The sequence below is a fragment of the Phascolarctos cinereus genome, unplaced genomic scaffold (assembly GCF_003287225.1).
Source record: "Phascolarctos cinereus isolate Bilbo 61053 unplaced genomic scaffold, phaCin_HiC Scaffold_3;HRSCAF=262, whole genome shotgun sequence".
Lineage (NCBI taxonomy): Eukaryota > Metazoa > Chordata > Mammalia > Diprotodontia > Phascolarctidae > Phascolarctos > Phascolarctos cinereus.
This window is the reverse complement of record NW_027555736.1, coordinates 247,335,054-248,457,535: the sequence shown is the minus strand read 5'-3', so window position 1 is coordinate 248,457,535 and position 1,122,482 is coordinate 247,335,054. Positions and strand designations below refer to the sequence as shown.

General features: G+C 37.2%; 4 protein-coding genes, 1 long non-coding RNA gene and 5 pseudogenes across 24 annotated transcripts; 3 read left to right on the top strand and 7 right to left on the bottom strand.

Annotated features, from left to right (window-relative positions):
- Positions 1 to 7,729: 7,729 nt before the first annotated feature.
- Positions 7,730 to 122,918, bottom strand: PALS1 (protein associated with LIN7 1, MAGUK p55 family member). Of its 2 annotated transcripts, none has more exons than XM_021004732.2 (14): positions 122,764 to 122,918; positions 76,959 to 77,474; positions 52,276 to 52,484; positions 51,137 to 51,214; positions 48,741 to 48,887; positions 47,047 to 47,208; positions 46,134 to 46,211; positions 39,563 to 39,746; positions 35,115 to 35,186; positions 34,583 to 34,654; positions 31,973 to 32,140; positions 31,075 to 31,277; positions 26,943 to 27,053; positions 7,730 to 11,036 (listed from the first exon to the last, which is right to left on the bottom strand). In XM_021004732.2, the coding sequence occupies exons 2-14, from the start codon at positions 77,323 to 77,325 to the stop codon at positions 10,860 to 10,862; spliced, it is 2,028 nt and encodes a 675-aa protein (XP_020860391.1). In that variant the 5' UTR covers positions 77,326 to 77,474; positions 122,764 to 122,918; the 3' UTR covers positions 7,730 to 10,859. The 2 variants fall into 2 exon arrangements, with proteins under 2 accessions (XP_020860391.1, XP_020860393.1); XM_021004734.2 differs by lacking the exon at positions 122,764 to 122,918 and adding an exon at positions 122,251 to 122,551.
- Positions 122,919 to 138,575: 15,657 nt separating this feature from the next.
- On the bottom strand, positions 138,576 to 139,086 carry LOC110220702 (large ribosomal subunit protein uL11 pseudogene; annotated as a pseudogene).
- Positions 139,087 to 140,681: 1,595 nt separating this feature from the next.
- On the bottom strand, positions 140,682 to 200,386 carry GARIN2 (golgi associated RAB2 interactor family member 2). 2 transcript variants are annotated; one of them, XM_021004840.2, is made up of 8 exons: positions 200,264 to 200,386; positions 192,203 to 192,360; positions 186,226 to 186,425; positions 155,848 to 156,115; positions 148,054 to 148,307; positions 142,911 to 142,939; positions 141,381 to 141,409; positions 140,682 to 140,872 (listed from the first exon to the last, which is right to left on the bottom strand). In XM_021004840.2, exons 2-8 carry the CDS (start codon positions 192,353 to 192,355, stop codon positions 140,870 to 140,872), a joined length of 936 nt encoding a protein of 311 aa, XP_020860499.1. In that variant the 5' UTR covers positions 192,356 to 192,360; positions 200,264 to 200,386; the 3' UTR covers positions 140,682 to 140,869. The 2 variants fall into 2 exon arrangements, with proteins under 2 accessions (XP_020860499.1, XP_020860497.1); XM_021004838.2 differs by lacking the exon at positions 140,682 to 140,872 and having other exon boundaries at positions 141,330 to 141,409.
- An 18,898-nt stretch (positions 200,387 to 219,284) lies between these two features.
- On the bottom strand, positions 219,285 to 1,008,920 carry GPHN (gephyrin). 18 transcript variants are annotated; one of them, XM_021004811.2, is made up of 26 exons: positions 1,008,251 to 1,008,920; positions 781,954 to 782,032; positions 706,927 to 706,984; positions 635,755 to 635,847; positions 616,378 to 616,416; positions 567,435 to 567,529; positions 533,121 to 533,187; positions 524,465 to 524,737; positions 522,512 to 522,619; positions 468,469 to 468,603; positions 439,824 to 439,880; positions 437,485 to 437,556; positions 395,383 to 395,425; positions 350,640 to 350,777; positions 325,875 to 325,967; positions 320,432 to 320,487; positions 309,154 to 309,288; positions 307,594 to 307,652; positions 306,195 to 306,348; positions 291,661 to 291,782; positions 260,281 to 260,368; positions 245,024 to 245,097; positions 239,282 to 239,346; positions 233,384 to 233,487; positions 225,147 to 225,243; positions 219,285 to 220,298 (listed from the first exon to the last, which is right to left on the bottom strand). In XM_021004811.2, the coding sequence occupies exons 1-26, from the start codon at positions 1,008,312 to 1,008,314 to the stop codon at positions 220,165 to 220,167; spliced, it is 2,502 nt and encodes an 833-aa protein (XP_020860470.1). In that variant the 5' UTR covers positions 1,008,315 to 1,008,920; the 3' UTR covers positions 219,285 to 220,164. The 18 variants fall into 18 exon arrangements, with proteins under 18 accessions (XP_020860470.1, XP_020860471.1, XP_020860473.1 ...); XM_021004812.2 differs by having other exon boundaries at positions 309,169 to 309,288; positions 1,008,251 to 1,008,919; XM_021004814.2 differs by lacking the exon at positions 437,485 to 437,556.
- LOC110220695 (PRELI domain containing protein 3B pseudogene) lies at positions 688,765 to 689,333 on the top strand (annotated as a pseudogene).
- On the bottom strand, positions 691,385 to 691,477 carry LOC144456482 (U6 spliceosomal RNA; annotated as a pseudogene).
- On the bottom strand, positions 732,487 to 733,716 carry LOC110220639 (solute carrier family 49 member 4 pseudogene; annotated as a pseudogene).
- LOC110220694 (cell division cycle 5-like protein pseudogene) lies at positions 795,179 to 797,678 on the top strand (annotated as a pseudogene).
- Positions 1,008,921 to 1,009,128: 208 nt separating the features above from the next.
- CCDC196 (coiled-coil domain containing 196) lies at positions 1,009,129 to 1,044,432 on the bottom strand. Its single transcript, XM_021004750.2, has 10 exons — positions 1,044,235 to 1,044,432; positions 1,043,975 to 1,044,127; positions 1,042,035 to 1,042,137; positions 1,041,039 to 1,041,089; positions 1,037,537 to 1,037,614; positions 1,036,589 to 1,036,648; positions 1,035,475 to 1,035,614; positions 1,021,158 to 1,021,204; positions 1,020,801 to 1,020,926; positions 1,009,129 to 1,009,607 (listed from the first exon to the last, which is right to left on the bottom strand). Exons 1-10 carry the CDS (start codon positions 1,044,282 to 1,044,284, stop codon positions 1,009,129 to 1,009,131), a joined length of 1,287 nt encoding a protein of 428 aa, XP_020860409.1. The 5' UTR covers positions 1,044,285 to 1,044,432.
- Positions 1,044,433 to 1,052,607: 8,175 nt separating this feature from the next.
- Positions 1,052,608 to 1,098,050, top strand: LOC144456363 (uncharacterized). The gene is made up of 2 exons (XR_013485463.1): positions 1,052,608 to 1,052,735; positions 1,090,981 to 1,098,050. It is a non-coding gene; the product is annotated as an uncharacterized LOC144456363 (long non-coding RNA).
- Positions 1,098,051 to 1,122,482: the final 24,432 nt, after the last annotated feature.

Below are 1,122,482 nucleotides of genomic sequence, written 5' to 3'. Positions count from 1 at the left end.
GAGAGCACTAGGGGAAAATAATTGGAAGGAGAATAGTTTAGGACAGAAGTTGCAAAGCTTAATTAACAGAATCATTGAAAATTAGATTGGACCAAAGATTCCAAGTGACAACAAGAAATATAAGAACAATAAAAAGATTAGGAAAAAAAATCAGAAATGTCAAGTATCTCCTGTCACAAATAGCTGACCAGTAAAACAGGTGAGAGATCTAAGAATCAGCAGACTACCTATAACCTATTAAAATAAACCATTAAAATAAAAGTCTAGAAAAACATGAATTTAAAAAAAGGAAAATATCTACAGGTCACTTCTTGAAAGAAACCCCAAAATGAAAACTCCCAGTTCTCTAAAATCAAGAGCTTCTAGGTTAAAAAAAAATAGCAAAACACTTTACAAATATTTCACTTTACAAACATTTATCCTCAACAACCATGGAAGGTAGATACTACTGTTGTTATTGTACATATTAAGAAACTGAAACAGCAGTTCTAAGTGACTTGCCCAGGATCACACAGCTAATAAGTGTCTGAAACCAAATTTGAAATTGCATCTTCCTTGATCCAGGAACTGTACTGCACTATATTGTAACACTTCAAGCAGCCAGGGGAAAAAAAAAACAGTTCAAATATTAAGAAACCACAGGATCAAACAAACTTGAGAGCTCCACCGTAAAGGAAAGGAGAGCTTGGAACTTGATACTTTGGAATGAAAAAAGATAAGTGCTTAAAACAAAGAAAAACTCATTTGACAAAACAATTTTACAGGGGAAAAAGGACCTTCAATGAAAGATAATTTCTAAGTATTTTTTTTTTCGTTTAGGCAGCTGGGGCTAAGTGACTTGCCCAGGGTCACACAGCAAGTGTCACGTGTTTGGTCTGAGATCAGGTTTGAACTCAGGTCCTCCTGACCTCAGGGCCGGTGCTCTATCCTCTGCGCCACCTAAGTATTCTTATGAAGAGACTAGAGCTGAGTGAAATGTAAACATGAGTCAAGAGAAACAATAGAAGGGGAAATACATTCAAGCAATTGGAAGGGATTATATACAGTAAAGAAATGTTATATTCCAAGAGGGGAAAAAAAAATAAATGTGTACTTTCAGAACCTTAATGTCTTCATGGGTAACAGAATATAAGACTGCAGGCATGGGAGCAATATTATACTTGATTTGAAGAGGAACAAAATAAAAGGAAAGAGGAGGAAGGGGATCAGAACTTAACCATCTCCCATACGTGAGAAAAAGACTTGGAGAAATGGAGGGACAGAAAGGGGAGTGGAGTACGTATGAATATCACCTATCAGAACTGGCCAAAAAAGGGGAACAGAATACACACGTGAGTTGGATGTAAAATCCGCGTCAGACTGGGTGAGGGAAGAATGGTGGAATAGAGTACGTCATACAGATGATGCAGTTTTGTATATAGCATACTCCCCTCGGCATCCTCGTTGCAAAGAACAAGAGAAGTATGGAAGGATAGGATGGAGTGAAATAAATAACAAGATATGTATTGTTCAAAAGAAAATTTGACAATTAAGCAGTAAAATCTATTATGCACTGGATGAAGTGAAAAAAAGCAGGGCATACCTGCATACAAAATAAACTTGTTTAAAAAAGATAAATAAGGAAACTGTTTAAAGGCACATTATATGAATTAGTATAATTACTAAATAAACCCCCAGTGATTTTGTATCTAAATACTTAAGAGGTAATTGATATACATGAAAAAATAGGCAATAAAGTCAATAGTTGGGTGATATCAATGTACCCTTTTCAGACTACATAAATGTAACCATAGATAAACCAAGACCCAAGCAGGCTTTTACAAAAGTTACATATAACAGATCCTTGGCAATTATTGAATGGGGACAGAAAGATGTATACATGTAATTTCTGAACTGTGTGTGGTACCCTTACAAAGGGTACAAAACAACACATTTAGAAAAACTTATTAAATATGACCAACCTTAATGCAATGAACAATTCTCTTCAAAAAGGGTCTTTAAAAAAAGATTAAAAATTAATTGAAGACTAATTTAATCCTAAGGAATTTGGGGTCTAAGGAAACAACATACCAGAAGAGGCAGTCAAAGTAAGGCTGAAGGGAAAATTTAAATGTCTAAACATTTGCACCAACAAAGGAAAGAACAGTAAACTGGGCATGCACCTAAAAACCAAAAACTAGAAAATCCACAAATTTTAAACTTTAAAAACACCAAAATAGGAATTCTGAAAAGCAAAGAAAGATGAACAAAACTGGAAGTAGAATAACGTCACATTTGGTACTCAGAGTTTTTCTAGGACGATTGGTTTTCCCTGTTAGCCTGTCACTAGTGCCTGAGATTTTTGAGATTGTTGCTATGGATACAGTCTGTGCCCATGATACACAGTTTGTCTCCACTGAAACCAACTGACCTGTGTGAAACTTAGAACTTAGACTTTAAATCTCATTGATGCATTACAAAAAGATAACTACTACAACAGTTTTTACTTTGGGCTTTATTCCTACCTACCCAGTTAACACATTTACATTAAAAGAAAGCTCATCCATTTAACCACTGCATGTTAGTAACTTTCTCAGCAATTCAAAGATACATCATGTTGAGGCTGACTTCAAAAGTTTTTTTTTTCTCTTATATTTCCCAGCTGGGATTGATCCACATTGCTTGTCACAAAGTAGCTTTTTAGGCAAGGTCTTGGCACCTATCCCTGCTACCTATAGCTAGCATAATCCCACTGGATTGGAGCAAGCACTGCCTTGTGCCTGTCTAGGGTGTACCATTATAACTGTGTCCTGGGTCTGCAATTGACTCTGGAATATAGCAGTATCCTGCTCGCTTTCTTGTATTGATTTATGAATCCTTATGCTGCATGTAGAATCCAGCAACCACTTTTAAGCTCAGTATTGCAATTTGCAAATCGTGTTTAGTATTTCAACGAAGCAGGATATTAATTTTCATCATACTTATTTTTCCAGGTCATTATGCTTAACTTTGCAAAGGTTTTTTTGGGGGGGATGGGGAATGGGGAGGAGGGCTTTTTTAGTGAGGCAGTTGGGGTTAAGTGACTTGCCCAGGGTCACATAGCTAGTGTTGTGTCTGAGGTCACATTTGAACTTGGGTCCTCCTGACTCCAAAGCTGAAGCTCTATCCACTATGCCTTTGATCCATTATCTTTTACATCTTTTTTCAGAGTATGTTTTCAAAGCAGTCATCAGCATAGCCAGAATGAGTGTTCCTGGTAATGTTTAAGTTGAAGTTGAGTAGAAAAAAATGGGCATAACCTTAAAGAGAATTGGGGAAATGTGCTAGAAAGATAAGATAGGCTTTTTTATAGAAGATAGAAACAGTGGTTTTATCCTTACCTTGACTTTTTAATTGATTTTGATTTATCACCAATCACTTCCTTAAGCTTTTGAGTTCTAAATTTTTCTCCCCTCCCCAAGATGGCTCACAATCTGATACAGGCTATACATATACATCCCTATTAAACATATTTTCACATTAGTGATGTAAGGAAGAATTAGAACCAATAGGAAGAACCACCAGAAAGAGGAAACAAAACACAACAGAAGAAAAAAAAATAGCCAATAGTATGCTTCAATCTGCATTCAAACTCCATAGTTCTTTCCCTGGATGTGGATAGCATTTCCCATCTTGAGACCTTTGGAGATGCCTTAGGACCTTGCATTTCTGAGAAGGGCTATGTCTATCAACGTTAGTTATCCCATAACATGGCTGCTACCATGTGCAATGTTCTCCTGGTTCTGCTCACTTCACGCAGCATCAGTCCATACAAGTCTTTCCAGGTTTTTCTGAAATCTGCCTACTCATTTCTTATAGCACAATAGTATTCCATTACATTCATATACCACAACTTGCTCAGCCATTCCCCAGTTGATGGGCATCCTCTCAGTTTCCACTTCTTTGCCACCACAAAAAAGAGCTGCTATGAATATTTTTGTACATGTGGGTCCTTTTCCCATTTGTATGATCTCTCTGGGACATAGCCCTAGAAATGCTGTTGCTGGGTCAAAGGGCATGCACATTTTTATAGCCTTTTGGGCATAGTTCCACATTGCTCTCCAAAATGGATCATTTCACAACTCCACCAATAATGCATCAGTGTTCCAATTTTACCACATCATCTCCAACATCGTTTTCCTGTTTTGTCATATTGGCCAATCTGATGTGGTACCTGAGAGTTGTTTTGATTTTCATTTCTGTAGTCAGTAGTGATTTAGAGCATTTGTTCATATGACCATAGATGGCTTTAATTTCTTCATCTGAGAACTGACTGTTCATAGCCTTTGACCATTTATCAATTGGGGAATGGCTTGTATTCTTATAAATTTGCCTTAATTTTCTATATATTTTAGAAATGAGGCCCTTATCAGAGAGACTGGTTGTAAAAATTCTTTTCCAGTTTTCTGCTTCCCTCCTAATCATGGTTGCATTGGCTTTGTGCAAAAACTTTTCAATTTAACGTAATCAAAATTATCCATTTTGCGTTTCATAATGTTCTTTATCTCCTATTTGGTCATAAATTCTTCTGTTCTCCATAAATCTGACAGGTAAACTATTCCTTGCTCTCCCAGTTTGCTTATAGTATCAGCCTTTATATCTAAATCATGAATCCATTTTGACTTGATTCTGGTATATAGTATGAGATTTTGCTCTGTGCCTATAAACATTAAGTTTTCTAAATCACAAACTCAATGTGTTAAATGTTTTTGAATGACATAGATAAGTACAATTAGGATTTTAAATACCAAATTTTAAGTAGAAATTAAATGTAATCAGGATAGTCACTATGATCTTTAACATGTTTCAGAATAACACAAATGGTATGTAATAACTAGTGACATCCTCATAGGAAATGGGATTGGAGTTGGACTTAGGTTTCCCTCTCAGTGCTATCACTTCCTGCATAGAAATGCATAGAAAAGTCAGTAACCCCTCAGGGAAATGAGAGGGTTGAACTTACCTCCAAGGTCCACACACCAGTTCCTAATACTTACTCTGAAGACAAAGTCCAGAGAACTTTATTAGCTTAGGTTTTTTTTAGACCACGGGGTGCTTTCGGTATTTAATGCTGTTGCTAACAAACAGGTGCTTAAACATTTTAAGGATGTACATGGGTTAAGAGTTTAAATAAATAATCTTTAGTATAGCATTTGATACTGGAGGCCTTGCTTGAGATCCCTTCGGTTATCCTGGGAATTTGTCAAGCACTCCTATATAGACTGTTTCACTTGATCAGCACTAACAACCCTTAAATAGTTCAGTGCCTGAAGTGGAGGGTCCCTGGGGGGGCTGCACCTTGTGGTGCTGTGCTACAGTTGCCTGCCAGGAGCTGGACTGAGAGCTGGAGCCTGGGTAGCTGTGGGGTCCTGTGGGGGGAAGGGGGGAAATTATAAATTTGTATAATGTGAATTTATGTCAAGTGAGGTCTTTCTCTTCATCTTCACCCTCCTCCCCCCAATGCTTATAGCTTCCCATAACTTTAACCATTGAGATGGGGTAGCATATGGCCCCATTGAGACATCTGGAACACACATGCCAGGTTTATGCCAAAATTTAGAATCCTAAAAAGTGTTAAGTAGCTGTTATTTCTTCATATATTCACTATATATATAGTGAATATAAGGTGAATATATACACACACATACATATATTCACCCTTAAGAACCCATAACATATCATTCCTGGCTTATTTACACATGCCTAAAATGCACCCTGCCTCTTTGAATCTCCAGTTTTCTTCAAGTTTCCACTCACATGCCATCTCTTCCTCAAAATTATGAGATTATACACACACACACTTACTTCTCTGTTAAATGTTGTACCCTTTAGTATGAGTTCCTTGAGGGCAAAGAACATTTTTTGTCTTTGTATCCTCTGCTGTTCAGCTGTTTGGTCCTGTCTGACTCTTCATGACTCCACATGAGGTTTTCTTAGCAAAGATACTGGAGTGGTTTGCCATTTCCTTCTCCAGTGTATTAGGTAAACAGAGGTTAAGTGACTTGCCCAGGGTCACACAGCTGGAGACCAGATTTGAACCCAGACTCCAGCCTCTATCCATTAAGCCATCTATCTAGCTGCCTATCTTTGTAGCCTTAGCACCTATCAAAGTTCCTTGAACAGAGTAAGTTTCTTAACAAATGCTTGGATTGGCTGTTGGACATAAGCCCTTGTCTCTAGAATCCCATCTGCAACCCAGTTGTATAAAAAGCTGTGTTACACTTCGGTTGATAGTACTTGGACTTCCCTATTTCCAAATCTAGCCTAAGCTTCTCATTACTACTCACTAGCTTAATTGTGACAGTTCAGATGCTGTCACTGTAGTTGCAGTCACTGGTTAGTTTCCTACCCTCTTGTGGTGGTACATTGGTATCTATGAAACAGTTGCTGAGTTTATGATGCCTTTTTTTTGGGGGGGAGCTATAATCCCTAATTATAGGAATATTAGTATAGTTAAAAACCTGGATTGGGGAGATAAAATTTTTTTCTTTCCATTTACATTGGTTTTTTTTAAAACTTTTTTTAAAAATTAATTTATTTTGCTTTATCAACAATCAGTTCCATAAGCTTTTGAGTTTTACATTTTTCTCTCCCTCCCCACCTCTCTCCCCAAGACGGTGTGCAATCTGATATAGGCTATACATATACATTCCTATTAAACATACTGTCACATGAATGATGTGGTAAGGAAGAATTAGAACCAATAGAAGGAACCACCAGAAAGAGGAAACAAAACACAACAGAAGAAAAAAAAGCAAATAGTATGCTTCAGTCTGCTTTCAAATTCCACGGTTCTTTCTCTAGATGTGGACAGCATTTTCCATCATAAGGCCTTTGGAGATGTCTCAGATCCTTGCATTGTTGAGAAGAGTTGTCTATCAATATTAGTCATCGCACAATGTGGCTGCTACCGCGTACAATGTTCTTCTGGTTCTGCTCACTTCACTCAGCATCAGACCCAGGTTTTTCTGAAATCTGCCTGCTCATCATTTCTTATAGCACAACAGTACTCCATTACATTCAATTTCCAATTCTTTGCCACCACAAAAAGAGCTGCTATAAATATTTTTCTATGTGTGGGTCCTTTTCCCATTTGTATGATCTCTTTGGGATACAGTCCTAGAAGTGCTATTGCTGGGTCAAAGGGTATGCAATTTTTATAGCCCTTTGGGCATAGTTCCAACTTGCTCTCCAAAATGTTTGGATCATTTCACAACTCCACCAACAATGCATTAGTGTTCCAATTTTCCCACATCTTCTCCAACATGATAATTCAAATTTTGGGGGAAAGATTATCTTTCTATCTATAAAGCATTTTGCAAACTTCTTCCTAACAATAGGTATATATAATGAAAAGCATTACAGAAGGGAAGTTGTTTTTAGTCTCCTTCCTTGGGTCTACAATAGGATGAGCTTTTTGAAGTAGGGGCTAATGTTATTAGAACAAGGGATGAATTGAAGGTATTTCCTTCAATTCGGAAAAAAATAAACAATTTCATTCATAAGAACAAATAAGACTTTAGTGGTCCAATTCCTGGCCTCTAGTGAAAACACAAATGCACAAAGTGGAAAGATGAGTAGCTTTCAGAAGTGTGTGCCATCTAGAACTTTCAAAATCCACTCCAGGGCCTAGTCTGGCTCTTAGTTGTATGTACTGAATGAACTGAATTTTGCAAAGGACACAAAATCAAACACTCAAGATCATAACAAATATGATTATTACAGTGATTTTATTTGAAATCTAGAAATATAATTTTACTTTTTTTACATTATGATGTTGTGCAGTTTATGACATTTCATAAAATACACAGTGCAGGTACAGGATAGAAAAGTATAAAGTGGGGTTAACCACAGGTCTCAGGAAAATTATCTTTGTTAAGGCTAAGTCCCTAGGGTTTATATTTTGAAAATACAGTTACATTCATATTAATATTTGTTAATGCTATCTATTAGTGATGGAGGGGGGAAATCCAGATATTAAATTTTCATGGAAAGCAAACCTGGATTGATCAAAATATCAAAAAGTTCCCTCCTGTTTCAGCTTGAGATTAAAGTTATGACCTATTAAAAAAATTCGTATAGGAAACATTTCTTACAGTAATGTATATAACTGGGATCCAAGGTACATTTTTCTCTTAAAAAATAGAGGCTTCTCAATTCCCATATAAGGGAATTCAAATCAGAACCACAGCACACAGAAGACTGGAAATGAAGTTTCGACAGACAACCACGTAATCAAGTGTGCACGTTCTGATTTGCAGTATGAATTCTTCTCATCACTTACCTAAGAAGAGTGAGAAAATCAACAACAAATGTTTTAGCAACAATTTTCACACCCTTTATGTACTGAAAACAAATTAAGAAATGGATGGAGAAAGCTTCTGGGGGTGAATACATCCACTATGCTCACCAACCATGTGTTGAGGGGAAGAATGGGAGAGATGGAAACATGACGACTGAACTGAGACAAAAAAGTATTCCTAAGCTGGTGTTGCATGGGAACGGTAGAGGGCAGGGGTGCCCCTTTATGCAAAGATTCTATTCATTCAGCTCCAATGCAGCTGCAACACACATACATAGGGTTATTACAAACTATAAGGTTTCCTCTCTACACATGATAAAGCTGCACAGCACCGAAGTCTAACTTAAAATGTATGGTATGAATTCAGCTATCCTTTTAATCCTCAGAGAAAGAACCATCAAAATGTTAATGCTGGCTTAACAAACAGTTGTCATAGTAAAGCAGACCATATAATCTCTACCTTTTATTCCTGGGAACAAAGTAAAATTGTAGAGATTTGGAAAGCTAAGTGCAAAGTAAAAAATCCTTGATTTGTGCCTTCAAATTCAACGAGTATTTTTTTTCATTTCAACTCCTTAGGCAACATGTTAGCTGGAGTGTCTCAGACCTGATGAGAAAAGGACTTATCCCATCCCTTAATAAGAGAAATATTAATTTCACACTAAGGAAAAATATTTTAAAAAATTATTTCCATGCACTATACCTTTCCAGTCAACTTTGGGGCTCTTCAAATTTGAACCAAAAAAAAATAAAATAAAATAAAGCAATGCAGACTACCTAGAGTTCTCTATTACAGGTAATGTATAGCAAAGAGAAAAACTGAGAGTATACACAAGACAATGTGACAAACCATTAAAATCTTAACAGCTTATGTTAAATTAAACTACAAGTCAACTTCATTCCAGTGTTCAGTTTTGAGAAAGAGGAAATATTGCAGAGAAAGTTACTAAGGAAAATTAACATTCACATTTTATGTTTTGTCTTCTCTCTTCTTCACCCCTTCACTTGAATCACATATTGCCTCCTAAAGGATAAAGAGATTAAAGACCATCTTTCCATGCCAATGGTAGTGTTGTAAAGATGGACAGCTGCAGAGCAAGCCTTAAGACTATGTCACATACACTCCAGATGCGGCTTGCAGCGGCATTCTGATCTCAAGAGGCAGACCTGCTAGGACAAAATTCATATTTCTGTACATTTAATAATTTTTCCAATGCCATTTTCCTAAAGTGCTATCAAATGACTTTCAGGCCTTCCTTTCCTTCTGATCTCAAAGTCAACTTTTACAGTATTTCATCAGGGTTTACCTAATTTTACTCTAATATTGAGTAAGTGGATGAAAATCATTGCTTGATCTATTAAATACCAGTTTACAGTATAGCAGCTATATTCAGCAATCATAGTTCCAGTTTATTACCCATAACAATCAAAAGAAATGCTATGCTCATATATTAAAATATAAAACATCATCTAGTACTCAGTATCCTCATTTTTAAAAAAAAATAGTTACTTGCATTATGAGGAAGAAACACATTTTATTAAAAATCACATTTCATATGAACATCTTCCATAATGTAACTTATTTCTTCTGTTGTACTACAGATCAGAGGAAGGAAGAAGTTCTCAAATCAGTTGGTATATAATTTAAAGGGAAAACAGAGGTGCATAAAATATTCACACTTAAAAGACCAACCACATGGTGTCTTTCATTGGACCCAAGGTTGCTGAATGTGAAGTTAAGTTTAATGTACAAAGTTTGTTCTGAAAAAAATGAAAGTCTGAAATATTTACATTATAAACATTATCCAAATTACAGTGCTGTCAAAATGGAATCTAGTTTATGATAAAATATAATACGCTCAAGACTGAATTCAAGCCTAACAGGGTTGAACCAAAGTAGCATATCTTCTTAATAAAAAATAAAATTAGATCAGTGTATTTTGGGTTTTTTTTTTTAAAAAGAAAGCACTTCTGATGACTAAAACCAATTTTCTAGGAAAATGATGTCCTGCCCTATAGTTGAGAGGCATAGTCTGAAATGACCAAAGATTCCACAAGGTAAATTCTTTTAAGTGTTAAATAATATCAACATTTATAACTATGTGACATGGATTTATATATATATATATATATATATATATACACACACACACACACACACACACACACACACACACACACACACACGCACATGTATGCATGCTTACATTTTATGGAAATGTGACTGCATAGAAAACAGATTTAGTTATTAAGAAAAACAGGACTGAAAGATTTTTACGATTAAAATGGGACTGCTGTGTTTGAAGCTTAGATTTATAATCTAAAAATGAGTAAGGAATCCCTAGCACAATGTAGGTGAAGAACTCTCTTCACAGTGAACAGCCTTCTTCCAATCATATTAACATAAGAGATATAAAAAAGAGGTATAAAGATACAATTGGCCACCTAATACTCAAGTCTCATTAAAGTATGGAGGCAATTTTCCTTGTTGGCAGTTTGCCAAAGAAAAGTACAATCATGCTATGGAATGATTTTTTTTTCACCTTAGCCAGGTGGATGGTACCCACTGAGGTTCAGTATCAAGTTTGTTAATTAATCGAAGCAACTCCTGATATGCCTTATCAAGATCTGAATTCACAATTGCAGTGTCAAAGTAGTGGCCATTGTTCTGTTCCATCTCTCTAGTCTTCTCAATGATGTCTCTCAATTCTTCTGGCTGAAAGGGGAAAATAAAAACATTGAGATTTTATGCATTAGGGCCCTGAGAAGTGGAATGCATCCAACAGTAAAAGATGTCATTCCACATTAGCACAAGAACAATCGTTTATAAGCAATGTAAAAAATCCCTACGATATAAACTGATGATACATACAGATTATTCTTTTCTCATGTCCTCATTCTCCTTGACCTCTCTCTGGCATTAGCTAACTGAACACTCCTTTCTTGAAACTCTTGCTCTGATTTTATAACCTCTCTACTCATATTCTATTTTTTTCTTTCTCATCCCAACTATTACTATAAACCAAAGTTCAGTTGTCAGTTTCTGTGGGAAAGCATTTATTAAGTGCACATTACCTACCAAACACTGTGTTAGGTTCTGAAAATACAAAGAGAAAAATGAGAAAGTAAAAGAGCACCAAAGCTCACCAAAGAAAATAATTCCTTAAAAATCAGACTCTATGAGACAGAAAAACAAAACAAAAACAATAAAACAAAGTCAAAAGAATGAAAAAACTAGAAGAAATGGGAAGTATCTTATCAGAAAAACAACTGACTTGGAAAATAGATCGAGGAGAGATAATTTAAGAATTATTGGACTACTTGAAAACCATGATCAAAGAAACAAACCCACTCATCCTATTTCAAGAAATTATCAAGGAAAACTGCCCTGATATCTTACATTCAGAGGCTAAAACAAACATTGAAAGAATCCATCAATCACCTCTTCAAAGACATCCCAGAATGAAAAGTCCCCAGAATATTGTAACCAAATTCCAGAGCTCCCAGGTTAAGCAGAAAATATTGCAAGCTGCCAGAAAGAAACCATTCAAATACTGTTGGGCCACATTCAGGATCACATTAAGATTTAGGGGTTTAGAAGTGGGGGCTTGGATTATGATATTCTGGAGGGCAAAGGAACTAGGACTACAATGAAGAATCACTTACCCAGCAAAACTGAGTCTAATCCTTTGGGGGGGGAAATGGATATTTAATGAAATAGAGAACTTTCAAGCATTCTTGATTAAGAAAAAAACCCAGAGCTGAATAGAAAATCTGATTTTCAAGCACAAGACTCAACAGGTAAAAATGAAAGAGTAATCATAAGGAACTCAATAAAGTTGTTTAACTTCATATTCACACAAGTTGTTCACATTGCTTATGGGAAAGATGATGCATTTAACATCTTAGAACTTTATCATTATTAGGATTCAAACACAGAAAGAGGGCAGGAGTGACTTAATTATGTTGGGATGACCTCTAAAATAAATGAAGGGGTGAGAAAGAATGATACATTGGGGAGAAAGGAGAGGTAGAATGGGGAAAATCATCTCACATAAAAGAAGAGCTTAAGGAAGAACTTTTATACTGGAAAAGAAAATGGCAGGGATGGGAAGCTGAACCTCACTCTCATTGGAATTGGTTCACAGGGAATACACACAGACACACACACACACATAGGGTTGGGTAAGAAGTAGTAAACTTTTAGGAAATTAAGTTGTTTCTCTTTGCCTGATGAATAGAGATAGACACTCTTTTTAGGTAACCTTCTAGCTCTTATTTCTTTATCTTTTCTAGACACTATGGACACAAATATCAGATCTGAGATGCAGAAATTGTATTACTGTATCATTAGGACTAATTATTAGAATGTCTGTAAGTGTGGCTCAAACATAGCTATCTGTTTAGCTCTCCACAAACAGAAACATTTTTTTTTTAAATTTTTGGCTAGGCAATGGGGTTAAGTGACCTGCCCAGAGTCACACAGCTAGTAAGTGTCAAGTGTCTGAGGCTGGATTTGAACTCAGGTCCTCCTGACTCCAGGACCACCTAGCTGCCCCCAGAAACATTTTGTTTTGAAAGCTGAAAAATCTGCCCTAAACAGATCACATGGTTCATACAATTTCCTACTTTCTTTTCTTCACAATTTGTGGGAATGTATATAAAGCTGGAAAGACAGGAACTTTCATGAGAAAGTTCACAGAAAATCTGCAAATAGATTTAGTCTAAAAATTTATTCTATCCAAGTGTGTTGCTAAGGACTAGGTAACTCTGTTAGAAGAATTCCACTTATGTAAGGTCTGTCCATAATATTTAAGTTGCAAACATATATTGGAGAAAAAATTTGTCAAGCAAGAAAACCCTTTATATTCCAAGTCAAAGTACTACACTAGAACCATAAACATAACAATACTCAAAGCCAACTTAAATCAATAAGCATGATGCTATTAATTACCAAATTAAATTAAGGAAACATTTGAACTGAAAAACAGTATACACACATAATGAAGGATGGGATATACCAATACAAGAATTCTTGTTATATACTTTCTGCTTTGTTAGGCTTGGAAACACCCCCCCAAAAAAAAACTGGAGTACCTTTGGTTTATTCTCTGGTAATTTATGCAGAGTTTCCTAATTTCCATTCTGGAATGTTATACATCTGGCCATGGAAGACACTAAACCTTTTGTTCAGTGTTAGGCCCTTGTGCACACTTACGTAAGTGAACACACTGTTATGACTTACAAAGTGTTGATAGAGAGTAAAAGGGAAATATTACCGAAATATTTTAGTATTCAACAGAGTAAAATGGTTAAGAAGATATCTTATGCACTTGTGTCAGAATGTCTATGAATACAGACGGCTTTTCTTTATCAAGTTTATGACATCACTGGGTATTTTATATCCTCTTTTTTGAATTTCCCTCTATGTCTCAAATTACCCTTAGTTAGAAAGCAAACCTTAGCGGAATGCTTCTCATTAAAATAGCTTCTTTTTTATCCACACTGCCAGGATTGGTCACAAAGGGTATGTTAACGGGCTCTATGTCAAGCACACTACACTTGTAGTTTGGTTTCCTTTTTTTTTTTTAAAACAAATTAACCAAGGTTTATCTATGTTTTTGTTACCTTCATAAAAGCATTCCTAGTTTTGTTTATTAGTACAATGGGTTTAACTTTCAATTTTATTAATTTCTTCTTTGATTTCCATTTTAGTATGTAATTGGGGATTTTTAATTTGTTCTTTTTCTAGTTTCTTAAACTATGCTTGCTTTGTATGCCTAATTTATTGATCTACTCTTTCTTTCACTGATGTATACATTTAGAGATATAAATTTTCCCCTAAGTACTGCTTTGTGTGCATACAAATTTTGGAATGTTGGCACACTGTTGTCATTCTCTTTAATGAAATTATTGGTTATTGGGGCGGAGCCAAGCTGCCGGACTGAAAGCAGTGACTTCCTTAAGCTCTCCCCCAAACCCCTCCAAATACTCATAAAAAAAGGCTTTAAACAAATTCTGAAGCAGCAGAACCCACAAAAAGACAGAGTGAAACAAATTTCCAGCCCAAGACACCTTGGATGATTGATGAGAAAGGTGAATCGTGCTGGGAGCGCAGCACAGCGTAAAAGCGCAAGCCGCAGTGAACCTGGAGCGGGCCTCAGAGGACTGAATCGTGGGCAGCTGTAGAGGTTTCCAGACTCCTCAACCCACTAATGCCAAAGACAACTTAGAAGGTCAGTGGGAAAAGTCTGTTTCTGTCGGTGCTGAGAAAGGAAGGCGGGGTCTCAGCTTCATTTCCCAAGAGCGTGGTCGGGGGAGGGGCAGCTGCTTCCCGAGCTTCCGGCCCACAGACTGGGGGGGAATCCAGTGGCTGATCAGAGACGGACTGCAGGAATCTCTTTGCCAGTGCTGAGGCAGGAATCTCTTGCTTTGCCCCTGTTTGGATCTGGGTCACAGTTCTGGGTGGCGGTGCTGGGGTGAGAAGGAACGCTGGTGTGGTAGAGCTCGTAGCAGCTATGGAGAGGAACCCCTCCTCACAGTTATAGGACAGAAAGGAATACTTGTGGTCACAGGCCAGGAAAGGAGTAAACACCTCACGCCTTATCATACCACCTTGTAAGAACTGAAAATTTACAGGTTCCTACAAGTATTTCTGAAAACAGCTGTACAAACCCCTGAAGTTTGGGACAGTACATTCTCCACATTGGAAGTAGACTCTTACCTTAACAAAGAGTTTAAAACTCAAGTAGTTGGCTGGGATCATGAGCAAGCAGCGCAAAAAGAGTCAGACTATATTATCTTACTTTGGTGAAAAGAAGATCAAAATATCCAACCAGAAGAAGACAACAAAGTCAAAGCTCCCACATCCAAAGCCTCCAAAAAAAATATGAACCAGTCCCAGGCCTTGGAAGAGCTCAAAAGGAATTATGAGAAGCAAGTAAGGGAAGTAGAGGAAAAACTGGAAGAGAAATGAGAGTGATGCAAGAAAATCATGAAAAACAAGTCAACAGCTTGCTAAAGGAGACCCAAAAAAATACTGAAGAAAATAACACCTTAAAAAATAGCCTAACCCAAATGGCAAAAGAGGTCCAAAAAGCCAATGAGGAGAAAAATGCCCTAAAAAGAAAAATTGGCCAAATGGAAAAGGAAGTCCAAAAGATCACTGAAGAAAATACTTCCATAAAAATTAGAATACAGCAATTGGAAGCTAGTGACTTTATGAGAAATCAAGACACTGTAAAACAAATCCAAAAGAATGAAAAATTAGAAAACAATGTGAAATATCTCATTGGAAAAACAACTGACCTGGAAAATAGATCCAGGAGAGAGAATTTAAAAATTATTGGACTATCTGAAAGCCATGATCAAAAAAGAGCCTAGACATCATCTTTCAAGAAATTATCAAGGAAAACTGCCCTGATAAGTAGAACCAGAGGGCAAAATAGAAATTGAAAGAATCCACAGATCTCCTCCTGAAAGAGATCCCCAAAGGAAAACTCCTAGGAATATAGCCAAATTCCAGAGTTCCCAGGTCAAGGAGAAAATATTACAAGCTGCCAGAAGGAAACAATTCAAGTACTGTGGAAACACAATCAGGATAACACAAGATTTAGCAGCTTCTACATTAAAGGACTGCAGGGCATGGAATATAATATTCCGGAGGGCAAAGGAGATAGGATTACAACCAAGAATCACCTACCCAGCAAAACTGAGTATAATCCTTCAGGGGAAAAAATGGTCATTCAGTGAAATAGAGGACTTTCAAGCATTCCTGATGAAAAGACCAGAGCTGAATAGAAAATTTGACTTTCAAATACAGGACTCAAGTGGAACATGAAGAGGTAAACAGGAAAGAGAAATCATAAGAGACTTATTAAGATTGAACTGTTTACATTCCTGCATGGAAAGATGATATTTATAACTCATGAGACCTTTGTCAGTATTAGGGTAGTTGGAGGAAAAAAATTATATGTATGTATATAGATATGATATAGATAGATAGATAGATAGATAGATAGATAGACAGGCACAGGGTGAGTTGAAGATTAAGGGGTCATATCTGGAGAATAAAATTAAGGGATGAGAGAGATTATACTCGGAGAAAAGAAGGAGAAGGGTAAATTATCTCACAAAAAAAAAACAGAAAAGAAAAGTCTCTTACAGTGGAGGGGAAGCAGGGGAAGGTGAGAGGGAATGAGTGAATCTTATTCTCATAGGATTTGGCTTAAGGAGGGAATAACATACACATTCAATTGGGTATGGAAATTGTCTTACCCTACAGAAAATAGGGGGAGAAGGGGACAAGAGAGCAGGGGGATGATAGAGAGGAGGGCAGATTGGGAAAGGGTGTAATCAGAAGTAAATACTTCTGAGGAGGACAGGGTCAAAAGAAAGAATAGAATAAATGGGAGGGCAGATAGGATTAAGGGAAATAGAGTTAGTTTTTCACAACATGTCTACTATGGAAGTGTTTTGCATAACTGCACATGTACAACCTATACTGAGTTGCTTGCCTTTTCAATAAGGGTGGGTGGGAAAGGGAGGAAGAGAGAAAATTTGAAACCTAAAGTTTTAAAAACATATGTTTAAAAAAAAAGTTTTCACATGCTATTGGGAAATAAGAAATACAGGAAATGGGGTACAGAAGTCTATCCTGCCCTACAGGAAAATAGAAGGGGAAGGGGATAAGAGAAGAGGGGAGAGAGAAAGAAAAAAGGACATACTAGGGGAAGGGATATTCAGAATGCATGCCATCGTGGGGTGGGGGGAGGGTAAGACGGGGTGAAAATTTGGAACTCAAAATCTTGTGGAAATGAATGTTGAAAACTACAAATAAATAAATTCATATTAAAAAAAATTATTGGTTGTTTCTATGACTTGTTCTTTAACCTGCTCATTCTTTAGGATTAGATTTTTTTTAGCTTCCCGTAAATTTTTAATCTTTGCTTCCACAGCCCTTTCCTAAATGTAATTTTTACTGTATTATGGTCTGGAAAACGGCATTTAATATTTGTTTTTCTGCATTTGGCTGTGAAGTTTTTATGGTCAATTTTTGTGAAGGTGCCATATACAGCTAAGAAAAAGGTATACTCCTTTCTATTTGCATTCAGTTTTTACCAGGTTTATCATATCTAACTTTTCTAAGACTCTATTAAGACAGAAGAGGGTAGGTTGCAGTCTGCCACTAGTATAGTTTTACTATCTATTTCCTCCTATAATTCATTTAAGAATTTGGATGTTAAACCATTTGGTGCATATATGTTTACTACTGATATTACTTCATTGTCTATGGTACCTTTTAGCAAGATGTAATTTCCTTCCTTATTTCTTTTAATTAGATCTATTTTTGCTTTTGTTTTGTCTGAGATATGATCACTACTCTTGCTTCTTTTAACTTTTTACTTCAGCTGAAGCATAATAGATTCTCCTCCAGCCCCTTATCTTTACTCTCTCTGTGTGTGTCTCTTCTTCAAGTGTGTTTCTTGTAAACAATATATTGTAGGATTCCTGTTTTTAATCTATTTTGCTATCCATTTCCATTTTAAGGGTGAATTCATCCATTCACATTCACTGTTATGATTACTGTGTATTTCCCTCCAAACTATTTTTCCATTTTATCCTTCTCTCTTTTTTCTTGTCCTTCCTCTAAAGTCTGTTTTGCTTCTCATCACTATCTTCTTTTATCCATTCTTCCTTTTAATCACACTCTTTCTTTTATCCCCTTCCCTTCCTACTTTCCATTTGGGTCAGACAAATGCCTATTACCAATTGTGTGTGTGTGTGTGTGTGTGTGGTGTGTGTTCCCCTTTTGGATTCAGTCAGAATTTAGATATGACAGAAGCTCAAGTGTAGTACCCCCTGCAACTACCCTGTAAAACTTCTTTCTTGTACACCTCTTTCATATCAGATGATTCCCATTTTCTCCTCCCTTCCCTCTTCTTTCAGGGTATCCATTTTTCTCACACACCCATTTTGTTTTTACATCATCCCAACATAAATCAACTCACTCCTGCACCCTCTTTTCTATGTAGAATCCTAATTTCCCTAATAATGATAGTTCTCAGATGTTACATGTGTCATCCTTACTGAGTCCCTTATGATTTCTCTTTCAGGTTTACCTTTTTATGCTTCTCTTGGGTCTTGTATCTGAAAACCAAAATTTCTATTTGGCTCTTATCTTTTTATCAGGAATGCTTTAAAGTCTTCTATTTCATTAAATATCCATTTTTTTCTCCTGAAGGATTATATTCCATTTTGCTAGGTAGGTGATTCTTGGTACACCCAATCTTTTGCATTCTGGAAAATCATATTCCCAGCCCTTTACTCCTGTAACATGGTAGATGCTAAATCTTGTGTGATCTTGACTATGGTTCCATGATATTTGAATGGTTTCTTTCTGACTGCTTTTATATTTTCCCCTTGACCTGAGAGCTCTAGAATTTGGCTATGAAATCCCTTGGAATTTCCATTTTGGGATCTCTTTCAGGAGGTGATCAGTGTATTCTTTCAAGTTCTATTTTATTGTCAGATTCTAGGATATTGTAGCAGTTGGGGGGAGGGAATTTCTTGAAATATAATGTCTAGGATCTTTCTTTGATTGTGACTTTCAATAACTCAGAAATTCTTAAATCATCTTGATTTATTTTCTAAGTCAGTTTTCCCCCATTTTTTTTTCATTCTTTTTGGCTTTTACTGTTTTTCAAATTTTAAAAGAACGATTTTCTTCAGTGAATTTTTGTACCTCTTTTTCCTCTTGACTTATTCTGTTTTTTAAGGTGTTAATTTTTTCTTCAGCATTTTTTATGCTTATTTTACCAAGCTTTTAATTGTCTTTTCATATTTTCTTCCTTTGCTCTCATTTTGTTACCCAATTTTTAGTCTACCATTCTTTTTTATTTTGAAGATAAAATTTTAGGTCTTCCAGTAATTTGTTGGGTTTGCATCCAATTCACATTTTTCTTTGTGGCCTTGCTTGTAGCCATTTTGATTTCATTGTTTTCTGAGTTGGTACCTTGATCTTCCCTGCTACCACAGGAGCTTTTTATGGTCAGGTTCTCTGTTGTTGTTTGCTCATTTTTCCATGCTATTTCTTGATTTTGAACTTTATTCTAAAGTTGTTCTTTGTTACCAGTATGGGCAGGGGGAGACTGTTTCAAGCTCCAGGCCTTTTCACACTGTTGTTTTCAGAGCCAGTTCTTGGGGTTTAAAAGTTTCTGGCGCTTCCAAGGTGGTCATGCTCTCCTGGTCTGCACTTTGTCCCTTACTCAGAAAAGGCCCCTGATACTTTGGGACTGCAGCTGATACTGCTTCTCAGGGCCCTTGTTCCCTTGGGCCTAGAAATGATACTGTTCCTCAGGGTCTCTGGTTCCTGACCCTTTGAGATAAAACGTGATACTGCCCCTTTGAACTCTGCCTCTGAACTATGACCCAGAAGTGGGTATTGGCAATGGATCTGACAACTAATATGTGGTCCTCTGTCCACTGCTAGCATAGGGGTCCCCTCTAATCTCTCTCTGACCAGTTATCATTTTCCCTTACCGTCTTTGCTTTGAAAGCTCCCAAACCTGCTGTTGCTTCTGTTACCAACTAGTCTCACAATTAGTGTTTAATTCATGTGGGCTCAGAACCAGCCTCCACCACAAAGAATTCTCTTTCCAACTTCCTTTGCTGTCTTGGGTTGAAAGATTTCCTCAAACCTTTGTTGGCTCTGCCACTGCAGAATTTGATTTGAAGCATTCTTTTAAAGTTGTCTGGAGGGGAATGTTGGGAAAGGTCAGCCAAATGCTTTCCCTACTTTACCATCTTGGCTCTGTCCCCAAAAGTTCTCAAGTATGTTATAAATGACAAAGTGACAGAAGGTTTTACAGTGGAAAATCTAATGAGTAAGATCCTGACACTCTCCTGGTTATCATATACCTGTTCAAGTTTAGCTTGATTCATTTAAAACAAAAAAATTTTTAAAAGCTCTCCCTGGTCAAAATTACATGGTTAATGAGAAATCAAGAATCTCTGGGGCAATGCTGCTGCTTAGATGTCCAAAGATGATCCTGGGGCCTTATATGAGGGCTCTTCACTGCCTCAATGAGTTTAAGAAGTCCCATTGTCACAGTCTGCTAAGATGAATAGGAGGGGGTGGTTTGATTCTATGAGATATAGGGACAGAATCTCAGCTGCACTATCACTGCCTTAGCCTCAGCCTCAGCACAGAGACTGCTGAACCCCTGTCCATTAACCATAGCCACTCACTCCTGGGTCAGAAAACATGGGCGTGGGTATAAATGAGCTGGTGCAGAAGGCCAAAGTGGTTGAGCAGGCTGAGAGATATGACATGGGCAGGCTACATAAAAGTGCTTAACTGAACAATATACCCTGCACTTCCTCTAATGTGTTCTAGTTCTTCATTCTGAGCTTCATTCTAGGCCCAAAATTTTTACTTTACAAGTATCCTCTGGTCCTTAAAACTCTCCCTCTGATTGGATGGCACTGCTCAGAACATCCATTTAATGTGGGTGCCCAGGCCAGCCACGTCTCATTCCTTTAAGGGCTTTACTCCAGACTTTCTCTATCGTACCTCTGTGCAGGGTAATAAATGTTTACTGACTGCTATTCTTGACTAAGCAAGGAGCTGAATTATCCTATGAGGAGCGGAATCTTCTCTCCATTTTTTCTAAAACATGTCATTTGAATCCAGACGTCTAACTGGGGGATCATTTCAAGTATTGAACAAAAAACAGAAGGTACTAAGAAAAAAAAATAACAGATGATCTAACAATATAGAGAAAATTGAGCCCAAGCTCAGAGGAAACTGCAATGATATCTGTAAACTATTTCTGCTAGAAAGGTTGATTCCTAATGCTTCAATGCAAAGTTTTCTATTTGAAAATTAAAGGACATTACCACTATTATTTGGCTGAGGTTGCTGCTGGTGATCACAGGAAATGAATAGGGGATCATTCACAACAAGCATATTAAGAAGCACCTGAAATCAGTAAAAAGAGGATGCAAAAAACACATCCTATAAAGACTGAGTCTAGCCCTGAACTTCTATGTATTCCGTGATCCAGAATTCTCTAGAAAAATTTTTCCCTTGCCAAGCACTTGTACAAAGACTACAAATGCAATGACTAAAAGACAACTTGAAATTGAGGCTATCAGGCACCTAAGGAAATGAAGCTGAAGCAGAAGGTACAATTAACCAGCAGTCAACTTTGTCTGCATTATTCTAAAATATAAAGACTATTTGTAATCCATGCCCCACAAATAATTTTTGACATTTATGACAAGTTTATGTTACTTTAATCTGAATTTCAATATTTCTCATGTGGTTTTTAATGTTTAAAAGTAGGGTGCTAGAGACAGCAAATATAAGAAGTGAACTGTTTTTAATGTAACATGACTAAAATAGGGATATGGAAATTTTCTATGGAAGTGTAGTTTTGGTACACCTGTGATTACACAAGACCAATGTCAAACCAGTTTCCATGTTTAAGCAAAGAAAAATATCTACATATTGACATGGGGGGAGTGTGGAGGGGGTGGAGGGGATAATTCTTTCCAGCTACAAATGTGGTTATTATGGGTACTCTGGGATTACCAGACTCATGCCTGTGGTTAAAAACAGATGTCCTATAGTTATTGTATGTCATGCCATGTGTAACTGTAGAACACACAATCTCAATGTGTACATCTTTATGACTGTCCTTGCAAAGTGATCCTTAAGACAAACTTTTAAACCAGTTAATTTACTCTGAAAGAAAGAAACTATAGGTTCCATTATAAAGTTACCTGCTGTTTTGCTTTCATTATTCTTGCTACACAAATTTTATTTTTATTAAATGGTTTAGGTAACCTAAGAACAAATATACAAGTAAAAATGGTGTAAGAATGAATTGGTTTGGCCAAGATGACAAAACAAGAAAATGATAAATGTTGGAGAAGATGTGGGAAAATTGGAACACTAATGCATTGTTATTGGAGTTGTGAAATGATCCAACCATTTTGGAGAGCAATTTGGAACTATGCCTAAAGGGCTATAAAAATGTGCATACCCTTTGACCCAGCAATAGCACTTCTAGGGCTGTATCCCAAAAGAGATCAAACAAATGGGAAAAGGACCCACGTGTACAAAAATATTCATAGCAGCTCTTTTTGTGGTGGCAAAGAAATGAAAATCGAGAGGATGCCCATCAATTGGGGAATGGCTGAACAAGTTGTGGTATATGAATGTAATGGAATACTATTGTGCTATAAGAAATGATGAACAGGCTGACTTCAGAAAAACCTGGAAAGACTTGTATGGTCTGATGTCGAGTGAAATGAGCAGAACCAAGAGAACGTTGTGCACAATAACAGCCATGTTGTACGATGACTAATATCGATAAACTTAACCCTTCCCAGCAATACAAGGATCTAAGACATCTCCAAAGGCCTTGTGATGGAAAATGCTATCTGCATCCAAGGAAAAAACTATGGAGTTGGAATGCAGACTGAAGCATACTATTTGCTATTTTTTTTCTTCTGTTGAGTTTTGTTTCCTCTTTCTGATGGTTCCTCCTATTTGGTTCTAATTTTTCCTTACCACATCACTAAAATGTGAAAATATATTTAATAGGAATGTATATGTATAGCCTATATGAGATTGCACACTGTCTTGGGGAGGGTGGTGGGAAGAAAGGGGGGGAAAAATTTTAAACTAAAAAGCATATGGAAGTGATTGTTGATAAATCAAAATAAATTAATTTAAAAAAATAGAAAAAAAGAATGAATTGGTTGATAAGCTTATCACTATACTAAAGACAGTAGTAAAACAAAAAAAAACCCTTTTACATTTACATTTCTAAAAATTTTATGCTTTTATGATTTTTTTACTTGCCCGCTATAAAACAGTTAACAGAAAAATAATTTGGCTTATTTAATGTCTTATGAAATTCTCATGAATAATTCAAGAATAATGAATCTTCAAAGAATAACCTGCTTATACACAGTAAATTGAATAGTGAAGGAAATTGGCATGAACCAAGGCTTCTTTTTGCTACTACTGAAGTAGATGCTCAAATGTATTTAGATGGAAATTGTAAAACTGGAGAATCCCGCTTTGCTAATAAATTTTTTTTTATCAAAAACTTTCAGAATCAACATCAGAACAAGTACTATCTGGATAACAGCCACGTTGTTAGCCTATTAAAAAGTCATCTTATCTCTCAATATTAGTGTCTCCAGTGTCACGTTAATCATTATTATAAACTGGTAAGGCAGAATTTTTAAAAAATGTAACATGAAAGGAAGTCAAAATGTGAAAAGCCATTCAGAGAAAGAACTATGGAGTCTGAATGTGGATTGAAGCGCACTATTTTCACTTTCTTTGTTGTTTTTTGTTCTCTTCCTCAAGGTTTTCCCCTCTTATTCTGATTCTTCTTTCACAATATAACTAATGTGGAAATATGTTCAACATGATTGTACACATATCATCTGTATCAGATTGCTTGATGTCTTAGGAAGGGTGGAAGGCAGAAAAATTTGGAACTCAAAATCTTACAAAAATAAATGATGAAAACTATCTTTACATGTTATGGGGAAAAAAATATTACTATCAAGTTTAAAAAAAAAAGGTATCAGTTAAAATTGTACCTTGAAGCAACATCACAGCAACTGGATGAAAAAGAAAAGTAGGGGCAGCTAGGTGGTGCAGTGGATAGAGTACAGGCCCTGGAGTCAGGAGGACCTGAGTTCAATTCCAGCCTCAGACCAAACACTTGACTCTTACTAGCTGTGTGACCGTGGGCAAGTCACTTAACCCCAACTGCCTAAAATTAAAAAAAAAAAAGGGGGGGGAAGGATCAAGGATTTTACTTTTATTCCTTCATAGTGGGAATTATATTTGTACAGTCTATTTTTGCACATGCCACTCTCTTCTTAATCCCTTCAACATGAGTACTTCAATAGTGGGATTAAAATTTAATAAAACATACACAAACAAGAATTTCAAGCAGTTTATTTGTAAAGCAACTTAAGTTTCCAGGGCTCAAACAGTTGCAGACCAGAATATTCCAGGACCTGAACTATCTGAAGAAGCAGCTTAGAATAGTGAACAGAGCGCTGGTTATGCAGCCACAGAGGTCATCTAGTCTCAGCATTTACTACATGTATTTTGTATTATATTTAATATTTAACATAATATATAAAATATAATATGTAACAACCACTATAATATAATTTAGTATAATTTTATTATATTTAATTGTATTTCATTTTCCATGCATGCATTGTTAAAATCTCCTACAAAATATAACCTCTCTGAGGGTAGAAACTGTTTGTTTTTGTATCTCCACACATAATATTCCTTAATAAAGAACTGAATTGTGGCAGCTAGGTGGCGCAGTAGATACAGCACCAGCCCCAAGGTCAGGAGGACCTGAGTTCAAATCTGACCTCAGACCAAACACTTGACACTTACTAGCTGTATGACCCTGGGCAAATCACTTAACCCCAATTGCTCAATTAAAAAAAAAACTGAATTGTAAAACTGTTGAGGGCTGGCACTGTGACCTTTTTGTTATCACCCCATAGTGCCTGCCTTATTATTGCATATGTTAGATATGGTTAATAAATTAACTAATTACAAAAATATCTATTCAATAGTATATGTTTTAAGGTACAGAAAATTAGAACTCAAAGTCAGAGCCCGTAACTTTTTACATATAGAAAAAAAGCAGACAGATTAAATGATTTGCCCAAGGCCACAAAGTGACCACGGAGTGGAAGGCGGGAGGATCTCAACCCAAGTCTTTTCTAATTCTCTAAATCCTGTGTTCTCTCCACTGTAATCACATTATTTCCTGTGCCTTAGAAACACAGGTATAACATGATGCCTAATGTCTTGAGATGATTTAAAAATATTATTTCAACATACTATCAGAAAATTAAGTAGGGCAAGACTGCAGTAGGACACCTTTGAGAACAAAAACAGAGAAATGATACTCTCTTCTTTTGAGGTTTTTTCTCTCCTGGTTTAACTGATTGCTCCTTCTCTGTGTCCTTTGCTGGATCCTCATTGAGATGATGTTCTTCAAGGTTCTTTCCTGGCCCCTTTTCTCTTCTCCAGAGATACTACTTATCTTGATCTTATCAGCTCCCAGGTATTAAATTACCATCTTTAAGCTCATGATTTCCAAAATCTACCTATTTGCAAATTGTGCCCCAATCTCTTGCTGATCTACTTATCTACCATCTCCAACTGCCTTTCAAACATCTCAAACTGGATGTCCAGTAGATACCTTAAACTCAGTATTCCCAAAGTGGAACTCATCATCTTTCCCCCAAAACTAAGCCCTGTTCCCACCATCTCTTATTTGTAGAGGGCAACACTATCCTCCCACTCCCTGAGGCTCACAAACTTAGCAGTCATCTGGACTCCCACAGCCCTGCCCACAACAACCCAAAATCTTGTCAAGGCCTGCCAATTTTACCTTCACAACATCTTTCGAATATGCCCCTTTCTCTCTAACAGTGCCACTACTGCAGGCCCTCATCAACTTGTGCCTGGACTATTGCAAAATCCTGCTCTTAGGATGCCTGCCTCAAGTCCCTCCCCAATCCAATTCAGCCTTTAAATGACTTCTTAAAGGGCAGGTCCAACCATATCATACTCCTAACTCAATATATTTACTCCAGTGGCAACCTGAAGGATCAAACACAAAATGCTGTTTGGCATTCAGAGCTCTTCATAATCTAGCCACCTCCTACCTTTCCACTCTTCTTACACAGCTCCACCAACAGTGGATGCTCATTTTCCACAGCCTTTCCAACATCTGTCATTCTTCTTTTTTGTCATTTTTGCCAATAAGGTAAGTATGAAGTAGAACCTCAGTTACTTAACTTTCCATTTCTCCCCTCCCAATTCTCCTGAACTATGTCCCAAAGAGATCAAAGAAAGAAGAAAATGAGGCAAATGTAAAAAAGATGTTTGCAGAAGCTCTTTGTGGCAAAGAACTTGAAATTCAGGATGTATCCATGAAAGAATACCTTTTAAAAATTATAGAAATGAACATAATTGAAAGGAATAATTTCAAAGAAACCTACAAAGATGTATGAACTGATTCAGTAAAGTGAGTAGAAGCTAGAGGGCAATTTATATAATACTATTATAAACAAAATTTACTTTGAATAACACTGATCAATACAATAACCAACCATGATTCTGAAAGGGAGATGATAAAGCCTAATGCAGACAAAGAAGTGATAGAATCAAGATAAAGAAGAGACAGAAATTTTTTTATGTGACTAATGTGGAAATTTGTTCTGTTTAAATGTGAATGATTAAAACTTAGTTTTAAGTATGCAATTTTGTAACAGGGTTTGATTTATCTTTTTATTTTCCCAATGGGGGAAGAGACTACCAAAGAAGTAAGAGTCAAAAAACATAAATGTCTGTTAATTGAGGGTAAAAATGAAAATATAACTTGCATTAAAAGGGAAAGTACTGAGTACACTACAGCCTTGCATGTAGAGTTGTTACTTTGGCAAAATGAATTGTCAATTTTTTTGGCTGTTTACATAGAGATAGCTGGAAGTAACCCTATACTTGTTTCCTTCCTGGAATAGTTACACAATAACAACATACCTTTGGATTTTTGCCCTCTTTGGCCAATAATGCACGAAGCCTTTCTTGTGAAGGGGGTGCAATGAAGATAATATATGGCTTCAAGTCTGAATTCCGGAGGCTCTTCAGTGACTACAACAGGAAAAAAAAAACAGCGTGTATACAGATATGCACACACACATACATTTATGTATTTAAATATATACATAACAAAACTTTTTTTCGCCATTCTTTACTCTTTTCCCAATTGTATCCTTCAAATACAGCTCTCAAACAGATTTTTTTGTGAACAGCTTTGAAGTAGAGGTTTTTTCATTGTACTAAAAATCCCTAATATTCAATGTCCAAAATGGGGGGGAAGGGAAGGGGGAAGGGTGAGTGGGAGGAAAATACCCACTCACTAGATAAGGTACTATTCTATTGAAATACTGAAATGAAATCAATGATATGAGATAATGCCTCACAAAAATCTGGGCAAGATGCTAACATCTTTGTAATTACAACATACACAATTTAACTAAACCATCATTAAAACCCATTTTTGCTAGATTCTGTACATAAAAATTGTTTTACTAGTCTTCATGTACTCGACATAGTAAAATACCTAAAGGAAAACTGAAAACTAAATGCTAAAAAGGCAGAGGAAACTCTAGAAAATCAACTCTGATAGAAAGCACAGTGTATTCTTAATTAAAAGATTTAGATCTTAATTCTGGCTTTGTCATTAATTATGTAAAATTAACCTAAATGTGTCGATTTTTTCACTATGAAAATGAGGACATCATGTGGCCTTTTTTTTACCTCAAAAGGTTATTATAAAGATAACTGAGACACAATGAGGCATTCTGAGTTCTTTCAAGGCTTCTGGGTCCAAAGAGTAGTATAAAATGCCTAAGTTAAGTCTAAGGCAAAATGTTTAAGCAGAGATACAAAAATAACACTTGCCTTTGATTCAGTGAGCATATACAGTCAAGAGGCCAAACAAAGATTCCATAAATTTATACATGCATGTATATATATATACACACACACACACATATATATATATACACACACATACATACACAGATACATAAAGATATAAACACACACACACATATATACATATATATATAAATATATAAAACACACTCTTTTTATCAGCACTTCAGTGACAACCAAAAAAAAATTAAAAAAACGTGTACTCAAACTGGAAAATATGTAAACAAACTAGTATACGACTAGAATGGAACTTAAGTGCATAATAAGAAATGAATTCAGATAAACATGGAAGACTTGCATAAATCAATAGAGTGAATTAAAAACAATAAATAAATTCAATTACAAAAATATAAATAAAAACAACACTGAAAACCAATCAAACTCAGGTTAACTGCAATGATTAATCTTGGTCACAGAAAATAAATGAAGCAGCATACTTCTCCCTACTCAAGTGGAAATGTTGCTGTCAGACATTGTTATGGAATGGGGAGGGGTACAATTAAGAAGTTATTGGAAAGTGATCCTTATTTTTAAAAGGGGGATAAACAAAACTTTGAAAAGATTCCATCTTGAAAAGGGACTTTTATTAGTATTAAGTGCATAATGGTAAGAAGATACTAATATCTGGAAGTTTACTATTTTGGAATTAGCATCAGTAACACAGATGTAGGCATTAAGTTTTATTACACAAGCCAATGAGCAACTAACTGATTTACAAAGAGCAATAAAGAAGGGGTTATATGAAAGAAGGCCAATAGGTCTATTTAGCCAAGTCTCCCTTACAGGTATGATACAGTGGCAAAAAACACTAAACTTGGAGTCAGGATAGATTTGGGTTGGAATCCCATTTTTGATGCTTACTTTCTGTGTGACCATGAATTTCCTCATCTATAAAATGGATATAATAAACGAATACCTATTTGATAGGCTTGCTGTATAGAACAAATGAGCTGATTTATATTTTGTAAACCTTAAAATGTTACTATTGTGATTTTTTAAAAGTTCACCACCTGGAAAATGTCAGGCACAAAAAAAGATGATATAGCACAGTAGTAAAATGGAACATACTTGCTTTTCATGATGACATCAAATCCACCAGTATAGATACTTTTGACAGATACTAAAAATGGATAAGGTGGATCCAAAATTAACTAAGGAATGGCTCAAATTATACTACTTTGGAAACAAAGACCCATATATGGCTGTCAGTTGTCAAACATTAAGGTCTTGGGAAAAAATAAATGTCACATAATCGCAATGGAGAGGCGTATGGTGGTTATGAAAATCCTGTACTATATTACAAGAAAATCAGAGAATAGAATTAAGAATATTATCAGAGAAATGTAAATCTAAAAAAGATGATGAGGCAGAGACAGATATAGACATTCTGAGCACTCCAACTATACCTTTGTGATCTTTAAAAAAAAAATCAAGGGAGAGCTCCATAATGCTGATTGGCACCCTCACTCCTATCAAGTTATGGGAAAAGATGGACAAGAGTTACACGGAATGGTGCTGGATTGCAACAAATGTAGAGAACGTGAAAAGTGATGAGCTCACATATTTTCTTGATTTGAAGCCAGATTTACAGGGTTTACTGGATTAATCATGGCTTCTTAACCCAGGAATTAGAAAACTTTTTTCTTCAGTATTTACTGAGGGATACTGAATCACAGAACACAAATCAACATTTCAAAACCATATATAGAGGGTGGAGAGGGAGAAGAATGATGGGGAGAATGGGGAAAAATAAACAGTAAAAATAAGTTAATAGTGCTCAATTAAACACACTTTTTTAAAGAAGATAAATTTGTGAAGATGTTTTCATCCCTGGCTTAATCTAGTCAATAATCAAAAAGGCCTCTGATTCAGTCATAAATCATCCCTCCACTAATGTGGATAGCAGTCTTCCCAGACCTCAATAGGATGGTCTTCATGTGGTACAGTGTTTCTACCCCAATCACCAGGTCACCAGCCTTTGATAAGCTTTTATGTACTTATCTCAGATAAATCTCAGCAACAACCCATTGCTACTAGGCCCATATATTTTTTTTTTCAGCTGAGAATGACCAAGCTAGCCTTTGTGTTTCATGGGTATAAAGTTTTGAGAATCCAGGGTCTCCTCCACACCATTAAGAAACACCACAGGACCATAGAGCTTTGGACCTAGAAGAGACCTTCAAGGCTATCAAGTCTAACCCCTTCATTTTCCAGATGAGGAGACTGAGGTACAGAAAGTTTAAATGACTTGCCAAAGGGTCACACAGCTAAGGGTTTGAGGTGAGATGTGAACCTAGGTCTTTCTGGCTCCAAGTCTAGCCTCTTCTCCACAATACAAAGCTGCCTGGGAGCCGGACTTTACTGGAAGATTTGTGAAGAATTTTAAGGAGGTAGTATGATATAAATGGACAGTGTTGAAATCAAGATAACCTGGGCTCCTGTTTCATAGCAACTATTGACATGCCACTTAATTGCTCTGAATCTCACTTTTCTGATCTGCAAAAAAGGTAATAACAGCTATCACACTTACCTAAAGGTTGGTTGTAAGGCTTAAGGACCGTGTAGAATGTTTTGCAAACATTAAAGCTTGATATAACTATAATTTGTTAATACCTATAAACTTATACTTGTGACTTGGTTGGAGTTTTAAGGACAATCATTTTTGTAGGAATTTTGATGATGGGAAGGGTAGGGCAATGAAAGTATCTCTAAACACAACGCAAAGTTTTATTTTATTTATTATAAATTGTCGCAGTGGATGTGAATTGGGAAACACTAGGGAGACTATGGCCCTTCATTTCAGTTTCTGTCACCTTACTACCCTTTTCTGATTAATCAACAAGCATTTATTAAAAGACTGCTATGTACCAAGCACTGTGACAGGCACTAAGGAGGATACAAACACACACACACACACACACACACACACACACACACACACAACACACACACACAGAGTAAAAACAAATAAATATAGGTAGTTAGGGAGGGAAGGCACTAGCAGTTGCGGGAGGGTATGTGAGAAAAGGCTTCATGTATACAATGATGACTATTTGGGCTCCTAACCAGATGTTTTTTTCCTAGTAGACAATACTTCATGAACTTGAAGCAGAAAAAAAATTAACATGTCAGCACGTTTGGATAGCTGAAAGTTTAAAAATTCTAATTTTACCTGTGTACGAAGATTTAAAATGCATATCTTGCCTGAGTTGATTACTTGTCTCACAGAATCTATGCTGGTACCATACAAATTTTTCTCAAATTCACCATGTTCGATAAACTTTCCAGTAGCTACATCTGCCTCAAAAGCTTGTCGTGAAATGAAGTGGTAATCTCTGCCAGCTACTTCATTGTCTCGTCTACTCCGAGTTGTATCTAAGTAATAAAATCGATATTACTAATATTAATATTTTTTTAACATACACAGAAGTTTTTAAAAAAAGTCAATTTGTAAACCCAAGTCTTACCATATAAATTTTTAATACTTTTAGACTAATGAATAAGGCTAAACAGGTAACATAATTCTTATTTTCATTCTCTTAATATAAAATTCATTTTATACATAAAACTGAGTCACTTTATACTTCTAATAATATCTCCCTCCAAAACAGTCATTTTCCTTCTGTAAGGTCCATTTCCCTGAGTTTATCTACTGTATAATTTGCCCTGGATGCTTATATGGACAGCAATCATATTGTAACCTATGCTTTGAACAGTACCTATTGACCCAATCTTAAGGACAAAAAAAGCAGCTTTTTAACATGGAACATAACAGTTATCAACACTTTTTAAAGATTTAAAATGGGAAATGCAGCTTATACATTAAGGAGGAAATTTAGGGACACAGAAAATGGAAATTTAGTTACTAGAATACAAGTAGCACTGTGCTTAGGAAAAAGCACATTCCATTCACTCTTGGAGCAACATTTTCCAAGTAACTTGGGTTATAGTTAAGGCTACCCCTGAAACAACTTTAAAAAGAGATTAAGTATAAGTATTTCCATTCTTGGTGAAAGCACTAAAGAGATCATGGGGCAAAATTATAAAACAAAGGAAAATGTGAAACTTACGGGGAACTGCAGCTGCAAACCTATCTGCTTCATTATTCATAAGCCTCTGACGAAGTTCATTCTGGCCACAGTTCTGTGGGCCAATTAAGATGATAGGCCTTTTCCTATTTGCCGGCTGGTGATAGAGTGACATTTCCTCATAAGTTAGTATCTCCTCATTGTCATAATCTTTGGAAAAATAAAGATAATACATATCACATCTATAAATATGCAAAAACTCCAAAAAAAGCACACTTTCTTATTATATTATTACTGTCAATAAATTCTCTGTGTGTGTGTATGTATAAACCTTACGATATGGCTTATCTTCCACAAGTTCAAAGAATTTAGAACTGAGAGGAACTTTTAAGATCATCTATTACAACCCCTTCACATTGTAAAGATGCAGAAACTGAGGCCCAATAGTCTGCCCAGGGTAACACAGGCAGCCAAGAGTGGAACTGAGTTTAAAATCAACTGACTCTAAATCCTCTATGTTGCCACTATACTGTGGTTGCCTCCATTAAAGAAGTTTAAAGAACTTTCATCTATATTGTATCATAAGGATTATAGAAAACAAGGAGAAATACATCAGTCCCACTGGTATTGTATAGCACTATTCTGATTTTTCTATGAACTTTTCCAATTTCCTCTGCTTCTTTCATTCTCAAGAGGCTCCAAAGATATGCATCTAAATATGTACTATCTTTTATGTAACCACATACATAGATCCTCATGCACTATCTTTGGGGTCAGAGGACCTTGATGTCAAATCCCACCTCTGCCGCTTACAGTAAGTCACTTAACTTCCACAGTCTTTAACTTCCTCATCTGTAAAATGAGGGGGTTGGACTAAAGAGTGTCTAAAGGCCCTTCCATCTCTAAACACATGATCCACAATCCATGACTGATGGAGTTAACATTTAGGGGGTTAGGGGCAGCAGAGGGGCAAAAGGCCCAAACATAATCATGTTTGACATTTAAGGAGCACTTAGTTTTGCCAAGTGTTTTGCATACATCTAAAGAGAACCTTATGAGGTACAAAACTACCAAGTATCGAAGGTGAAATATGAACCAAAGTATTCCTGATTACAAATCGATATCTCTATCCACTATAACAGGCCACATAATCTTTTTATTCATACAGGACAGACTAAGAAGAATTAAATAAAAGAAGAAATCAGTCAGTATGGATGGAGAACAAGGAGAATCATTAATGAAAGGATTTCCTTCTAACGAAAACTGAGACTAGGAAGAAAGTCCTTTTTTTTTTTGCTGGCAAAGAGAGGATGAGCTTACATTAGACCAAGAAAAGGAGATGCAGATTTCTTGGGGAGCTAGACAAAAGTAATCTTAGAATGAAGAACAGCATAGACAACTCGAGTATTAGATGTAGGTAACCATGCTGAAGAGGAAAAAAAACCCGTCTCCTAAAAGCTGGCTACAGCTTATAACTCTCCTTATAACTTTGTAAATGGATCATAGCTGCATTATCCCTACTAACAGTTTTCCACTAGAGTCTAGATTGGTGATGTCAAACAAATAGAAATGGACCCCACATACTGAATTAGAAAACCACACAAATTAACACTGTTTAGCACCCCTGATGTACATGATCATTAAGGTTCCTTCCAGTTCTTAGCTTCTAAGAATCTACTATGACTAATCAAAGAGTGCAATTGCTGATGACAACATAAGGAGACAAACTGAGTAGATGGGTAGAACTCCAAAGACTACTGCAAAGACTATGTTCCAAACTACAGGCCCAGGCTTCAGGAGAGAGCAGCAAAGGCAGAGCCAATGAGTAGCTTCTTGTTGTTGCTGTTCAACCTATCAACAAAAACTCAAAAATCATCAAAAGTACTTTCTTAGAAAAACAGCAAAAGTGGTCTGCCCACATGTCCCACCTACAAAATAGTAAGCCTAACAATGCCTTCCCTTCTAAAGAAAGTGTCTTAGCCACAGTCTGTCAATTAGAGTTGGATTTTTAGATTTATAAGGAGATCTTCATCTATGTTATAAGATAATCAAATCTTATCAGATTCAATTTTGCATATCAACTATCTATATTGTTGTCCTTCAAACTTATCAGATATTTCTAATAAAATGTTTCAGTTTCTTATGACAACATGCCATTGCTGCTGTTACTGTTATTCTTTTTTTATTTTTTAATTTTTATTTTTAGGCAATCGGGGTTAAGTGACTTGCTCAGGGTCACACAGCTAGTAAGTGTCCGGTGTTTGGTCTGAGGCCGCATTTGAACTCAGGTCCTCCTGACTTCAGGGCTGGTGCTCTATCCACTGCACCACCTAGCTGCCCTGTTGTTACTGTTATTAAAGCTACAGATTGCTTTGTTTCTGCAATTAACTCTGGACCTGAGACTTAATCGGTATAAAGGCACTCATAGAGAAAACTTCTAGTAATGTAAATTAGCAACTGTTCTACAAATTTGGAATCTTAGTTGTCTGAGGCACCAACATATATAAGGGATTTAAATGAAGGAATCTGTAGCTCACAGGCTAGCTCTCTACTATGTCGCACTAGCCTGTTATTTTAATATTTATCGTAGAAAGAATCCCAGGCCCCTTTCAGACAAGAAATCTCAAGCTACAGTACAGCGTAAAGACTTACCATCATTTTTATTAGCATTATACAAAACTTTTTTTCTTTTCTTCTTGTTCTTCTTAGCACACCACAGTTTTCCTGTTAAAGAACAAAGAATATCACAAACAGGAAAAGGCTATTGATTCCAACTTAAGAGTTCAATTGAGACGATTTTAATTTCAAGTTTTTATATTTACTGCATTGTTTTATTCTACAGAAAAACAATTTCCAGAAGTTTTAAGTGTTCTTTTATACTTGACTTTACACATCCCAAAGACTGATAATTTAATATTCAAATATGGTGAGAATGAATTATCTTCTCTAATAAAGGTTTTAACAGTATCCTGCAGCTTCCGAAAAGACAGCTTAGAGTTTTATCTCCTATATTTTTGTTCTTATGTTGATAACACACTGCTAATCCTTTTCTTTTCATGAGATAACTTTTCTTGAAAATATTGACAATACAAATGCAAATACAGCCACATATTAAGAAATATCACTTCATGGAACTTAACCATAGAATCCTCTCTTCCACAGATGTCAAATTTAAGTACTCTACCTGATTTTTCTGGTTCCTTATCTTCTTCTATGGTTTGTTTCATGGCCTCTCTTTGTTGCTGAAAGCTTTTCCCTTAATTCCAAAAAGGGGGGAGAGAATAAAACAAAATAGTTACAATGAAATAATGGAGAGTCAAATAACTTTTTCAAACTACATCCTATTTAAAGAAAAAACCCTCTGCTATCATAAGTATCAATTATTTTATCTTTTCTATTCTATCTCAGTTTGAAGTATATACATTTCATGCTTTATTTTTAACTGAGTGATAGGTAATAATGTTGAAATACATGTTTCATATTGGCAATTATTCCAGTGGAAAAATAGCTTTCCAATATGAAAAGAGTTTAACTTTTTTGATTGTGTCAGAAAAAACCAAACTACAATTCCTAATTTCTCTCAAGTTAAATATATAAATTCCTGAGTTTGAATTTTCAAAATGGTATGTGGGCATTTATCTGAATGAATATTATTCAACTCCTACATGCCATTTTAAAAAATATACACATGCACATATATACATTAAATTTATGTCCTATGCAGGATTTGAATGAAGGCTGAACCAATAACCGTTATTCAAAGTATCTGACCCATTACTGAAAGTTAAATTTACATTATTAGAATATTCAAAAAAACTTATTATTGAAATAATTTACCCACTTCCATTTTTCTCCTTTCAGCCATTTACACAGCTAATCAACTCAGTAACTTTTGAATTCTTGTTTAATATAGTAAAACAACCAAAACATATGCCACCTGAGTTCTGAGTCACTTATATTTGTCATATTTCATAAGAATGCAAGGACAAATAAAACTGTAATAATATCAGTTAGGTCTTATTATAAAATCCAAGGTGGAATACTAGAGCGTAATTAAATCTTATTAAAATAAGACTACAAGCTGCTTTCTTGAAGAAAGTAAGGAATAACAAATTATACAATTTGAAAAGGTAAAAAACAGAAGAAACCATAACCACAGTTTGGCACAATTGAGTTATTCTTAATCAAGGGAAAACACACACACAATTAGATTTGTAATCAATTTTTACCATCAGGATTTTACTGTATTTTTGAAAGTTGCAAGTTTTTTCTAACATTGATTTTTAAGGTAGAATGGGCATATATGCTAGTATAAAACATGAAAAGCAATGTGCTATTAAATAAAGGAATGTACAGAAGAACCTTTCAATATTTTGTCTATCTCCATGATAACTGCCCTAAGCAAATAGAAAGCTTCTGAGTTTTAACAGATAAACAACTGAAACTAAAGTAACTTAAAAGCTAATGAAAGGTTAAGTCTTGATGGAAAAACGCTTTGAGATGACAAAATCAATTTATTAATCAACTCAAATTGCTCTATTAATCAAATCTAATCTATTAATTAACAGCTTTCCCTTGGCTAGAGAGACCCTAAGGCAGGCTATTTTAATAGTCCAGAAAAGACACAACATTCCTCTTGAAGGCTTGAAGAATAGGGAAGACTGTGAGAGGAGAGGAGAGAAGGACAAATATGAGAAATGTTACAGATCAACATCGCTAGAATTAGCATCTGATACACATATAGTGAGGAAGAGTAGAACAAAGGAAAACATGTAGGCTGCAAAAAAGACTCGAAGGACAGTGGGATTCTTCTGACCATAAAAGAGGTTTGGAAGAAGGGTGATTTTGGAGATCATGAATACTGTTTTAGATATCTTGTGTTTTAGGTTTCCACAGGATATGCAGTTCAAAATGTCTCACAGAGAGAAGGTGCTGCAGGACTGGAGCAAGATCATCTGCAGAGAGATATTAACTGAATCCATGGGAAACGATGAGGTCACTGAGAGCAGATGGAGAGAAAAGGGCCCAGAATAGAGCCTTGAGGAACACTGATAGTTGGGGACTTGATATAAAGTATCCAGGAAGATAGGCTGGTCAATACTGCTAAATGCTAAAGAGAGATCAAGAAGGAAAACAACAGAGAACAGGCCATTAGATTTGCAAATTATGGGCACACTCATAACTTTGAAGTAAGCAGTTTCAGTTGAACGTTAAGATCAGAAACCAAGACTGAACAAGTGAATGAGAGAGGAGAGAAAATGGTGGCAAAGAAAGTAGACAGCTTTTTCCTAGGAGTCTGGTTGGGAATATAGGGTAAAGAGAGGTCAGTAGCTTTCAGGGACAGCAGCATCTTTTGAGGGTTTTTTCAGGACAGGGATGACTTACATGTCTCTAGAGACAGGTTATAGGAATGCAGCCACTAGCAAAAGAAAGATTTAAGATTAGGGAGAGAAAAGGGAAGATAGTGGGAGCAATTTCCTACAGAAAATTAGAGGATACAGGATGGATCAAGAGTCTATGCAGAAAGAGTTTTTGAGCGTCTTTGGCCTTAAATGTCACATGTTTATCAGAAATTGAAATAAAGGAGAAGAAAAAAAAGAAATAAAAGAGAAGTAAGTAGAGGACAATGTCAGGGGATTGTAGATGAGGAAAAGGAGGGAAGAGGGAACTCATGTAAAGACTGAGATAAGGTCCTCAGCTGAAAAGATGGGGGAATAGTACTATGGAAAGTTTAAGTGGAAGACAGAAGGTTTGGAACAGAAATGGTAGTGACTAGGAGAGAATAAACTAGGGAGGAATAAAAATACCTTGGGACAGGGCAGGTACAGAGGTACAGTTGAGATCTGGTAACATAAGTTTGTAGTGTACCCATTCAGCACAGTTGTGTGCCCTCTATCACTTCCATCCAGAAGCATGTGAGTAGGAAGGGAAGAAGCAGACAGAAGGAAAAGTCCAGGTTAGTGTTTTGGCTAGGTATAAACAATATTAAAAGGGATTCAAGAAGAGAGGCTAATATACAGTTGAAGAGATTGAAACTGGGAAGGAAAGAGGGTATAACCAGAAAAGGAGTAATTGCCTGGGATTGAATGAAATGACAAGAGACTAAGATCTAACAAAAATATTTCAGAGTTCTTGACCTTGGAAGGGAAATATCTGTGAACGATGGCAAAATCAAGGATAGGACCATTCCTGCAAATGTAGTTTGTTGTTGAAGAGGACCCATAACATCAGGAAGGTGATGCCACGACTTACAAGTGAGTTGGATTTAAGTGAGGGAGAACTGTGCAAAATCACCAGCCTCACTTTCTCCTCCAGAGCCATCTGAGCTCAGTGGCAAGATATAGATCAAGACAACCTGGAAGGACAAATACTGAAGCTGAAATGCTTTGTCCACATAATGAAAAGACAAGACTCAAAGGAAAAGGTCCTGATGGTAGGAAAGACAGAAGGCAAAGAAGAAGTGGATGGCAGAGGATGAAATGGAAGCAACAAACATGAGCCTGGACAGACTGAGGAAGACAGTGAAGGGCAGAAGGGCCTGATGTGCTACAGTCTAATTTTTATATACTTTTCCAGATTGCTCCCTTGCTCTAGCATGAGGTCGCCTGACCATTCATATCAATAAAATTTATTATATGCTAATTATATATGTTATTGTGAGATAAGAGGATTAGCAAGACATACTTCCTGCTCTCAAAGAATTTGGTAGGGGATATATGATATACACAACAAACTACAATGCAAAACAGGACATGTTAACTGCAAAGAGAAATACAAATTACTGTTAAGAGTTTGGAGAATGAGAGATTTTAAAACGTTTTGTCTGTATATCCATTCTTGAATCTTGTCTTTGCACACTTGAGATCACAGCAGAACTAGGCAGGATGCAACTAAAAAATGCTGAGGAAAAATCTGGAGAAAAGCCTCAGAGGGTGAAACTTATAGAAGCAATGTTGGTTAGAGAAGAAATAAATCTACCATCTCAAATACTATAACATTTTAATAATTTGTCTTCTTTCTCTTGCTCCTAATGCCTGGGGCTCTATGCCAACTCCTATTTTTCCTCAAGACCAGAAATAAAGAAATTTAGTCAACACACTTTATTCTCTAATTTTCTTATGGATTAAAAAAACACTACATCAAATGATGAGGTATTCTCAAATTCCATTCTTATAGAGTTATTAAGATGCTCTAGTCTGAGAAGCCAAAATCTCCACTTAAAATGGATATTCTCATGTCAAAGATGAAAATTCTATCATATTGGCCTATTTTTTTTTTTGTAAAAATGCCTTAGCTAAATTAATTAAAAATACTTCTTACTCTATTTTTAAAAATTACCTGACACAGGTTTGATCCATGCTCAGTGACGCATTTAAATAAAAAGGACATTCTACTTTGCAGGAATCATACAATGATTAAAGATTCTTTGATGGCATAATGATAAAGCTAAATAGAATAGAATATCACTCATAATTATGCCTCCTGAATAAAATGACTAAAATTATCACATTTTTCTGACATGCTCAAGAATAACATGCCACGTAAATGGGCATAGAAACATGCCTGCTTTTATAATATAGCAGTAGTATCAAGAGAGTAAACTAGAAATTTTAAGAATTCACTACATCTTACCTGGAACGAGTCCTGCCAGAGGCTGATTATCTTCGTCTCCTTCCCGGTAGGCCTGCCACCAGTTAGGATCTTCTTGACTGATGATATGAAGTATATCCCCTTTTTGAAAAGACAGGCCTAATTCTCGGCAAGGAACATAAGGGTCATCAGAAGGATCATAGTCAAAATGAGCTTTAACATGGATCTAGAAGAAAAAAAAAGGCAAAAACAATGGAACAGAAACTCTGGTTGTATACCAGTCATCTCTTGCTCTCACCATATGGCCAGACAATCTTCTCTAGTTCCTCACTCATTCTATGTTGTCCTCTACTCACAAATAACCTACAGTGAATGCTCACCTTTGGTTCTTCGATGAAAGTGTTATTCAAAGCCTTACTGCTATAAACACTGGTAAAGTGCCTGGATTGAAAAGATGGACCTCTGATGTTACAGGAAACTTGGGGTCAGTTCTGCAATTTCCTTAGAGCAATGCAGCCTTCTCTTCTCCTTTGATTTCCCAGTCATCTTTTTAGGAATTCATAAGATCTGAGATTTCCCCGCCAATAGTTCTGGTTTTTTCCCCTTTATTTCAGATAACTTACAAATTTAGTCTCTCAAGGCCTTAAAAAAATTCTATCACTTACAGCACTTATCTCCTCTATAAGTACTTGATTTAATCTAGCTACTTTTTTCATGTTTGTTCTCTGTAGTGACATTTCTACTTCTGTAAGCATTTTGGTAGTTTGATGGGGAAAAATGTGACATAATTTCAGCAAATCTTTTCTGTTTTTCATGTTTGTAATCTTCTTTCCTTTTTCTTTTTTAATCCTTGAATGGCCATGACATGACTTGCTTAGTTAGATATCTTGCCAGGTTTTCTTTAGATCAGTTTTAAACCTCTACTCTTTTCCTCTGCTTTATGAAATTATATCAAACTTTTAATCATTCATCACCCTTCTTTATAAAATTTTACAAATAAGTTTATCTTCTAACCTGATATTCACTCTGGAAGTCAGCTGTCTTCATTGTCAAATAAACCAAATGCCTGCTGACTAATGCACTTCTCTAGGTCATTTTGATATCCCTGATGTAGCAATTAATTTACACTGGCCTAACTTCTAGAAGAAATTGGTGCAGTTCCTGTCACACATTTACCATTTTGTTCAATTGTTTTAATTCGGGGTTAAATTTTCTTGTGTGCCATATTTTTCTCACTAATCCTTTCTAATTGTTTATGATACATTAAATGTGAATGCATAACTTGCAATCATTTTCATGGTCTTACTGAAAATACTTCTTATAGTATTGTAATGTACTAAATGTGCATTACTAGTATTGTAATATACTAGATGACCAAATATGTCTGAGAAAATAATTTTTCTTGTAACTTTTGAGGTTATGATAAAACCCATTCTGCCAATTCCTTTTTTCATTTCTCTATAAGAAGCTGCTTCCTATCAACCTTTCACAGAAGTTCCAAAATAATTTCACTAAGACAGGGACCTGAATATCACTCTCTGGCTTAAATTCCTTCAGTTGCTCCCTAATACTTCTAGCATAAAATAAACTCCTTAGTTGAATAAAGTCTATTACAATCAGGAACCAATCTACCATTCAGACTATTTTCACATTATTTCCTTCTAACAACATTTTAAATAATATTTCACATTATATTCAAGTCAAACTGATCCTTAAATTCAAAACAGCTAATCTGGGCTGAGGTGGACAGCCACGATGGTAAAAGAACTCAAAAACTTTGGAGATAAGGAATGTTTAAATTGAAGAGAAGGCTTGGGACAGGCAACAGAGCTGTCTTCATATATATGAAATTATGTCACATGGAAGAAGAATTAAGGCTCCAAAGAGCAAATGGGGGAAAATTACAGGGAAACTATGTCCCTTAACAAGCTGCCTCATAAAGTAGTGGATTCCTCAACACAGGTGATGTTAAACAGAATGATGATACAGGGGAGATTCATGAATGAATACATAAATGTAAAAGCATACTCTTAATAAGTACAAGCCAATTGTTAAGTCCCTGGCTGACAGTATTTTGAAATTTTTTTAGTCATTTCCAGACTACAATGTTCACCCATATATAAGCAATATGTATCTTGAATCAAATATTCCCTGACCTCAAAGAGCTTATATATACAACATGTACAAATGAAATATAAAGTAACTACAATAACAATGGCTAATATATATAGTCCTTTAAGATTTGCAAAGCACTTTACATGTTAACTCAATTGATACTCACAATTGTATGTAACAGGTGCTATTATTAGTCTATTTTAAAGATGACAAAACTGAAGGACAGAGAGGTTAAGTGAGTTGCCCAGAGTCACAAACTACTTAGGGTCTGAGGTCTTCCCCAGGCCTACACTCTATCCATTGCACCACCTGCCTGCCACCAAGTATAAACAAGATTATTTCAAGAAGAATGTAAACCCTTACAACTTTAAATAATTTTAAAATTGTGGAAGTTGAGGGGCAGGTGAAGTAGAGTATAGAAGGCAGGAGAAATCAAGAAAGAAGAGGAGGTGGAATATGATGGCAGATTACCTGAAGGATAATTTCTTTCTAGTGAAATGAAAAGTAGAAAACTGTACCAGAAAGAAAGGAAAGGAAGGAAAGGAAGGAAGGGAGGGAGGAAGGAAGGAAGGAAGATAATTTTTCCTCTTCATTTCATGATATTAATACATTACAGTTTAAATAGGCTACTTGTTTGACATACGAAAGTGTACACCACAGTACACAGAAAGAAGAGAAGAGAAGAATGCTTGTTGAATTCTTGTGTTTCCCAGACCACAATTCTCCTTCTAAAAAAGTGGTGTCCCTTCAGGCTGACCTTTCCTATGCACCAGTCACCATGAAGTGTGATGAATATGTTTTACGCTCTCTAGGCTTCAGAAGGCAACACTAGTTAGTTTTCTTTCTTTTTGGGGGGTTGGGGTGGGGTGTGAGGCAATTGGGGTTAAGTGACTTGCCCAAGGTCACACAGCTAGTAAGTGTCAAGTGTCTGAGGCTGGATTTGAACTCAGGTCCTCATTCCATAGCCGGTGCTCTATCCACTACACCACCTAGCTGCCCCAAGTTTTCTTGTATGAGAGAGAGAGAGAGAGAGACAGAGAGAGAGAGACAGAGAGAAGAGAGAGAGAGAGAAGGCAAAAATCACAAGGTAAGTTTTCTAACAGCATGTTCCTACTTAAATCTCAAGATGTCAAATTAAAAAGAGGTTTTCTGGGAAATGTTCCACATTGGCACATTCTTTTCACAAAGTTTTAGCACAGTGTTTGGTCCACAGGAGGTGTGTACTAAATGCTTCCTGACTGACTTTGAGCCTACTGTTTTCTTGGTTACTTAAATTACAACATGACCTCCTTCTTTAGGGTTAGGATCCAAGTGAGCTAATAATACACTTCAACCAGCTGTGCTTGAGTGAAACATTAAAAGAGGAATTGTACTAACAAGGATTTTCATATTTTTTTTAAAAAGAGAGCTAGTGTTGGTTACTTTCTATGCTAAAATTACAACAAACTTTTAAGTGCTAGAAAAAGAAAAATACAGTTTGGATTTTTCTTTTTCTAAACCATTTCAATTCTACTTCAATGGTTTCCAGAACTAAACTGCTTAATAGGATTCTACACTTCTCCAGATGATTCTGGACCAGATACTTGTTTGGTCTTTGGATTAAACCAGTCTTATCTCCCCAACTCACAAAGGTCAGTGAGAGTCAAACATTCTATGAAAGACAAAAACAAGTTATTTTATCCACGAATAAGAGGCAGTCTCGATTCTGTTACAAGAGAAACTATCCCCCCCAATGTGATACACTTTGATCTTCACTGTAATTTTGTGAATGATATTGAGATGCAAAAACTATTTGGCTTTGAAAGCCCTTCATAACCTGGCCTCTTCCTACATTTCCAGTTTTCTTACACCTTACTTCATCTATGTACTCTGCAATTCAGTGAAACTGGGCTCTTTGCTGTTTGTCACACAAGACATTCCATTTTGCAACTACGGGAATTTTCAGTTCATGTTCCACGTGCCTGGAGTTCTCTGAATCCTCATCTCCACCTCCTAGATTCCTTCACAATGTCAGTTAAAGTCTCACCTCCTCCAAGAAACCTTTCTTAGTCCTCCTTAATGTTACAGCTAGTGCCTTCCCTCTGAGATTACATCCGATCTACCCATATATATCGTTTGTTCACTGCTTGCAGGTTATTCTCTCCCACTACAACATGAGGTCCTTTGAAAGTAGAGGTGCTTGAGGCGGCTAGGTGGTGCAGTTGTTAGAGCTCTGGCCTTGGACTCAGGAGGACCTGGGGTTCAAATCTGGCCTCAGACACTTGACACTTACCAGCTGTGTGACCCTGGGCAAGTCATTGCCCAGGCAACCCCGACTGCCTCACCAATAAGAAAAGAAAGAAAAAGAAAAGTAGGGGTGCTTTTATGCATTTGTATCCACAGCACTCAGCAAGTGCCTGGAACACAGAAAATTCCCATATGCTTGCTGAAGGAGCCAAGACAACTCCAAAGGACTCATGATGGAAAATGCTGTCCACATCCAGAAAAAGAATTATGGAGTCTGAATGCAGAACAAAGCAGACTATTTGCGCTCTCTGTCTCTCTGTTAGTTTTTGTTTCTTCTTTCTTATGGTTATCCCCTTTGGTTCTATTCTTCCTTACAATATGACTAATGTGAAAACAGGTTCAATATGAATGTATATGTAGAGCCTATATCAAACTGCAAGGCCGTTTTTGGGTGGAGGGAGGGGGAGGGATGGGGAGAAAATTTGGAACTCAAAATCTTATGGAAGTGAATGTTGAAAACTAAAAATAAATGAATATTTGTAAAAATGCCTGTTGAATTGAGATACTACAAAAAACACCAATTTTATCCATATCTAAGAGAGAAACTAATTTCCTTTTAGGAAATTTAATTCTATTTACTTATTCCCTAGAAAATTTTGGATTTTATATGATAATTACTGCAAATATAGCTAGATGGTACAGTGGATAAAACGATGGATACAGAATCAAAGACCTGGGCTCAAATCCATGTTTAGAAACTCACCTCAGTAAGTTATTTACATACTGCCTGCCTCAATTTCCTCATCTGAAAAATGGGGATAATAATAGCACCTACCTCTCAGGTCAGTTGTGAAGAGAAAAATGAGAGTTTCTGTAAAATGTGATGCAAAATTTCAAGTACTATATTAATGCTCACTATCATCATCATGTCTACAGACATCCTTACAAAAGAAGTCAATCATTTACCATAAAGAAGTAAATAAGAAAAGTGAAAAGCTATAACCCAGTCTATTCTTCTGCCTAACTCCTCAGCCAGTAGAATGGACCTTCAAGTCTGAATCTTGTACAAAGAAGAAAGATACTTGGGGGGGGGGGGAGTGAGGGTAACACATGGGCAGGCAGAGGCATAGGGCAATGTGAATCATGATCAAATAATTAAATGAAGATATTTCATTTTTATACATATCAAAATATTTTAAAAGAAATAAAAGTTTGCAGATATAAAGTCATGATGAAAAAGTTCTCAAAAAATATATAAGAACCATGGAATTGCCTGCACACAGAACAAAATTTGGCAGAAACCCAAAGAACAAAAAAAATTGTGCCTTGCTGAGTCTAACACCGCATGATTTAATCACAAAGCATAGGGACTATACTATATTTGTGATTTCACTGCCATTGGGAATTCCAGGCTGAGGAAACTCCTTTTCCTAATGCAGTATGAGTCAAAGGTGGGACCTGAACTCAAGTTTTCCTGGCTCCCAAGGCTATTCCAAAGAATACTTTCAAATACAGTATATCACCTATGAATCTGTTTCCATACAACAATTCAATACGCTGAAGTTTATCACTTTCCAGAACATTAATGGAGTTAACGGAGGCAGCTAGATGGCTCAGTGGATAGAGCTGAGCCTAGAGTCAGGAAGATCTGAATTCAAATCTAGCCTTAGACACTTACTTACCTGTATGAGCCTTGGCAAGTCACTTAGCCTCTGTTGCACCTTAATCAACCGGGGAAGAAAATGGCAAACTACTCTAGTATCTTTGCCAAGAAAACCCCATGGACAATACAGTTCACGGGGTTATGAAGAATTGGACAGGACTGAACAACAGAGCAATGAAATGGATGGTTTGAACATTAAGTACAACTGATGAAGAGCTGGAGACTTTATAAAAGCTGAATGTTTTGTTATGTATAAAGATGGTTAAGGTTTGTCATTAGTTTGCTGTTAAAAATAATAACTACTTGATGGGAAAAAAAATTCAATGATAATTAGTAACATCGGCAAAAATTTTTTCTTTCAAAATAGCTCTAACAGTAAATTAGAAAAAGCTTAGAGTATATTGTTTTTGAACATAGCTAATTAAATTTTGAGAAATAATTTTCAACTATATATATCATTATCCCTTTTGTTGAAACCCATACTTTTTAGTTTTTTTAAAATTTCATTTCTGAGTGAGAAATGCTTAGATACATTTCTCTAATATTACTAGGTAAACAATGGTAGGAGGAAAGGCAATTGAAGACTTAATAAACATACAGATCACTTACTACTGTTTCTTTGGCAGGAGGGGGCTTGTTCTGCTGGCTAGGAATCAGCACAAATGTGAGTGTGCCATGCATATCAGACTGTAAAGAAAAAAACAAAGTTTAGATATCAAAGCATACAAAATTTTCTTACAAAACCTATTCAATAAGCACACCATCAGCTAAAGGCTTATGCTGAGACCATGTTAGTTGTATACTATGCCAAGTTCTATACAGAGTTTGGCGCATTATCTTAAGTCAAATGTACACATGATTATAAATTTCAGAGGAACACGAGCCCACTGTCCCCTCCCCACAAACTACATAACAGTCTGAGGTTGAATTTAATGAAAGGCTGTTCTAAATCATTATCACTGTTCCTGTATGATAATGTGGTAGTATTCAGAGCTGGTGAAAATACTGTAATGAAATTAATGAGAAATAGCACTATTATTGTTTTCAGACACAAATGAGAAATAGGTAGGAGGAGAAGGGGTACTGACTCTTTAATTTCATTGGCGAAGAACTCCCAGGTGAGGAAACTCCTTATACCAGAGATGCAAGCCAGCAAATCTCTATAATTTAAAGAATTGAGAGCTTGAGTGACTTGCTTTAGGTTACAAAATCTGACATAATGTCGAGGTCACCCAGACTTCAAGCCAGGTCTTCCTGGCTTCAACCCTAACCCTAATATAGCCTTCTAAATAGTACACCTCACATACAATAGATTTTTAAAAAATATCCAGCTAAAACAAAGCAGTATTAGCAGGCTACCTGTCTCCAACAATAAAATCAATATGTACAATATAAAGTCTAGGAGCACTTAGTATTCTTCATAATGATATCAAAATTATTAATTTTATTTTGGATTCCCAACAAACACAAAGATAAGTGAATCCTTTATATCAGTGTGAATCATTTAAATAAGTCAACTTACCAGCAAGTCAAAAACCTCATTGACATCCTTTCCCCTAATTTCAATGCCATTAATCTCCAGAACTTCATCTCCTTCATGTAACAGTCCACTTTTTTCTGCAGCTCCTCCTTTTACTATCCGACTAATGATGACAGAATCCATTTCATTACGAACTGTAGCACCCTATATAATCCCAAAATATAACTTGTATGAATCCAGTAATGTTATATATATATATATACACACACACACACACACACACACACACACATCTTCAGTTTTAAATTCCTTTTTCATCTCTACAATTCTGTAATTCTATGAATCTGTTTACTCCAATAAAACAGGATAGTTCAAAAATTAGAAATCAGATTAGACAAAAGTTCACTTGAGAATATAAAAGAACTAAAACGAGTAACTATGAGAGTTGACAATATATTCTGTTTATGAAATTTATCAACATTTTCAAGAGAATTCTGATGTTAAACGGATTTTTTAAGTTTGGAAAAATGAAATATATGTAAAAGTAAGTGACGATCAAAAGAAAAGTTGTTTGGAACTGTTTTTATAATGTAAATTCTATTTTCACAGTTAAGTCTAGATTTTGGAAGAATTAATGAATTAAGTATGAGGAAATACAAAATCACTCCTGAATTATCAATATGTGTATAAGATGAACAATATATCTTTCAGTGGTTAAATACTTAAAAGATAAAGGCGCTGGCAGCTATTTATTACATCCAATGCTGGTTTAAAATTTAACTTTACTACATAAATTAATCATTCTAAATAAAACAAGCACAAAACAGGAAATTAAAATATTGTATGAAATATATAACTTCTACGTGCCATAGCTCTAACCAGAAAAAAGGATAATTATACAAAGCTAAAAATTGTGAAATTATTTCTCCCACCACAGGAATTTTCCATTTCAAAACAATGATATGTAATCTCTTCCAGTTTCATTTTTGTAGACAGAAAAAGAAAAGAGATGGAGTGAGGTTATCTCACTTTGTTGCAGACATCTGAGTCTGTCTCAAATAAATAAATGACAAAGAGAAGATAAGGCATTAGGGCATTCACAGAAACACAATAAAACAGAATCACAAAATGTTACATAGTACATTAAGAACATCTCTTCCAAAGAAAATTTCAAACAGAAATGACAAAAACATACTGTTTTACAGAAATACTTTAGCTAGGAAAGAAGCATAAAACTACCTATCCTTTTCCTTGTCCATCAATCACATTATCAAGCAATACCTGTCATATCACAGTTATATTTCTTACTTTATGAGTGTAAGATATACGTGTGTGTGTGTGTGTGCGCGCATGAGACACTTCGAAAAGACTATCATCAAAACATAGTGGAGGAAATACAAAAATGTACATAGTACAGTATTATGGTAATACACCTATAAAATTAGCTAGAAGAAAAAACTGCAAACCAAAGTCTCTACCAATCATCACAGGATCATAAATTTAGTGCAGAAGGGGACCTTAAAAGCCATCTAGTCCAATCCCCTTTTTTTTAGGGGAGGAAACAGTGACCTCAGAGGTGTCACACAGGTAGTAAGTGCTAGAGGCTGAATATGAATCTGGGATAATTTTTTTTAAAAAGTGCCTAATGAGGTCAGAACCGTAAAACTCAGACTACTACTTTTCCCATCCTTGAAATTAAAACTATATATGCAGTAGAACAGTAAAGGAATACTTACCAATGGAATATCTCGAGCTTTTTCAATACGAACTATTTTTACAGTCTCTCCTCCATACTGGCCAATGCTCTCATAAACTCTCTCATCTGTGATGGACTCTGGCTGCATTTCCTGCTCAGCAACCTTATCATGGGCCAATAAGAGTGCCTGTGGGGTTTTGAGAAAGATTTATTTATTTCTATGTAGCAGTTTTCTAACTTAATGCTACACATAATGCAGAAACTCCTAGGTCTCTTAAAAAAATCGTTACAGTGATTTGTTCTGGTCAACAGTTTCTGACTTTTTTCTCCAAATTTTTCTATATGCAGTGCTTTAGCTTAAATGCTCATATACCTGTGTTATATGTCATGAAGTGTTTCACCTGTGCAAACTATTGGTAAACTGAATTTTCATGTGTTGACCATATTTTCTTAAAGTTCAATTAAAAAGGTTTAACTCTAACCCTAAGAATAATAAAGAACTCACAAAAAACTGAAAATATAACCATAAGAAAAATAAAACTAAAGGAATTTTAAATTTCCTTTTTAAAAGGGAAAACCTTTGTTTAAGAATATCAATAGCCTCCCCCAGATCTGATTTCAGGTGGGACAAGACCTCCTTTCTTTCTTGTTAAACTTGTCAAATTTCACTTAAATGCTTGCAATCATATATCTGTGTTATATGTCATGAAGTGTTTCACCGGTGCGAAATCGTGTATGACATCACTGAGAAACTGTGTTATGTTGCCCCTGAAAAATAAATAGCATCTCGTTATATCTAGCTTTTGTCTGGAAAAAAGCTATGAGCTCCCTAATGGGTCAGGTTATCACCACTGGCAATGAGAAACAGTCTTTGAATATCACTGTCTAGGCATGGAATCCTGTGTAAAACTATACACACACACACACACACACACACACACACACACACACACACACACACACACATATATTTTTACCTTCCACTCAATCATGAAGTATAATATTATCACCTGTAATGATAACACAACAGGCCAACCTATGCCAGCACATGGAGATCCATCTCCGAATAGAAAATTACACTGCTATGGGGCAGTAGATAGAGCACTGGGCCATGGAGTCAGGAGGACCTGAGTTCAAATCTGGCCTCAGACACATGACACTTAGCTGTGTGACTCTGGGCAAGTCACTTAAACCCAATTACCTCACAAAAAAAAAAATGCAGTGCCCATCAGAGGAAGCTGTGAAGCCTGGTCATCAAAGAAATAGTCATCTCCAGAGGTGGAGTTTAACTCTGCCAAAATCACCGTGGAGTGCCTGACACAAGATGGACTGGTTTTCTAGTTCCATGACCAAAGACTCTGTACAAATGAGAATTTTTCTAGCATAGATGTCATTGAGCAATCACTCACCATCACTACAACCATGCCAGAAGACTGGGAAACACAGCACTCCTTCCTTGAAGCCCCATCCTAGTCCCCACTACCACCAATAAAAAGCACTGCTTAGGGGGGAAAGCAATACCATACTGCACAAGTATGCTTTGAGATATAGATGACAGGAGACACAGAGAGATTACAGTCCTAGACACCTGCACAGAGAAAATCAAGATAACTGCCCCACTTGAGCTTAAATCTGGACTGGAGGCTCCATCTTTCACAAAATGTGGATCAACAACATGGGTCCTCCACTATACATAGCAAATACTTCTAAACGGATTTTTGTTGTTGTTGTTGATTACTTGTTTTTTCCAAGGGTATGATATGATAATTGCCCCCAAATAAGATGAATTTGGCATGGCTGTTTTCTTTCTGGTGTGTGACTCAGGTTTTAAAAACTGAACTGGTGAAGGTGAGGAACAGTCTAAGTAGGCTGGAGGCAAATATCTCCAAAATTCTACAGTGTATCTTCAGGATTCTGATTGTATATTTGAATTTTAAAAAAAAAAGGTACTGCAGAAATTGCATGGAGTTACCTGTCTCTGCCTTGCTCTACAAAAAGAAATCGACTTTAAAATTAGTGGCAGAAGCTGGGAAGGTCATAATAGTATTACACATATGTAAATTACTTACTTTTTTTTTTAATTGTATCTTCTGCCTTAATATGTGGGACTTTTGTTTGGTTGGGGTTTTGGTTAGAACCATACCAGCACCTTCCCTTCTCTACCTGCTCACTCACTGCCTACCCCTCTTGCCAACATACATGTTTACAATCCACCTAAGGAATTCAATGAGATTGGTTGCAGCGTGTGGATGAGATAAGGAGCTCTGAATGTATAAGGGCTTAAGCAAAGTTCAAATAAAAGTGCATACATTACAGAAAAATTAATTGAGTGGTTTTCACTTCATAAATACATAAAGGCAAGGCATATGTTGTATAAAAGCTAAATGGTAATAAGATATGTTTGATTCACCAATAGAATATTTTTCTAGTTTCTACCTGAATATGAGGAGCATTTAGCAAAGCGTTTAACTCCTGTCCTTCCTTCTGATGGCTTGGTTTCAAAACTGCTTGTACCTACAAAAGAAAAAGAGAACCGTTCAATCTTTCTAGACTGCAGTACACACCTATCAAGCAATACTTAAAGAGGCTAGTGATAGAAGGTAGTAAATATAAAAAAGGTGAAATGCTATTACTGCTGCTGCTGCTGCTACAACAACAAAAACAAAAGATCCAGGAAAGACAGCAAGCAGAAACAAGGCTTATACTGAGGCTTCAATCTCATCACTGTGGCAAAAACTAAGCTAGTTTAACAGCAACATTCCTCACAAAATACAATAGATCATAAGACATATTCCTGAATGAAATCCTCCTCGTGTAAGCTCTCATTACTAAGATGATTGAATATGGATTGGTTATCATTTTTTACATCTGTAAAATCATGGGATGGAGATGGCTCAATTGCAAAAAGCTTTTTAGTTCTAAAATCTTATGATTCTAAAATATGCCACCTAAGTAGTATGTAGAGAGCCAAGAGGGCTAGATTTGAGCTCAAACTTGATTCCAGCTCTTTTACATAACAGGAAGTTCTTTGTGCCTATTTCCTCATCTACAAAACAAGGGGGTTGGACCCCCCTCTCCATGTCCTCCTCAGGTCCCTTCCAACTCTAAAGCTATGACTCTACAGTGATCTTAGGATAGGCAGAGGTAAATATAGACACCAGACACTAGCATCTAGCAGCCAGAAGAACAGAACTTAAATGATCAGGAGTGAATTTGACAAAATTAATTTTTTTTTCCTTGTATTTTAAAGGCTGGGTCATTTTATCTGACTCAACCTTTAAAATACAAGAAAAAAATTAATTTTATCTCTACAGTACCTAATATTAGTATTAACAAGATTATTATAGACTTGTAAGGCAGGTTTTATAGATGATTAAACAAATGGCAATAAATTTTTTTATATAACATAGCATGGAAAATTTAACCTTTCAAAAAATAACCACATTCAACTTTCCATAATAGAAGCTTTTATTATTGTTAATATGTAATTGTTTTAATATTACACACCTGAAAATGCTGGTCCCAGAAGGAAAATAAGGCTATCAGAATGTCAACAAGGCATACAGAATACATACCTCCTGTGCAAGGTCTTGTGCATTGGAGATAAGAGGAAATGGAGGGCTGGCTTTATTCATATGCACTGTGACAGCATTGTGTATCTTAAATGCATTCTGGAAATCAGTGTTTTGTACAAGTTGTAAAAGCAGAGCAATGTCATCCTGGCTCTGGGAATCTACCAAAGTATGTTGAATATGCTTGAGTGAAGAGAACAGGTCTTCCACTTCTGGCAGGGGGGAAAAGTTATTCAATATTAATCATTTAACTTGTATTTGCAAAATATGTTCTTTCAAGGTATTCTACTTCAGCAGGCAGAATATTGGAATTAGTAATAGTATTCTAAAATTTTTTATTATTTGATAAGAGTAGCATTATCATCATTGGGAATACAAGGATTCTAGGAATGTAAATTTTCCAGATAACAGTTCCTTTCTTTTGAATTGCTTATATTGGTTACTTTTGATTCTTACATGAAGATTTAAACTAAAACTTCTATGCTTTTCTTGAACACAGTACACTGAACATATTTTCAAATCTTGATTATTCAGGGTCATAATTATAAATATTAAATACTGAACTGTGCATAGCACAGCTGATGCATTCAAATGTTACTGAGACATAATGAGGTGTTCAAGAGTTCGAAGAGGCACTAAGTGCCTCTGTATAAGTTTATTTTCATGGGATTATGTTACTGGATGGGGGGGGCGGCAAAAGGGAGAGGCAATTAGGGTTAAGTGATTTGCCTAGGGTCACACAGCTGGGTTTGAACTCAGGTCCTCCTGACTCTAAGACCAGTGCTATAACCATTGTGCCACCTAGTTGCTCCGATTATGTTAGTTTTTAAAGTTTTTCTTCCATCTAGACGCCAAAAAATGTCACTTGCTGCTGGAAATGTTACATAAAGATAAATTTCAGTTGAATAAAGACTATAGTTTTTATATCTAACACATCTCAGGTGCCTAGGCAATTAATGTACTTGATAAAGATTTCTACCTTCTCCTGAGTTTAGCTGAATAATGTCATTAAAGAGAACCTTGAGAAATGAGAAAGGGTAGTAACTGCCAGGGGAAAAGCTTGCTGATCTCCAGGTAAATCAGTTATCTCTCTATCAAAGGAACAGAGAGTTAGGGGCTTCTGTCAGATAATAAAGAAAAACTTTGGTGAGTAACTAGTTAGTTAAGTGACTTGTGAAGGTCAGAAGCAAAAAGAATGCAAGAGAATAATGTAAAAACAAGAGACTAATTTATACCTCTACAATATTGTACAGAAAAACAACTGTGAAAGACTTGAGAATTCAGATTACAGAAATAACCAATCATAACACTAGACAATAATCATGTTTTAAACCTCTTGGCAGAGAGATAAGAAGACTAGAATGGGGCCAATTTTCAGACATAATTAGTGTGCGGCTGGGAGTAGTGATAGTGATGCCAAAAGGAATGCTATTAAAAATGCATGAAGGTGTAGAAGGAAGTTCATAAAGGAACACAGAAGAACAAGAATGCATTGGAAATACACTAGCTAGGTGGCAAAGTGGATAGAGCACTAGACCTGGCATCAGAAGACTGATTTCAGCCACTTCCTAGATATGTGACCAGGAACAAATCATTTAACTTCAATTATTCAATTTTCATTAAATGTCTACTATGTGTCAGGAACTCTGCTAAGCCCTAGGGATACAAAAAGATGCAAAAGACAGTCCCTGCCCTCAAGCAACTTAAAATTTAAAGAGGTGAGATAACATTCAAACAAAAATATATAAAGCAAACTATATACAGGTAGGAAATAATTAATTGACAGAAAGCACTAGAATTTAGAGGTGCTTAGAAAGGTTTCTTGTACAAGATGAGGTTTTAACCGGAAGTTAAAGGAAGCCAGGGAAGCAGATGGGGAAGAAGAGGCAGAGAAAATGCCTACTTGGACTCAAGTCACACAATAGCCAGAGAGCCAGTGTATGTAGTGGGGACTAAAGTATAAGAAGACTGAAAAGGGGCTAGCCTAAGAAGGGTTTTGAAAGCCAAACAGAGCGTTCTGTATTTAATCTCTGAGGCAAAAGGGAGCCACTACATTTTACTGAGTAGGAGAATAACATGGTTGCACCTGTGCTTCAGAAAAAGCACTCTGATGAATGAATGGAGGATGGATTGTAACTTGAGGCAGGCAGATTTCACCAGCAGATGTTGCAAAAATAGTCCAGATATGAGGTGAAGAAGGTCTGCACAAGAGTGGTGATAAAGTCAGAGGACAGAAGAAGTCATACTTGAGAGATGTTATAGAGGTAAAATCGACAAGCCTTGGTAACAGCTTAAGAGATAGTGAGGAGTCATAGACAATGTCTGTGCTTTTAGTTTAAGGAACTAGGAGGATAGTGCTGCCCTCTACAGGTAATAGAGAAGGTAGAACAGGGCAAAGGGTTTTGGGGGAAAGACAATGAGTTTTATTTTGGAAATATCGAGCTTAAGACGTCTACCGGACATCTAATTTGAGATATCTGAAAAGTAGTTGGGAATGGAAGATAGGAGGTCAGCTGAGAGGTTGGGGCAAGAAAGGTAGATTTGAGAATCATCTGCATAGAAATGGTAATTAAATACATGGGAGTTGATGGGGATCATCAAGTAAAGTAGTGTTGACAGAGAAGAAAAGAAGGTCAAGGACAGAATCTGTAGGATACCTATGGTCAGAAGGTGTGATATGGAAGAGGATCTAGCAAACTGGTCAGATTAAGTAGAAGTAGAGCCAGGAGAAAGGCTTGCCCTAAAAACCTAGAGAGAAGAGAATATCAAGGAAGAGGGGATGATTAACAGTGTAAAAGGCTACAGAAAGGTCAAGGAGAATGTGGACTGAGAAAAGGCCATTGGATTTGGCAACTAAGAGATCATTACTAACTTTGGAGAAGGCAGTTTCTGTGGAAATGTCAGAAGGAAGATTATAAAGAGAAAAGAATGGGAGGAGAGAGGGCTGGAGACACCTATTGCAGATGGCCTTCTCAAGGAGTTTAGTCTCAATAGGCAGAAGAGATATGGGACAATAGACAGAAGGAGTGGAAGGATCAAGGGAGGGTTTCTTCAGTTATAGCCTTTAGGGAATGAGCCAGCAGACCCAGGGAGAGGTTGTAAATAAGTGACAGAATGGGGATCAGAAAAGGGGCTATCTGGAGATGGAATGGATTGGGACTGATTGAACAGTTAAGAGGGTTGGCTTTGGGAAGGAGTTACTTCATCATGTGAGAAGGGGGTAAGGGAGAAGCAGTGTCAGAAGGCATCTGATAGGAGAAAAAGGAGAGAAGAAGGGGCTCATAGTAAATGGTCTCTTTTTCCCCCTGTAAAATATGAGGCAAAGATCTCAAATGAGAAGGTGAGGGGACCTGGAGAAATCTGAAGAGAGATGAAAAGGTTTGGAAGAACTGTTGTGGGGAGTAGCTGTGGTGAGTTGATAAGGGAGGAATAGTACGACTGCATAGCAGCAGTGAGGGCCCAGTTAAGGTTGTGTAATATCAATCTGTACTAGACCTAGTCAGAATGGCTGTGTGATTTTTCTCCCCACATCAATAGAAGCAAAGATGGAGAATGGAGGGAGTGATCCAAGGTTGAGGTTTGGCAAGGGGTAATCTGCAATATGATTAAGGGGTGAATAAAGATGCAAGAGAGGAGAACATTATAGAGTTGTGATGGTTTACCAAGGGGTCAAGACGGGGAAAAGAGGAGAGACTGGCTAGAAAAGGGTAGATCACCTAGGGAGAATTGAGTGACACTGTGACTGCAGGTCACAGTGAAAGCAAAAAGCAGGGTTTTGTAAGGGAAGGCAGAGGCAAAGAAGGAAAGTCAATAGCTTATTTTCAGATAAGCTGATTTTGGAACTCTTGAATATGAACCTATTACATTTGTGGGAGGAGGTAAGGCAATGTATGACCATCTTTTTGTGTTGCTGAGGTGGGTTAAAGGAAGTAGTTCATGGGGAGTAAATGGGGTGAGGAACTGAGTAGTATGGGTATTTAACAGAGAGTCAATATATATGTTGGAATCTAGAATGACGGAAGGAGACTCAGGAAGAAACGAAAAACTGGGAGTCACATACTCAAGCCATGTACCCAACTCACTGAAGAAGGAAGAAGAGTGACCCATCAGATTATAGAAACAGTTTCCAGGATTCTGACTGAAATGCATGAATAAAAGGAAGACAAGCCTCAGTTTCAAATCTCCTGTAGCCTGTTTCCCTACATAAAACAGAGCTAATAATAGTACTTACCTCTCAAGGGTTGTTGTGGGGATCAAATGAAATACTATAAATACCATTACCAGTAATATCATTACTGTCACCATTATTGCTGTTGTTATTAATATCATGTTAAAATGAATGCACATATTTTAAAAATGAGGACATATAATAAATTGTTTCAAATGCAATTTGTTTTATTATTTTCTTTTTAGTTCATGTTTGTTGATGTTTGTCAAGTTTATAATTTAAAAAAGAATATTTTAAAAATTCATTTTATCTTTGTTGATGTTTGTCAAGTTTATAATTTAAAAAAGAATATTTTAAAAATTCATTTTATCTAATTTATAAGGATCTGCATATCTAACATCCAAGTAATGTGTCACAGAGTACATGCAGCTTAGCTAGGCTTAGGAAAAAGAAACCGGAAAATATTATTTCCTCTGAGGCAAGTGCTGTGCTTTTTTCTCAGTAAGTCTGAACAGTACACCAATTCAAATACCCTATGAGTTGGGAACTCAGTAGTTTGACAAACTTTAAAAGTCTGATTTAAATGGAAAAACAGACAATTGTGAGATCAATTCCATGGGCTGCATTCAAAAAATCAATTTAGTTGAGAAAGGTTCCAGAAAACCTTCTTAGGAGGAATAGATAGCTGCCCAAAATATTTTTATTCTTCCTGCTTAGATAAGTTTCCATTTAAAATGTAAAATGAGTAAGCAAAACAAATTACTAGATGCTTCAAAGAACTTACAGTGTTTATTATACATATGCAGCTTGATCAAGAAGATATACGGATCAATAATACACACAGAATGCCTGATGGAACAAATTCTGATAAAGTTAATCGCAGGATGAACACAGTACAAAGAACAATAAAAATAATGTCTTCATTATTACATTAAAGATGAGAAAAATCTCAGGAAATAAAGTCAAGGACAAGAAAATATGATTTTATCATTCACGTCAAAATATTACTGATTTCTGATCAAGAAAATGTGTCTATTATATCTTTTTTGGTCCCTTTAAAAATATGAACCTCTCCTTGAAAAAATAAAAAAAAATTACACTGTAAAAAAAATTAGAAGGAAAAGAGATTACATACCTTTCACAGCTATTGGTATGGAATGTATTCTTAACCAAACAAAGGACAGAAGTAATTACAAGGAAAAAAGATAACTTTGATTACACAAAACTGAAAAGCTTTTCTACAGACAGAATTATGAACTTAGGATAAAAGTCAAATAAAAAATATCAAATTTCTATAAGTTAGGTATCCAAGACATATTAAAAAATGCACATATATGAACATATGACTAATATCTATTCCTAAACAGATAAGTAGTCAAAGGATATGAACAGTTCTCAAAAGACATGCAAAGTATTCAAAACTACATGAAAGAATGCTCCAAATCACAATAATGAGAAATGCAAATCAAAACAACTCTAAAGTTTCACTTTATGTCCCACAAACGGTCCAAGATGACAAAAAAAAATGGTGGGATGATAAGTACACTCACACATTGATAGTGGAGCTTTGAAATGGTATAACAATTTTGAAAAGCAAACTGGAATTATGCAAGTAAAGGGATTAAAGTGTCCATATCCTCAAACACTCCATTATTGTGCTTATATTCCAAGGAAGCCTTTAATAAGAAAGCCCCATATACACCAAAATATTTATAGCAGCACTTACAATACCAAAGAACTGGAAACAAAGCAGATCCCCCTCAACTGGGGAATGGTTAAACAAACTGTGGTATATGAATGTGATGGAATACAACTGCTGTAAGAAATAATGAATGTGTAGAGCAGCTAGGTGGTGCAGTGAATAGAGCTCTGGCCTTGGAGTCAGGAGGACCTGAGTTCCAATCCAGTCTCAGACACTTAATACTTACTAACTGTATGACCCTGGGCAGGTCACTGAACCCTCACTTAAAAAATAATAATAATGAATGTGAAGAATATAGCAAAGCTTAAAAAAAGCTACATGAACCCATGCTTAAGGAAGTAAGCACAGTGAAGAAAAGAATAAGAATATACACAATGACTACAACAATGTAAACAGAATAATTCCACACCAAACAAGTATTAAGTACTCTGCCAACAATGCAGATGGGAATATATCCATATCCACGCACTCTCATTCTGTTTAACTAATGTCCACATGCTCTTGTAAATTAGTAGTATCTTCCCCCTCCATGACTAAAATGGGGGATGGGGCAGTGAACGTTTCAATTATAGAGGATATTATAAATGTACGACGGATTGTAAATGAATAAGGCCATAAAAGCCATTAATTCACTCATTTTACAACTGAGCAAACTGAGACCCAAAGAAATCATACAGTGGCAGAGGCAACACCCGAATTCAGGTCCTCCAACTCCAAATTCAAAGCTCTTTCTTCTGAATATACATGAAGTATCATTGATGACCTTTTTTTTTTTAATTAATTTTTAGTTTTCAACATTCACTTCCACAAGCTTTTGAGTTCCAAATTCCCCCCCCCACACTACCCAAGACAGCATGCAATCTGATATAGGCTCTCTATATACATCCCTATTAAACATATTTTCACATTAGTCATGTTGTAAAGAAGAATTAGAACAAATAGGAGGAACCACAAGAAAGAAGAAATAAAAGAAAAAGGAGAAGAAAAAAAGAGCAAATAGTATGCTTCCATCTGCATTCAGACTCCATAGTTCTTTCTCTGGATGTGGAAACATCATGAGAGTGAACGTTCTCCTGGTTCAGCTCACTTCACTCAGCATCAGTCCATACAAGTCTTTCCAGGTTTTTCTGAAGTCTGCCTGTTCATCATTTCTTATAGGACAATAGTATTCCATTACATTCACATACCACAACTTGTTCAGCCATTCCCCAATTGATGGGCATCCCCTCAATTTCCAATTCTTTGCCACCACAGAAAGAGTTGCTATATTTTTGTACATGTGGGTCCTTTTCCCATTTGTATGATCTCTTTGGTATAGAGCCCTAGAAGTGGTATTGCTGGCAACAACCTTCTCTTAATTGCCCTCTGCAAAAATTCTTAACTAAAATAAAATAGTAAATACAAATGTAAGCAGAACATACTGATTAGAGTCAGGCAGACCACCATTCAAGATCCACATCTGACACATACTGGCTGTGTGATTCTAGGCAAGCCCTTTAACCTGCTCCAGATAACTCTGTAATACTCTTAAGTTGTAGAGCAAATGCAAACCCCACACTAACAGAGGGAGTTTCTACCCTCTATTTGAGAAGTAAATTTTTCCCTATGTCAATGAAAAGAGAGATTTGGCAAAAATCAAAATAAAGCAGGAACATTTAGTCTCAAAAACACATTCATGATTTCTGAAATAAAACAAAAATTTAGGCAATCCTAGATTGAATGTTGTCTTTTTTTAAAATTTCAAATGACCTAATTGGGTAATGGTATTTTTTAATTGTCAAAAAGGTATGAAAGTTATCAAAGAGCTAGGACATAGACATTATTGCTAAATAATATGCTTCACAGGGAAATGTCATAGCCACAATTACTAAGCATTTACTAAGTGCCAAGCACTATGGTGGCAGGGCACTAGGGTTACAAAGGAAAAAGCCCCTACATTCCTGGAACTTACCTTCTATGAGAATAGAAAACACAAATGCATGTAAATATTTACAAATTAAATAAAAAATGTTTTAGCCTCAGGCTGATCCAGCATTACAGTTTCTAGATTTGAACAAAAAGAGGAATCAGCAGTCCATCTAACTATTAACAAGAAAGAGGTCTACTAGCAACAACACAGAAAGCATGAAAATTCAGAGAGGATACACTACTGATTCATTTCTAAGTAGATTCTCCTGCCTGTAATGGTGTGTACCTCGTTAGAAGAATTTATTAAACCTGAGTGAGGAGGCCCACATCCTCTTGTGCTAAGATTTTGCATTCAAGGAATCAATAAGTTAATAAACCAATGGTTCAAGCCTTAGTCTTCAAGATCAATTACGTCTCAAGGACAATTTTATTACTTTTTAGAGGAAAAAAATAGCCTAGCCTAGCCTAGGTGGCAGGGGCCTTAAAAAATGAAGTTCCTACCACAACTCAAATCATCACCATGATCATATTTATTCTTAAGGTTTGCAATCCATTTCACAAGTATCTCATTTTATCCTCATAGCAACCCAAGAGAGAGAGAAGTATTCACAGGCATGACTCTCTAAAAGGAGAAGGGGGAGGGTGAAAGGATATTGTAAGAACTGTAGGTAATGTGAAAACAATAGATAGCAATAATAATTTTTGGAAAAATTCAAAACCAATTTCCAATCTTCTTCCAGGTTTAACAATTTGCAAATATATTCCCAGGTGAAGCATACTAATTTTGACATTAGACCCAACATCAATATGCCTAATTACTTCTAACAAAAATAAAATTCAGGCTGAAATAATGAGTAGTAGCAATGAAAGATTTATGACTCATATTAATTAACACTAGTTATCTTTGGCTGTGCCAGCATTATTAAATTCTACAGTTCAGAAATACTGGTAGAAGCTATCAAAGATTTATGATCTCATGTTAATAAGTAACACTGGTTGTGTTAGAATAATTTAATCCTATAACATACAGACTAAATAAAGGTTTTAAAAATAATAATTTTTTTTTGCACAAACAAAACCAATGCAGCCAAATTTAGAAGAAAAACAGTAAACTGGGGAAAGAACTTTACAGCAAGTTCGATAAAAGACTCATTTCTCAAATACACAGAACAATAAACCAAATTTATAAAAATTAAGAGCCATTCCTCAGTTGATACATGGTCAAAGCACATGAACATGCAGTTTTCAGAAGAAAAAATAAAAGCTATCAATAGTCACATAAAAAATGTTCTAAATCTACAGATTAGAGAAATGCAAATTAAAACAACTGAGATGACACATCACACTATCAGTTAGAAATGGAAATGGCACACAAACAAAACCAATGCGACTGAGATTAGAAGGAAAGCAGAAAACTGAGAAACGATCTTTACAGCCAGTGTCTCTGATAAAGGCCTCATTCCTCAAATACACAGAGAAAAGAGCCAAATTTATAAGTCATTCCCCAACTGATAAATGGTCAAAGGATATGAACAAAGCAGTTTTCAGATGAAGAAATCAAAGCTACCTACAGGCATATGAACAAGTGCTCTAAATAACATTTTTTCCCTAAATCACTTTTGATTAGAGAAATGCAAATTAAAACAACTCTGAAGTACCACCTCACACCTATCAGATTGGCTAATATGACACAAATGGAAAATGAATGTTGGGGAAGATGTGGGAAAATTTGGACACTAATGCGTTGTTGGCGGAGTTGTGAACTGATCTAACCATTCTGGAGAGCAATCTGAAACTATGTCCAAAGGGCAACCAAACTGTGCCTACTCTTTGATCCAGCAATATCACTACTAGGTCTATATCCCAAAGAGATCATAAAAAAGGGAAAAGGACCTACATGTGCAAAAATATTTATAGCAGCCCTTTTTATGACAGCAAAATATTGGAAATTGAGGGGATGCCCACCAATTGGAGAATGGCTGAACAAACTTGGGTATGTGAATATAATGGAATAAAAAATGGTAAGCAGGCAGATTTCAAAAAACCCAGAAAGACCTGCACGAACTAATGCAAAGTGAAATGAGCAGAAACAGGAAAACATCATACACAGTATCCACAGCATTGTATGATAATCAACTATGAATGACTTCACTCTTATGAGCCACACAACCAAGGCAAGTACAAAGGACTCAGGAGGGAAGTGCTATCCACACCCAGAGAGAGAACTGATGGACTCTGAATGCAGATCAAAGCACACTTTTTTGCACTATTTTTTTCAAAGTTTTTTTCCCCCTTATGATCTGTTTCTTCTTATATAACCTACATCATACTGCCTACCATTTTAGGAATGGGGGGGAGGGAGGGAGAAAAATTTGGAACTCAAAATCTTGTAAAAATGAATGCTAAAAATTGTCTTGACATGTAAGTGGGAAAAAATAAAATACTATTAAAAAAGAAATGGAAATGACAGATGACAGAAAAGGAAAATGACAAATGCTGGAGGGGATGTGGTAAAAATGTGACACTAATGCATTGCTGGCAGAGTTGTGAACTAGTCCAACCATTCTGGAGAATAATGTGGAACTATGCCCAAAGAGCAATAAAACTGCACACCCACTGACCCAACAATACCACAACTAGGTCTATATCTGAAAGAGATCAAAGAAAAGGGAAAAGGACCTATGTGTATAAAAGTAATCATAGCAGCTTTTTTGTGCTGGAAAAGAACTGAGAACTGAAGGGATGCCCATCAATTGGGGAATGGCTAAATAAGTTTAGTGTTATGATTGTGATTGAATACTACTGTACTGTATGAGCAGGGTGGTTTCAGAAACTTTCAGAAACTGAGATCTATATGATCTCACACAAAGTGAAGTGAGCAGAACTAGGAAAACACTGTACATAGTAACAGCAATATTTTAAGGATGATCAACTCTGATCAGGACGTTGATATCAGACAATTCTGAAGGACCTTTGATGAAAAAAAGCTACCACCTCCAGAGAGAGAAGTGATGAACTCAGAATGCAGTCTCAAGCATACATCTGTTTACTCTATTTTTGTTTGTTTAATTTTGTTTTACAACATGGTTAATATGGAAATATGTTCTGCCTAACTTCACACACGCCTATATCTACACACACACACACACACACACACACACACACACACACACACACACACGTATAAAATCTTTATCAAACTGCTTGACTTCTCAAGAAGCGGGGAAGGAGAGAATTTGGAATTCAAAAAAAATTTTAAATGACTTAAAAAATTTTTACATGTAATTGGGAAATGCTTAACAAAATAATTTTTTAAAAAAGAAAAAAAATTTTGTTTCTTAAACCATTTAAGATCAAATTTATCGGTGCTAGGTAAAATTACAGCAACATTCACTGAATACCACATCCTACATGACTAGGCAATAATATGAAAAATACATACTGAGGAAAAAGTTAAATTATATGGAGGAATATTTAACATGTAGACCATACCTGAGACTGAAATTCATTTAAAATACACCCTGTACTTTTTTTTCCTCCTTTTATTTTAAAGCCCTTTTTTCCTTTCTTCTTGGTGTTCTTTTTTGTCTACTGCTTTCCTTTGTACCAATGATATTCTTCTTTGCACTCTTTAGATTCTAGACTCTAAACAAAATAAGAAGCCTTCCTTATTCTTCCAAAATTAACAGAAGTGAGTCATGTCTTATATTAACCCATAAAGGTATGCTCAGATAGTGACCAACCCATGACATTTATTTTAAATATTATTTTTATGGGTTTTAATGTCAAATCAATCATCTATCTTGCTTTTCCTGTGTCAAAGATGCTTGTTTCTGTAGCTCATTCTGTACCATTTCAACTCCCAAATCATTTCTGTAGTCATCTAACATAGTAAATAATGGCATAATTCTAACTTATAACTTATATTTTAAATAACACAGATGATGTGTCAATACAGTAAGGTTTGGAACTGAATGGCTCTCAAAAACATTTAGTTAACAAAATTTTGGAAGACTAAAACAAACACATGAAGCCCAATTCTCCTCACACTAATATTTCTTATTTATAAAGTCCTGACTATATTTTAAATAGAAAATCCCTTTTTAAAATGTTCTATTCTTATAGTTATTTCCCCTATATTGAACATTCGTAATTCATAAATGTTTTTCTTAACCATTACTCAACCCAATTAACACACAAAAAAATTAAGTTATATGTCTACTTACAACAGGTGAGGTTTGTCTTTTGGAAACTGAAGGCTCCCTCTCAATCAAATAGTTCCCTCCATCCTGCTCTCATTTATAAGATTCTGGCTGTTTCACTGCTAAGTACTACCAGGAATGCAATGTGTGTATTAATCAACACTACATTGGACTGCAGGGGAGTGTCTCTGCTAAAATTTAATGTAGTAGCCAGTTATAAAGAGGGCGGAAAAGAGTAACTTCTAGGAAAAGCTGTAACACTTCATTTTCCTATAAAAACTTAAAACAGTATACATCAAAATTAGAGGAAATACAGCTGACAATAATAAATTTCAGAAACAACTTACAGTGAAGATTTGTATTGAATAGGTTCCATAAGTTCCTTATATGCCATTTCCAAAAAACAAACCAAAAAACCCCCAAAATACACAAATATCTTTTACTAAATTTAAATTGTTTTCAAACTAAGCAAGAAAAGTATTCTAATTCCTTCAAGGATCACTCTGAAGACCTTTTTTACAACATGGGAAATAAAACTAGACTACAGACAGATAAGGAGAGAGTTAAATGAAGGAGATCTAATGTTTTATCTCCACAAAAGAATGATCCTTAGGATTCCACAAAAGTTTTATAGAATATAAAAAAATAGAATATAGAATATACCAAGTTAGAAAAAAGAAAGTATTCAACAGAACTGTATTCTAATTTTCTGTACGAAGGGGAAACTCTAATACTTCATTAGATAGATTTGGGCTAATCATTATATTTCTCTTTATTTAAAGCTTTCACCTGTTTGTACATAGGCAAAGTTTTTTGAGGACAAACATAAAGCTATTTAAAGAGGGAGCCCAGAGCGGCCGTTTCATCATTTCCTGACTGCTCTCTGGGACTTCACCACTGTCTCCAGAATTTATACTCCTGCTAGATCATATCAACTCTGAAACTTGTACCTCCTTCAGTTCCCTCTCCCCTGGGGCTCCTTCCCAATTGGAGAAGGTGAAGGGTGGACGGCAGAGAGTCTTTCCCAGATTTTCCATGTAAGGAGGGGCCTACCTCATTATCACGCCCCAGTGCTTGTGTGGAACCTCATTTCATTTTCCAGCTTCCTTTTATGTGTTGTCTTTCCCCATTAGATTGTGAACTCTTTGTGAGCAGGAACTATATTTTGCCTTTTTGTCTCCAGCACATAGCACAAAGTAGGCACTTAATATTTACTGACTGACTGCACGGAGGTAAAAAGGAAATGTCTATTTACATTAAGCACAAAGCAATTTAAATAAAAACATGCAAGAGAATTAAAGCAGCGCTAGATTGATTACAATTTAAAACTTTTTCAAAGGTGTTCTAAAAAAGTCAAAGTTAAGCATTATAAATCATTTCAGGAAAAGGAGAAAAAAATCAGGAATACAGGAGTTTTTGTTTTTTGGATTTTTTTTAAACCAACAAATGACAAAGACAGTATGAAAGTTTTACATATATAATTCATTTATAAATAAAGTTGTATTTTATCCCACTTTTTCTTATAAAAACATTTAAACTTTATCATTCACTCTCACAACTACAAACAGTTATGCTATCTCATTTGTAATTTGTGAAGAAACCTAGGGACATCTGTAATTTATAACAGTAACCAGTTCATCTCTATGAGTGATTAAATTCCCAGAAACAAAATGCTCCACTTAAGTAACCTAGTTTTACATTGAGCACACATAAATGTATAGGAAAATAGTAGATACATGTATAGGAAAATGATATATATCCTTAAAAGGGCAACTGCTAGACATGTTATATATTACAAATGTGACAACATTTGTTTTCAGGTGAACTATTTTTGAGTTGGAAAATGCAAAATCATAAACTTACAGCTAACCTCAGAGACCATCTTTTCCAAACCCTATTTCTTTCTTCCTTTTTTTTTTATAGGCAATTGGGGTTAAGTGACTTGCCCAGGGTCACACAGCTAGTTATTGACAAGTATTTGGTCTGAGGATGGATTTAAACTCAGGTCTCCTGACTTCAGGGCCAGTGCTCTATCCACTGCGCCACCTAGCCACCCCCACCAAACCCCATTTCTACACACGATGAATATTCAAATAAATAATTTTGTTCTTTGATCAAAGGCATTTAAACCATTAGGACTATTTACTCTTAAAGTATTAAAATACATTAAAATGGATTAAAATTTTAATTGTACATAAATATTATACTGGTGTACATGGCATTGCTTTTTTCCTATTTGTGATTTTTATAAAAAATAAGACATAAAAACAGACTAAAAATGGTGGAATAAGCAGGAGCAGAACAGCAGGACAGGAGTAACTATCCCCAAGTTTCTGATATGAAGGGGAAAAAAAAATCACACAAAAAGACATCTAGAAGGATGCCTCCAGGATTAAGTCAGGAAAGCCCTATCATGGAGCTCAGCTCACAGTAACCTTTCAACATGCAGAACAGGGGCAATCCAAGGTAACCTCAAGACAATAGCTGTATACTAACCCCCCAACTACCCAAGGAAGCCACACCCAGGAGTGGGACCCAAGGAAGTCTCTCAGTAGACCAGGTCAAGCTGGGGAAACCCTGGGACTTGTGTTGATCTGACCTGACTTGGTTACCACAAAGTTTAGACTTGGAAAACAAGGTAGCCAATCATAGCCTACTTATTTCAGATTAAGTCCCTAGGTGATACCCCATATACTACACAAAAAGAAATGTTGAAACTAATAGTTGAATGTAGAATGAAATGAGCAGAACCAAAAAAACAATTTATACAACATTTTAAAGAAAAATAATTTTAATTTAAAAAAACTTAAGAACTCTAATCAATGCAATGAAGAAGCATCCTAACAGAGCAGTAATGGACTCAAAAGCAGGAAATACAAATTTTTAGACAACTACGAGTATGTTTCAATGGTTTCATTTCATTTTTTAATAGGGTGAAAGGTGGGAATTGAGGGCTGCAGGGGGCTAGTGAGAATGCTGTTTCAAAAAATGAAGGTCAATAAATAATTTAAAATAAAATGAAATAGAAGAAAACAAAGTTCAAAATAAAAGAGACAAGGAAGATATCTTTGAAAGTAACAGGCTGAAATGATTTTTATACCTTTAAAAAAATCAAGTGATACATAACAGAAATTTACAAGTTCATATACAATTGTATTTTTCCGGTTTATTGTCTATATGGAAATGTTCACTTTTTTTGTGTTAACTGCAATTTTTTTTTTAATTTAAAAAACCTTAGACATTAAGAATAACATAAATTACACAGATGAAGGAAATCATTACGAACAGTCTCTGAGCCAAACACTTTGCTAAATGCAAACACAAGCAAACAAGACAGTCCCTATCCTCAAAGAAGGTATGTCCTAATGGAGGAAAGCAACACATAAAAGGGTTGTGTAACACAGGGAATTGGTAGGGGTTACACTAACCTTGGAAAGTATGGCAATAGCTTAGAGATGGTATGATGGAATGGTTAGAGCAAGATAACGTGAACTCTCACTTATCAGAGACAGGAGACCCAAGGACAGAGTTCAAAGACTGACTGGACAAGTGATCAGGAAAAAGACAAAAGAAAAAACATTCAAATTTTACAAGACTATTCTATATCCCCTAGAAGACATAAGAGTGAATGAAAGTGTTGGGGTTTTTTTAGTTTCATTTTTTATAAATTTTTATTTAGTATTTTATTTTTCCCCAGTTACATGGAAAAACAATTTTAACATTCATCTTTAAAACTCTGAGTTCCAAATTCTCTCCGTTCCTCCCTCACCACCCACCATCATCGAGAAGGCAAGCAATTGGATATGGGTGATACGTGTGTAGTATACATGCAAAACACTTCCATAATAGTCATGTTTTGAAAGATTAACTATATTACCCTCCATCCTATTCCTGTTCCATTTATTCTATTCTCTCCTTTGGCCCTGTCTTTCCTCAAGTGTTGGCTTCTGATTACCCCCTTCCCCAATGTGCCCTCCCTTCTATCATCCCCCCTCTCTTAACCCCTTCCCCCCTATTTTCCTGTAGGTGAAGATAGATTTCCATACCCAATTAAGCATGTATGTTATTCCCTCCTTGAGCCAAATCTGATGAGAGTAAGATTCACTCATTCCTTCTCACCTCTCCCTCTTCCCTTCCACTGTAAAAGCTTTTTCTTGCCTCTTTTATGTGAGATAATTAACCCCGTTCTACATCTCCCTTTCTCCACCTAATACAATTCTCTCACCCAAAAGGTAAACAGTTCAACTTTAATGAGTCCCTTATGATTTCTCTTTCCTGTTTTTTCCATACTTCTCTACTTGAAAGTCAAATTTTCTATTCAGCTCTGGTCTTTTCATCAAGAATGCTCGAAAGTCCTCTATTTCACTGAATATCCATTTTTTCCCCTGAAGGATTATACTCAGTTTTGCTGGGTAGATGATTCTTGGTTTTAATCCTAGCTACTCTGACCTCTAGAATATCATATTCCAAGCCTTCTGATCCCTTCATGTAGAAGCTACTAAATCTTGTGTTATCCTGATTATGTTTCTACAAGTACTCGAATTGTTTATTTCTGTCTGCTTACAATATTTTCTCCTTGACCTGGGAACTCCGGAGTTTGGCTACAGCATTCCTAGGAGTTTTCCTTTGGTGATCTCTTTCAGGATGTGACTGGTGGATTCTTTCAATTTCTATTTTATCCTCTGGTTTGAGAATATCAGAGCAGTTTTCCTTGATGATTTCTTGAAAGATGATGTCTAGGCTCTTTTTTTGATCATGGCTTTCAGATAGTCCAATAATTTTAAAATTATCTCCCTGGATCTATTTTCCGGGTCAGTTGTTTTTCCAATGAGATATTTCACATTATCTTCTGTTTCTTCATTCTTTTGGTTTTGTTTTATAATTTGTTGACTTCTCATAGAGTCATTAGCTCCCATTTGCTCCATTCTAATTTTTAAGAAATTATTTTCTTCAGTGAGCTTTTGGACCTCCTTTTCCATTTGGCCAATTCTGCTTTTTAAGGCATTCTTCTCCTCATTGGCTTTTTGGACCTCTTCTGCCATTTGGGTTAGTCTATTTTTTAAGGTGTTATTTTCTTCACTATTTTTTTTAGCAAGCTATTGACATTTTTCATGATTTTCTTGCATCACTCTCATTTCTCTTCCCAATTTTTCCTCTACTTCTCTTACTTGATTTTCAAATCCTTTTTGAGCTCTTCTATGGCCTGAGACTAATTCATATTTTTCTTGGAGGCTTTGGATATAAGAGTTTTGACTCTGCCTTCTGAGTGTGTGTTCTGATCTTCCTTATCACTAAAATAAGTTTCTATAAATAGAACTTTTTCCATTGTTTGCTCATTTCCCCAGCCTATTACTTGACTTTTTAACTCTTTGTTAAGGTAGGGCTCTGCTTCCAGTGTGAAGGGCAAACTGTTGCAAGCTTCAGGGGTTTTGTGCAGCCGTGTTCAGAGATACTTCCAGGGACCTATAAGTTTTTGGTTCTTCCAAGGTGGTGTGATCTAAGGAGAGGTGTTTACTCCTTTCCTGACCTGTGATCTGCTCTGTGAGCCACCACAAGCATTCTTTTCTGCCTTGGAACTGTGAGGAAGATTCCCTCTACTGCCCTTGATCTGTGAGGAGGGTCCCCTCTCTACTGCTGCCGCAAGCTCTGCTATGCTAGGAGCATCTCCTTGCCCTAGGACTGCCACTCAGATCCAAGTACAGACAAAGCAACAGAGTCCTGCCTCAGTGCTAGCAAAGAGACCCCTATAATGAGACCTTTTGACCAGTTGTTTGATCCCCTTACCATCTACGGACTGAGAGCTCCAGAAGCAGCCACCGCTGCTGGTGATTTAGTCACTCCAAAGCCTACTCCGGGTTTGCTGGGGTTGGGGCTATGTTGGTCCCTGGACTACGCTCCCCTCTCACCTAGGTCTGACAGACCTTTCCTGTTTACTTTCTAAGTTGTCTTTGGCATTTGTAGGCTGAGAAGGCTGGAAATCACCACGGCTGCTAGTGATTCAGTCCCAAGGCCTGCTCCGGGTTTGCTGAGGCCCATTCTGGCCCTGGCACAGCCTGAGCACAGACTGTGCTGCTCTATTAGCCTGGTGTAACAGATCTTTACAGTCGACATTCCAGGTTGTCTTGGGCTGGAAATCTGTTTCACTCTTTTTATGGGTTCTGCTGCTCTAGAATTTGTCTAGAGTCATTTTTAAAGGTATTTGGAGGGGTCTGGGGGAGACCTCAAGTGAGTCCCTGCCTTTACTCTGCCATCTTGGCTGCACCCCTAGAATAAATAGTGTTGTTCTGAAGAGCAAAGGAGTTCAGGATGCAGCCCAGGGTGACCTAACCTGATAATTTGAACTTAACTATGCATGAAAAGAGATGGATGTTCAATAATAAAGGCTGAAACATTTTTATAAAGAAAACCAGAAATGAAGAGATTGTTTGCTTCTTGAACAACAGTAATGAAGGAGGAATGAATGCACCTGCTTTAAGACAGCAACAGGAATAGAGTAACAGCAGAGAGAACAGTGAGAAATTTTTTTTCTAATTGCACACAAGTGGATACAAATGAAGGTGGAAATCTGGTATATGTAACAGTAAAAAGATTAGCATGGGGCATTATGAACAGAAGCCAGTGTTACTCTGCCTGAAGGTGAATTTTAAGTGTTGGACAACAATACAACATGAAAGAGTGTACGAAACAGGTAGGAACGGACATAAGGGGGACAGAGGAAAGTAATGTGACAGGGTCAAATAAAGGTATGACCCCTGTACTGTCAGAAAGATAAAGAGTTTATAATGGAATGAGTAATGAGGAAAGGGAAGGGAAGCTTTACTTTGGTGGTGGGAGGGGGTTCTACTACTCCTATGGGTGAAGAGAGATGATCTGTGAAGGAGGTGGGGACCTTGCACTGAGTATGGCCTGGGAGACTTGGTGCTTTTAAAAACCTGAGGGGAGAGGGACTGAAATTCCTAAAGTCAAATGACACCTGAAGGAGTTGGAGAATGAGACAGAATGGACCCTGCGAGATTTGAAGGCAAATGGGTAAAAAAAGGTAATCAGAACAGGGTATAATCAGTTATGGGCCATATAATCAGGTAGGAGGAGGTCCTACCATGGGCATATTAATCCCTGACACCTGCAATAACTGGCATTGTTCTGGGAGTGAGGCACAATGGAAAAAGGAAATGCACTGGGCAAAGCCCTGCAAGGCAGTAGTAGCAACCACACAGAGGGGAGAACCTAGAATGGATACCTTGAATATTTTAATTGCATGACTGTAGAGAAAAGAGAGACCAGACAATTATAGGGATCATAAATCAGAGAATGAAAGTCTACAGTAGACAGAGAGAGAGGCAGCTATATCACACAGTGGATAGAGCTCAGGCCTTGGAGTCAGAAGGACCTGAGTTCAAATCTAGCCTTAGACACTTGGCACTTATTAGCTGTATGACTGTGGGCAAGTCACAACCCTGATTGCCTAAGCAAAAAAAAAAAAGATATCACCTTGTGATGTCATTGGTCCTCTTTGAAAATGAAGAACAAACAACAGATTTACATAAAATAAAACTTTAAAAAAGGGGGGGGCACACACAGCGAGGTGTCGCAGTGGATAGAGCATCAGCCCTGAAGTCAGGAGGACCTGAGTTCAAATCAGCTTCAGACCAAACACTTGACACTTACTAGCTGTGTGACCCTGGGCAAGTCACTTAACCCCAATTGCCTAAAAAAATAAAAATACAGTAGACAGAGAGAAAAGGTCTAATGAAGTAAGTGAAGGAAATCATTTTGGGAAAAGGGTGCAAAAAAATGAAATTGAAAAAAACCCAAACTAATGAACAAGACAAATTGAAGGTGAGAAAAGGAGGGGGGAGTCTACTTGTCTACGAGGGAATAAAGAGAAGAATTATATAACTGGGTAACAGGAAATTATACAACAAAAAAGAAAAAGCAACTAAGGAACTAACAAGCAAAAACTCAAAGGGAACAAATTAACAAATGAGAGGAGAGGAGCAAAGATGAGAGAAAGGAAACTTGTAGAAACAGAGACACCTTAAAAGAGGGAAAGTAACTAAAGGAACACAGTATCATATTTATAGAAGCGGAGGGAAAATTATTACTTTGGCTGGGCGGACAGATGGAGGAAAATATAAACCTCTCATAACTTTAAATGTGAATGAATTAAACAATCTAATAAAATGAAAAAGTGTGACAGATTAAACAAAACCCTACAGGAAACATTAAAAAAAAAAGATATACACAAAATAAAACTAACAGAATGAAAGAACAATCCAAATTATTAAGAGAAATGTAAATTAAAACAATCCTGATAGCCTGTAAACTCAAAAAAAATGCTCAAAAAATGGCAATAGTCAATGTTGGAGGAGTTGTAGAATAAAAGGCACATTAACACATTGTTGGTGGAGCTGTGAAGTGGTACAACCATTCTGGAAAAGAATGGTAAATTTATGCCCCAAGGAAGCCATTGATAAGAAGAAAGTCCCCATATATTCTGAAGTAGTTATAGCAACACCTTTTGTGATGGTTAAGAATTGTAAACAAAGTAGATGCCCATCAATTGGAGAATGAATAAACATATTGTAGTACATGAAAGTAAAAGAAGATTTAAGAATAGTACTTCAGGAAATGATGAAAGTGTTGAATACAGAGAAGCTTCGAAAGATCTACATAAACTGGTATAAAATCAAGAAAACGATGAATAGAAAACAATGTATATGGGACAAACCACTACACACTAAAAAAAAAAGTAAATAAATGTAACAAAATTATAAAGATCAATCTGGACTCATATGAAGAGACTGGAGTGGATACCACCAACCCAACCCACTTCTTCATGGAGCTGGGAAGTCCTCAAGTTTTACATATTGCACATTTCAAGGCTTTGTTAATGTACTGATCAGTTGTGTTGATTTTTTTTTCCTCTCTAAAAATACTTTTATATGGCTCTCTGAGAGGAGAAGGGGATACTTGGGATAAATAACTACGATGATGCAACAATCAGAAGACAGTAATAAAAACTTATTTTTTAAAAGAATGCTGAGAAGTTGTTAGAAAAGTTGTACCAGTGAGTCACAATGGGCAAAATGAGGTAGGGAAAGGCATGTGGCCAGGAAAAGCACTGAATGGGGTAGGAATACTAAGTTAGCAAAAAACGATATACTCTGGGACCTGAAGCAAGATTCCAGCTGTGGACTGTCAGGACAGAAGCCAGAAGCCAAAAGGCAATGTGCAGGGAGAGACAGAGTCCTATTAGGAGACAGGGACAACTCAGCAACAGAGAGGTCATGCATTTGCCCTGAGGAGAAGGACAGTGTGATCTCCAATACCCCATAAGCATCTATCAGGACAGCTGAGCGTAGAAAACACTCCAAAATGGGAAATGAACACAGTGAAAAAATACTACGGGTTAAAAGAAACCTAAGACGCAAACCAAGAAAAGAAAGCAGCGCTACACCTATAAACAGAGCCCCAGAGGAAAAAAATGATCTACAAGTGTCTGTAAGAAATTAAATTAAAATAACAAAATTAGAAATAAATTAAAATAAAAGTCAGGAAGAAAAAATTGAAAGGAGAATAGTTTAGAAGAGATGGAAAACTTTACCCAAATAGTATACCTTCCTGGAAAAGAGTAAACAGAACTCAATTCTATGAAATAACAATATTAGAAAAAAGACAACAAGAAAAAAATTAAACATAAGTTATCTATAATCAAAAACAAATTATCCAGAAAAGGTTCAAATGAAAAATTCCTAAAAATGACCAGACAAAAAAATCTGGACACTAAATTTCAAGAAATAATAATTAGCCTGAGGGCAGAAAAGGACATAAGGAGGAAATTTATGAGCCAGGCACTTAAACTCACTGAGAAAAGAAGGGAGGTGAAACTGAAGGTCAGAATACAACAACTACAGAATTCTGACTGGGTAGTAGATATGTATTGACTAAACTGCAAAAGGAAGAAAAGTTATTGAGTGATGGAGATAAGGGAGAAGGGTAAGGAAATATTTCACAGTGAAACCAGGGCTGGAAAGGGTGGCCAAGTAGCCAGATTTCAATGAGAGCCAGAAGATGAAAGGATTGGGAAAGGAAATTTATTAGAAATTATATTGTCAGGGGCAGCTAGGTGGCGCAGTGGATAGAGCACCGGCCCTGAAGTCAGGAGGACCTGAGTTCAAATCCGGCCTCAGACCAAACACTTGACACTTACTAGCTGTGTGACCCTGGGCAAGTCACTTAATCCCAATTGCTTAAAAAAAAAAATTTTTTTTTAAAAAAAGAAAGAAATTATATTGTCCAGTTATATAGCAACAAAACTTATAACAGTCATTTATTAGCTCTATGACCCTGGGGAAGCAAGATGCTTGCCCTCTACATAGCTCAGTTTCCTTATCTCTAAAATGAGGATAATAACAGGTACCTAAGTTCTAGAGTTGTTGTGAGGATAAAATTAGATTATATTTGTAAAGCTCTTTCTATACTTTACAACATGTAAATGACACCTCTTATTAATGCTATTATTATTATAACTTAAATGAAATGAAAATTTACAAAAACATGAAAGACCACAATTGACAGAATAAGACCTTAACCCAATTTCAGAAAAAGAAATTTTATAAATCAAAATACTCTCCCACTTGGGGGAAAAAATGTCAGATCATATGGTTTTACAAGCAAATTCTCTATAAGGTTCTATATAAAATCCAAAGAACAATTAGTTCCAATACTGAAAAAATTATTTGCAAAAAAATAAAAAGAGGGCTTAACAAATTCGTTCTAAGGGACAAAAAAGCTGGTCCAGACACCTAAATTGCCTTAGCCATGCACAAATATGGATATACCCTTGATCAAGTTATTCACGTGGAGGGATTTACTTGAATAACCAATGTTGAAATTCCTTTATCCAATCACTATCATTCCACCTCTCTGTATGCCTTACTCCTCCCAAAATTATTTTTTCCCTCCTCACCCCAACCTACAATCTCTCATCTCCAAGGATTTTATCAGGCTATTACAGCTTTGACTATACTCTCCTTCCATTCTAATCTCTGATCTCTGATGAACCTTCTCCTCTAGATTACTTAGCACCTTTGCTTTATCACTGCTCACACCTTTCCAAATACCTACCCGGACTACTCATACCATCTGCTTCCTTCCCTGATGCTCATATACTGCTTAACAGAGATGGAGAATTTTCTGAAATAGCGGCAATCTTAAGTGGGCACTCACTACACCAAGGCAATCCTTCTCCTCCCTAATTAATTCCTAAATCCTCCTCCCTATGGGACCTTTATTACCAATCTCTTCTCTCCTTAAACCTTCCCTCAGAATTTTCTCCACCACAACTCCCATCCAAGAGGACCTGACTTCATATTTTACACTCCCAACATCCAAATATTATTTTGCTGGGAGTTACCTCTTCTTATTTGACAATTCCCTCTTCTCATAGCAGCTTGACTTTATCCCCAGCCATTTCCTTCATTTCTCAAGTCTCTTTCTTACCAAAGTCACCACCCTTCTATTTTTACCCTTGGTCCCATCCCCAGTCTCTTTCTCAAGCAGATTCCTTCCCTCTTCTTTCACCTTCAGTCTTTCCCTATTTACTTGTTTCCTAGCTACCTATTAACACATCTCAGTTTTCCTCTTTCTTAAAAAACGACTCCCTAGATCCTATCATCCCTTATAACTATCAAACTGCATCCAACATCACATTCTCAGCCAAACTCCTTTAAAAAAAGTTTTCTAGTCTAGATTCATTGCCTCTACTTCTGCTCCTCAAACTCTCTTAACCTCAATCAATCTGGTTTTCCCTTGTGAAGTAATAAAACAAGAAAAAGAAATTGAGGGTGGAAACACAGCCAAAGAGCAAAAATAGTTACCACTTTCTATAGATGCTGTGATTATTTATTTGGAGAATTCTAAAGAGTCAACAAAATTAACTAAAATAATTAACAACTGGTAAAGTAGCTGGATATAAAGTAAACCCACAAAAATCAGCTTTTCTTTTAACTAAAAAAAAACTGAGGAGGTAGAAAAAAAATTTCATTCTAAGTAACTATAGAATGTATAAAATATCTGGGAATCCACTTACTAAGATGTACACAGGAATTATATAAATACAACTACAAAAATACATAAAAGATGACTAAAACAATGACGAGATTTTAACTGCTCGTGGTAGGGTACTGTCAATATAAAAAATAGCAATGCCACCTAAATTTACACACTTAATCTGTAAATGGTCAACTACCAAAGAATTTCTTTATACAATGAAATATACTGATTTGGAGTAACAAAAATTCAGGAATCTCAAGGCAAACTACGGAAAAAATGTAGGCCAGAAGTGGGTCCAGTGGTACTGTATTTCAAATTATAATACAAAGAAGTAATCATGAACATTATCTTGTTCTGTTTTAAAAAAAAATAGTACTCCTACTCCCTACGGTACTTGAAAGAAAAGATTTGATGACCACTTATTGGAGTATTGTAGAAAGGATTCTTGTTTAGGTACAGAGTGGACTTCATATATGGCTTCAAAGTTTTCTTAAAATTGGAGTTTCTATGACTCTATAACAAGATTCTGGCTCTTTCTTTACCTCTTCATTCACTGTTACAACTCTTCTGACCTCTGATATTTTATGATATAAAATTATACATGTATACTAAAGCATGTATTTTATATTACTTTATATTTTCTACTTACCTAGTATCTTCACAGCATAATGAGGACTCTCCAAGACAACTCCTTCCTCAGTATCAAATATAGGATTATCTATTCCAATTTTGGGAGGAATTTGTGCTAGTTTCTTAAGTCTCATGGAAGAATTAAGGTCCAGTTCTTGTTTTTTTCCTTCTTCTTCTCTCCTACGCCTCATGTCCTCTTGCTGTTGGCGAATTCGTTCCAGTTGTGTACTTCGACGTACTGGCATCATTCTTGTTCCCAAATCCCCAGGACAATCAACCGCCATCTCTCGATGTCTTTGAGGCTCTTCTGGAGATGTCAGATCAACATTTTTTACTTCAATGTCTGATTCATCTGTAACATGCCCATTCATATGGAAAGTTGTCATGGTTATTTATTAAAAATATGTACCGCCTTTTTTATATATCAAACCAATTATCTTGATTCTGCCATATAAAATTCATTTTTATTCCCGAAGAAACTTCTTGAAACAGAAACTTCATGATCGTACTATGAGACTCTCTCCATGAAGGAAATCTAAGAAATGATGAAAAGTATAAATCAGAATTTGCAACAGAATGGCAAATTTTATATATTGCTGAGTCTACTAGTCTTCACAGCAATTTATAGTTGGTCAAAATCTTCATTTGGATTTACAAATTATGATACATAAAACTAATTTTAATTAAAATAGCTTCTACTAGAGGTTAAAATAAGGGGCTCCAATGATAAAGGACATCAGATTAAACAAAATGTAATTTGAATGGAATTTAAAGATAAAGATCATACCCACAGGCTCAGGAAATGAATTATAAAGAATTTGCCCACAAGGATATGGCAGTAGCAAACCCACAAACCTGGTATACCATATTTTCAAGATATTTCTCTATAAAAATACTCTGGATTTTTTATGTGCTAGTTTTTCTTATTAGGTCAAGAACTAAATTGCTACAAATAGGTTTTTATCAATAGCTGCTGCTATTTACAAAAGATAAAACTACATTTGTCTTTCCTCAGGAGACTACATGGGATAATTCCAATAGAGAAAAGTAAAACTGGATGGCTCACAGTAATTAGAATAACAATTTTATTTGGCTAGAAATCAAAGAGCTTTGGATGCTCTTAAGTCTAGATCTACTGTAGTCCTTTTCCCAAGGATCCTCCATTGGTACCCATGCCAAGTACTTCAGGGTCTTCCCAAAATAATTCACCAAATAAAATACTCAAGAGTAAATCACTTAACTCTGATCCACCACCAAGTGAAGAGTAAATAAAGTGAATTTTTTTTTGTATGTGGCAGACACCGTTTATCTTCAGAATAGAAGCATTACTATTTGTTCTCATTACTATATCTGAATAGATAGCACCCATGGGATCTATAAGATTCATGCTACAGAAACTAAGTATTGTGATGATTTTTAAATTTACTTATATTATTAATCTCTTCTTCCTAGTTTAGATTTTATGAATGCCTTTTTTTAACATCACAATTCATTTCTGAATATACTCTCCTCACTCCCCAACCATCAAAACCTCCCTTGTTTTCTAAAGATTTCTAAAAACAAACAAAAAACCCAATTCAGCAAAACTAATCAACACGCAGGTATACAACAACATTTCAATATTTCACACACATAGAGAGACTCCCCCTCCATCCTCTTTCAAGAAGAGGAAGTACATTTTCTCATCTCTTCTCTAGTGCCTGGCATGTCACTAACATAACACAGTCATTAATTCATTTTACTCTTTTCCCATTTACACTGCAGCAGTCATTGTATGTATATTTTTGATGGCTCTGCTTACTTTACCTAGCTTCAATTCATTTAATAAGGCTCTTCATATTTCTTTGAATTCCTCAAATTCATCATTTGTTCCTGAGCTGGGCCAGGCTTACACATGCACTGAAGTCAGACAGGAGAAGCCCCTCTGATGCAAATAAACTTTGGAAAGGGAATGAAGCCCCTGGGCTGTGGGCATAGCTGGAAATTCAAGCCAAATATGAAGTTATGATACTACTGCACAGTAGACCCTACAATGAAGGCAGGTAGAAAATAAAGGTTTCTATATTTCATGTATAATGAGGGGCAAGGCCCTAGCAACTTTGTCCCTGGCATCTCCACTATTATATAAAAGGCACCTCTCCCTCACCCCCACCAGACCTAAAGTTATCATTTGAGCTTTTCGATAGAGATAAAAGGAAATTACGGTACTCAACTGAACCAGAATCACATCAACATGCAAACTTGCCTGTGTTTTGCCAACTACAGCCTTAAAATTCAAAAAAATTCACTTTTTAACCTTTGTTTTATCAAAACAATCATTACACCAGCGGTCAGGCATTTAAGCACTCCCTCTCTCCAATGTCCTCCAAACTCCCCAATGGTTTTTTTTTATATTTTTAAGTAAAGTATTGTACTTAAAGAGATAAAACTATTCTTCGTTCACTAGCCATATAACAAATATAAGACTACAGTTTGCTGACTGCATATATACAGTTTACTGATCCGTAAATCTATGCCATTTGTTATCTGGGCCTAAGAGAGCTATTCCAATCACTTGGGATTATGTGGCATTACCAAAAAAGGAGAAGAATAATTTTCTGATTCAAGTGACATAAGGGAGAAAGCAAAAACTTGACCCCTTGCCTTCAGGGATGATCAGATGCCATAGTTCACATCATCTGGAAGCCCAACAGCAACAGCAGTGCTGGGAAAAATCCCATCTGTGAGCCAGTAAGATTAAGTGCCCAACAGATGCAATTACAGGGAGAGGGATGGATATACAACTCCACAGATAACCATACAGATGTCACTACACTGGAAGGGGGGGAGGGGAAGAACAATATTAAAAATGGTGTTTATACAGTACTTTTAAAGGTGTGCAAAGCTCTGTCTCACCTCATTTGATCCTCAACAATTTAATGAGGTAGGTGTTTTTATTAACCCCATTTTAGAGATGAGGGCACTGAGGCTGACAGAGGTATCTTGTCAGAACCTTACCTGTCTGGGTTCGTGCAGCTAGTAAATGTCTTAAGAAGGATTTGAACTCAGCTCTTCCTGACTTCAAATCCAACACTCTATCCCTTGTGCCATCTAGCTGCCTCAAAAAAAGGTTCAGAAGCCCAAAGAAAAACAGAAAAACCTTAAATGTTTTCTTCTCCAAAACAAAGGAAAAAACTCTACCAAATTCATTTTGACAAAAATATTAATGCTGACTAAAAAGTTTTAATATAAGTATTTTTTTTTTTGGCTAGGCAATGGGGTTAAGTGACCTACCCAGGGTCACACAGCTAGTGAGTGTTATGTGTCTGAGCCTGGCTTTGAACTCAGGTCCATCCTGAATCCAGGGCTGGCACTCTATCCACTGCACCACTTAGCTGACCCAATATAAGTATTCTTAATAAAGACTACATAGTCTAAGTCTTTAAAAAAAAAAAAAAAAAAAAAAAAAAAGAAATAAAGGACAGCTAGGTGGCGCAGTGATAGAGCTCTGGGCCTTGGAGTCAGGAGGACCTGAGTTCAAATATGACTTCAGACACTTGACACTTACTAGCTGTGTGACCCTGGGCAAGTCACTTAACCCCACTGCCTAACCAAAAAGGAAAAAAAAATACTGTCTTCTCTGAGAACTGAAGATGCATAAGATAGTATATGCATGATCATGATATCGTATAAAGCACACATTTTTCATTGCTAGGCTGCTAAGCAACAAACTTTTAAATTTTTTAAGCATCACCTTAGCAGGTGACTGACATTTGGATAAAGTGGTACTGATGAGACAAAACTAAAAGCTAGCTCAGAATTATTCTCAATGGGAAGCTAAGTGTTATAATACTCCTAATTACGATCAGCATCTTAAAAAAATGCATGCCTTTAGTTATGATGGGTACTGAGCAAAAGGACATGGGCTTATCATAATACATCCCTACTACTGGGAAAAAACAACTTGAATGTACTGCTGATGTGGTAATATATTCTAGTTTAGGAATGGGGAACCTGTAGCCTTGAGGTCACATGTGGCCCTCTAGGTCTTCAAGTGTGGCGTTTTGACTGAACCCAAACTTCACAGAACAAATCTGGGTTCAATCAAAGTGCTGCATCTGAGGACCTAAAGGGCCAACAGGTTCCCTACAACTGTTCTAGTTCACTCAAACTCTATACAAATTGAGCTGTACCCTTCAGTAAAAGGAACTATTCATATAGATCCTAATATAGGTGATAGTATAAATTAACATATTTTGACTAATTTTCTTTAAAATAAGCTGATACCAGATTTATGGAGGCAAGTGCTAGAACTTTACATGATACTAAGCAAATAGCAGTACTAAATAACTAAAATTCCAAGTCAGCACAAATTTGTGTAGGAGTTCTAGTAATTTTCTATGCTTAAGTCTGAGGGAGAAAACAAGGGAATGCATGATATACATACTCCTAGAAAATTAAAACTGTCAACTCTCAAATTTGATTCTGCAATACCCCAAGGAGATTTTAACATTTTAACATATTCCCAAAGGTCTCAAAAATCAAATTTAAACTTATTTTAATTGAGGAAGTAAATAAGACAAATTCTAAATGTTGTAGGAAATAAAAGGCAAATTTAGTCAGAATCTCAAATTAGCCTGAGTTTCCAGTCATGGAATCTATTTTATATGCTAATGAAAGCAGGCTAATTATTGAAAATTAAACTAAAGCTCTTATTTATCTAGAATCCAGTAAGTGAATGTTAATAATAATAAGACACATACTTGAAAGATCCTGAAATACTTCCTCAACCCCCTACGAAACGTTATATTCAATAGTTTTAAGAGTAAGTCTATTTGGGACAGCTAGGTAACGTAGTGGATAGAGCATCAGCCCTGAAGTCAGGAGGACTTGAGTTCAAATCCAACCTCAGACCAAACACTTGACACTCACTAGCTGTGTGACCTTGGGCAAGTCACTTAACCCCAACTGCCTAAAAATAAAAAAAAATACAAAATAAAAAGAGTAAGTCTATTTTATTATACTTCTTTTAAAATTACCAAACCAAATATGGTATATAGGAAATACCTGACTTAAAATCAAAATACAGCTGGGGAATTTTAATCCAGACTACCCAATTATCCTTTATTCTCCAATTCATTCTACCTGAGTGAAAATTACCTTATTTTATATAAATGTAAATTGACACCATTCAGATTAAAGAGTTACTCCATCCTCTTCTCAAGAGAAGAGCCCCTTGACTGTTGGCTCCACAAACCCCATCCATCTTACCTTGCTTATTCAACTACCCCTAGTACTGCTGGACGTGAGGGATAAGAATATTCCTGTTGTCAAGCTGAACCTTCCCATAACGAGGGTTAAACGGACTTTTGTGGACTGACCTTGGACGCCCACCTGACATTTACAACATTGTTTCTATGGAAAAAAATTGTGTTGTTACATGGAAACAAATATAACTCACTATAAGGAAGAGACTCTTAATTAGAATTGTATGACAATGGAACAGGCTGTCATGAAAGAACCTAGTGAGGTCCCTGTCAACTGAAATGTTCTGATTTAGGTGGATAAATCCAATAATCTCCAAGTGATTTTGTAATGGGGATTCCTGGGAAGAAGTTGGACTAGATGATTTTTAAGGCATAAGACTATAATATAATCCTCTGACTTTAAAATCATAAATTCTAGATGTTTGGGAATATTTTAGATTTGGAGTTAAGGGAACTGGGTTTAAATCCTGGATTTGCCACTTTACTACCTGTGGGAGCTTGGGACAAGGCACTTAAAATTTCTGGGTCTCAAGTGATCTGTAGAAAAAGAGGTTTGAACTAAATGACCTTCTATAGCTCTAAATCACTAAGTCACTTCTAGCTCCAAACCTACAATGCTACTGAACTATTAAAATGTCAATATATTAAACAATTATGACATGAGATATAAATCAGCTTTAAGTTCCACAGACAACACACCCAAATTTTGAAATACTGAGAGAATAAAAAAATTGGAATCACAGAAAGATAGAGCCAAGACTACTTCAATACTGGCTTGAAGTCAGGATAGAAGGCTGTGAAAAACCCTACAGACATAGCCAGCTAATCATGGATTCTCAATGGAGACACTGTGGATTTGCAATAAATATAAATTCAGAAATCCATCTCATTACTACTATATAGCTAGTTCCAAAGGTGTGTGGGTCCCAGGTTCCTGTGACTCAGAAATGTGAGAGCGCATGAGCCAGAAAGGAAAAGTTAGCTAAAGGAATCAGTATGTGACAAAATAAAAACAGGAGGGATTAATAAAAATTGGGGCAGAAAAAGGAAGGAATCAAGGAGGAGGAAAGCAAGAAGAGACACCCATATACTAGAAAATGATAAATTAAGAGTGAAGAGAAGCAGAAGAATATCAAGCTAGAGCCAAAGAAGAGAACAGGAATGCAAATTAAAGCAGGCAGCTAATAGTGCAGAAAAGAAAGAAAAGCTGTAATTCAGGAGTTTGATCCGTCTGGTTAACTTTAGTCATCAAAATTCCTCTATATATAGAGGACAGGAAGTGCTACAGCAATCCAGCTCCCAAGAATGACACAAAGCAAGAAATAGGAAATAAATAACAGCTTTGGCTTCAGGTAGAAGTGGACATTTTTAAGCCAGGGTAGAACAGAAGGAACACCTAATTTGGAAATAAGACCAGGGTTCCAAAACAAGGGTCAGTTACCAACAATGCTCCTTGGGCAAGTCACTTAAACTCACAGTTTACATATATGTTAAATAAAAGGAGTAGCTCATAGACGCTACAGAAGAATGCCAAGTTCACTGAAAACAGGTATTAGGAACTAGAGTCATCTAACTACTGGTGTAGGAAAAGCTGGAAAAATCAATGTAGGAATGCCACAAGTGTGAAATTTCACTTATACTACATGTCCTGAGTATTCAGCTACACAAAAATCAAAGAAACACACAACTACCTCACACCTCACCTATATAAATATGACTGAGCTGGCTGCCCAAAACATTCAAATGTTTAAAATCTCTTTTCCCCCACAGCATTAGGCAGTAGCTAAGAATTTTCATTTATTAAGATTCTTCTGTATTCTGTGGAGCAAGACAATTTGTTGCCAGAGCAACAGCTTTGTCAGCTACACAGAAAAGGATTGGTGAAAAGAACTTAATTCATGCAAATCAGAAAAGTCCCTTCTACTATTTTGCTTATCATCTCTAGTTTTCCTGCAATACTTAGCTAAATCTTTTAAATCTTTTAAATAGAAAAACTCAGATGATTGTTGAAGTGTAAAACAGTAAATGGAAAAAAGTACTTAAACTTGCTATGTAGTTGGCAGGTAGCAACCTTCTACTAGGACAGTGTAATGAAACCAAGAAAATTTCTGTAGTAGGGGACCGGATTTGGAGTCAGAAGATCTCTACTATCTATAACCTGCAAGATCTCTGACAACCTTTCTGGACGGCACTTTCCTCATTTGCAAAAGAAGGGTTCGAAAAAGAAGGCCCTTAGAGTTCCTTCCAACTCTATGTTCTTAAGTTGATTAGCACTATCTATGGTAATCATTTGATATCAATGAAAAATTCATGTGCATTTTAGCACTCAGTAAAGGAGAAGTAAAGAATCTAGGATAATGCTAAGGCAGCAAACCAGGGAGCCTAGGAAGATACTGAGATTCTGGGAAGATACCAGGAAACAAAAAGAGAAATGTGAAGGGCAGAAGGATAGTCTGGATGAGGGTGCAGGGCTGGGGAGGAGAATAAGAAGTTGTTTTGGACATAATGAGTTTGATATATTAATGGAACACCCAGTGTGAAATGCCCAATAGAGAATTGGTGATGTGGAAATAGAGAATAGGGTTGGCATTCCTCTGTGCCAGAGATAAAGCCAAGATGGCAGCATACAGGCAGCAACCCAGCTGAACTCTCTTTCCCTGCTACTCTAATTTATATGACCTTTTATACTTAGATCATGTAGCCATCTGGAGCCAATTTATATCAGTCTTCTTTCCAATTTTTCCAGCTATTTTGGTCAAACAGTGAGTCCTTAACCCAGAATTTGGACTTAACTGGATTTATCAAACATTACGCTTCTATGTCTGCATGCTTCTTGGTCTTGTATACCTAATCTGTTTCAATGACCTACTTTTCTATTTTTTAATGGATACCAAATAGTTCTCATGATTACTATGTTTTATAATGCTAGCCCTCCCAACTTTTTTTTTCCTTGAGACTTTTTATTTTTGTTTTTCCAGAAGAATTTTGTTATTTGAGTATGACCCTAAATCTAATTAGCTTAGGAAGCACTGGCATGTTTACATAAGCACATCCCAGCTAAGAAATAATTAATCTTACTCTATTTGTCTTCCTTTATTTCTAGAGTGCTTTGTACTGATCATAATATGATTTCTGTGTCTATATTGTTGTGCTATTTTATACATTCTACAATTACTGAAAGGAAATTATTTTCTTATCTTATGTATACTTTTAAAATATATTTGCATGTATTAAAATATAAGAGCTGAATATTTTGGTGGTCCTGTTACTTTACTGAAATAATTTTTCTATTTCTTAGCTGAACTTCTTGGTCAGAGATGTTCAACACTGCCAGTAAGGTACTCCTGAGTACAGTCTAAGTCAGATTAAAATTTAGTTCCTATCTGATTTTAGAGTTGATGTGTTAATTTAAAAAGAAACCTACAAATACGATTTTAAAAGTTAATGCCTGCAGATATCCTTCTGTATGGTTTAGAGGCTGCTTTATTTGACACCACTGCTCCTGAATTCTCTAAATCATTATCTGCAAAAACCTATTTTCTTCTCAGACTATACTTGTTAACCTCAATTTCTTTTTCTTATTTTATTGCTATAGATAGCATTTACAGAACTGTATCACATTATAACTGTAACAAAGGATATCCTTCCTTTACTTCTGATGGAATGACCTCCACAATTTTTTACCACACATAATGCTTCTGTTGTAGTTGTTCAATCATTTCAATCATGTCCAACTCTTCATGATCCCATTTGAAGTTTTCCTGGCAAAGCTAGAACGGTCTGCCATTTCTTTCCGCAGCTCATTTTACAGATAAGAAACTGAGGCAAACAGGGTTAAGTGACTTGCCCAGGGTCACAGAGCTAGTAAGTGTCTGAAGCCATATCTGAACTCAGGAAGATGAGTATTCCTGACTTTAGACCTAACATTCTATCCACTGCACCATCTAGCTGTCATAGATAATGCTAGGTCTTGGTTTAAGATACTGTTTAACATATCAAAGAAAGGCCCATTTATTTTTAAGGTTTCCAGAGTTTTTAATATAGATTGCCATTACCAATCTGCTGTTCCATTAGGCTATAGACTACACAGCACACATATAAGGATTAAGAGGAAATTTTACTCTTGTGAACAAATCAGAGATTAGCCTATATTTTTCAGTTCAAAAGGTAGTATTATTTGTCATTTTGGGTTAGTCATTGAAAAGAAGCACAAGGAGACAGAAAAAACTGGGAGCAACAGGAATTCATGCTTTAATATACGATCTTTTTTGTTCCTCATATACTAGAATGTTCATTTTTATTGAACACTGTTAAGTTAATAATAAAATTTGAAAGTATTTTAAGGAAGTAGGTGGATGGGGAAAGATAAAGTCTACCTTTTGGTGACCAGGTATGCAGGCAAAGGGAGAATAATGACACTCTGGTAAGGGCCCTAAAAAGAAATGTCCTCACTGAGGGCTGAGACTTAACATTGGTTCTTTCTCTGAAAAGTTCTAAATATAGTTATTCACAATTCAAACTAGAAGTCTTTGCTGAGGACTACTATTAAAAAAAAAAGATATTTGGACAAAAGTGAAAGGGGAAATCTTTTCTAGGCTCATTAGAAGGGTCTTATTTTTAACACACTGATTTCCAAATATAAATCTCTCTTCCCTTACACCTAGTGTTTCTTGTGAGAGATTTGGGAAAAAAAAGAAAAAGACCTAGGCCCAAAAAGTTATGCAAAATTTCCCTCACTTTTAATTCATGCCTTAATAACCTTTACTGATGTACAGAAGGGTGTTCTATAATTGCTGTATTTCAGGAGGATTGCCTGGTAAAAAGGAAATACTTTTGTTCTACCACTAACCCATATCATATGGAATTACTGGCACCCTACCCCTTTGTCTGAAATTCAGAAATGAGATTTCCTGGGATTATAATACATGAGTGGGTTAAGCTACTACTCCCTCAAGGGGTACATAAAAGGTACTGCTCCTCCACCAGTCATAACAGAATTTCAACGTTTGTGGGTATACATAGATCACAAACAATCTTGGATATCACAATTAAACTTAAATCTGGAAGGGGACTGAAAAACCAAAACTCTTGTTGACAAAGAGGAAAAGAAAGTTGAAAGTGCTGAAATAGTTAGTATGAGTCACTACTAGAACTTAAGTTTCCTAGGGCTCAGTCCGATGTTTTCCTGTAGAGATATTGCTGGTCTACGAGCCTATAAGGAGTATCAAGACAGACCTCGTATGGGGGGCGGCACTTGATCTGAGTGCTCAAGAGAGTTCATTCCCAATATGAAAAATAGCAGCTTTCACAAAGGCTCTTACAGGGAAGGTGAAATTGGTTAGAACATGAAGTCCACGACAGAGAAATGCATTTAGTCTAGAGAGGATGGCTGGATCAGGTCTGCTAAGCAATAGTGTCAAACAAATAGAAATGGACCACTAATCTGTACGTAAGGATGTCCGTGGATTACATATTGACTTAATTTGAAAATATGTTATCTATATTTTATTGTATTTTTATTTTGTTAAGTATTTTGCAATTAAATTTTAATTTGGTTTAGATTCGCAGAGAGCACATCTGATACTTCTGCTATAAAAGACTTTCAGGGGAGACTGTATTTAATCCTAGAAGCAGTTAAACAGCCACTGGAGCTTCTTAAGCAGATGAGTGACACAATCAGAGCTTAGAAACATCCCTTTGTACTTTGGCAATTCTGTGAGACATAGACTGGAGAAGTGAAAGATGTGAACCAGTAGAGAGTTACTATAATCATTGGTAACCTAGCCAGAAATGACAGGATCAGATGAGAGATGTCATTATTTCCCTTCTTCTACTCTGAGGTACAGCCAAACTGACTTTCTATTTTCTCAAACACAACACTTTATCTCAAGTCTCCAACCATTTCCACTGGCTGTCCTGCATGACTGCCAAGCATTCCCTCCCTCTCTTCTCACCTCCACCTGAGAGAATTTCACTCTTCTTTCAATACATAGCTTAAAAAAACAAAACAAAACAAACCACCTTTTACGTTCCTGATTTGTACTCCCAGTCCCCAGTCAATTGCTAGTACACATTTGTATTACCTTGTACATACTTATATATGAAGATACCGTATTTGCTCTTATTAAATATAAGCTCCAAGAAGACAGAGATGGTTTCATTTGTTCATATTTGTAACTTCGGTGCCTAGTACAGAGTCTGGCACCTGGTAGGTACTTAAAAGTTTATTGATTAACATATATAAACTTCAATATATCAAAACACTTAAATCAAAAGGGGGGGACACCATTGTCAACACTTCCATATTGTGGAACTCCCACTCTTCCTTCACAATACATCACTTAGAATGTGTGACATTCTAGAATCATTTGACATATAGAACAAATGAGGGTGCCAATACCAGTCTGCATAATAAATATCAGTAAAGTTTGGATTATTTTTTCCACAAAAACACATAAATAGAATTTCAAATATTTTCTTCTAGCACTATAATGGATCACCTTGGCACCCCACTTTAGAGGACACAGATTAGAAGTCACATAATTCAATCCCCTTATTTTACAGCTGAAGGAATCAAGACACAAAGAAACTAAGAAATTTGCCCAAGGGCACCTGGATTTGGGATTCAAACTCAGGTCTTCTGAATCCAAGTTCAATGCTCTCTCCAATGCACTGCAACACTTATCTTAGCAAAAGTTCACTGTATCAATATTTTTGTTTAATTCTTTCTTTGTCACAGAGGGGTAAGGGAAGGGAGTACTCAATGGGGATCAGAAGATGTCAGTTTCCCTTTAAGACAAGGAATTTTTGTATCCCTAGAGGTACCTAGCATAATACCTTGTATACAGTAGACACCTATATATTTATGAAATCAATAAAATCAATAGTTTGAAAATATGATAGCCTACCTTGGATATATACAGATAACTAGAAATGTGAAAGTGGATGAGCTCTCCAAATGAAAGCCTATAAAGAGAGAAGACTAGTAGACCAACTATTGAACCTTGAAGTACACAAACATTTAGGGACAGGTAAAGGAAGAAATGACAGAAGAGATAGAAAAGGCATTATCAGTGATGTGAAAGAAAAAGACCAAATAATGTAATGTTAGATAAGACTGATACGTAAAAAAGACACCTATATAATTTTTTAAAAGAAAAAATGAAGAGATAGTTGAGGAGAGGGCAGTCACCGTTATTAAATGATTCGGGGGTCATTTTTGTATATCCACTATGAGTTTCCTTTAAATTCTGTTACTACAAAAGTACCAAAAAATGGTCTTATTAAATAAACTTGTTACTTGCCCTAACAAAATATATTTAAAGAATCTCTTCCTAGGCAGTAGAGAAAAATCCTCTACAGCTTACCAGGCAAAAAACAATTTACAGATATCATTCAAGATACTAAACGTTTCCAAATTGGGTTGCCATATGTCAGAACTAGCTAGAACTTTAGAGATTATCTATTCCAATCTCTTCATTTTACTGCCATCTTCCATCTCCGTCTACTGAAATCCTACCTTTAGACCTAGTTTAAATGCCACCTCCTCCATGAAGCTTTTCCTGATCCCTCCAGTCAGTAAAGATCTTAGTATTGCCCTTAGAGAGAACACATACTGCACCTTTCCAGTGTTTTATAGTTTCAGAGTACGTGTCAAACCCCAATGTCTTCTGTAAGCTCTGTAAGGATGAGGAAATGTTTTATTTTCTTTTTAGCTCAAGTGCCAAGCTCAGTTTTCTGTACACAGTAAGCACTGCATCTTATTTGATGCTGAAAAGGAAATTAAGACTCAAAGAAATTAAATGATTTGTCCATAGCACACAGCTAAAATCATACCTGAAATCCAAGTCTCTTATTTCTTTGTTCATAGACTGATGGAATAAGGACAATAAGTTGGTCTAGGTTATTTCAGTGTGTAGGATAATGAAATTGTTGGTTTCATACTACTTTGGCTCTTCCATAATTCAGCATAGGCCATAAGCCTAAAGCTGGTGCCATATGGTGGCCAACAGCTTATCAATCAAAAATACTTGTGGTAGTGAGTAATAGTAGCCCCTATGACAAAAGAGTTCTTTAAAAACAAAAGAAAAAACTAAGAAAACTTTAGGATAACAAGAGAAGAAAAATCTCAATTTTCCCTTACCTCACTTTTCTATGACTAGTTGTCTACATGGAATCAGATTTGAATGCCACTACTGAATTATTGAGCTCAATTGATTTTACTGTTTATTTCTAGGTAAAGGCTTAAGTATCAATGTCCATATCTGTTTATCATTTCTGGCAAGATGTATGTGAGAGGTAGAGGAAACAGACTTCTAGGTACTTCATTTTCTATTCAATTCAGCAATTTATCTACTATGTGCAAGACACTGTATTAGGCTTTGAGTATACTAAGACAAAAAATTAATGGTTCTGTACCACAAAGGCCTTATAATGTATTGGAGAAAAATAGCAGGTACAAATACAATTTTATCTTGAGGGGCAGAAGGTGGAGGGTATAGGGAAACTGTCCACCTTAGCTCCTTAAATTCACCTGTCTCCGTGCCATCCTTTATCAGCAGTACACTCACTTCTCATTTCTGCCTTTCAGATACCTTATCTAACTTCAGGGCTTAACTCAGGTACCACCTTCTTTATGATGTTTTCCCTATTCCCTCCTTTCTCTTGCCTCTTAAAATTCTAATCCCAAGGGGCAGCTAGGTGGCTCAGTGGATAGAGCACCAGCCCTGAAGTCAGGAGGACCTCAGTTCAAATACGGCCTTAGACCAAATACTTGACACTTACTAGCTGTGCGACCCTGGGCAAGTCACTTAACCCCAACTGCCTAAAAATAAATGAATGAACGAATAAGTAAATAAATAAATTCTGATCTCATTCAAAGCTCAGCTGAAGTGATGTCTTTTCAATCCCTTTTCCTCCCTCCCCAAATTAACTTTTATTTATCTGGTATCTACATATGTGTATGTGTGAATGTGTGAAACAGAATAAGCATTTATTAAGTACAAAAACACACAAGCATGCACCCACATACATGAGGGGGCATACATTCTTTTCCCACAAAAGAATATATACTCTTTTAAGGCAAGAGCTGTTTGTATTCTTATTGCCTAAATGACAGGACACATAATAAGAAATTAGTAAACGTTTCTTGATGCACCTGATGTACTCAAACAAAACCTGCCTTTGTAACTTCTATCCACTGTTTTTTATTTTGCCTTCTGGACCCAAGAGACAAACCTATACCCTCCTTCCCATGAAAGTCCTCCAAAACCACAGAAGACAGCTGTCACGTCCTTCTCAGGTTATTTATTTCTTCAACTTCATGACATAGTTTAAAGTCTTTCACCATCCTGGTCTACTTACTTTGGCCACCTATTAACATCCTCCTTAAAATGTGGAACCCCAACTGAATACAATGCTCCAGATGTGGTCTGACCAGAGCAGAACACACAGCAACTATCATTTGAAGTGTTCTGGACATCAAACCTCTCAATACAAACTGAGACAATTTTTTTTGACTACATCATACACTTGACTCATGGAGTTTTTCACTAATAGTTCAATAAAAATTTCAGATCCTTTTTTCCATTTTGTTTAGTCACACATATCCCATTTTGCCAGCAGCTAAGGTGGTACGTCCTAGGGCTGAAGTCAGGAAGACCTGAATTAAAATCTGGCCTCAGACACTTACTATGTGACCCTGGACAAATAACCCGGGCAAGTCTGTTTGCCTCAGTGTCCTCATCTGTCAAATGAGCTGGAGAAGGAAATGACAAACCACTCCAGTACCTTTGCCAAGAAAACCCCAAACAGGGTCATAAAGAGTTGGATACGCCTGAAAGTAATGAACAACAACAATCCACCACTACAATGGTGTTTGATTTGATAAAATGTTAAATTGTAAGGGACAGTTAAGCAAAGGAAAACCAGCACCTATATACCTCTACATATTCTTTTCTTTTTTTTTTTTGCACTTGAGAGCATTTTATTTTTTTTCCAATTACATGTCAAGATAGTTTTCAACATTCATTTTTGTAAAATTTTGAGTTCTAAATTTTTCTCCCTCTCTCCCTTCTCTCTCCCCTTCCCAAGACAGCAAGTAATCTGATAGGTTATACACATATAATCATATTAAACATATCTCCACATGAGTTGTGAAAGAAGAATTCAGAACAAAAGGGGAAAACCATGAGAAATAAAAAGTGAAAATAGTATGCTTAGATCTGCATTCAGACTCCATAGTCCTTTCTCTGGATGTGGTTAGCATTTTCCATTACAAGTGTTTGGAACTGTCTTAGAACATTGTATTGCTGAGACAAGCTAAGTCTATTACGGTTGATCATTGCACAACGTTGCTCTTACTATGTACAATGTTCTCCTGGTTCTGCTCACTTCATTCAGTATCAATTCATGTAAGTCTTTCCAGGTTTTTCTGAAATCCACCTGCTCATTATTTCTTAGAGAACAATAACATTCCATTACATTCATATACTACAATTTGTTCAGCCACTCCCCAATTGATGGGCATCCCCTCAATTTCCAATTCTTTGCCACCACAAAAAGAGCTGCTATAAACGTTTGTACATGTGGGTCCCTGCCCCTTAATGATCTCTTTGGGATACAGATCTAGGGGTGGTATAGCTGAATCAAAGGGTATGCACAGTTTTATAGCTTTTGGTCTTATACCTGTACTTATTCTTTATTTTAAGTTTAAGAAGGTGCCCTCCTAAGATTTGCTTCCACCCTTACTCAGAGATTATATTGAGCTCAGCTACAGTCAGGTCTGTTGGACTGACTGCCTAATACCACACTTACTGCTTTCATATGTCTAGAATCACATGGCAGACAATACTTACACACACAAAAGTTTGATTTTAGACTAAAGAAGGTCAGTAAGTATAGTTCCAGAACACTAGGAGGATACTTTCAAATGCTCTTACCACAAAATTTTCAAGGAACTACAATGGAGTTTGTGCTATAGTACTCCCTCTAAAATTACCTGCCATTTACACCACACCCACATTTTTTTTTTTTTACTTTTTGGTGAGGCAATCAGGATTAAGTGACTTGCCCAGGGTCACATAGCTAGTAAGTGTCAAGTGTCTGAGGCTGGATTTGAACTCGGGTCCTCCTGACTCCAAGGCCAGAGAGCTATCCACTGCGCCACCCAGCTGCCCCCTACACTACGTATTTTGTTTGTACAATTTTTTGCATGTTGTCTCTGCTCCATTAGATTTTGAGCTACCCGAGGAGATGAACCACGATTCTGTTTCCCTCAGTATTTAGCCAGAGGCTTGTTAATGTGCACTGGGGAAGGGCTGAGAAAGAATAAGTGTTACATAAACTATAAGATAAGGTAAGGAGATTTGTATCCTTTTTCAAAAGTCAAAGAATTGAGTACTCTTCACAATGTGCCTGGGCAGCTAGGTAGTACAGTACATAGAGCACCAGACCTGGAATCAGGAAGATCTGAGTTCAAATGCAGCCTCAAATGCTTACTAGCTATGTAACCCTGGGCAAGTACACACTTAACTCTGTTTGCCTCAGTTTCCTCATTTATAAACTGAACTGGAGAAGGAAATGGCACACCACTGTAATATCTCTGCCAAGAAAATGAACTCAAGACACTACTGAAACACCTGAACAGCACACAGCATATGTAATAATGATACTTAATACTTACTATAGCCAACAAAATAAAAAAAAAAGGGAAAAACCTCCAGTTGTCCAAGACTAAATACATAAAAGCCTTTAGGTATACAAAAGAACAGGACTCCCAAGACAGGAACTAGTTAAGAGCTAGAGAGAAAACCATCAAAGAGATCAAATGTTTGAAGGTTACCACCTTCAGCTCCCTTAGTTATAAAAGAGTAAAAGGCACCATGAAAGCTACTGAGGTCTTTGCTAAGAGAAGTGAGCACAGAACTAGATCTAGATCTAGAAATAGATCTTTAATATGTAAGAGGGAATAAAGTTCATACAGCATTACAGTATTTGTCACCAACAGAGAATGTGTCTCATGAGTTAGGTTTACATGTGACCAGTAAGCTGCCTTTCGGACCTTTTAAGGTACTTCTTTGGAGAGCTAAATCATCACAATTTCTAACAAATGCATGCTAAATTATTTGAATTTGGGGACAAGTTTTAATTTCACTTGAATTAACACCAGGCTGATTTCCCTAATACAAGCCCGCTCTAATGCACGGCACAAAGTATGGGTTATTTTGTTGGCTCTGTGAAAAGAAAATATATTAATGAAAAAATCAAGTAGTGTTATTCTCTCTCACCCCAAGAAAGCCCCCCCACCAGTGGAGACGTACTGTTATGGCTAGCTTCTAGTAAGAGTTACTCTTCTGTGCATTTTTGGAAAGTTCATCATTCTTCTGTCAAACAAAACACGCTCCTATGTCACACTCTTCCCTTACTATTCTATATTTAACTTGGTACAAAGTGCATTTGCCAAAATTTTTGATGGACAGTTATGTGTACAACCAAATATAAATCTAACAACCCAAGAATAGTCAGGATATTTGGCTCACTAGATTCTGAAAGTTGATACTTCTGCACTTAACAATTTGGGATGGTACTGGCCCTAAAGTCCCTGCCTCTTCAAAGTACCTGCGAAGCCTAAATCACAGTATACCAGGCCTGGATTATCACTTACTTTTTATAAGGCACTGTGCTAGGTTCCCCAGATATACAGACCAAAAAACCCCCAATTTGGGATGGTACTGGCCCTACCAGCTATACCACCCCTAGATCTGTATCCCAAAGAGATCATTAAGGGGCAAGGACCCACATGTACAAACGTTTATAGCAGCTCTTTTTGTGGTGGCAAAGAATTGGAAATTGAGGGGATGCCCATCAATTGGGGAGTGGCTGAACAAATTGTAGTATATGAATGTAACGGAATGTTATTGTTCTCTAAGAAATAATGAGCAGGTGGATTTCAGAAAAACCTGGCAAGTCACTTAAAACTCTCTGGGCCTCAATTTCCTCATGTGTAAAATAAAGGGGTTTGGACTTGCTTCAGTCATTTCAGTCATATCCAACTCTTAATGACCCCTTTTGGGGTTTTCTTTGTAAAGATACTGAGCATTTTGCTATTTCCTTCTACTCAATTTTTTTGGGGGGGGGCTTAGGCAATTGGGGTTAAGTGACTTGTCCAGGGTCACACAGCTAGTAAGGGTCGCGTCTGAGGCCAAATTTGAACACAAGGCTTCCTGACCCCCAGTTATGCGCTCTTATCTACTGCACCACCTAGCTGCCCTAGGTTTGAACTAGATAGCCTCTTAATATTTCTTCCAGTTAAAATTCCATGATCCTCACTTAACTTACTAAAATAATTTTGGATACAATCAGAATCTTAAAGTTTAGAGAGACACGACGGAAAGAGTAAAGAATCTACATCACTTCCCAGAAACCTCACAGATTGTATTAGGGCCAGTCTAGGCTACTGAAGGATCATTAGCAGTAGGAGTACACACCCCAACCTTACCAGTCTACTATTCAGTGGAAGCCTTCAGAAAATACCAATCTGAATTTAAGGCAGCAGTAAACTCGTCTTGGAAATACTGCTTATTTATAATGATAGGTCATCAGCTCCAAGGATTCAATTATCACCTCTGCATATGATTCCCAAATTCAGCCTTTATCTTCTGTTGCCTCAGTCATTTCATCTTTCACCTGCTGCACATCTCTCTTCTGAATTCTAGTGCCAAATCTAGAAATGAATGCTAGATATCTCTATCTGAATGTCCCACAGACATGTCAAATGCAACAAGTATAAAACAGAACAGTATTGTTCCTCCAGACTTTCCCCTCATAACCTTTCTAATTCTATCCAAGGTACACCATCTTTCCAGGTTCACAAACTAAGATCAGATTCTCAACTCTTCACTATCCCTTACCTTCTCCATCAGTTAATGTCTTTTTTAGCAGATCGGATGAACATCCATCCCCTTGCCTCTACTTATGCCACAAATATGCTAGTCAATGCCCCTATTACTTCTCACCTGGACTATTGTGTTAGCTTTCTAATTGTATCTCTATATCTAGTCTGTGCTTTCAATCTACCACATTTCCACCAAACTAATTTCACATTACTTCCACACACTACAATCCAGATAAAATGACCTATGTGATGCTTCCCACATATTAACATTACCTGTTCTGCTCCCATGACGTTGCACAGCCCCCACGCTCAGAATGTTCTCACTCCTCCTTTATTTAAAATCTCCAGCTTTTAAAAGGTTCAGTTCAAGTAATACCTCCTTGAAGAGGCATTTCCTTATTATTCAAATTCCAAATCACTATTTATATGTCTTATATTTATTTACCTGAGGAATGTTAATATGTTTTGGTTTTTTATTTTTAATTTTTTTTATTCAGCTAGCCACCAGAACCAGCGCTAGAGAGTTCACATTAGATGGTCAGAAAGCCTCAGGAGTTTGATTGGCCTTGCTGGGGAATAAGTGAAGTGGAAGAAGAGAGGTCAAAAAGTTCCACATTTTCAGGCTGTGGGGAGAGGGAAGCAGCAAATAGGGACTACTGTTCTGCAGATTGAAAAAAAAAAAGGCCTACAATCCTGCCCATATTATATTACAATGACTAAAACCTAATGGAAATTGTGTTGTGGATTGCCTATCATCAAGCCATTTTTCCTTGAGGAAAGAAGGGAGTGGAGAAAGAATGTCTGTTTCTAAACCTGAAAACTATTGAGTCTGCTAAAAAAGATAAGAGTACTACCCCAGTGTATCTTTGTTTCATAAAGGGGTAGAGGCAATCTCAGGTTGTTGTAGAATACAAGCTCTATCAGATACCCTCTTAATTAGCAAAACTTTCCAAGTTCTGCTCTACTGACAAATTGTCTTTCATATGGGGATCAGTCTAGCTAAGTTTGGAGAGGCTCAGCATGATGGATTTCTCAGCCTCCAAAACTCATACAGGCCAAAAGATAAGGTATAGATGGGTGCTGATCTGTGATTTTCCTTGGAAGAGTCTCAACACAAAAAATGAAGGACTCATTGCAAGTGGTGTGTCAGTCCTAATTTCACAGAAAGGGTAGTGGGGTGTCAGAACTAAAGAAGTTGGTTTGCAGCCTGTACTCGAAGCTCAGCGGGTTAAAGTCACCGTTAATTAGGCATAGCAATGGGGAATGTTCTTAACAGAAGGTAAGGTCCAAAAGGACAAAGAGTTTTATTTTGGTTTGGCTTGTGGTTTTTGAGTGTTTCTTTTGTTTTGTTGGGGTTTTTTTGGTCTCTATATCTGTGGAACCTAGCACAGTGCCTTATAAAAAGTAAGTTCTCAACAAATACTTGACATTCTGCAGTACTTTCTCAGTGGATAGTGATTATCTTCTATCCATTTCCTAAAAACAACTTAATACTTTAATGCTCTATAGCTATGTCCTTTACACTCCCCTTTCTTTCAGCTTAATAACTGATACTCTTCCCCTAAAGAATGGCAAGGAATGTGGTTTTAGCAGAAATTCTCCAATTTAGCACTGAAAAAATGCAAATTAACACTACATAGTCTAAAAATTCCTACCAGACTACTGTTTCATTTTGCCAGCAATTTTGGTCAAATAGTGAGTAACAGGAGTCTTTGGGCTTATCAAACACTCTGGAACTATGTCTGTTTGCTTCTCTATCTTGTGCACCTAATTTGTTCCACTGTACCAACTGTCAGAAAAGATTAAGAGGTGGTAAAAATAGCCAGAAGAAAGGGGCAGCTAGATGGCACAGTGTAGAGTTCCAGCCTTGAAGTCAGGAGGACCTGATTTCAAATCTGGCCTCACACACTTGACAATTACTAGTTGTGTGACCATGGGCAAGTCACTTAACCCAGATTGTCTGACCGAAAAAAAAAAAAAGACAAGAAAGATCTTCATATCATTGATAACCATGGTGTAGTTACGGATCTAGAGCCAGACACCCTGGAGAATGAAGTCAAGTGGGCCTTATGAAGCACTGCGAACAATAAGGCTAACAGACGATGCTGTTAAAGTGCTGTATCTATGCCAGCAAATTTGGAAAACTCAACAGTGGATTAGAAAAGATAAGTTTATGTCCTAACACTAAAAAAGGGCAATGCCAAAAAATGTACAAACTATCGAACAACTATACTCATTTCACACACCAGGAAGGTTATGCTTAAGATTCTGCAAACTAAGTTTCAGCAATATGTGGGAATGACCAGAAGTGTGGGCTGGTTTTTTGAAGAGGCTGAGGAACTAGAGACCAAATTGCCTACAATCAGTGGATTATGGAGAAGGCAAAGGAGTTCCAGTAAAACATCTACTTCTGCTTTACTGACCACTCTAAAGCCTTTTGACTGTGCGGATCACAATAAACTGTGGCAAGTGTTCAAAGAGATGAGAGTATCAGATCATCTTACTTTGTCTCCTGAGGAACCTGTATGCAGGTCAGGAAGCAACAGTTAGAACCAAACATGGAATAACTAACTGGTTCAAGACTGAGAAAGGAATACCGAAAGATTGTATATTGTCATCTCATTTAATTTATATGCAGAGTATATCTTGCAAAATGCCAGGCTGTGTGAATCAAAACCAAATAGGCTGCCAGGAGAAACATCAACAATCTCAGATGAGAAGATGACACCAGTCTGATGGCAGAAAGTGTAGAAGAATTAAGAAGTCTCTTGATGAGGGAGAAAGAGAAAGGTGTAAAATCTGGCTTGAAGCTCAACATTAATTAAAACAGAAAACAAAAACTAAGATCATGGCAATTAGTGCCATCACTTCTTGGCAAACAGTGGGAAAAGAAATGGAAGCTGTATCAGATTTTATATTCTTGGGCTCAAAGATTATTACAGATGGCAACTGCAGCCATGAAATTAAAAGGCTGGCTCCTTAGAAAGAAAACTATGGCAAGTCTGGACAGCATACCTGAGACATCCCCTAGAGAACAAAAGTACAAATACTCAAAGCTATACAAAGAACAAGTAAAAATAATCAAAAAACAAGTACAAATAATCCCCAAGGAATTTTCATGCTAATGGGGGAAACAACAGGAATGTAAATTGGGACACAGAAAGATACAAACAAAGGAGATAAAGGAAGGCTTAGAGAAGACACTTTTATATTTTAAAAGGGGACAACAGAAAGGACACCTGCAGAACCTGACTAAATCTTCTAGTGCTTTCCCTTAACTGGTATGACCCAAGACCACCTCTACTCCAAAATGAGGAAGAGAATTTTTTTGACAGATTATTTCATAAAAACTACTGAGAAAAGTGGAAAGCATTCTGGTATTAATTAATTAGGCTTAAACCAACAACTTAAATTCAAAATGGATATGTGACCTGAATATTACAGATCATAAAAAAAAAACCTAGAAGTTCTCATGAAGTAGACAAGAGACAGCATACACCACATTATGTCAAAACCACATGTGTATGTCCAAAGCCTCCAGTTGGATCTCAGTGAAAACATCTCATGACCTGTAGTCTAAGAACTCTGAAACTAGCAATGTCTTCTTTCCTTCCCCTAGACTGCCACTAACCCTGGCCTCCACCTTCAATAGCCACCATCCAAGGAAGCAAAGCCTGTGGAGAGAGGACCACTATTGCCCCCCCCCCACATACTGCACACTAAACTGCCACCAATGAAACAAACCACCAAGACTGGCTAAGAAGTAAAGACAGGAGACAGCATATGCCAGGTGTCTCAAATTACCTGCAACACTATTCTCCTTCAACCCAAGGTTAAAAAAAAAAAGGTCCAAGCCCAAGTTCCCCAGGAATAACAGTACTCCCCAGACCACCTACATAGCCATCAGTGAGACTCAATCTTTGAAGAGATGTGACCTAGTTGTACTACTACTGACTCCTCAGGAGCCACATTGAAGACTTATTGAAGACCGGGAAAATTAAGTTCTTGACTCCAAAATCCTTGGCACCAACAAAAGGTTCAACATCAGAAAAAGATAAAGTTTTATCAATGAAAATGATATTTTAGAAGATTTATTATTACCTGCTTTGCCACTATACCCTAAGGTCCACTGAGATGTTTCCATCTGATTTGCAGGTGAGAGATCCTGTATTTGTTATCTCTCCTCACTCAAATATAAGTTCCTAAAGAGCAGGGATTGCATCCTCAATGCTCAACATGGTACTTTTTAATTAATTTATTCACTCATCAAGTACCATTTGGGGCAGGCAGTGAATTCTTAATCAGATAAGTGATGGAGGGAATTACAAAAAACGAAATTGATTACATTATATTGAAAAACTTTTGCACAAACAAAACTAACACATCTGGGACAAGAAGGAAATGGGTTGCCAAAATGATTTTCCTAAAGCATTGGTCTGACAATATCACCTGCCTTCACCCTCCCTCCCATTCAACCTCCTTTGGTTCCCTCTTACCTCCAATATCAAATATAAAGTTCTTTGTCATTTCAAGCTCTTCACACCTAGATTTTCGCTGATAGAATTGGTGGAAAGGGTATGGAGGAAAGAGATGGTTTGGAAAGAGTCAAAAAGGGATAATTAATAGGAATGCTGGGCAGTAGTGAAGCCCATGAAGAAATTTATATTACAGACATTTATAGTAGACCAAGCTAGCATTTACAAGACCAAGTTCAGCTTTTGTTTAAAGACCGCCAATGACATGGGGCTCACCACCTCCCAAGACAACCCGTTTCTCTTTTGGATAATTCTAGTCATTTGGCAGTCTTCCTTATATGAAGCCTAAATTTGCCTCATTACAACTTGGACCTTTTGCTTGGAATTAACTTTCTGAGGTCAAGCAGAACTTGTATTACAAGGAAGCATATCAAATACTTATACTTTCACTGTCCCCAAGTCTTCTCTGACTTCTAGGCTAAACACTCTCAGTTCCCTCAACTGATCCTTATATGGCATGATTTATATGGCTTGTCATCACTCTGGTTGCCCTTTTTAGGTTCTATCCAGCTTACCAATGCCCTTCCTAAAATGTGGTAGTCTGATCAGGGCAGAATACAACAGGACAATCACTTTTGTGTTCCTGCACTCTATACCTCTCAATGCTGCCTAATCTTGCATTACTTTTCATGGCTATCATACTACACTGTTGACTCACTGAGTGTGCTGTCCACTAGAACTTTCAGATCTTTTCCAGACAGACCAGCAACTAGCCATTGCTCTCTCATCTCGTAAAATTGACTCTCTCTCTCTCTCACCCCCTTTTTTTTTGGGTGAGGCAATCAGGGTTAAGTGACTTGCACAGGGTCACACAACTATTAAGTGTCATGTGTCTGAGGCCAAATTTGAACTCAGGTCCTCCTGACTCCAAGGCTAGAGCTCTATCCACCGCACCTCCTAGCTGTCCTGAAATTGACTCCTTTTAACTCAGTCGTTTGACTTTCATTTATCCATATTAAAATTAATTTTCTTAATTTTGGTCCAGAGTTTTAGCCTGTCAAGATACTTTTTGATCCATTCTCTGGTATACATTGTGACACTGCATATATACTATATATGTGTATATACACACTTATATTCTTAGCTCTGAATTAAATACTAATTTCCTTTTTTATTCCAACTGATTATACTCTAATTCTCTTCATTGATGTTATCTCAGTCTTAGTTTTGTTTTAACCCATGAATCTAACTAGGAAGGCCCTGATGTCTCAGGCCTTTCAGAATGTTACCTCCAACACTCACCTATGATGACTTGGGATAGGCATCCTGTATCATGTTCAACTTGGGCATTTTCATATGATTGCTTACTATGACTCATTGCAAACCTGAGAGTGGATCCCTTCCACGTTGTGACTTTCCCCATTGTGGTCTTGATATATCGTGGGTTGGCATAAAAAAATTAAATAGGAATTTTAGGGATTTTGCAGAAGATGCAGATGACACAGAAAAAGTTTGGAAACTCAGAAAAAATATGTGTATAGTATTGTATAATATCAACATATTTTATCTTTTAATATCATAATACTTCAGACTTCTTGTCTGGTGCAAAGGGAGGGCCAAAAAATTTTACGAAGATTTTCCAGATGGTGGGGGGTGCTGCACCTCTAACCCCTATGATGTGGAAGGGATATCTGTAAAAGTTTTTATAACAATTACAATCATAAAAGAAGTAGGCATACAGCAAACACACTATCAAACTCTACCTCTTTCGCAACTTATCAGGCAGAAGAAAATATCCTAACCTAGGTTGTTACTATAAAAAGTAAAGAGTATAAAATGGAAATGTTTCCAATTTTTTTATGACCATTAATAAGTTTAATCAAGAAATAATTTGGAGGATTTCTGGGGGCAGAGCCAAGATAGCAGAGTTGAGAAAGCATTCAGCTGAATTCTCCCAACATTTCCTTCCAAACAATTTTAAAATAACACCTCTAACAGAATTCTGGAATAGCAGAGCCAACAAAATGTTAGAGTGAAACATTCTTCTAGCCCAAGGTTGGAAAGAGAGACCTGTGATGCAGGGGTGGAAGCTAGCCCAGACTCCTCACGGATAAAACACTAGTTGTACTAGCAACAGTCCACCAGGAACTGGCAACTTCCAAGAGCTTTCAAACCAGTGACGGTAAGGTGACCTGGAAATTGGTCAGAGATTCCAGGAGACCTCTGTGCTAGCACTGGACGAAGGACTAGGCACTGTCTGACAGTGCACTGCCTGTACCCACTTTTGGGAGGTTCAAGGGAGAAGCTTTTTCAGTCAAGAGAAGCACTTGCAATCCAAAGCATCAAGGAACCTGAGGAACACCATCACTTCCCGTGTGCAAGGAAGCAACAGACCAGAGAAAAAACATTGATTGCAATGTCATGGGATCAGGGACCCTTCCTGGGTAAGGACCAGAGTACAGACCAGGAGAACAATAACCAAACCTCTCCCCAGATCACACCACCTTGAAAGCACCAAAACCTTCTAAACCCCGAGAACTAGCACTGAAAACAACAGTGCAAAAATGCCTGAAACAGGGGCAACTAGGTGGCACAGTGGACAGAGCTCCAGCCTTGGAGTCAAGAGGACGTGAGTTCAAATTTGGACTCAGATTCTTTTTTTTTTTTTGCCTTTTATTTTTTTTTATTCATTTATTTTGATTTATCAACAATCACTTCCATATGCTTTTGAGTTTAAAATTTTTCTCCCCCTTCCTCCCTACCACCCTCCCCAAGATGGCCCACAATCTGATATAGGCTATACATATGCATTCCTATTAAACATATTTGCACATTAGTGATGTAAGGAAGAATTAGAACCAATAGGAAGAACCACCAGAAAGAGGAAACAAAACTCAACAGAAGAGAAAAAAAACTAGCAAATAGTATGCTTCAATCTGCATTCAAATTCCGTAGTTCTTTCTTTGGATGTGGATAGCATTTTCCATCACGAGGCTTTTGGAGATGTCTTAGATTCTTGTATTGCTGGGAAGGGTTAAATTTATCAATATTAGTCATCGCACAATGTGGCTGTTATTGTGTACAATGTTCTCTTGGTTGGCCTCAGACTCTTGTCACTTATTAGCTGTGTGACTCTGGGAAAGTCACTTAACTTCAACTGCCTCACCAAAAAAAAGCCCCCACCCCTCCCAAAATGCCTGAAACATGAGAATCTCCCAGCCCCAGTTCCCAATCAGGAATAACGCACAACAATGACACAAAGTTCTAAATCAATAAACAGAATGGGAAAATGAGCAAACAAAAAAAGAACCTAGCCATTAAAAAGCTACTATGGTGACAGGGAAGATCAAGAAACAAAGTCAAAAGACAATCAAGTCAAAACAGCTACAAGCAAAGCCTCAAAGAAAAAAAAAAGTGAATTGGACACAAGCAGCTTAGTGGCACAATGAATAGAATGCAGGGCCTGGAGTCAGAAAGACTCAACTCCTAAAAAAACACCCAACATCTCCCACTGAATCCTGTGCCATCTCCAGTTGTCCAGATCTATACCTGGCCACTGGACCCAGATGGTTCTGGAGGAGAAAGTGAGGCTGGTGACTTTTTGCACAGCCCTCCCTCACTTAAATCCAATTCACTTGCAAGTCATGACAATATCTTTCTGATGTCATGATCTTATTCTAGAACGCAGAACAAACCACAACCACAAACCACACAGCTATGTGACCTTGGGCAAATCACTTAACCCTGTTTGCCTCAGTTCCTTCTCATCTGTAAAACGAGCTGGAGAAGGATATGGCAAACCACTCCAATATCTTTATCAAGAAACCCCAAACAGGGTCACAAAAATTCAGACACGACTGAACAACAACAAACCAATAAGAATTTCTGGAAGAGCGAAAAAGTGATTTTTAAAAATCAAAGTGGTAGAGGAAAAATTAGTTAAAGAAATCAAAGTAAGGGAAGAAAACTAAGAAAAGACAACAGCTTGATAAAGGAGGCACAAAAAATGCTAAAGAAATTAACATCTTAAAAAACAGAACTGGCCAAATGGGAAAAAAGGTACAAAAGCTCACTGAAGAAAACAATTCCTTAAAAATCAGAAACGGGCAAGTAGAAGCTAATGACTCCATGAGACATCAAAAACCAATAAAACAAAGTCAAAAGGAAGGTAGACTAGCAGTTTCAGATTTCAAACTATATTACAAAATGGTAATCATCAACACAATCTGGTACCGGATAAGAAATAGAGGGGTGGATCAGTGGAAGAGATGAGGCACACAATATACAGCAGTAAATGACCGGAGCAATTTAATGTTTGATAAACGCAAAGACGAAAGCTTTTGGGGTAAGAACTCACCATTTGACAACAACAGCTGGGAAAACTGAAAAACAGTTTGGCAGAAGCTAGGCACAGACCAACATCTCACATCACAGATGAAGAAAAGGTCAAAACGGTTAAATGATTTTGACGTTACGGATGATATCCTAAATAAACTGAGGAGCCTAGAAAAACGTACCTGTCAGATCTATGGATAGAGGCAGTTTATGACAAAACAAAAGACAGAGAGGATCACAGCATAAAATGGACAATTCTGATCACATGAAATTAAAAAGCTTTTGCACAAACAAAACTAATGCAGCCAAAATTAGAAGGAAAGCAGGAAACTGCACAAAAAATGTTTACAGTAATTTTTCTGATAAAGGCCTCATTTCTCAAATATATAGGGAACTGAGCTAAGTTGATAAAAATAAGAGCCATTCCCCAGTTGATAAATGGCAAAGGATACGAAGAGGCAGCTTTCAGACGAAGAAATAAAAACTATCAACAGTTACATGAAAAAATGCTCTAAATGGGGGCAACTAGGTGGCGCAGTGGACAAAGCATCAGCCCTGGATTCAGGAGGACCTGAGTTCAAATCCAGCCTCATACACATAGTACTTACTAGCTGTGTGACCCTGGGCAAGTCACTTAACCCCACTGCCTAGCCAAGAAAAAAGAAAAAAAATGCTCTAAATCACTACTGATTTGAAAAATGCAAATTAAAACAACTCTGAGATACCACATCACATCTAACAGATTGGCAGAAATGGAAATCACAGATAACAGAAAAAGAAAAAGAAATGTTGAAAGGGATATGGGAAAAAATGAGGCATTAATGCATTGCTGGTGGAGTTGTGAAGTGATCCAACCATTCTGGAGAACAATTTGGAACTATGCCCAAAGGGCTACAAAAGAGGGACAGCTAGGTGGCATAGTGGATAGAGTACTGCCCCTGTTGTCTGGAGGACCTAAGTTCAAATTTGACCTCAAACACTTACTAGCTAACTGTGTGACCCTGGGCAAGTCACTTAACCCCCATTGCCTCCAAAATTAAAAACAAACAAAACAAAACCCAAACAAAAGGTTATAAAACTGTGCATAACCTTTGACCCAGAAATTTCACTAGGTCTGTATCCCACAGAGATCAAAGAAAGGGGACGGGGACTTACTCGTACAAAAATATTTCTAGCAGCTTTTTTTGTGTTGGCAAAGAATTGGAAATCAAGAAGATGCCCATCAATTGGGGAATGGCTGAACAAGTTGTGGTATATGATTGTGACAGAATACTATTGTGCTAGAAGAAATGATGAGCAGTATGGTTTCAGAAAAACCTGGGAAGATTTCTATGAACTCATGGAAAGTGAAGTGAGCAGAACCGAAAGAACATTATACACAGTAACAACAATATGGTAAAGATGATCAGTTTAGAAGGACTTGTCTACTCTGATCAAGACAATGATCCAAGACGATTCCAAAGGACTCATGATGAAAAATGCGATCCCCCTCCAGAGAGAGAACTGATGAATTCTGAATACAGACTGAAGCACACTTTTTTATACTTTCTTTATTTTTCCTATTTTATTCTGTTTGTATTTTCTTTTGCAACATGGCTAATATGGAAATACGTTTTGCATGCCTTCACATGTATAATTGATATACTGCTTGCCTTTGAAACTCAAAATTATAAAAAATGTCTGTTAAAAAATTTTTCCATGGAATTGCAAAATATTTAACAAAATAAAAATTAAAAAACTAAAAGCCAAAAACAAAAGAAACTTTAGACTTGTTCTGCCTTTAATCACTGAGTTAAAGGGGTAAGGTGATAGCATAATAATAATCTTACTGACCCTCAATTTGTAGCATTTCTAGCTGGTGAGTTAGAAATTTTCACATCCTAGTGCCCAGTGCACTGTAGTAGGCCATTTTAAAATGTGCATTTGACTTAATTTGAGTTCAAATTCATATTACAATAGAAATTAATACAGTGGGGTTTTTTCTTTCTTCAGAACTTCAGATATGGGAATTCACTCCACCAAAGCAAATTACAATATATTTATGACTAAGATAAATCTTAGGGAGTTTTTTGAGGCACACAGAGGTAAAGTAACTTTGCCAGGGTTACATAATGTCAGAGGTGGATTTGAACCTGATTCTTACTGACTCCAAATCTCGTAGTCTAGCCATTTTTAAAATTTTCCCTCTTAACTGTGTAATATATTATCTTATTATGCTTTTAACATGTGCAAAAATCACGTGTTAACTTTTTGTAGACGTTGAATAGGTCAGTGTCATATACTGGATGGATGGATGGATGAATACAACCCTTCTGTAAATATTATCTCTTTTTAATGTGATTTTTCTGTTTCAAAGTCAACTTTCCCCCAGAAAGACTTCTCAGAAGTTATGAAAGTCAAGAGAAAAAAAATTATGATGTTAATAATTAGCATATTTACATAGTGCCTTAAGGTTTGCAAAGTACTTTAAATACATTATTTTACGTGATCCTCACAATAAATAATGAGTATCATTATTACGAACATACATCATTCTACTGATCATAAACTGATTCTCAAAGAGACTAAATGTGCAATCTGGTCTAGGTGACTCTATGTCTAACACTCTATATATTATATAACACTAACTTGCTAAATAATACCATGTTTATTTTACAATCAATCAACAAGTATTTATTAAGCAGAAGTATGACTATGTTACCTGTAGTCCAATGGCCTCCCATTACCTCTAGGATCAAATTCAAACTCTTCTGGCTTTTAAAGCTCATCAAAACCTCGTTCCTTCTTAACTTTCCAAGCTTCTTTAACATTACTCCCATCCATGAATTTTATTGTCCAATTATGATGGCCTGCCTGTTATTCTTCACTCCATCCCCCATTCTCCATGGACTAATTGTCCTCAATGTCTCCAATGCTCTCTTTCCTATCTTCTACCTCTTAGAATCCATGGCTTCCTTTAAGACTCAAATCAAGAGTCATCTTCCGGAGATCTTTCCAAGCAATTCCAGCTGCTAATATCTTCTCCTCTGAAGATACCTTCCACCTACTACTCTTCACGTAACTTTTATGGGCAAGATTTATGTACACATTGTCTTTTGAATGAGAATGAAAGTTTCTTGAGGGCAAGAACCATTTTTGCTTTTTCTTTTTATTTCTAGCACTTAAAAGTGCTGGGCACGTAGTAAAAAACTGTTGACTGATATGCAGGTTCATCATGTGTTATCAGGTCTTATACCCTATAAAAAGGTATAGCCCATGACTCTGTACTGGGTTCTCTCCCCTTCTCATTCTAATACTCTAACTCTGTATACTCTCAGTTATTTCAGTAGCTCCCATGGACTCAACTATTATTTTTATATATTTAACACAAATCTATTCACCTAGCCATCGACTCTCTCCAGAACTACAGTTTCTCATCTCCATTTGCCTACAATGATATCATCACAACTGAATACGTTCACAACAGAACTCATTTCCCCCCCAAAAATTTTCCCCTACTTCCAATTTTTGTCAAGGGTACAAATGTACAACCTAGGAGCATCCTCTACTTTTAATATCTCCCACCCATTCCCCAATCCAGTAAGTTGCCAAATCTTGTCATTCAACATCTTTCTCACTTGTACCTTTCTCTCTACTCACACTATAACCAGCTTAGTCAAGGCTCTTACCACTTCTCACCTGATAGACCGATTTTCCTGCCTCTAGTCTCTCTCCCTTGCTCTAATCCATCTTTCACAAAGCCAAACAAATATTCCTAAAGGACAAATCTGACCATGAGACAATGCCTGCTAAAGAATCTCCTGAGGATCCCCACTGAATCTAGGATAAAATATAAACCCTTTTACAATCTGCCAGGCAGGTACCAGCTTATCTTTCCAGACTATATTATTCCTCCTCATGCACAGTCTATTCTAACTGCCCTACTTGTTGTGTCCAAACTTTACATTCCATCTCCTGCCTCTGTGCCTGAACGTTCTCCTTCATCACTTCTGCCTCTTGGAATCCTCCCTTTCAATGCTTAGCTCAAGTGCCTTCTTCTTCAAGATTGTTTCAACCGTTTGTTTCATCTCCCCCCTGCCCTTACCCACATCACATATTTCTCTCCTCCTATCACCATATTTATTGTGTGTGTGTGTGTATATGTACATATGTATGTATGTATGTATGTATGTATGTATGTATGTATGTATCCATCCGTGGTTAATTGTAGCCTTCTTTAGGGTGGTGGGGGGAGGGAGGGGAAAATAAAGTTAAAAATATACGTAGCAGAGAACAAAAGAAAACCAACAAAGAAGCAAAGAAAAGCTGAGCAGCTTTGAATACAATGTGTTGTATCTACTACATAGGTTTTCTTGAGATGAAAATTTATTGTTTTATATTGAATCCTTTCATGTTCTGCTGTATACATGGCAATGTTTTTTTTTTGTTTTGTATTTAAGTTTAAAATACAGAAAAAATTTACCAAAAAAAAATTAAACATAGAACTATGAGATACAAACAGTAAATCATAATAAAATTCAGTGCTGGTACTGCTTTGGGAAAACAGATATGCTATTATTACACTGGCAGCACAGCTATGAACTGGTTCAGTCTTTTTTGGAAAGCAATATGGAATTATAAGATAAGAGCTATAAAACTTCATATTCTTTGATCCAGTGATCCCACTAGAACTCTTGCCTGAAGATGCTATTGACAGAAGCAAAAGAAACAAACAAAAAATCTGTACAAAAATATAACAATGTTCATAATAGCAACCTAAACGTCCAGTAACTGGGGAACAGCTAACCTGTGATACATAAATGCAATGAAACATCAATGCTTCACAAGAAATACACTATCAGAAGGTCCTATAAATGACAAGCAGTTAATAAAAGCACCCCTCCATCCCATTAAATTGACAATTTTAAGGGAGAAAATGACTGAATATCTATTCCACCTATTTCAATTCAACATACATTTATTTATTAAACACCTATCATATGCTAGATTCTAGCAATACAAAGACAGAAGGAAACAGCCTGCCTTTGAGGAACTTACATTCTGAGGGGTGGAATAGACAAAGTACAAATGAAATTAAATATAAAATACATGAAGGAGAAGGACACTAAGCAACTGGGGTGGGGAATGCGTATAGGCTTCTTGTAGCAAAGTTCTGAGGGAAGTTAAGAGATTCTGAGTCAGAGGTGATGACAGAGTGTATTCTTGCCATGAAGGGTGAAAGCCTGTGCAAAAGTACCTAGATAGGAAATGGAACTTCATACTGTTCGGGGAAGGAACAAAGCAGACTAGTTTGGTTGGACCACAAAACAGACAATGGAGGCGAGATATAATTATACTTGAAAAATAGGCTACAGCCAGGTTATGACCAGTTTTTAGCACCAGTCTGTCTTTTATACCAGGGGCAAAAAGAAAACTGCTAAATTTTCTTTTCTTTTCTTGAGCAGGGGGATAAAATGGCTGCAGTAGTGCTTCAAGAATATGAATTTGTCGAGCTATGTGGACCCTGGTCAGACTGGCCCTCTTGCACATGACTCATATATCCATGTCTACAGAAACTGTCCCCCATGCCTAGAATCCAATCCCTCCTCAGCTTATCCTCTAAAGAATCCCTTGTATCCTTCAAAACTCTCCAGAGCCCCTTGCCCCATTCCTACCCAAAAAAGCCACCTCAAAATTCACCTTCTATATAAAGCCTCATATAGGTGATGTGACTGAGCTATGACTTAAAGAAGTTAATAGCTCTATGAGGGGAACATCTGTACACATGGACTATCTATGCAAAGGCAAGTTGGTGGAACATCTTCCTGGGAACAGCAGCAAGTTTAACCACTTTGATCTTTCTTAAATAGGTTTAAACAACAGCAAAATTTTGAATGCAACACCACCTTTATTCAGGCCTTCCTCAACTCTCATCTGTTATAGCCTCCTAATTGGTCTCCCAGTTTCTCACTTCTCTCCCTACTCCAATTCATCCTCCCCACATCTACCAAGGACCAAGTTGTTCCTGTACTCAAAAAGCTCATGCTGTTAACAAAGGAGTAAATATAAACTTCTCTGTCTGGCATGTAAGACCCTTTTAATTTGGGCTCATTCCACCTTTCCTACCTTATTTCTTTCACCCTCCCCTTTCATGTACACTATGGTCCAGTCAAACTGGCCTTCTGGCTGGACATAACACACACAGCATTCTATTTCTCATATATCATCTCCATATCTTTCCACTGGCTGTCCCCTATACCTGTAATTCACTCCCCCTTCACCTCTACCTCTTGGAATCCCTGGTTTCCATCAAAAACTCTTAAGTGCTACCTTCTTCATGAGGCCTTTTCTGGTCATCCCCTTCCCACACCCACCAGCCAGGGGCTAATGCCTTTCTCTCAAAAGTTACCTGGTATCTCTTCTTTGTGTATTTAACAAAGAGCCATATATGTGCCTGCAGTCTCCTAGAATGGAAACTGCTGAGAGCAGGAACAGCTTCATTTCTGTCTTTCTATCCCTTGCACAGCACCTGGCAGATAGTGGATATTTAATAAATGTTTTCTGGTTGTCTGATATCAATCAAAACAAACAAAAATAGCTTATTAAATCCCTTGATAATATAGAACAGGAGATGGCAAACTATACCTTGCCCTCCGCATCTTTCTATATGGCCCCATAGCCATGGATGGTTTTTCTATTTTTAAATACAATAAGGCCTTATTTAAAAAAAAAAAGTAAATCTCCTAGATGTACAAAAACAGACTGTGGCCCAAAATGCAGACTGTGGTTTGCTAACTCCCAACCTAAAACACTGGGTTAAATCTTAAACTTCTCAGCCATTTCTACATCATGCATCTTCCTCATTGCTCTTATCAAAACTTGGGATTAAATTCCTACAGCTGAACTGTGATAACTGGGCTATCTTGCCTGGGATCACATCCCTTCCAGGCCACTCCCAAACCATGATGAAACTCCACCCCACCCTAACTTCCTTTTATGTGTTTTCTTCCTCCATCAGAAGGTAAACTTCTTCAGGGCAGGCGATGACTGACTTACTTGAATTTTGCTCTCTTGCACTTAGCAAGATAGCTGGCACATAGTAAGCGTTAAAAAAATTCTTTATCATTCATTCATTCAAAAATGTCAGGTTTTATTTGTTGTTTTTCTTCAGTCATCTCAGTTGTGTCTGACTCTTTCTGACCCCACTTAGGATTTTCTTGGCAAAAATACCAGAATGGTTTGCCACGAAAACTCCAAATGGGGCCACGGAAGTCAGACTTTATATCTGGATTCAAAAGACTTCACAGGGACAAAAAGGGGAGGGATATCTAGAAAAAGCTCCCGCAGAAAGAGATGGGAGAGAGAAGTATACTATGAGTCAACAATCACATTTTGGGTGCTCTAAGAAGCATTTCAGTCATTTTTCAGTCATGTCCAACTCTTTATGATCCCCTTTTGGAGGGGGGGTTTCTTGGCAAAGATACTGGAGTTGTTTGCCATTTCCTTCTCCAGCTCATTTTACAGATGAGGAAACTGGGGCAAAAAAGGTAAGTAACTTCCTCAGGGTCATACAGCTAGTAAATGTCTGAGGCCATATTTGAACTCAGGTTTTCCTGAAGCCAGGCTAGGCACTCTATACACTGTGCCACCTAGCTGAGGAGCACAATTTCAAGTGATAGCAGAGTGATAATCCTGCTGTACTCTGCCCTTGTAAGACCACTTCCAGGAACCACACTTTAAGAAAGACAAACAACCAGAGAAAGGCAGCCAGGATGCTGAAAGGCCTCAAGACCAGGCCACAGCAAGATCAGCAGAAAGAACTGAGCATGTTTAACCTGAAGTAGAAGAGACTTTAAGTAAACATAACTTCCTTCAATGATCTGAAGGGACTTCAAGTAGAAGAGGATTATAGACTTGTTGGGGTTGGCCTTAGAGCAGAGATAGAAACAATGTTGCAGAAGTTTCACAGGCAGACAGCAGCTCTGATTTAAGGACAAATTCCCTAACTTTTTTTTGGGGGGGGGCCTAGATCTGGTAACTTAATTAGTAAAGGGAGATTCTAGTGAGAAAAGCTCTAACATCCCTACCTCCACCAAAAACTAAATAAATAAACAAAAGGATTTATCAAGTCCTAAGTGCCAGGAATATAAACACAAAAGTAAAAGTGCTGGTCCTGGGGCAGCTAGGTGGCAGAGTGCATAGAGCACGGGCCCTGGAGTCAGGAGGACCTCGAGTTCAAAACTGGCCTCAGACACATAATACTCAATAGCCGTGTGACTCTGAGCAAGTCAATTAACCTCAACTGCCTCACACACACACAAAAAAATGCTGGTCCTAAAGCATATATTACATTAATTGGGGAATGGCTGAGCAAACAGTAGTGTATAAAATGCAATGGAATATTAGTAAAAAAATACGAAAAGGGTAGTTTCAGAGAAACCTGTGAAAATTTGTTTGACCTGGTGCAGAGTGAAATGAATAAAACAAGGGGAACAATTTATACAATAACAAAATCATAAAGACAACTTTAAAAAACTTAAGAATTGTGATCAGTGCAATGACCAACTAGACAATGGAGGACAACTCCTGACAGTTAAAGGTGATAGACTCAAGATGCAAAATGAGACACTGTTTTAGACATGGCCAGTGTGGGAATATTTTTCTTTTTTTATTCCCCTCAATAGGAGGAGAAGGGGGAGAGATAAAAAGGAGAAAAAGTAGACTGTTAATTAAAAATTAAATTTTTAAAATTAAGTTTTTAAAAAGAGCTTACTATAAAAATGGAGAGCAAGAGATACACACAATGTATATATATTTAAAACAGATAGAAGGTAAGGGAGTAGGGAAAGACTAGCAGCTCTAAGGACCAGGAAAGGGCTCATACAAAAGGCAGTGCTCAAAATGAGTCTTGAAGGGGGACAGGTATTCCAAGAGGTCTATCTCTTGGCAGGAAGCAGTGCATCATAGGCATGTGAAAAACAGCCTGTGCAAAAGCACTAGGATAAGCCATGAGGTGTCACCATAAGGAACAATAAGGCCAGTTTGGCTGAAATACAGATGTGCAACTTAGTCTTAGAGAGTTGCCTGGGACATTGAGTGGTTGAATAACTTTTCCACGGTAAAAGAGTTGACACAATAACATGACTGCCTTTGTCATCCAAAAGTGGAATGGGCTGCCTCATTTAGCAAAGGCTGGATGAACATTTGTATATTGTAGAGCAGAATTTCATTCAGGCACAGACTAGATGCCCTCTAAGGTTACTTCCCGTAACTCTGTGATTTCAAAGAGTTGGCATTTGAGCTGGGCTTTAAAGGACTGGGAAGAACTCAACAGGAAAAGAGAGGTGGAGAAAAGAGGTACAGAAATAGCATGATCAAAAGGTGTGAAAGTGTAGAGTATTTCTAGGAGACAAATAGCACAGTTTGGCTAGAGAACAGAATGCAAGGATAGTGCCATATTGTAGAGGTTCTTGAATACTAGAACAAGTAAATCTTAACTTTAAAATTGTATATTTACAGAAAATTATATATTTGTAAACAACAGTGTAAAAGCAATGCTTTTAATGTGTATTTAGGGATTTTTTTAAGGTTACTTGGTTTGTGGAATCTCTCAGGTTTAGCAGCAAAGAGTTACTGATTGATTATGCATATGGTCATATTTTTAAGCAGTGCTTTTCAGTAGAAGCTGAGTCTGGTCATCATACAAGTAACTAGACTTACATCCTGAACCTCATATGGTAAATAAGGAGAAGTTATGTGATGCAGTTGGCACAAACGATAAGATTTCTGAGAATCAAGTGACAGGTAACAACATGATAGCTAACAAAGCAAATCTCACATTTATTTTATACTTTACAAAGCACTTTTCTCACAACCACCCTATGGTACACTGTGTAAGTATTCTCTCCATTTTACAGCAGAGATCAAACAGCTAGTATTAGCTGGAAGATAGGAACCCGGGTCCACTGATTCCAAATTCAGCATCCTTTCCCTTATACCTTCTTGCCCCTCGAAAGGTTTTATCCTGTCCAAGAACTCTTTTATATTGCTCAAGTAAGTGTTCCTCTTTTCTCTAACAGGGGAAAAAAAGGATAAAGTTGGCAGTAAAGTTCTGAAAGTAGAGAGGGGGTGGTCTAAATGTTTTCAGAGAAGTAGGAGACTAAGTCATCTATGTGATCATGGGGCTGTGGCTTACAGATGTTTGGAAGAGTAAGCGTGGCTTATGAGACATGGAGTCAATATGAATACAGAAGAGCTACATGGTAGCAGTGGGGGAGATAAACTGTGAGTATCCATTATAAGTTTATGACTCGTAGAATTAACTTGATTTTGTGATTTTTTTTCCCAAGAATTATCCAAAATTAAGGATTATTAAGTCAGAAATGAAGAAAGCCTAATAGCCTGTGAGATTTCTGGTGCGGTGGCTAGTGAAAATGGCAAACCACAGAGTCAAAACTAGGTATGGAAGCAAATGAAACCAGAGTAAGGGAGATGTACTAAGAGAATGGGAAGGGATTTAAGGGATGCCAGGTTAAAAGAAAAAGATAAGCTCAGTATAAAAGGGAATAGGATAGGTCTATGAATAGAATATTGTGACGAAAATAGAATATTGATGTTTATAATCATGGAGATAATGGAGTTGAGATGGTGAGATCTATGGTGTTGGTGTGAGGTAAAAGTATATGGAAAAGGAGGTGCTTACAATATAAGCTGAGGAACTGTATTGGTCAGGATTTAGAAGGTTTGTTCTAACTAATCTGATATCCCCATGTATGACTGCAAGAGACTGGAGTGAAAAGGACCTTGAGTCAGATCCTAAAATCACTAACAAAATTTGAGAGAGTGACCTAGAGGTAAAGTAATAACAAATGAGAATTAATTCAATCAGCATTTTATTAAGCACTTACTGTGTGTAGAGAACCATGCTAGGCACTTGAGGAAATGCAAACGTATATAACACAGCCTTTACCTTCATAAAGTACATTGTCTAGTAGCATATACAGAACTATAAAGCACAAAAACAGACCATGTGCATTAAAGGAGCACAAAACAAGAAGCTATATTAGGTCTCAGGGGGAATTTCCTTACTAACAGACTTCCTGGAAGGAGTTAACTACAACTAGGCTTTACAAGATGCACGGAATAAAAATAGTTATGAACTACTCTGGAGTCAATTAAGGATGGGAAGAGGTTGTTATAAATGGACTTGAAAGGAGAAAAGGTAATTGATACAACTCATTGCCTCTTTCAGTATCCCAAGGCTTTGCTTCCTCCTACCTCTGATGTGAGAGCCAGAACTTGAGCCTTATACTAGAACCCAATTCCTGTCACCATCTTACACCTACAACATTCTGAAATTACCCATGACTACATAGATAACTTTTTTCTACAAAACATTCTATTATTACCACCTTCTACAAGAAGTCTTTCTTGAGTCACTACAACTGTTAGTGCCTTTGCATCCTAACTACCTGGTATTTATTTTGTATTTATTCTGTATATACTTATTTTTGTACATACTATCTCTCCTAATAGAATGCAGCTCTTCAAGAGCTGGGACTATTTTTGATTTTTGTCTTTAGCAATCAAATAACAAGCATTTATTAAGTGCCCACTATCTGCTGGGCACTATGTTAGATGCTGGGAATATATCTATCTAGGGATACACAGCATACTGAATTTTAATAAATAATTGTTAATGAATTGATAATAGTATCCATGAAAGCAAGTCTGTTTCTGTTTTCATCCTTTGCCTATGTTTAAATCTAGTCAGGGTACTAGACTGAATAAAGTACTTGGATTCTAACCCCACCTTCACCATTAACTAACTAACTCTGTGACCTTAGACAAATCACAAGTTTTTTGTGATTTTTCACTACATTTTCATTTCTGCAAAAACAAGATAATTTCTATTGATTCAGTTAATTTCAATGTCATTTCCCAATTATCCTTCCTCAAAACAGTACCTTTCCATAAAAAAGCTTTGCAAAAGAAGTATTTCAAGGTAACAGTATATCACCCTTCTATTTTACAGCATTTTTATCGCTAAGAAAAAATACCCTAATGCTAGAAAAACTAAAAAAACTCATGAGTTTTTTTATGAAGATAAAACAAGATCTATTATAGCACTTTCAAAACATTCCAAGGACAAGAATTTGTAAAGTGGAATATAACCCAAACCATCACTGCCCACTGAAAAAGAACCACATTCTGCGTGAATGTCCAAAACAGGGACCTTGTCCCATATCCCATATGCCAAGGTTTTTCCAACCTATGTCCAAAACATATTTGCCATTCAACCTTTTCCTTCCACTTCTAGGAGTCCCTAACCTATAACAAGCCTTCATCATTTTTAGCCTGGGATGATAATTTGAATTGAAGCTGGTAAAAAATCAAGAAGGGTAAGAGCAAAGGCAAGGTCATCAGGTTGCATTTGTATCTCTTCAACATAAAAATTAATAACTTCAAATATAGGTATCGTTTAAATGACATCTTAATATGTGCATCTAAAAAAGAAAAGCATCAAAAATGTAAAAGCTGCATTTATATCTCTTCAACATAAGGATTAATAACTTCAAATATAGGCATTGTTTAAATGAAGTCTTAATATGCACATCTAAAAAAGAAAAGCATCAAAAATGTAAAAGCTGAAAGTGCATCTAAATATGTAAAGCTTTTTAAAATGAGACAAAACAAAATGAATTATTCATATTATCAGATTATTTTCATAACAGCACTCTCAAAACATTAAATAAAATTCTAACATACATGTTCTTAGCTTTAAGCTGTCAGCTTTCTATTATTTTAACACCTCAAAGTTAACATTTAAATTTGCACCTAGAAAAGCATAAACTTCTACCCTAAACATCTTTTTATTTTTGAAAATGACTTGTAAAATCTAAAACTAAGAAATATACTAAATTTTGCCAAATAAACTTTAAAATTAAAGCTTATATTCCATATGTATACCTCATTTCAATGAATTACCTAATGATCTTTAGCACTGTGAAATTTTGAAACAAGCAGCAAAATAAAATAAATACTGGAATTCTAATTTTTCTAGCTGTTTTTGGCCCCAAAGGCTCTCCAAAGCCAAGAACCTGTCAGGTTTCAATATATCAAGTAACAATAGGGAAGGGAAGGGAACAATATAACGATTAGAATCTCCTAATTGGCCTCCCTTGCCTCCAGTCTCTCCCCTCTCCAATAAGCACAGTAAGGCATTTGTGCAACATGAGAACAAAAATCCAGTCTTACCACAGTCAAATCATTAAACCTACAGTAAAAATGAAGTCTATATGATAACAAAATGAACTATTTGAATAGGAATAAAAGGATTATTACTCACTAGTACTAAATAGCTAAGTTCATTTTTATGATTTAATTTATTTCTTGTAGCACATATTAGAAAAATTACCTCCCACAGTTCAGAAGCAAGACAATGAACTAAAGTGCTTTTTATTGAATACTAGCATTTTTTCCAAGAAATTCTGACTTAAGAGACAGACTGTTTATGTAACCTATTTTTAGAAAGTATACTCCTATATTTAAGCCACTTTGATTTTTTTTCATTGCATTCACTGAAAGCCTTTATGTTACGTATAAATGCATTAAATGAACACTTTACTAACTTAACTAAGGATCCAGAAGGCTGTGGGGGGGGGGAAGTAGGAGAGTTATTTCCATTGTTTTTATTCTGGGTAAGATGCCCAAATCGAACAGTTTTCTTATCCTACACAAACTTTTTCATCATCCCAAAGTCTTGGCTAAACAACAGTAAACACTGTGTCATGGCTTTTGTAAAATGTTTATATACAGGGATACAAACAAACCTTTCCAGTCTCAATCAAGAGTCATTGACGTATTATTTACATATCTTTTAACAAATATTATTACCATTATGACTTTTAACACTTTATTCACAAAGTTTATTCTGCTCTATGTTAATTAAGGGTATATTTTAACCTTGTACAATGCATAAAGGAATTAAATTGAGAACACTCTTTACTTGAAATGAACTCTTAATGGAAAGCAGAAATTGTCTCTTGCTTCTTCTTGTATCCCTCTTGCTTACCAAAGTGCCTGAAGTAAATACTTAATGTATAGTAAGGAGCAAGAAAGTGGCACAGTGTAGACCTCCAGCCTTAGTATTCAAATATGGCTTTAGACACCTACTAGATGTAGGATTCTGGCCAAGTGACTTAACCCTAACTGCCTCAAAAATAGACAGATGAATGCATAAAGAGATCATAGATAGATGTGCAGTGATTGAAGAAACCAAACAACTTTACAGTAATGAACAATTTCGTATGTATGGTTTTTAATAGTTAATGGCTTGATCTCTTTAAAAAGTGCAGTATGTGATCAACAGCATGTGCTATTTTTGTTGCCAGGCACACAAAACTGTACAGAAAATAGTGACAGACAAAACAGCCAAAGTTCCTGGAGAGACTGTGATATATTCTTGATGAGGAACAGAAAAACTAAGTCCAACAGAATGTAATACATTACCAGAACAACTATTCATATAGTTTTAAGATGTAATGTCTTTCATACACATTACCCCATTTGACGGCATTACTGTACAAACACAACCCAAAGTCAAATCGTATGATATAGTGCCAAGAGCAATGGCTCTGGAATCAAAGGTCCTGGGTTCAAATCCCGTTTCAGCCTGCTTCCTCATCTGTAAAATAGGGATAAAACACCACCAATCTCACAGGACTGCTGTGAAGATCAAATGAGATAAAAATGTAACACTATCTGTAAACCTCAGATACCATCTAGCCCAGACCACATCATTTTAATAATAGCTAACAATAGCTGACATGTATATAGCTAATATGTATATATGTATGTATGTATGCATACATATATGGCCTGCTGTATGTACAAAGCACTGTACTAAGCACTTTACAGATATTATTTCACTTGAGCCTCACAATAACCCTATAAGTACAAATGAGTAGACTCCAAAGAGGTAAAGTAATTTGCCCAAGGTCAAACAGCGAGAGTCTGATTTGAACCTAGGTTTTTCACGAAACTTATTTTGAGGACAAAAAGAAGTCCTCAAATTGGAAAAGGTGGGAAGTAACTAGTTTAGATCATCAATTCCTCATTTACATACACTGTCTGAAGACTCATCATCCCCTTTAGATGTCCTCCAGCTTATCAATGTCCATCTCTGAATCTGACCTCTTCTCTCTACTTACAATCATAAGGACCCTAATTTAGGCCTTCATCACCTCTCACCTACCTAGACTATGTAAGAGCCTTCTGACAGATTTCCTGCATCCATTCTCTCCCCACTCATTTAATCCATCCTCCACACAGGTTCCAAATTTATATTCCTAAAGGGCAAATGTGATTGTTACTCTCTGGCTCAAGAAGTTCCAGTGGCTCCCCCACAGAACATAGGATACAATACAAAGACCACAGCCTTTCACAATGACTCCAGCTTATCTTTCCAGGCTGATTTTATTTTACTCCCCTTCCCCCCACCCCCAGCCATACTTGCTGTTTCCCCAATCACCATCAGAGAATCCATCTCCTGCCTGTGCCTTCGCCCAAGTTGTCTAAAAGGCTCTCCCCTCCTCACTTCCAGCTCTTGGAACCCCTAGCTCCCTTCAATGTTCAGCTCAATTATCACCTCCTTCAAGAGGCTTTTCAGGATTGCCCACTGTCACCCTCCCCCCCCATCCCAGTGGATTCTATATGTATCCTAGGTTTACTTATCTGTAAACAAGTTGTCTCCTCCAACAGAACAAACTGGGGAGAAAAGGGTGGAAAACTGTCTTGATCTTGTGTTTGCCTCCCAGTACAACCGCAGGCACGTAGTAAGTACTTAAACATATTTATTAATTTATTTTATTCCAACACATTCGGATTTTTATAACTAAAGTCAAACTATCAATGTTTCACTTCCTCCCCCCAACCTTTTGAACTCAATTTCAAAGTTGAAAGTAGAAACACAGACCACAGTTAAATCAATAGAATATTCGACAAACTACTCAACAGCAGAGGAAAGAGAATACTCATTTAAAAGATTACTTTTTAAAATTCTATACTTTGCCTATTTTCTGCCCTTTTAAAGGACTTTTAACTTATTTCACCTTGGGTAACTGAAGCAGTCCTTTAAAATTTAACATACTAGAACTAGAAAAAGTTTTAAAATCTAGTCTAAGCCTCTCTCCTCTTTCTACTACTTCAATAATAAAAACTAGCATTTATATAGCACTTTGAGGTTTGTAAAGTGTTTTACTAATAGTAAGTATTTCACTTTATCCTCACCAGGCAGATGCTATTATTAGTCCCATTCTACAGATGAGGAAACTGAGGCGCAGAACTGTGACTTGCCCAGGTCACAGTGTCGGAGGCCACATCTGAACTCAGTCCTTCCTAACTCCATATCTACTTGACTACCTAGTTTACCTGGTGACCCAAAGGAGGAAACAAGGTTGGCAAACAGACTGAGACCTATACCGTGCTTCCAACATCTCACTGCTAGGCTCGATTGAAACAAACTAAATTAGTAATAATAGCTTAGATTTACATAAAAAGCATTCACAACAACCCCAGAAGCATTTTACAGAGGAGGAAAATGGGGCTCAGGACATAAGTCTTCTAATTCTAGTTCTCGGTTCATTTCACTTTACAAGCCTAAGACCCAGTAAAAACATTTCACATTGTTCATAACCTAAGAAAGCTGATTTCATAAAGTTCCATTCACATCAGTACTTATAGTTCAGACATTAATACTAAAACATGTCATTTGCTTCCGAGGCAGAATTTAATAGGTTATTAAACTTTGGAATAATTATATATACAATTAGCATATTATTCAAAAGCAGAACACTACTTATTAAAATCTGAAATAGTTACACCTACAATTTACACCTAACTAAATACTTAAAACTTGTTTTTCCATAGTAAACTTTCAAAATCAGAACATCATGAAAAAATTTACACACTTACACATATGGTACTACTGTTTAGTTACCAACCAACTTCACGGCTGTCCGAAAAGCAAATTCCATTCACTAAACCACATCAGACGCCTACTACGTGCGTGGTACTGTTGCCAGGTGCCAGGAACACAAAGCCCAAAGTCCCGACTGAGCCCACACTTTCACATACTACTACACTCAAGTCAACAAAGCACCAACAACTTAGCTCCTTTAAATTGTAAGGCAGATGAAGACTATTAAGAAAGGAGTGACCTTTTCTTCCTTCCTTTCCCCAAAACCATTACTTTATGGTTTCCTTAAAACTCGGAGAATTCAAAGTCCACCTTGCAATCCCTGACTGATCTACAGCAATAAAGCTAAATAAAAGCGAGTGTCCAAAAGCAAAGCAGAAGCTGTTTGTTTTTAAGGCACCTACATGGCAGAGAATGTTACGCCAGGTGAAGGAGTGGCTCATACCCCGACTTTCACAGGGAATGTATCCCCCACACTGACTTCCTTGGCGACAGAGGGAATCCAAAGCGGGTCCTCGGCTCTCCTCCGGCAGGACAGAAAGGAGTCCCCAGCTGGGAGCTAGGGAGAGCCACGGAGAGCCGAGCTGGGCGCCGCTGGGGGCAGACGGGGGCTGTCCCCTACCTACATAGAGAGGACCCAGGGGAGGCGCAGCGTCCAAGTTTTTACCCAGAGGGACAAAGGCAGGGAGCTCCGGGCGCTGGGTCGGTCCTGCCCACCCTCCCGCGGTTAGGTCCCCAATTGGACAGCTACAGGGCCTGGGTGCGGGCCGGGGCCTGGGAAGGGGGAGGGGGTCCGGCCTCCCCGGCTCCTCACCCCCCCCCCGCCCTACCGCCCGCCCCTCCTCGCGCTCCCGCCCGCGGATAACCTGTGGAGGGAGCTCTCCTAACGCCACACACCCCCCGACTCCGCCTCTTACCTCCGCCGCCGCCGACCCCCGCCTCCTCCCGAGGGCCGCCGACTCCACCACGCCGTGGGCTCCGGCGGCCCTTAAGGTACCGGATCCAGAACTAGAAACTACCGACCCCTCCGCGGCGCTGACCGAAGAACGGCAGCCTTCTCCTCCCGTCGCTCGCCGTCGCGGCCGCCAGGAACTCCACCCTAAGACCGCGCGAGACCACCCCCCCCTTTCCACGCCCGCCTCCGACGTCCTGCGGGGCGCGCGCACGCACGCGCGCCACCGGAGCCCGGGCAGAGCGCGAGCGCACATTCCTCAACCCCCCCCTGCCCTTCCCTCGGAGCTCGCGCCAGATCCCGGGGCTGCGGCCAGCGTAGCGGCGATGCCGGTTGGGGGTGGGGATGGGAGTGAGGGGGGGGAGGACCACGGGAAGGAACGCCCGCTATTGGTCCGTTCTTTGGTCACAGGGAGAGCGGGGCGGGGGGAAGCAGGTAGCGCGCGCTCTCCCGCACTCTACCCGGAAACAGCGGAGTGGTGGGAGGAGGTGAGGGAAGGGAATGGCTCGGTGGAGGTGTGAAGACCACCTTCCACCCAGCCACTCCCCTTTGGGGAGCACGAGTGGGAACCGTGGAGAGTAAAGAGATTAGGAAGGCGGTGGCTGCTGGAGAGCAGCCGCTACTCTCTTCACGTCATTCACGGGAACGAGCGACCCCCACCCCACCCCCTGAGCCCCTGACTAGGAGCCCCTGCATGATGAGGCTGAGCAGCTCCTGCGCTAAGTGTGAGCAGAGGCGGGTGGGGGCAGAGACTGAGCTCCAGGGCCTTGCTTTACGTGGATGCCCGAGCTGCTGGTATTCGCTTTCACGTTTTTTATTTATTGTTTACCATTTTATTTTTAATAAGTAATAATAGCTTCTTTAAATGGCGCTTTACAAATATTATCTCATCAGCACAGCAGTACTGGTGCTATTGTTATCCCCGTTTTACAGATGAAGAAACAAGAAAATAGAGGCTAAGTGATTTATAACTATTAAGTTTCTGAGGCAAGATTTAATAGGCTGATGTTTAAGATGTTTATTGGGTGCTGACAAGGGAACTGACTCCTGACACCAAATCCAGTATTCCTAGATTTTTCTGGGAGAGGGAATCAGTGTATCCCCAAAATAATAATAATAGTAGCTAACATTTTATATGGTGTTTTAAGATTTTACAAAATTCTTTACATAGCATTTTATTTGACTTACACAATATTAGGAGGTAGGTGCTCTTATCCTCATTTTACAAATTAGGAGACTGAGAAAAGTTAGGTGACTGGCCCAGGCAGGATTCCTTATTCATTTGTTCTCTGAAATTGAACCTATCCTTCTTTGATATAGGTTGCAGGTGAGTGATGCAGGTCATCCAGCAAAATCAGGTGCAAATCAACTAAGGAAGAAAGGCTGTGCATTAAAAGACTGAGAGGCCATTAATAACTACACACAGATATAAAGTTATATTATCTATCTCTATTTCCATATATCTGTTGTGTACATTATACACGTATTTATATATGTATATCTATAGTTACTAACTTGGTTACTATATATATGTATTGTAGATATATATCATTTATACTATATATATATGTGTATATATATATACACACACACACACACACACACACATATATATATATATATATATTTCTCATCTGTATTATATGTATAAAGGGTATCCCAAAAGTCTTATTGCAGTCTCAACAGCTTAAGACTTCTCTGGGGGCAGCTAGGTGGCTCAGTGAATAGAGCACCCGCCCTGAAGTCAGGAGGACCTGAGTTCAAATCTGGCCTCAGACCAAACACTTGACACATACTAGCTGTGTGACCTTGAGCAAGTCACTTAACCCCAATTGCCTAAAAAAAAAAAGGACTTCACTAAGACATTTGAAACACCCTGTATATAGTGTGTGTGGGGTGTGTGTGCTGCAGATGCTAAGCCTTTTATTTGCCATGATCCTTTCTTTTGGTTTTTGGTCCAGACTTGTTTTCATTGCTATGGGAAATTTTCATTTTCTGTGAGAAAACTTCTACCAAATACAGATTGGCAACTGTTCTGAAATTTATTGTCTTACCAAGCGCTGTGAGAGTTGCCTGGGATATCTAAAAGATTAAGTGATTTGACCAGGCTCACACTTGTCCTTTATGCCAGAGATGGCACTTGGACACAGACCTTCCAACTGCTAAGCACGCCCTCCATCCAGTCTACCAGGACCTCTCTAAAAACATCTTTCATTTACGTTATATCACCTTACTTGAAAAAAAGTAAATTTATACCAATAGCTCATATTTATGTAAAGAGTATTTACAAAAACTTCGTGAGGCAGTCTGGATATTATTTCCATTTTTCAGAGGAAGAAAATTAGGCTTAGAGACGTTAAGGATTTTGCCGATATCAAGTAGGGTAGAGCTAGGGTATATGACATCTGATAAAGCAATGCTTAGATTTCACCTTGTAGTCCCAATAAAAGATCCAGTAAGATCATTATAAACTGTTCATAACCTAGAAAACCTTATTCAGTAAGTTATCATTGCCTGTCTGAACAAGTTGTGGTATTTGAATGTAATGGAATACTGTTGTGCTATAAGAAATGATGAACAGGCAGACTTCAGAAAAACCTGGGAAGACTTATATGAACTGATGCTGAGTGAAGTAAGCAGAACCAGAACATTGTACACAGTTAACAGCCGCATTATGTGATGACTAGCTTTCGTAGACTTGTCTCTTCTCAAGGATCCAAAGCAGCTCCAAAAGACTCATGATGGAAAATGCTGTCCACATCCAGAAAAAAGAATTGTAGAATCTGAATGCAGATCAAAGCATATTATTTGCCCTCTCTTATTTTTTTTTGTCTCTTCTTTCTTGTGTTTCCTCCCGTTGGTTCTAATTCTTCTTTATAACATGACTGATGTGAAAATAGGTTTAATATGAATGTAGATGTAGAGCCTATATCAAATTGCATGCCATCATGGAGTGGAGGGAAGGGAGGGATGGGGAGAAAATTCAGAACTTAAAATCTTACGGAAGTGAATGTTGAAAACTAAAATAAATAAATCTTAAAAAAATAAGTTCTGATTGCCATCAGGATTAAGATATCTTTGTGGACTCAAATTTCATGCAACTTACCAGGTAAGATGTTAACTGATTTGTCAGGTATTGTTGACTTTGCTGTATGCATATCTTCCAAAATAAAATTTTCCTGCAACTTAGTTTTTTGGGTTTTTTTTAAGATATGCTACCCATCTATACCACATGTAACATCTTTGGTTTTCCTTTTTAGTGTTTTTGAATGTTTTGTGGTTGGTTATTCTTATTTAAACCTTTATAAGTCTAACTAAGAATACTGATGTAGTCCCTTGCTTCGCTGTTTCTTGGTGTGAGCAAGGGCCTGGTTTGAGTTAGTTGTGATTGGGCAGCCTGGCTACTTCAAAATTTGTGTTATGTAAATTAGGGTCATCATATTTATATTTAAAACCAAAAGTTAAGCTATTTAGAAAAAAAATTGTGAAAAGCCTAGTAGAGCAAATAATAGAATTATACCTCAAAAGTTATTAGCTATTATTTATTGAATCAGTTACATTAATGATAACTTTATATGTAATCACTGCTATATGATATAATGTAGCCACTCATTCCCTGTCATTTTTCAAAATTCTGCCTTCCTATTCATAGTTGTAGGTAAGGTGAATTTTAGTGTATGTAAGGAGGATTTTTTTATTCCTCTTTAGATAATAGTCCAGGATCCTAGATAATATTTCCCACGAATTTTGGTTGAAAACAGCTTTTACCACAAAGTCACAGTAGAGATATAGGAGTGTCATAATGTATACCTGTGTTGTGTTAGGTCATGACAACATTGCTAAAGTTAACCTATGAGGCTACTGTTGGCAATATGCCTCCTTTGTCTGTTGCCCTATAAAGCAAGTGGGCACTGGTCAGTAAGGAGGGATTTTGGGATTTGGGTAATGCATAGAGGAATGCATGTACATGCCTTAATCGGCCCCTATCAAGGTTTGGGGGGAAATCTGTGAACTTGCCTCAACAAAAACTGTAACATACATCTGGACCCCAGTGAGATTTAGGGGAGTGGTAGAGGTCATAGTTCCTACCATTCTTGGCCGCCCCTTCATTTATCAGCATTATCAGCAATCCTTTTGAGAAGGCTAGACTAGAATAAAGTAAGCTTATTTAATCCCTCAGAAGCTGTGTTCCTATCAAAAGTGAACCTGTGCTAGAATGCCTGTTGGAGTTAGGAGCCCGTCTGTGTTCTCCTGCCCAGCAAATGATGTTACCTGTGTGTTTACCTGTGAAACAATAGCCTTTAGCCAAGTGGCCTTTAGCTCCGTTTACCACTTCAGTTGGCTCAAGAGCTACTTTTCCACCCGTACTGCACAGACACATCTGATCCCTGGGGGCAGCAGCTACACCCTTCCTCCCCGCTGCACCCCAGAGTAGCCCTGAGGGGTTGGAGTGTGTCTTTTCTACTATTTTAGCTCTCAGGACTGGACCCATGTTCTTACTCCCATGGTTATCAGTTAATATCAGTTCACTAGCCATACTTAATTAGCTGTTAGGAACAGATAGCTACTATGGCGGCATAGTTGATGCATTTGGTACAAAACATGCTCCCCAAACCTAGCCTCCTAGTCTGTACCACAATTGTCCGGTAGTGCATGCAGAGTCCATGGGAAAGAGGACACAAAGTTACAGCTTTGACCTGTGTCAAAGGGGATAATTCACAGTTCCTAGAAGTCCTTTTGTGGAGTACTCATGGAGTTCCTCTTGTGTATGTTACAACTTTTGTTGGGATCCTCAAATCTGCCTTTCCTCTTTGTATCCATTCTGTTCTTGGCTCCATATGCAGAGGATGTCGCCAGTGGCTGTTGTATACTCCAGTGAAGTGTTAAGACTCTAGAGGAAGAAGGAGATCCACTATCTTTCTCAACCACCAAAGCCCACAAGTTCCTCCTGTGACCAAAGGTGGGGTAGGGGGAGAAGAAGAGACCTAGGTAAAGGCCGAGGAAGGTACCCTCCTTCCCACAAAGTGATTGCTTCTCTCAAGTTTCTCTCATACCTTCATTTCCAGACACTTAAATCCCAGATTGCTGTAGGATCCTAGCTAGCTCATTGGTTTTTATACAGTTCCTACAGGGTGTGAACAACACCCTCAGAAAATCTAACCAGGCTTCTTGTTTGACCTAGAAAGTTGTTCAGGCACTGTTCACCCACGGTGAACAGCTGAGATATGTTCTTACTTGATAAATGTATTAGGGCATGACATCTTATCATTTACTTAAAATGGGATGAGATAGTTGTCTAGACCAGGGGTGGGGAGCCTGCAGCAAAATCCCATTTGTTCTGTGAAGTTGGGATTCAGGGGCCGCACCTGAGCACCTAAAGGGCCACGTGGGCCTTGAGACAGCAGGTTCCCCATCCCTGGTCTAGACTGACACCCACCTTTACATAAAAATATAAAACACTTGCAGTTAAAAGGTAATTTTGGGGGCAGCCACTAGAAACTGAGGCTATGGACAGTGGAACTTGAGATTTGAAGAGAACTAGGAATTCTTACTTAAATTCTGGGCTTCTGTTTCTTACCCTGTAAAATGAGAACTTTGGACTAAATGAACTTATCCAAGTTCCTTCTTAGCTTTAACATTCTGTGAGTCAATTTCAGTAGAGTTCTTTTGTAGGAGTAAACAGATTCATGGAGAGTGGGTAACCAGTGGACGTAGTTAATTAAAACTTGTAAAAAGCTTTGGAGAAGGTGCCACATGTTTGAGAGACTGCTTTTTGTCATAGATAGAAAACTGCCTGAGTTGAAAAAACATGATTTTTAAAATTTTTAATGAGTAGACAAGGGCAAGGGATGTTGAAGGAATTATAGGATTAAATATAGAAACAGATGACAGAAGACATTTTTGGCATTGGTAAATATATTCAGCTAGTCTGAGTGGTCTCTACAAGTGGTCTCTATAAATCAAAGATTCTGATAAAATGTCTCAGAGAAAATTGATTCTCAACCGCCAGACGTGTTAATCATACTTTGCCTATTGATATCTGTAGCAGACTCATAACCAGGTTGGGATAACTTGAGTTTTAACATAGGGTGCCAAAAATTAGAGGCCATTGAGAGTATTTGTAATCTTTTAGAAGGTATAAACAATTGATTTTAGCACATTTAGGAAGAATAAGATGTTAAATAAGAAGCTAATATGTAGCCTGCTTCCTTCTCCTAAATAGCTACACTTTTGGTGAACTTTTTACCATCCCATATCTACCTAACTTTCAGCCTCCCCAGCAGTAGCCATGAAGTGTCTGAGGGAGTCTTCCGCTACATCAGGGTAATGTTCTGTGTTTTGCATTCTAACGGAGTATCTGAGGTTATTCCCTTTCTGAAATGTCTCCTTCCTATCTCGACTGAATTTGTGTTAAAAGTTGATTTAAGGGCACACGGTGCTATTTTCCCTGGGCACAGTTTGGCAGCACTTGCACAAAGTGCCAGAATTGTTACTTGTATCTCTTATTGATGATAAAACACAAAATTCCATTTATATACATCAATAAGCATTTATTAAGTACCTACTACATGGCCTTGGTAGGCTGGGCACTAGGTATAAACAAAGACAAAAATGAAATAGTCCCTGCCCTTAAGTAGCTTATGTCTTCTGTGGGAGAATATGTACACATGGAAGTGTATGCAAATTAAGAAAGTTTCTGTTTCATTTGTAATATTTTGTTTTATTTTTACTATTTGTTTTTCTGATTTCACCAGCGTGGGAAGCTCCATTGAGGAACTTCTACAGACCAAAACGGATTGGCAACAATCTAACAGAATTGCTTGTAGCACTGAGAGATTAAGTGACTTGCTTGGGGTCATATAACCAGTATATTAGAAGTCAGGTTTGAACCCTGATCTTCTGACTCAGAGGCCTGGGTCCAAAGACAAAAATGTGCATGCATAAAATATATAAATTATGTAACTATAAGCCAAACACATGCGTGTTAAATGTTGGACATCAGCTGTAGGAGGGGATAAGGAAAGACTTCATGCTGGACCTTGTGTTTGAGCTGATACTTGAAGGAAGCTGGAGATTCTAAACCCGGGAAATGAGAATGGAATGCATTCCAGACTTGGAGTTGAGAGAGGTAGTGTTGTGTTTGAGAATTAGCAAAGACTCATTTACATCCTGATATTTTTGTATAACCTTGTGGGTTTTTTGGTCATGTTTTATGTAAGTGTAGCAGATTGGAGAGAACTAAAGAAATAATAAACTCAGTAGAAATTAAGACCTATAAGGTGCAGTGCATCCATTTTGGGCCTGGAGTTAGAAAGACAACACTTCATACGGGCCTCAGACATTTACTGTTTGGTGACCCTGGACAATTCACTTAACCTCAGTTTCTTTCTATAAGAAGAGGATAACAGTAGCACCTATTTCCCAGGGATTGTCGGGAAGATCAAATGAGATAATATTTGTAAAGCATCTGGCTCATAGTAGGCACTACATAAATGTTAGATATTATTATTATTGCCATTATTAGGGACCATCAAGTTTATTTTCTTAAAAATATGTTAACTATTATCAGAATGACCTGAAAACTAGCCCCATTTTTTTCTCCTCAGTTTTCAATCAGTTAATTCTTACACACATTAGTTTCTGGCACTCATTCTCAACTTTTACAACAGCAGCCAAATGGCATTCATGCATCTTAAGTCCTCTTGCCAAATAGTTCTCCAGCCTCTAGTCATCCGAAGTTTAGGGGGAGTCTTTTGCCTTTTGTTGTTCTGCTTGCCTGCTTTTGTTTGAAATGTTTCCCAGAGACAAAGGAGCCTGAAGGCTTTTAGTCTGAGTGGCTGGTTAGCTAAGACCAGGGCCAGGAATTGCCCCAGAATGTCACATTTTCTTGGTTAAATATAATCCTAAAAACCTAGCAATGATTTTTTTTTTGAAAAGGAAAAGGTGATAGAGAATATGTCCATCCTGACACCAAGTTCAAAATGTTAATTCAAAACTACCTGTACTACTATAAAATCTTTCACTCTGAACGTCTATAATTTTGCTGTTTAGTCATTTCAGTCATGTTCAGCCCTGTGCGACCCCATTTGGGGTTTGCTTGGCAAAGATACTGGAATGATTTGTTATTTCCTTCTCCTACTTCATTTTTAGAGATGAAGAAACTGAGGCAAACAGGGTTAAGTGATTTTCCCAGAGTCATACAGCTAGTAAGTGTCTGAGGTTAGATTTGAACTCAGGTCTTCCTGACGCCAAGCCTGGCGCTCTGTATTTTCTGAGCCACCTAGCTACCCCAAACTTGCATACTACGTTATGCCTTTCTTGTGCATTTATCATAGTCTTCTTTATATTATATTTGTACACAGTGTATGATGTGTCTCCTCTGCTAAATTTTTAAGTTCCTAATGAGGATAAAGGGAGGTAATGTCTTAAAAACACTCCATAAAAACTTTAACAAAGATTCTGCAACTGTTAATAGCCTCTAACATTCATATTAGTGCTTTAAGATTCGCAAATCATTTTGCAAATCATTTGATCCTTACGACAACCCTGTGACTTGGGTACCTTACATATATTGTTATCTTTATTTTTTTGAATGAAGAAACTGAAGCTCAGATATGTTATATAATTTGCCTATTACAGAGCTTGTGTCACAATAAGGATTCAAATTCAGATCTCTCCTGACTCCAAGTACAGAGCTCTTTTCCAACTTTACTTTTGCTGCTCTCAGTTTCTCTCAATGCTGGAAAGAAAATAATTTGAACTTGAAATAGTGAATCTTTAATTCTTTAATACTTTGATAAATCTGTAGTCTCATCAATGTGTTACTTATTTTCCCAGTACAGATTTCAATCCATATATTTTATCATCCTGTGTTATAACACACTTGTCCATTTGTCCCAAAAATTGTCCTTAGAGGCTCTGTTCAACATATTGAATGGCATGGGTGCAACATTGCCTAGGCTATGAGTAACACCTCACTCTTAATACCTGCCTTCCACACACACAACCTTTTGTATGCATTCATTTGCTTAAGGAAGTTTAGTAGAATGGAAAGAGTGCTGAATTTGGAACTTAGTAATCTTAAGTAAATAATTGGGCTACTCTGGACCTCAGTTTCATCTGTAAAATGAGGAGGTTGGAAATTAGATGCCCATTGATTAGGAAATGGCTAAATAAATTGTGGTATATGAATTGCTTCACTGTAAGGAACAAAGAATATAAAGAAATCAGAAAGTATGGGAAAACTAATATAAAAGTGAAGTAAGCAAAACCCAGAAAACACAGGCACATAACTACAAAAAAATGAAGCTATATGCTATATAATTATAATGACCTAGCTTCAACTCAGAAGGAAAAAATGTACCCTCCTTTTCTTATTCTGTTGTTTTTTTAAAAATAGCTCCTAATTTTATTTACTAAATCAGTAGAATTGGGTTTTTTTAACCTACTCTTTGATTTTAAGAATTTCTGTTTGTATTTAGTTGTAGTTTTTAAATTTTCTGTTATTGTCAGTTGAATTATCAGCTCATTGATCTATTCTTTCTGTCTTTTGTTGATGAAAGTGTTTAGAGATAAAAATTTCCTCTTATTGACTGCTTTAGCTGTGTCCCAAAAATAATCGTCTCATAATTTGCTATGATAATATAATCTATTATCTCAATTATTTGTACATTGACCCACATATTCTTTAGGATTATACTATTTAATTTGGAATCCTTTCACTTAAATTTGAATTCTTTCTTTAGATTGGCTTTATTGATTCTAATGTTCATTGCATTGTGGTCAGTAAAGACTGTGTTGAATCTTTCTGTTTATACATTTGTTTATTACATTTTAATGCCTTAACATATAGTCAGGTTTTGTGAAGGTGCCATTAAAGCTATAAAATATAAATGTATATATAATAGAAATCTATATCTATATGTGTGTGTGTATGTCTGTATGTCTATATGTGTGTTCTCTTCATTAGACTATGAGTTTCTTAAGGAAAAGACGCTTTTGCCTCTCTTTTTGTATTCCCAGGCCTTAGCGCAGTATGTGGAACATAGTAGGCACTTAGTAAAAAAAAGTTTATTGATTGGTTGTGTACCTATATATACATGTGTATTTATTTTTACACACAAATGCCTTTCAATGCACACTTAATAATTGCCAGTGATCTATCATTTCTTACTTTGTAAAACTCCATTCAAGTCCTTCACGTCTTTCTTGTTTATCTTTTTTCTTAGATTTGTTTGGGTTTGAAAAGGGCACATTGAGGTTCCTGTTATAATTTAGTTGTCTGTTTCTTCCTGTAATTTAGTTAGCTATTTCTTAAGGTGTTTAAAGGCTATGTCATTAAGTCTATATGTATTTCAATATTTATGCAATTCTTAAGCATATTATAATGTCTCTGCTTATATCTTTTTGACCCTGTCTAAAACTTGATTGTTGTTCTGAGATCATGATTCTTTTCCTGCCTTTTTGAACTAGATTAAGAGATAAATTTTCTAATACCTCATTTTACTTCTGTGAATCTTTATGTTTCAGGTGTGTTTCTTGCAAAAAAACATAATGTTGGATTCTGCTTTCTGATCCGTTCCTCTACCTTCCTTCACTTTATCAGTTCATCCTATGCATTGTCATTGTTAATTTTGTATTTATGGGGTGGGCAAGGGAAGTAAAGAGTTGAATATGATTATGGAGTTGTGAACTGCAGTATCTAGAAGGCTAGTGGTGCCCATGTTAGGAAGAGGAGTGTTTTTTTCCAGAAAAATAATGATTTCACTTTTGGACATGTTGAGCTTGTGATACCTTTGGGACTCACACGTGGATATATCCACATACCCATGCAGTTAGTGATATGGGCCTGAAGCTCAGAAAGACATGAAGGCTAAAAATACAGATTTAAGAGTCTGCCTTCATACTAGGGGACTTCCATTTACATATTGACTCTGTCTTAAATACTTAAATACTCGAATCACTCAGTTCAAGCTACTCATTTCCTTTGACTTATTCCTCCACCCCACCTCAGCCACACACAAAGATGGTCATACCCTTGATCACCCACAAATGCACCACCTCTATGTTCAAGAATTCCAAAATCCCCTTATCTGACTATAATCTATTGGCTTTTCACCTCTCCCTAACAAAATCCTATCCTTTGTTCACGCTGGTGACCCCCAATCTTTTGACACCTTGGTTCTCTCTCAGGTCATTTCCTCTTCTCTTCGCTTGCAGTAGCTTCTCTATACTCCTTTCTCCATCTTAAGCCCTTGGCCAACTAATTCAACCCGAGACTGTCCTCCTCTCTTGATGCCTATCCTTTGATATTGTTGATTATGTCCTGATGAGCCTCAGCTTTGAATCACTCCCAACCATTTGCCACTTTTGCTCCCACACATGTGCTGTTGAAAGAAGATAGAGAAATTCATGGAACTTTTATGACTGGGTCCACTACAGATAGTTCACAACCTAAACTGCTGCTAAGCAATCCTACTATACCTCTATCATAAATTCTATCCTAGTCTCTACAATAGCTCTTCCAAACCTTTCCAACCCTCCCCAAACTTTCCATGGTCCTCTTTATCCTACTGTCTCAATTGAGAACTTTTTCTCATACGATACAGAAAAAAAAATTGAGGCCATGTGCCATGAACTTCCTCATTTCCTCTCTTCCTCATCTCTTATCACTCAGATAATTTCTGCCAGTATCTCCTTCTTTACTCCAGTCTCACTCTTTACTAAGGCTAACTCCTCTACTTGTTCAGGTGACTCAGTTCTAACAGGTTTTCTCCAACAGGTTGCCCCCTCAGTTGTCTGCATTCTATCACTTATTTTCGATTTCTCCCTCTCTACTGGCTCCTTCCCTATTGTCTACAAACATGCCCATATCTCTCCCATCCTCAAAAAGCCCTCACTTGCTCCTTTCATCGCCACCATCATCCTATATCTCTTCTGCTCTTTGTGGTTAAATTCTTCTAAAAGGCTGTATACAATAAGTGCCTCTATTTTCTGTCCTGTCACTCTCTTAGTCCTTTACAATCCAGTTTCTGACCTTATCATTCCACTAAAACTGCTCTCTCCAAAATTACTAATGATCTCTTAGTGGCCAAATCCCATGGTCTTTTCTTAGTTCTCCCCCTTGAGCTCTCCGCGGCCTTTGACACTGTTGATCACCTTTCTTCTCCTTGATACTCTCTTCTCTCTGAGTTTTCAGAACACTGCTCTCCTGGTTCACTTCCTTCCTATCTGACTGTTCTTTCTCTGTCTCCTTTGCTAGATCCTCTTCCAGAACACACTCTTTAACTATAGGTGTCTTACTGGATTCTTTCCTGATCACTGTTCTCTTCTTCCTCTATACTACTTCACTTGGTGGTTCCATCAGCTCCCATGGATTTAATTACAGTCTCTATGCTGATGATTCCGAAATCTATCTATTCTGTCCCAGACTCTCTGCTGACTTCCAATCTCAAACCTCCACCTGCCTTTCAGACATCTTGAACTGGATGTCCAGTGGACATCTTAAACTCAATATGTCCAAAATGGAACTCATTAACCTTCCCCCTAAATCCAGTCTCCCCTCCTACCTTTCTTATTACTATAAAAGGCAATGCCATCCTCCCAGTCCCTCAGGCTCACAACCTAGGAGTCATCCTAATTTCTCACTGTCTCTACCCAACCCACAATGCCTATCTAATCTGCTGCCAAGGCTTGTCAATTTTACCTTTGCAACATCTCTTGAACGTGTCCCCTTCTGTCCTCTGACATTGCCACTAGTCTAAGTGCAGGCCCTCATCACCTTACACTTGGATTATTTCAGTAACCTGTTTGTGGATCTGCCTGCCTCCTCTTGTCTCTCCCACTTCATCCATTCTCCATTCAGCCACTAAAGTGATTTTCCTAAAGCCCACCCCCTCCTCACTCAAAAAACTTCTGTGGCTCCCTGTTGCCTCCAGAATCAAAACCAAAATGCTCTGTTTGGCACTCAGAGCTCTTCAAAGCCTTTTGTTGCTTAGTCATTTCTGACTCCTCATGACCCTTTTTGGGGTTTTCTTGGCAAATACACCAGAGTTTTTTGGGTTTGCCATTTCATTCTTCAGCTCATTTTACAGATGAAGAAACTGAGGCCAGTAGGGTTAAGTGACTTGCTCAGGGTTATGTATCTAGTAAATGTCTAAGGACAGATTTGAATTCCAGTCTTCCTGATTCCAGGCCTGAGCTATATCCACTGTTGCTACCTAGCTCCCTCCTACCTCTCTAGTCTTCTTCACACCTTGATCTTCCACATATGCTCTTCGGTCCAGTGACATTGGTCTCCTAGATGTTCCGTGAACAAGACACACCTCATCTCTTGGTTCTGGACATTTTCTCTGGCTAACTTCCATGCCTGGAGCTCTCTCCCTCCTCCACTCTATCTATTGACCTCTCCAGCTTCCTTTAAGTCCCAATTAAAGTCCTATGTTTACTCCAACCCTTCCTACTTCTAGTGCCTCCCCCTCTTCCAATTATTAACTATTTATCTTGTACATAGCATGTTTTATGTATACAGGTTATATAAAACATGTTATGTGTTGTGTTCACATATGTATGTTTGCATCTTATTTCCTTATGTACGTTCTAAACTTCTTTAGGGCTGGGACTGTCTCTTGCCTCTTTTTGTCTCCTCAGCACTTAGCCTGGTACATAGTAGGCACTTAATTTTGATTGATTGATTGGGTGGTACTGGGCTTTCTGCAGCTGGAGTTTTACCATGCATGGGAGAATTCTGCTTAGTTCTTCTATGGTGCCCAGATCAGCCATGTCTTCATTTCCCACTGGGCTACACTCTTCGGAACTTCGTCATGCTCACTGGGAACCTCGCTATCCTGCAAGATCACATCAACCCTGAAACTCAGTACCCTGTGCCGCTAGGGTGCCTCTCTTCCATAGATTGGAGAGCTCCTCTCCGATCCTACCTTTAAGGGTGGCATGCAAGCCAGCTATCTCTTCCTTTCCCGCTTGGCTATGCTTCTATGAGCTTTATCATGCTCTGTCCAGGGTGTTGGCTTCCCCCAGTGAATTGTGAGCTTCTTGAGGGTAAAGACTTTTTTTCCTTTTTTTGTATCTCCAATGTTTAACACAGTGTCTGGCACATAGCAGGTGCTTAATAAATCTTTATTAACCATGTTCTTTCATCCAGAGTGCCACAGAGCTCTACAAAAGATTCTTCCTTTCAATTCTCTCCACACTTTACACCCAGAGAAGAGAAAGGGCTTACCTCTCCTGTCTATTTGCCCCTTCCCTCAATAAGCCAATGGTTATCTTAAGATAATTAGTTTCAATTTAATTATTTTACTTCATACTCCTTTGGTAATGAGGATAAATGGTAATTTGGGACAAAGGCACTAAAGTAGTGTGTTTCCTGGAAACCAGTTCTTTGTCTTGCTAGTCTCTTCTTAAACACTCTAGATATTCAGAGTTCCCACTCTTTTTAGGGTAGGGAATGTCTGTTTTGAATTTGGAGGCTTTCCGTTACCTTCCAGTGTCTTTTAACCTGGGCTTACCTTCAGCTTTTCCTGGAGTCTCACTGGGGCATCCCTCTTGTATTACTGTTCCTCACATGCCTTCCTGCCTGGAATATATTCCTTCCTCACCTCTGACTCTAACCAGTTCTCTTCAAAGCTCAACTCAAATGCTCCTTACTTTCCTGATCAGCCCTCTTCAGTAGGGGTTGCTCTGGATTTCCACCCCATGATGGTGGCAGCAAGTCTGTAGTAGGCTTGGAAGGTACTCTGGTTTGGAGACAGGATGAGAGTGGAGGGATCTTACAATGGTAGCTTAATGGCAGTAGCAATGGCAGTGGCTGCAGTGGGAGTTGGGATTACTTTGTTCTTAAGTACTCAAAACAGGCATTTGTAATTTGGGTATTGATATCTGGGGGACTCCCTATACCCAGATGTTGGGGGCAAATCATATGATTGGTTACATGAAGTCAGCTACGATTCTTATAAAAATGTATAGGTGTTTGCTGAATAGCCAGTGTCAGCAACAGAGGCTGCTGGAGGTGTAGTCTTTTCCAACTGGATGGAGAAACTGAAGGATAGTGAGAGGTGGGAGCTATAGGGAGCATGGGGAAGCCAGAGAACTTTGGAGCTCCACAGACAGGAATGGGGCCGTTTGATATTGGAACTGATCCCAGGGAAGGGAACTGCCCCCCTAATGGATGACAAAATCACTTGTAATCTGGAACAGTGGAGATTGTTTGGCTTATTGATCCACTTTTAAGGAGCCATGTGCTTGGACAGAACTTGCTATTTGCTTTAATGGAACTGCACCTTCCGTACCTGGAATCTAGTGAATTTAATCATTTTCCAGTACCTTCCCCTTATCTGTGATGTCAGGTGGTTGACTGTGTCTCCTTTCTCATCCTCCTGCCTCCTGTCTGGTGAACCAGCATCCTTTCCCCTTTTGGAGTTTACTATTTTGTTTTTTGTTGTTGATAAAAAAAAACAAACTTGTTTTGCTTGTTTGATTTTGTCTCCAGATAAAGATGAGCATACCTTTATTGTGTACTAAACCAGTGTTTGCTATGCTGGAGTAGGTAAAAAGGGGAAGGGAAGAGGTAGGGAACAAAATGAACCTGTGAGACCAACTGCCCTAGACTTTAAAGAGAAAAAAGACCTTGGGAGACTATATTAAGCTCTCTGGGAGCATAAAGTAGGGCTTTAACTTAAAAGCAATTTTTGCATTCATTTGCTATAGCAAGGTAATATCTTTTTTTTTTCTTGGTCGAATGTTAATTTATTGCAGTACTCTCCTTTGTAGCTTTTAATTTGCTGGGCATTCCACAGCACCACTACTGATGTCATCAATGACATCATGAGGATGCCTGCCATCAATGTTGCAGCCCACAGACTGGGCTGTTCCAAGTATCTCTTTAATGGTTCCAGAAAGGTCTCTTGCCAAGGATCAGTGCCTCATCTGTCGAGCAGTGTTGACGATCTCATAGAGAGTGATGTTTCCATTGTGTTTAATATTTTCCTGTTTCTTTCTGTCCTGAGGACGTTCCTTTAGGGCTTTAATGATCAAGGCTAAAGCAGAAGGCACAACCTCAATCTGGGCCTGTCTATTTCTGAATGGTAAGTTTCACTGTGATCCTTAGCCCTTTCCAGTCACCAGCTGCCTTGGCAATGTCATCACCAACATTTTTGGGAGACAAACCCAAGGGACCAATTTTGGGGGCCAGATCTGATATGGCACCAACTTCATCACCAGTGCACCTTAAAAACACGACTTTAATTTCATTAGGGTCAAACTTGGGAAGCATGGGGGCGACGAAGTTGGAGGCTTGGCCTGGATGCTGCTGGGCAGCTGCCAGTGTCGGATAAACCCAGATTTGGGTTGACCAAAAGAAGTTGTGCCTTCACCACCACGAGCTGGAAGCCAAAAGGGTAATTATCTTCTTGTTCTTCACTTGAATTTCCCTCAGCTAATTGATATTTGCCCTAACTTCTATCTAATTTTGACGGTTAATCTCAACATTAGTTAATATTCAGTCTCTATATATACTACCCAACTGTCCACCCACGTGAGGAATAATCTTATATAAAAAATTTTAAATTCAGCAAAATGAATTGTAACAAAATATTTCCCCACTTCTAGATGGCAGCTAAAGTACCATTTCTAAGAGACTAATAGATTAGTCTGTGAATCATGTTCAACATATAATGATATATAAATGAAAAACTTAAAGATGAATTGGTTAATGATCCAAGTTCCTTGCTTAATAAATGCTTGTTGCATTAGATTGGAAAAGCTCAAGCAGAGAAAACTAAATGGAAAATGCAACAGCTAGGTCCTAGTTGTTGGAATATTGAATACTGGGAAAAGTGAAACGGCTCCACTTATTGATATTTGAGAATTTGCCTTAGCCATAACTATTTTAGAAAAATTAAAATTAAAGATCTCAGCAAGCTTAAAAACACATTCAGATTATTTTGTGCTTTTTCAAACCTGATACAAATTGTTCACCTTTATGCAGAATTTTTCATGTTTGTTATATTTCTCCCAAAAGTCTCTTTACTGTATTTGGAGAGATCTTGTTGCTTGGTATTAATATTTAGTTACATTTTCCCCCAGGTGAATTTTTTTCTACACAGTACCTTTAGTACAAAAATTTTCTATAATGAAAATGATAGTATAGATAGTCTCTGAGTTACAAACCCCTGATGTGGAAATGACCTTTTACAAACAAATGGCTGTGACGTGAATCCTTTCTTATTGCTACTGTCTGTTCTGTGACTGTTGGGGTGCGGGGACCTCTTCTCTTGCCGCTATCATAATGGAGGAAATGGAATCACTAGGAGTCCTTAGCCTGAAGGAGAGAAGATTTAGAAGGAACATAATTGTCTTCAAGCATTTGAAAGACTCTGATCAAATCAGATGATAGGGACAGTGAGGCGTTCATTTCCTAGTGGCATATAATTTGAAGTTGCAAGAGAGCTTAGAGCTCACCAATCCAGTCTCTTTGCTAGGTGTGGAAATTGAGGTTCAGAGTTTTAATGATTTATCCTATGTCATGCCTGTAATAAGGAGAACCATTATTCAGACTCAGGTCCTCTGAGTCCATATTTACCATTCTTTCTTCTCTATTACTTTTTTTTTCCAGTTTCATTACCCTGAGAGAAGTAGAATGGAAGGAAGTTTAAGTTAAGAGTTGGGTAAATTGGAAAGGGATTAAAAGTGAAAGAAAAGTCAGGAAAACATGAGAAAGTGAAGGCAAAGATGAAGAGAGGGAAAGAGAGATGGAGAAAAATGGGGGTAAAAGGAAATAAAAAGAACTTTAAAATATTTTTAAATTTTAAAAATATCTCCTTCATTTCTCCTTTAAAGCTCATTTCATTTTCAGAAAATAGATGTTGGTTCTCAGAATTTCAAGATTTTTATTTTTTTAATATTTAAAAAAGGTAAAGAGGGAAGAAAGAGTGGGGTATGTTGCCAGAATTTGTAAGGCATTTCCCCCCTCTTTTAAGTATCTCTGGTTGACTGCTCCATTTCAATCCATCTTGTTGAGAAATATCAATTACAACTGATAATTCTGCCCTTCACATTCACTGTGAATAAATAAGGGAGAATAAAGAACAGAAAGCTAGGAAATCAAAAGAGTGAGAATGAGAGATTTAGAAAGATAATCATACTGAACTATGCTTCATTTCTTGCTTATGAGAATAAAATATGTGAAGTGCCACTTGTATTATAAGTAGGTTTCAGTTCTCTCATGAGAGTGAAGTTGTAACTCAAGTAACCAAAAGATGTGAGATAAGCCGGCTAACGACTTTCCTGGTGGACATAATTAGTATGCCTCAGATATGGATTAGTAGTGATAGTTGTGTTTTTTGTTAATAGTAGGAAGCAGATAATACTTTGGATTCTTCTTTGAGCATCAGGATTCATATTTTAGGCTAAAGTAAATCTGAATTTGATAGAATGATAGGTTAAAATTCATTTTACTCACTGTTATCTTTTGTTGGGGTGTAGGAGCAATACAGTGTGAATATGAGAAAATGTAGGAGAACATGAAATGATTTAGAGGAAAGTAGAGAAGGGAAAAGAAAGGCTAACCAGAGGGAAAACTGAAAAACTATACAAGCCTAAAGAAAAATAAACATAGAAAAGAAATACAGGAAGAAGAGTTAGAAAATGAGTAAAAGAAAACAAACAAGGGAAGCAATTATTACTTTATGGAAAACCAAAAGTCAAATTGTTAGGCTATATTATCACATTTTACATCATTACATTACATCAGTATTGTCTTGGAGTGATAGGAATGAAACTCTGCGTGTTCATTTGGGAGGCCAAAGATTATTATATAGGCTAGCTATACAAAGTACTCAGTAATTTGTCTTAGTTTTAGGTTTCTTTGGCGGAAAGCTTTGAATTCTTTGGAAGAGGGGCACTATTTGAATACTAAATGCATAGTATTATTACTATTAATATTGATGCTAGCTTTGCAACTATTAGGTGGAAAAAACCAGTACATTGGGGGCTTCTGGCATTTCTAAGCATTTCATGCTTATTTTAGTTTCTTGACAAGATTAGGTTTGGGCAAGATGAAAATACCTTGCAGACACTAAGATTTTAAATTGTTATGTGAATTCCAATGGCCCCGCCTTCTGATGGTGTTCTCAGGTTTGATGCTGAAGCCCATACTGTGGTAAATATTATATATACATATATATATATATGTATACATATATATAAATGTATTGTAATCAAATCTTTCTGGTAATACTTGTAACCAATCCCTCCTTGAAACGGATGACAGACCCAAATGATACCAAATTCTTTGTTCTTGTGAATTCTTATATAGTAGGGCTGCAGTGAATGTATTTAAAGTGCCTTAAAATTTAAGCTTTAGGAAATTTTCTTATCTTCTTGTTCCATGAAAAGTTATTTTTTGTTTTCTCTGACCTTCAGATTGCATTCTTCCTTTTATTAAGAAAAATATAAGGAAGTAATATAAGTTACAGAGTTTTACAGAAGCCATCTTACTTAGGTCCCTTCCATAATTCTCATTTACTTGCGTGACTATGAAATAAGAGATATCAGATCCACCCACAGCTAAAGGGAAAAAAACAGAAAGAAATTGACTAGAGGTTCAGCCCTGGAGCTGATAAAGATAAACATACCAACACAAACTACCACCGCAAAAATTTAGTAGCAAAACTTGGTCAGTGTTCAACTATAACCAAATGAATAGCTGCTGACACCAAGTGGTGCCACTTGGCAGTGGTGCAGAGGCCAAAACAGGGGGCAAGAGAAAAGGACTGGCAAACTGACCATGGAAAATTTACTGAGAACTTGAACTGTGAGCACCACCCCCTCCATCCATCCTTCATCTGTTGGATCAGTTGCTATGGGATCTGCCTACAAAACTGGTCTTGGTACTCTGTAGTTTGCACCTAATTAGTCTGCCTAAGGAACAAGGGGGACCTGCCAATTCAGGGAGAGAAGAAAGAAGTAATGATTAAAGAGGATGGCATGCTGAGGAAGCCAGTAGTTAAATAATGGTTATTTCTACTCTGTTCCAGTGAGTGGGTGATCCTGGATACCTGCATCACAATGAAGCATGTAAAAAAAATTATTTCATACCTGAAGCGACTGAATCATTTCTGGAATCCCTGTAAAACAAATAGCTCAGATCAAAACTTTGCCAATTCAACCACAACATTCACAGAGGAATTATTAGGTAGTATGTAATCTGTCATTCTTTAAATGCTTTGTGATAGTAACTGAACCATACTTACCTGCTTTGTGGTCTTCTGAAATGTGACTATAAATAGAATGAGTGAAAGTACTTACATATCTGTAAATATACATACGTGTGTGTATATATCCATATATTTTGTTATACTTGCAAATTATAAATTATATATAATAATAATATAATTATATTTGTATGTAAATTAGATATATGGGTTGTCCCCTTCCTCCTTTTGAGTTATAGATGTCAGGGCTGAGAGGAACCTGGAAGAAGCCCAAGAGCAGTTTGTACAACCTAGGCCAGCTACCCCAGAAGAAGGTGAGAAAGAGAAGGGCAAAGGGAAAGAACGTGAATGATTGCCTTTCCACACTCCTACAAGCAAGGCAAGAGCCACAAAGAGATCGGGAAACTGCTTGGTGTGAGGCGTATCAATTTGGCGTTGGGGAAAAGAGAAAATGTACCCTAAGTTGACCAAGTAGAGGAGAAAGAGACTTGATTGAACAAGTTGAGCAGGAAGTGCTTCCATAGCCACCTGAGAAAACTCTTTAATCAGTAGGGTGGAGTTTTAGAACATAGTTATAAAGATGCAAGAAGTTTCAGATAGCGTTTTCTCAGATGCATATGACAGTACTTTCTGCTTGCCCTGTTCAAAGGAGTCTCTGTTTTCTACTCCTGGTTGTCATAGGGTGAATCCATCTCATTTAACGCCTTTCTCACTCCCCTTAACTGGTAGGCTTCCTATAATCTGTCAGCACCCCCCAGGGGTCTTTGGGGAGGTTCAAAAAACATGGATGCTTTTTCCATTAGCTTTTCCTGCCTCCAACTTTCTCAGAGGCAGCTAGGCAAAGTTAATCGAATTGCATGAGGCTGCTTTGAAATTTGAGAACTATTGATGAGCAACTAAAATGTGACTCAAAGGAGAGTAACAGAATCATGCCAGAAGGTGAAGATTCACGAATTTATCAGAATTAAGTGATCTGGCAGTTTTATGGCACAGTTATAATATGAATCTCAGTAACTTGCAAACCAGTGAGTCCAAATAATCATAACTAAATAAATATACCTGGTGATGTCCAAAATAATGACAAACAATTTTAAGAAACTGAGACTTATCAAGTTTATGGACTTCCATCAGAAGCCTCCTCAAAACCCTGAAGATACCGTAGTAAGACTCATCAATGTATGTTCACTTTAAATGAAAACACTTGCAATATTTAATAATTGTTTTAAAAATTCTGTATAAAGCTATATAATAAAATTTATAATTGTGTTTCTGATACATAAAGGCAGAAGAAAATGCATTCTTGGCTTTACTGAGCACTGTAGGATTAATTATAGCAAAAATTTGCTTTTATTTGCTTTTTTCCTCTACCTGATAAAAGTCACCAGGTCCTTAGAGTCATGAATCTCAAGGTTGGAAGGGATTTTAGACATCCAGTCTGATCTCTCATTCCTTGTAGGAATTCTCTCTATAATATTGCTAATGGGTTTGGTATGGCAAACTCTTGGACTGGAGGAGAAATACTAAGTACCTTGTTGAGTTAAATGACCTCTAAGGTCCTTTCCAACTTTAAAATTCTGATGTTATGATTCTTGCTAACCTTAATTTTATTATTATTTCTAATAATGATAATGATGTAATAATATTTGGCCCTTTAAGAGCATTTTTCATATTAAAAACTCAAAGAATCTTTATAAATTTAAAATATTAATAAGCTACTTAGAATTCAGATTTAACACTTTAGGTCATATACTGTTTATATGTATGGTAGTCAAGAAGGAGATATGAATAATTTGATGATCTTGAATTATTGGCACTATCTCTGAGGAATTAGATACAAAAACAAGTTATTAGGTTTGAGGTATGTGAATCAAAGTGAGTAATAGGAATAGCTGCCAGAGTGACTAGAGGTCAAGTCAGTTGTGATTTAGGGAAGGGTGTTAGGATGAATTGATTAATGTTTTCCTCTTCTGTTTTTAGAAATATTTGTGGGCTATTTATCTTTTATTAAAAATGTTTGAATCCAACTTTATGTGATTAGAGGTTGCTTGCAACCAGAATGTGATCTGACCTCAGTAACTCTCTAGGAATGCTGGAGATGGCTACAAGGTATTTTGGGTTTTCCCAAGTCCTGGAGCCACCCAAAGTATTCTTGTTTTGGGTCCACCCAGGCTTGTGTTTTCTGCTTCTTGTGATTTGTTTGTAACTATGCGGAAACCTTTGACCTTTGTCAAAATCCTATATAATGTAAACTTTCCAGAACCTAGGGAGAAGGAGCTACCACTTCTTTCTGTATCTCTCTACCAAACAACCTAATAAACTTCTTTCTAAAAGTATTTCAGGTTTTGGGGTTTGTTCTCGTGAATAACATATTCAACTTTTTATTTTGCAGTGAAAATATTATTAGCATTCTCTTGCATAGTTACTGAAAGTATTTTTTCCATTGTATGGCACCTTTTGGTAACATCCCATTCTTTCCCACTTTACGTTTGACTTTCTTTCCAGAGACAGCTTGGATTGTACCTGGAGTCAGGAAGACCAGAATTTGATCCTGCCTTAGATGTTTACTGACATTAGTAACTAGATTAATCAATTAATCCCTATTAGCCTCACTTCCTTCACCTCTAAAATGGAGACAGTAATAGTACCAACTTTACCTCTAAAATGAGGATTGTAATAGTACCTACTTCACAAAGTTGTTATAAAGAATATGTAAAGTGCTTTGTAGCCTTTTAAGGGCTATTCAAATATTAGCTATCATTTGATGATAGCTTTCTCTGCTTGCTTTCTTTCCCTCCTCCTTTCTTCTCTCCTATACCAGGATTTTGTTTTTGTTTTTGTTTTTTTCTGTCCAGACTTATATTGGCCAATAAATGGCTTATGGAACTCCCAGTGAGGAAACTCCCCCTACCAATGCAGGTCAGCACCTGTTTTGCAATTTGTAGTCTGAGAGGGTTGTCTTGGGCACTGATTACCCCAGGCTCACACATCCAGTATGTCAGAAGTAGGATCTGAGCCATGATCATCCTGACCTGGCCTCTCTCTTCACTATATCATCCCATCTCTTCCTTTTGCACCTTTGACTAGTGATAATAGTTGATATTGACATGTTGCTTTAGATTTTATGTTGTACTTTACTTACATTGTCCATTATCACAATAACCTTGTGAAACTAGTATTGTAGTTACTAAGTTATTACCTCCTTTTATTGATGAGGAAACAGAGGCAGGCTGCTCAGGTCAAATGAATGGGAAAATTTGTCCTATTCCTGATACTTCTATACCTTCTTATCCACATCAGGAGCAGGGAAATTTCTATGGGAGGTAGCTTCAATTTCCATTTGTAATTCATATTCAAGGGAATTAAGTTCTATAGAAAAATCCTTTGGAAGTTGGACTATCCTTAGGCTTGAGTATATAGCCTTTCTTAGAGCCAATCATAACAGTTATAACAATCATAACCTATAGGGTAGGAAATTTACTTTGATTCTCACTTTGATTTCAGGGTTTCTATGCAAAGCTAGACTCCCCTCTAAGATCGCTCACATTCATACAGCTTATGTTAACTCTACTTTGCTGCAGAAGGAGCTAAAGAAGAAAGCCAGATTTGTATCATATATTGGTTAACCAAGGTTTTAAAATATTGAGTAGCATCTTAGATTTTCACTCCTCAAATTACTGAGACTCTCTACTGTATTGACTTGTCATGCTGGTGTAATCAATACTCTATTATATATATTAATAAAAATGAGAAAAACGAGGCATAGCTAATCCAAAAAGTAGATAATTCTTTAAATTGCAAAAAAAGTTTATATTTGGGTTTGATAGTCATTATCTAATTAATTCTTCAAGTAATGTAATGTAAAGTAATATAATTTCTAATTGTTAAATTATAGACAGGGAAGGGATCCTGAGAGTTTTCTTTAGGCAGAGGAATGCCTAAACAGTCCAAAACAGATGGTTATCTGGTTTCTTTTTAAAAGAATGTTAGGGACAGAGGCTCCACGACCTGCAGTAACCCATTCAAGTGTTCTGTTACCCTGATAAATCAATCAGCATTATTTATTGAGTATCTACTATGTTACTAGCACTGTGTAGTCAAGAACTTTATATGCTTAACTAAAATCTCTTCTGTTTCATCCATGTTTTAAGAACAACTATTACCATCTTCCTCATCAAAACATTAATATAAATGAAGGCAATAATTGGTAACTTCTCTTACCTAACCTAAATATCTCAACTTTTATAGTTTGACCCATTCTAACCCTTAAGTAACTGTTGTCACTCTTAACTGGATCCTCTTTAGAGTCAGATTCCAAATTAAAACGTGATGGAAATGGGATATAGCACTTAAATAAAAATGTGGCTAAGACAGAGCATAATGGAGGAATTATCCTACAGTCTCTGTGTGTTAGACTCTATTAATGCATCAGAGTATCAGGTTGATTTTCATCACCATAGCATTATATTGATGATTTGCATTCAGGTTATTAAAATTATTTTAAGTCTCCAGGGAACATGAAGAAAGACCACCCAAAATATAAATTAGATGGCAGAGAAGTCAGTCTGAGAAATTTACTTTAGTTAAGCAGTGTGGTATGGTAGAAAAAGAAGTGTATAGGAAGTCAGATGACTTGTGTTCTAGTTCTAATTCCAGCTCCAACATTCACTAGCTATGTGATTTTTAATGAGTCACTTAATTTATCCAAGCCTCACTCTATTCTTCTGTGAAATGGGTATAATAATGCCTGCTCTGCCAATCTTTCAGGGTTGTTATGAGACTCAAATGAGATGGTATATGTGAAACCACTTTGTAAATAACAAAATGCTGTAGAATTGTAAGGTATTATTATAAACCAAATGTGGTTGATTGAGAGTCAACTATCATTATTCATTTATAGAGTTATGTAGCTGTAAGAAGCCTCCAATGAACGCTGTTTGAACCAGTGCTGGAACTTTTAAGTGTGTATGTGTGTGAATAAATAGATAGATGTCTTTCCCCATTTCTTAGAATCTGGGAATCTTACACACCTTAACTCTTCTGCCTTAGTGGCTGACTCTGTAACAACAGTCTTCTTTTCACCAGGGTCGGGATCATTTATCTCCTTTTGTATGACAGTTTCACTCTGTTTCAAGCTGGTTTGATTATTCACTTCTGATTTACTCTCACTTTCTTCAAAAGCTACTTCAGAGATTATGACATTATTAGATGGCTCATTCTCAAGGATAGTATCACTTTCTGGATCTTGTAAATACACAAACTGCTCATTTATCTCATTGTTTATCTTTGGAAATAATAACAAACAGAAAATAAGACATAGTAAGAACATCATTTAATAATAACTTGGAGTGGGGGTGGAGTTCAGACCTATGATTTTATTTGAAGAAGGAATTCCTGGTTTGGAAACTACCTTCATTGATGCAGATTGCCAGCTTTCTCTGTGTTTTACAATCTTATGGAATTGCCTGGGTACTAAGAGGTTAAATGACTTGCCTATGGTCACATAGCTAATATGCTTCTGAGTTAGAATTTGAACTCAAGTCTTCTTGACTGCAAGGATAGATTTATATATCGGGTATCCAAATGTTTTAGGGGTTCTCATAGGTAGGGACAAGGGCTTAGCTAGGAAAATAAGTTCCTGTGAAGAATGGACAAAAGGATTGGGAAAGAGAATTAGAGTCTACATGGTACCTTTATAGTTCCTGACTGAAAGAAACCATTTATACCACCTTATTCCATTCCTGCTTGTAATCATCTACTGATTTCAATTCACCCTTCAGTGACTTTAGAGAATAACGTACATAGCATAACATAACAATTCACGCATATATACAGTGACCCAGCTCAGTTTTTCTGTCCCTATTATCTCCTGCTAACAGTATTGAGAACTTCAATATTTATATTCAGGATTTACATCTCTCTAACTTCCTGGCCATATAATTCCTGAACATGTTCAACTCCAATAGTTGTCTTCCTTTCACTTCAAGTCACCTACCAGGATGGTTATACATTAGTCCTCACTATCTCTCCATATTTTCCACTTCTAACATAGTAAACACTGAAATTTCATTCTTCAATTGCAACGTCTCATCTTCTTGTTTCTCTAACTCTCGCACTGATAACTAAATCTATGGTTTCATTTACAGGTATCCTATTCTTCACCTTCATTTTAACTTCCAGTCCCTTGACTAATCCTTATTGTCCTGTTTATCTTCTCCACACTGGTTTTACCTACCTCCATCCCAGCTTGACCTTGGGGTCTGTCACTTTAGTATTTCACCAGCCATGATTATAGAATCTCTTGTCCTTGTGACTTTCCGCTATTCCTGACCTGGTAATTTTCATCTTTGGACATTCCTGGCATTGGGTTTTTGCATTTCTGCTTTGGGATTGCTCAATATCATAAGAGTGGTAGGAACTCAGACTTATTTCATCTACTACAAGTTTATAGTACATTACATTTTCTGGGTATTTACTTGCCATTCAACACTCAGTCAGTCAACCAAGAGGGCAATCAACAAATATTTAGGAAGTGTCTATTGTGGGCCAGGCATCATGTTAGATGCTAGGAATACAAATACCGAGAATGAAATAACCCCCATTCTCAAGTATCAAAGACCTTACGTTCTAACAAGGACTTTCATGTACTTGTGTCTTTGTTTTTCCTGTGTGTATATATATGAACACATATGTGTATACACAGAAACGCACCTGTACATATACACATGTATGTATGTCCTTATTTCTCCTATATATACCTCCTACACATACGTATGTGTATGTATAAATGTAAGTACATGCCTGTGTATATATGTAAGTACATGCATATGCATCATTTTCTTTTGCACGCATATATACAGTATGCACATGTGCATATATACATACACATGCATACATGCATACATACACAGTGAGTGTCCCAAAAGTCTTAGTGCAGTTTTGAGCTTTATTCCTAGGAACCTGCTGATCAGGCATTGGGAAGGAGTTGAATCTCCTTTTTTGGTTTTTGGTTTTTGGTTTTTTTCAACTCAGGCAATGTGGAAGCCAAATCAATGGCCTAAGCCTCAGTCCCCTGAATCAGTTAAATCTCTAGGACAATATCAATCTTTTAAAGAAAAACTAGCCTAACCTACATGCGACCAGGCCTTAGGATATTCCTCCTACCATATATATCTCTATCACTTTTTTACATGTTGTCTTGTAAAAGGACTCATATTTACAAAAAAACCCAACAACAACAAACCATATTTATAGCAAGTCTTTTTTGTAGTGTAAAAAACTGGAAACTGAGCAGAGGTATATCTACTGGGCAATGGCTAAACAGATTACGGCAAATGAATATAATGTAATATTACTGTTCCATTAAGGACGAAGAAATGGATGATTTCAGAGATATGTGGGAAGACTTGTATGAACTAATTCAGAGTGAAGTATGTGAAAGCTTAAGAACAATTTATTCAATAACAACATTAGTGTAAAGACAACTTTGAAAGATGTGGGAACTCTGATTAATGCAATGAGCATTATTATGTTTCTAGATGATGAAGCATGCTGCTATCTCTTGACAGAGGGGTAATGCGCTCAAGATGTGGAACAAAATTGTAAATTACTTTAGGACAAGGATTATGTCTTATTCATCTTTGTGTCCCTCATACCACCAAGTACATTACATTGTACATAGTAGTCTCTCAGTGAGTATGTGTTGTGAATGAACCTAATATAAACAACAAAAGTAAAGCAACTGCAATGATTAAATATTTATGATATGAAATAAGAAAGGGAAAGGGCTTTACCTTCCCACACCCCAGTCTCAGTTAATGTAATTGCAAAAGGCCCAGAATATCATCATAAAGTATTAAGTAAAAGGGTAGTCATAAATGATGAAGTTTTAATGTATAGAAAAAATGGCTGTGAACGCCTTTGATTCAAGAAATAAACAGTGTGATCGACTAATCATGTCTCTGGGGACTTCAAATAGCTAGAAGAATTTTGCCAGTTTGCCTGCTTGCTAATTTGCCAGTTGAAGAGTTGGAGTCAGAAATGGGAAAAGGAGGCCCCCCAAGAATTGTCCTTGTGTAAAGTGCATCCTAGTTTATGGGGAATGTTTTTGTATCTATGTGTTTTTGCTGTGCCATTTAAGCAAATGCTTCTCCTAATTGCTAATTGAGTCTACTTCTTGTTTTGTTGTTCAGTTATTTCAGTCATGCCTGGCCCTTTGTGACCCCATTTGGGGTTTTCTTGGCAAAGACACTAGAGTAGTTTGTCATTGCCTTCTCTAGCTCATGTTACAGATGAGGAAACTTGAGGCAAACAGGATTAAGTGACTTGCCCAGGGTCACACAGCTAATAAATGTCTGAGGCCAGATTTGAACTCAGGAAGATGAGTCTTCCTCATTCCAGGCTTGATACTCTTATCTGTTGTGCCACCTAGCTGCCCCCTTGAGTCTACTGTCTAACTGTTAATGGTGAGGGCTCGGGAGCTACAGGATTAGAAATATAACCTCATCAGTAACCACTAGACTACTGATAGTGGTGGGAGTGGTGATGGTGGTGGCAGTGGTAGTAGAAGTAATAGTAGTAGCAGTAGTAGTAGAAGAAGAAGTAGTAGTAGTAGTAGTAGCAGCAGTGGTAGTAGTAGTAGCAGCAGTAGTAGTAGTAGTAGTAGTAGTAGTAGTAGTAGTAGCTATTGCTACTGCTGCTGCTGCTGCTGTTGCTGTACTTACCATACTCTGGGGATCTAGCTCTTTGATTGTGAGTACAAGTTGGGGGAGTATTCCAGAGGGAATATTATACTCAGAAACCCACTAGAGACATTCTTCATCTGAGATTTTCCTTCTTGCATACCATAGTTTGCAGAGATCCACTGGAGAAAAATTATCTTTTTTTCCCCCTTTTTTCAATTTTTGACACTAATTGAACATGCTGTTTTCTAACATGTTTCTTTTACAAATTAGAATGGTTCCTTTGAGATAACTTTTGTTTGTTTGAATGCTTAAGTACTATTTATTGTCTATTTTATCACTGTATCTTTTGTGAGTATTGTAGCTAATATCAACAATATGGATCTCTTAAATACAAGTGCCTAGAAATTCACCTAGAAAACACTGAAAGCTTATCTAAGTCATTTTTTCTTTTTAAGGAAACCTCGACTAGAATGGGGACCACTAGACCATACAAAAGAATCTCTCTGGGCTGCATATTGACTTAGAAAACCACATATTAACATTATATATGTTTTATTATATTTTTATTATTTATTTTGTTAAATATTTTCTGATTACATTTTAATCTAGTTCAGGTCACACTCCAAATATTGTGGGCTGCATGTGTGACACCTGTGACCTAGACTATTCGTTTTGTTGTGATGAGTCAAAACAACATTTCTGAAGCCCTCATGTACTGCTGCAGGTCCAAATTACATTTGAGGGATTCTCACACCTCTTTAGGGGAGTTTCTGAATTTGTTTTCTTTTTAAGTTAATCTACTTGTCCTGAGGGGTGAGTTTAGACTTCCAGTTATATTCTCTATATTTTTCAGGAATCCTTGGAGAAAATTCGGGTACCGTGTGATACAAGGACCCAGAGGACATTTGTTTGTCTAAAACTTACATATGAAAGGATTCACGGAGACATTTTAGGGTACCTTGCATGATAGAGATATTTTGTTTAGACTCGTAGTTGGATTTCCCTGTCTCTTTCAAGGACCTGTGTGTTGTTGCAGGCACCCAGGAGGAATTTTCCATGATTAAAAATGATCTGTATATATGGAGTCCAGAGCAGAGAAGCCTCTTAGAAGACGGTGAGTTCCTCAGCTCCCCTGGATCCAGCACTAGTTTATCATAGTTCTTGGTACCTGACTGAACTCAAAGCATAAGGGCCCCTCATTGGAGATGGAGAGGGAAAGGAGCCTTGCACCAGCTTGGTGCCAGTGAGTCATCACCAAGCCAGGGTAACTTGGTTTCTCACCTGAAGAATGAGGGATTGATTTCCAGATGATCCTAGGTCTTCTATCGCTATGAAGAACCTTATGTGTTCTAGGGAACAAAGCTTTCCCTCTGAGATGGGAAGCTTGATTTTCTTTTCCTTTTGTTTATTGTCTTTGGGTAGGGAAGGCTTTTGAAGTAGGTAACCTATGAGAATTTGTCAAATGACAAATTCTGTTAAGTTGAATCACCATGCATTTGGAAGTAATGTTTATTTCCTGATACTAAACTGTATCATATGGACTTTTCTCAGAGTTTTCTCTTAGTATAATGGTGTGGAGAAGGCACTGGAAAGGACATTATTTGAATCTCCCCAAGAAGTATCCAGAGGTTGGGATTTATGGACTTTGTTGAAAGCACTCTGGTTGATTTGCTGGAAGCAAATCTTTAACTGGGAGCAGAATATACCAGAAGAGTTTTTACTTCCCTGCTCATTTAATACAACTCTGAAAGCCCAGAATGTAATCTCAAGGTGTTTAGTATAAAGGTAAGTCACACATGAAGTGGTTTTAATGTGTAAACAGTGTGTGTCATACAATATGTGTGACCCTTTTATGAGGTATGAACCTCATTGGTGATTGGGCCAAGACGGAACAGTTCTGACTAACCACAAAACAAGCTAACCACACCTCTGTGGACTTAAAACAGCTAGAGTAATTTTAAGCACTTTGTTCAAGAGTTCACCAGTTTGAGAATTAAACTCAAAAGTGGGAGAATAAGCAGGTCCTCGAAAGGGAGTCACTTCAATTCCAAAGGACCCATGATAAAAAAAATTGCTATCCACATCCAGAGAGAGAACTGATGGACTCTGAGTGTAGATTGAAGCATACTTTTTTTACACTTTCCTTATTTTTCTTGTGTGTGTGTGGTTTTTTTTTTGCAACGTGACTAATAGGGAAATGTTTTACATGACTTCATATGTATAATTGATATATTGCTTGCCCTCTCAAGGGGAATAGGAGGAATGGGAAAGAGGGAGAGAATTTGGAACTCAAAATTCAAAAAAATGAATATGGAAAATGTTTAAAAATGCCATTGGGAAATATTTAAAGAAATAATTTTTTAAGGGAGCTACCTTTGCTTGGAACAAGGGGATTTTCTCTCCCTCCTACCACTGACTTGACCATGTCATCCAGGAGACTGGACTAGTAGGAGCAGAGAGACATACTGAGGGCAAATAGAGCCAGTAGTCAAGGGAGGAGGCAGCTTCAAGGAACCTGACCCTTCAGGCTGTGGATTAAAGAAAGAGCTTCTAGAACCAGAATTTGTTATTTACTCTTTTACATGTGTTCCCTATGTGTATACCTCACTACAATTATATTTTAGGTTCATGCCCACTCTTTCCACAGATGTACTAATATTTGTGGGGAAAGTACACTCTATAGGAGGGGGAAATATTTTTGCACTATTGTTCTGGCTATGTATTCAAGCAAGTGCATTTGCTAAGAATTAATTTAGTCTACTAGGTGATTCATGGAAAGAACATCTTTGGGAGTTCAGAAGTTAAGGTGTTGGAAATATAACCCCATAGAGTTATCCCTTGAATCCAAGATAGCAGCCACATTCTGGGAATCTAACCGTTGGAGTGTAAATGTCAAGCAAGGGAGTCAAGCTCTGTGTGTGTGTGTGTGTGTGTGTGTGTGTGTGTGTGTGTGTGTGTTTACGGCTCATTCATTCTCTCTATTTCTCCTCTTTTGCAGTTAACTCTTTAATGAGTTCCTATAAATAACTCCGAAGTCTCGATCTGTCTCTACCCCTAACCTCACGTGTTAGGCATTTCTGATTTCCGATTAGATACCTTCCCCTCAGTGTACTACTGATACCTCAAATTCAACATGAACAAAACTGAACTCTTGTCTTTTTTCTTGTTTGTTTTTTGTTGTTGTTGTTGTTTTGGCTAGGCAGTGGGGTTAAGTGACTTGCCCAGAGTCACAGCTAGTAAGTGTCAAGTGTCTGAGGCTGGAACTGAGGTCCTCCTGACTCCAGAGCCAGTGGTGTATCCACTGAACCATGTAGCTGCCCCAAACTCTTGGTTTTTTCTTGAAAACTTGCCCCTTCCTCTAACTTTTTTATTTCTGTTGATGGTAACTGTTGTCTAAAGACTTCTAGGATACTCTCCTTCCTTCCTCAGTGTGTTCAGTACCTGACTCTCCTCCCCAACTCCTGCTCTCATACCAAGGGACTTCAGTATAAGTGTTGATATTTTCACTTCCCATTCCTCAGTTTACCAATTTCCATGACTTACTCCTCCACCCCACCCCACCTACATACAGATATAGTTCTAGCTAGGGTCTTGCCGTCACCTAAAAGTTTACCCTCTAGAATGCCTGCTCCATTCTAAACTAATTTTCTTTCATATTAAACCTGTTACTTAGAAATTAGTATAATGCTATATACCTTCATGGGTAACAATATATGTTTGGTGACAGGGTTACTCTTGATCTCAGTAGATGAGCAGACATCTCCTAAAATTGTGGTGATTTTCTTTTTTTTCTTTTTCTTTTCTTTTTTTTTTTTTGGTGAGGCAGTTGGGGTTAAATGACTTGCCCAAAGTCACACAGCTCTTAAGTGTTATGTGTCTGAGGCCAAATCTGAACTCAGGTCCTCCTAACTCCAGGACCAGTGCTCTATCCACTGCCACCTAGCTGCCCCTTGTGATTTTTCTTGCCAACCACTTTGTTCCACAGGAAAAAACAATATTAAAATTGAATTACCAAGAGTATATTCTTAGCACATTGATAATTAATCCTATCAAACTACCTTAAATCCAAGTAGAATGCATAATCTTTGGTTGCATATTAATATTTGATATTACATATTTAATGTCCTCCATGTGACTTACTTGAATATCATCCTCAGTGGTCATTTTGTCAGTGCTCTCATGGATTTTTGAAACTTTTTGGCCTCCTGTAAAGGTAGTGGCCTTCTGTGATTTTATAGTAGACTTCAAGAGAGAGATGAGCTCAGTCCATTGTTGGAATAGAGCATCTTGTTTATGGGAGGGGGCGCAGAGCTGAAGATAGTAGGCACGTCCACTCACCAACTTTACTTTGAGGCACATTTTCGGAGCGTCATGAACAGAAATAGTCACGAGCTGCAAGGGGAGAGCCCTGCAAACAAATTCAAAAGTGATATGATCTGGAAACCCAATAACACTTTACATTTGTATAATCCTTTAATACTTTTCATTTTCAAAAACCTTTTAGTTGATTTTTTTCTACATCACTTCAGTTTCAGTATATATCCGTCCCTGTCACCTATCCAAAGAGCGATGCCTAGTAACAAAGATTAAAAAAGAAAAGTTTAGCTAAACCAGTCAACATATCAATCATGGCTGATAGTATATGCAACATGCCGCTCCCACAGTACTCCAGCTCTGCAAAGAGGAGAAAGAGGTACATTTTCTCACCTCCTCTCCGGGGCCAAGCTTGGTGCTTGTTACTTTTCAAAGTGTTTTCATATTCTGTGATCTCATTTTATTCTTATTACAATCCTTTGAAGAAAGTAGGGCTGATATTATTATCCCAGTGTAATAGGTAAGAAAACTAAAGCATATTGAAGTTGACTGAGGTCACGCAAGTTAGTGATCAAGTCAGACTAGCACTGGGGTCTCCTGATTCTGTTCTTTTTCCACTCAGATTTTACGTATAGACTTTGTTTACACGCCTACCGGAGGAAATATTGTGTGTTAAACTATGTGTACACTTTCATTTTGGATCCTCAGCATTTAACTGAATGTCTACTGATTGCTACATTCTCTTGTCTCTTTGCCTATGCATTGGCTGCCCACCCCGCCTCCCTCTGTATCTCAGAATTCTTGGTTTCCTTCAAGAATCAGCTAACTGCCACTTCTCCCAAAAACTTTCCCAGCCGCTTCTGCCTTCCCATCCAAGATTATCTTGGATCTACTTTGTATGTTTTGTATGTACATACAGAAGTACGTATGTGTATATGTATCCACATACACACAATCTCTCTCCCATTAGAATGTAAGTTCCAAGAGGGCAGGGACTATTTTACCATTGTCTTTGTATCTAGAACGCTTAGCACAGTATCTGATACATAGTAGATGCTTAACAAATGATTAAGTGATTAAATTATGAGGAAAAGAAGAAAGGAAGAAAGGGTATGGATTTTATTAATCTTGTCCTCAGAAATCTTACAGTCTCAATGAGATTCCAAGAAACTTTCATGAAGAACTTTTGTTGCTGTTCGTCCTTCATTCTGGATAGGACCAATGACATCAAGAGGGTGATGTCTTGACTTGCAAGTGAATTGGATTTAAGTGAGGCAGAGCTCTGCAGAGTCATCGGCCTCACTGTCTCCTCCAGAGTCATCAGAGTCCAGTGGGCAAGATATAGGTCAGGGAGACTGGTGATGGCCTCAGATGCAGTGGGAGATGTTGGCTTTTTTAAGCTAATGTCTTTCCCACTTCTTGGTTTGTCTGAGGAAATGCCCATTCAGTAGTGGAAAGCTAGGTAAGAAATGAGGCAAAAGATGCCCTTCATAAAAGAATCAATATGGGAGGGGAAGACCCGAGAAATTTTAAAAATCAAGACACAGTATAATGTACTGTTTCTGTAAGACACTGATACAGTCATAGGACCAATTTAGTACCAGAAGGGACAGAAAAGTATTTTCATCTAAAGAAAGAATTTATCAACCGTTAAAGGATGTAGATACTGCTGCTGTTATAGATGAACACTTTGGTCCCTAAAAGGAACAGGAAAAGAACTCTGGCTTAATTAACGATGTTCATGTATATGAAGAAATCATCCCTTTTAGATGATATTTGAGCAATTCTGGACAGAAAACAGACTGTCACTTAAATGTGTAATGATGTCTTGCTTGAGTATGTACAATTTGGTGGTTTAGAGAGAAAGAGAAAAAAAGTTATTTATTAATAAGTAGAAAATATGAATACAAAGAAACAATCCATGGGCTGATGGACCATGTTAGACACTTGAGAACAGAAGGGAGTTGTCCCTCAGCTTACTTGCATATAACTATATTTTGGCTAAGGAGGGTAAAACTAAATGAAACAAAACAAAACCATGAGAAATCATATAAACATTTGGAGACAGCAACAATAACAACAATAGCTAGCATTTATATGGCACCTGCTGTGTGTCAGATACTGTGTCAAGTGCTTTATAAATATTTGATTTGATTCTCACAACTGCCTCTCAAGGTAGGTGCTAATGCAGGGTGACTTGCTCAAGGTCTCATAGCTAGTAAGTGATGAAGGCAAAATTAAGGTATTAAAAAAAAGACTATTGGAACAAAACTTTGAAGTTCACACCAGACCAAATAATGATCAAGAAAACCAGTGAGCAACTACAGTGATCTTTTATCCCCATGATATCCCACCAAAGTAAAAGCCAGAATGACTGGAGACAGAACACATGTAGCCTGCAAGGCTCTGTGTCCAGAGGTAGCAAGAGTGGAAGGTTCCCCTGGGACAGACCAAAGTCAATTCAGAAAACCCCAGGTTGGAGGACCTTGAAAATCTCAGGGAGTGGCAGCAGACAGCAACCACCAACTGTTTACCAATGTAGTTCTACAGTGTTCAGACTAAAAGAGCCCAGGCTCGTTCTGAGGTCCCTGACACTGCCCTGAGGTGCTAGAAAGGTGCCTAAAGATCTAGTGCTCTGAATATCAAAGATCCAGGGGGCCCAGCCCTAGGACAAGGGTGAGGAACCAGCAGCCATATGGCCACAAGCAGCCTTCTAGGTCCTCAGGTGCAGCTCTTTGAATCCAAACTTCATGGAACAAATCCCTTTAATAAAAGGATTGTTCTACAAAACTGTGACTCAGTCAAAAGGCCTCACCCAAGGACCTAGCTGGCCACAAATGGCCTCGAGGCAGCAGGTTCCCCACGCCTGCCCTGGGAGATAGAAGAGAGCACAAGACCCAAGAGAATCCAGGCCAAGACCAAGCAGGGCCAACCACTCCACCCAGAAATATACAAGGGATAGAGGCTGGTCCTGGAACAAAGCCTCAATTTATGAACTAGAGCTAGAGAAGTGAGTAAATCAAATAAAACCCTGACAAGTATAAAAAAAGATTGCAAATCTAATTCCAAAACAACTGTAAGCAAACTCAAAGGAAAAATGGATCTTTCACAAGAACTACATGAATATGAAGAAATGAAACACAAGATTAAAACAAAATTAACTTTAAAGAATGAAAAGTTGAGGAAAGAACTAGAAAGAGAGTAAGTGGAAGAAAAAGTGATAAATTTTATCCAAGAAATGGACACTTTGAAGAACAGAATAGACCAAACAAATTAATTGCTCCACGAGATAGCAAGAGATATTAGAATGAAATACAAATGGAAAAAAAAAGGGTAAGATATCTGATGTAAAAAAATTACCTGGAAAACAGTTTAAGGGGGAATAATTTAAGAAGTATTAAATTACCTGAAAACAATGATTTTTTAAAAAGCCCTGATACTCACTCTATTTCAAGAAATCATAAATGAAAACTGCTGCAGTCTATTAGGACCATAGGGAAGAGACAAAAAGAAGATACTAATCATTTTCTTAAAGGAACCCCAAAGGGCTAAGTCCCAGAAATGTCATAGGCAAAATCCAAGCTCCTGTTAGAAAAATCTGAAACAAGAATCTACCACAGTGAGTGAGTGAAGGAAAGTCTTTATTAGGATTCTTGTGAGAGAAGAGGGTGCAACGCACTTTAGTAGCACGTGAGCACTAGTTCAGTGGTAGAATCAACTTTTAAACCATTAGTAAGAACGATACTCCACCCACCAGGGCTACTCTTGGTCTGGTTCATCTGAGTTACACCCTTCCTGGACAGCCCATTGCATCTTCCTCCATGTTCTGTTAACTCTGTCCACTTCGTGGGTCCCATGTTCAAAAATGGTGGCTATCTTTGCCCTTGGGGTGTGTCAGTTCATATTCAATAAGCTTATTAAGCAAGCTCAGTAGAGAAAAGCCTTTGCCCTGTCAAGGCCCCGTCCTTGAACCCAAGGGGTTGCAACCAGTTTAGCCTCTAGGGCTCTTTCTTAAGGAACTAGTTATTTACAGAAAAGTTTGGAGCACTTTCTGATTGGTTGAGGGACTATCCACAAGAACTTGGAATTTCTTATCCTGCTGTGGAAGCCTAACCCCCTAAAATCTTTCTTTCACTGCCAAGTCAAAAAAAAAAAAGATAATGCAAGCACCCAGAAAGAGGCGGTTTAAGTGCCAAGGAACTACAGTCAGTATCACACAAGACCTGACAACTTCTACTAAAAAGGTAGAGAAGATCTTGGAAAACTATTTCAGAAAGCAAAATACAACCAAAAATAACCTACCTACAAAGCTACATATGATCCTATAGAAGAGAAATGGGCCTTTTAATGGAAACAAGGACTTTCAGACATTTCTGATGAAAAGACTAGAGATGAGTCTTTAAAATACTAACACAAGAGTCTAGAGAAACCTAGAAAGGTAAATTTATTTGAGCAGTTGAGAAAAGAACTATGTGATGATGTAAGGCTAACATTCTAATAGAGAAGAAATGAGTATCATTTCAGAACCTTGATATCTTTAAGTGGTATTGAGGGAATTCGTAACAAAAATTGATGTCCTGAAGGTGGATTGGTTTTGTTATGAGTGTTTGAAGAGGGAAAAGGAGAAATACATTAGTGTAGAAAAAAGGAAAGACATGGTTAGCAATAATAATGCCCCTTCACAAAAAGAGGGCCATTGAAACTTCTATGCATAGAAGAGAACAGAAAGAAGTTCAGAAGGAAACAGATAAGCAGGACAGTTTTGAAAGTAATGTCTACTTTTTTTTTAAGCTAGCACTATAAAATGGAGATTCATAGTTTTTTATATAGACTCCTCTGTTGTATTCTACTTTGTGAACAGAGATGCTCCTTTTCTGGTGTTTAAGTTCAGAATAAAAAAAAATTGAAGACTATCAATTTCATAGGGGAAATTTGTTTTTTGTTGTTGTTCATCCTTCATTCTGGAGGAGGACCAATGACATCAGGAGGGTGATGTCTTGACTTGCAAGTGAATTGGATTTAAGTGAGGCAGGGCTATACTGAGTCATCAGCCTCACTCTCTCCTCCAGAGTCATCAGAGTCCAGTGGGCAAGACATAGGTCAGGGAGATTGGTGATACCCCCAGATGCAGTGGGAGACCTTGGCCTTTTTAAGATAAGGTCTTCCCCAGGTCTCAGTTTGTCTGAGGCAACATTCAATAATTAAAGGATAGGTAAGAATTGAGGCAAAAAAATGTCCTAGTTTGCCTTCATAAAAGAATCTATCTGGGAGGGGAAGACCCTCAGAATTTGATAAAATTTTGATAAAATAAATATGGAAGAAAAAAATTAGTGTAAGTGATCAAAATTTATATTCATTCGGACAGAGACCCCTCATGAAAGAGTATGACTCCCGGAGGAGGACTGAAAGATGATTCATTGGGTACCAGAAGGCTTAGTCTTGGCAGATAAAAACTAGGGAAGGAGCATGACTGTTAAGTGGTAATAAGAATATGTTGTGAAGACTGAAGACACAGCAAAGGTGGAAAACTTGCATCATTAAAGTGATAGGTAGAGGCAGTCATCTGACAGAAAGCCTTTTCAAATTTCTGATTTGTAGGAGAGAGAATTGATTTCATTGGCCAAGTAATGGACATCAGGCAGGTAATTGGCCTTGGCAACCATCTAGAGTTGAAGAGAAATGAAGCTTTTAATAAGAGCCTACTGCTCTCTGTTGCCACTGCTGGTTTGAGAAGGAAAACGAGAAAAGAAGACAAGGTTGCAGCTACTTTGTATCCTAGAGAACTAGTTAGGGTTTTGTTTTTGTTTTTGTCTTAAAGAGTAAGCATGAATTATGTTGCTGTGAGCTGTGTTTTGATTAGAGAAATCTAGATAACAGCCTAGGCTGACCTTTAAACCCAGGAGAGAGACATTCTAATGAGCTTTGCAGTTTTCTGACTTGAAGGTCTCTGTGATTCACATTAAGAGGAAACATTTTTTAATAGCCTTTTAAGAGGATTGTAAATTGGAAGAGCCTGCAAACGTTAACTTTGAATATAGACAAGGAATTGTTCAGCTGAAGAGTAGTAAGGACCAAAGACAAGCAGTAAGCAGAGAAATAGTTTCATCTAGCACATGTGTTCCTCAATATATCAATTACATCAAGGCCTTCAGTGCTAAGTTGTGTTTCTCTAAGCACGTGGATTTTCCTCCCTTGTGTGCTTCCCTGCCAGGTTGCTGTGTGGGCCCACTCTCCCCAAAGATACTGAATGCATTTGGGAGAGCACAGCCAAAGTTTATATATAGATTATAATGTATTTTTATGCTTGCAGCTGCTTTAATATAAAAGCATCTGCAGTGGGTGTTTTTTTTCTTGCCCTTATTCCTAAATAAATGGCTATTTTAAGAGCAAAAACTGTATTATAATTATAAGTGACTGGATATGTAAATACAAATGTATTGGTGGATGCTTAAGAGCTAGATTGGTGAGTAGGAGGAGTGAATAAACTCAATAGAGTTATCCCAAGACACCAAGAGAATTTGAATGTAACCATGTAGCAATGATCTATTTTTACCTAGACCTACCAAAGTGAAAGCAAGTTGGAGTGAATGAACCAACCTAGCAAAAGAGAGAGTAGGTGTCCACATGTCCATGAGATAGAGGGTTGACATTGTTGGGATCCATGTAAAAAGACCACACCTCAGCCACACGGTATACCGTGTTATATTGTGAGGGTAGTGACAGTGCTACTACAATTACACAAGTATATATGAACATAATGCCAACCAAATTCGCAAACTTTGGGAGACAAATATTAGAGCAGGGTCAAAATAATTAGGAAATGTTTTATCTGCGATAGCACATCTCAGAAAAAATCACAGAGTCTAGCAGCCTGTATGCATCACCTGCAGCAGCAGTGCTGAAGAAGAATGTATCTATGTATGTAGACTACCAGACTTTGAATGAAAAAAAAAAACAAAGTGGACCAGTGTACCATACCTGGATTTCAATATTTTCTGGAATAAAGTTAAGCAGCCAACAGGCCTAAGTGTTATACAGTGGATACAGTCAGATTCCAATAATGAGGAAGACAAGGAGAAGATGCTTTTGTCTGCTTACCTGGATTTTACCAGTTTGAGTGAATGGCCTAAGGCATCGTGGAGGCACCTGCTATTTCTAAAGACTGATGAAAAAATAGGTGGCAACTATCTACCATACCACTATACCCGTTCTTTGCTGCCACCTCTGTTTTGAGAAAGAAAACCAGAGGAGAAGATGAGCTTCGAAGTAACTTTGTGTCTTATGGAGCTGGTTAGTTTTTTGTTTTCGTTTTTGTTTTTTTGCTTAAAGAGTAAACGTGCTTAAAGAGTAAATCACTGTTTTTGGGAAGACCAATGAAGGACATAAGAAAGGACTGAAGAAAGTGTTGAATCAACCAGAAAAAAAATGATCTAAAGCTTTCCATTGACAAATGCCAGTTTTGTAGAGCCTCTATCAAGTATGTGGGTCGTATCTTGATAACGTACAAACACTCACTCAGAATACTAATGCATTATTGGTGAAGTTGTGAACTGATCCAGCCATTCTGGAGAACAATTTGGAACTGTGCCCAAAGGGTTATAAAACTGCATACCCTTTGACCCAATAATACCATTTCTAGGTCTGTATCTCAAAGAGATCATAAAAATGGGAAAAGGACCCACATGTACAAAAATATTTATAGCAGCTCTTTTTGTAGTGGCCAAGAATTGGAAATTGAGGGGATGCCAATCAATTGGGGAATGGCTGAACAAGCTGTAGTATATAAATGTAATGGAATACTATTGTGTAATAAGAAATTATGAGTAGGCAGACTTCAGAAAAACCTGGAAAGACTTATATGAACTGATGCTGAATGAAGTGAGCAGAACCAGGAGAACGTTGTACACAGTAACAGCCACACTATGCAATGTCTGACTTTGATAGACTGGGCTCTTCTCAGCAATGCAGGGAGCTAAGACAACTCCAAAAGACTCATGATGGAAAAAGCTATCCACATCCAGAGAAAGAATTATGGAATCTGAATGCAGATTTACTCTCTTTTTCTTTTGTTGTTTGGTTTTGATTCTTCTTTCTTGTGGTTCCTCCCATTGGTTCTGTGAAAATATGCTCAATATGAATGTAGAAGTAGAGCCTATATCAGATTGCACACCATCATAGGGAGGGGGGAGGTGAGGTAGGGGAAGAAGAATTTGAAACTCAAAATCTTATGGAAGTGAATGTTGAAAACTGAAAACTGTAAATAAATTGTTTAATTAAAAAATACTCAAAAAAGTTAGAAACACTCCTATTGCAATTGAATTATTTTTGCTACTATTGCTAAACTATTGAGTGACTTCACTTGTGCATATTAAGATTAAAGAGACTCTGAAGCAGAAGGGCAAAAAAGGCAAAGTAATTTCAAAATCCACAGAGTCCTCTAGAGACTAATGGATGGACAGATGTGAACAATTTTTCTAATTTTTTAAAAATTCAGTTTTAGGTTTCACATTTTCCCCTCTCCCTACCCCCTTCTCCAATTCATGGGAAACAAAAAGAAAAAAAGTCCATTACAAGTATATGTATAGTCAGGCAAAATAAATTTCCACATTAGCTACGTTCTCTCCCCGCCACCAAAAAAAAAAAAAAATATATATATATATATATGGAAAAGATTTCTCTGTCTGAAGGTAGATAATGTGTTTCATCATGTTATCTTTTTGGAATTGTGTTGGTCATTGTGGTTGATCAGAATTCCTAAATCTTTCACAATTGATTGTCTTCACTATGTTGTTGCTGTTGTATAAATGATTCTTCTGGTTCTGGTCATTTCACTTTACATCAATTCATACAAGTCTACCCACACTTTTCTAAAACTATCCCCTTCTTCGTTTCTTACAGGCCAATAGTATTCCATCACATACCATAACTTCTTCATGTAGGATGACTTGTCCATCCATTCCCCCATTGATAGGCATATCTTTTCAGTTTCTAATCCTTTGCCACCACAAAAAGAGCTGCTATACATATGGGTCCTCCTTTTCCTCTTTCTTTGACCTCTTTGGGGAATAGACATAGTAGTGGTATTACTGGGTCAAAGGGTATGCATAGTTTAATAGTTTTTTGGGCATAGTTCCAAATTGCTTTCCAAAATGGTTGGACCAATTCAGAACTCTACTAACAGTTCATTAAAGTACCTGTTTTCTCACAGCATTTGTCATTTTCCTTATTTGTCAACTTAGCCAATCTAATGTGTGTATGGTGGTACCTCAGAGTTGTTTTAATTCACATTTCTCTAATCGTTAGTGATTTAGATCATTTTTTCATGTTATTTCATAGCTTGGATTTCTTTCTCTGAAAGCTACATATTCAAATCCTTTAAACATTTATCAATTTAGGGAATGACTCATAGTCATACAAATTTGACTTATTTCCCTGTGCATGTTAGAAATGAGATCTTTATCAGAGAAACTTGCTGCAAAGATTTTCCCCCAATTTCCTGCTTCTCTTCTAATTTTAGCTACCTTGGTTTTGTTTGTGCAAAACCTTTTTATTTTTTGTAATCAAAATTGTACATTTTACTTCTCATCACTTTCTCTATCTCCTGTTTGGTTATCAACTCCAGTTGTATCCATAGATTTGATAGGTAATTTCTTCTACATTCCATTAATTTTCTTATGTCATTTGTTATGTCTTAATCATGTCCACATTTTGAGCTTATCTTGGCAGAGATGGTATGAGATGTCAATCTGTACATAATTTCTGCCAGACTACTTTTCCAGTTTTCCCAGCAGTTTTTGTCAGGTAGTGTGTTCTTGCCCCAGTAGTTTAGATCTTTGGATTTATCAAACATTAAGTCATTGTGTCCCATTTGCTTCTGTATTATTGCATATCTAATCTGTTCCATTGATCAACCACTGTATTTCTTATCCAGTACCAAATTGTTTTGGTGATTACAGCTTTGTAGTATATTTGAGATATGGTACTTCAAAGGCCTCTTTCTGTTTGTTTGGGTTTTTTTTTCTTTTTCGTTTATTCCCTTGATATTCTTGACTTTTTGTTCCTGTAGGTGAATTTTATTTTTTCCTCTATTTCTGTAAAATATTGTTTGGTAGTTTGATTTGTGTAACACTGATGAAATAAATTAATTTAGATAGTATTACATTTTTATTATATTGGCTTGGCTTAATCATGAGCAATTAATATTTTTCCAGTTATTTAGACCTGCCTTTATTTGTGTGAAGGGTGTTTTGTAATTGTATTCATATAGTTCCTTTATATGTCTTGGCAGGTAGACCCCCAAGTATTTTATACTGCCTGTAAGTTATTTGAAATGGAATTTCTCTTTTTGTTTCTTCCCACTGTGTTTTGTTAGTGTTATACAGAAATGCAGATGATTTATGAGGGTTTGTTTTATATCCTGCAACTTTGCTGAAGTTGCTAATTATTTCAATTAGTTTTTTAGTTGAAGTTCTAGGATTTTCTATGTAAACGATCATATTATATGCAAAAAAAAAGATAATTTTGTTTCCTCTTTGTGCTTATTCTTTTAATTTCTTTTTCTTGTTTTATTGCTATAGCTAGCATTTCCAGTACAATATTGGATTATAATGTGATAATGGACATTCTTATTTTACTTCTGATCTTAGTGGAAAAACTTCTCATTATAGATGATACTGGCTTGGTTTTAGTGTGATGCTACCTATTTTAAGGAAAGTTCCATTTATTCCTATGCTTTCTGGAGCTTTTTTTTTTAAATAGAACCATTTTGTATTTTGTATTGTATTTTGTCAAAAAGCTTTTTCTGCATCTATTGAAATAATAATTTTGGTTGTTTTTGCTACTAATATGTTTAATTATGTTTATAGTTTTCCTAATATTGAATAAGACCTGCATTCCTGAAATAAATCCAGCCTGGTCATGTATGATCTTTGTGATATATTGCTATGATCTCTTTATTAGTTTTGTATTTAAAAATTTTGCATCAGTACTCATTAGGGAAATTGGTCTGTAGTTTATTCCTCTATTTTAACTAGTTTTAGGTATCAGGTATTAGGTATATATTTATCTTATAACATAAATTTAGTAGGAGGTTTTCTTTACTTTTTTTCTTCCAACCATTTATATAGTATTAGAATTAATTGTTCTTTAAATGTTTGGTATAATTCTCTTGTAAAACCATCTGGTGCTGAGATTTTTTTCCTTTGGAAGGTTTATTTATGGATTGTTCAGTTTATATTTTTGCAAATATTCATCCATTTCATTTAGTTTGTCAGTTTTATTCTAATATATGTTGGGTAAAGTAATCACTAATAATTGCTTTTATTCTTTCTTGGTTATAAATTTTCATTTTTTGTTCATTTTTGATACTGGTAATTTGGTTTTCTTCTTTTTCTAAATTAAATTAGCTACTAACTGAACTATTTTATTTTTTCCCAAATAATCTCCTAACTTTATTCATTAGTTCAATTTTTTTTACTTTCAATTTTGTCAATATCTCATGTGCTTTGATTTCTAGAATTTCTATTTTAGTGTTTAATTGGAGATTCCTAATTTGTTGATTTTCTAATTTTTTTAGTTGCGTGTCCTATTTGTTGATCTACTTATTCTTTTTCTCCTTCATTAATGTGTTTAGAGATAGAAATTTCTCTTTAGGTACTGCTTTGGCTATATCCCACAAATTTTGATATGTTGTTTCATTGTTGTAATTATTTTTAATGAAATTATTGATTGTTTTACGATTTATTCTTTGACCCCATCCATTCTTTAAGATTAAGTTATTCAGTTTCTATTTAATTTTTAATCTTTGCTTTAAAGGCCCTTTATTGTATGCAGTTGTGTTTTTGTTGTTGTTGTTGTTGTTGTTGTTGTTGTTGTTGTTTGCATCATGGTCAGTAAAAGATATATTTAATGTTTCCACTTTTCTGCATTCTTTGTAAGGTTTTTATGCCCTAATGCATGATCCATTTTCCATGCACAGCTTAGAAATAAGTATATACATTTCTATTCCCATTCAGTATTCTCTAGAGGTCTATCATATCTATCTTTTCTAAAATTCTATTCATTTTCTTTCTTCACATTTTATGGTTCTATTTCTCTGTATTTGAGAGGGTAAATTGAGGCCCATCCCCCCAGTATTATAGTTATACTCTTTCCTCTTATAATTAATTTAACTTTTCCTGTAAGAATGTAGATACTATGTCATTTAATGCATATATTTGGTATTGCTCTTAATTCATCATGGTAACTTTTTTTCTTTTTTTGGTGAGGCAGTTGGGGTTAAGTGACTTTCCCAAGGTCACACAGCTAGTAAGCGTCAAGTGTCTGAGGCTGGATTTGAACTCAGGTGCTCTTGACTTCAAGGCCAATGCTCTCTCCACTGCACCATAGCTGCCCCGCATTTATGGTAACTTTTAAGCATACTGTAGTTTCCTTTTTTTTTTAATTTCTTTTAATTAATTGATCTGGTTTTGCTTTTTCTTTTTCTGAGGACATGATTGCTACCCCTGCCTTTTTTAATTCAGCTGTAATAAATTCTGTTACAGTATCTTTCTGATTGCATTATGTTTCTTATAAACAACATATTGTTGGATTCTGGTTTCTTATCCATTCTGCATTCTTTTTTTGTTTTATGGATGAGTTCATCCCATTCACATTCAGAGTTATGATTTCTGTGTATTTTCCTCCATCCCATTTTCTTATATTTATTTTTCTCTTTTTCTCTCCTGCACCTTCCTCCTTTAGAGTCTGATATACTTCTGACTAATGCCTCCCTTAATTTATTCTCCTTCTTCTTCCTGACTTTTACCTTAATGCCTTTCCTCCCTATTTTCCTGCTGGGGAAGATATATTTCTGCAGCCAACTGTGTGTATGCATATTTTCCCCTCCTTTAACCAGTTCAGATCAGTGATGTTCAAATGTCATCCACTCCTTTCTCATTGTCTCCTCTGCTGTAAAAACTACTCCTTGTGCACCTCATTTATGTGAGATAATTTTCCGCATTGTTCCTCTTATTTCCCCATCTCTCTTAGTGCATTCATCTTCCCCACCCATTCCATTCTTCTTTGAGATCATATAAACACAACAGAATATGACCCAGGCCCTCTGTCTAATTAGACTTCCTCTAAGATCCCTAGTGAGAAAGTCCTGAGGAGTTATATGTATCACCTCATTTAAGAATATAAATAATTTGGGGGCAGCTAGGTGGCGTAGTGGATAGAGCACTGGACCTGGAGTCAGGAGGACCTGAGTTCAAATGCAGCCTCAGACACTTGGCAATTCCTAGCTGTGTGACCCTGGGCAAGTCACTTAACCCTGATTGCTTCACCAAAAAAAATATATATATATATATAAAATATATATTATATATGTTACATACATAAAATATATAATATATATTATATATTACATATATAAAAATATATAATATATATTATATATATATTATATATAATGTATATATATATATATATATACATATATAATTTAACCTTGTTTAGTCTCTTATGATTTTTCTCATGTATATACTTTTATGTTTCTCTTGACTCCTATGGTTTGATTGTTGACTTTTCTACTCAGCTCTGGTCTTTTCATCTCAAATGCTTGAAAGTCCTCTATTTCTTTGAAGGTCTACTTTTCCCCCTCAAAGATTATATACAGTTTTGTTGGGTAGGTTATTTTTAGTTGTAAACCTAGATCCTTTGCTCTCTGGAATAACACATTCCAAGCTCTCCATTTCTTTAAATTGGTAGCTGCCAAATCTTACGTAATCCTGACTGTGGCTCTACAGTATTTAAACTATTTCTTTCTGACTGCTTTCAGTATTTTTTCCTTGACCTGGGAGCTCTGGAATTTGGCTATAATATTACTAGGAGTTTTCATTTTGGGAGCTCTTTCAGGATGTGATCAGTGGATTCTTTCCATTTCTACTTTGCCCTCTGGTTCTATGATGTCTGGGCAGTTTTCCTTAATATTTTCTTGAGTAATATGATCTGACATGTACTTTAGGAATGTCATTTTGAATGGAGGATGGATTGGAATAGGGAGAGGCTCAAGCAGGCAAACCTATCAATGGGATATTACAATAGTCCAGGCATGAGGTAATGAGAGTCTGCACCTAGAATGGTGGCGGTATCAAAGGAGAGAAGGGGGGCATATTTAAGAGATGTTGGGGGGGTGAAATTAACAGGTTTTGGCAACAGCTTGAATAAGGTAGTGGAAAGGCAGGAGGGAGAGATGGTGAGGAGTTCAGCATAACTCCTAGGTTGCAAGCCTGAGAAACTGGAGGATGGTGTTGCCCTCTACAGTAAGGGTTTAGGGGAAAAGATAACGAATTCTGTTTTAGACAGATTGAGTTTAAGGTGTTTTAGGATGTTATCAATTATTTGTTATTATCAGTGTTTTCAGTTATCACCCTCTCCTCACCCCATTTTTCTCTGGAGATTTATTCAACCGCACCCTCTTACAACAATTAGTTCAACTTTTTTTATACCTTAGAGGCAAAATGATGGCATTTAGATCCATGTAATCCCCTTCTCTGCTGTTATATGTAGTTTATATCAGATGAAAAACTACACAAGAAAACAATCACAAGAATCCTGCTCCCCAGATAAGAAAATTCCTAACATTCATACAGAAATTTGGCAATCTGCCCTAATTTAAATTTATGTTCATCTCTAGCTAACTGCAGGCCTCTTATGTTTGAGGCAAAAATCAGGATAATACAAGAAATGTTTAGGTAAAAAGAAGTGAGCAGAATATATCAAAGCATATTGCAGTATATTACAGCATCTGTTAACTGCACAGACACTTGGAGAAAAAGCAGACCTTTCCTCAGTCTTTGAAGAGGTGAATACAAGCAATAGTTTCAGCCCCTGTCTTTTGATGAGATGCCTTTTTGGACTTGAAAGCTCTCCTTAATCTCTCCCTTCTCAACCATAGTTGGAGACTCCTTTCACCTTCTCCCTTTGTTTTTTTTCTGTTTGTCTGTTGTCCTTTTGTCACAAATTCTGGCTGAGATCATTAAGGGATGCTCTCTCCCCTGCTCTTGAAATCCTTCCTTTCTCTTAGTCTAAGGTCTTGCAGATTGTATGTGTCCCTTTAAGAACTCTCAGGCATGACTCAAGTCCACCTTCTGCTTCCAAGATTGGGATAGTCCCAAATGGTTCTGAGGACTGAAAGTTTCTCTGAACTACAAATCCCAGCATGCTAGTCAGTTTTCAAATTCCTATTATGTTTTATGTGTGAATCCCTATTATGCATTGCATAGTATGTATTATGTACAAAGTTACAAATGTGGATTGATAACAGTTCACCAGCTTTCTGACCACTGCTTAATTGGATGCTGCTTGAAAGAGATGGGTAGCAGTACCAGCTCACTATGACTACCTTATATTATCAGCCAGGGAGCACTAATATGGATGCAGATGCCCTGTCCCAAAGTCCATGTGGCACCAAAGCTATGAAAATAGTTAAGTCAGCAACATTTCCTAAATGCATAGTATGTACCAGGCTAAGCATTAAGAATATAAAGAAAGGCAAAAACAGTCCTTACCTTCAGGGAGTATACATTCTGATTGGGGAGACAGCATGGAAATAATTAAGTATGTACAAGCTATGTAAAGAGGAAATGAATCATCTGAAAGGGAAAGCCATCCGAGGGTGAATGACCAAGAAAGATCTCCTGAAGAAAACAGGCTTTGGGCTGAGTGTTGAAAAAAGACAGAAACTAAGAGGTGGAGGTCACGGGGTGGTACATTCCAGGCAGTGGGGAATAGCCTGTGCAAAGGTGTGAAGAGGGGAGATGATGTGTCTAGTTTAATGAATTGCAGGTAGGCCAGCATAGCTGGAAGGGAGAGTGTATAGAGGGTAGTAAATACAAGGAGATTGCAAAGGTATGAAGAACTTTTAATTCCTAACAGGCTTTATATTTGCTCCTGAAGGTCATAGAGAGCTCATTGAGGAGGCAGCAAGGGTGACATGGGCAGACCTACACTTTAGAAAAATCACTTTGACAGCTGAGTAGCTAATGGACCAGACTTTAGAGAGACTTGATGTAGGGATGCTTCTTGTTGTTCAGTCATGTCAGACTCTTTGTGACCCCATGCTCCATGGGGTTTTCTTGGCAGATACTGGAGTGGTTTGCCGTTTCCTTTTCCAGCTCATTTTATAGATGAGGAAACTGAGGCAAACAGATGTTAAGTGACTTGTCCAGGGTCACACAGCTAGTAAGTGTTTGAGGCTCAACTTGAACTCGGGTCTTCCTGGTTCCAGGCCTGGCACTCTATTCATTGAGCCACCTAGCTGCTTCCTGTAGGAAGACTAGTTATAGGCTATTGAAATAGTACAGATGAGAAGTGATATGAGCCTGAACTAGGGAAGTTCCATCAGAAGGAGTGGAAATTATATTTAACACTGTCACAAACTAGGGGTCTGAGTCACAAGTAAATGCCAGTACAGCTAAGAGTTTGACACTTCCCCCAAATAACATTACAGCAGTATAAACATAAACATTGTTTTATTGAGCCAACCTTCTTTGCTTCATTTGCCTTAGATGACTCAGGTATCTGATGACTAATGAGGGACTTGGAGAGATGATACAAGTCAAGAAGAAATGAACTGATGTTAAAGGACTCAACTTCCCATCTCTTGGGGTACCTTACTGTTGAGAAAACGGCAGAGGTTGGACTTGTGCAATAGAGTACTCAACTGGTCAGACACAAAGGTGGAGACCAGAGGGAGACAGAGAGAGAAACACCTATTGCAAACTTACATTGTTAGATGGGTCAAATGACTCATGTAGGTGGCTCTCTGAAGGCATGCTCTTTTGCTCTACATATCCTGCCTTATCTCCCCACCCCAACTCCTCCTGACAGATTTGCGGGGAGAAATGAAGAGATCTGAAAGTAAACTGGGAAAGGGAAAAGACAGTTTCACAACTTTGTGGCATCTTCAGCACTCCACAGAGGAAATGAATCTCCAGGTCTTGCCAGGTCTCCTTCCACATCTTTTACATTGGGTTCCCTTCTCTCCACTTAGGGTCATCATCATAATCCTTTTTTGCCTCATACCTTAGACTATTGCTGTAGTCTCCTAGTTGGTCTTCTACTGTCCTCTTGAATCCTTCTTCATGGAACTGCCAAAGTGATTTTTTATGTCACTCCTCTGCTCAATAAATTCCAGTGGCTACCTACTTCTAGGATCAATGATAACACTCCTTTATGATATTTCAAAGCCCCTTCACTTGGCTCTTGGCTCTAACCTACCTAGCTTTATTATACATTACCCACCCCCCTAATGTACTCTGTGCTTGCCATGAGCCTTCCATTTTGGTGAGCCTCTCTCCTGCCTGATCTCCAGCACCTGGTAGAAGTGTGAAGGGGAGAGGTGGGGGAGCCTTCCATCTTGAGGCATGCCTTCCATTTGCTGCACTTCTCCTACCTGATATCCATCCTTCTGAGGGAAGATGAGAAACAGGGAGCAGCTGATCTCCAGCCTCAAGGAGGGAAAAGGAGAAGGGAGTTGCCTTCTGTCTCTTCTGTCTTGCAGCACATGTCTCCTGTCTGACCTCCAGCCTCCAGTAGGAGTGGAGTATAAAGAAGTGAAAGAGGGCTTTCCCTTATGCTGCACGAGTCTCCTGCCTGATTTCCAGGTTTTTGTGGGATTGTGAAGTGGAGAGGTGGGTCTTTTACTTTCATACTCTGCACATAGCCTGCCTGAGCTTTAGCCTTCTGTGGGAAGAGGAGAAAACACCATTCCATCTTACGGGTCTCCTGTTGCTGAGATGTGAAGAGAGGTTGCCATGTCATGTTTCCAGCCTGCTCTCCTGCTTTGAAGAAGGAGAGTATCACCACTTCTTCTTCTCCAAGTTCTTGCTCCCTCACCTGATTTGCCCAAGACTCTGAAATAAGTCCATGCTTCTGTTACAAAACTATTGGCTTTGAAAATTTAAATTTTTCACGTAACGATTTATAAACTTCCACCTTGATCATACCTTCCACATTCCAGTGATTCTGAACCCCAGTAGATCATCAATTAAACCCCATTCCCCAACCCTGACTATCAAATTTCTTATTCCCATCCCCCTCAATTCTTCCACTCCAAAATTTCAACCAAATGTTGCCTATCCCTTTCACTGTGCCCTGTGAAAATACCTGTTCCATAGGCAGCAAACTTGCCTTCCTCCTAAATCTTTTCCTTTTCTACTTCTATTTTCTGGCTGTAACTGAGCACTAGCTCCCTCCTAGTGACACAGCCTTCCTGTCCACCCTTTCCAGCACTGGCTGTACTTTCACTCATTCCCCTTGATTCACTGGTGAAAGTGAGGGAATTGGAATACTCCTTGCTCCCCATCACCACTTCCAGGTTCTCCCCCTACCATCATTACTCTGTAATGTCTACTCTGAGGTCCATACAATGCACATCTACAGATCTCCAGTACACATCCCTTCCTTCTTTAATGAATTCAGTACCTGACTCTCAACTTTTCTCTCTTCTCCAATGCCTTGCCTTTATGCTTCCCTCAAATACCCTAATCTTCCAGTTCTACAACCTACTCATTTCCTGTGACCTACTCCTCTATCCTATCTGAGTCACACACAAAGATACCTTTGAAACTGCCATCACCCACAAATGCACTGTCATTCATGTTAAAGAACTCTGAAATTCCATTATCTTATCCCAATGGGTTGGCTTTCTCCTTTTCCCTCTGCTTTGTCCACACTGTGACTTCCAGCCTTGAAAGCTTCAGTTCTCTCTCAGGCCATCACCCTTGCACTACCCACACTCTTCCTCATCTTGATCCCTTGGTGAATCAGTTCAACTCTACATTGTCTTTTTCTCTTGAGGCCTTGCCAAGCCTAAGTCTTGAATCACTCCTACAATCTATTGCCTTCCCTCCTACTAATGCATTGCCAAATGAAATCATAGAAAACCATGAGAACATGCTGACTGGGTCCATTACAGATTTATGTTATATAACTTCAACTGGGTCCTCACTGCTCACAGGAGTGGGGAACCTGCAGCCTTGAGGCCACAAGTAGCCCTCTAGGTCCTCAAGTGTGGCGCTTTGACTTCAGTGAAGTTTGGATTAAGTCAGAGGGCCTCACTTGAGGACCTAGAGGGCCAAACGTGGCCTGGAGGCCACAGGTTTCCGACCCCTGTCTAGATAATTCTCTTACACCTCCCTCATTAATTCACAATCCCACTACTTACCACAGTGGCCCTTCTAAACTTTTCCATACCTCTTAGAACCTGATCATATTTCCTGAAAAAATTGAGGTCATTTACTGAGAGCTCAGTCTTCTCTCTGTCTCGCATATCACTCAGATCCTTCTGTCTCTATCCCTTCTTTCACTCCTGTCTTCATTTTGGTTCTCTTTGAGAACAAAGGACAACAACCAGCCAACACAAAGAGATGGCCCTTCTTGCAAAGCCAATCCCTCCACCTTCACAGGTGATCTCATTCCATTATGTTTCTCCAGCAAGTTACTACTTCTGTCATCTCCACTCTCACTTATCTTCTACCTCTCCTTGTTCACTGGCTATTTCCCTACTGCTTACAAACATGCCCATTTTTCTCCCATTTTCAAAAAGCTCACTTAATCTTTCTACCTCACTGTCATCTCATATGTCTTCTGCCTTTTGTGCCTAAACTTGAGAAGAATGTCCATGGTAGGTGCCTCCACTTCATCTCCTTTCACTCTCTTAACTCTCTCCAATCATTCAACTGAAACTACCCTCTCCAAAGTTAATAATGATCTGTCAGTTGCCAAATCCAATGGCTTTTTCTCAATTCTCATCCTTCTTGACCTTTCTGCAAGCCTTTGATACTGTCACAGTGCCAAAAGCTTCTCCTTAATACTCTCTTCTCTCTAGGTTTTCAGGACACCGTTCTCTCTAGTCCTTCTCCTAAGTGTCTGACCATTTTTTCTCAGTCTTCTTTGCTGGATCCTCATTCCATCATGATCCATCATGCCCAGGTCATATCCCGCGGGGCTTTGTCCTCCTCTTCCTTTATACTATTTCACTTGGCAATTTCAACAGTTCCTATGAATTCAGTGATCAACCCTATGCTAATGATTCTCAGATCTACTTTTCCAGTCCTTACTTCTCTGCTGACCTTCACTCTTGTATGTACAACTGCTTATATTAAACATCTCAGATTGGATGTCCAGTAGACATCTTAAACTCAACAAACATGTGCAAAACTGAAGTCATGATCTTCCTCCCTCCCAAACCCTCCCCGCTTCCAAACTTTCCTATTACTGTAGAAGGTACCACCATCCTCCCAGTCATTGAGGCTTGCAACTTAGATGTTATCTTCAGCTCCCACTATCTCTCATCTTCCCTACCCCCTAATCCAATCTGTTGCCAAGTCTTGTTAATTTTACCTTTGTAACATCTTTTTAATACTTCCCTCTGATAATGCTACAGTTCTGGTTCAGGCCCTCATTTCCTCATGTCTGAATTATTGCAATAGCCTCCTGGTTGGTCTGCCTGCCAAAAATCTCTCCATTCCAGCACATCTTCCATTCAGCCAACAAGTGATTTTCCTAAAGTGTAGGTTCAACCATGTCATCCCCAGCTTAAGAAATTCCAGTGGCTCCCTGTCATCTTTAGGATCAAACATAAAATCCTCTGCTTGGCATTTAAAGCCATTTATAATCTTAATTCCCCATCTTTCTGGTCTTCTAACATCTTAAACTCTCCACTTACTCTTAGATTCAGTAACACTGGCCTCTTTGCTGTTTCTTGGACAGAAGACTTCATCCTCAGCTCTGGGGCATTTTGATTGGCAATATATCCCCCCATGCTTGGGATGCTTCCCTTTCTCATTTCTTTCTCCTTCCTTTACGTTCCAAGAAAAAATCCTACCTTCTACTGGAAGCTTTTCCCTGTCCCTTTAATTCTAGTACCTTCCCTATGTTGATTATTTCTTATTTATCATGTATATGGATTGTTTTGCATGCTGTCTTAGATTGTGAACTTTGTAGGAGCTATCTTTTGTCTGGGTTTGCATTTCCAAGTGCTTATTTAAGACTGACTGATTGAATCAAACTGATTTTCTTGCTGTTTCTTCCACAAAACACTTTATCCCTCATCTCTATACTTTTGCATAGGCTAACTTCTATACCTGGAATGAAATCTCTTTTCGCCTCTACCTCTTAGAATTACTAGTTTCTTTCAAATCTCAGCTCAAGCACTGCCTTCTATTGGTAGCCTTTCCTGATTATGGTCAGTATTGTGCTTTATGTAGGATGGGCTGTCGGTCCTTTAAGGCAGCAGGAAAGCCATTTTACTTCCTTGCCCCCCCCCCCCAATTCACCATGTATGAAAGGTTTGCCCTAGGAGGTATGGAAGTCAGAAGCTTCACTTTGCTAGGGAAATGTTTTCCTGGTTACTTGCTTTGTAGAAGCTAAGTACCTGGTATTCTTTTAATTGATATTTTAATTATTGCTTACTTAAGTTTATTTAATTGTTGAGTATTTTTACTAGTACTTAGTGCATTTTAAACTTTGAATTTTCTTGAGATATAGTTTACTTTTTTCCCCCCATTGGGCCTCATGGTTAAATTCATTTTTTAAATGGGCAAAGAGAAGAAAAGGAGCCCTGGATGATGGAATGGCTAGCAACAGATTTTTTCCCCCCAGAGGCAAAAGACCTTATTTAAAAATAAATGGGGAAGCTTTTGGGAAAGAGGAGTTTCCTGATCGTGAGGGGTTAGACAATGTATATGTATGGGGAATATGCAAATATGATCTAGCTCTATGGAAGTTGTATTGATGGCACTGAGAGAGTAAGGATAGTTATCTTTGCATATTAGAAGTTAATGAGCTCTTGATTTTTAAGAACTGTGCTTTGAAGTCTGGGGACCATTTAATACATATGTTGATTACCTAGGTAAGGAAGTCAGTGTTAATGGAGTCAGTGGTGAAAAGCTTATTCTCTGACTGAGGTTTCTCTTTTGCATACCTTGAGTCCCTTAGAAAAGGGAGTAATCTTGAGTGGGAATTAGAGCAGGTGTTACATGCATACTTCATTGGAAGAATGACTTCCAGTAAGGGTGAGCCAGAGGGTGGTTGAGTTTTTAACATTTGGTGGCTTGGGTGGTATGGAGAGAAATGTAAACAACGAGCCAATGAACCTTTAGAACAATTGTTACTGTGGATGTGGTCTGATGGGAGCTATTTAGAGTGTGCCTTTTGCAGGATTCCCTCACCGGCGAGAATTTACACATGATTTGTTCTGGCTAAATCAGTTGAATCAGTTGGAGGCCCCAAGTGGGATTTCTCCCCTTTTTCTTTTCAGGTAGATAAAATGACAAATTCTGTATACTTAGCTTCATGAAAATTCCAGCAAAAGAGGGAGTAAAATGTTTAAAAGAATTGGATTTATGTCCCTTTCCCACGAACATCTTATGACCAGCCTGTTTCAGATATAGCTAGATCCTATCTTTGGTGTGATACCCCACCCTAAACGGCATTGGGCCTTAGCTGTAAAACTTCGTTGCTTGTACAGATCAGTCATTAAAATTTGAGTGGAAGATTGGGGCAGCCCTAGCAGCTGCTCACACAAAGAGGGCTATCCATGGGGAATGATAGGAAGAGGCCAAGTTAGTTGGACATAGAGTAATAATATTCTCTGCTGTATAGTAAAGACCACATGGGGTGGAAAACTAGATAATTGATGGGTCAGTATGTAGTGTGTTAGTATAATTCTGTTGAGATATCTGGGACCAGTATAATAAAGTGTCCCTGTGCCCCACCAAAACTTAGAATATCCCCAAAACATCTTTTACTGTATATGGTCACTCTTCCATCCCACCTAGTTGTTCAGCCACCCAAGTATTTACCCAGATTTGAGAAGCTGTTGGATTAAATCTCCCTGCATTAAGAATGGAGGATTCCTCAAGTCTCAGGATGTTTTCACTGTGGGATTACAGGGGACTGGAGGACATATACCAAAGTTACTGCCCCCTGGAAAGGGGATTCTATCAACCATATAAGGTGCTGTTAGATTCTGGCAGTCAGGTTACTATTATATCAGGGTACCCTCAATGATTTCATAAGGGTACCGCCAATTTCTTTTGGGAATTTGGGGACACAAACTCCTGAGGGAAGATGTAACCTCTTTCAGATGGAGGTAGCTCTCAGTTGTAGTGGTTAACCAGAGGGAAGTAATGAGATCGTGGAGGTTATGAGTTCTTGGGAGTGAGCAGTGTCTGTGCTGATTTTTGTGTATAGGGCTAAATAAAAGCCTGTAGAGTTGCTTGAACTATTCTCCATAGGTGATATTAAATACTGTTGGGTACCAAGGGGAGCGAAAGATATTTTCTCCTTGGTAATGGAAATGCTGGAGTACTTAAATTTCACAAACTTCCCTTATAATGACCATGTGTCCAGTCAAGATAGATAGTACACGGGGATTAGCAATAGATTATAAGGAACTGAATAAGGTCATTATGCTACTTGCTATGGCCATTTCTGATCTTATGAGCATAGTGGACCAGATAGACCAGTCCTCAGCTGAGTGGTTACTAATCTGACCCATACTTTCTTTTTCATCCCTGTGGCTGAGACTAACCAAGAGAAATTTGCTTTTACTTTGTAAGCAATTCAGTTTACTTCTCACCATTCTTCCTCAAGATTATTTGAACTCTCCTTCATATTGCCATGGTTGAATGGGCATAGACATGAAAGAGGCTCCACTTCCTGAGGACATTAATGTCCACTCTCATATTGATAATGCAATGTTGATTGGGCTGGATGAGAGGTCACAGTGGCAGAGGTCTTTGATATTATGGTGTCTCAGTGTGAAAAACAAAGGTTTGGAAATGAACTCAGAAGAAAATTTAGGATCCAGCCCATTCAGTCAAGTTTCAAGTTACTCTCAAGTTTACCACTTTTGAATGGGGCCTGGAACAGACCATAAGCTGGGAAGATCTAAAGCAGACTGTCCAGCAGTCTCTTTCTTCAGGCCTTTGTGATCCTGTTGTTGGCCTATCTTCTTAGAGGTTTTCTTTTCTTAAAGAACAGACTGAATAGAGCCTTTGGCAGGGAATAAGAGTTGTCTAGGGCAGCTAGGTGATTCAGTAAATAGAGCATAGGACCTGGAGTCAGGAAGATCTGAGTTCAAATTTGGCCTCAGATATTTACTAGCTGTGTGACCCTGGCCAAGTCACTTAACCTTTTTTTTGTCCTTAATTCACTGGAAAAGGAAATGGCAAACCATTCCAGAATCTTTACCAAGAAAACTCCAGGGACAGCACTAGTGTGCTGTGATCTGTGGGGTCACAGAGTTGGATGTGACTGAACGCCTCAACAGTAACAACTTGGCTAGCTCAAATGTTTGTCATGTTGGACTTCTTGAACTATAGGTTATTTGAAGAGGCCACTTAATATACCACATTTGGGAAACCAATACTCTCATGTCATTGGACCTGGGTTGCTACTGGATGTATGATACGGGTTCATATCCAGGATTGCTCTTTGTCCGGAATGATCACTTGCTTCAAAGATACAACATGGATCCTCTAACAAGTTATGTAGGGCACAGGAAACTTTTATTGTAAAATGAAAATGGTACATGTAAAATCTTGCTAGCCCATGTCCCTTGTGTGTTAGTGCTCTTCGTGACCAAGTTGTGACATTGTTAGAATCTCAGGCTTCCGTCCCAGGCCCAGTGCTTTGTCTTGTCTCTAGTGTAGTGGACCCTGTGAGGACTTAGCTCTTGTGTTGCTTGTACTATTTCTGCATGTTATGAGAGAGGTTTGCATATGGGCCTTTAGCAGCTATTAACCAGTAATGAAGAATGCCCTATAGATAAAGGTCTTAGCAAGAACTGCCAACAGGCTGAGCTATGAGCTGTGTGACTGGTCTGTGAAGGGGCTTTTAGGGATGGAGGTGACAACATCTTTATTCATACTAATTCTTGGATGGTGGTAATGGGTTTGGCTAAGTCTAGGACCTACGCAGAATAAAACTGCACAATTAAAGGTTGTTTGTGGGGCATGCCAGTGCACATTGGAAGCATCATATACCCTCTATTCAATGAATAACCAGGTGATGCTCTCACAAGAACAATAGAGATTGGGTCCATCATTAGTCAGGATATAAGACGGGGCAGCTGTTATGTTGCGGTATATGTGGTGCCATATAATTTCCTTAGGCAAGAGTGATTCAGCTACTTTGCCTGATAATGCTTTTCATGAAAATCAGAACATCTGCCTTTGAAACATGGTTTGATCCTATGTGGTTTTTGACCTGCTTCTGTTTGGCATGATTATATTTTCTATCTTTCTCCATAGCAGAGCAAGAAGTTTGTCCTCACTGCAGTGAATAGCTATTCAAGTTTAGGATTACAAGTCTGCTACTTTGGCAGCCAATGTCAAAGTCTAGACAAAACACATCTTTCTTTGTTATTAAACCATTGGCTCTTTTCTGAGGAGCCCATTTTATTTGGAAGAAGGGCCTGAATTGGACCCATTGCCATCACATATGCTGGGTTTTCCATCTTCTATACCATCCCCAGACATCTGGTATCACACAGATGCTGGAACTTTTAAAGCAACATCATCATCATCACCATTACCATCATTATCATCATTGTCCCTCTTATCCCAGAAGCCATGTTTCTGATAAATCAGTGCTATCCCAAGAAAAGACTGGGACCTTTCTTTCCAGCTGTTTCTTAGGTCCAGCTTTCAAGAGATATAGTACCAGCTTGACCATCCTTGGCCCTTTCTTCCTCCATCTTCTGTGCAGAGTCCCCTGGGCCCTGAGGTTTCTGCCCCATCAGAGAGTTTTGTGCAACTTAAAGAAATGGTTTAGGTCCTCTTCCACAATTGGTAGGCATCATTTCATATGAGATGATTCATACAGATCTTTCCCATAAAATATTTGGGAGATTGGAAGGCTTGGAATATGATATTCTATAAGGCAAAGGAGCTTGGTTTACAACCAAGGATCAACTACCTAGTGAAACTGAGCATAATCTTTCAGGGGAGGAGATGGATTTTGAACAAAATAGGGGACTTCCAAATCTTCCTGATGAAAAGACCAAAGCTCAATAGAAAATTTGATCTTCAAATACAAGACCCAAGAGAGGGCATAAAAAGGTAATCAGGAAAGAAAAAAACCCAACATATTATTTAGTAAAGACAAATTGTTTATATCCCTACAAGGGAAGATGATACTTGTAACTCTTGAGAACTGTATCTTTATTATGACATTTAGAAGGGGTATACATAGACAGAGGTATAAGTTGACTTTGATGTGATGATAAAAAATCTAATTAAGTGGTGAAAAAGGATTGTACTGAGAGAAGAGGAAAGGAGGAGGCAGAAAAGGGTAAATTATATCACATGAAGAGGTATAAAGGCCTATTATAATAGAGGGGAAGAAGGGAGGAAGATGAGCATTGTTTGAACCTAACTCTCATCAGATTTGGCTCAAAGAGGGTATAGAAATCTAACTTCCCCTGTAGGAAGTAGGAAGAGAAAGGGGAAAGAAAAGGGAGGGAGTGGACAGAAGGGAGGGAAGAAGTAGTAAGGGAAAAGGGGAAGAAAAGGGAGGGGGCTGATAGAAGGGAGGACACATTGAGGGAGGTGGTGGTCAAAAGCAAAACTCTAGTGAGGAGGGAAAGGGAGAAAGGAGAGAGAAAAGCATAAATGGGGAGGGGGGAATAGGATGGAGAGAAAGACACAGACAGTAATTATAACTGTAAATGTGAATGGGATGAACTCTCCCATAAAACAGAAGTGGATAGCAGAGTGGATTAAAAAATATAATCCTACAATATGTTGTTTAGAAGAAACACATTTGAAGCAGAGGGATACCCACAGAGTAAAGGTAAAAGGCTGGAGTTAGAATATATTATGCTTTAGCTGAAGTGACAAAAAAAAAAGAAAGAAAAAAAGCAGAGGGTAGCAATCCTGATCTCAGACAAAGCAAAGGTAAAAATAGATTTAATTAAAAGAGATAAGGTAGGAAACTACATCCTGCTAAAAAATACCATAGATAGTGAAGTATTATCATTACTCAACATATATGCACCAAGTGGTATAGCATCCAGATTCTTAGAGGGGAAGTTCAGGGAGTTACAGGAAGAACTAGACAGCAAAACTATACTGTTGGAGGATCTCAACCTCCCCTTCTCAGAACTAGATAAATCTAACCACAAAATAAACAAGAAAGAAGTTAAGAAGATGAATAGAATTTTAGAAAAGTTAGATATAGTAGACCTCTGGAGAAAACTGAATGGGGATAGAAAAGAATATATCTTTTTCTCAGCAGTACATGGCACCTACACAAAAAATGAGCGTGTATTAGGGCATAAAAATCTCACAATCCAATGCAGAAAGGCAGAAATATTAAATGCATCCTTTTCAGATCATGCAATAAAAATTACATGTAATTAAGGGCCATGAAAAGATAGATTAAAAATTAATTGGAAACTAATCTAATCCTAAAAAATGAATGGGTCAAACAGCAGATCATAGAGAAACAGTCAATAACTTCATCTAAGAGAATGACAATAATGAGGCAACATACTAAAACTTATGGGATGCAACCAAAGTGGTTCTTTGGGGAAGTTTTATATCTCTAAATGCTTACATGAATAACATAAAGAGGAGATCAATGAATTGGGCATGCAACTAAAAAAGCTAGAAGAAGAAAAAGAAGGAATTAAAAATCCCTAGTTAAATACCAAATTAGAAATTCTGAAAAACAAAGGAGAGATTAACCAAATTGAAATAAAAAAAAACTATTGAAGTAATAAAACTAAGAGCTGGTTTTATGAAAAAACAATAAAATAGATAACCCTTTGATTAATTTAATTTTAAAAAAGACCAAGTTACCAGTATCAAAAATGAAAAGGGTGAATTCACCACCAATGAAGAAGAAATTAAAACAATAATTAGGAGCTGTTTGCCCAATTATATGCCAATAAATTTGAGAATCTTAGTGAAATGGATGAATATTTACAAAAATATAAATTACCCAGATTAACAGAAGAGGAAATAAAAAACTTAACCCCATTTCAGAAAAAGAAATTGACCAAGCCACCAATGAACTCCCTAAGAAATAATCTCCAGGGCCAGATGGATTTATATGTAAATTCTATCAAACATTTAAAGAAGAATTAGTTCTAATACTATGTAAACTATTTGGGAAAACAGGTGAAGAAGGAGTCCTACCAAATTCTTTTTATGATACAGTTATGGTGCTGATACCTAAACTGGGAAGAGTCAAAACAGAGAAAGAAAATTATAGACCAATTTTCCTAATGAATATAGATACGAAAATTTTAGATAAAATATTAGCAAAGAGATTACATCAACTTGTTTCGAGGATAATACACTATGACCAGGTAGGATTTATACCAGGAATGCAGAGCTGGTTCAATATTAGGAAAGGTATCAGCATAATTGACCATATCAATAACAAAACTAACAGAAATCATATGATTATCTCAATAGAGACAGAAAAAGCTTTTTGACAAAATACAACACCCATTCCTATTAAAAACACTAGATAGCATAGGAATAAATGGAGTCTTCCTTAAAATGCTAAGTAGCATCTATCTAAAACCATCAGCAAGCATTATATGTAATGGAGATAAGCTAGAAACATTTCTAATAAGAGTGGGGATAAAACAAGGGTGTCCATTATCACCACTGGTATTCAATAATGTACTAGAAATGTTTGCTTTAGCAATAAGAGAAGAAAAAGAAATTGAAGGAATTAGAATAGGCAAAGAAGAAACAAAGCTATCACTCTTTGCAGATGATATGATGACATACTTAGAGAATCCTAAAGAATCAAGTAAAAAACTACTTGAAATAATAAACAAATTTAGCAATTTGCAGGATGTAAAATAAACCCACATAAATCCTTGGCATTTCTATATATAACTAACAAAGCCCAACAGCAAGAGATAGAAAGAGAAATTCTATTTAAAGTTACTGTAGACATGATAAAAGATGTGGGAGTCTGCCTGTAAAAACACACCTGGGAACTATATGAACACAATTACAAATCACTTTTCACACAAATAAAGTCAGATCTAAATAAGAGTAGGCTGAGCTAATATAATAAAAATGACAATTCTACCTAAATTAATTTACTTATTCAGTGCCATACCAATCAAACTACCAAAAATTATTTTATAGAGCTAGAAAAAATAATAACAGAATTCATCTAGAAGAACAAAAGGTCCAAAATATCAAGGGAATTAATGAAAAGAAATGCAAAGGAAGGTGGCCTAGCTGTACCAGATCTTAAATTGTATTATAAAGCAGCAATCATCAAAACTTCTTAGGAATGCAAGGATCTAAGACAGCTCCAAAAGATTTGTGATGGAAAATACTGTCCACATCTAAATCTGAATGCAGATCAAAGCAGATTATTTGCTCTCTTTTTTTGTTGTTTTGTTTTGTTTTGTTTCATCTTTCTCGTGGTTCCTCCTATTGGTTCTAATTCTTCTTTACAACATGGCTAATGTGAAAACATGTTTAATATGAATGTGTATGTAGAGCCTATATCAAATTGCATGCTGTCTTGGGGATGTGGGAAGGAAGGGAGGGGGAGAAAAGTTAAAACTCAAAGTCTTATGGAAGTGAATGTTAAAAATAAAAAATAAATAAAATTTTAAAGTATTTGGGACATCAAAGGGTGGCATTATTAGGAGAGACTTTGCTTTTCAAAGATTCCAGGGGAGGGGACAGTAGTAAAATTATATTTACAACCATGAGCAAAGGGGGTTTTTCTGGAAGAAGGATCCTTTAGCTTACCTGGATAAAAGTAAAAGGGAGTATCCAGCCTTAGCAAGTAAAGTGAGTGTGTGGGAGGGGCGGAGAGATGTGTGGTAGCCTCTCAGAGGGCCAGAAATTACTTTGAGGGAAAAAGCATTTATGTAAAAGGATCAGAAAATTATTTTCACTCATTTGTAAAATAAATTAATGAAAAATCACTACTTTACTTTGCTGAAGTGTTTTTATGGTCTTTTGATTTCCCATGAGAATTACTGATAGATAGTTGGCTTTAACAATATCTTAAGAATATTAATTTTAGGCATGTTAACCCTTTTTTATTTCATCATGCCGAGGATAATATATGCAATATGTTAAACCTGAAACAAGCTATATGATCTTTCTAATTCCATGTAGAAAAGATGTTTTAATTTTTTTGCCCTTTGCAACTTACCTGCTGAGCACCAGTTGAACTTCAGAGGTGGGGCTCAAGAAATCATCAGATGTTGGCTTATTGTCTTTCTTGGAGTTAGATACCAGATGTGCTAGCAACATCACGTTGGGAAAATTGAGATTGGGTCTGGAAGCACAGATGCCTACAGTCACCCAGTTGGCTCGGTTATGAAGATACACGGACTCTCCTCTCCTGTTGACCTACATGCAGAAAATATGGTTGGGAATTTGATTTATTGTCATTCCAAAACTAGCCACAGTATCATTGGACTGAAAACGTGTGTATGCAGGTAGGTGAGAAGAAAGGAGGGGGAAATTAGTGATGAATATGGGATGGGAGAGATGGAAGTCTTTGTTACAGCAAGAGATTGGAAAGATCAGCCTTAACTGGTTTAATTGTATGGGGGAGGGGGACTTAATTCTGTAAAGACATGTACTTATTGAATTTCCAGTGCTGTAAAAAAATCATGATGTGGTAGTATATCTACAGTATTTATAGGCAGCTAGATGCTGCAGGGGATATAGCTTGGGTTCAAATCCTGCTTCAGACACTAACTAGCTGTGTGACTCTCGGCAAGACACTAAACTCAATTGCCTCAATTTCCTCAACTGTAAAATGGGGATAATAGCAACACCTACCTTGTACAACTGTTGTGAGGATCAAATGAGATATTTGTAAAGTGCCTCACATTTAGTAGGGGCCATATAAATGCTTATTTCATTTCCTTTCCCTTCCCTAAAGTATCTGACAGTCTAGGTTTCTGGTATCTTGTATCCTGGCTGAAGACAAAGCACCATGTTGGAGGGAATTTAGAGAGAGGAAGATTATTTGAAAATAGATTACACATATCATGAAGAATTTGCGTAGTGACCAAGTGGGATTTATAACAGGAATGCAGAGACGGTTTAACATATAAGGAAAACTATTAACATAATTGATTATATCAATAGCAAAAGTATGAAAAATCATATGATTATATCAGTAGATTCAGAAAAGCTTTTGACGAAATACAACACACATTCCCATTAAAAACAATCAAAAGCAAAGTTATAAATGGATTTTTCTTTAAAATGATAAGAAGCATCTACATAAAACCATCAGCAAGTATTATTTGTAATGGGGATAAGAAAGAGGCCTTCCCAATAAGATCAAGAGTGAAACAAGGATGCCCGTTATCACTAATATTATTCAATATTGTACTAGAAATGTTATCCATAGCAATAAAAGAAGAAAAAGAAATTGAAGGAATCAGAATGGTCAATGAGGTTATAAAACGCTCTCTTTTTGTAGACAATATGATGGTATACTTGGAAAATCTTAAAGATTCAATTAAAAAGTTAGTTGAATGACTACCATGGAAGTGTTTTGCCTGACTACACATGTATAACCTGAATTGAGTTGCTTGCCTTCTCAATGAGGGTGAGTGGGGAGGGAGGAAGGGAGAAAATTTGGAACCCAAAGTTTTAAAAACAAATGTTAAAAAAACAAATTGTTTTCACATGCAACTGGGAAATAAAATATATAGGAAATGGGGTATAGAAAGCTATTCTGCCCTACAGGAAGATTGAAGGGGAAGGAGATAAGAGAAGGAGGGGAGAGCTAGAAGGAGGGCAGATTAGGAGAAAGAATATTCAAAATACATGCCATCTTGGGGTGGGGGGAGGGACAAGATGGGGAGAAAATTTGGAGCTCAAAATCTTGTGGAAGTGAATGTTGAAAATGAAAAATAAATTAATTAAAAAGTTAGTTGAACAATGATTTGAACAAAGTAGCAGGATATAAAATAAACTCACATAAATCACCACTTCTATATGTTGCAAAAAATCCCCCAAAACACAACCCAGCAAGAAGAGATAGTAAGAGATACCCCATTTGAAATAACTGTAGATTGTATAAAATACCTAGGAGTATACCTACCAAGACATACCTAGGAACTACATGAACATAATTATAAAACTTTTTATACAAATAAAGTCAGATTTAAATAATTGGAGAAATATTAATTGTTCATGGGTGGGCAGAGCCAATCTAATAAAAATGACAATTCTACCTAATGTACTTATTCAATGCTATCCCAATTAAACTTTCAAAAATTATTTTATTGAGCTAGAAAAAAAAAATTCATTTGTAAGAACAAAAAGTCAAGAATGTCAAAGGAATTAATTTTAAAAAAATATAAAGGAAGGAGGCTTAGCAATACCAGATCTTATATTATAAGGCAGTAGATATCAAAACTATCTGGTATTGGCTAAGAAATGGAAAGGTAGATCAGTGGAACAGAGTAGACATACATTTATAGCAGCAAATGACTATAGTAACCTTTTAGGATGAGAATACACTATTTGGTAAAAATTTTTGGGAGAACTTGAAAGAAGTCTGGCAGAAGTTGGGTATAGATCAATATCTTACACCATTTACCAAGACAAGGTCAAAATGAATGCATGACCTAGATATAAAGGGAGAAAACATATAAAAACTAAAATATGGAACACATTACCTATCAGACTTAAGGGGTGAACAATTTATGAATAAATAAGAGATAGCATTGTGAGATGTGAAATGATGATTTTGATTACATTAAATCGAAAAGGTTTGTCCAAATAAAACCAATGTAGCAAAGATTAGAAGGAAAGCAGAAAACTGGAGGAAAATTATATAGATTGTTTCTCAGGTAAAGGTCTCATATCTCAAATATTTAAAGAACTTTGTTAAATTATAAGAATACAAGTCATTCCCCAATTGATAAATGATCAAAAGATATGAACAGGCAGTTTACCAATGAAGAAATCAAAACCATTTGTAGTCATATGAAAAAATGATCCAAATCATTATTGATTAGAGAAATGCAAGTTAAACCAACTTTGAGATATCATCTCACACCTGTCAGATTGGCTAAAATGATAAAAGGGGAAAATAACAAACAGGATTAACATGGGGCTAAGATGTCCGTAGAAGAAAAAGTACCTTCTTTACGTCATGACTCATTTCCTGAGGATGAGCTCTTCAGAATGGAAGAGCCGGTTAAACAAACCTCTCTGTACCTGTGTTAAAGTTGTGGAAGGTCTAATACCCAGATGTCAGGGGGAGGTTATACTGATAGGGTTTTTTTTTCTTTCCAGTTTTTTTGCCCAGATTTTAAAAGTAATAACAGTGGTATCGAAAGATAGGTTTATGGGACTTCTTGTCCACCTTCACCTGGACAAATAACAGAACTCACTTGCAAAATGATAGTCATTGTCCCATTACTAGCTTAGAGGTGAGTATTTTCCTTTTTGTGGGATTTTGTAGAATTGAGTCACTTTGACATTTTTTAGCATTATACATCAATTTTTTAAAATGTTGGAAGGGATGTGGAAAAAATTGGGACACTAATTCACTGTTGGTGGAACTGTGAACTTGATCTAACCATTTTGGAGAGCATAATCTCTAATTCTTTGCCACCATAAAGAGGACTACTACAATCTGGAATTATGCCCAGAGGGTTATTAGACTGCCTATACCTTTTGACTACTGCTATAAATATTTTAGAACATATAGGTTCTTTTCCTTTTTCCTAATCATCTCTGGAAACAGAGCTAGTAGTGGGATTGTTGAGTCAAAGGGTATAGGCAGTTTAATAACTCTCTGGGCACAATTCCAGATTGCTCTCCAAAATGGTTGGATCAAGTTCACAGTTCCACCAACAGTGAATTAGTGTCCCAATTTTTCCACATCCTTTCCAACATTTGTTGCTTTCCCCTTCGATCATTTTAGCAAATCTAATCAATAATAATTTAGTTAGAGCATTTTTTCATATGACTATAAATTGTTTTGATTTCTTCATTAGATAACTGCCTATTCATATCCTTTGACCATTTATCAAATGGGAAATGACTCACATTCTTATAGATTTGACAGAGTTCTTTATATATTTTTTATATGAGACCTTTATGTGAGAAACTGTCTATAAAATTCCCCCCCCACACACATAATTTTCTGCTTTTCTCGTGACCTTGGCTACATTTGTTTTACTTATATAAACACTTTTTAACTTAATATAATTGAAATTATTCATTTTACAGCTCACACAGCTCTGTATCTTCTGTTTATTCATAAATTGTTTGCCTATCCATAAGTCTGATGGGTAATATGTTCCATATTCTTCACATTTTCTTGTAAGATCTCTCCTTATATCTAGGTCATGTATCCATTTTGACCTTATCTCGGTAAATGGTGTAAGATAAGTCTATGACCAATTGCTGCTGGACTGCTTTCCAGCTTTCCCAACAGTTTTTTTTTTTACCAAATAATGAATTCTTATCCCCCAAACTTAAGTCTTTACACTTCTCAAACACAAGTAGTAAATTAGTTATTTACTGCTGTAAATTGTATGTCTACTCTCTTCCAATGATCTACATTTTTATTTTCTTAGCCAGTACCAGATAGTTTTGATAATTACTGCCTTATAAATATAGTTTAATATCTGTTATTGATTTAATAGTTTAATAACGGTTACTGTTACCTCTTTCCTTTACATTTTTTCCCATTAGTTCCTTTGATATTGTTGACCTTTTCTTCTTCCAAATGAATTTTATTATTATTTTTCTCTAAATGAGTAAAATAATTTTTTGGTAATTTAATTGGGATGGCATTGAATATATAAATTAATTTAAGTAAAATTATCATTTTTATTATGTTGGCCCTGCCTACCTATGAAGAAATAATAAGCCTGTTACATATATTACAAAGTACAAATTAATTAAATTAAAGGTAATTAGAGAGAGAGAGAGAGAGATCTAACAGCTGCAGGAGGCGGGATGTCAGGATAAAGCATTCATGTAGAAGATGGTACTTGAACTGAGTCTTGAGGGAAGAGAGGGATTCTGTGTGATGCAGATGAGGTAGGAGTATAAATTAGATGTGTTTGATAGCAGAGAGGAGGTAAACATCTCCATTTGTTGAGATATACACGCATGAGATGGTTTACTTACAAAACCTTAGAGAATTAATGAAAAAGCCAATTAAGACAATCAGTTCAGCAAAAATAGCAAGATTTGAAAGAGATCTTGTCGCATTGTAAGAGTTTAAATTCCTTTCTACTCCATTACTTTAAAAATCATTGGCATTTCCATGTATCACCAACAAAATCTGGGAGGAAATGATAGAAGAGTTTAAAATATTTGATAATTATGATAACTACAAAATGCAAAAAAACAAATAATCTAAGAGATATCTGATGTAAGAAAAATCACAGTACTATTCATATACATCTATATACTTAGTATTCTACCAATCATACTTTATGGAATTAGACAAAATAATAATTAAATTTATACAGGCCAACAAAAAGTCAAGGATATCAAGGGAGATAAATTTTAAAAATGATAATGAAGGGTGTTTTCCTGATGATATTACAAATAGTAATTATTAAAATTATCAGGAACTGGTTAAAAGATAGAAAATTAGATGAATAGAATATCTCAGATAAGTAAGGAGATCAAGGACAGGGACCACATATGCCAAAGTATTTTATAACAGTACTATATATCATTGAAAAAATATATATACCCAAAGTTTGAGAAATGGGTGAGCAAATTGTTGCATATGAATGTAATGGGATGCAATTATAGCTTAAGGAATTATAAGTATAAAGAATTCAGAGAAGCATGGTAAAAAACCTTTATGAATTAGTATAGATTTAAGAAAACAGAACCATTAGAATAACATAGATGACAACTATGTGAAGACCACAATAAAAGCAAAACTGTGGTCAAACAATGAATAGTATTGATTTTAAATTATTAGTTCATATATATCATAAGAAGAGAAAGGGATGGATATAGCCAGTTGTAATCATTCTCTTCGATGGTTTTGCTTTAACTTTTTTTAATAACAGGAACTACTGTGAGTGGTTATATATTAGAAAATGGATGAGAGACTAAAAGAATTGATTATAAAAGCTGTTTGGAGTTAAATTGTAAACTGAAGTGTGACTTACCTGAATAAAATTGCTCTCTAAAATAAGAGTAGATGTGAAAGGAGCGTATTCACCTTTATCCAACATAATTTGAAGATTTCCCCTGCTAGAGCTTCTTTCTATGGAAATCGAACCACTCTCGTTGTTCTGTAAGGAAGAACTGGTTTTCCTCATGATGCCTACATAAAACAACAACAGCAGAAAAATATTTGTTCATTTAAAATTAAGCATCCACTTATGTTCAAATGGAAATATAGAAATAGATGAACTGATAGTAAAGAAATCATTAATATAATCATTAGAAGATCCCTGATAATTCACTCATTTTTTTTTTTTGGCTAGGCATTGGGGTTAAGTGACTTGCCCAGGATCACACAGCTAGTAAGTGTTATGTGTCTGAGGCCAGATTTGAACTCAAGTCCTCCTGAATCCAGGGTCAGTGCGCTATCCACTGTGCAACCTAGCTGCCCCTAATAATTCATTCTTGACAAATAGCAGGGCTGTGAGCTGAGTGAGAGCTTTGCTCATACAGCCTCTCTCTGCAAGAGGCTACTGTGGCTGAGAGCAGTTCCTGTCCCCCCACCTAGCTCTTTCCTTTTCCCCACCAGAGATGAAAGGATTCAGAATTTGTTCAATTCGTGTTGGTTTGCTTCACTTCAATTTAATAAATATTTAGTAAATGCAAGGCAGTGAGCGAGGTACTACAAAAATGACGCTATGCCTTTAAGGACCTCACAATTTAGTGAGACAAAGGAAAGAACATGAAACACATAACCAAACAAATATGATGCAAAGTGTAAAGGAGAGGTCCAAACAAAATACTGTGAGAAATTTGAATCAACAAAGGTGGTCTTCAATTGGAGTATACCAAGGGGATACCAAGGTAGTATTGCCATTTTTATTATATTGGCTTGGCCTACCCATGAGCAATTAATTTTCTCCAGTTATTTAAATCTGCCTTTCTTTGTATGATAAGGGTTCATATAGTTCCTGTGAGTATCTTAGGAGGTAGATTCCCAAGTATTTTATGCTGTCTATAGTTATTTTAAATGAGATTTCTCTTTTAATGTCTTCCTGCTGAATTTTGTTGGCCATATACAGAAATGCAGATGATTTGTGAGGGTTTATTTTATATCCCAGTGGCTAGGTGGTCCAGTGCCAGGCCTGAAGTGAGGAAAACTATCTTTCTGAGTTCAAATCCAGACTCAGACATTTACTAGTTGTGTGACGCTGGGCAAGTCATCTAATCCTGTTTGCCTCAGTTCCTCATCTGTAAAAAATGAGCTAGAGAAAAAATGGCAAACCACTCCAGTATCTTCGCAAAGAAAACCCCAAAATGGGGTTACGAAGAGTCAGACATGACTGAAAAATGACTGAACAAAATTTTATATCCTGCAACTTTGCTGAAGTTCTTAGGTATAGCAATTAATTTTATTTAGTTCTTTAGTGTTCATATTATCTGCAAAAAAAAAAGATATTTGTGTTTCCCCTTTGCCTATGTTTATTCCTTCAATGTCTTTTTTCTTGTATTATTGCTATAGCAATAATTTCTAGTATTGATTAGTATCCTTACTTTACCTGTGGTTATACTGAAAATGCCTATAACATCTCCTTTACAGATAATGCTGGCTCTTGGATTTAGATAGATATTGCTTTTCATTTTAAAGAAAGCTCCACTTATTCTTATGCTTTCTGGTGGGGTTTTGTTTTTTTTGGTTTGTTGTTTCGTTTTTGTTTTTTAGACTAGAAAACTTTTTATTATAGGTGGAGTGGGATAGCTGGGCACAGTTTAGATGATTCCAATTTTGTTGGCAACATCTAAAGCATCATAGTCTGGAGGCAAGTCAGACGTAGGCCTTCTTCTCTCCATCAAGCCAGATCAGAGTGTTGACCTTGGCCACGTCGGATGTCATAGAGCTTCTTTACCACCTGCTTGATCTGATACTTGCTGGCCTTGATGTCCACAATGAAGACCAGGGTGTTGTCGTCAATCTTCTTCATAGCGGACTCTGTGGTCAAGGGAACTAAATGATGGCATTGTGGTCAAGCTTGTTCCTCTGAGGGGCACTTTTCCAAGAGTATTTGGGCTGCCATCGGAGTTTTAGTGTCTTGGGTCGCTGGAATGTGAGGGACGTTCAGATCTTCTTCTTTTTGTGTCTGTGAACACCCTTCAACACTGCCTTCTTGGCCTTTAAGGCCTTGGACTTAGCTTCTGTCTTGGGGGGACAACCGCTTCCTTTTTTGCCTTTGGCGCCAACTTGGGGGAAAGGCCTTTCTGGTGTTTTTAATGGGAATAGGTGTTATAGCTTGTCAAAAGCTTTTTTTTCTTGTGCATCTGTTGAAATAATCATATCATTTTTGTTGTTTGTTTTCTATTGATATGGTCAATTATGCTCCTAGTTTTCTTAATATCAAACCTTTTGATTCTTGGTACAAAGACAGCCTGGTGATAATGTATAATATTATATATTATGTAGGCTCCTTGCTAATATTTTATTTAAAATTTTTGTATCAATATTAATTTATTAGGGAATTGGTCTACAATTTTCTTCCTCTGTTTTGAATGTCCCTGGTTTAGACCATATTTGTGTCAAAGAAGGAATTTAGTAGGATCCCTTCTTTACCTATTTTTCCAAGATTTTATATAGTATTAGAATTAATTGTTAAATATTCTGTAGGATTCCCTTGCAAATCCATCTGATCCTGGGCTTTTTCCTTCAGGAGTTCATGTATAGTTGTTAATCTGGAGAATTTATATTTTTGTAAATATTTATCCTTTTCAGTTAAATTGCCAGTTTTATTGGCATATAATTAGCTCCTAAATTGCTTTTGTTTCTTTTTCATTGGTTGTGCTTTCACCTTTTTCTTTTCTTTTCCTTTTTTTTTTTTAATACTGGTAATTTAGTTTTCTTCTTTCTTGTTCTTAAGTTAGCTAATGGTGTTTTTATTTTTTTTTAAAACACTCATTTTATTTGTCATTTTGTTTTAAACTTGGAAGTTTGTCAATCTCTCCTTTGATTTTCAGTATTTCTATTTTGGTATTTAATTGAGGGTTTAAAATGTGGGATTTTTTCAATTTTTTTTTTTTAGTTGTATGCCCAATTCATTGATCTTTTCTTTCATCCTGAACCATTAGCCTGCCTTCAGTCAGGGCTGGCCCAGAATGACAATAATATCATCAATAATAATAATTTCATTGACACCTACACAGTGTTTTAAGTTGTTTGGATTGCCCCTCCTGTAACCTCAAACCTATCACAGGGTTGCAAGGTTTGTCACATTCTTACTATGCTTTGGACTTCATTACTTCATGATAAAATCTTGAGTGGAAAAAATTCGAAGATTCAAAAATTCAGAGGAAGGAGATGAAAAAGATAGCGACAAGTATTGAACAACAATATTAAACAGTATTTTATTGACATATTGTTTAGTTGAAGTAGTAGCTCTTCCAGCTAAACATACCTAGCAATTCTAGCTTTTAACAAAACAACATAGCAATTCAATTCAATAGACATTAATTATCTGCTTTGTGAGCCTTGCATATGCTGGGCAGTGGAGCTCACTGGATCATAAAAAGGAGAGATGAAGGGACTTGTCCAAGATTACACATTGGTAGGCCTGAGATTTGAATTCAGACTCCAAATACAGCATTCTTTCTATACTTCAGTTGATTTATAAACTCATCAGTGTGGGTATTTCTATTGGTATAGATTGCAACGTATCCATGCTTCTCTCTATACTTTTCCACAGATGCTATTCAGAGGAGCTACCCAGCATGCTTGAGGCACTAGAGATACATATAATGGGGATAAAAAATGACATAGTTCCTGTCCTCTGGGAGCCTAGAGAAGTGATACAAGTTACAATATGTTTAGGGTGGGGAAGAAGAAATCCAGACAAAGTAAGGAAAATTTGAGGGTCAGAACACCTTCATTGGGAGAGATCTGGTTAAGATTTCACAAAAGAGGTGACTTTTTTTTGTTTTTAAAATTTATTTATTTGTAGTTTTCAACATTCACTTCCATAAGATTTTGAGTTCCAAATTTTCTCCCCATCTCTTCCCTCCCCCCACCCCAAGATGGTATTCAATCTGATATAGGCTCTACATTATACAAAGGGGTGACTCTTAAGCTGAACTTGCTATAGAATGCACATGCCTTGACTCAGTGATCGGTTGGTGGAGCCGGTTCTGACTTGGAGCCCGATAATCATTCCAGTATGCAGAAATCCCACTACATTCAAGCTAAACTCTGCAGTTTCCTGGGTATTGTTCCCTCTTGGTCACTGCTAATTTCTTTATAAGACCCAACTGTGTTGGGAGTATGTTGGAATGATCTAAGTTTCATATTCATTTCAGTAACATTTCAACTATTCAAAAATAGTGTTCATCACAACTAAACAGCATTGTTACTGCTCCAAAGCTAGCATCCCAAACGCTAACTGAAGTTTGTTGTTGGTCAGTCATTTCTGACTCTTTGTTACCCCATTTAGGATTTGCCATTTACTCTGCCAGCTCACTTTACAGATGAGGAAACTGAGGAAAACAGGATTAAGTGATTTGCTTAGGGTCACACAGCTAGTAAGTGTAAGACCAGATATGAACTCAGGACTTCCTGATTCAAAGACTGGCTCTATCCATTACATGAGCTCTCAATAATAATAACTGACATTTATTGTGCCCATTTGCATACATTATTCCACTTAATCCTAAAGACAACCCTGTAAGGTATTATCACTGAAGCTCAAGAGAAGTTAAATGATTTGCCCACAGTCATGGGCACAAACACTAAGTGTTTGAATAAGTGTTGGAGGTGTGTATTAGAAACCAGATCTCTCTTGACTCTTCAGTCCAACCCTCTTTAAATATACCTCTCTGCCTCTCAAAGTTCACTGGCCATCTCTGTTAAAGGGAGTATTTGGGAAGTTTGAGATGTTCAAGGACAAAGGCATCTGAGGTTAGCCCTCTGTGGAACCACATAGCTATGAAGGACAGCTATGTTCTGCTGACTATCTTTCCAAGTGAATTAGCAAGAAAGAAGTATTCTATAGATAGCTCATAAAGAGGTATTTAATTATGGAGAGTGACTGTTAAAAGGAAGTAGAGAGAACCCTTTGTTGTTATGGTATCATACATGGTATCAGTACTTTATCTGCATTTTTATCACAGTTTATATTTTCCCATAAATTAGACCTTGCTGCCTATATTTATCATATTCTGAGAACATTATTTCCATTGCATTTGCAGAACAAAGGAATTTCATGGTATTTGGTTTGATATCAAATATAATTTCTTTTTACATTGTTTTAATATAGGTAGTGTTTTCTGCCTTCAGTTTAGGTGCTTATTTCCTTCTCTCCTTACCTTATTTTTTTTATTGATCTCAGGAAAGTAGAGATTAATTCCGAACTGAGTTCAAATTATGCCTCAGACACGTAATTGACTACGTAGACCTGGGCAAATCACTTAACTTTTTAGCTTCAGTTTCCTCATCTATTAAATGGGAATAACAATAGTACCTGAATGGGATGTCCCAGTGAAGACTTCTCAGTGTAATTAAGGTAATGAGTTCAGAAGGTAGGATAGGGTTAAGAATAGATTTCTGTGAGTTTTTTTTTTAGTGACATATATCAGTAGTTAAAATTTGTCTAGGGGTTAAGTCTTAACTTACTTTTTAATCTTATTCCAATGCATCTTTGCCCCTAAAGGAATCTAGCTCCAGAAAACCCTTAAAGGGTTCCTTATCGACTCCCCTTATCACCCTTTGACAGGACCTTACTCAGATGTTTTCCAGTTCCCAGCATTGTCTGTTCAATCCCTAAAACCTTCCAAAACAACTGTAAATTAGAGTCTGGTGTGGGAGATTGTGAGTCCGCAGCTGGGGGAGGGAGGGGGTAATTGAGTCTTCAGGGTTATATAAAGTGATTTCTACCTCTGCCGGCTGTCTTCTCTCATCAGAGCCATTGGTGCGAGGACACCCAAATCTCAAGATTTGAAATAATAATAATAATTATAGCTATAATAAATTAACTTTCTGTTTCTCCTTGGACACCTCTGTGTTTTGTTTCATTTTTTTTTTGAGTGGCATCCCACACATACCTAACCTATAGGATTGTTGTGAGGTTCAAATGAGATAATTTAAAACCTCTATATAGATGCTAATTTATATCTAATTCCAAGATTATATTATTATTTATAGATTATAGATTATATTATAATCATTATTATGTATTATATATATGATTATATATTATATATATGCCAAGAAGCAGAGGCAGTCTATTTTTTTTGAAGTTAAAACAAAATGTATCAATCCATTTCTTTTAAAAGACAAATACAAAGAAGATTCCCCCCTTCCCCATCTTTCTTTTCTTGGTCTTGTTCTGTTTTTATTGTTTACTTTAAATAAAGAAAAACATGGGATAGAGCACTGGCCCTGAAGTCAGCTGTGTGACTCTGGGCAAGTCACTTAACCCCAACTGCCTCACTTAAAAAAAAAAAAAAGAAAGAAAGAAAGAAAGAAAGAAAGAAAGAAAAGAAAAGAAAAACATGGAAAGCCTCCATACTAAGTCACTGATAAGAAATATAATACTAAATAATCATGGTAGCACTTAAAAAGGAGAAATGAAAATTACTCTTTTTGATCAAACCAAACATGATTATAGCAATGTATTTTTACACAGAAAGGTGTATAATAGAATATTCAAGCTTTGCTTCCTCACATGTCATTAGGAAGGACTTTCATAACATTTGTAATATTGTTTGGATTGGGGATGTTGCTTGAAGTTGAGGCCACTGAGGATGTATTGAACTTTCATGGAGAAGAGGTGTTTTGAAGTTGTTGGGAGCAAATGTGTTATTCAGACTCTGCTCATATGGTAGCTTTTGGGAATAGCCTATGCTGTAATGAGAATCCTCTGTGTATCTAAAAATATTAGTTGTATTCACAATTGTTATTACTATAATACTTTCCAAAACATTTTGAATGAGATGTCATGTGATCACAGAGACAATCTTCTTTAAGAATATTAGGACACTTTACGAATATTACATTTTAAAAAGAGAGAAGCTGTGTTGTCCTAATTCCAGACTTTTGTTTCTGGCTCTACCTCTGAGGCAGAGTCATTACTATGTGACTTTTGAGGCCACGGTCCCTTGTAGTCCAAGTTGGAAGACCTTTAATCATTGAAAAGAAAGACCTAAAAGTTAGACACAGAGTAAGCAGCCATCAGTTAGAGGAATGAATAAACTGTGATATGTGAATGAAATGAAATATTATTGTGCAGTAAGAAATGGTGAATATGAGGAATTCAGAGAAACATGGGAAGATTTGTATTAACTGATACAGGGAACCAGAAAATCAATGACTATACAACCACCTAAGTGAAAAACTCACTAAAAAGTTGAATTCCAAACAATTAAAAAAAACCCAAACTACAAAAAAACAACAATCCGATCATGGTCTAGAATAATAAAACTTACCTTCATCTTCTTGGCAGACAGGAAGGGGACTATGAGGGCCAATATGTTGTGTACATCGTCAGACTTGGCAATTGTCAGACTATTATGGTCTGGAGCATAAAGGGTGGGAAGAATGGTGATATATCCAGAAGTGACCATGATATGATAGCAAAAGGCATCAATTAAACTTAAGAAAAGAAAGATAGAATGCTTCACTTTTCAGGGGCCTTCTTGAGTCATTTCGAAAAAATAATGTTCTCCTTATAAACCAGTTCTTAATTACACATATCCTATAGCATACACTGTGGCAAGAGCTTAGAAAATTTAACTTCATAAATGACCCCCCCAAACTTGGTTTTGCTTTTTTTTTCTTAGTCTCAAACTCCCATATATTAAATCTTTTGCTAAATCTGCTGACAGCTGGCAAACCGAACTCATTCCTCCTTCTCTCCCTATATCTATTTGTTCTTGTGTAGCTGGAATGAAAAGTTAAGAAATAAATAGCACATGAATTATCAGAACTAAATTAAGCAAAAAACAATCTCCTTCCAGTCCTGAATCTATGATCCTTTCCCCAAAAAAAGATTTGTGGCAAGGTTAGTCTATCTAGAAGTATCACTCACATAGGGAATGAGACTGGATCCTTTTGGACTCCCTCTGTTGTTCAGTCAGCTAATTTTCAAACTAAGTTTTGAGTCTTTTCTCATCTCCTCAGGTGATCTGTTCACATCCGTAGGACAGGTAATAAACTATATCAGGAGACAAAGGGCACATCAGGCTGTAAAGGGTATTATTCTATCACTAATATATCATAATGCACTGATCTAATTGCTGATGTAAGAGCAGTGACATCAAGCAGATCTGAACTGAGTAAATAAACTACTGAGTGTACTTGGTACAAGCAGTAACTTTTGAAAGCTATTTGTCTTCCCCACCCCCTTTCATTCCCCGAGATTATAGAGGGGAGAGTGGTGAATCTAATGATCTCGTAGTCTGCTGGAAAGAAACTGAAAAATTGGACTTTGGAAAAGGGAGAATAAACTCTAGAGCAGTGCTTCTTAATCTTTTTTCCCCCCATCATCATGGGCCTCCTTGGCCATCTGGTGAAACTTATGGGACCCTCTTGCAGAATAATATTTTAAAATGCATAATATAAAACATATAGAATTACAAAGGGATCATAATAAATTACAGTATACTGAAATAGCAATAATTAAATATGTTAATTTCCAATTATGCTGAAATATAGTTATAAAAATATTTCTAAAAATAATTAATGGATCCTAGGTTAAGAACTGCCACTCTGCAGTCTTGATTCTCAAGCATTTTCTATAAGGTAATAAATTTAAAGAGCACTTTGAGATCCTGTGCCAAAAGGTTTTATTCAATTCAATTTAGTCAATCAATAAACATTTAGTAAGCGTTGACTATGTGTCAGCATCTGTGGCTAGGCTCTGATGATGCAAAGACAAAAAAATTATCTTTATCCTCAAGCTTCCATTCAAATGAGAGGATATAACATGTATACAGATAAATAAACAACAACATAAACATAAAATAAATGCCTGGTAATTTCAGGAGGAAAGGCGCCACCAGGAATCAGCAGGAAAGGGCCTCTTTAGGGAGCCAGGGATTTCAAGAGGAGAGGTGAGGGAGAGCCTTCCCAAGCATGGAGGACAGTTCATGTGGTTTGCAAAGGCAGTGCTGTACATAGGGAATAGCAAATAGGCCAGTTTGATTGGACCAGAGTACACGAAGGGCAGTAATGTGACACGAGCTGGGAAAGACAGGTTGAAGCTTGGACTTAGCTGCAATTTTTGTTGCTCAGTTGTTTCAGTTATGTCTGACTTTGTTATCCCATTTGGGGTTTTCTTGGGCAAAGATACTGGTGTGGTTTGACATTTCCTTCTCCAGCTCGTGATTTGCCCAGAGTCATGCAGCTAATCTGAGGCCAGATTTAAACTCCAGAAATTTAAGTTTTTCTTATTCTAGGCTCAATACTGTACCTATCGCACCACCTAGCTGCTCTGAGTTGAGGCAACAGGAAACCACAAAATCTTTTTGAGTAGGGAAGTATGGTCAGATCTTAGCTTTAGGAATGTAAGTTTAACCCAGAGATAGGGAGACCAATTAGGCCATTGCCCACTCTAATAAATAAGAACGTGGTACCTCTCTGCAGATTTATTAAAATGACTTGTATAGAGAATATACCATTGCTTTAAGAAGTAATATTGTCTTGGCCCTTCTCTTATTTAGGAAGAGATTGGTTTTTTCTCTCCTGGGTCTATTCTTATGTATCAGTTAAAACCACTGTTGGGTCTGTGGGGTTAGTGCACTATACCCTCTCCCTTTCCATTAAGAAGACGATTATTTGCCCTGGACCTATGTATGAGGGGAATGTGGTTCAGTTATAGGGTAGTTTGACCAATTAAAATAAGGGCCAGACTCCTTTTCTCAAAGTCTTTGACTCATTGCACCCAGATTTATGAAGATTTATTTAAAACTTGGGTTGGCCTCACCTGTAGGGTCTTCCCAAAGTAAGGGTAGTGGAAAGGTTAAGGTACAATGTAAATCAGGTATGAGACAGGTAATTATTTCCCCTACACCAAGAAATGCTGAACCCAAAGTGTTCTTTGTTCCTTTTTGATTGGCTCTGCATTGTCTAAACTATTCCATTTGATAAGTTAGATCAGGGATTGGGGCTCCTTTGTCTATTGATCATCTGTCTTCTCCAAGAAGCTCTCAGTGACTAAGGATTTAGGAAGTCTGGACCTCTCAAACTCATAAAGTCACCTCCAAGCTTATACAGGTGTGTCTTGAGACTGATGTTATCTTATATCTGTTATAATCAAGCAAATCAAAAGAGGCAGCCAGAAGCCCAGCCTCAAGCTCATCCTGTAGATAGCATGTGAGAATAATCGGCGTGTTAGAGAGGTGCAAAGGGTATTCCCATGCTTGACTGGCAGAAAGAGAGAAACCAGACAAGCTCACTCACTTTTAAAGACAGACTTAGTGGACTGTTCTTCCTGCTCAGGGGCCAATGAGAGAATTGTTTTGTCATGCACCAAGTATTCAAATCCTTCAGAGCTGAGTCACACATGTCCTGCTGGAAGCAGTCAGGGGCTTCTCATCTCCAAAGCCCCCAAATACTCAGCCAGGACACACGATGGGCTAGAAACAGGGAACCTCTGTTCATACCCCCTTACGTTTTGTACCACCCTTTCCTCCCACTTCCCCACTGCCTTTCTTTGCATTGTAATAGAGTTACAAATTCCACAACAAAATTGAGATTTTTATTGAGCAGAAGAAGAGTTTTATTTTAGGTACAGTCAGACTGGAGGTAGCATTGAAAAGTCTATTAATGAACAAGCACACCTTAGAGGCTATTATTTTACAGATGAAGAACTGAGGCCTAGAAAAGTTAAGTGACTTGCCCAGGGCCACACAGCTTATTAGTATCTGAGGTAAGATTTGAACCCAGGTCTTCCAGACTCCAAGTCCAGTGCTCTATTTATTACTCCATATTGTCTCCAAGGGATGCTTGTCCCATCAACAAAGAATGTAAAATATAAGGAAGAGGCTCACTGAGGGTGGTATGAGGTGGCAGAGATGCAGGTCTGGGCCTCAGAATCGTTTTGACCCTCTGGGAGGTTGAGTGACTATCGTGATGTCTATTTTGGCAGCTAGTACAGAGAATCTCATTTTCTGCTTATACTCATAACCTCTTCTGCCCTCCCTTTGCTCTATGAACAGATCCTGCCTTCATCCTTCCTACTCAGTTTTTGCTTCTGGTTTCCTGTGGAGACAGGCTGGAGATGGTGGTGATTGTTTTGTCATTTAAAATGAGAAACAATGTTTGACAAGCAAGTAACACATGACTGCTTTGTATAGTTTCAGAGATTTAGAACCCGAATGGATTTTAGAGATTGTCTAGTTCTGCCCCCCTCATTTTATAGTTGAGGAAGCTGAGAACCCAAGAAAGGAATTCATAGAATCATCAATTTGAAGCTGGGGACCCCAGATGTCACCTGGTCATCCTCTCCCTTTATATTTGAGGAAGTTGAGGCTCTGAGGAGTATATGCCTTGCCCAGGTCATACAAGTAGCAAATAAGTGAGCCCGCATTTGGCTGCCTCTAAAGCTTGTCCTGATCGAGCCACACTGTGTTGCTTTGAGTTCCTTTGTAATGAGTGTCATTCCACAGAGTATTGTGTGCTCAAATATTATGCGCCTTATTCCTAATGACCCTGTGGGTCCTTTCAGAGCTCATCACTGAGGGGCTGGCAATGGGAGATGCCAAAGAGTCTTCTGATTGATGGGCTGCTGAGCTGGAAGAGCTAATTACTCAGTGGACAGCTAGATGGCACAGTGGATAGAACACTGGCCATGAAGTCAGGAGGACCTGAATTCAAATTCGGCCTCAGACCAAACACTTGACACTTACTTGCTGTGTGACCCTGGGCAAGTCATTTAACCCCAATGGCCTAAAAAAAAAAAGCGACAGCTTCTAGCTTAACCCCTCTTGACTGTAGCTCTTCGAGTGACATGTGCTTCCAATGAGGGGTGGAACAGGATGGGGAAGCAAGGTGGTCCGGCGAATATAGCAGCAGGCCTGGAGTCAGGAACCGAATTCAGATCCAGCCTTAGACACTTTGTTGTGTGACCCTGGGCAAGTCCCTCAACCTCTGTTTGCCTCAGTTTTCTCATCTTTAAAATAGTGACAATAATAATAGCACCTACCTCCCAGGGGTATATAATGATTATGAAGTTAGCACAGTCCTGGCACATGGTAAGCACCACAAAAATATTGTTGTTGTTTTTGTATCATGGCAACCCTAATACTGCTCACTTCTTGAGATCTGGACTCAAGTAAGTGGACATATGGCTGCCTTTCCCTGGCTCTTTGTGCTCATTCCAGTAAGTTTTCCACGTGGACATGTCCAGAACGGGTGGTGAGCTTAGGAGTTCCAAAAGACTCTAAGGCGCTGGGAGGCCTTCCGAAGTGGCAGTGATGAATCTTTCCACAGCATCAGTGGATAATGACAGGGGAAGCTTCTGCGTGAGAGAAGACGGCTACTGGAAAGAAGATCAGGCTTAGCTATTTGATCAGACTGTGTTCCGCTGTGGTGAAATATAAAACCCTGATTAGCAGTCTGGAAAAACCACTTCACGTTCTGATAAAGCTTAAATATTAACCTCCGAACTAATTATGACCATAGTTATAACTTAGGTTCCTGAAACTTGTTAGTCTTATTTAGTTCTTTTCATGTGTTATGATGCTTTGATGTTTAGAATTTCTTTTTATTCAAGAATAAAATATTGGCCCTTATACAGTTCATAGCAGTATTACATATTGAGTACTTTTGTTATTCACCACCCCCCACCGTCTTCCTTTTTGGGAAACCCCAGACTTGTGAGCCATTAGTTTTGTTGAAAGGAAAATTGTATGCAGAATAACTGGCATAGGGGATTTGATCAGCCAATGAGTGTTAGAATAGGGACCCCTAATAAGGGTCAGACTTATCCTAGGACTGAATCCAGACCACATACTTCAATGGCTGCAAAATATAAGATTCTAGGCTCTATGCACCCAGCTACAGTGCCTCTATGTTGGCTAGAAATTCACGTTGTGAAAGAATGATGTTTTATGTGGTAGAGATTTATTTATTTATTTGTTTGTTTGTTTGTTTTTTGGGGCTAGGCAGTGGGATTAAGTGACTTGCCCAGGGTCACACAGCTAGTAAGTGTTAAGTGCTTGGTCTGAGGCTGGATTTGAACTCAGGTCCTGCTGAATCCAGGGCCAGTGCTGTATCTACTGCTGCACCTAGCTGCCCCTGTGGTAGAGATTTATGTCATAGTTGTTTTTTGTTTTGTTATTCAGTCATTTTCAGTTGTAATTGACTTTTCTTGACCCCATTTGGGGTTTTCTTGGCAAAGATACTGGAGTGGTTGCCATGTCTTTCTTCAGTTCATTTTATAGATGAGGAAACTGAAGCAAATGGGGTTAAGTGACTTGTCCAGGGTCTTTCTGACTCCAGGCCCCGCACTCTATCCACTATGTCACCTATCTGCCTGTTACAGTTATTTAGTGAACTATATAATGAGTTTGTCATATGGAGTGAGAGTTGGGGGAAGAGGAGAACAGTCTGTAGGACAGTCTTTGAGTCAAGATATTGGACACAGCTGCCAACTTTAGAGTCTCTGAGAGGAGCCATTCTTTGTAGAGATGTTTTCTCGGCCATAGCTGGGGAGAGAATGATTCCCTAGGCCTAGGCCCTACCTACCTTTTAACCAGATTACAAAAATTAAATTACTGTAAAAGAGATCCCGAATTAGATGAGAAGCTGGACCAAATGACCTCTGTGTTTCGTTCCTGTACTCGTGATTCTCTGGTTGAGTAAGGCTTAAAAGTTAGCTTTGATGAGGAACCCACTAAGACAATTTGCAGTAGAAAAATTGGATCCTAAGTGAAAGAGAAACCTCCTTCACTGTTTGGGAAAGAAGACTTTGGGAATTTTGTGTTAATATTCCAGTCAGTCAGTCAATAAACCCAGCTACTATGTGTCAGGGAATGTGCTAAGTGCTTGGGGATACAAAGAAATTACCATTATTATTGTTATTGCTAATTATTATTTTTATTCCAACTTTATCCCAACCAATTGTATATCTTTAGTACTGTGAACTTTAATACTTATATTGGGACACAAAATAACCAAGCTGGTGAGATACATTATTTCACTAGCATTATAACCAAATTAGGGTATCTAGTAGATGTGTTATTACTATGCTTTATTTTCAACGGCATTTGATTTTAATTCAGCCCTTTCTTCTTAGGCCCTTTCCATTTGAAAGTGGTGATGATAACAATTATGTTGATGATGATAGTAATAATAATAAACCTTATAGGCTTTCCTGAAAACCAACAGCTATAAAGTAGAAAAAAGATCAATACCATTTTGTATATTGGTAACAATTGAAAAATGCGACAAAGAATAACCTTGAATCTCTCATTTAAAATACTACTAAGAGAAACAATTATCCCCTTTAACAATAAAGCTAGATAGTCTTAATTTTTAGATATTAGGAATAAAAGTTCAGATATAGTCCAAGTATCTTTTTTTCAGTCCTCATCCTCCTTGACTTTTCTGCATCATCTAACATTACAGACCACCCCATCCTTCTTTTTTTAGTTGTATTTTATTTTTTTCCATCAGCAAAACTCTTCCTCACCTTCTCATTCTAATCTCCTCCCTAACTGAAAACAAAAGAAAAAACAAAACTCTTGTTGCAAACACATATAGTAGATCAAAGCAAATTTCTGTGTTGTCTGTGTCCAACTTCTCTATCAGGAAGTGGGTAGCATGTGTCATTATTAGTCCTTAGGAATCATGGTTGATCATTATGCTGATCAGAGTTCTTGGTTCTTTTAAAGTTTTGTCTTTATCATATTATAGTCCTTTTATAATTTATTCTCCTGGCTTTATTAATTTTATTCTGCATCAGTTCATGCAAGTCTTCCCAGGTTTCTCTGAAACCATACCCTTCATTGCTTCTTCTTTTTAAAATTTTTGCCAAGTTAAAATAGATATTATTCTTCAGGACAAGAATTGCATTTCTACTTGTTTACAGTAATAATAACATGCAGTGTTGTTCACTTCTCTCCATTTGTAAATATACAAGTATTAAGAATGTCCAGATTTACACTGCAGCTTAAATGTTTTAGCCAAGTCTGTTTTTTTGTTCTTGGTTTTTGTTGTTTCAGGCAATGGGGTTAAGTGACTTGCCCAGGGTCACACAGCTAGTAAGTGTTATGTGTCTGAGGCCAGATTTGAACTCAGGTCCTCCTGCATCCAAGGCTGGCGCTCTACGCATTGTGCCACCTAGCTACCCCTGTAGCTTAAATGTGAACTCTTAAACTGCTATTACTTTGGCTTTAGCTTTGCAGCCTTCAGTTTCTTAAAAAGCTACGTAGAATGTTCTCTTTTCTGGTGTATTTGGTAAACATCTTCAATGATGGGTTCATAAGAAGCACTTCTGGATGGGGTTTCTCTATCACCTGGGAATCCACTAGGCATGTCCCCTGGCACACTCCCCACACTCAGTACAGCTTAGTAATGGTGAAGTTGCAGACCTTCTCTGATTCTTTCTATTACTGCTCAAACACTTCCTTCTTAGCTGCTGGGTTTCATTGCATTTGTCAAGGATCCTCTCTTTTTTCCTCATTACCAATTTTGCTGTGGAATTTCTCATCCTCCAATGTAGCCTTCATGTTGAAATCATATGATTCAAGTGAGTTCTTGGAAGATAACTTGTCTCTCTGCTGCTTATTTGCAGCCTTGTATTTCTCAGTTTCCTAGACCACGGGTGCAAGGTCTTCTTTGCTCATGTGACTTGTTGTTGGTGATGGTAATCTTTTTCATCTTGCCTGTGTTCTTATCTGCAGCAGACACATTAAGGATGTCATTTGTATCGATGTCAAATGTTACTTCACTCTAAGAAATATCTCTGGGGGCAGAGGGGATTTCTGTGAACTTCAATTTGCTAATCAAGTAGTTATCCTTTGTCTTTGTTCTCTCACGAAGTAGGTGGTAAAGGTCTGTATCTGCTTGGTAGGGATGATGGTATTGCACATGATCAGAACTGTCATAACTCTGCCGGCAGTTTCAATACCAAAGGAAAGAAGAGTGATGTCCAAAGGCAAGTTCAGAACATTCTCGATTTCTTTCCAGATAAGATGGTAACCTAGACAGCTGTACTATCGGCAACAGCATCTTCAGGATTGATACTTTTTTTGACCTCCTTGTCAATGAAGAAGTCCAGCAGAAATTTTTGGATCTTGGGATAGAGTGGAACCACCCACCAAAATGATGTCATGAATCTGTGCCTTAACTAGTTTGTCAAGGCCTTTTCTGTGGGGTCCACTGCACCATTGACAAAGTCATCATTCAGCTTTTCAAAACGTTCATGGGTGATAAAGATATAGACATCATACTTTTAACACTGACCTGGATACTGGAAGAAAGGGCACACTTTGCATATTCACAAGGGGTGCACAGTTGGCAGACAACTTGTGTTTTCAGTGATATCCTTCTTGTGTTTTTGCTTGAATTCAGCAATGAAATAGTTAACTACGTAGCTGTCAAAGTCTTCCCTACTCAAGTGAGTGTCCCTAGGTGTGGACTTGACTTCAAAGATGCCATCTTCAAGATTAAGAATGGAGGCATTGAGTGGGGCAGCAAGGTGGCACAGTAGATAGAGCACCGGCCCTAAAGTCAGGAGTATTTGAGTTCAAATCCGGCCTCAGACCAAACGCTTGATACTTCCTAGCCGTGTGACCCTGGGCAAGTCACTTAACCCCAATTGTCTAAAAAAAAAATTATCTCTAGAATTAAAAAAAAAAAAAGAATGGTGGCATTGAAAGTGCCACCTCTGAGCTTCAATAATTTCTTTTATCTTGGTTTAATCCACAGAAAATACTTCTGCATAGAAGCTTTTGGTCTCCCCATTGTACTCCACTTGGACCTTAGGCCTGCATGTGTCATTCACTACCATGAAAGGTCAATGCTTCATGTCTGACTGTACAAGATCATCATCTAATCTGTGACTAAAAACTCAAAAGCATATGGAAGTGATTGTTGATAAATCAAAATAAATTAATAAAATTTAAAAAAAATCTGTGACTAGACAGATATTTGGCATCAAAGACTGTGTTGGTGGGGTTGTTGCAACTTGAGCACCCCTGATGAAATGTTCTGTGTCAGCAAAAGCAATATAACTTGGGGTGGTCCTTATTTGGTCACTGGCAATGATCTCCACTTTCCCACATTGGAAAATTCCCACACAGGAATAAGTGGTGCCCAAATCAATCCTACCTGTAGTGGTTGATTGGAGCAGTGGGGTCATTGCTGAGCCCTGAGGAATAAGAAGGGTTGCTGCTGCACTGAGTCCCTTCCTCATTTCTTAAAGCACAAAAGTATTCTATCACGTTTATACACCAAAAGTTGTCTAGCCATTCTCCAGTTTATGGGCACCTCCTCAGATTCCTACTCTTTGCCACCCGAAAAAGAGCTACAGATATTTTTGTACCTCCCTGGGGGATTGTTTTTACTTAGGACTCCCTTAATTTGCTTTTCCTCTAATTCTCCTTCTCCCTTCTCTTCTTTCCCTGTTGAATGAAATCTATTTCTGTACCCAACTCTGTGTGTGTATGTGTGTACCATTTCCTCTTTTGGTCAGTTCAGATGAGATGGAGGTTCAAGTATCACCCATTCTTCCTTATCTGTATAGATGTCTGTTTTTGCACTCTGTGATAGAATTTTCCATAGTTTTTTTTCCCCCTCCTTCCCCCTTTCCACCTCCGCAGTGTATTCCTCTTTACCCTCCTTAAGATCATTAAGACGTAACAAGTGGCTCCCAGGCCTTGTCTAATGAGACTCCTTCTATGACCCCTGATGATCATAGGGCTCACTGGGGGCACGGTATCTTCTTCCCATATTTGAAGGTAAGTAGTTTATCTTTGCTTAGCCCCTTACGATCATTCAAGCTTACCTTTTTATGTTTCTCTTAACTCTTGTATTTGAACTTCAGAGTTTCTGTGTGACTCTGGTCTTTTCATTAGAAATACTTGGAAGGTTCTGTATTTCATTTAAGATCCATTTTTCCTCCCATATGATTATACTCAGTTTTGCTGCGTAAGTTATTCTTGGCTGTAATTCTATATTCTTTGCCTCCTGGCATATCACATTTCAAGTTCTCCACTCCTTTATAGTGGTGGCTGCTAGGTCACGTGTGATTATCACTGTGACTCCTTGGTAAATGAACTCATTCTGGCTGCTTGCAATATTTTTTCTTTGATCTAGAAGCTATGAATTTTAGCTATAATGTTCCTGGGAGTTTTCATTTTGGGGTTTCTTTCCAGATATGGCTGGTGGGTCCTTTCTATTTCTACTTTGCTCTCTGGTTCTCTTTTTCTTTTTGGTTAGGCAGTGGGGTTAAGTGACTTGCTCAGGGTCACACAGCTAGTGAGTGTTATGTGTCTGAGTCTGGATTTGAACTCAAGTCCTTCTGACTCCAGGGCCGGTGCTCTATCCACTGTGCAACCTAGCTGCTCCTGCTCTCTGGTTCTAAGAGTTCTGGGAAGTTTTCTTTTAAGATTTCTTGAAATATGCTGCCTGGGTTCTTTTTTCTTTTTTTGGTCATTCTTTAGTCTAGTGATTTTTAAGATTTTTTTCTTATTGATCTATTTTCTAGGTCCATTGTTTTTACTGAGATTCCTTACATTTTCTTCTTCTCCTTCCCCTTCTCCTCCTCCTCTTCCTCCTCATTCTTCTTCTTTTTTCTTCTTCTTTTCTCTTTTGACTTAGTTGTAATTTTTCTTATCTCTGTTTTTATTTGCTCCTTTCTAATTTTCATTTGTTGCTTGGACAAGTTTTTGTTCCTCTTGTGCTAAGCTGTTAATTACCTTTGTAATTCTTTTTTCTATCACTTTCATTTTTTTCCAGTTTTTTTCTTCCAGAATCCTCATTTCTTTTATAAAAACATTTTTTTAAACTCTTGCATCATCTCTCCCAGGAATTCAACTAGAATTTGTACTCAAGTTATGTTTTTCTCTGAGGCTTTGCTTGTAGTTATTTTGGAGTCATTCTCTTCTGGGTTTGTGTCTTGAGGGTCCTTGCCCTGGAGATCTGAGCTACCCCACTGCTGCTTATCTCTTTTCTTTTTTTAAAATTTCTGTTCTCCAGAATTTCCATGTTACAGTAAGGTATTGGAAGGGAAATTCAGTAGAAGGTTTTTTCCAAAAAATTAATTAATTTATTTATTTTTAGTTTTAAACATTCATTTCCACAAGATTTTGAGTTCCAAATTTTCTCCCCGTCTCACCCCTCCTGCCACCCCATGATGGCATGCATTCTGAATACCTCTTCCCCTAATTTGTCTTCCCTCCTATCACCCCATCCCCCCTTATCTTATCCCTTTCCCCTTCTATTTTCTTGTAGGGCAGGATAGATTTCTATACCCCATTGCCTATATATCTTATTTCCCAGTTGCATGTCAAAACAATTTTTAACATTTGTTTTTAAAGCTTTGGGTTCCTAATTCTCTCCCTTCCTCGCTCCCCCACCCACCAGGTTATGCATGTGTAGTCATGCAAAACACTTCCATAGTAGTCATGTTGTGAAAAACTAACTATATTTCCCTTCATCCTATCTCACCCCCTTTTATTTGATTCTTTCTTTTGACCCTGTCCCTCCTCTGAAGTGTTTGCTTCTGATAACCACCTCCCCCAATCTGCCTTCCCCTCTGTCATCCTCCTGCTCTCTTATCCCATTCTTCCCTATTTTCCTGTAGGGTAAGATAGATTGCCTTACCTAATTGAATGTGTATGTTATCCCTCCTTAAACCAAATCCTATGAGAATAAGATTCTTTTGGTTTTGTTTTACAATTTCTTGATTTCTCATGAAGTCATTAGCTTCCATTTGCTCCATTCTAATTTTTAAGGAAGCATTTTCTTCATTGAGCTTTTGGACTTCCTTTTCCATTTGGCCAATTCTGCTTTTGAAGGCATTCTTCTCCTCATTGGCTTTTTGGACCTCTTTTGCCATTTGAGTTAGTCTTTTTTTTTAATTAATTAATTTATTTTTAGTTTTCAACATTCACCTTCACAAGATTTTGAGTTCCAGATTTTCTCCCCATCTCATCCCACCCCCCAGATGGCATGCATTATGAATACCCCTTCCCCTAATCTGCCCTCCCTTCTATCTCTCCTCCTCCCCCTTCTCTTATCCCCTTCCCCTTCAATTTTCCTGTAGAGCAGGATAGATTTCTGTACCCTATTTCCTGTATATCTTATTTCTCACTTGCATGTGAAAACAATTTTTTTTTAACATTTGATTTTAAAAGTTTGAGTTCCAAATTTTATCCCTTCTTCTCTCCCAACCCACCATCATTGAGAAGGCAAGCAACTCGATAGAGGTTATACATGTGTAATCATGCAAAACACTTCCATAGTAGTCATGTTGTGAAAAACTAAGTATATTACCTTGAATCCTATCCCCCCCCATTTATGCTATTCTTTCTCTTGACTCTGTCCCTCCTTAGAACTGTTTGCTTCTGATTACCCCCTCCCCTAATCTGCCCTCCTCTCTATCATCCTCCTGCTCTCTTGTCCCCTTCCCCTCTTATTTTCCTGTAGAGTAAGATAGATTTCCATACCCAATTGAGTGTGTATGTTATTCCCTCCTTAAGCCAAATTCTGTGAGAATAGGATTCACTCATTCCCTCTCACTTTCCCCCACTTCCCCTCCACTGTAAAAGCCTTTTCTTGTCTGTTTTATGTGAGATAATTTACCTCATTCTACCTCTCTCTTTCTTCTTCTCCCCATATAATCCTCTCACCCCTTAATTTTATTCTCCAGATATCACCCCTTCATCTTCAACTCATCCTGTGCTCTCTATCTATCTGTCTATATATATACATACATATAACTTTCTCCCTCTAATTACTCTAATACTGACAAAGGACTCATGAGTTACAAATATCATCTTTCCATGCAGGAATGTAAACAGTTCAACCTTAATACGTCTCTTATGATTTCTCTTTCCTGTTTAACTCTTCATGTTTCACTTGAGTCTTGTATTTGAAAGTCAAATTGTCTATTCAGCTCTGGTATTTTCATCAAGAATACTTGAAAGTCCTCTGTTTCACTGAATTTCCATTTTTTTACCCTGAAGGATTATACTCAGTTTTGCTGGGTAGGTGATTCTTGGTTGTAATCCTATCTCCTTTACCCTCTGGAATATTATATTCTAAGCCCTGCGGTCCCTTAATGTAGAAGATGCTAAATCTTGTGTTATCCTGATTGTGTTTCCACCATACTTGAATTGCTTCTTTCTGGCTGCTTGCAATATTTTCTCCTTGACCTGGGAACTCTGGAATTTGGCTACAATGTTCCTAGGAGTTTTTATTTGGGGATCTCTCTCAGGAGGTAATCAGTGGATTCTTTCAATTTCTATTTTACCCTCTGGTTTGAGAATATCAGGGCAGTTTTCCTTGATAATTTCTTGCAAGATGATATCTAGGCTCTTTTTTTGATCATGGCTTTCAGATAATCCAATAATTTTTAAATTCTCTCTCCTGGATCTATTTTCCAGGTCATTTGTTTTTCCAATGAGATATTTCACATTGTTTTCTAATTTTGCATTCTTTTGGATTTGTTCTACTGTGTCTTGATTTCTCATAAAATCACTATCTTCCAATTGCTCTATTCTAATTTTTAAGGAAGTATTTTCTTCAGTAAGCTTTTGGACTTCCTTTTCCATTTGGCCAATTTTGCTTTTTAGGGCATTCTTCTCCTCATTGGCTTTTTGGACCTCTTTTGCCATTTGGGTTAGGCTATTTTTTAAGGTGTTATTTTCTTCAGTATTTTTTTGGGTCTCCTTTAGCAAGCTGTTGACTTGTTTTTCATGATTTTCTTGCATCACTTTCATTTCTCTTCCCAGTTTTTCCTCTACTTCTCTTACTTGCTTCTCAAAATCCTTTTTGAGCTCTTCCATTGCCTGGCACTGATTCATATTTTTCTTGGAGGCTTTAGATGTAGAAGCTTTGTTATGTTCTTCTGGTTGTATCTTTTGATCTTCTTTTTCACCAAAGTAAGATAATATAGTCTGACTTTTTTTGCTGTTACTGCTCATGATTACAGCCAACTTCTTGAGTTATAAACTCTTTGTTAAGGTAGGGGTCTGCTTCCAGTGTGGAGAATGTACTGTCCCAAGCTTCAGGGGTTTTGTGCAGCTGTTTTCAGATATACTTCTAGCAATCTGTAAATTTTCAGTTCTTCCAAGATGGTATGATCAAAGGGGAGGTGTTTACTCCTTTCCTGGCCTGTGCTCGGGTCATTGAGTGACCAAAAGCACTGTTTTCTGCCTTGGAACTGTGAGGAGGATTTCCTCTCTACCACGACTACAAGCTCCACCAAGCTCCATCTCGCCCCAGGACCACCACCCAGAACTGTGACCCAGATCCAAGCAAGGGCAAAGCAAGAGAATCTTGCCTCAGCACCGGCAAAGAGATCCCTGCAATCCCCGTCTGATCAGCCACTCAGTCTGTGGGCCATAAGTTCTGGAAGCAGCCACTGCCCCCGCACCACGCCCAGGGACTGGGGCTGGGATGGCACTTCTCTCTCACTGCAGACACAGACTTTTCCCACTGAACTTCTAAGCTGTCTTTGGCATTCGTGGGTGGAGAAGTCTGGAAACTGCCGCAGCTGCCCATGATTCAGTCCTCTGAGGCCTGCTCCAGGTTCACTGAGGCCTGGTCTTTGCCTGTGTGCCCATGCCGAACTGTGCTCCTTTCCCTGCTCGGTGCTATAGACCTTTCTGATCAAGTATCCAGATTGTCTTGGGCTGGAAATTTGTTTCAATCTGTCTTTCTGTGGATTCTGCTGCTCTAGAATTTGTTTAGAGCCTTTTTTGCAGGTATTTGAAGGGGTTTGGGGGAGAGCTCAAGCAAGTCACTGCTTTTACTCCGCCATCTTGGCTCCACCCCCACTACTGCTTATTTCTGAACCTGTGGGTGTTAAGTCTGGGTTGGGGAACCAGTGGCCTTGAGGCCACATGTGGCCCTCTGGGTCCTCAAGTGTGGCCCTTTGAATCCAAACTTCACAGAACAAATCCCCTTAATAAAAAGATTTGTTCTGTAAAACTGGAACTTGGTCCAAAGGCTGCACCTAAGGACTTAGAAGGCCACATGTGGCCTTGAGGCTTGCAGGTGCTCTCTTCTGTCTGCTCACGATCTGTGACCTGGACTGGGTAGTGAGCACCAAAGCTGTCAGTTGGTACCCTGGGTGTCCTGGTATGGGTTCTGAGGTCCCTGGTATGGAACCACTCTTTGCCCAGGCGCACTGCCTCTTCCTCTTCTGGAATGCTCTGCACAAGTGCTCTCCTGGCCAGGCCCCATCTGTCAGTGTCGTTAGATCTCTCTATTTTGCTATTCTGGCCTAGGCCGGGAAAATGAATCACTGTGACTTTTTCTTGGATTTTTTTCATCAGGATGTGGTCTGGTGCATTTCCTGAATGTTTAGAGGAGTTTTTATGGGTTACTTACCATACTGCTTCTTGCTACCCCACCATCTTGGCTTCATTTGCATCCCTTCTTTCTTGATATTTTACTTCCTGGCTTCCATGACACAATACTATCATAGTTTTCCTCCTGTCTCTCCAACTGTACTTTCTCTATCTTCCTCTGGACCCTTAAATATGGATATCCCTCAGGAGTGGAGTGTATTGTTTGAGGAATAGCAAGGAGGCCAGGGTCATTGAATCAAAGAATACAAAGTGGGGGATAAAGTGTAAGACAAATGGAAAGGTAGGACAGGGTCAAGTTATGAAGGACTTTGAATACCAAACAGGATTTTTTATCTTTGATCCTGGAAGTGATAGGGCGAATCAGTGTGATCATTTCTCCATTTATTGATTGCTTACCAAATAAAGCATAAATCTCAACTCTTGGCACTGACGGATATCAGTAGTTCTGTCTTTCCAGTCTTTATCTCACATGGTTATTCTTCACTTCCTGTTCTTGCTTTTGCTCAATTTGTCCGCTATGCCTGGGTTTAACCCCTTCCCCGCCTGACACTTCAGTCAAATACCACAAATCCTGTTTCTAACTTCTGAAACCTGATACAGATGCCACCTCCTCCATGAAGCATCTGTGATCCCACCAGTTGAAGGTAATTACTCCTTCCTCAAATTTTTCATCTTACTCTGCCTGGACATCTCTGAATTTCACATTCTCCTTTGTATCACAGTGTATTTCTTAGTTTTCCCTATTAGAGATATCATAGAGACAGTGTTTGTGTCTTATTTCGTCTTTTTCACAGGACTTAAAAGATAATTTTGATTAAGTAAATGCATGTAGACTAGTGCAAAAACTTTCTGCAATATGTTCCTGCAACAAACCTCTCTCCTTGTCATGTTTCTAAAGGCACCATGTTCTTTTGGTTCTTTTTCTACCTGTGTGACTGCTTCTTCTCATTCTTTTGCTTGTTTATCATCTGTATTCAAAACCTACCCCCCACCCAACTTGGGTATCCCAAGGCTCTTCCTGAGCCCTCTTTTCTATGTGTTTTCTTAGTGACTTCTCCATGACTGTCAGTTTGCAAGTCTACTCTTGTAGAGGGCCGGCTTTGGGAGTTGGAAGACTTAGGCCAGCCCGGGTTTTACCTGTAGATTGTGCTAAGCCTGACAGCTGTGAAACTCAGGATGTCAGCTCTGTTCTGTCTCTTGAAAACAGGATGCAGGAAGGGAGGAAACGGATGGGGTGCAGGACAGGACGCAGGAAAGAATGTAACAGAGAAGGTACAAGGAAGTAAGGAAATCAGCTAATTAGATTTGTACTTTTCATGAATACCAATGTTACTATTGCTTGATCCAGTACTCTATAAGCCTGAGCCCTCAGATCAATAAACGAGTTTGTTCTTCACTGCCCTCACCTGGCCCGTGATTCGTTCTCTCTTCACACTCTGCCAGCATCAGACCATGGCCACGGACGCAGGTGCTTGTGGCATACTCTTAATACATCCAACCCAAGTCTCCTTAGGTCATCCTGTAACTGGCTGGCTAGACATATAGAACTGTATGTCCATCAGGCATGTCAAACTCATATCTAAAACAGAACTCATTATCTTTTTATCTTTCTTTGCAAACCCATCACTTTTTTGAAATTCTTAATTCCTGTCAAGTGCGCCATCATCCATCTAAGTCACCTAGGTTCAAAGCTGTAATCATTCTCAATTCCTCACTTTCTTTCATCTCACATTTGTAATCAGATACCAAGTCTTCACAACATCTGTCACATCCATCCCCTTCTCTCTACCTCAAACAACTACCATCCTAGTTCAGGCCCATACTACCTCTCACCTGGAAAATTGCATTAGCTTTTTCATTTGTCTCCCTGCCTTCCGCCTTCCTTTTCTCCATTCCATCCTTCACACAGTTGCCAAGTTGGTATCTAAAGCATAGGTATGACCATGTCACTCCCATACTCAAGAAGCTTCTGGGGCTCCCCCCTCACCTTGCCTCTAGATCAAATACAAATTCCTCTTTTTGGCATTTAAAGTCCTTCACTGTCATTTACAATCTGCTTCCTACTTACCTTTCCAGACGTATTATTCCCTCTTGTACATTCTGTAGTCCAGTCAAGCTGGACCTCTTGTTTTTTTCACACACCACTCCATCCCTACCTTCATACCTTTGTGCAGACTGTCCCTGCAATGCACACTCACCTCATTTCTGCCTCATGCAACCTCTAGTTTTCTTCAAAGCCCATCTTAAATGCTCCTTCCTACATAATGCCTTTCCACAGTAAGTTTCTTGAGGGCAGAGACTGACTGGTTTTTTTGTCTTTGTTGTCATTGTTTCCTAGCATATATGTGCTTCTTGATTGATATTAGCCAGATGATTAATAGTTCTATTTTATTCTATAACATGATTCATTTATAGTTATACATTCTCTAATTTAATAATTTTGTTTGAATTATCTAGTATAATTTAGTACCCTTCTCCTTTACCACTGTCTTGTTTCTGTAAAGTCGTTCAGTGGATAGAGTACTGGACTTGAAGTAGGGAAGTCCTGAGTTCAAATTTGACCTCAGACAATTACTAGCTGTGTAACTCTGGACAAATCACTTAACCTGGGTCTCACTTTCCTTAACTGTAAAATGGAGATAATAACAGCATTTCATAGGGTTGTTGTGAGGATCCAATGAGATAATATTTGTAAAAGCACTTAGTACATTGGCTGGCACAGAGGCACTTTATAAATGTTTATTCCCATCTCCTTTCTTCTCTGTTTCCTATTTGTAAAAACTCCTCTTGTTCTCCTCAACCCCTTGATTCTCGCCTTTCAATAATTTTGCCTTTTAAAAATAAACTCATTTAGTTTCTACTACTTTTAAAATTTTTAAATAAAATGTTTTAAAAGCTTTTGGCGTAGTATCTTCATTTCTAAATACATTCCTCCCTCCCTCCAAGAAGCCATCTGTGGGAACAAAGAATAAAAACTTCAGCAAAACCAACTAATACACACTGCCCCCCCCCAAGGCACTCAACGAGGGATACGGTATTTACCATGTCCATTGAATTTCTCACAGAGTACCCAGCATGTTGACTGCTTTTATCCTAAAGCTATTAAAAATCCCCCAGGTACTCACATGTGATTTTTCATATTCCTTATATTCTTTTCTTCCAAAGAACTACAGATTTATGAATTTCAGTATGTTTGTATTATCATTGTCTTCCAAGCTAATGAATTATAATATTTCTTTCCAGTTTCCTGCCTTTGCTAGATATTTGTAATTTCCTTAAATGAGATCCAGGTACCCATTCTTGGCCAGGAAACATCACATGAGTTAAATTTACTCTTCTCTCCTTTCTGGACAACTAAGCCTTCTTCTTCAAAGTGCTGCAACTACTGTGATGAAATAAGTCCAATTATTATATGACTCAAACATTTATGAAGTGAAAGTTTCCTGTTAGTTCAACTTATCTCGCCAAGCTGTCTTCTACCTTCCTTTCAGTCTTGCTGTATTCCATTTGAGAGGCAAGACAGCCTTTTCCTTTTCAAATAATGAAGCTAACACAATGAAATTTTAAATAATGATCAAGGATTTTTTTTATTCATTAAGTTTTAATATCATTACAGAAAATGTTATGGTACAGAATTGTTCAACGTTAGGTTTCTTATTTCTCTTCTCGTTTAATTTCCACATGAATGCTGGTAACACTAATATCTGTACAAGATCAGTCTTTGATTCTTTATATTTTTTTTAGTTCTGTACATTTTTAAATGTATTGGTTAAAAAGGCTGTCAGCACTTAAGGAAGCAATTTTTTTTTCTGTTTGTTCAAATAAAAGGTATCCAGTTACTGCCCAAGAGGACTGTGCCAGATGGTTGCTGGGATGAAAGATTCCCCCGGACCCTGCTGCAAAGGGGATGGCACACCCCGAGGCAGAACGCGATCCCCACACAGTCTTCTTTTGGCACTGTGCACATAAACACGAGATACAAGAGAAAGAACAAGCCAAAGCTCTCTGTGAAGTGGTTATGAAGCATACTAAGAAGGGAAATCCAAGTGTTTCCTAAGCTAGTATAAATAAGCAGACAGCCTTGTTTAAAGAGCATAAGTAGTTGTATTTTAAAGATGAGAAAAACACAAGTTCTGCAGGCACCTACTGCTGTCTACTAAAAGCTACTGCTATCAGACCTAGCATTGAACACACAAAGCAATTGCAAGAAAGGAAAAAGTTGCTTTGATATAATCAGAAGAAATTTCTTTGTTAAGATTTTGTTTTTAGGTGTTTTTTTTAAAAGGTATTTATTTAAATTCATTTGAAATATAGGTCAAGGTGTTGACTATACTGATCAACTTTTATCCAAATCAGAAAAACTAGCTGTGCCATTGCATATTACAGGATACAGTCAATGATATGTAGACATGCATCAAAGCTTTGCTCTCGCTGGTGACCATCATAGCCTTCCGATGACCATGACGTCCACCACTTCACCCTTGTGAAGTTCCACATACTGCTCAGTTTTTGGAGGTAGCATCAACAGTCCATTGGCACTGCGCATACTCATCAGACGACTACTCATCTGATTCCCTGAAAGAGAGAATTCTTTATTAGCAGAAGACCCACTGAAAGTATCTATTGTTTTTGTAGCATTTTTTTCCAAAATGAAAACTTACGAACAAAAATGCAAGGAAGAGAGGCTCAGATTTCATGTGTCATGGAATTTTAGAGCTAGATGGGGCTGTATGGATTGCACAGGCTACCTCCCCGGTAATAAAAATGAAAGACAGTTAACATGTAGGTGGCATTGCAAGGTTTATAAAGCTCATTGTCTCATTTGATCCTCACAATAATGAACCTGTAAGGCAGGAAACTGAGGCTCAGAGAGGTTAAGTGACTTGTTTGTGGTCTCACAGCTAGTGCTGAAGGTATGATTCAAACTCAGATCTCACATGACTCTAAGAGACCATTTTCATTGTGATTTGCTCAAGACACAAAGCTAATTTCAATTTTGTTTCAAAATCTTGTCTCTCCAACTTCCTCATTCCCTGTACCCCATACCCTCTTCATGTGGGCCTTCAAACCCACCCAAGAGAAGGGGCTCTGATTTACTATTTCTTGTCCTGTCCCACTCTAATGCTTCCCTAAATTCCTGTAATGCAGAGGAGCCACCACCTGATGCAGAAACCTTTCTGCTGTTACTTTTCCCAGAGCCATCAACCCTATCCAGCTTGGCCATACCCTTCCCTGGTCCCTGTGCTCTTCTGCCTTTTTTCCACTGGACCTTCTGGACCCCTAGCTTTCTTATTAACCAACTCTCCTTTATCTCGTGATCATTCAGTTTCCTGGTGCTCACAAAAAACTGTGTTTCTTCAAGAGACATTCCTGCCATTCTCCAGCCCCCTAACCAACAAGAGCAGCAACAGCAGCAACATTTAACAGTCACAGCCGTAATGACATAAACCTGGGCCCAGAGAAGGCTCAGGACGGTCCGTGCTTTCCTCTGCTACTTCTGGAATGCTGCCGTTCAGTCTGCAGCTTCTCCGCCTTTAAGATTCACTCCATCTACCTATATCACGTGGTCCAGGTTCTTCTGGCTGCTACCTTCATCAAGGAGTTCATTCGGTAGTTGCCTTGTAGTTTTCTTTCCATCCCAACCTTGAACACTCTGGCTTCCCAGGTCTTCAATGTCCTGAACTTCCATGACCTACATGCCACTTTTCCCTCCTTCACAGTCTTTTCCCTAGAGTTGATCAGTTCAATTATACATCATCCACCACTCCTGAATCCTTCGTTCTTTCGTCTTACCACCAATCACACACTGCCAGCACTAAACTGTGAGTCAATGCCACTCGCCACCTTCTCTCCTCTTAATACCAAGCTGCTGAAAGCTACTGAAGGAAGCCATTCAGCTGTGACCAAAGGGTACCTTATAAATTCATGTTACCTTATATGCGTCGGGGCCTCTTGCAGCACTGCACCCTTTTCATTCTTCCCTGATTCTCTATCCTACAAGCTCCCCAGAGTTGCTCCAAACTCTCTCCTCAAGCCTTACAGACCCTCTCTCAGAAGACCTTGCCTTCTAACTGACTAAGAAAATGGAAGCCACTTATATATAGTCAGTTTCTTCATTTCCCTTGTTCCATACCTTAAAACTTCATCTGACAGCTCCTTTTTTCCCATACTTGGAGAAAAGTAACACATTTTCTTGTCTACGCCAACCATTCTACTTATGCACCCCTGATTCCTTCTCCTCCTTTCCCCTCTGGGAGCTTGCACCTTTGATCATTATTTTTCTCTCCTTCATCTTCAGTCTCTCCCAATCAAAGGGCTCTCTCACCCTCCCAAATGGCAGGTGCCCTCTCTCCCTCAAAGAGCTTCACTAACCTGGCCTCCCTCAAGATATTGTCCTCTTGCTCCCCATGCTCTCTTTCCCTGTTAACAAGACTTGGTGACTAATAAAGTCATCTATTACCACTGATTCTACATCCATTCACTTCTGATCTTTTTGCAAATGCACTCTCTTGATCTCAGCTCCTACTATGCATTCAATTTATCTTTTCTGCAAAGATGATTCCAAATCAGTATACCCACCCATGTCCAAAATAGAGCCGATTACCTTCCTCCATAAGCCCAGCTTCCTCTGAACATCCTACTCTACTGAAATCGCTCTCTTAAAGGTTTTCAAAGATTTTAACTGCAAAGTTTGATGGCCTTTTCTTAGGTCTCGTCCTCACTGGTCTCTCGGATGCTTTAGATGCTGATGACCGCCCACACCTCTGGGACATTCTCTCCTGCCTTGGTTTCTGTTCCTTTGATTTCTTCGGGTTCTCTTACCCGTGTGATGGTTTCTTTTTAGTCTTCTTTGCTCATCATCATCCATCTCCTGTCTCCCAAGTGTGGGTGTCCCCGTATCTCTGTTTTAGGCTTCCTTTGCTTCTTAGCTACGCTGTCTCCTATGATGATCTCACTGACTACCAAAGGGTTCATTTCTACACAGATAACTCTTAAATCTATGAATCCATCCCCAGTCTGTCTCCTAAATAACTAGCTATCTGTTGGACATCTCCACTTTGCTTTGCTATCAACATCTCAAACTCAACATATCCCAAATAAAACTAATGAGCTTACTCTGTAAACATGCCTCTTCTTCAGAGTGGTTTTATAACCCTGGTGTCATCCTTGACTCCTCTCTCTTCCATCACTTCACTCTTACCCCGACATCCAATAAGGTGTCAAGTCTTATTGATTTTAATCTCTATATCTCCTGCTTCCTTTTCACTCTGCCTGAACCACCACCATCCTAAGTCAGGTTATCACCTCTTGCCTAGCCTTCTAGTCTTCTTATTGGTCTTTCACCTCATTATACCATTGTAACTATTAAAACAGTCTTCTTAAGGTCTAGATCTGCTGTCACTCCCTGAACAAAAAGACTTTGGCTCCCTATTGCTTCTATCATGAGCCCTTTTTATATTGCTGAGAATAGCTAAGTCATTTACAACTGATCATCATATAATATTGCTGTCGCTGTGTACAATGTTCTCCTGGTTCTGCTCACTTCACTCTGCATTGGTTCATGGAAGTTCTCCCTATTGCTTCCAAATTAAAATGCAAACTCCTCAGCGTGGCAAGATTTAAACATCCTTCACAGTCACACTTCAACTCATCCTTCCACCTTTATTTCATATTACTTCCTCCTTTACACACTCTGTTTTCTAGCCAAATGGCAGTAATTGCTATTCTCTAAAACTGATATCCCAGCTCCTGCATATGAATAAGCTTTCCCACATGCTGAGAATGCAAACCCTCCTCATCTTTGCATTTCAAAACCTTTCTCTTTCCTTCTCAGGTGCCCTCTGTGAAGCCTCCTCTGATCCAACAGTGCTGTCTACCACACTCACGAGCTCATCTATACATATTATTTCTCCAGCACCTGGCATACAGGGCAGTGACAAAAAGTGGGGTCATGTGAAGCAAAACAAGGAAGTCAGTTTGGCTGAAGTGCAAGGTAGAAGGGAAAGGCTGTAAGGGTAGTTAAGAATGGGATTAGGAAGGGCTTTAAATGACAGAGGAGTCTGTATCTGATCTGAGAGTCATGGAGGAGTCACTGAAGCTTCTCAAGCAGGAGGATGAGTGACATGGTCACACCTGTGCTTTACTTTAGCATGTCATCTTTTGTTTTTGTGACTGTTGGGGATTATTGTTGTTGAAGGAATACAAAATCAAATCCAATAACCTTCAACATCCATGGCTTTAATAGGCTATGCTTTATGTCATTTTACAAAATGCAACCAATACTCAGGCTACCTATTTGATATGACAGAAAAAGGGGAATTTGTAAAAGCTTTTTCCAGACTCTATGTTTGTAATATGACAGGATAATTTCCTCCCTGACATGATATATCGTCTTTGTACCTAGATTAGAGATACTATAGATGTGACCAAGAATTTTAGAGTCAGGGAATTGGAATGGAGGACACTTAACGTAACAAAAAATTGCCACATGGCTTTAGAAACCAGAAGTGGCTTTAGTTTATGATGACAAAGACACGTGTGCTCCCATTTCCAGACTTTACAGTTGCTTTTAATTTCTTTGTTAAGATTTTTTCAGATTTTGTTTAAAAGGCATTTATGGAAATTCACTTGTATTTATAATAACAGTTGAGGATATTGTCTCTATTGATCAGTTTTTTATCTAAGCAGAAAAACTAGCCAGAGTAGAGCTGTCCAGAGGAATAGGCACGATCCCATCATGCTTCTTCATGGGACAGATGACTATTACTCATTGTTATCAACGTTTCAGACTGGAGGACTTAGGATAGAATGCCTGGTGGAGAAAGTCATTTTAACATGGTGGGGTAGAGTGAGGCTGCTGCACAAGACTCTGTCATACCTTCAACTGGACCCACATCGGAGAATGTGCTAGGACACTTCACCTCACTCCACCTAGGCCTTCTCCGTTATAAGCCCTACCTCTTCCTCCCTCCACCACATGCCCCTAAGTAGTTCATACAAAGTGTTCTACAATTCCACATTCACAATTCAGAAAGCTATCTGTAAATCCCAGCTAAACAAAATGAAACAATCTGTTTTAATTTTTTACTCTTGCCTGTTATAATGTCAGAATGACCAAATCTGCAGAAATAATTTAACTTAGTCAAATTTTCAAAAGGAAAATTTCTAATAATCTGATTAGTCAGGTCAATATAAAGTGATAAGTAATCAATCATACAGAACAAGTATGTAAAGCACTTTTTTTCGGGGGGGGAGCTAAGCAATGGGGTTAAATGACTTGCCCAGGGTCACACAGCTAGTAAGTGTTATGTGTCTCAGGCCAGATTTGAACTCAGGTCCTCCTGAATCCAAGGCCGGTGCTCTATCCACTGCGCCACCTAGCTGCCCCAATGTAAAGCACTTTTGAACACAGGTATGACTAACCTGTACTCTGAGCCCACGGCAGTGGTTCTTGGTGATGCCAAGTCAGGATACACCGATGGTACTCTGGGCGAGGATCCAATTTCACATCACATGATAACTGCAGAAACAAGGGTAAAGAAAACAAACCTCTTATTTTCTTGGTTGTGACTGGTTCAAACCAGATTACTGGATGATATTTTCTCATGATGTGGCTGAGGATGTTACCAAGGGGGTGGTGGGCGTGACAAGTGCTAGGGGTCCAGTGCTGCTCTCATTATCGCTACCTCTACTATGGCAGGGGCCTTTGGTGGAATGATGAGGAAAGGACTGGAAGCTTTTACTCCTGGTGGGAGAGAGAGGGAAAGATGAGAGGAGAAGGGCTTCCTGAATTACACTGATTGTTTGAACATCCAGTACAAATCAGGTAGAATCAGAGCCATTTATGAAGTAGTGAATAAATATTCTCCAAAAATGTGAATGTATATGAACAGGAAAACAAACAAACAGACAAAACCCAGCACGAAGACATTGCACATCTTCCCTTTTCTCTTTAGATTTTCTCATTGGTGCTCTAATACTAAGAAATGTATCTATATCTATCTATCTATCAACACACACATATATCTATATACTCACATATAGGTAACATGTCTAGTGATACAGATATCCATATATACACACATACATATACATATAAAATAAGATTCATTGTTATAGCTGATAAATAAACTTTTTCCTAAGGCTTATAACAATCTGGATTAACCAGAACATTGACATTCTAAAAGAATTCTTCTAGGTGACTCTGTTTCATGGTACAGAAAAGGACAAAGAAATCCTTTGGGGACTGACATAGCACAAACAGTACACCCACATTATAGATCATTGACTAACTAATCAGGCTTTGAGCCAATCAGATTTAAATTCTACCCCTTTTATGTTTGGCTTTTAATTCACCCTCCATGATAAATCTGATAAGCTAAACAAACAACACGTACAAGAAACACGGTAGCAGGTGCCTAAAGGGTATTCTATACGTTCCAAGGTTTAGTCCAATGTCAGAATGAATAAAGCTTGCTCCAATATGTGGGAACTAAAATATTTCTCTCAGACAAACCCTTACCTTTTAAGTAGTCTTAAGTCTATTGCAATCAGAAGAGATCATAATTATATAAAATCTTGACAAAATGGAAATCTGATTACTTTAGGAACAGGTCAAGCCTCCACCCATTTGTACTACGCCTTTGAAACACCATTCCTCCCTTTTACAATCCAAGCTTTTCATCTCCTTCAGAACCTAGCTTGAAATTTATTTATTCCAAGAAGACTTTTCTGGCTAAATCTCACCCATTTGATTACCTCTTTACTCTTTGCTGCTCATGTGATTCATGAAACTCAGTTTATACTTTTTTTTCATACGTAGTGACGTCTTCTCTAATATCATATGAGCCTAATGTAATTAAGTTGTTTCATGTTATAATAATTTTGATATCTCCCTTGAGATCTTCAGGAGACACGGTTTCTATTTCTAGGTCTGCCACATGCCCTATGAACTGGCAATTTACTTAGCCATCGTATGTTTTAATTTTCCTATGTACAAAATGAGGCTAGGGTAGAAAATCTCTAAGGTCTCCCCTTCAAGCTTTGTTTTAAAGCCTGGGTTGACAGTCAAAGAAAACAAAATCATCTTCTATGAAGTTAAAAATTAAGACCCAATCACATAAACAATACTGTAACTGTATGGTACTTTTCTTGCTAAGAGCTAAAAATCTATACAGTTTTTAAGATATCTGAATGTAATTATGAAGGCAAAAATGTATTGCACCTTTTTAGAAAAAATTATTCATAAAAAATCAGAAGGGTCAGAAAACTCCTTAGCCACTTTCAAGAAGTAGGTAACAGCCTTCTCTCCTGCCAGAAAGTATTTATGCCACTGGCATTCTTTTATCTCTGGATAGCTCCACCCAAGGCCAACTGATAATTGCGTTCTTCAATCCCTAGAAAAGAGTTCAGTCGAATCTGAGAACTAACCAGGCAGATCTCACTTTGGTCCAGACTGGCTCTTGAGCCCCCGGGCTGAGAAGATAAGGGCACTCTAAAATGCTGCCTGCCAGGACCCTGAAACCAATCTACATCAGCCCACCAACAAACAATTGTTAAGTGCCAAGCACTGCTCTAGGGAAACAATCACAAAAGAAAAGCACCCTTTGAAGGAGCTTCCATGCTCCAGGGAAAGATACACAAATACACAAGATACACATATACACAAATAAGCAAATACAAAATCAGTCCACTGCATTTGAGAACAAGTTACACAGATTTGTAAAAGCCTCACAGGGCTCTTAAGTTTATCCTTGCCTACCATCCCTCCTATATCCCCTCCCCCAAAAGAACAAAACCAAAACAAAATATACACATTGCCTTATCTTTGGCACAGGTCTGCTTATCTGGTAGTATACTAAACACAAAAAATGTTGAAATAATTAAAGACTCACTAAGAGGGAGATAATTCTAGTGGCATCTCTTTTTCCAACAGTTCACAAAAGCATAACCACAGGTTAAACAAATCAGCTCTGATAGGCTACAATAGTATTTATTATTATTCATAAACCTAATAGCTAAAAGCCCTTGAAAAATCTTATTTTACTTTTCCTTTCCTAATTTTTTACTAATTCAATTAAAAAATCATCTGGTCTCTGACTTGAATTTCTTGCTCTTTCAGCCTCATACGTGATTGCTCTTTTTGTGTGTATAAATTTTGATTTGTTATGTGGTCTTTTTTTTCCCCCTCTTGGTGAGGCAACTGGGGTTAAGTGACTTGCCCAGGGTCACACAGCTAGCATGTGTCAAGTGTCTGACTCTGGATTTGAACTCAGATCCTCCTGACTCCAAGGCCAGAGCTCTATCCACTGCACCACCTAGCTGCTCCTACCTGTTCTTTTGAAATGTTCTGTGCAACCAGTAGAACAGTATACACAATGACAACGTTTGTAAGTAAAAAGAACACTAAAATGAGGCCAAATTCTGAGTAGCTATGAGGACTAATCTTGGAGGGAGTGGGGTGGGGTGGGGTGGTAGTGGAATGCAGGTGTGGAATATTGTATAAGCTCTCAGATGAGATCATAGGTTATAGATGGAGAACTGAGAGAGACCTTGGAGGTCATTTAGTCCAACTGCCTCATTGTACAGAGGAAGCAGTGGCTTTCCCAAGGTTGCAGGTACATGGCAAAGCCAAGGTGCCTGGCCCCATAGTTAGCATTCTTTCAGCAGGTACGATGGAAAGCACACTGGACAAAGGTTTAGATCCTGCCTCCATCACTACCTGTGGGGCCTTGATCTTTTCAGGTCTCAGCTTCCCCTCCCAGCTCTCAGTCTATGACCCTCTCCACTGCCTCATGCTGTTTAACTGTTTTTCTCTGTCGGGGGTTTGGAGAGTACTATATCTGGAAGTGGCTGTGATGTGAAGACAAAGGGCACTGCCACAGCTAATTGTAAAATAAAAAATGTTAAATGCTTTCAAATTATTACTGTCAGCTAAATTTATGAACTGTTAGTACGTTGAGCAGAAAAAATATTAAATCTAACAGCATTTTTTATTAATGAACCATAAACACAGGGTGGATGTTTCAGTAAAATGTATACGTGCTTTACCAAACATTATATTTGTCTAGAATAGCAATCATGATTATTATAGCCTGTAGCTGAAGGAAGCCACTGTTCTCTCAATTTCTCTTTATTTCTGAGAATGATATAAAGAAATGTAATGTATTGGTTGTGTTACATAACAGTATGACATTTCTGGTGAGAAAACAGTGCAAGCTAATTCAGTGAGATGTTTTAGCTCCATCAGTATGGATTATTTTTGCTCACACAATATTTTTTGAAGTATCCTATAAATAAAAGTCTAGGGGCAGCTAGGTGGCACAGTAGTTAGAGCACTGGGCCTGAAGTCAGGAAGACCTGAGTTCAAATCTGGCCTCAGATGTTTACTAGCTGCATGAACCTGAGTTAGTCATTTAACTGCTGTCTGCCTCGGTTTCCTCATCTATAAAATGGGGATAATAATAGTGCTTACTTCTCAGGATTGTTGTGAAGATCAAATGAGATAATAATTGGTTTTTCTGGTTTTTGTTTGTTTGTTTATTTTTAGGCAATTGGGGTTAAGTGACTTGCCCAGGGTCACACAGCTAGTAAGTGTCAAGTGTTTGGTCTGAGGCCGCATTTGAACTCAGGTCCTCCTGACTTCAGGGCTGGTGCTCTATCCACTGTACCACCTAGCTGCCCATGACATAATAATTGTAAAGTGCTTAGCACAGAGACTGGCACATGGCAGGCGCTATGTAAATATTAGCTGTCATTATTATTATAGGCATGAAGTGAGAATAGGAAACGGAGGAAATTCTTTATCTATTTTTCAGGTAAATGACCATCTAGATAACTTTACATAGTATGAGAATAATCCAGGTCTCCATCATGGGACCGTTGTGCTACCTTGTACATTTGTCTTTGGAATAAAAAAAAAACAGGTTTGAATCCTAGGTTTGTCTGTCTGACTTTAGGAAGGCCACTTCTATGCTCTGGGTCTCTCAAAGTGTGGATTGCAAATGGCCGGGTGGACTAGATGACTTCAAAGGTCTTTTCCAATTTAGAACAGAATGGTCGTTCAACTATCCACATTAGGAATAAAAGCCTGCTCAGGCTTGGTGGATCACGATCTCAGAAGAGATTTCCTGCTCTACTCTTTAGGGTGTTTCCAATAAGACCTCCAACAATGGTAACATTGACTTTATTGGTCTTCCAACAGTAGTCCTTGAGAAGCATCTGCCTCAAACTTCTGAGAAAACCTTGAAACATTTACACATGCTGGCAAGTCTATTTCAAATGTTTTTGTTCAGGAACATTTCTATTTTCCAAATACACCTTAGTATTCCCTTATGCCACCTGATTTGATGGCATGTCTGCCTTTCAAAATTCCTCCTTTAAAAAAAACAAACCCTATATTACATTTAATAGAATTATTTGGCAAATTATTGCCTTGTAACTAGTAGGACCTCAGTAAAGGCTGAGCTTATCACACAATAGCGTAACATCACATTAATAATTATGAGTCTGTGTGTAAGTTCAAGGCTCAGATTGTATATGCTTTCATGCTTACATCAGCTACAAAGTATTTGTTCAATGTTTACAGCATGCAGAGAGCTCTCTGTACTCTGGAAGAATAATAAGGAAAGAGATTCTAGTAGGGCGTGGCAATCCTGATTGCTTTCTCTATCTATAAGGAATACCTTTCCAGGCTTGTTTTACATTACTTCCCTTGCTGGACTCCTTGTGGTGCCTCACTTACAACACTCCTGTCTCTGTGCCTCGCACAGGCCATCTGCATGGATAGCGCCCACTCCCTCCTCATCTACAGAAGCCCTATTTCCCTTCAAAGCTCAGCTTAAGCTCCAGCTCCTCTGGGAGGCCTTTCCCATTTTCTTCCCCTCCTTCACCTTGTTTTCATTCTGTATACATATAGCCTGGCCCCACAGGCACAGGGGATAGAAAGCTGGCCTCAGAGGTAGGAAGACTGGAGCTCAAGGCTCACCTCTGATACATACTGGCTCTCTGACCTTGCATAAGACACTGAACCATCCCCTGCTTTAGGCAACTCTCTAAGATTAAAATTGCAGGGAGGTTGCTGACATGCATTGGTAGAAGGCATTCCCTCACTCGGAAGTTCCTATATTAACTAAATTATATGTTCAGTCACTATCCAGTACCTATCTCTACGCTGTACCTTGTATAAACTTATAATTAAAAAGTTGTCTCTATCTAAAGAATGAATGTAAGATTCTTGAAGAAGGAGGAAAATGCTTCTTCAGTTCTAACCATGATTAATCAATCAAATAAACAGGGAAAGCAAATACTCCACGTTGGCATCCTGTAAAACACTGCAGCACTGAATGGCTGACCTTCTGGTGAAACGTGCTCTGGCCTGTGAAAAAAACATGTGGCTCATCCTGCACCCCTGTGGCCAAAGCAGAGACCAGTCCCTGGACACAATGTGTAGCTTTTCCGCAAAGCAGGTCAGGGTGAGCCAAGAAAGACTGAGAAAGGCCAGACTATAAATTAAGGTCAGCATGCCACTGGCTTTTGTCAATGACTGGCCTCTTTGTTCATTTAGAAAGCTGAGGTTGTAGGATTCACACTTTAAAGCAAAGTTAGGGATGGTGTTTAAGATGCAAATGTCCAAGATCATGAGGCTTGTGGGGCAGACCAAGTGATATGGCTATGTGGGAGACAGGAATTTGATGGATTCTTGGACCAAGTTTTGCATTCCCATTAGCTGACAGGAAACTGGAAGCATTATGCACACAATGTATAGAGCATCAGCCTGATTTAAGGAGCCCATCCAGGCAGCTTTGTTTAATGGAATGCAGCTATAAATGTCAGTCTCAAAAAAGAGGGATTGTAGGTATTAACATACGCAAAGCACAAAAGGATTCTTTGGGCTTTGCCTAGTGCCAGAAAGTTCTGATTAGTATTCTACTGTCACTAACAGGGCTTTTCTTGTTTCCTAAATTTAGTATGATATCTAAACAGTGAATAAGGCGCATAGTGAATAACCTCTAGTTTGGTCAGAGGGTGTTCCGCTTTTTGTTGAAATTTATGTATTTATTTCTTTGGTGATTGATCTCAAAATTTAAAAAAAAATGCTACAGTAAAAAAAAAAAGTCTGATTGGCTTTTCTGAACTGCTTGTTGGACTTCCATTCCAAACATGGAAATGTACTGACATGGTAAGCGTCAACTACCTGACTTAAGGAAGAAAAAGTCCTGTCCACACACTATTCCACCCTTCATTTTTCAGTCTTATGTTTCTAAAGCCTAAAAATTCTTAAATTTTATACTGTTAGTCCTAGATAAAATATTTTATGGAACCCAAAGCAATTCTTCTTCCTTCATGATGTGTACAGTTCAGATGTTAATAAAGTATTTGGCTATACTGGAGGTAGAGACTCAGCAGCTAGCCTGAGATGAACCCTGGGTCCCAGTATCTCCAATGCACCAATTCTTGTTATTTGAAGAAGAGGGAGAAACCAAAAACATGTAAAAAATTTCAGACTTTATCACCCCAAGAAAAAAAGGGGCAGAATAAATGTCAATAATTTCAGGGTTATATGCCTACTTCTTCATCTATGTAACACGTTTATGATCACAATCTACATAGGTATCAAGGTCATCCTTGTTATGAGAACAAAATAGGAAGACTTTTCTGTTATTCTACAGTAGAGGTGTCAAACACACTCCCAAGTGCAGCTAAATCAGAGTAAAATGTAATTTTGAAATATTTAACAAAAAAAGCCCAACAACACAGCAGAACATAGATAGAGTTAATATGTGCATTAAGGAAGGATTTCTCCAGCACAGGCTAGATAACCCCTAGTCTGGACTCCTCCTTACATAGGGGTTGGATTAGGTGTCTTTAAGTTTCCTTCCATGTCTGACATTCTTTGCCATATCTGTCTTTGGTCTTAGAATTTGTCTATTTAAAAAAAGATTTTCATTACAGAGTGAGAAAAATGTACGAACATAATCACGTTTTGTTCACATTACTTTGGCGACTGAAGGAAAGAGGAAATTAAACTTACTCCAAATAACTTTAGTGTTATTTCTCGATATTAGTGTTCATACTTTAAAATCCTTTATGCTCATCTTTCCTTATTTGTCACCAGTCTTTTCTTATACAGCTTTTATTATCTGTTGGTTGGCAGTCTGTTGACAGTAGGAGCTATGACTTATTCATCTCTGTAATCCCAGAATCTTGCAGCATGCCTTCACCATGGTAGAAGCACTGAATAAGTCTAGGATAGGTGGAAGAGCATACATCTGTGTAAATATGGCTACATACTGGGCTTTTATAACAAGGAAGGAGGCTTGATTCGAATCCTATGTGGTCAGGGTAGTGCCCTCTATGACCTGGACATTTTTCTTGGCTATATGCTTCCTTAATATCCATTCTTAGTTTTTCATTCTCAGAGATTCTTAGTTGGTTTTTAATTCTGTGAAGATTATTTCCCCCTGAAGCCAAGGATGACTTCAGAAGAGGATGTGGAAGGAGAGCAGAGGAGACTGGCTTTTTCCACATTTACTTTTACTTTTTTTTTTTTGGCTTGTTTGTAAAAACTTAACACTCCAAGTAATTACAGTCAGTTGAAAAAGTGGATCCTTAAAGCTGAGTTTTTTGTTTGTTTGTTTGCTACAATAGGAAAACATTACCCTGGCTTTGATAATTGTTGGTCGAGGATCCAGGATTCCCTGCATCTTCCTTAGTGCTGGGACAACAAAGAGATTGCAGGTGACCACAGCTGACACAGGATTTCCTGAAAAATAAAACTAGTCAATCATTCACAGTATAAATAAAGAAATGCTTCCTAATTAATGTCCTTATTGCTAGATTTTCAATTAATTTTGTGTACACATAAGGTTCCTCTGGGGCTGTTTTGAGTTAAGAGCTTTGAAAACTGTAAAGTGCTGAAGTTTAACTCTAGTTCCATAAAAGTGACTGATCTTTAGCCATTCTGACTTCTGAAGCACCTCAGATTTAAAAGGATCCTAATATAAAAGTGATTATGTAAAATGCTATGCCATATATAGCAGCTCTTTTGGCCTAGCAGCGAAAGGCAGGCTGTTTTAAGAGGAAGCATGACAGCTGTTCTGAATGCTCATACGACTTCCTCAATACTCTGATGTTGTATATGACCTCTCTCATGTATGGTGTTTCTTCCACTGGTGCAGACTGCGTCACATTTCTATCTTTTCATTATGGATAGTTCTGGTCCGTGGGGATCCATTCCAACATGTTGGAGGCTTTCCTTTGAGTCTTCACATATTTTGTAGGTACCAGTTAATGATTCAATTTATCTGTCTGTTATCTCTCACTCTTAACCATATGACCAGTCAACTTCCCTTTCTAATCATCTATTTCCTTGATTACATATCCCTTATGGCACAGACAAGTAAGGTAGCTTATAACACTCTCAAATCAGTGTGAAACATCTGATGATAAATAAATTCATTCACTTAAAACTGGAAAAAGGAATTGAGGAAAGAAAATGTAATTATTCAAGAAGGATTTCCTCTCAGAAGAAAGGCAGTATGGTAGAGTGGAAGGAGAACTAGAATGAGAGTCCAAAGAATGACGTTCTAGTCTAGTTAGTCTGTTACTAACTAGCTATATAACCTTGGTCAAATCACTTGACTTCTCTGTGCCTCAGTTTCCACATCTACAAAATGAGATCTGGACTGGATAATTTCTAAGGTTCCTTCAAGCTCAGAAATTATTTGATTCTATGAGTCTGTTAATTTCCTATACTTTCACACAACCATCTATGAATGGTGGGAGTAAGATTTCAGTCTTTTTTCTTTTTTTAGCTCTTCTTCATAAGGCTCTTTTAAGAAAAGAAATTTGAAACCTTCAAGGCTCTACAACTGCCTGCTGGACATCTCCCTACCCATCTGCTCATACCTAAAGCTCAATTCAATTCAACAAACATGTATCAAGTGCTTACAGTATGAAAGACATTGTGTTGAGCACCTGAGATAAAAAAATGGAAAATAACCCAGACCCTGCCCCAAGGAATTTAAAAGCTATTAGTGGGATATAAGAAGTATAATACAATATAGAATGTGATGGAAGCAAAGGAGAAACCTAACCAGGGTGCTTTGCAAAAATTTGAGGAGGGGTAAGGGTAGGAAGAGGTTGGAGAAGACTGCAATTTTAGCAGAGCCTTGAAGAAAGGATTTTAACAGTTAGAGATGAAGAAGGTACATACCACACATGGAGCACATCCCACATGAATGGATGGGAGTGTGAGATGGGAGATCAAGATTGAGAAATAGCTAATAGCTTAGTTCAGTTGGAATTTAGAGTGCATGTGAAAAATGGTAGGAAAGCTAAATGGAGATAAATTGTGGAGAGCTTCAAATGACAGGCTAAGGATTTTATACTTTATCTTACAGGCATCTGGAAGGTTCTGTGATTTTTGAGAAGACTTGTGCATTAGGAAGATTATTTTGTCAAATGTGTGAAGCATGGATTAATGAGGGGAGGAACTGGAGACAGAGGAGTTAATACATCCAAAACTGAACTAATTATTCTTTTGTCCCCTACCCAATCTGGCCCTTTCTACCATTTGAGCTGAGCGTTGGAGGGAACTGATGGTTCCAAGTGGTAAAGGTGACAAGGAAAGGTGATCCAGGATGGAGGACAGATGGAATATCATATAAAGGGGCAGTTGAATAGGGGGATAAGTAATGTGTAATCAGCCTGGAAAGACAGGCTGGAAGCAGGTTGTGAAGGGCTTTAAATGCTTACCAAAGAAGCTTATGTTTTATTCTGAAGGCAATGGGGAGCCAATGAAGCTTCATGAGCAGGGAAGTAACACGTTCAGACCTGTGCTTTAGGAATATCAATTTGGCATTTGTATGAAAGATGACTTAGAGAGGGGAGAACACAGGCCAATTGGATGGATATGAGAGCCATTAAGGAGGCAGAATCAAATTTATTCACTTTTCGTAAAATCCCATGGATCTATCAGGTAGCTATACTTCTTCCTTTTACTCAAAATATAAGAAGGAAACTTTTCTGGAAAAGGCCAGTGTGAGAAATGAAAGAATTAAGTTTCTGCATAAGTAGATAAGAAATCAGCACAGACAGACTAACTTCTCCGTCCAGGGAATGAACTTCATTCAAAAGAGATTATATTCCCATTTCAGCATTTAAAATTAATTGTTTTTAAAAATCATAAAGACTGGTAAATGCTCTGTTTGACACTGAGGAAAACAGATATAATTTTTATTTCATAAAGCTGAAAATGCTAGCTAGTTTTGGAGGATAGTGAGTGCCCTTGCTTTCTTTACAATCTGAGATGTGAGATGTTGCTGCCCTCTTTTGGTTCATGAGGAATGAACAGAGAACATTCCAAGCTGTAGTAACAGTTTGAAACAATTTCTAATTCACTGTCAGTAGCTCTTCACTCTAATGTGCCTTTGGTTATATGATCAACTAAGAGACTGTAAATCAATTAAATATGCTAAATGCATTTTCTGTGAGACATTCTGGGGTGGGCATATGGGTGTCAGAAAACACTTCTGTGAATGGAGAGAATTTTGAGTCCTGAGACTAGACTGTCTGATCACAAGAGATGGCTGCATTAGGGATCACTTGTTTTAGAAAGGTAGAAGAAAGTAACAGAATGAGCTCTGCAGGCTTAACTGTCTTAGCAAATTACTTAACCTGTCCCTCTTCTGAAGTTCTTTATTTTTGTGGAAGGCATCACCATTCTTTCAGTCACCCAGGTTCACATCCTTGGTGTCATCCTTGATCCCATACTCCCACTCATCCCACCTATTCAGTCAGTTGCCATACCTTTTCTACCTCCACAATATCTCTCCAATCTGACCCCTTCTCGCCACTCACATAACCATTACCTTGGTGCAGGTCTACATGTTCTTAAAGCACAAATCTGACCTTGATATGTGTCTACTTATTACCTCTGGAATCAAATGTGAACTCTTTTGTTTGACATTTACAGATCTACACAGCCTGGTTCCGACCTTCCTTTACAGCCTCATATATTGCTTCCCTCCATTATAGTATGTGAATATCCAGACAAACTGACCTCCTTACTTTTCTTCATATTGACATTCATCTCCTGCTTCAGTGCTTTTACATGCCTAGGAAAACACTCCCAACTCAATCTCTCAGAATCCCTAGGCCCCTCCCTTCCCCTCAGGCTTAGCCTTCTTCTTGGAGACACTGTGGATCCCACTAGCAGCAAGAACCTTCCCTCCCAAATCACCTTGTCTCTGTTTCGTATATAATTATATATGGGCATGTCTCCCTTAGCTAGACTGTAAACTCCTGGAGGGCAGGGGCTGTTTCCTTTTTGTCTTTGTCTTTGCCATCACAGTGCCTGGCACACACACAGCAGAGTACTTAATTTATGCTTCTGGTTGATTGAGCCCCCAATGATGAAGCAAGGCATTTGAGGCAGGGAGCCCCACAAGGCAGACAGGTTAATGATATGGGACTAAATGTAAAGGGACAGGGATGGAAAGAGCCTGAGCTCCCCTGCTTCCAGGGCACTTGTGAGTGTAAAGGTCAGAAACCCTTTTCCACCTTCTCCTTATCTAACCTCTCCTGGAAAACTGTACCCTTTCTACTTGCCTGTGATTTCAAGTATACAAAGACAGACACTTAGGGATAAGTATGTGAAGGAATGGGTTAGAAGGAAGGCCTAGACTTCTTCCTCTTTTGAACTTCCATAACACTTTGTACCTCTCCTGTGCATTTACCAAATAACTGTAGGAAAACACAGTCTGTCTTGTATTACAGTTATTTGTATATAGGTCTTGTCCCCTTTACTGGATTGTAAGCTCTTTGACAGCAAGGATCATGTATGTTTGTATAGAACCTAGGGCAGTGCCTTGTAATGTTTTTTTGGGGGGTGGGAGGGGCTCAGACTTGATTTCATTGACTGTGGACAGTCAATGGGTTCCAATCCTGCCTCTGATGCTTACCTTTGTGACCTTGAACAAACTTCTTACCCTCATTTTTCTTCAACGGTAAGATGAAGGAGCTGGCCTAGATCATCTCTAAGGTCACTTTTAAGCTCTAGGTCTAGGATCCTATTCTTTCCAGGGAGGAAGGTAACTCTACTGAGGCAGATCAGCAGCTGCTGTGCAATGCACAGTCTTAGGGTCACCTGGGAGCACTGAGAGTTTAAGAGGCTTGCCAGGGCCACAGAGCGCCTTCCCTTGGACATCAGCCCCATTTTACTCTGCCTCTCTCGTCTGTACATAGCTGTTGGCTTGCCGCTCCCCATTAGGCTGTGAGTTCCTTGAGAGTAGGGACTGTTTTATTGCCTTTCCTTATATCTCCAGTGGTTAGCATAGTGCCTGGAACATATGAGGAGCTTAATAAATGCTAGTTGACTGACTGTCATATTGCTGCTTACCTTTCAAATAATGGGTGCTTCAAAATGTGCTGAATAAATAAAAGAATGACTATATCAATCTTCTTACAGACTAAAGGAAGTAAGAAGTGACACAAGCAATCATTTCTTCATGGAACACAATTTTGTAATAATGGGAATAGAAAAATAGTTATATTTGGGGGATGAAAGGGCCATGGGACCCATCATTCATCATATTTTCACCATTTCACCTTGGAAACAAGCTTTCCGACAGCTAATTTTCTTGTATACTGCTTTAAGTCCTTAATGATAAAGTTTATAACATCTTTTTAAAGTTTCAGAAGTTTTAGAGTACATGTGTTTTATTCTACATGATATCAAATATTCTTTATCTTTACCTTTATATATAAACATTAACTTAGTTGTTAAATTTATTTTATAATAAAAAATAACCACCCCAAATCCAAAGGAATTGTAAATATCAGATCTGATTGAATTGAATCTGATTGCTTATTTTTTGAAAGACCATATTAAGGAGGCAACATTTGAACAATGGAACGAGGACCTGGATTCAGGTGCCCTCTTTGATGGTTTATGATCTGTATGACCTTCAGTAAATTACTTTCCGGGTTTCAGTTTTCTCACCCGTAAAAAGAAAGGAGTTGGACCAGAAAGCCTCTGGACTGTCTGCCTCTTCCAACTCCACATGTATGATCCTATGAACTTTTTTGTATGTTTGGAAATGAGGCCTAGTTACCACAGGTGTCTAAACAGTCTTGTATGACTGGTACTGGTCTTGTGGCTCAGGAGAAAATCCTGAATGAGACTTGGCTGTAATGAGTCTGGCAAAGAGCTTATGAAGCATCAGTGTATTTGCAAACCTGGCTAAGATTTCAGTTTCTGAAGGCTAGAGCAGTTTTGGACTTTCTCCATAGAATCCATGGATCTCTGCTCTCAGGAGTTGTAGAGGTGAATTAACATTATTATAGAATCATAGCATTTCAGAACCAGAAGGAAACTCAAAGGTCATCTGATTTACTCATAATCATCACCTGTCAGCTCTCTATGACGAGCTGAAGGGTAAGTGGCCAGAAAGAAGTAGCGTCTAGGATATGGAACTCAAAAGATTTAAGTAGGAAAGCACAAAACATTTCTGTCCCTTTTTCAGAGGAAGCCACAGAAATTATGTTTCTCTTACCTGGTAGTGCAAAGATTATTTTTCTTACACCATCAATGTCCAAGGTTGCAAATGTTGTTGGCAGGCTAGAGAGAAATTAAGTTGTTTTTAAGTACTAGATATAAAATATACAATTGAATCAAATACTGAGGTATTCCTATTATGTCAGTATAACATAGAAATGATCACGTGTTATGAAATAACTTTATTTTATTTGATCTTTCTTATAGCCCCTTGAACACTAAAGAAGTGTTTAAAAAGGATTTAAGCAGACTTGTTTTTAATATCTTTCTCAAGATATCCAATTTTTTTCTATGTCATTTTTCTCCCTTTAATCTGCTTGTGGTACAAATGTGTAACTATAAATTCCAAAGCTCACTTTACTCTTCCAATTACTCAATTCTTTACTCTCCTAGGCTTATATACCTTCCAGCTCACTACTCAGTGCTGGAGAGCTCTTTCTACTGGACATACTGTTAGTTTGTTATAAAGATCAAATTTTATTATAGTAACCTAAGCTAATCAGAACACTTAGGGTTTATTGTATAAACTCTTGCCATGTTTTTTGTTTTAACCATAAGTGAAAATCTTTCTAAAACTGATATCTTATACTAAGAGGCAGTATAACACAGCAGAAAAAGGAATGGATTTGGGTTGGGGTCTGAGCTCTGATGTATATTTACTGGATGTTTGATTCCTACTACTAGCTGTATGACTTTGTTGTTACGGTGACTCACTTCACCATCAACCTGAGCTCCCATTTCCTCATCTTGAATTTGAGGACTGCACTCCCTACCTTAAAGGAAAGCTCCCTGAGAAACATTACGTGTTGTATCTTATTCACCAACCTAGCACAGTGCTTGGAACACAGTAGGTACTGAATAGATGTTTGGTGAATTGGAATGAAATCCCTTTGTAAAATATAAAGCACTATCTAACTGTGAGCTCTTACTAAGATATACTGTATGTCTACCTGACTTCTTACTCACAGAATACCGAAAATCATTTAGCTTTTTTTTTTTTAAAGAATGTGCCAAAGTGGGTCAGAGGTCTTAATTTGGTGGCTCAAGGTTATTATTATAAACATCATTATTCTACTCTTCAGTGATATTGGGAGGTCATCAGGGTCACTGCAGTGATCTCTTCTCTAGATGACCACAGATCCCATACTTTTTGAGTTCTTGTGATTTGTCTTTATGGCTTTGCTACCTCTTTTCTTGGAGTCTGGCTATCTGCTGACACTTCTCACTGCAGTCTGGGGCCAATCTTTGGCTGCTTCTAATCTTCTATGGGCTTAAGAAAGAGATATCCAAACTTGTTAGAACTGGTATATTAAGAAGGGCAAATAGCATAAAGAATCCTGTACAAAAATAATCCTGCATAAAAGGCCTGAGAACAGGCTTCTGTCGACATTACAGTCGTTCCAAAATGAAACAACATAATTGCCTGTGGTGGGTGGAAAGAGCTTTACCAGAAATTTTAATGCTGCTTGCTATCTAGTAGCAATAGCCCTTAAATTCTTCTTATTTCTCTCCACATTCCAATGTCTTTAAGGAGGCCGCCTAAATTCCCCAGCCATTCACCAAAACAAAACACCACCCACAAAGATCCAGGAACAGGATGGAGCTGGTTTGGGCCAAATGCTTCCTTCTCCCTTTTCCTACAGACAAAGGAATCACTTCTTCCCCTTGTAATTTACTTTGGAGAGGCTGGGCTTCAGCTTTGTGTCATTTATGAATCTGAAGGCTAAAAATGGGATTGCAACCAATTCACTTTAACAGAATCCTATTAACACAAAAATGTCATTACCAAATAATGTCTGTATAATGTGAATGATTATAAACATAAGTGTCTTATCTTAAAAATGCTGTGGCTAAATAGCAATTATTTTCTGTTTATCGCTAGGAAGCAATTTCTTTGGTACTTTTCAGCTCACATTGTCTATTCTCTGGGGTAGTCAGACTAGGACAAACATGCATGCAAATGACTGAAGTCACAAACTGGGTATTATGACTCCAGGGAAGAAGAATAACCATTAAGGACTGATAAGCCCCTGAAACCCACAAAAACCCTGAATAACAAAGAATGAAGAAAGAGGAATATCCAAATTAAATAGCAGAGAGGTTAAGAGAATTTTTTAATCATAGATATTAGACCAATAACTCTCCTCTAGGAGTGAGGGCAGGAGATGTTTGCATACTTTAAACAGCAAAGAGAACATATCAGTTCATTTTTGTGGTTAACAAGAAGTACACTGAAACTCACTTGGAATGTCCTTTGTATAATTAGTTAAATTGGCAACAGCTAGCAAAAACACTTGAATACCCATGGTAAAATAATTAATATCTATCAAAAACAAATATTCTTGTCAGTAGGAAAGAGAGGCAGTGTGGTGTGGTAGATAAGGCACTAGACTTGAGTCACAAAGTTCCACTAAATGGCATCTGAAGGAGCTCTTTGATCCTGGGCAAATCATTTAGTCTCAGTTTCCTCATCTGTAAAATGAGGGAGTTAGACTCAGTAGTTGCTAAGGTCACTTAAAACGATGATCATCCTATGAATGGTCTGTGTGATAAAACGGATAAAGACAAAAGGAACTTTGTTCTCAAAGATCCATTATTAGTCAAATCAGCTAGCAGTCCTTCTAGACCGTTGAAAAATGCATAATTTGACAAAAAGCAAACCTTGATACCTATGGAGGGAACCTAGAGAGATCCTAATGCCAGTCTCACATTCCCAACAACAATAATAATAAAGTCTCAGTCATAGAGGAGAAACTTCACTCCCATGCCTGGATAGCCCAAGAATGCAGGAATAGTGTTTATAACTAAAATATGTTATAGAAAGAGTACCGAACTTCTCAGAAGACCTGGTTTTGAGTACGGGCTATGCCATATACTAGCTATGTGACACCCTAGGTGAGTCACTCTAAATTTTATCATCTAATTTTCATCATCGGCAAAATGGAGATAATACTTGCTCCACTTAACTCAGAGGACTGTTGTGAGGATTGAATGAAATAAACATATATAAAGAACTTTGGAGACTTTAAAGTGCTATCTAATGTAAACTATTATTATTATTATTATTATTATTACAAAGAGAATGTTGAATTAGTCCAACTCTTTGTGATCCCATTTAGGGTTTTCTTGGCAAACATACTGGAGTGTATTTTCTTCTCTGGATCATTTTACATAGATGAGGAAACTGAGGCAAACACGGTTAAGTGACTAGCCCAGGGTCACACAGCTAGGAAGTATCTGAGGGCAGACTTGAACTCAGCAAGATGAATCTTTCTGACTCAAGGCTTGGAACTCTATCCACTGTGCCACCTAGCTGCCCTATCAAAGCAAACAGGTCGTAGTAACAGAGTCAAAATGTGAACTGAGGTTCTCTGATTGCATATCCAGAGCTCTTTTCACTATCCCATGCTGTCCTCTATCAGAGCTATAACTAGGCTAGAGGCAGCCAGGGTTTTCTACCAGGGTGCTAAATTTAGAGTAGGGTAGAAACAACAAGAGCTTAGCAGCTAGTTAGCAAGAAATTCAAGTAGAAAGCTTCCAGATGGTGGGCTAGGATGAGCCACCTATTCCTTAACTGAGGCTATTTTCATGCTGCTTGCTCCAGGGGCAGTCTTTGGTTTATAATATTTTCCTCAACCATATTAATCCTAGTTATAACTTTTTATATAACTTATTTCCTAGATTAAAAAAAAATTCAAGCAATTTAATAGCTTCAATAGTATATGTTATAAAGATGGTTAGCTATTTGGCTATATTCAGGGGTGGGGAACCTGGGGCAACTGTTCTGTGAGGTTTGGATTCAGTCAAAGGGCCACGTGAGGCCCAAGGTTCTCCACCCCTGGATTATATTCAATCTATTAAACCTGCTGAGTTCTTTTTTTTCTTTTCTTTTCTTTTTTTTTTTAGTGAGGCAATCAGGGTTAAGTGACTTGCTCAAGGTCACACAGCTAGTAAAGCCTGCTGAATTCTTGAAACTGAGGGGTTTTAGTAATGGATTTGTCCTAATCTTGTATTTCTTTCCACAGATGCTTAGAAATATACAGAAACACGGAAAGTACCTGGGTGGGGTAATCCAAGATTTATGGTTGATAAATATACTGGTAAATGACAAGAAAAAGGGCAAATGTACTAAGCATAAAAATAATGATGTTGTTTAGTATCTTGACCAGGTACAGATGAGGAAATTCATCAGGATTAGTACTTCAGCCCTCAACTTGGCCTTTACTGCAACTGGAGAGTATCTGAATACTTATCAATACATTTACTCACTTATGAGAATATCAACACCTTTAAATTCTCTCCTTACTTTGCTCCCACACTTTCAGGGGTTTCCCCAAGGCAACAGCCATGTTATATCCCTTTAACTGGGATATCAAGTAGCACAGAAATATATGGAATAGGGTTAAAATCACCCCTATATCTCTTTTACATAGACTAGGCCCAAGGATTCTTGAATAGGACCTCCGAGCTTTAGGTATGGGGGTGAGGGAAGAGTACACTGTAGTTTGTTCTTTTATCTGCTCCTTCCAACAACTCTGGTGCAAGGCATTTCTTAGCTTGCCACGGGTTGTACACCCTCAGCTAAAGTCCATCCATTCGCTTCTCCCTAAGTGGTTATTTTGGAGGCAGCTAGGTGGCCCAGTGGATAGAATACAGAGCTTGGGGTCAAGAAGACCCAAGTTCAAACTTGGCCTCTTGGGCAAGTCATTTAACCCTGTTTGCCTCAGTTTCTTCATCTGTAAAATGAGCTGGAGAAAGAAATGGCAAACCACTCCAGTGTCTTTGCTAAGAAAACCCCAAATGGGGTCACAAAGAGTTGGATATGACTGAACAACAACGTGGTTATTGTTTATGGGGAAAAGTCCAAGGTTTGAATATTTATATAAAATATGACATACAAACTTTATTCCTTCTCTCCTTGGGAAGTGTGAAAAGTAGGGTGGGGAAAGAGGGACAAAAAGGGAGAGGAAAATAGGTCTGGAAATTGTAAGGGGAGAAAATTCTTCCATAGTTGAAAACAAACCTACTAGCTACTGTGGTAACGGAGATGTGAGGTGATGAAAACTTAGATTAACCTAGAGGCTGTTGAAGTAGTAGTCTCGAAAAGTTGCTTTGTTTTATTAATAGGGCTAACTCTTAACAAATTAGTGTTCATTCATAAGGAAGTTCAGAGGCATATATACATACATAGCAATTTTTGAGACAAGTTACAAAATATTCTTCTGTAAGGTAGAATTAAAAGTGCCCTTCAAATCCACTTTTTAAGACAAATTCAGTTATTCAGTTGAAGGAGGGAGATTTTGGGACTCATGGCTCCTGTAGAGAGGAAAGAGATCCCAGAACTCTAATGGAGAAGCAGCTGCTCTGGATAGGGGGCAGTGGAAGTACAGTAGCTTCTTAATTTAGCTAATTATTCCTCCTAACTAAGAGCTAAACTCAGTTGTGTCTCTGCTGCTGAAGGAGGATATGTGCTCTCAGTGCTCTATAAGTTTCAGTGACCTCAGGTAAAGCCCTTGTTACCCTATAGCTCTGAGGACAAAAACTGCTTGGTGTTATTTGCACATTAATTTCCAATTTAGGTACTGATTATTCTTGTGCTAAATGTTCTGTGAATATCTTAGAAGGAAAGAGACATAATATTAAAGTGTAATAAATCATAGTTTTCAACAAAAAGTCTCCAGCAAAGTGTAAGTCAAAACTCATATTATATATATTTTTTGACACAAGAAAAATGTCATACCCTGGTTTCATAAAAACCCTGCCGAAATGGATCTGTGCATGAAGATCAATGTCCAGCACCTGCTTGAGATAGTCCTGCAAATATGAAAAAAATAGCTATAATTTCAAGTTTTATTAAAATAAAGAAAAGAAAGAATGAATGTATTTCAGTTATCTTGCTTATAAAAGTTATAATTTAGTGAGGCTATCTTCCTCATTTTTTTAGAAAGATTTAATTTCTTGGTAACACAAATACCCAAAGAAACAAATCTGCATAGATATCACAAATATATCTCCTACAGTACTTCATCTCTAGTGCCTAAACACAGCTATGAGATAAAGACGTACATAGCATGCTGGACTGCCAACATTCTAAATGAGATATGAAGTCTAGATTGCTAAATATAAGCTATTAAAGGAAATGGGAAAATAGCTTTGGTTCATGAATTCTAGATCTTTTAGAACTGACTATGTAGGAGGGAGATATTTTATTATGTATGTTGTTCAGAAAACCTTATTTATTAATATTGTTTGAACCTAGCTTTATGCAGCTAGAATTGTCTAACCCAAAAGCTGACTGTCGAGGTCACGCTGACCTCTGATGCTCCTGGGGAAACCAGGTGGCTACAGGGAATGCTTGGATCCTACCCAGATCCTTGGTCTATGCTAAACATCAATGCTTGTGTTCCATGTTCCTCAAATCTGAATGTTTATGCTTACTGATATACATCTCAATGAACCTTGCCTGGGAACTTCCTTTTCTACAAAATAGCTTAAATGTTACATGAGGTTCATGTGCTGGTATTCTTCTGAACTCCTGTGTGATGTAAACCTTGAAGATCCTGGATGAGGGAGCCTCCTTCCAGCTTTTCTCCTCTACCAAATGACCAAAGAAATATCTTTCTAAAACTATTACAGATTTTGAGGTTTGTTCTCATGACTAACAGTGGTCAAGGGTTAAAGCATTTTAAAAGTAGATGTGAATATGCCCAGATCAAATTATCTGTCCAGCGTGATGAGATGATTTTAACTTTAAGTTCCAATATCTCAATTAAATGTTTTCAGGAAGAGCAATTCCAGAAGCCTGTACTTTTAAGCCTCTGAGTGAAAGGGGTCTGACAAATTAAATTATTAGAACAAGAACAGGGAAAGAGTACAGGTCTCTGGAGCTAGTCTTTCCAAACTAGGAAGACCAATCCTATAATGACTAAACTGGCTGTCAGGGTGGGGGGGGTAAGCTCTTTGAGGGTTGCTGTCCTATAGAATCAAGGCAGTCCACCGAAGCAGTGGGTAAAATCAGATCAGGATGTCCTCCAGGCCATAGGCACTACCCATAGGATCATCTGGAGTTAGGAGAAACCATTTTATACTTGAGGAAATGAGGCCCAGAGAAAATGATTTGTCCAAGGTCCTGCAGGGAATAAATAGCAGGGATAGGATTTGAACTCAGTCCCCATCTCCATATTTTAGTGCTCTTTCTACTCTATCCTATTATTTCGCAGACTTTCATAGTACCAATTTTTATGCTCAGTTCTTGCCAAGTCAAATACGAATAGTAGATTCTGCCTCTTTATTATGCAAATAGATGCATAAAGAAAATTGTATGTGTTGTTTACATTGCTTTTCATTTATGAATTTTACCCATACGTGAATTTTACAAAGTGGTTTAGCCACTTCGATATATCAAAAATAATTTTTAACTAACTTGAAAGAGTATGAAAATGATCACGATCATAGTTGTCATCATCGTTGTCATTTCACGGCATAGTGGACAGAAGAGTAGACCTATTTTCTGAAACAAACTGGTCATGTGATCCTGGGACAATCATACCACCTCCAGTGCTCTAGGTCAGAGGTGTCAGACATGCAGCCTGCCTTCAGGACTGCTATCTACAACACTGCACAGTGCTGTCAGAACCAGATTAAAATATAATAAAACACAGTTAATATTAAGTCAATATGCAGCCTGGAGGTATCCCTATGTATGGTTTAGCGGCCCCATTTCCATTTGAGTTTGACAGCAAAATGCCAACCTGAATTGGTAGAGGAGTTTCTTTTCCTGGGAGTTCCCCGCCTGGGAGTTCCCCGGGGCAACGAAATCAAGAATCCAGTCCCTATTTCTAAAAACTGTGGTTGATTTTTACATAGCACTTTAAGGTTCTCAAAGCATTTTACACATATGCAATGGTGGAGGTTGATTGAATCCTACTCCACTTAATTGAGAAGTTCCCTTGAAGGAGTCTGGGGAGGCTCCCTTGGTGATTCATTCATTAGCTAAGTACACAGCTAGCTGAATTAGCCAATCAGAGGTGTCAACAAGGCTGGACACCCATGAATCACAAGGCATTTTGAGTAGGAGCGATCTATTCAGGTGGCTGAGGGCCTTGTTCACGCCCTGTGGATCTTCTACAAAACAGCAGCCCATTTCAGAACCAGAGATCCCTGAGACTCTTTTTGCATAAATGAGAGCCTTCAGCCGAGTCACCTGAGCAATTCTTCTTCAGCTGACTCACACCCACTTACATCTGTCATTTAATTTGAGCCTCACTACAGCCCAGGGAGGGAAGTGCTGTTCTTATCTCTATTTTGCACATGAGGAAAGTGAAGCCCATTCTTGAGACTGACTGGCCCAGGGTCACACGGCTAGTAAGTGTTTAGGGCAGGATTCAAACTCAGATCTTTTTGACTCCAAGTTATATCTGTTACATCACTTAGGTACCATGCAAGCCTCTTTACAATAGAAATTTATAATTTTGGTGTATGTCTACAAATTGCACACCATATTTAAAAAAATATTTGTTTAACATAAAGCCTGGATTCAGTGTATTGCTATCAGTAAATAATACATTCAGAGAGAGGTTTATTGCAGAAGGGAATGTTTTCCTTCTTAACACATTTGACTGTAATATAAAATGTTGTATCTTTATAAAAGTTCATCTGTTTTCAAAGTGACAAGCTAGTACAGTTTCCATAATTTTCTTTTTTTGTGGAAGGAGGCACATCTTTCCTCTTACTTACTAAATCTAAGAGCTGCTTTTCAGTTCCTATTTTGTCTGATCTTCAAATGAGATATTTGTAAAGCTCTCAGCACGGTGCCTGGCACAAGAGCAGATGATTTATAAATGCTTATTCCCTCCCCCCTTCCTGAAGCTTTTGACCTTCTCTCCTGTGCCTGTCTTCTGGACACAATTCAATACAATCCTAATCCAATCTGATCTAATCCATTTCAACACATTTAGCACCTATGGACAATCTGAGCGATACAGTGATGTCTACTTTATGCCAAGGATTCAAGAGGAAGAGTGTATTGTATGACTCCACTGTGGAAGCTTATGGGAGGATATTAACTGTAGGCACAGCGCGGAGGAGGTATTGCTCGGGTAGCAATCCGCATTGTTGCAAGTTATGCCCACGTGAATCAAAACACAGATGGAATGGAATGACTGGAGTTTATTGAGTAGGGAGGTGACATAGTTGGACCTGTGCGTTAGGAAGATCATTTCGGAAGATGGATTCTAGTGAGGGGAGACTTGAGCCTACCCACTGGGAGGCTATTACAGTCATCTAGACATGAGGCCTGTACCAGAGTGCTAGCAATGTTAGCTGTTAGGGTAATGTTAGCATGGGAACAAGATCAAGGCTGTGACTCTCTCCAGTGAAACTTCAGTTTCACATAGCCACCCAGATATACTCTCGGCAGCTCAAACGCCACATGCTCCAAAATGAATTAATCTAACCCTCCACCCTAAACTCACTGCTTTTTCAAGAAAACAAACACTTCTGAAGCAATCATCATAGGCAAGGTACTTTGTTAGGGATTGGAGATACCAAGACAGAAACGAAACAATCTCTATCCTTAAAGACTTTTCATTCCACATGGAAACATTCTAATCTTCCCTCCTATTGCTGAGGATACTATCATCTTCCTAGTCGCAGAGGTATGTAACCTCCAACTCCTCTTTGTTTCAGTCCTTACCTTCACCACCTGTAATCAACCAGTTCCCAAGTTTTGTTTTCAACATCTCTAGCATCTGGAACCTTGCCACTAATCTAGTTCAGATTATTCAGATCTCTCTTACCTGTTCTACTGTAATATTCTTCCAATTAGCCTCCAGCCCACCAGTTTCTCCCCATATTTCATAAAGCTGCCAAATTAATCTTCTAAATCAAAAGTCTGAAAGGAAAAGATCATCCCTCCACTCAAAAACCTTTAGTAGCTCCTTTTTGTTGGTGCAGTGGATAGAGTGCTGGTTCTGGAATCACGAAGACCTGAGTTAAAATACAGTCTCAGCCACTTACTAGCTTGTGTGACCCTGGGCAACTCACTTAACCTTTGTTTGCATCAGTGTCTTCAACTATACAATGAGAATCTTAATAGCACCAACCTCTCAGGGTTGCTGTGAGGATAAATTAAGATAATATTTATTAGGTACTTAGTACAATTAATTCATGGCCCTAGTAGGCACTTAATAAATGCTTATTTCCTTCCTTGCTTCCCTTTATCTTTGTGACAAAACAAAATTACATAGTCTCCATATGCTTCCAGTTATTTCACATTGCTCTATCTATGCTCCAGTCAGACTAGACTTCTGATTCTTGCCTCAAGTGGTCATTCAGTGGTCTTCCATGGTTGAAAGGTACTTCCTTCCTTGCCTTTCATTATCTTCCTCTTCCTCCAAAGCTCAGCCCAGGTTCTGCCTTTTTAGTGAAGGCTTCCCTGATCCACTGACTATTGGAACCAATAGTTCTCATCTTCCTGAAACATTCCTACAGCTCTTTGATCTCTTCTTCGCCTTTGATCACTTCCTACCTTATATTATACTTGAGTTCAGGTTGCATACCTTGCTCCTAAACTCCAAGCTTCTTGAGGACAGGGGGTGTTCATTATTTTTGTGTGTGTGTATATGTCCTTGTGCTTTGTATATAGTAGGTGCTTAATGAACAGTAGTTGAATGTAGCCGAGTTAAATTGAATGTTGATTGTTGGTGCTGCAGTGAATATTATAAAGACAGACCACTGTTAAATTTAGGGTGGAGACAAAGTGGAGTGCTCTAGCTGCTCTGTGAATTATCAAGTCTTAGCTGATGTGGTGATTTTGTAGTTCAGAAAAGCAGTTCATTGCACTTTGCTACTTACAAGCTCTGGGATCTGCACATAATAACCCAGAGCAGTAATTCTGCTTCCACTGAGTTGATCAGAGCCCTGATATTTTACAGTTCCCACCAGCCCAAGTACTAATCACAAAGAAAAATATCCTTCTCTCTACCAAAACAAACACCCCTCCCCCACCAAAACCCAAATAAAACCCCAAAGCAATCCGTACTTATAGGCAGCTACTGCTGTTTGTCCTTCATGATTGAAGAGGACCATGACATCAGGAAAGTGATGGGTCCATCGCAAGATACAGATCAGGATGACTGGAGATGGCCAAGGATGCAGTAGGAGATCTTGGCCTTTTTTCTACAGCAGCTAAATACAGCTACGCCATACATAAATACCCTACTAAGAAATATGTCATTTCTGAGGCAGTATGACATATGAGAAAGATTGCCAGATTGGATCCTAGCTCTGCTAGTTATTAGATTATGGAATTATGACTAGAGCTCTTCCCACAGAGTTTTCACTGAGCGCACCTGGGAACTTTGGTGGATATGTGTGGCTCAAAGCTGAAGGGCTCAGTGTTTTGGGATGACTCAGCATTAGTCTCTTTGTTCTCCTCCTTTTCCCTAAAGCTTGCTGGGGATGGAGGGAAGGGGGGTGGAGAGACTTCGTCTAAGTTGCATCAGAGGAGGAGGCAAGATGGTAGAGTAGCAGGAAGAACTATGGTTTTCCACCAAGATAGAGAACATGCATCATAACAATACTTGACGGGGAAATCTGAGGAAAAGTCACTAATTTTATGTTTAAGTTAGCAAAGGGAGACAGACAGAAAAGTCAGTGGACACCAAGGACAGGAATTAGCCAGAAAGGGCTGTACAGAGCATTCCAGTGCAAGAACTGAAAGAGGGCTGAGGCTGTACAACAGGATAAGAAAGGGTCTCAGACACACCTGGAGGGGACCGTCCTTGTGAAGTGTGCAGCAACAGGTGCTAACAGGCAGCTCTGTCACTCACTACTCAGTTGCAGGTCACAGATCCAGGGCAGATTGAGAATGAGACCTGCACTGAGGGATGGTATTTCAGAATAATGGGCCCTAGATTGTATTTATTAAGGAGTAAGTTTAGAAACAATTAGCAGCTTGTGGCTCATACCTTGGAAACAAAGACTGGAGCTGAGTTGAAACTTTAAAACAAAAACACAGGAGTCAAGAAAAACATAAAAAAGTAAGGATAAGCAAACAATCATAAGAGACTAAATAAGGTTAAACTATTTAAATTCTAATATGAGGAGATGCTGAGGCATCCCCTCAGAGCCCTATCATTATCATAAGTCATAGAGTCTAAAAAGACAGAGCACCTGGGTATGGTTCTGTTATGTTTTGAAGAAGAATGCGGGGGGCGGGGGAAGAACCCAGTAAGGGGGAAAAGGAATGGAAGGGTAGGGAAAATTATTTAACATAATCAGTGTATGCCAGTAGAAGACTATATACATGAGGAGGAAAGAGCAGGGGAACAGGCATTACTTGAAAAATAAACTTGTAACTAAGGAAGGTGGATCTTCAAGAGGGGTTTAAAATAAATTCTTTATTTTTTATTTTTCTTTATTATTTATTATTTCTTTTTATTATTCTTTAAATGAATAAGAACTTGTGATCATGCTCTGAATGAGAGAGAGAAGAGGGGCAGAGAAACATAAGCAGACTGCATCAAATCAAAGAAGCCATGCCTTCTCTCTTACCACCATCTTCTTTATAAGGAGTGGGTGGGAAACAGAGAAGGAAAAGGCTAAAGAGAATAAGATGGAGAAATACATCCAATTCATGGTCACAACTATGGATATGAATGGCAAGGACTCATCCACGATACAAAAGATGATAGCAGGATGGGTTAGAAAGCAGAATCCACCAACATGTCATTTACAAGAAACAGACTTATTTCACACAATTAAAAATAAGGGGCTGGAGCAAAATCTAAGAACTTTGATTAATCCAATGACCACATATGATTCCTGAGGTCTGATAATGAAAAATGCTAGCTGTCTCCTGATAGAGGAGTGATGGACTCTGGGTGTAGACATGAGACATAATTTGGACACAATGTGAGAATTTTATTTTTTTTGCTTGAGTAGGCATATGCATTATAAGAGTTTTGTTTTCATTTTTTTTTTCCTGGAGAAGGAGAAAATGGGAGGAAGACAAAATTAATGTACATTAAATGACAAAAAGTGAAATAATAGTTGCATTAAAAAAAAGAGATTTCTCAGAATATGTTTTTAGCATGGGAGATAAGAACAAAAGAAATAATACACAGCAGTATGTGACAAGTACATTAGAAACAATATGAGGTCTATATGAGGTCTGAGAGAATGGAGGTAGGGAAATCAGTTAGTAGGCTAATTACAATGATCTAAGCAGGATATAACAGGGACCTCCTTTAAAACGTAAAAAGCTATATAAAGAAGATGGAAGATGAATACAAAAGCATGGCATGGTCCTGTAAGAACAGTGTCAGAGCACTAAAGATCAGAGGAAGCTGAGTCTGGAAAGAAAAGGCCAAACAAAAATAATGAGATTGGGGATTCAAGTGTTTGGAGGAAAATATGAGGAACAAAAAAGTAATATAACTGTTGTTTCCAGTAGATGGGAAAGTGACAAAAACTGGGGAAGAGGGAGAGCTGCTCAGCTCTTATTTTTCTGGTGTAGAAGACTGGTCTTTACACTGGAAAGGACAGCATAAAAATTAGTAACAAGGAGATGCGATTTGAAATCTACAGAGGGACAGTAAGAGAGGACTTAGCTGTCCTTGAGGAGTTCAGATTATTATAACCTGATGAGCTACATCTTAGGGTAAGATGTAGAAAGAAATGGGACATATTGATGAGCAGTGTCAGTCGTCTTTGAAAGACCACGGAGAAAGGGAGAGGTCCCACAGGATTGGAGAAGGGCAAATGGCTAAGATTCAAAAGGAAAGCATTAACTGGGAAAACATCATTGCACCGAGTTTCTCTGATAAAAGCCACATTTCTAAGATATATAAGAAACTGATTCAAGTTTATTAGAATAAGGGCTATTCCCCAATTGATAAATGACCAATGAATATGAAAAGGCAGTTTTCAAGGGAAGAAACCCAAGGTATTGATAGTCATGTGAAAAAAAATGCTCTAAATCACTATTAAAGAAATGCCAATTTGAACCTGTCAGGTTCAAACCTATTATTTTGGCAAAGTTGATAAAACAGAATAACGACAAATATTGGAGAAGTTGTGGGAGAATGGACACATTGATGCTTTACAGGTGGAATTATGAAATGGTACAACTATTCTGGAAAAGAAATTTTGAATTATAGGTCATTATGCCCTTTGACCTTTGAATCAGTACTACTACTAGGCTTCAAAGAAAGGAAAAGGTCATATATTTTAAAAAAATATTTATAGCAGCCGTTTTTTTGTAGTGGCAAATAACTAGAAACTGTGAGATGCTATATGAATGTAATAGAATACTACTTTGTTGTAAGAAATTAAGAAAGACAATTTCAGAGAAACCTAGGAAGATTTATATGAAATGATGCAGAGTTAAAAAGGCAGAAGCAGTAGAACAATTTATATAATCACATTAAATGTTGTAAAGCTGTACATTTCTGAAAGACTTGAAATCTGATAAATGCAATCAATGATCAACCATGATTCCAGAGGACTAATAATGCAGAATGGGGCCCATCTCATGAAAGAGAGTTGATGGATTAATATAAAAAATGTGAAACACATTTTTGGATGTCAGCAAGGTGGGAATTTGTTTTACTCAACTATGCTTATAAGATATGAGGTTCCTGTATTCCTACATGGCACAGTGTATAGGGTGTTGGGCCTAGAGTCAGGAAGACCTGAGTTCAAATTCAGCCTCAGACACTTAGAAGATATATGATCCTGAGCAAATCACTTAACCTCTGTCTCTCTCATCTGTAAAACTGGGATAAGAATAGCACCTACCTCCCAGGGTTTTTGTGAGGATCCAATGAGATAATAATTGTAAAGCTCTTAGCACTATATAAATGTTAGCCATTATTATTATCATCATTCCAGTGGTTGAGAAGAGGTAGAAGGGAGAAAAAAATTCTTGATTATTGGAAAAAAAAAAGAAATTAAATTTTTTTTTAAAAAAGCAGCATCAGAGAAGACTGGCCACTGATGTAGGAAGGACTACCTACTGAGTAGACTTTAAGGAGTGACCTTGTATGGAGTCATGAAAAATTTGGCAACCGGGGCAGCCGGGTGGCGTAGTGGATAGAGCACCGGCCCTGGATTCAGGAGGACCCGAGTTCAAATCCGAACTCAGACACATAACACTTACTAGCTGTGTGACCCTGGGCAAGTCACTTAATCCCATGGCCTTACAAAAAAAAAAAAAGAAAGAAAAATTTGGTAACAATAAAAGGTTTCTGAACACACAATAACCAAAAATTAATTAAAGATCAAAAGCGTAATGAATCTGAGGTGCTCCTAGTAGCACTTGCCAGTGTGGCATCGTGCAACTTCACTGCAACCTTGGTTCTGAACACAAAGCACGTGCTCTTTGCTCTGCACATGCCATCACGCGACACAACGCCAATGAATGCTGCCTTAAAGTGAAAAGGGGTAATGAGTGAAAACAGCTTGAGAAGCCCAGCTTTCTGAACCTGTCAGAGCCTCTACCTGGATTTCCTGTAGGAGGTGAGATGGTAAACTGCTCACACCTGCCAGCTAACACATTCTGGCCTACATCAGCTGGAGACTTGATCTTAAAACCCTTGTAGACTCTTCTGCTTTGTGTTTCTTTCTTGAGAATATGAAACCAAATGACAAAACTGGGATAGACATTTGCTATCTTAGTGGCAACCTTCTGAGTTTAAGAGGTCAGGGGCTCTGAGGTTTCATCTCTTACAATGTAAATTGGCAAAGATGACAAAAGATTGAAATATTCCATCCAAATATTATGAGGGGTTGTGGGAAGACAGGCACTTCATTTTTAGTGGAGCTGTAACAACCATTTTGGAAAGCAACTGGGAATTATGCAAATAAGGTAACAAAAATGTCCTTTGTCTCAGAGGTTTTATTACTAGATTTTTACCCTAAGGAGGCCACTGATAAAAACATCCCTATCCACACCAAAATGTTTATAGCAGCACTTTTTGTGAAGCAAAGATGGAAACAAAGTAGATACCCACAGATTGTGATACACGAAATGTTGAAAGAAGAGATATGAGAAAATATTCCCACCCTACCCCTTTGAAGAGATGTGAGGACCACAAGTGTTGTACATTACAAATATTTTCAGACCTTTTTTGGGGGCTATATAGATTTTTCCTTTTGTCTTTAAAGAAAACTTTGTGATATGGGATGGCTTTCTAAAAGGGAGATGGGGAGAGATACTGGGGGAAACTATAGTGACGTAAAAAAAACCCAAGTCCATCTATTGGAATACTACTGTGATGAAGAAATGATGTGCTGGTTGATTTTAGAAAAACATGGAAAGACTTGAATAAAATAATGAAAAGTGAAATGAGCAAAATCAAGAGAACGTCATATACAGTAACTGGAAAATTGTTCAAAGAACAACTGAGAATGACCACATTATTCTGAGTATTATAAATAATCAAATCAACTAAAAAAGGCATATCAAGAAAGACACTATGTACCTCCAGAGGAAGAACTGATAACTAGAAGTATGCATAGTATGGTTTTACATATATTTATAAATCTGTGTCAAATAGTGGCTTTCTCTAGTATGGGGTGGGGAGAAAGGGAAGGAGATAGTTTTGAACTGAAAATGTAACCAAAAAAATTAATTTAAAAACACATCAATAAAAATTGATTTTGAATTAAAAAAAAAAAGTCAGCAGCTCCTCCAGGAAGACCTAGGTTCAAATGTGGTCTCTTGACACTTGATACTTATTAGCTGTGTGATCCTGGGCAAGTCACTTAATCCTGATTGCCTCTCAAAAAATAAAAATAAAAATTTAAATTTAAAAAAAAGGAGAAGAGGAAAAAATGACTATGGGCAGAAGGAAAATCCCAACCCCTGGCCTGGCTTACCAAAACATAAGTACTTTGAAGGGAGATAGTGTAGAGCTGAAGAGAAAAATGCTGATTCAGAAATCTTGCGTAATGCTTCATATTTTGATGTTTTAAAGCATCAAACTCCCAGAAGAGTATAACAGTATTTAGAAGTTACTGCTGCTTGTTTAAGTTTTTTGCTAATGTACATGTCTTTTGTGTTTTCTAAGAATTTATTTTGAGCGCTCTCTCTCTCTCTCTCTCTCTGTCCTCCTCTTGCCCTTTGGCTCTGTGCTCCTGGTGGTCCCTCGCCTAAAAAAAAAAAATCAAACAAAAAATTCTAAAACAATGTTTTTTTAGAAAACAGAAAGGGGCAAAAAAAATTTCTTTTGTATGGAAATATAGCTATACAGTGGATAGCTTTTTACTACATACTTGAGACGAGCTCAGGAGCTAAATTCAAGTTTAAGTGATTTTCCCTGGACCCTGGGTAAGGGCATAAAGAGCCAGAGATGGTTTCAGAGCTGAGAGGGCAAGGGCCCCATCCTTCCTGGGCCTAGCAGGACTTCTGTCTGTGTGATTTCACCAATGCAGGCTTGGGTAAATCATTTCACCCATTTTGGTTTTGGTTTTCAAATCTAAATTAGACTCTCTTTACTTCCTGTGTGACTTTGGGCAAGTCCCTTAATGTCCTTGGGCCTCATTTTCCTCATTTACTGTGAAGTAAGGGAGTTTCATTATATGGCTTCTGAGGTCCATGGCAAGTGCAGATTTATGATCTTATGATCTTTAAGGTCTCTTCCACCTCTAAATTATATGATCCTATAGACTAGATCCTATAGATCCTAATAGACTGAATGCTTTGGGAAACATTGATGATATGGATTTTTCTTTCCTCCAACAGAATAAATATAGGTAAAGTTCTTGCTCAAGACACTGAAATAGAGATATTATGCAAAATTAAATATTCACAGGATTCTAGTATGTCTTAAAATAGGATTCTGTCATGCTTTTCTATGAATGAAAAACTCTCTAGTGTTATTAAGAAGTTCCTTTTTCTTTGCTTTATGAGATTGAACAATTTTATTAGTACTCCAAACCGCTCTGATCACTGAAATTTTTCTAACTGAATATAGCTGTAATTCAGTCCTGAGATATTAAAATAATCCATCTCTTCCTTTCCCATGTAGGGAAAACCCAAATGATGCTTATTCTCTTCTCCTAGGTTAATAAATCAATGAACTTGCCTAGTCTAAAAAAAAGGACTGAATGCCCTAAGAGAGGATACAAGTGTGGAATGATGATTTCACCTACACGAGGGAAAACAGTTGTATTTGCCCCAAAAGGTAAGGAAATGGAGGGAAACTATTAAGGAAATAATTTTTATCCAAATGAATTTTTAAAAAATGAGCGGCATGTTATAATCTGGACAGTGTACAATTTTTGTTTTTTTGTTTTTCAAGAATCAAGGTACAGTAGGTGATACAGTGAATAGAGCACAGGCCCTGAAGTCAGGAGAACATGATTTCAAATCCAGCCTCAGCCTGGGACACTTCGTAGCTGTGTGACTTTGGGCAAGTCATTTATCCTGACTGCCTCAAAAAAAAAGTCAGTTGCTAGCCAAGGTTTATATTTGAATAACTATGTATTTCAAAAGTGAAAACCCATAATATACAAGCATTCCATGCAGTGATGTCATCTGTTGATAGCCTCTGGAAAACCTGGTTATCTCCTGAGGCGAGTCTGAGGTTGATAGCCATTAAATGGTTAAAGGATAGAATCTTGTATGACTTTAATATATGTGTGGGTCACACCCTGAGGGGAGTCTTTAAGGTTCCCTTTTGTACTGAAATTCATAAAAGTATCATGGTATAGTGCGGAAAGCACTTACATCTGGAGTTAGACCTGGGTTTGAGTCTTGGCTCTGACACGTTAAGAAGTTAATTCTTGGTAACACCATCCAAATCAATTAACTACTTAGTTTCCTCGCGAATAAAACAAAGATAATGATTCCTTTCTGTGTTAAATGAAAAGCCCTTTATAAGTCTTTAAGCACTCTATAAATTCAAGCTATCATTATCCCTGAAAGGCACATTCAGTAATAGATAGAGACCCAGCTCTGCCATTAGGAAATCTTGCCTCTGACACAGATTGGCTGTGTGACTCTGAGGAATTCACTTAACATTTTCCTGGGAGTTGTGGGGACAGATTCTGTTCTGCCTTGGTAGAGTTTCCTCACTAGGAGCTCCCCATATCAATGACATCACAGGTGCAGGACAAAAAATCATTCTCATTCCAAGCAATAAGCACGTGAGATCTTCAATATTCTTTACCTCTCAGCTGCATGACTTTGGAGTAGCACATGTATAGTTAAAAAAAAAAAGCCAATATCCTTCTCTAATGACTCATTCCTTACTTGTACAACCAGGAGGATAAATGGCAAATGGACCTTCTTTATCCAGATAAAGTATAATAGACCAGAAAATTTGTGTTATAAACTTGTCTGTTGGACATAAGTAATACATTTTGGGATAACAACCACTTATCATCACCCTACCATTAAGTTTATTAGGAGCCATGCATGTGAAACACTGGAAATTTCATTTTTTGTAATTTTAATATTTGTAATACTCCAATAGTGTTCGCTCTAAATAGTAAGAATAATTAAATAGTAAAAATAATAAATACAATCCTCTGTATTCTACCTTCGTGATCTCTGCGGAAGACTACTAGACTTTGCTCTACCTGGGCTAAAGACTATTCTAAAGTTTTAAATGAAAAGTAGCCCAGCAGTCTATCTGGGGAGTTGTGCTTATGGTGTATACCGTACTTGTATTTATCATTTCCACCTCTGTATACTATTCAAAACAGTGATTTTAGTCAAAGAAACTATTCCCTTTGTGATTTTTTGGTAGATGAGAAACTATTCTCAAATATTTTGAAGGTTATTTCTGAAGGGAAAGGCCTGGGATTCTGAGGCTGTTTCCCAGTCTTTGATGGGACCAAGGATTATATTGATGAGAGCAGGCCCACAGCAAAGGGCTTGAAAGAAATCAACTCTGGCTAAAAGAAATCATGCTCTCAGAAAATAAGAAATTGCTATTATAATGAAAAAATTAATACTTGGGGAGCAACATGGCATAGTGAAGAGTCCAAAGAGTCAGAAGGAGTCACAAGACTTGGGTTCAAATACTGATCATGCCACTTACAACCTGTATGACTTTAGCAAAGTCACTTAATCTTGTTTGGTCCCAGTTTCCTCATTTGTAAAATAAGGGGAGTGGGGTGCATCAGATTATTTTTAAGGTCCCTTCTAGCTCTAAGTCTTGGATCCTATGACTTCTTCAGATACACAGTGAAATTAGAACTAAGGATAGGATGGACTTGCAGAACTCTGACAAATGTGGTAAAAGTCAGAGTAAGGCTGGATATACTATTTACTAATATGCTGCTTTTCTGACTTTATATTCAGCAGACATCATGGCATTTGTTAATAAGTATATTTCAGATATGACAGTGAACCAGATGATTCTAAATTTTTCCAACTGGGATATTATGGTACTACACGGAAAATACCTGTAATCTGTAATCAGGAGCTTATACTCTTTTAAACCAAAAATTGCTTCCATTTTTTGAAGTGATCAAAAATACTTCCTTGTATTTCAACTACAGATTGGAGTACAATCAATCAGACCTGGGGAGCCAAGTGCTTTTAGTACAACTTTAGAGATACTAAGGACCCAACTGGGTTAGGGCTATGGTAAGCCTTGGGATTCTGTTGCTGCTTTGGGCAGGGTGATCTATATCGCATTAGTATAACAGACTTGCATAAATTGATTTGGAGTTCTTTCTCGAGAGTACAGACTATCTGTGGGGATGGTCCTGGAGAAGCATAGTAAAGTCAAGGTAAAAATTTTAAAAAATCTGATAGGAGCTGTAAAACTACCTATTTTGGATTACCACTTGGGTTTGGGCCCAAATGGATCTTCTGCCCACCTAAACTCAATAGCTCTCAGTAGCACTGAAGGTGCCCTAGATTTTGGGGTAATGGACGAAGGCTACGTGAGGGCCTTGTCAGATGCCAGGGCAATAAAAAACAGAATGACCATATGCCAGTGAGTTATGACGGGGGCATGAGTCCCCTTTCCATACCTTTTCCCCCATGGATACACCCCCTGATGTGATGATGACATCTGCACGACTGGTACCTTCATTCAAGGCATTAAGTAAGTCATCTGGGCTGTAAGAAAATTAAAAGAAATTAACATATAGAAAAAAAAGATACAGCTATAGTACAAACTTAAAATAAACCATTTTATTCTTTGAGTGAGCACTGAGCACCAAGGACAGCATTACTAGGCACTGAAGGGCATATACAAAAATATATATATGCATACACACACAAGTACATACATAAGCATAAGAGCTGGTCCCTAACATTCACAAGTTTTTAATTTGGTTGAGGAAAAAAAGATCTACTCAAATGACAGTTGTGTGCAGGCATTATAGAATTAAGTTCCAAAATGAGTTATATATAGATATAAATGATAGTGATGTTAAGGAAGACATTATGGAAGAGGTAGGCCTTGAAGTAAAGGGAAGGCTGGACATAAGAGAAGGGACAATGCTGTTCCTAGTACTAGAACTGTCATGAGTAAAAGCTTAGAGCTATTACTAAGACAGGAGTGTTTGCAGCCTGTGACTGCATAAACTCCCACGGATTTAATTATCATTTCTATGCATATCATTCCCAGATCTAGTTATCTAGAGAGTCTGGATATAGTAGACATTTTAAACAGAATGCCACATAGACAACTTAAGCCCAACATGTCCAAAAGAGAACTCAATACATTTTCCCACCAAATAAACACTTCTTCTAAACTTCCCTATTTTTGTTGAAGGTATTGCTTTTCTTCCAATCTCCCAGGTCTGTAATCTTGTAAGACCAAGGTGTTAACTTTGACTCCTTGTTCTCTCACAGCATATATCTAATGACGTTTCTAGCTTGAGGTCATCTCTTACATCTATATCCTCCTCTCCATTCACACAGCCACCACTCCAGTTCAGGCTCTGATCACTCCTCACCTGGATTACTCCAATCGCCTCCTAATTGCTTCTCCCTGTCTGAAGTCTCTTCCCTACTTGAGTGGGGAAGCTTCATACAGTGGCCAAAATGATCTTCCTTAAAAGAAGATCTGACCACAGATCTAATAATCACTTCCTTTTGTCTTTAGGATCAACAGATTCTTCTGTTGAGTTTTTAAAGCTCTTCCCATCTTGGTCCCAATCTATCTTTTCATCCTTGTCTCCTTCCCACGACCAGTCCCCCAGTCTAGTCAGCACTACATTCCTGTCTCTTGTGCTCAGCCCAGAGCCTGGCATGTACTAGGTACTTAATAAATGCTTGTCAGTTGATTTCCTCCCAAACCAACCTCTCTATTCTAGTCGCTCAGAGTCATACCTCCACGTCCTCCTCAGCTCCTCACTTTCATTTATCTCACATGTGTAATCAATCAGTTGTTGTCTCCCCATGACATCGTAAGCTATTGGAGAGGAAGGACTGTCTTTTGCTGCTTTTTGTGTCCCCATCACTTAGCACAGTGCCTGTCATGGAGTAGGCACTTAATAAATGTTTATTGAACAACATCCAAGACAGTTCCAAATGACTCATGATGAAACGCCGCTATCCATCTCCAGATGAACTCTGAGTGCAGGTTGAAGCACACTGTTTTTAACCTTCCTTTTTTTTTTTGTGCAACACATGTCTAATATGGAAATGTTTTATATGACTTAAAAATCAATAAACAAGCATTTATTTAAAAAATGTTTATTGATTGATTGCCAAATCTTATCCTTTCTACTTCCACATTGATTCCCTTCTTTCTTTCAAAACAACTATGACTAATTCAGGCCCTCATCAACCTTTGCCCTAACACTTCTATTCACTGAGCTTCCTTTCTGCCTCAAGTTTCTTTTCACTCCAATCCATACTCCACATAGCTGCCAGATTGACTTTCCAAAATGTTTTAAGTTTGACCATGTAACTCCCTGTCTCAGTAAAAGTCAGTACAAACTCCTCTGCAAACTGGCCTTTCTCTTCCTCATATATGATACTCCACCGTGGAAGCATACTCACCTTCCCCACCACTCCACCTCCCGCCCCATTCCCTCTTTTAGACATACTAACGTCACTAGGCCTTATCTGCGATGCCCACCACCCCTGCTTCTTAGAATCCTGCATCTCCTTCCAGATTTGGCTCAGGTCCCACCTCCAACACCAGGCCTCACCGTGTAATCAATTCACTTAGTCCCACCCCTCGCCCCCAATAGCCTCCTATCTATGTTGTACTTTTTGTCTTCTATGTGATGCATATGCATACATATATATATGCTGCTTCCCCTGATAAAACAAGTGGTTTCTTGAGACCAGGGATTGTTTCACTTTTGTCTTTGTATTCCCAACATCTAGCACAGTGTTTAACCCATAGTAGGCCTTCAATAAATATTCACTGATTGAGACAGGCCTGGCTAAAGTGAAAGACTCAAGACAGACAGAAATAGGGTGTGGGTAGAGAGGCAAGATAGACATGGGTTGTGCAACAATTTGAATGTCAAGCTGAGGAAGCAGTTCTCTTGTCTACAGGCAATGGAAAGTCATGAGAGTTTTGGGTTTTTTTTTTTTAAGCAAAGGAGTTACACGACTAAATCTGTATTTTAAAAAAAGACTAATCTAGTAGTGATAGTAAGTACAGATCGGAATGTTTTTCCTTGGATTCAGGTAACAGGGAATAGTTAGGAGGTCTATTAAAATAGTTTAGGAATGAGATGACTAGGGCTGGCTTAGTTATAGTGCTGGTAATGGTAACTCAAATAAAGGGTTATATGTAAGAGATATTCAGAGGAATTAGCACATTCAGGACACTGGGTTTGGAGCAGAGAGAACTGGGTTAGAATCCCTGCTCTAATATTTACTAGTCACACGACCATGGCCAAGTCACTTCTCTCTGAGCTCCTTCATCTGCAAAATGGGAATAACAATATTCACACAGTACTTATCTCACAGGGATGGGGCAGGAAGGGCGGGGGGGGGGGGGGGGAAGGGAGGGAATGGACCCAGACCTGTGAGATCATTGTTATAGAGAACTTCTGCTCAGGAAATGCTTTCTACCACAGAAAAGAAGCATCTGCTCGGTAATTTAGAGTCTTGGTTGCTTGGGGGCACTCAGAGGTTAAGTGAATTACCCAAGGACCCAAAACGAGCATGTGGAAGAGATGGGATTCCAATTCAGGTCTTCCTGACTCTGAGGTTACCTCTCTATCCACACATCAGGCTGCAGAGCCTTTTGGAGCTTAGGAGTTACACGTGTGAGTTGTTATGATCATTTTTCCATTATTACTATTGTGGAAGCACACTAAGGTCCTCCACTTCCCACCCCTGATCCCTCTTTTGGAAATACGAAAAAAACACCAGTGTTAAGAACTGGAAAAAGAATGAAAAGAAGTTAAGGCAGTTTAATGTGGCACAGTACAGACATGAAACTTAATTAAGAGACAATAAGAAATGTTTATAAAGATTACCTCAGAAGTAGAAAATTAAAAAATGCAATTTTGCTAACAACAAACATTAACTGATTCAGAGACAGTGACTCCAAATTCTGACTCATCCACAGAAGCAAGGCAAAACCCCAAACCCTTCACTTCAAAAGGGACCGACGCAAGATCTTCATTTTTGTGTCAGCGATGGTAATTTACAGTAAGAGCCAACTAAAACGCAGCAGAAAAAGAGAGAAAAGCCCAGATTGCCAAAATTATAACAAATTTAAAGAAGTTTTATACTTGAGGATTTAAGAGAACAGAGACAGATAGAGACTACCATGAGACCGGAGATTACCACCTGAAAAAATGCTGAATTTTAAAAGTGAAGTAGCTTACTCACAACAGGGAAACATCTCTTATCACTCAAGAAATTCACAAAGAATTCCAGAGACAAATGGGCCATGGAGGGACTCTGGGACCTGATATGAGGACCCTGGGAAGGATACATCTGGTATTGCATCGGCTCTTTCAGATACTTGATTCTTTGGAAAACCAATGGGGGTGGGTGTGGGGCGGGGGAATTAAGTACCTGAGACAGTCTAATCTAGTTTAATGGAAAAATTTCAGCATCTGGTAGGGAAAGGAATTGTTGAACTTTCTGGCTTTTATAATCATTCAGTCATAGTAGGCAAAAAAAATTACAGGGAGAATATAGTTGCAGTACATGATAAGATTTGTTGGGTTGGAGAATGTATACTCTTCTGAACAAACAGTATATAGATTCAGAATGTCGATTCTGTTATAAATATGGCTAAAGGGATCATATGACTGTCTACTGATTATCTGAGCAGCAGAAGAATATTATCTTAAAGTTCCAATTACCCTGGAATTGGGCCACCTTGATCCTAGATAGCTTTATTAATCCTAACAGCCTTCTGGCCACTATTCAGCAAATTAAAGGCTGGAGACTTTGACTCTGAACACTGCCTCCACTTACTGTGTTGCTTTCTACACCCCAGCTCATACAGCCTGCTATTCAAGGTAGTGCTCTCAAACACAGTATGCTATTTGGTATACTGTTATAGCATATGGAATGGTTCTTTTCTTTAGTTTATTGTTTTGATGTATCTGATATATTTAAGTAAAATGAAAAGAGATCCTTATTTATAATGAACCGTGAGTTGTATATGTCACCACTGATCAGCAGGCGTAAAATGAGATTCTCGATCAGACCTGCACAACTTGGCAGTGGGTAGGGGCCAAAATTAAAATAGGCTAGACTTCTTTGGCCTGCAGACAGGTTAGACTAGAGACAGACTGACAATAGCTGGTTGCTGTGGGTCATGTGACTAACACGAGAGTATGCAGTGGCAACCCTACATTTTTCACAGGCTGCCCAAAATCCTTTGGCCGGCCACAAGCAGCCTGTGGCCTATGTGATATACAGCCCTGTTCTAGATTAATAAACATTAATTAAGCTGTATCTGTTTGTGCTGAACACAATAGGGGGGAATGCGGAAACACCCTAAAATTTCCTTTTTTCCCCTCATTTCTTTTTTACAGAAATAGGAAGAAATAATTTTTACTCATATTCTATTCTGAAGCCTTTGGATTCAACTGAATAAAATAAACCTTATCAGTACTTAATCAAATGCCAAGAAGCCAGTATCCTAGCCTAAAAAATTTTTGTAACTTCTCAAAGGCCTAATCAGTTTCTAAAGGTAAACTAAGTCAAGCAAGAACTCTGATCTACCTGAAAACAGAATTATGCTGGTGACTAGACAAAGGCAGAAATCCTTTTGACTAATCCAGAAGTTCCCAAATTATTTGGCTTACTGCCCCCTTTTCAAAATAAAAAAATTATTCAGTGCCCTCCTAGAAATCAATCTACTTTTTTTAACCCTTTAACAGTTTTTTGAAATTAGCATCATTTCAAAAAAATTTTACAAAAGATTTTTAAAAATTATGCATCTTAAATTTAATAATTTATTGTAAATTTGTGGTTTTTTTCCTGCATTGAAATTTTGATGACACAATATTGCATCATGTAACTGTATAGTATCATATTGTAAACAAGTCATTACATGCCCATATTCCTGCTGATGCATGCTGGACTTCCCTACAATTGCCTGCCAATACTTGCTTGTTAAGAGCTCTCAGTGGACTTGACCACTGATTGGTTATAACTTGCATTTTGTGTGTTTATTTGGAAAATAATGTAATTAGTGTGACTTTAACTCTGTTAAACCATTCGAACATGTTTCATTTGTTGTGTTTCAAAATTTTCTTCTCTTCTTTCCTTATGCTTCCATCACCCCTTATTTTTATTCAACACCTCTCAACTGCACCCGAGGCTATAAATACCCTCCTGGATCGTTCCAGAGCCCCCCAGGGGACGGTATCACCCACTTTGTGAACCTCTGGCACTAATCCAATTAAGAGTAATCCTTCCCATGCCTTGACTTTATTAGGAAAATGGTTCTCCAGGGGGTGCAAACGTTTTAAATTACTATTATTTTGTTTGATAAATCAGTAATTGTTAATTGAACTCTAATCCCTTGTTAAATCTTGATTGGAGAGTTTTGTCTGTTTCTGAATAGCGTAAAATGTATGCAGACCTTGCTCAGGCAGCCACTTTCAATTGACAGGGTAGCTTTGCCATTTGAATCTCCAAGTAGCAATGCTTGTAAATACACACACACACACACACACACACACACACAATATACATACACACACACACACACACATATATATGTGTGTGTGTGTATATATATATATATGTATATATATATATATATATATGTATATATATATATATATAAAATGTCTCTGACAGATCTGAATCCTAAAATGAAGAGGACTAATGCCCTCCCCCACCCTCCCATTATGTGAGGAAGTAGAAATAAAATAAATACTTTAAAATTGGGAAGAAATAAAAACTATAAGCTTGGGAAGAGCACTGGAACCTGAGCAAACACACACAAAAGAGATTTGTGCTGCTAAGACAAATTTAAAGGTGCTCAGGGATCAATGTTCAAGACAGCTCATAGAAGGGAAAATTCCAAGATAATGGAAAAGGTAATAGGCAATACCATTAGGAACAAGAACCAGCTTAGAAGGCCTACTTTCTTCTTTCTAACTTATCTTTATGAGAATAAATCTTTATATGAATTGAAATTATCCATCAAGACCACATGAGGATGGAACTTGCAGCTTTTTTGTAGAAAATTTTCTGTGGTAGGTAACAAAACAGCCATATAATTCACTGAAAAGTATAAAAAACATAAGATCTTGCTGTCTATTTTTAATTATTAAAAAAGTTTGATTCAGTAAAACAAAATATTGTATAAATGGCTCTTTTCAAACAGGATAAGGACAGGTAGGTGGCACAGTGGGTACAGTGCTGGGCCTGGAGTTAGGAAGACTCATCTTCCTGAGTTCAAATCTGGCCTCAGACACTTATTAACTATATGGCCCTGGGTAAGTCACTTAACTCTCTTTGTCTCAGTTTCCTCATCTTTCAAATGAGCTGGAGAAGGATTCAGTATCCTTGCCAAGAAAACCTTAAATGAAGTCACTAAGAGTCAGACACTACCGAAAAAACAAGATGCTTCCCAAGTCATGTTGAAATCATAAAAGATTAAATGACTCTTCTCCCCCACCCCAAGTATCAACAGCAAATAAGTCATAAAACATAGGTAGTTTCTCTTGCCTGGAATATACTTCAACATCTTTCCTGCCTCTTAGAATCTCCCTCTTTTTTCAAAGCACAGCTAAGGTATCCACTTACCAAGGCCTTTCCTGATCCCTTCAGTTATTCGTGCTCTATCCCTCTTGAAATTTCTTGTACATTGTATTTTCTTATCTGTGTACATTTTGTATGCCTCCAACTGAATGTAAACTTATTAAGACTAGGGACATTTTCATTTTTGTCTTTCAATCTCCAGAACCTAAAGCAGGGCTTTACACACAGTACATATTTAACAAATATCTGCTAAATTGAATTGAAAACAGACATACATGAGTGTCATGGAAGATGTCCTACAAAAAGTATAAAAAGAAGGCTTCCTCATGGACAGTGAAGTTCTTCAAATGTTTCTATTCACATGTGTTGTTCAGGTGTTTTCAGTCTTGTCTGACTCTTTGTGACTCCATTTGGGTTTTTCTGGGTGAAGATATTAGAGTGGTTTGCCATTTCCTTCTCCAGCTCATTTTACAGATCAGGAAACTGAGGTAAACAGGGTTAAGTGACTTGCCCAGGGTCACACAGCTAGTAAGTAACTGAAGTTAGATTTGGACTCAAGAAGAAGGATCTCCGTGACTCCAGGCCTGACACTCTATCCACTATGCCACCTAGCTACCCATTCACATATGACAGTGTTAACTACACTGAGCCCTGGAACATTCCAAGGACTCTTCAATGAAGCCAATATTTGTTTGAAACCATCTACATTGTAAAAACTAGATGAAAAATACACAATTGCCCAGATTATAAAATGTCATTGGATGGAGATTTTTAGTATACAAATTTTAGACAGGTATTACAGTTGGACAATGAGCCTCACGAGACTAGAATAAAACAGGAAAAGATCAGGCTTATCTATATTTGGACATTGTGGCACTCTGATTCACTTCAGATTGCCTTCTACCACAAGTGTGCATCTTTTAGACACTACAGTCCTCCTGGTGATACCACATGACTGAAAATCATGGAACATGACATTTCTAATATGCAAATTACCAATGATAGCTTATAAAAAGAAGGGAAGAAATGAATGGTGATTAATTACCAGGCTTGACAATTGATCCACTTCCATTTGAACTGTCTTAGGAAGACACTAAAGATCTCCTGGCAAGGTAAGGTACTGGACACTGACGTTCTCTCTCGGGCTAAACCACCAAGCATTCAAGCTACTGCAGAGAGTGCAACTCTGATGGGCTGGCTGCGTAGCCTGAATGCCAAGTGCATTTTTACCTAAAAGACTATTTTACAGAGAACTTGCACAAGGCAAGTACTCACACAGAGGTCAGAAGAAGCAGTGCAAGGACACTCTCAAGGTCTCTCTGAACTACTTCATTATTGTTTGTGAGACAGGGGAGACGCTGGCCTAGGACATCAAAGAAGATGCTGTGCTCTATAAGCCAAGCAGAAAAGCGGTAGCTCAAAAGACACCATGAGGTGTGCACATCGAGAGACACATCCATCTCAAATGTTCAAATGGACTATTTGTGCCCAACCTGTGGTAGAACCTTCTGAGCTCACACTGGTCTGATCAACCACTGTCAAACCCCAACATCGAATATGAAGGATGGACATAGTTCTAGGCACTAGGCTAAGTGCTGGGGATACAAATACAAGCAAAAAGAAAGACAGCCTCTGCCCTCACAGATGACAATACCAAAAAGGGAGGTGAAAAGACAGGTAGGGAGGATGAAGATCCCTTTGTAAGAGCACGGTTTTGAAGTTCAGAAGCCAGAAACAGGGCCAAGAGGGGTATGAATGCCGGCCTGGTATGGGATTATTTCCCTCTAGTGTGTTCTTTTCTCTGAAGAAGGCTTTACGAGCTCTTAAAAGGCAACACCCTTGCAGCAGGGAGAAGAAAGAATATCAATGGCTGGCCCAGGACGCCACCAGGGAAATGGCTACTGGACCAGTTCCAGAGGCAGCAGCAGAAGCAGCAGACAGGCCGAAAGGGGTTACCAACAACAGAGAGAGAGACAACCAGAAGATTCCCCGTGGCTGTTTTGACTAGACAAGCTGGTGCAGGGGTGAAATGCAAAACAGCTAAGTGTCAGCTTTGAAAACACCATTTGTGTTCCAACAAGGCATTAGGTATTAGCCTCTGAACTGAGTGTACTAGTAGAGATAAGTGAGTCTGGAATGTGTGTAGTGATCTCTAAGGCTATCATTGTTTCTGTGTGGGAATTAAAGGTCCTGATCGATGCTCGATTCATGTTTTGTACCAGCTGCTTCCTTTACTTCTCTGCTTTGGGGAATCTAATTCCCCAGCTGAGAAGCCTGGCAACCCCATTGCAGTGAACCCAGCTTCCACGGCCTCAGTGAAATGGTGCCTCCAGTCACTGTACTATACATGTGTGAATACATAACTACATATACACACAGAAACTTCATAATTTATGTCATGGACTTACATATTAAGGCCGGGAAATAACTGAGAGACATTTGCTCCAATAATGGTGATATTAGTAAGTACATAGTACTAGTTATTTTCAACAGGTTTCTCAATAATTTATTTTTTCCCTAGGGAATAAATTGGCAAAGGTGAGTAACATTATATTATTGTGAATACTGTAGGACATTTAATAAGAGCATAATAATTTTATATGGACCAAGTTCCGGGCTTCTTCCTTTGCTGGATCATGTTACTATTTATCCTAGCCAAATGGCTGACCTACGGAGTAAATGGAAAAAAATCATTATACAAAACATCATTTGGAACGTGGCCTGGGGAGTGGTTAAAGGTGAATGGAAAATGAACATTAGCATCACAGGACAACAATGTTCTGCCAGAAGAAAGTGACGTTAGCTAAGTTTTAGCATATGAAACTTATAACCCATCTTGGCTTTCTACCAAGGTGGCTCAGGGTCACCTTGAGCCAAGGAAAACAATGGAAGTAATAAGAGTATTATTATAATATTAATATTTGTAGGTGGATGAAGGTTCTGGGATAGACTGACCAATGTTTACACGTATATATTTATTTCTTGAACAGTGTTCCGGCCAATGTTTTTTCCTCTGAAACATAATTTTATTTCTATAGGTAGTTTCCAGGATCAAGGTCAAGCAATTTTCTGTGTTAGCATTTCAATTTTTATAGAATTAAGTTAAAGGGGATTTTTTTCCAATAATTGCCTTGGTGTCCTCAAACATAAACTCAATAGTATTTACCACACTGTGGTCAATAAACTACCTGTGACTATGACTTGCTCTTCCCTATGTCTGTTCTTTTGATCCTTATTATTCTACTGTTGTATGACTTTTAGACATAGGATCATTGCTGGGAAAAAAGGAACTATGCTCAGTGCTGAGGATGCAAATTGAGGAGAAGGATAAAAATGTTTGGCAACCTTCAAGGGATCAATGCAGAGGCTCCTTTCCTTCAGGATACTGTCTCTGGGTTTTTGTGACACTGCTCTCCCACTCGGCTCTCCTATCTGTCTGACTGTTCCTTCTTAGTCTCTTTTGCTTGCTCACCATGAATGAATATAATAAACTATCACTTACTACATGTAAAGCATTGTACTGCGCTCTGGGGATACAAAAAAGAATAGCATGATAATCTCTTCTCTCAAAGAGTTCACATTCTAATAGAGGAAGACAACACAGGTCAAGGAATTGGTAATCCTGTAGGTCTCGAGTCCTACTAGCATAATTAAAACTCTCATTTTAAATGCAGAAGAAACTAAAGGTTTAAGTTTCTAGTATAGACCCAGAACAGAATGTGGTTTATAAAGATCTTTGTCCAAAAGTCCCTCTGGTAGCAATGGTGAGAAAATATTCCACAGGTAAAGAAAAAGTTTTTCTTTGTGTAATCAAAGTTTTGACTACAAATTTCTTTACCATGTTGAAAAATATGAGCCACACATATAATGAATAGCTTTTAGCTAAGAATTTTTCAGTATATTATATATTGCTTTAATTGAATGTTTTCTATAAAAATGTAAACCTAACATACAATAAATAAATAGCTAAATATAGTCATTATCTACTGTTTTATGTTTCTATTCTTCTCTTTTGGAAAAAGATGATATTTAGCTCTTTGTTTTCGTATATCTGAAAAAACATTAACTGTCTTTTTAATACTCAGATCCCTGCCAGCCTTTTATTTCTTTTATTTATCCTGAGTCATTTTTCCTTGATAGCTCTAGAAAGCAAACTCATGGCTTATGAACATACTCTAAAGTTGCATTTAATCAAATGCATTCATTAATTAGAATAACCTAGAAAGAAACATTGATTTTATTCTGTAAAACTACACTAAAATATTGTGTGTGTGTAAAGTTACAGAATTGTGGTCACAGCCAATCCTGTAACCAGATGCTCTTAGACTACTGTACAGAAACCTCTATTAGGATTTTCAAAGGGGCCATATCCAGGTGTTTGAAATAGCTAAAAAGACCATAAGTAGGAAAGCCCGTGGTTGAAAGACTATACAGTTTATTCTAAAGTAAATTTTTTGTGTTCAATTAATTAATCAAAAGCATTTGTTAAGTGCCTGCTACATGCCAAGCCGTGATAAGCACTTTAGATTCAAAGACAAAAGTTAAGCAGTTCCTGCTTTCAAAGAGTTCACATTATTGGGGGAGATGTCAAGTACAGATAAAAATATGCAGAGAAGAAATACAAAATAAAGAAAATGTCACTGTAAGGTGGTAGGGATGGAGGGCACTAACTGTTGGGAAGGATCAGGAAAGACAGAATGAAATTGCCTGAGCTATGTCTTGAAGGAAGAGAAAGATTTTATGAGCCTGAAGTAAGGAAAGAATATATTCCAGGCATTAAGACCTAGAAGGTTCAGAGAAGGAGACAGTGTTATGTGGGGCAGGGAGAAGGCCAGTCTGGCAGGACTGTAGGATGTGGGAAAGGGAGTAATGTATAATGGGGCTGGTTAGAAAGCAAACCTGTCATTTATTTGTATATCTGCCCATTATTTATTTGTAGATCTAATTTTTTAAAAAATCTCAAGTGAAAGACTTCACAATTATCTCTATTAAACTTCATCTTATACTGGGCCCAGTGTTCCATCCCTCCTAGTTTTACGCCATGTGCAAACTGGGTAAACATGCTACTTTATTCACATGGCTGACATAAAGGTTATTAAATAGCACATGGCCAAGCACAGATCTGGCCTGCTTTAGCAGAAACTTCCTTTCAAGCCAACATTGAACCGCTGGTGATCAATTATTCTTTGAGTCTGGTAGTTCAACCACTTCTGTATCATCTCTCTAGCTCATCTACAATAACTACATGAGAAACTTCCAAAAGCTTTGGCTGAAATCCAGGTAAGTTATCTCTACAGAATTTTCCTTTATCTATCAGTCTTGTCAAAAAGAAAAGGAAATGGATTTGGTCTGGTGTGATCTGTTCTTGATGGAGCCATGCTGACTATTTGTGATCATCTTTCGGATGGTTGCTAAGCATCCTTTTTTTCCCCCTAGAAACAGAAGTTGAGCACACTGATTCACAGTGTTCAGGCTCTACTCTTCCCTCTTCAGAAAATTGGAACAGTTGCCCTTTTCCTGTCAGTCAGTCGATCAGTGAACATTAAGCACCTCCTCTGTGCCGGGCACTGTGCTGGGGACACAAAGAAAGGTAAAAGGTGGTTTTTGCTCTCAAGGAGCTTACAGTATAATGGGAGAGAGAACCCGCAAACAACTATGTACCGCAAACAAGTTACATATGGGACAGACTGGAGATAATTAACAGAGGGGAGGCACTAGAATGAAGAGGCATCAGCAAGGGCTTCCTGCACAAGGTGAGATTTTAGCTGGGACCTGAAGAAAGCCAGGGAGGTCTGGATAAGGATAAGGACGGCCCACTCTTGCCCTTGTTTAGGGCTGACTCTTCTTTTTTATTAATTTATTTTTATTTATCACCAATCACTTCCTTAAGCTTTTGAGTTTAAAATTTTTCTCCCCCTCCCTCTCCAAGATGGCGTGCAATCTGATATAGGCTATATATATATATACATTCCTATTAAACATGTTTTCTTTCTTTTTTCTTTTCTTTTCTTTTTTTTAATGAGGCAATCGGGGTTAAGTGACTTGCCCAGGGTCATATGGCTAGTAAGTATTAAGTGTCTGAGGCTGGATTTGAACTCAGGTCCTCCTGACTCCAAGGCCAGAGCTCTATTCACTGCACATCTAGCTGCCCCTAAACATATTTTCACATTACTGATGTTGTAAGGAAGAATTAGAACCAATGGTGGGGCAGTGGATAGAGCACCGGCCCTGAGGTCAGGAAGACCTGAGTTCAAATCCGGCCTCAGACCAAACACTTGACAGTTACTAGCTGTGTGACCCTGGGCAAGTCACTTAAACCCAATTGCCTAAAAACAAAAACAAAACAAAAAAAGAATTAGAACCAATAAGAAGAACCATAAGAAAGAGAAAACAAAACAAAACAGAAGAAAAAAATAGCAAATACTATGCTTCAATCTGGATGTGGATAGCATTCTCCATCATGAGGCCTTTGGAGGTGTCTTAGAACCTTGCATTGCTGAGAAGGGCTAAGTCTATCAAAGTGAGTCATCACACAACGGGACTGTTACTGTGTATGACTTCTTGGTTCTGCTCATTTCACTCAGCATCAGTCCATACAAGGCTTTCCAGGTTTTTCTGAAGTCTGCCTGCTCATCATTTCTTAGAGCACAATAGTATTCCATTACATTCATATACCACAACCTCCTCAGCCATTCCCCAATCGATGGTCATCTCCCAATTTCCAATTCTTTGCCACCACAAAAAGAGCTGCTATGAATATTTTTGCACATGTGGGTCCTTTTCCCATTTGTATGATCTCTTTGGGATGCAGCCCTAGATAGAGTGCTATTGCTGGGTCCAAGGGGATGCACATTTCTATAGTATGGCTGCCTCTTGTTGAAGGAACAGCAAAGTGGCCAGCATCACTGGATCTCAGAATATGTTAGGGAATGTAAGGTATAAGAAGACCAGAAAGCTAGGAAGGGGTCAGGTTATGAAGGGCTTTGAACAACAGAGGATTTTTATATTTGATCCTGGAAAGAACAGGGAGTCCTCAGAGCTTAATAAATTACATGTACAAGGTTGTATTTGACATGGTTTTACCCACTCTTGACCCCAAGGTGTAGTGGTGTCAGAAGAGAGAGGTGTTATGATGATAACATTGATAGGCCTTTGCAAAAGACTGAATTTCTGGGATAAGAGAGAGTGAGGAGTCAAGGATGACATCTCTGACTGAGAGCTTTGACAGTAATGATCCTATGACTCTTTTCCATTTTTCACAATTCTCTGCATTAGTGGTGACTTGGGCCTGCACTGGGCCACCTAAGCCTTCTCACATTTTCTGGTTAGAGGCAAAATATGACAGCTCCTCATAGTAGTATCTGGGTTCATTTTGGTGAGAGACAACTCACTTAAAAAGAGGTAACTTTGGGAAGGAGAATTGTCTAGTCATTAGAATTGTAAAAAGGTCTTTGTAAATATAGCCAGATACTGAGACCAGTTCCTTGAAAGTCTGAAAGAGGTTTTAGAATAGCTTCATGGACTTCTGGGAATCACAGTCTAGGTGGAGAGGTCACGGCCTCTTGCCTAGAGATCTCACCATGAAGTGAGAGTTGAAGTTCTGCTACAGGGCAATTTTTTAAAGGAGCTGCAAACAGAGAGAAAAAATAAGGATGGAAGGAAATTCAGAAAAAGCTAAATGAAACAGATGGGTAGAGGAACGTGAGTACTTTGAATGAAGGAAGATTAAGGCTATAATGTCAAGGTGGCTGTAAAGACAGGTAAGCTGCCTCTGTTTCTGCCCAGCAAATCTCTAAGAGGCAACTGAGTTATTCCTCTGTAAGAGAAGACTGAACCCTGTGAAATGCTTCAGCTTCCCCTTCTCTTTTACTATTATCACTGCCTGCAAAAAACTTTTTTTTAAAGGCAATTGGGGTTAAGTGACTTGCCCAGGGTCACACAGTTAGTAAGTGTGAAGTGTCTGAGCCAGGATTTGAACTCAGGTCCTCTTGACTCCAAGACTGGAACTCTACCCACTGCACCACTTAGCTGCCCCGAAAAAAGTTCTTTTTTTTCCTGTTGTTTTTTTAAACCTTGCTCATAACTTATGATTCAATTAGTGGTTTTGAAAGCATTTTCCCTTGACATAAAACCTGTGATTGACCATAACTTCTTTGTGATGAACATTTGTATATTTGTTGCATAAAAAGACTGCAAATGGAGGATTCCAGTGACAAGCTAGAAATTCACAGAATTTAACCTAGTCAAAGATTCAAATCTCTGTCTAAAACCTTTGGGTTTCTCCTTAACCAGACCTTCCAAAGCTATAATAGAAGATCTTATATAAAAGAGGATCTTATGGTGATGATTTTAATTTGTTTTTATGAGCTCCTAAAATTGCTCAGAAGCAGGACCAATTATCCTATTCCCTAGGCAAACTACTGTGGTAAATAGAGTGGAGAGTGTTAGACCTGGAGGGTAGGCTGGAGGCAGGGACAAAAGGAAAGTCTTGCTTCCAGAGCCATCCTGGGAGAGGACAAAGGTGTGATCAGGAAAGAATCTGTTCTTCCACTTTTCTGTTGAGAGGACAGAATTAAAAAAAAAGCAACTCACAAACCTTACTCGACAGTGACAATTGCTACATTTTTAGCTTACAGAATGGAAGATATTATTTCAAAATGTCTCAAAATATTTCAAAAGGAAAAATTATACTTCATGTGAGATATATAATAGTCACTTTTCTGTTAAAAAAAAGTTCTTGAGTAGAAAATACTGAGACAGCTACATAAATAGAACTAAATTTTCCTGAAACTAGGAGAGAAAAACCGAGTCCATAATCTCAAAGTCCTTGGTACTTATCTTTTCATTACACTGTAGCCCTCTTATGTCCTGAAGCTATCTGCCATTATGAAAAAGGATTTTCCTTTCTAAAACCAAAGACATTGACCTCCAATTTGGGAAATGGAGAACCAGTAATGTATTCTTTCCAAATTCTAGCTTAATCAGAAACCAGAGAATCTCAAGACTAGGAAAAGAACAAAAATAGCAAATATGTAAAAAGAATCTTGGCAGCTAGGTGGCCTCAGCGGATAAGAGCTGAGTCTGGAGTCGGGAAGACCTGAGTTCACAAATTCAGCCTCAGACACTGACTGGGCAAGTCATTTCATGGCTGTCTGTGTTGGTTCCCTCATCTATATAATGGGGATAATAATAATAATAGTAATAGCACCTGCCAACTAGGGCCATTGTGAGGATCAAATGTAATAATATTTGTAACGCACTTTACAAATCTTAATGTCTCATGGTGTTCAGTTGTTTTTCAGTTGTATCTGCTCTTTGTGACCCCATTTCTTGACAAAGATACTGGGGTGGTTTGCCATTTCCTTTTCCAGCTCATTTTACAGATGAGGAATGGAGGCAAGTAAAGAGTTAAATGATTTGCCTAGGCTCACACAGCAGCTAGTATCTGAGGTCAAATTTGAACTCAGGTCCTCCTGACTCTAAGGGCTGGCACTCTGTCCACTCTGCCAACCTAACTGTGCCAATGTCCCATAAAGATGCTATTTATTGTTTTTAGCTATTATTAAGGATGGATATGATTTCCCCAATTATGATGAACGAATAACTAAGCTGTGTGAAGTGTATGGTATCTCCAGTTGACTATGCATTTTTGGGTTTCAGTAAGAACGACTTACTGGTACGCTTCTCAGTTCAGAGTCCTTGCTGCTTTTTGATACTTGAATCTGCCTATTTAATATTATGTTAACATGCCATTTTCTGGGAAGGCAATTTTGTCATGATCATAAAATGCAAGGCAATGCCTTCATAATTGTTTGGTTCTTCTGGATTCAAACATAGTGTTCAGTATGTGAATACAGATTTATTTTTTAAATATTTAATATAAACACACAGAGAGACAACAGCTGCTAATTAGTTTCCTGTTTCACCTGCAACAGCAAATACAAGTTAAATCATTCTAAGATGAGTAAAGATGACAGAGAGAGCGAGAGAAAAGGTTCTAGAATTCTGAGACTGAGGACCAGTTGGTTATTCACATTAAAATGAACATGGTCAAACAATGCTTCAGAGTATGTATTCATGGGCTGATGATGAAATTTTCACCTACAAATACTAAATCTCAACCTATGTGGGAAAGCAGAGCTAGGCTTCTCATTCTTCCCTAGGTAGTTGCTTCTCAGGGGATCTAGCTAAAATCTTATTCTTGATAATTTATACACGACCTTTGGGGCATAGCCAGATTTCCTCAGCTTCTACGAACAGGATTCTTGTGCAATGTCACTCCATATCCAGGCTAAAATGGGGGCTTTATACCCTTACATAAAAATGAAGAAAACTGAAGCCCAGGGTTCCAGTGACTTACATGTCCAATGTCCCCAATTCTAACTTAATTCTGACTTCAAATTCAAGTCTCTTCACTATGTCATAAACTGGGTTCTCTCCAATTTTTCCTTCCACATAAGCAGTTCCTGACTTATGAATGGTTGAATTCCAACAGTTCATTACTTAGTCAACTGTTTGGAATTCACAAGGCATTTTGCCATAAAAATAATATTATAAATGACGGTTAGATTGTGAGGCCAACTCACAGAGGCTTATATAGTATATAATGTAGTTGAAGAGTTTAAAGCATCATAGATCCAGACCTGGAAAGGACTTGGAAGTTATCGATTCTGTCTTTTCACAGATGAGGAAAATAATGTTAAAAGAGGTTATACAGGGAGTAAGGAGGCAGAGCTGGCATTTGAACTTGGGTTCTGTGACTCCAAGTGTGTCACTCTTTTCATTATCCCACAATTGTTTCCAGTTTCTGAGCATGAGACATGGAAGGGAGAAGGAGGAGGACTGGTTAAGGAAGTCCTGGTCACAAGGCCGGCATAATTTGGAAACTGTCAAAGTCTCTCCTCTTACTAACCTGTTCGTACTTCTCTCTCATGTACCTTTTCCAGGAGCCCATGTTTTGCTGCTTCAGCTCCCTTCTGTATCCAGCTGCTCACTTCTGAAGGTATACTCACTGTCATTTCCTCAGTGTACCCACTCAGCTAAGTGTTAGGAAGAAAGCCACTAGAATGAATTAATTTACACTCAAGTATGAATAACTTAGCTTCTATCTTAACTAGATCAAAGTAATTTTTGTTACAAGGAGATGCTCATTAATAAGCTAAATGAATATCTAATAGAAATTCAGACAGTAAGATAATGTGAAGTGAAAAAATCCAGATGGTCATTTGTTGAGTTAGGAACTGCCTGAAAGGTACCATATTAGCATTAATTAAAACTGACTTCTGTTTGGTGTTGAACTTCTAATCATTATGCTTGCAGATGTCCTATGACTATGGGACACACTGTGAATTGCCTGTCAATGTGATTGCTGTGCTGGGGAATCCTTTAGGTAAAGCTCTATGTAGTGGTATAGAGGCAGTGGAAGGATCCTTGGATTTGAAGTCAGGGGGCTCTACTCCAGCTCTGCCACCTACTATCTTTGATCTTGGGTAAGTTACTTCCCTCTTTGGGCTTGTTTCCTTATCTAGGCAGCAGGGAAGCTCAACTGAGCTCCCTCTCAGCTTTGGTAGGTCATGTGCAGGGCTTAGCACTGAAGGGCTTGGTGCTTAGGAATGACTCAGTAGTTCTTTGGTCTCAGGGGGGCCACCAGGGGAGAAGGATACATCAAAGAAGTAAGGTCCCTGAGACAGCAAGAACAATCCACTCAAGTGTGCTATAAAACTGTGCATACCCTTTGACCCGTCTCCCAAAGAGATAAAAGGAAAAGGGCCTAGCACAAAAATATTTATAGCAGTTTTTTTTTTATTTTGGTGGCAGCAAAGATTTGGAAATTGAGGGGATGCTCATGAATTGGAGAATGGCTGAACAAGTTGTGGCATATGATTGTAGTGGAATATTATTTTGCTAAAAGAAATGAGAAGCAGAATGATTTCAGAAAAATCTGGGAAGACTTACAAGGCTTACATGCAAAGTGAAGTGAACAGAACCAGGAGAACATTGTACACAGTGATAGTCATATTGTATGATGATCAGCTGTGAATAACTTAGCTATTCTCAGCAAAACAATGATCCAAGACAATTCCAAAGGACTTATAATGAAAAATGATATCAACCTCCAAAGAAATGGATGATGGAGGAGAGGATTCTGGGAAGGTCAGAAAACTTTCAGCTCTTCAAATTTCCTCCATAAAAAAAGACAGAACATCACCTCAGAGCAGCAGAAATAAACACGGGGTAAAGCGGTTATCATCCTAAGACAATTTGAAAAGACCTCTGGAAAGACAGGACCTCCAGGGTGGAGGTTAGGCCTGAGTGAAGTGCAAATGCCTCCCGGCTAACAATGCAGAATCAAAAAGAGCACAAGCCCTGGGGGCAGCTGGGTAGATGGGCAGTGTCAGCCTTAGATACTTTCATCTCAAAGACAGTGTGGGGGGTCTGATGTCTGAGTAGAAGTTTGAAGGACCTTTCCCAGGAGAGGGCACCAAGCACAGCTGTGCTGACCAGATGCGTCCACACTGGGGCTGTGGGGACAAGGAGCTAGCACACCCTTGGTGAGTGCAATTACCAGGGGCAAGGACCCCATTGGCTCTGGGCACTTGCAGGAGAGCAGAGTCCCTGGTTTTAGTTCCAGGGCATCAAGGACAGCTGTAGTTTGCAGCCACCTGAGGGACCACAGGAAGCAAGGTCATTTGTAGGACAGTGGCTGGGGGGCCATAGCTGTGGCTTAGGAATGGAGAGGAGAGCCCAGGGTTGGCCCCTGAGACAGACCTCAGAAAATAATAGTAAGAAGGACCTGAGGCTTGCGCCATCATTCCTCATACCTCGGGACTACAACTTGATTATGCTAATAGCTGCTAAAAACAAAGTAAAGCAAAAAATAAATAAATAAAAATGAGTAAGCAAAGGAGAAAAAACTCAACTTCAGATACCCCCAACTATAGGGATGGAGAAGATCTGGGTTCATATTCAGAGGAAGATAAAGGAGCTAAAAAAGCCACTCCTTTTTAAATGAGAAACATCACAAAAGAGTATTTGGAAGAGCTTAAAAAGGACTTTAAAAATCAAATAAGAGAGATTGAAAAAAAATTAGAAAAAAATTAAGAACCAATCCAAGAAAATTATGAAAAGAGAGTCAACCAACTGGAAATATAGAATCAAAAACTTAAGGAAGAAAATAATTCTTTGAAAACTAGAATTGGGAAAGGGGAAGCTAATGACATTCTAAGACACCAAGAAATCATAAAACAAAGTCAAAAGATGAAAAAATAGAAGAGAAAGTGAAAAATCTCATCAGAAAAACATCTGATCTGGAGAACAGATTGAGGAGAAATAATATAAGAATAGCTGGACGACCTGAAAATTACGACTGAAAAAAAAAGGCTCTTGATACAATATTACAAGAAATTATCCAGGAAAATTGTCCTAAAGTTCTAGAACAAGAAGGCAAAGTAGAAATAGAAAAAAACCCGTCGATCAAAGCTTCCAGTTTCAGGAGAAAATATTGGAAGCAACAAGAAAAAAACAATTTAAATATCAAGGAGCTCTAATAAGGATTACATAAGACCTAGCAGCTACTAAGTTTAAGGACCTTACATCTGGGAATATTATATTCTGTAGAGCAAAAGAGGTGGGGTTATGACCAGGGGTAACTTACCCAGCAAAGTTGAGTATAATCCTGAGAAGAAACAGACATTTAATGAATTGAAAGACTTTCAGGTTTTTGTGACAAAACCCCCCGAACTTAAGGGAAAATTCAACCTGTAACATCCAGGAGAAATATAAGGTAAATATTAAAGACCAGTTATAAGGGACTCAATAAGGTCAAATTGTTTATTTCACATATGTGAACATATTAGCAGTACTCTTATGACTGTCCTCATTATTTGGGTAGTTTCAAAGAAAGGCTTGGGCTGAGTTGAGTATGGTGGGGTGATTCTAAAAAAGAAACTGTGTAGGGAAAGACAAAAAGGAGTAATTATCTCATAAAAATGAGGCTTAAAAGGAAAAATTGATACAGAAGAAGCTAGTGGATAGTGCTGGACTCTTACACTCAAAGGGAATGGGTCAAAGAGGGAACAAAACACATACACACACATGCATACATACATGCACAGATACATATATGTGTGTAAAAGTCTTCTAAATTCAGAAAGAAATAAGAGGACAAGGGGAAAGGGGTGGGGGAGTAGATAAGGGAGGGACTCTTAGAGGGGTGGGTAGGTTAAGGAATAGGAGGGCATGGTAGCGGGCAGAAGTAAAGCAGAGGAATAAGGAGCGATAGGATAAATAGGGTGAGAAGGACAGTGAAGAAAAATAGGAAGGAGGAAAACACACAACAAGCAATTGTATCTTAGAATGTGAATGGGATGAATTTACCCATAAAATGGAAAATTAAAGTTAAAACAGCTTTTGAAAAGTAGAGAAACTATACTATATGTCAGCAATATTATTCAATATTGTGTTAGACCATTTCAAATACCAAGACAGTATAAAACGCCTGAGTGTATACCTGCCAAAACAGACATAGGAACTATATGAACATAAATATAAGACACTTTTTATACAAATAAACTCAGATCATACTAATGCATTGTTGGTGGAGTTGTGAATTGATCCAACCATTCTGGAGAGCAATGTGGAACTATGCCCAAAGGGCTATAAAACTGTGCATACCTTTTGATTCATCAATACCACTTCTAGATCTGTACCCAAGAGATCATAAAAATGGGAAAGGGATCCACATTTACAAAAAAATATTCATAGCAGCTCTTTTTTGTGGTGGCCAAGAATTGGAAACCAAGGAGATGCCCATCAGTTGGAAATTGGCTGAACAAGATGTGGTATATGAATGTAATGGAATACTATTGTGCTATAAGAAATGATGAGCAGAGGGACTTCAGAAAAACCTGAAAAGACTTGCATGAACTGATGCTGAGTGAAGTGAGCAGAACCAAGAAAACACTGTACACAGTAACAGCCATACTGTGTGATGACCAACTTTAATAGACTTAACTCTTCTCAGCAATACAAGGATCTAAGACAATTCCAAAAGACTCATGATGGAAAATGCTATCCACATCCAGAGAAAGAACTATGGAGTCTGAATGAAGATTGAAGCATACTTCATACTTTTTTTTTTGCTCTTTCTTTCTTGTGGTTTTTCCCTTTGGTTCTAATTCTTCTTTACAACATGACTAATGTGAAAATATGTTTAATATGATTGTACATGTATGGTCTATATCAGATTGCATGCCATCCTGGGGAAGAGGGAGGGAAAGGAGAGGGAGAAAATTTAAAACTCAAAATCTTGTAAAAGTGAATGTTGAAATCTAAAAATAGATATTTTTAAAAAAATAAACTCAGATCTAAATAACTGAAGTAATATTTATTGTTCATGGGTAGGTAAAGTCAATATAATTTTAAAAATGAGAATTTTATCTGACTAATCTATTTATTCAACATCATCCCAATTAAATTACTAAAAAATTATTTTGCTGAGTTAGAAAAAATAATAAAGTTCATTTGGAAGAACAAAAGGTCAAGAACTTCAAAGAAACCAGGACAAAAAGATGTAAAGGAAGTACATTCAGCAGTGTCAGACCTTAAATTATACTATGAGGTGAGAGTATTGTTTGAGTGTGAAAAGAATAATTTTTTTTTAAATTAAGATTTTCTTGTATAAATAAAACCTATATAGCTAAGAATAGAAAGAATGAAGAAAATTGGTAAAAAAAAACTTTCACAGACAACCTCTCAGATAGGATGAGATTGGGTTGCAATGTTGTTATGGTGTAGGATATGATGAACTGATTGATTTAGCAAAAATTTAGCATGATTGACAGGGCAAAGACTTGGACTTATGAAGGAAGATGCCATCCACCTTCAGAGAAACAGATGATAGGAGGAAATAAGCATAGTACTGTCTTACATATATGTGTATGTGTATAGATGTGTATGTTTATAGATATCTATGTGTATGTATATATATCCGTGGTTAATTGTAGCCTTCTTTAGGGTGGTGGGGGAAGAGGGGGGAAAATAAAGTAAAAAGTGCACAGCAGAGAACAAAAGAAAACCAACAAGGAAGCAAAGAAAAGCTGGGAAGCTTTGAAAATAATGTGTAGTATTTATCATATAGGTTTTCTTGAAATGGAAATTTACTGTTTGATATTGAATCCTCTCTTATGGTCTGCTGTGTATATGGCAATGGTGTTTTTTTCCTTTTTTCCTTTTGTTTTTAGGTTTAAAATTTAAAAGAAATTACAAAAAATGAAAGGAAGAACTGATGGAATCTTTTTCTTGTTTTCTTTTTTCTTGGAGGGGGGAATCTGTGTTTTCTTTTGCAACATGACTAATACACAAATGTTTTGTATGACTACAAAAAAAATTTATATCTAATTGCTTGCTGTCTCAGGGAGGGAAGAAGGAAGGAGGGAATTTAGAACTCAGTTTTTAAAAAAAGAAAGCTAAAATTTGTTTTTACATGTTATTTTTAAAAAATATAAAAATTATAATAAAAAAAAAGGAGTGACTGTTCCTCTCTCTGGACTGTTTGGCATGTAACTGTTTCTGTCTCTGTCTCTCTAGGACTTTTAGGGAAGAATAAGGAGGGAGCTAACGGCAGTTCTGCATATATGTGATGCACAGGTGAACCTAAGCCTGAGCCTCTGGCTGCTTTTCTTTTTTGTGTTTCTTTCCTAGTGACCATGAAACAATTATGAGAGAGAGAATTTTTTGGGTGGCTGTCTTGGGAATTCTGAGTCAATGTCAGCTGTACTTTAAGAGGAGCACCCTATGGTACTTCTTGGAAAAAAAGATGACAGAGGGGAGTTTGCCAGAAGATAGTTACCTTAAGGTGCTGTCTGGACAGTGCATTGGCAAGACAAAGGTGAAATACCAAGTTAATAGTATCATAAACATATCAATTTAAGCACCAACATCTCAGGAGAGTATAATATGCTATTGTGTAATGTTTAGGTCTTTGTCATTGTACCTTCTTGTCAGTGTTTTTTAGGCTTTTTTTTTGTGATAGTGGATATAAATACTTGTCCTATGCCTGATATATATGGTATATGGAGTTATCTTTCCACTCCATATAGATTTTTAGACATGAACCAAACCTAAACTCTAAGTGATTTTCCTCAGGGCTCCATGAAAGGAGTATAAAGAGCCCGAGATTTTAAGACAAACAGCCTGATGTCTTTTTTTAGGGGCTAGACTCTTCTAGGACTGAATCCAGTCTGCATCTATGATGAAAAGCTAAGAATCCTTTAATGGGAGAGAGTGGTTCAGCAAACAAAGGTATTGGATCAGATGACCTCCAAGCTCCCCTCCAGTCCTAAACCTATGATCACACACAACTGGCCTGACTCATTTAGTGATTTTTAAAAATTCTAAGCTCTCAAATTAAACTTTATTTAGCCCCATTCTAAGATCACTGTCCTAAGAAACTTCTGCATGCAGTGAGGTGCTGGGGCTTTTTTGTGGGCTCCTAAGCCCTATAAGAAATCATGACAATAGACGTCACAAAACAAGGTCAGTGACGATTTATACTGGAAGCGCTCTTACCCAGTCTTTAAGTGATCCCATTGATAGTACTTTGTAAAAGAGCCAGTCAGAAAGCCCAGCCCCAGTGCTTTATAAATTCATTCAACAGCATATATCTTTTTGAGGCAACAATTCCCTCTGCTGTTTTTTCCTAACTGAAGAGGAAATAGTTCATTAAAAAAAAGGTCAGCAAGTATGACTTGCCAAAGTCAATTTAGTTTTTCTAGTGAGAGAGGAAAAATAGCACCTAAAACAGCCCAGGATGTGCAGAAAGAATTGCCTTGCAGATACTGGCTTTCTGAAGGACCTACTTCCCTATGGCCTGGAATGGAAGGTGCCTCCCTGATTTTACACACTACAGAAAAATATCAATGAAACACACAAATGCCATAAAATACTAGTAACCAGAATCTTGCATTTTTAGGAAACTGTTACATGACATGGTCAAAGAGTTGATTTTTATCCATTTTCAAAGATACAATCAAGAAAAGTTAACATCAAAATACACTATGAAATTTAATCATTGATCACTCTTGTTTTTGACTCTTGGAGTATTTAAGTTATGAAAACATCTGAATATGAACATATTGTACTCTAGATGTGAGGAAGTCCTGGCTAACAAAGAATAGAATCAAACCTGAATAATGAAATCCTGTGTAACAAAAGTGAGTCTATGATATGTAGGATTTTTCTGAAGGGGGATTCAGTTCCAAAAAAAATTGCCCTCTAGTTGGAGGAAAAAAATTACACGTTATGTATATATAGATAGATAGAGGACACAGGGTGAGTTGAAGATTAAGGGGTCATATCTGGAGAATAAAATTAAGGGATGAGAGAGAATTATACTCGGAGAAGAAGAAAGGGAGAGGTAGAATGGGGTAAATTATTTCACAAAAAAACCCAGAAAAGTCTCTTACAGTGGAGGGGAAACGGGGGAAGGCGAGAGGGAATGAGTGAATCTTATTCTCATAGGCTTACGGAGGGAATAACATACACACTCAGTTGGGTATGGAAATCTGTCATACCCTACAGGAAAATAGGAGGGGAAGGGCACAAGAGAGCAGGGGGATGACAGAGAGGAGGACAGACTGGGAAAGGGGGTAATCAGAAGCAAATACTTCTGAGGAGGAACAGGGTCAAAAGAAAGAATAGAATAAATGGGAGGGCAGGATAGGATTAAGGGAAATAGAGTTAGTTTTTCACAACATGTCTACTATGGAAGTGTTTTGCATAACTGCACATGTACAACCTATACTGAGTTGCTTGCCTTTTCAATAAGGGTGGGTGGGGAGGGAGGAAGAGAGAAAATTTGAAACCTAAAGTTTTAAAAACATGTTTAAAAAAAAAGTTTTCACATGCTATTGGGAAATAAGAAATACAGGAACTGGGGTACAGAAATCTATCCTGCCCTACAGGAAAATAGAAGGGGAAGGGGATAAGAGAAGGGGGGAGAGATAGAAGAGAGGACAGACTAGGGGAAGGGATATGCAAAATGCATGCCATCTTGGGATGGGGGGAGGGGGGAGATGGGGTGAAAATTTGGAACTCAAAATCTTGTGAAAGTAAATATTGAAAACTAAAAATAAATAAATTTATATTTTAAAAAAGAATACAAAAAAAGTGAACAAAACTTCTTCTGAGCAGATTAAAAAGAGATAAAAGGTAAAAAAAAATTGCCCTCTGACTTCTCATTTTCTCTTTCATATTGTTCCTGTCAGCCAGGAAACCTCTCAGGTTTCTACTCTATCTTTTCCCTCATGCTTTCACATTTCCCTGAAAATTCATTAAATGGAGTCAAAGGTAAAAAGATCAGTGCTCATGCACTTACTAGGTGCTTAATAATGCTTGCTTGATTGATTATAGCTATCTAGATTAGTTTGATACTTCAAAGATGTGATTTTGTTGTTTGACACAACTGGTGAGAAATGATTTACTTAGGCTACACAGAACTGCAAGGGCATTTGCAAAGTCAAGAAAGGAGGTTCCTATAGTGTAGTTCTTGCCAAATGAATGCAAGTTGTGGCTGTATTTGAAGAAGAGAGGCCTGGTTATCCAGCTAGCTAACTCATGAAACTTAAGACTCATCCTCGAAGGTGGCCACAGCACCTTCTTAAATTCTGCATAATATAGCAAAAATAAATTTAAAAAAATCTTAGTAAAATATTTTAGAAGATTTTGGAAATGGTTGTTGAGCTTAAGCTCATTGGTTGTGATAGGTCCCGCAGGTTAGACATGGTTTGATTTTTGTCTTGGAATCCTTCTTAACTAGTACAGTGCCAGACACATAGCAGGTGCTTAATAAATGTTAACTTATCTATTGCTCATAAAATGTGGAGATTTTAGGGGAAATCATAATAGCAGAGCTTTGCCAATAGAGCATGTGAGTGTATTTCACACAGTTGCACATAGACAGGGCAAGCGGGAAGGAGGGTGTCTACCTCCCTGCCACAACCGTGCTCTTAAAAATCACCCCTGGCTTTCCAGTTGCGAGCTCCACGAGCCTTCGCCGAGATTTCATCCTCTCTCATCATGTGTATCTGAAACTATCGGTTGCTGTTGCTGTCGAGTTGTTTCAGTCGTGTCAGACACTTCTGACCCCATCTGTTTTGTTGGGTTTTTTTTTGGCAAAGATACTGAAGTGGTTTGCTATTTCCTTCTCCAGATCATTTTACAGAGGAGGAAACTGAGGCAAACAGGGTTAAGTGAGTTGCCCAAGGTCACACAGCGAGGCAGTATCTGAGGCCAAATTTGAACTCAGGAAGATTCATCTTCCTGATGCTAAGCCCAGTGCTCTATCCATTGTGCCCCCTTGCTACCCGATACTAGTGGCTCCCCTTTCCTTATTGAAACTCTTCTTCCTTAGCTTCTCTAGCACTGCACTCTCCTTAACTGTTCCTTTTCCTAGTATTCCTTCTACCAACTAAAGGGGAAGATTCTGTCTCGGGTCCTCTTCTCTCTCCACTCTATGCTTGCTTCCGTTCGTGATCGTACATCCCCCCCCATTTACTATAATTTCCTCAATGTATAGTTTTCACCCTGACCTCTCCAAAGCCCTAGTTTTGCATTCCCAATTGGCTACTGAACATCCTTTCACAGAGCACCTGGGAGTCCCTAACTGTTTAAAACCAAACTCATCAGCTTCATCCCTCCCCTAAATGTATCCTTTTGACAACAATATCAGCTAAAGAAAAGGAAGGCATAGGAAATATAGTCAAGTTGATGGTGATGAAGAATGAGGACGGGGTGAATTGTAGTATACGAATTCCTAGTGTGAGGTTTTTATCTGAAAGCACTTCACATTTATTTTCATCATATCCCCTCTGACATAATATTATGACTGCATGTGGTCTAGCTCAACAAAGCAGGCTGAGCTGACTCCAACAGAAACCAGGGCACCCATAGTTTCTTTGCTAATAAAATCCCCCCTAATTTTGCTAGATTACATAAAGCACTCAATTTTGTACAGAGTACAAATGTTTGTAGCAAATAATCCCTCTCAAAAATTATTTATGAATACAGAGAGGTAGTACAATACCATGGAAAACTGTAGAATCGTAAGATCCGAGTTCAATTCTTGCCTCTAACATTTACTACTGAAACAAGTCAGTTAGTTTCTGTCTCAGTTTCCATGTATAAAATGGGAATAATATAATTTTAACTTTCTATCTCATAACTATTGTGAGGAAAGCATCTTTAAAGCTCATAAATGTGAATTAAGTGCCTATGTGTAATACATTTTTCTGTGTACACTAAGATTATAATTGTTAAAATTTTGTGTGCACATTTATAAAGTTTTTGTGTAAACTGAAAATGAGTTACCTATAAGCAGGGTTTGAAGGCATGTATTAAACCTGCTGATAGTATCAATTTGGTAGGAGTAGGTAGTACTTTACTAACTACCTTAGCAATATTACTCATAGGTTGGAGAAGTTTAAAGTCTAATAAGGACAACTGCTGAGTATATAGATAAAGGAAAAATAAACTGCATTTATACAACACAAAGCAGATGGGTTTTGTACAGACATGGTAGTAAAAGAGGAATTACAGGAATTTAGAACTGGAAGATATCTTATAGGTTATGTGGTTTAACTGTACAACTTTGTAGATAAGTTAAGAGGCTTTAGGGAATAGAAATGACTTGCCCAAGGTGACAGCCTCAGTACTTGCTGGAAGTGGGATGCAAATTCAGGTTTCTAGACCTCCCCCCCCCGTTTAGAGATCTTTCCAATACAAAATTCGATCATAGGGAGTCATCTTGGATCATAAGTTATACATGAATTAGTGAAGGACTCCTACAGTGAAAAAAAAAAAGCAACCAAGATCTAGGATCAATGTATGCAAATTATGGAGAGGCAAATTTTGGTTAAACATAAGAATTTTTTTTTCTAGCAATTAGAGTCGTAGAAAACACAACAGGTAACTTTCTGAGACGGTGAATCTTTAGTCACTAACTGTGTTCAAGAAGACATGTATGACCGTCCATCAGGGATATTGCACGTGGATTTTTTAAAATTGGATTGGTAGGGGTTGGACTATATCATCTTAAAAATTCCTTCCTACTCTAAGATATTAACAATAGCTAGCATTTATATAAACCTTTAAGATTTGCAAAGAATGTACATATATTATCTCGTTTGATCTTATAATTCTTGGGATGTGGGTTGAAGACTAGACACTTCTTTGGGTGTAGGTTAAAGAATATAACCTCTCCAGGTTTGAAAAAACAGAGTTGTTTAAATTTATTTAAGATTGCTATTTCTTTTTTATCTCTCTTGGCCACAGCTGGGTAAAGCTGGTGAGTACTTAGAGACTATTATCTCCTCTCATTTTGCATACAGTGTAGACTTTGTCCCAGATCCCTTCAGGTTTTCCCTAGTGGTTTTTATATGGTAGCTTCTATGTAATGTTTTTGTTCTCATTAGCATACAACTGCAAAGGTAGCTAAAAATGAGGGGGGAGGCAACTTTCCTAGAATACCAAATGACTTTAGCAACAGAAACAAGAAGAATTTAATCTAAATTCCCTATGCAGATTCCCGTTAGAACACTCATAAATGCTTTTCCTCTTGTTACTGGGTGGATTCACTTTCACCTCTACATTTTAATCTAGTTATTTCTTAGTTCATTTTAGGGCTTTTCAAGAATGAGAATGTGCAGATACTCCAACTTTTTATAATGACTCATTCCGATGTGAGGTACTGACAGCAAAAAGTAAGTTTACCATTGGAGACTGGGAGTTGTTTCTGATTTTATTTTTTAACCTGATTTCCCTGCTGGCCCCTACTATGTATAATCCCAAAGAGATGCCAGAGAATACTCTTCAGAGCACTACATGAACATTATTGGCTGTGAAACGTGAATACATCCACTGTACTGGCTTCAGAAAATGGAGCACCAATGCCAATAAGAGTTTTTTCAATGGTGACCATTCATTTAAAATCAGAGCTATTGGCTGTTTGTTTTTTTTTTAAATGGCGGTATGGCAAGTGATTAACAGTGTTTTGGAAGACAAAGCAATGAGACAAAAAGAGTAAGGAGGCATATGTCTCATTACTTAGAGAAAGTCTATTGTCAAGGTACTTATAGAACTCATTGTTGTGTTTGAGACTAGGAAACAAGGAAGCCTGTGAGGTCTGAAGTAGTTAGTTGTTGGTTAGGAAAGACTCAAATTAACCTGACTGCCTTATTTTCCCTATTTCATGGCTATGTATTTCAGGATTTCATGCCTTTGTGCCTCAGAAACTTTTCTTCCTCTTCTTAGCACCTGATTTTATCTTTCTTGGAGTTGTTTGCATTAGTATAGTTTTCAAGGGCTGGAAACCTGTGTGAAAGAAAGATTGGTTGCTGGCCAACTCAAAATTCACACAAATTCTGTTTTTCTGTAATTGGTTCTTTTCACTCACTTGTATAACAGCTGGTTAGGGTTAAGATTATATAGTTCATGCGGATGGAACACAGTGATACCAATCAGGCCCATATCTAAGTACAAGACTCTGTGCTAGGAACTCAGCTACAGACCAGTTGTAGGTTAAACATCGAAGTCAAAACAAATGTCAAAGGTTTTCAAAGGTCAAAAATTGTCAAAGGAAATGACCTCCACCAGAAATAATCTTAGAGATTATTATAGAAGAGATTGAAAAAAATGTGGAGACAAGGTGACTGTAAAGAGTGAAATGACAGAAAAGAAATGAGCAGTTTTTTAGGTGTCAAGGTAGATGCATGTTTCATGGACTCAAAAGTCAGCACTGAAAGAACTGGAATGCTTAGGGATTATGCATTCAAATTTAAAAAAATCAGAATTGGAAGGGGTCTATGAGTGCTAGTACTGACATCCTTCCTACTTTACTCACCTGTGATCTCCCTAGCCCTTACTGCAGTAAGCAACAGGAATGAGTTGCAAAAACATTAACTGATGTTAGGAGTAGGAGGAGAAAGCCAACACCATAACATAAAGATTTCTATAATGAGAAAACTCACAGCAATGCAGAATTTTCCTTTTTTTGCTTCAATAGCCACTTCCTGAGAAGAAAAAATCCCTACAGGATATCAGTATCTGTATAACCCTCTGGCTCCCAAAGACAGACATAAATTAAAACATTTAAAAATTTTCTTTTTCTTACCTCTTTGGGTCAAACTCCACTAACTTTCTAAAGAGCCATATTTGCACAATGTTTACTTGTCAAATTAACATTCAATACTTACTTGTCTCCTACAATTCCCAAGTTGATGGTTGGGTAGCCGTGTTCCTGAATTGTTGCTAGGAGAGTTGAACGATTGCTGTCTCGAATCTTTCCTGGTAAGAGGTCATCTTCAGGATTCAGCAACTACAACCACCCCCCCGAAAAAAAGACAAAACCCCACCAATTAATCTCTTATGATAATGTTTTCTTGAAGGGTGCAGTTGTCTTAAGTATATCCATTCTTCTCTGATAGACACATGTAATTGAATAAGCCCTGAGCTTCCTCTGCCCATATTCCGAAATAAACACCCTGTTTTAGAAATAAGTCAGTACAGAATTTATGCTAAGGAAATACAAAGTAATTTGGGAGTTTGGGAGAGTACCGAAAGCTATGGGGTTCAGGAAGGGCCTTATGTAGGAAGTGACCTTTGGGATGAATGTTGAAGGAAGACAGGTTCAGGAGGTAGACGTGATAAGGGAGAACACCTTTGGGGAAATCCTATACAAAGGTACAAAAGAAGATGAAGTACTATGTATGGTTATAGTACATTAGCCAGTGGGGTTGGAACTTAGATTGTGAGAAGGAAAAAAGGATTGGGTTAGGACCTGAACTCGTGATTTCACTGATACAGGGGACTCCAAGGTTGAGAAAGCCCTGGGGTCCATTCACATAAAGGAAGGGGAACATGGATGATGACCCAGTAAATGAGATTGAGAATGAATGGTTGGACAGGTAGGAAGAGAAGCAAGAGAAAGCAGTATCATGAAAACCTGGAGCCGGGAGCAGGAGGAGGCAGGGACAGGGGACGGAGAGTATCTTGGAGGATGGAATGGTCAACAGTGTCAAGTGCTACAGAGCAGTCAAGAAGGATGAAACCTGGGAAAAAGACGCTGGGTAGCAAGTAAGGGATTGTTGGTAACTCTGGAGGGAATGGTTTCAGTTGAGTAGCAGAAACCATACTGCAAGGGGATAAGAAGTGAGTAGAGAGGGCTTTTAAAATAGAGGGTTTTTAAAAAAATAAGTTTGCCAGAAAATATAGGATGATAAATTTGAAGGGATGACAGGGTCAAGTGAAAGTTTTTTAAGGATGGGGGAGATTTGGGCAAAAAGATTCAGGGATAAAACAACTTAGTGGAACTGTAGAATTTCTCATAATAAGTTTTTACATGTAATAATATGTTGAATTTACATAATAATCTTTTCCCCCCCAAGGAGAATAAATGCTTTAGAGACAGGATCTATTAAATCCCTCAGATTTCTTGCCCTCAGAACATCCCTGTTAAATAGCCAGGTTGAATATAGACCGGTATTAGATTGGAACATGGCCAAAACATATGATTTACTATCCCCAATCTCAAAGGCAAACCTAACATCTAAGCCTCTCTGCCCCCAGTGTGCATATTCAATGATAGCATATGGTCCCAGTCATGGTAATGAGCTTTCATTCTCTAAGTCACCCAGGTTCATAATCTTTGTCCTCCCTGACTCTTGTCTCTTCCTGATCCTCCACAAACAATCAGTTGCTGTCACTTATTGATTTTATCTCTACCACATCTCTTGTATCCACCATCCTACTCAAGGCCCCCAGGGTGCTCTCTCAAGAGGGTCTCCTCAGTGCTTTCCCTGCTTCCAAACACCGTTGCTCCCTTGCTCAAAAACCTCCAGGTCCTCCTCATTGCTTCCGTTATGAAATATGTCTCAGCCTGACATTCAAAGCTTTAGATGAGTCGGTTCCAACTTGCCTTTTGAAAGTTATTTCATATGACTTCTTTTCATGTATTTGATGATCTAGCAAAGCTGGACTACTTGTTATTCCTTGAACTGAGCATTCTAATTCACCTCTTCATCCCTTCCTGCAGTCTCCCATGTCTGGAATCTCTTCATTTCTGCCTCTCACAATCCTTTTCTTTTCTCAAGGCTTATCCTGGGCGCCATTTCATCTGTGAAGCCTTTCCTTGATCCCCCCAAGCCTCTCCTTGATTCTCAATCAATCTCTCCTTCTTTAAATTACTTATTTACTTATCTGTGCACGTGTCATATTCTCCACTTCATCTCCCCAAGAACATAAGCTCCTTGAGTGAGTGTGGACTATTCTGTCTATATCTTTATATCCTCCACTTTTAGTACAGTGCCTTGTGACCAAATGAGATAACGTCTGTAAAGCTCATGGCACGGTGTCAGGCGCAACTCTCACTTAATAAATACTGATTCCCTCTCTTCCTCCCTTGTACATAGCAGGTACCTAGTATATTTGTTGAATCTTATCGGTAAAGCATTTTGACTTAATGTTAGAAAAGTCCTAGCAATTAAAGGCCAGACCCTAACAAGAGGTAGTAAGATGGAGGTAGGGGTAGTATGCCCAGTTTATTCAGCAGCCCCTAAAAATTAATAATGTGCCACAGTCATAGCTGGCCTTTGTAGTCAAACTTAGATACATACTTAACACCACCTAATCTTGGGAATGAATTAGGTGTTAAAGTCTGAATATGTTTAAGTTTATTGAAGTCATTATAATGTTGTGGAGGCTGAGGCTTTTTAGCTCCCTTAATCACAGAAGTAGTCTCTATAAGCAAATACTATGCTTATATCATCCCTAGTGTAGGGTATTGCCCATCAGCTGATAAAGTTTTCCTTATTAATAGGGCATTTTCTTTGCCTTTATATCCTTATGATTCCACTAAAACAGTGCCAGAAAAAAACCCAGAAAAATTACAGATTTTTAGAGAGTGGGTCTCTATAAAATTGTCACAATGAAATGATGGATCGTTTAGGAGGTGTGAATTTTACAGTGGAGTTCTAAACATTTTCTTTTTTTAATTTAAATTATATTTTCAGTTCAAATTTTCTCCCTTTTCCCAACTGTCCCTTGTCCACTGAGAAGGTAAGAAATATGATGCCCATTATATATATGAAGTCATGCAAAACATATTTCTACATTAGCCATATTCCCCCTGCACCCCTACCCAAACCAAAAAAAAAAAAACACACCAAAAAACAAAACCAAGAAAAATAAAGGAAAAAATATACTTCAACTAGCACTCTGAGACCACTAGTCCTTTATCTGGAGGGGATAGTATCTTCCATCATGAGTCATTTGAAATTGTGGTGGATCACTGTATTGATCTGAGTTAATGAGTTACTAAGTCTTTCCCAGTTACTCGTCTTTATAATATTGCTATCACTATGTAGATTGTTTTTCTGGTTCTGCTCATTTCACTTCACATCAGTTCATATAAGTCTTCCTAGGCTTTTCTGAAACCATCCCCTCCATTGTTTCTTACAGCACAACAGTATTTTATCACAATCATATATCATAACTTGTTCAGCCATTCCTTAATTGATGGACAAGCCTCAAGTTTCCAATTCTTCACCACTACAAAAAGGGCTACTATAAATATTTTTGTATATTTGGGTACATTTCTTTATTCTCTGATCTCCTTGGGACACAGTGGTATATTGCTGACTCAAAGGGTATTCGGAGTTAAATAACACTTTGGAAATATTTCCAAATTGTTCTCCAGCATGCTTGGACTATTCCATAGCTCCACCAACAGTGTATTAGTGAACTTATTTCCTACCTCCCCTCCAGCGTTGGTCATTTTCCTATTCTGTCATTTTAGCTAATCTGATGGGTATGAGGTGGTACCTCAGAGTTGTTTTAATTTGCATTTCTCTAATCAATAGTGATTTAGAGCATTTTTATATGACTATTAATAGCTTTAATTTCTTTTTCTAAAAACTGCCTGTTCACTATATCAGGTTGTATGCTGTCTTGAAGAGAGGGAAGGAGAGGAAGGGGAAAAATTTAGAACTCAAAATCTTATAAAAGTGAATGCTGAAAACTAAAAATTAATTAAATAATTAAAGAAAAAAACTGCCTGTTCATATCCTTGACCATTTATCAACTGGGGAATGGCTCCAATTTTTATAAATTTGGCTCAGTTATGTATTTGAGAAATAAGACCCTTATCAGAAAAACTTGATGCAAACTCTCCTCCCCCTCTCTAGTTTTCTACTTTTCATCTAATTTTGGTTGCATTGGTTTTGTTTTTGCAAAATCTTTCAATTTTATGTAATCAAAATTGTTCCTTTTATCTCCCATGAACATCTCTATCTCTTGTTCAGTCACGAACTCTTCCCCTATCCACGGCATTGACAATTTCTTTGATGTTCTTCCAATTTGCTTATGATATCACCCTTTTTGTCTAAATCATGTACCCATTTTGAACTTATCTTAGCATATGGTTTGAGATATTGTTTTATGCCTAATTTTACCAGACTACTTTCCAATTTTTCCAGAAGATTTTGTCAAATAGTGAATTTTTACCCCAATAGCTGGGATCTTTGGGTTTCTCAAATTCTAGGCTACTGTGCTCATTTGCTTCCATATCTTATGTACCTAATCTAGTTCACTGACCAGCCACTCTATTTCTTACCCAATACCAAACTGTTTTGGTGATTATTTGGGATATGGTACTGCTAGGCTGCCTTTCTTCACATTTTTTTTTCATTGATTCCCTTGATAGCCTGGACCTTTTGTTCCTCTAGATGAATTCTGTTATTTTTTTCTACCTCTTTAAGGTAGTCCTTCAGTAGCATGATTGGTATGGCATTGAATAAGTAAATTAATTTAGGTAATATTGTCATTTTTATCATATTGGCTCACCCCACCCATGAACAATTAATATTTCTCCAATTATTTAGATTTGTTTTTATATATGTAAAGAGTATTTTGTAATTGTTTTCATTAGTTCCTGTCTGTGTCTTGGCAAGTAGAATCCCAAGTATCTTGTAATGTCAATAGTTATTTTAATGGGATTTCTCTTTCTATCTCTTCCTGTTGGGTTTGTTGGTAATATATAGAAATGCTTTACGTGGGTTTAGCTTATATGCCACAACTTTGCTAAAGTTTATAATTGCTTTAACTAGTTTTTTAGTTGACTCTCTAGTGCTCCCTAAATATACCATCATATCATCTGCAAAAGGGATAGTTTTGTTTTCTTGTTGTACATGCTCTTTCCTTCAATTTCTATTTCTTGTTTTATTGCTATGGATAGCATTTCTAGTACAATACTTAATGATAATGGTGATAACGGGCATCCTTGCTTCGCCCCTGATCTTACTGGAAAGACTTCTAATTTATCCCCATTACAAACAATGCTTACTCTTGGCTTTAGATAGATAACTAGTTATTATTTTAAGATAAGTTCCATTTATTCACATGTTTTCCAGTGTTTTTTAGTAGAAATGGGTATTGTATTTTGTCAAAAGTCTTTTCTGCATCTGATGATATAACATGATTTTTATTGTTTTTGATATGGTCAGTTATGTTTAATGTTGAACCAGCCTGACATTCTTGGTATAAATCCAGTATAGTCACAGTTTATGATCTCTGTGATATGTTGCTATAATCTTATTTAAAATTTTGCATTAGGGAAATTGGTCTACAATTTTCTGTCTCTGTTATTGCTCTTCTATGTTTCAGTATCAAAACTATATTTAGAAGGAATCTGATGAGACTCCTTTACCTATTTTTAAATAGTTCATATAATATTGGAATTAATTGTTCTTTAAATATTTGGTAGAAATAGCTTGTAAATCCATATGGTCATGGGTTTTTTTCCTTAGGGAGTTCATTTATGGCATTTTCAATTTTTTTCTATGATAGGGTTATTAAAGTATTGTTTCCTCTTCTGTTAATTTAGAGAATTTATATTTTCATAAATATTCATCCATTTCTTCTAGATTGCTAGTTTTACTAACAGATGGTATTTTCCCCTAAGTACTGCTTTGTGGCTGCATCCCACCAATGATGGTATGTTGTCTCATTGTTGTCATTCTCTCTCTCTCCCTCTCTCTTTCTCTCTCTCTTTTTTTGGTGAGGCAATTGGGGTTAAGTGACTTGCCCAGGGTCACACAGCTACTAAGTGTCAAGTGTCTGAGGCCAGATTTGAACTCAGATCCTCCTGACTCCAAGGCCAGGGCTTTATCTACTGTGCCACCTAGCCGCCCCTGTCATTCTCTTTAATGCATATGTGTTCAGTATTGATATTGACTGATTGTGTATGATACCTTTTAGAATAATATAGTTTTGCTGAATATCTCTTTTAATTAGGTCTATTTTTGTTTTTGCTTTATTTTATACACACACACACACACACACACACACACACACACACACATATATATTTACTCTATGTGTGTATGTGTGGGTGTTTCTGTTTTACATGTAACTCCTGTTAACATTTTGTTGGATTCTGGTTTCTAATACACTGTGATATCTCTTCAGTTTTATGGGTGAGTTCATCTCATTTAGATTCACAGTTGTGATTGCTAACTCTGCATCTCCCTTCATCCTATTCTCTTTTATTTATCCTTCTCTCTCTCTCTTTCTTTTTGTTGCCCTGTGCCCTCCTCAGAAGTTTATTTTCCTTCTGACCACTGTTTCCTTTAATTTACCCCCTCTCTAATCTCCAGCCCCTTTCTCCTAGCCCCTAATACTTCCTTGTTGGGTAAGATGAATTTCAATACCTAACTCTATGTATGTGTATATTTATGTGAATATATATCTATATATAGATAGATAGATCTATACATATCTATCTATATACACGTGTGTGTGTGTGTACATGTACGTTATATATATGTGTGTGCATGTGTGTGTGTATGTGAGTATATATATATATATATATATATATTCTTTCCTCTTTGAATAAGTTCAGATAAAAATAAAATTCAAGCACTTTTCACTCTACCTCCTCTCCAATTTTCCCTTTCACTGTAAAAGCTCTTCCTTGTATGCTTCTTTTATGTGAAATAATTTTCCCCTTTCTCCCTCTCCTTTCCCTCTTCTTCCAGTGCATCTCTCTTTCTCACTCCTCCATTCTCCTTTTGAGATCATCCCAACCTAACAGACTTACACCTATGCCCTCACTCTAAGTAGACTACTTCTAACTGCTCTCATGATAATGAAGTTCTTAGGGGTCACATGTATCATCTTCCATTCAGGTACATAAACAATTTAGCCCTATTAAGTCCGTTATGACTTCTCACTGACGTTTACCTTTTTATACTTCTCTTGGGTCTAATGTTTAAATGTTCAATTTTCTATTCAGCTGTGATCTTTTAGTCAGGAATGTTTCAAAGTCCTCTGTTTAATTAAATGGAGGCTCCCCCACCCATAGGATTATACTCACTTTTGTTGGGTCGATTATTCTTGTTTTAAATCCTAGCTACTTTGCCTTCTGGAATATATGGTGGCTGCTAAATCGTGTATAACCTTAACTATGGCTCCACGGTATTTGAATTTTTTCTTTTTGTTTACATGATGTATTTTCTTAACCTAAGAGCTCTGGGGTTTGGCTCTAATATTCCTGGGAGTTTTCATTTTGGGATCTCTTTCAGGAGGTGATCAGTGGGTTCTTCTGATTTCTGTTTTGTCCTCTAATTCTAAGATGTCTGGGCAGTTTTCCTTTATAATTTTTCTCTTTTTTTGATCATGACTTTAAAGTATTCCGGTAATTCTTAAATTGTCTCTCTTTGATGTATTTTCCAGGTCAGTTGTTTTTACTATGAAATTTTTTTTCCATAATTTCTTCTATTTTTTCCAGTTTTATTGTTTCTTAATGTTTCATGAAATCATTAGCTTCTATTTGTTTTTAAGTTGAACTTATCCACCTTAGGTCAAAATGGGGAGGGAGGATACTGCAGCCAATACAGTCCATTAGCCTACTTGTGGACATGCTCAAATTATCCTTCCTGGACACTGTCTTTGTTGATACCCTTGTTCTCTACAATCCCTGTCCCCTCCTCAGGACCATAAGATGGAGCTAAGTCCTTTGGCTTTCTTTTCATCCTACCCTTTAGCTTTTCCTTCTCCAGCAGTCCTGACTGCCTGATTCTTTAAAGTGAAAGGATTTGGCTGCTCCACAGCCCATGCCTGGCAAGGAACTGTGTCAAAGAATACTCTGGAGTTCCTACAGACTACAGGAATGTATTCCTAAATTCCAGACCTGGTGACTATGGAGGTAGAAGGAAATAATGTTTCATGTCCTTTTAACTTTGAAGTTGATCCTTTTAGTCTCTTAATTAACAAACTATTTTTAAAATTGTACTTCATGATTCATGAGTACCTTGTTGCATTTTAGCCCTTGAGCCTGAATCACTAGCCCAGTGTATTTGGTGTCAAGGTGACATGTTTTTGTGTTTTTGCTATGCATTATGGTTCAATTCATTTTTAGATGGGGGAAAAGTATTTTTAAAAGAAAGGGAGCCCTGGATGACCAGATACAGGATTTTGGTTTCCAGTGGTGATAGCACCGTTTGTTACATATATGGGGAATTCTTTTCTTAGCATAAGAAACAAGTTCCTATTCACCCTGTTTGATTGGTACAATACACATCTAAAGATACTGATTAAGGATGGCAAAAATATTCTTAGGCTCTTATTGACATTACTGCAAAAGCTAAATTGGCAAAGCAAAGAGCATGAGAATAAACTGTTCCTGTTTATCAGGCAATTAAGAGTCAGAGATAAATGAACTTTAGACCTTTGAAATGTGCCTTTAAGGCAGAGAAGCATTTAAAAGATCTGTCAGTTATTAGGATTATGCGATCATTGACCTTGAGCTGCAAGGGACCTTGGAAGCCATAAAGTACAATTCTCTCATCCAGCAAATTAAGAAAGTTCCTATCTATTTCTGAACAGAAGGGAGAGAAGGCCTCTGCCTTAGCGTTAAGGCTGGAGAAGCTCCCATAGTGGGCTGTAATCAAAGGTTCAGTGTACCTTGAGTGTGAACTGACATGCTCTCACTGTATGAGTGGCATGAGACTTGTGTCATATAATCTACCTCAACAACTTGACCTTTTTTTGTACCAGCAGTTTAATAAAACTGCTTTCTCTGAGATGGGTGGTCTCAGGAAAATACTGGCATGACCATGGACTCCTATAGTCTATAAGCTTTATTTATAGGAGGGTAGAGAAGAATAGGAAAATGAGGTAGAAGAAGATAACTAAGGTATATCAGTATACCATGCTACAATTTTAAGATGGCCTTGACTGTCTTCTTTGGAATCAATGGTTTTCTGTGTTGAACCTGAGCTGTGGACACCACATGATTCTCTGAGTAGAGAGGATGATATGGAATAGATGGTTTTACTCTGTCCACTGGGATCCCACCAATTTGAGGACATGGGATTTCTAGGGCTCCTATAACTTTTTGTGGTTATGTGGAAAAACTGGTGGTTGACACAAACCCATCATGAAGGACTTGGTGTATCTGGATGATCTTGTTGTAGCTGGGAAGATGTTAGAAGAGCATGAGGAAAGACTGTTGAAACTTTCAAATGAGTTAGGGGTTACTAGTCTGAAACTGTCAATTTATAAGTCCCAGTTCTGTAAGGTCTGACATGTACATAGGTCATGTAGTATCCTAGTAGGGAATACTGATCCCTGAGAATATAAAAGAAGGGCTCCTTACTTTGTCATACTTACAGGACTGTTGAGAGATGAAGATTTTGCTAAGATTTGGTTGCTACTATCAGAAATTTCTGAAGAACTATCCATCATTGCAAAATCTCATTTTTTCAAAGTGATTTCATTCATGGTTACATGGCTAAGTTATAGAGGTGTGGTACAGCAGAAAGAACACTGACTCGAGTCAGACAACTTCAGTTCAGATCTTGTCTCTGACACTTCCCTTGCATGTAACCTTGAACCCTACACTTCAATTCCCTCATCTGTAAAATGTGGTGGTTAGACCAGATGGCCGCTGAGGTCCTTTCTGGCTCTGGGTCTATATATGGTCTTATAAAAACCAAAAGTAGAAAGGCAAAGGAGGGAAATCCTTTCTGAACTCTCTGGCACAGTTTATAGATCATTACTACGACAAGTGTGAGCAGGCATTTAAGGATATGGTTAACTGCCATATACATGTACCATTGTTGTATTTTATAGACCGAACAAGCCAATGGAGCCAGGCTAGGGGGCTTGAAAGCAATTTTATACCAGTAGAGTAATTATGAACAGAAGCCTACTGCATTTACCAGCTGAGGTCTGAATGGCAGTTGTTCCATCCACAAATTAAAGTTCTTGGCTCTCAAGTGGGATGTCACTGCTAGGTTCTAAGATGATGTACCAGACTTGATTCCAAACGCAGATGAACAATAATCCACTGATATACACTCTAACAAGTGCTAAGTGAGCCAGTGCCAGGTTAGAAATGGTTAGGAGCATTGGCCAATTATGAAGTCAGTGGGTATTACTGGCCAGGCGGGGTGGGGAACCTATGGCCCTGAGGTCACATGTGATCCTCTAGGTCCTCCAGTGTAGCCTTTGGACTGAATCCAAACTTCACAGAACAAACTGGGCCAAGGAAAACCAATGTGAATATATAATGTTCCCCTGTCACATAGAATCTGAGCATCAGAAGTCCTGGATAACTCCTCAAGAATAGGGTGAAAGGAATGGTACACAGGCAGTGGGACCACTCACACAACAAAAAGTAGCTGCAAGTCTAGGACTCAGAGAATGACTTTAGAAGCAGTAAATGTCACAGCACTGAACTTGTCTCCTCTGCCTTGATTATCTTTGGTTGCAAGCACAGCTGCAGCAGGACCTCCTATGAACTGTGCCACAGGTAAGGAGACAGGACCACGGCCCTCAGCGAACTCAAGCTTTGTTTCCCAGAAGGCATCCTGCTAGCAAGAGAGTGGAAGACACTGGAGCTCTGCACTGGGATACTGCACCAGAGTGCAAACAGTCCTAGCCAAGGTATAAGAAGGCAGCAGGTAGTACTCAAGGCTTATTGATCCATGGTGACAGAAACACTTCATGATGATTCTGGACACTTGGATCAAAAGAAAACTCAAGCTGACATAGAAAGGGCTCTGTTGGCCCAAAGTGGCTTTAAATACATTTGAGATGTATTCCTGGGTAAAGAGTGAAGGTGTAACGCACGTAGCCAGAGAGTGACCAGTAATAGAAAGTATGTGAAATCTACTTTGTGTGAAATCCAATAGATGATCCTCTGTTTATGTATGTGTGAGCAATGACTCACTCAGTCAGGATTTATGAAATGCCTACTAAGTGCCAGGTACTGCTAGGCGCCAAGGATAGAAAAACAGAGATGTAACAGTCCCTGCCCTCAAGAAACTTAAACTCTTTTGGGAAGACAGCCTGTACATAAAGAGAGAGACAAACATGTACACACACGAAAAATATTTACATGATAAAATTTATAAAGTAGCATTTTTGAGAGGGAGGGCATCAGGAAAGGCATATGTGGTTCCTGAGCTACTCCTTGAAGGACATAAAGGATTATTAGACGCAGAGGCTAGGAGGCAATCAGTTCTACTGGGAGAAAGCCAGTGCAAAAGCATGCAGATAAGAGATGGAGTGTCATGTGCGAGAAATGGCAAGAAGGCTAGTGTGGGTGGACTGTAGAAAGGGAGAAATGGCAAAGGGAGACATGTATACAGAGGAAGGAAAGGCATGTTGAGACCAGGCTCTGAAAGATTTAAAATGCTAAACACAGGAGTTTATATTTGGTCTTAGAGCAATGGCAGCCACTGAATTTACTGAACAGAGAAGTGATATACTTGATCAGACCTGTGCTACAGAGAAATCATTTTGGTAGCTTTTGTGTAAAAGAGATTGCAGAGAGGAGAGAATTGAGGCAGGGAGACCAATTAGGACGTTACTACAATAGTCCAGGAGAGAGATGATAACAGCCTGAACCAATGTGGTGGCCATCATATGTGGTCTACGGTACATAACCCTCATAATATATTACAGTATCCTATCTATCTGTATGTGGTCTTTTTGTTTGATCTACTGCATTCAACTTTGCAATGTGTTTTGTATTAGGTATTTTCATTTGACTGCTCTAACTTTGTTATAGGATGCTATAGTCTCTGTTTAGGCAGATGATATGTGTTTGCTACACTGTATAAAATTCTAATTTGCGCATCAGGTTCTGTGCATCTGCATGTGACCTGTGGATTTGAGGTGACTTCTTGAGACTATGCTGTACTCAAAATAAAGACTATTTTACAATGTGTACCCACAGCTGGACATGTGCATACCTGCAGTGTGATTTGCAGGGACTGCATTTCTTATTTCTTTACTTTTGTTTTTACAGAGTGGGAGGAATGTCTTGGGCAGGGGGGAATGCCACCAAAATTTAGACCTTTAATATCTCAGGTTTGTTGTTAGTGTAAGAGAGTGAATGAGTGGAATTTCAGCTGTATACCTGGATCCAGGAATCTTAGTAGAATCTTGACAAACCAATGGAGCAAGCCAAGATGAATGCCTGCAGAAAGTCTTCAGCAGGCACTCATGCTGACTGCTGGTTACGTATAGAGAAAGGGAGTTGTCAGGACATTTATATGAGGGGTTTTCCAGATGTGATGAAAAGAAATTGTCCTGAAGCCTAAACTCTTCCCCACTGGTGTATCAGTCTATAGAAGAACACCTTAGGAACAGGTATTGAGAATTCTTCTAACGTCTTACATTTCCTTTTCTGTTGTTTGCGTAAGTTTCTACTACCATGGTAAAAAGTGAGCATCTGAGTTGACTTGACACAGGTATGGCAGCTCAAGCCACATAAGGTACACTTCTTAGACTATCTTCTTCCTCCTTCAATAAACCCCAAGCCTATGGGAGGGCCAATGCTTGCTACCACAAGTTAGTAATTATTATTGATATTATTAACACCTTTTGTTATCCCCAGAGTCTTGAGGGTAGGGACTGTTTCACTTTTGTCCCTTTGTACTTCCAGCACCTAGCTCTGGGCCTAGCCTTATACATAGTCAATGTTTAATAAAGGTCTGTTCAGTACACTCTTCTTTGGTTCAGTACACTACGCTAGGTATCAAGAGAATAACAAAGATAAGACACAGTCCCTGCTGTCAAGGAACTTACAATCTTATATATGATAATACACGTACAACAATAAATATAATAGTGAGATAGAATCTGATAAGGATAATGTGAAAGCCCATACTTGGGATAAAAAAATCACTGCACATGTAGAAGATGAGTACGTATGTATAACTGTAGGTATGTGCAATAAACTTCCTGACACACAAAATGGCATATTTAACGTCTGATAGAACAACATAGCATGAGCATCATAGTTTCTCATGCAGAACACCACTGTTCCATGGAACATGGTTTGGAAAATGCTAAACTAGATGCAAAGTATTTTTAAACAACCTACAAAGACACTTAGATAGAAGGTTCCCATAAGTCACATTAAACCCAATTCCTGATTCTCAACATCCTATTTGAATCATTTGGTCTATGGAATATGAAACGCATCCAGCTTCTCCTTCACTATTATAGTAATATAATTACTATAATAATTGTACTGATAATAATTCTTGTTCTCTGATCCTAGAGGGTTAGAAGTCAATAGATAATACTGGAAAAACAGATGAGCACACCCACTGAGAACGAAACAAATGTGGAATGTTGATTTTACCTTCATTAGCAATATAAGAGGAGATATTTTTTTTTGTCCCAGGGAAAAGCCACAGGGTAATGTCATATTCAGGACTTTAGAAAATTAAAAATAACAGGCAGTAATAAAAAATAAAGGCTTTTCAAACCCAATAGGTTTTTTTTCAAAAGATGTCCTCCTTACATCTTTTGACAGTAATATTTTAAATAATTAAAACATTAAAAAAAATCTTGTCCAGTCAGTCACTTAGCAAGTACTTATCAAACATTTACTATGTGCCAGGCAGTTTTCATATCTTGAGTTTCCAGAAGTGAAAACTAAACGTTTAGCCCCAGAATTCCCCTACTGAAATGTTGCATATCCCAGACAAAAGACCTAGAAAGTTTGGAAGAGTCATCAGCTAGGACCAACATAAACTTAATTCAACTTCCTGAATCAGGCTTGAAGCAGCATTTTGACATATTAGAAGAGCAAGATGCCTTTAAGAGAAGAGACTAAACCTCAGTCTCCTCGTAATGATAACAGTCACATGGCCTTTTGAGCAGGGAGAAGGGCTAGCTCTGGTGTCCTGACTGATAGCATTACTCCCAGCCCAGGGGTAGTCCAATATCTCAGTAGCAGGGTGGTCACACTTCACTGCTGTTGTGGCTTAAGTGTTGAAAATACATACTCAAGTATACACAGCTTCCAAGTGATGATTTCTGTCTCTCCTAAGGGATGTGATGGTTACAGAGGCCACTGGTTTTAATACTTTATTCTAATGAATTGAAGGACATCACTGCTTCTAAACCCCTAATTTCTAATTTCTTTGGGCAACATTTTCATTTTCTCTACCTAAACTACTTGGAAGCCATCCTCCTACTTTCCTGTTGGAAGATCATCTTGTCATAGGATTATAGGTAATAACTGGAAAGGGCCTCATCTTCTCTAAACCTGTCATTTTACAGAAGAAGAAACAGAGATAATTTCTCAATATGGACACAAGGAATGTTAATTCACAGCATTTTAGGTAGATCCACAACCCTAATCAGAATTAGAAATGCATTAAGTTGAAAGTAAGTTTTATTTTTTATTTTATTCTATTTTTTTTACCTCATTCCCTGTTGACATGACCGCAACTACTGGAAACTTGTTAACTTCAACTTCTGTGACACCAACAGTTGCCAGGAGACCAATCTCTGATGGGCCCATGTGGGTTCCCTTGGCCAATACACATTCCCCTCTTTTAATGTCATGGCCAATGGGTCTGAAAGCCAGAATATAAACACAAAGGTTGTGATTCAGAATAGCAACTTTTCAACTCCCCACTATGTACCCTGTATACCTCCAGCGATGGAGGTCACTAAGGGAAGAAATACAAAGAATCTGGACAAGAAGTGAGGCCCATATAATTTAGTATTTATACCTTTAGAGTTAAAAAACTGGCTACTATCTAAACATACTGTTTAAGAGCAGGCATTTTTTTTGTGTGATGGATCCCGGCTTCAGAGATTAAGGCAGGATCCAGACTTTCCATTATTAAACATTAAAACTGTTCATACATGTAATTTCCAAACTTTTGCCTACTATAGTACCATTAAACACACACACATACCCACCCAGAGTGGATATGTGAATGTATGAAGGTAACTAACTGTGTAATCTTCAGTATTTGGGATGTTTAATGTGGCTGGTTAATTCAGCTGATTAGAGAACTATGTTAGCCAAGTTAGTTTTGCGTCTGAATCTCACATGAGGTAGTTTGATCCCCTCCATTCAATGGGAATAGACAGTATCTTAACCCTATCTGGCAAGTCCTCTGGAGTATGTGTGCTTTGGTTTTCAAGGGACAGTGGCAGTGGGATGGGCAGAGAGCAGTGGGTGGTCATGTCAGAATATACAGGTTCAGTCCAATTCTAACCTGCCTACAGGAAACCTTTAAACCATGTGCCTTCCTCTTCAAAGTGTTCTTCAGCATTAGTGAAGGATGTCAATGAAGTGAAGAAATGGGTAAAGGTGGGAGAGAGTTTGGAAAGTAGGTGGATAAAACACTTTGATCTTGGATCAGCAGCATTTTGAAAGGGCAGCCCACTGTTATCACATTATTGCTTTTACTTAAGCAAACTCCATCCCCTGAAACAGCCAATTCCTGGTTATCCAGAGTTAGAGGTTGATTGCATAGTTTATGGAACATGATGGTCCATAATCTTTCCTTCTCCTCTTACTTCCTTTTGTCTTTGCATTTGCACTAAAGAATGGGCACAAGAAGAATGAAGAAATCAAATTTAGAGTGGTACTTATTGCAGCTTGTCAGTAAATTTTGTAAAAAAATTAAATTTTTTTGAAAGAACTAGCTTAAACTAGTAGCTATTTGTATTAGTTGTATAATAATATTATTCATGCTTTCCTGACAATGACTACACGTACACATATGTGCATATATACACAGTAACGTATGTGTGTGTTTATAAGTTGGCTATATATTCTCATGCATTGAAGGTTAGCTACTTACCTAATATCCTGGCCTGGGCGAGCTTGCACTAGAATCCGTACCTCCAGTTCTTCGGTGCCCTGGAACAAGAATGTGTTATGTGACTGCAGGTCAATCTAACAAGATAGATTAATTTCCAAGTCCATTCAAAAGGTCTTATTTGCTTCCCTCAGATGCTTTTTAGCATTGGACAGACTCAGGATAGAAATATATGGAAATGAAAAACCATTTGCTAAATTAAAACACATTAGCATTTAAGATTTTGCTGAAGGTCCCTGAAATCTTGAGAAGCTAAAAGGCAAGGAAAAAAAATCACACAGTTTTTCCTCTTTCACAGCCTCCTCCTTTTATGGATCAACCCGATTTAAAGAAATTCACTTTCAGGTACCATTCTCAGGGCCAAAGTCATTTAATGAAAACATTATGGTTGTCCCTATGCTTAAGTAGGGAATGAAGAAGACATTTCCCTTCCATTTGTCATGAAATCATCGATAAGCCAAGATTTGGTGGGAATACTTTAAGTGAAAAACTTTTATTTGCCATCTGGTCAATTTGTAGGAAGAAATGGTGACAATCAATTCTACATTTATGGATTGTAAAAATGATGACACTGGAGCTAGGTGTTGTCCAACAAAACTTGCATCCACGGGTCTTCTGGATCTCAATATTTTGCTGATTTTCTTGATGTCAATAAATATGTTTGGAGAGTCTTAATATGCAGACAACACGATTTGTATCCCAGTGGTGAGTTTTGTAAGACTTGTAAGCGATTAAGTAATTAAAAACTCAAACCAAAAACCCCTCCTTAGACCAAGGAAAGTGGCCGCTTCAATACAGCTGAATCTGTATGACAGATTAAGCACTGGAGCAAATGCATTTCCTTTTAATATAAATTCTTTTGTTCCTTTTATTGAAGATATTTCAAAGCACTTTGCAACAAAAGTAAGATAAAACCCCAGAAATCTTGAAGCCATTCCACTCTCAGTACTGTTCATATTCTACCTCAAACACTCCATCTGGCTTCAGTGAGAAAAAAGCTTGTTCAGGCCATAAGAGATCTTAGATTTAAATATTATAGGAGAGGCTGAAAGTAAACTTATTGACATTTCATTGAATCATATGAAAAGCAGCTCTAAAAAGGTCATTTTGAAGTGGCCAGTCATTTTGACTGTCTTAGTACAGAAGCATTCAATGTTTTACTAAAGTTTTTTTTTTCTTGGAGTTTAAATTCATCACTTCTGTGTTCTTTGCTCACAGGCCAGCTACATTATGAAATAATTCCCAGCTAAAAGCAACATATACCTTTAATATCAGTCACTGGTCTCTTAGGATGGATTATCATTCCTTATTTGCACCTGAAATTTCTGGGGCCAAATATAGGTCAATTTCTGTTAGAATATATACAATTATAACAGAAATCAACACAAAAGGTTTCCCATTTTAAAGGCAATTTGGTTGAGGTATATTCAATACAGCAAAGTTCCAGTACAATGGAAGAAGACCTAGGTCAGATTTGCAGAGTTTTGTTTTTTAAAAAAAATTAGACTTATAGAACTACTCAACAATGAAAAAAAAAAAGACCTGAGGGTTACACACATCATCGGATTCCCTGATGAGTTCAGTATCTTCTACTTGTACTACTGCATCAGCACCACAGGGGATTGGAGCACCCGTTGTAACCCGCATGACTTGTCCTGGCATCACTGTCTGAGTGGGCTAGGAAAGGAACCAGACAGAAAGAAGACACTTACTGTGCAATACAAAAGCGAGCATGTACAGCGGAACGATTTTTAGACTTGAAATTAGAAGACTTGGCTTTGAATTTAGACTCTGATGTGATATTGGGCAACACACCTGATTTCTCAATCTCAGTCTATTTAATTTAAAAAGTAGGGACAGTGTTACTTTTACCACCTATCTCACAGTGCTGTCATAGTGTTTTATAAATTATAAAGGAATAAATATATGTATGATATTAGTGGCAGCTAAGTAGTGCAGTGGATAAAGCATTGGACCTGAAGTCAAGGAGAACTGATTTCAAATATAACTGTAGACATCTGCTAGCAGTGTGACCCTGGGCTTAACCTCTATCTGCCTCAATTTCTTCATATATAAGTGGGAATAATAATAGCACCTATCTCCTCCCAAGGTTTTTGTGAGATAATATTTGTAAAGCACTTAGCTTTATGATTAGTACACAGCAGATACTATATAAATGCTAGCTATTATCATTGTTATTATTATATACTAAGAAGACTCAACATAGATAAATTATTTTGAGTTCTCTGGGAGGTAAAATATATTATGCAATGTATTTTTAATTAATTAAATTTATAAAAACACACCTTGGTACTATAATAAAAATGTGTTTAATTGGAATGCTTTGGGAATGGGTTGTTCTGATTAACTGAATTTACTTCTGTGGCTAATCAGAAAAGCTTCTTCATTTCAGACCCTGTGGACAATTTTTCTGAATATCAGTCCACATTCTTGTCTTAGTCTAGCATAAAACATATAATTATGTCATTCTTCGGTAATTCAAGTTCTTGTAGCACCTCACGAAGAACTGTCAAAAATCATAGACCAAAGAAAATCATGGGACAGGGCTATGTGAAAAAAACAAACCAAAAGGAAAAACCAACTCCACCAATAACACACAAAATCTCTGTCTTATAAATCCTGAAAATCTTACACAGAGCTAGGAACAAACATCCAAACACCAACAACATGAGGTTAACCATAATATTTATGCTAACAACTTCCAGATCTGTATCTCCAGTCACAGTCTCTCTCCTCTGCTTTAGTCCTGTATCATCATTTCAACATGATGTCCTGCAGAAATCTCAAAAAAGATGTCTGCAACAGAAATCACTATCTTTCCCCCTAAACCCTGCCTCTTTTAGACTTCCCTCTTTCTGTCAAAGATACCATTCTTCCAGTTTCGCAAGTAAACAACTTTGGTATCATCCTCAACCCACATATTCAGTTAGTTGCCAAATCTTGCCATTTACTTACCTCCACAATATTTCTTAAATTTGACCTTTTCTCAGTACTTACATGGCTACCAAATTGATTTAGACCCTCATCACCACTCATTTAAATAACTGCAATAGTTTCTTAATTGGTCTCCCTTCACAAATCTTTTTCTACTTCAGTCCACATCTATGTGGTGGTCAAGGAGATTTTCCGTAAGCACAAGTCTGAAGACCTGTGTCATTCTCAGTGGCTTTCTATTCTCGAGAATAAAATATGTAACTATCGTGTTTAGTTTTTAAAGTCCTTCACAACCTTTCTCCAATCTATCTTTCCAGCATCACTGTAACATAAGTTCTCCTCCCACTCTGCTGTCCATCCAAACTGGCCTTCTCTCTGTTTCTCATACAATGATAATAAATCTTTCATATCTGTGCCTTTGTACTGGCTGGTTTATAGTCCCTCCCCACCTCTGTTTTATATAATCTCTCTCTTCCTTCAAGATGCGGCTTAAGCAACACTGTCTCCATGAAGCCTTTCCCGATGCCCTCAAGTGCCCTCCTTCTCAAATGACCTTTTACTTTGCTACTTTGTATTCATTCATTTATTCTGCATATACTTCCATGTGTCCTCATTACCTTCTCAGTTAGAATGTAAGCTCCTTTTGAGCAGGGATCATTTCACTTACTTGACTTTTTATCTCCAGCACTTAACACAGGGCTTGGTGCATACTAGGTACTTAATAAACACTCGTTGATTAATTAATTGGCTGGCTAATAAAAGCCTCAAGAGGTCATCTAGTCCACTTCCCAGTAATTACCCAATGCTACATAGAGCATATGCCTAATTAGGGTTTAACAAGCAACTAGAAATACTGCACTCTAGAAATACCTAAGCACACTGTTCTACATCACTGTAATGTTCACATCAATAACATCATGGATCTGTTTAATCATGTGAATAATACTTGAATGCGTGCCTCTGGGAATGTTTGGCATTCTCCGTCCTTGTGTATTTATCGATATTTTTTAGGTATGCAAATGTAATGCAGGCAGTTTAAGTCTTGATGTTCCTGTAATGGACGTTTTGGGCTGAATTTCCAACAAATGTATTTATTTAACGAAAATGCCATATGATTATGGGGCACTTGAGAAAGGCCGAGTGATTTATAGATTATGGGACCATACTTACTCAAGGTTACACCAGGTTCTGCCCATTATGGAACCATTAAAAAAATCTTCCTCTCAGTAATTTTACTATCTGAAGTCACTTGAGTTTATATATTTTAAAAAGGTGAGCCAGGTGCTCCCCCCCAAAAAATGTCTTAGATTGTTTAAAAAATCCTATGTTGATAAAGGAAATCCAAAGACAACAAAAAAGTGGGGGGTGGAAGGGCAGGGGAGTTGTCACTTTAGCTACATTACTTTTGTGGAAGTTGCTAAAAAGAATACCATTTGTCTGATTTGATTTCACTGCCTCTTGTGTGTACTCTTATTTCTATAGCCGTAGTCTTACCTAGGGCTGAAACGCGTAATAGGAAGAAGAAGATGAGATAACCATACCCTGGATAACTGAAAATTGGCTGTTTCATTATGGAAATGAATTCATACAAAGGACTTAACTAACAGAAACTGATATACTAAGAGGATACATTGCTTACATAAAGTTATATGGTAAATTGCTAGCAGAAAAACAGCAAAGCAAAAACAAGCTGTTTCAATTCGCAGAAAAAATGCCTGCACCAGCAAACCAGACTGACTGCACTTAATTTTAGGACTCTGACAAAGTCCTGTTCTCCACTACAGTGGCAGCTACACATTTGATGATCTGGTCTTCTAGAGTCTTAGACAATGTCTCCCCTGCCAATGCTGGGATAATGAGATGGGGGTTTATAGATCACCATAGCATTTCTCTGGGAACCTTGCTCATCAACCCTCACATCCTCACTTATTCACCCCTATGTTCATACATTTTAACTGTGCTCTTGTGATCCTAGATTCCCTTGTTCCCTTAACCTTCCACTGTTCTGAAATTTTTGCTTTCTCTCTTCCCTATCCTCATATACACATGTGATGTTGCTAGTAAATACAAGGAAATAACTGAGTTATTCTTGCTGCTATCCTTCATCTACATAAAAATGCTTGCAAAAGTATGTGGTAGTGGGGCAGCACCAAGATGGCAGAGTATAAGCAGCGACTTGCTTGAGCGCTCCCCTAAACCCCTCCAAATACCTATAAAAAATGGCTCTAAACAAATTCTAGAGCAGCAGAATCCACAAAAAGACAGAGAGAAACAAATTTCCAGCCCAAGACAACCTGGATGGTTGATGGGACAGGTCTGTTGTGCTGGGCTGAGAGAGGAATGCAGTTCAGTGTGGGCATGCAGGCAAAGACGGCATCCCAGTGAACCTGGAGCAGGCCTCAGGGGACTGAATCATGGGCAGCTGTGGTAGTTTCCAGACTTCTCAACCCACAAATGCCAAAGACCATTTAGAAGATTAGTAGGAAAGGTCTATTGGACCTGGATGAGAGAGGAGTGTGGTCTGGCCCCAGCCCTGGCAAAGACCTGGAAGCAATGGTGGCTGCTTCCGGAACTCTCGGCCCACACATGGTGGGGGGAGAGCAGTTGGTCCAAGGAGACTGCTGGGATCTCTTTGCTGGCGCAGGTAAGATTTGAGGTTTAACGTACAATTTACTTACAATCAATTATCTTTTTTTGTTATTCTACTAGGTTATGGAAATGATTGATTTATTCTTATGTTCTGAATAAAATAAATAAAATTTTTTAAAAAGTATGTGGTAGTGACAGCTAAGTATCCAGGGATGAAGCCCTGAAAGAAAAGAAGAGAAATGTCCTTTGGGTTTGTCCTCAATTAAATCAATATATAACCTAGGGAGTTCATTTTTATTATTCCTAGTTGACAACAGAGAAAATCACCATGTACCTGTTCTTAGGTTACTGTGGGAATGGCTAAGCACCTATACCCTAATGGGAAAATTCTATTCAGACCGTACATGTAAAGGTTAGAGACCTGCTCTTAACCTTCTTTCTGTCTTTACTACAATAAAAAATATGCTTTTTCCAATTTTCTTGGTTACAATATACTCTCGAGAAAAGGTCTAAGAGAACAAGATTTAGGAATTGGCACCTTCAAACTAATAATCATATTTTTCTTCAAGACACCAGAAAATAAATAAGAATGACCACTGGTTACTTACCAAAACAACCACATACGACCCCCCCTCCCCCGCCAAAGAACACAACAAAAAGCAAACAAACAACAGCAACAACAAAACCAAATACCAAAACACATGGTTATGCAGGGAGACGGGACAAAAAGGCAGCGGACAACGGAGCACCTGCCCCACCACTTCAGAGACAAGTATGCTCAAGTTGTTTGCTGACTGAAAACATCCAACTTCTTTTATGCGTCCTCAGAGGATACTTTTTGGAACCTTTTAATCGTTTTCACGATGTGCTCTCTAAGTTTTCCATATCATTGCTAAAGGGAATTCAGAAACAGTCACCGAAGTCTAATGAAAGTCTTCTAGAAGCTGAGAAGATTCAATTATGACTATAAGAAGGTTTTGCTTTCTTCCTTACCCAACGTAGACCCCACAGGCACATATTTTAGCATTTTTCTAGGCTTTTTTAAAAAAGTTTTTTTGTTCTGAATTTAATGAAGATACTCCAAAACAAACATTTCCATATACAAAGTAGAATAGGAAATGAGGTTATATCTAAAACTTCAATATCTAACAGAGTTTTTTTAAAAGTATATAATAAATTCAACATGTTGCTTTTAAAGCTGTCCTGTTTGTCTGTCTTCTGAATTCCCTTCTGCTCTCTTCTGTGCATTCTGAAAAAAATGCTTCAATGTCCTTTCATTCTTTTCTTTTTTGGGGGGAAGCAATTCTGTTGCTAGTCCTCCTCTTCTCCCACCACTCCCTCCTGCTAAACCCCTGCAGAAAGAGAAAAACACCATCTTTGTTCTTTAAGAAATACGCATTGTAAAGCAAAAGAAATCCACATACTTGCCATGGTCAAAAATGTCTGGCTACTATCTAAATTAATTTACAGATTTAGTCGCATACCAAATTACCAAAAGATTAAGGAGCTGGGAAAAAAAGAACATCTTTCCCTCAGATGGGCTATTCTTGCCTTTCCATCTCTGTTTCATCACCATCCTTCCAGTCACCCAAGCTCAAAATTCTGAAATCCACCAGAGAACCAAATGGTGAAGGAAGCACAGGGAAATATTTGGAGACTCCCAGGAAGGAGGCTGAATCTAATTAGATAATCTGATTTCTTCTTGTGAATCAGCTTCTATTTGCTTCTGGCTGCATTTGGGTGTGGCAGGACTATGCCAACTGCCAACTGAACCCATCTGAGCAGACTGTATGATTCTGTCAAGAGAAAATATGGGAAATGTGTGGCAAGTAAATTAAGCCTTACTAGAGGACCTTGGTCAGTACAATTAGGAAGAGCGGCAGGGAACCAATTGGTCATAAACGCTAGCCAAGAGAGCTACCAACAAGAAGAAAAAAAGAGTGAAAATTTTTCATTAAATGAAAGTATGGAGGACAGTGAAAAATTTTCAGTGACCTTCAGCGATTATGCTAATAGAAGACTGTTGAACATGAAATTAGGAGAGATCTGGTTTTGAATGCAGCTTCTGTCATTTACTAGCTACGTGGTCATGTCAAAAGCGTGACACATCCTTTCTTAGCTTCAATTTGCTCATCTGTAAAAAGGGTGGAGGTGGGAGGAATAAGACTTGAAGTACCTGTTTCATAGAGTTGCTGAGGATTATATAAACTGTTAGTTATCATTTCTGTTTCTGCAAGCACTAAGTGACACTCAGGGAAGGACAAACATAGGTTTGAGAAGGAACCTAGAAAACACTGCTAAGGATTATGAGGTCCTAGGAAAGCTGGGTAGTGCAGTGGAGAGAGCACTAGGCTTGGAGTCGGAAAGATCTGAGTTGAAATCTAGCCTCAGATAGTAGTTGTGTGATCATGGACAAGTCACTTAACCTCTGTTTTCTCATCTGTAAAATGGGGATAATAATAGCACATATCCCCCCAGGGTTTTTGTAAGGATCAATTGGGATCATATCTGTAAAGCACTTAGCACAGTGCCTGACACATGGTAAGCATTATGTAGATTTCAGCTATTATTCTTATAAATGAAGACCTTAGGGCAGAGGTGTTCTTATCATTACTGGAGATTGAAGGTAGGGAGTTCAGAAGAGAAATGTAGATTTGGGGAGTGAACCATTGACTAAGAAGTTGATATCAGAGAAGGGGATTTGAATTTCTGGACCACCCTTAAAACAGAACAATGGTGAGATCTTGACCGGGAATGTATTTTTCCTCATGTGCTGTTAAAACACACTTATGAGGATTTAAAAAAAAATGATGATTAAACTTAGAATGGAAGGATGAAGAGTAGGGTAAGGGAAAAGGAAAGTAGCAAAGGGAAAAGGCAAAAGGGGGAGAAAAAAGAAGGGAAGGGAAAGGAAGGGAAGGGAAAAATTGCCCATGTAGATCTCCCAAACCTACTAGTTTATAGTGTTACTGCTACAAAACAGGAGGAAAACTAGCAGAAGAGAGGATCAGTAGTATAAAGAAGACAATATCAAAGAAGAGAACTAGGAATACAACCTATGGCTGTAACAAACAAATCTAGCACTCAAGATAAGCAATTAAAAAAATGCATCCAGGGCAAGTAGCACAGAAGGTGCTCTTGAAATCACTTTTTATGAAAAATTCAGTTGAGTGGTAAAGGGAGAAGAAGGTAAGACCTTGGACCTTGGGGAAACCAAGTTCCATAGGCCATGACCCTAAATGGACTGGCAAATGCACAAAGTATAGGTAATAAGAACAATAAACTAAAGATCCTAATCAAAGAAAAAAATTTGACTTCATAAATATCACTATCATAGGTATTAGCCTTTTCAAGCAGAGACTGGATGATTATGGATGAATAATGTTATAGAAGAGATTATTGGTCAGGTATGGTCTAGGATATATGGCCTGTGCAGTCTCTTCCAACTCTTAGATCTGTGATTTTTTTTTTTGTGATCTTTTATTTTACTTTTTACTTTGTACTCTCTGCCCTCCACATTCATTTACTGTATTTCATTCAGTCTTCTCCCACAGTGTCTCTCATTCATCACCCCTTTCTTATTTCCACTGCCACTGCAATAGTTCAGACCCTCTCAGACTTTTTCTAGGAATAGCTTTAACAGCCTCCTAATTGTACTTTCTTTCTCAAGTCTTTTCTTTTTTTTCCCTCTTCATATATATTTTCATTTTATTAATTAATTTTTATTTTCAACATTCACCTCCACAAGATTTAGTTCCAACTATTCTCTCCATCTTTCCCCTCCCCCACCCCAAGAAGGTGTACATTATGAATGCCCTTAATCTGCCCTCCCTTCTATCACCACCACCCCATCCCCTTCCCCTTCTATTTTCCTGTAGGGCAGGTTAGATTTCTATACTGCTTTGCCTGTATATCTTATTTCCTTTCCCAGTTGCATGTAAAAATAATTTTAACATCTGTTTTTAAAACTTTGAGTTTCAAATTCTCTTATTTCCTCCTTCTCCACCCACCCTCAATAAGAAGGCAAGCAATTTGATATAGATTATACATGTGTAGTCACACAAAATACTTCCATAATAGTCATATTGTGAAAGACTAACTATATTTCTCTCCATCCTATTCCTCCCCCTTGTTTTTTTTCTAATCTCTCCTTTGATCCTATCCCTCCTCAAAAGTGGTTGCTTCTGACTACCCCAATCTGTCCTCCTTTCTATCACTGCCCCCTCTCTTATTCCCTTCCCCTCTATTTTCCTGTAGGGTAGGATAGATTTCCATACTCAATTGAGTGTGTATGTTATTCTCTCCTTAAGTCAAATCTGATGACAGTAAGATTCACTCATTCCCTCTCACATCCCATCTATTCTCCTCCACTGTAAAAGCTTTTTCTTGCCTTTTTTCTTTTTTGAATGAGGCAATTGGGGTTAAGTGACTTGCCCAGGGTCACACAGCTAGTGAGTGTGATGTGTCTGAGGCCAGATTTGAACTCAGGTCCTCCTGACTCCACGGCCAGTGCTCTATCCACTGTGCCACCTAGATGCCCCTCTTGCCTCTTTTATGTGAGATAATTTACCCCATTCCACCTCCCCCTTTCTCCTTCTCCCTGTATAACCCTCTGTCTCTCCTTAATTTTATTTTTTAGATATCATCCCTTCAGGTCCTCCTGAATCCAGGGCTGGTGCTCTATCCACTGTGCCACCTAGCTGTCCCGAGTCTTGTGTTTGAAAGTCAAATTTTCTATTCAGCTCTGGTCTTTTCATCAAGAATGCTTGAAAGTCCTCTATTTCACTGAATTTCCATTTTTTCCCCCTGAAGGATTATACTTAGTTTTGCTGGGTAGGTGATTCTTTGCTGTAATCCTAGCTCCTTTGACTTCTGGAACATCATATTCCAAGTCCTCGGATATTTTCATTTAGAAGCTGCTAAATCTTGTGTTTTCCTGATTGTATTTCCACAATACTCAAATTGTTTATTTCTAGCTGCTTGCAATATTTTCTCCTTGATCTGGGAACTCTGGAGTTTGGCTACAGCATTCCTAGGAGTTTTTCCTTTGGGCATCTCTTTCAGGAGGTGATCAGTGGATTCTTTCAATTTCTATTTTACTCTCTGGTTCTAGAATATCAGGGCAGTTTTCCTTGATAATTTCCGCAAAGATGATGTCTAGGCTCTTTTTTTGATTATGGCCTTCAGGTAGTCCAGTAATTTTTAAATGATCTCCCCTGCATTTATTTTCCAGGTCAGTTGTTTTTCTGGGGGGATATTTCACATTGTCTTCCTTTTTTTCATTCTTTTGGTTTTATTTTATAATTTCTTGATTTCTCATAGAGTCATTAGCTTCTATTTGCTCTATTCTAATTTTTAAGGAATTAATTTCTTCAGTGAACTTTTGGACCTCCTTTTCCATTTGGCCGATTCTGCTTTTTAAGGCATTCTTCTCCTCACTGGCTTTTTGGACCTCTTTAGCCATTTGGGTTAATCTATTTTTAAGGTGTTATTTTCTTCAGTATTTTTGGGTCTCCTTTAACAAGCTGTTGATTCATTTTTCATAATTTTCTTGCATTACTCTCATTTCTCTTCCCAATTTTTCCTCTACTTCTCTTAGTTGTTTTTCAGAATCCATTCTGAGCTCTTCCATGGCCTGAGACAAATTCATATTTTTCTTGGAGGCTTTGGATGGAGGAGCTTTGGCTTTGTTGTCTTCTTCTGGTTGTATGTTTTGATCTTCTTTGTCACCAAAGTAAGACTCTATAGTCTGAGTTTTTTTCCCACTGTTTCTTCATGTTCCTAGCCAATTACTTGACTTTTTAACTCTCTGTTAAGGTAAGTCTCTGCTTCCAGTGTGAAAGGTGTAATGTCCCAAGCTTCAGGGTTTTGTGCAGCTGTTTTCAGAGATACTTCTAGGGACCTGTAAATTTTCAGTTTTTCCAAGGTGGTATGATCAAAGGAGAGATGTTTACTCTTTTCCTGGCCTGTGCTCTATGAGTGACCACAAGCACTCTTTTCTGCCTTGGAACTGTGAGGAGGATTCTCTCTACTGCTACCACAAGCTCCGCCTCACCAGTACTCCTTTTTGCCCCTGGACCGCCACCCAGGAATGTAACCCAGATCCAGGCAAAGCAAGAGAATCTTACCTCAGAGCCTGCAAAGAGATCCCTGCAGTCCCCCTCTGATCAGCCACTCAATGCCTCCAAAGTCTGCGTGCTGAGAGCTCTGGAGGCAACTGCTGCCACTGTGGCTGCCACCCTGGGGTTGCGGTAGGCCAGGGCTGGACCGAGTTCCTCTCTCACCCAGGTCCAACAGACCTCTCCCACCGACCTTCTAAGTTGTTTCTGGCATTTGTGGGTTGAGAAGTCCGTAAATCACCACAGTTTCCTGTGATTCAGTCTCCTGAGGCCTGCTCTGGGGCCCTGTCTTTGCCTGCACAGCTCAAGCTGCACTGCGCTTCTCTCCCAGCCTGGTGCCACGGACCTTTCTCAACAACCATCCAGATTGTTTTGGGGGGAATTTGTTTCACTCTGTCTTTTTGTGGGTTCTGCTGCTCTAGAATTTGTTTAGAGTCATTTTTTACAGATATTTGGAGGGGCTTGGGGTAGAGCTCAAGCAAGTTACTGCTTTTACTCTACCATCTTGGCTCTGCCCCTCTCTTTTCTTTCTTCAAGCCATCTTACACACTGCTGCCAGAATAATTTCCCTAAAGCACAATTGTGATCTTGTCACTCCTATGATGAAAAAATGCTCCCTATTGCCTATAGAATAAATTCTACACTCCACAGCCTGACATTGTTAGGTCTTTCATGCTCTGGTCCCAGTCAGATCTTCCATTATTCCTTTTTGTGCACTCTTATGCTCTAGCCAAAGCAAGCTATTTGATATTCCCCAAATAAGCCATGTGCTTTCCTAATTATGCTACATCTCCTCCTCCTCCAATGTCCTCTTCCACCTTTGCCTATAAAAAGCCTACCCATCATTTGAGGCTTAGATCAAACACCATTTTCTCTATGAAGTCTTCCTTTCTCTATAAAGTCAGAAGTGAACTCTTCCTCCTTAATTGATTCACAATACTATATACTTCTCTAATAACACACTTACGCCTTGTAAAATTTTTTTGGGTATCTCATATGTCTTATCTCCACTACTAAATTATAAATTCCTTGAATGCAAAGATTTTGTGACATTTTGTATCTTTCCCAGAGTATTTAACATTGTGCCTTGCATTTAGCAGATGCCCAATACATTTAGTTTAAATCAAATTACATCATATCCTACATATGAATCTCACCTGTTCACCAGCTTGGGATTCCCCAATGATGAAACGATCTCCTGGGCCATCAGCAGCTATGGAATGGAACAGAACAATGATCAGTGTAGACCTACAGCAATAATGAATAATGGGAGATAGGTCCAAGGTGCTATTAAATAATGGTTCACTGCAGTCTTTCTAAAGAGACTTTGAGTATAAGATTATCCAAGGGTCTGAAAATTAGGCAACAATTTGTACAACTTTTGATTTGGTTGTTTGCAACATATCACTCGAAATATCACTTGAATAGGCTTTCTTATTGATGATATTATTGGTGATTTGTTGGTGAATAAACTCTGTCCCTTCCTTTCTGTAAATTCCACTCTTTTGCTTTCAACTGGTATGTCTCCTAGCAAAGCCACCGAATGAAATGTTAGTAGTACATAGCATAAAGGAGGACAATAATGGGATCTTACGCTTTAGAGTAAGAAATAACCTTAGAGATAATCTAAGAATTAATCTCCCATCTAACCCCCTTCTTTTTATAGATGAGAAAACTAAGGTCTGGAACAAGTAAGTGACTTGCCCAAGGACACAAGACAGTAGATTATAGAGAAAGGATTTGGATCCTCATCCTCCAGTTCCAAAACGGCAACATATTTTTTCCCCAATTTTCCCAATTCCCCAATTTTTGTCAGTTTTCCCTCAATATACTGTCACTGTGTATAATGATACACATACATACGCATGGATTATATATAGTGGCATAAAGGATTTTTTAAAAAAATGATGTAATTTATGCCAGATACAGTAATGGTTGCCTCAAGCATTGTCTTCTGATTAAAAACAGCAGATTGACTTAATATAAAAAATAATGGTATGGGAGCAAGGGGGGGCCTAGGTTTTAGTAATTATGGCTCTTTTGTTACACAGCTATCCTGCCTTGGGAATGTCACTAAAACTTTGTGTGCCCCAGTCTTCTCTACCTTCACTGAGCTGTTGGGAAAGTTAAATGAGATGGCAAAGTACTCAGGGAAGTTAAAAAATATATTATCTATACTTTAATATGTGAAGGTTCTTGAATTTTGTTGGGTGTGGGAACCCCTTCACAATTGAGTAACTGGTCTTTGAGAGCTGATGCAGCTAAACAATTCACCTTCTTGTCACTGAGCTGGTGGCACGTGAGTCCCTCTGAACTTGCTAGCCATGCTAGGCTCGTCCTTGTTAAATACAGATCATTTCTGAGCCTGTGCCTGAATCATTTCCGGCTAGTTAAGATCTACTGAGACCTGACCTGGCAAAGCCTTCAAAAACCCAGTGTACCACAATGAAGCACTAAGTAAGACTGCTGTGGATGTTTACTTCTATACTTAATATCTAAAATAGCTGATTAATGGGAGAGTCCCTAAAACCAAAGCCTCCTGATTCCCATTCCATTACTCTTTATACTGTGTTACACTGCTATTTTTAATTCAGAAGACTGTTTCAAGTAGCTAGGACTGTACCCTTCACTGTCATAAAATACACTGAATTTTTTAAAGACTGCTTTCACTACTTTGCACATCCTTGAAAGCAAGGAATGAACCCTTTATAGAGTCGATTTTTACAACTCTTAACATGGTAGTGGCTTATTATTTCATTTTGTTTCTCTTCTAAAGCACATAGCTAATTTTCACATATCTAGTAATGAGTTTCTCTTCTGCTTTATAACCACTGAATTTAATTTGCAGGAAGCAATAAAAAGCAATCAAAATCAAATCTAACAACAAACACATTATGTAAGCAACTCACAAATGTTTAATGCTGGACTCAGAAGTTGCTTCCTTTTCTGGGTGTTTAGAAAATAGTTGTGTTTTTGCTTACATCTTTATTTTAAGAACCCTGGTTCTTGACATGATTCTTTGGTGACTTTTGATTTCTGCAAAAATGTAATGAAGCCTTAAATCTACATTCCAAGTGATACTATTTTCTATTTCTATTGACAGAAAAGCTATGCTTTACCATTACTTTCTGGCTTTAAGGCTCTTAAAACAGTTAATGTTCTTCACTCATTTACTCATTCAACATACCTTCAATAAACATTAGTTAGCTTATGTTTGTCAAGTACTATGCTAGGCTCTGGGGAGATAAAAATATAAATAAAACAGTCAGTCCCTTCTCTCAAGAAATTTACATTCTATTAGGAGAAAACAACATGTTAAAATTTATAGAAACTATTTTCATTGAGGATAGGGAGTAGATGGGGAGAGGGAGGGGTCAGGAAAGGCTTCCAGTTGGAGGTAGCACTTCAGCTGTGCTCCGAAAGAAGCTAAGGATTCTGTGAGGTGAAGGAGAGGAGAGAGTGCATTCTAAACATGGAGTACAGCCTGGGCAAAGGCATGAGATGGGAGATGTAACAGTGTATATACTGGGAACAATAAATTGTCTAGAACAGTGGTGTTAAACTAAAATAGAAATCGGTTCTTGTAAATAGCATACTGACTTAGAAAACCACAAAATAACTATCTATGTTGTGTTGTATTTGTATTCATTTTGTTAAACATTTCCCAATTACATTTTAATAATCTGGTTTGGACTACACTTGGGAGTTTTGCAAATAGCAAGTCTCACATCTCTAAGATTAAAAATGGGCAGGCAGGGGCCAGCTAGGTGGCGCAGTGGATAGAGCACTGGCCCTGGAGTTAGGAGGACCTGAGTTCAAATCCAGCCTCAGACACATAATACTTATTAGCTGTGTGACCTTGGGCAAGTCACTTAACTCCATTGCCTAGCAACAAAAACAAAACAAAACAAAACAAAGAATGGGCAGGCAGGCCCTGGTAGGCTACTAGTTAACAACTGCCTGGGGCGGTTCTCACTGGGACACTGATTGATGGAGATGGTGGAATGCAGAAAGAGACTAATGAATTAATTTAACTGCAAAGAAGGAAAATCACTATGATTTCCCAGTGTTGTAAAATATAGTAACATTATTTGTACAATTTATCTGACAATTTGTTACCAGATAATTTGTTCCCTGAGTGGATGGAGTTTTTGAAAAACCCAAGATAGTGATAGATCAAAGTTTATTTTAAGACTATGTTAAACTTTTCATTGAGGTTCTCATTTCTGACTTTTGTCTGTTTCAGTCACAAAATGTCATCATATATTGACTTAGCAGACATACCTAAGAACCTAGTGCTTCAAATTTTAATCATTTCTATAATTGCTGTCTTAATAGCTGAGCTGCTGATCCAAATTAGATTGTGAGCTCCTAAGGTCAAGACTGTGTCTCCTCTTTATGTGGCTCAGAGCACTGCCAACCTTCCACAAATAATAAATAATAAATATCAGACAGGCTGCACAGTAGATATCCTCTTGAACATTATGTATTACTTTATTTGATACTTTTCTTTGTAAAATAGTTTTTAAATAAAAGTTACTATAAGCTATTGCAAGGTAATTCACATAAAACTTTTTTGGATGCATCTCACAGTAGCAAGAAAGGCTTTTTTTCCTTCTTAATTAAAAAAAAATTTATAAACATTTTTATTTAAAGTTTTAAGTTCCAAATTCTACCCCTACTTCCCTCCCCTACTCTTTCCCTGAGATGGTAAGCAATGAGATACAGGTTATTCATGTGCAGTTATTAGACATTTTGTACAAGAAGACTTGAATAAAAGGAAAAAATGAAAGAAAGTGAAAAATAGCATGCTTCAGTCTGTATGCAATCAATATCAGTTCTTTCTCTGGAAGCAGATAGTGCTTTAGCATTAATCCCTTGGGATTGTCTTGGATCACTGTATTGCTGAAAATAGTTAAGTCATTCACAGTTCTTCACTGAATGATATTGTTGCTACTACGTACAACATTCTCCTGGTTCTGTTCACTTCACTATGCATCAGTTCATGTAAGTCAGGAAAGGCTTTTATAGCTCATGTGGGCTAATCATTCTCTCTGGCAACACGAAAAGCTCTGAGCATTACAGTTTCATTTTCTCAAGCTGTGGTTGTCTCATGCAAAAACACAGAACATTCTTTTTAAGAATAATTCTGCTTCAAGTAATTTATTTTTTTCACTTTTTCCTCATTTACATTGCCAGAGAGGTAAAAATGGAATATTGAATCCCTTTGGAGCTTCAGCTTTTTGTCCTTCCCTTGAAGTCCTTTGTCATTTTACAATAATTTTGTAAGCCCACAAATGGCACAGCCACAAACAGAATTCCAGCTCTTCAGGCAGGGAATATGAAGTAGTAAGAGCTGATGAGGCTGTCAGAAGAATAAAATAATTTCCTTTCTGGACAGTATTCATTGTATAAATATCAGAGGAGAGAGAAATTTGGAAGCTAAAAATGTAACAGCTGAATCAAGGCAGGGCTAAGGGTTTCTGCTCTGTCTATTCAACCCTGTAGAATATATTGGTTCTCAGTTCGGCCAGCCGAAGAAAATGAGCCAAATGAGAATCAACTCCGAGCTTTCTTCTCCTCAGGAAAAAAGGTATGGTTTCATACATATACTAAGTTGAACTGCAATAGAAGATTAACACAAAATGAGCTATGTAAAGTACAAGTCTGACAATTCTGAACAAGGACACTACTACAGAGAGAGAGAGACTGAGCAAATGTTTTCCCAACACATTAAAGCACCAGAGATGGAACACCTGAATAAATATTTAAATGTATCAAAGAATAAAAGACAATCACTTTAACTGCCCAGTGTAAAAGGCAGTAAAAGATTCTATTGTCTTCAGCTATGAAGATAGACTCTATGTCCTGAGAAATGTTTCTAGACATTTTCTCAAACCCATCAGCATTGAATCTATAACTAATGGAAAGATCCCCACAGTCTTTAAGCAATTCAATTACAATTTCCAATTCTGGGGTCTCAGACTGGCCTTTCCAGTGGGAGGAATTACTGTAGCATTTATATAGTCTGTGGCAGTTCCAGCTGGCTGCTTGTGTTGCCTGCACCGTCTGTAGTTACAAGAGCTCTGAAGTTTGGCATGCTTCAAGGATGGATAGAAATTTAGCTTTCACTCTTCCCAGTCAATAGTTTCCTTGTGATTAAAGTGGGAGGACAGATCATTCCCATTGTTGGCAGCCTGGGGGTCAGCAGAAATCTGTCCTCAACTGCCCCACTGTTGGCACTGACTTCTCTCTTTTTGGTCTTGAGCCTCTAGAGGTGCCACTAAGAAAACACCGCTAGGCCTCTAGGGAGTGGTTCTACACCGAGACCAACACCTGAAGGTACAGAGGTCAAAGACCCTTCCTTAAACATTTGTCAAGTAGGAGTTTTTGCGCAATAGTGAGGCTTCCAGGAAAAGATTCTCATTAGACCTAGTGTCAGGAAATACACATGTGAATATACCTCTCTCTAAATAAAGTTACTCTAACACACAGTGAAGAAGCAGATGCAGTAACAGTTGGGTGCCTCAGAATTAGCCCAAATCCTTCAAAAATACGTAGTACATGACCAATACTAATCACGAAAGACAAAACCCTCACCTCGAACAGCATAGCCATCTTTTACTGATGCTGGGAAGGGCGGTAGGTTGTCTTTTGCATATACATCTTGAGCAAGGACTCTTCCCATCCCATCTGCAAAAACAAAATAAAAACCCAAGAAGTAGGGGTGAGTAAATCTAGAGAAAGAAAATCAAAGATGGCACACAGCCATACAACAGATGTGCACATGTGTTTATGTAACTTCGTTCATATAAAGGCTCTTTCAGAGCTCCTAGAGTTAAGACAGAAATGTATTGTGCTGGGCATGATGAAAAATTAGGGTAAGTTATTTCCCTAGACTATTTAGGGAAAGCTTCCTAATACTGACTTGGGCTACACAAAGTCTTCAAAGAGATTTAAACAGTAGCATCATAAACATTGTAATACTCCTAAATACCATTTTCTTGAAAAGGGAAGCTACTGAGATTTCCTTTCAGTAGCAAACAAAGTAGGGAAAGGCAGCAGAGAAACTCTGACGACTTATAACCTAATTATTGTGCTCAGTTTGGGTAACATCACTATAGCCTTTCCTTAAGTCACTAAGTTATCAGCATTTTAATGGATAAAGTGGAAGTTTATCTAACAAAGCCTACATGAATTTTAGCTGTTGATTTGGACTTCATTAGACCAAATAAGTTGGTGACTTTAAGGAGTGGGCTAAGACTACCAGCTGATATTATGTAGAGGATATTAACATCATACAGAATAATCATTTGGGATTATTACTTAACAATCTGAACTACTTAGCAAATATTTTCCAGTAGCAGAAAAATTAGATCTCTACCAATTCCATACATTATCTAGTCAATTACTACCCTTTTTATAAAAAAAACATTAAGCCTTTCTCCACTTTCAATAATACAGGACTTTATTTATATGAAGTGGTTATATTACCTGGCCTTACCTGGCAACTTTGTTGCCTTGAGGCATAGGCCAGCTCCTTCGTCAGCTACTTAAAGGCACAGTGTGAGCTGGTTGCCATAATTATGCAGAGACCCCTGCTGCAGTCACACAGTTATCTCTGAGTTAGAAGGAACTCTTTTCTACAAATTCCATTACAAAGGGGATGGAGTTTTTTGATACAATTTGCAGAACAGAGAACAACGGTAGAGTAAAATGGTCTGTTTCAGACCCAAACTCGAATGGCTCTTACTTCCCAGGTAGACCCACCACAGTTTGGCTCTGTAATGGACCATGTAACTCTTGAAACTAGCTCTCGCACAGGATCACATTGAAATTCCTTGGGGGTGGCTTCATATCTGGCATTAATCCAGCCTTCCGGGATTACAGCAGCCATACGGCTACATGCCTCATTCCAATCAAACCATGGCTACTCTTTCACTTGGCTCTGCTGGCCCAGTCAGAGTGCCTGATCGTAGGTGATGAGAGGCTGTCAGACCTGGAGATGACAGAGGGCTCTCGCCAACCATTAATCACTCATTTTCATTTAGGAATCTTTTATAAATCACAGTTGCTTCATTTACAAATTTCTGCTTGATTGATTCAGGTAAGCCTTTGGCTAGTTTGTCTCTGTGTACAGTATTCTTATTTGTCTGGCGATATGTAAGCCTATAATAGCAGGGAGGCACGATTCCATTAAATATTAAAGTACAGACTAAGCATTAGTTGGTAACCACAGGAAACACAGGCTGATCTTCCATTTCCAGACACTAAAGAGTGACCAGACCCATACTCTACGTAAAACAGCAGCCACTTCTTGCCTACCTGCCTACCGGTCCAAAAGAGTCAGTGTTTAGCAGCATCTCCTGTCCTTAATCTTATCACAACATTGGAAAGAGACAGTTCAGGATTTCTGAAGATCGCTGAGCTTTGACATAAATCTGTATATCGCTTCTCACACACACACACACACACACACACACACATGCACACACATATACAACCACATAGTCCACATATATACATATGTGAAATACACGTGAATATATTTATACAGACACACATATACATATACATACATACACATATATATTATATACATACCAAGCAGATGACTTAGCTATCAATGAAGACATTTTTACAATTCCCTGTGAACTTGAAGATTCACAGATGAATTTTCTCATCTGTAAAATGGGGATAATAACAGCACCTACCTCACCAGGCTGTTGTGAGGATCAAATGAGATAACACAGGTACAGTGCTCTGCAAACCTCAAGGGGCTTTACAAATAGCCCCTTATTATTTATAACTTTTTTATGACGGTCAGATCTGGACACAGACAGGCATACTGAGTCGACAAAGATCCTCGACCCATCCAGGGTTAGCCAAAGGAAGATGATCTCACGATCCTAATTTCCATTTTCACGATGGAGGCATTCATTATTGCTCTTTAGGCACACACAACCATCTGTACAAAACATCTGTGATAAAGAGCTGACCAAGGTATAGTATCCACGCAACCCAAAGTACATAAAGAGATGATATTTTAATTCAACCCTGGCAGCCTATAATTCTGCAAAACAGCCTTCAGCATTCTGATGTGACTTAGACAGGAATTTAACTTATATGCTGAGCAATTACTGAGACTTACAACGTCCAAAAAAAAAAAAAGAGATAATATGCAAGTTGAAGGGCTAGTCCATGTATTGATGACTTGATGTTTATATTCAGCTAGACCTTGCTATTCTTTGGAAGTTCTAATTTATAATGGTGGGTGAGTATTATCCTGATCTTATAGATGACAATCCTAATAGCTGTCTTTATGTAGTATTTTAAGTTTTGCAAGGTGCCTTAAATATATTACCTGATTTGAGCCTCACATAACAACCCTGTGAAGTTGTTCCTATAGATATTATTATCACTATTCAATAGATGAGTAACTTCAGAAAGGTTAAGATTTCCTGCAGTCATGCCACCAATGAAGTGTTAGAATAGCCATTTGAACCCAGGTATTCCTGATTCTAAGTTCAGCACTCTAGGAACTATAGAATGGTACTTTAATAAGAAAAGCTGAGGCACTGAGGATGACATTTTAATGGTAGAATGGGGAGCAGAATTTGTTTCCCAAAATCCAGTCAGACGGTCTAATATAGTCACTACATCCTTTGTCAAAATACCTTATTATAAGGGGCAGCTATGTGGCGCAGTGGATAGAGCTCCAGCCTTGGAGGCAGGAGGACCTGAGTTCAAATCCAACCTCAGACACTTGATACTTACTAGCTGTGTGACTCTGGGCAAGTCACTGAACCCCAATTGCCTCACCAAAAAAAAAAAAAGAAAGAAAACTAAAAACAAACAAACAAAACCCAAAATGCCTTATTATATCCTTTTGCTCCTTGGATCAGTGATCCAATGTAGCTTCAATTTGCTACCCAGCAGAGGAGCAAAGTCTCAGCTCTGCATACTTCAGGAGGCTTAACTTTCCCAAACCCAATATCACTTGCCTGTTCCTTCACTTTTAAATCATCCTTTATGGACTCTCTTGTCCCTTCCTTTACCTCATGCTAAGAAGTGGATGAATTTGTTACCAGCTGTTTCCAGTCAATCCTGGGGATTGACCCGAAGCAGACAAATTGTCTGAGCAGAGGACAAAGGGGGGAAAGAAATGATAGGGAAGGAAGGTCAGAAAATGCTGACAACTAAAGAAGAAGGGTCAGGGACCTAGTGAGACCAATCAGTATGAAAGCTGGTACAATGACCCATGAGAGGGTTACCTCACTAACTTCATCTCTCATTATTCCCTAAGCTTTTTTTTTTTGCATTCAGCTTACTAACTCCTAATTTGGTGTTTATGTTAATCAGTGCTATATAGGAATGTCCCATTAAATTGTGAGCTTCTTGAAGGCAGGGGCTGACTTTTGTGCCTTTGCATATCCCCGGCGGTTAGGACAGGGCCTGGTAAATAGCAGATACTTAATAAATACTTGCTGAATGAGTGAATTACCCACACCTGGAAACTTTCTCCTATGTATTCATAAAATCAGGTCTATGACCTCTTAGGCCCAGCTCAAAATTCAGCCCCTCCAGGAAGTCATTCCTAATAAACGCCTCTCCTTTTCTAGTCCATTGTCATTTGCTACTTATTCAGCTATTCACTTTGTGAATAGCACTTGTTTTCATGTTTTATGGAGATAGAGTTTGTTTCCCAATATCCTTCCATTTCTTGTTTATTTCCTCAAAGCACCATTGGTACAGTGTTCTACTTTCACGTTAATGAACTCCAAAATCCCTTCATCTGATCATAATATTTTATCATGTCATTTTCCTCCATGCCTTAACCCTGTGTTTTGTCTTCACTTTGACCTTCATTTCCTCCAACTGTCAGTTTTTCCCAGGATATCACCTCTGCATTGGCAATATTCATCTCTCTTTCCTATCTGAATCGTTTTGTGAAGCAGTTCAATTCTATATCAATCTCTATAATCAAATTTATTGCCTCCTTGTCCTATGGCTAGTCATACTTTTGTCAAATCCCAACTCTGGATTACTCCCAACATTCTCCTTCTTTGCTACTATTAACATGCAGCTGAACAGAAATGGAGAAAAATCACAAAACCATACTATTTGCTATGAATTTATGTTATATAATCTCAACTGGGTCTTCATTGAAGGTAAAGCAACTCTACACTTCACTAATCAATACGCTATCCCCCTCACAGCATTGCTCTAGTATCTAATACCTCCTGTGGTATTCCCTCCTCTCAGTTAAGGAACATGTCTCATGTTTCACTAAAAAGAAGCTGAGGCTTTTTGCCAAGAGCTTTCTTTTCTCAAAGCACTCACATATCTGCCCACACTATTCCTCTTTTACTCTCATCTCTCATGAAGAAATGGCTCTTTTGAGGGCAAAGACAAATTTTGCCGCATGTATCTTTGATTCCATCCCCTTCCATATTCTCTAGCAGACTGTTCTCACCGTCATCCCATTTTTGTTCTAATCTTCAGTCTCTCCCTATATCCCTTCACAACATGTCCTAAGTTGTGAAGGTATCTCCTCTCTATTCATAAAGACACCACCCTAGGTCAGGCCCTCATCACTTCTCACCTGGACCACTGCAGCAGGCACTCTAACTGATCTCTCTGCTGCACGGCTTTCCACTCCGATACCTTACCTACTCAGCTGCCATGGTGTTTTTTCCAAAGCATAGATACATGACTGTGTTACCTCCCCTCAGCTAACTTCAGGATCAAATCCCCCCCTGCCTCAATTTGGTTTTAAGCACCAAACCTAGCCTCTCCCTATTTTCCTAGTCTTTTTTCCCCCCTTATATTCCCCTTTACACATTCTAGGATGTGCATATTTCTTTCCATCATTTGATTTTGGTCCTTATTAACAAGGGAAGGGAAAGAAAGCATTGCCCCTAATTCGGGATATCATATGTACATTCTTGGAGCATCATGTCTGCAGCACATAAATGCCATCTGGCTTTTATGGCACATCTTCAAAGAACATAGAATGAACAATAATGCATCTCAGCTGGAAAGAAAGAAAGGCTGCTTTACACTTATTTAACAAAATTATTAATACAGAATTAGCAGCCCTTGAGTCTGGACTGCAGAGTTTTGGAGCTTTTTAATTATTTTTCCTCCTGCCAAGAATGTAGGGAAGCTGCCACCTTTCAGGTAAATTCATCTGTGCTGGCAAATCAGCAAAATAGCAAGGCCAAAGCAGATGGATCCAGAGAGGTTCAACATAGCCCTCCTAAGTGGGAAAGGTGTCATTGCAAGTTTTGGTTTGAAAGCAAGAGGGACAGTAGAAGGGTAGGCAGATGATGTGTTGGAAAGCAATATACAGCAGATCTGGTAATAGGAAGGGTTCCCAGATGGCAACAGACAGACAATAATCAGAGGAGTTCACATTCGATTCTAATCTCTGCTATGTAAGCAACTGCATCTGCATTTATGACCAGAGCAGAGGTGAAATGCTGTGTGGTTTGCCAGAAAGTATTATACTTTGTTCCCTTCTGTTGCTTAACACGTAAAGATTTAGTTATCTTAAGGGTATGAGCTACTTCTTGTAAGTAACTTAGGTGCCAATACAGATTCACTTTGCTTGGGTATCATAGATTCGAAAGAACACGTGAATCTAGAAAACCTGCGTAATTCAGGATCTCTATTTTTTTGCTGTGAGGAGATGCATATTTCTTTTCCAGAATCTTCATTAGTTTTTCTATTACTTTGAGTTCAACTTACTTTAGTGATTTTTTTCATTTATATTATTATAGTCACTATATATATATATATTTCTCTAAGTTCTGCTTATTTTTCTCTGCATCATTTCATACAAATTTTCCGTTGTTCCACTGAACTCCTCATATTTGTAATTTATTATCACCCCTATTATGTACATATACCACAGGTTTTTTTTTTAGCCATTCATCAATTAATGGCCACTCATGTTTACTGTTTTTTCCTACCAAAAAAAAATGTTGCCATGAATATTTACGATGTATTGGATCCTTGGTTCTGTCTTTGACTTCCTTGGGGGTATATCTAGCAATGAGATTGTTGGGTCAAAGAATATGTAGACAGTTCAGTCACTTTTTTGTTTTATGATTCAGAACTGAACTCCAGAATAGTCAGATAATACAACAGCTCCACTAACGATACATCAGTGTATTTATCTTTCCACGGCCCCTTGGAATGGAAGCTGTTCTTCATCTTTGTCATAGCAGAGAGTTATGGGAAACTTGAAAGTTGTTTTAATTTGTATTTCTATTAGTATTAGTAATTTAGAACATGCTTGCATTTAATCATTTGTAGTTTTCAGTTCGTGGCTCTGGAGTTATAGATGTTAAGTCGGTATCTTTTGGAAATAGGGAATTCTTTCACTTTCTGTGATAAAAGATCAGTCTTTCATCAGTGATATTTGGTGCAAATATTTTCCCACTCTATTTCTTTTCTGATTTTGAATTCATTGGTTTTATTGTACAAAAGCCTTTTAATTTTATGTAACCAAAATTATCTATTTTATTTTTTATAATATCCTTTCTCTCTTTGGTTGAACATTCTCTCCTGGCCATAGTTGTGAAACACACTTGATCTTGTTCTTTTCTTCTTCCTTTTTTTTTCTTTTATGCATTTTTCATATTCAGGTCACATATCCGTTTTGAGCTTATTGTGGTATATTATAGAAAATGTTGGTCTAATTCTAATTTCTGCCAAACTGCTTTCTAGTTTTCTCAGCAGTATTTTCAAAAAGGGAATCCTCCCTTAAGTAATTTCTATTCTTGGTTTTATGAAACACAGAACAACTGTTCTCACTTGCTTCTGTTCCTTGTTTATAGTATGTTCTACTTATCTACTTGTCTTTTATTTTAATTTTTTAATTAGCTCCAAATGGTTTGTATAACTGTTGATTTACAATATAGTTTTAAGTCTGGTAATGTTATCCTCCCTTCATTCATATTTCTTCCCCCTCATTTCCCCTGATATTCTGAATTTTTTGTTTTGTCCAAATGAATTTTTTTTCCTAGTTTTAAAAATATATTCTTGGCAATTTGACTTGTATAGTACTAAATATTTGAACTCACTTAGCTAATATTTATATTGATATTGGCATGGCCTAACCAAGATCACTAAATGATTCTCTAATTATTTCCCTTTATTTCTGTAAAGAGTGTTTGGTAGTTATATTTCTTCATCTTATGTGTTTCAACAGGTTAGTTCCCAAATATTTTGCAGTTATTTTCAATGGAAATTTTCTTAATATCATTTTTTCCTGTTTGCTTTTTAAATTCTGTGGAGAAATGCTGATTATTTTGTGGATTTATTTGTATCCTGAAAACTTGTTGTGGCTATTACTTAGCTAATTTATTTTCTGAGTTTCTGGGATTTTCTAAATATATTATCACGTCAAGCTGTAAATGGGGATAGTTTATCTTCTTTACCAATGCTTACACTTTTCAGTGTTGTTTTCTCGTCTTACTACCATAGCTTACATTTCTGGAACCGCATCAAAAGTAGTGATGAGAGAGGGCAATCTTGTTTTCTCCTTGTTTGTACTGGGAAAGCATGTAGTGTTTTTCGATTGTAAACAATGTTTGCTTCCGGCTTTAAATACATATGCTTTTGATCATATTAAGAAGCATTCTTTGCGCAGTGGATAGAGTACCAGCCCTGGAGTCAGGAGGATCCTGAGTTCAAATCCGGTCTCAGACACGTAACACTCACTAGCTCTGTGACCCTGGGCAAGTCACTTAACCCCAATTGCCCTCAGCCCCCCCAAAAAAGAAGGGTTCTTGAATGTCTATTCTTTTTAGGGTTCTTGACATAAACAAGGGCTGCATTTTGTCAAAGTTTTTTTTGTCTGTATCTTTTGAAATAATCATGGGTTTTTGTTATCTTTGGTTTTTATAAAATGTTTATGCTGATTGTTTTCCTAATGTTGAATCATCTTTGCATCCCTGCTGTAAATCTAACTTGGGCACGGTAAATTATTTTCTGACTATATTTCTTTAGTCTTCTTGTGAGGATTTAATTGATTTTTTTTTGCATCTGTTTTCATTGTGAGATTGGTCAGTAGTTCTCTTTCCTGCTTTGTCTCATTTGAGAATCAATGCCATATTTGTCTCAAAAAAGGAGTTTGGTAGAGTCTTTTTTCTTTTTTACTTCTGAGAACAATCTTTGTAGAGCTCAAAGTGTCTTAACTTTCTGTTGTGGATTTGTTTTTCCATCCATTGACATATCACTTTATGCTTGTGTGTGTAATGGGCAGGAACTGTATCATAATTTTCATTCAACAAATGACCAGAGAAAAGTAACAGCCTGGATTTAGGAATAAAACATGAATGGTCTGACTCTTATATGGAAAAAGAATATGATCTCTGGAATAAATAAAGTCCTTTGTGGGTACCTGCTGCTCTGTTACCATCCAAAGAGATCATTAACAATGACAATATTGAGAAATATGAAAAGTCCATTTTAATTTATGAACTCAAGCTAGTAGGACATGATCTTAGTCTTCTGTATCATCCTCGTGGCTTCTGAGAGGACCATACCTAAACAAATTATCTCAGAAAAATTCAAGATTATGTAACCAGCCCCAGACTATTTCCTGAATTCTAGTCTCATATCAGAAACTACCTACTAGATATCTCCAGCTGGACTAAAGACACATCAAATTCAACATGTCCAAAACAGAAGTCAACAGCTTCCACTTAAAAACCTCCTTAACTTTTTCTTTTGATAACATCATCATTCTTTTGGTCCCCAAGTCACAGTGATCTCCTTTCTACTTACAGGTCTCCACTGTAGTTGAATCCCTTATTACCTCTTGGGTCTCATTAAATCATTTATTGGACTACTAAGTAGGCTAGTAATTGGTCTCCCTCTTTCTAATTTCTTCTCTTTTCATTCCATTTTCTATATAGCTGCTGAAATAATTTTTATAAGGTGCAGATATGACCATATTATTTTCCTTCTCCAAAACCTCTAGTGACTTCCAGTTGCCTTTGGTATGACATATAAGCCCTTCACGTTGACATTTAAAGCTCTCTGTAATCCAGCCCTCATCTGCCTTTCTGGCTTATTTCATGTCACTTTGTTTCATACGCTCTATGCACCAAACTGGCCTACTACCTGTACCCTGGATTCAGCACTGGCCACTGGTTTCTGGTTACTATGCACAGACTGCCATTTACACCTGGAAGGCACTCTCTCATTATCTCTGCCTCCTGGGAACCCTGGCTTCCTTTCAAAGTTTGGTCCAGGTGCACCTCCTAAGTGAAAATTTGCCTTATTCTCCTAGTTGGTAGTATCCTCCTTTCAAATGACCATATTTACTTATCTGTGTACACGTACGTGCTCAGAGAAATATAAACTTCTTCAAAGTGGGCACTATTTCATTTCTTTATTTGTGTTCTCATCTTAGACTAGTGCTTTGCTTGCCTAACACACTACTTGGTTAAGACAATGGCAGAAGCTGGATCTATGCAACGGAGTACTGTATCGGGCTCTCCCTGATCCTACAATGTCACCAAAACCAGGTAATACTATGTAAAATGTATCATTCCAGGATTATTTAAGTTTTACAGGATCACTTTTGGACATCTTTGGACAAGAAAGGACCTTAGAGGTAGTAAGAAACAAATTTTACTGGCCCAAAATATCACCAGAAAGGGTGAGACTTGGGTCCAAAGCACTACTAATTGTGCAGCATGTTTGGAGAATGTTAGCACTCGCAAACCTTTAAAGCTTAGCTGCCTTGACTTCTTGGTTTTGGAAGGGGATAGCAAAAATGTGATGACATATTGGTGGTAGCTTCTCACTTCACAAGGTATGCACAGACATACCCAACCAGGAACCAGAAAGCTTCCATAGTTGCTAAAAAATTGTGGGAAAAACATTTCAGCATAAGGACTTCCTATCAGGATCAATTCAGAGCAAGACAGATTTTGAAATATGTAGCTCATTGAAATGACAGCTTGGGCTGGCACTAACTGGAACATCTTACCCAATAATCTGAATGTTTCAACAGCATACTGATGAAACATCAGATATATTTAGACTAGAAGAAAAATCTCAATGGAGCTATGCATACAATTCCACTCTTCTTACTGATGTATGAGCCATGCCTACCTACTGATTTGTGTTTTGGAGTCTCTCAAGATGGAGAGACTACAGAAGTCTATAACCAGTACATCCCTCAGTTGAGAGAGAAGCTAAAGAAAGCCTGCTATCTAGCTACAACTTCAGAACACTGAAAGAAATAAACAATCGCCCGAGTTGATTGTTAACCCCTTCAACAAGGTGACAAGAGTTCTGCTCAGAAGTCTTGGTGTTCATGGAACCCACAAATTAATCACATGAAGGAAAACCAGCCCATACTATAGGTCTTAAACAATATTAAAATGTCATTTGAACTATAATGACTTCGTGTAAGCGTCTTGCTTGAATAAGGCAAGGAAACTTGCTAATAATGCCCCAGGCATCATCTATTATCATCATATAGAGGCACCCTTGCTACAAAGGCAGGCAGAGAAGGAAGATATGGAGCTATAAAGGTCATGAGCTATAAAGGCATCTTGGATCAGCAGATGTGGGCTGAGAGAAGTCCTGAGTAAAGGCTATTTTTTTTTCTCCAACTTCCCTGCCTGGTACCTGTCTATCCACAGTCACTATAATACAATTTGCTGGTTTGTTACCCAAATAGTTATTACAAATTGAATTTTGCCTCAACCACAAAGATGCCAGGGGGTAACTGGAAACAGACAGAAATATAAAGTGAGGTTGAGAGTCCAACCTCTGCCTAAATATTAAGAATTTTCCTAACTGTGGGCTTGAAGTGCTTCCACTAACTCCTTATCTAAAATAAACTCCCTAAAGCTGAAGAGGAGGGAACAAAGTGGACCTCAGGGGCCATTATATTGCTTCCTAGGCTTAAACAGAGCTAATTATTGTAACAGGGTGTTACACATATACATGGAGGGCTGCTGATTATAGCAGGTTCCTCGTATTTTTTTGCTTTTCTTTTGATAATGTCATCACAGCAATTAGTGAAAGGACGGGTTACTTTTAATCTGGCACTTAGATATGTACTGCTTGGGGTGAGCTATTAGCCAGTCAAGAGTTACAAAGAGTTTCATAGAGAAAAGGTAGAAACAGTTTAAGAGGTGACTGCTGTGATGCTCTATATTTTAATGGGAAAACTAATAGGAAACTAAGACAATTTAGCTTAAAGGCCACTGTCAAGCTTTCATCCCTTTTAATTTTTCTGTAAAGACCTTCACTTGTGCTAATGTTTATCTCTATATATTTTCCCTGCTTTTCTTGCTTCACTTTCTCCGATAATCTCAGATATTGGCAAGTATTTTTCTATATACCAACATAACGCTTCCTTATTCATTCCAAGGTGATGACTTTTCTGAATATGAAAACCTTTTCCTCAAATGCTCCCATCATTTTAAAAGTAAGAAACCTTCACTGGTACTCCTCACAATTTTCCCATTTTACTTCCAATTCAATTAAAAATGTCAAATTTTTATAAACATATAATCTTTGACCTCTGTTAGAGCATCTTGAAACACAGCTAGCACAAAAGATTCCCAATGAAAGATGCACTAAATATAGTATGTATGTTTGAAGGATATAATGAACTACAGGATGTCCCAAAAGTCTTAATGGGCACGCGTCTCAACAGAAGGGTACGATGACACACTGTCTCTTTATGAGATGAGATTCTGAAACTGGCTCCTCCTGATGACTTCATTACTTTCATCAGTAGCACTATGATGCATCCAATCCTCCATGTTTAAAACATTTGATCTTTTCCCTCACCTGTATCATCCAAATATTTACTGTGTCCTGTAGATTCCACTTCCACAGTTATCTCTTGCAGCTGTCCTCTCCACCATCATTTTCCCCATCACCAGCAGTCTAGTACAGGTTCTCACTGCCACTCGACTCTTGCAATAGCATCCAACAGATTTTCTTTCCTCCATCCTCTCTCCATTCCAATCTGACCATTCAAAGGGTAGTCTGGACATGATCTTCCTCTGCTTAAACATCTTCAGTGGCTCCCTACTACCCACTGAGTAAAGTAAAAACGCTTTTGGTTGATATGCAAGGCTCTCCACAACGTGGCACAACTCTACCTTTCTAACTTTATCTGATATTATTCTTTAGTTCATCACATCAGGTTTTCGACTTATTCTCTAGCCTCCTGTGGGAAGAAGAGAAATGCCATTTTATTTCCCACTTCGGCTTGTGGCTTTGGATGAAGAGGAAAAACACCATTCTGTCATTCCAGGTTTCTTGCCTGGTCTCCTATCTCCCTTAGAAAGAGGAGAAATGTGATTCTATTGCACATATATCTCTTGTTTTTGTGGTGAGGACGGAAAATGCCATTCCATAGTGTTGGTCTCCTGCCTGGTCTCCAGCCTCTGTTAGGAAGAGGAGAAAGGCCATCCAATCAAGTCTCCAGCCTGGTTTCCTGACTTAGGGAAAGGGGAGTAATACCATTCCTGTAGTGCCAAGCACTTAACTCCTTGTCTGAACAGTCTAAGAAAGGATTCAGTCTGATAGAAAAGGAAAAGTAAATCAGTCTAATGGGACCCCTCGATATTCTTAAAGACAGATTTCAGAGAAGATGGACAGGCAGATTCCCTTAGAATAACATGTTTCAGGGGAGATCAATCTCAAGAATGAAGTTCCTAAGACAGAAAGGAAAACAATTCCATTGAGGAAGAAAAACAGGAAGTGCCGGGCAAGAGAATGTGGATGCACAGGGAACTCACTAACCAACAGATTTTTTGAAAGAAATGGAAAGGGGATGGAAGCAAGAACAAGTAACAAAAAGATGAATGCAAAAATAGCGATAGGAGTGTTGAAGCTCCTGGACTGAGGCTTGTCAATCATAAAGTTGTTGTTGTTGTTTGTTTATTCTGTTTTTCACTACAGAAGGACCAAATGTGAGAAATGAAAGAAAAGACGGGACCCACTGCTTGTATTGTATGGGATGAAATTAACTGACAAGAGTGAGAAAACAAAACCAAAAAAAAGAGTGAGAAAACAGAGCTGCTCAATACTAATTTTTGTCTCTATTTTCTTTGCCAAAAAGAATCCATATGATGGAAATGTTAGGACAAAAATGGATAACAGGGAATTTAATTTCCAAGATAGAGGAATCTAGACAGATAGTAAGAAAATAAATATAAATCAACATAATCAATATCAGTCAATAAATTGCAGGGAATAGTATGTTGTACACGGTAGTTTTGTAATTTCATGTGAAATCATCTTTTTTATTGTACTGTGTTATGGAAATGCTTTTTTTGTTCTGTGAATTGAAAAGAAAATAAATTTTAAAAAGAAAAAGAAAGGATTCAGTCTGAAGCTAAACCCCTATGGGCAATAAATATCTACCTAAACTTATTCCTGGTCAGATCTTCCCCACCCTAATGATTCTGAAAACTTAAGGCCAATATTCAATTCTGATTCCTCATCTCCATCCCCTCAACTCAATCCCCACAATGTTCTATTCTAAAACCATCATCCCTTCCACTGTATTCTATGAAATGCCTGATCCATAGTCAACACACTTTTCTTCTTATTTCAATTAAACAACAAACTTATTTTCATATGAAATCTTTTCCTTTCCGACTCCTTCCATCTTCTGGCTGTCACCTGAGACCTGGATTCTTGCTGATGATATAATTTCCTTGGTGTCCCTTTTCAGGACTGGTTGTACTTCCCCTCATTCCATCCATTCACTAGCCAAGGTGGGAGAATGGGAATACTTTTTATTTTTATTTTTAAGTTTATTATTTATTTATTTTAGTGAGGCAATTGGGGCTAAGTGACTTGCCTAGAGTCACATAGCTAGTGAGTGTTATGTGTCTAAGGCTGGATTTGAACTCCGGTCCTCCTGACTTCAGGGCTGATGCTCTATCCACTTCACCACCTAGCTGTCCTGAATAGGAATACTTCTTAATCTCCACTGCTACTTCCAGGTTCTCCTTCTACCACCATCATTCTGTAACCTCTCTTCCTTTGAGGTTCATTCAATCCATATTTAATGCCCAATCAAAATTCTAGTAGCTATTGTCTACTCATCTCTAGGACACTCCTCTTCCTTTCTCAATGAGTTCAGTGCCTGGCTCAGTCTTTCTCTCTTCTTCAGCTCCTGCCCTCATACTATGGAACTTTAACATACATATTAATACTTTCTCAAACAGTAGGACTACCACACAGTTCCTCAATTTACTCATTTCCCATGATCAACTCTTTCACTCCATCTCAGCCACACAGAAAGATGGTCAAATCCTCGATCTTACCATCACCCACAAATCTACCACTTCTATGTTCATGAGCTCTGAATTTCCTTTATATGACCCTAATCTATTGTCATTCCATCTCTCCTTCTGCCTTGCAACCCCAAACTCTGTTCTTTGTCCATACATGACCACCAATCAATTAACCTGTTCTTCCCATCCTTGTACAAGCTACACTATCCTGTCTTCCCCATCTTGACCAATTTGTGAACCAGTTCAACTCTACACTTTCCTCTTCTCTTGAATCCCTTGACCTCTTTATCATATCATCAATTTTATCTTACCAAATTTTAGCTTTGGATCACTCCCACCATCCATTGCCTTTGCTTCTACACACATGCTACTGAACAAAGCTTGAGAAACTCATGAGACAATGCTAATTAGATCCACTATAAATTTATGTTACATAAACTCAAATGGCTTCTCATTGATAAGAGATAATCATTTTACACCTTTCTAATTAACTCACTATCCAAGAAACCAGAGAAGCTTTCTAAACCTTTACAGCTTTCCTAAAACCTCCCATGGCTTCCCTTCCTTCCAACCTCTCAGCTGAGAACCTTGCCTCATATTTTACTGGAAAAAATTGACGTCATCCACCAAGAGTATCCTCTTCTCCCATCTTCCTCATCTCACATCACCCAGTTCTTATGTAACAATCTCTTCCTTGACTCCTGTCTCACAAAATGGGAAGGCCCTTCTCCTTGGCCAAGATAAATCCCTCTACATGGACAAGTGATTCCATTCCACTCTGTCTTCTCTAGCAGATTTCTCCCTCTATCATTCCCACTCTCTCATTTATCTTTACTCTCTCTGTGTCTACTGGCTACGTGCCCATGTTGCCTTCATCTTCAAAAAACTCTCATTTGATCCATCCATTTTCACTAGCTATCATCTCATATTTCTCTGCCCTTCTGTGACTAAACTCCTTGAGAAGGAGTTTGTCTACAATAGGCATCAACACTTCTTTTATTCTCACTCTCTTTTTAACCTTGTAGAATTTGGTTTCAAACCTCATCATTCTCTCCAAAATTATTAACAACCTTTGAATTGCCAAATCCAATGATCTTGTTCAATCTTCATCCTTACTGACCTCTCTGAAGACTCTGAAACTGCCAGTTGCCCTCTTCTCCTTGACACTCTCTTCTCTCAAAGTTTTTATGACACTATGTCATAAAAAGATAAAAAAAAAAAAGGATTCAGTCTGAGGCCAAACCCCTATGGACAATAAATATCTACCTAACTCATTCCTGGTCAGATCTTCTCCACCTTAATGATTCTGAATACTTAAGGTTAATACTCTCTTCTGATTCTCTTCTGACCTACATGACCACTCTTCAGACTCCTTTGATCTCCATCCAGCTCATACCTGTTAATAATGGGTTAACAGATGGGGCTGTCCTTACCCCTCTTCTCTTTTCCCTATACTCTATACTACTTTGCCTGGTGATCACATCATCTCCTATGGATTAAATTATCATCTCTATTCTAATGATTTTTAAAACTACTTATCAAGCCCCAATGTCTCTGCTGACTTCCAGATTTGCTTCTCCAACTGCCTAATGGATATCTGAAACTGGATATCCCATAGATATCCAACAAGTTAAAAACTGAACTTACTGTCTTTCCCCTCCACATCTTCCTCTCTTCTAATTTCTCCATTACTACTGAGGGCAATACCATCCTCTAAGTCACCCAGGATTGTACCTTAGGTGTCCTTGACTTCTTACTCTCACCTCACCCTACCCCCATATCCAATCTGTTGTACTGATTTGCTTTCAAGACATCCATCATATAAGCCCCCTTATTTCCACCACACTGCCATAACCCTGATGCAGGCCCTCATCACCTCATCACCTGAGGTTAAGGTTAGATTGAAAACACAGAAATACAATACCACTACTGGAAAACGAACTCAAATCATGCTTCAGTAATGTTATCTTTGGATCTGAAAGCATCTAGGATCATAGACTTAGGGCTGAAAGGGACCTCAAAGGCCATCTGATCCAACCCCTTCACTTCACAAATGAGGAAACTGTGGCCCAGTGAGGTGAAGTTATTTACTCAGGGTCATGTAGCCAGTAAATATCAGAGGCATGGTTTAAACCTAAGTCTTACTCCAAGCCTAGCAATATATCCATTGTACTATGTTGCTTCAATGCTATTATTAGAGGATTTTGAGAGAAATGATTATTAATAATTAAAGATTTGGGGAGATTCAGAGTTCCCCCTTTTTCTATTCTCATTTCAAGACCTCATTCTCTGAAAGTTGAGCTAACCTCCTTTATCTGACCTCACCCAACCTTACTAGGAATCTCTAGTCTAAGGTGAATTCCATTCAATCAAAACTGGGTGGGGGCAGCTAGGTGGCACAGTGGATAGAGCACTGGCCCTGGAGTCAGGAGGACTGAGTTCAAATCTGGCCTCAGACACATGATACTCACTAGCTGTGTGACCATGGGCAAGTCACTTAACCCCAACTGCCTCACCAAAAATAAAAAAATTAAAAAAAAAGAAAATCTTATAAAAGGAAAAAGATTGGGTGGAGACAGACCTTTTTGTCTGAATTACCCAAGGCTGGAGATGGTCTGGGTATGAAGATGGTGTCTCTATCCTAGAGTATAATGATGTCACTCTCATTGTAATATTCATTCTCTGATTAATTGTTAACTAACCAGGGTTGATTCCCACCCTGGGGAACACCTACTATTCAAAGGGTATATAAACTGTGAGCCTGCCTCCATGATTGTCATTGGTTTAAGAGAAAGATTATTAATAAAATGATTAAATTATCCAGAAATTGTGGTCTCTTGAACCTCTTTTTTTTTTTTTTTTGGTGAGGCAATTGAGGTTAAGTGACTTACCCAGGGTCATACAGCTAGCAAGTGCCTCCTAAACCTTTTTAAATGCCACAGTTAGATAAAAATGTTTATTTAGAAATATGCTCATATTTTAAAATTTTAATGAGATGTATGTAGAAAATAATATAATAGGATGTATGGAGAGAAGATGTAATAAGATGTGCATAATTTAGAAGGTTAACAAGATTTCTGAATACAAGAATACAATGAGATGAAACTATTTTAAGGATGTACTGAGATTTACTCATGGAACAATGCAATGAAATGCATATGCACAAGGGATCACATGTATACAAAGACCTATAGTGAAAGTTGGCAAAGGATAATATCTATATAGAGAAACATTTGCTAGTTACCTGTTTTAGGCTAGTCCTTTGCTCCTGGTAAAGTAAAGACTAATGCAGTTACTTAAAAACTCAGAACAAATTAAGAGTCAGAAAAACCTGGGTTCAAATCCCACCTCTAACAAATCCCACCTCTTATCTGTGTGACTACAAGTAAGCTGCTTATGTTCTTTAGTCTCAGTTTCTCTATTTGTAAAATGGGAATAATACCTGTAGTACCTGTCTGGCAGTGTTACGGAGGCCTAAATGATATGTTGTATGTAAAATGCTCCAGAAACCTTCAAGTGCTATAAAAAGTGGCTATTATTGTTCTCATCTCTACTACTTGGATAAATTCCTCACTTTTCCACTTTATTCTAGTTTTGGAGCCCTGCCTGAGACAGTGAGACAAAAATAGATGAAGACCGCTGTTTAATTAGCACTTAGTAATGAATGAGGAGGAATCCATTTGGCTAGCTGAATATATCCTAATCCCACTGCTACTCTGATTCCATTAAATGGCAGCACGCACTATCAGGCCAAGTGAAGACAAGGGACATATCGTGTCCTTTTAAAATCTGTAAGTGACTCGGACTCCTTGGTGGTTGGGAAGAATTCAACAGGTACACTAACCAAATCTTGTTTGAAGAAAGGACAGCAAACATTATTTTGATCCCGTTCCCCCAGAGTCCACTAAAACACCAGAGCCACAGAACTTTTGACGGATGAACCCTCCTCGTTGAGAATTCCCTGCTGTTCTGAGAAGATGGGAGAGTTCCGGAATATGACCTTTCTCCAGCTGCAACATGGAACACATGAGAATCCCTACACAGAACTCAGACTTTGACACAGCCTGCTCTGAAATCCATATTTTAGACGAGCCAAGGTTTTCAAGGTGGTTTGAGGATGGCTTGTGCCATAGTGGACTAGGAAGGATAGGAGGCAAGGCTGAGATTTTCCCAGAGCAAATGGCAGGAAGCTCCTTGGCCAGAATCAATTGCACCATAATCAGAAACCCAGTCTAGAAGCATTTCTATACTTTGTCACATAATTCCAAGTAAGAAAGCTTAAAATTCACAGAATCCCTGATATCTGAATGATGTCTTTCCACAATGTTAACTCAATAAAGCCCATGAACAGCAGAGAATGGTGAGAGTACATTTCAAAATCTTCCTTCTAGTAGCTGGCAACTCACACATATCATTTCTGAGTTTATAATCTATTCATGTTGTGCATTTTACCAGGGAAGAAAATGAATCTTTAAAAGAAGCCTCAAAAATCTTATCAACTTTTGTTATAAAAGATATCGCAAGAAATCAAAGGCAGTACTCACCCTGACTACAGAGATTTGACAAAAATAGCAAATATGTAAAAAAACAGATTTAAGACAACTCTGGAAGCCTTTCTAGTCAAAACAGATAAAAAGCCCACATGTACCAACACACTGACTACTTACTTATAGTACATTCTTAAAATAGTCTAATCTCATTGCACTTTTAGTAATTTTGGCATATGATTATAAACTCCATGAGGATAGGGAGCACATTCAATTCTCTTTGTAGCTCTTTCATCACCTATCATAGGGCTTGGCATGAAGTAGGTGATTAATAAATGTTTGATGAATGAATGAATGTCTACTTAAGGGGCAACACTGCATAGTGCCTCATATCACAAACTAATTTGGCCACAGAAGACTTTGAGGCTTTGAATACTTTGATGGAACTCACAAATATGGCTCCAGGAGTCTAGGGACATAAAATGCCTCCAGAATAAAAAAGAATCAGGGAAATTATGAAAACACAAAAGAGAGAATTATTACCATTTTCCATCCAAAGAATGGCTATGTGAAACAGGTATATTTTTATACATATCAATGTAATAGTTACTATCTTAGAAAGAAAACAATGCTCTATTTCTCATGAATCCATATTCAAATTGTGTGGAAGGCAGCTGATGAAAATACTGGTAGAGTAAGAGGAAACCCACTGGACAGGACACCTGGCCTGCCCCAGGAGGTAGATTTTTTCTCACTGAGGGCCTGCAAGCAAAGGCTGTATGACTACTTGTGAGATAGGATGTAGAGGGAGTTCCTGTTCAACCACAGGTTAGGCCAGAAGGACTTCATTTTCCTTCTTATTCTGAACTCTGCCAGTTCATCTCTCTGGGCCTCAATTCCCTCATCCATAAGACAAGGGAGATGCAATAGATTTAGGGTTCCTTCTGAGCTCTAAAATTCTGTCTTATGTACTCTGTTCTAAGAAACTTTCAAAAGGATAACATTTGTCAGTGACGTTCACTCGAAGGGACCAATTACTTGTATTTTTATATATGGTCACGCTCTACTGAAACGTTCCAGCTCTGGCTCTCACAAATATGCATCAACACCATGTAAAGCCACATTGTTGAGCTCATTTGACCTCAATGGTTTCATACTCATTCATGTATTCAGCTGATCTAGGCCACTCATCTAAAACATAAACTTTCCTTCCTGGGCATTTGTGTCAGGGCTAGTCTTACAAACAGGCAGAGTAGGTATAATTTGAGAAGCATGGGGAAGCTCTGTCGGTCAATCCCTCTGGCTTCCCTTTCTTCTCTACTTGATAGCAAATGCCTTAAGACCTACGGAAATGCACACAGCCCTCAGAAAAGTTACAAGTTGTCAGTTATGCCCCAGTAGGATATAAGTTCCTTGAAGGCAAAATGTTTGGCTCTTTTTTTTTTTTGTCTTTGACTCTCCCCATACCTTGGCACTTAGTAGAAGCTTAAAAAACGTTTGTTGAGTTGAATTAAATTGAATTAATTTTACTTTAATGTGAACAAATTTCCACTCTTTCCCCTAGAACAGAATTGGATTAGGGTGGGGTTAGCTTGGCAGAAAATTCCTTCAGACAAAAGTTCTATCTTCCTTAATATGGCTCCCAAAAGGCTACAGTTCTCTCCCATCATCTCTCTACTCAAATATCTGCCTTGTAACAAACTTGAGTAAGGTCTATAATTAGAGTTTTCAGTGTATATCCATTTCCTTCCTCTCTCCGTGTGTGCGTGTGTGTGTGTGTGTGTGTGTGTGTGTGTGTGTGTGTGTGTGTGTGTATTTATGTATGCATGTTTCTTTACATTTTTTCTTTTCCAAGATATTTTAGGAATATGGCTTATATTCAGGGAGTAGTCTATGTTCAGAAAAGTATGGTACATTGACTTACTATGCTCTGCCACTTAATAATGAGGATATTAGTACTTGTGGCACTTAGGATAGAGAGTGCATAATAGAAAATATATTGATTAGCCAGTTTTGAGGAATGCAGAAGAGAGACAAACTATTTGATCTCTAATGCTATCCTTGCAAAAGAGAAATTCATAGGAAAAAAAAATCAAAATGCCCAAGCACTCCAGAATCTCAGAGTTGTAAGGGATGTCGGAGATCTTCTAGTTAAACCCTTACTTAAATAGGAAAACCCTCTACAAAATCATAGACAAGTTAAGTGTCTGTCGAACCTCAACTTAAAGACCTCTTTTTTTGTTTGTTTGGGTTTTTTTGCGAGGCAATTGGGATAAAGTGACTTACCCAGGATCACACAGCTAATAAGCGTCAAGTGTCTGAGACCACATTTGAACTCAGGTCTTCCTGACTCCAGGGCCAGTGCACCATCCACTGCGCCACCTAGCTGCCTTTTAAAGTAAGTAGAATTCTGCTACCACCCAAGTAGGCCCTTCCATTTTTAGACAGTTCTAATTGTTAACATTTTTTTTCTTTGTATGTAGCCCAAATCTGCCTCCTTAAAACTTCCACGTGAAATCCTTTCCTCAAACACCTGAATGAAGATAGCTAGGGCAAAGTAGAGGGAAGGAGTCTGCCTAGATTCCAGTCCTCCTTTGCTTTGGCAAATTTTGTCTGGGCCATGCCCTCTTCCATTCCTCTCTCCACTTGAAGGGACTGAAGGCTGGGCTGCCTTCTGTCCCAGGGTGAATACATCAATGTTCAATTTTCCTGCCTTCCTCTCCCCACCCTCCACCGCCTAACTCTATACCCAACCTGGCCTTTTTGCCGTTAGGGTCATTTCTCTTATGTACCTTTAAAAGTCTGTCCTATTTCTCCATTAACATCTTACTCTGATGCCTCTTCATGAATGAAAGTTACCAGTGGACTAGATCGGAAGGGACTTTAGAGGTCAACTTGTATATGAAAAGAATTCCCTCTATAATATACTCAATAACTGGCCATCCAGCCTTTCCTTGAAGACTTCTGGTGAGGGAAACCTAGTGCCTCAGAAACCTAGCCTATTCCATTTGGTGTCAACAGATTTCCCCAGATCATTTTCTTGAAAAGCTTTTACAAGGCTTTAAAGTCCCACAAAAAGATTCCTCAAAGCACCTGTCAAAAGAATAATATCACGCAACATACTCTGACACTGCAACATAGAAAGAGAAACATTACTTGTCGGTGACTGTGTCAAACTTTCATTGATTTGTATGCACTTTGTAAAGCTTCATGCTATGCAATCTACAGGCATATTATTTATGCGTGATTAAATTGGACATTTTTGGTCATTTCTTGAAAAGGCCCTTGGCTAGTAATCTTACCTCCAATTATAAAAATGAAGAAAATAAGGTTCAGATTGCACAATTTCCAGTTTTAGCATCTTTTCTAAGAAACAATTTTCCTTAGGTACAAGGACTAGCAGGTGACTAGGATTTTTTTAGGTAGGAGAGTTTACGGAATTTTGGGGGGTTACTGAATTGGAAGAACTGTTAAACTCATCACAAACAAATGGACAAACTGTGGGAGATCACAATCAATGAAAGAAAGGAGAAAGAAAAACTCACAGACAAAAGTTTAAGGGTATATTTAGATTCCTGGTTTAAAATGACATAACGGATTTGACGAGGCCAGGTCCAAATATCCAAACAAGATTCTGAGGCATTAATGATGCTCTAACTTGGGTTGCTTAGTCATCAATGAGTTAGGTTAAAAAAAAGCAGCAATGATGATTTTAAACCCCACAGACACAAAGTAAATGACAATACATATAGTTTTGTCATACTTTGCAATATATGACTATTTCCCCCATTTGTTTTTCAGTTTGTAGAAACATTTAAAAATACAAAACGGTGTTTACTCTGAATACAACTTCAGTGTTGTACGAGGCCCCACTATAACTAATTCTGTTTTGTATTAAAAGCCGAACTTTACCTGATTCAGAGGTTGAGTGCAAGGATCTTTGTCACTTTTTTATCACCATGGATAGAAGCAGTTTCTGATAGAAAGCTAATCATCCTTGAAAGGTTTGTCTACTCATGAGTGACAACTGATATAGTTTGCCGGAACAGATGAGGAGGAAGTGAGGTCTAGCTTGCTGCATTTCTTTTCACGAGGAAAAAAATAACTGTTTCTACTTTCTTTCCCCAAAAAAGTACAGGTGACTTTTTTGGATACTGCACAGATTATCAAGCCTCTAAGAGTGCTGAGTGTCTAGGAGTATAAACTAAGTTTAGTAATACTCCTCCAAAATAAGAAGTGGTAAGGATAGGTTAGAAAAATATATTTTAAGATGTTTTATAATTCCTTTCTAACTGAAAATGCCTCAGTGTCAGAAGATATGTTGAACACATATAATCTATTTCTGAATATTCACTCTACCTTTAAAAACAGATGGCAACTTTAATTTCATCCAAATTGACTCCAGTTGTCATATAGTGAAGACTTGACTGATTTGTTTCTCTAATGGACTTTTAATCTTAATTTTCCTCAAGGTGGAGAAACATAAGAGTAAATGTGCAGCCTGACTCCCTACTTATATAACACAAGGAAGCTAGAAATGCAGAACAAATGCGAGATGTCTTAACAAAGCATCTGAAGAGAGAGGACTCCCCAAGTCTGTGATGGAATTTGTCATTTAGCATCTTTCACTAGTCTTAGTCTTCCAACTAAAATAAACAGCCATTTGTCATGTCACCTTAAATCACTTTGTCTCTTATGGTATTGGAAAGAATGAAAGTACAGTCTGTTAGCTATATAATTGCACTTCTGACCTTGGTTCAATCCACATATGTATTAGCAGTTAAGATGATACATAACTTAAAAACCACTAAATTAAATGTTTAAAATTTCTATGTATTATTTCCAAAATCCTGAAAAACTTAGGAAACACCTTGCCACTAACTTTCAACAGGGTGAATTTTATAGACTTTAATTAGGCCTGAGAGTGAGGAGTAATAGAGTATGACAAGCATAGAAGAGAATGTAATGAAGTTGAAAAGCAAACAGAAATAAGCAGGGCAGTTTTCTTAGTAACATTAAATTTAATATACAATTAAAAAGCAAACTGTACATAATAGGAGTTCACAGTTTCACGTATAATTTTTTGGTTCTTTATATGGAGATGTTCAGGTTTGTAAAGTTCATAATAAAAATTTTAATAAAAGAAATGCAAAGAAGAAAAAAGAGAACTCAATGATGTTTGGTGATCTCTATGGACAACGCATCAGTGACTTTTGGTACTGGCTTCCAAGAAGCCAATACCATGAAAATATTTTTATGAGCATCATCACTTGTTTCTCATTTATGAAACAGAATATCAGTCTCATGAATAGCTACGTTTACCACTCAGTCCTGAATCTTCTTTAGCTGATACTGGTATTAGTAGAAAATAGTGTGACAGTCCTTCCTTTAAAAAAAAAAAAGGAAGCAGAGAACTGTTGCTCTGAGAGTTGAGTAGTGTGATAATAATGAAGCTGTAAAATATCATATAACTAAACACACTGTTTGGGAAAGCTATAGATCTTAATATTAAGCTTGATCATAGAGAAACACTGCAGCCAGTGTACAAAGGGCAGTTCTACATCTGATTGTACCTCGGTAGTTGATGATTTCTGTTCCAAGCACCGGTGTCATCTCTAGGACCGTAATGAAAGCTTTGTCCATAGACGTCAGTGGGAATGGAGACATGCGATGTCTTCTTGCCACTTTGGTGATATCAACAGCACTGTGACCTACACAAGAAGAGATTTCAGTTTAGAGGTAGGTAGGTTCCTACAGAAAGGTAGGAATCATTTGTGCACATAAATAACTTCCATTCTGAGATATTCCAAAATAAAGACAACAAAATAAAGAAATGACCCACCTCAAAAACATCTCTATTTGGGTGGAATACCAGGGCAAATTATCACTGATAAATCATATGCTAAAACTGCGTAGGATACATGTTTGGGACTCTAGTGAGCTAATTCAGGAGCTGTTCAAGGAACTGTTCAAACTGGAGTCTGGTTGGTCCCCAGAAGAAAAGAGGCTTATATTCTTGGGCCTAAATGTCATCAGGTGAGGTCCTTTCTTTTTAATCTGCTGTGATCCTAGTGCTAGGGGTACTGGGAACAGGGAGAAAAGGTATTACGACTAAATAACCAATTATGGTACGCTACTGTTGGGGAAATCTTAGGCCTGCAGTCAAACTGCTGTCTTAACAATGATCTTCCCTGGGGCAGCTAGGTGGTGCAGTGGATAGAGCACTGGATTCAGGAGGACCTGAGTTCAAATCTGGCCTCAGACACATAACACTTATTAGCTGTGTGACCCTGGGCAAGTCACTTAACCCTTCTGCCTAGCTAAAAAAAACCCCACAACAAAACAATGGTTTTCCCTCTAAGGTCTGGTTCTCAATAGTGCAGGGACAGGCAAGGTTTACTCAACCAATTAATCAATAAGAATTTATTAAATGCCCATTCTGTGCCAGGTGTTTGCTAAACAACACTTTTTCCTTAGCAAATAGTCCACTGAGTTGAAGAGGTTTTTACACCAATCAGGGAGACAATATGTAAATAAATAGGTGCACATGACAGATACATACAGAGCAGAAAGAAGGTAGTCTTATAGGGAAAAGCTCAAGGGGCTAGGTAGGTGGGGACACAAGGAAGGCCTTTTACAGAAGGCTGGACTTGAGCTGAGTCTCGAAGAAAGTGAGGCAGAGGTGAGGAGGGAGAGCATTTCAGGCATGGAATGCTCCAGTTAGTAAAGGCACAAAAACAGGAAATGTAGTGCTGTATACAGCAAACAGCAAGTAAGTGGCTTTTTTTTCGGACCATAGTATGTGTATGGCAAAGTACAGGAAGTTGGTAAAAGTAGGAATGGACCAAGTTATGAAGGACTTCGTAGAAGTAATAGAGAGTCACTGGAGTTTACTGAGCAGGGGATGACATGATTAGGTCTATGCTTTAGGAAAATCACTTTGGCTGGTCTGTGGAGCATAGGTGAGAATGAGGAGAGGATAGATTGAAGGCAAGGAGACATTAGAGAGAATAGTCTAGGTGAGAGGTGATGAGGGACTGAGCTAAAGTGGTAGCTATGTGGATGGAGAGAAGGGGAGGTATATGTTGTGATGGTAGAAACAAGAAGCCTCAGAACTGGATAGGGGTGATCTTGAGAGTAACAGACATGTTTAGAATAGAGGTGGGTTTCAGGGGAAAGGGAATTCATTCCATTGTAGACATTCTGAGTTAAAGATGCCTACAGGACATCATTTGAAATGTTAAAATATGTAGTTGAAAATGTGGTATTGGAGTTCAAAAGAGAGATCAGGGCTACATAGATGGATCTGTGAATGATCTGCACAGACCTGACAGTTGAACTGATGATAGCACCAATGGAGATAGTACAGAGATAAAAAGAGAAGGCCTAGGACAAAGTTTTATCAAAAAAGACCAAGCAGTTAAGACTGGTAAGAGGAGAATGAAGACAGGAAGGCAATAATAAATCAATGTCATACTGTACCAATCCTACCTTTTTTCTTAATCAGTTGGTAATAGGCATTTTTTTTTTACCCAATGGGGATGGATCTGATTTACAGACCATATTATATCCACATGTAATTTAGAATAACTTTTCTTAACTGAATCAGAATATTTCTTAGAAGGGATTTTGGGAAATTACTGTGCCTGTCACCCAACTAAGAATATTTGCCATTATCGATTAATAGTTGATTAACTGGTTCACTGGACGGAGAGATACAGAGATTGGTAAAAGACAGCCATCACCAACTAATATCTAATTCAGTGGATTGAGAGATATAGAGATTAGTTAGACATGAAGAATATCAGCAAACAAACAAAAAAAGACCCATAAAGATGCTGACATTCATAATATCACAATATATGCCAAGTGAACATCTTCCAGTAATAGAAATACACATACAAATTTTAAAAATACAATTTGTTTTTCTAATCTCATAAAATAAGAAAGAAAAAAATAAAACTGCTTTATAATTACATAACATTTTGCAATTTACCTTTTTTACCCTCATAACAATCCTAGGAATTAGTCAATAAGTCAATGAGTATTTATTAGGTTGTCGTTTTAATTATTTTCAGTTGTATCTACCTCTTTGTGACCCCTTTTGGGGTTTTCCTGACAAAGATACTGGAGTGGTTTGCCATTTCCTTCTCTAGCTCATTCTGTAGTTGAGGAAACTGAGGCATATAGGGTTAAGTGACTTGCCTAGAGTCACACCGCTGGTAAGTATCTGAGGCCACATTTGAACCTAGCTCTCCCTGATTCCAGGCCCTCCAATTCTTTACCCACTGCCACCTAGCTATTAATTTATTGTCTGCTACTTGAGGGCAATGGAGATAAAAAAGAAATGCAGAAACAGTCCCTGCCCTCAAGTCACTGCCCTCAAAATCTAATGGAGGAGATAATACAAAAACAACCAAGTACAAATAAGATGCATACAAGATAAATCTGAGATAATCTCAGAGCGAATTCACAAATATTAAAGAAGACCAGAAAATGATTCTTGAATAGAGGGAAATTTTAGCTGAGGAAAGAAGCCAGGGAAGGCAAGAGCTAGAAGTGAGGAGATATTGTTATCATCTCTATTTAACAAATGAGGAAACAGAGTTCATAAAGGTGAAGTGAATTTTTCAAAACCATCTGACTAGCTCATAGCAGAGCTGGGTCTCAAACTGATCTCAGACCACTGGTTTGAAGGAGTCTATCTGAAACTATTAGAAGGTAGAGAGAAAGAGATTTAACATTAGAGACAGATTAGATATAGAAGAAATTGGGAGAAAACCATATTACACTGTTTGAACCTAGCCCTGCATGGCTGGGAAGCTGGACCACCCCTACGTGCTGTTTAGAGACTCTTTCTTTTTCTTTTTCTTGATGAGGCAATGGGGTTAAGTGACTTGCCCAGGGTCACACAGCTAGTGAGTGTTATATGTCTGAGGCTGGATTTGAAATCAGGTCCTCCTGAGTCCAAGGCTGAGCTCTATCCACTGCACCACCTAGCTGCCCTGTTTAGAGACTCTTAATGAAGGACCTAGTTTATACGGACCAGAAACCCAGTTATGTTCAAAGACTGATATAAGTAGTACTCTTCCATTGTACATCTTAAGCAACCCCTATGTCTTATCTATGAACTGGTCCTGCACTGATCAGTTATTATTATTTTTTTTTGGTTAGGCCGTTGGGGTTAAGTGACTTGCCCAGGGTCACACAGCTAGTAAGTGTCAAGTGTTTGGTCTGAGGCCGGATTTGAACTCAGGTCCTCCTGACGTCAGGGCCGGCGCTCTGTCCACTGCGCCACCTCGCTGCCCCAAACATGAACCCTACACGATCAGTTATCATTTCCATGTTCCTTCACCTCTTTTTCTGAATTCAGGGAATTGCACCTTTTGCTTTCTCCCCTCCCAACCTGGAAAGTCCCTGATCTTTCATCTAATTAGAAATCAGATTACCTAATGTTATAGTGTTTCCTTTTAATTAACTGGTCTTATTTGATTTTTTTTTTATGTATAAAAGTCACTCTCCCCCTGTATTCATGGTCCAAACTTAGGCTGAGGAGATCTGATCCCAATGTGTTGGGCAATTGCCATTCATTGGTTAATAAATCAATATGCTTGGAAGATCAAATTTTTGTTTCCTCAGTCATTTCATCTTCTACCCACCAGAGTATATATGGAAAGGCTGGCCTTGACAACAAGAAGAGCCATCTTCTTATGTGACAGAGAAGTGAAGCAGGTAGGCTGAAGACATCTGAGTGATGTGAGATGAGGAAGAGGGAAGGGGGAACTTCTGGTGAATGTTCTCATTTTTTAGGTGAAGTGTGAGGATAGGTCCTCCGCGGAGAAGGTAGGAAAGAAGGTAGGACTCACCATGTTCATGATCCGTATTGATTTGGTAAAAATCCATGGATTTGGGCCTTTTGGGGACTGTTCATAGGCCCTGAGAAACCTAGAGTTCATTTAGATTACCTGCAGGATTCTCTGGGAATTTTGGGTCACTGCAGAAGGAGGGTAGTGGTACCACTTAATCTATTACTCCTTAGTCTCTAGGGTAGGGTAATTGCCTCACTGATTTTTTTCTCTTTGTCAGATGATAGGCCAGCAGGTTTTTCCTGTGCACAATAGTTTTGTACCTACAGCTGTCAATTTTGGTGTCTAATTCTCAAATAGGCTGGTTACAAAAAACAGAACTATCAAAACTCTTACCTTTGATAAAATAAAACTGTATTAATGCTGATGTTAAAATATGATTGAACTATAGCAACTATAGATCTTCACTTCAAAGAGAAAAGAAGATGTATATATACTGTTTAAAAAAACTTTATAAAACTTTCAACATTACAATACAGGCATTGACAGCTAATGGAGTCAGTCAGTTGGCTTAAAATTGTAATCACAAAATAAACAAATAAATGATCCAAATGTTGTCTAAATAGATTTTAAGTGAACAAGTATAACTAGGAGTTAAATACTAGCCAAAAATGTATAAAAGGAACTTTTCAAACTTCAAAAGTAATATGTATATAATAAGCCCATCTAGATCAGACTAACAGATAAAATGAAAGCTAAGATGGTTGGTTCATTAAACTAGAATGATACTAATAAGGCCAGAGTTTGATCCCAAGGGCCACTTTATTTCCGATGCAGCAAAAAGTATGTTCCTTAGCTAGAAATTACAATAAATTTCTTTGCAAATGTCTGGCACTGGCTTATGAGAAGAACCAGAAGACAGAGCTTGGTAGAGCCTCCAACTGACCCATTCAGTCACCTGGTCCCCTCCTTTTACTTCTTCCTACTTCAAAATAAAGATTGGTCTCAGAGCTCCTTACAGTTAGGTAAGATTCTATGAGTAATGGTCTCATCATACAAGCAGCCCACTTAGCAGTGGTTCACTTAACAGTTCTTCCCCTCTATGAACTTTTAACTTCCATCAACAGATGGGTCCAACAAGTAGGGTATAGTTTCCAAGAGATGTTATCTCTATCTTACCCCAAACCACGGAACCTGGGCAGAGGATATGACACAATATGACAGAAAAAGGGCCGGTCACTTACAACTATAATTTGGATTGCTGTCAATTCTGCTCTAAGTGCAATGCAGATTTCTTGCTGAGCACTAAATTTTAGCAACCTGAGACTGTGAAGTATATGGGGAAAATCACAGGACTACCTACCTCGTCTTGTAGTGGCTACCCTGAAGGGAATGAATAGGTGATGCCACTCTGTTACCCATACTAGGGAGGTCTTTGTCTGAGGTGGACAGGTAATCAACTGAATTGAGAACCTAATAAACTGGGTGGGGAGTACAGGCAAATTTTAGTATCAGAAACATTAAAAATCATGAGTAGAGGATAATTACCTCAAAGAAAAATGTTTTACTTGGCTGGGTTGACCAAAAGTATAGCATTCTTGTTTTAAAAAATAACAGTATATATATACTGCCAGTATATGCCAGTGAGGTAGGGTTATTATTACTATTTTAAAGTTGGCTTACCTAAAACTTGGCAGAAATCACTGACATGAAAAGTTACAATACAGAAACCTTAGGTAGGGGCTATTTAATATTGTCAAAGCCTGTTCACTTTTTCTATTTGTAACTCTCTATCTAAACTGTCCAGAGAAAAGAGCCTGAGGAAATTTTTATTGTTGTGGTATAGAATACTTTCCTCAGTAGCAGTAAGGCATAACATAACCATATTTGATTTTAGAACTCTGAGAATTCAAACTCCATCTAGAATATACATGAATCATGTATCAGAGGCAGCTGGTGGCTCAGTGAATAGAGCGCTGGGTGTGGAGTCAGGACATAAGCTCAAAACCAGCCTCAGACAGTTCCTAGCTGTGTGACCCTGAGCAAGTCACTTAACCTCTTAGAGACTGACAAAATAGATTCATTGGAGAAGGAAATGGCAAACCCACTCCAGTATCTATGCGAAGAAAACCCCAAATGGGGTAATGAAGGGTCAGACACCACTAAAAAAAATGACTAACAAAATAGTAGATCACCTATGTGAGAAAGGATTAGAAGTCAGGCTTCCACAACAGAACAAGGGAATTCTGAGAAGGACTTCCAAGATCTTGCGGATAGTCCCTCAACCAATCAGAAAGTGCCTCAAACCTTCTGCAAACAACTAGTTCCTGAAGAAAGAGCCCTGGGGGCTAAACTGGTTGTAACCCTATTGGGGCTTGCATAATAAGTTTACTGAATATTAACTGATACACCCCAAGGGCAGAGATAGCCACCTTTTTTGAGCATGAATTGGGAGGGCTTAACACGAGAAGGAAGAGTTAACATGACATGAGATGGGCGGTTCAGGAAGAATGTAACTCAGATGAGCTGGACCAATAGTAGCCCTGGTAGAAGGAGCAGCATCATACTAACAGTATAAAAGCTGGCTCTCACTTCTGTATAGGGTGCCTCTCCTACCAGGGGGCACACCTGATTTTTGCAAGAACCTTAATAAACGATTCTTCTTTCACTCTGGACTTAGTTTCATTATTAAGAGTGAGATTCCACCCAGCATTGCAACTGGGAAAGCAATGGGTTGCAGGCAGCTTGCCCTGGCTAACTTCCCAACCCGGCTAAGGGGCTCTATTTCTAACACCTAGAAACAATCTTTTTACAATAATTTTTTTTCCATATCATAACGGTTAACACCAGTATTAATGACATTTTCAAATGACAAAAACAATGCCTAGTATACAGTAGGAACTTGATTCAGAATGAAACCTAAATGGGAGCTATGGAGAGGTTCCAGTGACCCCTATGACTTTTACTCAGCTACTCTACATTTAGTCAACTAGTTTTAATTAGCATCTCTCTGCAGATGGCTCTAGGAACTACTAGTCCAGCCCTAATCCCTCTCCCCAGATATTTTAAATTCAACAAGTCCAAAGCTGAACTTCCCCCCTTCCCTATACTGTCAAGGTACCACTCATCTTTTCAGTCACCGAGGCTTGTAAGGTGTTATCCTTGACTTCTCATTCTTTCACCGCAGATATACAATCTGTTGTCAAGTCCTCTTATTTCTACCCTTGTAAAGTCCCCCTTTCTTCTCTGACACTGCCACAGCCCTGGTACAGGTCCTCATCACTTCAGGTCTATCAGGTCTATTGCCTGAGGTCTCTCCCCACTGCAGTCCATCCTCAGCCATCAAAAAGATATGCCTAAACTTGGTCTGCACGACTTGCAGCCCCCTTATGGCAGGCCAAAGGATTTCCTCTACATTTTTCAGTAGGCCACCTGGGAAATCCTTTTCAGTGCAGCAAGAAGTCCCAGGGCTATAAGTGCTAGCCTCAAGTTGTGCAGGCCTGGCCTAAACTATAGGTCTGACTATGTCACTTCCCTATTTCATCTAGTATTAAATATAAAGCCATCTGTTTGATGTTTAAAGCCCTTCATAACCTACCTCTACCTTTCCAGGCTTATTATATTGTTATCAGACTATGAACTTCTTAAGGACAGGAACTGTTTTTTGCCTTACTTCATATCCTCAGTAATTAATACCCTGCCTGGTATATAGTAGGCATAAATGCTAGGTTATTAGCAGACTAACTCTGCAAACATTTTCAACTTTCTACTGAGCAAAGGAACAGTGATCTTTGTGCTGCAGTGACTTTTCCCATGTGCTGTGTCCATCAAAATAGACCTATTAACAACAATAAAAATACTTCAGATATGTCCTGTTTTTATCCTGTGTGCTCTACATAGGCACTGTTTTATCTTCATCTGAAAAATCCATTCAACTGTTTATTAAAAATAAATGAACAAATGATGCTTTCTTTAGATCACAGAAGAGAAGTAGAAACAAATAAAAGGCTTGTATAAGTTCTACCTGATTAATCAAAGTAACCTCAGGAGGAAACTTTATTATTCAAAGCAATCAGCAATAGAGTTCCCTAAAGTAGTTCAAGCTTAAATCATTATTCATTCTTAGGGTGTACTGAAAATCACAGAGAAGATACTTGTTCTGCCCTATTAATATTACTATCTCACTTACCACAGAATTTGTTGCCCAAACACATTCCATTTCAACTACTTGGATCTTTTTAAAAAGCAAGACAGCCAAAAGAGGATGAATAGTAGTCTTAGGAAATTTAAATAGCACAGAGGATGGTAATGTATTCACATTAAGTAGTTAGGGCCTTTGATAATTCACAGAATGTTGCCATTCAGATGTGCAAAGCATTCAGCCTTTCACATAAATCTATCAAAGAAAGAGTGACTGGGTACAAAGCTCTAGGGGATTGCTCCTAGTAGTAGAATTGTCGAGACTTGGATATGCAAGGCAGTATGAATTTTGGGCAATATTTCCTTGTGTTATCCCAGAAGCTTTTCTCTTTTGTTTATTCAAAGGTAATGTGTTCTAAAGCCTTTGGGGGAAAAACTACCAAACCAAGAAGTGAGGCTGAAAAGACTTGCATTTGTGTGTGTGGTAGGTTAAAACCATGAAAATTAAAATAAAGAGCCCCTGGAGTGTGTGCAAAGACATGATAAGCAGGCCCTTACTGCCACACACAAAAAGTGTGCGTTGCAAGTCCATAACACATTAATACAACTATGATTAAAAATAAGTCTAGATCAACCTGGCTAATGAAGAAATGAAGTAGCACGAAACAATAAAATCCATGGGTTACATTTGATAGAATTACAGAAACAGATGAAGAAACATTCTTTCTCCCTCTAATTTGTTTTCTTCAAAAGAGTTGTTAACCAACAGAAAATGGTCTGACTTAGATCCATTCCTTCTCCTTTTCCCTTTCCTTAGCTAAAAAACAGTAGGAAGTCAAAAGGTAGTAAGGAGGCTTGGATAACCCACAACTGATGAAGAACTGGAACTGACTATAAGTGATAGATTTAACCTACCAGTACCAAGAACCCTGTGTTTTTTTTGGGAAAAAAAAGAAAAGAAAAGAAAATACAGTCACATATATCACCACATGGGGGATTTTCCTAAATTTTTTTGGAGGGGGAGGCAATTGGGGTTAAGTGACTTGCCCAGAGTCACACAGCTAGTGAGTATTATGTATCTGAGGCCGCATTTGAACTCAGGTCCTCCTGACTTTAGGGCCAGTGCTCTATCTACCTAGCTGCCCTTCCTATTTTCTACCCCATAGATGATTGTTGTCATTTGCTCTGTTTCTGTTCATGTGTGTCATACTGATGCCCATAATATCAACCTTTGGTTTATCTATGCTTTCTAAAAAGTTATGGGCTTGGAGTCAGAAAGACTGGCTTTAGCAGCTGAAATGACCTTGTTATTTTCTTATTTATAAAATGGGTATAATAATGCTTATACCTTAGGATTACTGTGAGGAAAACACTTTCTTTGTACATTGCAAAGTACCATAAAGATGAGCTGTTATTATGTGGAAAAGCAGATGTACAAACCAGGGCTTTTTTTGTTCCTCTCTATTCCTGTTATCTTGATGCTAAATTCTTCGTGCCTTTGTGCTAATGCTTTTTTGTTGGAGAGCGATGAAAAACTGATATTCTCCCTGATCCTTGGATTCTCCATACCTCATACCATAGAATCTGAAAATATGAAGAGTTGAAGTAGACTTTGAAATTTTGCTAATATGGAAACTGAGCAGAGAAGTGGACTGATTTACCCAGTATCAGTAAGTACAAGAATCATTACCAGAACCTCATTCTTCTGATCCAATCCCACACCTTTTTTCAATGAAATTCTACCCTTTGATCATAATGTCTTGTCCTTCCATTTCTACTTCTGGCTCACTCTTACATCTGTTTTTCTCTTTTCTCACCTTGTAACATCTATCATAAAAGCTCCCTTCTCTCATCTGACCCTGCCTGCTTGTTGGTCTCCCAGACTCAAGTCTCTCCCTAGGCCATTCCTTCCTCCACTCAACTGTCAAATTGCTCTTCCTAAAGCACAGGTCCAACCATGTCACCCTCTGTAGAAAATGTGGTTGGGGATGGTGCTTCTGCGTATCACTCATCAGGGTGTGGACACCTCTGTGACAGCACCCTTGAAAGCATTAAAATCAGTTTAAACTGGGTTTGAGGTCCGTGAGAAATAGCTAGTTTTCGTTTCCACAAATGTCACCTAAACCTGAAATGCAATCTAAGGGTTAGGTGGAAGTTGAACAAAGGAAGCCATAGCTTAGAACAAGAAAACACTATTGGGGGGTGAATGGACTAACCTCCTGAGGTTAGCTGTAGATCAACATCAAATCGGGTGTTCCCAAATGAAGACAAAGGTGGATTTGGGATCTGTCTGACGTGTGTGTGTGTGTGTGTCCACATGTGGAATATCTGGTCAAGCCAAGACTGGCCAAGTAGTTAATAAAACTTCCTGGTTCAAATAATGGCTTCGTGGAATTCACGGGAAGACTTTTTGCTGCTTACGCCTTCTCCCCTATTCAATAAACTCCACCTCTAAGATCCAACACGAGAGCCTCTGTTTGGCCGTTACAGCCCTTCGCAACCTGTCTCCTTCCCACCTTCCCAGTCTTCACACACTTTCTTCTCCTCCAAGTAGTCTGCATTCCAGAGACACTACCTCCTTACTGTTTCTCTCATATAACACTCCATTTTCTTACTCTTGAGCGTTTTCAGTAGCTGTCTGTGATGCCCTGGAATGTTCTTCCTCCTCATCTCTGTGAATGGGATGTCCCAGTGGAGCCTTCTCAGTGTAACTAAGGTTTGGGATCAGACTATCTTAAATCTAGTAATAGGTTCAGGAGGTAGGATAGGGTTAAGTATAGATTTCTGTAAATTCTTTTTTTTAGGGCCATATATCAGTACTTAAAATTTGTCTTGTTGTTAAGCCTTAGCCTACCTTTTCATCTTATTCAGATGCACCTTTGCCCCTAGCCCTACAGGCCCCAGAAAACCCTTAAAAGGTTCCTTATCTACTCCCCTTATCTTCCTTTGAAAGGACCTTACTCAGATGCCTTCCAGTTCCCTCCATTATCTATTCCCATTGTCTGTTCAATCTCTCAGACCTCCCAATACATTTGTAAACTATCTTTCTGTCATGGCCTGGCTAAGTGCACATTTTTAATTGCTTCTTTGACATTATCTCAGCAAACTAAGAAATATAGAGATGTATACTATTTCCTTTGTTCTATGGTAGAGCCTCGAGTTTGAGACTGTGAGCCAAGTAACGGAGTAAGGGACAGCTGGTAGCAGAGGACTTTACCCGTTGGGGCTATTTAAATCTGGTTCTTTGTTTCTGTGTTCATCTCCCTTCATCTGAACATACTGGTGGAGGGACACCCAAATCTCGAGATTTGAAATAATACATTAACTTTCTGTTTCTCCTTGGATACCGCTGTGTTTTGTTTTTTAATTTGAGTGGCATCCCATACATGTGCCTTCTGGATTTTCTGGCTTCTTTCAAGTCTCAGCTAAATCTCTCTCTTCTGCAAGAAGCCTTTCCCAGTATATTTAATCTTAGTACCTTTCCTCTGATGCTGCCTTCAATTTATCCTGTATATATTTTGTTTATCCGCAGTTGTTTGCATGTTGTCTCTCCCAATGGAAGTGAGATCCTTGAGACCAGGGACTCTTTGTTTTGTTTTCTTTGGGTCTCCAGCACTAAGCACAACACAAGTACAAAGACTGACCGACTGTATTTACTGCAACATCAGGTTCTGAGAAGTTCTAGAAGAAACCTTCTGGTTTCCAGATCATAATCCCTCTTCTGGACTTGCTTTCCTTACTTCAGAATTTTAAATCAACCGTACATTGCTCTCCACCCCTGAATCTCTAGTATCCTTGTCCTTACACCATTTGCGCCCTGACGTGTCCTGGATTACCCACTGCACAGGTTTTCACAATGACTTTCTAAAATTTGATCAATGCTAGATGTGACTGGGTCAACTGCAAACTGATGTTATCTACTCTTAACTGGGCCCTCACTGCTCCATAGCAATTCTTTTATTCTTCCTTGACTCTCACACTCCCCAAAGTATGAATTCCAAATGTTACACTGCCTGGCAGTGGCAGGCACTTGATAAATTCTTCCTCCTCCTTTCACTTCTCCTTCCCTCTCTACAAATCTTCAATATCACCTTCATCCATTCTGAGCAGTAGATCTCATCTGTTAATTTCCTAAGAAAAACTGAGGTTATTTATCATGAACTCCCTCATTTCCTCTACTATTCACCTCACCTCACCTCACCTCAATCCAATCCAATCCAATCAGTATTTATTAAGTGCCTGTTATGTGCCAGGCACCTACTAGGTACAAGACAAAAATGAAATAATTCCTGACCCAAGGTGCCTATAAAATGTGTACAAAGACAATTAAATACAAACATATATAAATAATTTTTGTGGGTAAAGAATCAGTAACTGGAGGGTGTGGGATAGAAAAGGCTTCCTGTAGGAGGGAGAATTTGAGCTGAGTGTTGAAGAGGTGGTGGTGAGGAAGGAGTGCTTTCCAGGCCTGTGATAGAGTACAGAGATGAAAGACAGAACGTATGGGAACAACAAAAAGGCTGTTTTGGCTAGAATGTGGAGGGCGTGAAGAGTAATGTGCAACAAATCTTGAAAAGCAGGCCAAAACTAGAATGTGAAGAGTTTTAAAAGAGGAGTCTATCAATTCCTACAGGTAAGGGGTAGTTGTTTCTTAAGCAGTGTGGCTACATAGTCAGATCTGTATTTTGGGAATTTTATTTGGAAGCTGTGTAGAAGATAAGTTAGGGAGGGCAGAGACTAGAGAAGAGGGCCTGAACTACGGGAGCGGATATTCAAATGAAGAGAATGGGGGTATAAGATAGAGGCAGAATCAACAATACTTGGAAACTAATTGGATGTGAGGGATGGCAAAGAAAGAATAGAAGATGTCTTGAGGGAGCTGGGTAGTGCGGTGAATAGAGTGCCCAGTCAGAAGACCCAAGTTCCAATTCAGCCTTAGACACTTCATAGCTGTGTAATCCTGGGCAAGACATTTAACCTTTCTACCTCAGTTTCCTTAATTATACAATGGGGGTTATTCTAGCACCTACCTCCCAGGGCTGTTGTGAGGGCCAAATGAGTATAAAGCCCTTAGTGCCTGTCACATAGTAAGTACTACATAAATGTTAGCTATTAGCATGACTGAGGATGGGAACCTGAGAAACAGGAAGGACTGTGATACCCTTAACAGAAACAGGAAAATTGGGAAGATGAAGGTTCCTGGGAAATATTAGTTTTGCGGTGGACATTTTGAATTTGAGATGTCTATGGGGCATCTAGTTAGTAATGTCCAATGGCAGCTGGCATTGAGTTCAGGAAAGAACTGGGATTTACTGGTAAGTTACTGGTAACTACTGATCCTTTGGGAGCTGATAAAATCACCAACGTAGAATTCTACACATTCTCTCCTCTTATCCCCTCCTCCTTGGCTCCAGATTCAGAGAGTGAATTGGTCCTCCTCCTTGCCAAGGCTAACTTTCCTCCTTTTACACATGATCCCATCTCCTTCTATACTGTACTATAGGAGATATTATATACACCCTTCATCCTATCTCTGTCTGTTATGGGAGTATGCATCATTTCTCACTCTCCTTCCCTTTCTCTGATCTCTAAACTGCTAATGAACAGAAAACTGCTAAAGCATAATATTGTTTGTACCATAAATTTGCAATCACTCTGTTATGATGTTTTACTAACTGCTCTGGAAGACTGAATTTTGTGGTGGATTCAACTGGGAATTTGTTAGGAGCTGTTATTGTGTTGAAACAAAATATTTCAGTTAAAAAAATTCTGATGACCATTTCCAGTCTTTATACTCCTCAGCCTTTCTGGAACTTTTGGCACCATAAACCACCCTATTTCCAGGATTCTTTTGTTTCTCTTGACTTCCATGGTAATCTAATCTAGTTCTCTTCTCTGACTATTCCTTCTCAGTCTTTGTTGGAAATTATCCATCTTGTGTTCTTAATGATGAGTATCCCTCAAACCTCTGTCTTTCTTTATTCTCTATATTCTCTTCTTTGGTGATCTTATCTGCTTCGATGGGTTCTATTATAATTTTTATACAAATGACTTCCATATCTATATTCCTCCAGTCTTACATCTACAACTACTTGTTGGCTGTCCCTTTGCCATGCCAAACTCAATATGCTGAAAACAATTAATTTTTTTCACTCCAAAACCCATTGTTCTTCCATACTTCCTTATTTCCACTGAGGGCTCCACGACCTTCTCAGTCACCCAAGTTCAAAACTTCTATGCCACCTTTTTAGTCATTCTTCTCCTTTACCTTCCTTTTTCAATAAGTTGTCAAGCCCTGTCAATTCTACCTCCACTACATGTTTTTCACATATGTTCCCTTTTCACCACTCACATGGCCACCATCTTAGTTTCAGACCTCATCATTTCTTTCCTGGATTATTAAAATAGATTTCTAATTGATCTCTACGTCTCCTGGTTTTTGGGTCTTTAGTCCATCCCTTATGCAGATATGAAAATAATTTTCCTGTGATGAAAAAAAAACAGGAAAGAAGAAGTTTTGGGCATTGCTAGGTAATAAATTACATTAAAAAGCAGAAATTATCAAAATTATCTGGTAGTGGATAAAACAGAAAAACTTTAAATGGAAGAGCAACATTCAGTACATGCATAGTATATAGGCTGATCTTCCCTAAATCTAAGGACAAAAAGTGCTGGGAAAATAATGTTTTGGTTCAATGAGAACTGATTGAAACTACGTTCAGCTCATCATTTTGTACAATATACAACAATAATTCCAAGTGGATTTGGTACATAAACATGAAAAGTAACAATAACAACAACAACAACAAAGGATGAGAAGCATAGGCAAGCGGGTCAGTTTTGAAAGTAATGTGTAGAATTTATTATGTACTTTTAAAGAAAAGCAAGTAGTATGAAAGGTAAGTTCATGGTTTCATATAGAAACCTTTTTTTGTATTCTGCTGTGTACAGAAATGCTTTTTTTGGTGTTTAAGAGCAAAATTAGAAAGATTTAATTTTAAAAAAAGATAACATGAGGTTATATCTTTTTATAACTGGATAGGGGTTGAATTTGTAACAAGTTACTACACAGAACAGATGAAGACAAAGTAGTTAAACTTAATTATATGAAAATAAAAATAAAAAATGCTTCAGCACAAATAAAATCAATTTGTCTAGAATAAGAAGAAAATGTTTTGAATGGAAAATTTTTTTATATTAAACACCTTTGATAAAAGTCTGATATCCAAAATTTATAGAGAATGGACACAAATCCAACCAGCAGACAAAGGATATGAAAAGTTTTCAAAAGAAGAAATGCAAACAATAAGTGTTATCATTCTGATACCATACTGAGTGAGAAGCAATAGTTCTGGAATCATACTAGGCCTGGGTTCAAATCCCATCCCACTTACCATCTGTGTGAGCTTTGGGCAAGCCACTTACCCTTCGTTTCTGTAATTGGAAAAATAAGGGGGTTGGATTAGGAGACCTCTAAGGTCCACTGCAGTCCTAGACAAATCAATTTTATAATCTTATGATCTAGAAATCCCAACTATTAATATCAAAGAGGGTAAAAGTAGTAAAAATTCATCGTTTGCACAGTTATGGTAAATCAGGCAAACTAATAATTCCTGAAAACAATTAAGAATTATTCAAGAAATGTTACAAAGATAACAAAAATAGCCTCTGACCATGTAATCCTTCTATTGGATTTATACTTTAAGGAAGTTATTGACATCAAAAAAAGACCCATCTATGCAAAAATATTTATAGCAATACATTGTAATAGCAAAAAATTGGAAATAATCTTTGTGCTGGGGAATGGCTGAATCAAATGTGGCATCTCACAGATGAGACTTTGAAGTAAACAGAGATTAAGAGACTTGCCCAGGAGCACACAGGCAGTAAGTGTATAAAGCTGGATTTGAACTCAGGTCATTCTGACTTGCGCCCAGCACTCTAACCACTGTACCCCTAGCTATGTTTCATACTAAAGAGTTAGAACTGAAAGAACTGTATGCTATGATACAGAAGGAAGAACCAAAAGAACAATATTCACAATGACTGCAACTATATAAATAAAAACAATTTTAAACAGAAACAAAATTCAGATAAAAATGAGTAGACATCATTGGCACCTAATTATCAAAGCAAAAGCATATGCTCTTCCTTTTTTTTTTTTAACAAACATTAACTATATTTGTAATAAGGTTTTTCTTGCTTTCTCATTTGGAGGTAGGAGAGGGAAATGGGAAGAAGAGAAGGCTGAGTTTCAAAAATAAAAATAATTGGGGGGGCGGAGTCAAGATGGCAGAGTAAAAGCAGTGACTTGCTTGAGCTCTCCCCAAATCCCTCCAAATACCTGTTAAAAAATGTCTCTAAACAAATTCTAGCGCAGCAGAACCCACAAAAAGACAAAGTGGTTGAGCCAGTATAATAAAAATATCAATACTGCCTAAATTAATTTATTTATTCAATGCTATAGTAATCAAACTTAAAGAAATATTTTTAAAAACTAGAAAATATAATAACAATTCATTTGAAAAAACAAAAGGTCAAGAATTTTCAGAGTAATAGTTTTTAAAAGTGAGAAGGAAAAAGTTCTATTAATACAAGATGTCAAAATGTAGGATCAATTTACTATAACATACACTCCAAAGGTACTATAAAATCATAAAATATTTTTTAAAAAAATAGAAGTCATTTAATGGAACAGATTAGGTACACAACATACAGAAGCGAATAAACATAATAGCACAGTATTCAATAAACTCAAAAGACCTCAGTTACTAGGGGAAGGACACATAATTTAACAGAGATTGCTGAGAAAACTGGACAGCAGGCTGGCTGCAATTATGTTTAGACCAATACTTCACACCATATGCCAAGATAACTTCCAAATGGATATATGGCCTATATAGAAAAGGTTACATCATAAACAAATTAGAGGAACAAGGATGAAATTACCTTTCATATCTATGGCTAGAGGAAGTTTATGCCTAAACAAATTATAGAGCTAATCACAGAGGATAAAATGGATAATTTTGATTATATAAAATCATAAAAAGTTTTTGTACAGACATGAAACAGGTAAATAGGAAAAAAATCCTTTGCAGCATGTTTCTCTGTGATAAAGGTTTCATTTTCAAGATATATCAGCATTCAAATTTATAAAACTAAGAGACATCCCCTAACAGGTATATGGTCAAAGGATATGAACAAGTAGTTTTCAAAAAAAGAAATCCAATCTGTTGATAACTATGTGCATGTATGTATGTAGATACATACACAAATAGAAATACTATATATATATATATATATATATATATATATATACACACACACACACATATATGTATATATATATATGTATATATACATATGTATATATGTATATATATCTATATATGTATATATGTATATATATATACATATGTATATATGTATATATATATCTATATATGTATATATGTATATTTCCAAATCAGAATGCAAATTAAAGACACTTTGAGGTTCCACCTCATATCCACCAGACTGGTAAAGATAAAAAGGAGGAAAATAATAATTTGGAGGAGCTGAAGGAAAACAGACACAAATATTAGTCCCTGTTGGTGAAGTTGTAAATTTGTTTAGTTATTATGGAAATCACTGTATCTTTGCTCAAAATGTTACTAAAACTGTATAAAGTCTCTGACTCAGCTTTACTACCACTACTTCACTACTCCAAAGAGTTAAAAAAATAAGGTAAATGGTCCTATACGCACAAAAACATTTGTAGCAACTATTTTTGTAATTGCCAGAAATTAGAAACTACAGAGATGTCCTAGTGAGGAAATGGCTAAACACACTGTGTTATGTTACTGGGTCATAAAAATGAAATGGACAATTTCACAGGAAACTGGGAAGACCTCTAAGAACTGATGCAGAAATGAAATGAACAGTATTAGTAGGACTGTTTATACAATGACAACATCATACAGAAAAACAACTTTGAAAGTCTTGAAGATTCTAACAATGCAATAATAAATCATGATTCCAGAAGACTGGCTTCTGAAAGAGGTGATAAACTTACCACGCACAGAAAGACACATATTTTTGGGCCTGGCCACTGGGCAAATTTGTTTTACTGGATATTTATGGTTTGTGATGAATGTTTCTTTTTATTTTAAAAATTTACTCAATGGGAGAAGGCAGTGGGAGGAACAGATTCTAAATAAAACTTTATCAATTAAAAAACCAAAATAATATTCCACAGCCATAGATCAAAGATGTTACTTGCCTGCTCAAAAACCAGTTAAAGTCTGCTACAAACTGGATTCAATCTACTTTTCCCTCCATTCCAGGTGCGCTCTAGTTATGCTTTATTCTACTCCTTCACCATCTTTTTAACAGCTGCCTAGCAGATTTCCACGACTAGAAACCATGTTGTCAGAACTTGATCCTTTTATGTACGGAACCCTTCCCACAGAGCCCCGCTGGTCTGACAGGTGAACAACTCCAGGCGTCTGTTATTTCAGGTTGGCCCAAGCCATGTTCTGCTCTACTGCTGGTCAACCACATTCTCACCAAATGCCTTGTCAAAGCGTGCATACCCTGTGCACTTTGCTTTCTGGTTCTAGAACCATAACCAAATCGGTACTTCTATTACTCTTGGAAAGTACGCCAGTCTGCTCTCTTACTGCTCCACTTACTTTCTAACTCCTTAATGGCCACTACTTCCCTGTCTCCCCCTATCATTTCAAAGAATTCTTGGCCAGGAAGCTGCCTTCCTTACTATATAATAAGCTCATAATATCCTACCATATCTGCCAGCTATCATTCTATAATTGCTCCATCTCCTCTCAATGAATGACCTTTAAGAAAGCTATCTATACTCAATAGAGTGCCAGATCTGAAGTAAGATTTATCTTCCTGAGTTCAAATCTGATCACTTACTAGTTGTATGACTCTGGGTGAGTCCCTTAACCCTGTTTGCATCAGTGTCCTCATCTGTAAAATTAGCTGGAGAAGGAAATGGCGAACCACTCCAGTATCTTTGCTAGGAAAACCCCAAATGGGGTCATGAAGAGTCAGATATGACTGAAAAACACTACTGATAACAGTTGCCTAATAGATGATACTTTTCTTGAAGGGCAGGTATAGTTTTTACTTTCTTTGTATTTCCAGCACAATGCAAGCACTTAATAAGTGCTTGTTGACTAATACATTTTTTTATTCATATTATTCTCCTTGATGTACTCTGTGGGACTCACATGGGGTTGCAATCCACAGTTTAAGACATGTGTAAGGGGCTGCGAGTGGAAAAAGTTTAAGAAGCCTTGTTCTAGACAACCATGCATTCTATCTCAAACATCTATCCCTCTGAGTACAGTGTCCTCCAAGACTGAAATACATTCTTTCCTTATTTCTTTCAAAATCCTGAAGTGATTAGGGTAATTATCAGATAAGGAAGAAGTCTTTGATTAATTTAGATGACAGAAGTATCTCTTGACTTCACCTCTGCTCAGAGTGAAAGAAGAATGGTGAATAGGAGAGAAAGATTGAAGGGTTTTAGCACTCCAGGGTGTGTGAAAGTTAGAGGACGATTGTTCTGTTTGACAAAACAAAATATTAACTGAATTTTCACTTGAGCTCTATAACTATGTGTGTGTGTGTGTGTGTGTACACGAATACATATATACACACATACAATATATATAATTTTTTTGTTTCTGTGTACTATAAATTGTAAATTGAAAATGACTTCAGAGAGATACTTTCAAAAACATCGTATTTTTGTCCCTTTGGATTTTCTCTCTAAACTGAGACACTTAGAATTAGAATTTAATTAATATCTGGCAGGTCCCAAATGCATCATACTGAGTATTTTTCTTTGACATTCCCTATCACTATGAGTTTTGGCTGCCATCAGGAACTCATTTATACCCTTTCCTAGGATAGGATGCAAGTTCTGGAAGACACAATCCTTTCTTTCTTTTTTTTGTTTGGGTAGGCAGTGGGGTTAAGTGACTTGCCCAGGGTCACACAGCTAGTAAGTGTTATGTGTCTGAGGCCGGATTTGAACTCAGGTCCTCCTGAATCCAGGGTCAGTGCTCTAGCCACTGCGCCACCTAGCTGCCCCCTTAAAGATACTTAGTTTTACTTTTTTTTTTAAAAATTTTCATTTATTTATTTATTTATTATTTTTAGGCAACTGGGGTTAAGCGACTTGCCCAGGGTCACACAGCTAGTAAGTGTCAAGTGTTTGGTCTGAGGCCAGATTTGAACTCAGGTCCTCCTGACTCCAAGCCAGTGCTTTACTCACTGCGCCACCCAGCTGCCCCTAAACACAATCCTTTCTTGATGAAGGTGAACTCCTAATATTATTCCCTCCATCTGAAACCCATTATAAGGCTCTTCTTTGTCATTACAGTACATTCCTCTTCCTTTCACAGGAATATTCTTTATTGGGGAAGGGAGAAGAGAACAAGCATTTATTAATACCTACTAGGTGCTAGGCACTGTGCTAAGTGCTCTAAAAACATGTGATTTCCTCATCTCATTTAATCTTCCTCACAACTTTTAGAGATAGATGTTATTATTATCCTCATTTACAATCCCATTTTACCACTGAGGAAACTGAACCAGAGGCTGAATGACTTGCCCAGGCTCACAAAGCTAGTGTCTTAGGATGGATCTGAATTCAGATCTTTATGACTCTACAACCAGCAGTCTATCCACTGTGCCACCTAGCTGCCTAATAGCACCTTTTCCTTTACATTGCCATGGCAAAATTTCTTTCTACTAGCCTCACCTCATCCCAATTCCTTTTATCCATTATTTTTATCCTATTATCCCACAATTCTCACTTGTGTTGAGAGACTAATGAAATTATCATCACCTCTCTTTACCTACAGATGGAGTAGGGGTGAATCTCCAGGTTCCTTCCCCCCCCCTTTTCTTCTGGTTTGTACATCTTCCCATTGGATTATCCCTCCCACATAAGAGAGTGATTATAGGGGACTACAAGATTTAGTCTACAATGTATTTGATGCTTCTTCCTTTTCCTTCTTTTGGGTCTTTTAAGTTCTTTTAAAATTTTTAGCCCTTTAGGTACTTTTGGCCCATTGAAGTTCCCTCTTAATTATTTTTTAACAATAGTACAATTTTAAAAATAACATGAGAAAATTAAAATCATTACTTAATCATTTGTGATAATTATATTTGCCTTTATTTCAGTAATAATTTCAGCAATATTTCAGTAATACCTCAAGTATCCTCTTTTGTTGAACGCCCAATTCTCTTTTAGTCGGTGATTAAGCTCAGTTTTGGAGGATATGTTATTCGGGGTTATAGCTGAAGCTCCTTTACTTTGTGGAATGTATTACTCTATTCTCTTAATTTTTCATGATTGCAAAATAAACCTGGGTTATTTAAGCTGGTGTTTCTTTATAGTGCAAGGTCTTTCTCCCGGCTACTTGTCAAATTTGTTATTAAAATTATTAAATTTAACTACTACATGCCTGGCATGTTTTTCATGAGGCTACCTATGCAGTTGATAAGTACTTGTTATCCGCATTCAAAATTTCTGGCCATTTTTTTTGTATTACTACATACCACATGGTATCTAGATTTTTCAATGTAGCATGTTCTTCTGGGAGACCTATGCTCCTTGAGTTAACCTTGTGCTTCCTGTCTTTTTGAGGTCATTTGCTTTCTTCTACTTGTAGAGAACTGATATGTTTTTTTCCAGTTCCTTCTTGCTTTTCTGCCAAATTTTCTTCTACTTCAATATTTTTGTATTTTATATGTTATTCTCTTTCAAAGCTTACGTTTTAGAGAGACTATCCATTACTCTAACTTTTGTGTTTTTAAAATCTGTATTTAGAACTCATTTTTCTCACCTAACTTAATCTATTATTAAAAACAATTATTTCTCTTTTGAACCTTTCTGGAGTATCATGTTGCAATTTTATTATCTTTGAGGAGTCCACAGAATCCACTTTTTCCTCAGGGACTTTTTTTTTTAAAGTTAAATACTCATTCATAGTACCTAGCCTACTTTTTTCCTTCACCTGTGCTTCTCTGATGGGTTAGCTGCTTGTGAAACAGTTTTTTACTTAAGTCTTTTTCCCCTTGAAGGGCCACTCTTTTTTCTTTTCTCTTATATATCTAGCCATTGTTTTTCCTCCTTACCTTTTGGCTCCTCCTTTTTCCAATGTTACACGGAACTCATGATGGGACCTCACTGTGTTCTGGTCTCATTTCTCTCTGATATAGAAGCCCCCCCCCCCCCCCCTCAGCTGGACCCTTAAGCTCAGACTTTTGAAGTTCTTTGCATAGATTTCTCCAGGCCCACAGAGAATTCTTTCTTTCTTTTTCTTCCTTCCTTCTCCCTTGTATAGTATTTTTAGCTTTTATTGTGGATTTAGCTTGAGTTGCTCTACAGCATAGTCTGATTTTCTGAGGTTTTTGGTTTGGAAAACAAGTACTCTGTCTTCTTGTTGGTTACATGGCCACCTAATGTTTTTTATGTCACATTCCTAGTTCAGAAGAAGTCTTAGCAATATTCTAGTTTCCAATAAACATCAATCTGAAGATAACCTGGAACAGAACAGTTACATTTTTTTGGTTTTGTAAACTATACCTTTAAAAGTTCCTGTTTATCACATGTGAAATCTCACAGCCCACTCATTATCTAGCAAATATTGTAGTGATTAGAGTGACACAAACTATTTACCTTCTTAGAAAATGAAAACTTTTTTCTCTAGAAATTTTTTTGCAGTATAATGATTTAGAATCACAGAAATTTTGAGCTGAAAGGTACATCATAGACCATCTAGGTAGTAATGGCAAACTCAAATAGAAACTGAGGCCACTAAACCTTCACATATTGACTTAGAAAACGGCATATTAACTAACATTATGTTTTATTGATTTTGTTAAATATTCAATTACATTTTAATCTGACTCAAGGTATGTTGCTGGAGGAGTGTTTGACCCCTCTGATGTAGCCCAACCACTTTATTTGCATTTGAAGAAAATGATGGTCAGAGATGTTAAATGAATCCCCCGAAGTCATAGAGCATAATTAGTGGAAGAGCCGGAGTTAGAATCCAAGTCTCAGGCCTACCTAGGTTACCTTTGTGTAATCTTGTGTTAGGCAAAGCTAGCAGGTCTCTAGGGGAATGAATGCCATAGTTAGAATTCCCCCCCCCCCCACCACATTTCTTTTCTTCATTTGTGCCCTCAGGATACTGATATATTATAGAAGAAGATACTTCAAAAACAACATATCTCTGAAATTTAGGTGGTTTTTAGGAGAGTTTATTAACTTTACACTGCTAGGGAAATTAGATCTCTTATTTATTAAATAAGGCACCGTTTTTGATGAGAAAAGGTAAGCTTAGGAAAGGCATTACAGTATAGCAGAAAGAACACAGATCTCAAATTTGGAGGCTTTTAACTGTGGCACTAGCTGTGTGCAGGCAGTACAAGTCACTGAATCTGAACTTCAGGTTCCTCATGTGTAAAAGGAGATAATGATATTTCTATTATCTACTTCATGGGAGAATATGAACTTTTATTTTTATTAAGGTAAATATCCTCTTAAGGATTTGTGATTCGAATTTTAGTGCTACAAAGCACAAAACAACATTGTTGTTGTCTGTCCATCATTCTTGAAGAGGACCAATGACATCAGGAAGGTGGTATCTTGACTTGCCAGTGGATTGGATTTAAGAGGCATGAGTGATGGTAAGTGTCATTCTCTGATCCAAAAAGAGGGCAAGAGGGACTAAGACAAACTGCTCGACGAAGAAATAAGGAAGAATTTTCTGGTTATGAGAGTTATAAGACATTGTAATATAATACCCTGGAAAATTTTAGTCTCATCTGCTATGGAGATCTTGAAGAAGAGAAGACAGCTATCATTCTGGACCATCTGAGTAGTCATGCAGAAGCTAGGGAATGTTACTACCTGTGAGACCTTGGGCAAATATCACTTTGTCTCCCTGGGCCTGTTTCTTATCCATAAAATGAAGGAGTTGAACTAATTAATATCTAAGGTCTCTTCTAAATCTAAATCTATCATCCTGTGGTCCTATGAACTAGCTGACTTCTATGTCTCCTCCAGTTCTACGGTTCAGTGAAACATTACCATTATCATAGTTAATGCAGGAGCTGGCTATGTATCAAAGAATTCTGAAATGTTGTAATAAGGTTGATCACAAGCTCCATAAGAAATAAATGGAGACTGAAGGAAATCAAAAAAATAAAAATGGACACAGCACATAGAGTCATAGTTTCTTGATCTATAAAATCCCTCTTGAAGTTTTTACAAGTTGGTTGTGAAGCTTAGATTTGACAAAGTCTGTAAAATGCTCTGCAAACCCTAAAGTGCCACACAAATGAGAGCTGTGACTGCTACTGCTGCTACAGGGCCTATTTCTACAGCTCCCACTTATGAAGCGCTTTGTGGTTTTGCAAAGTACTTTTATCACCATAACCTGGTGAGGTGGGTGAGGCACCTACTGTCACCTTGTTTTACAGATGCCTTTTATGGATAAGATGAGAAAATGACAATTCTGAGAGGTGAATGCCTCATCCAAGGTCACAGAGCCCTTGTCTAACCTAGGGTGCAAAACCAGATTTCAACTTCAAATCCAATAATCTTTCCATTCCATTCTACCATTCCTCTTTCCATGACTCTATTTAGTGAAATAAATGCTCTTGAAATATTAAACCCACAGTCTAAGGATGAAAAAAAGACAAGCTTAAAATCTCCAGGAAGGATTTGTTTATATCTATGTTGTCCAAAGCCACCTCTAAGGAATGGAGATGGAGTCGGGTCAGGAGTGCCAGGCTTGTTCTGCTGTGGGCCTATCTGGCCATTTTGGACAACTCACACTTCAACCCTCTAGGCCTCATCTGTGAAACAAGGGGGCCGCACCAGAGAGTTGCTGAGGCCTCTTACAGATCTAACATTCTCTATATAATTATCTTTTCAGGTAACTGATTGATATTTAAACAGAGGCTTTCTTGGGACATAATTCACCACAACCACAAAACATAAAAATACAGGTAGAAATTTTAGGTACCTTAGGAAGGCACTGGGAGAAGTATTTTGGGTAAGGCTTATAAAGTGTTTTATAAACCTTAAAGGGTTATATAATATAAGTTACTCTATATTTATTGTTTCCAGCTGGTAGACAGCTGAAGGTGAGTCTTGTATTTCTAGTCAGAAAGCTCCAAGTTGGAATTTGCCTCATAGATTCACTCTAGCTGTGTGACACTGAGAAAGTAATTTCTTAGCCTAAGTTTTCCTATCTGTAAAATAATAGTACCTACACCTAATAGATAATAACAGCACATATATCTTCTAGGTTTCTGAGAAGATCAAATGAAATAACATATGTAAAGATTTTGCAAACCTTAAAATGTTATATAAATGCTAATGATGATAATGGTCACATGATATTTAGGCATATTTAGGCCTGTCGGGTCCAAATATTTAGACAAATTAAAATTACCATAAACATGTAATTTCCTAAAATATAAAGGGAAAATCTGAAGTGTTCCAGATTTTGGGGCAACCAATCACAGAGACAGTCCTTACAATGACTCTCCTCATATTTTATCAGGAAGATTTCTCAAAGCCAGTGGAGAAGTATATGGCAGACTCATAAACAGGCTGTAACATATCACTGATAAGGAAAAGTCACACAAAGGATGTCGTCAGAGAGATGTCTGAGCAGAAAATAAAGATGGACACCTACATAGCAAGAGTGAGTGATAACTGGTAGAAAGTCTGTGCTCCACTGGCACACTTGCAAGGCACATGAGCTGTAGGATATGGGCAAGAATGGACGGGATGCCATCTGCACCAATGGAAGTAACAACCACATCAGTGAGATCACAGGTCCATGAAAGGAAACTCGTCTGAACAAGATGTACCCATCAAAATAGGGGGATCCCTCTAATCCTTATAATACAGGATCCAGAGATGGAAAAATGAATGAATTATACTTATATTTCAAGAGATAAAAATATATGTGAGAGAGGGAGGAAAGGGAGAAGGAATGAAGGATTTAAATCCATAAATATTTGCCAAACTGAAATGGACTGGATTGAATTAATATGAAGGAATATGAGAGAAAAAATGAAAAGAGAAGAAAAAAAGAAAATGATGGGAAGAAAAATATTAATATTTACAGAAACTTTTTTATTATATTAGAAACTTTTAACAGAAATCAATTTTGAAACCTTTACTTAAATTGTTAGGAATTATTTATTAAATACTGGGAGGATACCTTTATAGGAGAAAATTTGGTCAAAGACTTGGAAATAGGACATAGCTGTATAATGAAGTTGAAAAAGAAAATCTTCATAAAAAATAAGTTGTAGTTGAAAGAATGGATTTAGAAAACACTTTAAATAATGGTTAAAATGTTAATGAATGACATTCATAATGACAGTATTTCATGGATTCCTATGCTGGTTGATAATGTATTATTCCAATAAAACAGTAATGTCACCAAGCAAATCAAACGGTAGCTTGATAAAATTATTTCTTTAACTTTTTTAAAAGCCTATATGAAATGGGGGAGGAAAGTCTGCTATCTAACCATGGGACAACACTTCGTAAGGGAGTTACTAGTGAAGGAGTGCTGAGGAAGCACCAGCAACAGAAACAGCGGTGCTTGCTCAATTAAGTTACAGGGATAAACAAACTGCTATAGCTAATGCTCAGCCTTAAGGAAGTGAATATCCTTAAATGATATAAAGGAGGAAAACATTTGTGAATTTTTATTTTTTTTAAAATTAATTTATTTTTACTTTTCAACATTTACTTCCATAAGATTTTGAGTTCCAATTTTTCTCCCCATCTCTCCCCTCCTATCACCCCAAGATGACATGCATTGGTTTTTTTTTTTGTTTTTGCTTTTGTTTTTAGGCAATTGGGGTTAAGTGACTTGCCCAGGGTCACGCAGCTAGTGAGTGTCAAGTGTTTGGTCTGGGGCCGGATTTGAACTCAGGTCCTCCTGACGTCAGGGCCGTTGCTCTATCCACTGCGCCACCTAGCTGCCCTGATGACATGCATTCTGAACACCACTTCCCCCAATCTACCTTCTCTTCTATCACCCCTCCCCTCTCTTATCCCCTTCCCCTTCTATTTTCCTATCGGGCAGGACAGATTTCTATACCCCATTGCCTATATATCTTATTTCCCAGCTGCATGTAAAAAGAATTTTTAACATTTATTTTTAAAACTTTGAGTTCCAAATTCTCTTCTTTCATCTCTCCCCATCCACCCTCACTGAGAGGGCAAGCAGTTTGATATAGGTTATACATGTGTAGTCATGCAAAACACTTCCATAGTAGTCATGTTGTGAAAGACTAACTATATTTCCCTCTATCCTATCCCACCCCCCATTTATTCTATTCTCTCCTTTGACCCTGTACCTCCTCAAAAAGGTTTGCTTCTGATTACCCCCTTCCCCCCCTCTTCTTATCCCCTTCCCCTCCTAATTTTCCTGTAGGGTAAGGCAGATTTCCATACACAACTGAGCGTGTAAGTTATTTCCTCCTTAAGCCAAATACGATGAGAGTATGATTCAACTCATTTCTTCTCACCTCCTCCCTCTTCCCCCTCCACTGTAAAATCTTTTTCTTGCCTCTTTTATGTGAGATAATGTACCCCATTCTACCTCTCCCTTTTTCCTTCTCCCAGTACAATCCTCTCTTACTCCTTCATTTCATTGTTTAGATATCATCCCTTCATATTCAACTCACTCTGTGCCCTCTGTCTATATATATGTGTGTATATATGTATATATATACACACATATATATACATACACAGATATATGTATATCTGTGTATGTATATATACTTGTACACACACATATATACACATATGTATATACATACATACATACACACACACACACACACATATATACATATACATATATTTTCCCTCCAACTACCCTAATACTGAGAAAGGTCTCATGAGCTACAAATATCTTGCCATGGAGGAATGTAAACAATTCAACCTTAGTAAATCCCTTATGATTCCTCTTTCCTGTTTACCTTTTCATGCTTCTCTTGAGTCTTGTATTTGAAAGTCAAATTTTCTATTCAGCTCTGGTCTTTTCCTCTAGAATGTTTGAAAGTCCTCTATTTCATTGAATGTCCATTTTCCCCTAAGGATTATAGTCAGTTTTGCTGTGTAGATGATTCTTGGCTTTAATCCTATCTCCTTTGCCTTCTGGAATATCATATTCCAAGCTCTCCAATCCCTTAATGTAGAAGCTGCTAAATCTTGTGTTATCCTGATTGTATGGTCCACAATACTTGAATTGTTTCTTTCTGGCTGTTTGCATTATTTTCTCCTTGACCTGGAAATTCTGGAATTTGGATATAATATTTCTAGGAGTTTTCCTTTGGGGATCTCTTTCCAAAGGTGATTGGTAGATTCTTTCAATTTCTATTTTGCCCTCTAGTTCTATAATATCAGGGCAGTTTTCCTTGCTAATTTCTTGAAAGATGATGTCTAGGCTCTTTTTTTGATCATGACTTTCAGGTAGTCCAATAATTTTTAAGTTATGTCTCCTGGATCTATTTTCCAGGTCAGTTGTTTTTCCAGTGAGATATTTCACAATGTCTTCTGATTTTTCATTCTTTTGGTTTTGTTTTATAACTTCTTGATTTCCCACAGAGTCATTAGCTTCCATTTGCTCCATTCTAATTTTTAAGGAATTATTTACTTCAGTGAGCTTTTGGACCTCCTTTTCCATTTGGCCAATTCTGTTTCTTAAGGTATTCTTCTCCTCATTGGCTTTTTGGATCCTCTTTTGTGATTTGGGTTAATCTATTTTTAAGCTGTTATTTTCTTCAGTATTTTTGGGTCTCCTTTAGCAAGCTGTTGATTCATCTTTCATGATTTTCTTCCATCACTCTCATTCCTCTTCCCAACTTTTCCTCTATTTCTCTTACTTTTTTCAAAATCCATTTTGAGCTCTTCCATGGCCTGAGACCAATTCATATTTTTCTTGGAGGCTTTGGATGTAGGAGCTTTGACTTTGTTGTCTTCTTCTGGTCGTATATTTTGATCTTCTCTGTCACCAAAGTAAGATTCTGTAGTCTGAGTTTTTTTTCCCACTGTTTGCTCATGTTCCCAGCCAATTATTTGACTTTCAACTCTTTGTTAAGGTAGGGCTCTGCTTCCAGTATGGCAGGGTACTGTCCCAAGCTTCAGAGGTTTTGTGCAACTCTTTTCAGAGATACTTCTAGGGACCTGTAAATTTTCAGTTCTTCCAATGTGGAATTTCCCGGCCTGTGCTCTGTTCTATGAGTGACCACAAGCACTCTTTTCTGCCTTGGAACTGCCTACCCTTACCATCTCTACCATGCCAGCACTCCTCCTTGTTGCGGGACTGACACCCACGACTGTGACTCAGATCCAAGCCCAGGCAAAGCAAGAGAATCCTGCCTTAGTGTCAACGAAGTGACCCCTACAATCCCCCTCTAATCAGCCACTCAACCCCCCCCCACAGTCTGTAGGTTGAGAGCTCTGGAAGCAACTGCTGCCATTGTGGCCGCCACCAAGGGGCTGCAGTAGGGTCAGGGCTGGACCAAGCTCTTCTCTCATCCAGGTCTGACAGACTTTTCCCATGGACCTTCTAAGTTGTTTTTGGCATTTGTGGGTTGAGAAATCTGGAAACCACCACAGCTGCCTGTGATCCAGTCTCCTGTGGCCTGCTCAGGGTTTGCTCTGGGACCCTGTCTTTGGCTGCATGGCCCATGCTGAAGGTTGTTCTTCTCCTAGCCTGACGCAACAGACCTTTATCAACCACCCAGGTCGTCTTGGGAATTTGTTTCACTTTGTCTTTTTGTGGATTCTGCTGCTCTATAATTTATTTACAGTCATTTTTAAAAGCTATTTAGAGTGGTTTGGGGGAAAGCTCAAGCAAGTCACTGCTTTTACTCTGCCATCTTGGCTCTGCCCTCCCATTTGTGTATTTTTTAAAAAATGAACTAGATGAATGACTATATTAAAAAAACCCAACAAAATATTAGATGATCTCTTAGATAATTCCCTTCTAATTCTAAAGCTTTCATCTAATGATTTTGTTCTCTTTCTTATTCTGCTCAATAGTGCATTGGAATGACATTGTTTTATGTGTTAAAATAGACATTTCATCAACATCCTTCCTTCATTATGGTGACAGTTTCTTCTCCTTTCTTTTTTACTTTGAATCTGATGCATGACAGGATTCTAGAAGCAGGACTGATCCATAAAGGTGGAGGGATAGGTAACAGGTGGGTTTTGCTACTACAGAAAGAAATGTACCTTATTTAATCAAAAGCTCAGAATATATCTTCTTCTCCTGAGCTATAAAGGAACTAGATCTGTGATCTCTCCTGATTAAATTACCAAAGAAACCACAGAATCTTGAGAGATAGTATGACGATCTCTTGTACACTACTGAATTAAGTACACTTTTAGCATTCTGAACTTTCAGTATTGGTGAATAATCAATTAAAAATCATTTATTACTAAACTGTCTTTGTGCAAGATGAGGATGCATGGAATATGTTAAAATTGAGAAGATGCAAGTCTTACTGTATCACCAAGAGGCAAAAGATACACCCCTGTGACTTACTCATGGTAGCTTTGCCCACCTGTCCCCTCCCCTTGAGCCTATAGCTCTTCATTGGGTTGAGTGCTAATACCATTAATACTGCAGTGCTCTAAATAGACCATGAAAGTCAGCTTTTAGAAATATACTGACAATGCATGTGGGCTGAGAATTCTAGGCTCATAGCTCTAAATGTGGGATAAATGTGTATATATATGCCACTGGTGAATACATTGCTGCTCTGTTTACCTTTTAAGCGGCATGATGACCAGAATTATACCATGTGACGATAAGCAATAAAAAGCTATAAACCAATTTTTGGGCTGAAAAACAAAAAACAAAAACAAAACAGGGTGTGATGATTATGCAGAGAAAATCCATCTGAGGATGGATTTGAACTCACAGCTTCCTGATTCCAGATCTAGCACTCTATTCATTGTTCTACACAGCTGCTTCAGATTTAGATGCACAAGGAAAGAGCATTTTCTAGGAAGACACAACTTGAGAAAGAAAGGCAAAGTCAAGAAAATGTATGGTGTATAAATGAAAATGAATAGATTATAACTTTCTCAAATTTAGACCTGGAAAGGAAATTGGAGATCATCTAGTCTAACCTCTTTATTTTAGAAATTAGGAAACTGAAGCCCTGACAGTTTAAGTGCATGGCCCAAGGTCACATAGGTCAAATTAGAGTCATTAGCTTCCATTTGCCCAATTCTAATTTTTAACAAATTGTTTTCATCTATTAGATTTTGTACCTCCCTTTCTATTTGGCCTATTTTATTTTTTAAGGAATTCTCTTCAGTGAGTTTTTGTGTCTCCTTTTCTGTCTGGCCAATTCTGCTTTTTAAGGAGTAGTTTTCTTCGGTTATTTTTTGTCCTTCCTTTTCCAAGCTATTGACTCTCTCTTACATACCTCTCATTTCTTTTCCCAATTTTTCTTCTACCTCTCTTATTTGACTCTTAAAATTCTTCTTGAGCTCTTCCAAGAAGGCTTTTTGGGCTTCAGACCAGTTCATATTCCCTTTTGAGGTTCTAGATGTGGGTTTATTGATAATGTTGTCCTCTTCAGAATTTCTGCCTTGATCTTCATTGTTCCCATAATAAGACTCTATAGTCTGTTTCTTTTTGCTCATGGTGTTTGCTTGTTTCCTGGCCTTTAAAAAGATTGCTCTCTCCTGCTGGGGAGTAGGGGGCACCGTCCCAGGCTTCTTGTGTTGGGAGCCTGGGGCCTAGTCACTGGTTTTGTGTGCTGGGGCCTCCGATGCTGGCAGCTGGATGCTGTAGGGTTCTGGCAGCTTATCTGGTGTTGGGCTGGAATCAGCAACACTGCAACTCTAGGGGTAGGATTGGGTAGTCTGGCCCCTGGGGGTTGCCTGCTCACCCAGGCCTTTCCTTTCACTTTCTTTGGCTCCTCTCAGATGGATGTTTCGCTGCTGTGGGATGTTTCTCTGCTTGGGGCTTTCCCCTTTGGAGCACTTTCTAGAGTTTTACTGAGGCACTGGGAGACTTGGCTACTGTAGAATGCTGCGGCACATGGTGGTTTTCTGAGCTGGTTTCCGCTGGTTCTCCTGCCCGTACTGAGGCACTTGGGGGTCCTGGTGTTGGTGTTTCCCTGCTTCACCACCTGGGGTTCAGGATCTCCCCCTGCTATGCTGAGGTGGGGCTTTCCACTAGCTTGCTGGACTGCCTCCCATTCTGTACTGCTCCCCCTCCCCCAGGGCAAGAGGGGCCTTTCCTGTTAATCCCTCAAGCTTCCTGGCCTACAGAACTACTGCACTCCATTTTCCTGCTGGTTCAGCTGTTCCAGGGTTTTTCCTGGGGTGATATCTTCTGGGCTTTCAGAAGTTAATAAAGGATGGTGAGAGCACCTTACTTCTTATTCTGCCTTCTTGGCTCCTAGAAGCAGAACTCTACACAGGTAGAATTAGAGGTATGACTGAAACCCAGATTCTGACTTTTTCTACTACATCTTGCTTCTTCAATTTGGCTGAAGCAGAGATTTCATATGGAAGAGTAGTTACTGAAGGAGTCCTGAATGTTTAAGACTTGATTTAGGAGGCAATCAGGAACCATGGAAAAGCTTTGAGTGGGAGTGTTATAATCAGATTTATGTATGAGAAAGATTATTTTTATAATTGTGTGGAAGAAAAATTGGAAGGTGGAGAGACTGGAGGCTATCGTAACACCCCTCTAAGTTACAGAAGGTAATGGAGGCTGTTTATAAAAACCATAGGTTTTATACAGTTTAAAGTATAAGGAAGCTCAAAGATCATTAAGTGATAAACGAGTAGTTCTTACTGCTTATGGCATTCATTTGTCACCTAATATATTCTACCTTGAATTGCTAGTTATCTTTTTCCTTTATCAGTCTAGTTCTCACTAACTTAGATTGTAAGCATCATCAGAGACCATGCCTTATTCTTCTTTGTATCCTAAGTGTCTGCCATAGTGCCCTATATATAGTAGGCATGCAACAAATATTTGTAGATAACTGCAATCCTGGTCAGATTTTGGAAAAAACCTTCCATAGCTCTCCTTGCCCCGTCCTTCTCAGACAACAAGCTTGCCTCATATTTTACAGAAAAAAATGATGCTCTTTGTTTTGAATTTCCTCTTCCCATCTCTTACTTATCTCATATCACTCAGATGCCTTTTGCTACTATCTCCTCCTCTCATCTATTTCACATGAAGAAGTTTCTTTACTTCTTACCAAGGCAAACCCTCTACCTGCACAAGTGATCCCATTTCATCCCATCTCTTCTGATAGATTTCTCCCTTCTGTCATTCCCATTCTCTTACTTCTTTTCAGCCTCTTTTTGCGTATTGGCTCCTTTCCCTGCTGCCTACAAACATTCTCATGATTCTCCCATCCTCAAAATCTCATCTGATCCTTCTATCTGCATTAACTATCATCCTATATCTCTTCTGTCCTTTACAGCTAAACTTCTTGAGAAGACTGCTGACAACAGTGCTTCCACTTTCTTTTTACTCACTCTCTTCTTAACCTCTTACACTGAAACAGCTCTCTCCAAAGTTACTAATGATCTCTTAGTTGCCAAATCCAATGGTCTTTTCTTAGTCCTCATTCTCCTTGAACTCTCTGCAGCTTCTAACATTGCTGCTCATTATCTCCTTCATACTCTCTTTCTAGGTTTTTAGGACACCGCCCTCCTAAACTATCTAATCACTCTTTGATCTTTATCCAGGTCATGTCCTCCAAATGTAGGTGTCCCACAGTGCTCTGTCCTTGGCCCTTTTTATTCATTTCACTTGGTGTTCTCATCAGCTCCTATGGATTTAATTACCATCTCTATGCTGATGATTCGCAAATCTACCTATCCTGCCCTAACCTCTTTGCTGAACTATAATCTTGCATCTCCAGCTACCTTTCAGTTATCTTAAACTTCATGTCCAGTAGACATCTTAAATTCAAAATATCCCAAACTGACCTCATTATCATTCCCCCTAAATCCTCTCCTCTACCAAACTTCTCTATTACTGTGGAGGAAACCACCATCTTCTCGCTCCCTAGGCTTGCAACCTAAGGTGTCATCCTTGACTCCTCACTATCTCACACTTCCCACATCCAAGCTGTTGCCAAAGCCTGTCAATTTCACCTCTGTGACATTTCTTGAATATGGCTCCTTTCCTCCTCTGATACTACTAACAACCCTGGTGTAGGTCCTCAGCACTTCACATAGTCTGATTGCTGGTAGATCTGTCTGCCTCAAGTCCACCTCCACTCCAAAAAGTAAAAAAGTGATTTTCTTAAAGAATAGGTCGAGTCATATCACACCCCATCCTCTCCCTCCCTTGCCTAACTCAATAAACTCCAGGGGTTCTCTATCATCTCCAGGTTCAAATACAAAATCAACTGTTTGGTACTCAAAGCCCTTCATAACCTAGCCCCTTCCACCTTTCCAGTGTTTTCATACCTTATTCCCTGCCACATACTCTTCAATCCGGTGACAGTGACCTGGCTATTCTGTGAACAAAATACTCCATCTTGCAACTCTGGGCATTTTCTCTAGTTGTCTCCTATGCCTGGAATGTTGTCCTTCCTTGTCTATGCCTCCTGGTTCCCAATTAAAATCCCATCTTCTACAGGAATAATTTCCCAACCCCTCTTTTTAAAAAACTTTATTTTTGTGGAGTAAAACAAATCTTTCCATAACATAGTACAATAAAAAAGATAATTGTACATGAAATTGCAAATCTATGCACAACTTGCTATTCTTTTCAAATATACAACAAAATTATCATGTAAATTTCTTCTTTTTCTTCTCCCCCCCCCTTTCCATCCTGGCTATAGAGATGGCTACCATTAGACACAAATAGGTATGTATGTATGTATGTATGTATATATATATGTATGTGTGTATGTATGTATGTATGTATGTGTGTATATATATATATATTTCTATTAGATCTTTCTCTGGATGCAGATAGCATTTTTCTTCATATGCCTTTTACAGTAAATTTGGATATTTATAATAGACAAAATAACTTATTTGCTCAAAGTTGTTTTTAAAACAACTGTATACAATGTTCTCTTAATTCTAGTACCTTCTGTCTTTCAATTCTTTCTTGTTTATTTGAGTATAGATTGTTTGTACATATCTTCTTGTTTGTTGTCTCCCACTGGATTGTGAACTCCTTGAGGGCAGGGATTGTCTTTTGCCTCTTTTTGATTCTTTAGCATTTAATACAGTGCCTGGCATATAGTAGGTACTTAATAAATGCTTATTACTTATTGACTGAGGGACAATAAAAGGAAATGATTTCCTTTTCTACATAAATACATAGAAGAGTAAGCTTAGTTTGTTGACTTATAGAACTTTCTGCCTAAAATTTTTTCTTTGGCTATCTTTTTATGTCTTAAAATAAAAAAAAAATTCTGGCAAGAAGAAAACCAAAGTAAAGGAACAAAGGAGGATGTTTTCCTCAATACTTTCTTTGAAGTTAATGATTGTGAGGGTGGTGATAAAATTGTAAACTCTGCAGTTATTCAGCTACTCCTTCTATTAGTAACATGGTTGCTTTTAGCTCCCTTTCTCTCTTTAGTTTTATAGAAATACTTCCTACTCAGATTTTCCTATGTGTGAAATTTTATTTTTTTTTTGGTGAGGCAATTGGGGTTAAGTGACTTGCCCAGGGTCACACAGCTAGTAAAGTGTTGTGTCTGAGGCGGATTTGAACTCAGGTCTTCCTGAATCCAGGGTCGGTGCTTTATCCACTGTACCACCTAGCCGCCCCAAAATTTCATTTTTTACATTCAAAAAAAGAAAACCCTGAGCAGTTTGCTTTTGGAGTAGGAATAGCACTGTAACCTTTCATAAATGCAAAAGAAGTTGAACAGCTTTAACTTGTAGCTTTTGAAAAATCTAGTGGTATAAAATTAAATCCAGTGATTAAAAAAAATCCCAAACAAAGACAGCACTGACTAGAAACTTCTGATGCTAAGCCAAAGAAACAAACAATGTTAGGGTAGAAATAACTGTCTGCGGATAATATATACCTGTCTTCTAAGGATTTTGGTGTCACCAACCAACATGAATTAGTTAAGCCTCAGAAAGCTCTTTTAGAGTACTACTGCTACTGGATATATGTAGATGTAAAGGGGACTTGAGTTACTAAATGAAGTTCACACAGATTACCAGTTGTAGAACTAAGAACAAGATTTTTGAAGTCCTAGCCATCTGCCCTTGGCAGTACTGGAAAGAACACTGGATTTGGAATCAGAGACATAGGTTCATTTCTGGCTCTGCTGTATGACCATGGCCAAATAGCTAAATCACTTTAGGTCTCAGTTTCTTTATCTCTAAAGAGCTGAACCAGATGATCTCTAAGGTCTCCTTCATTTCTAAATCCAATGACATAATCATGAGAGGTATCATGCAACTATTATACAGTTGCTACACTGAAAACTGATCCATTTGACACAAAGTCCTCTGGAAACATGATGGATATCCTATAGGCAACTGTCTCTCTCCATCTAGTGAACCAGTGACTAAACTTACATTGAGTAAGCTGAGCAAATTCAGGTCCCTGAGAATCTTCCATCTTCCTCTCTAACCCCATAGTGCAAGAATGTGTCACCTCATAGACACTAGGCCTGGACTGCTCTATTACTAGTTGGTCCAACCTAGCTTTCACCACAGTAGTGGAAGATGTACAGAGCCACTCTCAAGGAAGGGAGTAAATGCTGAGTTGGTTCAGTGGGGGAACAACAGGACTGCCACTATTATTCTGTATAGCAGATATATGAAATTACAGAGGGCCTCTACTCTGCTTCAGAGAAGTGATAAAGTTGTCTTTTCGAGTCAGTACCCTTGAGTTAATCAAAAAAGAGATGACAAAGAGACAATACACAGGCATATCCTGCCTAATGCCACTAACTGGTTCTATAAAACCACACCAGTTTACAAATATTACACAGGCCAGGAACATTTTTAAAAATTACCTTCTTAGATGGCCAAAATTCAGACTATAAAATATTGAAAAAAGAAGAAAAGAAGGAGGAAAAGGGAGATCAAAGATGAAAGATGTTTTCTTTGGGGAAAAGAGAAAGCTCCAGCAGATTTCTAGATAACTCAGTGCCAGTCTTGTGATTTGTTTCCCAAACTCCTAATGTAGTTCCTCTTTCTGCTCAGGTGGTATGTAATATGTATATTCCACTAAAAAAAAATAGCTTTTTTTCTCCCTTCTTTTATTTTTACTCAAATTCTCTGCCACGCTTTTCCCCTTTAATTCCTTTATTTCTATAAGGATACTTTATTCATTTTCAAAGCTAACTTCCTTTCCCCTTTTATCTACTCTATTTCTTTTGAATAATGTATATCCATCCAGAGATATGATTTAGTCAAAGGTTTCATTACACCAAGGCTCAGTGATCCCTAGGAAATTAAATTTATCACCTTATATTAGGACTCTATTTCTTCTTGATTGTTGTCTAAACTCTGGGTATTTGCACATAGACATACGTTTTACTACTGGCTCCTTTCTTAGATTTTGTCCCCTGTGAATTTCTGGGTGTCTTAGTTGCTATTCACATGTATGTGTGTGTATGGCTATATTATCTGTCTTTGTGATACTATACCATGGAGTATATAGTATCTAAACTTGAAAACACACACACACACACACACACACACACACACACATACACAGAATCTTCATCCTCCCCCCTTCATTTTTAGTTTAAAGTCTTTCAGATTAGATTTTTCAAAACACTTGGCAAACAAATTCTTATTAAACTTTGTTGGTATAGTCCATCTTTGGCCAGGAATCAGATCCAGAAATCCAAATCCTATTCTCAGAGAACACCTTCTTAGCCAGTTGTTCACTTCTCAAATGAATTTTTCTCTATTGCATCCCTTGCCTTCAATGGACAACAATGAAGAAAACATGGCCAGTGTGTTTAGTTCCTTTCTTTCTTTTTTTTTCCAGCCAAAGACAAGGTTTATTAGAACATCCATCCTATTGGGCAGATTCTTAAGGAGTCTGATTGTAAGAATCTGAGCCTCTTTAGTTTCTTTTCAAAGAATTTATAATTGTTGGTAATAGTCTTTAGGTTCCTTTTTGAAGTGCCATTTTTGCCCATGTGAATCATCACAAGTGAGGTAGTTGTCCTCCACTTTAATAAATCTTGTCAAGTTTTCTTTTGTGTCTTAGATTCATGTCCCAGGAAGACAAACGAACTCTTTATAATTGTTTTTGGACTGACAAATCCAACTATTACCATGCCTCCCTTCTTCTCTGACCTTTATTGGATGCTCTCCCTCTCTCTCACCCAGTATCTTTTGGGCTCTACTATATCATTCTTTGCTCTTTGTAATATAAACAGCTTATTTTTTCCCAGATCATCCATAGTACTCTTCAGAAACAGTCTAAAAATTGTTTTTAAGCTTTAATTGTATAGCTAACGTCTTGGCTCGCATTCTTCATTGTCCTAGCAAGTCAAGTCTTACTTTTTCCATCTCAGATTCTCCTTTTCCCATTGAAACACTGCTTCTGTTTCCTTTAGAAATATTTCATTCTCCTTATCAACATGGAATGTGGAGAGGTGTTTTTTTTATGTCCTTTCACTTTCTCCTCCAGTAGGGAGACTATCCTTCACTTGGAACACAGATAAAACTCATGATGTGGCAGAAATATACACATTTGAAACTCAATGCCAGTCACTACAAAATCTTCCCTATTCTCCATAATGGTTGAGATTTTCAGCCTTGTGAGACTACATGTGGATATTCACACATCCACCTTAAGCACCTAGGTAAAACTTTTTATAGTCAATGATTATTTCTAAATATTTTGACCACCCAATTAAAATTCCCTTTTTATGTCTCAACAACACCTCATTGACAGCCCTATTTACTTCTTGTTCAGTCATACTTTGACAACTGGTTCTACCCACCAATCTACTCTATCAATTTCTTTTATTCTGTAATTATTCTATTTACCTTTTACATCATGTAAGAAGATCTATTTGCAGTTAAAGGTGCATTTGAACAATCTGAAGTACCACTTTGAGAGAACTCAGCACCCTTTTATCATCCACACTGACCACAAGAATCTGACAGCTTGTTAGCTTAACCAGTGTTAGATCTCTTGGTCGCTATTTTTTTCAAAAGCAGATTTAACTTTACAGTCTTCTAAAACTGGGGACATTACAATCAACATGTAAGATGTATATTCTTGGGGGCAACTATGTGGTGCAGTGGATAGAGCACCAGCTCTAGAGTCAGAAGGACTTGAGTTCAAATTCGGTCTCAGACACTTGATACTTACTAGCTTTGTGACCCTGGGCAAATCACTTAACCCCAACTGCCTTGCAAAAAAAAAAAGATATATTCTTGTGGAAACCAGTATTTAATGAATTAGCCATCTTGGCAGGAAGCTTACAGACATTCACCTTACTAGAACTGATCCAACAACATGAGGCATTTGATGGCTTGGTGTCCGTATTTCTGGCATAATTCTTGCATCTAAAGGAGGGTCAAGTACCGACGAGCTACTTTTATACCTCTGCTCACATTTGTAACTAATGGCCTTTACCATTACAGCTGGTCACATGGGTCTGTTCAATACTTTATACATCACCTTCTAGGAGTTTTGGTAGCTAAGCACATAATACATTGTAAAGCATGTTCCTAGGGACAGTAATGGCTCCTGTTAGCAAAAGCAAGAGAAAAGGAGGGAAAAACCAGGCACAGTCTGACTTATACCTCAGATTTTGAGAGAGGGAACTTCAAAGGCTATACAGAAAGGATAGAATTTGATGGCTAAAAGAATCTGAATGCTGCCCAGAGGGATGGGATTTTAATGAAGAAAAGGAGGATTTGTCTAAAGAGACCAATGCAGTACATGCAGAGAGATGTCATAGATCAACATAGAATTTAAAAAGATACACAGAGAAGATATAAGCAAAGGGCAGGTAACGGGGATTAATAATTTGTGTGTTGTGGTTGATAATGACCCTCACATCAATAAATAGGTTGAATGTGAGAAATCAAGTCAACAAGTCAAGTTGAATCAACAAGAGACAATTATTCAGAGGATACAGGGAAATGATAATAGATAAGGAAACGAACAGAAATATTCAACTTTTTTTACCTTTCTTTTATCTACTAGTGAGATCAATCTTTGGCCTTGGAAGGACAAAACAAGAAAGGTTAACCAGTGACCTGAAACCCAACACAAAGTGAGGACATGATGAGAGAGTACTTAGCTACCCTCAATGAATTCAAATCACTTAGTCCAGATGAATTATATTCCAGAGAAACAGAAAGAACTTGTTGGTGAGCCACTGTTGGTAATCTCTGAAAAATGATGATAAATAGGTGACATGCTGCAGGACTGGAAATAGGCAAATGCTGCCTTAAACTTTAAGAAAGAAAAAGGAAGATAAGCAATTTTTTGAATGGTGAAAATGTTATGCTTGACTTCAACTCCTGACAAAAGTTAAGAATATATTATTAAAAGAAATGGTCTGTGAACATCTGGAATTGAAATCAATAATCATTGAGAACATCATTAAATTAATAATTACTAAGACTTAATATACATTCATCAAAGGCAGCTAGGATGGAGTTGGCAATTCTGAGTCTGTGTATGCAACACACACATACATATATACATACACTCACTAACCGAATAATCTACCTACCCAAGTACATATATGAGACCAATGATTTTCCAAAGTTTTTTTGATCACAGAACCTTATGAATAAAAAACTTCTGTGCATGCACTTCTGTATATTTAATTATTTATAAATTACATACATTATCAAACTGGAACAAAACAGAAATAAAAAATGGATGAGACAAAGGTAAAAGAATATTTGATCCTAGAGTCAACAGGAAGTTTACTGAACAAGGGAAGTGATATAGATAGATGGATGCTTTAGGAAAATCACTTTGGTGGCTGTGTGGAAGATTGACTGGAACAGGGATGAGACTTAAGGCAAGGAGACCAATTTAAAAGATTATTGCAAAGAGGCAGGTGAAAGATGATGAACTAGGGTGATGGCTCTGTGACTGGAGGGAAGGGCTGCTGCCTGGCTTAGATGGGGAAAGTTGCATGGCTGCACAAAGGAGGGAGGGCGTGGAGTAGGAGATAGGGAGGTGAGCTGGTGTTAGAGATAAGCCTCATGAATGGCAATTGTGGAGAAGGGTGGGATGTAAGTTGTTTTCACAGTCTGTGATTAGTCAATCAGATGTCTTTTGGGGTTAAAACCCATTGGAGTCAGTCCATCTTCATCCCCTTGGTTTTTCTTGTGTGGATTGTTTGGCTGATTTCTTTTGAATAGTTGCAGACCTCAGTGAAAAGGCTGCATGGTGTTCTGGCGCTTGACACATATAGTACAATATAATCTATAAGTGAGAAAATCTGGAGGATATTACCATTTATAGGGAATGACTTCCATTTGGACTCTGGACAGAAGATCTTCCACAGTGGTGGTAAATACCTTTGGTGATCATAATAAGTCTGTTTTATATTCCTCATAATAAGCTGAGAGTAGTCAAACAAAGTTATCTCTGTGGTTGCATCAATCATGGAAAATCTTAGCATGGGAAATACCTTGTTGAAAGAGAGACTTTTAGGTTATAATTTTCTAACTTTTCCTAATTTTTGAAAATAATTACGAAACAATAAATTTAGTTGGATATTGTATTCTCTACTTGTTCCCTTTATCTCATCCTCTCTCATTTCTTCCAAGAGCTTTCCTCTTTCAAGTATTCCTGTCTCTCTCTATTTCAATTTTTCTTTATCTCCTGATACCATTTCTGTTGTGTCCAAAGCATGCCCACTTCTCTGCCACCTGAAAAACAAAACAAACAACTTTCACCTGACACTACCATCCTCTAAGATGGTAGAAGTCTTTCTTTCTTTCCTTTCACAACCAAACTCTTAGAGAAAGCTATCTATATTCATTATCTTCATTTCCTTCCCACTTTCTCTTCTCCACCTTTTGGCTTCCTACCTTACAATTCAGCAAAAAGTATTCTCTTCAAGGTTATCAATATCTTAATTACTAAACCCGATGATCCATTCTCAATTTTTATGGACAATGCTACAGCTTTTGATGACACTGACCACCAGCTGTTCCTGGATTCTTTCTTCTGCTTCTACTTTATAACACTGTTCTTCCTCATTTAAAAAAAAAATTAAATTTTAAAAAATTTTAAAAAATTTTAAATAAAAAATATTATTCTTGTTCACATAATGGGGTTAGCAAAGAAACTCAAATGAAAACTTGCTTTACTACTTAAAAGACAAAAACTAACATTCATGTGATGGGGCAAGAGGAAGAACCCTCAATTTGCTTTCCTCTTTCTTGTCTGACCACTTCTCCTCAGTTTCCTTTGCTAGATCATCATCTGTGTTCTGCCCACTCTGGCCTTCCTCTTTCCTCTGGAATTCACACTCTAGATCCTGGTGAGTTTTTACCTTATCTTGCACAGAACCAAATCACCATACCACTTCTCAGCCAGTTCCAAACCATGCTACCACACATACTCTCAGTTGCATCCTATCCACCCAACTTCATTCTAACTAACTCATATGTGCTGTCTCACTCTATTAGAATGTAAGTTTCTTTAGGTAAGGGACTATCTTGTTTCCTTGTATTTTTATTCCCAGAATAGTTCTTGGCATATATTAAGTACTTAATAAATGCTTTTTAATTATTCATTCATTCTTTATACCTTTCAGTCAATTGTGTTTTGGAGGAAGAAAGCAGGCTTGATTGCATTTGGGATATTATGCAGAACTTTATACAATTCTAAGCTGCTCCTTGACATAAAAACCTATCTATTTTAAACCCACAGTTTTCCAATGATGCTATATGGCTATGAATACCAAGATCTCTAAAGTGTCAAAGTAATAGGTGATCCATAGACCAATGGAAAGATTCATAAGTATGTTTGCAGCACATTACCAATGAGGACTTGCACTATATGTGTATGTGTGTGTGTGTGTGTGTGTGTGTGTGTGTGTGTGTGTATGTGTATATATATATATATATATATATATATATTATGCATGTATGTATAAAAATACTCCCAAATAAGTGGGTTCATTAGTATAATGAGCTCTGAGTGTAAAACCTCCTTTCACCAATATAGATCAGTCATCCATTCATCTGTCAACCATCTATAATTTACAGTCTTAGAGAGGCATCTGGAGCACTATGATTTAACCATAGTCACACAGCTATTGTGTGTCGAAGGCAAAACTAGAACATAGGTCTTTATGATTCTGAGATTGGGCCTCTGTCATTCAGGAATTATAAAACAGAAACAGGAGGTGCCTCATCCATGAAGCAAATGCAAGGGATGACAGATGGACCTGAAGTTGTACCCAAAGTACACTAAAAGACATAAAGGAAGATATCCAGCACGTTGGCTAAACTGTCTATGGAGGCTTTATGGGAAGATATGGACAAGAACTGAACTAGATGAGAAGATGTCATTAAGTTACGATTTGCCCCACTAAACGGAGGACCCACATCAATAACATCATAAATCAACTAAAGTCACAAATAACTGAGAGGATAATGGTATGTTCTTTTCTTTTTGGCGATCAGGTATATTGCCCTATTGCTTCCTTTTCAGGTAATTTAATATTATTAGCTTTATGTTAATGTTGATTACATTCCTTGTAATTTTCCTGCAGGCTGAGATCTGACTTTAACTCTACACTACAGCACACAGTATCTTTAACTGAAACTCTCTGAATATCATAAAAAGGTACATGGAGGCACAGTGAATAAAGAGGAGGCCTTGGACTCAGGAAGCTCTGAGTTCAAGCCCTGCCTCTGACCACATATTGGCTGTGTGATCCTGGGCAGCCACATAATATCTCTGGGCCCTACAGTGCAGATTCTAAGACTGTCAAGTGCAAAACAGTTGCATAACTGCATTGGGATAGGAAGTTTCCTCATACCCCAAAAAATCACAGCATAAGTCTGCTTCTCTCCCTCTTCCCCACCATGCTCCCTCACCATGGGAAAAAGAAATTTAGTAAAAAGCAAAAAAGAATGTGTAGTTCACGAAAGAGTACATCATACTTTTTTGAAAATTTAAATTGCTGGAGGATTTTCCTTGAGAATCAGAACCATCAAGCCCTATCAATTCTATGGCTGAAATGGCTCTTTCTTTTGCTAGTCCATTACCAACATATTATTCTCAACTATCCTTTACATCTAATTAGAAGGTTTCATTCATTAGTCCACCTGCAATGATACAATACTCACTGGCTCTGAGAATATTCTCCTTGCTGCTGCACCTGGACTGGACCTGCAGAGAGAGTATAGACTCAATGAGATACAGTAAGTAACATGGACAGTCAGATGTGCAGAGTTAATGGGCAAGCTTCTGGGATTGAAAGGCAAGGCTTTATGTATTTCTGAGATTTCAAAAGTAGGATTCAATACACCTAACATATATTGTACCAATACGTTCATTTCCTCCCCACCCCTGCTTTCAAGAAAGTACTGACTGGAAGTCAGGGAAATAAACTTTGAGAGCACATTAAGAACCAGAGCAACAGCAAAAATAACGGCAATTTTGTTTATGAATTTTTGAAATCAAGATCTGGGTAAAATGGCAAGGCTGAAGATGCAAAAACCCTTCACTTTTAGACTTTTTTAATCCCTTGAATAGAACAATAACCAATTCATGTAAGAAAGCTGTATTCAAAGACTCAATTGTAGACATATTCTGTAGACCCATTAAGGTAGGACAATAAAAAAGAAACCCAAGCATAAGCAACATTTATCTTGTGATTATGATAATCTTAGGAACAATGCTTCGATGGTTTATAATCAGCTTCTCAGTAAAAATCTAAGAAATTGAGCATATTTGTCTACTATTCTTGGATTTACCATTTAAATATATTTGTTGTTTAAGAGTGTGTGTGTGTGTGTGTGTGTGTGTGTGTGTGTGTGTATATATATATGTGTGTGTGTGTGTGTGTGTGCTTATTCCACTGAAGTCATTTGAAAAATTTAACAAAAAAGCCTTTTAAAGTTTTTAAGGTAAGAGTAAGACACTTCTTTTAAGGATAAAAAACTACAGTGCTCTAAAAGGATCTTTTGCTACATGTTAGAGCTTTCTGCTAATTCAAAGGAAATTGTCCTTAGTTGAAACTCCAAACCTCTCCTCTCTGCTCCACAGTAGCTTGCCCCAAATGTTTATTCACACAACAAATTGGATTCTGTAGTTTAACACAATCTACTTATTATAATGAAACAACTTATGAAAGGAATGTTGCAACTTAGGGTGGGTTATGGTTGTCCTTCCCTGAAAAAAATTTGTTAATGTGTTAAAACAAACAAAAAAAATCACATATACACAAAAAGTTAAAAAACCACAAAAATGCAATTAAAAATAAAAATTTCCAAAGAAATGTCAAAATTATCCTCCTTTGGCCCAGATCTCTTTTTTGGGGGGGTTTATTTCTTTATTGCACTGAACTATCTTTTTGGCACCATGAAAAAGTGGGGCCAATTTGAAAGAAGTTTTTTTTTTCTTAGAAGTTTTATTAAAATATAGCTTTGGACCAAAAGGAAAAGAATGATGACTACTTAAGAAAAAGAAATGGAAGTGATAAAAAAAAAAGGAGAAAGATTTGAGTGAATTAGATCTAGAGATGTAGAAGGGCAGATAGGCAGCCCTATGGGAGGGGACATCATTTCATGATTAAAGTTTTTCTGTTTCTCACTGAAAACCACAAGGAGGAAAGAAAGATGGGCTCCACACAAAATAAAGAAAGCAAGTTGGCACACCATGGAATGAAAATTAGTGTAACTACAATAACCACCACAGTCCTAAAGGAGAAAAGAAACAGAAACACTAATAGACAAGCTTGTTAAAAGAGAAACTGAGTTTAAAAAAAAGTGATTCAGGAAATAGAAGTAGCAGCTTTTTTAAAAGAGGGAGATAGGTTGGGAGAGAAAAAGGAAAGTGGGTGTAGGGAGAAATGTTACAGAAAAAAAGTGCTAAGAGGAACAAAATGGAAGTCAAGAGAATCTTCAACAAAGTGTAGAACAGAAGGAGCTCAAACCCAAAGCACAAAGCAATGTCTGCAAATGGAAAGCAACTCCTTTGATCAGAAATAGCTACTCATGTCATAGCCTGTATTTCTCTTGAGTTCATCTTTAAGCCCTTTCAGCATATATCGGAGCTAGTATATGGACAAAACCCAGAAATTCATAATGAACAGAGCAGTTCAAATGTGCAGTTCAATATTATTAAAATGTGCCAAAAGCATTTCCCTTTGCACAATGTCCAAATGACAATGATGGTAAAGAATTAGCTATTACTAAAAAACAAAAAAAGCCTCTTGGGATAGTTTCTTTAAAATATGATACTTGTTCATACACCGGGTTTGATAAAGAAACCCAAAGGAAACCTTGCTTTAGTTCTTAAAGATAAAAAGCTCACCTTCACGTGATTGGGCAATATGAGCCAAACGGAAAAGAACTTGCTTCCAATCAATTTCACAGCAAGTATGGAAGAAGGGTCTGGATGACTAGAAACCAACTCAACTCAACAACACTGGCACACAGCCAACCAACAGCAGCATAATTCCTAATTACTTTATTTTGGATAACAAAGTCCAAGATTTGGGGGAATCTTTAAATTAAAAAACAAACAAACCTAGAACACAAAACACTTTCTACACACCAAGGGCTCTGGATGTAAAGATGAGGAAAAATCACTTTAAAAAAATGTCCAGTTCTACTATTCATACATACGTCAAAACCCATTTAAAACGGGCCCCTTCCCTCTACCTTATACTATAACACTTGTGAATTGTCAAATTCTCAGTCCTTTCATGAAACCCAAGCTGAAGATTCCACTGTACCATCACACACAATGTAATGGGATGTGCTGGAACGGATGGATTTGGAAAATAACTGTTACCCTTGATCTCATGCATGCCACAGAGAAAGTAACACATGCCCGTCTCCAGTTCTATAGGAAGGTTCGTGTCTTGTGGATTTTTCTCTCTATCTTACCCTGGGTGTACTCATTGGAAAAAGGGAAGTCTGAAAAACAAAACAGAACTAGGATTTCATCTACTACCAGCTTTCTGAAGGATTCATAATGAAAGGACAGTGTCAGAGTATCTGCTTTATCACTCTCTCAGTACATATAATTTTACCATATTTAATTTCTGACTTTCCAATGTTGACAACTGATTCATTTTTTTCCACTGGAATGAATGCTAAACCATGTGTAAAATACAGTTTGTAGTATTCAAGCCAGTGGAAGAAATGAACACCATAAGGTTTACTGACAATATAGGTACATATTTTCTGTTACCATTCAAGACTGCTCTGGGATATCAAATTATTCATGATAACACATCTGATGTGCTTAAATCTATGATATGTATTTTGCTGAAGATCACAATGCTCATAAAGCAATCTTAAGGAGTCAAACAGAAAATGAAATGAGAAAAGCACATACTAGAGATGAGAAAAATAATGTAAAAAGGCAAAAAACAGAAGAGAAAAAATTTTAATAAATGACCACAATCTTTAGATACAGTTAGAGAAATCACTTACCTTATGCTTAGGTCATAACAAGAATAGCACAGTGTTTAAAGTCAGGTCTTCATTATGGAGGTACAATTGAAAGCCATAGGTTATAGTAACATGAATTGCTACACAGAAATGAAGACTTTTTCAGCCCAACGTGAAAAGCTAACTCTCATGGGACAGCATTTCAACTCACGTTTAATGCAATATGAACAGTTCAGGATGTATACATCACAGCTATATGAACCACACACTAATAACAGAAGACCCAAACTCTTGGGAACACAGAAAACTGGAAAGGGCTGACCCATAACCTGCGACACAGGGGAAGCATGCATAATGTATAAACACCAACAGAACTACACATCCACATACACACACACACACACACACACACACACACACACACACACACTAAATTACAGGGGAAGAATGTGGCCAAGCTGTAATGAAAGAAGCAAGACACATGAAGCACAGCAGTGGTCGTGTGATTTGAGAGGCGTTCTTCCCTTAAACCATCCCATCACCGTGCTTATCTAAGGAAGCCGGGACAAGACCCTTTTTTAATGCTGCAATAGCTACGAGCCCCCAGCTTGAAGCTCGTGTGTGGAATTTGGATCACCGTTCCTTGCGATGTCAGCGGCTCTCCAGTGGAAGCCAGAACGTATATATAACACTGGGTGGTGAAGTACAACTATGTGGTTAACATCTTGTCCCCCTCTGCATTTCACAGAAGTGAGGAAAGAAAGGAGCACATAAAATTAAACCCACGTTGAGAATAGGTTCTCAATAATATCTGGATGATAAAGTATTTGAATGGTGAATACAATAAATCACAGATTAGCACCACTCATGTTTAAAGAATTACTGGTTTTCTGCTGCTCACCTTGATAATTTTCTTTAACTCTTTATGAAATATATGCTGGTATCAATCTGTAAAATATGGTTGCAAACTGAAAAGTTCTGAGCAGTTGGTTACTTGGGGTCTGGTGTATAAGGCCTTATGAGTCAAGATGCTGTCTGTTCTGTGTGGACATTAAAGAGCCCATGGGATAAAAATCCTGGGTATATTTCTAGTCTTAGATCATATTGTCCCATATCTGTATTCTTGGCTGACAGTTTATTTCAAAAACTGGGACTTTTTATGCCTGCATAGTTATGTCATTCAGGAAGCTTTGAAGGGGCGGTGCCGAAAGGCCCCTTTTAAAATCTCAATCTTTTCATGTGAGGAAATTTTTTTAAAAATTACCTATTTAGAAAAATGTTATTAAAGCTTCTATTAAATTCTCTCTTGGAAATAAACACTATGAGAAATTTATTCTTCTCACTCATAGCTGCCCACTATCAGTTTATTAAATTTATTCGAACATTTTCTTCTGTTATTTGGTTTCACTGTAATTTTCTGTATGGTGTGTTTCTCATTCAGGTCAGACATGATATCATAGCTCAGGCTATAGATATGTGCCATGGTCATATAATTCTTTGGTAACTACTGTACTGACACTTCTTTTTCCAATATTATCCACCAACAAAACTATCCCCATCCATCTCCTGCCAGTTGGAGAAATCTAGGTTTTGGGCTCCTTCTATAGTCATCAAGGGCACTGACAGGGATGATGTATAGCTTAGCAAGCACTATGACTGAATTCATTCCACTCTAACTTTTTCAATGAACAAAGTAGAGATATGAACTTACTTGAACCTAATGTAGAAAAAGAATCACTTGTATAATTTTTCACTATGAAACTTCAATAACTCTATAAAGTGTTATGAATAAAGGCTGTAAAACACTATAAAGATTTATGGCTGAATGTGGTAACATTTTTTGTTTTAGAAACAGAAATGGCAGCAACAAAAGTAATTACTATGAAATGAACCATCCCACCACTGAGACCAAATCACTTTTGATTATTTCAGCTGTGGTCATAACTAACCTCTTAACAGTTGTGAAATGTGAAATTCACGTACTACATTTTATTCTGCCTAATGGTAAGTATACAATATGAAAATATGTTGGATTTAATAAATAAGTAATATGCTACAGGGAAATGTAGGAATTCATTTAAAAACACCCCAAAACACTACTATTAAAATGTATGAGGTTAATTGAATAGAGACTTCTGGAACCTGAGGATTTTTTTTTTTATCTCAAGGTTTTTAAGGCCAGGATCTTAGGTTTCTTAATTTTCGACCAGAGTGGGATGTCTTCTAGAAAAAATTGGGCTAGAACTTTTCTATGTGATCAGGTCATTGAGGTCACAGGGCTCACTGTGGGCTTTTCTGACCCTAATTCCTCCACAGTACTATGTTTATTTAAAAGCAAACTGTCTTTCAAATTACAACCAGTTGAATAAAATCTTGAGAACCATTCCTCTGGGTAGCTCTTCTTCAGACTTCAGGCCTTGGTTAGATGGGGAGAAGCAGAAGTAGCAATGAATTGTCGGTTAAGCATTTGGTTCAACTACTAACCAAAAAGTCTATTCCGGGACAAGAGGAAAGGAAAATTTAGAATTTCATTAAACATTAAACTAGCAATTCTAACTAGTAACTCTACCTTCTATCTCAGACTCTTGAAATTCCAGGTAATTTTTTTCTCTTCTCAGTTCTGAAGATAAAATTGGAATAGCTGCCCAAGAAAAATTTCTCCTCCATAGTTTTTCTCATTTAACTTTATTTGAGTAAACAACTAAAAATATGTGACTGACTCATCTCACCTTAATGACAATCCATACTTGTTAAATTAGATAACTTATATTGCCTTGTTCATATCTCTTTAAAACCACAGAATTAAAAGTGTTTTGAAGTAATTTAATTAAATCCTCTCTAAGAAATTCTTATTCAGTAGACATGAAGTTTAATTTATAGACTGGGTAAGTATGAGTAATGGTTTACTTCCAGATCATTCAGTGGTAGATTACAGTCTACAGAGAGACTGCTAACTCACAGACCAATGATTTAGACATGGGAAAATAAAGGTGAATAACTCTTAAAAACCTGGGGTTATCCTTGTAGGGGTTGCAAATATGTTTGTATAAGAAATCTTTCTTACTTCTACCTACTTCATTGTATACTACAGTATCAGGCTTCAGGCAATTTAAACAAGAAGTACTTTTAAATGTATCATTTAATTAGCCAATTGCCCGTTTTATAGACCATGTTAAAAACCAGTGGACAGACTAGGACTGCCTAAAATTGGCATAAATATTTAAATATCATGGAAAATATAGAGTTCTAGGAAACGTTAAATGTTATGTTCCACTGATTGCTACTCACATGTCTTTTTTTTTTTGACATTAAAATTTTTTCTTTTTTAGGCAATTGGGGTTAAGTGACTTGCCCAGGGTCACACAGCTAGTAAGTGTCAAGTGCTTGGTCTGAGGCCATATTTGAACTCAAGTCCTCCTGACTTCAGGGCTGATACTCTATCCACACATCTTGTCACAATGGTGTGATTAATTAGTTAAATGAAGAAATTGTTTAACTTTAAGTTCTGTAAGCCTAAAATCAATAGAGGGTTTTCCCAATATTCACTGTGGCCACTCACTGGACTCTTGGCCTTACTTGCATATGAATAGCAACACTGTGTATGGTAGATTCTTTCATCAAGGACATAGAATAGTTTCAATAATTTCAAGCAACATGGGTTTTCCCATTGCTTTGCAAATGATTAGTTTTAATATTAGCTTCTCTTTTAAGTTTTACATCTTCAAAACATGTATGATAGTATTGGCTTGTGACTCCCTTTACCAATACAGATTGCAGCCCATGTCTTAGAGGAAAGTTTTAGAGTCAGAAGGGAACTTAGAGGTCATGTGAGCTAACTCTTATTGTATATGAGGAAAATAAGGCTTAGAGAGTTCAAGTGACTTGCCTATGGTCGCACATTATTAAGTGGCAGAGGCAGACTTGGGACTCAGGTCCTCTGATTCCAAACCTAGCATTCTTTTTTTTTTTATGGCACTAAGTGCCTTCTCATGAGTTGCTATGGGGAAAAAAAGTCTAACACCTAATTCAAAATATTTTCAGTTTTCATTTCTCCTAAGGATGGTAGGTGAAAGGGCTTATAGCCACCACTGCAAAACCAAAGGCCCACTTCTGCTGCTCTCAGCCACAAGAGGCATGTTTTAGAATTTAGTCTTTTTCAAAGAAAACGACAAATTTTAGTACTTAGAATATCCATAAGTACGTTACTGGTATATCATCATGACTCATAGAAGAGGGAGTTGAATCATAACACAATTAAAAATTTTTTTGTAAAATCTTTTCCCCTCTAACTATAGCCATTTTTCAAATATTTTTTGGCACATGTAAACTCCCAGTCTAGTTCACTCTTGCCACGAAGGGCATGCCTGGATCATTCCTTGTTTTCAAGGTAGTATGTACTCAGAGAATGTATATTAATATTTAATTTAATACAACTTTGATGGATCTATGATATCCAACCCTATAGACTGAAAATTATCCACATATTCCTGTCCTGTGCAACCCCTGTCTACACCCTCCTATAAATTCTCCACAGAATCTAAGCATCATATCTTTGGATCTGGAAGGGACCTTGAGAGCTTACTGAATCCAACCCCCTCATTTTTACAGATAAGAAAACTGAAGTCAAGACAGATTAAGTTACTTGCCCAGGGACACAAAGCCACTAAGTTTCTGAGGCAAAATTTGAACTCAAGCCTTCCAAGTCTAGCGCTCTATCCACTATGCTACCCAATATGCTGAGTGCCTTCCTCTAGGTCTGTTACTGGGCTGTGTCCCTGATTATCCCTTGATCTCACCGTATGACTGGTCCACCCACCTTTTCTGGCTGGGTAGTTTGATCTCTTTTAAATGCTTCTGCATAGTTAATCACTGGTAATATGCTAAAGTTTACTTATGCCTACCATTGTCCTTTGAGTAATCTGCAACTTCTATTTTTTAGAAATTGTGGTATCCTATGTTTTACAGAAATAATACATTACTGGAAAAATATTGGGATAGGAATTTGTTTTGGGGAGGAGCTTAACATAGACAATACTCATTTAAGAGTCCAAACAGAAGAGAGATTCCTTGTAGAAAATGAGGTCCTCCAGTTACCCCTATTTATAGATGGCACTATATTGATTGTTTTAAGTCAGAGAACACTGAAGAGCCTCCTAAATGAGATCTACTATGATTAAAAAAAAATATTTTTTTGGCTTAAGTATCCACATAGTGTCCAGACTTTGACATACAATTGGTGAACAGCCAATAATTGACCAGTACATACGTATCTTATGCAGACACTGAAAATAGATATTGAAATGGGCATAGAATTTAATAGGAGGAGGAGAGAACATTTAGGAAATTGTGCAGTGCTTTCAATGATGCCAGAATACAATTATGAAGGTAAATCTACCACCAAAAATTACATATGATGTTCTGGATTAACCATGTGAAATATTCAATTATTTACCCTACTTGGAAGAGGAACAAAGCTGTGGATAATCTAACACAAGATAGTCTCAAATTAACTTGTTTGTTTTGGGGATAAACTATTTTTGTTATGTGATTTTTATGTGATCGTTCTGTGATTTTTGTTTTGATCATAATGAACTTCAGAAATAAACTGAGGTTGGTTTGCATCAGTAGTTGGATGTAAGACAGAAAAAAGTTCTTGTAACATCCCCTCGAATCTAAGATTTCATGATTCAATGTTGAAGATAAAAAAAATGATAGAGCTGCAGTTATTAAAGATGACATTTACCATATGATATGAAGCATGAGTTTCAGACCACTTGGGATTATTATAGACCTTCTGGCACTGCTGATGAGAAATCACATTTGTGTATGTCAAACTCCTAAATTTGTTTTTTTGAAATACTGCATTTTTATTTGAATTTAATAATCTCTTCAACTTCCCTTCTTAAACTACTATTATCATGTAAGTGATTTATTTAACAAATACTTACTGCATCCCTACTCTGTGTGCAACGTACATTACTAGGAATTTCTATCCTGTCATGTTTCTTTTTACTTTAGAGGCAATTGCTTTCTGTAAAATACTTATATATCTTTCTCAAATCTGCAAGGGGTGGTATGAATTATCATTTATAAGATATTAAAGAAATCTGTGGGCAGCGAGGTGGCACAGTGGATAGAGTACTGAAGTCAGGAGGACCTGAGTTCAAATCTGACCTTAGACCAAACACTTGACACTTACTAGCTGTGTGACCCTGGGCAAGTCACTTAACCCCAACTGCCTTAAAAACAAACAAACAAACAAAAAAACCCTGTGGGGTAAAAGATGCTATGAAATAAAAAAAAACCTTTTATTGCATGAATAATCCAGTAGTGATTGATGAAGAAATGTCTATGAAGTACTTTAAACATGTCAGGGACTAGGGCTGAATAAATATAAAATTCTAGATTATTAAAATGTGTAACAAATAGCTGTCTAACATTTTATACTTAAAGTAAGATGAGTTGTTGGTGTCTAATAAGTTGCTACTCAAGTCTCCTAAGATCTAACTGAAACCTCTAGTCTAGTCTGTAAACTAGGCCTAGATTACACTTTTGCTTTTCACTTTCATGCTTCCCCTATTAGGGCAGCTAGGTGGCACAGTGGATAGAGCACTGGGCTTGAAAACGGGAAGACTCAACTTTCTGAGTTCAAACCTGGCCTCAGACACTTGCTGCCTGTGTGACCCTAGGCAAGTCATTTAACCCCTTTGGCCTCAGTTAACATCTGTAAAACGAGCTGAAGAAGGAAATGGCAAACCACTCCTGTATCTTTGACAAGAAAACCCCAAATGGGGTCATGAAGAGTAGGTGACGTGACTGAAATGACTAAACCACAAGAATTAGGCCAAATGTCAGCTCAAGTTTTGGATTTTCACAATTAACTGGAAAGCCTGAAAACTGACCAGCAACATAACTGAATTTTTATTTCTCTGAGCTTTGGTTTAGAGTACTCATTAACAGAATTTGCATTTGCTCATAGAATTGTGGTGTGTTGTTAATATGTATGAACAGAGGATTACTTCTGTCTTCCAGATTCTATCCAGTGCTTACAATAGCCACTATCAAAGTAAAACACTGGGCTCTTCTTTTGGTTTTCTTGTTCAATCCATGCTACCTAAGAGTGGTTACTATTTCCTTTTCTGAGGATTCATAAATCATCCCTTAAAACAATGCCTCCTAGAATTCAGCTAGGAATCAAAGTCAAGCTCATAAGCTATACCATGATCAGAGGAAGGTTCTCAAGATGATGACAGGGCTCAAAACCATGCCATATAAGGGTTAGTTAAATAATTTGGTATGTTTAACCCAAAGAATAGAAAGGTTTGGTAGTAACGTGATGTTATTTTCAAGAATTTGCCTTTTTTTGTTGTTTTTGTTTTTGGTGAGGCAATTGGGGTTAAGTGACTTGCCCAGGGTCACAGAGCTAGTAAGTGTTAAGTGTCTGAGGCCAGCTTTGAACTCAGGTCCTCCTAACTCCAAGGCCAGAGCTCCACCTACTGTGCCACCAACTAGAATGTGAATTCTTATGGAAGGAATATTACACTTATTTTGGCACAAAGGATAGAACTATGAATAATGAACAAAAGTATAGGAGAAAATGTCCTAACAGAGTTGTTTAAAAAAGCCAATGATTACCCTGGAAGGTAGAGTGGTCTCTGCATTGAGACTACATGATCACATACAAGTAATGTCAGAGTAGTGTTAAACTGTAGCTGATCCTTTAAATTCCTTTCAACTCCTAGATTCTGTAACTTTTGAGTTGTGTTTATGCTAAAAAGCATATAAGCTCCCTCCCCATTTATAATATAAATTACATGGACGTTTACTTTAGAAAGCCTTTAGCTGAAGTCAGAATATGATGATCAGATTAAACCAGTGGTGACTACCTTTTCTAAGTCCCAGTCTTGAGGATATTGGATTTACTTATGAAATATGATCCATTTTTTATAAGTGCATAAGAGATTATGCTATTTTAATCACATGAATTGTCAATCCTGTATTAAAGCTGCTTAAGACATCTGAGAGGCAGCTAATGGAAGACATGCTAGAGGGAGAGTTCTTGCTTGGGATCTTTCACCTGAACCACGCACAAGGCAGAACCTCCTCAGTCTGTGGGTGAGTAACTCTCACATAATGATGATAATGATGGAGGATGTACCCATAGTAATGAGACGACAAACTCATTAGAGTACTGAAGTATAGTTTGGTGAACATAAGTGGATCTTTTCTGATTCAAGATCTTAGAGTGACTGAGGGTCATTATTACAGACATCAGTTTTCATTTTGCAGCTCTGTCAGTGTCAGACAGTAAGCTAAATACGTATCGACACCAAGACATAGTTTAGAAGTTTGCATTTGGAAGATTAGTTTTCCTTTTCATTTGTTATTTTCTTCATAATTATATAACTAGAGCACATTAAGCTGAAAGGGACCACAGAGGTCATTCTGAACAGGTAGGTAGTCTTTCAGTCTTTGAATATAAAAGAAGAATGTTGAAGTTGAGTTTTTTTGGTTTTATGTTGTTTTTTTGTTTGTGGCTATTTTATGATTACAACTATTTAGGTTATAGTTGACTGATATTTTACTATAATTAGATCCCTGCAAAGATACTTCCCATGATCCCACATCGATACTGATCCATTCTTCTGGGGATAAAATATTCTTTTGTTACTATTTTCCAACCATTTACATCTTCACTTAACAATCGTGTGGTTTATCTACTGTCCAAGTTTACTGAAGAATATATCACATGGGACAGAACTGAAAGACCAATGAGTCTTTGTAATGAAAACTGAATTATGAAGAAAAAAATTTTTTTGCTATCACCTTTCAAAGCTAAAAATAAAGGAAACGTAGTTTAAGCACTCACTAAACAAAAGAGCAAAGAATTTCTGTAAATGCAAATCTGTTCCCACAAACGTATACACAGGTAATCACTGAAGTAATGCCACCACTGAAGTAACACTTAAATGTTTGGAACTTTGACAAAAGTAAATATAATTTCTCACAGGAGACGTATCATAATCATTGGAATAAAAAAAAACCTTGAAAATGTGGCACATTCCATTTTTAATCACACTACCTCCAACCAGAACGAAAATTAATCCATTTATATAACAATATTTACCTAGAGTATATAGATGTAAAGATTATGCTTACTTTTTTCTATTTGTATACTTTACTGTCCTTCACTGTAGTAAAAGTTCTTTAAAATAGTCAAAAACTTAAACTTCTCACTACTACAGACTGAGCTTTTCCCACAGTTAGTTCAAATAGTGAAATTCTGCTGTTGTGATCATTTTACATTGATCAATACAGTCTCTTGTTTTGTTTCCCTTGTGTTCTGTGCAAATATTTGTAAAATGGCTGGCTGAGATTATGTGGGCAACCTGTGACCACAGAATATTACAAACTTTACTAGCCATATAGTGATCTCCCCTATAGCATTTGCTTCAGTAATACAAGCTAAATAATCACACACATCCTTTTTTCTTCTAAAGTCTTCAGACAGTGTTATTTCATAGGCTGAGATTTCAACTATTGTGCTTGATTTGTTTTTGCTGGTTTCATCCATAATTTATCATCTGTGTCCTTGTGGATCAGTGATACCCTTTGTGAACTATCTGGCCATGGATAGGAATGTAGTATACAGATATATTTTTAGCACCATGTGCCAAGTATGCTTACCCCTATTTTGCATATTACTGCAGAATGTGAAATATTCTTTTTAAAAACAGCTGCTGGGTTTATGCTATTGCTCAGTGGCTGAAAATAGGGCAAGGTCAGCGGACCTTAGGAAGCCAAAGACAGATGAATAGAAGAAGCACAAGAAAGTGCACCAGCAGCCAGAGGCAAAGGGGAAAGGGTGGTTGCAAAGAAAAGCTTTGCAGAAAAAGAACCATGGAAAAGAAAAACGTGGGAAGAGATGTAGGAAATGAGTGAGAGCAATGAAGATAATGAATGGAAGACCACAGGGTGCTTATGAGAATTACTTTCTACTTTCAACCGTTAATATACACATCCAGCATCTAAAATGCCATTACTTATTCAGTTATGGAATCATCTTTTAACATCTATTCTATACAGGGAGAGGACCAAAAGTTCAGGATAAAGGCACAAAGAGATATTTGTATAAAGGAAAGGGTATGTAATCTGAGTAACACTGGAGTTGATCAGAATAGCAGTAGCAACATTTCCCTTGTGGGAGGGACATTTAAAAGGAAACTAAAGTAATTTCAAACACAGCTTGCAGCGATAGTGTAGTGTGACTAAAATGTTCAAGCAGATGGAAAGCTGCACCAGGAAATGCACCAAACAACAGCAGTGGCTCAGACAAGCAGAATGCAAATGACTCAGGCTGCAGGTCCATAGACTGGGCCCCAAGACACAGATTTCAAAATGCTCCGAAAGATGATGCTGATGAAAAGGAAGATGATGTAGGCAGGCTTAAGTTATGGCTCTCAAACGCAGAAGGTAGCTTTTGGAGATGCTACTATTGGGGAATTATAATGTAGGAGAACCCGGCAGACCTGAAACACTTCCTACGTGAATTACAGTCCGGATTAAATGATGATTTTGACTTACTTTTCAACCTGTGAATGCCTGACCATTACTACTTTCTGTGCACTCTTACAGTTTGTCATTTATACTGTGCTGCATGGCCACAGTCTACTGATTAAGGGAAGTTACTGACATACTTGGCATGAATAAGGGGAAACAAGATAAAGGAGGCTATTCAGATGAAGATGAAACACTGCATTATGGACTTTTGGAAGCGTATGTGTTCTCTGTTATATTTACCTACATATCAAAGTGTTGCAGAAAAGCAGTCTAGTTCTAAGTAGTATACTTTTATTACCATTTTATTACCATTCCTTGAGAAAATTCTAGATAGGAGTTAACTGTGGAATGAAGACTTGGAAAATCTATATGTAGTACTAAAACCCAGGGACTCATGGAAAAAATATTATTTTAGAATCCAGAGCTTAAATGATAAGATTCAGGGCCCTCCTTTCCCTTCTCATTTCAATATGAAATCTCAAACTGAAAAGAAAGCAACAAGTCTACTTTTCATCAATAAGACTACATTAGTATCCAATTCGCTTTTCCAAATAAATAAGAAGAATGTATAATGGACGTGATGAAAAGACTCTTAACATTTGAATCAGTAAATGATGGTTAGTCATGAGCTTCTATAATACAGTAGGTAACAGTAAGGTATATTAAAAGCAGTGTAAACTTTGTCAAAGACATGAACAAATCCAATCATATTTGAAGTATTTTTGAAATGGATGATTAATCTGTGAAATCTAATTGCAAGACAATTAAAGTCATCCTTAATTTGACATAATTATTTATATTTCAGACACCGGGCCAAATATTTGAGGACATTGCTTCCAGCTAGTGTTGCTAATTTCTCACAGCATCTCTTTGAGTGTCTTGAATCTTCTTTTTCTTACTTTCCCTTTGACCTGGTCCACCAGTGTGCGTGTGTGCGCACGCGCGCGTGCGTGTGTACGCATACATATATATCTATATACAGATGTATATGTTTTAGATCACAATGGAAAATAACCCAGGCCTAAAACTTAAGAGAAGGAAGAGAGTAGATAAAAATTGCATTCTGAAAAATGCATAGTGATTTCAATGACCCTAAGCTTCAACCTGAAATAATCTTTTTAAAACTACTGTTGGCGTTGCTAAATGTCTAAGAATCACGAAATCTCTGAAGAATTAAAATTGTAGGTCATCCATACCACAAAGAAAAGATACACCATGAGTCTGAATGGGCTGCAGCATCTTTCCAACAATGAGTTACAAATAAAAACCAGAATAAAAGATAACATCAATGAGAAAAGGACATATCATAGTCACATAATGTGAACAAGAGACAACAGGGAGACAGCACACATACTTCACTAGCACTCTCATAATGTTAAGAGACTGAGAAGGTAGCTCATTGTGGAAAATTTACAGAACCTGGACAAAAGTCGCTCAGATATGAGGTGTGGATGGGTCTGCATTTTTGGAAGGAGAAACCACATCAGTGAGATTACAGGTTTATCAAAATACTCTTTCATGAGCAGAAAACATATCTGTGCCCAGTAAAACAATATAGTGCTCAAGTGTAGCTCATCCACTGAGACATGCTGGCTTAGAATTCAGAAGCATCTGACTACTATAGGCAGCACGTTAATTTAGTTTTCTCATTTTTATCACAGTTCCCCTATCTAGGGGGAATACTCTTCCTTTGCCAGGCTCTGTACAGGATCCAGAAGCTCACAGATAATTATCATAGCTACAGAAAAAAAAATCTGAGTGGCTAGACTGCCAATAAAAATTTTCCTTTCAGTGAAGTTGCACACACCAGCCATACCAAAGAGCCATGCAGAAGCTTGTGCCATGCTTTCCAACGAGAATATTTAACCATAACAACCTAGAGACAATTAGATATGAGGAGGCTAGGACAGCTCTGGTGAGGGAAGGGACACCGTTGGCAGGTGGAGATGAGCCTTATATGTTGGTTACAGGATTTAGAACTTAATAATTTTCAGATAAGCTTTGGTAATTACCTATGATAACTCCTTCATTTTACACATGGTGACTCTGAGACCCAGAGAGGGGAAAAAAATTTCCCAAGGTTTATGGAAGTCAAATTTCAAGTCCAGGTTCTCTGACTCTAAGTCCTTTTCATTTACCCCCGAAGCATACTTTGTGAAGATGGAAAGCAGCATGGTTTGGAGGAAAGGTTGTTGGACTTGACCTGAGTTCAAATCCCTTCTCAGACACTTACTGGTTGTGTGACTACTGGTAGGTCACTTACTTCTATGGTCCTCAGTTTCATCATCTACAAAATGGGGATAATACCACCTGTGGCACTTACCACATAGGACTGGAGTGAGGATCAAATGAGATATAGATTAAAGGCCTTTGTAAACTTGAAAACATTAAATAAATGTCAGTTATGGCTCTAAGCAATTCATTTTGTAGTATGGCACTGACAATCTTTCAAAAGTAGATCCTTATTTTCTTATTTGAGGGCAGGCTTAGAAACAAAAAGAGTGGCATGTGATAAAAATCAATAAAAACAAAATATGGTTGTTGAAAGGCCATGAGAATCAAAACACCCATTACCAATCTCATAATGCATGAAACTAAAAATATCTATATGATATTACTGAGTTCATCCTTCTCTATTTTGTTGTATATTCTTACAGATCTGTTAGAGAAAAGCTAGGGAAGAGAAAACCATTCTTTAAATGATAGCAGGAGAAAAAAAATGGAAAAGTAGGACATCTGAAGGGGGAAGCAAAGAAATAGGGAAGGTTTTAAAACCATAGTACATTTGACTGGGCATTTGATGTATAACTTGCTTGCTCCATTCCAAAGGCTGATGGGTGATAACAGTCTTTCTAAATAAAACCCATCCTCAAATCTGTATCATGTGAAGTTTGGAGTCAGTCAAAGGGCTGCACTTGAGGACCTAGAGGGCCACACCTAAAGGGCCTCAGGATGCAGGTTCCCCACCCCTGAGCTACAGTACGCATCCTTCTCATACAACAAAAATGATGAAGTAGTTATGTAGCATGAAAGCATTTTCAAATTGGACATGTAAATGAGGCAAATTTTGTTATCAGGTCCATGTGACATATGCTTATGATTTCTCTTCATCACCGAGTTAAGTGACAAATGCTTATAGGCATGAAACAAGCCTTTAAAGAAATAATACAGCTCTCAATGTCCAACAAATTTCAGTTCAAGAAAAATTGTTATGATAAGGTCAACAGTCCCCAAGTGAAGAGATATTCTAGCCACTGAAAAAGTGTAATTTGGCACAGCTCTCAATGCTCAAAATATATATTTACATGTAGACAGCTGGTACTTTCGTTTCAACCTGCTGAGAGTTCATAGATATAAAGGGAGTAAACACCACATATGCTCCAATTCTATTTCTGGCTTGGCCTTTTACTGGTTGAGAATAACCTAAGGCAATGTACTTAACTTTTCTATGCCTCATGTTTAAAAAGTGAATGAAAATCACAAAGATGCTGACAATGGTAATAAACTAATATTTTAAAGTTCTTGGAGCTCTCTGGAGACAAAGCATGATACAGATATAAAGGATTATTAAAATTATAGATTCTATAGAATAATCTATTCAGACTAGTACCTGTGATTTTAAAAAAAGGCAGCAGTCTTTTGTCACTCAGTACAAACAGCTCTATAATTATTCATGGAGAAATTTTGAAGTATTCAATTATATTCTAATTTTCAAATTATGACTTTAAATTTAACAAATGACAAAAAATAACTTTGTAAAATCTATGATTACAGTGTTGTATGGATCTGTTTATAGTGGGCAAATAGTACTGGTCTGAGAGTCAAAAGATGGTTTCACATCTCGAACCTGCTACTCACTAGCCATACGACTCTACAAAACTGATTTTCTCTGAACCTCTCAGTTCCCTTATCTGTAAAAAGGAGCACTACTGTACTATATACCTCACAGCGTTGTTGTGAAAAAAAAATGCTTTCTTTGGAAGCTGTAAACTTTACTCCTATCCTCTACTCTCAGATATCGTGTCCTATTGGTGTTCATGCTTTGCCAAACACTCATGCTGCCTCCTTTGCTTCTCATACGCTGCTGAACAGAGCTTGAGGAATTCAGGAAACTGTGCCAATTAATTTCACTACACATTAATGTAATCTACCTTTAACTAAGCCCTCACTGTGGCAATGAAACTTTTCTGTTCCTCCTTAATCAATTTTCTATTCCTCTCACCACAAGCGGTTGTTCCAAATATTCTCTTTTCAAATTTCCCATAGCAATTGCTTCTCAGCTAAGGATCCGACCTCATATTTCACTGAAAACAAAAAAAAAAAAACAAAAAACCTGAGTCTATTTGCAGTGAGTTCTCTCTTCTTTCCCTCTCCTCATCACATATCCCACTGACGTCATCCCTCACGATATCCTTCTCCATTGTATTTTCTGACGAAATGGCTCTCCTCCTTGCCACGGTCAATCTGCTTGATGCGTCTTTGATCTCATTCCCTCCTGTCTTCTCCAGGAGATCACCCTCACTATTATTCTCTCTAATCTTCAATATCTCCTTATATATGGATTCCTTCCCTGCTACTTACAAATGTGACAATGTCTCCCATATAGCATCTGACACTATCAATAATCTACTGGATATTTTTTCCTCTCTAGGATTATATGACATTGCTGTCTTTTGCATCTCCCCCTACTCGTCTAACTACTACTTGTTAGTTTCCTTTGCTGGATCTTCATCAATAACATGTCCATTAACTGTGGTGTACCCAAACACTCTTCTCTTCTTTCTCTACATTCTCTCAGTATACTCATCAATCCCCAGAAGTTCATGGCTAGCTCAATGCTGATGATTCCTAGATCCAGATATCTAGCCTTAGTCTTACTGACAGACCATATCACAGATTGCCTATTGGACATTTCAATCTGGATGTCCCATAAACATCTCAAACACATGATCAAAATACAACACATTACCTTTCCTCCCAAACCCATCTCTCTTCTGAATATCACTCACCCCACATATCTGGCCCATTGCCAAATCTTCTTGTTTCTACTTTGACAACATTTTTCAAATATATTCTCTTCTCTGTGATCATACAGCCACCTCCCTAGCTCAGGTCCTTAGAACCTTTTGCCTAGATCACTACAAGTCTTCTAATTGGTCTTCTTGCTTTAGTTCTAGTCCCACTCCAAATTATCCTCCACACAGCTGCCAAAGTAATTTTCTTAGAAGTATAGATGTGGTTATGTCACCTCCCCATATTCAACAAACTCAGTGCCTTCCTTTGGTATATAAAAATCTTCCTAACTTGTCTCCTTCTCACCTCTCCAGTATCCTTACACATGACTGACTTTCCTCCACACATTCTATAGCCTAGCCATTGCAGCCCTCTTGCTGTTCCTCACACAAAATGATCATCTCCTTTCGCTAAGCCTTTGTGCTGGCTGTCCACTGTGCCTAGAATGCTCTCCTAAGTAGGAGAACACTTTTGACTCTTTAGAATCCTTGAGCTCAAACATCACATTCTGCAGACCTTCAGGACTAGTGCTTTTCCATTTCTGGTTACCTTTCATTTACTTTGAATCTTGTCCGTACTGATGTACATTCATGTTGTTACCCCTTCTAGTTTCTTGAGGGAAGGGATCATTTTTGCTTTTTCTTCATAGCCCCAGTGTACATCACAGTACCTGGCACATAGTAAGCACTTAAATAAGGTTGGTGGCTGTTTGACTGATTATATATATAAGTCATTGTGAGTATAAATGTGATTAGGTTGGATCTTTGAAGTTCCTTCCAGCTTTATAGCTATGATTCTATGATCAATGATTATTTCCTGCCACATGAATGTAGGCGACTCACTGAATCTTTCTAAGCTTATTTTCCACATCTATAAAATGAGGGTAATAATATGTGTACTCATCATCAGAGTTGACCACTTGATGAATTTTTGAGACACAAAAACTAAGAAAGATGGTCTCCTGAGGTACAGACAGTAGGAATCTGCATTATTGGAAGAAATAACCTTGCCAAGGAAATTAGTAGATCTTAGAAGCACTGAAGTAAGGCTTGGACCTTCTACCTCACACAATTCTTGGGAAATTCTAATGTAGTAACCCATGAAAGGCACTTTTTGCCACTATCTGAATTCCTAGTGAGATGAAAAAATACATAGCAACTTGATGACAACAGTCTTCTAAAGAAAATATTGTATGTATGTATAGGCATAAAATAAAAGCAAAGGTTCCAGGTATGCCCTAGGAAGAAATACTTTCCATCCCACTGCATGTACATTCTGAGATTTTGTACTGTGGTAGAGGAAGGTACAACTATCAGGGCTGACAAAGGTTATAAAAGGAATGTTGACAAAGTTAGGGCTATTCTGGATTTCCCAAAGAAGACCTATAACAGAGAGCATGGGACAAGTCCTTTACAATAAAAACCCTCCCCCCATTAACCTCTTATAAAAGTTCTGAGGCAGCTGTGGCATCATTGCCACGAGATTATTTTCATGTCTTATCTCATTTAATAAGCTGTAAGATACAAAAGGGCCCAAACTATGTTTGGTCTCTTCTAGGTTCTGTGTCTAATACGATGTTACTACCACTGTGGTTACCCTGTAACCAGTGAATATTTATTGACTGATCAGGGCTTCCTAATGCTGCATTGTGATAAATGCTACCACTCGTTTATTGCTCTGTATTACAGATATAGCTGAGATTGAGTACAATCTAATAATCAATACATAAAAATGAAGGATTTAGACTTTTGAGGACCTGAGTTTAAATCCTGGCTACACCACTTACTATAGGTGTGACTCTAGGCAAGTCATTTAATATCTTTGAGTCTTAGTTTCCAGAACTGTAAATTGAGGGCACTGGACTAAATTATTTCTAAGTTTTAAAAATATGATCTTATGATGCTATATTTCACCATTCTTTGAGAACCTCAAAGTAACTTTGTAAGACTTTATTAGTTAAAGAGCCTCCTCTTTACTTCCCCATATATGTCTCTCATTAAGATCTACCTATAAGATGACAAGGGTGAGTATAAAGTGGATTAATCAGGGAAATCCTGGATCATTTTGATAGTTTCTACTGTCTGCCTTCTGAGATTATAGGGCATGGCCCTTTAGGAATATTTACACATGAAGGTTGTCATGACTACTGGGACTTTTCTTAGAGCACACAGATAATTCCTAGGACTGGGGCTGCCTCCAACATGACTGGCTCATTGTGACTTGGAGAGGATTCAATCTTGCTCCATGGGCTCTAAATGCAAACTATGATATCAACTCTTCTTTTCTCTTGCTTTCTTTGAGAAGACAGAACACAGCAGAGCAGACTTGTGTTTTGGGAGAGGGATGGTAAACTTCTCCCCATGAAGGGCAGTTGATAGCAACTTGTGGCAGAAGCACAAAACAGAAGTAGACTGAAAAAGATCTTAAGAATGGAATTTCCTAGCTCAACAAATAGTAACCGCCAGGGCAATGATAGATTGCCCATAGATGCACATGCTGAGACAGGTGTATAAGCCAACTCAGCCTGAGATGGTTGTTTATGAACTTCAAACTCGAGTGGAAAAGAGGGGTAAATATATCCTGATAACCATACCACGAATTTTCTTTCATTTTTTATCATGCATGATGTTGAAATCTAGCCTTCTATTCAAAGTCATAGGTAGCTTATTGTTGGCAGTTCCAGATTTAGAATTCTCAGGTTTGGATCTCTTAGAGAAAGAGAGGGGACGAAGCAGAATATTCCACGGAGAAAGAAGAGGACTACCTACAAGTTTCCTATATAACATCCTTCTGGGAGAGCAAAGCAAGTGAGTTATTTGGAAAGTATAGTACCTATGGGAAGGGGTTGCTTACTCAGAAGCCTAAAATATGTTTACCTTCCATGTCTACAGCACAGGTTAGCTTGAATCTTGGCAGAAATGGTACTTCATATGACTCAGTGGAAAATAATTTCAAAAGGTTGTCTTGATGGTAGTTCCATATTCAGTTTACTTCCAGGGAGGACTAGGGCTGTTTGACTGTTTTAAGTCCAAATGGATTGCTTGCCTCACAGTGGCATGTGTCCATATGGCTTTTTCTGAGTATGTGTGTGTTTAAGAATCTTTCAGTGACATGGGTATCACAGATTGGGATGCTCATTCGAGAAGAATTTTTTTTGAATGTTTGTGATTTTTTTTAAATAGGAGGATATTTTTCCCTTATAGGTTAATTTTATTTCTTTTTTCTGAAAAAAAGTTTTCCTTCTTCCTGTTTCTAATTTTGAAATATCTGTTTATATCATTATTATTTCTTTCTAGTTCAGATATTGATAAATTTTTCTTTTTTAACTTAAATTTAAACTTTTTCCCCCTTTGAGGTTTTCCTTTTTCATAATCAATTCACTGTACTTCACTGGTCCCCAAATGGCTTACATTTATAAATGCTGTCAATTATTAATGATTATTGATGTATTAAGCCTATTATTTGCAATAGTACTGCATTGTTGGCAAGTCACATTATTTAAAATTGTGTGCTATTGAAAGTATTGCTGCTTATCTATATGAGACACTCAAATCACTGATAAAGTTTATCTTTAATATGCTAATTGTTAGTATAAGCTATTGAGTTATTGCTACTTGCATTGCATGGTTCTGTATATATTGTTTTATAATAGCTATATATATAATATATATATATATATATGCACACACACACACACACACACACACATATATATGGTTGATAGCATTTGCATATTTGCTTATGACTTTATTACCATATTCTACTTTATGCTTGGCTGTTTGCTTCTACAGTTTTGTTTGGCCAAAAACAATTTTAAATGAAATTTGAACAAAACAGGGGTTAACACTCAAGAAATGTGGTATGATGTAATGGATATAGAAATAAGAAGAGTTTTTTTTTATCACTAGGAACAGACTCTGTTTATAATAATGAGGACATTGTAAAAACACTGAGAGAGCCATAGAAGACCTGAAACACAGTTGGTTTAAAAAAATCTACCTGAAATCAAACAATTCCTGGTATAGTTACTCTAGGAAATAGTACTTGGAAATTGATCAATAGATCTCCCTCAAAAGAAAAAGAGCTTAGTTTTTAAAAGTAGAGGCCCTAATAGACATGGCTTACCAGCAGATAAACTGAGAGGCTTGCTTAAATAGGGAAGGGATGCTTCATCTTCAGATACACTACAGGAAATCGGTATGTTTATGGCCACGTTACAAATCTTGTCAGTAAAGGAGTCATGTGTCTCTGGGAAAGACTCAGCAGAAGTTTAGACTGGCTATACAAATTTAAGTGTTGGTGAAAGAAAGGATGAAAAATTTTTGAGTAATGAAGTGGGTGTGCAAAGAGTGGCCAAATTCAGAGAGATTTAACTTGAACTCCAGGACATTTCATTGCGTATGGGCTACAGATGCCAATCAAGAGATCTCTACTTGTTACCTAGACTCAAAAGCAGGAGCCTACAGAAAAGCTGCTGAGACACAGAACTATAAACAAAAAGGACCATTGCCTTTGGGCAGGAAAAGCATCAAGAAAACAAAGGTCACAACAGGCAAGAACACCCCAGCAGATCACAGGCTAAGAATCAAAACAATCTTCTGCCACAGCTATGACTGGGGTGGGGGATAACTGATTCATGCATTCAGGAGAAGAATGCAGAGTTTGTTTGTTAGAAATTGAATTCCAAAGGACAGGTTTTGGGAAATAGTGAAAGGACCAATGGAAAAGGTTGACTTAGATTTCAGAAACATTACACTCAACCCAGTGGGACTCATGGGATCTCATGCAGACGTGATGATGATGATGACTACAAATATGGAGCGTCCTGCCTTGATGGACACTGGATCCCAAGGGACTACTGATTTCTGGGAATTATAGGAAAATAATTTTAATAGCCTATGATGTACTGAGAACTATCCATGTGAGGAATATATCAGATTAAGTCCAAGGTTTGTGTTAATAGGAAGGTGGACATAATGGCTCTACTACATTCAGTTCTGGCAAGCATCTCTGTACTGTCAGCATTGATTAGGACAAATTCCGGCCTATTCAAGGTAAAAAGCAGGATATTGTAAGCAATGAATTGGAACTCAGTACCTGAACACTTTGATCATCCATGTGGCAGTCGGCATAAGAACACTAGCTCCTTCAACTCAAGTATACATACAGAGAAATTTGACTTTGGTAACTCTTCAGTGCCTGAATGTTCAGTTGAAGGGGAAACTCAGCAGGAGAACTGATCTGTTTTCACTATAAAAGGTGGATGTATCTGAGAAGGAAGTCTTAGAAGGAAAGGAAATTCCCACTTATAGCAAAAGATACTTTTCTTCTTATCATTCCTCAAGTTCTAGGTTAGAATGTAGAAGAAAACTTTCCTAAAGACATACTGTTAGATTACTAGCTGTGTGACCCTGGGCAAGTTACTTAACCCCAACTGCCTAAAAGCAAAAAACCCAAAAAAACCCCAAAAACCAAACTCTTAGGTTAGTTAGATTTGTTGCCTGGATCACGAATTTAATTCACAATGTAGCTAAATAAAAACACAATTATTCAGCTACATTATGAATCAAATAGGCTTTTGAGGACCAGCTCACCATTTAACTCTAACCAGCTTTTAAAACATTGCTGTTGTTTTTTTATTGTGAAGTGTATTCTGTGTCCTAAACAACCAAGTGACAAATGAACTTTTGTTATACACCTCATGAAAAGTTGAAAATTGCCTGAATGGTGTTACAACAGAACAGCTCTAGATAGCAAAGGGCATATCTAAGAAAGGCTGGGGAGATTAAATCAAGACTTGCTTAACAGATTAGACAATAGATTCAAGTTTTTGGGCTCAAGGACTTCAAAGTATTTTCTAAGACAAAAGGATAACATGAAAAGCAGAGTCCTGAAAGAAAAAGGAAAAAACATCAGATACACAGAATGAAAAAAAAAGAGGGCAAAAGTAAGAACCTTATTTCATAAATGCTCAAAAATGTTATTACTCCCCATTCCTTAAAATGATAACGTAGCAGACCTAGGGCAAAAAAAAAAAAGAGTATAGTAGTGATTCCTTAGGTTAAAACAAGCTGACAGTGAAGCTACAGCTAATACCCAATCCTTCCCTAAGGTCAATCACTGGGCAAGCAAAATATTCCAGTACATTCTACAAAAAGCAAATAATATGTCTAAAAGACATGGTCAAAGACTAAGATGATTCTATCCATAACAATGGCAAAAAACCCCAATAAAAGAAAACCTTAAAGACCTCTAGAAAAGTCAAGGAATCAATGGAATAAATGTAATCTTCTTTTAAGCCTCTGTGGAAATTCAATCTTAATCATTTATGATAAAGGAGAAATTTGGTTATAGAATATGGTGATAACCTTGTCAAATTCACTATTTCGGAAAAATCATGGAAAAGAAATTTTAAATGCCTCAAAATTTAAAATATCTCAAATCACAATTCCCAAAACTCACATGGCTGGTAAGAGATTCTATTCAGAGACTAAAGAGAAGTTTATTAATGATTCTGCAAAGAAATATGCATAAAGACATAATAGTCCACCAAAAGGACTGAATTCTTAAACAAAGCAAATGGAAAGACATTGTCTATGGAAAAGAAGTGCTTTTGAAAGGCATAGGAATGATGACTACAGAAAACTGATAGTTTTATTTGCTGGAGACCAGTCTATAAACTCCAGGGTACACAAATGAATGTGCCTGTGCGAACAAGGAGATTTACATTGCCAGTAGTCCAGAAGATATATATCTACGTATTTAAGAGTTCCAAAAGAATTGGTGATAATTCAAAAATGCCTGCAAATCTAAGGAGAAGAGACATGTGGTATTAAATCCAAGAAGGTTTCCGGTACAAGGTATGATCATGAGCTACTTAGTATTCATTAAACCTCTGTAATTTACTGGAAGCTGTGAAGGCTGTGTGTTGGCACTGTCTCCCTAGACAGGAGAAGCAATCGGGTTAATTAAGAAAGAAGGAGAATAATGGACAGAAAATGCTGGCCTGTGGAGCATAAGGGCATAGAAAGGAAAGAATTCTGGGGCTCAGCCCAGGAAGAGTAAAAATCTCTTTGATAAAGAAGATTGATTTTCATTCTGAGAAACAGATTGATTTTTTTCCAAAAGAAAAAAAAAGGTCACAGGAAATTGATACATCAACCTTTCTTTTTTGCTTAAATTACCAACCAACAGTTTCCCTTTTGTATCTGGATAACAGACCCCATAGCTTTAATCAGAGACAAATGTCCTATGTATTTATCAGTCAAATCAAATTTTAGTTTCCATTTCAGAGAGGGTCCACCAAGGAACTACCTTCTAGGGACTCAGTAATAATCTTCAATTTACTCTATTCTTTAGTTATTACCTTCTCCCAATGTTAATTCCTATGGATTTAATCTGAATAAAATTTCCAGATAGTTCAGCTCAGTTTTTCACCAATTGGTGATGAGTCTCTTTGAACGTGAGCCTCATCAGAGGTTCTCACAGGGATATGAAAACCAGAACTGTGAAGCTCCAAAACACTGCAGTTCACTTGGGTCGCATAAGCGGGGTCAGGAGAATACTCAACCACCTGAATTCCCTCCCCACATCCATTAAGATCTACTGAGATACTAGGATGAACAAGTATTTGGCACTGGTTGTACCCTCAATTCAAATTAATTAAAAAAAAAAGCTTAATGTAGGGGGTCATGTTGCATGGAAGTTAATTAGTAAGGAAAACATGTGTATGCAGAATTAGAGTATCAAAACTACTGGTCTAGCTCTAGCCTAACAACCGATCCTCTAGATCTCTGCACTTCCCAGGTATCTCACAGTTATAAGATTTAGCTCTGAGTCCTAACCAAAACAATCAATCACCAAATTTTTATTATCTATGATGTATATAGAATTGCAGGGCAGTTAGGTGGCACAGTAGATAGAATGCTGGCCCTGGAGTCAGGAAAGCCTGAGTTCAAATCTGGCCTCAGACACTTACTAGCTGTGTGACCCTGGGCAAGTAACTTAGCCCAGTTTGCCTCAATATCCTCATCTGTAAAAAAATGAGCTGGAGAAGGAAATGGCAAAGCACTCCAGTATCTTTGCCAAGAAAACCCCAAATAGGGTCATGGAGAGTCAGACACAGCTGAAATGACAACACTGAGAATTGCACAGGAGATTCAAAATAATATGATCTTTTACCTACTATTTTAAGGTTTGCAAAATGTTTTATATACATTATTTCATTTAATATAACAGTTCTGAGATGGAAGTACTACAAATATCACTTCTTTTTACAGAGGAAGAAACTGAGGTCTGAAAGTTTAAGTGATCTGCCCAAAGTCAAAAGGCAACAAGTGGCAGAACTGGGATTATTAACACAGGGCCTCTGACTCCAAATCCTACACATTTTTTTGCTATACTACACACTTGATTCCCTTCATATGCAGTTGAACTGTATTCAACTCAACTTTAGCTGTCATTTACTGGTGTTACTTCTCAGTGGACTATCTTTTCTCCCTTTCTTTGCCTTCCTTGATGCCTTCCAACCAAAAGAAATCTTTCTGTCCTCTGAACTCCAATAGCACCTCTCTTATAGCATGTCACATTCCGTCTTGTATTATAGTTTTAAACGTAATTGTCAGTACAGAGGGGATTTGGGTAAATCTGGTTCTGGCTGAACAAAGGAAGTTCTAAATCAGTATGTTAAAGTATCTTTTAAAAATGAACTCTATGTGATTAAATATTGACATGAGTCAGAACTTCAACAGAGGAATTTTCTTTCTTCCTTTTTTTTTTTTGGTACGACTTAAAAGGATTAACCCCTTTGTAAAGGTACGGTACTTTGTGTCATACTATTCACACAACATATTTGTTTTATACTGTTTTATGAGTCCCAAATGTAAAGACGATTCTTAAGAGATGAGCCAAAATCAATGGACCACTATCATGAAATACATGTACATATATAGTTACATTACCCACTGGTGTCATCTTTATAAAATAATGACTATAACAAACTGTTATGGGGTGTCTTTCTCTATTTTTAAAATTTAGAAGTCCCCTCTTAGGTTATGTTTCAATATCTCATAGCAAGTATCCTCAATATGAACAATTATAGATTATCTGACCATAAACCACTAGCAATTAGTCAGATTCCTTTTTTCTGCCAAGACTTTTTTTTTTGTTTTGCAAATTCGCTGTGTGTGATACATAAGGATTAACATTGTGATAAAAACCGAGATTATTTCATTTTCTCATTGATGTAAATTAAGGGAGATGACTGACATATAGAGAAAAAAAGACTAAAACACTTTTGCTTTCACTATCATTGTAGTTTTCAGCACCTTCACAATCATTTGTCAAAATAAGTAATGTCATAGGTCCTGTTCAAGGGGTTACATTAAACAAACTTCATAATATAGCATCAGCCCCCCACTATCCAGTTGAATAGCACATTACAATCCTTCATGCACTGTTGGAACTGAACTGGTTTTCTCATTACTCCCTGAACATAACATGCACATAACATGCATGTCTGGAATGTACTTGTAGAAGAAGTGGACAATCCTAAGAAAAAGTAACCTTAGAAGTCAGAGAAACAGAGTTACAGTACTTAGGTCAATAGAGACTCTTAGGCTGGCAAGGACAAGATAAGCTTGAATACTCCTGCTTTGAAGGGAGGCCTCTACTAGCTTAGAGGTTTACTGTCCAAACAGGACATTCTGATAAAACTAACTATACAGAAAACATGAACTCACTTGGAACAGACCTGGCATTCGGTAACTTCTAAGACTTCAAAGTTAACACACTCTCCCCCAAACTGCCTACCATCCTGTCCTTATTACTCAACCTCCCAAATAATGAAAGTGGCTAAGCAATATCACCCAATAGGCTAACTGAACTTTCTTCTTTGCCACATAATGTCTGAGACTGTGTAAAAACCTATTTATGTGTGTAAATTTGGCCCTTTGTTTGGGGCCATGGTTATCCACCTAGCAACTGTTCATTTGCCTCTTGATTTACTGACCTTCAATCAAATGGTCCAAGGGTGGAAGAATTATTCTTTGGGAGGATCTCAGGACATATGAGTTGAAGAATTCCCAATACGCTCCCTATTACTCCAGGATCAAATACAAAATCCTTTGTTTAGTATTTAAAGTTCTTTCTCGTCTCTTACACTTTGCTCCTCTACATGTATTTTATGATCCATCAACACTGGTCTTCCTACTGTTTCCTGCGTATAATATAATAGATAATATTATATATTAGTCATCTCTCAACTCTTGTATCTTTTCACTAGTTGCCTGGTTGACTGAAATGCTCTCCCTTCTCGCTTCTTTTAAGATTTAGCCAAATCCCATCTTCTGTTTTGTTTTGGCTAGGCAATGGTGTTAAGTGACTTGCCCAGGGTCACACAGCTAGTAAATGGTATGTGTCTGAGGCCGGATTTGAACTCAGGACCTCCAAGCCTGTGCTCTATCCACTGCGCCACCACCTGCCCCCAAATCCCATCTTCTGAAGTAGTCTTTCCTAGTCCTCTCTACTTCCTTCTGAGATTCTATTCCATCTGCCCTGTATATATCTTGTATGTACATAGCTTTGTGGGCATGTTGTTTCCCCCTGTAGAATGAGGGAACCCTGAGGGCAGGGGCTTCTCTTTGCCTTTGTTTTATTTGTTTTTATTGTTTTATTACTTCTTCAATTGTTCCCTCATCTCTGTCCATTAGTATTCCTGATTTCCTTCAAAGTTCCGTTCAGGTGACACCTTCTACAATAAGCTTCTATTGAGTGAGCTCCTCCTTCCCTCTCAATTACTGGGTATATACTATCTAACTTCATGGAATATAGTAGGTTCTCAATAAATCCTTTTATAGGGAAGGAAGGACATGTCAGTTGTTTTACTTCTTTCCAATTGCTGAAAGATACTGGAGGAGGTCACCAAGACTCACTGACTGAATCCATTACAAACTCTTCCCCTCCCCCACTCCCATTAGGTCCTCTTCAATTCATGGCAATCTTTTTATTCATCTCCGACTCATTACGTTGGTCCCCAAAGTGGTTTTCCTTTTTCCTCAAGCATTCATTTCCATATGAGCTTTTTCAACTCCCTTTGTCCATTCTTTTAACTCTCTATGTGTCCACTCACAACCTTTTCTTTATCCCTCTAGTTTCAGAAGGTTGACAAACTCTTTGCCAAGGCCCTTCATCTGTGTCCTTGTTCACTTTCTTCTCTAATTTGCTTTGGGGTCTTCTTCCATCAATCATTTCCAGTGATTCTTGCATCTTCAATCTCTCCCACTCTTCTGGTTTCCTCCCTTCACAATCTGGCTCCAATCTGTATTTCCATCAATTTTTCTCAAATCAATCTCCTTCTAAAATTTTGCTTTCCAGGTAAAATGAACTATGATCTATTCTCTTATCATCCTCTATGTTGTTACACTCTCCAAACCAGAGAACATATCCTAGTGGACTTTATACTTCAGCTTTGGAACTCCCATCCAGGGTTCTGCACTCACCTACCTGGTACGTGTTCCTTATAGACCACTATGTCTAGGCTGACTTTAGTCACACTTCGTATTTTCTTGTTATTTGCCCAGCTGCTAGGCTCTCCTTGCCTCTACCTACTTTCCAGTTCTAAAAATAAATTTAAATCAATAATGCCATTGAAACCGAAAAAGGCAGCAATCTGTTCTCCTATTGCTTCACCCACTACCCCTGTGACTTTCATTCTTTTAGGATTTGTTTTACAGTGTCCTAATTTCTCATAAAGTCACTATCTTCCAATTGCTCTATCCTAATTTTTAAGGAAGTATTTTCTTCAGTAGTCTTTTGGACTTCCTTTTCCATTTGGCCAATTTTTGTTTTTTGGGTGTTTTTCTCCTCATTGGTTTTTGGACCTCTTTTGCCATTTGGGTTAGGCTATTTTTTAAGGTGTTATTTTCTTCAGTATTTTTTTGGTTCTCCTTTAGCCAGCTGTTGACTTGTTTTTCACGATTTTCTTGCATCACTCTCATTTCTCTTCCCAGTTTTTCCTATACTTCCCTTACTTGCTTCTCAAAATCCCTTTCGAGCTCTTCCAAGGCCTCAGATTGATTCATATTTTTCTTGGAGGCTTTGGATGTAGGAGCTTTGACTTTGTTGTCGTCTTCTGGTTGTATATTTTGATCTTCTTTTTCACCAAAGTAAGATTCTATGGTCTCACTCTTTTTGTGCTGCTTGCTCATGATCCCGGCCAATTACTTGAGTTTTAAACTCCTTGTTAAGGTAAGAGTCTGCTTCCAATGTGGAGAGTGTACTGTCCCAAGCTTCGGGGGTTTGTACAGCTGTTTTCAGAGATACTTGTAGGGACCTGTAAATTTTCAGTTCTTCCAAGGTGGTATGATAAGGGGCGAGGTGTTTCCTCCTTTCCTGGCCTGGGACTACAAGTACTCCTTTCTGTCCTTTAACTGTGAGGAGGGGTTCCTCTCCACAGCCACTACAAGCTCCACCATGCCAGCACTCCTCCTCACCCCAGCACTGCCACCCAGAACTGTGACCCAGATCCAAACACGGGCAAAGCAAGAGATTCCTGCCTCAGCACTGGCAAAGAAATCCCTGCAGTCCCTCTCTGATCAGCCACTGGATTCCCCCTTAGTCTGTGGGCCGGAAGCTCGGGAAGCAGCTGGCGCCCCACCCCCCCAGGGCCACGCTCTTGGGGAATGGAGTTGAAACCCCGCCTTCCTCTCTGACCACTGACAGAAACAGCCTTTTCCCACTGACCTTCTAAGTTGTCTTTGTCATTGGGTGGATTGAGGAGTCTGGAAACCTCCACAGCTGCCCGTGATTCAGTCCTCTGAGGCCTGCTCCAGGTTCGCTGTGCCCTGAGCACCCACGCTACGCTGTGCTCCCAGCCTGGCGTGATACACCTTTCTGATCAATCATCCAGGTTGTCTTGGGCTGGACATTTGTTTCACTCTGTCTTTTTGTGGGTTCTGCTGCTTCAGAATTTGTTTAGAGCTGTTTTTTTATGAGTATTTGGAGGGGTTTGGGGGAGAGCTCAAGCAAGTCACTGCTTTCACTCCGCCATCTTGGTCCCCTCCCCCCCCCCCCCGTGACTTTCCAAATCATAACATCTCTCCTCAGATACTACCACTCCCCAATATGCCGTTGTCTGGGAAGGGACTGTTGCTCTTTTGCATCTGTATTCTTAGTATTTAGTGCAGAGTTTGCATATAATAAGCACTTAATAAACACTTTTTCATAACATACATGCTCATCTGACTTTTTTTTTTAAGGATTTGGCATATTTGGAGAGGCTATCCTGCGACAGATTCTCTCCAAATTTATACTTTTGACTTCCAAGGAGTCACTTCAGATACCACCTCTTTCATGAGGTCTTTCCTGATAGCTCTAGTTAGTTCCTTCTTTTCTCTAATCTCTCATCTCTCTCCTATGCACCTTGTCACACTGGAATGTGTACTACAGTTATCTGTGTGTACATTTTATCCTTCTAATAGAATGTAAGCTCTTTGAGACCAAAAACCATAGTATTTCATCATTAAATACATGACTTGCACAAAATGAAATTCTGTTGAACTGGGAGATTTATGTTGTTATAGGCTTAGATTTTTTGAACTATAAGATTTATACGCTGAAGGCATTTTGTGAATTTGATGAAAGACATTTCTCAGGTTTTTACTCCTGTCTTGCTTTTGTGCAATGAATGAGACTCTGGGAATCTCTGAACTGTTTATTCAAGTCCCTAGTTATAGAAGCATCACAACTTAAATATAAACACCACCTATGGAGTCTATATTCTACAGCTTCATGGGTTGAACAGAAAAAAAAGGGCTAATCATAGGTGACAGAAAAACTGTTTCATGACAAATTAGGAAAGTCCTTATATCATCATAAAATAAAACTAAATGGGATAAATTCAAGTCAGAAACCATTATAGTACACTCAGGTGCTGAGTGCCATTGAACAAATGCCTTGTCAAACGTGCCCCAGAGATCAGCTCCACATTACAACCTTAGATATCTCCTATATATACCATCACACAGAAAGTAATATCCTGAGGGTGCTATGGGTTATTGGAGATGGTACCACTGCTGTACCTCTTATACTAGGAAATGGTAAATTGCTGAGATGAGGTGACAGGGTGAAAAAAGTTATTCATTTTTTACACTGAGAACTTACATCAGGGGCAAATTACGAAATGAAGTATCCTGTGAAAAAATGCAGTGATGAGGTGGTATCAAACTTCTCTATCAAGGTTCTTGACTGGAGTCATTATTTATTCATTTTCCTCACATGATTTTCCTTTTCTCTACAAAGATTAGGTTCAATAAAAATTAATTCTCTTCAAAACCAATTCTAAGAAAAAAAATCTAAGAAAGGCATAACTTGCAAATAAAAAAATGGCAGTAATTAGAAATGACTCAGTAAATATCACAGTGAAAGACTCTAGTTTTAGAGCTTCTAATTCTTTTCATATCTGGTTCCTTCAATTTGCAAGTTAAAAGATGACTCAATAATAAGACTGTAGATTCATTTCTTCTTAATTGCTTTCAGATCTGGTTTCTTTAATTTACAAGTCAAAAGATGATATTCTACATGGTGGTTCTGAAAATTTTACCTGCAATACAATGAACTGATGTGTGTGTGTGTGTGTGTGTGTGTGTGTGTGTGTGTATGTGTGTGTTATAATGAGCCTGTGATAACATTTCTATAGTAAGAACTGAGTGGACCTCATGTTGACCTGCCCAAGGCAGTATATAGATAATATGAGTAAAAATGTCCTATATCTGTAGAATCAGAAGCTAATATTTTGAAATTCCCATGCTGATAATAAAAGTAACCTTTCTAATCACATTTTGAGCTAAATATGTTCTTATTGTTCTAGTACTTACCAGTATTCTTGCTTTGAAAAGTGGGATCAAAAGATTATTGAAAGTCTGGTGATGAGATTTCAATTAATACTTTCAGAGGAAGAAGAAAATCTATTTATACTATTGAGGAACATGATGGAAATGAGATATTTTACTCCTGAAAGGGCAAAGAGAACAGCTCAAATCTCAATCTAAAGTATTTTATTAAAAGAGCCAGAATCTCATGAGTGGGAGGCCTTTCTTGTGAAACTCTTGGTACAAGAAATAGACTAGAAAAATGGTTTTGTTGAAGTTTAAGGGAAAATGGCAGCAAATCTTTGCTATTTTCTCTTGAAAAAGGAAGCAATGGTAATTTCGCTTTAAATCTTTGTTTAACAATGAATTCTAGAGTCCTGTGTTTCAGTTGTGCCAGTGGAGAGGGAGAAGCAACAAAACGACACAGATCTACAACCTGGAATCTCTGCTTCCAGATCCCAGATTTAGAGCAGAAAGGGGCCTTAGAGGCTATCCTGTCCACTCCTCTCATTTTACAGATAGGACAACTGAGGCTCAGAGACGTTAAGTGGCTTGTTCCAGATCACACAGAGAGTAAGGAGGCAGAACTAGGATTGAATTCTAGGCCTGGCTCTTTTTCCACTGCTCACGCCACAGAGCCTCCCCTAGTAATAAGGAACCTGATTTAAAGCAACCTTGGGAAGGGTTTACATGGTAGTCACAGGTATATATTTGAGTTTTCAGATTTTAGCAATCCTAAAGGGAGAAAATACTGACCCAAAAAAGTCAAACTGAACATTATGGCGGTGTGTTAGATGAGACCATTCTACACCCTTTCCCATCTATTCCCCCCAAAGAGACAACTCTCTTTTGGTTCTCCCTCCCTTTCCAGGCAGGTTGTGCAAAGTGCAAGGCAAAATAAATTGAGGCAACGGGAAAATAACATTAAAAAAAAAAAAAGGTGAGGGCGAGCATGTTGTTGACTGTGTAATAAAACACGTGCAGAATATACCTCAGAAACACTATAGGTAGATGAGCACGAGGGAAGCCGAGCCTGGTTGTGCAGTGAGGAAAAGAAAACACTGTTAAAAAGGAAAGATGGCATAGTAAGGGTCTCAGAAGTTTAAGATGGTTCCAACACCAACACATTAGCCAGGGATTTCAGTAGTTGTTATAAGACATTTTAGTTTGAAAATATCCCAGGCCTCAAGCCATCTGAAGTGATATCTTTTCTTGAAAATACCTGGCTAAAAAAAGAAAGTAAAATGAATTAAAGGGGATGTGTCTCCTCTGCCCAGAACCTGGAGGAACTGTGCTTATTTGGGCAATATAGCACATTGGGATTGCTTTTTCCTGCTATGCCACACTGATTATTATTAGTTCAAAATCACATTTAAAATTAATTATTGAGTGACTCTTGGATATCTTAATGCCATCCTCTTCCCAGGATGCCAAAGCCAGTACATTCTGATCTTTTGTCTTCCTCCAACTTGTCCATTTTCAGGATTAGTGCACTTCCAAATATATAAGAAAAAAAATAACACCCATTGGCAACATCACTGCACACACATCTTTCCAAACACATTCATAATTTGAACACAAAAGCTTCCTTACCAGACCCATCTTGCTTTTCTTCATTTTCACTTAAGCCATGTTTAATGGATTCCATAATGCTAAATCCATTCCAAGTTCAAAACCAAGGGCTCTGTTTTGTCTTTCACTTAAATTGTGTATCCCATCGTCACACGATCTCAATTTTAATGAAGGCAGACATAACTAGAAATATTTCTTTTTATAAAAAGAATGTTTGCAATCTTTTAGCTACAAATTTGGAATAATAACCCAAAATGTATAAATTTAAGGAGGAGGAATGACAATATAGAAGCTGTAACAAGCATAAACATAATCCCAAGCAAAGGATTTCTGATAATGTCAGTGTTTGGGGAAGTACTTTTCACCTTTTTAAAAAAATGTAGCGATAAATAATACCTTTTTAACAAAGCTATATATTTTTCTTTATTATGAGGCAAATTCAGAATAAGATGAATTTTGTCTTTTTGCAGAAAAGCATGACCGTAATATTTCTAAATCACTGCTCTCTCTCTCTCTCCAATTGTTCTGTCCCTGTTTTCATTATCTCAAGGGCTAATGAAGACAGAAAATTAAAAAAAAATTATTAAAAACAGTTTGGCTGACAGCACTACAGTTTTGGAATTTCTCTACTCTATTTTCTGTTACTAAGGAGATTTGTTTGTCAAAGAGATACTGTACTATCTTTCATTGTATTAAAGTCAGTTCTGAGAAGAAAATTTTGGCTCTATGAACAACGAACACCTCTACAGAAGCACCACCATAGAGAGTACCGCTTTAGGCAAATATCATTATCATAAGTGGTTTTATGAGTTTTAGATGAGAATTTTCTGTTCCTAATTCCACAGCAAAAAGAATTTAGTCATTTTGCATAAAAGTATGATTTTTACATCTCAAAATAATATTGATTAACCTTAAACATTCAGGGGATTCTCTTCACTTGTGGAAAACAGTAAGGTTGTTAGTATTCTAATGAGTCAAACCTAAACTTCATCACCAACATAGTTATATACTTCCTGTCAAGGCAGTCATGATGCTAAATAAAAACTGCTTATATTGAAAACAATGATTGAGGTCAACGCATTTGGTCCAGATCTGAGATTTCATTAGTATAGGGATCTCTTGTGAGGCCCCCCCTCACCTTCCCCAGCGACTATCCCCCTCCCCCAACTAAAACCAGTATAGATTAGCAACTGTCCTTTTCTGCAGCTCTGCAATTTATACTCATAGAGAATTGCCTAGGGCACTGAGACGTTAAGTGAGTTACCTAGGGCAACAGCCTGTTGGTGTTAGAGGTAACACTTGAATCCAGGCCTTCCCTGACCGAAATCACTTCTCTAATACACCATGCTGTCTTTTCTCATACATAATATTAAACCAAATGGAACTCTTTAATAATCCAATAAAAGGGCTCATTAAAAATAAAACAGTCAAATGACACCACACAAGAATTAAGAGGCATTTTAAGATTGCCTGAAAAATGGGGAAGGTCAGGCAAACAGCTAGTGGGGTGGAATGATTTTCACCAAGAATAACGCTTTGTGTTTCCCATACAATTCAGCTGCAAAGTTACAACTGCTCCCACTCCCTCAATCCAACTGGGACATTTCCCAACAGAGCAGACCTGCACAATTTAGCAATAGCTCGGGGCCCAAATTAAAATAGGCTGAGCTTCTTCAGGCTGCAAACAGGTTCGCCCAGAGGCAGACTGATGATGGCTGGTTGCCACCGGTCACGTGACAAACGGAAGAGGGCACAGTGGAAAACCTCCATGTTTCACAGCCGGCCTAAAGTCATTCGGTTGGCCATAAGTGGCCTGCGGGCCACGTGCTGTGCAGGCTTATGATACAGACACCTTGATACTTTTTCAGGGGTATATATTAAACTAAAATATGTTTATATGTACTCATTATGTCATTTTTTTGCTAGTAGCAATTATATAATGAATAAAGGATTATGATTTCTGGTGAAGTCATAATAGAGAATTTAGAGGAATTCAAAAGAGAAACAGATGTTTCCTCACGGGAAACAGCTTTCTCTATTACAAAAGAATTCAATAATAAACAGAACATTCAATGCATAAAACAAAATATGTATTAATTTAATCACTGGCCCAATTATTGGCTCTTTAAAGTAGTGACTAGAAGGGTAGCTAGGTGGTGCCCCTAAACAGAGCTCTGGCCTTGGAGTCAGGAGGACCTGAGTTCAAATCTGACCTCAGACACTTGATATTTAGTAGCTGTGTGATCCTGGGCAAGTCATTTAACCTCAACTGCCTCACCAAAAAAAAAAAAAGGAAGGTAGGAGGGACCTAGGTTATGAAAAGCTTTAGGGGCAGCTAGGTGGCACAGTGGATAGAGCACTGGCCCAGGAGTCAGGAGGACTTGAGTTCAAATCCAGCCTCAGACACATAATACTTCCTAGCTGTGTGACTCTGAGCAAGTCACTTAACCTCAACTGACTCACAGGAAAAAAAAAAAATTAGTGACTAGAAATAAAGTTTATTTTTACATTCTTGACTTGATAGGTGGAAAACCCTAAAGGGGACTCCAACAACAGAGAACAAACAGATGAAGAGTATAAGACTAATTTCATGTTTGTGGGACAAAACGGAGGAAAAAAGAAAGATAAAAAATACATAGTCACATGGACAAGTTAACAAGTCTAAAATGTTAATCTCTAGGCCTGACTGAGCAGAACACATCTCACATGGATGAGTAATTCTGTTATAAAAGCTCTAGATTCTGGAAGGAAGGTGATTTCATTGTTTCTATTTGTGTTAGATATTTTAGTACAGTAATCTGTACTTGTATTACATGCAAACACATGATAAAAAAACACATATAAACAGTGTTCATAAAGACAATAGCTACTTGGTCATCCTAAATAAGTAATATGAAGTATATAACTATGCTAGCCTAAAACCCTCTACATTAAATAACAAATAAAACTCTAGGGTGAATTAACAATTCACGTGCACTACTACTGAATTTTCCTTCAAATGAACCCTACACCAGAGCCTTCTATAAGTCCATTCTCGAACATTTCAAATTATTCTTCAAAAATATGACCACTGACAAATTATGTCACTCTGACTGAACTCCAATATTTTCTTTGGTAGCTACCACGAATCTGTTCTCCTTTCAAGCTATAACTCCTTTTATTATCCTAAAATTATTCTTCCTCTTTGTATCAATAGAGTAACTAATAAGCAATTATCAGAGTCCTGACACATAATAACTATTTCCTAAAATGTATTTATTAAATTCCAATTATCTGTCTCCACAACACGTCCTTTTACAAAAAATCTTTTCTTCTTTCTTGATGTTGTTTTTGGTCAAAAAACAAAACACACTCATTACTAAATACCTTGGGCCAGGACTGAATTATTTGTAACAGGATGGAATCTTATCAAGTTATATAGAATGAAGAAAATAAAAGAGTACAAAATGTTCCATTTCCTTATCTGACACCTGAACTAGGTATATTATAATAGAAGCCTCTTCCTTTTTTAATTGTACATTTAGCTATCTATTAGTTAACAATTAAACACTTAATCCTTAAGGCATGACTGTTTTCTAACCAATCAATTTTCATTTGACAAATCTACATAACATAAATATTTTTCAATCTCAATTAAACGTCATTCTAATTGTTTACTCAACATTTTTTATAATATTCCTTTCACATCTATAATAGCTTTTAAATATTCTCCTAATTATGTTTCTGTTTTTAATAAAAAAGAGAATTATGTTTTCTCTACTTGGGATCTTTTTCTTGTAGTTAGTACCTTACTGCACATTCATTCCAAGAATTTGGATTTCTTTTCTCATCTATTAAATTAGACAGATGGCATCCAAGCACTTTGGCATCAAAGAATGCTGTCCCTTTTGTGATAATTAAAGAAAATTATTAAAATTAAGTCCTGTTTAATATGCTTTTACTATTTAAAGTGTCCAGAAAAGGGTGATATACATGGTATGTTCTTTGGCTAGATTATAGGGTCCTAATAATTTTGTTTGTCCATAAAGAAAAACCTAATTAGGAAAAAATTAAAAGTTCCAATGATGTCATTAAGGAAAATTATATTCCTTAGCCTTTCCTTCCTACTTCCCCAACACAAAATAAGTGCATTCTAGAAACTGTCAGGTGAGAAAATGTTAGGATTTTAGTAAAATTATTTCCACAAACTGGTATGAAGAAAAGAAACTTCTCTCTCATTTCTCTCACCTAACATGAAAAAGAAAAAAAAAGACAAATCAAACCCATTTGGCCTGAATTTTCTGTCTTACTGAGTATTTGTGGCATTTCTTTAAATACATGAAATCATAACAATGCTACTTTTATATATGGCCTCTGTAACAAATCTAGTCCTCTATGAAAAAATGAAACAGCTATTATGTGCCAACTTAACTTTGGAAAAATAAGTACTAATAAAATCTTAATTTCAAGGGCACCACTAATGAGAAGTAATCTGAATCAATTTGTGCATGCTTTGTTCTACCTGAAAGCCACAGTATTCGTTATAAATAGTACCTCTAAAGGGGTTTTAGGGCAAGATAAATTAAGCAGAAATGAATGAGCTGGGACTACCCATGCAATTTGCATCTTTCCTTGTATTTAATTTATTAGGAAAGCTATCTGTTGGAAGCAGTGGGTTGCATTTTAATATTTCCTTTTCTATATACTAGTCTATATATGGAACTTATGGATGGAAACACCTAATATTCAGTATCTGCTCATAAGGCAACCTGGGCATAGTGCTGCTCAATGAAGTGTCAAAAAAGATGAAGACAGTATTGTGAGCAAACATTAAATAACATGGCTGGTGAAATGAAGAGAAATCTAGAGATAATGTGGTCATAATCTCATGACTGTAACACAGAACTAGGAAGCAGGAAATACTTTTGTTTTGATTCTCTAAGAATAATTCTATTGTCTTTCCCTGAGAGAAAAAAAGAATGATATTATTTTCACAACTCTTGTAAAGAAGGAGTAACGTGAAAAATAAATTAATTCATGTTCTTAAAATTTTCACTTTAGCATAATATTTCTGATCTTTTTATATGCACTGATAAGACTGATGTAAAAGGGAATAAATTTATATTAAATGTTTTATAATGGAGTACAGATGTGGCTGAGATATGGAAGACCTGCTAGATTTGCGGAATTTTCTTGGAAGACAAAGCTCTGGTACAGTAGAATGAGGTGGAAAGATGAAACCCTTATAACACGTCCTTGGATTATTTATTTGTTTATCTAAAAAGTCTTTTGAACTATATACTTTAGAGATATGGATACAGGGATCTCAACCAGAAAAATACATGACTTTCTTACCTACTTGGAGGCTAGCCTAAGTAACCCAATGAAACAAGGAGACTACCATAATATTTGACTCCATTTTGACTGTTTCAAAACTGTTATGATACTATGATACATTAGTGGTAAGACCAATGGGAGAAGTAAAATCAAGAACTAAGATTCACAGGTGCCATTCTCTGAAGCTCCAGGAATAGAGTTCAGAGGGAAAAGATTTATACATTTTTTAATTGTAGTATATCTCTTGTCTGCTAAATCCACTTCATAGGAATAAGAACTAGACCTGCAATTTCACTAGTATAGAGAAATCCTGGATGATGAAACAACTGCCCATTCAGACTGTTCTGCAACATGTGGTCCTCAAGATCTGAGAGCACTGACAGGTCGAGTGATATGCCTAGAGTCACACAGAGGTAGGATCTGAACCCAGGTCTTCCTGGCTTTGACCTTTGCTGTCAACTACAACATGCAGCCTCTCTCCAAATCTACGTCACACACTATTTGAAAGAGTGCCCTATTTTTAATTACAGGATATCCCAATATTATTCTAAAAAAGTGAGTTGAGAAGTTTGATATATTTCTAATAAAAATCACAAGTTGTGGGGGAGGGCCAAGTATGCCAAGAAGCTCATAAATAATTTGTGTCTTAATCCTAACATCCAGCTTTCTTGTCATGAAAAATATCCTCTGTACAAAAGATGTATTAGAGAGCTAGCAGATGGAATGTGAAAAATTAAATACCCAATACGTGCTTTGCCTTGTGGTCAACTTCCTCCAAAATGATGTTTTAGGCACAGCAGTATATTATCTCAAATATTTTTATGATGCTTCATGAGTCTGTTTAGGATACAATTACTTCATTTGGATTTGGTTATTTTTAATTGAAAAACACTTCAGAATTATTTTAAAAATATGTGAGTTGAGAAGTTTGTTAACTTATTTTATTGGATCACAGAATAATCCTTCTGCCAATTTACCTACGATCTCACCCTGGCACCAATTATTTTTCCTAATGATTGACATGGAGCACATTAATCTCCCACACAGACCATGCTTGAGAAGCATCAAGGCTTCATTTGCCTGAACCAGCCCATAATTTAAAATTCTGTTTAATTTTTTTTTAATGAGAAGTGGAAGATAGTTTGATGGAAAAGCTTCAAAATGAAGTCTCATAAAAAGTGATTCCCAGCAAGTTAAATAATTGTTTATAGGAACAAATTTGATTTTGCGCAGGGAATTTTTTACTTAGCAATTGGTCTAAAAGTTATCAAACCAATCCCAGTATTGGTCAGTGTGGTATAAGGATTCTTTTAAACCCTGACAATTTTGTCTTTATTTCACATATGTTAGCATGAAACCCCAGCTATAAAAGAAAGAAAGAGAGAGGGAGAAAGAGAGAGAAAGGAAAAAGATGGAGATGAAAGGACAAACCAATTAGATTTGGTGTTACCAGCCAGCGGAAGTTTAGAAAAAAAATCACCGAGTGAAATCGTACATTTACTCTGAGAGAGTATCCTTTCACATTGCCTTCTAGGTGATCTCTGAGCTCCTCCAGCTTTCGATGGAGCTACATGTAAACATCAGAAAATGAATTGAAAAAGCAACTTGTTCTATTTGCATTTTTTTTCTTTTCTTTTCAAGATAAGATCACAGTATTACACATTTCTCACTGCCTTTGGCAAAACATTTTATGACATCAAAGTTCTTATGTACAACACAAGCATACATGCTTAATAAACCAGTAATTTGGAGATCAACATTTTATTCTGTTTAATTATGAGAAGCTTCCCCCCAGGAGCAATGAAAGGGAAATAAATATAATAACTAGCCAAACAATTTCCCAGGTACTTATACTTTTACATTTTCTATTTTTTTAAGGAGGAAATAAAAATTTTTGAGTGTCAGAAAACTTTGCCTTCCAAAATATACTGTTATAGGTAGGCACATCTATATTAAAATAATAAATTGGTTGGACCCTACATCTTTTGTTGTCAAATACACACACACACACACACACACACACACATATGTATATACATGTTCACAATGTATATACATGAAAATATCAGTAAACATACACTTATAAATTGGTGTCCAATACATTCAAAAGCTGAATCCAGAATTACACACACACACACACACACACACACACACACACACACACTTTCTCTCTCTCTCTTCAGCATACAGTAGATGCTGTTGTAACTATTGATGCAATCTTTCTGTTCCATGAAATCTCATTACGTTACCATCAGTAATTTCAATAAAGATCTCTCATACATACACTGTATCTTTTCCCCATTTTTAATTTTAGGAGTGATCCAAAGTAAAAGTTTGTACTGGCTCATTTCCCCCAAAATAAAAAGGAAAAAAAAAAGAAACCTCACAGACAGACAGTGAGGAATGTTCTAAGTGCATCACTGTGACACACAAACTTCCATTTTTCTAATGGAATCATTTTAAATGGCTTTGTTTCTGAAATATGCTATCATTAAACATTCCCATCCCCACTATTTGTGCTCGGTGAAATAACATTTTCACAAAAGAGTTGCCCGCTGTATAGCAGTGTTAGAGAACAAAGAGGATGGCTTGTCCTGGAACAAAGGAGACACATACACACACACACACACCAAAAAGGAAATTAAAAGAAAAATTAAATGAAAATCAAACTAAGAAGGCAGGGAAAGGGCAAGGGGCAGAAATTAGTGTTTCTTAAATTGCTAAAAGGAAATAAAGTGAGGGGAGAAAAACGTGAAATACTGAAATGGCTTAAAATTAGGCTACAAGTTGGCTTCTGGATTTTGTCATTACAGTCTCATTATAATGAATCATTCTGGCATTTGGACTAAATTGATAAACATAATACATACTATGAAAGTAAATGGGGGTGGGGCAGAGTGTAGAATTTGCTTCTTGGAAATGTATGCTTTTTATGTACATTTTAAATTCTACAAATTCATTAACTAAAATTTTTGGTGGCAGCAGTGGAAGTGACTATTGGCTACCTTGGAAAGTGTTTCTTAAGGATGAAAACTTTTTTTGCTTTTGTACTAAGTCTATATGGTAGAGTGGTGAATGCCTGATATCAATTAACCAAATAGAAAGGAATGGGTTTGGCAAAACTGTGCCATTAGATAAGAAACTTTAAGTATCCTATTAAAAGATTACACCCAAATGGTAACTGTTTTGAAGTAAGACTTTTTGTTGACCACTATAAATACTATATTTTAAAAGATTCAAATAAAAGGGGCGATATCTTTAAAAATTATAAGCTAAATGGCGAAATAATTTCTATTAGTGTCATAAATTACCCCTTTTTCTTGTTTACTAAGCATACAAATATTAAATGAAGCTCTTTACCCTCATAATAACTGTTTTTGTAGAAAAGAACTACAATTAGCAAGAGTATGGAAATTTTAACTTTTTGCCAAAAAAGAAAAAGGGGGAGAATGTGTTCTGAAAATGAATCAATCAGTTTTCAGTGTAACAGGCACTTAAACATACAGTGACATCAATCAGAGGAACGGTTTACTCTAGAGCCCCAAATGAGAGGCACCTTCAAGGAGCCTGTTGCTCCGTTTTGTTTGTGGTGCCATTTCAAAGCTAGTTATTTGGTGGCTTGCCTTCAGCTGGTTGCTCTTATGTGTAGCTGAAACAAAAAATAATATGACCCAACAGCCAATAAAAATATCAAAATTAAAACAAACAAACAAACAAATGGGATGGTGGAAAATGGAAAAAGCCCCCTGCCACCCATCCCACCCTCCCAAAAAGGAAGAAGGAAGTGTAGACTCTAGACAAAATTTTGCCCCAAAATGTTAGAAACATATTTACTTTGAGGGATCCAACTCTACTAGCAACTCCTTTGCTTTCATCCGGCCGTCTAATTTGCTACAATGAGGGAAGATGGGTAAAAAAGACAGAAGAATAAAGAAAAAGTGAACTTAAAAAAATTTCTACACATTAGTTAGCAATACATGCAAAGACATCGGTTGACTGTCTGAGGTACCCCTCTGAAAGGCTACAAGAGATTTTACTTTTAGCTGATACAGAGGCTGCACGCTCTCTGAAACAGCCATGCCCTAGATTTGCCCTTGGCTGGTTACAGTGTGGCAATGATGTGGGAGCCTTGGCTTTAGAAGCTGAATTCACTCAATGCTCTTCTATGCTGGGAAAGAAACACTTACTTTTGGCTAGCTGGGGACTTCTGTTGTGGCAGGACTTGATGAAGCATTTCATCTGGACTTGGCTTACAGTAAACAAGGAAATACTAACACATCTATGGAGAATAAAGCCTTCCATTTACTGTGCTCAATGCATGAGTCTCCTGTTCCAAGGTTAACATAAGAAGGCATCAATGGTGTTATCAGAAACACGAGGGTCCTTTAAGTGCAAAGTTAGTCCTGACAAGTCGGTAATATAGTAAATCACTCCAGCTTGCTAACACAAGCACTAAGGTTTTTCAGCTGCCATTAAGTTTCCCAATTAAACAATTGTGCTGCCCGAGTAGAAAATTTTAATGCCAGACCAACATTAGATAGAATCGCTCCCTTAAATCTTCCTTGCTAGTTCAGTTAATTTTCTTCCATGTGAAACAATCTTTTTTCCTATCAGATTAAAGGGGTGTGTGAAAAGCAAATTAAAACTGCTACTCTTCACACACCATTACTGAAACATATTAAAAAAAATCCTCAGCACAAAGTCTTAAATATATTACATCAATTAGGAATCTTTTAATTTTTATTGGTATTGTAATCTGAAGCACTGCTAAAAACAAACAACTCTCCTAGCTAATGAGGAAAAGGCAGAAAGTTTTAGAGTACTAAGTTCCAGATCAGGGCTGATCTAGATTAATGATCATCTTTATGGTTGTGCTGTCACAATTGGTTCACGTGACTTTTTAAAGAGTATTATTGTAGAATAAATGTGATTCCTACAGCTAAAATCTAAAGAAACTCTTCAATTTAATTCAACAAGCATTTATTAAATTCCTACTGTTTCTAATGCTACTAGGGACTGCGAGGCACTGGGGATGTAAACACAAAAGTAAAACAGTTTCTTCCCTCAAGGAGCTTACGTTATCTTGGGAAGGGGACAACATATACATGGAAAATTCAATACAAAATAAAATACAAATTAATTTTTTGGAAGAGATCACAAGCAACTGGGGGAATAGAGACAGGCTTCCTCTAAAAAGTGACACATGAGCAGAGCTTTGAAGGAAGCTAGGACTTCTATATAGTAGATTTGAGGAGACAGCACATTCCAGGTATAGGGGCAGCCTGTATGTACAAAGGTATGAAATCAGGAGATGGAATACTGTGTCCAGGGGAAAGCATATAGGTCAGTTTGGGCAGAATGGAGAATATCTGAAAAATAATAATGTGCAGTAAATCCAGAAGGGAAACCTGGAGCCAGACTAAAGGACTTTAAGAGTTAGCCAGAGGAGTTCACATTTTATCTTAGGGAAAAGAGGCAGGCACTGCAGTTTCTTGAGAAAGTGAGTGACATGGTAAGATCTAAGATTCAGGAATATCTATTGGGTAGCTGTATGGAGGATAGACTGAAGAGAAGCTTGAGGCAAGGAAATGAATCTGTCCAACTGAGAAGAGATGAGGGCCTGACCTCAAGTGGGGGCTGTTTGACTGGAAAGAAGGGACAGATGTCAGACATAGAGGTAGAATCAACAGGAGTTGGCAACTGATTGGATTTCAGAGATATGAGATTAAAGAGTTGAGGATGACTGAGGTTTTGAACCCAGGGTGACAAGAAGGATGAGAATGCCTTCAACAGAAATAAAGTTAAGGAAGACGGTAGGTTTTTTTACCCCCTTTGGAAAGACAAGGAGTTCTGTTTTGGACATGTTCAATTTGAGATGCCTATATGACAACTCTTTCCTAGCAGCATCTGTTTATGTTACACTTTTGAGATTTCTCTAACAGACAGTACAGGAACACCACAGCAGGAGTGTCGTAGAGTGAGAGCTGTTGTTGAACAAAGCTAAATAATCCTAGAACTCATAATGTTAAAAAAAGATGTGACATAATAGAAAATGATGTTCAAAATGGTATGAAATTTGTTTAAAAATAATTTGTTCCTACTGTTCTTTCTCATTTAAAATAAGCATTATGACAGAAGAATCTATTTCATTGATGTAGGGTATTTTCTTCACTGGTACAGATCACAATCCATCTAGGCTTTCTCATCTTGGGTTATTCTTGTCCAAAGTTTTCCCTAGATCCTCTAAAGGTTAGCTACCCAATATTCTAGAGGCTATCCTCTAGGTCTTTTTACATTTAATGGGAAGACAGAATGTTGGACTTCGAACCTTAAAAAACGGTTTTGATTTCTGCCTCATATTTGCCATCCAACTGAAAGTCATAGTCTAAACAATAGATATTTTTCATTCATATAGTTTTTCTTGTATGGATTGCTAGGTTGATCACTTTGGGGATAACCATGGATTTCACTGAGTTGGTCTTTCTTTTTTTTTTGTCCTGGGGTTTCATATACCCAGTATAATGCCATCTGCAAACAGGAATACCTGAAAGACCACACCATCTATAGGAAACTCTACTTCCAACTGGACCTTGGTACAGGACATGATAGTCTTCATGACAGTGTCAAACACCTTGGAAAACATATTTTACTTCTCATATGATGTTAATTATCAGGGTAAATAATTACCAAATTTCTCCCACCTAGCTGACCTGACCTTTGCTGCCAACCTTCAAAGTTGTATTGGGTGGGAAATTGATTCACCTGGTTCTTTTGTTGGTTATGACACTCCAGAATTCATTTTGAGATATTCTGTTTTAGTTTTTTGCAAAAAATTAATATGCAGAAGTGAATATTTCAAATTTTATTACTTTGCTTTTTCCCTGGCCATAATGAAGATGTTTGCCAAATTGAAACAGACAACAGGTAGCCAACAGAAAGAAGAAAAGCAGCAGTAAACAGGTTTGAATAATTCATAATCTTAATAATCAAGGTAAGCAGGAATTAAATTTACATATAGTCTCTGATTTAAAATTGATTGTTTGGAACTTGGACTGCATATTACCATAGAAAAAATGTTACAGCTATAACTATGGTTAGGTTCCTAGGTCTGGTCAATTTAACTCAATTCGATTAAATAGGCATTTATTAAGCATCTACTATTAATAATATAGTAAAGTAGGTACTAGGGATGCAAAGATAAAACATATTTTGCTTGCCTTCTCAATGAGGGGGCAGGAAGAGAATTAGAACTCAAAATAAAAAAAAGTTAAAAAAGGTAAAATATGATAGTCTCTGCCCTCAAAGAGACTACATTTGGCAGGGGAGGGAGAAGTGGGGCTGGGCCAAGAGTATGACAATTACACAGATGAGTATAAAATAAGGTGAGGAGTGGTAAATACAAAGGAACAACCTAAACAACATGTTTCAGGAAAATCTGAGGGGGAGAGGACACTCTTAGTTTGGGAGATCTCAAACTATGTTACAAAGGAGTAATAAGGATGTTCTACATTCTCATCTTCCAGCTCCCTGGCTATTAGCCAACAAAAACAGAAAAATAAAAGGAAAAAAAGAATACAAGAATACAATATACAATATCGTATAATCAAAGTACAACATAGCTCATCCCCCCACATTAGCTCCCAGAGAATGCTAGAATTTACCAAAAGAGATTGGGGACTTGAGACTGACTGGTAGTTATCAATTTTCCTGCAGGCAAGAAACCTAACTGTTCTGGGGAAAAATTTGTCTAATGAGTTTCTTTGGGAAGAAAAGCAACTCATAAATTTCTCTAATGGGTCTTTCTCTCCATTTCAAATGAAGGCCCAGAGGAAAAAAAAATTATCCAATGGGTCTTTGCAACACACAGGGCACCCCAAATTAACCCAACCTGTATCCCTTCACTTTGGGGAACCCAGGTTTCAAGGTACTTTGTGGGTCTGTACTCTCAAAACTATAGCTCAAGATCCTCCACTATTGGGCTCTTGCTAATAGTCAGCCAGAAGCCATAATTAACTCAAAATAAAGCCACTTACTAAAATGGCATAGAAAACCAAGTAGCAACAAATTGCTCCAAAGAACCTGGGGCACTCTTTCCCACAAATAAATGAAATGGTAGCGGAAAGAGTGGACACATATGTTGGTCACAGGTAGAAAGACACAAATGTATGGAACATATATAGCTCATGATGGGGCTGAATTAGATGACTTCTACCATCTGTTCTAATTCTAAATCTGTGATTCCAATTGATAGAGCTCCCATGAAAGTTCCATACACTGATAAAATCACAAATTGAGATCAAAACAAATAAAAACTCAACCCACGTATTTGTATCCTTTTAAAAAAAAATTCCCATAGCTACCCTAGTTGAGCTCTCCTTGATGTTCTCTTATTTGTAACACTGCAATAGCCTACTAACCTCCCTACTTCCAATCACTCCCTGTTACAATGTGTTCTGCATACTGCTATCAGAGCATTGTTTCTAACACTTCTTATATTACTTTCTTGGTCAAATATTCTTAATGATTTTCCCTTGCCTACTGAAAGCTGAAAAAAAATTCCTTATTCTTGAACTCAAGGCCTTCAATAATCTGAGTACATCCTAACTTTCTAATCTTATTTCACACTCTTCCTCAGTGTGTACTCTGGTCTGGTTAAACTAGTTTATTTAAAAACTTGTCTTTTCTAGCCTCTATAACTCTGCTGAGGTCATCCTCTTTGCTTGGAACACTCTTCTACCAACTCTACCTGTTTAAATCTTTTACAGTACAGTTCTTCATAATTTTCCTGAGCTGGAACCAAGCTCTTCCTCCTCAGAGCACTTTGTACCTCTCCAGTGTACTCATAACTTATAACTTATAATATGATTATCTGAATTTCTAATTTATAATATGGATATTTGTATACATGGGTTATCTGATCAAATGAGATAACACATAAAGAACTTTGCAAACCTTAAAATGATGGATAAATAATAATACTTATTATGTGTTCTAATAGATTATAATTTTCTTGATGTCAGGGATCATGTTTTATTCATCTTTGTGACCTCAACAAAGCCTACACATAGTAGGCACTGAATAAATGTCTAAATAGCATCCAACGTTGAAAGAGAAAAGAGAACAAGCAAGTTAATAATTTTAGCCCTCTTAACGGAAAACAAATTTTAAAGATTTTTGGCTGAAGGGACTTCTTAAAAAAAATGTGATTTGGGGCAGCATACTTTTCACTGTTAAGCTTAAACAGACAAAAATGAACAAGAAATTTACAGCATAATATATTAGAGAAAAAGAAACTCCAACTGTATAATTTCTGAATGGGTGTTAGAGAGCCTTTCTCAGGAATGTCTCTGGTCTCCTAATCTCTTAAAAGCAAAACCAAGTAAAATCAAAGTTAAATATTTGTCTTAACCCAGAAATGTCATCATTTCAATAAACAAACAAGAGTAGAAAGTCTTAATTTCCTCAAATGACCAAATCTCCATGTAAAGCAGTAATTCTTTTTGTGGCTGTAGTCACTGTATCATTCATATGAATGTTATAGTAGATGTCAGACAATATCACCTTAATGCAGGTGAGTACCTATCATTTTAAAATAAAACATAATAAATGACCAATTTGTGGATGACCAATATACAGACGATATTTGAAAATGAAGATATATTTCTTCAACACATTTTACCAGTACACTCACTTTTTTCTCTCTTGGCTTCTACGACGATACAATACTTCAGTTCTCCTACGTCAAATCACTACTTTTCAATATCCATTGATGGTTTTTATTTCGTCCTTTGCCTCTTAACTATGACTACTTCCTAAGGTTCGTTCCTTAGCCATCTACTCTTTCTTAGAGAACTCATCTACTTACATAGTTCTAACTATCACTTTGATGTGAATGACTCTCAAATCTCTAGCACTAGCTCTGATATCTTTTTGAAAGTCCAATCCTATATCTCCAAATGATTAAACGAATTTGTCTACGATCACATCAAACTCAACAGGTTTAAAATTGAAATCATCACATCCCTCTCAGCAAATAAGTTTCTGTTCCTGACTTCCCTAATCCTATCAATTAGTACCATCTTTCTCTCACTTATAATTCTTTTATCTTCTTTGCCCTCCATATTTGATTTACCAGTATGTATTACTAAGTTTTTATTTCTTAAACCCACTGATTTCTCTTTTCGCCGGTACCACTCTAGTTCAAGTCTTTCTCATTTGGAATCATGGAATGTAAGACCTTAAAGTTCTGCCTTGTCTTTTTAAAGATGAGGAAACAGAATGGTTAAGGAACTTGGGTGAGATCACAAGCAGAATAGCTGCGATTCAAAGTTCTGACCCCACTGAGTTCTCTTTCTTTGCTAACAAATAAATGGTTTAATATTCTGTTTTTTTTTTCAGGTGAAAAAAACTGGTGCCAAGACAAATGAGATAACTTGTCCAAGGTCATACTTTGACAGAGTCATGATTAGACCCTTGGTTCCCTAACTCCTAGTTGAGAAGCTCTTTACACTAAACCACAGCTACTTTGGTCATGCCTTGATTATGATATCAGCTTCCTAAGCGTGCTCCCTACCTTTAGTCTCCCATCTTGTAACCAACTGCCACAACATTAATGAACTTCAGCAAGATACATTCTCTGACATCTCAATCTTAATTTTAAACATGCAAGAACAACAAAAAGATTTACTGCTGTGGAGACAAAGAGAAAGGGGTTCTATATCTTTCCTCTCCTAGCATGAATGACTCCATCTTTAAGTAAGTTTCCATCTAAGTATAAAATACACAGTCATATCCAACCTTCTTTGTTTATGCTTTTGTTCTTCCCAAGTTTCTCTGAAATGTTAACCATGAAGCAAAACAAAATTGCCTTGCTTTGATGCCCAAGGACAATGACAGGGTTAACAGACTGCCCCTCATTTTTTTTGCATGCTATATTCCACTCCCAGTCCTGTTCCTGGCTTTCTGGACTTCAAAGTCACATCTGTTCTGCTGTCTCATCTTAGAATTTCCTTCAGCATCCGAGTCCTCTTTGCCCTGGATCATCCTACCAGCCCTGTGGTCTGGAATATTCCTCTCCAAAGTGTGCCCCACTTCTCCCATTGGTCATAAGGTCATGGCAATGGGAATGGCAAAGAAGGGATTAATGTTCCTTTTTTTCAAAGGAAGAATCAAAATGACTTAGTGAATTACTAGACAGATAATGGAGTTAACATGACTAATGTTTTAAGCCTGAGAGACTTAAGAAATTGATGTTGTCATTAACGGAGCTAGAGAAGTCAAGAGATTAGGACTTTTTTTTTTTTGAGTCAAGAGGTGTTAACCTAAGTTACTTAAGTAACTTAAGTTACTGTTACTTCAACAAAGCAAATAGAGAGACCAAGTGTTCCACTAATCATTCTGTGATGTTAACAGAAAGTAAGGAAAGCCTTCACTATTGTTGGGTGGCGCCCTCTCTGGCCAACATGGGACAGCAAAGATAGGAATCACACAGGATGGGCAGGCATGGAAAGACTGTGATTCTGAATCACTGGAGGGAATACCCATACAGATGTGATCACAGATTCATTTAATCAGAAATACTGAGTAAAGAAAAATGAACAGATAAAGGAGCTAGAAGAATTTAGGACCTATAAGTCTATGTGTCCCTTCTTGTTTTTAATATAGAACTGATTGTAGTGTAACCACCTAAATCAGCCTTTTCAGTTCTGTGAAGGACTGATACTTCCTAGTAGAAAATTTTTGTTGCTATATGAATTCAGTGACCATGTTTTCAAATGCAAAATGGGAACTGAAAGAACAAAATTAATCCTTAAGTGTCTTACTTATTCTCTTATCCTTTTCAAAATTAATTTCCTTCATGAAGTCTTTTGACAAGTGATGTTGCTTATTTGTACTACATATTTTAACTTGCTTTGTTGATCTCTAAATGTGCTCTTCACTGTTTTCATGTAAGGGATTTTAGTCTTTCTAACAAGCAGTGTGGTGGTGTGTGAAGCATTGGCTCTGGAGTGAGAGAATTTGGGTGTAAATCTTAAGTCTGCCACTTGCTTTCTGTGGACCACTGGGTAAGCCTCCCTAGGCCTTATTTTCTTCCTCATTTATTTTCTGATGGTATTAGAGATGTCAATTTCTAATGTCCCTATTAGCCAAGACATTTTATAATTTTAGTGTTTTAAGATCATATAAATCCTCCAGTGTACTTTTGCAAGGAAGGCAGTATGAAGCTTCTCAATATAAAGGGCAAAGAGAATTATTAACAAAAACAATAATAGCTAGCATTTATAAAGCACTTTAAAGTTTGCAAAGCATTTTACAAATAGTATCTCTTTTGATTTTCACAACAACCTTAGGAGGCAGGTGCTATTATTATCTTCATTTTACAGATAAGAGATCTGAAGCAGACAGAAGTTAAGTGACTTGCCTAGAATCATATAAATTTCTGAGGCTGGATTTGAACTCTGGTCTTTTTGGCTCCAGATCCAGTTTTCTATCCACTGTGCCACCTGGCTGACTTGAAACTTAAGAAAAGTAACATTCAGTAATTAATGAATAAATCAGATGTCCCAAAACAACATTCCTGAAAGGAAAAGAAAAGTACTATATATGAAAGAATCTCATCCCTGGGAAAATTCCTATTTTTAATAAGTCCTTGTATTAGCTCCAACTAAATTTTTATTGCTGCAATGCATTCCATGATATTTGGTTTTTGTTAATATTTTCTCTCCAACAGAGAATGACTCTTGCACTAGAAATGGCATAATAAAAATGAAAATGCAGAGTTGTTACCTAAGATTAGTAAGGAGATAGTAAAAGAGTATTTAACTGATTAATTCACCTGGTCTAATGAATCAGTAGGTCCTGAAAGAACCAGCATATGTGATTCTGAGCCATTGTTAGTGATATCTGAAGAGGTTCCACATGATTTAGAAGAGGTTCCACATTACAGAAAAAGGGAAAGAGAACAAAGTCTTCAAACGCTAGGCTAGTAAGCTTGACTTTGATTTCTGAGCAAATTCTAGAATGGACTAATAAAGAGATGATAAATGAACATTTAGATGCAGAATTAGTGATTATAGAGAGCCAGTTTGGCTTTAAGAACAAATCATGCCAGACTGACCTCATGTTCTTTTTTTAACAAGATTATTAAACTAGTATGAGAGGAATACTTTGGATATAGTTTAGCTATATTTGAGCAAAGCTTTTGATGAAGTATCTCATACTATTTTCATAGAAAAAAAACCGAAGAGATGTGGGCTAGATGATAATATAGAGAAATTGATTCAAAACTGCATGGCTGGCCTGGCTTAAAGAGTAATTGTTAATGGTTCAATGTCAATATGGCACAAGGTCTCTAGTGGAATATGTCAGGGATCTGTGCTTGGTTCTGTGTTTCACATTTTTCTCAATGACTTTGATAAAGGCACAGCCGGCATGCTTATCATCTTCGCAGATGTCACAGCCTTGGGAGGTATAGCTAACACAATCGATGTGTCAGGATCCAAAAATATCTTGAAAGGTTAGAACATTTAGCTAAATCTAATAAGATGAAAACAAGTGTGGATAAATGGATGAATGAATGAGTAAAACATTTATTAAGCACTTACTATGGCAAAGGACTGTGCTAAGTGCTGAGGATACAAATAGAAAAGTAAAACAGTCCCAGGTTTCAAGGAGCTCACATTCTAATGGAAGAAACAAAATACATATGGAAAATTTTTAGCTGCCAATCGGATGGAAAAGTCCTATGATCCTTAGGATGCCAGGAGCAAAGCAGGCGGTAATGCCTCTTCTTTAATTTCACTTCCACTGATAAAATCACACTGATTTCTGATGTTGAACCATTTGACAGTGCCAAAGACTTTGGTGGCAAGAACTTTCTTTTCTGGGTCTTCAAGTGGCTGTAGCACCTGCAGGGGCAGCTGTCAGACTGCGTCTCTACAAGGAGTTGCTTCCCAGAATGATAACTATGGACACTGTGTTGGAATTCAGGGTTTCATGGAAGATGGTAGAAAAGGTGGTGATAGTGGTTTGATTTGCCTGGCATATGCTGCCTCCTCTCTCCCTTTCAGGATGCCTTGCTGCTTCAGTTAAATTTGTATGCCTGCCCTATGTAATGTCTTACACATAAGTATAAAAAAATCAACTTCACAAGTATAAGACAGGAGAGGCATGGCTATAGAGCAGTTGTTCTGAGAAGCTCTGTGGGTTTTAGCAGCCTTCAAATTCAATATGGATGAGCCGTTTGATATGTCAGCCAAAAAAAGCTAATGTAATCTTGGGCTTCATGAAGAGTGGCATAACTTCTAGGAATAGAGAAGTGATGGTAACAAAGTTATCTGTTCTTATCAGTTTTCATCTGGAGAACTGTGTTCATTTCTAGGTGCCTATTTAAGAAGGGCCTTGATCAGCTGGATAACGTCCAGAGGAAGCAAATCAGGATGGCACAGGGCATGGAATCCACAACATACAGGGACTGGTTGAAAGAATTTGAGATGTTTGGCCTGGAGAAGAGAAGACTGAAGGGGACATGATAACTGTCTTCAAGTATTTTAAGGACTATCATATTGAGGGGGATTTAGACTTGTTCTGGTTGGTCTTGAAGGGAAGAACCAGGAGTAATGGGTGAAAGTAAAAAAAGACCAATTTAGGCTGGATGTCAGGAAAAGCTTCTTAGCTATTAGAGTTATCCAAAAGAAGAACGGACTATCTAAAGAGGTGGTGGGGTCTCCATGCTTGGAAATTCTTTAAGCAGAGACCAGGTGGGTGACCACTAGTTGGGTATATTATAGCTGGAATTCCTTTCATTATGTGGAGGGCTAGACGGGTGCCAAGGTCCTTTCCAACTCTCAAATCTCCAGTTATGTTTTCCATTATTTTGCTTTACATCCTTCAACTGTTTAGGAGACCTTTCCCTATTTCCAAAAATAACAATTTTACACATGATATTCCATTGTTCTATTTAGCTAAACAATGCCCTTGAATCCCATGAAAAGGAAAACTGAAACATTATTGATTACACATTAGAGATGAGACCTTTCCTATATAAAAAGAGAAAGTTGGTAAGTCACCTTTGGTATTGCAACTCCCATGAGACATCTGCGGTGTTGCCATTCCATGCTCCCCATGAGCTTATTTGAGGCCAAAAGCCTCTGTGCTTCTTGAAGGCAAGAAAGACAGAGCATTCTTATCTTCAGCCCTCAACATCTCTGTAAGCTGTAAAGGGTATCCTTCAGTAAAATTTATTAGGATATACAGTCCTATCCATGGGCTATTTCTTTCTGCTCTGCTGTGGCAGCTACCTTATTACAAATATCACCCATCTAGAAAGCAGCTGCTGCTAAATGTAGGAAACAATATGGACAGGAAAATTTGATCAATCTCCCCTTTACAATTATTCCTTCAAAATAATTCTAATTTATTGATTTGCTATTCATTATTTTGTTTTGGAATCATATAGTACTTGTAGACTATAAAATTGATGACAGTTTAGATCATATATCATCATGCCTTATTTAAACTTTTTTGTTTTCTCCCAGTGCCTGGCAGAATGCTTTGCCACAGTAAAGCAGTGAGGTGGTATAGTGGAGAGAATACTGACCGAAGAGTTATAGGAAGACCTGATTAAGCCTGGGCAAGTCACGACCTCTTTTTATCTCAGTTTCCTTGTTTGCAAAATGGGAATAATAACAGCATCTATGTCCATGAGTTGTGTATGGATAAAGTGAGATATTTGTAGAATGCTTTGGAAACTTTAAAATGCTATACAAATGCTATTATTATTATTATTATTATTATTTTATGCCCAATAAATGTTCTTAGGAAAAAAACAGAATTTTTAAAGCTTCTATTTTTCATTTTATTTTACAAGTATAATTCCTGTTAAGTATACCATAAACATTTTACCCAAACTATAGTTGAAGAACAGTAAAATAGACCTTTTATGCAAAAAGAATCATTCATTCATCCATCTTGACAAGCTATTTTTTCCCATGTGAAGCAGTCACATTCATATGTAGGTTTTTATTCTTATATATCTAAAATAAATTATCAAATGGAGATGGAATATTACGCATGTTTAAAAAGCAGAAATCTTTGAAAAGATTAAATAATATTTCTCATGAATATTTTCATAACATACTTTACATGTAATAGATATTTACTAAATACTACTTCACTATTTATGTGTCTTAAAGTACGGAAATGTTTCATTTCCAAATAGTTAGTGAATGCACAATAGAGTCTATCTCTAACTTAAATATATCTCCTACATACAAATGGCCACCCAAGGACTGTTGGGCATAGAAACTCCTCCTTTCCCCCCCTTCTTTAGTTGGTATTTTTCTCCCTTCTCTCCTCATCCTCTCTGACAGTTATCTGATGCTGCCCTCTAATCTAACCCCTCTACCTTTTCACATATCTCTGGGAATAGCCTGGGATGACAATTCTATAGGCTCAGATTTGCTATTGGTAGAGAAAGGTACTGTATTTGTCTTCTCCCATTCCTAACAACGCTCTGTCTTTCACTGTTACTAGCTTCAACCCTGATCTCCCAGATAACATTCCCTATCTCTTTACTTTTTATCCAAAGGCCCGATTCTGTTCTTCTCTCAAGAGTATTCACTCCAGCTCTTGTGGGTAAATGGCCAAAATAGCCTAAACCAGACTTTCGTCTTAAAATCCAAGACTAACCCCAACCGACTCCCCAGAAAATCCCCAAACTCAAAAACAAACAACAAAAACTACTATGGAAGCGTCAGATGATGTTCTTATCTGATATCTGCAGTGAGTAATGCCATTTCATAATATATATCATTTTGGACTATTAACTGGGGTTTAGAATCATCTCTCTACTAAGGCAATGGCTGGGCTGATTATTCAGAATGGGATCATGCACAGAATTTATAATTACAGAACTGGTTATTTCTAATGGGTTACCCTTCTACAACATACTAGTGAATTTAAAAACCATTTTTCTCATAAGAGATTTATTGAATCAAAGCCATTAAATTCTACTGACAGCTTTCATTCTAAATTATACTACTCCTTGTAGTTTTACAGTAGTTACTTCCCCGTGTTCCTAAAATGGGCAGAAAACTCCAGTGGACAACAACAACAATCAATATTTCATTTAGCAGAAACTGACATGACCTAAATGAGAATGTCTTTAAATGAAGACTGAGCATTTCTGGTGGATAATGCACCTGCAGGCATGAAATGTAAAATACTAAGGAAACGTGATGGTACTTACTCTATATGCAGTAGGAACATAATTAAGAAGGGAGAGCTAATGAGATGATCAAGTCTGATTTATTTGTATGAAAAAAACAATATCTAATGTTGAAGCTTTATATGATTTTGGATACATGACTGTTTTAGCAACTATCAGGTATGATCAAAATAGGATAATGTCAAATGCAACTTCCGCCTAAATTGTATGCAGATAAATTCACGAGGGACTTGAAATTGATCTATTTCTGTTACACATATAAATGGTTGGGAATCAATGGGCTGAGTTCTACACACTATGCATAAAAGTAGAGTGAAGAAAATCACTAGTTTTAATCAGGAGCCTCTGCTACTATTTACACATATCGTCTTTCCAATTCTAATAGGTCCTATGCATGGGAAAGCATCATATAAAAAATAAAATGTTTTCACTAAGAAAGAATGTAGATCTTTTAAAAAAAAGTGCCTCAAACTGAAGGAAAACATTTTTGCATTTTATATATTTTTTTAAATCAGAAGCTCTGTTAGACATGACCAATAATCATTTCTGGCTTGGTATATCCTGTCAGTAAGGTTGATTTTCCACATACCAAATTCCATTGGTAAAGACAGGTCTCAGAGCAGAAATTAGGCATTTCAAAATTTAAGTTGTGCTTAGCTTCTATGATGAGCATAAAGCTTTAAATATTCACTAACTTCCTAAGGGAAATATGGATATTATCATGAATAAGGTTTACAGTTTCTCTAATTATTATCTGGAAAGGCAGAGGGGAAATTTATCAGATGAAAAAGAAGCACAAATGAATATAAAATCTTGTTGCATATCAAATAGTAAAGCAACTTGTCCAAAACCTTCCTTACCACAAATCCATAATTAATGAGTAGAATATATATAGGATACAAGAGAATAACCGCAAAGCATAATTGAACTTTTGGGTAGAAACATCTTAAATTTTATCTTTGCTTATTAATCAAAATGAACATAAACAGCAGACAATAAAAGGTTTTCCAAAAGTAAATTAAAGGAATGAGATAGAAAATATCCAATCATTTTTTTTTTTTGGCCCAGATCTATAATTTCAGCAGAATAAGAATCTCCTGGTATGGAAACTACCTTTACCAATGTAGTTCAGCAACTTGTCTGTAATTTAAAGTCTTAAATATCTGACTGGGGCACTGAAAGGCTCAGTGACTTACAAGAGTCATACAGAGAGTATGAGTCAGAGATAGAACTTGAGCTCAGATCTTGTCTCTTAATAGAATGCAAGTTCCTTGAGGGCAGGGACTACTTCATTTTCATCTTTTAATCCCCAGTATCTAGCAAGAATATAGTACAAAGGTTCATAATGAAATCTCATTGATCATTAATTTCTGTCCTCAAAGCTGTCTCTTGTTCAGTCAATACAGTGAACTAGAATATTTCTATATGGAAGTAAAGCATGTATAATATGTAGGTTAGATTACAATCAGTCCCTAGTTCCAGAATCAAGAAACACAAAAATATTTTTTTAAACCATGTAATAAGCAAAATTAGGATGCCTTGCTTTGGAATATATATTAGAGACAGTGTCATTTAAGCAATAAAACCTTGATTTTCTATGAGTTAATCTTCAAAAAAATTTTTAATAGGTTGTATAAATTTTAAGGTCCAGAAATATTGTTATAACGTCAACAAAGAAACCCCTTAGTTTCAACCATTTAACTTAAAAACCTTTGTGCATGCACATTCTGGTTATTACTTATGTACTTTGAGTATAACATGCACAAAGTACATTCTTCAGCCACTCAATGTCCTGACATTCTACCATGTATAAGACCATACTTCTCTTCTTAAAGAAGCTATTATAATAGCTTAGGTGAAAAGCAATAAGGGCCAGAACTATGGTGGTAGACATTTTGGATGGAGAGAACAGGATGACTAAAAGAAATACAACAGGGTCAGAATCAGCCAGATTTTGTAAGAAATTATATATGAGTAGTAAGGGAGAAGGAATAATGAAGAACGATCCCAAAATTATGAACCTGGCTGACTGAGAGTATGGTGGCACTGTCAAAGAAATAGGGTATTTTGGAGGAAGAGAAGTTTTAGTGGTAAACATGATGAGTCATTAAATTGGAGGATGGTCTTTTTTTTTTCTTTTACATATCTTGGGCAGTTCATTCAATAGTTTACAGTATAAGGAGAATGTGGACAAAGTCACAGTTTCTGTTCCCAAAAAGAATAAACTTCCAGAGAGAAAAGTCATATGTGGCTACAGATGGTTCTCTAAATCTCACTAGTAATTTTGTAAAATCATGTTATTATCCAGAAGTGGCCATCATCACTATAGGAAAAACTCAAAATCTAATGCCATCCTGATGACAGGTTTGTAGTACTCCTGTTGTGCAGAACACACACAGAGAAAATATTTTTCTTTTCTTTCTTTTTTTTTCCAGAATGGCTCTATTATCCAAAGGTCAACAGTAAAAACCTACTGGGGGCTGCAATGCTATATTTAGTTTGAATAAGATATTAGATACTGGTAATTATATGTGTATATGCTTCACGCAAAATATTTAAATAGATGCAACTCTTAATGATGATGCAGACTTTGCTGCAATTATCCACTACTGGAGCTTAAATTTTCTTCCTAAGGGGGAATAGAAATTGCTTGCTATTTGGTTCATACATAAAAATCCTGCAACTAAATAGCTTTATTCTAACAATTAAGTCACAAGAAAGTATGTGGCACTTTTTTTTTAAGTTAAGCTTCATATACCTAAGAAGAAAGGGGGAATCTTGTTCAATGAATTGACCTAATTTTTTCATAAGGTTTATTTTCATAAGGTCTGGAAGGAATAAAGAATTAAATAGTGATTTTGGGTTTCCTGCTGTGGTCATTATTTTATACTTCAAGTCTTCTGGTTTTGTTTCTAATTTAGATGCTGATACTGTAATAAAAGAAAAATCATGGCTCATCTAAGCTGTGAATCAAGGAGATTTTGACACAGGATTTATCTGTAAGAAAATTCTCTTCAGGGAAATTTTTTTTAAGTGACTGCCACTGTTTTAGAACTTGAAACTACTCTTCTTGAAGAAAAGCTGATACTATGTGGCAGTTCTGGCTTAAATAGGCTATCATTTGAGGTACTGAACAAGAACAATGAAAAGCTTATGAACCTAAAAGATTCCTCAAGCACTTGAAAGCAAGGTCACTGAATATTATTCATCTTGTAGATTACCTTGGAAGGAATATCTAATGAAAAAGAAAGACAACTGCTCCATGCAACATCCCATATTGCGCTTTTTGGTAAAGCTCAGTAAGTAGATGTTTGCTGAGAACAAGGCCATACTATAGAGAATTCTCTATGGAAGATGATATATGGCCTCAGTGAAAGAAAGCAGTCTGTCTTTACCATCCGTGTAGCTGGCACAAGCCACAGATTTCCAAAAAGTTCTTTTTCTAGACAGTTTCTTCACAGGACAACAACGAGGAAGATAGAACTACTTCTGGAAGTGTTCCACCAACTTAGTTTGTTAGAAAGTTCTAGCTGTTTCTCTGGCATATAAATATGCCCATGGGGGCGGGCAAGGGTAACAGCGTTGAGCTGCTTAGGCTGTTCATTGCAGAGTACCTCACAGTTGTCATAATTCACTGCAAAGGAGCTGGAAATCGCTGGGCCTGGGGTGACTAAACAGCTGAGGTGGTTGTTGAGGGCGAACAGGAGAGAATCCTGACAGAGAGACTTCCCATTGCAGGTTGGGAGGATATCTGACAGATCTGGCTGTAATGCTTAGTAATCTCTCTCATGTGTGTGCACACAAGCTAGTGTGAACACCCGCGGGGTAAGAAGCAATGGGAATTAGGTGCTCTGAAATGAGGTGGGTCTGGAAGAGCGGGGGCACCAGGGCAGGGATCTCAGGGAGAGAGTCAGCATAACAGTATTGCGCTGTCTTACAGTGTTGGAGAAGAGGGAGACAGCAATTCCTCCTCTATTTCTTGGGAAGCAAAAACATTGAGAAAGGGGAAAAAGTGGGAGAATCTGGCATGGATCCAACTAGGTTGACTAAATCTCATTTTTAGGTTGTACAATGTTTTACAGACGTGATGCTATACCATAGACAGAAGAATATTTTTAAAGGTTTTTTTTTTGGTCTATAAAATTAACATGTGTTTGGGCAGACACATGTATTTATGGGCCTGATCTTGAATACACATTTACTAGTATGTTGGGGTCAACTTGGATTGGAAAGTACTTTTAAAATCTTTAGCAAGTTTCCAAAAGCTTAGAAAAAATGATCAGTTTTCTGAGTGTGTATATGTAGGAGTGGGAGCGACGCTGTGGCCGATGAAGCAGAGTCAACAGTGTCAATGAAAAGGAAAAAAAAAACCTTCATGAAATTCAAGACTTTGAATTATAGATTAGAGTGATCCTTTGGATTTGGAACTAAAATTTTATAAAAATGTATGCTATAAAATTTCAGCTTCCTTATTTTTCTTACCTAGGATTACGTTTCAAAATCATTTAATTGGGTAGAAGATTATATCAGGTTAATAAATTTCTGGATCATGATACAAATTTTTCTGTACAAGGAACTTCTCTTTGCCCAGTGACCAAGGGAAATAGATGAGATCACCAAATAAAAAGTATTAAAAAAAAAAAGAGCAATACAAAAGAGATCAAATACAGAAGTCCTCAGGAACATCTACATTTAGAGGGTGGGAGGATGTGAAACAAGTGAAGGAGGCCAAGAAGAAAGTCAGAGGCAGGAGAAGCAGGAAATTACAGTGTCATACTATGGAGAAGCGAAGAAGGAAAAAGAATGAAAATATATTGAATTAGGACATTATTAGTATCCTTTGAAAGAACAGTTTCAATAAAGCAATGGGAACAAAATCCAGGTTACGTGGGGTTGTATGAAGAAAAGTAAGAAGGCACAGACTACTTTATCTTTAGAATTTGGCAGTAAAAAGGAAAAGGGAAATAGAATAGTAGCTTTAGGTGGCATAAGGATCAAAGGTAACTTCTTTTTGGAAGTTAGGGGATAACATTACATATTTTTAGGAGGAAGTAGTGGTATCTTTTTTTATAAAAAGACTGAAAATGCATGAGGGAGGAAGAAGATTCTGAAGGAAGAAACATGATGGGATGGGATCACTGAGTCTTATATATTCATTCGAGAAGGCCAAGCAGGATCTCTATTTAGAAATACCGCTAGCAACTAGTTCGAATATATACTTGAAAGTAATAAAAATGGAATTTCTTTTAAAATATTTTCAAATTCCTTAGTCAAAATGAGCCTTTTCCTACCCAATCAGCCTGAAATAGAGAAATTTTATTGTAACATCTCATTTATTATTGCAACATCCTAATGAGATTGATTGATGTAGCAAGTAACCCTTTTTTAGAGATAAAAATAACTGACATTTTATCTAGTATTTTAAGGTTTACAAAGTCTTTTATAGAACATCTCATCTGATTCTCAAAAATGTACAATGAGGTACATACTACCATTATTATTGTCTCCTTTTTATGGATGTCTTATGTAATTTATTCCACTTAAGCTTCACAAAAGTTTTATGAGATAGGTAGTTCAGGTATTATTGTTTTCATTTTGCAGATGAGGAAAACAAAGCTCAGACAGGTTAAGTGACTTGTCCACAGTCACACACAGTCATACTAGTAGATATATAACACTTTAAGGTTTGCGATATGTTTTACAAATATTATTCTCATTTTCCTCCTCACAACAACCTTGGGAAGTTGATACTATTATCATCCCCATTTTAAAGGTGAGGAAGCTACGTCAAACAGAGGTTAGATGACTTGCCTGGGGTCACATAGCTAGGAAATTTCCAAGACCAAATCTGAACTGAGGTCTTCCTGACTCCAGGTCCAGTGCTCCAGCTACTGTGCCACCTCACTGCCAGAATTTCAAAGGACTGGAATCCAAACTTCACCGACTTCATGTCTAGTATTCTTTCTTCCATATCACAGCCTCTCTAGATGGAGAAACTAAGGCTCAAAAGATCATATGATTTGATAGCTTAATCTTTTGCAAAGTTGGAATAAACATCTGAACCTGTTTTCAGAATTCTCTATGTCTATTGCTGCCTAATTTGTATACAATCACAAGTTACATTGGTAGTCATGTGAAGGATGGAGAGAAAAGAGACTGGAATACGGTAATGAGTTAGGAAGTTATTATAATAGTACAGGTGAGAGATAATTAAACCCTAAGCTAGGATGGTGGCATTGTAAAGGAAAGGAGGATAAATATACAAAGGGATGGTTATACTCTTCATTTCACCATCACCATTAACTGCCATAATACAGAACTCTGGAATTCTTCTGACCATAGACTCTTATTATTCCATCTCTCTCTGGGCTTCACTCTTCTTATACTTTATTTCCTGTCCTTATCTTTCCCTCCATTCACTTCATCACTTAGTCATTTCCCAGTCTCAATTCATTTTCTTCCCTTTGAAATCTTGAGTGTCTAGTAAACCAGTTTAAATATACATTGTCCTGTGTTCCTGAATTCCTTCTCTCTTGTTCTGTCACTATTCATGCCTTACCAACCACAAATCCTGAGTTACCCTCTACATGTGTAAAGTGAAGAAAATCACACAACTGTGCAGGCAAGGTCCACTGGGCCTTCACTGCTCTGGGTCAATCCTTTTATTCTTTAGTAATTGATGCTATTTTATACCTCACAGTAGCTGTTCCTGAACTTCTTTCCTTATACCTCCTATACTATTCCTTCTTCCCCTTGTAACCCTCATGCCCCCAACAGAGGACCTCACATCTTACTTTACTAAGAAAGCAGAAGTCATTTATTGTGAGTTTCCATTTCTTCTTTATCCCCAAACCTCAAAATTCAACATCATTCTCCACTCTTCCCTTCTTTACTGTAGGCTCTGATGAAGTTGCCCTTCTCAAAAAAACCAGTCTCTTTAGTTGTGCCTTTGACTCCACTCCTTCCTGTTTCCTTTGAGTACATGTTGCTTTATTTCTAACCCCTCCAATCCATCTTTAATTTTCAGTCTTCCTGTCTATTGTCTATTTCCCTGCTGCCTAGAACATACCCAGATCTTTCTCTATTCTTAAAATATCTTCACTTAACATTAATATGCTTCTCAATGCATCTTTTTACAGCTCTTCTCTCTTTCACAGCTAGACTTTTAAAAAGACTAATAGTCTTTTCCTCCATTTCCTCTCCACCTACTCATTTCTTAATCCTTTGTATAATTTGGCTTCTGGCTTTACCTCTCAATTGAAATTGCTCTTCCCAAGGTTACCAATGATCCAAGGGTACCATAGCAATGGCTTCTCCTTAATTCTCATCTTTTGGGACTCCTCTGCAGCATTTGATACTCTTTCTTTTCTCAGCTTTTGTGATACTGCTCTCTCCACCTACCAGTCTAACCACTTTCTCAGTTTTCTTGGCTGGATTGTAATCAGTGTCTCCACAGCTAAGATTATTCCCTAAGGATTTCACCTGGGCCCACTTTTCCTCTCATTCTACATTCTCTCTCACGGTAATCTCATCAGTTCTCTCAAGTTCAACTGTCTTCTCCATGCAGATGACTTCCAGATCTATATATGCACCAGTACTATCACTCCCATGTTACAAGCTGTTTTCTGGACATCTTCATTTTGATATTTTCCAATCATTTAGAATTCAACACATCCAAAATAGAAAACATTCCTTTATTTCTAAAACTTCCTCTCCTCCAAACTTCCTTATTTTTGTTAAGGGCACCACCATCCTTCCAGGCACAAACTTGGCTTCATCCTTGCCTTTTCCCTTTCCCAAATATCCAATTAGTAATGAGATCTTGTTGATTCTATTTCTATAGTATCTCTCTCATATGTTTCCTTCGCTTCCACATATAGCCACCATTGTGGTTAGACCTCTATGACTTCTTCCACAGACTATTCCAAAATAAGACTATTCTTATTAGACTTTCAATTTCCACTTTCTCTCCTCTCCCATTCATTTTCTCCATAGTGGCCAAAATAATTTTTAAAAAGAATAATCCAATATTATTATTCTTCTGCCCAAGAACTCTCAATGGCTCCCTATTGCCTGTAGGATAAATGACAAATTCCTCAGGTTGGTACTTAAAACATTTCATAATCTAGTTGTAACCTTTCTTGTTACACATCATTCCCTTTTATTCAAGCTGAGTTCTAGACAAACCAGCTTAGCTGATATTTCCAGAAACTGCCATTCCATCTTTTGCCTCAATACCTTTGTAGATTCAAGGTTTAGCTCTTGTATTAACTTATACATAAAAATACTTCCTGATTCCCCGAGTTGTCAGAGCTTTCTTCCTTTTCATATAAACATCTGTCCACATGTTGCATTTCTCAGTAAAATGCATGACTCTTAAAGGTTGTGATTGGGTTTACTTTTGTCTCATATACCCAATGCCTAGCACTGAGGCTTGCACATAGTAGACTGGATGTAAGAAAAGTTGCTGGACTAGAATCAATAGGCCTTGGCAATTGATGAGTATAAACAGCTTTTCCTAGAATTAAATTGAATAGAGGCCTAGGATCACAGCTTTTAAGGATGGCAGCCTTAAGAGAAGGGCCTAAAATTTTGTTTTAAAGGATAGCAGAGAGCTAAGCATGTTTGCAGGCTGAAGGAAGGAACTTGTAGGATTAAGACCTGAATTAATTCCTATCTCTCAGTAGTCTCAGCCTCTAGAACTCAGAACCTGGTTAGAGGATACACATTTCAGGGACTGGGCAGACCCTTTCCATGAACTATGCCATGCTGGGTTCTTAGCTTCCATCCAGAGTTTGAGCTGGAATTTTCTCTATGAATATTCTGAGATACGGTGATGACTTGGGAATAGGTGGGAGAGGTGAATTCCTGCAATGGTGACAGTTTGTCTTCACAGGGCTATTTCCTAAGAACAGTGGTGATATAGCAGATAAAAGGAGACTCTAGGGAGAAACAATTGTGGCTCCCCTTGTTATAAGGAACACCCTGTTGAGCTCAGCAGCAGCCTCTAAGACTATTTCAGGGGATAATCAAATCCATACATGAATGTGGGAAAGAAGGAAAGACAACAGCACAAGAAAGTTTTTCTATATGCTGCAATGCAATATCAGGTAGGCACCTGTGAGTCACAGTGAGAACCAATAGCCCTTGGTAAAGGCCACAATGTACTCACTCTGGTATTCCAACAACAAGTATGGAGAAATAGAGTTTTCTGGGTCATTACTTCAGCTCTGGATCCTGGAATTTCCATTCTCAATTCAATCAATCATTCATTAAGTACCTATTCTTTGCCTAGTAGTAATATAGGTTCCACGACAAATATTAGGCCAACCAAATAAAATATTTTCAATCTTTTTCTCATTATTATAAAATAATTATGAAGCCTTCAACATTTTTAATACTTTTGTCATGATGACATATTTCAAATGTCTTTGGGTGAGTCCTTTCTTAATTCTACATCAAATGAGATAATAAATATGAAGAGCTTTGCAAACTCAGAAGCACTAGAATAATGCTATTATCGTTGTTATTATTATTCCAACCTTATCTATCTTTTACATTTTGGTTTTTGATCTGAGACCTCAAGGATTCAAGTTCATATCACAGTTAATCTCTTTATGAGTCCAAGACCATTGCAAATTTGCATCCTTGCAGTTTCTTTCAGTGACACTAATGAATTTGCACATAGAGGGTCTATAATCTCCCCACCTCAGCTCATTCCCAGTTATTTCCCAAGCATCCTTTAATATGTTAAGGTCTATATTTTTACATTAGTGACTAGAAGAAGCAAATGAAGATCAATGTACACAATAATACAGCTCAATGAGTTACTTTTTGGTATAGCAGAAAAGTATTAACTGAGAATATCTTCTAGGCCTCAGAAGAGTACTTAGTTGAGTACTATGAGCTTCCATGGTATAATAAGTAGGAAATTTATATGTATTTGAAACTTTCATATAGCAAATAGTTCTTTGTATACATATACTGCCAAATACTTATGCAATCTTACACATTGAGATTCGTGGTACTTCAAACTAATGTGGAATGTTAGCAGAAATGTAGCCTTGCCTTTACAGCTAAAAATTTTAGTGCTTTGCATAACTTGTTCTTCACTATTTACCAGTTTATGATTTCATGTTGGTTCCTTAAAGGAGATAAATGCTAATTTTAATGAGTAGCTTTTAATTGACCACTGTACCAATAAGCATGAAAACAGAAACATTCCTTTTCATCTGTATTGTCTCTGCATGCAGCCCTACTTTGTACTGGAGTGTGGCACAGTAGAAAGATTTCTGACTCCACAGTCAAAAGACCTAGGCTACATGGCTTCTGAGATCCTTTTTAGTTTAGATCTATGTTTCTATATGATAGATGGCTACTTTGCTGTTATTTTCTGAATTAGCGCTTAGAAAAATGAATTGACAATCCTAAATAAAATGGGGTATTTGTGTAAGGAAAAATGGCCTTATTCCTTTTCATGCTGAACCTGCCCTTTATCTTAAAGTATTTCCCACAGATCACTGCTTAAATAAAACTGAAGAAATAAACCTTTAGCATGAAAATAGAATAGAAATAAAAGCAAATTCAAAATTATTATGGATGATTGTTGTGGAGTTAAAAATTAACCATTCTAGGGGCAGCTAGATGGTGCAGTGGATAGAGCACTGGCCCTGAAGTCAGGAGGACCTGAGTTCAAATCTGGCCTCAGACACATAATATTTCCTAGCTGTGTAACTGGGCAAGTCACTTAACCCCAATTGCCTCACCAAAAAATTAAAAAAAAACAAAAAAAATAAAAATTAACCATTCTAGGTAAATACAATTGCAGTGACTGTGATATAAACTGACTCCTATATCAAATCTAAACTTTAGTCATTCACAATTTCTTTTGAATATATGAATAAAAGAAGTGACTAAATAATTGGGCTGTCTTAGGCTGTTTTATTTTAGGAGGGGCTGATAATGTTTTCTTTAAGGGTAATTTCTGAAGTATAGTTTGCTTAGTAACAGATAATATTTGAGTATACCAGAGAATTTAATGCCCCCTGTTAACTCATAGTGATGGTTTCTGGATAATATTCTGAGGCTTTATTCCTCACTAAGTGGGTGATATACAAATAACTTTGAAGATTATTATCAAGGATATGAATTAAGAATGATATTCACTAACAATGGCTGCTTTTTAGGAAGTCTTTCGGCATAGTTGATAACTGGCAAGAATACAGAGAAATTTATATTAGCACTGGTTGCCTAGCCAAGTCTGACTTAATGGGTTCAAAATCTAATTTCAGATGTCTAACTTTTTAAATTTTTATTTGAAACTAAAGAGTTTATGGCTTTTCCTGTGGAAAAAGCTTTAAATTTGAATGCGAACAATATATTTATGGGTCTCACAAATTAGGGCAACCTTAGTGACAGCTTCTTTTGGAATACTTCAAATTATGGATTATTATTTTGGGCTTTTTCTTCACCAAGACAGAAAGCACTGTGGTACCTAATTTTTATGATTTCTGAATTGGCTCTTTCAACAGCAAATTTTTTTAAAAAGATGACTCTTGGAGAGTGAGAAGATTGATGGATCGAAATCCCATGAGCTAATGGACTTAATATTGTAATAAGATAAAGAAAAATGTGCTACATTTCATGTAACCATTGGCTGAGAAAATGTAACAATCTTATCACCTATGGTAGAGAAAGGATCTTAAATCTAGAGTCAACAAATCATAGTAGGTAAAATTTCGTATAAGAATCATCTTAACTTTTTTCTCAATGGTGCTATTTGATGCATACTTTCTGTTTCTTATTTTGTCTACATAAAATAAGCTTTGTACTTAGGAATCCAAACGGTTTGGAATTGAAGAAAAATTAACACAGAAAAATAACCACATAACATTATTTCTCTACTTTCTCAACATGTGTAGAACACATTCATTCAAAAATCAATTTTTAATTTGTCATTAAACAGAAAAGATTGAATATAATTACAATGCCTTCATAATAAGGAGCTTAGATGACAGCTCACAAAACACAGGTGTAAATACAATTCAAGCAGTAATTGTAATTCAGGGGACCCATGAAAGAAAGAACTCCTTCCTTGTTAGAGATAAAATTCTATTACAAAAGGATTTAAGAAAGCTTTCTGAAATTTTCCTTGGGGGCCCATGGAAAAATCTTTCATAGGCTTCCTTTAAGAGACCATATTTGGTTTCATATTAAAAATGTGGATTTAAGGCACAAATGCCATTGCAATATTTCTCCTTCAATATTTAAATTGGTTGTCCTTCACAATACCCATGTAAAAGCAATCCACTTTCTAAACAAGGACCCTGAAATACGAGACGGTAACTTGCTTAAGAATCACCAGGCAAATCAATAACAGAGCCTGGCGTTGATGAACATTAATAAATGCTTGTTGATTGACTGATTAAACTCTGTTACATGTTGGAGTATATTTAAACTGATAGCTGCATCTAATGAAACCATAGATGACACTGTCTCAGAAGTCCAGTACCAAGAGTATCACATGAAATAGAAAAACTAGTACTCACATAATTTGGTGAATAAGATGCCAAGAATCTCATGTACCTAAAAAATGTAGGATGTGGCCTGGTATATATAATAATTATAGTTGGTTAGGTATAATTCAGTGGATTTTTATGGCTTTTCTCTACTGCATTTCCTGCTGTTTAAAAGCACAAGGGTATATGACAATGCATTATGTTCATTCTTATTCAATTATCGGGTGAGGAAGAGCTCATATACAGTATGTTTTATATCCTATACACAAAACAAATTCCCTAATGAAGGTCAGGAGGGTAAAAACTGAAGACCGGTCAAACATATGTGGAAAATTCTACAATGGTTTTCATTTATCTCTATTTAACAGTATCCTGAAACCACTATACACAGTACAGAATGCACATATATTATATATGTGTATGTATATATGTATATATATTATGTTTCTAACTTAACATTACGAACTAAGATGAAATTTTTAAAAAATGTTAAATGCCTGTATATCAAAATAATAAAAGCTAAATCAGACATATGAAGATATTATTATAATCAATGGACAAGAATGATTTTGGAAAACTGTCTCATAGGAGCTTTTTTATGTGCATATATACACACATACATGTACATATACATCCTTTTGAATGTCTGAACTACAAAAAAAGGGAAGAAAATTATAGAATAAGAAAGGAAACATAATAGTATCTTGCCTTCTGGGAGCTTTATTGGTTATTTGAGTCATTAAGACTTCTTCTTTAGTCTTTCCACATTTCCTCTAATTCTACCAGCATTTCAATTATCTTTCCAATAGGAGCAATAGCCCTATATTCCTTACTGGGTAACATCTATGTTACATGTTTATTTGTAGAAAAACTTTACGTTTTAGTTTTTATGCATAAAACCTTTTGTTTCATGAAGACATTGTTATCATTTATACCTGTATAGAGGCTGTTTTAATTAGAACACATTTTACTTAAAAATTGTTAAAGCTTCTTATGGAGCATTTTAGTATCTGTGAAAGCTTTTGTTCAACACTGTAAAGTGAACCTGACCTCATGTTTTAATTACTTCCCAAATTCAATTTGCACAGTTGGAATGATATCCCAATAGGCTATGGATACTTTTGTTTCAAAGCAGAGTTGTAAATTACATTTGTGTGTGTGTGCCTGGGACAACTGGCTTCCCTGAGGTTTATCTGTAGGGAAGAGTAAGCTCCCCCTAGAACACTAGTAGGGTGGGGGAGGGGGGAAGAAGTGGGGAGGGGTTGTTTGCTGAGGGAATAAAGTATGCCCAAGGTGACTAATTTCCTGCTCTGGGGCAAAGCCCTAGTTACTCTATGCTAGTTATGGTTCTGTTTTGAAATAATTTAATTGATATGAGATGAGGATTTTCATTAAATTATATTTTTAAAGGTGCATGTTTTCATTCAGTTTGAAATGCATTAGATTATCATCCAAATAAATATTTGCTGATTGATTACTGACTGATCTGACTAGCACAAACACATTTAACACCATACCTAAAGATGCATCTACTACTTTTATTCACTATTGAGCCTTCTTATTAAAATTCTGAGATCTCAATTTTCTAAAGGCATCAGTTAATTTCAACTAATTATAGAACAAACTAAACACAAAGCTATACAACATTCATTATATATGAAGAAAACACCGCTAAGAAATTGTACTGTGGGACATAAAACCAGCTAAAAATGCCCACACACGTTTCTGATCTATTCTAGTCAAATCCAGAATTGGCATTCATAATGCTGACAAAAATATTGGAGTTGAGAAAGACAGTTGAACAGATCCCTGCGGGTTAATTCAATTTGCTGACAGAAAAAAAGTCACAGTATGAAAAAAGGACTGTCAGACTCTTGCAATCATCTTAGCAAGCCAACTAATCTATAACCATCATAATCAATTAAATAAGAAAGAACGTTACTTTCAGCCATTCGCTACCAGTCTGTTTAACATGTCCAGATCAGGTACATCCAACAAAGAGCTTAATGCTGATGCAGATCTTTAAAGCACATACTGATGCTAGGGAAGAAACTTTTAGGAGGAAGCAGTCATGGGCATTACTATGCTAGGTAGTCTATTCACCACATTTGCTAAAACATGAAATAGGCATATTAACAGAGTTTATATATTTTCTTATGACTATAGGATTGATTGTAATACAAATACTGAATAATAACCATCCCACCCCAAAGGTTGGCATTAAAACTTTCTTTCTAGTCAATTTAGACTTGTTTCCAAATATCAGGCAGCAACATTCCAAGTTGAATATGTTTGAAAGAAATTGGAATGATACTAAAGCAGGGAGCTACCCCAGCCTAGACCAGAAATGTGAATAGACTTGTTTTGTGAATGTACATATAGTCTGTTATCCATTGGCTAAGAATATCTTCACCCTCTAGGTGAAGACAGAATTTCACATCTGCATTAGTAACAGTATATTATATAAGGTGATGTTCATTAATCATGTCTAAAAGCTAGGAACCATAGAAGTGACATTCCTAGTTGTGACACAGAAGTGCAGATTTCCCATGATGTTTCTGTTTTCCTATTACTTTTTCATAATTATAATTTGTGGAATAAGGTATGGGATTCAGCTTTCATTTCTCATAGTATAATTGTACATGTAAGCCAACCTTGGTCAATTGAAAGGAAGTATGAGTCATCACACAATTACATGTTGGAGATGTGCCAGATGCAAAGGCACTGTGCTTACTTTTGGTGTTGGGCAGGAAGCTGTGGAAAGGCGAGATGTAGCCTGGGCACGAGGAGATTCTGAAGGGGTAGTGCTGAGGGAGGCGGTATCTCGTGGGAGCACCTGAACACCACGGGAAATGATGGAATCTGGAATCTGAGCAAGACAGTCAGATATGATTAATAACTTGAAAGTACCTATGATTAAAACAACTATTAACATAGAAAATCTATGCCCAAACCCAATTTTAGATCCTTATAATGTATAATTCATTCTACTTTCACAGCCTAAGTGTTATCTGTTGGTAATAATAATAAAAATCCAATAATGTGGAATATGGTTTAAAGCCAACCTTGATAGATGAAAAAAAAAACTTGAAGTTTGAAAAAAAAAGCACTTACCAAAACAATATTCACTAGTTTTTCTCAAACTTACCAGTACAACAGAGACTGATAAAAATTTGCAAAATTATTTGAGAACTAGAACAATATCTCTAAGATACTGGGCCTATAATAGGGTCAGGAATGATTGCTACTGACTGAACTTGCTAACTTTCAGCTTCTATATAAGACAGCCCACAAGGTAAAAATTACATTACGCAAACACACATAACTAACTTCTAGTATGAAGAGAAAATCAAAGTATCCCCTGAGTGGAAGTTTGAGGAAATTAGTCATAGATCTACATAGATCTACAGCTGTGGGCAGCAGCATGGTGCGGTTGAATGAGTACTGAGTTTGGGGAGAGATAAACAAGGCTCAGATTTCAGCTCTGCCACTTGTTATGTGACCTTGAGGAAACTGGTTAAGTTTTCTGAGCCTTGGTTTTCTCATCTGCAAGTAGAGGGGACTGGATGATTTCTATATTTCTTTCTAACTTGAAATCTATGATGTACAACACTTCATAAACGTGGGCATTGCTGAAGAGATACAACATCCACATGTGTAGAAGCAAAATTTGACTTGTCCCTATGAGGCTTCTGCCTTAATCTTGACTGAAACATAAATTTATACCACAACTAATTAAATCCTGCATTAAATCCTGTATTGTACAACTTTATTGCATAAAGCCACAAAATCTGCTGAGGCAACAATAGGAATAAAGTAGCATACAATGTAATTACAACAAACTACAGTGTCTTTCAGATATGCGCCAAAACCAGTGACACAGGAGGAAAAGAACCCCTAAAGGAACTGAGAAGAAGCATTTAAAAGAATGCAGGAACACAACTAAATGAGTAATATGTTAAAACAGGGGGAGGAGGAATTTTCTAAAGAAAAATTGCAAAAAGTCCAATATTTATCAAACAAGTATGTAGGAATTTATGAGTTGTTTGATGTTACGAAAAAAATCTGGAGACACAGTAGCGTTATTTTCAGTATGTCATTGGTTATCATGGCATCTTACATTTATTCATATTCCTTTCAAGTTTTTTGCGACCACAGAAGAATCACAACTTCAACATTCTTTTCCTGGATCAATGATGAGAATAAGTATCACGCTTCAACTTTATGTGACTGTAACTTGCAAGATGCATTTGTTTTCCATAAGGACTAGGAAGCTGGATGTATGGAAATCATATCTCTTTTACAACAATAATTATCCTCTTTCATAAGAAAGAGAAATCAAGGTCCCAAATTCTATTTATTAAATTCAACTTGCAACTTACACTGATTGTTCCCATATTCTTTATAGGATCATAGATTTAGAACTGAAACAATTCTCAGAGGTGACCTAGCTCAATGCCTTCATTTTAGAGATGACAAAATGGAGGCCCAGGAATGTTAAGCTGCTTATAGAGAACAATATTCGTAGTTTGTACTTTTTTGCTTTTCTAATTTCACTCAAAACAAGGAAAAAGACATTTTGGATTTCTAGTCACAAACCAGTAGAAAGAAAACTAGGTTGAGAAGTAAGAGACCTAGATCCCCACTCTACCTGGAGCTGAGTAGCTCACTGTATAAATGGGATATTCATATCTATTCTGAGAGGCAGATGGCATAGTGGAAAAAGAGCTGGCTTCAGGGCCAGAAAACCTGCATTATCCGGGCTTTGTAACCCAGGTCAAGCTGCTTAATGTCTTAGTGTTTCACAAAATCTTCTCAAACTCTATGTTTCAGAGAAGGCACCAACCTGAATTGGTAGAAGGAACTACAGTGCTAGTCCCTATCTCCTAATATTTATTGTATCTACCTCACAGAGATGTTACGACACTAAAACAAAAGAGTTGAAAACGCTTTAAAAAAATGAGAACATTGTTCAAAGGTTAGCTATTGTTATTAATTCTCCAGATACTATTTAGAATATACTTTTTGTTTATAAGAATAATACATTTGGAATCATGTTAGAGCATAATTCATTACTGACATAAGTTCTATATGAGGACCCTACCACAATGTACTGTTTAAAAGGACAAGTAACTCAGGGCTATAGGCCCACAGCCTAAAGAGTCACAGGGAATGGACTACCACGTCACTGTTCCAGTGAGTCTTTAGTATATGGAAATACTTTTAGAAGAATTTGATTAGTTTCCATCACAAAGCTATTTGTTAGGGGTTTGTAGTAGTGCTACAATTTTCCTACTGGTTTTAGGAAGCTTAGCTGTTCTGACTTGCAAACTTTATACAAATATAGTACTTTTAATTTGCATCTTTTATACAAATATAGTCACTATAACTATCTACATTATAACTTGATGCTTTCTGTACACAAAAGATCAAGCTAGAATGCCCAGACAGTTAAGCAAACAACAGGCCTCAGCTCGACATTCAGTCTTCAAAACGTTCATGCGATGAGAGGAAGCTTTAATTTTTGTCTGGATCTGCGGCTGATTCACTGGTGTAGGGAAACTCCTAGTGAGGAAACTATCAATGCATATTGCCAACTAATCTGTAACTTACGGCATCAGAGAGCTATCTGGGGCAGTAAAAAGCTAAGTACCTTGCCAGGGACATTCAGGCAGCACATGTGAGAGGTGGGACTTAAAAACCACATCTTTCTGACTCAAAGGCCAACCACTGTCCATTGAGTCATGCCACCTTTATTATAAAATCAATAATCAAAACATCTGCTGGAGTTCTCTCTGGGACAAAGTAAAGAAGTCAATATTTTCTTGCTGTGCTTTATTGATAATTTATTAATAACTTTATCCTTCAAAGAGAGGAGGAATTAATATGGGAAATGTCTATCCTGGACCCGATACTGACCAGGAAAAACTATATGGTGGGGTTGAAATTAGAGTAAGTTGTGGAGGTAGGAGGGAAAACAACCATTCTTTTGTAGAGTTTATGAAGTAGGAGAGTAAATATAGCCCTGGGCAGACATGTACTGTAGATTTTAAGAGAGCAGATTTCAAAAGATTTAGCCAAAGGAAATATATCTACGAAGATCTGGGCTGTAGGCAATACAATTGTGTAAGCACTGAGGGAGTGATTTATACAGGGAAAGATAACAAAAACATGGAAAAAATATTGGGTCTTTGATCTTTGTTATCTATAAAAAAGTCTTTAATTTAGTAGACTACTATGTCTCCTTAACGGCTCTAAATATATGTTCCATGCATATATCAGAATTAGTCAATATTCTATGAAAAATAAAACAATAAAGACAAACTTGTTTGATGATCTTCTGATATTAACATAAGTAAAAAACAGTGAGATGTATGCTCGCCAAAGAGTTCAAAACAATCATGAAGGAGATCCAGCCCAGAATTTTAGTTGTAGAGAAATTTCCCGTAGATTGTGAGATCCTCCACATGCTCATTTGTGGATGACGCTATGCTTTGTTGCGTCAAGTCTTGGAACACTGTAGAGTCTCCTGAATGAGATCCATAATCATTCCAACAACAACAAAAATTTGGTCTGAATATTCACATGGTAAGAAAAACCAAGTAGATAAAGAATTCCTGTTATTCACACTGAAACAAGAAGTTAGACGGAAAACCTATATAGCTCATCCATCCATATATACATATGTATCATATGTACATAATATATATACACACATATTACATATATATAAATATATATATATATATAGACACAACAGTCTTAGACACTGCAAATGGACACTGATTTGGGCTCAGAATTGAACACAAGGAGGAAAACGTGCTGGTTTGCCTTGTAAAATTAAAAAGCTCCTTTTATATCCCCAAACTTTTCCCAAAACAGATGCCCAACTTTTTAATAATAATTTTCTATAGGTGTTTTGATGTAGTTTTATGCTTTGGAATATTGGTATTAAAAAATCAAAAATTAATTTCATTTGAAGCCCAATAGAAAGGAATATGGTTGTCATGAGCAAGCTAAATTGCATAACATATGAGAAACTGAGAAAGAACTGGAGGAAAGAATTCAGCAAAAAATGTATAAATAAAAAACCTGATTGGCTAGTCATGTGGTGAGAGTGAGAGAAATACCTGATGGACAGCCTATACGCTCCACTGATATTTTTGCAATGTCAGGACAAACGAGGAAGGCTCCCACATGTTTTCCTGTGGGGAATTTATAAGAGCACATGGAAAAGTTGCACAGGATAGGCAGGTGCAGAAGGATTGAGATTGGGTCTATTACAAATTTGTGTTATCTAATTTCAACTAAGCCCTGATCACAGCAAGGCAATCCTTTTAGTTTTAGGCCATACCACTGTTTCCCCATCTTCTCAGCTTCACACTCTACTGAGAAAATAAAAATTATTTGTTGGGAGCTCCCTCTTTTTCTTCCTTACATCTCAAAATTTAGTCAACATAATGACTAAACATGATTCTAGAGGACTAATGACAAAGAATTCTACCTAGTTCCTAACAACAAAACAATGGACTAAAAATGTAGAATGAGACACATTTTTGGACATGGCCAATACAGTAATTTGTTTTGCATGATAACACATATCTGTCATAAAGGTTTTGTTTTTCTTTTTCTTTTTTCCAGTGGAGGAAGTAGAAGAGAAAGAAAATAAATGCTTATTTATTTAAAAAAATTTAATTTAAAAAAGCACTGACATCATTCCTCTTTCTCATCTTGTTTACTCCTCTCTGATGAAGACATGCTCTTTTTCCTCATCAAAGTCAACTCTACACGTATACTTCATTCTATCCCTTTTTGTTAATATAGTAGACTGCCCACACAATCACCCCCCAAAAAAAACTTCAAAAATCTTTATCTTCTAGTCCATTCCCTACTGTCTACAAACGTGTTCGTGTGTCTTGCAAGCTTAAAAAAAGAAAAACAAAACCACCTCAAACCCTCACAAGACCCTATCATCTCCTCAAGCTATTTTTTAAAATACATCTTCTCCCTTTCAAAGCCATATTTCTAGAAAAAGCTACCTATAACCACTGTGGTCAATTCCTCTCTTTTCACTCACTTTTCACGCTTTTTCTAACTGCTCTACAACCTTATCACTCAACTGAAACTCCTCTCTCAAAATGTATCGACGATCTCTTAGTTGGTAAATTTAATGGTCTGTTCCCAATCTTGATCCTTCTTGACTGCTCTGCAGCATTTCAAACTGTTAACCATCCCTTCCTGGATATACCTTCCTATTTGAGTTCTCTTACCTATGTTACTGCCCTTGCTCAGGTGCTGTTCTTGGCTCATGATCTGAAGCATGCTGCTTCACTGTGGGCATACTCCAAAGTTCTCTCCTGGGCCTTTTTCTGTCTCTATACTCTTACTCGGTGACCTTATCAGTTTTCATGAATTAATCATCTATATTAAGATTAATCCAATGTGTGTGTCTATATGTAATATATATATATATATATATATATATATATATATATATATGATATACACACACTTCTCATTCTTCTTTATCACACATACCTAATCGGTGGCCCTATCTTGTCATTTTAAATCTCCACATTTTTTATAATTAACCTTTCTCTCTATTCACACATCCACCACCTCTTGCCTGGATTACTACAATAACTTCTTAATTGTTTCTCTCCAACTTAAGTCTCATCTCATTCTAATCTTCCTTCACATAGATGGGAAAATGATTTTTTAAAGTGCAAGTCTAACCATGTCATTGCCTTGCTCAATAAACTCCAATGGCTTCCTCAGGATCAGAAATAAACTCTATTTGGCTTTTAACACCCTTTAGAGCTTGTCTCCAAGCTACCTTTCTGACCCTGGATTACTCCCATTATTTACTTACACACTGCTGAATGAAGCCAGAGAAAAATCACAAAACTGCTCACTGTTTCTGTTACGAATTTATGTTATATAATCTACCTGGGCATTCACTTCAGTAAGGCAATTCTGTTAGAATTCCCTATTCAATTTACTATCCCACTCACTACAGCAGCTACTCTAAACTTTTTCATCCCTCTGAGACTCTCCCATGGTATATATATCTCCTACCCTCTCACCTGACAACTTTCACCAAAAAAATTAAAGGCATTTGCTAAGGCCTCCTTCTTCTCCCTTCCTATTCATCTCATATCACTCAAATGTCTTCCCCCTGCTCTCTCCTACATCACCCCATCTCACAAGAAAAGCTAGCTCTTCTTGCCATGACATACCCATCTACTGGCATCCTTGATCCCATTCCATTCTATCTTCTCCAGCAAATTTTATCTTTTATCATCTATACTCTCATCACTCTTCAATTTCTATCTGTTCACTGCCTCCTTGCTCCTTAGAAACACAGGCATATTTCCTACATTCTTAACTCTCACTGACCTGATTATTCTTATTAACTATAATTCTGTATCTCTCCTTCTTCTTTTGACTAAACTCCTTGAAAAAAGTTGTCTACTTCTGGTGTCTCCACTTCCTTTTCTCTCATTCTCGTGTAACTCTTTGCAGTCTGGCTTCCAGCCTCATCACTGAACCAAAACAGCTCTCTCCATAGTTACTAATGATCTCTTAATTGTCAAATCTAACGGCTTTTTCTCAATCCTCACCAATTCTTGACTTCTCTGTAGCCTCTGACACTGTTTACTATTTTCTCCTTGACACTCTCTTCTAATTTTTCATACCATTGCTGTCTCCTCCTACCTATCTGACCATTTCTTCTTTGTCTTCTTTGCTATATCTTCATTTATGTACATTAATGGTAAGTTTCCTCAAGGTTCTATCCTGGGACCTTTTTTCTCCTGCCTCTATAAGTATTTTACTTGGTGATTTTTTCAGCTCCTATAGTCTCAGTTAACATGTCTTTGCTAATGATTCTTAAATCTATTTATTCAGCCCTAACCTCTCTCCTGAACTCTAGTCTTATATCTCTGTCCACTGAATAGCTTTAACTGGATATCCTAATAAATCTTATATTACGTGTCTAAAACTATCCTTATTATCTTTTTCCACTAAGCTACTAAAGTGATCTTCTTAAAATACAAATCTGATGTTACTTTCCTATTCAATCAAGTCCAGTGGCTCCCTCTTATGCCATCAAATATAAAATCCTACGTTCAAAGCACTTCATAACCTGCCCCTCCAACTTTTCCAGTCTTTTCATACTGTACTTCTTCCTGCCCTCCCCACCAATATTCCTACCCTCCCACACCTACCACATTTTCTATGATCCAGTGAGACTGATCTCTTCCTGTTCTTCATACAAAACACTCCACTTCCTAATTCTGGGCTGTCCCCAATACATTCTTTTCTCTGTCCTGGCTTCCTTCAAGTCTCAGCCAAAATTGCACCTTCTGCAAGAAGCCTGTTCTGATCTCCCTTAATGCTAATGCCTTCCCTCTACTGATTATCATATATATGTGTGTATATATGATATAGATGTATATATACATATGGATATATATGAACATATACAAACATAAACATATTGTCTGTATATAGTTTGTATGTTGTCTCTCCCATTAGACTATGAACTCCTTGAGATCAGAGACTGTCTTTTGCCTTTTGTTGTATCTCTAGAACTTAACATAGTGCTTGGCACAATGTAGGCACTTATAAAATTATAAAATGCTTAATGACTAACATCACTACCCTTCTGATATTCTGTGGCCCAGTCACACTGGCTTTCTTGTTGTTTTTCACAAAGGACTCACCATCTCTTGTCTCTAAACCTCTATATTGGCTGTTTCTATTGCTTGGAATACTTTTCCTCCTCCCCTCCACCATCCTGTTTCCTTCAAAACTCAGTAGAAATGTCACCTTCTTCATGAAGCATTACTGATCCCTTCAGTTGCTGGTGCTCTCTTCTCATTCCCCTCCTTTCCCCATCCTTCACAATGAAAAGAGGGTGCTGCATTTTTTCCACTTTTATCTAGTCTTTACATTGGTCATTATAACTATACAGTATTCAGTTTCATTTCTTTTTGTTTTTCCTGTTTACATGGCTATAGTTATTTTAGACACTGTTTTCCTGGTTCTCTCTTCACTCTACATCACTTAATGTCTTTTCATACTTCTCTGAATTCTTTATATTTGTTATTTCTTATGGCCCAGTAATATTACATTATATTCATGTTCTGCAATTTGCTAATCAATTCAACAATTGTCACTTACTTTGTTTCCATTCTTTGCTACCAGAGAAAGATTTGAGTAAGGACAGGGAGTAAAAAGATAGTAAAGTTCTGAAAACTGTTAAAGCTCTGAGTAGGCTGTGGCTTATAGAGGAAGCTAAAGACAAAAATTTTTTTAAAGTTATATTAGAGGAAAGAGGAGGCACAGAGAAAGGATGATACTAAAGTTTGTGTTGGGTGCAATATGGATAATGTTTGATAGAGAAAAAACACCTGCTTATTTTGCTTCTGTTTTCTCTGCCAAAGAGAACAGTCTCTGGATTGGAAATGACAATATATACAGCTATTAAGAAACTGATATTCAAGGGATGTAATGAGTCCAATTAGCTGCCCAATTAGTTAAATTCAAGTCATCAGACCTAGACAAACTACATCCTAGCATACTGAAAGAACTGGTTAATATTGCTGAACTGCTGTCAATGATCTATAAGAAATCATGGAGAATGGGAGATGTGCTGTAGCACTCAAGAAAGAAAACTGTTTTCTCTGAATTTCCAAAAAAGGGAAGAAAATAGACTCTACAGACTTGGCTTAATTCTTTGTAAAGTATTAGAAACATTATTAAAGGTATAGTTAATGATGGTTAATGAATGTATTGTCTATGGCACCTCAAATGTGTCTAATCTTGGAAGCTAAGCAAAGATGGGACTGGTTAGTACTTGGATGGGAGACCACCTGGGAATATCAGGTACAGTTTGAAGGGCAGCAAGGTGGCATAGTGGATAGAGTGCTGGGCCTGGAGTCAGGAAGACTCATTTCCCTAAGTTCAAATCTGGTCTCAGACACTTCGTAGCTGTGTGACCATGTGTAAGTCACTTAAGCTTTGTTTGCCTCAGTTTCCTCATTGTAAAATGATCCGGAGAGGGAAATGTCAAATCATTCCAGTTTTTTGCCAAGAAAACCCCAAATGGTGTCACAAAGAGTCAGACATGACTAAAACTTACTGAACAACAATAAAGAACATATACAAGAGAAAAATAAAAAAAACAAACCAAAACAGCATGGCCTCATCAAGAACAGATCATGCCAGACCAACCTTATTTCCTTTTTTCCACTTGATTATTAAACTGACAGAAATACCATAGATATATTTTATTTTGACATTAGTAAAGCATTTGATAATCTATAGTCTCTCATGCTACATTTGCGAACAAGACAGAGAAATGTGAATTAGATATCAGATTCAGAAGAAATCAATTATCCAGATCCAAATAATGGTCATTGATCTCAAGTGGAAGGATGTCTCTAATGAAGTGCTCCAAGTGCTTGGCCTTGTGCTAGTTAACATTTCTCTCAATTGCTAGGATAAAGGCATAGATTGACAGGCTTGTCACAAAGCTACAGTGATCTGGCTGGATGTGAGAATCTAAAGAGATCTTGCCAGGCTAGAACACTGGACCAAATCTAGTAAGTTAAAATTTAATAAGGATAAATGAAAAATCTTATCCTTGGGTTCAACTTCAGAAGTCCTAGATGAGAGAAGAATGGCTAAAGAGGAGTTTGTCTGAAAAAGTACTGGAGCATTACTAGACTACAGGCTCAGTATGAATTAAAAGTGTATTACACAAACCCAAAAATCTAACATGTTAGGTTATATTAAAGAGGCACAGTAGACCTAAAGGGAAGGCTGAGCCAAGATAGCAGGGAAAAGGCATAGAAACACCTGAGTTTTTCCCCAAACCCCTCCAGATACCTTTAAATATTAGCTTAAAACAAATTCTAGAGAGGCAGAACCAACAAAAGGATGGAGTGAAACAATTTTCTAGCCCCAGATACTTAGAAGGCCAGCAGGAAAGGTCTGCTGCACCAGGGTGAGAGTGAAGCACAGTGCAGCTTAGGTTGTGCCAGCACAGACCAGGCCCCAGCAAACCAGGAGCACGCCTTGGGGACAACTGAATCAGTGGATGCAGTAGCATTTTCCAGACCTTTCAGCCAACAGAAGGTAAGAGAGCTGAACAACAGGTTAAAAGGAGATTATAGAGATTTCTTTGCTGGCATTGAGGGCAGGACTCTGTTGCTTTGCCTATACTCAGATCAAGGTAGCAGTTCTTGGTAGCAGTCTCAGGCTGACGAGGAGCACTAGCACATCAGACCTTACAGCAAGAGTGAAGTGGGGGACTCTAGTGACAGTTCCAGGGTAGAAAAGAATGTTTATGGCCTCTTATAGACCAGAGCACAGGCTAGGAGAGCAGCAAACACACCTCTCCCTCAGATCATACCACCTTGGAAGAACTAACAACTTACAGGTTTCCAGAATCATCTCTGAAAACAGCTGCAGATGTTTGGGACAGTGCCTCATCTTTTCTGGAAGCAGAACTGCACTTTAGCATAGAGTTAAACGTCAAGAAATAGGCTGAAAAATGATCAAAGAGCAGAAAAATATCTGATTATAGAAAATTAGTTGGTGACGGAAAAGATCAAAACACACACTCAGAAGAAGACAACAAAGTCAAAACTCCTACATCCAAAGCCTCAAGAAAAATGTAAATTGATCCCAGGCCATGGAACTGCTCAAAAAAGATTTTAAAAATCAAGTGAGAGGGGAAAAATTGGGAAGATAAATGAAAGTGATGCAAGAAAATAATGAAAAATGGGTCAATAGCTTGGTAAAGGAGGCACAAAAAAAAAAGCTGAAGAAAACAACACCTTAAAAAACAGAATAAGCCAAATGATAAAAGAAGCATAAAAATCCAATGAAGAGAAGAATGCCTTGAAAAGCAGAATTGGCCAAATGGAAATATATAAAAATTCACTAAAGAGAACAACTCCTTAAACAACAGAATTGGCCAAATGGAAAAAAAAGGTACAAAAATCCACTGAAGAAAATAACTCCTTAAAAATTAGAATTGGGCAAGTAGAAGTTAATGACTCCATAAGACATTAACAATCAATCAAATAAAATCAAAAGAATGAAAAAACAGAAGAAAGTGTGAAATATCTCATTGGACAAACAACTGACCTAGAAAATAGATCCAGGAGAGATAATTTAAAAATTATTGGACTCCCTGAAAGCCATGATCAAAAAAAAAAAAAAGAGTCTAGACATCATCTTTCAAGAAATTATCAAGGAAAACCACCCTGATATTCTAGAACCAGAGGGTAAAACAGAAATTTAAAGAATCCCCCAATCACCTCCTGAAAGGGATCACAAAGTGAAAACTCCCAGGAATATTATAGACAAATCCCAGAATTACCAGGTCAAGGAGAAAATACTGCAAGCAGACAGAAAGAAACAATTCAAGTATCATGGAGCCACAATCAGAACAACACAAGATACAGCAGCCTCTACATTAAAAGATCGGGGGGGCTTGGAATATGATATTCTGCAGGTCAAAGGAGCTAAGATTACAACCAAGAATCACCTACCCAGCAAAACTGAGTATACTTTATGAGGGGGAAAATGGACATTCAGTGATGTAGAGGAATTTTATGCATTCTTGAGAAAAGACCAGAGCTAAATAGAAAAACTGACTTTCAAATACAAGACTCAAGAGAAGCATGAAAAGGTAAACAGGAAAGAGAAATCATAAGGGACCTATTAAAGGTGAACTGTTTATATTCCTATATGGAAAGATGATATTTGTAACTCATGAGAGCTTTCTCAGCATTAGGGTAGTTGGAGGGAATATATATACATATACATATATATAGACAGAAGGCACAGGGTGAGTTGAAGGTGAAGGGATGATATCTAAAAAATAAAATTAATGGGTAAGAGGGGGTGGTACTGGGAGAAGGTGAAAGGGACAGGAAGAATGGGGTAAATTAGCTCACATAAAAGAGGCACGAAAAAGCATTTACAGTGGAGGGGAAGAAGGGAGAGGTGAGGGGGAGTGAGTGAATCTTATTCTCATTAGAACTGGCTCAGAGGGAATAACATATACACTCAATTGGGTACAGAAATCTATCTTACCCTACAGGAAGGGGATAAAAGAAGGGGAGGTGACAGAAGGGAGGGCAGACTGGGGGAGGGGGCAGTCAGAAGCAAAACACTTTTGAGCAGGGGCAGGGTGAAAGGCAAGAGAAAATAGAATAAATGGGGGGGTTGGATGGAGGGAAATATAGTAAGTCTTTCACAACATGACCATTATGGAAGTGTTTTGCATGACTACATATGTATACCCTATATCAAACTGCTTGCCTTCTCAATGAGGGGGGGAGGAAGGGAGAGAATTTGGAACTCCAAAAGTTTAAAAATGAATGTTAAAATGGCTTTTACATGTAACTGGGGAAAAATAGAATACTAAATAAAAATTGAAAAAAAATTAAAAAATGAAGACTGCAAGAAAAAAAAACATAACTTTGAGTACCAAATTCTCTAATTTTTTCCTCTCCCTACCCTTCCTCATTAAGAAGGCAAGAAATTTGATATAGGTTAAACATGTGGAGTCATGCAAAACATTTCCATAACAGTCATATGAAAGAAAACACAGACAAAAAAACCCTCAAGAAAAATAAAGAAAGTTAAAACAGTACGCTTCAATCTTTATTCAGACACCGCCAGTCCTTTCTCTGGGTATGGATGGCAATTTTTCATCATAAGTCCTTCAGAGTTGTCTTGGATCCTTTTATTGCTGAGAATAGCTAAGTCATTCACAGTTGATCATCTTACAATATTGCTGTTACTTTGTACACGGTAGATTTCACTTTGTATTAGCTCACGTAAGTCTTTCGAGGTTTTTCTGAGAGCACCCGGCTCATCATTTCTTATAGCACAACAGTATTCCATCCAAATCAAATTCCAACAAAACAATCTGTTCAGCCCAGTTGATGGGCATCTCCTCAATTTTCAATTCTTTGCTACCAGAAAAGAACTGCTATAGATATTTTTGTACATATAGGTCCTTTTCCTTTTTTTAAAATCTCCTTTGTGATACAGACCTACCAGTAGTATTGCTAGGTTAAAGAGTATGCATGATTTTACAGCCCTTTGGGCATAGTTTCAAATTCCTCTATAGAATATTTGAATCTGTTCACAACTCCACCAACAGTACATTAATATCTCATTTTTTCCACATTCCCTCCACCATTTGTCATTTTCCTTTTCTGTCCTATTAGCCAATCTAATAGGTATGAGGTAGTACCTCAGAATTGTTTTAATCTGTATTTCTCCAATCAATAATGAGTTAGAGAATTTTTACATGGCTATAGATGGCTTTGATGACTTCATCTGACAACTGTTCATATCTTTTGATTATTCATTCATACCCTTTGACAAAGCAATACCACTACTAGGTTTGTATCCCAAAGAGATTTAAAAAGGGGTGGGGGGAGGAAGAACCTATTTGTACAAAAATATATAGCAGCTCTTTTTGTAGTGGATAAGAATTGGAAATTGAGGGGATGCCCATCAACTAGGGAATGGCTGAACAAGCTGTTGTTCCATCATAAGTATGATGGAATACTATTGTGCTATAAGAAATGAATGAAGATACTCTCAGAAAAACCTAGAAAGACTTATAGGAAGTGATACAAAGTAAAATGAGCAGAACCAGCATAACATTGTATACAGTAACAGAAATATTGTATGATGATCTACTCTGAATAACTTAGTTTTCTCAGCAATACAATGATCCAAGACCATTCTGAAGGACTTATGGTGAAAGGTGCTGTCCATTTCTAAAAGAAAGAACTGTTGGAGCCTGAATGCATATCAAAGACACTTTTTCTTTACTTTATTTTTCTAGATTCTTTTATAGCATGACTTACATGTTTTTCACGACTACACATGTATATGTCAAATTGCTGGCCTCCTCAATGAGGGAGGGTGAGGAGAAAGATAGATAATCTAGAACTCAAAATTTGAAAAAAGAATGTTAAAATTGTTTTTACATGTAATTGGAGAAAAATAAAATATTAAATTTAAAAAAAGAGACAGTAAATTTAGGACTAGGGAGGTAACAGTTTTTTTCTACTTTGTTTCAGTGAGATTATAGGCACTTAAAGGGCTGTCCCATGGAAGAGGGATTAGACTTGTTCTTTTCGGACCTAGAGGTAGCGTTATTAACTTGAAAGAACACTAGATTTGGAATCAGGATTTGTGTCTGAATTCTGGCTGACCTTGGACGAGTCACTGAATCTCTCTGGTTTCCTCATATGATAAATGAGGAGGCTGAACTACAGGAGCTTTCCAGCTTCTGCTAGCTCCACACCTATTACTCTTCGGAACAGAGTAGAACTAGAAGCAATGAATGGAAATGACAAAGAAAAAGATTTATGCTAGGTATAAAAGAAAAAACCCCAACTTCCTAATAATTAGAGTTATCCAAAATTGGAATGGGGTTCCTCAAGAGAATAGTCGGCTCCTCCCTCCCACTAGATATCTTCAAGCAAACCATTTGTTGTACAGTTCGTAGAGGGCATTCTTGTTCGGTAAGTGTTGGACACAGGATGACCTCTGAGGTCCCTCCCAACTCTAAGATTATTAATTTTTTTTTGTCTTCACATTCAATCCCTTCTTCCATTTTAAAGGAATATTTTATTTTTTCTGATAACCTGGACAGGCATTCTTTCCTTTCCTTTCCTTTCCTTTCCTTTCCTTTCCTTTCCTTTCCTTTCCTTTCCTTTCCTCTTTCCTTTCCTTTCCTTTCCTTTCCTTTCCTTTCCTCTTTCCTTTCCTTTCCTTTCCTTTCCTTTCCTTTCCTTTCCTTTCCTTTCCTTTCCTTTCCTTTCCTTTCCTTTCCTTTCCTTTCCTTTCCTTCCCTTCCCTTCCCTTTCTAGAAGAAACACCAGCTTTTACTTTTGAGAACAGATAATTATTACCTGGCCATGGCACTAATTCAAACATCACATACACACATTTGTCCTCATCATCCTTGCTAGAAATGAAATCCTCAACTGTGACTCTTAGAGATACCTTTTGTGGTCAGATCCTTGAGGAACTGCAGTAGTGGTACAAGGTAAGGCGAAGTAGACCAGGGTCAAATTACAGAAGGCCTTGAACCACAAATTAAGGAGTTTTAACTTAATTGGCAAGAGAGATCCATTAAAGGTTTTTGAGCATAGGAGCAACATAATCAAAATACTGCTTTAGAAAAATGAATTTGGCAGCTATATGCGAGGACAGTTTGAAAGGGGGGATCTAAGTGAAAATATGCAGGTATCAGTTGTAAATTCAGGACTGCAGCTCAAGAGAAGGAGATGTAGAACTGGGGTGGTAGATCATCTGAAGGAGAGGTGAGAGTTTATGCCATTAAAGCAAATTAGGATTCCAAGGGGGAGAAACAAAGGAAAGAACAGAGATATCAGGAGTGAACCTCAGAAATAGGAAGTCAAAAAGCCAAGAAAAGAGACAGGGAAGTAGTCATCAGGTGGATAAGAAAACAATATCACAGCAAACAAAGGAGAAGAGATTTTTAAAGGAGTGACTAGTCAACACTGTGAATGACTTCAGTAGGATCAGGGTGAATGAGTGTAACTCCTACAATCCCACTTTGTACTAGGAAGTCAATATTTTACTGAACAAATGAATTGATAATAAAATACCATGGATTTTGGTTATGGCAAATTCACTGGTGACCTAAAAGAATAGAGGTTCAGGAGAGTGGTGGGGCAGAAGCCATAATTATAAAGTATTAAGAAGAATGGTTGACAGGGAGCAAGAAAATTAGTTAAGTAACAAGCATTTATTAAGAAACGATTATGTGCCTGGCTTAGGGATTACAGACAGAAGAGTGAAGATAGTCTTTGCCCTTGAAGAGTTTATACTCTTCTGGAGAGACAACATGTTCACAGATAAATAAATACAGGATATATACAAATTCAATACATAGTGATTTGGGAGTGGAGATCTTAAACAGATTGAAAGTAAGAGATTGAAAGTAATGGAGAAAGGAGATACTTTTGGAAGGAAGAAACTATATGAGAGAGGGTAAAAATAAAGGTTAAGGTGGAAGGATAACCACTGTCTCCAAGATAGTAGGGAAGGAAGAAGATTTAAATATAGCTACAGAGTTAATTCCAAATAGAAAGAAAGGAACAAAAATAATTTCATTCTTTATAGGCTTGATCTTGTTAGGTAGGAGGCAAAGTCATATGCCAAGGACTAGGGAGCACTGGAAGGAATTAAAAAGAATAAAAATTAAAATAGGTATTGTGGTCACATGCATAGAAATGAAAAGGTGTGGAATAAACAGCTTGACCAACAACAGCGAGGAACCAGTTGAAGTTAGAGAAGATAAATATGCAATGTACTAAGTCAATATAGATTTGAAGAAAAATTCCAGAGACTCTAAGAGAAATGCTTTTATTACTTTCAGAATAATAATCTATGTTCCATTGTCTTATGTAACTGACGTTAAAAAAACAGCTTGTCCCAGCTGATCCCAAACTCTCAGCAGATGTGTACTATAATTTCAACTATGAGTTATTAACCCAATAGAATTTTGTTCATTAAGGGAAACTGCATTGGGAATATATCCTTCCCGAGGAATTGTGCTGACTCTCCTCCCCCATCTACTATTCACTTCTCTGTAGCTAATCAACTAGTTAGGGAAAAGCCTCAAAGAGAGACTGTGGGGTATATTACAGCCACCAGACTTGGCCAGCAAGCGTCTTTCCTTTTTGTCCCTCTTTGTCTCTACTAAGCTACCAACTAGAATATAATCATGGTTCATATATATCTCCATGGGTATTTCAATGCCAAGGAAGTTGGAAGGTAGCATGCTGCAGTGTAAGCAGCACTGGTTCTGGAATTAGAAGACCTCTCTTTCAGTTCTGACACTGCCGCTTACTGGTTATGTGACCATGGACAAGCCATCTCTCAAATGGGGGTAATAATACTTGCATACCTTCCTCAGAGGTTGCTGTGAAGAAAGAACTTTGTAAATGCCAAAAGTATTACATAAATGTGAGTAGTTAGGACACTTGATAAAAATCACAGTTATCCTCATGGGCAAAATTAGAAGTAGTCCTTCAATCTCTGACTGAATAATAATAGAGAATTCACTATCTAACAAGGCAACCCATTTCACTGTTGGGCTGCTAATTATTAGAAAGGTATTCATGTTGAGTCACAATCTGTCTACTTGAAACTTCTACTTTTTTAGTCCTAATTTTCCTTTCTGTAATTACACAGAATCTTAGTGTTGCCTATGTAATAATTTTATAATCCTAACATAGCCTATACAAAATAAACCATGCAACTAAAGGAATTTCTTTGAAATGCTTTCTCAAAGAAAATTTTCTCTTTTTTTTCCTATTTCCCTTCCTTTCATGTTCAATGCGCTTGGCTACTAGTGCTATAAAAGGAAGTGGGGGGGAGGGGAGAGAAGAAACTGGGGGGAAAAGGTTATATTAATTAAAAATTAGAAATTTAGAGAGCTAGTTGTTAAGATTTTTAAACACACTATAATGAAGGATATAAAGAAGAATGCACTTTGGTGGTAGCTACTCAATAAACATGCAGTGAATGCCCAAGACAAAGACAAAGCTAAAATAATATAAGGCCTGTTAATTTTATGGGCTAGCTGCAAGGGTAAAGTTCTCAGAAGGTCTTTAAGCAAGTTAACTTTGCTATACTTTATGGCTATAGACCATACCTGTAACGCAGCAGTCTTGTAAAAAAGTGGGCCATTGGTCATCTCTCAACAAGGTAAGAAAGTGGAGGGACGAGCAAAAATCTACCACCCTTTATGGAAACTGCCCTTTTGACACAGGGTCAAGTACGGTGACCTTTGTAAATACAAGGCAACATATTTTAAAAAAACAGTACTAAGCTCTCTGATTTACCAGTTGAAAATAAAGTCTTTGGCCAAGAGAAGTTTGAGGTCTAGTTATAAACACATAATTAACAGTGGGATTATAGTGAAATATAACTGATTTTTAAAAATAAGTACACTACAACACATTCAAATTAATCTTATCCCTTACAAAACAGTTATATTAGGAAGCTACATACAAATTCCAATGATGCTGCCATTCCTAAGACATTTTTGTAGCTTCTTTTTTGAAACTGTCTTTAGAGACTGAAGACAGTCTGTTTATGTTTGTTCATTGATGATACATCTTCACTCTCTGATGATGGATATACTTTTTTTGGGAGGGGCAGCCAAAATTAATTTGAAATCAAGTCTGTTAAAAAAAAAACCCAAGGTATATGGCGGTGATTTTATCAGTATGAATACTCTCAGAATCACAGACACTCAGAATTGGAAGGGACTTCAGAGGTCATCTAGTTTAAACCATAGCTGGCTAGGAAATCCCATCTAACATCACTGACAAATGGTCACAGTGGCAGGCCCAACAGAACTTTAAATTGTTGCAATGGTTTCCATAATGTTTGGTCTCTGTCATTCTGTACTTCTAAAAATAATGTATATAAGTTTAACAGGGCTTGACTTTGGAATATGTTCAGATTGACTAACATGGGGGCACTCTTTTTCACCTACTATGTGGGTGGGGGTAGCCTTTTTTGATTGGCTACATAACTGGAACAGGCTGTCTTTAAAACTGGCCATACGCAGATGGTCTCACTCCACTTGGCTTGTGCTCTTTCTGTTACCAGAAGTTACCTGCTGCCTCCAGAGGGTGATCATAGTTCACTCGCAGCAGGAAGACCATAAACTGAACCTGTGAAAGAGGAAGGACCTCTTTCTCCCGCTGTCTCTTCCTCGGGCTCCAAGAAGCAGTCCTGGAGTATTCTATGTTGTGTGTTCTTCTCAGTTTCAGGTGCTTGCAGTTATCTCCACCTATCTGACCTGAGCCAAGACAACTTTGGATCCAGGATATTGTAGTCAGCCTAGGAGCATAGCCCTGAGAAGCGAGGGTGGTTTGGACTTAAGCCCAATAGGACTCTGAGCTTTGGATTATGCTCTATTGGAACTGAGCTAAACAGTTCACTGTTATAGACAGGTATAGTCTATAGCCATAATCCCCTCCCCAGAGACTGAAGTTGTAGAAGGCTGGAGAAAGATTAAGCCCTGTGCGATGGGACAGTAAGTTTATATATTTGTGATTATACTTCTGAGTAAGTATTTCCTTGTAACAGCTAAACTGTTAGTAGCTAGATGGAACCAGAGTGTGGGGGAGCCCCTCATATTTGGGAAACACCACTGGTAGGGGCTGGAGTCAATAACAGAGTGCCTAGAGAGATACTCCAAACCTCTTAAGGGTATTTGAAGAACCTAACACACAGGCAGTGAAGGGGGCCAGAGAGCAGATGTTATATAAGGATGTTTGCCATTTGGAATTTTAAAAATTAATAAATGTCAACCTTCCTTCATGAAAGTAAATTAACTGATATTGCTTGCTAGTGCGTATATACATGAATAGTAGCTACAACAGTAAATTGAGTCCTTTTTCTCTTTAATTCTTATGAAGCACATAGTCCCTCCAATCTAGATAAGCATTCATACGTAGAATCCAAGTATGTAATTCCTTCATGGAAAAAGTTTTATTGTTTTCCTTTGAAGAGACTATTTCAAGGTCATTCACCTTGGCACGGGTCAAGTCACCAAATTTAGGGACAACCAAAAGACTCATTAAGACACTCTGACTGGTGGTTTGCCACTTACCTCTGCAATTTCACTTTTGTTTGCACTGCTAAACTATTTCCAAAATAGCGATAACTCAACTCAAGTGAAATAGGGCTTTGTGTTTTGGGGGGAGCAAAAGAGTTCTTAAAGATTACAGCAGACTCCTGGGCAGAGAAAAGGAGAATGAGCTCTCCACTCCCACTCTCATTCTCCCATTCAGTCAATCCCTGGGCACCAGAAAACTGAAATACCCCTAAGGTGTATCAGAGATGTCACCTTTTAAAAAATAAAAAAGGGAAAACTTGTGAATCATTGCAAGCTTAGCAGCAAAAACATTATGGCTGATGCTAAAATCTTTTTTTTCTATTTTTAAAAACTACTGACCTCCCCTCTTCCTCATTATCCTTCTCTTCCTAATTTACTTACAAAAACACCAATTTAGAGAGGGCAACTGACCTAAATGTAGGAAGCAATATGAATGGAAGAATTTCATTGCTTCTCTTCAATTATTTTTTATGATCTCCAAGAGTAACGCTAACTCATTTGGAAAAAGAAGCAAGGTAACAAAGCAGGCCTCCTTTACTTGAAGACCTCCAGAGGTAAGGAACTCACTACCTCCTGCAGTAACCCACTCCACTAATCATTAGAAGGGGCAGCTAGGTGGTGTAGTGGATAGAGTGCTGGGCCTGAAGTCAGGAAGACTCATCTTCCTGAGTTCAGATTTGGCCTTAGATACTTCCTAACTGTGACTCTGGGCAAGTCACTTAACCCTGTTTGCCTCAATTTCCTCATCTATAAAATTAGCTGGAGAAGGAAATGACAAACCATTCTAGTATCTTTGCCAAGAAAATCCCACAAAAAGGGGTCACAGAATCAGACACGACTACACCACAACAACAATTACGAGAAAGCTTGTCCTTTCAAGAGGCGGCAATCCTCACGGGATACAACACTACCCACCAGAAAACTCGACCTCCAGGAAGGACCTTAAACACTAATATGATCCTGTCCTTCCCTCAACAGCTCTTTCTCAAACCACTGATACTCTGCCTGGACTCATTCCTCATTAATATACTCTTATCCTGTTATATTCCTCCTATTCAAGGGGTTCTGAACCCTCACTAAATGCCAATATAAAAATCCCATTCTGCATCCCCAACTTTTTCTTATTGCTCTCTTATTCTCATATATCTCAACTCTATTTCTTCAATGTTACACTCCAGATCTGACCTTCCCCTTCCACTCTCTCCTCCTCCTCTTCTCCCTCTGTCCACATGGTGAGTCACACTGTTACATGTGGGTGGTCTGTCCAAAGGAATATAAATTTTGATTGCTTATACTTCACAAGGCAACTTGAGGTTTGGGGGCTAGATTTCCCCCCCTTCCCTATTTATTTATTCTATCATTTTTTTTAAACTGGGACAATTAACTCTTTTGTCTCATGTAGTTTTCACTTATGACTTCTTGAAAACCAGGCTTTGATAAAACCCAATATGATTCAAATGCAGCTATATGACTACTCCTTTAAACCCTAACCACTCTGGCTTTCACTGATTGGCCAATAATAGATCCTAGTCCAAACCTCACTTACTCGTGTTTGGGTTTTGATGGCTCACAGTGTGTGTAAAGAGCAATTGTTTTTTTCTGGCCACAAACTCTGAGGGTCTTCCCCTCCCAGACCGATTCTTTTGCGATGGCAAACTAGGCTGTCTTTTGCTACAATTTTCATCTACTTTTAACTACTGAATGGGCATTGACTTAGACAAACTGAGACCTGGGAAAGACCTTAGCTTAAAGAAATCCAGGTCTCCCACTGCATTCCAGGTCACTGCTAGGACCTGGTGACTGCAAGGACTCTGATGACTCTGGAGGAGAGAGTGAAGCTGATGACTGCATAGCTTTGCCTCACTTAAATCCAATTCACTTGCAAGTCAAGATATCAGCCACTGACATCATGGTCCTCTCTGAGAGACAAACAAAACCAAACAATTCCTTCTACTGTGGCTTCTAGAATGCATGTTCCATACTAAATACTAAATAAACTTTCCACATTACTAAGGAAATTATCATTAATTAAGCTATTTATTCTCCTATTACTATATCTTTTCCCTTCACATTCTTTCCTTCTGTCACTCACAGAGACCTCATTAACTCCTGATGACACTACTTCCCTTTCTACCTTTTCCAGTACTTGTTATACTTTCTTATATTCTCCCATTCATTGGACTACACTGGATGTGGTGAGGTAGTTAGAATATTCCTTGGCCCACGTGCCACTTCTAGACTCTCTCTCTACCACCACCACTCAACAATCTTTCTTTAAGGAGGAAACTTATCCAAACTTATCACCCAATGAAGAGCCTGATGGCCATTATCTATCAACTCTCAAAACATTCTCTTTCCTTCCTCCTAATTTAAATTTTAGTGCTTGGCTCAGTATTATTTTTCCTGCTCAACTCCTACCCTTATACTAGAGGACTTCAACAGATATCTATTTCTGTAGACAAGAGATATAGATGTATATATGCTGTTGTTCTCTCAAATATCCTAACTTCCTAGTTCCTCAGTCTATTAATTTTTATTACTATTCTTCTACTAAGTTACTCTCAGAGATAGTCATACTGTTGATCTTGTCATCACCCACTTCTATGTTCTACTTTCATGTTAACAACCTCGAGATTTTTTTATCTGGTTACAATCTTTTATCACTCCATATTTTCTTACGCCTTACAACTCCTACTTCTGTTCTTTCTCCTCAGTGTGCCTTCCATATTCTCTATACCTCAGTTCTTTCTAAGGCTATCACCCCTGTCACTTACTACATTCTCTTTCCTACCTTATATCAACCACTTGGTGAACCAACTCATTTCTACACTATCTTCTACTCTTCAATACCTTGCCCCCCTTAATCTTGTTGCCTATTATGCTTTGCCAAACCTCAGTCCTGGATTATTTCCACCATTCAACTCTTTCAATCCTATTCATGTGCTGCTGGACAGAACTGAATAAAATCACAAAATCATGTTGATGGGGGTCCACTATACATTTATGTTAAATAATCTCAATTAGATCCTCAGGGTAGCAAGGTAATAATTCTAGTCCTTAGCTGATTTGCTATCCCACTATACCCAGTGGCTATTCCAAACCTTATCATCTCTTGTCAAAATTTCTATGGCACCTTTTCCCTGTCTTAAGTAAGAATCTTCCCACATACTTAAAAAAAAAAGAGCATCTGCTATGAGTTTCCCCTTTCCTCCTCATCTCATATCACTCAGATGCTTTCCCCTACTTTCTCTTTTACCCCTGTCTCACATGAAAAGTATCAAGGCAAGCCTCTCTATATGCACAAGTGTTCCCATTCCATTGTGTCTTCTGCAGCAGATTGCCCTCTCCATCATCCCCACACTCCTGACCACAATTCTCTCTCTATCTACTGGCTCCTTCTTTGCTGCATACAAACAAGTACATATTTCTCTCATTCTTAAAAAAAATCCTATTTGAAACTAAGATCCTTACCAGTTATCATCCTCTGTCATTTACCTCCCTTTCTCAGCAAAATTCCTTGAGAAAGTTACTTATACTGGGCTCCTCCATTTTCTCTCCTTTGTTCTTTTCTAAACCACATGCAACCTAGTTTTCTACCTCATTATTAGACTGAAACTGCTCTTTCCAAAGATTCCCATGATTTCTTAATGGCCAAATGCAATGTTCTTTTTTCAGTGCTCATCCTTCTCAACTTATCTGCTGCATGTGATATTGCTGACCACAGTCTTCTCTCGGATACTCTCTCCTCTCTGGGTTTTCCTGATGCTGATCCCTCCTGCTTCTCCTCTTAGATATTTGTCAATTTCCCTTGCTGGTACTTTATCCATTTATGCCTGATAACTATAGGTGTTCCCCAAGATTCTGTATTGGGCCCTATGCTCTTTTCTCTACATATTATCTAGCTATACAGTTGATTATTGAATTCCCTACATCCAGTCTAGCCCCTGTAGTCATTACATGGGGAACCAATTCCTGTAAAGTACATTTCTACCAAATGCTGATCAGTCCCTACCTGAAAAAGTAAGGCACCATAATGGAAAGACAGGAAGCAGCATGTGCCAGGCAAGTCAAACTATCACCACAACAAGCATCACCTCCACTTGTATTCTAGTGGAGACAGCCGAGGACTCTAAAACCAAAAGCCGTGGGAACAGCAGTGCCCTCAGACCTTGCAGCTGCCTTCCAGCTGGGGACTTGCAGTCATCAGTGAGGAAAGCAGTCACAGTGCAGAAAGGACCCAGTTTTCTCCTAACTACCAATACTAACTGGCAAATAAGCCTCAGGAAGAGTAGAACTTCCCTAGACTACAATTCCTACTTCTAGTCCAGCATCCTGCCCCTTGACCATCATCTTTTCTTTTTAAATTTTATTAATTTATTTTGATTTATCAACAATCACTTCCATATGCTTTTGAGTTTAAAAATTTTCTCCCCCTTCCTCACCATGCCCCTTCCCAAGACAGCACACAATCTCATACAGGCTATACATTTACATTCTATTAAACATATTGTCACATTAGTAAAGTTGTAAGTAAAAACTAACACCAATAGGAGGAACCATAAGAAAGAGGAACCATAACTCAACAGAAGAGAAAAAAAATGATAGCAGTTCAACTTCCTTAGTTCTTTCTTTGGATGTGAACAGCATTTTCCACCATGAGGTGTCTGGGGATGGCTTAGATCCTTGTCTTGCTGAGAAGGGTTAAGTTTACTGATATTAGTCATCATATAACGTGGCTGTTATTGTGTACAAAGTTCCCTTGGTTCTGCTCATTTCACTCAGCCTCAGATCATACAAGTCTTTCCAGGTTTTTCTAAAATCAGCCTGTTCATCATTTCTTATACCACAACAGTATTTCATTACATTCATATACCAAAACTTGCTCAGCCGTTCCCCAATGGATGGGCATCCTCTCAATTTCCAATTCTTTGCCACCACAAAAAAGAGCTGCTATGAATATTTTTGTACATGTGGGTCCTTTTCCCATTTGTTGATCTCTTTGGGATATAGCCCTAGAAGTGCTATTGCTGGATCAAAGGGTATGCACATTTTTAGCCCTTTGGCATAGTTCCAAATTGTTCTCCAAAATGTTTCGATCATTTCACAACTCCACCAACAATGCATTAGTGTTCCAATTTTCCCACATCTTCTCCAACATTTATCATTTTCCTGTTTTGTCATGTTGGCCAATCTGATAGGTGTGATGTACCTCAGAGTTGTTTTGATTTGCATTTCTCTAATCAATAATGATTTAGAGCATTTTTTCATATGACTATAGATGGCTTTAATTTCTTCATCTGAGAACTGTCTGTTCATATCCTTTGACCATTTATCAATTGGAGAATGGCTTGTAGTCTTATAAATTTGTCTCAATTCTCTATATATTTTAGAAATGAGGCCTTTATCAGAGAGACTGGTTGTAAAAATTCTTTCCCAATTTTCTACCTTCCTTCTAATCTTGGTTGCATTGGCTTTGTTTCTGCAAAAACTTTTCAATTTAATGTAATCAAAATTATCCATTTTGCTTTTCATAATGTTCTCTATCTCCTGTTTGGTCATGAATTCTTCTGTTCTCCATAGATCTGATAGGTAAACTATTCCTTGTTCTCCCAGTTTGCTTATATTATCAGCCTTTATATCTAAATCATGAACCCATTCTGACTTTTTTTGGGTATATGGTGTCTAGATTTTCCATATCTTTTCCAGTTTTCCCAGCAGTTTTTTTCAAAGAGTGGGTTCTTATCCCAGAAGCTGGGGTCTTTGGGTTTATCAAATAATAGATTACTATAGTCATTGACTACTGTGTCTTGCATATTTAACCTATTCCACTGATCCACCTCCCTATTTCTTAGCCAGTACCAAGCAGTTTTGATGATTGCTGCTTTATAATACAATTTAAGATCTGGAATTGCTAGGCCACCTTCCCCTGCATTTCTTTTCATTAGTTCCTTTGATATTCTGGACCTTTTGTTTTTCCAAATGAATCTTGTTATTATTTTTTCTAACTCTATAAAATAATTTTTTGGTAGTTTGATTGGTATGGCACTGAATAAGTAAATTAGCTTAGGTAGGATTGTCATTTTTATTATATTAGCTCGGCCTACCCATGAGCAACTGATGTTTTTCCAATTATTTAGATCTGATTTTATTTGTGTGAAAAGTGTTTTGTAATTGTGTTCATAGAGTTCCTGGGTTTGTGGGAGGTAGACTCCTAAATATTTTATAATGTCTACAGTAAGTTTAAATGGGATTTCTCTTTCTATCTCTTGCTGTTGGGCTTTGTTGGTAATATATAGAAATGCTGATGATTTATGTGGGTTTATTTTATAGCCTGCAACTTTGCTAAAGTTGTTTATTATTTCAAGTAGTTTTTTACTTGATTCTCTAGGATTCTCTAAGTATATCATCATGTCATCTGCAAAGAGTGATAGCTTTGTTTCTTCTTTGCCTATTCTAATGCCTTCAATTTCTTTTTCTTCTCTTATTGCTAAAGCTAACATTTCCAGTACAATATTGAATAACAGTGGTGATAATGGACATCCTTGTTTCACCCCTGATCTTATTGGAAATGCTTCTAGCCTGTCCCCATTACATATAATGCTTGCTGAAGGTTTTAGATAGATGCTATTTATTATTTTAAGGAAGACTCCATTTATACCTATGCTTTCTAGTGTTTTTAATAGGAATGGGTGTTGTATTTTGTCAAAAGCTTTTTCTGCATCTATTGAGACAATCATGTGGTTTCTATTGGTCTTGGTATTGATATGCTCAATTATGCTGATAGTTTTCCTAATATTGAACCAACCCTGCATTCCTGGTATAAATCCTACCTGGTCATAGTGTATTATTCTTGTGATAAGTTGCTATAATCTATTTGCTAGTATTTTGTTTAAAATTTTTGCATCTATATTCATTAGAGAAATTGGTCTATAATTTTCTTTCTCTATTTTGACTCTTCCTGGTTTAGGTATCAGCACCATATTTGTATCATAAAAAGAATTTGGTAAGACTCCTTCTTCACCTATTTTCCCAAATAGTCTATATCATATTGGAATTAATTGTTCTCTAAATGTTTGATAGAATTTGTATGTAAATCCATCTGGCCTTGGAGACTTTTTCCTAGGGAGTTCATCAAGGGCTTGCTCAATTTCTTCTTCTGAGATGGGGTTATTTAAGTATTTACTTCCTCTTCTACTACTCTGGGCAATTTATATTTTTGTAAATATGTATCCATTTCACTAAGATTGTCAAATTTGTTGGCATATAGTTGGGCAAAATAATTCCTAATTATTGTTTTAATTTCCTCTTCCTTGGTGGTAGCTTCACCCTTTTTTTTTTTTTTAAATTAATTTATTTTAATTTATCAACAATCACTTCCATATTCTTTTGAGTTGAAAATTTTTCTCCCCTTTCCTCCCCCCCCCACCTTCCCCTGATGGCACACAATCTGATATAGGTTTTACATTTAAATTTAACCATATTTTTCACATTAGTGAAGTTGTAAATAAAAATTAAAACCAATAAGAGGAACCATCAGAAAGATAAAACAAAACTCAACAGAAGGTAAAAATAAGTGATAGCGATTCGACTTCCATAGTTCTTTCTTTGGATGTGGACAGCATTTTCCATCATGAGGCCTCTGGAGATGTCTTAGATCCTCGTAATGCTGAGAAGGGTTCAGTTTCATAATCTTAGTCATTGCATGACGTGGCTGCTATTGTGTACAATGTTCTCTTGGTTCTGCTCACTTCACTCAGCATCACACTATATAAGTCTTCCCAGGTTTTTCTGAAGTCAGCCTGTGCATCATTTCTTATAGCACAATAGTATTCCATTACATTCATATACCACAACTTGCTCAGCCATTCCCCAATGGATGGGCATCCTGTCAATTTCCAATTCTTTGCCACCACAAAAAGAGCTGCTATGAATATTTTTGTACATGTGGATCCTTTTCCCATTTGTTTGATCTCTTTGGGATATAGCCCTAGAAGTGCTATTGCTGGGTCAAAGGGTGTGCACATTTTTGTAGCCCTTTGGACATAGTTCCAAATTGTTCTCCAAAATGGTTGGATCATTTCACAACTCTACCAACAATGTATTAGCATTCCAATTTTCCCACATCCTCTCCAGCATTTATCATTTTCCTGTTTTGTCATGTTGGCCAATCTGATAGGTGTGATGTGGTACCTCAGAGTTTTGATTTGCATTTCTCTAATCAATAACGATTTAGAGCATTTTTTCATATGACTGTAGATGGCTTTAATTTCTTCATGTGAGAACTGTCTGTTCATATCCCTTGACCATTTATCAATTGGAGAATGGCTTTTGTTCTTATAAATTTGTCTTAATTCTCTATATATTTTAGAAATGAGGCCTTTATCAGAGAGACTGGTTGTAAAAATTCTTTCCCAATTTTCTACCTTCCTTCTAATCTTAGTTTCATTGGCTTTGTTTGTGCAAAAACTTTTCAAATTAATGTAATCAACATTATCCATTTTGCTTTTCATAATGTTCTGTATCTCCTGTTTAGTCATGAATTCTTCTGTTCTCCATAGATCTGATAGGTAAACTATTCTTTATTTTCCTAATTTACTTATGGTATCAGCCTTTATATCTAAGTCATGAACCCATTTTGACTTTATTTTGGTATATGGTGTGAGATTTGGGTCTATGCCTAGTTTCTGCCATACTCTTTTCCAGTTTTCCCAGCAGTTTTTTTCAAAGAGTGGGTTCTTATCCCAGAAGCTGGGGTCTTTGGGTTTATCAAATAATAGATTACTATAGTCATTGACTACTGTGTCTTGCATATTTAACCTATTCCACTGATCCACCTCCCTATTTCTTAGCCAGTACCAAGCAGTTTTGATGATTGCTGCTTTATAATACAATTTAAGATCTGGAATTGCTAGGCCACCTTCCTGCATTTCTTTTCATTAGTTCCTTTGATATTCTGGACCTTTTGTTTTCCAAATGAATCTTGTTATTATTTTTTCTAACTCTATAAAATAATTTTTTGTTTGATTGGTATGGCACTGAATAAGTAAATTAGCTTAGGTAGGATTGTCATTTTTATTATATTAGCTCGGCCTACCCATGAGCAACTGATGTTTTTCCAATTATTTAGATCTGATTTTATTTGTGTGAAAAGTGTTTTGTAATTGTGTTCATAGAGTTCCTGGGTTTGTTTGGGAGGTAGACTCCTAAATATTTTATAATGTCTACAGTAAGTTTAAATGGGATTTCTCTTTCTATCTCTTGCTGTTGGGCTTTGTTGGTAATATATAGAAATGCTGATGATTTATGTGGGTTTATTTTATAGCCTGCAACTTTGCTAAAGTTGTTTATTATTTCAAGTAGTTTTTTACTTGATTCTCTAGGATTCTCTAAGTATATCATCATGTCATCTGCAAAGAGTGATAGCTTTGTTTCTTCTTTGCCTATTCTAATGCCTTCAATTTCTTTTTCTTCTCTTATTGCTAAAGCTAATTTCCAGTACAATATTGAATAACAGTGGTGATAATGGACATCCTTGTTTCACCCCGATCTTATTGGAAATGCTTCTAGCCTGTCCCCATTACATATAATGCTTGCTGAAGGTTTTAGATAGATGCTATTTATTATTTTAAGGAAGACTCCATTTATACCTATGCTTTCTAGTGTTTTTAATAGGAATGGGTGTTGTATTTTTCAAAAGCTTTTTCTGCATCTATTGAGATGATCATGTGGTTTCTGTTGGTTTTGTGTTGATATGCTCAATGATGCTGATAGTTTTCCTAATATTGAACCAACCCTGCATTCCTGGTATAAATCCTACCTGGTCATAGTGTATTATTCTTGTGATAAGTTGCAAATCTATTTGCTAGTATTTTGTTTAAAATTTTTGCATCTATATTCATTAGAGAAATTGGTCTATAATTTTCTTTCTCTATTTTGACTCTTCCTGGTTTAGGTATCAACACCATATTTGTATCATAAAAAGAATTTGGTAAGACTCCTTCTTCACCTATTTTCCCAAATAGTCTATATAGTATTGGAATTAATTGTTCTTTAAATGTTTGATAGAATTCGCATGTAAATCCATCTGGCCCTGGAGATTTTTTCCTAGGGAGTTCATCAATGGCTTGTTCAATTTCTTTTTCTGAGATGGGGTTATTTAAGTATTTTACTTCCTCTTCTGTTAATCTGGGCAATTTATATTTTTGTAAATATGTATCCATTTCACTAAGATTGTCAAATTTGTTGGCATATAGTTGGGCAAAATAATTCCTAATTATTGTTTTAATTTCCTCTTCCTTGGTGGTAGCTTCACCTTTTCATTCTTGATACTAGTAATTTGGTTTTCTTCTTTTTTTTTAATTAAATTAACCAAAGGTTATCTATTTTATTGGTTTTTTCATAAAACCAGCTCTTAGTTTTATTTATTAGTTCAATAGTTTTCTTAATTTCAATTTTTCCTTTGGTTTTCAATATTTCTAATTTGGTGTTTAGTTGAGGATTTTTAATTTGTTCTTTTTCTAGTTTTTTTAGTTGTATGCCCAATTCATTAATCTCCTCTTTTTCTATTTTATTTATGTAAGCATTTAGAGATATAAAACTTCCCCTAAGAACTGCTTTCGCTGCATCCCATAAGTTTTGGTATGTTGTCTCATTATTGTCATTGATTGTTTCTATGATTTGTTGTTTGACCCAATCATTTTTTAGAATTAGATTATTTAGTTTCCAATTATATTTTAGTCTGTCTTTCCATGGCCTTTTATTACATATAATTTTTATTGCATCATGATCTGAAAAGGATGCATTTAATATTTCTGCCTTTCTGCATTGGATTGTGAGGTTTTTATGCCCTAGTACATGGTCAATTTTTGTGTATGTGCCATGTACTGCGAGAAAAAAGTATATTCCTTTCTATCCCCATTCAGTTTTCTCCAGAGGTCTATCATACCTAACTTTTCTAATGTTCTATTCACCTCCTTAACTTCTTTCTTGTTTATTTTGTGGTTAGATTATCTAGTGCAGAGAGGGGAGGTTCAGGTCTCCCATTAGTATAATTTTGCTGTCTATTTCTTCCTGTAACTCCCTGAACTTCTCCTCTAAGAATTTGGATGCTATACCATTTGGTGCATATATGTTTAGTAGTGATATTACTTCATTGTCTATGGTGCCTTTTAGCAGGATGTAGTTTCCTTCCTTATCTCTTTTGATTAGATCTATTTTTGCTTTTGCTTTGTCTGAGATCAGGATTGCTACCCCTGCTTTTTTTACTTCAGCTGAAGCATAATATATTCTGCTCCAGCCTTTTACCTTTACTCTGTATGTGTCACTCTTTTTCAAATGTGTTTCCTGTAAACAACATATTGTAGGATTATGGTTTTTAATCCATTCTACTATCCAATTATGTTTCATGGGAGAGTTCATCCCATTCACATTCACAGTTATGATTACTATCTGTGTCTTTTTCTCCATCCTTTCCCCCCTTTATGCTTTTTTTCTCCTTTTTCCTTTCCCCTTCACTAGTGTTTTGCTTTTGACCACCGCCTCCTTCAGTCCCTCCCCCTTTATTATCTCTTTCCCTTTTCTTCCCCTTTAGGCTTACTGCTTCTTCCCTCCCTTCCTTTTCTTTCCCCTTTTCCCTCCTACTGCCTATAGGGCAGGTTAGATTTCTATACCTAACTGATTATGCTATGCCCTTCTTCAGCCAAATCTGATGAGAGTAAGGTTCAAACAATGCTCCCCCCTCCTTCTTTCCCTCTGCTGTAATAGGATTTTGTGTCTTTTCCTGTAATGTAATTTACCCTTGTCTGCCTCCTTTCTCAGTACATTTTCTAAGATCAGATTGATCCACTTATTTGGATCCATTTAACCCACTTGATTAGATTTTTTTTATCATTACATCAAAGTCAACTAATATCCACCCTCTTTATGTATACTCCTTTAACATGGTGTAATAACAATACAGTTCTCAAGGGTTGCAAGTGTCATATTCCCTTGTAGGGTTTAAACAGCCCCCTTATTAACAACATATTGTATCTTTCTGTCCCATTTACCTTTTTAAGTCCTTCTTGAGTCCTGTACTTGAAGATCAAATTTTTTGTTGAGCTCTGGTCTTTTTATCAGGAAAGTTTGGAAGTCTCCTATTTTTGAATATCCATCTCCTCCCTTGAAAAATGCTCATTTTTGCTGGGTAATTGATCCTTGGCTGCATTCCAAGCTCCTTTGCCTTACGGAATATCATGTTCCATGCCCTGCTTTTAATGTAGAAGCTGCAAGGTCCTGTGTAATCCTGACTGTGGTTCCATGATATTTAAATTGTTTCTTTCTGGCTGCTTGCAGCACCTTCTCTTTCATCTGGTAATTTTGGAATTTTGCTATTATATTCCTTGGTGTTTCAATTTGGGATCTCTTTCAGGTGGTGATCTGGATTCTTTCTATGGTTATTTTCCTTCTGGTTCTAGGACTTCAGGGCAGTTTTCCTTTATGATTTCCTGAAAGATACTGTCCAGGCTCTTTTTTTCATCATGATTTTCAGGTAGTCCAATAATTTTTAAATTGTCTCTCCTGAATCGATTTTCCAGGTCGGTTGTTTTACCAGTGAGGTATTTTACATTTTCATCTATTTTTTCATTTTTTTGTTTCTGTTTGACTGATTCTTGCTCTCTCATAGAGACATTAGTTTCCATTTGTCCAATTCTAGTTTTTAACAGATTGTTTTCTTCTGTTAGTTTTTGTACTTCCTTCTTCAATTGGCCAATTGTGTTTTTTAGGGACTTGTTTTCTTCAGTGTATTTTTTTTCCAATTGGCCAATTGTATTTTTAAGGACTCTTCTACCTCTCTCATTTGACTATTAAAATCCTTCTTGAGCTCTTCTAAGAAGGCTTTTTGGGCTTCAGACCAGTTCATATTCCCTTTTGTGTTGCAGATGTGGGTTTGTTGACAATGTTGTCCTCTTCAGAATTTCTGTCTTGATCTTCACTCTTCTCATAATATGAATCTATGGTACATTTCTTTTTACTCATGGTGTTTCTTTATTCCCTGGCCTTTAAAGAGATTGAGCTCTCCTGCTGGGAACAGAGGGCACTGACCCAAGCTTCTTGTGTTGGGAGCCTAGGTCTTGGTCACTGGCTTTGTGCTGGGGCCTCTTATGTGGCAATTGGAGGCTGTAGGTTTCTGGCAGCTTACCTCGTGTTGGGCTGGAATCAGCAAGGCTGGAACTTTCAGGCAATTCTAGGTTGCCTGCTTTTCCTTTCCTTTAGCTTTCTTCAGCTCCTTTTAGATGGGCTGCAGGGTGTTTATCTGCCTGGGGCCCCTGCAGTGTGCTCCCTCTTTCTGCTAATGCACTGGGAGATTCCTTTGGGTAGAGTGCCGAGTCACCTGGTGGTTTTTTGAGCTGACGTCCACTGGTTCCCCTGCCCTTGCAGAGGCACTCATAGGTCCAGGTGTTGGTGTTTGCCTGCTCTACCACCTGGGCTTCAGGATTTCTTCACAATTGGAGGCTGCAGGGCTCTGACAGCTCACCTGGTGTTGGGTGGAATCAGCAAGGCCGGGCTTTAGGAAGCCTTTAGGTTGTTTCTTCACCTCCTTTCAGATGAATGCTGCAGGGTACTTATCCCTGGGGCCCTTGTAGTTCTGCCTCCCTTATTTTTGCTGAGGCACGGGGAGACCCATTTGCTGGGCTGCCACACTGCTGCTCCCTGTCTTTCTTCTAGTTCAGGTGTTCCAGGGTTTTTTTTTCTGGGGTGATATTTTCTGAGTTTTCAGAGGTTGATAGGGAAGAGTGAGAGCGACTACCTTTTTACTCTGCCATCTTGGTTCCCGGAAGCAGAAGGTCAAAAACCCATTATGTTTCTAATTTGTTTTTTTATTGGCAATTGGGGTTAAGTGACTTGCCCAGGGTCATACAGCTAGTAAGTGTCAAGTTTTTGGTCTGAGGCGCCAGATTTGAACTCAGGTCCTCCTGACTTCAGGGCCAGTGCTCTATCCACTACGCCACCTAGCTGCCCCTTGACCATCACCTTGGAAAGCAATCCCTGTGGAGAAGGGAATTTGGAAACAGGTTCTGCAGCTATAGTTACAGAAGACCCAGAAAATAAGTTCTTGCCATAAAAGTCCTTGGCACTGTTACATAGTTAAATATCGGAAACAAAAACAATTCTGTCAGCGAAAATGACATTAAAGAAGATGCATTACTATATATCTTGGTGCTGCACACTAAGAATCAGGAGTCTTCTCTGCTGGACTTGTAGCCTATATCCCCTGTAGGCACTGTCTCCCTTATTACAACAGAAGCTTGAGAACTGTGGACTATTTTTTTTTATTTGTAACTCTAGCACTTAGCAGAGATGTTTTTCATTAATTCATTCAACTATTATCCAATCCTAGGCTCTTTCCTGAGCGACAGGAACCTTTTGCAACCAACTACCTTTTGTATATCTCAAACTCAACATTCCCAAAACAAAACTCCTATCTTTCCCCCCAAAATTTTCTATCTTCCAAATTTCCTTATTACTGGTGAGGGTACCATTATGCTCTGAGTTATCTAAGCTAAAAACCTCAGTGTTATCCTTTACTCTTCACTATCATTCATTACACACATCCAATCTACTGCAAAATCTTATGGTTTTTACCTTTACAACATCTCTCAAAAATGTCCCCTTCTTACCATATCCAAAACCACCTCTTTAGTTCAGGCCCTAAGTACCTCTTGCCTGGACTGTAACAGTCTAATTTATCTCTCTGCCTCACGTATTTCTTCCCACTCCAATCCATCCTCCACTTATCCACCTGCCAAAGTGATTTTTCTGAAGTCTAGGTCTGACATGCGACCCCTCCCTTCTTCCCTCTTTCAAAAAGTTCCAGTGCACTGTTATCTCCAGGATCAAGGCATTCAAAGCTGTTCATAGCTTGGCCCCTTCCTACCTTTCCAATCTTCTTACATTTTATTCCACTCCACGCACTTTAAGATTCAGCGACATAGGTGTCTTGTGGTTCATTGACCATGAACCTGCTTGTCTTATCTTTGTACTCCATGTCTTTGTACTGTCTCTCCCCTATGTTTGGAATGATCTCCCTCCACACTTTTGTCTCTTAGTTTTCCTAGCTTTCTTAAAAGCTCAAATCCTATCTTCTTTAGGAGCCCTCCAGCTGCTGGTGGAAGATTACCTTCCATCTACTCTATTTATATATCTTTTAGGTATCTAATTATTTTTACATGGTGTGGCTCCTATTAGAATGTGAACTCCTTGAAAACTGTTTTTGCCTTTGTATCTCCAGTGTTTAGTACAATGTTTAATATATAGTAAGGGCTTAATAAATACCTGTTGACTGACTCATGTCTTTCTGGTTCCTAGGCCAGCTTTATATCCATTATATCTCTTCATCCCTCACTGTCCTTATATTTAGTAAATCTGCCTCCTCTACAACTTCCTAGCTCTGTCCTGTGGGACCAACCTGGACAAGTTTATTCTCTCTTCCATTTGATAGTTCTTTGGATACTTAGAAACATTTATTGCTTCTTTTCAAGTTTTCCCTTCTCTAGGTTAAAAACGGTCATCTTCTTAAACCTTCACCTGTGTAAATCACAGACTCTTATTCTTCTTATTCCGTGCAATTCTTATTCATATTTTCCTGTTCTCTATGAAAATTCTACCAAATACACAGGAATCCTCTCTCTTTTTTCTTTCAACATCTCAAGGTACCAATGTATCATCTGGGCTCTCTGTTGCCTCTAATTCTTGTTGTATTCCTGGACCACCTCTTCTTCCTCCATACCTCTCCTCCATAATTTCCCATAAACTCCTTTTCACCTAGGTAGCACAGCAAGCAACTGCTACATTTAGAATCAGAAAGATCTGGGCTGAAATCTAGCCTCAGGCCATTCCTAGTTACGTGGTCCCAGGAAAAATCACTAGCCCTCTCTCAGCCTCAATTTTCTCATCTACAAAATGGAGAAATTAATGTCTTCTATCTTATAAGTTTTTGTGAAGATCAAATGATATATACAGTGCTTTGCAAAACTTAAAACTTCACATAAATACTAGCTATTATTATTATTTTAACCAGAATTAATAGCTATATATCATCTCCTAGGATATAATGGTGAAAAACAGACGATGGGTTTTTCTGTTGAAAGCAGTTCATTTCACTAGAAAGCAGATTTCTCAAATGTAATCTAGCTTAACCTCCTACTACTTAATTCTGGGCTCAACCAATATCTGTCTATCTAGAGCAATGGCGTCAAACTCAAATAGCAATACATCCCTGTGGGATGCATAATGATTTAGAAAATTACAGGGGCAGCTAGTTGGCGCAGTGGATAGAGCACTGGCCCTGGATTCAGGAGGACCTGAGTTCAAATCCAGCCTCAGACACATAACACATACTAGCTGTGTGACCCTGGGCAAGTCACTTCACCCCACTGTCTAGCCAAAAGGAAAAAAAAAAAAGAAAATTACAAAAGGTGGGGCAGCTAGGTGGCATAGTGGATACAGCACCGGCCCTGGATTCAGGAGGACCTGAGTTCAAATCCCACCTCAGATACAAAACACTTACTAGCTGTGTGACCCTGGGCAAGTCACTTAACCCCATTGCCTACCCCCCCAAAAAAGAAAAGAAAATCACAAATGAACATTGTATTGTTAGGTATTTTGTTAAACATTTCCTACTTACATTTTAACTTCATTTGGGCTGTACTTGGAAACTTTGAGGACCCCCTGAGAGTCACTTGAGGGCAGCCTATCACGAGTTTGAAACCTCTGACCTACAGCATCTGTCCAAGACCCATATACTGATGGCCTAATTCAGTGGCTGGCTGTCTATCCAGACATAATGACACAGTTGAAGAATATGAGCTTTTTTTTTTTTTTACCAATTTGTTTTTCCACTGTGGATAGATGGTTGGCCCAAGTTCTGCTACACTGCATCAGATTTCAATGGGAGCCTTTGTGGACTTCTGTGCCTCAACACAATTAGTACAATGTTGCGTGAAAACTTTACCCATCAATAGAAAATCCTCTGTGTGAACTTTGCACAGGATATCTTCCATATCACTAGCGAATACCTTAGGTAAATCTGTTAGTCTGTTTAACATCTCATTTAATGTTAATGAATTGAGTTTCAATTTGTTATATGGTTTTAACTTGTAGAATTCTAATATAGGTATGAGAGAAATCTTGTGTTGGATCCTTTGTGACTGTATTTAGCCACTGGGCCAAATGTTTTCAAGTAATTAATGAATGATAAACACAGGATATTATATTTTATATGTTACCATCAGCTAAGTAACCATAAAGATATGATTTATTATGGAAAAAAGATCACAAAATCCTATATATTTTATTCTCATGTTTTCATTGAGAATATTCTTAATATATGCAGAGAAAATTCTTATAAAGATTTTGCAGAGATATGAAAGCAAGCATATGTGTTGGTAGTTGCTAATGTCCTTCTTCTCGGTTGCCTTGTTTTGGTAAAAGCACTATCTGTGATCTTTTTAACCTTTCAGAATTTTCCCTCTTTGAGTCTGGTGTCTTGAGAATCAAATCCCTGTGCGTTTTTAAAATTATGTTGTCTCCAGCATGGATTTGCTCCGTGTACGTCTGGTCCAGTCTAGCTGCTGTTCCCAACTTCTTCTTAAGTGCCCTTGCTAGTTCCTCACATGGTGCATAGTACACAAGGGTGGTAAGAGTTAAAATAGAGTAGATTCATCATGACTGCTGATGAAAGGACATCACTATAAAAACTCTGGCAGATATATTTCGTTTCTGATATCTTTGTTGTTTTATCTACAAATATTTTTAGGATAATCCGGTTTAGCTACATCTCATGGCAAGCTTGTTTTCCCAACTGTTTCTTCTATATTTGGGGAATCAGGACTGTTTATAGTCTTTGATTATTCTCTTCCATAGGGGTTTGTAAATAAAGTTGTGCTTTAAACTACTGCTACCTTTGTTTGTCACATGATTTTGTGCAGCAAAGAAAATTAAGTGTTTGCTAGATTAAGAGGATCTTGGCTCTTTAAACCTCCTTGGTAAGCTTCACTGAGACGTGGTGATGACTCTTGAGTTTTTGAAGGCTCTACTCTTGGATTTTAAGTTCTATCCAATTTTCATCAATGTGGAAAGGTTCTAAGTACATGTTAATGTCTATTGCTAAAGGAACAGACTAGACAAGTAAACAGAGCCTCATCACCAGAAAAGTGGCCACCAGATAATGCCTTGTGGTGGAAGTGTAGAGTAGTAGATGGAGTTCTGGACTTGGAGTCATGATCACCTGTGTTTAAATCCTCTCTCTCACTTCAAGGCAAATCACCTTACCTTTCTGTGTCTCAGCTTCCATTTCTAAATCCATAATCCTATACTTTTTTTGGAGGGATATCAACCAATGAAAAAAATAAGACATGGCTATAAAAAAATGAAGTTGATTTTCTCAAGTGGTTTGTAAACTGGCTTTATAGGAAATTCCAAAAGAGTCCTAAAAGTACCTTGAGCACTAGCAGTATCACTGGAATAAGCATACAGATTCCTGAGATGACTTTTTTGAAGAAGATAACAATATTTTGAATGGTACATTCTGAAGTGTGTGTATCTGTGTATTTTAAGTCCCGCTACGTTATTCAAACAGAATAGAACATCACTTAAAGAAAACTCAGAGATAGGGAGGATGGCAGAAGGTAAAATGGATAGTTTTGACTGCATAAAATTAAAAGCTTTTGCAGAGGCAAAAGCACTGCAACTTAAAATGAGAAGAGAAGCAGGCAAATGGAAGAAACATTTTGCAGTGAATATCTCTGATAAATGTCCCATTTCTGAAACACATAGAGAGTTCCCAAGACCCATTTCCTAATTGATCAATGCTCAAAGGATATGAACAGGTACTTTTCAGAAGAAGAAATATAAACTATTAATAGCCATGTGAAAAAAATGATTTAAATCAACGATAATTAGAGAGATGCAAATAAAAAGAATCCTGAGGTTCCACACCAGACCTATCAGATTGGCAAAGCTGACAAAAATGGAAAATGATAAATGCTGGAGGGGCCGTGGGAAAACAGGTGCATTAATATACTACAAAATGTACTGCAATTAATGGAACTGCAAAATAGTCCAGCCATTCTGTCAAGTAATGTGAAACCTGGCTCAAAAAGCTATTAAATTGCTTATACCTTTTGACCCAGTGATACCAGTACTAGATCTATACCTCAAAGTGATCAAATATGGAGGGAAAAGACCCATTTGGGCAAAAATATTTATAGCAGCTCTATCTGTGATGGTAAAGAACTGGAAACTGAAGGGGTGCCCAGCAATTGGGGAATGACTAAAAAGTTACAGCATATGAATATGGTCAAATATTATTGTACTTTAAGAAATGATAAAAGGCTATGGTTTCAAAGAAACCTGGTAAGATTTTTATGAACTTATACAGAGTGAAGTGAGCATAACCAGAACAATTTATACAATAAAAACAATACTATAAAGATAAACAACTCTGAAAAACTTAGTAACTCATCAACACAGTAATTAAACTCAATTCCAGAGGCTTCATGATGAATAACTTACCTCCTGATAAAGAGATGATGGACTCAGAGTGCAAACTGAAACATAATTTTTTTAACATGGCCAATGCAAGAATTTGTTCTTCTTGAATATACATGTTAGTAACAGATTTTTTTTTTTTTGCTTTGTCAGAGTGGGAGAGGGTGTGTGGAGTAGGAAGGGGGAAGGGAGAGAATGCAGATCTTCATAAAAATAAAATACAATTTAATTAGAAGAAGAAATAAAAGGGAGGCTAGACACTTTCTAATTAGAAGTAGGCTCCCTGGGATTGAACTTATGCATGTGTCCACAGCATAAGTGCCCCTTAAATGGAGAAGGGAGAGAGACTGCCCCATGTTATTTTGATGCTAGATGTGTGTAAGAATACTATATAGATTTGTTTGGAGTGAAGAATCATATGTAAGATTAATGAGAAATGAGGCTGATACAGTTGGTGAGGGAGAAGAGGAAGGAAGACAGTATGATGAAGAGTCCTGAAAAACAAGATGAAGAGTTTGGAAAGAGTCACTATACAACATCATTTTTTTGCTTTAATTCCTTGTTAGATTTGTGTTTTCAGACAAATAGGCAGAATCCAACACCTTTAATGCTTCATTCTGGGTTACTCTTATTTGTACTTTTCTGTAAATTCTTCATAAAGGATCTACTTAACATATTGGAAACCTTCTTTTTTTCTCTTTCTTTTTTTTAATTTTAGGGAGCACCAAAACATTACTTGGGCTAATTTTAAATCACTACATGAATGATCCACATTTTCTGGCCAAAGATATCCTTGATAATAAGATGTTATCTTTCACATGCAAGCTATTATGCTCTACTTCTTATTATATTCCTGCAGATTAGCCTAAACATTTTTCTTTCATCTGATTCCTCTGTGACCAAGAATCTACACGTGCAAACCAGATTTGGGTATGCACTTTAACCACAGAACAGAGAAAAATTAACTAGTCTGCATGAAGCTGAACCCATGACAGATTCAATAGAATTGATGAGCTAGAGACATTTATGAATATGTCTCATGTTTATATATATATATATATATATATATATATATATATACACATATATATATTTATTACACACACACACAAATTATGCTTTCCCCTCACTGGGGTAGAGTGATAAAGTAGCAAAAATAAGAATGCACATAAGGTGGCAGCACCATAATCCCTAGGTAGAGGGAGAAGTTGGCTTATGCTACAAGGGGTAGGAGAACTTTGGAGGGGAGAGGTTGCCAGATAACGCGATAAGTGTAGGAGTGGGGAGAGAAGCTCACTTGACTTGGCTGTGGTTTTGCACCCCCTCTGTACTCATGTTCCTGATTCCTGAAGCAAATGCTGTTTCTTCCTAACATGGAAAAGTGAATGCTAGCTCTTGAGCAAACTCCCTTGGTAGAGGAGGTGCTGCATCAGACCATCCAAGAAGCGTCCATAGACCCTGGCATGAAATCTCAGACCACTGCCACTACCATTCTTGTTTCTGTGTAAGAGAAACAGTAAATTTATTTTTCATCCATATCTTTTGGGAACCTTTCTGTTCCCAAACGCTGGCTTAGTTTGTGGCGTGATAAGCACTTGCAAAAAGACAAACATAAAAGAAAGATAAATAAAAATTACATCAACATCAGTTGCAGATGACGAGAAGGTAGAAATACTCCATGAAGAACTCAATAGGACCCTCCAGATCAAATGAACAACAACTCTGATACTTAGTGCCTTCGATGTAAAGCACACAACACCTTCTCTCCACTGGCAATGGCCACCACCCTGGTCCAGGCCCTCATCACCCCTACTTTTACAATAGCCTCCTGCTTGGTTTCCTTGCCTCAAGTCTTTCTCCACTCCAATCTATCAGCTGCTAGTTATATTTCTGAAGTATAGGTTTCCCCTGCTTAACAGACTCTATTGATTCTTTATTACCTCCAGGATGAGATAGAAGTTCCTCTGTTTGGTATCCCTGCTCACCTGCAACTCCTGGTTTCTCTGGCTTCTTTCAAGACTTAGCTCACAGCTGAGGGTAATTTCAAAGGGAAGGCACTAAAGGTTTCTTGTAGAAAGTGAGCCTTTAGCTGAGACTTAAAGGAAGCCAGGGAAACTAGGAAGTGAATATGAGGAGGGAAAGTATTTTAGGCCTTTAAAGGTCAAATGGAGGATTTTATATTTGATCTCAGAGGTAATAGGGAGCCACTGGAGTTTACCAAATTGAGGGCTGATATGGTCAGACCTGCATTGTAGGACGATCAATCTGGCAGGTGAGTAGAATTTATAATCTGACAACTAGAAAGGGGGAGGTTTGAGGAAAGCAAACTAACTAGCAGACAATAGTCTAGGTATAAGGCAATGAGTGGTAGCAATATCTGAGGAGAGAAGAGGACGTATGTGAGAGATATAACAGAGGTGACACTGATGGACCTTGACAACACACTGGATATGCAGAGTAAGAGAGAGGAAGGAGTTAAGGATGACATCAAGTTGTGAGCATAGGTAAGGACTATCTCCACAGTTATTTCCTTATAAGCTCCTAAGATACCATCAGCTCTCTCTATTCAATATATACAACGTATTCTTTATAGTAAAGAAACCAAGAGAAGGATCACCTAAAATACGCTGGCAGGACCTTAGCCCTGAAAAGCTGATATAGGAAAATGATCAGTCTATAAGACCTAAGACCCTACTTGTACCCCTGTAAGTCAGCAGTAGCTAGAGGCACTGTTAAATAGTCTCTATAAGTCTGAGGAATCCTTATCTACAATCAGTTACAGGCCTGAAATTCCTCCTTTTCCATTGTGGTTTATTTAGGAAGGTTTGTGAGAGGGTACTGGTAGCATTTCTTTGTGTTTTTCAGGAAGGAAACTTCAAGTTGTGGGTGAAGAAGTGAATATCTGAGAATGAAAATCTTAGTCCATCATTATACAGACTACTTCAGGGGACCAGATTTTTTAATTATGGTAATGATTACAGTTTCATTAACATGCTTACTAACTTACAAGTTAATGCCCTTCATGTTTCTGTTGAAAACAGGACAGGAATTAATTTAAAAATATTTTAAAATTCCTGTCAAGCACTTTTACGCACTAGGAAGGCTATGAAGAAATATTATACATAATTCTTAATTTCAGAGATTATAATCTAATGGGGAAGAAAAGACTATCCCTCTTTAAGGAGTAAGAAATTATTGGTGACCTTTAAGGGGACATTTTCACTAGTGTTGGAACATGGAAACCAGATTGTTGAAACAGTAAGTGTTAAGGAAGTAGAGAAATTGAATGTAGACAACTTTTTCAAGAGGTTTGGCAGTCCAAAGCCTGCCTACTGTGCTCTGCACACAATGGGAATTTTTTTGAGGGTGTTAAAAAAACAAAAGCATAGCAGAAAAATGGAGACTGATCAATTAATCAGTAAGTATTATGCTATGCACCTGGCGATAAAAAGACAAGAGATTGAACAACCCTTACAAAAAAGTCTCATTGGAGAAGAGGTTTGGAAAAGCTTTTGTGGAGAGTGAGACACAGAATCAATTACAGAAATATAAAAAGACTGCACTGATGCAGTGAGGACCTAGTTAAAGTTGAATAACATTAATTTGTAATGTAGCTAGCCAGCATGGTTATAGATGGAAAGATTTTGAACAGGGTATAAAGGTCAAAGAAAAAATTTTTTTCTTTTTTTTTGTGACTGTGGATGGCAGTGAATGCTGAGGACAACAAACAGGATTATTTAAAATGTTATGTAAATGTATCAGTGAAGGGATGAACTTGCTGCTTGCGGCAGACAGAGTGATGATAAACGAAGATGGGTGAGAAGGCCAAAATATTCAATTCTTATGTCGCTTCTGTTTTTCTTCCAAGAAGAATAACATTCGGACTAGAAGGATGGAATGATCAGCTGAATCAAATAAAATGAAATATAATAGGAACATATGTTAAGTTATATAGTTTAAAAAATCAACCTCATACATTAAAGGTGGGAAAGTTTGATAAGATAACATTTCATATGAATGGGAACTAGGAGTTTTAGTGAACTGCAAGTTCAATATACATTAACAGTGATGCAGGAGCCAAAAGTTGATGCCATCTTTAGGTTGTATTGAGAAGAACAGGCCAGCATCCAGGTGGTAGAGGAGTCTTTCACAGTGACCAGTCCAAAGTGCTTTGAAAAAGCTGTGAGTGTTAAAGGCTGCAATTGCCTCTTGTTCCACATGAACCAGAGTGGCTCTGTGAATCTCTGAATCTCTCCAGGTATGCAAGCTAATCCAGTTTAACAGCTGAGGAATAATAGTTTCCCATTATTCTGAGGAGACTGAAGTGATTTCCACTGCAAACCTGGGTCTCTGCACTAGACAGATCAAAGCAAGTTCCCCTGCTGATCTGAGCATCTTGCCAAGTAAAACCAGATTCTGTGAACTGATGAAGAGCTGGGCAGCCAGACTACAATTGCTGGGAGGGACTTCAGACACCCTTGAGCCAAGTCATCTCTGTGGTTAGGACAGCCCTGGATCAAACATTAATTAGACATCTGCCCCCATACTAAGAATGGGCAGCTCCAAGTACCAGATCAATTTTGGTGTTTTTTGTTTGTTTGTTTGGCATGGGTCTCTGTTGCTTAACCTTTCACCTTAAGCTCTCTGATGTTCTCACTGCTTTGTTAGAATTGCCTCAGAGTTCCTATCTGTTCAACTGAAACTCCACTGGAAAAAATTAAGACTTGTTCTGATTATCCCCAGAAAACAGAACTAGAAGCAATGAATGGAAACTGCAGATTGTCAGATCTAAGCTTTACTTAAGGAAAATAAATTTTTTTTTAAACAATTAGAGTTATCCAGAAGTGAAATACATTGCTTTGAAGGTTTTGAAACAGAAGTTAGGTAACCATCTGGTTGGGGATGCTAAAGGAAGGATTCTTGGTCTGATACAACTTTCATTATTTATTCCAGGTCTTAAATTTTTGGGTTTTGGGGGAGAACTGAAAATATTTGTAGATAAGAAGGTACAAATGGAGAGGGAGTGACTGAAGATGCTTGGGGTTGGGGAGGATGAGATAATGACTGAAGCAAGGTCCTAGAAGATATGGGAAGAGGTGGAAGCAAGGATTCATTCATTCAGAAGAACTAGTCTTAGAAAGGGAGCTATGTCTTCTGCTACAAAAGGAATGGAATAAATGAGTCATGATCCTGGGAAGTTTTGCGGTGTAGAGGAGAAGTCCCACTGATTGGCCTCAGACTTCTTTGTATGTATGCTGTATTTCCTCCTCTTTTTCATAAACTTCTTGAAAGAAAATATTTTCTTCTACATATCTCTGTATTATCTCTAACACACTGCTTTACACACAGTGAATATTAAACAAATATTTGTTGAATGAATGAAATGTAGTTCACCAAAGGGATATATTAGTATAGGTTTGAATAGTCAGGAAAAACTTCCTAGAAGAGGTTGAATAGGGGCTAAACCTTGAAAGATGGAAAGGATTAATGGTTAGAAAGAAGATGAGGTGAGCCAAGGGGAGTATGAAGCCAAGACTCAGAGGAGGGTCGATGCAGATCATGAATGAGGAGATCAACCCTCAGCTAAGCATCAATTCAAGGATTTGGAAAGGCTCAGGTATGTTTACTTTCTCTTATCATGTATTCTATGTCTTGGGTTTTATAAACAAAATACATTATCAAACATTCTGCAATCACTTATATTCACCTAGATAAGTATTATCAGCAAATCACCACATATCTTTAAATAATCTATTGCATTAATGCTGGGAAATCAGACACACCTTTAGCCAACCTCTGAAGTCATCATTTGATAAAGTGCAGCAGGAATATTAGAAACCACGCTGCTTTCTGTCTCCCTTTGGTCAAATCTTAAGATAACAGAAATGTCTTGTTGGACTTTAATATTAAGTAAGGACAATTTTAAAACACAAGAACAGAGACCAAGCACTTGCTATTCTGATCAAGATTTACTTCCCTGTCACAAAAAATATGATACACTTAGGAATGAAAAAGAAAGAAGTAGGTTGCATGATCCTCCCCTTCTAAAAGTAGCTCTTTAGCTTATTACTGAGAAAGCCTGAAAAGAACAGCTCAATAATACCCAAGGAAAGCCCAAGTGATTAATCTCCTGCAGACACCTTCTGGAATACTTCCAACAAACCAGAGGAGCTGCTAAGATGTGAATAAGATCACTGCTAGTAGAAGTCCACATAGAGTGTATATGGTTTCATTACAAGCATCACCAATCTGAACACCTCATTCTCTCTATTCTTTTTTTCTCAATTCTTTTTAATCACTTATTTTTAAATGTCATATTTGAAATACAAAGACCTTGCACTTGGATCACCATGTGTCAGAGTAATTATGGCCATGGTCAACCAGTTATTCAATAAGCATTTTATTAAGATCTTAATATAATCCAGGCACTGTGCTAAATGCTATGGATAAAAAAAGGGCAAAAAATAGTCCCTGCTGTCAAGAAGCTCACATTACAATGGGGTAGATAAATATGTAAATAACTAGGTATGTTCAGGATATATAAAAAGTAGAATGGATGGTAATCATACAGGGAAAGGCCTACAGCAGAAGGTGTAATTTAAACTGAGTTTTGAAGGAAATTAGTGAAACTAATAGGCAGAGCTAAGGAGGGAGAGCATTCCATGCATGGGCTACAGTCAGTACAAAGGCACGGAGATGGGAGATGGAATGTTATGAGACAGAAATAGTAAACAGACCAGTGTTGCTGGATTGTTGAGTTTACGAAGAGGAGTAAAGTAAAAAACTAGAAAGGTAGGAAGGGGCCAGGTTGTGAAGTGCCTTAACTGACAAACAGAGGACTTCATATTTGATTCTGGAGGCAACAAGCAGCCACTGGAGTTTACTGAGTGGGGTTGTACACTGAGTATAGATTGTGCACTCAATGCAGCCTCTGAGGCTGAAAAATAACAAAGTATGGGTTGATTCTCTGCTGCTTGTACTAATTTTGGCCTAATAATTAACACCAAGAAAACAAAGGTTCTCTACCAGCCAACACCACACATCCATATGTGGAACCACTGGTTACAGCAAACAGAGAAATACTGAATGCTGTGGATAAGTTCACTTACCTCAGCAGTATATTTTTCAGGGATGTACACAGAGAGAATGAGGATGGTGTATGCACTACCAGAGCTAGCTCAATGTTTGGGATGCTCCAAAGTAAAGTGTGGGAGAGAAGAGCTATCAGGCTATCTATCAAACTATAGGTCTACAAAGTCTTTGTGTGACCTCATTGTTATATGCCTAGGAAACCTGGACACAGACCAATGCCATGCCAGGAAACTGAATCGCTTCCATTTGAATTGTCTTAGGAAGATTCTGAAGATCACCTGGCAGGATAAGGTGCTGGACACTAAGGTCCTTTCTTGAACTAAACTGCCAAGCATTGAAACACTAGTGCAGAGAGTGCAACTCCGAAGGGCTGTCCGTGTTGTTCGAATACCAAGCATATGTTTGCCTAAAAGACTGTTTTACAGAGAGGTCACACAAGGCAAGCCTTCACATGGTGGTTAGAAGAAGCAATTCCAGGACACTCTCAAGGTCTCTGAAGAACTTTGGAATTGACTGCATGACACAAAAGACACTGGCAAAGGACTGCCCACTGTGCCTGCATCAAAGAAGGTGCCATGTTTCATGAGTGAAGTAGAATTGCAGTAGCTCAAAAGAAACATGAGATGTGCAAATTTAGAGACCTCTCCACTCCAAGTATTCATGTGGACTATTTGTGTCCAACCTATGGTAGGTAGAGCTTTCTGGGCTTGTCTGATCAGCCACAGTTGGACACACTGTACCTTGACTCCAACACAGGGATGTTATTTTGGTCCTTTTTGAAAACGAAGGACAACAACCAACCAAGTAGGGGGAATGACACGGTCAGATAAATGCTACACAAAAATCACTTTGGCAGCTTAGTGGAGGACGGATTGCGTGAAGAAAGATTTGAGTCAGGGAGAACAACCAGAAGTCAATTAATTAACATGGTCCAGGCAAGAGGTGTTGAGTGCCTGAACTAGGTAGCAGTTGTATATATGGAGAAAAGGGGACATACATTAGAGATGTGAAGGGAAAAAATAACAAGATTCAACAACTGATCAGATATGTGGGATGAATGAGAGAAATGAGTTAAGGATGGCACTAAAACTGCCAATTTCTAAATAAGAAAGGAGCCTGTATAATATCCTAGAAGCTCCAAAAGCTAATAGTTGCTTCTCTACACTTAAATACTTTCTTTAGGTTAGTCAATAAACATTTATTAAACACTTATTATATGCCAGGCACTGTGCTAAATACTGGAGATACAGAAAGAAGCAAAATATGTTCCAGGCATGGGGGACAGCCAGATAAAATTCCCAGAGCACAAAAATGGAGTGTTTTTATGGGAACAGTTAGGAGACCAGATCAAAGAATACATGGTGGTGTGTAAGATGTAAGAAGATAGGAAAGGTGGAAGGGGATATATTATGAAGGTATTTGATTGCCAAATACAGGATGTTGTATTTGATCCTGGAGTTTACTGGGTAGGGGATATGTAACATGATTGGACCTCGCTTTAGGAAAATCACTTCAATAGCTGAATGGAGGATGGATTAGAGTGGGGAGAGATTGCTATTGTAATAATCCATGTGAGAGGTTATAATAGCCTCCTCTAGAGCGATTGCAGTGTCAGAGAAGAAAACATATATAAGAGATGTTGCAAATGTGAAATTGACAGGCTTTAGCAAGAGCTTGGATGTGGGGGGGTGAGAGATAGTGAGGAGTCAAGGATGACTCCTATGTTGTAAGCCTGGAAGACTGGGAGGATGGTATTGCCCTATATAGTAATAGGGAAGGTAGGAAAGGAAAGTTTAGGAGAAAAGATAATGAGTTCAGTGTTGGACGTGTTTAATTTAAGATGTTTATTAGATATCCAGTTCAAGATGTATGAAAGGTAGTTGGAGATGTGAGATTGTAGTCAGCAGAGAGACTGGGGAAGGATAGGTAGATCTGAGCATCATCTGCATAGACGGTAATTAAATTCACAGAAGCTGATGAGATCACCAGACAAAATAGTATAATGACAGAAGAGAAGAGGGATCAGGACAGAACCCTATGGGACGCCTTAGGTTGGCAGGCAAGATCTACATAAGGATCCAGCAAAGGAGATTAAGAAGAAGCAATCAGATGTATGTGTGTGTGTGTGTGTGTGTGTGTGTGTGTGTGTGTGTGTATGACATAAACCTGTATCTTAGCATATGATATTTAATGTTGGCTGTGACTGTACTAGCTTCATTTTTTTCCTGAAAAATAAATAAAATTGTCACTATTATATCACATTTGGCAAATTGAGCATTCATGGTTGTCAGTAAGATTATATTAAAAGAACTCATTTTTCAGTTCTCCATTCAATTTTATTATTTATTTTACTAATAAAAATTTAAATTTATCTCTTTATTTTTGATAAAAACACTTTTTATCTAGGCAAGCTTATTTTGTAAAAATTAAAATCTGGGAGTTTGTCATACTGAAAACCATTTTATAGATACTAGATTTATTATCAGATTGTAAATACCCTGAGGGCAGCAAATAAATGTTAAATCCATCTCTAGTCCCATAGTCAAAACAGTACATAAGCACATAAGGTGCTTAATTTACATTTGTTATATTTTGTATTTTGAACTTCACATTCCTCTACAGAAGTCCTACTCTGGCTCTGTCATTACATGGACGTGACACTGGGTTCTACCATGCAGAAGGCTTCCACTTTGGCCTGGGGAATAGACTGAGTCTATTTTCCAAGGAGAAGAATAGCTAATCACAGAGAGGAACCTTACTGGTAAGATGGCTATCATGATAACCCAATTTTTTTTGATCATGGCAACCTATGAAACAAATAAAATTTTTAAATGGTGCTCAGTACTCAGTCCCCTCTCTATTTTTATTAGGACAGTGGCAAAGTGATGAGAAAGACAGTCAGAGGGTACTAAGAATCATGTGGTTTTTTGACCATCAACAAACTTTAATTTGACTGTTGATACTCTAAATATGAGAGACTTGTCCAGTGACTAATGAGCGGACATACTGTTGGAGAAGGTGAATCATATCCATCTTGATATTTTGTCTACAAATAAGAACAAAGAAGGAAGCTGCATATAAATAGAAAGATAGGATTACTCTTTACAGAGGCAAAGAAAAAAACTGGAGTGAGTTTTATAGTATACTCCAAATCTATATGAAATATTATTTCATGAGTCATATGTTCATCTTGTAATGAGAAATATTTGCAAAAGGGTCATTATGAAAATAATGATAAAGACAAACTGGTAAAGAAATTCTATGAACTTAACAAACCCCTTCAAATCAACATATGCTGATACTTGATAATTTAAATGCAAAAGTGGGAAAATGGGAGAATGGGGAGAAATACATGGGAAAGAATGGTTCAGAAAAAAGAAATGAGAGAGAGGTTATACATAAGTTTCATGCCTCCTTATCATCAAGTCTAAAAAAAAAAAAGAATTGGTAGGAGGTAGACATTGCAGGAATCAAATGAAATCACAAAGAATTAAACTGGCTCCGTTTCAAAAGCCAGGAAAAGACTTTAATGGATGTGGGAGTTATTCTGGAGTCAGCTATCTGTATATGGTCAGACCATCAACTCATCAGAGCTAAGAGTAGAATTTATAATAACAAATAATTCTGAAAAGATCTGGGAGTATTAATGGACTGTGTTTCTTTTCTCTCTCTGTATATATGTGTACATATATATATATGCTTATATATATTGCACACATACATATATACATGCATATATTTGCATCAGCTATGGGAATGTGTCAGCTAAAAAAGCCAATGTGATCTTAGGCTGCTTCCAGGAATAAAGAGGGAATAGCCCATTGTATTCTACTTTCCTAAGAGTTCATCTGGAATATTCTGTTCAATTCTGGGAAACCCAGTTTAAGAAGGATCTCGATACACTGGAGAGTGTCCAGAGGAGGGCAACCAAAATGGTGTGGTAGGGCTTTAAGTCTGTGACTATAGAAGTACATCATAGCTGTCTTCAAGTACTTGATGGGCTGCCTTGTGTAGGAGGGACTAGACTTGTTCCATTTGGTCCCAGAAGCCAAACCAGGAGCAACAGGTGGAAGCTGCAAAAAGACCAATTTAGGCTTGATGTTGGGAAAATCTCTTAAGAATTAGAGGTGCTCAAAAGTTTAATGGAATACCTAGAGAGGTAGCGTACTTCCCGTCCCTGGAAATTTTCAAGCAAAGCCAAAACTACTTATCATGTACGTTGTGGTAGGGATCCCTTTCATGCATGGGTTGGATTAGATAGCCATTGAGTTATCTTTTAATTCTCAGATTCTTTGCTTCTATGACAGTGAAACTACTACACTTGGGCCCTAATATCACAATCCTTTGGACACTTACAGAGGAAGTGCTAATAGAATTAAAGATAACAAAAAGAGGAAAACCAGCTGTACTGGATCAAATAAATACAAACTAAGATATCCATTCTGAAGGCAGAGCATTCAGAGACTCCTTTCAAGGCTCCTAAAGGAGAGGAAGACACCAAAGACAGGGCAAAAATCTTGGACCTTATTGATACCAAAAAAGGCGAATGAGTAGTCATCCATAATTACCAACATATATGCCTACTGTCCCAGATACACAAAATCTTTATCAGGATCATCTATATACAAATCAAGGGCATCTTCAATGAGGCTATTAGTACGGAGCAAGTATGTTTTAGCAAATGATATTTGACAACTGATTACATCTTGAACACCTCATAATTTACTGAAAGAAGAGGAGAGGGGCAGCTAGGTGGTGCAGTGGATAGAGCACCGGCCCTGGATTCAGGAGGACCTGAGTTCAAATGCGGCCTCAGACACATAACACTTACTAGCTGTGTGACCCTGGGCAAGTCACTTAACCCCACTGCCTAGCAAAAACAAAACAAAACAAAAAAAAAAGAAGAGGAGAATATAATTTCCCATTGTGCTTATTGTTTCTTGATTTTTTTAATCAAGAAACTTGGTAAAACTTTGGTTTTACTTAACTTGGTAAAACAAAATGCCACCTTACAGGTTCTTTCTTCTTTTTTTTTTAATTAATTAATTAATTTTTAGTTTACCACATTCACTTCCACAAGATTTTGAGTTTCAAATTTTCTCCCCATCTCATCCCTCCCCCCACCCCAAGATGGAATGCATTCTGAATACCCTTTATCCTAATCTGCCCTCCCTTCTGTCTCTCCCCCCTTCTCTTATCCCCTTCCCTTCAATTTTCCAATGGGGCAGGATAGATTTCTATACCCCATTTCCTGTAGATCTTATTTCCCAGTTGCATGTGAAAACAAATTCTTTTTAACTTTTGTTTTTAAAACTTAGGGTTCCAAATTTTCTCCCTTCCTCCCTCCCCACCCACCCTCATTGAGAAGGCAAACAACTCAATATATGTTATACATGTGTAGTCATGCAAAACACTTCCATAGTAGTCATCTTGTGAAAAACTAAGTATATTTCCCTTAATCCTGTCTCACCCCCATTTATTCTGTTCTCTCTTTTGACCCTGTCCCTTCTTAGAAGGGTTTGCTTCTGATTACCCCCTCCCCCAATCTGCCCTCCCTCTGTCATCATCCTGCGCCCTTGTCCCCTTCCCCCCCCCCCGTCTTCCTGTAGGGTAACGTAGATTTCCATACCCGACTGAGTGTCACCTTACAGGTTCTTTTACCACAAGGTGTTTCCCACAGATTCATCAGGATCAATCAATTTTCTTTGGAAGATACAGCAACAGGAATAATAAGCATGGGGCAACGCATGAAAACCGATAGACGTATGCTTGCCAGAGGTATTTACTCCTGTGATGGAGGAGACAGAGCACAGTGTCCAGGCTGAGGAGGGCTGAGGTCCTCCAGCAGCCGCTGTTTGAGGATGGCATTATATTGGTTGCATCAAGCTCCAAGATATCGCAGAGCCTAACAGAAGACATCTGTAATCACTAAATGGAGTCTAGTCTATCTATCCACGTAGAAAAGAACAAAAGAAGAATATCTGCTGCCTACACTTCGTTATACATGTGAATGGAAACTATCAAGCTTGTCCAACAGTATGCACATCTGAGACAAACAATACAATGAGCTGGACCCAGAACTGAAAAGGAGGACAGCAGGTTGGATTATTTTTGGGAAATCACAAAGCATTCTTAAGGACCCTAAACTTCCCACAACAGCAAAGGCCCCTACAATACAAACAGTTTACAAATGTTACTGTATGAAAGTAAGACCTGGAACATTACTACCTCTGAAGAATTAAAGATGAAGTTCAAAAGAGGGGCAAAGAAAGGTGCATGGTGGATGTGAGCAAGTTGAGACACATCACCAATGACAAATTCTAAAGGATAGGAATAAAGGATGTCATCAAACCATTTTATGACAGAAAGAAGATAGGCTGGTCATGGGGCAAGAACAAGGGATAACACGTATATGACCAAAGTGTTCTACTGGTACCCACACAATGTTGGGGAAAAGTGAGGAAAGCCTCAAGGACATGGAGAAGATGTCTGGTCACAAAATTTTGGGAGGACCTGGATGACAGTTACATAGGATGGGCAGGCATTGATGGGTTGCAATTGCAATGCTGGAGGGAATTCCTGAACTGAGGAGGAAGTCACAGATCCATTTGCGTACTGGAGGTGAGTAATTCTGGTTCTCCTTATACAGTGGCACATAACAACTTAATGTCCTTCCTCATTCATCTTTCCAGAACAACTAAATCTTTCCTTTTTTCTTAACTCCTATTCAGCCATTCTCTCAAACAGGTTATTTTGTTCCTTGCCAAAGCTTCTATCTTTATGTTTGGTTTTCCCAGTTGTTGGTTTTTGGGGCTTTTTTTGTGGTTTATAAAGACAGCTACTATTTCTTAAACAGATGTATGTGGAAAAGATCACGTAATCAAAGGATCACCGATTCAGAACTAAAGGGAACAATGAAGGAGTAAGAAACCAAACACAGAAATTAAAGAATGAATATGTGGTTAAAACAAAAAAAATATAAGTAGAAGTAGTTATCTACTGAAATTTACTTAAAAAAGAATATAACCTGATGAAAAAAGAAAACAGATTTTAAAACTCTAAAGTGATAATTTTAAGGGATTAGTTTAATTAGGTTTGGCAATTTATTTAAAGATATGAGATGAAACTGCTGAACAATCAGAAACACAGATTTGTAAGTGATGAAATTCTTGGTGGTTATGTGATGGAAGCTTATTGACAAACCACAGTAACTTAATCCTAAACTAAATGCATTGGTCATAGTAGAAACTCTGTTAAATGTAATTCCCTTATGCTCAATGGCATTTAAATTTCACATAAAAAAAAAAACACTGCTGAAGATTCATCAGCATAAAAAACTGATGAGCACATCTTTCCTAAATACTAGGATAGGAGGCAGGCAGTACGTTCACAAAAATCATTAATGCAAAAGCCTCTTGTAGGTATGTCTTACCCGTTCTCCTGCACTGCCTGTTGCGTGATGGGAATAACTGATGAGACCAGGAATGGGCTGCTCACCGTGTGCCATGATAACAGCAGGACTGGTGTAGAATGGATGCTTCTAATGCACAACACATAACAGCTATGAATACAGTGACAGGAAACATGAAACTATACAAGCAAAATGACTGGAAAAGAACAAGGGTGAAAACAGATGGGACAATGAAATGACAAATTCTTACAAACTTAGAGGGGAATGGTCAATTTAAATCTTAAGCTCTACATTGCTTTAAAAAAATTAAATCATTGGCTCCAGCTATTTCAAGATAATCAACACATTAAGTCTGACATTGCATTGCTAACTGTTTTAATAAAACTTCAATCAGCAATGATGAATTTATAATTCTAATTGTACCCAATACAGTATGATTACAGAGTAAAATCAGAAGATTTTTACACGTAAGGAAATGAGTTCTGAATGGTGGGCAACAGAGAAGCAATAATCATTCCTCATTTCCATTCTTATAAACTGCTCGCTTTTAAACAAGAAACAGCATAATATGACTCTGATAAAACAAAAACAAATGCTTAATGCATATGAAGTGGTGAATAGCAATAGCGACCCTAGGACACTTTCTCTGGGCTAGGTGGAATCTAAAAGCCTAAAGAATCTCTCTATGTGCATGGACTGATTCCATTCCCCTTCTCTTCTGAAGTTCTCCACATTTGTTTCAAAATATTTCAGTGATTTAACAAGATTACTTAGGAAGTCCACATTAAACTGGATTCTTAATGACACTCTTCTCGTATGTTTCACTTTCGTGTGGTCTCCTAGATGTACTACATGCTATCTGTGCTGGATGCTGTGCTATATAGGGTGGTAAAGATGACCTACGAATAATGCACCGACACAAAAATTGCAACGATACACAGTGAGGCACCTAAGAATATTCCAGGAGTGTTGTTTTGTCTTGACAGTTGAAAATGACTTATTCACTTGTCAGAAACTCATACATTCTTAAGAGAATAGCAAAAGGAATTTTGAAAGTGAGATACGGTTGGGGAAGGAAAAGGAATATTAAAAATAAAATACAAGTCAATGAAACAAAACATATACTTCCTTTAGATGATCACTATGGGGTAATTTTTTAGCACTGTTGCATTTTCTTAAATGAAACATTCATTCAAATGCTATCTTAATCAAATCATGTCAGGAGGCTAAGGTAACAATGGATGATACTGTATTTGAATTTTAAAGGAAAAATTATAGTGGCAAATATATGTAACATATATCCAAAATGAGACAAGATTTGGTCTTTTCCCATTTAAGTAATCCTAGGGAGAAAAAAAAATGGAGTTTCATAAAGAAGTTGAGTAGATGGGGTCTCCTTATAAAGAATTACAGAACATAAGACCCTGCTATTGTAACTTGCAAATAACAAAATCCATTCACAGTTCCTGAACATCAGCAAAAAGTATTAGGTTTCTGGGAATAATGATGTTTTATATATTGACTTAACAGCATGCAATTCTATTTCCTAAAATTGTAAATGTTATCTTGGAAGTTATTCTATGGAATGATAGGTAATTCATTACAAAAGGAATTATTATTATTATTATTATATAAAATTAATATCAAATGTATACGAGAAAAGGCTACAGAGAAATGTATTTTAGGTAATCACTCAGGTAAACATGAGTGATATGTGAGACAGTGATTGAATAAACTAGCCTAGAAAATACTCAAGGACACACTAAAATGGTTATTTACGGGGGGCGGGGTGGAACACCTGTGGTGAATTGTATGTTAGTATGGAATTAATGACACAATTTACCTTAAAATAATTATAATGTTTTCCTTTCTTGTCATTTAAAATACTAATATTTACAAAAAACCCCAAAGGGATCATGTATCATTTAATATAGAAACTAAAACTGCTTTCCTTTCTAAATTAAGCAGACTTACCTTGGCTGCAATTGCTGCTGCTGTTATATGAGATGAGGAACTGTCTTCTGTCGAAGCAACACCACTGTCTTTCTTCTCTTCTTCCTCTTCCTCACACTGAACTCCTTTGTCTTCTGTCTGTTTGTGAGGGCTAGTAGTAGGAGGAGGGGAAAGAGGAGGTGGTGGAGAAGGCAAATCTTCAAGTTCATCATGCACCTCTTTTACTTTTACAATGGCGTCACGTAAAAGGTCAATGGCGTGAGGTAGGGCTGGCAGTATAAACTGAAAACATTCCTGTGTGCAAGAGGAAGAAAAGAATATGATGAAGGGGTGCCTTTTGGGCATATAAAAAGATAGTGATGAAAATTACTTGAGAAGCTGTATTAACCTTTTTACCTATCTGTTACCAGAATGGCAGCATGAACATTCAATAAATAATTCAATAAAACACAGAGCTTTCAAGGGGGCAATGTGAACAAAAAGGAACGTGTTTGAAACACTGTATTTATGAAGAGATTACTTTTCAGGCCACAAACATCACATTGCATGGGCCATAAAACAAAAATTCCAAATACAACATTTCTCATAGGATGAATTGAATACCTATTAGTGCACCTACAAATGGTAACTAAAAACAGATTTTTGGAAGAAGTGGAAAAAAGATTTTCACAGTTACAGTGAGAACATGGTATTAGATCATTATGATGAATAAACTAATTTATTCTCAGAGCTCTATCCTTTCTCTGAAATTTCAAAGCACTATGTTTGCATCTCTATTACACTCATCACATTCTATTTTATATTGTTCATTCATTCTTAAAACAATTATTTACTGAGTTCCTACCACTTGAAAGGTACTACACTTTGTATTATGTAGAACACACAGAAAACACTACATATTGTCCCTGACTTCATGGATATTACAGTCTCCTGGGAAGAAAAGATAAATTTGAGAGCTGATATAATTTAAGAGTACAATGAGTGGTGCCTAGTGTATAGCAACTCAGAGTGAAGAGTTTAGATGATTACTCCTAGTTGGTGATGGGTAGGGGCCAAAGAAAATATTAGTAGAAGAGAAGACATGAGGTGTTTTTGGCCTGGGTATTTTTAATGCATATATGTCTTAAATAATCTTCCTGGAAGTCCTGATCCATCATTCCCTTTTGGCATAAAGGATACCCTGAGGAGCTGTTATGTAACAGACCACAAACCTAGTAAGTCTAACAAGTTGGAAAAGCTTCAAGTAAGATCCTAATAAACCTGTGTGCTTGCTTTCTGAAGACCATGCTAGTTTAGTACACAGAAGGCCATTACCAATAGGCTGCAACTAATTGATACATTTTTGGGGTCAGGGAAACACACGAAACAAAGATAGTTTAGAAATGGCTCTCAGTCTTATGTGGTTCTTTTCTATTGCTCCAGTGTCAATAGCAGAGTGATGGAAAAGAAGATGAGTGTGTTAAGATTCAGTTGTTAGACAACCTATAGTTCAACAAGCTCCCATACTATGTAAGGAACTCAATCATATCAATATTGATGTTCTTGCTACAAATGAAACTCTCTCTTTATATATCTGTATCTATATAGCGTTTCAAAGGTATTAGTACAGTTTTAAACTATTAAAGCTTTAATTATATATTACTCTTAAAAATAAAGCTTTAATAATTTATTAAAGCTTAAAGAACTTAAAATTGCACTGACTTTTGGAACACCCTCTGTGTGTGTATGTATATGTATATATATAGAAGTTATAGCTAACAGTAATTTATATCACTATAATCTGTCTTTCTCTCTCATCTATCTATTTATATCCTTTGAGAGTTAAATAAACACGGTAGTAGAGTTGGTTTTCATATAAATTCAAAGACAGTAAGGAATATTAATTCATGAGACACTTGGTCACATCATATTGAAGTGTTAATGGATGAAAATCTGCAAAAATGCTATTATGAAGATACCTGCAGCTTACATGTCAACATCTGTTGCAAAGCACGAGAAAGTAGAGAAATTCTATGAAGACTTGATAAGATCTTTTATACTGAACCAGAATACAGGCTAACCGTTGGCATTTTTCATTCATTCAATAGGAAGGAATTTATTGTGTTTACTATAGTATGTCAGGTACTGTGCTTGGTTTTGGAGGTACAAAGACAAAAAAACCAACAAGCCCCTCCCCTAATGATCTTAGCTTCTACTGGACTTCAGTACAAAGGTGGGCATAAGGAAAAAGTAGTTTCCTTGCCTATCTCTTTTTAATCGCCTATTTTTGCTGTTGCTGTGCCTGAAGACATGATTTTTGCTTTAGTCCTTTATCTTGGTTTCTTAACAGCAACATATTATCAGATTCTGATTAGGTCAGTGCATCACAGATGTTTACATTCATGGTTCTGATTGTTAATTACGTATTTCCTACCATCCTATTGTAATGGGAATTGAACACATACAGAGCATTTTTGATGGTGTTGCTTCATGTGGAAGAGACGGGAGAACCTGCTTCTAGAAAAGTTGTGATGGAACTGCTTTGGAGAGACGGGAGCACACAGATATTCTCTAACTGGATTTGGTCAGTTAATCACAATAGTCAACAGGAGGCTCTTTGGCTGCAGAGGCCATCAAAAAGGCATTAGCTGACCAGAGCCTGGCTAATCATTCTTCAGCTGCTCTCTCTTGGTTTCAGTCTTTCACTGATGGCATCTAGTGAGAGACCACGCTCTAAGAGGAAAAGCCTTAGGCCTTCTTTCCACTGAGGCTGATATATGGGCCCATGAAAATGGGCTTTTCTCCTTTTGCTCACCATTTGTTCTTTTCCATTTTTGGTAAAAGGGACTAATTTGGAAACCCCAACCTTGTGAGTTTCAAAAGGTCAGAAGAACTAGTCTCTGGAAGTTGCAGTCCTTCTTGGGTTTTGTATCCAATCCAGCACTGATACTTGCGGAATAAAGAGTGAACTTTGGGACATTTAGGATTTAGCCCAGTGACAAGTGAGATAAAGATTCATTTGCTAGTTATGCACATGGTAGTATCAATGTTATATATAAATTATGCTAAATCTGAGCCCACTTTCTATAAAATCTTGGGTCATATAGGAAAGAACATGCCTTGTTGGTATTGAGGGAAATATTTATATTTTTTAATTGTTATATTTTCAAAGTAAATATCCTTTTGAAAAAGCTAATTAACGCCAAATGCAACCAAGGCACTAGTCCCTGACAGTTAACTGTGTGGGGAACATAACCAGTGGGACTTCAAATAGATGGCAGTGGAGAAAGATGATTCTAATCCCTTAGGGTACCCACAGAACCCTGGGGAAGATGTAGCTGACCTAGCTCAGGGATAGTGGGCCCAGAGCTGACGTCCTACATTATTTTTTTGTTTTTACTTTTTGTTCCCCACCTTTTTTTTTTTTTTTACAAAAAAGTAGAAGTTTGTGGAAGAGAAATGTGCTCAGCACCAGTGTTCTATGGTTGATACAATCTACTTCTCTTCTCTTTCCCTCATATAGATTCCGATGAATAGTTTTTACCTTTTCTTTCTTTCCTTTTTAACCTATTCATATGTTCACTTTGAGCCCAGTTTGCTTTATGACTAATTTCTCTCTGAATCTATCCTTCCTCTTATTCTCCCCTCTTGTTTTGTTGAGTTGAATGTATTTCTATACCACACCCTGAGGATTCTATCCTCTTTTGACCAGTTCAGATAAAAGTGAGGTTCAAATGATGCCCTCTCTCCTTACCCTTTCCTTGCTTGTATAAATTTTATTGGCCCCAAGTATGTGAGATATACGTCCCTTGCCCCTTGTCCTCTTTTCTTCCCAAGTGTATCCTTCTTTCCTTTCTTCTTTTAAGATCATCAAAACATAATAAAACTATTCCTAGGCCTTCTGTCTTATTTAACTTCCTTTATAACCCCTCATGACACAGGTAATTCAAAGGAAAAATATCATAGCTATCTATAGCCATACTAAAAAATGCTCCATATCACTAATAATTAGAAAAATGCAAGTTAAGGCAATTCTGAGGTTCTACCTCATATCTATCAGATGGCAAAGATAACAAAAAAAGAAAAGACAAATGTTGGAGGGGTTATGAGAAAGCTCCATTATTGGTGGAGCAGTGAAATGGCCAATAATTTTGGAAAGTAATTTGGAACTATGCGCCCAAAGTAACTAAACTGAGCCTATCCTTTTATCTAGCAATAGCACTATTAGGCCTACTCCCCTAGAGAAATCAAAGAAGGGAGTAAAGGTCTTATATGTATAAAAATATTTATAGCAGCTCTTTTTGTAAAGGCAAAGAAATAGAAATGAAGGGAGTGTCCAATAGATGGGGGAATGGATGAACAAATTATATGACTATGAATGTAATGGAATACCTTGTGCTATAAGAAATAATGATGGGGATGGGTTCTGAGAAATCTGGGAAGACTCGTATGAACTGACAGAGAGAGAAATGAGGATAACTATTTATACTCTAACAATGGCATTGTAAGAATAAACAACTTTGAAGGACTTAAGGATGCTTATCAATGACTAATCATGATTCCAAAGGACAAATGATGAAGATTTTTACCCATTTCCTGACAGGGGGTAATGGACTAAATATGCAGAATGAGATACATATTTTTGATCACATCCATTATTAGAACTTATTTTATTTGACTATGTATATTTGTTACAAGGCCTTTATTTTGGTTTTTCTTCCTCTTTCCCTCCCACCCTAGGATTCATGAGGGAATGGAGGTAAGACATAGGATAAATAATAACTTGTTAATTAAAAAAAAAAACTTTAAAAATAGGCACAGAGGTAGATGGCAAAAACAAATATTGGAAAATGTGGCTCAGGAGCCAAAAGTGAGAGAGATCAAAAGCTGGTAAACCATATATGAGCTCCTTGATGAGCATTTTCTTCAGTAAGAGAACCAGTATGTGCTAGAATATTGAATAACATCACAAAAATTGAAATTGTTTATATCCTGACAGGAAATGACTGGTTCCTGACACAAAAGCCATTCCCAAATCAGCTTTCTGTGTACAGTCCACTCACTTGTGAGAGCAACAGTAATCCCAAATTGAAAAAGAATAAAAATGAGACAATATAATCTGCAATCTAAAGTCCTACCTGACATTTAATCAATGTATTGACACTGAGAAGTTGAAAATGGATAAACAGGAAGACATTAACACAAAGTATTACCATTTCCTAAGGAAATTCAATTTTAATCGCCACAAAAAGGAAGCCAAAAGACCTGCATGAGCCAGTAAACTCTTTATCTCCCTGCCAAACAGACAGACAGAAACAAAGGGAGAGGGAGAGAGGGAGAGAGAGACAGAGAGCAGCTACTCGCAACAGCAGTATATAATAAAAAAAAACATTGGAGAAGCATGGTGGGAGACTAGGAACAGTATAGACCAATTGTGAGGGATGGCTCACAGTGAAGTTCCCTCATCAGTATCTCCCTGCTACGTTCCTATCTCTCTCCTGCACTCTGCCTGAGTGTGAGAGATGGACTGCAGTGCAGTTCCCACAGGCCTAAGTTTTGTTCTTCCAGAAAGCCTTGAGTTAAGTTTCCATTTTCCCCAATAAGCTTCTACTTCTCCAGCACCATGTCAGCATGGGGGAGCTCAGTGCCTGGTCGCTCCTACTTCCATACGCATCTAGTCCAAATATGATCACATTTACTTCTATTGGGTATTAGCTGCTGTGTCCTGAGTACCCAGTCAAAGGAGAAAGGGGTAAGAGAGTGGGAGGGGTCATCGCATTAGGGGATAAAAAGAGCCAAGGATGCAGCTCCCAACTCATACTCTCTTGGCCGGCAATGGCGACTAGGGGTGGTACCCTTTCTCATGAGAAAGAATAAAGACCTTTTCTGATCTCTGATTCAGACTCCAAACTCTTGATTTTGGTGGTCACTGTCCTACACACCAATGAAACAGTAAGAAAGGGTGAAGGAAAAACACATTTATAGAAAACTTAGTGAGAGACCTGATTAAGCCAGATTATTTGAAGACCATATAAGAATAAAACTGGAAGGATTACTAAGCCGATGAAAGATGCAAAAGATTTGTCAACATTACTCTAAGAAACTGATCTTTCCATCAATGGCAATGAAATTATTATATTTAGGCTCTAATATCTCAGATTCAGAAGGACTACATAAGTAAGTAGAAAATGTAGTAAAGAAAATAAAGACAGGAAGAACAGCTTAGACAAGGATAGATTCTCAAAATATCCCAAAAGAGGAGAGATACCAAATGTCTGGGAGGGAAAAAAACCACACATGTCATTACTACCAAAAAATAGAATCCAAGAAAATGTCAATAATTACTGAACCATAAGTCTACTTTTCTATGATGCTAAATTTGCCCTCTTGTGTTCTTTAGTTCATTTTTTAAACCTGTAATCCTAAGCACTGTACAATGGAAACCATGGCTATTTATTGTTTCTCTTTGGGGAATTTGTTGTATTGAATTATTTGAATTATTATTGAACTCTACCGTTATTCGTCTTTGTTGTACCTGTTACTCTCAGCGGTATGTGACTTAAGATTTACATGGACAGTTCTCTCTCCCCTTCTAATTCTGCTTCAATCAGATCTGTAAGTCCATTCTGTATTCTATGTATTCTGCCTTATTCTTAAAGTGTGTACTTTGTGCCAGTTTGACAGCCCTTTGATGCTATATTTTAAGTTTAGGCACAGAAATTTAAATCCTCTTCTCCAACACCTTTTTCTTAACCATTTGTATACTTTTCTAAATCATCTTTCTCTTTGGAAACCTCTATCTCCAGTGGACAGCAATGATGAAAATACATATGTACCTTTGAGCTCTTCAGTTACTGCCTAGGATTTTGTAATCCTACAAGTTATTTAATGATGACAAGTAAATTTAATTTACAAGTTATTGTCAGGGCATATAGTATAAAACAAGTTATTGTTGCATTACTGAAACTACGATGGATCTGTTTATAAAATCATATAGAAGATATAATTTGAAGACTGAGGTAAAACATTAGTAATTATAGAAGCTAAGTATATATATAAACTTTCATAAATTCTGTCTAGGTTTTCTTTCCAAATTTCAGGAATTATAATCTCAGAGTGATTTCTGCTAAGTGTAATTTGAGCTTTCTATTCCCCTTCATGAGCCAGATCATCCCTGTATAAGAATAAAAGTACATGTATTCTAGGACTGAGTTGGAAAGGCTGTAATGGAATTAAGTAGAGAGTGTAGTTAAATCTCACATGCCTTTGTGGAAAGTGATCTCCTGATTTAAAGTCCGACTAGTGGTCTAAATAGCCCTATGTATTTCCCGAGTGGCCATACACAAGGCCCTGAGCTTAGCTGCTACAAAAACAAAAATGAATAAGACAAAGATTAAAAAAATAAGATTACATGAAGATCACAAAACATTGGGGAGACAAGACATAAATGCATAAAAGCACTTGAGCCCCTCAATGAAGCCTTTGTTCTCTGATCCTCACAACTGGAAATGATGCTTTTTCTTTAGACTACTCTTACTACACATTCACTTTATACCTTGTATATGCATTTATAAATATGTTTTTCCACAATGAAAAGTTTAAAAACTCCATGAGTGTAAGACTGGAAACTATTCTTCTTCTTTCTTTATAAATTAATACAATGTCTATTGAATATCTGATATAAATATCAGATGATCAACAAATATGTGCTTCAGGTTCAATATGAAACGATGAAATGATGAATGAGTTGGGGGCTTTTAAAAAACGGTACATCCACTTGATGTACCCTGGCACAGTGTGTGCTACATACCAACCAATTAAATTCCCTGGCTCTCCTTTCAGTACTTTCTGCTGTACCAGGTGGCTTGGTAACTTGTGTTAATTCTCCCCTAAAGGTCTAGAGGAAGAGAATTATTCAGGGATACACAAATGACTATCCTTAAGCAAGAGAGAATCAGATTCAAAGATAATAAGCATATCATGATTAAGCTGCTAGTGCTATTCCATTTCTTGGTAATCATGCTTTACTAAACCCCAACCCTGGATTACTCCTACCATCTACCCACTTATTATTTGCTCCTGAACAGAGCTGGAGGAAATTGCAAAACTGTGCTGACTGCACTCACTGCAAATTTGTTATCTAATCTCAACTGGGTCTTCACCAAAACAAAGCAGCCATTCTACTTCTTAATTCACTATTCTACTCTTCACAGAGGCTGTTCCCAATCTTTATGTCTCACTTCAGGCATCCCATAGCATCTCATTAGACCTGGCTTTATATTCCACCAATTACATGCAAAAACAATTTTCAATGTTCAGTTTTAAAACTTTGAGTGGAAGAAGGATTTATTAAGTACCAAGTGTGTGCTAGGCAATGTACTTAAGCATATTACATATATTATTTTATTTAAGCCTCACAACAATCCTGGGAGATAGGTTCTATTATGATTCCTATTTTAAGTTCAAGAAACTGAGTCAGACAGAAGTTAAGTGACTTGCCCAGGGTAACATAGCTAATAAGTATCTGAGGAAGAATGTTTCATTTTACTTTTAGCTACATGATATCTGTTTTCATAAAGTTAGTAACCATACACTCAAACCAAATTTTGATGATTTTTAAGGTGGGATGCACAGCTCAATTCAGATTAGTGAATAAGCTGTGAGTATTGAAAACAACACTGAAATCAATGATGCTTACCTGGGACCCTTTCTTGCTACCTGGCAGGTTAATTATGAGTGTTTTCCCTCTGATTCCACATACAGGTCTGAAACAAAAGAGAAACTAGATGAAGATTATTTGTTAGGTACACTTTAGAAAAGCCAATAATGAAGGGCAACTGCTCTTAGCTGTGAGTAACTGTCTTAGGAATAGAATGTCTATAGTAAAACGTTTCCATAAGCAGTTCCTATAAAAATTAGACATACAATTTGTCACATTGGTTGGGATTTTTATGACAATGAGACTCAGGTTTGGAGAAACTCCAGTTCAGTGGGGGAGGGAAGGCTACAATCTTAAGAATGAATCAGTTTATGTTTGGGAAAAAAAAAGGGGAGGGCAAACATGAAAAGTAGAAGAGTGGGACAAAAACCAAGATCATTATCAGACACATTGCTAATCACAGGAAATTGTGGACTGGAACTTCAAACAATGTCTAACTTAGTCTCTTACTTTTGGCCACCTCAGGCAGTAAGGAAGCCAAGATAGAGGTAGAATGATGTAACATAAAGAACAAAGAAGTTAGGAGGCCTGCATTCTAACCCTGATTCTGCCACTAACTGGCTCTTTGCAAAACTGTAAAATTCAGGTAACTAGTCTAGATACCTCTAAGGTCTTTTCAATTTTTTGAGTTTCATTTTATGATTTTATGAGTTTCAAAAAAAATTCATAATCTCCTATGGTAACTCAACCTTTTCTTCAGTATTCCTCATTGTTACATATAACAAGAATAACTTATTCTACATTTTAATTATCTTATGCTGGACCCAGGAGTGAACAAAACAGTGGGAAATTATCCTTTTTGTGAAAGCTTTGAAGATCATTAGAATATCACTGCTGGCCTTCTTTTCTCTTCATTGGAGTGAATAGGTCCTTGTTCAGATGTACTTTCTGATTTTTAGTGATCTTTCCAGAACATTTTCCAAGTTTTACAATACCTTCTTTCGGTTGTAGTGCTCAGAGTTGGACATGGTACTCTAGTTAAAACCTTATTAGTATAAAGTATGAAAGGAAGATTGTTTTCTAATTCCTATGTGCTGTTATTTATGTATTCTAGAATTGTGCTGCTTCTTATTTTATCATCAAAACGTAATTCTTAAATCTACTTCCTTCTTGTCTTTCCCACTACCACAGTCCTTACTCAGTCATCCATTTCCTTTTACCTCGGTTATTTCTAAAGCTTTCTCTACCCTTTCTCCAATCCAGCTTACATACATTGATGCCAGGGTTGAATAAGCTATCTCCCCCAAAGTTTAAAACAGTGCTTTGCTTTGTAAAATTGTAAGCAGTCAATAAATATTTATTGAATGAATGAAAGCTATATTGTTTACTTAGAACTATGTTGTTAGTTGCTACTTATATAACTGTAATACCCTTTTAGAGTTTTCTCATTCATAGGTTAACTTTTAAGGATAAAAGGGCCTTACAGTGACAGATGAAATCAACTATGATATCTAACCATTACAACAGAAGATTAAAGACACAGGTTCCATATTGTTTTGCCAAATATAATATGAAAGTTATATATCCCTCTCAACAAATTAATTTGCATTTTCCCTAAATATTCAATGTGCTTTTATAACTTCCTGAATTTCTTCCTTACAAGCGCTAATGAAGGGGAATTGTGTCATTATTTGAATTTTACAGATAAAGCTATAAGGGATGAATTTCTTCTTTATGTGTACTTACACATTTTTCTTACCAATTTTCCAATTTACTACTGTTGCTTTGAATTCCGTCTTACCATATAAGGCACTGGTAAATGTCTACTCATATCCAGCTTATTTCTAAATTGTGCTCTAGTTTCCTATCATAATGAAAATATACTATTTTGTGCTGGGAATATAATGATTTATTGATAATAACTCAGTGAATTTTATCTTTCGCCAATTTTTCACCTACTTCATTCTTGTGTGCTCTTGGACATGTTGCACAAACACTTGAATAAGCGCTCATCCTTTTTTAAAATTCAAGCCTTTGTCAAATGTTAATTAATTCAGAAATAATTTCTGAGATTCTGTTGTATTCAGTGAGTGAATATAATACAGAACCTGGTATTACATGTAAAGTTTCATGGGAAATATGACATTTGAACTAGATGTTTTGAAGAACGGGTAGAAATTTATTAGACTGAAATGACAGTGGAGTATGCAGGGTGTGTCTCTTAAAACTATTTATTTATTTTTAGTTTTCAACACTTGCTTTTATAAGATTTTGAGTTCTAAATTTTGCTTCTGTCTTCTCTGTTAAGCAGGATGCTCCTCAGGCTAGAGAGGATGTCTCAATTAATCAATTAACCAATGGATATTTATTAAATGACTGCTATATAGACAGGCAATGTACTAAGTTTAGGGGATATAAAGAAAAAAAAAACCAGTCCCTAACTTCAATAAATTGAATTCTTTTAGAAGAAACAAAAAATAAAGAGTTCATATTTGAAAACAAATGTGAAGAGAGACCTGAAACCCAAACTCAAGAATTGATATGTCTAACTTGAAATGATTCAAGTCACTCAGCCCTGACAAAGTATGTCATGGGGTCTGAAAGAGATTCTTGACACGATCCTTTAATAATTGCTGGTGTTCTCTGAAGAGTTATGGAACTAGTTAAAGGACTAGTTCTTTAATAATACTGTGTAGGATTTGTAGGAATTGATGTCAAGCTCACTGGACTATAGTTTGCAGATTCTATTCTCTTCCTTTGTTCTGAAAATTTAGCCACTTTTTTTTCCTGCTAATCCTAGAGCATTTTTCCTATTGTCCATGATTTTTCAAAGATCATGGACTTGATCAGTAATCTTATCTGCTAAGTTGTTCATATGGGCCAAAGATGTAGATTCATCAAGGGTAGCTAGTTACTTTCTCCATCTCTCTACTCGTCTTACTTATTAGCTCACTCTTTTGTCACTTTGGACTTTTCAGTCCAAATGTCATTCATTATCTTTAGCAGAGAAAGCAAACACAAAAGAATTAAGCAACTTTGCCTTCTATCTGAAGTCAGTTATGCTTGGAACCCCAAGGAGCACCTTTCTTTGATATCATTTTCCTCAATACAGATTTTGAGGCCCTTTTTATTGACATTAGCTTTTCTTACCTGCCTCATGTCATTTTCAGCTTTTAGCACTCATCATAATGTTCCTAGGGTAACACACCACCTTTTTATATTCCTTTTCTTTTAATTGGCCTTTCTTGCATTTTTTGTAGGTGTCTTTTAAAAATCTAACTTGAATGGTGAGTTCTCTCTGCATCTTTCCATGTAGATCTCTTTGAACAACTCCCTCTTTTCCTCATCTTTGTATATGTAGTATTTCATTCTTGAGAACTTCCCATTCTTCACTGGCTGACATACAATGCAGAATTTTAATCCATGAGCTCCTACTATCTTTCTCTTGAATCCCACAAAATCTGTTCTTCCAAGAATGTATGTTAGCTAATACCTGGCTTTCTCTGTCATTTCTACTCCAACAACCAGTTTCTTCCTGTAGGTAACCATCAGATCTATAATCTGATGTCTTCCTATTCACATTTATCAATTCTTACAATATAATACTATCTATCGCTTTTATATGCTAGGGTTTTCTCAATCATTCCTTACTCATTAAGCACATAATTTGCTTCTAACTTTAAAAATCATAAGCAATTCTCATTTGAACATTGTACAGATAAATCTCTATTTTTCTTAATCTCCTGGGGCCAGCAATGAAATTCCTGGGTTAAAATATATGAACAATTTTTAAATTTATCGTGCATAATTCCAACTTGTTTTTTTGAATGACTGGATCAACAAAGCTCTGCTGCCAGTAAATTAGCATATCTTTCTTTCCATAGTTCCTTGAATATTAGATTTTCACATTTCCCCTCATTTTTGTCAATTTTATGGGTATGTGATAATATTTCAAAATTGTATTAATTTGCATTTCTCTGATTATTAGTGATTTTTGAATAATTTTTTCAGGCAGTTATTGATAGTGCACATTTTTTTGAACAAGGGTTTGTTTGTACCTTTTGTTCACATTTCTATTGGAGAACAGCTCTTAAATTTATGTCAAAAGATTTTGCGGATTAAGCTTTTACCAGATGTGGCACAGAATATTCTTCCTGACTCTTCTAGTTTAATTCTAGTTGCATTGAGTTTGTGCAGAGTTTTAAAATTTTTATAATGAAAATTCTGTATCTTGTCTTTTTAATCTCTCCATCCAGTCTGGTTATGAATTCTTCCTTTACTTATAGTTGTAAAAGATATAATTTTTCTCTATTAAATTTTTTATGCTGTGACTTTTTATATTTTGATAGTTTATATATTTGGAATACATGTGGCATAATGTATGCTTCTGGCAATAGATGATACCTGAGATTTAATGATCAGCCTACCTAAATACAAAGAGGCTCACCAACAACAGGCTGGCCACAAAATGATGAAAAAAAATTTTAAAGGAACCTAAATTTTAAATAAAATTTAAAATTAACTTCAACCCTTTGCAGCATCCTTCCAGTTTTACAGTGACAGTGGTAGTTGTAGAAAGGTGACAGAGTGTTTTAAGAACCAGTTTTTAGGCTATAAACATTAATTCAAAAATTGGTATTCTGAATGTGAGATTTCTATTTCCAAGTTACTATGATACTGGAAGAATTGAATCATGTAAAAATGTCCTTATAAATTAAACTGAATCTTTATTTATAAGGAAAGTGTAGCTACTTTTTGTGGTAGCAAAGAATTGGAAACTGAGGGCATGTTCATCAATTAGGGAATGGCTTATGGTTATATAAAGTAGATAGAATACTACTATTGGGCTGTAAGAAATGATGAAGGGAATATATTAATTAATTTCTATTTAAACCTGGGAAGGTCTGTATGAACTGATGCAAAGTGAAATAAGCAAAAACAGGAGAACAATTTATACAATAACAATATTTAAAAGTTTAAGTTTGAAAGACTTAGTAACTCTGGTCAAACACAAATCTAAAGGACTAATGATGAAACATGTTATCTACCTCCTGATAAAGAATTGATGGATTCAGAGTGCATACTGAAGAGTATTTCCTTTTTTTTTTTTTGACATATCTAACCCAGCAATTTGTTTTGCTTTGACTATGCTTATTTGTAAAGAGTTTTGTTTTTCTTGCCTTCTCAATTGCTGAGTTGGGTGGGGGAGATTGCAAGAAGAGAAGTTGGAACTGAAAATAAAACAAAATTTTTATAGAGGAAGTTGTAGTTAAATAGAAGGTTCTCTTTGGAGAGGCAAATAAAAGAGTCAGTGGAACTAGTTTTGTTTTGTTTGTACCTAAACAAGAAATATCAGCTCATGTCATATTACAGTACTTTGTGATAAGCATTTGAAAAAAGACCATCGTGAAGATTTCTTATCTAGAAGTAAAGGATACATGATAACATCTGCTGCAAAACTTGAGGATATAGAGAAATTCTGTGAAGAAATTGATAAAATCTTTCAAAATAAATCAACTTATTCTTTAATTTTTGGTACCTTCACTACAGTGGTAAGCAAAAGAGAAGACAGTGAAAAATAAAAAATATTATGCCTTCTGAGACTACTCAGATACCTCACTTAAAAGGAGCAAGAGTGATCAAAAGAACCTCTGTCTACAGTAACTGGGGTTGTCTTAACATGACTAGTGAGTGAGAGGCACTAAGTAGTGCTTTTTCCTTAACTACATGCTTCTCATAGGAGAAGGTGATCAAGGGTGTGGTAAGAGCGATATCCTAACCCTTCTCTTCATGAAAGGTAGTCTGGCTTTTTCCTTAAAAGGTATTTATACCATTCTTGAGACTAGGTTAGCTTGGGAGACTAAGAGCTTAGAATGTTGAGATAAATTCCTCATCATGTGGATAAAAAAGTAGTCATCAGGAACTAGAGGGGCTCTCAAATACTTGGCTGTTAGACCACAATGGGAGCTTCACTGACTTGAATAAACTCAAACAGTTTTCAATGCCTTTCAATTATTATCCTCTTCCAAAGGATAAGGGGTAAGTAAATCTCCTTTTGTTAACTGTTGAATGACCTACATATGTCTCATTTTTTTTTTCAGTATCAAATCTAAATTACTAAGGGATTGACCTGACTCAGGTTGCTCCCAGAACACAAGAGGGTGGGAGTCTCTCCACTAAAGGGATCCTAAGCACCACACACACACACACACACACACGGGGGAGAGAGAAAAGTGGGGGGGGGAATATTTTCTTTAGGAATAAAATGAGAAGTATCAGTGTAGTGAATACTAAATAATATCAGAAACTCTAAATTTACTGATGTTGGAGTTACATTTCTGAATCCGCTATTTGTATACAGACTTTTGACTTATTAGAGCAGGAATCAAAATCAATACAAAATTAGAAGAACAAAAATGAGATAATGTGGCAGGCAGTTAAAGCAACTCCCGCCTAATTTATTTAAATAAGCTACTGACACTGAGAAATGAAAAATAGATAAAAAGATTTGACCTGGATTATCACTATTTAAGGAAGTTCAACCATAGAAATTAATTACCATAATAAGGAGATCAAAAGAATCTAGAAATTGCCTCAGCCATCAAACTCTTAAACTCCTTGCCAGACAGAGAAAGGGGAGACAAGAGCAACATAACATAAATTTAGAATAGTAAATCATCTGTATAAATCTTCTGGAGGAAGGAATGGAAGAGAATGAGGAGTGTTACCTGGTAAACCAAGAGGCAGGGAAGAGGGAAAAGGAATAAAAATATAGGTAGAGCTTAAGCTAAATCAATTAATCCATTAATTGTAGGATAATCATAGTCATATCATCACAAGAACATTTGAAAAATGAAACTAGAAGGATGAAAAAAATGGAAAAGATTTCAATAACAAGCCATTTTCTCCATCAATAATACTGGTGTTAACACATCGTGAACTCACATCACAATCCTGAATGTCATGTATGAGGAAGAATAAAGAGCATTAAAAAAAAATGGAGAGTAGGTGGGCTGACAGGCATACGCAGAAGAGACCTGTACACAATGGGGGAAATACAATTAAACAGCAATTACTTTGAAACGACTTTGGGGTTTTAGTGGACTTTTCAAGCTTAATAAATCAGCAAGGCAACATGATAGCCAGCCCCATGAAACGAATGGCCCAGTGATCATAGAAATCTTTGAGCCAATGTCATATGTGGATAGTTGAAGGAATTGGGTATGATGATTAGCGAGGAGGAGAGAAGGTTGGCGTGTGGAGAAAGAAAATGATAGCTGGCTTCTGGCACGTCAAGGGGTCTGGCACATTTTGGTCTGTTTGGCCTCACGGGTTAGAATAATGGATAGAAATTGAAAAGAAGCTAATGGGCAAGCTTGAAAAGCAGTAAGTTCCTTTTCCTTAGAGGTTTCCAAAATGAGGGTGGATTGTCTACTTATTGGGTATGTCATTAGTGATTTTTTTTTCATTCTGGAGTTGGATTAAATGGTTCTTGGGTTCCTTAACAATTCTCAAATTCTGATTTTGTACTAAAAAAATCTTCATATAACCATGGATTATCTCAAAGAGAGTATGAGAAAGGAACAGGCAGACTTTCATAAATGATATTCTGTAGGAGATCACAATTAGCTGAAGGATGTGGAGAATACAAGATCCAACTGAATTTACTGTTTGCAAAATATTCAAAACAATTATTTTGATAGAACATGCAGACTTAAAATGCTCTCCTTCAATAAGGTGCCTAACACCCATATGTTACAATCATAAAAGATTTCTTGAAACATGCAACAATAATGATTATTGATAAGTTTTTGATTATCATGAACAAGGATAGAGAGATTAAATGTTTATTAAGCGCTTACTATGAGCTAGGCTTTGTGTTCAGTGCTGAGCACACATGTGGATGTTGTTGTGGCGGTGGTCCTGTGTTTTTGAAGAGGACCAATGTCATCATGGTGTGACTTGCACGTGAATTGGATTTCAGTAAGCCAGAGTTGCACAAAGTCATCGGCCTCACTCTATCTTCCAGAGTCATTAGAGTCTGGTGGCAAAACAAAAGTCAAGATGCCTGGTGATGGCCTCGGACGATGCATCTTTAATGCCCGACCAAGCTCTAAGTGTTCTACAGTGCCTGGTTTAGCTGCTAAGGACATTGGCACAAATTGTTCTCATCTGCCCATTCTGCTGGGGAATGTCTTCGTATGCTTGGAGCAGACATCCCATTAACTCACTGATAGGTTTAAGATCTGTAGGTTACCCTCAACCTGGTTTATCCTTTTGCTGAGCTGGTTTTACTGGAATGTGGCTGCTACACATGCTATAGCTTCTTGGAGTCACAGGTTCATATAAAAGTGAGCAAGACAGTCCCATGCTGATGGGAAGATAAAATAAAACTGGAGTTGTAAAGTGGCTAAAGGGTACTTGCTTCGGGGCAAGATACTGAGGAAAAAAGATCAGAGAATGGAGTCAGGAGCAAAGTGGAGTTAGCACTAATAAGAGTGAGCACTGATCGGCTCCCTTTTGAAATAGTATTCTGGGCAGGCAGTCACCAGGCTCAGGGCTGAGGTGGCAAAGCAGTTGGTGAGAAGGACGAAAAGAAGCAAGGAATAAAATAGAAAATGGTCACTCTCAACACAGCATAACTCAGTTTGCCACCATTATGGAGGATGCCCAGTATAGACTCTTAATAGAAGATGGATTGCTAACAGATGGTGAGGTCAACGAGATGCTCCTTTTTATGGATTAACAAACTAAACATAAAAAGTTAAACTGTCTCAATTTGATTAAGACTTAGAAAACTGCAGAAGCTATTAAATGAGATAAAAAAAATCACTCAAAAGATTTTGTTGTGACTATCTACAAAGGACAAATCAAATGGAAATAAAATTCCTGTTGTCTAGTCTATAATATATAGTTAGATGGACAGCCTATTGAACTGCTGAACAGTGTGTGTGTGTGTGTGTGTGTGTGTGTGACAGACACTGCAGATGACAATGAATAGGGTTTATAATGGGATAGGAGGGAGAGGTGCAGATTAAGCTTCTCCAAGAATCAAAGGCCAATTTTTAAAAACAGTTTTATTATGTTTTGTTTTTGCATTATAAACATACAAATTACTCCCACTTTGTTACCAGATTAGTCCTACTTTGTGAGGGGTCTCTTGTAACAAAGTAAAATAATTAAGTAAAACTAATAATACTATGATTTCTCCTGAAAGTTCATGCAACATTCCACATCTATAACACACTCTCCCTATGAAAAAACCAAACAGAAATCTATTTTTTCTGCCTTTCAACCCATTAAAAAAACCCCAACAAATTTCTTATAACAAATAGTCAAGCTAAACACACTCCCTCAATGGCTTTATAATATGTATATATACATATGTACACATATGTCCACTTATACATGTATATGTGCATATTTCATGTTATACCCTAATTCAGTTATATCTCTGTAACAGATACTATGTTTCATCATTAGTCCTCTGGAATCATGGATGGTCACTGTATTGATTATAGTTCTTTCAACTTTCTTTTTCTTATTTTTAGGCAACTGGGGTTAAGTGACTTGCCCAGGGTCACACAGCTAGTAAGTGTCAAAGTGTTTGGTCTGAGGCTGGATTTGAACTCAGGTCCTCCTGACTTCAGGGCTGGTGATCTATCCATTGTACCACCTACCTGCCCCAGTTCTTTCAATTTTCAAAGTTATATGTTTTCACAAACAACTTTTTGTTGTTGTTATTGTATATTATATGTCTGTGAAGCTCAGAATAATACCATCGTTTCTGAAGAATTAAAGTTATGAGCAAAGAGTAATGGACAGACATATGGTAGGCATCAGAATAGACTGTATCATATTATAAAGAATTGTGTAGGTGAAGCAGTATAAAAGATGCTATCAAAGAGAGTATCTCAAGAAAAGGAGGTAGAGCCGTGTTTCAAGATAGAGTTAACAGATGGTCAGCCATCATGCTCCTTTGGTATCCATGTGATTCTTAACTAAAGAAGGGCCCACAACATAGTAGGTGGACTTCTTGGGATGATTTTTAGGAGGACATGAGTTACCCAGCACAAGAAAGCATGTAGATGGGTTGTAATCTCTACTGTTGGAAGGGTATATCCTGGCCAATGACACAATAGATCAACTGAAGTACTAAAAAAGTGTGGTATAAAATGCTGTTCTAAATTTAATTTTTGCCAAATTACCTTTCAGGTTTTTCAAGAATAATTATACAATTATTATATAATGAAGAGCTTCCCAAGAGTACTTTTGCTCTTGTATTTATCAAATGCTAGATTGTTGTTGAAAGTGGATTTTTGGGAGAACATGACTCCATTTTGACCTGTATTTGTTATATTTCTTTTTCTTCTCTCATCCTGCTAGTTGAAAAGTCATCAGTGAGAAGATTTCTGAGAGAGGATTTTTCATTAATTTCTTTTACACTTTGTTTGATGCAAAATACATGTACTTCCGGCTTGCTCAAATAAACTAATAACTCAGTCCAGTTTAGAAATTGAACCTCTATTCTATGCTTTAGAATTTGTAAAGCTTCACGATCAAAAGCATCACCTTGTGGGTATTTAGGTTGACAGAGCTCAACAAGTACAGACTTAGACACATACACACACCCACCCCCACCCCCACCCCCACCCCCAGCCCTTCTGGGATTTTTTTTTTTTGCTTAATTAGACAAAACATGTCTGAGAGAACATACTTCTTAGGTATATCACAGTCTGGAACAGACTGACCATAATGAAGACGGACTCTTCTTGAATCTTATACTTGCTTTATATCATTAGTGAGGGGGACACCCTCCTGACTATTTGAGAGTCATGTCACATCTGGGACTCACCAACTTCCCTCCCTACCCATCTCTACTCTGGGCCTTCTGCCCTAAATTTACCTGTCAATTTATACAAGAAGTGTGGTCAAGATAGTAGATTAGTCATAAATGACAAACAATCAGACTAACACATCTCTCACTTGTTTGCCTGAAGAAAACAAGGTAAACGGTCACCAGGTTCAGAAAAATCCTAGTCCTTCCCCAGTTAATCACCCAAAAGTAGAGGAAGTTCTCCTACTAAAACATGAAGTCTTCTCAGGTGCAAGAGAGAAGAAAGAAAAGACACCACAGAACCACAAAACACTAAATTGTCTCTTCAGTTTTCTCAATTTGGAGCACAAGTGTTGGATTACACCTTTATCAGCTCTCCCTTTTCCTCTTCTCTAGAAGTCCCCAAATTGGTGAATCTACCTTCAAAGGTGCACTGGAAAGTCCTTAGAGATGAGATGATGAGAGAATCTAAGCCAGTGGTTTTTTCCTGGTTACCAAAACAGTTGTGGAAAGTTTTAGGAGTCCTTGTAAGCCACTGGCCAAATAAGCCAGCACGGGCTAAAGAGAGGTAAATTATAGCTTATTCACTCAAGAGTGTGACACATACTATCAGTAGATGACTGACATTTAGGTGCCACAATTCTGCAGATGATATAGATATGTCATATAGATGCATATACATATACATAAATATGCATATATACCATATGTATCTACGTACATACCTATACACACATAAGTACATAGAAAATATAAAATATATATGTATGCACATATATATTGTATGTGTGTGTATATGTATGTATGTATGTTCTTTCTTCCAGAAGGACAGTGATGCAGACAGATTAACAAAAGGAAAGATGTGTTTCTTACAAAGCAGTTTACTTAAGATCTGTTAGGGAATGTGGGCAAATTAAGGAACTTAGTAAAAACAAAAAGAGAATGCTCAAATTGTTTCAAAGGAAAAGAAGTATCTTTGTTAGCATAGTTAATTATATTAAACCAAAGAAAATAGAACCTTCTTTATCAGTCAAGTTAACAAACATTTGTTAAGGGCTTACTGAGTACTTTATTAAACTGGATAAAAAGAAGGGGACAACTTCCTGAACTATACAAGTCCTCAGAATTTTCTTTTGTAGTCTAAAAGTTGATTAGGGGGAAGGGAAGTGTTGAGATACTGTAAATGATACCCATGAAATAGGCATCAAAGAGGCACCATATAGAAAAAGAAAAAACTGCAAATATAGGACAAAATAGTTATTTTCTCTCAAAAATCTATCTTCAACACTGCCATAAACTTTTTTGGGGTGTTTGTTCCCAAGCTTAAAAAAATTTCTTTAACATTCTTATTTTTATTTTATTTTAAGTTTCAAATTCTCTCCCTCCCAGCTCTCCCCCATCCATTCGGAAGGCAAGTGAATAAGATATCCATTATACATTTAAAGTGATGCAAAACATATTTCCATATTTACCATATTGCAAGAAAAAAACAAGAAAAAGAAACACAATGGAAGAAATGCTTCAATCTGTACTCAGTGTTTATCAGATCTCTATTATGAAGTAGATAGCATTTTTCATCATGAATCCTTTGGAACTGCCATGAATCATTGTATTGACTGAGTTTTCCACAGCTCACCACTGTTACAATACTAGTGTTACTGCTGTAAATTTTTATTTCTTTTTATTATTTGGACTCAGGGCCATTCCTCCTGCAAATTTTGGTTAATATTAACTTCACCTGACCAAAATCTGTCTCATTGGATGTGAAAATTTATAAGAGCCTTAAATGTTACTTAGATGAGAAGCCAGTGAAATAATTTAAACTGTCCTTGACTCTTTGGCAACATGAAATCCTTCTCTTCAGTCTATTTGTGAATCCTTTCAATGTAGTTTAATCTATAACTTGACTTAGTTTACCTATGAAATTTGTTTGACAAGGTTTGTTTCCTTTGGGCTTATATGAGATTAACTGTTTATCAGCAATTACCTATCACATGAACTCAAGAGAAAAGATAGTTTTCTCTTAATGCTTTGTACTATGTACTTCTGGTTCTGCTCACTTCACTTTGCATCAGTTCATTTAAGTCTTCCCAGGTTTTTCTGAAACCATAACTTTTGTAATTTCTTATAGCACAATGGTATTCTGTCATGAATTTCACAACTTATTCAGCCATTTCCCAAATGATGAGCATCCCCTTAATTTCCAATTCTTTGCCACCATGAAAAGACCTGTTATTAATATTTTTGTACATTTTCCTTTTTTTTCCTCTTAAATCTCTTTGGGATAAGATCTGGTGGTGGTATTTCTAGGTCAAAGTTTTATAGCCCTTTGGGTATAGTTTCAAGTTGTTCTCCAGAATGGCTGGACCAATTAGCAACTCCAAAAGCTTATTAGCATACTTTTTTCCCCACATTCCTACATTTGTCATTTACCTTTTCTATCATGTTAGCCAATCTGATAGGTATCAGATGGTACCTCAGAGTTGTTTTAATTTGTATTTTGCTAATTATTTGTTATTTGGAGGATTTTTTTTTGATATGACTATTGATAGCTTTGATTTCTTCTGGAAAGTGCCTATTCCTATCTTTTGAGCATATAACAATCAAGGCATTGTTATTTTTATATATTTGCCTCAGTTAGTTATATATTTGAGAAATGAGGCCTTTGTCAGAGAAACTTGCTGTAAATTTTTTTTCCAGTTTTCCCATCTTTGGCTACATTGGTTTTGTTTGTGCAACAACTTTTAATTTCACATAATCAAAATTATCCACTTCACTGCTCAGGATCCTCTCTATTTCTTGTTTGGTCATGAACTTTTCCTTTATCCATAGATCTGACAGGTTTTTTTTTTCCTATGCTCCCCTAATTTGCTTATATCACTCTTTATATCTAAAGCATGTACCCATTTTGACATTTTGGCATTGCCACATGCTTTTGCTTTCAGTTCTTGTTTTATCTAATCCATAGATTTACTCCTTTTCTTATCCAATACCAGAGATGTCGTGGTTAGAAGGCTTGCTTTATTGTCAGTTAGCTATGTGTTCAAGTCTTGCCTCTGAAACATGAGCGGTGTGTGTCCATAGGCAAACCATTTAATCTCTCACAGTGCTCTCAGCAATTTTCCAACAAGATAAATTACAGTTTATTAATCTACATTGGTGGAAGAAATTTCCATAATAGATATTTCCACACTAATGAAAACACAGGCCTGAACTAAAACTGATAACATCAAGTTACAAGGTTCTTTTTGATATTAATTGTTCTATAACATAATTTGAAATCTGGTTACACCAAATACCTTTCATGATTACTTTTTCCCAATTATCTTCCTTTCTATTCTTAACATTTTTCCATAAATCTGAATTTTAAAATTATTTTAGCTGATCCTATGAAGTATCTCCTTAATAATTTGACTAGTTTATCATTAAGTCTATGAATTAATTTGAGTAGCATACTTTTTACTATAGCTGAATCTCTTGATTACTTGAAAAAGCCTTAAATAGTTTTTTTTAAATTAAAATAATTTTTTTCAATTAGCAAAAATCTGCCTTTATGCCACCCCACCCCAAAGAATGAAAGCAAAACCAAACCTCTGCTACAAACATGTACAGCCAAGCAAAATAAATTTCTGTATTAGCCATGTCCAAATATATATGTGTGTGTACATATATATACATATATACGTATATACATATATACACACACACACACACACATATAATATGTATACACACACACATATACACATACCATACAGGATACAGACACATATCTACATAAATGTGTATAAAAATATATCTCATTCTGCAATGTGAGTCTTTTTACTCTCTATTAGGAGGTAGGTGACATGCTTCATTGTTAGTCCTCTGGAATCATGATTGATCATTATGCTGATCTATTCTTTGTCTTTACAATATTGTTGTCATTATATAAACTGTTCTCCTGTCTCTTCACTCTGCATCAGTTCATACAAGTCTTCCCAGGTTTCTCTGAAACCATCCCTTTCATCATTTCTTACAACACAACAGCATTTGATTAAACTTGTATGTCATTATTGGTTTAGCTGGTAACCAGTTGATTGCCCCACCTCCCCCCCATTCCCATTCTTGGTCATCTCAAAAAGAGTTATATTTTTACACATCCTTAAGAGTTTATTTTGCCTAGGACTAATTTCTCCCTTCATCAACTCTCCCTCTAAATTCCCCTCTTCTCTTTCCCTTCTACTTCCCTTTTAACTGAAATGATTTCTATATCCAACTTTTTGTGTATATTCTTTTCTTCTTTGACAAGTTCAGATGAGAGTGTTTCAACTCAGCTACAACACCATTTCCTTGATTATAAAGATGTCTACTTTTATCTCCTCAATTATATGAGATAATGTACTCTAACTTTCCTTTTTCTTCCTCTCCTAGTATATTTCCTCTTCCCTTCTCTTTCCACTCTTCTTTTTAGATCATTGAGACATAACAGAACCATGCTCATGTCTTCTATCTAATCAGAACCCATCTATGACCACTGATGATAACAACATTCAGAGGGAGCATACATATCATCTCCTGATATATGAACTTAGCTCTGATCTTTTCACCAGTAATTCTCGGAATTCCTTTATTTCATTAAAAATCCATTTCCCCCATGTAGGATTATACTCAGTTTTCCTGGGTAAGTCTAAATAGTTTGGTTTCTTGGTTGTAAGCCTAAATATTTTGCCTTCTAGAATATCACATTCTAAGTTCTATGACCTTTTGTAGTAGTGGCTGTTAAGTTTTGTGTGAACTTGATTGAAGTTCCTGGAAGGTCTAGGATATTGTCGTTGCTACTTTCCTGGGGGTATTAAATGTGTTATTCCAGGATTTTAAGGTCATCTGAAGCTGGGAACCTGCAAGCTTTTGGTGTTCCCAATGTGGTCTGACAGAGGGCAATCTCATTCTTGCCCCCTTGGTCTGAGCTCTGCAAGTTTCTGACCTATATTTAAGAACCTGAAGTTTGGATATGAGTGACAGTAGAATTCTGCTAGACTCAGCTACTATTAGCCAGATGAGAAGTTCTGCTGGTTCACAGATATGCACTGCAAGCTTCCCTTTGGTCTGAGATCTTCCCTAGTTATTCTTCCCCAGGCTTCAGAATGAGCAAGAAGTTGGAGCTGAGACCTTGCTCTGCTCCTGGGATCTCAGACTCACTGCTATAGTTTCTGAGCTTGTTTTCTCCTAGTAGACTATAGGGCCTGTGACTGCTCCTGACCCCTGAATACTAACTACCCTTGGGCACAAGTCCTCTCCTCAGCCTCCCCTAGATCTATGACCTACAATGTGGTGGAGAGCATCAAAGCTGCCAGTTGCACCTGTTCCCACATGAGGTCACAGAGCCCTGTTATGCTGCGGGGAGCTGCTCTTATCCAGATTCTTCCTGCACTGCTCTGGACCAGATCCCATCCTCAGATTTCTACAGATCTCTTTTTCAGGTTGATCTATGATGATTCACTGATTTTTCTTTGGATTTCTCTATTGGGATTTGGTCTAGTGTGTTCTTGAAATCTGTTTTGAGTTTTGTTGGAAGGCTTGCTGTATTTCTTCCTGTTACTCAGCCATTTTGGCTTTGTCTGAATAGCTTTTGGATTATTTAGGTCTTCTTCTGTTTCTATAAAAATTACTCTGTATTTGTATTCATATATGTCCTGCATATGTATTGGAAGATTAATTCCTAGTTCATTGTTTTTCAAGCTGGAAGTGACTAAAGAAGTCATCTAGTCCAACTCTACTGTTTAAAAAAGATAAAATGAGCCCAGAAGAGAAATGACTTGCCTAGGTCACATAAGACAAGTTGGTGCTAGATTGTTAAGGGCCTTACGCCAGCAGGACCCACTAAAGGTTTTTGAGTAGGCAAGTAATGTGGTCAGACCTATGTCTTGGATGGATTATTTGATAGCTGTATGTGAGATGAACTGAAGAAGGAAGACACATTAGGAGGCTATTAAAGTGTTCCAATAAAAGATGATAAGGGACTGAACTTGGTAGTGGCTAAGTCAGAGGACAGAGCACAGATGCTATAGGACTAGTATTGAGAAAACTTATCAACTAATTGGATATACAGATAGAGGGAAAGAAGAGGGGAAGTCAAGGATGATTCCTCGTTTGCAAACCTGAATGACTAGAAAGATGGTAGAAATTCAACAGAAATAGGGAGGTCTGGAGGAAGATAATTAGCTATGTTTTGGATATATTACATACGATGCCGATGGGGTGTCCAAGTGGAATTTCTAGCGGGCACTTAACAATGTGAGAATAGAGCTTAAGAGAGATAGTGGGGATAGATAATATTTTAAAGCCAAGAGATTATAAGGGAACTCATGGCAGTCAAGACCAAAACAATTTAAAAGTTATTCTATAATGTTTTTATATCTATCTATCTAAAGAAAACACATAATGTAGTTCCTTTAAGGAAAGTCCAGCTGTCCTGGAATCCTGTCATTCATATCTTTTAAAAAAAATAATTCCTTTATTTACTTTCTTTTCTCTGGCAACCTGAATAAAAAGCAAAGAAATGTTGTTCTGCAGGCCCCTGTAGATCATCCACTGGTAATTGGTTACACTGGTATAAATTGCCTGGCATGCGATTTAGGACACAGCTCAAAACTGGGCATACGACCAGATCTTAAAATTGAGTCATTTTTGACAGACAGCAACTGCTTGACTCAGTAATAACTCTTATATTTTTACATCTAATATGAAGAATACAGGTAGTTCTTGTAGCATATTTGGAATGGAAAAACAGAAACCAAAGGAAACATTTAAATATGAAAAAAAACCAGGTACATGACTTTGTGGCTCAGCACAAATTATAGAATGTTTGACAATTTTGTAATTGAAAAGGAAGTATCAATAAAATAAAGATTTTTGCTGTATCCCATTTGAAAGTGTTTGCTAGCACCCTGTCTACTCTGTCATGCTGATTTCCTGCGGTCCTGGCTCCTCTCTAGGCCCTTACAATACAGGGCCCTCTGCAGGGGAAAAAGAAACTTCTGATATTTATCTGAGTGAGAACAACAACAAAGTCAAGACCAAAACAAGTTAAAAGTTATTTTGTAACATTTTTGTATCTCAAAGAGTCTCTGAAATGTAGCTTATACTTAGAGAGAAGCCTTCTTCTCTACAGCAACATAATCTAAGATCCACTTGACTTGTGTAGCTATGTATATCCAAGAAGGGGAAAAATTCTCTTTATTGTTACTATGAATTGAAGATTTCCAATCTTCTCTAATCAAAACTACATGGAATGGCCTTCTTCCACCTTACTCCAGCTTGACCCACTCACCATCTTTCTCCTATCCATTAAATAGCAAGCAAAACTACTGTCCTGTTGGCTTCTATGTTGGTTCACCAGAGGTAGGACGTATTTCCCCTAACATATGGTAAGTTTCCACCCTGGTTACACAGTTACCCCGCCTCTCCCAATTGTTCATATGTACTTACTTTATAATATAACTTCATAATTGTTCATTTATACTGTTTTTATCCTGTGATCAAACATATCTTTATACTTATATTCTTCCAACATGCCTTAGTAACAAACTCCTAGGAGACAGAAATTATGCTTGTATGGTTCTCTGTGCATTTTGAAATTATGCCTGTATTATTATCTTAGGCTAATACTATCAACAGTCAGGCTCTTGGCCTATTCTTTTTGACAGAGAATAGATATACTTATAAAAACTTAGTTTTAACTTCTCCAAGAGCCAGGATTATCCCATCCCTGCAGAAAAAAATACTAATTATCACTGAATGACAAGGAGTAGAGAGATTGTTCTTTAGGAAATATTCTGTTCATGTTTTTACACAAGTGATATCTGCCCCAATGTGTATCCGAATGCTGCAGTGGAAAAGGTTAACATGACACAAGCTGGAGAGACAGAATTAGGGTGGGAAATGGCCCAGATTCAGTGAGGAACAAAATTCTATTCTTCTGAGGAGATCCCGGTAAACTGGAGAGTGGGGTACAGCAGGGATGGAGAGAATCTATAAAATTGCTCAGAAGCCATGTCTGTGACAAATCAAGTTCACCCTAAGAAGAAAAGGGCCTTGATCTAGTGGTTTTCTGGAACCAGTCTCATGGAAGATTTCTTGATAATGGACTGTATCTAGACATGGTTTTGACTGACCTTTTCTGGCCCTCTGTATTTCTTCCTCAGTAAAGGAGTTGCTCTGATCTAAAGATTACTGCCCCCTCAGTAGGTTCCATATATCCTGGAAAAGTAGCTCAAATCCTCTTCAACTAGCAGGCAAAGGATTGCTCTGGGATGGTTTGGACAATTCCTTCCCAGAAAGGGACTGGGGGACCAAGGGGTGGTATTATTGAAAACACTTTGCTTTCTAACAGCATGTGGGCAGGGAAATTGTCTCTGTATAATTATGATGGACACACATTTATTTGGAAGAAAGGAAATTTAATTCTGAGTCCCCTGAAGGGGTATGTGAGGGAGAATCCCCGTGGAAGAAGAGGAAGCCTGTCCACATAGGCTTCTAAGAGGTCAAAGATTTTGTATCATTGCCTTAATGTGGCCCTCAGGGAGAAGAATATTTTGGTGGGTGAGCCAAGGAACACTGAGGAGGTAGCAATATTGAGAGGACCTTGGTATCAAGTTAGACCCTGGGACATTTTACTACAGATGACTCTGATGCATAATAAATTACTGACTATATCAGAAGTGTTATTATCTATGCTATGGCCATGATCCGTCATTGCTCCTGTTTTTCATCACCACCTTACATTAGGGAAACAATCTGACTGTCCTGGAGGCGTCACCATCTGTGCCGTGTTCCTGATATTCTTGGTCCTGCTCTAGCTCGTCAGCACATCATCACCACCTTACATCAGGAGTCCCACTGTGCACTGCAAAGATATGACACCATCCAATACATGGACTAAGTTGCTAAGATCTGAGACTGAGAACTTAGCCTAGGATTTCTAGTTTTTTTACTTCCTCCATGTTTTTTTCTCTTTCCACTTCTTTTTTGGTGACTATTAGGGAAGCGTGTGTTTTTTTTCTTTCTTCTTTTTCCTCTTAGTATTGCCAATTCCAGGAAGACTGTCCAGTAAAGCCCCTGAAAACATTAAAGATGGAAGGTCTTCTGCAAGATCCTTAGGTTTTTACCACGTTGGGGGTGGTGTATGGTTGGACTAGAGTTCCTCCATTTCCTTCAATAGGGATTAGTTGCTAAAAGGCAACAAAGCTATACCTGGAACTTGAATGGACTCTACTCCCCTTGACATAGCTCTCTGGCCACCTAAGTGCATATAAAAGTCTCATCCATAGGGAATCAGCCTGCAGATGGATTTCTAAAAACCACCATATCTTTCACCATATCCTGCCCTGATGACCAGTTTCCATATGGAGAAGAACAGAGGGGTGCATTCAGAGGAGCTAAGTGCTACTGTATCTTTATCACACATCCTTGATGTGTTAGCGTAAGATAAACCTCCTTTTGTTAACTGTTTAGTGATTTGTGAGAGCCTCATTTTATCTCAACATTGAACCTCAATAGGAGGCTGGCATTAAGTTGGTCCCTATTACCAGTTTCACATAAATATTATGTGGCAGAGTCAGGACTTGAATTTAGGTATTCCTGACTCTATCCATTATAGCATGCTAAATAAATATATGTGTATTTGCATACATGTATGCTTATATGTATATGGCAGTTAGATGGGACAGTGGATAGAATGCTGGGCCTGCATTTCAAATCTAGCCTAGACAACACCTGTGTGGCTCTGAGCAGGTCACTTAACCCTGTATGCCTTAGTTTCCTCATCTGTAAAATGAGCTGAAGAAGGAAATGGCAAACCACTCCAGTATCTTTGCCTAGAAAACCCCAAATGGGGTAACAGAGAGTTAGTGATGACTGAAAACAACTGAACAACAATAACAATGTGTATCTATACATGTACATGCATGTGTGAGTGTGTGTGTATGTGGTGTGTGTGTGTGTGTGTGTGTGTGTGTGTGTGTATGTCTGAGAGAGGGAGGGAATGAGAGAGAAAGAGGGAGAGAGAGGAAAAGACAGAGAAAGAGGGAGAGAGAGACAGAAAGATGGGGGGGAGAGAGAGAGAGAGAGAGAGAGAGAGAGAGAGAGAGAGAGAGAGAGAGAGAGAGAGAGAGAGAGAGAGAGAGAGAGAGAGAGAGAGAGAGAGAGAAAGAGAGAGAGAGAGAGAGAATGAGAAGAACAGGCCTCAAAGTTAGGGAGAGCTGGATTCAGGTCTACCTTTCATATACTAGTTGTCATCCTGGGCAAACCAGTTAACCTTCTAGTGCCTCAGGACAATTCCCTAAGATAATAAGCGAGCCCATCAGCATTGCCAGAGAAAGCCTGATGGGCAGATACATGCACGTCTGTCTCTCTGTAAGCAGCCCTGTGGTTTCATTGTTCTAGTCAGTTACCAATGAGGAACTTACTTCCTTTCATGCATCCATGCACATATATATACACATATTTACACATACATACATATGTATCTACTACATGTGTGCATATAGAATGTATAGAATATATTACTAAAGAATTTTAGAGTTAGATGGCACTTTAGCACTCCTGTTATCCAATCTCTTACCAATGCCAGGAACTGTATTGACAAGGTGATCAGTCAGGTTCTTTTTGAATGTCTTTTCTCACCACTTAGATTGCAAACTTCTTTGTAATAAAAATGGATGATGAGATTGAGAAACAAATTATAGACAGAGGCATGATACAGAAATGATAAGGGCAATTATCTGGACATCCACTAGAATGCCCTTCTCTGTGAAGAACAGAGCAGCTGATAAACTATTTACTTACAAAGATGGACAATGTGACTAATGAACTTCTAATGTGGATCTGCATCTAACTAACAACTAGAAAACTGCAAAAAATTTGTAAGGAACAGACTTTGACAGATAAGTATAGATATGCAGAGGAAAATGTAGCATAGTTTGACATACACCCATAATTTTGAGGAATAAAGATGTCAGAGTTTAAAGAGAAGAAGAGCAGGATCTGAAAATCTAAAACTGTAGAGGAAGTTCTCTCAAATGGGAGGGATGCTCTCAAGAATAAAATTCTGATGAGAAGTGCAAACAATTCCAATGAAGAAAGAAGAGCTATCTAAATAAGAGCTTTTAGTTTTAGAAAGTGCTTTCCTTACAACAACCCTTTAAGGTAAGCAGTTGCAAGTATTATTATCTGAACTTCACAGATGAGGAAACTGAGAATCAAAGAAATTAAATGACTTGCTCATTTAACATACAGCTATTAAGTATACGAGGCAGGATGAAAACTCAGATTCCTTGACTCTATGTACAGCAATCTACTCTCTTCCAGACTGCCTCTCACTCTTGTATTGATTAAAGAGATTAATATGAATGTATAGAAAATTAATCAAATAACTTAAACTTTAAAAGATATATAATTCAGTTTTATATGGCACATTTCTGTTCTTTTTTTAAAATATGGAAATACTCATGTTTGTGTTTGTAAAGTTCAGAATAACAAAATTTTTTTAAAAAGGCAAGTAGCAGAAGATGAAATGGAGAGTAGATAATATTACAAATATAAAACTTAGGCACAGTCCTGCAATAATGCTAGGAATGCTAGTTTTCCTGGCAATGTTAAGGAATTTTAAAAAAAAGTTATGTTGGGGGTAAGAGGAAAATCAGAGAAGTGATAGGTCCATAGGAGACAGAGCAATGATAACAGATAATGGTATGAGAAAAGATTTTAATAACCAGCATCTTAGGGAGATTCAGAGCTCCCCCCCTCTTCTTCCAAAGTCCTAACTTTAAGTCTTCTTTTCTTGTAGGACATTACTGAAAATGAGTCTTGGTCAGATTCCACTCAACCTTGCAAGAAATTTAATTTAGGGCACGGAAACCTATTGTGTTCTATTCAAACGTGAGTACAGCCAGATCCTTTTGTCTAGATAGTCCAAGGCTGGGAGTGAGCTGACATAGCTGGGGGTGGTCTGAGTAGAGATGATTTCTCTGTGCAAGGGGTCACTCTCAGACCTACTGACCACTTACCGTTTTGAAGAGTGTATATAGATATAGATATAGATATAGATATATACAGATATAGATATATATAAACTGTGAGCTCTGCCCATTATGACTGCCTTTGGTGTGACAGAGATGGCCAAATGACCATCCTTTTATTAATAACCTACTGGCCTTAATAATAAAATGATTAAATTACCCATAAACCATGTCTCTTGAACCTTTTGAAAAGTCACAATTATGGCAACCACGAAGGGATCAGAGCCTTTCACTCTAGCTTCTTAACAAAGAGCACCCTTCTACTGGGCTAACACGGAGAGTTCTCTGTTAGGACTCTGGGTATGATCTCACTCTCCCTTTTATCTATAAGTAAGTTTTATCTGGGCAAGCATATACATATGTCTATGTTTTTTGTGTTTGTGCTACAGCTTTTTTCTAATTTTCCTTCTCATAGAGAGGCAATTGTCAGGTAGATGTGTCTGCTGGAAACAGATCCTCTGAAATAAGCTATATGGGGATGAGAGACAGAAAACCTATGTACACAGTAAGTGGCCACCTCAGACATTCGGGGCATTATGGGTATTCAGTTTATGAAACCAATTGTGTGGTAAACCCTAAAAGTACCAGCAATATATTCTGAATGTCTTTCAGGACTAGGATTTCAAAAATGGAGACCCTGCAGGCCAATAGTCTGTGAGAGAATCTCTAAAGCTACAATCCTTGATTTCAAGCTTTTGGGGTTACATATAAATTAAGTTGTGTGTGTGTGTGAAAGGAACTCTTTAAATAAAGTAAGAAACTAGGGATTTTTATTAAGACTGCCCAAGAGGACTTTGTGAGAAAATCTATTCTTAGTTCTTAGTGTTTTCAGTCAGAGGTATGTCCAAAGGATTCTTGCTCTCAGGTAAAACGAGTAAACCAAAGGAAGTATTAAAGCAAGGAAAGCAAATAGTTTTAATCTCAGCTCTTTTCCGTTTGTCTCTGTGTTGGTTTGTGTGAGGTTTTCTAAGATTAGCTTGTTAAGCAAGGGAACTGAAAAATCAGGGCTGATACTTTCCCAGGAGTTAGTCTGGGAGGTGGAATCAGACAAGGGATTTCTCTCTGAGTAAAAATGCAAAGTTTTTTTTCCTTTGGATGAAGCTCTAGCAGCAGCTTTCCACTGCTAAAGATTGTGAGAGGTAAGAAACAATTATGTTTCCATATAAGGAAATTGAGAGAAAAAGTAGCTCAGAGGTTCTAAGAACTGGCTGAAAATGGATGAAACCGGTTGTTTGGTTAAAGAGGCTGGAAGTAGGACAAAGGTTAAGCTTTACTTAGAGTGCACAAGCATAATAGGCTCATTAATACTAACTTCTCCACCCAGAGGGGAGTAATAGCACAGAACTAGGCACATTTCATATGTCAGCAGGAGAAATGACATGTTATGAAGTGGGAGTATCAGGAAGATTGTAACCCGGAAGAGCAGGGACCAATCCTGGCTCTGAAGGGAGGGACAAGAAGGAACTAACTGCATAAAAGGCCTGCTCCGGCGCCTGTCAGTGTGTGACCCTTTTTCTTTTTTGGGGGGGTATCACATACCTGATTCTTTCCAGAATTGTAAATAAATAAACGTCCCTTTGCTCCCTTCAGTTTAAGGTTTGTTTCTTAAGGGAGGACAGAACTCCGCAAGGTTATGTTTCTAGGGGAGTAGTGAGTCGCGGCTGCTAACTCTACCAAAGAGGGACTGAACCATGTTTCTCACAAGATCTAGACCAAGCAGCCCCAAACTGCAAAAATAAGTTTTTGTCTTGCAAGAAACTCTGATCAGGGCTTTTATGCCATAGCCTTAAATGCAATCACCTTAGGATTTCAGTAATCTGTTGAAAATGTATATTAATGTTGTAAAAAGCTGTGGGTTTTTTTTTTAAATTAGTACTATTGGTGAAGGGTGTTAAAGAAATATAGCTCTCTTGATTTCTAAATTATTAAGAGTTAACTCTCTCCAGATTCTAATAGGTGAAGAACAGCAGGACAAAAAGGAGGGTAAGTATGATTTTTTAATTTGGAAAACTGTGCTAATTAGGCAGTCAAGCCTTATATAATCTGTTAATGGGGTTTTGGAGTAGCCAGAATCTCACTCTTGTGTTTCAATGGGAACATAAGCTACTGCATGTCTCCTAAAAGTGTTTGTAATCACTAAAAACATCTTAATGGATTTTTTTAAAGGATTAATTTCACAAACTTCTTCCTATGTTGGACTAGGAATAGATAGTGCAGGTTTCTATCTCCTTTTGTGAGAATGAGAGATTCAGAGTTCTTTGATCTCCTAGGGAACACCTGAATTTTGTGAGATGCAGATTAATGAAGAGAATCCCCTAGGTTGAAATTAACTCCATAGCTTAGGAAAGCAGGGTTGCTTTAAGATATTGGTTTAACAATAGTATATGCAGTCTGGGATGTGGTTGAAATGTAAAGGAAAGTTGGGTGGTCTGAGTAATGGGTTTAAAAGATTAGGAAAGAGAAATAAAGGCTTGAGCAAAAATATGGAAGGCGGATAAGAAGATTTGGGGGCTAATGGGAAATACACCCTGCATACAGCAAGAGTGCAGTAGCAAGCCCCTCCTGTCCCTGGATAATTGTTCTGATTGCCTTTGTGTCAGCTTCGTATACTTTAAACAGGTTGGGAGAGTGTGAAGAAGTGTGACCTAGTTTTAAAGAGAAAGACTGAGAATGAAAATTTTTTGTCATATTTTAAAAAAAGATGTATTAATTTATTTATTTTTAGTTTTCAACATTCACTTCCACAAGATTTTGAGCTCCAAATTTTCTCCCCATCTCCCTCCTCCAACTCCAGAATGAAAATTTTATAGCTTGATTTTAAAGCCAATAGACAAAGTTATAGAGGGTCTGAAGGAATTAAAATAGAGGGCACCATGTGATTCAAGCCCCTCTTGTTATACCCTTTTTTTTTCTTTTTTTAGTGAGGCAATTGGGGTTAAGCAATTTTCCCAGAGTCACACAGCTAGGAAGTATTATGTGTTTGAGGCTGGATTTGAACTCAGGTCCCCCTGAATCCAGGACTGGTGCTCTATCCACTGCACCACCTAGCTGCCCATTTGTTACATACTTTTAATTTAAAATCTTTTGGCAGTAGATTAGCTGTAAATAGTGAATCCCATAATATGAAATACTTGGAATAAATATCCCTTATGCAAAATATAATACTAAATAACTGAAATTATAAATTGAGGTTCTGTATGATAACATTTGGAAAATACATCCAAGTGTAACTGAATTTATTCTGGTCTCATTTTAAGCAAATTTTATTATTTATTATTATTATAATATATCAGGAAACTTGTTAGCTTGTGTAGTTTTAAGCGAAGTTACTTACCCCAGTTATGTGATTTGTAATGTGCACAAAGACAATACTTAACATTAATGTGATAATTTACTTTATTAGAAATATGGCAAAAAATGTGAATTCTTTAATTCTTTTGGGTTCTGGACTTTAACTGTTAAAAGGCTAATGTAAAAGTAATTTAAAAAATCAATGGCAGATTAGCATTGAGTTAGGGTGTCAGTATTTTAAGATTTCAGCATCTAACCTCATGTTTAAATGGTTAAAGTATAGTGATTTGACTTCAATTAAGAAAGAGAAATTACAAAGGAAAAGATTTTTAGAAATTACTCTGTAACCAGCTATAGCCTGGTTATATAAGAGTAAGGTTAGAGCAGCTGGTTAATCATGCTCATCCACCTTTCAGGATAAATCTGTAAGAAGGCCTTATTAAATCTAACACTACATAAATATTGGATATGGCAAAGATACTGGTTATAGTGATTTGTGATTATTATATAAAATCTTAAATGTTTCCTTGTACTGTTCAATTATCTGATTATTATTTTAATTCAATAAGTTAAGTAACTCTGAAAGGTCAAATTTCTGCCTGGGGAAACTGGCTGTGCCTTGCTAGCATTAAATCAAATTCCTTCTGTCTCTTTGCTTGGGCCAAAAACAGCAGTACAATTAGAATCTTGGGATATTTTAACCCAGCACGTTTTTTTTTAGGCAACTGGGGTTAAGTGACTTGCCCAGGGTCATACAGCTAATGTCAAGTATCTGAGGCCAGATTTGAACTCAGGTCCTCCTGACTCCAGGGCTGGTGCTCTATCCATTGTGCCACTTAGCTGTCCATAGCCCAGCACATTTTAAGCTAACCTGATAATAACAGGTATGGTTTCAAACTGTTTGTAAAACTTTATATGTATTTTCTAGTATATGAAGCTTGAAATTCCCAGGAAGATGGGAATAAGGAACTGGAATGCTCTTTATCTGATAAGTCTCAAAGGTAGAGGCAGAGGATCTTAGATCTTTAGGTAGAGGAAAAGATTATTCTGAGCTGGGAATTGTTACCATGTGTCTTTTATTTTTGTTAAAAAGGGAAATATATGAATTTATGGATAATAACTTTTTTCTTTTAAAGTGCTAAGAGTATTGGGCCTTAGAAATGAAAATGTTACCATTAGTGATGATAAATCCAGATTTGATTTGATTTAAGCCAAAATCTATCCTGAAGGAAATAAGAATGGGATCTTGAAAGTGCTCTCCTATCAGGATTATTATGGTAAATTACAACATAATGCAAAAAGATATTTGTTATTTGGCATTAAGAAATTTTATTAACTGCATGGCCCCCAGAAAGTTCTATTTACCTCAGTTTACTGTTCTGTAAGGGGAAAATAATAGAACTCAAACTCCCATGGTTGTTGTAAGGATCACATGATTGTAAAGTGCTTGGCATAGGGCAAATGCTATATGAATGCTAACTGTTTTTATTATCTCTCTAATTAGATGTAATTGCTTCATACTTGATAACTCTATATGGGGTTTTAGATGTGATACAACACCAATGGTGATAAGATGAATAATTTTCTGTGTAACACAATTTGGAAGCATATTCTGCTGAATTGGTAATGGTTTTGTTTCAAATTTTAAATACATACTGTTTATGATTTTGCTATGCTTCTAAATTTTCTCACATTGCGTAATTTGGTAAACAACTGTATCAGCTATGTTGTTAGAAAAGTAATTTCTCTTGGAGGCAGAGCCAACACGGTAGTGTAAAGGCAGGAACTCCTCTGAGCTTTTCCCCAAACCCCTCCAATTACCCTTAAAAGATGACTGTAAACAAATTCTAGAACAACAGAATCCACGAAAAGGTAGAGTGGAACAAAATGGAGTGGAGTTCAACCCAGCATAAACGGGCCCAGCAGAGCTTTGGCCCCAGCAAACCAGAAGCAAGCCTCACGAGCCACTGACTCAGCAGCAGCAGTGGCAGGGGCTGCTTCCAGAGCTCTAAGCTTTTACAGTGGAGAGGAAGAGGGGAAAGGTGACAGGGAGTGAGTGAACCTTACTCTCATCAGAATTGGCTCAACATACACACCCAACTGAGTATAGAAATCTATCTATAGGAAAGTAGAAGGGGAAGGGGATGAGAGAAGTGAGGGGAGGGTGGGGAAGGGGTAGTCAGAAGAAAAACATTTTTGAGGAGGGACAGTGTGAAAGGGGAGAGAGAAGAGAATAAACAGGGTGGGGAGAATAGGATGGAGAGAAATACAGTTAGCAACAGTAACTGGGAAAAAAAATTTCTCAAACATGTAGAGAACTGAGTCAAATTTATAAAAATAAGAGCTATTCCCCCATAGATAAATAATCAAAAGATATGATCAGTTTTCAGATGAAGTAATCAAAGCTATCTATAGTCCTATGAAAAAATACTCTAACAATTCCCAAAGACTCATGATGGAAAATGCTATCCACATTCAGAGAAAGAACTATGGAATCCGAAAGCAGATTGAAGGGTACTATTTTCTCTCTCTCTTTTTTTTGTTTCTTTTTTCTTGTAGTTTTCACTTTGGTTCTAATTCTTCTTTACAACATGACTGATGCAGAAGTATGTTGAATATGACTACACATGTATAGCCTATATCAGACTTCATGGTGCCTTAGGAAAGGAAAGCAGAGGAAAGGGGAGAAAATAATAAAAAAAGAAAAAATATACTTCCTATTGATTGGAGAAATGCAAATTAAAACAATTCTCAGATGCTACTTCATACCGATTAGATTGCCTAATACCAGAAGAGGTAAATGACAAATGTTGGAGGGGGTGTGGGAAAAAGGAGATACTAATGCACTACTGGTGGAGTTGTGAACTGATTCAACCATTCTACCTTGCATATCCTTTGACCTAACAATACCACTATTCGGTCTGTATCCCAAAAGACATAAAAAACAAAAAGGAACAGGACTTATATGTACAAAAATATTTATAGCAGCTCTTTTCTGGGGGCAAAGAATTAGAAGTTGAAGGGATGCCCATCAATTGGGGAATGGCTGAACAAGTTGTGGTATACAAATGTAATGGAATACTATTGTGCTATCAGAAATGATGAACAGGCAGAATTCAAGAAAACTTGGAAAGAATTACATGAACTGATGCTGAGTGAAATGAGCAGAACCAGGAGAACATTGTATATAGTAACAGCAATATTGTGCAATGACCAACTTTGATAGACTTAGCTCTTCTCAGCAATGCAATGATCTAAGACAGTTCCAAAATACTCATGATAGAAAATGTTATTCACATCCAGAGAAAGAACTATGGAGCCTGAATGCAGATCAAAGCTTACTATTTTCTCTTTTTTTGTTTGTTTTTTCTTTCTTGTGGTTTTTCCCTTTTGTTCTGATTCTTCCTTCATACTACTAACATGGAAGTATGTTTAGTAAGATCGTACATATATAGCCTATATCAGATTACATGCCACTTTGGAGAGGGAAAAGTGGAGAAAGGGGGGAAAATTTAGAACTCAAAATTTTATAAAAGTGAATGGTGAAATCTAAAAATAAATTGATTAATTAATCTAAAAAATACTCAGTGTTTTCATATATCCCATCCCACAACCTTTTGTTGCAAGTGAAGTTAATCTGACAACTTTTATATGAATTTATTTTTACATTAGAGTCCATCTTCTTATAAAGTGTTCTGTAATTAATTTCTTAGTGGTATCTCATCCTCTTAACTGGGGAATGAATAATGCCAAATATAAAAATTGGGTTCCAATTTTCTGTTTCCTATATATACCAACATGATAACTGGCTAACCTAAAATTGTAAAATTTGTGGTCTTACTGTAATGCAGAACATTATTTTACCATTTAGGTAGTAGAACCCTTTAGGCCATGGAAAACAGAAGCTGCTGCTTAATCTTGCCCTAGACCTCTTTCCTCCTAAATCTAAACAATAGTGAAATGTACTCTTGCGCAGCTTAAGCACAGCCCACACCTCCAATGCAAATGGATAAGAAAACTTGCAATACAATGGCTTTAGATAATTATGTTTATACCAGAAACCAGGACACCTGGTCTGGTTTGTGTGATCCCTGACCTGTAATGATGGGGTGCTCGGATGCTTGTGCTTATACTTTTGCCCCAAAAATGCCTTCCTAGTCTCAGAAACACTATCTCTAACAACCACTCCCCAGCCCAAGGACACTGTGCCTAGCAGTATTCATGCATGGGCCTCAGCAAGACCCTTATCTGGCTGCTCAGGCCCCAGCCCTCAGATCATATCTCTGGCAACCTCCAAATTCCTTAGCAAGACCCTTATCTGGCTGCTCAGGCCCCAGCCCTCAGATCATATCTCTGGAAGCCTCCATTGTGAGAAAGTTTGCAGAGCATTATCATATCTAGACAGAGGGAGAGGGGTGTCCTTGACCAGCCCAAAAAAACTCTTCCTCTTGCCAGACTTCAAATATCCATCCCCCTCCCTGTCCTGTATACTCCCTATATAAACCCTAGCTTGACCCCTGATGGGGGCTGCTTGATTTGGACGTGAATACCCCTGGCAGCTGCGTGCTAATATAATAAAGTCCACAATTTAAAATTAGCCTGGGTCTAACTCGCTAAATTTCTCGGTATAACATTACATGGTTCCAAATTTGATTTTTTAATAATAGAGACATAAGGTTTGAGCTAAACTTTCATCATCTAACCTGGTTATTGGCAAAGCAAATTTAAATTTGTGTTAAGATAAATTTTGCAGGCAATTTTTAGCTGAGAAGAGATTTTCTAGGTGAACTAAGCTGGAGAAGAATTGCTCTGAGACCACACCCGAACCACAGCTCCATCAGATGTTTCCAAAGGAAGAAACTGAAGGAGACACATCTATGAATTTTATTTTGCTGTTGAGTTTTTCCCTTTGCACCTGTTATCTGTAAGGGCTACTTATCAAAGGGGATTGCCCTCTTTGGTTTTGTCAAAATGTTATCCAAGGAGATTGCCCCCTTTGATTTTGTCAAAGCCCCATCCTTTTTTTCCCTTTTTTTCTCTCATATTATCTCCCCTCATAAGTCCCATAGTTAGAAATCCTTGAGGAAGTGTTTTTCATATCAGTTAGTAATTTATTGAAGAGGCCATGCTCCTCAAGAATCAACTGGAAGAATGTGAGAAATAATTATTAATAACCAAAATCTTGAGGAGATTCAGAGTTTTCCTCTCTTCTTCCAAAGCACTAAGTTCTGTTTTCTTGTAGGACATTACTGATAATGGATCTTGGTCAGACCCCACCCAACCTTGCAAGTATTTTAAGCTAGGGTGTGGAAGCCCATTGTATTCTATTCAAACTTGGGTAGAGACAGTTCCTTTTGTCTAGATAGCCCAAGGCTGAGAGTGATCTGGTATAGCAGGGGGTGGTCTGAGTAGAGATAATTTCTCCATGCAAGGGTCACTCTCAGCCCCATTGACCACTTACTATTTCAAGTGGTATACAAACTGTGAACTCTGCCCACCATGATGGTCTTTGGTCTGAGAGAGATGGCCAAATGACCATCCTTTAGTTAATAACTTGCTGGCCTTATCAATACAATGATTAAGTTAACCATAAACTATGTCTCTGGAACCTTTTTAAATGTCACAATAGGGGCAGCTAAGTGGAGCAGTAGATAGAGCTCTAGCCTTGGAGTCAGGAGGACCTGAGTTCAAATCTGGCCTCAGACACCTGACTCTTACTAGCTGTGTGACCCTGGGGCAAGTCACTCAACCCCAACTGCCTCACCAAAAAAGAAAAAAAAAGTCACAATGAAGAGAAGTACTCAAATCTAATTTAGCTTCTGTTTTCTCTATTTAGGCAATTGAAGAGAATGACTTTTACAATGAGAGGGTTCAAAAATATGATTAATAGCTAATGTGAAACTCAAGAAAAGTGGAAATGGTAATTGCTGTCTTCAGTGAATTCAGGTTATCCTCCTGACCTCCTATATATTAATGGCAGTGATCTTTTAAAACCTAAAAAGAACAGAAGGGGTATAGGACTGAACAAAGGAAAATGTTCCAATTTTCAAAAAGAGGGGAAGAGACGGAATTTTTCAACTATAGACAAGTAACTATGACTTGGATGTGTTCCATTTCTGCCTCCCCCTCCCCCCTAAATCTATGATACATTAATAAAGGGATGATTTCTTGGCATTTAGAAGGGAAAATGTTGATAACTAAGTCAGTTAATAAATATTTATTAAGTGCATACTGATGAGGTCTAGAGGTTAGGGGTGCTGGGACCTCAAGATCACTCACAGGCCCTACCTGAATGAATGAATTCAACCCAAATCTTCCTTCAGCCAGATAAAAAGCTTATTAGAGATAAACCATACAGGCCAGACTCTTAAGGAATCTGAACATTAGTATTGCCTGTTGGGATGAGCAGGCATGAGAAAGTCTCAGCATTTAAATGGGGGCCAGGGTAGATATTTTATATAGAGTAAAGTAACTTTGGGTGACCAGAGGAGGGGCTGGGAAAAGGGTCTAGGTGGTTTAGGGAGAATTCTGATTGGAATGTCAGAGAGATTGAATAGACAATGGGAATAGATAATGAGAGGAACTGGAAGGAAGAAGTTTGAAAAGCATCTGAATAATATCAAAAGGTAGGGCTAGGGCTTTCAAAGGGAGATAAGGAAGAGTAGAAAAGGAACCTTTTGAGACCAGAGTAAGAAAAGTTTAAGGTTTTTCTGGGGCCTGTAGACAAAGGGGAGCCAGATTCCCTTTGGTGCAAGGGGTGGAGATCTCGGCTTAGGCCCATATCTCATCACCTACTATGTGTCAGGCATTATGCTAATAATGGGGAATACAAAAAGGAGGAAAAAAGTCTCTGCCCCCAAAGAGATCTTAATCTAATGGGGGAGACAATAAGCAAACAATTATGCAGAAACAAGTTATGTAAAGGATAAATAGGAAATGATTAACAGAAGGAAGGCTCTAGAATTAAGAGAGGATGGAAAGTGGGATTTAAATTGGGACTGAAAGAAAGCCTGGGAGAGAAGGAGGCAAAGATGAGGAGGGAGAACATTCCAGGCATGGGGACAGCCAGAAAGAATGCCTGCTGCAGGACAGATGAAGTGTCTTATTAGTGGAACAGCCAGGAGGCCAGTGTCACAGGACTGGGATGGGACAATAGAGGGTAGCAGTTGTAGTGGGAAGTAAGACCTATCATTGTTGCATCATGAAGAGAGCATAAAATAAAAGAACAAGGATAGTCACTGGGCTTGTTATTTCCTTGATACAGGAAATTCCTAGATGAGGACATTCCCTTTACCATGTCAAACAGCAGCTTTTCTGTAAGACTCAGAGTTGCCTAGGGCATTGAGAGTTAAGAGATTTTTCCCATGGTCATATATCCAGTACATGTTAGGAATGGATCTAGAAACTTAACTTTTAGCCCTCTCTCTACTACTGTCTGTCCTAAGAGAATAGCTATAGCCAATCAGGTCTTGCCTTTTTTCCCATTTGGAGTATTGATGGGACCTGGACCCTGAACTTTCCCACACAACCCAGCACTTGAACTCAGTGACATCTTCTCACTGTGTTTTCTTGTATATAAGTATCAATCTTACTCGCATTAAATTGTGCAGATTCATTAGGAATCTTTCCTGCTTCTATTGGTGACACAATAGTGTAGATTCACTTAGAATCTTTCCCACTTCTATTGGTGGCACAGTAAACTCTCTACTTTGGCTGGAAGGCTTGAGTGGTGGAATTCTTTCAAGGCAGACGTCCTGTACCCTTGCATTTCAGGGTTCCCAACACCCCAAACCACAACAGTACCAATGACTCAGGTCTGAAAAACCTCTGTCCTGGAGAACTGAATTATAACCATACCAGAGGCAATAAGTAGCTATATCATTTCCACTAGCCCTGACAGAATGTGCAGTTTCCGCCCTTGTGGGTATCACAATAAAAACAAATGAAATCATGGGCATATGTCTGGTATTATTTTTGTGCCAAGATGAGCAAAGTATTCGGCTATAAAGAAGAGCTGAAGGTAGGAGGGACCAATCACCCTACTCACCTGGACATAGCTGGATATAGTACTTGCCTGTTGCCTAAGTACTAAGTATGAACTGGTCTTTGGCCACCCCATAATAGATGGAAATAGTAATCTTTGCAACATGTTAGTTACTTTCTTACCTAGATAGCATGCCCAGAGGTGTAACATTAAGTGATCCCATCAGCATTGCAAGGGCCATCCCTGGAGCTTCCCGTTCTATTACTTCTTTTGTAGCCTGTAATTAAAGATTAAACAGCACACTGAGTGAAATTAACTAAATAATGGGTGAGTGGAGGGAGAGGAAATGAAACTAACTTGAAAATTAAAACCCACTCTCTCTGTTTCCCAAAATGTGTGTATTTTTGAAAAAAGTATCAATTGTCCAGTGTCCAAAATACACTGAGCAAGACAACTACAACAGGACTTCCCTGTCGGCCTCTTTTGTCCCTTGAAAATCAATCTGAATAATGTTTCAGAAGAAAATAGTAAAAATTTTACCTACTTCTCTAAGCCTAATTAAAAAAGTAATCAAAAAATTTCAAGAATAACTCAAAATAATGTAATCAATCTGAGCATATCAAAAGTTTTCTAGAAAAATTTAAATTTAAAACCAGCATTAGTAAGGGACCAAATAAATATAAGCATATTTACTGTTATTCAGATTTTCAGAAGGCCCAGATTTTCAGAAGGTTTTCTTAGGTTGCTCACCCAAAGGGATAGGGACTAGATATGATTTCAACGATTCAGGGAATCTCAGATAAGGAAACTTCCTTTACCAATGTAGGCTGGCACCTTTTCTTTGCATAGAGTCACACAATAAGTGCATATGTTAAGAGATGGAACATGAATCCAGGTCTTCCTGACTATCCATTATGCCATAGCTGCTTATCATGTGTGAAATATTAAAGAAGCCAACCACAGACTCAATCCAGGGACTTTTGGAGGTCCTTTGATTATTTAATGATAGGGCTCAAAAGGATCTGAAGAAGTAATCTAGAGTGAGTGTCCAACTGGGGCCTATAACTTTCCTGTGCAGATTGAACCGGATTAAAATGTATTGAGAAATGTTTTAACAAAATAAATAAAAATGATTAAAACACAGATAAGGTTAATTTGTCAATGTGTATCATGCAAGTCAAAGTGCATGCAGCCATAGAAATGCATACATTTGTAATTGAGTTTGACACCACTGATCTAGACCATTTCCTGATCTACTTTTTAAGAGTCTAAGAAAAACTCTAAAATGTACCTTTCTTATTTATATTCTTTAACGTGGTACCTGATGCATAGCAGGTGTCGAACAAATGCTTATTGGCTGATTGAGTGATTCATAATATACACCAATGAGCTATTTTGATAAATGAGTAAGAATTAGGAAATGATCCTCATTACCCCTGAGAACACAAGAGGTAGCTGGCTCAAACTCTATCATAAATGTGAAGAATAAGACAAAACTATCTGACAGAGAGCAGTTGCACAATGGAATGGGATGTGGCAGAAGTTCCCTTCATAATCAGTTAATAAATAGAAAAGCATTTATTAAATGCTTACTATGTGTCAAATACTGCATTAAATGCTGGGGATACAAAGAAAGGCAAAAATTCAAAGTCCCTGTCTTCAATGAGATAATATTTTAAGAGGAGACAACATGTAAATAAAAAGGTACACATACAATATATGCAGCATAGAAGGAAAACAACCTTAGAGAAGAAGGCTCAGTTAGCTAGAGAGAACCAGGAACACCTGTAGGAAGTCACATCTGAGCTGAGTCTTGAAAGAGGCTAGGGGTGTCAACAGGAGGAAGTGAGGAGCTAGCACATTCCAGACACAGGGGACAGTCAGTGCAAAGGAACATGGAAATAAGAGATGAGAATTTGTGTGTCAAGAACTGGAATGTAGATTGCATGTAGGAAGTTAAATGTAAGAACGCTTGAAATGCAAAAAGAGGCCAGAATGTGAGGAGACTTCTTAATCAACAGACAGAGCACTTTAGGAACCTAAATTACATTGTTAGCTGTGTGGAGGAAGAGAGGAGAGACTTGAAGCAGGGAGACCAAATATGAGGCCATTGTAAATGTCCTGGTAAGAGGGGATGAGGTCCTGAATTAGGGTGGTGGCTCTGTGAGATGAAAGCAGACACATGGGTGAAATGTTGTGGTAGAAATGACAAATTTGGCAAGCTTAGGATATTTTAGATATGGTCTGATGTACTTAACTCTCTTCTAGTCCTGTCAGAAATGAAAAGAAAAAAATGCAGGAAATAAACCTACAAAACAGAGAACTTCACTAGACAATCAATCATTTATTAAGTGTCCTATGTGCTCAGCACTGGGGACAGAAATATAATAAATGAAACAATTTCTGTCTTCAAGGAGCTTACATTTTAATGTGAAGAAAGAAAGGCAGGAAAGTCGATACAGCACTGGCCCTGGAGTCAGGACGACCTGAGTTCAAATCCAGCCTCAGACACTTGACACTATGTCAAATTATGTGACCCTGGGCAAGTCACTTAACCCCACTGCCTAGCCAAAAAAAAAAAAAGGCAGGGAAGGAATAGGACAAATTATGGTAGAAGACAACAAGAGTGATATTTCTGTGGTGGGGACTGGTCCCAAATCAAATCAAAACTGCAGACATCCCACATTTAGGTTCAAGCTAAGGTCTTCAGCAAAACAGTTAAAATGTATCACTTGTATATAAAATAAAAACTGCAGTTAACTTATAACTTCTTAATAGGCAATAAAAAGGAGATATGGACACTAATGTCCTTTACAACTCCAAAACTATGGTCCCATGAATGCTGGTCAGTGAATTCAGAAGATTTGCATATCAGATGTGGAAGAACACTGGAATCAAGACATCATAGAATGATAGACATATAGCTGAAAGAGACCTCCATTTAATCCAACTCCCTGTGTTTACAGCCAAGGGCAAGAGTGGTTTAGTGACTTGCTGAAGTTAATAAAGTCAGGTCCTAGGACTCTAAATTTAGCTCTCTCTCTAGTGCACCTTGCTATCTCCTACTACCACTATGCAAATGTGACATGAGTTCATGTGTCAGCTCTGACATTTTGTATTGCCATGGGCAATTCACTCAACCCCTCTGAACCTCAATTCCCTTCTCTATGATGAGGGATAATGATACTTCAACTACTACATAGCTCTATAGGTTTGTTACAATAACAGCACTATGTAACTGTTAATCATATTAACAATCATTATTATTTGACTACTAGTCTTTCAAACTCTAGCAAAATACAGGCTAATGCAACACAAAGCAATATCAAAACTTTCAAAATAAAATAGACCAGAATAATAAATCACCCCAGAATTTAACATCTTTTAGAAAAGAGGAGAGTTTTAAGTGGAGGGTATAAGTATAGGAAATATGTATAAGGAGTCAGCAGTCAGGAGAATTCCTTAATTCTTTTTGATTTTTAACAGAAGAAAGGTGGTGTCTTTAAGTGTGGGAATGAATTACTTTTATTTCAATGAACAACTTCCCTCATTTTGCAAATCCAACTAATCTAGTGTGGCTGTCTACTTAACTGAACTATACTAACTTCTCCAAAGAACTTTAGACTTGGTACAATATCTAATTTGGGTTATGGTTACTGAAGAGGCAAAAGTGTTACAATGAGCCATATCTGAAATCACAGAAGCCATGAAGGCAGTATTCAAATTCTCAAGATATACCTATTGTAAGGCACATATAATTAAAATGACTTTCCCATGGCCACACAGCTGGTCAGTGGCAGTCAGGGCAATATTTGGGTCTCTTAGTCCCTAACTTTTTTTTCTATTAAGAAACACCATCTCAGGGGCAGCTAGGTGGCACAGTGGATACAGCACCAGCCCTGAATTCAGTCAGGAGGACCTGAGTTCAAATCTGGCCTCAGACCAAACACTTGACACATACTAGCTGTGTGACCTTGGGCAAGTCACTTAACCCCAATTGCCTCGCTTAAAAAAAAAAGAAAAAGAAACACCTTCTCTCCGATTTTTGTTTTTCCTAGAATCTGAGCTTAAAGGGTACAATATTTTATTACTCCTAGGTTATGAATCAATACTGAAAGTTGTGTTTTAGAATCAATGGGACAGATTTATTTTAATAAAAAGTAAAACACCTGGGAAGTTGGAAGACTGTGACAACAGGGAAGGTGAAAGCAAGAAGAAATATGGCGAGAATCAAAAGTTACTACTTTGATAGGTCCCAAAATATGGTATATATAACATGCTCTTCCTCCTCCAGTTTGACTAATGACCTCTCCTGCCTCCTTTAAGTCCCTTAAAATCTCATCTCTTACTGTAAACTCCCTAAGCCCTCTTAATGTCAGTACCTTCTATTAATTATTTCCTATTTATCCTGTGTAAGGCTTGCTTTGTATAAATTTGCATGGTATCTTCCCCATTAGACTGAAAACTCCTTGAGGGTAAGGACTATCTTTTGCCTCTCTTTATATCCCCAGAGGTTAGCATAGCACCTGCCCCATAGTAAGTGTTTAATAAATGCTTACTGAATTGACTTGAACATGGTATGGTTTATGGTAAAGTTAAATAAAATTAATAACCACAGAACTTCAGGTGAAAGGGTATGCCTAAGCCAAGTTTCTTAAGGAATGTGATCAGGTCATCAGAAAGAGACCTAATATGAAAAAACAAGGTAAATAAGGGTTTGGGGGAAGGTAAGGAAAATTAGGGAAGGAAAGGTAGTTGGGATGAATTCTTGGTCTCTTAAATAAATAATATGAAAATTGCCTACAGAACAGTATGTAAGCTCACATATATTATTATTGAGACAAAACCTAGAGCTGATTTTATGACTTGCAAAAGGAAAGAGGCATAACTGCTCTATTCTTAAAGAATCTAGGCCTATCAAAATGTGGAAAACCTACAATGAGGAAAACAAATAGATCTAGTATGACCTAGTAGTAAAGTGCTTAACTGGGAGTCTGGAAGACTGAAGGTCAATCCTGCCCTTGACATATACTAGATTTATTCAGTTGCCTGCACAGAGACAGATATCTGAAAGTGGAAACTGATAAGGTCACTTTAAATGGGCAACTCACTTGAACTCTCAGCTCCTCCCTCACTCCCCACCAGCCAACTAGTTAAGACTATAATTTACAGATAAGTTGCTGACTTACAATGGGAGCTTTCTATGTAGATGAAATCACAAGCCCAGACTTCCTCCCCACTCTCCTCCATAGGAACAATAGTATTTGGGGAGACAAGGTGGCACGTGTTTCAAAGTAATAACATTCATTACAGTTCCAAATTTGGTAATAATTTAGAAAACAAGAAAAGTTTACATTTTAGTTTTTATCCGTGGCCACAGTCTTTATTTTATATAATACCTTCAAATATAAAGGCATCCAAATGCGACTTGGTACCTATGCTACCTCAGCAGAAAAATAAGAAAGCATAAACCAGATTTGAGGATTGCACCATTCAGGTTCTGCAAAAGCATGTCTTAAAAGACGTGAAATACAATAAATCGTGCACTGAAAAGGCAGAGATTCATTTTTAATTGCTATTATTCCATTCTGCAATAATCTCCCAAATTAAACTTCCTCAAGTCAGCCAGCTCTTAAGATGTATACAGAATTCTTCATTCTTATCTAGCCATACTTTAGGAAGTTAACTCATTCTGAAAAGTCCATGAAGAACTCATGGTTTTAGGCAGATCTGACATGTTTTATAAAATAGAAAGAAAATATATCACTTAGTATTGCAATATATAATCAATACCTTGCTGACAGAAGTTAAACAGAGAGCCATACAAGACTGTAGACGGAAAAACCCATCTCCCTCCCTCCTGTTTTAAAAAACATTTTTTTTTAAGTTTCAAGTTCCAAATTCTATTCCTCCCTCTCCCCTCCACTCCCAGACAGTAAGCAATCAGTTTAGGTTATACACGTGCAATTATGTAAAACATTTCCATATTAGTCATTTTGCACAAGACAACTCAAATGAAAGAAAATAAAAAGAAAGTGAAAAATTGCATGCTTTAATCTATATTAAATCAATATCAGTTCTTTCTCTGAAGGTGGATAGTATGCTTCCACATTAATCCTTTGGGATTGTCTTGAATCACTGTTATTACTGAGAATAGCTCAGTCATTCACAGTTCTTCATTGAATAATATTGCTGTTCTTGTGTACAATGCCCTCCTGGTTCTTTTTGCTTCACTATGCATTAGTTCATGTAAATCTTTCCAGGTTTTTCTGAAATCATCCTGCTTATCATTTCTTACAGCACAATAATATGCCATTACAATCACAGATGACAGCTTATTTAACCATTTCTCAACTGATGGGCATGCCTTTATCAATTCTTAGACACTACAAAAAGAGCTGCTATAAATACTTCTGTACAAATAGGTCTTTTCCTCTATTTTTGGATGTCTTTGGAATATAGATCTAACAGTGGTATTGCTAGATCAAAGGGTATGCAGTTTTACAGGCCTTTGGGCAATAGTTTCAAATTGCTCTCCAGAATGGTTGAATCAGTTCACAATTCCACCAAAACTACATTAGTGTTCCAGTATTCCCACATCCCCTCCAACATTCAACATTTTCCTTTTTTGACATATTAGCCACTCTGATAGGTGTGAGGTGGTACCTTAAAGTTGTTTTATTAATTTGACTCAATTCTCTATATATTTGAGAAATGAGGCCTTTATCAGAGATACTTGTTGCAAAATCCACCCCCCTCCACTTTTCTACTTTCCTTATAATTTTGTTTGCATTGGTTTGTGCAAAAACTTTTTAATTTTATATAATCAAAATTAGCTATTTTATATTTTGTAATCCTCTTTATATCTTTCTTAGTCCTAAATTCCTCCCTTATCCATATATATATATATATATATATATATGACAGATAAACTATTCCATCCTCTTTTAATTTACTTATGGTAAAACTCTTTATGTGTAAATCATGTACCCAATTTCAACCTTATTTTGGTATACAGTGTGTGATGTTGGTCTATATCTAGTTTCTTCCATAGTGTTTTCCAGTTTTCCCAGCAGTTTTTGTCAAATAACAAGTTTTCGTTCCAAAAGCTTGGATCTTTGGGTTTATTATATACTAGATTACTAAGGTCATTTATTACAATGTAATGTGTACCTAATCTATTCCTCTGATCCACGATTCTATTTCTTAGTCAGTAACAGAATGTTTTGATAATTACTGTTTTATAATATAGTTTGATATCAGGTATGGCTAGACCACCTTCTTTCACATTTGTTTTTATTGATTCTCTTGATATCCTTGAGCTTTTATTCTTCCAGATGAATTTTATTATTTTTTCTAGCTCTACAAAATAATTTTTTGATATTTTGATTGGCATGGCACTGAATAAATAGATTTAGGTAGAATTGTCATTTTTATTATATTGGCTCAGCCTACCCATGAGCAATTAATATTTTTGCAATTGTTTAGATGTGACTTTATTTGTGTGAAAAGTGTTTTGTAGCTGTGTTCATATAGTTACTGAGTTTGCCTCGGCAGGTAGACTCTCAAGTTTTTATACTGTCTATAGTTATTTTAAATAGAAATTCTCTATCTCTTGCTGCTGGACTTGGTTGGTAATACATAGAAATGATGTTGATTTATGTGATCAGCCTGTGATTTTGCTAAAGCTATTAATAATTTCAAGTAGTTTTTTAGTTGATTCTCTAGGATTTTCTAAGTATACTATCCTAACATCAGGAAAAAGTGATAAGTTTGTTTCCTCATTGCCTATTCTACTTCCTTAATTCCTTTTTCTTCTCTTACTGCTATAGTTAGCATTTCTAGTACAATATTAAATAATACAGATGATAATAGGCATCCTTGTTTCACTCCTGATTGTACTGAGAAGATTTCTACCTTAACCCTATTACAAATAATGCTTCCTGATGGTTTTAGAGAAATATTACTTATCATTTTAAGGTAAACTTTATTTATTCCTATGCTCTCTAGTGTTTTTAATAGGAATGGGTGCTGTGTTTTGCCAAAGGCTTTTTCTGCATGTACTGACATAATCATGACTTTTTTTCATTATTAATTTATTTTGGTTTTCACTTCCATAAGATTTTGAGTTCCAAATTTTCTCCCCATCTCTCCCCTCCTTCCACCCCAAGATGGTGTGCATTCTGAATACCCCTTCCCCCAACTGCCCTCCCTTCTATAATGTCCCCCTTTTCTTATCCTCTTCCCCTTCTATTTTCCTGTAGCACAGGATAGATTTCTATATCCCTTTGTCTGTATATCTTATTTCCCATTTGCATGTAAAAACAACTTTTGGCATTTGTTTTTAAAACTTTGAATTCCAACCATTCTCCCCTACTCCCTCCCCAGCCACCCTCATTGAGAAGGCAAGCAGTTCAACACAGGCCACAAATGTGTAATGATGTAAAACACCTCCATAATAGTCATGTTGTGAAAGACTAACTATATTTCCCTCCATCCTATCGTACCCTCTGTTTTTTCTGTTCTCTCCTTTGATCCTGTCCCTCCTCAAAAGGATTTGCTTCTGATTATTCCCTACCCTAATCTGCCCTCTCTTCTATCATCCCCCCTTTTTATCCCCTTCCTCACTATTTTCCTGTAGGGAAGATAGATTTTGATACCCGACTGAGTATGTATGTTATTCCCTTCTTAAGCCAAATCTGATGAGAGTAAGATTCACTCATTCCCTCTCATCTCCTTCCTCTTCCCCTCTCCTGTAAAAGCTTTTCTTCTCTTTTATGAGAGATAATTTACCCCATTTTACCTTTCCCTTTCTCCTTCTCCCTGTACAACCCTCTCTCACCCCTTAATTTTATCTTTTAGATATCATCCCTTCATCTTGAACTCACCCCTGTGACCACTGTACAAATATATATTCATTCCCTCCAACTACTCTGATAATGAGAAAGGTCCCATGAGTTACAGATATTATCTTTCCATGTAGGAATGTAAACAGTTCAACTGGATTCCTCTTTCCTGTTTACCTTTTCATGCTTCTCTTGAGTCTTGTATTTGAAAGTCGAATTTTCTATTCAGCTCCGGTCTTTTCATCCAGAATGCTTAAAAGTCCTCTATCTCTTTGAATATCCATTTTATCCACTGAAGGATTACACTCAGTTTTGCTAGTTGCGTGATTCTTGGTTTTAATCCTAGCTTCTCTGACCTCTAGCATATTTTATTCCAAGCTGCTAAATCTTATGTTGTCCTACTTGTGTTTCCACAATAATTGAATAGTTTTGTTCTGGCTGCTTGCAATATTTTGTCCTTGACCTGGGAACTCAATAATATGCCTAGGAGTTTTGCTTTTGGGATCTCTTTCAGGAGGTAACCAGGATTCTTTCAATTTCTATTTGACTGTTGGGTTCTAGAATATAAGTGAAGTTGCCCTTGATAATTTCTTCAAGATGATGATCTTTTTTTGATCATGGCTTTCAGGCATTCAAATAATTTTTTAATTATCTCTCTTGGATCTACTTTTTAGGTTAGTTGTTTTTCCAATAAGATTTTTTCACATTGTCTTCTATTTTTTTCATTCTTTTGGTTTTGTTTTACAATTTCTTGATTTCTCATGAAGTCATTAGCTTCCATTTGCTCTATTCTAATTTTTAAGGAATTATTTTCTTCAGTGACCTTTTGGACCTCCTTCTCCATTTGGACAATTCTGCTCTTTAAGGCATTCTTCTCCTTTTCAGCTTTTTGGACCACTTTCGCCATTTGGGTTAGTCTATTTTTTTACTAATTTATTTTAATTTATCAACAATCACTTCCATAAGCTTTTGAGTTTTAAATTTTTCTTCCCCTTCCTCCTCGCCTCCCTCCCCGAAACAGTGAACAATCTGATATAGGCTATACACATACATTCCTATTTTCACAATATTGATGTTGTAAGGAAGAATTAGAGGAACCACAGAAATGGAAAGAGGAAACAAAATATAACAGAAAAAAAAATAACAATTAGTATGCTTTGATCTGCATTTAAACTCCATAGTTCTTTCTTTGGATGTGGATAGCATTTTCTATCATGAGACCTTTGGAGATATGTTAGATTCTTGCATTGCCAAGAAGGGCTAAGTCTATCAACATTAGTCATCACACAACGTGACTGTTACCATGTACAACATTCTCCTGGTTCTGTTCATTTCACTCGGCATCAGTCCATACAGGTCTTCCTAGGTTTTTCTGAAGTCCACTTATTCATCATTTCTTATACCAAAATAGTATTCCATTACATTCATATACCACAACTTGTTTAGCCATTCCCCAATTGATGGGCATCCCCTCAATTTCCAATGCTTCGCCAATGCTTTCTCTTTCAGAGAAAGAGCTACTACACATATTTTTGTACATGTGGGTCCTTTTCCATTTTTATGATCTCTTTGGGATACAGCCCTAGACCCTAGAAGTGCTATTGGTGGGTCAAAGGATATACAGTTTTATAACCCTTTGGACATAGCTCCACATTGATCTCCAGAGTGGTTGGATCATTTTACAACTCTACCAACAATGCATTAGTGTTCCAATTTTACCACATCTTCTCCCACATTTATCATTTTTCTGTTTTGTCACATTGGCCAATCTGATAGGAGTGATGTGGTACCTCAGAGTTGTTTTGATTTTCATTTCTCTAATCGATAGTGATTTAGTGCATTTTTTTCATATGACTATAGATGGCTTTAATTTCTTCATTTGAGAACTGCCTACTCATATCCTTTGACCATTTATCAATTGAGGAATGACATGTATTTTTATAAATTTGACTTAATTCTCTATATATTTTAGAAATGAGGTCTTTATCAGAGACACAGCTTAAAAAAAATTCTTTCCCAATTCTCTACTTTACTTCTAATCTTGGTTGCACTGGCTTTGTTTGTACAAAATTTTTAAAATTTAATGTAATCAAAATTATCTGTTTTGAATTTCATAATGTTCTCTGTCTCCTGTTTGGTCATGAATTCTTCTGTTCTCCATAAATCTGGTAGGTGAACTATTCCTTGCTTTCCCAGTTTGCTTACAGTATCAGTCTTTATATCTAAATCATGAACCCATCTTAGCTTTATTTTGGTATACAGTGTAAGATGTTGGTCTATGCCTAGCTTCTGCCATACTATCTTCCAGTTTTCCCAGCAGTTCTTGTTGAATAGTCAGTTCTTATCCCAGAAGCTGGGGGTTTTGGGTTTATCAAATAGTAGATTACTATAGTCAGTGACTACTGTTTCTTTCATACCTAACCTATTCCACTGATCCACCACTCTATTTCTTAGCCGGTAGCAAGTAGTTTTGATGATTGCTCCTTTATAATACAATTTAAGATCTGGTATGGCTAGGCCAACTTCCCCTGCATATCTTTTCATTAGTTCCCTTGATATTCTGGACCTTTTGTTATTACAAAGGAATTTTGTTATTATTTTTACTAGCTATATAAAATAATTTTTTGATAGTCTGACTGGTATGGCACTGAATAAGTACATTAATTTAGGTAGAATTGTCATTTTTATTAGATTAGCTTGACCTATCAATGAGCAACTGTTGCTTTTCCAATTATTTAGATCAGACTTTATTTGTGTGGACAGTGTTTTGTAACTGTGTTGAGTTCCTGGGTTTGTTTTGGTAGGTAGACTTCTAAATATTTTATAATGTCTACAGTAAGTTTAAATGGAATTTCTCTACCCCTTGCTGTTGCTCTTTGTTGGTAATATATAGAAATGCTGATGATTTATGTGGGTTTATTTTATAGCCTGTAACTTTACTAAAGTTGTTTATTATTTCAAGTAGTTTTTTATTTGATTCTTTAGGATTCTCTACTTAGAGTGACAGCTTTGTTTCTTCTCTGCCTATTCTAACACCTTCAATTTCTTTTTCTTCTCTTATGGCTAAAGCTAACATTTCCAGTACCATATTGAACAAAAGTGGTGATAATGGACATCCTTGTTTCACCCCTGATGTTATCAGAAACACTTCTAGCTTTTCCCCATTACATATGATGCTTGCTAAAGGTTTTAGATAGATACTACTTATTTTAAGGAAGACTCCATTTATTCCTATGCTCTCTAGTATTTTTAATAAGAATGGGTGTTGTATTTTGTCAAAAGCTTTCTCTGCATCTATTGAGATGATCAAGTGGTTTCTGTTAGTTTTGGTGTTGATATGCTCAGTTATGCTGATAGTTTTCCTAATACTGAACCAACTCTGCATTCCTGGTATAAATCCTACCTGGTCATAGTGTATTATTCTTGTGATAAGTTGCAGTAATCTATTTGCTAGTATTTTGTTTAAAATTTTTGCATCTATATTCATTAGAGAAATTGTTCTATAATTTTCTTTCTCTGTTTTGACTCTTCCTGGTTTGGGTATCAGCACCATATTTGTATCATAAAAAGAATTTGGTAAGACTCCTTCTTCACCTATTTTCCCAAATACTCTATATAGTATTGGAATTAATTGTTCTCTAAATGTTTGAAAGAATTTGTATGTAAATCCATCTGGCCTTGGAGACTTTTTCCTAGGGAGTTCATCAATGGCTTGTTCAATTTCTTTTTCTGAGATGGGATTATTTAAATATTTGACTTCCTCTTCTGTTAATCTGGGCAATTTATATTTTTGTAAACATTCATCATTTCACTAAGATTGTCAAATTTACTGGCATAGAGTTAGGCAAAATAGTTCTTCATTACTGCTTTAATTTCCTCTTCCTTGGTGGTTGGATTCACTCTTTTCATTTTTGATACTGGTAATTTGGTTTTCTTCTTTTTTTTCAATTAAATTAACCAAAGGTTTATCTGTTTTATTGGTAATTTTTCATAAAACCAGCTCTTAGTTTTATATATTAGTTCAATAGTTTTCTTAATTTTAATTTTCTTAATTTCACCTTTGGTTTTCAGTATTCCCAATTTGGTGTTTAGAGGATTTTTAAGTTGTTCTTTTTCTGGTTTTTTTAGTTGTATGAGCAATTCATTGATCTCCTCTTTTTGTATTTTATTCATGCAAGCATTTAGAGGTATAAAACTTTCCCTAAGACCTTCTTTTGCTGCATCCCATAAATTTTGGTATGTTGTCTCATTATTGTCATTCTCTTGAATGTGATTATTGATTGTTTCTATGATTTATTGTTTGACCCAATTATTTTTTAGGATTAGATTATTTAGTTTTCATTATTTTTTTTGTCTATCTTTCCATGATCCTTTATTAGATATAATTTTTATTGTATCATGATCTGAAAAGGATGCATTTAACATTTCTGCCTTTTTGCATTGGATTGTGAGGTTTTTATGCCCTAGTACATGGTCAGTTTTTGTGTATGTCCCATGAACCGCCAAGAAAAAAGTATATTCCTTTCTATCCCCATTCAATTTCTCCAGAGGTCTACCATACCTAACTTTTCTAAAATTCTACTCACCTCCTTAACTTCTTTCTTATTTATTTTGTGTTTAGATTTATCTAGTTCTGAGAGGGGGAGATTGAGGTCTCCCACTAGCATAGTTTTGCTGTCTATTTCTTCTTGTAACTCCCTGAACTTCTCCTCTAAGTATTTGGATGCTATACCACTTGGTGCATATATGTTTAATAATGATATTACTTCATTGTCTATGGTGCCTTTTAGCAGGATGTAGTTTCCTTCTCTTTTGATGAGATCTATTTTTGCTTTTGATTTGTCTGAGATCAGGATTGCTACCCCTGCTTTTTTTTTTTTACTTCAGCTTAAGCATAACATATTCTACTCCAGCCTTTTACCTTTACCATGTGTGTGTCCCTCTGTTTCAAATGTGGTTCCTGTAAACAATATATTGTAGGATTATAGTTTTTAATCCATTCTGCTATCCACTCCCATTTTATGGGAGAGTTCATCCAATTCACATTCACAATTATGATTACTACCTGTATCTTTTTCTCCACCCGATTTCACCCCTATTTATGCTTTTCTTTCTCCTTTCTCCCTTTCCCTCCTCACTACTTTTGACCACCGCCTTTCTCAGTCTTGCCTTCCATTAGCCCCCTCCCTTTTCTTCCCCCTTACCCTAACTACTTTTTCCCTCCCTTCTATCCCCTCTCCCTTTTCTTTCCCCTTTGCCTTCCTACTGCCTGAAGGGCAAGTTAGAATTTGAATACCTAACTGATTATGTTATTCCCTCCTTGAGCCAAATCTGATGAGAGTAAGTCTCAAACAATGCTCATCTCCCTCCCTTCCTTCCCTCTACTGTAAGGGGTTTTTATGCCTTTTCCTGCAACATAATTTACCCTTGTCTGCCTTCTCTTTTCCTTTTCTCCCAATAATTTCCTTAGTTAGGTGAGTTTAATCCATTTACTTAGATCCATTTAACCCACTTAATTTTTTTTTTCATTACATCAAAGTCAACTTATACCCACCCTGTCTATGTGTACTATACTCCTTTAAAGTGGTGCAATAACAATATAGTTCTCAAGAGTTACAAGTGTCATCTTTCCTTGTAGGGATGTAAACAGTTTGCCCTAATTAATAACATGTTCTGTTTTTCTGTCCCATTTACCTTTTTATGTCTCTCTTGAGTCTTGTATTTGAAGATCAAATTTTCTATTGAGCTCTGGTCTTTTTATCAGGAAGATGAGGTAGTCCCCTATTTCACTGTATGTCCATGTCCTCCCCTGAAATATTATGCTCATTTTTGCTGGGTAGTTGATCCTTGGTTGTAATCCAAGCTCCTTTGCCTTATGGAATATCATATTCCCCGCCCTACCACCTTTTAAGGTAGAAGCTACGAGGTCCCGTGTAATCCTGACTATGGTTCTATGATATTTACATTATATTTTTTTTCTGGCTGCTTCTAATATTTTCTCTTTGACCTGGTAATTTTTCCAGCTTGGCTACTATATTCCTTTGTATTTTCAATTTGGGATCTCTTTTCAGGGAGTAATTGGTGGATTCTTTCTATGACAATTTTACCCTCTGGTTCTAGGACCTCGGGGCAGTTTTCCTTGATGATTTCCTTAAAGATGCTGTCCAGGCTCTTTTTTTCCATTGTGATTTTCAGGTACACCAATAATTTTAAAATTTTCTCTCCTGGATCTATTTTCCAAATCAGTTGTTTTACCAATGAGGAACTTCATGTTTTCATCTATTTTTTCATTCTTTTGTTTCTGTTTGACTGATTCTAGCTCTCTCCCAGAGTCATTAGCTCCCACTTGCCCAATTCTAATTTTTAATAAATTGTTTGCTTCTATTAGATTTTGTACCTCCTTCTCCATTTGGCCAATTCTGCTTTTTAAGTTGTTTTCTTCAGTGTACTTTTTTTCCAGGTGGGCAACTGTATTTAAGGTCTTGTTTTGTTCAGTTTGTTTTTGTCCTTCCTTTTCCAAGCTATTGACTTTGTCTTGCATACTTCTCACTTCTTTTCCCAGTTTTTCTTTTTCCTCTCTCATTTGACTTAAAATCCTTCTTGAGCTCTTCTAAGAAGGCTTTTTGGACTTCAGACCAGTTCATATTTCCTTTTGAGGTTCCAGATGTGGGTTTGTTGACAATGTTGTGCTCTTCAGAATTTCTGCCTTGATCTTCACTATTCCCATAATAAGAATCTATAGTATGCTTCTTTTTGCTCATGTTGTTTGCTTATTTCTTGACCTTTAAAAAGATTGAGCCCTCCTGCTAGAGAGCAGGGGGCTCTGAACCAAGACCTGCACACTGGTTTTGTGTACTGGGGCCTACAATGCTGGCAGGCTGTAGGGTTCTGGCAGGTTACCTGGTGTTGGGCTGGAATCAGCAAAACTGGAACTCCAGGGGTAGGATTGGGTAGTCTGGTCCCTGGAGTTTGCCTGCTCACCTGTGCCTTTCCTTCCTTTCACTTTCATCAGGTCCTTTCAGATGGATGTTTCGCCTCTGTGGGATGCTTCTTTGCCTGGTGCTTTTCTGCTCGGAGAACTTTTCAGAGTTTTGCTGAGGCACTGGGAGACTAGGTCGCTACAGTACACTGAGGTACATGGTGGTTTTTTGAACCAGTTTCCACTGGTTCCCCTGCCCTTACTGAGCACTCAGGGGTTATGGTGTTGCTGTTTGCCTTCTTCATAACTTGGGGTTCAGGATCTATCCCTGGTATGCTGAGATGGGGCTTTCTGCTAGCTTGCTGGTATGCCTCCCTGTTATGTACTGCTCCCCCTCCCCTAGGGCAAGTAAGGCCTTTCGCTGAAGCTACCTAGGCTACCAGACTGTTGTACCCCACCTTTCTGCTGGTTCAGCTGTTCTAGGATTTTTCCTAGTGCGACATTCTCTGGGCTTTCAGAGGTTAATAAAGGAGGGTGAGAGCAACTTACTTCTTACTCTGCCATCTTGGCTCCCAGAAGCAGAATCTTTCAGTCTAATTTTTTAAGGTTTTATTTTTGTCAGTATTTTTTTTTATCTCCTTTAGCAAGCTGTTGACTTTTTTTCATGATTTCCTTGCATCACTCTCATTTCTCTTCCAGGTTTTTTTTCTACCTCTCTTACTTGCTTCTCAAAATCCTTTTCGAGCTCTTCCATTGCCTAGGACTGATTCACATTTCTCTTGGACCTTTTGGATGTAGGAGCTTTGACTTTGTTGTCTTCTGGTTGTATGTTTTGATATTCTTTGTTACCAAAGAAAGATGCTATAGTCTGACTTTTTTGGGCACTGTTTGCTCCTGTTCTCAGCCAATTACTTGACTTTTAAACTCTTTGGTAAGGAAGGGCTCTGTTTCCAGTGTGGAGGGTGTACTGTCCCAAGCTTCAGGTGTTCTGTGTAGCTGTTTTCAGAGATACTTCTAAAGACTGGTAAATTTTCAGTTCTTCCAAAGTGGTATGATCAAAGACGAGATGTTTACTCCTTTCCTGGCCTGTGCTCTGGTGTATAAGTAAACAAAAGCACTCTTCTGCCTTGAAACTAAAAGAAGGATTCCCTCTTCACCACTGCCATAAGCTCCACCACACAGGTGCTCCTCCTAAGTCCAGGACCGCCACCCAGATCCAAGTACAGGAAAAGCAAGAGAATCCTGCCTCAGCACCAGCAGAGAGATCCCTGCAATCCCCCTCTAATCAGCCACTCAATTCCCTCACTGTCTGTATGCCAAGAGCTCCAGAAGCAACCACTGCTGCTGCTCCAAGCCTGCGCTAGGGCTGGGGTTGGACCACGTTCCCGTTACCCAGGTCCGACAGACCTTTCCCACTGACCTTACAAGTTGTCTTTGGTGTTTTTTGGTTGAGAAGTCTGGAAACTGCTACAACTCTTCGTGATTCAGTCTTCTGATTCCTGTTCCAGATTTGCTGGGGGGCCCTGCTTTGCCTGTGCAGCCCATGCTGAACTGTGCTCCTCTTCTAGCTGGGCATAACAGATCTTTCTTATCAACCAGCTAGGTTGTGTTGGGCTGGAAACTTGTTTCATTCTGTCTTTTTTTTGTCGGTTTTGCTGCTCTAGAATTTGTTTAGAGTCATTTTTCACAGGTATTCAGAGGTGTTTGGGGGAGAGCTCGAGCAAATCACTGCTTTTACCCTGCCATCTTTGATAATCATATGATTTCTGTTGGTTTTGTTATTGATATGGTCAATTATGCTGATAGTATTCCTAATACTGAATCAGCCTTGCATTCATGGTACAAGTCCCACCTGGTCTTATCCTTGTGATATATTGCTGTATTCTTAATAGTATTTTACTTAAATCTATTTAAAATTTTTTTGCATCAATATTCATTAGGGAAATTGGTCTATAATTGTTTTTCTCTGTTTTGGCTCTTCTTAGTTTAGGTATCAGCACCACATCTTTGTCATAACAGGAATTTGGCAGACTCTTTCTTCACCAAATAGTTTATAAAGTACTAGAGTTAACTGTTCTCTAAAAGTCTGGTACAATTAACTTATGAATCCATTTGGTCTTGGTGATTTTTTAGGAAGTTCATAGATGGCTTGTTCAATTTCTTTTTCTAAGATAAGTTATTTATTTTATTTCTTCTGTTAATCTGCACAGTTCATATTTTTAAAGATATTCATCTATTTAATTTAGATTGTTAAATTTATTGGCATATAATTCAGCAAAATAGCTTCCAACAATGTCTTAATTTCCTCTTCACTGGTAGTGAATTCACCCCTTTCATTTTTGATACTAATAATTTGGTTTCCCTCTTTCCTTTGTTTAAATCAAATTGATCAATGGTTTATCTATTTTATTGTTTGGTTTTTTTCCTTCATAAAATCAGCTTCTAGTTTTATTTATTATTTCAATGGTTTTCTTACTTTCAATTTTATTAATTTCTCCTTAGATTTTCAAGATTTCTAATTTGGTGTTTATTTAGGGGATTTTAATTGGTTCTTTCTCTAGGCTTTTTTTTTTAATTTCATGCCCAATTCCTTGAACTGCCTTTTCTCTATTTTGCTGATGTAAGCAATTAGAGATATAAAATTTTTCCCTCAAGTATCCCTTAGGCTCCATCCCATAAATTTTGGTATGTTGTCTCATTGTTGTCATTTTCTTTAATGAAACTATCCACTGTTCATATCAGCCACTCGATGGCTTCTCTCTCACTACAGTCACAGATTTTTCCTACTGACCTTTTAAGTTGTGTTTGGTGTTTGTGGATTGAGATGTCTGGAAACCTCCACAGCTGCCTGTGATTCAGTCCTCTGAAGCCTGTTCCATGTTCACTGAGGCCTGGTTTTTGCCTGTGCGCATGGTTGTGTTGAACTGTGTTTCTCTCCCAGTCCAGCGTGATAGATCTTTCTAATCAACCATCCGGGTTGTCTTGGGCTGGAAATTTGTTTCACTCTTTTTGTGGGTTTTGCTTCTCTAGAATTTGTTTAGAACCATTTCTTACAGGTATTTAGAGGGATCTGGGGAACAGCTCAAGCAAGTCACTATTTTTACCCCGCCATCTTGGCTACGCTCCTTGTCATTCAATTTTCTACAGAGATCTATCATATTTAACTTTTCCAGAATCTTATTCACCTTCTAAACTAGTTTCTTGCTTAATATGTGGTTAGACTATCTAATTTTGAGAGGGGAAAGTTGAGATCGCCCAGAAGTATAGTTTTATTATCTATTTCTTCCTGTAACTCATTTAACTTCTTCAAAAATTTAGATGCTACAGCATTTGTTGCATAAATGTTTAGTACTAATATGACTTCATTGTAAATGATACCTTTCATAAGATATAGTTTCCTTTCTTTATCTCTCTCTTTTCTTTTTTTTTTTTGGCTAAGCAATGGGGTTAAGTGATTTGCCCTGGGTCACACAGCTAGTGAGTGTTATGTGTCTGAGGCTGAATTTGAATTCTGGTCCTCCTGACTCCAGGGCCAGTGCTCTATCCACTACGCCACCTAGGTGCCGCACTATCTCTTTTAATTAGATCTATTTTTGCTTTTGCAATCCACTTCCATGTTATGGGTTAGTTCATCCCATTCACATTTATAGTTATGATAATTAACTGTGTATTTTCCCTCCATGATATTTTTGCATTGTTTATCTCCCTCTCTCTTAGCCTCCACTCTTTCCATCTTCATAAGTGTTTTACTTCTAATCACCTTCCCCAATATACCTTTTATCAATCCTCCCCCTCCTCCTCCTATTCTAATCTCTTTTTACTTCCTTATAGGATAAGATAGTTTTTTTCTTTTTCTTTTTTGCTAGGCAATGTGACTTGCCCAGGGTCACACAGCTAGTAAGTGTTATGTGTCTGAGGCTGGATTTGAACTCAGGTTCTCCTGAATTCAGGGCCAGTGCTCTATCCACTGCGCCACCTAGCTGTCCTAAGACAGATTTCTATAGCCATCTGAGTGTATATATTATTCCCTCTTTGAGACAATTTTGATGAGACGAAGGTTTAAGCTTTGACTGCCATACCACTCCTACCTCCACCTTCCCATCCATTATAATAGATCTTTCATGTTTCTTTTATGTGGAATAATTTACCCCATTCAATCTCCCTCCTCCTTCTTCCAGTGCAATTTTCTTTCTCACCCTTATATGTTTTTTTTTGGTATCATCCCATCAAAGTCACCTTATATTCACACCCTCTGTCTACGTATATTTCTTCTAATTGCTCTTACAATAATAAAGTTGAGTTATAAATATTATAAAAATATCAAGTTTAAACTCATTGAATTTCTCATGTTTTCTCTTGTTTCTTTTGTTCCTTTTTATATTTCCTTTGAGTCTCGTATTTTGAGGTCAAATTTTTTATTCAGCTCTGCTCTTTTAATTAGAAATGCTTGAAAGTCTTCTATTTCATCAAAAGTCAATTCCCCCCGAAAGATTACATTCAATTTAGCTGGGTAGGTGATTCTTGGTAGTAATTCCAAGCCCTCCAGCTTACTAATGTGGAAGCTTCCAAATCCTGTGTAATCCTGACTGTAGCTCTATTCTATTTAAATTATTTCTTTTTGGATACTTGCAATACTTTCTCCTTGATCTGTGAGCTCTGAAATTTGGCTATGATGTTCCTGGGAGTTTTCATTTTGGGATTTCTTTCAGGTAGTGATCGGTAGATTCTTTCAACTTCTATTTTGCCCTCTGGTTCTTGTATATCAGGGCAATTTTCTTTGATAATTTCTTAAAAGATGTTGTCATGGCTTTTTTTTTTATCATGGCTTTCAAGTAGTTCAGTAATTCTTATGTTGTATCTCCTGAATCTATTTTCTAGCTCAGCTGTTTTTCCAATGAGAAATTTCACATTTTCTTCTATTTTTTAAAAACTTTTTTGATTTTGTTTTATTGCATCTTAATGTCTCATAGAGTCATTAGTTTCTACTTGTTCAATTCTAATTTTTTAAGTAATTATTTTCTTCAGTCAGTTTTTGTACTTCCTTTTCCATTTGGCCGATTTTATTTTCTTAGGGAGTTACAATCCTCAGTAAATTTTGTCTATCTTTTCCCATGCTATTGACTCTTTCTCATGATTGTCTTTCATTACTCTCATTTCTTTTCTCAATTTTTCTTATACTTCTCTAATTTGCTTTTTAATATCTTTTTTAAGCCCTTCCACAAATTCTTGTTGGGCCTGAGACCAAATTACATTTTTCTTTAAGACTTCACATATAGCAATTTTGACACTATTGTCGTCTTCTAAGTTTATGCCTTCATCCTCCCTATCATCATAGTAATTTTCTATAGTCAAGCACTTTATTTGTTTTTGCTCATTTTTTTCTGCCTTTTGTTTTTTCTGACTTGGTGTTTTAATGTGAGAGTTGGGCTTTGGCCCTACACTGTGCCAAGTTTTTTGTGCTAGGGCTCTGGGTCTAACTCCTGGCTTTCACTGGGCTTCAGTGATTAGTTGCTTTCCTTCTTTGAAGGGTAGGCTTCTATTCTGGCTTGCACTGGGGTGGGGAGGGTGGGATTTCCCTGTTGGCCTCCCTAGGATATGTGCTTTAGCTGCTGGCCTACTCTAGGGATGGGGCCTTGCTGCTGGGTTGCTATGGAAACAGGATCTCTCTGCTGGTAGGCCTCAGGAGTAGAGACTGATGAGTAGTCAGCATTGGGATCAAGGCCTCGGGTGGCTTGTGCTGGTATGGGCTTAATGGGGTTGGGCTTTTCTCTACTGCACAGACTGCTCACTTGCCTAGAGGGCTGATGGCTTGCAGGTGGGGCCCTTGGCTTGTAGCCTTGTTGCAGGCCCCCTGCCGTGAGGCTAGCTGCTGCTGCTGTTGGACCTCCCTTCTCTCCCACCCCAGTGACACAGATCTTTCCTGAGTGCTGGTAAGCTGTTTCCCTGCTCTTAGATCAATTCTTATTTTTTTAAAAATTAATTATTTTTAGTTTTCAATATTCCGTAAGTCGAGTTTTAAATTTTCTCCCTCTCTCCCCTAACCCTTCCCCAACATGGAGGTACAATCTGATAAAGGCTCCATATATACATTTATATGAAACATTTTCACACTAGTTGTGTTGTAAAGAATTAGAACCAATGGGAGAAACCACGAGAAAGCAGAAACAAAAAAAAAACTTGAGAGAAAGAGAGGGCAAATAATGTGCTTCTATCTGCATTAAGACTCCATAGTTCTCTGGATGTGGATAGCATTTTCCATCATGAGACTTCTAGAGATGTCTTAGATTCTTGCATTGCTGAGAAGAGCTAAGTCTATCAAAGTTAGTCATTGTACAACGTGGCTGTTACTGTGTACAATGTTCTCCTGGTTCTGCTCACTTCTCTCCGTGTAAGTTCATATAAGTCTTTCCAGGTTTTTTCTGAAGTCCAGATACTCATCATTTCTTATAGCACAATAGTATTCCATTACATTCATATACCACAACTTGTTCAGCCATTCCTCAATTGATGGGCATCCCCCTTGATTTCTGATTTTTGTCTACCACAGAAAGAGCTGCTATAAATATTTTTGTACATGTTGAGTCCTTTTCTCATTTTTATGATCTCTTTGGGATATAGACCTAGGAGTGGTATTGCTGGGTCAAAGGACATGCACATTTTTATAGCCCTTTCAAACTGCTCTCCAGAATAGTTGGATCAGTTTACAACTCCACCAACAATGCATTAATGTTCCAATTTCCTACATCCTCTCCAACATTTATCATTTTCCTGTTTTGTCAAGTTGGCCAATATGATAAGTGTGATGTGTTGTTTTGATATGCATTTCTCTAATCAATAGTGATTCAAAGCATTTTTTTCATATGACTATAGATAATTTTAATTTCTTCATCTGAAAACTGCCTGTTCATATCTTTCTTTCCTTTTTTTTTTTGTTTTGGGTGAGGGAATTGGAATTAAGTGACTTGCTCAGGGTCACACAGCTAATGAGTGTCAAGTATCTAGTCTAAGACCAAATGTGAACTCAGGACCTCCTGACTCCAGGGACAGTGCTCTATTCACTGCGCCACCTGGCTGCCCCTACCGTTCGTAACTTTTGACCATTTATCAATTGGGTAATGACTTGTACTTTTATAAATTCGACCAGTTCTCTCTATATTTTAGAAATGAGGCAATTATCAGAATCACTGGCTGTAAAAATTGTTTCCCAGCTTTCTGCTTCCCTTCTAATGTGCAAAAACATTTCAATTTAAGTTAACCAAAATCATCCATTTTGCATTTCATAACGTTTTCTATCTCTTATTTGGTCATAAATTCTTCCATTCTCCATATATATATGACAGGTAAACTATTTCTTGCTCTCCCAGTTTACTTATAACATCAGCCTTCATATCTAAATTATGTACCTATTTGACTTTATCTTGATATATGGTGTAAGATATTGGTCAATGCCTAGTTTCTGCCATACTCTCTTCCAGTTTTCTTAGCAGTTCTTGTCAAATAGTGAGCTCTTATCCCAGAAGCTGGAATCTTTGGGTTTTTCTAACACTAGATTACCATAGTCACTGACTATAGTGTCTTGTGTACCTAACCTATTCCACTGATCTACCACTCTATTTCTTAGTCAGTAGCAAGTAGTTTTGATGATTACTATTTTATAATACAATTTAAGATCTGGAACAGCTAGGTCATCTTCCCTTGCATTTCTTTTCATTAATTTCCTTGATATTCTGGACATTTTGTTCTTCCAGATAAATCTTATTATTTTTTCTAGCTCTACAAAATAACTTTTTGGTAATTTGATTGGTATGGCACTGAATAAGTACATTAGCTTACATAAAATCGTCATTTTTATTATACCAGCTTGACCTACCCATGAGCAACTGATGTTTTTCCAATTATTTAGATCTGATTTTATTTGTGTGAAAAGTGTTTTGTAATTGTGTTCATATAGTTCCTGTGTTTGTTTTGGCAGGCAGACTCCTAAATATTTTATTTCTACTGTAACTTTCAATGGAATTTCTCTTTCTATCTCTTGCTGTTGGGCTTTGTTAATAATATATGGAATTGCCAATGATTTGTGTGGGTTTATTGTACATCCTGTGATTTTGCTGAAGTTGTTTATTATTTCAAGTAGTTTTTCACTTGATTCTTTAGGATTCTTTAAGTATACCATCATGTCACTTACAAAGAGTGATAGCTTTGTTTCTTCTTTGCCTATTCTAATACCTTCAATTTCTTTTTCTTCTCTTACTGCTAAACTAACATTTCTAGTACAATACTGAATAACAGTGGTGATAATGGACATCCTTGTTTCACCCCCAATCTTACTGGAAATGCTTCTAGCTTATCCCTATTACATACAATGCTTGCTGATGGTTTTAGATACATGCTATTTATCATTTTAAGGAAGACTCCATTTATTCCTATGTCCTCTAGTGTTGTTTTTTTTTTTAACAATAGGAATGGGTGTTGTATTTTGTCAAAAGCCTTTTCTGTATGTATTGAAATAATCATATGATTTCTGTTAGTGTTGTTGCTGACATGCTCAATTATGCTGATAGTTTTCCTAATATTGAATCAGTCCTGCATTCCTGGTATAAATCTTACCTGGTCATAGTGTATTATCCTCAAGATAAGTTGCTGTAATCTCTTTGCTAATATTTTATTTAAAATTTTTGCATCTATGTTCCTTAGGGAAATTGCTCCATACTTTATTTCTGTGTTTTGCTCTTCCCAGTTTAGATATCAGCACCATTGATGTATCATAAAAAGAATTTGGTAGGACTCCTTTCCCCCCTATTTTCCCAAATAGTTTACATAGTATTGGAATTCATTGTTCTTTAAATGTTTGATAGCATTCACTTGTGAATCCATCTGGCTCTGGAGATTTTTTCTTAGGGAGTTCATTGATGGCTTGTTCAACTTCTTTTTCTAAAATGGGATTATTTAAGTATTCTATTTCCCCTTCTGTTTATCTGGGCAATTTATTTTTTTTATAAATATTCATCCATTTCACCAAAATTGTCAAATTTATTGGCATACAGTTGGGCAAAATAGCTCCTAATTATTGTTTTAATTTCCTCTTCATTGCTGGTGAATTTACCCTTTTCACTTTTGATACTTGTACTTTGGTTTCATTCTTTATTTTTTTTTAAATCAAATTAACCAAAAATTTATCTATTTTATTCATTTTTTCATAAAACCAGCTCTTGGTTTCATTTATTAGTTCAATAATTTTCTTAATTTCGATTTTATTAATCTCTCCTTTGGTCTTCAGAATTTCTAATTTGGTATTTAGTTGGGGATTTTAAATTTGTTCGTTCTCTAGTTTTTTTTTTTAAGTTGCATGCTCAATTCATTGATCTCTTCTTTCTCTATTTTATTCATGTAAGCATTCAGAGATACAAAACTTCCCATAAGAACTGCTTTTGCTGCATCCCATAAGTTTTGGTATGTTGTCTCATTCTCTTGGATGAAGTTACTCTTAGATCAATTCTGAGGTGGTTATATAGTTGTGTGGAAGGGAATTGGGAGAGCTTCAAAGGGTTCCTTTCTTACTCCACCATATTGATACTGGAAGTCAAAACCCATCTCTCTATTTAGCATTTATATATAAGGCACTAATTAATATGAATGTATGAAGTACTGCCATTTCCTTTTCTTTGCAATCTCTTCCTTGCCACCCCCTCCAAAACTAAGTTTTGACTCTGACAGTGGAGTACAGAAAGCCAGAAATGAATATAAAAAGAGAAAGAAGATCAAGAAATAGATGGTGGAAAGATCAGAGTAGTGAGTGTAAGAAAAGGAAAACTTAAGATAAGGAAAAGTGTACAATTAAAGGGTTGGTGATTGGGGGCAGAGAAATAGTGAAGGGAAATGGCCCTAGTGAAATCAATATCAGATGACAAAGGATTCACTTAGGGCAACACTGAGTTACTCTGGTAGGCATCAGTTTCTTCATCTCTAAAATGAGAGATATGTACTAGATGATCTCTAAGGTCCTTCCAAAATCTAATATTCTGCATTCTAATTCAACAGCAAATCTTCCCAGTTCTTGCCTCAATTATCCCTTACTCCAAATTAGTGTTTATATGTTCTCTTTGAATATATGTTTCACCTCTAAGTGCTTGTACGGCCATGAATCACGTCTAACAGAAGGAAAATGTTATACTTCATAATCTCTTTTTCTCCGCCCTTGAGCAGTAATACTTTGAAGACATTATTAGTTTAAGTTCTAAAGACGCTTCAAAGAAAGGTGAAGTTGCAAAAGAATACCATAAACAATGATTCTGTAGTGTATGAAAGCTGTCAATGAAATTCAAGTCCATTTTTTAATTTCACAGAAAAAAGTGACCATCAAAAATCATTGCTAATAGACCATGTGATTATTAAGTATATAGAGAATATGCAACAATAAAATCCCAAAGAGTATCAAATCTTGATGAAGTTCTATGAACCTCTGCATATGTCACTAAATATAGTGGAGGTTGAGGTGTGGAGTAGCTATATGCTAGCCATATTTCTGCAAATAGGAATGTGGAAATTTTTCTGCTCCACAGCTATTTCCAACTGGGGAAATTTAATCTAAACGGCATCTCCTACTAACTAACACTTCTCACACTGCTATCTGCCACTTACATTAACCTTCAGAGACTATACTTTAGGGTTGGCCCTAAATAAGATAGGAGGGTAGACCAAGGGGCAGCGAGGTGGTGCAGTGGACAGAGCATGAGCCCTGGAGTCAGGAGGACCCGAGTTCAAATCCAGCCTCAGACACATAACACTCACTAGCTTTGTGACTCTGGGCAAGTCACTTAACCCCAATTGCCTCAGCAAAAAAAAAAAAAAAAGAAAAAACAAAGAAAGAAAGAAAGAAAGAAAGAAAGAAAGAAAGAAAGAAAGAAAGAAAGAAAGAAAGAAAGAAAGAAAGAAAGAAGAAAGGTAGACCAAACAAAAAATTACCTGGGGCAACTGTTGATTCCGTACTTTCAGGATAGTAGCCAGTCAACTAACATATATTAAGCATCTACTACATTATGTGTCGAGCACTGTGCTAAGCAAAGAAAGGTTAAAATGAACAACAAAAACAGCAGCAGCAGCAGGTCCTACTGTCCAGGAGCTGAGGATCTAAACGGAGAGAGAACACATCAACAAGTACGTACAAACAAAATACGGCTGGGGGCAGTCTCAGAGGGAAGGCACTATGATTGAGGAGAAATGGGAAAGCTTCTTGCAGAAGAGAGGATTTTAGCAGACACTTGAAAGAAGCCAGGGAAGCTAGGAGGCAGAGATTAAGAGAGCCTTCCAGAACAGATGACAAAACATGAAAACACTAGGAGTTGGAAGATGGAGCATCATGTGTGTGGAACAGCAAGGAAAGGAGGTCAGTGTCACTGAATCACAGAATATGTTGAGTGTGGTGAAGTGTAAGAAGACTCAAGGGGTCAGGTTTTGAAGCCAAATGGGGAATTTTATATTTGATCTCAGAGGTTAATAGCAAGTGACTGGTGGCTTGGTAGAACACTTGGCCTGGAGTCAGGAAGACCCGTGTTCAAATCTAGCCTTAGATTTTTACTTGCTGGGTGATCCTGGTCAAGTCACTTATCATTTCTCTACCTTAGTTTCCTCAATCATAAAATGGGGATAATAAGAGCACCTATCTCCCAAGGTTTTTCAGGGTATAAAATAATATTTTAAAGTGCTTTGTAAACTTTAAAGTACTACATAAATTCTAGCTATCCTTATGGTGATATGGTTGGACCGTGCTTTTACTCTGGCAGCTGAATGGAGGATGGACTGGAATAGGAAGAAACTCAGGCAGGGAGACTCTTCATGACCCTTTTAGGGGTTTTCTTGGCAAAGATACTGGAGTGGTTTGCCATTTCCTTGTCCAGCTCATTTTACAGATGAAAATACAGAGGAAAACAGGGTTAAATGACTTGCCCAGGGTCACATAGCTAGTAAGCATCTAAAACCAGGTTTGAACTCCAGAAGATGAATCTTCCTGACTCTAGGTCTGGTACTCTACCTACTTTTCTGCCTAGTAGCTCCAGGGCTATTAAGACACTCCAGGCATGAGGGGATAAGGGCCTAATAACAGGGTGGTGGCAGCATCAGAGGAGAGAAGTAATCATATATGCAAGACTATAAAGCCAGAAATAATAGGGCTTTTATAACTGATTGGCTAGGGTGTGTGACTGTTAATTGATTAGAGAAATGGACATAACAGGAGAGAGAAGTGATAGCTTATAGTTTTTACACCTCTAGCATCTATTTTAGGAGGAGGAATATATTTTTCCTGAGTCTCTTTTTCAGGCTTCTTAATCTTTCTCCTGATGATAGTACAAATAAGGGGATAAACTGAGAAAAATAGGAAGAGAGACATTTCACCGGTTTAGGTAATTCCCTGGTCCACACCTTCTTTGAAACTTATAGTCTCAGAGAGTTGCATACAGCACTGAGAGGTTAAGTGACTTGCCCAGGGTTGTATAATAGCATATGACAGAGATGGACCTTGAACTCAGGACTTCCTAGGTTCTGAGACTACCATTTTATACCATGCTGCCTTAATATTAACTATCTAAATTCATTTGACCTCTGCCAACTAAAAAAGGAGATGGATTCACTCAAACTATTTTACATAAAATTTTTAAAAAATAACATAACTAGTATCTTAGAGATAATTTAGAGAAGACATAACATTATGGAAAAAAAGCAGAAAAAGGCCATTGAGAGGGAATTAAAAAAAACATTTTTTGTCCTCCATGAGGGTATGATCTTACTGATAATATATATCTTTTCTCTGAGTTAATAGAGGTTTTGATCTTCTTTTGCTATATACTACTATAAACTATATCTCTCTAGCTTCTGATCAAATGTAACCTCCTTCAAGAGGCCCTTCCTGGTTTCCCTGAATATATCCTGGATTTATTTATATGTGAGTATCTTGTACCCTCTTCCCTCCCTACTCTCACCTTCAGCTTGTGGGGTTCAGGGCCAGTCTCACTTTTGTCTTTGTAGTCTCAGTGTCCAGCATAGCATATGCAATAAAAGGTGCTTAATAAGAGCTTGCTGATTGATTCTAGGGAATACAATATTTCAAAGGCTGTATTCCCACCTTTTTACATGTACTTTTCACCAATTTTTAATGGATGGATTATTTATCTTCATTTTTATGCTCTATGGAAGGATATAAGGTATTCCCTAAAGCTATAATATTGTTTTGTCACTGGCTATCTTTAACTACTTAAAAAATAAATTGCTATTCTATTCTACCTCTTGAAATTCAATACATAGTTATTAGAAAGCTATTAAAAATTTTAGTTTCTGAGGTTTGGGAAACCATGAAGTTGAAAGATGATCTCATTTGAGACGACACTGAAAGGCTCGAGTAGTCAGAACACTTGACTGGCTGGCTATCTGGACTCCCGACCAATGATCTGTCCTCTTGGGTAAGGCACATTTTCATTTACCGTTATTAAGTATAGTTAAATGAACATAATAATCAAATTTAAGAAGGCTATCCTCAAAGATCACATAATGGATTTTCATTAATCTTAATGTTAACTTATGACAGGCAGTGTTTATAGTGGATAGACAGCTAGTCTTGGGACAACCTGGATTCAACTCCTGCCTCTGACATACACTACTTGTGTTTGTCAGTCAATAAGAAGTTATTAAGTGCTTATTATGTGTCAGGCTTTGTGCTAAGGATTAGGGATAGAAATAAAGGTAAGCCATAATTCTTGGTCTCAAGGGTCTCACATTCTAATAGGCGAGACAACTTGCAAATAAATATGTAAATATCAGATATATACAATGTAAATGGAAGGCAATCTCTAAAGGAAGGGACTAGAAGTGTAGGAGATTGGAAAAAACTGCATACAGAAAGTGTAGCTTCTGTAGATATCGATTTGATCTGAATGTCTTGAAGGGGAGCCAAAACTTGGAAGTAAAGAGGGAAAGCATTCCAGGTATGGGGGCCTGCAATGCAAATGGAATTGGGATATTGAAAATCATGTGTAAGGAAGATCAAGTAGCTAATATAGCTGGATCATAGATTGAGTGAAGGGGAAGAAAGCGTGAGAAGACTGGAAACACAGGAAGGGGCCAGGTTATGAAATGTAAAATTCAGAATTTTATATTCGATCTCGAAGATAATAGGAAGTCTGAAGTCATTATTAAGCATGTGTGTGGGTAAGAACTGCACTTCAGGAAAATTATTCTGGCAACAGTAGAGAATAGATTGGAGTGGCAAAGTATTGAGTTAGTGAGAAAAATCAGACCACTACTGTAGAAAGCTACATGAGAAGTGATGAGGGCCTGCACTAGAGTGGCAGTTGGATGTGTGCAGAGAAGAGGATACATGAGAGATGGAGATGTTATAAAAGCAAAAATGAAAAAAATATGAAAACACACTGAATATATGTGGTTTGTGAGTCAGGAGTCAAGGATGATGTGGAGAGACTGGATGACTAGGAGGCAGGTGGTGACCTCAAAAATAGTAGGGAAATAAGGGAAAGGGGAAGAGTTGTAGGAAAAGATGAGTTCACTAGGAGTGTCATATGAATGACATATTGAGAATTCCATTGAAACCACAAGTCCAATCCAAAAAGCTCACCAAAACAATAAATAATAAATAGACCAAGATCTTGTGTTCATTTTTTTTCTTAGTTAATTCTATGACTACAGATGTAGAAAACTGTTTATAAAAAGCTTCCTTGCCCCTTCTTATATTTTCATTAGGGATACCCTCTAAGTATATGTAGATTATTTTCATAAAGATTTCAGAGATAAGATAACTATTATCAATAACTAGTCTTGTCGCTAGTTACTAGATTCCTTCTGATCACTTTTTCCTGAATATTAATGCTATTTGTGACTGTTTCCAGTTGTTCAGTATCTTCCCTTCTTTCAGATCTCTTGAAAATCAGTCCTTCAATAACTCCAAAACTGCGTTGCCTCCAACATAGATTTCTTCTATTGGTGGTTGCTTGGATTCAGTTGTTAATTTTAACAAGTTTCTTTTTAATAAATAATTTATTGTTATGCATTGTCTTTACATCATAGTCATTTCTGAGAAAAAAAAATGATTCTTTCCCTCTATGATTCTGTAATTTCTTCTTCTTATTGAACCTTATATTTTGACAAATAAAAACAACAAGGCATAAACATCTGATAGATCAAATCTGACAATGTAAATAACATTCTGCTCTATTAGTGCCCTGTCTCTCTACCATGAGAAGCATGTTTCTATTCTCTGCTCTCTGTGATCTTTACTGGTTTTAAGATTAATTAATCTGACTTCTTTTTAATTTGCGATTAATTAGTCTGACTTCTTTTTAGAGATTTTGAAATTTATATTGTTATTTGTTGTTGTTGTTCAGTTGCTTCAGACTCTTTGCGACCCTATTTGGGGTTTTCTTGGGCAAAGACACTGGAGTGATTTGCCATTTCCTTCTCCAGATAATTTTACAGACGAGGAAAATGAGGCAAATAGGGTTAAGTGACTTACCCAAGGTCACACAGCTACTAAGTGTCTGGGGCCAGATTTGAACTCAGGTCTTCATGGGTGTCCGATTTGAACTCAGGTCCAGGCTGGGCACTCTATCTGGTATGCCACCTGGCTGCCTAGTTATATTGTTATAGTCATTGTTTATACCGCTCTTGTGGTTCTACTTTTTAAATCTACATTAGTTGACACAAATCTTCCTATGCTTCTCTAAATTCCTCATATTTGTTTACTATATAGTAATATTCCATTAAACTCATACACTACAGCTTTTTTTTGTCGTTTCTCAATTGATGTACAACCACTTTGTTGCTTGCTTTGTTCCTTGCTACCACAACAATAAACACTTTGCTATATATTGGGCCTCTGTTTTTCTCTTTAACTTCTGAGGGATATGTGCCTACTTAACTTTGGGAGCAGGGTTTCCCCTTCGAACATTACCAAGGGATTGACTCCAAGAGTGGGTGAATAAAAATTCAACCTTTAGGAGGGGTACTGAGTTGCTTCAGTGCTGGAGGAAAAAAGGACTGATAGGGGATGTTGGCAATTTTCTGAATTTGAGGACTATTTAATTTTGTTTTGAGGTGGAGGGGAGGTCTCGAGTAGTTATACTCTAGGATTTCCCCCTTCTCTTCTTTGACACTGCTATCACTCAGGCACCTCATGACCTCACACCTGGATTACTGTAATCCTATTGCTGCACATGCCTCCCTCATCTCTCTCCACTCCAATCCATTCTTCACTCAGCCACCAAAGTGAAGGTCTGACCACGTCCCACCTCCCCACCCCACAACAGACTCCAGATGCTCCGTATTATTTCTAAGAGCAAATACAAAATTTTCTGTTTGGCATTCAAAGCCTTTCGTAACGTAGCCCTGTCCCATCTTTCCAGTCTTCTTACACATTATATTCCCTTGCTTACTCTTGGATCTAATGACACTAGGCCATGTTCCACGACACTAGCTAGCTCCGTGAACAAGATGTTTAATATTTCAGTTCCAGGCATTTTCTTTGGCTGTCCCCCATGCCTGGAATACTCCCTCTCCTCATCTCTGCCTATTGGCTTCTTTTGGCTCCCTTCAAGTCCCAACTAAATCTTCTACAGGAAGCTTTTCCTACCATCATCCATAGGAAGCCTTTTGCCTTCCCTCTGTTAATTTATACTGCATATAACCTGTTTGTACATAGTTATTTGCTTGTTGGAAAAACTAACAAGGCAAGTTCAACACAGGTATCGTCATGCCCAATGAAAAGCAGGCCTAGACAATGAAAATGCTCAATATGAAGCAAGTCTCCTGTGAGCAGTGTGAAGACCGTGAAGAACTGGAAATAGTTATCTCCATTTCTCGTCTTGCTGCACCACTTTGGGACTTCTCTGACTTTTCCATCATGTCCCTGTGTCTTCTCCTCCCCCTTTTTGCTTCCTTTGGTGTGCTGTCTTCCTCCATTAGACTGCAATTTCCTTGAAGTGCAAGGACTGTCTCTTTTTTCCTATGTGTATCACCAATGCTCAGCACAGTGCTTAGCATATAGAAGGCACTTGATATATGTTTACTGACTAAATGATATGTGATATAACATACCACATATCTTTCTATCTTTTACATAAGAAGAATATGAGATCCTTTATCAAATACTTGGCTAAAATCTAATCAGTCAATCAATAAGCATTTGTTGATAACTCTATGGGATAAGAATTGTGAGAGGCACTTAAGATACTTAGGGAAAAAAAGGATTGTTACCTTGAAGGAACTTACATTCAACAGGGAAAGACAACATGTGTAACAAGCTTAAAAAAATACAGTACCAGAAAAATCAGTACCAGGGCTGATGGAACACATAGTAACATAAAATATGAACAAAATAAATCACGTAAGTATACAAAGTAATTGTTTGGGGGAGTGTGGGGAAGGAAGAACAATGAGTAGGGAAGAGTCAAGAAGGACCTCATCTAAGTGGTACCTGAGCTGAGCTTTTAAGGGAACTAGGCATCCTGAGAGGTAGAAGTGAGGAAGGAGTATATTCAAACGATGGGGGACAGCCTTCAAAAAACAATGAAGATAGAAGATGGAATGCTGTGTATGACGAAGAGTCAAGAAGGTCAATTTGACTAGACCACCGAGTGCATGCAGTGGAGCAATGTATAATAAAGATGGAAAGACATATTATGAAAGAAATGAACCAACTTCTAAAGGGGTTTAAATGCTAAACAAATGAATTTGTATTCTAATTTTAACAGGAACCACTGTAGTTTAATGAGTAGGGTGAGTCTCTGCTTTAGAAAAATCACGTTGGCAGGTGAGTGAAGAATGGATTGGAGAGAAGAGAAACTTGAAGATGAGAGACCACACTAGAAGCCTATTGTAATCACCCAGGTGATGAAAATGTACACAGCTTTTTCTAGGAGAATGACTATGAAAAGATGAGATACAGCTCGTAATTAAGCAGGATAAATTGAAAGAGTTGTATTGCCTTCAGGAAATCATAAATTTCCTTTAACGACCCCATGTTTCTTCTGGAAACAAAAGCTTATCTTTTAAATACCTATATTCTACTGGTAATGTTGTATGGCTGTGAGACATGGAACACTACTATCTCTGAAATGAAAATGAATATCACAGTGGAAGAAGGCAGTGGAAAGATCCATGGTTGGTATAAGCAGGTTGTAACATATAAGCAATAAAGAACTTTGAAGAAGAACAGAAGCAAAAAAAAAAGGCATTAGAGAAATGTATGATAGAGAAGATGGGCTAATCACATGGCAAGGGCCAGGGATGGGCTTAGTGCTCCAGTGATATCCTCATGATGTCAGGAGAAAGTGAAGAGGACCTCCAGAATGTTGAGTGGATCCCTGGTAATGAACTTATGAGAAGACATGCATAAGAGTCAGGGAGGATGCAAAGGCAAAGATGGATTGTGAGCTGAAGCACTGTAGTGAATATTCCAGTTGATGACACCACCAATTCATCCGCGTGTCTGAATATTCTCAGTTGTTAACTCACAAGTAGATATTTCATAAATACTGGTTGAGTTGATCATTAATAAATATAAGACAAAATCTATTTGGGCTTTAGAAAGGCTTTGTATTTAATTTTATAAGAAATATTTTTAAAATGGGAAAAATATAATGTGATACTATTAAAAATCTGGTTTAGGTGATACTTATGCTAGTTGAACAAGTGATTCATGGGTCATACTAAAATCGTTATTGAGAGACAGCATAATATGGTAGAAGCAGTGCTTGACTTGGAGTCAAGAGACCTGGGTTGGAATCCTGGCTATAACAACTATTAATTGTGTAACAATGGACGAATCACTTCACTTCTTTGACATTTGCTTTACTCATGTGTAAAATGGGGATACTGTCTGGATTCACTGAGGAATGCAGTGAGGAAACTGTGTTTTGCATATGAAAGTATTATTTAAATAAGAGTGATGATGATGATGTTTATCACACGCGATTGCATGGACATGAACTTAACCCTGTTCAAAACGACAAGTTATTTATCATTTAAACAGGTTAAAGTTCAGCTTGACCTTTTTCAGTATGGCTTTGTGTGCCACTAATTACCTAAAGTTTTTTTTAAGTGGCTTTCTTCACCATCACTTGGACAACAATATAATTTAGTACTGCTTAAAAATACTTGAAAGAGAAGACAAGCCCAGAGATCCAATTGGGTCACTATCAAGGAACAGACTAGAACTTGTCCCTAAAAACAAATCACATGTAGAAACTGATAAACTGACGATACTAGCTCTGAATGTTCCTCAGCAGTTATCTGTGTTAGGTAATCTTCCCAAAAACTTGTGCGCGCGCGCGCACACACACACACACGCACACTCACTCACTCACACATGTCATTAGTGTTTTCAATCATTTCCGTCAAATATGGAAATGATTTGGTCAGTACATGATCTCTACCCCTTGAAAGCCATAGTAAACAAATTCTGAGTAATTCAAAGAAGCCATATGCTTTAAAGTTCACATGAAATCTGGGACTAAGAACTCAGATAGCCTGGACTAGAAATCCCATAGTACATACCCAGACCAAAGTTGGCAGAACTAGGTAATTCATTATTAAAAGTGACAGCTATCAAGCCTTCCAATTTCTGGCTGAAATTGAGAAAGGCAATAAATTGGAAAACAGAGTAGATTTCATTTTAGAACAACCAAATGAGGCTTTCATCTCTCTTCCAGTGATTAGTAACTATGAACATATATAGAGAAAGGAAATGTATGTAGTGAGACAGATAGAAACTCCAAACCTAATCATTTCCATAATCACCATGTAACTTCTGATTCAACATAAACATGACAACAGTAATCATGCTTCACCTTCAAATTATAATTGGATGCAATCAGTGGCCACATGTCCTTGCCTTAATAATGGTGAAGATAATTAGTGACATTTATATTTAGTTTTGGGAGACAGCACTGTGTACTGGATAGAAAGCAGGCCTTGCAGCCATGAAGACCTGGGTTCAAGTCCTGACACTGATACATACTGGTTGTGTGATACTGGGCAAATCAATCAATCAATTAAAAAAATTTATTAAACACCTACTATGTGCTAGGCTATATACTAGGGAAATAAAGGTAAAAATAATCCCTGCTGTCAAGGAATTCACATTCTAATGGGGGAGACAACATATATAAAAATAAGTACCTCACAAGATACATATAAACAAAGGAGATGGGAGGTGATCTCAAAAGGGAAGTCACTACTAGGTGGGACGACAAGGAAAGGTGTCCTTCAAAAAGGTAAGATCTGAGCTGAGACATAAAGAAAGTCAGGGAAACTAAAAGGTTAAAAGTGAAGTGGAAAAGAATTCCAGGCATGGAACTGAAACTGAAAAATGTTCCAAGTATGAAACCAGGAGATAAAGGGTTGTATGTGAGTAATAGTGAGCAGGCCAGCGTATCTGTATTATAGAGTGAATAAAGGATAATAAGGCTAGAAAGTAATGCCAAATAGGAGTTTATATGTGATCCTGGAAGTAATAGGGAGCCACTGGAATTTACTGAGTAGGAAAGGTGACATGGGAAGACATTTGTTTTCAGAAAATCAGTTTTAAGTGATTTATATATTGGAGTGGGGACACTTGAATCAGGATAATAAATTAGAAGGACATTTTCATAGTCCTGATAAGAGGTGATGAAGCTCCGAACTAGGGTAGAGGCTCTGTGAGTGGAGAGAATGGAACAAATAAGAGGGGTTGTGAGGGCAGAAATGACAAGATTTGACAAGCGATTGGATTTTTGGGGTGAGGAACAATGAGGGGTTAAAGACAACACTGATCTATTAGCTTTTCCCTCAGTTCTCTCCCAGATCCCACCTCGCACTAATCCCACTTTCCTCATTTTCCCATCTTGTCCCTTTAGTGAACCAAATTCAACTCAACACTGTCTTCTTCTCTTGAGCCCCTAGCCCCCTAGGGCTCTGTCTCAGCCCTGTATCATTCTGACCAGGCGTCCCACTTTGCTCCTACATACATGCCGCTGAGCAAAGATGAAGAAAATCATACAACCATTATGACTGGGTCCACCATAAATTTATAGTACACAACTTCAACTGGACCATCACTGCTGCTAGGCAATCTTACTACATTCTCCCTGATCAACACACTATCCCATTCTCCACAATGACTCTTCCAAATCTTTTTGTCTATTCCCAAACTTCCCATGCCATTCTCCCACTCAGCTGAGAACTTTACCTCCTATATGACAGAAAAATTTGGTGCCATTTGTCATAAGCTCCCTCTTCCCTCCTCTTCCTCATCTGTCACTCAGATGCCTTCTGCTATCATCTCTTCCTTCACCCCCATTTTATATGATTAGGTAGCCTTACTTCTTACCAAGACTAACCACTCTATCTGCTCAAGCAATCCCATTCCATCCCATCTTCTCCAACAATGGTGACACAGTGCCCTCTGCGTCATCCTCACTATCACTTATTTTCAATCTCCCCCTGTCTACTGGCTCATTCTCTACTGTTTACAGATATTCCCATGGCTTCTCAAAATACCCTTACTTGATCCTTCCATCTCCGCTAAAAACTGTCCTACAGCTCTTCTGCCTTTGTAGCTAAACTCTCTGCAAAGGCCATCTACAATAGATGCCTCCACTTTCCTCTCTCCTAATTATTTTCTTAAAAGCTTACAGTCCAGCTTCCAACCTCATTAATCCACTGAAACTGCTCTCTCCAGAATTATGAATGATCTCTTAATTGCCAAACCCAGTAGCATTTTTTCAAGCAATTCTCCTTGACCTCTATGCAGCTTTTGACACTACTGATCACACTCTTTTCTTTGATCTGGCCTCAGAAACTAGCTATGTAACCTGGTCAAGTCACTCTGTTTGCCTTAGTTTCCTCATCTGTAAAATGGAGATAATAACAGCACTTACCTCTCAGGGCTGGGAACATCAAATAGGATAACTGTAAAGTACTCAGCACATTTGCAATGCCTGGCACATGGTAAATGTTACATAATGTTTGTTGTTGTTTTTATTATCTCTGGGTTTTCAGGATACCACTCTCTCCTAGTCTTCTACCTACCTGACTGCTCCTTCTTAGTCTCATATGTTGGATTCTCATTTAGATCACACCCTCTAACCATAGGTGTCCCACAGGGTTTTTATCTTGAGTTATCTTCTCTTCTCTCTATTCTACTTCACTTGGTGATCTCCTCAGCTTCCACTGATTTAATTACTGTCTCTATGCTGATGATTCTCAAATCTACCTACACTGCCTGAAACTCCAATCTTGCATCTCTAACTGCCTTTCACATATCTCAAGTTGGGTGTCCAGTAGACATCTTAAATTCAGTATGTCCAAAATTGAACTCATTATCTTTCCCTCTAAACCATTCTTCACCTCCTAACTTCCCTATTACTCGACAAGGCAACACTATCTTCCCAGTTCCCCAGGGTTGCAACCTAGAAGTCATCCTCAACTCTTCACTATTTCTCACCTCCTACATGCAATCTGTTACCAAGGCCTATCAATTTTGTCTTTGCATCATCTCTCAAAAACATTTCCTTCTCTCCTCTGGTACACCACTCTGGTATAGGTCCACATCAGCTTATATGTGGACTCTTGCAATAGCCTGCTGATATGTCTGCCTACCTCAAGCTTTTCCCCACACCAATGCATCCTCCATTAAGCCACCAGAATGATTTTCTCATAGCACTGACCATATGTCACTTCCCCACTCAGTAAACTCCAATAACTCCTTATCACATCTAGGATCAAATACAAAATCCTCTCTTTGGCATTCACAGGCCTTTATAATTTAGATTCCTCTTGCCTTTCCTGTCTTCTCATACCTTAGCCCCTGCCACATAATCTTCAGTACAATGATACTGGCCTCTTGCTACTCCACGAACAAGACATTCAGTCTCTCTGCTCTAGGCATTATCTCTGGCTGTCCTCTATGTTTGGAATGTTCTCCTCCCTCATCTCCAGTAATTGCCTTAACCGGCTTCCTTTAAGTCCTAACTAAAATCCCCATTTTCTACAGGAAATATTTCCCAACCCATCTTAATTCTTAGTGTCTTTTCTTCATTATTTCCTATTTATCCTGTATAAATAGCTTGTTTGTACATATTTGTTTGCTTGTTTTCTCTCCTATTAAATTGTGAGCTCACTGAGGGCTGGGACTGTCTTTTGCCTCTTTTGGTATCCCCTGTGATTTGCACGGTGCCTGCAATATTTGTTGTTGTTCAGTTGTGTCCAACTCCTTGTAACCCCACTTGGATTTTTCTTGGCAAAGATACTGGAGTGGTTTGCCATTTCCTTCGCCAGCTCATTTTACAGATGAGGAACTGAGGCAAACAGGGTTAAGAGACTTACCCTGAGTCACAGAGCTAGGAAGTGTCTGAGTCCAGATTTGAACCCAAGAAGATAAGTCTTCCTGATTCCAAGCCCAGTCCTGCCCCACCTTGCACATTACAGTAGGTACTTAATAGATGTTTATTAACTTACTAATAATTCAACCAATGGGGACTTGTGAGATCACCAAATGAGACTGTATAGAGGGAAAAGAAAAGAAGGCCTCAGACAGAGCCTTGGGGAGTAGTTCAAGTTGGGCTGGCATGGAGGAGCTAACAAAAAGACTGAAAAGGAGTAGGCAGTCAGAACAGAAAAGAACCTAGAGAAGATCAGCGTCAGGAGAACTTAGAGCAGAGCATATCTAGGAAGAGAGGATAGTTGCCAATAGCTAGCATTTATATAGTGCTTTAAAGCTTGCAAAGCACTTTAAAAATAATATCTTGTTTTATTCTTGCAACAATTCTTGTTGGTAGGTGCTATTATTATATTCGTTTTATGGCTGAGGAAACTAGAGAAAGAGGTTATGTGATTTGCCCTGGGTCACACAGTTAAATGTTTGAGATTCAATTTGATCTCAGGTCAACTTTCTCCACTGTGCCTCCTCACTGCCTAGGAATAGCACCAAAGGCTGCAGGTAGGTCAAGAAGTATGAAGATTGAGAAAACATCATAGGAGTTGGCAGTCAGGAGACTGATAGTCACTGAACCTCTCAGTGCTCCAAGCTCATCAGCACTCATAGAGAAGGTACTAATTTGAATTGACCGAGGAAGTTCCTCACTGGGAGCTCCTTATACAGGTGAAACCACAGGTCCTATAAAAATCAAGTATAGTTTTGTGAGAGTGAGTGTGTGTAGACTGGTGCAATAGCCTGCAATATAATACAATACAATAAACATTCGTTAAAGTACCTACAAAGTTCAGGTGTTGACCTAGGAAACAAATGAGAAAAAAGAAAGACAGCGCTTGCCCTCCAGTTTTTACAATCTAATGGGGGAAGACAAAACACAAGAGAAAACTGAAAAGGGGTAGGGCATGATGATGGCGGAGTAGAACCCAAGTAGTGCAGCAGGTGGAAAATGAAGTGTTGTCTGGGATTCTGAACCCTCTTTAAATTGGGGATTTGGGAGGAGGTATTTGCTCTGACCCCAGGCCTCCAATCAGAGGGACAGAGGCAGATGAAGTTACTGATGAGGTAGGAGTACCAAAGAGAAGCATCAGGTACCTCAGAAGAGCTTTTCCTAAGGAGGCATGATGATGGTGGCTGGTGGGATGTGTATTGTTATGTGTGACTAGGATTAGTAAATCTGACTGACTGCTGTGGGTCTAATGCTAAAACAAACAAACACACCAACAAACTAAAACAGCCACAGGGACATTTTACGTAAATTTAGTTCACTGTACTAGGTACAACTGCTAATTTCTATACTTTTTACATATCTTTACCTCAGGCTGCCTTTGATTAATGTTACACGATAAACTGAAAATAACAGAAGGAAGGAACTAGAATTAAGAGGAATTGGGAAATGCTGCCTGTAGAAGGTGGGATTTTAGTTGAGATTTGAACAAAGCTAGGGAAGTCAGGAGGCAGATTTGAAAAAGGAGAACATTCAAATATGGGCGATCAATGGGCCAGTGAAAATGCCAGGAGTTGGGAGATGGAATGTCTAGCTCTAGGAAGAGCAAGGAGGCCAGTATGCCTAGACTGAAGATCACGTGGTAGGGTATAAGGTTTAAGAAGACCAGAAAGGTGGGATTCCAGGGGACAGGTTATGAAGTGCTTTGAACACCAAAAAGATTTTATATTTGATCTTAAAGGTGATAAGGAGCCCCCTAAAGTTTACTGAGTAGTGGGGGTGTGACCTCATCAGAAAATATTTTTTCTTTTGGAAGCTCTTTTTGATAGCTGAATGCAGGGTAGACTGTAGTAGCGAGAGATGTGGCAGGGAGACATCAGCCTATTGCAATGGTCCAGGTACGAGGTGCAAAAGGATGGTAACAGTAGTGGAGGAGAAAAGGGGGTAGGATTGAAGAGATGTTATAAAGGTAAAACAGGTCCTGGCACCTGACTGGAAATGAAGGCATGGTAAGAGTTATTCTGAATTAATGTAGTTTTGTTGTATTCACATACATTTTACTTTCCTATTACGTTGCAAAGTATTGGACAGTAATATCCTAGGAAGATTCAATAGCGGGTCATAGGTTAGAGAAAATTATAGCTGTCATAACAAAACTCACATGGATTTTGTTCTTTAAGTGGAAAAATTTATTTATTTATAAAGATTTGTTATTGTTATATTTTACTGACTTGCTGTCTTTAAAAATGCATTAGTTTTTGCTTTGACTTTTGCTGCAGGAATATGAGAGTGAAAAAATTGTTTATTCCAGTATTAATAGGTTTCAAAGTAATAAAGTATACTACTACATCTATTTGTAGATAAAGCCTGCATTTTTCTCTTTGTCCATCTGTGTGTCTAACCATACTACATGACTAAAATCTAAATGTGACAAGGAATAATTCCTGAAACATCAAAACACATTGGACTTAGATTCAATTCTCTGTCTATAATTACAACTTCAATTATACCTTTAGTCAAGTAATGAATACATGTATTGCTCTCCTTCTTTTTAGCATGTATACTTATAAGACTGATGAAAAAAAAAACCAGGAAAATAGAAAGGAAAAAAATGTAGGTCTATACCTATAGCCAATAGCTGCTTGAGTATGAAGAAGTCATTGTATCACAGCAATATTTCTTACATCTGTCCCTACCTCTTTTTTTTTTTCATTCTCACCATCACTATTGCAGGGCCTAGTTATCTGGAATATCTCCAACAGTCTTCTATCTGGTCTGCCTGCTCCAAGTCTTGTCCCTCTTCCAATACAATGGCTCTCTACTGAATTAAGTTTAAACTCCTTAGGCTAGCATTCAAGCCCCTTTACAATGTGGCATAATCTTTTTTTTTTTCTTTATCTTGTGCTACTTCCTACCGTAAAATCTATGTGTGAAGCAAACTGGACTTTTGCTATTCCTTGTACAAGTCTTATGTTTTCTACTTATGCTTAGATTCTTTGTGCCATTTTCTTAATTAAAAATACTGTTCTCTCTCTTGTTCCTAAGTCTGCCTGCTGAAATCTTTTATCATTCGTCAAAACCTTGCTCAAATGTTACCTTTTTAGCTAAGACCTAGGCCCCTCCCCCATTTCCTTCCAAGTACTTTAATAACACTTCATTTGTTCCTCTCTTATAACCTCAAAATTGTTCCATTACAGTTACTTTTGTATGTGTCCTTATCTCCTCTACTCAATTGCAAGCTATTTAAAGGAAGAAAAAATGTTGTCTTGATTTATGTTTTTCTGCCAGAACCTACAACAGTAACCTGCACATAGTAAGTGCTAAATGAATGTTTACTGCACTGTTCTAAAAAAAAAGGTACTTTTACATGGCTTTCCTTGCTATATATAGTAATAACAATGATAACAGGATCACAGTTTTAGAGCTGGAAAGGAACTCAGAGATCATCTAGTCTAATCCTTTTATTTAATCCATGAAGAAATTGAGGACTAGAGTAATAAAGCAACTTGTTCAAGGTCACTTTGGCAGTGAGTGACAAAAACAGGATTTGAACCTTGGCCCTCTGATTCTAAATCCAATGCTCTTTCATTGTACCATGATGTTCAGGATCAGGTTCAAATAATTTATTTTTTAGACATTTTTCCACAAAGGAACTGCAATAGTATCTAACTCCTTCCTCTGTTATTTTTTTAAGTATAAACATTAATTCCTAATCTTCAAGAGAAAAAGCCATTCAATACTTACATTGAAAGAAAAAGTATAGGTAACAGACACAAAACACTAATTTTCATTGGCTCTTTCATACCATGTCTTTTACAGTTAATTTTTCATTATCTGTATTGGTATATAATTTATTTCTGCCTTGACTTTTTTCATTATGTCCACAAATAAAATTCATTGTAGTTCACATTAAGACACATCTCCAATCTGAAGACTGAGAAGCTAATAGAAGCTAATAAAAAGGCAAGTTAGATTTGGGCATGCTTTCTGGTTAGTCTCTTCTCCTATTCTCAAACAACCTAGTTCTTCCTTTACTGTTAACTGAAATAACTTCAGTACAACAGGAGAAGAATGGAAGATAAATAGGTCAGTGAAGATTATTAAGTTTAAAGGGATGACTGTGAAGTACTGAGCAGCAGGAATGAAAGGTAACTGCTGTCAAGGTCGGAGGGCCTACCTCAGTTTTGACAGGAGAAGCAGGGCAGAGTGTAAGATAATGAAATCCTGGCTCAGATGATAAATTGATCTAGTCAGTGATGGATTCTACTTTGTACTGACACTAATTAATATGGCAGAGTCTATGGACAGTGAGTGTCACTTGATAGTGGCGTTGAATTAAATTCCAGAAAGCTTTCAGTGTCACCTTGGAACAGAGACCATACCCTGGAGGCCTTAACCCTTTCATCCCTAGAACTCCAGTTCACAATATTGACTGTCCTGAAAGGTGAATATCTCTTCTGAATCACTATTTCATGTGGGACCCAAACATGCTTCATTTTACTCCTAGCTACTTTCTTCCCAGCTGCATTCCTTCAGCATTTCCTTTGTCCTCTTCCATCCTGATTTCCATTTCTAGGGGCTGTAATCAAATAAATATTGCCAATGATCCTGGAAAGGGTAGATTAATCTACTCCAGTAAAGTTCTACTCATGATCCCTAAAGCTTTCCAAACCAAAATATCTCTACCTGGCCACCACACCACTAAATGCAGTCTCTCATATTAGAATGTAAACTCTTTGAGGACAGGAATTGTCTTTGCTTTTGTGTTTGTAATCCCAGGACTTAGTACTGTGCTTGGCACAAAGTAAATGCTTGATAAATGCTTTTTCATTTATTCATCCATTCATTTATATGTGCAAATCACAATTCTTTTTAACATGAAGCTGCACTCAAGAAAGAATTTTCTCTATTTGTTCAAAAACAAACCCCTTACTGCTTGCTTTCTATTTATATCTCTACACTCTCAAATTCTTGGTATAACAATAACAAGCCCAATTCTACACAATGTTGGTGACCATCTTAATAACCACCAATAGAATGACTAACCTGCCATTGAATGTGGTGGGCTTTCAAAGTGGCAGCACTCCAAGTGGCATTTAAGTCATAATCAATATCAAGCAATCTTCCTTCTGCGAGATACAGCATTAGTACAGAAGAAATTCCCACTTCGGATAGCTCTTAGGACACATGAAAAGATATACTTTTAGGCAATATGTCTGACTATATGTGATTTTGCAAAGGATTAGACAGAAGGAAAGAATAAAATCTTGTGAGTAGCAGACAGCCAAATGCAATCAATTAATAAATCAAAAAGTATTTATTGTGCTTATTTTGTGACAGACAGCACTATGATAAGTACTAAGGATTCAAAGATAAAGCAAAAAGAGTCCCTACCTTTCAGGAACCTACGTTCCAGTAACACATACAGAGACACGCTCACCCAGAACACACAAGACAAAGCGGAAGGTGATTTCAGAGTGGGCGGCACTAGCAGCTGGGGGTCTCTTGAAAGGCTTTCTGGAGGAGGTGGTGCTTGAGCTGAATCTTAAAGGAAGCCACAGACTCAGGGAGTTAGAAGTTGGGAAGCAGAGCATGCCGTGCCTGGGGAAATGCAAAGACACAGGGAACCCCTGGAAATTGTTGAGCAGGTTCCACTTTTTCTAACTTTTGGAAATTAAAAATACTAAATACAGCTGTGCCCTACCTGTACTCATATGGACTCCTCCATCATGCCTACAGGAGCCTCATTATCCTACAAGATCATGTCAGCCTTGGTACTCACATCTCATCAGTCCTCTGCTCCAGGGACCTCTCTGAATGGAGAATGGAGGGCTCCTTCCTGAACTTCCATTTAAGGAGGGCATATAGGCCAGCTGTCTCTTCATTTCCTACTCTGCTATAATCCTTTGAACTCCACCATCAGGCTCCCACATCAGGTACCTTTTCCCTTTGATGTATTGTCTTTCACTATTAGATTGTAAGCTCTTTGAGCGGAGGGATTGTTTTTCTTTATTGTATTTGTATTCCCGGTGATTAGTACTGTCGGGCACACAGTAAGCACTTAACAAATGTTTGCTATTTCATTAAATCTCTGAAGCCTACTGTCCTTATTGATGAGATACTGACTAAGACTGACATTTCTGGAGGAGCCTGAGCCATGAGGCTCACTCTCAGGCTCACTCACTCTCCAGACTTTTTTGCCACACTACAAAATTCTTTGCCCTATCTTTACCTTTACCATTCCCCTCCCACCTCCTTCAACTTTCTAGATCCCCTTTACATTTTGCCCCCACCCCTATCCTCACTCCATGAGTTTTCTCAGGCAGCAAAGTGGCATGGCTGGATATAGCAATTGGCCTGAAACAAGGAAGAAAGACCTAGATTCAAATCTGGCCTCATACACTTAATAGCTTTGTGACACTGGGCAAGTCACTTAACCTCTATTTGTCTCAGTTTCCTCAATGGTAAAATGAGATCATAATAGCAGCTACATCACAGAGCTGTTGTTAGAATCAAATGTGATACTATTTGTAAAGTGCTAAAGCACTATGTAAAAGTCAGGTGGTATTATTATTACCATTATCATCGTTGTTGTTGCCATATTGTTTTTGTATCCCTAGCACTTAGCATAGTTCCTGGCCCACAGTAAATATTTAGTAAATATTTGCTCACTCTATCTGTCTATCATCTGTCTATCTATCTATCTATCTATCTATCTATCTATCTATCTATCTACTTACCTACTTATCTAACATAATTTTATTTATCTTAACTGGAATTGCTTGGAATGTTATTCTACGTCTACATGGAGGTAGAATTAGCTATAACTTAACCTCTCATATACACTAGAAGTCACCTTTAAGCTTTTGTCAGGTGCCCAAAACTGTCCTTAGTTGAGGTTTTTGTAGACAAGAACTGTTTCTATTCAAAGTTTGCAAAGTCAGTGCTGGAAGCATCATCCCAATGGGGATGTGGTTTAACTTCAAAGGGTATGTGATTCACCAATCAGAGAGCAAAACACATCTCACATCCTACCCTCTTCATGAAAACCAATTGTGAAGCTTGTCTGAAACATAATTAAACCTACCCTTTATCCATTTCAAGGCAGTATTCTCCCAAATGGACACCTTTCTCAGCTGCATAATTTCCCAGCTTTCCCCTTTTCAGTCAGGCAAAGGTATGCCTACTGCTGCTGCTATACTGGAAAACTCCCCTATTCCTACCCTGAGCATATCCACCAGGGGGGGAAAAATACTGATAAGGGTACACAGTCAAAAAAAGTTGAGAGATCACTGTTCTAAACCACCAGTTAATTAATACCTTGATTTGCTCCGATGCATTGTTTCAGTTTAGCTTGAAGCTAACAATTGCTTTTCATCAATTGTGCTTTATGATATTAGGATGGATATTTTATGAGGATGTATGTTTGACTTTCTTCTTAGGGCCAAACCACCCATGAGACAACACAATCTTTCCTGTGATCATCATTATTATTAGAAGTGTTTTATTAATAACTTTTTTTACATCCTGTGATTATTCTTGGATATTTATTTCTATTCCTTTTATTGTTCTAATTTCCCTGCAACACTTGCTCACTGTCAAGCTTCTATGCCATATCTTTTACTTGAATTCTTCACTTTAAAGATATCCTTCTTTGAAACATTCATCTTCTTCCATTTCAAAGCAACATCACCTTTCTAAGGCTGTTATCCTTTCTTTTGGCTTCTTCAGAATTATTGTTCCTATACCTTAAACTTTTCCAACTTTGAGGTCATTTGAATGTCATTCTCCTAGAACCTGAGTCCTCAAAAATCTTATCCTTTGGTTTTCTGTAGGCTCCCTAAAAGTCTTTTCCCCCCTTCTCTGTCTCTATTACAAATACCCTTGGCTTTTCAGTGAGATCCTAACTACTGAATGTCACTAATTTCTCTGCTATTCATTTTATTTCCAATAAGTCTAATAAAAGAATTGAAAGATATTAAAAACAATGCTTTACCTTTCTCTCACGTTGATCAGTTTCCCATCTTTTATTAGGAAAAAGAGCCTTATCTATATCTATTCTTGGAACTTTCTTCATAGCCCTAGATAGTACAGGTTTTTTTCTTTTAGATTTGCTCTCTCTTTACTGCTAAATTTAGATTTTATGCATAATAGTCATTTCCTAAACTTCAAATAGAAGCTTCCCAACAACCAAAAATTGGGTTCTTATTTCCAGGTCGTGTGTTTGCTGATCTCATTAACAATATCTTTACAGATTCTCATCTTGCATCTAAATGAGTAAAAAAGATTACAAACTCTTCAGTGTAGAGAAATGTGTGCTTTATATTCTTTGTAGATGCCAGAAAATTTTGCAAGTAATAGTAAAACATGCCAACTCTTTTCCCTATCCCCACAAAGAAAGATATATTAAAAGGACAGGAAGAGATGGGGGGAAGGATAACTGAAGTATTCTTGGTACTGATAACAGAACATAAAGAAACTATGCAGAAGCTGAGGAAAGAAATGACCTTCTGAAAGGGAAAGGGTAACAAAAAACTACTACGATTTGTACTGCAAAGAATTACTAAGAATTGAACTTATTCTTATTTGAGAAGGTACTCTGGAGGGCCCCCCGCTCATCTTCCAGAATTACTAAAAAAGACAAAAGTGAACAGAAATAATTCTCCTTTTAAAGGGTTTTTAAAAAATAAGGACATTTTTAAAAAGATTTGGCAAATGGAGAAAATACAAAAATATTCCATAAAAACAGAAACAAATATTCAGAGTACATGATATGAAAGGGCAACTGACACAAAAACAATGAAGAATTGGAGAAGCAGCCCCTTATTTCCAGATAAGGAGGTGATTATAAAATCAAGTGAAAAAGCAGAAAGGAGAATAAATCTGAATTAAAAAGATAAACTATTAGGCTGTTGTATAGCAAGATTTTTAAAATTTCTATTACTTCTTTGGATCATGCTTAGAAAAATGCTTTTGAAAACAAAACATTAAGAGGACAACAAGGCTACAGTGAGCAATGCCAGTGAGTTATCAGATGCAATGGACCATAAGGAGACCATATAATCCAAAAAGCAAGTAGCAAAAGGACACTGCTATAGAGACATAGGAGATGGATATAACATCTTCAGCGAATTGAGACTAGTCATACAGAGTAAATCAGTAGATGAAACAGCAGACAAGCTAATCCAGTCAGAAGGCTATCTCAAAGGCACAAGGTGTTCAGCAAATGGAAACAGCATAGAAACTGGGTAGTCAGCATTTGGTTTTGGTATTACCCGATTTTCCAAGGAGGGACTTGGCAATTGCAGGCAGGTAGAAAGCACAGCATTTGGCAGGTAGTAATGCCAGAGAGAGGACAGGATGGGAGAGAGGCAAAGCTGGGCAGTCTCCAGGTAGATGAAACAGATAATGGATATGGCAACACTGGGCCATCAGCAGATGAACAAAGCGCCACCGAGGGAAAGCAGAACATTTTGCAGGTGAGTGGGTAGCAGGATGATACAGCAACCAAAGGCAGTAAATGCAAAGAAAGAAGTGCAGAAAGGTGATCTCAGACCATGGGCAGATAGTGAGGTAGTGCCTAGCTGTCAGCAGAAAAACGCTACCTTTTGGGGAAAGGATAAGACTGAAGGAGAAACAACCTGAATTGGATTTTCTTCCATTCAGTAATAAAATACCAATATATAAATTAGTTGCACATGAGAACCCACAAAAGAACAGTACACAAATGGAAATAGCGGATGGATCTGAGTTCTACCGTTCAGGGATACAGAAACAATCCTAGAACATTGGTACATAACAATCCACAAGGAAATTAAATAGACGAGGGAAATGGATCTGAGCATTGTTTTGGATGATGACAAAAAAAAAACAACAACAAAACCAAAACACTAAAAAATTATTAATTCAGAAATGATTGGCTGGGATTGAAGGCTTTGCTTACCCCTTTCTGGAGCCCACAAAATGGGAATGTTGGGAATTTCTGCAGCAGAAAAACAGAAAAGAAAAGGGATTTCTAACTCCCAGTTTGAGGAAAAGCAGGTCAAATTTTGGGCTGGGTTAACTGGTTCAGAGAAAATAAGAACCAGCCCAAACCTTTTCTCTACCCCAGAACCAAGTTGTTCTGAGGACTGGGAAAGGTTTGGGAAACCCTCATCCCATTACACCCCACAACTTCCCCATTTCACACTTACCTCCAGTGCAAACAGTCTCCCAGCAAGGAGATACTTGGGGAACTCCCCCTGTTTGCAGCATGGAAAGATTGGAGGATGAACTGCTAATAGTAGCTCCAGTTGTAGATCACTGGGATCACCTTGACCTTTTATGAGGGAAAAGAGGTCAGACCTTACTACTGTCTAGTACTGATTGCTTCTTGGAAGATGATAGAGAAGAATGACAGCAATAGTAGCAGCAATAAATAGAAGGAAGGGTCAAATAATATATTAGAAGTACCTTTATTCTCTTCTGAGACTTCTAATACTTCTGTCTCAAATTCTCAGCACATTCTTCTGAAAACTCAAATTCTGTGGTTTCAGATGAGTAGTGTGTACTTTAATACACAATGCAGAAAGTGACTAAAGTGTTCATACCCAGAGATCCCACTGCTAGTCACACATCCCAAAGAAGTCAAAGACACAAATAAAGATCCCATACACAGCAAAATATTCATTTCAGTACTTTTTGTGGTAACAAAGAACTGGAAACAAAGGAGGAACCCATGAATTGGGGAATGATTAAACAAACTGTGATATACAAATGCAATGGAACTCTACTAATCTCTAAGAATGACAAATATGAAGAGAAGCATGAGAAGACTTATGTGAACTGATACAGAGTGAAGTAGGCAGAACCAGGAAAACAATATTCACAGTAATTACGACAATGCATACAGAAAGAACAATAAGAAATTGAACACATTAATTATAACGACCAAATTCAGCCCCAAAGCAGAGTTGAGAAAATGCATCACTCTCTCTTAATTGCAGAGCTGGAAGACTATGGGTCTAAATATACTGTCAGACATGGTCTATGTGCTGATTGGTTTTGTTGAACTGTTCTTTTCTTCTCTTAATCTTCATTACAAGGGATGGCTTGTTGGGTATACACAGTCAGAAGGGGGTATTCAGAAAAAGATGTGATGTGAAACTAATGACATCAATTTTTAAAAAAATATATAATGCAAAGAGAAAAACTCCAAGGTTTTCACATAGGGGGAAAAAGGATTAGTTTAAGGCCTAGTATAGGCAGGATAGGCCTGGGTGTTATATAACTTGCTACTGTTATGACTGCCAATGATGTCCCAGAAAATGTAGGATGATTTATACTAAGACTGATCTCAAGATATTTTGTAAAAGCAGTGCTTGCATCCCCTCTGAATCCTATTCAGCATTAAGGGAGTATTGGTTCTTCTACCCACTCCAAAAAAGATCTATCTTAAAGGAGACTAAATAGTTAGGGTTGGGATCTGGAAAAAAGGAAGGCAGGGAGAAAGTAAATAAATGGGTATTATCAGATACGTTTTATTATAGACTTTGATAATTATTCAAATTTCCAAATACAGCAGAAATCTCATCATAACTTATTCACACAAAGGGGAGAAATCACTATAATGTGAATCTCTCTAGGATTTCCTCTAGTACTAGTAAGAAGGCCTCATTACAACATGCATAAAACTGCCTATGTTTATCTGCCAAGCTAGATACCATAAAGAGTAGCTATAATGAAAGAAGAATCTTAGTTTAGATACTTTAAAGTTTAACTATTGTGGGAACACCCTGATCCATTCATCATGAGGCACTACTATGCGTCACCTTCCCAAAAGTTAAAGACTATTCAAACTGCTTGAACTTCGCAAAGGAGGGTGTGTTGGTATGGTTAAAGTTATTATGGAAAATAAATACTTCAGTCAAAAGAAACAGGACAGATAAAGGGGGGAGGAAGATAAAGGAGTTGGGCAGCATTCTATAATAAGAAGGTATATTCATTCGAGGAAATCTAGGAACTGGGGGGTGGAGTGGAATGGTAGAGAGCTTCTGAGTAAACACCAGTGAAGGCAGGAAGAGAAATGACTTTGTCTATTACTGACCACTTTGACAGAAAGAGGAAATAGATGAGGTGTTCAAAAAAGAGATCATAAGATTTGCACAGAAACCTGAGAGCAGAGATAGGAGAACTTAGTTATCCAGACATCAGTTGGAGCTCTGTAGGTCAAAAGTAGAGAGGCTAAGAATAATTTCTTGATTTTCCCTAATCATAATTTCTTCCTTTAAAAAGGCAAGAAACCAATAAGGGGAAGTACCACTCTGGATCTAATTTTTATTAGCAGGGAGGTTAGAGTGGAAATGATGGGAACAATGAAGGTTGGAGAATGACCTTTCCTTCCTAGAATCTGTGATAGAGGAGAGGAAAGTTGGTCATAGTCTCCCATGAAGCCACTATTTGGGAATAACAGATTTCAAAGGCTTAAAAAGGTTTGGGAGGAAACCATGGACATGGGAGAAACCAGGCCAGAGAAACTGAAAATTCTCAAGAACGAAATTTCAAAGACACAAAGGGTAACAATTCTGAGGAAAACAGGAATTTGAGTAGACTAATGTAAATGTGCAGGGAATTCACTAATTTACATTGTGGTTTTTTTAAATTTTTAAACAAGTTATATATGGAAATTAGAAGAGGGAAGGTGATAGGAAATGAATATCCAGACTATGCAAAAAGTATAATCCTGTAAAAGTGGTGTCAAGATTACAAAAGCTAAGAATGAGATAAGGCTTGTGGAGGAATGCCAGGTAGCAAAAAGGGATGTTTTTAAAAGCTATAGTAGGGGAAAAAGAAGCTCAATGAAATTATAGGAATATTGCTAGGGGTGGATTGGACGATAATAACTGACCAGAGAGATGGCAATGCTGCTCATTCTGTTTTCTCGGCCTGGGAGACAGACCTTTGTCTCAGACATGATACTTAAGATAAAAAAGGAAATGGTAAGATTTGATCTTAATTATTCAAGCCAATTTGGCCCAGATGACCTATATAAATTATTCAACAAACATTAATTGACCTTTTTGTACAAGGCACTGTGCTAAAACTCCCTTAGTTAACAGGCCTAGTAGAGGAAGGGATATGTCTGGGTGTTACATCCAGGGTTATAGGGGGTTTCAGCGTGTTCCTGCTGCTAATCCAAAGAAAAATAGCTCCATTCTCCAGAAGTTTACATGCTCTTGGGCACTCAAAGAAATAGTGGGTGTGACTGATAAGGCACCATAAGAGATATCTGAAAGAAGACACAGCATGGGAAAAGTACTGCAGAACTGGGGAAAGGTAAATGTCTTGATGTTTTATATAGTAGGCCAGTGAGCTTGACTAGAAATTCTAGAATGTATGATTGAGGATGATTAAATAGAAAAGGAAGTGGTTATTACAAAGCTGGTAGGGCTTCAGAAAAAAAAAAACAACAAAAAACAAACAAACAAACAAAAAGGTCCTGCTAAACTAATCTTTTTTCTTTTTTTTGGACAGAGTTCCATTCAACTTGCAGATCAGTAGAGTATGATAGATGATATAGTTTACCTAGATGTTAGTGATAAAATATTTGATAAAATATTTCATGCTATTCTTATAGGAAAACATGGAGAAGTAAAGAACAGAGGTGTGAGATTCCTGTCTATAAAACTCCATAGTTTGGGCCAAACCAGATTAAAATGTAATTGGGAATGTAAAATGTAAATGGGAAATGTGTAACAAAATACATAAAAATACTGTGTCTCTGTGTGAGTGTGCGTGAATTTTTTATTTACTAAGTCTCTGTGCTAGGAGGGATCTGTTTTCATTTGAGTTTGACACCACTGGTGGGGAATATGTTAAATTAAGAATATGCTTAGATAGATTTCGAATGGGTTGAGTGGCCAGACACAAACATATAATCATCAATGGTTCAATGTCAGCTTGTGAGGAAATTTCTAAGGGAATACCTACGGATATGTGCTTGGTCCTGTGCTACTAAACATATTTATCAATTACTTGGAGAAAGGCATTGATTACATACTTACTGAATTTGCAGATGACACAAAGTTGGGGAAATATAGTCATCACACTGGTTAAAGGATTAAGGATATAAAGAGACTGACAGGTCAGAAGATTGGTGTGAATTTAATGAGAAGAAATTAAATAGGGGTAAATGTAAAGTTTTATACTTAGGTTCAAAAAAATCAACTTTATAATTATAGGATAATGGAGGCATGGACAGTCAACAGTTCACTGAAAAAAGATCTGGAGGTTTTAATTGACTATAAGTTATATATCAGTCAGCACTGTGATGTGGAAATCAAACAAGCTAATTCCCATCCCTAGCCTCCTTTGAGCTGAATTAAAGGTATTACATTTCCAGGAATAAGGAGATGATAAATTCTCTGTTCTCTGCCCTGGTCAGAAATATGTTACTAGAAACTAGAATCTAGAATAGTGCGGTCAGTTAGGTACCAAGGCTTAATGTGGACATGTATAAATCACAGAGTGCCTGTAAAGAGTCAACCAGGTTAGTGAAGGACATCGAGTCCATGTCATATAAGGATCAGCTGAAGGAAGTTGGGATTTTAGCCTAGAGATAAAAAAATCTTAATGGGGACATGATAGCTGTGTTCAAATAGCTGAAGAACTGACACAAGGAAAAAGGAATGGCCTTGTTCTATTTGGCAAAAAGGGTAGAACCAGGAGCAATGGAAATTGTCAAAAGGCAAACTTAGTCTTGATACTTAGAAAAACTTTCTAATATTTAGTTTTTTCAAAATCTGAATGGGCTCCCTTAGGAGGGGTAAGTTTCCTTTCATTACAGCTCTTCAGGCAGAGGCTAGAAGACCACTTATTAGGTCCATTACAGTTAGGTTAAATGGCTGCTGAGGTACCTTACAACTCCGTAGAGTAATTCTGTTATTCAGTATGAATATGAAATTGCATCATAATGTATTTAAGCTAGTATAATAGTATAATAGAGAAGAGAAGAGAAGAGAACAGAAGAGCTTTCAAGGAGAATGAAGGTCAAGTGTTGCTAAGTAGCTAAGAAATTTTCAACTATGTGACTCTCTTTATCCCTTCTGCTCCCTTCCCCCCAAACCTCCCCCACACCTGGACCTACAAACTGCTGACCTGAAAAGGCACTAATAATTTCTTACCACCATAAATATTAGGATTAGAATGTCCTAAGGTAGGGACTATATATGACTATACTATGTTGCTATACTTTCCTACTATTCCCTAGTCCCAAGTTAGCAACTATATACTATTACTACTATTATACTATTTCCTAAACGGAATCTTCTTTTCTAGTGATGCTAGTCTCTTTTTGGTTGCATAACTGGGAGATTTCTCATGCCTGGAATGTTATCCTGTCTGCCTGCTTACTGCTTACCATTATCATTCAAAGTACAGTTAAAATTTCTCCTTTTTAATGGAAACTTATACAGCAGCCTCCCACATTCATCACTCTTATTTCTTTTTTTTTTAATTTTGTGGCACTTATTGTGCCATTAAGAATCACTGAATTCGAGAATTGAAGAGTCCTCAGAGATCAGGTGATCTGCAGAGTCCAATCCAATTTAGTGTTTAATCTTACATTGCCTTAAGTTGTTATATAACTGTTTTATGAATATATGTTTCATCTGCAACTATGGTGACAATGCCTTAATCCTCAGTGCCATATCTTATATTAAAAACAAACAAACAAACAACAAACAAAAACCCCCCTCAATTTAAAACTACAACTATTTGTTAAAAACTGTCTTGGGTGCTAAGATAAAAAGAAAACAGTCCCTGTTTCCAAGGATATTATATTCTCCTGCTAAGATCAGGGGGGGAAGAGTGGATATAACAAGTGCATAGGCAATCTGTGCACAGGCCAGTCTGAAGCTGGATAGACACCTATCAAGGCATATGGTAGAGGAATTTCTTGCAGACTAAGGGGCTGGGACTATGCAACAGCTAAGATCTATTTTAACTCCAAGATTTTAATTTATTTAATTCTTTAAAAAGGCTAGTTGAATTCATGAAGGACAAAGTTAAGACACAGAATTATGCTTCCTCACACCACAATGCCGAACATGTATTCAAATATTTATTTGAAATAAGACTTCTATTTTCTGTGGCTTAGAGAGGTGGTAGTTCTCACAATGTATTTCATGTGATTAGTTATTCCATATTAGGAAGCATACCCATCCTTTCAAAGAAGAAAGGAAAAGAGCATATAATATCCCAAGTATAAGCAGGCTATCACTATAATGCTAACCTAAATACCACATACCCCTTTAACTAACACGGAGGAAGGGACAAGGAAGGAGGGAGGAAATAAGTATTTATGTAAACTAAGTCCCTACCGCGCGCCAGGCACTGAACTAAGAGCTTTAAAAAAAAATTATCTCGTCTGCTCCTCATGACAACCTTGGGAGGAAAGTCCTAGTATTGTCTCCATCTTGTAGTGGAGGAGACTGAGGCAAACACAGGCTAAATGAGTTGCCCAGAGTTACACAGCTACTAAGTATCAGACTGGACTTGAATTCAGGCCTTCTTGATTCTAGGCACAGTGCTCTGTCAATTCATTCCCAGCTGCCTCAAGGCTTTTGCCTTGGGCTTGTAGCAGAGGAGAAGGAAGTGAGAGGAATGGGAGTTTAGCCACCTGTTGAAGAACAGGGAGAGGAAGTTCAGATTTTAGATGGCTATGGGAATAGCAGACAGCAGCTTATTCCTTCTCTTCCTTCATCTGTCCCATAAAGAAACCTCTAACTTCCAAAAGCCCTTCCCTTGACTTCCCTTCTTTCCTGATTATCTACACTCTCTCCTGCCTCTCCTTACACCAACAGTATGACTTCTAAATTAGTACTGGTAATAAATCTTTGTGCTACTTTCCCTTTGGTGCTGTTCAGCTGTATCCAACTCTTTGTGACCTCATTTCGGGGTTTTCTTGTTAAACATTCTCAAGTAGTTTGCCATTTGTTTCTCATTTTACAGATGAGGAACTGAGGCAAACAGGTTTAAGTGACTTGCCCAGGGTCACATACAGTCTGAGGCCTGAACTGAATTCAGGAAGTTGAGTCTTCCTGATTCCAAGCTCAGTGCTCTATCCACTGCACTATCACCTAGCTGTTCCTACAACCCAGGCCTGCCCCCCCCCCCCACACACACTGTATGATCTCCAGCTTCACTGATACTTTTCTGGTGGATTAGCAAGAGCATAGCAGGGCCTATTCAACCTGAGACTGAGCCTCTAATCCCCAAAGTAACCATTTATTTCCTTCTATTCAACTGAATTTGTTTTAATTACTTCTCACATTATTTTCAGATCATGAATTACAAAGATACACATTTGCTGTTTGCCCTGGATAGTAGCTGTAAAAGGTGCTGAAATTGCTAGCTGTGCACTTTCTTATGACCAATTCATATAGGATACAGTTCCCAGAAGGAAAGTTTTTAAAACCTACCATCCCAAATTGGCACAAAATTTGATTAAGATTGTAAAGTACAAGGGCATTGTACAATATAAGTTTATTATAAGAGAATCTGGCTATAATGACCAAATTAAAAAATAACATATCTTTCTGTGGCAGAAACTAAACGGTATACAATTCAAATTGTTTTATACCCATAATCCCTATCAGAGGCAACAGAGCAGACTATGGGGATATTAAAGCCCTTTTGGAAAGTCAAACCTTATACTGTGGGAACCTATCCTCTTATCGCTGTATTCTTTTTTTTTCTATTAATTTATCTTTAGCTTTCAACATTCACTTCCACAAGATTTTGAGTTCCAAATTTTCTCCCCATCTCTCCCCTCCCCCAACCCCAAGACCACCAGCACTCTAATTACCCCTTCCCCCAATCTGCCCTACCTTCTATCAACCCTCCTCCTCCTATCACTTTTCCCTTCTATTTTCCTATAGGGTAAGATAGATTTCTATACCTCATTGCATATGTATCTTATGTTACACGTAAAAACAATTTTTAACATTTATTTTTAAAACTTTTGAGTTCCAAATTCTTCCTTCCCCCCCTCCCCACCCATTCTTATCCAGAAGGCAAGCAATTCAATACAAGTTATACCTATGTAGTCATGCAAAACACTTCCATAATAGTCATGTTGTGAAAGGCTAACTGTATTTCCCTCCATCCTATGCTGCCCTGTTATTCTCTCCTTTGACCCTGTCTCTCTTCAAAAGTGTTTGCTTCTGATTACCCCTTCCTCCAATCTGCCCACCCTTCTATCACCTCACCCCCCTCCTACTTTCCTGTAGGGTAAGATAGATTTCCATACCCAACTGAATATGTAGGTTATTCCCTGCTTAAGCCAAATCAGATGAAAGTAAGGCTCACTCATTCCCTCTCATCTTCTCCCTCTTCCCTTCCACTGTAAAAGCTTTTTCTTGTCTTTTTTATGTGAGATAATTTACCCTCTTCCACCTCTCCCTTTTCTCCATCTCCTAGTACATGCCTCTCTCACCCCTGAATTTTATTTTTTAGATATCATCCCTTCCTATTCAACTCACCCTGCGCCCTGCCTATATATATATACATACATATACATATATGTATACATATATACATATATATACATATATATTATATATATATATACATATATATATATATATATATATATATACATATATATATATATACATATATATATATATACATATATATATATACATATATATATATACGTATATATATATATACATATATATATATGTATATATATATATATATATATATATTGCCTCCACATACCCTAATACTGAGAAAGGTCTCATGGGTTACAAAAATCATCTTTCCATCTAGGAATGTAGAGAGTTCATCTTTAATAAGTTCCTTATGATTTCTCTTTCCTGTTTACCTTTTCATGTTTCTCTTGAGTCTTACATTTGAAAAGTCAATTTTTCTATTTAGCTCTGGTTTTTTTTTTCTCAAAAATGCATTAAATTTCTCTACATCAATGAATGTCATTTCCCCCCCCCCCACTGATTGTAATTAGTTTTGCTGGATAGGTGATTCTTGGTTTTAATCCTAGCTCCTTTGACCTCTGGAATATCATATTCAAGATGCCTGATCCCTTAATGTAGAAGCTACCAAATCTTGTATTATCCTGATTGTGTTTCCACAATACTTGAATTGTTTCTTTCTGGCTGCTTACAATATTTTCTCCTTGACCTGGGACTCTGGAATTTGGCTGTAATATTCCTGGGAGTTTTCATTTTGGGATCTCTTTCAGGAGATGATCAGTGGATTTTTTCAATTTCTATTTCACTCTGGTTCTACAATATCAGGGCAGTTTTCCCTAATAATTTCTTGAAAGATGATGTCTTGGCTCTTTTTTTGATTATGGCTTTCAGGTAGTTGAATAATTTTTAAATTCTGTCTCCTGCATCTATTTTCCATGTCAGTTGTTTTTCCAATGAGATATTTCACATTCTCTTGTTTTTTTTTTCATTCTTTTGGTTTTGTTTTATAATTTCTTGATTTCTTATAGAGTCATTAGCTTCTATTTGCTCCATTCTAATTTTTAAAGAATTATTTTTTTTAAATTAATTTTTAGTTTTCAACAATCACTTCCATAAGCTTTTGAGTTTTAAATTTTCTCTCCCTCCCTCCTCAAGACATTGTACCATCTGACATAGGCTTTACATATACATTCCTATTAAACATATTTTCACATCAGTCATGTTGTAAAGAAGAATTAGAACCAACAGAAGAAACTATAAGAAAGCAGAAAGAAAACAAAATAGAAGGGAAAAAAAAGTAACTAGTATGCTTTGATCTGCATCCAGACTCCATAGTTCTTTCTCTGGATGTGGATAGCATTTTCCATCATGACACTTTTGGGGATGTCTCAGATGCTTGCAGTGCTGAGAAGAGCCAAGTCTATCAAAGTCAGTCATCGCACAATACTGTGTCCAACGTTTTCCTGGTTCTATCATAGTTAGTCATTGCCCAACATGGCTGTGTACAAAAATGTTCTTCTGGTTCTGCTCACTTCACTCAGCATCAGTTCATATAAGTCTTTCCAGGTTTTTCTGAAGTCCACTTACTCATCATTTCTTGGAGCATGATAGTATTCCACTACATTCATATACCACAACTTGTTCAGCCATTCCCCAATTGATGGGCAACCCCTCAATTTCCAATTATTTGCCACCACAGAAAGAGCTGTTACAGTTTTGTACATGTGGGTCCTTTTCCCATTTTTATGATTTCTTTGGGATACAGCCCTAGAAGTGGTATTGTTGGGTCAAAGGGTATGCACACTTTTATAACCCTTTGGGCATAGTTCCAAACTGCTCTCCAAAATGGCTGGATCATTTTACAACTCCACCAACAATGCATCAGTGTTCCAAATTTCCCACATCTTCTCCAACATTTATCATTTTATGTTTTGTCACATTGGCCAATCTGATAGGTGTGATGTGGTACCTCAGAGTTGTTTGATTTGCACTTCTCTAATCAATAGTGATTTAGAGCATTTTTTCATATATACATACACACACACACACACACACACACACACACACACACACACACACACATATATATACACACATCTTTAATTTCTTCATCTGAAAATTGCTTGTCCATATCCTTTGACCATTTATCAACTGGGGAATGACTTGTATTCTTGTAAATTTGACTTAGTTCTCCATATATTTTAGAAATGGGATTGTGAAAATTCTTTCCTAGTTTCCTACTTTCCTTCTAATCTTGGTTGCATTGGCTTGTTTGTGTAAAAACTTTTCAATTCAATGTAATCAAAATTATCCATTTTGCATTTCATAACGTTCTCTCTCTATAGGCACAACTCTATATTTATATTAGTAGCTGTATAAAATAATTTTTGGTAGTTTGATTGGTATGGCACTGAATAAGTAAATTAACTTAGGTAGAATTGTCATTTTTATTATATTAGCTCAGCCTACCAATGAGCAACTATTGTTTTTCCAATTATTTAGATCTGACTTTATTTGTGTGACAAGTGTTTTGTAATTGTATTAATGAGTTCCTGGGTTTGTTTCAGCAGGTAGATGCCTAAATATTTTATAATATCTACAGTAACTTTAAATGGAATTTCTCTATCTCACGCTGTTGGGCTTTGCTGGTAATATATAGAAATGCCGATCATTTATGTGGGTTTATTTTATAACTTGCAACGTTGCTAAAGTTGTTTATTGTTTCAAGTAGTTTTTCACTTGATTGTCTAGAATTCTCCAAATATATCATCATATCATCTGTAAAGAGTGATAGCTTTGTTTCTTCTTTGCCTAAGGAATTATTTTCTTTAGTGACCTCCTTTTCCATTTGGTCAATTCTGCTTTTTAAGGCATTCCTCTCCTCACTGGCTTTTTGGACCTCTTTTGACTTTTTTAAGGTGTTATTTTCTTCAGTATTTTTTTTGGGGGGGTTTCCTTTAGCAAGCTGTTGACTTCTTTTTCATGATTTTCTTGCATCACTCTCATTTCTTGTCCCAATTTTTCCTCTACTTTTACTTGATTTTCAAAATCCTTTTTGAGTTCTTCCATGGCCTAAGACCAATTCATTTTTTTCTTGGAGGTTTTGGATCTAGGAACTTTGACTTTGTTGTCTTCTTCTGAGTTTATTTATTTATTTATTTTGTGAGGCAGTTAAGGTTAAGTGACTTGCCCAGAGTCACACAGCTAGTAAGTGCTATGTGTCTGAGGCCGGATTTGAACTCAGGTCCTCCTGACTTCAGGGCTGGTGCTCTATCCACTGCACCACCTAGCTGCCCCACTGAGTTTATGTTTTGACCCTCCTTGTCACCAAAGTAAGTTTCTATAGTCTGAGGTTTTTTTTTCTGTTGTTTGTTCGTTTTCCCAGCCAATTAATTTCTTGCCTTTTTAACTCTTTGTTAAGGTAGAGCTCTCCTTCCAGTGTGGAGGGCATAGTGTCCTAAGCTTCAGGGGTTTTGTGTAGCTGTTTTCAGAGATACTTCGAGGGACCTGTAAGTTTTCAGTTCTTCCAACATGGTACGATCTAAGGATGGGTGTTTATTCCTCTCCTGGCCTGTGTTCTGGTCTGTCAGCGACCACAAGCACTCTTTTCTACCCTAGAACTGTGAGGAGGTTTCCCTCTCTACTGCTGCTGCAAGCTCTGCTCTGCCAGTGCTCCTCCAAGTACGGGCAAAGCAACAGAATCCTGCCACAGTCCCAGGAAAGAGACCTTTGTCATCTCCTTCTGATCAGTTGTTTGATTCCCTTACCATCTGTGGGCAGAGAGCTCTGGAAGCAGCTGCCACTGCCACCAACCTGAGACCGTGATGGAGTCAGGGTTGGACTGAGCTCCTTTTTCACGGGTCCGACACACCTGTCCTACTGACCTTCTAAGTTGTGTTTGGTATTTGTGGATTGAGAAGTCTGTGGAAACTGCCACAGCAGCCCGTGATTCAGTCTTCTGAGGCCTGCTCTGGGTTTGCTGGGGTTTGGTCTGTGCTGGCGTATCTTGTGCTAGACTGTGCTCCTCTCTCAGCCTGGCGCAACACACCTTTCTTGTTGACCTTCCAGGTTGTCTTGGGCTGGAAGTTTGTTTCACTCTGTCTTTTTGTGGGTTCTGCTGCTCTAGAATTTGTTTAGAGTCATTTTTATGGGCATTTGGAAGGGTTTGGGGGAGAACTCAAGCAAATCCCTACCATCTTGGCTCCACCCCTTATTGCTGCATTCTTATTACCTGCATTCTGGCATCAGGGAGGAAACATCTTCCATCCACTTCAGTGTTTAGCTGTTATAAAATTCTTACATATAAATCTCCTGCATCTATGAAAAAGTGAATTACAATATTGGCTAGATGTCTATAGCACTAATAGAAAGCACTGGCATCCAAAAAGACCGATGTTAACACAAGATCAAATGTTAATAGATAGATCTATTTCACAGAATCCAAAAAGGAAGAGTTCTTTTAATGGTAACAGGAACAATCTTGTCAGATGATGTGAAACTGGCTTACTTAATATGGGATACTTAATTCATCTTAGTTTTAATTTACCTCAAATAGCAGAGCCTGTTATAGTAGAAATATCATTAGACTTGAAGTCAGAAGGGACCCAGGTTTGAATCCTGTCTGCAGATAATTACCAGCTGTGACCACAGGTGAGTGACTTACCTTCCGAGCCTATTTTCTCATCTCTAAAATGGGCATAATGGCCCTGGTAGCACCTACCTCAAAGTGTTGTTATGAGGGTCAATGAGAAAATATCCACAAGATCTTCAATCCTTAAACCACTACATGTCAGATATTATTATTTCATATAACTGTAGTAAGTGATTTTACAGAAATATATCTTAGTGGTCAGGCTACTATTAACTTTTCTTAATTTTGCTCATTTTACCTATGTCAATAAGGTGCTTTCATTTTGTAATGTTTCCAGCACTGAAAAAGATTAGTATCTTTGTTCCAAATAACTACTACGTAAGACAGTTTTTCTGCTTTTAAAAATGAATAATTTGGGGGCAGCTAGGTGGCGCAGTGGATAGAACACCGGCCCTGAAGTCAGGAGTTCAAATTTGACCTCAGACCAAACACTTGATGCTTATTAGCTGTGTGACCCTGGGCAAGTCACTTAACCCCAATTGCCTAAAAAAAAAAAAGGAAAAAAAAGAATAATTTTACCTAAGGGGTAGAACAATTTTTATTGATTTTTCACAAGTCACAAGAGCAGAGTGAAGAATCTTTAGTTTTTGTTTAGTTATTTTTGGTTCAGTGCTTTCTTGTTTCTTTTAATTGTTCACTGTTCTTGCCTTACATATTTTTTTTTAGAACACCTTCAGTTTAAGAAGGAAAAAATGAGTAATGCATAACACATGGTTTGTTGTTTATATATACTTAAAATTCTGGAATAGATGTATTCCAGCAAATTTTACTGTACTATAATACAAATGTGTGTAATGCAAATCCTATTTTTCACTGACAACATGATTATGAAACTTGGCAATCCATTCTCACCTAAAAAAATGTCTCTAAAAAAGCGGCTAAGTGGAAAACATGGCATGCTGCATATTTTAAGACACTAGAATCACAATGCCAGCTGGTATGTACAGTCTTCATATAATAGCTGAAGTATGTTTATTTTGATAACACTTCTCAGGCTCTAAAATCTCCTCCCTTTGCTCCTCTGGACAATAAGAATTACTTTATATTTGTGGTTCCCTGAACTGAATAGTCTGCAAACTCTTTGACCCTTATTCTTCTGTCTTGGTATTTATAAAGGTCACTTGCAACACTACACTTTTCCAGCAGGTTCTACCACCTAACATATGTATTCTAGTTTGAAATGTAATGAATATTAAAGTTATATGGAATAAAACTTTTTCCTATTGGGGTCAAATTGGAAATTTTATATGTTAGGTTTATTTAAAATGACACTTTCATTTTTAGCTTTCCCATTAATTATGTTTTATGCTATACAAATTTCTACTGTGGAATTCAAGTGGGCTGGGTAGGTGTTTTTCCTTTGGTTTTTCTTAAAAAAGAAAACTTGAAGTTGTGAAAAGCAAACATATCCAAATGCAATTTAAAGGAGGTAATATAAATATTTTAATGAAGTAAAAATACGAGCATGATCGACTTATTTAAATATGGCAGATATCATGTTTACACATTAAAAAAATTCAGTTGTGGCTCCATTCTACATACTATATTAATTGAGTTGAATTAGGGATTGGGGAGGAGAGTAGCCATATTTTTCTTTTCTATTACAGTTTGTTTCACATTACTTAATCCTTTAGCCTTCTCCAGTGTTTGGTGTTTAAAGGTCCCTATAGTTGGCTTTGATTTGTAAAATTTAAAGTAATTCTTTTTTATTTATGGCACTAGATCTTGATCACCTTTTCCAGACATAAAATGCTATTGCTTGATATCAGATGGCCTTGGGAATTTTTATGGAATTTATTCTTTTGAAAGGCAGCATGATATAGTGGTTTAGAGATCTGGCATAGAAATCAGGAAGACCTGACTTCAAGTCCCAGTTAAGGAACTGTGTGACCCAGGGCAATTCATTTAATCTCAGTATTCTAGGCCACAGTTATCAAACTCATGGCCTGCAGGCTCCCAGTGCAGCCAAAATTAGATTAAAACTTAATTTGGAAGTGTTTAATAGAGTAAATAAAAATACAGTATAACATAGGTTATGTTAATGTATTGTTTTCTAAGTCAATATGAGGGCCCAGTCCTTTTGTATTTGAATTTTATACCACTGACCTAGGCAACTCTTGAGACTCTCTAAGTAGCAGAAAAAGTACCAGCCTAAACTGGGAGGAGTTCCCTCACCTAGAAGTTCCCTATACACTGAAATCCAAGGTCCTTATCCCAGTTTATACATCCACTGTATCTCACTCACATTAATTGCTGGCATTTCAATAGTGCTAATTCCTCCAAGTCAGAGGAATTTTCTTTTCTTGAAAGAACCCATTGAAGAAGTATCCTCAAAGACTAAAAACAGTTTACCTTAAAAAAAAAAGTAATAATATTTTAAAGTATTTTTAGTCATTATAAAATAGTTATGCCAAGAAGGTGAGTTGTGTTCATTGGTAATCTTGTCTAGAGCCTTTTGCTTTGGTGATGGAAGGAAGAACAATATTTAAGTTTCTATCCACAGAATCACATATTTCTAAAATGTAGGGGCTAGACTATGCACAATTCCTTAATTTCAGAAAATAGATTGCTACATGCTATGTAAACAGGGCAGATTTGACCCTATTAGCTTGCTAGGCTCCTTCCTTTTAAATACGTAACACATAAATTGAGATAAAGATGGGAAGGACAGGACCGACTGAATTATTTTTTGCCCTAGTCTTGCCTTGGTTTTGAATGATTTTATTCCACTTATTATACATTTTCATTGTCATTCTCTCCCTCTCCCTCCCTCTCTTGCACTTTCTCTCTTCCCCATTCTTTCTCTGAAACACATTTAGAACTACATAGTTGTCTTTTGTAGCTGCAAATGATCCTGGAAACTGACAATCTTTTCTTTGGTTGTAGCTAAGACCAATATAAGATTCATAAGGTATTACACTGCATTAAAAAAATCACAAATATAATTGGCTCTAGAGCTAGGATGGACCCTGGAGGTCAACTGGTTTAACTCTTTCATCTTATGTACAAGGAAACTGAGGCCCAGAGAAGTTTTATTACTGGCCCAAGTGACAAGTATGTGGGTGAGTGGGAATTCTGATTCATAACTGTTAAGTTCAGTAGGAAAGTTCAGTGCTCCTCCAGTCTTCTTAGAAGTTTTGCATAGCTTAACTTTTAATGAGCCATTGGTTAGTCTTCAATATTTCTGGACTTGGACAATAATACAAATTTATGCTTATATCAATAAAACAAACGTTTTTATTTTTATTAATATATTATTTAGAAATAAAATTAAATATTTTTGTCTTCATCACCTTTATAGACAATGTCTACATATGTCTATGACAGACAAATGTCTCAGACATAAAATTTATGTTACAGATGAAATAACTAAGAGGCAAAAAGTTAAAGAATATACCCAAGAAAGACAATCAAATAATTTTAGAACAGTATTACATCTCTGAGTCCCTGTTTATCAGTCTGATCTTACACTAATAACAACAGCGGACATCTTTAACTATACAATTATGAATCTTTTTGCAAAAGTTTAAAAAAAGTTTAAGATTTTGTAATGGAAGTGAAAGAAGTCTTCTTATATGGCCATTCTACTACATCTTTCTTCAAATTTTAAAAGTTTTATGGGTTCTTGACCACTGAGAGTTGTATTAACATATGCCATCAATGAAGTAAAATTCATGTATCTTCAAAGCCATGAAATAGATATAAAATTAAAACAACTTAAATACCCAGTCATTTGCTGATGCAAATACTTACCCTGCCTTCAGTTATTTGAAAACTTAATTTTAATGTAGACAACTCTGCAATTTCAGAGCTACTCATTTGTGGCCCTTTATATTACAACACATTAGAGTATCATGGAAGGATATAAGCTTTGCTAAATTGCTGCTACAAAGAAGACTAGTGCAAATGAAAAGGATGCTAAATGTGGAAATTCAGACTAAAACTGATCATGTTATTAATATAATGACATATCATAGCAGTGTGAGTTAATTTTTCAGCAAAGCATATTGAAATTAACATGAGGATCTATATTATTTGGACTATTTAATATGATATACAATGGATTTTCCCACATTTATAAAGGTTAAGAATGAATTTTCCAACAGCGTCAGTTCTAGCCACTAGTAAAATGTCATAAATTATGAAAATATCATAGAAAATAGAGATGTAATGAATCTCAATATCACTCAGTTCAAATCTTGAACACTATTTAGGAACACCTGCCTTCTAGAAACCTGTGCCTTCAAGTGACTTTTTAATAGAGCCGTAACTAGTATTGACTGTCATCCAGGGCAAGCATCACAAAGCACTTCCAGGGAAGCAGCGTTAAAAATGCCTTCAAAGAAACTTTCAAAGAGATGTTCAGTTGGTGACAAGGAGACCTCTGATGTTCAAATACAAAACCCTATAAGGGGAGGGAGAGAGACATTGGAACATTATCCCATGCCAGAGGAAACCCTCAGGTACCACAAAGCAGCTGTTAAAGAGGATGCCCCTGGGGGAAGGAGAAGGACAGGGCCTGGGGTGAATAAGTTCACGAGAGGAACAACTACTATCTGGTTCCTTCCTGTTAGAACTGTTCTCACCAACTAGGATAAGATCAGTTTTTTCCACTCATTTTATCTGGAATACAGGTATTGCACTACCCTTAAAATTTTGGTGCTCTGGAGAAACACTTCAATCACTCCATACTTTTTAATGCTTTGCTGTTTAATAGTTCTAATTTTAAAGAGAATTTTAAAGAGAATTTTTTGCTTCCATCCTGTATTCCCCAAATAATTATTCTAGTTCTAATAGCAATGATCAAGTGACCATTTCTTACAGAGTTCCAGAAGTTAACTCCAGTAGAGTCAATATGCAAGATGACTTTACAGTGGAGTTTACAATCTACCAATACACATAGTTTGATAATTTTTTTAAGGGGAAGAAGAGTCACCTTAATGATGAAAGCATTACAGATATCTTGCATGTGACTTTCAAAAAGAAGAACCACAAAATATCCTGAAAATTTTCTGTATAAAAGGTACACTTGATGTCCTTCCTTGAGTGAAGGAGAACAGTAGCTGTTTAAGAACTACATCACAATACTACTTTAAAGCTGATTAGAAGTAATGGGAAATGCTCAACTGATCTGAAAACTAGGGATGTCAACTGGTAGCATTTAAATTGTTTTTCAATAAAGGTGGTTGTTTTTTAAGGTAGGGTAAAAGGGAAAAAGTATAATGCAATCAGTAATATCAATTTCATATGTAATATCTTGTTTTTGTTTTTGGGGTTTTTTTTTGCTAGGGAATAGGGTTAAGTGACTTGCCCACAGTCACACAACTAGCGAGTGTTATGCGTCTGAGGCCGGATTTGAACTCAGGTCCTGAATCCAGGGCTGGTGCTCTATCCACTGCGCCACCTACCTGCCCCTATGTCTAATATCAAAATGACAATTCAGTACCACGTCTTCCTTAGATGAGATTGGAACATGGGTCAAGACTAAAACATAAAGGGGGAGGCAGAAATTTTCTCTTTCTCTGTCATTTTTTTTCTCTGCCACATAAGAGCCAAAGTTGATTCTTGATGCAGAATGCCTAGATATTTATTTAACTCTTTTGGCTTGCTAAATTCTATATATCACTGCCTTCAACATCTAAAACCATGAGAAAGAGGACTTTTCCCTTGCAAATTTGTTCCTAATTAAAACACTGGAACGTGCATGCATATATTACATTGGAGTTACTTTGTTACTTTTTGAAACATAACCCTATGACAAGATAGAATTTTAACATAAGGAATAGGACCACAGATTTAGGTCTGGAACTTTTAAAAATTAGGCAAATACTCATGGTACTAACAGTAATAGTTTTCAGGGACAATGGTTCATTATGACTCTTCTCTCAACTAGGAAAATATCTAAATTATGGGTCATAAAACAGGCCATTGAGCAAATGCTTTATCATATTCTGGGGCAAGAAGTCCAACCAGTTTATATGGAATCTTTTCTAGTTTAAGTCCAAAGAATGTCAAGAAAATCATGTTGTTTGTAATGTTTGAATAATATTGTGGCAGCAAATATGCTCTATTGTTGGTACATATCACTTGATCTCCACAAAGAAACTACAAAAAGAAAGTCAGAAAAAGAGCACAAGATTTTAAAACAACATGTGCTTAGACCATTTACTGAATATGAAGGCATGTATCTCACCTCTGGAGTGACATCTCGTGGTGCAAATCCAGTTCCTCCAGTTGTTAAAATCAAATTAAGTTCCTTTTCATCACACCAATCTATCAGTGTTTCCTGAAAGGGAACAGTATTACTGTCACTTATGGCATGAGAGTTTACTTCCCAAAAGCATGCTAGGCCCCAAAGCACGTCATATGCAAGGATGAAACATTGCTTCTTGTGAACAACCAATAAAGGAATTTTGGAGCACTTTCTCCAATGAAGAATAAACATTTACCAAGACAACTATCACATAAAAATGTGATCACAGAAAATAACAATATGTAACTCCTGACAATCAAAATCTATGATTTTCACAGTCACAAATACAAAGTAAATAGGGAATGAGTAATCCTAATCATTTGTGTTAATGATACTACTTCCAAGGTTCTTTCAGGTTAATTTAAAATAGTTTTTCTACCTAAAATAGTGAGTTCACTGCCATTCTCCACAATATCTGGTAGGCAGAAAAGCTTCCAAGCTGTCAATGATTTGTTTTGTTTGGCAGTCTTATATTCAGGAGACAGAAATAGATAGCTTCTTAATGTTTCCCCAATCCTTAAACATCATAGAATCATAGACTCACTGAAATTTAAAGTTCAAAAGGACCACAGACCAAGGCCACATAGATAATGTTAGTGACAGAGTTGGGACCAGAATTCATTTCTTCTGATTCCTAGTAAAATGCTATTTTTACTAGGTTGAGCTCCTGTCTCTAAAAACCAGACTTGTTTCTTATGCTACAACATTAAAATTGAGAGTTGAAAGAGAACTTAGAGGCTAAATAGTTCAAGTGATACACAAGAGGAATCCCTACTATAACAAACCTGACAAATTACCATATGGCCTCTACTTGAATACCTCTAAGGAGGCAAAAGCCTACCAGCTCTCAAAACAGGTCATTCTGGTTTTGGAAAGAACTAATTGTTAGGAATCTGTTACCTGCCCAGATACAGAAGGAACTATCTGAATACGATTATAAAGAACTCCAGAAACAAAGACAGAATTAAGGAAGTGGAGAGAAAACGACTGCTTATCATTGTGCTGTCCCAACACAATACAAAATATAATAATCTCTGTATCAATTAGTTAATTTAGAGCCATACCAAACAATCAAAGGATTATAAGAGCTAGAAAAAATAAAAATAATATTAAAATGGTAGAATGAAAGATCAAATATCTCAAAGGAATATAAAGAAAAGAAAAAATGGGAAGGAATGGGACCTTCTAGTACAGGATTTAAAGTTACACATCAAAATTGTTTGGTACTGGTTCAAAAATAGAACAGTTGATCAGTGGAACAAATTAGATAACTAACATACAGAGGAAACCAACATAGTACCATGTCTGATAAAGTCAAAGATGCTAGCTATTGAGGCAAGTGTTTACCAGTAAACAAAAACTGCTGGGAAAGCTAGAAAGCAATCTGGCAGAAACCAGTTCGAGAATAAGATCTTACACCACATACCAAAACAAGTTCCAACCAGACACAAGGCCTACATATACAAGATCACAACATAAACAGAGTAGGCAGAGGAACAAGGAAAAATGTCTTTTGCATACCACGTGTAAGGGAAGAGTTCATGACTAGACAAGGAATAGAGAGGATCACAGAAGATAAAGTGGACAAAAGGTTTTACACAAACAAAATCAATATAGTTAAAACCAAAAAAGGAAACAGCTAGAGAAAAATTGAATTTTTTTCCTCTGATACAAGTATGATATCCAAGACATATAAGGAAATTATTCAAATATATGAGTTAAAGCCATTCTTCAACAGAAAAATGGTCAAAGGATATGTAAAGAAAATTATGAAAAGAATAAATTTAAACTACTAACACCATATGGAAAAAATGCTCTACATCAGTTGTTGAGTTTCGCCAGAACAGAAAACATTGATATTTACACTCATTCTAAGCCATTAAAATCTAAACAATGAGTCACAGAAGTTTGGATTGGAGCTATTATTGGCTATTCAATGAAATTCAGAGTGATCTGACTTTTAAAATAGATTCAAGTAGCTCCATTTAAATCACAGTGGGCTTTTTAAAAAATTTGTTAATTTCAGATATACTTCAATTTTACATTATTCCATGACTAACTATGGGCTTTTAAAAGCCTGTCTTTCTAGAGTTATATTTAAAGAAATCAAAAATGAAAACCACACAAGACAAAAAGTAAATTGTTCCAGCTAAAAAAAACAAAACAAAACCAAAAGTAAATAAAAAAGGACAAGAAGGGAGGAGGAAATAATGAAGATGACTACCATGATGAAAATGACAAAGATGATGATGATGATGTTGATGATGAGAGGATCTGCCAGCTTCTGCTCAAATTGTCAGGTTGGGTGTCCCCAGAGGGCAGTGACTACTACTCTGAGATAGATGGTAAGGACAGTTAATACAAAATATTCTCCTAAGAACCTCATTAAATCCTTCCCACAAATACAGCCTCCATGGGAAGATTAAGCTTAAATTTAGACCATCATTGTAGTGACACACATGTTTCAGAAATGTGTGACAAGGTTCAACTCACAACCCCTGTTCTGGAAGTCCTTTTCTCTGTGTAGAGACTTTATTTGGAACCCTTGTTGTTGTAACAATTAGAGAAATGAAAATTAAAATTTTCACCTTATACTTATCACCCTATCAAAGACAACAAAAAAAAATGAACATTTGTGGAAGAGCTACAGTATAGTAGACACAATGGTACATTATTGATGTTAGCAGCAACAGGTTCAGGCATTCTGGAAAACAATTTGAAACAATGCCCCAAAAGCTATTAAACTGTAGACCCAATCGTGCTGATGGGGTGCTTGGGTGCTTGTACTCAGACCCCACTTCCAAGATGATATTTCTTCCTAGCCTCCAGGCATTATCCCTGACCATTTCCCTCCAGCCCAAGGATGCTATGTCTGGCAATAACTCATGAGTGGGCCCAGTGAGGCAAACTATCTCTCCCTGTACAAGAACAAACTGATCTCTATAGAATTTCCCTCGTATAAACAGGACTATCTTGTACCATCAGAACTATCAAGTACTAATGCCCACAGTTACTGTATACAATCCAGAGGTCAAGCTATAGATGTCAACTCCTGAAACTATCTTGTCTCAGACACAACAGACCAAAAACATACCCCTTAGGAAACTCTCCCTCCACGTCATTTCCATTAGTGAATGACATAGTTGTGTGTTATCACCTAATTAGTACACTTGCCACTAATCTTATATAAGCTTTAGCATCATTCCTGTTAGGTTGCAAGTTCTCTAAGCAGCTCTGCCCATCATGGAAGAATTCCTTAAGGACCTCTGTCTGCTGTACAGGATAACAATAAATCTTTGCCACCTTGACTTAAAGAATGCTTCAATCTGTGAATTCATTCCAGACGACCCCATCCTATACTCTGGTCCTTAAGGGGTCTCGAAACCTCTCAGACTGCAACAATGACATTACTAGTCCTATACCCCAAGAGACTGAAGAAAGAAAAAGTGTATAATATGTAAGCTAATGTTTACTATTGCCAAAAAGAAAAAAGGTGATTCACTGAAGCATTTTTAGAAAGCAGATTACTGAACGTTCATTTTTTCCCAATTTTATTTTATTTTCAGTTCCAAATTCTCACACTCCCTTACCCCACTGATAACAAGAAAAGCCTAGTACAAATATGTATAGTCATGAAAAACAAAGTTCCCCATTAGCAATGTCTAAAAAAAGGGAAACATATTCTTTGATCTATCACTTCTTTATCTGGAGGTGGAGAACCTATTTTATCATGAGTCCTTTGGAGCTGCAGTTAATGGTTATACTGACTAGAGTTCCTATTATTAAGTCTTTCATGGTTGATTATCCTCATAATTAATGGGGTACTGGTCCTGGGAAACCCTCCCACCGACCCTGCCACTTTCCCTAACTTTCCCACATGGCCAAGTCTCTGGCATTGCCCTGCTTCACTGACCCATCCCAGTAATCCTTGCAACTAGCCTTTCACTGTGGCCCACTCTCAAACCTCCAGTTCTCCCTTACCTCTAACCTAAGCCAGCCCTTCATTGTTTGTCACTTCCTGATCACAACCCCCACACTCCAGCCACCTCCCACCCTTAATTCCATCTAGAGCCCTTCCATGTGCTCCAGGTCCCTGATGTTTTCCTGGGGCACCCAGCTCTTCCTAATCCTTCTCTGTTACCTCCCAGTTACCCAAGCTATTGGCTACTCCTTGACCACTGTATATAAGTGTCCATCTTGCCCCCATTAAATCTCTCAGATTCCTTAAGAGTCTGGCCAGCTTCTAGTGGTGATATAATAAACCTTGCCTCTGCTCAGATTCCTTAAGTCTGGCCCAGTTGTATTCTTATTACAAAGGCAGAGATTCTTAGATCTGGCCAATAGGGTAGATTCTTAAAATCTTGCCCACCCCAGTGTTTAAAAAACCTTGTCTCTGGCTGAAAAGAAGGCTTCAGTCAAGTTCATTTGAGGCAGGACTCATGTCTTTTGCCCTTGAATTTTGGGTTCCCAGGACCCCTAGACCTCAACAATAATATTTTTGTTATTATATAAATTTTTCTTCTGCTTCTGCTCACTATACTCTGAATCAGTTTATACAAATCCTCTCAGATTTTTATGAATTCATCCCCTTCATCATTTCTTATAGAACAATAGTATTTCATCACATTCATACACCATAATTTATTCTGTCATTCTCCAATTGATAGGCATTTCCTTAATTTCCAATTCTTTGCTAAAACAAAAAGAGCTGCTACAGATATTTATGTACATATGGGTCCTTACACTCTTTGATATTTTTGGGGTACACAACTACTAGTGGACCTACTAGTGGTATCATAAGGTTAAAGGGTATATACTGTTTTATAGTTTTTTCTACAAGTTGCTTTCCAGAATGGATGGACCACCTCACAGCTCCATCAAAAGAGTATTAAAGAACGTGTTTTTCCCGTCACCACTCCAGGATTAGAATAAATGGTTGTATCAAAATTAAAAAGCTTTTCAAAATACATTTGATCATATGATCAATATTCCAACTAAACTCTACCCAACTCTGGGGTACTATTTTCCTGAAAGAGTATGGAGAGCAAAAACTTATAGATTTGGAACTAGAAAGAACTGAGAAGTCTAGAAAAATTCCCTCATTTTGTAGATGATGAAACTGAGGCCCACAAAGGTTTACTACGTTATCTAAGGCCATACAATAAGTAAGTGGCACAAGAACCAGGTAACTGTAACTCTACTTCAGAATTCTTTTTGATTTACCACATTGAATGTAATGGTTGTATAGTATGAGTTGCATTTTTTTAAAAGAAAAAAAGTAATAACATATATTAAAATAGGTCTTTGAGGCAATATAATAGAAAGATTAAATGGGACAGTCTGTCAAACATCTATCAGATCCTCACTAAGATTCAGTTTTTACTCTAATGGGCAAAATTCTCCATAAGCTTACTTTCTATCAATATACGTTTGTTTTCTATAGTATGAGTTGCATTTTTTTAAAAGAAAAAAAGTAATAACATATATTAAAATAGGTCTTTGAGGCAATATAATAGAAAGATTAAATGGGACAGTCTGTCAAACATCTATCAGATCCTCACTAAGATTCAGTTTTTACTCTAATGGGCAAAATTCTCCATAAGCTTACTTTCTATCAATATACGTTTGTTTTCTAAGGCAATTATGATGTCATTTTAAATTCTATTTCTCTCAGCTTTAATAGTTCATTGTTATATAAGTTTGGTGGTTTCACTGTCATCAATGGTAAGAACGGATTGCCATGGAAATGCTGACAAATCTATTCCAATCCACATGTAATTGTTGCCCTCATTCCAGTTTTACCGATACATGCTCTTTTTAAAAAATTTGTTTTTATTAATTTATCAACAATCACTTCCATAAACTTTTGACTTTTAAATTTTTCTCCCCCTCCCTCCCCAAGATGGTACACAATCTGATATAGGCTATACACGTGTGTGTGTGTGTGTGTGTGTGTGTGTGTGTGTATACACACATCCCTATTAATTGCATTTTCACAGTAGTGATGTTGTAAGTATGAATTAGAACTAACAGGAAGAACCACCAGAAAGAGGAAACAAAACACAACAGAAGAAAAAAATAGTAAATAGTATGCTTCGATCTGCATTCAAACTCCATAGTTCTTTCTTTGGATGTGGATAGCATTTTCCATCATGAGACTTTTGGAGATGAATTAGATCCTTGTATTACTGAGAGGGGCTAAGTCTATCAAAGTCACTCATCACTCAATGTGGTTGTTACTGTGTACAACATTCTCCTGGTTCTGCTCACTTCACTCAGCATCAGTCCATACAATTCTTTTCAAGTTTTTCTGAAGTCAGCCTGTTCAGTCATTTCTTACAGCACAATAGTATTCCATTACATTCACATATCACATTCACAACTATGATTACTATCTATGTCTTTCTCTCCATCCTTTTCCCCCCGTTTATGCTTTTCTTTCTCCTTTTCCCTCCTCACTAATGTTTTGCTTTTGACCACCTCCTCTCTCAGTCCCACCTCCCTTTTATTAGCCCCCTCCCTTTTCTTTCCCCTTTTCCCCCTACTGCCTGTTAGGTTTCTATGCCTAACTGATTATGTTAGTTGTCCTTTTCAGAATTTCTGCCTTGCTTCTTCACTCTTCGCATAATAAGAATCTATTGTATGTTTCTTTTTGCTTATGGTGTTTGCTTATTTCCCGGCCTTCAAAGAGATTGGGCTCTCCCGCTGGGGAGCAGAGGGCACTGACCCAAGCTTCTTGTGTTGGGAGCCTAGGGCCTGGTGGATGGCTTTGTGCTGGGGCCTCTAAAGTTGGCAGTTGGAAGCTGTAGGATTCTGGCAGCTTAACCTGGTGTTGGGCTGGAATCACCAACACTGGAACTCTAGGGGTAGGATTGGGTAGTGTGGCTCCTGGAGATTTCCTCTCACCCAGGCCTTTCCTTCCTTTTGCTTTCTTCAGCTCCTTTCATATGGATGTTGTAGGGTGTTTATCCACCTGGGGCCCCTTGGAGTGCTGCTTCCCTTAGTTTTGCTGAGGCACTGGGAGAGCCAGTTGCTGTAGAATGCCGAGGCACCTGGTGGTTTCCGAGCTGGTTTCCACCAGTTCCCACGCCCTCAGTGAAGCACTCAGGGGTCCAGGTATTAAGTGTTTGCCTGCTCTACCACCTGGGCTTCAGGATCTCCTCCTGGTATGCTGAGGTGGGGCTTTCTACTAGCTTGCTGGGATGCCTCCTGTTCTGTACTGCTCCCCTTCCTCCAAGGTAAGAGGGGATTTTCCAGTGAATTCCTCAAGCTGCCTGGGCTACTGGACTGCTGCACCTGTGTGGTACATCTGCCCAAAAATAACACTCAGAGATTTTCTAGGTATAAAGTGAAAGATTTATTATGTTCTCATGAGAAGCAGGCGTCTGCTTTGTCCGGCAGTCCGAGCAAAGCGAGGCAAGGCACAAAGGCCAGGACAAAGGTGATGGTAGCCCTAACACAGAGATACCCACCCATCACTGGCTTTGAATTCCCATTGGACAGGAATTTTAGCCTTACAATCTAAAATGAGAAAATCTACCCCAGAAACAAGAAAACACATTATACTACTACCAATCCTAGCTGTTTATCCTTATTTAGTAATTAGCCATTACCTAATGCTGATGTAACGATAAAAATCATGTGATTTCTACAAACCCGAAACTTATGCCTACTCAGGTTAGTGTAACCAACCTCGACTTTGCAACAGTCTAAGAAATTGTTACACTCAGCCCATCTGAGAGATCTCACATTGTTTACATTGTTTCACTCAGTTAAAAACCAGAGTCTTGACAAAAGTTACAAAAAGGAAGAATCTCTTTATTGACTTTCTAGAGAAAGGACACCCCTGTGCTGCCTAAGCTGCCCCCAGAGTTCCCGCGCTCTTTGTTTAAGGCAAGATTATATAGATCCTAATGCAGCAGCCCACTCTAAACCCCTTCCCGTGGGCTTCTTGGCTGAGCCTCAGGTGCACTATCTATTTGTGTAAAAACTAGCCCAGTAACAGAGAACAAAGAGGTGTAGAAATTATGTTAGCATGTTCCCCCTTTCAGGGCCTCACAGTTTCAGCAGCCTTTTACCCAAGGTTATAAAGCTAGCTGGAGGATGAGATAGACAGGATACTCTTATGGCTCAGGAATTTCTGCTAACTAACAGTAGGGGAGGGAGAAGGCTAGGGGAGGGGGTCTTGTATTCTGAGGGGTCTTCACGTAGTGTTGGTACACACGTACCACTCAAAAGCAACAATACCAGAACCATTAACAAGAACTAATGACCCTTTGAGGAGGCTTCACTTCTGAGAGATCACCTCTCACACACCCCATCTTTCTTCTGGTTCAGCTGTTCCAAGTTTTTCCTGGGGTGATATTTTCTGGGCTTTCAGGGGTTAATAAGGAATGGTAAGAGAGACTCACCTCTTACTCCACCATCTTGGCTCCCAGAAACCTATACATGCTTTTGAATGGGATGTCCCAGTGAAGACTTCTCAATGTAATTAAGGTAATGAGTTCAGAAGGTAGTGTGAGAAATGAACTCTCAGAGGTGAAGGCTCCTCAAAGGGTCAAATAATTCTTGATTACTATTTTCAAAATCCTCCCCCACTCAGACCCTGTTTTTAAACACTTAACAGAAAGAATAGGCCCTGCCCCACCCCCAACCTGAGCCATTTGTCCTTGGCTTTGAATTTCACCCTGGAATGTAAGCCCCACCTCCCGGTTAAGGGGATAGGAAGAAACTTTCAAGCTTAGAATGTAAGCCCCATCTTCCAGTTAGAATGTAAGCCCACCCCCAGTTAACGGGGTAAGGGATAGTGGTGAGTGGAGACTTGTTTTCATGGTGGGCGGAGATTTGCTTTTATAAGGTGGCCCCTGTTAGGCAGTCTGTCTCTTCTCTCTCTCTCTCTCTCTCTCTCTCTCTCTCTCTCTCTCTCTCTCTCTCTCTCTCCACCTCTCTCTACACTTGTATCCAAGGAGCAGACAGCCATCTCGGGAGATTGTAATAAAGGTAACCTTTGCTTTCCACTTTGAAAAGTCTCTGAGTTTAATTTGGGTTGGGGTCGCTGTCCCACACACTTTTAAAATAATCTAGTTTAATTTGTGTCTCAAGCCAAGAAATTCGCACTTGTTTTTGTCTCAGTTCCTTTTCATTTTCTTTGTGAGGCAATATTCTTTGTTAATCTTCTACTATCCTTCTTGGTAATGCTTTGTAAGTGAGTTCATATTCTAAATTAGTACTGCTCTAGTCTGTCCAATTTCTCAACTTGGTAAGTATTTGCTAGCTGTAAGCAGTTTATGGGCCCCTTTATATTCATTTTCATTATTACTTTATATCCATTAAACTTCAGTAAGAAACAGTTAAAATTAGATTCAATATCTTTACTTTTATCCATTTCCCAAGTTTTGAATTTAACAAATATTTTCATTTGGTAGTACTGAAGCTTATGTGTTTATGTAATGTTTTCCTTTTTATATTTTTTAATATAGTGTTTTGATTTTTGCTTCATCAGTAATCATACAGTACATAATTAAAACTCCCACATCAGTAGCTAGCCATTTCCTATTTATTAGGATAATCAGTTTCGAAGGGGGCGGAGCCAAGATGGTGGAGTGAAACCAGTGACTTGCTTGAGCTATCCTCCAAACCCCTCCAAATACTCATAAAAAATGGCTCTAAACAAATTCTGAAGCAGCAGAACCCACAAAAAGGCAGAGTGAAACAAATTTCCAGCCCAAGACAACCTGGTTGATTGATCAGAAAGCTGTATCGCACCAGGCTGGGAGCGCAGCGCAGCGTGGGCGCGCAGGCCGCAGCAAATCTGGAGCCAGTCTCAGAGGACTGAATTTCGGGCAGCTGTGGAGGTTTCCAGACTTCTCAATCCACAAATGCCAAAGACAACTTAGAAGGTCAGTGGGAAAAGTCTGTTTCTGTTGCTGCTGAAAGAGGAAGGCGGAGTTTCAGCTCCATTCCCCAAGAGCACTGGGGGGGGGGGACAGGACAGCTGCTTCACAAGTTTCCGGCCCACAGACTGAGGGGGAATCCAGTGGCTGATCAGAGAGGGACTGCAGGGATCTGTTTGCCAGTGCTGAGGCAGGAATCTCTTGCTTTGCCTGTGTTTGGATCTGGGTCAGTTTTGGGCGGGGGTGCTGGGGTGAGGAGGAGCTCCGGCTTGGTGGAGCTTGGAGTGGCTGTGAAGAGGAACCCTTCCCCACAGTTACAGGACAGAAAGGAATACTTGTGGTCACAGGCCAGGAAAGGAGTAAACACCTCGCCCCTTATCATAAACAGCTATACAAACCTTTGAAGCTTGGGACAGTACACTCTCCATGTTGGAAGCAGATTCGTACCTTAACAAAGAGTTTAAAACTCAAGTAATTGGCTGGGATCATGAGCAAGCTGCTCAAAAAGAATCAGACCATAGAATCTTACTTTGGTGACAAAGAAGATCAAAATATACAACCAGAAGAAGACAACAAAGTCAAAGCTCCTACATCCAAAGCCTCCAAGAAAAATATGAATCAGTCCCAGGCCTTGGAACAGCTCAAAAGGGATCTTGAGAAGCAAGTAAGGGAAGTAGAGGAAAAACTGAGAGTGATGTAAGAAAATCACGAAAAACAAGTCATCAGCTTGCTAAAGGAGACCCAAAAAAATACTGAAGAAAATAATACCTTAAAATATAGCCTAACCCAAATGGCAAAAGAGGTCCAAAAAACCAATGAGGAGAAGAATGCCGTAAAAAGAAAAATTGGCCAAATGGAAAAGGAAGTCCAAAAGATTACTGAAGAAAATACTTCCTTAAAAATTAGAATAGAACAATTGGAAGATAGTGACTTTATGAGAAATCACGACACAGTAGAACAAATCCAAAAGAATGAAAAATTAAAAAACAATGTGAAATATCTCATTGGAAAAACAACTGACCTGGAAAATAGATCCAGGAGAGAGAATTTAAAAATTATTGGACTATCTGAAAGCCATGATCAAAAAAAGAGCCTAGACATCATCTTTCAAGAAATTATCAAGGAAAACTGCCCTGATATAGTAGAACCAGAGGGCAAAATAGAAATTGAAAGAATCCACAGATCTCCTCCTGAAAGAGATCCCCAAAGGAAAACTCCTAGGAATATTATAGCCAAATTCCAGAGTTCCCAGGTCAAGGAGAAAATATTACAAGCTGCCAGAAGGAAACAATTCAAGTACTGTGGAAACACAATCAGGATAACACAAGATTTAGCAGCTTCTACATTAAAGGACCGCAGGGCATGGAATATAATATTCTGGAGGGCAAAGGAGATAGGATTACAACCAAGAATCACCTACCCAGCAAAACTGAGTATAATCCTTCAGGGGAAAAAATGGTCATTCAGTGAAATAGAGGACTTTCAAGCATTCTTGATGAAAAGACCAGAGCTGAATAGAAAATTTGACTTTCAAATACAGGACTCAGTGGAACATGAAGAGGTAAACAGGAAAGAGAAATCATAAGAGACTTATTAAGATTGAACTGTTTACATTCCTGCATGGAAAGATGATATTTATAACTCATGAGACCTTTGTCAGTATTAGGGTAGTTGGAGGAAAAAAATTATATGTATGTATGTATAGATAGATAGATAGATAGATAGATAGATAGATAGATAGATAGATAGATAGACAGATAGATAGATAGAGGGCACAGGGTGAGTTGAAGATTAAGGGGTCATATCTGGAGAATAAAATTAAGGGATGAGAGAGGATAATACTCAGAGAAGAAGAAAGGGAGAGGTAGAATGGGGTAAATTATCTCACAAAAAAAAACAGAAAAGAAAAGTCTCTTACAGTGGAGGGGACGGGGAAGGTGAGAGGGAATGAGTGAATCTTATTCTCATAGGATTTGGCTTAAGGAGGGAATAACATACACATTCAATTGGGTATGGAAATCTGTCTTACCCTACAGGAAAATAGGGGGAGAAGGGGACAAGAGAGCAGGGGGATGATAGAGAGGAGGGCAGATTGGGAAAGGGCTAGGGTTATACTTCTGAGGAGGGACAGGGTCAAAAGAAAGAACAGAATAAGTGGGGGGGCAGGATAGGATTAAGGGAAATAGAGTTAGTTTTTCACAACATGTCTACTATGGATGTGTTTTGCATAACTGCACATGTACAACCTATGATGAGTTGCTTGCTTTTTCAATGAGGGTGGGTGGGAGAGGAGAGAAATTTGAAACCTAAAGTTTTAAAAACATATGTTTAAAAAAAATGTTTTCACATGCTAACTGGGAAATAAAAAAAAAAAAAAAAAAAAAACAAGATGGAAAAACCTGCCCTACAGGAAAATAGAAGGGGAAGGGGATAAGAGAAGGGGAGAGAACAGAAGAGAGGACAGACTAGGGGAAGGGATATTCAGAATGCATGCCATCTTGGGGTGAGGACAGGGGGGAGATGGGGTGAAAATTTGGAATTCAAAAACTTGTGGAAGTGAATGTTGAGAACTAAAAATAAATAAATTCATATTAAAACAAACAAACAAATAATGAAAAGGGAAACTAAAAAAAAAAGGTATATGGAAAAGTAGTTGGCATGTAAATAGTGCTAAGAGTGAGGCACAGAAAGAGTAGACAGCCACGTCAAACACAACATGCAACAAAGGAAGTCATATTTCTTATAATCATGGCTTAAAATCTCCAACTGCCCATAAACTATAGAGTTTCAATTTTCACACCTTGTGTAGGTTGCCCAGGTTACTAGTACTGATTTTTTCATTTAAATACATGGCAGGTTTCTGTTTTGGTTTTTTTTTTTGCTACTTTTAAATGTCTTACAAACTAGAATTCTAAAAGGGTTAGTCTCATGATATTCTAATGTTAATTTTAAGAAAAAATAGAAGACTTTATTAGCAATAAGTCTATACTATTTTAAGAATGTAAGTGGCTCAAAATAATGCAAAATCATCATAATTAGGAAGTTGGGTATCATAGGGATAAGTGATTTTTTGTTATGGCTTTGGATTTGTGGTTCTTTTAAATGACCACTTTCAGGAATATTTTATTTTTTATTGATTATTTTTTAAATGTTATTTTTACCTCCAGTTACATGTCAGGAAATTTTAACATTCATTTTTACAAGGTTCAGGAATATTCTCATGACATTTGCACCACTATTAATTTTTCCATTGTGTGATATGATATCCTCATCTATTTCTTTTACTATACTATCAGACTGAAGGGATACAACTTTTCAAAAGCTACCAAGATGAAATGTATTACACACAAGTTGACTTTTCAGAGCAAATAAATTATTTTCAGAACATCCTAAAAAAAAAAAGATAATCAGTTTCTTTTTTTTCTTGTACTTGTACTCACTGATACCACTCTGATGGCAGAAGTGAGGAGGAATTAATAAATCTCTTGATGAGGGTAAAAGAGGAGGGTGTAAAAGCTGGCTTAAAGTTTCACATCAAAAAAACTAAAATCTTGGTAACTGATTCTATCACTTCTTGGCAAATAGAGAAGAAATGTAAGCAATGTCTGATTTTATATTCTCGGGTTCAAAGATCACTGCAGATAGCAACTATAGCCATGAAATTAAAAGGAAAGTAATTGCTCCTTGGAAGGAAAGCTATAGCAAATCTGGAAATCACAGTAAAAAGCAGAGACATCAATATGCCAACAAAGGTCTATATAGTCAAAGCTATGGTTTTTTCTTTTTTAATGGTTATATTGTTATGGTTGTGAGAGTGGAACTATAAGGAAAGCTGAGCACTGAAGAATTGATGCTTTCAAACTGTGGTGCTAGAAAAGACTTTTGAGAGTCCTTTGGACAATAGGAGGATCAAATCAGTACAGAATTTAATTCAGAAATTAATTCAGGCTTTTCACTGGAAGGAAAATTCCTGAAGTTAAAGCTTAAATACTTTGGCCACATAATGAGAAGATGGGACTCAGAAAAGATGCTGATGTTGGGAAAGATTGAAGGCAAAACAAAAAGGAGAAGACAGAGGATGAGATGGATAGATAGTGTCATGCAAAAAATGAACATGAACTTGGACAGACTTTGAGAGATAGTGGAGGACAGCAGGGCCATGGGTCATGACAAGTGTTCAAAACTCTATTCTAGAAAGCATTCATAGTAAATGAATGTTATACTTCTGAGTAGGAAAAAAGCCTTTGTTCTCACTCATTTCCTTTTTTTAAATTAAGTTTTTATTGATATCTTTTAATACCATCATTATTTACCCCAATGTCCCTCTCCCTCCCCCAAGAACCATTCCATATAACAAATAATATTTTTAAAGATAAAAAGAAAAAAAAAAGAAAAATAAGATGAAAAATTAGGCCAACTGAGCAGTAAATAGAAAAATCCCTCAAATAAGTACAATATACAATACTTATGAACATCTTACCTCTGTGAAGTGGTGGGGTGAGAGCATCTACTTATGTTTTTAAAAAAAAAATTTTATTCCCCCCATTACATTTAAAAACAATTTTTAATATTTTTAAAAAATGTTTTGCGTTCCAAATTCTATCTTCCCTCCCTCACCTGTCCCCTTCCCAAAACAGTAAGCACCCTGATATTGGTAATGATGGGGTGCTGATGAGGGACCTCTAAAAGGCCCTGGACTTTCCTATATGGCCCATGTCCTGGATCCCAGGTCCCTAGCATTCACCTGGGGCACAGGCCCTTCCCAGTTAATCCTTTCAACTGTCCTTGCATTATGGCTAAGACCCTGTCCCAATCTCCAATTCTCCATTACCTCAAACCTAGTCCAGCCCTTCACTGTCCCTTTCCTCTGAAATGCCCTTGGCCATTTCCAACCCTCAATTCCATCTAGACCTCTTCTCCAGGTCTCCCCAGGCTCTAGGCCACACTATAAAAAAATCTGTCTCCTCTACCAAATTGTTCAGATTCTTAAAATCTGGCCAATGGCACAAATTCTTAAAATCTTGCCCACCTCAATTGGTGTAACTGAATCTCTGGGTTAAAAGGTATGGATATTTTAGTCACTTTATTTTCATAACTCAAAATTGCACATGTCACAACCCTTCCACCATTGACAAATGTTATCTTTTACAATTTGTAGAGTGTGACTTGAAATCTCTGGGTTGTTTTAGGATGTAATTATCTTTTTATTAAAGATTTGGAGCATTTCCATATGGTTAATACTTTGCAATTCTTTTCAGTAGTGTTTGTTTATATCCTTTGACCACTTATCTATTGTGGAATGGCTATTTCTCATATGTATATATCTTAATTATTTATACAACTTGGATAATTAACCCTTATCTGAAAAATCTGATACAAAGATTTTTTTGTCCATTAGCCCCCCCCTTTTGCATTGTGCAGAAGCTTTTCAGTTCCCTGCAATTAAAGTTATCTATTTTATCTTTTTTAATTGCCTATACTCTATGGTTAAGAATATATCTCCTACCCATAGCTATGAGAAGTGTATGTTCTGCTTATTTTCCAATATTTTTATAGTATGATCTTGAATATTAAGGTCACATCCATTTATCCAATGTATTGTTGAATATGGCATAAGGTGTTAGTCTAAGGCCAATTTCTGCCAGGTTGATTTCCAGTTTTTCTTGCAGTTTCTGTCAAACAGGGAGTTCCTTCCTAAGTAATTTATGTTTTCTGCTTTATCAAACTGGGTTATTGAGTTCCATTGTTTCTGATCCCCTCTTAATTAGTCTGTTCAATGTATGTATAACCATTTTTCAACAATTCCAGATAGTTTTGATGATTACTGCCTTATAATGTGTTTTGGTGTCTAAAAGTTCTCTCTTCATTCCCGTCTCTTTTTATGATTTCCTTTGATAGTCTAGATCAGTTGTATCAAACTCAAGGAAATGGGGCAAGTAAATTTTGTAATTTGTCTCTTACTGGTCTGTCTGTTGCTGTTCTCCTTGTTGTTATCCTTGACTGCTGTATTTGTTTACCCTTCCTGTATTTCTGTTGTCTGGGGTGTCTCAGGAGAAAATAATTTCTTTAGTTGTTTTTTTTTTCCTAAGGATGTTTTAAAATTCATCTTTTTTCATTTATGGTTAGGCTCAGATTTGCAGGCTAGGTAGGTCACCTGGAGCTGCATCTTGAACTATTTTGCTCTTTGAAACAAATTATTCCAACCCCTTTAGTGTTTTCTAATGGTTGCAGAATAATCGTCTGTTATTCAAATTTCCTTTCTTTTATATTCAAAGGTCTTTTTCCTAGTAGAATTTGCTAGTAGAATTAGTTTCTCAATGGAATTGTTAAATTTAAACCACAGGGTGTTGGAGTTTACAGCAGTGGTCTACCCCCCAAAAAACCAAAACAAAACAACTCCAAACAAACAAAACCATGTATGCTTTACATTGGCACTTTGTTCTGTGTTCATAAGTTCTTGGCAGTTTTCTTATATTATTTCCTGCAATATGGTTTTCAGGTTTTTTGACTTGTTTCTTCTGAGAGACCAATAATCCTTAAGTAGTTTCTATATATCCTATCTTCAAGATTAATGTTTTGATTTCATGGAATAATATTTTCTTTTAATGTTATTGCGCTTTGCTTCTCTTTTTTTCCAGATTATCCTTTACTTCCATATATATGCATTCCCAATCAGTTGTCCCTTCTTTTGTTTCTTTGCTAAGAATTGCCCCTGTGGATTCATGTTTTTCTATTCTGTGAACTATTTCTGCTGTGCACACCATAATTGTTGTTCTCACATAATCATTTCTCTTTTAAACTATTCAGGAACAGCATGCTGTGGATGTGAGCTCTGTACAAAATCCATAAGGTCCTCAGCCTCATCAGTACTGAATCATAATCCTTTGTTTTATAGTATTTATTCAAGGATGCCTGAATTCATTTACTAGATCTGGAGGCCATATTTCCTTCTGTGATTAATGTCTTCCTTACTGGTTTATCTGCTTATGTTGAAGGTCTTTGAGTTTTCCTCCCTTAAGTCTTTGGTCTTTTTAGTCTCTTTTTATTCTTATTTTGCCCTATCACTCATTTTCTAGCTCTCTTTCCTTTGATGTGATTTCCCTGGGGACTAGATCTCAAAGTGTCTCAGCCTCCTCCCACACTGATCAATTTATATTTAGTTCACTTTCCTAGATCTCTACCCCAAATGTCTTGGGCAAAAGAGTGGAGGAGGGGGGTGCAAGGCGGGAAGGAGGGACAGAACTGGCTCCAGACAGGGCAGACTTGTTTTCTCAAGCTCAGTGGAGTGCCACATAATCTCCCCCCACCCCCCATGGCCCTGCTCAGTTCCCTCTGTTCCTCAGCTCTCAGCCCCAGCAGTACAAAGCACTGCTTGGGTTGTATGAAATATTCAGGGAGGACTAGCAATTCTGATGTAAGGGCTTGCTGAGCCCTTTTCAGGGCTGTTCATCTACCATTGGGTGGTGTCCACCTCCACCCAACTCTCACCTGTGGCTCTAAGAAGCTGTGGCACATGCAGTGGCCACATCTCAGTAAAACTGCCTTGGCAGATGGGCTAAACCAGGCTGAAGGAAACCGACAGTGAGTTGGGGGGATATCTACCCCGAGCATGTGAAGACTGGTAGAATGGATAGATGAGGATAGATGAGGACAATTTGTTCCAATGGCCGCAAAGGTGGCTGAAGCAGAGGCTGTGGAGTGCTTAGGGCTTGGTCAAACATTGATGATGTCAAGGTCATTCGCTGCATCTCAGGCCATCACTAATCATCTTGAATTTTGTCTTGCCACTGAACTTTGATGACTCAGAAAGAGAGAATGAAGCGGAGGACTTTGTAACTCTCAAATCCTCACTTAAATCCAGTTCATGTGTGATGTAATTGGTGTTCTTCAAAATGAAGGACAAACAACAAAGCACTGCTGTGTCTGTCACAGATGGACCAAATTTCTGCCATTTGGACTTTGGAACTCTACAGCACTGGAAAAGGCAGGAAGGAGATTATATTGTGGTATAGTTCTTTTATAAGCCCAGATATATGTACTGCTTTGTTGTTCTTCTTCCTCCATTGTCCTATAAGAGTTCTGTTGCAGGGGTCAGCTAGGTGGCATAGTGGATAGAGCTCCAGCCTTGGAGTCAGGAGGATCTAAATTCAAATCTGGTCTGGGACACTTACCAGTTGTGTGACCCTGGGCAAGCCCCTTAACCCCACTGCCTAACCCGAAAACAAAAAATAGCAAAGAGTGCTGTTGCAGCACAGAATGCAGCCACTGTGCTGCAGCTTGGAGTTTGGATCTTCATGGCCCTGTGTGGGGTGGGACCCGTGGATCTAGTGGTGGTAATGAATGGCGGAGAGGTGGTGAAGTCCTTGTTAGGGGTTAGAGAATACTGGCTCCCTCTGCTGTTAGTTCATCAAGTTTTCATTTTGTTTGGGCCCGTAGTGTCCTAGACTGTGGAGGCAGTTTAAATTGCTTTCCCTCTGGTGCATAATTCCTACTTCGGAGAGTTTTGAGATGTTATGAGGATCAGAAAAAATGTCAAGTTCTCCATAACTCGTAGGTCACATAACAGGAAGTCCCTCATTCATTTCTTAATATCAATTCACATTTCAGACTTTCACACTGGGGTCAAAGTATATAAGATTAATTTAGTTAGAAGAATCTTGTCAAGTTCCTCACTTAGCTTCCCTTTCCAAAAGATATTAATTCATAATAATAGCTAGATTTATGTAGTTCTTTAAAGTTAAATATTAACTTATTTTATCCTCACAACAATCGGGAGATATATGTACTGCTACTATCTTTATTTTAAAGATGAAGAAACTTAGAGGTTAAGTTGATGGGGTGATGGAACCTGGACCCCTAAAAGCTCCTGCCTGAGGCATCTGGTCCATCCCAGCCTTAGATATTCAAAAATCCTTTTAACTGCCCTTTCACTGTGGCTCTCTGACCCCTTAATTCCTTTCACTGTCTATACCTGGACTACCCCAGGCTACTTACCAATCCTTAATCCCATCTAGACTCTTTCTCTGTTGCCCCTGGGTCACCCCAGGCTATTTACTATTTCTTAATCCCATCCAGATCTTTTCTTATATATAATGTGTGTGTGTGTGTGTGTGTGTGTGTGTGTGTGTGTGTGTGTGTGTGTGTGTGTATATCAGTACTATCCTCATCAAATTTACAGATTTACTACTAGGAATCTTGCTCACCATACTGATGTTATAATAAACCTTGCTACTTTGACTGAAAGAAGGCTTGAGTGGTCGATTTCTTTCACAGCAGACTAGCCCTATACTCTTACATTTTGGGGTTCCCAGCACCCCAAACCACAACAAAGTAACCTGCCCAGGACCCACAGCTGGTACGTGTGTATCAAGCTGGATTTGAACTGAGGTTTTCCTGACTCCGGGGCTTCTCATGAATACTGCAATATACGACAAGAAGAAAGCACTCTGCAGGATGATGTATTTTATTGCTTTTGACCCTATGAGGAAACCAACTCTGCCAACTTCTTTATTTAAGTCTCCAAGAGAAAAAAGGCTGTGAGCCATCCTTCTATTTAATTGCAAATTTCTTAAGCCCTCTGGTTTCACTGGTAGTAAAAATGTCACTGTTAATATGGTTTGGTTTCTCTAGTACTTAGAGAAGCATTTAACAAATGCCTGTTGACTGACATGTTGGGGATAAAGACCTTACGTACAGAACACTAATAGTTAATGTTTCTAGTCAAAAAATTGTGTGATATGTAGTAATTTTTGTATCATTTTTTGCCACGGTCACTGTAGAAATAGATAGGACCCCCTAATATTGAAGGAGATTTGTACTTTTCTTCTCCAAAAGAATCCCACTGTATTGCTTCAACACGATGTGAAGACGAGGATGGATTATAAAGGGCTATGTCAGTAGAATACATGCTTTAACTAAGTACTAGAGAAATCATTTAGCCTAATGTAGAACTAAGTAGTTAATTTTTTAGGTTCCTACTTTTTAAAAGCTGAAATTTGAAATGTAGGTTAAAAAAGGCAGCTAGGCAGCATAGTACATGAAGTGCTGGCCCTGTAGTCAGTAAGACTCATCTTCCTGAATTCCAATTTGGTCTCAGGCACTGACTAGCTGTGTGACCCTGGGCAGGTCACTTACCTTTGTTGTCTCAATCCCTCATCTGTAAAACGAGCTGGAGAAGGAAATGGCAAACCACTCCAGGATCTTTGCCAAGAAATGGGGTTATGAAGAGTTGGACATGACTGAAAAATGACTGAACAAAAACAAGGGTTATAGAAATATAGTATACAATGAGAAGCTCTGGGAGAGAAAGGTATACAAGAAACATAAGATTTCAAAGATGAATTGGTAGAAGGGAAATCCATACATTAAATAATGTTATGTATATTAAAATCATTGTAGTTATCAAAAGTTATGGGGTTTCTTGTTTGTTTTTAAAGCAAAGATGCATCAAGAGTTTTATGTTGTCAATTCTGAGGAAAAGTTTCAGTATTGAGAAGGAAACTGAACCAGATACTGAGATTATAAACAAAGTGCAAGAAAATAAACACAAATACATAAGCATTATAAAAAGATACTCAGATCACTCCTCAATTAAGCAAATTTTAAAATGTGAAAAAGGGGAAATTAGTCATTTCCCAGGCATGAAAAATTAATTAAAGATGACAAGTGTCAAATACATATCAATAGTGAAACTGACTAAAGAGCAGAAGGCAGAAACATGAAAAAATTTAAATACTCTAGACAAAAGTAAATACATCAAAAAGACTTCATCCACCTTAATCCAATAATTAAAAAAAAAAAGTCCCTACTCTGGCCAGGAACTGGGGATACAAAGAGAAACAGTTATCCCCTCAAAAAGCCTACATTCTATAGGAGGAAACAACATATACAAAGAAAAGTTAAAAGAAAATTAATATAATTTGGAACATGGGCATTAACAACTAGGACAATCAGGAAAAGTCTCTTGTAGGTGGCACAGAAGCTGAGCCTTGAAGGTTTCTAAGAGGTAGAAATGAGAAAAGGCAGCATTTTAGGCCTGAGAGACAACCTGTCCAAAGATGGGAGATAGAGTATCATGTATCATGCTGTGAGAGATGAACTCTCAGAGGTGAAGCCTCCTCAAAAGGGCAATAATTTTTGATTATTATTTTCAAAATCCTCCCCAGCTCAGACCCTGTTTTTAAGCAGGTAACAGAACGAATAAGCCCTGCCCCCCAACCTGAGCCGTTTGCCCTTGGCTTCCCGCCTCTTTCCTTGTCTTTGAATTTTGCGCCTGGAATGTAAGCCCCACTTCCCAGTTAAGGGGATAGGAAGAAACTTTCAAGCTTAGAATGTAAGCCCACCCCCAGTTAAGGGAGTAAGGGATAGTGGTGGGTGAAGACTTTGCGTGGTGGGCGGAGATTTGCTTTTATAAGGCGGCCCCTGTTACTCCTTCCTAAACCTTAAGAATATATAACGGTTTCGGGTAAATTTAATAATATTATAGCAGGAATCATTACTGCTATATTTAATTATTTAAACTGGTTCAGGCCACACTTGGAAGAGCTGTGGGCTGTGTGTTTGATACCTCTTGATATCTCTACTCGACTACATGCCCAGTCCCCCTCTACCTACCAAGAAAAAAAGAAAGACTGGATTTAAGACCAGATTTAAAGTTGGTTTGTTTTTTTTTTTTAACATTGATGATTTGATTTTTTTTTCTTGAGATCAGGATTCCTTACTTTGCCCAGACTGGAAGTACAGTGAATATTTAGAGGCCTGATACCACCAAAGATTGTCATGGAAGCACTGACTTGTTTTCTTTCTGACATGGGCCAGTTTGCCCCTCATAGCTGGGGATCTCCTATTGCTTAGAGGTAACCATATTGGTGTTAGAAAGTACTAAGTCTAAGCTTTAGTCCACATAGCTCAGAATTCCTGAGCTCAAGTAATCCACCACACTCAGTTTTGGCAGTAGCAGAGATTATAGGCCTGTACCACCATGACAAGAGATGGGACTTTGAGATAGGGAAAGCATCCACAAAAAGCAGTGTGTTGTAGTAGACAGGAGGGTTCAGGTTTTGTCTCTGACACACACTGGATGTTTGTTCCTCAGCAAGTTACATAACCAATCACTGTGACAGGAAACTCTCTACGACCATAAACTGCAGGTCAGGTGCCAATTTGCTTTGCCTTGATACAGGGATTTTCTTTGTTGAGGGCTCTGTATACCAGTGGTGTTGAACTCAAATAGAACTGGGGGATACTAAACCGTATGAAAGTATCCCTGAGAGCTACATATTAACTTACAGAACCACAAGTTTCTCTCCTTCTCCCTCTCTCTTTTAAAAAAATTAATGCATCAACACATTATCGGAGAGGAACTATATTTAAACTGGTTCAGGCCACACTCGGAAGAGCTATAGGCTGTGTTTGATACCTCTGCTCTACACCAATAAGACAACGTCCAGTCCCCCTCTACCTACCAAAAAAAAAAAAAGACTGGATTTATGACCAGATTTAAATACTTGAATGAAGCATTTGAATCATCAATTTTTGTCTATTTTTGTACTATAAAGAAAGATAGCATCTGCCCAACTGTCCGTTACCACTCCCCAGCATGTTCAGCTTACAGTTTTGTCAAGCTTTTTTGGGGCTTTGCCTCCCCCACTTTCATCTGCCAGTTTATTTCATCAACTTCTTTGATTTGATGTTACATTTAATTTTATACCTTATTCCTTTTTAATGTTCCACTATTAATACATTATTTCCTTTGATTTTTTTCAGCAGGAATTTCAAGACTTGATAATTTACAACTCTTTTATTAATATTGCCTCAAATTATGGACACAAAGGACAGGAACAAAGAGAACATTCCTTAAATTTCTTACTCAACTCACTTTCAGTTGTAAAAATCTCTTTCCTATTTTCTCTTGACTTAGACTTTTGTGGAGGATTTTTAACTACTAGAAAAACTGTTCCCCTACTAAGAAAACACCAAAGATCTTAAGTGGGCAAAAATTATAATGAATTTAAAAAAAAGTTCTTGAGTTCTCTTGGTGCCTTTACTAGATTTCTTGACACAGTGAAACCTCCTAGAACATATTCAAAGAGAACACTATCTGTGTCTAGCTTCTGCTGGTTATACTACAATTATCCAGAAAAGCAAGGTGGATTCTTCTTTTTAGACCATCTTGGCAGCAAGGCTCTGCCCCTTCTCTGGTTCCATAGACTTCTTCCAGAGTCAGTCATCTAAATCAATGGTGTCAAAATTAAATAGAAATGGGGGCCACTAAACCATACGTAAGGATCACATTGGGCCACATTTGACTTAGAAAAGCACACTTTTACTTGTTTCTTATTTTACTAATACACCAATAAATTAAAATCAGATAGGAACTATATTTTAATCTGGTTTAGGCCACATACAGCTCATGGGCTGTATGTTTGATACTTCTGACTTAAATCACAGCACTCTGAGTCAGCCATTTAGAGCAGAAAATCTATCTGACCATGATGTGAGGAATTTCAAGATATAATTTTATACAGCTTAGTCACAGAGTCTAGATTGATACAACTGAACTTACTTAAGTCAAGTTTCTTGTTCCAATATACTTTATTCCTAGATTAGTTAGCTCAATCTGGTGATTTTGGATAGGAGATCCAGATATAATATCTAATTCCAGGTTCAAACCTCCTATGTAGCTACTCATGCTAGTTATTCTATGTATTTCTTACCAATAAACACTTGAACCGCTTTATCCCTGGTAATTCTCAGGTTAAAATACAATTCTAGAAGGGGCTACTCTTCTAATCTCCAATGAATTTGCAATGAATTTCCTTACCCTCTTTCATAGATAGCTTAGAGTTTGAAAAGCCTTTATAGATCATGTAGGCATTTAATAGATTGCCCAGACAGGTTAAGTGACTTGCCCAATATCACACAATACAAGTTTTAAGTGGGTTCTTTCCATTGGTGTGCTGGTGAATGTTTAACAATTGAATCTTTGGGGAAAAAATGTACACACAAAGGCACAATGAAAATTTAACAACCACCTCTCACTAGACGGTCTGCACAGGCTCCAGTATACCCCTTGTTCTTTCTTCCTCCATCTGTTTCCCACTAGAAGTCTTATTTTCATTCATATTTTATAGTTTCAGGGTTCCAAGCCCCTGTTATTCTGGTCCCATTACTCAAACCTTGTTTATTATTATAAAGTCAGCACTAAAAAAATCACTTTTGCATGGAACCATACAAAATGGCTTTGGTGTCCAGTGAAACTGAGGCAAAGCAAGGCAACAAGCACTTATTAAATACTTATGATACACCAGGCAATGTGGAGGCACTGAGCATACAAATACAAGGAAAATGAAAGGCAGTTCCAGTCCTCAAGCTTACATTATAGCGAGGGAAGAATGCATACAAAAGGGAACTGAAAATTGGGATTTAAGGGGAGGTTAGGTGCCCACATGAAGGCATGGTTTTCAAATCTATAAAGTCAGAAATAAAACTTGGAGAGGAATGAAGGTTGGCCAGCCTGAAGTCTTACATAAAATCGAGGTACCTCACCAATGGGATAAAAGGCTAGATTCATAGAAGGATATTCCAGGGTGAGAAAGCTGGAGAAGAGGTTGAATGTTCCAAGGTGATGAGGCCCCCAGTTGCTGAGGGAAGGGGGTTGAGATAGCAGATGCCTGGTGGCAAAGTCCATGAAAGTTAGGAGCAGAACTGGAAAAGGAATGAATGTTGGCCAGTTTGGGACTCTTCACAGAACGGAGGCCCCAGGGGGAACACACCAATAGGAGAACTAAATCTGTGGTTTCACTGGAGATCTTGGTTGGGGAAGCTCCCTGTACTAATGCAGGTCATCACTTATTCTGTAACTTGAAGTCTTTGATGCCTAGAACATTGTTAAGCTAAGTGACTTGCACAGGCAGTATGTGTCAGAGGCTAGTCTTGAATTTAGGTATTCCTGGATCCTAGCCCTCTAACACAATGATGCCTCTAAGAGGTGTTACATAATAAACATATTAATTGGGGAAAAGGATATAACTTAACCTCTTTTTGTCTTAGTTCACAAAGCTTAATATTAGGTCATATGTTAAGGTTATTGTGATAAAGTGAATATATATGAATCTTTCACAGAGCTCTTCAGAAAATAAATAATAGCTGTTAGTTATTCTAAAATGTAATAATAATAATGATGATGATTATATTATATCATATGATAGGCAGGTAATAAAATTGAATTAGAATTTCTACAAATGTCATTACAATATACCTCCTGATATGGAAGAATACTAATCTTTTCCCAAGGTGATCAAATTGGATTCTTTTTCGCTTTATTTTCTGTGTGTGTGTGCGTATGTGTATGTGAGTGCACACGAGTCCTCTTTTCTTCTCCCTCTTTACTATTTCACTTGGTGATCTCATCAGCTACTACATCATCTCTGTGCAGATGATTCTTACATCTATTTTTCTAGCTCTAAGCTCTCTCCTGACCTCCACCCTGGCATGTCTAACCACCTGCCTACTGAATATTTCAAACTGGATGTTCTGTAGATATCTTAAACTCAAAATGTTCAAGATTGAAGTCATTATCTTTCCCCCTGAAAACCTCCCCCCTTCCTAATTTCCTTATTATTGTCAAGCATCTATTTGAAACATTACCACAGCAAGGTTTTATGTCATATAAATTAACATCAGCAATGACCTAAATCCAAATAGTGCACATTTTAAAAAATGTCTTTAAAAGTAATACATACAGTACTTGAAAATTATAGCCGTTAACATTTAAAACAATGGAATTAGATTCAAAATAGTCCAAGGATTAAACACAAATTCTTCTAATCTAAACTTGGTGTCATCCTCAACTCCTCATTCTCAACACAGCCCTCCTTTTCTCCCCCACCCCTCCATATCCAATCTGTTGCCAAGGACTGTTGATTTTAACTTTGTAACATCTCTCATATATGGTACGTTATCTACTCTGATACTACTACCACTTTGGTGCAGGGCCTTATCACTTCATACCTAGACTACTACAATAGCCTATTGGTTGATTTGCTTGTCAAAAGGCTCTTCCCACTCCAGTCCATCTTTTACTCAGCTATCAAAATGATCTGTCTAAAGTGCAGGTCTGACCATGTCATACACAATCTGCACTCCCTGCCCTTCAATAAAGCCACTGGCTCTCTTTTTGACTCTAGGATCAAATATAAAATCTTGTTTGGCATTCAAAGCCACTTATAACCTGTTCTTCTTACCTCCATCTTTCCAATCTTCTCACACCTTACAACACCTCCTCTAATTCCTGTGACATACTCTTTGATCTAGTGACACTGTCTTCCTTGCTATTCCTTGAACTAGACATTCCATCTCTCAACTTCAAGAATTTTTACCAGTTGCCCCCCATGCCAGGAATGCTATTCTTCCTCATCTCTACCTCTTGACTCCCCAGGCTTCCTTCAGAGTGCAGCTAAAATCTCAGCCTTTTCTGATATCTCTTAATTCTCAAGCCTTCCCTCTTCTGATTAATTTCAATTTATTCCATGTGCATCTTGTTTGTACACTGCTGTTTGCATATTGTTTTCCCCATTATATTGTGAACTACTTGAGAACAGAAACTTTTACCTTTCTTTATATCCCCAGTGTTTGGCACAGTGCCTGGCACCTAGTAAATATTTGATAAGAGTTTATTGACTCTGTGTGTGTGTGTCTATAGGTAGCTTGCAGGTAGTTTCAGAGTCAAGATAATCTGGGTTCAAGTCATGCCTCAGACACATACTGACTGTAATTCTAGATAAGTGATTTAATCTCTCAGTGACTCAAGGGAACTCTAAGGTTCTAAGCTGCATATTTTCATTAGCAGAGGGAATTTCCATACTAGGAGCCCCCTATATAGACAAAATCCTAGGGAGAACAAATACACAAATATTTTATTAATTCTCACAACATCCCCAGCCATGGGAAGATTCCCAAAAGTACAGAACTATGTTTGCTAAGTGTTAAATCATCATTTGTCATTCTTACTAAACAACAAAACTGTCAAACCATCTGCTTACAGGGTACAATTTCAGGCTAAGTATATCCTTCTCCTGCTAATAAAGTAGAGGCTTTTTCTTCGAACTAATGCTCTTGTGTTTAATCCTTGGACTATTTTGAATCTAATTCCACTCTTTTAAACGTTAATGGCTATAATTTTCAAGTACCATATGTATTATTTAAGACATTTTGTAAAATGTGCACTATTTGGGTTTAGGTCATTGCTGATGTTAATTTATATGACATAAAACCTTGCTGTGGTACTGTTTCACATAGATGCTTGACAACAGATTACTATTATTTGTGATGATGATAATCCTTTGCACTTGTTAGATGCTTTTAGAGAATTTCTAAGCATTTAACAATTATTACCTTGTTTATGCTGCTGAAAGGGGCTGAAATGAACAGATGTCACTGTGTGTGTTACAGACACACACACACACACACACACACACACCCAAATATGCTAATGTTTTACTATTAGTTATGCCACCCAAATTTCATTTACGTGCTTTTTTTGGCTATTTCCATTTCAGGTCTGCATCCATATCCTCATGCTCTCCTAATGATGGAACCCTAAATTTTAATTGGAGATTTAGAGAATATCAGTCCGCTTAGAAGGCATTATCAACAGCCTCAGTGAGGCAGGATATATAAATATTTGCAACTACTACAAAGATACTTTAAGTAAATTACAATCTTTACCAATATTTACTCTCCTGGTTTTATGGAAACTAGAGTCCATATTCCAATATACAAATATATACACACACACACCCCTTATAGGACTCCAGTAAAATCAGCATTAAGTCAGAATTGTGAACAATATGAAAGGAAGAAAGAAAAAAAGGAAGAAAGGAAGAAAAAACACTCATAAAAATATACATATATAGTCCAGCAAAAGAAATTTCCACACAGGTCATGTCCAAAAATGAATGTCTCATTCTGAATTTTTAAGTCCACTGCATCTCTGGCAGGAGGTGATAGCACGTTTTATTTTCAGTACTCGGTATCACTGCATTGAGCAGAGTACTAAAGTTATTCAAAGTCTTTTTTTTTCTTTATGGAAAAACATGGGTAAAATTCCCATAGAATGAGAAAATTTGGTTAAGATGTAACTGAAGAAGGAAGTGCTTACATCAGTGAAATGAGACTGACAATGCAGTGTAATGGAAAGGGCATTATATTTGGAATCAGAGAATCTGTGTTTAAATTCCAGCTCTGCTATTCACTCTATAACTTTTCAGCAAGTTATTAAACATCTCAGAACTTTAGTTTCCTCAAAAAAAGTCAAGGTATTATACCAGATATTTGAAGTCCTTTGCAGCTCTAACCTATAATCCTCTGTGACAACAAATACACAATAAAGTATTTGGGAAACTGATTCCCCCAACAAAAGGGATACTGAAATGATATCAGTTAATGCTTTAGAAGAAGGAACTGAAAGTAAATGAGACTCTTATAATTTTATTTCTGATTTCAATTAGCTTCTAGTTTTTCCTCAAAAAAAAATTAGCATTGTCAATCTTTGGAACTTCTGCCCCAGAAGGTCTCCTGAAGAGAGGCAGACCACTCAGTTACCATATACCTAGTGTAGCAAAAACCAAAAACTCACAAGGTTCACAAACCAGAGCAATGATCAAGAAATGAATGAGATACCACAGAAGGCAAGTTCTTTCATTTTCCTGGAAAATGTACTTTAGGAATGGCCCAATGATAATATCAGAGCAGTTGAGGAACTCCACTTTTGCTTGATTTTTGTTTCTTAATGAAACTCTAAAACAAGTACCCCAGGAGTTAGAAACTTTAACACAAGTTAAGACCACGGCTTAAAGTCAATCAGCTGTTTAGGAGAGAGTGATGGTTGGCAATATACTTCATCTAATCTTGCATCGAAATGTCAACATTGTGCTAATAATTACCACTGAAATGAATTTGTGTAATTCACAGTATTATAAAACCCTTTCCCCCAAAGAGTAACTCATCATTCACATTCAGTAGTAGCCCTAATATGAATACCAAACCTAGACACTTATATCTTGCTTTGGTCAATACCAAAATGCTCAAAGAATCTGTTATCTGTGAAGCTTTTCTTGATCGCCTGAACAATTAGTGTTCTCCCTCTCAAACTATTTTGTATTTAACTGTTGTTCAGTCCCTTTTAGTGGTGTCCGGCTCTTCGCGACCCCATTTTGAGTTTTCTTCGCAAAGACACTAGAGTGCTTTGCTATTTCCTTTTCTAGGTCATTTTGCAGATGAAGAAACTGCGACAAACAGGGTCAAGTGACTTGCCCAGGGTCATATCACTAGTAAGCATTTAATGGCAGATCTGCACTCAGGTCTTCCTGACTCAGGCCTGGTGCTCTATCTACTGTACCACCTAGCTTCCCACTGTATTTAGCTACTTTGTATTAATTCTCTTTATATTTATTCTCTATACACTTATATATGGACATGTGGTATCATTAGCTCCTTAAAACAAAATGAGTTTCATTATCATTTGTATTTGTATCCCCAGTACCTAACACAGAATTCGGCACACAGTCGATGCTTAATAAATATTTGCTGACTACTTCACTCCAATAATGAAGATCACAGATCATCCATGCCTGCCCATCTTATGTGATTTTTTTTTGTCTACTTCATCCTTGTTGTTCACTATAAAATCACCTTAAAAATCCCTATGAGGGGGTTCACCCACTATGCAGGAGGCATTCCTCACTTTCTCTTAGCAGCCCTGTAGCTGATAGGGAATTTTTCTGGAACTTATTTAAATAAAGTCAGGTTGAACAAAATGTCTCTTCTGACTTCAGACAAAGGTTTTGAAGCATCTACTGGAATCTCCTCATTTGGTTTTATGTGTTGTATAACACCCAAACACAAAAATATTAGGTGGCACCTTTTGTATAAGATCTAACTGCTGAAGTGGCTGCCAGAGAAACATTTCCATTTCACCGAAAAAGTATTGCTCTGACCTAGCTCAGTGAGGCTGAAGCTCCCTGGGGATACCACTGGTTTGTTAGAAACATGAAGTCTCTCTCACTTATCTTTTCTATTGCTTTAATAAAATATTTTTTCTACTTTATCATGGCTTCCACTGACAAATTGTTTCTCATGACCCCCACACTTAGACCCATCATAGTTTATAATCACTAAGATACCAGGAGGAGCAATCAGGTTTAACACCCTCTGATCCCAAAATTATAACAGTCTCATTTACTTTCAGTTCCTTCTTCTAAAGCATTAAATGATATTATTTCAGTATCCTTTTTGTTGGGGGAACCAGTTTCCCAAATACTTTATTGTGTATTTGTTGTCTCACAGGATCATAGCTATTAGAGCTGCAAAGGACTTTAAATATCATCTGGTATAATACCTTGACGTTTTTGAGGAAACTAAAGTTCTGAGATGTTTAATAACCTAACCATGTTGTAACCCATCTTCTTTTCCTTTCACATGTTCCCATCATTTTCCTAATGAAATATTTACTTCTGTTCTTTCAAGTTCCTCACTGATTACTTTTTACAGCCTGTTCATACTACCCACCATCCACTGAATTTTCAATTCTTCAAAGAATGTTGTCTGTAATCATACAACAATAATAGTAGAATAATGGTAGCAAAAGATAGGCCTTTGTTTCCAGGAGGGGGTTGGATTCATTAAAAGAGCTTGATAACTTCCTGAAGGCACCATAGCCCATACTCTTCCTTCTGATTAATTCTGGCTCCAATTTATTGTCCATTTGTATTGTCTAGCCCAGATAAATGTGCTGATGAATATTTTATAAAGTATCCATTCAACTGCATGTCAAGATCTAGGCAACAGACCACTTAGTCTTTCTTATGTGGGTGGTCAACTGAAACTCTTTGGAGTGTTTACTGATCTCTTCCAGAAGACTATGTAGTATTCCAGGTCCTGATATGATCAGGACAACATTATCCTCAAACAAGAGCATCTGAAAGGTCTCTTCATTCACAAGGATTCCTTCTTCAATTCACAATCTGATTTGGATGGTAAACACATACATGTCCTTGTTTCGTGTTCTGCCTGATGTTTATAATTTTTTAATTGAACTTACAATTTCTTTGACGTAAGGAAATTCCAGAGAAGAACTTCCTCTACTAAAGTAAATCAGAAGCTTCTTTCTAAGTCATACTTCCAGAGGGTTACCTGGGAAGCTAAGAAGCTAAATGACTTGCCCAGAGTCACAAAGGCAGCATGTAGCAGAGGTAGAACTTGAATGCATGTCCTTCCTGATAGAGGCCGCCCTCTAACCATTATGGGGAACCTGCGGCCTCAAGGCCATATGTTGCCCTCTATGGCCTCAAGTGCAGCCCTTCGACTGAATCCAAACTTCACAGAACAAATCCCCTTTTGTGAAGTTTGGATTCAGCCAAATGGCTGCACTTGAGGACCTAGAGGGCCACATGAGGCCTTGAGGCCACAGGTTTCCCACCCCTGTCCCATACTATCTCTTTGTTAATCATTACTATTACCCTGGAAAGTAATAAGAAGGAAACAATAGAATTATTATACATAATCCAAAAGGTTGAATTATCCTAGAAAACATATCTAGCCTAGTTATTTGCAGTACCAAACTTTACTAACAGAAAGTTATCTACCTCATTCTTACAAACAAGATTTCTTTCAATCACTCTCAACACATTTCATCATGTGATTTCATCCAACAGCTTGACATATATTACTCATTCCAGATAGGCTGTTTATACCTAGTTTATTCTTTGATTAATAGAGGTTTCTAGAAAGGATTCATATGTATTTTATACTTCTGATTGATTCTGAAATTCAGAGCATTCCCATTTAATAAAGGTTAGCAGGGCAGAGACCATCTAGTTAATGACATCAATTGGGCTTGGAGAGTGTGTGTGTGTGAGAGAGAGAGAGAGACACACACACACACACACACACACACACACACATACACTCTCACAGACAGAGCCAGAGATAGAGAAGACAGACAGAGAGACAGAGAGACAGACAGACAGACACACACACACACACACACACAGATAAAGGTCCCTTTTATACCTGGAAGAAATCTAGACAGTATCATAAAAGGGGTGGTTGTGATGTGACCCAATATTCTAGCCCTTCTCTCTCCTCTTTGTATAATCTGCAAATTTCACAAGCATGCTACCTATGTATGCCTTTCTTCAAGCTAAAAATGCTGAACCGCACAGGTCCAAACAAAGATTCTAGGGCTGCTTCATTAAATATTACCCTCAAAGATAACATTAAACAACTAATAGCTAATTCCTAAGGCCAGATATTCAACTTATTTGAATCTACCTAACTGTAGGTAGATCTTTTTCTTTGTTGGGCAATGAGGGTTAAGTGACTTGCCCAGGGTCACACAGCTAGTAAGTGTTAGGTGTTTGAGGCCGGATTTGAACTCAGGTACTCCTGAATCCAGGGCCCACTGTGCCACCTCGCTACCCCCTACCTAACTGTATTCTCATCTAGCCTGTGTATTCACTTTTTCCCACCAAAAAAAAAAAAATTAAAGACAGATGCTTTAGTAAAATCTTGTTAAATTATACTTATAACATTTACCTGACACATCAGTTTCATAACTCTGACAAAGAAGGAAATAAGAATAGTCTGACATTATCTGTTCGATATTAAGTCATGCTGGCTTTTTGTGACCACTTCTTTTTCTAGATGCACAATCAACATTCTTTTAATAATATAACCTAGAATTTTGCCAGGATTGTAGAATTATCAAATGAAAGCTGGAAGGAATGTTAGAGATCTATTCCATCTCTTTGTATTTATTTCTCTTCTCTTTCTCCCTCTCTCTCTCTCTCTCTATATATATATATACATATGTGTATGTGTGTGTGTGTGTGTGTGTATACACATATTTATATGTATTCTTGCATTTATCTGTGCACATACTGTACTCTCCTTTCCCTCCTCTATTAGAAGGTAATTGCCTTGAAGCCAGAGACTTTGAATTTTGTCTTTTTATCCCCAGCACCTTATCCAATGTCTGCAATATACCAAATATTTAGTAAGTGCTTACTGAGTAACTGATAGATTGATACCACTCACCTGAGCCTAATGACTTTAAATTAACAAATACAATTAGAAACTTCCTATTTTTATTCTTATCCTGATGTTCAATCCTTATAACTTCTAGCGGAAAAAATTGAAAATGCGGCAGCAAGGTGGCGCAGTGGATAGAGCACCAGCCCTGAAGTCAGAAGGACCTGAGTTCATATCCGGCCTCAGACCAAACATGTGACACTTACTAGCTGTGTGACCCTGGGCAAGTCACTTATCCCCAATTGCCTAAAAGTGAAAAAAAATAGAAAAAGACTTAGAGCTGAGTTTCTCTATCTTCTCTCTATCATATTTCATGAAATCAGAATACATATACTATGGCACTTCTCAGATTTGCCAACCTAAAAATTCTGCCAAAAAAGGAAATGAATGTAGCTTGACATGTCTTATTTATAATGATTCAATGTTACTTTACAGTGATAAATTTTCTAAATGATCACAAATATCTCATCGGAAATCTTTCCTAGAAATTTGCCAACGTAAGCATGAAGTTTGTGAGTAGGTAATTTGTAGAACCCACACTTTTAAAAACTTGGATTATTCATCTGTCTCCAGGCTTTAGAAGTTCTTCTGTTGTATGCAGTTTCAAATATGAACAATGGCTCTGAAAATCATGTGAGCAACCTGCAATATGATTTATTTGAATCTAAAGAATTCTTTTTTAAAATGAAACTATGTTAGAATATAATATCCTGGGGTGAAATACAAAAGCAAAATAGGATGAGTACTTTGCCTTTCCTCAGTCATCATCTTCCCTAAGCTATAAGCCTATTTCTTCCCTGATCCTTTCTTTCTGTATTGTCCATTGCTTAAAAGGGTCTTATTTAATCTTAATTTAGTCAATTTGCTGTCTCACCAGCACCACTGATAGATCTCTGAGGGACAGCTACAACTAGCCTCATTCTGCGATGGTAAGGTCAGAACAATCACTACACACACACACACACACACACACACACACACACACACACACACACACACACACAGTTTCATACATTACTAGAGGGACATCTAATGTTAACTCCTCATATTACTGATGAAGAAAGTGAAGAGAAGAGACTTGTCCAGGATCATATAGGTGGTCACTGGCAGAGCTGGAAGTTGAACCCAGGACTCCTGAATCCTCTTCCTGACAGTTTTGCCTCATGAGCATGAGCAGTCACATTCTCAAGTGCCAGAGACTTTCTTCCCTCTTAAGGGAATAAAGTATTGATGAGACACAAGTTTTGGTGCACAAAGAAATTCCTAGCCATCAGAAGTTTATAATGTGCCTTGGTACTTGACATGAAGATATCAAATTTTATACCTGATCTGTAGAAATGTTTCCCCACCCATTATTGTGAATTTTACTTTTTTAATCAACCATTTTTATGCTGTTTGCACTTCCCTGTTAATTTTCATACTAAAGATGGCTTCAATAATTTAGCAAAGTAACTTTATCATCTTTTAAAATATTGTATAATGGGGGCAGAGCCAAGATGCTGGAGTGAAACCAGTGACTTGCTTGAGCTCTCCTACAAACCCCTCCAAATACTCATAAAAAATGGCTCTAAACAAATTCTGAAGCCACAGCAGAACCCATAAAAAGGCAGAGTGAAACAAATTTCCAGCCCAAGACAACCTGGTTGATTGATCAGAAAGGTGTATCATGCCGGGCTGGGAGTGCAGCGCAGCGTGGGCGTGCAGGCCGCAGCAAATCTGGAGCCAGCCTCAGAGGACTGAATTTCGGGCAGCTGTGGAGGTTTCCAGACTCTTCAATCCACCAATGCTAAAGACAACTTAGAAGGTCAGTGGAAAAAGTCTGTTTCTGTCAGTGCTGAGAAAGGAAGGTGGGGTTTCAGCTCTATTCCCCAAGAGCGTGGCCCTGGCGGGGGGCAGCTGCTTCCTGAGCTTCCGGCCCACAGACTGAGGGGGAATTCAGTGGCTGATCAGAGAGGGATTGCAGGGATCTCTTTGCCAGTGCTGAGGCAGGAATCTCCTGCTTTGCCCGTCTTTGGATCTGGGCCACAGTTCTGAGGTGAGGAGGCGCACTGGCTTGGTGGAGCTTGTAATGGCTGTGGAGAGGAACCCTTTCTCACAGTTACAGGACAGAAAGGAATACTTGTGGTCACAGGCCAGGAAAGGAGTAAACACCTCGCCCCTTATCATAAACAGCTATACAAACCTTTGAAGCTTGGGACAGTACACTCTCACATTGGAAGCAGACTCGTACCTTAACAAAGAGTTTAAAACTCAAGTAATTGGCTGGGATCATGAGCAAAGCTGCAAAAAGAGTCAGACTATATTATCTTACTTTGGTGAAAGAAGATCAAAATATACAACCAGAAGAAGACAACAAAGTCAAAGCTCCTACATCCAAAGCCTCCAAGAAAAATATGAATCAGTCCCAGGCCTTGGAAGAGCTCAAAAGGGATTTTGAGAAGCAAGTAAGGGAAGTAGAGGAAAAACTGGGAAGAGAAATGAGAGTGATGCAAGAAAAACAAGTCAACAGCTTGCTAAAGGAGACCCAAAAAAATACTGAAGAAAATAACACCTTAAAAAATAGCCTAACCCAAATGGCAAAAGAGGTCCAAAAAGCCAATGAGGAGAAAAATGCCCTAAAAAGAAAAATTGGCCAAATGGAAAAGGAAGTCCAAGAGATTACTGAAGAAAATACTTCAAAAAATTGAATGAGAGCAATTGGAAGATAGTGACTTTATGAGAAATCAGACACAGTAAACAAATCCAAAAGAATGAAAAATTAGAAAACAATGTGAAATATCTCATTGGAAAAACAACTGACCTGGAAAATAGATCCAGGAGAGAGAATTTAAAAATTATTGGACTATCTGAAAGCCATGATCAAAAAAAGAGCCTAGACATCATCTTTCAAGAAATTATCAAGGAAAACTGCCCTGATATAGTAGAACCAGAGGGCAAAATAGAAATTGAAAGAATCCACAGATCTCCTCCTGAAAGAGATCCCCAAAGGAAAACTCCTAGGAATATTAGCCAAATTCCAGAGTTCCCAGGTCAAGGAGAAAATATTACAAGCTGCCAGAAGGAAACAATTCAAGTACTGTGGAAACACAATCAGGATAACACAAGATTTAGCAGCTTCTACGTTGAAAGACCGCAGGGCATGGAATATAATATTCTGGAGGGCAAAGGAGATAGGATTACAACCAAGAATCACCTACCCAGAAAAACTGAGTATAATCCTTCAGGGGAAAAAATGGTCATTCAGTGAAATAGAGGACTTTCAAGCATTCTTGATGAAAAGACCAGAGCTGAATAGAAAATTTGACTTTCAAATACAGGACTCAAGTGGAACATGAAGAGGTAAACAGGAAAGAGAAATCAGAAAAGACTTATTAAGATTGAGCTGTTTACATTCCTACATGGAAAGAGGATATTTATAACTCATGAGACCTTTGTCAGTATTAGGGTAGTTGGAGGAAAAAAAAATATATATGTATATGTAGATAGATAGAAGATTAAGGTGTCGTATCTGGAGAATAAAATTAAGGGATGAGAGAGGATGATACTCGAGAAGAAGAAAGGGAGAGTAGAATGGGGTAAATTATCTCACAAAAAAAACAGAAAAGTCTCTTACAGTGGGGGGAAACGGGGAAGGTGAGAGGGAATGAGTGAATCTCATTCTCATAGGATTTGGTTTAACATACACATTCAATTTGGTATGGAAATCTGTCTTACCCTACAGGAAAATAGGGGGAGAAGGGGACAAGAGAGCAGGGGGATGATAGAGAGGAGGGAAGATTGGGAAAGGGGGCAATCAGAAGTAAATACTTCTGAGGAGGGACAGGGTCAAAAGAAAGAATAGAATAAATGGGAGGGCAGGATAGGATTAAGGGAAATAGAGTTAGTTTTTTGCAACATGTCTACTCACATGCTACTGGGAAACAGGAAATACAGGAAATGGGGTACAGAAGTCTATCCTGCCCTACAGGAAAATAGAAGGTGAAGGGGATGAGAGAAGGGGAGAGAGATAAAAGAGAGGACAGACTAGGGGAAGGGATATTCAGAATGCATGCCATCTTGGGGTGGGAAGAGGGGGGAGGTGGGGTGAAAACTTGGAACTCAAAAACTTGTGGAAGTGAATGTTGAAAACTAAAAATAAATAAATTTATATTAAAAAATAAAATAAAATAAAAAATAAATAAAATATTTTATAATGCTTCCTACCACCCCCTCAAGAATATCAGTATTACATATATTATTTGTGCAAAGATATGTCCACCCATTATAACATCACTTAGGACAAAAGATATGTGATAATAAAGGGGCAAGACAAATACTTTTCATATATATGAAGACAGATCTAAACAACTGGAGAAATATCAATTATTCATGAGTAGGCTAAGCCAGTATGATAAAAATGACAATAGTCCTTAAATTAATTTATTTAATTTAGTGTCAAATCAATCAAACTACCAAAGAATTATTTTATAGAGCTAACAAAACAATAACAAAATTCATTTGGAGGATAAAAAGGTAAAGACTATCAAGGGAATTAATGAAAAAAAAAGTGAAGGAAGGTGGCTTAGCAAGTACCAAATCTTAGCCTATACTAATCATCCAAAACAGTCTGGTACTGAATAAGAAATAGAGTGGTTGATCAGTAGAATAGATTAGGTATACAATATACACAAGTAAATGACCACAGTAACATAATGTTTGATAAACCCAAAGATCTAACCTATTGGGGCAATAACTCAATATTCAACAAAAACTGCTTGGAAAACTGCAAAAGAGTCTGGTAGGCACAGAACAACATTTTATACCATCCAATAAGATAAGCCAAAATGAGTACATGAAACATAAAGAGTGCTCTCTTAAGCAAATTCGGGGAAAATTCACCTGTCAGATCTATGAATAAGGGAAGAGTCTGTGAGCAAACATGAAAGAGAGAGACTCACTGGAGGCAATATGGATAATTTTGATTACACTAAATAAAAAAAAACCAAATACAGTCAAAATTAGAAGTAAAGCAGGAAACTGGGAAAACATTTTTAGAGCAAGTTTTTCTGATACAGGTCTCATTTCTCAAATATATAGGTAAGTGAGGAAGTTTCTAAAAATAAGAGCCATTCTCAATGGACATGAACAGACAGTTTTCAGAAGAAGAAATCAAAGCTCTGAATACTTACATGAAAGAATGCTCTAAATCACTGATAATTAGAGAAATGCAAATTAAAACAACTCTGAGATACCACCTCACACCTATCTGGTTGGCTAACATGATGGAAAAGGAAAATGACAAATGCTGGAAGCAATGTGAAAAAATAGGTACATTAACGTACTGTTGATGGAGCTGTGAATTAGTATAATCATCCTGGAGAATAATTTAGAATTACGGCCAAAGGGCTATAAAACTGTGCATACCCTTTAACACAGCAGTACCACCACTAAGTCTCTATCCCAAAAAGATCAATGAGAAAAGAAAAGCATTTACATATACAAAAATATTTATAGCCACTCTGATTGTGATGGCAAAGAGTTGGACATTGAATGAATGTCCATCAAATGGAGAATGGCTAAATAGATTGTGGTATATGATTGTGAAAATACTATTGTGCTGCAAGAAATGATGCAAGGATGGCTTCAGAAAAACCTGGGAAGGCTTAAATGAAGTGATGCAAAATGAAGTGAGCAGAACCTGAAGAACATTGTACACAGTAAAAGCAATATTGTAAGGCCAAACAACTATGAAAGAGTTATCTACTTTGATCAATACAATGATCCAGGACAATTCCAAAGACCTCATGATAAAAAATGCTATCCACCTTCAGAGAGAAAACAGATGGACTCTAAGCGAAGGTGGAAGTATATTTTTCACTTTATTTTTCTTGCTTTTTTTTGCATCATGGCTAATGTGAAAATAGATTTTGCATGAGTTCACATGTGTAATGGGTATCCTATTTCTTGCCTTCTCTACTGGCATGTGAGGAGGTAGAGAGAGATTGAAAATTGAAAAAAAAAATAAAGTAATGGCAACTATCTTCACATGAAAACCAGTCCATTACTTAACAGTCACAATGTGTATGAAACCTGTTAGAGTGCAATTATACTTTTCCATTAAAGGCTTATTAAAAATCTAGTTCCTAGGCTTTAAAACTACAGAGGTTTAAAGTATTTTAAAAATACTTTTAAAGTGCAAGTACTTGTAATCTCACAAGGTCCTGTTAAAGTAAGTATCCTTACTATCGTTAGTAGTGTACTACACAGTAAGCAGAGTTTATGTCTGTAAAATGACTTACTTTTGAAACAACCAGAAACCTTCCTGCACAACCAAAAGTCATTATTTTTAGAGCTGTGAAACACTGGGAATTCCCTCACTCTACTCCTCAGCATAGTGGTTGTTCTCACATGTATATACTATCTTTCTGCTTTAAAAAAGACAGGCACACATGCAATCTACACTCTTGAAAAGATTCCTAATATACTCAGAGCATAACATTCACATGATTTAAGAGTGGATATAGTGCTTCTATAATAACATTCCTCTTTTTACTCATTATAAAGGCAGGTTAAACCTAGTTACTTCTCCAGTTTGGGGAGGTGGGCAGGGAATGTCCGGTCACTAAGATTAGGCCCTTTTGCCCAGAGGAGAAGGGGAGACAGACAGCTTGAGGTAGCATGATGGATGGATGGCCTCTAAAAGAAGTCTAGCAGCTGAGATTGTTATAATCTAGCCAACAGCTCAGTAATGTTCAGATTCCTTAAGTCTGGCTAATATGCAGCTATTCTAACAAACCTTATCTTTGACTGAAAGAAGGCTTGGGTTGAATTCTTTCTCAGCAGGACCTGCATGTTGTGACTCTGGGGTCACAGCACCCCTAAACTCCTAAACCTCAACAACTTTAGCAGGCAAAGTACAGTACAGTATTACAGTCAGTCAAGAAGTATTTATTAAGATAAATGCTGCAGAAGATGTGGGAAAATTGGAACACTAATGCATTCTTGGTGGAGTTGCGAAATGATTCAACCATTTTGGAGGACAATTTAGAACTATGCCCAAAGGGCTATAAAAATGAGCACACCCTTTGACCCAGCAATAGCACTTCTAGGGCTATATCCCAAAGAGACCATACAAATGGGAAAAGGACCCATATGTACAAAAATATTCACAGCAGCTCTTTTTGTGGTGGCAAAGAATTGGAAATTGAGAGGATGCCCATCCATTGGGGAATGGCTGAGCAAATTGTGATATATGAATGTAATGGAGTACTACTGTGCTATAAGAAATGATGAACAGGCTGACTTCAGAAAAACCTGGAAAAACTTATATGGTCTGACGCTGAGTGAAATGAGCAGAACCAAGAGAACATTGTACACAATAACAGCCACGTTGTGCAATGACTAACATTGATAAACTTAACCCTTCCCATCAATAGAAGAATCTAAGATACCTCCAGAGGCCTCGTGATGGAAAATGCTATCCACATCCAAAGAAAGAACTATGGAAGTTGAATCGCTATTCTTTTTCTCTTCTGTTGAGTTTTGCTTCCTCTTTCTGATGGTTCCTCCTATTGGTTTTAATTTTTACTTACAACACCACTAATGTGAAAATATGTTTAATAGGAATGTAAATGTATAGCCTATATCAGATCGTGCGTCATCTTGGAGAGGGTGGTGGGGAAGAAGGGGGGGGGAATTTTAAACTTAAAAGCATATTGAAGTGATTATTAATAAATCAAAATAAATTAATAAAATTTAAAAAATAAATAAAAGAATTCTAATAATCTTGATCCAGCAATAGCACTTCTAGGGCTGTATCCCAAAGAAATCATAAAAATGGGAAAAGGACTCACGTGTACAAAAATATTTACAGCAGCTCTTGCTGTGGTGGCAAAGATTTGGAAATTGAGAGTATGCCCATCAACTGGGGAATGGCTGAACAAATTGAGGTATATGAATATAATGGAATACTACTGTGCTATTAGAAATGATGAGCAGGCAGATCAGAAAAACCTGGAAAGACTTGCATGGACTGATGCTGAGTGAAGTGAGCAGAACCAAGAGAACACTGTACACAGTAACAGCCGCACTGTGCAATGACTAATGTTGATAGACTTAGCTCTTCTCAGCAATGCAAGGATCTAAGACATCTCCAAAGGTCTCATGATGGAAAATGCTATCCACATCCAAAGAAAGAACTATGGAGTTTGGATGCAGATTGAAGCATACTATTTGCTGCTTTTTTTCTTCTGTTTTGTTTTGTTTTCTCTTTCTTGTGGGTCCTCCTATTGGTTCTAATTTTCTCTTACAACATCATTAATTTGAAAATATATTTAATAGGAATGTATATGTATAGCCTATATCAGATTGTGCGCCATTTTGGGGAGGGTGGTCAGGAGGAACGGGGAGAAAAAATTTAAAACTCAAAAGCTTATGGAAGTGATTTTAGATAAATCAAAGTAAATTAATAAAAAAAAGGAAAAGGACAAAAAAAGAATTCTAGCAATTTATATTTTGCATTACCTGATTATGCTGGAGTGGTGAATTTGTCAGTCACTCTTCATCAACTCCTATATAATATAGCTTATACTTTTAAAAAATATATAATAAATTCTATGACTTACTTTCAAACCTATCCTACTTGTCTATGCTTCTCTAAGAACTTCTTTCTTGTTCTCTTACGTGCATTTTAATGTTACTGTTTGCTTTTTAAAAAGTATATAATAAATTATATATTTGTGTGCTTCTTCCTGTTCTCTTCTGTACATTTTAATATGTGTTAAAATGGTCCTTTTTTCCATCACTATTGCTAATCCTTTCTCCCCCTGTTTCCCATTAAAAGCCATGAAAAACCAAGAGGAAGAAAGGTGGAATAAGCAAAAAATATAACCAAGCAAAACCAACTGACACACTAGCCATGTCCAAAAAATGTATGACTTTCTACATCTTGTGTCTATCACTTCTTTGTCAGGTAGTTTACAAAGTTTCTTTAAAGACCCTCTGGAAACAAAAGATCTTCTATCAAAGTTGTTTTTCTTTTCAGTGTTGCTGTCCTTGTCTAAACTGTTTTTCTGGTAGTACTACATCAGTCATACTACTCACAGAAGTCTCTGAAATGATCTTTCATTATTTCTTATGGCACAAAAATATTCCACTATATCTATAGCCCACAATTAGTTTAATAATTCCCATGAATCGGGCAAGAGGGAATTAAAGGCATCCTTTTGGATTCTAATTCTTTTGTTTTTCTCTTTTTCCCCTTTTATTCTCTCCTTCTGGATCAAGAAGACCCCCTCCCTCTTCCTGCCCCAGCTTCTAACTATTTTCTCTTTGATATTATTCTTCCTCTAAACGACTTCCCTTATCTATGCCTACTTGTTTCCCTGTTATTTTAAATATTTCTACGTAAAATGTGTGTGTTCAATCCTCCACTGTCCATTAAAGACCAAAGTTCCTCTGCTGCCCACTCCTCCTACCCTTTCCTCCATGTTTGTGTGCTCTTCTCATAAAATACCCTAATTATCAGAAATTACTAGTTCCACCTCCTTTTTATACTAGTGCATTCTTTTTATCCTTCCTTTACTTTTCCTTCTTCAGACCCTTAAAACAAAACCAATTCACTATTCATGACCTCTGCTTTTATTATTTAACTTCCTCAATACCCTTTGAAGACATTACGGTTCTTCAAAGACATTTGTTTCTTCTCCTCCATTACAAAGTTAGCAGTATATTATCAAAAACATCCTTCCAATTGCTCAATTTATCTTTCCAAATTTCTTTAACTCTTGTCTTCACAGTTCATAGTTCCTATTCAGCTCTGTTCTTTTCTTCAGAAATACAGCATGAATGGTCATATTTTTTACATGTAAGATTATGCTTACTTTTGCAAGGTAAGTTATTCTTTTGTCTTTTGGAGTATTATACTATGAGATCTCTCATTTTCACTAGAAACTGCCAGCTCTTGTGTGATCCTGACTATAGTTTCTTGGTACTTGAAATGATTCTTTCTGGATGCCTGTAGTACTTTTTCTTTTATGGTGGAGCTCTGGATCTTGATTAGGACATTTCTGGAACTTTTCTTTTGAGTGTTCTTCTACAGGGAAGACTAATAGATTTTTTTTCTCCCCTTTGCCTTCTGGTTCTAACAGATCCAGGCAATTCTCACTTATGGTTTCTTCAAATATAATATTCAGCCTTTTAGGTAATCAAGCTTTTCAGGGAGTTCAATAATTTTTTTTTTGGTTGGGCAATGGGGGTTAATTGACTTGCCCAGGTCACACAGCTAGTAAGTGTTATGTGTCTGAGGCCGGATTTGAACTCAGGTCCTCCTGAATCCAGGGCCGGTGGTCCATCCACTATGCCACCTAGCTGTCCCAAGTTCAATAATTCTTAAGTTCTCTCTTCTTCACCTATTTTCAAGGTCAGTGTTTTGATACCAGATGTCTTTCATTTTTTTCTTTTCTTTTTTAATATTTTGATTTTGTTCAGTTTTTCTTGCTGACTCATTGAGCCACTGATTTCTATTTGGTCTACTCTAGATTTCAGGAAGGCCATTTCTCACAAAAGATTTGTCAAATATTTAATTTCTATACTTAGGTGTAATACTTCTAAATAGCTATCACTGATTTTCTGAATAATGACCTTGGAGCATCTGGAGATCCTGAATTGACAACAACAAAAAAGTTCATATAGGAACATTAATATATTTGGAAAGATTTTTCTTTTCACAACTAGGTCTGAAAGTAATTTCTTTTTAAATTCACAATCATCAGTAAACCAAAAATTTTAACTTAACTATAATATCAAAAAAACACAAAAGAAAGAGTTAGAAAAAAAGTTCCAATAAAATTAGCCACAGAAGCAATACAAAATTTTTGAGTGTTTTTACCATGATTTGTTAAGGAAGTATATGAATTAAACTTCTGCTGGAAAAAAGACGTACAAATAAATGGAGGAATATTAATAATATTCATGGATGGACTGATATATTAAGTATGACAATGTTACCTAAATCAATTTACTTATTCAATGCTATACCAAATTCCTCAAGGAATATTTTATATACATAGGAAAATAATAATGAAATTAATATAGAGAAATAAAAGGTCAGAAATATCAAGGGTAATAATGAAGAAAAAGTAGGACAAAATGAAAGAAGAGGCCTGGTCCTATCAGATAACCAAACTGTATTACAAAGCAGTGGTCATTAAAATGATTTGGTATAGTTCAGAAAAGAGAAGATGATCAATGGAACAGATTAGGGAAAGAAGATACAGAACACAGGAGCATAGTGCATGACAAACCGAAAGATTCCAGTTGGAATGGGAATGCTAGGAAAATTGTTCAGCAGTCTAGAAGACATTAGGAGTAGACTATTCCCTCATACCGTGTAAAAAGATAAGTTCCAAATGGATTCATGACTTCAACATAAAAGGTCACATCGTAATTAAGAAAGAAATTCCCTTTCTGATCTATGGAAAAGGAAAAAGTTCATGCCTAAGTAAATTCTTAAAGACAATAAAAAAAAGATAAAATGGAAAATTTTGATTACATGCATTTTTTTTCACAAAGGATTCTAATGTGAAAATTAGAGGGGGACCAGGTAACTGGGGGAAAATCTCTGAAAAAAGTCTCATATTCAAATTATATGTATGGAATTGATTCCAATTTATAAGATGAAGGCTCATTAAGAAAAACCAAGAGATATCTATGGTTTGCTAATAACTATGCTAATTAATTCCATATAATTTACTGCTCTGTAGTAGTGTTGCTTTGAATTAACACTGAGACATTAAACCACATTGACAAAGAGGTGAAAATACAATTCATTATCCTGCTACTAAAAAAAAAAAAAGAAAGAAAAAAAAAGACATTTCAATGCATTGCCTTGATTGGGTAGGACTGCTATTGATGTTACTGCTATTGGTAATGAATAGGAATCATGTATTGAAAAAAAAATGTGTTAAGTGCACAGAATTTAAAGTGAACACTTGTGATTTTTCAACTATTGTACTGCTAAAATACATTTACTGTGTAATAAAATGTGAGATCTGGTAGAAAGGAAGGAACGATACATGACGATTGTTTCATCTTACTTTGAACATGAAGAATAAGATTCAATTCAGTTCAATTCAATAAATGTTTCCTAGGTGTCTACGATGAAAAGGCACAATGATAGATTGTGGGGATATAAACAGGAAAAATGACATAGTAACTAACCTCAAAGATCTTAAAATCTAACGATTGGCAGCATGAATGGGGAAAAACGAAGACAAAAAGACACAAATAGGTATGATACAAAGCAGAATGTGGTAAAGGCATGGAGAGATTTAGAAAAAGTGCTGAAAGAAAATCTAAAGATGGGAAAAGATTACTTTCACCTAGCGGATGTCAGGGAAAGCTTCACGAGACAAGTAGCATCTGAAACTAAGTCATGATGAGGAAAAGAAAGCATTTCAATACACAGAGGTATGGAAAAATAAGTTTTAGGGAAATAATCTAGAATCAGAGATGTAGGATATCATAGCAGGTAGAAAAAGCCAGTCCTGGAGTGGCTGTATGATTTTGGGTAAGTTACTTAATGCTGATTTCACTAGGAATTACTTATACCAATAAAAGCAGAGGTCCCATTAAAAAAAATTTAGACTTAGCGACTATCTATTCTTCCTTAGATTCCCTGCTGTCATCTGAAGTGGAAATATGGCTGAAATTCACTTGTATTTACAACAGATACGGCATATAGCAGTGTATACAAAAGAAATAAAAAATGACTTAGGAACTAGATTAAAAATCTCACTTTTTTTCAATATCAAGGTGACTTTGTAGTAAACAATTTAAATTAAAACAACCTGAAAGTGAAGACTCATTATCATACTTGGAACTCTCAGGTTAGCTATTTCAACTATCAGTCCTCAATCTGTTTAGAGTTTACCTTAGAAATGCAGTGCATCATCTGCTACTAGGTCTCTTCTCCTCCAAACACATTTCAGAATGGGAGCCATGAAAATTTCCAATCTTATTCTATCCTCCTCAACTGTTCCCCTTCCCCAAAGCGCACAATTTCTTCTCTTCTTCCCATTTTCTGTTATGAACAATACTAATCTCTTTCCAAACACAGGCCTATAAGCATGACTTTTTATACTTTTTGTTTGGACTAATTGAATAGTGGACTAGAAAAACCTCACTGCTGAGCTAGTTGAGTGACTCAGTAACTTAAGAAATGTGTTATGTTATTTCACTGCCTGCACAGAATCCCTAAATACCACAGAGTAACATGAGAACCTGAATTAAAAGACAGCAGCATAACTCCAACATATGAAAACTGAAAATTATTTTACTTTGCCAATAAAATACAGTAGCTCTTCTGAATGTTGTTCTAGCATTTCATATCCACGATACATAGAAGGCATATAAATAGCGGGAAAAATTACATGTTCTTGGGAAATTAGATAGACCATATGTTACCACAGCCAAAGCTTCCAGAAACAATAATCTGCTAAAGTCTAACCTTTGGTTTTGACTTCTAACTTACCTCTATGACATATTTACTTGTGTTTATGAAATATACATTGACAACATTTAACAAAGTCAGTTGAAAAGGAGGCAATAAATAAAGGTCCTTGGTTAAATGTACATATTATTAGACTGACCTCTATATGTAGAATGAAAAAAGGGGCACAAAGCTGCTTATGACTGGTCACTACCTCTTGGCCTGTAAGAGAGAGAAGTCAGTATGTTCTCCTGACATTTTTGATATCCGAAGGCATTTTGAAAGTGCTCTTGAAAGTATGGAGTATGAGTATATAAAGAATGGAAGGTGGATTGAAAGTGTCATGGAGTATGTGTATAGTAGTATGAATCTATAATTAAAGAAAGTATGTGATTTGAGAATGATGGGACTGTGGAAACAGTGTATTTTCAAGAGTAAGTCATCCTGATGCAGATCTTTCAACAAATTGTGGGACACTGGCTATACGGTTCTCAGGGTATAAATCCTTAAGTAGTTAGATTGCCCCTATTTGAAAATACATAAAGAGAGAGTGAGAATTCAGAGGACATATGGAGGTAGACTTCTGAATCTCACTGTATATATTCATTCAATGAGTCTAAGTATTTGTTGGTCTTAGTACTCTGCCACAAATTCTATTTTCTGGCAATGCCAATCATAAAGCCAGGTAGATTATATTTTCTGAAAGGCACAGTTCTGAAATCTCAATAGTCTCCATTTAGGAAAAGACAGCAGACAGAGGAAGAAGCAAACTCAAAGTCACAATATCTGAGTATGTGTGTGAGTTCATATTACCTGTTTGGTACTTACCACTATCAATACTTTGCACACATACCCTTTGATCCATCAATACCACTGCAAGGTCTATATACCAAAGAGATCAATAAAAGGAGAAAAGAACCCACATGTACAAAAATATTTATAGCAGCTCTTTTTGTGGTTACAAAGAATTAGAAATTGAGGGGATGTCCATCAATTGGGAACGGCTGAACAAGTTGTGGTATGTGATTATGATGGAATACTATTGTACTACAAGAAATGATGAGCAGGACATTCTCAGAAAAACCTATTTACATCAATGTCCTTTAAACACCTTGTTCTCTAAGTTCTTCATCAGCCTCTTCAATTCCATCTTAACTCAATGATCAAATATAAATTCTTGTTTTTAAAAATTCCTTCACAACCTATCTCTTTCCTACCTTTCCAGTCTCCTTATATCCTAATCCTCTCCATATATTCTATGATCCAGTGACACTGGTCTCGCTGTTCCTTTCACAAGACACACTATCTCCTGACTGTGCATTTTTGTTAGGTATATGCAATGCTCAGAATTCTCTTCTTCCTCATCTCTACTGCTATCTTCTGCAAGAAACCTTTCCAGGTCTTCCTTAGTGCTTGTAGATGAAGGTAGAATGTCACGTTTGAGAGCAAGAAAACACAGCAGTTTGACTGGACTGTAGAGTATAGTGTGTGTATGTGTGTGTGTGGAGGGGGAGGTGGAGTGGGGAAGTTAATATGAAATCAATCGAGGAAGGTTGGAATCAGATAATGAAGGGCTTTTAATGACACCTTGCATGTTTTCATTTATCATAGAGACAACAGGGAGCCACTAAAACTTTTTGAGCAGGGGAATATTATAATTATACATGTTTCAGGAACATCACTTTGGCAGTTGTGTGGAAGACGAGGCTTAGAGTCTAACAGGTGGATATGACACATGTAAAGTAACTACAATACAAAATAATGATTAAACACAGAATGATATGTAAGGTTTAAGCAAGAGTGATTCCAAAAGGAATGACTGGGGAAGACTTAAAGGATGTGACATTTGAATTTGGCCCAAAAGATTTAAAAGAATTTAACAGGGGTTGGGAGAGAGGGTAGTACAGGCATAGTACATTCCTAGTGCAAAGGCAAGGATTCCCACTCAAATGTTACTGGAGGAAATGATACATCATGCTGAACAGGTCCATTACAAATGTGTATCTAACCTCAACTGAGCCCTCACTGCTAAATGGCAAGTCTTTTATTTTGCCCTGATTAACTCTCTCTTCTTCCCCAAAGGAGCTATTCCCAGATTCTCTTTTCTACTCAAACTGCCTAAAGCATCATTCCTTTCCCTCCTACTTTTCTTGAGAATTTGAGGCCATTTGTCTTAAACCCTGTCTTCTCCTCTACTCTATACCTCAAAATCTCTTTAAATTATCTTTCATACTGTCTTCTATTCTCCAGTCTTTGAGAAGGAGATGGTTTTTAACTTTGCCAAGGCCAGTCTCTTTATTTGTTCCCTTCATAAATATATCATCTCCTCCAGGATGTTACCTTTTTTTTTTTTTAAGTATTTCCTCTATCATTTTCAATGTCACTTTAGCTAATGCTTCATTCCCCAATGCCTACAAATATTAATGGTTCTCTCCTATTCTTAAAAAATCTAAGCTGCTATCTGAAATGGACATTCTATATCCTGCCACTCTGCTTATACATCTGACTGCCTCCCAAGCCTGGAAAATATTTCCTCTTTATTTCTACCTCTGCCTTTGTCAACAGCTCTCCTCAATTTGTTTTGCACTGGACTGTGTGCATGCTTATTGTATCCCTCCAGGGACAGCAGTAACTATTTCTGTATTTGTCTTTGTAGTCCTGGCACCTAAGCATAGGCCCTTGTATACAGTAAAAGTTGAATTGTTAGAGCTTGAACTTAATTATACTGGGCTAAAATTGACACCCAAACTGCTATACAATATAAAAGAAATGTGTTTTTGACATACCAAAGAAAGTAGAAGGGACTAAAAGAATATATAACCAAGCAACTGAGTACAAAGAGAGGATAACAATACAGAAGAAAAGTAAAATGTTGACCTGTGAGAGGCAAGAATACCACACAGACAAGTAGCTTTGGATTAAATTTTCAAAAACAGTGAAGAATTATTCCTTTGGTTGGACTGCCCAGGGTAAAAAACTACCCTTTTAATATCCTACAGTAGTGAGATTATCTTTCTGAATGAAGAAGAAAAGTTAAAGAAGAAAAGGAGGGGAATATTTTTGGCTTAGATGAGGCTTCTTAGACTGAATGTCAATCGAGATTTCTCTCATTACTCTCAGGTATGATTTTTCTGTGGACACGGTATTGTAAGATAATGGGGGAAAAAGATTAGATGAAATGACACAGCAATGTAAAAACTACGTGGCAACATGTAGTTAGTTGTTCTCCAACTTCTTATCCTAGAAGGTTAGACAGTGGTTGGAAGAGTAAATACAAAATACTGCAAGATTTCAGGAAGACAAATGCAGTTGAAAAAAAGGCAAATGGCCAAGTGTTAAAAATGAAAAATGGCATTGCCTACTTGGGATAAGTTTAAAAAGAATAACAGTAGAATGTGGTTGAATACTGGATGAACTTAAACATTCAGCAGTTCTCAGAACTCACAAGTCAGGTCGATAAATAATTAAGCACCCACCATGTACCATTGTGCTGCTAAATACTGGAAATATAAACAAAAACAAAAATAACAATAAAACTTAGTCTCTCCCCTCAAGGAGCTCACAAGCTACTGAGGGAGATAACCATATATACAGTATATACAGATACATACAGTATAAATCGGAAATATTCTAAGAGCTAAGCACTTAGGTTTAATATAGGATAAACTGGAGATAATCTCAAAGGAAAGGCACATCCCTGAAGAAGGTGGGACATTAGCTGAGGCTTGAAGGAAGCCAGAAAAACTAGGAGATAGAGATGAGTAAGGAGAACGTTCCAGGTACATGAGAAAGCCAGCCAAAAGGCACACGCAGAAGACAGTTTGTCTTGTGCAAGAAACAGCAAGGAGGCCACTGTTATGTGGAAGGGAATAAGGAGTAAGAACACTGTAAAGGTAAAAAGGGTCCAGGTTATGAAGGGCTTTGAATGCCAAACAGAGGATGTTATATTTGATCCTGGGGGTGCTATGGAGTGGAGAGAGGAGAGGGGAGAGGGGAGGGGAGGGGAAGGGAGGAGAGGAGGAGAGGAGAGGAGAGGAGAGGAAGAAAAGAGAGAGCAACCTTTACTTTAGGAAAATAAATTTGACAGGTTAGTGGACGGTGGACTGCAATGGGGTGAGTTTTCAATCAGAGACGAGCCAGTAGGCCCCTAGTACCAAGGGGGTGGCAGTATCAAAGGAGAAAAGGGGGCATGTATGACAGATGTCAAGAAGTTGCAACTGACAGAATTTGACAACACAACACAGAGGGTGGTTAAGTGAAAAAGAAGAGGTAAGGATGACACTTATTGTAAGCTTAGGTGACTGGGAAGATGTTACCTTCAACAGTAAGGGAAATTAGGCAGAAGGAAGGGTTTGAGGAAAAGACATGAGTTCAGTTTTGGACGTTTTGAATTTGAGATGTCTATAGAATATACAGTTTGAGAGGTCCAACTGACAGTTGTAATGAGAGTCTGGAGGACAGGGAACAATTTAGGGTTGGATGAACAGATTTGGGGCAGCTAGGTGCGCAGTGGATAAAGTGCTGGGCCTAAAGTCAGAAAGACGCATCTTCCTAATGAGTTCAAATCTAGCCTAAGACACTAGCTATGTGACCCCCAGCAGGTGAATAACCTTGTCTGCCTTAGTTCCACAGCTGTAGCTGTAAAATGAGCTGGAGAAGGAAATGGCAAATCATTCCATTATCTTTGCCAAGAAAACCCCACATGGGGTTATGAAGAGCTGGACATGACTAGAATGACTGACCAACAACTCATCTGCAGTGAGATGATAATTTAATCCATGGAAGTTGGTAAGATCACTGAGTGATATAATATAAAAGGTGAAGAGGGACCATGACAGAGCCCTGGAGGACACCCATGGTAAGCTCTAGGGAACTGGATAAAAACTCAACAGGGGAGGCTAAAAAGTAACAGTTGGCCAGGCAGAAGGATGTGCTAAGGCAGCAGTTTCTTGATGCAGCTTCTCTTCCCTTATCACAACTTCCTCCCCACACATACAACCCCCACACAACATCTTTCAGCCCTTACTTCCCTAGTGGCTTCTCTGGTGAAGCTTCCTTCTCCCAAGAGACCTGATTGGCCCCAGCTTCTCTGATGTATCTTCCAGGCTAGGGCCAATAAAAAAGACCAATCCATGTGAGCTTTGTGCCTCTCAGACTTGGTGGGTGTCTATGACCACACTAATTATTATCTCCCATTGACCTGCTGATCAGATGGATTTCTGTAAGAAAGCTAAGGAAGGAGAACAATTTGGAGCTGTGCCCAAAGGGCTATAAAAATGTGCATACCCCTTTGACCCAGCAATAACACTTCTAGGGCTATATCCCAAAGAGATCATACAAATGGGAAAAGGACCCACATGTACAGAAATATTTATAGCGGCTCTTTCTGTGGTGGCAAAGAAGTGGAAATTGAGAGGATGCCCATCAACTGGGGAATGGCTGAGCAAGTTGTGGTATATGAATGTAATGGAATACTATTGTGTTATAAGAAACGATGAACAGGCTGACTTCAGAAAAACCTGGAAAGACATATATGGCTGATGCTGAATGAAATGATCAGAACCAAGAGAACGTTGTACATAATAACAGTCACGTTGATGACTAATATTGATAAACTTAACCGTCCCCAGCAATACAAGGATCTAAGATATCTCCAGAGGCCTTGTGATGGAAAATGCTATCCACATCCAATGAAAGAACTATGAAAGTTGAATTGCTATTTTTTTCTCTTCTGTTGAGTTTTGCTTCCTCTTCCTGATGGTTCCTCCTATTGGTTTTAATTTTTACTTACAACACCACTAATATGAAAACATGTTTAATAGGAATGTAAGTGTATTGCTTATATCAGATTGTGCACCATCTTGGGGAGAGGCGTTGGGAGGAAGGGGGAGAAAAATTTTAAACTCAAAAACATATGGAAGTGATTATTGATAAATCAAAATAAATTAATAAATTTTTAAAAAAGAGAGTTATTAAAAAAAAAAAGAAAGTTAAGGAGACTGCATCTACCAAAGCCGAAGATAAGTGCCACTGTACCCTTGTATACGTACCCAGAATGTTCTCCTCACTCATCTCTATCTCCTAGTTTTTCTGGCTTCCTGTGTTATCTTTGCTGTGTTAGGGCAAAGTAAACCTCTTTTGTTAAAGTTTTAGTGACTCATTTTGTCCCAACATCAAACCTGAACTAAGAGAATGTTCACTTTAGAGCTGTGCCAACAATAGAGGAGAACTAGAACAGAACGTCAAAACGCACAAACAAACAAAAAAACACTAGGGAAAAAGAGTATCTGTGAGAAAAAGGGTGGTTGACACTGTCAAATGCTGCAAAAAAGTACAAATCAGGATGGCAATTGAGAAAAAGTCATTAGATGTGACAATTAAGCAGTCATTGAGCCCTTTGGCATTAGCGTATTCTGGCTGGCAAGTGAAAGAAAGGTGGTGTCACTTTTCTTCTAGTGTGCCTTAGTGCCACCAAACATCCTGCTGGTTGCTGGCACCATGAAGATTTGGATGTCAGAGCATGTTTTCAACCACCATAGGAAACGGTTATAACAGCTGCTATGCAGGAATACCCAAATCCCATGAATCCAAGTGTGGCTGGAGTTGATGTGTTACACAGATAAATAGATCCCACTGGGAAATTGCATAGCCATAGATTTCTCAGCACAGAGTGGGGAACCCCTTCTATTATAAAATTGCTCCTTGGTACAGCAAGAACCAAAACATATGTGCAGGAACATTATGTAGTTGATCTCATAGAGAAAACAATGGAACTTAAAGTTCACTAATATTTTATTTACAAATACGGTTTCCATAATGAGAGACATATATAAACCACATCCTCAAGAACCAAGAAAGACCATTTTGACACAAGAAGCCATAATAATCAGGAAGAAGTGAGCCTTAGCAATTATCTAGAAGAAGTTATGGAAAGTACAATATCACCTAATACTAATAAAAGGCCATGAGGAAATGGAGTGGGTAATTCACAAATTAAGAAGAGTTGAATGCTTCAGCAATAGGAAGCATGAGGACACATGGCTGTAGCAGCATTTTTAGAGAAATGATAATATGAAATATTAATAGTTCCACCAGGGTCTCTCCAAGCTGGTAACACATTTATTCATATTTCGTATTTAAGAAGCATATCTGTATATTAGATAGGTATTCAATTAGCTTGGAGAAAGGCTGCAACTTTTGATAGAAAAAGAAGTGAAGGTACAGGGCTTCCAAACATATAGGATCAACTGGAATTGACACTACCTGAAAATGTCACGCCATATCTAGTTTCCAATATTTGAAGATTTAAGGATATTTCAAATTGATACCTTGATCAGAAATTGGCATACTGAATCTCCATAAGGTTGAATTTCATAGCATTTAATTAATGAGACTACCTAGTTGTGGACCAACTCCAAAATAAAGCAGAGCTACTTTTCTAGCATGATTGCTTGAGCAGTTTTCGTGTTATAATAACTTTCTTCGGAAAGAAGGAAAGTACATTACTTGGAATCCAAATGCAAGCCTATATTTGTACAAAGCCTCTATCGACTTTGAAAAACTACAGCATTCTGAATTGGTACTTAAGTGACATTTTTGTAGTGAATATAATCATTAAAAGTGATATGACTCCAAATGTTAAAAAAAAAAAAGGTCATTGATAATTTGGGAAAAGCAATTTCAATCAAATAATAATGTCAGAAGCCAAACTGCAGAGTAAGGAGGAAAGAAGAAAAGTTGAGGCACTAGTTATAGATGGCTTTCTCAAGGAGTTTAGCCACAAAGGGGAAGAGAGTTAAAAGATGACAGACAGCAAGGAAGCCCTTCTACAGAAGGTGGCATCTGGGCTCAGTGTTTTAAAAACTATTTTCTCAATTTATCTTTAACACTTATTTCTAAAACTTTTTGAGTCCAAATTTTCTCCCTCCTTCCAGACCCTCCTTCACCCATTGAGAAGGCAAGCAATATGCTATAAACTACATATGTGAAATTATGAAAATATTTTCATATTAGCCATGTTGGAAAAAGAAAAAGAAAGTGAAAACGGTATGCTTCAGTTTTCATTCAGAGTTCATCAGTTCTCTCTCTGGAGGTAGATAGCATTTTTTCTTTCTGAGTCATATGATTTACAGTTGATCATTATTATAATACTGCTGTTACTATGCACAATATTCTCCTGTTTCTCTTCATTTCAATTAGTATAACTTCATATCTTCCCAGCTTTTTTGAAACTATCCTGCTTGTCATTTCTTATAGCACAACAGTATTCCATCACAACCAGAGCCCACAACTTATTCAGCTATTCCACATTTGAAAGGCATCCCCTCAATGTTCAATTCTTTGCGCAAAAGATCTGTTATTAATTTGTATAGGTCCTTTTTCCTTTTCTTTGATATCTCTGGGATACAGACCTAGTAGCTGTATTGTTTGGTCAAAGAGTATGCAACAGTTTTCAAATTGTTCTCTAGAACAGTTGGACCACCTTATAACTCCACCAACAGTACATTAGTGTAACTATTTTTTCACATCTCCTTCAGTATTTATTATTTTACTTTTCCATCATTCTAGGAAATCTAATATGTGTGACATGGTACCTCAGAGTTGTTTTAATTTGCATTTCTCTACTCAATAATAATTTAGAGCATTTTTTCATGTGACTATTGATAGCTTTGATTTTTCTTCTGAAAATGCCTGTTAGTATCCTTTGACCGTTTATCAACTGCAGAATGGCTCTTATTTTTAGAAATTTGGCTCAGTTCACTATATATTTGAGAAATGAGTCCTTTATCAGAGAAACTGTAAAAAATATTTTGTTTCCTGCTTTCCTTCTAATTTTTGCAAAACCCTTTCAATTTCATGAAACCAAAACTGCCCATTTTACATACTGTGATCTTCTGTATTTCACTTTGGTCAAAAATTCTTCCCTTATCCATACATATGACAGGTAAAATTTTCCATACTCTCCTAATTTGCTTATGATATCACTCTTTATTTTACTCTCTGGTTCTAGTATATCAGGGCAGTTTTCCTTCATAGTTTCTAAAAATTTGACATCTAGGCTCTTTCTTTGATTATGGCTTTCAGACAACCCAATAATTCTTAAATTATTTCTCTTTTGAAAAATATGGAACATTCATGAATTTGCATGTGCAAGGGCCATACTAATCTCCTCTGTATTACTGAAATTTTAGCATCTTTGCTGCCAAAGCAAGCATCTGAGCTCAGCTTTGAAGGAAACCAGGGATTCTAAGATGCAGAGGTGAGGAAGGAGAACATTCTACCTTGGGGATTTGGGGGAAATAATGGAGGTATGCAGGGGTCCAGCCACCGTGTGTAAGGAATAGCAAGTAATGCAGTATGGCTGATCCGTAGAGTGTTGAGGAGCAATCTGCAAAGAGACTTGAAGGGTAGGAAGGTCAAGGTTGTGAAGAAATTTAAGTTCTAAAAACGGAAGTTTGCACTTTATTATGGAGGCAAAAGGGAAGCTTTGAAGCTTCTGGAGCTAGAGCACACTGTCTTGGTCAGATTCATGCTTCAGGAATATAATTTGCTAGCTGTGAAACATGATTTGGAGACAGGAAGACATCATAAGGCTGCTGTAACAGTCCAGGTAAGAGATGATGTGAGTTTGCACTAGACAGTGGAGAAAAAGGGTTAGATGTGAGATTTGTTTTGGAGGCAGGACTAGAAACTGATCTGACATAGGGGATGAGAGATTGAAGAACCAAGGAAAACTTCAAGGTTATGAAACTGGGTGCCCAAAAGAATGAGGGTATCATCAATAGAAATGCATGGGCAAGTCACATTTGGAAAGTGGATTGAGAATGATATCATCATGTTCTTGTTTATATTTTCCTGCCAGAGACCCTGTCCTGCCTAGTCTTCTAATCTACTTCACATAGAAAGATATGCATGAAAAGTATGGCCCAACCTCCAGGAGCAGCATTAAAATCCTTTATACAAGGGAGGCAGGGAGGCCTATTCAACTCCTACTAAGAATCCTCTAAGTTACGGACAACATGTGGACTAATCCTAGTCATCCTCTTCTAGGTAGCTAGGTGGCATAGTGGATAGAATACTGGTTCTGTAGTCAGAAAGACTAGAGTTCAAATTCAGCCTTAGAGATTTACTGGCTATGTGACCTTGGGCAGATCACTTAAACTCTATTTGCTTTAGTTTCCCCAACTGTAAAATAGGGATAAAGATAAAAGAGGGATAAAAGCACGACCTCCCTGTGGGGATGAAATGAGATAATATCTGTAAACATTTAGTATACTGGCTGGCACAGAGTGAGCACTCTGTTAGCTATTAGTATTACACCCCTCCTTTGTGTAGCTTAGATTTTAATTGCAAAGACCAATAATGTCATTTATACTTAGCAACGTAGTAAGGAGAGTATAAGGTCAGAGAAACAAAGATCCAGTCATTCAATAAGGGCTTACCAAACCACGTTTGTTCCTCTATATCACTGTAAGACAAACAAATTATTGACTTGGCACTATGATCTTTCTTGACCTTACAGTTCTGAGAATGAACAGAGAGATGAACAGTGATAGGGAGACTTCATAATGTATGAACAAAGAATAATCTCACGGATAATTACATGAACTCTCATGGGCTGGCACTGACCCAGGCTAGTCTCCTGGTAGTTCAGGTCTGAAATTGGAATGAAATGAGATGTTCATTTAGGATGATGATGATATTAATAATAATGATTAGTTGGCATCTATGTAGCACTTCAAGATTTACAAAGAGCTTTTCAAATATCATCTCATTTAATCATTACAACAACCCTGGTAGGTATATGCTTTTATTGTTCCCATGCTGCAGATAAGGGAATTGAGGCCCAGCGATATGAACCAATGTAACCTCATTAAGGCCATAATGGGTATGGGTATCACAGCCAGAATTTGAAGTTAAAGCCCAAATTCAGTACTCTTTCTACAGCACCACTCTGATTCACTTCTACACTATAAAAATGAGCAATTATTAGACTATCCAAAAGCCTCCTGATGAAATAAATAACAATTATAACATGTGTATATGGTAGAAGCCATGTCCTAAGTTCCTTCCCTCTTCCCCTCCCTTTGCAAGTATTCTTTTTCTTTTTCTTTTTTTTTTTTTTTAGCTAGGCAATGGGGTTAAGTGATTTGTCCAGAGTCACAAAACTAGTAAGTGACAAGTGTCTTAAGGCTGGATTGAACTCACGCCCTCCTGACTCCAGGGCTGGTGCTCTATCCACTGCGCCACCTAGCTACCCCAAATTTTCTTTTTCTTAAAAGGCATCAAAACTATCCCCAAGATGTGACTGGCATAGGAAATTAAGGCTTAACCCACTGGTAACTGCTTAGTGGTGGCTTTCATACAAAATAAACAGGATTAGAGGGGATGGAGCTCCTCTGTTGGGCTTATGATAATATTTACTCCTACACTGTTCAAATTACCAAAGAGACTCTTCTTAGACTTAGACAAAATAACAGCAAAATGAAGATGGCAAAGTAAAAGCAGTGACTTGCTTGAGCTCTCCCCCAAACCCTTCTAAATACCTGTAAAACTTGCCTCCAAACAAATTCTAGAGCAGCAGAACTCACAAAAAGATAGAGTAAAACAAATTTACAGCCCAAGACAACCTGGATAGTGGAATATCTATCTAATAATAGACCATGTAAGAATTCAAAAAGGATTTTGAAAAGTAAGAGAAGTAGAGGAAAAACTGGGAAGAGAAATGAGAGTGATGCAAGAAAATCATGAAAAACAAGTCAACAGCTTGCTAAAGGCGACCCAAAAAAATAATGAAGAAAATATACCTTAAAAAATAGATTAACCCAAATGGAAAAAGAGGTCCAAAAAGCCAATGAGAAGAATGCTTTAAAAAGCAGAATTGGCCAAATGGAAAAGGAAATCAAAAGCTCACTAAAGAAAATATTTCCTTAACCATTGAACTAATAAATAAAACTAAGAGCTGGTTTTGTGAAAAAACCAATAAAATAGATAAACCTTTGGTTAATTTAATTTTTTAAAAAAGAAGAAAACCAAATTACCAGTATCAAAAATGAAAAGGGTGAATCTACCACCAAGGAAGAGGAAATTAAAACAACAATTAGGAACTATTTTGCCCAAGAATATGCCAATAAATTTAATAATCTTAGTGAAATGAAATGAATAGTTACTAAAATATCAATTGCCCTGATTATCAGAAGAGGAAGTAAAATACTTAAATAATCCCACTTCAGAAAAAGAAATTGAACAAGCCATTGATGAACTCCCTAAGAAAAAACCTCCAGGGCCAGATGGATTTACAAGCAAATTCTAACAAACATTTAAAGAACAATTAATTCTAATACTATATACACTATTTGGGACAATAGGCAAATAAGGAGTCTTGCCAAATTCCTTCTATGATACAAATATGGTGCTGATACCAAAACCAGGAAGAGTCAAAACAGAGAAAGAAAACCATAGACCAATTTCCCTAATGAATATGGATACAAAAATTTTAAATAATATATTAAGAAACAGATTATAGCGACTTGTGACTAGGTAGGACTTATACCAGGAATTCAGGGCTGGCTCAATATTAGGAAAACTATCAGCATAATTGATCATATCAACAACAAAACTAACAGAAACCACATGATCATCTCAATAGATTCAGAAAAAGCTTTTCACAAAATACAATACCCATTCCTATTAAAAATCCTAGAGAGTACAGGAATAAATGGAGTCTTCCTTAAAATAATTAAGTAGCATCTAGCTAAAACCTTCAGCAAGCATCATATGTAATGGGGACAGGCTAGAAGCATTTCCAATAGGATCGGGGGTGAAATGAGTATGTCTGTTCTCACCACTGTTGTTCAATATGGTACTGGAAACGCTAGCTTTATCATTGAGAAGAAAAAGAAATTGAAGATATTAGAATAGGCAAAGAAGAAACAAAGCTATTGCTTTTGCAGATGATATTATGATATACTTATAGAATCCCAGAGAATCAAGTAAAAAACTACCTGAAATAATAAACAACTTCAGCAATGTTGCAGGCTATAAAATAAACCCACGTAAGTAATTGGCATTTCTATATATTACCCATAAAGCCCGACAGCAAGAGACAGAAAGAGAAATTCCATTTGAAGTTAAAGTGGACATTATAAAATATTTAGGAGTCTACCTACTGAAACAAACCCAGGAACTGTATGAACACAATTACAAAACATTTTCCACACAAATAAAGTTCGATCTAAATAACTGGAAAAACAACAGTTGCTCATTGGTAGGTCGAGCTAATATAATAAAAATGACAATTCTACCTAAACTAATTTACCTATTCAGTGCCATACCAATCAAACTACCAAAAATTATTTTATAGAGCTAGAAAAAATAATAACAAGATTCATTTTGGAAGAACAAAAGGTCCAGAATATCAAAGGAACTAATGAAAAGAAATGCAGGGGAAGGTGGCCTAGCCATACCAGATCTTAAATTGTATTATAAAGCAGCAATCATCAAAACTACTTGCTACTGGCTAAGAAATAGAGTGGTGGATCAGTGGAATAAATTAGGTATGCAAGACACAGTAGTCAATGACCATAGTAATCTACTATTTGATAAACCCAAAGACCCCAGCTTCTGGGATAAGAATTCACTATTTGACAAGAACTGCTGGGAAAACTGGAAAAGAGTATGGTAGAAATTAGGCATAGACCAAAATCTTACACCATATACCCATTCTATTTTTTTTTCTGTGAGGCAATTGGGGTTAACTGACTTGCCCAGGGTCACACAGCTACTGAGTATCATGTGTCTGAGGCAGTATTTGAACTCAGGTCCTCCTGACTCCAGGGCTGGTGTTCTATCCACTGCGCCATCTAGCTGCCCCTAACCATATACTAAAACAAAGTCAAAATAGGTTCATGATTTAGATATAAAGCTTGACACTATAAGCAACTGGGAGAGCAAGGAATAGTTTACCTGTCAGATTTATGGAGAACAGAAGAATTCATGGCCAAACAGGAAATAGAAAACATTACAAAATGCAAAATGGATCGTTTTGATTACATTACATTGAACAAAAAAAGCCAATGCAACCAAGATTAGGAGAGAAGCAGAAAACTGGGAAAGAATTTTTACAATCAGTGTCTCTGATAAGGGCCTCATTTCTAAAATATATAGAGAATTAAGTCAAGTTTATGAGAATACAAGTCATTCCACAATTGACAAATTCTCAAAGGTTATGAACAGGCAGTTATCAAATGAAGGAATTAAAGCCATCTATAGTCATATGAAAAAATGCTATAAATCATGATCAATTAGATAAATACAAATCAAAACAACTCTGAGGCACCACATCACACCTATCAGACTGGCCAACATGACAAAATAGGAAAATGATAAATGCTGGAAGACATGTGGGAAAATTGGAACACTAAGGCATTGTTGGTGGAGTTGCGAAATGATCCGAGCAATTTGGAAGTTATGTCCAAAGGGCTATCAAAATGTGCATACCCTTTGACCCAACTAATACCACTTCTAGGGCTGTATTCCAAAGTCATCAAAAAAATGGGAAAAGCACCTACATGTACAAGAATATGTATATTAGCTCTTTCTGTGGTGGCAAAGAATTGGAAATTGAGGGAATGCCCATCAATTGGGGAATGGCTGAACAAGTTGTGGTAAATGAATGTAATGGAATACTATTGTGCTATAAGAAATGATAAACAGGCAGACTTCAAAAACCTTGAAAGCTTTGTATGGACTGATGCTAAATGAAGTGAACAGAACCAGGAGAACATTGTACACAGTAATAGCCACACTGTGCGATGACTAACTTTGATAGATTTGGCTCTTCTCAGCAATACAAGGATCTAAGGTATCTCCAAATGATGTAAAATGCTAGCCACATTCAGAGAATGAACTATGGTGTTTCGATGCAGATTGAGGCAAATTATTTGCTATTTTTTTCCTTCTGCTTTGTTTTGTTTTCTTTTTCTTGTGGTTCTAATTCTCCCTTACAACATCATTAATATGAAAATATGTTTAATAGGAATGCACATGTATAGCCTACATCAGATTGTGTGCCATTTTGGAGAGAGAGGCGAGGAGGGAGGGGAAGAAAAATTCAAAACTCAAAAGCTTATGGAAGTAATTGTTGATAAATCAAAATAAACTAATTTACAAAAAAAAGAAAATTTGACCTTCAAATACAACACTCAAGAGAAGCATGAACAGGTAAAGAGGAATCAGAAATATTAAGGTACTTACTAAAGTTGAATTCTTTACATTCCTACAGGAAAGATGATATTGTAACTCATGAGACTTTGTCAATGTTAGGGTAGTTGGAGGGCAAAATATATGTATAGATAGATAGATAGACAGACAGAGGACACTAGGTGAGTTGAAGATGAAGGGGTGGTATCTAAAAAATAAAATTAAGGGTTGAGACAGGATTATACCGGGAGAAGGAGAAAGAGAGGAAGAATGAGGTAAATTGTCTCACATAAAACAGACAAGAAAAAGCTTTTACAATGCAGGGGAATTGGGAGACGGTGAGAGTGAATGAGTGAATCTTATTCTCATTGGATTTGGCTTAAGAAGGGAATAACATACACACTCAACTGCATATGGAAATCTACCTTACCTTATAGTAAAATAGGGGAGAAGGGTATAAGGGGGGGAAATGATAGAAGGGAGGGTGGATTGGGGGAGGGAGTAATCAGAAGCATGCATTTCTGAGGAGGGACAGGGTCAAATGAGAGAACAGAATAAACAGGGTGGAAAAGGCTGAAGGAAAATACAGTTAGTTTTTCACAACATTACTACTTTGGAAGTGTTTTGCATGACTACACATGTATAATCTGTATCAAGTTGCTTGCCATCTCAAAATGAAGGTGGTTGTGGAGGGAGGAAGGGAGAAAATTTGGAACCCAAAGCTTTAAAAACATTTGTTAAAAATTGTTTTTACGTGCAACTGGGAAATAAGATTTACAGGCAATGGGGTACAGAAATCTATCCTGCCCTACAGGAAAATAGAAGGGGAAGAGAATAAGACAAGGGGGGACATTATAGAAGGGAGGGCAGATTGGGGGAAGGGGTATTCAGAATGCATGCCATCTTCAAGGAGGGATGAGATGGGGAGAAAATTTGGAACTCAAAATCTTGTGAAAATGAATGTTGGAAACTAAAAATAAAAAAAAAAACTATTAGAAAAATAACAGCAAAATTCATTTCGAAAAAAATGGCTAGAATTTCAGAAATAATGAGAAAAAGTAGGATTGAAGGGGTTCAGTATTAGCAGGTATATGGCTGAGCATAGGCTGAGGCCTAGAGTCAGGAAGACCCTAATTCAAATCTAGCCTCAGATACTAACTATGTGACCCTTGGACAAGTCACTTAACCTCTTTTTGCCTAAATCAACTGGAGAAGGAAATGGCAAATCACTCCAGTATCTTTGCTAAGAAACAGTGAGACAGCCCAAGAATTCTGCAGACAGAGTTGGGACAGAAGCAAGCTATATGGAGCACTCCAGTGCCCAGAGTAAGCCTGCACACTAGCATAAAAAGGAGATCCTAGACCCACACTCAGGCATCCTTAGACCCACAATGGAGTATTTTGATGGGGACAAGGGCCAACTGGCAGCTTTGCTGTTTATTATCTAGTCCTGGGTTGCAGATCCAGGACAGATTGAGAAGGGAGTCTGTGCACAGGTAGGGAGGCCCTAGACAGTATACTGAGAAAGGAATAAGTTTAGAAGCCAGCAACTGCAACACTGGTATAGCTCAGACCTTGGGTACAAAATAGGATCTTACTACCAGAAATCTAGCCCAGACTGCAGAAGAACAACAAAGGAGCAAAAACTTACAATTATGTCTACAATTATGCTGCCAGCTTGAACCAACAGAGCTTTCCAGCTGGCGGACAGGGGTAGAGTTTAGCAGAACTCTATACTCTCACAGACATAAAACTAGGTCAGGAACTTTCAGAGGTCAGACCAGGGGGTAGTAATCACACTTTGCCCTGGCTTGGACCCCTTTGAGAGTACTGAAAGGGTAGCACAAAATCAATATCCAAAGAAAGCAGCAAAAGTGTTGACATTTAGAAGCTTAGGGGTGCTGGGACCTGAAAATCACGAATTCTGCCCAAATGAATTAGGCCCAAGCCTTCTTTCAGCCAAAGGCAAGGTTTATTAAAGATCCACCATACTGACCTGACTCTTAAGGAATCTGAACATTTGTGAACCACTGACTAGATTATAAGAATCTGAGCAGTGGCTAGATTTTAATAATCTCACCATTTTACTTTTTTTTCAAGTTGTTTTAATGTCTTTTGTTTATTAATTTATTTTGATTTATCAACAATCATTTCCATAAACTTTTGAGTTTTAAATTTTTCTCCTCCCCCCTCCTCACCTTTCTCCCTAAGACGGTGCACAATCTGATATAAACTATACATATACATTCCTATTAAGCATATTTTCACATCAGTCATGTTGTAAGGAAGAATTAGAACCAATAGAAGGATACACAAAAAAGAGGAAACAAAACAAAACAGAAGGAAAAAAAGGGGTAAATGGTATGCTTCGAACTATATTCAAACCCCAAAGTTATTTCTTTGGATAGCATTTTCCATCATGAGACTTTTGGAGATGACATCGTACAACATGGCTGTTACTATATACAATGTTCTCCTGGTTCTGCTCGCTTCACTCAGCATCAGTCCATACAAGTCTTTCCAGGTTTTTCTGAAGACTGCCTGCCCATCATTTCTTATAGCATAATATTTGCAGGCATTTTAATGGAGACAAGATGGACTTTATATACAGAAAGACTGTGGGAGGGATCTGGGAGTGGTGAAATAGTTTGAAGTGACTGGAGGAGAGGTCTAAGGAGGATCTGAATGGGAGTGGCCAGTAAGCTGTTGTGAAGAGAATGCTAGGGACCTGGACCAAATGGCTAAGGGAGAATGGAATCTACACAGGATTAAGGGTGGAAAGTAGCTAGGGGCAATCAGGAGGTAACAGAACAGAAAGTGGATTACAGCCTCAGGCAAATGACAGAGATTTGGGAAAGTCCAGGGATTTTCCTTTTTGGGGTCCAGATTTCAAAGAGATGGTCTTTTCCGTTTAGGAGTACAGTACCATCACCATCAAAAGGATCACCTCAGACCTTCCTTCAGACATGTAGCAGAGGCCAGTCCTAACATCAAGAACAAAGCCAGGAATTAGGCTAAATGAAAGGGGAAACCTATTTAAAAAAAAAAAAGGAACACAACATAGTGAGCAATGATGGTGGCAGGGAAGCTGAAGACACAAATGCAGAAGAGAATGACTCCAAAACATCTAAAAACAATGCCTCAGAAAAAGGCATAGCCTGAACAAAGAACAAAGATTTAGTCAGAATTTCTGGAAGACATGAAGCAAGAGGTTTTTTTGTTTGTTTTTAGTAAGAGTTAAAAATGTTTTTATAAATGAAAAGAGAATGCTGAGAAAAAGTTGGAAAAGAAATGAGAGCTAAGGAAGAAAGAATTGGAAAAGGAATGAGCAACTTGGCATAAGACATACAAAACCTGCCCAAACAACAAACTCCATGAAAATTAGAATGGATAAAGCAGAAGCCAGTGACTCCATGAGGTAACAAGAAATATGAAAGAGACTGAAAAACACAGAATAAAATGTAAAATATTTCATAACAAAAACAATTAACCTAGAAAACAGATCGAGAAAAAAAATTAAGAAGCATCAGACTATCTGAATGCACACTTTCACTGGACAATGACTGCTGGACCAAGCCTGGCAGGTCACACTGCCATTAAGCAGTTACTCCCATACAGTGACAGGCTGGTTGGTGTGCTGCTGCAATGCTAAGCTGGGCAGTCCACTTGGCTGCAACGCTCTTTTTAGGTCATAGCAAGGCATCATTGATGGAAAGGTAGATTTGTTATACTCCATGTGCTTGATCTTCTTCAATAAGCAACTGCAGTCTTTTCTGACCTTCAGCCACTGGCTTGGCTGAGGTGAGACTATGCTCTCTTCAGTTAAAGTGTTAGAGTGACTTTTCAGCTAGAGTGCTGCAGTGTTCTTTCAGTTAGATCAATGACCTATAGATTAAGATTGACAAAAATCTTTTCTCATTGACTTCCTCAGAGTTCTAGCTCTGAGGATATTTGCCATCTCTAAGTAGGAGGTGGAAAAAGTATAGTCTGTCTAAGTTCTGGCAATATTTTTAGTTTCAAAGGCTCTTTCTCTCATCAAGACACTCCACCTTGCTTTTTGGGGCAATCAGTTCCAATTATGTTGCTTAGATTTCCTATACACTTTTGGGAATTTTATGGAAATGGGTGGCTAAGGATGAATGAACTCTGAACCTTTGAGGCAAATTCACTGTTTTAATGACCTCTTCATATACAATTGAGCTATTCAAGCCCATCTGGAATGTCTACTGGATATCTGAGAGCCTTCCCCTTCCTTCCACCATTTATTTATTTTTAAAACCTGAACTTAAATACTGTAAGTAAGGTGGATTTTGTTATCCTTTTTTAGATAACGATTCCCAGGATTCATAGCCAGAACAATCTCTAGTTCCCAGGCCCATGGCTTGTAAACATTTCTACCACTCTTGTACATTGCCACATGATGATAAATAATATAAACATCTGTGCTTGAATTGTAAATAAACACTGTAACTGTGCAGTGAGATATAATGATGAGTTAATGTAAACTTGTGAAGCTATTGCTGGAGAATTGCCTTCTTTATGTGGTTCTCTATAAATCAAGGGAGCATTGGTCAGTGAGTAGGGATTTTGGGAATATGACAATATAATGCTGTGCTTGCTTCAATCAGCCAACACTGAGGCTTGGGAGGATTTAAAGGAGTGCACAAGCTGGAATGCTGTGCCTGTCTCAACTGGCCCCCATCTAGATGTAGGTGTTGTTGCCCCCTGGGAGAAGGATGATTATGGGATCCTGTAGGAACTGGTGCTCCCATTATCAGGAACCCAATGAGAAGAATAAATTATTATTTTAACCTCTCTGAAGCTGTCTTCCTGTCTGCCCAGATTAAGAGTGAACCTATTAGAGGCTGGAGTCCAAAAACTCCAGTGGCTCCTGGTTACAAATACCCAAAAGAAAAATGAGGACTTCCACATACAAAATAAAAAACAAAAAGAGGATTATATGTGAATGAATCCCTGAATCTCTATTCTATACCACTGACATTAAAAAAGAAAAAAAAATGCCCAATACTAATAATAACTTAAAACTGAACTAACACTTCTAGAATATTCTGTATAATAAATTCAACCCATTATTTTCCAAAGTGTCTTGTTTGTCTGCTTTTCCTTCTGAAGTACTTTTTGTATACTTTTGAAAATGTCTTTCTGATGGTTCAGCTGTTCCAGGGTTTTTCCTGGGGCAATATTTTCTGGGCTTTTAGAGGTTAATAAGGGAGAGTGAGAGCAACTTACTTCTTACTCCACCATCTTGGCTCCTGGAAGCTCAAACCTCACAAGAAAAACTTTTATAGTAGAAGAGAAGAGGTGAGGGGGAGTGAGTGAACCTTACTCTCATCAGAATTGGCTCAAAGAGGGATTAACATACAGGCAATTGGGTATAAAAATCTATCTTATTCTACAGAAAAGTAGAAGGGGAAAGGGATAAGAAAACGGGGGTACACTGAGGGAAGGGGTAGTCAGAAGCAAAACACTCTTGAGGAGGGACAGGCTAAAAGGAGAGAAAGAATATAACAAATGGGGGTAGGAGGAATAGGATGGAGGGAAATACAGTTAGCAATAGTAGCTGTGAAAAAAATTTTGAAGTAAGTTTCTCTGATGAAGGCCTCATTTCTCAAATATATAGAGAACTGAGTCAAATTTATAAGAATACAAGTCATTCCCCAATTGATAAATGGTCAAAGGATATGAACAGGCAGTTCTCAGATGAAGAAATTAAAACCATTTATAGTCATATGAAAAAATGCTCTAAATTACTATTAGAGAAATGCAAACTAAAACTACTCTGAGGACCACCTCACACCTATCAGATTGGCTAATATGACATTAAAGGCAAACGATAAATGTTGGAGAAAGTGTGGGAAAACTGGAACACTAATGCATTGTTGGTGGAGTTGTGAACTGATCCAACCATTCTAAAGAGCAATTTGGAACTATGGCCAAGGGTAAGCAAATCAAACTGTGCACACTCTTTGATCCAGCAATACCACTACTAAGTCAGTATCCCAAAGAGATCATAAAGAAGGGAAAAGGACCTCCATGAACAAAAATATTTATAGTGGTTCTTTTTGTTATATCAAAAAATTGGAAACTGTTGTGGTATAAACAAGTTGTGGCATATGATTGTGATGGAACACTGTTGTGCTATAAGAAATGACAAGCAGGAAGATTTCAGAAAAACCTGGAAAGACTTACATGAACTGATGCTGTGAAGTAAGAAGAACCAGGAGAACATTGTACATAGTAACAGCAACACTGAATCAACTATCACAGACTTAAATCTTCTCAGCAATACAATAATTCAAGACAATTCTGAAAGTCATGATGGAAAATGCTATCCATATCCAGAGAAAGAACTGATAGAGTCTGAATGCAGAGTGAAGCACACTATGAATTTTTTTCCATGCTTTTTTTCCTTTTGTTCTGTTCCTTCTTTCACAACATAACTAATATGGAAATATGTTTAACATGATTGCACAAGTATAACCTATAGCAGATTGCTTGCTGTCTTTGGGAGGGAAAAAATTTGGAACTCAAAGCTTTATAAAAATGAATACTGAAAACTATCTTTACATATAATTGGAAAAGATAAAATACTATTTACATTTTTAAAAATATCCTTTTTTGGTAACTGGAGTGAAGAGAGTACTTGGCAGAGAGGGACAGCTAGGTGGAGCTCATCATTTTCCCGAGTTCAAATATGGCCTCCAACGCTTACTAGCTGTGTGACCCTAGGCAAGTCAGTTAACCCTGTTTGCCTCAGTTTCCTTATCTGTAAAATGAGCTGGAGAAGGAAATGGCAAACCACTTCAGTTTCTTTGCTGAGAAAAGCCCAATTGTGATCATGAAGAGTTGGATAAGACTGAAACAAGTGAACAAGAGGTTTGGCTTCAGGGTAGAGTCCACTTAAGGTCTTAGATAGTAGTTTAGGTGAGAGGACCAGTGGAATGGAGTTTCTCTCCTATTCCTGCCAGAAGATTGTCTTCCACTACACCATGTTGTTCCCCTGAGATAAGGAAAGATATGATGGTATCATCACAAATATGACTTTGGCATCTAAATACTTAAGTTTTTCTGCGATAGAAAGCAAAGAAGTTCCAATCCTAGCTTCACGTTGTGATAAAAATTTTCAGGGTTGGAATAAATATTAGGAGTTGATTAGAGGTATCAAGATTATGTCTCATAGATGGCAGATATAATCCTATACCAGGTTGCCTTTTAAATAATACTCTAAGTTGTGGTGTGACTTTGGACAAGTCATAACCTCTTTAGACCTTGTTTTCCTCATTATTAAAATTTATTCTAGTAATACTAGAGATTAAACTGACATTTAGTTGAGAAAACTAGAATTAAAAGACATATTTCACCTTCCACAAATTTCTATTTATTTTGATCATTTACCTGTGACAATGTAAATGAAATTTTTCAACTACATTTCTTAGTATTAAACATCAGTACTATGCATTACTGCTAGGTTTGAATTGATTATGCTTACAAGTTTATTTTATATAAAATACACATACAATGTGTGTATAAATCTATGTGTCGTTTATTTTATATGAAATATGTAAAATTTTATGTAAATTTTTATGTATTTTATTTTATGTAAGATACATATATAATATGTGTATATCTTTGTATATGTGTGTAACATATATACATATACACACATTTATATATGCTTTCTTTTGGTTCTTTTTTGATGGCAAAAAAATTGCCACCATTTATAATTTTTTAACCCCCTTTTTCTCTGGATAATAATAATAACTAACATTTTATACAGCATTTTAAGGTTTTCAAAGCATCTTAGATGTGCCATCTCCTTAGATCCTCACAACAAATCTGCAAGGTAAGTGCTATTATTATTCTAATTTTATCAGTGAGGAAACTGAGTATGCCTGTCAAGGGGGAAGGGGAGTTTAAGTGGGGAGGTGGCGTCAAGTCAGATGCATACAACCAGTAAGGATCAAAGGCAGGTCTTCACGACTCTGCTTCTGGAATTCTCTCCACTATCCTACTTATCTGCCCCAGATAAAACAAAATTATAAGCTGCACTTTGGTACTGTCAATCATCCATCGGAACAATTATAACCAACATTCACAGGGAACACAAAAGGATAGATAAAAGAAGCCTGTTAATGGTTATTTTAAGTTACCATTATTCTTACTTTGTTCAAAAGGGATCCCATTAAGGTAATATGAAAAGGTAAACAAAATCCAATCATCTACTAATTCTTAAGTGCTAAAATGTTTTTTTTCCTTTTCTGGATGACATACATACAAATATCATTTATTCTAATTCCATTTTGCAGATGAAGAAACTAAAGCCCAGGAGGGAAAGTAGCTTGTCCAAGGTCACAAAAGTATTAAGACAGCGATTTTCTCTAAAGGCCTCTTATTCTAAATCCAGTCCTCTCTCCAAAAAGATCTCTGTGACATAAGCAGTTATGATATATTCATGTTGAATATTCAACTTTCCCTAATAAATATTCGAAACTTCAAAAATTTACAATGGAGAAGGTAGTAGGACTAAGGGCTGGGAAAGAAAATAAGCAATATCTCTCCCCACTCTTACCCCTCTCTTTCTAAATCATTGGCAAATATTTGTAAACGCTATGTAAGAATCGAAGTTAATTACTATTTAGAATAACAACGTTCCTACGCTTGCTATCTTTGAAGTGAACTTATTTTTAATAGTAATAAATCTGCTCAAGCCAAAGAATCTGAAACAAAATTTAAGGGGAAGGAATATAATAGTACATCAAATTTTAGGCTACCAGGACACTTTCTCACATTAACTGACAACTATACATTGAAAATGTTTTAAAAGCAATAAGTAAGAATCACTTGAAATTTGAGTTATGCTTAGTGTGACAAAAGAAAAAGGAACTGAAACATGATGAAAAATTAGTTTTAGTATTTTCTCTTATATTGTTTCTTTATCATTATAAGCCCACATATAAGCTCTTATTCTCTATGAAACTTTCCCAAATTAGGCAAAGAAGGTGTGGGATTTTTCCCATTCACTTTAACATGCATACATTTTAATATTACTCTTATTTGTAACTCACCATTTTAGTTTATTAATTATACTAAGCAGCAAATATCCTTAGCACCAAAAGTTTGGTTGATCTGTTATGCACCACCAGCTGAAGTGCCTCTTCTAAAGTCATTATATCCCCAATGCACAAATTTTCACAGAAATTGAATAATTCCTATTTATGTTTATTATAATTTCTCATTAAAGATCTCTTCAGATGGTTAAGTGAAGTCAGATGATGAATAATAACTCTGTGCCCTCTTTAAGAATTATTACTAATTAGGAATTCAATAATGTTTCAACATACTTAGTAATTTTTATCTTTTTTTTTAAAGGAAGAATTCTTTTCTTTCCCTCCCCAGGCCTACTTTTTTTTTTCAGAGTTGAAGGATATTATACTGTACCTTAATTTCTTCTATTTCATCTGGTACTATCTTGTAAGCCGATATAGTCCCACCCAACCTGAAATTGGGAGAAGAAAATACTCTCAAAATCAAGAACAGTATATAAGAAAATATGGAAAATATAAAATGCAACATCTTCCAACTAGTTTATAAGAAAAAGTAAGTGACATGAGGGAAGATGGATACCTACTGGCTGTATTTCAACAAAAACTATGCATTACTGGTTAGTAGGTTGAAGAAGGAGTATCATGAGTTAGCAAGTGTAGGCAACAAGGCACCTCCTTCATTTTATATCCAGTGAGGCTTCCTTTTTCAACTACGACAAACATTAAATTTAAATACAGAAAGAAAATGAGCTTGGAACCAGATCTCCAAATCACTATCATAAAATGAGATTTTTTTCAAAAATAATGAAACATATTCAATTTTGCTATTCTCATTAAAATATGACTTAATATTATTATTTAAATATATAAATAACTGATTTCAGCAACAGAAGTTTCATATCATCCATAAGACAAAAACCTAAAATATTAATTTCACAATCATTTAATCTTTACATAATGTCTGTTTTGTATGTATTACAATACACATGAATATACTTTATACACACCTATACATACACTAAGTGAGTGTGATGAAAATATATTTAAGGATAAGAATGCACAATCAAGAAAGTTTGGATAATACTAGTTTAGTGCACAACAAAGGAAATTATAAATTTGATTTAAAAATCTATTTTATAGTGCATGTAGATCTTGCTACTAACACTTTGACACACATATATTATCTACATTGGAATCCAGTTTTACAAAGTAAAAAAAAAAAAGGTAATTAAAGACTCCCAGATAAATATTACTACATATCAATTCAATGTCAAACCACTTCTACTCTTAAAGTCAGAGGCAGCAGATGGCTTAATATATGTCCATGGAAATTGAAGAGACAGAACCATATACATAACAGTCTGATGAATTTAACAGACTGACTAAATCAGGGGTGGTGAACCTGCAGCCTGGAAGCCACATGTGGCCTTCTAGGTGCTTGGGTGTGGCCTTTTGACTAAGTCCAGGTTTTACAAAACAAATCTTTTTATTAAGGAGATTTGTTCTGTGAAGTTTGGATTCAGTCAAAGGGCTGCATTTGAGGACCTACAGGGCCACATGTGGTCTTCAGGCCACAGGTTACCCACTGCTGGAATAAATGATCTGGCCAAAGGCAAGAAGGTCATTCTGACTATACTAATCAGATAAATGACAAAAGGGCTATATAAGTGATGTGAAAAGTGAACAGACATAACATAGCAAATAAATTCTAGAAATAATGAAGGAAAAAAACTGACTCATAAACAAACATATTCTTAGAGAAACTAGCTCCACAAAGCAACTTGCTCTTATTCCTTTCTTTCCTCTTCATTTTTATCTACCACTCATATTATTTCACCAACTTTGTATCATGCCTACTTCTGTGGATATGAAATTTTTCAGAGAGAAAAGTAATTTTCAACAACTCAAGCTTTCAAAAGACTCTGATCTTTACAATGATATGCAAACTAGGTATCACTGCACGTCTTATAAACACTGACAGATTTCAACTGTAAATAAGTTCCAAAGAATTTTTCACTCCAAATTAATTTTGAATTTTAAGATACTTGAATAAACTTGACATTACAGAAAAAGTAATTTAAATCTTTCAAATGTGTATAACAATTACTGCTGAAATAATATTTGACTCAGAATTCTGTATGAGATAGCTGACTGAATTCCCTGAGTAATTTAACATTAAGGTGCATATAAAGGGAATATACTATAGCTCTCAAATCAGAAATTTAATACTATGATATGAATGTTTGAGTTATTTATAATTCCAGTTTTAAAATAATAATCTATGTCACCTAACCTTTGATTATAAATTGCTTTATATTGTTTTATAATTATTTCACATAATAAATTTTGTTTCCACCATTAAACAATACATTTTATACTTCTATTGTGCCTATGGTACCTAACACAGTCCTGAACATTTAGTGAATATTTAATTAATATATATTGAATGAACTTTTAAATATTGCAGAAAAACAATACATTAAGCAATAACAAAATGAAACAAAGGAAATAAAACTTAATACATGGGGTGTGTACAATATCAGTACAATCACTAGTCAAAATTTTAAAGATAAAATGTCATTTACATGATTTTCATAATAGCTTAACACAATGCTTTGCACACAATAAGTACTCAATATTTTTATTTTTTAAATTGTAGACTTAAATACTAAAACAAATATACAATAGAGAAAAGAAAAAGAAACATACACTTAAGTATTGAAACTTAAATACAAAATAAGAAATGGGGAAAAAAAAGCATGTCATGTGCACAGAAGAACATAAGAGAGAATTCAAAACATATAGCAATAAATTTCCATTTCAAAAAAGCCTACATAATAAATACCATGCATTGAGAGCTGTCCATCTTTTCTTTGCTTCCTTGTAAGTTTTCTTTTGTTCTCTGCTGTGCACTTTTTAATTTGTTTTTTTCTCCTCCTTTCTCCTCCTCTCCTCCCGAAGGCTACAATTAAGATTGTGTGTGTGTGTGTGTGTGTGTGTGTGTGTGTGTGTGTGTGTGTGTGTGTGTGTACTTCCCTCTTGAACCCATTCCCAATGAAAGTAGTGTTCCAGAACTAACAGCCACCTTCCCTTGTCTAATTCCTCTGTGTTGGTTCTTCTTCTTGCACCTCATTTGTATAAAATAATCACTCTTTTTTGGTGTTCCTAAAAGGGTTTAATTTTTAAAGTCATATCGCACTCAGGTCTACCCTAATCTTTCTTATGAACTACCCAATTACTAATAACTAATAACTATCTTAGACATACATTTTACATACATAAAAGGTAAACAATCTGTCCTTATTGAGTCCTTTGTAGTTAGCTTTTGTATGAACCTTAAATTTCTTTTGGCTCTTGTAGGTCAAATCTTCTATTAAATTCAGTTTTGTAAAAAAAAATTAAATGTCCATTTTTTTCATTCAGGATTATGTTTAGCTTTACTGGGCATGATATTTTCGGCGAGAACCCTAGTTCTTCTGCTCTTTAATATAGAGTGTTCCAAGACCTGTGGTCTTTTAGTGTTACCACTGCTAGGTCCTGTGTGATACTAATTGTGGTACCGCCATATTTAGATGTTTTTTTTCTTATTGTTAATAATATTTTATCCCTTAACTGGGGGTTTCAGGATTTGACTACAACATTCCTGTGGGTTTTCCTCATAGAATCTCCCTCAGGTGGTAACTGATGGATTTTTTCTATTTCTACTCTCCCCTCTTGTTCTAATGGACAATTTTCTTTAATTATTTCTTATATTATTGTATTGAGATTCTTTTTTTTTTTTAAATCATGGCTTTCAGGTAGTCCAATTATTCTTATGTTTTCTCTTCTTAATCTGTTCTCCAGATTAGTTATTTATCTTATGAGATGTTTCATATTCTCTTCTATTTTTTAATTTCTTTATATTTTGTTCTATTATTTCTTAATTTCTTATAACTTCATTGGCTTCCCCTTGCCTATTTCTAATTTTTTATTTTTTAATTAATTAATTTATTTTTGCTTTTTGGTGAGGCAATGGAGTTAAGTGACTTGCCCAGGGTCACACACTAATCAGTGTCAAATGTTTGAGGCCACATTTGAACTCAGGGCCTCCTGACTCCAAGGCCAGAGCTCTATCCACTGTACCACCTGGCTGCTCCCAATTCTGACTTTCAAGGAGTCATTTTCTTCCTTAAGATTCTGGATCTCCTTTTCTAATTGGTTGAACTTTCTTTTCATCATCTTTTTGTTTTTCTTGTTTTTTTTGTTTGTTTTGTTTTAGTTTTTCCCCAATCTCTCTAATTTGAGCTTTAAAGTCTTTTTTAAAGTTCTCCTATAAATCATTTTTGGGCAGACGTTGCTCTTTCGGACAGAAGAGGGGTTTCTTTGCTCCTCTGAAGATGAACCCTGTTCTTCTTCATTCTCACAGTAACTCTCCATGGTTGGATCCTTTCTCTTTTGCCTGTGCATTTCTCTTTTAACTTGTAGTTGCTTAGTTTTTGTAATCACTTCCAGTCTTGGGGTAAGAGGGATGGCACCTCTGGCTGCAGATCCTCCTTCAGTTCTCCCCTCTGATAACGGAACCAAAACCAAGACCTTTAGCCTCCTGTAAGTGTCCACAGCCAAGCAATACCTCTACCCCACTGCTTCTGCACTCACTGGGTATGTGCTGGTTCCTTCTCACTTCCAGCCAAGCTCCGCAGCACAGCTGGGTCTGGTGTTTCTTGTCAGCAGAGGTTCCCTCAATCTTCCCCTGCTCAGCTGCCCAGCTTGCCTCACTGTCCTGGGGAAGAAAGTTCCTGTGGCTGAGGCTGAGGCAGCCTCCCAATCCAGCCAACCTCAGGGCTTGCCACTTTTTGGACCTAGCCTGCAGGTGTTTAATCTTCACAGGGACCAAACCTCATCCTGAGATTTTTCTTCAGATCTTCTCTGAATGTCCCAGGAGGACTCCTGTTCTGCCTCTACTCTTATTTATTTTTACTGATCTATGTTTGCCCTGATGTGCTATTTTATCTCTTTTGTGGGGGGAAATCTTGAGAGCCTGGAATTTTCTGACCTACTCTGCCATCTTCCCAGAATCCTCTCCCATAAGTACTTTATATTAATTATTATTCATTCATTCATTCATTCATTCATTCATATATAACTATACACAACTTTTCAATGTTGCTGACTGAACTATGAATTCTATGATAGCAGCCATCCCATATTTGTAGACTCCATAATGTACAGATAGCACAGTGCCTTGCACATAATGGATATTCAGTGAATATTTATTGAATAAATGAATGCCCGCTAACGCAATTTTGGTAAGTTAGATGTCTCTAGCTGATATCTATGTATCTTTCTATCTCTATGATTCTCATTCTCCCAACCACAAACAAAACCACACCTGCAAATTTCTACTTGAAAATATGGCAAAACCTTATTATCAAAAATAGCATCACAATGCTAAGAAAACAGTATGCTGTTTTCTCAGAAAAGTCAATTAATGAATGGAAAAGAACAGTCAAGGAGAAATATGCTATACCTTCAATTTTTAAAATTTCAAGATTATTTGGTGTAGTGTCAACAATATGTTAAAAAGGTAAGACAGTTACCATCAGACTAGAATGCTATCATAGTAAAAAATTATCCTCGAACTTCTTTGGGAATACAACAACACTCAACAACAAATAACTTGTAAGAATACTTTTTACTAATATCAGTCTACTTAGTTTTATGTAATATTTTCCAATCCAGTTGCACACATAGGAAATTCTTGTTCAGCCTTATTATCACCTTTGTCACCTTTCATCCTATTAAATATAAAATGTTATTTTGGCATTAATAATGCAATAGCATTATGTCTAAAAAAAGGTACATACCTTAATTAAAAAAATTCTTCATTGTTAAAAAATGCTAACCATTATCTGAGCCTTCAGCAAGTAGTAATCTTTTTTGCTGGTGGAGGGTCTTGCCTCAATGTTGATGGCTGCTGACTGATCAGGATGGTGGTTGCTAAAGGCTGAGGTGGCTGTGGCAATTTCTTAAAGTAAGACAACAGTGAAGTTTGCCACATCGACTGACTCTCTTCCTTTCACTTGAACACTTAGAGGCCATTGTATGGTTATTCTGATTTCAATATTGTTGTGTCTTAGGGAATAAAAAGGCCCAAGGAGAGGGAGAGAGACAGGTAACAACTGGCCGGTGGAGCAGTAAAAACACATACAACATTTATCGATAAATTCATCATCTTCTATGGGCATAAATCATGGTCCAACAAAATAATTACAACAGTAACATCATAAACTACAAAAGCAACATCAAAAAGATCACTGATTACAGATCACCATAACAGATATAACAATAAAATCTGAAATACTGCAAGAATTACCAAAATGTGACATACATAATTTGAGCACATGCTATTGAAAAAATGACACCAATAGATTTGCTCCATGCAGGGTTGCCACAAACCTTCAATTTGTAAAAAAAAAAAAAAAGCAATATCTGCACAGTGCAATAAAATGAAGTATGCCTGTATTTTAAAGCAGAAAACACAAAACTTCTCTGACTAGCTAAAGAACACAAAAGTCTATCAGTGCAACAGATTTAAGCAAGACCCAGAAGCAACTGAACATTGCAACCTAGTGTTCTATATATTCAAGACCACCAACTACTAGGCTAAAGATTTCTTACTCTACAAAAACTGACGAGAAATGGATAAAGGAGTTTGGTAGTGATTAGGTTTAAACCAACATTTTACTCCATATGATCTCTACAAATTCCAAATGTATACCTCAATAATAAAAGGTGACATCATAAAATAATTAGAAGAGAATGGAAAGAATTACCTTGTAACTGAATGACTTGCAGATGAATTCTAAATTAATATGAATATATGATAATAATATAAGCATTCTTCAAAAGATATGTGGTCAAATGATATGAAGAGGCAATTTTTAAGAGAAATGCAAGCAGGGAGGGAAGGGGAGAAAAATTTAAAACTCAAAAGCTTACAGAAGGGGAAGCTAGGTGGCCCAGTGAATACAGCTCTGGCCTTGGAGTCAGGTGGACCTGAGTTCAAATCTAGCCTCAGACACTTGACACTTACTAGCTATGTGACCTTGGGCAAGTCACTTAACCCTGACTGCCTCGCCAAAAAGCAAAAAAGAAAAGTTTATGGAAGTGATTGTTAATAAATAAAAATAAATGAATAAAAAAGAATGTTAAAAAATAAAAGAAATAGAAGCTATGAAAGAGTCCTCCAAATTATTAATAAAAAAAATGTTCAAATCAACATAACTGTGAGTTTCATCTCATACGTATCAGCGTGGCAAGCATGATAAAAGATGAAAATGGCAAATGTTAGAGGATAGTGGAAAGACAGATATACTAAAGGACAGTAGAATAATACTGTGAATTGATCTAACTCTTCTGGAAAACAACTGGGAATGACATTTAAAAAGTCACTGAACTGTATGTACCATTTAACCCAATTATACTACTAATAGGCATATATGCCTAGTAAGGGATCAAAGTGGAGGGAGAAATCTCGTATTTGCAACAACTTTTTATAGTAGCAAAGAACTGTAAAGAAAGTGAGTTACCATCAGCTGGGGGAACGATTAAATATATCATGGTATGTTAATGCAGCATAACATTATTGCAGAGTAAAAAGTCTAATACGATGGATTCAGAGTAACTTGAGAATACTTATATGGAAACTAGGAGAACAATTTACACATAAAGGAAAAAAACACTCAAAGTTTTCATTGCATCATCTAATCATGACTTTAAAGAAATAATGGTGGACAGTGTCTTCTACCTATCGGCATTAAGGTGTTGAACAAGACGTATAGAAATGAACTTTTCACACATTAGCAATGTGATTTTGTTTTTGCTCCATTTAACTGTTATAACACAGGGTTGGGGTTTTTTTGTTTTTGGTTTTTTTTTGGTGAGGCAATTGGGGTTAAGTGACTTGCCCAGGGTCACCCAGCTAGTAAGTGTCAAGTGTCTGGTCTGAGGCCGCATTTGAACTCAGATCCTCCTGACTTTGGGACTCGTGCTCTACCCACTGCATCACTTGGCTGCCCCATAAGACAGGGCTTCAATGGAGGGGTAGGAAATCATTATGATGGTGACTTTTTAAAAAAGGCATCAATAAAACATTACAATAACAAAAACCACCACAACAACAAACCTTTAAGTTAGTTACCACTGAAACCATTCCCTTCCCAAACCTTCACCTATTTCCTCTTTAGGAATTTCATCAGAGAAAGCCACAGAATTAGCAGTGGTAGATTCTTTCCTTCTAATCAGTGGCTTTATTGTCAGTCCACACTCCCAACTCTACATCCTTTCCTCATGGTCAATCTCAAAGCTTTGGGAAATGAAAAGTACAGCCTTGCCTTTCAGCCTTAACAAAAAAGTTGGGGATTCCTTTTTTTCCTCTTGAACTACGGGAGGAATGGCAACTATACAGCATAGCTGGGAAGAAGTCACAAGAGTTTAAACCTGGTATTTCAGGAAGAAACAACTGTAAATAAACGTTTAGAGGCATACAAGCAAATCAATATTTATTTCATGCTTTGGCTGTCAATAGCTGTGAGATTACTTACTAGCAAACATCAGCACATAAGATATATTTTTCTAAATAAAAGTTTACAGGAGGCCCAAAAACACTACAATAATACATCTAACAGTTCAGAGGCATGTTTGTGTTCTTTTAAACACATAGAAAGGCTTAACCAGTATTGGTGTATATATTCATACTCTAGACCAGTGGTGTCAAACTCAAATACAAATGGTGGTCACTAATGCATATATTAGGATCCCTTTGGGCTGCATACTGATTTAGTTTTAAAATGTGATACTATTTGTTTATTGTGTTTTTGTTTTGTTAAATATTTCCCAATTACGTTTTAACCTGGTTTTGGCTGAATTCTAGTCATATGGCCGATGGGCTGTATGTTGGACACCTCTGCTCTAGAACATATATACATACAATCTAGGAATTTACTTCAAAGTAATGAGTTCAAGTCACAACAATCCATAGTTCATCTATTGTATTGATAAGCAATTTCATTTAACTTAAGTAAAAAGAGCCACAGCAGACTTTTTACACCTTTGTTGTTTCACTATTCAAGAGAAATCGACAGAATCAATATGTCAAAACATATTAGTACTCCCCAGACTATTATGGCATTTTAAATGAGAATCTACATATGAACAAATAAAAATAGCATAATCATCACATAAAACATAGAAGACATATGACATTTATGAAACAGCTACATAAGAGATATCTAATCTGGCTTAGATCATTAGAAGTAACTATGAATCTTTGACAATGTAGTATTACAATTACCTGAAAAGGATGGTTCATTTAACTAGTACATAGTCAATTCAATTCATAGTTACTAAATAACAACAAATGTTACAAGGTGAGAAGCAAAATAGCTTGGTGAATGAATAGTAAGCTAACTTCAGAATCAGAAAGAGGGTTCAAATTCCACAGTTAAGAATATTTTACACATTTTTAAAACTAAGTTTCATTGCATAAAAATTAAAATAAATAAGTTAAAATTTATTGTATTTACAAATCTAAAAACCTTATAGAATATTCAAAAACAGGTAGGTAGACTGGATTTAGCTTGGACATGTTCACTGAGCCCTTCTCTAGAATGTAAATTGCAGAAGTGTTACTAATATACTCTGTTAGAAGTTTTAGCACCTGGGATTCTCTACAGCCAATGTGTGAAACCTACACAAACCTCATTCCAAACTAGTCCTAATCAAATTAAAATATATTTCAGAAATGCTTAACAAAATAAATAAAAATGCAGTACAACATAGATAATGTTGATTTGTGTTTTTCTAAGTCAATATGCAGCAGGCAGTGATCTTTTCCATTTGAGTTTCACACTACTGCTATACATTAACGAAATCGCTGGTCCAGACTACTCTCTCACATCCCTATCCAAAATGTACTAGGCATTAGGGGATAAGCTCTGAAGGAACTTACATTTTACTGGAGGAACAGAGTAAGTATAGCAAATACAAGATAAGAAGAGAAGACATTGATAGTGGAATGGGTCAAGATTTTCTGTAGAAGATGACTCCTGGGTTAAGGATTCTACTAATGAGTTGGGAGTTGGGGGGAGGATACAATCTATACAAAGTCATGCAGTCAGGAGATGGAATGCTATGATTGGAGGAATAAAAAGGCCAATCAGCGTGGACAAGAGAATGCATGAAAGATAAATGGGACACGCATTCAAGTCTGCAAAGATAGGATGAAGTCAGATCATGAAGAAATGTAAATACCAAGCAGAGATATTTTGTTTTATCTTAGAAACAAGAAGCCACTAAGATTCCTGAGGAAAAAAAAAATTATTTTGGCAGCTGGACAGAAGACATATTGCAGAGAGGAGTGAGTACCAGAGGGAAGCAAATTAGTTTAGGTGTGAGGTGATGAAATCCTAAGCTAGATAATAGCTGAATGAGCAGAGAGAAGAAAGCAGTGACAAGAAAGACTGTGGAGTCAAAATCAACATGTTGGCAAAAGGTACTTCAAACTGGCACTCTCAAACTACTGGGTCTGATCAAGTCTAGAATCAAACCAGGGATTCCTGTCTGTTCATTGGTAACCTAAGTAAACTTGGGTCTAGTGATATGGTTCTCATTTAGTTGTTCAAGAACCCTTAGAGCTCCATGACAATAGGTGAAGGGTTTCATGCTAAAAAAATTTTTTAATGACGCCTTAAGCAGTAAATAATTGGTTGATTATGTTGTCAATATATTTTCCTCCATGAAAATAAACTTGTTTGAAAGATTATAGATTTGTTTCTATAGCAATTCAAAACTATCATGATTTGCACAGAACAATTTTGTTGTTTATGGTGTGATTACCTCAGTTCCTTCTCAGCGTAAATTTGTACAGTTTTTGAACCTGACACCAAACTGTTTTCAAACTGACATAAGGCTTCAACATTGCAGCACAAACTAATTCCGGAACAAATGGTCACACCTACGTAGGCATATATCCTCATCTGTGGTCTGTATGCTGCAGCACACTAGAGCCTTCATTCCCATCAGTTACTCTAGATTTATACCTTATCAGTTGTATAATTATACGATCATGAAGTTAGGAATATCTGAGCTTCTGTAGTGCAAAAGGCCTGTCTGAAAACCATGAAAACTGGGTATGCACAAGTTAAGCCATATTGCACTATCACAGACCATCACGAATGTTTTTCAGAAACAAATTAATATTGTCTCTCATTGTAGCATCAAGGCTGTTATCCTATTTAAGTTCATCCTCCTCTTATGTTATTATTCTTCTATTTTTGTTGATGTTGTTCAGCTGTTTCACTCCTGTCTAACTCTGCATGACCCCATTTTGGGGTTTTCTTGGCAAAGATACTGGAGTGGTTCACCATTTCTTTCTCCAGCTCATTTTACAGATAAGGAAACTGGGGCAAAAAAGGCAACAGGGGTAAGTGACCTGCCCAGGGTCACACAGCTAGTATCTGAGGCCAGATTTGAACTCATGAAGATGAGTCTTCCTGATTTCCAGTCAAATGCTCTATCCGCTACACCATTCTTTTATCTTGCAGATTTTTAAATGAACAAAATTTGTAAAATAAAGAAATTTAATAACGAAGTCTTGCAGATGTAAGCACATTAGGCTTTCCTGGATGAATTTACTTTTTGTCTACTGATTTTTACAGCAAGTCCAAAACAAAATATTTGTAATTATTTTATAATAAGTTTTCATAATTATAGGTAGAATATAATTTCGTATTTTATTATTATATAATATAAATTCTAATGAGGAGTTTTGGGGGTATAAAATTACTATAGTTATTTGCACTTAACAAATAAATCTAAAATAATATTATGAGTAACCTATTAAATTATTCTGTAGGGAGTTCACAGCATATTTTTTTGTGGTGGGAAAGAAGTTTTTAGAACAACAAAAAAGTGGGAGCCATTGGTCTAGTATCAAGCACTCTCATGAGGTCTGACTCTATTAGTCTAGTTCAATTCTCAGGGAGCTACACCTGAGACCTAAACTTGACCCCCAGACTGAAATGCCCTAAATATTTCCCAGACAGAAATAATCCTTTTATATCTAGGATGAAACATCTGTTAACTATTGTAATGTATTATCTCTGTTAGGACACAACACACAAAGGACAAAGAAAAACAACAGGAAGCAGCAATGGATTTGAGATAGAAAGAGCTTGTTATGAATTCTAGCTAGTATTTACACCCTGTATGACCTTAGGCAAGACATAACAAGTTGTCTTAGCCTCCGATTCTGAAGCTGTAAAGTAAGGAATAAGTTAGATTCGATTTTTAATATTGTTTTCACCTCAAAATCCTATAATCCTATGATATAAATTGACAGTGACAGAATGTGATATTCCTTTGTGCCAGACTATCAGAGCTTTGCACCACAAGCTAACATGTTCCAGGCCATCAGAACATTAGGAATCTGTCCCAGAAAATGATTGATGAAATCTCACTGATGAACAAAATCACCTCAGAACTTCTGTAATTAGATAGATTTTAAGAATTTCAGGCATTCAGAGTATCATGGATATCACATTCCTATCTTTGATTGTTTTATATTTTGTTTCTACTGGCTCTTACTAAGCACCTAATATGTGCCAGGCAATATGCTATTTTCCAGGGATACAAAGAAAGGCAAAAGACAGTCCTTGCTCTCAGGGAGCTCACAATCAGAGATTCCAGAAAAGGCTCAGAGAAGCAGCTAGAAAGAAATTCCTGTCATATTTCTATATATATCAGTCTTTAACAACACAAATTCCACCTTCCACCTACCACCAAGGTCCCACAATTTGAAAGGCAAAGTAATATGATGTATCCTCAGTCTCCTACTGGTGAGAAGATGAGATTATAGACACTCAGACACACACAACAACCATATCTCTCAGCTGAGAGAGAATCTAAAAGAAACTTACCCATGTAGCTATAACTTGGTCGAGAAAAAAAAAACTGAAAGAAATAGCATTATCAAGTCTGAGTTCATTGTCAAGACCCTTAACTAAGTGACAAAGTTCTGCTGAGAAAAGGGACACATAAGTTAGTAAACTGATGGAAAGCTACTCCACACCTAACCGTGGAAAGACTGAGCAACTTGCTTGTGTACAAAATGGTGCCAGAGACTTGACAGGGATCCTGCAAAGACAAACCTCTGTAAATACTCATTGCTTACAGATGAATTGGTTATATTCTCTGATAAATAAATGAAGACAGATAAACAGCGAGGTGGCACAGTGCACAGATTTCCGGGTCTGGAGTCAGAAAGGCTCATTTTCCTGTGTTCAAATCTGTCTTCAGTCACTTCCTACCTGTGTGACCCTAAGCAAGTCACTTAACCCTGTCTGCCTCAGTTTTCTCATTTGTAAAATGAGCTAAAGAAGGAAATGGCAAACCACTTTCAGTATCTTTGCCAAGAAAACCCCAAATGAAGTCACAAAGTCAGACATGACTGAAATGACTGAACAACAACAAAACACACACCTCAGAGACCAATTCTTAAAAGACTGATTCCTATGATCACTCAGAAACAGATATTTCAAATGAAGACTCTGCATATTGTAGTCCAACTAAACCCAATTCAAATTATGGAAGATGACTAAACACAGAAGCAATGACTTTTCTAGTAGTATTTCAGCTATAGAAATCTCTAGGGTATGACAGACACATTGCAGAGTGTAGTATTCAACAGATATTCAACCTTGGACCTTCCTAAGTTTCAGTCTAAGAAGGTAGGACTATAATTCTGCGAAGGAAAATATTCAGCTCTCTAATATCAACTAGCTGAAGTATAGTGGCAAAAGGTCAGAAGTTCTCAGGAAAACTATATATATATTCAATTTGTGGCCAAACTAACTTACTTAAGATTTATCAGGGCAAACTGGAAAAAAAAAATTTGTATTTGTAGTGAGGCAATGATGGTAATGTTTATCCATGTAATGTGTGCTTTGCATTTGTTCAATGCATATTTATTATATTTTCAATGTTTTCACTGAATTATTTTCTTGTTCATGTTCATTTGCTTTTGTGCTACTATCACATATGTACTGAACTGTAACTATGCATAGTCTTGCTATTTAATTGTTGATATACCTCTGTTATTGCCTATTATGCTATTCTATTGACCTTCTGATGAGATTGCTTTAGTTTTTTGTTCTGCTGCATATTTGGTTGTATAATATGGATACGAACATATTGCTGTGACATGTGCATGTATTATGATCTATATCTATTTTAGACATAGTCACCATAGTCTGTGAAGTAATGCTTTACAATACTGTGTCACAAATATAGTTGGTGTATATTTCCTTTGAATGACATATGATGATTACCTGGGATGCTGTGTTAATATTTCTTGTTCTATTAATCGCTGAAATTTATTTTCATGCTGTGATGTATATTTCCAAATGTCAAGTATACTGCAGTTGATTTTGCAAAAGACCACAAATTCCATAATCCAGTGAAAGAATATTATACATGGAAGCCACTCAGATACACAGAACTGCCCTGTAAAGGATAAAATATTTTGGAAGGAATGAAATTCTTTGGCTTGGCCATATTCTACACATAATGGAGGGACTGTAACTTTTAAATAAACAAAATTCCAAAAAACGGAAAAGTATGAGAGGAAACCCAGCAGTAAGTTTGAACTGAGCACTGGGGAGCAGTACAGGTGCATTTACCTTTCAATTTCAAGAACAAACTGGGAAAGATCCTAGAGTTGATGAGCTGTTTCAGCCTTCCTCAGGTTACTGAAAGCCCAAGAAAGACTGTGGCTGAAATAGATATTTCTTTTCTGGAGAACTCATAAAAAATGGAGATGAGTTCTGTTTCCCCTCTCCCCTTATAACTGTTTATTTAAGTTGGCAAATAACAAATAATTTTTTCCAATTAACCTTGTTTATAATTCCTTATTTCATTAGTAATTCAATGCCAGACTACTCTACTGCTTTTAATCTATATGATTCATTATTTGTGAATAGAGAAATGCAAAGAAAAGGAGTAGTGACTAGTTCTGATATATAAGCAAAAATAAATTACTGATGAATTTTGATATAGACGACCAGCTTGGGAGTAATATTTTTAAAATAATAATAAAGTTATTAAAAATTTAAAGGCATTTATTTCAGTTTAAAAGTATTTATTTTCCTCTATCTCTCAACCTCTTACCCCATTAAAAAAGACGTTTAGTCAATGCTGTCTTTTTTTATCCCACATGGTCAGGTCCAAAAATATTTCCCAATTCTGCATTTTGACATCATCACCTCCCTTATCAGGAGGTGGACATTTACATAATCATATGTCCCCCCACAATAATTGCAATGATCTGAGATATTAAGTCTTTAAAGGTCCTTTGTTTTTACAGTGTAATAGAAATTACTCTCTTGGTTCTGATGACTTCTCTCTGAATCAGTTCATACAAGTCTCCAGGTTTAATTTCCAATTTGTCACTACAAAAGGAGTTGCTATAAATATTTTTGGTATATATGGGTCTTTTTCCTTTTTAATTTTTCTAATTATTCATGTTTTGGAGCACTTTTTCATGTTGCTATAGATAGCATGGATTTCTTCCCTTGAGAACTGTCTCTTCGTGTTCTTTGACAATTTATTCATTAGGAAGTGGTTCTCATTCATATAAATTTGCACCAGTTCCTTATACATATCCTGGAAATGAGACTTTTTAAAAAGAGGATCTTGCAGAAAAGATTCCATCCCTTTTCCCCAGTATTGTTTCCCCTTTAATTTTACCACCACTGGACTTGTTTGTGCAAAATTAATTTTAATTTGAAGCAATTAGCTGGTACAATGGATAAAGTACTAGTGTCAAGAAGCCCTGAACTGAAATTCAGTCTCCCAAACTTACTAGTCCAGGGATGTTGGGCAAGTCATTTAACCTCTGGTCACCTCAGTTTCCTCAACTGTAAAATGTAAATAGTAACTGGAGCACCTAACCTCCCACAGTTGTGAGGATCAAATGAGATAATAATTATAAAGCATTTAGCACAGTGCCTGGTACACAGGGTGAGTGAGTGTGAGAGTGTGTGTGTGTGGTGTGTGTGTGTGTGTGAGAGTCAGAGAGAGAGAGAGAGAGTATATGCTTATTCCCCTTCCTTCTCCCTTCTGCTTTTACGTAATAAAAACCGTCCATTGTATCTTCTGTGAGACTCTTTATCTAATTGGTGATGAACTTTTCTTCTATCCATAGATTTGCTAGGCAATTTCTTCCTTGCTCCTCTAATTTGTTTATGATGTGATATTTTGTATCTACACCATGCATCCATTTGGAATTTACCTTGATATATATTGTGAAGTGTTGGCCTAAAACTAATTTCCTCCAGACTACTGCTAAATTTTCTCAACAGGTTTTGTCAAATGGTGAGTTATTACCCCAGCTGCTCTGGTCTTTGGGTTTACCTAATACTAGGATACTAGATTCATTTACTATAGTATGTTGTGTACTTTATCTATTCCACTGATTAATCTCTATTTTTTAACCATTTCTAATTTTTTTTTTTGATGATGATTGTTTTGTAGCATAGTTTGAGATTTATACTTCTAGGTCCTCTTCCTTCTTCTTCATCCTCCCCCCCCCATCATTTTCGCCTCTACATTCTTGATCTTTTGTTTGCTGAGATGAATTTTTTAATTTTTCTAGTTCTATAAAGTAATCCTTAACTAACTTGATTAATACAATACTAAAGAAACAAATTACTAATGGCCATACTGTTATTTTTATTATATTAGCTTAGCCTACTCATGAGCAATTAATAGTCTTCCAATTAGTAAATTTGATTTTATTTCCTTGAGCAGTATTTTGTAGTTGTATTCATCAAGTTCCTTTGTGTTTTTTCATAGATAGACTCTCACATATTTTCTACATTCAATAGTTATTTTGAATATACTTTCTTTTTCTATCTCTTCCTATTGGATTTTGCTGGTAATATAAAAACAAGCAGATAATTTATGTGGATTTCTTTATATACCGCAACTTTGCTGAAGTTATTATTTCAGTTATTTCTTAGTAAACTGATGTGAACAGAGGTTAGTTGACTCTCTAGGGTTCTGTAACCCTCCCCCCATCACATTTTGTTTTTTTTTTTAATTAATTTATTTTAATTTAGCAAAAATTACTGCCATGAGCTTTTGAGTTTTAAATTTTTTTCCCCCTCCTTTCTCACCTCCTTCCCTTTTTCCCCATAAGTCAAAAGTGAGTCAACAGCCCTTGCTATATGGGAGCAGGCTGTTGAATGGAACATATTCAATAGTAGCAGACCATGGATACTTGTCTGGAATCAATCAATCAGGCATTTAGACACCCAGATAGTTTAACGAGTGGAGTTGTGGTACAATGGAACCCTGAGAGAGGAAGACCTAAGTTCAAATCTGAACCGAGGCACTTACTAGCTGAGTGATCTCTGGGTAACTTAACCTCTCACTGCCTCAGTTTCTTCATTTATAAAATGACGATAATAACAGCGCCTGTCACATGGTTGTTGTGAGGTTTGAATCAGATTAATATCTGTAAAGTGATATCTATCTATATAAGTATAGATAGATATCACTTCACTTTACAGATATTAATCTGATTACACATATGTGTGTACACACAGCACTTTATACATATTAGCTATTATTTATGATGTTCTTTCTGTACTCTAGGCACTGTGCTAGATGCTGGGATTGCAAAGATAAAAATGAAACAGACCCTGACCTCAAGGACCTTATATTGTGGTTGGGAAGGTAGCTTACATTCTACAGGGAACTGAATAACAAAACTGCCATTACCAGTCAAGTCAGACTACATTTCCAAGACCCATTCAAGGACTAGGTTTGGAACCCCCTTTGCCATGGAACATTCAGCCATGTATGGAGGCTGTCTCATGTCACTACAACAGTTTCTGTTATCACCAAGTGCCCAGGTAGCAGGGGGCTTCTGTTGATATTAACTTGTCTTATCACCTTCTCTTTCCTTTTCCTGGATCTTGGAGGGTAGGGCTCTACTTGAAGGACCAATCCAAGATGTAGAGGTCTGTTCTTCCAAAATCTACTTCCAAGTGTCAAGGTAATACCTCCTCCACCCTGCTTCACTAAAGCATCTTGAGAAAAACACCAGTGCCTCAGTCCTCCAATGCCATCAAATTGCACCCCACCCTGCAATAAGACTTCATACTGAACCTAAGCCACACCAGAGTCTCAGACACTAGGTTCTAGCAGAAGCCAAGTATATATTTCACTGACAGGATATGTGAGCTGCTCTGGTACTTGGTTACCTAGTCATTAATTTTTTGTTTTGTTTTTCAACCCAGATACCTGTCTGATCTTTCTGGTTCAAGCACTTTGTTCCTGGTGTTTGAGAGTGAACAGAGTGGTGCTAGTCTACCATCATTATAGGACCATGGAGGTTGGGAGCCTCAGACAAGTGTTCATCAAACTCCTATCTCTCTTTCACCTAATCATGATTCATTAATAAGGTGAAGCCATCATATTCCTGCTACTAGATCCTACTCACATATCCACTCACCTCAGTCCTAGCTCTCTTTAGTCCCTACGCATATGCATAGATTTAGAACTGCAATGACCTTCAAGGTTATCTAAACCCATCCATGACATTTTACATATGAAGAAAATGAGGCCTTAAGAGCTTAACTGACTTGTCCAAGGTCATGCATCTAATCTAGTGAGAGGCTTTGGCAGGATCTGTGACTCCAAATACCCCACCTTTCTCTACCCTCACTTTTCATCATGCTCTCTAGAAACCCTACCCTAACATGAACAAACATTTCTTCATCCTTAAACTCTTCTGATAATACATACATGGAAACCTAACTCTTCCTGGAAGTCACGGCATTCCTGGACATTCTCTACCATTCTACCATACCATTTTCTTGTCTCCACCCTAACACTGCCACTTAAACTTGCTGGATGAAGAGTCAACACATTCCTCGTTCCCTATTGCAACTTCCAAACTCTCCCTCAGTTGCCATCATTCAGTAACCTTTCTTTCTTTTATGGGTTACCTCTTCATCAGAAATGAAATTAATTTTTCCTTCTTTCCTGGATCCTCTCCTCTCCTGCCTCCTTCAGGAGCTTCTGGGGAGGGAAGTGGCATGGATGAGACCCATACAGGAGGAATATCAAGTCCTCCTTTGGATTAGCTATCCCATGGTCCTCAGTCTTTCCCTATCTACTGAGAGTGGAACCATTTGAACTCAGTTCTCTACATGTCTCCTCTATAAGCAATTTTAAATGTTTCTAAAGAAATTTAAGATATTTAGCAATAAGAGAAGAAAAAGGAATTGAAGGTATTAGAATAGGTAAAAAAGAAACAAAGCTCTCAGTCTTTGCAGATGATGATGATATACTTAGAGAATCGCAGAGAATCAAGTTAAAAACTACTTGAAATAATAAATAACTTTCAGCAAAGTTGCAGGATATAAAATAAACCCATATATTCTATATATTACCAACAAAGCCCAACAGCAAGAGATAGAAAGAGAAATCCCATTTAAACTTACTGTAGACATTATAAAATATTTAGGAGTCCACCTGCCAAAACAAACACAGGAACTATATAAACACAATTACAAAATACTTTTCACACAAATAAAATCAGATCTAAATAATTGGAAAAATATCACTTGCTCATGGGTAGGTTGAGCTGATATAATAAAAATGACGGTTTTACGTAACCTAATTTACTTATTCAGTGCCATACCAATCAAGCTACCAAAAAATTATTTTGCAGAGCTAGAAAAAATAATAACAAGAGTCATCTGGAAAAACAAAAGGTCTAGAATATAAAGGGAACTAATGAAAAGAAATGCTAATGAAGGTGGCCTAGCCATATCAGATCTTAAATTGTATTATAAAGCAGCAATCATCAAAACTAATTGGTACTGTAGAATGGTAGATCAGTGGAATAGGTTAGGTACACAAGACACAGTAGTCAATGTCTACCATAATCTACTGTTTGATAAACCCAAAGACCCCAGCTTCTGAGATAAGAACTCACTATTTGACAAAAACTGCTGGGAAAACTGGAAAACAGTATGGCAAAAACAAGGCATAGACTAAAATCTTATACCATATACCAAAATAAAGTCAAAATGGGTACATAATTTAGAAGTAAAGGCTGATATTATAAGCAAACTGGCAGAGAAAGGAATAGTTTACCTGTCAGATTTATGGAGAACAGAAAAATTTATGACCAAACAAGAGATAAAAAACATTATGAAATACAAAACGCATAATTTTGATTACATTAAATTGAAAGGTTTTTGCACAAACAAAGCCAATGCAATCAAGATTAGGAGAGAAGCAGAAAACTGGGAAAGAATTTTTACAACCAGTGTCTTTGATAAGGGCCTCATTTCTAAAATATATAGAGAACTGAGTTAAATTTATAAGAATATAAGTTATTCCCCAATTGATAAATGGTCAAAGGATATGGACAGGCAGTTTTTAGATGAAGAAATTAAAGCTATCTATAGTCATACGAAAAAATGCTCTAAATCACTATTGATTAGAGAAATGCAAATCAAAACAACTCTAAGGTATCACATCACACCTATCAGGTTGGCTAACATGACAAAATAGGAAAATGATAAATGTTGGAGAAGATGTGGGAAGATTGGAACACTAATGCATTGTTGATGGAGTTGTGAAATGATCCAACCATTTCGGAGAGCAATTTAGAACTACGCACAAAGGGCTATAAAACCGTGTACCCTTTGACCCAGCAATACCACTTCTAGAGCTATAGCCCAAAGAGATCATACAAATGGGAAAAGGACCTATATGTACAAAAATATTTATAGCAGCTCTTTCTCTGGTGGTAAAGAATTGGAAACTGAGTGGATGCCCATCAACTGGGGGATGGCTAAACAAGCTGTGGTATATGAATGTAATGGAATACTATTGTGCTATTAGAAACAATGAACGAGGGGATTTCAGAAAAACCTGGAAAGACTTGTATGGACTAAAGCTGAGTGAAGTGAGCAGAACTAGGAGAAATTGTACACAGTAACAGCCACATTGTGCAATGACTAACTTTGAAAGACTTGGCTCTTCTCAGCAATGCAAGGATCTAAGGTATCTCCAAAAGTCTCATGATGTAAAATGCTACCCACATTCAGGGAAAGAACTATGGAGTTTCAATGCAGATTGAGGCATACTATTTGCTCTTTTTTTTTCCTCTTCTTTTTTGTTTTGTTTCTTCTTTCTTGTGGTTCCTCCTATTGACTCTAATTCTTCCTTACAACATGACTAATGTGAAAACACGTTTAATAGGAATGTATATGTAGAGCCTATATTATATTGTACACCATCTTGGGGAGGGAGGGAGAAGTAGAAAATTTAAAACTCAAAAGCTTATGGAAGTGAATGTTGAAAACTAAAAATAAATTAATTTAAAAAAACAAAAACAAAACCAAAAAAAGAAATTTAAAGTAAAAATAATAGCTGAACCAAATTGAGTATACACAAAGGAAATCCATGCTGAAAGGAGTCACATGATTCTGAAAGCACTGAGAGACTTCTCATAAGATCTTAAACACAAAGATAATGAATAACTTGGAAAATCAATACCCTAAAAAACAATCATTAACTCCTAATCTATATAACTATTTCCTCATCTCAACAAAATCTTTATAAATCTATACTCATATTGAGGGCATCATTTATACAACTATGAGAAAGGAATATACAGGCTTTCTGAAACAATTATACTTAGAGCTGATCAATCACCATCATACAATTGACTAAGTTTCATGGAATATATATTTACTGATCATGAAAAAGCATTTGATTCTGTAAAGAAAATGAACTTTAAAAGCTTGCATAAGATAATATAAAATTCCTTTACATTAAAAAAGGAATTTATAATTTTCATATTACTCAATATGATATGTGTAAGGAATATACTAACAATTCAGTTTTCTCAAGAGCTGTATCTCTGGCTTGAGAGTCAGAGCTCACAATGCAGCTTAAACTGATTGATCAAAACTCTAACAAGGTTCACAATCACTGGATCTTAAGTGAAATGAATCAAAGATTTTAGAACCTGTTCCCATCCCAGAACTCTGGGATATTTTAGGGAAGTGGTCACAACCCCCAAAGACTTGACTCCAGAATTGTTCTACAGTGAGACTTAACAGGTTTCTCCTAGAAAAGCACTAAATGATTGTTTGTAATCCACATTCCTTCTTTCCTTCCCATTTGTGATTTACATATATAATCTCTTTCTTCACTTCAGCAAGGTGAAATTCAATCCCCCAATTTGCAAATCTGTTCCCCATAATGAAACTAATTAATTAAAGGGCTACCTGATTACTGGCACTTTGTCTCTGGCCTGCAGTTTCCTCATTCTCAGGTTAGAGACAGGCTGAGTAAAAATCCTGTTAACAACATGTACACTCCATATCTTTTTTTTTTTTTAACTAATCCTGGGCCTACCAATATGAAAGTAAATTATGCAATCACATACAGCGAATTCATTCCAAAGGTGAGGCTGACCATATTTTTAAAATCTCTGACACATTTTTCCCCCTTCAGAATAGGTAATATTGAATGGAATCTTTAAAAAAAAATTCTTAGATGTCCTTGGCTTGGGCAGTGATATGCTTTCAAAGCATTCACTGCCTCTAAAGATGTGAACCAATCTGTTCAGTGACTGTCTTAAGAAGCCAGACTATTGATTCATCTTCCTAAGTCATGTTTGGAACAGAATACTCTAAAAATAACTGTGTACTTGGCTTGGCTGCTACCATATGCAGAAGTTTCTCAGATGCCACTTTAATTAACATTAATCTCCTTTCAGAAAGATCTTGCTGTCTAACTGATGCCAAGGTTTTCCTTGCCATCCAAAATCTACTTGTCATCAAAATATCCAAGTGAGATTGTGATATTCCTATTTCACACACAAATATGCATGAATATATACCAATACTACTTAGAAATTATGATATTAAGTATCTAATGGTTATTTAGAATATACAGAATATCACGAAATGCTGTTAACATAAAATTAGGTCAAAAGTTTGGGGCTCCCTTTGTTCATTTCCCATCTCTGTTACTGACATTTCATTCAAAAAATAAATATTTATTAAAAGCTTACTACTCTCTATCTCAATGCTCTTCAACTTCATTGGTACACTTAATGAATACTGGTAAAATGCACTGACAACCTTGAAGGAAAAAACAGGATTATCGATTTTTTTGTAATCTCAAATGTTAACTAAAAATAAAATTATTAAACAATGTTAAAGTCAAAAGCACAAGCTGCCACCCAGAATAAAATGTGCTACTAAGTGAAACTGTAGATTCTTAAGAAATTTTTCAATAATTTAACATCACTTTAAAAGTATTTCCTCAGATGAAAGACATCTCAAGATTTCCGGTACTACATTTTCAGACTAGAAAAATAGAAAAGGAAGGTAAAGAAGAATGTAGGATTGAAAAACATTACAAAGCCTCCTTAGAAGTTTGAAATGTTCATACATTTTAAATTAAATATCACCTTAAGTCATCTGCATAGCTAAAAGTCTTAAATTGTCTTGTGATAGGATTGATACCTTCCAGCTTCCTCCTTTTCCTCCTTCAACATACACCTGGCTAGTTCTTTTCTTAGAGTTAAGAATTTGACCTATTAGCTAAGGCTCAAATTCCGTCACTGTTGAGAGAGCTTTTGGGGCCTCACCAATTCACCCAGAACCCAAAAGCATCATACTTTACCCTGTAAATATGTGTTAAGATGAAGGAGCCCGATCTACCCAAGTAAAGTGCATCTTTTTGAGTATCTTTTCCATGCCATGGTTAGTAAATGTACTTCTGTTAACTGCTGAATGAACAACTAGTGTCTCTTCCTTTCCAGTGTCAGATCAAAAGTACCAGGTGACCAGCTTAAATAAGCCTGAGACTACAACAAGTCCTGACAAAAAAAAAGAGTAATCTGTGCTGTAAATGCATGTTTACAGCACAAAGGAAGTGTGAGTCTGCTCCACCTGACTAGTAATTTAATGACGGAAATCATATGTTAAACCAAACATAACAGGAACGTCAGCTAGGTTTAAGGAAAACTCTGCTTAACAACACTGAAAGTTCTCACTAGAGTATCAGATATTTTAATAGTCTCATAATCTCATAAACATGGGATTTTTCAGAAAATGTAGAAATAAAACCAAATCTTACCATATTCCTTGCAACAAAAATAACCTTAAATTTTCATGTCTGTGACACATTAAAACAGAAAGATCCTTATTTTGAGTTTTAGTGGATAAGCCGAAATATAGATAATGTCATATTTCATGCTTTTGCATTAGTTCTTTCTTTGTGAGACATTTTGCATAAGTATTTGACTTAAATATTTGAAAAACCAAGAGAAATAATAAATTAATAATTAATTGATCGATTAATAATTAACAGAAATAAATGAGATCTTAACAGATCCTTTGAAAAAAGAAAAACAATGCCTAGCTTTTTTTTTTCTTCACTGAGATTTTTTTCTATTTGGCCAATTCTGCTTTTAAAGAATTCTCCTCTTCAATGAATTTGTTTTTCTTTTACCATTAGGCCAATTTTGTTTTTTAAGATATTTTCTTCAGTATTTTTTTTGCCTCTTTTGACAAGTTGTTAATTTTCTTTTCATAATTTTCTTGCATCACTCTCATTTTTTCCCTAATTTTTCCTTTACCACTTTTTTCAAAGCTTCACACATTTTATTAATAAACAGATAATTTTGAAAAACCACTTTTATTTTCTTTCTCTACCATTGTCCTTCCAACTTACTGCTTATTTTTCCCTAACTCATTTAATGTTTCCTTTCTTTATGTCATTCAACGTATATGGTTACTACATTCACTGCCTATGGAACCTTGCAGCAAAATGCAGTTTCCTTTGAATTAAGTCTATTTTTGTTGTTGCCTTGTCTGAAATCATGATTGACACCCTTACCTTTTTTCACTTCAGCTGAAGCATCACAGAGTTTGCTCAAGCCCCCTATTTTAACTCTGATTGAATCTTTATGTTTCAAGTGTGCTTCTTGTAAGTACTACATTATTTAATTCTGCTTTCTAATCCATTCTTCTATTCTGTCTTATGAGTGAGATCATCTCATTCATATATACAACTATGATTATTAAATATGTATTTCCCTCCATCTTATTCCTGTATACTTATTTTTAGACTCTTTTATTTTGTTTTGTTTTAAATTTTGGGCATGGCTTTCCAATAGTTCAACGATTTTTAAATTATCTCTCCAGGATGTGTTTTTCAGGTCAACTTTTTTTTTTTTAAATTTTAACATGAGATCTTACATTTGCTTCTATTTTTTTTAGCCTTTTGGCTTCGTTTTAATATTTCTTACTGTCTCATGGAGGTATTAACTTATACTTGGTCCATTCTAATTTTCAAGGAGTCTGTTGTTTAAACAGGGCAAGGTTTTGTACCTCTTCTACCAAGCTGTCAATTCTCGTTCTTCCTTTTTTAAATAAGAAATGGTTTTATTAGGAAAAAGAAAAAAAGGTATTAATTAGTTCATTACTGTAATTTGCATATTTATTGGCAATTTATATTGAAATCTGGTACATGTTTTAAACTTCTAAAAAAGTTACTTGCGTTATTTCCTTAATCTGATCAGTGACTCACAGAAGGAATCCTTTGATAGTACCTACAGCCGAGCCATTATTTCCTTTGGTTTCTCCTCATAACTTCATTTAATCACTCAGTAGTTTAGCACTGGTAGAAAATAAACACTGATCATCTATTGCCACTCAAGTCCTTCAGTATTGTTACCTAATATCAACTAAATAAGCATTAAAAAAATAAGAATCCATACCCTAATAAAACCTCTGAAAGTTAAGTCTTTTCTCTTTTCTCTCTTTTACTTGTGCAATGCCAAGCAAATGTCTGATATGCTGTTGGGGGGGAGGGGGCAAGGCTCCATAAATCCCTCTTAGTCTGTGCTATCAAACTAAAACAACATCAAGGTAAAGTCTATCATAGGATTCCCTGAAGCACAAAATGAAGAGCAGACTGAGCAAACAGGACTCAGGAAGGCACCAGTTGAACCAAAACAACTTTGTATGATAAAATATGAAAAAAAAAAGCATTCCCATGAAAATATTACTTTAAAAAGGTAACAATTCCAAAGTAGTTCCTTCTGGAACTGGAAAGAGAGCTTCCACAAAAATGTTCAAAGATGATAGGTATGTTGCTATTTAAGAATACTCTCAGCAGAATACAGTAGACATATAATTCACTAAAGGCAGGTGAGTAACGCTGTTCAAGTAGGTCAGCGTGAACCAAATGGTTTAGCTCCAGAAAAGAGTAACTGAAGGATTAGCTTCAGCATGCCTCTGACGAAATCTGCAAAACTTGTAATAGCTATTACAACATTATATCTATTGACCAAAATCGAACCCAGCTTTCTACTTGGCTGACATGAACTGGTGTTAAAATTAAATCCAGAACTCAGACTATCCAAGAAGTACACAGGAGAGCATGGCATAGGCTAAAGCTATCATCGGAAAACTCAAACTGCTTAAGAGCTTTCAGAAACTCAGTCTGTAGCTTAGCCCCTGGCTTGCTGCAGCCATGCTAGGAGAAAATGGAGGCTGTGGTGGGAAACAGGCAAGTGCTACAAACAGCATCAGGCACACAATTCCAGATTCTGCACATAATACCATCTCTACATGATCCTTAATATGGATGCTGTTACTTTCTGACTCAAGTAGATGTGATGTATTAATAAGAGATGGTATAACTTGTGGTCCAATTAGAAATGCAAAGGCCCCACCTGAGTAACTGAGTATGGAAGAACTCTGAAGCAGCGGCTGATTTATTTGCAGAAAGCCATGTAGTACAGAAGAATGGAGCTGCATTCATTACACTTGAACCTGCTAATCCACTGAGCAGCTGTCCTCCACAGATCAGTCTTTTTAATCACTAAGTCTGATGACAGAAGTATGCATCTTAGACTCATTTCCAAAACCGTAAGAAAAAATGTCTGTAACACAGTTACTGGGAGATTCGTCTTGCCTAGGAGCCACATGAAGGGAAAGCAGCACCTGCACAGCAGGCAATAGCAGCAGCCATGACTCCTCGCCAAAACTACAGCTGGAGCCCATGGCAGCTCCTGGGATGGCTGACACATTGGCCTACTCATCCTTCAGTGGGGTCACCCTCCCACAAGGGAAGCTGAGAGCAGGAAGCAGAAGGTGGTCACTTCCTCTCTCCTTCCCTCACTGGTATAAAGAGGAGCCCAGCTCCAGCATCCTGCTCATACTCCTGTGCAGCCAATTTCCTTTCCAATTCTTTCCTTCAACATTCTCATTTCCCTCTAGCACTCTCATTTTTACCCAGTGCTTTCTTCCAGTGCTCTCTTTTCATTTATAATATTTAAAACTTTAAAAAACCCCTCTTGCATGATTTTTTCTAGGAATCTGAGTTGAACCTGTGTCCAAGCTGTGTTTCCCTTTGAGGCTCTGCTTAGAGCTATTTTGGAGTGATTCTCTTTCTTTGGGTCTGCATCTTGAGGATCCTAGGCGCCATAAAGCTCTTTTGGATAGCATGATTTGCTTGTTTGGTCATTCTTCCAGTCTTATTTACTGACTTTGTGTCCAGTTGGGTCCTCATGTTGCTCTCTTAGGGTATTAAAAATTGTGTTACTTAAAGATCTCAGGGACAATTGAGGTTGAAGATTTGCAAGTTTTCAGTACACTGTCTTGGTCTGAGCTCTGCAAGTAACCATCTGAAGGATGAGCAGCACAACTGTGTTTAAAAGACTTGGAAGCACTTAAAAGAAAGGCCTTTTTTAGGGTGGAAAACATTTCATCCAGTGAGCAAGCATTTCCAAATGTTTTATGATAAGGAGGGGGTAGCCTTTAGAGGCTCATCCTCTTCCAATGATACCCAAATGGGAGGGGGGGTTAAGCTTTCCAACTTCGAGCTAGAGCTCCAGTAAACTATTACTTGATTCCGCCACTGTTAGCCAGCTGGAAAGTATACAGATCATAATGACCCAAACTGCCATCTTCCTTTTGGTCTGGAGTCCTACTCAGGTTATTCTGCTATAGGCTTCAGAATACGCTAGAGGCTGAATATGGGGGCTGCTCTACTTCCAGAGTAAGAGCCATACAGCTGCTGTTTACTTGTGTACTTGTTTCCTGCTCAGTAAATAGCCTGGGACCCATGACCACTCTTTACTCCAGACTCCCACCACCATGCACAGGTCCCTTCCTCAGTCCTCACTGGATTTGTGACCCAGTTTTGGGATGTAAGTGACAGAGTTTCCAATTCGTACATACTCCTGTTGGAGCAAAGTCCCTTCTTTCAGTTCCATTTTGGAAGGCTCTGTGACACTGTTCCTAACTCAATACTATTTGTCCTCTATTTCCTTATGCCAACTTGGACTGGAAAAATGACTTCCTATTATTTTTTTTGCTGATGTGTTTTTTAGACCTTTGTGGAGTAGCTGTGGGATTGAACTACTTCTTCCAACTCTGCCATCTTAGCTGGTTCCATCCACGCTGCCACTTAAATTCCACTTAGCTCCTCTGCTTCATTAGGTGTTGGAACATTTTCCTTTGTCTTGTAGTATTTATTGAGAGATGCTTCGACTTGTTTACTACATCTGAAGGCCATATTTCCTTTTGTTACTAAAATCTTCCCTTTTGATTCACCTGCTTATGCTCCACTTCTGTCAGTTTTCTGCCTCACAAAATCTTTAGTTAACTTCAGGCTTCTCCTCTTATTATCAACTTTCTTATTCTCTCCCAGCTGATTGTGATTCACCTGGGGCTAGGGCTCAAACTTTCTCACATACTAGGCAATTCACCAGCCTAGGTCTTTGTCTCAAGTCACTTTTGGGTGGACAAACAGTCCCTGCATGGATGCTGAGAGCTCTTTCCTTCAGGATTCGTGTAGTACTACATAGACCTCCACACATGGTATCCTGCCCTGTTCTCTCTGCTCTTCAGTTCTTTGGCCCAGAAGTACAGAGAGCTGCCGAAGCGTAGGCAAATTTCTATAATTTGGAATTTAGGTCTTGTGAGGAAAATACTATGTTATTTATTAATATTGTTTGAAGCTAGCTTTATGGCGTTAGATATTGTTTAATAAAAAATGTGACAAGGGGATTGTACAGATCCCAGAGACTCTCCCATGACAACCAGAGAGACTGTTGCAAGGTATATATGCTTGAACCCCACCCAGGTCTTGTTTTGGGTTCACTCAAGTTTCCAGTCCACCCAAAATACTTGCATTTTGGGCGTGCTTAATAACTTGAGTTTTGGCTTTGTCCAAACCGTTTTGAATGTTTATTCTTGCTGATAATACATCTCAAGCAACATGCCTATGTGTACCAGTTTGTGTGCTTATACCATTGTTAGAAATCTATCTAATGTGAGATTTAACAGATTTGAGGGGAGCCACACCTCCTTCTAGATTTCTCCTATGCCAACCTGAATTAACAAATTTCTTTCTAAAAATCATTTTAGGTTTGAGGGTTTATTCTCAACGAACAGTCTTAATGGCTTGGGGTATGTGGGGTGGAGAGGCTGTGAGGACTGAATTCTATTATAAGCCCTGATGTGTCCTTCCCCATTCCCTCTTTCATTCTCCTGTGGAGCTCTGCTGGAGCACAGAAGACTGCCACCATGGTGGCTATGTGGCCTCAGGAAATTTCTGCAATTTGGAGTATGGAACTCCACGGTTCTATAGAAAGGAAGGAGAGGTCAGAGTGTCAGGTTGCTTTTTTCTGCAAACCCCTTGGTCTGCTTGGTTAGTGCAATCTTGATTTCATGGTGTGCAGTGGGAGAGGAAGTACTCAGTGAGTTCAAGTCAGGCATTATTTCACGGAGGCTTTACGTTTGGGTTCTTGGGGTATGGAATGTCACACTTGCTCCAAACTCACAAAGACTGCTTCCAAAATAGCCTGATAATTAATATGCGACCTCTGGGGTTTGACTAAGATTCCTTGTCTTATCCAAACACTAATCTTGTGAAAAGATACTCTAGATAGAAGGAATTTTCATACCTACTATAAAATCTATGTCTGATTGACTCTGCATCTTATAACTTACTTTAAGTAGGATAAGGTGACTTGATTTAGCAAATCAATCAATCCCACCCTTATATTAACATTTTCCCAGTTCCTCTTCCAGGAGCCAAGATGGTGCAGTGGAAAGGTAGTCACTCTCACTCTGTCCCCTATCAACCTCTGAAAACCAGAAAATATCACCCCAGAAAAAAACACTGGAACATCTGAACTAGAAGAAAGACAGGGAGCAGCAGTTGAGCAGCCCAGCAAATGGGTCTGCCAGTGCCTCAGCAAAAATAACGGAGGCAGAACTACAAGGGGCCCCAGGCGGATAAGTACCCTGCACCATTCATCTGAAAGGAGGTTAAGAAAACAACCTAAAGGCTTCCTAAAGCCCTGGCCTTGCTGGTTCCAGCCCAACACCAGGTGAGCTGTCGGAGTCCTGCAGCCTCCAATTGTGAAGAAATCCTGAAGCTCAGGTGGTAGAACAAGCAAACACCAACACCTGGAGGGGGGGGAAGACACCAGTGGAAGCCAGCTCAGAAAACCACCAGGCGCCTTGCCACTCTACTGCAAAGGAATCTCACAGTGCATTAGCAGAAACTACGGAGACAACACTGCACGGGGCCCCAGGCACTTAAACACCCTGCAGCATCCATCTCAAAGGAGCTGAAGAAAGCTAAAGGAAAGGAAAAGCAGGCAACCTAGAATTGCCTGAAAGTGCCAGCCTTGCTGATTCCAGCCCAACGCAAGGTGAGCTGCCATAAATCTACAGCCTCCAATTGCCAACATAAGAGGCCCCAGCACGCAAAGCCAGTGACCAAGATCTAGGTTCCTAACACAAGAAGCTTGGGTCAGTACCCTCTGTTCCCCAGCAGGAGAGCTCAATCTCCTTAAAGGCCAGGGAATAAAGAAACACCATGAGTAAAAAGAAATGTACCATACATTCATATTATGAGAAGAGTTAAGATCAAGATAGATATTCTGAAGAGGACAACATTGTCAACAAACCCACCTCTGCAACAACAAGGGAATATGAACTGGTCTAAAGGCCAAAAAACCTTCTTAGAAGATCTCAAAGAGGATTTTAATACTCAAATGAGAGAGACAGAAGAGTCCTTCAAAAATACAATTGGCCAATTGAAAAAAAAAATACACTGAAGAAAACAAGTCCCTAAAAAACACAATTGGCCAAAGAAGGAAGGACAAAAACTAACAGAAGAGTACACTGAAGAAAACAAGTCCCTAAAAAACACAATTGGCCAATTGAAGAAGGAAGTACAAAAACTAACAGAAGAAAACAATCTGTTAAAAACTAGAATTGGACAAATGGAAACTAATGTCTCTATGAGAGAGAAAGAATCAGTCAAACAGAAACAAAAAAATGAAAAAAATAGATGAAAACGTAAAATACCTCATCAGTAAAACAAGACCTGGAAAATCATCAGGAGAGACAATTTAAAAATTATTGGACTACCTGAAAATCATGATGAAAAAAAGAGCCTGGACAGTATCTTTCAGGAAATCATAAAGGAAAACTGCCCAAAAGTCCTAGAACCAGAAGGGAAAATAACCATAGAAAGAATCCACCAAATCACCACCTGAAAGAGATCCCAAATTGACAATGCCAAGGAAATAATAGCAAAATTCCAAAATTACCAGATGAAACAGAAGGTGTGGCAAGCAGCCAGAAAGAAACAATTTAAATATCATGGAACCACAGTCAGGATTACACAGGACCTTGCAGCTTCTACATTAAAAGACCAGGGCATGGAACATGATATTCCTAAGGCAAAGGAGCTTGGAATGCAGCCAAGGATCAATTACCCAGCAAAAGCGAGCATCATTTTTCAAGAGAGGAGATGGATATTCAACAAAATAGGAGACTTCCAAACTTTCCTGATAAAAAGACCAGAGCTCAACAAAAAATTTCATCTTCAAGTACAGGACTCAAGAAAGACATAAAAAGGTAAATGGGACAGAAAGATACAATATGTTGTGGGGCGGGGGAGGCGCGCCTGTTTAAACACCTACAAGGGAATATGACATTCGCAATCCTTCAGAACTGTATTGTTATTACACCATGTTAAAGGAGTATACATAAACAGGGTGGATATTAGTTGACCTTGATGTAATGATTAAAAAAAAATTCTAATCAAGTGGGTAACATGGATCCAAATATGTGGATCAATCTGATCATAGAAAATGTACTGAGGAAGGGGGCGGAGCCAAGATGGCAGAGTGAAATCAGTCACTTTCTTGAGCTCTCGGCCAAACCCCTCCATATACTCATAAAAAATGGCTCTAAACAAATTCTAAAGCAGCAGAACCCACAAAAAGGCAGAGTGAAACAAATTTCGTGCGCAGTTGCTTCACAATCTTATGGCCCACAGACTGAGGGGGAATCCAGTGGCTGATCAGAGAGTGCCTGCAGGGATCTCTTGCTTTGCCTGTGTTTGGACCTGGGTCACAGTTCTGGGCGGCAGTGCTAGGGTGAGAAGGAGCGCTCGCATGCTGGAACTTGGACTGGCTCTGGAACAGAACTGTTCCTCACAGTTACAGGACAGAAAAGAATACTTGTGGTCACAGGCCAGGAAAGGAGTAAACACCTCGCCCCTTATCACACCACCTTGGAAGAACTGAAAATTTACAGGTCCCTACAACTATCTCTGAAAACAGCTATACAAACCCTTGAAGCTTGAGACAATACATTCTCCACATTGGAAGCAGACTCTTACCTTAACAAGGAGTTTAAAACTCAAGTAATTGGCTGGGATTATGAGCAAGCAGTGCAAAAAGAGTCAGACCATAGAATCTTACTTTGGTGACAAAGAAGATCAAAATATACAACCAGAAGAAGACAACAAAGTCAAGGCTCTTCCATCCAAAGCCTCCAACAAAAATATGGATCAGTCCCAGGCCTTGGAAGAGCTCAAAAGGGATTTTGAGAAGTAGTAGGGAAGTAGAGGAAAAACTGGGAAGACAAATGAAAGTGATGCGAGAAAATCATGAAAAACAAGTCAACAGCTTGCTAAAGGAGACCCAAAAAAATACTGAAGAAAATAACACATTAAAAAATAGCCTAACCCAAATAGCAAAAGAGGTCCAAAAAGCCAATGAGGAGAAAAATGCCCTAAAAAGAAAAATTGGCCAGATGGAAAAGGAAGTACAAAAGATTACTGAAGAAAATACTTCAAAAATTAGAATAGAACAATTGGAAGATAGTGACTTTATGAGAAATCACCACACAGTAGAGAATAAATCCAAAAGAATGAAAAATTAGAAAACAATGTGAAATATCTCATTGGAAAAACAACTGACCTGGAAAATAAATCCAGGAGAGAGAATTTAAAAATTATTGGACTATCTGAAAGCCATGATCAAAAAAAGAGCCTAGATATCATCTTTCAAGAAATTATCAAGGAAAACTGCCCTGATATAGTAGAACCAGAGGGCAAAATAGAAATTGAAAGAATCCACAGATCTCCTCCTGAAAGATCCCCAAAGGAAAACTCCTAGGAATATTACAGCCAAATTGCAGAGTTCCCAGGTCAAGGAGAAAATATTACAAGCTGCCAGAAGGAAACAATTCAAGTACTGTGGAAACACAATCACGATAAAACAAGATTCAGCAGCATCTATATTAAAGGACTGCAGGGCATGGAATATAATATTCTGGAGGGTAAAGGAGATAGGATTACAACCAAGAATCACCTACCCAGCAAAACTGAGTATAATCCTTCAGGGGAAAAAATGGTCATTCAGTGAAATAGAGGACTTTCAAGCATTCTGATGAAAAGACCAGAGCTGAATAGAAAATTTGACTTTCAAATACAGGACTCAAGTGGAACATGAAGAGGTAAAAAGGAAAAAGAAATCATAAGAGACTTATTAAGATTGAACTGTTTAAATTCCTGCATGGAAAGATGATATTTGTAACTCTTGAGATCTCTGTCAGTATTAGGGTAGTTGGAGGAAAAAAATTATATATATGTATATATAGATAGATAGATAGAGGGCACAGGGTGAGTTGAAGATTAAGGGGTCATATCTGGAGAATAAAATTAAGGGATGAGAGAGGATAATACTGGGAGAAGAAAGGGAGAGGTAGAATGGGGTAAATTATCTCAAAAAAAAAAAACAGAAAAGAAAAGTCACAGTGGAGGGAAAACAGGGGAAGGTGAGAGGGAATGAGTGAATCTTATTCTCATAGGATTTGGCTTAAGGAGAGAATAACATACACATTGAATTGGGTATGGACATGTCTTACCCTACAGGAAAATAGGGGAAGAAGGGGACAAGAGAGCAGGGCAGACTGGGAAAGAGGGTAATCAGAAGCAAATACTTCTGAGGACGGACAGGGTCAAAAGAAAGAATAGAATAAATGGGAGGGCAGGAGAGGATTAAGGGAAACAGTTAGTTTTTAACAACATGTCTACTATGGAAATGTTTTGCATAATTGCACATGTACAATCTATATTGAGTTGCTTGCCTTTTCAATGAGGGTGGGTGGGGAGGGAGGAAGGGAGAAAATTTGGAACTCAAAGTTTTAAAAACACATGTCTTTTAAAAAAAATGTTTTCACATGCAACTGGAAAATAAGTAATACAGGAAATGGTGTACAGAAGTCTATCCTGCTCTACAGGAAAATAGAAGGGGAAGGGGATAAGAGAAGGGAGGGGGGAGAGACAGAAGAGAAGGCAGACTAGGGGAAGGGGTATTCAGAATGCATACCATCTTGGGGTGGGGAGAAGGGTGAGAAATTTGGAACTGAAAAACTTGTGGGAGTAAATGCTGAAAACTATAAATAAAAACAAAAACAAAAAAAAATTTAAAAATACTGATTGAGTCAAACAACAAATCACAGAAACAATCAATTTCATTCAAGAGAATGACAATAATGAGACAACATACCAAAACTTATGGGATGCAGCAAAAGCAGTTCTTAGGGGAAGTTTTATATCTCTAAATGCTTACATAAATAAAATGGAAAAAGAGATTGATGAATTGGGCATACAACTAAAAAAAACTAGAAAAAGAATGAAAACCAAAGGAAAAATTAATAAAATTGAAATTAAGAAAACCATTGAACTAAAAATATAACTAAGAGCTGGTTTTATGAAAAAAACCAATAAAAGATAAACCTTTGGTTAATTTAATTAAAAAAGAAAGAAGAAAACCAAATTACTAGTATCAAGAATGAAAAGGGTGAAGCTACCACCAAGGAAGAGGAAATTAAAACAATAATTAGGAATTATTTTGCCCAACTATATGCCAACAAATTTGACAATCTTAGTGAAATGGATACATATTTACAAAAATATAAATTGCCCAGAGTAACAGAAGAGGAAGTAAAATACTTAAATAACCCCATCTCAGAAAAAGAAATTGAACAAGCCATTGATGAACTCCCTAGGAAAAAATCTCCAGGGCCAGATGGATTTACATGCAATTCTATCAAACATTTAAAGAACAATTAATTCCAGTACTATATAGACTATTTGGGAAAATAGGTGAAGAAGGAGTCTTACCAAATTCTTTTTATGATACAAATATGGTGCTGATACCTAAACCAGGAAGAGTCAAAATAGAGAAAGAAAATTATAGACCAATTTCTCTAATGAATATAGATGCAAAAATTTTAAATAAAATACTAGCAAAGATTGCAGCAACTTATCACAAGAATAATACACTATGACCAGGTAGGATTTATACCAGGAATGCAGGGTTGGTTCAATATTAGGAAAACTATCAGCATCATTGAGCATATCAACACAAAACCAACAGAAACCACATGATCATCTCAATAGATGCAGAAAAAGCTTTTGATAAAATACAACACCCATTCCTATTAAAAACACTAGAAAGCATAGGTATAAATGGAGTCTTCCTTAAAATAATAAATAGCATATATCTAAAACCTTCAGCAAGCATTATATGTAATGGGGACAGGCTAGAAGCATTTCCAATAAGATAGGGTGAAACAAGGATGTCCATTATCACCACTGTTATTCAATATTGTACTGGAAACGTTAGCTTTAGCAATAAGAGAAGAAAAAGAAATTGAAGGCATTAGAATAGGCAAAGAAGAAACAAAGCTATCACTCTTTGCAGATGACATGATGATATACTTAGAGAATCCTAGAGAATCAAGTAAAAAACTACTTGAAATAATAAACAACTTTAGCAAAGTTGCAGGCTATAAAATAAACCCACATAAATCATCAGCATTTCTATATATTACCAACAAAGCCCAACAGCAAGAGATAGAAAGAGAAATCCCATTTAAACTTACTGTAGACATTATAAAATATTTAGGAGTCTACCTCCCAAAGAAACCCAGGAACTCTATGAACACAATTACAAAACACTTTTCACACAAATAAAATCAGATCTAAATAATTGGAAAAACATCAGTTGCTCATGGGTAGGCCGAGCTAATATAATAAAAATGACAATCCTACCTAAGCTAATTTACTTATTCAGTGCCATACCAATCAAACTACCAAAAAATTATTTTATAGAGTTAGAAAAAATAATAACATTCATTTGGAAAAACAAAAGGTCCAGAATATCAAAGGAACTAATGAAAAGAAATGCAGGGGAAGGTGGCCTAGCAATTCCAGATCTTAAATTGTATTATAAAGCAGCAATCATCAAAACTGCTTGGTACTGGCTAAGAAATAGGGAGGTGGATCAGTGGAATAGGTTAAATATGCAAGACACAGTAGTCAGTGACTATAGTAATCTATTCTTTGCTAAACCCAAAGACCCCAGCTTTCTGTTGGGAAAACTGGAAAAGAGTATGACAGAAACTAGGCATAGACCCAAATCTCACACCATATACCAAAATAAAGTCAAAATGGGTTCATGACTTAGATATAAAGGCTGATACCATAAGTAAACTGGGAGAACAAGGAATAGTTTACCTATCAGATCTATGGAGAACAGAAGAATTCATGACCAAACAGGAGATAGAGAACATTATGAAAAGCAAAATGGATAATTTTGATTACATTAAATTGAAAAGTTTTTGCACAAACAAAGCCAATGCAACTAAGATTAGAAGGAAGGTAGAAAATTGGGAAAGAATTTTTACAACCAGTCTCTCTGATAAAGGCCTCATTTCTAAAATATATAGAGAATTAAGACAAATTTATAAGAACACAAGCCATTCCCCAATTGATAAATGGTCAAAGGATATGAACAGACAGTTCTCAGATGAAGAAATTAAAGCCATCTATAGTCATATGAAAAAATGCTCTAAATCGTTATTGATTAGAGAAATGCAAATCAAAACAACTCTGAGGTACCACATCACACCTATCAGATTGGCCAACATGACAAAACAGGAAAATGATAAATGTTGGAGAAGATGTGGGAAAATTGGAACACCAATGCATTGTTGGTGGCGTTGTGAAATGATCCAACCATTTTGGAGAACAATTTGGAACTATGTCCAAAGGGCTACAAAAATGTGCATACCCTTTGATCCAGCAATAGCACTTCTAGGGCTATATCCCAAAGAGATCAAACAAATGGGAAAAGGACCCACGTACAAAATATTCATAGCAGCTCTTTTTGTGGTGGCAAAGAATTGGAAATTGAGAGGATGCCCATCAATTGGGGAATGGCTGAGCAAGTTGTGGTATATGAATGTAATGGAATACCTATTGTGCTATAAGAAATGATGAACAGGCTGACTTCAGAAAAACCTGGAAAGACTTATATGGTCTGATGCTGAGTGAAATGAGGAGAACCAAGAGGACTTTGTACACAATAACAGCCACGTTACGTGATGACTAATATTGTTAAACTGAACCCTTCTCAGCATTACAAGATCTAAGACATCTCCAGAGGCCTCGGGATGGAAAATGCTGTCCACATCCAAAGAAAGAACTATGGAAGTCGAATCGCTATCACTTATTTTTACTTTCTGTTGAGTTTTGTTTCATCTTTCTGATGGTTCCTCCTACTGGTTTTAATTTTTATTTACAACTTCACTAATGTGAAAATACATTTAATAGGAATGTAAATGTATTGCCTATATCAGATTGTGTGCTGTCTTGTGGAGGATGGAGGGGAGGAAGGGGGACAAAGATTTTCAACTCAAAAGCATATGGAAGTGATTGTTGATAAATCAAAATATATTAATAAAATTTTTTTAAAAAATCCTCCCACACTCTAATCTCTCCTCCACATCAAATGTCCTCAAATCTTTCTATCAGTACTAATTTAGCAAGATTTTCAGTCCCCATTGGAATTCTAAGTTACCTTTTTTCTAGACATGTTCTTGTTTAGTTTGTTAATGTCCTTCCAAAAATATGGCGACAAGAGCTGACTGAAGGGGGCAGAGCCAAGATGGTGAAGTAAAAGCAGTGACTTCCCTGAGCTCTCCCCCAGACCTCTTCAGATATCTGTAACAAATGACTCTAAACAAATTCTAGAGCAGCAGAACTCTCAAAAAAAGACAGAGTGAAACAAATTTCAAGCCCAAGATAACCTGGATAGTTGATGGGAAAGATCTGTTGTGATGGGCTGGGAGAGGAGTGCAGTCCAGCATGGGCCTCATAGGCAAAGACAGGGCCTCAGCAAACCTGTAACAGGTTTCAAGGGACTGAATCACCAGCAGCTGTGGCAGTTTGCAGACTTCTCAACCCACAAATGCCAAAGACAACTAAGAAGGTCAGTTAAGAAAAGTCTGTCAAACCTGGGCAAGAGAGCAGTGTGAATTCTGCACCAGTCCTGGTGCAGCCCTGGGGCACCAGCTGCTTCTGGAGCTCTCAGCCCACAGAGGATTGGGAGATTGAGTGGATGATCAGAGGGCGATTACAGGGATGTCTTTGCTGGTGCTGAGGCAGGATTCTCTTTCTTTGCCCATGCTTGGATCTGGGTCGCAGTTCTGGGTGACGGTCCTGGGGCAAAAAGGAGTGCTGGCATGGTGGAGCTTGTGGTGGTGGTAGAGAGAAAATCCTCCTCACAGTTCCAAGGCAGAAAAGAGTTCTTGTGGTTACTCATACAGCAGAGGAAAGGCCAGGAAAGGAGTAAACGCCTCTTCTTTGATCATACCACAATGGAAGAACTGAAAATTTACAGGTCTCTAGAAGTATCTCTGAAAACAGCTGCACAAAACCCTTAAAGCTTAGGACAGTACACCCTCCACAATGGAAGCAGACCTCCTACCTTATTGTTTTGCCTTTTTTTTTTTTTGCAATTGTGGTTAAGTGACTTGCCTAGGGTCACACAGCTAGTAAGTGTCAAGTGTTTGGCCTGAGGCCCTGACTTCAGGGCCTGTACTCTGTCCTCTGCACCACCTAGCTGCCCCAAAGACCTCCTACCTTAATAAAGAGTTTAAAAGTTAAATAATTGTCTGGGAACATGAGCAAACAGCACCAAAAAACTCAGACCACAGAATCTTACTTTGGTGACAAAGAATATCAAAACATACAACCAGAAGAAGACAACAAAGTCAAAGCTCCTACAGCCAAAGCCTCCAAGAAAAATATGAATTGGTCCAAGGCCATGGAAGAATTCAAAAAAGATTTTGAGAAATAAGAGAAGTAGAGGAAAAACTGGGAAGAGAAATAAGAGTGATGCAAGAAAATCATGAAAAACAAGTCAACAACTTGCTAAAGGAGACCCAAAAAAATAATGAAGAAAATAACACCTTAAAAAACAGCCTAACCCAAATGGCAAAACAGGTCCAAAAAGCCAATGAGAAGAATGCCTTAAAAATCAGAATTGGCCAAATGGAAAAGGAAGTCCAAAAGCTCACTGAAGAAAATATTTACTTAAAAATTAGAATGGAGCAAATGGAAGCTAATGACTTCATGAGAAATCAAAAGATTGTAAAAAAACCAAAAGAATGAAAACGTAGAAGACAAGGTGAACTATCTCGTTGGAAAAATAACTGACCTAGAAAATAGAACCAAGAGAGATAACTTAAAAATTATTGGACTACCTGAAAGCCATGATTTAAAAAAATCATCTTTCAAGAAATTATCAAGGAAAACTGCCCTGACATTCTAGAACCAGAAGGTAAAATAGAAATGGAAAGAATCCACCAATCACCTCATGAAAGAGATCCCCAAAGGAAAACTCCTAGGAATATTGTAGCCAAATTGCGGAGTTCCCAGGTTAAGGAGAAAATACTGCAAGCAGCCAGAAAAAAACAATTCAAGTATTGTGGATACTTGAATCAGGATAGCACAAGATTTAGCAGCTTCCACATGAAAGGACTGGAGGGCTTGGAATGTGATATTCCAGAGGGCAAAGGAGACAGGATTACAGCCAAGAATCACCTACCCAGCAAAACTGAGTATAATCCTTCAGGGGGGAAAATGGAAATTCAGTGAAATAGAGGACTTCCAAGCATTCTTGATGAAAAGACCAAAGCTGAATACAAAATATGACTTTCAAATAAAAGACTCAAGTGAAACATGAAGAGGTAAATAGGAAAGAGAAGTCATAAGGGACTTATTAAGGCTGAACTGTTTACATTCTTGCATGGAAAGATGATATTTATAACTTATGAGACCTTTGTCAATATTAGGATAGTTGGAGGGAAAAAATTATAGATAGATAGAGAGATAGATAGATAGATAGATAGATAGATAGATAGATAGATAGATAGATAGATAGATGGCACAGGGTGAGTTGAAGATGAAGGGGTGGTATCTAAAAATTAAAATTAAGGACTGAGAGAAGATTATACTGGGAGAAGGAGAAAGGGAGAGGTAGAATGGGGTAAATTATGTTACATAAAACAGACAAGAAAAAGTTTGTACAGTGGAGGCAAAGTGGGGGAAGGTGAGAGGGAATGAGTGAATCTTATTCTCATCAGAATTGGCTTAAGGAAGGAATAACATACACACTCAATTGGGTATGGAAATCTATCTTATCCTACAGGAAAATAGGGGGGAAAGAGATAAGAGAGCAGGGGGATGAGAGAAGGGAGGGCAGATTGGGGAAGGGAGTAATCAGAAGCAAACACTTCTGAGGAGGGACAGGGTTAAAAGAGAGAATAGAATAAATGGGGGGCAGGATAGGATGAAGGGAAATACACTTAGTTTTTCACAACATGACTACTATGGAAATGTTTTATATGACTACACATGTATAACATGTATGAAGTTGCTTGCTTCCTCAATGAGGGTGGGTGGGGAGTGAGGAAGGGAGAAAACTTGGAACCCAAAGATTTAAAAACAAATGTTAAAAATTGTTTTCACATGCAACTGGGATATAAGATACACAGGCAATGGGGTATAGAAATCTATGCTGCCATACACGAAAATACAAGGGGAAGGGGTTACGAGAAGGAGGGTGGTGGTGACAGAAGGGAGGGCAGATCAGGGGAAGGGGTATTCAGAATGCATGCCATCTTGGGGTGGGGGGAAGGGCAAGATGGTGATAAAATTTGGAACTCAACATCTTGTGGAAATGAATGTTGAAAACTAAAAATAAATTAAATAATTTTTTAAAAAGACTTGTATGGACTGATCCTGAGTGAAGTGAGAACCAGGAGAACGCTGTAGACAGTAACAGCCACGTTGTGAGATGACTAACTTTGACAAATTTAGTCCTTCCCAGCAATGCAAGGATCTAAGACATCTCCGAAAGTCTCATGATGGAAAATGCTATCCACATCCAAAGAAAGAACTATGGAGTTTGAACGCAGATCGAAGCACACTCTTTGCTTTTTTTTCCTCCTCTTTCCTCTTTCTTGTGATTCCTTCTGTTGGTTCTAATTCTTCTTTACAATATGATTAATGTGAAAATATGTTTAATAGGAATGTACACGTAGAGCCTATATCAGATTGTGTGCTGTCTTTGGGGGGGGGAAGAGAAAAATTTAAAACTCAAAAGCTTATGGAAGTGATTGTTGATAAATTGTTGATAAATCAATGAAAAAAAAGGGGAAAAAAGCATGAATTTATACAGTCCACATACTGGTCTCTACACAAAATTTCAGGTCTCTGCTAAGACTGCTACCACCTAGCATCATAATCAGATTTTTGGCAACTGAAAAACTTGAATTTTCTTTACATTACCACTTGAAAAATCTCAATATTTTGGGTCTTTCTAGTTATACTAAGTGTAATCTGAAATACTGACATTAAGGTTAGAAATGTTATATCTCATGATTTTTTTTCAGGGCAGTATTGTGCTTTAAGAGTATTAGACTTGAAGTCAGTGGAACTAGGTTCAAATTTCAACTCTGCCATAGAGTATGATGTGTGACGTTCACCAAGTCACTTTTCTGACTCTCAGTTTCTTTATCTGTATAATGGTGGAATGGTTAGATGAACACTGAGGTCTACTCTGTCTCCAAATCTATGAACCAGTATATACCCCCGCAAGATAATCTTTTTATTTTTTGGCAAGGAAGTATAAATGATTTCAAATCAGACATTAAGTACATAAAGAACATACTCTAGAAAAATCTTGGCTAAGATGATGACATGAAAGATCATAAAGAATCTCAGCTTTCTTTATTCCATATCTATTTTCCCTTTCAGAAATTCCTAGAAAAAGCCATCTACATTTGTTAACTTTACCTCATCACTTCCTATCTACTTTTGAATCCACTGAAATCTGGTTTCTGACCACATGGGTTAAAGAAACCTGCCTTCTATTAGTTTACCAAAGATATTTTAATTGTTCAATCCAAAAGCCTTTTCTCATTTCTCATCCTTTTTAAATTCTCTGCATCTTTTAATATTGTTGCCAAGTCTGCCTCCTGAATACTTTTTCTTCCCTGGGATTTCCTCATGCTGCTTTCTTCTGGTTCTACTTCTACTCTGATCACTTTTTCCTTAGTCTTCTTTGTGGAAACATCATCCCTGTTCCACACTTTTGCTGGTAGGTGTATCATAGGCCTCCATCCTGAGTCTACTCTATATACTCTCTCTATTATTCCATTAACTTTCATGGGTTTAATTATCACCTCTATGAAGATGATATCCAAATATACATACCTTGACCTTATCTGCATTCTGAGCTCCAACCCTATATAACTAACCTCTAAGATACCCCACAGTATCCCAAACACCAAATATTCAGAAGAGAATTCATCATTGCCTTTCCCCTCAAGCCCTCCTATCTTTCTCTTTAATCTTCAGATCCTAAATGTGGGGGTACCCCAAGGCTCTAAGGGCATTTACAAAACAAATCCACATATAGAGTATATTCGAAAATGTCTATCTCATTGGACACTTCTAGTCCATCACCTCTCTTGCCAAGAGGTAGGAAGAATGATTCACCAGTGTTGTAGAATCTCGATCACTCAGTACATTAGTCCAAGTTCTTAAAGTCTTTGACAGTTGTTTTCTTTTACAATGGTGCGGTTATTGGGAAAAAAAATGTTCTGTTTCTGCTCATTTCAGTATATCAATTCATGTAAGTTTTCTGAGGTTTCTTTGTGTCCCTTTTGTCACTTCTTAAAATTTAATAATATTCTATTATATTCATATACTACAATATGTTCAGTTATTCCCTAATTGATGACCATTCCCTATGTGGCCACTTATTTGCTACAACAAAATGTGCTGCTATAAATATTTTTGTACATGTGGGTCCTTTCCTTTTATCACTGACCTCTTTGAGATATATAAGCCTTAGAGAAGTTATCTCTGGGTCGTGGAACACGTACATTTTAATGACTTTTGAGGTACAGCTGCAAATTAACTGGACCATTTCACAACTCACAAAGGTACACATATATTCTCCTAGTGCTTCTCCAACAATTGTTATATTTGTCAATGTGATCAGTGCAAGGTGAAATCTCAGAGTTATTGTAATTTACGTTTCTCTTATTAGTAGTAATTTGGAGCATTTTTCACACTTGTTATATCAAGTACTACTTCTGAAAACTGCTTGTTCATATCCTTTGAACATTTATCTATAGAAGAATGGTTCTTGTTCCTATAAACTTGTATCAATTCCCTAAGTTTCTCAGACATCAGACCTTTATCAGATACATTTTCTATCAATATTTTTCCAGTTATCTATTTCCTTTCCAAGTCTAACTTAATTGATTTTGCATGCAAAATGTTTTAATTTTATCAAAGTGTCCATTTTATCCTTTATGATAATTTCTATCTTGAATATAATCAGGTATATACATGCATATATAAATATGATATATGATACTATATAAGATACTTCTGATGGAATATAAGCCTTTGAGAGCAGAGAGCATTCATTTTTTTGTATCTTCAGTGCCTAACAGGAGCTTCATAAATGCTTATCAACTGAATGATTTTCAACTCTTCATGTTTTCTTACCTCCTCCCAACTAAAACAACTTTTTATTAATCTATTTATACTTTGTATTCTAGATAAAGTCTTAAACTATACAATATAGAGAAGGTACTCACCTGAATTGGTTGAGGTGATTCCATTAACTGGGAGTTCCTTATCTTGATAAAACCAAAGGTCCAATTCCTCTTCCTATCCTCTGTACTTTGTCCATCAGATGTCTATAACACATTTTATCTCTCTGAGAGCAAAAAGGGATTCAGAATTTCCACAGGGGACCCTAAATCAGATTCCTCTAGCTTTTGGCCCAAAGTATGAGTCTTTGCCTATAGTATGGAAGTAATGGGTGGGTGAGCCGAGATCCAAACCTGGAGCATAAATACAAGCTGTGGACTGAGGTTTCAGAGAATCAGTTACTTTTGGCTGAATTCAAGAATGTTAGGGATTATAGGCTACCACAGAGTATGGAGAAGTAGTGAACAAAAGAAGAGTAAGGCAAAAAATTTACCTTTCTTCCAATATTCCCGTTGACTTCCCTCTTAAAACCCTGAGGTCTATTTAGTAATCAATAAACAAGCATTTATTAACACCTACCATGTGCCAGGCACTGTGCTAGGTACCGGAGAGTCAAAGAATGAAACGATCCCTATTAATGAGTTTACATTATAATAGTGGAGACAAGTATATATAAAAATATATGCAACATAAAGTTTATATATTTTATATATGTGCACATATATATATCAGTATGTGTGTCTATCTATCTATCTATCCATCTATCTATCCAGATACACATAGATTTGTGAGGGGTTTGGTTAGGGTTCTAGACACATGTGCCTCTTCCCTTTTTCCCCTTCTAATGACCTGGGGGAGCTGGAAAAAGTTGCAGAGGAAACAAAGAGAATATGGTTGGGTAGAGAATCCATGTGTAGTAAAATCTTAACAACCTTTCTTGAATTTTCACTAATATTAAACTACATAGTTACTATGAATTGGGTGATTGTATCTTACAAATATAGGGAAGTCAAAACTGAGAAAAAAGAAAGCCTACATAAAGGAATAAGGTAGGCCCATTGATTCTTCCTAGTTTAATAATCCCACACAATATTTTATATCGAACTTTTCATTTTGATTTCAGAACCAGTTTGTGAAGATTTCTTTCTTTCCTAGTCATTAGAAACTGCATGGATGATTGAAGCAGAAGACTTGTACACATGTACTAGTCATTTAGGTGACACAGCAGGGGGCAGCTAGGTGGTGCCCTGGGTAAAAGTGCTAGATTTGGAGTCAGAAAGACTTGAGTTCAAATCTTACCTCAGACCTAATTTCAATGACCTTGGGCAAGTCACTTAACCTTTGTTTGCTTCAGTTTCCTCATCTGTAAAATGAGGATAATAACAGCAACTACCAAAAAAACTGTTGTGAGGATCAAATGAGATAACATATGTACAATGCTTGGCAAATTTGCTATAGAAATCTTCGCTATTATTACACATGTTAACTGTTGCTGCTGTTAGATGAGATATTCTACATTGGTTCATCAGAGACTTGGAAGCGAACAATGGGCAGTATCACCTTTTAGGCAAATTATATATCATGCTACCTTAATGCTTAATTAAGTAATACTTGCTCAAATCAGGATAATTAATATATGATTTTGAATTTAATTTAATATTATATTCATAATGATTAACTCCAAGTTACTATCTTTTCAAAATAATTCTATGGTAATCCTTCAGAATTTTTTTGTTTTAGGAATCATACTTTGCCATGGAAGATTATCACTTATAGATTTCCACTAAAATATTTTTGTCTCAGTATCTGGTTATTTGACTAGATGGCACAATTCTATGCGCAGAACTCAGCCTAGATTGCCAGACCTTACTTGAAATTTTCTATGGAAACAACTTATTCCCATGAGAATATGCTGCGTGACTATACTGCTGTTCTTGACCTGTATACTGTCAATCAAGTAAGATTTTAGCACTTACAATGCACTTAGCATTTTAGCAACTCATTTTTTAATAAATGTCATAAATAATAACTGATATTCATATAGTATTTTAACAATTAAAGTATTTTACAAATACATTCTTATTTGAGTTTTATTTGAGGTAGGATTCACCACTATCCTCATTTTGCAGATGAGGAAACTATCAGAGAAGTTTGAGAAGAGGAATAAGAGCAAGCACAGAGGACCCCCATACCAGGAGCAGGGAGGGAAGAATAGCCTTGGAGTCAAACAGAGCAAAGAGAGCCAAAGGAGGTGGATAAACTTAGGATATTTCACAACTGTGTCTCAGGCTGGCTATATTTATACCTTTGCCTTATCTGAAATTATACTCAGGGCTGTTGAATCAGAATCTAAAATTTGATGTTATACAATCAACCTTTGAAAATTGTTTATTGGGAGTGGCGTAGAAATTTCATCAGAGGGAGGCCTGGTAGAAAGGTTAGCTTGTGAAATGAGATTAAGATCAGGTTAATCCATGGATACAGAAAAGACTTAGTGGGAACATGAGAATTATTTCTTATATTTGAAGGCTGTCATGTAGAAGAGTTGATTTAATCTGCGCTATTCAAGGGGCAAAAGTAAGAATCACTGATTAGCAGTTATAGGCAGGCAGATTTGAACATAACATTCTGACAGCTGACCAGAAATTGATAAGCTGCCTCAAAAAAGTAGTAAGCTTCTCATTAGTGGAAGTATTTCAACAGGGGCTAGGTAATTCTTTTTCATAAATGTCTTAAGGGGAAATATTGGACTCATTAAGCAATAAGGTGTATTCTAGTTGTGAAACTCTATGATTCTACATTGGATTAAGAGATTAAAATATAGAGAAGTTAAATTAAAATGTTAAAATATATTTGTAAAAGCTGAAGAATAATCTTGTCAATAGTAATCAATGAAAAGAATTGCTATAGAAAACATTTACACAATAAGCATAGTATTTTGTAATCATGGCAAAATTACAAATGTGTAATGATATCTTTATCCAAATTGCTTGCTATGTTTTAAAGTGATGGTCAGATTCTATTGTAATACCTTTGTTTAGGGGTCCAGCACTCACTACTAAATATTAAAATGAACTATAAAGAAATAATTTTTTAAAAATCTGTCTAGTACCAGGAAAATAATGGAGAAGGATCAGTGGAACAGAATAGAGAAGTAAGAAATAGAATGTAATGTACATAAAAGATTAGTGTTCAATAAATTCGCACTTAAACAATGGGCAGCATACATTGAAGTGCAAAAAAGCAGTGGATTTGAAATCAAAAGACCAGGGTTCAAATATCACTTCTGTCACTTAACCATGTAACTTTAGACAAGTTATTACACCTTTCAGGGCCTCAATTTTTGAACAGGTAACATGAGGGCAGTAATAAATACACTTCTTACTTTACAGAGTTTAAAGAATTAAAAGAAATAATGGCAGTTTGAAAATCTGTCTCTGCTTTTGCACACAAACACACGCATACACACACACACACACACACACACACACACACACACACACACACACACACAAGCTCTAGATTGAGCAAAACCTACTCAGATTAGCAGGTCAGGTTCTCAGACAAAGGTGCCTACCCCTAAGCAGTTTGGGGACTGTTTTTACTAAAACTATAACTCACAATCCCCCATCAATGTTCTTTCTCCCATGATTATCATTTGATATTAATTAACTAGCCATATTTAATTAGCTTTTAGAAACTATATTTATTATAGTGTTACAATTTGTACAAAACAACCTTCCAAATGCCTGAGAGAATACTCTCTGATCACTGCATACAAAGACTAAGGGGAAGCTGACTCAAGCTTAGAACACACAGGAGGTATGTGACAACTTAAGGTAACTTAAAGCTTCTACAAATCTTTTTTGTTGGAGTCCCCATGTTAGATATGAGGTACCTTTTCTGCTGTTCTAGAAGAGCTCTGCATCTGACACTTTTCCTCATAACATCCAGTCTGTTCTTATTCTGTATACAGACACTGTTGATAGCTATTGCTATTCTAGAGACACTGTCAAGACACTGATGAAAAAAAAAATCCAAATCCTTTGATACTGCAAAGTTCATGAGGTCGATCTCTGAGAAGGAGGAAGAAGAGCCTGACGCTGAAGCTGGGGCTCTTCTTTTATCATCAAACGATTCCTTCTCAGGAAGGCTTTCATTCTAAGGTACCAAAAGCTTGAAACTTCCAAGTTCTCAACTGGCCTGCTAATTTATTTAAAAACAACAACAACAAACCAAACCAAAAACCAAAACCAAAACAAACAGAAAAACATTGCAGAGCCGGATCAGTCTTCTCAACCAATCCAAACAGATTTCCTGTGCGATGTCACTCCAGTTCATTCAATTTAGGTCAAGAACATCTAAACTGATCAAGGACTTTTTCCGACACTTACTCTAAGGCATAAGACTGATCGATTCATTCAATAAATTGTTTGGCCCTCTTTACACATAGTGGGAGGATTAAAGTAAACAGGTGAAACATGGTAGGTAAATCTCATATACATGATTCTAGTCTCATGTCTCACAAATAGGTGTGTGTGGGACGGCGAAGACCCCTACCCAAATTGACTACTCAGGAGTCACTCCAAGTAGGGTGCAGAAAATTTATTAGAATCTCGTGAGAAGCGGCAGTCCCACTGCCAGCCGAAAGGACAACAGAAATGCTCACAGCAGGAGGGCCGCTCCCCTGCAGTTTTTTATACATTTTAGACAAAGAACCCCGAAAATTCCACCTTCTATACATTGTGATTGGCTAAATAAACTTTTCTTTCCTTATTTGGACAATGGAAAGCGGTGACTGAGGAAATGGTATAGTTCCTCCGGCCACATATATTTCAATTCCTTTTTAGGACAATGGTATGCAGCCCAGTCCTTATCTAACATCACATGACTGAGGCCTCCAGCCTTCAGCTAATCGAGCTAACAGTTACCTATTAGTACATACCCAGACTGTGAGTTCTTCACCTATCTCATACAGGTGGTAGATATCCAAAAGGGTTACGTTAAAGAGCTACTAAAAAGAAGACAAAAGACTATGGAGCTTTCTTCAATTATCAAGCATGAAGAATTTTGCTGTGGCTTGTAGAGTGTGTACTAGTTTTGTTTCTGCCATTAACACTTTACTAAGTACAAAGTGGTCTTTTTCCTAAAGGAGAATATGAAACGGTAGGAGAAATACAAGTTTACTTTCCAGGTTATCAGGAAGAACTTATTCCATAAAAGTACTTATTCCATAAAAGAATGTAAGAAGTAGTTTTAAGGAGGAAAGGCAGATTGTGAGGTAGAAAACACACTTGGTCCATATGGATTTACTAGAGAGCTCTATCTCTAGTAATTAAAAATTAATACATTTATTATACAAATTCTCAAAAACTGAGAAAGAAAATAGGTACCAAACTAATTTTATGAGACAAATATAAGACTAAGGCTTAAAACAGAAAAGAATAAAGCAAAGAAGTATAACTATAAACAAATGTTTCTCAAAATGTGAAAAATTAATTAAAAGAATAAATAACTTAAGTAAAGTTGAAGGATATAAAATAAATCCACATAAATCATCAGCAATCCTGTATGTTATTTTTAAAAAGTGAGCAAAGATAAATGCCAATTAAAACAAATTCAAATAAAATCAAATATCTGACCCAAACTTGGGAGTCTATCTACCAAGAAATATCCAATAAACTTTTATGAATGCAATTACAAAATACTTTTTATAGAAACAGACATGGTTAAATAATTGCAGGAATATGAATTGTCCATGGTTACGTTGAATTTAATAAAAACAATAATACTAACTATAATAATTTACTTGTTCAGTGCCATACCAAATTATCAAAGAATTATTTTTTAGAGTCAGAAAAAAAAAGATAAAATTCATTGGGAGAAAGAAAAGTTCAATAACCTCAAGGAAAGGGAAGGGGGAAAAATGGGAAAGAAGAGAGTCTAGTAGTATCCAAACTCAAATTATACAACAAAGCAATAATCATTTTAAGATGAAACAGTACTACTTTAAATATAGTTAAATAAGTAGAAAAGATTAGGTACAAAACATACAGAAGGAAGAGAACAAATAATACATAACAAATAAATACAAATATTCCAGTTCTTTGTAAGGATTCACTATGTGACAAAAACATCTATAAAACTTGGAAAGCAATCTGGCAGAAATTAGATATAGACCAATATATACTTCTAAATGCCAAGATAAATTCTAGATGATCACACAACTTAGATATCATAGGCAAATTAGTGAGAAAGAAATTTCCTCTGGATTCCTATGGATGGGGGAAAGTTTATGACCAAACAAGGGATAGATAGGATCACAGAAGGTAAAATATATAATTCTAATTATATATAATTAAAGTTTTTGTACAAAAACCCCAAATGCATTTAAAGTTAGAAGGCAAACAGTTACCTGGGGAAATTTTTATTATAGCAAATTCCTCTAATAAAATTCTCATTTATAAGACTGCTAAAGAAGTGATTCAAATGTAGAGACATATAGTCAAATAGATAAATGGTTAAAGGACATATGAGGAAGTAGTTATAGATAGTAAGAATTTTTTTTTTAAATTAACAACCATATAAAAAAGTTCCAAATAACTAATAATTACAGAAATGCAAATTAAAGTAGTTCTAAAGTTCCAGTTCACACTCATCAGATTGGCCAAGATGACAAGTGAAGAAAATGAAGAGATGGAGGAAAACAGATACCTTAATGAACTGCTGGAGCTATGAACTGGCCCAGCTATTGTGGAAACCATTTATAGAATTCTTGAGGGAGCCCTAATCAAAAGATATTACACCCCCTAGGGCTCACAAACTTCCACTTCTTACTCTACTAGTTCAAATGACACAAAATCCCTGGCTGCTTTAGCAAAAACCATCCACATTCCCTGCTACTATATACCATGCTCTTATCTTCATCCAACTAGTACTAGAGCTTTTCTATTTCAATCCAGCTCTACATATCATTTGCATTGTGCCCTCCGGATTTCCTATTCTACTATTAAGAAAATTTCACTCATCTTAATTTCCAGTCCCAATTCACAAAACCATCTATTGGTTATTTCAAGGTCGTTGTCTCACAGCTACCTCAAGTTTAATATGCCCTAAATTGCCCTATCTTTCCCCTCAAACCCACACTTCATTCAAAATTACCTGTTTCTGTCTAGATTACTCCAAGCTTTCCAGCATCTCTGTTGATAATCTCAGATTTATCAATTCTTCCTTGTCATTCAACATTTCCAATCAGTTACCAAATCTTGTTGACTCTATTTCCACAAAACCTCTTACAACTATCTTTACTCTAAATTACATTATAACTACTTTAGTTCAGACCTTATCACCTCTCATTTGGACCATTATAGTAGTCTCTTCCTCACTGGTTCCCTTGCTCAACTCTTTCCCCTCTCCAATTCTTGATGCAAACAGTTGCCTAAGTAATTTTCCTAAAGCACAGATCTGACCATGTCTCTCCTCTACTCAATTAACTACCTATTACCTCTAGGATAAAATATAAATTCCTCTCTTTGATCAGTTAACAAGCATTTATTAAGCACCTACTATGAGCCAGGCATTGTGCTAAGCACCAGGGATACAAAGAAAGGCAGAAGCTTACAGTTTAATTAGGGGAGGGAGGAGACAAGAAGGAAGAAAGGTTTAGGAAGGAAGAATGAAAGAATTATTTATTAAGCCTACTATATGCTGGGCACCATGTTGCGGATACAAATACAAAAGTTTGAAGGAGCTTGAATTCTAATAGAGGGAGACATATAGTAAAAGGAAGGAGTGGTGTCAAAAAGTTTATCCTCATGATATTTCCAATGGTATTTAGTACTAATTTGAAAATTGTTTGCAGAGCAGAGGTAGGAAGTTTGAGAAAGGGTATGTGTTAGGGACGATGTAAAGATCTTCTGGGTAAACGGACATAAAGGGTTGGATGAGTTTGCACTCACTCTCTAATCAAGACAGCTCAGCCCCTGGTATGGTTGTTCAAAATCTTCTCTTTTTTATACAAGTTGTTCTAAAAGTTTTAGTGTAGGTTTAAGCTTAAACCACTCTATAAATGAAAATCCATCAGCATTAGCACATAGTCTGTGTTTGTCTTAGACACTTATTACAGTAATATCTGTGGCTTTGCATTTTATCTCAGGGATTATACTATACATATAGAGAGAAGGAAAAAATTCTATATTTGAGGGTAGTCTATTTGTTCATTTTATATCCTATTTTTATTAATGTTGATAATGCATAGCATATAATCTTATAAATTTCCCGTTAACTTTTCCCCTTAGATAGTTCAAATCTTTCTATATAGAAATTGCCACAGTATCCTACTATTTGCTCTTATAATATGTGTATCCTAATTTAACTGGGCATATTTTCAGAATGGACAGTCCTTCACTTATGAACACAACCCTTTCTTCCTTTCTTCTTGACTCCTACAATTTCTTTCTTTTTTCCCCAATTCAAAACATTTGGATGATACTTTTTTAAAAAATTAGGAAAACATTTTATCTTATATAGATTTGAAGGTGCAAAGATTAACGAAGTTACTGGTACCCAGAAGTACAAAAGTCTCCTCTCCTAGTTCCCAAAGGAATTCGTATTCCACCCTCCAGTATTACTGCCAGAGAACTATAGGCAGTGAGATAGGGAGATGTGAACCGGGTGCTCTGAGTTGGATCACAATATATCTTGACAGAAACAATGTCATTTTTAGATATGGTGAAATATAGTACTCGTACATGTGGTAAATTCAAGCTTTTGTGAGCAGGTGGGAAAATGTACCCACCACTTATAATATTTCTTGTACAGAGAAAAACATTTAGAGTTCAAACATACTCCTCTTGGAGAAATGGGAGCCTTTTGTATACTTGCACAAAGCACAAATCCATTAATCAGTCAGAAATTCATTACAACCAAATACAGAAATTACATTGACAAAAGTCCCCAAAAGAATTACATTAAAATATTTTTTTTCCATAAAAGTATATAAAATTTTTTCTAGATATTTTCCCTAGATATTTTTTGACGAAACTAGCAGATGGAAGCAAATGATAGATACAACAATCTTCCTCTCTTTTCCCATCATTCTGTAACTGACAAAGTAAGAATAAACAGATCACGTCATTAGAAGTCTTAACTCACTCACAAGCCACTCATTTTTCTTGTTATAACTTAGCAGAATAAAATGTATCAGTCATTAAAGAATGTGTCTCATGTATACATCAAAATTACACAAGACATTATGACAAATGTGACTATGTTGTTTAACAATTCACTATATAGTGAAATTAAGAGGGAGATAAAAAAAGGGAGATATATATGTTCAACTAAAGTGTTCACCAGTGTCACTGAACATGTCCAGTGCAGAGTCCAACCAAAAGAATTCTCTACTGAAGACGATCCTTTTCAAATGCCCTTTTTGCAAATATTGTACTAAACATACTGAACCCTGAATAATAATAATAATAAAAACCTCTTGAGTGAAACTCACAGCAATGTCAAGAGAGAGAGATATTGATCTAACCAACTAGATTATAAAAAAAGAAAGAATGAAAAAACATGTTTGATTCAATGCTGCTACATAAATAGCCCAATGAGTTAGTTTATCAATAAGTACATCTTGGATACTTGGTTCAGAGAGATAAAGAACTGGTACTAGAATTTTTTAAAGTATTATGCTGGGCATTCAGGATTGCAAATTACAAGCTCTTGCACAAGCCAGTATTTCCCAAGTGATAAAGAGCAAAGAATCACAAAACCCATTAATGTCAGAAAGTCAAAATTATAAGAAACCTAAAGGCAACAGAAAGTGACATACACGGTCCACATAAGTAGACTGTAGCATGCTACCAAAGATGACTAACACATAAGAAGTGGGGCAAGAGACAAAATCAGGGCTATATATGGCCATAAAAGGAAGTCAGTCAAATATCATATAGTGAGATTGAGAGATAACAGTCTGAGACAACAATCCGAATACACTGATGACCCAGAGATAATTAAAAAGTCCCCTTGTATGTTGAGTTATGAAGAGTTTATGAAAAAAAACCCCACAGAGGATGAAGTATAGAGGAGATGAACTCTACAAAGGTGAAGAAGTGCTTAGATTAAATAGATATATCAGAATATCAAGCAGTAAGGAATGTTTTGCAAATTAGAGCATGAGGGACATAAAACTCTTGTTTAGAGGAGGCAGGTCTACACTGCACTTCAGACAGAACAGGGCCACGGAAACAAGGCAGTAGAATGGGAGTAGGTGAGAGAAATCTAGATCTGTTCCTTCTAGAAAACCACTACAGGTAAGACTAGACCAACTGGGAGGAAAGAAGCCAGACCTCTCCCTTCTACTTGCTCCTTTAGTAAAACTGAGTGCTGGATGACAGCAGCCAAGAAAAGAACTGGATCTTTTTCTCTCTTTGCCACTATCATCAGAGATGATTGATAAAGTAAGGAAGAAGGGACTCAGATATCATTTTCCCATCTGCTGCCTCAGATGGTACTCTGACAGAACAAGCAACTTCTTCCAGAATTTAATAACACTGGCCCTGGGAGATCTTTCTGGTCAGGCAGCCTATTGGGTGGGTAACCTCTGCCCTTGAGGCCACACGTGGCCCTCTAGGTCCTCAAGTGAGGCCCTTTGCCTGAATCCAGAGGTTGCATTTTAAGACCTAGAGGGCCACATGTGGCCATGAGGCTGCAGGTTCCCCACCCCTGGCCTAGACTGTATGGCTGATAAAGGGCCAGGCCTGAAGTTAGGAAAACCCGAGTTCAAATTCAGCCTCAGAGACTTACTAGCTGTGTGACTGTGGGCAAGTCACTTAACCGCTGTTTGCCTCAGTTTTATCATCTGAAAAATGGGGATAATAATAGCACCTACCTCCCATGGTTGTTGTGGGGATCAAATGAAATAATAAATATAAAGCACTTAGCAGTGCCTGGAATATAGTATTAAGTAAATGTTAACTAATATTATTATTATTATTACTTGGGGAGAATAGATTCCTAATGACACCATTTCCTAATTTGATTTATTAAGTACCTATTGCACTATGTGATAGACACTGCAAGCTGACAGCATCACAAAGATAAAAACGACACAGTTCCTGCCTTAAAGAACTTACATTACTATTGGAGGAAAACAACATGTATGTAGTTTTAAATTTTTATTTCCTTACTCTTTTGAAATATATTAAAGATATCTTTTCTTGTACATTGTCTTTATTTCCAAATACATCTGACTACTCCCAACACCCAGAAAGCATCCTATTTTATAGCAAAGAATTTTTAAAAAAAATCAACAAAACTAAACAATATATGGATAAAGTATGACACTATATATACATAAGGGAGGAAGTTATATTTTCTCATTTCTTCTTCAGGGTCAAACTTGATAATTATGATTAACACTCATTTTTTAATTTTTTTGTTCCTTTCCATTTATATAATTCTCAATCATTGTATATATATTGTTGTCCTGGTTCTCCTAGTTTTACTTTGCACCAGTTAATACAAGTCTCCCCACAGTTTTTTTTTTAACATTATTTATACTCATTATTTCTTATGGTCAGTAATATTCTATGGCATTCATGTATCACAATTTTGTTTAGCTATTTCCCAATCAAAGGAAACTTACTTTGTTCCCAAGTATTTTGCAACCACAAAATATTCTAAGACTATTTTTGTGTACATAGAACTTTTCTTTCTATTTTTGACCTTTTTGTAACATTTATGTAGCCACAGAAGGCCTTGAGTCAAATTATGGATACTGTAATATTTTTTTTAAAGCATAATTTCAAGTTGCTTTGAAGAATGTCTAGACCAATTCATTAACTACACCAAAGCTTATTAGTGTGTCCATGTTCTTGTATCTACTCCAACTTAGACTATTTCCATATTTTGTCACCCCTGAATTGCAAAAGAAAATAAAAATAAACCTTTGTAACAAATATGCAAACAAAACATCTCCCCACATTAGTCATGTCTGAAAATACATAACTTACTCTGTATCTTGAATTTATTCTCTCTATGTCAGGAGCTACGTAGTGTGCCTCATCACTGGTCCTTTGAATTAGTGGGTGGTCACATTCTCAACTCTTTCAAAGTTGTTATTCTTTACAAGGTTGTTATTGCATATACTATTCTCATGGTTCTGCTCATGTCATTTAGTGTTAGCTCATAAAACCTCTGCTTTGAAACTATCCTTTTCATCATTTTTTACAGCTCAACAATATTCCATAATGTTCACAGACAATAATTGTTCAGCTGTTTTCCAACTGGTGGACATATCCTCAGTTTTCAATTCTTTACCATTATAAAAAGAACAGTTATACAAATTATTATACACATGGATCCTTTTCCACACTGCTTTCCAGAATAGATTTCTATCCATTTCACAGCTCTACAAATTGTCCATTAGTGGTTCTGTTTTCATATAGTTTCTTCCAATAATGATCATTTTCTCTTTTTATAATATCTGTCAATATGATAAGTGTGAGGTGTAACACCAGAGTTGCTTTAATAATTATTGGTGATGTGAATCATTTTATATGGTTATTGATATGTTGGATTTCTTCCTTTGGAAAGTGCCTATTCATATCATTAACCATTTAGTCATGCAGAAAACATTCATCCTCTATAAATTCTAATAAATTCCTTACATTTCTGGTAAATTAAACCTTTTTCAGAGGTCTCAGGTCCTGTACTTGTTTTTCAGGCAAACGGGTTTGTGATAAAAGATACTCTGCATTCTTTTCAATCTCGGGATTTAGTGCTTATACTTCTTCTGTCTCATGGAGTCACTGATTTCTGTTTCACCCATTTTATTTTCAGGGAGTCTGTTACTTACATAAAGTTCAGCATTTTCTGTTTTAAGTTCTCCTTCCAATGCTTTCCTTTGTAACTAACCTTTATTTCATTTTTCTGATGTGTTACTTCATTTAAGTGTTCATGTAGTCCTTGTGGAAAATCAATTTTTTTACTTAGTCTCTGTTTGACATTGTTATGTTAATATTCTTTTTAGGTTGAATTTTTGAGCATATCTGGATTTTTAATAGTTCTTTATAATAGGTACGATCTTCTGTTCACTCATTTTTCTAAACTTGCTTCCTGAATTGTGGCTTTCTGTCAGTGTCTGCTTCTTGCTGTGCTTCTGGATCGAATGGCTTGTTTTGCTTGCTTTTGACTAGGTCAACAAGGTTCTTTCACTGATCTCCATTTCTCATGATGAGTCTTACCTGAATCTTTGAGGTTTACAGTGCTGGATCTCCAGGGCCCTCTGTGGTGCCTTTGGACAGAATATTAGACACCTTAGAGCCCCTGGTCCTGGGCCATCTCAGTCACTACTGCCCTACCCATACTTCTCTCTACTATATCTGGTCATTTCCAGGGTCTAAGTTGTGGGTTTCCAAAAACCTTGAAGGTTGCTGAGGTGAGCTAGATCTCTACTCTTGATGCCCAACTAATTGTTTTAAAGAACCCATACAGAATAAAACCGAAAGATTTCGTTTTGAGTGGTATGAGGATGGGATAACTGAGGCATGGATGTAGAGTGCCAGATTTCTTACACTTCTTGCTTTTTCTAGAACATTATCATTGTTTAAAATACTACATGAAAACTTTTCTGTTTTACAATTAGAAAAAAGAGAGAAAATTTCTTTCAACAGACCTTTTTAGTCCTGTGAGTTGCTTGTCATTTGTACCTGAAATAAGAAAAAAATTTCTAACAATTAGAACTGACCCAAAATGTGAGATACCTTCTTAGTAAGCAGTTCTCCATCCCTGGGGGACTCCATACAGAGGATGGAAAAATATTTGTCAGGGATGACAATGAAATAAGGTTGGATGAATACATGGAGCACAGGGCCACTGCCCCAAGCTTCTTATGCTGGGGGCCAGGGACCTGGTCACTGGCTTTTTGTACTGGGGCCCCAGGTGCTGGTGGTTGAAGGCTGTCCGGATCTGAAAGCTTATCTGGTGCTGAGCTGGGAGTCCTAGTGGTGGTGTCTGGTGTGTGCTAAAGCCAGGTGGTGTTTTTCTGCATTTTCCTGGGGCTACACTGAAGCACGTGGAGGTCTGGCTGCTAGAAGATGCCTGCCAGGAGATGCCTGCCAGGACTGGGCTGCCTGCCTGGGGCTGTGCCAAAGGATGTTGTGGTTTTTGGAGCTGGAGTCTGCTGGTTCCTCTGGCTATGCTAAGGCACATGTGGGGGGAAAGGGGAGAAAGGCATCCTACCGTTAGCGTTTGCTTGCTCCATCACACTGCAGCTCAGGATCTCCCGCTGGTTTCCTGAAGTGGGGGCTTGCTGGGATGCTTCCTGTCCTGGACTATGCTCCCCTTTCATCCAAGTGATATGGACCTTTCGTGCCAATCCTCCAAGTCTTCCAGACTAAAAGACCACTCTACCCCATCTTTCCACTGGTTATGCTATTCCAGAACTTGTTCTGTGATGCTATTTTATGGCTAGCTTGAGGTGAAAATGAGAGCACTACAGTGGTTTGTTGCTTATGCCGTCATCTTGGCTTCTGGGAGTCTCAATTTGTTTTCACTCACCTTTAATGAAAGTTTAGCATTTCCTTCCATTATGAACGTAGGCCAAAAACCAGATTATTCTGAAGAGTCTATAGGCTTCTTCAGACTGCCAAAGGAGCCCCTGGCACAAAAAGGTGAAGAACTTCTGTCCTGCTCCTCTGCCTGGCATTCAAGGCCCTCTAAAATCTTGCTCCACCCTACTTATTAAACATTTTTTCCCACTGTTTCCATCACGAACTTTCTGTGGCAGCCAGGATAGTTGCCTAACAGTCTTCCTAAACATGCTATAATCAGCACTGATTCTAAGCCTTTGCTTATGTTGCAGAGGAACATGCTTCCTGAAGAGAAATAAATCAACTGATTTTATTCTGTAAGAAATGGAATATATTCTATCAGAGGGCAGAATTAAGTGAACAACTTTTTTTCTTTCAAATGTATTGGATTATACAGGGTCAGCAATATAATCACTGTTAGAATTCTATAATTAAACCACAGTATAGTACTTTTTAGGCTGTAAAATGATTTCTTGTTAACCATGAAATATGGTTTTTCACTAATAGTTTGCTCAAAACTTCCACTAATCTCCAGATTGAAAGTAAATGCTATCAAAAAGCTAACATGGCCAGTTACATATGCATTTTCAAAATCCAATCTTATCATGTTACCTTGTAGTAAAAATAATGAATTCATATTTCTTTCCAATTCATTTGCCACAATGTAAATGTTGCTCTTGCCTAAAAGTCATGATTTTGTAGTGAAAACAAAGAAAAGGGCAGTTACAAAAATATCTCAAAGTATCCCAACTGCATTTATTTATGTTAAATAAAACCAATTAGCTAATTAGGCTGCTTCTAGTCCAACTGGATAGAAGTAAGTTATACTTAATGCCAGATGGCTATGTGAAAGTCCGACTATATATTTCTTCCCCTGACTGGCAAGAGTTATATATTTTTCGAGTTCTGATTATGATATTAATCACTAGAATAAAAGGAGAGACAAGATGGAGATACAGAGAAAGAAGAGAAAAACACCATCTGCCTAACTCATTTTCAATAATGCCACCTTTCAAGAAATAGGAGAATTCAGACATCTTTCTACAACTTCAGCTACTTAAGACATTTTGTACATCTCACAAAATTCTGCTACATAGGCTTTTCTCAAATTGAACTGAGAAGGAAGCAGAAACACTTGGGGAAATTCTTTTGGGCTCCCCTTTGGTTTCATTAGGAAAAGATTACATTCTTTTTTGGATATTTCTATTCTCAGTGTGCTGAGCAGCAGGTGCCCATAGATCAGAACCTTGGGAATAAGCGAGCTCATCACTCCCCACTGCTCTCTCTCAGAATCTCATATAAAGTTATAAAGGTGCTGAGCCTACAGGAAGAAAACAGTGCTGATCACAGTTTAAAAACAGCTATCAGACCACTGGTGAATAAATTTTTCCATTGTGAGCCAACAAAGAACTCAAATCTCCTTCAGGGAGTGGGGAAAAAGTAGTTTCTAAGGTGTATTCACCTACTTGTTTCACTGTTTCTTTACAATAATCAACGTTTTTAAAATTATCCTTTTCAGTCAGTTTGTTTCAAGAATCTCCATGGCCCAAACTAACTAACTAATTAAATATACCCCATGTCAGTGAGAGATGAGGAGGGCCCTAAGTTTCTAATTGTTCTTAAGAAAACAATTCTGGCAACAGAAAGGACATGGGGGATGAGAGACAGTGAGAACTGAAAGAGTCATGAGGCTCAGACTGACAGCCTGAGAGACTGGGAGGGTGGAATTGCTACCAACAGTGACAGAAAAGGCAGAAGGGAGAAGAGTTTAGCAGAAAAGATAATGAGGTCTGTTCTGGACATGGGTCAAGTTAATTACCAGATGTCCAGTTTGAGATAATTGAAAGGCAGTCAGATATGGAGATTAGAGGTCAGTAGAGAGGTTAGGGTAGGAGAGACAGTAAAATGATGGGAGCTGATAATATCACCAAATGAAGCATTATAGACAAAGAAGAGAAGGCCCAGAACAGAATCCTGTGGGACACCTATGGTTAGAAGGCACGATGTGGAAGAGGATCCCGCAAAGGATACTGAGAATGAGTGATCAGATAAACAGGAGGATAACCAGAAAAGAGTGGTGGCCACAAAACCATCGATATGTTGTTTGAAGGAAGCCTCAGCTTCCTATCACATTAAAGAATTCATTTTTCACCATCACAGAAGTTCCTGCTGCAAGTAACTTTTAGGAGGATGAGGGACTCCAGCTACATGACAGTTTTACTTTTCCTTCAGGCTTGGTGTAGCCCTCTATGTACACTGTCCTCTGGTACCAATTCCCTATGTTCTTTAGTTCTCTGGCCGAGTGTTCTCTACCCCGCATAGACAATACTCCCAATTACTTATAGCTCTTCCTCCTCCACAAGTAGGTGGGAAAAGTTGAGGCCTCTGTTTGTCATTAGAATTTCTCAGAATTTAGTATGGTTCCTTTTATTGTAATCATTCTATCCATATAGATTATTATAGTCACTGTATATATTGTTTTTCCTGGTTTTGCTTACTTAACTGCATCACTTAATATAAATCTTCCCATGCTTTTCTTTATCACATTAATATTTATCATTTTCAGGTTTATCAATTTGTTTTGGTTTTTTAATTACATTTTTTTTTACACATTACTCTCACCTCATAAGTGGTCACATAGCATATTAAAACAATTTATCAAAACTAATAATACCATGACCTTATCTAAAAATAGTATCCCCTCACCCATCTGTTTTAAAAAATTAACAGAAATACTGATCCTCCTCCTCCCAACCAACATCCTACTGAAAAAATAAGAAAAAGAAAATAATATAACAAATATGCATATTTAAGTAAAACAAATTTCCTCAATGCCTGTAATACAAAAATATATGTCTCATTCTGCACTCTAAATCCATCAAATCACAATAATGGCTAGCATGTTTCATCATGCTGGAATAGTTCTTACAACTTTCAAAGTTTCTTATGGTATGATAATATTCCATTACATTCTTGTACCACAACTTGCTTGGCCATTTTCCGATTAACAGACATCTTCAAAAGTGCAGTGATTTTAACACACTTATTCTGAAAGGTGATCGAAGAATAATTTTTCACAATTTGATTCTACAAATTTAGGAAAAGAAATGCCAAGAAGTATCAAGGTTAGAATAGGGTGTGGCAGTAAATGGGGAAGAAGATAGTAGTGAAGCACTTGACACTCAAAATAAGCAGAATTTTTGTTTTAGCTGTAAAGACTTGGCTCTATATGGATTAAAATTCAGTTAAATTCAGCAACACTGATAGAATATTACTGTCATTGAATCAAGGACTATGGGAGTTACAAAATGATGATGAAGTAGTCCTTACTTATAAAGAATTTACATGTTCTGATAGGATAAATGATCTTTTTCCAGTATCACATATATTAAATCTCAGATACGGCAGGGGTTGGAGTGGTGAAGGAGCTTAGCACAGTAAGATAATCTCGTGTTTTGACTCCTTCATCCTTTTTGTTTGCAGTAACAAGAGCCCTAAATTTTAAGTCACTTAGGTTTGAATTCTAGTTCCTTTACATATTACCTACGTAGGCCTGGTGAAAAAGAAAAAAAAATGAACATATCTGAGTCACAGTTTTTTTTCTCCATACAAGTGAGCCAACAATACCAACATGAAATATTTTATAAGGCTGATGTAAATAAAGAAGGTCCTTTGTAAACTTTGAAGCACTATGTAACTACAAATATTGTTATTAATAATGGTAATGAACAAAGAGGAAGAGCAGTTTAAAAGATGAGAAGCAAGATTCTTTATTCCATCAATGCAAGATGTAATTATTACTATTAATTTTTGTGTCACATTATATTTGTCTTACCCATGAAGACGGGAAAATATGGAAGAAATGTTAAATTAGTTAGGTTCATATATACATTCATTTTGTCAGTCATAAATATCTGATTGTTTGAACTAAGGTCTTTTTATTTTATTATAGGCCTTATACCCTATCCAGAAGAGGGAAAATACTTAAATTTTTAGTTGCCATGAATTACAGTCTTAAATTTTCAAGTACCTGCCCATCACTCAATATTCTAAAGCAATATCAGCTTTCAACAAGGTGCCCACTGACCTATTGTTTTTTATGTCTTTTGGATACTATTCATTAAGTAGGGAAGAATTAATAATGGTAATCCATTAATAATCATAATAATTTTCATCATTAAAATCACAAAAAACATATGTAAAACATACTTATTAATCAACAATCTTTTATTAAGCATCTGCATATGCCAGAAACTGTATTAAGATTCTCTGCAAGCTTATCAGACACTGTTCCTATACTTGAAAAATCACTTTAAACAATGGTAATAAACACAAATTATGAAGGACAATTTCAAGCCTATATATATATATATCATACAAACATTTGTATTTTTCAAGAATGTTTTTTGTCACGAAAGGAGAAGGAAAAAATAATCAAAGGTGGAAATCAGGAAAAAATTGATATTTAGTTTTTAGTTAGCCAGAAAGAGTGAAGATTGCATTCTGATCCTCTCAGAATAAAAATTTGATAACAAGAGCTACCACTTGTAAAATTATTGATAGCTAACTTGGTAGCATACATGTAATTTTAGTGCTCTATGGTGAAAAAGTTTATGTAACTATTTTTAAATACTTCTAGGTTCAATTGCATTGGCTCCCTATCCAGAATGTTACAAAGCAGGTTTTCCCTTTAACATCTGGAGAATTGTTCCACTGTACTGGGGGCTTGGGTATGAACTGATAAGTACAGAATAGGAAAAACAGGGACTCCTAGGGCCACAGGACAAAGGACATTTTATCTTGCAACTTAACAACCATAGCTTCAGATATACTACAAGAGTCATTCTAATATATATGTATGTATGTATATATATATATGAATTTTTTTTCTTTCAGCAAAAGACAAGGTTCATTAGAACATCTGTCATATCGGGCAGACTCTTAAGAAGTCTGAACATTAGTGAGCTATTGGCTAGATTTTAAGAATCTAAGCACCTTAATGGAGACAAAATGGACCTTATATAGAGAAAGACTGTGGGAGGGATCTAGGAGTAGCCAAGTAGTAGTTTGGGGTGACTGGAGGAGGGGTCTAAGGAAGATCTGAATGGGAGTGGCCAGTAAGCTGTTGTGAACAGAACTCCTGGGACCTGGACCAAGTGACCAAGGGAGAATGGAGCCTAGCTGGGATTAAGGGTGGGAAATGGCCTGGGCCCATCGGGAGGTAAGACAACTGAGGGCCAAACTAGATAATAAGAGTAATAAGATAATAAGATAATAAGGGTAATAAGAGATTGGATGTAGCCAGTGAAAGGCCAGTTGATGGGATTATAGCCTCAGGGGAATGCCAGAGATTTGGTCAAGTAGGAAAGTGCCAGGGTGCCTCAGTGGAATGCCAGAGATTTGGCCAAGTAGTAAAGTGCCAGGGTGCCTCAGTGGAATGCCAGAGATTTGGCCAAGTAGGAAAGTGCCAGGGTACCAGGCTTTTTCCTTTTTTAGGTCTAGCTCCCATCCTTATCATTCCCCCCTCAAACAAATGGGACCCAAATTCTGTTGGGGTAAGGGACGAAGGTCTTGGCTTCTGAAACTGCTTCCTGATAGCAAGGTGCTTAGAGCTGTCCCTGCCGCAGGGGGTCTCAAAAGAGGAGGCTGACTGGAACCAAGCACAAGTTCGATCCAGAGAACAATGGGGAGACATTGGCTGGTAACCGCAGTTTACAACTGTATGTGAATGGCCTGTAGTCTGGAAGACACAAATCTGACAGAAATGACTGCAAGGCCCAGATAACAGGATAAAACAACCTTAGGTCTGTTTGGATTCAGATAACTCGGTTTTCTAACCATACAGTATTAAATCCACCTCACAGCCAGACTCAGAAATAGTCAGGTGGGTAATATTCCTTTTCAAAGGAACATAATGGGAAAACTGAGCCAGGAGGATCCCATCTTAGACTAAGGCTAAAACTGTCCTCTCAGCTTTTCCTAATGCTGACTTCCCACCAGTATCACATTCTCTGAGTAGTTTGTGACATTTGTCTCAGATGGTAGAATATTGATTATCGATGATCCATCAGACAACTCAAAATAAAATCCTAGGAGCTTTTATCTTAAACAGCAACCTTTATTAACCACAGCTTAGGAAAAACTTTTCCAGGATTTACATCTCAAACTTAAATTTGTCCTGGTGTAAAAAGCCAATCGTTAGAGATTATTTCTATATACTTGCAAATTCTCAGCAAGACAAAACCCAAAAATGCTTTTTGGCAAATTTGCACAGTAAAACAATAACCAACAATCCAAATTATTTTAGTGGTAACCAAATTGTGAAAAGTTGTTTGACATAACTGATACAAAAAGTTCATCAATTTGAAACTTGAAACAAATCCATTACCAATCACATGACTTCAATTTTGTTAAATGCATTTCCAGATTACTTTACACAGAGAATCAACATTTCATTAACAGTTAAAAATAGAACTTCAAAAAGAGCATGCTTACACAAGTTTGGAGACTAGCTTCTTTACCAAGAGCAGGATGTACTGAACCTGGGTAACGCTTCCAGGCAAAGGTTGCCCTAGGGCCCAAGGCTATTGCCAGGGGGGCCCACACTACAGCTGCTGCCCCTCCACTCTCCTTCCTTTCCCAGGTGGAGGAAGGTGAAATCAAAGGTGAAGGGTAAAGGGTGAAACTCTCTTCTCCTATGACAGGGGTTAACAGATACCCTCTTGACTCAAGGGAAGGGAGTGGGAGAAAGGAGTGAACAGGGCTGTAAGGAGGAGTTTCAAAACTCCTTAATGATCAATCACAAAACCTCTAGAATCTGCCAAGATATTTTTAGCTGTTCTAACTTTTCCCTATGACCTCCATGAAAGAGGATTCAGAGGTGAAGAGGGAAGGGAGTAAGTAAGCCTCAGGCAACCAAAAAGCAACTGCAGTTTTCCCCAATTCTTTAGCTCTGAGAAAATTGACAGAATTGGGTATACACTTCCAGATAGGGTGTTGGTCCTTGTCCTCTATGCTGTGGAAGGTGTACCCCAGTCCATGGCCTCAAACCGACTCAGTGGACTAAGAGCCTGAGAGTATAAGGCTGAGTGCAAGACAGCCTCATAACTGTCTACCCAAAAAGAACCTACAAGCCTTGGTGCTTGGACAGCGACCCCAACTGCAGAGGTACCACATCACACCTATCAGATTGGTTAACATGACAAAACAGGAAAATGATAAATGTTAGAGAAGATGTGGGAAAATTGAAACACTAATGCATTGCTGGTGGAGTTGTGAACTGATCCAACCATTTTGGAGAGCAATTTGGAACTATGCCCAAAGGGCTAGAAAAATGTGCATACCCTTTGATCCTGCAATAGCATTTCTAGGGCTGTATCCCCAAGAGATCATACAAATGGGAAAAGGACCCATATGTACAGAAATATTTATAGCAGCTCTTTCTCTGGTGGCAAAGAATTGGAAATTGAAGGGATGCCCATCAATTGGGGAATGGCTGAACGAGTTGTGGTATATGAATGTAATAGAATACTATTGTGCTATAAGAAATGATGAACAGGCTGACTTCAGAAAAACCTGGAAAGACTTGTATGGACTGATGCTGAGTGAAGTGAGCAGAACCAGAAGAATGCTGTACACAGTAACTGCCACTTTGTGCGAAAACTAATGTTGACAGACTTAGCCCTTCTCAGCAATGCAAGAATCTAAGATATCTCCAAAGGTCTCCTGATCAAAAATGCTATCCACATCCAAAGAAAGAACTAAGACGTTTCAATGCAGATTGAGGCATGCTATTTGCTTTTTTTTCCTCGGTTTTGTTTTGTTTCTTCTTTCTGGTGGTTCTTCCTATTGGTTCATCATTAATGAGAAAACATGCTTAATAGGAATGTATATGTATAGCCTATAACAGATTGTATACCGTCTTGGGGAGGGAGGGAGAGGCAGAAAAATTTAAAACTCAAAAGCTTATGGAAGTGATTGTTGATAATTCAAAATAAATTTTTAAAAAAAATATCAATTATATATGTGAGATCATGCAAACTGGATAGGTTATTCTTGATTTTAATCCTTGCTACTCTGCCCTTCAGAATATCATATTTGAAGCCCTCTGATCCTTTAATGTAGAAAGTATTAAATCATGTATGTGATCCTGACTATAGCCCCACAATATTTACATTGTTTCTTTCTGCTGTTTAAAACATTTTCTCCTTGATCTGGCAGCTCTGATATTTGGCTGAAATTTGGAAATATACCTGGGAGTTTTCATTTTGGGATTAGGTGATTGGTGGATGCTGTCAATTTCTATTTTACCATCTGGATCTAAGATATTGGAGGTTTTCTTTGATGATTTCTTGAAATATGATATTTAGCTTCTTTTTTTGATCAAGGCTTTCAGGTAAAATCCAATAATTCTTAAATTACCTCTCCTCAATCTATTTTCCAGGTCAGCTCTTTCTCCAATGAGATACTTCACACTTTCTTGTCTTTTTTATTTTCACTCTTTTGATTTTGTTTTATTGTTTCTTGATGTTCCATGGAGTCATTAGCTGAATTCTAATTTTTGAGGAATTATTTTCTTCAGTGAGATTTTTTTTTTACCTCTTTTTTCCATTTGGTCAATTTCGCTTTTGAAGGAGTTATTTTTTGTGCCTTTTTTTTTTTTTACTTTAACAAGCTGTTAATTCTTTTTCCATAATTTTCTTGCATCACTCTCATTTCTTTCCCCAATTTTTCCTCTATCACTCTCATTACTCTCTTTAACTCCTCCAGAAATTGTTGTTGGGCTTGGGTTCAATTGGTGTTTTTTTTTGAGGCTTTGCTTGTAGATATTTTCACAGTGTTGTCTTCTTCTGAAATTATGCATTGGTCTTTCCTGCCACTGCAATAGCCTTTTATGGTCAAGTCCTTTTGTTGTTGTGGTTTGCTCATCTTTTTCCAGCCTATTTCTTCATTTTGACCTTTATGTTAAGGGGGGGGGGGAGCACATGGAAGGCACTGTCCCATGCTTTGGACTTTTTCTTGTTGCTGTTTTCTAAACCTAGTTATGGAAGTCTACAAATGTTTGGTTCTTCCAAGGCAGACTGATCCAAAAATAGGTGTGGTCACTGTTCTCCTGATCTGCACTTTGGTGTTTACGCAGGAATGGCCTGTGCTTCCCTGCAGCCACAAGCATTAGTATTCCTCTCAACCCTGGAACTGTAATCAGGTCCCCTAGCTCTCCTGCAGCAGCAAGGGCTAGTGTTCCTCTCTGTCTTGTAGCTATGAATAAGGCCCCTGCTCCCTTGTGACTGACCACAAGCATTCCTCTCACTCTAACTATGCCTCCCAAATCTTAATATTCAACCCACATCTCTTTTTGGAGCTCTAGTCACATCACTAGCTGTCTAATGATACCAGTTTAGGTATCAAGAGAAGATTCACTTAGAAAAGAATGAGTTCTGCTTCAGAAGACTCATCATTTCTGAAACAACTCATTTCCCTTCCAAATGTACCCCTCTTCTTGATTTCTATTCTGGTATTGAGAGTAACACCAACCATTTTGTCACAACCCTGAAGCTATATTTGATTCTTCCTTAGTTTTCTTTGATGGACCATCACCCTTGTCATCCTCCCTAGACCCTCTTCTCTCTATACTTTATAATTAGGTGAATCTCAGCAGCTCTCATGGGTTTAATGATCTCTACACAGAAAACTCCAAAATCTACATACAACCAGCCTTAATCTTTCTCCCTTTATAATCTTATCAGCCAAGCTTTCAAAAATAACAACACAATCTCCTTCAAGTACTTTCCAGTCTAGTCAACCTGTTCTACTTTCTCTTGTCCCTAGTACATGGCATTTCATCTCTCTTCTCTGTGCTTTTGCATATGTTGTCCTCTATGCCTATAACTGTCTCCCAATCACTTCTCTCTCTTGGAATTCCTTCAAGTTTCAGCACAGTTTACTACTTCCTACATAACCAACTCAACCTAGTTATGGTGCTCTTTTTATCCCCATACCCTTGCCAAAAACAAACCAAAAAACTGCTTGTTAATCTTTTGCACATATAATTTGTATTTACTTTCCTCAGTACATTCTGATAAACCCCCAACATCCTATACTTCAGTAGAATGTAAGCTCCCCAATGTGAGCTATTTGTTTTGGTTTTCTCTTAGCCTGATATAGATTTTTTAGAATTAATTTATTTTTAGTTTTCCATAATCACTTCCATATTTTTTTTTAAGGCAATTGGGGCTAAGTGACTTGCCCAGAGTCACACAGCTAATAAATATCAAGTGTTTGGTCTGAGGCCAGAATTGAACTCAGGTCCTCCTGACTCCAGGGCTGGTGCTCCATCCACTGTGCCACCTAGCTGCCCCTAACAGATTCTTGTTAAACCAAGTTGTTGAGGTAGCCTCCACAAGCTTAGAGTTGAAAGCCAATGGCAAAGTAGTGTGATAATGTAGAAAGTGTAGTATCTTTGGAGTCAGAGGGTAGGGGTTCAAATTTCGCTTCTGACATTTATTCTCTGTGAGACCTTGAGCAAGTCATTTAACCTCCCTGTGCCTCAGTTACCTCATCTGAATATTGAAGGGGTTGGACTAGGTGCCTCTGATGTCCTTTCCAGGTCTAGATCTTTGATTCTAAAAAACCAGATGTACCTTTTTTTCATTTGTACAGGAGGCATTATAATGGAAAGAACCTTGTATATGGAGTCAAGAGAGCCCCAAGTTCTAATACTCTGTCTGAAACTTATTGCTAAATGATGATTAGCAGATCACTTAATCTCTTGGAGCCTTTGTTTCCCAATGTATGAAATGGGGATAATACCCAGAATATCTACCTCACAAGGGTATATTCAACATCATATGGAATAAGGTATATAAACTCCTTTGTAAATCTTCAAATGCATGTTAGCTACATTAATTCACTTTATTAATATTCAATCCTTCTTCACCTCTCTAAGAATAAATGCCAAATTGCTACAAGGAGTATACTCGGTATGAGTTCCTTATATCAATGGAATCATATAGCCTGTCCAAAAAATATAATTTCCTTACCCCTCAAATTCTTTAATGTTTGTTGCACTATTTCCATGTATTCTTTATATGTCTGACACTTAGCACAATGCCTGGTACATGGTAGGCATTTAATAAAGATTTACTGATAGAATGACAGTTGATCATAGAGTTGAACATTTTAGGTAGGAACCATGTATACTTAAACTGAATTCTACAGAATCTTTCACTGCATCATATACAGAGTTGCCTTTATAATTGGAGGTTGGTTTTTTTTTTGGTCAAATACATCTTTAAAAAATAAACTCAGGAAGAAAAGTAATAATTACTTCATCTCATGAAAAGATAAGATCTTAAATTTCTAGCTTCTAGAGAAAAAGATGATCTGTTAGAGTAACATTACCTCTGAACTACAAGCATAACTGGAGTTTTCCTCTCACAGTACAGACTACCAGACTTGTAGCCCCTTGACAAACAGTAAAGAAACTGCTGATTGATAATTACATAATTTTCTCATATTCACTGATATAATGGCAAATACTAACACTATACCAAATACCAAGATCCTAGATTTGGTAAAGTTTTAATACTAGCAAATCAAAATGAAATCCTACATTGTTTAAAAAATCTTTGAGAAAAAGTTCTAGGAAAAAATGTGGAAGGATGAAGAAAATGTGAAATTCAGTTTGAAAGATAATTATAAAATTTAACTCTTGTAAGTAGCTTATTTAGAAATAAGTATACCATTAATCACGTATGAAGCTTCTTAAGATGCTGCATCAAAATACTATGAACATTAAACATTTGGAGGAGTACTGTTTATTCTCTACTGCATGGCACTTTAAAGAAATTCAGTTCACCATAGCAACTTGTCTTAATACAACAGATAAATACAGGCTAAATTTGATTATGATTATTTTCCAGTTAGCCATCCTTCCTTTCTCTTTTAATTAATGCTATGATCCAAGATACCAAAACATTGTTCAAGCAAGGAAAAAAGAGTACAAATGATAAGTAAATTATGTTTCAGTAACACCAAAACAATTAGGGAATCTCTATAACAAGCAGCAAAGTTCCTGAAGAAGGGCATATTTTACAATGGTATGTCTCAAAGATTTATATTTAGATACTACTGGTTCTCTGTAGTATTGACTTTTGTTTCTAAATGCCAAGTGCTACATTCAAATATCAACATCAATCAATTATTATGCAGAAAATATTGGGTTAATTTATTGTTAGCAAATTTCTAAATAAAACCTTTCCCTCTATTATATTTCCAAGTATTATGATTCCAAGGAGTCACTAGTACTTAAAAAAAAAAGAATATATTCTTCTGCTAAAAGTAGTCCTTTACAGTCATTTCCAATAGTAGCCACAGCCATAATGCAAGGCTACAAAGAGAATCCAAACAGAGGGAGGGAAACTTAAAAAAATATATATGGTTACAAAATTACTACAGAACATCCTGTGTTTTGAATTTTTAAGGTGATACACAAGATCTTTTTTTCTATCGACAAAGAATTTCATGCTTTTCATAAATGCAAACAAAAGTCTCTAAAGACTACTTCACCACATACTGAAAGATACAATGATATTTTGACAATCCTTTGCACTTCAACGAAATGCTAATTTCTATAAGAATAACACAGCCACATTCACAATTTATGTCAGGATGAAATGCAAAATTATAAGCAATTTTAAAATGCAGGTGTATTCAGGGAGATGATATTATTAAAACAATAATTTGGCCAAGATTTAAGACCTATTTTCTCTCCTCTATTAGAAAAGACTGTATTAATTTTAATTTTTTTTTATTTTTCCAGAAAGTTCAAAAGGCCAAACCCTAGTTTAGTATACCAACAACATGAATAATATAATAGCTCACCATCGACATAGCTATTTATAGTTTGCAAAGATATTACACCCCAACAACTCTATACTAAAGTGCTTGAGGACAGAAGTAAACTCAGGTCTTCTGACTGTACATGGTATATTTTTCATTATACTATTTGAATCATACATATCTACCACAGCATTTGAAAATGTGATATTAATGTAACATTCTAGTCTTTTCTTTTCTTTCTCTTTTGAAACCCCCCCCCCCAGCAACAACTACTAGGTACATATACTACATTTTATTCATTCAATTGACATCATATTGTATTTTTACCTGAAACATTTACCTTCTTAAACCCCATGTTTGTATTTTATAATTCCCAAGATAACAGCCTAAAATACTCCATAAATAAGATTATTTTTTTTAAATAAGAAGCCACTTGTTAGAAGAATATTTCCAATATTTTTATTTTTTTTCAATATTATAATATTTGGATGGTTTTATTTTATTCATTCATCCAACAAAAATTTAAGTAAATAGTGTGTGAAAAGTACTGAACAGCTATGGAGGATTCTGATGAAGTAAGACATAGTACCTTTTGTCAAAAGACCTACAATTTGGGGGGCTGGGGGCAGAGGGATCATAAGGTAAGTACATGCTGAATACAAATGCAAACTGAGGATCTGGAGAGACTGAATGAAGCACCTTTTTTAAAAAATATTTTTACTAATAGAAACACTCAGGAAGGACATGCAAAAAAATATTCAGTAAGGATTCACTGTCCAAGACAAAAATAGCTCACAGGGGTAAAAAGTACTGTCACTGAGGTTTGAGGAGCAACACTCCCTTTTAAACACTGTTTTATACAGGATTCACCAGAAAGCAGGCCTTGATTTAGCCTATTCCCCTCCTGGATTCCATGACTTAAGAGGCTACGTTTAAACCACTAACATCAAATATCCTAATTCTCCCTTGGGGCCCATGGTCTGGGCAGCAGAAGCAGAGGCAGCAGGGTACCCTAAACTAGGACCTTACTTCAGCAAAGGGGTTAAAAGAACATACAGCTCCCTGACCCCTGGAGAGAAGGGCTTCTCCGAAACTTGATGCACCAAGAACAGCTTCCACGGATACCCAAAAGAACGCAAGTCTACCTGTAGTTCCTGGCAGGCTGCTCTGATTACCTGATTTACTTCAGGCTTATCTGAATCCCAAATTCACACATCAGGCAGCTACAGGTACTGGATCAAACTTTTCCTTTCTTAAAGGAGCTGCTCCTGATTCAGTTTGTAAACCTTAATTAATATCAGGCTGCATGCATCAGCATTTCCATAAGTCAAGTTGTGGCTTTCTGGTTAAGGTGCTCCCACTATGTTGCCACGAAGGTCAGTCTAGATCTTCTGGCAATCCATGTACCTCTCACAGGCCACCAGCTTCATGTTTGACTTAAGGCTGTCAAGGGTTCTTTTCTCACAACTGCTATTTTCAAAGTGAAGGGCAGGATTGAGCCAGAAGGTGCAGGAGTAATGTCCAAGGGAAATAACGGACATAAGCCCTAAACCATACAATAGAAACTGGAATGTACTAACTTCAGAGGAAATATACAAAGCAAGTGCTATAAGATGGCCAGGAAAAGAGAAATTTCTGGAGGACTCAGGCAAGGTTTCATGAAGAAGATCACCCCTAGGCTGGGCTCTGAAGAAAGGGAAGGATCTCAATAGAAGAAACTAGAGAGGAGAGTGAGGTACAGTCTTTCCCTGTTTTTAAAAATCACTAAACTGATATAACACTTGTGCCAGGAAAGAGGAAGCTGCTTAAAGATCTTCTAGGATTCCCTCACACCCAAGACAACTATTCAGTAAATTAACACAGCTATAATAGAAGCAAACCATTAAATGATGAAATAATCACATGAACAGTTATAGATTATAAGAAACATTAAAATGGTTGTTGCTCAGAAAACAGGATATTCCTTTTCATGGTAACTGTGCTGGTCACCTTGAATTACTATATTAATAGAGATTTGCCCCTAAATAAAACTAATCTCAAATCTGTAATCAATAATGAACCTTGAAGGTCCTTAATGGTGACGGCATTTTCCCAACTCAAGTGAGCAAAAAAAAAAAAAAAGGAAGGCTTCTGTCCAATGATCTGTTTTAAGAAGCAGACTACAGCCAAAGTAAAAATTGTTAATTTAAGAACAGTGGTTTTAAAAAAGAAATCAGTGTCTGTAAATTGCTTTTTTTAATACCTATAATGTAGAGAGTCTCACTTAGAATTTTCTTATATTAGAGAGATGACTACATTTTACCAGCACTGTTGGTACATTAAGGATCTGCTGATAAGAGTATTCAAAGAATATGGTATTAAGTTAAAAAGCATAAAATTCATTCCAAATAATACAATTCATTATTACCCTAATATTCCACTGAAATTTCTCACAGCTTCTCAATCACTGAAGTACACTGTATATATTTATTTATTTGTTTGTTTGTTTATTTATTTCTCTTATACAAAAGTATGCGCCTTACTAGAAACTGAAGTGTGTAACAATTTATTTCGTTCAAATAGGTTTTCAAGAAATAGCTTCCTTCTTATATTCCAAAAAATGCCTTAAAATGATACACTTACCACACACACACACACACACACACACACACACACACAGTGAATAACGATAAGATATTCCTGGTCTAAGTAATTATTAAGGATAAGGAGGTGGGAGACTACGGTAGAGCAGGGGTTCACAACCTTTTTTGGGGTCATGGAGCATTTTGGTAGTTTCATGAAGCCTATGGACCCATTCTCAGAATAAAGCTTTTGGGTGTGAAACTAGGCAAGTCACTGAACCTTCCAGTGCTTTAGGTAACAAAAGACTATAAAACAGATATAAAGCTATACCCCAATCTTCAGTTCCCCTGTCCCCCTGATAGAGTGAGTTTCCTTAACCTAGAGTTCCCTATAACAGTGAAAGCTCAGATTCCATTCCTACCCCTAAAATGTACATTTCTAAAGAAAGCTAAAGATGATAACATGTCATAATTCATTTGCTTTTCCAAGGTTTACTTGGCTTCGACAATTTTAAGGATTTATTTCCCCTGAGAATATGTAGAAAACATCTTGCCAGTCCCTCCTACTCCACCCCAGTTAAAGGTGAACCTGTCAAAAATTCATTCTGCTGGGAATAAGAACAAAATATTAAAATGATATGTGTGATAAATGAGTAGGAATGGAATTAATCCATTTAAAGTAAAATTATAAACAACAAAATGTATACAACAAAATGAAAAACAATCCTTTGCGTAATGATACTTCATAAGGTACATAAAACATGTTCAAAAGAAATGTAAACAAGTTCAGCTTCATCCTCCAAATATAGTATATTGCTAATAATTCTACCTTTTGGCAATGTAGAGTCATTAGTTTTGTTTTTTGAAAGTTACATTTTTAGCCAAGTCAAGCATCCTTTCTTCTCCAATCTTCTCCAAGTTTCTAGTCGTGTTTTCTTTACTTTTCTTTACATACTATCTTTATATGTATATAAGGCTGCCAATAAAGAAAAGCTTCCATTAGCCTAAATCAGCATGAATTATAGATATTCTAAGGACGACATCACTATAGTTTTAAAAACTAAGCCATTAAATCCCAATACTCACAGAGAAGGATCTTGGACCAGGTCTTTGAGGTTTATTCCACTTCGGTCTTCTGCAAGGTTCCGAAAGCAGCTGTCACTCACTAAAAAGAGAGAAGGGATTGGGGGGAGACAGAAAATTAACAAATTTAAACAAAACTCACACTGATTGCTAATTTGAAGTTATGGAGAAAAGAGTCAAAGATTTTCTTTCATTCTTTTTTCATTTTAGACATTACAATGAAGCTTTCACTTCTTACTACTGGTAGACTAAGGATAATACTGTGAAACCAATTAATCTGGATAAGAAAGTAAAAATTAGTTGTCAGCTCAGCAGGGAATTTCTATTCCCAGTCCTTTGCTTTAAATCTCTCACTCCATGGTATCATCAAATGTATATACACAACTTTTCTAGGAGTAGTATTGTCACTACAGTAATTTTTGTAACGAACAGTCAAACTGAGGAACTAGAAATGCTGATAAGCGTTCTCATTTAAAGACTTCACTTTTAGTATAGAGGAGGTGATTTATTTAAATGGTAGGTACAAATGATCCACGATAAGTAAAATGTGATCATAAAAATCAGGTTACAAGAATTCCAGTGCAAAAATCAACTACGAGATGTCCTTCAGCTTCAAACCATGTAAGAGAATGGTGGACAAGACCGTTAGACTACGAATCAAAAGTCCTTATTCTGCTACTAACTTTGGGCATATTGCTCAACATTGCTGTGCTTTCTGTTTTTCAACAAAGGAGAGTGGGAAACGAGCATATGTTATATATCTACTATGTGCCAGTCACAGTGCTAAGACCTTTACAATTATTATCTCATCTGACTCTTATAAGACCCCTGAAAGGTGGTTGCTATTATTATTCCTATTTTACAGTTGAGAAAGGTAACTTACCCAGACTCACAAAACTAGTAAGTACCCGTGGCCAAATCTGAACTAAATTCTTCCTGACTTTAGGCCCAATAATATATCCACTGTGCCACCTAACTTCCTGAATTAAGCTTTATTTAAGGTCTCTTCTACCTCTTATTATATATATGATTCTTTCATTTTAAAAATCAAATTAAGGCTTCAATTTAAAGAAGTCTTTCTAAAAATATTGTTTTACTATTTTCATTTTGAATTACTGTGACCAAGTGAAGCTCTGAGACTTAATCTTATTTCCTATAATCACATCTACTGTATACAACATTTAAAAAAACCTAACAAATACAGATATGACAACTGATAAAAGTGTATTGGTACTAATCCAATCAAATATGCTTTGAAAACAAGTATAATTAAAAGAGTCCAATTTAGAAGCCTACCACATAACAATGATAACCTGTTTTATATACAAAACCTCCTCTGATGCTCACAATAACTTTATAAAGTGGGTTATTGTATCTTTTTTTGGGGGGGTGAGGCAATCAGGGTTAAGTGACTTGCCCAGGGTCACACAGCTAGTGTGTCAAGTGTCTGAGGCTGGATTTGAATATTGTGTCATTTTTCAGTCATATCTGACCCTTTGTGACCTCATTTGGGGTTTTCTTAGCAAAGATACCAGTAGTTTGCCATTTCCTTCTCCACCTCATTTTACAGATGAGGAACTGAGAGGCAAAGAGAGATAAGTGACTTGCCTAGGGTGACAGCAAGTAAGTGTCTAAGGCCTGGTTTGAACTCAGAAAGATGTCTTCCTGATTCCAAGTCCAGTACTCTGTTCACTATATGACCTAGCTGCCCATGAAGTAGGTAGTGCAGGTATTATGAAACTTATACTATAAATGAACAAGAACATTTAAAGAGGTTAACTGACTCAAAAACTGTGATATAATAAATAACGCAGGCATGACAAACACAGATTCTAATGACTCCAATTCAATGTTCATTCTACTACACTATACTATACATATGTGTGAGTTTGTTGGAAGGGTGTTCTTATCTATACCATATACTTTAAAAACATTAAAGTTAATGAAATGTATACTTACATAATAGATATTTCATTGTTTGTTGGAATTTTTAAAAATAAATAAGACACACATATCTTAGAATGATGACAGGAACATTAAGTTTCATATATTAAACCACGACCACTATAATTGGAACTCTATCAATTGCTCCTGCTTTGCATTTGGCATTGCAGGAATAAAAAACACCAAGAAGACTCTGGGAAGATGGCAGAATAGGTCAGAAAATGCTAAGTTCTCCAGATTTCCACTCCAAACAAGACAAAATGACACCTCAAGGTTAACACAGAGTGGTAAAAATAAACAAGAGTCGGGGCATAACAGTGGTCCTCCTGGGACAACTGAAGAAAAATCCTAAGATCAAGGTTTGGTCCCTGTGGAGTGTAAACGCCTCTAAGCTAGTTCCACTGAAACAGCAAGTGACAAGCCCTGGGGATAGCTGGCTTGGGAGGCAGACTTGGCCTCAGCCACAGGAATTTTTACCTCTTGGACAGTGTGGGGAGGCCAGTGTCTGAGTGAGGGAAGACTGAGGGAATTTCTGCTGATAAGAGACACTAGGCTCAGCTGTGCTGCAAAGACACAGCCCTGGGCAAGAAGGAACCAACACACACCCTGTGAGTACAGAAGCAAAGGGGCAGAGACACCACTGGCTATAGGCACTTACAGGAAGACAGAGTGCTTGGTCTCAGCTTCAGGCCAGAGGAGAGAAGTGAAGGAGGATCTGAGGCCAGAGGCACCATCCTCCACATCCAGAACTAGAGGTGATTACAATAATAAGCTGCTACAAATTAAAAAAAAAATGAGGAGGCAAAGGAGAAAGAACGGAACTATAGAGTTGCTATGGAAAGATAGATGACCGGGGTTTATCTTCACAGGAGGATACTAAGGCAAAAAAAATCCTCTCCTACCCCAAAGAGTAATTTCAAATGGTCAACCAGCCCAAAAAGAATTCATAGAAGAATTTAAGAAAGACTTTGAAAATCAAATGAGAAAGAGGAAAAATTTTTAAAAAAGAATAATCCAAGAAAAACAACATTATGGAAAAAAAAAGTCAACCAATTGGAAAAGGAGATCCAGAATCTTAAAGAAGAAAATGACTCCTTAAAAATTAGAGTTGTGCAAGCAAAAGCAAGCAAAGAAAAAAAACAGAAGAGAACGTGAAACATCACATAACAAAAACTGATCTGGAGAACAGAGCAAGAAGAGAAAACATAAGAATAATATGACCACTTGGAATCTATGACCAAAAAAAATCTTGATAAAATAATACAAGAAATAATTAAGGTGTCCTCAAGTGCTACAACAAGAGGGGAAAGAAAAAATCCACCAATCACAACCTGAAAGAAATCCTACAAGGATAACCTACAGGAATATCATAGTCAAATTCTGAAACCCCCAGCTCAAGGAGAAAATATTTTAAGTAACAAGAAAAAAACAACTGAAATACGGCAGAGCCATAATTAGAATCACACAAGACTTTTGAGCGGTAACACTAAAAGACCACGGATCTTGAAATAATATATATCGAAGAGCAAAAGAACTGGGACTGCAGCTAAGAATATCATACCTGGTAAAGTTTAGCATAATGAACATTCAATGAATTGCCAGACTTTCAGGATTTTGTTGCCAAAAAACCCTCAACTTAATAGAAAATTTTACATAGAAGATCCAAAACAAATATAAGGTACACATCAAAGACCAACTGAAAGGGACTCAATAAAGACAGACAGTTATCTGAGGAAATATAAAACAAATGTCTACAATTGTTATTAATAATTGGGTAGTGTGAAAGAAAGACTGGAACAGATCTGAGTACAAGGTGATTCTAAAAAGTAAAACTGTTTAGGAAAAGGTAAGAACAGTAATTATCATACAAATAAGGTGTGAGAGGAAGAACTGACACAGAGTAATTAGACCAGGGAGGAGGGCTATCAGTTCTGAAACCATACTCTCATTAGGAAGGAGTTAAAGAGAGAACGATACGTGTGTGCGTGTGTGTGTGTGTGTGTGTGTGTGTGTGTGTGTGTGCGCGTGCACATGCACGTGTGTATATAAAAATCTTCTAAATTCACAAAGAAACTAAGGTGACAGGGATGGGGGAGAGAATAAGAGAAGGATTTTTAGAGGGAACCATACTCACATTAGATCTAGCTTAAAGACACACACACACACACACACACACACACACACACACACACACACACACACTGAGGAGAACTCTTTAAAAATAGAACTGGCCAAACAGACAAGGAGGTACAAAATCTAAAAGTAGAAAACAATTTGTTAAAAATTAGAATTGGGCAAGGGGAAGCTAATGAATCTATGAGAAATCAAGAATTAGTCAAACAGAAACAAAAGTATGAAAAAATAGAAGAAAACATAAAATACCTGATTGGTAAAACAACTGACCTGTAAAACAGATCCAGGAAAGACAATTTAAAAATTATTGGTCTACCTGAAAACCATGATGAAAAACAGAGACTGGACAACATCTTTCAGAAAATTGTTGTGCGATGACTAACTTTGATAGACTCAGCCCTTCTCAGCAATGCAAAAGTCTCCAAAAGTCTCATGATGGAAAATGCTATCCACATCCAAAGAAAGGACTATGTAGTTTGAATGCAGATGAAAGCATATTATTTGCTTTTTTTTCTTCTATTTTGTTTTATTTCCTCTTTCTTGTGGTTCCTCCTGTTGGTTCTAATTCTTTCTTAAAACATGACTAATGCGAAAATACATTTAATAGGAGTGTATATGCATAGTCTATATCAAATTATATGCTGTTTTCGGGAAGGAAGTAGGGAGGGCAGGGAGGTGTAGAAAAATTTAAAACAAAAGCTTATGGAAATGATTGTTGATAAATCACAATAAATTAATAAAAAAAGAAAAGCATAAAAAAAAACATGAAATAGACATTATAAAAAAAGAAAGAAAGAAAATTATCAAGGAAAACTGCCTGAGGTCTTAGAACCAGAAAGTAAAATAGTCATTGAAAGAATCCACCAATACCCTGCTGAAAGAAATCCCAAATTGAAAATGCCAAGGAATGTTATAGCCAAATTCCAAAATTCCACAATCAAAGAGAAAATACTGTAAGCAGCCAGAAAGAAACAATTTAATAAAAAGGAATCCAAGTCAGGATTACACAGGACCTTGGCAGCTTCTACAGTAAAAGATCAGAGGGTGTAAAATACGATATTCCATAAGCCACAACAGCTTGAATTACAACCAAGGATCAACTACCTAGCGAAAATAAGCATAATGCTTCAGGGGAGGAGATGAACATTCAATGAAAAGCTGAAAATTTTAGTATTTAAGTTTAAAATTAATTAATAAAACTAAAAATGCAATAAAACAGTAAAGTTGACTGAATTAATGTTCTTATTCTATTAACTACTGGGAACTCAAACATTCTTTTTTTTTCCTTTTTTTTTCCCCATATGCTTTTGAGTTGAAAATTTTTCTGCCTTTTCCTCCCCCCCAACCTCCCAAAGATGGCGCACAATCTGATATAGGATTTACATTTACATACCCATTAAACATATTTTCACATTAGTGAAGTTGTAAGAAAAATTAAAACCAATAGGAGGAACCATCAGAAAGATGAAACAAAACTCAACACAAGGTAAAAATAAGTGATAGCGATTCGACTTCCATAGTTCTTTCTTTGGATGTGGACAGCATTTTCCATCCTGAGGCCTCTGGAGATGTCTTAGATCCTTGTAATGCTGAGAAGGGTTTAGTTTAACAATCTTAGTCATTCATCAGTCAATGCATGTGGCTGTTATTGTGTACAAAGTTCTTGGTTCTGCTCACTTCACTCAGCATCAGACCATATAAGTCTTTCCAGGTTTTTCTGAAGTCAGCCTGTTCATCATTTCTTATAACACAATAGCATTCCACTACATTCATACACCACAACTTGCTCAGCCATTCCCCAATTGATGGGCATCCTCTCAATTTCCAATTCTTTGCCACCACAAAAAGAGCTGCTATGAATATTTTTGTACATGTGGGTCCTTTTCCCATTTGTTTGATCTCTTTGGGATATAGCCCTAGAAGTGCTATTGCTGGATCAAAGGGTATGCACATTTTTTAGCCCTTTGGGCATAGTTCCAAATTGTTCTCCAAAATGGTTGGATCATTTCACAACTCCACCAACAATGTATTAGTGTTCCAATTTTCCCACATCTTCTCCAACATTTATCATTTTCCTGTTTTGTCATGTTGGCCAATCTGATAGGTGTGCTGTGGTACCTCAGAGTTGTTTTGATTTGCATTTCTCTAATCAATAACATTTAGAGCATTTTTTCATATGACTATAGATGGCTTTAATTTCTTCATCTGAGAACTGTCTGTTCATATCCTTTGACCATTTATCAATTGGGGAATGGCTTGTGTTCTTATAAATTTGTCTTAATTCTCTATATATTTTAGAAATGAGGCCTTTATCAGAAGACTGGTTGTAAAAATTCTTTCCCAATTTTCTACCTTCCTTCTAATCTTAGTTGCATTGCTTTGTTTTAATGTAATCAAAATTATCCATTTTGCTTTTCATAATGTTCTCTATCTCCTGTTTGGTCATGAATTCTTCTGTTCTCCATAGATCTGATAGGTAAACTATTCCTTGTTCTCCCAGTTTACTTATGGTATCAGCCTTTATATCTAAGTCATGAACCCATTTTGACTTTATTTTGGTATATGGTGTGAGATTTGGGTCTATGCCTAGTTTCTGCCATACTCTTTTCCAGTTTTCCCAGCAGTTTTTTTCAAAGAGTGGGTTCTTATCCCAGAAGCTGGGGTCTTTGGGTTTATCAAATAATAGATTACTATAGTCATTGACTACTGTGTCTTGCATATTTAACCTATTCCACTGATCCACTCCCTATTTCTTAGCCAGTACCAAGCAGTTTTGATGATTGCTGCTTTATAATACAATTTAAGATCTGGAATTGCTAGGCCACCTTCCCCTGCATTTCTTTTCATTAGTTCCTTTGATATTCTGGACCTTTTGTTTTTCCAAATGAATCTTGTTATTATTTTTTCTAACTCTATAAAATATTTTTTGGTAGTTTGATTGGTATGGCACTGAATAAGTAAATTAGCTTAGGTAGGATTGTCATTTTTATTATATTAGCTCGGCCTACCATGAGCAACTGATGTTTTTCCAATTATTTAGATCTGATTTTATTTGTGTGAAAAGTGTTTTGTAATTGTGTTCATAGAGTTCCTGGGTTTGTTTTGGGAGGTAGACTCCTAAATATTTTATAATGTCTACAGTAAGTTTAAATGGGATTTCTCTTTCTATCTCTTGCTGTTGGGCTTTGTTGGTAATATATAGAAATGCTGATGATTTATGTGGGTTTATTTTATAGCCTGCAACTTTGCTAAAGTTGTTTATTATTTCAAGTAGTTTTTTACTTGATTCTCTAGGATTCTCTAAGTATATCATCATGTCATCTGCAAAGAGTGATAGCTTTGTTTCTTCTTTGCCTATTCTAATGCCTTCAATTTCTTTTTCTTCTCTTATTGCTAAAGCTAACGTTTCCAGTACAATATTGAATAACAGTGGTGATAATGGACATCCTTGTTTCACCCCCCCATCTTATTGGAAATGCTTCTAGCCTGTCCCCATTACATATAATGCTTGCTGAAGGTTTTAGATATATGCTATTTATTATTTTAAGGAAGACTCCATTTATACTATGCTTTCTAGTGTTTTTTAGGAATGGGTGTTGTATTTTATCAAAAGCTTTTTCTGCATCTATTGAGATGATCATGTGGTTTCTGTTGGTTTTGGTGTTGATGTGCTCAATTATGCTGATAGTTTTCCTAATATTGAACCAACCCTGCATTCCTGGTATAAATCCTACCTGGTCATAGTGTATTATTCTTGTGATAAGTTGCTGCAATCTATTTGCTAGTATTTTGTTTAAAATTTTTGCATCTATATTCATTAGAGAAATTGGTCTATAATTTTCTTTCTCTATTTTGACTCTTCCTGGTTTAGGTATCAACACCATATTTGTATCATAAAAAGAATTTGGTAAGACTCCTTCTTCACCTATTTTCCCAAATAGTCTATATAGTATTGGAATTAATTGTTCTTTAAATGTTTGATAGAATTCGCATGTAAATCCATCTGGCCCTGGAGATTTTTTCCTAGGGAGTTCATCAATGGCTTGTTCAATTTCTTTTTCTGAGATGGGGTTATTTAAGTATTTTACTTCCTCTTCAGTTAATCTGGGCAATTCATATTTTTGTAAATATGTATCCATTTCACTAAGGTAGTCAAATTTGTTGGCATATAGTTGGGCAAAATAATTCCTAATTACTGCTTTAATTTCCTCTTCCTTGGTGGTAGCTTCGCCCTTTTCATTCTTGATACTAGTAACTGAAATATTCTTAAATAATCATTAAATTAGGATAGTCACTCAAATGTTTGCAAATTATCATTAATTTTCCTTTTTCCTCATCCTTTCAACATGAATGCTTTTTGTGATACTACATTCCTAAATAGGAACAGAAGAATGAAAATAAAATGTCAACATTATATAAGAACAGGTGATTTTTTAAACTAAGTTAAATAAGGAAAAATATAGAAAATTACAATATAAAATTTGTCTTCCTTTTTTTTTGCTAAATTTGTCAAACATGACAGGTTAGGTATAAATTTCAAGAGCCTCTGCTTACATTTCTCATTTAAAATTTCATCAAGAAATTTTTATATTTTTGGAAAACTTTTATAAATTTTCCCCCTGAGAATAAAATATTAATAAATATTAACAACTGCATAATATTAATAAATATTAATAAAAAGCTATAGTTAATGACATTTGTACTTACGTAATGAGCATTTATTATTCAATGGAATTTTAAAAAGAAGATAGACATACATGTATTAGAAGGATAACATGTATATTAAGTTTCATATATTAAACCAAACATACTATAATTAGAAATAATTCTATCAACTGTTCCTATTTTGCACTAAGCAGTGCAGCTATAAAAACTAGCAAAAGGAATTGAATTAGTGTTCTTATTCCACTAATGAGCATTCAAATGCTCTTAAATATCATTAAACTAATGAAGGATAAATTATTCTTTTATGGTAGTCTCAGATGTGTTCAATGTTTCAGGGTCAGCCCAGCAATCTCTGCTAATGTGTGTGGGGGAATAGTGCCTAAAATCTCCTGCTGACAAGGAATGTATGACAGCTCTTTAGTCATAGCCACAACACCTATATGAAACTCAATAGAATGTTCCTAGGAGGCTAAGATTCTGCCCATCCTTTTAGACCTAAAGGATTTATTTCTGTTAAAACACAGATTAATAATGTTTACTGGAAGATAAATATTTACACAAAGATAATCTCAGAAAACTTGTATTTAAATTCAAGATCAAGGGCTAAATATCCATCAGAGGCATTGTGATCAGGGTCTTTGATATCACTCAATTCTAGAAACATTTAGTACTTACTGTATGCAAGATGTAAGAAAACTCTGCAGGTTTATTTTATTTTATTGTGCTTCCCTTTACTGCATTTCACACACTATATTTTTTCACAAATTGACGGATTGTGGCGACCCAGTGCGGAGTAAGTATGTGACAGAATGACTGGATCCTAGCCTAAGACCATATCTCTGGCAGTAACCCATGAGTGAGCCTCAGTGAAGCAAATTATCTCTACCAATTATAAGAACAAGCTGATCTCTGTAGAATTTCCCGCCTATAAACAGAACTATCTTGTACTGACAGAACTATCACATACTGACTCCCTCAGTTACCATATACATTCCAGAAGTCAAGACAGACAGTCACCTCCCCATTCTATCTAGTCTAAACAGGACATTGACTGGTAACAGACAGGATGTTCATGACTACCAGTTGAAATCACGACGTTGCAGACCTAGTAGTTTCTGCCAAAATCCCCCTCCTCTGCAGGGAACTCTGGGTAGGTGCCCTGAACAAGAGGTACAGAAAATGCATGTTCCTTTAAGAACTGACTACTCCCATCAGATTGGCCAACATGACAAAACAGGAAAATGATAAATGTTGGAGAAGATGTGAGAAAATTGGAACACTAATGCATTGTTGGTGGAGTTGTGAAATGATCCAACCATTTTGGAGAGCAATTTGGAACTATGCCCAAAGGGCTATAAAAATGTGCATGCCCTTTGACCCAGCAATACCACTTCAAGGGCAGTATCCCAAAGAGATCACACAAATGAGAAAAAGCCCCACATGTACAAAAGTATTTATAGCAGCTCTTTCTGCGGTGGCAAAGAATTGGAAATCGAGGGGATGCCCATCAATAGGGGAATGGCTCAACAAGTTGTGATATATGAATGTAATGGAACGCTACTGTGCTCTAAGAAATGATGAGCAAGAGGACTTCAGAAAAACCTGGAAAGACTTGTATGGACTGATGCTGAGTGAAAAGCAGAACCAGGACAACGTTGTACAGAGTAACAGCCACATCGTGCAGTGACTAACTTTGACAGACTTAGCCCTAAGTATTAACGGTATTGCTACTCAACCCAATGAGGAGCCATAGCCACAAGGGAAAAGGAGGGCGAGGCAAAGCTGCTATGAGTAAGTCACCTGCGATGGTAAGACTTGCATATTCCTGCACTAGCTAAACTTTATAGTTGGTCTGCCAGAGACACATTAATGTGCAAAGGATTTCTTTCTGATTATGGGTAAATATTAAAGCTATTCTGTAGGCTTCAAGCTGAAAGTGCTTGTGTTCACTGTTTCACAACATGTAAACAGAACTATAGAAAGACAGTTTCCAGAGAGTAAAAAGTTGGCGCGAGACTGGTGGAAACTAAAAGACAAGTAACATCACCACAATTTTTAAAGCTTCACATAATGGTCGCACCCTACTTTTTTGCAAAAAAATTGGCATAAAATCTGTGATGATTATGCAGTGAGATACAGTAGTCCATAAGCATTTATTAAGCATTATGTGCCAAGCACTGTACTAAGCATAGGAATACAAAGAAAAGTAAAAATAGGGTACCTGCCTTCATAAAATTCAGTTTCTAATAGGAGCAATAATATGCAAATAACTTCATATATACAGTGTAAATGTATGGTAAACTCTGAGAGAAGAATTAATAGTTTTTGGAACTCTTACTGATGCTATTAGAAAGTCTCCTACAGAAAGTGTCATTTGATCTCTGTTTTGATAGATACCAGAGAAAACAGATGGTAGAACTGAGGAGGAAGAGAATGGTGGCTCTTTAAGAAGAGAGATGAGAGACACTGTGAAAGTAGAAAAGACTACATCATATTAGACTGGGGTAAGTGAGGGTGTCTTTTCCCACTCCTATCCATCTTCTATTCAGACACCAAAGGGATATTCCTAAAGCACAAGTCCAACAATGTTATTCCCTTCTTCCCTCTCAATAAACTCCAGTGGTTCCAATCACCTCCAGCAGTAAATACAAAATCCATTTGGCATTCAAAATTCTTCTTGACCTAGACTTTCCTACCTTTCCAGTCTTTTCATACCTTACTCAATACCACATCCTCTTTGACCACTGACACTGGCTCCCTAACCTCCACCTACACCCTTCCTTGATTTCCTTCAAGTCTCAACTAAAATCTCATTTTCTACAAGAAGCTTTCCCACCTCCTCTTAATTCTATTGCAGGGGTGGGGAACCTATGGCCTCAAGGCCACACATGGCCCTGTAGGTCCTCAAGTGTGGCCCTTTGACTGAATCCAACAAATCCCTTTTTGTTCTGTAAAGTTTGGAAGTTTAGAAATAAGAGGAAAGGAAGAAGAGGAGGTACTGATGGTAGACAGCTTTCTTACGTTTAGCTGAGAAGAGAAAGAAAGATATAGAATGATAATCGGAGGGGAAGCGTTAAAGGATCAAGTGAGGGGTTTTTAAGGATGAGGGAGATATGGGTATGTTTGTGGGAAACAGAGAAGCATACTGGATATGAAAAACTTAGTTTTATTGGTTTCATCACACTTAGAAGGTAAATTAACTTTGCTGTGCTTCATTTTCCTATTATTAAAATAACAACAGGACCCTATGACTGCTTAGTCATTAGAACTCTGTGAGGAATAACAAAGTAGTATCTCTAAGACATCTTGGGATTTTAAATTCATTCCAATACACATTTTTTTAAATTTCTGAGATGTATTCAACTACAACGCATCATAAGACTACTGATGCTAGTCACCAGTTTATATGGTTGGTATTTAATTAAGAATTAACATCAACATGTCCCGGATTTCTTAAAATATTTGCCTAATCTACCAAGAATTACCCCAAACATCGAAAGGAAGACTGTTTCCAAATCTTCCTATTTTTCTTTTTTTACCACCTTGAGGGCAGAAGCAGCTGTTTTTTAATCTTCACAGTTATAGCTTCTAACATTATGCCTTGCATTAATAAGATCCCTATGTCTGTTGAATCAGATAGTTGTGTTTAATTATTGTACTTGTTAACTTACAAGTTGAATGACAAAATGTTCAAAATATAATATTAATTTGAAAAGAAAACAAAGTATATGAACGTGGGAAGTTATGCATATCTGTGTGTATACACACATATACATGAATATTTAGAGGTTGTTTCAAAGGATATCATCACTAAACTGGGTTCTTTATTTTTACATTCAGGTGGATGGCCCTGGACAGCATTTCTTAAAATTTGTTTTGCTTGGTGATCATGGAAGCAGTCCGAGGAATTCCTAAAAGACAAAAATGTATTAGCAAACATAGCAAATTTATCTGCTTGGCTATCTACTTCAATTGTAAACAATGTCTATATTCAGCTACTACAGAAAGCTATTGCGGATTGGTTAAACAATACCATAACTGAATATTTATTATCGTTCTAGAATCAGTCACTGAATAAACACAATGTACATCAATCTGTTGCAGTCAGTATGTATGTATGTGTGTATATTTATATTTACACACACATTATTCATTTGATTTCACTGGTGTAAGAAGCTCCTGGTAAGGAATTTCCAAGGCAGAGTCCTCTCCTCTGCAACTTTTGCTCTGAGAGAAGGAGCACTGAGGGGCTAAGTAACTTACCAGTAAGACTTGATAAATCAGGTCTTCCTGACCTCTATTCGTCTATATGTATGTTTGTCTATATGTATGTATGTATGCATGTATGTATGTTGCGAGATCCCAGGTCAACTTGGGTTGGGGGGGGGGCTATGCCATTAGGTATTCACTGGTCTGCTCCAGGTGACTGCCGATGTCACACCTTTGCCAAGATGCCTTGGATTTTGATTAAAGTAGGGGACAGGGTATGTAGAAGAATACGGAGGATGAAATTCATAAAGCAGTGGTAATGAAATATAGGAAGAACCAATAGTCCTGGATTACTTCACTGTTGCATAGGAAATCAGCAAAGCAGTACAAGGCCAAATGGTATGAATAGCTGGACCTGGACCCAAGCATCAGAAACCATAACGGTCTAGGGAGGAGGAAGAAAACTTTTTGTACCTGGACAAATTGATGCCAACCCAGTGTAGAACCACTGACTCAACCATCAGGTAAAGGACTACACATTGCTTGGAACACTATGAACTCCTTGATAAAGCTGCCCGAAGAGCAATGAAAAAGGGACAGCAAGATGATCCACAAAAACTTAAACCTGGAGAGACTGATCCAAATCTAGAAAGGAAACCAGCTAGACCTGATCCAATGATGAACTCTAAATGTCTCAAAAGCTAGAGCCTGTCTGATTTCATGTTGTTGTTGTTGTTTGTACTTCATTATCAAAGAGGACCACGACATCAGGAAGATGATGCCATGACTTGCAAGTGAATTGGATTTAAGTGAGGGAGAACTGTGCAAGGTCACCAAGCTTCACTTTCTCTTCTGCAGCCATATGGTACAGTCACAAGATATAGATCAGGATGACTGGAAATGGCACCACAGCCTGTCTGGCAAACACAAGGAAAGAAAGCCAAGAGAAAAACAGTTGGAAGAAGCAAGGTGCACTACTGCCCTCCAAAAGAGAAGAACTTCAAGCAGCTGGCATAAAAATTCAGAAAAAAAGGAAACAGAGAAGAAAAAGATTAGAACGCAGAAATTCCATTTGGAAAAAAAAAAGCCTACTCCAAGTTTTTATGACACATCTGAAGAAAATTATCAGGCACCTGATACTGACTTTAGGAAGTTACAACATGATCTTGATAGGGAGTTAACATCTGAAAAGGAAAGTAAAGATAGGAAGCAAGACAAAAAAGGAGTCTGATTTCCCATCAGCTATTCTTCAAAACAATGGAGTATCAGAATTTACCAAAAAGGAAAAAGAAGAAAAATCAAATCACTACTTTTCTTCACCTTAGATCTTTGATGAAGAACTAAAGGAAGTTGTGAATTGCACAAGCAAGTGGAATTGCACATCAAACAGCAGAGGAATCCAGCACTCTTTTGTCTAAGTATAACGTCACCAAAAATAGTATCACTGACAGCGCCCAAAACTCTGGCTGCCTATCATCAAATCCTTAAGGAAGCACAGAACTTGATGGCTGTTACCAACATGGACATCCCACTGAAAGGTGGTCTTAATACATGGCGTGAAAGTGACTTCTCTGGTGTGATTCTACAAAGACAGATCATTCAAACACCAAACACAGTCCCTGTGCATCCCCATTCAAGATTCCTCATGAAGCTGAAGGATTAACTCCTCCATGTAGAATGACTCCTATATCAGTGGTTGGAACCTCTTTAACAGACAAACTAATTATAAATCCTGAAGAGGGACTGGCAGATCACAATGACCCCACTATGTTAAGCAGATCAAGAATCTGAGGAGCATCTCCATTTAGGGATGATGGACCTTCCTATTCCAAAGAATGACTTTGAGATTGTTTTACCAGAAAATGCTTGAGAAAGAGCTAGAAGATCATGAGATTGATGAAACCTGAGATTGATGAAACCTAACTAGAATGTGGTTGGTGTAGTTGCTACAACTACAGGCTACCTGAGATGCAGAACGTGTAAAGGAATTAAACCAAATGCATGAAGCTCTACCAACATCTTCAGAAGTAAATGAAACTACCTAAGGACCCATAAATGTAGACCAATAACACACCTACAGAAAAGTGAAGAAGTAATTTAAAAAGAGATAATCACAATGCTACATTATGATCTTCTACATCATCCTTACAGAGAACAAACTGGAAATAAAAAGTAGAAAACTCTAGGATTAGGAAGCAATACTACTAAGCACATAATTTACCTAGAACTCACTTATGAAAAATTCTCTGAAGTTAAACTAAAGAACGTTCAAGACCTTTTGACACAGAAGGTAGAAGTAGTAAAGCAAGGAATGAACCATGGTAAACTGACAAATGAAACTTACAACCAGGTGTGGAAGAAAGTTACAATCAAGTTTTATATCTACGTGGACAGAGCTCGACATACACTAGTCAAGACAGCTCACAAAAGGGACAGGACTGAATCACTTAAAAAGAGATGAGGTAAATAAGGGTCACATGATAACAAAAGCTAAGAGAGCTACAAAAAAAGAAAAGAAAATCAAAGTATTCCTTGGTGACTACAAATCTTAAGCAATGGAACTAATGAAACATTTGAATGATTTATGGGACCAAAGAGAACAAGTTTATTTGGAGGTTCATACTTTTGACAAGCTAAGAAACATGAAGATTGTGCTATTTCAAGAAGACTGGAGTGTCTACAAGAGGATGTCCAGCAACAGCAAGAAAGAGAAAAGGAACTTCAGCAAAGACATAGATTTGCTGCTGGAGAAAAAGACTTTAAAGTCAAAATACTGAAACATCTTTTGCATTTTGTCATAGAAAGAATTAGATTCTTGTTTTCATCCTCTGGAAAAATGAAGCTGATGTTTATGTTGATCAACAAATTTGCCTGTTATCTGTGACTTTTCATTTGTTGTTTTAAATGAAGTCTCTCATAAAGAATCTAGATTCCTTATGTAAAAACTCAGGCTCCATGAGAATTTTTAGAGATTAATTTACTATGAAAATCAATCTTTTAGTAATGACATGTTCACTAAATTTAAGCTTTGACTTTCAACTAATCTTTTATATTAAAGTGTTCTCAAGATGGCTCAACTTCCCGGAGCCAAGATGGCAGCATAAGAAATAAGTCCCTCTCACCTTCCCTCATTAACCTCTGAAAGCCCAGAAAACATTGCCCCAGGAAAAATCCTGGAACAGTTGAACCAGCAGAAAGACAGGATGCAACAGTCCTGAAGCCCAAGAAGCTTGAGTGATTAACTGGAAAGGACCCTCTTGCCCTGGGGGAGGAAATTTCATCAAATTCTTTTTATGATACAAATATGGTGCTGATACCAAAACTGAGAAAAGGCAAAACAGAGAAAGAAATTTATAGACCAATTTCCCTAATGAATACAGATGCAAAAATTTTAAATAAAATATTAGCAAATAGATTACAGCAACTTATCACAAGAATAATACACTAAGAACAGGTAGTATTTATACCAGAAACGCAGGGCTGGTTTAATATTAGGAAAACTATCAGCATAATTGATCATATCAACAACAAAAATAACAGAAACCACATGGAGGGGAAGCTAGGTGGCACAGTTGATAGAGCACCAGCCCCGAAGTCAGGAGGATCTGAATTCAAATCTGGCCTCAGACCAAATACTTGACACCTACTAGCTGTGTGACCCTGGGCAAGTCACTTAACCCCAACTGCCCCCCCCAAAAAAATCTAACCGAAACCACATGATCACATAGATGCAGAAAAAGTTACAACACCCATTCCTATTAAAAACATTAGAGAACACAGGATTAAATAGAGTCTTCCATAAAATAATAAGCAGCATCTACCTAAAACCTTCAGCAAGCATCATATGTAATGGGGACAAGCTAGAAGCATTTCCAGTAAGATCAGGGGTGAAACAAGGATGCCCATTATCACCACTATTGTTCAATATTGTACTAGAAATGTTAGCTTTAGCAATAAGAAAAGAAAAAGGAATTGAAGGTATTACAATAGGCAAAGAAGAAACAAAGCTATCACTCTTTGCAGATGATATGAGGATATACTTAGAGAATCCTGGAGAATCAAGTAAAAAAACTACTTCAAATAATAAACTTTAACAACGTTGCAGGATATAAAACAAGCCTACATACATCATTGGCATTTCTATATATTACCAACAAAGCCCAACAGCAAGAGATAGAAAGAGAAATTCCATTTAAACTTACTACAGACATTATAAAATATTTAGGAGTCTACCTACTGAAACAAACCCAGAAACTCATTAACACAATTACAAAATACTTTTCACACAAATAAAGTCAGATCTAAATAACTGGAAAAAACATCAGTTGCTCATGGGTAGGCCAAGTGAATATAATAAAAATGACAATTCTATCTAAGCTAATTTACCTATTCAGTGCCACACCAATCAAACTACCAAAAATTATTTTATAGAGCTAGAAAAAAAAAATAACAAGATTCATTGGGAATAAGAAAAGGTCCAGAATATCAAGGGAACTAATGAAAAGAAATGCATGAGAAGGTGACCTAGCCATACCAGATCTTAAATTGTATTATAAAGCAGCAATCATCAAAACTGCTTGGTACTGGATAAGAAATAGAGTGGTGGATCAGTGGAATAAGTTAGGTATGAAAGACACAGTCGTCAATGACCATAGTAATCTACTATTTGATAAACCCATAGACCCCAGCTGCTGGGATAAGAACTCACTATCTGACAAAAACTGCTGGGAAAACTGGAAAAGAGTATGGCAGAAACTAGGCATAGACCAAAATCTTACACCATAGACCAAAATAAAGTCAAAATGGGTTCATGATTTAGATATAAAGGCTGATACTGAAAGCAAACTGGGAGAGCAAGGAATAGTCTCCCTATCAGATTTATGGAGAACAGAAGAATTCATGACCAAACAAGAGACAGAGAACATTACGAAATACAAAATGCATAATTTTGATTACATTAAATTGAAAATTTTTTGCACAAACAAAGCCAATGCAACCAATATTAGAAGGAAAGTAGAAAATTGGGAAAGAATTTTTACAGCCAGTGTCTCTGATAAGGGCCTCATTTCTAAAATATATAGAGAATTAAGTCAAATTTATAAAAAATACAAGTCATTCCCCAATTGATAAATGGTCAAAATATATGAGTAGGCAGTTTTCAGATGAAGAAATTAAAGCCATCTACAGTTATATGAAAAAAATGCTCTAAATCACTATTGATTAGAGAAATGCAAATCAAAACAACTCTGAGGTACCATATCACACCTATCAGACTGGCCAATATGACAAAACAGGAAAATGATAAATGCTGGAGAAGATGTGGGAAAATGGGAACACTAATGCATTACTGATGAAGTTGTAAAATGATCCAACCATTTTGGAAAACAATTCTCAAAGGGCCATAAAACTGTGCATATCCTCTGGCCCAGCAATAGCACTTCTAGGGCTGTATTCCAAAGAGATCATAAAGATGGGAAAAGGACTCACACATATTTAAAATATTTATAGCAGCTCTTTTTGTGGCAGCAAAGAATTGGAAATTGAGGGAATGCCCATCCATTGGGGAATGGCTAAACAAGTTGTGGTATATGAATCTAATGGAATACTATTGTGCTATAAGAAATGATGAGCAGGCAGCTTCAGAAAATCCTGGAAAGACTTGCACGAACTGATGGTGAGTAAAGCGAGCAGAACCAGGAGAAAGTTGTACAAGGTAACAGCCGCACTGTATGATGACTGACTTTGATAGCCTTGACTCTTCTCAGCTATGCAAGGATCTAAGACATTTCCAAAAGTCTCGTGATGGAAAATGCTATTCACATCCAAAAAAAGAACTATGGAGTTTGAATGCAGATGAAAGCATACCATTTGTTCTTTTTTTTCTTTGTTTTGTTTTGTTTCCTCTTTCTTGTGGTTTCTTCTATTTGGTTCTAATTCTTCCTTATAACATGACTAATGTGAAAATATGTTTAATAGGAATGTATATGTATAGTCTATATCAAATAGCATGCCATCTTGAGGAAGGAAGGGGAGAAAAATTTAAAACTCAAGGACTTACGGAAATGATTGTTGATAAATCAAAATAAATTAATAAAAACATTTTTTTAAAGTATTCTCAAATGTGAATTAAAAAAGACACAACAGTCAGTAACTATAGTAATCTACTGTTTGATCAATCCAAAGACTCCAACTTCTGGGATAAAAACTCAGTCTTTGACAAAAACTGCTGGGAAAACTGGAAAAGACTATGGCAGAAACTATGCATAGCCTAATATCTTACATCTTATACCAAGATTAAGTCAAAAGGGATTCATGATTTAGTCATAAAGGCTGATACTATAAGCAAACTAGGAGAGTAAGGAATAGTTTACCTGCCAGATCTATGGAGAACAGAATAATTTATGACCAAACAAGAGACAGAGAACATTACAAAATGCAAAATGCATTATTTTGATTACATTAAATTAGTAAGTTTTTACACAAAGCCAGTGCATCCAAGATTAGGAGAGAAGTAGAAAACTGGGAATTTTTACAACCAATGTCTCTGATAAAAGACTCATTTCTAACATATATACAGAACTGAGTCAAATTTGTAAGAATACAAGTCATTCCCCAACTGATAAATGGTCAAAGGATATAAACAGTTTTCAGATGAAGAAATTAAAGCTATCTATATCCATACGAAAAAATCCTCTAAATCACTATTGATTAGAGAAATGCAAATCAAAACAACTCTGAGGTATCACATTACACCCATCAGATTGGCTAATATGAGAAAACAGGAAAATGATAAATGTTGGAGAAGATGTGGGGAAATTGGAACATTAATGCATTATTGGTGGAGTTGTAAAATGATCCAACCATTTTGGAGAGCAGTTTGGAACTATGCCCAAAGGGCTATAAAAATGTACATAAACTTTGACCCAGCAACAGCACTCACTTCTAGGGCTATACCCCAAAGAGATCATACAAATGGAAAAAGGACCCACGTACAAAATATTGATAGAAGCTCTTTTTGTGGTGGCAAAGAATTGGAAATTAAGGGAATGCCCATCAACTGGAGAATGGCTGAACAAGTTGTGGTATCTGAATGTAATGAAATACTAATGTGCAAAAAGAAATGATGAGCAGGCAGACTTCAGAAAAACCTCAAAAGACTTATATCAACTGATGCTGAGTGAAGTCAGCAGAACCAGGAGAATGTCATACACAGTAACAGCAATATGTGTGATGACTAACTTTGATAGATTTATCTCTTCTTAGCAATGCAAGGATCTAATACAATTCCAAAAGACTCATGATGGAAAATGCTATCCACATTCAGAAAATGAACTTTACTTTGAATGTCTGAATGTAGATGAAAGCATATTATTTATTCTCTCTCTCACCTTTCTCGTGGTTCCTCCCATTGTTTCTAATTGTTCTTTATAACCATGACTAACGTGAAAACAGGTTTAATATGAATGTATTATGTAGAGCATATATCAAATTGCATGGCATCTTCCAGTGGAGGGAGGGGAGGGATGGGGAGAAAATTTGGACCTGAAAATCTTATGGAAGTGAAATGTTGAAAACTAAAAATAAATAATTTTTTGAAAGGTAAAGGAAATATGTATGTGTTCCATAAATTATGTCTATGGAACCCAAATAGCATTTCTCATTTAATGAAATATTGAGTCAAAATGAAATCATGGTGCTTAGCCCATAAATTCATGATTCTTAATGTAGCTTGGCAAATAATAACAAAATAAGTAGCATCCTCCCCAAAAATAAAAATGAAATAAAATCTAGAATCTAGCCTTCCATTGGTTTCTTGTATAGTTAAGGTTTCTTTTAATGTTACTGATTTTTGTTTCTCAATGTTGTGTATTTACATTCCCAGTCAATTGGTTATGTCTTTTATTTCTTTGGTAATGTTTGTCACTGTGGTTTAACATTTTCTGTTCTGCTGATTATTTCTATTGTGCAGGCCATAACTTGTTTTTACAATTCTTACAATTTCTCTCTTAAATCATTCAGGAACATATTTCTGTGGTTCCATGTTCTCTTGGAAATCTACAAGGTCCTCTGCCTCATCAGGTATTAATTCCCTTTTTTTTTTTTTGCAAAATTTATTCATGCAAATCTGGTTTCTTTAGGCTGATCTAAAAGCTGTATGTTTTTTTTCTGTTATTAATATCTTCCTCTTGTTTTATCTCCTTATGATAAAGGTACTTAAGTTTTCTTCCCCCGAAATGCTTTGGTAATCTCAATCTTTTTAGCTTATATTCTACAATTGTTTACTTTCTGACTCCTACCCCTTTAACTGTAGTCATTCCAGGGGAAGAACATCAAAATCTTCTCAGTTTCTGCCCATGCTAGGGATTTCACATTTCATCTGCCTCAAGTAACTTCTGTGGGGACAGAACTGGTCATCACTGGATGCTAGCCCCCTTTCCTAAAGGCCTAGTGGAAAACCATACAAATGAAGATGCCCTGCCCCAGCTCTTCCTGTTCTTCAGGTGCCTGGTTAAGATCTCTTACAACACAGAGCACTGATACGATACAGTCCCAATGACAACAAGATTCTTTGGTTTTTCTGAGGTTCAGGGGGGAGGGAAGAAGTAGGGAGTAGAGTTGAGTTCTCTGGGTTGGCTTGTGCAGTCCTGAAAATGGTGGAGGAAAGGGTTCTGAGTGAGTGGCTTAGGAATTAGCTTTCTCTGCTATTAGTTCAAGGGGTTGTTAGCTTATTAGGGTTCTTAATGTCTTTGCTCCAGGAGATAAGTGAAATTGCTTTATCTTCTATGCATAATTCCTCTTTTAGAGTGATTTAGAGGATTGGAGAAATCCAATTTGTCTAGTCCTCCATCTAGTTCATGTTACCTTCCATTGGCTTCTATTCTCCAAATTAGCCTATATACATTTTGCTTATACATAGTTATTTACATGTTGCTTCCTCTATTTTTTATTCCTTGAGAACAAGGACTTTTCCCCCCCATTAAGTCCCTAGAGTATAGGACACGGCACACAGTAAAGTAATTAATAAATGCTTGTTGACCTGATTTGACTTCTCTCTCTCTCCTTCCCCCCCCCTTACCTCCTTCCCTCCCCTCTCCAATTGGGGTGAAGGGACCTGCTCAGGGTGTGTCAAATGTCTGAGGCCACATTTGAATTCAGATCCTCCTGACTCCAGGGACGGTGCTCCATCCAATGTACCACCTAGCTGCTCCCTGATTTGACTTCTGAAACAAGTGCTTACACGTCTGCTATTTATATGTAAAGTGTTGTATGAAAAATACAATACTAACTGAATTTATAAATGTGAAGATAATGTATACAGTAGTAATATTATCCTTGGAATGGAAGATAATACTTTTACGCATAAAATAATACAATTATAAACTATTATTTTAGTTTTTTTTGAGGATGGGAATAAAGTAGCAACATATTAGCAGGAAGTCTTCAGTACATATTACAGCATAAAATTTAGATAATGATAAGTAGAACAAAATTAATGCACATCTATAATAACATCTATTTCTTTGTGGTAAATAAGGACAGATCTGTATGTACATGAGTGTATGAGTGTGCGCACGTGTATGCGTGTATCTTGGTGTTCAAGGAAAAAATTTTAAAGAGTCATCAATCTGTAATCATCAAAAAAGTTACAAGGTATACAGAACCTTGATGTTCTTCCAAGGCTTTAAGGTGTTTAATAAAATATATCTGGAAATCTTGTGAGAAGAATCTTCACTGAGTTCCAAAATATTCATATCTAACTTACGCAACCAAAGCACTTTAGTAGCAAACTCTGTAACAGCATTTTTCCAACCACAACTTCTAGCTAGGTCAATAAGTTAAGTCCAAATTGTAAGGAATGAAGAAAATCAAAGCCAATTTTACCATCACCTAAGCCTTACCAAAGAGATATAGATCTACATAGAGAGGAGTAGCACTGGATATCTGGATTAGGTGTTAACAGACATCATAAATTCAACATGTCCAAAACCAAACTCATTCTACCCCACCAACCTTACCCTTACAGACATCTAGGCTTGTGGCACAAGTGTCCTCCTTGACTCCTCACTCTCCCACCCCCCATATCCAATCAGTGGTCAAGTCCTACTGTTTCTACCCTCATTACATTTCTCATATATACCCCCTTCTCTCCTCTGACATTGCCACCACCCTGGTGCAGGCCTTCATACCTTCTGCATGGATTACTGCAATAGCTTCATGGTTGGTCTTTCTGCCTACAGTCTTTCTCTATTCTACTCTATCCTCTGAGACTCAGCTGTCAAAATGATTTTCCTTAAGCACAAGTCAGACTTATTTGCCTACTCAATAAACTGCATTGGTTCCCCATTATGTCTATGATCAAAAATAAAATCTTCTGATCAAAATTTAAAGCCCTTGTTCAGTTTTTCTCATCTTAATCTTAATTCACAGTACCAACAATGTCCCTCAGCTACTTAAAAACTTCCTGTTACTCTATTATTTATCTATAGGATAAAATACAAATTAATTAACCTAGTATTTACAGCTTCTATAATTAGGTTCCAAAACCCATCTTTTATTGCTCATCACTTCTGTTCATGTACTGCGCAACTAGTCAAAATTTGTTCTCCCAACTTGTCTTAGATTATCCACCCTCTATTACTGCAGGTAATTCTGGAACATACTTCCTTTCTTCCATTTGGTGAAATTCTTCTGCTACTTCAAGGAACAAATCAAATGTTGTCTCTCTCATAAGTCCTAGCTGAAAGTCATTTCTTAAGCTCTAAAGCTTCTTAAAAGTATATCAATCAATCAGTAAAAATTTACTAACTGCCTGTTCTATGCCACATACTTTCCTCAGTGAAGAGAATGGAGGATACATACTAGACCTGTGATTTCACCGATGTTGGATCATTCCATTCCTACATAACCTCTATCACTTTGGGTCTGCAACCTTCTCTACAAATTAGTCTCAGAAGGCTGCCTAAGGTTCTAAAAAATTTAAGTGACTTCTTCTGGGACACAAAAACAGTATTTGTTACAATCAGGACTTAAACCTAGGTCTGAAGCCAGCTTTCTAGCTACTATTCCATCCTGTCAATCAGATATTAAATATACAAAATCAAAAGTGAGATAGTTTTCGCCCTCATGATCATAAATTCTAAAAGTAGAGTAGAGCATGTATAAATACAAATAAATACAGGATATACCCAAAATAAATATAAAGAAAATTGAAGCAAGGAGAGTCTAAAACTACAGCAATTGATAAATGCCTATTAAAGCAGGTGCTGTTTGAATTGAGCCTTAAAAGGTGCTAGGAGCTCCAAGAGGTAGAGGTAAAAATAGATAATTCTAGGCTTGGGGAGCAGGGAGCATCATGTGGAGCATGCAAAGTCATTGTACTGACCTGGAACAGCATGTAGGCCTGTTTGGCTGGAAGGCAGAATCACCAGGGGAGGTATGTATGCTTAACTTGGAAAAATAAAATGACCAGATTGTGAAGTGCATTAAATTCCAAAGAGATGACTTTGCAGTTGATCCTAGAGGAAAAAGGAAGCCATTAAAGCTTCTTGAACAGAGGAGTGCTTTTGGAATATCAACTTAGCAGCTGTGAAGGGTGTGGATTGGAGAAGAAAAGAGACTAGAAGCAGAGGGACCAATTAGGAGGCTTTTGTAACAGTCCAGAAAAGATTTGATGATGGTCTAAACTTAGGGTGGTTGTATTGTGAGTAAAGAGAGCAGGACAGGTTTGAGAGATGTTTAAAAACAAGAATACATAAGACTTAGCAACTGACTGAATATGAGGGATGAGTGAAAATGAGGAATCAAGCATGACTTCTACATGGTAAATCTGGAGGACTAGAAGAAGGGTTATGCTCCATACAGAAACAGGGATGGACTGCCAGCATCACTTCTTTGGCTCTATCTATTCTATCCTATCATGTAATTACTTGTGTACATGCTGTATCACCCTATTAGATCATCTTGAGGGCAACAATCATGTCATTTTTTTCATCTTTGTGATCCCAACATCTAAGGCCTTATACACATTTAATTTAATAAATATTTGTTGAATTGAATTACATTTATTATTGCTTTCTTTGTTTAAAGTGACAGAAGCACTTTATATAGTATATATAATTTAGCAATAATAATTTTTAAGTGCATGGAGGATGGATTGGAAAGAGGAAAGACTGAATGCAGGGAGACAAAATAGGAGGTGACTGCAATAGTCCATGCGAGAGGTGATGAATGCTTGGACCTGTAGTATTAAAAAAATGTTCCAACGAAATGCTCAATAAATTTTTTTTACTCCACAGCTACCTTTAATAGTATACATTGAATTTTCCAAACTAAAGGAATTTTTGAAGTCATTAAAAATGTATTATTCTAAGGAACAGATGTCACTGAACACAAAATTTGGGGCTTTCTGTTACCTTTTTATGTTCAACATCTTGCTCTTACTAATATCAGACACAGATGAACACTAGCAAATAATCAATTTCCAAAACATACCAGCATTTCTTCGGTGCTGATAGCATTTTAATAAACGACTTCTACCAGTATTCAGTTGAAACAAAGTCACTGAGATGGGAACAGAATAATTAGCACAGATACAACAAATGATGCCAAACATTATTTTAGCACTTTAATGAATCTGTGATCTCATCACTGTGGGTAGTACTTCCAATAACACAGATCATGATCAATTCACAGCTTTTTACCTTTTGCTATTTTTGCCCATATCTTTTCATTAGTTTGACACAAGAAGTACAACCAATATGTTGGGGCCTTTCTCTAGATTTCCTGATGTTGTGTTGATGTCAATGGAACACGTAGACAGAATATCCATTATCCTTTCCTTTTGCTATGTGACTGGGTCATCTCTTTTTCTAGTCATACATTTCACACCCCTTATTCTAAGCAAGTATTCACTCACAATGTACTGTATCTATTCACTCCCTATCATGTGCTTTTCCATTGCCTATGGGCAATCCAAATTTTAATTCTTACAGGGTAATGCAATGGAAAAAAATTTGATGGGGGTCTTTGTTTCAAGAAGTTTAGGTCATTAAAATGAATTTGATTCCCCAAATATACTAAAGCTTACTCTGTTCTGCCTATTCAATTCTGTGCCAAGTTTAACATCTATCCACAGTTTCATTCCAAGTTGTATTTGTTAATATACCAGTTTCATGGCCTGTCCATCCAACTGTACATAGTATTAATGCCAGGAATCAACCAATATTATAATTGAGATTTTATGAACAAGTTATTTTAGTTCTATTTTTTATTTATATATCATATTTATATTATATATTTACTACACTGTCTCACATACTTATATCTTATTTTTAACATTCTTTTACATTTTTTTGAATTCCAAATTGTCTCCCTCCCTGCAGACTCTCCCTTACCCAATGAGAAGGCAAACAATATGGTATCAATTATACATATAAAATCATGCAAACCATGTCCATATTAGTTATGTTGCAGAAGTAAAAAGGACAAGAAAAACAAAAGCCAACAAAAACAAAACTATGCTTCAATTTGCACTTGGAATTCATCAGTTCTCTCTCTGGAGATAAATGGCATTTTTCATCCTGAGTCCTTCAGAATTGTCTTAGATCATTGTATTGAACAGAAAGCTAAGTTTTTCATAGCTGACCATCACTACAATGTTGCTATTATTGCATAAAATGTTCTTCTGGTTCTGTTCACTTCACTTCGCATCAATTCCTATAAGGATCTTCCCAGGACTTTCTGAAACCATCCCTGTCATCATTTCTCATAGCACTCCATCATAATCATATACTACACCTTGTTCAGCACTTCCCCAATCTATGGGCATCTCCTCAAATTCCAATTCTTGGCCACCACAAAAAGAACTGCTATAAACATCATCGTGTTTCTTGTTGCTCAGTTGCTCAGTCTTGTCCAACTCTTCTTGACCCCATGGACCACAGCATACCGGCCCCTTCTATCTTCCATTATCTCCTGAAGTCTGTTCAAGTTCATGTTCATTGTTTCCATTATTCCACTATTATCCATCTCATCCTCTGCTGTACCTTTTCCTTTCATTCTTTCCCAACATTGGACTCTTTCCAATGAGTCCTGTCTTCTTATTATGTGGCCAAAGTCTTTAGGTTTCGGCTTCATTATTTCACCTTCCAGTGAACAGACTGAATTAATTTCTTTAAGTTTTGACTGATTTGATCTTCTTGCTGTCCAAGGGACTCCCAAAAGTCTTTGCCAGTACCACAATTTGTTTTGTTTTGTTTTGTTTTGTTTTAAGGTGGGCAATGAGGGTTAAGTGACTTGCCCGGGGTCACACAGCTAGTAAGTGTGATGTGTCTGAGGCCGGATTTGAACTCAGGTCCTCCTGAATCCAGGGCCGGTGCTCTATCCACTGCACCACCTCGCTGCCCCCATCAGTACCACAATTTGAAAACATCAATTCTGCAGTGCTTAGTTTTCCTCATAGTCCACCTCCCACAGCCACACACTGATACTCGAAAAAACACAGCTTTGACTATATGGACCTTTATTGGCAAGGTGATGTCTCTTCTTTTTAGTATGCTTTCCAGATCTGGCATAGCTTTCCTTCCAAGGAGCAAGTGTCCTTTGATTTCATAGCTATAGTAACCGTCTGCAGCAATCTTTAAGACCAAGAATATAAAATCTGATACTGCTTTCATTTCTTCTTCTATTTGCCAGAAAGTGATGGGGCCATTTGCCAAAATATTAGTTTTTCTTTTCATGTTAAGCTTCAAAGCCAGCTTTTACACTCCACTCTTTCACCCTTTTTAAGAGGCTTCTTAATTCCTCTTCACTTTCTGCCATCAGAATGGTATCATCTGCATATCTTTAATTGTTTTTATTTCTCCTAGCAACCTTAATTCCAGCTTTTTACTCATCCATTGTTTTGCACGATGTACTCTGCATACTATTTAACCAATCAGTAGTTCCATGTTTAGAGCTAACTGCTGCTTCTTGACCTTCACCCAGGCTCCTTTGGAGACAAGTAAGATGAACTAGTAACCCACTCTCCTTGAGGACTTGCCATATTTTGTTGTGATCCACACAGCCAAGGGCTTTAGTGTAGTCCAGGAGTGGGGAATCTGCGGCCTTGAGGCCACATGCGTCCTTGGGTATGGCCTTCTGACTGAGTCCAAGTTTCACAGAACAAATCCTTTTATTAAGTATTTATAAGTAAGGATTTGTTCTGTGAAGTTTGGATTCAGCCAAAGGGTCACATGTGGCCTCAAGGCCACAGGTTCCCCTTCCCTTGCAGAGTCAATGAGACAGAAGTAGATGTTTTTTCTGGAACTCCCTTACTTTTTCCATAATCCAGCAAATGTCAATTTGGTCTCTAGTTCTCCTGCCTCTTCAAAAACCAAACTGCCTTTCTGGTAATTCTCAGTTCACATATTGCTGAAGCCTACCCTGCAAAACCTTAAGCATAACTTTGCTGGTGTGTGAGATGAACACAATTATTCAGGAATTTGAACATCCCTTGGCTTTGCCCTTCTTTAAGATTGGGATGTACATAAACTGATCTTTTACAATCCAGGGGCCACCTCTAAGTTTTCCAAATTTGCTGGCATACTGAGCGCTGCACTTCAGGATCATAATCTTTTAGGGTTTTAAATACTGCAGCTCTAATGCCATCAACTCCACTAATCTCACTGTTAATAATGCTTTGTAAGGCCCACTTGACTTCATTCTTCTAGATGTATGGCTATAGACAAATAACCACATCATCATGGTTATCCATGACGTAATTCTGTTGCCACTTCTTCTTAATCTCTTCTGCTTCTGTTAAATTCCTACCATGTTTTACTTTCATCATGCCCATTTTTGTATGAAAATTTCCCTTCATATCTCTAATTTTCTTGAGAGATCTTGCTTTTCCCATTTTGTTTCCCTCTTTTTCTTTTCCCCATTGCTCATTTAAGAACACCTTATCTCTCCTTGCTATTCTTTTCTCAGCTATTTGTAAAGCCTCATCAGACAACTATTTGGCTTTCTTGCTCTTTTTCTTTGGAATGTGTTTGTGTTGTGTCCAGAGCTCTTCAGGCACTCCATCTACCAGATTTGAGTTATCTTGACAAAATTCTACTACTCTCTCCCCTGCTTCCTTTTGTACTCCAAGGCCAAATTTGCCTATTATTCCAACTATCTTTTGATTTCCCACTTTAGCATTCCAATCCCCTGTGATGAATGTGACATCTTTTTGGGGGGTTTTATTTCTATATGTTGCAGGTCTTCATAGAACTGACCAACTTTGGCCTCTTTGGCATTAGTGACTAGAGCACAGACTTATATTACTGTGAGGTTGAACAGCACACATCAGATTCAAACATAGTATCATTTAGCTACGTAAGCCTCTCCTTCATGACAAGTCATATGGATCCTCTTCCTTTTTGGGGGGGGGGTGAGAATACAGATCTAGCAGTGGTATTGCTGGATCAATGTGTATGCAAAGTTTTATAGTCCTTTGGGCATAGTTTCAAATTGTTCTCCAGAATGGCTGGATCAATTCACTATCCCTTCTGCAATGCACAGCATCCCTATTTTTCCAGATTGCCTTCAGCATTTGTTCTTTTCTTTTTCTTCCATGTTAGCCAATCCCAGAGGTGTGAGGCAGTACCTTAGAGTTGTTTTAATTTACATTTCTCTAACCATTAGTGATTTACAGTCTTTTTTCCCATGATTATAGATAGCTTTGATTTCTTTGTCTGAAAACTGCCTGTTCATATCATTTGACCTCTTATCAACTACGGAATGAATGGTTCTCATTTATAAATTTGGTTCAGTTCCCGACACATTCGAGAAATGAGGCTTTTATCAGAGAAACTCAGAAAGTTGTTTTAAACATGATTTCCAACGGTCAAATGCATCTTTAAATATGTTTTTATTCTACCTAGATATTTACTCCCCAATATTTCTCTGATTCAATCAACAGTCAATATAACTCATTCAATATAGATTCATTTTGCAAAAAAAATGGAAGTCCCAAGTAGAGAAAGATAAAAAAAAATTCTAACACACTGTTTAAAAATGTTTCCTGGAAAGTAGAGTATTTTAACTACATTAAACAATGATGTGACTTGATCTCTTACAAGATATATTTCAATATCCACTGGTCTGGTGTTTTTGTTTTTAATATTTGAGGGAACTTTCTAATACTTATCTTCTCTTCCTCAAACTCTGACAAGAGTCTCCAGATTCTCAAATCCAAAAATATTCCTTAACACAAATATTGGTATATTCTTTGAATAAAAGCAAATCTTGACATAACGCTGAGTACACAGTTGCATCTAATCCAATGAATTATTAAACAAAAATTTAAAACCACCTTCGTTTGCTCTTGCAATCACTTAATATGCAATGACTGTTGCATATTAAAAGTATCAGAAGCAAGGTAGAATCACAAAGCCAGAATATTCAAAATTAAATATAAATTAAACAAATATGGCTCCTTTAAAAACTGTTTTAAAGAATAAGATTTCTTTCAAAGAGTTTTCACTAATTGACTGTAGCAGGCACACAAAGCAATCAAAATGCAAAACATACAGTCTTAAAATGATATTCTATTAGGACTTCAAAATACTTTCTATCCTAAAATGTCATAGGTTCCCCCTTTCAACTTCTAAGATTTTTTTTATAATAATAATTTGCTGTGTTTATAAGTGGAAACAATTTTAATTTAAATATATCTTCTGACCAAGAATTGCCATGTTAATAGAATATAACTTCTATGTTTAAACGTAACACTGACACCAATTTTTACTTAACCATTTTAAAATTGATTTTTTTTTTGTACATTAAAAAAAAAATAAGAAGAACAAGTTCCCTGGTTGGTCTTGTAGGAACTTGTTCAGGAATGTTAGTGGAGTCATTCATGTTCTTGTTGGTCATACAAAAACAAAAATCTGAAGAGATAGACATGTTATTAGTCTGTGCCATTAAAAGAATAGCAAAATAAACAAGGACAGAAACCAAGATTTCATTCCTTTGCTGTATTTCGAAGGAAACTAGGGATTCTCCTAGTCAAACAAAAGTTGAGTTCAATTTTTCAAAGAAGTGATAGATTTAGAGCCTGAGGAGACCTGAGAAGCCATCTAGTTCAATCCTCTCATTTTACAGATGAAGAAATTGAGGCTAGGGGAGGTTAAATGACTTGCCTGGAGCAGTAAGCATCAGAAACATGTCATGATAGAAAAGTTTACAAAAAAATTGTTTTAATCAATTATCTTCTTTTTCTCAGTGCTGAAAGAACAAAAGCACAGCCAAGAAAGAAATCACTATGTAGTTCTTAATGTAGGAAAAGAGAAAACTGCAGGGAAGCAAATGCTGTTTGCACTAAAAGGGCTAGCTGGAAACTTTTCCCTGATTGGGCACTGGGGCAACATTGCTCATAATTTTCCTCTTGGTGATACAATGCCCAACACGTGTTGGAAAACCACTGTGCTACACTGACATTAATAAAATCTTTCCCCACTAAAACTCTGACTCTTTGAAGCTCTATGAGCTTTGCCTGATTTTTCAGAATAGCCTTACATAGTTGGAATCATTTAGTGTGACTTTCATGCCAAAGACTCCGTGAATTGTAAGGGCATCCCACTTTTATTATAGAATAATTAAAAATATTTTTTCTTTTATAAAACAAAACTGGACTTATTTTCATTGTCTAGAATATGTGAAAAATATCTTACATTTAATATGCAACATATTAAAATATATACCATGGATTTTTGTAGGGCAACACAGCAGGCATTTAATAAATACTTGTTGACTGATTCACAAGATCCACAACCTGACAGTCCAGACAATTCTGCTAAAAGTATTTTTTCACTTACAGAAGAGTGATTATCAACAAAATAATACATGTGAGCAGATTAGTCATTACAACCTACCCCTAAAGTAACTATGTGCCAGTTTTAAAATAACTACAGATAAATTCAAAGAGAAAAGAAAGCAGAAAACAGACAGGTAAAATCCTGAAGAACTGACACCAGAGAACTTTCTTATTTAGAATACTCACTCAGTTGACCTCCTACCACAAGCATTCACACACAGTACGCAGAAACACAAGCTAATTCAGGGATTTGTGCAGGAACCTATCTAGGGATTCATATAGCTATAATAAATTTGCATTACACAAGAAGGGAGAAATGCTGATTCTACCCAGTTATATGAAGTTGAAGGAGAGAAATCCACTGGACTGAAAATGTGCTTGCCATAAGATAAAAATAGGGCCCAGTCTTAGGTTAACGATCCCCTAAATCTACAATGATCTGTCGTCCTTCCCCTCAGCCCAGGCAGCAAAAGGAAAAGAGGTAGGTTGAGGAAGAAGCCAAGTGAGGTTCAAGGAACAACAGCTATGGCATGAAGTAGAGTCAGTCAACAAGTACTTATAAAGCACCTACTAAGTGCCAGCCATTGAATTATGTATAAGGGGTACAAACAGCAAAAGACTGTACCTGCCTTCAGGAAGCTATAAACTAGTAGGGAGACAACACTAAACAAGATAAATAAGAGATAATCACTAGGGGGACGGTACTGGAATTAAGAGGGATTCAGAAAGGCTTCCTATAGAAGGTGGAATTTTATCTAGGACTTGAAGGAATGAAGCCAAGAGGCAGAGGTGAGAGGGAGAACATTCAAGGAATGGGAGACCACCAGTGAAAATGCCAGAAGCCAAAAGATGGAGTGTCTTGTTTCAGGAAGAATAAGGAGGCCACCATTACTGGATAAAAGACTATGTGGGTGGGTGGTGAGGTATAAGGTGTAAAAAGATTGGAAAGGCTGGGGACGAGGGGGAGGTAGGTTTTGAAGGGTTTTGACTGTGAAACTGAAGATTTTATAAGAGAATAAAACCCAGCTGGCACCAGTCCTATTCTCCCAAAGGTTACTTTGGGCAGTGACCTAGACCAGTGAATCCTCTGACTCTAATGTAAGGAAACTGAAGTAGCCTTGCAGCCTAGCCTTGGGAATCTACCCAAAAACAAAAGGAAGGGGACAGATGGACATTCAACAAAAGAGGCATTTGTAGCATTCCTACCCACCCCCCAAAAAATACAGCAGACTTGAACAGAATAATTGACTTGCAAATACTCCAAATGCTAGAAACAAAAGAAAAAAATAAGTATAATTATAAAGAAAAAAGTAATAAAATTAATTATCTACTGTTGTGAAAACAGTATTTTGAAAATGAGAAAGAAAACTTGGTCTATCTGATTAAAAGACAAAAAGAGCAAAAGTAAATAAACAAAAGATTAAAAAAGTCACAAAGCAAAAACAATTTAAGCAAACTCAAATGAAATATAAAAACTGAAGGTAGGAGTGTTACATTGAAGCACCATGGAAACCTCCCTCTTCAGGTGAATCAATGTCTTTGGTGGGACAGAGTTAAGATACAATGGGAGGTTGCATAAATGAGGAGTGAAGTGTTGGGTAACAGGGAATAGATGGGAAAACAGTGGGGGGATACCACTATCCCAATAGTCTCTTGGCAAAGGAGATGGGTGGCAGGGGAATGTGGAAGATGACCAGAATTGGGGGTGGTCTAACTAATTGGGGATAGTGAGTCCTACTTAGGGTCTACCTAACGAGGAAAGAGATAAATGTGCACAATGGAAGAAAGAGACCATCTTATGGCTTTAGTCTAGGGAAAGTTTATGCAATATGAGGCCATCTTCTCTTATGTCTTCAATGGCAATATTTTATCTCAGGAAAAGGTATACGTTAGTTCCCAGGTGAAGTAGGAACCTAAAATGGAAGGTAGAGGATGGGAAGGGGGGAGGGTGAACTGGCATGAACTTTAGAAATGAGACTATTCATGGCAACAGCAAACACAGAGCAATTTCTATCATGTAGTATAACTAACATTGCTTTCTTCATGAATTCATATTTCTACGAATGAACCATAGAAGAAGAAAAAAAGACAGAATAGTGTAAGATCTATAAAGGAAACAACATAGAAACTATCAAAGAAAAGAAGCACTGCTCCAGAGAGATTACAGTAGAGTTCTATAAAACTATTAAAATAACAATTAATATCAACACTACACAAATTATTCTTTAAAAACTGAGAAAGGAAATATTCTACCAAATTCTTTTCATAAGAAAAATATACTCCTGATAAGTAAAATGGGGAAGGATAAAGTAAACAAAGAGAATAACAGATCCAAACCACTGCTGAATGTTTTTAAAATCCTGTCAAGAAAAAAACCCACAGAAATACTGCCCTCCAGAAACAAAAGAATGGTTCAAAATTTGGAAAACAACATAGTTAATCATAAAAAGAATTATATCAGGAGATTCAGAAAAGGGGTTCCACAGAGGACAACGCAAATTTCTTCTAAAAAAAAAACACTCCCCAAACTTTAGCATAAAATGACCTTTTTAATATGATAAAAAGGATGTGAATAAAATCAGAAAATAGGACTATTTGCAATGTGTGAATACCAGAAGCAATCCCAACAAAAAAGGATAAAGCAAGAATGTGTCTTTACTCTTATGAAATTCTATCAATAGCAATGAAAAGAGAAACAAAGGTAAAAAGGTAGACAAAGTAGAGACAAAACTACCACTATTTGCTTATAAGGGCAGCTAGGAGGCACAGTGAATAGAGTGTTAGACCTGGAGTCAAGAAGTCCTAAGTTCAACTCTGGCCTCAGACACTTACTAGATGGGTGACCCTGGGCAAGCCACTTAACCCTGTCTGGCTCAGTTTCCTCATCTGGAAAATGAACTGTAGAAAAAAATGGCAAACCACTATCCTTGCCAAGAAAACCCTTAACGGGGTCACAGTATCTTTGCCAAGAAAACCCTTAATGGGGTCACAAAGAATGGAACACAGCTGAAATGACTCAGCCACGACAACAAAAATTTGTTGATAACCTTATGATCTACTTTGAAAATCAGCAGAGAAATTAATCAAGACAATAGTTTCATTAAAGTTGCAAGGTATAAAGTAAACCGACATAATCAACATTTTTATCTACTAATAACAAAATCGAACAGGAAAAATAGAAAATAAAGTTGCATTCAAAATAACTCCACAATACAAAAATTATCTGTGAATCAAGCAACTATGACATGCTCAAGACAAGTAAAGATGAGGGGCAGCTAGGTGGCCGAGTGGATAGAGCACCAGCCCTAGAGTCAAGAGGATCTAAATTCAAATCTGGACTCAGACCAGACACTTGACACTTACTAGCTGTGCAACCCCAGGCAAGTCACTTAACCCCAATTGCCTCACAAGAAAAAAAAAGACAACTATAGATGCAATTATAAAATGCTGCTTAAAGAAATGACAATGTAAATAGTTTTGGTACATGTTGATGAGGTGTCCCCAAACTTATCTCTTTGAGTTGCCATATTTTCGAGAAACACTGGAATCAGAGCATGCAGGAGGCCCTGAATGTGTCAAGGATGATGTCCCACAACCCCTAGCTGTCATAATTTGTTCTTTGCGCCTCAAGCTGAATTCCCTGTGTGTCCTTAGGAGGCAAGACAGGCGCCAGCCAGTCTGTAACTGGTTGGGAAAATGCTTGTGTAGCTGGGGTCCTTTGCAGATAAGAGGACCCTCCTATCTTCATAGTCCAGTGAGGGGTAGAGAAACTGTAGCCTTGAGGCCACATATATGCCTTCTAGATCTTGGGTGCAGTCGTTTGACTGAGGCCAAGTTTTACAGAACAAATTCTTTTAAAAAATGTGGCTTTTGCCATCACCTTGCTGCTCCCCTTTCAGCTGGTTTTGGTCCTTTTACCACCTTAATTGCATCTTTCCTATGTCCCTTCCTAGTATCTCCTCCTTCCTTTGTCCTGCTATCATAAATATGCAAACTTCTGCATGAATTGTGAACTCTCTGGGTTCCACATTCATGTTCATTTCTCTTATAATAAACCTGATTTTCACATAAATTTCATGACATTGTGATTGCCTGTTGACATGACTTATGCCAATATAAGAAATATGCCTATACCGACTTCATTAATTCGCAATTTAGTGCTATATTGTACTAATCAAACTATCAAAGGGAAGTCTTTCAGAGAAAGACAAAATAGTAACAAAATTAGAGGAAGAAAAGATCTATAATTTCACAGGAAAAAAATGAAAGAAGTAGAGAAAAGGGTAAATAGTATTTTCGGACATCAACGTTATGCTTTAACATACAGCAATAAAAATTATTTGGTTCTAATTTAAAAATGGAGACAATGTCGAAAACAAGATACCAAGCACAACTTGAAGTCAGGATGATCAAGGTTAAAGTACTTCTTCTGACACATAAACATTTACTGAACACTTGTTGATTAATTGATATTGCTTCTGTGACATTGTTACTGCCCAAGATAGTTCTCTAACACTAAGTTGCAGAGAAAGTATATACCTACATTGACAGAGGGAATTTTCTCATTTGAGAGTTCCCTACACTAATGAAACAACAGGTCCAATTCCTATTCCTAGCCCACTAGTTAAAATATAGAAAGGTAGACAGGGGTTGAGTTTCCAAGAGCTAAGATGGCAGAGTAAGAAGTTGCTCAGGGGGACCAAGATGGCGGAGTAAAAGCAGGGCCTTGCTTGACTTCTCCCCCAAACTCCTCCAAATACCTGTAAAAAATGGCTCTAAACAAATTCTAAATCAGCAGAACCCACAAAAAGACAAAAGTGAAACAAATTTCCAGCCCAAAATGACCTGAATGGTTGATTGGAAAGGTACATCGCACCAGGTGGAGAATGGAACACAATTTAGCTTGGGTGTGCAGGCAAAATAGGCCTCAGCAAACCTGGAGCAGCCCTTAGAGGACTGAATCACCAACAGCTGTGGCGGTTTCCAGACTTCTCAACCCACGAACGTCAAAGACAACTTAGAAGGTCAGTAGGAAAAATCTGTGCTGAAAGAGATCCCAAATTAAAAATGCCAAGAAATATTCTAGCCAAATTCCAAAATTACCAGATCAAAGAGAAAATATTGCAAGCAGCCAGAAAGAAACAATTTAAATGTCATGGAACCACTGTCAGGATTACACAAGACCTTGCAGCTCGTACATTGAAAGATCAGAGGGAATGGAATATGATATTCAATAAAGCAAAGGAGCTTGGACTACAACCAAGGATCAACTACTCAGTGAAATTGAAGATAATATTTCAAGGGAGGAGATGGAAATTTAATGAAATAGGGAACTTCCAAAGCTTCCTAATGAAAAGACCACAGTTCAACAGAAAATTTGATCTTCAAATACAAGACTCAAGAGAGGCATGAAAAGGTAAACAGGACAGAAAAAAAAGCCAAACACGTTATTAAAAGGGGCAAACTGTTTCTATCCTTAGAAGGGAAAATGACACTTGTAACTCTTGAGAACTGTATTGTTATTATGCAATTTAAAAGAGGTACACATAGACAGAGGTGGTGGGTGTAAGTTGACATCAATGTGATGAAAAATCTAATTCAGTGGATTCAGTGGATCTAATTAAGCGGATAAAGTGGATCTAATTAAGGAATTGTACAGGTAGAAAAAGAAAGGAAGAGGCAGTCAAAGGTAAATTATATCACATGAAAAGGCACAAAAACCTATTGTAGTAGAGGGAAAGAAGGGAGGGAGATGAGCATTGTCTGAACCTTACTCTCATTACATTTGGTGCAAAGAGGGAATGACACAATCAGTTAGGTACAGAAATCTAACTTACCCTATGAGAAGTCGGAGGGGAAAGGGAAAAGAAAAGAGACGGGGTGAATAGAAAAGTAGGAAGAAGCAGTAAGGGTAAATGGGAAAAAAGGGACAGGGCTAACAGAAGGGAAGGCAGACTGAGGGAAGTGGTGGTTGAAAGCAAAACTCTACTGAGGAGAGGAAGGGGAAAAGGGGAGAGAAAAGCATAAAGAGGGGGAAAATTAGGATGGAAAGAAAGAGATAGTAATCATAACTGTGAATGTGAATGGGATGAACTCTCCCATTAAACAGAAGAAGATAGCAGAGTGGCTTAAAAACCATAATCCTTCAATAAGTTGTTTACAAGAAACACATTTGAAACAGAGGGATACACATAGAATAAAGGTAAAAGGCTGGAGCAGACTATATTATGCTTCAGCTGAAGTAAAAAAAAGCAGGGATAGGAATCCTGATCTCAGATAAAGCAAAAGCAAAAATAGATCTAATTAAAAGACATAGCTTATAGAACTGGTTGTTGATAAATCAAAATAAAAAATAAAAGAGGTAAGGAAGGAAAGATATCCTGCCAAAAGGCACTGTATACAATGAAGTAATACCATTACTAAACATATATGCACCAAGTGGTATAGCATCCAGATTCTTAGAGGAGAAGTTCAGGGAGTTACAGGAAGAAATAGATGGCAAAACTATACTGGTGGGGGATCTCAACCTCCCCCTCTCAGAACTAGATAAATCTAACCATAGAATAAAGAAGAAAGTTAAGGAAATCAATAGAATCTTAGAAAAGTCAGATAAGGTTGACCTCTGCAGAAAATTGAATGGGGATAGAAAAGAATATATCCTTTTCTCTGCACTACATGGCACATACACAAAAACTGACCATGTACTAGAGCATAAAAACCTCACAATCCAATGCAGAAAGGCAGAAATATTAAATACATCGTTTTCAGATCACGATGCAGTAAAAATTACATGTAATAAAGGGTCATGAAAAGACTAAAAATTAATTGGAAACTAAATAATTTAAACCTAAAGAATGAATGGGTAAAACATCAAATCATAGAAACAAACAATAACATCATCCAAGAGAATGACAATAATGAGACAACATACCAAAACTTATGAGATATAGTCAAAGCAGTCCTCAGGGGAAGCTTTATATCTCTTAATGCTTACATGAATAAAATAGAGAAAGAAGAGATGACTGAATTGGCCATGCAACTAAAAAAGCCAGAAGAACAAATTAAAAAATGTCCGATTAAATACCAAACTGAAATTCTAAAAACCAAAGGAGAAATTAATAAAATTGAAATTAAGGCAACTACTGAACTAATAAATAAAACTAAGAGCTAGTTTTATGAAAAAAAACCAACACAATAAAATAGGTAAACCTTTGGTTAATTTAATTTTAAAAAAAGAAAGAAAGAAAGAAGAAAACCAAATTGCCAGCATCAAAAATGGAAAGGGAGAATTTACCACCACTGTGGAGGAAATCAAAACAATAATAAGGAGCTATTTTGCCCAACTGTATGCCAACAAATTTGACAATCTTGGTGAAATGGATGAATATTTGCAAAAAATATAAATTGCCCAGATTAAGGGAAGAGGAAATAAAATACTTAACTCCATTTCAGAAAAAGAAATTGAACAAATCATCAACAAATTCTCTAAGAAAAAAATCTCCTGTTTGACCCTGGGCAAGTCACTTAGCCCCATTGCCTAGCCAAAAAAAAAAGAAGGAAGGAAGGAAGGAAGGAAGGACGGACGGAAGGAAGGAAGGAAGGAAGGAAGGGAGGGAGGGAGGGAGGGAGGAAGGAAGGAAAGAAGGAAGGGAGGGAGGGAGGGAGGGCAGAAGGAAGGAAAGAAGGAAGGGAGGGAGGGCGGAAGGAAGGGAGGAAGGGCGGAAGGAAGGGAGGGAGGGAGGGAGGGAGAGGGGGAGAGAGAGAGAGAGAGAGAGAGAGAGAGAGAGAGAGAGAGAGAGAGAGAGAGAGAGAGAGAGAGAGAAGAAAGAAAGAAAGAAAGAAAGAAAGAAAGAAAGAAAGAAAGAAAGAAAGAAAGATCTCCAGGGCCAGACAGATTTACAAGTGAATTTTATCAAATATTTAAAGAACAATTAATTCCAATACTATGTAAACTGTTTGGGAAGACAGGTGAAGGAGTCTTATCAAATTATTTTTATGATAAAAATATGGTCCTCATATGTAAACAAGGAAGAACTAAAACAGAGAAAGAAAATTACAGACCAATCTCCCTAATGACTATACATGCAAACATTTTAAATAAAATATTACAAAAGAGATTACATCAACTTATCTAGAAGATAATACACTATGATCAGATAGGATATACACCACGAATGCAGGGCTGGCTCAATATTAGGAAAACTATCAGCATAATTTATCATATCAACAACAAAACTAACAGAATCACATTGATCATCTCAATAGACACAGAAAAAGCTTTTCACAAAATACAACTCCACACCCACTCCTTTTAAAAATACTAGAATGAATAGGGATAAATGGAGTGTTCCTTAAAATGATAGATAGCATCTATCAAAAACCATCAGGAAGCATTATATGTAATGGGGATAAGCTAGAAACATTTCCAATAAGATCGGGGATGGAACAAAGATGACCATTATCACCACTGTTATTCAATATTGTAGTAGAAATGTTAGCTGTAGCAATCAGAGAAGAAAAAGAAATTGAAGGAATTAGAACAGGCAAAGAAGAAACAAAGCTATCACTCTTTACTGATGATATGATTGTAGAGAATCAAGTTAAAAATTACTTGAAATAATAAACTAATTTAGCAAAGTTGAAAAATACAAAATAAACACATAGAAATCATAGGCATTTCTATATATTACTAACAAAACCCAACAGCAAGAGACAGAAAGAAAAATTCCATTTAAAATTATTGTAGATATTATAAAATATTTGGGAGTCTACCTCCCAAAACAAAACCAGGGAACTACATGAACACAATTACAAAAGACTTCTTACACAAATAAAGTCAGATCTAAATAATTGGAAAACCATCAGTTGCTTGTGTTTAGGCCGAACTAATATAATACAAATGACAATTCTACCTAAGCTAATTTACCTATTCAGTGCCACACCAATCAAACTACCAAAAATTGTTTTATACAGCTAGAAAAAACAATAACAAAACTCATCTGGAAGAACAAAAAGTCCAGAACATCAAGGGAACAAATGAAAAGAAATGCAAGGAAAGGTAACCAAACTGTACCAGATCTTAAATTGTATTATAAAGCAGCAATCATCAAAACTACTTGGTACTGGCTGAGAAACAGAGTAGTGGATCCATGGAGTAGGTTAAGTATGCAAGACACACCAGTCAATGACTATAGTAATCTAATATTTGACAAATCCCAACACTCCAATTTCTGGAATAAGAATTCACTATTTGATAAAAACTGCTGGGAAAACTGGAAAATAATATGGCAGAAACTAGGCAGAGACCAACATCTTATACCCTATACCAAGATAAAGTCAAAATGGGTACAGGATTTAGACATAAAGACTGATACTATAAGGAAACTAGGAGAACAAGGAATAGTTGACCTTTCAGATCTATGGAGAAGGGAAAAACATGAGACAGAGAACATTGTGAAAGGCAAAATGGATAAATTTGATTACATTAAATTGAAAAGCTTTTGCATGAACAAAGCCAGTGTATCCAAGATTAGGAGGGAAGTAGAAAACTGGAAATTTTTACAACCAATGTCTCTGATAAAAGCCTCATTTCCAAAATAGAGAACTGAGTCAATTTTATAAAAATACAAGTCCTTCCCCAGTTGATAAATGGTCAAAGGATATGAACAGGCGGCTTTCAGACAAAGAAATTAAAGCTATCTATAGTTGTATAAAAAATGTTCTAAATAACTATTTATTAGAGAAATGCAAATCAAAATGACTCTGAGATACCACATCACACCTATCAGACTGGCTAACATGACAAAACAAGACAATGATAAACAAATGTTGGAAAAGATGTGGGAAAATCAGAACAATAATTCATTGTCAGTGGAGTTGTGAACTGATCCAACCATTCTGGAGAGCAATTTGGAACTATGCATAAAGGGTATAAAAATGTGCATACCCTTTGATCTAGCAATACTACTTCTAGGTCTGCATCCCATAGAGATCATACAAATGGGAAAAGGACCCACTTGTATACAAATATTTATAGAAGCTTTTTTTTTTTGGTGTCAAAGATTTGGGAATTGAGGGGATGCCCACCAACTGGGGAATGTTTGAACAAGCTGTGGTATATGAATGTAATGGAATACTATTGTGCTATGAGAAATGATGAGCAGGAAAACTTCACAAAAACCTGGAAAGACTTATATGAACTGATGCTGAGTAAAATGAGGAGAAAGAGGAGAATGTTGCACAAAGTAACAGCTACACTATGCGATGACTGACTTTGATAGACTTGGCTCTTCTCAAAAATGCAAGGATCTGAGACCACTCCAAAAGACGCATGATGGAAAACGCTATCCATATCCAAAGAAAGAACTATAGAATCTGAATGTAAATGGAAGCATACTATTTACTCTCCTTTTCTTTTGTTATTTTGTTTTATTGCTTCATTCTTGTGGTTCTTCCCATTAGTAATAATTATGACTAATGGGAAAATATGCTTAATATGAATATATATGTAGAGCCTATAGAAGACCGAACACAGTCGTGGGAAGGGGGAAAAGAAAGGGGACAAAATCTAAAATTCTAAATTTTATGGAACTGAATGTCGAAAACTAAATAAATGAATAAATAAATCGTTTAATTAAAAAGAAAAAGAAAGAAAGGAGAATAGTGAATCAGACTCTGGAAGATACAGTGAAGCTGATGATTTTGTGAAATTGCCTCACTTAAATCCAATTCAACACTCACACATCAAGATATCACCCTGTGCTATCATTAGCCCTCTTCAAACATGAAAAACCACCATCAACAACTAGCAACAATAAATCAGAATGTATGAGGGAAAATCAGAGACAATTGAATGCAATAACCAAAGAACATAAATTCCTTCGGGAAAAGCTCCTTAATGGATCAGAATTGCTAGGAAAATGGGAAAATAGTATGTCAAACATGAGATTTAGACCAACATCTAATACCATTTACCATAATAAGCTAAATATGGATATCTGACCTGAATATTAAAGATCACGATATTATTAGAAACTACTTTGCTCAATTACCTGCCAGCAAGAATTATAACTTAAATGAATTAATTTTGCAAAAATACAAACTTTCCAGATTATCAGAACAAATACAGAGAATTCAAATGACTCAGTTTTAGAAAGAAATCAAATAAATCACAAAGATATTGGGAAAGAAAAATTACAAAAAAGGATAAGGTGTATTTAGTAGTGAATTTTATCAATCATTTAAAGAAAAAATTTAACTCCAATTTTATAAAAACTGCTGAAAGAATTTGGAATGATACCCACCAAACTCCTTTTCTGAGAAAAATATGGTCCTGATATCTAAATGATTGTGAGTAAAATATTAAGCAAACAAGCTAAAGCAATATATTAAAAAGTTTATACTGTATAACCAGGCTGGATTTATAATAGGAATGCAGGGCTAGTTCAATATTAGAAAAACAATGGATATAACAAACTATATTAATAATAAAATAAATGAAAATGACGTCACTAAGAACTAAAATAAAATACAATACACTTCTACATTAAAAACTAACAAATTTGAGAATAAATAGACCTTTCCTTAATAAAGTAAACAGTAGCTACCTAAAACCATGAGCAAACCGAACTAAAAATGAAGAACTGGTAGAGGTCTTTCCAAGAAACTAAAGGGTTAAAGCAACGGTATCTATTGTGACAACTATTATTTGATATAGCACCAAAAATACTAGTCATGACAATGTCATAAAAAGAAATTGTTGGAATGAACATTAAAAAAAATTTCATATGATAGTCTCTTAAAAAATATACTCAACTAAAAATAAAGAACAAAGGAAACAATTACTTCAATAAAGTAACAGAATCAACAAAATCTAGCAGAAATTAAAAAAAAGTTCCATTGAAAATGTATAAAAATCTACAAGTACCCCTACCAAGATTCACAGAGGAATCATATCACTATGACCACAAAACACTTTACAGAGAAAAAAAAATAAATAATTGAAGAGGAACTGATTGAGTAGGAGTGGAGAAGGTAGATGGTGGCAGTAATAGTCTAGGACTAAGGTTTGGCAAGATAAGGGTGGTGACAGGACAAGGAACATCAAAGAAATATTTTTTACAATGTGCAAAATACCACAAGGAGGTTCTGATAGTAACAAAAAGGACAATATTGGCACTGTCAACTGAATTTAATGTGCATTAAAATGAATAAATTGTACACAGCTGATGTGCAGTTAACTATGCAATTCTCATTTTGGGGCTTTTAAGGAAATGTTTATGTTGATGTTTCTAGTTTGCAATAAAAAAAATTCTGCTTTCCCAAAATCTCTGATGTTATGTCAGTCTCTACCTTTCCTCTCCTCGTACACGGATTCTAGGAGGAAGTGATCGTTTCTACTCCATGTTCCCATCTTTTATATATCAGCAACCAATTTTTCCCTTTCAGTGAGAATCAAACCCATTTCTTCATAATCCTTCTCCTTTGGAGGGATGAAATTATCAAGCCAAAACAAGAAGTTACTAGCTAATACGTTTTTGGCAGAGGGAGAACTGACATAGCACATCCCCTCCCCAAGCTGCATTCCCACAAAGCATAATCCTACTTACGACTGCTTTATAGCCTTTAAATAAACACTTGATTATTGACTGTAGATTGACTTGAGGTTCTCGTATGTGAACATATAATGCAAGTATGTGAACTAAAAAGCAATGGGACATATTCAGAACCTTTATAATTAAATTATTTATCAACTGTGACTTTTTGTTAAGATGTTATACATTAATCATTTTTATAATCCTTTGAGGGATTATTTGATTTTTAAATTAAACCTTTCCTCATATTCTCTTCACATTTCCAACTTGGTATGGTAAAGTGGAAAGATCATTGACTCCTGCAGAAGATCTAGATTCAAAATACTGCCTTTACCACTGTGACTGATCAAGAAACTTCTCCTAGCACTTGAGTTTCCTTATTTGTAAAACAGGCGGTGGGGTAGGGTGAAAACAAAGTGTTGAATTAAATGACCTCCAAGATCTGTTCCACCTCTAGTCCTATAACGTATATAATGATGCTGTAATATAACTTGTTTCATCACGGGTTTCTTTATATGCACATAAGATTTTGCCATTTTCCTTTTCTTTCCCCAGTGAATTCATAGAGCACTTTTGAAAGACAATGAAACAGACTCTCATTGTGTCTGCATATGGTCTTAAATGTTCTTCCAATCCTTTCCATTAGAAAATACTGATGATTATACTAGTATGGCTGAATAGATTATTTAATCAAAATTCTGGTGCACGGTGAATATAAATGTACCCTTTGTTCTTTGTGGCTACTGTTACTGGGGTTATTACTATTTGGAGGCTACATGACATGTTAAGACATATTTAGGTCTATAATAGCAATTTCATCAGAGTAGAGGAACTCCAGGTATTGTAATCCAGGTTTTGTAATTTGCTCCACTGATGAAGACCAGCAACTCATCTGTGACAGTCTCAAAGTAGTGATTGGGACACTGAGAAATTAAGTGACTTACCATGGTCACAATCAACATGTATTAAGAACTTGAACTGAGGTCTTCATAGCTCTAAGGTCAACAATCTATTCATGCTGTCACACTGCTTCTCCTAGTTATTTTACCAAAATCATCCATCCACAGCATCAGTAAATACTGTTTGTATGGGACAAAAAGCTTTATTTAAAAAAATTAACTGTTTTTTAAAAAATAAGCTATTTTAATAAAAATGGTAAAGTTTTCTAGAGAATGATGTATTTGCCTCCAATTCATTAAACTATGACAGGATAATGATTACAAATGCAAATATAACCTTTAGGTTTTAGAAGCTAAGGCAGTACCATTACCAAAACCTGTATGTGTTGAGTGCTGAGTTGTACTTAGCAACCAGTCTGGATATATGCTCATTATTCTAAGTGAATGTCTGTATTTCTGAAACCATATTCATAGCATTTTCTAGGAACGCCACTCACATATAGACAGAGCAACCAAATAATGGATACAATAGAACTTGGTCTGATCAGTATATTGGCAGCAGTGGAAAATTGCCTCTTGCTTCCCACCTTGCAGAGTGGAATGGAAATAATATCTGAAATTTTAAAACAATGCAGGGCGTTCCAAAAGTCTTGGTGCAATCTTAAACTATTAAAGTTTAATCGTTAAAACTTCAATCAGACTTTATACTGAGGCAAAGTCTATACTGATGCCTAAGTGATCATATTTTAAAATCTCATCAAAAACTGATTCACTTAAGTACACTGGCATTAACCTTCTTCAAATATCTGACAAGTCACATCTCAATATATGTTACCAGTAATATCACCCCTCAATCAGAGTTACAGAATTTTAGAGCTAAAAGAAAACCTGGAGATTATCTGTGCCAAACTACTTATTTTACAGATGAGTAAACTGAGGCCTTTAGAGACAGAAAGACTTATTCAAAGTCATACAGCAAGTAAGTGGCAAAGCCAGGACTAAAACCCAGGTATTCTGACTCCCAATCCAATGCTCTTATGAATTATACTGTCTTTTTCTAATTCAGCATTCTTCCCACTCAGACCAAGTTAATCTGTCCAAAGCATGGAACAAACAATAATTATATAAGCAGCAAAAAATGTCTTCATTTCCAATAGCCTACTTGAAAAAATAGTCACCCACTATTACTGAGACTGACAACCTGACCAGTAAAAACTACTTGCTCGTTTTGTCAATTTTTCACTTCAAAGTGTTTTCCCTCATTTAGAGACTTGAAGCCATGTGGAGGAAGGGATTAAAAAAGGGAAGATAAGTTAGGGAACTTTTTCTCAGTTTCACTTGATTGAATTGTTCATTACTACTCTTTTTTCAAAGGGGTTAGTAGGATCAATTTTCTCCCAGTTTTTATTTCCTTTCATTGTCCTTTTGTCTCCTTTTAAAAAAAATGAGTTATTTTTAGTTTTCAACATTCACTGCCATAAGATTTTGAGTTTTAAATTTTCTATCCCTCTCTCTCCTCCCCCTCCCCAAGACAGTGTGTAATCTGATATACTCTCTACATTCATATTAAGTATATTTTCACATTAGTCATGATATATAGAAAAATTAGAACAGGAGAAACAACAAGAAAGAAGAAATAAAACAAAACAAAACAAAACAAAACAAAACAAAACAAAAGGAGGGTAAACGGTATGCTTCCATCCGCATTCAGACTCCATGGTTCTTTATCTGGCTGTGGATAGCATTTCCATCATGAGTCTTTTGGAATTGTCTTAGCTCCTTGAATTGCTGAGAAGAGCTAAGTCTACCAAAGTCAGTCACTGTACAATGCGTCTGTTACTGTGTACAATGTTCTCCTATTTCTGATCATTTCACACAGCATCAGTTCATTTAAGTCTTTCCAGGTTTTTCTGAAGTCTGCTTGCTCATCATTATTTATAGCACGATACTATTCCACTACATTCATATACCACAACTTGTTGAGCCATTCCCAATTGATGGGCATCCCATCAAATTCCAATTCTTTGCCACCACAGAAAGAGCTGCTATAAGTATTTTTGTACATGTGGGTCTTTTTCTCATTTGTATGATCTCTTTGGGATACTGCCGTAGAAGTGCCATTGCTGGGTCAAAGGGCATGCACATTTTTATAGCCCTTTGGGCATAGTTCCAAATTGCTTCCAAAATGGTTGGATCATTTCACAACTCCACCAACAATGCATTAGTGTTTCAATTTTCCCACATCTTCTCTAACATTTATCATTTTCCTGTTTTGTCATGTTGGCCAATCTTATAAGTGTGATGTGGTACCTTGGAGTCATTTTGATTTATATTTCTCTAATCAATAGTGATTTACAGATCTTTTTTTATATGACTAGAGATAGCTTTAATTTCTTCATCTGAAAACTGCCTATTCATATCCTTTGACCATTTATCGATTGGGGAATGACTTCTATTCTTATAAATTCAACTCAGTTCTCCACATATTTTAGAAATGAGGCCTTTATCAGAAACACTGACTATAAAAATTGTTTCCCAGCTTCCTGCTTCCCTTCTAATCTTGGCTGCATTGGCTTTATTTATGCAAAAAGTTTTCAATTTAATATAATCAAAGCTATATATTTTTCATTTCATATATTCTCTATCTCTTGTTTGGTCATAAATTATTTTCTTCTCCATAGATCTAATAAGGAAATTATTCCTTGTTCTCCTAGTTTTCTTATAGTATCAGTCTTTCTGTCTAAATCCTGTACCCATTTTGACTTTATCTTGGTATGAGGTAGAAGATATTGCCACATCTAGTTTTTGCTATATTATCTTCCAGTTTTCCTAGCATTTTTTGTTGAATAGTGAGTTCTTATTCCAGAAACTGTAGTCTCTGAATTTATCAAATAATAGATTAGTATAATCACTGACTGTTGTGTCTTGCATACTTAACTTATTCCAGTGATCCACCACTCTATTTCTTAGCCAGTACCAAGTAGTTTTGATGATTGTTGCTTTATAATACAATTTAAGATCTTGTACAGCTAGGCTACCTTTCTTTGCATTTCTTTTCATTTGTTCCCTTGATGTTCTAGACCTTTTGTTTTTCTAGATGAATTTTGTTATTGTTTTTCTAGCTCTATAAAATAATTTTTGGTGGTTTGATTGGTATGGCACTGGATAAATAAATTAATTTAAGTAGAATTATCATTTTATTATATTAGCTTGGCCTACACACAAGCAACTGATATTTTTCCAATTATTGAGATCTTTTATTTCTGTGAAAAGTGTTTTATAATTGTACTCATATAGTTCCCTGGTTTTGTTTTGGGAGATTGACTCCCAAATATTTTATAAAGTCTATAGTAACTTTAAATGGAATTTCTCTATTTCTTGCTGTTGGGCTTTATCAGTAATATATAGAAATGCCAATAATTTCTGTGGGTTTATTTTATATCCTACAACCTTGCTAAATTTGTTTATTATTTCAAATAATTTTTCACTTGATTCTTGAAGTACACTATCATATCATCTGCAAAGAGTGATAGCTTTGTTTCTTTTCTGCCTATTCTAATTACTTCAATTTCTTTTTCTTTTATTTCTGAAGCTAACATTTGTAGTACAATATTGAATAACAGGGGTGATAATGCATACTCTTGATCCTGTTGACCTCCTTAACTTCTTTCTTCTTTACTCTGTGATTAGATTTATCTAGTTCTGAGAGGGGAAGGTTGAGGTCCGCCACTAGAATAGTTCTGTTATCTATTTCTTCCTGTAACTCCCTGAACTTCTCCTCTAAGAATCTGAATGCTACACCATTTGGTGCATATATGTTAAGTAATAATATTACTTCATTGTCTATGGTACCTCTTAGCAAAATATAGTTTCCTTCCTTAACTCTTTTAATTAGATCTACTTTTGCTTTGTCTGATATTATGATTCCTACTCCTGCTTCAAAAAAAAAAAAAGCTTCAGCTGATGCATAATATATTCTGCTCCAGCCTTTTACCTTTATTCTATGTGTGTGTGTGTCCCTCTGCTTCAAATGTGCTTCCTGTAAACAACACTGTAGGATTATGGTTTTTAAGCCACTGTGCTATCTTCTTCCATTTTATGGGAGAGTTCATACCATTCACCTTCAGTTATGATTACTAACTCTGTCTTTCTCTCCTTCCTGTGTCTCCCCCCATCCCCATTAATGCTTTTCTCTCTCCTTTCTCCCTTTTCCTCTTCACTAGAGTTTTGCTTTCAACCACCACCCCTCTCAGTCAGCCCTGCCTTCTATTAGCCCCCTCCTTTTGCTTCCGTCTTAACCCTACTACTTCTTCCCTCCCTTCAATTCACCTCACTCCCTTTTCTTTTCCCTTTCCCCTACTACTTCCTCTAGGGTTAAGTTAGATTGCTAACTGATTGTGTTATCAGATTTGGTTGAGAGTAAGGTTCAAACCTTCTTTCCCTCTACTCTAATAGGTTTTTGTACCTTTTCATGTAATGTAATTTGCCCTTGTCTGCCTCCTCCTTTCCTCTTCTTCCAGTACAATTCCTTTTCACCACCTAATTAGATTTATCATCATGTCAAAGTCAACTTATACTTACACTCTCCATCTATGTATTCCCCTTTTAAATGTCATAATAACATTACAATTCTCAAGAGTTACAAGTATCATCGCTTATAGTTAACAAGTATTACAGATTGCAAGTATCATTGCTCTTATAGATAACACGGTTTTTTTCCTTTCCTGTTTACCTTTTTATGCCTCTCTTGAGTCTCGTATTTGAAGATCAAATTTTCTGTTGAGCTCTAATTTTTTTTTTCACGAAGGTTTAGAAGCCCCTATTTCATTAAAAGTCCATCTCCTCCCTTGAAATATTATGCTCCTGTGTAATCCTGACTATAGTTCCACAATATTTAAATTGTTTTTTTTCTGGCTGCTTGCAGTATTTTCTCCTTGACCTGATAATTCTGGAATTTGGCTACAATATTCCTTGGTTTTTTCTATCTGGGATCTCTTTCAGGAAGTGATTGGTGGATTCTTTCTATGGCTATTTTACCACCAGGTTCTTTTACCTCAGGGACATTTTGCTTGATGATTTCCTGAAAGATGATGTCCAGGCTCTATTTTTTCATCATGGTTTTCAGGTAAATCAATACTTTTTAAATTGTCTCTCCTGGATCTATTTTCCAGGTCAGTTGTTTTACCAATGAGGTATTTTACATTTTCTTCTATTTTTTCATTCTTTTGTTTCTGTTTGACTGATTCTTGATCTCTCATAGAGTGCCCAATTCTAACTTTTAAAATTATTTATTTATTTTTGATTTTCAGCATTCACTTCCACAAGATTTTGAGTTTTAAATTTTCTACTCCTCCCTCTCCTGAATATGACATGCAATCTGACATAGGCTCTATTTTTACACTCATATTTAGCATATTTTCCCATTAGTCATTTATGTAAAGAACAGTTAGAACTAATGGGAGGAACCACAAGAATGAAGCAATAAAACAAAACAACAAAGGAAAATGAGAGCAAATAGTATACTTCCATCTGCATTGATTCCATAGTTCTTTCTCTGGATATGGCCAGCATTTTCCATCATGAGACTTTTGGAGTTGTCTTAGATTGTTGCATTGCTGAGAAGAGCTAAGTCTATCAAAGCTAGCCATTGCAAAATGTGGCTGTTACTGTGTACCACATTCTACTTGTTCTGCTCATGTTACTCAGCTTCAGTCCATATAAGTCTTTCCAGGTTTTTCTAAAGTTTGCCTGCTCAGCATTTCTTATAGTACAATAGTATTCTACTACATTCATATACCACAACTTGTTCAGCCATTCCCCAGTTGATGGGCATCCATTCAATTTCCAATTCTTTGCCACCACAGAAAGAGCTGCTGTAAATATTTTTGCACATGTGGTCCTTTTCCCATTTTTATGTCCTCTTTGGGATACAGACCTAGAAGTGGTATTGCTGGGCCAAAGGGTATGCACAATTTTACAGCCCTTTGTGCATAGCTCCAAATTGCTCTCAGAATGGTTGGATCAGTTCACAACTCTGCCAACAATGCATTAGTGTTCCAATTTTCCCACATCTTCTCCAACATTTATCATTTTCCTGTTTTGTCATGTTAGCCAATGTGGTACCTCAGAGTTATTTTGATTTGTTTTTCTCTAATGAAACAGTGATTTAGAACATTTTTTTAAGATGAGAGACCTTTGCAGACTAAACCATTATATAGGAAGAGAGCAAAAATTAGAAAAATAGCAGGAATGATGGGGCAAGGTGATGGGGAGATAGGATGGGATGCAGAACGAGTACTAAAAGATGAGATGGCAAGAAGAGTCATCTCATCATCATTGGCTAGAATAGAGGAAAAAATGAGATACAATGACAAAGAGTTTTGAGATATAGATAAGGGGAGAAAAGGAAGCTCTTAGATTTTCTCAGTAAAATATGAAGTAAAATCTTCTGGTGGGAAAAGGTGGGAGGGGATTTAGTGTGGGAAAACTGAGGAGGGAAGAAGAGGGTTAGAAAAGCAAGTTTAGAATTGAGAATCAATTAGGGATGTCAATCACTATGCAACAGATGGTTATCCAAATTAAGAGTTACTAGCATATCATAACAGTTTTTTCTGAGCACTGGCAAAGCATGGTTAACAAAACTATAACAAGAATTACGGGACTTTGAGATAAACAGTGTGAAAAATTCAAATAAAGGAAAGACCTTAGAAAGAAACTTAGAGAGACAAGCAGAGAGAACCCAAGGCATTACTGCCAGGCTGCTACTAGGGAAGGCCACAACAGGGAACAGAATGAAGGTGGGACAGGGCACAAACTCATTTAGTATATGGACACTAAGGAGAATGAAGGGGATCATCTGAATCTTCCTTAAAATAATTATTCTTGCTATCTATGTACTAAAATAACTTGTTTCTGCTGAATGTGTAGAAATGAGCCTTGCCCAATTTATGGTTCTTCATGATAATCATTGTTAGATAGTAACCATAGCCCTAGTTTAGCTCTAACATAGTCAGCAGGAGACATTATACACAGCTGGTAGTATCAGCAAGGATGAAATGGAGCGTCCAAGTTACAGCCACAGATCTTCCTAATTCTTTACTTGGTGAGAATGCTGCATGTAAGACAATCCTTGAATCCAAAGATGAGAATTTTATTTAGTGGGACTTATGTATGAAATGTCATGCTAGCTATAGCTTTCTGTAACCTGAAATACCAACTTTTCTGTAAAAGAATGCAAAATTACTGTTTATGAGAAAGACACAAAGACACAAAGTTAAAACAGAATACAATTCTAAGCTTTTCAGGTCACCTTTATTTGTTTTCCCTTTAACTACATTAAAACAGTTATAGAAAGTGAAATCACGAATCAGGTGAATCTATGTAATAACACTCCATCTGTGTTAAGTTAAATTTAGACAGACTATAAAAAAAGTTACAGGGCTCCAAAAACAACAACAAAAGACAAGAGTCAATAATACTATTTCTATTAGCATCCTAGCAAAAAGATTATGATGGTTGCCATAGGAAATTATATGAAGGACTAATCAATATAAAAATATATAAATTATAGATCTTCTCCTAAACATCTTTCCATGAAAATCAGACATTCTACTATTCCTAATTGTAAGTCAGTAGATGAAATGGACAGGGCTAACCCTAGGAAAAATTGTGAAGTGGAAAAATGGGTCTTCAATGTTTATCTATTATACATTTGTGGTGGTGTCAAAGTAAGCTTTAGGTGTTTTCATGTTGTCTTTAGGTCTCTCATGGCTCCCCACTATAAAATCCAAATTTGGCAGAAACCTACCAAATTACTATTGCAATTTTTCTTTTGCCACTTTTCATCAAAACTTGCCCTGAAGATCCTGTTTTTGGCTGAGTGACAATAAACAAAACAAACTAAGTATCTCCCATTTCCTCAGGAGGACAGGCTGACCTTGAATCTTCTCCTCATATCTGTCCTCTCATTGAAACTGAAGGGAACTACTGAAAGCCTGGATAGACTTTGTGCTTCAAAGTCACAACTCAAAACATCTCCATCTATTTTACCGTTCACCTCCTAGACTCAGCTCAGGACCACAAATTGCTATTCACAAGTCTCTTGATGGTGTAAGTTCCAGTCAAAAATTACCATATCCACTATAGGCTAGAATACTCCCACTTCTTATTTTTTTCAGTATCAGTGCTAGAAAATCCCAGGCTGAGGTGAAAATCACTCTTTTCCTCTATCATCATATTCTCTCTCATAGAAGAGAGAGGCTCACTTCTTTGGTAACATTTATTAACTCTGTTAATAAATGACAGAAAAAAATAGAAACAATCAACTTATTTCTGCTTGGTTATATCCAACAAGAAGAGTGTCTTCAGACTAGAAAAAAATAGAACAAGATTAAAAAAAAAGACTTTAAGATTAAACACCAGAAAGAGAGAGGAAGAAAACATTTACCTGCTTTAAATGAATCCAAGTCCTTATGACCATGTACATCCCAGAGCACTGAAGAATTTATAAATGTTACACTGTAACTACCAACTCTTAAAAGTTAGTGAAAAAAAGAGGGGTGCTAAAAAACTAGAAATTTAAAATAGTCCATTTTTTTAAAAGTGGACAAGGAAGAGATTCTGGGAAGATGGTGGAGTATGTCAGAAAATTCTAAGCTTTCAAGATTTCCCCCCACAAAAGAGATAAAATAGGACTTCAGGTGCTATGGGTATGGGTGAAAATAAATAAGAATAGGGGCACCATAGTGGTCCTCCTGGGACAATCCAAGAAGATAAGAAGAAAAATCTCAGGACAAGGTTTGGTTCCAGCTAAGAGTAAATAACCTCCAGGCTAGGTTCTGCTTAAATAACAAACAGCAAACCTTGGGGTTAGCCTCTGTTCCAGCCACAGGAACTTTTATCCCCAGGACAGTGAGGGGAATTGAGCATCTAAACCAGGAAGATCCAAGGGAACCTCTACTGCAAAGGAACACCAGATACAGCTTTGCTGCAGAGAGTGGTGTGGGCAAAAAGTAATCAGCACACACCCCGTGGATGCAGAAGCAGTGGGGTGGGGACGCAGTTAGCTGTGGGCACTTACAGGAGGCTGGAGGTCTTGGTTTGAGTTCAAAGTCAGAGAGGCGAACTGAAGAGGATCTGAGGTCAGAGGCAACATCCTACATATCCTAGGAGTAGAGGTGATTATAAAAACTAAACTATTACAAAAAAAAAAGTACATAGGCAAAGGTGAAAGAATCCAACCGCAGAAAGTTATATGGGAATAAATGAGATCAGGATTCATCTTCAGAGGAGGATACTGAAGCAAAGAAATCCTCTTCTACCCCAAAGAGTAATGTCAAATGGTCACCTGGCCAAAAAGAACTTATAGAACTTTAAAAAGACTTAAAAAATCAAATGAGAGAGATTGAAGAAAAACTGGAAAAAAAAATAAGAACAATCCAAGAAAAGCAAGAAGATTACGAAAAGAAAGTCAATCAACTAGAAAAGGAGATCCAAAACCTTAAGGAAGAAAATGACACCTTGAAAACTAGAATTGGGCAAGGGGAAACCAGCGAAATTATAAGAGATCAAGAAATAATTGAACAAAATATAAAAAATGAAAAAATAGTAGGGAGAGTGAAACATAAGAAAAACGACTGATCTGGAGAACAGATCAAGAAGAGAAAACATAAGAATAATTGGACTACCTGAAAGCTACGACAAAAAAAAATCTTGATACAATAATACAAAAAATAATTAAAGAAAATTGTCCTGAAGTATCACAAGGGGGAAAAGTAGAAATAGGAAAAATCGGGGCAGCTAGGTGGCACAGTGGATAGAGCACCAGCCCTGAAGTCAGGAGGACCTGACTTGAAATCTGGCCTCAGACCAAACAATTGACCTTAACTAGCTGTGTGACCCTGGGCAAGTCACTTAACCCCAACTGCCTAAAAAGAAAAGAAAAGAAATAGGAAAAATCCATTGATCACCACTTCAAAGAGTTCCTTTGAGGAAAATTTATTGGCATATTATAATTAAAATCAGAATTCTCCAGCTTAAGGACAAAATAATATGAGCAACAAGAAAAAAACTTACATATGGCAGAGCGACAATTAGAATCACACAAGACCTAGCAGCAGAGACACTAAAGGACCACAGATCTTGAAATACTACATATCGAAGAGCAAAAGAACTGGAGGTCCAGCCAAAAATATCATACCCAGCAAAGTATAGCATAATAATGAATGAAAAAAAATGGACATTTGATCAACTGTCAGACTTTCAGGATTTTGTTTAAAAAACACACAAAACCACCTTAATTTAACAGATGATTTGACATACAAAAGCCAAGAGAAACATAAGGTACATACCAAAGACTGATTACAAGGGATTCAATAAGGACAGACTGTTTATCTTTTACATATGTAAAATACAAAACATATGTCTAAGATTGTCATTAGCAATTGAGTGATTTGAAACAAAGACTGGGGTAGACCTGAGTATGGTATAACTCTAAAATATAAAACCAACTAGGAACAGTTAAAAAGATTAATTATCTTATACAAATGAGGTGTAAGATGAAAATCCGACACAGAGGAATTAGATGGGGAAGGGCTGGTACTTCTGGTAACCTACTTTCCCTGGGAATGAGTTCAAGAGGGAACAATACATGTATGTATGTATGTATGTATGTATGTATGTATGTATGTATGTATGTATGTATATTTACAGAAGAGTATAAAAGTTTTCTAAATTTAGAAGAAATAAAATGGTAAGGGAATTGAGAAGGGGGAGTGGATAAATGAAGGATCTTTAGAGGGGAAGGTGAAAGAATAGATTAAAGAGGCATACAGATGTACAAAAATATTTATAGCAGCTCTTTTTGTAGTGGCAAAGAATTGGAAATTGAATGGATGCCAGTCAATTGGGGAATGGCTGAACAAGTTGTGGTATATGAATGTAATGGAATACAATCGTGCTATAAGAAATGATGAGCAGGAAAACTTCACAAAAACCTGAAAAGACTTATATGAATTGATGCTGAGTGAAATGAGGAGAACCAGGAGAATAGCTGTACATAGTAACAACCAAGCTATGCGATGACTGACTTTGATAGACTTAGCTCTTCTCAGTAATGCAAGGATCTAAGACCACTCTAAAATATTCATGATGTAAAATGCTATCTGCATCCAGAGAAAGAACTATAGAGTCTGAATGCAGATGGAAGCACACCATTTGCTCTCCTTTTCCTTTGTTGTTTTGTTTTATTGCTTTATTCTTGTGGTTCCTCCCATTAGTTCTAATTGTTCTTTACATCATGACTAATTGGAAAATATGCTAAATATGAATGTATAAGTAGAACCTATATCAGATTGCACACTATCTTGAGGGGGAGGAGAAAGGAAGGGGAAAAAACTTAAAACTCTAAATCTTATGGAAGTGAATAATGAAAGCTAAAAATAAATAAATATTTTTTAAAAAGAGGGATATAGAAATGCATTTATATTTTTGGGAATGGGAAGATAAAGGAAGGATCCTGGGGGAAGGGGTAGACTAAGTAATAGGAGGGCAGGGAGAGGAGTCAGAAAGGATAGGAAATAACAGATACACATAAACATTAAAAAAAGATCAGGTATAGAATTTGTGGGGAGAAGTATATGTTTATATATGTATGCATGTATATACATGTATATGTGTATGTATATATCTCTATAAAAATATATCTGTACTTAATTGTAGCATTCAGGGAAGGGGGGGAAGGACAAAATAAAAAGTACATAGCACAGAACAAAAGAAAACTTACAAAGAAGCAAAGAAAAGCTGGACAGCTCTCAACACAACATGTATTTATCATACAGGCTTTCTCGAAATGAAAATTTATTGCTATATATTTTGAATGTTCTGCTGTGTACATGACATGATTTTTTTTCTTTTCCTACTTTGTTTTTGTTTCAATATTTATATTTATGATATACTTCTTTTTCTTTATTCTGTATTTAAGTTCTGGTGTTTGAGTCTCAAAAAAAAAAAGTGAGCAAGGATGTAGGACTGGTAAGTTTGGTGTCAATACCTCCCCAAATTCTAAAACAGTTATTAGTCAGTCGGCTTGTAAGTAATGAGAAAAATAATATGCTCATTTCTAGGCACTACAATGAGTTCAAAAAGATCAAGTCAAGCCAAAATAACCTAATTTTTACTTATAAGAGAACTAATAGAACAGAGGGAAAATTTATATACATTACATATTATGATTTCAGTCACACTGTTCATAAAATTTTCCTGAATATCATTCTGGATAAGATGATGAAATATGAGCTGGATGAAATTATAGAGAAAATCAAAGATTTTGGACAAAAAGTGTAAACCTAGATGGACTCCTTTAATGTAAGCACAAGGTGATGTCATTTATCTTTGTCCTATTCAATATTTTTATCAGTAACTAGAATGAATAGAAGGAATGCTCGGAAAAGAGATACCTAGTACTACTGGTACAATCAGATATAAAGTGGTTTTGATATATTAGAACAAAAAATAAAAGCATGGAATTTAAGATATAAATGCAAAGTCAGAGTTGGTTTTTAAATCACAGAAGTACAAGAGAAGGGTGCAGTAAGTTTATGAGGGGGAAAAAAAGATATACGGTTTTAATTAAACAGAGACTTAGTAGCCAGTGTTATGACAAAACTACTAAAAAGCTGATGCTATCTTAGACTGAATTAATGTGTGTACATAGTATCTCTGTTTGGATAACAGTAGTAGTGTAATCTCTATTGTCACACTAGATAGGTGGTGCAGTGAACAGAGTGCTGGGAAACTGATCTTCCAGAGTTCACATCTGACCTCAGATGCTTACTAGCTGTGTGACCCAGGGCAAGTCCCTTAACACTGTTTCCATCTCCTCATCTGTAAAATGAGTTGGAGAAAGAAACTGCAAACCACTCCACTATCTTTACAAACAAAACCCTAAGGATCACAAAGAGTCAGACATGACTAAAACGACTGAAAAACAACAATCTCCACTGATCAGATCATAACTAGAGAAACATGTTCTATTTTACATTCTAGCAGAATGTGATACTAGAATAGAGAATAAAGTATGTCCAGAAGAAGGTTAGCAGGGTGAGGCAAACATCAGGAAGTTAGGTCACATAAAGACTAGCTGAAAAAGATTACTGTTTAGCCAGAAAGAGAGATGACTAAGGAAGGAAAAGGACAGCTATCTTTAAACATTAGTCATGTACAACAGTAAATAGATGTGTTTTCTCTTGCTCCAGCAAGGAGAACTAGGACCAATGGAGTCAGATTTTGGCTCAACATAAGAATGAATTTTCAAGTACAACTAGCTGTCTTGAGAAGAAATAAATTTCCCTTTACTCACAGAAGGTTTATATGGCTACCTTTCAGAGATACTGTAGAAAGGATTACAAATAACAACTCAGAATAGAAAATCTCTTAGGTCTTGTCCAATTCTGGGATATCGTATTACTAATGTATACAGCTCACAAAAAATCTTTCCAAATACTGTTAGAAAATCAATGGTAATTTGTCACTAAACAAAAATATTAATGATTTTTCCATGTGCCAGTAGCAAGTTATGTCTTCTATGCTGTTGCCATTATTTTCCTCATTTTATATTTATAACTTTATGATATGAATAGGGTAAGTAGTATTATCTGAAATCTGTACAACGGTAAACCAAGGCAGAGAGGTTAAGTGATTGACATAATATCACATGGAAAGTTGGTAGAAGAATGGCCTAATCTTCTAATTCCCAGGCCTCTGTTCCTTCCACTAAACCATGCTAACCCATTTATATTAAATTAAGTGGTTTAAAACCTAAAAATTATTAGTTAAGGTACAATATATGAGAGCAAAATCAGTAACCCACCACAGCCCTACTGCTGAAAGTAAATAACATTTAAAGAACAACATAGAAGTCTGTTAGAGTATATAATTTATTAAATCCTTTCATCCTAATGTTTGATGATATTATTGAATTGAATTCAAGTTAACAAACATCTATTAAGGCACTACAGTTGTAAATTAAGTTATCTCTTCCACTGCAGGGGTTAGGGGCACAGCACAACCCCCCCCCCAGAAAATGCAAGTAAAGATTTTTGGCCCTCCCTCTGTATCACAGAAGAAGTCTGACTGTTGCCTAAAACCAAGATGGGAGAGTAAGTAAGTCCCTTTCACCCTCCTTCATTAACCTCTGAAAGTCCAGAAAATATTGCTCCAGGAAAAATCCTGGAATAGTTGAATCAGCAGAAAGACAGGGTGCAACAGTTCTGTAGCCCAGGAAGCTTGAGTGATTAATGGGAAAAGGACCCTCTTGCCCTGGGGGAGGGGAGCAGTACAGAACAGGAGACATCCCAGCAAGCTGGCAGAAAGCCCCACCTCAGCATATTAGAGGGAGATCTTAAACCCCAAGTTCTGGAGCAGGTAAGCACCAACACCAGGACCCCCCCCCCCAGTGCCTCAGTTTGGGCAGGGGAAACAGTGGAAACAAGCTCAGAAAACCACCATGTGCCATGGCATTATCTGGCAGCCAAGTCTCCCAGTGCCTCAGCAAAACTCTGGGAAGCACAACTCCACGAGGGAAAGCCCTAGGCTGAGAAACATCCTGCAGCAGCAAAACATCCATCTGCAGGGAGCCAAAAAAAGCTAAAGGAAAGGCCCAGGTGAGTAGGCAACCTTCAGGGACCAGACTACCTAACCCTACCCCTAGAGCTCCAGCGTTGCTGATTCCAGCCCAACACCAGGTAAGCTGTCAGGACCCTACAGCCTCTAACTGCCAGCATCAGAGGCCCCAGCACACAAGGCCAGTGACCAGGCCCTGGGCTCCCAAGACAAGAAGCTGGGGTCAGTGCTCCTTGCTCCCCAGCAGGAGAGCTCAATTTTTTTTAAAGGCCAGGAAATAAGCAAACACCATGAGAAAAAAGAAACGTGCCATAGATTCTTACTATGGGGACAATGAAGATCAAGGAGAAATTCTGAAGAGGATAATATTGTCAACAAACCCACATCTGAAACCTAAAAAAGGAATATAAACTTGTCTGAAGTCCAAAAAGTCTTCTTGGAAGAGCTCAAGAAGGATTTTAAAAGTCAAATAAGAGAGACAGAAGAAAAACTGGGAAAAGAAATGAGAGGTATGCAAGAGAGAGGAGAGTCAACAGCTTGGGAAAGGAAGGACAAAAATTAACTGTAGAAAACAAGTCCCAAAAAACTACAGTTGGCTAAATGGAAAAAAGTACACTGAAGAAAACAACTCCTTAAAAAGCAGAATTGGCGAAATGGAAAAGGAGACACAAAAACTCATTGAGGAGAAGTCCTTAAAAAGTAAAATGGGTCAAATGGAAAAGGTGGTACAAAATCTAATAGAAGAAAACAATTTGCTAAAAATTAGAATTGGGTAAGTGGAAAAGAATGGCTCTATGAGAGAGCCAGAATCAGTGAAACAGAAACAAAAGCATCAAAAAATAGAAGAAAACATAAAATACCTCATTGGTAAAACAACTGACTTGGAAAACAGATCTAGGAAAGACGATTTTAAAATTATTGGTCTACCTGAAAATCACAATGAAAAAAAGAGCCTAGACAGCATTTTTCAGGAAATCATCAAGGAAAACTGCCCTGAGGTTCTAGAATCAGAAGGTAAAACAGCCACAGAAAGAATCCACCAATCACCTCCTGAAGAGGGATCCCAAATTGAAAGTGCCAAGGAATATAGTAGCCAAATTCCAAAATTACCAGGTCAAAGAGAAAATATTGTAAGCAGCCAGAAATAAACAATTTAAATATCATAGAACCACAGTCAGGATTACACAGGACCTCGCAGCTTCTACATTAAAAGATCGCAGGGCATACAATACAATATTCTGTAAGGCAAAGGAGCTTGGTTTACAGCCAAGGATCAACTACTCAGAGAAAATGAGTATAATTTTTCAGGGGAGGAGATGGTCATTCAATGAAATAGAGGACTTCCAAACTTTCCTGATAAAAAGATCAGAGCTCAACAGAAAAACTGATCCTCAAATACAAGACTCAAAAGAGACATAAAAAGATAAATATGACCAAAAAAAGCAACAATGTTATTAATAAGTGCAAACTGTTTACATCCCTAACAAGGGAAGACGACACTTGTAAATCTTGAGAGCTCCAAACAGCTAAGACATCTCCAAAGGTCTTATGATGGAAAATGCTATCCACATCCAAAGAAAGAAGTTTGAATGCAGATCTAAGCGTACTGTTTGCTGTTGTTTTTCTTCTGTTTTGTTTTGTTTCCTCATTCTGATGGTTCCTCCTATTGCTTCTAATTCTTCCTTACAACATGACTAACGTGAAAATGTTTAATAGGAATATAGCCTATATCAGATTGCGCACCGTCTTGGGAAGGTAGGGGGAAGAGAAATTTAAAACTCAAAAGCTTCTGGAAGTGATTTTTGATAAATCAAAATAAATTGACAGAAATTTTTAAAAAAAGAAAAAGAATTAAATTACAAGATGCTGGGTTAGCAACTGAGATACAGGGCAGTGATGATAGACACTGTTCTCAGATTTTACAAGCCAAGAGCTAGCTCTGAAAGCTGTTTCACTTTGTGCTTTCTTTAACTTTAATATTTGTTTCATTCATTTATATATTATCATGATTTCAAATATAAAGAAACCTTCAAAGTCCAATAGACATGGATATTATAAGGGCCTTATTTTTCTTTATGAAGTTATCAAGTTAGACACTATAAGGTGCTCATGGTCAGAAAATTGACCTTAGTATCAATTACTGTGCAAAAAGATAAATTGATTACAGAACTACTAAATACAGAAATGTTAAGAACCACCTAGAGTGGATCAAAACAGTTTTTGTATTCAATTTTTTGCTTTTACACAAAGATACACTGTCCAACTTTCTAAATCTTGTATGATGAAAACAATGAAATTATAAGTATGTTGCAAGATCTCAAATAAACTGTTAGCCCTTCAGAGTAGAGACTATTCTCCTTAATACATACTGCTCTACAGAGAGCTGAAATTAAATGTAGCCAAAGCAGGCAGCTGCCAAGAAAGGGTGTAATATACAGGTAGATGGATAGAGCAATGCTTTTTAACATTTCCTTTTATAAATATGTATACATATATATACATATATATATCATTAATGACATAAAATTATATTCTTCATGACACAAATATTTAATTTCATTATATTAAGTTCCATGTGTTACAATGACAGCTCAAAGCCACCAAATTGGCAGTAATGCAAAATAGTTACAAATTTTAAATCCTATTTAGGGTAAAATAATGTCCTATCCTGCCCCTGGTCTTCATTTCCTTCCACTACAGGCTAGAGCACAGGTGTCTACTCTGCGTTTTAGAGCCTACAATGCCACGAAGTGCATCTCAAACCAGATTAAAATGTAATTAATTGGAAAATATTTGACAAAATAAATAAAAAATAAAATACAGATATCAACATAAAGCCTGTAGGGATCCTTATGTACAGATTACTGGGGCCCATATCTATTTAAGTTAGACAAAATCATGCCAGAGGACAGGGTGTGGACTTATGATTACAATGATGTGCAGAATTCCTGGAAACTTGTTTAACGGATTTACACCTTGCCAAAGAGTCCAGGTATTACAATAATGAATATAAAAACAGACGACATTCTCGTTAGTATAATTTTTTTGGAGAAACCAATCACAGGATCAATTCTACATTTAGAACTGAAAAGGAAGTGAGACTATATCATCCAATCCTCTTATTTTGTAGATAAAGAAACTGAGGCACAGTGAGGTTAAATGACTTGTTTAAGACCAAACATCCCTTTTTTACAGGTATTTGGAAGAGTTTAGGGGAGAGCTCAAGCAAGTTACTGCTTTTACTCTGCCACTGCTTTACTTCACTTTCATCTAAGTTCATCCATACTTCTGTCTTCATATGTTTACCTTACAGCACAGTTATATTCTGTTATTTATATTCAAATACCAAAATTTACTTAACCATTTCCCAACAAATGGCAATCTAATTTAATTCCAGTTCTTTGCTATACAAAAAGTGCTCCCTTAAATAAATTAAGAAAATAATCTTAAAAAATCAAAATAACATAAAATTGAAAAAAAAGAAAAGAAAAAGAAAGTGAAGTAAGCAGAGCTAGGAAACCAACACAGACAATGACTACAACAATGTAAACATGAAGAACAACAATAACAAAATAACTGAAAAAGAATGTTCACAAAGTGATAAAGAACAAGCTCGATCCCAAGAAGAAATATAACAAGATACATCCCCCCTACACTTTTGCAGAATGGAGGGGTGGAGAGTCCATGAGGGTGGAACACTGAATACAACAACAGATTTTTTCAAAGTATTGTTCAATTCAGCTAAATTTTTCTCTTACTCCCTTTTTTCTTAGAAAAAAAATTTCTTTTAACAGATGGCTCTCTGGGAGGAAGTAAAAGGAAAGACTATAAGAAGAAATCTAGACAACATAAAAACAAAAGATATTAATACAATATATTTTTAAAAACCACCAGCAGTAAATCATAGAGCATCATTTGAGATTAATATACATTCAACTCAGTCCATTTCACCTTTAATCTAACAGTAACAATGAGAACTGGTATTCAGAAAAAAAAATAAACTTCAGTGACCAAAAAACTTTGAAGCAAGAAAAGAATACCCATCAATTTACCAGAAAATTGAATTAGCTGAAACACTCTTAAGATTTTCAAATCTTATCCAAATATGAGAAAATAAGTATGTTAATGAATTCACCAAAGATGGCATGATCTTTAAATATTGTCATTTCAATTTTTATTCCTTCCACTTCATTATTGTTCACCTTCAAAGTTAAACAGAACATAATTTTCCTCTCAGCAATAACCCACCATGGAAAATAATTCAAAGTGAAAAGCAAAGACATCCAAAGTGCATTCCTAAGTATGTAGTTTTAAATGGTGGCTAAGAGAATGCAGTTATTTATGAATTTTCATTCAATAATTTTCAGTGAGCCACAAGAATTCTTCAAATGTGTGCATGCACGTACACAGATGTATACATATATATGTATATACACATAAATACATAGACTATGTAAAAGAGCAAACCTCTAAAAAAAATATGTTCTCTCTGTTAAAAATATCCGTTAAGAAAAAACACAAAACCAACACTAAATTGAATGAAATCAACACTCCTTTAAAAGAGGTTAAATACTCTCTTGTGTAGCATATGTAGTTTGGGATTGAAAATAGAAATTACATAAAGCTAAAAATGAAATTAATCACAATTATACAATTTAAAAACCTGAATGGAAGCTTAAAGACCAAATATTTCAATATCTTTATTATGTAAATGAAGAAATTAAGGTAGGAATAATTTAAGTGAATTGTAGTTCTGAAGTCACTCCCCTATCCAATCCATCCCTCATACAGTTTGAAAATTGATATTTCGAAAATACTGTTTTGACAACTTCACTCTACTGAATAAGAAGTTTCACAGGCTCTAATAGAGTTCTAATTGATCTCTCTAAATAGAGATCCTAAATAAACCCAATATCACAAAAGGAAATATGACCTAAGGGGGAAAAAAAAACCCTGGTCCTGATGGATTTACATAAGAATCTTATCAAACTTTAAAAGAACGATTACCAATAATACTACACAAAATATTCTCAAAAACTGATAAAAAGCACTGCCAGATTCCTATTATGATACAAATATTGTCCCAATTTCCAAACCAAGTAAAGAAAACACAGAAGGAAAACTATAGACCATCATCATTAATGAATATTGACTCAAAATTTTTAAATAAAGTGCTGTCAAGGAGACAGTGATTCATCCAATAAATCATTCATCATAACCAAGTTGGATTTATATCAGGGATTCAAACACTGTTCAACTTTAGGAAAATAATCAACATATATAATCACATTAAATAGAAAACATCTCAAACCACATAATTATCTCAAAATATATGGGGAAAGTCTTTGACAGGGTTCTACAATCATTCAACAAAGTAGCAGCATATGTGATAGGATCAGTATTTTTTTAATGTAGCTTCCTTGATCTCTCACACAACCAGATTGATTCCAGCTTTCCTAATGCAGCTTCAACTTCATACAACCTGACAGGTCCTAACTTCCCTGACCCAATTTCTGGGCCCAGGGGCATAAAATGTCCCAGCCCCAAGTAGTGAGGGGTCATGTGAGATCAAACACCTTTCTGTAAGAAAGGAAGGGAGGCCAAGTCTGCCCAAGCTAAAGTTAAGTACCACTATATCCTTGTTGTATCCTTGCTGCCTCTGTACAAATTAAACCTTTTTGTTCAATGACTTTCAAGTCACTGTCCCAAAATCAAACCTGAAATAAGAGTGTGCTAGCATTAGAGCCATGTCTATAACAGCCAAGAGGGACCTTTTTTAATATCATAAAAAGTATCTCTTTAAAAATAAAAGCAAGCACCATAAGCAATAGGGAAATACATAAGAGCTTTCCCAACAAACACAACAGCAAAGCAAAGATACCCACTCTTTCCACTACTTTTTATATACTTCAGGAAATGCTTGCAACAACAACAAAAGAAGGACGGAAATAAGCATTTATTAAGCACATAATACAAGCCAGGCACTGTGTCAAGTGCTTTACAAATATTATCACATTTGATCTTTAAAAGTACCCTGGAAAATAGGTGCTATTATTATCCCATATTACTACTGAGGAAACTAAGGCAGAAAGAGTTTAAATCACTTGTCCAAAGTCACATTGCTATTAAGTGTGTGAAGCCAAATTTGATCTAAGATCTTTCTGACTCCAGGACAAGTACTCTATCTACTGTACCAACAGGCAGAAAGAAATTAAAGGCATGAAAATAGGTGAAGAGGAGACAAAATATCCCTGTTTGCTGAGAATATGATGGTTTACTTAGATTCGAATAAATCAGAAATTTATCCCGTAAATTTACTAGCATATTTAATATGATAATCTACCTTATATATACACCTCACTTATATATAGTTCTTTGCAGGTCATCTCCTCCATTAGACAGCAAGTTCTTTAAGAGCAGTGACTTGCTTTTGCCTTTCTTTGTATCTCCAGCCCTTAGCATAGTGCCTGGCACAAAACGGCACTTAGTAAATGTCTATCCATAGACTGACTGACTTTTACTACCCATAGAGGCAAGAAATAGTTGTAGGGAATACCCTACAGACAAATGGAATACCTACTTTTCCACCCTAGTTAGCTTATGTGGGATTTCCTCTAAATTTAATTTAAAGTTCCCAAAGTTGACAATATCTCCCCTGGGGGATGGGAGGGCCTCTGGGAGGGAGGGCAGCAGTAGTTTAAAATGACACAGATTTTTAAAAAACATTAAAGGGTTAAACAAAATTAGGAAAATAGATCTCGGGGGGAGGCCACTGAGTAATTTCTTTTTTTAAAAAAAAAAGGGGGGCTGTAGGCCAAATATGTTTGGGAACTTCTGCAAGAAGATTTGGATGGTCTTCATGGTTCTATTAAAGGACACATTAGACATTTAAGTGAGAATTTTTACCATTGCCTTCAGAAGGCAAGTCTCTCTGCACCAAAAATAGAAAAAACCTATTAAGCAATCATAAATGCCAAGGAATCTCTCATAAGGAGATACAGCTAGTTGACTATTGCATTTTTATAACACAGAAGCCTTGAAATAATTTATGTTATTAAGGCTAAGAGTGTAATATAGAATAATCAATCTATTGTAGTCATGATTAAACTTTGAAGATGTTACTGACATTACAATTTATTGGCACATGTCTTCACTGATTTCAAGAGGAAACTGCATATAAAGTAGGATGACAGAATAGCTTTGTCAAGTTTTTAATATTTGTCATTTCATAAAATGTATTCTAACACAAGAATAATTGATGACCATCAGCAGGGAACCTTTCAAAGTAACTTAGGCTCAGGCAAGTCTCAGCTCCTCTTCTCCACAAGAGCTCTGTTTCATGCTCATTTGCAGTCATGAAGAATTTGAACCACTGTAGCAATTCTCCGAGTGCCACAGTTAAAAATCCCATTTGTCCCATTATTTAAGCTCATTTGCAATTATTACAACTATAAAACCTTTGCCAAAATGCTTTTGGGTTATGTGGCTCAAAAATCAATTGATTTAAGCACTATAAAACTATAATTCCTAATCTTCCAATACTATAATAAAACAACTTCATTGCTTAGGACTGGGAAAGCATCAATGACAACTAACTGTATCAAATCCAAAGTTAAGATAATCATACAACTGAATAAATTCATTCATTTATACATACTGATATCAGTGACTAGAATATATATACAAGTAAGAATAATATAAGATGAAATGTAGTGGAGTATAATCCAGTCAAGATCAGAGAATTCTAGAATTGGAAGGAATCTTAGTGCCTATCTAGTCTTGCCCATAACTGAAACAAAATTTATATCACAATATATTCCAATAAGTGAACACCAAATGCTGTCCAAAAGTCTCCAATGACAAGAAATATGCTACTTAGCAATAAAGCCATTTCCACTTCTGGTTAGCTCTAATTGTTCAGAAGTTTTTCTACATAGGCCTCTTTGCAAATTCCACCCATTGTTCCTCATTTTACACTCTTCTGAATAGCCCATCAAATACTCAGATTCTTGAACATAGCTATCACAAACCTTTCCTCTACCTCCATTCTTTTTCCCAAGTTAAACATTCCAGTTCCTTCAACTGATGTGGATGTAAGGCCCTAAATCATCTTGGGTACTATCCTCTGGATGCTATCCTATTTATCAGTATCTTTCCTAAAATGAGGTCTCCCGAATTAAACACAATAGCACAGATATAGTCAAGACCAGGGTAGAATACAACAGTTTATTACCTCCTTAAGTCCCAGCAGGTATGTTCCTCAGTGTAGTCCTTGATTGCTTTAGCTTTTTGACTGCTACACCGCATGATGATTTATATAGAATTCAAAATACTCTAAAATCCCCAAATCTTTTTTTAGATAAACTGCTATCTAACCATGCCTCCCCTCTTCTTGTACTTGTAAAGTCAGTTCTTTTGAATCCAAATTTGAGAACTTATATTTATCCCCAAAATGGAAGTAGTTGTTGTAGCTGTGGAGAAAGCACTGGACCAGAAATCAGGAAGACCTGAGTTCAAATCCAACCTAAGAAACTTACTAGTTATGTAACCCTGGGTAAATCACTTATCTGTTTCCCTCCATTTCCGAAAATGTAAAAACAGTTGTGAAGAGAAAAAAATAAGACATTTGCTAAAGGCACTTTGCATATAGTAGGCACTATCTAACTTCTTATTCCCTTCTCCCTTCAAGATCTTTTTGGATTCTGTCATCCCTGCAGCACTGTGTTACGAACATTGCCTCTCTATAAATTTGATTAACATTACATCTATAATTTTAGACAAACTGCTGAAATAAATGTTAACAGCTCAAGACTATGCACACATTCGTAGGACAGAAAGATTTTTCTTCAAGTTGATACTGAACCTTTAATAACCAGTCCTGAAGTCCATTCACCCCCTCGCAAAACTATCTAAATGTACAATAGCCTTGCCTTAGTCTGTATCTCTCCACCTTTTCCAGAAGGATAAAATGAGATACTTTAATAAACTCTTTGCTAACATATAGATAAATTTCATCTACAGCAATCCTCATAATTACAAATTTAATAAAATCCTGTCTGAAAAAAATAGTTGATGTATACTTGATAAAGTCATTCTATGATTATCCCTTTCTTTTCTAGAGGTTCATTAAATATTCCTTAAGAAACTATCACTCTTGGGGGGTGGAGCCAAGATGACAGAGTAAAAGCAGTGACTTACTTGAGCTCTCCCCAAAACCCCTCCAAATACCCGTAAAAAAATGGCTCTAACAAATTTTAGAGCAGCAGAACCTACAAAAAGATAGACTGAACCAATTTTCCAGCCCCAGACAACCTGGATGGTTGATTGTAAAGGTCTACTGCACCAGGCTGGGAGAGGAGCACAGTTTAGCATGGGCCATATAGGCAAAAAACAGGCATCAGTGAACCTGGAGCAGGCCTGAGGGGACTGAATCATGGGCAGCTGTGGCAGTTTCCATAATTCTCAACCCACAAACACCAAAGACAACTTAAAAGGTCAGTAGGAAAGGTCTGTCTACCGTGGTTCAGAGAGGAACTCAGTCCAGCCCCAGTCCCAGCGCATCCCTGGGGCAGTAGCTATTTCCTGGAGCTCTCAGCCCACAGATGGTGGGGGAATCCAGTGGCTGATCACAGGGGGATCGCAGGGATCTCTTTGCTGGTGCTGGGGCAGGATTCTCTTCCTTTGCCCATGCTTGGATCTGTGTCACAGTCCTGGCTGGTGGTCCCAGGACGAGAAGGAATGTTGGCATGGTGGAGCTTGTGGTGGCAGTACAGAGAAAATCCTCCTCACAGTTCCAAGGTAGAAAAGAGTGCTTGTGGTCACTCACAGATAATTCTCCTTTGATCATACCATCTTGGGAGAAATGAAAATTTTCAGGTCCCTAGAGGCATCTCTGAAAAAAGCTGCACAAAACCCCAAAGCTTGTGATAGTATACCTTCCACATTGGAAGCAGACCCCTACCTTAACAAAGAGTTTAAAAGTCAAGTAATTGGCTGGGAAAATGAACAAACAGTGCAAAAAAAATAAGATTATAGAATCTTTCTTTGGTGACAAAGAGATCAAAACATATAACCAGAAGAAGACAACACAGTCAAAGCTCCTACATGCAAACCCTCCAAGAAAAATATGAATCAGTCCCAGGCCATGGAGGAGCTCAAAGGGGATAGGAAAAACTGGGAAGAGAAATGAGAGTGATGCAAGAAAATCATGAAAAACAAGTCAACAGCTTGCTAAAGGAGACCCCAAAAAATACTGAAGAAATAACACCTTAAAAGAATAGCCTAAATCAAATGGCAAAAGAGGACCAAAAAGCCAGTGAGGAGAAGAATGCCTTAAAAAGCAGAACTGGCTTATAACCAAGAATGAAGTACCCAGGAAAACTAAATATAAGCCGGGGGCGGGGGGGGGGAGGCGCGGGGAGGAGAAGATGGACTTTTAAGTATTCCTGATGAAAAGATCAGAGAATAGGACAAAATTCAACATGCAAATACAAAATCAAGAGAAACATAAAAAGGTAAACATGAATGAGCAATCACAAGAGACTAAAAAAGGTTAAATTATATATATTCTCATGTGGGGAACTGATACATATAACCCTACACAAATCTATTAATATCAGGGACTATAGAGGGAAATCTGATTAGTCAGAGGGCCTAGGAGTGACTGCTATGTTTTTATGATCTCAAAAGAAGAATAGAAAGGGTGTCAAAACTGAAACATCCGAAGTCTTAAAGGAAAATATGAACTGATCTCAGGCCCAAAACAAATTTCTGGAAGAGCTCAAGAAATATTTTTAAAATAAGATAACACAGGCAGAGGAAAAATTGGGAAAAGAAACGACACAGATGCAAGAAAATTATGGAAAAACAAAACCAGTCAACAGCTTGGTACAGTACGCACAAAAAAATACTAAAGAAGGGGTGGAGTCAAAATGTTGGAGTCAAAGCAGTGACCTGCTTGAGCTCTCCCCCAAACCACTCTAAATACCTATACAAAACGGCTCTAAACAAACTCTAAAGCAGCAGAACCCACAAAAAGACAAAGTGAAACAAATTTCCAGCCCAAGACAGCCTGGATGGTTGATCAGAAAGGTATATCACGCCAGGCTAGGAGAGGTAGGTTGCAGCGAACCTGGAGCAGGCCTCAGAGGACTGAATCACAAGCAGCTATGGCGGTTTCCAGACTTCTCAACCCACGACCACCAAAGACAACTTAGAAGGTCAGTGGGAAAAGTCTGTTTCGACTGTGAGAGAGAAGGTAGGTCTCAACCCTGTTCCTGAGCTCAGTCCCAGGGTGGCACCTGCCTTCTGAGCTTCCCGCCCACAGACTGAGGGGGAATCCAGTGGCTGATCAAAGGGGGACTGCAGGGATCTCTCTGCTGGTGCAGGATTCTCTTGCTTTGCCCATGCTTGGATCTGGATCACAGTTCTGGGTGGCGGTCCTAGGGCGAGGAGGAGGGCTGGCGTGGCGGAGCTTGTAGTGGCTGTGGAGAGGAAACCCTCCTCACAGTTCCAACACAGTCACTCATAAACCAGAGCACAGGCCAGGAAAGGAGTAAACACCTTGCCCTTGATCATAGCACCTTGGAAGAACTGAAAACTTGCAGTTCCCTAGAAGTATCTCTGAAAACAGCTGCACAAACCTCCCAAGCTTGGGACAGTACATTCTCCATACTGGAAACAGACTCTTACCTTAACAAAGGGTTTATAACTCAAGTAATTGGCTGGGATCATGAGCAAGTAGCTCAAAAAGAGTCAGACGATATTATCTTACTTTGGTGACAAAGAAGATCAAAACATACAACCAGAAGAAGACAATGAAGCAAAAGCTCCTACATCCAAAGCCTCCAAGGAAAATATGAATTAGTCCCAGGCCATGGAAGAGCTCAAAAAGGATTTTGAGAAGCAAGTAAGAGAAGTAGAGGAAAAACTAAGAGTGATGCTAAAGGAGACTCAAAAAAATACTGAAGAAAATAACACCTTAAAAAAATAGCCTAACACAAATGGCGAAAGAGGTCCAAAAAGCCAATGAGGAGAAGAATGCCCTAAAAAGCAAAATTGGCCAAATTGAAAAGGAAGTCCAAAAGATAACTGAAGAAAATATTTCCTTAAAAATTAGAATGGAGCAATTGGAAATGAGCAACTATATGAGAAATTAAGGCACTGTAAAACTAATTCAAAAGAATGAAAAAATTAGAAGAGAATGTGAAATATCTCAACGGAAAAACAACTGACTTGGAAAATAGATCCAGGAGAGAGAACTTAAAAATTATTGAACTATCTGAAAGCCATGATCAAAAAAAGAGCCCAGACATCATCTTTCAAGAAATTATCAAGTAAAATTGCCCTGATATTTTAGAACCAGAGGGTGAAATAGAAACTGAAAGAATCCACTGATCACTTCTGGAAAGAGATCTCCAAAGGAAAACTCCTAGGAAAATTCCAGAATTCCCAGGTCAAGGAGAAAATATTGCAGGCAGCCACAAAGAAACAATTCAAGTACTATAGAAACACAATCAGGATAACAAAAGACTTAGCAGCTTCTACATTAAAGGACTGGAAGGCATGGAGTATGATATTCCAGAGGGCAAAGGAGATAGGATTACAACAAAGAATCACCTACCCAGCAAAACTGAGTATAATCCTTCAAGGTAAAAAAATGGTCATTCCATGAAATAGGGGACTTCCAAGCATTCCTGAGGAAAATAGCAGAGCTGAATAGAAAATCTGACTTTCAAATACAAGACTCAAGGGAAACATAAAAAGGTAAAGAGGAAAGAGAAATCATAAGGGATTCCATATGGTTAAACTGTTTACATTCCTACACGAAAAGACGGTAAGTATAACTCCTAAGTACTTTATCATTATTAAGGCATTTGGAAGGGATATACGTAGACATAAGCCACGGATGTGAGTTGAATATGATAGGATAATATCTAAAAAATAAAATAAAATTAAGGGATGAGAAAGAGGAATGCACTAGGAGAAGAGTGAAGGGAGAGGTAGAATGGGGTAAACTATCTCACATAAAAGAGGTGTGGGGACAGCTAGGTGGTGCAATGGATAGACTACCCAGCTCTGCAGTCAGGAGAACCTAAATTCAAATCCGGCCTCAGACACTTGACATTTAGTAGCTGTGTGACCCTGGGCAAGTCACTTAACCCTGATTGCCTCACCCAAACAAAACCAAACAAACAAACAAAAAAAGACATATGAAAGAGCTTTGTCAGTGGAGGGGGAAGATGGGGTAGTGGGGAAGAGGAGGCATTGCTCTTGAATCTTACTTTCATCAGAATTGGCTCAAAAAGAGAATAATATCCACACTCAGTTGGGTATAGGAATCTATCTTATTCTACAGGAAAGTAGCAGAGAAAGGGGATAAGAGAAGGGGGGCAGGGCTGATAGGGGGGCAGGGCTGATAGGAGAGAGGGCTGATTTGAAGAGATGGTAGTCAAGATGGACAGGGTGAAAGGAGAGAGAGTAGGATAAATGGGGAAATAGGATGGAGGAAAATACACAGTAAACCAATGTAAAAAAAAATTTACAGCAAGTTTCTCTGATAAACGTCTCATTTCTCAAATACATAGCGAACTAAGTCAGATTTTAAAAATACAAATCATTCCTCAATTAATAAATGCTCACAGGATATGAATAGACAGTTTTTAGCAATCAAAATTATCTATAGTCATGTGAAAAAATGTTCTAAATCACTATTAACTAGAGAAACGTAAGTTCAAACAACTCTGATGAACCACAGAAACACCTATCAGACTGGCTAATACAACAGAAAAGAGAAAATAACATATGTTGGAGGGTATGTGGGAAAACTGAGACACTAACACACTGTTAGTGGAGTTGTGAACTGCTTTGACCATTCTGGAGAGCGATTTACAATGATGCCCATAGAACTATAAAACTGTGCATACCCTTTGACCCAGTCATAGCTGGGTCCACATGTACCTATATGTACAAAAATATTTAGAGCAACTCTTTTTGTGGTGGCAAAGAATTGGAAATTGATGAGATGCCCCTCAGTTGGAGAATAGCCTAACAAGTTCTGGTATGAGTGTAATGGAACACTATAGTGCTATTATAAAAAGTGTTGAACAGGATGCTCTTAGAAAAACCTGGAAAGATTTACATAAACTGATACAAAGTAAAATGAGCAGAACCAGGAGAACATTATACACAGTAACAGCCACACTGTATGATGATCAACTGTGAATAACTTGGCTATTCTCAACAATATAATGATCCAAGATAATTCTGAAGGACTTATAATGAAAAATGCTATCCACCTCCACAGAAAGAACTGATGCAATCAATGCAGATGAAAGCATATTTTTTTTACTTTCTTCATTTGTGTTTTTTGGTTTGTATTTTCTTTCACAACATGACTAATATGGAAATATGTTCTGCATGACTGAATATGTATAACCCATATCTAATTGCTTGCTTTCTCAAGGAGGGATTAGGGAAAGAAAAAAGGAAGGGAAATAATTTAAAACTCAAAATTTTTAAAAAGGAATGTTAAAAATTGTCTTTACCTGTAATTGGGAAAAAGTAAAATATTAAATAGAAAGAAAAAAGATAACAACAATGACCCAATATATCAAAATTTGTGTGATGAAGCCAAAATAGTATATGATGAAATTTATAGCACTAATGTTTATCAATAAAAGAGGAGGAAAAAGAGCTGATAGATAACTTAGGCATGCAACCAAAAATCTAGAAAACCAACAAATTAGTCCACCCCCCAATAGGAATCTTGACATTCAACAAAACTGTAAGTTTTCAAAAAATTAACAAATAAAACTAGGAGCTGATGTTTTTAAGAACTAGTTTAAAATAGGTAAGCCATTAGTTAATTACATTCTTTTAAAACATCAAATTACCAGTATAAAAATGGGAAAAGGTAAATTCATAAGCAGTTAAAAAGAAATAAAAACAATTATAAGGAGCTATTTTAAGCAAGTTCATGTCAATAAAAATGACAATCTAAAGAAAATGGTATGGGCAGGTAGATGGCACAGTGCATAGTGCCAGCGCTGGAGTCAGGAAGACTTATCATCCTGAGTTTAAATCTAGCCCCAGACACTTAACTAGTTATGTGACCCTGGGCAAGTCACTTAACTCTGTTTGCCTCAATTTCCTCTTCTATAAAATGAGCTGGAAAAGGAAATGGCAAGTCACTGCAGTATCTTTGCCAAGAACAACACCAAGAAAGATACAAAACACCAATCCTAATTGAAAAACACCAAAAAAGGAAATGGATGAATACTTCAAAAATACAAATTGCACTGATTAACAGAACAGGAAACAGAATATATAAATAATCCTAGTGTAGAAAAAGAAATTAAACAAGTCATAAATAAATTCCTAAACAGAGGGAGGGGGAAAGAAAACCCCAGGACCATAAGGACATACAAGGGATTTCTAACAAAAATTTAAAGAGCAATTAATTCCAATATTACATAAACCATTTGTTAAAACAGGTAAAGAAAAAAAGAAGAAAATTCCTCCTATGACATAAAAATATGGTCTTGATACCTAAGCCAAGGAAAGTCAAAACAGAGGCAGAAAACTTTAAAACAATTTCCCTAATAAATATAGATGTCAAAAATTCTAAGCAGTATAATGGCAAGGAGATTATACCAATATGTTACAAAGATCATATAATATAACTAGGCTGCATTTGTATCAGAAATGCAGAGCTGGTTCAATATTAGGAAAACCATAAACATAACTGACCATTTTAATAACAAAAACAAAAAAATCATGACTATGTCAATAAAGAAAAATTGTTGACAAAATACAATACCCACTCCTGCTAAAAACACTAGAAAGCATAGGGAGAAATGCAATTTTCCTTGCAATGATAAGAAGTATATCTAAAAGCAAGAGTCAGCACCATCTGTAATAGGGACAAACTAGAAGTCCTCCCAATAAAATCAAGAATAAAGCAAGGAAGCCTATTATCATCATTACTATTCAATACTGTACTACAAGTGCTAGCCATCACCAGTAAGTAAAAAAAAAAAATTAAGTACAAAGAGGAAACAAAAGTACTACCTTTTGCAGAGGACATGACAGTTTACACTGAGAAACTAAAGAGAGTCAACTAAAAAATAACTGAAACTACAGCTTCAACAAAGTTACAGGATATGAAACAAATTCACCAAAGTCATTCACATTTCTGTATATTACCAATAAAATCCATCAGGAAGAGACAGAAAGAGAAATTCCACTTGAAATAACTAAATATAGCATAATACATTTGGGAGTCTACTTGCTAAGACATACAGAGGACCTACATGAGCACAATTATTAAATATTTTTACATAAATAAATGATGTGAGAAATGTTAATTAATTGCTTGTGGATAGGCTAGGCCAATATAATAAAATGTCAATTCTACCTAAATTAATTTACTTATTCAGTGGTATATGCATCATAGTACCAAAGGACTGCCTTATACAGCTAGAAAAAGTAGTAACAAAATTCATCTAGAGAAACAAAAGGTCAAAAATGTCAAGTGATACAAGGGGGGGGGGAAAAGAGAAGGATGCGGATCTAGCAGTTCCTGATCTCAAACCACAGTAAAAAGCCATAATTATCAAAACAATTTTTTGTTCCTGGGTAAAAAGGAGAGGTTGATCAGTATAACACATTACATACACAACATACAGAAACAAATCAGCACAGTACCTTAGTGTTTGATAAACTAAAGATCCCAGCTACTGGGGCAAGAACTAGCCATTAGATTACAACCACAGGTAAAACTGGAAATAGTCTGGCAGAAATTAGGTACAGATTAACACTTCAAAAGACATACCAAGATGAATTCCAAATGAGTATATGAGTTAGACAGAAAGTGTGACATCAGATGCAAACTAAAATAGCATGGAAGAAATTACCTGTCAGATTGATCTATGAATAGAGGAAAAGTGAATAAACAACCAAAACATGAAGTAGCTCACAGGCGATGAACGATCAATTCTGAATACGTGAAATTTAAAAGGGTTTTCATAAACAAAACCAATGCAACCAAAGTTAGTAGAGAAGTAGGAAATTAGGGAGGAAAAAATCTTTGCAATAAATCTCTCTTATTGGGGGGGGCGGAGCCAAGATGGCAGAGTGAAAGCAGTGACTTGCTTGAGCCCTCCCCCAAACCCCTCCAAATACCCATAAAAAATGGCTCTAAACAAATTCTGAAGCAGCAGAACCCACAAAAAGACAGAGTGAAACAAATTTCCAGCCCAAGACAACCTGGATGATTGATCAGAAAGGTGTATCGCGCCGGGCTGGGAGCGCAGCACAGCACAGCGTGGGCGCAGGCCACAGCAAACCTGGAGCTGGCCTCAGAGGACTGAATCTCGGGCAGCTGTGGAGGTTTCCAGACTTCTCAATCCACAAATGCCAAAGACAACTTAGAAGGTCTGTGGGAAAAGGCTGTTTCTGTCGGTGGTCAGAGAGGAAGGCGGGGTTTCAACTCCATTCCCCAAGAGCGTGGCCCTGGGGGGAGGGGCAGCTGCTTCCTGAGCTTCCGGCCCACAGACTGAGGGGGAATCCAGTGGCTGATCAGAGAGGGATTGCAGGGATCTCTTTGCCAGTGCTGAGGCAGGAATCTCTTGCTTTGCCCGTGTGTGGATCTGGGTCACAGTTCTGGGCGGCAGTGCTGGGGTGAGGAGGAGCGCTGGTGTGGTGGAGCTTGTAGTGGCTGTGGAGAGAACCCCTCCTCACAGTTACAGGACAGAAAGGAATACTTGTGGTCACAGGCCAGGAAAGGAGTAAACACCTCGCCCCTTATCATACCACCTTGGAAGAACTGAAAATTTACACGTCCCTACAAGTATCTCTGAAAACAGCTGTACAAACCCCTGAAGCTTGGGACAGTACACTCTCCACATTGGAAGCAGACCTTAACAAAGAGTTTAAAACTCAAGTAATTGGCTGGGATCATGAGCAAGCAGTGCAAAAAGAGTCAGACTATATTATCTTACTTTGGTGAAAAAGAAGATCAAAATATACAACCAGAAGAAGACAACAAATCAAAGCTCCTACATCCAAAGCCTCCAAGAAAAATATGAATCAGTCCCAGGCCTTGGAAGAGCTCAAAAGGGATTTTGAGAAGCAAGTAAGGGAAGTAGAGGAAAAACTGGGAAGAGAAATGAGAGTGATGCAAGAAAATCATGAAAAACAAGTCAACAGCTTGCTAAAGGAGACCCAAAAAAATACTGAAGAAAATAACACCTTAAAAAACAGCCTAACCCAAATGGCAAAACAGGTCCAAAAAGCCAATGAGGAGAAAAATGCCCTAAAAAAAAATTGGCCAAATAGAAAAGGAAGTCCAAAAGCTTACTGAAGAAAATACTTCCTTAAAAATTAGAATAGAGCAATTGGAAGATAGTGACTTTATGAGAAATCAAGACACTGTAAAACAAATCCAAAAGAATGAAAAATTAGAAAACAATGTGAAATATCTCATTGGAAAAACAACTGACCTGGAAAATAGATCCAGGAGAGAGAATTTAAAAATTATTGGACTATCTGAAAGCCATGATCAAAAAAAGAGCCTAGACATCATCTTTCAAGAAATTATCAAGGAAAACTGCCCTGATTTTAGAACCAGAGGGCAAAATAGAAATTGAAAGAATCCACAGATCTCCTCCTGAAAGAGATCCCCAAAGGAAAACTCCTAGGAATATTGTAGCCAAATTCCAGAGTTCCCAGGTCAAGGAGAAAATATTACAAGCTGCCAGAAGGAAACAATTCAAGTACTGTGGAAACACAATCAGGATAACACAAGATTTAGCAGCTTCTACATTAAAGGACCACAGGGCATGGAATATAATATTCCAGAGGGCAAAGGAGATAGGATTACAACCAAGAATCACCTACCCAGCAAAACTGAGTATAATCCTTCAGGGGAAAAAATGGTCATTCAGTGAAATAGAGGACTTTCAAGCATTCCTGATGAAAAGACCAGAGCTAAATAGAAAATTTGACTTTCAAATACAGGACTCAGTGGAACATGAAGAGGTAAACAGGAAAGAGAAATCATAAGAGACTTATTAAGATTGAACTGTTTACATTCCTGCATGGAAAGATGATATTTGTAACTCATGAGAACTTTGTCAGTATTAGGGTAGTTGAAGGAAAAAAATGTATATGTATATATAGATAGATAGAGGGCACAGGGTGAGTTGAAGATTAAGGGGTCATATCTGGAGAATAAAATTAAGGGATGAGAGAGGATGATACTGGAGAAGAAAGGGAGAGGTAGAATGGGGTAAATTATCTCACAAAAAAAAACAGAAAAGAAAAGTCTCTCACAGTGGAGGGGAAACAGGGGAAGGTGAGAGGGAATGAGGAATCTTATTCTCATAGGATTTGGCTTAAGGAGAGAATAACATACACATTCAATTGGGTATGGAAATCTGTCTTACCCTACAGGAAAATAGGGGGAGAAGGGGACAAGAGAGCAGGGGGTGATAGAGAGGAGGGCAGATTGGGAAAGGGTAATCAGAAGCAAATACTTCTGAGGAGGGACAGGGTCAAAAGAAAGAATAGAATAAATGGGAGGGCAGGATAGGATTAAGGGAAACAGAGTTAGTTTTTTACAACATGTCTACTATGGAAGTGTTTTGCATAACTGCACATGTACAACCTATATTGAGTTGCTTGCCTTTTCAATGAGGGTGGGTGGGGAGGGAGGAAGGGAGAAAATTTGGAACTCAAAGTTTTAAAAACACATGTTTTAAAAAAATGTTTTCACATGCAACTGGGAAATAAGAAATACAGGAAATGGGCTACAGAAGTCTATCCTGCTCTACAGGAAAATAGAAGGGGAAGGTGATAAGACAAGGGAGGGGGGAGAGATAGAAGAAGGCAGACCAGGGGAAGGGTATTCAGAATGCATGCCATCTTGGGGTGGGGAGGGGTGAGAAATTTGGAACTCAAAAACTTGTGGAAGTGACTATTGAAAACTAAAAATAAATAAATTTATATTTAAAAAAATTTTTTTTATTAAAAAAAATAAAGACTTTATTCAGAAGATCTTTAGGGAATGAAGTCAAATTAATAAAAATAAGAGTCATTCCCCAAATGATTAATGGTTACAGGATTTGACCAGGCAGATGTCAAGAAATCCACGCTATTAATAACCATATATTAAAATGTTCTAATTCACTGATAATTAGAGAAATAGAAATTAAAACAACTATGAGGTACCAACTTACACCCATAAGACTGAATAAGCTGACAAAAAATGAAAATGAGAAATACTGGAGAGGATATGAAAAAATAGGTACTTAAATAATTGACTGTTAGTGTAGCTGTGACCTGATTCAGCAATTTTGGACAGCAATTTGGAACTATGATCCAAAATCTATTAAACTGTGCATTATCTGTTGACCCAGCAATACAGCTACTAGGTCCATACCCTAAAGAGATCAAGGAAAGAAGAAAAGAATCCACGCGTACATAAAGATATTTATGGAAACTTTTTGTGGTAGTAAAGAGTTGGAAACTGAAGAGACACCAATCAATTGGAGAATGGATGAACAAGTTGAATGCAGTGAAATACTATTATGCTATAAGAAAGAATGAAGGGGATGGTTTCAGAAAAACCTAGGATCACTTATGCAAAGTGATGTGAGCAGAACCAGGTGAATGATTTTTTTAATAATAACAACAATATTGTAAAGACAATCAATTCTGAAAGACTTAGGAACTCTGATCAACACAACGACCAACCACATTTCCAAAAGACTAATCATCCACTTCCAAACAGAGAAGTGATGGACTCAGAGGGCAAATCAAAGCATATTTCATTACATTCTTCTTTTCTGAATATGAATAATAAGAGAATTTGTTTTATAAGACTATACTTCTATGTAATGGTCTTTGTTTTTCTAGCCTTCTCAGTGGGTAACAGGAAGGGAAGTAGGAGGAAGAGAATTTGGAACTTAAAACAAAATACAATTGAACTTTTAAAAGAGACACTAGGTCAGTGAAACCAGCTAGATATGGAAGAATCAGAAACAAACTTAAAGACCCAATGTTTCATCAGCCTGAAAATACAAATTAATTAACCTATTTGTCAACCTATTTGATGTGAATTACTAAGAAAACTGAAAAGCAGTACACTAGGATTGATGTTTAGATGATCTTTTTTTACAACACAACCAGAAAAACTCAAAATAGATGTCACCTAAAAGTTAAAGCTCTCCTCATAAAAAAAAAAAAATTTAAAGAAAACAGGATCAAGTGCTTCTAACACCTATGGCTATGGAAGAATTCATAACCAAAAAAGAAACAGATATAAAGACAAAATATAAAACAGACCATTTTAATTACATGAAATTGAAAAGCTTTTGTATGAGCAAAATTAACACATCTTAGATAAGAAGGAAAGGGGATGTGGAAAAAAATCTTTGTTTCAAAAATCTCTGAAAAAGGTTTGATATATGATACACAGCAACAGAAAGAATCATATCACCAAAAGCTATTGCCAATAGTTAAGCAGTCCAGAAAGAATAAACTTTAACCAAAAGAATTACAAACTATTAACTGTTATATGAAGCACTGTTCCAAACCCCTAATAATTTCCATTCTAATTTCATAGGGCTATCCATCCTCATTCTCAATATTTCATACTCTGTGAGATTTTACCCCATAATCAGAAATAGGCAAAGATGATAAAAGGTGAGAATAGTCAATGTTAGAGGTGTTGTGGAAAGAGGCATACTAATGTCATTTTCGTGAAGCTGCAAATTGTTTCAACCATTCTGGAAAGAATCTGAAATTATTCTATGAAAGTGACTTAAATGTTCATACCTTTTGACTCACTGTATCCTCCAATTAGAGTACGAGGTCTGTGAGAGCAAGGACTGTCTCACTTTTTCTCTTTTTATCCCCAGTTGTTGCAACATAGCAAACACTTAATAAATTCTTTTTAATTCATTCAGTGATTCCCTGATAGAAATATATGCCGCAAAGAAGTCAAGGCTAAAAAGGGCTCCACATACATCAAAATATTTATAGTAGCACTTTTTTAGTAGCAAAGAACTAGAAACAAAATACATTCCCATTATTTAAGAACAGCTAAATAAGTTGTAGTATGTGAATTTAGTAAAATGGTACTGTTATAAATGAAAAAATGATGAATTCAAAAGCTTATGGGAAGATTTGTTTGAACTACTATAAAACGTAGTAAGGAAAACCAAAAAACAATCACTTCAACAATGTGAATAGGAAAACACACACATACACACACACACACACACACACACACACACACACACACAAATGAATCTTGTAAAATTATAATGACCAAACTCGACTCCAAGAAAACAGATAAAAAGACACTCAACCCTCCTCTTTGAAGATGATCGGGGTTATGGGTTAGTTTGATTGAACTGGTATTTTTCTTTTCCTGATTTTTTATTTTGTTGTAAAAGGATGGCAATGTAGGAAAGGACAGAAGGACAGAAAGAAGGAAGGATTTATTAAGCATTTATCATATGCTTGACACTGTACTGAGCAATTTGCAAATATTTAATTCTCACAACAACCCTGCGAAATAGGTGTTATTGTTATCAACTCCATTATACAGTTGAGGAAACTGAGGTGGACAGGGTAGACTGTCTAGGATGACACAGCTTAATAAGTGTCTGAAGCCAAATTTGAACTCAGGTGTTCTTGACTCTAGGCCCAGAGCTCTATACAATGAATCATCTAGCCACCTAAAAGATATAAATATATCTTTTATAAATCCTTTTATAAAATATATTTACACAATCTATTTAATATAATTTATAAATATCTTTTATAAATCTTTTATAAAGATATAAATCTAAGTGATATAAAAAAATATATCCACAAAGATTTTTTAAGATAAATAGTGGATATTAGTAACGCTTTTGCAGATAAAAAGAAATTCTATGAATTGGCCAAGATGACAAAACATAGTATCATCACTGTTAGAAGGGTTATGAGAAAAGAGGCACACTACTTCATTATTGATGGAGCTATGAATTAGTACAACCATTCTGGAAAGTAATTTAAAATTATGCAAATAAAATTATTAAAATGTCCACACCCTCTGACCCAGATATTCTAGGTATATACCTATTGGGTATATAACCCAAGGAGGTCACTAATAAAAAGAAAGTTCCTATATATACCAAAATATTTATGTGGTAGCAAAGAACTGGAAATAAAGTTGAAGTCCAATGACTGAGGAATGAATAAACAAATTATGGTACATATATAAGAAACATAATGAAGACAAAAAAGCTAGGAAAGACATGAGCTGATGCAACATGAATTAACAATATTATTCACAATTACCTACAACAATGTAAATGGAAAGAACTACCACAAAATAACTGAAAGTAAATGTTATACAATTAACACATTTCCTGATAACTTGAAGAGAGGTGAGCAGTCCATAAGCATGGAGCACAGCACATGTTTTCAGGGTGTTTTTTTTAAAATAACATAGTGAATAGTTTTGTTAACTGTGTTATTCTTCCTCCTCTTTTTTTCTTTAGATAATTTTGTACTATGGGATGACTTTCTGGACAGGTAAGAGTACAAGGAGAAATTTAGTCGATGTAAAACCAAAAGAAAAAAAATAAATGAAATTTTATTTTTAATAAGGTATGCTATGCTCCTAAAATATAATCTGAATAGAAACTTAATTTGTAGGTGTATCTTTTCAGAAATTAAAAACAAAAAACAAGTTGAGAATTCAGAGTGTCCAACACTCTCTGGATCATGAATTCTTATGACAAAAAAAAAAATGGAACTAGATACCAACATTTTTTGGACACATTTTCAATCTGCTATTCCCAGGGGCTTAGTCAACAAAGATAAAATTTTTGCACAAGACTTATAAAAAGAACTTCGGTCATAAGTACTTATGATGATATACAAAAAAAAACCAATAATAAACTATTTACTTAGTCATACTCAATATATTCTTGAATATTCATCCAATTGAGTGATTATTCAATATAAAATTATGAAAAATTACCAATCTCTTGAGTTTTTCTGAAGTAAATATGCAAGAGGCACTTTAAGAACATACTATCAAATCATTAAAATAATAAAGTAGAGTGGAAAGTGGTCAATTTTGGGTTTAAGTGAATTTTTATCCACTGACCATAGGAAGGGGTAGGAAGACCAGATTATCTTAAATATAAAACAATTTAGAATAACATAATGCAAAAAACTCAACTAGGAATTAAGGGATTCAGATTCATATCTCAGCTGTGCCATTTAAATTAGCTATGTGACCTAAGGAAAGTATCCTAATGTTGAAGTCTCAATTTCTTCTTCTTTCAAAAAAGAGGGGTTGAACTAGATTCTCTCCAAAATTTCTTCCAGCTCTAACTTTTCTTGTTTTTAAGTGACAAGAAAAACCTATCTGGAAGACAAGCTCTGAACCAGTGTTGACAAGTATACAAAATATACAAATAGGCAATCCTTGAATCACAGACACTTCGATATATCAAATGGCTGTTGTAACTCAGCCCACTGCCATTATACACCTTGCCTTCCACTGAAAATGAAGAAGGCTTTCTTTGACATTGCTGTTAAGGACTTGTTTCAGTTTCCTCCACACTTCCATGCTGCCAGAGACATCAAAGAATATTGCTCTTAGAGTGGACACCCAAACCACTGAAATTCCCTAACCATTTCTATTAACTTGCTTCAGGGCTCAGGACCCAGAAGGTATTTAGGCTTCCAAAAAACCATTCAAGGTTCATGTTTAGTTTATTACTAATATTGTTTTAGAAAGGATGTGATAAGGACAAAGAACAACTATTTATAACACATCAATAGAAAAATGTATTCTAAGTTTCAAACTATCAACCTATAAAACAACTTTTGAAATAAGGTATGCCTATAAGTTGATACCACTTATACATCAAATAAGAAAACAACATGAGGAAATATCTAATCAGATTCCTGACCAGGTGATTTGTTGTTTAGTTGTGTCCAAGTCTTTGTGGTCCTATATAAAGTTTTCTTAGCAAAGATACTGATGTAGTTTGCCATTTCCGTCTCCAATGGATTAAGGCAAATAGAGTTTAAGTGACTTACTCACTCATTCATAACTAATGAGCGTCTAAGTCTGAATCCAAACTCAAGTCTTCCTGATTCCAGGCCCAGGATGCTATCTATCCACTGAGCCACCCAGATGACAAATACAAGTTAAGTGGCTTGCCTAGTGTCACACAGCTAGTAAGAGTTTGAGACTGAATTAGAACTCAGGCCTTCCTGATTCCAGGCCTAGTGCTCTATCCACTGAGTCGTCTAGTTGCCTCATGACTAAGTGATAGACTATATTAAAGCAGTATAGGAATTGGGAGAATCACCTGATCGATCAACAAATATTATGCCTACTACAAGCAAAGCACAATGCAATAGCCTATAAAGGATACAAAGATATATACTTTTTAAAAACACAATCCCTAATCTCAAGGAACCTATAATCTATACAGAAATTATAAATGTACATACTTGAAAAGTAAAATGACTATACATGACAAGAGTGCAAGAGATGTCAAAGGCAGCATATGGCAAATCAAAGAGTTGAAAAAGAACTTGAACTCAATCCAGTCCAATCTTGATCCAAAGCACAAATCCCATCTACATCCCCAACAAATAATGAATTCAAGACATCTACTCATGTTCCCATTATTCATAGTATAACAGGAAGAGCCATGGATTTAGAATCAGAGGACCTATGTTCGAAGTTCTGCTATTCATTAGCTGTGCATGCTTAGGCATGCCAATTAATTGCTTAGAGACAGTTTTCTCATTTTGTAATGAAGATAATAACACTTCTACAGGTTATAAAGATAAAATGAGATAATCTATATAAACCGCTATGTTGCCATATAACTTTGACCAAATCACTTCACTGCTCTAGAACTCAGTTTCCCAATATATAAGATGAAGCTGGTCCTTTCTAGTTACAAAAAACCTGTGATTGTATGAGCCCAGGTAGCATATTACAATTTTGGACCACTTAATTGTTAGAAATGTTTTCCTTGTGTTGAATTAAAATCTACCTCCCTATAGTTGGTTTAAGTCTATCCTCACCTAAGAAAATTAGTTATACAGACAGTATTATGAATTTAGAGAACTGAAAAGATCATTATGGCTGTAGCAATTGTGGAAAGCTTCATGAATAAAGTGTTTAATTGGAAGATGTTCATGGAGATGGTGATATATGGATAGCAATAAAAGAAAAAAGAAGCTTTCTTAGGGGACTGACCTATCAATCAATCAGTCAACATTTATTAAGTACCTTTTATATGCCAGACACTGTGCTAAGCACTAGGGCTACAAAAAGAGGCAAAAGATAGTCCCTGACATAAAGGATCTTGCAATGTAATGACCAATGATGTCAAACACTGTAGAAGTTAAAAAACTGGTCTTTGATGATGTTAAGAGTACCTTTTCAGTAGAGTGAAGGAGACATTATAGAGGGTTAGGAAAGGATAATGAAAAAAAAAAGTAGCAACAATAACAATATGCTTAAAGGCACCGATGTAGAAATTAGCACGGCGGATATGGCTACGAAAGTTATAAGATGATCTGAATGAAAGAGAGTATCTTCATTCATTTTATCAAATGCCTTCTACCTTCAAGGCACTATCTATATTGAAGAGAAATTGAAAAAAGTTTAAGTAGGTAAAGCCAAGTCAATTAGTTGCTAGGGAGGGGGCAGTGAAAGGCTGAAGAATGTGAAGCTGATTTGATAAGCACTTGAGAACTGTCTAAGGTTCCTTTAGTGAAGAATGGAGGTAGGAGAAGAAACAAATTGTTAACAGATGTTTACTTCAGCAACAGGAAAACAGAAGCACCACAGAGGATGGTTTAGAGAAGAGAGAGACAGATGACAGCAAACAATTAGAAGGCAATTTCAATCCAAGGTGGTGTTTTGGAAAGTAGAGACAAGTGCCAAATCTGAGAATTATCTAGAAACAAGTATGTATGATTATTAATTGAAATATGAAAAGTATAATGCATCCAATGATAAAGAACATTTTTAAGTATTAAAAGACACTTATAAATTTTGAAACACTTAATAACTCTGAGTAATACTACTGTATTCAATAGTGATCAATCACTGTTCTGGAAAGACCAATGATAAAGAATGCTACATACGTCCAGACAAAAATGTAACAGACTAATGCATAGAATGAGAAAATATTTGGACATTATCAATATGGAAATTTGTTTTGCTTGACCAGGCTTCTTTGTTGCAAGGATATTTTCTTCCTTCCTTCCTTTCATTGTTTCTTTCTCTCTTTTGGAATAAGAGAGATTTTTTAAAAGGCCTGATAATTACAAATAGCCAAATGTAATTTTAAAAATACATTTGTAATTTATCCCTCCTAAAGTCACAGATTTTGACCTCTAAAGGTATGGTTCAGCCACCATAACTTTAGAAAATCTAGGATCACTCACTTTGATCAGGCATCAGAGAAAAAATTTAGGGGAGAATCACTTATATACATTTATTTAAATAAATCTGCTATTATTTTCTTAGAAACAAGTTAGTAAAGGTAAAATGTTACTTTAAAAAGGTACATTCTACCTCTTCATCTAAGGAAAGAGAAAGTCTTCATCTTTTGGAAAAGGAAAAGATACAGGGAGAATACAGAGTTCTCATCTCCTGAATCTCAAAGGAACTGATCATAAATCTGCATAACCAAACAAATGAATCCAAATTTCAATGCAATATATTTCAGGTTGCTTTAATGATGGATACATTTTAGTGAATAAGCAGGTGAAAGACTTAGTAAGGAGAGAAAAAAAGACAATTATTTAAAAACAAAATGTTAAACAAAAAAAATGCAGCTATCTCTTTCCTAAGAAGTGAGTTCTTGATTATTCATTGTGCATATAACCTTAATTCAGGATTCACCACCTTACTTGTTAGGAATATATACACTACTGAATTAAATGTGTATGTAACAGCAACTGTCTTTTAGCACCACTTAATTAATAATCTAATAAAAAGGAATCAGATAACACATAAAACATATTAAAAAGTTAACTTCTTTAATTATTAACTTAACTTATGGAATTATGCAGTGACTGAACAAATCTGTTGAGAGGCTGTTTTCTCATTTTGCAACAGAGATAAACCTAGTACAATGTCAGAAATTCCTTTTTCTAAGCAAACATGCAACAGAAAAAAGATTTCCCACTGGGTTCAGTACTATTATTCTAACAATAAGCCAAATTTGAAACAAACCCATTCATTTTAATTCTAAGTGTCATGTACATACTATGTTCACACAAAATGATGCACTCTAAATAAATAAATTTTCAAATATGAAGTTATACAGGATACAGTTTCATAATGCAAAAAGCCATATTTCACCAATGTGGATACTTCCTCCAACAATATAAATCATAGCCCTTAATACCTTAGGACAGTCTTCTAAGTCACTAAAGTACAAACAAAACAAATTCATCAAATGGCTTTCTTTCCTCTAAGTTCAAACTCAGGTATGCTAGATCCTGAATGACAGTTTGTCCCAAAGTCCACACTAGAAGCTTTTCTGGCTGGGTAGGAGCTTATGCTCCACCACCAAAGCCTTAGAGAACCTTGGAGCACTCAACTATGATTAAGAATCAGAAGAGATATTTAGAGAAGAATCACTTTTACCCATTTATTTAAATGACGGAACTATCATTTTCTTAGAAACAAGTTAGCAGAGGCATAATATGTCACTTTAAACAGGTACATTCCACTTTATTAGCTAAGGCTAAGGAAGGGTTCATCTTTTGGAAAAAGTGAAGATACAGAGAGGGTAGGACGTGCTGTTGTTTTTTCTTCCTTCACCTTTTAGCAGAGCAGACAAGACAGAAGGCCTAATAAGAATACTATTTTTCCTTCATAACTGTAAAGCTTAGAATCCGAATATTTTTTACCCCAAATCCTGGTTATGTAGCCTGTTATATAGTACTGTTCACAGTAACAATTGGGGGGGGGGATGAATTTCAATTTACTCAAAGAAGGCAAAATTGTACCCTTATTAATATTGTTTTGCTGGCATAAAATTGTCTATTGTCATTAACTTACAAAATTACTTTTTATTCCTCCAGATAATCTTTCACTTATATCAGTAAAACATTATTATAAATCTTATAATAACCTATTAGTATAATTATTGCAAGCTCCTAGCAACTTAGGTTTCTACTACAGGGGAACAAAGGATTTGCACTTCAGCCCATGCCTTCTTAACATTTTTTGACATGCTCATCAAATTTACAGATGACCCAAACTTGAGACAGATCATTAACATACTAGATGACAAAATGTAGAGCCTGAAATAGCTTAACAGGGCAGAATGTTAGGCTAAATTTAATAAGAAATTCAGTAGGGATAAATGTAAAGTCTTACACTTGGATTGAAAAAAATCAATTTCATAGAGAAGGTATAGTTATAAAGCAGTTCATGTGAAAAATATCCATTGAGAGTTTAAGGGGACTGCAAACTCATTATGTTATAGTATTTATTGTAGACTCATTAAGAGTCAGTAGTCTGACACAGCAGCAAAAAAGTTAATGCTATCAGCATCTAGAGCATTATGTCCTGCTTTGGGCATCTTCGCCACCCCACCCTACCCCCACCTCCCCAAGTTTAGAAAGGACATTGTTAAATTGAAGAGAATCAAGAGAACAGCAATCAGGAAGGTTAAGAGCTTTGGACCTATTCTGGATTAAAAGTACTGGTGATGTTTAGATTGGAGAAAAGAATATTAAAAGGAAACACTGGAAAAGGGATTAGACTTTGTTCAGTTTGGTCCCAGAGTGTGGACTCAGGAGCTAATAGTGGAAGGTGCAAAGAAGCAAATTTAGATTTAATGTAAAGAAAAACTAACTAATCACTAGAGCTATCCAAAAGTAGAATAAGCGGCCTTTAGAGATAGTAGAGATAGTAGAGTCTACCTCACTGAAGGTCTTCAAGCAGAGTCTACAATAAATACTATAACATAATATACTATATATATAATTATTATAATGTAGTAATAATATATTATATTAATATAAAAATATTATAATATAATAATAATAAATACTAAGGATACTTAATATTTTCTATGGATTAAGCTAGATGGCCAGTGAATTCCCTTCCTCAACCTAAAATTATAATTTTCTATAAGTAAATTTCCTAATTCATATTTCAACCACTGACAAGTGAAGAAAATAATAATATTTATTTGGAACCATCAGTTATGATTTAGCTGTAATTAGGTTGTTTTACTATAATCAGGGTTCTTATAAGGATTAAATAAGATAATGAATATAAAACACTTTCCAAGTTTTAAAAGACTACAGTAAAAATTGATTATCAGTATTATCTTCCTACATTTATACTGTAGAGGCTGGGCCACATGTATAGCTCTTTTATTTGCAGAGTTCTGCTATTTTAGGTTATAAGGAACAAGTAAATTTTTAAAAATAAGTCAAGTCTTTGCCTTCTAAGGTTGTAGAGAAATGAGGGTGCCTGCCATTTTAAATCCCAGACTGCGCCTTTCCACTTTTCTTTCTTTCCCACAAAACCATGGAATTTGGCTCATTTTCTGGTTCCATCTACAATACTTCCTCATCCAATTCCAAGGATGCACATTTACAATTACTTCCCTTCTCTGAAATAAGCATACAAACTTTCTTTAGATTTCCTAAGGGTTTTCAGTACTTGAAGATAGAGAAAAATAAAAAGGAAGAGTGAAAAAATTATAAGAATTCTTTAAATGCCAATTATAGACCTTTCACTAATCCATCTCTTAATTTGGTTTAAGGAGCTAAAACTTCCTTTTCAATGATCAATTTCCTCAACTGTAAAATGAGGGAAATAATAACATCTACCTCCCAAGGTTGCTGTGAGGATCATATCAGACATCTGTAAAGTGCTTGTCACAGAGTAGGCACTATATAAATGCTAGCCAAATACAATCAATTAGCTATTATTATTCTTTTATTACTTTGAATTTTTCTAGCTCCTGTGGATAAGCAATCATAGAGAAGCCTTATCCTGTTTCCTCTATCCTTTCAGTAAGCTCTATAGACCTCAGAATGCAACAAGAGGGACAAAAGTGGCTCTTGCGCACACACAAAAGATAAAAAAAAAATTCCCTCATACTTCAAAGACAATTCTCAATTGATGTCTCAGTCCAAAAAGTCCTCTGGACTGAGAAGAAAAGTCAAATGTCAATTGTTCATAGAGACAGAGTATCTTTTTCTTTCCCTTTATTTTTGATGGGCTACGAATCATATTCACCTGTGCCTCAACTATAATCCAAATTGGTAGAGGGGCTAAATGATGAGCAACCTCCTCATTCTCTGTGTTATGTGGAAGTTTGCTAGAATGTATTGAGTTTATAACACAAGTAGGATAAGAATCAGTTACATTTTAACTAAATGTCTATATTTCTACCTGTAGATATCAATCTGAAACGGACCTTTCTATTGAGATGAAACTTTCAACTGATATTCTGAAAACGGTCATTTATTTTAAGTCATAGTAGTTTTATGTTTATGTATCATACTAAAAGAATCATAATATGGTATGACGAAGAAATAATGGATTATGAGTCAGATCTGTTTCTTGTAAAAACCTTTCTTCATTTCAGTTTCCTCACAGTAAAATGAGGAAGTTAACTACATTTTCATCATAAAATTAAGCAGCACTGCTATGTTCTTTGTATCCTAAGATAATTTTGTTAACAATTAAACATTTAAAACGGAAAAAAAATGAGCTTCCATGGATAGCCGTACATCTAGCCTTTTAATTAAAAGAACAAGGGATACTATTTACCTTCTAAAGGACAATGGCTTGGCACAAAAATTTGCCGATTTGAAGGTCTATGTAAAACACTATAGTATTGACAATTCAGTCTGTTAGTACTTCTGGAACTTTTTGAAATAATGAAAAATGCAAACTAACGGAGGCTAAGGAAAAACTCTTTAAATATAGACAACCAAACCAGGAGGCCTAGGTTTAGACTGCTTTATCTATATACTTTTACAAGATTAATATAACTTAAATTTAATTGCTTGATGATTTTATGCAGAAAATTTTATATAAAAAAAAAAAAACATAATGAATTACTTTTCAAGAAAAGATGATGAAAGATTCTGTTATTTACTCTTTAGTCCAGAAGAGACTACCAAATTATGATTTTAAAAATTCTTATTCTTACTTTAAAATCTTGAAACTGATCAACTGAACAATTATTCAAGATTTTGCTAGAACAATATTAATGTAGTATATTTTTTACAATTTAAGTGTGGTTTAGGTCATTTAAAATCCATCAGATTTTATCCTTATTTGAAAAAAAATTTCATTAGCATTGAACTGTTAAAATATTTTAGTCAGGGTAGTAAATAGAAGAATAATTAGATTTGTTGCACTTGGCCCTGGAAGACAGAGTTAGGACCAATAAGTGGAAGTTACAGGAAGGCAGACTTCAGCTGGTATAAAGTAAAACTTCCTAATGTTTAAAACAGACCCAAAATAAAATAGGTATCCTCAAAAGGCACTTAGTTAATTAACATTTGAGGTCTTCAGAGTTCGGATGGTCACTTGTCAGAAACATTTTAAATGGAAATGAAACTTTAGATAGGGATTTAGCATCCTTTAAAATCCATAATTCCATAATTCAGGGGGATACCACTTTGGGGGGTATGAAAATACTTCCAATTATTCTTTTAGAGTATCAGAGTATCATATAGGTATAGTGGCCACACATTACCAAATCAAAAATTGGGACACATGAAACAAACTCCAAGTAACTTCTAACTACAAAATCATTAGCATTTGAAAACTATTCACCTTAATATCTCATGATGTGGTCCATCAATTTTGCCTTGCTACCAATTGTAACTGTCATGAACAGAGAAATGTTTGTGGATTTTACTATTGGAAATATCATGCCCCAAAGCTGTCACCACCACGAACTACACCACGTCCTCTACTATTTGGATACGTAACTATAGATAAACACAGAGTGGACTAATATGCACATATTTTCACTCTTCCACTTCTTCCCCCACCCTCACCCTGGCCCCAGTCATGTCACCTACACGTTGGCTATCCTCCTCATCCTGTTCCCACCAGAATTTAGACTCTGTCCCTAGACTTTTGGGCTCTGATATGTGAGCTTTTGCTTTATTTTGTCTGAAAACAGGTCTCCATGTCACTTCTCAGCTCATTTCAAACCACACACTCTTGCCATGCTCCCCATATTCCCTCCCACTTTCTAGCTTCTCTTCATATGTTATTTGCCCCCACTGGAATCTAAGTTCTCTGAAGGTAGAGTCCATCTTCCTTGCTTGTTGTTTGTGTTCCCAGTACTTAATACAGTGCCTAGAACAAAGCAGCACTGAATAAATGCTTTATCATTCATTTACTCATTATTTTCTTTTGGTGATAGTGCTTACCAATTCAATTCTTCACTTACTTGCTATTTGCTGAAATATTAGAATTTGGGGGACATTTTTATAGTTTAGGGAGATAACAGAAGAGAATATTTGAAACTGGAAATGCCTCTGAAAATTTGGGACACATGGTCACCATACATATAACTGCAGCCATATGGGCAATTTGAGAAAACTTACCTGCCTTGCATTTTCAGTAGTTGTTTGTTGGCTGCTGCTGAGAGCCACCAGAGCAGGATGATATGGTGGGGGATCCAGAGACACCAAAAACCATGGCAGGCTTCCTCCTGGCAGCTAAAACATAGGGAGCAGATAAATGGTCACCTGCCCCATATGATCCACATGACCCTATAAGTGACCCTGATTTGGTGCTCAATATTTTTCACCCTATCCCCTTGTTACTCCTGAAAGAGTTTATATCACAGTAGCCAGCTTAAACCCAAGAAACAATTTACTCACTGGGAAAAAATATGTCTACAAATTTACAAAGTACCTAAATAAAGTATACTGGAAATAAGAATTTACTCCACATTCCTCAAGAAACAGCTACCTCAAACTTTGTTGGAAATTCCAATTAAAATTATATAAGCTCCATTTTTCTTGGGCCAGGTTTTAGGGCTTGATAAAAAAATGAAGATAATGTCTTTAACTCCAAGAAGTTTCACTGGTTAGTTGGTCATTTAGTGTAAATAGCTTATATAACAACATAAAAGTAGCACCAAGAAAGTTGACAGAAAAAAATACACCTTTCAAAATTTTGGAAAATTACCTACTAATAAAGGATGTGGCAAACTAAGGCTCTGCATGAATATTAAATTCTAAGTATTTAGAGGTTATATGACATAAAAAATAAAATGTTATCAAAAATTATTTGCAACACAGAAGATACTAAGAATCTATCAGTTAAACTAGAACTACTGGATGGCTAAAGAGCTAAAGTATTAAGTATAGAGTGTTACTTGGATCTTTATGAAAGTAAAGATGCTACTGGGCCAGCTGGGATGTTGAACTTGAAGCATCCATTGTATTTCGCCATACTGTTTAAAGTTTAAAAAGTAACAGCTTATATTGTTTTTTTAAAAATAAGATAGTTATTCCTCAAATTTTTCCTAGACTTGTCAAGTGTTACATATTTGTCTATTTTTTGCCTGGTCTATAACAAAAAATTCAACACAGCCATTCTAGAGAGCAGCAAAGTATATGTGTACAATATGGAGATATATATTTAAAAAAAAACAGGAAAATTTCCAACCTATTACAGTATTTATATACAAGTTTTAAATTATATTAACACCTTATGGTTTTATATACTAGTCAAAAGAATAAACTGTTTAGCAGCAAAAAAAAAAATCCAGGCACAACCTTAGATACTAACAATAGAGATATATCAATTTCCATTTATGTTCCTTCAAGCAATAAAGCCTCTTCTCTTATTCCTTCCCTTTATCTTTCTTCTAGCAAACAAAGTGTTTTTGAGAAAAGTGATCAGTTACTTTGAGAAAGATTGATCAGGGACACAATTTCTCTATTACACTGAAATCAAAAATAGTTAAATCCAGCATGATAAAAGAGCTAATCATTTAAAGCAAACTTCATCACATCAGTACTGAAGAACTCAATGTCCTCCAAAAAAACTGAAAATCTAGCAAGACAGTAGCATCTGACATAATTTTTTTATGTCTGTCATCTTGGAAGAGAAGTTTTATAACCATACATGATCAAATACATTATTCTGCAATGAAAAATTTTAATTTTATTACAAAATGTTATTCAAACAAAATATATTTTTATCAGTTTGCTTTCCTGTAATCCCTTTCTAGGACTCCTCCATGACTCCTCCATTTGTCCTCAAATAAGAAGCAGATATATAATACAAACCCCCACAAAATTCTAAGGCATTACTGGGCAGAATTATGAGGGTCACTAAGTCATGGCTCATACTTTCCAAAGTCAGCTTTTCCAGTGTTGCCTTTGGATTGATTTGACCAGGGTACCAGGCACATAATTGCCTTCCATGGTGGTCTGACTCTTAATATGAGGGATTTACTAGATGTTACAAGTGCATAAAATATGTAAACATGAAGAAATATACATTATACCTTAACATGCTGCCTTCCAACTTCTCAGATATATTAAATCAATATTCATTTAACTCAGGGTTTTACAAATCTTAAATGCAAGATAATCAGGGCATCTAGTAATTTAATCAAACCTTGTTCATACATGTTTTGCTATCACAACAACTTAAAGAGAATGTGTCTGCAGGACCAAAAAGCATTACTCAGTCTGAGGGCTCCTAGAAACTTCTTACTTGCCACCTATAATAAGCACTACTGCCTATGCATAGTTCAAGAAATGGAAAGGGGAAGGGTTATATTTCAGACAGGATGGCATACTAGCTAGCAAAGTTTCTCCCTGATTTGCATATGGCTGAAGGATTACACTGGTTAGATGTACTCTTTAAACCCTTCCCAGAGGTTTAAATCCTCTGAGACTACTTCTCTTCTACAGATTCCTGGGAAATGTAATTTGGGTTTTGATATGATGTTGGGTCTATGGCAAAATTGTGAATTCCTGTTTTACTTTTTCATTTGTTTTTCCTTCAACGTGATAAGGCTCCTAAATGTGAGGCAAGATGCAAAGTAAATTTATTGAATTCTAGCTCGATTTGCAACAAAATTCACAGATAAAACTAATGGCAGAAGTTTTCACACTTTCACACTCTTTGGCAGGGTAAGAAAATTCATCTCTTAACTATGTCACTTATTCTTACTTCCTGCTGAGGGGAAAAATCAACTCACTAATCAAAGTTGACATAAACAATGGCCATGATTTTGAAGTTATAGTAATGAAGTGAATAAAAATTTTCAAATTAATCATTCAACAAATATTTAAGGTGCTACCAAGCTATGTCACGCCTTATGGGAGGAAACAAAGAAATCATATTTAACAACCTTAACAAGGTCAAAAGAGAACAAAAAAAGAGAACTCATTACCATTTTTCTGAATTTCCCTATTTCTGTAAAAGGCACCACCAACCTCAGCATAATTGTTTTTGTGAAAGCACTTAAAAAACTGCCTGGTCTCTTGTAAATCATTATGAATGTAAGGGTGTCTTTGGAGGGCTTTATCACAAATATAAAGATGATCTTTCCCCTTCATCCTATTAACAGTCATCTCTTTGGGATTACTTCCATAAAGTGCTGAACCCTGATGAACAAAGTCTTACAATCTTCATGACTAGGTTCATTACAAATTAATACGATCCAAAAGCAACTAAGGCCTTCACTGACAAGAAAATAAGGCATTACTTTTATTCTTCCCTAATTGATTCCTATCTCACTCATCAAAATCCAAATCTTCACTTAACTCTTCAACCCTGTCAGACCTCCCCCTAATCCTCTCTCATCTAAGGACCTTACCTCTTATTTTACCAAAAAAACTGAGGCCTTTCAATGGGAGTTTCCAATTCTCCCATTCTCTTCTTCTCACTCATTTTAAACTCAACATGTCCACAATTTAATTCATCTTTCTTCAACCCTTCCCCACTTCCAAACTGAATTATTACTATGTAGGGTACCAACATCTTTCTAGTCCCCCAGGCTCACAACCTATGTGTCACCTTTGACTCCTCACTCTCTCTAACTTCCCCATACACAATCTGCTGCCAAAGTCTATAGATTTTATCTTCACAACATATCTCGGACACATCCCCTTTTCTCCTCTGACACTGCTACCATCCTGGTGCAGGCCCTCATAACCTCACACTTAGACTACTGTGAAGAGCCCCTTTATTGTTCTTCCTGCCACAAGTGTCTCCCTATGCCAGGTCATCCTCCATTCGGCTGTCAAAGTGATCTTCCTAAATTAAATGTCTGACCATGTCACCTTCCTAGTCTATCTCTAAATAAGAGATAGATTATTTCTACAGCCTATACTCTGTAAGACATACCACAGTTATGTGGCTCTGATGTAAATGAATGAATGAATGAGTGAGCAAAAAAAATATTAAATATTATGTGTTTAAGTAGGCACCATGCTAGGCACCAAGGACAGTGGTTAGTTGTTGCCTTTTGTGTTCAAAGAGAACAAAAATGACATCACTACAGTGGGATTGAGGTACAGCGTATCCATCTGAGGCTGATCAGACCAGTATGAACTCAGAAGGCTCTACCATAGGTCAGGCACAAATAGTCTTTATGCACATTTGGAAAAGAGAAGCATCTTTGAACTCCTAGGGGATAAAACTCCTTTTGCCATATAACCAAAAAGATTTCAGTCAGCTTTTGTATGAGCAAGGTATGCCTTGTAAATCTCAGCTGGAAGAGAATCAGCACCAGGCACTTTGCCATATGAGAAGGGCTTAATGGCATTCAAAACCTTTTGTTTAGTTGGAAAGGTCAGCTAAAGAGGAACTGACTTCAACTTGAAGTACACAGTCAAGGGCTTCTGCACTGGTTGATGATGGTCTATTGAGAACACTATGGAAGTATTCAGACCATCTCTCCAAGATCATGTCTTTATCACCAATCAATGGGGCTTCATCAGCACTGAGTACCTGAGATACAACATAGGTCTTTGGGCCATAAATAGCCTTCAGGGGATCATAAAAAGTACTTTGGGTTGTTACTATCAGTGTAAAACTGAATTTCTTCTGCCTTCTTACTGAGCCAAGAATCTGCATGTCTCTGAACTTCACTTGCACTTTACTTTTGATGGAGTTTAAAACTGCCTTTTTAGAGACAAACTATCCTATTAGCAAACCCTGTGGAGTTCTCATTTTTCATTTGGCAGCTTCCAAATTTCCCCACCATTTTCATCAAACCAATACTCATAGTTGTGAATGTTCTGGCCCAGATGAATAAATGTGGTGCAGTACATCAAATCTCTAAAAGCTGCCCACTCCTTTTTTTCTCCACTGTTGCTAACCATTTCTTGGCTCTCCTTTCACTACAAGTTAGCAAGGAACTGTTAATGCATGGAGAAGCACTCTAATCTGTTCACACTGCCTGGCAATCATTGTGCCTTGGGGCCGCTGCTTTAGTTGAATATCAATGTTTAGCTTAGAGAGGATAAGTCTATGATTGGTCTAGCACTCTGTGCCATACACCTTCATCATTCTCATATCCTGTCTGTCTTTTCTCCTTACAATGACAGTCTGTTAAATGTCAATGTTTGCTGTGATGGAGCATCCATGAAGTTCTATTGTGTTTAGGTAAATGAAAGACAGTTTGATGATAAAAAGGTCATGAGATGCACAAGTCTTCAGTAGTAAGTTATCACTGCTGTTGCTGTATTGGCCTCCATTCCTCCCAAGGACTCCCTGCCATGTCTGATGGTCTGTGCCTAATATGGCATTAAAATAACTTAGAATTACAAGCTTGTCTTCTTTTGGCATATTGATGATGAGGGTCGCCAGGTCTTCATAAAATTTTTCTTTGACTTCATCAAGGTTTGTCATGGTGGGAGCACACATACTGATAATGGTGGCATGGCACTTTCCTGCAATTGGCAATTTGTCATGAGTCTATTGTTCACTCCTTTTGGGATGCATAGAAGCTTGTTGACTAGATTAATTTTGATTGTGAAACCTCTGCCACCTTCACAGTGCTCCCTATCATTGTGGCCACTCCAGAAAAACGTGTTATCTGTCTCTGACTTTGGTAAGCTGGCCTTGATTTGCCAGCCTTGTTTCACTGAGGACTGCTATTTGGATGTGACGCCTGCTGAGTTCTCTCCCAACAAAAGTTGTTTGTCTTTCAGGTCTACTGGATTTCATGTTGTCCATAAGTGTGTACACATTCCACATACTGATGGTGAGTGGAATCATCTTCAAAAAATTTTTTGTACATTTTTTGTGTGTTTTCTACCACAGGGTAGGATCCCATCTGCCATATTAAGCAAGCCAGTATAAGGTTAGGCAATGCAGACAATTTTTAGGGCTCCTTTTCTAGCCCCTTCTTCATGCCAGGAAGTGAGCAGTGCACTCCTTTAAAAGGCTGCTCAGACACCTAGGGATGGGCAAATCCCACTGTTGCTTCAGTCCAGTGAGAAGACGACCCTATGGCCTGGGCTGCCTCTTTGAAGGGTTGAGACTATAGATCTGTAGTGTATCTGTACCTGTTGCTTTGTCATTTGCCTATCACCACAGGACTGAGGTAAGTAAAATGGTATTGGTGGTATCTTTTGTCTCGTGCATAAACTGGATTTAAGTGAAGCAGCTGCATGAAGTCATTGGCCTCACTCTCTCTTCTAAACTCACCAGAACCCAGCAGCAAGACAAAAGTAAAGATGACTGGCAATGGCTTGGAATACAGTGGATGAGTTTGGCATCTTCGATGTCTAACCAAGCTCTGAGCACTCCAAAGTGCCCGCTTTCAGCTGCCTTCATGGCCATTGAAATAAAATGGTCTCGGGGCAGCTAGGTGGCCTGAGTTCAAATCTGGCCTCAGACACATGAACACTTATTAGCTGTGTGACCCTGGGCAAGTCACGTAACCCCACTGCCGAGGGAGGGAGGGAGGGAAGGAGGGAGGGAGGCAGGAAGGGAGGGAAAGAAGAAAGAAAATGTTCTCATCTGCCCATTCCACCAGAGGAAGTCTTCACATGCTTGGGGTAGATACCCCCCTAATCCACCAACAAGTTAGAGGCCACTAGATTACCCTCAACCTGGTTTAGCCCATCTACCAGACCACCGCCACTGCACATGCTACAGCTTCTTAGAGCCACAGGTGAGAGATGGGTAGCAGGTAGACACCAAAGGTGGAAAACAGCCCTGTGAAAAGGGCTCAACAGCTCTTGCACCAGAGGTACTAGTCTTCCCTGAATACCTATGCACTCGACCAGGGACACAAACAGCAAAGTAAGGCAGTTTCTATGTTCATGGAGCTTATGTTTTAATTGGGAGAAACAACAGATATAGGAGAGTTCAGTTATAGGGCAAGACAGGTCAATCTTAACAAAAGGATTACAGTTAGTACCTTCCTACTCATCAAAATTATGTATGCAGCTTTGTGCCCCCTCTGAGACATAGGCCCTTTTGGACACAGTATGTCATTCTGAATAATAACTTTATCATCTTACTAGTATTAAAATAGCAGTAGGGAAACAAACTTACAAAAAAGAACGCAAGAAGAGACTGGTGGCAAAGGTCACCACAATTTAATTATTTACCCTGAAATAGCTCTTAGGTACCAGAGATTACATAGTAATGGATTTCCATCTGTTAAAATCCTATCTTTTTATACCTCACTGGCCTATTATTTCATTGCCATGGGTACTCCCTCTCCTGAAGCAGACCACAACCCCTCTCTACAGCTTAGTACACTCTTTTTGAACTGTTATGGGTTTAAAAAAAAAAAAAAGGAATGTAGTGGTGCCTGAACCGGAGAGGTCTGGCCTCTCCAAATTCAGCAAAGCTGGTCCTCTGATGGCAGATATAAATGCCATCCCACCCAATGCCACTTGAAGCTTGTCTGACTTGGGAGGACCTACTTATTATACTGTTATAGACGTCAAGAACCCAGGATCACCTCCACATTTAAGAGGCAACAGAGAAGGGTTTAGTGACTTTTTCAATATAGGCAATATAAAAATACATCCTAACTGCTCCAAGGAAAAAATCTAATTAAGGAGATAAGCAAAACCTGCCTATTAAATTATAATATTTCACTTTTAGTTTCCTAATTTTTAATCTAACTATAGATGAGCTGTACCAGAATATGAGAATAATAACAGAGTATGAGAAATAATAACCAGTAGAAAAAATTGTATCTACTACATTATGCAACTATAATATAATTTTTACTTTAGCTATGCATTGCATCACACAAAATGCCCATTCACTGCTATGCTAATGCTGAAATGTTACTTGCTATTGGCATTCCCCTCCCATACAACAAGAAATGTATACAGGGCAATTCCTATCTAATAATCCTCATTTATGCAGCTATTGCTTTATTTCCTCATAAGATAAAAGTTACAAAAATATAAACGATAATAAGTAAAAAAGGATCAGAGGCACCAAAATAAAGTATTTTTAATAAGCAAGGAAATATGGAGAAAACTACTCAAAACCTTGTGCTTAAGCAAGCAGGCATTATCAAATAACATGATTCCATATGGAAAAGGCTATAATCCTTTTTCTTTCTATTCAAGTATATAACCTTTATAGATTTATTCAACAGGGTTGCAGGATCCCCAGAAAACCTTTGGTCCAGCTCCCCTATTTTAAGAATAAAGAAGCTGAGACCAAAGAGAAAAAGTGATTTGTGTAGGGTCACATAGTAAACAAATACAAGACATGACTCTTAATCTTTTGATTTTCAACCCAAAGTTCTTTCTACTACACTAATGCACTGCCTAAGCACTAGCTACAAGTTTTATCCAAATCGTACAATTTATTTTAATTACATTTTATTTTTTAAAATGTCTTCAGTTAAAATGTCTTCAGTTATTTGTAAAGTAGACAAGCTAAAAGATTTTCCAATAAGATTTGAAATTAAGCTAAGATCATTATCACTATCACTATTCAATATTGTACTGCTAGGTCTATACCCCAAAGAGATTAAAGAAAAAGGAAAAGGACCTATACATACAAAATCATTTATTGCATCTCTTTTTTTGATAGCAAAGCATTGAAAATTGAGGGGATGCCCATCAATTGGGGACTGGCTGAATAAGTTATGGTATATACTATAGTACTGTGCTATAAGAAATAATAAAGGGCATGGTTTCAGAAAAACTAAGCAAAACTTGGATGAACTGGTATAGTGTGAAACGAGCAGAATGAAGAGAATAATTTATACAATAACAAAAATACTGTAAAGATAATCAACTAAGAAAAACTTAGGAACTCTGATCAACACAATGGTGAACCACAATTCCAAAGTATTATTAGGAAACATGTTATTCAATGCCAAATAGAGAATTAACGGACTCATAAAAGAAAGCATATTTTTCCTTTCTTCTTTCTTTTTTTTCCCCCTTCCTTCTTTCCTTCCTACAAGCCCAAGAAGGGAATTTGTATTTTATGACTACATATATTTGTAATGGGCTTTACTTTTCTTGCCATCTCAACAGGTGGGAGTGAGAAGGGCAATGAAAGAATGTGGAACTGAAAACTGAAAAAAAAAATTTAAGGGAGAGAGAACATATAGATGTACAAGTTAATTTTGTTAAACATTTAATCCCTATTATATAAATGATCCACAAAAAGAAACCAGTAAGACACTTTAGCAAATGCCATCGTAAGATAAATATGGTCCTGATATCCAAACTAGGAAGAGATAAAGCAGAAAGATAGAACTATATTCCACTATGACTAAGTAACACTGATGGAAAAATACCAAATAAAATATTAGCAAAGAAACAACAAAAATATGTTCGCTATGATCATGTTGGATTTATACCATAAGAATGTAAAGATGATTTAACATTATGAAAACTGTAAACAACTGTGCATATTAATAATGAAAATAATAAAAACTACATGACAGTATCAATAGACAAGGCTTAAAAAACTACACATGTATGACAATATTGTTAAAAAGCATAGGAAATGAAGGGCTTTTTCTTAACATAAAGGAAATATATATATATATGTAAATGAAGATATAGTATTATATGTAATACACAGGTATTAAAAGTTTTCCCAGATGATGAGTAGTTAAGTAAAGAAATTCAATATTTCTCCCATTACTTGATAGCAGTTCTAAACATGGTATAGTAATGGCATAAGAAAGAAACTGAGGTAAAGACAAGGAGGAGGCAAAATTATCTCAATTTGCAAACAATATTTCAGTTCACTTAGAGAATCCAAAAGATTCAATGAAAAAAATATCTAAGCAATTAATAATTTCAGCAAACTGGCAGGCTATGAAATAAATCCACAAAGTAATAAGCTTTCTTCATGTTACGGACAAAACCCAGGACTGGATTATTCCCAACCTGTAATGATTCCCACTATCTAATACCTTAATTCATATTCATGTGTATTAAAAAAAAAAAAGCTGGGGAAATCATGATGAGTACACTACAAATGATGCTTTTTTAAAAAAAGCACATTTTTATTTTTAGCATTAATTTTTTTTTTGCATTTTGAGCTCCAAATTCTTTCCTTCCCTTCAGCCTGTCCTCTGCCCATTGTGAAGGCAAGCAACATGATACATGTGTAGTCATGCAAAATATATTTTCATATTAGCCACCTCAGAAAAATAAAAAGCAAGAAAAATAAAGTTAAAAAAAATTGCTTCAATCTGCACTCAAGAGTTCCTCAGTTCTCTCTCTAGAGGTGTGAGGTAGCATTTTTCATCATTAGTCCTTTGGAATTGTCTTGGATCATTATTTTGCTCAGAGCAGCTAAGAATTTCATAGTTGGATCATCCTTACAATACTGGTGTTGCTATTTACAATGTTCTCCTGGCCCCACATTAGAGTACGTTACATATTTCAACTGAGACCTCATTGAGGAAGGAAATTCTTTTATACGTTTAGGGATTCACTATCCCACTCACCACAGTAACTTTTCCAAACATTTTATCCCTCTTCAAGCCTCCCACAGTTCTCTCTCAGTTGAGAACCTTGCCCCATATTTAACTTAAGAAAATAAAGGTCATTTGCCAAGAGCTCCCTCTTGTCCCTTCCTCCACTTCTGACATCACTCAGATGCCTTCTAACACTTTTTTATCCTTCACTGCTGTCTCACATGAAGAGGTAGCCCCTTTCCTTGCCAAAGCAAATCACGATATTACCTGTCCCATCATTCTCACTGTCTCACTAGTCTTTAATCTCTCCCTATCTACTAGCTGCTTTGCTGCTACCTATAAACAAGACTACATTCTACCCATTCTCAAAAAACTTGATCCTCATCTACTATCCTTCTATATCTTTTTTTTTTTTGTGGCTAAACTCCTCAAGAAAGTCACCCACAATTGGTGTCTTTACACTCTCACTCTCTTTTAATTCTCTACAATCTGGCTTCTAATTTCATCTTTTAATTGTGATTGCTCCCTCCAAAATTAACAAAGATCTCAATGTCAAATCTGATGGGTTTTCTCCATCCTCATCCTTCTTGAACTCTCTGTAGCCTTTGACACCACTGATCACCTTTCCTCCTTCATACTTCCCTTTTTGTGACACTGCTCTCTACTGGTTCACCTACTATCTGGGGGTAGGCTTCTTTTGTTGGTTCTTTACCCAAGTCATACCAACTAATAGTGGGGGGTTCCCAAGGTACTGTTCTGATCCTTCTCCTTCTATACTATTTCTCTGGATGACCTCATCAGCTTTCATGTATTTAATTACAACCCACATGTAGAGAATCTCACAACTCCAACTGGACATCTAGAATGATATGTCCTGAGTCTTAAACTCAGAATATCCAAAATTAATGTGCTATTATTCATAAACCCTCTCCCTCTTCCTAATCACCTTATTATTATCAAGGGCACCACCAACCTCTCAGTCACTCCGTAGCTTTCATATCTATGGTTCCAGGGAAATTTTAAAGACAAAAAAAAAAGAAGAATAAAAGAGATCACAAAAGACAAAATATATATTAACTACATAAAATTAAAAGTTTTTTGCATAAACAAAATTAATCTTTGTATTAACTATCTTTGACAAAGTTATATACAAAAATACAATTAAAAACAGAGCTAGAAGGGATCTTAGAAGCAATTTACTCTGTCCCCCTAATTTTACAAATAGAAATAAGGAGAAAATGAAGGCCTAGAGAAATTAACTGGTTTCTTTACCCAATATGAAGTAGTAAGTAGCAAAGCTCTGATTTGGAGCCATTTTATGACTCCAAATATGGAACTTTTTCAATAGTACCATAATGTCTCCCTAACAGATATGTGGGAAAAGGATATAAACTATTTTCAAAATGTCTAGGGGCTTGAGAACTTACTGACATTGGAATTAGTATTATAGAAGGCCAAGCCTCTTAGTCCTATCTAGGACTAAGATTCTTAGCCCTGAATAGGCCTTTGAACTATTTCAATCTCTGAGCCAAAAGGCAAACTTGAGTCACACCCAAGAGTTTTCAAAAGAAACACATAGTCTGTGAGGATAGCTTGAGAGAAAGGCTGGCCTTCTCAGACCTACCAAGGACTCAATGAACTGAGCTGGAGACCCCCTGTGGTATAAAGGCTGAAAGAGAAACCAGAAGGAGAAACCAATAGGAGAAAATCAAAGAACAATGGAGCTATAACAGAGAAGGGAAAGAATGTAGTGAACCACTGGGCTTCTACAGGTATCTTCGAACAGAAAACTGACCAGTTACGCATAACTCTTCAAGAACTGAGGGGAAACCAAATGGGGAAAAAAATTGTTCTCTTTCACCAATTTCCCCTCTGTGTTCAGTATTAGACTCCATAATATACTCTGCTCACTTCTTTTAATTAAATATTTCTAGTATGCCTCAAACATAAAGAATCCAGGGCTTAAATGGAGATATACAAAAATTAGATCTAGGACAGAGAGCCAAATCTTTGAATGAACGTTAGGAATTTCCCTAACTAGGGGCTCTTAGCTACTGTAATTGCACTAAATAACTTTCATCTGATACAAACTCCATAAAACAGTAGAGTAGGTAACCACATGGACTAAAGAAGGCCATCATATTTCCTTTAACCCAAAAAGTGAGCTATTAGTTATGAGTATGGTGGATTAAATCACTAGCCCCTAATGGGAGAGAGGAATGGGTAGAAAAAGGCTAGGCTTTTGTGACAAGGACTAAGTAAGAATGGGCTCCCCCTCCCCCTCCACGAGAAAAAAGGCAGTACACAGGATCATGATAACTTCTAAGTGTCACCCATCTTACTAAAATAAATATGCAAACAAATAAAGAAGACAAACTATAAATGACCATATGAAAAAATGCTCCAAATCATTAATATGAGAAATACAAATTAAAATAGACTTGGTTTCACCTCATACACCATCAAATTGGCCCCAAAACATGATATGAAAAAGACTCAGTGTTCTACAGGAAAGCAGATGCATTGCTGGAAGGAAGGAGAAAAGAAGCAAATACTACTATGTGGCAGGAGCTATTATAAGCACTTTACTTGACCCTCATAACAAACCAAGGAAAGAGATATGATTATTATCCCCATTTTACAGTTAAGGAAATTAAGGCAGAGTTTAAGTGACTTGCTCAAGGTTACACAGCTAGTTAAGTGTCTGAGGCTGGATTTGAACTGAAGTTTTTCCTAACTTCATGCCCAGCACTCTATCCATAGTGCCACCCATCAGCTGTGGGGAGAACTGCGAATTGATCTAACCACCTCAGAAAGCTGTCCATATCCTTAAAATCAGTGATATTACTGGGGGTAGATGCCACAAGGAGGTCAAAGACCAAAGGAAATGTCCTACAGTTACAGCAAGATATTTTTAGCAGCACATTATGGGGGCAGCTGGGTGATGTACTAAATAGAGCGGTGGATATAAAGTCAAAAATAACTGAGTTGAATTCTGCCTCAGACATTTTACTAGATGTAACTTGGGGTCATGTAACTTTCTATCAACTTTAGTTTCCTCATCTATAAAACTGGATAATAATAGCACCTACCTTGCAGAGTTGTTGTAAGGATCAAATTAAATAATGTATGTAAAGAGTTCTTCAATGTGCCTCAAGAATATTATCATTTGGGATAGTAAAAAACTGGAAACAAAGAGGATGTCAACAGATGGAGCAATAGCTGAACAAATTTAAATAAAGGACCTGGTTAGACTTTTATGAGCTGAGCCAAAGTGAAGTAATAGCTAGGTAGAGAGCATTTATAGAGCACTTTAAGGACTGAAGAGCATTTTACAAATATTATCTCATTTTAACTTCACAACAAACCCGAGAGGTACATGCTATTACTATCACTATTTTACAGATGAGAAAACTGAGGCAGGCAGAGATTGAGTGACTTGCTCAGCATCACATAGTTATTACCAAGTGTCTAAGATTGGATCTGAATACAGGTCTTCCTGACTCCAGATCCAGCACTCCACAAGCAGAGGAACACAAATAAAAACAACACTTAAAAGTGTCAGAACTCTAGTGAATGTACTAATGACTCCAGATCATCGTGAGTAAATGAAAAAGTATTTACTAAGTGCTTATTATGTCCAAAGCACTGTTCTAAGTGTTATGAATGTAAACTTAAGACAAGAAAAGTGTCATTGCTCTCAAGAAGCTCACATTCTAACAGGAGGAGACAACAAATAAGAGGTTTCAGCTGCCCATCACATTGAAATGCCCAGCAGTTCCTAGGGTATGGTGACAGAATATGCTAACAGAGCTTCACTAATGCCATTTCCACTGATAACACTATATTTGCGCCTCAAGTTGAAACATCTGGTAATGTCAAAACCTTTGGTTGCAACAACTTTCTTTTCTGGGTCTTCAGTAGCTGTGGCTGCCAAGGAGGCAGGAGATAATAGCACCTGCTGAGGCAGTTGCCAGGTCACATTCTACTCTTTCAATGACGGCTATGGGGACCAGGATGGTAGTTATGAAATATCCTTTTCTCATGGAAGAGGAATGGTTACCCAAAGGTATGGAATGAGGTATATGCTATTAGACATTGCCAAAAGCTTGTTTTGAACTTCTTTGCCATAGAGCTAGAAGTAACATAGCACTTTACAAATATTCTCATTTATCCTCATTTTGAAGATGAATAAACTGAGGATAAGTGACAAAAGGTAAGTGACTTACTAACTGTAAGTTCGTTGGTAAGTGTCTGAGGCTAATATATGAACTCAGGTCTTTTTGACTCCAAGTCCAAGGTTCTGTCCACTGTGCCATCTCGCTGCTATAAGGTTTACTTTTGGGACTGGGGGGAGAGGTTCTGAATAATAATAATAATAACAACAATAAAAATTATAATAATGGAAGGGGGGACAAGAAAGGAGAAGGATGAAGGAACTGAGGCTGAGAGCATGTGACTACCTCAGGTCACAGGGCTAATAACTGAGAGAAGATTTGAACTCAGGTCTTCCTCACTTTAAGTCCAACCTTCTATTTACTAAACCATTTAGTTGCAGGGATGGGTGGGTTATTAGAAAGTAACAAAAAAAACCCAAAAACCAAATATTTTTAAAAATCAAAATGTAAATGGCAATAATGGTTACCTACTATAGGGTTTGGGGGAGTATCACATGAGATAACTTACGTAAAAGTACTGAGCAAGCCTTAACAGGCTACTATGTCAGCTATTATTATTATGGAAAGAATCTTTTTAAAAAATTACCAATTCTTTCATTCCATTTGGTAAAAACAAGTAATTTTCTTCATATTAAGTTAGAACAGAAATCCGGTGAGAATTATGCTTCTCTTTTCAAGTACTGTTAGTACACAGCAACCCTGATGACAATACAACTCATTACCAAATGGTAATGAAGTTTAAAGTCTAAAAACTGTTCACATCCTTAAATGACCATCATATAATGTTTCTGTAACATAAAAATTAATTTTTTTTTTCTGTCCAAACATGCCTTCCCTTAAGAATCAATGAGAGATTTTTGTACTTGATTAAACAGGAAGTATTAAAAAGGATCTTTAAATATATTGGGATTTTGCCCAGATGTAAGTCATTGTAATCTTTATCAGCCTTACTAATTTTCAAACTTGCTAATGTAGACACATTCCATTAATCGTTTCTCACTTTTGTAGACTTTCTAGAAATAGATCGTTTTTCATCCTACTGAAGCTGTTCATACAAACTTTACTCTTCAGGCTCGTTCAAAATATAACAAAGTTTTTTAAAAAACCCTCAAAGTATAGAAAAACAAAACAAATAACCTTCCCTAAGGATTAAAAAAAAACTTGTTTTTTTTTTAATATGGAGAACCTAGTAATAGCAAGAATTACAATTAATGAAAAAGAGAAGAAATATATGAGCAACAGTCCCATTATGATTTCAAGAAATCAAAATAATAATTTCATCATAACTTCTGTCTATTTATTTGACATGTAAAGCATGCTTCTAACTAACTGTTTTGTGTGGATGCCCACATAAAAAAGAAACTATTAATATAAACAACAGGGAATATGAAAACAAAATAAATTCAATTTGTATTACATATTCAACATAAATACTTGGGCTTTGTCAGAGTGAGAAGATATAGAAATCACAGATAAAGACTTTCCTCAGAAAACACTGTCACATATCCTCCTTGCTTCAAACCTGAGGGCTTTTTGTAAGAGCCTGTCAGTTCACCTTGGTGTTCATAACAGCAACAAAGATTTGTTGAATCTATGTGTTAATTTTAAAGCACTAAATTAAAACTACTTTGAGTTATATATGCAAAACAAGTAAAGGTCTGTATAAAACTAGGGAACAGATATCATATGACTATTTTTTTCAGTTGTTCTATGTGTTTCCATAGCAATTTGCCAGGGATTCCACAAAAAAAAAAAGTAGTGAACAGTAGATATTTTCCTTTCAACCAATATAATCTTGATAGCTTTTTCCTTCAAATTACTAAGTACAGAGTAGCACAATTCTTTCACAGAAATACAACTATCTCTGTGCTTTAAAAAAAAATGTAAATGGCAGGAACATGGATCATAAAAAAATTTAAAGAGTTTTATAGATTGAAAAACCACTGCTCTTTTAGAAAACACAAGATTTTAGAGAAGTCATAAGTCTAACGCATCATGGAAAAACATGAGGAATGTGGCAATGGGTTATCTCACTGTGATAAAGACTGTATCAAAGAGAAAGGATTATAATAACTAATCTAATGGATAAAGACATATCACAACAAATTCCATTTTGGGCAATGGAAAATGGTGAAAACATCACCTGAAAGTAGACAAAAACAAATGGCAAAGATCTCACCCAAAGGGACTAGGTGGTTTCTTTAATAGTTTCTAAACAATGCTTTTAGTCTTCAGTATTATGTGTTAATCTTTTTTTCCCCCACATGTTATCATGTTAATAACCTTCACGGTACAGCAATCATTACCATCTAGTCCTTAAAATTCACTGTACCTAGTTTTTATATACAAGTCTCCTTTAGTCAGTCAATAAGTATTTATTAAGCACCTACTATAGCTCAGATACTATGCTATTATTAGTTCTTGAGATATTTTAGTCCCATTACTACCTGTGCTTTTAAAAATTATTACTATGATTAATCTTGATACCTTTATTCTGCTGATCATAGCCTGATCCAGGACAAGAAGTTTCATAAATTTTTTTCTAGATGAGACTCTCTACTTTTTGGTATTCAGACTAGGTATTAACACTCAATACAAAAGAAAAATTAACAACAAAAATAAAATTTTGTCTTCTTATGATAGTGACATGATACAGCTAAGACAAGATGATTTACGAGTAGAAAAGAAACTCCTGTATAATTAAGGTCATGGAAGATTTTCTATCTAGCCAAGTTCAAGGTACAATACTAAAGCTCTACATGCTTGAGATGACTTGTCCATGAATCAAATCCTCTCTAAACACAATGACTCCTCTGAGGGCTCTGACAGCCTCCTTGAATCAAATAAGGGTTTATGGGGCACCTGATAATAAAGAGGTTACTGATTTATTTGACCCACGAATGACAAATGTTGTAAATTCTCTTTTTACCATTTGCTATTTGGCTTTAAGGATCCTTGGCTATCCTAGGCAGTTCACCACAAATTCATTTCTTTATTTTCTTATCCACTCTAAACTGACTAGCCAATATAAGGTGTCGGTGTTTTTTCCCTTCCTTCTCCTCAGTTAGAGGAATACTATTAGAAGAATAAATTCCTTTTCACCCCTGCCCAGAAAAAAGATACAAAATACTTTTTTCCATTGGCCTGTGTGAATACAAAAAAAATTATTTTATACATTTAAGATTTCTACACATAGAAGTAGAAATATTTTAACAACGAAGGGACTAATATGTAAAAAAATTACTTAAGTCACAACTTTTTGTTGTAGTAAAACAGCTGGAAACAAAGTGGTTGTCCATCAACTATGGCTAAAAAAATTAGGAAATATGAATATCGTGGAATATTGCTGTGCTATAAGAAATAATGAACAAGATGGATTCAGAGAAACTCAGGAACATTTGTATGAATTCATACTGAGTGAAATGAGAAGAAATGGCAGAGCCAGATATGGCAGCAAACACGCATGTAAATCCCTACTACTGGGGAAGTAGAAACTATATAACAAGAATCTAAAGAGAAATAATGAAAAAAGTGGAAAGAAAGACGACCTAGCTATTAAAAAAAAAATCTCAAATTATACTAAAGAAGAGTAGTATACAGAAGAAAACCTAGCAGCCCAGTGTTTGACAAACCACAGAGTCCAGTTATTTGGGTAACAACTCGCCATTTGATAAAAATTGATGGAAAAAACTGGGTTGCAATATAGTAGAAATTAGGCTTAGACCAATAACTGGTATCTTCTACCAAGATAAGCTCCAAATACATATACAACCTAGATATAAAAGGTCAAATCACTTTTAAAAATGGAGAAACAAGAAAATACCTTTCAGGCCTATGGAAAGGATTACGCAATCCTATATATCATATCGTGTCATATCATAGCATCATATCATAAGTATTACATAAACTTAAAAGTTTTTGCACAAAGAAATCTAATATAGCTAAAGTGAGAAGAGAAATAGCTTAACTAGGGGAAAAATCTTTGCAGCAAACTTCTCTGATTAAGGTCTCATTTTTCATTCATAAGACTCATGACCCAATCGATACATAGTCTAAGGATATGATGGGCAGTTCTCAAGGAAAGAAACCCAGGCTATCTATTACAATATTTAAAAATGTTCCAAATCTTTAAGAATTTGATAAATATAAGTCAAAGCAATTCTAAGGTTCCACCTGTTTCACAGGCGAACACACAGCTAACACCATTTGTCGGGCAGGAGAACACACTAACAGGGGTTCTAGTACAGATTCACTTTAGCACTATCATCAAGCCCTAGCACAGCATGGGCATACATTATGTCATCCTTATGTCTCACCGCACAAGCGTGGCAGAGATGTTTTCAACCATGATGCGTGAGAAGTATTATCTAGGATCCTGGGACTATTATCTAAAAAGAATAATAAAATCCTCCTTATGCACTTACATGCCACCTCTCCAGGATCCTGCCTTACAATCTAAACAGGTGACACCATTAGGGCTCATCTAACCCATCTAACACTGTATTTCTAACCTGGATTTCTTCATCTGAAAAATAAAGATAATAATATTCACACCACCTACCTCACAAGCTAGTAGTAATAACATGATGATGATAACTGGCATTTATGTGTCACTTTGGGGGGGGGCTTAGGAAATGGGGTTAAGTGACTTTCCCTGGGTCACACAGCTAGTAAGTGTTACATGTCTGAGGCCACATTGGAACTCAGGTCCTCCTGACTCCAGGGCCACTACTCTATCCACTGTGCCACCTAGCTGCCCCTTTTTTCATTCTTTTTTTTTATATGTCACTTTAAGACTAGCATTTGATCTCTGCAAAAACCCTAGGAGATAGGTGCTATTACTATACCTGTTTTATAGAAGAAGAAACTAAGGCTCAGAGAGTTAACTAACTTGCCCTGAATGACATAGCTATGGATGGGGAATTCAAACTCAGGTCCTCTGGAATCCAAGTCTGGCACTCTATCCACTATGACACCTAACAGTTCTCAAAAAGAAGAACTGCAAATTATTAACAGTCCTGTAAAAGACTGCTCCAAATCACTAATAATAAAAGTAATACAAATCAAAACAAGTACAAGGCATCATGTCGCACCCAATAAATTAATCAAGATCACAAAAGATGACAACAGTCAAGTATCAGAGGGACTATGAGATGGCAAACTAATACATTGTTAGTGGAAGTAAAAATTGATACAACTATTCTGGAAAGCAATTTGGAATGTTTTTAATATGACAAAAATGTTCATATCTTTTAGGACCTAGAGGTTCCTCTGCTACACATATGACTCAAGCAAGTTTAAGATAGAAAGTAAAGTCCTACAAAACACCAAGATATTCATTGCAGCAGCACTTTTTGTGAAAGCCATAAAATGAAAACAAAGTAGATACACAACGGTTGTGGAATGGCGATCAACCTGTCCTACGAGAAGATAAATAAAATGTATCTGGCCCTAAGGATGAACATGAAAAATAAAGAAAAGAATGGGAAGTTACGTGAACTGACAGAGTAAAATAAGCAAAACCAATAAAACAATATACACAATAAATACAACAGCATAAATAGAAAAAAAACAAACAAAAAAGGATGTTGTATCATTATAATGATCAATTTTGGTCCTCAAGAAGAGATAAAAAAAAATGTACCTCTCTCCTAGCATCGTAGAGTTGGGAACTATGGAAATGAAATATTGCATAAACTATCAGTTATGGTCAATGCATTCATTAATTTTGCTAAATTGCTTTTTTAATCTTTCTTTTTCCATCTTGATTGTAAGGGAGAACTTCTGGGTGGGAAAATTAATCTACAAAGAGACACAAAGGAAATGCTGGAGAAGATGTGGGAAAATTGGAACACCACTGCATTGTTGGTGGAGTTGTAAACTGATCCAACCATTCTGGAGTGCAAACTGGAACTATGCCCAAAGGGCTATAAAATTGTGCATGCCCTTTGACCCAGCAATACCACTTCTAGGTCTGTATTCCAAAGGGGTCATAAAAATGGGAAAAGGACCCACATGTACAAAAATATTTGTAGCAGCTCTTTCTGTGGTGGCAAAGAACTGGAAATTGAGGGGATGCCCATCAACTGGGGCATCGCTGAACAAGCTGTGGTATAGGAATGTAATGGAATACCATTGTGCTATAAGAAATGATGAGCAGGTGGACTTCAGAAAAACCTAGAGATACATATATATGAACTGATGCTGAGTGAAGTAAGCAGAACCAAGAGAACATCATACATAGTAACAGCCACACTGTGTGATGACTGGCTTTGACAGACTTGGCTTTTCTCAGCAATGCAAAGATCTAAGACAACTCCAAAAGACTCATGATGAAAAATGCTATCCATATCCAGAGAAAGAACCACGGAGTCTGAATGCATATGAAAGCATACTATTTGCTCTCCTTTTCTTTTACTGTTTTGTATTATTGCTTCATAACGCTTAATATGAATGTACAAGCAAAGCCTATATCAGATTGCACGTCATCTTGGAGAGGGAGGAGGAGAAGGAGGGGCAGAAAATTTAAAACTCAAAATCTTATAAAAGTGAATGTTAAAAACTAAAAATAAATTAATTATTTAAAAATTTTAAAAAAAGAAAAATAAAAATGTGCCCCTCTCCTAGCATTGTAGAGTTGGGAAGTATAGTAATGAAATATTGCCCAAACCATCAGATATGGTCAATACATTGGCTAGTTTTACTAAATTGCTTTTTTCTCTTTCTTTTTTCATCTTGATTTTAAGAGACAACTTCTGAGTGAGAAAGAGGATAAGGAATATATTTGGAAATGAGGGTGAAATACAAATAAAATTATCAAAATAAAATGAATTTTTTTAAGTTCATGATAAAGATTTTTTTATTAATTAATTTCTTCTAGTTTTGTTTTCAACATTCACTTCCATAAGATTTTAAATTCCAAGTTTTCTCCTCATCCCTCTCCTCCCTCCACCACAAGACAGCATGCAATTTGATATAGGCTTTACATACACATTCATATTAAACCTATTTTCAAATTAGTCATGTTGTAAAGAAGAGTCAGAACCAATGGGAAGAAACAAGAGAGAGAGAGCACAAATAATACGCTTTAATCTGCATTCAGACTCCACAGTTCTTTTTCTGGATGTGGATTAGCATTTCCTATCATGAGTCTTTTAGAGTTGTCTTAGACTTCTTAGACTTATCTCTTCTTAGCAGTGCAAAAGTCTATCAAAGTTAGTTATCACACAACGTGGCTATTATTGTGTACAATGTTTTCCTGGTTCTGCTCACTTCCCTCAACATCAGTTCATATAAGTCTTCCCAGGTTTTTCTGAAGTCTGCCTGCTCATCATTTCTTATAGCACAATAGTATTCCATTACATTCATATACCACAACTTGTTCAGCCATTCCCCAACTGATGGGCATCTCCTCAATTTCCAATTCTTTGCCACCACAAAAAGAGCTGTTATAAATATTTTTTGTACATGTGGGTCATGGTAAAGATTAAAAGTATCATACAAATGCAAGTAATTATTTACCTTTTCATTTTTATATGTCATCATGCCAATTAGATTGTAAACTCACTATTTGTAGATTCCTCACACCACTAAGCATCATCCTGTACAGATTAACAAATCATAAATATTTGTTGACTGCTTGGGAGGGCATATTCAGTTTCTGGCTGCCTGATATCATTAGGCACATTCTAATTGCATATACTGCTTTCCATTTTCATTATTTGTTTACTTGGAAAGTACTATAGTATCTTTTGTTATTAACTATCTGTAACTGCAAAAATTATAAAAGGTATTATGAACACAGACAATATGATGACAAACTCAACACTGACATTCAAAAGAAGATCATTCACAAAAACCATTTAACCATGAAGTGGGTGATAAAGAAAAACAAGGAGAAAAAGTATTCAATGATATTAGAAAAAAAGAATTACATAAACAGGACAAGAATCAAATAAGGTTTATGTAAAGGTAAATACTGCTAAACAGAGATGGATGTTTTAAACCTGAAACACCAATATAACCTTAATCTTTGTTGTTATTCAGTAGTGTCAGACTTTTTGTGACCCCATTTGGGCTTTTCTCAACAGAGATACTGGCATGGTTTGCCATTTCCTTCTCCAGCTAATTTCACAAATGATGAAACTGAGGCAAACAGGGATAAGTGACTCGCCCAAGATCACACAGCTAGCAAGTGTCCAAGACTGGCTTTACTCCAGGCCCAGCGTTCTATCCTCTGCCCCACCTAGCTGCCCAATATTAGAGGTGAAAATTGCAATAATTAAAACATTATTAATATTTCAATTTGTCTCGCTTAATTTTCATATGTATGTATGCACTAAAAGCCATACTTTAAATGAGCATCTCTGATATTCTGGAGTCCTTTTCCCCCCCATGCAACAAAATTCAGGATTGAGGGAAATCAGGTTTTTTTCTTTGAATTTTTATTATTATCTCTTTCCTTGACCCCCCAAAAAAGTTTGAATCAAACTCCAATTCTAATTACATAGTTCGGGGAAAATCTCATTACTTTAATATTCTCATTTATTTTAAAAATCATTCTAATTTTACTAGAAACTGAACAGATGCATCACATTTAATTAAAAATCAAAAGAAATGAACAATTTTAGTATTACTTTTACTAGTATTCACTCATCTATACAACCAAAAAACAGACTTAATATAATAATTAGCTAACTTTTCTGGGCTCCTAGCCAGGTGTTTCTTGACTGCTTTGGAGAAAGAAGAGGAAATCTGACTTGTGAGGTTTTTTTGAGCATTCCAATTTGGCCATGGAAGCCTCTCAAAACTAAAATGAGAGTTGTTGAGCTATTTCTTATCCTGGAAACAGTTAAAATTCTGTTTAAAACAGACAGCAGAGTGGGATTTTTTAAAGCTCTTTTATAAGCAGTTTGAACTTGGTATTTGATAAAAAGTGTGTGTGTGTGTGTGTGTGTGTGTGTGTGTGTGTGTGTGTGTGTGTGTGTGTAGGAGGGTGGGATAGGGAGAAAAGGAGTATGGACTGCTAAATCCCATATGGGTTAGCTGGCTGCTCAATTAGAATTTAAAACAGTCACAGCTTGGTGTACTGGAGTTTCCCTTTTAATTCAATTCACTAAGTCAGCAGGCTTCTTATGGATGGCCTCTTTACTCCACTGTTCGGAGTTTCCCAAAAGCTTATAGAACTGTGACTGAATGAATGGATAGAAGGAAATTGTTTTCAGTCAGAATTCCTAAATTCTCCTCCTCCTACTTAGTTCTCTGAAACCCAGTTATTGCCATTTCATTATCTAACTTCTACCACCAATTGTGCTGGATTCTTTAAAAAATGCTAAAATAATGGGGCTCTCTAATGATAAATTTGATTTAAGGAAGGATTAAAAAATAAAAGTAAAGACACTTGGAGTAGAAAGGAGCTTCATGGCCTCACAATGGTTGGCTAACATGCAGCTTCCTAGGTCTCCCACAGTCCCAAAGAGACACACGATGGTCTGGACCCAATAGGGCTGCTTGCATGAGTCTTACTAAGTTTGTAAAACCACTGGAGACTGGCTGCAAAAGTGTCTTACAGGTTTATGTTGTCCGTCTCAAAGTGAAGCCTACTCTCTGGACGCCACTACTGCCATTACTGGAGACGGCTGCATACTTTGCTGTTTAGGCCATAGGTCTCCAAAGTCAGGGTGAAGACCCTCTTGGGGTTTCCAGCCTGACCTCAAGCGGGTGGTAATCAGCCAGAGGGTGAGGTGGGTTGTACCCCACCCTTCCAGCAAAAGACAGTCTTGGAGATTATCTCCAACACAACCACACCCTGCCAAAATCCATACCTGCCCTCCACCAACTCCTAACCGCCCAGATTCTGAGCCCACTGTTTGCCACTGAGCAATGCTACGACCTAAGCAGTACCTGAGCAAAAGCTGTACAGATGCCAGAGGGAAAATTCCACCCCACATATACAGAAACCCTGCACTCTTAGGCAATGAATGGCAAATCAGTGCTTTTTTTGTTTGTTTTAGGGGGGAACGAAACAAATCACAGAGGAGGAGCGTGCATAGAAAAGCCTGTGGGTGATGTGATGAAGGGGGTAACATGGAGTCAGGAAGACCCAAAATCAAATCTCGCTTCATATACCTCAAGTTTTGTGACCCTGGCCAAGTCAAGTATCTCTTGGCCTTAGTTTCTTCAACTGTAAAATGAAGATGATAATAGCAGCACTTCCCTCACAGGATTATTGTAAGGATCAATGAAATTGTGTATGTATTGCACTTTGTACATCTAAAAGCATTATGTAAATAGTAGCTAGTATTATTATTGATTATTGCTGGGTTATGATCTTCCTTATAGGTGCCATTATTGTCCTTCTCTTTTCTTCCAGACCCATCTTCCAAATATCTTTATTACTCAGGTCCAGAACCTCAGGGTCATCTCCAGCTCTTTATTTTCACCTACCCCACACATCGAATGAGTCACCAAATCTTATCATTTCCACACCCATGATAATTCTCCCATCCATGGCCTTGTCTCTACTCATGCAGCCACCCCCTCAGCTCACTATCTTCTGTGTGGACTATTCCAATAGCTTTCATGTTGATCTCCCTGCCTGAAATCTGTCTCCTGTTATCCATCCTCAGCCTCTCCCTCTTCTGCTCATTTAATTGGGCAGCTAGGTGACACAGCGCATTGAGTACCAGGCGTGAAGTCAGGAAGTCTCATCTTCCTGAGTTCAACTCTGGCCTGATGCTAGCTGTGTGACCCAGGGAAAGTCATTTAACCCTATTTGCCTCAGTTCCTCATCTGTAAAATAAACTGGAGAAGGAAATAGCAAACCACTCCAGTAACTTTGCCAAGAAAATCCCAAATGAGGTCATGAAGAGTCATATACAATTGAAATGACTGAACAACAACAACACTCAGGGCCTCCACTTCTCTCTGTAATGTGGCTCCTGGTCACTTGCTGAAATTGCTCCCTCCAAAGTTACCAATGACCTCTTAATTGCCAAATATAATGTCCTCTTTTTAATCCTCATCCTTCATGACTTCTCTGGAGCATTTGACTATTGATCGCCACCTTCTCCTGGATAACCTCTATGTTCTGGGTTTTCAAGACACTCTTTTCTCTTGGCTCTCCTATCTGTCTGACTTCCTAGTCTCCACTGCTGGATGTTCCTCCAGGTCATACCTGTTAATGGTGGGTGTCTCACAGGGCTCTGTCTTGGGTCCTCTTCTCTTCTCCCTCTGTACTCTTTCACTTGGTGATATCAGCAGCAACTATGTGTTCAGTTATCACCACTATGCAGATGATTCCCAGATCAATATATCTAGTCTTGGTCTCTTTCCTGTGAGTCAATAATAAATTACCAATTGCCTACAGAACATTGGAAACTGGATATCCCATAGGCTTTTTAACCTCAACATCGTTAAAACAAAATTCAGTTATCTTTCCCCCAAAACTTGCTCCTCTTCTGAACTTCCCTATATATGTCAAGAGCACTGCAATCCTTCCAATGGCCCTGCTTTGCAACCTTGGTGAAATCCTAGACCCATATATCCAATTAATCACCAAATCTGGTCTTTTCTACCTTCACATCATCTCTCCTATAAATTCCTTTCTCATCATTCATAGAGCCTGATTCAGGCTCTTATCATCCCTTATCAAAATTATTGCCACAGCCTCCAAACTGACCTCCCTTTCTCAAGTCTCTCACCATTTCAGTTCATCCTATATACTGCTGCTAAAATGATTTTGCTGAAGTACAGGTCTGGCTATGTATGCCACTGCTTACTCAATGAGCTCCAATGGTTCCAATTACCTCTAGGATGAAATTCAAACTACTGTGTTAGGAATTTAAAGCCCCTCACCTTGTCTCTTCCTACCTTTCAATCTTTTCATACTTTACTCCCCTCTAGGCATCCTACAATCCAGCCAGACTGGCCTCTTAGCTGTCCTTCATACATGACACTCCATTTCTGGATTCCATTCCTTTGTACTAGTTGTCTACCATACCTGGAATGTTCTCCCTCTTCACCTCCACTGCCCTAGCTTCCTTCAAGACTTAAGGCTCAAATGCTACCTTCAGCAAAAGGACTTTCACAGATGTTGGCATCTTCCTCTCTAGGGTAACTTTCCACCTAATCTATTATTTTGCATTTACCTATTAATGTATATACTGCCTCTCCCATTAGATTGCAAGTGCTTTAAGTCATAGATTGCTTCAGTTTTATTTTTGTACTCCTCCCTCCAAGTGCCTAGCACAATGACTACTGTCATAGGTATTAAATAAATGCTTCTTAACTGAGTGAATTAAAGAAGCAAAGCTGAAATCATTAGGAATAGGCCTCCAAACTCAGTCCCTGAGCAACTGGGGGCTGGAGCATTATTAGTAGTAGTATTAACAGCAGCACTTGTACAGCATTTTAAGGTTAGCAAAGTTCTTTAGAGATATTACTATATATTACTATATCATTTTCTCCTCAAAATAACCTTAGGTACAATTATTATTATTATCCTCATTTTACATAATAAAACTGAGGCACAGAGAGGTTAAGAAACTTGGTCAGGGTCACATACCTAGTAAGTGTAAGGTATGATCTGGAGTCTTCCTGATTCCAAGTCCAATACTATCTACTGTGATACTTTGCCATCTGTCTGGTCAAATGACTCTTCTTCCAAGACCTGGACAAATAATGAGGGCTCAGACCAATGACTACACTCTCCTGCCTTGCTTTAATTTTCCACTTATTTTTGGCAATTAATCACCTACCACATTGCCCTATTTAGCTGTTTCACATATTTATGTACACTGTGACCTCAAACAGACAGTAAATTATTGAAGGGCAGGAAGACAGTATCTTGTATGCCTTCTCCTTTTCTCAGACAAATTCCTTGAAAAAGTTGTCTTCACTAGTACCTCCATTTCCTTTCCTCTTCCTCTTTTCTAAACCTATCTGCTATTTGGCTTCCAATCTAATCATACAACTGAAACTATCTCCAAAGTTAACAATGATCTTAATTGCCAAATATAATGATTCTTCTCAGTCTTTATTCTTCTCAACCTCTCCACAGCATTTAATACCATTGCTCATTCTTTCCTCCTCATTAGTTCCCATGGGTTCAGTGATCATCACTATGAAGATGACTCACAAATACATTACAACCAGTCTGCCTCTGAGCATTAGTCCCACATCACCAACTGCCTATTGGACATTTCAAACTAGGTTTCCTGTAGGCATCTCAAATTTAATATGCCCCAACTGAATTCATTCATCTTTCTTCTCAAACCTCCTTTCTCTTTCAGTCTTTAAGGACACGACCATCCTTCCAGTCACCCAAGTTTCAATGTCAGTCTCCTCTTCAACACTTCACTCTGACTCACCTTACATAATCCACTCAGTTGCCAAATTTGATAGTTTCCATCACATATAGACCCTTCTCTCCACTCACACAGCCTATAACTGGCGATCCTACTTGCATATAATATCTATTCTTAGGCTGTTAGCCAGCAGAGGCCTACCCACTTCTATAATTCCCTATCATTTCAGTCATAAGAATCAGTTTCCATAAGTTAACCTAACAGTACCTGTGATAACTATTGGGAAAACACCAATAATTCTAGTCCTAATTTCCTCAGGAAGCTGCAGACTCAGGAAAAAGCAAGATATGTAATTAGGTTTCTACGAGAACCAGCTGTCTGGCTCCTACTGGGGCCCAGTTGCATGGAACGATCTTTAAGAAGTTTCAAACCCTACCAACAGTTATAACAATCCCTATGACCACAGACCTGTGTGCATTTTTTGCTTCTCTGGGTCTATAAACTACAACAATGTGAAAATAAGTGGAAAACATATTTGAGATTCATAGGCACAAACTTAGAACAGAACCATAGAATTTTAAGTCAGAAGGGATTAAAAATGAATGTATGTAATCTAAAAAATAGAACTCAACATTTCATATATTTTCTCTCCACGTCATGTTCTGTTAATTTTACCAACGAATTTTATACCTATCAGGAGCACAGAGCCAATATAATCTAAAAAAGGAAAAGGTTTATTTTTGTCTTTCTGCATCTCATGCGTTCTGATTTTAGTCCAACAGTATCACATTATTTTTCACTCTTTTGAATAATGATAGTTGGTTCTCCAACAAATGCTGTCTTTTTTTTATTCCTCAATCCTTTGGAAGGTTAAGTACCAAAAACAAAAAGGTAAAAACACTTTATTCCATTATATATGGCAAAGAATTAAGCTCAACCACTCAGTTATTCAACCAATCAAATAGAATTCATCATAGAAATAAATATATTTTGACTTTAAAAAATAATACTAAATGTTAATCAAAAACTTACAGCTGAATTTTTAAATAGAAACCTGAACTTGGTAAGTTTCACACAAGAAATGTCAATGGTGAAGATTCCACTACAAATATATATTACTATAAAAAAACTGACATGACTTAAAGCTTTAATTTGCTGGGTTAAACTATGCAAAGATTTTTTAACAGCATGTAATCCTTTAATAAATCTAAATTTCATTCAAAGAATGAAACAAAAAACAATCTTCTAATACCTTGGATCCTTCCCTTTTATCTCTCCATCTTAAAATCTGTGCTTGACCCTGCCATGCCCTACTACACTGCCTTATTTCAATTCTTTCATTCAGTACCAAATTTAATTCAATCAAACATTCATTAAGTGTGAATGCAGAACGATTAAAATAACCTCTTCCTTTTTATGCTACATCAGTACTGCATTGAGGATAGGAGTAAAACTAGTAAAATGAACACAGAGAGAGAGAGAGAGAGAGACCAAGAGAGGGAATGAGTTATTGGGTGGTACTGGATTCTATTTTCCACACACAATATTATTTAGTCCTTTTTTATTACTATGTGCAGACAAAGCACTATGGACACAAAGATAAACATTAAATAGTCCCACTCAAATATCTAATATCCTACTAGAGGGATACAACATTTATACATATAAATAAAAACATAGTTTGAGAAGGGAGAGAGAAAGTGATCACTAGCAACTGGAAGGCTCAGGAAAGGTTCCCGTCTCAGTTGAGAAGAGTGTGTCAAGAAGTGAAGGCATCAAATCAGAAAACTTTTTCCCAAAGTTTTGCACTGAAGGGAGAGAGGGGGAGAGGGAGGGAGGGAGGGAGGGAGGGAGGGAGAGAGAGAGAGAGAGAGAGAGAGAGAGAGAGAGAGAGAGAGAGAGAGAGAGAGAGAGAGAGAGTGCAAGCTTAGTAGAGTAGATAGAGCAGATGAATAGAAAGACTTGGGAGAGCTGAGAATATCTGTCAGATGTGGAGTTCAGTATTTTAAGGTAAAAGTCTGAAGATGAATGAATGAAAATAGATGATCGCTGATGCAGGGAGATGGAAAAAATAGAAGGAAATGAAATCAAAGTAGCACATAGAGGGATTTGCCTTAGCAAGAAGGCTCGTTTACTCCTCTGAAACAGGAAGAATGGAATAAATGAATAATTATGTAAAGAAATTCATGAATAAGTAGGGGATAAAAAGAATGGGATCCAAATGAAAGCCCAGATATAAAGAATGGGATACAAGTATGAGCTCATCAACTAGCTTCAATCTCATTGGAGGAGGAGGCCAAATTCTCTGCTGGGGATTAGAAGAGATGGATTTGGACCCAGTCAAAGATATATATGAGCTAAGAGTTTGGTGCCAGAATCTGCTGCTGCAGCCCCTGAGACAAGATGATAAAGATTGGAGTCAATGGATTTGCCCCATATTGGATGCTTGGTTAGCAGGGCTGCATTCATCTCAAGGGGAGTGGACGGTGAGGCTAATGTTGACCCTTTCACTGAACTCAATTACATGATTTATATGTTCGAATGTGAATCCACCCACGGAAAATTCTAGGGCACTATCATGGCTGAGAATGGAAAGCTGGTGGTCAATGCAAAAGCATGATCCCAACATTGAATGACGGAATGCTGGAGTGAAGTAGAGCTCACTTGTGTCTTTACCACCACCCCTACCCCTGATGTTCCTCTGTTCCTGATGGAAGTGAACCCTGAGAAATACAAGAATCCCCCCATGATACCTCCTGTCTTACTACTTGCTGGCCTCCTTGGCCAAGGTCACTCATGACAACTTTGACACTGAGAAGGACTCGTGATCACACTCTATGATGCCATTACTGCAACCCAGAAGACAGCACATAGTGCCTCTGGCAAGCTGTGGTGCGATGAGCATGGAGCTCCCCAAAGCATCCTCCCTGCTTCCACTTGTGCTTCTAAGACAGTAGGCAAGGTTGTACCTGAACCGAATGGGAAGCTTACAGGCCTGGCCCTTCGTGTTCCTAAACCCTATGGATCTGTGGCGGATCTGACATGCCACCTGGAGAAACCTGCCAAATATAATTATATCAAGAAAGTGGAGAAGAAGCATTAGAAGGCCCCTTGAAGGGCATACTGAGCTACTCAGGGGGCCAGATTGTATCCTATGACTTTAAAAGCAATATCCACTCTTCTGTGTTTGATGCTGGCACTAGTATTGCCTTCAATGACCATGCTGTCAAGTTTATCTCCTGGTACGACAAAGAATACTGTCACAGCAACCATGTAGTTGCATGGTCTCCGTGGTCTCCAAGGAGTAAAGTGGAAAGTCATGGATCTCTTTACACAAAAGAAAAGTTCCACTACTGGGGAGCCCAAACCCCCAACTATTTCCCTACGCTGGGGATCTCATGCCCCATTCACAGTCCTTGTACCGAAGTACCCCAGTAGTAAGAGGGGAGGAGCACAGAACTCAATGTTGCACACCATCAACAGTCATTATATTCTATTAAAAAACAAGATATATATGATAAACATATGGCAGGCAAAATCATATTTACTTTACGATCTAATTCATTTCTTAAGCGTCCTAACAGAACCTAGTGATTAAGATGGTGGAACCTCAAGAATACTTAAAAGTTGAAAGAAGAGAAAATGAAACCACAGGATTAAAAGACTAGAGAAACAGAGCAGTCAAGAGACCATAGCTAACAACGAAGTCAAAAAGTAGGCCACTTGTCAGATACAATAGGACCACAGGATCAGAGACATAAACTGGGAGGAGCCATATTCATTTACTAGCCCAACCCCTCACTTCACAGATGAGGAAACTTGGGCCTAGAGGTTAAACAACTTGTCCAAGATCGCATTAGGTCATTACAAAAAGTATAATTTGTCTTGAATACACTATTATTCACAATTCCTTAGGCTGCTGTATACTTTTATTTTCTACTTTAATTACAGATATTTTGAGCAACTCAAATCAAATAGGGGACTAGGCTTAATACAATTCTTCCCAGCCCCACTCAACATAATTTTAAATAAACATTGTACTAGATTCCCTAACACTATTTACTATATTCCAAACTCCATAAAAACAGGGAGCTATTTTGAACTCCTATCTAAGGGTATTGCTATTGAAATAATAGTTTTATCTAAAAGATGACTTAGTGGGCAGCATTAAGAAGACTCATTATATAAAAATGTTTATCCTTCAGTTTGTTTTTATCATTTATGTGCTGTCAGGATAGGTTCAGAAATGCTTCTAAAACGTAGAATCATGGGATCAAAGATTTGGAGCTAGAAGGGATCCCAAGGAGCATCTTAGTTCAACCACCTCATTTTATAGATGAGGAAATTGTGAACCAGAAATATACTACAAATAGTAAATGCCAGAGGCAGTATTCAAACTCAGTTTTCTGACTACAAATTTAATGCTTTTTCAACCGTACTACAATCTAAATCTACGTTTAGTTTCATTGGTTTCCTCCAGATACTGAGATTGTCTCTCCTAACATATCCAGTGAGAAACCTAAAAAGAAAAGTACTCATCTAAAAAACAAACTGACCTCATAAATGTTAACTATGATGTTCTTTGAGGCCAGTGGAGATAAATGTGATTATTTCTCACTTGCAGGATATAAGAAAGGAGATTCACAGAAGGCTCTCTCAATAACATATCTATTTTCCTTGCCCTCAAGGAGCTCACATTAGATCTAACAGCAGAGGGCAATATATAGAGTGGAGCTAGAGTTGGAAAGAGGAGAGAGGCAGCATAGTCTGGAAATGAGGGTTGAAAAGAGATGTGGAAGCCTTAATCTGGGCAAGAGAAAGCAAAAGGCTCACCTCTCAGAACCTGGAGTACTAGGGTCAGAGTTCAAGGTTCCAGTGGAAGAGAGATATGATGATGGTCAGAGTGTAAAGAGCATGGTATGGAGATAGTCAGGAAGTAGAATACTCACAGATGATACCAACGTTGGGAACTTTACTTCTAGTTTGAAATGTCCAATAGGCAGGATAGGTGATATAGGAAACTCAGGGATGACACTGGAGCTGGATATATAAATCTGTGAATCACCTCCATAAAATGATAATTAAGCAAGCCCTATAGTAGTTGATGAAAGAGGTCATTAAGAGAGGCTGTAGAGATAGAAAAGGGCCTAGGATTTAAGCCCTGGAGAACACTCAAAATTAGGTTTATGGGATATAGATACTAAAAATTCTCAGAGCTCAAAAAAACAGGGCACAGAAATCTTACAATATAAAAAAGACTTGCAGAATTTTATTTAAGAAATTCTTCATTTTACTCTTGAGTAAACAATTTCAAAAATAATTATAAAAAGTATCACTTCCATATGCCTAAGAATATAGTTTATATTATATGATTTCATATTTATAAAATGATGAGAGAGACAACACAGTCCAGAAGACAGTGCTGGCCTCATAGATAAGAAGTTGTGGATCAAAGTCCTTTCTCTGACACATACAGGCTGTGTGACCCTGGGGAAGTCACTTACCTACCTTCTCAGTACTCTAGTCAACTAAGAATAAGGTGTAGAGGTGCTGACCTGTACTGTTAGAAGGAATTCCCTAATTGGAAGTTCCCTATACCAATGAAATCACAAGCCAAGATTCTATATGTGTTATTTTAGTTTATTCATATTTGTGCTATCTATAATAATATTTTTTTTCAAAAGCTAAAGATAAGATATTTGTCCTTATTTTGTTTTACTTCTACCACTGGAAGACTTTTCAGGAATCTTCATTTGGTAAAAACTTTCTCTAAAAGATCCACATTTTAACATAGGATTGTGGGAAACAAAGCTTCAGGTTAGTCCAGTGAGCCAAATTAGACAGCAGATCACCATAAATAGTGTATGATACAAGCCCACGTGGGCAGGTAGATGGCACAGTGGATAGAGCATTGGGCTTGGAATCAAAAAGATTCATTTTCCTAAGTCCAAATCCAGCCTCAGATACTTACTAACTGTGTGACCCTGGGTAAGTCATTTACCCCATTTGCTTCAGTTCCTCACTTGTAAAATAAACTGGAGAAGAAAATGGCAAACCACTTCAGTATCTTTGCCAAGAAAACCCCAAAATGGGGTCACGAAGAGAGGACACGACTGAAAGAATGAACAGTAAGAACAAAACAAGCCCACTTGAACACCACAATTTAGAGGTCAATTAGAAGAGAGTGTGGGTATGCATCTGAATCCAAATGAAGTCTCAATTCTCAGAATGCAGAAATCAACCCAAGCATAACAGGAAAAGTGTACAGTCCCCAAAGAGAAACTAAAGTCAGTTGATTTTGGTACAAACTTGCTTCTAACCCAGATAATGCCTTCTGCCTTTGTTCCCTCAGCTTGCCATTTTACATCTCTAGTAAGAGTCTAGTTTTTACATGACCAGTCTTAAGCCTTCTGGATATATGATCTCTCCTTCCTCCCCAGCTTGGCAGACTGCACCACTGAAGACTTTCAGCATCACCAGGTTCTATATTTATTATAACTTTGCAAGATCCTGTAGACTGGATTCAAAGAAGGCTTAGAGAGATAGATGGAAAATGGAGTCTGGACAGAGAAATCCTAACGTCACATAGCAGATGCTCAATAATGTTTGTTGATTGATTATTTAACTTGTTCAAGGAAAATACCACGTGAGGGGAAATAAAATTACAGGGGACTATTAGTTACAGAGAGATAACGTTACAAACGCTCACTTAACCAAATGATGTTACAGTGAGATTTCAGTTACACTCAGTTTTGATTATAATGTATTAATGATGTTATTGAAAAGTTAAATTGGTAAAAGCAACTCTATACTCGATTCTCTCAGAAGGATGGGAAGAAAATTGCCAAAAACTATTTTTAGTATGATTATAAAATTTTTAAATTAAGATTAAAAATGGAAAGCTAGAAAATGCCTTGGGTTTTTAAAGATCAACAGTTTAATAGCTCTATGTAGTGCATTAAACAATCTATTCATTTCAAGAAAAATAACATTTTTTTCCAATCTAGTTTCTAGTTGAATCAAGAAAAGAAATAAATTTAAAAGTCTTTAAGTCAATTTCAACAACTATGCTAAAAGCCACGAAAAAGGGAAAATAGAAGATGGGAGGGTACAAAATTTTAGCATTAATCACAATCCCAACTTATGACTTGTCAACTTCTAAATATCTATTATATACCTGTTGGTATAATTTTTTGTAGCTCTTTTTGAAGATACTATATTTGCTTTCCTCGCCTCTGTCATTTAATTAAATGCTTATTATAAGTTTTAAATACATCCTGGTTGAATGAATAGTTATATTAATTATATTATGGCAATTATATGATATGATATCATGCTATATTATATTATACCCTTTGGGCATATTTTCTTTTAGCCTCTCCCTTCTCCTAGATTCTCTAATTCTCTAAATGTCAAGGATACTACCATTCTTTCAATCAGTGAGATATGCAACCTAGGAATCATCCTTGTCTAATTCCCTCTTCCTCATCCCTTAATCCACTCAAATTACCAAGTCTTATTGATTCTACCTCCCCAATTTCTCTTGAATCTGTCTCCTTCTCTCTACTCATAACCATCCTAGTATACATCCTCATCAACCATTGCCTGGACAACAGCCTCCTAACTGGTCTCCCTGAATCCACTCTCTTCTCTAGAAAAACAGCAAGTGTGATGCAGAGAGGTCAAAAAAGCCATCAATGGACGTAGGCAACATTCCCAAGAGCAGCCTGAACCAGATTAAAATGTAATCGGTAAATATTTAACAAAGTAAATAAAAATACAATAAAAGATAGATATTACATTTTATAATTACATCAACAGGTGGCCCATATGGATTCTTGTGGATTAGTCACCCTAATAATTTGAATTTGACACCATTGGTAGAGTAAGTAAGACTTGGAGACAGGAAGACTAGGTTCAAATTTCACATCCAACAGTTATTAGTTGTGTGACCAGAAGCCAGTCACTTAACTGAAACCTCAGTTTCCTCATCTGTAAAACAAGGAGGTAGGACTCAATGATCTCTGATGTCTCATTGAGCTCTAAGTCAATGAGCCTATGACAGGTTATTAAAAACCAAGCTGACTCTCAAAAATATAGAAAACTAAGGAAAGAATCCATTATTTAACAATATATTTGAGGAAATTAGATTTAGCTCCACATCTCCAAGAATACATACCAGCGAAGTTCAGCTGAATAACAGACTTAGAAGTAATCCTGGAGTATGAAAGAGAGCTGGCCTTGGAGTCAAGAACTGCTACTACTGACACAGATTGATTACACAGTCCTGAGCAAGGCACCTGTCAGTGCCTCCAGGAAATTGTCTATTATGACGCTATAGAATAATTGTAGAATTGCAATGATAGAGGTCCAGCATGTTACGTGGACTTCCTGTGGTAAACTTCTGGAAGGACAATGAAGTTGTAAAGAATGAGCAGACATCAATGGGTTATGATCTGTATGTCTGGAGTCAACTCAAAAATTGATGAGATCCAGGTGAATATCTATCTGAGCACTCTTCAACAGGGAAAAACTCTGGAAGCAATCTAAATGTCCAACAAAAGGAAACTGGTTAAATAAACTGCAATACATGAATGTCATGGAATACTATCATGTAATTAAAACCATCAAGTAGGAGTAATATAAAGAAAAGTGGGAGGACTTTTATGAATAATGAAAAGCAAAAAAAACAGAACTGGAGTACAGAGTACACATCAACTATAACCAGTGAGAGAAAAAGCAAATGAGAAAGTCAAGGAAAAGAATATTGAAAGACTTCAGAACTCTGGGCAATGCACTGATCAATTCTATCTTCAGAGGACTTAATAGTAAAGCACACCTTCCACCAAGGGGTGTACGAGTAAATATTTAAAAGGGAGGGGAATGGAGGGTAGGGGAGGTGGGAGGGAAGAGGGCAGGTATGTACAAACTTTAAAAAAATTAATCTGCATATTTAATACTTTCTTAAATGTGACAAATTAACAATCCAGTAACAAAACTGTAAATCAAGCCCTAATTTTTAGTCATGTGATTGTTAAAGTGTTAACACTCACACTAAAAAATTTAACAATGAGCTTTAGAAGCAAGCTGGATATAGCTGGCACCAGCATCCTTCTGCCTTCCCCTTTTTCACAGAGGCGGTAGACAATGAGTGCTATAAAAGGAATACATTTTCAGACATGGCCAATGTAGTGATATGTTTTCCTTGACTTTACTTGTTACTAGGAAAAATTCTATAATGGGAATGAAATGAATATTTGGGAAATAATGATACAAAAAATTTTAAAAGCATCAACAAAAGATTTTACATGGAAAAAAAATGAATTAAAATGAACTGATAAAGCAGCCTGATGGAGACTTAGAGGGAGTAACTGAAAAGGTGCTATGAAATTTTGTACACTTAAATTTGTTTATTTAAATGTAAACAGTTGTAAAGCAAATTTAATTGGCTATATTGATGATTAATATTGAGTTTGTAATAAGTCATTACCATACTTTCTTTTAAATAAAATCTAATTATCATCAAAATCTCAGTTCTAAGAAGCATAAGTTGCTTTAATACAATTAAAAAGTTGAATTCCACCCTACACGTCAACATACCTCGACTCTCAAGCCTCAAAACCTATATTCTCACGTTGTGCTTAAGAGTTCTACTAGATAACTTTTTTGTGGTGGCAAAGAATTGGAAACTGAGGGGATGCCCATCAACTGGGGAATGGCTAAACAAGTTATAGTATATGAATGTGATGGAAACTGAGGGGATGCCCATCAACTGGGAATGGCTAAACAAGTTATAGTATATGAATGTGATGGAATACTACTATGCAGAAATGAAGAGAATGGTTTCTGAGAAACCTGGGAAGATTTGTGTGAACTGATAAAAAATAAAGTGAGCAGAACCAAGAGAAAAATTTAGATAATAACAACAATATTGTAAAGACAAACAAGGAATTCTGATCAACATAATGATGAGCACTGAGAAAAGGCTATTCAATTTGGCAATTAAGAGCTCACTAGTAATTTTGGAGGGAGCTATTTCAGTCAAATAATGAGGTTGGAAGCCAGACTTCAGAAGGTTTAGAAGAAAGGGAGAAGAGAGAAAGTGGAGGCACCAACTGTAGATGATTTTCTCAAGGAGTCTGGCCACAAAAGAGAATTATAAGATGATAGCAAGCAGGAATGGGCAATCAATAAGGGCTTTTTAAGAATGGGGGAGACAAGGGCTTGTTTCTGGACAACATGGAGGTGGCCAGCAGACAGGAGAGAACCAAGGGTACAATATGTTAAAGAAAATGGAATGAAATCAGATCACTTGTGCAAGTAGAAGAGTTTGGCTTGGTAAGGAGAAAGGCAAGTTCTCCAAGTAGGTGACATGAAGACGAAGGAGGAGATAGCTGGAGAATATATTTGAGTGAAATGAGGAGGGAAGAAAAGCAACTCTTCGTAAATGTCAGGTTTGGTTTTTGTTTGTTTGTTTGTTTGTTTGGCGAAGTATAAGAAGTGCAAGCTGAAGGGATAAAAAGGTTTGGAAGAGCCACTTGTGGCGAATAGCATAGCAAATTGATTAGAGAAATATAAAAGAACTGCCCTGCTGTATTGAGGACCTCAGCTGAGATCATTTAACAAATCTGCAGTAGACCCAGTCAACACAGTATTCTGATTTTCTACAGCTCCATTCAGAGCACAGGAATAGGAGCTAAGGTAGGCAGATGGTGAGAGTCATCCAAGATTGGGGCTTAGCAGCATGATCAGCAAGTCCTGAATGACTTGACTTCATTCAACTGAACTTAATTAGCAACAAAAGGACTAACAGGGAGGAACCAAAGCATGAATTTCTATTTAGTGTTAGATAGTATGATCTGAAGCAGTTTAGTTAAAATGGAAAGAGAAAATTAAAGTATTTAAATTCAAGCCTACCTAGTTTACTAAGTTATATGTTTCATAAAAAGATATCAACAGAAAACCCTCTTTTTCCTAACTTTCTCCATTGCTCTGTTTGGGGGATGGAAACTGAGAACTTCATTCAATTTTTACAAAAAGGTATCATTTTATTCCACTAGAATAATGGCAAATTGAAATTGTAAGACCTACAATGCAAGGAATCATGCAGAAATATTACAAAGAAAATGTCAGAAACAATATAATTCATAGAAGGCTGGTCTAGAAATGAGGAAGACCTAGATTCAAATCCTGCCCAGGAGAACATGTACAACTCAATCTCCCATTGTCCCGCAGTATCTTGCGGAAGTTACAGAAGAATTGATAACCCACATCAATGGAAAGGGTTTTCACACTGGGAGTTCCCCACTGCGATGAAACACAGATCCAGACCCATCTCTGTCTATAAGCACTACTTTAGAAGCCTCTTAGAGGGAGATTATATCTCCCATGGATTTAGTGAAAGAAAAAAGCTATAATAATTGTTCTGTTTTCCTAAATTTATGTTTGAAAAGTCTTCTCCAAGAGCAGTAGGAAGGCAAATTATTTTTGCTTAACAAAACATTTGTATTATAAATTTTAATACCAGAAATATTCTTTGTAATTATCAAATCCACATAATCATGACTTCTTTTCCTTTATTGTCACATTTATGAGAAATTAAAGAATAACGTGTAACTATACAGGTATAACCACTCTATCTCCTCTTCTTTTTCTTTGCTTTAAGTATACCAATTTTACATTAGGTTAAAAGTAGAAAACTGATGACATAGGGCATTAATTAATTCACCCTACAAAACGTGAAGGCTCTGGTGCAGGAAACTGTCAAGCATCACGTCACATCTGGCAACATCTCTGGCAAAATGGGATACAGCAGCTGTCCTTTTAAATTAAAATAGCATCATGGTACAGTGGGGAAAAGTCTGAATCTGGGTTCAAATCCCAGCTCCAATACTTACTAGCTATGCGGCACTTGGTAAGCTCCCAAAATTTCTCAGAAATTGAGCTTCCTCATCTATAAAATTAAGGAAATAATCACTGAGATATTACTTCACAGGGTTATTGTGAAGATTTTCTATGTAGCTAGTGACTTTCTTTTTTTTAGAGTCCTGAAAGTATTAGTGGAAAGAACACCGAATTTGAAGGGAGAGGCACCAGGGTCTGAATCCTACCAAGAAGGCAAGTCACCTAACTCTATGGGCCTCAGCTTCCTTACCTGTAGTGTAGAAAAAGTGATCTAAGACTCTATCTAAGCTGTAAAAATCTCTTCTAGCCCTAAGTGTATGATCCTATTGTCATCACCACTACCAAGTGTTTTGCCCTATAAATTCCACTTCATAGTGTCATTCTCATTTCAACTCCATGCTTATTCAGACTAAGTAAAAATTAAATACATCAAATACTTATTGAGTACCTATATTATATATAAGAACTGTTGGGGTATACAAAAAAAGTATAAAATTACCAAAGTTTGATGATTTTTAAAAATACAGATATATTCAGGAATTAAATTTTTATTCCCATCTGTTTCAGGCACCATTAGCTTATAATCTCACATTCAACAATTAATGCTAACGTCTAGAAAATATTAGTACATGTCTAGAACTACTGGGAGATAAAATTATCTACTGAAGACTATCAAAGAACACTTGTCCAAAATTATTTATCCTCAGCACATTTATATGTGTAAATAGCTCTATCAACTAGTGTTCTTTACTATATATAGGAGATAATGTGGAAATGGAAGGTTATTAATCTCTCCTACCAATATTATTTTTATGGTAAGTTAGTATCTACACTAGGAAGGAAAAAGAAAGCCTAAGCACAGAAATTTCTGTACCCAAGTAAGTTTTAGTGAGGGATATCATTTATAGTCAATCAATATCTCAGGAGAGCTAGAACAAAAAGATGTTACAAGTTTTCAGGCACACATTTTAAGATTATCCTTCATTACAGGTCTATGTGACTGCCCATGGTGTCACATTAATAATAAATAGTATGTATACAGTGCTGTAAGGCTGGTAGAGCACTGTAGTTATGTTACCTCATTTGATATACCAGCTCACAGATAAGGGAAGGCAATAACAGAGATAAATTTTCAGCTTTCCCTTTTCATACAGTAAAGGTGCTATTTCTATGTTGCATTTAACCCATCTTCCTCACTCTCAGGGGTTTTAGGGCAGTGACTGATGTTGGAGTACAATCGATTCCATTACCCACACTGGCAAATCCACACTTTGGAATGTCTGAGCACTGTAGATAGTTGAAGGATAAAAGAGGAAGCAAAAGAAGGGGGAAAGACTTTGACTTACCCCATGACTGATTCACTGGGCTTGTTCTCATACAAATAGGAGTTTGCTGTCAGGGTCCTGGTTACACTTTCTTTCTCAAATGGCCATGACCTCATAAGGGACTCCATGGCAAAATAAAAACTAAAATATTATTAGTGGCCACACCTTCTGATTAAACTCAATTCTCTTGGACCATTTTCCAGACTCTGAAGCATGTTATAGCTGCAGGAAACAGGTTAAAATTCACTTAAGTTTTTTGTTCAGTACTGCACATATTAAGAGATTTTGCATCTATGAGACGTAATAGCACGCAATTACTAAGGTGTGTATGCATGTATTCATTTTCTAACAAGCAATGTCAACTGATCTACATTCACAAAGGAAGGATGGCATTTACAATTTTAAAAATCCCAAAGAGCAGTATGATGCAAACATATGCATCATATGAAGGCTAAGAGTATCAACAATCCAAACACTGTGGAAAGTGTATTATAACCATCATCATTTGGCTGCCCTTGCCATAGTCTCTCTCTGCTCCTCATTTTCCATTGTGAGGTTGTAGTAAACATGAGCGCTTAAAATTTGGCAATCAAGTAGAAGCTCTGACAATTTTTCCAAGTACTGATAAGTATTTGCATACAGGACTGGTCAGAGAAGTTATGTGTGCTGTCTGAGAACCAACCTAGCTAAATGTGAAAAAGCCCAAGGCCATGCTGGCAACAGGACGATGAATTTTTGGTCCACTATAACTCTCTCAAGAGACACCACAGCTTAGTGTACAGAAAGCCAGGGCAGCAGTCAGATTTGGGTTTAATGCCTATGTCTCACTATGTAACCATGGGATAAGGAGTTTCCTCCTCAGGACTTCCCTATACCAAGGAAATCTGTGACAGCTTCAACACAAAAATAAAAACACAAACTCACCTCTCAATAAATACATACTAAGCTATAATAAAAATAGCTGACATTTATATAGGACTTTAAGGTTTGCAAAGTACTTTAACATCTATCAACTCATTTTAACTATACAACAACTCTTTGGGATGGGGCTACAGGTATTATCTTTATTTTAAGGAAAACTGATATTTATGGAGATGAATTGATTGGCCCAATGTCACACAACTGACAGAGGTAAGATTTGAGCCCAGATATTCCTGAGTCTCAGTCCATCAATCTTTCTGTTATATCATGCTGCCTCCAGATGGCATAAGGAGGTTGTGAATTGTGTTGACAGGCCTATCTATACTAATGAAATGACAGATGTTTAAAGTGTTGGCTCACTGGCCAAACTCATTTTTGTAACGCAACTGTGAAATTATCAGGCATATTCTATTCCTATGTAGTAAAAATGTCCTGTACCCATCAATACCAAATTAATGATCTTAAGTGTACATTGATCACTTGGGCTCTTGCTTTGCTTTTAAAGTAGCATCTTCTTTCTTTCCTAAAGGTAACAGTTCTCTGCAGAGTCAAAGCCAACATTTCTTCTATTCAGCCAGAATATGTCATGTCTTCTCATATCTGCTGTGTGGAAGAAGAGTGGAGACCAGAAATAAATTTTGAAGTTATTAAGTCATGCTCTAATAAAAATATCCTCTGTTTTGTTCTTATTTACGTCCCAACTTTTTTTCTACAACTGATATCTATTATGCACACTCAAAGGAGCCTTCACCAAAACACTAAAGACTTATTAATCACTTATTTCTTCAATGTCCAATGGCATAATTTGTGTAATAGGTAAACAAAACTGAGCAACAGGAGAAGCTTGTTATCAGAACTGTGTCAAAGAAACTCTTTAATTTTTTGGCTCTTTAATTAATCAATTTAATATGAAAGCAAACCTACAAGGACTGAAAGATAAGAGATCTCTTTTCCCTCTGTGAACTGTCATCATAGTACATTTTCCTCATACTACATTTTTTGTTTCTCTTTCCTATTTGTACCCCTTTCACACCCACATAGATTTATCTACCTTGTCTATATAACCTTTTTCTATCAAGAACACTAATCTATATTCACATACATTTAAAAAAATGCAATATGAAATTTGACATCTGAAAGCACACCTGAAATACTTCCCAAAGCAGTCCTAAAATAGCCTTAATGTTCCTTAAAAATTGCTCAGTCTCTTAGCCATGACTCTTGACTCTCACCCAGCACAACTCTAAACTATTAAGAGCATTCAATTTACTAACCCTATTCAACTAATCCTAATCTTAATTCTAACCCTAACTCTAATCGTGACAATTAGATACCTATGACTTCAATTATCTCTATGCAGATGTCTTCCAAATATATATTTTCATTTACTCCAACTTCCCAGAAAACTAACCGATATTCTAAGCTACCCATTAGATATCACCACCTGGATTCTTCATCCATATCTTAATCTAATACACCTAAAAGTCATCTTCCCCAAAATTCAACTCTTCCACTATTTTCTCCAGTTCTCTTGATAGAAACACCACTTTTAGGATCAAATTTTCAGAGGCCTACAGAAAATATGTTTAAAATGAATAAAAAAATTTTGGCTAGTGGAGATAAAACTTTTAAATTTCAACACTGTGGGGGAAAACATGATAAAACTGCATATACTTGACAGTTCCTATCCCTAGCTACAATATGAAGAAAATGATGAGTTCTGGCATCCGTACCTGGGAAATTAGCCTTTAGCAAAAGCAACCTTCAAATACTAGTGTTACTCAAATTGGAAACTAGCTATATCGATATTTTTAAAAGTACAAATAACAAAGAAACCATAATATATTAATTTTTAATTTTATAACTTATAGTAATGAAGAGAATATATTCTACCAGGCAGCTAGGTGGTATCATGGAAAAAGCATTAAGTCTGGAGTCAGGAAGACCTGAGTGCAATCTGGCCTCAGACATTCACTAGCTGTGTGACTCTGGACAAATCATTTAACTTCTGTCTCAGTTTCCTCAAATGTAAAATGGAAATAATAGTAGCCTATCTTACAGGGCTGTTATGCAGATTAAGTGAGATAATATTTCTAAAGCACTTAGCACAGTGCCTGACATACAGTAGGCTTATTCCCTCCTCCAACAATTCATTCACTGTCATTAAGTTCTTTACTAGCAGTAAAAACAATATATATTTGGATATCCAATAAAAATAAGATTCTGATAGGAAAATACCATTAAATAATGTTAAATTGCTAGAATACAAAATATACAGCTGAGAACTTAAAGGCAAAGATGGAAAGGATCACAGGATCCAATATTTAGAACTGAATAGGAATGAAGAGACCAACTAGTCTAGTGCCTCCATTTTACTGATGAGGAAACTGATTCACAGAAAGGCTAAGTGATTGCCCAAGGTCATAAAGGTAGTAAGTCGCACAGCTGGGATGTAAACTTACTCCAGAACCTATATTCTTTTAAATACATTATTTGGCTTCTAAGGTTAATTGGGGTGGGGGTGGGGGAGAAACCCATGTTCAACCCATGTTCACAAGAAGGATAAAAAAGAGAAAAGATTGTAAGAAGGTTAGAATTCAACAAATTTTTATTATCCCCTTTGGCCTCCTCTCCCCTCCAATGGGAAGGCTCAAAGGTGGAGTACCAAACTCTTTCCAATGCCTTCCTTTTCAAGAAGGCAGGAACCGGACTTTTTCAGGTCGCTCCACTCTGCATCTGCTGCTCTGCCTGGTTTCAATTCCATGGAATAAGATGTCCCCAGGTTGAGTACTCCCTGGCATCCCCCCCACTTTTCCTGCCTCCTTTTGTGCAATGTCTCCCACATTGGGTTATAATCTCCATAAGGTCAGAGACTATCTTTCTTTTTATTAATTATATCCCCAGGACTTAGCACAGTGCCTGGAACATAGTAGGCACTTCATAAATATTTATTGGATTGGCTGGATTTGGATGCACATCCTATGTGTAAGGCATTATTAGGTGCTATGCATACAAATACAGCACCTACAAACTGATACAAGTTAGAATATAATAAGGACAAGGAAGAGGGCCACAGAAATTGCTAATGAGAAGTCAAAAGTATGGGGAACACATTTCATGCATGAATGAGGAGGGCAGGTTTGGTTTGAGTAAATACAAGCAGACAGAAGAGGGCATAGCAGAATGAGAAGAGTTGTCAGAATAATCCAGTTAAAGGATCTTCTGGGTGAAGAGCAGAGGAGTTGCTGACTCCTAGAAGAAATCTAAATAATTTGAGACACATTTCTTTACACCAAAGAGCTCTGAGAAAAGGGGCCTTTAAAAACCATTAAAAAGGCAGTCCTTAACTTGGTCACTCCAAGAGAAAAAAGAATTGCTTCTTTGATCTTTCTGTGACATTTGCTGGTATTTTAGACAGCTTTCAAAACGGCCAGAGCTCCTCAACCTCTGTCAATGATTTTCATAATTCTTTTCTGGTCATGAGACAGTATTTTTTGCCATGAGGAATTGCAGCAAACTGAATACTTGACAACAAAGAAGGGTTCCAAGTCAATCAGGTCTTGGGATTCCTCTACTTTTCTTTCCCCTCCCAACGAGTTAGCATTGCTCTTCCCTGGATAGAGCTGCCAAGCCAGGAAGAGCAGTCTGCCAAAAGGCACAGAAAGCACATCTAGTGAAATTCCTGGCACTAATGTGCCCCTGCACAACCTTTGAGATGAATGGTCTACAGCATGAATTAGCTACCAAGAGATGGCAATCTTTCTAATTTTGATAACAACCAACCCTTGGGATAGCTCTCTTTGGATGAAAGATTTTAAAAATCCAAAGATGTGCATTCTGTATGCAGCTAGTATTTAAAGGGTTTGTGCATCTTAATCTCTATCTTGTAGCTACACCAGGTAACTCAATAATGATTCAACATAGAAGAAAATCTTTTGGAGCAGAAATACAAAAATATACATCTGCCAATTTATACTACTTATTTTCTTAACAAGTTCCATAAAAGTTCTCTTGGAAGCTAAATCAAAACCTTTGACCCTACATGGTTCCTAGGTTTCACATTAGAGGTTAGAGAGAAGAATTGGTTACCATTTAAAGGTTAAGGGTTCTTAACCTTTTTTTGTGCCATACACTCCTTTGGCAATATACTGAAGACTATGGACCATTTCACAGAATACTTTTTTTTAATTCATAACTGAAGGAAAAACTAATTTCAGTTGGAAGTTAGTACAAGTTAAGATGTAATTTTCCCCCCACCCAGGTTCAAAGACTCCCTGAAATATATCCACAGACAAATAGAGTTTGTGGATCCCAGATTAAGAATCTCTGGAGTCCTCTAAACTGAATTAGGCTTCTGGTTACTCATAACACTGGAAGAACAAAACCTATCAGAAAGGGTTAGAGATGATAGAAAAATACAAAACAGAAATTTTTGATCACACAAAACAAAGAAATTTTCAAAAAACAAAATCAACTCAGAAAGGAAACAGGACAGCAGGCAAAAATCTTTGTAGAAATTCTCTGATAAATGGTTGATATTCAAGATACATAGGGAAGTGATAAAAAATATTTGAAAACAAGAGCTATTTCAGAGGATATGAACAGATAGTTTCCAAAAGAAAAAAATCAATCCATATTCAACCATATGAAAAAAAAATGCTGTAAATTACTAAGAAAAAGAGAAGTACAAACTATAACTTTGAAGTTCTTCAGCTCATCAAAATAGCATATATGATTAAAAAAAAAGGAAAGTGACAACTGCTGGAGGGATTTGGCGGGGACAGGTACACTAATGCACTTTTGAAGGAACTGTGAACTGATTCAATCATTCTAGAAAGCAATTTAGAACCATGTCCACAAAGAACTAAACTACTAGATATATATCTCCAAAGAGAACAAAGAAAAACATATTATAGTAGCAGCTTTTGTAGTAGCAAAGAACTTCAAATAGCACTACATACAACACTACAGTGAAGTACAGGAATAAAACCGTGAAAGACTTGAGAATTCTGATCAATGCAGTAACCACTGCAGAAGACTGATGATGAAAGCACACCTCTACCATCTGGCAGAGAGGTGACAGCCTGACTAGAGGTATAGAACAAGAAGTACATTTTCAGATACAACCAAAGTGTGGTTTCTGTACCCTTTGATGAACATATTTTAAAAATATTATATCGCCTTTATCTCAACCATTTTAAATTTCTATTTTTATAAATGCACAGAATAATAATAATGTACATAACAGGTTAGGATTAGGGAATAGACCTGTTATTTCACTGGCACAGCAAGTTCCCAGGTGACGAATCTCCTTCTATCAAATGAAAGGCAGCAGCTTCTCTACAACTTATAGTCTTGGAAGAGCTGCCTAGAAAACTGAAAAGTTAAGCGGCCTGCCCAAAGTCACATAGCCAGTATGTGTTAGATGCGGGACCTGAATATAGATGTCCCTGTTTCCAAGGCCAGCTCACTATCCACTACACCTCTCATACCTCTTGGTGAAATCAATAAATAATAATATATTAACAACTAACACATTGGCACATGTATACATATATATGTATATATATTTTTTGTAAATATAAATACGTCCACATATTGGGAGTGCATATGCATTTTTTTAAATGACAGGGGTGCTTAATCAAAAATGTTTGGAGACCAATGATCTAAGAAAGCTTGACATGCACTTGGGTTTGATTCAAAGGCCTGACAATTCCTGGAACCCTGGGCTCTTATCAATAAATTCATGAGATGGAATACTGGAAATCACATCTTTCTCCCTGGTTACTCCTGTTCAAACCATTTTCCTTGTCTCACCTCAGCTGCCAGTGAGAAGCAGGAAGAGGGAAAACTGATGAAACAGGGCATGACACAACAGGTATTTTCTTATTCCATAGCCACCTCCACCCCTTCTCCTCAACTTCTCCCAACCTTGGCACCTTATCCACTTCTTCCTCTTCTGTTACTTTCATCCAGCCAACCAATTTATGTTCCGCTGACCCCAAAACCAAACTAGAGAAGTCCCAGTAAGGGCAGTTGCTGGGACTAGAGGCTCTGTGGCCACATCTCAACTGACTATACCCTGAATTTACTATGTAATCTTGTCATAGATTTCAAACCAGAAGAGATTTTAGAAGTCATTCAGAGACCAATCACCTCTTTTTACAGAGAAGAAAACTGATTTCCAGAAAAACTGAGTGAACTAAGGTCATTACCTTCATAACAACTCTAGACTATGCCCTCTTCTCCTCTCTGATACTGCCACCACTTTGATGCAAGCTCTTGTCACATCACACTTGGACTACTGTAATAGCCTGTTGGTAGGTCTGCTTGCCTCGAGTTTCTCCTTGCTCCAATCCTGCCCTCCACTCAGCTGACAAATAATCTTTTTTAAGTGCAAATTTGACCTTGTCACCCCTGCTCAATAAATCTCAGTGGCTCCCTGTCACCTCCAGAAAGAATCAAATACAACATCCTCTGCTTAGTATGCAAAGACCTTACCATTTTCCCCCCCAAGTACTTTTCCATTCTTTTGTTATTCCCTCCATATTCTTCAATCCAATGACACTGGCCTCCTTGCCATTTCTCAAGCAAGATACTCTATCTCCCAACTCTGGACATTCTGACTGTACCCCCACGATTGGAACACTCTCTCTCCTCAATCTATCTCCTCTTTTCTCTGGCTTCCTTCAAGTCCCAGCTAAAATCCCACCTTCTATAGGAAGTCTTTCCAAATTCCTCGTACTTCTAGTGCCTTCTCTTTGTTGATTATTTCCTACTTATACTGTACAAAGCTTGTTTCTACATATTTATTTGCATGTTGTCTCCCTCCCGTTACATTGTGACTTCCTCAAGGGAGAGACTACTTTTTGCCTTTCTTTGTAGCCCCAGAGCTTAGCCCAGGACCCGGTATGTAGCAGGCATTTAATAAATGTTTATTGACTGACAGACTCTAAGTGGCAGAACTGATATTCTAACTCAGAACCTCTGACTCTAAATCAAATCAACTAATAAACATTTATTAAGCACCAACTGTATCAGGCTCTGTGCAAAACACTTTGAATAGAAAGGCAAAAATGAAACAATCTCTGCTTTAAAAGAGCTAACATCATATATGGGAGACAACATGCGCACAGAATATATTCAAAATTTATACAAAATAAATACAAGGTAATTTTGAAGGGGAACCTCCAGCAGCCAGGGAATCAGGGAAGACCTCATATATCTAAGGTGGCTGGGCTAAACTTTGAAGGAAAATAAGGATTCTAAGATGGAGATAAGGAGAAAATCTCTGCACAAACAAGTCACTTAATGCCTCTAGGTTTCAGTTTCCTCATATCAGAGGGTTGGATTGGGTGATCTCTAAGGGCCCTTCCAACTATAAATGCCAGGATCCTAAGATCTATCAATTTATTATGTGCTCTCTATATAGCCTCACAACAAACCTTTAAATAGGTAATCCCATTTTATCCTAGGATTTAAATTTAGCTGTTTCATAGATACATGAATGCAAGAACTAAGCTATTTCATTGCTGACAAGTGAAGCTTCTGCTTAGACTGAGGGCCTGTCGCTGTATGTTACCACATAGAGAGGAACAAAGTAACTCCTGGTGCTATACTACAACCAAACTTGGACCAAAAGGTCCTCTATGGTCTCCAAACAATTTACTCATTATTCCCAACTTAGCTCCTTGTCATCAAGATGAGATCTCTAGTGAGCAGGAAATCTCATAAAGAACACTTCTGCAGTCAAATGCAGAACACAATAAGGACAGTCTTGACACTAGGAAAAAGCACGCTCAGATCATAGTAAAATAGTTCTGGACCTTTATCTTTCTCTGTCTCTCATAGAGCTCCTAACATCCCTATCTCTGTGGATGACAAGCCTTTTAATCTAATAAGTGAGTGTCTCTATTTATTAATTTTCTTTTGGTCTCAACCTGTGGTTTGATTGTGGTAGGGGACACTCCAGTGAGGAAACTCCTTCTACCAATGCAAACTGGTTCTTGCTCTATAACTTACACAGCAATGACATTCAAATTATCTGATTGCATGCCACAATTAGTAAAAATGCTTTGAGGATGTATCCAATAAGCAAAAAAGTTTAAGCATGTACTCCAAATGTGTCTATTTACTTAAATATGTATGTGTACGTATATATATACATATATATGTACACTACCCTACCTATAATTATGTTCACTATAAAATTTACACAAGAAATAGGCACTTTTAAAAGAATGAGATACAAATCAAATAATATTTGATCCCACTGAGAGAGATGCATAGTGTTGTAGAGAGCCAGAAAGACCTGGATACAAGTCTCACCTTGACACATAGTGGCTGTGTGACTTCGGGCAAGTCAGGAAGTTTTTATTCACTGGTCACTTCCCCCAAAGCACAGAGTCTGCTCTCTTAGGGAAACCGCTCCAACCACAAAGTGATCTAGGGGTAGGGCACGGGAGTATAATTTTTCCAGTGCTATCTGTGCAGCTGCTGTGGGCAACAGTTAGTGGAAGTTATAACTGCCCTAAGGGGATAGTCTCAGAAGTGGAGAGGCTGGGACCTAGGACATCAGAGGGAAGAGGCAGAGCATTGATTGGGTGATATTGGAGACAAGCTCTGTGATTCTCATAGAAAGGATAAGATATAATCTATCTTAGGATAAGAACATCATACATGTACAACTAGAAAGAAACTTAAAGGTCATCTAGTTCAGTCTCCTATATCCCTTTAGGTCAAGCTACAACCTTCAGGGAGTCATAACTCCACTCTGGAGACCATTACATTACAGAGTTGCCTACACTAGGAGGTTAAGTGACTTACCCAAGGTCAAACAGCCAACATATTCCAGAGATAGGACTTAAACCTAGTTTGTCTTAACTCTGAAGTAGGGTTCTCTAGCCACTGCACAATACTGCCTTTCTTTGTAAATTAAATGGGGATAATACTCTAATCAATCAACAAGCATTTATTTATCTTATTATATCCTATCCACTAGGGATTAAGGTGAATGAAGCTGAGAAATACAAGTAAACTTTCCCTCTTTTACAATCCAAGAAAAACACAGAATTTTGGCCTTTCATCTCCTAATTTTTAACCATTCCTAAAATGTCTTCTTGGAAATAAAGCACATTGTAGAAGCAGCCAACTCCACTCTCATCCCTTTTTAGAAATATTAAGAAAGCATTTTAAAATTGTGAAAATCTGAGTACCTTAGACTAACTGGAAAAGTACCCTATTACCCTTCTTTAACTATCAATTCAGAAACTATACCCTGCTCCTCTCTCTCTCTCTCTAGATCACCATCCTCCAAAGCAACCCATGAAAAGACCTCACCCGGACTTAGAGTTGGGGAATTGACAAGAGCAAGAAGCCCCAGAATGACCATTAGGATAATGATACATCTCAAAAAAGAAGTTGCTTTAATTGTTTGATTTCATGTAAATTAAGGGGATCTGTCAAGCAAGAAAGGAGACTCCTTCAAGGAAGCGGCCAATGAAGGATCAAATATGATTCTCCAAGGGTATGCTGAAACTTAAGTGACTATTTTTCTATTTGAGGAAGCAAACTGATAACTGAACTTTTACTTTATCCTAAACCCTGTAACTATGTTTGCTCGTATCATGAAATATAGCTTGCTCAAGAATCCTATAAATATGAATTTCAAAATGACTGGATTGAGAGAGCAATCTGAGGGCATGAAGGGACTGTCAGTTTAAACAAAATAATGTATAGATTAGAATCATCACAGATTAATAAAAATTGTTTCTGGCATACATCATTCCCACAATGCAGAGTACTATATTATGCCAGTTTTTTTTTCCTTTGACAATGTGTATAAATTTAGATAGGAGGCAGTTAGGTGGCTCAATAGATAGAGAAGTGGGCCTGGAGTCAGGAAGCCTGAGTTCAAATCTGGTCTCAGCTACTTACTAGCTATGCGACCTTGGGTAAGTCACCTAACCTCTGCTTGCCTTGATTCACTGGAGAAAGAAATGGCAAACCCTTCCAGTATCTTGCCAAGAAAATCCCATGGTCTGTAAGGTCCATAGGGTTATGAAGAGCCAGACATGACTAAATGACTGAACAATAAATTTAGATGGACCCAGAAGTCATGGTCCTACAGATAAATCAAAAATTAAATTAAAATAGGAATTATGACTGATACCATACTTTTTTTAAAGTTTACTCAAACTACCGTAAAATATAGTAAAGTTACTATCTTTAAAGACTGGTGAAAACAGTGGTTTAATAAATTTTCTGTAGTTCACAGACTTTAAGATCAAAGACAAAATAAAGTTACATCCCTATTTACACAGAAATATTGTGTTATTTGAGGATGAAATCTATGCTTAGTTTAGCTATCATGTGCCTGAATTTTGAAATAAACTGCAGCTTTGTTCTGCTGCAATTCTAACATATATTCAGTGGTAGTTCTTTCTCTCCCAAGAAAATATGCAGCAATTGATAACATCTTTCATTCATAATCCCTCATATCCAAGGAAGAAAAGAATGCATGTAATTTTTAAATCCATCTCTGCTCCTAGGTCAATAAGTCAATTTCCTTGGCTGTCTATTAAAGTTACTGTAAGCTCTTTTGTTGACTTCCTGTTTCAATGAAATAAAAATATTTCAATTTCTTAGTCTGTTGTGTTACCTAACTCAGGACTTTCTCCTTAACTTTTAATTTTATAGCATGTGTTTTCATCGTATTTTAACATCATTCTGACATCTAGTTCATTTCCTGTATCATCCTAATCATCAATTTTATTGAAGATTTTCTTCTGTCTTCTTTTAAGTTGCGGTTATTTATCATTAAATAACATAAATGACCTTTTAACTATGTTGGAATGTGATTTCATTCTTTTAACTTATTTTAAGTGAATGAATATGTATTGATAGAACACTTATGTGCCACACACAGTGCTAGGCACTGAGGATAGAATACAAAGAAAGAGACATCTTTGCCTTCAAGAAGCTTACATTCCAAAAGAGGAAAACAACACATATAGGGGAACAGAAGCAAGAAAAGGAAGCTTTTCATCTGGGGAATTGCTGGGAGGCTAAGTTGACATATAGTGCAATTAACTGACATGAGCTTTGGAGAAGCAATGTTATTACTGATTTGACTACCATGCTCTACAGAAAGAAGTTGGGTGGTACTATGTATGCCATTGCAAGCAAAGAACAAGATGGCCTATGTATATAGTTGGATGGCTAGGTCGAATGTAAAAGTGAAGCATGGTCTGGGGTCTGGGGCCAAGTAGTAGATACACTAAGGTACAGAGGGCTAGTATACAGTCACTGAGTCATCAATCAAGATAGCTAGATGCTCAAAAGTAGCCATCTGTTTTCTTAACTATCCAAAGTTAAATATTACAATTTATTTTACAGGCTTCCTCCACTTAATATTACTAATTGCTCTAAAGGAAACACTAGCATAGGTGAAACAACTTTTCATTGGTCATCTATTTCCACTGAGCAAATGTTAACAAAGAAAAGATGCTTCCAGAGCAACTGAAGTTCAGACTAGAAAATCTTAATACTGGTCTTTTAAGAGGCCTAGACTATAATAGGGTTAGAACACAGTTTCTCCTAAAGGTGATTCAAAAGCCGATTTTTTTTAGAACAAAAAAGTTTTTACTCTTTGCTGTACACTTAAGAAATCTAACAGAGATACTGCAAAAATAAAATATGACACTCATAGGTGGAAGAGTTCAAAAGACAACATACCTGGTAAAGTCACCTAGCCACCAATGAGAAAGAACAAACTACCCTCCTGAGGTAGCTTCAGATCTTTCCTTAACAAATTATTCTCTAACCCAGTCTCCTCCAACTTCTATTATCTAGGCAGTTTTCTCTATTCCCTTTCCCTTTCAGTGTTAATCCTTTTAAATTAGAGAAATATGATCCTACTCACCCTGATTAGGTATATCCATCGTGTGTTTAATGTCATGGTCTAAAAATTCAAAATCCATTCTTGGATACCAGATGTCCACCCACCAAATGTGCTTTTCTCTTTTACATCCATTGCTTTCCAGAAAAGAAAATACCACCTGTGCCCTATGTTTTTCAGGTTCCTGCCTGAGATTTCATAATCTTTGGCAATACTTTATAGAGTCTTTCTGGGAGTATCATTTCTGCCTATGTGAATCACCAGAAAGGGATAGTAGCCATCCATTTTGAAGATTCTGTCACATCTTTGATATATGTCCCAGAAAGACAACAGATCTTTTGTTGCTATCAGCTGGTAAACTAATAACTGTCTCAGTAATGCTAATTAATTAGGGAGTCAACAACTATAACTACTCCTTTCCTTCATATGACTGGATGATCTCTTACCTGAAAATACCTTTGTGTCTACTTAGAAGATAAGCAACTGCCTCCTCCACAGAACATTCTCCTCTTTATAAAGATCCAAGCATGTATGTATATATACATACATATGTACATACATATACATAACTATGTATATAGTGGTCCAGTATTCAGTGATCCTTCTTTCCTCATTTATATCACATCCCTTCACTATCCAACCTCCTAGATCAGGTTTGGATTTCTCTCTAACTCTTCAGATTCTTCTTTTCTTTGAAAATTAAATATACTTCTTTTTTGTTAGGAAAAGAAATTCAATGAAGCTAACGCAAGATTATAATAACAAAGTCCTGATTCAGGCAAATTATACATTGAGATTACTGATTTGCTTAAGTCCTTAATCATTCTTGCATTTTTATTTTATCATTTTATATTAAAAAAATTCCACCAAATCAAAGTTGTGCACACACTATCTTCCTTATATTTGGACCCATATACTGTTTGCAGATAAATTATGCAACATGTGTCAAAATGTCTTACAAAATGAGGAAACATCAAATATTGGTACTCCAGCTCTAATATCTCATCCTCAATAAAGGATGTCTGCATTTAATTTTGTTTCAAAATAACGTCCCCTTAAAAGCAAAGGGTGACCTTCATTCCAACAATTCCAACTAACAAATTATAGTTAAGTAACTTGGCAGTAACGCATATAGGAGAGAGATAATTTAGAATATGCCAGGAGCATAGGGGATCACCCTTATTTTAGCAGGCAAAGCTACATGGCTTCTATGAGTTGCAAGATGATTCAACTACTTAATTCATGAAGTGATCCTCTCTGTCCTATGGACAAGATCTTCTTCCAATCATTGGATTATACAATCTTATCTGTTCAAAGTTTAATTCTTAATATTTCTAATTCCTTTATCACTTATTTTCCATGAAATTAACCATTAAAGAAGACAATTAGGTCATTTTATTCACATTTCAAAAATGTTCCTAAAAACTTATTTTTTATTTTCTGAATATTAGGCCTGAGGCAAAATCTTAGCCTCAATTCACTAACATACTTTTCAGTCTAGTTTTAAATGGTTTAAGCAATAAGGTTTTTGCTTCATAATGTCATTGTCATATTATAGCTTCTTACTTTCAATGGCTCATAAGCAAGCTTCAAAATTAACTTCTCATTTGACTCAAACTTTAAGGAATATATCCTAGAACAAGTAGACAACTTTTTCCTATTCCATAGTATCTGATTAGGTCTGGATAATAAACATTCTTCATCCATTTGGTTTCTCCTAAGTTGACAGTTAAATCAAACTTTTCAGAGTGATTACAGATCTCATTCATAGATTCTGCAATGTTCTGGGGCTTGATGAAATCAGCACAATGTTATCCATAAACAGAGGTTTCTGAAGGACCTCACCATCCAATGGGGAAGCCTTTCTCAACTTAGACCTTGTCCTGGATCTTCATCTATTACAGTGGCAAACACCTTTGGAAAACATACATTTCTCTATATTGTCCTTCATTTAATTTTATCATCAGAATTAGTTAAAAACAAAAATGGCTAATAATGATAAAAAATATTATGTACAATTGAAACCACTTAATCCTAAACAATTTAAATGATAATCACAAATGATAAAAAGAAAACAAATATCATCCACATCAAATACAATAATTCAATCCTAAACTCTAATTAATCTAAGGTATTTGTCTCAACAAGGAGACCAAAGAGCCCAGAATGTACTTGTCAGTCAAAATCTGACTCACCTGACAAATGGGAAGGGATGACTACCAACAACTACATACATATGTACGATATATATAAATATAAATATATCATAAATATAAATGTACTCCTAAAATGTTAACAATAAGTGTGATGCAGTTATAAGCAGTTATCATCTCATAAAGAGGGAAGCAATAGAAAATAAGACCTGTTTAAAAAAGGTTTGGCAAGATATTCAACTAAGCAAAGTCATCCCAAGAACATTTAAGTTTGAGAACAGTATTTAAGGAGAACAACAAACAGAAAAAAATTTGTAAAGATTTATAAAAAGCATTCTAGCAAACTGTTTTCTTCATGAGGAACAATGGAAAAAAACAGTCTGGACCCTAAAATCACTGTCCTAGATAAGTAGCAGAAAAGGGCTGGGGTGGGGGGGACAGCACTAAAAACAAAGACAGGAAAATTGGCTAAATTGGACCTCCAGGCTGGAAGCAACACAATTATGACAACATTGAGAGAAACAAAGTATCAGAAGGAAGGGAAGATACCAAAGACTGGGGAAGAGACTCAGATCTTAGTACTGAAACACAACCAAGGGAAACTTAATAAACATCAACCCACATGCCTACTCTCTCCTATTTATATAAAACATTTAGGAGAGAAATCTATGCACAAATCCAGACCATCCTCAATGAAGCTTTTAAAAAGAAAAAGCAGGTTTTTGTAAGCAATATTCAACAATGAACATCTTTACCATTTCATAATTAACTGAAAGACATATAGAATAAGAGATCCTACTGTGCTTCATGTTTGTTGATCATGAAAAGACATTTGATCCAGCAGAGCAAGACATTGCCTTGATACCTTTTTTACGACATAGTGACTCTTACCCATACATCAAAATCATTTGAAAGATGTATTATCAGAAATAACCCTGTTTAACAATCCTCTGATCCTAAGTATCAAGCAAGGCATAAAATGGAGACATGTATGCTTGCCAAAGGTGTTTGCTAAAACACTGATGAAGTCCATACTGAAGTCCAGGTTGAAGAGGAATTTCTTTTTTAAGATAGGGGCTTCAGATGTTTCTATTTTCAATTGACATTACGTTAATTGCACCAAACAAGAACACTGAACAGCCTCTTGGAAGAAATTTGTAATTATTAAAAGGAATTTGGCCCAACAATTCACAGAAGAGAGACCAAATGGATGAAGAAGTGCTCAGATTACAACATACATTTAGACAGACAAACTATGGGATTTATCAATCTGTATGTATATCTTGTAAAAGCAGCAAACAAGGACACAACGCAGAGTTGAACAAGAGAATAGTCTTTAGGAAATGGCTAAAGCTCCTTTAGTGACTCCAATTTTCCCATGAGAGCAAAGCCTCATCTTTTTAATATCAACATTCCACTAGTAATGTCATACAGCTCACCTCAAAAAAAAAAGGAATAAAAATCTCCAAAAAATTAAAAATGAGTATCAGAAGACAATGTGCATGATCAGTATGAGTAGGCTGGGACATATAACCAATGAGGAACTCCAAAGAACAGAAGTAAAATATATTATTAAAGAACTGCATGATAGGGAAAAGGAGAAAGGCTGTATCCATGACCAGAGTGAGAGATGACAGGTAGAGAAAGAGAGAGCTCCACTTCTACCTCTGCGATATTAACCAAAAGCAAAAAAGGACTACATCATATTGGGTGGATCCTCTGTGACAAACTTAGGAGACAACACGAACAGGAGTCACAAAGTATGGAGTAGGTAGGGAAAGGCTATGATCTGCATCATTAGAGTGAAATTCCAAATCAAGGAGATCATGGATCCACTGGAGTATTTGATATTAATGATTAGAGGACAATTAAATGAGGCTATCTCTGTTGTTATATCTTTCAAGGATTCTTATATAATTGATAGATGCATGGGAGATATATTGTTGGATGAGAGCCTACAAGGATATGGATGGCTCTGTCAAATCAAATGTTTTTTGTTTTCATTTTTTAAGTCAAAAGTAATAAGCACAGTAGCATCTTGTATTCTCCACATCTTTCAATATATTGAATGATATTAAAGTCATGGTGTACTGTGAAATATCACTTGCAAAAACCCTAAGTTTTCCTATCTAAGACCTTCAACAACCACTCCCTGGCTAAGTGTAAAGACCAGTTTCACTAAAATTATATAGGTAGGAAAGTAAGAATATGGGTAAAGCTGATATTCTGATATTCTCTTGGTTGCCTTTTTGTGATAATGAGAATTCCCCCGCACACACCCCTTTGGTATTTTCCTTCATTCAGAAACTTTGAAAATTAATCCCTTAATGTCCTCAAGATTGTGTCACCTCTACTATAGACCCTCTGGATATATTGGTCTAGTTCAGCTTTTTTTCCTATCTTTGTTTTCTTCAGTATCAATTCCATATGTGTGACTGTGGCATTAGATTCAAAATTCAGTGGATCCATAATCTTTGTTACTGAAAAGGTTGTTTTTCTTTTCTTTTTTTTTTAACAAAAATCTTTGCAGATCTTTTCTATCTTTCCTCTATTGACTTTGCCAAACATCAAAGCCTTACTTGACTAATTACCAAGCTGTTTGACCAAGCTAAGCCTCCCTACTCCCTATTTATAGCTTATGGAGATTCCAAAAGGACAATGGAACAAATAATTACACTGATTCCTCCCTTCTCCCCCAAGTCAATGATGACATTATCAGAAGGATGTATATCTTCTCACACACCCCAACTGATATTGTCTTAGGAAAAAAAATCAAAAGTAGTTTATGACTCAGTTTTCTCATTTGTAAGAAATTTGGAAAACTCTTGGCTGCTTTCCACCTATAAAATATTCTATTACTCCACATCAGGAAAAGGTTAGGAACCAATGGGCCTAGGTGTTTTGTAAAAGCATAAAGTATACACGTGACTCTCCACATGAACACTGAGACATATCTCACAGCATGTTTATTTTTGTATCCTTATGCCTACTACAATGCCTTGCACAGAATATGTATCTAATAAATAATTTGGTGAAATGGGGGAAAAAACATAAAATATGAGGAATTTTTTTTTGCCTTTTTGTCATAGTTTTTGTTGTTATTGCTGATGTCAGCACATTTTAGAAGGAAAGTAAAAATATAACTTCTGTATTCCAGGTAGGTAGTGCCTAATATTTTAGAGATTTTTCAAATAAAAAGTTATTTGATCAAAAACCATCATTTAAAATCAGAAATTTTTAAATTATTTCCCTCCTATTAATAACATTTACTTACATATTTTTCTCCAGCTTTTTTTTAAGTCAACTTTCTATTTACAGTTAGAGGCAGCCTAGTACAACAGATAGAAAACTGACCTGGTAATCCCATATACCTAGGTTCAATTCCTGCCTCTAACACATAATGGCTATGTGACCCTGGGCAAATCATCTAACCTGTTAGTGCTCCAGGTTACTTTCTAAGAATACCAGTTACAGAGCAGGTGTCAATCTATACCAGTAGAGAGAGTTTCCTCCCTAGGAGTTACTGATAGCAATGAAATCACAGATTCAGTCAAAAACAATTTTTTTTTCTAAATTAACAAGGGCAGTGGCAAGGAAGGAAGGTAAAAGGGGTGAAGAGATTTTCTGGGTAATTTACTCTTTTTTTCAGAAAGCAAAGTTTCTTAGGAATGCAGCTACAGCCAGAAACATAAAATTTGAATCTCTTAACCTTTCTTCTCCAAGTTCCCTTCTCACCCATCTCCCCTGAATCACATGAGCAGTTTTACCTGTCCCATGACACTGCTGATTCATACAGAGCTTATGTTCACTGAAATCCTTTGGGTCTTATTCACAGGAACTGCTGTCTAGCCAGGTCTCTCCCTATCCTGTAATTGTAGAGTTATTTTTTGTACTTAATCATAGGGCTTTATATTTATCCCTATTAAAATTCATCCTATTAGATATAGCCAGTCTCAGCTGTCATGAGCTTTTTGGATCCAATTCTGTGTACATTATCCCACCTTCATTCTTCTGGAAATTTTATTTATTTTCAAGTATATTCTCCCCCTTTCTCTATCCAGAGAGCTTTTCCCTGTAACAAAGATTTAAAAAGAAAAATAAAAGAGCTAATAAACCAGTCAGCACCCTGACCACATCTGAGCATATGTACAGTATTCCACATCTATAATCTGCCACCCCCAAATAAAGGGAGAGAGGAGTGCTTTATCAACTGTTCCCTGGGGTCAAACTTGGTCATTATAATGAAATAGTTTTAGTTTGAATTGGTTCTTTCCAAGTAGTTTCTTTCTATTTACATTACTCTTTTCCTGGTTCTGATTATTTCACTTCACATTAATTCATACACACACCCCCCCCCACATTTCTCTGAACTCTTCATATTTGGTTCTTAAGGTATGATAAGACTCTAGCTTTACATACGACAATTTTTTTAGCCATTCTTCAAATGATGGGCATCTACTTTGTTTCCAGTTGTCACCATACACACATACACACACACCCCACACTTAGTATTTTGGAATCTAAGACCTTTCTCCAATTTTTGTGAAAGTGTATGCTTATCTATGCATCAGAGGATATGGACAGTTTAATTACATTTTTAGCCTAACTCCAAATTGCTTTCCAAAATGGCTAGACAAATTCACAGGTGAGCAGGTAGAAATTCAACAAGCATTTATTCAGTAATAACTATGTGCTGGCCCTGTGCTAAGTACTGCAGATACAAATACAAGCAAAAAGAAGTACAGTCCCTGCCATCAAGTAACTTATATTCTAATGAGGAAAGACAAAACAGAAAAGGGAACTAAAAAGGTTAAAAGTGGATGAAAGAGATAGCATGATGAAGACATGGCACTGAAGTGAGACAAATCAGAAGCACAGTTATGAGGGGAATGAAGATTGGTTAGTCTGGGTCATTCTCCAAAATAGAAGCCCCAGGAAGAACTCATCAAAAGGCAAAGGAGCATGGTCAAGGGATGTTCCACGGTAAGAAGATCGATGGAGAGGTTAAGTGGATGAGTGGATGGATGGATGGATGGATGGACGGATGCCTAGATGGATGTTCCAATGTGAGAAGACCCCAGGAATTCATGTTCCTGGGTAAAGAGACCACTGGGGTGGATGCGTGGGTAGATGGCTGGATGTTCCAGAGTGAAGAGGTACCTGGCATGTAGGAGTGACCCAGGCTTCATAGTGAGACTGAAGGTAAAGCAAGATATTAAAGTCCAGAAAGTCAGAAGTACAACTCGGAGAAGAATGTTACTAGTGTCTTTCACTAGCCCTCCAATACTGAGTATTTTCATCTTCTGTCATATTTGCTGTTTGGAAATTTTATAAATATGTCATTTGTGTCTCTGTTTATAAGTCACTGATAAAAATACTGAACAGAAAAGGATGTGTAACATTAAAGATCTCTTGTAAGGCTGACATCTATCCATTAACCAATACTCTGAATTCAAATGTTCAACCAGTTTTGAATTTACCTAATTGAACTACTAATTAATCTTTCTCCTTGTCCACAAGGATATCATAAGGGACTCTTGCTCAATGTTTTGCTGAAATTCCTCTTATCTATGAATCTAGTAAGTTTTCAAAGCAGTTCCACGTATAGTATTTTACATATCATCCCAATGCCCTATGAAGTAGGCAGAACAGGAATCTTCATCCCCACTTTGCAGACTATAAAACAGACACTGATTGGTTAAATGATTTATTCATGAATCAAATAGCTTACTAGTGACAAAACTAGAACAGATCTCCCAACTTCTAAAGTGATGAGGTCTTATAATACGCTACATTGCTTTGCTATACCATAACTGTATTAAGTCCCTCAAACTACAAGGGTTTGTTAGCAAAAGAGACTGGCACCTATGTAAATGAGAGTTATCTGGAAAGTCAGTATTTCCAACATGCCTAGCTGACGATACAGAGTATATTATCAAGACTTCATTTCTCCAAAAACTGGTACCTCAGAGAAGGTAATACTTGCAGGAAGAGGAAGAAAACTCAAAGGGAAAGATGAATGGAGAGAGAGGATAAAACATGGCATCTGGGAAGTCCACAGTTGCCAACAGTGAAGAACTGAAATGGAACAAAAACATGTATTGACTACCAGGGAAGCTGCTGGCTCCAACAAGGTGATAGCTGCATCTGGAACAGAATGACAGCCAAAAACTTTAAGTGACAGGGTTCATGGCTGCCAAGATGTTATGCTTTTTTCCCTTAGTTTGCAGACAGGAATACGGATAAAGGAGATTTCTCTCTCTAGACTATGCTGTGAAGAAGAAAATGGGAATGTAGTCATCTGGGGAATGGCTGCTGAGAATGTTTGCTTCATTTCTTTTTCTGTTCCAAGTAAATGTGTTTTACTACTTCTACTCTGTGGTTTGCCCAGCTATTTTTGTTAGCATGTTCATAACTGAGTATGTAGAACCAAATTTAGAGGTACCCAGTTTTATGCTGGGGTGAAGGTTCAAGCTACAATTAAACTACACTTATTTTCAAACTATCCCATGTCTATCCATGGAAAATCTAGAGTGAAATCGAAAATAGACTACGTATGAACTGCATGCCTGCAACACTGGCTGCCAGCAACCTTGGCACAGTGAACTTGCAACCAGGAATATTTGAAATTTTGAGTTCTGAGGAATTTTCATATTGCAGTTCCATACTGCTTTCTTCAGGCTTCATTTGGTTGGATATGAAATTCTCTATTCAAACAGACTCCAACAAGAAAGAAAATAAAATCACAGTAAATTCTTACTGTCTTTTAATCCTATCAGGGTAGACATAATTATAAAAATGTTTTGCATATCCTTTTAGTCTCTCTTCCAACTACAACTATTTTCTGGTGAAAATGCAAGTGATGAAAAAATGCTAGGACCAAAATTAAAAAAAAATCTAATTCAAATTCAAAAAAGACAACTAGACAATTAAACTTTTATAAAGTATCAACAAATATCCCAGAATTATTTAAAAAAAACAGCACATTATCTCTTTCCCTTAGACTCCCTCTGTTATTCGTGAAGAAAGCAAACCAATGATGGTCCTGGCTATGATTTCTGGAGTAAAGTAATGTGTCCCAATATCACAAGTTTCTTGTAGGAGTTGAAGCCTCACCTTCCCTCCACCCACTTAACTAGACTATGTTCTGACTGCCCTTTTTATTCTATCATTCCCTCTCCTGTCTGAGGGCCATTACTTAAACCATCCTCTATATGGCCAAGTATAGTCCTTTCCTCATCAAGTTTCTCACAATAATTTCTCTGGACATTCCTTTGCAGTTAACATATTGTCCGTTGCATCACAATTATTTCTTGTGTCATAATTATGGGTATTTGCATACCCATAACCTGCACACCATAAAATTCTGTTGAATTACACATAACTTTGCTCACAATCTCTTTTTGCTTCTCATCTTTCCCTATGTGAGCATGGGTTATCCCTTACCCTCCTCTTCTTCCCTTTCCTTTTAGAGGCAAAAAGGTACATTTGAAAGAATATAGGATATGGAGGCGAAAGACCTAGCATTTAATCCTAGCTCTGCCATTTATTATCTACGTGGCCTAAGTAAAATCATTTAACCTTTGTTGATCTGTTTTTGTTTGTAATGTGAAATCAGGGAGGGTAGACTAACTGATCTTTGAGGTCTTTTCCAGTTCTAAATCCATGAAAAGAGTTACCAGCAAGGTGTTTCAGACATTGCTGCCAAGAATCAACCCTGCCCATTCTCTAAATAGCAAATGATTCAATTCTTGACGCTGCCTTTGACGCAGAAATTTAGTGAGCCAGAGGTTTCTGAAAAGTTACAGCTCTGTTATGAATAGCATAAGATAGATTTTTTATGTACTGGCTTATAAATGCAGGTAATATAAAAAGACTACACTGATCCAAAAAAGAATTTAAAATAAACAAAAAACTCACAAATTTTCTATTAATTTGTGCTCAATGTATGGGTCTCTCAAGCACATAGAAATACAAATAAATCAATCTCATCTCTAGAATTTCAGTGACTCACCTAAGATTTTCTTCCTTCTATGCCACACTGTCAAATGTTTTGTTAAGATACACAATTAATGTTATATATTCAAGCATATACATTATCTCTTACTGTAGATAGACCCTGAAAATTTCAGTTTTAACTATGTTGTTTACAACAGCACAGAAAAACCATTCTATAGAAGCACTGTGGTACAGAACACAGAGCACTAGATCTGGAATCAGAGACACTGGGTTTAAATCCCAGGGCTCCTTCCATTACTGATTTTTTTAGCTTCATACAGGTCACTTAGAACTTCATTTTCTTCCTTTGTAAAATGAGGAGGTTAGGCTAGATGACCTCTAAGGTTCTCCAGCTCTAGATGAACAATTCTTCCATCTCATATATTTAACTTCTCTGAATGAATGAACAAACCAATGAATGAAAATGACATTTATCAAGTGCCGACTATGTACAAAGTGCTATAGATACAAACAGAAAAATAAAAAATTTCCATTCTCAAAGAGTTTACACATCAGTTAAGGAGAAAACACATAAGAGAGTTCAGCTGCAATGCAGATGAAAAGGCCTGAAGTCCTTACAGGGTAGTGACAAGCCAAGTGGCAATGCCCAGGGATCCCTAGGATCCATCAGCAGGCTCACTGGTCTAGAAGGTATAGGTAGATGGGTAAAACCTAGAGAACATCAGGACACCTGGTTGTCTTCCATCTCAAGGAAAGTAAAAGAGTTGATGACTTCCAAGTAAGCATCCATGTTTTCCTTTGAGTCATGCTGCCCCATGGGGTCTTAGTGACCCAAGAGAGATGGAGGAAGGGAACAAAGGCAAAGAGAAAAGGTATCCTCTCGTGGGATCTCAGTTTCTTCAACTGTAAAATGATAGGACTGAACTAGATTGGATTTCTAAGATCCCTTTACTAGTTCATAGTTCCTTGTTAGGTCAGTCCACAATAATCTACTTGACCCACTATATATAAGAAATATTATCCTATACTAACATAAAACAGTTCTCTGTACTCCCAGTTACTCCATTTTTCTTCTTCAAATAATAGCAATCAATCATTTAGCTCTCCCTTTTCATTACTACCAATGGCCTTTCCACAGGTCATCACAAAACAGAAAGTTTCTCCATAGCTCTTTTAGTGATTTTTAAGGGTGATTTACTACTGACAACGGGAAAAACAACAAGGAATAAAAATATGTAGCTGCTCTCTCTCTCTCTCTCCGCGTGCGTGCGTGTGCATGTGTCTGTGCGTCTGTGTCTTTGTCTCCCTCCCCTCTTTCTCCTCCCCTGCCTCCCTCATGACTTGGGCTTCACAGAGAAAAACAAAGTCACGAAAATAAGATCCAGCTGAATTTCAAAAGGCAATCATACTAGAGCTATTGTGAGTATTCACTCACAAAACTTATGACTAGTGACTGTTTTAAGGGGAAGAAGAGTATGAAAAGGGCATGGTAGGAGAATGTAGACCACATGAAGAAGAAACAACAGGAAGGTCTACATTTCCCTTTCATCATTTGTTAATGAGAATCCCACTGTAAACCAGGTGAAAGCTAAGCCTACAGATACTGGGAGAAGGTGATGGGGAAGAGAATGGAGAAACAGGTGAAGAGGGACCCAAGAAACAGGAAACAGAGGTTGAAATTAAGAAAGGCAAGTAAGGTGTAAACGGTGGCACTCACAAAAAAGATGAATTCCTGTCTACCTAGATTGTGAGTCATTAGAAATATGGATCAAGCCATTTCCTTTTTTTTTCCTTGTCTTAATTATACATTTTCTTCAATCAACAAAACTCTGCCTTCCTACCCCAACTGAGAATTAAAGAAAAATAAAACCCATTACAAAAAAGTACAGTCAATCAAAACAAAATTCCCTACTGGTCATGTCCAAGGTGGGGGTGGGGGTGGGGGAGGGAACTGTCTCTTTCTACTCTTTATCAGGAGGTAGGTAGCATGTCTCATCATTAGTCCTCTATAACAATGGTTGGTCATTATGCTGACAAGCGTTCCTAATTCTTTCAAAGTTATTTGCTTTTACCATATTGGTGTCATTGTGCAAACTGTTCTCCTAGCTCTGTTCACTTCACTCTGTTATCAGTTCATATCAGTCTTCCCAGTTTTCTCTGAAAACATCTCCTTCATCATTTCTTGCAGAACAATACTAATTCTATCATATTTATATACCATAACTCATTTATCTATTGTCAAATGCGCCCATTCAGATTTCCATTCTTTGCCACGTCAAAGAGAATGATATATTTGTGCATCCTTAATAAGAATTCATTTTTCCTAGGACTTATTCCTTCCTTAATCTCTCCTCCTTCTAATTCTTCCCCCACTTCTTTCACTCCTATGTCTCTGCTGACTGAAACTCACTTCTATACCCAACTATGTGTGTGTATTTTCCCCCCTCCTCCTCCTTCTTTCTTCTCCCTCTCTCCATAGGAGGAGTCATGCCCTTTCCTTACATGCAGTTTTGATCCCTTATACTTGGCAAGATATGTTTTGCTTTGGGGGAAAGATTATTCTTTCTTCCTCATTTATTTATTCTATCATCATTTGTTTCTGGCTTTTTCCCCAGTTTATTTATTTATTTTTAGTTTTCAACATTCACTTCCACAAGATGTTGAGTTCCAAATTTTATCACCATCTTGCCCCTCCCACCCCCCCAAGATGGCATGCATTCTGAATACTCCTTCCCCCAATCTGCCCTCCCTTCTATCACCGCCCTTCCTTCTCTTATCCCCCTCCCCTTCTATTTTCCTGTAGGGCAGGATAGATTTCTATACCCCACTGCCTGTGTATCTTATTTCCCAGTTGCATGTAAAAACAATTTTTAACATTTCTCTCTTCCTCCGTTCCTATCCACCCTCACTGAGAAGGCAAGCCATTCAATATAGGTTATACATGTGTAGTCCTGAAAAACACCTCCATAATAGTCATGTTGTGAAAGACTAAGTACATTTCCCTCCATCCTATCCCACCCCCCATTTATTCTATTCTCCTTTTGACCTGTCCCTCCTCAAAAGGGTTTGCTTCTGATTACCCCTTCCACCATCTACCCTTCCTTTTATCAACCCCCTTCTTTCTTTCTTTCTCCCTACTTTCCTGTAGGGTAAGATAGATTTCCATACCCAATTGAGTGTGTTATTCCTTCTTTAAACCAAATCAAATGAGAATAAGATTCAGTCATTCTCATCTCCTCCTTCCCCTCCACAGTTAAAGCTTTTTCTTGCCTCTTTGATGCATTTTACCCCATTCTACCTCTCCCTTTCTCCTTCTCCAAGTACAATCCTCTCTCTCACCACTTAATTTTATTTTTTAGATATCATCCCTTCATATTCAACTCACACCTGTACCCTCTGTCTATATGTATTCCCTCCAACTACCCTAATAATGAGAAAGGTCTCATGAGTTACAAATATCATCTTTCCATGTAGGAATGTGAACAGTTCAGCTTCAATAAGTCCCTTATGATTTCTCTTTCCTTTTAGCTTTTCACGCTTCTCTTGAGTTTTGTATTTGAAAGTCAATTTTTCTATTCAGCTCTAGTCGTTTCTCAGGAATGCAAGAAATTCCTCTATCTCATTGCATGCCAATTTTTCCCTCTCATTTACTGTGCTCAGTTTTGGTGGGTAGGTGATTCTTAGTTTTAATCTTAGCTCCTTTGACCTCTGGGAATATATATTCCAACCCCTCTGATTCCTTCTTGTAGAAGCTGCTAAATCCTGTGTTATCCTGATTGTGTTTCCACAATAATTAAATTGTTTCTTTCTAGTTACTTGCAATATTTTCTCCTTGACCTGGGAACTCTGGAATTTGGCAATATTACTGGGAGTTTTCCTTTTGGGATCTCTTTCAAGAGGTGATCGGTGGATTCTTTCCATTTGTGTTTTACCCTCTGGTTCTAGAATATCAGGGCAGTTTTCCTTGATAACTTCTTGAAAGATGATGTCTAGGTTCTTTTTTTGATCATGGCTTTCAGGTATTCCAGTAGTTATATAAATTCTCTCTCCTAGACCTATTTTCCAGGTCAGTTGTTTTTCCAATGAGGTATTTCATGTTTTCTATTTTTTTGTTTCTTCTTTTGGTTTGGTTTTATCGTTTCTCGATTTCTCATAAAGTCATTAGCTTCTATTTGCTCTACTCTAATTTCTAAGGAATTATTTTCTTCAGTGAGTTTTTGGACCTCCTTTTCCATTTCACCCAAATTCTGCTTTTTAAAAGGCATTCTTTTCCTCATTGGCTTTTTAGACCTTTTTTGCCATTAGTCTATTTTTAAGGTGTTATTTTCTGCAATATTTTTTGGGTCTCCTTTCTAGCAAGCTGTTGAAGTGTTTTTCATGAGTTTCTTGAATCACTCTCATTTCTCTTCCCAATTTTCCCTCTACTTCTCTTCCTTGCTTCTCAAAATCCTTTCTGATCTCTTCCATGGCCTGAGACCAATTCATATTTTTCTTGGAGGCTTTGGATGCAGGAGCTTTGACTTTGTTGTCTTTTTCTGAGTGTATGTTTTGATCTTCCTTGTCACCAAAGTAACATTCTATAGTCTGTGTTTTTTTTTTCCTGTCGTTTGTACATGTTCCCAACCAATTACTTGACTTTTTAACTCTTCATTAAGGTAGGGCTCTGCTTCCAATGTGGAGGATGTACTGTCCCAAGCTTCAAGGGTTTTGTGCAGCTGTTTCCAGAGATAATTATAGGGACCTGAAATTTTTCAGTTCTTCCAAAGTGGTATCATCTAAGGAGAGGTGTTTAATCCTCTCCTGGCCTGTGCTCTCATCTTTGAGTGGCCAAAAGCACTCTTTTCTGCCCTAGAACCTGAGGAGGGTTCCCTCTGCACTGCTGCCACAAGCTCCGCTATGCCAGTGCTCCTCCTCACCCCAGTAGTGCCACCCAGGACTGCAAAACAAATCCACGCATGGATCTAAGCAACAGAATCCTGCCTCAGTGCCAGCAAAGAGATCCCTTTAGTCTCCTTCTGATCAGTTGTTTGATCCCCTTATCATCTGTGGACTAAGAGCTCTGGAAGCAGCTGCCACTGCCACTGCCACCACCTTAGGGGGGCACTGGGCCCAGGGCTTGACTGCACTCATCTCTCAGCCAGGTCTGACAGACCTTTCCTACTGACCTTCTAAATTTTTTTGGCATTTGTGGGTTGAGAAGTCTGGAAACAGCCACAGCTGCCAGTGATTCAGTCCCCTGAGGCCTACTCTGGGTTTGCTGGGGCCTGATCTGTGCCAGTGTGGCCCTCACTAGACTGCACCACTCTCCCAGGCTGGCACAAAAGACCTTTCCCCTCAACCATCCAGGTTTTCCTGGGCTGTAAATTTGTTTTACTCTGTCTTTTTGTGGGTTCTGTTGCTCTAAAATTTTAGAGTCATTTTTTACAAGTATTTGGAGGAGTTTAGGGGAAAGCTCAAGCAAGTCCCTGGTTTAATCCATCATCTTGGCTCTGCCCCCTTGCTGTTCTTTAAAAACACAACTGGGACAATTAGTTTTCATTCATGATTTCCTGAATTATAGTTCTGGTAAACCAGGCTTTGATAAAAAGCCATTGGGATTCAAATGGAGCTACTTGACTATGCCTTTAAACCCAAATGACCCTGGCTCTCACTTGATTGGCCAACAATAGCTCCCAGCCCAGGCCTCACTTGCTCATTGTTTGGGTTTTGATGGCTCAGAGTGAATAACAATTGTTTCTGTCCTGGCAAGAAAGTCTGAGGGTCTTCCCTCATCTCTCCCACCACCACCACCCCCATTGATTCTTTTGGGAAATGAAACTAGGCCATTGTTTGCCTCAATTCAATGGGTGTTATCTAAGACAAACTGAGTCTTGGGAAAGACCTAAGCTTAAAAAGGCTAGAATCTACCAATGTATCCAGAGTCATATCCAGTCATTCTCACCTATGTCTTGCCATTGGACTCAGTGGACTTTGGAGAAGAGAGTGAGGTGGAAGACTATGCAGCCCTGCCTCATTTAAATCCAACTCATCTGCAATTCAATATATCACACTCCTAATGTCATTGGTCCTCTTAGAGAATGAGAACAAACAACAACAACAATCAGGTGAGAGTAAATCTGAAGTATCAGCTGGTCTCCTCCACTTCCTCCTAGTTTTTCCACTTGTACATCCTAATTAAGTGAGATAATTTTCCCTAGCCGTCCTTTCCTTCTCCCCCACTGTACTCCTCTTTCCCTTTATTTCCATTGTCCTCTTAAGATTATCAAGACATAACAGATCACTCTCAGTTTTTTAATTAGAATTTTCTATGATCCTTGATAATGATAGGGTTCTAAGGGGACACACATCTCATTTCCCCATATTCAACTGCAAGTGGTTTATCTTATTTAGTCCTTTAGCATTGTTCATTCCTGTTCATTTTTTTATTTCTCTTAACTCCAGTGCCGGAATGTCAAAGTTTCTCTATACCTCTAGTCCTTTCATAAGCAATGCTTAAAAGTCTTCTATTTCTAAAAATTCATTTTTCCCAATAACATCATACTGAGTTTTGCTGGGTAAGTTATTCTTGGCTGTGAGTCCATATATTTTGGTTTCTGAAATATTGCATTCCAAGTCCTCCACTCTTTTATATAGGTATTTGCTAAATTGTGTGCAATCTTACCTATGGCTCCTCAGTACAGAACTTGAATTCTTTCTTTCTGGATTATTGTACTATCTTTTTCTTTGATCTGGACACTATGAATTTTGTCATGATATTCCCAGTTTTCATTTTGAGGATTCTTTCAGGAGGTGACTGGTGGATTCTATTTCCACTATGCCCTCTGGTTCTAAGAGATCTGAAATGGGATGTCCAGGCTATTTTTTTGGTCATGGCATTCAGAGAGTCCAATGATTCTTAATTTTTTTCCTCCTCCATCTGTTTTCCAGGTCAATTGTTTTTGCTACGAGATATATTTTGTTCTGGGGTGGTTGTTTTTTTTCCCCAGTCATCTGACTTTATTTTCATATTTCTTGTCTCATGGAGTCATTGTAGTGGAGTCATTAGAATGGGTCCATTCTAAATTTAAGGGAGTTTGTTCTTTGGGTAAGATTTTGAACCTCTTGTGCCATGCTGTTAATTCCCTTCCCAATTCCTTCTTTCAAAGCTCTCATTTCTTTTCCACTTTTTTCCTTCAAGCTTTCTCATTTCATTTATAAAAAAAAAAATTTCTAACTTAAAAAAAAGCCTTAAGCTCAGATTCTTAAAATCTAGCCAATAGTGAAGACTCACTAGGACTCTCACTCACCCCAGTGAATGTTCTAATAAACCTTGTCTTTGGCTGAAAGAAGGCTTGGGTCGAATTCTTTCAGACAGGACCCGTATGTCAACATTTTGGGGTACCAGTACCCCTAAACTTCAACATATGGTTCCCTGAGAACAGGAAACTGCCTAACCCCAAGCTCTTTCTCCAGCCAAAGTATCTAAGCCTCCTCCCTCTCCCTATTCCCTTCTTGCCCTGCAGCTGGGGTTGCTCTCCAAGCAGGTAGGAAAGCTTAGATGAGCTTTTCAGGCACACAGTTACAAGGCTGTCTTGCACTCAGCCTGACACTCTCAGGTTCCCAGTCCACTAGTTCGGTTCAAGGTCAATGGACCTGGGCACAACTTCCACAGCATAGAGGACAAGGATGGACACCCTATCCAGAAGCATGTGCTCAATTATGTCAATTTTCTTGGCAACAGGAAATTGGGAAAACTGCAGGTGGTTTTTGGTTCTTTGAGGCTTACTTATTTCCTTTCCTCTACATCCCTGGATTATCCTTCATGGAGGCTACAAGGAAAAGTTAGAACAGCTAAAAACATCTTAGCAGATTCTGGAGATTTTATGATTGAGCATTAAGGAGTTTTGAAACACCTTATAACCCTGGTCACTTCCTTCCCACGCTCCCTTCTGTCAAGAGAGTATCTCTGTTAACCTCTTTCAAAGAGAACAAAGTTTTACCCTTCCTCCCACCTTCAAATTCACCCTCCGCCACTTGGGAAAGGAAGGAACAGGCAGGAGCCACAACATGGTCCCCACTGGCAATGGCCCTGGGCCCTAGGGCAACAATTGCCTGGAACCATCATCCAGGTTTGGCACACCCTGCTCACCCCCCCACACATACCCACACTCCCCACCTCAATCCCCAGCAGCTGCTGGGAGAGAAGGAAGGGGGATGGGTCAAGGTAAAGAAGCCAGCAAGTTTCTAAACTTGGAACTCTGTTGGAGAAGGTGGAGCCAAGATGGTGGAGTAAAGGCAAGGGACTCGCCTGAGCTCTCCCCCAAACCCTTGGCGCGAAACAAATTCTAGAGCAGCAGAAGCCACAAAAAGATGGAGTGAAACAAATTTCCTGTCCACAACAACTTGGAAGGTGGGCAGGAAAGATCTGTCACACCTGGGTAAGAGCAGGGCAGGCTTCACTAGCACAGCCCTGGCCCCAGTAAACAAGAGAAGGCCTTGAGAGTGACTGAATCAACAGTGGCAGTTGCAATGGCAGCAGCTTCCATAGTTCTCAGCCCAAAGATTTTAAGGGGGTTGAACAACTGGTCAAAAGGAGATTACAGGAGTCTTTTTGCTAGCAACAAGGCAGGACTCTGTTACTTTGCCCATACTTGGATCCGGTTCCTGGGTGGCAGTCCCAGGGTGAGGAGGAGCACTAGCACAGCAGAGCTTGCAGCCACAGCAAACAGGGGACCCTCCTCACAGTTCTAGGGCAGAAAAAAATGCTTGTGGTTGCTCACAGACCAGGAGAACAGTAAACACGTCTCCTTAGATCACACCACCTTGGAAGAACTGAAAACTTACAGGTCCCTAGAAGCATCTCTGAAAACAGCTGCACAAAACCCCTGAAGCTTGGGACAATGCTCCCTCAACCCTGGAAGCAGAGCACTACTTTAATAAAGACTTAAAAGGAAACTATTAAGCTGGAGAAATGAGCAAACAATGCAAAAAAAACACTGACTATTGAATGTTAGTATGATGACAGGGAAGATTAAAACACACTCAAAAGAAGACAACAAAGTCAAAGCTCCTACATCCAAAGCCTCCAAGAAAAATATGAACTGGTCTCAGGCCAATGAGACCAATGGAAGCGCTCAAAAAGGATTTTGAGAAGCAAGTAAGATAAGTAGAGGAAAAACTGGGAAGAGAAATGAGAGTAATGCAAGAAAATCATGAAAAACAAGTCAACAGCTTGCTAAAGGAAACCCCCCAAAAAATACTGAAGAAAATAACACCTTAAAAAACAGACTAGACCAAATGGTAAAAGAGATCCAAAAAGTCAAAGAGGAGAAGAATGCCTTAAAAAGCAGAATTGGGCAAATGGAAAAGGAAGTCCAAAAGCTCACTAAAAAAAAATTCCTTAAAAATTAGAATGGAGCAAATCAAGAAACGATAAAACCAAAAGAATTAAAAAACAGAAGATAATATGAAATATCTCATTGGAAAAACAACTGACCTGGAAAACAGATTCAAGAAAAGATAATTTAAAAATTATTGGACTCCCTAAAAGCCAGGATCAAAAAAAAGAGAAAAAAATTTTAAATAAACAAATTTTTTTTAAAAAAGGGCCTACACATTATCTTTCAAGAAAGTATCAAGGAAAACTGCACTGATATTCTAGAAGCAGAGAATGAAATAGAAATTGGAAGAATCTACTGATCACCTCCTGAAAGACCCTAAAATGAAAATTTCTAGGAATATTATATAGCCAAATTCCAGAGTTCCCAGGTCAAGGAGAAAATATTGCAAGCAGCCAGAAAGAAACAATTTAATTATTGTGGAAACACAATCAGGATAACACAAGATTTAGCAGCTTCTACATTAAAGGATCTGAGAGCTTGGGCTATGATATTCCAGAGGGCAAAAGAGCTAGATTACAACCAAGAATCACCTACCCAGCAAAACTGAGTAGTTTTTCAGGGGGAAAAATGGATATTCAATGAGAGAGAGGACTTTCAAGCATTCTTGATTAAAGCTGAATAGAAAATCTGACTTTCAAATACAAGACTCAAGAGAAGCATAAAAAGCACTGTTCCTCACAGACAGGAGCACTCTCAGGATGATGAAACCTGTCCATCCAAATGAGTCAACCGGGGTGTGAACTCTTGAGGGGGCCTCAAGGGTACTGCAACCAGCCAGAGTTAACAAGATGAACTGCAGGATTCCAGGCCAGGGGAGTTCACACCTTCTCTGGGAGGCCCTAAAAGGGCAGGGCTACCTCCTATAAAAGGAGAGTCTCCTGCTCAGAAGCACTGCCTTGAATGGAACTGAATCTCTTTATCTCATTTGCCATAGAAAAGAAGCAATTGGAGAGAGAAGAACAACTGCTGCTAAAATGCTCCAGGAATTGCAGAGGGAAACCATCTGTAGGAGCTTTTTCTCTGAACCAGTCACTATCAGTGACTTTGGCAGCATGTCTCTCCTGGAGCTGGAGAACTGGAACTACAGCTTTCTCATGTCCTGGATTCAGGCAAGTGTCTCAGGTCAGAGAATTCCCAACAGTCAATGGACACCCAGCACAGCCCACTGACCTGGACAAACAGCTCAGCTCCCAACTGTTGCAGAGTACTCAAGGACAGAGCCAGTGTACCAGGAACAAGGAAGTCTTCAAGCTCTTCTGTGAAGATGACCAGACACCACTCTGTGTGAGATGTTCCCAAAGCCCAGAACATGGGGCTCACATGATCTCTCCTGTAAAAGAGGCTGCTCATAATTATAGGGAGAAGCTCCAGCACATTCAGAGTCACCTGGGGAAGTGTTTTGAAGAAGCTAAGAAACTTCTTGCTCAGGAGAAACCTGTTGTTGACTGGCACAGGATGATCGCCAGAGAATATAACACACTACACCACGTCCTGATGGAGGAAGAATCCTGATGTCTTGAAAGGATGAGGCAAGAACAAAGGGCAAGCCAGGACAAAATATCCTAGCATGTGCAAACCCTTCAGGACCTCAGGCTGGAGCTGCAAGAAGCAGGCCAGCAACCCAGTCTGGATCTATTACAGGATGTCAAGCAGCTGCTGAGAAGGAGGGAGTCAGTGCTGTCCCAAAGGTCCAAGGCTGTCATCCCAGAGTTGAGAGAATATCCCACCCCTGGTATGATAGCGTTAGTCAGCCAATTCAGAGGGGACATCACAATGGATCCTGTACCAGCAAGTTCCCATGTAACCGTTTCTGAGGATCTAAAGAGTGTGAAAGTTGGAGAAGCCTGGCAGGTAGAGACCAAGCATCCTGAAGACTTTGCTTGCTATGCTGCCCTTGCTAAGCAGGCCTTCAGCTCAGGCAGACAGTGCTGGGAAGTAGATGTGACTCAACTACCTCAGTGGATGCTGGGGATCTGTACTTCTTAATTAAGGAGAAAAAGGGGGAGGAATGTGGACTCCTGTCACTCTGTGTTCCTGCTTCAACGTGTCAAGAAAGAAGAGGATTACTGTTTCTAAACCTATCTTGGACCAGTGAAACATCGAATGAAGGCCCAGTGCCCAGGAATGAAGTGGCCTAGAATATTCCCAACACACTTTTACAACATTCTCCAGCGCTTCCTCATTTACAGATTCAACTCCATTCCCTTCACAGTACCTGTTGTGCCCATCTTTTCTCCTGGCCCTCCACTTCCAGGAACAAAGGCTGGTCCCATGATTATATATATGTCCAGTGAACTCTCATTTTGGTGCTTGCTGCTATTCATCTCTCTGAACATTTCTCCGGGGAAGAACTGTGAACCCACCAGCAGGCTCCCTGACTGTGGTCCTTTGATTTCTAGCCTTCCTCTACAAGAAGATGATCATCTCACCTACTTCACCATGAAGGAAAGGCTCCCTGCTCAGCAATCGGAGACCTGCCTTTCACACTGCAAGCTGAAGGGGATCATTCCCAAATGTTCTGTATGCTCTTATCCTCTCTGGATCTTATCTGCTTATGAATTTTTACAATAAATTAATCCTGTTTCAGCAGTTTAAAAAGTTATGCTTCCTCTAGCTCCAAAAATTCTAGGTCATTTGGTGCCCCAGCTGTGTTTTCTCTAAGGTTTTTATTTGCAGATGTTTTGGAGTCATTCTTTTATTCTAAGTTAGTGTCCTGAGTTTCCCTGCCACCATAATAGATCTCTAAGGTGGGCTCTTTTTTTTTTAATTTTGTTTGCTCATTTTTCTTGCCTATTCACTGACTTTTAACTTGATGTTAGGGCTAGACTCTGCACACTTATGGATGGAAAGTCTGGGCTGGTCCAACTGCTATTTTTAGGGGTACTGAGTGTTGTATTCCAGGATCTCAGGAACAGGCCAGGGTCCTTCAAGCTTTCAATGCTCCTGGAGTGGCCTGATAAAGGCAAAGTAGGCCTGCTGCTCCCTAGTATGAGCTCTGCAAGTTCCTGACCAAACTCGGGGTTGAGCAAGAGCAGAATGCAGCTATACTCAGCCCGTATCAGCCAACCGGGAAATTCCCCTGGTTCAGTGACAGAATTGTAGGCTCCACTTTGGTCTAGGATTCCTGCCTCTGCAGGTGGGGCTACAAGCTGTAAATGAGACCCTGCTCTACTCCTGGGGTCTGAGAAACATTCTGCTTCTTGCTTTTGAACTTCTTCCTTTCTTGGTACACTACTGAGGGCTGCCCAGCCTTCCCTACCCAGAGACACCACTCTGGGTGCAGGTACACTTCTCAGTCTACCCTGGATCTGTGTCCTAAAACTGGGCAGTGAGTGACAAAGCTGCCAGCTGGCATCTATCCTTGTCACTGTACCCAAGATGGGTCTAGGGGTGCCCCAGTAGGGGAATGGGGCCTCCTCATGCACACAGCTTTTGCCTGAACACTGAAGTGTTCTGTGCACAGTGTTCTCCAAGGCCCTATCATGTCCCCAGTATCGGAAGACCTCTCTTTCTTCCTAAGCCAAACTGGACTGGACAAATGCCTCACCACTGTGACTTTTTCTGGACTTCCCCATCAGGATTTGATCTGGTGTATTTCCTGGGTCTATTTGGAAAAGGTCTGTGGAGTTGGGCTCAGCTGTACTGTTTCTTCCTTCCTCTCTACTAACTTGGCTCCACCTGCAAAGCTATTTTATTTCAAGGGATGAATTCCTGAGCATCCATTCTTCAACTCTTTCCAGGAGTCCCATTTCTGGGAAATTACTGCATAGGACACAGAAGAAAATTTTCTTTTTTTTTTGTATGTAAGATGCATAAAAATAATATAAAAGAATAGTCCTTTCTATATATGTCAGTCCTAAAAATGTTAAAAATGAAGATATCTTTTGTCATAAAGATATCAAACTCTCTAGTATTGTAAGAAAAGAAAAATCAACTAAGTCTAAGTAGAAAGCAAAAACTAAAAGTGTCATTTGTAAACTTCCAATGGAGATTACCAAGTCTTACAAAAACAAAGCAGTATGGTGTAGCAAAAAGAGCACTAGACTTGAATTTAAAAGACCTGTTTTTAAACCTCAGCTCTGTCATTCACCAGCTATGTGACTTTGGACAAGTTATTTCACCCCAGTTTGCTTATCAATAAATAGAGATGATAATACTTTCACTATCTACCTCACAACACAGTTGTGAAGAAATACCTTTGTAAAGTCCTATATAAATGTGATCTGTTATATTTTATTCATTTTTAAAATTAATTTATTTTTAGTTTTCAACAATCACTTCCATAAGCTTTGAATTTTCTCTCCCTCCTTCCTCACCTCTCTCCCCAAGACGGTGTGCAATCTGATATAGGCTATATATCTATATCTATATCTATATCTATATCTATATATATAGATATAGATATAGATATAGATATAGTTATACATACACATACACACACACATTCCTATTAAACATATTTTCACATTAGTCATATTGTAAAGAAGAATTAGAACCAACAGGAGGAACCACCAGAAAGAAGAAACAAATAAAAAAACCCAGCAAATAGTATGCTTCGATCAGTATTCCAACTCCATACTTCTTTCTCTGGATGTGGACAGCATTTTCCATCATGAGACTTTTGGGGATGTCTAGGTCCTTGCATTGCTGAAAAGAGCTAAGTCTATCACAGTTAGTCATCGCACAACATGGCTATTGCTATGTACAACATTCTCCTGGTTCTGCTTACTTCACTCAGCATCAGTCCATACAAGTCTTTCCAGGTTTTTCTAAAGTCCACTTACTCATCATTTCTTAGAGCACAATAGTATTCCATTACATTCATATACCACAACTTGTTCAGCCATTCCCCAATTGATGGGCATTCCCTAACTTTCCAATTCTTTACCACCACAAAAAGAGCTGCTATAAATATTTTTGTACATGTGGGTCCTTTTCCCATTTTTATGATCTTCTAGGGATACAGCCCTAGAAGTGAGTGCTATTGCTGGGTCAAAGTTTATGTACATTTTTATAGCCCTTTGGGCACAGTTCCAAATTGCTCTCCAAAATGGTTGGATCATTTCACAACTCCATCAACAATGCATTAGTGTTCCAATCTTCCCACATCTTCTCCAACATTTATCATTTTCCTGTTTTGTCATGTTAGCCAATCTGATAGGTGTGATATGGTACCTTAGAGTTGTTTTGATTTGCATTTCTCTAATCAATAGTGATTTAGAGAATTTTTTTCATATGACTATAGATAGCTTTAATTTCTTCATCTGAAAACTGCCTGTTAATATTCTTTGGAGAATGACTTATCTTCTTATAAATTTGACTTAGTTCTCCATATATTTTAGAAATGCGGCCCTTATCAGAAACAATGGTTGTAAAAATTCTTTCCCAGTTTTCTGCTTCCCTCCTAATCTTGACTGCACTGGCTTTATGCAGAAATTTTTCAATTTAATGTAATCAAAATTATTCCTTTTGTATTTCATAATGTTGTCTATCTCTTGTTCGGTCATAAATTCTTCTGTTCTCCATAAATCTGACAGGTAAACTATTCCTTGCTCTCCAGTTTGCTTAGAGTCTCAGTCTTATATATAAATTGTGTACAGATTTTGACTTTATTTTGGTATATGGTGTTAAGATTTTGGTCTATGCCTAGTTTCTGCCATATTGTTTTCCCAGCAACTTTTGTCAAACAGTGAGTTCCTATCCCAGAAACTGAGAACTTTGGGTTTATCAAACAGTAGATTACTATAGTCACTGACTACTGTGTCTTGTGTATCTAACCTATTCCACTGATCTACCACTCAATTTCTTAGCCAGTACCTACTCTTATATTTTATAGAACTTTTAGATAAGTACAAAACAAGCAAATTCTGCATCCTTAGGTGAAGGGAAAAGCCCAAAACAGACACTGATGATATCTTGTAAATTTCCCCCAATTCTCAGGAATTCTAAAGCAATAATGAGTGGGTAGGCAAGGTATTATTTGTTGTCTCATGTTTTGGGATTTATATTACAATTGATTGAGAAGATGAAGAAACAAAGTAAATGATGCGTGTTGAGGAGCAGGAGGAATGTAAGAGAGTATAATTTACCCTCATGTAACCGGACAAGTCTATGAAATATTCTCATTTATCCACTCCCACCAACCAAGAGGCCCATCCTTCTAGACAAATGGCCATTAAGGTAAAAAATAACACTGGGCTGTGCTGGTGAGGCCTTTCCTGCTCTCACCCAGGTAGGAAAGGACAGACCTTTCCTATCGACCTTCTAAGTTGCCTTTGGCATCTGTGGGCTGAGAGGTCTGGAAACCACATGCTGCCAGTGATTCAAGCCCCCTGAGGCCTTCTCCTGACCTGCTGGGGTCCCATCTGCACTGACTTGGCCTCTGCTGGACTACATTCCTCTCTCACCCTGGTGCAACAGACCTTTCCTGCTGACCTTCCAAGTTGTCTTGAGCCAGAAATTTGTTTCACTCCACCTTTTTGTCAGCATCTCTAACTGCTCTGGCCCCAGAGCTGGGTTAGGGATTCAGTGTGGACTGAGGAGGGGATCTGCAGCTAAGTATAGGGCCAATATGTCCCTGGATAACAAGGAATGGTTGCAGCTCTAGCTCAGCCCTTGACTAAGGCAAGGTGCGGGAAGAAAAGTAAGCAGCACCTGTGTGACACTGACCACCGTATGAGGGCCTAGATTCCACACACATCCCCAAGCCAATGTCTGGAAACCAAGGCAGCGAGCTCATGTTTAGAGTCATTTTTTAAAGGTATTTGGAGGGGTTTGGGGGAAAGCTCAGGTGAGTCTCTGCCTTTACCCCGTCATCTTGGTTCCATCTCTCCAGTTTCGAAACTTTAAAAGCATGCAGTAGACAGATTAGCATTCACTCTGAGCTTTTGTTTAGTAGTATGACTTTCATATGTGAGAATGATTATCAGGCAAACATAGGAAGATTTTTCTAAAAGGCTACCAGTATAAAGTTACATTGAGAATACTATAATGCATTTTTAAATGCATTTTTTAAAAAGTGTATAGTTACTGGCATGTAACTCATCCTCATTATACTTTTTAAAGTTCCTTCCCAATTACACCAATTCTAACAAGCATATTTCCACTTTTCTACTTCCACCCCTGTTATATATGACTCATCCTATAAGAAAACTAAAACAGACAGTAAATTTTATTTCTTAACAAATAACCTCGCCATAAAATTTAGAAAAGGAAAAGCACAGAATTGTGTGTGTGTGTGTGTGTGTGTGTGTGTGTGTGTGTGTGTGTGTATGAATAATGCTAACTTTTTTGGAAACTAATAACATATACTGTTTTGAAACAAAATTAGTCCAAGAGAAGCAGCTAATAATTAAAATTGATAATGTAACATAAATAAAAACATTAAAGATATGACCAATGGATGTTGAGAATGCCTTTGATAAAATCCAATATTCATTTATTATTTTTTAAAAGCATAAGAATTCTTCCTCAGCACAATAAAAATTATGTTCCTTAAGGCAAGAGTCAATATAATGTACAATGGAAAAATATTCAAAGTTAAAAACAGATACAAAATAAGTGTACTACTTCTACTTGACAATAACTAAAGTTCTAGCAAATGCATTAAGTCAGGAAAGATTATTAGGTTGCTCCAACTCTCCTTCCCCCTCTCCAATCTTCAATGACTGGTTCCTTCTCTGCTGCCTATAATTACACTCAGATCTCCCCATCTTTAAAAAACAAACAACAAACCTTCACAAACCTAACATCTCTATCTATCATCCCTTATCTCTCTTCCTTTTCCCAGTCTAACTCCTTCAAAAAAACATCCACACTTGGTGCCTCTCCTTCCTCTTCTTTCACCTCACTTCTCAACCCTCTACAATCTTGTTTCCAACCTTATCACCAAAATGAAACTGTTCTCTCTACTATACAGGAAGCAGAAACAGGAGATAGTCAGCATCTCTAACTGCTCTGGCCCCAGAGCTGGGTTAGGGATTCAGTGTGGACTGAGGAGGGGATCTGCAGCTAAGTATAGGGCCAATATGTCCCTGGATAACAAGGAATGGTTGCAGCTCTAGCTCAGCCCTTGACTAAGGCAAGGTGCGGGAAGAAAAGTAAGCAGCACCTGTGTGACACTGACCACCGTATGAGGGCCTAGATTCCACACACATCCCCAAGCCAATGTCTGGAAACCAAGGCAGCGAGCTCAGATCAAGAACCCTGCAGTTCTATCACTAAGAACCTGCAGAGACTTCAAGAAAGATGACAGAATCTCCATAGCTTCTGTCTAGAAGCAGCCTAGATCTCCAACCAAGTCAAATCTGCAGTGGTATTAACCAGAGCCAAAATGGTATTATACGCTTGAAAAGCTAATACCAGTGCCCTAGATCAAACTGTTTAGGCTATAATGAAAACTTGCTGGTCCTCAGAATGAGCCATTCCACCCTGAGATCTTCGAGGAAGATAGCACCCACAGAAGGCAGTAGAGAATCCCCAGAAAATACAAATCAGGATTAAACAAGGCCCTGATATTCTCTCTAGAATTGCCGAGTCTGGGCTTAACACACACAAAAAAACCCAACAATAATTAGTAAGTGTGGCTGGAAAAATGAATAAACAACAAAAAAGACTCCCACAATAAAAAAAACTAGCATAGTGTCAAAGATGCCCAAGACACAAACCTAGTAAAAAGAGAATGACTCCAAAACATTTTCAACAAAACTTCAAAGAAAAACACAACTGGTCACAAGGTCAACTAGAATTCCAGAAAGAAACAGAGTTTAAAAATGGTATAACAAATGAAATTAAACACTAGAACAATTGGAAACGAATGAGTTGTAGAAAAAAGACTTGAAGGAGAACTAGTATTAGAAATATAAAACCTAACCGAAGTAACAAAATACTTGAAATTTAAAATGGACCAAACAGAAGCTGATGATACTATGAAACAACAAATGTTTTTTTTTAAAGAGAAGAAGAAAAAGAAGAAAATGTAAGGTCTCTCCCATCACAAACAAGTGACTTTAAAAAAGAGATCAAGAAGAAAAAAAGTTAAGAATTACTGGATTACTTACAAAACATGATAAAAAAAAAACCAAAGCCTGAACAGCACATTTAAGGAAATTATAAAAGAAAACCACCTAAATATATTAGAACTTGAAGGTAAAGCAAAAATAGAAAGAATTCACCAATCACCTCCTAAAAGATATATCCCAGTAGAGAAAAGGATACAGTGAAATATACAACCACAACTATGAATATGAATTGGATGGACTAACCTATAAAATAGATGAAGATAGCATAATGGATTAGAAAACAGAATCCAACCTATGGTTTGGTTTTTCTTTACAAACTATAACATTGGGAGACTTAAATGCATCCTTTCAGACTTAGAAAAATCTAACAAGAGAGAAAGATATTAAAATGTAATTTTAGAAAAGTTAGATATGATAGATCTCTGGCAATTATTGAATGGAAATAGAAAGGAGTATGTATTTCTCTATTGTGCATGTATCCTTTACAACAATTGACCGTGCTGACATAAAAAGCTCATAAGTAAACGCAGAAAAGCAAAAATGTTAAATATATCCTTATCACCACAATACAAAAAAAAAGCTCGTGCAGTAAAGGGTCAGTTGAAGAAAAGGCTGAAAATTGGCTGGAGAAAACCTTAATTCCAAAGAACAAATCATAGAAACAATAATTTCATTAAAGATAACAAATGTGAAAAAAGATATCAAAATTTTGGGGATTCAGCCCAAATAGTCTTTAGGGGAAGTTTTAGAGCTTGATACACTTTTATCACATCAATGAATTATGCTGGCAACTAAAAAAGGTAGAAACCCAACAATCTTTAAAAACCCAATGAAACACTAAAACATAAATTCTTAAAAGAAGAGATGAACAAAACTGAAAGAAAAAATGAATTCATAAATAATGCTAGGCATTTTTAAATTTAAATTTTTTATAGAAATAAAACTAATACAGCTAAAATTAAAAGAGAAACAGTTAAGAGAGAAAATTTTAGCAGCAAGTTTCTCTGATAAAAGTTTCATTTCTGAAGTGCATAATGTACTGATTCAGATTTATTAAAATAAGTGTCATTTTGCAATTGATAAATGGTTTAAAATTATTAAGAAGTTTTCTAAAGAGAGAATCCAAGTTGTCAATTGTCACATAAAAAATGTTCCATTACTACAATTTCTATAAATGAAAGAAACTCTAAGGTTTCATCTCACTCCCATCAAATTGGCCAAGCTGACAAAAAAGAAAATGACTAATGCTTAAGCAATTGTGGAAAAGCAGGGACATTAAGGCATTGTTGGTAGAACTGTGTAATAAAAGCTATGCATACCAACCCTTTGCTTCAATGACTACTAGGTCTATGCCCCCAAAAAATACATGAAAGTAGAAAAGGACTCATAGATATAAATGTGTACAAGAGCTCTTCTGGAGTGGCAAAAAACTGGAAATTAAAAGAGTACTCATAAACTGGAGAATGGCTGAATAAATTATGGTTTAAGAATGTAACGGAATAGTATTACCCCAGAAGAAATGACTAAAGAAATAACTTCAATAAAAAAAAAACCTGGGAAGACTCGTATGAACTATTAACATAGAGTGAAGTAGAGCAGAATTGGTAAGCAATTTATACAAAGACAATAACATTGCAAACACAAACTTTAAAAAATTGAGAACTCTGATAAACCTAATGACCAACCATGATTCCAGAGAACCAATGTTGAAGCATGCTACCTCCTGTCAGAAATGCAACAGATTCAAGATGCAGATCTGATAAGACAAATTTCTGGATATAGCTGATGTGAAAGGTTTTTGTTGTTGTTGTTGTTTCTCTTAATTGTGCACATTTTTTACAAAGGTCTTCTTTTTTCTTTACTCCCAGTGAGAGGAGGAAGTGGAAGAAAGTGAAAATAAATGCTTGTTAATTTGGAAAAGAAAAAAACAACCAACCAATACCTGTCTTTGCACAACCCCTCCGACACTGACTGCCCCCTATGCTTTGCCATCTTTGCATGTATGCTGAGTTTGAGATAAAAACACACACATTGTGATTTTCATTTATTATTAGTGACGTGGAACATTCATTCCTATAGTTGTTAGTAAACCAATGATCTCTTAATTACCAAATATAATGTGGTGAATCCTCATCCTTCTTTGACCTCTCTGTAGCATTTAACACATATTGACACCCCCCCTTCTCTTGGATACCAGCTCTTCTCTGCTTTTTCATAATGCTACTCTGTCCCAGTTTTTCACCTATGTGTCTGCTTGTTCTGTCTCAACCCCCTTTGCAGGATCACTATCAATTAACAATGAATATAAACAACAAGGCTCTGTCCTGAGCTCTCTGATAGTTTCTCACTACACTCTCTCACTGGGTAACCCCATTAACTCTCAGCAGTTTAATTAGTTATTTACATGAAAATGATTCCAAGATCTGAATACCCACCTCTAGTCCAATATGGACTACCTAACAGGCATCTCAAAATGAACACATCAAAAAAAGAACTTATTTTCTTTTCCTCCAAACCCACCCATATTCTGAACCTCTCTACTACTATTGAGGGTACCAGATTCCAATCACACAGGTTCACAACCTCACTGTCATCTTAAAACTATTAGTTCTCACTCATCCCATATAACCAATAAGTATGAATTCAGCTTCCAAAGGAATAACTGACAACTACAGACAAATACCCCAGGACTCTCTCACAGACTGTCTCCTCTTTTTTCTCCATATACTCTCCTCTGGTTATTTCATCAACTCCCATGAATTCAATTACCTAAATCTCCATGGGGGAAAAAATCCCCCAATATACATATCTAGCACTCTTTTTTTCTCCTGAGCTCCAGTCCCATATCTGTTACTGCCTACTTGACATTACCTCAAAGTCAATATGTACTAAGCATAACTCATTATTTTCCCTTAAACCAACCCTTCCTCCTAACTTCTCTATTTCTGTCAAGGACAACACCACACCCCAGTCACCCACATTTCACAACCTATAAGCTACCAACTTTTACTCTCTTCCCCCATCTAGTCAGCTCCCAATTCTTGTTAATTCCACCTCCATCGTATCTATCACATCTGTCCCCTTCACTGTATTCACACTACAGCCAGTCTGGTCCAGGTTCACTTCAACTGTTACCTTGACTCTGTCAAGTCTCTTAATTAGCATCCTCCCATTTAGTCTCTCTCACCTCTACAATCCTCTACAATTGTCAAATTAATATATCTAAAACATAGGTTGAGCCACATCACTCCTCTGCTCAAGAAGATTCAGTGGTTTCATACTGTCTTTAGAATAAAGTACCTCTGTTTCACATTTAAAGCCCTTTAAAATCTGGCTATATCCTATCTTTCCAGGCTGATCACACAATTTGGTTACTCCAAATCCTAGAAATGTGGCTTTTTAAATAAAAAACAAAAATACATCTCATCAAAATAAAACCAGTTCCTCTCTGGGATCTACTTCATTTCCCAGAAACTTCATAAGCATAACAGAAGTCAGCTCTGCCATAACAAACACTATATATGCATTCCTAAAAATCATCAAGCTATGTAAAATCACACAATTAGAAACTACAAGGCTTACAGGAAAAAGGGATTAGCCCATAGATGCTTCTTTTATTTTCAAGGCATTTTTTCTGAAGGTCCTCAATATGGATTCCTTGTTGAAGAGATACCACACGTTCTTTTGTCTTCCAAAACGCTTTATTTCAAACTTCTTCTCAATGCTTAAAGCTTTCCCTTTGCATGCACTGCTTGGTGTTTTTGAACATGTATACTTAGATATGTTTGGGTTGTTTTGTTTCATTTTTAATGTAGAGGAAATATTCACAAATGAAAAAGAATAGCTAGATTCAACCTTACAGGAAAATACACATAGTGAACTGAGGTAGCTGGTACATGTTTAAGGTATATGTATGTATGTATGTGTTTTGCGCAGTACTACCTAAAGTTCAACTGGATGCAGTTTTCTGTGTTAACCTAGTGTTTCCTGTGGCCAAAATCATGTATAAATTAATATTATATTCAAATTGTTCCCTAATGCATCAATCACATTGGAACAAATTCATCTTTTCAAGACAAGCATTATAGCAAAACTGACCACAAACAGCTCTCACTTTACATAATTACCCAAGTTCAACTTCACATCAAAAATTCTGAAAGAAATCTGCATTCAAAAAAAAAACAAACCACCAAACAATATGCTAACTTTACAACACTGTGTGTGCTCTCTCTCTTCAATCTTGCCCCTTAGCTCAGGGTTCTACAGCCTCCCATCCTCATCCTCCACCTCCTATTACGTCTCAAAACTTTAAAAAACCTTAAGGGAAAAAAAAACACCTCCAAGTGAAAGCAGAAGAAGGGACCTGGCGAGACCACCACTGATTGAAGAGAGAGAGCACAGTGCTGTAGAGTGGACCACATGACAAGAATTTTGGGGAAGAGGTGAGACAAAGTTCCAATACATGGCAAGACCCCAGAACTACTGTCTTGGCCACCTAATGTTTGACATTCTACAAGGACAAGCACCCTCAGATTGTTAGCACCCCCCCTTCTCCATTTTCAATGCCACACAGCCCATGCTCTCGTATTTTAGGGAAATGTTTTCTGGTCCCTTAAAAAGGGAGCAGAGTATCTCATGTATGATACAACATGAAGATCCTCTCTAAATTTACAGAGACCATTCACCAGTTGGCAAACAAGACAGCTTATGGTCTCCAGGAAATCCAGCAATTTTTGGATTCCTTAGCAAAAGTGGTTCTAGATAGTAGAATAGTCCTAGACTACCTGCTTGCCTCCAGTGGGGGCATATGTGCTCTAGCAAACACAACCTGTTGCATGTACATCAACAACTCTGGGCAGGTGGAGCTCTGCACTGAATGTATTCTGGAAAAGGCTGTTGGATGCAAGACATCCATAACAACCTTAGTGTCCCAAAATCATCATCTTCATGGGAATCCTGGCTTTTTTCTATACTGGCCCCTATTCTTATTCCCCTACTGATTATATTCCTCTTGTGCCTGTTCAGTCTTTGTTTATTAAATATTCTTGCCAGATTCCCTTCTTCTAGGGTCAGAGCTATCAACTTCCAGATGACTGCTCAGGCTATATACCAACTTCCAACCGAGTCCAACATTTCTAGCCCACTGAATCTGGCGTCGGCCAGGTTCTGAAGTCTGCCCATGAACAGGGCCCAGCAAGGTAGGGACGCCTCTACGCTCCTTGCCAGCAGGAAGCAGTTTCTTAAGCCAAGACCTTCACCCACTGCCCCAAAAGAATTTGGGTGCCATTTGTTTGAGGGGGGAATGATGAGGTATGGGCCCAAGCTGAGACCTTTGCCCCTTGCTCCAAAAAGAATTTGGGTCCCATCTGTCTATAGGCCCCAGAAAACCCTTAAACTTTAGGACTCCACTCAACTGGCCTTTCCTTTTCTCTTATTCTTATTCTGATGGGCCTGTCTCCTAGTTCCTTTCTCCCTCTGACATCCTAATGAAGAAGCCTAGTCTTTGATCCCACCTTTGATCTTATTTCATCAAATACGTATTTGATCTTAAACCCTATTCCCTTCACAGTTTATTCCCAGCAACCTCCCAGGCACTCCCATTCTCCCTAAACTCCTCCCCCAGTCACCCAGATTCTCTTCCCAGTCTCTCCTCCCAATACCCCAAAATTACCTGGCTGTATATAAGATTCATCCTGGTCCCCATTCAAACGCTGAGATTTCCTCACGCTCACTTGTCTTAAGAGTCTGGCCTGTGTGGCTTATCTCTAATAAAACTTTGTCTCTGGCTGAAAGAAGTTTTGGGTTGAATTCATTAAAGCAGGACCCACCATATCATGATTCGGGGTCCTACCATCCCAAGAACTTACACTTCATCAGTTATACTTCTGACTTTCTGAACTTTAATACTATGTTCCAGTGCAGGTAGACCTTCCTCCTCTCCCCTTTTTCAGCTCCCTTTTAGGTTTAGTCTTCCTCTACTAGAATAAAAGCTCCTTGAAGGCTGAAATTCTTTCTTTTTGCTCTGGTCCCTTAAAAAGGGAGCAGAGCATCTCTTAAGCATATGTAGGGCACCTGGTAAGCCCTTAATAAATGCTTGTGCCCTGCCCTTTTCTTCCATTCATCCATTCTTTTTTTTTTTTTGGTTGCTATTTTTTTTTTCAATTTATTTATTTATTTTAGTTTTCAACATTCACTTCCACAAGATTTTGAGTTCCAAATTTTCTCCCCATCTCTTCCCTCTCCCCACCCCATGACAGTGTACATTCTGATTACCCCTTACCCCAATTTGCCATTCCTTAGATCACCTCTTCCCCTTCTCTTATCCCCTTCCCTTTCTATTTTCCTGTAGGGTAAGATAGATTTTTATACCCCATTGCCTGTGTATCTTATTTCCCAGCTGCATGTAAAAACAATTTTTAACATTCTTTTTTTAAAACTCTGAGTTCCAAATTCTCTCCCTTCTTCCCTCCCCACCCACTCTCATTGAGAAGGTGAACAATTGATATAGGGTATACATGTGTAGTCATGCAAAACACTTCCATAATAGTCATGTTATGAAAGACTAACTATATTTCCCTCTGTCCTATTCAGCCGCGGCCCCCCCATTCTATTCTCTGCTTTGACCCTGTCCCTCCTAAAGTGTTTGTTTCTGATTGCCCCCTCCCCTAATCTGCCCTCCCTTCTATTATCCGCCCCCCAATTCTTCCATTCTTAAGACCACTGGATAAGCAATTTGAAATAGTATTCATTTCCCACCAGTTGCCCTCCATGTATTGAACTCTACCATCATCATGCCTTCCAGGGGTAGGCCCATTCTTCTGTCCCCTTCCCTTCTTTTGTATGTTGTCTTTCCCCCTTTAAACTGTAAATTCTTTGAGCGCAGGAACTGTCTTTTTTCATATTTGTAGACCCAGCACTTAGCATAGCGCTGGGCACATAGCAGGCATTTAATAAATGCTTATTATGGCATATTGTATTGTAGCAGGTAGAGTGTTAGACACAGAATCAGGAAGAGGTGTTCAAATCCAGCCTCCAAACTTACTATTTGATCTTCCTACACGGTCATATGGGTGGCCATGGTCATTAACCTCCTTGTACTTTATTTCCTTCATCTGTAAAATGGGGACAATAATGCCATAGTAACTACCTCACAAAGTTGTTCTGAAGTAGACAATGAGATAACATAACATGTGCGTGGCAATCTATAAGCACTATATAAATGACAACTATTACTATTATTATGTTGAGAAAACATTTCTTGATGTTTTCAAAGATTTTTGACGTAAGCAAATCTGTTACATAGAAAAACTGTACATAGGTCTTACGTGTTGCACTGTCTCAAGTACAGACCTTGAGAGCTGATTGTTTTCTTCTCTAATCTCTTATAGTGTCTCACTGTATAGTTAAGAGATCCTTATAGAAAAATTAATACTGTTTTTGATCTCCAAAGACTGTTGGCTTCTTTGTAAATTTTCCTCAGTGCATCCCAGTACTTTTTGTACAAAAGTTTAATTATAACAAGGTGTTTCTGTCATTTCTGAAAATAAATTCTGAGTGGGTGTTCATGCCATCATGATGCTGTAACTCCTCAGGAAGCTGTGAACTACCAGTGTCTTATTATAGTGGCGCCTGCTAGTGTAGTTTTGGTTAAGATTACCTAAAACTTCCATTAGAAACACAGGCCACTTAGAGTTGAGAGCTTTCACTTGGCAATATATGGTACCTTAAGTAATTAACCAAAAAAAATGCTATTTTTAAAAATACTTTTGGTGATTTTTTAAATCAATTACCATAAGATCATCAAAAAATTACAAGTTACATTTGTTAAATGAGTCAAGCAAATTCTTTTTATGTTCTGGTTACTAATGGCTATACTAAGGTACATAAAAGTCAGTGAAACATTCTCAAGATACAATGAAAACTAGGGACACGAGGACATCATGGAATTTTCATCCATCTGTTTTGGTCTGAAACAACTATCAAGGGAACAGAAAACAATATAATATATTAAGGTACTAACTATAAGTCTGAAATAAGGAGTACTTAAAATAAGTACAATTTAAATAATTTATCTGCATTCAGTTCATTTAATCTAATAGTTCTGAGTGGAATAAAGTGGTTTCTATCATTATACATACTAATATGTTACATCAACTACCTCTCTTTAGCATATCTGCTTTATTTGTAAATCAAAAGTAAAGACTCTGAGAAGATAATTATGATATTATTAATATTGTGTGACATTTCTGTCATGATCAAGGCTAATGTCATATTCTAAAGAAGCGATTTAGTTACCCCAGGATTCTATGCTTTGTTTTGAAAATTGCCATTGCCTTTAAATAATGAAGATTTCAGCTGTTACAACTTTTGAGGGACATCAAACAACTAATAAAAAGTGGAGTATATCACAACTTACATTCACTATTGTATTTCATAAACACAATGGATTGCTTAAATTCACTTTTAAATGCAAACCATATATAACACATAATTATTTGAGGGAAATAACCAAATACAGAGTAAAAAGGAAATAAACACAGATATGATAGGTTTAGACCTATAATTTCATTAGTATAGGAAATTAAGAATTGAGGAAACTCCCTTTACCAAAGCAGGATGGTACTCTCAGAGGGCACCCTCTCTGCAATTTATAGCCTTAGAGAACTGCCTAGAGCAGTGAAAAGCTAAGTGCCTGGCCCAGAGTCAAGAAGTCAGTATGTTTCAGAGGCAGGTCTTGGACCCAGGTTCTCTAGCTTTGAGGCCAGCTCTCTAGCTATTCCTCCACTATGTCTCTATAGTTATTATACAATTTACTTATAATAAACCCAATCCTATTTGCTTTACTTATTCTATTTATATTTATTTATAAGATGACAGCCACCCTACTAAACACTGGGCCTTCCCATAAGTCTTATCTCTGCCCTCTGTACCTCTCAGCTTACTCATTCACCCTGCAACTGCTCCCTCCTATTAGTGTGACCTTTCCCCTTTTTTATAAACTTTTTTAACACAATGCATGGCACATAATCACTTAAAATGCTTTTTCGCTCATTAACTGATGTGCCTTCTCACACACATGGCCCCATTATGTTCTATTCTATTCTCAGCAACAACGTAATGAAAGTCTAAGTGATAAAGCAGCCCGGCGGCAAAAAGCATAAAGTGCTGGACTTGCAGTCTGGAAGATCTCAGTTCGAATTCTGTCTCAGACAATTACTGAGCAAAATCACTTAACCTTCTCACCCTCATTTTCCTCATCTGTAAAATAACCTACCTCACAGTGCTGGAGGATAAATGAGATAACATATGTCAAATGCTTAGTAAACCTCATAGCACTATATAAATGATACCTATTATTAATATGCTAATGTTTTAAATGATAGGTAGTATTACTATGAATGCCATAATTGCATTTCCTTGCTATTTAACAAGAAGCAACCTCATTTAACTTTCTCTACGTTATCTCCAATTCCTCTATCTTTCAAAGCAAACAGCCAAGACATACCATTCAAACTTCAACTCTGTTCACTATTTTTCCTATTTTTCTTTTTTCCTCTGCTTTAAGTGCTTTTTATATTGAAAGACAGTGTTGCTATCTGTACCCCAACCCTCATCCTCAGCTATGAGGCTCAGGACTTTATCATCTGACTTCTTAAAAAGAGCTATAGCATACTCAGTAAGTTCCATAAAATTAAAACACCAAGTACTAAAAAAATCAATCAGAGAAGGGAAAGTAATAGATTCCTCCACGAGACATAAGAAAAATAATTTATGTTATTATAATAACTACCTTTAAATTTCTGATAGTATTATTTAAATACTACGAAAAGTGGCACAGCATATTGGAAGGAGCCCTGGAGTGGCAATCAGGAGGTCTAAGTTTAGAGTTCAGGTTCTGCACCTTAACCAGCTGGATTCTCTTGGACAAATCATTTCATTTCTCTGTGAGTCAGATTCTTCATCTATTAAAAATAAAAGTATTGGATAATATAATCTCTAAAAAGTTTGTTTCTCATTCTAAAATTCTATAATTAGCTTTTAAGTAAAATAGTAGAAATTGGACAAATGCAACGTTTCAAGTATTTAAGTTATTAGATTCAACTAAACTTCATTCAACAAGCATTTACTGAGTCTACTATGTTCCAGACTCCATTATAGGTGTTGGGAGATACAAAGGCAAAAATGAACCAGTGCTTGCCCTCAAGGGGGACACATTCACCTGGGGGAAAACAAGATGTATAAACAAAATGAACACAAAGTTTCTGGGGTGAAAGCAAGCTAACTAGAGAGATTAGGAAAGGCCTCCCTGTGGCACATAAGCTATGCTTTAAAGAATGTTAAGGATTTCTACAGATTAGATATGGCTTGCTGTGTACAGAGAAAAAGTAACCCAGGCTGGCTAGAGGGTACATAAGAGGTATGTGTAATTAGCCTGGCAACAAAGGCTGGAGTCAGATTATGAAGGACTTTAAATGCCAAAAAGAGGTATTTGCACTTTGTCATAAAGGTAATGAACGAGGAGCTACGTAAATCTTCTCAAGCCAAGAAGTAATGCACTCCGACTTGTACTTTGGGTATATCAGTTTAACAGCTATAAAAAGACAGATGACAGGGAGATCATATAATCATAGATTTAGAGTTGGATTGAACATAAAAGGTCCAGCCCCTTCATTTTGTTGCTGTTGTTGTTCAGTCATGTTCAACTTTTTGTGACCCACATTTGGGGTTTTCTTGGCAAAAATCCTGGAATGGTTTGCTATTTCCTTCTCCATCTCATTTTACAGATGAGGAAACTGAGGCAACAGGGTTAAATGACTTGCCCGAGGTCACACAGCTAGTAAGTGTTGGACGTCACATTTAAATTTAGGCCTTCCTGACTCCAGGCCCAGAGTTCTATGCCCTAGACCACCTGGTTGCTACCCTTCATTTTGCAGATGATGAAACTAAGGCCCATAAAAATTAAGCGATTTGTCTTGGGTCACACAGCTAGCAAGTGTCTGAGGTCTTCCTAACTCAAATCCCAATGTCTCATCCACTACATCAGAGATTTCAAACCTGCAAAACTTCCCAGTGTGGCCAAAGCCAACACGCAGTCATCTGTATCTATTTGAGTTTGACACCACACTCTCTCTCTCCAGACAAGAGGCTGGACACAAGGGGACCAACTATGAAACTATTGCAGTAATGAAGGCAATAAATGATGAGGACTCAGACTAGAGTGGCGGTCATAGAAGAAGAGAAAAAGACTTGGAAACTGATTATATGGTAGGGAGAGAGGGAGTGAAGAGACAAGGATGATGCTAGGTTGTAAACCTCAATGACTGGAAGAATAGGAGTATCCTTGAAAAAATTAGGGAAAGGTAAGTTTAAGGAAAAAGATAATAAATTTCATTTTGGACATCTTGAGGTTGATATGCATGCCTAAAGGACAGTCAGTGGAGATGTCCAACAGGCAACTGAAGATACAGGGCTAGATGTGTAGATATGGGAATTATCTTCATAGATATGATAGTTGAATCCAGGAGAGCTAAGGAGTTCAGTTACACAGAGTGGTAAGGAGTAGTATGCCAGGCAAAAAGATTTTATATTTTATATCAGAAGAAATAAGGAGCTACTAGAGATTCTTGAGAAAGATAAGGACATAATCCAATGCTTTAGGAATATTAATTTGTCAATGTGATGATGGATTTGAGAAGAAATGACTGAAAGCAAGGAGAACAATTAGTGGATTACTACAATCAATAATCTAGGCAACAATCAAAATACTTAGTGGCTAAGTGCTCCACTGGTACTAAATATATTAAGCACTTAATAAACTATTATATATTGATTGATACCTATTCCCAAACTATTTAAAAGTAAAATATAATAACTCAGAAAATGTCAAAATTACAAAAATAAGTTTGTGCAATTTTGCCACAGCAATTACAAGGAACAACAATATTTACCATCATCAATAAAGGATGTAGAGTAAAATTTCAACCTCACCAAGGTACACCCTGGTAAAATTAAACCACAGTATTCAGAAATAATTACACATTTGGATAATTATATTACAGAATATCTTACAACAACGTAGCTAGAACCCATCCTTAACTACATGCCAGGCCTAGTTCAGAAATATTGAGCCCTGCCCTTTACATAATGTAAAACATATATCCTTCACTAAGCTTTCTATCCCTCCAAAATTGTTCCTCAAATGCTCTTCATTGAAATCATGAGACTCCATTAAGCCTAGTTCCCTTCTTTCTTAATAAGCAAGGATAGAGAAGCAAAGGAAAAAAGAAGAGCTGTTTATTCACAAAACAAAATCTCTCATAGGTGTCATGTTTCTGCTTTTCAGGAAAATTCAGCTAGTCTTATCCAATTTGAAGTGTCTAACAAAGTGTCTTTCACCCAGCAGGTACTAAATAAAGAAACGAATGAATTCTCCTGATTAGTCTCATAATAACACTTGAAGCTTTTAAAGTTAACAAAGAACTTTCATTACCACAACCTTATGATACATGAAATGTCATTGTCATACCAATTCTATCTACACCATCATTCAGCTTTTCCTATGCTAAATACCATCTCTCTTAAGACTTTTTAACTCTGACAATGGTATCTACCTTCCCCAGCAAAATCTGGTCTAAAATTTATCACATTCATCTCATATCCCAAGGGTTGGTTCTATCTATAATCTTTTCACTTTTATACCTTCCTTCATCCCCACATCCTCGCACAATAAACTGAACAATTATGTAGACAAATTCCTGTTAAATGGAGAAAAAGGAGCTATTTCATATATACCAACACACTACACATATTAAAAGCATAGCATTTAAAATTAGTTATTTCTCCCAGTTTTTAGTAATAAATATTAAGCTCTATTGCTATGAGGTTGATGGACTTCTATAGCCAAAGAATTGTTCACCTGCTGGACAACTTGTTGGTGACAAGTCTCTTAGTAGTTAGTTTAGATCTACAAGGTTTTCAAAGCAGATCTTGTACAGAAAATTTGTGGGAGAACATAGATGAGAATCATACAAGATAAGGAATGAGTTAAGATCTTCTGTTGAAAAAAATGAAATCATGGATCTATGGAACAGTATTTAATAACTGACTACATTTTCCTTTTTAGTTGTTCATAAATGGACTACCGCTGATTTTTTAATGAGTCCAAATGAAAATATATTCACTTGAAATATTTTAACATGATCCTAGGATCTTGCCAATGTAACTGATGGTAATTACATATCCTATCTGATTTGTATAACAATCAGTTCTACATATACTTAAATATGACAAATATTAATACTGACAAGTCAGTTTTGACAAGTCTTTAATTTGAAAGCAATAACAATAAGCTTTTTTTATGACAAACAATACTTTGCACCTAAGTTTTCAATAACTATACAAAATATTTTTTTTCTAATTTTCATTTTGGAACATTTTCACTATCTTATTATACTTGCTGAACTTTACCAGTGCTTAAAAATAGGTATAATTCCAATTCTCAAGGCTACAATTACAATTCAGATAAATGAATACTAACTTTAAAGGTGAGAGAGAAGAAAAATAAACCCTAACTTTAAAGTGGCAGAGAAGGAAAACAAACCACAGAAGGCAGGTTACTAATACTATAATTCAATTTAATACAGCATTCTCAGGAAGAGGTGTATTCTAATTTTAAAAATCATTGGCATATTTTGTTTTGACACAGTGAACATTTCTCAGCAAAAACCCAAACAATCGACTCCCCCAATGTATTACCCCAAAATGAACAAACAAAACTGCTAAAGGAGTGATTCTGATTTATAGTGCATGTCCATTTCCTACTTTTGTAGTTTACTGATTATTTACAGAAAAAAAAATGTACTTTTTTTAGTAACTTTGTACCAAACTGTTGCATTTAACTGCAGTTTTGTTTTAATGTTAATTTGATTTACATTTTTTTAGTCATAATGCATTTTCTTTCTTTTAGTTATGCTTTCTTCAGTCTCTATCACTTCATAGTCATTATGGCTTGTAGTCCAAATATTTCATTTCATTCACATAGCACATTTTGTTCAGTCATTCAGTGATTGCTAGGCACATATCTTATTCCACCTTTTTGTTATTAAGAATGCTGCTATGAATATTTTTGTACAAATCATTAACCTCTCTGAGCACCATTGTAAGCTACTGGAAAGAACATTGCATTTAAAGTCTGATGACCTGGTTTCAAATCCTAACCCTGCCACTTAGTACCTATGCAACTTTCTTTAGTCCATCAGCAAAATATGGGGATTTCACTCGTTGAGCTCTAAGGTCCCTTTACAAACTTTATATCTATAATCCTATGTGATCACTGAGTCAAAGGATCTAAATTTAGTAACTTTTCTTGAATAATTCCAAATAGTTTTCCAAAATGGCTAGATCACTTCACAGTTCTTCCAGCAGTGGAATTATGCGCCTGCCTTCCCACGCCCCCTCAAAGATTTTACTTTTTCATTTTTCCAATTTGACAAGTATGAAGTAATGCCTTAATTGTTTTATTTTGTATTCACTGGTTTTGATTTTCAGTTATTTTAGACAGGGCAGGTAGTGGCACAAAGAATAATAAAGGCAAGAAAACTCATCTTCCTGAATTCAAATCTGGTGTCAGACACTTCCTAACTGTGACCCTGGGCAAGTCACTTAACGCTGTTGCCTCAGTTTCTTCATCTGTAAAATGAGCCATAGGAGGAAATGGTAAACCACTCCAGTATCTTCGCCAAGAAAATCCTAAATGTGGTCATTAAGAGTTAGACATGACTGAAATGACAAAACAACAAAACAACAATTTTGGATAATTATTGAAATGATTTTTGATAAAATTAAAGAACCAGACTACCTAAGTTCAAAGAGGCAATCAACAAGTATTTATTAAGAGCTTACTCTGTCAAGTGTTGTACTAAGTGCTAGCATATAAAGAAAGGTTGATACAGTCCTCGCCCTCAAAGAACTTACATTCTAATGGGGGAGACAACACGTATGTAAATAAGTGCATATAAGATACATGTAAAGTAGAAAGATGAGGACAGTATTAGCAACTGCTGAGTCTGGGAATAGCCTCCAGCAGAAGCTAGTTACTTGGTGATGAATTCATTAACCATGGAAACACATGAAATTAGGAATTAAGAAGTTAAGAAAAATTTTAAAATATAAAATGATTTTCAATTCTGTGTGACCCCCTTCTGTTTCTGCAAAGACTAAAGCAAAGTGGCAGAAGACAGAGAGTACTTAAAGGAAAAGTAAAGACAACAAAGATTGGAAAAAAAAAGGACCTTTGCTCAGGGTAGTTGAGATGATGAAAATGGATGGCAAGAAAGAGAGAAGTTTTAACTCTTATTTTCTTCTTTCCTTCTGCAGAGAAGAATATCCACTGGAACAGAAACATTAATAGGCAGTTAATATCCAGCACACATAAATAAATAATAAAATAATACCTACCAGTCCTAGATGAGTTCAAGTCCCTGACCCAGAGTACTGAAAGAACTGAAAGATATGATATGATAATATCATATGATAAAGATATGATAATGATAATCTATTGCCAGTAGTCTCTGAAAAATCAGGGAAAACTGGAAAGGCACCATAGGACCGGAAAAGGCTAAATATTGTCCCAATTTTTTTTAAAAGGGAGGGAAGAAGATATAGAAAAATGCAAACTATAGACTAGTGACCTAGGCAACAATTCTGGCAAATTCTAGAATTATTAATGAGATTAAAGAACATCTATAAAAGGTAGCAATGATGATAAAAAAAAATCACTGGCTTCCTTATAGACCCAACTAAAATTCCACCTTCTCCATGAAACTTGTCCCAATCCCCTATAATTTTAGTGATTCCCCTTTACTGATCATTTCCAAATCCTGTTCTTTTTACATAGTTCTTTGCATGTTCTCTCCATTTCACTGAGCTCCTTCAGAGAACAAAAGCTGTATTCCACCTTTCTTTGTATCTCTAGCACATGGCATAGTGCCTGAAACATAGTAGATGCTTAATAAATGGATACTACCTGAGCAAAAAGCAAAAATACTGACCTTTAATTAAGTTAATATTTATTAAGTGCCTATTCATACTATAATACAATAAAAATTATAATCAATAAAAGGCATTTTAAGGATAAAACTTAAACAGAAATTAAACAATTTAATACTAAAGAATTAGTGGTTCAAACAAGAAATCATAAGAAACAACAATTTGATCAAATAAAAAGACAACAAGACAAAATACCAAAACTTTTGGGATGCAGAGAATATAACCTAAAGGGAAATTTGATATCTCTAAACACTTTCATGCAACTAAAAAGAAAACTAGAAAAGCATAAATCAAAAATTCCAACTACATACAAAAATAGAAAATTTTAAAATCAAAGAGAAGGTAAACAAAATTGAAAATAAAAAACAATGAATTGATAAATAAATTTAGTAACAAGTTCAGAACGAGAATTACATTTTTAGTCATGGCCAAAATGTGGATCTATTTTATTTGATTATGTTTATTTATTACAAGGCTAGGTTTTGTGGGCATAGTGGAGGGGACAAAGAGTTATCAGAGGAAAAGGAATAGTGATGAAGAAGGTGAAAAGAAAGTAACATACAAAATCCAAGGAAGAGAGCAGAAAGGAATCCAGACAGATAATCAGGACTATTATGGAATAACCATGTTAAATTTATTATATATTTTTTAAAAACAAGCCATAATTATTCACATTTTCATATATGATCTTTTCTCTGTTCTTGGTATATGGAAATAATTTGTACTGATATTTGTCAATTTCATGATACTAAAAAAGAAAAAAAATTAAACTCAACAGAATGAAATACAGGATATAATTAAGAACAGAAGGGAAGGCATATAATTCAACGGAGCTCAGTCTAAAGGGGCCTAGGAGGTGGGGAAAGTTACAAAATATACTTCAAATGTTATTAGCCTCCACTCAAAAAACTTTTTCTGAGATCTCTAGCAAAAAAAGTAAATGACTACAGATTAAATTCTCTTACAATGAACACCAACTACTACAAGAAACATTCATACAACCAGGATGACAAAGTAATATGGATATCCCCTTCAATTTTTTTTAAAAGAATGTGATGTTCTTCTGTCCAGAAATAAACAGATTTTAAATTGAGTAGCTTTATATCTCTTACAAGCCACATATCATTCTCATATGAGTTTCCCGTTCTCCTTGGCCTGCTCCACAAAGAAGAGACTTCCTCTTTCACTGCTCCAAGAAAAAATATCTTTTTTTCAAAAATAGGTTTCCTCTTTTGCTGAAACCAAATTAAACTTAGTTACATTTCAACTACCTAGCTAGTAGGAAAACTGACCAACCAAGGTTTTGGATTTATTTCCTACACCCACATAGAATATCAGGTTCACAAAATGCTAAAAGATTCTAGAATTCAGCTCCTAATATAAACTGAGTCAGAATACTAGCGAGGCGTTAATTTTTATTTCTGGGTCTTTAATGCTTGTTGCTGTCTTCATTACCATGCTTCCAAATGTTTTAAAAAAGGATGTCACATTTTTTTTGATGGTGCGGAGCCAAGACAGCAGAGAGGAGAACAGTTCAGCATGGACCATGCAGGCAAAGACGGGCCAGAGCAAACCCAGAACAGGCCTCAAGAGACTGAATCACAGGCAGTTGTGGAATTTATAGACTTCCCAACCCACAAACACCAAAGATAAATTAGAAGGTCAGTGCAAAAGGTCTGTCAGACCTAGGTGAGACAGGCACTCAGTCCAGTCCTGGCCCTCGCAGAGCCCGGGGGCAGAATCACAGGCAAAGGAGCTTGGAATTATAACCAAGAATCCATTACCCAGCGAAAATGAGCATAATATTTCAGGGGAAGAGATGGACACTCATTGAAATAGGGGACTTCAAAACCTTCCTGATAAAAAGACCAGAGTTCAACAGAAAATTTGATCTTCAAATACAAGACTCAAGAGAGACATAAAAAGGTAAATGGGACAGAAAAACAGAACATGTTATTAATTAGGGCAAACTGTTTATATCCCTACAAAGGAAGATGACACGCTTGAGAGATGTAGTTACTATACCATTTTAAAGGCGTATATACAGAGGGGGTGGGTATAAGTTGACTTTAATGTAATGATAAAAAATCTAATCAAGTGAGTTAAATGGATCTAAGGAAGTGGATTAATCTGATCTAACTAAGGGAATGTACTGGGGGAGAAGGAAAGGAGGAGGCAGACAAAAGTAAATTATGTTACAGGAAAAGGCACAAAAATCTACTACTGTAGAGGAAAAGAAGGGAGGGAGATGAGCATTGTTTGAACCTTACTCTCATCAGATTTGGCTTAAGGAGAGAATAACATAATCAGGTATAGAAATCTAACTTGCCCTATAGGCAGTAGGAGGGAAAAGGTGAAAGAAAAGGGAGGGAGGACAGAAAGGAGGGAAGAAGCAGTAAGGGTAAAGGGGAAGGAAGAGGGCGAAGAGAAGGGAGGTGGGACTGAGGGAGGTGGTGGTCAAAAAGTGAGGAGGGAAAAGGAGAAAGGAGAAAGAAAAGCACAAACAGGGGAGAAACAGGATGGAGAGAAAGACAGAGATAGTAACTGTGAATGTGAATGGGATGAACTCTCCCATAAAACAGAATTGGATTGCAGAATGGATTAAAAACCATAATCCTACAATATGTTGTTTACAGAAAACACATTCTAAACAGAGGGAGACACAAAGGGTAAAGGTAAAAGGCTACAGTAGAATATATTATGCTTCAGCTGAAGCAAAAAAAGCAGGGGTAGGAATCCTGAACTCAGACAAAACAAAAGCAAAAATATATCTTATCAAAAGAGATAAGGAAGGAAACTACATCTTGCTAAAAGGCACCATAGACAATGGAGTAATATCATTATTAAATATATATGCACCAAATGGTACAGCATCCAAATTCTTAGGGGAGTTCAGGGAGTTACAGGAAGAAACAGACAGCAAAACTATACTAGTGGGGGACCTCAACCTCCCCCTCTCTGAACTAGATAAATCTAACCACAAAATAAACAAGAAAGAAGTTAAGGAGGTGAACAGAATGTTAGATAAATTAGGTATGGTAGACCTCTGGAGAAAACTGAATGGAGATGTAAAGGAATATACTTTTTTCTCGGTGGTACATGGCACATACCCAAAAACTGACCATGTACTAGGGCATAAAACCTCACAATCCAATGCAGGAAGGCAAAAATATTAAATATATCCTTTCCAGATCATGATGCAATAAAAATTATATGTAATAAATGGCCATGGAAAAATAGACTAAAAATAATTGGAAACTAAATAATCTAATCCTAAAAAATGAATGAGTCAAACAACAAATCATAGAAACAATCAATAACTTCATTCAAGAGAATGACAATAATGAGACAACATACCAAAACTTATGGGATGCAGCAAAAGCAGTTCTTAGGGGAAGTTTTATATCTCTAAATGCTTACATGAATAAAATAGAGAAAGAGGAGATCAATGAATTGGGCATGCAACTAAAAAAACTAGAAAAAGAACAAATTAAAAATCCTCAATTAAACACCAAATTACAAATACTGAAAACCAAAGGAGAAATTAAAAAATTGAAATTAAGAAAACTACTGAACTAATAAATAAAACTAAGAGCAGGTTTTATGGCAAAAAACAATAACAATAAAAGAAATGAACTTTTGGTTAATTTAATTTAAAAAAGAAAGAAGAAAACCAAATTACCAGTATCAAAAATGAAAAGGGTGAAGCTACCACCAAGGAAGAGGAAATTAAAACAATTAGGAACTATTTTACCCAAGCGTATGCCAATAAATTTGATAATCTTAGTGAAATGGATGAATATTTATAAAAATATAAATTGCCCAGATTAAGAAGAAATAAAATACTTAAATAACCCCATCTCAGAAAAAGAAATTGAACAAGCCATTGATGAACTCCCTAGGAAAAAATCTCCAGGGCCAGATGGATTTACAAGTGAATTCTATCAAACACTTAAAGAATAATTAATTCCAATACTATATAGACTATTTGGGAAAATAGGTGAAGAAGGAATTCCACCAAATTCTTTTTGTGATACAAATATGGTGCTAATACCAAAACTGGCAAGAGTCAAAACACAGAAAGAAAATTACAGACCAATTTCCCCAATGAATATGGATGCAAAACTTTTAAATAAAATATTTAAAAATAGATTACAGCAACTTATCACAAGAATAATACACTGTGACCAGGTAGGATTTATACTAGGAATGCAGGGCTGGTTCAATATTAGGAAAACTATCAGCATAACTGATCATATCAACAACAAAACTAACATAATCACATGATCATCTCAATAGATACAGAAAGGGCTTTTCACAAAATACAACATCCATTCCTATTAAAAACACTAGAAAGCATAGGAATGAATGGGGTCTTCCTTAAAATAATAAGTAGCATCTACCTAAAACCTTCTGCAAGCACCATAAGTAATGGGGACAAGCTAGAAGCATTTCCAATAAGATCAAGGGTAAAACAAGGATGTCCATTATCACTACTGTTGTTAAATACGGTACTGGAAACATTAACTTTAGCAATAAGAGAAGAAGAAATTGAAGGTATTAGAATAAGCAAAGAAACAAAGCTATCACTCTTTGCAGATGATATAATGATATACTTACAGAATCCTGGAGAATCAAGTAAAAAACTACTTGAAATAATAAACAACTTTAGCAAAGCTGCAGGCCACAAAATAAATCCACGTAAATCATCGGCATTTCTATATATTACCAACAAACCCTGACAGCAAGAGATAGAAAGAGAAATTCCATTTAAAGTTAGTGTAGACAAAAATACCAATCAAACTACCAAAAATTATTTTATAGAGCTAGAAAAAATAATAACAAGATTCACTGGGAATAAGAAAAGGTCCATAACATCAAGAGAACTAATGAAAAGAAATGCCGGGGAAGGTGGCCTAGCCATTTAAGATCTTAAATTGCATTATAAAGCAGCAATCATCAAAACCAGTCGGTATTGGATGAGAAATAGAGTGGTGGATCAGTGGAATAGGTCAGGTATGCAAGACACAGTAGTCAGTGACTATAGTAAGCTACTATTTGATAAATCCAAAGACCCCAGCTTTGGGGATAAGAACTCACTATTTGACAAAAACTGCTGGGAAAACTGGAAAAGAATATGGCAGAAACCAGGCATAGACCAAAATCTCACACCATATACCAAAATAAAGTCAAAATAGGCTCATGATTTAGATATAAAGATTGATACTATAAGCAAACTGAGAGAGCACAGAATAGTTTACCTGTCAGACTTATGGAGAACAGAAGAATTCATGACCAAATAGGAGACAGAGAACATTATGAAATGCAAAATGAATAATTCTGATTACAGTAAACTGAAAAGGTTTTGTACAAACAAAGCCAATGCAACCAAGATTAGGAGGGAAGTAGAAAACTGGGAAAGAATTTTTACAACCAGTGTCTCTGATAAGGGCCTCATTTCTAAAATACATAGAGAACTAAGTCAAATTTATAAGAATACAAGTCATTCGCCAATTGATAACTGGTCAATAGGCAGTTCTCAGATAAAGAAATTAAAACCATCTATAGTCATATGAAAAAATGCTCTAAATCACTATTGATTAGAGAAATGCAAATCAAAACAACTCAGAGGTACCACATCACACCTATCACACTGGCCAACATGACAAAACAGGAAAATGATAAATGTTGGAGAAACGTGGGAAAACTGGAACACTAATGCATTGTTGGTGGAGTTGTGAAATGATGTAACCATTTTGAAGAGCAATTTCAAACTATGCCCAAAGGGCTATAAAAATGTGCATACCCTTGGGACCCAGCAATAGCACTTGTAGAGCTGTATCCCAAAGTGATCATTCAAATGGGAAAAGGACCCATATGTACAAATATATTTATAGCATCTCTTTTTGTGGTGGCAAAGAATTGGAAATTAAGGGAATGCCCATCAACTGGGGAATAGCTGAACAAGTTGCGGAATATGTATATAATGGAATACTATTGTGCTATAAGAAATGATGAGCAGGGCGACTTCGGAAAATCCTGAAAAGACTTACATGTACTGATGCTGAGTAAAGTGAGCAGAACCAGGAGAACATTGTACAGGTTGTAACAGCCATGTTGTGCGATGACTAACTGTAACAGACTTAACCCTTCTCAGTAATGCAAGAATCTAAGACATCTGTAAAAGTCTCATGACGGAAAATGCTATCTAAATCCAGAGAAAGAACTATGGAGTTGGAATGCTGATCAAAGCGTACTATTTGCTATTTTTTTCTTCTGTTTTTTTTATTGTATATAAATTTATTTTTAGTTTTCAACATTTATTTCCACAAGATTTTGAATTCCATATTTTTACCCCATTTTGCCCCTCCCCCCTCCCCAAGATGGCATGCATTCTTAATACCCCTTCCCCTAGTCTTCCCTCCCTTCTATCTTTCCCCACCCTTCTCTTATCCCCTTCCCCTTCTATTTTCCTGTAGGGCAGGACACATTTCTGTACCTCATTTCCTTATTTCTTATTTCCCAGTTGCACGTGGAAACATTTTTTTTAAAACATGTGTTTTTAAAACTTTGCGTTCCAAATTTTCTCCCTTCCTCCTACCCCATCCACCCTCATTGAAAAGACAAGCAACTCAATACAGGCCATACATGTGCAGTTACGCAAAACACTTCCATAGTAGACATGTTGTGAAAAACTAACTCTATTTCCCTTAATCCTATCCTGCCCTCCCATTTATTCTATTTTCTTTTGAGATCCTGTCCCTCCTCAGAAGTGTTTGCTTCTGATTACACCCTTTCCCAATCTGCCCTCCTCTCTGTCATTCCCCTGCTCCCTTGTCCCCTTCTCCCCCTATTTTCCTGTAGGGTAAGACAGATTTCCATACCCAATTGAGTGTGTATGTTATTCCCTCCTTAAGTCAAATCCTAAGAGAATAAGATTCACTCATTCCCTCTCACCTTCCCCTGTTTCCCCTCCACAGTAAGAGCCTTTTCTTTTCTGTTTTTTTTTTGTGAGATAATTTACCCCATCCTACCTCTCTCTTTTTCCTTCTCCCACTATAATACTCTCTTACCCCTTAATTTTATCCTCCAGATATGACACATGCATCTTCAATTCACCCTGTGCCCTCTACCTATCTATTTATATCTATATATACATACATATATTTTTTTCCCTCCAACTACCTTACTACTGACAAAGGTCTCAGGAGTTATAAATATCATCTTTCCATGCAGAAATGTAAACAGTTCAACCTTAATAAGTCTCTTATGATTTCTCTTTCCTGTTTACTTCTTCATGTTCTACTTGAGTCTTGTATTTGAAAGTCAAATTTTCTATTCAACTCTAGTACTTTCATCAGGAATGCTTGAAAGTCCTCTATTTCACTGCATGACCATTTTTACCCCTGAAGGATTATACTCAAGTTTTGCTGGGTAGGTGATTCTTGGTTGTAATCCTATCTCCTTTGCCCTCTGGAATATTATATTCCATGCCCTGCAGTCCTTTAATGTAGAAGCTGCTAAATCTTGTGTTATCCTGATTGTGTTTCCACCGTACTTGAATCGTTTCTTTTTGGCAGCTTGTAATATTTTCTCCTTGACCTGGGAACTCTGGAATTTGGCTATAATATTCCTAGGAGTTTTCCTTTGGGGATCTCTTTCAGGGGGAGATCTGTGGATTCTTTCAATTTCTATTTTGCTCTCTGGTTCTAAAATATCAGGGCAGTTTTCCTTGATAATTTCTTAAAAGATGATGTCTAGGCTCTTTTTTTGATCATGGTTTTCAGATAGTCCAGTAATTTTTAAATTCTCTCTCCTGGATCTATTTTCCAGGTCAGTTGTTTTTCCAATGAGATATTTCACATTGTTTTCTAATTTTTCATTCTTTGGATTTATTCTACTGTGTCTTGATTTCTCATAAAGTCACTATCTTCCAATCACTCTATTCTAATTTTTAAGGAAGTATTTTCTTCAGTAAGCTTTTGGACTTCCTTTTCCATTTGGCCAACTTTGCTTTTTAGGGCATTCTTCTCCTCATTGGCTTTTTGGACCTCTTTTGCCATTTAGGTTAGGCTGTTTTTTAAGGTGTTATTTTCTTCAGTATTTTTTTGGGTCTCCTTTAGCAAGCTGTTGATTTGTTTTTCATGGTTTTCTTGCATCACTCTCATTTCTCTTCCCAGTTTTTCCTCTACTTCCCTTACTTGCTTCTCAAAATCTCTTTTGAGCTCTTCCAAGGCCTGGGACTGATTCATATTTTTCTTGGAGGCTTTGGATGTAGGAGCTTTAATTTTGTTGTCTTCTTCTGGTTGGATATTTTGATCTTCTTTTTCACCAAAGTAAGATGATATAGTCTGACTCTCTTTTTGTGCGGCTTGCTCATGATCCCAGCCAATTACTCGAGTTTTAAACTCCTTGTTAAGATAAGAGTCTGCTTCCAATGTGGAGAGTGTACTGTCCCAAGCTTCGGGGCTTTGTATAGCTGTTTTCAGAGATACTTGTAGGGACCTGTAAATTTTCAGTTCTTCCAGGGTGGTATGATAAGGGGCGAGGTGTTTACTCTTTTCCTGGCCTAACCTGTGGTCTTTGAGTGACCGGCCACAAGCAGTCTTTTCTCTCTTGAAACTGTGAGGAGGGGTTCCTCTCTGCTGCCACTACAAGCTCCACAGTGCCAGTGCTCCTCCTCACCCCAGGACCGCCACCCAGAACTGTGACCCAGATCCAAACAAGAGATTCCTGCCTCAGCACCAGCAAAGAGATCTCTGCAGTCCCCCTCTGATCATCCACTTGATTCCTCCTCAGTCTGTGGGCCACAAGCTCAGGACACAGCCACCACCAGGACGCCTGCACTCTGTGCTCTGGAACTGGCTCTGGCTTAGCTCTTCTCTCACTGAAAAAACAGACTTTTCCCACTGGCCTTCTAAGCTGTGTTTGCCGTTCATGGATTGAGGAGTCTGGAAGCTGCCACAGCTGCCTGTGATTCAGTCCTCTGAGGCCTGTACGCCCACGCCACGCTGCCGCGATAAGCCTTCCCGATCACCCATCCAGGCTGTCTTGGGCTGGAAATTTGTTTCACTCTGTCTTTTTGGGGGTTCTGCTGCTTTCGAATTTGTTTAGAGCCATTTTTTATGGGTATTTGGAGGGGTTTGGGGGAGAGCTCAAACAAGTCACTGCTTTCACGCAGCCACCTTGGCTCCACCCTCTTCTGTTTGGTTTTGTTTCCTGTTTATGGTGGTTCCTCCTATTGGTTCTAATTCTTCCTTACAACATACCTAATGTGAAAATATGTTTAATAGGAATGTATATGTATAGCCTATATCGAACTGTACACTGTCTTGGGGAGGGAGTGAGGAAGGGAGGGGGAGAAAAATTTAAAACTCAAAAGCTTATGGAAGTGATTGTTGATAAATCAAATAAATTAACAAAAAAAAATAAAAATTAGAATGGAGTAAATGGAAGCTAATGACTTTATGAGGAATCAAGAAATTATAAAAAAAAAAACCAAAAGGATGAAAAAATAGAAGACAATGTGAAGTATCTTACTGGAAAAACAACTGACCTAGAAAACAGATCCAGGAAAGATCATTTAAATATTACTGGACTCCCTGAAAGCCATGATCAAAAAAAGATCCTAGACATGATCTTTCAAGAAATTATCAAGAAAAACTACCCTGCTATTCTAGAACCAGAGAGTAAAATAGACATCGAAAGAATCCATTCCTGATGACCTCCTGAAAGAGATACCAAAATGAAAACTCCCAGGAATATTATGATTTTTCTGACGTGTCCAGGCTCACACAGCTAGGGAATATTATAAACAGTATCTGAATCCAGTTTTCTCCTAATCAGCATAGCTCTTTATATGACCATGATGTTTCCAGTGAGTGTAAATAAGCCAAATAATTTCTGGCTTTACTTCTAAACTTTAATACACAATGTAAGATTTAGCATTGTAATAACAAAACAAAAATTAAATCCTTATTCATACACATTCATCTAGTAAAAGAGTTATTAATTTTAAACAGAACCCAGTTATCTCTTGAGTTATACTTTGTGATCTTATTTGTCAGCAACAGATGCTTATGCTTTCATAATGAAGAAAGCCTCCAGGGCAGCTAGGTGGCTCAGTAGATAGAGCACCAGCTCTGAAGTCAGGAGGACCTGAGTTCAAATCCGGCCTCAAACTTGACACTTACTAGGTGTGTGACCCTGGGCAAGGCAAGTCACTTAACCCCAACTGCCTAAAAGTAAAGAAATAATAAAGCCTCAGACAGTGGGATAGATAAAGACCTCTTAATCATGTATTGTATACTTTGATCTAGAGGTGTATTGTGATGGGGTGCTTGTGTTTGGGTGCTTGTGCTTGGACCCCAATTTCTCCCTAGCCTCAGAAACACTGTCCCTGACAGCTTCTCCTCAGCCCAAGGACACTGTGCTTAGCAATTACTCATGAGTGGGCCCCAGCAAGACCCTTATCTCTTCCCCTGGTGCAGTTACAAACAGCACCTGAAGGAATTATTAGTTTGAACTGCCTTTGCACTGGGTCATAAAGACATTCTTAACCACTGGGCTATCTGTACTACCACCCTACCTCATTATCTACATCCTGGGCTCCTCATTAACTGTATTCTAGACTTAAGACGTGTGTATACTCCCTACATCTATCTTGTCAAACAAGACACTGATTGGTGGCAGACTGGATAACTCTCAATTACCCCTGAACTCCAGTTAACTTAGTGACATAGCAGGCCTAAAACCACACCTCCACATGGCCCCCCTTGTAGTCTTTTCCCAGTGAACTCTGGGTAAAATGCCTTCGCAATAGATAGAAGTGCATGTTTCTTTAAGAACTGACCACTCCTTAGCCACTGCCTAATCCCGCCCTGAATCACCTAGTTAGCATATTTGACACATGTTTTATCATAGTTTATACTATATAAACTTTAACTATACTCTTTTAAGATTGCAGAAGAAACTTTTTGCCAACTTGACTTAAAGAATGCTTGAGTCTGTGTGAATTCACATCATATACTCCAGTCTTTGAGGCATTTCAATCTCAGACCGCAAAAGTTGTAGTGTGATGTGTGTGAATGTGTATACATATATGTACATATATGCACGCAACATTTCTGATCAGTAATTGTTAGTACCCAAGACTATGCCTCTGCTTTATTATTATACATTCTATGCATGGAAACTACCACATAATTTTATTCCTGAAGCTTATAACACTCTAAAGAAAATAAGCCACATTTTTATACCCGTCTGCTCCCTTTCTGTTTAACTAATGTTCTTCTGTTCCCTTTCTGCTTTAAAATATTTATTTTTCCTATTAAAATTCTGAATTTATTTCTATTCTAAGAACAACAACAACATAACCTGGTCTAGTGGGGAGACATGCTTAGCCTGTTAGCCTATTTTCTCATCTGAAAACTAGGGATAAAATCATCACCAGAAGGTTGTTGTGAAGATCAAACAAGATAATATACAAGAAGGGTGTTTTATGAACTAAGTACCTATATAAATGTAAGGTGGTAATGACAACACTAGCATTTTGAAGTACAAGTAACTGCTGGGTAAGTACAAGCAACAGGATCATCTGAAAATCTATCTTGATGTCAATTACCTATGCTTTCAGTTAAGAGTGTAGAAGGAAAGTGGACCTATTATAAGAATGATAATTTAATAAGCGTTAAATAGCTTAAAAAATACCCCGACAATCCAACAGTTTATTTCTAGATTAGCACCAGTTTCAAATGTACCATTTAGGCCTAGGTCTCATTTTCCGTATTGGTCATGGTCCAAAATATAATTTTAGCTCTACTTCTGACAACATTTGCATCCTGGAACAAACCACTGTTCCACATGGCTTTAAAACTTAAAAGCATTAGTGTTTCAAAGAAGTGAAATGTTTTAGAATGTAAACTCTTATGAACCAAAGGATATATCTAAGTCATCCTGAGTACTGTAACACTCATGGCATATAATAAGTCACAGTTCACCAAACACTTTCTAAAAATATACATCTACATTAAAAACTATTAATAAATGGATGGTGTATTATTATTATTATTAATAATCCCATTGAACGGGATGTCCCAGTGAAGACTTCTCAGTGTGATTAAAGTAATGAGTTCAGAAGGTAGTGTGAGAAATGAACTGTCAGAAGTGAAGGCTCCTCAAAGGGTTAAATAATTCTTGATTACTACTTTCAAAATCCTCCCCTGCTCAGACCCTGTTTTTAAGCACTTAACAGAAAGAATAAGCCCTGCCCCACCCCCAACCCGAGCCATTTGTCCTTGGCTTTCAAATTCACACCTGGAATGTAAGCCCCACATCCTGGTTAAGGGGATAGGAAGAAACTTTCAGGCTTAGAATGTAAGCCCCACCTCCCAGTTAGAATGTAAGCCCAACCCCAGTTAAGGGGGTAAGGGATAGTGGTGGGTGGAGACTTGTTTTCATGGTGGGAGGAGATTTGCTTTTATAATTTTTATAATAAAGAGACCCCTCTTAGATGGTCTCTCTCTCTCCAAGTGTATGGGAGGAGCAGACAGCCATGTCACCAGACTGTAATAAAGGTAATCTTTGCTTTCCACCTTGAGAAGTCTCTGAGTCTAATTTGGGTTGGGGTGGCTGTCCCACACACCATCATCTTACCAATTTAAGAGAACTTAAATGATTTGCCCACAGTTGAATGTCAGAGCTGGATCTCAAACCCAGGTCAATAACTATACTCCTCTGGTTAGAAGCTATGTTATATATTAAGCTTCTTCAGTTCAGACTAAGTGAAATGTGAGAGATGAACTCTCAGAGGTGAAGCCTCCTCAAAAGGTCAATAATTTTTGATTATTATTTTCAGAATCCTCCGCTCAGACCCTGTTTTTAAGCAGTAACAGAAAGAATAAGCCCTGCCCCATCCCCAACCTGAGCCTTTTGCCCTTGGCTTCCCGCCTTTTTCCTTGTCTTTGAATTTCTCTCCTGGAATGTAAGCCCACCCCCAGTTAAGGGGGTAAGGGACAGTGGGCAGAGATTTCCTTTTATCAGGCGGCCCCTGTTTTCTCTCTCTCTCTCTCTCTCTCTCTCTCTCTCTCTCTCTCTCTCTCACCATCTTGAGAAATTGTAATAAAGGTAACCTTTGCTTTCCACCTTGACAAGTCTGACTTTAATTTGGGTTAGGGTCACTGTCCCACAAAAAGGCAACACAAATTCAAAATTCTCATGAATCTATTTTCCATTCTAACTCACGGAAGGTAAGATTAGCAAAAGAATGAAAGAGACAACAAACAGACCTTTAAAAAAAGTCAACCAAAAAGGCTTCAGCAACTATTGTGCATATGTCCTAAGGCTGGTCTCCAAGTCATTTAGGTCTGATACTAAAACAAAATGAGAAAATCAGTCAAATTAACAAAGGAGATTTACCTAGCCAAACTAAAGGAGGAATACTCAAAAAGTTTGCAGCACTCAGCTACACAGGCATGGCCCTCCTCTCACCTCTACATGGAACAACATATGATCTGCAGAGCATATGGAGAAATCTCAAGTTCTTGGGCTTGATATCCCAGAAGACAAAAGGGCCAAAGCTATTTTATGCCTTCAGAAAAGAAGAGGCCACCAGAAAGCATGTAAGGCTCAATCATGCAGTAGGTCACTGAGTTTTATCCCACCAAGCTAATTAAGTCTTGGGAGACAGTTTCTTTGGCTTTTGGGAAAGAAACTAGCCTAATCTACAAGATGAGGTGTAGAGGAGGGGAAAGGGAAAGGACTATGACAACTAGACTATAACTCCTGGGAAATATTTTGCAAGAGTTGACTACATACTCATTGAGTGTAACCTTAATAAAAAGATTAAAATGGAAAGATTCTGCAGATTATCTTCTACCATAGGGACACATCCTTGCTATCACAAAACTGAGATAAGAAGAGAATTTAAGATCCTATGAATTTGCTTACTAATTTCTTTAAAAGCACTTTACTTAGCATTACAAACAACAACCTTGAAGCCTTGTTCACACAATGTTCGTATACACACAAATTAAAATTATACATGTGACCAATGCAGATAACTATTTTTTTAAATAACCACCTGAGTACCAGCATCAAATTAAATATAAAAATGAAACACTGAACTCTGGAATACTTCAAAGCCAAGAAAAGAAGAGAGGAACTGGACTGCATCTGGGAAGCTGGACATGAATTTTAAATTGTTCAATGTCCCAAAAGTCCACTTAAGACAAATATCTCAAGACATATTATTTCTGGGAAATAAATGGCCAATTCGATAGTGAGAAAGAAAGAAGACAGGCAATCTATACACTACACTAATACCCTCAAGATACTGAAAGCACAAGAGGAAGTGACGAGGTCTAGAGGTTTAGGAGCGCTGGAACCCCAAAATCACGACATGCAGGTCTTGCCTGAAAGAATTTGACCCAAGTCTTCTTTCGGCCAAAGACAAGGTTTATTAAAGATCTGCCATACTGACCAGACTCTTAAGGAACCTGAGCACCTGTGAGGTATTGGCTAGATTTTAGGAATCTGAGCATCTTAATGAAGACAAGATGGACCTTACATACAGAAAGACCGTGGGAGGGATCTAGGAGTGGACTGGAGGAGGGGTCTGAGGAGATCTGGATAGGAGTGGCCAGTAAACTAGGATGAACAGGACTCCTGGGACCTGCACAATGGAGCCTAGCTAGGATTAAATGTGGGAAACGGCCAGGGGCCATAGGGAGGGCTAGAGGCTAGGTTAAGGGTAACAGAATTGGAAGATTGGGTGTAGCCACAAAGAAAGACCAATTGATGGGATTACAGCCTCAGGCAAACCCCAGAGATTTGACCATGTGGGAAAGTGCAGGGTTTTTCCTTTTTGGGATTTAGCTCCCATCTTCATCGGAAGGACTCTAGAACACTGAGGTCTTCTACAGAGAATTTGTAGAAATATAAAAATTGTCATCATCTGTTCAACTACCCTTCTCTTCCATTCCACAGTTTAAATCACCTCAACATCATGTCCTATTCTCTACTCCTTTTTTCCTGTCCAGGAAGAAGTACACCTTCTCTTTGACAATGACAATCTTTCTGTTTATATCCTTGATCTCACTGTTGCGGTCTGAGAGGCTGAGACCCCTCAAAGACGGACATGGTCATCTGGAATGAATTCACAGACTCAAGCAATCTTTAAGTCAAGCTGGCAAAAAGTTTATTGTTATGCTATATAGCGAGCAAAGATTCTTAAAGAACCTGTGATTTTAGAGAGGTACAGTTAAAGTTTATATAGGATAAAATATAGTAAAACATGTGCCAGATATGCACATATCAATTCTTAAAGGAACATGCACTTTTTGTATCTACTGAGTAAGCGTTTTACCCAGAGTTCACCAGGAAAAGCTGGGGAGAGGGAGAGCCACACAAAGGTGTGGCTTTAGGCCTGCAACATCACTAAGTTAACTAGCAGTCAGGACTGACTGAGAGTTGCCCAGTCAGCCACCAATCAATGTCTTGTTTGACAAGATAGATGTAGGGAGTATACACACGTCTTAAATCTAGAATGCACACAATGAGGAGTCCAAGATGTAGATAATGAGGTAGTGAGATGGTATATATAGTCCAGTGCGTACCAATACTTTTATGACCCAGTACAAAGCCAATTCAAACTAGTAATTCCTCAGGTGCCATTTGTAACTGCACCAGGGAGAAAGATAAGGGTCTTGCCCCTGGGGCCCACTCATGAGTAACTGCTAGGCACAGCGTCCTTGGGCTGGAGGAAACTGCCAGGGATAGTGTTTTTGAGGCTAGGGAGAAACTGGAGTCCAAGCACAGGCACCTAAGCACCCCATCTCTTTCCTCACTCCCTAATTTTTAACTTCTTATCCAATGCCTCCTGCCTATAAACATGCCCTAGATCTGTACTCTTAAAAAACTTTTAATTTACGCTCCCCTCAAACTAACATTCTATAGTTCTCTCTTTCATAATCAAACTCCTAGAAAAAGCAATCTACACCCACTGCCTCTACTTTCTCATTTTTCAACCCCTTGCAATCTGGCTTCTGTCCCCACCATTCCACTTTAATCATCTTCCAAAATTAGTAATGATCTCTTTATTTTGAAATTTATGGATTTTTCTCAATCATCATTCTCCTTGACCTCTCTGCAGTATATAATACTGTTGCCTGCCTGTCATTCTGCATATTCTCTCCTCTCTGTTTCTGTGACACAGTTCTATCACGGTGTTCTTTCTTCTACACGTATGACCAATCTCAGTTTCTTCTGCAATACTGTCATCTCTGTACTTTTGTACTATGTACTCTGTCAGCTCTGTACTTTTCTCTCTTGGTGATTTTATCAAGTCCTATTGATTCCACCATTTTCTCTATGCAGATAATTTCCCAAATCTAAGTATTTATTCCTCAGCTCCCTCCTAAGCTCCAGTCCCACATTTCCATTGCCTACTTGACATGTCCACTTGCATGTTCCAGAACTATCTCTAACTCAATACATTCAAAGGAGAACTCATTATCTTTCTCTATAAACCCAACTGTCCTCCTAACTTCCTTGTTTTTGGCAAAGGCATCTTCTCCATTCTTCCAGGTTCTCAACCTGAGTGTCATCCTGGACTTTTTCTCTTCATTCATCCCCCATAAACTATCAGTTCCTAAATCTTATCAATTCCACTCTCCACTATCTCTGATACTCATCCTCTCCTCTCCAGTCACACCATAACTGCCCTAGATCTGATCCTAATTACCTAGAGCACTGCAAGAACTTCCAACTGGTTTCCCTGAATGCAGCCTCCCTTCTCTCCAGTCCATCATCCACAGAGCTGGCAAATTTATATTCTTAAAGTGTAAGAATGACCTTGACTCCCCTGACCAAAAAGGTTCAGTGCTCCCCACTTCCTTTAAGACAAAACACAAATTTCTCTCTTTGGTATTTAAAGCTCTTTACTTTCTGCTTCCACTCTATCTTTCCAGTAAGATTACACATTTCTCCCACTTGTTATACACACTATGCTCCAGCCGGACTGGCCTGCTTGCCCATCTTCAAACCTTTGCATAGGCTGTCCTCATGCCCAAAATGTTTTCCCTCCTTGCCTTTACCTCTTCCTAGAGCTAGTTCCTTTCAAAGCATAGCTGACGTGCCACCTCCACCAAGAATCATGTCTAGATGCCCCCAGTGAGTATGCTTGTCCAAAAAAATAAAAATCACTTTGTATTTATTTTGAATAATCCTCTACTTTTATAAAAATGTATTTCCTCAATAGAATAAGTTCCTTGAAAGCCTCACTTTTATCTTTAAATGGCTAACACTGAGTACAATGTGTGGCACGATGCTTGCTGATGAATTAATAATGATTGATAAGTAGGATGTGAAACCAATGTTAGTTTGCAATTCATTTTAGTAAAGGGAATATTCACACTAAAGAAATCAGAGCTCCACCAAAGTACAAGTGTAGATGCAGGAAGAAATGTCCATAACCAAAAATATCCAAAAGAAATAGTTTTATTTTTTTTAAGTGAACACTACAATTCCAAATCACTCAGATCCTCTGTTTACAAGCCTAATGTTCTTTCCAATGTATCATGATAAAGTAATTTCTTAGCTACTAAAATGTGCTGTTATCAATATTTTGTGTTTGTGGGACCAACCTATCTATCTTGAACATTGAGGTCTAAGACACTGCTCTAGCAGTGGAATCTCATTTCAGAAGGTATAGACATTTTAGTAGCACTGGAGAAACAAATACAAAGAATGAAACATGGATCTCAGATCAATACACGCAGATGAAATGCAGCTTGAGGAAAAGGAAAAAAAACCAGGTACCCATCAACTAGCAAAAGGCTAAAGAATTAGTGGCAAGTGTATGTAAAAGAATCTTATTGCATCATAAGAAATGATGAATATGAACAATTCAGAGAAGCCTGTGAAGACGCATATGAATCGGTACAGAATTAAGGAGAACCAAGAAAATAGTATACAGAATGACTGGACAAAGCTAAATAATATACACAGTGACTGAACAAAGCCAACGGAAAGAACAACAAAAAAGGAAACTGAATGCTATGTAATTTTTTTTGGAGGCAATGGGGTTTGAGTGACTTGCCCAGGGTCACACAGCTAGTAAGTGTTATCTGAGGCCAAATTTGAACTTTGGTCCTCCTGACTCCGTGGCCAGTGTTCTACCCACTGTGCCACCTAGCTGCTCCAATGCTTTGTAATTATAATGACCAAGATTGGCCCTGGAGAAAAGCTGAAAAATTTTTCCTGTGTTTTCTTTTGAAAAAGTGAGTATTGTAGATAGGAAGTATTTGATAAACTATGAAATTTGTTTGATATGTTGGTCAGTTTTATTAAACTTTTTTTAACCTCTTTTTAATTCTTTATGATAAAGAATTTCTTATCAGGTAGGAAGGGAAGAGATATACATTTAAAACTGGATGTGGAAGTTTAAAAAAAAAAGACACTGAAAAACTTTTTTAAAATAATTTTTCCCAAGGTTCCTGGTAACACCAGAAACAGTATTTTCTTTCTTAAATAAACATACTGCTAATTTTAGACTTATGTGTAAGATTTCTAAAATTATTATACAAGATTCCAATTTGTAAAATTAAAGGCTTTTATCCAGTAGGAATTTCTCAGAATGGTAAAATTTATAGCATATTTCAACCCAATAATTTTGAGATCATCTTTAAAGGATCATGAAGCTGCTATCAATCAGTATTGCTCAAGTTTTTTTAACTTCCATTGGAATGTCAAAAAGAACCAGTTTTGAATATTTCTAATTTAAAAGTAATATGAATTTTCATAAGGAAACATGCCATTTAATAGTATTAACCAAATTGAAAGAAAATATTAGCACATAATAGTAAAAGATTAGGGGCAGCCTGATGACATAGTGGATATTGTACTGGCCCTGGATTTAGGAAGACCTGAGTTCAAATCTGGCCTCAGACACTTGACACTTACTAGCTATGTGACCCTGAGCAAGTCACTTCACCACAATGCCTTGCCAAAAAAAAAAAAGATTATTAAACAGTCTTTCTCCAAAGACTTATTTTACCTCCTTTCTAAAGCTTTCCCTAAGTATGAAATCTATCTAAAATTAGCTCATTCAAATACTAGGCCCTCAAAATTAGCTGAAGAGACCTCACACCTACCTCCATACCCAATTTTAATGAATAATTCATACATTTCAGTATTCGAATGTCATAGAATTCATAAAACACATATCAATTTATGATAATGTCATAGTTGCCTTTTCTACAAGGCATTTTAATCATGCTAATCATTGGGAAAATCAAAATAAAACAGGTCTCAAGCATACCAAGAAGAAATATGGCCAGCTTGCATACATTCAATTCAAATAATGAAGTACTGAGCAAGGTACAAGGCATTTATAAGGGTTTTTAAAAAGGGAGAAGGTAAAGAAAGGTTTTAGTTAACAATTTTTTATACCATTCAAAATTTTATTTTCGCCACTGCCCTTAATCTTTCCCCATCAAATCTCTCATAAAAGATGTTTCACAATTAGCAATTACTATAAGTGTGCATATTTGTATGTTTTCTCCTAATCCTTTTCCTGCTTTTTAACAGAAAGTTACATGTTACATGTAGTGTTACATGTCACAGTTTACAACCTCAATTCCATATTTGTTACTAGATTTCAATCTCTGACACTTGGAAAGATCCTACTTTAGAAGCCATTAATAAAAGTCCATGCATATTCATTTCTTCTGACTCTAACTCTTTCCATTATTTTCAATTTCCACAGAGAATAAATCTAGAGCCCCGTGCCTTTAAGAGCAAATCTACAGCCATTATACCTAGTGATGTGCTGACAGGTTATCTAAAAAGTATCCTTTGAAGAAAAAGACCTAAAAAGGAAGAACAGTCATAGTATATACTCACCTTGGCTAAATTCCTACCGGCTTCACTCTTAAATAAAAGGTTCTATCAGCATCATTGCTCCTTGCCCCCACTTTAACATTTAAGCTGGCAGAAGGTGGTGATTCAATTTCTGTAGCATATATCACAGATGTGCTATAAATATATGTATTTAAACAATTTGATTTTATTTGATAGTTCTGAACAGAACACTGGTATTTTTTTTTCATGCTCTCATGTTAGAAATATTCACATAACAAATAAAAAACCTTTTTTGCTTACCAATTGCCTTTTTCCCATATGGCAAATGCAGACTTATTTTCCAGTGTTTTCAAATGCTCTGAAGTTAACATAGATGAAGGTTTGGTTTTTCTTTTTTTAATTCACTCTAGCAACTACAAATAGATTAACATGTCAGCACACCTTGAAACAGCATTCAACTATCATCAACATAGCCTTATAGGGGCAGCTAGGTGGCGCAGTGGATACAGCACCAGCCCTGAAGTCAGGAGGACCTGAGTTCAAATCTGGCCTCAGAGCAAACACTTGACACTTACTAGCTGTGTGACCCTGGGCAAGTCACTTAACCCCAATTGCCTTAAAAAAAACATAGCCTTATAAATATAGTGTTTTTCAGATAATGGTTGCAACAATAATAGAATAAAAAATATAGGTAGTCTTTGCTAAGAGTACACTTTTATATTATCAATAACCACATGCTGAATGACAGCACAACCCAATAACAATCATAATTATAGCTTACACTTCTAAAAGCACTTGAAGGTACACAAAACAATTTAAATGAGCATTATTGACATCATTTTATAAATGAGGAAATAAGCTTAGAAGTACCCAGATTCAATGTGGAGCTGGAAGAGAGAGATTACAGAGGTGATCTAGTCCAAGCCCTTCATGTATTTTTTCCTTTTTATTCTTTTTAGGCAATTGGGGTTAAGTGACTTGCCCAGGGTCACACAGCTAAGTGTCAAGTGTTTGGTCTGAGGCCGGATTTGAACTCAGGTCCTCCTGACTTCAGGGCTGGTGCTCTATCCACTGCGCCACTCAGCTGCCTCCAAGCCCTTCATTTTAAAAATGAAGAAACTGAGGCCCAAGGATTTAAGTGATTTGCCCATTTTTACAGTTAATAAGTATTAGAGGCAGAATTTGAACGTAGGTCTGCCCTGACCTCAAACACACTACTCTTTGTACTAGAGGATGTTGATCAATTCTACATTTAAAAAAAAAGTAGAAAGGAATGAGGAAAGGATAGACGCAATTCTTTGGAGAAAGTTTTACTTAAAAGAAAAAGTATGTTTTGGCAATAGTCAACTCCATTCATTGCCTTCATTGCTTATGTAATGGGAGATAAAAAGCAAGATCCATGGTCTGTTTTAGCTAGAACACATTCCATGCAGTGTTGAGCCTATGCCTTCTAGTCACTTCCACAGAAACATTAGTGCTTAAGGGCTTGTCACTTTGGGATAAAGAGGTAAACCCAGAGGACTTCATCTTTATAATAACCACAGGAGAAAATAAAATGTCATAAATAGTAATACCATTTGTACCACTTAGTTTGCTAAACCAAAGAATTTTTTGGTCATCCTTTGTCAAAGCATAATAATATTTTCAGGTAGAAACATATTTCTTTCACGAGATGAATCTATTTACCATTCATGTGCAGATAGAGAACTAAATGTATCTTATCTGCCCACAGCAAATGAATTCCTTATTGATTAATATTTAGAAATACCTAGGTCGTTAAGATGAAATGATAATTGCTTCTTAGACTGGACAAGTGGTTAACACACAGGTCTTCCTTTCTATTTCATTTGAATAACTTGTAAGCTCTTGGAATTGGGAGACAGTATGTCATGTTTGAGGAACAGCAAGAAGGCTGTTCACTGGATGTGTTTAGTATGTAGAAGGGGGAGTAAGGTATAAGAAAACTGAAAATTAAATTGGGAATCTTCAAAAATAAATCTTATAAAATTATTATCCATAGCTCTAATTTGTCATAATCTAAGTAGTCAACAAGTATTACTAGACTCCTACTATATGCCAAGCACTATGCTAGGTGCTGGGGATACAAAGACAAAAATGAAATATTTCCTGCCTTCAAAGTGCTTACATTTTATTGGGGGAAACACCATGTACCTATGCAAATATATAATACATACTCATGCATCATCCAGTCAATAAATGTTTATTTAAGCACCTGCTTCGTGCCAAACACTGTGCAAAGTTGTAGGGATACAAAGAAAAGCAAAAGATATTTTCTGCTCTCAAGGATCTAAGTCTAATGAGGGAGACAACATGCAAATAACTATATACAAACAAGCTATATACATATAATAAGTTGGAAATAATTAACAGAGGAAAGGCATTAGAATTAAGGTGAATTGGGAAATATCCCCCCTACCTTCTTGTAAAAGATGGTATTTTAGCTAGAACTTGAAGGAAGGCACAGAAGAAGCTAGGAGGCAGATATGAGAAGGGAGAGCATTCCACACCTGGTAGAAAGCTGATGAAAATGCCTGGAGCTAGGAGATGGAGGGTCATGTTTGAGGAACAGCACGGAGGCCAGTGTTGCTGGACTGCATAATTATGTGGAAGGTGTAAGAAAACCAGAAAGGCATGGGGGAAAGGGGCAAATTATGAGATGTTTTAAACTTCAAACACAGGATTTCACAACTGATCCTAGAGATGACAGGGAAGTAAGTAAAATGAGGGAAGGTGAGGGAGGGGAGAGGGGATAGGTGACATGGTCAAATCTTCACTTTATTAAGATCACTTTGACATTTGAATGGAGGATTGACTGGGGTGAGAAAAGACTTGTGGCAGAAAGACCAACTAGAAAGCTATTGCAATTGCCCAGGCATGAGGTGATGAAATCCTACACCAATGTGGTGGCAGTCTTAGAGAAGATAAGTGGATATATACAAGAGATCTTAAGAAGATAAAATCTACAGGCCTTGGCAACAGATTACATATGAAGAAGATGAGAGAGTGAGGATTCAAGAATGATACCTAGGTTTTAAGCATGGGTAACTGGGGGGGACCCTTAACAGTGACAGGGAAGTTAAGAAGAGGGAAGGTTTGCAGGAAAGAAGGAATTCGGTTTTGGCCATGCTGAGTTTAAGATGTCTACGAGGCATTCAGTTTGAGAGCTCCAATAAGTAGTAGGCAATTACAAGACTGGAGGTCAGCAGAAAGGTTAGGGCTAGAGAGATAGATCTGAGAATCGTCAACATAGAGATGATAATTGAATCCTTAGAAGCTGATGAGATCATGTGAGACAGTATAGAAGAAAAAAAAGAGGACCCAAGACAGAGAACCCTGTGGGACATTCAGGATTAGCAGGTATGACCTGGATGAAGATCCAGCAAAGCACACTGAAAAGGAGCAGCCAAACAGGTAGGAGAAGAACCAGGAACAGAGTAGTGTCACAAAAACCTAAAGAGAAAAGAGTATTGAAGAGAAAAGGATGATTGATAATGTCAAAGGCTGCAGAGGGGTAACATGCATAAATATGCACATACATATAGATATATACATCTATGTATATTGTGCATGTGTATGTGAGTGTGTCACATACATATAGAAGAAGAGGACCTCTGATTTCATTGGTATAAAGAACTCCCAATGAAAAACGCCCTCTCTCTGCTAATGCAAATCAACAACTATCTCTGCAACTTAGTCTTACATGTTAACTGGTACACAACGAGCTCCTGACTTACCCAGTATCAAACATGTTCAGGGGGTGAAGGGGATACACACACACACACACACACACACGTGTATATGTTACTAAATGTGTGTATGATTACATTGGCATATAATCATACACATACTATAAACATAAGAACTTCAAGGGAGAAGCACTAGCAGCTAAGAAGGGACGGAGACATAGGAAAGGCCTGTCATGAAGGAAGTAACATTTGAGCTGAACTTTGAAGGAAACTAGGAATTCTAAAACACAGTGAGAAGAGATAAGAGTCAGTGTGTGCAAAGTCACACAGACAAGAGACAGAATGCTGGGTAAAAGAAACATTAAAAAGGACGGCTAGCCCACTGCAGGTATAAAGAAAAGTACTGTAACAACATAGAAAAGCAGACTGGAGCCAAGTCATAAAGCAGAGGTTCTTAATCTGGGGTCCACAGAAGTTTGGAGGGAGTCTGTAAAGCTGGATGGGGAAAAATTACATGTTTATTTAAATATAATTGGTTGCCTATCTAATATTATCTATATTTTATGAATTTTAAAACCTTCTGAGAAAAGGGTTTTCACCAGACTGTCAAAGGGGTCCACAATACAAAAAGGGCTAAGAATCCCTGTTGAAAAGGGTTTTAATAGCCAAACAGGAGTTGGATTTGATCCTAAAGGTTATGGGGAGTGATTGGAGTTTGTTGAGCAGGGAAATGACATGGCCAGACCTGTGCTTTATGAAGATTACTAGCAACAGCACTAAGAATGGATCAGAGTAAGGAAAAGACGAGGCAGGGAAGACCAAAAGAAGGCTATTGCAATAATCCAGGAAAGAAGTGACAAGGTGTTGAACTAGTGTTGTAGATACAAGGAGCTAGATGTGAGAAATGCTCAGGCAGTAGAACCAACAAGACTTGCCAAGAAAAGGATGTATGAGGTGAGGGAGAATGAAAGTGAGGAGTCAAAGTTTAAGGACGTGGGTGCCTGGAAAGATCATACTGCCATCTTTAAAATAAATACATACATTAATGCAATCATTTTGTAAGAATGTGAGGACTTGGCATTGATTTATTATATTCAGTTTTCCAATAATATCCACTATGTAAATATGACAGATTTTTGTTATAAAGTGAACTTGCTTTATTATCACTAGGAAAATTTTCTTCTTTTAGCTCAAACACCCTTTTAAATACTTTGGCATCAATACAATTTAAACTCTACAGGGCTGGCAGGCTTCTGACAGAGGACAAGATGAACTGTTTGATAGAAAGCCTTAAAGGGGAAAGGAAGAAGAATTTATATAACACCTACAATGTACCAGGCCCTGTGCTAAGCACATCTTACAAACATTTCCTCAGTTGATCTTCACAATAATCCTGCAAGACAGATGATATTATTGTTCCCATTTTACAGCTGAGGAAACTGAGGCAAATAGAAATTAAGTGCTTGCCATGTGTCACACAGCTAGTAAATAACTGAGGCCATATTTGAACTCAGGTTTTCCTGATTCTATATCCAGTGCTCCCTCCACTATTCCACCAGCTACCTCTAAGACACTGCATTTAAATAAAACCTCTGAGGTCTAAGGAGAAGAAATCCAAGACTTACATACCTGGAATTACATAAAAAGACTCAAGCTGTTCTACAGTCATAGTGAATAACAGTAATGGCAATAGGTGTATTTGATAGTATTATTCTACACAAAGGAAAACTGCCATCCAAATTCTTGCCATAAGTAGACAACAACTTAAGACTGACAGCAAGAAGGGTGATGTCCTCTGAAGATGAAGACATGACAAGAATCATCCAATTAAACAACAAGCTATGTGGGTGATATAGGGAATGTTAAGGCATCGAAACAGTCACTGAACTTGTAACAACTTCATAAAGCATATAAAATCATTCAAGCACCATAAAAAAGACGATGAGATAGGCAATATTGCAAAGACTAAACTCCAAACACCACTGGGACATTTTCTCATTCACGGTTCAAAGAAGCATCTTTCAAGAAAACTCACAGAAGTTGCGGGAAGAAATGGACCCATGATCAAAAACCCATTCCACAGGAAAGGGAATAACAAGAGAATGACGGCCAAAAAGAGAGGATACACAAGTAACAACATTAACAGAAGCCCATCAGAAAGGCAGAATTATCTTCCATTATAACTTCAGAGTCAACAATTATACATTGATTGAACACACTCATGAAGAGAATGAAGCTTTGGGTCCGCAGAAGCTGAAATCTGCAATAAAAACAGCAGGACTTAAAGTAGGGAGGGGGATCACAGGTAAGGACTGTCCCACATACAAAAAACAAGTAGCACAACTTTATCACCAGTCACTTCTGGCTCCCTTCTATACAGACTCAACCAATTCACTGAAGTAATGGTCAAAACTGGAAATATGCCATCCATTACTGTATTGGCCAGTGGATCTAAAGAACTAAAATATTCCAATTATCTAATAAAAGACATATTATTTTACAACCTATTAAAGGATCAGTATTCTGTGGACTGGATGATAAAGATAATGATCAAGCCTATTCTATGGGAAATAGATCCCATTAGCTGAGATAACAATAAAATAACTTTAAAGTTTTCTAAAAATGTTTTTGGTATCAAAAGGGAAGTGGACATTCTCACTCTGATATGGCTAGAACCACAAGCTAACATAGGAATTTCAGTCAATCAGAAAATAAGCACTTATTAAGTAAGTATTTTCTATATACCACGCATTTGCTAAGTACTAGGAAGACAAAGAAAGGCAAAAATGACCACAGTGGAAACAAGCATTTTTTTCTTTTTTCTTTAATAGTATTTTATTTTTTCCAATTACATGTGAAGACAGTTTTTAACATTCATTTTTGAGTTCCAAGTTTTCTTCTTCCCTCTCTCCGCTTCCCCTAACCTAAAAAGGTAAGAAATTTGATAAAGGCTATATATGTACAATCACGTAAAACATATTTCTATATTGGCCATACTGTGAAAGAAGAAACAGAACAAAAAGAAAAAAACACAAAAGAGATAAAGAAAATTATAATAGTATGCTTTAATCTGCACTGAGATTCGATAAGTTCTTTCTCTGGATGTGGATAGCATTTTCCAGCATGAGTCCTTTAGAAATGAAACAACCATTTATTAAGCACCATGTACTAGGCACTGTGCCAACTCCAGGGGGAATACAAACGCAAGCAAAAAGAAAGACAATCCTAGCCCTTAAGGAGCTTACATTCTAATGTAATGGGAACAGATAAAGGGAGCTGAAAAGCATAGGGGAGGAGGGATGAAATGAAGGTAAGGGCCTGGGAGTAGTCAGTCCAGAGGGGAATAATGGCAAGCCAGCCTAGACCCCTTCACCAAAAAGAGGTACAAGAGAAATTCAACAAAAGAGAAGGGGACAGGTATAGCAGAGGGATATCCAGGGTAAGTAGGCTGCAAGCATGATAGAATGTCTAGGGCAAGGAGGCCCCACAAGGGCGAAGGGAAATTACAGGATGAGAAAGCAGTATAGGTGTGATTTTGAAATCCAAAAAGCACTAGCAACTCTTAGGGGACCTAGAAATAACTGAGGACCCTTTCTCCTTCCACATTTCTACTGAAACTACTCTCTCCAGAGGTATCAGCTTTTTAAATTATAAAATCCAATGATCTTTTATCAGGCCTTTTCCTTCTTTAACCTCTTTGTAGATTTCAGCAATGCTGACCACCTACTCCTCCTAGATACTCTCTTCTTTGGCTTCTGTCACTCTACTCTTTCTTGGTTTTCCTATTTGTTTGGCCATTTCTTCTCAATCTTTTGTTTGCAGGATAAGCATTCATTTCCTGATCCTTTTAGTTTAGATACCCACCAGGTTCTATCTGGGGTGAGAATTTGGTAACTATGTTCCCATACTTTATCTAAATTTCCCTACTGCTAGAGAGAACTACCAGTCAATCTCTTAGTCACCCAGTTTGCAACCTCAGTCATGCTAGAGTCTTGCAATCTCCTTCACTACTAATCTCCCCTCCACACCAAGTCTTACCAAATCTTGGTGAGTCACTACAATATATCTCACACTATGACCAGACTGGACTTGTGCCAGGAATTCAGTTTTGGTTCAACATTAGGAAAACAATAAATTTAATAAATCACATTAACAAAAACAACAAAAATAAGATGATATCAACAGATGATGAAAAAGCTTTCGATTAAATATTTTTTTAAAAAATACTCATTTCTTAACAAAAAAACACCAAAGCATAGGAAAATGGACTTCTCCTTAATATGACAGAGTACCTATCTAAAACCTAGAGCCAGAATTATATACAATGAAAAAACGTTAGAGACCTTTCCACTAAGACAAAAGGTAAAGCAAAGATTTCCAATATCAACACTACAATTTGCTATAGCTCTAAAAATGCTAGCCATAGCAATAAGACAAGAAAAAGACATTAAAAGAATAAGCAGAGGCAAAAAGGAAACAAAATTATTTCTTTTTGCAGATGACTTGATGTTCTGTTTAGAAATACTCTGGAGAATCAACTAAAAAAAAATAATTGAAACGATAACTTCAGCAAAGTAGTGAGATAATAATCACGGTTAGCATTTAATAGTAGTTAGCTTTTATATAGTGCTTTTAAGGTTTGCAAAGTGCTTTACATGTGTTAACTCATTTGACTCTCATTAACAAGTCTGTGAGATAGTTGCTATTACTATCCCCATGTTACAAATGAGGAAACTGAGACTCAGAGAGGTTAAGTAACTTGCCACAGATCACATAGCTAAGTGATTTTTGAGGTAGGTGCTGAACTCAATTCTTGCTGACCCCAAGTCCTAAGCTCTATCCACTGTGCAACAAAAACCCATACAAATCATCAATCTTTCCATATATTACCAACAAAACCCAGCAGAAAAAGACAAAGAAAGAAATCCCATTCTAAATAGCAATGGGATATATAAAGTATTTGTGAGTCTATCTATCAAGGCCCACAGTGGAACTATATAAATACAGCACTCTTTAAAGAAGTAAGACAAATCTGAATAACTAAAGAGATATTAATTGCTCATGTTTGGGCCAAGCCAATATCAAACTATATCAGTGGTGCCAGTTTCCGTGACATTGAGGAAATCACATTATCTTAATCAAAAACAAAGATATACCAAAGGTATCTCTTTATGCTTCAACTAACATGCTTTCATTTAAATTTCATTACTGGTAATTCTTAACTCTCATTTAAAAGCACTGACCAAATACAGAATGGGTTTTTCTTGTGCTCTTCACATAATTTGAAAAATGACTGAACCAAGTGATCCACTTGAATGTTGATTACAATAACTGAAAATCAATCAACAAATATTTATGTATGCCACACATTGTGCTAGGTACTAGGGATACAAAAACAAAAAAGAAAACAACCCTTGCTCTCAAAACCTTATATGCTACCAAAAATAGTTTTAAGACTCCAAATCTGTGTTATGGAAATAAAGCCCACAATAGATGTTCCCCCAAAAAATAGAAAAGCAAAATACCTCCCAGTTAATTGGGAGGCATTTTGCTTTTCTATTTTTTTATTATTTATTATTTTATTATTAATATGGCACTCAAGCTAGTGTTGTCAGTCATTTTCAGGGGAAAAAATTTATTAAAACTTCCACTTTTCACGTTCATCTTATCCTCTACTATGTACTTTCAAGATAAATATTAAAGAGGAACAACCTATAGCTAACTCACAAATTAGTCTGAGAAATAGTCTTGCTTAAACAGTAGTCACTTTTGATTAACGATCATCCAATACATCTACAATTATGAGGCAATGTGGCATAATAGAAAGCGAACTAAATATGAATTTATAGAAGTGTTTGAATCCTAACTCTGTGACCTTCAGCAAATCACAATTTTTCTGGGCTTCAGTTTCCTCACTTGAAAAAGGAGGTTGGATCAGATGATCTCTAAAGTATTTTCGTACTTTACTGTATCTACAACCTTTATGTTGCTTATAAGAATCACCTTGATTTAGCACACTTTCTGGTTTCTGTTTCTGTAGTAAGTGATTTGCTTATCTATTTAATCCTCCATTATTGCCATTCTCAAAAAGAAAATTCTAAATTTCAACAAATATTGATTAACAACCTATCTATGCACAGAGTACAACACAAAGTCCTGGAGAACATACAAATATGAAATAAGGAAAAGTCTTCACCTCAAAGAGTTTGTAATCTCAAAAGTTTATGATTAAGAGTATAAAAAGTTTATGAATGCTTACAACATACCAGTAAATGGACTTTTCAGAAAATAAATGTGGCATCTGTAAAATATAGGGTAATCACAATAAATAATGAAAACAAATCTACCCTATTTAATATTTTCACAAAAAACTCATCAGCTTATCTTAGAATGAGTTTTCATTTTAAAGAATTTTTATTTATATGTTACTGAAATACAAATAAATCTGGCACAGTGTTCTGATTTCCAATAAGTTTTTTAATCCATAATAGTTATTGTTTATATTTGTACTTATTTCTCTGGGTGGCATTATTAGTATAAAAAGCAAAAAATAGCTGATTACTTAAAATACCTCTCCTCCCTAAAAAGCCTCATTTTTCAATAGCTGCTTTCTTGATAACATTTAGTTCTAGTATATAACTGGTTCTAATGTGCCTTGAACTTGTTGATAAATTTTGACAATAGCTAATGTAGATGGTAAATTATTAATCACAAATATTGAGTTAATTTCTATGATTTCATATTTCAATATAAAATGTTTATTTCTTACAGCACGAGACATAATAAGCACTTACTAAGTGCTTTTTGAGTAACTAACTCTACTTTTTGCAAATGGAGAAAAAGATAATTTTAGAAGTATGAGAAATGACATTTTTTTTAAAAAATGAGACATTGTAAATATCGATGAAGTGTTAAGATTACCTGCAATACAATTCCTACTGAAACAGAATACAAAATCATCATACTAACTATAATTCTCTAATGTCCAAATTCATATTTAAAACAGAAAATACTACCTTCAGATTAGCTATTAGTTATCAGACTATCTTCAATACGTACTATAATCATAATAAGGAAGGAACAAGAAGACATTCAGAAATTACACTTCATAACACTGTATATATATAATCTTCCTTTCTGGGAAATCAACATATAAATTACTATAAAATATTTAAAAGCTATGTGACCTTTTTTCAAAAGGTGACAGTCCTTCAACATAAGTTTCCCTGATCAACTGATTTTCACATACACACTATACCTCATATTACAGTTTTTAATGTGCCTATAATATCAAGGAGAAAAATTAAAACATTCATACTAAGTTAATTATCTGACTTCCAAATTCCTAAATGATTCAAAATATCAAGCCAAAATGAAGTACTTATAGCAAACACTGACCTTCCTGCTGAAATGATTTTAGAAATCACCTCACACTGTATAAATGTTATCACTATTGTAAGAAAACGTCAATATATCATATACTAAATTGCTGAATTCAAAGCTGGGGAGATTACAAAAAATGTCTATCAGGTGAAAATCTCAAAGTACAAATGTCATCTGTCAAACATACTTTGAAGACATATATGAAGACATCATACAGAACAAGAGTTAAACTTTTTCCCATTGACTCCTTTGGCAATTTAGGGAAACCTATGGATTTCAGAAAAATGGTTTTCAATGCATAAAATAAAATACATAGAATTTTAAAAGGAAGCCAATCATATTGAAATAGTTATCAAGTTAGAAAAAAAATAAAAATCAAATTCACAGACTCCACATTAAGAACGCCTGACACAGAAGACTCAAGTCAGAGTCTTTAAAAAAAATACAATGGTATCATAAAATTGAAAATACTGTTAAATATAAGAAGTTGTTACAAATGTTTTTGTAGGTAGACCATAAATTCACAGTACAACTTAGAATACCAAAAAACATTAGTATGGAAGCAAGGCCTATTAACTGAATTTCACTGGTCATGAAACATGGTACTTATAAAGATTAGTAAAAATGAATTTCAGTTATTAAAATTGTCATAAACTTCTTACAGATACAAATATGTACAAGACTTGATTCTCTCTCATAGTTTTTCGAAAAATATATACCTTACTGAGCAGAACAACTTGGCTTCTTTGAAGTTTTGTATACATATATATGTATATGATGTATATGTGTGTGTGTGTGTGTGTGTGTGTGTGTACACACACACACACACACACACATTTAAATGTAGAGGAGACAGAAAATTGTTCTTCCCCATGCCTCACCTTCCCACAAAGAAATATCAGCAGCTTTTGTCTCCATACATAGTTTTTTTTTTCCCTAGCAAGGAAGGAGGGCAAATCTTTGTTTGACAAAACCTTTTACCAACTCTCCCAAAGCTGTCCCTTTCTCTTCACCCCTACTGCCACAGTCTTACTTCAGGCTCTGAACATCTTTTACCTAGGTCGAGACTAGATTACTAGCAATTACCTAGATTACTGCCAATTCATCTTCTGGGAGCTCTTCATCTCCAACTATTCCATATTTCCACTGCAAAAGTTATCTCTCGAATTAACATTCTGACTATGCCATACACCCATCCCACTAAAGATTTATGGATACTTAGCCTCTGCTTCAAAAGTTTTTAGATAGATACCCCTAGAACTTCTCAATTCCCCCTATCTACCTTTCTACTTCTATCAAGTCAAAAACTCTCAATATTTCTTTCAAATATATAATCCACATTATTCAAACTTATATCCCCTTTCCACAATGCAAGCTCAATTACACATAATACCAATAAAGTAATTGTATACTTAGCGAATTTGTTCAGTCGGTTGCATCTGTCAGCGTTTTTAGATTGCAAGCCCCTAAAGGGTAAAGACTGTATCTTTGCAGATACTTTGTACAATGCTTCTATACTTTTACTGAACATTCCAGCCTCCATTGTTAACTCCTGATGCTGGCTCTCTTACAGGGCTTAACATTCAGAAGGTAGAGTGTAGGATAAACAGAAGAACCAGTTTACATTCAATCACAGATAATTTTGCAGGCAGATTCTTTGTTTTAACTTCACTAATTCCAGGAAACCTGGATGAATCTCAGCACCACTTAACAGTTTCAGCACCAAGAGGAAAGACCAGCGCACCTTCCGACTTGGGGGTTTCCTTCTGAAAAATTCATTTGGACTAGCTTCTCTGCCAGGGAGCTTTCAATAAGAAAAATTAAACAGACCCGAGTATCAGCATCACTTACTCAGGAGGGAGGGTATCCCTTTCCACATAATGAAAATAATCAATAAGCGCAAGTCTGAATTAAAAAAAAAAAGCCGGTACTTTCGGGTGTCTTTCTACCCAGTAGCCTAAGAAATTTTTCTACCTCAAAATAAAACGAATTGCAATGACTTTAGTCCTTCCTAGAGCACGATCTCAGCCTTGTCATGTCTGGCCATACGTCGGGGAGGGAAGTAGTGAAGCTAGGATTCTCATCCACATCGTAATTTAATTTTCCGTAAGTCTCAAAACCAGAGGTTCATCACTGAGTCTGCTTGTGTTTCCTTCAGGCCAAATACCAAAGATACCCGGGTCCTTTAACCCATCTCACCATCTCTTTATTACACAGAAACACAACTATAGAAACTGAAGCACAACAAAAAAAACCTCCAGAAATTATTCACTTGCTATTTATTTATCCTGGGAGTCGTGTCCTGCAGCAACTGCCTGCATATCGCCGAACAGAGGGCTATCACCCAAATATAACGCAACCGAATCAGACATGCAGAGCACACACAGCCTCGGAGAGGGAGGTAAACGCGGGCCGGAGGAAAAGTGCGCCTTTTACCAGCCTGGCCCTTCCACCAGCTGGGGGATGGGGATGCGTGCGCTAAAGAGGACTGGGGGAATCCCGAGCCAGGTGGGGGCCGGAGTGGTAAGAGACCAGGATGGGACCCCCTTGTCGGGGTAGAGCACAAAGCTGTTGGAGGAAAATGAGGGGGGTGGGGAGTGAAAAAGGTCCCTTCTCAAGGAGGCAAAATGCAGATTCCATCACCTGTTCCCAAGCAAGGTGCTTCCTCTCCTCCCTAGGGGAGCGACCGGCCAAAAGGTGACAGGTGGGGCGGTAACAGAGTTTGGCCAGGCGAGCACTCTCGATCGTGTCCAGCGAAAGCCTCGGTCAACCATGGCCGGAGCGGCACCGCAGCCGCCGGGTGGAGAGAGGGGATAGGAGGGAAGGGAAAAATCAGGGAAGGGGCGGACGCTGGATCTCTCCCTACTCCCCCCCACACACATACGCACACCACACACACACACACACACACGCACACACACACACACACACACACACACACACACACACACACACACACACGCCCGGAGGATGCGCTCCAGCCGGTGAGGGGCGCACGCAGGGCTTCCCAATGCGGGGTCCCAGCACGCCGGGCTCCCTCCCTAGCCGCACGCTCGGTGCCCCGCAGCGCCGGCCCCCGAGCTCTCCCTGGAGGCCGGGGACTCCGGCTCCGGCGTCGGCGGCGACAGCGGCAGCGCCGGGCCCTGACACGCTGCGGGGGCGGCAGCAGCTCCCAGGGGAGAGGGAGGGGGGAGACCCCCGGGGATACCCCAACCCCCGGCAGCGCCGCCGACTGTCTGTCAGTCAGTCCCCCCTCCTCCACCTCCGCGATCCCCCCCGCCCCGCTTCTCCCAGGGGCCGCAGAGAGGAGCCGCCACCGGCGAGAAGCCCGAGGCGGAGCCGGGGACGCGGCCGAGGGGGTCCCAGCATCCCCCACCTGCCGGTTACCTGTGAGGACCCCGACGCGGATTTGGTGGTCGTGGTTGGTGAGGATCATTCCCTCGGTCGCCATATTTCCCAGCGCAGTCACCTCACAGGCAGGAGCCGAGAGAAACTCAGGGCCCGGAGCGCGCGGGGCCGGGAGCGCGAGAGTGAGCGGGGAGGGAGCGCGCGAGCGAGGAGGAGGGAGGAGGGGGGAAGGAGGAAGAGGAGGAGGGACAGGGAGGAGGAGGGACAGGGAGGAGGAGGAGGAAAGGCAGGAGGAGGGAAGAAGGGGGGGCGTGGGGACTAGAGGCGACTTGGCACTGGCGGCCGCGAGGGAAAGGACGAAGAGGAGGAGGAGTCAGAGCGCGTGACTACGGAGATTGGGGGTCGAAGGCTGCAAGGGGGGCAAAGAGCCACGAGAGGAGGCTGGGAGGCCGGGGCAGGGGAAACGGGGGGGGAAGTTCGCTGACGCGCGTGCGCCCCTTGAGCACCCGCGCGAGCGGAGTCCGGGCGGGAACTGAGGACTCCTGGAAGAGAAGAGCCCCGGTCAGGCGAGGCTGGGGCGGCAGCAGCAGCAGTTGGGATCACACTCTCGGGAGGCACAGGACTTGGGGTGGTCTGTCGGAGAAGTGGGAGCCTCTGGGAGCGCGTGTGCCGGTGGGGAGTTTCCGGGGGTGGCTGAGGTGGCTGGGCCGGGGTTGGGGGGGCGGAGTCTCGGGCGGGGATGAAGAACCAGTGGGAGCGTGGAGAGGAGGTGGTGAGGGGCGTGACTGAGGGACTACACGGGTTAGGAAACCTGCACGAGCGAGAGACCGAACGTGGCCCCGCGCGCCTGCCTTGGTAGGCCGGGGGGTTGGGGGGGGGAGGTAAGTGGGAAATTGACGCGGGAGCGCGCTGAACGGTCATCCTAAAAGGAGTCCCAGACAAAAGCAATCCTCCGCCGAGCAGAGATTTTTTTTTTTTGGAAGATGCCACGGAACTCTCTCCCTAGTCCCCATCCTGTTCCTTTTGCCAGAGGGGTTGGGGGCGGTGCAGTCTCTGCCTTGGAGATCCTGGAGGGTGTTTCGAGAACACGAAGGACCTCTTGCATGTAGGGTAATCGAGGCGTAGGTTTCCTGTGGGTTGCACGCACTGCCCTTGGGGAGCTGTCGCCCACACCCCGGGAGGCGGGGGAGAGCCCTGTGGGGAGCCTGGAAGAAGCTTTGAAGGTTGCGTGGGTGGGATGAGGACGTCGAATACTGGCGGCACGGAGACGCCTGGGAGAAGAAGGTATCTCTTAGACAACCTGGTTTCTTCAGCGATGCACTTTGCGGTGATTCCTGGGCATCCCAGCAGCTTCGTGATTTAGCGTCATTTCCCTCCTTTAGCACTCCTGACATTCCTTGGGTTTCCCATGCAGAAAAAAAATGGGGAATAAACCTATTTACCGAAAGGAATGTTTGATTAGAGAGAAAAGAAAATTAGACAAGGGATTTTTAACCTGGGGTGTGTGAATTGGAGTCTATTACATATATATATATATACACACACACACATACATATATACACACTTGTGTAGATACATGTGTATATATGCATATATGTGCATGTGAATGCATACATATACACACGTACATATGATATAACTGGTTCCTTTATAACCCTATGTAATGCATTTTGAAACTTGGTTTTTGGGGTTTTGGGTTTTTTTTTTCAGAAGTGGTCTGTACACAGCCAGAGGGCTCAGCCACACACAAAAAAAGCTGGGATCCCCAGTTCTAGGCCCTCCTAATTGAATTGGAAATGGAATCCAGACCTTCTGAATTCCAGTTAAAAACCATTCTGTTAATTGTTTATGTGATATTACGACCCAATGAATTATCGCAAAGATAAACTCTGGTAATAATAGCTAGCATTTACATAGCATTTAAAGATTTGGAAAGCACCGTGCACATATCTCATTTTATCCTGACGACCCTATGAGGTAAGGAGGACTCTGAGGCTGAGAGAGGTTAAGCATAGGATCACAGAGCTAGTGTCTGAGGCAGCATGTGTTTGAACTCAAATCATTCTGAGTCAAAGTCCAGCACTCTTACCCACTGATCTATCCAGCTGCTTTTTATTTTCCTGTGCTTTCTATGAAATATGTAAACCCGTGGTAATTTTTTATTATTCTCTGTCACTCTTCCCTGCTGTGTTGGCACTGGGGATACAAAAAAAGGCAAAAGAAAGCCCCTGCCCCCAAGGAGCTGGTAGTCTGGTTATATAACCAATATGTATAAATAAGTTATATACAGGATAAATAGGAAATAGTTGAGAGAAAACATTAGAATTAGAGGGGTTGGGAAAGGCTTCTTGTGGAAGATGGGATTTTAGTTGGGACATAAAGCAGAGAAAGTAGTAGGCAGAGAGCATTCCAGGCCTGGAGAGTAGAGTAAGGTGTAAGAAGACTTGGAAAGGTAGGAAGGGCTTTGAATGCCAGAGCATTTTGTTAACTTTACCAGACCTGCACTTTAGGAAAATCACTGTTATAGTTGAATGGAGGATGGACTGGAGTGGGAAGACACCTGAAGCAGGCCGACTCAGTAGTAGGCTGTTGCAGTGATCCAGGCATGTAGTGATTAGAGCCCCGCCAGAGTGGTAGAAGTGTAAAAGAGAAGGGAACATATTGGAGGGATGTTACAGAATTGAAATCAACACGCCTTGGTGGGGGAGGGGGAGAGTTGTGAGAGATGATGAGAACTTGAGGATAACATCTAGGTTTCAATCCCCAGGGACTGGGAGGATAATGTCCTCTATGGTAATAGTGAAGATGGGGTGGATGGGGAACGGTTTAGAGGGAAAGATAATGAGTTCAGTTTTGTCCTTCACTTTTTCCAAATGGCATGATTTTTTAAAAAATCTGTTCTATTAAAAATTTGAGGTTGAAAAAAAACCCCAACATACCATTTTAAGGGAAAACATTTTAGTAGAGTGTTTTTTAGAAGCCCTTTGAGGTTAATTATCCTTCCCGTGACCCACACTTTAAATTTGTTTGTACACGTGTAAGAGGTGAACAGTTAATATGGTGGTGAATGAATTATTCCAGTGGAGCAGAGCCAATATTTTTACATTGTTCCAACTCTAAAGATTCAGTTGGGTAGGCCCTTAGTAAATGTTTAGCTCCATTGAGATAATGGAGGGAAACATAAGTGAATTCAACTGATAAGATAAATTAATTTATACTTATATAGCCCCATGTTGTGTGTGTATGTATATGTGAAAATACTTTATTCATGGATTAAAATGTCAGGTGGGTATAATGAACTCAAAACTTATCTATCACCACAGTCATCTCTTTATAGATATAACCTCTGAGAACAATTTTCTCTTTTTCAAACCAAGTAAAAAGAGTAAAGAGATACACAGCTTGATACACACCTCAGCAAAATATCCAAGTTGTTTTCCCCCCTTTTTGTGAATGTGAAATCAACTAAAAATTTGAATTTCTCACTTGGAAGGTGCTAGTTAAAAAGACCTGGGTTGTAGTGCCAGCTCTCCTACTTGCTAACTGTGACTTTGGACAAGTCAAACTCTGGGTCTTAGTTTCCTCATCTGTAAAATTAGGAGGTGGATTAGATGGTCTCAAGTCACATTCTAGTCATATAATTCAGTGTTTTGATGCAGAAACTAGTTGCTGCCTCAATTACATTTAACAAAGGCCTGCTACAAAATAGCAATATCTTAGGATCAGAGGGCTTTCTTTGTTCTTTGTAAAGTCCTTAACAGAATGCTAAGCCTAATGAATTCTAGTAAAATTGATTTGAGAATGAATATAAAATTTATCTTAAACTTTAATACTTAGGCAAACATTTTATATCCCTGACATTTTAAGCAGTATGTTTTTGAGGCAAATATTTGTGTTAGAATTTATCATTAATAGAATTCAGTTCTGTATACATATCTCTTATTTATAATGCCAGTGATCTCTGGGAAAATTCAATAACCTTTAACAAATAAAATATTACAGAAAAATTAATTCATTGGCCTGCTTATTAGTGTGACTTCCTGTTACTGAGGGTTACCGAATGAAGCTGCAAAATATCATCCAATGCCAAACATGTATTGCTTCCCCCAAACTTATTTCTTCTACCAACAGGGTGCATTCTGGCATCACTCCTGAATCCCTTCAGGAAATTAAATGTATTCGATCAAAATAAAATTATTGGAGAAATGAGAGGAAAGGTGAGTCCTATTTTATCCACAAACATCTTAAAAGTTATAATGTAGAAAATTAACCTGGAAGCAAAAGGGAAAAAATAAATCTTTATGTTAAGAGTTAGAAATGAATGAACACATCTCCTTCCTCTTTTAAGACTCCTGCAGTAGAAAGGTAGATACCTAGGTGCATCTTGGCTGCCAAAGACTTAAAATGGAGAAGAGATCACAGTGTGTAAATGAGATTTCACTGGAAAGATAACCTTCTTCCTACAGAATATGTGATTTAAGTTTTTTCTAGAAGGAGTAATAGGTTTGCCTTGTGAGGAAAGCACTTCGAAAACTTTAAAGCATTATACAAATATTTAATTGTGAATTGAGCTATGTGTTGTAGTCTCAGTTCCCTGACCTCTAATCATTAATCACATATTTTCAAGATTGCAATATACTGGAAAATCACAGAATTTCAAAGTTGGAAGAGATTGTAGCAGCCATCTATTCCAATCCAGAACAACAACAAAAATCCTTACTGCCACACACACAAAAAAAATTGGTCATCTAACTTTTCCTTTAAGACTTCCAGTTAGGGGGAACCCACAGTGTCTCAAGGCATCCCATTCCACTTTTGGATAGCTTTAAATAGTTACATTTTCCTTACTTCATTTCATTAGCACCATATATATATATGAGATGGGGGGGGGTAGTTTTGATTTTTTTTTCACCTCTACAAGAATATTCACATATTCAGTTTTGCTTTCAGTTCCCCCTCCCCATGGATGACATTAGATGCCCATCGGGATGGGCCCACAGCAATTTTACTCCTAAAGTATCATAGTACCTTTAAATTCATTATTTTTAACCCAACTTATTCGATATTTTTATCAGAGTGAATATTTTCTTTTTTTTTTCTTTTTTTAAGGCAATTGGGGTTAAGTGACTTGCCCAGGGTCACACAGCTAGTAAGTGTCAAGTATTTGGTCTGAGTCCGGATTTGAACTCAGGTCCTCCTGACTTCAGGGCCGGTGCTCTATCCACTGCGCCACCTAGCTGCCCCTAGAGTGAATATTTTCACAAGTAAAAATGAAGAGATGTGGTTGCATAAATGTGATTGGAGTGGTGGTTTAGAAAGCAGATAAGCAATAACTGAGAACTTCGAGTATCACATTTAAATATTTACTCATTCAATAAACACTTATTAAGTGTCGCTATGTGCCAAGCACTGTATTAAGCATTAAGGATACAAAGAAAGGCAAAAGACAGCCCCTGCTCTCAAGGAGCTCACAATCCAATGGCAGCATGAAAACAACGCTGTACAAACAAGCTATACACAGGATGAATTGAAAATAATCAGCAGAGAGAAGGCACTAGAATTCAGGTACCCTCGGAGGGGCTTCCTGTAGGGATTTTAGCTGGGACTTTAAGGAAGCCAGCAAGTGGAAAGTGCTAGGAAAGCATCCCAAGTATGGGGCAGCTAGTGAAAATACTTGGAGTCAGAAGATGGAGTTTTTATTTGAAAAACAGTGAGGATATAGTACAAATATTTCTTTTAACTGAATCCTTTAGTTTTCTTTTCCTGTTTGTAGTCGGAGTTTCCGAGAACATCATTTCAGATAAATCTGTCAGCCAATAGGATGTAATATTTCTAATGGAACGTAAGCTTCCTGAGGTCAGGAACGTTTTATGTTTATATCTCCAGGGCTTACTTAGCACACTGGACACACTTGATCATTGAATGAATGACTGAATTTGGTAACTGTGCTACTTGAAGGTCTCATCCTGGTTGTAGTGACAGGTTTTGAGTCCTTACGAGCACAGTTGCAGTCATACATAAAATGTGCAAACCACTCACACATTGTTACTCCAGACTGGCCGACTGGCCTGCCAGTTGTGTTTCCTATATATGGTATTCCGCTTTGCAGCTTCTTGCCTTTACACGAGTGGCCACCACATCTGAAATATAAACCTTTCTCCCCTCTACTTTGTAGAGTCTATAGCTGTCTTCAGAAAACAAGCTAGATGCCACTTCCTACACAAGGTCTCTCCTGATTCCCCCCAGTTGCACTCATCCCTCCTTGAAATTACCTTGTGTATACTTTTCATTTTACTTACCAAAGTTCATGCTTTCCCCAGTAGAATGTAAACTCCCTGGGGGCAGGGACTGTTTCATTGCCGTAGTATATCATGTATACCTCAAAATGATAACCACACTGCCTTGCCTACAGTAATAGGTTCTTAATAAATGATTTGAATTGGTTTTTTTAGTTGGAAGGAAAAAAAAGAATAAGATGAAATAACCATACCAGGAGCAAGAAGTGGCCTTGACAGGATAACACTGTCAGTTCTTTATCTTTTGTACCCAGATCCCCATCCTCACCAGACTCCTTTCCTACTCCTTACACACCACTACCAGTCACCTGCCACAAACCTCCAAAGGGAATTTGGAACAAGGAAATTGTCATTCATATTGCCCAAAATCGAGAAAAATACACATAAACAAGTGTCCTAAGTTGGTATTCTGCATTCTTCCATTAGAGTGTAGTTAGACATAATGAATATGTTCTGTAGTACTATTGATATGTTATGGGTTATAAAAATGTGAGCTGACCTGAAAACTACCATGGATAATATTGTTTCTGTGGGTGTGAGTTTCAATTATTTAACATTCAAAGACATTCTTGAAGCATAACCTATTTGCCATTGAGGACAGTTAGCGTTTTAATTTCCATTGAATGAAATGGTGATATTTTCCGTGATCATTGTTTTGTAACATGGGTCAGCCCAACTGCCCTCAAAGTCCCAGTAGCCATATAGAAATTCTGTTTAATTGGGAACAATAATATGGAATAATTCTTTCCAATTTTGTCCATTTGTAATTTGTCAGCAAATTGAGGTTTTTTTGGAGTTCTTGTTCTGGTATTGGGTCTCTGTCAGAAACTACTCCTGGCAGCATTCCTGGCTGTGTGCCTTGTGTCTTGTCCTTACACCCATTAGTCTCACTCCCACTTGGGTGCCCATTTGGAACTTTGGAAGGATGACCTCTAGCATTAGGGTCTCTACTAAACCTTTTTATGCCTGTGTTTGCTACTGTTTTTCTCTCATTTCCGATATTAAAGTCAACCTTTTTTTTTTTTCAAAGAATTACCTTACAAAGAAATTCTTTAAGTGTAACCCATTTGCAATTGAGGACTGTTAGTATTTTAATATCTGCTGAATATAATGGTGATAATGCTTTCATTTCCTATGCTCCTCATATCTTACATCTTGGTAATATCTTGGTAATCTGGGTCTATCTCTGCCTCTGAAAACTTCATCACTATTTGGAAAGCCCTGCCTCATAGAATCCTAAATTTACAAGTGGACCGAACCCTAAAGGTTATGTCTTCCCATCCCCACCTTTTACATTTGAGGAGATACTCTGAGAAATTAATTGGCTGCAGGTTCCCCACCCCTCATAGCCCAATGTAAGTCATATACTGGGTAGTAATTAGCAGAGCCTATATCTAAACCCAGCCCCTCTGACTCCAAATCTTTCAAGTATTCATGTTAATAGGTAAGGGAAAACTTTCTCACAGGTATGCTATGACTAATTTATGTATGCTACTGGATGAAAATGGTTGAGAAGCACCAGTGAGTCTTCTGTGTCAAAACAGCTACCAAGAACAAAAAGGTCAGCTTAATTTCAATTGCTAACTGCCTAACTACATTGTTTACACAATCAGAACTGGAGGTGAAAATCGAGATCAGACAAGGAGTATGAAAGAATGGTAGAGGCCTGACGGGTGCAGATGGCCCTGACTCCAATCCTTCAGGGGATCAAGTGAGTAGCTGGAGGTGGGGAGGTGATTACTGGATGGGGCAGTGGCCTAATTTGCTAGCCTTGTTTAGAAGGGCTTAATTCAGAGGAATCAAAAAAATGAAGCTGATAATCGAAAAAAGCAAGCTTCCTCCCCGAAAAATAACAGTGATTCCCAAGGTATCAGCAAATTAGCAATGCTATGACCTAACATCACTCAGACTAAGGTTGAATGAATTGTAGGGGGAAAAAAATCAAAAGCAACCTAAAAACAAAAGCAGAAGCATACTTTTGTTAGACTGTTACGATGTTGGTAATAAATTAGTCGTAGAATATCTATGAGAAAGTTTTCCCTTAACTATTAATATGGATACCGGAAAGATTTTAAGTCCTGGGCTTAGATGTAGGCTCTGCTAACTACTATCTTGTAAATAGCTTTTGGTGACTAGTCAGTTAATCTCAAATGTAAAAGGTGGGGATTGAATGACATGCCTTTAGAGTTCCTTCCACCTCTGTATTTAAGTGTTAACTCAAAGCCAGACTTCATATTAAATATAGTCCCTCTCATAAAAACAATGCACAAAAAAGAAAAATGACACCTTGAATACATCATCTTATTAAATACCTCCCCCACCCTATTTCTGTCTTGTCAGATATACGGCTAAGGCATAGTTTAAAATGTTCATGTGTGTATGTTTTATTTTATAAATGAATGTTCAAACTAAAACTTTAAAATGTTACAAGGCAGAGAAGATGGGGCATTTTTTATGTTCTCAAAAATCTCATTTTATCATGTAATAATCACATTTCATACTTAACAATGTGCTGTTTCCTGCCTGATTTACAGAGAAAGCTTCCCTCCGTAGAACAGCCTTGTTCTCCTATTTCTTAATATAAAATACTAACACATGAAGAAACAGGGACAAAGTCCGAACTTAGACCCACTTGGAAAGTGACGTCTCTCTAAGGTGATAGAGGGCTTATTCTGAATTTAACTTTCACAAAACAGATTGCAGCAACATCTGCCTTTAAACAGAGTGTGTGAGTCCTTGGTAACCATAGGGCACTAGCACATAGTGCTTTGGCTGTTTGTTGCCTTGACCTAAGGCTTTTGGAATAGGCTTCATAGTATGCTTTATTCTCTAGTTTACTAAGGATGCAGAAAGCAATAGGACGTTTTGGGCCTCTTGTGATTAAACTGAGAAATAAGCCTCACTAAACAATAATGCAGTAATCTGTAATTTTGTCATTATTAGTGTTGTTCTTCAGTCATATCTGACTCTTTGTGATCTCATTTGGAGTTTTCTTGGCAAAGATACTGGAGTGGTTTGTCATTTCCTTCTCCAGTTCATTTTACAAATGAGGAAGCTGAGGCAAACAGAGATAAATGACTTGCCCAAGGTCATATAGCTAGTAAATGTCTGAGGCTGGCTTTGAACTCAGGGAGATGAGTCCTCCTAACTCCAAGCCTAGCCCTCTGTCTACTGTACCATATCAATGCCCTGTATTAATAGTCCCTCTGTTGATTCAATCACTGTCCCTTGTAGCTAATAGTACTCAAACTTGCTGTGGCCAACCTAATAAAAAGCTTTTCCCAGCTTAGTCTGCTTTTCAGACAACAGGCATGTTTGATAATCCATCACCAGAATCACAGTCAAATCCTTTCAGTTTGGTAGAACTTGTATTTATCATCCATGTACATTTCAGGGTCACATCAGGTCTTAGTGAGGCCTCAGGCAAAACTCAAGTATAAGTTAAAATGAAATATGTAACATTAAGGAAAAAGCATTACATTTTAATTGTGTCATGAGAGAGCTTAGAACATTAGGGTATTTGTTGGGAAGGCAGGGAATGCTAAACTGAGCTTTTCCATGAATTCTGAGTAAATTATAAACCTCTAACCAGCAAACAAGGTAACATGGCACAGTATTTGGGGGAAGTCAGAGACGCTTGAATAATAAGCTTTTCCTAGCCTTCTAAAATAGTTGTAAGCCCTTAGACAGCAAACAAGCCAAGATAGTGGATAGAGTACTGGACCTGGAGTCAGAAAGACCTAGTCTAGGTTCAGATAGAAAGGTGATGTGATGGGTCTGTACTTGGGCCTCTAAGGTCCATTTTCAGCTCTAAAGCTATGAACTTATAAATTCATACCTTGGTTAACAGAGCTAAGGAAACAAGATTGATAAGAGTTCTGCATGAATCTAAACCTTCTATAGTTCATGTTTGGAATATTCAAATGGCACTTTTTCTAGGAAATGGGAATCCAGATGTTTCCATTTTAAAATATTATGCTTGAGGCACTGAAATTAAATGACTTGTTTAAAATCATACATAATTGTGGCCAACTCAGAATCAGAGCCTGTGTTTTCTCTGGTCCTTTTCACTCTGTCCATGTGAACAGTTCTGCCAATCACCAGATTTCTGATCTTGAATTATTTAACCTCTCTAGATCTCTTAGTTTCCTTGTCTATAAATGAAAGAGTTGCTCTTTTCAACACTAAAATTCCATGAGTCTAATAATTCCTCCTACTTGGGAGAAACGTACAAAGCATAACAATACCTTAGTATATACTTTTAATGAACATTTTTAGAATGCAGGCCGACTTGTGGCATAATGAAAGAGCTCTTATACTGGCAGTCAGGAGAACTGGGTTCTAATCTTAGTTCTTTCACTCATAAGCTACATGGCCTTAGCCAAGTCATTTCATATCTCCGAGCTTCAGTTTTCTCGTAAGTAAAATAGACATAATTGGGACCTCCTTCCAGCTCTTTATATTTTATGCTTTAAATGTTTGAGGGAAAATGAAAATTCCTGTTAGTTATTTTTTTCTCTGACATGGTTGAACCTGTTGCTTTACTACCAAAATATACAAGAAACTCCTACTGAATTTAAAGTGCTAGATCTAAATTAACCTTTTGTGGTAGGAGGAGAAATGAAAAAGAGAATGAGTGATCACATTCAGTTACAATGAGGGAAAAGAATGATGTACTTTCCAGAGATAAAGCTGTCTAGTCATCAGTGCTTCTTAACCATTTTCATCCTGTAGCATATATAAATGGGTCATAGCATACCTGTAAGGAGATCTTCCCTTACCTATTAATAAAAATAGGAAAGATCTGGAGTGAAAGGACAGACCTGAGATTAAATATCCAAGCACTACTGCTTAATTACATGAGAGTTAGAAGACCCAGCCTGAAGAATTCTAGCCCAATCAATTCAATTCTTAGTCCTTTCTTTTCTTTTCTAATGGGTTTTATTGATATCTTTTGTTTTTATCTCAGTCATTTCCCGCTCACCCCACCCCCAGACTAAACCTTGGCCCTATGGCCAAGAAAAACAAGCAAAAACATCTACTACCAAAAACTTGGTCTGCCAATGTAAACAACATTCTCCTGTAGTAGTCTCCACTACCACCACTACAGACTTCTCTACCCTAAGGGAGGAGTTATGTTTCAATATCTCTTCTCCAGGATCTTCATTGGTTTTATTAGGCAAGCTTCTTCTCAGTAATTTTTTCATTTATGTTGTTGTAGTCATTGTGTTTATTGTTCTCTTGGTTCTGCATATTTCACTTTGTATGAATTTATTCAGAAATTTACGTGTATTTCTAAATTTCCATATTCACATTTCTTATTGCACAATTAATACTTCACTACATTGATATATCATAATTTTACCAGCCTTCCCCAATCAGTAGGTACCTACTTTTGTTTCCATTTCATTTTTACCACCAAAAAAAAAAATGCCACCATGAATATTTTAATATGTATTGTAACTTTTTTAGGTTTTTGTTTTCTTGGGGTATATGCCTAGTGGTTAGATTTCTGGGTCATATGGTATAAACAGTTCAGCAACTTTTGTTGTAGAATCCCAAACTGAAATCCAGAATGCTTGGATGTACTTTCTTTTCCACACCCACTTTTATTTCAGGGACATTAATACCTTAAACTGTTAGCTACATATGGAGGTTTCCCAAGAATTAGATACTTCAGTTCTTCATGATCTTACCCCATACTTTTCCCCTCTGATTCTTGGATTTCCTAATCTTTTTTATTTTTATTTTTGGAGACTGAGTTTTTCCTGGGGGAAAAATATCCTTTTTGTGAAAAAATGTGGGCTATTAATTACTCCTAAAATGGTTTGACTTTGATTTAAAATTTAAAGGTTACTAAAATGACTGTGGTTTCTGGCACTAACTTAATAAAATTAGACTAATTCACTTTATTTTTAACTCAAAGTAAATCGTTAAAGTATGAGGTTAAATCGCCATCAGTCACCATCATTCTTTTGTAGTTTGTTTTTTAACCTGTTTTCAGGGACTGGGGGTGCTGGGTGCTGGATTTTAGTTATGAGTTAGTTGTGAACTTTAGTTGATGATTTTGTATACTGTGCCAAAACAAAAATTTATCGGTAACAAAAAAGTGGCTATTTAAACTGACAAATGGGGAGAGGGAAAAGAAGGATTTGCAGGGATTTTTAATTAACACAAACTGCTAGGGCCTGTTTTCAAGTCTAAAGCAAAGTATAAATCACCTAATCTTCAGAACATCAACGTAACTTGGCAAAACTTTAGCCTGGTGCAGAGCCAGAGAAAAGAGCCTCACCTGCTACACCATTATCCAGACTTCCCTTAGTACTTGAATTTTCCATTCGAGTCTGCTCCTTACAAGCCCTGCGACACATGAAAATGTTGCTGTGATCACGTCCAATACCCTGGCACTTCCCTTGTACTGTAAAGATGTTTACAATGTCAAAGAGGAAAGACTTCAGAATGTTGGGCAGCTCAAGTCAAGAATCAGTCAGGGTGGGAAGATATGGATGGGTTAGACTAGGAGGTCATCTTATTGATGATATCAGGATCTGTTCAAGTACTATAGTCTATTTCAAAACTTCAAACCATTCTCAAAATAGGTCCTAAAAGTATTAAAAAAAAAAACATTGCAAATGACAGCCATTCTTACCACACTCACAAGTGGACCTCTGCCCAATGCAGGAGAGCCTGGAACATCTAGGAAAGATTAAGAAAAAGTGAGCTGCCTTTGGGAAAACGATCTTCCTTTGAGTTATAATGTTCTTTATAATTCTTTTGCAATTGAGCCTGTGATTTTATGGGTATCAGAAGCTAACAGGTAGGGAACTCCTTTGACTAGTCTACCAGTGCAGACCAGTGCCTGTTCTGCAACTCAGTCTTAAATTGTTTCTTGGGGCACCGAGAGGAGTAGTAGTAGAGTAGTAGTAGTAGCAGCAGCAGCAGTAGTAACAACTAGCATTTGCATAGCACTTTAAGAGTTGCAAAGCACTGCACAAATATTATCTCAGTTTATCCTTATAACAACCCTCGGTGCTATTATTATCCCAATTTAACAGATGAGGAAACTGGGAAGTTAAATGACTTGCCCAGGGTTCTCGCAGCTAGTACAGTGCCTGAAGCTGGATTTGAACTGAGGCCTTTCTGACTCCATGTCCAATACTCTATGTTCAGTGCACCATATAGCTGCCTCAAACAGATCTTCTTGACTCTAAGGATTATGTCCCACCGCCATTATTTATCATATGAAGATATATTCCTACAGTATCATGTTTTATGTTAGCGTTGATGAGAATATCTTAGTTTTCATTCAACAGATTGATACAGTTATTTTCCAGAAATCTCAAAGTAACAGAATCATAGAATATCAGCGAGGAAGGAAAGAAGAATTCATTAAGCACCTACTACTATAGTGCCAGCCGATATGCTAGACTCTGAGTGTTCAGAGACAAAAACGAACCCATTCCTGGTCTCAAGGAGCTCATGTTCTTTTGGGGGAGAGAACATATACACATGTAAGTATATACACACATAAGTGTGTATATATGTGTGTGTGTGTGTCTACATGTTCATATATGTGTATGTATACGTACCTATTCCTACACATACAATACAAGACAGTTTGTGCAGAGGCGCTTCTAGAAGCTGGAAGTACCAGAGGAAAAACAACATGAAGGAGGTGGCTCACGTGCTGAGCTTTGAAGGAGACTAGGGATTCTATGAGGCAGAGGTACATTACAGGCGTGGGGGACAGTCTGGAATGCCATGGGCATGGGCAATAGAATGTCATGTGTGAAGAACAACACAGGACAGTTTGGACTATGGCATATGAAGCATAGCAATGGGGAATAAGCATGGAATGATATTTTGGGGTCAGACTGGGAAGGGCTTTAAATGACTGAAGGGTTTGTACTTATTCACAGAGGCAGTAGAGGGCCACTGGAAATTTCTGAAACTTCTGGAAGAGATCTTAGAGGTCACTTGCTCCAACCTATCCCCAAAAAGGATCCCCCAATTAAAATATAGACAAGTCATCATTCATCTGCTTGGTCAGATAACTAAATGGCATAGTGGATAGAACACTTGGCCTGGACTCAGGAAGACCTGAATTCAAATCCAGCCTCAGATACTTACTAGATGTGTGACCCTGGGCAAGTCACTTAACCTCTGTTTGCCTCAGTTTCTTCAACTGTAAAATGGAAATAAAAACCGCACCCACCTTGCAGGATTGTTGTAAATATCAAATGAAAATCTGTTTGTAAAGTACTTAGCAGAGTACCTGGTATGTAGTAATCACCACATAAGTGCTTATTCCATTGTCCTTCCCTTCCCTTCCCATCTACTTGAAGATCTCCAGTGAGGAGGAACCCTTTACTTCTAGAGGCAACCCATTTCACTTTTGTGCAACTCTAATATTAAGCCTTAAATTTGCCCCCCTGTCATTTTTCTTGGGTTTGCCCTCTAAGGCTAAACAGAAGAAATGTAATCCCTCAACCGTGTGACAGCCCCTCAAATACTAGCATATAGCTCCCTTAACTCTTCTCTTTTCCTTTGTTTCTCTAACTTTTGCTACTACCCTGATTGCCCTATTCTGGATACCTTATTGTTTATCAATGTCTTGCTTAAATTGTGGCTGCCAGAACTGGACACAGTGTTCCAGAAATTATTTAAGCACAGCATTGTACAGAGGGGCTAACACCTACCAATTCTGGGAAGCCATGCCTCTCAATGCAGCCTCAGACAACGTTCACTTTTTTGGCTACCACATCACACCGCCGATTCAGATTAAGCTTATTGTCCACCAAAATTCTCATATTGTTTCCAAACAAATTGCTGTCTAACTATGCCTGCCCCTTCCTGCACTAATTTTCAAAACTAAGTGTAAGGCATTTTCATATTTCTCCCCATCAAGTTTCATCTTATTAAATTAAGCCCAGTATTCTAAGATCTTTTTGAAACGTGTCAGCCAGTATGTTAACTATGCCTCCCAGCTTTGTGTTATTTGTAGATTTGATAAAACATTCCATATCTGTACCTTTATCCAAGCCACTGATAAGTATGCTAAATAGCACAGAGCCATACTTCAGATGCCTGGAGCTGCCAGGCTGACCTTAAATCATAAAGGACTGACTACTCTTTGAGTCCAGGTCACTGAACAGCAATCCAGTGAAATCTGCATTTCCAGCCTGGGCTGCTTTGTGAATTTGAAAATTACCAATTTGAGTACTGGTTGCCCAGTAGGATATAATTCCCTAATAGCTTCACAGAGGAGAAGAGTACCACCATCAGGAGGATTCTGCCTCTGAAAGGACCATGGGGTCATTCCTGGCTATCTAGAAGATCTGGACCTTTTCAGATGCTCAAACAGTCTAGATTTGAAGTGAATGTGAAATAGCTGTTCAGTGATCCTATAAAATTGTCTTTATCTCCCTGGCAATTATAATGGGTGATTTTTATTAGTGATATGATATGTCAGAATCAGGCAAGAAGAGCCTGATTCTCACCTTTTTGGGGTCAGGACACTTCCAGGACGAATCTAGCCTCTACGAATGCCAGAGCCCAAGCCTTTTTGGGAAAAGCCTCTCCCACCCTGGTCCACAGGTACCAAATTTGCTCTGCTAAAATCTAGGTAAACTGATCTGCTGCATTCCTCTGAGCTAGCAATCTAGTAACTACAGCAACAACAAAAGGAAATAAAATTTGTCTGGCATGACCTCTTCTTGATAAAGCTATACCGATGCTTGGTAACCACAGCTTCTCCTTCATTTTGACTAGCCGGCATCCCCTGTTTCTCTTCCCTTCCATAGCCAAACTTCTAGAAAAAGCAACTTTAACTTTTTTTTTTTGCTTTAAAAAAAAAAAAGGAAACCACCTATTGCTCTGCTTACATGTCGCTCACTCTTCAACTCTTTGCAATCTGGCCTGTGACCTCATCGCTGAACAGAAACTGCCCTCTCCAGAGTTATCATTGATCTCAACTGCCAAATCTTTTCTCAGTCCTCATCCTTCTTGATCTCTTTTCTGCATTGAACACTGTTGACCACCCTGCCAAATACTGAATGCTGTCTCCTCCTTGAGTTTTCATGACACAGCTCTTGATTCCCTTTCTATCTTCCTGTGCCTTTGCTCAGTTTCCTTTGCTAGCTCACCATCCACATCATTTCATGTGACTATATGTGCACTTCAAGACTTTGTTCCAGACCTTTCTTTCCCCCTCTCTCAGTACTTTCTGTGTGAGTTCATCAGCCCCCATGGGTTTGTTGCACCAATGTTGGGAGTTCTGCTGCTCAAGAGTTCACCAGTTGATGATGTCTTTGAACTTAAATTTCTGGGACTGTTTTTAGAAGATTTTGGGAGAGAGAAGTTGGAAATAGCAGGCCTACCAATCAGGGAAGAAGAAGGCAGGGTCAATTGGGGCTGATCCTTTGCTACCAAATTAGTGGACACTGGGAATCAAAAGCTGAGGAGCAAATGTCAGCTTTATTAACTCCCCAACTCCCTTCTCTTTCAGACTAAGGCTGATGAACATGCCGGTAAGATCTTAGGAAAGCCGGGGAAGCTGTTAATTTTTCCTCACTTATCTGTTAAAGCAGGCCTGCCTTAAAGCTCATGTACTAGAAGCAGTATCTAAGTTCTTGCCATGTAGGCTAGGCTAATTTTTACCTAAAAGGCAATGAAACCATCCTTGATATTTTATTGGTCCAGGGAACTAAGGCTTGAATTACTGACGTAGCTTTCTGGTCGCAATAAAAGTTAAGTGCGTGAAGAGTCAAGGACTCTTAAAAGCTGGAACTATGCTTCTAACTAGGCACACTGTCATGGCAAAGACGGAGGTAGAAGAACTATGACTAACCAGATCAATGCTGGATCCTTGCTAAATATCCTTTCCATGCTTTTGTGAAGTAAACTGCCTTTATTAAATGTTAAAAGGTCTAGCAAGTATCTCATTTTGTTCCTATCCTGAGCGTCATCCACTGGATCCATCCTGAACTGGGCCTGGTCCAGAATAGCTCATGTCCCTATTAAACTGGTAGATGGTTTTTTTCATCCTTGGGAGTACTGGACTCAAGAAGAAGCTGTTTCTGTCTCTGCAGCTGGCAGCTCCACTACTGGTTTATTCCTATCCAAATGAACTATCCCTCTTTTCTCCCATTTTCCCCCCTCCCCCAATTGTTCGTTATCCTTTTATTGCTGTTGTTTTACTCTATTTTTTAAGTAAAAGGCAATTTGATGACTACTAATCCTTGTGTTTGTGATTAATGCTGACACAAACAGAGATTTGGGAAAAAGTCTGGCCTTCGATGAGGCTGAGCCAGGTGGGAAAAGGAGCAGACAGTAACTCTATCTACCTCAATGATCCTGTCAGTTTTTTGCATTTCCTCTTTCTCGCAATGTGGCTTTAAAAAAAACAAACAAACCAAGCTAACTCTTCTCTTCACCTTTGCTCATCACCCTCAGCTCATTCTGAGTTTTAGTGTTCATGACACTAGTGCCTGTAATCTTGGCTGCAGAGAGAGGCTGAAGCTTGGTGGTTTGCTTGAGCTAAGGGAGTTCGGAGCTGCAGCAGGGCTAAAGCCTAATCAGGTGTCCCTACTAAGTCTTACACTTGTAGGGTTACCCAGGGGGCCACCCAAGCTACATAAGAAGGGCATTAGGGCCCTGGACCAGGTCAGAAACAGAGCAGGTCAAAGCTACTCTGCCAAAGAATAGTGGAATCTGGTGCATGAGTGACTACTGTACTTCTTTCCTGGATGAGATAGAGAAACCTCGCCTCAATAGGAGGATCATGTTACACTCATATTTATCCTCTGTTACCCACCCTGGGTTCTGTCTTGTGTATTTATCCTTTTAAAATTTGAGTTGGTTGGTGAATTTCCTTGTGCAGCCACATGAGTCTCTTCAGACAACTCCCATTTTCCCTTGTCATTGGAATTGTTTCCTTTTGTCCCTTCAAAATTTCATTCTTGAGAGTTTCTCATCCCTATCATGCTAACTCCCCCCTCATCGAATTTAATTCCATGGAATTCTACCTATACTTTCTACGAAGTCTTTAAAATCTATTCTCTTAAAAACTTAGGCTGTGTGTCAGACTGTGCATGACTTTCCTCTCCCCTGTCCCAAAATGATAGGATCATTGCTTGATGTAAATAGTTATCATATCTGCTTTCTTCCTCAGGGCTGAGCCTCACTGAAGGCCAAACTTCTCCCCAAATCTCTACTTTTGTTGACATTAATCACACAAATAATAATTAGTGGTTGTCAGATTGTCTTTTATGTAAAGAAGGAAGTAAAACCGTAGTAATGAAAGGGAATGAAGGAATGGTCAGTTCCTCTTAATGTACCCATCATTTCTACCCCAACAACCAATTCCTCCCTGTTAGCAACAATCAGATCCAGAGTAGAATCTCACCTTGTTTGTCCTTTTTTGAAGAACGAAACTATCGTTAAGTCAGGTCAAGAAGTTATTTGCTATTCTGCTATTGACAGAGAGAGTGCTCAGACACCCTTTCTGGTTTCCTCATCTATTTCCTTTTTCTGTTCATGTGGTCCGTAGTATACTCTGATGAAAAATTATTGGATTCTGTTTCTATTTATCTTCACTAAAATGCTCTTCCCATGCCTTATCCCTCTGAGTCCTCAATTTCCTTTTTTCTTTTTCTTTTCTTTTCTTTTTTCTTTTTCTTTCTTTCTTTATTTTTTTTTTTTTGAGACAAGGTTTCTCTATCTCATCAAGGATAGAAGTACAATAGCCATTCATGCACCTGATTCCACCATTGTTTGGCAGAGTAGTTTTGACCTGCTCTGTTTCTGACCTGGTCCAGGGCCCTAAGGCTCTTCTTTTGTAGCTTGGGTGGCCCCCTGGCTCACCCTACAAGTGAAAGACTTAGTAGGGACACCTGATTAGGCTTTAGCCCTGCTGCAGCTCCGAACTCCCTTAGCTCAAGCAAATCACCAAGCTTCAGCCTCTCTCAGCAGAGATTACAGACACACGTCACCACAACCAGCACCCTCACAGCTACATGCTACCTCACACAATGCTGCCCCATCTCTGTTTTCTTATGTTTCTTGTAAATAAGGTATGCCCATCCAGAGTCATATCCTTAAGGCTCAGAATGGTGGCTTTTTTTTTATCCTGTAGATATAAATGTGATATATAACATACATACATATATGTATGTGTATACACACACATATATACATACATGTACATATATGCATGTGTGTGTGTGTGTGTGTGTGTGTGTGTGTGTGTGTGTGTGTGTGTGTGTGTAAAACATGGCCAATGATCAACATAAATAAGACCAACCAGGTATCATGGGCAAGTGGACCTGTGATTTCGCTGGTATAGGAATCACCTAGATAAGGAAACACACCCTCCCAATTTAGGTTAGCAACTGTTCTACCACTTAATCATCTTATGTGATAGCTTACGACACACCAAGAAGTTAAATGACTTGTCCAGGGTCACAAATCAAGCAGGCAGGTATTAGAGATAGGACTTGAACACAGGTCTTTTTGATTTAGAGGCTATCTCTCTATCCATTATACCAGAGGTGTCAAACAGGAGGCACCCCCCAGTGTGGCCCAAACAGATGAAAATGTAATTGGGAAATATTTAACAAAATAAATAAAAATACAATACAACATAAATAACATTATATTTTAAAACTAAGTTAATATATAACCTGTCAGGATCCTCATGTATGGATTAGTAGTATTTTTATTTGAGTTTGACACCATTATACTATACCATGCTATCTCCTATGCAAAAAACAAAACAAAACAAAAACAAAAAGCTTACATTGTTATTTTGAGAGAAAGAAAATATAGTTTTACTCATCTATTTCTAAAATTAAAATTTTGAACTATAAAATTACTTGTAGTTAGCGCAGTGCACATGCATGTATATTTGTGTGTCTATATACGTACATATACTAATGCCCGGTTCTTTTAGGGGGAGAGAGTAGCCTAAAAGATAAAAATGTATATATAGGAAAGAGGCAAGAAAAAGGAGAGAAGGAAGAAAAAGAGAGTAACAAGAGAAATGAGGGTAGAAGGAAAAAAGGAAAGGCTAAGGCATAAGGAAAGGGAGAAATGAAAGTAGGTAGACTGCTCCTATTCAGGTTTATCTATGTAGATGGCTTTTTTTAACATCCCTTGCTTTTCACTTGAGCTATCAGAATAAGCTGTCACTACCCATCAGCTCAAAGTAATATCCTCTCTACTAAAGAATAGCTTTTCTGCTTTTTGTTTTTCAAATTTCAAAACTTAAAGATTTAATTCCCTAAGGTCTTCTGGAAGGTTTTTCAGAGTGAAGTAATAACAACAAATTAACTGTTTAATCTGAATTTGACATTCAGATCTCACCTGATTCCCTCCTTGACATTTTCCTTTTAATATGTCATATATAACTTTGTACTTAGCTCATCTCCTTACCATGTATTATTATTTTGTATTCTATATATTTAGTTATGTATCACAACTTTTTTTTAAAAGAAAAATCTAAATTGGTTAGTGAGTTCCCTCTTTGTTAGGATGTAAGTTTTGTGGTGGCAGAAATCATGTCTTATTTAAACTTTGTGTATTTCCCAGAACCTAGCATAAATAATACATAATACCAATGGTTCCCAACCTATAGGCCTCTAGAGTTATTACAATGGGTCTGGAAATCCATAAAATAAACCAAAATACCTTCTATAGATTACAATATGGTATACAATATGTCTTACTATTTTTCAAATGTATGTGGATTAGCACTGTGATCAATTAGGGCACTGTGCAGAGATCTAGAACTACAAAAACAAAAATGAAATATCCTCTGCAGTATAGGAGTTACTACTTTTGTTTTTATTTACCTTTTTTACAAATAAAGTTTAAGTGGGGAGACTCTTGAAGGAAAGGGAAACCAGTCCAAAGGCTATTGTAATACTACATGGTGAGGTGATGAGGATCTGAACTAGGTTGGTGGCTATGTGAGTGGAGAGAAGGGAACATTTAGGAGAGTTGTTGTGAAGGTAGAAATGACAAGATATGGCAATAAATTGGATATGTGCAGTGATTGAGAGTTGAGGATTGACACAAAGATTGTGAGCTTAGGTGATTAAAAGGATGGTAGTGGAGAGAAGGGAACATTTAGGAGAGTTGTTGTGAACTAGGTTGGTGGCTGTATGAGTGCAAAGATGTGGCAATAGATTGGATAAGTGCAGTGATTGAGAGTTGAGTTTCAGGGGGAAAAGATGATTTTTGTGGGAAAGACTTCATGTATACATTTATGTATATAAATAAGACAAGAAGCATTTAACCATATGCTATGTTCTAGAGATACACTAAGTCCCAAAGCAAAAATAAGATGAAAAACTTATTTTTATAATATGAGGAAATGGAATTGAGGCAGCTAAAGCAAAAGACTAGTACTTAGCAGTCTTCTATTCTGAGTTTTACGGTTTGCCCAATAAAAAGGTAAGGGGACTAATGCTGTATTAGACTTGGAAAAATTAATTCTTCTCCTTCTACGAGAATGTTTCCTTCTGTGAAAATGGAGGTGTGATAATTCTTGCTTTCTCCCAAAACAGGAATACTGTAAAGATTAATGGTGTTAGTAACAGAGTTTGATCTCCTTTTTAAGAAACCATTAATACAGCTTTGTTTCACCAACTAAGTCATAGATATGTAGTACTACTGCATTGCAACCAACCAGTAGATAATATTACAGCAGCACATCAGAAAGAAAGATGTGGAGTGAGGGAATTGTGGTCAGGAGCTGTGGGGCCAAATTGCCCTTTCTTCTTCAAAGAGTTAATTCCTAACAGTCTCTAGAGTTATGGGCCAAGGAACATGTCAGGGGCCAGCTTCAGAATGTCTCTGGCTCTAGGAAGATTCTCATTTGCCATTCAAAGAGTTTGTGTTTGCCTTTATCAAACTCCTCCACTTGTCTCTCCATCATATCTCAACAATCTCTGTCCACCTACACAGGTATGCAATGTAATTGGCTCAGTGGTCTCTCAGGCAAGTGGGGGTTATGTCTCACTCCACTTCGGCAAACCCAATAGTCACAGGATTGGAGTTCATGGCACTTTTCCAAGACTTGGGTGGAAATAAGATTGCAGTTGGAATTATTCTCTTTCGTGTGTAATGGAACTCCTCACCCTCTTTCCCCTACAGCATACAGAGCCACCATTCCAGAACGTTGGGTGTCAATTTCTGGCCACGTTATGACTCAGAGTCCCTTGATTGATAAGCTGGAAGAACTGAGAACTCGGGTTCTTTTAAAAGAGGAGAGTTTCTAAATGGCATTTTCTTTGGTTCCTCTTTTGGGGTGACAATATGTTATTCCAGTGAAGGGTAGAAAAGAATGCTTTTTCTCTGATTTGATCCAATGGCAGCCTTTCCACAGCTCCCCACTGTGCAATGTGGGCTAAACTAGGTGAACTCATAGCAGAGGCCACTGGCTGTCTTCACCTCTGCTCTCATGTCTCCTTGTATTGAAAGGTCCTAAAAGGCTTGTGAATGCTGACGGTAAGAATTGTATCTACCAAACAGTTTTTATCAGCAACAGAAGTAGCAAGATCAGATTGGCAGCAAGGAAATCGTCATCATCAGAAAGAGAAGCTACCAGGAAGAAAATCTAATTTGGCTATTTAATCAATGTCTAGAGCAGAGATGAAATGTGTAAAACTACTAATTTGACATTTTACAACTGTTATAATTTTGATGAGTCCTAATGATCAGTCTCCTAACTATCTGTAGATATACGTTGTTACTGAATCCTGTTTAAATCGTTCTGTTAATTCACACTGCAATTTAACATTGTTTTCTGTATTAGAATAAACAAGCTATTTCCTACTTTGTTCATATTATGTAGTAGGTATTTCTCTTGAGAAGCCCCTTAGACCATGGGATCTTAACCTTTTTTATGTATTGGGTAGTTTGAAGTCTGTGGACTCTTCAAAATTGTGTTTTTAAATGCATAAAATAAAATACAAAGGAAATCAATTATATTGAAATACAGCTATCAATTTAAAAAAAAGTTGCAACCTCAAGTTAAAAACCACTGTCTTAAGTAGAAATTTTCCCTGGGAGTGCCAGAGTGGGGGCCAATGACTATGAGAATAGAGAGTCCAATCCCCTGAGGAGATATGTAGCTTCCCCAAAACTGAACCTAGACAAACCATGGTGGTTGGGTAAAGGACAGAGAGTGGTGTAAAGTTGCCAGCCCTGTGAGCTTAACCCAGTGGCCTTAGCCCAACAGTGCTTCTTTGTGCTATTTGAAATATATAAAAATATAGGACCACATGTAATAGGGCTGAGGAAAGAATTGATGAAATTCAGGAAGTTACTAGTTCAGAGATGGGATTGGTGCCACTTCCTGGGCAAAAAAGCAAAATTATAAATTCTCTCTTGACTTACATGAATCCTAATGTTTTCTTTACAGAACAATTCAAATAAACATTAGAAGATATTAGTTTTCCTTGGAGGTATTAGTGTTATTAAATTAAAATTATCTGTTTTCATGTTCATTAGCTGCTCTTTAAAAAAGCAGCACCTTGCTTACAAAACTTAATATCCCATGATAGACATGGTAGACAAACATTATGTTGTAAATGGATTAACACAGAATCTGAGAACAATCAGCAAGAGTTGTTTCCTGCCCTAAATGATTCAGACTCAAAATATATCAAATGGAGCTCATGATCTTTCTCCATAAACTCACTTTTATTCTCCTAACTCCCTTTTTCTGTGGAGGGCAACAGCATCTTTCCAATCACCAAGGTTCCCAACCTCAAAGTCAATCTCAATTCTTCCACCTTTGTCAACCTCTATTATCTAATCAATTGCCATTTCTACCACCACATCATTTGCATCCATTTCTTCTCTCCATTTACAAACCAGCCGGGTTTTTATAACCTTGGTCTGAACTATTATTATAGTCTCCTTCCAGTCTCTGCTCTCTCCCTTCTCCCATCCATCCTCTACACAGGATCCAAATTGATCTCACTAAAGCACAGATTTAATTATGTTACTCTCCTCTTCAAGAAGCTTCAATGGCTCCCTATTGACTGTAGGATAAAATACAAACCCCTTAACTTGGCATTTAAAGCCCTGTATAGTGTAGCTCAGGCCTAGATTTCCAAGCTGATTACATGTTAGTCCCTTCTCACACATTAGTCCCCCATACTCACCCTATATTCTAGTCAGACCGACTCTACTTACTATGTCCTTTTCTCTTCTTACTACCTTCTACATAAGAACCTTCACGATCCCCCCAATTGTTAGTGCTCTTTACCACTATTACTTTGCATATGCTTTGTATTTAAGTTGTGTACATGTTGGCTCCATTGGGATGTATGTTTCTTGAGGACAGAGACTATTTCTTTTTATCTTTTTACTCCCCAGCCTAGCATAGTGCTTTGCATATAGCAGGTGCTTAACAAATATTAAGTGAGTTGACTTGGATATTTATAATGAGGTGTCAGGTCTTATCTTTCAACTGTATTCAAGCAAACACAAGGATTGTACATATTAGGGGCATTTCTGATTTAGAATCATAAAATGACAGAGCAAGAAGGGACTTTTGAGAGCATCTTCCAACCCCTCATTTTACACATGAGGAAAATGAGGCATCAGTTCAGTCAGTTGTTTTCAGTCATGTCTAACTCTTCATGACCCCATTTGGAGTTTTCTTGTCAAAAATATTAGCATGGTTTGCCATTTCCTTCTCCAACTCATTTTACAGATGAGGAACAAACAGAATTATATGACTTGCCTGGGATCATAGAGCTCGTAAGTGTCTGAGGCCATATTTAAACTCGGGAAGATGAGTCTTTCTTACTCTAGGTCCAGTGCTCTATCCACTGTATCACCTAGCTACCCTAGATATAAGGAGGTTAAAATACCCAGAGGCAGAACCATGATTGAACCTAGATCTCAGCTTTACAGTACAGGAGAATACAACACAGTATTCTATTGTATTCTCATTCTCAATAGAAAAACCAGTTTCTATGGAATGAAGGATGGTTACTCCACATGCCTATGATCATTCTCACTTCCAATACTGAAGAAACTTGTGATCCATAGAGGGCAAACTATACATAGGCTCATTCATTCATAAAATGTTAATTAAGAGAAAAGCACCAAATCTTCCAAAAGCATTAAGAGGAAAAGTTGGAACATTATGGTCCTCAGGTGAGGGCACGCAGTGTGGTGGAATGGAGTACAGGCTTACAGTCAGGGAATACTTGGGTTCAAATCCCATTCCCACCACTTGTTAGCCATGTGACTCTTAGCAACTTGACACTTAAATGTCCTAAGCTTCTATTTCCTTATTTGTAAAATAAGGGTAATAATACCTATATTACGTATCTCACAAAGTTGTTGTGATAAGTGAGATATATATATATATATCAAGCCCTTTGCAAATCTATTTAAATGGTTATTATTATTGTTGTAATTATTGATTAGGCACTGGTATAGAGAAAGAATACTAAACTAAGAATTGGAAGAACTAAATTCTAACCTCACTCTGCCACTCATTAACTTGTATGACCTTGAACAGCTCATTTCATCTCTCTGGGCCTTAGTTTTTTTCATGTGTAGAATGGTGGGGGTGGGATGGCAGGAGGGAACTGGATCATCTTGAAAGTTTCCTCTTGCTCCAATATTCTTTGATTCGGAGAGTATTTCTGTCTTGTGGGATACCATTACCAACTGCTGATTCTCCTGGTCTACCTCCTAGCTAGCAAAAAGGAAATTCATGTCTATTTTAGTAAGGTGCTGGAAATAGCCGTTCATGTTATCCAACAGATTGTATATACTCAGTCACATTTCCTAGAACTAGAACAATACTCTTCCCTTAACATCAATGCGTATCCTTCAGACCTGGCCATGAGACATTGACCTCAGCAGAACTGTATAAAAACAGTTTGTAGACTTTGGCAACTGTCAGACTTTAACCTCGCAATGCCCCTGGTTATCTTATCACTATTTGAATTTTTATTGATAACTCTAACCTAGGTTCTTCTGTAAACATCAGCAGTTGTACCAATTATTTGATTCTGGTGACACTGCTTTTCTTTTCCTTCCAAATCTTTGGTATCTTGTCTTTAGTTCTTTTATAATGGGTTTACAGATTGGCTGTAAAAATTAATTAGCCATAGTAAAATTAATAGTCCAAGATTTCCATTTCCTCAGACATTTATTGAATACCTACAGTGTATGGAGAACACTGTGCTGGGCACTGAGGGAGCGTTTAAAGTGCTATGTACTAAAGGATAAGCAAAAGTAAGAAGGAATATGCGTTGTTTATACTTATATAATATCTCTTAATGCCTGATTCCTTTCTATAGTACTCCCCCATAAGCTATTTGTAGGTTTAAGAACCTTTTTCCTTTCCTACCCCTTTTCAGAGTCATTTCCTTCACCATTATAACCTTACACAGGAGGAATGCCTAGGCTGGTGAAACAAACACACACTTATCCCATTCATATCTGTGGATTTCCTTTGGGCTTCTGCTAGTGAATAGCATAGTATGATAAAGACCCAGGAATTCAACAACTCTGGCTGCCATCCAGCTCCTACTTAGACACCCTAACTGAAGACCATAGCAGTATAGTTGATAGAGAACTGGATTTGGAGCCAGGAAAGCCTGAGTTTGGGATACTTACTTGCTGTGTGACCTAGGTAAAGTCACTTACCTTCTCAGATCCCCAGTTTCCTCATATGTAAAATAGGGACAGTAATAGCACCCACACCTCATAGGATTGTGGTGAGCATCAAATGAGATAATGTACATAAAACACTTGCAAGCTTTAAAGTACTATATAAAATATAAGCATTAGCTATTGTTACCTTAGTTTTGGACTCCCAGAGGCAACAGCTCTCTGCTTCCTAAATTAAGACGCCTCAGTCTGTTAAAAAACACTAAACTACCAAGTCCTCCCTCAGAAATACACTTACCCTACTCTTTACCTACCTTGGGGGGATAAGAAGTTTGGATCTAACTTGAGGTATCTCCAAATTCTGCCTTAAATAGTGTAACAATTGCAGGTCATTTGCCTTTTGGGGTTTCGTCAGAGCTTCAATCTTCTCCTCAATCACTTTACTATGAAGTTCCTTTTGGGAAAACAATAATAGCTAAATACTTAGTTACTTCTCTAAACCCAGTTCCTAACTGCTCATTGCCTTGTACTCAAGGATTGCCAACAAACTCCTATTAATTCCTGCACAGGCTAAAAGAGGTGGGCTATTATTTATTTCCTAATTCAGAAGGAAGAAATGAACCAGAGAGATGTGATTTATTCAAAATTATTCAATGACTACACAATGAAGCCAGAAACAGAATCCTTTTGATTCTCCAATCTAACATTCTATCATTAAATTGCTTAATCTCCCGTAAGGAAATACTTATCTCTTTATTATCTGGAGATTAGCAGCACAATCAGCAGATATTTTATTGATGAATCCATTACCACTTACCAGGTTGCCTACTAGGGTCTGGAAGAAGGAATCATAGCATCATAGATTTAGAGTTTAAAGATACTTGAGAGTTAACCTCAAACTCCCTCAATTTATAGACAAAGAAACTTAAGGGCCCAGGAAGTTAAGTGTCTTGCCCTATGTCACACAAGTAAGTAAGGGCAGAACAAGGATTTGAACCCATGTCTTTTGATGTCAAATCCATTGTTTTTTCCACATCCATCTGCTCCTAGGAAGAGAAGGACGTGGGGAAAAAGAAAGGACCTCAGAATAGACACTTGGTAGAGTTCTTACAGAGAGAAACAGGATGGGGGCATTGGGGCTGGGAAGTGTGTCAAAAAGATAAGAGTTCTCTAAAGGTAAGATTTGCCTGCTTTACAGTTTTATATAGGGCCAATCTTAGACTCTAGAATTCTTTTTGGAGGTTACTTTGCCCTTTGGTGCAGTGGGCAATTTTGCTTCTTTCTAGGTAAGTCAGGGATCAAGATCTGTTGCTACTGGTCAAAGTTGGTTTTGTTTTCATTGAATGTGAGGTTCATCAGCAAATAATTTGAAGACGCCCTGATAACTTTAAATTTGTACCCCACGTCCAAAGTCAGGAGAGTTGGTACCTGAACATCATCGGTTTCAACTTGAAAAATGACCTGTTCCTTGTCCCTCTGAAGCCTTTCCTAGTGAAAGAAAGAGTCTCTTGGTGAAAAGTCAAATTGAAGATAAAGATCAGTCTTCTCTATAAGCTATGAAATTCCCACTGTATTCCCACAGTACCAAGTGCCAGTATGGATACACCATGCCCTTGTGGCTGTTGAATGTTTTTTTTTGGGGGGGGTAAATCAATAATAATAATGTAGTAGAATAATGTCAAATGTCAAAATTAAACGAATGAAATTTGTTTTCTTTGAATTAGGAGATTATAGGCAGATTCTAATCATGTGGTACATCCAAGGCGATTCTAATAACCTTTCAGTACCTCAAACAACCATACACCACTGTCCACTGACACATTATGGAGTCATAATGATTGGGAGAGACCCTAACACTTCACCCTAGATCAGGCATCCCAGAAGCTTATGGAGTCACTGAAGTGCAATATACAAGAAGGAACAAGATCTGCAGGAAAAACTCACATCCATTTGGGAGCTCACCTTAACCTCTACTTTCTGTGTTTTATTTTGTCTTATTGAAGCAGTCAGGTTCTTGAAGTTATTTTCTGACAGCCAAGCTGCTAACACTAAGAAAGGTCTCACTACTTTCTTACCTCCTTTACTTTCTCTGCATATGATGTGTCCCTTCAGTTCTTCCTAGGTGGTGAGGGGATTAGGGAGGCTGGGATGAAAGAATAGAGCTAAAGGGAGAGGAGAACCCAGGAAAAGGGTGTAGTCAGTGGCATAGGCACTGTCTATCCATAGGCATAGGTGAGATAATAAATCTGATAACCAACAAGGTAGCCAAACATTACCTATCTGCCTACCCAAGGTGATCCTGTCTCTCAGCTTCATGCTTCTAGGTGTGTTGTATTAAAAGGCTTGAGAATTCTGATCAGCCTATAGTACACTTGCCTTTAACGCTTGCATTTCTGCCTTGCCTTTGAGCAGCATTGCTTTCTGTCGCATACGATACTCATCTTCGATTGCTTGCTGATGGAATTAAAAAACAAACAAACAAACAACTTTATATTGGTGATTTGGAGGTGTGGAAAGATGGGTTTAGGGTTTCAGTTTTTCTGCTGTAACACACTTTCTCTCTGCCCATCATCCTCTCAAGGATAACCCAGAATGAAAAAGTTTCTTCCATCTTTGCCTCTCTTTCCTAGGAAGAAATGAGGAAGTGGAATAATCAAAAGCTAGGGAATATGAACCAGCTTCTTCTTTTGAAAATCATTGGAAAATTCTGGATGAGCTAGCGCATTAGAGGAAATGTCGTCACATCTCTGAGTGCTTTCCCTCTAAGGACCTCAGGAGCCAAATTCTATTAACAATTAATGGAGCTTAGTGTGTCCATATCTGTGACCTGGTCTTAATGGCATCCAATTTTTTTGTGGAAACATGGAGTGAAGAGTATTAAAAAATCAAAATCAACAAAGGCATAGGCCATTTCTGGCCCTGATTATTATATAAAGCCCATGAAAACTTCCTTTTTCCAGGGACATTAGTATTCCTTTTTGCATCACCAATGCCTGGCACAGAGTTGGGACTAAATAAGGAAGGAAATAAGCATTTATTAAGCAACTACTATGTGGTAGGCATCTTGAAGTACTTTACATGTATTATCTCATTTGAGACAATAACTTTATGAGGTAGGTACCGTTATTGTCCCTATTTTATTTTATTTTTTTATTTCTTTTTTAAAATTAATTTGTTTTTAGTTTTCAACATTCACTTCCATAAGATTTTGAGTTCCAAATTTTCTCCCCATCTCTCTCCTCTCCCCACCCCAAGACAATGTGCATTATGAATACCCCTTCCTCTAATCTGTCCTCCCTTCTATCACCCCCCCTCCCTTCTCTTCTCCTATTTTCCTGTAGGGCAGGATAGATTTCTATTCCCCATTGCCTGTATCTTATTTTCTATTTGCATGTAAAAATAATTTTGAACATTTTTTTAAAAACTTTGGGTTCCAAATTCTCTCCCTTCCTCTCTCCCCACCCACCTTCGTTGAGAAGGCAAGCAACGCAATATAGGTTATACATGTGTAGTCATGCAAAACATTTCCATAATGGTCATGTTGTGAGAAAACTAACTATATTTCCCTTCATCCTATTCTGCCCCCTATTTATTCTGTTCTCTCCTTTGACCCTGTCCCTCCTCAAAAGTGTTTACTTCTGATTACCCCTTTCCCCAACTTGCCCTCCCTTCTATCATCCCCCCTCTTATCCCCTTCCCCCCCCTATTTTCTTGTAGAGTAAGATAGATTTCCATACTCAATTGAATGTGTGTGTTATTCCCTCCTTAAGCCAAATCCAATGAGAGTAAGATTCACTCATTCCCTCTCACCTCCCCCCACTTCCCCTTCACTGTAAAAGCTTTTTCCTTATTTGTTTTGTGAGATAATTTACCCCATTCTACCTCTTCCTTTCTTATTCTCCCAGTACAGTCCTCTCTCATCCCTTAATTTTCTTTTTTAGATGTCATCTTTTCATGTTCAACTCTCTCTGTGCCCTCTATCTCTATCTATTCCCTGCTACTACCCGAATAATAAGAAAGATTTCATGAGTTACAAATATCATCTTTCCATGTAGGAATGTAAACAGTTCAACTTTAATAAGTCCCGTATGATTTATCTTTCCTGTTTACCTTTTCATGCTTTTCTTGAGTCAATATTTGAAAGTCAATTTTTCTGTTTAACTCTGGCTTCTCAAGAATGCACTAAGTTCCTCTATGTCATTGAATGTCAATTGTTTCCCCTCATTGATTATACTCAGTTTTGCTGGGTAGGTGATTCTTGGTTTTAATTCTAGTTCCTTTGACCTCCAGAACATCATATTCCAAGCCCCAATCCCTTAATATAGAAACTGCTAAATCTTGTGTTATCCTGATTGCGTTTCCACAATACTTGAATTGTTTCTTTCTGGCTGCTTGCAATATTTTGTCCTTGACCTGGGAATTCTGGAATTTGGCTATAATAGTCCTGGGAGTTTTCCTTTTGGGATCCTTTTCAGGAGGTGACTAGTAGATTCTTTCAGTTTCTATTTTATCCTCTGGTTCAAGAATATCAGGGCACTTCTCCTTAGGGATTTCTTGAAAGATGATGTCCAGGCTCTTTTTTGATCATGGCTTTCAGGTAGTCCAATAATTTTTAAGTTATGTCTCCTGGATCTATTTTCCAGGTCAGTTGTTTTTCCAGTGAGATATTTCACATCGTCTTCTATTTTTTCATTCTTTTGGTTTTGTTTTATAACTTCTTGATTTTTCATGGAGTCATTAGCTTCCATTTGCTCCATTCTAATTTTTAAGGAATTACTTTCCTCAGTGAACTTTGGACTTCCTTTTCCATTTGACCAGTTCTGCTTTTAAAGGCATTCTTCTCCTCGTTGGCTTTTTGGACCTCTTTTGCCATTTGGGTTAGTCTATTTTTTAAGGTATTATTTTCTTCATTTTGGGGGGGGTCTCCTTTAGCAAGTTGTTGACTTATTTTTCATGATTTTCTTGCATCATTCTCATTTCTCTTCCCAGTTTTTCCTCTACTTCTCTTACTTGCTTCTCAAAATCCTTCTTGAGCTTTTCCATGGCCTGGAACTGATTCATATTTTTCTTGGAGGCTTTGGATGTAGGAGCTTTGACTTTGTGGTCTTCTTCTGGTTGTATATTTTGATCTTCTTTGTCACCAAAGTAAGATTCTATGGTCTGAGGGGTTTTTCTTTGTGTATGTGTTCTGTTTGCTCTTGTTCCCAGCCAGTTACTTGACTTTGAAACTCTTTGTTAAGGTAGGGGTCTGCTTTCCAGTGTGGAGGGTGTACTGTCCCAAGCTTCAGGGGTTTTGTGCAGCTGTTTTCAGAGGTACTGGTTTTGCTGAGGCCTGGTCTTTGCCTGTGCAGCCTACACTGAACTGAGCTCTTCTCCCAGCCTGTAGCAACAGATCTTTCCCATCAACCATCCAGGTTGGGCTGGAACTTTGTTTCACTCTATCTTTTTGTAGGTTCTGCTGCTCTAGAATTTGTTTAGAGCCACTTTTACAGGTATTTGGAGGAGTTTGTGGGAGAGCTCAAGCAAATCACTGCTTTTACTCCACCATCTTGGCTCTGCCCCTCTATTGTCTGTATTTTATATTTGAGGAAACTGAGACAGATGGAAGTTAAGTGACTTGCCTAGGATCACACAGCTAGTAAGTGTCTAAGGCCACATTTGAACTCAGGTTTTCCTAACTGCAAGGTCTAGCGCTTTCTCCACTGTGCCACCTAGCTGCCAATGCGTATTGATTACTGAACACTAGATATTATCTAAAACCTAACTTTACTGTCTCAAATGTCTCAGGGATGAAAATAGTCTCTTTAATGGTGGTGATAGGGGTAGAGTTTTCCATGATTTCAGGGGGGCCTAGAATTTTTTACTCTGGCTTTCTTACCTTGTTCGACAGCAACTCCATTTCTCTTTGGAGTAACTTGTTTTTTTTTTCCTGTAGAGAAAGATGAGATTTTTATTCTGCTACATATATCAGGAAGTGAGATGGGAAGGGGCACTGAAGGGTAAGGAGGGGGGAGGGGGAGGGAGGGGAGGGGAGAGTTTGGAGGCTATTTATTTTTTTTCTTTTTAGGCAGTTGGGGTTAAATGACTTGGCTAGGGTCACACAGCTAGTAAGTGGTCTGAGGTCAGATTTGAACTCAGGTACTCCTGACTTCAGGGCCGGTGCTCTATCCAGTGCACCACCTAGCTGCCCCTGTGGAGGGCATTTATTAAAGGAAGTCAATGTTCTATCAAATATTCCAGAAAAGCAAGAAATGAGTTTTATAACTTTAAAGAAAAAAAATTAAGTTACTACACTAGAAATCTGTTTTAAAGGGTAATGTTAATAAATGATCAAAAAAACAAAATAAATGCCTTTCAGCTTCCTCTGCCTTTTGATCTGTTGGGGGTAGGTGGGGTGTGGTGGTCATTTCGATAGCACTTTAAATCACATATCTCCTTTATAACATTTTTTAAAAAAACAAAACCCCTTTACAATCCTGATGCTTTTTTCATTGTCTTAAGGGCTTCTGATAGTGAAATTTTTTCCCCCAGGGAAATTTCCTATTTGTACTGAGATGTGAAGGACAAATATAATATGCCTGTGGCCTGGGAAATCACAAAGAAAATCAAAGAAGTTGTATTCTTGACACCCTTCACCCCTTATATCTATATCTATCCTATGTGGGTCATCACAAGCTTTTTCTACGCTCACAATAGTGTGTGTGTGTGTGTGTGCGCAAGTGTGTGCATGTGTGTGAAACATTATTTACTATAATCATGTAGACCGTTATAAATGTCGCAACCCAGATGTGCCATAAATCTGCCTCCAAAACTGGTACCATGAACCCTCTGACCTCTGCCCAGGATACTGTTTTCCAACCCCAGCCCCTCTTACCAGGTTCTGTTTTAGCTCTTCTGCTTCCTTGATCATCTCCAGGACTATGGTATCATCAGAATCACCCCCCTTCCCTGTCATGATCTGCCTCATGATCTGTAGACTATAAGATAGGGAGAAGGCATCAAGTATAAAGCATTCTCAGCACAAAAAAGAAAACTTAATTACTGGGTCCTGAGAATTCTCCTGCAAAAGGAGTGGTATCAAAGCTAGAATATTAGTAGAATTTTGGAATACCTCTGGAAATAATCAGTTCTCCATAATTAATGAGATTTCTGCCCCAGTTCATATATTCACTCCCAGGAAGTTCCCACCTGTTCATCTCCTTGAGTCTGCTTGTTCTTTCTTGATTAGATCTGTGGTTTCATCAGTGTGAGAAACACCTGTTTTGAAATTCCCACCACAGATGCAGATTGGCAATTTAGAGCAAGAGTTCCTAACCATTTTGTGCATATCATGGATCCCCTTAGCAGTCTGGTGAAGACTATGGACTCTTTCTTAAAATAAGTTCCTAAGTGCATGAAATGCATAGGATTAAAAATGAAACCAATTAGGCTGAAATTATAATGTAATTTTTTTGCCCATCTAAGTTCTAAGACCCCTTGAAATCTAACTCTTGTCTTAGAATGTTGCCTGCGTTCTCTGACCGTTGCCGCGCGCGCGCGCGCTCACTCTCTACCTCCTCTCCCGCAGCTGGGGGGGGGGAGGGAAGGAGGCGGCACTGAGAGGTTAAATAAGTGCCCTTTTCTTTTCTTTTTTTTTTGGCAATTGGGGTTAGGTGACTTGCCCAAGGTCACACAGCTAGTAAGTGTCAAGTGTTTGGTCTGAGGCCTGATTTGAACTCAGGTCCTCCTGACTTCAGGGCTGGTGCTCTATCCACTGCACCACCTAGCTGCCCCAATAAGTGCCCTTTATCATATAGTTAGTCTGTGTCAGGAAACTAGACTGACTTACTTTCTTCTTTTGGAGGCAATCAAGGTTAAGTGACCTGCCCAGCTACTAAATGTCTGAGGTCACATTTGAACTTAGGTCATCCTTACTCCAGCACCCTTACTCTGTCCACTGTGTCACCCTGCTGCCCCTCAGAAACTAAACTTGAAACCTGGTCTTTCTGACTCCCAATTGCTGGTCCTCTATCCACAATGCCATGATCTCTCTCAGATTTCTCCTCAGTATGAAAGATAAATGAGACTGCCAGCTTGTCACACTATCCAGAAGAGACAACGTTCTCATAGGCATATTAGCTGCATTCTAGGGTCCATGACTATGCTTGCCTTAAAGTGAAAAGTATCTGTGCCCCTGGAAAAGGGCAGCTAGGTGATTCACTGGGCCTGGAGTCAGGAAAACCTGAGTTCAGATTTGGCCTCAGACATTCACTAGTTGTGTGACCCTGGGCAATTCACTTAACCTCTGTCTTAACCTACTGGAAAAGGAAATAGAAAACCACTCCAATATCTTTGCCAAGAAAACCCCATAGAGGGTCACAAAGAGTCAGATATGAATGAACGACAAAAAAGGTTAGGGACAAATAGGCTTTTGAAAAGGAATTTTCTCCTTTCCTACTTTAGACCTTTCTTTTGAAAGGATTCAGCCTGAGAATACCTGCTTAGATCACTTAGGATATCTCTGGCTATCATAAGGACAGGAAAGTGTCCCTCATCTCAACTTCTTTTTCATAAAGTTATGCCAGAGTGCCAAGGAATTCTTCTGTAACTTTATGCCAGCTCTCAGAAAATAACGGATCTGTTGATAACTTTTTGATCTGACTGAAAGAAGCACCAAAACCTCTTTATCCATGCCTGGGCTATTTTGTTTGTGACAATGTTGTTATCCACACTTCCTCTTTAAAAAGAACACTCCCCACCTTGTGATTTTAAAGATTCTCCAGCTTTCCTACTTATGTGACCCTCAGGTAGTTTTTTGTTTGTTTGTTTGTTTACCTTTTTTGTTTTTCCTCTAAATTAGTCATTAAGTTCTGGAGTAAAGTGCCATTCTTCTCTTCCAGGGGTTTTAGCATCTCCACCAACTCTCGTTTTCTTATTTTCAGGTCCTCATTTAATTCTTTTAGGTAATTGTTCTGCTTTCTAGAATTTCTGCAGAAGATATCATTAATATTGGTCTTTTACTTGGGAAAAGATAGAGATAACCTCTCTGCCCACCTCCCCCTTTTGCCTAACAATAATTCCCACCAAAGAGTCACCTTATTCTAGAATTTAGGTAAGATGTGGAAGGGTTTGTGCCACTGGTCATCTTAAAAGTGTAGTTCCATTCACCCCTGGAAACAAAAAGGGCTTCTTCAAAATCTGTTCCTCTTTTCTCTGCTAGTTAATACATCTTCTCTTTAATGGTGTTGCTCTTTGCCACTTGCTGTCCTGGACTTGATAGTTATATGGCTTGAGGTCACAATGCACTGAAGGCAACAATGCCAACAATTCTGTTTAGGAGCTTTAGAGTTACTTGCAGCCTGTTCCCTGGAGATGTCCCACATACATTTGATCAGTCCTTTCTCTAAATAGGTATCTTAGGATCAAATAAATATCCAAAAATTTCTATCCCCTCCCTACAAATCCTTAGAGTATCTTCAGACATCTTTGGTTATGGACTATTTTAAAATAAAGCATTTTGACTCCAGTTATAATGTAAGCTACGGAATTCCTATTCTTATTGCTGCTGAAAGTAACTCCCTCCTTTCCTTTCTTCTTCTCTTCCTCCTTTCTTCCCTTCCTTCCTCGCTTCCTTCCTTCCTTTCTTTCATCTTCCCTTCCCTTCCCTTCCTCCCTCTCTCTGTATCTTTTTTCTTCCCTTCCCCTTCTTTCACTTCTGTTTCCTTCCCTTTCACTCCCTTTCTCCCTTCTTCCCTCCCTTTCTTCCCCCTTTCTCCCTTTTCCCTTCCTCCCTCCTTTCCTTCCTCCCTCCCTTCCTTTCTTCCTGGACAATTTGCTCAACTTGTCCCCACATTTTCCAACAAACTCTAAGACAAGTAATGAATATATTATGCTGCTTTAGCTGATGCCACCAAATTCTGCTTAATGAGTTGATTGATGGATGCTATTATTGAATGATGAAATAGCATATACACTTGATATTATATAGATATCATGTAGAAGTGATAAAGCCCCCACCTTTCCTGAAGCTGAAATTCTATGGCAATGGGATAGAAATATACATTTTCTTGTCTTTCCATATTTGGTTTTTGTCTGGGTACCTCAACAGAAAAATGGTTTGCTTAAATAGTTGCTGTCTATTAGGTCCTCCAATGGGTATCTTCTGTCTCATCTGTTAACCTGAGCAGGTTACCTGATATGATGGGATTTAAGGAAACTTAGGGATCCCATCTGATGACAGTACCCTATGCCCATTAGCTACACACAGCTAATGCTTAAAATTAATGTGTTCTAATTCACCCTTGAGGCTTTCAATAAAAAAGAGTGCTTTCCACTCAGTGCCTGGAAGGCATCAAGAAACAAATGCATTATTCAACTGAGTCATACCTCCTAAACACTGCAGGATAGAAATAGAAGTGGGAATACTAACCCACTTCAGCAACTGGAAGAAGAAACATTTACCTTGTATCTATTCTGGGGAAATGTACTTGTTACTATATAATAGGAAACTGGAAACAGTGTCGGCTAGAAGACAGAAAATCCTGCGGGGAGTGGCCCTGACCCTGTAATGGAATGGAGCCAGACTGTGACTGACAGATTATGACTCCCATTTTTAAGGGAAGGGAAAGGAAGAGAAGGAATCACAGGAGAAGAGCAGCTTTAGACAAAACCATACCTACAGGGAAGAACAAGGGAACAGCATAAGAATTAGTAACTCAATCCAAATTAAGGATGGGTGAGAGAGAGAGAGAGAGAGAGAGAGAGAGAGAGAGAGAGAGAGAGAGAGAGAGAGATTAGTCCTCCTCACCAGCACACCACACAATACTACACCACAATCCCTACTCACAATGAACTTAATTCTAATGGGGAATTAAATACATGTAGAAAAAATCTATACATCATAAATATAAGGATAATTAACACACATATGTATACACACATAGACAAAGTAAGTACAAGGGACTAAGGGAGGGATGGCACTAGGTATTGGGGAGGGGAGAGGGGTCAGGAAAAGCTTCATGCAAAAGAATGCGCATGAGCTGAGCAACATTTTAAAGGAAGAATAGAACTCTGTGAGGCAGAGGTAGGAAGGGGTTCATTCCAGGTATAGGGGCATGGCCAGTGCAAATGCATTGGAGATGGGAGATGAAATGCAGTGAGTAAGGTACAGAGAGAAGACCTATTTGCCTGGGTTTTAGAGTGCAGGAAGGAGAATAATGTCTAATGAGATTGGAAAGAGAAGTTTGGGGCCAGGTTTATAGGGAGTTTGTAGTTTATCCTAGTAGAAGTAGTAGGAAGGCACAGGAATTAGTTAAGTAGGGGAGTCATAGTCAGATTTTCGCTTAAGGAAAGCTACTTTAACAGCAGTGTGTAGGATGTACTAGAGTTGTGAGAAATGTGAGGAAAGGAGAGCAGTTAGGAGAATGTGGCAATGATGTAGGCAAGAAGTGATGAGGACTGAATAAAGGTTGTAGCTGTGTGATTGGAGAGAAGAAATCAGATGCAAGAGATGTTATGAAGGTAAAAATGACAATACTTGGCAAATTAATTGATATGCAGTATGAGGGAGAGTGAGGAGTTGAGTGCCAAGATTATGACCTTAAGACACTGGAAGGATGGTGGTACCTTTGATAGAAATAAGAGAATTTGAAAAAAGAGAAGGTTTATAGGAGAAAGATAGTGAGCTTAGTTTTAAACATGTTGAGTTGAAGATTTCTCCATTTATGAACTATCTAATCAATAATTCTTAATTGTTTCCTAGTTTTCCCATTGTTAATTATTTCCTAACTAGCCTACATATAGCTTGCTTTGTATATATTTGTTTGCATGTTGCCTCCTCTATGAGATTGTAAACTCTTTGAGGTCAGAGATTGTCTTTTGCCTCTTTTTGTATCCTCAGCAGTTAGCATAGTGCTTGGTACATAGTAGTAGGCACTTAATAAATGTTTATTGATTGATTGGTTTTGATGATACAGAGCTGATATTCATGGGAGAGATTGGGCTTGGACGTATAAATGGGAGTTACCTACACAAAGACGATAGTTGAACCTAGAGGAGCTGATGAGATTACCAAGAGAGAAAGTGTAGAAAAAGAAGAGACTCTTAGAGAATACCCAGATGACAAACCAGTTTAGGAGACTAAGAAGGAATAGTCATGTGGTAAGTCAGCTAGGAGAGAGGAGGATCATGAAAACCCTGAGAGGAAAGAATGTCCCAAGAAGAGAAGGTAGTCAATAGTATCAGATGCAACAGATAGGTTGAAAAAGACTAGGCCTAAGAAAAGACCATCAGATGTGGCTATTCTCTGATAACTTAGGAGAGAGTGATTGATGAAAGCTTGATTTGAAAGAGTTGAGGAGTGAGGAAATGGAGAGGAAATAGAAGCAATGTGTCTAGTAGTAGAGCATAAAAGGGTTTAGCCACAATAGTGCGTCCTGTAGTTCTGTAGTACTGTTGTGCTCTGGGCCATACAGTGGGTAGAGCACCAGGCCTGGAGTCATGAAGACTCATCTACATGAGTTCAAATCTGGCCTCAGACACTCACTAGCTATGCAACCCTGGACAAGTCACTGAACCTTGTTTGCCTCAGTTTCCTCATCTGTAAGATGAGCTGGAGAAGGAAATGGCAAACCACTCCAATATCTTTGCCAAGAAAATCCAAATGGGGTCATGAACAGTGAGACATGACTGAAAATGACTCAACTACCACAAAAATGTGTCCTGGGATCCATTGTCTACAATAGTGAAACCTAAAAAAAAGGTCCTGGATTGCTTTTTGGCCTGAGATTGAGGAGGGTTTGGGTGGCCAGTTGCCTGCCTGGGGTAAGTTGGAATCCATCTCTGTTTAAAATATATCCCATGTGTATATCCTCAGGTTTATACAATTGCAGTTTTTCATTAGAAACTTTATTATCTTTAAAAGAAAGTTGATTAAGAAAATGCACAGAAATGTGTCAAGAGACCTCAAAAGATGATGAACAGAATAACATACTATTTACATACTGAATCAGAATAAAACCACCAGGGAACTTACCTTTTGCCAAACCTCTAACCAAAATTTGAGAAAAAAGAAGCTAGGAATTCATAATAACAATGGAAGCACTATTTAGGTATGCTCTTTTCTATTCCAAGTAGAAGCAAGAAGGTATTGGCTGTCAGGGTTCACTAGCATGCTGAAGAAAACTGAGCCAAGATATATTAAATTCAAAGATCTATAAAATCCAATATCAGGTGGAATTGCCATTAAAACTGTACTGGAATCGTAAATTCGTGGGAGTTGATGAGATCACTAAAAGAACTGTAAGGAGAGAACAGGCCCAGGATGTCCACAGTTAAGGGATATGGTATGGATGATGGCCAAATAAAGGAAATTGAGAAGGAGTGGTCAGACAGGTTCAAGAAAAGCTGGAGAGTAGTGTCATGAAATCACAAACAGGAGACAGTGTCAGTAAAAGAGGAGTGTCAAATGCAGCAAAGATCAAATACAATTCAGGACTGAAAAGTGACCATAAGATTTGTCAGAAGAGATCATTGGTTATTTCAGAGAGAACAGTTTAAACTGAGAGATGTAGCCAGGATCCAGACTGCAAAAGCTTTTGTGTAGAATGAGAAAAGGGAATAAACAATCAGTGAGTAGAAAATATTTTATAGGCATTTGGGCTAGAAAAGGAGGAGAGATATAGGATGGAATAACTTGAGATTCTTATATCTAGTGAAGGTTGGAAGGGATGGGAGTATGTTTGAAGGTAGGGAGGAAAGAACTACTAGATAGTGAGAGGTTGAAGACTAGATGAACAATTGAGTGAGCAATCTGCTGGAGAAAATGGGAGAGGAAGGCATCAAGGTCATATTTATCAAATAACAGTAGTGGTGATAGATATCCTCGCTTTGTGACTATTATTATTAGAAAGACCTGTAGCTTTTTTCCATTACAGATAATGTTAAGTCTTAGTCTTACAGAGATACGACTTAGCTTATTAAGGAACAGACCATGTATCCCTAAGCTTTTTAATGTTTTTAGCATAATTGTGTGTTTATTAAAAGTTTTAGTTTTTCTTTTGCACAGAGGCAACTCTGGTGGCAGCTGGACAGAACACTGGGCCTGGAGTCAGGAAGGCCAGAATTCAGATCTTGCTTCAGAGACTGACTGCCTATATGACCCTGGGCAAGTCACTTAACTTTTGTCTACCTTTGTGTCCTCAGTTGTAAAATGGAGATAATAATAGCACCTGCCTTTTTCAGATAAGACTTGTAAAAGACACTTGACATGGTGCCTGGCACATAGTACATAATACATATCTATATCTATATTCACATATCTATCTGTCTGTCTATCTATCTATCTATCTATCTATCTATCTATCTATCTATCTATCTATCTGTCTGCCAGCCAATATTCCTTTCTCTTGCTCCCTACCTATTGAGGTAATCCTATTATGTTAATTATTTTAATTAACTTGGTCTATTATACCTATAATATTATATAGTTATATAATTTTGTATATATTATAACATTATATATTAATATATTATACTATTAATAGATATATAATATTAGGTATATCTAATATTGAACCAACTCTGAATTCCTAGTGTAAATGCAACTTGGTCATAATCTTTTAAATATATTGGAATAGCCTCCTTACTAATATCTAATTAATTTTTTTTTGTAGAAATATTAGTCTATATCAGGGATGGGGAACCTGTGGTCTTAAGGTTATATGTAGCCTTCTAGGTCCTTAAGTGCAGCCTTTTGACTAAATCCAAGTTTTATAGAACAAATCCTTTTATTTTTATTGATACATTTTTGTTCATCTTTTATATTTTTATCTTATTTTTTAAATGAGCATATTTAAACTACCAAAGAATAAAACAAATTTCAATGAAATAATCCTCCCAGGCTGACCAGCACAACTAGAACATTAGTAAGCCATAAGGGCTAAATTGACGATTGCTACGCTCATCATTTAGTTCTAACTTCCTCTGCCTGACTGGCGCCACTACGACACGAGGCTGGCTGGCAAGAGTTTATCAGAGTTGAGTATGCCAGTCTGTTATCAGCTTTTGACAGCAGTGCACTCTATTTCTGTTTGAACTGGAAGTTGTGAATAGTTGCACAGCTCAACAGTATTTTTTAATTCTGTCTGTTTAACAGCCCATCATGTCAAGAGAATGCTGAAGGAAGAAAACAGATTCTTTTTTCTTTTTTTTTTTTTTAGGCAATTGGGGTTAAGTGACTTGCCCAGAGTCACACAGCTATTAAGTGTCAAGTGTCTGGTCTGAGGCCAGATTGGAACTGAGGGCCTCCTGGCTCTAGGGCTGGTATGCTATCCACCATGCCACCTAGCTGCCCCCAAACAGGTTCTTTTAATGAGGATTGGGAATTGCAATATTATCTTGTTTCTGCTAAAGATAAGATTATTTGTTTGCTTTGTGATACTGCAATATCAACATTTAAAAAATTCAATGCTCATCAGCATTATAACACTCATAAGGACCACAAATATTTTAAATTAGAAGGAGAGGCATGAAAGGTTGTATTACAGAAATTAAAAGATGAAAAGCAAAAGCAAAGACAATTCTTTGAAGCAGTAATAAGAACTGGGAATACTGACACTGAAGCAACTTATAAAGTAGTTTATATACTCAGGAAAAAAAGCAAGCCATTCAGTAATGTAGAAATTGTAAAAGAATGCATTGTCGAAGTTGTAGGATGCTTAGACCCCAATAACGTTTTAAAGTACAAACCATAACTGATTGGCAGCGTGGATCAGCCTTCAACTTAACAGAACAACTTCATGCAGTATTTCAAAAGGAAAATATGTATTATTCAATTGCTTTGGATGAATCAACTGCTACTACTCACGCAGCAAAGGTTTTATACCTCATTTGGGTCATAACAGGATTTTCTTTGCTATGAAGTTACTTAGGAACAGAATACGAGGAATAGATATCTTCAACAACTTCCAAAATAAATGTTGTGAGATTGGGCTGAACTGATTAATTTAGTGAATGTATGTAAAGATGAGTGCACCTTCCATGACAGGAAAACATGAAGGATTTATTGCACAGATGAAAAAAGTATTAACAGATCCAGATGCTCTCATTTCTTTTCATTGTATCTTGCGTCAACAAAATCTCTGTGCTAAAGCTACTACGTTAAGTGACGCTTTGCAACAGTGTAGATTTACCATATCATCCAAAAGTGCGTTGGCTTTTGTAGGGACAGGTATTAGCCAAATCTTTATCTCTGCAAGAGCAGATAGTTACATTTTATGAAGAACAGAACCAGCAATGTGAATTTTTGAAAGATTTCTACAGGAATGCTGCACATCTTTGTGATATGTCAAATCAAAATGACTTGAATTTTTTATGCAAGGTAAAACTAAATCTATATATGATATGTGGCAAAAAAATCCAAGCATTTTGAAAAAAAAGCTATCTAAAGGAAATTTCAGATGAACATTTTCCCCAGTTAGCAAAGGTCATTGATGAGCAGGATGATATATGCAAATCATTTGAAGAATATGCAGCTATTATAGAGCGAATACATATAAGAGAACACAATGAAAAGTTCATTGACTTTGAGATTCATGACATCACACTCAAATTAGCATTTCAGCCTCACCTAGTTAATATCACTAGAGGATGAACTGAAACTTCAGACCTCCATGCTGCAACCAAATATTCAAATGCTTTCCAACAAAAAGCAAACACAACAAAGTCATTAAAAGGTTAGTTAACTTTAAAATTAACAAATGGTTTTCATTTTATTGAAATTAATAAGTATATAGTAGTTAGATTTTTACAAAATAATGTATATTTGTAAGTATATCTAACTGAAGTTTCTTGAATGCAGCCTTATTTAATTACAGCTAAATATTAATGTGGTCTTCCAACATGAAATGGTTCCCCACTCCTGGTATATATGGTCTGTAATTTGTTTTTTTCTTTGCCTTACATGCCCCTGGTTTAAATATCAGTACCAAATCTGTCTCATAGAAGGAGTGTTATAAGATTCCTTCCTTTTCTATATTTGCAAATAATGTATGCAATATTGAGATTAATTGTTCTTTGAATGTTTGACAGGTTGCATATGTAAATCCACTTAGTCCTATGTTTTATTTCTTTGAAAGTTCTCTTTGTCTTTTCTGTTTCGTTTTTCTGAGTGTGGGTTATTTACATTATCTATTTCTTGTTCTGTTAATCTTTTCTTGTTTATCACCTGCATTGTTGGTCTCTGGCCAGCTTTGAGGGGAAATTGCAGACTACATTTAGACAAATATAGTAGCAAAGACATATTAGAATCACAGAAAATTATATCTAACTTTTATGTAGTAATTCAAGATTTAAAAATGATTTTACATGTATTTTTTATTGTATTTATTATTTACATATATGTTCCATTTGATCAGAGCAGAAGGCACTTTAGAGAATCATCGACTCTAACTTCTTCATTTTATAGATGAGGTTGGCTGGTTGTTGTCCTTCCTTCTCAAAGAGGACCAAAATCACATCCGCTATGCTGGAGTCAAGTTTCAGTGTGTCTGACTGTTGGCTGATCACACCAATACAAGCTCAGAATGTTCTACCACAGGTCAGGCACAAATAGTCCATGTGGACATTTGGGGTGGATTCTCTAAATCTGCACATTTTGTATTTCATTTGAGCTGTTTCCATTCTGCTTTGCTCATAGAGCACAACCCCTTCTCTGATGTGGGCACGCCATGCTGAGCAGTCCTGTGCCAGTGTCTCCCATGTCACACAATCAATTCCAAAGTTCTTAAGAGAGACTTTGAGAGTGTCCTTGTATTGCTTCTTTTGACCACCATGTGAATGCTTGCCCTATGTGAATTCTCCATAAAATAGTCTTTTTGGCAAGCATATATTGCATTTGAACAACATGACCAGCCCTTCAGAGATGCACTCTTTGAAGTATGGTTTGAATGCTTAGCAATTTAGTTCAAGAAAGGACCTCAGTGTATGGTATCTTACCCTGCTGGATGATCTTCAGAATCTTCCCAATACAATTCAAATGGAAGTAATTCAGTTTCCTGACATGGCACTGGTATACTGTCCAGGTTTCACAGGCATACAACAATGAGGTCAGTACAACGGCCCTGTAGACCTTCAGTTTGGTAGTCTGTCTAATACCTCTTCTCTCCCATATTTTCCTTTGGGGCCTCCCAAACACTGAAGTAGCTCTGGCAATGCGTGGGTCAACTTTATTATCAATGTGTACTTCCCTAGAAAGTACTCTACCAAGGTAAGTGAACTTACCCACAGCATTCAAAACTTTTCCATTTTCTCTAACTGGTGGTTCTATATATGGATGGTGTGGTGGTGTGTGGGACAGCTATCCTTATTTCCAATAAATTCAGAGGCTTCTCCAGATAGAAGGCAGAAAGGAATTTTTATTACGATCTCCTGAGAAAGGGCGACCCGCACTGAAAAACCTCTCAGTGTCAGGGCACACTGAACATAGATACAGCAGGTTTTTATAAGGCCCTCCCCAACAGTTCATCTCCCCACCCCCCAAGCCTTGAAGGTAAATCTTCCCAGAGACAGTGACAAACAAACAGATGTGGTTATCTTGAAATGTTCAAATTCTGCAAATCCCTGCAAAATTCCTGTTCCCCCCCCCAGGGTCCCCTGCAGACTCGATACAACCATTTGTTCACACAGTTGGGCAAAAGGCCTGTATTTTGAGTTTAGATTTCATGAGGGGTTTTTACCACATTCCGTTCAGTGGTGACCGATAGAGCACCTGTGTTTTCTTGGTGTTAATTGTTAGGCCAAAATTAGCACAAGCAGCAGAGAATATGTCAACACTTTTTTGCATCTCAGCTTCAGAGATAGCACTGAGTGTACAATCATCTGCAAACAGAAAGTCGTGCACCAACACTCCTTCAACTTTGGTCTTGGCTTGTAGCCTTTTCAGGTTGAAGAATTTACCATCAGTGCAGTAGCTGATCTTGAGGAGCAAGTCCCAAAAAGTTAAGAAATTTGCCTGAGCAAGCCAAGACTAGGACTCAGGTTTCCTGACTTTTGTTCTAATCTGTTTTCCACTATACCAGGCTTTCACGATTGCTATTATTGATATTAACAAGAACAACAATAATGACTCCCCACCTCCCCTCTTACCCCAAAGCGCAACCCCCCCATCCATATTCTGAGGTTAAAACAATGGTGAAGAAAGGGAATGCCAGCAAGAGCCTTGATATGCACTAATGACTCAATTCAAGATTGAGTTATTATGGTTCAGTCATGTCCAACTCTTTGTGATCCTGTAGACCTTAGTATGCCAATACTGTCCATTGGGTTTTCTAGCACTGGAGTGGCTTGCCATTTTCTTCTCCAGTGGATTAAGGCAAACAGAGGTTAAATGACTTGCCGAAGGTCACACAGCTAGTAAGTGTCTGAGGCTGAATTTGAACTCAGGTCTTCCTGACTGGATAGTCAATGGATAGAGCCCAGTGCTCTATTTACTGAGCCACCTAGCTGCCTCCTGTAAAGATCAAGTAGGAACTAGGAAAAACTGGAGTGGACTCTGAGTTAGCAACTTAGCGAGGCTAATAAGGTCACTACTATGAATCTGAGAAATAGATGAGACTGTATAGGACTGACCCCACTTGAAACAGTTATGATGATCAATGAGCTTAACATAGATGATAGCAGAATGAGTAGGACTTTTTGTGTTGTAGAACCACAACAAGGCAAGATTCATTGGAACAAATCAGAAATACCAAGCAGTACTGATTAGTAAAGTGGGCACCTCATAAGTATAAATGAAATAGACTAAAGACATGAATACTTTTGTTGTGAGCCAGTATTATCATGATAAAAATGGAAAATGATCTCACCAGTTATAGTCAAAGTCTTCATGCTGCTTTTTGTCAATGACACCTTTAGCTCCAAGTCGTACAACTATTTAACTATATAACCAGAGCAATACAATCACCGAAAACAACAACAAACTTCATCCTTACAAGTAGGTTAGACAAAATAAGAGATGAAATAAAAATGTTACAAAAATCTGAAGAGAAGAAAGTTGAAGACCTTTAGATCACTGAAAACCTTTATTTAATGCGAATTCCAAAAATCATAACTAGTAGATGACAAAAAGAACTGACATCTCAAATGATTTTGAAAAAGAGATGGGCCTATTTAGACTGGAATTCTGAAAATCCCTTTTTTAGCTTAATAACATGAATCCAGCTAGTAGATCTAATATACCAAAACAGAATAATTTTAAAAATCTGCTGCTATAGTTATATTAATTTAGAATATGTTGTTTAGAATGAACAAATTCATTCTAATACCATTCATTCATGATATTAGAAAGCATAAAAATGTTTCAGGACCTTTCATACCACAGTACATGTTAAGGCTGTTGTCATTGTGAGAACCATAGGAGAAAAGCTTGAACTATCATGGGATATCCCAAAGGAGAGGTATGAAATACCACCATATGGAAGAGACTTGATAAAGCTATTGAAAATGTATCAAAGAATGAGGAGATTATGTCAATTTTTTTTTGGTACATTCAGTAGAACACATGAACAACAAATTGACCAATTAAAAATAACAAAAGAGAAATATGCAGAAAGGAACCTGGAAAACAAAAGCATATCAGAAATTCTAGATTCCCTTAATCAACAATTGAAAGCAAAAATTAAAAGGTTAATACAATATTAAGAGTCAAAGCAGCATATAAAGAACAAAATTAATAATTTGATATTAATGAAAACTTTATTACAAAGACTTGAGAATTAAAGGAGAGAGAACTCTAAAGGAGGATGTGTGGAAGAGATATTAATTGTTCTTTAAGTATTTGATAGAATGCAGCTATAAATCCTTTTGGACCAGGATTGTTTTTAGTTACTTTCACTTCACAGTGACTTCTCCTCCCCCCTGAATTGAACCTTCTCATGTAACAAATAGCAGTTAGACAAATATTGGCCAAAAATGTATGCCTTATTTCATGCTTAGAGTCCATCATCTCTCTGTTTCCTTCCAACAAAATGTAGCTTCCTCTAAGGCAGAAAAGGTTGCATCTTTGCCTTTATATCCCCACAGCCTAGCACGGTACTTTACATATATTAATTATTTACTATATTTTTTGTTGAAATTAAATGAAGGTGCAGGACAAAATATAGTTCAGTACATAAATTCATACTTTGAATGCTATATAAATGTAAGATATTGTTTTTACTGCTCTGTGAAGAATCTTCATTCTCACATGATCTGAAACTCTCTACTTTAGACCCAATCACCCTTAAACATATCAACATTGAATTTTATTACTTCCACCTTCAGGTTATGCATGTGAGGTAGACATAAGTGGTGGTTGGTATTCCAGGAGACCTGTGAATTTTATTAGGACAGTCTGGGACTTGGGAATTTAGTTTGTGGTTTTGAGGGAGTGAAAGAAGGTAGAAAAATTGTTTTAGGAAACCAAGTGTGACGGATTGATGTTTAGAAATCTATGAAGAGATTGTAATGATGTTTGAGATTTGGGGCTGGTATTGGATAGATTAAAGAGTGTGGAATGTAGAATTGGAGTTGAATGATTCTGGGGGGGAAAAAGAACACTAATGTTTGGTAGCCAAAGATTTTATGGGCAATGGAAAATACAGGGGATTTGGGTGAAGTAGAAATGACCTCTGGTATTTAAAATATAGCTTGGTGGTCCTGGCTAAATGAAGACACAGAAGATATTTAATATAACAAATAATCTATCAGCAAGTATTTATTAAGTATCTGCCTTTGGGCTAGGTAGTGCTAGGCAGTGGAGATAAAAAGATGAAATAGTCCCTGTTCTCAAGGAACTGGATTCTATTGGAGGAGACAACACTGAAATATGTAAGTATATACAAAATACAAAAAAGGTTATTTGGAGGGAGTACTAGCAACTGAGAGGAGGAAAGGATCAAGAAAAACTTTGTATAGAACAGCTCAGCCTTTTTTTTGTATTTAAATGCACTTCTCAGATAGTCTGGTGAATGTAATTTTTAAATACCTAAAATAAAATACACAGGATTACAAAGGTAAGCAAAAGGTAGTGCAAATAAAGATATAATTTTCCCTCCAAGTTCATTGACCTCCTGAAATCTGTCCATGGACTTTTGGTCTGTGGACTCCAGGTAAAGAGCCCTTGATATAGAGAGAGTAGAACTTGAGCTGAGTTTGGAAGGAAACAAGGATCTTATAGATGCAAGGAAGGTATGTGTGACAACACGAATTCCAATTTGGCTAGATTATAGTGTGTGGAAAGGAGAGTAATGTGCAATAAGGTGGAAAGATAGTCTGTAGCTTTAAATGTGAAGCAATGGAGCTTATATTTGATCTTAGAAGCAATAGGAGTCCAAATAGAAACTCCAAGAAATTATGGGTTCATATATTCATTAATTAATTTTTTTCCCTTGCTCACTGGGAAGGTAGAACATTAAAGCCCACTAATTTGAAAACCTTCCTCTCTCCCCTAAATACTGTGTTCTCTTGCTTACTATTTATTACTATTCTGTTGCAAGTCTTTGTAGTTCCCTTTCTTTTTATACTCCCAACTCCTTTGGTTTTTCTTGTTAGAAGCTGTATTTTCAAAATCAGTTCAGTAGCCTGCCTATTTCAAAAACTCATTTCATTTCACTCGTCATTTATTAATGGAACTATTTTCTTTTTAGTGTTTCTGATCCCCTAGATATAAATGAGAAAATGTTTCAGAATTCCTGTGGGTATTATTACTTCACCAGGTCTTTATACAGCCCTTTTTACCCTTTTTACCACCGCATTGGAATTCTTCTTGCTTTTCTATTTCTAGCACAGTCCTTCCCCCCCCCCTTCTAATTCTCTGAAAAATCCCTTGTCAAGCTATTCTGGTTGCTTTTTTTTCCCCTGGCAGATGAATTATACTCTGTTGCTACTTAACTCTAAGGTGTTTGAGGATAATCTAATCTTGCTCTATTTATCAACCCACACATTCCTATAGCTTAGATCACAGAAAAGCTCAGCTACATTTGTGAGTCTGATATTTTCCCTCTGTTTATAATTTTTTAGATTTAGTAATTGTGGGGGGTATGCTTGCTTAGCCATGCACAATATTTTGCTTTTGGTTTCCAGTGTTCTCCTAGTATCACAGAATGACAGACAAAAAATGGGGGAAAAGTCCTTTAATATTACCTAGAGAGTAGTGACTTAGTAGAAAGAGCCTCTTTGGGCCAAAGTGTTATACACACACACACACACACACACACACACACACACACACACACACAGATTTCATTAAGTATTTCCCAAATAGTTGTAAAAATTTTTAAATTCATTTTTAATATTTTGATTTCCAAATTCTCTCTTTGTCTTCTGCCCCTCCCCCTTCCTTGAAAAGGCAAGCAATTTGATATGGATTATACACGTGAAGTCATGCAAAACACATTTCCATATTAGCCATCTTGCAAAAGTAATACAGAACAAGGGGAGAAAACCCAGGAAAAATAAAGAAAGCTTAAAAAGTTTACTTCAATCTGCATTTGGAGTTCATCAGTTCATAATCAGCATATGTGGATAGCATTTTTCATCATAGGTCCTTTGGAATTGCTTTGGGTCATTCTCTTGATCAGAATAGCTAAGTCTTTCACAGTTGATCATTCTTACAATACTGTCGTCACTGTGTACAATGTTGTCCTGGTTCTGCTCATTTCACTTTGTGTGAGTTCATATAAATCTTTATTTTTCTGAAACCATCCTGCTTCATCATTCCTTATGGCTCAATAGTATTCCACACAATCATGCACCACAGCTTGTTTAGCTATTCCCCAGCTGATGAGCATCCCCTAAGTTTCTAATTCTTTGCCACCACAAAAAGAGCTGCTATGAATATGTTTGTACAGATAGGTCCCTTTCCCTTTTATTTGATCTTTTTGGGATACAGACTTAGTAGTAGTATTGTTGGGTCAAAGGGTATGCATAATTGTATAGCCTTTTGGGCATAGTTTCAAACTGTTCTCCGGAAAGGTTGGATTAGTTTACAACTCCATCAGCAGTGAATTAGTTTCCCAACTTTTTCACATCCCCTCTAGCATTTGTCATTTTCCTATTGTATCACATTAGCCAATCTGATATGGGTGAGATGGCCTCTCACAATTGTTTTAATTAATTTAATTTAAAACTAATTAGTAATGATTTAAAACATTTTTATGTACCTATTAATAATTTGATTTCTTCTTCTGAAAACTACCCACATAACCATTTATCAACTATCAAATGCCTCTTATTTTTATAAATTAAATTCAGTTTTCTATATATATATATAGAGAGAGAGAGAAATGAGACCTTTATCAGTGAAACTTGCTGCAAAATTTCCCCCCAATTTCCTGTTTTCCTTCTCATTTTAGTTGTATTAGTTTTCTTTGTGCAAAAGCATTTTAATTTCATGTAATCAAAATTATGCATTTTGCTTCCCTTGAAGTAGGTCCTCTCTGTCCCTTGTTTTGTCATAAATTCTTCCCTTATCCATAGATCTAACAGATACATTTTCCCATGCTCCCCTAATTTACTTGTGATACCCTTTATGTCTAAATCATTTATCCATTTGACCTTATCCTAGTGTATGGTGTGAGGTGTAGGTCTGTGCCTAGTTTCTGCCAAACTTGTAGTTTTGCCAGCAATTTCTGTCAAATGGTGAGTTCTTACCCCTAAAGCTCAGATCTTTGGGTTTATCAAGCATTAGATTACTATGGTCATTTACTGTCATATATTGTGTACCTAGTCTATTCCACTGATCCACCACTTTATTTCTTAGTACCAGATTATTTTCATGATCACTACTTTGTAATGTTGTTTGAGATCTAGTACTGCTAGGCCTACCTTCCTTCACATTTTTTTTTATTCATTCCCTTGATATTCTTGACCATTTGTTCTTCCAGTTTTTGGTAGTTTGATTGGTATAGCACTGAATAAGTAAATTAACATAGGTAGAATTGTCATTTTATTATATTGGCCCCACCTACTCATGAGCAGTTATTACTTCTTCACTTTTTTAGACCTGTCTTTATTTGTGTGAACAGGGTTTTGCAATTGTGTTCATATAGTCCCTGGGTGTGTCTTGGCAGGTAAACTCCCAAGTATTTTATATTGTCTGCAGTTATTTTAAATGGAATTTCTCGTATCTCTTCCTGCTAAGTCCAAAGTTTTAACATAAAAAAAAATCACAGTCACAATTCAAAAATTGGAAGGGACCTCAGTGACCATCTCATCCAATATATACACAAAAGGAATACCCACAACAGACAAGTTGTTTTCCCAGTTCTTCTTGAAGACTTCCAAGGAAGGGAAGCGTACTACCTCTTGAGGCCATCTGTTCCACTTTAGAACAGCTCTAATCGTTAAGATTTTTCCTGCTATCAAGCCTACATTTGCCTCTTCACAACTTCTACCTATCTCTCCCGTTTCTACACCCTGAAGCTCAACAGGACAAGTGTAATTCCTAGTCCTTGAATACTGGAAGGCAGCTATCAGGTACCCTTTGAGTTTTATTTTCTATGGATAGAAAATTTTAGGTTCTTTCAACTGATCCTTATATTTCTTAGAATCAAGGCCTGTGACCATTCTTAGACACTATTAGTATTCTTCCTAAACTGTGGTTTCTAGTACTGAACATGATAATTTAAATGGGGTACAATAAGGGCATAGTATAGTAGATACAACTTCTATCTATCCATGCCTCCCTAACTTTATATTTCTGAAGTGGGTTTTTTTTTCTATCTAAATGCAAGACTTTATAGTTATCAATATTGATTCTGATTAGACTCAACCCAGTGCTGAAATCTGTCAGGATCCTTTTGGACCCTGATTGCTATCCAGCTTATTAGCTATCCCTCCTAGCTTTGTGCCATCTGCATACTATCTATGCCTTTATCCAAGTCAATGATAAAAATGTTAACACAAATCCCAACACAGATCCTGGGTTACTCCTCTAGAGACCTTTTGCCACGTTGACATTGAACTATTAGCAGCCACTTTGAATCCAGCCACCAGATTATTTCTGAATACACCTGATTGTATTATCATCTAATCCAGTGGTTCTCAAAGTGTGGTCCAGGAACCTCTGGAGGTTCCCTCTGTAAGGTCAAAACCATTTTCATGATTCAAAGATGTTCTAATTTCTAATATGATAAACACTGATAGATATAAACTACATAAATTGAAGTTCTTTTGGAGGGTGTTCCTTAATTTTTAGAGTATAAAGAGGACCTAAAACCAAAAAAAGTTTGAGAACCACTGATCTGATCCATAACTCTCCTTCTCCGCAAGAATAGTATGGGACACTTCATCAAAAGCTTAGTTAGAATCTTGACAAACGACAGCATTCTCCTCATCTACAAGTTTAGCAATCCTGTCCAAAAAAAGTTTGACATGACATGTTCTTGATAAATCCATGGTGACTCTTTAAAATCATTACTTCCCTATCTAGATGTTTGACAACTGTCTTTTAAATGATCCATTCTAGAATTTTTCCAGGATCCTAAGTCAAGCAAATTGGCCTAGTTTGCAGACTCTCCTCAGGATTTGAACTCAGGTCTCCTATCAATAAATCCTAAAGTCTTTCTGCTATACCATGATGCCTTTCTATGGAAATGGTATTATGTGAACACACATATGAGCCTGTGTGTGTGTCTGTGTGTGTATACTGTCATAGGAATCACTGTAGACTACAACACATAGTTAAATCTGCAAAGAGTTATAATAGGCAGCCACCTACACCCTGTGATTTGAAGAATACAGAAAGATCTTCCTGCTCCCATAATCTTCTTTGCTTCTGGATAACAGGGACTAAAATTTCTACCAGTAGAGACTTTTGGTCCATATTACAAAAACTAGATAGCTTCAAAAGGCCATAGTTTAAATACATGTTATTAGAGAGCTTGTTAGCTCTTTCCTACTAGCACTGTCTTATTGATCATAAGGTTTACCGATTTTTCAGAAGGATGATTACAAATTACTGACGCTTTTTCTTCTGTTCAAATTGTGAGAAAGGAGGGTCCTGGCAGAGGTGTAATGGCAGGAGCACAGGGTAGGCAAGTGTCAGGGTCCTATGATATCTGACTGGAGTTCATGGCCTCTAACATGGAATCATTACAACCTAATCCTCTGACATTCCATTTGCCAAAGACTTTGGGTATTAGCCCATCTTTATAAACAGATAACTTTTGAACAATATAAAGGGAATGTAATAGTCCTGGATTGATAGTTACTCCTCTTTATTGGGCTATAAAGGTTTAATAAGTAGTTATGATGAAATTGGCTCTTGGGGATGTGGAGTGCTGGGTATGTTGAACTGAGTTTAAGTGAAGAGTTTAGGATTACACTTTAATTAGTGGTATGAATCAAAGAGAAAGAATGCGTGAAGAGTAAGAGGACTGTCAGAGCTGAAGAAAAGTAAATCAAGACGTATTTTTGAGTGGGGCTATATTTGGTTGTAGATTACTGGTGATTTGTGGGTAACACTGGATGTGATTTAGGGAGTTGGAGAAAGAAATAAGGTGGTACACTGAGGCAACTGCCCCCGACCTGTATCTAACCAATGAGATTGAGTATACATATCTGTAGGCAGTGATGCTACTAAACCTTGAAAGATGTCATCAAAAAGATGTCATCTCTGATAGGCATAGTTCTGAGTTCCTGGCAGTCTCTGTACAAGAAAAGAGGGTGCTAATGAGAGAGCTGTGGGTACAAAAGGACCCTGTGGTGAGTGTAAATTTGAGGGCTGTGAGAGTGGGAGTCTCTGGGTGAGACTGGGCAGGTTGCTGCATACCTGGCACACAAACATAGATATAGCAAAAGCCACAACACATTCCTATAATTGTACTGTTCTGCCACAGAAAGGTTTGCCTGGACCCTTTTTCTTTCTCATTTAAGGATGTTCAGCTCTATTAAATCAGTAAAATAGTTCAATTTTTATGCACAGCATATAAGTCCTACTTCTCCCACTATTTATATAGTGGCTGTAGGCAGTCCCAGCATAGAAGAGAGACTAATGCCTTTGTCAGGCTTTTGTCAAAAATGACTCTCTTTCTGTCCCCACAGCCCATCATCCCTGTTTTTCTGTTTATAGAACAATAAAGAGACCTCACCAAGGTGATCCACCTGTTAAAAATTATCCCCCAGTAACTTTCCACTAATTAGAGACTTATTTGATTAATGCCCACACCCAAACAAAGCTCCACTAAGTTATTCAGGTTTGGGAAGTTTGAAGAATAAACACAAAGTGACATCTGCCTTAAATTGACTGCTAAGTTCATTGAATGATAGCTTTGTCTCTAATAGCACAATGCTCATAAAAAAGGGATTAAAGACTTAAGAGCCATTTGCCTCACTGCCACTCAAAGTTCCTATTTTGGCCTGTTTCCGAGAAGTGAAGCCTTATAGTGTGTGTAACTAAATCTCAGGCAATCAGATAGGTCTAGGCAACTTACTGAGACTAGACAGAACCAAAACTGGTTACTTAGTGAAAGAAGTGAAGTGAAGCTGGCTCATGCCCAAAGGCACCAGTGTGAGGGAGAGAAATTCCTGAGCTTGCAAGGAATGCTAATTACATTAAAGTCAAGGAAGAGGAATACTCAGGTTGGTATAAACCCTTTGAGCGTGGGGGCTCTATTCTTTGCATCCACCCGTCATAGCCAATTGTTATACTGACTTTCCTTTCCATTCCATAGAAAGAGAAAAAGGACCAAGCCCAAGCAGCCTGAGGCACCCACTCATAACATGCACTGACTCACACTCCTTCAACTTTCACAAAGTCTCACGACCCTTTACTCACGCTTTCTGACTCATACTGCTAATCACTCTAAGCACAACACTAACTTTCCATCCACACTCTGTTCTGAGCACCAAAGACTCTAAACCCCCCAGAATCAATTTTACCAGAACTGCCTATTTCACTTTTATATGTAGCCCAGGGAGAGACGGTAACTACCAATTTAGGTAGACACTACTGATGGACCATGAATTGACTCCAGAACTACATAGAAGGCATAGATTTAACTAGGAACTTTCACTCCTAGGTGAAGAAGGAAAATAGGCACTCTCAGATTGTTTCAGGTAGGAAAGACCTTGGGAAGATGACACTGAGGAGAGGGAAGAAACTCACCCTTTGGGGCTTATCTGGTAGCTTCCAATTTAATATAATCCAATGAGCATTTATTAAATAATAAGTATACGCAAAGAAAGATGCTTAGGTTCTAGGAATGTAAAGACAATCATCATAATAAATAGTTCCTGCCCTTAAGGAGTTTATATTCTGCTGAGGTATACAACACATATACAGGTAAGTATATACATAGTAATTGAGGAAGGAGAGAGCACTGACAACTAGGGAGTTAGCACAGATGGCACTGAACTGAGGATTGAAGGAAACAAGTGATTCGGAGAAAGGGAAGTGAGGAGGAGGAGGGCATTTCAGACATGGAGGACAACCTGTGCAAAAGCGTGGAGGTGAGAGACAATAGCAGGTATGGGGAAGATCAAGTAGGCTGGTTTGGTTGGGGTAATAAAGGTGATAACGTGAAGTAACTGGAAAAGTAGGAGGGAGGCAGATTGTGAAGGGCTTTAAATACAAAAATGAGGAGTTTGCATTTTGTCTTATAGGGAAAATTGAACTAAGTAGGGAAAGAAAGAACAAAGAAGTAAGAGGGACTCAAGGGATTACAGAGATTCAAGGGATCAAATGGTTAAAAGGAGCTTTAAGAATCAGTAATCAAGGAGGAAAATACTACAGGGGCTAAATCTTCTAATAGGGGAGTTAAAAATGGGAATGGGGGAGGTGGCCAGGGAGAACTTTTGGAATAGCCTAGCCAAAAAAATAGTGTAAGCAACTAACCACAAGGACAAGCTACTGATCTTAAAAAAAAAAGAAAATTACAAAAGTAAATGCAAAAGAAATTTTTTCCTTATATGCCTAACAATGATACCTTTAAATGTGGATAGATTAAACAATGCAAAATTTTTAAAAAATAACCAAAAGAGAGTGGCAGAATGTTTTTTTAAAATTAATTTATTTTTAGTTTTCAACATTCACTTCCATAACCTTTTGAGTTTTAAATTTTCTCTCCCTCCCCAAAATGGCATGTAATCTGATATAGGCTCTACATATACATTCCTATTAAACATATTTTTCACATTAGTCATGTTGTAAAGAAGAATTAGACCAATAGGAGGAACCACAAGAAAGAAGAAACAAAACAAAACAGAAGAGAGAAAAAAAAAGAGCAAATAGCATGCTTTGATCTGCATTTCAACTCTATAGTTCTTTCTCTGGATGTGGATAGCATTTTCCATCATGAGACTTTCGGAGACATCTTAGATCCTTGCATTGCTGAGAAGAGCTAAGTCTATCAAAGTTAATCATCGCACAACGAGGCTATTGCTATGTACAACATCTCCTGGTTCTGCTCACTTCATTCAGCATCATTCCATGCAAGTCTTTCCAGGTTTTTCTGAAGTCCACTTGCTTATTATTTCTTATAGCACAATAGTATTCCATCACATTCATATACCACAACTTACCTAGCCATTTCCCAATTGATGGCCATTCCCTCAATTTCCAATTCTTTGCCACCACAAAAAGAGATGCTATAAATATTTTTGTACATGTACACGTGGTCCTTTTCCCATTTGTATGATCTGTTTGGGATACAGCCCAGAAGTGCTATTGCTGGGTCAAAGACTATGCACATTTTTATAGCCTTTTGGGCATAGTTCCAAATTGTCCTCCAGAACAATTAGATCAGTTCACAACTCTACTAGCAATGCATTAATGTTCCAATTTTTTTACATCTTCCCCAGCATTTACCATTTTCCTGTTTTGTCATGTCAGCCAATCTGATAGGTGTGATGTGGTACCTCAGAGCTGTTTTGGTTTGCATTTGTTTAATCGATAGTGATTTAGAGCATTTTTTCATATGACTATAGATAGGTTTAATTTCTTCATCTGAAAACTGCCTGTTCATATCTTTTGACCACTTATCAATTGGGGAATGACTTGTACAGAATGTTTTTTTTTAAAACCCACAATTTGCTGTATACCAGAAATACATTAAAAAAATTAAAGAATGAAAATGAGAATCTGGAACAAAATTTACTATGCATCTAGTGATTCCCAAAAAGCAAGGGTTGTATTCATATAATCATATAATACAAAAATAAAAATTCCTCAAGATCAACAGAGTTAAATAGTGAAACTGTGTGATGTTTAAAGGTACCAAGGCAATGAAACAATGTCAATAATAAATTAATATTAAATATATGTTCCAATTGAATAGCATTTAAATTCATAAAAGAAAGGTTAAGTAAATTGCAAAAAAAATTAAACCATACAGAACAACACAGTAATCATAAAAGATTTTAATGTTCCTTTCTCAGAGATTATTAATCTTGACAAAAAGATAAGCCAAAGGAAAATATATAACAAAACAACCTGTTGGAGAGATTGTATCTGAAAGATGTTGCATTTTCTGAATGGGAGTATTAAAAACCATACCTCTTTCTTAGCAACACATGGTACATTTACAAAAATAGACCATGTGGTAAGGTACAGAGAAATAAATGTAAAAAAGTGAAGGCAAAAACAAAACCTAAGCACTTCTTTTTTTTTTTTTGGTTAGGCAATGGGGTTAAGTAACTTGCCCAGGGTCACACAGTGTTATATGTCTGAGGCCGGATCTGAACTCAGGTCCTCCTGAATACAGGGCCGGTGCTCTATACACTGCACCACCTAGCTGCCCTTTAAGCACTTCTTTTACTGGCCATATAGCCCAATAAAATAATAATTAATACATGACCATAAGCAAATGATACAAATATAAATAGAAAAACAATAATGACATCATGAATAATGAATGGCTCAAAGAACACTCATAGAACAAAGTCATAGAAATAATCACAAAGTCGAAAAGAATGAGATGATAAGAAAGCATACCCACATTTATAATCTGTGGTTAAAGGAGTCATCAGGGGAAAATATCTCTGAAAAACTGCTTTAGCAAAACAGGAAAGGGGAGAATTAATGAATTGAGCATATGTTTTAAAAGTTAGGAAATCAACAAAATAAAATAAAAATAAGCAAAAAAACAGGGAATCTTGAAAATTAGGAGAGAAATAGATAAAATTAAAAAGCTATCAAAATGACAAAATTAAATCCAGTTCTTTAAAAAATTAGCTCTATTAATAAACATTTCGCTAATCTGATTTTTAAAAAAGAGGAATTTAAAATTGCCAAAATAAAAACCAAATGTCACACCAAAAAATAGTGAAGAAAAATGAAGTTCATAATTTATTACAGAAGCAAAGAAAGAGGTTTATATCTTCGCTCTTTTGACATGAGTAACTTCATCTTAGAAACTGTCATCCATTCCATTTAAAGAAGAATGCATGTTTCCCTTTGCCTTAGTTCTTTTGCTTAAGGCCTCCTCACTTCTGGTATCTAAGCTGATAAAAACAGACAATCCTAATTCTTTCTTTCAGTAATAAAGTTCTGCATCAAGGCTGAAATATGGATTAGCTGGTTTTAAAGATTAATGCTCATAGAAGGAAGCAATTGCTAGTGCAGAATATATGACAGTCTCTGTAGGTGTTGCTTTCTTAAAGGAGCTTCCCTCTGGTCATACGTGTGTCTGTGTCTTTTGTGTTCCTTTACTAAGATTTCTACTGTTCTGCTTATGAACAAGATATAGTTCATACACAACAGTTTATCATGAGATTTGGTCAGGGAAATCCAACACATACAAGTCTGGGAAAGGAGGACCGCAAAACCTTAGGGCACAATTTGAAGATGAGAGAACTTTTTACCATTTCTTTTGGAGCTTAGGAGGAAGCTTGCTCATAGATGCCCCTCCTCATGTTTGAGGTATCTGGATCTTTTTTTTCTACCTTAAGGTCAATAAAGAATCTTTATTTCTTATTTAATTTTAATTCAATTTCTTCCTTCCTCCCTTCTTCCTTCCTCCTTCCTTCCTTCCTTCCTTCCTTCCTTCCTTCCTTCCTTCCTTCCTTCCTTCCTTCCTTCCTTCCTTCCTTCCTTCCTTCTTTCCTTCCTTCCTTCCTTCCTTCCTTCCTTCTTTCTTTCTTTTGTTGACTGGCTGTTCTGTTCAATTTGGTACTTAAAGACTCTTGAAGAGCATTTCTTTTTGGTTTGGTTCTGTGGCAATAAGATTCCTAAGAGTAGATTCCTTTCCAATTGTGGTCTCTAATGTATAATTAATCTGTCAGATCTTTGCCTACCATTTCAGTAGGTCCAAGTTGTGAGTAGGGTTCACAGTCCTCTTTGATGAAGAGATTCTGTGGGCTAGGAAGGTCTTTAGTAATGATAATGATAAAATAGTGGACGGAGATTCATTGAGTTTCTCTTTGGTTAAGTGGATTATGGACTAAAAGGTCCCATTTTGGCAGAGAAGCCTTTCTTAGGGCTAAGAGGCTTATTTCAGCAGGCAACTCCCAAGCTTCACTTATGTAAAATAACTCTATGAGTTAACTGAAAGAGAAACCCCCACTTTGGTAGATGTGGGGTTTTTTTTTTTGGTGGAGGGTGAGGTGGGGGATCTTTCATAGGTAGCACTGTGGTGATTTTATTAGTGAACTTAAGGAAAAGAAAAACTAAAACTGTAATTGAAAGATGAAAGGGAGAAATTAGCTGCTCCTCTGAATTAACATGCAAACCTTTCTAACCTTTCAGAAGTAGCTAAACCTGAGGTAAGATATAATCTCCAGCTGTTTTTCTGGAGCAAGGAATAAGTGTTCAGCCAGCTTAAAAAGTATGAATTTTTGTGAGAGAAAGCCTAAACAATTATAACTAGCCCTGAGGAAAAAAACAAAACAAAACCCTGCCAGAGTTGTTACTGGAATACTGGAGATATCTAAAATCTGGCATGAATCTTAGGAGAAGAATATTTTCTGTGTGAATGATTTTGTGAGAGTAAAAGCATCTGTCTTGTCTTTCATCCATGTTTGTGTGTGATGTAATTAATCAGTTGGGGAGGGCAGCGAAGTGGCACAGTAGATAGAGAGCCAAGCCTGGAGTCAGGAAGTCTCATCTGATCCCGAGTTAAAATATCTGGCCTCAGACACTTATTAGCTGTGTGACCCTGGGTAAGTTGCTTAGCCCTGTTTGCCTCAGTTTCTTCATCTGTAAAATGTAAAATGAGCTGGAGAAGGAAACTGCAAACTACTTCAGTATCTTTGCCAAGAAAACTCCAAATGGGATCATGAAGAGTTAGATATGACTGAAATGACGGAACAACAATAAAAACTAATCAAACCAATGAGAATGATAAATAGCTTTTAACAGCTGTGGATAATTTTGGAAGGAGGAAATAAGCATTTATTAAGTACCTACTATGTGCTAAGTACTGTACTAAGCACTTTACAAATATCTCCTTTGATCTTCAAAACAAGTCTCTCCTTTTCCTCTGGTTATAATAGATGCTATCAATTTTTTAAATGACTTCTTGAAATTTGCTATCTAACGTCCTTGTTAGTTTGGTTATGACTTTCAGAAAGTCCAATGATTTTTAAGTCATTCTTCCATGACCCGTTTTCTAGGTCAATTGTTTACCAGAGTAGATACCTTACATGTTCTTTTTTTGGGAGGGGAAGGAAAGGGGGAGAGGTTGGGAGGGAAATGGGATGGAATAGTGATTTAAATGTGCCTGCTATGTGTCAAGCACCGTGCTAAGCATTTTTTAAAAAGTATTATCTTATTTGATCCTTATAACAACCCTGTGCCATCATTATCCCCATTTTACAGTTGAGGTAAATGAGGCAGACAGAGGTTAAATGACTTGCCCAGAACCAAAGTGTCTGAGACCAGATTTGAACTCAAGTTGTCCTGAACCTAGCTCCAGTGTTCTATCCTCTGAGCTACCTAGCTGCAAGGAACAATAATTTAATCTGTAGCAAGACTGAATTGACCTTTTGGGGTCACTCCATGGACCATGCTAGAGTTGTCCTTTCTGGTTTTAATCAACCTTTTGGAAACTTGGAATCTGCTTCCAGCCTCACGGTGATCCAGAACTAAAAGGACTTTGATTTTTTGATGCGTCTGTGAGTGATCCTTCCTCTCCACATTGCCCATGGCAGCTGCTCTTGGCTTCTATTCTTTCATGTAACAAGTAGCCTACTCGGAATCCAGATTTCCTGAGGAGGAGGAGGCATTGACTCTGCTCTTTCTTCCCAACTCCACTGCCACTCCCCTGAGGAGCATGTACTCAGGTAGGTAAGCTAGTGCTTGGACCCATGAGAGTATTTTCCACTTTATAGTTCCTTTCCTGAAAAGGTAAGTGGATACTGTTCTCAAGGAGGACATTTCTAGTGTTAGAGATGACCTTTTTGAGTTCAAGAAGTGTAGCAGTTCTGAGATTTACTGAGTTGAAACTAACTAGTGGCTTGGGGAGGAGTTCATGGTAACCATTCCAGCACATTTGCAGAAGACAACTCCCAAATAGCTGGCTGAAGCCAGGCTGTTTTACAAGGAGACATATATTAAAAGTTGTTTGGACAAGCTGACCTTAGGTGAAATGTAAAATGGCTAATTAGAAATTCTAAAACTAGTTTTATCTTCTGATAAAGTTCAAATATCAGCTTGACAGGAAATTATAATAGTGATTATTAAATTATTGAATACTGTTCTTCAAGCTTATACTTCCATGAATGCATGCTTGTGATCCTTATGATTTAGCATTTCTTTTGTGCATAGGAATATATTCTCTGACCCTTGCTTGATTCAAATCCTACACTGAGCACCTTTTTACCTTCTCATTTTTATTTCAAACTATATTTGAAAGTCATAGATATAAGTAAGGTCTCAGGGTTGCAAGAGTGGGGATTTAAGTGAGCCAAAGTGGGATAAAAAGGAGCCCTCTCTTCCCATTAGAAGCCAGGCTCTAATGGAATTGGGATGGAACCTGGTCCAACCTATATGCCTGGGTATGGAAGATGGACTGGTATAATACTCCAGCACCTACAGCAATGCTCCTCTTCAAGTTAGATCAGTAAGAACTATTCACATTCAATCTTGAGGGTTAATGGGATGTCCATCCTCTCTGAGCAGGCTACTTTGGAATGAGGGTTGGTAGGAAGAAATAAAGAAAAAAATATTTTCTCTTTCTGGGATTTATCATATAAAATAATCATTGGAATTGATTTTTTAAAACATAGGAACTCTGAAATTCACTTGATTGGGAGTAGAGCCCTATCTGGACAGAAATCGTTTTCCTTTTAGTATGATAAGCCATGATGAAAAGCAGAGATAAAGAAAGATAACTGCACTGTGGAATGCATGGAAGGCTCTCTTTCTGTCTGTTTATCTGTCTCTCTCTTTCTCTCTTCTTCTGTTCTTATGGGATTTGTTGTTTCTTTTTTCTTTTTTTTTTTTTTGCTAGGCAATGGGGTTAAGTGACTTGCCCAGGGTCATATGGCTAGTAAGTGTTAATGTGTCTGAGGTGGGATTTGAACTCAGGTATTCCTGAATTCAGGGCCAGTGCTCTATCCACTGCACCTGGGATTTGTTGTTTTAAAAACAGATATTGCTAATCTTGTAACCACAACAAATTATAACATAATCTTAAATGTTATGGTTTGAAATGACTAGGTTATAATTTTAAATTGAAAGGCAAAAAGCCTTGAGAAGAAATGCTTGAGTCTATGTATTCTCATTATGGGATTAAAAGAAAATCACATGCCTAAGTTTGAAATATGATGTCTTCTCTAAAAATAATTTTATAAATATTTGGAACCCTAGTATGCCATGAGTTTATATAGTTCTGTTAAGCAGTGAGAGAAAAAAATACACTTAAAGGTCAGATAATTTATCAAACATGACTGTGTCTGAAGAAATACCTATGAAAGTTTTCTCTGAGAAACCACCCCCTCCCCACAACGATTTATCAACCTGTATTAGAAGATGTATGAACACAAGAAAGCTTTTATGAATTTTAACCTAAGCATAGACCATGACAATTAGAAAATTTGCTTAAAGTTTCAGATTTATATATTATAGTATCAAAAGCTTTTAGTTCTCTAAGTTTTTGCATTTAAATATGAGTCTGTTTGAGTGATTTCCCACTGTATACTGAGGCTCCTATGTCAGAAGCACCAGTTGGGACGTGAGGGATTACTGGTTTCTTAGAGCCTTACTTGAAAACAGTACAGATCTCAAGGATTGTCAGTGTTTGGAATATAATGAAATTGTAATAATGTTATTTATTTATACAATATTTAAATGATTTATTAGGTGAATTATCTGTTACTAATTATGCTGATTATTGGCACACTTTTGGAATTGTGTACGATTATGCATAGTTGTGGGAACAAAAAGGCTATCTCTTGTCAAGAGAAGCCCAAATTCAGAATAATTCTTATGTAGCTTCAATATTAATTGCTTTATTCTGAAGCTGTTTTACCTTAAATTATCCCCATTGTAAAGAGTTTTATTTAGTTGTGATAGAACCAAATATTCAGAAATATTTAAGACAAAAACTCAATTATATGACCACCAGGCTATGTGTCGATTATTTAGAGTTTAAAATTTAGGGATTGAACTATAATATGAAAAATATATTGAACTCTAATTAGCATTATGATATCAAACTGTGAACTCAATCTGCTATCTAAATTTAAGAATAGAACTGTGAGAAACAAATTGTCCTTTGCAACTAAGTATATCCATTCAGTGAAACTAAATGGCTTCTGGATGATATCAACCAATCAACCAAAAAAACCCCAACCAACTTGCATTTATTTCGTGCCTACTATGTGCCAGACATTGGCACATATAGTTAACACTGAAACCTACAATGGTAAATTTTGACTGCATTTTTATTCTTTCCTGCCAAGCCTAAATGAGGTTGAATAAAGATAACTTTATCTTATATTTGGGATTGTGATTGTGAGACAGAAGATGAAAAAGCTCTTTTTCCTGAGCTTTGCTCTTACTCTAGAGGAGTTAGGGTTAGAGACTTCCTATTGCATATCTCAAAACAGATGTCCCATAGACAGACGAAACTCAAAATTTCTAAAGGAGAACTCATTATCTTTCCCCCAAACCGCTCATCTCTCCCTTTTCCAAACTCCCTATTTCAACTGAGGGCACTTCTATCCATCCAGGTTTGTAACCTCAGTGTTATCTTTGGCTCCTCACTCTCCTTCACCCTACTTTTCCAATTAGTTGTCAAATTTAAATTTCAACAATATCTCTTGTATCCATCCCCTTTTCTCTGTTCACACAATCAATGCTCTAGTTTGAGTCCTCATAACTCTCTTACCTGAACTATTACAAAAACTTCCTAATCGGTCACTGTATGCCAAGTCTCTCCCTTTTTCAATTCATCCTCTATACAGCTGTCAAAGTGATTTTTCTGAAGTGCAGGTCTGATTATGTTACCTCCTCTACTTAGCAAATTTCAATGGGTCCCTATTGCCTCTAGGATCAAATATATGTCTCTGTTAAGCTTTCAAAGCCCTTCGCATCTTTGCCCCAACCTACCTTTCCGACCATATTTTATGTTACTTCCCTTCCCACATTACACAGTCTCGTTGAATTGGCATTCTTGCTGTTCCTCACATATGACACTACTCAATGTCCTCTTACTTTGGCTTTGAACTGCTACATTCCATGCCTGGAATGCATTTCTACTTCATTTTCATCTCTGAGAATTCCTGGTTTCCTTAAAAACTCTGCTCAAATATAATCTTCTGTAGAAGGGGTTGTATATTAAGGGTGCTTAACCTGGGGTTTAAGGTCCCCCACAGATAGATTTCAGGGAATCCTCGTACTTGAATGAAATAAAACTGACATCGTTATTTATACTAACCTCTAATTGAAATTTAGCATTTCTTTCAAATATTTAATGATTTGGAACAATTTTTTTTCCTCGTAGTTATAGATAGCTTGGATTTCTTCCATTGAGAACTGCCTCTTCATATCCTTTGACCATTTATCAATTGGTAAATGGCTTTCATTTGTATAATTTTGAATCAGTTTATTATATATCTTGGAAATAAGACCTTTATCAGAGAAACCCCTTCAGTTATGTAAAGACATCATCCTCAGAAGGCAGTCACCAGACCCTCAAAGGGGTCTGTGATGGCACGTACATAGACTTGGTCTACATAAAGCCTTTCCTGCTCTTCTCCAGCTTCCACTGCATTCCTTCCAAAATCTACTTGATATTAATATGCTTATTTAGTACATGTTGTTTCCCCTGAATAGAATATAAGCTCCTTGAAGGCAGAATGTTAACTGCTAGTCATATAATGCTGAGAAACAAGGGGAAATAATGAAACAACAAACTACCATTCTACCTTCGGCATGTTGTATGTAATATGAAATGCTGAGTGATGCTAAAGCACTGAAGGAAAAGATGTCAAAGCATTTAAAGTACTTTGTATGAGCTCAATGGGAACAAAAGATGTTTTCCATGTTATATTATGTATTGTATTGCAGTGGTCAAACAATTCCAATTCCTTGCATTATTAATATTAAAACAGTAACTATACCCTGCTTTAAGTTGTTAGCAGTGAACTTTACTGTGTGAAATATCTTGGAACAGTAAAATTTGGTTTATTATCTGTGTTCTTACTTTGATTCTTGTGCAGATCTTTTTACTGACTTGTCAGCAATCCACCAAGCAAGGGAAAATGTTAGCAGTCCCTATAGTGTATTTTATCTAGCAGTGCCAGGTGGATGGAGATTGCTAGGGAAATTGAGGAAACAATCCTGTGAAGTCTGTGACAGAATTTTTCCAATCTATTTCCCCATTGGTTTGCTCCTCCCCCTTGAATAGGAAAACTGTCAGATCATGGGCCTGGCTTTTATACTCCTGTATAATGTGAAGTTACAAAACGGGTGCTCCAGACTTTCTGACCTTTTTTTTTTTTAAGATCAAACAGAACTGAGAAAATTTTGCTTTAATATGCTTTGTGGGCAATCAGTCAGCAACTTTCAGACACAGACAGAAGAGTTTAACATTGTTTTAGTAAATCTTCTGGCTAACCAATGTTGCATAATAATAATAATGCTGATTATAGCTAACATATATATAGCACTTTAACATTTACTAAGTATTTTCCATGTATTATTTTATTCTTACAACAATCCTGAGAGACAGAAATGAAATCAAGTCATTAAGTGTTTATTAATTGCCAAACGTATCCCATATATGTCTTTCTTATACGTAGTTGTTTGCATGCTATCTACTCTATTGTACTGTGGACTCTTTCTTTGCATCCCCAATGCTTATTGACTGACTGAGGATCCAGACCATCCCTGTAGAGCAAAAAACAGTCCCTTTCGAGGAAATCACAGATTAGTGGAGGAGGCAACATGCAAAATACTATGCACAAACAAGATATAGACAGGACAGAGGGAAGCTACTAGCATTAAGGGGGGATTTCTTCTCACTGAAGGTGGGATTCTAGCTGAGACCTGAAGGAAGGCAGAGGGAAGGTTTGGACTCCAAGTTGAGTATTCTATTCACAACACTACCTACCTGCTCCAGTCACTTATTGCCTTTAGGATAGGTTTCAGCATCATTCTGCATTCCTAAATCCATGGTATGAGAATATAGACGTGAAATAACTTCCTCTTAAGAGTCGGTCTTCTTTACTTATTGTAGGTACCAAGGTTTGAGTGATACCCTATGCTCAAGGATACTAATGCATGATATGTGGTTCACTAAAGGAATACATTAAATGAATATTATCCCATGAAAAAATTTAAATGACCCTAAAATCCTGTATGGATTTTAGGCATGTTTACCTTCCTTCAGAACTATACTTTACAAATCATGGGTACCATGAAGAAAGAGGGGAGTGTGTGATTATGACTGGAACACAGAGAGAACAATAGTTATTATTTTTTAAATTTAATTTAATTTTTTTATTAATTTGTTTTGATTTATCAACAATCACTTCCATATGCTTTTGAGTTGAAAATTTTTCTCCTCCTTCCTCCCCCCACCCTCCCCAAGACAGGGCACAATCTGATATAGGCTTTACATTTACATACCGATTAAACATTTTCACATTAGTGAAGTTGTAAGTAAAAATTAAAACCAATAGGAGGAACCATCAGAAAGATGAAACAAAGCTCAACAGAAGGTAAAAATAAGGGATAGCGATTCAACTTCCATAGTTCTGAGAACAATAGTTATTATAAATTTCTTTTTTTTAAGCCCCACATGCTACTCAGCAGCCCTACCAATGAGACAGATTTAAAGACCATGAAAGGTGACACCAGGAGAATCTTTTATAAACATATAGCCTGATTTTTCTAATGCTAGATGTTCCTTTAAATTTGCTTGAAATTGTTTGCTGATATTTAAGATGAATGGAAACTTTTCCTTGTAAGAAAGCAGATATAATTATAGTTACTACAAGACTTTTCAGGGAATTTACTCACTGATTGGTTACCAGTAACCACACAGGCAGCCATTTAATAGAACAGATTGTCAGCAAAATTGCAATACCTTGCAGATTCAACAGCATTCTCACTGCCTACAAAACCCTGAGTCTGCAGGGATAGTATAATGGCAATATGGAATTCTTAAGAATAAGATAGCTAAAATTTGTGCTGAAACTGGACTTAAGTGGCCTAATGCTCTTACTGCTGTCATGGGTATTGGGAATTCTGTGAACAGGAAGCATGGCCTAACACCATATGAGTCTGTCTTGGCATCTTGTACCAAACAGAGCCCCAATTTACAGATGACCTTGCACTAATAAATGTATTCAGTGTGTTCAATAGGTGTCAGCCATTCTACCTTGACTGTCTTATATCTTCCTGCCACAACTTCCAACTGAAAGGTTAGATCTATCAAAAGGAAAGAATGTTGCTCAATTCCCCAGAGGCATCTATCCCAGATAGATACTTCCCACCAACAACTTTTGCTATTCCATCTGCAGTCATAAGACACTCAGGCTGCAAAAGAAGGTGTATTTCCAAAGCTGATTAGGGAAAAAGGAAAAGAATCTATATGTTCTAAAATGTGTATAGCAATTCCCTTTGTGGTGGCAAAGAACTGGAAATTGCAAGGATGCCCATCCATTGGGGAATGGCTGAACAAGTTGTGGTATATGATTGAGATGGAATACTACTGTGCTATAAGAAATGATGAGCTCAATGATCTTAGAAAAACATGGAAAGACTTGCAAATATACATGAAGAACAAAATTAGCAGAGCCAAGAGAGCATCGTGTACAGTAATAACAATATTGTTTTAAGAATGACTTCGAGTGAATAAGTCATTTTGACTATTATAAATATCCAAATTAACTATAAAGGACATATGAAGAAAGATGCTATTTATATCTAGAGAAAGAACTGATAAATAGGTACATATATATATGTGTATATGTATATACCTATTTGTGTCTAATGGTAAGGTATAATGGTGGGGAGGGAGAAAAAATAAATTTATATTATAACTTTATTATGTATTTAAAAGGAATAGCAAGTTGTACATAATAGATTTGCGGTTTCATTGCAGATGTGCAATCATCTTTTATTATACTATGTTATAGAAAGCTTATTTTATTCCATGAATTAAAAATAAAATAAGTAAATGTGAAAAAAAAGAACCTACCTACCCTTACAACTAGATAGCTCTGCCTCCTGTCCTACACCTCATTGGAATCTAGGAAAAGACACCTAGAATAGACGGAGTATATCACCTGGAACTTTTTGTCCCTATACCACATGGAAATCACAGACAGGAACTAGACCTATTCTCCAGATTCCCTGGCCTCATCCAAGAATGAATCTGTATTCACTTTGTACTTTTGTCTTTTCTCACTGTTCCATGCTTCTCCAAGTGATGGACCAGAACTTGCTGTCATCCCATCTCTGTTGTTACTGTCTAGCTGTTCCTTCTACTCCTACTCTGAGAACCCTCAGTGTTGCATCAGCTTTTATAGAGCTACTAAATGAGAAAGGGGAGCTACAACTTCAAAGTGGGGAGTCAGGAGGCAAGGAAAAAGGCACAGAGTATACAGAGAATCTCCCCTCTTTGATATGAGTAACTCCATCTTAGAAATTGGCCTACATTCCAGTTACAGTGAAGAGGCATTTTTTGTTTGTTTGTTTGTTCGTTTTTTGTCTTAGTTCTCTTAAGTACTCCCCACATATTGCCTTGTTTTTAGGCTGATAAAACCTACAGGCTTATTTTTGGCTAATAATTATGAAGTTCTACAAAGAAGGCTGAAAGGCAGATTATTCCAGTTGCAAAACTAATGCTAATAGAAGGTAGCTATTGCTCCTGAGGAGTATGTAACTCTAGGTTAAGCCCTGTAAAGTAGGAGGGGACTGCTTTCTTAAAGGAGTTTCCCTATAGCCACATGTGTACATCTGTATATTCTGTGTTCCTTAAAGTTTTCTGTGAACTGCTTATGAGAAGATGTGGTCACAAAACTATTAAGCAAAATTGCATGTCAGCAAAACTGAGATTTTTAAAAGGAATGGAAGACTATTAACAAAATATTAAAATACAACCTCAAATTGATAAAACATGAAATAAAGATCTTAACCCAGTCTCAGGAAATGAAATTGAACAAACTATAATGAAACTGCAAAAGGAAAAAACAATTGGGCCATACACTTAGAGAGTAATTAATACCTATTCTACACAAATTATTGTCAAAAATTGCTGAAAAGAATACTATGCGAAAGGCCTTTTATGAAAGAAGAAAGATAATTATAGGCTGATATCACTAATGAATATTGAGGTGAAAATCTGAATAAAATTCTAGGAAAAAGACTACAACAGTATGTACAAAAAGTATTCATTATGACCAAGTTGAATTTATACAAGGGATGCAATCATAGTTTAACTTTAGAAAAATGATTATTATAATTAATTATACTAAAATACAAACACCCAAAACCATATCACTATATCAATAAATGTGCAACAAAATATAATATCAATAAAATATGACATTTATATCTACTAAAAGTCCTACAAGGCATTAGCAAAAAAGGTAATTTTTAATACAGTAAAATACATATCTAACACTAAAAGCAGGCATTATTTGCAATGAGGAAACACTAGAAGTTTCCCCAATAAGTATAGGAATAAAGAAAGGATTCTCCCACTTCCCATCAGGATTTGACATTATTCTAGAAATACTAATGCGAACAATAAGGGAAGAGAAACACATTGACAAAAACACTGGCAAATAGGAGGCAAAATTATCTCTATTTGCCCATAAAATGAGTTTCCTTAGAAAACCCCAGAGGATCAGTAAAAAAACTAGTTTTAAAAATTGACAGTTTCATTAAAGTAAATTCACAATAATCATCAACATTTCTATCTAGCAATAACAAAATCCTGAAGGAAATAATAGAATGAGAAATCTCATTCAAAATAATAATAAAATGCTTGTAAAATTGGAGACTAAATCTACCAAAGCATAGTAATGATTATATAAATATAATTATAAGACATTCTTTATGGAAATAAAGTAATAGAGACTAGACCTGTGACTATTGATATTGTGAACTCCTGGTGAAGAAATTGCCTTTACCAATGTAAGTCAGTGCTTTCTCTACAATTTATTGTCATAGAGAGTTCCCTAAAGCCTTGAGAGATTAAGTGATTTGCCAAAGGTCATGCAACTAGTATGTTTCAAAGGCTGGACTTGAGCTAGGTCTTCCTAATCATGAGGTTAGCTCTCTTATCTATTTGCCACACTAGCACATCAAGAATAACAAATAATTGGATGGGCTATTTTTTGCTCATGGTGGGGACATACTTAATACAACAAAATTTTGGTAGGCCCAAATTGAATTTATAGTTTAGTGTTTTACTACGCAAACTGCTGTGGGTAGTTTATTGATCCATATCAAATAATAATTAAAATTCATTTGGAGGAATGAAAGGTCTAGGACATGGAGGGAAATATTGAAAAAACTTAGGAATTAGAGGGGGTTAGTACTATCAGACTTCAAATTATATTATAAAATCATTATCATCAAAACTATTTGAAATTGGTTAAAAATAGAAAAGAAAATAAATGGGACAGAGTAGATAAACAAAAATCAGAACAATAGAACTCAGTGACCCAGTCTTCAGTTAACCTGAGAACACCGCCAACTTGGGGAAGAACTTTCTATTTGATTACTGGGAAAGCTGGAAAGAACTTTGGCAAAACTTAGGTTCAGACCAGAAGCTTATACCTTATATCACAATAAGTGTCCAATGGATTCTGGCATCATAGATTTATAATGAAAAGGGGACTTAGAGATCATCTAGTATAACCCCTTCATTTTAGTAAAATGAGTAAAATGAGGCTTAGACAAGTTGAATGTCTTATCTACCCTCACTTAGGTAATAACAGAGGTAGGATATGATCACAGGTATTCTGATTCCAAAGACAATGTTCTTTCTACTGAACCACATTACCTTCAATACTCAGTATAGTTATTAAAGGTCACATCATAAAAATAAAATGAAGGAAAATGGATGGAGGTATCTTCTGTAACTGCTAGAGGGAGAATTCTTACTCAAAGAATGGAGGCAATCACAAATTAAAACTGTGAAATACTTTTGCACAAACAAAATCAGTGTAAATAGGATAAAAAGGGAAATGTTGATTAAGGGGAAAAGCTTTCATCAAATATCACTGATAGGTCTGCTTTCCAAGGCATATAGGGAATTAATAGAAATGTATAAAACCAAGAATTATTTCTCAATGGGTAAGTGGTCAAAAGATATGAACAAACAGTTCTCAAGAAAAAATTGCAAAATACTGTCAAGTATATGAAAAATTGCTCCAAATAACTAATAAGATAAATGCAAACTAAAAAAGCTCTGAATATTTAACCTCATATTCTGCAAATTGTCACAGAGGACAAAAAAATGGAAGCAGTCAGTTTTGGAGGGGCTATGGGAAGATAGGAACATTAATACACTCTTGAATGAACTGTGAATTAGTTTAACTGTTATGGAAAGTAATTAGAAATTATGCTAAAATAGTGACTAAAATGTTCATGTTCTCTGACCCAAATATCCCACTGCTAGGCAAGGCATTCAAAGACAGTAAGAAATCCCATATACATACCAAAATCTTCATTGCAGCATTTTTTATTATAACAGAGAACAAAGTAGGTATCCAATAATTGGGGAATGCCTAAACTAATTGTGGGTTATAATGTAATGGAATATTACTGTTCTGTTACGGAGGAGGACACAAAGTCCTACTCTGATGATTCATCAAGGTATGGAGATGACCCTGGGTTTTCAAAGGCTATGACAGTGAAGTGTAAGTTCTGTCAGATTCTCTCATGCTGTATGGTCTCAGCAACTGATTGAGTCTTTTTTTCCCCCTGAGGACTGTCCTACCTAAATTTGAAAAGGATCATCAGTAGGCTATTTTCTTGGTGATGAATTTTTTAACAACAGCAACTTTTTACACACACACACACACACACACACACACACACACACAATGCAGAATGGCTCTAACTGTGGCTCTTTTCCACTTCTGAAGTATGGTGGCAGAATTGATAGGGAAATGAGGCTATTTTTAGTCCATCTTTTAACTTTAATTTGATCATTGATACTGTAAAAGCAATATCTTTGTCCAGTGATCAATGAGTGGAAATCTTGCTGGATGAGCTGATTTCTATCAATATTGATGTTCTGGATGTAATTAAAATCAGAATAAAAAATGAAGTTGCAGCTGAATAGAAAAATGGCCCACAGGTACTCCTTGTAAAGGCAAAGAAAGAAGTTGGCAAAGTGGGTTTCAATGTAAGAGGCATCATGAAATATTATTTCATAGGATATTTGATTATCATGCCAAGTATTTGCAAAAAGACCACCATGAAAATGAGTATAGCTTATTCACAACACTTGTTCCTAAGGATAAAAAGATAAATTCGATGAGGAACTTGAAGACACTCCAAATTAACATACACACACATAGTAACTTCAATACAAAGATGGGGGAAAAATGAGGATGGGAGAAACATATAGGAAAGTTGCTTCAGGAAGAAGGAATATGAGACCAAAGGCTTGTAGATTTGTAAAGAAACCTCACACATTTATATAACGAATGCTATTTCTGAGATAAAGATCGTTAGGTGCTGGACAAGGCAGACACCAAATAGCATCAAAAAAAGAAATGGAGAATATTTTAACAGAAAGGACTTGTTATTGATGTGAGAATTATTCTGGAATTAGCTGTCTCTGTATGGTCAGATCATGAATTCATCAGAGCCAAGATCAGAATTATAATAAACAAGAAAATAATGAGGAACATAGAATATACAATTGAATAACTATATCCTGTACAATGTAAACAAGTGATTGATGCTAAAAATAGAAAACAGAAATTTCATTGACATAGATTATAATTATATGTAGATGTTTAACTAATTTAATTTGTACAATAAGAATTTCCAAAAAGGCCAGAAATCACCTTAGTTAGCAAATATCTGACTTGCTAAGTAGAGGGAGACAGATTCCAAATGCAACAATGGGTTAGAATATAAACTTGATTTTAAAATTTTATGAGGAAGGATGATAGATGATTATGAGTGGCATCACCTCATAAAGGAGAGGGTAGTGAAGGGTAAAACTAGTGTAAAGAAAGCTTGGCATGACCTTCAACTATGCTGTTATCCCAAAGACAGTCAAAGATAAAAATAGAATGGAAACAATAAGTGGAAGAAAATTGGAAAAACACATGTTAAAATTATCATAACAAACTCCTTTCTTCATCAAGAACAGTTTAACCATCACTGTTCTGCAAGTCACAAAATCTGTAAGGTCATTAAGGGATCAGCATACAAGGTATTTGAAAGAAGGGAAGAAGCTAAAGGCATGGAAAAAAAATTTGGACCTTATTAATACTGAAAAAAGTAACTGAGAGGACATTAATAGCTACTGATTTTGATGCCCACTCTCCCATATATACAAATCTTTATGATTCATTTAGTCATAAGTCAAGAGCATATTTGATGAGGTTGATAGATGGAAAGAAGCAAGCTTTAGCAAATGATATCAACAATGGACCACATATTTACAATTTCACCATTTACTGAGAGAAGTTGAAAAATTCCCACTATGTTTATTATTTGTTGTTTTTGAAAAGCATTTGTTTCAATAGAACAAAATAATGCCTTCCAAAATCTTTTGCAACAAGATGTCTCCTACCCATACATCAAAATCACCCAAGATTTCCTTAAAAGGCATAACAAATACTCTATAACAATAAGGCATGAAACGGGTAGATATACTTACCAGTATTTACCATTGTGATTTAGGTCAGCAGCCAATTTGAAGAGGAATTCCTAGTAAGATGGTGGAGTCTTCTAGGTGTTTCTATTTGAAAATGTTCTGGAACATTGAAGAACTGCCTGGAAGAGATTGTTACTCTCTGGAAGAAATCTGGGTTAATCATCTATCCAGGAAAGTCCAAATTGTGAAAAATGCTTATTGACCAAATTACAGTATGCATTTGGATGGATACTTCCTAGAATCCAAACAACAGTCAGTATATCTGGGACAGATAGTTCAGATGGATGGTGAATTAGTTCTAGAGATGAACAGAAAGAAAAAGGGCTAAATTACTTTCATGAAATTACAAAGTTCCTTCGGTGACCCCAAACTTCCCATGAAAGCAAAGGTCTGTCTTTTTACTACTATCTACTAGTGTTGCTGTATGGCAGCAAGATTAAAAATGAATATCATGCCAGCTCATTCCGTCTAAGGTTGTCCATATTTTACCCATTACAAGTGGGCCAGCAAACATATTGGAAGTCTTCCTCAATTTCTCCCAGCTTCACAAGTGTACCCCAAGTGTACTGGCTGTTCAGCAATCATACCTTACCTCACCACCTAATAAGCCTTTCTTCTCTTCCTATCATACAGTTCTTTGATGACATCCTTTACTCTTCTATTTCTTCAAAGTTCCTCATTGATTATATTTTGCAGCCTGCTCATACCAAACATGTGCCTCTCCATTGTTCTCTGCATGATATTCATTTTAAATTCTTTGGAGCTTGTTATATTTTGTATCTTGCTGCCATGCAGCAACACTCGTAGATAGCATTAAAAAATTGACATTGGAAAATGATTGGAAGTGGGTAGTAAAGGAGAATGAAAAATATTAGGATCATAGATTTAGAGCTGGAAAGGATCTTAGAAGTCATGAAGTCCAACCTCTTCATTTATAGATGTGGAGACTGAGGCTCAGAGGTAAAAAGGTTTGCCTAAGGTCACATAGGTCATATGGTAAGGATGAGTCACAGATTTGGGATTTGAATCCACATTCTGTGACCCAAAGGAGCATGCCAAGGTTGTGAATTTGGGTGACAGGAAAGATAGCAATATTCTCAATAGGAAGAAGGAAGCTTAGGAAAAGAAATAATTTAGTGAAAAGATACTTAGTTAATTTTGGACATGTTGTATATGAAATGCAGGTAGCAAGAAAAACAAGTGAGACTTGTGCCATGAAAGCTGAGAAAAGAGAGAGCATCTAGGAGGAAGGGGTCATCAATAGCACCAAAACTGCAAAGAGGTAAATAAAAAATGTTGATTGAAAAAAAAAGCTATTAGATTGGGTTTAACAATTAAATTTTTCTAGTAACCTTGGAAAGAGCAGATTCAGTTGAGTGGTAAAGTTAAAAACTCAGTTGGAAGGTTTGAATGAGTGGAAAAAGAGAAAATGGAGGCAATGGATATAGGGTATAGTTAGTGATGAGTATAGTATGAAAATTAATATAAACTCATATGGTGAAAATGAGGGATAATTTATGGATAGGCTTCATACCTCACTGGTATCTATGTAATGTCATGATATATAGAGAAAGGATTTGCTATAGATTCTCTCTGAAGAGAGTATGGGAGGATAAGTGACCCATAAGATGAAAAGAAATGGATGGATTGAGATATGGTGAGTCAAGGGGTGCATTCAAATCCATGAGAGAGATCCTACAAGATATTAAATTAAGTCAATTGAATTAAACTCCACTTTTAAAATGCAAATTTTAAATAATTAGGAGGGCTAAGCATATTATTTACTTATACCTTTGGTCATGTATTAGACGCTAATAAGCTAATTTCTTAATTTTACCATCGGGAAAATTAGAATATTGATGGCTGGCTCTCCTCCTTAGGATACTTATGTGTAGCAGATAAATGAGGGGAAAGTAGTACTTCTGGCCTGATGTTTGTGAAATTGGTACATTCTACTACTTTTTCAGAGCTGATTCACTTTGAAAGGAGAAGACATAGTGACCTAGATGAGATGCCTTTGTGGTAGAGCTTTTTGCCTTCAGAGGTGTGTTATTCCTAGATGTCTTTTTCTATGTGTCTCTATGTTCTCTGTATTGTATATGTGCCTAGAAAAGTCTCATTTATTGGCCATGCTGTGAGTTTGTCCAAGATTTCAAAGAGCATGGGGAAGAATACGGAATGGTTTGAAAGTATTGAATAGTATGAGATCCTGGCCTAGAGTAATGGTCATATTATTATACATCTTTGTGGGAAGGCAAATGACAGATAAAATTAACCATCTTCATACTTTCCATTAGAATTGGCTTATTTTAATGAATAAGTGTATCCCTCTTTGCTACTTTCACTGACATTTGTGGTCCTGTTCCACAAAAAGCAGGTGGATATTATTCTATTCAGGGTTCTTTGGTAATCCTGAAGAGCTGGAATTTCTAGTAGTCATTCTTGAGACCCCACCATGTACTCCTCATCAACTAGTTGTCTGTATTAGATTTGGGGAGTTTTACTGAGAAGGGAGAGCAAGATCAGTTGGAACAAAACATTCCCCTCTCAGAGAAAAAGAGAGAGAGAGAGAGAGAGAGAGAGAGAGAGAGAGATGAACTTTATCACAAATACACACAGAGCCCAAGAGAAGAGTATCATTAAAATTAAAATATGATGGTGAGGATACTTGTAGAAAACACATGTGACTGAAGGGCAAATTCATAACTCCTGTTTATTGGAAGTCTTTTCTTGAGTCCATATCTGATATTCTTCTCTGGTTGCAATGGGTTACTCTCGTTGAAGGTGTATCTTCCCTGAAGTGGCTACCTTTCTGTATCCACTGGCTTCTGTTTGTCTTTCACAGCTTCTGACTGGATTCATTGTCTTCTACTAGTCCAATTCTCCAATAACATGGTCAATGGTGGGGAGAGTGTAACATCCTCTCTGGGCTCACTTGAACCTTCTCCCACTTTCTTCCTCCTGGTATTGGTTCAAGTGTCTGCCTCCTCAAGGCACTCCTGAGCTGACAATACTTCACCATTTGAATGAGCCACTGTTAACCTGGGCTCACTGATGCATTATAACTATTCTTTTTATTTGCAGCCCAAGAGTTATGACTTGATATTTTCAGCTAGTCACAAGAAGCTTTTTATGCAGCATTATCTTCCTTTTATCCCAAGGTCCTGTGATCCTTTCCAATCAACTAAGGACATATTCATCCATCACTATGTTTAATTGTTGATTTCCCTTGCATTCAAGACTGCCTTCCATTTTTGAAGTTGTTATTAACAATCCAGATTCATAATGTCTTTTAAAGTACTTTAATTTCCATTATGCCTACCAGTTATATTTTAAGATTTTATCAATAATGAAAAAGGATTAGAAACATTTATTTAATGAACCACTAAAATGACTTAGGTTTTCAAAATTCACTTATTACGCAGATAAAAGACTTGAATGGTTTGAGGCAGGGCTATGCCAATAGTCTGACTCCTGTGCCAGAAGCCAACTCTTAGTTACAACAGCCTCATGGCTTGAGTTGCTCTAATGGAGAAGAAAGGAGAGAAGCTTGTAAGAATGAGACTTTCTTAGACTGTGAGCTCCTTGAGGGTAGGTGCAATTTTTCTTTTCTTTGTACCACCACTGCTTAGCACAATGCCTGGCACAGAGTAGGTGCCTAATAAATGCTTGTCACTGTTCCCTGATTGAGTAGACTGCTCTTATTACTGCCCCCTCAACTCTTCCTCTTTGCAGGTCTCTGATATGGTATGGAGGGCCAATGAGTAAGTAGATACAAGAGATAGGCAGGTTCTTTTTATGTACCAGTAGATCATTCCTGCTTTGACAAGGGATAAAATACAGTACTGCCTAGAGGCACCATATTGATTACAAAACTGCACTGAAAATAATTTTGAGTGATCTCCCTTTTAAGATTAATATCCATCTTCTATGCCTTGAAGTGGGTTCTAGGGATCCTTTGTGCTTTCTTAGTGAAAGCACTTCACTGATTGAAGAGCAAGAATGAGAGATAACGGAATGCATCCATTCATGTAAGTGAAACATAGGGAAGCTAATGAAGAGAAACTTTGTGTTGGGACTTGTTCAGTCATTTTTCAGTCATGCCAGACTCTTCATGACCACATTTGGGGTTTTCTTGACAGGGCTACTGGAGTGGTTTGCCATTTCCTCCTACAGATCATTTTACAAATGAGGAAACTGAGACAAATGGAGTTAAGTGATTTGCCCAGGGTCACACAGCTAGCAAGTGCCTGAGGCCAGATTTGAACTCAAGAAGATGAGTCTTCCTAACTCCGGGCCTGGTGCTCTATCCACTGTGCCACCTAGCTGAGACTAGCCTAAGCAATTGGAAATATAAAATATACTTTAATCACCTACTACATCAAGGGCAGGCAGGCAATTATTTTATACTTCTAGTGGATTGAGGCTCCATTGGAGAGATGTAGGTAAGTAAATTTAGCATATTAGACTGCTGGAATGCTCCTTCTTGTTACTTATGGGAATTTTTTTTTATTGGATGAGCTATTATAGTATAGCCAACATTGCCACAGCCATTATACTTTTACAATAATGTCATTAATACATTATAATCAAACCCCACCAAAGCATTGTAATAGCGTACTCTTACCTTAGGTGGCTAAATATGCATTTGTAACATTATGAGACCGACTGTCACCTCATCCTTTTTTTTTTTTTGCAGAAGTAGTCAACAACTTTAATTGGAATATTTGTACTTTTCTAGTTTTTTGAAACACAATGTACAGGATGGATTCCTAGTTGTTCTGTAAGCCATTTCACTGGAATTATGCTCTAGTAGTTTTAGAATATCTTCACACTTTTAGTAGATCATGTATCAGGTGAGGATCTGATGGCCAGCATCAGAGTGTAACCTTAAAAATAAGTGACAACATTCACTTTAGGGTATTGTAAAGATTTCTTATTAGTGGCTGACAAATATGAAGAACCTGTCACTATAAAAATTTTGTTTTTATCATGGAACAAAATGCCTAAGAGAATGCAGACCTGAAGAGAGACATAAAGAACAATTTCGACTCCTGGGGCAAGAAGCATGAAATTTGCCCTGAATGGACAACAGTAATTGTGTGGGATACTCTGATACTGACCCTAGAGGGAAGAATCAAGGACACTGACCATTGTGGGGAGAAATCTAGGACACTAACTCTATGAAGGCAGACCCTGACATAGAAGGAGGATGCTACTAAGGAGGCCATCACCAGGGAAGGCACAAGATGGATCTAGGCTGTGGAGAAATTCACCTAATGTGCAGCCACTGATGAGATGAAACACACTATCTGATAGCTTCTTTGTTTATCAGATTATTTCTGCTAACTAGTTTCAGTGCTGTTGAAGCTGTTAAAGTGCTGTCAGAATGTAAATGCAACACATTCTAACATTGTACAATCTTTATAACCCTCATTTAAAATTTTTGTAGCCTCTAAATTTCAGTGCCTTGGAGCAAAGTCCTAGTTGTGTTGCCCTAGTTATTTCTCTGGACATGATTAAAGCAATGTGCTGAAAATGGCAGGTGTTATTCTATACTTTTTCTGCAATGGGACTTTTTGTCTACCCTGCAGAATATTTCTAGTGCCATATTTCCCCTTTTCATCTCCCCCTACCGAACCACGATCCAATGTTTGCCAAAAGTTCTGAGAGATTTCTCTTGGGATGATTTAATTCTATTGGTGACCTCAATATTCCAGAAGATGGCCTGATGAGATTTGGGTTTACCTATCTGGCACTAATTTACACTGAACACAGATGTGAATGAATTTTGTGAAAGTAAATGTCATCTGGGATTACTTAGGGAGGGAAACGTACACCCTCTAGTTAAAATCCAATTCAAGTTAAAGTGACAGAATTTCATTGCTTGCTACCAGAAGTGGTTTGGCCTTTGGGGGAATGATCACTTCTGCTGCTTTGTTCTGGAGAAAAAGTTTATGACTGAATTTACTACTGGCATTGATTATTCTTTTGTTTTGTTTGAGTCTGAGGACTCAAGGATAGATCTAGTTTTAGAGATAGTAAATCCTCTCATCCTTAGTGGTGATGGTTTCTGGCTAGAAATAGGATTTTTTTCCTATTTCTAGGAAATAAAGCTTTTCCCTTTTGGGTTCCCTTTTGGAAGGGAGTAGGAGATGTGATATAAAGATAGGAATTTGTATTTTGTTGCTTGTGTAGAATACTTGCTTTCTCAAAAGAGCAAATATTAATGTTGAGAGGTAATGTGATATAGAAAGCTGACCCTGGAGTCAGAAAGGCCTGAATTCAAGTCCCACCTTTTATATATTCTGGCTGTGTGCATTCCTTTTCCTCTCTAAGCAGAAATACTGTACTTGGAATTAGAATAATTTAATTAACAAAATTGTCTATGGCAGGCTTTAGTCCCAAATTCGGAGTTCAAAATTTTTCCTTGACAAATACCGTATTTCTGGTCAAGAAGAAAAAGTTGAGAAACCATGCTTTTGTAAGATAGGTGCAAAACGGTCCCACTATCCTTAAAAAAAATATAGATCAGATTCCTGTGGTCTCAAAGTATTTCATTGTGCTCCTGAATAAAATGTATGAAGAAACTGTTTAACAGAGCCATAACTCGATTGGGTGCCCAAGGGTGCCAAAATTTTGAGGATACTAACAACGCCATCCCAAAGAATGCTTCCCCTCCCCCAACAGCCACATCTCTAGCTCCTAGTCAGCCCTAGCCCCTCTCTCCTCCAAATGGAAGCTTCAGCAGCATAGATTTTCTTATGATGCCTCAATTTTCTTCCCACTTTGAATGGAATCCAGGTATGCCCTCCCCCAAATCTTCCCTGTCCCATCTCCCTCCTTGCCACATGCACAGAAAGTTTCCTAATGAATGGGATGTCCCAGTGAAGACTTCTCAGTGTAATTAAGGTAATGAGTTCAGAAGGTAGTGTGAGAAATAAACTGTCAGAAGTGAAGGCTCCTCAAAGGGTCAAATAATTCTTGATTACTACTTTCAAAATCCTCCCCCAATCAGACCCTGTTTTTGAGCACTTGACAGAAAGAATAAGCCCTGCCCCACCCCCAACCCGAGCCATTTGTCCTTGGCTTTGAATTTCACCCTGGAATGTAAGCCCCACCTCCCGGTTAAGGGGATGGGAAGAAACTTTCAAGCTTAGAATGTAAGCCCCACCTCCCAGTTAGAATGTAAGCCCAACCCCAGTTAAGGGGGTAAGGGATAGTGGTGGGTGGAGACTTGTTTTCATGGTGGGCGGAGATTTGCTTTTATAAGGCGGCCCCTGTTAGGTGGTCTCTCTCTCCACGTATCGGAGGAGCAGACAGCCATCTCGGGAGATGGTAATAGAGGTAACCTTTGCTTTCCACCTTGAGAAGTCTCTGAGTTTATTTTGGGTTGGGGTCTCTGTCCCACACACTAATTATCTCACAGGAAATTATTTTAATGGAATATTCAGTTCTGTAGAAAGTCCAGTGAAACCACATATAAGCCAATGATTCATATAGAATAGGTGATTCTAAATGGCCTTTAGTGAAATTGTTAATTATTTTCTGTTGCAGATGTAACCACAGAGTGAGTGAGGGTCACTATGCTGTAGAAGCTGAGTAAACAAAGCCCAGCCATATGGAGATGCCCCTTGTTTGCCTAATTCACTGTTTCCAAACACTGACATGGATCACATCTTATCAAGTCGTTGAGACTGAGGCTGACCACTTTGTGCAACTGACTCTGCCTCACTTAAATCCAATTCACTCACAAGTCAATAAAAAAGCGTAGGACACACAACAAAAACAAGACCTTTGGAAAGGAAAAAATGCAAAGGAAAATTGGTGGTTCTTTGCTTTCAAATGGAACAATTCTAAAACTTATGGGATTAAGGAGGAGGGGAGAAAAGAGAAGACGAATGATTACGAAGGGAAACGAGACATTTCTAACAAAAATCAAGAAAGGCAGAACCTTTAAAATCATCAGAAAATCTTGTACCGGGATTCGCTTCCCTTTCCTCGGCACACTTCGTTCTACATCTCTTGGTTACATTCAATAGCCAGAGGAAGCCGAAGAAAGTGCTCACGGGATCAGCTGGAATGGTACTAGCCGAGGTGAGGCTCCTGCTAGTGCTGCAAAATGGCCACACAGGCTATATCCATCGTGTATCTCAGCTCTCCTGAGGGACAATGCGGTGACCAATGGATCCTGGGAAATGATTTGTAAAGCCACGCTTTGTCACTGCTTTGCTAAAATGACCTGATTCCAGTCATACTGACACAGGAGATGGGGAAGAAGCCGGAGAACTTCCTAGATGTGACCAGATGGTCAGAAGAGAATGAGACTCTCCTGAGGCTGCAGAATGCTACTCTACATGTTCCATCAAGAGAAGTCCCTACCATTTTGGACATTGCTTCAGCTTCCACCTATACTTCCCAATACAGTGAACTACTGTCATGAGAAGGGAAGGAAGAACCTCTTACTTGATCTCCCTGCCTCTACTTTCTCCCCTTCCCTCCACTCCCCAATTCATCCTCTGTATACCACCAAATGGATATTTCTACTTAACTTTTTTTTTTTTGCTTTTGGTTAGGCAATTGGGGTTAAGTGACTTGCCTAGAGTCACACAGCTAGTAAGTGTCAAGTGTCTGAGGCTGAATTTGAACTCGGATCCTCCTGACTCCAAGGCCAGTGCTCTATCCACTGTGCCACCTAGCTGGCCCCCAAATGGATATTTCTAAAGCGCAGGTATGACTATGTCACTGTCCTGCTTAAGAAGCTTCTTTTTCTCCCTATTCACTCTGGAATAAAATATGCTCTCCTCTGTTTGGCATTTAAAGCCCATCATAATCTGTCTCGAGCTCATTTTTCCAGATTTATTTCACATCTTTCCCTTCATGTGCCTTACATTCCATTCAAACTGGCCCACTTGAAGTTTCATATATTTTGTCTCCCACCTGCATGCCTTTATGAAGGCTTCCCCCCGTGCCTGCAAAGTTTTTCCTCCTCACCTCTGCCTTTTGGAATCTTCTCAAGTCTCAGATCAAGTGTCTTTTTTTTTTCAAGTGAGGCAGTTGGGGTTAAGTGACTTGCCCAGAGTCACACAGCTGGGAAGTATTTATTATGTATCTGAGTCGGGATTTGAGCTCAGGTCCTCCTGACTCCAGGGCTAGTGCTCTGTCCACTGCACCACCTAGCTGCCCCCCAGCTGCCCCCAAGCGTCACTTTCTCATCCTCTGTGACATCAGTGCTCCTCTCCGTGATTTTGTACATATTTTACAATTACTTGCCTGTCTATGTTAATTCCCTCAATAAGAACATAAGCTTTTATTAATGTAAGGATTTTTGCAGGGAGGTGGCATGTTTGTCTTTGTATTACCAGTGCCTAGCACAATACTAAACACTTAGCAAATGTTTATTAAATTGAAGAAGAGAATTAGAGAAGGGAGGGTAAAGAAGACACAGAAGTCAAAGGAAGGACAACATATATCCACAAAGAACATCAGGCTTATACGTTTCCAAGTGGGGCAGGAAGCAAAAATCTAGGACTGCCTTGTCTAATGCAGGATGTCTGGCCGCCTTGCCCTCTGCATGCATGAGTGGAAACACAAATATGTAGTGACTAGTGAACTGTTGTTAGCACTTGGACTTACCCTTTGTTGTTTTTCCTCTCTGAAATCGAAATAGACAGTTGAGAAATTGTATAGCTAGCAAGGCTGATTAGCACATGTATCCTTATATTCTATTTGCTCATACCATTAGTGGCTTGTATATTACCAATAAACCCAGTGTATGTATTTGGGACCGAGAGGTCATTTGATCTAATCTTCTCATTTTACAGTTAATGAAACTAAAGCTTAGAGAAATAAAGTGGGGCTTTTTCAAGGTCACGCACATAGTAAGTGCCAAAACTAGGAACCCCAGGTCTTTGGAGTACAAAGCTCTTTTCACTATGTCATGATACAGGGCACCTCTTCCTTGAGATCTTGGACTGGACTTACTGACAGACTAATCTTCCCTAAATAACACTTTCATCATGCCATTATTAAAAAAAAAAACAACCTTTGAAAAACTTTCCTACTTACTAATATGTTAAAAATACCCAGTCTCTCCACATACTTTGTTATGAAATAGTATCCCCTTAATGCTTTGTGGTATCCCTTTTATGGTATGATATGAAGTGGTATCCCTTTTAATGCTTTAAAAATCCACCATAATTTGGTTCCCTTCCCCCCACCAATCAAAATGCATTTCCCACTATCTTTGGACATCTAAACTGGCACAGTGGAATGAGAAATAATTATTTCTCTCTGGTATTTAATAACTAATTATTGAATAAGAACCAATGTTTTTCCCCTTTTCTACTTCCTCATCTACAAATCAACTAGTATGGGAAATCTTACGCAGAGATTTATCCAGGCCAAGATCTAATCAGACAGTAAAAGAAATTCTGAGTTTGGGCTCATGGGTACATTCCTGATCATTGTGTTTGCTCAGACAGGTCTGGGAAGTATTGATTCTCCCTTTTGTCAGACAGATGATATGGAAATTGATAAATCTGTTTGACCAAGATTTGGATGACCCAAGTCACATATCCCAAGATCCTCATTGTAATATAGGCCACCCTCTTATTGTAGTATTCATTTTCTCATCAATTGTAAACCAGAGTTGATTGCCACCCTCGGGAACACCTTTGGTTTAAGAGAGATGGCAAACGACCGTCCTTTTATTAAAATACTATCCATATTAATAAAATGATTAAATTACCCAGAAATTATATCTCTTGAAACCTTTTAAATGCCACAGTGGGAAGAGCCCTGGATTTGAAGCTCAAAGAAACTTTGTTACCTGGGTGACATTGTATAAGTTACTTAACCTCTCTGAGTCTCAGTTTCCTTATATATATAAAATGATGGGGTTGGACCACATAGCTTTTATTGTCTTTTCCTCTGCCCTGGTTACAGTGAGTTCTCACAAGCAAAGTTCATGCCTATCTTCTCTAAAATTAACCTCAACTGAGTAGGGAAGGAAGAACCTCCTAATTGATCTTCCTGCTTCTTATCTCTGTCCTGTCTCATTCATCCTCTGCTCAGCTGCCAAATGAATATTTCTAAAGCACAGATATGACCAAGTCACTCTCCTGTAAGAAGTTTCTTGTTGTTCTCTATTCACTCTAGAATAAAATATGCACTGCTGTGTTTGGCATTTAAAGCCCTTCACAATCTGTCTTCAGCACATCTTTCCAGATTTGTTCTACTTTCTTCCCCTTAGGTGCCTTACGTTCCAGTCAAATTGGTGTACTTGCTATTATCTGTTTGTAGGAAACATCTCTATTTTCTCCATCTCTCCAAATCCTATGTTCTTCAAGGTTTAGTTCAAATTCTAACTGTTCTATGTGTAACAGAATAATTTCTGCTGGACCTTGGGAACTGAGGATACTTGTCTTCTCTGACTGTGCTAAGGACTTTCTCTTTGCCCTCAATCCATGCACTAGCATGAACCAAGTTCGGTCCTGGGGGAATGTGACCACTTAAAAGATGAATCAGTCTCTTCTTTTGGGTTTTGGTTCTTTAAACCTTCATCCTAGAGCTTCAAGGGAAAAAAAACTACAGGTTTTAGCACATTCCCAAGGTCTCTTCAAAATGAGGCAGAGAAGAAGATAGCCTATTAAATTCCCCTGTAATAGAAAAAAAAATAGGGTCTTGATACCCGAGAGTAAAAACAGAGAGGGAAAACTGTAGACCAATATCCTAATGAATACAATGGAAAAATTTTTAAATAGAATATTAGTAAAGAAGCTACAAGAACATATCATAAAGATTCTGTACTAGGACCAAGTTGGATTTATGTCAGGAATGCTGGATTGGTTTAATATTAGAAAAACTATAAACATAATTGACAACATTAATAATAAGAACAACAAAAATCATATGATTATATTAATAGATATAGAAACAAGTTTTTAGAAAATACAACTGCCATAATCTGTTTAAAAACACATAACTGGAAAACATAAGAATAAGTCAATTTGTCCTTAAAATGGTAAATATTGTATATCTAAAGCCAGGACAGCATTATATATAATTTAAAGACTTTTGCAATAAGATCAGGGGTGAAGCAAGGATATCCATTGTCACCCCTACTATGTAGCTTAGTTCTACAAATCCTACATATAGCAATGAGACAAGAAAGAGAAATTGGAGGAATATTCATAGACCAAGAAGAAACAAAATTATTGCTTTTTGCAGATAATATGATGGTATACTTAGGTAATCCTAGAGAGACAACTAAAAATTAATTGAAACAATTAATAACTTCAGTAGAGTTGCAAGATGTAAAATAAATCCAAATAAATCATCTGTATTTCTGTATATTACCAATAAAAACCCAGCAGGAAAAGATAGAAAGAGAAATTCCACTTACAATAACTACAGTATATATAAAATACTTAGGAGTCTACCTGCCAACATCATAATTTATATAATGCTTTAAGCTTTGCCAAGCATTTTTCAAGCATTATTTCATTTGATCCTCACAACAACCCAGTAGGTGCTAATATTTTTCCATTTTATAGATGGAGAAACTGAGGCAGACAGGTTAAATGACTTGCCTAAAGTCACACAGCTGGTAAGTGTCTGAGGTCATATTTGAACTCAGGTCTTCCTAACTCCACATCTAGCACTATGATTATTGTGTGACCCAACTGCCTTATTAACACAGAAAATATTAATACAACTACAAAACAGTTTCTGGAAATAGAGACCTACATAAGTGCAGAAATATTAAGTGATAATAGTTAGCCAATATGATAAAAAATGACAATAATCCCTAAACTAATTTACTTAGTTCCACGCCAATCGATATACCACATAGTTACTTTATAGTCAGAAAAAATAATAATGAAATTCATATGGAGGAACAAAAAGTAAAAAAAAAAATTCATGATACATAATGAGAAAAAGCAAGAAGAAAGACTAACAGTTCTAGATATGAAACTATAATACAAAGCAGTACCTATCAAAATAAATAGATGCCAGTTAAACAATCGAAAAGTTGATCAGTGGAATAGATTTTGCCCCCACACTGTCTGGGTACCTTCCCTGCTACTTCTTTCCTCTTCTCCTTTTCATCTTCTTTTTGTATATTGTCTTCCTCCATTAGAATGTAAGCAATTTGAGGGCAAGGGTTGTCTTTTGTTTTTATACTTGTATTTCCAGAGCTTTGTACAGTACTTGGCATGTAAGTAGGTGCTTAATAAATGTTTATTTATGTTTTTGCATTAGCAAATCCGATGTAGCTAAGATATGAAGGGAAGCAGGTAACTGATAAAAGATTTTTGCATCGTTTCTCTTATAAAGAGAATATTTATAAATTATATAAGAAACTGATACAAATTTAGGAGCATAAGAGCTATTATCAAATTGATAAATGGTGGAAGGATATGAACAGGCATTTCCCCAGAGAAGAAATACAAGAAATCCAACTGATAGCCATATGATAAAAAATGTTCCAACTTACTGGTCATTAGAAAAGTGCAAATTCAGGCAACTCTGATATTCTACTTCATGCCCATCAGACTGGCAAAATTGACAAAAGAGGAAAATGACTGACTTTTGAAGAACTGTGAGAAAATAGGCCCACTGATGCCCTGTTAGTAGAGCTGTGAACTCGTCCAGCTTTTCTGCAAAGTAAATTGTCACTGTGCTCCAAAAGTTACTAAATTGTTCATGACCTTTGACCTAGCCCATGTCCCAAAGAGATAAAAGAAGAAAACATCTTATATATACACAAAAATATTTATAGCCTCTCTCCCTCTCTCTCTCTCTCTCTCCTCTCTCTGTCTCTGTCTCTGTCTCTGTCTCTGTCTCTCTCTCTCTCTCTCTCTCTCTCTCTCTCTCTCTCTCTCTCTCTCTCTCTCTCTCTCTCTCTCTCTCCCTCTCTCTCTCTCTCTCTCTCTCTCTCTCTCTCTCTCTTCTCTCTCTCTCTCTCTCTCTCTCTCTCTCTCTCTCCTCTCTCTGTCTCTGTCTCTGTCTCTGTCTCTCTCTGTCTCTCTCTCTCTTTCTCTCTCTCTCTCCTCTCTCTCTCTCTCTCCCTCTCTCTGTCTCTCTCCTCTCTCTCTCTCTCTCCTCTCTCTGTCTCTGTCTCTGTCTCTGTCTCTGTCTCTGTCTCTCTCTCTCTCTCTCTCTCTCTCTCTCTCTCTCTCTCTCTCTCTCTCTTGCTTGCTCGCTCGCTCTCTCCCTTTTAGTGGCAAAGAACTGGAAACTAAAAGAGTGCCCATCATTTGGGGAATGGCTGAACAAATTATGGTATGTGAATGTTAATGGAATACTCTTGTGCTATAAGAAATAAAGAAAGTTAGTGATGGAAAAACCTGAAAAGACTTTTTATTAACCCATGTAGAGCAAATTGAACAGAAGCAACAGAACAATTTATGTGGAAAACTGAACAATTCTAAAATATTTAAGAACTCTAATCAACACAATAATCAGCCATGATTTCAGGGGATTGATGATGAAGAATGCTGCCCACCTCCTGACAGAGAGGTGATGGACTTATTTGGAGAATGATGCATATTTTTTGGATGTGACCAATGTGGGACTTTATTTTTTTGATTATGCTAACTTATTAAAGGATTTTCCATTTCTTTGTGGGTTTTTTAAGTGTGGGGGGTATGGGAAGGAAAAAATGAATGCCTGGTAATTGAAAAAAAATTAATTAAGAGATAAAGCAGCAATTCAACTTAAGGATCTGAAGAGTCTGTGCAGGTGTTTGAGGCAGCTAGGCAGTTGAGATCCTAGAATGAAGCTATAATTCCCTCTTGTTTTATAGTCTACTATACCAGTTCACTTCTATTGTTATCCTTGAACTAAATGCCCCCCCCATCGTGTCAGACTCTGGGAATCACTATCCATAAGCCCCAACTTTTATTTTATCTTCAACATATTTTTTATTTATTTCATGAAATATTTTCCAATTACATGTAAAAAAATTTAACATTCATTTTTTTAACACTTTGAGTTCCAAATTCTCTCCCTCCTTCCCATCTCTCACCCCTCTTGAGAAGCCAAGCAATTTTATATCGATTATACATGTGATGTCATGCAAAACATTTCCATATTAGTCATGTTGCAAAAGAAAACACACTAAAAAAAGAAAAGTTGAGAAAGTGAAAACAGTATACTTCAATCTACATACTGAGTTCATCAGTTCTCTTTCTGAAGGTGGATAATTTTTTCATCCTGAGTCCTTTGGAATTGTATTAGATCATTGTCTTGATTAGATTAACTAAGCCTTCACAGTTGATCATCTTTATAATATTGCTGGGGTTTTTTTGTTGTTGTTTATAGTCATTTTCAGTTGTGTCTGACTCTTCATGACCTCTTTTGAGGGTGTTCTTGGCAAAGAAACTGGAGTGGTTTGCTATTTTCTGCCGCAGCTCATTTTACAGATGACAAAACAGAGGCCAACAGGGTTAAATGACTTGCTCAGGATTACATGCTAATAGGTATCTGAGGCTAGATTTGAAGGGAGGTCTTCCTAACTCCAGGCTCAGAACTCTATCCACTGTGCCACCTAGCTGCCCCACTATTGCTGTTTCTGTGTATAATGTTTTGATTCTGCTACATCACTTTGTATGAGTTCATATGAGCCTTTCCAAGTTTTTCTGAAACCATCCTGCCCATCATTTCTTATAGTATGGTAGTATTCCATCACAATCATATGCCACATATTGTTTAGCCATTCCCCAATTAATGGGCATTCCCTCAATTTCTCATTCTTTGCTACCACAAAAAGAACTGCTATAAATATTTTTGTACAAAAAAGTCCTTTTTCTTTTTCTTTTTATGTCTTTGGGTTATAGACTGAATAGTGATAATTGCTGGATCAAAGGGTATATACAATTTTATATAGGCTTCAAATTTTATAGCTCTATTCGGGAAGCTGAGAATAACAGCTGTCAGACACACACATATACACACGCACAAATACACACACACAAAAGGTGAAGTTGTAGATGATGGCTGCAAAGCTTTTGTTCTTATAAAGTCAGAATTTTAGAGCTGAAAAGATCCTAAAGAACATCCAAATGGACTTTCTGATTTTACAAATGAGGCAACTAAGACCCAGAGAGGTTAAATGATTTGCCCTGGTTCCATAGCTCTCTAGTGACAAAGTTAGGATAGAATCCACGTCTCTTCTCAGTCCAAGACTTATTCTACTCAGATCACCACCAATTAGCTACTTACACAACTAATTAAAGATAAACATATAACATTTGATTTGTGATTTGAAAATACTGAATCGATGGAATCTCTATTATCAGAGTCAACAGTATCTGTTGGAAAATTTTGAGTGAAACACTGAGCCAAAGCTTTATATTGTCTAAGAAGAGAAATAAGGTTTATCATACTTCATATAGGCCTATCTGGGAAATTCACACAAAAAATAATCCTATTTCCTAAGTTTTTAGAGGTTTGTGATGTGTAGTTTTGAACAGCAGAATGAATGATTTATAAGTTAAGAAAAGGGCTCTTACTGGCACTTCAGGAAAAAAAAAAGGAAAACCTTTGTACTAAAAACTGATAGCAAGAACTTTGGAGTATTTTTTAAAACAAGTATCTGACTATTATGTAAGCCTTGGAGAAAATTTTTGGCTACTGTTATGAACAGAATAGCTTCAAAGTCAAGAAAAAGTGAATAAAGAAAAATGCAAATTATAAAGTCTTTGGGATAGACATATAAGTGGGTGCTCCATAAATACAGACTAACTTGAAAAAGCTAGCAAACAAAAAAAGTGGAGTGGAATAGAAAGATAGTACATGTGCAGTTTAATTCAGGTATGGGACAGGTATTTGTTTCATCTACCAAAACAAACAGACAAACAAACAAACAAACAAACTGCTAAACACAAAGGCTTACACGTGTATATTGATAAAAGATTTAAAACAAGACGGAGTAATTTCTAACTACTGTTATTCCCTCCTTGGAAGGAGGGATCCTTAAATGACTAAGGCATAATGCAGTTTGCATGACATCTAAATAGATTTTTTATATTTTCCCTTGGCTTTCCTCTGTCTAAGTGACTCCATCCAGGTCCACGTCTTTTGGCAAGCTCCACCAGCAGTCAATCTTTGTGGTGGTCATTCTCTCTGATGCATAAACCCTCTTTGCCAGAAGTCAGTTTCAGGGAAGGGACTGGGATATCTGATCTCTTACACTCACAAAGTTGCCTCCAACTCTGACACATCCATCTTGGGATTACTGTTCAGTCATCTAGGTTCAGAGAAGAAAATGCAAAGCAGAAAAGGCATCCAAAATACTTTAGTCTCAGGCTCAGCTTATCTAGTTTAGTGCCTATACTAGCTTCCATATTAGGAACAATGCACCTTTTCTCCTGGGAACAGGGGAGTTGGGAGGGAGAAGAAGGGCTCACTTGTCACCTTCAGGGAGACATTTGAATCATCCTGACACAATCTGGAGATGGTAAGTCAAGAGAGATATCAAAATTGGATCTCTCGTTCTTAAAGATTCACTTAAGTTAGTGGGTCTTCCTGTTCAGTGGCCAATAAGGAAATGGCTTCATCATAACAATGTATACAAGTCCTTTAGGGCTGTGCTATTTCCCTGCAAGTGGCTGGTGGGGCAAGCTCCATACCCCAATGAGCATACTCTGACCCAATTTTCACTACATGGAGCATAACTCAGCGACTTCTTTTTTAAATTTTGCTTCATTCACATATATCCAGATCTTGGACTGCTTTGTCTGATCTGAATGAGACACTCCTATCAATCTTTTGCTATCGATTCTAAAACAATGTTCTGCACTGAAATCTTTTAAAATCATTCCTATCAAAGTCCCAACCTGTCTTTCAAAGGAGAAAGAAGCCTGGTCAGCTAAGGAAGGACTGTCTAAAGGATTAGAGTAATTATCAGAGGAAGAAGTCTTTGATTAATTAAATTAATAGAAGCATCTTGAGTTCACCTTTCACCAAATGGTAAGCAGAATCCTTTGAGGGAGTAGTCAAAGAGGGATTGGATGGTTTTAGGAAACTGATTCTCCCAGATGCACCAAAAATTAAGTGACAGTTGTTCCATTTGATGACTCAAACTTGTTAAACTGAACTTTCATCTAACTTTATAATGATGCTTTATCTTCTTATGGAATTTTGTTTATGTTTGTAAATACAGTAACATTTGAGTGGAAATATCTAGTATCAGAGAGAATTTTTCCGAGGCATGGGGAAGCTCTGCTTTTTTTGAATATTTTTCTAAGAAATGCTTAGAATTAGAATAGCAATTAATAAACTCATCTTTGGAGGCCTGTGCCCAAAATGCAGAATGCTGAAATTTTTCTTACACCCCAGTCTGGCTGCTTCTTTTTAGGCTCCTTTGTTGGGTCATCGTCCATATCCAATCTTTTATGCTTGTATATTTATATACCCCATGGACACTGTCCTGTGTCTTCTTGTCATCTCTATGTAGATGGTTCCTAGATCTCCATATCCAGTCCAAGTCTTTCTTCTGAGCTCCAGTTCCATATTACTAACTTCCTATTGGACTTAGGTGAGATTATATAACATAAATGTGTAGTGGACCCAGCTGTGTGAATTCTCCCAGCATTATTTAATAGCATGAAATTAAGAGTTGAAAAAAAACTATTATGGGTGTAACAGGGCCATTTCAGAAAGGAATGAATGTGGATAGAACAATGAGGCAATGGATTCTAGCACAGAGAATAGTATGTAGGTGAATTGGCTAATTGTGGGACAGGGGTATTGTGAAGCTTATGTGAGATAATAGATATAAAGCACTTTGCAAACCTTAAAGTACTATATAAATGCTAGTTATTATCATTACTATATTATTATTATTATTGTTAACCTAGAGTCACCAGGCCTCCAGTCTGGTAATGATTAATTCCCTGAGGCTTCTATTGAATTATTACTGAGCTCAAGCAATGCTTATTGAGTTATGTAGGGGTATGCTTATAAAGGTTCAACAACTGGGTTGATATTGGAGGCAATATATGCACATAAATTTAATCAGCATTGTTAACATTTTATGTCTAGACCAGGGGGTCAGCAAACTATGCCATGGGGCCAAATATGGCCCACAGAACAGAAAGGAAGACAGTTTGATTTTAGCAGAGGAGAGAAGAGAAGGAGAAGGAAGAGTGAAGAATAAGGAGATTAGAAAGATAGGAGTGCCTTCAATAGATACAGGAAAACTGAAAAGACAGAAAAGTTTGGCAGGGAAGAAAGATAACTTTTTAAGACATCGTTAGAGATGACTATGGGACATTTGTATAATCCAGAATTCTGAAATTCCTCTATTTGACCATTACCTCTTATCATTCCATCTCTCTCTATCCCTCATTCCTCCTAAAAACTAGAAAGGATATTCAACAAGGATGCAGCATTTAGCTTGGGTGTACCACTCCTCCCCTTGTATCCATACAGAAACAGCAGGGAATGGTGTGGTGACTTCAGTGACCATAATAAATCTGCTAAGTTTGAAGGGGCTTGAAAGGGACTCTACATGTGTGCTCCTCTTTTATGCCCTTAGGTGACCTAGAAGCTGGGTCAAAAGCCCCAGTCTTAGTCTTTTGATCCAATCAAATCTTAAGGACTTCAATACTTTTTAAAAGGAAAAAACTAGCCTAACCTTCATGGGGTGGGATCTTAGGAAAACCTAGCCTAGTTCCCATTTACTTCATCCTTTTAGAAAGCCTTTTTTGATCCCCTTTAATTGTTAGTATTCTTTTCCTCCTCAACTTATTATGTATATATTTATTTGTTTACATGTTGAAACTTTCCAATATAATACAAGCTCTTTGAGATCGGAGAATGTTACTTGTTTTTTATTTATTCTCTGTGCCTAGTGTAGTGCTTTTCACATAGTAGCCACTTCATAAATGCTTGTAATTGGATTGGAATGGTTTGGATTTCACTCCTCTGGATCTTCTGTTCTAGAAGTGGATCTTAGGAGAAAGAACACATATACTTGTTGACCATTTATTGATGTATGTTATGGGTAAAAAACTTTACAGTTTTGCTTGTTACTTAATTAAGCAAGCATTTTTTGGGCACATCATTCCTCTAGCGTACACAGAAAATTTCCTAATTCTCATTAAAATGTTGAGGTGGGATTAATTGTGAAAACTTTCCTGTTCAACTTAGATAAACCCTTATTTGCTATTCTTATTGCTGATTTTTTTCTTTTGTCTAGACATTTCCATTCCAGGCTTAAAGAGGATACTAAGGACTACCATGTGGTATACCTAGGTATGATTTTTAAATATGCTGTTTTACAGCTTCCTTTTTCTATAGTATACAACATATTTTTAAGAAGAGATAAAAGACTCATAGTTGAATAAGAAGTAATTTAAAGATACATAATTACTGTCTCTAAGTTAGTGAGAGTCCTTTATTCACTGACTCATCTGTACCTTATGGATTTTCATAGCTTATGACTATTCTCCCTTAATCATTTGAACATCCATTTAAGGGAAAAATTGATTAGAACATTAAATATCATCACCACTAGCTTCAAAATTAGTTCTGATGAACAGCAAATAGGCACAAAATTACTTTCAAGCATAAAAAAATGGCTTGATCTAGGATGGTGGTTAAATTTTTTTGTTATTAAGTCCTGTCTGACTCTTTGTGACCCCATTTGGGATCTTCTTGGCAATGATACTGGAGTGGCTCGCCATTTCCTTCTCCATCTCATTTTACAGATGAGGAAACTGAGGCAAACAAAATTAAGTGACTTGCCCAGGGTCACACAACTAGTAAGTATCTGAGGCCAGATTTAACTCAGGAAGATGAGTCTTACTGATTCCAAGCCTGTCAATCTATCCACTGGGCAACCTAGCTGTTCCCGTGGTTGTTAATTAGTTTGGGGAAAACCTGAAGGAAATATCTAAATTTAGCCCACTGAGAGTATTGATAAAAATTAATTTCCCCAAATATAATAGAACTTATAGACCATAAAAATAACTTATGCATAATAAAGTAATCATTGATTCTATATTGTGGCACAATTTTCAGCTTATATAACTTGCTTCGTCAAAGGCTAAATAATAATAGCTAGCATTTATATAGCACCTCCTATGTGCCAAGTACTAGGCTAAACACTTTAAATATTATCTTGTTTCATACTTAAAACAATCCTAAGAGATGGGTGCTATTATTATCCCCATTTTGCAGTTGAGGAAACTGAGGCAAACAAAGGTTAAGTGATTTGCTCAAGGTCATACAGGTCATACAGCTAGTAAGTGTCTAAGGCTGGATTTAAATTCATGTCTTCCTGCCTCCAGGCCTAGCATTCTATCCACTGTGTCCCTAGATACTGGTAATAAATAACATAGTATTATCTGAGCCAGAAAACTGAAACTGGAGGGCAAAAAACTTTTTCAAAGGAATTTTGTTGTTGTTGTTATTTTTTTGGTTAGGCACTGGGGTTAAGTGACTTGCCTAGGGTCTCACACAGCTAGTAAGTGTTATGTGTCTGAGGCCAGATTTGAACTTAGGTCCTCCTGAATCCAGGGCCAGTGCTCTATCCACTGCACCACCTAGCTGCCCCCTCAAAGGAAATTTTTAAAGGAATTAGGGTGCTAACATGGAGAAAGTACTTGTCTTAGGCATCCAAAGTATTAAAGAGGAAAATGGTGATCTTAGAATAAGGCAAAGAATAAGGATTATATAAATTGGCATTGGAAGGGACTTCAGTAGTTATCTGTTCCAACTTTCTACCTCACACACAAGCCCCTTAACAACATCCTAGTGCTTGGTCTCTGATTAAACACTTTTAGTGACAAGATCTCCAGAGGAAGACCATTCCATTTTCATATAACTCTAAGAATTTTCTTATATTGGTTGACATCTGCCTCCTTGCAACTTCAAGCCATTAATCCTAATTCTGACCTCAGTAGATACAAATAATTAATCTTATAAGAATAGAAGAAGGGAAAAGTGCAGCACAGGCAGTGTGGTGTAATAGCTAGCTAGTCTATCCTGGAGTCAGGAAGACCAGGGTTTGAATCCCACTTCAAATACTAACTTTGTGATATGTATATTTGTGTTTGTGTGTGTGTGTGTGTGTGTGTGTGTGTGTACAACCTAAAAGTCCTATGAAAATATGAGCTACAGGAGCTTATTATTAATGCACAAAAAGTACAGAAGGCCCATCTAACTGGTGCCAGCTCTGGGAGAAATTAAAATGGAGGAGAGCAACTGTTAAATGGATCTTGAAGCCTTTGGAGAGATTGCAAAGTTGTTTAAAAATGCACTGTACACTTAGCCTCAAAATAATTGCATTAAATTACACAAACTTATAATTATATCCAAACACTCAGAATATAGAGCAGCACTGAATAGAGCCATATGTTAGTTGATGCTGGCTACACCTTGGGCGCTAAGGGCCTAATTAGTTGTTTCAGGGGGGTATGCTGGTGTCTGTCAACTCTTGAGTAAATTCTGAAGAGTGAAGGTTAATAATAACACTAGGATAGTTTAAATTGATGAAGCCTAAGGCAAATTGCAAAGAAATATTTGCAGATGAAGCTAAAGAATGAAGCATGACTTGTGGACCACGTAAGATATTTCTACAAGATATATATATATATATATATGTATATATATATAATATTTCTCGCTCTTGATCATATAATGTTACAGTCAAAAATTACCTTATAAATCATCTAGTCTGACTTCATTTTACATATGAAGAAACTGAATCTCAGAGGTGAATGAATTGCTCAGGGTCATTGACTAGTAAATGACAGAACTGGGCGTCAAAACCAAGTTCTTCTGACCCCATTTGCAGGGCTACCAAAACCAGAATTATCTATCCTAGATGTGGATGAAGTTAGTACTTGAGGAATGAGTTTTTGACTGCTTTACAGACCCCACTCAAGGAGATACTTAATTCCTAATCTAAAATGATTTTATGCCTTCAAAAGTCTGTTCCTTTAAAATAATTTAACAGGCTGTTAGGGGTGGGGATGGGAAGGCAAGAAGAGAAGGGAAATCTGTACAAGGATGTTGAGGGAGCACTAGGGAACACGTCAAAGAGGAAGTGGAATTTGATTTGGGCCTTAAAAGATGGGCAGGAATTTATTAGATGAATAGTGGAAGGGAAGGCATTCCAGACCTAGAGAACAACCTCTGATCACAGGTAAAGAGGTAGGAGAGCTCAGTGTATTTGCAGAGGGAGAGAATAGTTTAATTTGATTGGAACACAGAGCATGCAGAGTAATATGAGATAAGGTTGGAAAGGTAGGATGGTGAGAAATTTGCTTGAATGCTAAGCAAAGGATTTGAAACTACTAGTTAAACAATAATAGGCACACTTTGAAGAATTTTTTTTTCCAAAATGAGCAAATGTATATGTAAGGGAAATTATTCTGGGAGGGTTATGAGGAATGGTTTGAAGAGGGTAGAGAGAGAATAGGTGGTAAGATTTCTTAGGAGGGAAGGGAACAAGCATTTGTTAAGCGCTGCTATGTCCAGACACTGTGCTAAGCATTTTACAAGTATTATCTCATTTGATCCTCACAATAATCTCATTGAAGTAGGCATTATTAATAATAGTACCTATGTTGTGGTGGAGAAAACTGAGGCAGACTTGCCCAAAGTCACACAGCTACTAAGCATCTGAAACTAGATTCGAATTCAGGTCTTCTTGATTCTGGGTCCGGTGCTCTATCCGTTGCACCACCTGTTGGTCCAGCAGCAGCTGGGGAGGTGGACAGGCTAGGAAAAATGTCAGATCTGGAGATAAAGATTGAGGAGTCTCCTGTATGGAGATGGAAGCTGAAATCATGAGCGCTGAAGAAAACTGCCAAAGGAGAGAGTACAGACAGAGAGAAGAGGGTTGATGACCCTTGAGAAACATTCACATTAAGGCCTTGGGAAGACGATGGGGAGCTATTGATGGGTTCATATGAAAAGTGTCTTCAAAGATAAGGGAGGAGAGCATTCAGTAGCAGGGTTTATTCAATCATATTAAAATCTACAGAGAGGTCAAGGAGGATGGATGGGGCATTGGATTAAATGATTTGGAAGTTATGGGCAGACTTTAAGAGATCAGTTTCAATAGTGTTTTTTTTTTCTGGCTCTGCTTCCCCCCTCCCCCTAGTTTGGACTAAAAATGCTTTAAACCTTTTGAATGTGAATATAAATGAGTTTTAGTAAATATCAATGAGTTTTAGATTTCTGCAACCCAAGCAAAAGAACCGTTACTTCTCAGATTAAATTCCTTTATATGTAGCATACTTTTATTCTGAGCCTTCCAAATTATTTACAATTATGTTAATTTAATAAACTTTTAATTGTTATTAATTAGTAATTTAATAAACACTAAAAAAGAACATTTGTACATACAAAGCAGAAAAAAAGATTACTATACATAGCTTACCTCTTTTTTCAAATTATGTAGCAAATTCAGTTTGTTACTTCCAAAGCTGTCCTATTTGAGTGAGTTTCCTTCTGAATTTCCTTCTAGTCTCTTTTGTGCTCTCTCTTTTAAAATGCTTCAATGATTCTTTTTTTAATTTGTCTTATATTTTGGGCAAAATTATTGCAGACCTGCTTTACCCCCAAATATTACCCCCAATGGAAAAAAACAGCAACTTCATAACAAATATAGTGAAGAAAAACAAATCCACATACATTGGCCATGTCCCAAAATGCATACATAGTCTTGCATCTTAAATCCATCACCTCTTTCTCATGGTAAGTAGCATAGCTCATCACTGATCCTTTGGAATCATACTTGGTCAATGTATTGATCAAAGCTCTTAACGATTTCAAAGTTGTTTTTCTTTGCCATGTTGTTACTGTATTAATCGTTCTCCTGATTCTGCTTACTCCCCTCAGCATCAGTCTTTATTGATTTCTCTGAACCCATTCTTTTTGTCATTTCTTACAACACAATAATATTTCATTACAGTTATTTATCATAATTCGCTTGGCCCATTGTAATCAGTAAAGGATGTGTTTAACATTTTTCTTTTTTGCATTTTTAGTGAAATTTTTATGTCTTACTATGTGATCAATTTCTGCAAAGGTGCCACTCAACTAAGAAAAAAATATACATATACATATAGATGAAAGTCTATAAGCATTTATTAAGCACCTATTATGTGCTAGGCATTGTGCTAAGTGCATTGCAAGTATCTCATTTGATCCTTATAACAACCTTGTGAGATAGGTGATGTATGTGTGTATATGTGTATATATATATATATATATATATAATATTTATATATAACACATGCACATATGTGTACATATGTGTGTATACACATGAGCATGCACACAAGTATGTGTATATATACACACTTCTTTCCATTCTCATTCAGTAATTGCTAGAGATTTGTCATATTTAACACTGCTAAAATTTTATTCAGGACTTTAACTTCCTTCTTGCCTGTCTTTTTGTTAGATTCATCTAGTTCTGGAAGGAGGTACACTGAGATCCAATATAATCCAATAAAAATTTATTAAACACCTGCTACGTGCCAGGCACTGTACTAAGCACTGGGGGTGCAATTAATAAAAAGAAAGACAGTCTCTGACCTGAAGGAGCTTACAATCTAATTGGGGGAGACAATACACAAAAGGAAGAAAGAAAGCAAGGAAGTGGGGAAAAGGAACAACTAGAGAGTCTCCGATGAGAGGGTATCTTGTTCCATGGAATTCAAGCCAGGAAAAGCAGTAGATGCAGAGTAACGTGAATGAAAAGTTCTGTTTCTGTCCTCTGTAAAGAAAAGCATTGGGAGGAATTTGGTGCTCTACCATTCAGCCTTCTAATCATAGGGGAGAACTAATCCCTAAATTATATAATTTTGCTGTCATTTTTGCTATATAATTTAATTAACTTTTATTTTAAATACTTAAATGGGTATGTATACTAGCAATAATATCCTAACTCCTGGATCCCATGCAGATTAGGTCAATTTTTCTTTAAGAGGCAATGAGATCATCCTCAGGGCTTAATTGGTTCAGAGGACTAAGAGCTCAGGTAGGTAAAAACCGCCATGAAGGTGTCACCCAAGAGTCTGAAGTTTTGCAGGTGACCCACCATGGCAGCTCTGAGACAGAGGAGCCTCATTCACTTCAATCAACTCTTGGTGTCTTAAATATATATCCCCTTTTGAATATTCTTCCCCTGATATGGTTAAGTACATTTCTTTTTGTTAACTGTTCAATGACTTATGACTGTCTTATTTTGTTTCATGGTTAAACCTAAAATATCAGGGGACCAGTCTGAGACAGGGCTTGCACAGAACACTATGTCATTTGGTATATATAGATCTATATTTATATATGTATATATACATATATGAACATATATGTATATATGCAATTTTTTCTTTCCTTTTAATCCTTCCTTCATGACTCATCCTCTAAAACAGGAGTTTATTTTGCTTATGACTAATGCCTTACTGAAACTATCTTCACTTTTAATTCCTCTATTTCCCTCTCCTTGTTCCCACCTATTTCCTATTGATTTCATGTATCTGTATACCAAACTCTCTGCGTATGTGTTCAATTCTTCCTTGTCCAATTCAGAAAAAAGTGTTTCATGTGATGTTCAGTGTCCCCACCTATTACTCTATGTTTCTATAGTCTTCTTTCCATGCACCTTGATTAAATTCCACTCCCTTCTTTTTCCTTTCTTCCTTAGTATTTTCCTTTTCCCCTTCCTTTTCTTTCTTCTCTTAAGATAATCAAAATACAGCAAAACCACTCCTAGGTCTTAGGTTTTATTTAACTCCCTCTATGACCCACGAAGACAATGAGGGAATACCTGTTTCTTCTTCCCCCTCTCCCCTTTGAATGTATCTTTATATTGTCCCTTCCAGTTGCTCAAATATATTTATTTTTCTAGGTTTCTCTTGATTTGGATGCTTACATTTCAAAGTATCAACTCAGCTACCCCAGGGATGCTAAGAAGTCCTATAGTTTATGAAGGTCCATTTTTTTCCAGCAAAGACTAGACTAGATAGATAGATAGATAGATAGATAGATAGATAGATGATAGAAAGAGAAAGCATTTACTGAGGGCTTACTCTGTGGTAGACACCGTGCTAAGTGCTGGGAATAGAAATATAAGCAAAAAGAAACTCTCTGCCCCATGAGCTTAAATTTTAATGGACAAAAACAAAACACATAAAATGGATCTGAGAAGTGGTTGTAGAAAGGAAATAAGCATTTATTAAGTAACTACTATGTATTTTAAAATTTATTATTTAATCTTTATAACAACCCATTTTATAGTTGAGGAAATTGAGGTAGAAAAAGGTTAAATGACTCATGCTAGAAAAATATTCTTATTTCTCCCTGATTTCTTGATCATCACTGGATCTAGAACACTCTCTCTCTCTCTCTCTCTCTCTCTCTCTCTCTCTCTCTCTCTCTCTCTCTCTCTCTCTCTCTCTCCTTGCTGGACTACTTGTGAGATATGGGCTGCTCTAGATCAACTCATGTGACCATTCTGTTTGGAAGTCAACAATTTAATTTTAAAGTTTTTCCATTCAGGGAGTTTTCTATAGAAAACTCTTGAAGTAAATAGAAAATTCATTTTTGACAATTCTCAAAGCTCACTGAGGAAAGGAGAGATTGGCTTAAAGCACCAGGGAGTTTTCCTTTTTACACATAAATATTTATGTGTGTAAAAGGGTGTGTGGTTAATTATAACTAACCAGGGAGAGAGTGACAGATGCTCTGATCCTCTGTCCCCATAGAGAAACAGACCTTGCCTGTTGGAGTGTAGTGGCACATCTTGTGGTCTATGTACTGAATCGCTGATTTAAATATTGCAGCAGCTGGAGTGAAAGAATATCAGCAAATACTAGAGAAGAAAAGAAACAAGTGTGGTGAATGCTAAGTAAGAACAAAAAGTCAATTGCTATATTGCTATGTTGGGGAAAAGAGCTGGGCAAGTGTGTGTGGTCCTTCCATTTTTGTGCCTCTCCATTGAGGAAAAAGATGAGTGAATAAGATGGGGATGGGGGTGGGGGTGGAACCTAGAACACTGCGTAGATGAATCACCATGAGGAACAATTTTATATTCTCTTAGACCTAAACGGATTAACAAGGCACAATCCTGCCAAGATGAAAATACTCAAATGATTCTATGTGAGATAGAAAGTATTAAATCAAGCCTGTACACTCCCTAGTTTGTTCATTTATTCATTCACTCATTCAACATTCATTAAGCCTATACTATGTGCAATGCACTGGCTTTGGTTCTGGGGAAAATGCAAAGATGAATAAGTCATAGCTTCTGTTCTCAGTGTTTGGGGTGAGCTGAGTGAAGTAGTGTACCTATTCTTTTCTGACATATTTAATTCTATTCCTTCCATTTCTGAGCAGCTGCAAATCACTCCAGTGTGTTTCTTACTCTTCTAGTTTCTTTTCTTTTTCTTCTTCCAAAGCCAGCTGGGAAATTGGAATCTGAGTTTCAGGCTGAGAGGTAGGAAAAACCATCAAGGGCATAGGGTAGGAGTTTGCAGTGTGGTGTCATGATCAGGTTATCAACCAAACTGACTTTTACTTCTATGTAAGGATCATCAAGGCAGCTGGTTATGAACCACCCATTGGCTCCTCTTCCCTGCTTTCCTTGTGTGGGCTACATCTGGATGCTGACATCTGTGTCTGTAGATATGTCTGTGTCCACCAATCAAATCCCTCTGCTCCAGAACTTTCCTTCTTGGTTAAATCCCCTTCCATCCCTTCCAGCTGCATCACATTAATTTGCCTTTACTAAGGCCATTTTTAAAGAAAGTGTTTAAGGCAGTATAAGAAAGCATCGAGAATGTTGATGAAATGAATTTCAAACCTCCAACCTCCTAAGCAAAAAAGAAGATGAAATCCCAGGGATCCAGTTTTTGATGAATCCAAACCAGGAAATTAGCTGAGGCAATGCACCCATATTAGGTAAGGTTATTCAGATTGTGCTGATGAATGCAGGAACCACAGTACTAATACTTAGTACTAGGACAAATTCTGTTGGATTTCTCGAAGGGAGATAGAATTACTTGGTTATTATAGTCCTTACAAAAGCAAATGACATAAAGTGGTTTAAGTAGACTGGCTGATGCCCAACTGCCATTTCATCCCTACCCTGTTCTCAGCATTCTTTCTTTGAAATCTCTTGCCCCTGTCTCTTATCACTTGTGACAATAGTGTGCTTCAAACCTTGGTATATTTGTTATCTCTGAATACTAACACACCTGCTATATATGGAAACCTTCCCACATTCTACCCCCCTCTACTTCCAAGCCCTTTTCTTATAGCTATGGAGCTATGGGTGAACAAGGATGAAATAATGAAGATGACTTAATAGGGAATTGAAATGATAAAAGATATGTTGGGGGGCAGCTAGGTGGTGCAGTAGATAGAGCTCCGCCTTGGAGTCAGGAGGACCTGAGCTTAAATCCAGCCTGACACTTGACACTTACTAGCAGTGGGACCCTGGGCAAGTCATTTAACCCCCTTTGCCTCACCAAAAAAGCAAAAAAAAAAAGATATGTTGAAGAAAAAATTAATATGATGATGAAACAGCATGAGAGAGTGGAAAATGGGAATTGGGGGCTGAGGTTCTAGTCTTAGCTCTGCTACTAATTAGCTGTGCCTCACTTTGATCAAATAACTTCCCATCTCTTGGCCACAGTACTCCAACTGTAAAATGAAAGGTTTGGATTAGACTATCTTTAAGGTTGCTTATCATTTTAATAACTCTATTACTATAACTCTCTGATAATGCAATAAGATAATGCAATACTTGTTGGACATCCCTCAGCCTGCCACATGGCTCATTATTACATTTATTCTCATAACTGCAGGCTAAAATGTAATTCAGGAGCATGTTTGGATTTCTTCCATAAGTGGAATGGTGTTTTTTTTTTAAAGTAGGATTTTTTTCTTTTTTAATTTAATTTTATTTTTATGCAATTGGGGTTAAGTGACTTGCCCAGGGACACACAGCTACTAAGCGTCAAGTGTTTGGTCTGAGGTGGGATTTGAACTCAGGTCCTCCTGACTTCAGGGACGGTGCTCTATCCACTGCACCACCTAGCTGCCCCCAGAATGGTGTTTTTTGACAGTTGGTGGGTTCCCCATCTTTGAAGGTCATCAAACAGAGACTAGAGGGCATTTGTCAGGTGTGTTATAATTCCTTTTGTGTATCAATTGTATTATTTGGCCATTGTTATTATTATTATTATTTGACCACTTTCAAATTCTGTAACTCTATGAGTTCCTCACTAATTAATAAAATTGCAACCTCTTTATTATTTATTCTTCACCTAGGTTGGGGCTCTACAACAGTTTACTAAGTCTCATTCAGGAAAGTGGATAAACTTATTTCCCTAGCAGCAATTGCTTGAATCTCAGTATATCAAAACCTTTAATCTCTAAGGATTAACTTATTTTTAAAGTTACCAAGCATATACTATTTATTAATAATGTTATCAGCAATATCATAAAGAAATAAATGACTATTTACAATATTTTATCTCTGAGAAAGATTAAAGCCAGTGTTACCTCTAACCATCAGTGTAACTGCGAATGACTTCTCCTTACTTCTGGAAATATAATTCCACCATTAAGTTCATTCAACATGCCAAGCAAAGTCTATTCTCCAGAATTCCCTTTTAATCTGTTTGCAAGATAAAGGTGAAAATAGTTACATTAAGAAAGGTTTCTTTACCTTTGTTCTTTCTATCTTCTCCAATTTCCCTCAAACCATTTCCACAAACCCTCTCTTCTCAGATTCTCCAGAGCCATGATAATAATTTCTTAGAATGACAGTTAAAACCATTACTTTCCAATCTTCTTTATCTCTTAAAAAAGTGATAGTTTCTATAGCCTCTATAGGGGAGTCATTGGAAACGTGCTACAATAATTACATCATTTAAAGAAAATTGCTCCCCAAACGTTCTAGGTCTATTGTTTTTTCCCTAAAATGTGTAAAACTTTCAGACTATGGAAAACCTGAGATAAGGCACAAGTGATGTTCTTATGACAACTTCTAAAATCTAAAATGCAAAAGGAATTTCCGAGATTATAAGAAAAAGGCACCTCAGAATCATTATGAAAGTTGTAGTGTCTGGGAATGGTCTCATTCATACACCTGCAGTTCACTATTGCCAGGGGGTCTGGGGCTGGTGGATTTCTTGGGTTTGTTTGTTCTGAGCTGCAGCAGAGCTAAAGCCAATCAAATGTGAGCACCAAGAATGAGGGGACGCTAGAACAAACCAGCTCAGGTCAGGAGAACAGAGCAGGTTAAGGCTTCTGCGCTGATCAATGTTGTGACTAGGTCTGTGACTTCCACTCTGGGCTAGATAGGAGACTCAGTCTAAAAAAAGTAAGTAAATAAATAAAAGAGAGAAGGAGAGAAAGAATGGAGAAAGGAAGGAAGGAAGGAAAGAAGGAAGGAGGGAAGGAAGAAAAAAAGAAAGAAAGAAAAAAGAAAGAAGAAAGAAAGAAAAGAAAGAAAGAAAAGAAAGAAAAAAGAAAAAAGGAAGAAAGAAAGAACGAAAGAAAAAAGAGAAAGAGAGAAAGAATGGAGAAAGGAAGGAAGGAAGGAAAGAAGGAAGGAGGGAAGGAAGAAAGAAAGAAAGAAAGAAAAAAGAAAGAAAGAAAGAAAGAAAGAAGAAAAAAGAAGAAAAGAAAGAAGAAAGAAAGAAAGAAGAAAAGAAAGAAGAAAGAAAGAAAAAGAAAGAAGAAAAAAGAGAAAGAGAAGAAAATGGAGAAGAGGAAGGAAGGAAGGAGGGAAGGAAGAAAGAAAGAAAGAAAGAAAAAAAGAAAAGAGAAAGAAGAAAGAAAGAAAGAAAGAAAGAAAGAAAGAAAAAAGAAAGGAAAGAAGAAGAAAAGAAAGAAAGAAAAAGAAAGAAAGAAAGAAAGAAAGAAAGAAAGAAAGAAAAAAGAGAAAGAGAAAAGAATGGAGAAAGGAAGGAAGGAAGGAAAGAAGGAAGGAGGGAAGGAAGAAAGAAAGAAAGAAAGAAAAAAGAAAGAAAAGAAAGAAAGAAAGAAAGAAGAAAGAAAGAAAGAAAAAAGAGAAAGAGAAAGAATGGAGAAAGGAAGGAAGGAAGGAAAGAAGGAAGGAGGGAAGGAAGAAAGAAAGAAAGAAAGAAAGAAGAAGAAAGAAAGAAAGAAAGAAAGAAAGAAAGAAAGAAAGAAAAAAGAAAGAAAAGAAAGAAGAAAGAAAGAAAGAAAAAAAAGAAGAAGAAAGAAGAAAGAAAGAAAAAAGAAAAGAAAGAAAGAAAGAAAAAAGAAGAAGAAAGACAGAAAGAAAGAAAGAAAGAAAGGAAGGAAGAAAGAAAGAAAGAAAGAAAGAAAGAAAAAAGAAAGAAAGAAAGAAAGAAAGAAAGAAAGAAAGAAAGAAAGAAAGAAAGAAAGAAAGAAAAAGAGAGAGAAAGAAGTTGCAGTGATGGATACCAGACTTTGGACTCTATAAGGCTTAGTGCTGCTCAATGCGTTAACCCCTTGTGTATCTGAGCAATGACAGATGTTTACATTGATGCCAGCAAGTGGTGTGACTGTTCCTACTGAAACAGCAGGGAAGAATGACTTGTATTCCACACTGCTTCATGCATTATCAACCAGATGGTTAGCTATACCAAAGCCAGTAACACTGATGTCAAAAGCAAAAGAACACAGCTGGATTTTCAGGTTTAAGTAGGGCGAGTGGAAGAGGGAGTATGTGATGCTACAAGTTTGGGGATAAATTGCCTTTGGACTGGTAAATTGAGCCAGCTAGAACTGACGGAGAAGCATTAACTCCTACAGCAACATTTTCCCACAGTTGCTTCTCTGACTATGGCTGGTTTTTACCCTGTGTCTTGCACCTGCCAGAATGGATAGTACTGCCAGAGGTTAGCATATTTTAAACATGATCTATCAAAACCCCCACTAATTTCTGGCTACTACTATGTATCTCCCATCATTCCTGTGATTTCCAGAGAAGAGTCAATAACTAGTATTTGTAGCGGTAGGGAATAGCATGAGAAGAATAATAGCAAGAAACTTATTGCCAATGAGCCTATAAGTTTGGGTGGGTATTAGATAATTGAAATTCAGTGAATACCTGTGAGTCATGCATGCATTATCTAAGAGAAGGACTGAATTAGGATTTGGTAGACCCAAGTTCTTGTCCTGGATTTGTCATTAACTTGCTATGATACCTCGAGTAAGGCATTCCAGCTCTCTGGCTCTTGATTTCCTTATCTGAAAATGGGGCAGAGTATGGAACAGATGTGATGATTCCTATGGTTCCTTCCAGCTCTAAAATTCTATAATTTTGAAATGAGGACCAGAGCCTGATCAAACAATGACCTGACAAGAATCTGCTATGTTTAGGGAGATTCATACCTATGTAAAGTACAGAAGGTTCTTCTCTCCACAAGAACATCAGACTTATATTGACACCAAGATAAGAAAAGAAGGTGGTCGATTAGGCAATGAATATGCCTCCCAGGGGAACAGACACAAGATGGTGCTCCATTCAATAACTTAATCAATTAAGAAATATTTACTAAGTACCTGTCATGTTCCAGGTCCTGTGCTATGTACTGGGGATAGAAAGATGAGAATCCAATTGTCCCTGCCCTCAAGGAGCTTGTATTCTATTAGGGAAGACAAAGTGTACACATAAATGTGTATTCAAAATCCATGCTCCTCTTTGGGGAAGAGGTACTAGCAGCTGAGTTATCAGGAAAGATCTCATGCAGGAGATAGCATTTAAAGTGAGCTTTGAAGGAAAGTAGGGATTCTAAGATAGAGAGGTGAGAAAGGAGTGTGCCCAGTGTCTGGTAACTTAAAAATGTGTGAGACATTTTATACAGAGGTAATTAGATGGGAGATAGGGTCTCATATACGAGGAACTGCAAGAAATTTAGCTAGACTATAGAATACATGAAAGAAGTAATGTATAATAAACTCCAAATTCTGGCTGATCCAGATCCTGGGTTCCTTTTAACCCCTGTTGCGTATGAGTGGAAATGAACTACCTATCTGGACCTCTGTGCAACCAGGAATAAACTGGTTTGGTCTCCTCTAAGCTCCCAGACTCTTAGTGTCTTAGGGATCAGTTTGTATTCTATCTCATTTGTTTAGTGCAATGTGGAAAGTATAAAAATTATAAACCACAATTCATATTTGAAGTGGCTCAGTCCTCACTCCTATTATAGGTCTTAACTCCTTCCCAACTTCCCAACCCAAAGGATTACATACTAAAATTATAGATCAGAGCACATTTACTGAATGGAATTGAAAGTAAAAGGTATTATATTAAAACCTCTGAGTAACTGGTACCTCACTACTGAAAAATGCATAACATACATAATAATGTAAATAATATATGTATATATACATAGACTATAGCAATATGTGCAAAAAATGAACTTATAATGACCAAATTTGATTTATACCAGGGATTGAAGAATAGTTAAAAATTAGGTTAAATTATTATTACAATTATTTTAATAAACAACAAAATTAAAGCAACATGAGTATATTTATGTATATATGCACATATATATATATACTTCAGCAACATTTATGTTAAAACTTAGAAAGCATAGACACAGTATTTAATATGGTTTTATATATATACATATATATGTGAAAAACAAAAAAATGCATTATTTATAATAAACACTAGAAATTTTCTCAGTATAAATGGTGGTAACGCATGGATTTGTCATTTCTCAGAATGCTGATTATAGCAATAAGAAAAGGGAACAAAATTTAAGGTATAAATACTAGCAAAAGGAACAAAAAATTCATATTTACAGATAACATGGTAATGTACTTAAACAACCTCAGTGAATTATCAAGAAACTAGCTAAATAATAGCTTCAATAAAGTAGCAGAATACAAAATAAATTTAAAAAACTTTCAGCATCTTCTGCAGTACTAACAAAAAAAAAAGAAGAGGGAATAATAAAAGGTCCATTCAAAATAACTACAAAATGCATGAAATACATGAAAGTTTATCCACCAAGCAACATGCAAGATTTATATAAATGAACTAAAAAATATTATTTATAGAAAGAATGGAAAACTTAATTAGAGAAAGATTTACTGCTCACAATTGTGCCATATTATGTCAGTTGTGAGATAGTAAAAATATTACCTATTACAATATTACCTAAATTTAAATTAAAGATTTATAAAAAAGATAATTGATAGAACTAGATAAAACAATATCAAAATGCATTTGAAGGAATAAAAAAGTTAACATTTCAAAGAAGATGTTGAGGCAAAGTAAAAATGAATGTGTTACTGAATTACCAAGCCTCAAACTATAATATAAAACTATAGTCATAAAAAAAATGATTTCCTTCTGGAACCAAGATGGTGGAGCAGAGGCAGCAACTCAACCAAACTCTCCTGACATTGCCTCCAAACAATTTTAAAATACTTTTGGAGTGGCAGAGTCAACAAATGGTTTGGTGAGACATTTTTCCAGCATTAGACAACCCAGGAGCTCGACAAGAGAGGTCCATGACACTGGGGCGAAGGCCAGCTTGCCAGCACCAGCAGTGGGCCTAGGAGGTGGCTGCAGCTTCTGGACCTCTCAGCCCAGAAACAGTAAGGGGATCAAGCAACTGGCCAGAAAGAGATTACAGGGGTTCCTTTGCTGCCATTAGGTGCAGGCCCCTGTTGCATTGACATCATTCCAGGTCGCAGTTCCAAGGCGGAAAAGAGCACTAGCATTTATGACTGCACAAAAGCAAAGAAGCAGGGGCATGATGTCTTTCCCTTCTTTGTTCAAAAACTGATAATAAACATCAAGTGAGTCATAAAACAAGGAGATATATGTTTACTAAATGATTATTGACATGGCAGAAATCCAGCATAGAGTCCAGGCTGAAGAGAGATTCCTTATGGATGGTGAGGTCCTCCAGATTAGTGGTGTCAAACTCAAATAGAAATGGGTTACTATACCTAAAGATCCCTGTAGGCTACATATTGACTTAGAATATCACATGTTAACATTATCTATGTTCTACTGTATTTTTATTTATTTTGTTAAATATTTCCAAATTATGTTTTAATTGAGATGGGCTGTGCTTAGGAGTGTTATGGGCTGTAATGTGGCCCATGGACCTCATGTTTGATATCTCTACTCCAGATAATGCTATTTTTTGTGTAATGTAATGCTGCTTGCATTAAAGTCCCAAGGCCCCGAATCTCCTAAAACAGATTCAAAATAATTCAGAAGAATTTGGCCTGAGCACTCACATAAGAAAAATAAGGTAGCTGAAAAATGATCATTGCCTAGATTTCATTTAGATGTCCAATCCAGCTTGTCCGTTGGCATAAATATCTGGGAAAGATGCTACAGATGAGCAATGGAATTGGGCTCAGAGCTAAATAAGAGCAGCAGAGTAGGCTAAATTGTCTCCAGGGAAATTGCAAGAGACAAAGGCCCACCTTTTGAAAACCAATATTCCATCCTTTTTATTACATGACTGTAAGAGGTGCAATATAGCAGTCATTAAAGAATTGAAAATGAATATCACACAGAGGTCAGTGGAGAGACTCATAGTAGGTGTGAACAGGCTGAAGCATAAAAGAAATGTGGAACTTCAAAAAAAAAAACCAGGAGTAAAGGCTATCAGGGAAACATTATTGAAAAAGAAGATGGGCTGGTCATATGGTGAGGGTAAGAGATAACTGTTAGATAGTGAGAATACTCCACTGGTATCCTGGCAATTTCAAGAGAAAGATAGGAAGACTTCCAATATGTAGGGTAGAACCCCTGAATTTAAGGGAGAACATGAACACCAGTGGCACAGGAAGGGCAAGAATAGACAGGTTGTGAACCTAAGGTTAAGATGAAAGATATGAAAGGTTGGAGATGAGCCAAGCTTCCCTGACAAACACTTTCACAAAGATCCAAAATGGTATCAGATGAAGCAATGATTTATTAAACCAAAGGTAATCACCAGTAAACACCACAATATATTCCAGGATTATACAAGATGATAACTAGAAGCCAGCAGCCACTCTGATAAGGACGTGCCAGGGGGATCTACTCCTGTAAATGGGGCTCCAAGGTAGTGGAATCCTGACCCTTGGAACCTCAGTAAGGGATAAAGCCAACTTCTGGCAGAGGATTGCTCACTGAAAAATAGAGACGTGGGACCTGGGCAGTCCTCACTGATGGAACCCTTAGGAGATAAATATAATTCCCAGTTAATGAGTACACAGGGAAAACAAAGAGGAGCAACACCTGAATTGGGCCACCAAGAGACAAAGTCAGGAAGCCAGGAAGTATGAGTAAAAAGATTATTGATACAATGAGCAACTCAAGTGTGTTGAATAGGGTCAGGGGGTTGGATGGGGTGGGGGTGGGGTTGGTTAGCATTGTCAGACCTGTGCTTTGTAAAGATGAGTGAAGAATAACTCGAGTAGGGAGAGTCTTGAAGCAGTGACATCATATGGAAGATAATTGCAATAGTCTTTTTTTTTTAGGCAATTGAGGTTAAGTGACTTGCCCAGGGTCACACAGCTAGTAAGTGTCAAGTGTTTTGTCTGAGGCCGGATTTGAACTCAGGTCCTCCTGACTTCAGGGCCGGTGCTCTATCCACTTCACCACCTAGCTGCCCCCTTGCCATAGTCTTAAGTGTGAGGGAATGAGGGTTTGTGTCAGGATGGTGTTAGTATCAGAAGAGAGAAGGGACTATGTATGAGAATTATTGAGAAGATAGAATTGATAGGACTTGGGAACAGACTGGATTTGGGGGACAAGAGAGAATAAGGAGTTGTGGATAACACCTAAGTTTAGAGCATGGGTGACTGGGAGGATGTAGTTCCTTCAATAGCAGTGGGAAAATTAGGAAGAAGGGAAGGTTGGGGACAGGAGGAGATGAGTCCAGTTTTGGACTTGCTGAGTTTAGGATGTCTACAGGGCATCCAATTTGAGATGTCCAATAGGTACCTGAAGATGGGAGAGTGGAGGTGAGGAGGCTAGGGCTAGACGAATAGATCTGAGAACCCTCTGCATAGAGATGATAATTGAATTAATAGGAGCTGATGAGATCATCAAGTGAATAGTATAGAGAGAACATAGGAAAGGGTCCAGGACAGAGCATTGGGGGACACCCATGGTTAATAGCTTGACCTAGATGAAGTTCAGGACAGGAGACTGAGGAGAAGTCAGACAGGTAGGAGGAGAACCAGGAAAGATCAAGATTATAGAGAGAGAAAGAGTAGAGAGAAGAGAGTATCAAGGAGAAAAGAGTGATCAACTGTTAAAGTCTACATAGAGGTCAAGAAGTTTGGACTCTTTAGAATAACATTTTTTGTTTAAATTTAAGGAAATGTTAAATTTCAGTTAGAGCTAAGTGAAAATAAATATGTAACTTTTCCCCATCCAAGTCCACAGACCCTCTGAAATCTATTCCAGGACCCTTTGGGGGAAATCTATGGATCTCGAGTTAAGAACCCCTGACTTAAAGTATTTCTTCATTGGATTTACTATTTTCTTGCTCATGTCTCTAACACCATTCTCTGGAATGGATTTTGTGCCAAGGCCAGATTCTATTTCCACATTCTTGGAAAAGGGGTGGAGTACTTCTTGGTTATGTTACCTCAGAAGTACGGATGACATTGTCTCTGTGGTTGTGGATTGCCAAATCTTGGTCCTTAGCCACTCATCTTCATAAGACCCAATAGGAACCTGAGAAGTGAAATTAGATTGATCCTAATAATAATAATAATAATAATAATAATTATAATAATGATGATGATGATGATGATGATGATGATATAATGATAATAGAGTCCCTCACTGAGGGAAGTCTGCTCTGAAGCAGGAGAATATTTTCCAATCTAACTACCTCATTTTGCAGGTGAGGAAACTGAGACCCAAGGAAGTCAAATGACTTGCTTAAGGTCATACAGATAGTAAGTGCCAGAAGAAGAATTTGAACTCATGGCCTGTAACTTCAGAACCTTCTAATGTACCAAAGAAGAGTTTGCAGTTGATCCTAGAGGCAAAAGGGAGGCACTGAAATTTATTGATTAGGGCAATGATATAGACAAAC

What these genes read in the sequence shown, in the direction of transcription:
- PALS1 (XM_021004732.2), bottom strand. Translation starts at nt 77,325, where the DNA reads ATGACAACTTTCCATATGAATGGGCATGTTACAGATGAATCAGACATT. An exon ending in CTCCTGCCAAAGAAACAGTA is followed by an intron (nt 39,747 to 46,133) that starts GTAAGTGATCTG and finishes TTTTTCTTCTAG; the next exon opens with ATCCATGTTAAAGCTCATTT. An exon ending in TTTTAAATCTTCGTACACAG is followed by an intron (nt 27,054 to 31,074) that starts GTAAAATTAGAA and finishes TTCCTGTTGTAG; the next exon opens with TCACTGAAGAGCCTCCGGAA.
- GARIN2 (XM_021004838.2), bottom strand. Translation starts at nt 192,355, where the DNA reads ATGAGGAAAACCAGTTCTTCCTTACAGAACAACGAGAGTGGTTCGATT. An exon ending in TAGAGAGCAATTTTATTCAG is followed by an intron (nt 186,426 to 192,202) that starts GTAAGTCACACT and finishes TTCTGCATGTAG; the next exon opens with GTCAACAGGAGAGGAGAGTC. An exon ending in CCACTGAGGATGATATTCAA is followed by an intron (nt 148,308 to 155,847) that starts GTAAGTCACATG and finishes TTATTTCCAAAG; the next exon opens with ATAAACAATGAGATAAATGA.
- CCDC196 (XM_021004750.2), bottom strand. Translation starts at nt 1,044,284, where the DNA reads ATGACCAGTGGCACAAACCCTTCCACATCTTACCTAAATTCTAGAATA. An exon ending in GAGGTCCACTTGTGAGTGTG is followed by an intron (nt 1,020,927 to 1,021,157) that starts GTAAGAATGGCT and finishes ACATCTTTACAG; the next exon opens with TACAAGGGAAGTGCCAGGGT. An exon ending in TCTGGATAATGGTGTAGCAG is followed by an intron (nt 1,009,608 to 1,020,800) that starts GTGAGGCTCTTT and finishes GGGAAACCCAAG; the next exon opens with GAATGTCAGGAGTGCTAAAG.
- GPHN (XM_021004811.2), bottom strand. Translation starts at nt 1,008,314, where the DNA reads ATGGCGACCGAGGGAATGATCCTCACCAACCACGACCACCAAATCCGC. An exon ending in AGATGGCTATGCTGTTCGAG is followed by an intron (nt 320,488 to 325,874) that starts GTGAGGGTTTTG and finishes TCCATTCCATAG; the next exon opens with CTGCTGATGGCCCAGGAGAT. An exon ending in AATAATCTTTGCACTACCAG is followed by an intron (nt 233,488 to 239,281) that starts GTAAGAGAAACA and finishes TTTATTTTTCAG; the next exon opens with GAAATCCTGTGTCAGCTGTG.